Raw genomic sequence first — 961514 nt, 5'->3', positions numbered from 1 at the left:
TTCGAATTTGCGAGCGCAACCCTTCCATAAAAACGAGGATTCTCCTAACAATGCACGAATAAAAAACGAACTAATCAATCGGGAGTAAGTGAGTTGGGATAATTCGAAAATACTTGATGTAAATCACAACGATGAGAGTTGATAGCTATCGCTTTATAAAAAACAGAAAATGAATTCTAACCGGTCAAAGTAAATATTTATTAAAAATGGTCTTTGTGTAATAGTTAAATCTGTTTAATGGAACTAATATAATCAAATTAAGAGCGTAATACGATCTTTGTGTAAATGTTTGGGTTAGGACGATAAAATTAGGTTTTTTCTAATGGTTATGAGTGGAATTACAAATGAGCTAAAAATTTTTGCACAAAATTAATGCAACGTTTGAAGTACAATTTTCTAAATAATCAAGTTTCATCAACATGTTCAACAAGATATAAATCTAATTTACGCAACGTTGGTAAACTAAATTATTTACTCGGTGAAATTCTTAAATAGAATTACAGTGTTAAATTTGTTCTCCTTATTCTTGGAAGGAAATATTTTAATAATATAACTAAATAACCCAATTAACAACCTTGTAACTTAATAAGGTGATGAAATTAGCTTGCTTTTTCAACTTTGCTTTTTCATCATTGTAAATTTTCATTGGGATTTTCTAGTTTGATCTGTGTATTTTTGTGTAACTGTCAGTATCATGTTTTAAAATAACACTGTAAAGTCCAGTTTAATCGGTTTGATTTTATCGATTTGTTTTTGCTTAAAATGAAATATACTTGGTTTTCACATGTTTCGTCTAAAGAAATTCAAATTGACATTGAGTTAAACGCGCAACGCGTTTATCTTCTTATTTATATTCTAAATCAATAACCGAATTTTATCCTATTTTTTTTCCTTGAAAGTCGCTTCTGTTTTTTATTTATGCATAGAATACACGGATCCTTTAGACGATTTCGATTGTCTTGGAAAATTTTCAGAATCTCAGTGCATGTCACGTTTCCGTTTTCTAAATTAAAAGTGTTTTCAAGTTGTAAATTTTAGCTATTTAATTGCTATTTTAGCTATTGGATTTTTATTCATCTCAAAAATTTTCTTTGAATAAAACTGAATTTTAGTTTTAATAATTCTTAATTTCTCATCAGTGTCTCAAGAGTTGACGTTCTTTGCACTGTTTGATTCTTGGAATGCTTTGCATATTTTAAATCTCTCATCTCATTGACTCCCAAAATCTTATTTTTTATTCTTCATCTAGCCTTTTGGTCAAACAAATTATAAATCATACAAAATGGTTTTGGAGTATTTTTTACTAAATTTATTTCATCGTTTGCGGATAAAACTTTATCCTCTCGCTTCCCTGGCTCCTCATCCATCTCCCAAAGTAGTGCAATAATTACCCCAAGTTGCTCCCTTGACACTTCAATCGTCAAATTTTCCGCCCCTCACAAAACTATGGAGTGAATTACAGAAGATAATTAAACTAGAACACGTACTCAAACAGTCGTTCATAATTTAGTTGAAGTAACTGTAAATGAAGCCCTCCAACGACATGATGTAAACTTGTCCACAAATTTGCCTTGGTTTTCCTATCTTGACTTGATTAGCGAACCCTACACTCTTCTGGGGTAATTCTACCTTATCGTTATTTTGCAATGTTCAGAAGCGTTGGTGCGAGTCAGCAATCATGAACGATGTGAACTTGAAACAGTTTTTCGTAGTGGTAAGAAAAAAGTTTAAATGAAATTCCTAACGCGAGCATTTCCTATTCCGGCCAAAAGTGTAATTTCGTAAAGCCGGATTACGCAAATAATGCATTGTTTGACTTGGCAACGAGATGCTGATGAATACAAAGAACCTTTGAAAATGCAATGGTTCCAATTTAGCCGCTGTTCAAAACTGCATAAACTTTGTGTAAGTTATCGAGCACCAACTTAACGAATGTTTAGTGACTTTATGTGACATTAACAATGAATTTTTCTCTGGAAATTATTTGGTTCGTTGCACTGAAAGCCCACCTTTATTGCGCATTTATTATATGTTGCTCATATTTGTCCAACATATTGCAATTATTGTTTGCTCACATGTACATAATTGCCCGTTTTCAGTGAATGAAACGCTGATTTGTCTTTCGAAGCTACCCAACTTCTTTCAAGCGGAAAATGGACTAGGAAAAACGACCACGTGTATTAAAGTAGTTGTTTTATACGACAAACAACGTTATAAAGTTATATGAATGTAAACTACACTCGAACGATCTTGTGATGTTCCCTCGCTATTGTACTTCACTTTAGATTATAACTTTGATTGGCAGTGCATTAAGGAAGACAGTTTATAAAGTTCGTAATTTTCTTCAGTGTTCTATTTTTTATTTTTTCCATGTTAAGTTTAATTGACAGCGACTTACAAGCCACAAATTAATCGATAAAAGTCGTTTGACCAAACGATCGAAATAATATTTAAATTGCCCCTAAAACATTTTTCACTTCGATCGTTTAGTTTCCATAAAACCGACCACAAACCTTACGATCATTTTACAACATTTTAATGATTGGACCTTTAAAGTTCACCAATCTTGAGGGCATTGTCCCAGACGACGTCTCCGCCAACTTCCTGAATTCTATAAAGCACGACATCCTCATTTTTCGTCAAGGTGTCCGGAAATTAAACAAGGAATCATAAAAACACAGTTTGTGGAATTTCTCGGCCAAGAAAAACCTTTTATCTAACCTCCAAAGTTATTATCTCTTTGATCCAGCTTTTACCACTTTTTATTTGTTTACTGATTTGATTTACTGAAAAAACCACTTTGTGGTCACCATTTCGTTTCTAACTTGGCACGAGATCGACACAAAAATCATCTAAAAGGGTCTTCGACAAGAGTTTCGACAGTTTTGTTTGTAAAAACATATTAATGGGGGGAAAGATGTCAGAAAAAACAGGTTGTGTTTGAGGATTATTATAATCGTTAGGTGAAGTGTGATTAATGGGCTACTTTAAAAGGTCGAGCATCATTGCCCCGTTATCATTAACAACCAATTTGAAAATGTGTTATTAAGATAAGGAGATAACTAAATAGAAGTGATTCACTCGAGAGAACGGTAAAAATTAGAGCTCGATCACCACAATTCGTGGTAACCATTACAGTGTAAATACTTGACAGAGCTTGTCGTGCAACTATCGGTTTAACTTTACCTAAAACAACCAGACTGCTCCAGCAAAGTGCACACTTCTACAAGTTTAATTGGATATACCTAATTAAGCAAATCCATTACTCGTGTTGTTATATTTTAATTGGTTAGCTATCTAAAAGCACACTTAAACTGATTGCAAACTTTTGAGTAAAATCGCCAAGCATGTTAAATGTTTGACTTACAACAATAATCATTTAAGAACCGCACAATATTACATTGACGTAAAGCTTGAATCATTGCCGGAACATTAATTATAACATGTAAATAGCTATTAATAACGATGCTACATTGTGCTCTAAGCTTTTCATAAATCAAATCGTTTAAAATTAAATTCGAGGATTTCTCGAGGTGATTTATGGGGTGTTTGAAAGTTTGGATGGTCGTGAAGTGTAAAAAATATATTAGTCTGTCGATTGGCTTATTATTTTGATAGAACCAAAAAAGTGGAAACTAGAGTTATTATAATATAAATCAGCGGTGGTGAATGAATGAATAAACGACTTGTGACTTTGTGTTAACTGTGAAAAAATTGGTTTGTTATTCGATCATTTTCAAAACTAACACGATAGGTTATTTGCGGAAGCTGAGGAATTCACCATAAAGTACACCAACAACGAAAACAAAACAGTTACAATTTGGAACTTCTGAGAATTTTAAAGATATTTTCCTAACATTTCAAAGGAACAATAAATATCGCATCTTGAAGAACGACTCCACAGCTAATACAGTACGTGATTTTATCTGTGTTTGCACAAATATAAAACTAAAACGTGTTGACTTTCATTTGCGGTATTATTGTTAAACTCGGCCTTAATGCTCACCGCAGAGACTTTATAAATTACTGGAGACAGAAAATCGGTGGAGCAAAAAAGTGTACAATTTTTATGTCCCCGTGAGAACTAATAAAAAACGGTAAGGGATAAGACAAAGAATCGTCGCTTTTCTCCGTTTCAGTTGCCGGAAAATCACTGTAATCTGCTAGTCTGTATTTTACGATAATAATAACGAAACCAGTGAAATTAAAGCTTAGTGTAGCCAGGGATTAGCTTTCCGAGTTGTGTGTGCGAGAAACGTAAAATTTTTTGGTCGGTTTACGACTCTTTTTATGCATTGCTGATGGATTTGGTACAGGTCTTTTGTTAACTTTCTGCTTAGTTTTCTGTGGTTTCGATGCTCGAGGTGTGATAAAAATGGTGGATGCGCCGGGTAAAAATTTATTACTCTTTGGGTCAACCACTATATCGTAGTTCTAGAGATTCTTGACCTCGTAGAGTAAACAATTTTAACAACTTCCTTGTTTAGTCTCGTTAATTTAAATTAATTGCGGCGATCGATGCTGAATTTCTTGAATTATTTTATCTCTTGGGATTTTTAGGCTCCGCCTTTAAAAAATTGTCAATATCGTCGAGTAAATTAGGAATTATTTATGATTGCGTTCCGACCTTGAGACTCGGTTCTCATTTTGATCCAAATTAGGAGCCTATCCTATTGGAAGATTGTTGAAAGCTAATTAAAATGTAAACTGACACCATGAACACTTCAATAAAGCCTGCGGAACTGAAAAAACAGATTCTCTCAAACAGCAACGAGGCGTCTGAAATTACTTCATTGGCTATATTTAAAGAAGAACAGCGAGAAACCCTTTCTCTGATATTGCACACAGCCAGCAATTCTCCATAAAACAACACTAAACTCTCTGGATATCTTGCAATATCCGGTATGCAGGCAATTACATCTGACCGCGTGTGAGCTCGAGATTGTCTGTTTTCCAAAGGTTGTTGATCCACTTATCGTCCATAAGTCCAGCCATGTTAACGTGCAGTTCAGGATTTTATTCCACCATTGCAGACCATGCAACGGTTTCACGACCATAGAGGGTCGAGCGTTTGCGAGCAACACAAAAAATTGCGCTGTTTTACGGGTTTCATAAAACATTCTTCGCATTTTTTTACGATGTTTTATTTGGTAATTTGTATTTGACTCTGGAAATTCCATCAAAACGACGGGTATATAAAAATAACGCGTCAAACAGGAATTTTAATCAAGAACAAAAGCGCATGATAGACAAATGTGGGAGTTTCAAAGCTGTTGATTTATAATTTAGTACCGCCATTGTTTCAGGTAATGAAGAGATGACGGTTTGCTTTTAGGTCGTTGAAATAACACGAGAAAAGAAGAATAATTTTATTCCACGCAATTTTACTATTTCACTATTTTTCTAACTAATGAAAATCCGGCTGTTATTAGTCCCTTTTATCTGCCAGTCTTTCATAATCACCACTTTTCACTTTTCCTTCTAGGAAGTAATTTTCCCTCAGAGCCTAAATCACTTAATAATTAAAAGGAGTGTCGAGTAAGGAGTGTCAGGCCGCCTAACCGGACGTCTTCATAAAGGAATAAAAACTTCCAGCTCAAAGAATACATTTCCCTTTTCAAGCACGTCAGAGCTACAAAAACGATTTGTTGCCACTCGCCACTTTTTCCCCCTAATTTACTCGTGATTTCCACCTTTGACACACTTTTCCATATTTGAATAAAAACACTTTCACTATTATCTTACCGGAAAACTAATTGGATTTTCCTCCAAACAAAAGATCATTTGACTTTAAAACACCCACTTTTTGTTTCACGGCGAAGAAATTAATATCCATCAGCATAATTTTTTGCTAGGGCCCATTTTTTTGTTAGGGATAAATCGCTTTCACTCCATTCCTCCACTTAAATGGCAGAGTAATTAATTATTTTGACAAAATCTGCTTGATAAACGACGCGAAATTCAATACACAGTCGTAGCTGCCACGTTGGTTTTAACAGTTTGCTTAGCAGGGGTTTAAGAAAAAATTACAAATCTTAAAGTTGGTGGAATCCTAATGAAGCCAACAAACAATGGACTGATTTCTGGAATTCTTTATTATCCTGGCTCTTGTTTTAGGGTAATGAACTCGACCTTGATTTCGAATCTCAGGTTTTACTAGTCCGAATCAACAGATCGAATTATGATTAGTTCATTACGAATATTTTCGTCTGATGGAAAAGTTTTGTTTGTTGGATTTTATCTCTTTGATTCTACGAATAAAATGGAAATTGAGAGTCACTAACCGGTAACTACGCTATTTCTGTTGGAAAAAAATATGTCGGTGGTCGAGATTACAGCTATTAATCTACATGGAAATTGTGCCAAAATAAATCGTGCCGCGATAGTTTTTTAATCATAAATATTTACTTGGATCAAAGACAAGAGAATCTCGACCAAGAAAGCTTTCACTAGAGAAACTTTGGTGTCTACTGAAAATTATAATCACTCATTCAAGTACGAGTGTTATACGGTTAATGGAAGTTGGTACGAATCCATAATTAAAGCTACTTTTGCTTTGATGTGGCGCCACTTTATAAACTTTCCCAATCCGAATGGGTAGATGAAACGTTCGTAATTTACAAGTATTTGTTCAATGATTTCAGTTTGGATTAAATTCGGCTACAGGAAGCTTTTTATTCATACGTGGAAATTAGAGTGAATTTTCATTTTGGAGTCAGCTAATGGAAGTTATAATTGTGGTAAATAGTGGGAAATAGATGCGGTTTGAAGCTACAGTGTCAACGGTAAATTATAGGACGAAATAATAGTGCAAATTACTATTTGAGCTTGATCAAAAATGGCAGTTTATTTCTACAATAAAAAACCAATACAAGCCAATTTCCTGGGATTTTTCCTACTTGTTTACTACCCCACCAGCAAAGAAAAACTGCCACGAACTTAAAAATAGTTCCTGCCGATTAAAACTTTGTAATTAATTTCTTCGAATTTATCGCACAACTCTGATGCCAACATTTTTTCGTAAGAATCCAATTTTGTAGTTTCCAGTCTTTGCGGTTTCCAGTCTTTGATGTGAAGAAATTAAAGTTTATTGTTTTCTTGTTCCAATTGTTATCTGCTATATTTTCGAATTCGATTGAACTTCCGGAGTCAACACTTTTCCGTCACAATGCAAATATAAAGAGGGACTGGGGACAATACGTTTGGGTTTTTGCTTGAGTGGCCAAATATGTGGTAATGAAGGACTCGCTGAGGATCTTCTTAGATTAATTCAACAAATTATTTGGAATTAGGAGCGGTTATTTAATGAACATTTTCAACTGCTGCTAATTAAGAGCTTTTTAACGCGGTCTCGGAAGTTTTTCTTGAAGCCCTAAAACAACAATGATGGCTTTCAGAGCGACAATATATTTTCGAGGTTGTAAACCAATTTATTTCGTTCTTTTATGAGTTATTTTGGGGTTAATAAAGTTTTCATTGTCGGTAGCAAATTATTTCAGGTTTATTTACCTGGAACTTAACGTCAATATTCGTTTGGAATTTCATTAATTTTTACGAGCGTGCACAAAATAAGGGCTGCTCATGATTATGTCATAAAGTTGAGCCTTCGTTATGTAAAATACATGCCGCTAAAAGGACAGTGTAATCAGAAATTTTCAAGCTCATATCTACATTAAAGTCCTCATCTATAAATGTAATAACTTAACATTTAATAGCTGCTGAGTTCGTGATATTACATCTGCAAAAAACCGACGAAATTGAATTTCAGCACTCGACGTATTTCACAAAAGATAATCAAACTTGGGAGTCATCTATTTTTTGTTTTTCTTCATGTCCACACCTTCCCCCGTTTTTCCAATAAAATTGAACTTGATTAATGAACGAATGATGTTTTGCCCAATCAAGTGCAAATTGAATGAATTACGTCCACAAATAAAATGGGCAATTGCAAAAACCCGCTGTTTTCAGTAAACACTTGGATTGAAAGTTTGTGACCACACTAAATCAATATCATCGATGTTAACTCGCTCTCGAAACAATAAAGCTAATAAAAACACACCCTGGTTGTATACATTGCCATGTCAATAGCAAAATAGAAAAATCGATGTTAACTTTGCCCACGTATTGTGCAGTTTTTCGTTGTGGGCGGACATAGACTTCATAAATTTGGGTATTGTGGAACGAAAAGGAAGTTAACAATCATTTGTTACTGGACTCCTGAGAGAAAACTTCATTTAAGAGCACCATTTGTAAGCGGAATGAATGCAGGTGCGATCGTTCCGCGAATTTATTTACTTTTTCTTGCAATTGTAGATTAAACATAATCTGCTGGACGAGGCTGAAGTGGGTTTTGTTTACCACGCTTCAAAACCAATATAAAATTCTAAAAATATTAATGACGCCAATGAGAGATCTCCTATCTAAACCCAACAAAGCGATTACCTGAAAAAATTGTTTATCGTTGTATCTACAAAATTTTTATTAACACAAACTGTGGAAAAATCTAACGACAACTGTGCGTGTTCTTTAATGTTGTAATTTTACGCTCCCAATCAACGACACGCAAATCGATCAAGTGTTGAACGCGGATCTGAGGAAGTCATAAACTGACGCAACTTTGCGCTCACTTTTAATTTACAATGCTAATCTTGTTGCATTCTAAATTAGCTTTTTGTGAGAGTAACAAGAGTTTTTCTCTGCGGTTTCGTTCGTTATTGCAGCAATTAGAGCACTTTTGAAGATTGAATTAGCGAGCTTTGACGCCGGGGATTAATTGCACTTTTTTGCGAAAGCTTGAAGGGCAAACTTTCTAATCTCAAATCCACGCTAAAATTCATATTTCACTTTTTATGATTTTTTTGTTGTCTGCACCAAAAAACTTTAATAAGACAGTCCCGCTGATATACTGAGAAAAATCAGACGCGAGTTATTCGTGCCAACATTATAGGGAGTGTCGCATCTCCCATGGAAGTTGTTTTCGATTGAGTTAGTTTCTTGTTTCTGACAGAAATTGGCTATCATTAGGTAAAGCATAACGGCGAATGAAATATCCTCTCTATATTCAGGCTGATACGTGAATTTCATTTAATATAAGATTTTTGTATGATATTTACAGCTCAACGATTCAAACATTTACTGCGAGTGACACAGATGTTCACATTTTTATTACATCTTTCGCCACTTGTCTAGATGATATTTCTAAAAATCTAACATTTATCGGAAAAGCAGCTGATCTTCTGAATGTGAAATAGAATTTTTATGTTTGTATTAGGGCTGAAGTAAAGCCAGGCGGCGGAGAAATTCAATTTTGAATTTATAATTTTAAGTTCGCACATTTCCCAGTTGGGTAAATAAATCTTAACATTTTTCTGTCGGGGGTTAAGACGCTTTTATTTATGATCAAAGAACAAGAGTTTCATTAAACGAAGTGAGGGGAAATGCCAGTTACAATATTACTGGTAAAGCTTTTCACACTCTCATATCTGTATTTCGATCGCAAACTTCATAAATCATAAATGAATAATATCGAAATTTTCTCGAGATTGGCTATCAGGGGCCAATTAATTTGCACTATCCGCTACATTATTGGAACATGACACTCTCCAATGGATCTAAACAGGTGCACAATTACTCAGCGATTGTGATTAATTTTGTTTGAAAATTTCTCGAGTTCATTAATTAACCAAAAATAAAAAGTGGAAAAAGCACGTGAACAACCACCAAATTTTGGGATTTACTAGAGACAAAATATCTAATCCTTTTAATGGAAAATACAACAAACACTGTTCAGCTGCTTTGTGGGCCTCTCTATAATTTAGGGGAAATGAGTTTGTGCAAATAATTCAAAACAGTGCCATTAATTTCTCTTTAGTGAAATTCAAACTTGATCCTATTTGGGGATATTTATGAATTACCCAGCTATAACAGGATCAAACGTCGATGGTAATAACACTAATAACTAATAATGTCTAAACCATTATGTAATTCTAATCATTATACAGGCCTCAATATTTAGTAATCCAATCCCGAAATTTCGATAATATTACACCACTTTAAAGCTCAAGTTTCGGAGGGAATGTGTAATTTTTATCAATTCTTTTCGTTATAATAGTTTAGAGGCTTTTTAAAAAACTTTCATTTGCGGCAAAATTTTTAGTGCAGAACTTACGAAATAAACCAATACCCATTCGATGATAAATCTACTATCTGAACCAATATTGTCCATTCCTGTTTTCCCACCACCACAGATATATTCTTTATTTTGTTGAGATAGCATCAAAATACAAACAATCCGAAATAATGTCAATCAAACAGGAAAAACAGTCTTATCAGCCCCGAAAGCATGTTCATTGAATTATTAACCTCCATATCTCATCTCCTTTTTTGTCCAATTGTTGAATCACAGCTTTTTTTCCACCATATCTGGGAGTTTATTCAAAATTACCTGTTTTATTTACATGAATATGGTAACAAATCATTCGGTCGCAAAAATAAACGGCCCTTTTAGCATAAATTTTTTGGCCCTTGACAGGAAAATAATTTTCGAGATTAATTCGTGGCTGTCATCGTCATTTTCGGATTTCGATGTGATTTTTGTAAGCAAGTCGGTTTCAGCTTCTAAATCACTTTTAATGGAGACAGCAATTAATATTTCATTGTCCATTCTGCGAAAATCCACAGCAGATGTCGTAAATATTGATTTATAATTTCGGACCAATGTTAACTGGGTTGTCCTTCTATCGGTGTTCTTTCGCCCCGTGTCTGAGGCGTGAATCCATATTAGCCCTTCCATGGAGTTTCTAAGGTCATTGTTCGGCATCATCTAGGTCACTGTTTCTGTCTAGTTGAACTTGCGCGGTGGTAGATCATCTGTTTGCAGAATCTTTTTTCGGGGTAAAAATTGAAAATTAGTCTCTTGGACCGTTGAATTTTCCAGACCCTAAATCTCGCCTCGTTAAACGTCTAATCACGTCGATTTTTACTCGCATGTTTTAGGGCCATTATAGATGTTTAACGATGTTCCAAAATTAGCATAGCAGGCGAGTATTTTGATAGTGATACATCTTATCGGCAATACCAATTACAATTGCAAATAGTGCGAATAACTGTTAATCCTTTACGTTCTGCGAAAGGATTCGTGCGGGAATTGAGTTACATAAAGGAAAGTTTGAGGGCGAAACAGATATTAAAAGAAACATCAAAGTCTCGAAAATTTATCGCTCGAAATTATCGCTTTATTTTCTTGGTGGAACAATTGTAGCGTGTATGAGGGAAATATGGATCTGATGAAACCCTCAACAACGTGCTTAATAAATTTTTTCATAAGTTTGTGGAGGCATCCATTGCTTAGATTTATTTATCGTCATTCTCTCTTCACACATTACATTTCTTCTAGATTGCACCCACGTTCCACCATTTCCATTTTACACTTGTTATAATAATTATATCGTGCTTTGGATCTGGAAATATGAATAAAATGGTCGGGTTTTATTATCCACTAGTCGTTTAGATGAAGGATAACGTCAAAGGGGCTGCGCGAATTTCCTTGCTGAGTATGAAGTTTATTGGCGTTAAACCGTTTTGCTTAGTTGTACCGGCGTAAATATTTACGAGATAATCCTTTAAAAGAGATTGGGACAGTTGAGGGGCTTCACATATTAAAACTAGCATGTGAGGAACGTTAAAAATGCAGCACAAATAAAAGCGAGTTTCCAGGTATTTCGTATTTTTCAACTTGAATTCCTTTCCGTCCGTAAATGAAATTAATTATACAAATTTTAATAAGCTTCGTTTCCAATAATATTGGGGCTGAACACATTTTCCATGCAAATGAATAAAAATAAATTGTTAAAATTTGAAATCACAGTTAGAGGATTGTGTGCAGCGGTCTATAAATACTGCATTCATGTGTTTTATTTCAAATTATTTCGAGTAATGACGGAAAAACCTTTGTTTATTTAGCTTTAGTTCATATTAGCGTTTGCCAGACCAACGTTTCGTATTGCAAGCAATGATTTTTTGATTGAACAATATTACGAATCAATTTCACCCGCACATTGAAAATTCTAGGAAAGAAATGAAACGCCGATATCGTAAAAATCAAATTGTTCGTTTTTCTCAATTTCGAGCTCCAATCATTAGAATCGTGACAGGAAACATAAATAAACAAAATAAAAATCCGCTCAATTAAAAAATTGGATTGATTCAATTGGTCGGGTGTGCTGGAAAATTTAGTGATAAATTAACCAGAATTAGAGCAATATTAAAACATTGATGTAAACATGTAGCATCTGGCATTATCAGTCGATAATACGGTTGTAGCTCCTTGTTTGTCTTCATTTCTGCAAAAGCGATAACAGGCTCAGGCGTGAAGTTGAAAATATGTTTTTCAACACAGTGAAGTCTAAATAGAACGTGGGAACCAGTTTATTTTTCCCTCGTGATCGGAATTCTTCAGTTTAAAAACGAAGGGGACGCGACTTAATTAAAACAGCGTTATCCAAATTTAATAAACAAAGCATCTTATTGAAACAAAGTGGCGGATTTAATTGAAAGTGTTGTCTTGAGACAAACGCCTTTGATGATGAGTCTAATCTGAAATGAGGCACTTTTTTGTGATTAAATCCTTTTGAATATTCATTAAAATTAAACGGATATTCTTCGGTTCAGTGCAATTATTTTTGTAACAGCGTCAGCATTTCAGGTGCGCACCGACGCAGCTACTGTTGTGACAGTTCGGGATTTTAACTGTCTCATAAATGTACTGTTAGCGAATATATTGCTAGAAATTCTAATGCTGCTAACATTACTGTTACCCTTGAATGGCAAATCCGTACACAAGTGGATTTATCGTATCACCATCAGCACCAGAAAGCAGACGTGGTAAACCATGTCAAAGCTATACATCCGAAATGATGGAATGTGGGACTTTCGGGTCGCTGAATTTTATTCTAATGTCAGAAATTGGAGAAATTTCCGTACGTTTTCATGTCAACTTCAAGACACCACAACTTGTTTTCGTATCTCGACATCGTAGATCAGCCCTAATTAAAAACCACCTAAAAATTCCACTTTGCTAATCCGCTCCAAATCTACCTGAAAATGGCTTGGTTAGCACGACATTCAACTAATTGTTTCTCTCGCTTTTTTCCTCCAAATTAAAATCCGCGAAGACACGACATAAATTTGGGTTTTCAAACAATTTAACTCCAAGGTGAAGGTGCCCTACTTTCTTCGAGTGCTATTTTAAAAAGCTACCATAGACACAATGCGCATAAAATCTGATACCAGACCCGAGTTTCCCCGCATCACTGCAATGTTAAATAAAGATTTAAACGATGTTAATATCAGAGCCTCTGGTGAATGTGTACGAAAATTAGTTACGTTTGGTCGGAAATAATTTATTACAAAAGTGGAAAAATTAATTTTGTTTCTGACGCCAGCACAGTGGCTAATTATGGTTTTAATTAATACTTTCCGAAGTAAATTAAGCTTTGCTTTGAACGTGATCATTATCATGATTTTGGACATAAATAATTTCATTCAGTTGGCTTAACTGGAAAATGTTAACGTATCAGTGGATCTGCGTCGTTAAAAACGCACCTTTTATTCAGCTCGGACAATAGTGAGGGATTAGAACACGATTGTTCTGAAATGTAAATTATTTACACCAGATAAATTTATCTTAATGTACAGTAATAAATTTTTTCTTTACATATTAGGGTCACTATATAAAATTAATTATGTGACAGACTATGAATATGCAATGATTTTCCTGCACGAAATTCAACAAAGCGCTGCTTTTCCATTTATTTATAAAAATTACAACGAGTTCCATACAATGTTGGAGCTTTTCCCTGTACAATTTTACAACCAATATCTTCGGGGTTAACTGATTAAATTTTCGTTGGTCACAGCAATAAATTTCTAACATTATCCCGCTGTTGAAACAATATTATTTTTACATAAACCGTAGAGCATTGTGATGTAAATAACGTTTCACGTAGTTACAAGGGTTTTAAAACGTAAATTTCTTTTTTATGATCCATAAACTTCAGAATCCATAACAATGAATGCTGCATAAACGGTTAAATTGTTTGCGCTGCGTCCAAGAATTCTCGCAGTAAGAAATTGGTAAATATTTACGCACTTTGGTGGAATCCATAGCCAGAGAAAAATATTAACAAGCTTTAATTTCCGACACCCAAAACCATTCAAACAAAGACCTGCTTAGGAATCGTTATCTTAATGAAGTGTACTTAAAATAATTAAAAATCTCAGTTCTCAGAACACTCGAGGAGAAAAAGCACTAGAGTTGGAATCATCGTCGCAATTGTGGCTTTATCGCAACCTATTTCTATCTAGTCGTGGAATTTGACTTTTTCAACTAGACAGTTTCAAAGCTCTTAAGCAAATAAAGGAAACTTATCTCAGAAAAGTTCCTTTGTGTTCTTGTAGTTTTATTCGTAATTCATTCCATTTGTTAAAAATGATGCATGGATTGGGAACGGCGTGATGGGTGGTAACGTAAACTTTTATCAAAACATTTGTACTTTAGTCGATATTTTCATTAATTTCCGATCCTAAATTTTCTCTTCAACGACTTTGTCACATTGCCCAATTCTCATGTACGTGCCCTGCCTAAATCTGCGTCTTTTTGCTGGTTCCGACGTTGAAAAATAAACGCCATTAGGTATCTGTCAGCTTATTTCCAGCTTATACATTTTAATACCAGATTTATCAGTAATGCTGAATAATTTTAGCACCGCTTAAGTTACGTTTTAAACGAGACGATATTTTCAAGTTTAATCAGGGAGAGTAGGTGTTAATATTGTCTGGAACTCGAGGGCTTTAAACGGACGATTTTCTAAAAATCTTCTTCGAGTTTCAAAAGTCACCTTTTGCCCTTATTCTACCCAAAGAGATCACCATTTAAATCAAAATGTCCAAAAGACCTCTTGCGATAAAACGTATAGATGTGCAACTCATTCAAATGCTTAGCTTGAATTATTTGAATAAGCGCGATAGTTTATGAAAGCAGAGCTTAAGAGCTCTAAAGTCCTTCTTTGAATGCCACAAATCCAGTAACTGGAAAATGTGGACTGTAGCCTAATTTATGCAGCACACACGCTTTTATGTTACAATTTAACTTTAAAGATTATACAGTATAAATCGAGGTGAAGTTTCAGAGTTTTGAAGCGACGTTCATTATAAGTTAAAAAACAAACGGCGTAGGCACTCTAATCCTTGTTTAAATCTATTTTAGCCCGAGAGGAACTCGGGAAAAATCTGTCTCTTCTGACAGCATGCATTCCATGTTTATTCGATTAGGTAAGCCTAATTAATTTACCTTGTTAGTGAAATAATTTCAATGATTTAATTAATATACTTAAGAGCACCTGTGTCAGGCGTTACGAAACCTAACACAGTGGCAAGATAAATTGCTTAATTAGCCACAAAATGGCTTCCTATTATATATAAAAAATCGTGTCACATTCTCGTGGTCTTTAACATGCACGCACTAATCTATTACTGGAAATAACCGCTAATTCAGAATCCCGAATATAATCAATTCCGTGTAAATCACATCAAACACGACTAATGAGCCGCCTTTGACTCTTGACTGTATTTTCCGAAAAACTATCATTACCCGGTATCAGTCACGACATTGTCAAATCAGTGGGGTCAACATAGTGATTTGGGGAAAAAACTGACAGATTACGCCCGAACATCTGGCGCTACACCCTCGACCACAGCTAAACTTATTACTTCTATAACTTTTATCACGTGATAAAATTATTCTACACTCTTGAAAGGAAATTTTTATTTAATTTTCCTTTCAGCGGAAAACGGATTTTCGGACATTTGTAAAAACTCCAATATGAACAAGGTCCGACCTTTGTAAAATTAAATCGTGCGGAAAATTTTTACCAAGGGATAGGAAACAATCCGATCGAAAGAACTCTTCAGATGCCAAACTCAATTTGTTCATTTCAACATATTCCAGTTTATTGCGAATCACTGGATCATTTTAACGGAAAACTTTCCGGGAGCATATTATTTGGCTATAATAGGAATCGTAAAATTTATCGGGTTATGTTTATACCGTCGCTGACATTATTTTAATGTCCATTTTCGTCTGAATAATTTGAATTTTTCTTCGGTTTGGAATAAATGCTGAGGTCGCAATATGTGGGTGTAAATCATCCCAGCATAAAAATTGGCACGATAAGGATTATCGATACTTGACAATTGGGATTTTCTCAGCGGAGCGGGTTTAAAGGATAAACATACGTGATATTTACGGGCATAACAAAGGGAGGACATATACAGGTGGCCACAATTAAGCTCCACAGGCAAAATTTAATTTAAGTTTTTGATTTGGAGGTTAATTCAGTTTTAGTTGAAATTTGTCCGATAAAATAGCAAAAAGTATTTATCGTTAAGGCACTCCTAGGATTTCTAATTCTGGGCCTTATAAGTTGTTAAAACTTTAAAAAAAGAAGGAGAAGACTTAACTTTTTTATTTTTTTTCTACCAATACCAGAAATGGTTAAAACGTAACTGAATTGGGTTCATAACCAGGACAGTACGCCTCTGGCAATATCTCTGATAAGGAAAATACAGCAATAAATTATTATTATTAAATTTTTTCGATCATCTGCATGTATCTATGCTCGTGTACATGTGTGATTCTTCTGTATTTTTAGATTTTGCACACAGCATTTTCTTTTATGAAAGGTTTGTGGAAAATTATGCACAAGAGTCGAAAATATGCAGCGGTCACCTCGGGACTCCTCCCGGCATATCTGAATAAATTCAGTTGACAGCGAAGCATCCGTCGATGAAATTTTCGTAAAAAAAAACTTGAACAGCCGCCACTCGATATTTTCCATTTACATGATCAAAGTGGCTGAATCTCACGTGAAATATCCTCCAGAAACTGGAAAAAAGTGCGTTTCTTGTTTGGGCGCGTTTCCTGAAAAACTCAGTTCAATAAAATCGCCTCTTGCAGAACAACACAGTAATAAAGTGTGCGTAAAAAAGTTACATAAATAATGCATTTCTTTTATAGATAGCGATTTTTTCCAGCCGTTAAATGGCACGCTGTCTTCGGTCGCGACAACAAACAACTTTCGATTTCAGTGTTTATTTATAATCTTACCTTTCGTCCGCGTAAATCGAGTCGGCGACGACGTACGCACAAAACAGTTGAAGGTGCGCCAAGAACCAGGTGACGAAAGGTGAATGAACAGAATGTGAACGAGACGACGTCGTCTTGAAGGACGCGCCGGCGTCTATCCGCACGTCTAGAGAGCCACGCGCCAACGAAACAACTGACTGATGCAAGAGCGTCGAGACGCTCTCACACACTGTGTTTTGTGTATAGAAGGACATGCGCGAAACTGACAGAATCCTCTCTTTCAACTCTTTTATAACCACGAGGGTGGAGAAGGACCTGCCCGAACTCTACCTACCCTCTTCCATAACGTATTAAGGGGATGAGGGTGATGGAGGTGTTATTTTAAGCAGGTAGAGATGTGATGGGGAGTTTTGTTATCATTCATATCACTGAAAAACGACGAGGAAATGACGGGAAAAAATGGTTTTTGTTGGTAACAAAACAGTTGGTTACAATTAGGGAGTTTAATGGCTTGTGGAGCTGGACTATCAACGTTTCACATTGTGACGACGCATTGTCCTTCGCGACCAATGCAGGAATATTCACACTAATTGGGTTGTCATTATCCCAAAATTTCCAGCTGAAATGGAACACTATGGACAGACACAATTCTTTGATTAAATCATGCAAGAAACACCAGTTTTTGCGTTGGTAGCACTGACAGTCACATGCCAAAAATTACAATGCCATAAGAACAAACTAAAATAAACGGAACACGGCAAAAATGGAACAAAGTTTAAATTTAGAAACTACAAATCACACAACTGAGCGATTGTTTAAAGAAAAGATTTCAAAGAGAGTTGGACAGAAATTAATGTTTTTATCTCAAAGATAATTTATCCCGAGTTTTCTTCAAGTCGTAGAAAACTTTTATCGATTAAGTAAGAAAAAAATTTAGATTCGAGTTGGGAAACTTGATTTTTTAGCACGTAATGGTAGCTACTCGGAGCATTAATATTACTAGCTGTTTTTGCCCATTGTCATGGGACTACTTTCAGGCTAAATTACATACAGTAGTGAGGGCTGAAACGTTGATAACGCATCATTTTATTACAACAACATCCGAGACACATGTATCATATTTGCATTTTCAGCATTTTTTTTAACTTTTCCAATTTCGGGCGAATATAAACACTTTTTATGGATCGGTCTTAAGCCTTTAAAGTCTGTTTGTTTATTTAGTTCCCATCTTGATGAGTGATGGAAAATATATGAAAATTAAAAGGAAGAAGAAAAAATCTATTTTAAAGCCGTGCGAGATCGCTTTACAATGCAAGCAGATGGACTGCCTCTCTAAAACGTGATGTTTTAAACTTGAAAGGAAATGAAGGAAATCAACTACAAGGATCGCTTATTTTCTTGAAAGCCATTCAAATGCTATCACAAAAGAAATGAAACTTCCAAATGGCTTGAAATTGTCGAACGCTCTACCACAAGGTGATAAACATTAAAATAAAATTTAATGTTCTTTTTCGTTACATTTTATAGGACTAGGCTGAAAAATAATTCGCGACTAATGTCTGCCGCGCTTTAACGGAATTTCTTGTAGAATCCGAAACACATCTGCATACAGAACTTCGCTAATATTTGGATGCATTAAAAAGTCTACATGATTAAACCCCGCTGTGTCGTTCTGTCTGGGCACACTTTGCAAACGTTTCTTTGAACTCCCAAGTTCTCTATACAACATCCGTACGCTCTGAAACAAAAGGAATAAAACCAAAGTTTCGTACTTAAAAAAATCCACCTTCTCAGTAGCCAGAACGTCGTTGGCTCCGTGGAATAAAAACACGGGCGCTTTAATATGATTCAGGTCGTAACGAGTTGGGTATGCTGAACGGTAGTACTTCAAATTATTCACAAGTCCGTAGTCATATCGAGTTATTTGACTTGTTTTAGCAAACTGGTGGTAGTGTTTCAGGACTTGGACGCCAATTCCTGCGGGAGCGTGGCTGAAAAGTGTTAAGAGGTCGGCCTGAAATTTTTCTGTTATTTGGAGGATTTTCGAGGGCTTTCAACTGACGGGAGATAAGTGGTCAATTGAGCCTCCAGCGAATATTTTCAGGAGTTTTGTACAAATTTCAGGGATCGTGGAGCAAAGTTGAACGAACGCTTCGTTGGTGTGGTCGTGGTAGAAGACGCCGTGGATTTGGAGGCGTTCTAGTTCTCTCTAAAAAACAAGCAAATTTATTACATTCCAGGTTTTCAGAGAATCTTTATTGTTTTGTATAACATTACGAGTCAGAACTTAATTTGAAAAGTATTAAATATTGGCTATTTTTACGTTTGAACTGGAGAATCGCAGCACAGATCTCTGGTCGAGATCTTAAAGTGTTTATATCAGCAGACAATACCTTGAGAGGTCCGGCAATGGCCATCAAGTCGTTCACTAACGAAGAATCCTCCAAATACAACACCGGCGCCAACGCAATTATCCCCGACAAAAGATTCCGAACTTCCGATGGATATCCAGCAGAATATAAAAAAGCCAACGTTGTACCCATCGAATACCCAACATAGACAATATGTTTTTTTGTCGTATTTGCGATAAATTTCAGTTGAGTCCCCACATCGAAATACGCCAAAGAATCCAAACTGAAATGAGGCGTTAATTTAAACTTGATTGTATCTTCGAAAGTTACTTAAAATTCCAATACGCTTTGTCCGATGTGTTGTAACGCTTGTGTGACTTTGCGAACGTGTTACCACGCATATTTCCTAACCAGACGTCGTAGCCTCGGTCGGAGAGCTTAAAAGCTAAGGATCGGTTACCAAAACACACCCAAATTCCGTTATTGAGAAGTATCCCGTGCATCAGAAAAATCGGTTGTTTGTTTGATGAATCGTTTCTTGGTGGAATTCTAAAGAATGTTAGAGTGTAGCCATCACGAGTAGTTACAGAGTGGGTCTCTAAACGATATCCATGTTTGGCGATGAGAGTGGGCTGAATTTTTCATTATTGTCTGATTGGAAATCGAGAATTTGTTGCTCACCGTGTCTAATAACACATCTGGATTATAATAGCATCCGCTGCTCCAAAACCTCGTCGGATAATCACTGTAATCTTCACATGCATTGTTGTAGATATTAAAACCGGCGCATATCTTTACGACAAAAATGATCAAAACAGCAATGCGAACACTCGACATTTCCTATTAAAACTAGCAGTTTTAATTTCCAACTGAAAACTCCAATATCGCACGTACTTGCAACTATGTATAATTAACGATTTTCCACGAATTTATCGTTACTAAACACATTGAACCAAAGTTTTCATATCCGAACGTATTAATCTAGAAAATATATAAGTGCATATAAAATCCTCAATCTCGTGAACGGTACAATGTGCTCCTCGTGAATGTAGGTCGTCGCAAAGACTACGATAAAGTCATTGTCTTTAGTTATAAAATCTGAGCTTATGTTCCCAGTATTACGGTTCATTTTGCAGCTTGCACCACCTGCATAAGCATTATGAGTAATTTTCTCTGCGAGCTGACATGGAAGGAAGTCTTTGGGACTCGAAGGTTTGAAAAGATTCCGCGATAAAAGCAATTAAGAGAGAGTTGGTGCCAGCATCCAGGAAGGATTTTAAGAATCTTTCAGGATAATGGCTAACACTCACCTAAATTCATCAAAATAGAGGGAGGATGGTCGGGAAAAGTGCGGTGTTTGTTATTTCTTGGATTCTTACAGTTTTTCAGGCTCTTTTTATCTATACTGTAAATGAAATTTATGACGACAGTAATTAAACGCGATGAATGGAGTAAATTTTTTAAGGTGAAAAGTGTAGTGATGAAAGGGGCGAAATGTGTGCTTAGAGTTTTATTATAAAGGTTTTTTACTGAGATTGTATTAAAATTTTATAATGATACTTTTACTGGAGGGCGGTGGGGACAGAGACGGCTCCAGGTACTATACTGTGGAATTTTATCATCAAACGTGATTTTAAGACACTTTTTCTTCTCCATTTTTAACTCCACGTGTAAAAAAACACACGAAATGGCGAAAACTACGTTTATTCATTTACAGGTATAAAAATGATAAACAGATTGGTGCCAGTAAAATAAACTTTTTATCAACAAACCGAGCAGATGGTTTAGCAAAAATGTAGTAAATAAAATTGTATTAAATATTTATTATAATCAATTTTAAATTACAGGTTTGATTTTGAAGCGACGAAGCACAACAAATACTGAATTTATGTCAGGAAATCAGGTCGTATTTATCAATACTAGCACAAAAATAACCACAAACTTATTAAAATGAGATTAAAATTTGTATATACAGTGATATTAAAATTATAATCAACTGACTTGAAGAGTGTCAACAAAATTTTATTTGTCTCCACCTAACATTGGTATTTGACTTGGAAAATAGGTGAATTTATTTCTACAAATCAATCAATAGTTGTTGCGGCATTCCGTTGATAATTTCATTTAGATTTCAAACTTCAATCCAGTTGTAGCTGATTGAAATTGAATCATTGAAATTACATCGAAGTTTTATATTCTTGTCGAATTTGGAGTGCATTTTATGTCTACTTATTCCGACTATGAATTTCAGTGGTAAATAAAATCTGCAAGAAGACAATGTAGTTGAAATCGATTCTTAATGTTGTCATCACTGATAATGGCACTGACCTTTTTAAACTCGTATCCACTCTCTTAGTTGTCTTCCTGCGAAGAAGTGCTAATTGTTTCTTACACGAGTTGTTTACTTACAACATTGCGATTTACATAAGAACAAAGCGTTCGGCTTAAGATCAAAATAGGATCAAGCGCTCAAAATCCAAATCGTTCAAATTTTGGTCGGCATAAAAACACCGACAAGACGAAAAACACTTTAGAGCTTCTTGTACTTGTCGTCGCGTTGAAATGCGGTCTTGTTAAAAACGACAGCCTTCTAAGAACAAGAAGCGAAGGAATTTTGTTACCTCAATAACTGGAGGTTACTCAAGCGAACATAATCAGATGCTCAATGGGTCTTATCGGCAGATACAACTGTTCGTAAAAGCCACATCACACAGTTCAATGTGTGTTGTCCTGGAAATTATCCGTTTTATGATTTCTCCATTGTTTTTCCTGCGTTCTGGAAGCGATAAGATTTTTTAAAGTAGAGGTAGAATCAATACCCCAAGACCCCAATATGCTTTGTTGTCTCTCACATTGGTCTTTTTTCAAACTTAACTCTTGACCACGACTTTGAGTGTAAAGGTTTAGTTTTAACAGCCTCGGGCCTGTGTAACTTCCGTAATACAGAAAGGCCCAGTGGGGAATTCCTGTTGAGATTCCGTCTTTCCGCAATAACCGCAGCCTGAATTTGGTTTAAGCATTATGAATAATTGTTATAATAAGTGGGTATGATAATTTTGCAGACAGTGAGTAATTATGAAGGAGAATGCACGGTTTGTTTCACTAATTGCTGCAAATTTATCTTGTTGCTGGATTTGAAGGGAGGTCTCGAGTATGAGATACTTTTTATTAAAAATAAATAACTTTTAGAATTAGTTTTGTTGTAAAAACCGAGATAACGTTTCTTTGTAAAATTCTGAAGAGTGCACAGCCGAAAGAAAATCCAAATGAGAGAAACTCCGGACTTCTTGGATTGATTTTTCCGTTTTCAGTTGGTCGTACAGGTAGAATACGTCCTAAAAAAAAATTGTCAGAATTTTTGTATTATATTCATTTAAAGAGTAAAAAAATCAGGAAATATGTTGGGATTCTATACAAAAGAATGTAAGAATGCAGAACCTGTCAAAGAACGTTTCAAGAATCGAAGGAAAAATCCCGCTCAACCTGAGCTCATTACAAGTTTCACAAGTTTTACCCTTTTTTAACCATATCAGTATCACAAAATGTAACTATTTATCTTACTTATCTACATAAAAATACAATTATTGTCTCCGGGCGTGTTTCCAACAATTATAATTACTTTTTTACGCGTTTTTTATACCAAATATAATAAATTCCTCTAGGGGAAGAACAACATTTCCATTATTATTTTTCGTGGGACGTGGAGATTTATTTTGACGTTTATCCCGCTAATAAAAAATTTATAATTATGCAAATAACTGTAAATTTTATATTAAAGTTCATTTCATTACCATCAACTTTGAAACCATTAAATAGTTGATGACGGTCAGTAACTTTTTAACGGAGGTAATTTTTCTATATTTAGGATATTCACATGATTCATATCTAGAAGGTTACCTTTTCTGTCGCTAAAAGATCGCGTTTTCCGTAAAAAAGATGAACAGGAACACTAATTTGAGACAGAGGATATTCTGGAGGAAGTGACGAATTGTACAATTTTGGGTTCAAATCAGGACCGTAGTCAAAATACTGAAACCGCCGTTTCTCCGCCATAATTTGAGCATAATGGAAAACTGTCTTCAACGAAACACCGATGGGAAATCGTCGTATTCCTATAGCGAAACTACCCTAAAACTTTGAGTTAGATCACGCGCAGATCGTGGGAAATTACCTCATCGGATTCTTTGGGGTTGACTCCGGCTAAAATGCCACTGATTCTGGCACAGATTGAGATCAGAGGGTAGCTGGTGCAGAGACGTGCCAAGAGATCTGTTTTAAATTTAACGTTTGGTCCGATTCCATAGAGGCCCACCGAAGACAAAAGATCCTAAAAGAAAATTGGTGAGATGATTTTCTATGACTTGAAATAATTTACCCAGATTAAGTACCGAAGTGGTACCAACGTCCTTGCAAGAGACCGCACGTGGTCCATGTAGGCGACAGGAGCTAGTGCTATCACCGTCTTCAAATTCTTTCTCGCATACTCGTGTAACACTGAAGAATAAATCAGAACCATGGTACTCCCCATCGAGTGACCAACATACGTGATTTTTCCCGCTTGTCCCGTTTTTTGTACGATAAATTCCAACATCGCCGGGAGGTCGTAAAGAGCCAACTCGTGAAAACTACAAAATTCGATCAGTTTCTTCCTAGAGAGTTTTCAAACCACCTGTATATCCAGTACTCGCGATCGTACGGTGTATATTTCACGTGTTTCGATGAAAATTCCGTGCCTCGACAATTTGAGATCCACACATCATATCCACGATTTGCAAAGACGAAAACTGAAATGTCAAGGTGTGAGAAGCCAGCAAAATAAAATTTTATAGTGACCCCCTTTAGTATGGCGTAATATTGACTAGCTAATCTATTGTTCCAATGTCATATCAATTTATCTCGTCGGTGATAGTTTAATTTGGGAACCTTCGTTTTTGGCAAATAGAACAAATTCATGGTTACATGGAAACTTACCTGGAGAGTCGGCTCCTGATACCATCCACGTAAGGCCATCGGCGGCAATACCATGCTGAAAGAAAACCACTGGGCGTTTTGCCAAAACATCACTACCATTGTGGGGTATTCGAAACAACGTCAAGATGTACCCATCCTGGGTTGTAACTTCGTAACTTTCATAAGGAAAACCATACCGTTTTACTATTTCTTCCTGCAAGGGGCTGTTACAATTATTACGATTACAAAGGGGTCAAAAAAACACGCACCGGTCCCGCTTCAAGATCTGGATTGTAGTAGCAGTTAGGATTAGTGTCTATCGTTCTATAGTCTCTAAAAGTCTTACAAACGTTGTTTCTTTGACATTCACTTAGAACTATCTGGCAAGTCAGAATTGCGAATGAAACATGTTTGATTTTCATTTTGGGTGGTGGGACTCATAACGAAGAAGAAGAGCATGCGTTGCCGATAAACTGAGCGAAATATTTTAAGTTCTTTATTTATACATTCACGATATTTGTTATCCTTGGCAAAAACTTGTATACAAGTATTGTGCGTTTTCAGAGTCAAGAGGTTATTCACCATGATTCTGTCACAATTTTGCAATATGATTGATGTAATTATAACCAATCGTAATTAACGCACTTTAATCTTGAATTTTTGCAGTTTTTATATATTTACTAGTCTCCAATGTCAGTGTTGAAGATGTCATCATGATTCATATTGCGGAAACTTGAAGTTGGGAATTTTACGTTTATTTGCCTAATTTATATTCTAATGACAATCTCAGTGGAATTGCTAACATTTGCATGGTCTTCTCAAGTGTTTATTGTTTGAATTATGTTTCGTTGTTTGATGTCAAAGTGTGAAATTACTTTCCGGGCAAAATTGTGTTTTATACGCCGTGATTTTGTACATAATTATTTAATTTTATTTACATTTTTTACTTCGTACGAACATGAAACGGATTTAAGTTTTCAGAATTGCGATGCTGCTTATGCAAATTCTTGATTCTTTAATTTTAAATTTCTGGATAGTTGATGTTTGATGTCTCTTTTTTTTTGGTCTATGTTAAAGCTGTTTGAGACGTTTACGAATAAAAATTTGAGCATTTTTTGTCAAATTGACGTTTAGTTGAGTTGTCACAAAGTTAATGCAAAAAAAGCGGTTTGGGGGTTTATTCTCTTCATTTGGCGAATTGTTACTGTGCAGAATTGTGAAATTATTTGTAAATTTTTAGAACATGTTATAAAATATTTGTGTAAATATTTTTGCAAAAACTATTTCTCCCTTTTTGCTGTTTGCCAAGAGAATATTTGTTTGAAAATAAATTCTTAAATTTCTACGAATTCAAATTTAAGATTTTTTTTGCGAATTGACGTTTAAGATTTGTCACAAAATTAATGCAAAAATATGTTTTTTGTTTGTTAACCTCCAAATGACGGTTTTGTGGTTTATTCACTTCATTTGGCGCATTATTACTGAACAGAATAGTGAAATTATTTGTGAATTTTTTGAATATTTTTGCAACTAGTATTTTTGCAAAATTAGTTTTTTCCATCTCGCTGTTTGCCATAAAAATATTTGTTTAAAAAAACATTCTTATATTTTTATTGGTAAAAATTTGAGAAAAAATGTTATCGTGTCAAACCGCCTTTAGATACTTCTAATTATTTTGTATAAAAAAAAACAAAAATAAATCAAGGTAACAAGCGGTCATTGTCATACTGGTTATAAACAATAATAGTTTCAATTGCCTAATTCAACATTAACATTACCTTGGTTTATGATTTATAATCCAAACAGTCTAACGTGTCATTTTTTGCACATTTTGCAATTAATTTGAGAAGACAACTACAGCCTGTCATTTGCGATTAAAATATTGTCTGTATTAATAGGATAATAGGTAGGTAATCAAAATCATAAGCCATGAGAAATTTCAAATAAAAAGTTTAATGTCACTGGTTGCTCAAGTTCAGTGGTAACCACTAAGAAAAATTAAATTTTCATTGCTCGTTTTTTAGGTGTGGAACTTATTAAACGAAGGAAAACTAAGTCAATGTTACTGCCATTAAAGCCGTTTTACATTTGCATCGGAAATGTAGAAAATTGCGTACGGGGCAAACAAGTCAAGGTGAGACAATTTACAGAGTTGCAAGGTTGATGTCACTGTCAATTCTGCGAGCAAAAAATGAGGTGAAGTGCACTTAACGTACTCTTATAGTAATTAACACTGTAATCAAAAAGAAATTATCGTCAAGTGTTAAAATGACAACACTTTTTCCAAGGACACGAAATTCAGGAACTAAACTAATACCTTTGTTTGGACCGCTAGACAAGGTAAAACCATCTTAGAATGACAATTTTATCTACAGAATTAAAAAACGTTCCGACTTCATTATGCGTATGCTAATAAGATGACTTCTTCCGGTAAACAAATGCAATGACAAATACGAGCAGGAATTATAGGGTGAAATTAATTCGGGACAAGTTAAATCATGCGATTATGGAGGAAATTCGCCTCCGGAACCAAATTTAAATGAGACTAAAACCTCCTTCAAACTCACTTAGGTCTGCCATGATTACGACATAATGCTTCACGATTATCATCTTAATCAAGTCTTAATCAGATTATTTCACTTTGTTCGCTCAAACTGTTGCGAAAATGATGAAATTGTTGTGTTATATCTGGCAGAAATGTGGTCAGTAATGCGATGATGGGGTGGAGGAAATGATTGCAGTGATGGGTAGGTCAGGGCAAAGTTGTGCTTGTTCAGGAGTTGTAGAAAACAGTGTTTTGAGGTGTGAAAAATTACAGATAAACACAGAATCGATCAAAAATAGATACAATGTTGTTTTGTGGCTTTCATTTTGGTGAACATAAAATTAGCAGATTTTTGAAATATCTCCAGACTAAAAAAATATATCGTTGATTTAAATGTTGCAAAAAAGGTGAATGCGCCAGGATTAGAATTTCAACCTAAAATATATGGGCTTTCATTATTTTTCTTTTTAATGCTATTTATTTAAAAACAGAAACGTGGTTTTCTCCCAATATTCACAGGATTTAAAATAAATTTAAGTATCTATATTGCAAAACTGGTAGATGCGAATAATTTTGTTATTTTCTTTGTTATATTTTTTGTTGAAATTTTCTTGCGGATTACGTAAGAGAATTCAGAAACAGATTTCTCCAAAAATCCACATAATTGACAAATAGGTATTTTTTTGAAAAACGCAAAAGCAATTTCCGCCCTTTTTTCGCTCGTGCGCTCCCTATTCCTGTTCCTGCAATCCCTCCACCTCTACCTATCAAAATTCTTAATTAAGTAGGTTACGATACAGAAAGAGAAGTTAATCAAGCTCGAAAATAATATTGAGTTTCGCAGTGACAGTGATTAATGTACTCACCACAAAATACAAACTTGGGTAATTCAAGAGGGAGTCTGAATCCAAAGTGTACTGATTGAATTTAAAAAGCTTTTAATTAACTATTAAACACAGGAAATGGAATTTCGTTTCGAGATCCTTCATAAGTCCCGAGTGTGTTCTTACATTAAATAAAATTGTTGTTTTCGAGGGATTTGCGAACAAGGAGCTTAGTTTAAGCAGTGTGCACTATAATCGATCAATGGAATTAAATGGGACTGAGTATGCATTATCGAGATGATGCAGACTCGTGTTAGAGAGGTTGAGTATCGTTGAGGTACGTAATTAGTTCACAGAGTGCAATGAGAAGTTGTTACGAGTAGCTTGTTCTGATGCCAGAAGCGCTATGCTACTTATAATGTATAGTAATTGAGAGTTTCTCTAACTCTGACAGATTTTCAATGAATCGAGCGATTGGGGTTGCGGGTGAGAGATTTACCTATAAATTAATATTGTATTAGTTTAATTGAAATCCAAGTTTCCAACTCGGGCCAATTTAATTTTAATTAATAGAAGCAACTCTACTTTCAATCAATGCCTCCATATGATCACATTCAAAATTTAGCACAAAATTGGAGTTGTGCCTAAGGGTAATAAAGTCATAAAAATTGTAATGAGAAAAGCAATATAAAACGTGGAATGAACCGTATAAAAGTAATTTCCGTTCTATGCAGCACAATAGACCCACTTATTCTCAAATGGATTAGATTTTACTCTCATTGATAAAATACGTCTTATGACCACAACTCGAGTTAATTTCCTGAGATCCTGAAATATCTATCTACACGCCCATCAATCACCAGAGCAAGAGAGCGCGTTCTGTCCTTACCTATACACTTTTGTAACAGCTTCTGCGTATATTTTGCTGACATTTGAAACTACTAATCTTACACGCTCTGCTTGTTTTACGAAACAGAAAGCTGAAAAATATAATTCGATCCACGAAAACATAATCAAAGTCTCATCTGGAAGTTACATAGTGTGCACTTTTTCCCCAACGCCTGTTGCCCTAAATGCCCTATTCTATCCATAATGGTCCCTTTGTAAGCTCACTATAACATCCCGAATTCCTAGTGATTAGTCAAAGTCGGGAAATGCCTAAGCTTAATGTGTTTTATAGCAAAGCTCTAGAAGCCTGCAAGTCGCTTCTCTAGGTACCCACCTTCATTTATCATTATGTTTCACCACTCAGAACATGATTGCTTAAAAAACATAATTCACCATTAACACCACTCTTGAATTTATGTTTAAATACCATCACAGTTATTGGGCAAACAACAATATCCTTCTTCAATAAGAAATGTTTGTGGTTGTCAACATTTAATGGCCACCGGTAGAAATGAGCAATGTTCCTGTTCCGGTTCCGGCGACCGGACTTTGAAGTTTTTCACAAAGACAAATTTCAGCGCCTGAAAATAGATGAGAGGTTAACGTACCAAGAAATGCGAAAATTGCAAATATTAAAGCCTGTGACATATTTTGGACACTCTTATTCACATGAGCGACTCGTTTAATTAAAAAGGTTTTAATGTTCGTTAAAGCACAATTGTGTCACGTGGATTATGACTTACTGCTGCAAGCGAATTTAATAATTTTCGTCTCGACTAGATCTCAGATTTTCTTCTAATTAAGGTTACATAAGCAGGGATACGTTTATTAAAAGTTTATTAAATTACTTTCTGAACTCGTCGAGAACATGACAGCGCAATTTGAATTAAAAATTTGTTGATTAAATGCGAATTTCTACACCTGTTATAAAGACCAATGGCGATCGATACAAATAAAAATAAATGGGAATAGATAAAGAGCTGCTGGACGACTTGGAGAGCCAGAGAGGATTTATACATTTTGTTTAAAATGGTGGATGCGTCGTGATAATCGATTTATTATACCATATGATAAAAAATAGAAAAGAAGCTAGTGGCGAACCTGAAAAATCCACATTAAATTTTGGTGAAAATGGTGGATGCGCCGGGATAACACTGATAGCAGTTTTAAATTTTCTATTTTTTAATTTAAAAAATAACTATATAATAATTATAATAATTGTCAGATCTTAAGAATTCAATTATTTTTTTACCATTTAATATAAAATAAACACATGTTATCTGCACCAATTTCGACTTCCGCATTTGCTTCACTGCTAATGCAACGTGCAACGGTTATTGTATTGCAGTCGTTCTCCCAGATTTTCCTACATAGCGAGTGCAATTTCCCTAAATTAAATTACGGGGGCATTTTTATTAGATTAACTTCCGTGTTAAGTACATTTTTCCAGGATTCTATATCACCTTCTAATGGTTAATCAATACTATTTTCCTGTCTGGTAGCGCTCTCTAGCATCGTGCATCGCAACTAATTTAATCACGAAATCAAATGGGTTTATAATCGAGTTCATATGTGTTTCTGATATCGCACATTTAATATTAACAAACGTTTAGTTCAAAGTTGGTACATGGCAGGTGCATTGATGAGAATGGCGCTGTGATTGGATGATTGGAATGTTACAGTCGAAGAATTAGTATTCTGGGCTAGAATTTTTCGTTTTTGTTTCATGTTTAAAATAGTAACCAACGTCTCACGTGAGCATAGTAAATTGAAAATGTCAGCCAAAGTTATTTACGCTCGGAATGCTTTACTTTCCCTGGTTTTATCCGAAAGTTCATTTTGTCTTTCGTCTTTCCACTCGAATAATTTCATCTTTTTTCTGACATTTTCTGTACTTATTAATTTCGTGTTTACCGCTAGGTGAAAAATGAAGGTTTTCCTACAAATTTAATGAATAAAAAAAGAAGGAAAACAAAGTTAGTGGAGCTGAAATCCTTTCAGAGACTTTCTATTTACGTCGACACCCTTCGATGATTTATTTCATACCACTTTTGGAAAAGTCGTCAAATTATTGACAATGCCCTGTTTGATCTCTGATTGCTTGGTATAACTTTCCACAGTTTGTTCACATTTCCCTCATGTAAACAATACTCTTCAGGATAGCATCGATTTGTCTTTTTTTATAGAAAAGGTATTCTCCTGACGCAATAAGTGCGCAGAAATAGGACACAACTTGGCAAACTTATTAGATTTTCCAAATAACTCGCTCTATCTTAATGTAAGCAAAGGACGTTTACACTGATAAAACAAGGCATTCAGTCAAACTAGATGTGGACAGTGCATGTTTACCATGTCTCCGAGATTAATAGCGTTGGCATATTTTGTAAATCTTGCCCGCTCATGCATCTTCGCAAATATAAATCAGGAATTCATCTCCAGGAAATTTCGACGCGTGATTTATCTCTTAACGAGAGATTGGATTTTCTACAGAATGAGCCAAAGAGCGCGAAGATGAATGTAAGAATTGCTAAGTTATTAATGTTGGGATAACACTGATAGAGGAGAGAAAGGATGGTTACCTGAGGGTTAGAACCGATCGATCTTCTGTTCCGTTCCGTGAGATTATCGGCTTGTCATAAACTGTAACAACGTCTTTAGAACACGTTTTTTAATAGCTGCCAATTTGTAAAGCTTTGTGTAAATTTATAAATATTGATCAACGGCAATTTTATAGCAATTTTACGAACGATAAATATTCAATTTATTGCCAAAACTAAAGAACGGATTTTATTTATACAGTGTGAAGGTATGTTTGGATATTTGCCTAGATCAAAAATTGCACTAAAATCTCAGTCATAACGACGGGTCAAATAATTTTCCACGATAACTTCTCGTCTAATAGCTTGTTGAGTCTCAAACTAAACAGACCTCTGGACCCTATTATACCTTAAATCAATTGATTTCAACACCCAGATTTATGAATATATTTCCATATAATCGCCTTCAGACCTGTCCACATCACATGAGAATTAAATCTCTTAACAGCTTCGTTGAACTTTCAATCTTTTCGAGCTTTAGATGACACTCCCAGCTCCTCACAAATTACAATAGTTTCCTCCAGAATAAAGACAATGCAAACAACACTCATTCGTGCTCATGTCCTGATCTGCCTTCTCAATTTGTTTGTGAGCAATTTCATTCTTGTTTATCCACATTAATTCAGGATCAAAGAAAACAATTTAAAAATAAAGACAGACTTTCGGTGCCTATTTCCATGTTTTCCACTATGTAAATTCAATTTTCGTGCCACCTCGGAATTCCGTCATTAGGATTTTTCCAGGCTCCTGGATGATTTATTGTTAATGTAACCATCAAGTCCATCCGTAATAAATCTCCCACGGGAGTAAATGAAGGAATCTCGCAATGCAATAAGTTTTAAAAGGAAAATACCATTTAGGGAAAGACTTACACTTAGATGCGGTGGGAAATTTATTACTCAGACGGATTCTCACTGATATTTCTTAAAACAAATACGTGTCAAATTCAAATGCACTTCCATATGTTCTTGAGACAAGACACGGTTTGTGTCGGGTCTCTGTAGATTTGTAACAAAAGGATGAGCGCTACAAAATAAAAGGATTGAAGAGACGGTGTCGTTGAAAACGGGGGATAATGGAAATGCGTGGGATGTGATAGGAACGATGTAAACAGCTAATTAGAGCAGTTGATCATTAGAGCACTAATTTCAAGTCTCTAGGGATCGCTCAATGATAACGGCGATAACAGCTCATCCGAACCACAGTTTAATATGCTCTAAGCGACTATGGAAGTCCTCGCAGCGGTTCTATTTTTGTTTTTCTTTTCCACTCAAATTTTGGCATCTCCTAGAATCGTGGGTGGGCAGTCCGCCGAACCTGGTCAATTTCCATTTATAGTCTCTCTTCACGTGGAAATCCCTGATGTTTACACCGGTCGTTATGGTAGTGCTTCCATCATCAATAATCAGTGGGTCGTAACAGCAGCTCATTGTCTCCTGTACGTATTCTTCATTCGAGATTTTTTCTTATCAGTATTGTCTACAGCAACCTGGCTAACAATACAGTGCTTCTACAACCATCATACTTAACAATCTTGGTCGGAACCTTCTGAACACTGGTGGTACGACGTACAAAGCAAAAACATTAATCAAACACCCAGGATTCGATATGGAACGTCTTCACGATGACATCGGTCTTATCAAAATCGACGGAATTATTCAATTCAATGATTTAGTTCAAGTTATCGCTATTGATAAAGTTGGAGGTAATGATTTAAGTACCATTATTGGATGGGGATCAACCATTGTCGAGGAAGAACCAAACGATTTGAAATATTTGGATGTTAGAACTTTATTTCCTAAAGAATGCGAGACTAGAGCTCAAGCTTCAAATAAGACTTTTACAAGAGGACCGGGACATGTTTGTATTGTAAGGGGTATTGGATATGGGGCTTGTTTTGGAGATTCGGGGGGACCGATGGTACATCATGGGAAACTTGTAGGAATTATATCGTATTCTCTCAATGAAGGTTGCGCGGAAGGGTTGCCAGATGTGTACACACGCGCGGAGTATTATAAAGACTGGATCAAAGACGTGATTTCTTCAAATTAAGAAAATTATGAGCAAAATTGCCTTGTTTTCTATTAATATAATTGTTAAATAAACAAGTGTTCATGAATCAGATTTTTTATCAGTGCAATATCGAAAATCATAGTAGTGTAGTATCTGCTTTCAGCGACTATGGAAGTCATCTCAGTTGTTTTATTTGTGTTTTTCTTTTCCACTCCAATTTTGGCATCTCCTAGAATTATAGGCGGTGACCTTGCCAAACCTGGCCAATTCCCGTTTATTGCCGCTCTGCACGTAAACATTCCAGACTTCTACAATGAACGTTATGGTAGTGGTTCCATCCTCAACAACCAATGGATTGTAACCGCAGCTCATTGCCTCCTGTACGTATACTTCTTTTAAAACCTTTTTTTAAGAATTTTATTAACAGTGACCTGACTAACATCACCGAACTTCTACAACCATCATATTTAACAGTCTTAGTCGGTAGCAATCAACTGGACACGGGTGGTATAAGGTACAATGCAAAGAAATTGATCAAACACGAAAGATTTGATATGGAACGCCTTGAAGATGACATCGGTCTTATCAAAATCGACGGAATTTTTGAGTTTACTGATTTAGTTCAAGTTATCGCCATTGATAAAACTGTTGGAAATGATCTAGGTACTATAATTGGATGGGGTATAACCGAGGATGAGTTAACACCGAATGATTTGAGATATTTATATGTTAGAACTTTATTTCCCGAGGAATGCGAAACTAGAGCTCTAGCTTCAAATAAAACTTTGAAGAGAGGACCAGGACATGTTTGTGTTTTAAGGGGAAATGGATTTGGGGCTTGTTCTGGAGATTCAGGTGGACCAATGATACATCATGGGAAACTTGTGGGAGTTATATCGTATTCTCTCAATTTGTACTGCGCCGAAGGGTTGCCAGATGTGTACACACGCGTGGAGTATTATAAGGAGTGGATTGAAAATATGATTTCTTCAAATTAAAATAAAAATTCTTTGCATGGAGAAAATTCCTACTTATTCAGTGATAGAATTGATTGTTTTCAAACAAATACATATTTTGAAAAAAAGTAAGATTTTTATCAATACATACTTAAATAAACTAATTGCATACTAAAATGACTTTTATTAGTCCTCAAAAGTCGAAGAAAACAACATGAAAAGAAAGTCATGGCTGAACTGGTTCAAAAATGTGAAGAATCTTATCGTAATCTCTTACGTTAATTTTAAAGTTGTGTTATGATAACAGGTGCTTAAGATGACGCTTACAAAGGAAAAAAACAAAAATATCTGATCAGTTCTAGCAATTATTTATGAGTGTCGTTTAAGCATCATTCTAAACATTAATTAGAGTCTATCACTTCTTGTATCCAGTCGATGTAATAAGCAGTACGTGTAAAGACATCAGAAAATCCTTCAGCACACCAATCATTCATAGTGTAAGATGAAACCCCCCTCAATAACATGTGCTAAATAAAACAAATGGGCAATATATTTGATCGGTTCTATGAAACTGTGTTGTACTTAAATCTATTGTCTGATTAGATTGCGGCAGAAAAGTTCTACGAAAGACAGAAGTTGGGAACTGTCTGTTATAATTGTAATTTTGTTATATTTACAGTTTGAAGATCTGGAACCAAAATGGGTAAGATAAACTCTTAATAGAACGTACATTACATAACACAATGCGTCGCTGTGACAATTCATTGCTAGTTGAACACAGTCGTAACCACCCACTTGTAGCAATGAATGGAAACTGAACATCGAGCATAGAGAGAAGAGCAAAAGACATTTTCCTTCATCACCTATTCAAAAGATGAAATTTTGAAAGAACTAAGAAGCAGTACGACCCTATCAATAAAATATAGAATTTGACTCAATGTTCTGTAACAAATATTTTGACAAGGACTCAGACTTTTATCAATTCTTTCCCTGAGAGCAAAAATCGACTACATCCAAAATTCGCATTTTTAGAGAGCGGTAAAAATTATAAATTAACAAATATATTTCACTGTTGTGATTCCATATTTGTTTCTTTTGCATATCGAAACAACCTCAGTTCGAACGCAAAGTAGAAAAAACACTTTAAAGCAATTTTTTATGAGTGTTTAATTAAAGTACACTTTTACAACATTTTAATTATTATCCATCACTTCTTGTATCCAGTCGTTGTAATAAAAAGTACGTGTATAGACATCAGGATATCCTTCGGCGCACCACTCATTCATGGTGTAAGATGTGACCCCCACAAGTTTTCCATCAAATACCATTGGTCCCCCTGAATCTCCATGGCACGCTCCTTGTCCAACGCCTTTGAAAATACACACTTGTCCGGGTCCTCTTATAACATTATATTGAGAGCCTGTAGCTAATTTGTCGCAATCTTCTTCCGACAAAGCAGACACTTCCAGATATCTCAATTCGTTCGCTACAACTGGATTCTCGTCGATAGCTCCCCAACCAGCAATAACACTAGAATCGTTCCCATCCACTTCACCAATTTGAATCGTTTGAACCAGATCAGAAAATTCAATGTTGCCATCGACTTTAATAAGACCGAGATCATTGTGAAGAGTAGTCACGTTAAAATCTGGATGCGCAACCAGTTTTTCGACTTTGTACATAGTACCATTGGTGTCTAGCACGTTGGTGCCAACCAAAATTGAGACTAGTTCAGCTGGCCAAGTTTCATTCAAATACTGATAGTTTCTGTGAACAAACAACATGAATAAAAATGTTGAATTTTTGAGTGCCTACTTACAGAACGCAATGTGCTGCTGTGATAATCCATTTATTATTAAGTGTGGTACCACCACAGTAATGTCCGGTCCATAAGTCTGTACCAACTTGTACCGAAACAATGTATGGAAATTGACCGGGGGCAGCAATATCACCTCCGATGATCCTGTTTTCAATAGGCCCGGCGAAAATCGAAGAAAAAAGCAGAGGGAATATAAAAAGACGGAGAAACGTCATGGTTGGTTGGAAGACGGATAATCTGACCACAATTTTATTTCCATTTGATTTTGTTCTACTTTTAAGTATCATTGAGATAACATGTGGACTCAAAAATTTTTTGTCTGTAAATCCAAACAAGCTATTGTCTGATTAGATTGCTATAGAGAAGTTCTAGAAAAGACGAAAGTTAGTACCTCACCGTCAAAATTGTAACTTGTTCAAATTACTCTGACTAATACGGGTAAGAAAAACTCTTATTGTGAAGTGCATAAGACGATTACGTCGCTATGACAATTCTTTGCTTGTTGAAATCAATTAGTAACTACACTTGAAGGCAATAATAAGGAATTGAAAAACGAGGATACAGAGAATGGAAAGAACAAAAGACATTTTTCTTAACTAAGTGAGATTTGGAAAAAACTAAAAAGCAACACCACAATATCGATAAAAATCGCGGGTTTGAAATGACAAGGTTCTAACTGCACTGAAATTAATTAGTGAAAATACAAGACCTAACTAGAAACATTAAGTTAATCTATGGTAGATAAAAATTTGTACTTCTCGAATTTTGAAAAGCCATTAAGCTACGTTTATTCTAATTAAGAAAACAGAAGACATGTTAAAGAGAGTAGAAAATAATAAAATTATCAATTTTCGTAAGAAATGCAGTTAGAACCTTGTTATTCCAAAACCCCGAAATGCAAAATTTGATTTACTGTTCTCAAACCAATATCTTGACAAGGACCTAAATTTTATTAATAAGTCGTGGAATATTATAGCCCATTGAATGTCCCATTCCACTCCATTGGTGGTGGGTGGAGGACGCTTAAGATTTTAGTTAGTTTTCAGTGTTATTTGTTAACCATTGAAAAGCAAACACCCACCCAAAAATCCAATTAAATTTTAATTCCGGTCCTTCGTTCAATTCAACAAAAAGCAACCCACATTTTGGCCCATTTGAATCGGATTTAGTTGAACTTCAAATCCACGAATATAGTCAGCACACGTTTACTTAATTAATCTAATAATTTTTTAAACTAACTTTTATTAAAAAAATAGCAACACTTTAATTAATTAACGTCTATCACCTCTTGCATCCAGTCTCCATAATAAGTAGTAAGAGTAATTCTATCATTAATGTGGAATTACTGAATAAGTAAGACTTTTGGCATGCAAATTTTTTTTAATTTAATTTAAAGTAATCATATCTTCTATTCACTTCTTATAATACTCTACGCGTGTGTACACATCAGGAAATCCTTCGGCGCACCACTCATTCATAGTGTAAGATGTAACCCCCACAAGTTTCCCATCAAATATCATTGGTCCCCCTGAATCTCCATGGCACGCTCCTTGCCCAACGCCTTTGAAAATACACACTTGTCCGGGTCCTCTTACAACATTAAATAGAGAACCTGTAGCTAATTTGCGGCAATCTTCTTCTGACAAAGCGGACACTTCTAGAAATCTCAATTCATTCGGAAATTCTTCATCATCATAACTGGTGTGTCCCCATCCAGCGATTACACTGGAATCATTTGCTTCCACGTCTCCTATTTCTATAATTTGAACTAAATCAGTAAGCTCGATTTTACCATCAATTTTAATAAGACCAATGTCATTGTGAACAGTTGGTATATCAAAAGACCAATGTCATTGTGAACAGTTGGTATATCAAATTCCGGATGATTAATCAGTTTTTCGACTTTGTAAATTGTACCATTGGTATTCAGCAGGTTGGTACCGGCCAAAATTGTGACTTGTTCAGGTGGCGTGGTTTCATATTTTCCCGGAATTTTTCTGTGAAATAACGATAGAAAAAAATATGAATTGGGATGTACTTACAGAAGACAATGAGCTGCTGTGAGAACCCACTGATTGTTGATCATAGAACCACCGCAGAAATGTCCACTAAACCTTTGTATAGAAATCATGTATGGATACTGACCAGGAGCGGCTAATTGACCACCGATGATTCTGTCGTGGAGAGGTACCGCGAAGGTCAAAGAAAACAACAACGGGAAGAGGAAGAAACTTGAGAAGAGCCACATGACTAGGATGGTTGGAAAATGTGAAAGCTCTTTTCGCAATCTTAACCTTCTCTTTGCTTTTAAGTATTGTTTTGATAACGGGTCTTTAAGATGAGGAAAACAATGATATGGTTTTTAGAAAAAAAACATCAAACATATCTTATCAGTTTCCGCATTTTTTTTTTGAGTGTGTAGTTTAAGTACACCATTCTAAACATTTTAATTATTATCCATCAGTTCTTGTATCCAGTCTTTGTAATAAGCAGGACGTGTATAAACATCAGGAAATCCTTCGGCGCACCAGTCATTCATAGTGTAAGATGTAACCCCCACAAGTTTGCCCTCAAATATCATAGGTCCTCCTGAATCTCCATGACACGCTCCGTGCCCAACACCTTTGTAAATACACACTTGTCCGGGTCCTCTAACAACATTATATTGAGAGCCTGCAGCTAATTTGCTACAATCTTCTTCTGACAAAGTGAAGACTTCTAGATATCTCAACTTGTTCGATGCGAATGGAATCTTGTTTATAGCTCCCCAGCCAGCTATAACACTGGAGTCGTTCGCATCCACGTCACCAATTTGTATCGTTTGAACTAGATCAGAAAATTCGATGTTACCATCGATTTTAATAAGACCGAGATCATTGTACAGATAAGTATAGTTAAAGTCTGGATGCGCAATCAGTTTTTCGACTTGGTAGGTAGTACCATTGGTATCCAACAGGTTGGTGCCGACCAAAATTGAGACTTGTTCAATAGCCCAAGTTTCATTGTAATACTTATAGTTTCTGTTAAGAAACAATAAGTATGAGAATGTTGAATTTTGAAGTACTTACAGAATGCAGTGAGCTGCTGTGAGAATCCACTTATTGTTGATGATCGAACCTCCACAACTATGTCCGGCCGCCGAACCTGCACCTAGTTCTACCGAAACAATGTACGGGAACTGACCTGGGACAGCAACATCACCTCCGACAATTCTGTTTTCGACAGATCCAGCAAAAATCGAAAAAAATAACAGGGGAAATATGAAAAGACGCAAGAACGTCATGGTTGGTTGAAAGCTGGACAATCTCACCGCAACTTTATTTTTATTTGATTTTATTCTATTTATCGGTAGCATTGAGATAACATGTGCTAAAGAAAACAAGCGATTTGATTATTTCTCTAAAAATGTTTTATTTTTGATTCTACATAAGTTGTTGTCTGATTAGATTTGATTGAAAAGTTAGGAAAAACGGAAGTTAGTTTTTCTCCGTTGGGTTGGGCTGGTTGGAAAATGTGTAGAAAACTTATTGTTATGTTACTCTTCTCTTTGCTTTTAAGTGTTGTTATCATAACGGGTGCTTAAGATGAGGCTTACAAAAAAAGAAGACAATGATATGGTTATTAAAAAACGAAAACAAAAATATCTTATCAATTCTTACAATTTTTTATAAGTGTTTAGTTTAAGTACACCATTCTAAACATATTAATTATTATCGATCACTTGTTGTATCCAGTCTCGATAATAAGCAGAACGTGTATAGACATCAGGAAATCCTTCGGCGCACCATGCATTCATGGTGTAAGATGCAATCCCTACAAGTTTCCCATCAAAAATCATTGGTCCGCCTGAATCTCCATGACATGCACCGTGCCCAACTCCTTTGTAAATACACACTTGTCCGGGCCCTCTTACAACATTAAATTGAGAGCCAGCAGCTAATTTGGCGCAATCTTCTTCTGACAAAGCGGACACTTCTAGATATCTCAACTCGTTCGTTGTCTCTGGATTCTCATCGACAGCTCCCCAACCAGCAATAACACTAGAATCGTTCGCATCCACGGCACCAATTTGTATCGTTTGAACCATGTCAGAAAATTCGAAGTTACCATCGATTTTAATTAGACCAAGATCATTATGAACATAAGTCATGTTAAAATCTGGATGCGAAAGCAGTTTTTCGACTTTGTATGCAGTACCATTGGTATCCAGCACGTTGGTGCCGACCAAAATTGATACTTGTTCAATTGACCAAGTTTCAGTTAAATTTTTAAAAACGTTTCTGTGGAGAAGCAATATGAAGGAGAAAATCGAATTTTAGAGTACTTACAGAACGCAATGCGCTGCTGTGAGAATCCACATATTATTCATTATCGAACCACCACAGGCATGTCCGGTGATAAAGTTAGGAACATTTAGTTGTACCGAAACAATGGATGGAAACTGACCGGGGTCAGCAAAATCACCTCCAACAATCCTGTTGTGGATCGGTCCGGCGAAAATCGAAGAAACAAGTAGTGGAAATATGAAAAGACGGAAGAACGTCATGGTTGGTTGGAAGATGGATTATCTGATCAAAATTTTATTTTCATTTGGTTTTATTTTGCTTTTAAGTATCATTGAGATAACACGTGCTGTAGAAAACAAATAGGCAACACATACTATATTTTTATTATCTCTTCAGTTTGAAGATCTTTGACTAATACGAGTAAGAAAAACTCACATTGTAAAATACGTGAATGGAAACTGAAAATCGTGGATAGAAGGAATGAAATGGAAAGGGCAAATCACATTTTTCTTTAACCACATATTCAAAAGATAAGATTTAGAAACAACTAAATAGCAGCCCACTCAACAAACGCAATGAAATCGACAAAATTCTAAAAGTGTTGAAATGTTTGTCAATTGTACAACAATAAATCTCAATTTAAACCATCGTGAGCGGTCTGAAAGTTACTAGAAAGGTATTTTTTTTATTTGTTAAGCTATAAGAACAAATTCAAATTTATTACTATGATAATAAATTAATATTGGCTTTATCTTAAATTTATTTCGCAGTTCTTTTTGCCATCTGGGACATTATTAATTAGAAATACAATGTCCCATAACTCATGACCCAGAAAACAAGGGGAGGTGCCGACAACAATACAAATGGTAAATTTCAAAACAAAGATTGCTTAAGGTTAATAGTATTCGAAAAAGTATAAAAAATTATCAACCAATCCCTAAAGCTTGTTCAAGAGGTGGAGTAAAAGGCTATCCCAATTTCCTAGGCAACGAGGGTGTAATGTTTACCTGACCAATGGAGGATCGTATGTGTCCATTGATTTGCTATACCGTTTTCGCGTCGTAACTAAATTTGTTCTTCAGCTAAATTCTTTTAGTTTCAAAATTTTGGTTTAGGATTGTTGCCTTCAGAAGCCTTTTTTCTCTGGGTCACGAGTTCTGGACCACATGGCATAATGTTTGTTTGTGTACCCAGAGGAGAAATTAGCGAAAGTCATAATGTTTTGCATGGCAAAAAAAAACTGAAAATTTAACACTGCAAATAATAATTATGTAAAACCATCGTTTTTTAACAAATGTGGATCTTTTGTAATTTTATTACATTTTAAAGAAAAATTCCCGTTTAATTTTTTTAAGTTACTTACTGAAAATTTGGATTTATTATTCTGTTTACTTGTATTAGGTACATTTGACGAAGACTTCAAAACTTTAGGAATTTTGTTTATTTTAGATGTTTACCCGATGTTCTTGTTAACTGGGCTATAGGAAGGAGAAGGAGCTAAGATGAACGTTATATCTGAGCTGCTTGGAAAATGTGGAAATTCTTATCGTAATCTAAGTATTATTGTGACAACGGGTGCTTAAAATAAGGCTCGTTAATTAAGAAGACAATAATATGGTTTTTGGAAAAAAAATGCTTATCAGTTCTCGCAATTATTTATTAATGTTTACTTACACCAGTCTAAACATATTAATTACTAGGTGGCCCTCGGAATTCTGTAGATCTCGCTTTTTTCGTAAACCTCGCTTTTCCGTGGCGTTGGATTTTAATTTGAGATTGTTTATTTGTTATACTATGAAACAAAGAAGACCTCGAAAAAGTTAGGTTGACAATAAAACCGGGTTCTACAGAATTCCGACAGCCACCTAGTTAATTGTATTTTGTCATTTAACATTTAGCAAAGAAAGTTTTAAGATAACTTTATATTTTGTGGTTTTCGTTTTTTGAAACTCTAATACAAATAATAACGCATGGCAAAATGTAGATTTTCCTGAAAATTTTAGAATCAAAAAAAGAATAAAAGGTTTAAAGAACCAACTGGCTTCGCTATTAAAAATTTAACAGTTCTACGCAGAAACTTCATAAATCAGACAGGCTGCCCCTTTCATGGTTTCTGAACTCATTGCAAATTCTATTAAAATGAAAGAAAAAAAAAATAAGACACACGGCGTAGTCTCTCATTTGGGCACCACGACATAGCAAGAAAAAAAGATACAACAGAATCTCGCGAATTTAGATAAATTGGTGAGTTTCTATGAATACAGGCGATTTCTGAGTTGGTGTCCTCTAAGCCATAAAATGGGACTGTTGTAAATCACATTCGGGATTTTCGCTGTCATATCTAAAACGGACATACAGGGCTATTCACATAACTGTACGACCTGTAATTTCAAAAAATGCAACCCATTATACATTTTTAAAGCAATCTTCGCTTTTATTTGTAAATTGAAATACATAAAATCGATCAATGATCAATGATGGTTAATGCTTGACATTTAAAAAAATCATCACACTGACATTTATTGTTCAACGATTTATTAAGATAACAAAAGTGGAAGCCAAAGTTATGTTACAGTAACAAATTTAATAAAAATTGGAAACAAATCATCGTAACAAGTGTTGAAAATGCTGCCCATTCTTTGCTTCGCAACAAGCTATTCTGTTCATAAAAGATCGCCGCACGCGTTCCAAAATTTCTGGTGTTACCGATCTACAGGCCGCCGTAATCTTTGCTTTTAAATCTTCCTAATTCTATTTGTTTTTATTCTGTTTTTAAGAATCATTGAGATAACACTAGCTAAAGAAAGGAAGTGGGCAATACATACTCCATTTGGTCGACTTTTAATTTTTTTTTGTCCAAACAAGCTATTATCTGATTAGATTATGACAAAAAAGTTCTTGAGAAGAAAGAAGTTAATACCTATCCGTCAAAATCGTACTTATTTGTCAAGAGGCAGAATTTCATCATCTTTACAGTTTGAAGATCTCTGCCTAATACAAGTAAGAAAAACTTTCATTGTCAAGTACTTACATAACACAATGCATCTCTGTGATAATTCATTGCTTGTTGATCATGGTAATAACCAGCCAATTTGCGACATCCACTTGGAGACGATGAATGGAAGCTGAAAATGGGAGATAATGAGAATGGAAAGGCATAACAAATTTTTTTTAACCTCGTATTTCAAAGATGGGATTTGGAAACAACTAAAAAGCAATACCACCATATCAATAAAATATAGAATTTGTATAATTGTTCTCAAACAAATATTTTAACAACTGATAGTACCATTAGTATTCGGAAGGTTAGTACCAGTTAAAATTGTAACTTGTTAAGGTGGCGTGGTTTCTTATTTTCCCGGATTTTTTCTGTGAAAAAAATGATACAAAAATCCGAATTGTGACGAACTGACAAACAGCAATGAGTTGCAGCGAGAACCCACTAATCATTATTTATGATAGATTCACCACAAGAATGCTCTTTGAGTGGAAATCATGTAGGGAAAAGGCTAATTCACCACCGACAATTCTGTCGTGGAGAGGTACCTTGAAGGTCGAAGAACATTAGTAGCCCAGTCAACAGTCAACAAAGACAATTCAATTTACAGGATTCCATTTTTGTGAATTGTGCAACAATTAAAAGCAACAATAAATCTCAGTTTGTAGCACTGTGAGCTTTATTGAATTAGAAACATGTCAATGTTTGTTTATGTCCTCAGGGAACAAATTAGCGAAAGTCATAATGTTCCACATGGTAAAAAACTGACAATTTAAGACTAGACACATTATAAGACTTTTGTTTTTTTTTAAACCATCATGTTTTTTTTTGTAATTTCATTTACATACTAAAGAAAAAATCCCATTTAATTTTTTTAAGTAATCCCGGATCGCCCACAATGTGCAGATTTGCATTTATAATTCTTCTTACATGTTATACATTTGACGAAAATTTCTTTTGGAATTACAGTGGAACATCGATTAACGGTGTTTGGATTATCCGGGTTTGCTGTTAATCCTGCTCACTCAATCCATCTTGGACTCTTCAGTTTGCTTTTAAGTATTGCTATGATAAATGGGTGCTTACTCTAAGACCAGACTTGTCAAGTAGGAAAACAAGGTTATGGTTTTTGGAAAAAAAAACTTATCAGCGATGCTATTCACTAACGTTTCGAAAACTATTTCCGATCGGAAAGTCAGTCTAAAATTCCAAATTGTCCTATAAAATAGCATTTTTCGGAAATATTCAAAACTGACTAACATTCTGATAACATTTTGTGACGAGTGAAAATATTTTCGAATTTTAGAAATGTCTCACAGAATAACCATAATTGACTTTTCAATCGGAAATAATTTCCGAAACGTTAGTGAATAGCACCGCAGTTCTCGCAATTTTTTTTTGAATGTGTAGTTTAAGTACACATCATTGTGAACAATTTAATTAGAATCCATCACTTCTTGTATCCAGTCTGTGTACAAAGCAGTACGTGTATAGACATCAGGAAATCCTTCGGCGCACCAGTTATTCATGGTGTAAGATGTAACCCCCACAAGTTTCCCGTCAAATATCATTGGTCCCCCTGAATCTCCATGACACGCTCCTTGGCCAACACCTTTGTAAATACACACTTGCCCGGGTCCTCTTACAAGATTATATTGAGAGCCTACAGCTAATTTGTCGCAATCTTCTTCTGATAAAGCGGACACGTCTAGATATCTCAACTCGTTCGTTGTGTCTGGATTTTCGTTGACAGCTCCCCAACCAGCGATAACACTAGAATCGTTCGCACCCACGTCGCCAATTTGTATCGTTTGAACCAGATCAGAAAATTCGATGTTACCATCGATTTTAATAAGACCGATATCATTGTAAAAAGTAGTCAAGTTGAAATCTGTGTGTGCGATCAGTTTTTCGGCTTTATAGACAGTACCATTGACATCCAGCACGTTGGTGCCAACCAAAATTGAGATTATTTCAATTGGCCAAGTTTCATTCAAATACTGATAACTTCTATGAAGAAACAATATGAAGGAGAATGTTGAATTTTGGAGTACTTACAGAACGCAATGAGCTGCTGTGAGAATCCACTTATTGTTGAGTGTCGAACCACCACAGTAATGTCCGTTGTACAAGTTAGGAACATTTAATTGTACAGAAACAATGTATGGAAACTGACCAGGGGCAGCAAAATCACCTCCAACAATCCTGTTATCGATAGGTTCGGCCAAAATCGATGAAAAAAGCAAAGGAAATATGAAAAGTCGGAAGAACGTCATAGTTGGTTGGAAGATGGATAAATCTGACTGCAATTTTATTTCCATTTGATTTTATTCGGCTTATAAGTGTCATTGAGATAACATGTACTAATGAAAGAAAACGGACAATATTTTTGACGGACTCTTCAAAACTTTTTTGTCTTTAAATCCGAACAAGCTATTGTCTGATTAGATTGCAACTGAAAAGTTAGGCAAAAGTTAGTACCTATCCATCAAAATTGTAACTTATTCGTCAAGTGGCAGAACTTCATTATCTTTAGGTACAAATTTTGACGATCACTGACTAATACTAGTGAGAAAAACTCTCATTGTGAAGTACTTACTTAACACAATGCTTCGCTATGAGAACTTATTGGTTTTTGAACCCAGTAGTACTTTTCATTTATTTTGAATACCGCATTTCAAGGCCAAAATTTCTGACAGTTGTGGAGCTCTACGACAAATTTAAGAGGATTTATGTATTGAAAACAATCACGAACAGGTCTTTGGGTGTTCCAGTACTCGTTTATGTTCAATTCAATAGATAAATCTTTCAAATTTGCCGTAGAGCTCCACAATTTCCACAAATTATGACCTTGAAATGTGGTATTTAAAATAAATGAGAAGTAACCAGCCAGTAAGCGACCTCCGGTTGGAAACTACGAATGTAAACTGAAAACAGAGGATAGAGAGAATGGAAAGAACAAATAGTATATTAAGTATTAAGAACGGTAAGGACACTTTACCGATCGAAGACAATTGTTTGGAGGAGGAGCGCAGCGACGACTCCAATTATTGTCTGAGATCGGTATAGTCCTTAACGTTCGTGATGCTTATAATATTTTTTGCACGATAGACAAATTTCGATTATTTTTATAAAACTAAAAATGTTACAAATAATTGACATTAATTGTTCTTCAATAATACCTGAAAAGTCAAAATTTTCGTCTGAGAATGGATATAAATCCTTCTTTTTTAATGACTATTTTTAAATTTTTACTTACCGTTTTGTTTATCTTAGTAACCAGTAAACTCAACTTACTGTTCCAACAGCAGGCGCGGTAACTAAGCAAAATTGTTCTATCGTGCAAAAAGACATTTTTCCTTATCCACGTATTTAAGTGATGATATTTGGAAACAACTAAAAGCAGTACCACCCTAGCAAAAAGATACAAAATTATATAATTAAATTATATAATTTTTTTTAAGGAACATCCGTACCTCCTACGATTTGCAAATTGGAATTTATTATTTTTTTTACTTGTTATACATTTGACAAAAATTTTAAAACTTCGAATTATGTTTATTTTGCATGTATATTCGATGTTCTTGTTGACTGATGTACAGGAAGAGGAACATCATGGCTGAACCGGTTGGAAAATGTGAAGATGAGGCTCATCAAGTAAGAAAACAATGATATGGTTTAAAAAAAAAATTATCAGTTCTCGCAATTTTTATGAATGTTTATTTAAGTACATTAATCATTTTCAACATATTAATTATTATCCATGACTTCTTGGATCCACTCTGTGTAATAAGCAGTACGTGTATAAACATCAGGATAACCTTCGGCGCACCAGTTATTCAAAGTGTAAGATGTAACTCCCACTAGTTTCCCATCAAAAATCATTGGGCCTCCTGAATCTCCATGACACACTCCCTGCCCAACACCTTTGTAAATACAAACTTGTCCGGGTCCTCTTACAACATTATATATTGAGCCTTCAGCTAATTTGGCGCAATCTTTTTCTGACAAAGCGGACACTTCTAGATATCTCAACTCGTTCGTTGTGTCTGGATTCTCGTCAACAGCTCCCCAACCAGCAACAACAGTAGAATCGTTTGCATCTACACCACCAATTTGTATTGTTTGAACCAAATCAGAAAATTCGATGTTGCCATCGATTTTAATAAGAGCGATATCATTAAACAGATTAGTCAAGTTAAAATCTGGATGCGGAATCAGTTTTTCAGCTTTGTAGGAAGTACCATTGACATCCAGCACGTTGGTGCCGACCAAAATTGAGACTTGTTCAATTGCCCAAGTTTCATTCAAAGCCGGATAGCTCCTGTGGAAAAACGATGTGAAGGAGAATGTTGAATTTTGGAGTACTTACAGAACGCAATGAGATGCTGTGAGAATCCACTTATTGTTGAGAATTGAACCACCACAGAAATGTCCGTCGTACAAGTTAGGAATACTTACTTGTATGGAAACAATGAATGGAAACTGACCGGGGTCGGCAAAATCACCTCCAATAATCCTGTTGTGGATAGGTCCAGCGAAAATCGACGAAACCAGCATTGGAAATATGAAAAGACGGAGGAACGTCATGGTTGCTTGGAAGATGAACAATATGTGACCGCAGTTTGATTTTCCCTTGATTTTTTTGTGGTTATATAGGTATCATTAAGATAACGTGTGCTTAAGAAAACAAACTTGATCGGCTCTCCAAAATATTTTCTTTTTTAAATCCAAACAAGCTATTGTCTGATTAGATTGCGGCTAAAAAATTCTAGTAAAGACGGAAGTCAGTAAAGCAGTTTTGGAGTTTGAAGAAAAACTCTCATTGTGAAGTACCTATTTACATAACACAATGCGTCGCTGTGACAATCCATTGTTGAGTACAGTAGTAACCAGCCAGTAAACAACCTCCACTTGGAAACTACGAATGTAAACTGAAAATCGAGGATAGACAGAATAGAAAGAACAAAGACATTTTTCTTTATCCACGGATTTAAGCGATGGTATTTGGAAACAACCAAAAGCAGTACCACCGTATCAATAAGATGAAGATTTTCTATAATAATAATAGAATTGTTCTCAAACAAATATTTAAACAATTGATAGTGCCATTTCTATCCGGAAGGTTGCTACCGAAAAAATTGTAACTCGTTTAAGTGAGGTGGTTTCATATTTCCCACAATTTTTTCTATGAAACAACGATAGAAAAAAATTTGGATTGTTACGTACTGGCAGAAGGCAATGAGCTGCTGCGAGACCCCACTGATCGTTTGTGATAGATCCACTTCAAGAATGCCCCTCAAGTCTTTGCGTGGAAATAATGTAGGGAAACTGACCGGGGGCGGCTTATTTACCACCGACGATTTCGTCGTGGAGAGGTACTTACTGCGAAGGTCGAAGAAAACAACAAAAATAGTAACCCAGTCAACAAAGACAATGAAATCTACGAAATTCTAAAAATCATTGAAAATTTTGTCAATTGTACAGCAAAAAAAACAACAATAAATGTCCAATTACAGCATCGTGAGCGTCCGAAAGTTGCTTGAAATGAGATTTTTTTTAAACTATACGAACGAAATTACAGAAGTGCTGCAAAGATACAATGATAATAGTAATAAATACTACACTTGTTTTATCTTAAATTAAATTTTCAGTTTTTTTTGCCATCTGGGACATTATAAGCCGGTTTACAGAAGCTACATTATAGCTATTAATTTTTGATTAAATATTTAACATCATGTTAAAGTGACATGTGATCGTTTTTCCGCCAATCAAATATCAACAATCGTCAAATTAATTATTGTGTAAACTGATACTATGAATTAGAAATCGGTAATGTTTGTTCATATATCCACGGGACAAATTAGGAACAGTCATAGTCATAATGTTCTGCGGCAAAAAGAAACTGAAAATTTAACACCTTCGTATAAACTACTGTTTTTTTTTTTAATTTAAATGGGAATTTGTTTGATATTTTATTCACATATGTAAGACGATAAAAATGTGGTATTTGTAAAAATGGTGATGACGTAACTGAGAGTCATTAATTTTGTAATTAAGAGCCCTTGGATTGGCTCAGTGACTTCTGCGCACCCTGTGCTTAAGGGCTTAAGTGTGGCTTAAGGCAGTGAAGAATTGGCCGTAGGAGGAGAAGGTGGAAGTTAAGTGTAGTGCGCGAGTGCGGAGCCTGGAAGGTAGATTTCCAGGTGGCCTGGATGGCTGACTTCCAGGAAGTGTTCTGGATGGTAGATTTCTAGAATGCGCTGAGTGAGAGGGGCATGTAGTGTCTGGATGGTAGATTTCCAGGCGGCCTGGATGGCTGACTTCCAGGAAGTGTTCTGGATGGTAGATTTCCAGAAGGCGCAGGGCTACATCTCGCACCTTGATGGTAGATTTCCAGGTGCTCTGGATGGTAGATTTCCAGATGGCGTACTGGATGGTAGATTTCCAGTACGCGGGTGGGTACGGTGATGGTAGATTTCACCGTACTCGAAGAGAGAAAAAGATGCCGAGATGCTACCAGGACGTGGGTGCAGACCAGCCGTTCGAGTAACTGCCCAGGGTCGGAGTAAGGACGTGGGTGTCCTGCCTTTGCAGAAAATGAGGTCAGTGCCAGTAATCCGAGCCGCTATCCAGCGATGGGGCAGGGGGCGAAGCTCCTCCGGTAAGTTAGTCCATTATAAATGATTAAGGCCGATAAGGCAGGTGGCAATATGTTTTGTTGCGAGAATTCCATGACTTCCCAGTTGTGCTAAGCCCGGACCTGACTAGATAAGGGTGTTCCGGAAGGGGTGAGTCGAGTAGCATTGTGTTAATGGTTAGAAGTACCCTTTCAAGGAAAAAAAATGAATACAACCCTGTAATGAGGGTTGGTTTCGTAAATTCAGCATTTAAGCGTAAAAAAATCGAATTACACATATACTAAAGAAAAAATCGGGTTTAATTTTTTTAAGTAACATCCGTACCTCCTACGATTTACAAATTGGGATTTATTATTCTTCTCACTTGTTATATTTACATTTGACGAAAATTTCAAAACTTTTGGAATCATGTTTGTTTTACACGTATACCCAATGTTCTTGGTGCCTGAGCTACAGGAAGAGGAAGAGACATGAGATGAACATCATGGCTGAGCGGATTAGAAAATGTGGAGATTCTTATCGTAACCTAATTCTTCCGATTGCTTTTAAGTATTGCTGGGATAAAGGGTGCTTAAGATGAGGCTCATCAAGTAAGAAAACAATGATACGGTTTTTTAAAACAAAAAAAATATATCAGTTCTCGTAATTTTTATAAATTTTTAGTTTAAGTACATCGCATTTTAAACATATTAATTATTATCCATGACTTCTTGGATCCACTCTGTGTAATAAGCAGTACGTGTATAAGCATCAGGATAACCTTCGGCGCACCATTTATTCATAGTGTAAGATGCAACCCCCACTAGTTTCCCATCAAAAATCATTGGGCCTCCTGAATCTCCATGACACACTCCCTGCCCAACACCTTTGTAAACACAAACTTGTCCGGGTCCTCTTACAACATTATATATTGAGCCTTCAGCTAATTTGGCGCAATCTTTTTCCGACAAAGCGAACATTTCTAGAAATCTCAACTCGTTTGTGGTGTCTGGATTCTCGTCAACAGCTCCCCAACCAGCAACAATAGTAGAATCGTTTGCATCTACACCACCAATTTGTATTGTTTGAACCAAATCAAAAAATTCGATGTTTCCATCGATTTTAATAAGAGCGATATCATTAAACAGATTAGTCAAGTTAAAATCTGGATGCGGAATCAGTTTTTCAGCTTTGTAGGAAGTACCATTGACATCCAGCACGTTGGTGCCGACCAAAATTGAAACTTGTTCAATTGCCCAAGTTTCATTCAAAACCGGATAGTTCCTGTGGAAAAACGATGTGATGGAGAACGATGAATTTTGGAGCACTTACAGAACGCAATGAGATGCTGTGAGAATCCACTTATTGTTGAGTATTGAACCACCACAGAAATGTCCGTCGTACAAGTTAGGAATACTTACTTGTATGGAAACAATGAATGGAAACTGGCCGGGGTCGGCAAAATCACCTCCAACAATCCTGTTGTGGATAGGTCCAGCGAAAATGGACGAAACCAGCATTGGAAATATGAAAAGACGGAGGAACGTCATGGTTGCTTGGAAGATGAACAATATGTGACCGCAGTTTGATTTTCGCTTGATTTTATTGTGCTTATATAGGTATCATTAAGATAACATATGCTTAAGAAAACAAACTTGATCGGCTCTCCAAAAAATTTTCGTTTTTAAATCCAAACAAGCTATTGTCTGATTAGATTGCGGCTTAAAAATTCTAGTGAAGACGGAAATCAGTAAAGCAGTTTTGGAGTTTGAAGAAAAACTCTCATTGTGAAGTACCTATTTACATAACACAATGCGTCGCTGTGACAATCCATTACTTGTTGAATATAGTAGTAACCAGCCAGTAAGCGAGCTCCACTTGGAAACTACGAGAGTAAACTGAAAATCGAGGGTAGAGAGAATAGAAAGAACAAAAGACATTTTTCCTCTTCCACGTATTTAAGTGATGATTTTTAGGCAACAACTAAAAGCAGTACCACCCTAGCAATAAGATACAGAATTATATAATAATAAATTAATTGTTCTCAAACAAATATTTTAACAACTGACAGTGCCATTTGCATCCGGAAGGTTGTGACCTCTTTTGGGCTCCGGAGGCTGATTTTGGTTGAGCGCTGGGTCATGGGTTCTAGCGTGAGGGATAGGCAGAAGAGTGAAAGAAAATGGGCGCCACCACCACTGAAATTAGTAAAGATCCGGTCGTGGGCAGATCTTTACAAAAATTGATCATAGTGAAATTGAAATGAACAAAAACGTGAATGGAAAAAGTACTTTTTCTTTACCTTAAATTTATAGTTAAGTAAATAAGAATAAAAATATAGAGTATAAAAAAAAAGGAAATCTATGTTCAATATTATTTACCAATTAAATTAAAAAAAAGATTAATATCGATTATTGATTATTATTTACAAAAAAAAGCAACAAATTCTAACGTTGGCGCTTGGTCGAAATTATTAATGGAAAATACGAAAGTTTCGTACATTTGTACTTAAAATGTACTTAAAATCTACAGCTTATCTGTTGTTGCGGCAGCGTCGGGAAGCCCAAAGGTTGAGTCCCAAGACTTAACTTCAAAACGCCGGATAAAGTTGGCACGTGGACGAACCTCCAAAAAAAATAATTCGCAGCCGACATGGGCTCGCTATTCCAGATGTACGCCTCGGCATAAGATTCCCCAGAAAAAGCGACTTTTGAGATGCTTGCCCAAAGACGTTTCTCTACCCTAGAGACAATCTCGAATTCAAGATGTCTTCCCCTTTCGTCGGAAATCTTGTCCGAGACGCGATATTTTTTTCGGCCGTAAAATCGATATAGAAACCCGTAATGAAAAAATGTGCAATTTGAATTCGTCGGAAGTCGCCTAAGGGTATGCGAATTCGCGACATTTGCCGCGAACACTGCTCGAAGAAAGTACCAAGGTACGCTGACCTCTGACCTGACAGATGATAAGCCGGTACTTTGTTTACATTTGACGTTAGGTCATGTGAAATGCGACAATTTTCTTCTGGAGCGAAATTAAGCAATGGTAATTAACAGAAATTTATTAAATTAAATAAATAAGAAAGACAGTAAAGCTGAAACGGGATGACCAATTTTTGTCAATTGCACAACACACAAAAACAACAATAAATCTCAATTTACAGCATCGTGAGCGGTCGGAAAGTTGATTGAAATGAGTTTTTTTTTGTTAACCTACATGAACAAAATTGCAAAAGTGCTCCGATACAATGATAATAATAATAAATACTAGAATTGTTTTATCTTATATTAAATTTAAGGTTCTTTTTGGCATCTGGAACATTATAGGCTGGTTTACAGAAGCTACATTAATAAAATCTTTAATTTAGATTAAATATTTAACATCATGCTCCGCGGCAAAAAGAAACTGAAAATTTAACACTGCGTATAAACCACTGTTTTTTTTTTAATTCAAATGGGAATTTGTTTGTAAGTTTGTTCACATACTAAAGAAAAAATCGCGTTTAATTTTTTCAAGTAACATCCGTACCTCCTACGATTTACAAATTTGGATTTATTATTCTTTTCACTTTTGTTATACATTCGACGAAAATTTCAAAACTTTTAGAATTATGTTTATTTTACACATGGTCGAGTTGGTTGGAAAATGTGCAGAGTCTTATCGCAATTTAACTCTTGCGTTTGCTTTTAAGTATTGTTGTGATAAGGGTGCTTAAGAAGGGGCTCATCAAGTAAGAAAACAATGATACGGTTTTAAAAAAAAAAATCAGTTCTCGTAATTTTTATGAATGTTTAGTTTAGGTACATCGCATTTTAAACATATTAATTATTATCCATGACTTCTTGGATCCACTCTGTGTAATAAGCAGTACGTGTATAAACATCAGGATAACCTTCGGCGCACCAGTCACTCATACTGTACGATGTAACCCCCACAAGTTTCCCATCAAATATCATTGGGCCTCCTGAATCTCCATGACACATTCCATGCCCAACACTTTTGTAAACACAAACTTGTCCGGGTCCTCTTACAACATTAAATTTTGAGCCTTCAGCTAATTTGGCGCAATCTATTTCTGACAAAGCGGACACTTCTAGATATCTCAACTCGTTCGTTGTGTCTGGATTCTCATCAACAGCTCCCCAACCAGCAATAACACTAGAATCGTTTGCAACGACACCACCAATTTCTATGGTTTGAACCAAATCAGAAAATGCGATGTTACCATCGATTTTAATAAGACTGATATCATTGTAAAAAGTATTCAAGTTAAAATCTGGGTGTGCGACCAGTTTTTCAGCTTTGTAGACAGTACCATTGACATCCAACACGTTGGTCCCAACCAAAATTGAGACGAGTTCAATTGGCCAACTTTCATTCAAATACTGAGAATTTCTGTGAAGAAACAATATGAAGGAGAATGTTGAATTTTGGAGTACCTACTTACAGAACGCAATTAGCTGCTGTGAGAATCCACTTATTGTTGACTATTGAACCACCACAGAAATGTCCGTGGTGCAAGTGAGGAATACTTATTTGTATGGAAACAATGAATGGAAACTGACCGGGGTCGGCAAAATCACCTCCAACAATCCTGTTGTAGATAGGTCCAGCGAAAATCGAAGCAAAAATCGAAGAGACAAGCATTGGAAATTTGAAAAGACGGAGTAACGTCATGGTTGGTTGGAAGATGGACAATCTGACCGCAGTTTGATTTTCGCTTGATTTTATTGTGCTTATATAAGTATTATTAAGATAACATGTGCTTAAGAAAACAAATTTGATCGCCTCTCCAAAAAATTTTCTTTTTTAAATTAAAACAAACTATTGTCTGATTAGATTGCGGCTAAAAAATTCTAGGGAAGACGGAAGTTGGTAAAGCAGTTTTGGAGTTTGAAGAAAAACTCTTATTGTGAAGTACTTACATAACACAAAGCGTCGCTGTGACAATCCATTGTTGAGTACAGTAGTAACCAGCCAGTAAACAACCTCCACTTGGAAACTACGAATGTAAACTGAAAATCGAGGATAGACAGAATGGAAAGAACAAAGACATTTTTCTTCATCCACGGATTTAAGCGATGGTATTTGGAAACAACCAAAAGCAGTACCACCCTATCAATAAGATGAAGATTTTCTATAATAATAATAGAATTGTTCTCAAACAAATATTTTAACAATTGCTAGTGCCATTTCTAACCGGAAGGTTGCTACCGAAAAAATTGTAACTCGTTTAAGTGAGGTGATTTCATATTTTCCACAATTTTTTCTATGAAACAACGATAGAAAAAAATTCGGATTGTTACGTACTGGCAGAAGGCAATGAGCTGCTGCGAGAACCCACTGATCGTTTGTGATAGATCCACTACAAGAATGCCCTTCAAGTCTTTGCGTGGAAATAATGTAGGGAAACTGACCGGGGGCGGCTTATTTACCACCGACGATTTCGTCGTGGAGAGGTACTTACTGCGAAGGTCGAAGAAAACAACAAAAATAGTAACCCAGTCAACAAAGACAATGAAATCGACGAAATTCTAAAAATTATTGAAATTTTTGTCAATTGTACAGCAAAGAAAAACAACAATAAATGTCCATTTACAGCTCCGTGAGCGTCCGAAAGTTGCATGAAATTAGATTTTTTTTAAACTTCACATATACTAAAGAAAAAATCGCGTTTAATTTTTTCAAGTAACATCCGTACCTCCTACGATTTACAAATTTGGATTTATTATTCTTTTCACTTTGTTATACATTCGACGAAAATTTCAAAACTTTTGGAATTATGTTTATTTTACACGTATACCCGATGTTCTTGGTGCCTGAGCTACAGCAAGAGGAAGAGACATGAGATGAACATCATGGATGAGCTGGTTGGAAAATGTGGAGATTCTTATCCTAATGTAACTCTTCGGTTTGCTTTTAAGTATTGTTGTGATAAAGGGTGCTTAAGATGAGGTTCATCAAGTAAGAAAACAATGATATGGTTTTTGAAAAAAATAAATAAATCAGTTCTCGCAATTTTTATGAATGTTTAGTTTAAGTACATCATTTTAAACATATTAATTATTATCCATAACTTCTTGGATCCACTCTGTGTAATAAGCAGTACGTGTATAAACATCAGGATAACCTTCGGCGCACCAGTTATTCATAGTGTAAGATGTAACCCCCACAAGTTTCCCATCAAAAATCATTGGGCCTCCTGAATCTCCATGACACGCTCCATGCCCAACACCTTTGTAAACACAAACTTGTCCGGGTCCTCTTACAACATTATATGGAGAGCCTGCAGCTAATTTGGCGCAATCTTTTTCTGACAAAGCTGACACTTCTAGATATCTCAACTCGTTCGTTGTGTCAGGATTCTCGTCAACAGCTCCCCAACCAGCAATAATACTAGAATCGTTCACATCTACACCACCAATTTGTATCGTTTGAACCAAATCAGAAAATTCTATGTTTCCATCGATTTTAATAAGAGCGATATCATTAAACAGATTAGTCACGTTAAAATGTGGATGCGGAATCAGTTTTTCGGCTTTGTAGGAAGTACCATTGACATCCAGCACGTTGGTGCCGACCAAAATTGAGACTTGTTCAATTGCCCAAGTTTCATTCATAATCGGATAGTTCCTGTGGAAAAACGATGTGAAGGAGAATGTTGAATTTTGGAGTACTTACAGAACGCAATGAGATGCTGTGAGAATCCACTTATTGTTGAGAATTGAACCACCACAGAAATGTCCGTCGTACAAGTTAGGAATACTTAGTTGTATGGAGACAATGAATGGAAACTGGCCGGGGTCGGCAAAATCACCTCCAATAATCCTGTTGTTGATAGGTCCAGCAAAAATCGACGAAACCAGCATTGGAAATATGAGAAGACGGAGGAACGTCATGGTTGGTTGGATGATGGACAATATGTGACCGCAGTTTGATTTTCGCTTGATTTTATTGTGCTTATATAAGTATCGTTAAGATAACATGTGCTTAAGAAAACAAATTTGATCGCCTCTCCAAAATTTCTTTTTCTTTAAATTTAAAGAAGGTATTGTCTGATTAGATTTGGACTGAAAAATTCTAGGAAGGACGGAAGTTAGTAAAGCAGTTTTACAGTTTGAAGAAAAACTCTTATTGTAAAGTACTAACATAACACAATGCGTCGCTTTGACAATCCATTGCTTTTTGAGTACAGAAGTAACCACCCAGTAAAGAATCTACAATTGGATGCAATGAATGGAAACTGAAAATTAAGGATAAAGCGAATGGAAAGAGCAAAAGACAGTTTTCCTTAACCACGTACTCAAAAGATGAGATTTGGAAACAACTACAACGCAATACTACACTATCGATAAAATATAGAATTTTGCCCCAGCAGCACTGATAAAACACAGATCGTTTTCGGTTCTTTTTAAAACCTCAAAGGGCAAAGCGATACCCTATTTGAATACAAAGTGTCTGCACTCCGATAGTGCATTCTTCGCAAGTAGGATGCAAATGCACGTTCTTGATGCGATTTTCGATGTCGCAGCATTCCAGTGTAAAAATTAAAAATGAAAGAATGCACGTGGTTTGTTCAAACATTCAAAATCCACTGTTTATTCAATAGAAATCTCAGGAATCCACATATTGAATTAAGACGCAAAGGTGAAACTACCAGCAAACTTAATTAAAATCTGTTCGCTTATGTCGATCGGAAACTCGAACGGAAGCTGCTTGTGGAATTTGCTGCTTGTCTTTGTCGCTTTGTGTCACATATAATGAGGCATTATTGACATTGAGATTTTGTAAGTTGGTAATATACTGCGAAGACTTGAAATTGAAGCGGCACTTAACAGAAAGTATAAAACTTTATCGAAAATTTTAAACCCAGGATAGCCTAATCTACTGCATAAAAATACCGTAAAATTTATAGAGCCGTTGACTTTAAAGTGGCTTTCTCTAAAACGTTTTAAAATGGCAATAAAATGTGAAAATTATAGAGCTCGAAATCACTCAATTTATGATCAAAACACAACTTCAATTTTTGATTCGGTGCGGCTTTGCTTTTTGATGCCATCTAACGTGCGAGGTTCTAACAGATTAGCCGAGTTTCACACATTGAGCTGTTGGAAAACAGAAATCTTAGAGTGAAAGTGGAAATCCCTGTAATCGCAGTATTGCGACGAAAACTGTCGCGGCAGAAATTCTACAAATTTCCTGCAAAAAAACGAAATGGGACGCAATTTACAATTTACGGTTTGGCTAATTTTTTTAGTTTTTATTTATGTCAAACTTTTAAGGCATCTGGGTCACACCCATAACTGCTATAAATTCAGTATATTTTTATACAAAAATGTTTGTTTAAAAAGATATCAAACAGATGTTTATGGTAGAATAAAATCAGTGAAAAGCGGTTGCCAGTATTTTATTTTTCAAATTTTTATTTTCCTAGATCTTTAAATAAAGAAGCATCGTAGATTTCCATTTGTTGGTTTTTCAGTTTATCGATTTCTTACATATTCAAGTTCCCAGGCTCCAGTTTTTTAAAATTCTATTCCGAATGAAATTAATTATCTACTTCAGCCTGCAACTTGCGAAGTTCGCCCGAGAGAAGTTTTGCTTCTTATAACAATAAGCTTAAACTGAATTTATAGATGAAGACTCTCCAACTTCAGAAAAAGAGGTTACTTCCGTCAAAGCCCGCTAAATAAGTAATAGACGGATCACAGAATCAGGTTTTGTATATTCTGGGCTATTTCTAAATCCATTTATGTTTGAATGTTCTTGTTTTAATCGCGGCATCAATCAGCTCCAAAGCGATGTTTTGACTTGCATATCGAATTTAGAAAATGGAATATGTGCACTTAATCAATCCAAATATTTAAATTCTTGGAACGAAAACACGTAAAATGTCAGTTTCTTTATTATCATTTTACTATCGAGGACACGACATTATTAAAATATCGCAAAAATGACGTGGGTGTTACCAAACTTTCGGAAAATTTTCAACTGATTAGTTTATGTAGGTGTCTATCACCTGCAAATTCGTTAAAAGTCAGTGCAGGTTTAGGTAAATTCACAGATTGTTATTCAATTTGTGGTGTACATGTGGGTTTTTTTATTACTTTTACTATTATTAGTCACTAAACGGTTTTGTGAACAAGTCGTAAACATAAATTACACGGGTAACTTGCAGTGTTTCGAGTCAAGTTCAACGTTTTATGTTTATCGAGTTTGAAATATTTTCACCAACCATTTTCATACAACTAGGTTAATTTCTTGTGTTATTTACATATTTTACAATTCTAATTTTATTTTTGCCAAGTCAGTCATTTTAAAAGCTTTGCGCAGGGTAAATAGAGAAGAACAAGTATTTTCAAAGACGCACTGCAGAGAGAAATGTTTAATTGAGAGAGAACCGTTGAAAAATTGAGTGGTTTCAATGTGGTCATCGCGTTGTAAACGAACATCAGATTTATCACAACAAATTGCGCTTTTTCTTGTACTATTTTCATTAAAAGTACCGTCATCTTTCCCTTCGACCATTAGCGCTATTAAAACATCATCATCACGATCGACGTTGGAAATCTCGCCTCCAAAACAGTTTCGAAAGTTGTGCGCATTCTGATCAAATTTTTCTATTATCAGCGCCTGTAAACGACGGCGAGCGCCTTTTAGCGCCAGTATACTCCAATCCTTCGTCGGTCGTTGACGCGTTTTCGTGGAAGACTTCCGCCACGTGGACGTACACCACGGAATTTTTTCCTCGCAAAATTAACAGGTGAGTGAAAATTTTCCATCTAAGCCAAGGCTTAGAAGCACTTGTTGTTAATCATAACGTTCCAGTTCTGTCAAATTAGGTACTTTCTTTCGTTGGGCAGATTTATATCGATTCCGATTTTTGTTGTGGTGCGACACTAATAAAGCTACCATTGTGGTAACGCGAAGTGAAAGTTTAAAATTCAACCAAACAAGATGAATTAAATTGGGTTGGGATTCCTAGAAGAATGATTGACTCAGGCGGTGCCTTTAGCGTTTTGAAAAGACTAATCCGGATTTAATGAGCGCGAGGAGATAAACAATGATTTTTAATTAAAAGCGAGAGGTTTAATTAACAAACTCTTAAGTACATTACGAGGTGTCTGCACTTTCAATTCGCGTTTTCAAATCCTTTCCACCGAATTCGATTTTCGTTAGTCATGTGAGAAATATTTTCGTTTGGTTATTTCGCTGTTGCTTCAAGCTGAAGATCATATTTTTTCTGTTCAATCAAGCGAAAACTGTAAAACCTAATAATTTAAGCGCCTAAAAATAGCGTTAGAGTTTACCGATATCCATAATCCATGTAGATGCATATTTTCCATCATAAAACAAACGCGAATATAAACCCATTAATAACCGGCTAAAAAGCGGATCGGCAACATTCGTTTTGCTAATTAATATATTTCTGTTGTTGCTCATAAAATTTCACCGCGAAAAAAAACGCGAACGTGAACTGAAGTTACCAATACTTATTCTTCTGCTTGTCTCATTTTAATTTGATGCTAACTTAACGCCCAATTAATTAATTAAACCGTCATAAACAAGTCTGCTTTCTCCCACCAGCATCGTGATGACTTGTACCGAATTTCCGTAGACACAGACGCAGGTGCAAATGCTGTTACGTAATAAGTGAAAATGGCTAGACAATGGTACATTCGCGGCATTTTAAATAATTTCGGTCCACGCCTTGACACGTGGAAGTTTCAGGTGGTGGTTTTTAAATGGGAACAGTTTATAATCTGCCGGTATCATAAAATCTAATTCTTATTTACGTTACAACATCGCTTCAGGTGTCATAAACCGAACTAAAAGTTGTCTTAATTAATTAAGTCGAAAGTGTTAAAATCTCTAGTCGTTTGCAGGACAGGAAGGAATTAATTTTTATTTTATCTCTTCTCTAGAAAAATGTACTGCGCATTTCTATCTATACATTATGTAAATTTAACGTTTACGAAACGTCATCGATGACTTACAATCGACGGAGTTTATCGGATACTTTTTATTGTATTTTGGAATCTTGGCCAAGATTCAGTTCCACGACTCCGAATAAATCTGGATATTTCTTGGGTTAGGTCAGGTCAATAAAAAGAAAACTTTATGACGTGAATTCTTTAATTCATTACATAGAGTTCGTTTCCATCCTAAGATATCAATCTAAATTGACTTTAGACATATAAACGCGAGGGCGAACAGGAGAAGTTATATTTTCCGATACTAAATGAGTTAGAAAATGGATTTATGTCGTACAATAAAGAAAGGATTTTCCGGGCTGCAACCTGTGTAAAAGTACAAAAAGTAAAACGTGTCTAGACAAACAAAACTTGCGAACTTTAACATCAATCAAACCGCAGATCACAAAAGTTACAGAGCTTCGTTAACAGTCGGCTCGGACTCTATTAAAAAGTCGTTTCGGTTGAACGGGCGATTTTTCAACGCAGACTAAACGTGGCGGTATTCAGATAAAGCTCGGTGTTGGGGTGGAAAGCGGATTTTATGAAGTTTTGCTTTTTGACGCTAATTTTAGTTTATGGTGGATGCGCTCATAGAGAATTGCCGATGGATCAAAAGACCTCCACGCTAGTGATAATTTAAAAATCAAGCTGAATAATGAAGTGCAGAAATTAAAGCATCTAAATTAATCTAGGAAATTCTAGGATATCGAAGAAAGAATTTGAAAAATCTACGGCTTAAAGCAATCCAAGGAAGTTTCCACTAAACGAAAATTTTTCTTGCCAACTATGCACAAAATTGTTTGTCTTAGGTGACCTAGTGTGCGGTCATTCCCGAATTTATTATACATCTCCAAACTCTTGACCCCAAAGTTTCTATCTCTGTAACCACTAATGCGAACCGTTTTAAATCAATAGTCGTGAATGTTTCGGAGTAAATTTATAACCCACTGATAAATCCATTCCGGAGAAGAAATCTGCTTCTGCCAATAATTCAATTCCGACTTTATCCGTGTATATTCTCGTATACCATTAGAGTAGGTTTAACAAATGGTCCCCGCTGCAGAATTAATCCTTTGAAATTTGATTTGCACAATACAACGTCTGGAAAGTTGGGGATTTGTTCTGGAGCAGCCACATAAACACGTATTTTTGAAATTTATCCAACAGTCGGCACATTCTTCGGTTGGAATTTCCAATATTGCACTGGCAAGTTTCAAATTCAGTGTGGGGGTGTCAAATTTGCATGAGATTTTTCAGGCTTAGACAAACAACAAAGTTGCAAAGCGGGTGCTAATTAGTCATTACGAGATTTCTCTACAAGTTGGATCTAATTGGATAGTTATTTACAATAGCGACTGAAACGTGTGAAACTTGCAGATTTAGCCAGTTAGCGACACAAACTCTAATTTGTAACGCAATTTTTCTTCCGCATTTTTCTTCAGGAATTTTTCATTCTTACGTCAATGAAATTGATTTCGAGCCATCGCAGTTTTTTCCAATTATTTGAAATTCTTTCAATTAAACAGACTGCAGCTGCTTTGAAAAAGTTACGCAATAAAGTCGTTCATAACAGAACGTCGTATAAAAGTCATCTCGACATAAACGAGGGCTGAATGATTATTATTGAAGTGCTTTGCAATTCAATTAAAAATTATGAAGTGTAAAAATTACACTAGTGCAATATAGGAGACATTAACTTTAACGAGGTGTAAATTAAATAACTAATTGACTCGATACATTAAAATCGCAACAATTAATTAGATATGCGACGGTTATCTTTGTGTACTGTCTTGTCATGACCCATGTGGGTTCTAAAATTAGAACTTTAACTCGTTGTGCATGTATAAACAGAAATTTAAATGCAGGCCTGGTTAAAATGTAGTAAACACTCCATCTGATGGTGGTAACAATGTTACAATTCCAAGCCACGACTATGAAAAAGATTGTAATATATCTCAGATTGTCATCGATTTGTAATTAAATACCGTTCAATTCATTCCAACTAATTAACATAGTTCCGAGGCCCTTTAGGGCAAATGTAATAAATCGTCGTCTAACGACAACTCAGAAGTTCTTGGTGACGTGGTAATCCACCACTAATCCAATTCCAGCCGATCGTACTTCTACTTGTTTGTAAATCAAATTGTACCACATCTGTTCTTGTATTAAAATCCTTTTATTGTGTCAAGCGCTCTCGCTAATTAAATTCTCTAGAAATCTTCGATTCGCACTTTGTAGATGCTCCCGTGTGAGACGTTGCTTTTTCATTTTTTCATTTAAATCCGTCTTTCAAGTCACTTCGAATTATCGCACAGGGAGAGCTGGGAAAAGCAAAAAGTTGCTGTCACGACGTGTTTTTCAGCATCAATAATTCGACTCATTTATTTAAACGGCTTCAGGTGTTTATAATTCATATAAATTATCCTCTTTTCCATTATTCCATTATTATAAAGCCACAGCTGTTGCTCGTGGAATTTTAATAAAAATAATTTGAATTAGCTTCACAATTTAGTCTGAGTTATCCGGTCTTCCTTTCCTCTGTTCTCATGAATTTACCACTCGCATTACTCAGAAAAACAAGAACTCCATTTGTCCTATTTTATTCCAATCTCTCGTAACAATATTGACACAAATAACATCCCGAAGCAGTTTCCCAAATCCTAAAACATTTACAGCAACATCGAATTCCAACTATCATTTGAATCCCAAAAGAGCGAATTTCTTGCATCTCGTGTTATTATCTCTGCACAGTAAAATGGTGCGATGCCCTCGTTCCAGGGACTTGCATAAAATATGGAACATCAAAATGTCGTATTCCGTTTAACAATTTCATTTGCACTTTACTATTTTTTCGGGAAATTCCAATTTGAGATCAACGTTTATCTCATTTACAAGTTGCAGTGGACTTGTAGTTTAAATAGTCCTGAATTCAAAATGAGTCTCTTTATGGTTGTAAAGTTGTAAGGCTTTATGCACAATGAACTTTTCGAGCTTAATTTATGTGGAAAAGCCACTCTAGCGGTTCTACGATAAGGTCAAGAAAGCGCCGATTACCAAAAGAAACTTTTTTCAATTAAGCCATGCATCACCGCCGTCCAGCTTTTGTACCCAACTGAAATTAATCGAAACGCACTTTCGTTAGCTCGGTATCAAATCAAATAGTGATAATTTTTATGTTTCCGTTACAAGGAAATTATATCTGGCAACGTCCCAATGTTGTGTGCTAGTCGTATACGAATTTCTTTTGAAAAAAGAGCTTTGTTGAAAACTTACAAAACGAAATTGAATTACTCCGGCGCGTCGGAAAAAATGAGCCAGTGATATAAATTGTGGAAACGCGACTAGACTGCTCCAGTTTTGCTTATTAATTTCGGGGATAAATCAAATTTCGATGTTTGTTTTAGTAAAGAAACTGTCGAGTGTGGACGGCTTGATAAATTGATTACAGTGTGGACGTCAGTTTCAGCATTTGTCTTTGTTGGATTCGACTCGCGTTCAATTTTTCAATATGTCGCGGGAGTAAAAGGGGATGAAGTTAGCAACATGAAAACGTGCTATTTTTACGCCTTTTAGGATTATGACTAAAAAGTTTTAAAAGTATGTAACTAAATATTAAGGTTTTATATTTTTTTAATCTTCTTTATTCTTCAGATTTATAAAAATTCCATCGATTTTTTTTCTTTAGTTTTTAGACCTAGTTTTTTAAATATTTCAGATTCTTAGATTTTTTTCTCATTGTGAGTTTTGCGGTTTGAGATCTTAAAATTTTTGAGGATTTTTAGATTCACAACTTAAAAAACCAAACGTGTGGACCAAGACGACTCAATAAACGACAGCATAAATATACACAGGATACATAAAGACATTTATGGCTCCTATAAAATCTGAATTTAATAACAGAATTTACTTAAGTGAATTACGTTTACTTAAAATAAATCACATTACTTTTCCATTAAAAATATTTCAGTGACAAAATATATCGGTCTTTGTAGTCTCGACACTCAGCTTAGTTAATCAAACAATTTTAAAATTGCTAAACTTTTTATACTACCATAAGGGCATTTAAATGATAGCACGTCAAGATCCAGAACCGGTATGATAAAACCATACATCAGTTCATGTAAAATATTTTTGCGATCGCTCCATGTAATAAATCCCCGTCACGTGATTTAATTTGTTACTACAGAAAATGCTTGGAATTTTAATATAGTCTCAGTATCCGTTCTTGAGTATTTGTTACGAACATGAATTTTATTTTTATTCAATGGAATGCACAGTCCGCTTTCGTATTCACCGAATGTTGCTGTTGCATTTTATTACAATCAAACGTGAAGCTAAACTCAGATAAAAGTTCAATGCTTCACGAGGAAAACGACATTTTTGAATTCAGTGGCTTCAACGTGATCACCAATTTCGAAATCTGATTTCCATTTTCACGTTTTGCGACTTGTGATAATTAGCATGATCCGATTGGTTGTGGAGAAAACGAAAATTTAAAATCCGCCTACGCATGACGTGAAATTTTACTGTTATGATGGATTGCGTTGGATGAGGAGATAAGAAGTGGAAGTTATGCGTGCACTTAATCTAATCCGCTTAGATGTTTAAAGCACTCACAAGTTTAGAGATAATGTTTTTCAAACGGTAAAAGTGGAAGTTAATTCGGATTAATCTCGGTAGTATTTCACCAATGTGCAGGCAGACACGAATTTCATTGTAGCAAATTAACCACACATAGTCAGATTGAACTATAGACGATAAAGCACCGAATGGATTAGCGCAATTTGTTGCGAGTAGTTGGTATGAAATTAAATGAAGAGCATGTGCATATGACTAGATTCCCGTTGGTACCAACATTAACATTAATTTTGTCGCATTGAAATGTTTTAGCTTAAATTTGGAATTATGCGCTTGGATTTAAACCCATGGGAAAGAATTTCCATATTAAATGGCTATTATGGCAGGAAACTAATTTAGTAGTGAATATCGGGCGGTATTTGCATGTGCTTGCATTCATTTTGTCAATGAACATCTGCGTCTAGTTTACTCACAGCGGGGCCATTTAATATCGAAGCTACAGGTCTACTATTTGTGGTGTTTACTGAAAATAGCCTCATTTTCCCAGCCAAATAATGCATCCGGATAAAACGAGCTTAACTGCAAAGTTAAATCCCTCTTTATGTAACGGGGTCACCGTCAGAGTGCAACAACTCTATCCGAACAGTTGGCAGTTAATGTCACAATAGAGAGCCACTTACGCACCCAGCAGGAAACGGATTTTTTTAGACCCCCGTCTCGAAGCTCAAACTTTCAGGTGCTTTCTTATTTTCAGGGCTTCCGCAAGAAATGCTCCAGTTGTTTGTCATAATAGCGATGACATTATCTGAAAGCAACACTGAAACTTTTACAATAGGATATTTGACTGGCTCTCAACGAAGACCGGGCGATTTGGAATACCCGAGGCCGGGTTTGACGATCTCTGGAGCGATCTCTTTAGCTGTCGATGAAGTGAATAAAGGAATTCTAGGACTTCGCGGCCACCAACTTGATTTCATTGTGGCTGAAACGTTCGGCGAAGAGGTAATCAGTGTGCAGAAGACCGCGGATTTGTGGACGAAGAATATTTCGGCTTATGTGGGACCGCAGGAGACTTGCGAGCATGAGGCGTTCATGGCGGCGGCGTTCAATCTTCCCATGATTTCATACGTAAGTTAACTCTAATCTAATTGTCTTTGACCCCCGTTTTAGCTTGACAGAGCTTTAATTTAATGCCTCTAACTGTTTCTACCGTCGATAAAATCACGATTACCCTCCTCACGTCAAATATCCATTCCGAGCAATTCGTGCTAAAATAAGCACCTAAGCTCACTTTCGGACATCACTAAGTTCAATGCTCGCACTAATCACTACGACCATTGCGTGTTTGAGCTTTTATCGTCCCCTTTTCTGTTAAATACGTCAGAACAAGGCGTAAGAAAACAATCACATAGTCCGCGACGTGACGAACTTCGAAATGAGAGGCGTGGAAATATTTTTTCTTCTTACCAGTCGTGACTAATGTCACTATTACCTAATTGAAACTCTTTTAAATTCCCCGAAAAAAACGATCTTTTCAAGTGACGAATTTGTCGCCCGTGTAAAAGAGAACATCCGCAAACTGATGACGGAACAAATCTCAGAGTCGAGTGTATCGACAAACATTTACTTTTGTTGCGAATGTGCTTTGCTGGAAGCTTTACACTAAAACCTGTGTTTTTTGTGCCGGAAGTGAAGCGTTCGAGGCTCTCACTTGAATGATGTATTTTTTATGGCAACGTTTCTTTGCTCGACGAGGTTAGAGCTTTTGAAAATGACAGTTTATATCGGGAATATCAGATATGAAAAAGGACAAAGAGTAAATTTCTGGCGAATGCTTCAGTTACATCTTTCGATTCATGGGAATGAGTATTTTTTCAAATGTCAACAGAATTAAGGCAAATGAGGATTTTACAGTTGCTGCAAAAATGGTGGATGCGCCAAAAATGCAGATTTTTTTTCTTAATGTTTCAATTCCTCAGGGAATATATTTTTTCAGTTTAAATTGGTTTTTATTAGTTTTATATGCTGATATCATTTCTAAAAATAATGCTGTTAAATTATCGTTTCTTGGCTTCGTTTTTTTTGTTGGATTTGCCAAATATCCGCAGAATTAAGAAAGAAGCAAAATTTGAATTTCCCAAAAAATAATTAATCCTTCAATAAAATGAACACAAAAAGATAAAAAGTAACTAGTTGAATTGCAAATTACACGCGTGCCACGTTCAAAGCACCACATTTTACTCCATAATAAAAACATCAAAATTACAAAATAACATGTTCAGTCAACTAAATGAAAACGCGGATTTATAAAGCATGAAAATAAACAATTCTTTATTTTTTCCAACTTAATAAGACTTTAAATAAATACGCGGAATTGTTCAAATCAATACAAAACAATACGAAGCGAGTTCCAATCAAGTCGTAGTTTCCTGCACAATAAACATTTCATTGGATAAAACACGTGCAAATCCTCGAACTCAAAATTATTATTAAACTAGCACAATTTATAGGTTCGATACCCATAAAACCGCCTATTTTTAGCATCTTTTGGCACACACTACTCACACGTTTTTGACAAATTCCGTCCAGAAATTCACGAACCGCATAATTAACGAATTAAAATAACACTCCCAAAAAATTGTTTCCGCGGCAATTATGTTCACGAAATGTCGGGAACAAAAACTACAATTTCTCCGGTTTCTACATGTAATTCTAATAAATTGTAGGCAATTATTACCAACACAACTAGGGCATAAATTAAAAAAATTGCCTCGTGCTGTAACATTAATTTTCTCGTAAGAGTGTATGGTGACGACGACCGTGAATTCTGGATAATACGACACCCTGGAGCACGTAAAGCATACATCATGTAGCTCCTACAAAAAATCAGCTTCTCGAGCTTAGTAAGTTGTAATAGGCTTAACTGAGAAACGACAACTTATACAGCATTAATTAAGTCAAGCTTCTAAATCTAATATCACGAGCTTCTTACTTCATGTAAGCTCTACTTAGGACGAGCCTTCATAATTCAATATTTCCAGCGTTTTTAGGTGCAAATTGAGATATCGGTGTACAAAGAATCTACTCGAAATTTATGTACTTAATAAAATCCTTCTGGCTCAGACTATTCGTTCAGATGATTAATTATCGTATTACGTCGAGGCGGGGAAAGTTTGTCTTTCTCTCGTGTTCAATGGAACGACAAAAAATATAATAGGACGTCTTTACCAAGAAGACTGGTTAAAATCAATGTCTGCAAGATGAATGTACATTTTACTAAAATCACGCCATTGTAAAAGAGTGTAATGATGAGCCTCCATTAGGAAAAGATTTATTCTTCTCTAAAATGGGTTCGAAAGCCCCATTTTTCTATTGACTGATGGAATTAGCCCGCGATAGCTTATCGCTGTCATCACCAAACATTTACATAACGCTCCCATTATTTATTAATAAATTAAACTGATGCTCTGGGCTAAATAAGCCGATTATTTATCTCCACAAAGGTGACCACAATCCTTGATAAGGGTCACAACCGTAAACCTCACAAAACTGTTTTTTTCCTTCAGTTCTGCACTCATTACGCCACGTCCGACAAATCGAAATTTCCAACATTCGCAAGAACTCGTCCGCCTGACACGCAAATCTCCAAGTCTGTGGCATCTGTTCTAGTCGCATTTAACTGGACTCATGTAAGTCTCCCTTTTTATCTTCTTTTCCTCCAGGATTGTTCTAGGTGGTGCTATTATACTTAAAATCTCCTGATTTCGAATTCGGTAACATCGCCACCATCATTTTAGAAACTCTAACTTCAGCTGGAATTACCGTGATTACGACGAAATATTGGGACACTCCTTATCATCACGGGTACGGGGAAAACCCTTTTTATAAATTGGTGGAACAAACCTACAGGGATACGAGAAGTAAGTTTCTTGTGCAATTTTATTATTATACCTGCTTAGATATTTTTATTTGCGCTGAAAGTAATACGATTATGATAAGCTATTCATATTCGCGCGGAGAGGAATATTATGGAATATACTCGGATGTTTGTAAATTTGTTGTTTCTTTTTCTGTTTGGGTTCATACAGCGGTGCTCGGGGAGGATAATCATTTTTGTCCAGTAAAAAGCGATTTTTACTTTGATCTTTATAGAATCGAACTTTCCATCAAAAATTAATTTTCCTGGTACAAGCTAAAATATTTGTTTTGACAACGAGACAAATAAAATGGACTGGTGGTGTATAACGTTGGGTAAAATCATTGGAAAATTAATACAATATTGACTGTGACATGCAAAATTTAATTAATTTTCCTATTTTACAAACTGTTTCTACATGAGCTTGAAATATCATATCATAACAAAACCAGATTCGGAATTTAGTTTGTGCTAAAATTGGTGGATGCGCCGGGTCGACTTTCAGAATTTTTTCGCCCGATGAATGCATCAATTTCTGTGTCGCTGTGGAAAACTTTACCTAATTTGATACCACAACTTTTCCCCTCTTTTGAATCATTTATGGCTCCTTTTCGCACTCGGACAATCATTTTTCCCAAATAAGACGTATTCGCCGAATTGTGAAAATTATTCTGTATTCTCGCATCGCACTCAATTTGAAATTGGATTACCCTCCTGTCAACTTAATGACGTTTTCATTCATCCAAACTGAAAAGTAATAACCGAGTGTAATATTTCCTGATTCGTGTGACGTTAGCACCATTATACGTTCTCCAATATCTGTAACACACAAGTTCTTTTGCTTTCTTGTGGAATCGATAACACAGCAGTTGTCGTCATCGCTATAATTTTTAAACACTTTTTTTGAAAATAAAATTTGATTTAAAGCCTGTCACCGGCGATACTTCTAGGTGTTCCAGATACCAAACACTCGAAGGTTTGTGATGATTTATTTCGTGCACAATAAAAAGTTTATACATGTTTCCTAATTTCGACGATCGACGATTTATAATGCTATTATCTTGGTATTTGGTGCAAGCAAATAAGAGACCGGGGACTTTTAATTTCAATGCAGAGATAAAATTTATGGGCCTATTTTGTCGTTTAGAGGTGCAAAAACGACGTTATTCTATATTAGGCGCTCGCTGATTTAGAATTTGTTATGACACTGTAAATCTCTTTGAATTGTTCCAGTTTTCGTTATTTTGGGTCATCATTACGAGCACTTGGGTCTAATGGTAGCAATGGAGGAGAAGAAACTGTTCGATAAAGGTTTGTAATTGCAGCACTTAAAACTCTTCATGAACTGGTTGCGGTTTAAAACTGCATCACTGGCGCCTGAAATTTTAACTCAAATGTGGATAAACTTACATATTCAGGTCAAACAATTTTGTTTCAAGTCGGTAAAGCACAAATTTCTTTGAAACTCGCAAACTTTGAAACCTCTAAATTTTTCTGGTATACATTAATCTTCCGATGTATGTCCTGACGAGAACTTAAACACTTGGTACACTAGCGACAGCTCATTACTTTCATGCAGAATTTATTACACTCCGTACAAGACGTGACACTTTACAGAAAATTAATTTCCCGTCTCCATCACTAAAAATGAAAAATCAAAGCTAAGGTAAATCCGTCCGGATTCTGGTTTACCGGAAATCACGCAGGATGCTGGAGCAATGTCCGGATATGTGATTTAATCCCGGTCTCCCGCTATCAATACACGGATAGGTTTTCAGTTGTAAGTAGAGCCGAGGAACTCCGGAAGTGGTTTACGTCGCAACAAATCTACATTTATTCAGACCGACGAGATAGGAAGTCCGCTCTAAAAATTAAGGAAATAAAACGCTCCTTTTGTAACTATTTTTCAAGTTTACAATCGAATTCTCAACTCTTCTAGGCGAGTATTTCGTCGTGGGCGTCGACATCGAACAATACGACAACGAGAATCCTTCAAAGTACTTGCGGGGACTCCTTCGCGACGAATCAGATCCTGTCGCTCAGAAAGCTTTTAGAAATTATCTGGGAGTGGTTCCTTCCAGTCCTGTGGGCTTCGAAAACTTTACAATACAAGTGAATTCTTATATGGAAAAGCCACCTTTTAATTTTCCGAATCCTCTTATCTTCGTCGGTGGATCAAAACGGGTAAGGAAATGATGGAATTTTACTTACAATCCAAAAAATCCTGTAAAATGGAGTACCTATTAACTTTTGTGCTCTCGTAAAAGCCGAGTTATGAAAGCCATTTTTTATGGTAACATTCTGAATTACATATTTTCTACCGTTTATCATTTTTATATTCACGTCAAAGACTCCGTGGCGGAGGACAGCTTTAATTATAGCTTTGTAATTATTAATTACGCTGTGTGCAAGAAGAAGGAAGGACTTGCATTTTAACGTGATTGTTGAGTTAGAATCTCTTTCTTTACTTGCATTTGCATTTTCTGGCGGTGTATTTACTCAACGAACACAACTAGAATGCAAATTAGGGATGTTAATAGACGCTCATTGTTTTGTAAAAGACACAATTGAGCGCATCTTCTGGTGATTTTTCATGCCGGAGAAACAAGAAGGTACTTGGAATTAAATTTCTCGAAATTCTCAGGTGTTTGCGTTTTTTGATAATTAATTGCGCCAATTTGTATTATTTCAGATTAGAGCCGAGGCAGCCTATCTCTATGACGCGGTCCACCTCTACGCTAAAGCTCTCCTGGAAGTCCTTGACGAAGGAGGCAATCCAAGAAATGGAACTGCCATCGTCGACCACATGAAAGAAACTCAATACCAGAGTGCAATGGGGTAAGATCAACTGAACTGTCTTGTTATCTCTTCAATTTATCCTGAACGCAATAATTAAACCAGAAACAATTAATAAAGTCAATAAAGACCTCATTAAAATTTAACGTGAACTTTACAGGACTACTAATTCAATTGAAGGTTTTTGACTGTTCTCTTTTCGGTGCAATGAAGTGAATAAAAAACCTTTCTTTAGCCCCGAGCTTAATTGCGACATTTTAAAATGTAGGCTTTGAGAGTAATTAGTTGCTATCGTGCAGTATAATTCAAAAAAAATGTCCGCCACTCTCTGATATGAGCGATATGCACTCCCAAAACATAAAATCCCGGCGAATTCGTGACAAAATTTTTACGAGTCCCTCGCGACGCAAACACTTCATGAATGAATTTATCGAAGGAACAACATGTCGTGTTAAAATTTTATCGGTACATTTGTTCCTGCGTTCCGAAGAATTCATACCGGCAATTTTTTGTAAAAAAAGTCTTTATTACGTTCAGATATGTTCTTGTGCTTTGCTTTAAGAATTTACCTAACTACCATTAAATTTCTTCAGTCAAACGTCGAACAGCGAGAGCGCTCGAAGGACTATCAGTTTAGACACTTCTATTGCTGTCGAAAGAATCAAGCGTTAAATCTTCAATTTATTTAAAAAAATATGTTCATAATCTAATGTATCTAATTCGGTGGATATTTCGCTTATTTGCAAAGAAAACTGAAGTTATTGGTGCTCATGTTACGCAGAATTTCACGCAGAATTCAAAACATATTTTATTAATCCAATAACTGAATTAGAAGCGATTAAAGTTTCGGAGACTGAACTTTAAGTTCCTCAAGCTCACTCAATACCTCCGAAACTACGACAGAAAAAAAAGCGGTCTTTGTCATCGTTTTTCTCGCCCTTTTTTGCTTAGAATCCGCTTTAAAAATTGTCCTAAATTCAATAGTTGATTTTTTAGGTAAACAAATTTTCGAGTGAAACTGAAAATGTTTGAATTTTTGTTTTTGACCGCCACTCATTAACTACTTGACTTACCGATCTGAGATTCAATAGTTGGATGGATCTAGAGGTATTCTTTCGATTCATGTATTACTCAAAGGAATTAAACGGTCCAAATAATTTGCCCCAAATAATTCTTTGAAATCACTCCAAAAAAACTTCCTATAAATCAAACTCAAGTCATTGATGCCCATTTTACGCAGAATTTTACGCTGAATCCAAAACTGTCCTAATTTTTCTCGTATGCCTACAAATAACTAAGTTATGGCCGATTGAAATTTCAGATTGTCTCGGAAACTACGGCAGGTAGAACAGATACGGTTTCTCGCACTGTCATTGCTAAGAATCCGACATTACATACCCCGATTTTAGGAAATTTAATTTTTTCGATAATATACGTGGAAAATTCTTGTATGATGGATGGGTCAAAGAAAAAAACCTTGTCAGCTCGTTGTTATGGTAATTCCGTGAAATGTCGGACTGATAGGACGGAATCGCAAAACCAAACGTAAAATGGTCTTGTCATTTCCCGTTTCCGCTGTCCTTGAACCAGCCTTGAACTCGTTATAAGTGAAAATGGGAGAACTGAGATTTCCGTTCGAACTTTGGCTGTAAATAATAACTGAGTTTGGTTTAATTTTGCGATGGACACAGTGGGAATATTTAATCGTTTTCACAGTTTGTGATTTCGGTTGGGTAGAAGAATGACCGGGCAATGGAGCGATTATTTTTAATAGTGGCGTCGGGAATATACCGGGTGTTTTTCTTTACCTGTTTTCAGCGTTTGGAATCTGGAATTTCGAGCGTTTACAAATTTCACGCAGCTGCTATTTAAACCCAACGAAAGTTCATAATCGTGCCTAAAACCGCCCTAAAACATCCTTACATTGAATAAAACTCCCTTCAAACGTGACCCTTTATAAATTCCAGCTGTAAATGCCGCCACACTTTTACTAATCCAATTCTATTCACGTAATGTTTTTAATTAAATCCCCCGCTTCCAGATTCCTCTATTTGATCCTTCAGGTTGAAAGATACTGTATGTTCATAACAATCTGACGTTTAACAATTCCACTTGTAATTACCATTCCGATACTCAACATGCGTAATTAACTCATACATATCAGAGATATGCAACTGACGTAATCTTTTATTCAACAGATACATTGTGTACATGGACGAGAATGGCGACGCTGAAGGTAATTACACCCTTATAGCTCGCAAAGCTTACAGCGGGGATGAAGAATTTGGTCTGTTTCCTGTTGGGGTTTTTGCGCTGAAAAGAGCCGATTCGAGACTACCGGTGAGCAAATTCTTGAGATTTTTATTATAAAATTAAAAGTGTGTTTATTAAATTTTTACGAGCACTGTAAAGCCTCGTTTAGAGCTAAAGCGATTTTGGCTTCGTATCGCTGTACAACATCATCAACGCAATTATTCGCACTATTCCTTATCTCAATTGTCTTAAAGTGTCCTTCTTTGTGAATGTCGATCGCTCCTAGCAACATTTTCTTCACAGGAGCCACATCCTTCGCAATAACGTCCTTATAACAGGAAATTACATGAAAACCGTGCTTGCGGCTGCAATTATACAGAGTATCTAATAAATTTTCCCCGCACTCTGTAGCCGACAATATCGAGTTTTTCAGAGTAAACGAGTTAGTAGTGACATTTCCAGCACTCTGTACAACACAACTTTGTAATTCTTCTTTCCCCGCGAGCACCAATTGTCGTATTTTTTGCTTGTAATCTAAACTGCACACCGCGTTGTTGTTGTACGACATCTCTACAAAAAAAAGTTATTCTTTGTAACACCCCACACCACCCTCTTACTTGTCAAAGACAACTCTTCCAGCAACTCCAATCTGTCTCTCGCTCTTTCAACAATCTTATTTATATCACACACCACGGATTCATCCGTCGCGTTCGCTTCGACGTTGACTAGTAGTTTAACTTGGTCGAAAACTTCTTGAACATTCGTTAACAAGTCTGCTTGCTCCTCTTTTGTCGGGATGACGTTGGAAGCGCCACCGAGCATTGTCTACGATTTTTCAAATAGATAAGTTTAATCGGTTTTGTCTACTTACATCGAAAATTCCAGCACTGAGGAGTAGGAGTGACATTTGGCAAAATTTCATGGTACTAATGAGAAAATGAGCGATCTGAAAATCGCATTTGTATTGTTGTTAGTGCTGAGTAAGTGTTTATGTTATTGAAAGTCGCGGCCATGAAAAGTGCTAGATTGACAGGTTTTTGTTTAGGTTCTTCATTTAACTGATGAGGTTGACTGGGTGGCGGGACAGCCTCCCATCGCCGCCCCCTCATGTGGCTTTCGGGGCGAAAAATGCATCAGTAAGTATCAAATTGTAGTTATTCCTGAAAACTGTTATTTAGTTCCAAAATTATTGAGCTGAAAAAAACAGTAATTTAATGCGAAATATGTTGCTTCCCCTCCGACACTCTAAATTTTACGACGTGACTTCAGAGTGCCTCAATTTGATTTCTCCTAATTGAAACTTTAACAGTCGTGGCAATTAGACGATCTGTAATAGACCCATCTTAATTGCTAATTAATTAAGTTTTCTGGTAAGCTCACACCATGGAGATAACAAGCGGCGTGACTGGAGGAATCTTCCTTGTCATCCTTATAATCTCCTTAGTCCTTTATCGTAACTGGAAATATGAGCAAGAACTCGACAGTCTCTTGTGGAAAGTGGACTTTAAAGACATCCAGATCAACGAAGAAGCAAACGCTAACTCTCTAGGCACGAAAATAACACGGGTTAGTGATTATAGTGTGTTGTTTTCCATTCATTATTCTATTTCAGTCGATTCACCCTTTGATAAGAACTAGTCAAGTTTCGCTCAGTTCCAACCCTGATGCCGATTTTCGTTACTCGACGATTTTTACACAGATCGGTATCTACAAAGGGCGAGTGTTTGCAATCAAGAAAGTCCACAAGAAATCCATTGATATCACCAGAGAGATGAAGAAGGAATTAAAGATGGTTTGTCTTTTCTTTAATGTATTCATCGCTGGCTTTTAGGAGATTTTATCCTTTATTAAGCACCCCTCTTTATGAATTTAAACGGTGTTTTTAAGTTTAGTGGAGCGCTCAAAAGTTTTAATTTATATTCATTAGACTTGCAATCCAAATTTTACTTGTCCCTTTATTCCCGAGGAACTTAAAGAGATAATATGAAACAGATTTGATGCTGTTATGTCATTGTTGTTTTGGTGGCTTTTAGTTTATATGTTTACTATCGCATTGCTCATATTTCATTTCGATTGTAACAGTTTGGGATAACTATGGACTGTGGAAAACGAAAGGAATATGCAAACGAAGCGATAACTGCTCTCAAGTTTTGCTTTTTTTACGGTTTTATTCAAGTTTGAGGATTCGTAAATAGGTCGGGAATCACTGAGTTTTTACGAATTTTTTCACATTTTCATCCCCACGCAGGTGTTGGCGAATTTGCTGAGTTTTAAATAGATTTTCGCTCGGAGATTTTTACTCCCATTTTTATAAAATATGCCAGTTTTATGTTCGGAATTTACGTAATCGAATTAACTCATCAAACTTATTCCCACGTTGAGAATGTTTAAATTAAACCGAAATCTTGGCTCTTGACTTCATTCGAATAATCTAAATTAAATTAACAATGTTAGGAGAATTAATCACATTCGGAATACCAGCAGAAAGAGATTTCCTTAGCCTCTTATGTTTGAACCCTTTGAAACCTTTTTATCCCATTTATTAACTACGTTTCTTCTAAGTAGTGACCTCTTCTTAAAAGAGCTTTGCATTCATTTCACGTTGCTTCCTCTACTCCTTCGAGAATGCGCTTGAAATTACAGTATCGGATGTTGACAAAGCAGGAGATTCCCAGCGATTTTAAAACAAAAATTAGTGTTGTTTACCCGGGAAAATAAAATTTCCCGAGACAGATTGACGAGTAGATAAATAGATAATGATGTTGCATCGATGCGTTACGTGTTTTTTAATTAAAAGTGACAATCGGTTCTTTTTTCCACATGGAGCTTTTAGTTGCAGATGCGCCATCGACAAAGTTTTTTCATTTCAAATTGTAATTGTGGTTGTTTGAATCAAAATTTTTTTATGGTATTTTTAATGACACTCGTAGTAATTAAGTGAAAAATGGGTTATTTTTCCTTCTGAAGCTATCGTTTGCAGATGCGCGACCTCCGCCACGACAATCTCAATGCTTTTATAGGCGCTTGCACCGACCCTCCTAACATTTGCATAGTGACCGAATACTGCACACGTGGCAGTCTTAAGGTAAGTCCTCACTTGTAAAAAACCAATTTACCAAATACAAGAAGAAATCCACAGGACATTCTCGAAAACGAGGACGTAAAACTGGACAATATGTTCATCGCTTCTCTCGTGGGCGACATCCTCAGAGTGAGTCTCGTAAAATTCTATGTGGGAACATTTTCGATTTGCGCTATTTAGGGGATGATATACCTCCACGATTCTCCCGTCCGATTTCATGGTGCCTTGCATTCTGCCAACTGTCTGGTGGATTCGCGATGGGTTGTCAAACTGGCGGATTTCGGATTGAGGGAGTTTAAGAGAGGAGCGGAAGAGCCGGGAATCAAGGAACCTGCCAAAGTCCGGGAGAAATGTTACAGTGAGTTTAGTGGTAGAAAACACCTTTCGGGAAATTGGACGAATTCTAATCAGAGAGAGCAGCGGGAATTTAAAATTTAAATGCAGAGTTCCGACGTTCGGGAATTTCAGGAATGGTTGAATTTACTTTCGTAATCGGAAATATGTGGTTCGATTTTGGGGTTTTATGCATGCACCCTGAAAATTTGCAACTACATGAACACTCACTTTTTTTAACAGATTTATTATACAAAGCACCGGAGCTCCTCCGCTTGCAGGAAACTCTAATTTCAAGCCATCCTCCGAGCGGCACCCAAAAGGGCGACGTGTACTCCTTCGGCGTCATCCTGTACGAACTCCACAGCCGCCACGGTCCTTTTGGTACAAGCGAACTTTCCTATACCGAAATCTTAAACAAAGTTATACACAACACCGCTCCTCAACCTTTCAGACCGCCTCTTGAGGCCTTGGAAAACAGCTTCGATTTTGTCAGAGACTGCCTGAAAGAATGTTGGGCTGAAAACCCAGACGAACGCCCCGATTTTAAGAGTATCCGAACGAAGTTGCGACCTCTCCGTAAAGGAATGTAAGTTTTGGAAATTCAAATTTTCACGATGGATTATTAAGCGTTAATTCCAGGCGCCCTAACATATTCGACAACATGATGGCGATGATGGAGAAGTACGCTAATAACTTGGAAGTTTTAGTGGACGAACGCACCGATCAGTTACAGGAAGAGAAGAAAAAAACAGGTAAAGTTTCCCGGTCGATAAAAACAACGAGTTTATGACAACTTTCAGAGGCCCTGTTGTACGAAATGTTACCTCGACCAGTCGCCGAACAACTAAAAAGAGGAAATAAAGTTGAGGCTGAAAGTTTTGATTGCGTGACCATATATTTCAGCGATATTGTTGGCTTTACGTCTATGTCGGCGGAGAGCACGCCGTTACAGGTGGGTGGAAGGGCCAATTTCGCTACTAATTCTCTTTATTCTCTTTTAAATTTCCCAACAAGTTCACACTTAATTCCTGTAATTTAAGGTGGTGGACTTCTTGAATGACTTGTATACGTGCTTTGACTCCATCATCGAGCATTATGACGTCTACAAAGTGGAAACTATCGGTGATGCATACATGGTGGTAAGTACACGTTTTCTTGACAGTTGAGAATATGATTTAGAGTCGGGACGTCAGTAGCAGTGGCCAGTTTTGGTTTATTTCGTTTCAGGTCAGTGGGCTTCCTATACGAAACGACAATCAACACGCCGCGGAAATTGCTTCCATGTCCCTACATTTGCTTGCAGAAGTTAAACAGTTTACCATTAGACACAGGCCGAAGGAAAAACTCATGCTCAGGATTGGAATTCATTCAGGTAAATACTGAAATAGCTGAGGGGTTTTTGCCTGATGCTCGTTGATAAATTAAATTGCGGCAAGAAACTGTTTTCGAGGTTTACTTGTGTTTTCAACGCGAAGGTTACCCACAAATTTCGATCTAGTTTGAAAATAAATTCAGGTGAAAAATCCTACGTTGGATTATCTAATCGCGGCAGATATGTTTGGTAACTTCTGCTCAATTTTTGTGGGCACATTCCAAAAAGTAGAACGCCCGAATTCCAGCTATTTTTATCACCCTTTATGCTAAACTTTTAAGCCACAAAATCGACTTGAATAAATAAGAGTAAAATATTGTGACAACCAGGATGCAATATAGAAAATTTAGATTTATGTGATACCCGCGAACGCTCCACTCCACATTTTGAGGAAATAAAATAAAAGACCCCAATCCGAAATCGCGCCCCAAAAAAGCAAATAAATAGTGCTATATTTTTTACACAAAATGACTTTTTTTATCAATAAGTGAAGCTCTTTTTGCCAAAAGGAGCATCCAATTATATTTTTGTCAAAAGAAACCGTGGAAACAGGAATCAATAGCGATTTTTAGCCGTCTCAAAGCTGGAATTTCCACACCAGACTTCTTACTTTGAACTTGGCAAATATAAGATATGAAATTGTTGCTCCAGGCCCTGTCTGTGCCGGCGTCGTGGGCCTTAAAATGCCCCGCTATTGTTTATTTGGAGACACTGTAAACACAGCTAGCAGAATGGAATCGACAGGAACTCGTAAGCATCTCCAAGTATCCCGATAAAATACTTCCATTGTGTTTCTCTTAGCTTTGAAAATCCACTGCAGTAAAGAATGTAAAGACCTCCTCACGAAGCTCGGTGGTTACAATCTCCTCGAGCGCGGCATCGTGTCCATGAAAGGCAAAGGGGAACAACAAACTTACTGGCTACTTGGCGAAGACCCCTATAGCCACGCTCTCCGCAAAGAAGACCGCGAAAAGCGCCGCTTGAAAGCCGAAGGAAAAGCTTACAAGAACGGGCAATTGGATAGCAACGGTCATCTCATCATAACCCGTAGCTCTTTAAAAAACAAAAACAGTATAGTTAGAAGTCCAATCCCAAGATGCTCATCTTTCGAAAGCCCGAAAAAGCTCCGCTTCGCCAGCGGTGATAATTTAGAGAAAAAGAGCGACTCTAACTTCCTCGAAGTTATTTCAGACAACAGTCCTTGTAAGAAATCGGCTAATTCTTTAGACTGTTGCAGTGAAGCGTGGAAAACATCGAGCACTTCTTGTCCTTGCATCGAAAACTTGGCCAATTCTGCCGCTACTCTAGCCCAATCACAACTGTCCATGCTTTATAAAGATGAAAAAAGTGTGAAACTTACTAGACCAACTTGTTACAGTGTCCCCATGTTGTTTTCGCAACAGTTGTCCGTTCCTCATTGTCCTGTCATTCACACGATTTCGGCACCGACGAGTCCTAGGAAACAAGACATGGTTGATTTAAGTAAGTTTCCTGAATGTGATGAGGTAATCCCTTGGGCTGACTCGACGCCGCTGCTCAAGATTACAAAGCCACAGGATTCGGAGACTTGTGTTTAATGTTATTTGTGACCGTTACTTAACAAAGTTGTCTAGTCAAATGTTTTCTGTAAGCTCATTTAAGTACACGTGGAATGACTTTACCCATCATATCTTCACTTGAGGAGGTACGAAATTAAAATGTGTATTTGTAGCATCAGAGTAAAATTGTTTAAGACTGTTCAAATCTAAGCGGAAACAAAATTATACATTTGTTTCTCGTTTACTGCTTCCACGTGATATTTAAATTTTATATTTCGAAATAAGGCTCGTGTATTTAGAATTATTTTTATCGCTATTTATTGATGTTTATTGTAATTAAATGGTTTTAATATACACACCCCAAAAACTGCCACTTTTCTCCCGTTCTTCCATTGCTATTTATTTCTTTTATATTTTCGGATTTATACTCACTTCTTTTTTTTAATTCAACGTCAAAAAATGATAATAAATAAATTTTAATGCAATAAACCAAAGTATAGAAAAAAAAAAATTATTTCAAACTCATCCGGGGCAATTATTGTGTTTCTTAAATTTTCGCGGCATCCCCGAGATAAAAAACGATAGCCACTTTACCGACAGTGACAAATGTCATCTGTCATTGTTTCTGTTAAGATTTAAATGCCGTTTGTGTTGATATTCAAATGCCTCTTTTGTGTCGACCATCAGAGATAACTTTATAAGTTATCTTTGCTACCATTGAAGAGGGTGGCTACCATTAGAAAGTGTCTCAACCAGAGCAAACTTGGTTTCTAAGAGAAACCAAGCTGATCTGATCAGCTGATCTAACCTCAAACTGGGCCCCTCGATAATGAGGATGGATATCGTGCCATATAACAACGACAGTGTCCTCACGGAGTTTCACCCAGTCCTGAAGAAAAACTTCGAAGAACTCTTTTCTAACGGAGAGATAGGACTGTCATCTTTAACCCTCCAAGACATCTACCCAATGAAGCACTACACTGAAAAAGAAGTCCTCTATGGCTATTCGTACAGCTTTAGAATACCCTACGCTGGAAAACGTTTGGTTTGGGAGGTCAAATTTAACCCTGAAGACATGAGTTTCGCCCCTGATTTCAACTTCAATGATGAAAACTTCACTTTACTTGACAACATGGACGAGATTGACGAACATCTCCCAAGTCTGATCAATTGGAATGTTAGAGATGCCAAATGCTTGTCCACAGTTCTGAAAGAACTTGTAGTTTTATACAAGAAGCAACAAATTAAGATTTTGGAGCAAGACAACATGTACGCGCAGTTAAAAACAGAGTATCAAACTCTTACTGAAGAAGTGTCGCCCCACGACGTTGAATTCTCTCTAGAAAACACGTGTGCTCACTTTTTGATCAACATAAAAGTAGACACTTCATCTCTGCCTGAATACCTTCAGACACAGTAAGGTCAACCAAATGGTAACAAAATTTCTTTTATTTTCTTCCAGAGATGAACAAATCCTCAATCCAGGGTCTGACGTTTGTGTTTTGAAGGTTTCATTCTTAAAACTCGACACGACCCGCGTGAAGAACTCTCTTCAATTGTCGCCACGTCTTGACCAAATTTTGGGCTCTCAAAACCTAATTTTACCATCATACACTAAAGCCTCATCATTGCTTGATTACCTTAACTTAGTTAATAAACTGTTGGAAGACGTTGTTAAACGAGTTGCTGAACGTCACAAACTTAGAAAAGAATTCGTGACTGGTCTAGGCGTTATGTACCCTGAAAAAATTGTAGAGTTTGATACAGACACTTTCTGTAAAGGAACTGTATTCTGTGAAGTTGAAAACTTTGAATGTTTAGTACAGATTGAACTGGGTAAGTAGGTTAAAATGTTGATACTTTACTAAATATGCTTTTAGGAGAGTTGTTTCCTGACGAGCAGCCAACAGTGACTCTTCTCTCACTTTACTGCCTTTCTCTAAAGAAACCGTGTTCTGAGGTAATTCAGAATTACCCATACAGTCCTCGATGGTCACCAGAAAAGAAGCTGGAGAAGTTGATGGAGAACCTGACTATGGCGGTTCACAAGTTTAAAAACCATAAACACTAATTTAATATTTACTTAATAAAACTTAATAAGTTGTATGTATCGTGCAGTTTTTATTTCGTGGAAAAGGATTATTGCGGACCCCGCCAATAAAAATAACAGTAAATAAAAACAACAACGTTTATTAATTCAGATTATTTACACAAAATCGATTTACTACGGTTATTTGTTGAAGGCAAATTCTCTATAGGAGTAACACGTTTCCATAACTAAAAACATGAAGATTCGTTCCTGGTAACCAACGTGTGACTATCGTAGTATTTATTTTTACAAATTTTACATTGTATAAATTAAATAAACAAGAATAACCACGATCGGTCTTCGTTTTTGATTCTAAACTCTCCCTCCACTTAATACAGTTCACTCAGTGGAGAGGTAACATAGTGACAACAAGTAAAGAATTGCAACAAAATCATCGTGAAATTAAAATAATTGCAGAAATATTATAAATAAATCTATCACAATATCAAACGTCACTAAATGATTATGATGAGTTTAAAAATAAAATATTGCATTTTCCAACTTACCATACTCATAGTAAACTTGCCTAATGATGGATTTTAAGATACGCATCCTCAAACAACTCCAACTCGTGCGCTAAATAATTCGCTTTGTTCCTCAGAACTTTAGCTCTACTAGCTGCGTTTTCCAAAGTCGCCACGTCCTTCTCCAACTCTTTAAACTTCTTATCCATATCTCCAGTTGCTTCATCCACAACGTGACACAACCTCGCGAAAGTGCCGCTGAGTTCTTGCTGAACTTGATGACTACAATTAGCGGACGTCAAATCGACGATCATTTTTAACTTCCTAGTAGCATGATTGACGTATTGTTTCTTGAACGATTTTTCTTTGGCTTTGTTGGTCCAAGTAAGGCGCTCGTATAGGTAAAGACAGCCGTAGACTGCACCCGTGACGGCGATGATACGCCAACCGACGGTTTTGCAGAGGAAACCGGCGACGAGGAGACAACCCATCGTTCCTTGCGACGTCACTCCCATGATCGCTAAACGGGAGATTAGAGACCAATCTTCGACGCTCGGGGCGGCGTAGAGGAGGCGGCCATCGAACTGGTCTGTGGGGGTGGAGGGCATAACGGAGTTCTGAGGACTCTCTCGCTTGTTTTTCAACGCGAGGAAATTCGCGCCGCTGCCGGCGAAGCGCTGAATTAGTGTCGTTATGCCCCACGAAAATCTAGAAATGAAAGTGGAGAATTACAAGAAAACTTCCCAAAGACATTCTTCTTACCTAAATTCCAAATCTTCGTGGAAGTCGGCACAGAGATTATCGCAGTTCAGCCTGTAGAGTATCTCAAACGGTTGTCTCCTCGGTAAGATAATGCTAGAAGTAGCCTTGTGGTTTTCCGGTAACAGCTGTTCCATTCTCTCGGTCATTTCTCTTTGGCTAACCTCCATGTTCATCGCCAACGCCGTTGAAAGTCGCGCTTTCAGATTTGATCCGAGTCCCGTCTCAACATGTAAATGTAATTCCTTCTTGTACACGTTTAAAACCAAAGGCTCTGGATGGAAAGGCAGATTAAATTCGTCCACTAGAGTGCTCAACCTCCGGATTTCTTCATTCAAGGCTTTGGAGACTCGCTGCTCAACATCTTCAACCATGTGATGGATCTTCTGCTTCATTTCTTGCGTGATTATAATGAGCTGTTCTTCCGTGTAATTGATCTTATCGTGGACGTCCTTCTTCTGGCGCAACTTGTCGTCTTTCAAACTCTGGGCGCTGCTGTAAATGTCGTCCAAGACTTCTCGAAGTTCGCTGGAAATCCATTATAGATTACACAAAAAACAACGAAATTCTCCCTTACTTCGCTATATATTTCCCTCGTTGTGAGTGTTGATCGAATTTCGTTTTGACGGCGGACTTCGAGATGCATTCTTCGAATTTTCTTTCAAAGTCTTGAAACTCGAAGTAGCGGTTCTGGAAGCCGTCAGTTAACGGGGTCGATGCGGGGTGACCCTGTTCTGCTAGACGGGCTTGAAGCACTTCTTTGGCTGATATAAAGAAAATTCGTTCTTCAGCTTCTTTAGGTGAGCACACTTTTAATTCTTTGACCAAGAAGTCCACGGCGCGCTCTTGGTGCTGCCGGCGTACCTAAGAACAAATTTGTTTTAAAAAATACGTTTTCATCAATTATAACGTTAAAATGAACTCACCTCTTCCTGCTCATTGCAAAGCTTAAGTGTAAAAAGAGGAATTAAATGAAGGTAAAAAAATGACGAAAATATTGTGAAGAAGCGTTAACTTATTCGTAATCATTCTACGAGTTTTTTGCTATTACAAAGCAATGCAATGCAAACAAAAAAGGTGATTACAAAACCCACAGAAATCCTCTCACCTGATCCAGGAACTCGGGCTCGGTAGCGGAGGCGTCCCACCTGTTGTTCAGAATAAAAATATTCGGCTTGGAAAGCCGCGTCGAAACCTTGTGGAAAAAGTTCTTCTCCTGGAAACAAACCGATAAAAACAACTCTTCAACTCTCCGCGCCAAAATTACCGTAACCATAAGCGTGGACTCGGCGTTGGCAACCAGCACAAAAACATCTGCGTCCAAGCAATGCTTATCGATCCACTCATCCAAATTTGGCGTGACATCAACTCCTGGTGAATCCACGAAAACGACATCATCTCGTAACAATAAGCAGCGGTTCCGCGGCCAGAAAACTCGCACCATTTGGGATTCGTTCAGTTTTTCTTTACATAAAGCGTGTGCCAACTGGCCGACAGATTCGACAGCGCACCGCTCATCGGAGCCTTCCAAAACCAAGTAAGGTTCATCAGAAGGAGAGCCTTCAACTTGCAGGAAACAGTTAGTCGTGTGGCCGATCCCACTCGGAAGAATCTTATCCCGGAGCATGGCGTTTATAACAGAACTTTTCCCGTTGGAAGTTCGGCCGAAAAAGGCGACTTTCATGTGGTCCCGGCTGAGGACATCGCGGATTCCGTGGACTTTATTAACAAACTCTTCAGATTTCTTGACTTTTTCCTTGTTGATGATGTCTTGGAGTTTCTCGATCTCTGTGGATTAACGGGTTAACGAAACAATTGGAGAGAAATGAAGGGTTACCATGCATGTATTCAACAGCATCTTTCACATAGTCCTCAATCTCGCCAAAGATGTCGTTGATTTTTTTCTTAGCTTTAACGAAGATCTGTAAGGGAGAATTATCAGAGGGCTGGCGGGCGTTCCTGGGATCCACCATGCTTGACGGGAGGGCTTTGTTGTGAGGCCCATCCCCCGACATCAAAGAAATTGTGCGATTGAGATAAGCAGCCATGAAATAGGGTGCTACAGGTGCCAGTCAGTGTACATCTACCATGCGTTTAGCAGCAACTGAAAAAAAATCAAATTATAAACAACTTTAGCCACAAATTGCGTGTTTTCATTTGTGCCTAATTATAGTGTCACACTATAAAAAAGCGACATGCTACAACAACAACATGGTGAGACCTGCTCGTTTTTGGACATCTCCAGCTTGGCTCCTAACCTCAAAATCTAGGTCGAAAAAATACGACGGAATTAGTGGAAATCACATCAAATTAACACAGGACAATGTGAATACGTACCTACAAGGGATACTGTGTATATTTATGTCCAAAGATAATAGAAATTTGTATAAATGTAGCGTATATTGATGGCCCAATTTTAGTAAATATAACTGTCAAACTATTCAATTGTTTGGTATCTAGAGAAAGTGTTATCAGAATTCATACCGAGAAAAGTGCTTCCTCACTGGAACTTACATTTTATTATTGATTACGTAATGATTATTTTTGTAGAACTTTAGCACGAGTTTCTAATTTGCTTTTGACATTTCCATTATGACAGGTCCAGGGAAATTTACGATGTCGTATTGCCGTTCCGAAAATCCACTAAATGTAGGACGCAACCTTTTTTTTTTATTCACAATTTGTTGGAATGCTTCACCGTAAAACAATGACAACTTTTCTGTTTTTATTTATTTCATGAAAACTGTCTTAACCCTGTGAAAATGATGTTCTTTTTATATAACAGCCGGCTCTTGAAAGTGACAGCGACACGTCCTGTCAGTAGGTGACAAATCGGGGCAGAAAAGGGAAAGTTTTAAATCCTTTTAAAAAGAAATAAAAGGATTTAACCATGGTTCAGTATTATGTAAGGTGAGTACTGTGTTTATATCTCGTCAATCTCAAATTTCCACGCATCAACAGCTCAGTTTTTGTGCTCGGAGTGATGTAGCCGTTGTGTAAATAAATAAAGTTATAAAATATGATTCACGTTAAATAATCTCAAGATTTTCCAGTTTTTAGGTGCTCATCGCATGATGTTTACGTCTATGATGAAAGAGTTCAAAATTCCAACAAATTGGGTGTATAGAGGAGAAGGAAATTGTAATGTGGTGATCTCTTTACCTAAAGAAAGAAAGATACTTAGGATAAGAAAAATACGGAAAATTACGTCGCTTTTGAGCTGGTTACTTAACTGGTTGAGTGATATTTTGTATTGGTATTGTGGCAGTGGACTTGTTGAAGAACTAAGAGATCTCACTTTTTATAAGAAAATTATTAGACCCTTGATTGGAAACAATTTTGTGTGTGATGCCGAACAAGTATTTTTATCCAAGAAACAAGTCAAGATTTTAGAACGAGAACTTGCTCATCAAAGACCAAGTAAATATAAAAACCTTATTATTATCTAAATCTCACGCTTATTTGCAGATTATAGAAAAGTAAAGAGTTTGCAGTATGGAAGAGCTGCACTCTTTGATGACTATGCATTTTTACCTGATGAATTTTATCCATTTTTATTATCTCATAACACGTATTCTGTAGAAATAAAACCAAAGCAAGGCTGGATACCTTTTAGTGAAAGACACTTTCCTAAGTGCACATTCTGTATGAACCAATATGTCAAGGTAGAGAATCTACACAAGTTTCTTCCACTAACCCGTGAAATTTCAGCTTGAAAAAGGCCAAACAAAGTCACTAACTTCTTACTGTCCAAATGATCTCTTTTCAGGGTATTTCCATCAATTTTCACTTCAAATTTTCACCTTATTGTTTTAGGGAGTCAACTAAAATGATCACTGCTCTTAAAGCTTTAGTAGAAAACCCTCAAAATAACTTAAAAGTGTTCAAAAACGGCGAACTTTACTACTCTGAGAACTCAGAAGTAGAAGTGTTCCACAACTTCTTGAATGAGATCTTCAAAAATACAGTTGAGACCTTTGAAAAGTTAGTGTCTTTATGTCGCCAACTTTTATTAACTTGATGTTGTAGTCTGCTTCTTGAATTTTGTCTACTAGTCAAAGAGTGTTTGTTAAGAAATTTCGAGTCAATTGATAGGACCAATAACTGTAACATGAAGTTGTTTTGTGAATGGAACAACTTTATCCAAAAGAATGCCATTCAAAGTAAACTTCCAAAAGGGTGCGTCTTAGAGCGCATTTTATCGGTACAAATGTTGGACGTGGAAGGTAATCAGTATTATTATAAACTACTAGGAAATAAGAGACTTGGGGAGTACAAATATGTCAAAGAACTGATAAAAGAAGTGTCTAATAAACCAGGCGTTTGTCTAAAATGCATCATAATGATGCTAGGGAACACAGATGGGACTGAAAAAGAGGACAACAGCTTGGTTCTTGTTCCTTATTTAATTTCAGCCATAGCGAAGGATTGCTCTCTAATGTTAACCTTCAAGAGGATCATGGAGACAACAAGGTGGTCTTTTATTTGAGGTTTTCAATAAATACGATTTTTTTTGTAGCGACAACTTTGGAATGAAAAACGTTATTTCCACAAAGTATGGTGATTTTGTTGTCAATGTCGGCGTTTTCGACTTATACCCGAAACCTGTATCTACCATTTTAAAGCATAAAAAGAAAATGAAAAAGATTTTTGATACCATGGCCAAATACAAATCGATATAACTATTGTTGTTTAAATTTTATAGTTGGTTTTCAACATGTCAATTTTACTCATTTTAACTGTTGCCCAATAAAACATATATTTTTATACACAGCCAGAGTTTTATTTTACTTTGGAATTTGAAGTGCGTTGCTAACTTTAAAAAAAAAGAACAAATTCCAAGGCCTTTTTATGTCATATATTTGTACTCGTCCGATAAAACTTTTCTCTGTTATGTAAATAATTACATTTCAGTTTTTATCGATCATTAGGGGCTATTCTGTATCGAGTCGGTTAAATTTAAAGGGTGGTTAAATTTTAAAGGTCCTTTAAAACAAAATTCCTATTCTGTATCAGCCAAGTCCGTTAAAATTTTAACCTAGGTACGTTAAAAAGCTATTTAGCTTTTTAAACCCCGCACCGTTAAATCGGACTATTTTAACCTACCCTTTAAATTTAACAGACCCGATACAGAATAGCCCCTATTGCGAAATTGATTTCTAATTGTCTTTTTACGGTGTGTTTTTCTCGCATAAGGAACGCACCAACAAGCCGAAATAGCTCAGTTGGGAGAGCGTTAGACTGAAGATCTAAAGGTCCCCGGTTCAATCCCGGGTTTCGGCAGCTAACTTTTTTTATTTATTAATGATAATATAATAATAAACTTTAATGCAGTACAGCAAACAAAAAAAAAATGCGTCTTTGCCGGCCCTGAGTTCAATTTTTGTTACTATAAAAATGATGGATGCGCCTCCAAATGCCATAAATAGACCTTAATTATTCTGAAATGCGCTGAAACTATAAGCATCAAACGGAAACACCTATTAATTTTACTTCATTTCCCTTCTAATTAATTAATATGTTGATTAAATCAACTCAATTAGACCAGAGTTGAATTTAGTTCCACAGTCTGCAGCACCTCATTCAGATGTCTCCTCAAGCCCTTAAATCTAACTGTCTTCCCTGTCTTATTTACCCAGAACACGACGTAACTCAGTATGCCTTCTTGGTCCAATGTTCGTGTGCCCATCGAAGGTTCGGTTACTCTTTAAAACCATATTTTACCATAATCCCAGTGCAGTTAGTTTCTTACATCTTTGTAATAATTCTGTTAGTTGTGGCTTCAGTATCGCACCTCCCCCTAATTCCACTCCTGTGTCACAACGAGAAATATTGCATTCTTTTAATTTCCGATTTCATTTTTAGCACAGGGAGCTCTGTCCTGGGCATACTTCTTCTGGTAAAAGTCGTACCGTACAGAAACGAACTGAATTCTTGGTTGTATTTGTTCGAAAACTCCGGAAAATTTCACCTTCCCAAAATCATTGACGACATTTCTTTTAAAAAATTCAAAATTTACAATAACTCGTTTTGGGTAATATTGCCAGCAACCTGTGGATATGCCATGCTCTTATCATTTTATTCCTACGATAACTTATCGTGGTCATATCTACGAAAGACATGTTGTACTTTAATAATTTTGTACCACTTTTTCGGTTTATTGCATCTGGTGAAACGAATTATTCTGATCAGGACGATTCTTCAATCCTTCCATTCTCACTTACTTTTACCAAAAAAGGAAACTTTGATTGAAGACTTGAAAATGTTTCAACATCTCGTTTGTTTCGTCCATAGAAATGTGGGACTTCTTGTGGACAGTTTGAAAATTTTACTGTTTTCTTGGGCTATTTTGATAACGATGTCCGTCATTTTTAACACTTTTATCGTGATAAAGTACGTGGACTATGAAATATCTGATATGGTGCTTCTGAATTTGAAGACAATCATGAATATTGGAGGAATCATTATCGCGTTGGTACAATGTGAAGAGGAGATAAATAACAAGGTAAGAGTACCATTAGTTTTATTAAAGAACGTGTTCAATTACCGTGGAGTGCTATCGACTGCCAGTATCGAAATGACAGCCCAATGTGTCCTGTGCCTCCTCTTACCAGAGCACTATGTCGTGCAGTATTTCTCTCCAGTCCAACCATTCTGTCGTCACCGGAAATTCCACTTTTCTTCACAACCCGAAATTAAAATAGTTCGAGGCGTTTTAGTCTTTTTCTTCATTTTATCCTTCTTGTTACCTGCTGTTATAATTTCGTATCTGCGTCAATTTCCGTCCGTGTGCTCGGAAGACAAGTCTGATTGTCTCATGCTGGTTGGTGACTTTCTTGTCGTTGTGGGTAGTACATTATTAGGTTTTATTATTCTTAGAAAACTACCTCTGAACAAACACGAATTGAGAGCCTGGGTATATCTCTTTGAAAACCCCCATGTCTTCAGTTTAAACGAAATCATTGATTTGAAGGAACGCAAAAAATTCAACATGTTTTGTAATATCTCTTTATTTGTTTTTTTAGCAAGTGGCGGATTCTCTTTATTGTGGTGTTTTTATTCATACGACAACTTAGGAGGCGCCTTTCTTAGAAAGTTTGCGTTTTTTATAATGTTCCTCTATAACACTTTCGGTTATCTTGAATTAACTCAACGCGTTCTTATAGTCGGTACTGTTCTTCGAGCTTTTGAATCACAGTTGGGAAATCAGCGGGTTTTTGTGGAGATGTTAAAGAAATTTCAACGTTTAGTTTCTTTTACTTACAGTACCATTAGTTTAAAAATGAAGTTTTTGTCGATTTTATTGTCCTTTTGGTTAGTTGGTGTAACCACTTCTTTAATTTTTGACATTACAATTTTGATTAAGTATGAAGATTATGGGGTTGGAAATATGTTGCTGCTTCACTTAAGAACTTTTATGACTGTTGTTGCAATTATCGCGTTTTTGGTAGTTTGCGAAAAAGAGGTCAATGACAAGGTAAGGATTTTTATTAATATTGCGCACCTCACTTGCAATTTTTCTTTGGGTCACTTTAATTTTTATATCCACCACAATTTATTTAATTGAAATTGATTATGATAATTCTTTGTAACTCTAAATTAATGATGCAATTAGTGTTCACTTTCTAATTAATGAAGAGGGTTCAATTCAATTTAGTTATTCTCTGTCAACCAACAAAATGACATCCTCAGATTGTCTTTTTTGTCTTCTCCACCCGCAGCACAACATCGCCAAAGTCATTTTTCCAATTCAGTTTTTCTGTCCTCATCGGAAGAATTTTTCTGTGAAGCCCCACTTGAAAATCATCCCAACTATCATAGTATATTACATTTTCTTAGCAATATTTCTGACTTGCGCCATAGTGTCTTACATCTCTCAACTTCCCATAATTTGTAAGAGTGGGCAGTCTACTTGTATTACGTTCATTTCTGATCTTCTAATTATGGCAGGAAGCGCAATTTTGGGACTTCTTCTTATATTCCGGTTGAGATCATATCAACAGGAACTCACCGCATGGTTGTACTTGTTTGAAAACCACAAATCTTTTAATCTTGAAAAAATAATTGATAACGAAACAAAAAAGAAATTTTCAATTTTTAGTTACGCCGGTTTTGTTGCTTTATTTTTGAGTTGTTTTAACGCAGTTGTGTTGTTTCGTTTTTCGTACGACAATCTCGCGTGGTCGTCTTTACGAAAATCAGCTCTTGTTATGTTGTTCCTCCATCACAATCTGGGTTTCATTGAAGTAACTGAAAGGATTTTCATAATCGGTGTAGTTCTCAGAGCTTTGGAGACTCAGTTGTTGAGAAGTGGAAGATCGTCTTTAGTTTTGTACCAACAGTTATCTTCTTTTATAAGTAACAGTGTTTGTCTTTTAATGAAGAGTCTGTTGGTTTTGGTGATAACGTGGAGTATCCTGATTATTGCTTCTATCATTTTTAATACGTTTATTGTGTTAAAATATGGAGAGTATAATGTTGGTATATTTTTTCGTAATTTGAGGAATGTTGTGACTATATCAGCATTAGTCAGTGTTTTGGTTAATTGTGAAAAGGAGATTAATAACAAGGTAAGATAGTTTTTGGGTGAAAGTGAAAAAAATGTCCCAAATTACTGTACACACAATTACAATTAATCTTAAAAATTAGCCCCTCTAGCATACTCTCTCTAATTACTAATTAATTAAGTGGGCTCATATTAATTTCGATGTACCAATTTAATTTAGTTGTGCTGTGCCAACCAGCAAAATGACATCATCCGAATGTCTTTTTTGTCTTGTCCATCCGGAGCGTAACATCGTCAGACTTCTCTTTCCAATCCATTTTTACTGCCCTCATCGGAAACGCAATTTTTCTTTAAAGCCTCATCTGAAAACCAACTCACTTTTGGTGACTTATTATATTTTTTTATCAATCTTTTTTGTTTGCGCCATATTTTCTTACCTTCCTCAAATTTCTATAATATGCAAGAATGAACAATCTACTTGTATTATGTTCATCGCCGACCTAGTGGTTATGGTTGGAAGCATAATTTTAGATTTTTTTCTTATGTCCCGAATAGAAAAATATAAACAAGAAGTAAACTCATGGTTGTACTTGTTCGAAAATCAATTTTTTTTTAATCTTGAAAAATTAATTGATTACAAAACGAGAAAAAGGTTTTTAATTGTCAATCACTCAGTTGTCGTTGTTGTTTTATTGACAACTTCTTTTAACGTAGTTGAGTGGTTTATTTTTTCATACGACACTTTTCCGTGGTCCTCTTTACGAAGATTAGCTCTTATTCTGGTGTTCTTCTATCACAGTTTTGCCTTCTTGGAATTAACTGAAAGGATTTTAATAGTCGGTGTGATTCTTAGAGCTTTTGAGACCCAGCTACTGATGTTGAAAATGACAAGATTGTATTTAGTTAAACGATTGAGGGTGTATCAACAGTTGGTTTCTTTCGTTAGTGATACTATGTCTGTCTTGTCGAGATGTTTGTCGCTATTGTTAACATTGTGGACGATGGTGTTGATTGTTTCTATAATTTTTAATATTTCTATTCTATTAAAATACGGAGAGTATAATAATCTTGATATGTTATTTCGGAATTTGAGGACCGGTGTGACTATAGCAGCAATGGTCAATATTCTGGTGAACTGTGAAAAGGAAATAAATAATAAGGTAAGACAGTGCGTGACAGTAGTTTTTTTGTTTTTTCACTTTCATGTTCTCTTTCAAATAAATGGACAGCTACACATTAAATGATTGCATTTAATCTTCAAAATTGGTTCGTCTTCTCCTTTAGTTTATTTATGATGCACATCGCATACTCTCTCTAATTAGTAATTAATTAAGTGGACACGTATTGGTTTTGATGTTCGAATTCAATTCAGTTTTTCTGTCTGGGTCAACCAGTAAAATGACATCCTCCGATTGTCTTTTTTGTCTGCTTCATCCGGAGCGCCAAACTTCTCTTTCCACTTCATTTTTGCTGTCCCCATCGCAAAATCAATTTTTCCTCAAAACCCCACCTAAAAATCAACTCAACTATGGCGATTTTTTTTATTTTTTTATTGATCTTTTTAATTTCAGCTACGTTTTCTTATGTACCTCAAATTTCTCTAATATGCAAGACTGAACAATCAACTTGCATCATGTTCATCGCTGAATTACTGATTATGGTTGGAAGTATAATTTTAGGTGCTGTTCTTGGATCCCAACTGGTAACGTACAAACAAGAACTAAACTCATGGTTGTACTTGTTTGAAAACCACAAGCTTTTTAATCTTCAAAATTTGATTGATAATAAAACGAGGAAGAAGTTTTTAATGTGCAATTACTCCGTTCTTGTTGTTTTATTAATTGCTTGTGTTAACGCATTTGAGTGGTGTTTTTTTTCGTACGATCAATACCCGTGGTCTTTTTTACGAAGAACGGCGCTTATTGTTTTATACTTCTATCATAGTTTGGGTTTCTTGGAGTTAACCGAAAGGATTTTAATAGTAGGTGTGGTTCTTAGAGCTTTTGAGGCCCAACTGTTGTTGAGAACAAGAACATCGTTTTTAGTTCAAAAGTTGAAATTGTATCAACAGTTAGTTTCTTTCGTTAGTGGCACTGTTTCTCTACTGTCGAAATCTTTGTCGGTTTTAATAGCACTGTGGAGTATGGTGCTAACTACTTCTATAATTATCAATATTTTTATTTTGTTGAAATATGGGGAGTATAATATTGATATGCTCTTTCGGAATTTGAGGACAGGTGTGACTATATCAGCGATAGTCAATGTTTTGGTGAACTGCGAAAAGGAGATAAATGACAAGGTAAGAGTTTTTTTTTGTTTTTTTTTCTCTTTCAAGTTAATGAACAGCCACACAATAAATTATTATTATTTATGATGCAGATAGCATACTCTCTCTAATTAGTAATTAATTAAGTGGACTCCTATAAATTCCGATGTTTTAATTCAATTCAGTTGTTCTGTGGCAACCAGTAAAATGACATCCTCCGATTGTCTTTTTTGTCTTCTCCATCCAGAGTACAACATCGTTAAACTTCTTTTTCCCCTGAAATTTTGCTGTCCTCATCGCAAACTCAATTTTTCCCCAAAACCCCACCTGGAAACCAACTTAACCCTTATGGTTTTCAATATTTTCTTATTGATCATTTTTATTTGTGCTACGTTTTCTTGTTTTCCTCAAATTTTTATGGTATGCAAAAATGAACAATCCACTTGCATTATGTTCATCGCTGATCTCTTGGTTCTGGTTGGAAGTATAATATTAGGTATTCTTATTGGGTCCCAAGTGGTAATGCACAAACAAGAACTAAACTCCTGGCTGTACTTGTTTGAAAACCACAACCTTTTTAATCTTGAAAAATTGATTGATAATAAAGTGAGGAGGAAGTTTTTAATTTACAACTACGCCGTGGTTGTGGCTTTATTATTAGCTTGTCTTAACGCAGTTGAGTGGTGTATTTTCTCGTACGATAACTTCCAGTGGTCCTCTTTACGAAGATCGGCTCTTACTGTGTTATTCTTTTATCACAGTTTGGGTTTCTTGGAATTCGCCGAAAGGATTTTAATAGTAGGTGTTATTCTTAGAGCTTTTGAGGCTCAACTGTTGAGGACTAGATCGCTTTTAGTTCAACGACTGAAGTTGTATCAACAGTTAGTTTCCTTTCTTAGTGATACTGTTTCTCTGCTGTCGAAATCTATGTCAGTTTTGATAACACTATGGATCATGGTGATGACTGCTTCTATAATTATTAATATTTTTATATTGTTGAAATTTGGAGAGTATAACAATATTGATATGTTGTTTCGGAATTTGAGAACAGGTGTGACTATAGCAGCGATAATCAATGTTTTCGTGAACTGTGAAAAGGAAATAAATAATAAGGTAAGACAGTTTTTGCGTGTGGTTGATCTCAAAGTCATTTATCCATCGTTGAAAATGTTAATTGAAGTTAACTAATGCTGACTGAAAGTTGATTTCGTTGCTCGCTCCGCTTAGTTTCCGAATTTATTGGAAAAATTTTCATTAGCTTTTCTTCATTTTTCTATAAAACATTCTGGTTACGTATGAATTTGTTTCAGACCGACGACATCTTGTCTTTATTGTTCCGATACCCAATTAGTAAAATGACGCTCATGGAAGCAACCCAGGTAAGTTTTACCATGAAATTTGTAGGGCAAAGTTAAAATTCTGAAAGAAAAATTTTACACAAGACCCAATTTTTTTTTTAGGTGGAAGTCCTGATATCAACAATGATAATTCAGAAACCCGTTTTGAGAGCCTCCCACATTTTCACCGTAGGAACTCGACTCTTAGCTTCTGTAAGTTTCAAAACAGAAAACCACTGAAGACCACTTTTCTGTTACAGATATCTGGAACTGTGGTCACTTACGTGTTGGTAGCACTGCAATTCCGCGCTTCATGGGCTAAGTAAAACTCAAGTCTAGTTTTTCGTGTTTTATTTTCGCATCAACAATAATAATAATTAGAATTTTATGGGCGAACAAACACATTTTCCTTGGTGACAAAATCCATCAGTTTTTGCGATTCTATCACAATAATACCGACAAAAATGTTCGTATTTACAGACGTTATTTGGACAGTTTGCCAAGTCGCAACCATCTAGAAAATCAGTTAATTAATCAATTTAGTACCGACCTTGGTTTTTACATTTAGCCGCGGATTTTAGAAACTCATCGGTATTAATTGGCTCAAGATTGTCCAAAAACGTGCTGATTTCAAAGGCCGAGCCTACAGCGACGAAAATGAGAAAAACTGCAACGATCTTCATTGTTGTGATTGTGGATAAAAACTGATTGATTTTGATATCGTGATTGATTGTCACAGGATGTAACACCTGTTCAAATAAATTAAAATGAGAGATAACAAGTGAAAAGACTTTTAATCAAACAGCCAAGTGCCGACTTTTCGTCGCTTTTTTATTGCACCTGCAACCACACTTTTGCACCCAAGAAAGCATAGAACTTTTGCCACACAGATGTTGACAACTGATCAATTTCGGACACGTCGTCATTTGAATACCTGGAAAAAACATGACTGATGCAAATTACTTGTATTATCTTTAAATGATCTTTGACCTCACAAATGATAACTCACGGACGTCTAATTATAGTATCGTTGATTAACTGATGAAGTGATTACACAATAACAACTTACCAGAAACATTTTTTTCTTTCAAAGGAGTCGATTTGCAGCCGGCGAAGTAAATCGCAAAAAAGAGACTCACCAGCACGATCGTTTTCATGGTTGTTACAAGTAATTGTTGTAATGAAACTGAATTACTACTCTACGCTAAAGTTAATTTATAGCACTATTGAACTAATAAAGATCGTGTTTAATAAACACAAAGGAAGTTTGTTTTGGGAATTACCAGCGTGCTGAAATGAGTCAATTGAAATTTTATTGTTTGTAACTGGGGATGTTACAAACCGTGATTACCAACATTCGCATATGTTTCTTTTACAAACTCCTACCAACGTCATGTGTCTAAATTTGCAACAAATTCCGCACAGAACTTGGTCGCAATCTCTCTGTCTGCCTGCACACGGGAATTCAACTAGAAAAAACTGTACTCCAAGGTGAGAAAAACACGATCACTTACATGTATCTAATGATAATGTTAAAGAGACACAAAAAATGCACAGTATGAGAAGTTTGTAAATTAGATTCATTTTAAGGATGTTAACTCTTTGAATTTGACATTGAAAATAACCACGAGTGATAAATATTCAATTGCAGAAAGCCAATCTTCGTAATTGACAATAATAAAAATGATCAAAACATGTTTAGACAAATCTCTGACGTGATTAGAGTGTTATCAGGGTTGATAAGTTCTGCATTCACAATCGGTGAAATCAAATTTTAATTGACTTCTAGTAAGGTCTTTTAAAAAACACAACACTTTTTAAGGATTCAACCCTGTTTTCAAAGATATGTTTAATAAAACAAATTAGAAAAGTAAGTAAGTCCAAATTTTAGGGATGCTACCTTTTTTTAAGAAATATAAAATTCGATTTTTGCTAAAAAATGCACCGTCGGAAGAACAGGAAATTTTAAAAATTCCGTCCTGCTTTTGCCACTTGTTTATTAACGTTTTTATTTCCAACTTTTCGATGGTTTGGACTGACAATGGCATTGTAACTGACCTAACATAATAATTTAGTTGCGCATGCTATTTCTGTAGAAAACTTTAAATATTTTTTTTGGAGACTGTGATGTTTTGGAACGCGAAATTCCCAATTTGGCTACTATTTCAAACTGCCGTGTCTGATATTGTGGTTAAAATCTTTGCACTTTATTAGGGTTCACTCTGTATTTGAAGATTCATCAAATTTATATCCTGCGCGCCCCTGAAGTGTTGGGGTATATCATTATATTGTTATCAAAAGCAATAATAAAGGCTCCAAAAATTTTAATGAATATTCTTTATTATTTTAAGATAAAAGATATTATATGTACCTAACAGGGTAGTTTTAGCGTCGCGACGCCTTAATATTGTAATTTTACGCGATTTGTGACCGTTTGTGAAACCAATTGCTAATTTATTTATGTTTCAAAATAATTGTGTTAAAAATGTCTCAGTTGTCATTTTAATTGTATTTAAAATTTGACAAAAAACTGCTCATTTATCAGGTTACTCATACATAATGTAATGAAATAACCCGTTCCAATTATTGAATAATCCGTACTGAAGGTCCGGATTATCAAGGTTGCTCTGCATTACTAATAGTACTAATAAATAATAATAACATAATTTTATTTCCGAAAACAATCAGATCGCCGCTATTTGATGGACGACATTTCTATCCGTAAGTGAGAACACTGCAGTGTCGAACAAGGGATGAAAGCATTCAGTGTCGAGTTAATTTACGCATAAATAAAGACTTAACATTAATAACGAGCTAAACGCCAAATCACAAATCACACTCACATATGGGTTTACTGAAATTAAATTAATCGACCAATTAACTTAAATTAAATTTATTCATAGACATATTGACCTTTAATCAACATTATAATACTTTTAAAACGAGCAATCCTTTCAGAGACATGAACATTTCCTAAAACTACAAAGTCCAACATGCGGGAAAAGACAGCAATCACTGCAATGACCATTTATAATGCAAGCACGATTGCGACAAACTGGTAGGACAGCAGCGCGAGCAAATCTTCGTAAAACTGAAAGAACAATATAAGAAAACTTCTTTTTGGGAAAATCTTACCATTTCGTTCTTGATCTTCATACGATGCCACGGTAACGATTAGAATCGCTACAAGAAGTACACAAAAATTCACTTTCTTCATTCTGAGGAGTGTTACCAGTATGAAGACTTTTAAATTAGTTTGACTCTGAGACGTGTCTCTGGACGTTTTATACACCAAAAAGGAGGCCACCGGGAATCCGAGAGTTCGAGGAACTTGGAGATAAAGTCGTTGTGATTTTTATTGCTGTATTTACCGTTTGTAAATATTTTCATTTGTACAGAAAATTTCATTATTGTTCTAGGAAAAACTGAAATAGGATTGCGAGGTGTTGAAGAAACAGACTTAATTCTTTCTTATTGTTGGATTAAGTAGGTATCAAAATAACTAACAAGTGTGGCACATTTATCATATCTTTTCTTATCTTTAAGACAGGTGTACAAACAAATTTATTTATCTTTAATTAGATTTCCAGGTGTGCCTTCATTTCGTCCCAATATTCCCCAAAATTGTAATGAAAAGTCGCATATTCATCCAAATGATCCCGAGGACTATCAATTTCACTCCCACTTTGAATCAACAAATCAACCATTTCTCTATCGCACCTCTTCAAAATAGCATAATACAACGCAATGCGATCTTCCTCGTCCACACCATTCGGATCGGCTCCTTTTTCCAGTAAATATTGCACTATTTGTAAATTCCTAGCTCTGACAGCACAAATGAGCGGCGTCCCACCTAAAAAACTATCCCTACCTTGGAACTCCCTCAAAATTCGCTCTCTCCTATCTCTGCAAAGAGCTCCGAACGTGGAAAAAACTCTGTTGGTAACATTCACATTGGCACCTGAATCAACGAGAAATCGGAAGACTTCGAAATGCTCGTGAATTATTGAGAGAGTGAGGGCGTTATGTCCGAGGAAGTCGGTTTCGTTCCGGTTTTCTGTTTTCAGCCACGCTTCTTTCAGGGTCTGTAAGTTTCCGGATTTTGCGCTAATGAGGAGGAGATCGGTATAGTGCTGAGATTTAGATATTAAAAAAATTAAATCGCCGGAGAAATTGATCTTACCTCCGTCATGTCGTATTTTTAAGTAACTTTTGGTTGTAGGGAGTGCTAATCAATATGTGTTGATAAGTTCTGTTGATTCGGTTTGAGAGTTCTAGTCATTTCAAAATAAATAAAACTCTACAATTTAACGTCAAAATTTATTTAGGATTTTGTTTGCTTTTACATGCATCTACAACTGTCATTTATGCAGAATCCGGATGAATAAAAAGGCTCTCTTTCCCGACACGTTTTGTAACATCCACTGGGCACACAATTGGGCAGTTTGGCAAGTGCGTAGTTTGCGTGACCTAAGCTTTTAAATGATACTTTTCTTTCTACCATAATAAAAAATTACCTTTAAGTCCAGGATCATCACCCTGTATATAAACCACACACGAGGTGATTAGCAAAAACAAGATTGTTAAAGACATCGTTGTAAAAACACTGAAGTACAAGAAACGACTAGTTTTTACCTCAACTGGAAGGGGAATTGAATGCCAATTTAATTTCGTGAGAGAAACGAAGTGTTAAAGATGTTTGCGTAATTTGTTGTTAATTTACCTATCATTTGAATTGTTAATTCTCCTTGTTCTTGAATCAATTCCTAATTAGTGTAATCGGAAAAAAGTGGTCTTTTTTTGAGCTCGTCTTATCGTGTCTTTAAACTTCACCAGATCATTCACCATGGAAAACAACATTTATAATGAGTAAGTTAAACTTTATTATAATTTCATTGTACTACGTATCGGTTGCAGGAAATATCAAAATAATTTAAAGAAGTTCGAGGAAATGCTCCGCAAGAAAGCAATGGCGAAAAAGAAGAATGTTTACAAATGCACTGTTGATTTGAACAAGGCGTTCATAGCAACGGACAATGAAGAGAATTTGCCGGGTAGAAAAATCAGACCTCATTTTCTTAGATCGAGTTAGGTTGCTGAGCGACTATTATACTTATAAGAGTTTTTATCAATAAATTGTATACCCAATAGAATTAATATTTATTCAAACCACAACCCATTATAATAAAATAAACAATTTATTACATGCAATCACATTTCCCATTTATGCAAAATCCGCTGTACGAAGGATGTCTCGATTTGCATTCAATTTGACACAGTCTCTTGTAGCAACCACTTCCTCTTTTAACACGCTCAAGTTGGTGCAGACCTTGAAAAAAACGTTTTTTTCTGTGATACTAAAAAAAATAATCTTACCTTCTTCTTCTTCTAGAGCGAAAGAGTTTACCATTACGGCAAAAACTGAAGCGATCAACACGAAAATGAATGTGAGTTTCATTTTGAGATCTGGCTTTGACTTTGTTCTACAGACATTCTCTGGTGGCTTTTATATGATTTTGAATCGGGTTCATACAGAGGGGAATCCTTTCTTCCGAGAAGATAAAGCAAAATATTTGTTTTGTTGTGAAAAATTTATATTTGCTGATTATGTTGTTTTGCAATGTGTAGAAACATTTATGTACTTTAAATTAATTACTTTGAGGTTTTTAGTTTATATTTTTATAAATTAGAAGCGCTTGAAATTCCAGGTAGTCGCCAAATGGCAACCGGAATTTTGGGTTTCAGTTTTTCCGGAAAAATTATATATTCCGAATTCCAAAATTCATTTTTTCCGAAATAAAAAAGATGGAAACATTTGAATTTTTTAACCACCCTTAGTAAACAAACAACTTCAGCTACCTTTTACTTTAATTCGTAATTTTGAGAGTTTTAATGCCACAGTTGAAATGAAATTTAGCGAAGCTGCTATTTCTGATTTGTGTATTAATAACTCATCTAAGTTGCAAAACTGAACAGCGAAAGACACAAATTTTAGAAATTTCAATTTTTAAGGTGAAGCAAAAATTTTAGATCCCCTCGATTCGTAATTCGTAATTTTGGTAATTTTTGTTCTACAACTATAAAATTTGGAGGCGTTACTATCTTTGAGTCGTGTATTAACTCTACCAAATTGCAAAATTGTAGAGTGAAACACAAATTTAATAAATTTTTATTTCTGAAAGGAAGCAAAAATTTTTGACATCTTATTCTAAAATTCGTAATTTTGGTAATTTTTCTGCTACAGCTATGAAATTTGGGGAATACTATCTTTGCGTCGAGTATTAACTCTTCCAATTTACAAAATTGTAGAGAAAAAGACACTAATTGAAATTTTAGTAGAACAAACCAACATAATTTACTAAAATTCGCAATTTGAATAATAGCCATAAAATTTGGAACAGTTACTACTTTTGAGTCGTGCTTTAACGCTAGTAAATTGCAAATTTATAGAGAAGAAGGCTTAAATTTTAGAAATTTTTATTTTTAAGACCAACCAAAAATTGTCTCCCATTGTCAGTCTAAGTTTTTTATTCCTACAATCTCTACAATTACCTAAAAAAACTGTTTAGAGAAATTACCACAATTTGTGGCTAAAGTATTGTCGCAAATCCTTTATTGGGATTTTAAATTTTGTGTAATTTTTTATCGTCTCATTGCATTTATTTTTATGTTTCTAAGAAATTAATTTAAACTATTTACTATATTAGCCGTGCTTAAAATTTCCCTCAACTTTTGTTCATCTCACGTAAAAGGGGAATCCTAGCATTTTATTTCATCAGCGCGATAACCTCTTTCGACCTATAAAAACGCCGCGCACCAACAAGAAATCTCAGTGATATAAGCCTCCAGAACTCCACAACTCGTTTTCAAAATGGTTAAAATTACACTTCTCTTTGTCTTTGTGGCAGCATTGCTTGTCATTTCTACCACAGCCCAACAGTTGAACGATTTCAATGGTAATTATCACTTTAGTACCTTTTATTTTTTTTGACTTTCTTTTTTTAGATGAAGTCCAATTAAAACACCGTGAAGCGAGAGGATTCTTTTGCAACTTTGGGCAATGTTATGGAAAATGTAGGCGAGAAGGGTATAAAAGGGCATCGTGTAACGGAGATGAATGTCTTTGTCTTTAATTTTATGGATTTATAAAACTAGATAAAATAAAATTAAAAATTCTTCACTTTTTTATTCATTTACAATAAAACAATTTCAACTGCCATCATAATCCCCAACATTCTTCTCGTTCACATTCCGGTACTGCCACTCAGCAGCCCCCCAACCTTTAACTCCATTAATCTTAAAAGAACAGAGCCTTTCAACCACTTTACTTTCCCAGTCTTTACTAATATAAAAATGAGGAGAGTGGAGAACATTAACTTGGACTCGATAAGTTTTTCCACCTAAAAAACCAAATTATAATTCTATTTGACCACTCGTGAGTCAATACCAGCTCCAAAACTAAACGCGTAGTCAACAGGAGGCGTCCCATCTTCACCGTGTTGGTACAATTCCAAATCGCACCAAGTTAACGGATGGATTTTCTTGTCTTGAGCCGAGTAGACGTACCCCAATGTGAATCTATCAATTTAATTTAGTTTCTGTCATACTGAAGAGGGAACGTACCTGGAGAAAGAAATAGGAAGACAGATTTTCCCAACGTGGAAACGATCTCCAGTCTCTGATGTGAAGAAGTGCAGACCGTATCTGTGAAAGTTCCTCCATTCTCTGTGGTCACCGAAACTATGATCTCTGACTGCGTTGATGTCAATTGGGTACTTCTGTCCGTTTATTGTTGCAGTGCCTTTAACATCACCGTGTTGCTCGTAATGAGTTTGATGGTTACTGCAAAAGGCAGTTAATACTAGAAATAAAAATGTGACCACGTTACGCCTTCAGATTCTCGAAGTACTCTCTACTGAACTTCTCATAGGCCATCGACTTCGCCATAGTCGCCGGATCCATATCTGTATCAAAATTGAAGAGTGGTAACTCTGAGGACCATTCAGCTTCTATTTTAACGTCGACAATATCTTTACGATTTGAGTGTCGTTTCATTTTTCCCTCATACTCGATTTTCCATTTCTTCATGGGAACTATTGGAGATAATGAAATGCCCTCTGCTTTAAATTTAGGGACTTCTTCAATTTGATAGAGTGCCGTTCCTGGAAGTTTAGGAGACTCTAACAACCCAAATTTTGAATCTTTAATGAAGAGATAGAAAAATCCATCGACGAGTTTATTTTTTCTTCGGGCGGTACCAACCACTAAGAAATCGCCGTTTTTGTTAGCGCCGTTGAAGTAAACAGCGTCGATGGCCTAAAATGACGTTGAAATATTGCCCAGGTGTTAAAAAAAATACCTGAGGGTGCCCTGAGAGTGGTTGTGGTCCATCAAACTTTTCTAATTTTGGAGCAGGTTTTAACTTTAGACTAAGCTGAAAGTTCAATTGGTTACAGGAAAGACGAGTGTTATTCAAACCTTTTTAATGGTGAGAACGGTGTACATGAAGATAAACTTCAACCAGAAGTAGCCATTAGGGCGTTGATAAATGTTGAGAATGGGAGGAGGAGCTTTGTTTGCGAGTCTGAAGAGGAATATAATTGATAATGATAGGAGAATTATGCTAGTTTCTACACAGAAGGTCATGTTGTCTGCTACTAATGGGCGATGAGGTTTATCGGAATGCTGGCGGCGGCGATAAGATAGATAAGCGGGACTTAATTATCTATTGTACAAGGTATCAATTCTGATTCATAGCGACCACAGAATATAGCAACTAAACGTAGTCGCTATACTGATGACGTCACGCAAAGGATAGCGGCCGACACTACCGATTCTAAAGTTTAGCGACGTTTACTGAGTGAGATACAGGGTGTTGTAATGATAAGGTTGGCAACGTTAGTTATAACTAAATCGTGATGACAAAAGTGTTTGTAAAAGCGCGTAGTTTTCAAAAACTACTATTTTTTTTAATTTACGCAATCATTTGGAAAATTGTACAGGGTCCGGCAACACTTGTGTCCACCCCCAAAATCGTCTTTAATTTTAAAGACAAAATTTTGAAAATTTGCATACGCTCATAGTTGACAAAGCTCTACAAGCTGACGTAAAAATTTGTTTTTTATCACAAATAGTTTCGGTTCGCGACGCCTTAAAAATGTAATTTTAGCTAATTATGAGGGTTTGTGAAATCAATCTGTAATTTATTTTTTTTACAATATGAATGTGTTAAAAATATCTCAGTTGACATTTTAGATTTAATGCAAATTGTATTTAAAATCTGAGGAAAAAAAGCGGTTTTATCAAGTCAGTTTCCAATTTCATTACGTCAAAATTGGGAACTACGTTTACACTCAACTGTCAACATTTTGTGTCACAAATGTCATCCATCTTTGGTTCGCTTTAGATGGTAACAAAAGTCTTACTCGATGAAATTGTCCCTTTGTCGATGTTAACTATGTCTGGTGTCCATAAAGTGCAACATGCCCGAGTTAACTAAAACTGACCTTCATACTAGTGAATGAAGTGATTTGAGAAATTTTGGTGTAAACGTAGTTTGCCACTGCGCTGTCACAATTTTGAAAACTAACTTGATAAAACAGCATTTTTTTCGCAAATTTTAAACACAATTTGCATTAGATTTAAAATAAAAACTCAAATATTTGTTCCACAGTTATGTTGAAAAAATTTTAATTTGCGAATATTTCCCAAAAAATTCAAAAAACGCTAAAAATTATACTTCTTAGGCGTCGCGACGCCAAACAAACCGTGATAAAAACACAAATTTTTGCGTGAGCTTCTAAAGCTTTGTCAACTATGATCGTATGCAAATTTCTAAAATTTTATCTTTAAAATTAAAGACGATTTTAGGGGTGGACACAAGTGTTGTCATTCTGAGCAAAAATCGGTTTGTGTGCTTTGCCTGTTATAATGTCTGCCTCACTCTGTTCAGCTAGAGAGACCCGAACAGCTACAAAAAATTCAAAATGAAAAAATGCATAAAATTACGAATATTCTGGACGACATAGGACTAACGATCTTTAAGAAAATCATTTGATTAAAAAAGTAAATAAACAGGAACAAGAAGTTTCTTCTACAAAGCTGCCATTTTATCAATCAAAGTCTCAAAAACGCACTAAACTGTCATGCACTGATTAAAATAGTCACAAGAAATTTCGACTCGAAATTCAGTTTTCGACCCAAAATGAAAGTTGAAATTATTATCAACCAGTCGCTAAGAAATTAATTTCGAGCCGAAATTGTGAATCAAAATCTATTCTAAGATGTTACAACGTGATTGCGGATTATTATACATACTTGAGAGATATATTAGTGTCGAAATGTATGGATTCCACATCGAAAAATCGTTGCAAGAAAAGCAGAATATGAAGGTTTAAATTCCTCGGACCCAAAATTTGAGTTTTTTTTTACAAGAATTGGTATAAGCCAAATTTAATGTTCTCTAAGTTAAGATCCTGATTCTTTAACTATTTTCGTTTCAATCGATGTCGAAGTAAAAAAACTTTTGATTTCGTCGAAAAAGTATGATACGTAATCGGGCTGAATTTGATATTATGGGGATCTGTAAAACCGTAAAAGTTCTCTGTAACGGTGTTGTTTATACGGTGTAGATGGCGCGGATACAAGTAAATCGATGGCTCTGTTGCGCTGTTGTAGAACAGATGTAGCCACCATCCTCCATTAAAATGTTAAAAAACCACATTCAACAGGCTGGTTTGGATATCGTAGTCACAGTCACACGGTCAAATCAGATGCATTCGAAGAGTTCGCGATATTAAGTTCAAAGACACGCTCGCTTCGCGTTTACGTGAATTAAGCGAAGTATAAAAAAATTAAAATAATCGTATTAACTCGTTAAAACCAGATCAAATTCCATCAGAATTCCACAAACAAAGAAAAAAATAAATAAACAAGTCAAACTTTGTCAACTCTTTCATTCTTATGTGTCGTGTTATTTAAATAATTGTGTTTACAAATAAGCGCCGAGATAAACCGAGTGTGAAAAAGTCCAAGTTGCGTCGGTTGAATCCAGTGATAAGAAAGCCCAAGTTGCCAAAATAGGTGTTTTTCTCTTCTCAACAGTTCGTTCCAATTAACAGTGTTTTTTCGTCAAAGAAGTAACTTCTAGAAAGTGCGGTGCGGACTATTTGGCCACTGAAAGATGCTGAATATCTACGTCACACCTCGTATAACTTTCCCGTTTTTTCTTTAATCGTTGTGCAAATAATCACGCTTTAAAAATAACATTGCGACCGCAGTGGTTCCTGGACGATTTCTGCTGTTTTGAACATCTCGATCACGTGATAGTGCAATTGTTAAACCAACAAATAACTCGCAGCCTCGATCTGACCCAGTGGGATTTTTAAACACATGGTAAGTGAGTTTTTTGTGATGGTCGCGTTTATTAACTCTCCCATCGTTTGGGTTATTTTCGTCGTCAAGGTCGAATAGGCCTCCGGTTTTATCGTTTGGATGTGTATTGTTGACCTCTTCTCTTGTCATTTCTTATGATGACACGTGTGAACGCCGCATTTGCATTAAATGCGCTCAACTTCGGCCTCGTTTGGAGTCTTCACTTTACGAAATTTTACCGCCAAAAATCGGAGATTATGCAACCGGTCGACACACGAAAATTATACTTGTTTATATCGCTAAAAATATTGTTTAACAATTGAATTTTAATAACACGCTGACGTAAGCTGCTATTTTTAACTTCGGAGGTGCCGTTTCCTTACCTTAGCAGGTTTTTATAAATAACCGAACAATAACTATACATCAAATTAGTATTATTAATTATCATTGTAATAGACTCTTTTTTTTGTTTTGATGCACGTGTTTGTATTAATCTATTTTTAATATTTTTTATCACGTACAATTAAAATTCTAGATAAGTAACGTGGCTAGTACGTCGTCAGTTTACACTAAGCAAATACTTTGAATAAATATCTGTGAAAAATACACTAGATTTAAAACGGTCGCTTAAACACTCTCAGAGCAATTATTTACTACTGTTATTATACAATTTAATTTGGGATAATCTCTTTTAATTTGGTTCAATGTTTCGTACAGACATTAATTATTGCGCTCTGAGCCAAAAAATTTCACTTCAAGGTCGGCTCTGCCAAGAAAAATATCGTACTTTGCCGTAGACAAATGCCAAGCTCTGGTTGTTATCGCAACATTAATAGAAGCGATTTTTCATTTCCTTGACTATTCAACAGTTTGTTTTTACAATTGATGAGTAATATTGTTTGGACGACCTCAGCACACCACCGGCGGATGCAGACATGCGAAAACATTCATGGGCCTAGGGCACACTCTTGGCTTTAAAATGAGCCCACAATCTTAGGTTTCGGGCTCTCGGTTTTGAAAATATCTGACATTCCTCAGAACTCCCATCGTTTATCAAATCGTTTTTCTTGTGACCAACACGGCAAAAATAAGTTTTTCAGGTCAAGATCTGCTTTAGTTTTCGTTTTCATCCAGTTTTTTGAGACAAAAATGAAAAATCTGAAAAAATCAGAGCTCTACCTGAGTTATTGCCTTTAAAATGTCCATCCAAATTGAATCTTCGATTTGGAAAATCTGCGCAATAAATCAAACTTCCAATTTTCCTTTTTCCGGGTTTTGAACTGAATGCGCAAATATTTGAGCAAATTCTCCTCCATAATAATACATAATTGTTATTAAATCAAGCGCATATTTGCTTCATTAAAACAGCAATTTTGTTGGATGTTGTTTGATTACCAATTAATAACTAATTATAATTTATAATTTTAACTAAATAGTGCACACTAACACATTCCAATTTAATTTAAAAAAAATCCATGACTAATGTAACAAATTTTCTGTTTCAATTGTATTCCGTTTAAAAGCATTTCAGAGATGTCGAAACTTTTTATTTTATTTTGATGTAACGTGACAGTTACCGAATTGACCCTCAATTTGACCCCTTTAAAGTGTCTTTCACAAATCGATAAAATTGTTTAAGCGGGGATATGTACTCGTATAATCCCAATTACAAAGATAATAACACCAATGTATAAACAATAATTTAATTGCATAATCAATATTTGACCACAGGCACAGTATCTTATTTCAAAATTCGGCTCTGAACGCGCTATTTTTGCAACCTCGGTGTTACAACATGAGCATTTAACGTAATTAAAAACAAATTAAAACTGGTTTAATTATACCTAATGGATGTTATCATTACAAATTAGAAACTGCGCACGTGACTCTTTGAAGCTGTTCCTGACAGGTTTACATTGTTCATTGAAGAGTTTTCGATATGCAAAAGCCGCAGACGGTGAAAATGCATCGCCGCAGCTGCTGCAGTTTTATATTCACAGAAAACAACCCTTTCGACCGTAAAAAACGGGGAGAAATAATTTAGACACACGAGCTGCCTCCGGTAATCAATAGATCTATTTTCCTTTGTAATAAAATTTTCAAGATTTCATTAAAACTTGATTGTGGTCTGACCTCAAACACAATACTCTCCTCGTTTTGGCCACGATATGGAATTTTTAATAGTTTTTTGAATTCAGACAGGTAAATTACTTACATCATGGATAGCCCTGACATTGTAATTAACGATGACAAATCAGTTTGCAAATTGCAGTGACTTCGCAATTATTTAACGCTCAGTTACGTTAATTTAGAACACATCCTCTGGTTTTGTCGTGGTTTTTACCTTCTTGGACCAAACGTGATAATTTTGTAAAGCATGTCCATGAATTAATTGAAAGTGGAATTAAAATTACCGTGCAATTTCAGTGTAATCTGGGTTATATGCGGAACGTATAATTAGGTAATTTGATAATTTATTGGGATTATCATCAGATTTGTCTTCTCCTGATCGATACCAGGAAACTAAATAAGGTTTATCTAACATACAGATTTAAAAGAAATTTATTTTTGCGGCCACCATATGTTTATCTGTTACTAGTTTTAACACAACACTTTCATTTATCTAGTAAATATAACTCCCATTTTTATATGTTTATCGAACATCAATACTCATTACAAAAACACAGCCAGTGTTTAATGAGAAAACAAAGTTATATATTTAGTTTAAAAGTTGGCTTTTTTGCATGCAAGCGCGGTATTTTGGTATTTTAATGTATTTATTTTGGGGGAGTGTTTTAAAATTGTTGTTTACAAAATGTTTGCTTTTTATTTTAGATTGTTGTTTCAGAAAACATTTTGAAAATTTATTTACTGCTTAAAAATTGTCGTTATTAATTGGTCCAAAACCTTGAAATTTATGGAGCTTACTACTTTAAGCTTGCATGTTGGATGTGCTAAAATACATGTTTCAATGAGCGAAATAGTTTTTGGAAATTTTAATTTGTGAAAGTTCTTTTAAAATGGCACAGACTAAAAAAAAATTAAAAGCTTTTCAACAAAAAAAAATCACGCAATGCAAAAATTCTGAAAAAATCACAGGCATAACGTGAGCACTCGGCTTTGAAACGAAATAAGAGCATTAGAGCATTATCGCTGATTAAAATTGGCGTATTTTTGTCTGTTGTGCAGATTCCCATTGTTCCTGTTAATCGCTGAATGGAATGCGCGTATTTGACATTCCTAGCTCTAATAACCGTCCATAATTCGCTAATACCTCAAGAGTTCGCAGTACTCCATTTTCTGCTTTGAAGCTTTACAAGATCTGACAGAATGAATCAAATCCTTAAGCTATAACCGGTAATTAGGCTCCTTTATAAAATTACAAACACCTGCGTAAATCTGCCTCAGTTCGCATCAGATCCAGATGTTTAATTCAAAAGCCACACCTTTGCTGTTATAGTAACATGACTATTTTCTCTCTCCTTGTCTTTTTCATTATAAGATAGATTTTTTAATTAGGTTAATCCCAGATTGAGATGAACTCCAATTAATATTCCCACACAAGTACTAGTTTTTGTCGTCTTCTATAAACCTGTTAACACACACGGAGATTTTGCAGATTTCCTTGTGTGGTTCGATAGAATGTCTTTCATCCATAGGTGCCTCAAGGTGTGTCAGAACAGACAAACGGGCTCCACAATTTGTTATTCTCGGCCACCTGTGCACATATCTATTATTTCATTTATATACCGGAGCGCTCCAGGCCATGTATTACTTGCTATTTATTAGTGCATTGATTATTCACTAGGATTTACTCGGATCATTATTACATTCACAATTCAATAAATCGTTTTGCTTTACAAGCTCGTACACCACGAGTAAACTTACTTAAATTTCGCTCTGAATTTTTATTGGTGTGATAATCCGAGTTATCGCTGCTTAATCTACCAATAAAATTATTTTCGTGATAGCTTAAGCAAAGGATTAGTCATAAATTGGAAGGGTCATACTGTGAAACTGACTTAATAACACTGTCATTAATCAAATAAGTGTCCTTCATTTAGCACGTGTTTTTCTTGGTAACGACTGGAGAACTTCATCTACATCAATCAGAAACATTTTACTACTTATAATTAGCGAGATATGAAGATCACGTGAGTTATTCCATTATTCAAACGGATGTCGACATGAATCGATTTTTCTAGGAGAGTTTAATTGTTGGGGCGTTTTCAAACTTATTGATGCAATTTTGGGAGAGAGACAAATGTTCAGACGGGTATTGAATTTTAGTGGTAATTGAGCAAATTTTTTGTCTAACTTGTGCCACTTTTTGTAACACTGTAAACAATACCTGTTCTAAAAATAGACTTTTAAAGCCTCAACACAATATCGGTCTAATTAATTCTAAAAATACACCGATAATCATGCATTGTGTAAAACACGTGGATTGCTATTGAATTTTTTCCTATTGTTCTAAAAATTGGAATTTTTACTAATCTTTGTTGATTAGTTCGGAATTCAGTAAATCCGATTTTACCCCAAAATCGTTGAGAATACATTGTAAAGAAAATCATAGATTATACGAATATCTGAAGGAATTTAAAACATGCAACAGAAATGCAAGGGAAGCTAAGTATCCAAGAGAATCTTTGAAAGAATTTAAGAGTATTCTTTCGTTAATTGCCGTTTTTGGTCCGGAAATGATGTTCTGACGTCTGATATTCGTGACGTATTGTTGCGGTTTTCCTGTGGCCAAAACGGCATATCATACCCTATTTATGGCGAAATGCAAGGAGTGTGCGAGTGACTTGCTCTTCCCGTTTCCTTAATTCCCTAATCGGCGGGTTATTTGTTCCACCACATCAGTAATATCGGGAAACAGGATTTCCCGTACTCATGACAACTTGTGCGGACCACAACGTCCTGAATCTCGAAGAAATTCGAACATTTCTGTACGCTAACAATTTAAAACTGATGTAAAAACTTAATTTAAAATACATCCGATTCTCGTGCCCTCCGAATGTTCGTTGGTATTTTTAATAATTCTGGCAGGGCTTTTTCACAATAAATTTCAAATAATCGTAACTTTTTCCCAACTCAATTTCCTTCATTTTTATGAAAACGAAAAACGATCCTTGAAATTAATTTCCCGCAGAAAACGTCTCAACTGTCAGGAATTACAAGTATAAATAAACTGACGAGAAATATGACGACGTAAATTCACGTTTTTATGTTTCCAAAAGTATCATGTAATGAAAATAAGACTTCGCAGTCCCACATTTCTTCATATTTTAATTTTCGCTCGCTCCGACGTTATTACATTTCTAATTTCCAAACTCTTCAGATAACACAGTCGTGGGAAAACCGTTCCGGAAGTCACCCGTATGTTTATTTTAATGATGCATATTATTTCTGTTTGGTTTACTTGAGGTTGTTGCAATAGCCAAGTAGTTCAAATGAAACGGCAGTTGTAGGTAATTTTGAAATGCACATAACATTTTTCCGTGCGGTGGTAATGCTAAATATAAATTGGCCGAGGAAAAAATAGCTGCAGGCCATTGCTAAGAAGCTTTATGTTGAAGTGGTTCCATTTAACCGGATTTATAATGCGGGTTGAGAAAATGACGCCACTTTCTGATATTTTAATGAAGTTTACGTGCTCGGGAAATGGGAAAAATAAACAGAGTTAAGGCGCATTTGATCTTTCCATGAACAAATCAACTTTTCTTTGTTTTTTGGTCCCTCGAGCCGTATCTCCAATTGATAACCGTGATTTCCGCCATTTTCAGGCGTGCCTTTCTTCGTAATAATAGATTCGTCTCCCATTTCCAATTTGCATTTTGTTTTGAATGGTGATGTAACCCAAACCAGCGGACAAATTTGGTGTAAACTGTGTATCACAATGCAAGTTATGTAAATAAATGTTTACGATGTTGTCTGTCTATTTATAGCTTCACAATTGCGATATAAGTAGTTAACATGTATCATATTCCTGAGTGTCCTTGTTGAGAGAGCACGGCTTTATCGGTTGAACAAATAAAATTCGGATTAACATTAAGTCAAGTTGGGGCTTGATATCTTACAATTATCTACTTGTGGTCGCTTTGTTTCGAACAATTTTACCTCTCAGCGTGAAGTGTTGTAATCGACCGATTAAAGCGATATTCAGATTTCAACGGTTCAGCTGGAGAAAAAACAGAAGTTGGGTCAAAAGTCAATTATATAAAATTACATGTACATAATTATCTACGAATGGCGATAAAGCTGATGGAAAGTTTACAATGCAAAACTGGTGGAAATCATGCTTTTCTACGAAATTGAAAAGTTGTTTTACATGAAAGCGATTGTGACACGAGATACGGAAACGGGATTTGGCGCCCATGGGCGTAATTGTAATGTTTTGCACAACAATGTGGAGAATATATTGCCAATTTTATAGACAATACAAATCTTGATTTGCAGTTTTATTGGGTGATATCCATATAAAAAAGTATTCCCCGTCCGTTTAAATTAGAAAACAAGAGGAAAACAGCGCGTCCATTCATCATTAATTTCACGCAACTCTGCATACGATGCAAACCCAGATATTATAAATTCCTTTCATTTTCTAGTCGCAATTCATTCTAATAATAGGATTAATAATAATTCAGCACGCCTCTATATTATATCGTTTCCGAACTGAAAGCCGTTCACTACAAGTATCTTTGAAGTTCCTCTTCGATGTGTTTTTACAACAATACGAGATTCTGAAGAGTAAATCGCAGGACTTTTCATATATCCGCCGGACAAAATCTTTTGTGTCGAAAATAACTCCTTTCAAATTCGGTATTTTATGTTCCGATAGCGGACAAAGCTCCGGTAAATCACATTTCTAAATTCGTTCCAGCGTCAGGTGATTTTAGACTGGTAATACCAAATAGATGACATTTTATTGCCTATTGGAGATTTCTGAATTATTAACGCCGAAAACGGTCGGATGTCACTTCTAATTTAAAACCATTACGAAAATGGAAAGCGAAGTTTAAACATGAAGACGAAGGAGAAGGAATTTCGCGGTGCTGCTGTCCGTTGCGGAAATTTTGGAATGATCCACCGATCAGCGCGAATTTCTTGTGAACTGAACGGTGTGGTCAAACCTGATTTTGCAATATTTGTCTAAGAAATTAATCTGGAAATGTAAGGAAGTCTAGAGAATAATGCAAAGATTCTAGGAAATTCGAAGGAAAATTGAGATGAAAAGCTAAGAAAAAACCGCATTTCGCTATTTTTAATATTTCTTGTTTCGTAATTTCCTTTTCGCCTTGTTTTATTACTTTTAAATATTACACATTGCTGTTTGTCTCACGACCTGCAAACACAAACATTTCTCCATCTGTTATCTCACACTTTGCTTTGAAATTAAAAGGCAACAACTCCTGTAAAACCCGCGAAGGTGAAGGTACGAATTATTTACATGTGAGTAGTAATGTCATTTCCATTCCTTTGATAAGAAGCGCAGATCCGTTAGAATGGCTTACTAGGAATATATTTTTCTCATGCATAAAACAATCATGCAAATCCACTCCCGCACGAGGTACAAAGATATCTAAGCTGAGAGAACTCAATAACGTTTAACGGTTTTACACAAATCAGTTGAGGAAATTTGAAAGTTGTTGGTGTAAAAATGAGGCTGTGCTTACACCAAGCTAATCCTATTTGTTTTACGTGTGTTTGCTATTTCGATGTTTTCTTATCTCGGTTTTCATTTTCCACATCGTTTCAATATGGCCTTTTCGGTGTAAGCTTGTACTACGCGTAAATACGTTTTATTTTCAAAAGTTGATGTTTTGACATTTTTAGGCGTAGGAGCTCCCGATCCATAAATGTATTCGGAATCCCTGGAGCACTAAAACCGGTTACAAATCTGTCGTAAATAGAGTGGAATACCTCACCTGTGTGGGATGTTCCTAACTGCTTTTTTGGCAATAATGTAATTCAAGTATCATCACGGTTTAATGCGAATTTGACCTCAAAAGATCCAATGACGTCAATGTTTAAAAGCCAGAGCTTTTTACATTCTAATTATCTATGTTTTGTGCCAAATATTACACCTTTACGTCTATAATTGCGACTTGAAATATTGTGCTCATCCATGTTGAAATATCTTCTTATCTGGGCGTTATCTTGTAGTTCCGAATCCATGCAATTAAACTAGAAAATGATTGCTAGCGTCTTTGCCAGTAGTAAAAAAGGTACTTAAGCTATCAAATCTGAAATGGCCACGCACGTGTAACGATGTAACACTTTAGGTTGTAATTAGCTGTACGGAAAATTTGCCCACGATTCGCTATGTTAATTTTGTATTGTATGAAGCTATTGATTTTATTTGGTTTAATCATGATATAGAATTTTATTATAGCGTTGTTGAATTTTTAAAACTGTAATTCTTGTCTGAAATTTTCCCTATGAAAAATTAAATTTTCTAAAATTGTCAATTCGTGGTCTATAATCATAATTTTTTCCACACTTAATAAACATGTCAAGGTTATTTTACGTGCCAAATTTCAAAGATAAAGCCTCGGAAGTATCTGAGCTATTCCAGTAATTTGGATATAGCCAACACTTTTTTATTATTTTCAATCTGTGAACATTTCCATGAATTTTTAACCCAGTTTTCCCCCAATCCATCATCACTGATTGTCATCTTGGCTTCAATGAACATCTCTTTGTGCAGTTGGCCACAAAACAGCAAAAAGCAAGATTTAATTAGTATGTTCCCCGCTATAATTACTGTTTACTTTATCAGCTAAACTCAGTTACGAATTTTGCGTGTGGGTTTAATCTCTCGACAAAATAAGTCAATTTTCACTGGAGTAAATCATTTAGGATTGTATTAATACACGATATAATGTATAATTCAAGGATCAGATGAATATTGATGCTGCGGTGTGTGGCGAAATTAATCAGAAATTATTCATGAATTTCCCAATGGACTGTAATGTGTTATCTTTGTAGAATTATGTCAACGAGATTTCAGCTTTGTTAAAAACTCCCTTCCTTGTTAATTAACCAGCGAGAAAATTGGATTAATTCCGTTAATTGCAACTCAGTTCAACGTGTTTGCTAACGTCTCTGACAGTGCAGTTTTCGTGTATGTAAATACACCAGAAACCGAATTTTATCTCGACGCAAATCTGTGTGGAAATTATAAATTAGGAGCTCTTGAGTGACGACAATTGTATAGTTTACATAAATGGGAATCGCAAGTCATCGAGCCCCCATTTCAACTGAAATAAAATGCACCACAAGCGAGGGGAATGCACGTGTTTGGCTATTCAAACGGGAAATATTTTAAGAGATCCAATGAATATTTTATCTGAAATTAAAACGAAATTTATAATTCATGCATTTTAAATCAGAGTAAATTTGATTTCCGTCTCGTTTCGAGCCAAAATGAACAATAATTTGTTCGTATTACAACGTTTGTTCCGTGATCCCTTTTCCACCGATTTCTCCTTAGTTTGTTAAGGAAGTTAAAAGAGTCCGGGGAAATACGCAACACTTCCTGTTTTTAAACCGGCCGAAATTAGAATGAAATCGGCTTAGAAAATCGATGGCTATCATGGGATTGTCATTCCAAGTTTTATGGCACAATTCTTGATAAGCAAACTTTAAAACGATATCCATTTTTACAGCAACTGTTGTATTTTTCCTCGTGTTATTAGATAAATAGTTATTAGTTTGCTTATGTCTACGAGTATTAATAGAACGTGCATTGATTGATCTGCAGCTACAGTTTGCGCATCCGGATAACTCGTTTCAGTTCTTGAATCTTCTTCAATAAAATCCACGACCCTTTAAACTTTTATACGTCCCGAGGAACGAAGTGTAAACGGTCAAATTTACAGCTCATACAAACGAAAAGTCTCTTATTGAAAGCGTCGTGTGGAAATTTAAGTCAAGGTTATTGAATAAACGCGAAATATGTTTTATTTTAGGACTAGAATATCTGTTATTTGTCTACGGGTTCTATAAATTATTAACGATGTGAGGCGAAATGGGTTTCTACCTAGACGAAAAACAAACGATATGACTATAATTTGGGGTCTCTTATTGTTGATAAAATTAGACAGTCTGATCTGGTTATTTTTGCGGTGTTATTTCGTCGATATTTACTTATGTTGCCAATAAGGAAACGTTATCAGGAGAGAATAAATAGTAATCTCGAATATAAACAGGTTTTGGGGGAAGTGATCGATATGAACGCGAAAGCGAGGGAATATCTCAGAGTAATCAAAATAATTCTCGACAGGAGCTGGGAAGAGACGTTTTTCGTTTCTTTGTACTTCTATTTTAGGAGTTTATTTTATGTTTTGTGGTTATGGTGCTGATAAGTTATTTTTAGGTGTGTTATCTCGCGGTTTTTGTCGCCTTTAGACCTATAGAACGCTTTTTAGAATTTAAAGTACATTTAGTAGGTAATCCTGACTTTTCTTCATATCTATATTTCATTTTTCTCCCCAAAAATAGCCCGCAGTGTTTTATTTTGCATCAAACATGAGCTCGAAATAATCACAACTTCATATTTTAGCTGGAAGTTTATACCACGCTGTTTCTAAATAAACTAATAAAGCCCAAGGAATTATTCTCGAATTGTATGAATTTATTCCTGTTACCCCAATTTTTGTACCGGCGCGGCGTTTATTTTCGTTCAGACATTATAATGAGCTTAAATATTCAATTGAATTTAGACTCGTCGCATGGATGGTGTAATCCAAACAAGGAAACTTCACTTTTTCTCTCCATAATTGTATGCAAAGATTCGCCATTCAGTGACGGCATTAGATGACGAAATCTTCCTTAATTTTTTAAGGGCGATGGGATTAACCACGCCTTCGCAGAAAGTGTCGGGATTTGTGAAGGCGAAGGTTATGTTGATTAAGTAATTAATTTACTCACTGGTAATGGATTATGATTAATAAAATTTTTAACATAGCACAAATACACCTACGGAAACGTGGATAACCTTATAATTATCATTATAGCATAAAAGGAGAATCTAAAAATAGATTTATTGTTTAACAACATGGAGTGTTATCGTTTAATTACCAAACAACTTATTTTTCTAGTTTGTTCAGAATAACGTAATCCAATACTGAATTAATTAAATCTGTAACAGGTAATTAAGAGCACCACCACGTGAATAGTTTTTTCTCGATGCAAATTTACCGCAATTTTGCGTTAATTTACTCCAGATCTTTATCGTAGGAAACGGAAACCAGAGCAGGCTGAAATCACGTCATTTTGCTTACTTTATGCCGTTTCCTGTTGGTAAATTCTCTCAGTCGGTAGCAAAGATCTGGTGATGGTGATGAAACTTTAAGATCTAGAGGAAAATTCACTGCCCGTCAGTGTGCACCTTCTCAACTTTTCTTTTTTAATCGGTTGACAGGAGCTCGTCGGGAAATGCTCGTTTAATATTCTAGAAAGGCACACGCCAGACTGGAAGGACTGTTTTTATCGAATTAAATTGAATGGGTAATGTAAGGGTGATGTATTTTAAATTGTTTTAGGAAACTTTAAGAAAAGTGGAAAAATTTCTTACGATGTGTGACGAGGTTAGAACTGATTTGAAAAAATAAACAGGTATTTTATGTTAACAAGGTTTAGACTTTGATCGGGGCTTTTTAACGTCAGAGAAAGTGTCGCCTTTAATCAGTGGCAAAGGTGAAAAAATTTAGATTGGAACTTTTCCTTGTTTTGATCCCGGAATTTGGCAACATCAGCCACTAATATTTTACAACAAAACACGTAAATATAGCTCAGTGGTCAGTAAAATGTATTTATAATAGTAAACGAACGACTGACAAGTCAAGGTTGGAAAATGTGCAAGGTTTAATTTATTATTATAAATATGTGATTGAGTAAATATTGATATTTGACAAAAATAGGTAAATAAAAAAATCTTTTTGTTTGCCCTGTTTTTGGCGAAACAGAGCGAAAAATATAACGCAAAATGCCCGAAAATTGTAACTACCTAGATTCCCAACTTCTTCAAATCGATGGCGATGGTCTAGATTTTTTACGTTCTTTAAGAATTTTTCAAGTTTTTGACATAATAGATCAATTAGGTCCTTTGAATTTGTAATATTTTCCAAATTCTTCAAGTCCTATAGATCCTTCAGATATTGTCTGAAACCATCTTCCAATTCTTGGATATTTCACTTAGTTTTCTGAGATTGTTGAAAATCTTAAGAATCAAGTATAAACCGCCGACTTCGCATCAAAAACCACCACGCCACGAAAATGGTCCACTAGAAATGGTCAATGAACGCTCCCATTTCGCCCAGATGGGATTTTAAGTATTGCAATAAAAGTCGAGAGCTTTTTTATATCCTATTTTTGAGATCAACACAAAAATAGCAGCACTATTACCATGTGTTTTAGTTGAAATGAAAATAATGTGTGGGACTTTTTATGCAGGAGAAATTAAAATCGTAATTTTCATCCATCATTTTCAATTAAAACGAGCCTGTATTTTGATAAATCGTTTTGTTTGTCTGCTGAAAACAATATAAATTTTAATAAAACCACATTTCCATCAATCTCTCTAAATAACTAATTTTGGTCGTTGAGCTCTCAATAACAACTTGTAGTTATTTAATCGGACGAAAGATCAGACTTCCTCGGATTTCATGGCGATCAACACCTTATCCATCGGTATATCATTACGACTTGAAATTCCAAGGAAAGTTCCTAAAAGTGTTCCACGTGAACAGTGCCAACAGCCAAATTTTCCCAACATTGTTTGGACCATAAACCTTAAGCCTGAAAATTTATCATAGACTTGTTTTCCAAACTCAGCTGTTCATGCCGTAGATCAAAGGGGTTACATCCATTCATATCTGTACCAAGAGATGGAAAAATTACCTCATGTAAAAAATGGCACCAATCCAAAGGTCACATACCATATGGTGCAGCAAAAATTATACCCATCATCACTTCACACGCCGACCTTTGTAAATGACGAGTTTTTTTGCAATTGCTCTATCCTGCGTTTTCCTGATCGAGTCAAGAACGCATCAGCGTTCATCACGACAAACTTTGACATAAAACAACGGAACTGTGCTACTATTTGCCGTATTCCTAGAAACCGAACCAGGTGTGTTATTTACTAACCTATTTATCCGAGTTAAGAGCTAATTTTAAAGCTACTTCATTGCATCATTCGCGGTTAAACATCGCGGAACCTGTTTACTGCTTTATAACACTTGGGATAAATCGCTGTTTACAAAAAGAACGAAAATAAGAAGAGCATGCTTGTTTATTGTTCAGCATTTTCTTTGTAGTCCAACTGTTGGAAAGTGCTTATAATTAAGAACACTTAAGTCATTCTTGAGAAATTTAACATTAGGTGGTGCAATTGTAGTTTTTACTCCTGCAGCAATCAATCATAGCGGCTATTTTTAAGACCAAAATCTCCTCTTATTACATTTTTTCATGTTGCAATCTGTTTCGTCCCAGACTAATCCGGAGTTAATGAATCATCCAAAATTTCGTCGATAGTTCGCCGTGGATTGTCTTGACATTCTTCTAATTGGACTCGAATACTTTTCAACAATTTAAAGAAATTACAGGAAATTATCGTTCATTAAGTTGTGAAGTCTAGACTGGTACGAGTTTTTTCACTTCTTATGTCATTATTTTGTACCAAACTATTGTTAATTCTCAAGACTTTGTTCTTCTATGAAAATGAGCTGATCAAAGCTACCGAAACCGCAAGAATTGAATATTCAAATTTGTGGTAAGAACACCTACGAATGAGCAAACATGTCACTCTAATCCTGAATCTTGGTAAGGATGTTATTTATTACATAATATTCAGTAAATATGCAAAACAGATATCTGTTGTAGTTACAAGGTTTGGATCATATTTTTATAATCATGTCATTTTAACACGAAATTTTCCTGCACTTATCAAAATATTTTTTTTCAATTCAAACTTGACCCGTGTCAAGTTGAAAGTAGGAACAACAAAATTACCATAAAAAACAGCCCCACGGTAAAGAAAAACGGAATATTTTAAATCAAAAGTACTCCTGGAATTTGCATGTATTTCCAGTCCAGTCCAAAGCGGATTTAATTTAATTTCTTTCTTAATCCCGGTTTACTACCTTCCATTTTTAGCCTTATCACATTTTTATTAGTTTCGGCGAAACATTTCACTATCTTCACGCAGTAAATGTCATGTGCACAAATTTTTTATTCCATAGCGGTGATAGCTTATTTCCCGTCGCGCTTATTCCAAAGTCTTGCTGGAATGATGGATTTTACATGCAGTGTTTGAAATATGTATTCCATTTATCATGTTCACTCGTTCAATTTAGTCGTTATAAACAGCAAGCAGACTTGGTCCTTATCTTCAATTTCACCGCATCTAATGGAATTCTTTCCACGTCTGCGACGAAATGGGCAAAAATTTTATCAATGTAACTCCTCGCTATCAGATCAGTGGGATCAAACGTTTAAGTCTCCGCCAATTACATCGTTCCAACACCATTTATTAGCTCTTTAATGGCCATTACTCAACCATTTTAGCATAATCACGGTGAAAAAAAAAACGTTATATCCTTCATTCTTTTAATTCCATTCGCCTTATTGTATTGCAATTATAAATAGACTGCAATGCAGTAAAAAATATGTTTATTGACCTTCGTCAAAGATACATGCTATTTTTATCGTTCACCGAATGTTTAAACAAATGTAGCCTCCAGCTATGCTTGAATTTCATGAATTTGATCCAGATTAAAACACTGATAAAACTATGACTCTCCACATACGCACGCTTCATTCTACTTAATCTTACATAATTCATACGTCTAATCAACTGTTTTCTTTCAGGTAAGTCCACCTTCTACATGGTGGCCAAACTGTGGAAGTTCATATACAATTGTGTTTATCATGCGAACCATTTAAATTTAGTATGATTGCTGGACTGATGTTAAATTAGTTGAGTTATCGTTTAATTAAAGAGAACGTTGGCCGCACCACTTAACAAGTCTGCGGATAATGTTTTCATTATTGTATCATTCTTGTTGCCAATTATGCTATTTTAGCTGCAATAGTTTGTTGGGAAACAACGAGGTTAAAATTGGGGCTTTTTTTAGAATCTTGCCGATTATAGCTTGTTGAAAACTTGAAAAAGTTGCACCAAATTTGGCGTTATCTCTGTTTGCGGTAACTGATAAAACAGTTCTGATGCGAAACTAATGAATCCAAAACACTCGATTACTCGAAATTGCATTTGCCAAAGCGCCTTTGTGGCGCGTTTGACCACATTACTACCGGAACTGCTTGTGTAGGTAAATCAGGCAACTTTCTTTTTGCAAATGAATCTTTTGTAATGTAAATGAGAACTATATTTTGCCTCATATTTCACCGGGGACGCTATCAGCATTCACTGTCACAAATCACTTTAATTTATATCTAAAATGAAGATTTACGTTGTATTAGAACACATTTGTTGCTACTGCCGACTAGTCAAAGCGACAAAACCATCAATTGTGACGTTATCCATTTTCATGGAAATGAACAAGGTTTAGAATGATGGTTATGATAATAGGAAACGTAATTTGTTGCGCAAATTGAAGTAAAACTATCTTTGAAGCTACTTTTGTGCGGTCAGAAGCTGGAATCCAATTATGAGTAGTTAACAAGTTTTTGAATTCAGTTCGGTGAATAACGAGAAAAAAAGCACGCGAGTTCTGTTTGAGTGGGGTCGTCTTTTACATTTTTAATTAAAGACAATTAATTTTAACTCGGAGGTCTTTGAACAAATCGCGGGTTTTATTTTTGATGTGGAACGCTATCGATAGCAGTTGGTAGCTGCATTTAATTAATTGCTCGTAACTGGTAATTAAGTTCAACGACAAGAGATCGCTTTTCGTGGCATTTTCGTATTTTCCAACAACCTAATTTACCAATTGCTTTTCATGGCCAAGGTCAAGATTCAATTGTTGATTAAAAACTATAAAACCCAGTAAGGTCAACAGTAGACGAAGCTCGTTATAATCACTCATGCGGAATTTAAAGCTGGGATTAATGATACAGAATTCTCTTTTTATTGATGATTGATGGGAAGGAAAGGGCGTTAATGCAAAAAATCTTGTTTTCATTGAAACAGATACTTCGCCGACATTGTTTGCTTGAAAGTTGGTAATGAGCTCGAGTTGGGTTAACTTAACAATTGCGTGGATTGGGATTAAGTTAAGGTAGCGTTATAGAGATTGTAGCTCGAGGGCTCTAGAACCGATTTTACAATGTCATGTTCTATTATTAGCAACTTTGTATGAATGGGAATTGTGCAATTAATGATACTTTTCAAACGGATCAGAGAAATTATTTTAACTCAAAGTTCCTCCGATTATTAAAAATTCTTTGTGACAATTAAAACTGAAAGTTTAAGAAGTTTTTACGTCTTTAAACAATGCAAGAAATCGCTTTCAACGCATAACAAGGCAGATTTATCGCTCCATTTTATCTACAAATATGACATTTATTTACATTTTGCTATCTCTCAAGCGAAACATAAAAAGTAACATTTGCATATTGGATAATATAAATGGATTAGTGTCAGTGTTTGTTATAGAATTTTAGCATTACGAATTATTAATTTATTTGTTGTATTAATCGGTATATTTTCAATATCGTTTTATTAGTGGTAATTGAAGCTACATTTTATTCAAATATTTTGGGTTTTTGTGGTGTGGCTCACCTTGTCACTTTTAACGAGGAAATAAATTGTAAAAAAGACGTTTCAAAACAGTTGATAAACAGTGGAAAATACGTAAACACAATAATTTACGAAAATATGTAAAAATTCACAATAGAAGCTGGATCTTTTCTTGGACTATAAATCTTTTATTCTTTATTTACTTAGGATTTTGGATGCTGTTATGAAGATGCTTTAGATCCTTGCGATGCTACAGATTGTTTTTTCTTCAAATGCTAAAGACTCGACGGATTTGTTTGATTTTGATTCTATTGGAATTTCTCAAATGTTTATTGATTCGGATCCGAATTTAACTCTAAAACTGAATATTTAAACACTCAAATTCAACTTGGAACTTTCTAAAATCGTCAGATTGGTAATAAGATTTGAACACAACTTTCTGCAAACATGAAGTGAGATGGTTTCTAGAATTTTTTAGCGAATTTCAATTTTTTGTCACAGCCCCCATTGTCACATAATTTCTAATTTACTCTCTGTTGCATTCCTTCTAATTACCACCAGCACAACTTTAAAAATTCTTCCCACTCTGAGCTGAAGAGCTGTTGCTTCACACTCTTATGATCACACCAGTAAAAATTCTCCATCAAAGCTTGTTAGAGAAGTTTCTCATTAAAACCCCAGCGCAAAGACAAATAACTTGTATTTTCACCGTCTCTAATAAGACATCTGTCCTTTGCAAAGCCATTTAATTAGTGTGCTCCACTCCAGTCCAAACTTTTTTCTCATTTCCGAAGATTTCTTTTTCATACACAGCTAAAATTTTAAGTAAACGAGGGAATAATTATTATCGTGGGTAAATATTGTTGCAAGTGAAATGTTGGATCGTTGTGAAAAAAAGAAAATCCCGGCTCAACAAACATGAGCGCATTTTCCAGAGTAACTTTGCATGAAATGTGGATTTTCATTAAAAAGAGACAATGGAGCGTCCGTTGTTTTGTATTTAGTAATGAATTGTTTTAAAAATGGTAATAAAGGGAAGCGACAATTTTCTTGAATTTTACACAAAGTGCGACCGCAAGACTCCTTCAGACATTTTACTTATACTATTAATAAAGGAAAAGGCAGAAGAGCATGAAAACAAAAACTTTTTGCTTTTAAGACTGAACTTCTTCAAGTTTATTGTTTCTAAAATTTGCCCTGAATATGAATTATCAGATTTTCACGTCTGGCAGCTCAGAACTTGGAATATTAAATAAAACAAACAAAAAACTTCCAAGTCTGAAGAAGCAGCTTTCAATGAAGGCAACGTTGCGGATAAAGAGTTCTGAAACCATGAAACATTGCGGTTATTGCAGGAGTAAACAACGTTTACAACTAAGAAGATTTCTTGTAAAACTTTCAACGAGGCAATATTGGTAATAAAGCCACAAAATATCTTTTGTCTTGTGCTTTTAATATCCAACAAACTCAAACCGAGCTAAATCATGTTTATTGTGACACATCCGCCCAGTTTATTAATCACTTCCATACCCACGTTTAATTAATACAAAATGTAACTAATACTGACATTATTCTATAATCCACTGTTATTAGTTTCCATTTGAGCCATATTACTGAGACTCTTTGTTCCATTACACCAGATTTAATCATCGCAAATTTAAAATATGAAACTCTGCACGTAAACATCTCGCTATGATAAAAAACCAATTCAGTAGAAAGCCCCGGAGATATCTGAACTTGCATTACATTTTTCCGGGCGAAATTAAAGTACCCCACATTTTAATTCGCGCTTCGATAGTACTGCAAATCTTCTTCTAGCAACCAGTACCGTGGTTCATGGTCAGTGTGTCGCTATAAATAGCAAGTTCGTTATTTCACGGTTGTCATACCAATGGCACACCTATGAATATTTATTAAAAATTTAAATGTGTGCTTAGATAAGATGTCTGCGACAAGCAACTTCAAAGTGTCATCCACAGCGAAGAATCGCATTTTTTAAATAAAAAAACACGTGGCCTTCTCGGCAGTTACACGTGCGGTTATCGCGAAAATTTGCCACTTGAATTATCGACATTTTTTCATAGTTATTGCGTCGGTTTCCGGGAATTCGTGCGCTACGACCAAAGAACATTGCTTGGGTCGGAATGTGGTTTATTAACGGTTTATATTGTACTATGGATTTTTAGCATATTTTGCCGAAGAATTGGATGGGAGTGTCGTGGGATTTTTGAAAAATGGGAACAAATGTAGAAATCTTAATTTTACAACTTTTTCATTTGAAAATTCACTCAATTTCCCGACGCGATAACTTTGACACAAACATTTTTCTATCAATAGTCTTCGGCTGCATTTCCATCTTCCCCAAGATTCGATTTGACATCTTCCCTGCCTCTCCATTGTTAATAGCGCTTTTGTGGTCCTAATTAAATATTATACGTCTTCCTCCACTATCAAATTTGAGACGAGAAAACGGTGCAGCGTCCATGTTCGATTTTCTCTGCATTTTCTTTCATTAATAAGTAAATGGTAGTGAGATGGCGGTCGTAGATTGCGAAGTTTAAAGATTTTTTCTCCAACCTGCGCTTATTCGTTTTAGATCTTGTTTTATCCATTTTCTGTTGTTTATTTCCACCTTTTACCTACATAACAGGTGGAAGCGTTACTTTGTAAATACAGAAGATCCGGAGAAGCTCTATTTATAGAAGACATTTAACTCTTATTCTTGTTGTAGTCGGGCTGCTTTTGTCCAATGAGTTTTCATGTTGAAGGCACACAACCCCAACAACCGGTTCAAATTTTTGCACGTTTTTCACTTCTATAAATAACGTTACAAGTATTTCTATTTATAACTCGCATATGACATAACCTGTTCTGTCTGTCTTTAAAACTCACTATAAAACAGATTTATTGTTATTAACGGTGTTATTGGGTTTCGAGCTTTCAAACGTGAAAAACTGGGATCAAAGACTTTTTTCAGGCAAATATGTTATCAATTTTTCGCGATTTAAAATGCAATGTTTGGATTGCCGATAAACGAAAACTTGTTTCGATTCAATCAGGGAGGAAATAGTGTTCATCGGAAAAAGGGAAAGAGGGAAATTTCCTTTTTATGCCTTGGGTAGATGGGAATTGCTTTGGGAAAAATTGTCGAGAAATATTATGGTTATGATCCAAAACTGTTTAAATTCATTAATCAAAATACATTAAATTACAGAAATGGATGTAAAGTAAACGCTCCTACATAAAAATTGTGTTTGTTTGAATTGGCTGGATAAACCGGACTATGTAGATCAGTTTACCAAATGCTGGCAAACTGCCACAATTATTCATATTCATAAGTAATCAAAAGACGTCGTTTACTCAGTAAAAACACGGCGAGACTTAAGTCGCAATGATTAAGACACATACTTGGAAAACAGTGGCGCTTCTGACGCAATTTTTCCCATCATTTTCAAGTGTAAGCAAACTAATCTTCAGCTTTTCTTTAAGGTAAAAGCTGTTTCGAATTACGAAACGGAATAGTCTGATTCTTTTGCAAATTTAGATTGTGAAAACAAGCGTGTTTACATACTCTCCATTAATTTGCATTTACTTGAAGTAAATTCCGTTGAAATGCTAGCGTTATTGGTTTATCCAAAGTGAACTGTAAGTACCTATTTTAAACCCACAGAAATTTAAACAGCGAGAACATCTGTCGGAGAAAATATTATGCAAAATAGAAAACTGCAAGTCGGTGGATAAGAATTTCTTGTTTTACTGACCGTTAAATGAATGACAGTGTACATTAATTTTCTCTGGTTAATCTCAAATTACGTCCTAAGCTGACGTCATGCTTATTGGATTTAATTAATCATATGGGTAACAGAACAATGGTTCAAAGTTCGCCCCAGATTAGCTCCATGGGCGTAGATTTCAGGCAGGAAGATAAATATCATGTATTTTGACTTATTACCTGGAATTGGGTGGAGTTTATATTTGACACAGATGATTTTAGAAATAACTTTAAAATTTTAATTTATAACGTTGGTAGTTTTGAAATTTCTAGAGTCAAAAGAGAATTTTTAATCTTGGAATTGTGGAGGCCTGTAATTTTGGTAGTTTAAATGCTACAACAATGAAATTTGCAGAGGTTCTTATTCTTAGCTAACTTATGCACACTGCATAATTACATCTCATTTTGAGCCTTTTACTCTTCTATAATTACTCCAAGGTTTCCAGAGTAATAACGCGTTCCGGACTGGAAGAGACGGAGTATTGGCTCGTGAAGAGTCAAGACTGGAACGGTCAGCACAAAACGAGCAATGTTACATAAATCAATTTAGCAGAGATATTCCATGCATTTTAATGATTTACTTAAAAAATTGGCCAGTAATCCAGCAGCTTATGACGGAGATTGAATGGAAAATCTTTATTGACTTAATTAATATGAGTTATCGCCGGCCATTTGAATTGGTAATGGAATTATTAAATCTGGGGGCGGGTCAAGTTGAAGAAGTTCTTAGTTTAATCACTCGTTTTGTCTAGAATTTCACATTCAAATTTTGCGTCCGACTAAACTCATTTGGTCGAATAAGCAAATTTGATGATCCAGTTGCATTTGGTTTAATCACTGCATACGTAAAGCATTAAATCCGATCGTGGTCCAATGGTCCATAAAATGGTCTGTAAGTCAACACAAATGTTGAAATTAGACGACGAGTTAACACTGCATTAGCTAATGCATTATTACGATGTGCAACCAAAAAAGATAAATTTAGCGTTTGTTAGCAACTTTATCTGTCATTTCACAATTCCGGTCGTATATTTCTGGTTTAAAATTAGAATTGGCTTTATGTATTCCACGCAAAACTGATAAGATAATTGCAAGTCAAGGTAAACATGGAGATATATTTCCACAAGTTAATACACTCCTTGACTATCATTTACGTGTCTCAATTGAACTAATTTATTACTAATTGAATTATGTAAAGATATCACAGAGATCCTTTGTTTACGCGCAATTCCAGTCTAATTAGACAAATTGTCTTTGTTAAAGCTGACGTTTCCATTCTATTATTCTCATGAAAGACAACCCAATAACCGGAGGCTGACCAAACAAGCTCATATTCTGTCAAAATATCCGATATTTCTGGAACAAAACCGTTCCGACATGACATCTTGGAATATTTTCGAGACGAGTTTGAGCATTTTAATTCCACTTTTGTCGGTTCGGATATCCTCTAATCCGGAAACTACGCGTTTGTTTATTAAGGATAAGGAGCAAAGTCAGACGGAAAAATTTCGATTATGTGGAGGAGCCCTCGGAAAATTCGACGAGGTTCATTTATGCAAAAAATGAATGATTTTGCCCTCCATTAACCACAAATGTGGCATTAAATCCCAAGCAATGACTCGAGAATTTGGGAATTCCGTAATGGCGCGTTTTCGTTCCCCCTCGTAAAAGCAATAAGCTAATGAAGATATCGAATAATTGCTGCAGGCAATTGTGAATTACATTTGATATAGTTCGACAACAAAAGACCCAAGGACATCTTATTACTCTACAAAACAAGTGGAAGTCGATCGAAAAAGAAAGCTCGTCACTCTCAATACACTGGAGCGGTTTTATTAGTTTCTCGCAGGAAATTCCCTCCAGGAAGCTCGGATTTGTTTCCACAACTTGGCCACCACAAAAATGATTGATTCCGAGATGAAAAAAGCATGTTGTTACGGTCGAAAGTCCCCCGTTTGTATTCAAAGTGCAGTAAATGTCGGCTAATCGTTTGATGGTCAAAATTAGTCCATAACAAGCCAAGTATATGGAAGCAGTCAACGTCACAGCTCAATTACACCCCGTAAATTATCCTAACTCTATGTACTTAAACAAGGACCCGAAGCAGCGACTTTCTCGCTTTGTTGACATGGAGTCTATCAGAAGATGTAACGATGGATTTACAAAGAAAAATTACACTTTCGGTCCTTTGAACTAAAATTTACCACGTAGGAAAAGCATTACGCTTCGGAGCGAAATAAATCAATGTCAACACAAAATTAGCCGAAGTATGTGAATTATGTGGATTGTGTAAATTAAACATGGAACGGGATGTTGAGACAGATGATTAAAAATCTCTTGTCGTTCATCATAAATTTTCAAAATGAGAAGTTGAAGTAGGGCAAGCACAAGCTGAATTTTGCATATTATTCATTGACATTCAACTTGATTGGTTTGAACGTGCCGAGTCGTTTGATCGATTGGATGTAAAAAAATAAATTTGTAATTTAGATTGGTTCCACACAGAAATGGGGAGGTGTGAACTTTTAACGTTATTTCTCAAGGGTACGATTTTATGGACTTTTTATAAACAATCTTCCAGCATCTTTTTACTGGGGACGTGGAATTTGATAGATGTTGAGTTTGCGTCATCAAATTTTAACGGGGCTTTCTTTGCATTCAAATGTTGCTTTGTGTTGGAATTTTTTACTCGCATGTACTAAATGTTTGCAATTGAAATTTTGTATCAAACTACGCATTGAATTTTAGCACTCGGCAACTAACTTCGGAAATTTATTAACTGTATTAGATGTAGATTCGAAAAGTTTTAATAGTTTTAGCGCGACTTTAATGCGTTGTTTTGTGTTGCCTCATAAATGGAAAAGCCCATTTCCACAGCAAATATTATCAGTGGAATTGGAAAATGTTACGATGTACTTACAATCTTTTGAATATTCAGAATTTTATTTAGCATGACGATTAGAATTTTGTTTGGAGCATTTAATCCATTTCGTTTTTATTTGACCGCATCTACATGACAAAATTTTTGTTTTGCCTGTTGTGAATTAATGATAAACCCACACTCTTCAATTAAACTTAATATCGACAATGAAACTCAAACACACAAAATTTCGAGCAAACAAATAAACCAGAAGCGCTTTGTTTGTTTTCGTGTTAAATTAAATAATAGTGAAAAGCAAACATTGAAAAAAAAATCAGCGACGTTTCGCGACAATTTCGCCATCATACCAAGGATACCTTTTATGACTTTGACCTTTCAAGTTTACCTGCTAAAAATTCAGAAGGCTAACGTACTGCGTTTCCTAGTAGAAAAATTATTCTTACCTCTCCGGAAGAAGTCCAGTGCCAAAAAATAAAACCGTCACGAATTATTTTTAATGCGAATTTCTAAAATATGTTGTTTTTAGGAAAGAAGAAAATTAGAGCCAGTCGCTTTGTAATTGGTGTCGGGGGGCTTGGCCTGAAGTAATGAACCAACCTTCATGATTTTAATGTTTAAGACGATTTATTTTTAGAACAGTTTACACTGTTTGTTTTGCCAGTATATACGACGTTTAGCGTGTCCGTTGCGGTCATTTTGTTCTTTAGAACAATTTCCCGATGACATTGTAAGTGTAAACTCTCTTATCTACTTTTGTCACTATAATTAACTAGAATGTGTCTTAATTTAACCTAACTTTCTGGAACATTTTACAATAACAAATCATACTTGTTGTTAACGTGACGTCGCTTTGTGAATTTAATTAGCTTTGGTAAATATTTAACGTTTTAATTTATTTTTCGATATTAACACGTTCGGTAAATGTTTATGAGTTGCACAACGCGGAGCAAAAATTCGCGACGACCAAATCGGCATTACCTTCATTTTAGCCCACAACGTACTTATCCCATCTTCATTAAACATTTCACGAGCGTTCGCTTAAAAAATGAAAGTTAATTGTTTCCACTTCAGTACCCTCACAGGCAGGCCTTCACTCATAAAACTAAATTAAAGAGCCGTCAGTGATCTCTTCATTAGAAAAATGCATATTTTAATTACTTACTTTTACTAACTTTCCTCACTTCTTTACATTTTCCTAGTTCAACTAAAATATTCCAGTTTTTGCCGGAGGCGACAGGAAAATTTCACACTTTAATTTATCACTCTTTTTTTCCACCGCAACTTGTAATAAAAATCGGCGATATTATGTCTAGTCATAAATTTTGCGGTACCAGTGATGTTGTTTGCTTGGGATTATCCCAGATTTGCCTAAAGCACGTGACCAATGAATTTAATCCAACCAAACATTATTTAATATTGTGGCAAAGTTCGGTTAACTTTGCAGGTTAATTCCCCGTTGAAACTAATAATTAAATCATTCGGTTTTAGAACTAGAACTAAATAAACTCAATCGGGCCAAGGGTGTTATCATTTGCATCAATAAAATCATATTTTAGACGTGTCAATTAATGAGGAGAATTATTGATTTTGGAGAAAAGCGGTGGCGAAATTTGATATGTGAAGCAATAAAATTACAAGTTTAATTTAATAAAACAACCAGTTGAACTTGAATATTTCATACAATTTTTTATTACGCGTGTCGGTCGTTAAATGAGCAGTCTTTCCTCTTCCATTCTTCTTTTTTCAGATATTTTTTATTTATTCTTTCTGGAGATCTTTACTTCAGATTCTGGTGAAAAATTCTTATTCGAAATACGTCCTTTCGATTCATTCTTTGGATTCTAAGTAAAAGGGTATAAACAAGTAGACTGTTAACCCACATTGAAGCTTTAATGATCTTTGTTAAAACATGAAGAAAATCCCTCATTTTCCACTGACCTTTACTCATGCAGTTTTTTAGTTTGGTTGCGCAACGATTTTCCTTGCAAAACTAAAAAACGTAATCCAATTATCTCGATCTCATCCTTTTGATGTACTTTTCAATTTTCAACGTTTTATCTACAAATCGAATGCAAATTAAAAATCGCTGACAAACAAAGTTCGAATAAAATCTCAAGCATAAGTAAGCTCGTTAGTTAAATTGAATTTGTTTTCAATCAATAAAAAAGTAAATTACAGTGAACTTTTTATCAGCCTTGTTAGCGTTAAACATATTAAATTACTGGATTTATTAATTATATTTATGGAGTTCTTGCTGGAAAAGCGAGCAAGAACAACGCAAACTTGTTTGTTCGAGGATGTTAGACATTCGGAACCAAAGTTGGATTGTAAAAATGATCGTATTTCTTCATGTTTGTAAGATCCTTTGTGCTCCTCGGCATCGAAAATCCAAGAATTCTGAAAAGACGATTATTACAATTTTCTCAGCTCCTGTCAAATCCTCGTGTCTTATCAGCTTTCAGCAAGCACTCCGCTCTACAGACACGAAAAAATGCTAATGACAGACTAAGTGCACCGAGGCTTATTAGTTTATCGACTTTTTCAATCTTTGTAATGGTAATTTTAACGACACCTCGCCTTTGATTGCTTCCCATCGCGTCGCGACGCTGCTTGATTGCTTTCGCCTCTTAATTTCCCTTCGTCACTGTCAGCACAAACGAAGATTTAACTTGAATTTTTTTTATTTCAGGTGATCCTGGAGTTCCGGTGAGGGGGAGCCCGGCCATGCGCCTCGGCCTGGCTTCTCTGCTGGTCGCGCTATTATTATTTTTTCCCTTCCAACCAACCTCATCCACATCTTCACCTTCAGTTTTGGACGATGATGAAAATGTACCATCTTTGTCACTACATGCCACTCCATCTCGTCCTTCCAGCACGACCAGCAACAATTTTGAGTCAGGATATAAAAAGTACACGTCTTCGGAAGAGTTTCAGCACAATGAGTTGGATTTGGGGCATAAAAGTGAAGAGCAGGACGAAGCGTTTTCCACGCATAATGTAATGAACGTGGAACCGAAGAGGAATCTTACCATTGAGAGCCATAAGGCCGAACACTTGCAGAAGAAGAAGATCATCACGATTGGGTATCTTACAGCAGCTAGGGGGCCCCTCAGCGGGAGGCAAGGACTCGCAGTGTCTGGGGCTATCACCCTGGCAATGGAGGAGGTAATTGTCGTGATTAATTAAATTAAAATTAAACAAGAAGACAGAGTTCGGCTTTTATGTTTCTCTGATAAATTTTACTTAATATGCCATTGTCAAGAGCACTGTTTTTTCTTTATTCCGGGACTGGTAGTGACACTTTATTAATTAATTGCGTTGGATCTGACATGGAAACAACTACAAGTGCAATGAAAATAATAAAATTTTTAATAAACCCACAACAAATTGATTATGTTTCAAATATCTAGGGAGTTAAACAAATATTCCATGCGGGGAAAGATGGATCGTAAAACTTGAGGCGATAAAAGAACGAGTGGAATAAAATGTGAGTTTGCAATTTAGTAACTCGTGTTTATAACATACTCTATCGCATAGATTACGTTAAAGAGTTCATAAAAATGTGAAGTATTTTAAAAATGCCTGAAGGCCACAAATCTTTATTAGCTAGACCCTCTAGATTTTTCTTTAGGAATATTTAGTTTGTTTTATGTTCAGATCGGTCCTTCAACTTAATGACATTTTTTAAATCTTTCAAATCCGGTACATTCTGCTTCAAATTCTGCTGATAACTTTCATTTTTTTTTATTCTTCAAATCCTTGAAATAAATGTTTCAGGTTCAATTAATTTTTCGCACTCGTTTAAATTCATCAGATTTTTCCTTCAGCTCTTCCTCGAATTTTTTCCTTCACATTTCTCCTTGAAGGTTATTAGTGGATCTTTCAGATTGTTTCTTTACATTTCTTCCTTAAGTTTATTTATTTAATTAAAAATCGGACATTTCTAGTTCTAATTAAAATTTATAAAAACTGTTTTTTCTACTCTACAGTTACCAGACTAATGATTTTTTTAATCCTAAAATGGAACTTTCTAGTTCACCAGCAAAATAAAAATTTATAAAAACTGTCCTTTCAACTTTTTTATTTATTTTTTTCTATTTTTTAAATCTAGTTGATCTAATAATCATGTTCAAACTAGCGAATTCTCTAAATTTAATTGCCATGGCATACAATTATCAGAATTTTGACTCTTTTCAAAAATGGAAATTGCTAGGTCACCTGGAAAAAAAATTTCTAAATACTTCTAACTCTTCTACACTGCAGTTTTCATACTTGGTTGATCTAATGTTGAAACTAGCCAATTCTCAAAATTTTATTGGCCTGGCACTACAATTCTCAGAGTTATGAATTTTTTAATCCAAAATCGGAAATTTCTAGTTCATTTGCAAAATGAAAATTTGTAAAAGCTGTCTCTTCTACTCCGCCATTTTTCAAATTTGGTTGATGTTTTAAACATGTTCAAAGTAGAAAATCCTCAAAATTTTATTCCCATGGCATTACAATTATCAGAATCATGAATTTTGTGTTTCAAAAATGGAAATTTCTAGTTGCAGGAAGAATCTAAAGAAAAAAAAACTGAGAAAAACCGAAAGGGCAACAAATTAAAAGATAACAAAGAATAAGAAATTAATTCTATAACAAAGAATAAGAAGTTAATTCTTTGTTATATTTTATTTTGTTGCCCTCAGATTTTCCTCAGATTTTTTTTCTTCAGATTGTTTCTGCAACTTATTTCTCGATTGTTCTCTCGAGTTTAATACTAAATTTATTGCTGCAGATTCTAAATTAAATTTTTATATCGGGTTTGAGAAAATGAGTTTTTTATCATTTTAAATTTTCAGACGAAAAAGTGCAAATTTAAAATATGATTGGCTTATATAAAAAATTCCCTAGAAATGAAAACTAATTTCCAAAAAAATTACCAGTGTGCATATTTTAATTAAAAACTGAATTAGATGAAAATTGCAATCCCAGTTTTGGCGATTTTATTCGTTGTATTCGGTTCGCACCATTCGAATTCAGTGTGAAACAGTAAAAACTGGTAAATTTACAAACAATGAGGTACAAAAATTAGGTAACTCGGTCGCCACAGACAGTTTATAACGAGTTTGTCGTTTTAATGTGATGACATTTAACATCGAAGATAATTTTATGGTACTTTGACGTTTACGACTGTTTATGAAGCGAATTAAATAGTGCCACTTTCAAAAACGATAGAAATTTAGTACGATAAAAATGGTTTCCAGCTCCTGAATCCCTAAAATTGGCCAATATTCCCGCTCGTTAACTCCGGAATAAAATTCCACTTTGCACCGAGCATAAACTCCAAAACAGAACACGTGAAATGTTCAAATCGATTCGTTCTAATTCACTACGGAATGAGCTATTACCCATCAATTAGAGCACTTAGAAACTGATTAAAAATTCCATAAATGAACAAGATGGATCGTAATCCATAAAATACACCCGAGGCGACTATAAATTTCCTTCGCTTGATTTAATAAATTAATGCGAACTGGACTTTTAATAAGCTTATTTATTTTAGTTGCTACAAAGGAAGTGCTCGCAACCAGTTTCCATGAAGTTTCTTAATTAAACAATTCCATGACCACGTATTGTCGGCGCTGCCACCATTTAAACTGATTTAGTGAAGTGAAACTCCGGAGATTCATTTTAACTGTGTTTATCATACTACCAAAAAGAACACATTTTTAACTGGAATTCTTTGTGGAAAAATAATTTCCCAGCTGTAAATTGCGTGCAAGTTTCCCTGCTATTTGCTAAAAACTTTTCCAATAAGATTTTCCACCGTAAGCCACAAAGCACGCAGGTACCATTTTCGTCGCACCTCCTGAAATTGGAAACTCAGGATCTAAATAATTGAAATGTTGAAGAATGAAACTGCAGTTTCTCGGAAAACAAGGCAAATTAGAATTGTTAGCGCACCTCAATTACCTTTCGCCCCTGTTAGGCAATTTAACGTTAATCAAATTAACGAATTTGAGGAGATTTATCAGCGCGTTTAGCACGAAAACGCGTGATTAGTGGCAGCTTTTTAATTTAAAACTTCATTTAGCAGACAGTTTTATCAAACCGTTATTGATCTGTTGCTTGTTGCTACACGAAATTAATAATAATGAAAACAATGGTGTGGTTTTTGTAATAGCTTTTTTATCTCTTATTTAGACGGCAATAAAACACGCTAAGAGGGGATAAAAAGTAAAACCAAAGAATTCGAAAGAGGCTCCCTCCGAATTAAAGATGTGCACTTGAATAAGAATCGGACTTCTTCACGGCTGTAAGGACCCGCTCGTTTATTTAGTGATCGTTTGAAAGACGTCCACGTAGGAAGTGCTCCTGATATTTATTGGTTGGACTGAATTAGGGTATCCGCCTGCTGTCGACGACTGAGCTTGCAGAATAAAATATTGAACATGTTTACAAGTCGTTTTTCAACACTTTAAAACGCATTTCGGAAGGTGCCAACGGAACGTGCAGCAAATCTCTGACAAATTAAATCTGCAAGAGAAATTCGTTTACCGCGTTTTTTAATATAATTGAAATTTAAAATTACAAAAACTTTACATAATGAGAGCTTTTGATCAAGCTCCAGTTTTATCGAGCAAAAAAATCCAAAATGTGAGGTCCACAAAAACGTCGTTAATTTTAGGTCAATAGGTGCAATTTGGCCTCTCCTCTTACGACGCAGAATTTCACGGGAAACTCAATTCTGTAGCTAAGCCTCGATTGCTGAAATATTCTCAGTATTTTGATGCGCAAAAAATTCTATAAGTTTATATGAGTCACCGAGACCTTCCCGATCAATTTTAGCACAATATGGATAAATTTATGTGCAACATATGCAAAATTCAATGGTGTTAATAAAATCTATTTGGCTGCTGAATTATTCTCATTGTTTTCATTGTAAAAAAATTCCAACAGTTCAAATGAGTGACCGAGAGCGTCTGACGATCAATTTTAGCGCAACAAACCGATTTTTTCAATTTCCGCAGAATTTCAGAAATTAAGACGGTGCGTGCAAAAATTTTAAATTGCGGTCATTTCCGTAACCAAAACACACATCGCAATAAACGATGTGAACGCGTCAAGACATAAACATTTTATCTATTTTATCCTGCAAATGTAAGATAAAATAATAACTACACCGAGAATTTCTTCTTGTGAGAAGCAAACAATTCCCATGATAGAGATCAAACATTGCGAATGACAGTCGTAGAAAAAATAATGTAGACAATAATAGATCTTTATTTTATCCAGATCAATAACGACCACACAATCCTCCCCAACGTCTCTTTTGCGATTCGATGGAACGACACCAAAGGAGACACAGTTGTAGCAACTCGGGCTATGACAGACATGATCTGCGAAGGTGTTTCGGCCTTTTTTGGCCCTGAAGGTGCTTGCTACGTGGAAGCTATAGTAGCGCAGTCCAGAAATATTCCAATGATTAGTTACGTAAGTGTTCGAAGTCAACCAATTTCGGAAAGTTTAACCTTTTTTTGTAGAAATGTTCTGATTATAAGGCTTCAGACATCCCAACGTTCGCAAGAACTGAGCCACCGGATACTCAAGTGAGTTTATTATTTAAACTAAATTTACGTCCTCACATGATCTAAAATCGCGAAATTAACACTGAAACCGCTAAATATTGACGTTGGTACTTAACAGTGTGGCAGCGGTACCAAAAATTTCTCGGTTTTTAGGTGACAAAATCTATTGTGTCGCTCTTGGATTACTACAAATGGAAAAAATTTACTATTGTGTATGAAGAAGAGTGGTACACGGTGGCACAGTCCTTGGTCCAAGAAGCCAAGAATAAAAACATGACCATCAACGACGAAAAGGAAGCAAAGGACACGCACAAATGCTGTGCTGAAGAACTGGCATGTTGTAAGATCGGCTACTGGTACCAATTCATTCAAGATACGAAAAATCGTACCAGAAGTATGAAACATTTTTTTATTACAAAACAAATAATTTGTTTCTTTCAGTTTATGTAGTTTTGGGAGGCGTCACGTCTTTGTTAGACCTCATGATGACGATGCAAACGGCGCAGTTATTCGAAAATGGAGAGTATATTGTTATTTATGTGGATACGAACGTTTACTCGGAAAAAGACGCCCATAAATACATTTGGAGTGAGTTACGGCCTCCTGGGAGTATTCACCTAAATAAAAATTCTTTTCCAGGACCTCAAGTTTTTGCAGAAAAGTACAAAACCTGTGAAAATAACGACTTCAATGGCTTCTTGAAACGCGGCCGCTCTTTGTTCGTCGTCGTCCCGACCGCGCCAACAGAAAACTACAAAGATTTCACTCAAAAAGTCCGACTCTACAACTCTAAAGAACCGTTTTATTTTGAGACGTCTCCGTTGTTGAAATCTTTCGAAAAGGTCTGTTTTCTTTGGGTAAAACTGTAATTCACTGTTCGAATTTTAGTATGTGTCCATCTATGCTGCCTACTTGTACGATTCCTTCAAACTCTACGCTCATGCATTACACAACATCTTGTTGAACCAAACGAGTCTAACAGACGAAGCTATTGAAGAGTTTGCAAGTAACGGCACTAGAATCGTGAAAGAGATCATCAAAATGGCAACGTACCAAAGTATCACCGGGGCGACAATGAAATTGGATCGAAATGGCGACTCTGAAGGCAACTTCTCAGTCTTAGCCTTTCAACAGGTGATCGGCGACCAACAAGTCCACGGGAATTTCAGTTGTCCCTTCCAGATGCGGCCCGTGGGCCAATTCTTCCAGATACAAGAGCAAGATTTTCCAGTGAGTGAGTTTAAACTTCTTGATTCCAAGTCCATTGTCTCTAAAGTAAAATCTTCATCAATTCTTTAAAACAGGAGTACAAAACCAACAAGCAAATTGTCTGGGCTGGTTCCGTCAAACCCAACGATGAACCCAGTTGTGGGTTCCACAACGAGTTGTGTCCCAAACCCAACACTCATCTCAACAGTATCATCGCGGCAGGAGTTTTAGCGATTCTACTCTTCTGCGCTGGAGTCATCACGATGAGTATTTACAGGAAGTGGAAAATCGAACAAGAAATTGAAGGGTTGTTATGGAAGATCAATCGCTGTGAGATTCATAGTTATTTTGATCGGGATAATATAGTTTCTAGTCCTAGTCGGGTAAGTTGCAACTTTGGGGGCATAACTAAACATTGATCTCAGCTTAGTTTAGTTAGTGCAAGTGTAACTTCGTACGAATCCAGGGGTGGATTGCAAGTTTTTGCGGCGACTGCTCAATACAGAGGGGTCGTTGTAAGGATTAAGGAGTTGACCTTTTCGAGGAAAAAGGATATTTCCAGGGATTTGATGAAGGAAATGAGGTTGTTAAGGGAGTTGCGTCACGATAACGTTAACTCTTTCATTGGGGCTTGCGTGGAACCTACTTCGTTGCTACTAGTCACTGATTATTGTGCCAAAGGAAGCCTGTATGTAAGTACTTTGTTTTTTATTAAACCTGACCCTGCGCTTCTACATTAATTCTTTTCAGGATATTATAGAAAATGAAGATATTAAATTGGACAAGATGTTCGTTGCGTCGCTAGTACATGATCTCATTAAGGTACAACTGACAGACAGTCTTCCTGCTTTCGTGTGTGTACAAATTCAGATACACGCGAGAGCAGAAAAACTAGCCAAATGGGGGACGACACACTTTAACTTTCCATCTTTAGGGCATGCTGTATATCCACAATTCCATGCTGGTATGTCACGGCAACTTAAAATCATCAAACTGTGTGGTGACTAGTCGATGGGTTCTCCAAGTGACCGACTTTGGACTAGCAGAAGTGCGCCACTGTGCTGAAAACGACAGCATAGGTGAACACCAGTATTACAGAAGTAATGTTTTACAGCCCCTAAAAATCTCGACTCAACCTTAAGTTGCAGGTTTATTTTGGAAAGCGCCGGAGATACTGCGGAATCCTACCGCCTACTACAAAGGCACCCAGAAAGGCGACGTTTACGCCTTTGCTATCATTTTGTACGAAATGTTAGGACGGAGAGGACCATTTGGGACCACTGGTTTTGAACCAAAAGGTACCCAACCCGTTGTTTTACCATCGTTTTAACTTGTTTTTTGCAGAGATCATTGAAATGGTAAAAGAAGTGCCACCGGAAGGTGAAGAGTGCTTCAGACCAGACGTTGGTTTCTTACTCGACTGTGAAATCGGCTGTGATGACTACGTTATACAATGCATGAAAGATTGTTGGGCTGAGAATCCCGAAAGTAGACCGGATTTCCCGACAATTAGAACCAGGTTGAAGAGAATGAAGGACGGAAAGTAAGTACGACTCACTGTGTGAACTTAACTATCGGGAAACTCACAGGAAGAAGAACATCATGGATCAGATGATGGATATGATGGTGACCTACGCCAACAACTTGGAAGAAATAGTGTTGGAGAGGACAAGATTACTGTATGAAGAAAAGATGAAAACTGAAGACTTACTCCACAGAATGTTGCCCAAACCTGTAGCTGAACGACTGACTTGTGGTACAGGCGTGGAACCTGAATCTTTCGATTCCGTTACCATCTACTTCAGTGATATTGTTGGTTTTACTGCTATGTCTGCTGAAAGCACGCCTCTGCAAGTGGTCAACTTCCTCAATGATCTGTATACAGTATTTGATAGGATCATTAAAGGTTACGACGTCTATAAAGTGGAGACCATAGGTGATGCATACATGGTGGTAAGTATTTCTCATGGTACTTTCTTTCGATACTACAGCCATTGTTAGGTTTCGGGTCTTCCTCTACGGAACAAAGATAAACACGCTGGTGAAATCGCTTCCATGGCCTTAGACTTGTTGGCCGCAGTCAAAAATCATTCCATTTCGCATCGCCCGCAAGAAACCCTCAAACTACGGATCGGGATTCACACAGGTAAGTCATCAACCTCTTGGACTTCCTTGACTGTTTTTTTAGGACCGGTGGTTGCTGGTGTTGTCGGTCTAACAATGCCGCGTTACTGCCTCTTCGGCGATACTGTTAACACCGCCTCTCGCATGGAGAGCAACGGAGAGCCCCTGAAAATACATATCAGTTTGCAATGTAAAGAAGTTCTTGATAAGTTGGGAGGTTACATTGTCGATGATCGAGGTCTTGTTAACATGAAGGGTAAAGGAGACGTGCAAACGTTCTGGTTAACGGGGGCCACCGAACAAGCAATCCAGAAGCGAGAAGTTGATTTAGGGGATATTCCCCCGTTGTTCTGTAGACCCAGGAGAAGTCCAAAGTTGAATAATGATTCCAGGCAAGCGTCGGTTTGCGGCGGCTTCGGAGGTATGACCAGTCGGAGGCACTCGAGCGTCCCCAGAGGTACGTTTTCGGTAGTTTAGAGACCTCCCTTCTTGAGTTAGTAGGTGTTTTGGTGTTGCTTTCCATGATTTGGTTCTTCTTTTTATTCTTTTTAGTGGTGGTGGCACGGGAGGGCTCACTTAACACAGTTCTCCTCCTCCTCATTTTCACTTCTTGGGTTATTTTTTTTTTCACTAGTAGAGTTAAAATAGAGTTAAAATGACCAAGAACCAACCATCACTTTCTTCCAATAGGTACAAGTATCGAAGTGGAAAGCACATCTACACTGCAGAACGCGAGCCCAGTCCCTTTGCGCCACCTCAAAGTAAACCGTCATAACTTACATGTTCCAGAACAAGGTTCCAAATTGACCATTAACACAGCTTTTGGAAGTCAAATCATAGAAAATTGTGAAGAATCGCGTCGAGGTTTGCGGCCACGAAGAGTGTTATCTAGCATCGCTTCCAGTTCTGACGAGCAGAGAAAGAGCCAGAATATGCTTAACAAAATTCGAGAATCGAAAAGTTTAGATCCATTCCCACTAATTCGGAACAAACCGGATGTTATGGCAGATGGACAATTGATGGATGTGAAAAAGAGGTCGACGAGATCGTTGGAAAACTGTGATAAATGTGGTGAAGTACAAATCTTCGCTATCCCGGAAGATAAGTTGATCAATAATAATTTTCCTAATGGTAACATCATGAATATTCCACCTGAAGAGACTAGTTATATTGAAGATGTACAAGTTCCGTTGCTAAATGCGACGCAGCATGCCATGGTGAGGCGGCGAGGGGGCAGCGCCATCGACGACCCGATCCAGAATAACACGTCGAAGAGGTAAAACTTAGATTAATTACGCGCGAGATTAGAACTGAAATTTGAACGCGGCCTCATGGGAAAACTGACAAATGGTCCCTTTTTTCAGATGGCGTTCGTTGGAGTCGCTGCCTGCGTCGTGCGACCCGACGCCCGACGTCCAAAACAAGAAGAAAACGTCGTTGAAAAACTGGTTAGTTGGGCTTTTCAACGGCAACGGTTTGAAAGCCAGTAACATGTCGCTGAGAAAAGACGTGATAAACGAGTATAATAACTTAACGGAGAAAGAAAGTATTGTTTAAAACAGTACGATAGCTAAATGTAGTGTTTATGTCAATTTCACTCAACCTGAAATGAGCGCTCCTAGTCGAATTCTTATTGTACGTACACTTTAACTGTTACATCCACAAGTGCAAAAACCTTTAATGAGGATCTGATGTATTTTTTTGCACAACAGAGATATATTTTTTGATGGAAGACGACTTACCTGGTATATTTTCTATGCCTTTTGTGACTATTAATATTGTTGCATTTATATTCGATATCCATTGTGATTTATGTAACTGAAAGGTGCAATTATGATGTTTTGCTAATTTGCCATATTAAAATAACTGTTAAGTTTTAGTTTAGCCTTCATTTTATTTTGTAATTGTATCTTTCAAACTTTCGATGTATCGTCAATACCTGTTTTTCGTCACTTGATTAGAATTAAATTTGTGTGATAGCATAAATGAAACGAAAGCTATATTAGTTTTATTCAAAACAAGAGTAAACACAGTTTTAAGTATGTGAGATAGTTTTAAGAAATGTTTTATATGTAAACATCTGTTACCATTTTCGCAAATTTATGTAAAATCAAGATTAAAATTCTTTAAGAAACCATTGTGATTATATTTTTATAAGAGTTTAATTTTATTGCTGCCTGTTTATTCAAGAACGAATGCGACGTATTACTTGGATAGAATTGAATAGATAATAACGACAGCATTTAAATGTGAACCAATTTGAATAATCTGACTGTTTTCTCTTCGTTAGCAAATACAAGAATGGTACAAGTCAGAATTTTTTGTTAGAGGCTGTGAATATTATCTTCATGTGTAAATACATTATGTAAGGATCATATCTTTGCACTATAGAATATATGTGCCATTAACTTATAAAGTTTGTGTATATTGAGGTACCTAAATCTTATGTAAATAGAGTGTTACTGTAGGTATTGTTTGATAATATACTTATTTATTTATTACTTGATTCTTTCATTTCGAAACCACTGTCTTGACGAACAACGATTGAATCTCGCAGTGATTAGGTGGGCAACGAGGAGCTTTGGGATTAGGACTACACTCATCGCACACTATATCCTGAAGACCACCCGCGAGCTCGCCTTTCTTAGCATCCTCCATCAAGATGGGAATCGCATTTTCAAAAAGACACTCTTCAAATTCCGACATTTTAGGAAGTCCCAGATTCTTTGCGATCCCCCCTGAAAATCACCAAACAGAATGGTACACATCTTTTTATTTTTTTACCAGGGCCCAACAACAACGGCGACACCATGTACTCCAAAGGGGGCCTCACATTATGAGCCTTCACGTAAGCACACTCAACAATTTCAACATGCCCTCTCAGTGCTTTCACCAAAGAAATAATAAAACGAGCGGCGGCAAAAGCGTGAGATAAGTGAGCCGCCCCGTTTCGAATCCTCAACAAGTTTTCTTCAGCTTGGCGTATGTTGGTGGTGATGTCGTCAAGTTCCTCCTGTTATAAAGAAAGAAATCTCGCTGACACGATCTACTGTAGTAACTCACGTTAGTTAACTCGTTGCAAGGCTGAGCCTGTGACAAGACTGGTACTATCGTTTTTTCGCTGTGCCCCCCGACTAAAGGCACCAGCACGCATTCAGGGTCCACTCCCAAGACTTCAGCCACGAATTTGTTGGCTCTGACTACGTCAATTGTGGTGATACCGAAAATCCCGTTTGGGTTATATTGACCGTGCTTTTTCATAATTTCACTGAACATTGGTACCATAGTGTTTATGGGTTCTGCAGCGATTGCTACAATTGACTAAAGAGGAGTTAATAGGGAAGAGAGAGTGACGGGTTGGTTACTTTTGGCGAATACTTAGCGATGTTCATGGCATGTTCTCGGACTATAGGAGCATTCCGATCGAACAAACTGCTAAAATTTGAACCATCGTTGTGTTGACAGCAAGCAAAAATTACCACCAAGTTGGAGCTCTAAACAGAATGATAGATCAAGGAAGTTACAAGAGAAGGTATTACTGAAAGAGCTGCTTGGATTTCGCAATCACCGTATGCAGTGACTCTGCACTTCGTATCAATGTAATTCAAATCACTAGCAAAAGCATCCAATTTCTTGTTTTCAAACAGACACAACTCGTCTATGTAAGGTGACTGCTTTAGCATCAAAGCTACTCCTTGGGCTACTCTGCCTAGAAAACTTAACACTGAACTAGTCAGTCGGTCATTTTTACTACCTTCAGCACCAAGAATGGTCACTTTTAAAGAATTCGCGTTTGGTTGTTGACTCATCCATCTGCGGCTGCAAATAGGCATGTTGCATGCACAGATTTGAAGAGTTTTTGAACATAAATTCGCAAGTTTCAACATTGCGAGGATCACTTTATGAATTTATACAGAAGGGAAAATTTTGATGGGAAAGGGAGAAATTTGATGGGCGTTACAAATTGTCAAAATTTTTAAAACTGCCTACTTTTGAAGTTTTCGTTTGGAGGGAAATTTGCAAATTTCAAATTTTGCGCTAAAAAATTATCCAAAGAGCATTAAAAAGTCAAAATTGAAAGTTTTGTACACAACAAAACTAACAATAAAATTAAGTAAATAAACACACAATAGAGCACTGTTTTGTCACTTTCACAGTACCAAAGGACACATGAAATGGAAATATGCGTGGGAATGTATTTTAGAGTCTTCAAGTGACTTGAACACGCTGAATTTTGGGTTTAATCACAAACGATACGTGGAGTAATTGATAAGTCTAAATTAAAATTTGTTTGTTTGGAAAATTGTTGTTAAAGGTGAATTACAGCACCTCTAATTACGAAAGAGATTAATTTTTGCTAAACCAGAATTATTGGAAACTGGCTAAAATACCAATTTTTTAGAAAGTTTGATTTAGCCACGAATTTTTATTTATCGCTAGAAAGCGCCGAATTAAGTTTTCCATTAAGGTCACTAGATAGAAAATTTGTCTATTTTTTTTCTAAATCTTCGGTCTAGTGACCTTAGTTTGAAACTTGACTAAAAAAAAATTGTTGAAACCCAAGCGGCATAAAAAAGGAAGATAAAAAACTAAGGGCCAGTTTTATAATCACAGCTTAAAGGCGGCTTTGAGTAAAGGTTTTTTAAAGTATTGTTAAAACAATCTGTTTCTATGGCACAAATACACTTTGAATTTTAAAGAAACTTTAAAATGATTATGAAACTCGCCCTAAACCCTTGAATTAAAGTTAATAAATTTAAACATTAATGTGTGAAAAAACACTTTAAACTCTACATTCTTCCATATCCTTCTCACTGTAGCCTTTTTCTTGATCTTCATGCAGAATCAGCTGGAACTTTCTCACTCTGTGCAGTTGCTGTTTGTAGGCGTTAGATCAACTTTCTTCTTTCTTTTTGTGTCTGCTTCTGACCAAGTGTAGAACAGAGAAATAAAGATGAGACCATGAATGGAAAGAAAAAAACGAACCTTCCATCCATCCTGAACAAGCATCGATGCATTCAGCCAAAATAACATTTTAGAGGATCTCGTGTTCTTAAAAAAACAAATGAAAATCTTCATTCTCCAAAAACTTTCATTTCCTGATGTTTTCTTAATTTCTCAAAAAAGTTTACAAGACAGATATTCTCTTGTAGTGTTTTCTTTCTAGACAAATTCCATAAAGCATTTTAAAGCCTTGAATTTTGTTGGTTTCTATACAAGCAGCATCGTCATTAATCATTTGTAATCTGAAAATAACTGTTAATTATTAAATATTACAACGCATGAACATGTAACACATAGGCAACCAATAAAACACATTAGTGAGTTCTTAGTACCACAGTAACTTTTGTTTTCTTAGGTTCGTAGCAAGACATCCTATTCTCTCAACCAATCAGAAGTAAGCATGATTTGTCTAGTTTAGTCTAGTTTAACTCTAGTGGAAACTGCACAAACAGAGGGAAATTCAAATTGTAAATTAAGTAAGAAAACTTAAAATTATTCTTGAAACTCACCCAGTTAAAAGTTTTCTTCAGATTTTACTTCGTTAAGCTTACGCAGGCCTACTTTTACTTCTACAACTTCGGTTCTTGTCCGTCCCTAAAAGAATATTAGTTAAATCACAAAAAAAAGACACAACGTTGTTTTTTGTATAAGTAGCAAAGTTTCTTATTTATGTTTTGCTCAACAAAGTCATGTTACAACTTTTTATATAAAGAGAGAAATTTTATATAAAGACGGGAAAACGAAAAACGTTCACCTGCTACACATAACACTTTATAAAGGCACAAAAGCCCCAACCAGATCGGTTCGATTCGAAACCAGCCAAAGTTGTAAACTTAAGTAAGTTAGCGTTGTAAACATCGGGAAAAGTTGCAAATAAAACTTGAAACTTGAAACGGGTGGTGATAATGACATACCTGCAGTATAGCCAACCTTATGAATAAATCATAGGAAATTTTTTAAGTAAACATCGAAATTTAGCACAAGTTAGACACTTCTTTGATTACGTTTTACCTTTTACCTCGTCCGTTCGGTAATTTCTGCCAGTGCTCATATTTTTCCGGTGTTTGCTTTATTTGTTTTGTCAGTGCATATGTGATTACGTCCTACGTTTACCGGGGTTCTCGTCCTTTCTTTGGTTGGCCATTACACATAGATTTTAGGTTAAGTTTGCAAAAAGTGAGCAGTTTGAAAGTTATTTCTTCGTCTTTTAAGCCACGACAGAATATTTGTTAGTGTATATTATGGCAGATGCTAAGAAGGTAAGTTCTCCAGCTCGATTTTTACGCTTTTAGGGATGTACTTATAGGCTTTTTTCATGGTTTAATGGTCAGCATGTTTTTCTGTCAGTATTTCTTTTGCGAGGTTTGACAAACCGTTCAAAATTATAGTGAGAGAATGCCATCTTCGTATGCGTCTCTTGAAGACTGGGAAGATGAGCAAGATTTTAAAGAGGTTGGCTCATCTGTCAATTTCCACTAAGCAATTTTCGTTCCACAGGTACTAGAATATAAAGATAGTCTGAAGAAAGAGGCCGAGGAACTGCTGCTTAAAGGATTCCCCGCGACGATAGTCAAGTTGAATGCTTTACTAGAAACCCCTCAATTCAAGAATCGACGGTTTGCTGATGTCCATCAGGATTTGAACATCCCAGTTCCAGATCCCATTGTGCTCAACAGCCACACTGACTTACCTCCTGCAAAGAAGGCTAAATATGACAATAGCATATCTCAAGATGGAACGAAAGTTATGATTTTGCCAACTGGAGCTGTCCCTACTAATAAAAATTTGGTTGAACTTGTTGAGGCTGTGAAGCCACACATTCGAAAACTTGTAGAAGACTCCAACACTGTGAGTGTCCCAACTTAACCCAAAACCTTCTATTTTAACTCATTTCTTTTCTCTTTTCTCAGATGAAAATGTGGATTTCCTTCATGATTCCGAAAATAGAAGACGGCAATAACTTTGGAGTTTCCATCCAAGAAGACACTCTCGCTGAAGTGCAGTCTGTGGAATCCGAAGCTGCGGCTTTCTTTGACCAAATTTCGCGGTATTTCATTTCACGAGCAAAAGTAATCTCCAAAGTTGCCAAGTATCCTCACATAGAAGATTACAGACGGGCCGTCCAAGAATTGGATGAGAAAGAATATTTGAGTTTATGGTTGGTCATGTGCGAAATCAGAAACCGATATTGTGCTCTTCATGATATTGTTGTGAAAAATCTAGACAAAATTAAGAAGCCGCGCTCTACCAACGCTACTGAATCTTTGTACTAAACTCCACACTTAAATAAACATAATTTAGTTCATGTTCTCTATTTTATTTTGTACTGTATTGAGTATTTTCGTACGTAAGATAAATTAAGTGTAATTGGTAGTTACAGTTTTGGGAGTTTCAACTGACCAAAGTAGAATTCCAGTGCTTGTCAGACAGCTAACATAAGTGTGTTAATTTCATATTTTTCAATAAAAATTGGAACGAGTTTTTTCATTTATCTTCCCAGATATGTTATCACAGTTTTTCCGGACCAGACCGGAAATGTATCGACCTTGGAGTTCACAAGATATTAAACGCTGTTCGATTTTTAAGATGGTCAACTTTCGTGACCCATCTTGATTTGTTGTTAGCAACTGCCCTGACGACAACGAGGGAATGTTGGCTTATATCAAGACAATTAGCTAACAATATGTTCAGACTGGGGAAAAGTTCAACACACTTTCCAATATCACGCAAATAAAATTTCAATAAAACCTGTATTTAGAGTAATGTGGGCATGTCTACTCAACCAGTTATCTACTCTGTACTTAGTCTAAAAATATCTTGATGATACGATTTTTGAAATCAATAATTACATTACGAAAATATTAGATAACGATTATAACTGCCCCCTTTTTGGTAGAAACAACATTAAAATTTAAACAAAGAACTAATAACAGGTAAATTGGAAAAACCACTATTTTCACTGCAAAAAAGTTATCCACAGAACTCCAGAAACGGATGATGAGCTTAATACAATTCAAAGAATGTAAAAAACATCAAAAAACTTGGGGAATGTAGAAAAAACACAAGATTCGACAATCTAATGCGTCCAGTAAAATCTAGGAATTCTAAAGGAATCTAGAGAAATTTCTATAGTATAACTAAAACAAAAAAAAAAATACATATTGTCCTTTAAAAAATTCATTCGAAAATTCAAAAGTGTTTGAAACGTTAATATAAAGAACAGAAAGAATCTGAAGCATGCTGATTTCAAACCCAAAAGATATGTTCTAGAATGAATGTGCAATGAATTTGTTCTTGAAAATGCATTGAATTCAAAGAACGCGAATAATTCTGATAAGCAATAAAAACAACACAACTAAAGAACACGTTTTTCTTCAACTGGAAACTCCGAATCGCATCCAAACCCGTCTCTAAGTCTCAAGACTAATTATAAATAAATTGTGTATAATTAAATATGGTACGACGTTACCAACAGCTAAAATTCTTCATAAGCACGTAACATCAACATGCCACCCGTTCGACTCCAAACCTCAACAAGAATTCCAGTGAAAGTGGTCCAGCTGCTACGTTTTTTTACTACGAAGGTCGTTTACTCGAATTACAACAAAACGAGTTCTGTACAAGAAGTGGGGCAAGGTAGAACGGGCGCTGTGTCCTTGCAAGGTGATCCGAGTGCAGCACGTCTGAAGAGTACGATGAACATCTCTGAGGGATGAGTCATGAATGAGCGAGTTTCTTGGAGATTAAAGACGATGGTTGAAACGGAGTTTTTTAAAGTGAAGCAAGGAGTTTTTTTAAATTACCAAATACGATTGAAAGAGTTCTTTGTTTTTTATTGCAACGCGCTGGGGGTAATTACAAATTATCTAACATCTACATGAAAACGCACATTTTCTTGACAATCAATAAGTCAACAGAGGTAAACACTGGAAAGTTTTCCGTAACTAATAATGTTTTTTTTTATTATCATTTAAAATCGTAGACTATTGAAAAAATTTAGATAAACTTGCAGTTTTCCACGAAAAATTTACATGCCTTTGTTTAATAATTCAAGGTTTGGTTCACGACCAAGAAAAGAACATCCGTAGAGAACGCTATTACCATACACCACGCTAAGCATATCATTAAATTTAACTTTACCAGATAACTGGTAATACATGAATTCCGTTGAACCTCACCAAAACTCCTTTAACATTAACTTTTCCAATTTTAATTAAAACAACCTTAGCGAAAATCGAATAACAATTATCTAACAAAAGCTTTGTTGAGGTAGGTAATTTTCCGAACAATATTCTCTCCCTTTTTTTAATCTATTATACCCTAAATAAATCATTACCAAAATTGCGCACTCCGCTGCAAAAAATAACGACATGGTGACATCTAAGTGTACGTTTAATCGCCCTTGATCCATCTTGTCGATATGCCAGACGAACAGAAACATATCAATAAAATAGAATAGATAGAGAGCGTCTAATGCGGTCACCTATTGTGAAAAATATTCAAAGGGTTGGAACACCTTCAGGGGTAGTATTTTGCTCGCGCTTGCACCCAACATAAATACGATGAGGGTAGCCTTCAGTGTCTTCAGGATGTCCGTTGCGCGATCAGCGCCTATATAGTTTTAAATATTTATTGCAATTGATCGGTTCTATACACATTATTCTACATTAAACGAGTTAGTTTCTGTGTGTTGTGTGCTACAACGAACGTTACCCAACTGGTAATTTTCAATTATTAAGTTGTTTCATTTATTACACGTTGCACAAAAAGAAATAAGTGACCCGGTTATCTGTTTTCGGTAATCTTGATCGATCCTATGATTGGATAAATAGTGGATATTTAAAGAACGCGCCATCGGAAAAAGTCGGGCGAAATGAATAATTTCTAGTTGGAGTAGGTCTTTCAAACTCTTTTAAATATTCAGGGACGATTTATTTTGGGGTCGAAGGGGCGGTCAAGCGGCCATGTGGTTAAAGGTAATTTAAATTTACGGAGAATCTCAGTGGTGTGCGCATAAACAAGCAAAGACCACTGATTCTCGAGATATTTGCTTTTAAAAAGTCTTAAATACTAAAAAAACGAACACAATTGGTTTATAAAACATTTTATTTTAATTAAGTATGAAATTTTTTTACAAACATTTTGGTACCTACACTTGGAGATTCTGATGCTGTCTTTCCAGTGCGTCTGATATAATCGGATTTTACCTAAAAAATCTGAAAACAGAATCAAAAATTATGCCCGGATGTTCTGAAATATATAAATTCATAAATTTCAGTTCAATTTGCTCTTACTTTTATATCAAAAACTATTATTCGTGCCCTTCAGGATTAACCAATCACAAACGTTTCATTAATTAACAAACGTTTATAATTGGTAAATAAACATATTTACATTATACATTATATGTATGTACAGTCGAACAAACGCGCGGGAAAAGCAATTGCGAAAATTTTATAGTTCCGGAGATATGGAGCACCGAAAATTCCGGAATAAATACACACTAGTTATCAAATTTTGAACGAAATGGAGCAGTAAAAAGTCATTTCTAAGGTAAAATTACCACCTGATTCTTAATTAGAAGCTGGTTTGGTCCATCAGGTTATTTTTTTCAGTTTTGTTTAACAACTTGAAAAATCAAGAAACTCTATACATAATTGTATATTATTGGAAAGGTAATCTTTACAACAAACTTTAAAAGTCGCTGGCAGAGTTGGATAAACGGTTTTAAAAGACTTTTTCACGCTTTTTGGTACTTTTTTATTATAATACGTCTTTTTAAAGGTTGAGATCTCTGTTTTCTGACTCGATGTTAAACAAGTTATTATCTCTTGTCATTTAAAAGTTACATGACAAAGAATATGGAATTATTTTTAGAAAAAAAATCATGTTTTGTTAACTTTCAAAAATTTTGTAAAAATATCAATTTCAAAGACCACAAAATTGTAGTTTTTTAATAAATCTCGCGTTTCTAACTAGTCTCACTGATCAGAATAATAGATATTAACGTACCTAGAAATGTTAAGGCATTCATTATAGCCGAAGATGGCAGGTTGAAATCCGAGCCGAATGGCGATATGTTATGATAGCATTTACAGACAGAATATGGTTACAGTAATTTTCATAACAGTCAAGAAAATGTCATGTGTTTTGTATTAGATTTTTTCGGAAATCGTAAAAATTTACATCAATGTTTTAATTTGGACAAAAATGTCAAAAATGAATTTTGTCAATTTGTTGACTGCTTATTTCCAAACAAGTCGGTGCCATGCAAATAAAGAAAACCGTCTTGTAACGTCTTTCCCGGACTAGTCGGGGAAATTCAATTTCCCTACGCGTAAATCACCAGAGAAATGTTTGTTTTAAGACGATTGCAGGAAAAAGACCATAAATTAAAAATATGCAGCAATTTTTAAAAAGTTGTTGGGCGAGTTTTTTATAATTTAATAAATTTGAAGACGTAAAAATCGTAAAATTCCTAAATTTGATGATATTTTCATAGGTTATTGTTACCAAATTGTCCGGAAAAAAGTTTAAATTAAGTTTTTTTTTTCAGTGACCTCCATGTTACCTATCCAAAAAATTGACGAGTACATATTTGTGTTTAATAGTTACTCAATGTTCATCATCAAGAAGTTTTATAAAATGTATTGTTTTTTGTTGCGTTTGCTTCATTTTAAAATTCAACATGTATCTACAAATCAGGATTTTTTAAACAATAGCATTGATTTTTTTATAAAAACATCAAAAAGTGTGTGTTTTTAGTTCGGTAACTTCAAAATGATAAGAAATAGCAATGTATATAATTGTTAGCGCGTCAAAAAGGCAAGATCTGAATCTTTTCAATGAAGCATTACAATAAAAAATCAATGTAATAATTCTTGAGTAATATGCAAAATTGCGAATGAAAATCACTAAATGCAGCGTTATTGGGACATGAGATAAGTTTTTCGAAAATATCGTGGAAAGTACTTCAGCTAGCGATAAGTTTTATAGGTCATTGGAAAGTTTATTAAATTAGCGTTCCAAAACACTATCGGGCAATCCAATAACTTTGCAACTTTGCAAGTTTTTTTTGAAAAATATCGCTGAATCCGGATCCGATGGAGCAAAACTTCAGATTCGGAATCAGGAAGCCATTTCATTTTTTCTGGTGGTCTAGTGATATCAACCGTGTCTCAAGTCTAATTTCGAACACTTAAAAATATGAACTCTTTAAATTTGGGTTCAAGAAGAAATGTCCATGTTTTATTCGTGAGACAAAAATCTTAATTCTGAACGAATTTCACAAGATATATTCCCAGTAACAAAGTCAAATGTACTTGTTACGATGTTAATCTCACGAATTTTTAACCTTCAGCGTATGAAATTTAATCAGAAAACCCTAAAATATTGAGCCGACTTTAAAACAGTAATTTTTGCAAGGACGTGAGTTTCAAGACGAAAACTGAAAAATGGTGGATGCGCCCCAATGATTATCATTTTCTTGTTTCCAGCAGACAATTTAATCAACAAAAATCATCGCTCCACCCCTCAAGCCTAACTGAAAAAAGTCATGCAACATGTTTTTAAAACACGTCTTTACCATAATTCGCGCATTCTAAAGGGCGTGATCCTCTAGATTTAGCCACATTAGTAACGTGATCATTTTTGACGCATCACATTAGAACCTTAATTAAGTCGTGGGCTTGCTTGTAAAGGCAAATTTGGGCACGCAATCGCTATAAAATTTCAGGGACATAAAGAGCAATAAAACGATGCAAGATACGTGTCAAAACTCTTATCTTTCATTGATTGATGGCTTTTGGTCAATTTCTCAGGCCCCGCCCTGGTTGATAACTCAACCATCAATAAAGATGTTAAAACTCATTTTCACATGAAAGCTGAATGAGAATAAATTAACCCTCATAATGGTGAAAACCGAAAATGGGCAAAAAGTAATTTTTAAAATATTCATCGGGTCGATATAGTTAATAAGAAAAAGTATGTAAGGGTACGTTTAATAAATTATATCGACGGTAATCAATATTGGGTACATCTGACGTGTTATACAAAGAATGACAAATAACTAAATTAATTATTCCAGATCGTTGTGAAAATGATAACTTAATTATTATGTGCCCTGCAACTTCAAGACAATGCCGATTCCTGTCAAAATAAGAAAAAGAACTTCGGCTGAGAAACAGAGTAATGGACTCTACATCCATTCTAGTCCTCCAAGAGGTAAAAAAACTGTCTAGAAATCTATAAAATATCTCTGTTAACATTGCATGTTTCGCTGTATCAATTTAGTTGCCAATTTTATCAGCCACCATAATTATTTTCTTTTATCAATACGTTGTTATTTAGACACGCAAAACGTCAATATACACTTCTTTAAAGCGAATAAAAGCACCCTTTCGCTCTTTGTAATTTTTAGTGTTGCAAGTGAATTCGGCGCAGATCAAGCAGTTAATTCGTGGGGGAGACTTGGAAAAGTTGGAACAATTAGTCATCGACGGACATGGGAAGAAATTAGTTGGCGAGTACTCAGCGGATTACAAAACGAGGACGTACTTAAAAAACATACCAATGCTGATGGTAAGATCTAAATCTCCAATAAACAGTTTTGCAGTTTCTGTTTTAGACAAAAATTTCACTGCTTCACGATTCCATCAACAGCGGCCGACTCAAAGAACTACAGGCGCTTTTAGATGAAGAACCGATAGAGAAACGAAAAAAATTGGTGATGGCCAAGGACGAGGCCGGAAATGGGCTTTTGCACAAAGCTGTTTATTATGATCTTAAAAATATCTACAAATATTTGATCGACAAGTTTCCTCACATCATTCACATGAAAGACTCGGTGAGTTTTTTCAAGTATTATAAATTACAAACATGTTTAGATTGGCGTTGCACAAACATGTTGTGATGTATGCAACAGTTTGAAGGGTTTGTAAACATTATTAGTGTTATTGGGTTTGACAAGGAGAAAATGGGTTTGTTGTTTTTGGGCACTACGTAAATGTATTCGTGTAAATGAGATTTTTCCTGCGCCAAGGTTGTTTTTCTTCATTCTTACATAAAATGGCAATGTCTAATTTCCTCCAAGACCTGCAATTTGAATTTATAGGTCTCATTTCATGTTAAGTTATTGATTCTAAACACAGAAACGGAACATTTTTATTTCTCCATAGAATGATGAAACGCTCAGCTTTTCAAAAATGCCGCAAAAGTGGAGGGTTGATTACGGAAAACTTCGCATTTCTCTTGTTACCTAATTTAATGTTCTGTTTTATTTGGTTACTTCTTCGAAACTCAAGAGCGAGATTTCCATAAATTACAAGGGCCAAATGTTTTTAAAAAAATGCTTAGTAGTATATTATATTATTATAGTTTAATTAGTATATTTTGTAATAAGTCCCTTTAGTCACGAAGACAAGAGCGAAAAGAAGTAGTTTATAAACGTGTGACATACTATATTTTTTCAACGATCTCAAATTGCTACCATAACAAATATTTAAACTAAAATATGAAATATGTACCAACTTTATTGAAATTACAAATTTTTTATAACTAAAGATTTATTTCTTTATTTATTTATTAATTTTTTATTTTGCATTTCGAATGCCAAAAACCTATTCGAAACCACCAAAACCACAATTCAATTTCCAACTAACTGTCAATTTCATCCGTAGCAACTCGTGACTAAAATAACGGCGCCAATTTCAGCCCGTGACTAAAGCGCCACTTTAGACACACGTGACGCGATGTGCTTAAAACTTAATTAATTTTAATTAAGGTCGTAGAAAAAAATAATTAAAAAATGGTGGAGGCGCCAGATTTTAAATACCTACTCCTAAAAGTTAGTTAGTGTCTTATTACGTCTATAACACACGAAAAAAAAGGGTAGACACGAGAGCTTTAGGTCAAGTTGTTCGAGTGTTTTCAGCCAATAAGCCATGAATTCAATACAAAATTTTATACATAACCGCGACAGCAGACATAAGAATGATGTTTTTTGTACTTATCAAACATGAAAGAATTAGCATGGATAAATAGAGTTAATTATTGATAGGTCATGGAACAGTTACTAGAGATGCTGTTAAGAAACTGAGAAACTAACGTTAGATATATGGCCGAAGAACACATGTGAGAAGAAGTTTGCAGAGTTTAACAACTGAAGAACACATTCCATCGGCAAAAAATGAAGACACGACATAAAACATAAAACAACCCCACAAGACGTCTCTCAACAGTAGTCTATGGGCTCATAATGCAATGGTTATGGATAAAATTTGTAATTTGTACTTGAAAAAATTATTGCCTCTAAAATCTATTAAGATCAATAATTATCTCCCGTATTTGTGATGCAGAATTACACGTAAAATCCAATTTTATTTTAAAGATTTTCCTAGCATAAGAAATAACTGAATCAAACAAAATTAAAATTTTGAGATGTTTAAATAACACTTAAAAAAATTAAAAATCTCGTGAACAGAATTTCTTTTGTCATAAAATCAGGATCACTGGAAGCTTCTGTTATTAATAGACTTGATATTTATGGCGACAAAAATGTCAGTCTGTAACATTAAACTTTTACACAAGATTTATTTTAAGTGTGAATCACCTTCAACCTTCAAGGTTTAAACTCCTCGTTTCTCCAAAACGACATCTTACGTACTTTAATACCATGAAAATACTCAATCAAACCCAACAATTGCGGCTGCTCGAATACATTTTCTATAAATCACACAATAAATCCATGTCTATAATCAGCACGATACTCCGAATATAAAATGATTAAAATTAAATGAATCCCGCCAATCAATACACATCAAATTCTTAAATTCCAGGAAGGTCGTACAGCTTACCACTACACCCCAATGTGTAAAGACGTCTCCACAGTCCAAAAACTGTTAATCGCCGCAGGTGCAGACTCCTCCAGTCACGACTCAAGACAACGCACTGCCAAATATTACATGAACCACGTGCAGGAACTCGAATTGCCAACTTCTCAAAAATCAGCTAATTCTAGAAAAAGTGGCGTCCAACAAGAAAGTGAGTTAATATTTAAACGGATAATTGTGGGAGAGGGTGATTCGTGTTAACACACACTGGAAGAGGTCGTCATTAATAATTCAACGTTGCTTAATTTTACTTTCAATCAAGATCGATTATCGAATCCGGTGAACTATTCGAGAAAGGAAGCGTGAGAACTACGACGTGGTTCTTTATTATGTAGGTCATTTCTGAGACTCATTATTGCACGCACAGAAGGGCAGTAAAAGTAATAATTAAAATGTCATTAATGCCACAACTTAGTTAAGAGCAGCACTAAAATTAACAAAGTTACGAATTTTACTGAAGGAGGTCTGAAATTTTTGCTTCGCCATAAAAATAAAATTTTCTAAAATTTGTGTCGTTTGCTTTACAATTTTGCAATTTGGTAGAGTTAATACACGACCCAAAAATAGTACCCTCTCCAAATTTCATAGCCTTACCACCAAAATTACCAAAATTACGAAATTTAGTAAAAAAATGGTGGATGCGCCTGGCCAAAATCTAAAATAATTTATACCTGAGTCTGAACTCGTTGACAGAACCCCAAAGTAGGTACGACCCCGTACATTATTAACTTAAAACTAACATGTCTCCAAAAACTTTTCTCGCACAATACTTAATAGATCGATACGTTCAGGAAATTCCAATTTAATAATCACCAATCTACACTTCCGGGTCGTGCACAACCAACATTATGTTGGTTACATGCACCGGAAGTCGTTTACCCCCCGATAATGATAATTTTCGAATTTCGTTTATTTCTCTAATGCATTTTTTCGAGCCGAACAAGATTTTATCAGTCCTAGAATGGCTGAATCGAAAACGACGCAGTAAAATTGAGAATTTCGATCGCTTCGGCTGAATAAAAACTGGAACAATAAACACCCCTAATCAATAAAATAACTAAATTATTAAACTAATAGTCACATGACCATCACATGACGCACTGTTAGACTGAATACCGCGGTATAGCAACACTCACGTGAAGACGCTCCTCCGGTTATGATGTCCAACTAATTTCGTCTCTTCCTCAACTAACATGAAGGATCCTGCAACAGGTCTCAACTTCAAGAAGTCAAACATCAGGATATGGATACATCAACGGAATCTCGCGAATTTACAGCAAGTGGTCTGGGAAGGACATGGATCGATGTTGTTGGTGGAACACAGCAACAATTCAAAAATTAAGAAGTTTTTGGAAGCCGTTCCGCATATTATGGTAAGTGGGCATCGATCTTTGTTTGGTTTAATCACACGGGCATGAGTGTTAAAGGCTTATTGATTTAGTGTAATTGTATAGAATTGAGATAATCACCGGAAGACTCGTTCTGCAATGTAATTCGTCTTGCGAGGATCGATTTTTTGTCTAATAGGGGATTCCTAGAGTTCGGTGTAGAAGCGACAAAATTGTCTCGAAGATTTAAAATAGAAATTCTATGTCTTCGAGTTGACAGTGTTAACTCCACGTTCAATGTGATGAAAAGTGTAAAAATCATCAATATTTTAGTAATAATTTTAGTTCTATAACCCCAAAATATAATTCAGGAACTTACAGTAATGTTTTCATTGGCACTTTCTTAATTAAAAACTAGCACAATCGATCGTTTAACGCGACGGCTGAAACCCGACTGGCCGCCAGGTAGTACTGTTTCACAAAAAATAATCTCCAAAAAACGTTTCCTTTGTGAGTTACATCAGACCACTTTTATGCTTGTTGAGATTAAATAGTTAGTTTTATAAACTTCGATCGTTATCGCTTGAGATCATTTTCTTTAATAAAATTATACTTTCCAAAATCGTTTAAAAAAACTTAATGTAGATTCTGTAAATTTTTGAAATACCCAAAGTACTCCAAATCCACGATTTTTTTAATTGAATTTTTTGTTAGCATTTCGAAATAGAGATAAAACTACAATTCCCTCAAATTGGACACCTTGAAGTGATACTATCACAATAAAGTAAAGTAGACATCAAAAGATTGTGTTAACATTTCACTGTCCAATTCAGAACTTGATCAACCACCGAAAGATAGGGAAAGTGTTTAGTTTGATTAATTATTTTTGACATGTTTACATAACTGTTAAGTACAAAAAAAAGAAATGAAAAGCAGACAATGGTAAAATTTAAGTGACTCATACTTTATTATATTATACAATGTGGAACAAATTTTATGAGCTTTGTTCTTTGTCTCTTTTATCTTAATTTTCTAAAAAATATTCTATATCTTCTTTGCTACATTTCTTTCAAGTTCTACTACAACAAAAACGAAAAAAGATAAAAGAGATGGTTGATTGGATGTATAATTTTTGTCGTCGACAAAAACAAAACGAACTGTGTCCTTAATTTTCCTCGTCAAATTGTACCTTGACGTTGGCGTTGTTCGAATTAATCAATTGTCGAACTCTTTTTTGCTGCCTTGAATTATTTATCTTTCTACCTACATTGAATTGTAATAATAGTTCATGAAAAGAAACCAATTTAGACCACCAATTTCTTTAATTTAAGCATCTAAGAACGTCTATTTCTATAAGTACTTAGTTTAAAAATGGTGGATGCGCCGGAGCTAATAAATTATTATTATTTTTAATCATTCTTAATATTGATCGAATTTTACAAGAAATATGACAAGACATCCAACTCCTCCAAGCACCACCGCATTCCCCCCTTTAACTCCTTTTCAATTCACATAACAAGGGACTGAAGCCAAACAAATCAATAAAGATAACAGCGTACATTGTACACACATGAAACAACACGCAAAATAAGTCCTTATGTTATTCATCAACTTTATATTGATCGCAATTAAAACAAATCGATAATTGCGTCTAAACAATTGTCTTTTCAGGGTCTTATCAAAGACATGCACACGGATGTTATCAACGACGAAGTTGATAGTTTAAGAAAAAGAGTAACCCCGCCTATACCATCAATGGTACTCTCTGGGAAAGACGTCAATGGGTTAACAGCCCTCCATAAGGCTGCAGGTCTAGGTAAACAAGATGCGGTTGAATACATCCTAGGGGAGTACCCGGGTTGTATTAATTTAACTGACAATGAAGGGAGAACACCTTTGCATTACGCCGCTCTGGTGAAAGACGATGGGAACATGATGAGCTTTCTTCTAGACCACGGTGCAGACGAATCCGCTTTAGATAATGTAAGTACCAACAACCCATCAGTACCTCTTTTCACGCGGCGGTTACAGAGACAAAAGACTGCTGCTTATTACAAGACTCGCGGTTCGGAGTTGGACGCGAAACTGTTAAATGTAATCCCAGAAGCTCCACGAACGGCAAAAGAATCATTTTTGACGTCGTTCGACTGGAACTTACTGACCGCACCCACACCAAGTGAAGAAATCCACAAAGTCATCAAAAAAATAGAAAATGGGGGTGAGAAAGAGAGTGTAGAAGAAAAAGATACCCCTTCTGAAGAAAAACCGGAGGAAGAAGAAGAAAAGACTGAAGAAGCCCCAGCTGAAGAACCAGCACAAACCAACGGTGACAGCAATAATAACGAAGAAGCGAATGTTGAAGATGTGCCTGATGATAAACCTGCGGAAAGTGAAGAGGCGCCACCGGAACCGGAACCGGAGCCTGAACCTGAACCCGAACCGGAACCGGAAAAAGAACCAGAACCAGAGCCTGAGCCTGAGCCTGAACCCGAACCTGAACCCAATGCTTCCGAAGAGCGGCCTAAATCGAACAAATCGCGTCCACCAACTGCAACCCAAGAAACTAAATCGAGACCTGCGACGGCCAAAGAAGAGCCTGAGCCCGTCACGGTGGAACCCGAAGGTGTGATTGAAGGTATAGTTAACGGTGAGAACGAAGTCGAAACTTTAAATGAAGAAGGTCAAGGTGCTGCGGAGACCAACGAAAGCAGTGAAGACGCTGAAGTGAGTGCCATGGTGGAAGCTGGGAATATGGAGCAACTCGCTTCTTTGGTCTTAAATGGAGAAGGCGATAGACTGATTGGACATAGCAGTGATAACCCTGAACTTCAGTCTTTTTTAGATAACGTTCAAGTTTATATGGTAAGTTCTACGAGAAGGAGAAAGAACAGTGGTAAAATTGAGTTTCCAGACAAAAATTAATAGAATACACGTTGCTGCCCGGGAAGGTAGTTTGAGGGATCTTCAGGCGGCATTAGATAGGCGCAAATTCGCGATAGCTAAAGATAAGGTTTCACCAAATGGGGCATCACCGTTGCACACAGCTGTAGTCTTCGGCAACACTAGTATTGTTCGGTACTTAGCTGGAAGGTTTCCAGAAACGCTTCAAGTGGCTGATAAAAACGGAAGAACCCCATTGCATTACGCTGCCGTGCTCCCTGATAACGGCCACTATTATAATTTACTAGTTCATTTAGGTGCAGACTCGAGGACAGAAGACAAAGTAAGTGACTTTAAAACTCCGCCCACACTCATTTGTTTACCTTCAGGTCGGCCACAGCCCTGAATTCTACCGAACGAATCAAAAAGACTTTTCTCACCGAAGTTTGCTGCGAAACTTTGGCGCTGATGACAGTGTCGCCGAAGAAATCCTAAATGATAAAGGTAGGTTGATAAAACTTTACAAAACCACACTAGCGGCTTTGTTCTGTTGCCACCAACTGTTAATGAGAGATAGGTTTTATTTCTGCAACCGTTTGACAAAGCTGTGAATGATCCCTGAAGGTGTTAAAGCAGAGATGTCCTCGAAATAATTTGGTCGCCCAAATTATTTACGAGGACTCTTTGCCCCTAAAAGTTCCACAGATTTCCGCACCAAATTTCTGTTGTTATTGCAATGATCACAGTTTCCAACGACACGTGTTCCGCTCGCAAAGACCTAGACGACGAAGAGATGTTAAATGTCCTGGAGCGTTGTTATAATGTTTTACATGGGCGTCGCAGCTCCAACGCCGTTTCAGCCGCATCCAACTCATCGATAGCAACGCAAATCAGCTACACGAGCTCGCTCATCAGCAAACACACCAAGAAGTACATTTTTGATACTGTTAAATTAAGATTGACCAAATTAGATCACACTTTGTACGACGTGATTTGGCCGAGCGTAAAAAAATTACCCGCAGAAATGAGCTTTCGGATTGCTCTAGAGCAGGATTTTCCCGCTGGGATCGTGGCGCCGGATATTTACGTATACAGAGTGTTTGAGGAATACGTCCTGCCGATTATTAAGGACTATAATTCAATTGATGTTCATCACGAGTTGGGGGTGCATCCCGAGTCAAAATACGTGCATGAAGAGGATGGAACAACTGTGGAGATTGAGTACGATCTAGATCCGCAGACGAGGTGGATTCTATCAGGTAGAACGCCACTGGATGCTTTTAACGTATTCTCCAACGCTCGCGTTTGTAGGTACTTTAGATTGCACTCGAAACTTGACCGATTTCGAGCTCCCAAAATCCCTCAACGTCAACCAACTGGAAACTGTTGAAAGACTTGTGACCACAGTTCTCTTGAGCAATGACGTGGCCACTGCTCTTTTCCCCAACGCCTCCGAGGAGGATCTTTCAGAAGGCTCCGGTGTTTATTATACCATGAATGAAGTCCTTGAAGAGCCATCGGAAGCTCGCGTCGTTTTGGCTTCCAACGGTTTGTTGATTCCTCTGTGGAACATCCCAGAATCCGACCGCCTTCACGGAAAGCACTGGCCTTATGGTCGTGGCGTCTTCATTAGCAATGGGAATAATTTAGCCGTTTGGATAAACGTCCTCGACCACGTCAGAGTCGTGACTTGTACTCCTCACAACAAACCAGGAAATGTTGGTTTGATTTATTCAAGAATCGTCCGGTTAATCTCAATTCTCGACAAACACCTCCAGTTTAAAAGAGATGAGAAACTCGGGTATTTGTCCGCAAGACCAACAGTGCTGGGGAACACCTTACAGTTCAGTTTTACATTGCGGTTTCCGAACTTGATCAAAGAACCTGACAACTTGCGATATCTTTGTCTGGTTCGTGGTTTGACGTACCACCGGAAGACCAGCACCGGTGATGTAGTGCGTATCGGAAACCAACAATGTCTGGGAATCACCGAGGTGCAATGTTTTGACGATTTCAGAACGGCTGTGGTCAATATCTTGCAACTAGAGAAAGATATGGCTATGTCAAACTCACTCCACATAGCCGCCGCATTTGTGAACATTTTCAAGAGAAAGAGAGCTCTAGCAAATGCGGAATAATCGTACACTTTCTCAGATCGTTTTACAGCACGTTTTGTCAATTCTCAACCGCGGAGACAGTGTACGAACTCTTAGGTTGTAAGCCAACTGTAAATAGTGCCAAATTTCACGTATTTTTTTGTATATAAGTCAGCTCTTTGGCTTTGGATGGACTTAATATAGGTCAGTACCAACACTCTTTACAGTCACGTTCTTTTTTCCAAAACTGCGTGTACTGTGACTTCACAACGAGCACTTTTATGTACTTTGCTGTGAACTGTTTCAGTGTGTTCCGGTCCAAGTGTTGTGTGTGCTTCATCTTCGAACACGCTAGGTTTTCATCACTTTTTTTCCAAACAGTATCACCAACAATTTCAAGTTGTTCTTTTGGTTACAGGTAATGTTGTTCCTAGTAATAGTCAAGTAGATATGCCATTCTTTGCCACTGAGGAAGGTCGTTATTTAGCCTCATGTAAGTCGCAACTTTTTCGTGTGAAAAACTAACCGAACACTTTTAGCACTTGGAGATCCTTTAATTAAAGGTTTGACTGAAGTAGCGAACAAGCGTCCGGACGACCCCATTGCTTACTTGGCCACGTATTTGTACAACTTTGCCAATAACAGACAGAGCGTGCAGTCGCGGGGAAAAATACAAGTAAATTTTCACGATTTCCTGGTTTTCTTATCGCTCTTACGGAAGAGACGTGACACAACTCAAGTATGAACTTTGTGCGGACGCAGTAGAGTAGACGTGAATACTAGGTGTTCCCAAATAATTAATTTTGGACCACTTGGTAGAAGCTTTTTGAGTTGTGTCGCTTTTCCCAAACCCCGCGAATCTTTCACCAATCTCATTTAACAGGAGAATCAGCAAACCATCACAGGGCCTCCTCAAGAAGTCGATAATAACAACGCGGTCCCCGCGACTATTGACGTCGTGACTGTCGATCCTGAAGATAGTGGTAATGAAGAAGACTCGGCCTTCAACAGCACGAGTCGGGTAAAACTGAACACAACACCAACACCTTCTTCAACACCTCGTTATAGGATGAACACGGGCAAAGCATGTTACACTTTGCTGCGGCAAGAGCCCACGGAAGAAATGCGCTCTTCCAGTTATTGGTGGAGACGGAAATCAACGTCGCTTATAGAGACGAACTCTACAGAACGGCGAGAGATATCAGTATCCAAGCCAACATCCCAGAGAATACCGCGGAGATAGATCGATACGTCATGACTATAGCCACAAAAGGTACTCTTTAGACCTCTGAAGAAATCGGTTTAACTTTTAGTTACAGGCGACACTGATAAACTCGTGGAGCTGCTTTTAGATGGTTACGATCACATCACCGATATAGTCGACGAAAATGACGTTCCGATAATCGAAGCGGTTTCACAACACAACCAACCAGACACTGTTTCATTTCTTCAGTCAATACTAGCTTTCGAGGAGAAGCGTGAAAGAGTACACCATGCGATCCGATTGGGTTCGATTAACGACGTGACGGCGCTTCTCGCTGATGAGAATGACACCGGAAGTGGGAAGCTGTTGGCGATTGGGAAGAACAACTACGGAAGATGTTGTCTTCACATTGCTGTTCTGTGTCAACAGGAGGAGATTGTTGACTACTTAGCCAACACGTTTCCCGACACTCTAAAACTAGGAGATAACGTAACGTGAGGGTTTTGTCTCGTTGCTTTGTTTGATGTTGAGTTTTAGTTGGAAAGAACCGCACTTCATTACGCTATGGGAGTCGATAACATGGAAACCATCAGCAGGGTGTTAATCAAAGCTGGGAGCAGACGAGTGGTCAAGGATCTCAAGGGCCGGCAACCTACTTACTATTTCTTGAATAAGTCAGATATTTTGAAGTTACAAGAAGAAGAGGAGACGTTTTAGTAGTTTCTAGTCCATCCAACTTAAGTCACCTTTATATTTTTATACACCTTTTGGAATAGGCCTAGTTCTAACATAGACACATATTTTTTAACGTAATTGTGTGTTACTCAATTTTGTGTATAAATAAATCATAGTGTGATAGAAAGAGTCATTCTTGTTCAAGTTAGAGGGTTCCAAGGATTGGGATTCACGAAGGTGATAGAAGTAGTAGAATACAAAGCTAAAAACAGTTATTAAAATTTTGTAAGTACTGCTGTTCTTACATTCAAGGCCTCTGTTCAGTGGAGCTGGTTTAGTCTTGTTCTTTGCGCTCTTCAGCCAATCTCTAAACGCTTTTTCGTTACCTTTAACTTGAGACTCTTTGCGTTCGAGATTGCCAATGATCTCAATCTGCTTCTTGATCTTTCGTTCTAAAACAATCTGTCACCTCTAGTTGTCTCGTCGTTTGTATACCTAAATCTTCTTCCTCTTTCTTTTTGAGCCACAACTGGAAGTTCAACTGACTCTCAAGATGTCGCTTCTCTTTCTCCAACTCTTTCAGTTGTTGCTCTTCAAATTGCTTCTTTTTCTTCTCAAGAGCTTCCCTTTCTATTTTTTTCTTATTTAGCAACCACTTCTTGAAGTTCGACCGTTCTTGCTCTAATAACGCCTCTCGTTCCTTGTTAGCGTCTATCGCCTCAACCTTTTTCTTGTCTTTCTTAGTTGTGCACTTTTTGGTAACGCGGTTCTTAGTTTCGGTATTTTCCGTGTACTGCGATCTCTTACTTTTATTCTCCGGTTTTGGAACCTTAGGTTTAATGGGAGCTTCTTCGGATACGCTCAAGTATTTAGTACCGTGACATGGACAACTGTTATGGTCAACAGAGCAAGTACAACGTTTGGTTTTAATTATATCCTCGTTGGAATAGGACCCCATGGAGCAACTTTCCGTCGATGGGTAAGTAGATAACGGTTTTTCCACATAAATGGCTGAGTTGATGAACTTTCTAGTGGTTTTAGCACCGGATGTGGTTGATGAAGCGCTGCTTTTGTCGGCAATGGTACCTCCTTCTAACATTCCTGAGTATAAAAATTGTATAAAAAAAATACGTGCCACTATGTCATATAAGTGTCAAAGTGTCAGTTTGGGAGTTTGATCACTGGACCTCTAGTCAAACTATGGTCAAAAATACAGTGATTGTTCTTGATCATTGTCTATTATCGAGAGGTTTCATTGTAATTAAATTGTCATTCAAAATTAGGCGCATTTAAATTAATGGCATCCTCTTGCCAAGTTCGTTTTTGCTTAATAATAAACTTGAATAAAATCATCAAAAAAAAAATTCATTATTAGACTCTTGATAACGTTTACAATCGCAGCCTTCCCCCTCCGTTTGACGTCGTTGAAGTTAGCGTCATTTTATCGGATTCATTTTCATAAATTAAACGCCGCAGTACTTCGCCTCAAATGACGCATGCATGCCGGTCGCACTTTTCACATGCGAATTTCCACCGATCGTCGTCTTTTTTTCACACAATTTTTGACCAAATGACACCGTAATGACCTTCTGCCCCATCTTCAATCAAAATTCTCCTTCTACATGAGAACAAAGTGGTAAAACTCAACCCTTAACCTAACTAGAAAATTATTATTCATTTCAACCTTCAATAGTAATGTAGCTTCATAAATATGACATCGAAAAATTACAAATAAATCACTTAGTAATCTCCCATATCGCATATACGCCCACCACCCGTCAGAGGGTGGCAATCTCAACCCCTCAAACACCACCTCACTATTTTGAAAAATCCGCAATGTAGCCCTATGAATTTGAACTCGAAAAATCACAAATAAATCACTTAGTAATCTCCCATATCGCATATACGCCCACCACCCGTCAGAGGGTGGCAATCTCAACCCCTCAAACACCACCTCCCACTATTTTGAAAAATCCGCAATGTAGCCCTATGAATTTGAACTCGAAAAATTACAAATAAATCACTTAGTAATCTCCCATATCGCATATACGCCCACCACCCGTCAGAGGGTGGCAATCTCAACCCCTCAAACACCACCTCACTATTTTGAAAAATCCGCAATGTAGCCCTATGAATTTGAACTCGAAAAATCACAAATAAATCACTTAGTAATCTCCCATATCGCATATACGCCCACCACCCGTCAGAGGGTGGCAATCTCAACCCCTCAAACACCACCTCCCACTATTTTGAAAAATCCGCAATGTAGCCCTATGAATTTGAACTCGAAAAATTACAAATAAATCACTTAGTAATCTCCCATATCGCATATACGCCCACCACCCGTCAGAGGGTGGCAATCTCAACCCCTCAAACACCACCTCACTATTTTGAAAAATCCGCAATGTAGCCCTATGAATTTGAACTCGAAAAATCACAAATAAATCACTTAGTAATCTCCCATATCGCATATACGCCTACCACCCGTCAGAGGGTGGCAATCTCAACCCCTCAAACACCACCTCCCACTATTTTGAAAAATCCGCAATGTAGCCCTATGAATTTGAACTCGAAAAATTACAAATAAATCACTTAGTAATCTCCCATATCGCATATACGCCCACCACCCGTCAGAGGGTGGCAATCTCAACCCCTCAAACACCACCTCACTATTTTGAAAAATCCGCAATGTAGCCCTATGAATTTGAACTCGAAAAATCACAAATAAATCACTTAGTAATCTCCCATATCGCATATACGCCCACCACCCGTCAGAGGGTGGCAATCTCAACCCCTCAAACACCACCTCCCACTATTTCGAAAAATCCGCAATGTAGCCCTATGAATTTGAACTCGAAAAATTACAAATAAATCACTTAGTAATCTCCCATATCGCATATACGCCCACTACCCGTCAGAGGGTGGCAATCTCAACCCCTCAAACACCACCTCCCACTATTTCGAAAAATCCGCATTGTAGCCTTTTGAATTTGACATGGAAAAATTACAAATAAATCACTTAGTAATCTCTCATATCGCTTATACTCCCACCACCCGTCAGAGGGTGGCAATCTCAACCCCTCAGACACCACCTCCGTCTATTTTGAAAAATCCGCAATGTAGCCCTATGAATTTTAACTCGAAAAATCACAAATAAATCACTTGGTAATCCCCCATATTGCGTATTCTCCTACTACTTTTGAGAGGGTGGCAATCATAACCCTTTTTCTACAGTATCCGGCATTTTTCGAAACACCTCACTGTAGCCCGTTCAAAATAATATAAAAAAATGAATAAATAAATCGTCTGTTAATTTACATAAGGATTGCACCCACCGTCAAAGGGTAGAAAACCAGCACCCTTTATGTATTCACGTTCTGTAAATGTAAAAAATTTAAAATTTAGCATAACGTCATTAGTATCAAGAAAATTTAAAAAATTTACTGAATAATGTTTTATTTCAAAAATAGCTTTACTAACTCTCAAAGAGTATCGTTTTATTTAAACAAAATAGCCAGTTTTTTTTATCTGGCAACCCAGAATACAGCTTCTCTTTTTTAGATTTGCAGACTTTACAGGGGATACATTTTACAAATGAGGAGCAGACTTTCAATACAGTTTGTCCTTAATTGCATATTTTTAGAAATTAATAAAATCTGCAGCTCCTTTAAGAAATAACTTGCATTTTTAAACATGTAGCAATAAAATAAGGAAAATTATGTACTATTTGCACACAAATTTCACGACTAAAATAGAAGAGAATTTCGCAAAAAAACAAAATGGCGCCAATATCTCAATTTGTGAAAAAATGGATAAACTGCACTTTGAAAGTCTGCTCCTCAAATAGGATCTGAAGAAACGTTATTTCATTTGAAAACATCGTAGACAAAATGGCGGGCCGACTGATTATGTAGCCAAGTGCATTTCATATTGTAAATCAAATAGAGCTAGGTAAATTAAATTAAATTAAAGGAAATTAAATGGTTCCGTCACGAAACTAAATATTACAATTTGATGCCTAATAGGTGCTAAATGACAAAATGTGCAAGAGGTTACAAAATGTTACAAATCGAAATTGCAAATTCTAAGTAAAATTATCTATACGCATGTACCTATTCCTTAAAATATCAATTATTATCCTGTGTAGGGTAGACACCACCCAGTGGTATTACAGTTCACCAAACGATCTAGTGCGGTTGTGGCTTTGACTTTTTAAACCGTTTACAGCAATTTTACCGCAAACCTTCATAAACATAATCGTCCTCAAGTGGTTGGGTCTTATCTGCATTGAAATAAACCGGTAGGATAGACGTATTTTGAAGAATTCTATTGTTTCGATTTGTAAGACTGACCAGCTGGGTAAAAATGTGTATTCCGGTTAAGATCTAACCACCAGAGAATGTTTATGTTTATGGGGGTTTGCGGTAAAGTAGCTGTAAACGATTTAAAAAGTCAAAGCCATAACAGCACTAAATCGTTGCGTGAACTGTACCTCCGTGTCGACGCAGCTCCGAGCCTTGACAAAATCACGTACGTCTGATAAGTAAACGATTAATGATAACAATCATACATAAATTCCTTGCTGGTGACGTGTCAACGAAAAGGATGGTCAAAACAAAACAACCAACTTAGCGAATTTTTTATTGTTATTAGTCTAATTAGATAATTAGGTGGGTACTCAAAACAGAGTGTCTCAGAACTGGCGAAGATAAGTTAACAACAGATCCTGGCTAAATTTGCTAAAAACAAATTAATTAATGCAATATAAAATTAAACAATCAAATACGTTTCTTTTTGTGACAAAAACGATGTTGCTAAGTATCTAACAATGTAAGGTACATTTGAATATTGATTCATAAAATATTTGTGATTGGTTGGCGTTACATTGCTCTAATGTAAAATGTAAGGAGCTATTTCAATTTCATTTGCTTAATGCAATAATTAGGCAGAACCTGAGGTTATCGAGTCGTTCAGAAATTCTGAGACACCTACATAGTATATGCATTGATTTTCTCAAAATTATTTGTATTTATTTACCTTATAAATAAAAAGTAAATTTAGTTAAAATAAAAATCCAAAGTTCATGCAAAATTGAAATTTCAAATGTGTTACGAAAACCTGTTGCAGCTATTTTTTAGAGACAGCGGAAGAGGACATAACAGATAGCTATTTCCTTTAAATAACAAAAAAGTCAAGCAAACCTGCTTGGTAATCTATAAAACCTCTATTTTTGTATCTAAAGTTTGAAGAAACTCTAAGGAAAATTTAATGAAGACCTCGAGACATTTTGCGTAAGATTAAACGTCAAAAACGGGCAGTTTTAATTTTCAGATAAAATATCGATTTTAACGTATTCTCGTAAAAAATCCCATGTTCAGTAATTACTTCAAAAAAATTCTGGTGCATAGTCAAAAACACAATGGCCGTAAATTCAATAAAAAAAATTAGAATGCAACCTACAATTTTACAAGGTGCATTCTGGGTTGTCAGACTAAAAGGTATTATTTTGTTTAAACAATTACACCTTTACCCTCCAACAGTTGGAGGGTGTAAACCGGATATAAGAAATTAGCGATGTCATCGGACTAAATAAAAGTTTTTTGAAAAAAGTTGAAAGTTGTGGAAAGGGGTTGAGATTGCCACCCTCTGACGGGTGGTGGGCGTATAAGCGATATGGGGGATTACTAAGTGATTTATTTGTAATTTTTCGAGTTCAAATTCAAAAGGCTACATTGCGGATTTTTCAAAATATTCGGAGGTGGTGTTTGAGGGGTTGAGATTGCCACCCTCTGACGGGTGGTGGGCGTATATGCGATATGGGAGATTACTAAGTGATTTATTTGTAATTTTTCGAGTTCAAATTCATAGGGCTACATTGCGGATTTTTCGAAATAGTCGGAGGTCGTGTTTGAGGGGTTGAGATTGCCACCCTCTGACGGGTGGTGGGCGTATATGCGATATGGGAGATTACTAAGTGATTTATTTGTGATTTTTCGAGTTCAAATTCATACGGCTACATTGCGAATTTTTCGAAATAGTCGGAGGTCGTGTTTGAGGGGTTGAGATTGCCACCCTCTGACGGGTGGTGGGCGTATATGCGATATGGGAGATTACTAAGTGATTTATTTGTGATTTTTCGAGTTCAAATTCATACGGCTACATTGCGAATTTTTCGAAATAGTCGGAGGTCGTGTTTGAGGGGTTGAGATTGCCACCCTCTGACGGGTGGTGGGCGTATATGCGATATGGGAGATTACTAAGTGATTTATTTGTAATTTTTCGAGTTCAAATTCATAGGGCTACATTGCGGATTTTTCAAAATAGTGGGAGGTGGTGTTTGAGGGGTTGAGATTGCCACCCTCTGACGGGTGGTGGGCGTATATGCGATATGGGAGATTACGAAGTGATTTATTTGTAATTTTTCGAGTTCAAATTCATAGGGCTACATTGCGGATTTTTCAAAATAGTGGGAGGTGGTGTTTTAGGGGTTGAGATTGCCACCCTCTGACGGGTGGTGGGCGTCTATGCGATATGGGAGATTACTAAGTGATTTATTTGTAATTTTTCGAGTTTAAATTCATAGGGCTACATTGCGGATTTTTCGAAATAGTCGGAGGTCGTGTTTGAGGGGTTGAGATTGCCACCCTCTGACGGGTGGTGGGCGTATATGCGATATGGGAGATTACTAAGTGATTTATTTGTAATTTTTCGAGTTCAAATTCATAGGGCTACATTGCGGATTTTTCGAAATAGTCGGAGGTCGTGTTTGAGGGGTTGAGATTGCCACCCTCTGACGGGTGGTGGGCGTATATGCGATATGGGAGATTACTAAGTGATTTATTTGTGATTTTTCGAGTTCAAATTCATACGGCTACATTGCGAATTTTTCGAAATAGTCGGAGGTCGTGTTTGAGGGGTTGAGATTGCCACCCTCTGACGGGTGGTGGGCGTATATGCGATATGGGAGATTACTAAGTGATTTATTTGTGATTTTTCGAGTTCAAATTCATACGGCTACATTGCGAATTTTTCGAAATAGTCGGAGGTCGTGTTTGAGGGGTTGAGATTGCCACCCTCTGACGGGTGGTGGGCGTATATGCGATATGGGAGATTACTAAGTGATTTATTTGTAATTTTTCGAGTTCAAATTCATAGGGCTACATTGCGGATTTTTCAAAATAGTGGGAGGTGGTGTTTGAGGGGTTGAGATTGCCACCCTCTGACGGGTGGTGGGCGTATATGCGATATGGGAGATTACGAAGTGATTTATTTGTAATTTTTCGAGTTCAAATTCATAGGGCTACATTGCGGATTTTTCAAAATAGTGGGAGGTGGTGTTTTAGGGGTTGAGATTGCCACCCTCTGACGGGTGGTGGGCGTCTATGCGATATGGGAGATTACTAAGTGATTTATTTGTAATTTTTCGAGTTTAAATTCATAGGGCTACATTGCGGATTTTTCGAAATAGTCGGAGGTCGTGTTTGAGGGGTTGAGATTGCCACCCTCTGACGGGTGGTGGGCGTATATGCGATATGGGAGATTACTAAGTGATTTATTTGTAATTTTTCGAGTTCAAATTCATAGGGCTACATTGCGGATTTTTCGAAATAGTCGGAGGTCGTGTTTGAGGGGTTGAGATTGCCACCCTCTGACGGGTGGTGGGCGTATATGCGATATGGGAGATTACTAAGTGATTTATTTGTGATTTTTCGAGTTCAAATTCATACGGCTACATTGCGAATTTTTCGAAATAGTCGGAGGTCGTGTTTGAGGGGTTGAGATTGCCACCCTCTGACGGGTGGTGGGCGTATATGCGATATGGGAGATTACTAAGTGATTTATTTGTGATTTTTCGAGTTCAAATTCATACGGCTACATTGCGAATTTTTCGAAATAGTCGGAGGTCGTGTTTGAGGGGTTGAGATTGCCACCCTCTGACGGGTGGTGGGCGTATATGCGATATGGGAGATTACTAAGTGATTTATTTGTAATTTTTCGAGTTCAAATTCATAGGGCTACATTGCGGATTTTTCGAAATAGTCGGAGGTCGTGTTTGAGGGGTTGAGATTGCCACCCTCTGACGGGTGGTGGGCGTATATGCGATATGGGAGATTACGAAGTGATTTATTTGTAATTTTTCGAGTTCAAATTCATAGGGCTACATTGCGGATTTTTCAAAATAGTGGGAGGTGGTGTTTTAGGGGTTGAGATTGCCACCCTCTGACGGGTGGTGGGCGTCTATGCGATATGGGAGATTACTAAGTGATTTATTTGTAATTTTTCGAGTTTAAATTCATAGGGCTACATTGCGGATTTTTCGAAATAGTCGGAGGTCGTGTTTGAGGGGTTGAGATTGCCACCCTCTGACGGGTGGTGGGCGTATATGCGATATGGGAGATTACTAAGTGATTTATTTGTAATTTTTCGATGTCATATTTATGAAGCTACATTACTATTGAAGGTTGAAATGAATAATAATTTTCTAGTTAGGTTAAGGGTTGAGTTTTACCACTTTGTTCTCATGTAGAAGGAGAATTTTGTTTGAAGATGGGGCAGAAGGTCATTACGGTGTCATTTGGTCAAAAATTGTGTGAAAAAAAAGCGACGATCGGTGGAAATTCGCATGTGAAAAGTGCGACCGGCATGCATGCGTCATTTGAGGCGAAGTACTGCGGCGTTTAATTTAAGAAACTGAATCCGGTAAAATGACGCTAACTTCAACGACGTCTCCGTTTGAGGACTGCTGTATCGATTAGAAAGGTCGATATTACGTAATTTTACGCTACGTTCATGTCCTTCTCTATCAATGACTACATTCACACTTAGTTACAAAAATAAGTTTTTCCACTTCTCTGTTCGTTAAGTGCTCGCAATATCTCTTATCATGTTTGTACGGTTTTTACGACAAATTAAAATAAATATTCTATTGTTTAGGGTCTACTGACGAGATGGATATTAGCGGTGAGTAAAAACCAGCAAAAAACGCAAGAATTCGTCTTTTTATTTTAAGCTCTTCGCACTAAATATAACGATAAGACGAATTTATTTTTGGAGGACAACATAGACGTGAAGGAACCCTTCAATTTATTTGAAAAATGGTTCAATGACGTAAGACAAGACCCCACAATTATTGAACCGACTGCAATGTGCTTAGCAACAGCCACAAAGTAATTACTGATTCATAAATTCGTGGTTTAATTCAACCTTGCAGGGATGGTGTCCCGTCCGCGCGTTTCGTCCTCTGCAAAGGATACAGCAAGGAAGGTTTTAAATTCTTCACACATTACACCAGCAGAAAAGGACAAGAACTGGTATGTGTACCTCCCCAAAAAACTCCCGTCATGATTTTTTTCAGGATGAGAACCCAAATTGTGCGCTAACTTTTTACTGGCCGTCTTGTAACAGATCGGTACGCATCGAAGGCGTCGCTCAAAAGCTTCCGTTTTCCGACGCCGACGCCTATTTCCAAAGCCGGCCCTATCAAAGTCAAATCGGGGCTCTCTGCAGTAATCAGAGTAAACCCATAGCGAGTCGCACAGTTCTTGCCGAAAAAGAACGCGAATTGAAGAGTCTACACAGCGAGGGCCAAGTACCAAGACCTCCGCAATGGGGGGGCTACATCGTCAAACCAATCTGTATCGAATTCTGGCAAGGGCAAACTGATCGCATTCACGACAGGATTAAATTCAAGAAAGCAGCGGGTGATGAATGTGATGGAGTTTCAAGTCATCTGGGAGAAGATGGGTGGATTTATGAAAGATTAGCACCTTAGAATTATTTTAATGATCGCTCGTTTCACACCGTCGGAACATACCCATGTTGTATTGTAATCAAAAATGTCTTCCTTCTTTAAGAAGTCTTCAAAGTGGCCAATTCCTCCTCCTACGCCAAAGTAGTGAGATTTTGCCGCTAGGTAGCTGTAGTTAGATTAAGTAAAAGCATTTGTGTAGGGTAGAAACGACCAAAGAAAGGATACATTATTCCATTTTTTACCAACAGTTCTTTAAAAATGCTCAATATTTTTTTATAATTGTTGATGTTGTATATTGTTTCTGACGTAAATATATAGTCGAATTTTCCAGAGTTTTTTTGTAGATCTAAGAAGGAAGACCAGTCCCCACTGTAAAACCCACAGTTATCACAGTTTATATTGTTCAGAGCCACGTTTGGGATGGTGGCAGTTTTTATTACTTCCTCATTCTAAAAGAAAAAACAATTCAAAACAAAACTAAAAAAAGTGAAGGATTTAATTACATAATCTTGGAAGACAACGTTCGCCCCCTTTAAGCACGCCAAAATTCCGACAATCCCTGCACCACAACCCAAATCCAAGACTTTTTTTTCTTTAAAATCTATACCTTCCTTGACTATAAAATCCAGCAGATCAAAAGTACATTCCCAAATCTTTAATCCACCTAAAACGAGTCATTATAAGCTTGAAACGTAAATATTAGAGTCACCACCCTCGTAGACTCCGGTAATTAAATCGGAGTGCTCTTGTTCCGCGCTTAGCAATGAATTTTCAGAGGGATTAGCCCCACTTTGCAAAGACTGAATTATAACTTTATCTGACATATATTTAATTTCATGATCACCGCATTTCATCCAGTTTGTTGTCAGTTCATTGTTGGGTGTAAAATTCGCCGCTGAAATTTCTTTACTTTCAAGCCATGGGATATTTTCATCGGGGTCTGACAGCGTGAAAAAGAAAGGTTAGGTTTTGTAAATCTGCGGTAATAAATTACCTGCTTCGTTTTTAACGTCGTCGTCCAAAAAACCAAATTTGAACATTGTTGTGGTACAAATTAGAACTTAATTGAAGATAAAAATCTTGAATTTGGGCAAATTGAAATGATCACGTCCTGTGTTTATCACCAGGTTTGGCACTAAAGTACCAACCGTTTTAACAAAAAGTCCCAATCAGGCGTCTTTCCTCCCGTTTCGGACTTGATCGCAAACATCTTCAAGTTAATTATAAATTAGTTTATTTCAACTTCACAACATTCAAATCACAGTTTAACTTATTACTGTTTAAAATTACAATACATTCACACAGTTGATCGAGTTGAATGGTAAAAGAAATTCCATTTCATGACAATTTAAAATTACAAAACGAAATATGAACACCAAATCGCACGAGCGATTTAAAGAATACTTGAATTTTTTACAACTTAATCGCTATCACTCAAACTGTCCTCTGGCGAATTTGCAGAGATACAATCGGCACTCAAACAAATTTTGTAGTAGTTATTATAATCCCTGAGACTTGTTTTCGTTTTCGAATAGCAGTAATCCATAACGAGAACCCCATTGCAGTGAGTTCTTGGAATATCAATGTGAGGCAAAACTTGGTATTTTTCTGTAGATTGTAGTTTAATATCATCAGGTGGCTCTATTACTTCAAAGCTATCAGTCGCGATATTCCAGACGAATAAGCACTGCGTGGTGAAGATTTCAGGCTTTCCGTGGGGCTCAACGCTTTTTAAAGTACCCATTTTGATCACAGCTTGGCAAACGATGTGGCCGTCAATTGGACAAACCTGGAAAAATGAAATAATACTCTGCGAAAAATTATGATAGTTGTAGTCTTACATAGTTCAGTTTGATGTCATAGTCCTGACAATGAAGGAATTCGAGTTGAGACTCGCTGCACATCTTTTGAGCCCTTCGTTGAACAAACTGTTCGCAGTCAAATGTTCTCTGTGTGACAATCAATTGCATTTCCGTGACTTGGTCGACCTTAAAATCAGGAACAACGTCCAAATGTTGTTCATCTAAAGTGTGAACCAGAAGAGGTATCTCAATTGGAATATTGTAGTCATCTGTAAGAAACTTGAAGGGTAAAACGTGAGATCGCACAGGAAATTACCTCTGCTCTGCCCTGAAAGCAGCGAGCTATTCTCGAAATCACCATTCGAGTAACGTCTGACAACTTTCTTGATCCACTTCGGCGTCTCTATCTTTGGATCTACAATCAACAAACCGCTCTGTTGGGTAAATCGACAATCAACAGGCTGAGAGGTAGTAATATTTCCGGGCATTCTCAAAATGAGTCTTGAGTCAGAGTCAGAACAGTCACTGTCTAGACTCGGCGAATAGACGTAGAGTTTCCGAGCAGATTCTTTGGGACTGATGGGAGACTTGGAATGATGAGGAGAGTTACGTATGGAAGGACAATACAGGTTCCTAGCACCGCCAGGTGAAAACTGGCCGTTTCGGGAATTCGGGGACTGCATGGGAGAGCGCGGACTTAAAAACAAAGTGTTGAAATCAGGCGAACGAATACAACGACTTTGCGAACGGTACAAGTACCTCCGTTCCCGTCGTAACGAATTAAACGGAACGATATTCTCACTATTATCTTCGGAAAACTCGTACTTTTTTTCCGCGAGGCGCTTTTTTCTAAACGAGCTTAATTTCTCGCACTTTTCGTTTTCTTCGATGAATTCGTACGCTTTTTCGGCGATCTTTTTATCAATCTTATTCTTTTCGATGTTTTTCTGTAAACCCGAACTTTGAGGAACTGAAAATAAATACTCCTTACTCGTGTTCTGCAACCGTTTAAACCTAGGATCGACAATATTTTGGACCAACGTATTATGGTAGCTTTTACCCGTGACATTAAGCGGCTCGCAACTTATATTTAACTCGTGGAAAGGTTTATTACATTCGTTACCTTCTAAATCGTACTCGTTAAAGTCTTCTAATATGGCATCTACAACGCTATTCGTTCCGAAATGATCACTAGGCGACTCCGATACTTCACTAAAGGTATCGTTAAAATTACCAGCCACTGGAGGTAATTTCTCTTCTTCTTTCACGAAATTCGAAAGATTCACGGGGGTTTGAGGCGGATCTAAAGTCGTTACATTTAAAATATGAATGCAATGGCCTGTGTTTATAACAAAGTGGTCAGGGTAAGCTAGGGAGATGTCGGGGTCAAAACTCGGACATGGTTGAGCCATGGAAAACATGTAATGGAGGACAAAACCGTGCTTAACACACCATCCTTGACTCACTTGACCTGCAAAATAAAACAAGTTAAAAACCAAAGACACGAAAAACGTACCAGTCAGAGATAAATTTCTATGACAATGTTTACAACTTTTGGGAAATGGCAACGTAAGGATGGTTATGTAAACCATCGCCGGATTTGAAGCGCTAAAAAATGGAAAAAAAAAAAGAGTTTCACAGGTCTCATTTGACCTTAAATCTTACGCAAGTCCATAGCACAGCAATTTGTATGGGTCCATGGGGAATTGCATAAAGGTGATCTTCTCCAGTACCTGTAGATCCCTTCGAATTTTAAAAATTCGATGTTTGGAAACAAACTTCAGTTTCTCTCCTGGGACAAACCTCCACAAGTACAGCTCATATTGATAACAAGGCTCAAGACTATAAGTGTAAACAATGTTTTCCGAGAACCTCTCTGTAAAACTTATAAAATACTGTCCACACAGCGTAAACCCCATAAAAATGTGATTCCTAAAAGCCAACAATAGCGCTTCTTCATCTTGTGTGTTCAAACTTACATAGTTTCATAGTCTTTGAGAAGGGAACTTAGGCCAAACCTACATTTATGGTGTACATTGTTAAATATTCTTTCAGTCTTTGCTTTAGGATTTTTTGTAAACCTCCCATACATCTAGAAAAAGAATTAAAATAATGATGCTGACATGATGTTTGAGGTTATGTTTCCGACTTACCTGTCTGTTTATTATGTTCTTTGCTAGGTTGGTGGCTTTGTGAATTTGGTACATTTTGGAATTATCACTTTTTGATTCATCACATACTGCTTCTTCTCTTGGTACTGAAAATTGGGATAAATCCGAAAAAGAATCTTCAGAGTTTTCGTCGTCTGACACCACCAACGACATGTTGTTTACTTCTGGAGCCTGAATGACTCTGATTGGCCGGTTAAGAACTGCCGCCATATTTATTGGTCCCTTTAAATATTTAAAATTTATTTTATTTTTTTGGAAAATATTTAATGGTTAAATTTATTTTGTTTTATTAGGCGACAATGACTGATAAGAAGACTGTAAAAATGATCCAAAGAAAGCGTCTAAAAAGAATCTTAAGAAACAAACCAAGAAATACGAACATAACAAAGAAAGAACAAACAATAAATACAAGAAATCCAGAAGATTGTGAAAGTTCTTGAGAATGAGAATGATGAGAATCTAGACATTCTAAAATGAGCCTCAATTAAGTTCAAAGTATATAAAAACTGATGTTTGAATGTTTTTCTTATTTTGCTAAAACAACGCATTTAAAATTTATAATCATCGAATAAAATACAAGCCACAACGTCTAATTAAAAATGAATGGTCACTTATTAAAATTTCATGCGGATCCTCCCAACATTTCAATCAAAAAATGTGTCAAAACCTCCACAGATAAACAATACAGTCAAATCAATATTTATTGATGTTTCGCTTCCATTTTTGATTCCATTTCCCATAATTACTCATTTTAAAAAGCTAAAAAATTGACCACAAAATCCCTTGATATCGACACATAAAAAAACGAATTAAAAGCTCGGAAAGCTCCTCACGCAATCTTTAGCTTGACGTGACAACTTGGTGCTATATCTGAATGCGTGCTTAAAGGAATGTAATTATCAATTTCACAAGAGAATTGTTGTCATATCTCCTGTATACGCTGACAATTATCTTGATGAAGATTAAAGTTTACAAAATATGTTGTTAAGCTGGTAATAACAGACATGGTGGAAATAATAATTAGGACCACGAGTGTTATCGATTTGTGCATGTATATCATCCGATAAGAACAAGCTTTTCGTTCAATTATCGGATAATAATCATTAATTTAGTAATAATTCCAACGACATGGTATTTATTATTTACACAAGATCTACTTGTGGATACAACTGTCAGCTGTGTAAATCTAAAGAATAATAAAGAGTGTTACGACACACTTAGTTTAACAACAGGCTATAAATATCCGTTGTTATGATTTTCCAATACAATAAATGAGCAAACAATGAATATTTAAAATGAAACTCAGGTAATTTAATTAAGATAAAATCACGCATATTTGTTGTAACTAGAACTACTGCAGAAATCGTAACTCGGTTCTTATCTTCGTCACGCATAAAAATCAAATTTAACGACTAAACGTTATTTTAGTTTATTAGTTTTACCACGTCGGATCTTATTATTTGCGTGTCGTTCCGTCATTTTTTCATAAACACAACATTCTATTTCTAAATTTATTTATGCAACTTTACGAATGTTTCATTTGCTTTTTAATTTATTGAGATATTAATAATTGTCTATTTATAGTTCGTCGGTTTTCTGGATTTTCGGTTTTAAAAAGTTAAATTTGGTGGATGCGCTGGGCTAAAGACTTTCATCTGAAATTCTATTGGTTTAAACTGTGGGTAAGTTTGAAATTTCGCGCCTAAAGCAGCCTAAATTATTAAGCGCTGCAAATTCTAGAGCAGTCGTGCAAAGTAATAAAATCAGTTTAATCAAAAGTAAGTTTTTATTGTTTTATCGCTTCCAACTGTTTAGTTTTATAACCACGAGTGCATTCACGGGAATGAAAGGATAAAATTTCAATCCTCTTGTTTAACTGTAATTTGTTTATGAACGTCCTTTTATAAATAATTGCGGACTGAAACAGGATTAGATTACTTTCGGAAGCTTGTAATTAGATTAATTCCAGCGACAAGATCTTGAATTATTGAAAAATTTCCGTATCGAAATCCGTTTTTTCTAGTGATCCTGATGTAAAATCGCGCATCAGGATAATTTAACGGGGAGCTTTCGTTCAATACCGCGAGCTTTCGGTAAAGCTCGAGTAGGGAGGGGGCCGTAGTATACTAGCCGTCGGGGCTGCTCTAAATTTAAATCAAGCCGTTTTAAACGCATTTCACTTAATTATTAACTAATTAGGAGTTGATTAGATCGTCATAAGTGTTAGTTTGCTTCGTTAAACCCGTCCAAGATCGTAAGAGTCGATAATTCACGTTAATTTAAGCAATTTTGTGGTTTTTCGTAGCGCGCGTCGACATTTTTCCTGCTATTTTTCATTGAGCACAAGCACAGTTACGGAAAATGCTATCGTGGCGAACTTGTCGATGAAACTACGGTGGAGCTTTCGGGTTATTTTGTGTTTTGTTAAAGTGAAGTGACGTGGTTCGTGTGGAATTTTTATTCGATGATGATAAAGTAGGACCCAGACTGGAAATATTGATTAAGGTTCTACAACACTAGAACTTGGAAGCCTGTTCGGTCCTACGCAAATAAATCATCTCGGACGAAATGCGATCCATTTTACTCATCACGAGGCACAGGAAGGTCTTAAATAAGAAATTCGAAAATAGGTGATCATGCTTTCATACAGGTACGTTTTGCCAAAAGCGGCCCCCTTGGATCAAAATCATTTTGTTATTGATTTTTGATGATGTATGTAGGTTACCAATACCTCCAGTCCATCACATCTCTCAAATTTCCCCATTTCGCCCCATTTCGAGATTGCCCCAGTACGGCTCAAATCTTTTAGATTCAAGCTTGAATGCGCGTGTCTCGTAAATTGCTTAATCAAATACGATGAGAAATGATAAAATATTAAATAAGCCGTGTCAAACTTTTCCTGCATCTCGATATGGATTTTTTGCCAATTTATAAAGACGTTAATGTTGTCGCTGACACGAAATTTTTACAGAGAAACTAGGCGAAATTTTATGCTGGGTTAAAGGTACTTTACGACGCCCTAAAAAAAAGGTTGTCATTTAAAACGTCATTCTTTGCTACACTACTTTCAAGATATTTCTACTTTCATATTATTTAGAAGGGGTCTTTTGTTTAGAGGAAATGTAACAGTTGGTGACGATTTTTCGGATGTCAAAAACAATGGTGCTGGAAATAAATCAAGAGAAGTGGAAAGTCTTTTCCGAGGCATTGTTGAAAAAATTAATTACGACCAAACTTTAATTCATAATCCCAAATTAGTCCAACTTTTGCTCATATTAGATTCGCCATAACTCGGAGCTGCATGCAAAGATCTTCTCTGGCTTCTAACGTTCATTATTATTAGACTAATTACTTTCCACAATGTGCACATGCAGAATTATAGCAGTAATGCACAATGTAACAGAAAATAAAACAATGGAGCTTGAATAAATGGATTAATTCCTTAGGAGGTCTTCATTTTAACCATTTTTGTCCATAAACTTCACTCGAAATGATGCGGCATTTTCCAGCAAATGCCCCGGGTTGCACATCTTTTATTAACAATTTTAAGTAATTGCCTTTTGACCCAGATTGTAATTTTAGCTAAATTACGCAGGTAATGGAAAATCGGGAAGTAATATATTTTTTAATTCCTTTGTTCTTCAGTTGTTTTTAGTGGCAAAGTAAATAACAAAGTTGGATGAAACATCCGCCAATATTTGCACTAACTGTAAGGTTAAACAAAACTTTCAGGTCCAAGTTTAGAACTTGTGAATTTTAAACGAGATAAGCGGAAGAAAAACGACAGGCACAACATCATTCAAGGGCTGATTCTCTGGAAAATGATTCTTTAATTTGTGGCTTTTTAAAGTATCTAACATACAAGTGAAAGCAGGCCACAGAAATTTGAAATTCTGCTTGGTTTTAAAAATAAAAATTTCTAAAAGTTGGGTCTTTCGCTCTACAATTCACGATAGTCAAAGACAGAAAGTTCTCTATATTTCATAGCTATGGATCTAAACTTACCAAAATTAGGAATTTTAGTAATAGTAAAGGATGTCGAAAATGTTTGATTCGTCTTATAAATAAGAATTTGTGTCTTTCGCTCTACAATTTTGCAATTTAGAACAGTTAACACATCACTCAAAAATAGTTACTTTCCTAAATTTTACTGCTGCAGTACTAAAATTTCCAAAATTACAAATATTTTTGCTTGGTTTTAAAAATAAAATTCCCAAAATTTGTGTCCTTCAATGTACAAGTTTGCAATTTGGTAGACTTAAGGACGCCTCAAAAATAGTTCCCCAAATTTCGTGGCTATAGCACAACAGTGATAAAAAATTCGAATAAAAAATACGATGTCGAGAACTTTAGCTTAACACTCCCCTTCTGGACCTAAACTCGCGCTTTGAACAGCTCGCGGTCAATTATCAGATCAAAGACCAGATGTTTTATAATAGGACACGTTCCCAGGCCAAGAAATAAAATTTTCCCTCTGCGCACGTTTTTTACATTAATGAAACCGCCTTTTTAAGCTAATCAAAGCATGAAAAGTCTACATGTTTATAAATCGCTTCACAATAATACCTTTCCTTCTGGGGCTTCAGAAATGGATTTGTGCTATTATCCTAAAAGCTTTTCATTTGGTCGTGTTTACACGAATACCATTATTTATATTTAAAAAAGATTTAAAGACATTTGTGGCGTTACTTGAGATCGATATTAATTTGCGCCCCAAACTTAATTCATTTTCTTCGTTTTTTCAGTAATGATATGAGTTCAGTTCATAATTAAACCCTAAATTGATTAATGATGCAGGTTTAATTTAAATCTAAAATTAGAATACGTAACTTTACTGTTTTAATTATTGAGAGTTCACACTGCCCGTTTACCAAACAACGGAACTTCATCATTCATATTTCAAATGTCAAAACGGTTCCGTTTTCCGTTCGAAGTTTATTATTAGTTGCCCGAAAAAGCCGTTTTATTAAGCTTAAATGTGGCTGATAACGCTAATGAAATTTCACACAATTAAGACATTGGATTAATACAACATCACGTGACGATAAACAAATTATCATTCAATTTAATATGCTAATTTCATTGTTGTTTTCTTTTTTGTCCATTATAATGTCATTTGTTAACGTCAGGTCGGTTTTAATCGCGGTTTTATAATGGGGAATAATAACTTCACGCCTTAGACCGTCCTGAAAAACGGGTAATTTCAAAATAATAAGCAAGTGGATTTTCTCGAAGTACCTACTAAAAAGCAGTTTCAAATAATTTTTAGTTAAGCTCCAAAAATGGTGGAGACGTCAAATGCAAACATAAGAACGTTCAAAAAAACTTTTGGATTCTATAAGTCAAATTAGAAACATTTATAAAAAAAATATCCGTTTGTGGCCCCCGGCGCATCCACCATTTTTGCCTATTCGTTAGAGATTGTTTTACAAAACTTTTCTCGTATATTACTTTCTGTCCTATTTAAAAATATTTATGCTAGTCTATAACAAGAATTCCTAATGTCAACTCAGTTTATTAGTCGATAAAGTTCCCGTTTTAGTGCTATGGGAAATTAAAATTTACAGTCCATAATTTAATACTTTATGTGGACCGGAATGTTCACAGTTTTGTGGCTTATTTATTTTTAATATTTTATGTAAAGTTCGTAGTTCAGTAGCGAAAAAATAAGTCCAATATTTATGCAACGTCAGGGTAAATTCAAAGCTATCTTTTCCAAACAAAAATTCTTGCATGTTTAACAAACACACCCCCATTAAAACCTTCCCTATCTCCACAAACGTATTTCACGGCTATTGAAATAGTTCAAAGCACCAGTGCCATCCGTGTAAAGCCCTTTTGACATCATTCCGAAGCAAATTGGCCACATCTCTATGCATGAACGCTTTCCAAAAAAGAAATAAAACTTCCCAAATACAGATCAATACAGAGTGATAGAAATGAAATCTGATTGTGAACATCAAACAGGTGTTTTAAAAAAAAATAATCTGAAATTTGCGGCCATCATCAATCATTGTGATTGTACCGAGGCTAGCATGCGTCCTTTGTATAATAATGGATATGGTTGTTATTTTTCAGGACGACATCCCAGAGCTAATCTGGTATGCAGTGGCGGAAATTGGCGCGCTCGAAGATCACATCCGGTCGTTCGCGCACGCGCAATATGCTCTGCTGTGGTCGCAGGAAGGTGAGTGCTATTATGTAATATTTTGTACAAAGAGGAATTTCCTTTGAGGACGAGAAGAGCTAGGATAAGTGCCAAGCTATTCCAAGTCACTTAAAATAAAACTACAAAGAAATGTTGCTTCAAGAAAACGGACTTTTTAAATTTCGCGCCGGTGCAGTTGAAAACACAAATATTTTCCTCGAGGAAATTTAATTTCTGATCACGAAAGAGATTTCGACAATAATGTACTTGTCTCGCCGTTTGAAATATTAGTCAATCAAAAACGTGATTTTCAGAAGCTCGATGCTTTGCTCTACCATTAATAAACTGTTTTTTCGATAACTCTCTTGTCGTGATAACTAAAATTGTCGGAGTCTGGCAATGAAGATTAAATTTATTAACCCTAACAATAATTGCTTTTTGTCCCTCGTAAATTCTCTTCACTTAAAAACATTCATGTGGTTCTGATGTGAAATTAGCTGCAGTCAGCAGGAGATGCTGAGTGATGGATGGCAAAGTTTATCTTTCCTCTTTATTTCTTAATAAAATGAGAGTGTCTCCGGTGGGATTAAATCTTTGTATCACTAATAATAGATAATAAAATTGCGTTGCTACCACCATAAAGTGTCCGCTTTTATCACCAGTCGAGATTAAGTAGCCACATGTTGTACGTCTAGGGATTTAAATTTTTTAATATTTATTATCAACTGAGAGAATTAAAAATGAAGCCTCGCTTTGGAAATTTAGGAGCTGGAAATGGATCTTCAGAAGTCAAATTTGTGAGCTTTTAAATTATTTTTCTTTAATTTTGCTTTTAGCAACACGATGAACTTGCTGAAATTATTTTAGAGAGAAAATTAAAGACTTTTAACTTGGGGGCATTGAAACGCGGAAATTATTGAGCATGTTGAAAACTTTTGTACAAAATCTGTAATTCTGGAAATTTTAAAGCTATACCAATAAAATTTTTAAAGGTTACTTATCCAAAACAAGAAATAAAGTAAAAAAACTGTGATAAAATGGTGGATGCGCCGGGCCAACTTTTTTTTAAATGTTTGTGGACTAAAAATAATGTTTCCAATTCCAGTGAAATGCCCTACACTTTCCAAAGCGTATCGACTTGAATTCCCACCAATCAATGTAGCTTTGAAGCTTTTTCCTTTGATTGGGTGTTTGCCTGCAGCAACTGAAAACATAGCGCACTTATATTGGATTTGCATGTGAGTTCGTAACTCAATTTGGTGTAATTTAAATTCTCATAAACAATCCATCCGTGAAAGGTTTGCTGGTTAAAATATGAACGTGTTCTCGTAGTACAACTAGATGCAAATTGTACAGTCCTCCCTGTAGACCAGAATGAAAAATGCGCTACGATGCCATTCACGCTTTTCCCCTTTGCACTACTCATTATGAATGTATCAACATCACGTGAGGCCACGTACACACGATAGTAATTAAAGGAAAACGTAAACCGTAACTTAGTCGATAACGACGACCAATCATCGCGCTACGTTGTAATAACAGCGTTCCTTCCGTGAAGCGATGAAGTGGAAAAACGGATGACATTCGGAGATAAGGAAGGAAACTGTTTCTCAAACAATCACAGAAACAATTTCGTGAGTTTAGGCCGATCTCATTGCTAATTTAACATGGCGAAAATCGCCTCGCTCGATTTTTTACCTCATTTGCACGTTCGTGTCGCTGTGATGACACACTTTACCGGGTGAAACAGTACCATTGCCAAGAGGTCACGTATTTATAGTAACGAATATTCAAAATTCAGATCAGTTGAAAGGTATGAACTGTTCTTGTTACAACGGATCTCATGTGTGCATGGGTCGTTGGAGGTTGTAAAAATCTTTAATCACCTCGTTTACAATCTTCATTTATGGTTTTGCATCCAAACGAGCTGCATTAGAGTGACATTAAATTTATGCAATAAATGCTTTAAAAAGTTTACTGTTATAGTTAATGACACGCTTAGTAATTTAGCTCCAAGTAGTTGGATTTTAAACAAGGGAATATTGATTTTACGTAGAGTGTAAAGAGGAGGAGTTGGAGCAAAACCCACTTACATTTTTTGTTACCCCTCACTTCAGTTGACGACTAAATATAAAAGTGAAATTTATTCCCGTCGAAAATGTGAATTAATAATACGTTGATTAATTAATTAATACTCTGATTCGTTGATTAATAATTAAAGTACTTAAAACAACATTCGATGGTACATTTGATACGCAGCACCTTTTTTCAACTTCATTTCCTTAATTCAGGTCAGAGGGCATTAAGATAAAAACCGATCACAGAAAGAATCGCGACACAGGCGCACGCATTTTGCACTAGACTCTGGTTGGTTAAACATGTAGATACCATCATAAGAAGTAAGTCCCGAAATTGGCTCCGAAACAAATGGAGAGAAAAATCCCGTGTTCACATATCCCTCGTGAATTATTGGCAACTGTTCCAAATTGGAACAGCCTTCACCTAAACCTTAATTAAAAAATCACCGGACAAAGCCCACGAAACCATCGATTATTTAAAAAAAGAATCAAAATTGCATTAAAAATTGCGATAGTTTAATTATGAATGAGTGGCAGCGCCGTTTCCGCTTCTACTACACAAATATTTACGAGGTGGTATTTCAGTACCACGTGCAAATGAAACTGAAAATTACATAATCTTAATTATGCAATAACGCGTGGGGGCGATGATTTATCTTTTCTTTCAAGAGGTTTAAGGGTGGTTCTGCGCAATATCGGGCTATTTTGTCGGACTGCCAAGCAGCTATTTCAATATAGCAGCTAGAAGAAATTCTTGGGAGTATTCGCCCTCCTCGGGCTCGCTTACCTCTAATTAAGTCCGAGGAGAAGTATGAATTAATTACGACTTTACTCCGACTTTCGGGAAATTATAAATAAAAGACGGAATGGAAAATGCATTATTTTGCATTATGCTTTTGTTGCATTCGTAATAATTCATTAATTCGGCCTGACCTAAAATCTACAGAAGAAGAACAACCGTTTTTAGGGGCGTAAGGATCAAAAGGGTCCGAAAATTTCTATAAATTTGAAAGATCTTATCTAATCGTAAGATTCAAAATAATCCACGAAATTAATTGAATAATCTAAAAACTCTCAATAAATCCGGAAACATACAAACATTAAAGAAATTCAGTGACCAAACAATGGTAAAGATATAAAAATCGAAAAAAGAATGAAAGAAATGTAATAAGTCTAGAAAACCAGAACCAAAAAAATACAATACAGACTAAAGATTTTTGCGTTTACTGTGAATCACCCTGTACATCCAAACATGTCAAACCTGCCCAGATAAGATAATGTGTTCAAATTCCGCAAAATTTCCTCCGGAAGCCGTAAAGTTATTTCCGCCCTATTATGTTTTTGCATTTTATCGCGTTGTCGCCCACAAAAAGCCATGTGATCTAGGAAACGCTTTATTTGATCATCCCGACGCATCCACCATTTTCCCCCTCGACCAAGAAATGCATCGGAAGCGTCTGTCCGGGAGTGTTTCCTGCGCGTCATCATGACTTCTTCCTGCGTTAATTTGAGGGATCAGGTGGAGCAACCCCAATGTTAGGAGTGTCTTCGAAAAGTATTTATTTCGCGCTTTAATATGCACACATTGAAGTACAAGTTTGATATATGGCTTGTGGAAATCCTGGAAGCCTCCCTCGGTATCGATTCTCGTCTCTGGGAGAAGTGAACTTTTCACAAATAAAACCAAAAGACAAACGACCGACGGCAAGATCGCGCAAATAACCGAAACTGTTTCGCGGCCTGAAAATGCCACCCTCTTTTTGTCGCTCGACTTGGGGATGTTTTACGAGCAATTATTTGCTTTTTCCCTAGTATATGTTTGCAGCTTATGAACTAACTATAACAATGTTCGTGGGGGAGTGAGGAATTAGTTTACACAAATACGAGCAGATGTAGGCTACCACTTCACTGAAGGAAAATTTATTTACAAATTCTCGAGTTCACACCTGCTTTTTATTATTTAAATAGGACAACTCTTCCATGATCCGCGCTTTCTTGTGTCTTTTCATATCTAATGGGGCCGCTCGAACAATTCCAAAAGCACATAAAAGCCTCGCTTTTCTAGTTTATTTATTAAAAGCTCTCCCTACAAATATCAAAAGTATCACCATTTTATGTGACGGAATCAAATGTGTAATTAATGAGAGTCTGAAATTTCTTTTGCCGTCACTATAATTCGCAAAGTTTAAAAGGATCCATTTACGCCGACAGTTACCCTCTCTGAGTTTGGTTTTCTTATAAAAATATCTTAAGTTGCCGTTTTAATGAGAAGTTACGACAACATCGATGTTAATATTACCGACACTAATTTGCCGCTTTTCAGAGTTTACGTAAAGTAATAAAAGTAAGGAGATAAGTGTAAAAACTGCTCGCAGACGTAAACATAAATAAAAAACAAGGATCACTGCGAAGATTTTTACGGGCTTTTACACGGTGGATAATAAATGTCGCTGTAGAGGAAGATAAAAATTGGAAATTGATTACTGGATCATAATAATGTTAACACACTATTTGTCAAACTGTCATGTACTAATGGTCATAATGAAGAGGTTTCATTATGATGCGACGTTAAACAAAAACATCCAACTGAGAAATTACTTATTTTACTAAAAAATCTAGAGAAGATGACAAGATAAATGGAGAAATGTTTCTACGCAAATTCATTTGATTAACACAGTGGGAGTATTTCTACAAAAGGTATAATTGCTTTTATAGAAGAAGTTTTTACATAACAATGTGTATTGAGATAAGTGAGTGCATTTCGAAGTGTACAGGTTTATCGATGACACTTTAGGAAGTAAAAGTCGCTTTTACAGCCACTTTAGAGATCGTAAAATTAGTTCCATGGATACAGATAACAAACAGAACTTTTAAAGACGGATATCAACCAGCAAACATTCTTCCTTCTGAAGACTTGTTTTTAATGTCAAATTTAGACAATTTGTGTGCAGAAATGACTTTCTAATATGGGAATTATAGACAAAAATTAATTAAAATTGTTGGTAAAAATGTTGGAACCGCCAATTTTTCTTTTAATTATAATCCCGGACGTAAGTCATTCCTCTCTCATCACCCCGAAAAGAAGTCACAGATTAACATTTTCAGGGTCTCGCTTAATTCTCTTAGATCTGATGAAAAATTATACTGAATTTAATTAAAATCTTGAAATTCATCAAAAGATCCTGCGACAAAAATATTTCATTATCAAACTTCCAATGACAGTGCCCTAGTTTATCTGTTTAAAAATTCAGTTCATCGATTTCACATTGACACTTTAATCAGTCCAGTTTTGTTAGTGAATTTTTAAAACACGGCGCATTTCGAATTTTAATGCAATCAACGCTAAAATTGACGTTTTTTGTTATGTCCAGAGTTTTTTAATAACAGCCACACGGAATTTAAAAGTATGTGCACCCTGAAAATCCAATCCGATTATTTTTAATCCTGCACCTGCCGCAAAAATATTGGAGCAATTAAATTCAGTGTTAATTGTGGAAATGGTACGAACGTCCACATTTAAATAAAGCTTAAGAAAAGAAGTAAATCCGTCTAGTTTCAAATCGGCTTAGAGAAAGCTGGAATTGTCTTTAAATCTCAAACCAAAGAAGAGTTTTCGTCTAATTATTACAATACCTGCAGGAGCGAGTCTGTCGCTAACGATTTCGCCTAAGCGGTTCGAACTTTTCTTCTTTAAGTTCATTGAAATTCCGGTCAAAAATGAGAAACATTCTTCCCATTAGCTTTATCTCTAGAACCATCGTGGTAGTAATCCATCAAAATCGCATGACTACTCTACTCCGGAATGAATTGACACATGAATTTTGGCGGGAATTGTTAGTCAGCCAATCAAATCTCGTACCTCCTCTGCGCGCGCAATTTTACTCGCAAGTGACGTCACGATGAAGATCAATAACAAGGCAGGCGAAATCAAGTTGGCGGTTACGAGTACGTTGATTTAGTTAATGTGCGATAAAAATGGCAAAGGCTGCTTTTTTACAAGAAAGGTAAATTAAATGTTTGTTCAAATGGCAGTGTCTAGTGATTTCCGGTTGAGGTTTTGAAAATGGCGCCAGTTTTCTGTGATTCCGGGCAATTTTTCCCGGATATATGCCGGATCCTTGACAGAAACTGATCGGGAACGATTTATTATTAGGTTAGCCGATTCCTTGATCGAAAGTGCACGTTGAATCCCCAAAGTGTCATTTGAAAAATTTTAATCAACAAGTAAACGACAGCTAAATTTCGCTGTGACTCACTCGACAGGTGAATTTTTCGGTACCAATGGTGGAAAACCATGAAATGTGAGGAGTTCTGCGTCAATACACCGCCAAATTGAGGTTTAATTAATTTCATAATATTCATTGTGGGGGAATTACAATGAGGGTGTCCTTTCAGTCCTTATCTCCTTTATAGAAAGTTACCGAAAATTTCCGCCGAATTTCACTGATGATTGATCGTTCAAAGAATCGATAACCAATTTATTTTATTATTCAGAATCGAATCATTATTAATAATTAATACAACGAAATTAACGCCGAATTGAGTTTACACTAAGCTCGCAGCCTGTCGGTAAGTCGCTTGATGATAAGAAAAGTTTGTTAAACAAAGTGGTTGAGGCGATTAAATTTAATCTACTTTCAAGTTTCAGTTTACAGTAGTGATACTTAAAAATATTCTACTAACGAGTCACTTCTGATTATTAAAGCTTGACGAGCTTATTTGGAACGTAAAATAAACGGAGAAATGGAAATATTTACGCTAAATTATTCAAATTTTTGATTAATTAAAACAAACAGGTTGAAATTATTTGTTATTGAATCGTTCTTGACCATCGCTTTGAGCGTTTTTAGCCCTTTTTATTACGAAATTGTCTAATTTTACAAAAACAGCTAGAATTGGAGATTTTGTTCTAAATTAAGCGCATCCACCATATTTGGTCCATTTCAAAATTTTCTTTCTTAATTCTATACATATTACCAAAATTTCTTGTTTCTGTGGTTAATAGATGTAATTAATTGGGAAAAAACCCATCTCATAAAAATTATGAATTTTATTTTCAATTTGGCAAATCCAAAATTGTTCCATCGACATCAAAAAACTATATTTTCATTAATTCTCTTTGTGTTAATAAGCTTTTTGGAAGATTTACATTAAACAATGGTGTTATTTTATAACGAAAAAAGTTTACAGATGGAAATTTAGATTTTATTTTAAATTTGGCGCACCCATAATTTTTGTTTAATTTCAAAATTTTATACATGTATATTTTTTTAATTCTGTTAATACTTCAAAAATTTCTTGTTTTTGCGGACAAAATTTCACAAATCTGAAGCTTTTTATTTTAATTTTCAATATAACACATTAAAATTTTTATATTAATTTTATTTGTTTCTGCGCTAAACAGATATTTATCAAGATTCAGTTTATGAAACGAAAACTTAAAGCATTTTTTTTATTTTGCATATGGCGCATCCACCAAAATTTCCATTTTTTAATTCTGTTCCTAAATATACTTAAACGTTGTTTCTGTACAAAGACAGATAATATGTATTAGAAAATAGCCTCATTTCAGGAAACTGAAACCCACACCTAAATTTATAATCTTTCTCAATTTATTGAAATCGATTTTTGGCGCATTTTCCATTTGGTCCTCGCAGTTTATGAAGATTCAGTTTATGAAACCTAAACTTAAAGAATTTTTTTAATTTTGCATATGGCGCATCCACCAAAATTCCCATTTTTTAATTTTGTTCCTAAATATACTTAAACTTTGTTGTTTCTGTACAAAGACAGATAATATGTATTAAAAAATAGCCTCATTTCTGTAAACTGAAACCCACACCTAAATTCATAATCTTTCTTAATTTATTGAAATCGATTTTTGGCGCATTTTCCTTTTGGCCCTCGCAGTTACAAATTTTCTGCTATTTGCTTTACTTCGTTGGTTTTTCTTATCGTTCACGCGTCATATATTCCAGAACCTTTTATCTTTCGTTAGCCTGATAGTCATTACAGAAACTTATAGAAATATAAAATTAAACTTTTGTAGCTTCCGAATACAAAAACTGTCGTCTAGGTAGTTAATGGCGTTATTAAGCATAATTCGATTCTTATAACATGCAAGTTATTATATCTGACAGCTGCATAAGCGCAATTTCCGAATTTCGATGCAAATTTATTCATGAAAATGGCGTGTTTGTAAAAAAGTCAACAAAAAACCCCAAGAAAAGTTTCGGTTTCAAATTAAGCATTTATTTTAACATTAAAATATGTCGTTGGCGCCTTATTAAAATTGGTGTAGAGTTTTGGGGTTGATGGCGTCATGCCCCCCGAAAACTTTGCCTTTTCCACGGTGGTTCATTTCGTGAGGAAACGCCGAGATAAGCTAATAACAAAGTACATAATTTCTTGCAAAAATATGCAAGTTGGATAGTTTTGACGCGGCTTGAATAGCAATGTCCACGCGACCGCCACCGAAATTTAAGTTAAGCAATAAAAATTCCATCATCTATCACAGTCCGCGATGAATTCGTCACTCATAAATCCGAGCTCGAACAAGAGATCCATAAATTATTTAAAGTAAACACAACATGAAATCACACACAAGCTCATAACTTTCGTTGGTTGACGTGTGTATTTTTCGTTGAAACAAAATGTTAGAGGTGGTTTTTGAAAGAGATGGATGTGACACTGGCTCATCTTGTTTCAGGATAATGGGCGAGAGGCTTTGGATCTCACTGCCTCTCCGCTGCGGGCACCTCCAGCCCCCAACAACAGGACTAACCATCCGCCCATGGTCATTCAGGGAGACTTCAGGAAGGTAATTAGGGGTTGTCATGTTGATAATGCCCGCAATTCGACAATTGTCGAACCGTGAATTGGAAATGTATTACGTGGGGCTTTGCCCCGAATTTGAAATCAATAGGCGAAATAACTTATTGCTTAATGCATTTTTAATGAACGTAATTACTTTTTTATGGACTCTGTTAAATATGTTAAGTGGGGAGTTGGAATTCCACAATTTTTGTAACAATCAACGAAACAACCAATCGATTGCTTGTAATCAACTTCAACTTACACACGATACCCTTACAGCTATTTTCAGAATAATTATAAAAGCACCGAAAAAGTGGCTTCAATGTTGAAATTCTAGTACAAAAATTCAAGGCATCAACAACAATATCACAAACTTTTCCTACGAAATGTTTAATTCAATTTGAAGTTGCACAGATTTTAGTAACTCGAGTTAAACTCCAATAAACTGAACTAAAAACACACAACAAACTTAATTCATTCTCGTTTAAACAATAACTTTAAACCTTGTGGCAAGTAAAACCACATTTAACTCTCCACCAACACTTTGCGTAAAAATATTAATTAATAAAAACTATTTCTCCAAAACTAATTAATTAAAACTTTTCATTTTTGTGTACCGGAGCAGTGCGGACAAAATCAACTGAGGTAGGCAATTTTGCTTTGCCTCAGCAAAACGCACTGATAAGAATTTTATTCAATGCTTGCGTTTCTTTTGATCTTTATGTACTGACGCAGTGGCGTGCATTTTATGACTTTTCTATGAGATATGGAAAGCGTTCGTTTTTAATAAAGAGATTTTGGTTTAATGTCAGATCTAAAAATAGCCTATGAAAAATGCAAGACGTGTTTTAATAACAATTCTGTGGATTAGACGTTATTGTAGTGTCGTTTTTGCAGGTGTCAGGAATCAGTAGCGATATTTTCAAGCAGATAGAAGCCGTAGAAAACGATCACGATGCTTCAACTGCGGCCGCCTTGGAGGTAAGTCCAAAAAATCCTTAATCTGTTTAAACTCAGTCCTCTTTATACACCGTCCTTCCCTAGAGCCTCACTAATTAATTCATACAGACCAGCCCGTTACTGTGCAACTTGAAATTAATTCACGAATGTACCTTAACTAGCTTCGTTCCGCACCCTTTGAACTCACAGAAAACGTTATAAAGTAATTTTTCCCTAATTATAATATCGCAAAGATCAAAGTGGTGTTAAATTAATTTTGCAACTATTTTTAGCACGTGGAAAGACTCGGCGAGATGATCGTCAGAATTTTGGATGCGAGACATTTAGGCAGAGCAGGGACTGATGCAGCGAAGCGATTTTTGGCAATGCAAGATGCTAAACACACGGTGCAATTTGTGGAGATTGTTAAAAGACCGGGGCAAACCCTCGGTTTGTACATACGAGAAGGCAATGGGATTGATAGGAATGATGGTGTATTTATATCGAGAATAGCTCTGGAATCGGCCGTCTACAACAGTGGATGCCTTAAGGTAAGAGGTTTAGATAACAGGGTTTAATCGGGAATTGAACGCAAACTGCAGTAAATTAGCGGCAAAGGAGCTTAAGAGCTGGGAGCATGAGGGGAAAACGACCTCTTAAAACATATTGACAACATAATTATGGAACTGTGTTCATACATGGTTTTATTAGACAAAATTTGAATTACAAAAATGGTGGATGCGCCGGTTTATACAATTTTTTTTCCAAAACTGAAAGCCACACCGTGCGATTATTTAGTTTCCGAAAAAATGTATTGCCGCTTCGCCTCATAATCGACAACTTTTAATGGCCCCAAAGACAATTTTCGCCTACTGCGCCCCAGGGAACCCGTGTGAGAAAGAAAATCCCGAAATAAAAGCAATAAAGATTTGCCTTGGCCTCTCAGAAAAATCCACAAAATGTTGTAACAAGAGATTCCCTCTTTTTGTTCCTAAAATTTCAATTTCTATGCACTTTAAGATTTAATGTAGGCCAATATGGTTGGGAAGTTTCTTCTGGTTTTTGAAATTATATTTGTAACAGTGTCGGGGCAAGTGAGGATCGGAAATTATTAATGAGCTTTCCCAAGAAATTTAATAAGTGTTCGCGGAAATCTTAGAGCAGAAGTTACTTGGGATAAAATCGGTTGTTTGATGGCTGGAGGAAAGTTTATGGGATTATCAGTCTTAACACGTAATTTCTCATAATGAAAGGAGCAAACTCTCCAAGCATTTTATGTCTAATTACATTTATGGTTCATGTAAATAAGGACATCGTAAGCTTAACGGTTTTTCCGGCGTCTTTTTGTTGGATCGAGTTAGCCAATTTGGGGGGAAATTTGATCGGGAAATAAAGCAGAAGAAGCGGCTGATTAATCTCCGACGGCTAAAGGAGTTCAATAAAATCACACAATTACGTAACGTAAAACGAATTTTCTTGAAGGTCGGCGACGAAATTTTGGCGGTCAACCTGGTGGACGTGACTCGGATGAGCCTAGACGACGTTGTTATAATAATGTCGATCCCCCGAAGACTAGTCCTGGCGACGAGGCAGCGAAAAGGCAGCAAAGGAGGACAAAGTTCGCCAAACGTACAGCCCCGATCCGAACACAAACCCCCTCCCGTCGTTGTGATAAAGCGAGACTTACGCGAAGACGAACCCGATGAAGGAGATCTCGGACAACACAGGTAATCAATTCTTTAAAATATTCACATTTCCAAGAATGCTTTCTAGGGAATCGATGCGTCAACGGCACACTGGCGACGGCAGAGAAATGAGCGAATCTCGTTCTCGGCTCGGGCTTGGTCTGCCTTCGATGGACTCGAGACACACAGCTCAAGATAGCAACGGTTTGGATTTGTACTATAATTCGAGACCGCCCGATTCCAACACGTGGGGGTACCAACCGCCGCCACCGGTCATAACCGAGCAGCCCAAGTCTAGTATGCAACACTTCCAACCGTACGAAAGGAACTATCCCAACACTTTGGAAAGCCTCGCCGAGAAAGTCCATTCCTTCGCTTTACCAGGACGAAGGATGTCAGCAGGAGCCCAACCCATGCCGACAAGGTAGTCTATGTGGTTTCCGTCGGTGGTTGTTATGCCCCTCCCATTAATTTTAGATTATCATCACAACAAAGCCCTTCATCTCATTATTACGTTCAGCACACCGGAACGGGCAGTCGGCGAATCATGCCCCGTTCCGGATCCGATCAGCACCTCCCTCACACGGAATATTCTGATTATACTAGTATAACCCAAGCTGGTAGACACAGCCTATTAAGATCTAGCCTCAAATCTGGATCAACTCTTAGCAGGTACAACCAGAGATACGTGGACCAAGCGGCTGTGGCTGCTCAACTGGCACAAGCGAAATACGGTTCTTCAGCGCAATATGCTACTAGCGCCGCGCTGTCGAGGAGGAACAGGAGCAGCCTCGATTATTCCAGCGACACGGAAGCCACCGCCGGACCCAGAAGCAGCTATTACTATTACAGGTAAACATACTAACAGAAATTGTCGCATCACCAAAAGATTAGCTCGAATAAGAAGATTAAATTAGCAAACAAGCTTTAAGCTACACGAGCATTATTTCTATTATTCTTACATTACGAATTCTATGCTCGTAGTCGACATTATTTTCCTTGCAAACAATTGTACGCTCTTGCTGCTTGTACTGAAAATAATAAAAATGTATGAGATAACGTGGAAGAGGCTTATAAGACTTTCATTAGGGTTTTTTATTTGTGTACATTACACGGATTCAATTTTCGTTAAATTTTATTTACATGAAAATAGCGGGTACACTTTACAAATAAACTGTCTCTTCAAACTCTTTAAACTTCAAAAAGATTTCCATTGAAAATCCGTAAATATCTCAACAACGAGCTTATATAGATTTAGAGTAAAACCTGTCTTCAGGCTTTCGTTTTTCTGGAAATTAAAACAGAAACGAAAACAAAGAATAATAAGATTCCAGCCAAAATCTCCGTAGCGCTAAAGGTATTAAACTTAAGAGTAAAAATGGTGGATGCGCCCACTCACTTTCTAAATAAACAATTAAATAAATTTTTACACAAAAAAAGAATGAAAACCAAAAGTCTCGCAAAGACGAGCTTGTTCAAATTCATAGTGAAATTTCCCTTAGCGGATAAAGTAGGCATAAAACCGGAAAAGCCATCAATAGAGTGATTTTTTGGAAGTAGGTGATGCGATAAATTTCCTCTTGAGAATAAATCATGCAAGCCGTCAAAATGATTTTCCCGATACAGGAATCAGAGTTCAGTTCCCCACAGTACAATACCTACATTAGGAAGGCAAAATTCTCTAACATCGACCGATATTACAACAAAATTCAACTCGCTCCCACGTGATACAAGAGGGTCTACAAGGTGAGAGATTTTCGGTGAATTTCAGAGACGAGACCTGTTATTACATAATGGTTGGTTTTTAGATTGGCCATGAATAAAAGATTCGGAGATAGGAGCGTCGGTCTTTTACAAGATGAATCGGATGGAACTCTCTCTGCACCAGAAATGCCTTCAATACGAAGGGACAGAGGTAAGCGACACGCTTTGCCACAAAATGTCACGAATAAACCCATGGAAAAATGATTTTTACTCCTTTTTCCCATCTGTCCTTGATTATGTACAAGAGGGAACTCGAGACGAAAAGTGACCACATGTGCACGTATTAATTTTTGGCAAATTGTGAGCGTTCGAGCACTTTGTCCTTTCCAAAAAGCCCAATTACACACAACACTCAGGTACACAATCATTAAATCACGTCGAGGACTTCTGCCATTCGCACTCATCCTCGATTTGACAGCAGCCCTTCATTTATAGGGTTTCTTTCCACTTTACTCATGCTTCTTTTTACACGTTTCATTTTCATAAAAGGGCGGATACCCTCGTCACCTAGTGTATTCACTTCAGATGAGTACAGACAGTGGTTGAGTCGGACGCCGTCCACGTCGGCTATTTACGAGCAAATCAGAGCATCCAGAGACGTCCTGAACCAACAAAGAGCAGCCAGGTTCACTTACAGCGCTGAAAACATCCACGATGCACTGAAAAACGTAATTTTTTACAATTTTAACACCTGAAAAGTACAGTTTTTTAATGTGGGTGTTATTTTTGACAGATTGAAGGGGGTTACTACAGTTATGGAAGACCAGGTACCACATCAACATTAGACAGACATTTTACACGATCACAACATCCTTCAGCCCCTGCTAGGTCATTATCAACGCAACACATCACCTCATCTTCTCGTAAGATACATCCCGGAACTCAACCCTGTGACGAAGAATATTTTGCAGCGTTGAGTTCATCACGTTCACCTTCCATGCGAAGAATGCGACAGCTTTTAGATCTGGATTCGGTGAGATCAGGGGCTGCTCCAAGTCCTGTTCCTACTCCCAGTGGCACTCTTCCAAGAGGCCACAGACAATTAGATATAAATCCTGCTGAATTCTTAAAGTATAAGATCGAGAAACCTGGACTTCCTAGTGCAGGCTCTTCGATAGCGGGGCTGTCATCTCTGACAAGTGGAGCTTTAGCGTCGATCTCTGACGAGCCCGTCAGTGGAATGTTGTGGGTGCATTTACTAGCCGGTAGAGGCTTAAGAGCCTCGACTGGAACCTCCACAGCAACGACCCCTGTCACTCCAAGTGGAGGATCCCCGAGCATCAGCGGTCAGTTAACTTTTCACTGTAAAATTCTCTCTTATCAAATAAATCACAGGTTCAACGGGTCTTCGTGATTTGTATTGTGTGCTGGAGTGCGACAGAGTCCATAAAGCAAGGACGGTGGTAAGTAATTGGGATTAAATGAAGGAAACGACAATGGTAAATCCTGGACTGTTATTAGGTAAGGACAGGCGATTTAGTGTTCGACTGGGATGAAAGCTTCGAATTGGATTTGGTCAACAACAGAGAACTAGACCTTCTAATCTACTCCTGGGATCCACAATACAGACATAAATTGTGCTATAAAGGATCAGTATATTTGCCAACTCTCTTAAAGTCCGGTCCAATACACCAACTCGCTCTTAAAATCGAACCGCGAGGAACTTTGTATTTAAGACTGCGACACACGGATTCGTCGTCGCTTTACCGGAGGAAGGCTTCCTCAGGGCTAGCTTTGTCGAGGACGACGCCACTTTTTGGTGTGGACTTGGAGTCGGTGGTACGTAAATTAAAATGTAAAAAAGGATAACGTTGAATTAATGCACTTTTTAGGTAAATCGCGAATGTAAAACTGGTGGAGTCCCGGGAGGTGTAGCCACCGGTCTAGTTTCTAGCACTCAACAAATTCCTATTATCATTAAACGATGCGTAGAAGAAGTAGAAAGAAGAGGTTTAGATATTATAGGTGAGATCTCGATGTGGTCGCATTGGATTTGACTTCTCTTGTAGGTTTATATCGTCTTTGCGGATCAGCAACTAAGAAACGTATCCTTCGAGAGGCCTTTGAACGTAACAGTCGATCAGTAGATTTAAGTCCAGATAACGTCCCCGATATCAACGTAATAACGGGAGTGTTAAAGGATTATTTAAGGGAACTTCCAGAACCTCTATTCACCAAATGCCTATACCAAATGATGGTTGACGCGCTTGGTGTTTGTCTTCCAGATGATCCCGAAGGCAATGCCAAGCTCATGTTCTCCATTTTAGACTGTTTGCCGCGGATCAACAGAGTAAGTTTCGGTTATTGAAAATTTAGGGTTACGAGTGTGTTTTAGGCGACTTTGATCTTCTTGATGGACCATCTGGCTCTTGTTGTTTCCGCGTCAGATAGAAACAAGATGTCTGCTCAAAACTTAGCTACCGCCCTTGCTCCCCCACTCATGCTTCATTCAAGTGATATCCTCACTCCGACAGCAACCGCGAAGAGCTTCGATTTAGATTATCACCAACCCATCAACGTGCTAAAATATCTCCTTCAGATCTGGCCTACTCCCAAACTTCACTCAGGTAATGTGTAGTTCACCGTTGAAAGAGCATTCCACACACACAACACACAACCTCCATGTCTTTTCGTGATTGAAGGAAAAGTTTGATTCGATTTCCCGTCTTGTCTTTGTATTGTTTTTGTGCTTTCCTCGACTCCTAGACTTTGCGGCTTCGCTCACTTTGTAGTTAGAATCGATGTGTTTGGGTGTCGATGGTATTTAGAGGGGGCCTTTCCAGACAGGTCGTCGCGGCAGGCCACCCGGGCCGCGTGGAGACAATCGCAGTGCGTGTCCTCCGGGACTGCAGGCTCAAGCTCGAGAGCAGTCTCGGCTCTCAGCGGCTCCGTTTCCTCCTCCTCCTCGCTCAGCAGTCTCGGGCCCGCGAGGCCCACAGCCACAGGGCCCATCACTCCAGATACTAGTAAGTTCGAAGAGAATCAAACTCGATTCCATGTTAATTTTTCTATTCAAGGGCCAATCATCAGCAAGCAAAGGTCCCTACCGTCCGCTCTCTCCACGAGTCGGTCCGCCACCAGCAGCAACCGGCCTCAAGCCACGTCAGGTGATAGTCTCTTCTCCAGGTTCTCCAAGCAGCAGTAGCGATTCCCAGTCGGGTTCCGACTCCGTTAAACACTGCCTGCCCAGCCGTGTCAGTTCGCCCGCCATTCGCGCCTCCCCATCCACCCAGACCATGATGATGAGAAGTTCTCCGTCTGTTACCATCAGCTCTCCTGGGATACGAAACTCCCCATCGACGACGTCCGTTAATTCTCCAGGTCCGAGAAACTCCCCATCCATCTCGAGTTTAAGTCGAGCCTCCCCGTCCATCCTGGGGGGAAACGTGTCGCGCTCAAGTTCTCCAGCCATGCAAGCAACTTCGGCAGGTTTGAACGTGACTTTGGGGAGTACCACACCCAGTTTTTCGACACTGACAAGCTTACAAAGTACCATTTCGAATATTAGTACCACTGCGAACAACATGTTCGGTTTGGGGTACACGCCGACGACTTACGCCAGTACTAATCCATTTTTGACCGGAGCTTATTTGAACTACACACCAGGAGAGATGAGCTACGGAGATAAATTCAACACGATCGGCACCATCAAGGAAACAAAGTCGTTCTTTGAGAACTACGCGAGTGATTCCAAATACTCAACTAAACCGAGTTATGAGCCCAGCGAGTCCATTTTTCCGACCACAGACACCAAATACAACACCATCGGAAGTAAATATCCCGAAAAGACGAGTTATTTGAGCACCACTTATACGACTGACAAGTACAGCCCTGGAAGGGAGTCCAAATCAGGTAGCAGCTTCGATACAAGTCCAAATGTGACACAAAGCAACAGTTCGGCTTTGTTGAGTATTGAAGATACTCCTACGCCCACAAGTAGCATTGAAACTGAAGACAGCAACACCAGAGAAGTTGGTGAGAAGGACGTGGAAGGTGACGGTGAACAAAGCGACTGAATCATTAGCGCGGTTTGGGCACAAAACACTTTTTATTGTGGCAGCACTGTAAAAAAAGACAAAATTTAGGGTAACTTCACCATCATCGATGTAATTTACCATTATCACATGACTATAAATACGAAACAAAACGTCTTAGTATAACTAAATGTACTTGCTTATTAGAATCAAATTAAATAATTAGGATCATTGTTAACTAATATTTAAATTATATTATACGATACATATAATTTTAGTTGGTAGATCAAATAAATATTTATGAAAATAGAGAGGTATCTACGTGGAAAAATCTAGACAAATGGTTGTTGCGTGTTGCACAATTTTATCAGTTTATCATTTCAGAGTGTGATATTCACCCCTTTTTTCGATTGATGTTAATGACGTTTTTATTTGGAACAAGGCAGAATTTCTAAACTGAGCCATCAAAAATCAATTCGCAAAATTTCAGATTTAGCAATTTTAATGCAATATTGTGACGAGAAACAAAAACAAAGACAAAAAATAATCTACAAAAGCTGGTCCTCCTTTCTAAAAAATAATATAAACACGAAGTTTTTTTTAATGTGGAATGTTTAGAACGAAATTGTATAACTGTTATCGGAAGATGTAAATTTACAAAAATTCCGTCGTCTTATTTATTTAATTCTCTATCAAAAACGCATTTTAATATTTAAATAAAATCATTTATACACCGCGATGCATTCGCGTAATCGGAGCACACTATACACTCTCCGGCGCGCTGGATAAGAACATTTTTATTTATGTTTTCTAGTATTCGCCAACTTCCCAAAATTCTTATCAAAACATTAACTAACTAAGAAAGGTCTACAAATTCATGTCTGGAGATTAACAACAATTGTAAAAAAATCCAGAAAGTGCAAAATAAAAAAATATCGAATAAAAATTGCTAAAACTCGAAAATTTTGAGTTACTGCAAAAGTTAATTTAATGTAGGGTTCGGTTTAAAAATTTGGCCTCAATAATAATGATTGCACAAATAAGAGTAATGTATAAATAAATTGTCACTGCCATATACCGTATGTAATTAGGCAGATTTCCATCTAGAATTTTAGAAAAATTTGTACGCGCCCCACACGTTGTACGAAATATCCTGTCGTCATGAATAATAACCGTTTCTAAGTCGCTAATTAGTCCCCTTTTTGTAAATTCTACAAGGTGTACATAAATACTAAAGTAAAAATGACTGGTGTGACTTTTTTAACATCGTTAATTTAACTTAATTGTTGGTGACTGTTTATCAATGTACAGTTTAGTTATTTTGATTGCCATGCAAAAATTTATTTTAAATGTATCGACGTTGTTTTGTTGCCAATAAAATGTTTATCGATATTATTACTCAATGTTGTATATAATTTTGAGTGTTTATAAATATTTGTATGGCAATAATCGAATCTTCGAATCCGTCGTTCCAACTCTTCCAGCTAATCATTGTTGTAAATATCAACGTGGAACGGCGGGGTTTCTGTTGATCCCTCATCCACGAGTGTGTGAAAAGGGTGTTATTTTCCCAATTTCCGTACTTATTTTGCGGTGCTAGACGCATGCAGGTAATAGGTTTTGATGTAAATGCACACAACAAATAAAGGGTGAGCGGGCCCATATCAAATAACCCCGCCACCCTCGCCTAAGTAGTAAATGTGGCTAAAAATGTATAATATGTTAGAAAAAAAGGTGTGCTGTGGAGAGAGATACTCTAGTCAATTTTGAGTTTTGTCAATTTTAGAACAAGTAGTTATATTATTAGAATGTTATCATGAACGCACTTGGCTATAAAATTTTGCGACGGCTCATCCTAGGGGTGAAAAAGTCGATTTTTCGCTTCTGGCTTGGGCTTTATGATTGAAAAGTTATTAAAAATAAGGCGAATGCGAGATGTTGTATGCACATATCATGATAGAATTTATACTTTCCTACATGACTGGGTTTTAAAAGTGTGTACAATAATTACGTGAAGCCTCGACCATTTACACCCCTCATTTAGCTAAACAGAGAGTTCGTGAAATAACGGATGCAATATTACAATTTACAGGGTTCATTTTTTATAGAAATATATCCAGATTCTCATTCATGTTGTTTTCGTGACAAAATCTCATATTTCACGAACTAATAATCATTCCTCTCCTATAGAATATTAAATTGTTATGTATACAAAATATATTTAGAAATATTTTCACGTTATTCTACAACCAGCTTAGAATCAAAATAGAAACCTCGTCTCGCAAAAAATCAACGACAATACTTTCGTTATTAAATATTCCCACGTAGTTGCCAATTGCCTTGTCTTGCTTTTGTTGCGCGCATTTTTCAAGTAATTTGAAAATATTTCTCAAATATATCGAAAATATAGATGTTAAAACTAAACTATAAATTATCAGTATTTAATATAGCTTCTCAAATGGCTAGACCCTCCTAATATGTACTACAAAATAACGAATAAATAAATCATTCAGTTGAGCAATAACACGTTCATTCACCGATTTTCAACCTTAAACGTTTTACTCAAAGTTATACAATAAAAACGTGAGATAATATAATCGGCTTTGTGAAGATTTTTTATCGCACGCATTGTTTTCATGTTACGTATTAAAACCGTTTTGCAACAGAGCATTTCATTGATCGACCGAATAACACACGCACGTAATTTTTTTTATTTTTTTTATGTTTTTTTATGTTTTTTATGTTATTTTATCATCAGGGAAATACAAAGAAATTGAACTTTCAATGTATACTCATTCAAAAACTTAAAACAATTTTTCTAAAGTTTTTATCAAATTTTACAGAATTATTCATGAAATTTGGGGCTTCTAAATTTAAAATCTCATATTTTGGAATCTTTAAAATTCATTATACATATTTCTAATATTTTGTAGAAATTTCATGCAATGCCTTAGAATTCCTTAACATTTTCGAAGCGCGAGAAAAACGATGGCGAAAACCACATAATTATCTCTTTCATACTTCCCAAGATGTGGAGCTCCGAAAATTCCGGAAAAATTGATAAGTGTCACTAAAATATTTAGATTTACATTATAAAATCATAAAAATTGAATTTTCGAATTCGGCTTATCGTCGGCTTAAGCTGTTAAATTTCAAAGTCCATGTTTGAACAAAATGCGTTTTTAATTTTATAAAAAGGATAACAGAATGGTACGGCGTTGGATCATTTTATGTGTTATTATTTCAGAATTAAGAAACTTTCTATTTTTATTCCCCAAATCCCAGATTTGACGACAAATATAAAAAAAAAATTAAGATTTCGCGACCTCGGTTACAAAATTCAAAATGGACTTTTAGGCCGATGATATGTGAGACCGAATTCTTAGCAACAAAAACGAACGATGAGGAAAACCGCATTTTCCGGAATTTTCCAGGCCCGATATCTCAGGAATTAGAACAAACAGAAAGAAGAGATTTCCACCATCATTTTTTGCGTGTCCTCTTAGCTTTTTTATAATCATTTGAATTTTGAAATCGAAAAAAAAATCGGCCAATTCGAAAATCAAAAAATTTTCTCTAAAAGTTCTGCTTTCCAATCGTAGAAGGTTTTGAAAAAATACTTGTCAATTTCAAAAAAAGATGTGCTGCAAACTGTTTAAAAGTAAGTAAAATCTGCAGGCAATTCTAAATTGATGAGTCCCTTTTCTAGCGTTACACCTTTTCCTGCCTTCAACCTTTTTAGCCGGTAAGTTATTGAGCATCTATAATTGTCATCTTCTAAATTAATTTCAGTTGTTGCACAAACTGTGGATATAATGAACTGGTAAATGCATTTATAAAATTCCAATAGTACTACTTAATATAACTTTAGTGAAGGACCAGGCGCCAGTAAACCCCTTTCTTACCCATTCATGATAAGACCCGACTGGAAAAACGAAAAGGAAAAAAAATTAGTATTCAAATATGATTGGTCCTACCAATTAACAGACTTTGTAAGTCCAACTAATCACACAAACTTGAACTAATTAATTTTTGAAGAATGGAAATGATGTCGATATTTCTCAATACTTGGACAAGATGTCCCCGGACACGCTCCAACTTGAATTTAGACCCTTCGCTTTAGCCCCGTCACAAGTGAAAACTTACACTGTAACAATTCGCTCAAAACGTAAACCCAAAGTTCGGGTTGGACCGATATCTCTTCTCCCAAACGGAGTTAAAACGTGTAAGATATACATACTTCCAAGCTTTCCTGTTTTGATAATTTCCGGTGGATTGGAACGACGTGTACCGCCAAATGACGACATTGTAGTAAGTGGAGAATCATCGTTTGATCCGAATTTCATGGATCGGAGAAGCAACACCCTGAGGTTTAACTGGATTTGCCACCATACATCAAAGATTTGCGCAAAAAAACCGTTTTCAACCGAACCAAAGTTCACGTTTCCGGGGGAATTAGTGGCTCCTGGAGATACCATTATTTTCGAAATGCAGGTTACATTGAATCACACAAAGTTATATTTTAACCATAAGGAAGTATCTATAAAGAAGAATCAAACCATCGAAGTTAAAAAAATGACGGCGGTTATTGAGCTGAAGTAAGCTTGTAGTTCTGTTATCTTATTCTAACGATTTGATTTAGTTGCATTAGAAATTGCGTTCCCCTTTTTCAATATCCGTACTACACTGAACCAACTGTATTCGGAGTTTCTTGTATCGAACACTGCAAAGGACTACAAAGTGAAGACTACGAATGGACTGTACGATATTTAAATAAAAATCTTACACTAGACTACGATTATTCGAAAGGAAGTTATAAAAGGAAAGGAACAATTTTTGAAATCCCCGGAAGCACCTTGAAAACTAAAACACCATACGTCGTTTCGGTTTCACTCAAAGGTTCAACGGGTATCGAAGGCTACACATCGGAAAAAGTATTTTTCCTTAAAGAAGCCCCAGATGTAAAAGACTGTAAACTGATTCCCGACAGGGGAAACACGCTCAAGACGAAATTTCAGTTCACATGTACCCAAAACCCACCAGGTGAAGGATTCAATTATCAAGTTTTCGCAATAAACAAGAACGACCCCGATGAAATGGAATGTATAATCTACGGACATTTTCCGGAAGTGATGTCACAGATCTTTAATTTACCCGCTTCCAAAAGCTGGAATTACGTGGCAAGATCCCAGGCATTTGACACACCTGCAATTGAAGTACCAATGATAGCAAACGTAGTCGCGTTTGTAGCAAACAAAACAACAGAAGAAGCCATAGAAGTTATTGATGAGCTGTATAATAACACGGAGAAGATCTCCAGCAACGATCCGGTGGTAAAACAAGAAGGTTTGGGCACGTTGAGAACTCTAGCGGACGAACTTAAAGAAATGGAAATAAAAGACGAGAGAATGATAGAGTTTATTGAAGAAATCAAAATGAAAATCGGGATCGATGTGCTAAATGTTGGTCCTTCACTTGTTGATTGTTTTTAAATGAACTTTTTTTAGACACCAATTAGAACCCTAGGAGATGTTACATCCCTTACCGACTCCGTGGCAAAGATACAAGAACTCGGTCTGAGGTCGCATCCGTTGTTACAAAAAATAACAACATCAGTCTGTAAAAAAATGGGGGAACATGCACTGCACATCTTGCAGAAAGTTGAGTCTCCCGTTAACTTGCTAGAAGACGGCAAGAAAGTCACCGCGTAAGCATCTCTAACCACGTCACCACTTTTTATTTTCGTGCAGATCTCTTGCGAGGTGTATCGAAAGTAGCTCTCATCCTTACCCCGAGATTAATCAACCAATAACGGTGAATATCACCACACCAGTCCCGTCTTTGAAGGTACCAGTTCTAGAGGAGCATTACGAAAATTACGAAGACTTTGATGAAAAACACTACGAAAATCTTGACAATGTGAGTATGAGACTGTTGGTACAACAACATTAATGGATTTAGCTGAAAGAAGCGACGTTCAACGTCATAAATGTGAGCACTACCGCTGCAAAAATGACGGCTTTGACTGCAGTGGTCGGAGAAGACAACTTAAAAAAAAACAAGCAAAGCGAATCACTGACCGCTAAGAACATTGGAAACGAACTTTTCAAGACAGTTTTTAGTTTGGATGGAGTTACCATTCTTCCATCGGAGGATTTCAAAGACGACGACCACAGCTATGATATTTTGGTACTTCTTTTTTGCACTCTTTCTCGATACTGGTTTGATTCCAGGTTGTGAGTTACAAACAAGATATTATGTGGTGGAACCCTCAAAAGGTGAAAGTCGCCACAAATATAATCGTATGCCAATTTTGGCACTCGACCTGCAAAGATCGCGTCCTGGGGTTCGACCATCCCGTTAACTTCTTCATAGGGGTGAAGACAAATCTTTTGATTAACGAGGTATTCAGCGGTTATTCTATAAGTGTCACGCCGAACTACGCGACGATGAACCCATCCGATCTAAACTACGAAATTAGAGCTCATCGCATATTTTTACCACCGCACCAAAATCTTCATATTTACATCCGAAATTTAACGGATGGTGATGCGCTTGATGTAAAATGGAGTTTTCAAATTTCCAGTCTTTTAGATGAGTGTTTCAGGTGGTGTTCGCTACAAACGAATTTCCTACAATCGAGCATTTTAAAAAAAGTGTCACTGTTACAAAAGACAACGTACCATCCTTGACGTTTCTGAATGAGTATGAGTACCCCATTTTCGTCTTTTTTGGGGTTTTGGTTAACAAAACCTTACATAGTCAAGTGACTTATAAAATCAACACGATTGTAAGGTTCTGCATAAAATGGCTACATTTAAACAGCTCGTGGGTGCACACTTGTCGGGTTCGTTATTTTTTGTTAATCCTGTACATGAATTAGTGTTATTTTCCAGCCCGGGAAATCCGGGAATGAATCCGCCATTCACTGCGAGTGCCAGGAAGTAAACACTATCGCCGGTTACATCCAAAGCATCCCTTCGCCTCCACAACAAGTTACAAGAGCAAACATACAATTAGAACTACAATCCTGTTATATCATATTTATAACATTAGCCACAACTCTCGCAATCTTCTATCTCTTAATCCTTTGGACACTAAAACAAGAAGTGAGTCAATCATCAATCGAAAACTTCTGACTCTCTTTTAGGATCCCGTGTACTTCTTAGCAGACAACGAACGACAAGATCTCTTCGCTTACGTGATAGTCGTAAACACAGGATTCTGTTTCAGATCAGGCACTACTTCTAACATCACGATTAGGCTAACAGGAGATAAAAAAATCAGCGAAGTTTGTGTTGACTTGTTTTTGTGGTTATAATCTTCGGGTTTTACAGCCGCATGTTTTAAATTATCCTGATCCTAAGCTACGATTGTTACAACAGTTCGGAAACAACAGGTTTGTACTATCCAGCTCGAATCACCTAGGAGAGATCAAAGAAATTGAGTTGTGGTCTGATCTAGTTGGACCGTCTCCGTCTTGGTAAAAATTCCACTCAATCAAATGGAGGTAACCGTTTTGTAGGTACTGTAGAGACGTTACTGTTTACGACATGCAGCTGAGAAAAGAGTGGTACTTTAACGTGCAAAAAAGTCTATCAATAAAAAAGAGCAATCCTTATGTAGTCGTAAAACAGACGGTTATTAGACAAGAGGAACAGCCTGAAGAAACAATATCAAATAAAAGGATTCTCTTCTTCCAAATTTTACACTTCCCGAAGCTTGCATTTTACAATTTTGTGTGTGCGCGAATTTTTCCTCACGCTTCCTTTCTTAAAATTAAACCTCCCAAATCGAGAATGTCCTGCAGGAAGCTTCGTTCCTGCTTAGGTTCAATGTCCTTTTCTTTAGCGTACCACACTTGGTCGATTTGGCAAAACGAAAGAAACTTTCCACGCTCTAAAAAACTGGGAGTTATGTTATCGACGGTTTTGACGACATTTCTTGCCGTTATGATTGTTCTTGGATTACCACGCCTGGAGTTACGAGATGGGATAGATGAAAATAATTTGAACGACTTGTCAAAGAATAAACTTGTTTTGGTTGCTTTTCTGACTTCATTTGTCACTTTTCTGGTTCATTTCCTTCTTGCGTGGTGCTTTCGGTACGAAGAGATTAATTAAAGTTGATTTTAACTGGCACTTGCAGGTTGCGCTACACTTTGGGTCTTCACAAACGAAGTTTTCTTATCCCACCGGCGTGTAACTTAGCTTGCTGGTCCGACTCAACATCGAAATTCCCACTTTAAAAGTCTTTTTCAGTGCGACTATATTAATTTTTATTACGATTTCCACATCTCTTTTGATGTTTTATGGGTTTTGGGAACCCCATACCACCAGTATGGCCTGGCTCTTCACGTCTCTTTCAGCTTTAGCGTTTGGAGTCTTCGTCCATGAAAGTCTTTTTCTCCTCATCCAAAGTAACCTCTTCGTATTCAGACAAGTGAGTCGTTTCCCACTTTAAACCCAACACTAAGACAGTCTTAGTTCGAGAACTTCAGAGAAAAATTCAACGCAATTTACAGGTCCGTAGAAATCCAGAGAAATTTCCTGTACCAAGTCTTTGGAAAATACCTCCTGAGGCCTTATTTCACGCATTTGCACCGACCACTGAGCCGGAAACAAATCAAGGTTTGTTTTTTTCTGAAACTATGCAGTTAGTTTTGGTGTTTTCTAGAGAAAAATGCAGCATTTATCACACCGCTTCCAAGTCATTGCCGATTTCGAAGACCTAGTCATGTTTAGTATCTATCTTGTAGTGCTTTTCGTCGTAATCTGGGTAGATAAAGACAGTGGCATCATCCATGGGAAAACCGAAATGGTGGAAATGGTCGAAGGCGTTCACACCAGAACTCGACAATTTTCAGACTCCGCCACAATGGACGAGTAAATCTCTCTTAAATTAGCGTCTGAAACCACAGGATTGTTTTCAGTTTGTACCTTTACCTCAATGAAACTCTCATCCCAACCACTCAACCCACCCACTGGTACGCCAAATACGTCATCCCACACCCAGCGATTATGGTCGATGTGGTCGACAAGTTCCTCGGAGTGGTCAGATTAAGACAACACAGACTGGTACATAAACTTTGTACCGTTCCAGACTCTATGGCGTTCTTGAATATTTCATGCAATCCGGAGTTCTCTTTGCGATATGCAGAGACCAAATCGTTTGGGTACAACTGGGGAAATTTCTCTCGGTATATAAAATTTGACCGAATGGAATCTATCTGGAAATTCACTAGTCAGATGGAAACAAAGACATTTCCCGCGTTCGGTGTGTATTCTTTTCTCCACTATTTTTCTCATTTTTCCTTAGGTGAATTCGCGACGTACTCTGGAGGCGGCTACATCGCCTATTTAGGCCGCACCCTGTACAACTCCCTCATGAATTTCCGAAAGATATTAACACATTTGTGGGTCAACGCAAAGACCAGAGTCGTCTTCATCGAGTTTTTATCGTACAACGTTGACTACAATGTTTTTAGCTCTGTTGTCTTGCGATTCGAACAGAGTGCAAGTGGATATGTGCACAACAATATACAGGTACTCTTATTTTGTTGTTCTTCTTCTGAGAGATTTTCTAGGTGTATACAGCGCGACTTCTCTTCGCCAAAAACGAACTCCAGCACATTTCCTTGGTGTTTTTCGGCCTTTTCTTGGTTTGGGTCGGAATGTTATTCTTCAAACAATCCGTCGGAATCATAAGAAATTTCAGACATTTTTATAAAGACCGGTGGATGGTTGTCGACACCTTCATCATTTTAATAAGTTTCGCCGTCATTGCTTCGACTATAGCAAGAGAATACATCGTGGGAATCTATCTGAATCAGTTGGAGGAAAAGAAACACAACGAATTTTTAAGTTATGCACATCTTTTCTACGTTGCGGATCTTCTAACATTTGTTGGAGCTCTCTTAGTGTGCGTTTCAACAATTCGACTGTGGAAATTTCTTCGTTTTGCGTTTCTCTTTCGTGTTTTGGAACATACTGTATCTCTTGCCATCGAAAAAATCTGCATGACAGTTGCAAGTTATTGTATTATTCTAACAGCTACAGCAATTTCCCTCGTATACTTGATCGGAGACGAGTTCGAGAGAATTAGTACTGTGAAAAAAGCGGCAAGTCTTTTACTACGAATGACGCTAAGAGCCGCCGACATGAAACTTGCTGATTATTTACCGTACGGAGGAATTGTGTTCAAACTAATCGTATACAGTGTGTCTCTAAAAATGGCCGTCTGTCTTATAATCTCCAACATCGTCTCGGCGTACTTTGACGCCCAGTTAGAGTTTTCGAGCGAGTTAGAGGTATACAACATAAAACACTTCATTCAAGAAAAAATTGCATACTACCCCAAGTGGCTGAAATACAAATACGGAAGACTGTATGGAGGACAATCCGAAAAATACAAAGTCAGCCCAAAATCCGACAAGTTCCTCTATAGTACCAGTATGTCGATCGCGACCAAAAAAATTCACGTAATGAAATTCATGGTGCAACGATTAATAAAAAATCTGAAGAAAAAGAAGCGAGAGCTGTCAAAATCTGATGTTCTTTTGATGCTTGCAATTTGCGACTTACATTTAGAAAGAGAAAAGTTCGATGAAGTCGATGTGTTTTTCAAAGGTTGCAAAAAAGGCGGAAGCGTGAAATTAGTACCGGAAAATGATATTGAAAAGATCGCAAATTTCATCAATTTGATGCTGAATGAATTCACGGGAGCGGCGGCAATGGAGGAGTCTCCAAGCAAAACCAAAATAACTAATGAAGAGAAACGGTGTTTCAGAGAAGCTGAAAAGACGGGCAAGTGTTTGAAGAAGTGTAATTTGCGTTTGAAGTTGTTGTTGTTTAAGATAAGACGAGCTGAAGCACTAGCTCGTCGAGTTCTCGTTTAAGTTGTGTTTGAATAAAACATTTCGTTAAGTAGTTAGTTTCTTTGGATCATAAATCTCATCATAATTCATGTTAAAAATACCGGAAACGATTCACCTCTTCAGAGCTAAAACACCGAAAAAAATCCACGCGGTGTTACATAACCGTAAAATTCATTGAAGTGATGTTACCAACTTCTTTTAGAAACCGATTAATACCACCACGGAATAAACTGAAGCAGGCCCCCGACATAACTTTCCAAGTGAAAGTGGTAGGAGTAATTTTTACCGGTGTTAACAGTAACAAGTTTCTGTTTTAGTTGATCTTCAAACTGTAAAAACACAATGTGCTGTGCGCTTTAAACTATAAACAAGATGATTATTTTAAATTATTTATTATTAGTGTTAGTTTTAAATGGTCAGTTTAATTGTGACGCCCAAATCATGTTGCAAAAAACACGATTCCGAAGACTCAACAATCCATCAGGGTTTAAACTGAAACAAAGGTTACAAGAAAAATTGAATCAGTATAGACAACGATCGATCCAAACAATTTGTTATGGTAGGTGAAAACGAGAGTTTATGTTAATTAGAATGAAAAAAAATAATAATAAGTGTTGCGACAAGTGCTATTTGAACGATGCTTTTCAGAGTGCGACAAACAGGATGTTACAAAAATTTTGTCACAGAGAAAATTTTCCTTTTGTCAAAAAGCGGAACTGTTACATAAAAGATGAATTACTAACTCCAAACATCCACTTCCGGTCAAAGTATCTTGTGAAAGTAATTTTTTACAGATGTCGTCGGCTGCTTCGAACTGCCTCATAAAAGATCGCCGCTACAGAAAGTCCCTCAAGACCCACAAATGCTGAACACGAAATTCTTTTTATTTACCCGAAAAAACAATTTCTCGAACCCTGAAATTGTAAGTTATAACGAAGGAAAGACGCTCGAAAATTCGACTTTTAATTCATCATTACCGTTGAAAATGATCATCCATGGTTATATGGGGAAATGGAACGATGTAGGGCAACTCGTCGGAGCTAACACTTATTTGAAAATTGTGAGTATTTCAAAGGGAAAAGTGAAGTAACCTTGGGTTAGTTACCACGAATGCGTTCTCTGATTTTTCTGAAAGAATCGATGTTAAGGTCGGTTAAAACAGAACGAAAAATTTGGTTTTAAGACACTTTCCTAACCTAAATACAACGAAGTAGGGTCTATTAGCGTCTATTTATTCGTTCAATGAGCAAATACCTTTATTATGTAACGATTGACGAACGTTTACTTAATTAAATGTTTGCTGTTACAACAATCCAAAGTTTACGATTGACTTTTACGAAAAAGACACGACAAGAAAGACAACAATGTGCAAGATATTTTTTATAGACCCACTTTCTAGTCATCATTTTTATTAAAATATTTTCCGCATTTTTCAGGCATGTAAATCACTGATCATACCAACTTATCACTTTCACTATTACAGCGGGCGATTGGAGAAAAACACGAATCGATGAATGAGATTTTTTTATTTGGTATTGACATTAGCTTGATGTTTACAAATGAGGAGTTATTTTTCGAACTTATAAATGCATTTCATAAATTTTGACAAAGGGTTAATTAAAACGACAATTTGTTCAACTTTGTTCAAATTTACTTCAACTATTTTGGCAGAAGAGGGTAACACAATCTTTTTGCAAGAAGTTTTTCACTGAATAAAAAATACACATTATTATATTTATCCAAAATGATCCCAACTTTACATCAAACTCAGTGTCAGTCAAAATAGGATTTATTGAGTTTTCAAAAATAACTCCTCAAATACTCCTATCATTCAAAGCAAATATTGGATTTTGAGATCTGTTGGTAGCTCTGCGTACTTCAATACACGTTTCTTTGACAATTTGATGTTTAACATTATTGACAATCCTGCCAACATGGGTAAAACTACAAGGCCTACTTATTGCCGCAATTCGATTTTTTCCTAAACTCGTCCTTTGAAATTAGAACGACAACACATTATCGTCTATTCGAAACCACTTGACGCCGCTACTTTGCATATAATTTCATCCACAATTATGCAATTTAGCAGTACAACATTCAAAATACCAACCATGAAGGTTAAACACGCACATATTGACAAAGAATTGGTACAAATTTCGTAAAATCTGTCGATGAACATTTGTCGCGATTTTATATGTATTCTTGCAAATTCAAGGCCCAACCTCTGACCCTTATTAAATAAGACTTTCGTAATGATCTGTGGATTTAATGAAGAAAGTGGGTAATAAGGTTCCATTACTTCAATTAAGCTTAGTTATCCTAGGTCAGTTATATTACCTAACGGATTAATCACGAAGTCAAATTTTATTAAATTAGTTGTGTAACTATATAATTATAATTACAGTACGACTGCAATATGATGTTGATGGACTGGAGCGTGGGCGCCAAAGGCCCCCAGTATACGATGGCGGCGGCGAATACAGAAGTCGTCGGACGTCAACTCGGAATTTTATTGTTAAGAATGATAAACAAAGGGTTGAAACCTGACGACATCCATTTGTTGGGTTTTTCTCTAGGAGCACATGTCGCTGGGAGTGCGTCAGAGGTTTTGAAGAAAAAAGGACACTTGATTGGCAGGATAACGGGATTAGATGCCGCGAGTCCTTTATTTAGGTCCAATCACTTGAAGGAACAACACAAGAAGTTGGACAAAGCTGATGCCCGCCTGGTGGATGTTATTCACACCGATTCCAGTCCGGTAAGGGAGATTTTATGAAAGATAAGTATTTATTGGTGGTCGTAGTCGTTTACTGATGGATTTGGATTGTGGCAACCCATTGGACATGTTGACTTCTTCCCGAATGGTGGACAGGAGCAACCTGGATGCACCGACACTCGGCAATCGGTGGTCGTTACACATTTTGGTAAGGAAACAAAAAAACAGACCTACAAAAAAGTTGATAAAATGGGCAAAAAGTCCTCCCCGGCGGGGAATCGAACCCCGGTCTCCCGCGTGACAGGCGGGGATACTTACCACTATACTACCGAGGATGATGGTCATACTATTTCATACACAGAGTGTTCAACAACATAAACATCAGACAACAAAAATTAAAAAAAAATATATAAAATAAAGATCGATGGTGATTCAATTGGCACTATAAAAATAATGTTAAATAACTGAAATCTGGAAGAAAAAAAATCCTCCCCGGCGGGGAATCGAACCCCGGTCTCCCGCGTGACAGGCGGGGATACTAACCACTATACTACCGAGGACTGTGTTCGACATCCTTCTTGATACAAAACCCAAACGGCTAAATCCTTTTTTTCTAGATAAAACATTAACTCGAGATGTTGCCTGTAGCCACATTCGCGCCTGGCGCCTCTTCCAAGAAACCCTCCTCAACAAAGCCGCCAAAACCGAAAACAGTTGTTCATTCACCGCCTTCAGTTGTCCTGGAGGACTCAAATCCTTCGAGCGAGGGTTCTGTTTCCCTCACTTACCCAATCCAAACAGTTCCCTGGCTTCTCTTTCAAATTACCGCAGTGATATAGGACGATTCGGAGAGGATATCAAAGGAGAAGGAGTCATGTTTTTCGTTACTCGAGCCACCTCACCGTATTGCGGTATTTCCCACCCCCAATTGTAGCAAATAAATGTGATTTATTCCAGGCACGCAAGTACAAGCTTCTATTCATGTTTCACCGAAAACTGGAGCCATTAAAGGGCTTTTGATGCTGAAATTGAAGTATCCGGATCACAATCTGTCGTTCCACATTGAATGCGAGTAAGTTAATTACAAATTAGAATAGAAAAAGTCGTAATTTCACGTTGCAGCTCCGATGATTTTATTCTAACCGGAACTGTAATGAGCGGTTTAAGTGTTGCTGACTATGGAACTCTCTCCGCCAATGTTACAACGATTGAAGCGACTATGAAATTTATCGATCTGGAGTACGAAGAAGAGAATAACAATACATATGTTCCTCCAGTTTACGTCGATAAAATCGTTATTAGGGACATGTACAGCAACTCGTAAGTTTTTTGTAACAAAGAAACGTAAATTAAGTAATAACGTTTTTTAGGTGGCAGTTCTGCAAAAAAGATACACTCATAAATGATCCAGTAAAGTTAAATAACGAATTCACGATTGCACTTGCAAGAAATAGTTGCATTTAGTGAACCCATTACATAAATGAACCAAATTGTGATAGTACATTTTACTTGTTTTGTTATAGAAAACTAAAAAAAGAAACAATGTCCTTTTGTAGTTAATTTCAAATAAACTAATAATTCGAAGTACGAATACGATTCAAGGTCCTCATGCTAAAAAAACTTATGTAAAAACTGTTCTGGAATTCCCTTTTTTATTCATCCTTTCTTTCTGCTTTACACTTCTTTTTCTAGGAATCAAAAGGGATAAAAACTTCTCAGGATTTAAAAGTTCAGGAATTAAACCTATGACTGCCAACTTCTTACAGATTTCAGTCTTGAGGTCATTAAAATATGGAAACAGGAGTTTCTGGAACAGAGGAGTTTTAGTGATTTCCAATAAAGTTATCACTTCCACCAAAAAATTTCTTTATTTTGAAAATCGCTTCTCAACCTTTTAGTATCTTACAAATCTTTATTTTAGGTGTAGTACAACATTCTTATCAACCATTTATAAATAAAAATACCTACAAGATGTAAACTGAAAGAAACTCAGAGTATAGAAAGTTACCTTTAATTAACTTATTCATATTCCATGCCTTGTCCATTTTGGTAACCTAAGAAAAGAGTAAGTTTCTTATTGTACTTTTGTTACTAATTACCATTCACACCCTCTTGACCAGGTATCTGACCAGATTGTAGGATTTTCTGCAGGCGCTCCACCTCTTCCAGAGAACCTGCTTTGTTGATTGCATCTCTGATTTTAGCAACTTCTTCATCAGTAAGTCCTGAAACAAATTTATTACAATCTAAATAAAAAGTTGATTATGACCACCTTTGCTTTTGGCGATATTGTTAGCAGCGCCACCAGGGACAAATGTCTTGGCTCTTTTCCCGATTTCCTTCCTAATCTCTTTACCCTTCTTACTCTTAAACAAAGTTTTTGCTTCTTCTCTCTCCTTCATGGAAATCTTACGAAAGTCGAGGAGCCTTAACTGTGGTAATTTGTACACTAAATATAGTCTATAATGAGGTTTTGATGTAATGGGATTATGCAGCAAACTTAATGAAGTCAACTTTTCTAAAGTGCTGAGAGGCTCAATATCACTCAACTCCTCCACTTGATTTCCTGTCAAAACTAGACATTCCAAGTTGGGGATGTATTCCTCGAGGTGTTCCCCAATGCGTCTAAAATACAGTCAGAGTCCACAGCGTCCCCAAAGACAACCAACTTACACAATCCTGTTGTTATTGAACAAGAGACATTTCAAGCGTTTCAGATACGGAAAACCATCCAATTTCCTCACGTCATTATCGGAGAAGTCTATAGTATCAAACTGATCACCGGTAGCCCCTAAATTCTCGACCTCTGGGATTCTATAACCTAGGAAAAAAACGACGTAACCTCACTTCTTGACAGCGTTAGTGCGTACCTCGTAGGTCCAATTCCCGATCCTTCACTGGGTTTATATACTGCATGGAATTCTGAATAATTTCGGCTGTTAGTTTCACCATTTTCGTGCATGTAGCTCACAAAAACTGTATAAACAAAAAACACGATTTTCTTGTAAACTGAGCTGTCGATAATGCAGGGTTTTTTTCGTAACTTCAAAAGCAAGTGGCCACGATAGAGGGCGCCACCACTATTTGGCGCAATTTTAAAAAATCAAACAATGAGTTTATTGTTCTCAGTTCCGGGTTGGCGCAAAAAATCTGCAAACAAAATTAATGATGCCTTTTGTAATTGCGTGTTTGCCAAAAAAAACAGATAAAAGAACCATGGTGCGATAATCTCTGTTTGAAATTTCGGAGATTCCTTTTTCGTCATTACAACAATGGTATTCTCAAGACAGGCATTGTGAACATTTTTTCAGCAAAGAAGTTGAATTAATTCATTGACGTCAGTAGTCCCTTGTTTACTGGAGAGGTCGTTTTGAGCGGAATTAAAAAATTGAAAGTTTTCCAAATGGTTTTTTCCAACTTGTGTTAATTGCCGTATTTTTCAATAACCAGAGGCACATAATTGTATTGGAACTATCTGCGTCTTTTATTATTTATCGACGCAAACAAAAACAGTCATAAAAAGTAATTACTGCCTTCTAGAACATCATCCTAAGTAAAAATGTAGGTAGACCTGAACTTTGTCTTCAAACAGTCTCTGGAAGAAGATACAATTACATAATGCCACCCACATAAAGAACGCAATTGCTGTTCTCGCCTTGTTTACTTATGCAAATTTAAATAAAAGTGCGAGCACTGGCTGCTCAGATAACTGTCGTACTGTAAATTGCCTAATTTAGCTATATTCGTACATTAAGTCGTCACCTTGTCCATATACAGTGGCATTAATACCATCACAATAAAGTTTCGTAAAACCGGAAATGATTTGAAGATATCTCATTACCCCACGATAACCACTTTTAATTGTAATTGGTTAACGGAGACACGAAACAGACCTTATCAAGAGAAACTCGCCATTTCCTCCAAGTCAGTCTCGGCGACTATGTAAAAAATTTGTTAAAAAGGCTACGAGTTATGCGTGGTCAACTTCCGCTCAGAATATCCTTAACGCAAGGACTTCCTCCGAGTTGAATTCCATGTTTATGGAAGGTGCATCACGAATCAATTCATATTCATATTGCGGCAAAAAGAAATCGAAAATTTCAGGTCACTTTCAGACCAAGACAATGTTGTTGCGTTCTACGCTTTTCTTTCTGAAGAAACCCGTCATTTTGTAATTCATTTTATTTGAGAATTTCTGTGGGAACCGAGTCTAAAGATTCAATATAATTCATAATTATATTTGACCTCTCGTGCCCAATTATAAAATCGGAAGCGGGCTCTGTTTTACGGAAATATCATCCACTGTCAATGCTTGGCGGAGTCCTTCAAAATACTTTCCAGTAATTTTATACATGCCAGGAGTGAGTTATGGCGAAATAGTGGTGCAGCCAGAGGGGATACTAGTTTGTCGGCAAAAGTCAATGTTTCCAATTTAAAGTCGACAGTGAAAACTTTATTAATTAAACCGCATATATTTAATATCGAAAATTTATGAAATTAGAGAGACGAAAACTAAACATGTGGGAGCAGGAAAACAATTCTGGTCTACTCTGCTTCTTCAATATCTTCACATTTATCTCTTGTTCTATTTACTATTGTGCTTGAAGGTATTGGAACAATAATAGTGAATTTGTTCTAGTCTCTATAATTCTTTCCCTAGATTTTAATCACAAGTTCTAGTTTAACTCATTTTTTTGATTTCTTCTTGATAAGTTTTGCATTACTATTGTTATAAAATTGCGATTGAAATAAACTTACCGATTTATTTTACGAAACTGCAAAACTGTAGAGCGTAAGACTCAAATTTAAAAAAAAAATAATTTTAAGAAGAAGCAAAAATTTTCAACATACAGGTGTCCGGAAAGTGGCGCACCACCAGAGTACCACAAAATGTTAAAAAAAATTACAGACTCTGTTTTCGCAGGAGGACTAAAAGAAAATTTGTAAAATGGCAACATTGCAGAACTGTAACCCCCATAATTTAAATTTCCAATATTCAAAGCCATAGTAACGTTGCTGTTCTATTGTTGGCGTTAGTCAGATCGGCTCATGAAAGAGCAATGTAACTATGGTTTCATGTGAACGATGCCACACTGATGGAGATTGTTGATTCAAAAATCTTGTTAACAGTTTTCAGGCATTTCTTACAAGATTTTTCTGATTTTTTTGCACCATGTCTTTGAGCAAAATGTCCTTTAGGTAACAAATTCATTTGAACGTAAAATTATTGCACAGAAATCGTTAATTTTCGCATCAAACTTTGCCTCTTCAATCCATCATATCTCGAAAAATTGAAGACATGGATTTTTTTAGCATTTTTCCGATGATCTATGGCATTGTTCGATGATACAGTTTCACGGTGGTGCGCGACTTACCGGACACTCTGTATTACCCTTTATTGAAATATGTTATTTTGTTTTTACTGCTGTAGCAATGAAATTTGGGAAAACTACTGATTCTGAGTGGTTTATTAACTTACCAATTTACCAATTACCAATTTGCAAACTTGTAAAGCAAAAAACACAATTTTATAAATAAGGCTGAGGAAAAATCTTCGTGAAGGTTCACTAAAAATTTGTAATTTGGGTAATTTTAGTGCTACAGCAATGAAATTTGGCTAAATTACTCTTTCTGAGTCATATATTGAGTCCACCAATTTGCAAAATTGTAGAGCAAAGGACACAAATTTTATAAATGTTAATGTTTGAGACAAAGCAAAAATGTTCGATAGCCTTCGCTAAATTCGTTATTTTGGTAATTTTAGTGATACAGCTATGAAGTTTGAGGAAGTTGAAGTTTTTGAGTGAAGTATTAACTCTACCAAATTACAAAATTGTAGAGCAAAAGACACACATTTTAGAAATATTAATTTTTAAAGCAGAGCAAAAAATTTCAGATCTCCTTGACTAAAATTCATAGTTTTGGTAATTTTTGTGCTACGACTATAAAATTTGGAAAATTTCTTTTAATCGTGTATCAAATTTACCAAATTGCAAAATTGTAGAGCAAAAGACAGAAATTTTAACCATTTTAATTTTTAAGCCGAAGCAAAAATTTCAGATAAGTTCCTACCCTCGACTAAAATTTATAGTTTTGGTAATATTTATGCTACGGTTATAAAATTAAGAGGATTTATTTTTTCGGGGTCGTGTATTAACTCTACTAAATTCCAAAATTGTAGAACAAAAGATACAAATTTTATAAATTTTAATGTTTATGAACTTTTTGATATAACAAGCGGAATTCCCGAGTATTCCACTTTTTTCTTTAAAGGTAGCGTTACTCATTTCTGCTTCCTTTTTTGCTCGCTGCATTTTCTGATCATCCAATTCATCGCTTCCACACTGAATAATTTACCTCCACGTGATAAGGGCCTTCGTCCACACGTGTTCTCTGACGTCTTTGTACCACAATTGCGTCAAATGTCTGAAAAAAAATGCATTTAAAGAAATACAATGTCATCCGGTCCTGGAAGTCGTCGAACAGGAAACTCATCTCACTATCGTACTCATACTCATACCATGAATCAGCAAATTATCGAAGATGCATCTCATGGAAAATTATCACTTTTATCTCGTTTTGCTAGTTTTTCCGAAGAAACGCGTAGGTTTACGCTACGTAGTTTACAGTCCACAATCTTCCGAAAAGCATAAATCCGATCAGCATTCATGCAGAAGGTCGTCTTGAGCAGACCATTAACCTGCTAAGGTCACAAAGTATTGGGGTAACCTATGTAGGTTTCCGCTGTGGTTTATAGAAAGTGAGCTAGGTTCCGGAAACAAACAAACTCGTGGGCGAAAAAAAACAGCGAAAAAGTTCATGTTGAATAAACAATCGTGAAGTTGCATAATTTTCTAGCTTCCGAGAGCTAATAGCAACAAACGCTGTTGGTGATGGAACATTTAATTTAAATATGTAATTAGTTACAACTTTTTTGCAATTACCACAAAAAAGAATTAACGTAATATTTTGAGACAAAAGACTTGCGTCAAGACTAAAAAAACTTCATTGTTCTCAAATTTACATTCATCCTTAATAATAGCGTAGACCAATAAATTGTTTATCTTCATCTTTGGGTTCAGAAAACGGGAAATGAGACCCACGCGTGTGAATTTTTTGCCGCTAGAATTGGGAAAAACGCTGCATTTGAATTGCAAAATTCGATGAATTTTTGGACTAAAGGCACACTTCATAATTTGTTTAAACAACGTTGAGTAACAGTGTTAAGTAATAACAGAAAGGAGACAAATTTACCGTATTCCTAATTGTCATGTTTACCTACACACGCTTCCGTTACTTTTTGTAAATAATAATTTCAACTCATTACTGACTACTGAATGGCCTTGACTAATTTCAAAATTTTCAAATTGCCAAATCCGATAAGGTCAGTGACTAGAGTTTACAAAATCTGTGACCGTGATCTTGAACTGAAATTTTCGGAAAGCTACATTTCCGATTCCTTACATAACTCGACTAATTTTTTTGAAATAACTTGAGATTTAATTAGTTAAATCTGTGCCAACGCTGTGTTTATTTCAGTCATATTGTTTGCAACCAAATCAAGGGGGTCCACTTCTTACCTAACAAATGCCGTGCGCTGGTGATGGTAATTGGAAAATTTTCAACGTATTACAAATACCTAGTTCGAGGTTATCATCAAATCAGCGTTTGAGGGTAAAGTCCGTTGGTCCCAAATCGGGGTGTATTGATGGCCACCAGTAAACAATAAGCTTGAGCAACCCTTTGCATAATTCTGTTTGTTTAGACTTGCTAAAGATAAAAACCTGATGAATTTTTGACGTAGTGGTAATGACTATTCAAACTTTAATTGAGGCCACTGAATTGAGCAATGAAAACGAAACCAGTTCTTAAATCGCTATCTCATTGTTAGATGAACATAAAGATGATTGGAAATTAATAGGACATATTATTGCCCAAACATTCAATACCGCAATACGAAAGTGACGACTTTTCACGCTGTTGTCACCAGAAAAAAAGTTAAAAGTGTGTATGTAAACATACATTATGTAAGTTCATGTAAGTTAATTGGTGACTACCTGTTTAAACTTGACTTTACAAACAAATATTCGACGGTAAATACAATGGCATATTATTAAAATGTAAGACTAATCAGAATTAGAAACACAAATTTGTTTAATACGTTCTCGGAAATAAAAGACAAATGTTTGAAATTCCGGTGATTTGCTACTAATTTATTAATTAAATCTGCGCACAATTATGCAAGAAATTAAAGTAGATACATATTTTCACGGTATAGACTAAATATTGTATAATATTTTAAATAACTTTTAGGCGAAATTAGAATATTGCCGGTATCTGATAACACGTTTCGGAATGTGTCAAAAATGTTATAGATCAACCATTTAAGTACGTCTTGTAGAATATTTAAAACTTTCTAAAACCAAAAATATTCCAGAATAATTTATTAAGTTTAAACTAATTCAGGTCTCCGGCGAGCGTCTAACCAAAATGTTAGAAGAATGGATATAAAAAATATTCACGAGAAAGTTGCATGTTGCATTAAAATGACGAAAATCTCGGACACTTTAAGAATGAATCTTGGGACGGAATTGGCTTTTTTACACATATCTAAAGCACGCTTTACAGTAATCATCAATCAATTTGCAAAATTTCGCCTATCCAAGACTATAATTTAATATTCTGGTCAGCAATGAACCTGGACACTGACCCGTTCTAATCTCTGCTCCGATCAACATTATCTTCCACGATATAAACAAAATAAGATTCTTCTCACATCTCGTGTATTTTTAGACGACACCTCAAACTAATAAATAATGTTTTTTACAAAATATTCAACACTAGGTAAAAAGCACAGCGTATTTTCCGCTGTTGTCAACAAAATTTTAATTGAATGAACTCTGGTTGTTTACTCTGCATACATAAAACAATTCCAATTGACTTGTTTTAGCCCCATTGTTCGTAAATTGTTCCCATAGACAATTATATACCTATCTGGCAATTAATTACACGTGTAATGATGAGTTTGGAAAATTTTATCTTCTGTTTACAAATAGGATGCGGTCGAAGAAGACATTCCCAGAACGTCATTGTTTAATAATATACAAACCATTGAAGGACAATGGCCCTAACTCTAAATATCCGTGTTTGGAAATTATTATAAATTACCATCATTTACAAGCAATCTAACGTTCTAGAAGGAGTTATTGAACGCTTGCACTTTTAATTAAACGGTTTTCAGTTATGTTATTATGATTACATGGTAATGTAATTTACGGACTATTCAACGAGTCAGTAGGTCGCCAAGAAAGGTTTCCTTTCAGTCTTTGGTCATTGCTTACAATTATTTAATTTGCATTAGCTTGATTGAGTTGAGAAAATGTTGACCATGAGCCGAACCGACTTGCCCCATGGTGAAATTAAAAAAGTTGACTGGTTTCCTGTTTTTCTTTTCTCCGGTTTTTCATGTTGGTAATGACAGTAATAAGTCTTGATTTTTTCAGCACCGAAATAGATTTATTTACCTACATCATAAATTAAAAAATATAATTTCAATAACAGCGAGAAAAACGATGGCAAACACGCATCTTTTTATCTGTCGTAGTGTCAGAGATAGGAATGGAGCACCGAAAATTCAGGGTTACGCTTTTTCCACTTCCCATCGCAACGAAAATTGACCATGAAAATCGAAGATTAACATATCAAATATCGATTTATACCAAATATTTAAATTTGATGTTAAAGTTTCGTCTAATCAGATCCCAAAAAACTGCTTATTCTGAAAGAATCTACGCACATCTAGTTAACATACACGTGTCAAAATCCTTGATTTTTTTTTAAATCTCCGAATCAGTTTTTTGGAATCTCACTTTGCAAACAGATTAAAAATTTGAGAGAGGAACCTTGAAAATCAACAAATACTAGCATCTTTAAACTATAACAGTTACAGCAGAGAATCACAGAATATAAACAAGTCACGGTTAGCGGAAAGTTTAAATTTCAGCAGGTGCTTTCACTCAATCTAATTAATAGCCCAATGATACTTGGGCAATTCGGGTAAAAATACCTAAATTGTAAATCAATGTCGACCGGAAACTTATCAATTATCATTTATTAAGCACAAAGGTTATTGGAATTATAGAAAGCTGAAGTTTGGGAATAAAATAAAAGAATGGGTCATACCCACATTGTTGACCGAGATAGAAGGAATTAATTTATGATGAGTTATTGGACTTTTATGTTTCTATTAGAGCTGTAAATTAAATTGACGGAATAAAAATTCAAACATCCTAAAATGGGGAAAATAGCAATTGTTGATGTTGTGAACATGCAGCCGAGGGCGATATCCTTTACCATAGATCTGGGTATTTCCACACAAGGTGAATCTTAATTTGTCGACAAAAAGTTGCTTTATTGTAAATAAGGGGACGGTCAAAACAAGAATAATAATTATTGGCGAATACTTGCACTGGCCGTCATTTATTTGTTTGTGATTAATGAGAGTAATAAACAAAAATTTACGTTACTTTTCCATTGTTTTTTGAATGAGCCATAAGCGATTATGATCGAACTTATTTATGGCCTTTGGTCAAAACCATAATAATTGTAAATTGATGTTCATATAACTATAATTTATGTAGTCATAAACTATAGTAAAGTTTTAATTGAGTCAATTTGCACATTTTTTTCCTCTTCAAAAATAACTCCTTGAAAAAAGTTTGTCCTTCTAATTTCCCAATATTGTATTTCCTTGGAATAAAACGGTAAACTTAAAAATCCTGAGTCGCTCTTTTCAATGAAAAATATTTCTGACCAATTTTGCTTTTTGAAATTACGTCTATTTTTCCAAATTACGGCAAAAATTCGTACAAAGATCGTAAACTTTAAAAAAATTTGTATTCTTTTTTCAAAAATTCGACTTATCATTAAAAATAAAAAAAAAATAACTTTGAAAACTGCGTTCAAAGCCTAAATGTGTTTCTACAATATTTTGCAGCCAAGTGATTTTTTACAATTTTATAGTAGATATATAAAAAACATTCAAAATAGCAATAAGGCAATAACAAATACCAGCAGGCGGTTCGACTTTCCATATTTTTTTGAGTCAAAAAAATATGTAAATTTATGACTGTAGAATCTATCATAACATAACAAACGATGATTTAAATACACATAAAAATATAATTAAATTTTTACTGCTTCAATTCTCGGTACTTTTTTCTTACACGTTCAATATTATTTATTAGTATTACAAGTTTACACTGCCAACTTTGGTTTCCTTATTGACAAAGCAGCAACAATTTAACAGCTGCGAACTTCATCGTTGACCAAATTGCAAAATGTGCAAATCTCAATTGCCAATGCAGAAAATTACAAAAGGACAAGAAAACGCTTTTATCATTCTTTCTTTATCGATGTATAAATGAAGTTACCTCGATGTCATGTAAAATTTTCAACTAACAAGAAAACCACAGAATCATTTTGTCAATAAAACGTGAGCAATTATCATTTTTAGCGAATTGCGGAATGTGCATGGCACTCCTATTCGTTATTTGTTCTGACGACAAAAAGGAGTTGAACTTGAACTTGATTTTTGTAGCGTGGAACGCACGGGAATTCCCCGGGGAAACTGACAAAAAGTGTTAATTATGATAGCAGTAGATCGGATTTTAAACGTGATTTCATTTTGTAAACAATTTTCCCTTATGTAACGGCGTCTTTTATTAGATTGATTGGGAGTTATAAATTGGTAAAAAAGCCGCAAGAATTTATTCAGCGTTTATTTTTACACCTGACGCAGAAATGGAGACTTCAATGATGCGTCAAGAATTCATTCACCGATCACAAGACTAAAAAAAAAGAGATTGAATCTAATTATGTAGCTGGGATTTCAAAGTTTTTGCTAGTAATTGACTTAACAATCTTCCGTGGAAATTCCCTTAAATTTCTGTTGAAAACAAGTGTCTTTTAACTAATTTCGGAAATTTTTGTGGATAACTTATCAGTGTAATAATTGTACAAGCGAGAAGAGTATAAGTGTAAAATAATGATCAATGATAAAAATGTCAACATAATAAAAGTTACAAGGTGAGAATCACTTCAAAGTTCAACATAACAAAAAATTCGCCAAAAATGGGACCTGAGAATTACGCCGCAAAAAAATACAAAAAAATGCGGAAGAGTCTGGCACAGTCTGAAGGTTATAAATGTCTTCTCTTTATGGTGCTAGCACCATCTCAAACTTCCCCATTGGATGGTGCCGATAAGATTTATACGACAATAAATAAATTATCAAAAAAATTAGACCAATTACGCCCCCAATACATAATTGTTTATTTTGTGAAAGTTGTAAAGATTATCCATGTTGTTTTGGTCAAAACAGACACAATCCGTGTCATCGGGTCAAACATGTGGTCAGAAAAAAATAGGAATATTACAGAACTAGATGAAAGTAAAATTGTGCTTTCTTAACTAAAATTTTCCACGCCGTATTTATTAGTCTGTCATTAACCGTTAAATCAGTCAAATAGTTCTGTTATGAAAAACATTTTTTTCGCCTATAACGCAACTTTTGCTAACAGTAAAATAAAGGGTCCGCTATAATCGACACAAATTTGAAGTTTCCTCCCCGAAACCGCCACCATTTCAAGCCAAAACCGCTACCTTTTTAAGCGTTCAACCAAACTTAACTCCTTCTAAAGATAGATTAGAAAGTGAGAGTACTTAAAGTACTGCCAAGTTCATACTGAAGCTAACAATTAATCATTGCGCGCCCTTTCACAACCACAAATTCCAATGAAAATTCCGATACCGTATAACGAGTTTCGCTACCCAGTCCGAAAACCACTTTTTTTGCTGCACACAAAAATAAACCATTTTTGTTATCAAAAGAGAATAGAAATACCTAGTTGAAAATACTTTAGAATCGTAAAAATATTATCAGTAAGTGCTTTGCAACTATGTAGTTAAAGAATAATAATTACTTTGAAGCAAAAGGTTTTTTGCGCAACTTCTAAATTTGTATTCACGAGTCCTTGAAAAAATTCACTCATTGATTTTTTTGGGCAGTTTTTTGATGATTTTTAAATTGCATAATGATTTAAAACCAGTTTCTTAAATTCTGAGAAAACGTCAGAAACTCAAGTTTCGGAATCTTAGAAATCTCAAACTTTTGACTTCTAAATTTTACATTCCTCAACGGCGACATCATTTCTAATAGCAGAGCCCGTTTCTAAATTTCTAAATTTTAGAGCCACTTAGTGCTCTGATAAACTTCTGTTCAAATTTTCGATAAAAAATGTTTAAAGAACCTCTGAGAACTCTGAGGAGTCTAGAAAGAAGCTCCAGAACAATCTGTTTTTTAACAAATCTAATTTATTACTTCCTTCAAATCTTTATATGTACATATAAAAATGCTGTGAAGAATATTTAAAAAATCTTTCTCTTCAACGAATTTCCAACAAATTTATATGAAATCTCCAAGAAATCGCTAAAAAATGAAGACTCTCAATAATCTCTAAACGAATCTCTAAGAACTTCTTTGTCGATTTTCAGTTTCACAAATTTCACTAGCACTACTGTGTTCTAACCTTGAGATTTTTAAAATAAAGAACTTCAATTTGACCATTCGTCGACTAAAGTTGTTAAGATGCTGACTCCATTATGAAGTTTTGTAAGCCAGGTCAAGAAATCTTTATTTTTTACATATTTGCCGACGAATCCGAGTTGCAAAAGTTTGAAGAATGAATATAGAATATTTCTTAATTCTGAAATAATAACTCATAAAAGGATCCAACGCTGAACCTTTCTGTTACGATTAGATTTTGAATGACCTTCAAAACATTTTTGATTTCAAATAATTTGAGATTAGACCTTATTAAATTCATCAATCTAAACTTGCATGTTCTTCATATTCTCAAAAGATTTCCCAGCCAGATTTTTTTTTTTAATTTTTAAATGTTGGAAGAAGCGTAATGCCGTTTTTGCTGCATTAGTAGTTTCTGAATAAGAGAAAGAAACTCATTAAAAGAAAAAGTGTAATTAAGGGTAAATGCACGCGATATTATTATCAACTTTGTACTCAGAATTCCTGCTGCATTGTTAACAAATTTTGTTTTTATCTTTTAGCGTTTCTCTTTAATGCACAAACAAAGTATGTTTGTTTACAAAATAGCATAAAATATTCAAAAATAGTAGTGACCATAATAAAACCGAAAAACACAAAATTTGCTGAATTCAAACAAATTTTAAGTTATTTTTGCAATCTGAATCACACTGACAATTATCATTGTCTAGTTCTAATGAATTTTAATCTCCACTTCAAGGCCCTTATCAACGACGTAAAATTTCGCATATTAGATGAACGCTTCTTCGAGTAAACAAGCACTTTTAGTTTGATGTGTAAAAATTTCGAAAAAACCCTTGATCGGAAAAATTGTATCGCCGCTATCATCTCAATTATCCGAAAAATTCCCAATATACAGCGTAGTCCAAAAGACATGTAAGATAGGTCAAGTTTTCAAAACAGGTGGGGACGCAGTATAAAAGTATGCCCGCGCTCTTCGATGAAAACTTTGTTCAAGTTCGTTGCAGTCGTAGCTTAGTAAAGTTAGAGCTGGAGATTTTACAAGAAAAACGAATGCAAAGTGATTGTGATCTGTGATAATTTTTACGTTAGTAGGTAAGTGTTTTTCCAGTGTTTGATTCTTTGACATATCAATCTGTGAAGACTTTCTAATGTTGAAATTTGCACGTACTTAATTTTTACAACAAAACTTGCTACACAGCAGATTTATTACAAGTGTTGTTTCGCAAGATTTTATGCATCATAAACGAAACTGGCATTTTCTTATTTGTTGCAAAATGATGGATTAGGACACACTGTCGGAGATTGCCTATGAACGGTGTAGCACTTTCCATTTCGTTCCTTACTGTGTGAACGGCTGTTGGCCCACATTACTCTGTAATTGCACTCAATTATATAACTGCATACTTTTAATTTCAATAACCGGAATTTTCCTATAAATTATTTTAAAATTAGTCGTCTACCTCTGTCCAACTTTCATTCCAATTCCTAAATGCCATTAAAATGAAGCAATCAACGCGATGATCTGAATTCGGAAAACCAACAAAATCGCTCATATTCGCCACAAAATTTTCAGCCAGGAATGCCGTTGTTGAAACCGACGACGTGAGTGAAAACCGAATGTGTGAAGCATTAATTTTATCGTTTGTTACTAAACACTTTGTTACTGCAAATATATTTAAATAAACAACGTACGCTTTATTATTCTTATTGCTATTATTGATGATGAATTTAAATTTCAGTCAAGGCGATTTTTGCCAATGTCACTTTTTTGTTAATCCATGATTTTCGGTGATTACAGGAAGAGGCGGCCAGTTTCGAAAATACGATTGGTCATTGAAATTACGTCATTTACGGTTATTTAAATAAAACAATTTGCAGTCTCAGCGTACACATATAATAATAAATCGCTCACTGACGACTTGAATGAAAATTATCATCAACAAAGAAGTAGCTAAACACACAAAGAAACGATTACTAAATTGACTCGGGGGAAATTATACCATTTTTCTGTACCAAAGACCTACCTACTTAATTAAGAACCTTGAATTTATCGTTTTTACATAATTTTAAACAGCAATTATGTTGAAACTCAAATCTCAACACATTCACGTGGAAAGATAAATACAGAAGTTGTCTTGAACGCACGCTCGGGTATTAATGTTAACAACAAGATAAACAACAACAAAAAAATAATTAGTACTTTGAAAAGAGATTCTGCGAATCTCCATCTTGTTTCTAATTTCAGTATCCTTTTCCTATTCACAAAATTTCCGACGTGTTGTTTTGCTGAATTAATTAAACGAGTAAAAGGTTACACATTGATCAAACCAGTTTTCATTCAAATTGGGAATTTGTTTTCGTGAATATAATGGAAAAATCTCAGATATCTATACAAAAAGAAAGTTAGAATTTTCTACTGCCCTCGAGTCCCACTTTGAATTTAAGACTGGACCAACAGAATTTTCTATTAAGATTCTTTCACATCCGTAAACACTCTGAAAACACCCACAAATATCGTTGCAATTCTCTCCTTTCATCTCCGAAGATGAAGATCAGGTAATTGTGGTTTTGATCGGTCATTTTTCCACCTAAATACCCAATTCTACTACTGGGTAATCAGAAGTCAATCAGATGTAGTCACGATCATTCGTTTTTCGGAGGCAAATAGTGCAATAACTTTTTTTAAGCTTCAGCTTGTATAAAGTCGTCGTCATTGAGTCTTTGAGTGTCAGTGCGAAACGGTGGAAATTTCAATAAACACACTAAATAATTCTAGCTGCAATTATATGTACTTTCACGTTAGAAGGTTTCCTGTTTTTCTATATTAACATATTGCGCTTTTTACAGACGGTTGATGTCTTCGGTTGTGTAAAAGACTTGTTTTTGTTCCAGACAAAATGACCCACTTAATACGAAATGTGATAGATGGATACCACGATCTTATGGACAATAAAAGTGGTAGGTATGCAAATTTTCTTTTATGGAAATTGTTAACGTGTCTATTTTCAGATCCAAGGGTCAACGACTGGTTCCTTATGAGTTCGCCATTTCCAACATTATTTATTTGTTTATCCTACGCGTACACTGTCAAAGTCATAGGCCCGAAATTGATGGAAAATCGAAAGCCATTCGATCTTAAATATATTTTAATCTTTTATAATTTATTCCAAGTTATCTTTAGCACATATTTGTTCTACGAGGTGAGTCGCGCGAATTGTTTTTTGAACTAGACAATACCGTTGGTCTCTTTGCAGAGCTCTGTGGCAGGATGGCTCTCCCACTACAGCATTCGATGCCAGCCCGTGGATTACAGCAGAAGTCCCACCGCGATGCGGGTAAGTCCCCCAACTCCACCAACCACCCTTTTTACTCCCCCGATTTTTTACAGATGGCACGTGGTTGTTGGTGGTACTACATCTCCAAGTTCACGGAATTCTTCGACACGGTAGGTTTCTTCAGAGTTTTTGTCTCCTCTTTTTAACACCAATTCTAGATTTTCTTCGTGCTGCGTAAGAAAAACGACCACATTTCGACCCTCCACGTCATCCACCATGGAGTTATGCCTATGTCTGTTTGGTTCGGTGTGAAATTCACTCCCGGTGGCCACTCCACCTTCTTCGGCTTCTTGAACACCTTCGTGCACATCATCATGTACTCGTACTATCTCATCGCGGCTCTTGGTCCACAGTACCAAAAGTACTTGTGGTGGAAGAAGTATCTCACCACGATCCAAATGGTTCAGTTCGTGTTGGTGATGGTCCACGCCTTCCAGTTGCTCTTCACTGATTGCAACTACCCTAAGGCCTTCGTCTGGTGGATTGGACTTCACGCAGTTATGTTCTACTTCTTGTTCTCGAATTTCTACAAAGAGACGTATGTGCAGAGAAGAAAGAATAAGTTGAAATCCGAAGACAAAAACGATAATGAAATCAAAACCAAGAGATCTAATATTGGGATTTGCTTCACGACGCAAACGGCGCTGTACGAAAAAACCAACGATGTCAAAGAAATGCCCGAAGGATACACTTCGGATGGTAACAGGTTGAGGAATAGAGTTTTTATCGACAGTCCACGGGCATAACGCCAGCTTACCTTACCGATTTATTTCATCACACTAGTTGTACGAAAAGTTGTAATTTAGTACAAAAAGCAGTTGGAATAATGGAATTGTCTTATCTAAAGACGTTTTTTATGTATCTGTAAGATACGTTGTTGTTTTCAAACAGACGAAGTGTATTAGCTTCTGATTGCTATCTTAATTCTAGGACTAGAATAACTATATTTATTGTAAATTTTTGTAAAATAATTGTAAGAATACAGTTAAAATAGATTATTTTTGAAGATGTTGCATTTTTGCGGGTGTTGGCAAAAATCGTTAACATTGATACCAAAGCTAGGACGTCTTTATTATATTGGCTTAATAAAAAATAGACGATAAGGAAACCCAGTTTTTTATTTAAAGGTAAATCGAGAACTGCAGGCGTCATCTGTTGACAGCAAAATTGCTCTTTTGCAGGTAACAAAAACCTGTTGATTGCGCCGACCTGAAGTGTATTATGTGTTGCCCAACTATTTCTCCAGAGAGTCGAGTTTTATGAGTTTATTCATATTTGACTGGAATTCACCGGAGTCTTTAGGTTCTCTTTTTTTGAAAAATGTCTCATCTTTTTCAAGTTCTCTTCCAAGACTTATCTACGATTTCTTCAATTTTTTAAGATTTCTCGTATTCTTTCCATTCTATTAACGCATATTCTTGTGCCATTCCTAAAATCTTTATAATTTTTTTGTTTAAATGGTTGATTGGATCTTTTGGGTTTTTAAATTCTTTGGTCTCTTTAAATCTTCACGAACTTAAATTTATAATTTTAACATCGTTTAGACGTCTGTTAAATGTTCTGCAATAATGACTAGTCTAAATCCTTAGACTCTGAGATTGAAAATAAAAAAATGACATTCTAGACAAAAATCTTCAGATTCTCAAAAAAATAATAAAAATTTTGAAAACACTAAAACTGTAAGTAGAAATCTAAATAATTACAATGTCGTATTATTGTACTTTAGACTCTGCAAATTTGTAAGATAACAACACACAATTACCATCCATGGCACGTAATGTTTACCAAAACCAAAAAAATTTTAAAATTTTACTGCCAAATTTTCACCATACCGACCAAAAAATCCTGGAACCTCTGCCGAAACCATGAGACTAAAAAAATTTACGGTGCGTTTTAACCATAGCCTTGAACTTCAACTTCTGCACAAAGTGAACATTTACAAAGCAATTATGTAACCTTTTACAAGAAAAGTCGTCTATTTGAAAACACCAAATATTTTGTAATCAAATATCTCGGTGAACATTAAACGTCGTTTAGAATTGCAAGAACCAACATTATTTTGTCGTTACCGTTTGCCACAATTTCGGTGTTACGCAAGAATCCTCGTAGTAATATTCTAGAAAAATATATTTGTTCTAGACCAGAGCGTTTTGCCTTTTCCTGGATGACTTTCACCCACTGACTCAAAAATATTATTATGACAATAAAAAAAAACACTTTCACTAGTTACGCCATTTAATATGGTAACAAAATATTTATTTCAGATATCTAAATAAAAATTCCACAAATTAATTAGTATTGTCTTCTAATTTTAATATGCGACCTATGTAAAAATTGGGAAATCGTTACAGTTAAAACAATACCGCGGAATTGTACTCGATATTAGTCGGGATATTCCATGTATAATAAGTAGAGTTATTACAATCAAATCAATACGAACAACTAATGAACTCTTTTTGTTTGCACGATATAATTATCTCGAAATCTGTGTGAACGGTCAAATTTGGATGAACAATATAATGATATCTTTTATTTTATTTTCATGTCTGTTGGTTCTTTCGACGTCATTGGAAAATGAATTAGCATGAGACTTCTCCGAATTCGTAATAAACTCGTCAATTCCTGTACAATAACAAATTCAAAATTACGTTTAATTTGAGAATAATATCGAATAACAATGTCTAATTCTTGAATATAATGGTTGCATGCTTTGCTATTGAAATTATACGTGCCTCCTTATCATGCAAATATTTGTGTATTTTATTAAAATATTTCAATAAACCTGTTTCTTGCAATAAAAGTTCTCTAGGCAGTTGTCATAAACCTAAAATGTATTTTATGATCAATATCTAAATTTGGTCGTAAATTAGGACACGGATAAATCTGATACCATTTACTCCAAAAATCTAAACTTTAAAAATGATTGCAACATTGGAATTTTTAACAATCAATTGGAGGTATTTCCAAAAATTTCCAAAAAATGCATTTACTGCAATCTAACGACCATAATGACTCATCTCATTAGAAAAAAGCCAAAGTGTTTAATTCCACATCGTTAAAGAAACAAACAGTTTTACCAACTATCTTTTTATTTAATCATTATCGCTCTTATTTGTTATTCTGATTGGAAAAGAAAATAATTAAAATAACGATATGATTCATGTTTGTAGCTAATTTGCAACGATTTTTTAGCAAGTTGATAGCGGAAAGTAAATATAAATATATTTTTGAAATAAAGTTTTTCATTTCATAATAATTGGCCATAAATCAGTTATTTAGTGCTTGACCCCATTTATTACTGAGGTCATAAATTATTAACTAAACTAAAAGATAAAAATTTAGCTCTGAAATGAAAAAATCAAAGATTCAGAAGTTGAAAAATGAAAATATATTTAGGAAAATTGTATGAATGAAATGGAAAATTTAGGATTTTTTGTTCGTTAAAAAAATGAGAAATTTAACACGTTCTAAAAAGGCTTTATAGTAATGCTAATAACAAAAACATGAATCTAAAAAATGTACTTAATTTTCAGATGCATTTTGAAATTTTTAAATTCTTGTAAAAGTTTCAGATGATTCAAGGTCTAATAATGGAAGAAAGGAACTGAAATATAGCATGAAAAATCACAGGGCAAAAGATTGAGCATATTTCATCTTAAATTTTGAGAATTTATCTACGACCATTTAGTTATTTTGTTATGAAACTCATAACTAAAACCCGTGTAGTTATGAATTCATCTCATTTAGTTATGATTACTATAACTCAATCTTTCATCAATTTATCCTAGTTTCCAATGAAAACAACTGCCAGATTTTATTTTCACAACTAAAAATTTTCAAAAGTTATTAAAGTTTTTCTGTATTTTAAAGAAAAAAATGTGTTTCACCATGGATGACAGTAGTGATAGTAGTTCTGATGAATTAATAAGTACTCTGCAAAACATTGTTCAGCCGAAACCCTAAATCTCTTGTCGAAAAAAAACAAAGTTCTTTTTTGTGGTCGTAGATAAAGCATAGTATTACACACGCATGTTAAGGCCCCTATTCAGTCGGTTGGTTTACTCACTCTCGTAAATAAAAGGCCTCATAACATGCTCGTATAATAATATACTATTAAATATGTCGACAGGGTGTTTTGAATTAGCAGTTAACTAAATGACAGCTATCAACCTACAAAAAATGAAGACCCCCAAAAGTTATCAAATTCCGGAGTCCGGGGGCCGAAAACTTCCAAATCCAGTCCTGGGGCGCCATCGCACCGGAATTTCCAGCATATAGAGCTAGCTTTACTCATAATCGAACACCTCGAATCGGTAAAGATCGTCGATGTACGAGTCTGAAAGCTATATATAACCGCTACGAATCCGACAATCATCCAACCCCAGCCCAGTCAGAAGCAGTCAGAAGAGTTAGTTCTTGCTTTGTTGCGGTGTACAGAGATCGAGTGTGGTTGGTACTAGTCGCATGTCTCTCTGACACATACATCCGTTGTCACGCCTATTATTCACAAAATTCAAGTTCCGAAAAAACCAACAATGTGTTCAAACCAGTGATAAACCGAGTAATAAAATTGGTAATTTATCTTCCTAAAAAGTCCACCGGTTTCGAATTACAACAGTGCGTGAAATACCGGAAAGAACTGTGGAGTGAGAAACGTTTTCGTGCTGTTTTATTGATTATTTCGATAAAGGTGAGTCTTTGTCCTTTATTCTGACGATTTTCATTAATTGACACACCCTTCGAATGGCCCATTTTACATAATCGACCCATATACCAAAAGACGGTTATTTGACAGATAGACCAAATTAGGTTAGGTCGCTGTCACTAAAAAAATCAAAAGCTCAAAAAAAATCAAGGACGCGACTATGAATAAAAAAACCAAAAATAACAACAAAAACCCTGAAAAAGCCGTCTTAAAAACTTGACCCAGTTTTTCAGACGCGAGCTTTTACGGCACGCCCTGACCTAACCTCACTTCTTCGGAATGCCGGCTTTTCAAAAATAACAGTGACTGAATCACTGAAACTAAAGCGAATATTCAACGAGGCAAAGTTCGCATTTATTTGTGGTTTATTGTTTCGTGGGAAAGCCCACATTTGTTTATCCTACAAGTCTTTTTCTCATTGTAAAATGGGCCAAAATGTAATCCATTGAACTGCTAATGAGACGTCGTAACCAGTAATTTTAAGTAGGCAATTAAATTAAGAGAACCTGCAGATGCAATAAAAAGTAACACAAAACAAATAGCCGCTCTGCGACACGTATTTTAAGCTTCAGATTCCAATAAAATCGTCAATTTGTCTACTCCCTTAATATTTTAAATTTTGGTCGTCACTGTATAATAATAAATTAACAATTTTCCGCATTATTGGCGGGTCAACGAGTTACACTTTCTCCAAGGAGCGACAAGTTATTATTATCAGAGCTGTCTCCACATTGCAACGAAAATGAAAAAAAAAGTGACCGGAATTGGCGAGGGAATGCAATTTCCCGATGGCGACTTGATTAAGTGCAGTCTAGAGTCAGTATAATTTTCTTCATTTCTTCAGACTATTATATTAAATTATAGTGAACATCTGCTGGATTCAATTAATCATGTCATTATTAATCAATAGAGTTCCAGTTGATTAAAATTATGCGTCAAAAGTGTGTTAAATCTCATGGTTTTTCATGTCAAAAGTGATAGATGAGATATTTTGACCAACTAGACTTCACGCAAGGCGGTCATCGCCGACACAAAAAGAGGACAAGAGGTCGGAATGTTTTAATTCTTCAAAATGAATTGGTTTTCATTTGCAAATTAGCACTTTTATAAAATTTCTACACGCCGAATGTTCTGGAGCTATTATTTCACAATTATATAACGAGGGCGGTAAAAGTGTGGAAAAATACAGTTGTCTCGAATCGAAAATTTTCTGCAAGTCCATATTTTATGTGCGTTGGTTCAGTGGTTGTTACGACACTCGTTGTATAATGCATATTCCTATGCGACATGGAACAATTTTCAAAGCTTCCGAGTCGCGTAACGAGATGTTACGAAACTGTTTGTTTACCGCGCCGACTTTTCCATCAAAATGCAGAATTATTTTATTTATTTTGGATGTCTTCACGCTTTCATTTCACCAGATTAATGGCAAATTTCGCGCCTTGAGTAGTAGTGAATTCTTTTTAATGAAAATTGCGAAATATTAATTGCTAGAAGATAACTATGAGTGCAATAAACTTGATTTCTTGAATAGTCTGTGATTCATTTTATCTTTTTCAAATAAAAAAAACTCGTGACAACATGCAATAAAATTATGTCCGATTTTGAAACGCAAATTTGCACTGTCCAAGCTAATACTGTTGTTATTAAGTCAAATATTTTAGTCGTAACATCCTGTTGTTGCAAAACCTCTCAAACAGAGGGTCCATTGTCCAAAATTTAGATTCCTAATAAATATTCGATGACTATTATATCCTGGTGTCACTACTGAATTTTACAAAGCACATTTTTGCATTGAATTGAAACCCCGGATTGGCCCAAATCCTTATCATCCTTATTACGTAACATCTATCGCGTCACAGATCCTGTTAATCCCATTATCTAGTTTTATCAGATAAGGCTTTGATTCACTTTATTCAACTATCCTTCGAAGATCCACAAAAAATTTGAAGATCTTGAGAGGTCAGTGGATAGTTTCCTTTTGTTTTAATATTAACACCACGTCCACATGTATTGAGGTCGTTACCTAAAATGTTAGTCAACGGTGTTCTATGGCAAACACTTTTACAAAACGAGAGGAATCATTTTTAAGTGGGTTAGAGAGTTTCATAGATACCCGCGTCAAAGGGCCGCAGTGCTACCAACGAAATTCATGTTCCTGAGCCTACTAATACCGGAATCGAGGGAAATTACGTACAAAAACAAACATTTCCTAGTTTTCATCACCATAAGAAAGAGAAAGGGTAAAGTACGTTTTAATGAAGACCTAGAAGCTCTTCTTAATAAAGTTTAATTGTTAGAACTGGCCATTTCTCTACATCAAATTAATGTCAATCTCCATAAATATTATGGAAAGGTGCACAATATTTTTACGCTAACCAACATCTGCATTCTGTCAGCCACATGTGTGCCAATTTTCGGTTTAGTATCTATTAATGGCACCACACAGATATGAAAATAGAGATTAATGGGATATTTCGAGAGATTAGCTAGAATGAAATTCTGCACAATAATGATTCATATTGATGATAAACAGATCTGTATCTCTCAACATTGTTGCGTAATTCACATTTTTGGGATTTGTCTCTTGTGGTTTAACCAGAAAAACTTTCATTATTTGGTGTCACATGAATTTAATCCCACGGCGCTATAAGCGAAAGTGCTTTTGTTCCTCACGAGTTGCTAAAGTTCGTGGAGTTGATTAAAGAAAACCGAGGTAGGAAATAAAAATGTGAACAATGAGAGTTCATATTTAATCATAAAACAAAGGTATTACTTGTGACAAGTCAACATTCGTCATGTGGTTTTCAGTAGTGCCACCATGACAATGCAGGATTTTAAGATGGTGGAGCAAACTTTCTTTCGTTTCAGTTTATTTGAATTATGTTCTGCTTCGATTAGCAGCAAAAAAACTTAATTGGAATCACTTGAAATTGAAATCTGAAAGTTCCCAAAAAAGGAAAATACGTGTTTACTGTGCGATATTTGGGGAACTGGGGATTTTAGGAAACGAGGACGTGGCAATGTGGAAATTTAAAGACCGGAACTTTTGCTTTTTACTGTTAGGAATTTGATCGGAATTGGCCATGTTATTCTCTTCATGTCTTCTCATTGAGACTTTGGCACCACGTGCCAACCGCCTAATCAAAGCATCCATCCATTTCCCACACTGCGAATTAAATTTAATTCGTCAAATGATATGTTAATGACTGACATCACACTTAAATGAACCCCAAATGTGTCAAGAATTCCTCAATTTAAACGATCTAATTCCCATTATAAAATTTCGCCATAGAATTCCCGGTAGTATCGATTTGACCTTTGTCGACCTGGGCGCCGGTTTCGATCCGACGCTTCCGTGTCAACAAACAATTAACAAAACGCATTTTTCTGTTCCAGGTTTCAAAATGGCTCACCTCGTCACCAGCGTGATTGATAAATACCAAGATATCTTAGACAAACAAGGCGGTAAGTAAAATCGATGGCCATTGTTGTTTATATTTGTGAACACCTCGAAGAAATTATTACGTAAAATATAAACACGCGAAGACAACGTAACCTGTTCTCAAGTCAAAATTTTTTAACTTTCATCTGGTGTTTGTATCATTCGACCTGGATTGAAGTTCTTGTTTTCTTAAGTTCACTTTCTTTGGCATAACAGTCGTATCCTTGCGTAATATTTCATAATTAAGAAAGGTCAGGACACTGCCAATTTGCTGACATTGGAATTTTTATTGTTGACACTGAGACTTCGTTATTGAGGGAACAATGAGGAGTGCAATGCAAAAATTCGATTAATCAAGTGAAAGTGTCGGTTTTGTCACCAGGAAATGCATGCTTTCTAACTTCTCCCGGGGGTGTAACTGAAATAATGGAAAATTTTAATGGCGATTACATGTTCGACTTCAAATTATTGTGCAACACTGCGCTTCATTGTCAAGTTTGAGTTATTTAAATCTAACCCAATTCCAATTTTTTTGCGCTACCTTGAGTCACTTTTATGTTTTGAATCTCTTAATGATTTGTTGATATTTATTAAGTAATAATGGCTGGTGTTTGTTTTTGTTATTACGAAATGTAAATATTTACCCTGTAAATTGTCCGTATGCATTTCTATTTGTTTGTAAACCAAAAGACTTTCTTAAGGTGTGCTACAAATATACTTAAGTTTTGTCTTGAGAAGGCAATTAACAGTTTCAACCTTCGCATTTTTCCAGCTTGTAAAACATAATAGTTCTAGTTTGTACTCGGAGCTAGAAAACTCATTTTTTTAATAAAAAAAGTGGTACAATGGAAAAATGCGTGTCGCACGTCAATGTCACGTTTAAAAAAGCAGCCATGTTAATGTAATTGAAATTCAGGGGGAAAACATCGAAAAGAAGACAAAATGATGGGAGTTTACCTTCAGTGCACCTTGGTCGAAATTACATAATCTGAAGGTTTAACTGATTAGATTTATTATCTCGACTTCAGTCGCAAATAAACACTTTCATTTTAACAGAATTTGTCTTGTTTTCGCGTGCATCTAGCTCAAAAAAATTCCAATGTGGATCAGTAAACTGAAATCTTCTTTGTCTTCAACCAACACATCCGCGAACAGAAGATGGATCTAGTATTTGAGGCCTTGTCCTGGAAACGTCTTGTTAAAGTGAATTTAGAAACGTCTTTTACGTAAATCTGAATAAGCTCGAAAATTACGAAGAACAATCTTGACGATATAATTAAAGTTAAATTTCAAGGGAGCTTTCTTCACTCAAGAGAAAGGCATGCCTTGTCATCCATGCTAATTAGTAATTACAAGCAGTTAGAAATGCTTGCTCCCTCTTAAGGATCTGGGCGAAAAAATAGTCTGGCGGAAACTCGCAGGATAATAAGCGTCTTATTAGCCTACAAATCAAATCGATAACCAGAGGAGGTGTGTATTGAAAAATGTAACGAGACCATGAGACACCAAACTTATAATTATCTAAGATATAGTGAAGTCTGAAGTACTGCACGACATGATAAATAAGAAATACGATTATTGATCAATAAGAGTTTCTCTTACGCATTAAAATGAGACCGAGAAAATACGACAAAATTTGGTCCTTGCACTGGTTTTTACAAGAACACTGCAAAGGTAGCGAGGACTGTTCGAGACTTCCTCCAGCAAAGGTCAAGCGGCTTACAAAAATGTGAGAAAAATTAATGAACGGAATGAATAATTAATAAGATAAATTGTATAGCACTGACCTCAATTAATGCGTGCAATTTCGAGTAAACACTGGAACTTTACCGGTTGTGACTTCCGGAAATTTTTGCAATTACGTATTCCCTTTGATTCTATTGTTATAGTGTTGGTTCACCCCAATTTTTTAAATTGATATTCAGAAATTTTCAATGGTGTCACACTTCAACGTCAGCAGACAGGAAACGTGCAAGTATTTGAACAGGAACTAGCAGTAAAAGTTGAACCCGTTCGGAACGCGCTATGAATTTCTTCTTTTAAATCTAAAAACCAACCTCAATAGAGCACTTGGCCTTGCTCATCATTTCATCAATCGGCGGAAATAGAATTTCTGTCTGGTTTACAATAAAAATCGCGATGACATAACGGGCGGAATGTGGGTCGCTTTCTCTCTGAATTTTCCGATCTTAATGAAAAATCTTTATTTTCAGACCCGAGGGTGAAAGGATGGGCCATGATGTCTAGTCCGGTCCCGACTTTGTTGATCTGCTTGTTTTATGCCTACTTCTCCACAGTCCTTGGACCGAGACTCATGGAAAACAGAAAACCATTCAACTTAAGAAAAGTTCTAATTTTTTATAACTTAATACAGACGATATTCAGCGCGTGGATATTTTACGAGGTGAGCTCTAACAATGATTAAGGTTTCTAGAACGTACCTAATTTGCGAAATTTCTGTTGCAGTACTTAATGAGTGGATGGTGGGGAAGTTACAGTTTTAGGTGTCAACCTGTCGATTATACGAATAGCCCGATGGCCTTGCGAGTAAGTATTAAGGTGCCAAATGAGAAATTCCATACAGAATGTTCTCGTAAAATCAGAATTACGCGTTTGGAGCTCGTAAAAAAATTACATGGAATTCGCTATTTATGTAATTACCATACAATTATTGCTTACAATGTATTACAATTGCGGTGCGTATTTATAATTTCGCATTGCTGTGTCGTCCTACGAATTCTATTCTTATTCTCAGTCAATAACATTCAACAATCACAGACAGTAAATATGTTTCTTTAAGTGTTAATTATCTATAAAGAACGGATTAATGAGCACGTATAAACAGGATAAGAAGTATCCGTTCTGTTGAAATTAAAAAAAAAGATCAGACACAGAAAAACACTTTTTTTGTGTAGTTTTATCTTTTAGTAGCAATTATTACAATTAAATTAAATTGCCACTGTTAACTTTAAATGCATGTAACACTACTAATTCTCATTGAAACCAATCAACGGGCTGGAGAATAGATAGAAAATATGAACTTTGTACTGACGTTGGACTGTACAAAAATTTCTAAGGTAAAAATCTAAATCTAAGAAGCCTGATATAAAATAACATTTTAAAAAGAAGAAAAAGAACAATTATAAGTCATCTAAATTTGATTTCCGTTCCAGATGGCCCGAACGTGCTGGTGGTACTACTTCTCAAAATTCACAGAATTCTTCGACACTTTATTTTTCATCCTCCGAAAGAAAAATAGTCACGTGTCCACTCTTCACGTCATTCATCACGGTTGCATGCCATTTTCAGTGTGGATGGGCATGAAGTTCGCACCAGGTACGTTCTCCAAATAAACAAAACGTCGCAATTTTAGTGTTTTTCTTCAGGTGGTCACAGCACGTTCTTTGCTTTGCTCAACACTTTCGTACATATTGTCATGTACTTTTACTACATGTTGGCCGCAATGGGTCCCCAGTACCAAAAATACATTTGGTGGAAGAAGTATCTCACTAGTTTCCAAATGGTCCAATTCGTGGCGATTTTCACGCACCAATTCCAACTTCTTTTCACCGAGTGTAACTACCCAAAGGGATTTATGATCTGGATTGCACTTCATGGTGTTATGTTCTTATTTTTATTTTCTGATTTTTATAAAGTCAAGTATACCCACGACAAAAAGGCTGTGAAGAATAGCAATAGTGGAGCATGCATGGTATGTTGACAAAATTTCGAAAGTGTTTGAATGACAAGTTGTTTCTAGCCCGTTCTTGATGACGAGAAGACCCCGAATGGAACCGTGAAGAAGTCCGACAGCAACGGAACTCTGAACAACACCTACATCAAGAGCGAATATACAGATTCATACAAAGCGTGTTATTCAAATGGAAGCACAAACGGCTTTGTCGTACAGCGCCATTCAAAGAAAATCAACTAAGTTTTAGTTTAAAGTTTTATCTATTTAATTTTGGGTACAAAATTTTTTGTATAATTGTTTAATTATAAATAATTTATTAGACTCTGAAAATTTTACATTGTTGTTATTTTTTGGCAAGAATTTCGTGACTCAGGGCCCGAAATGAACGTTATTGTGGTTACGGATGCAGGGACCATTTTTACAGTGTCATGTCGCGTAAGGTAATTTAGTTCGTCTATCAGCCATTAGTGCCTGAAAATCACTAAATTCTCTAGCTTTAGCTTGTTGTTACAAATCGTTGCCGGTTGTTTGTACTTACGATTTTTTATTCGTCGAGCTGCGTAATTCACGTACATCAACAGCTCTCTATGTACGTCTTTTCCAGTTTCAAAATGTGTAACGGTGTTTGTATCACTGTAATAAATGTTTTATCATTGTATATAATACATGCGCATTTATTTAGGTTTTAAAGTTGTATAGTATTTTTGTATATACTTCAGGATCTTGAAATTGAAATAAACTGGAAATTTTCATTTCGAAAGTTTCGTGTCTTTACAAGGGCAAAACGAAAAGTACCTTTTTAGGCTCCACATATGACCCCCTTTAGCAAGCGCTTGGTTCTAATGCGTCAAAACATGGAAATTTCCGAAACTACATCCTGGAGCTTGTTTTCGTGTCACATTACCGGTGCGTTTTGGCCTTGATTGCCGCGGTTAACTGAAGAATTATATTCATAAACGGAAAATATTTTGTCTGAATTATTCAGTGATGGCGAAATGCGCATATTAAATAAAAAAAATTTTGGTGAAAATAAAAAGGAGAAACAGTCGAACTCTCAAATTAAAATTACCTGTGTTTTAAAGGCTGAAGTTAAAAAAAACACTCGTCCAAGTTAGAATCAAAGAATGTTTACACAGTGCAAAACCCAAAAACGTAAGAAATACAGATTCCAAATTTTGATCATATAAGGAATTACAAACAAGAAAACCCCGCCAAAAATCGTTAAACTCCTGTTATGGGTTCTTTTGTCAATAATAACTGACTCTTTTACTTAAAAAATAAAATTTAATTCGGAGATAGAATTGGAACGAGCCCAATACAGAAGTTACTTTACAACTTATTTTTAAGACTTTATATAATGTGCGATAAGCTAGGTTTACGTGACAACAGTGAATTCTTCATTCATGGACGATTAAAGGCCTTAAGGGCTTAAGAGCAAAGAGAGTCAAAGGGCCTAAAGGGCAGACGAATAATTTCGTATCTAAGCTAAAGCAATAATAAAATCTGATGATGTGCTACTAGAATAAACTTAAATATAACTAAAATCAGGTTGGGATCATAAGACTTCTTGTAATGGTTAATCACACTGATTTTATTAATGTTGAGCATTAACTACCTAATTTATTTTTTGCGATTTACCTATTATAACACACAAAATATTTTTGTGTATAACATGCCCGTCCTTATCCGTATTCTCCATTATATCTGGTTTCTTGAAAAGGTAAAAAATTTACGACTGAAGATGGTCTGTCATTTAAAATTTAACGCATCACCTGGAGTGTGATTTTTTATAGTCGAGTATTCACTCAAACGAATTATAATAGTCTAAAAATTCTGAATAGAACTCGACTATTTTCCAATCTCATCGATTACTTTTCAACACGTTTGTTACAGTTGTGGCAATATTAAAACAGTTTTGATTAAAACTGACCCACTTAGCAAAAATTCAATTATTTGGTAAGTGGCCCCTGACAGTGACCATGCATGAACTTCTAGTTCTCATAATTATCGACGTCACAGCACGGATATTAATCTCCAAAAAAATTTGGGCTTTCCGTAAATTATTTTTAGAACGGCGAAATAATTCGTTTGTCTATGTTGACCTGCCCTAGAACGTGTAAATTTTAATAAAAAACTTGTAAAAACGGGTCTTGTGCAATGGTTGTTAGTAAATTGTCACTACAGAAACACTTGAGGCGTGATGGTTTTTATGTGAGTCCTTAAGTGCTCTCGGGCTAATTAATACAGTAATCGATAGGTTTCGTAACTGTGCGGCATTGTTGAAAATTTCGACAGAGTTTCAATGGTTTATTTTGGGAATCCAAGAAAAGTTTGGAATTTTTAAATGGCCACAAGGATTAAAGTTTTATCGGATAACCACAAGCAATAAATTATCCAGACTTTTATGGTAATAAATTGAAGAATTATTTAACATAGCACGTAAATTAGAAACAACTTACAAAACTTACAAAACGTCTTTTCGTTTTTAGCAGTAGGAAATCTGCCAACAATACAAAAAATAAACCTTGAAAATAAAAAACTATTACTTGTTTAATATTTTATTTACAAAAAATAGAAATGAAATGTCCCGCAAAAAATATAAAACCGACTTATAAGGCAAAAAAAACTGCAATCTTCGTAAATAAACTTTTATTTATACAAACATCCCCCCTTTGCACTGTTAAAACTCCATCAGTCGATCAGAGTCCGTGAGCACCTCCTGATTATGGTCTGAATTTTCAGGCACTGTGTGGTTGCTCCCGATCAAACAACCCTTAATTTGACACCCTGTCTCAATCACAACCCCATCTGAAACAATACAATTTTCCAAGGCGACCCTAAAAACCACATTACTTCAATGAAAACTCAAACTGGAGACATACTTTTCTTTTATGGTAACATTATTCATGATAATACTATTAAAAACACGAGAGAAGCTGCAAACTTGAGTATTGTTGCCTATAATAGAGTTCTTGAAAGAAGTTTTTTCACTTAAGTTGGCTCCTTCCCAAATCACGCATTTATCATCGACTTGAGATGATTTATTTTCAATCTTGGGATGTTTGAGGGTAAGAGGCAACCCGTTGGTAATTTTCTCCCATTTTTCCTTGACCTAAAAAACAGAAATGAGGATGCTGACGAACCTTAAATAAACGGTACTTTGTTATTTGTGGCCCAGTATGTTGGAAGGGTGTTCACTCGGACCCCGTAAGAGTCTTTGGGGGCTAAAACAGCATAGCACCGAATACTGTCACCATGATAAGTCGGTTTGAAATCCCCAATATGGTCACTATACGACGACGTCTCTCTTATAGCAATACTAAACTCGTCCTCTTTCGCGTAATTAAAAATATCCTCGCTATCGCATTTGCTTACAATCGATTTGCCTTCCGTTACCTTCGGGGGTTTGGACAACTGTTTTTTCACGATATGTGGTAAAAGCTCCCCTTTAATCGTAGAGAAATTTGGCTGACTATTTAAATACTTGATGACCCAGTTTTTGATGACGTAAATATGAGAATCAACTAAATTACTATACATTTTAATCTGAGTGTGCTTTTTAAATAGCGACCGTGGCAGCGCTAATTCCGTTTCAAAATCGCTAGCTGACGCTAAAAATACCAATCGATTTGTTTGTGTATCAATTCCTACTAAATCACGTTCAGGTTTATGCTTAGACTTTGGTCCTGGAATTACCAAACTCTCGCCAGCTTGCGTATGGAAAAACAGCGACGCTACCGACGCATCGTGCATTCTAAAAATATCAAGTACTGATTTTAGATTCACGTCTGTTATTAAATCGCATGATAGAACTAAAACGTCGGATTTTAACCGGTCGTTGAGCATTCTTAGAGAATCCGCGGTACCAAAATCCTCCTTGCCGCTAATTGAAAAGTAGTCAATTTTGATTTCTAACTCAGTCTTGTCAAGGGTGTTCTGAATGTCGCTCTTCTGGTGCTCCAACACCACGAGAATCACATCTGGAAGTGGTAAATCAGAGTAGGAAGATTTTGTGGTAACAAACCTGTGAAACCAGACTGTTGCAGTTTGTATAGAGGGTACCAGACTAGAGGCTTCGTTCCGACGGGGAGGAGGCACTTGGGCTTGCCCGACGTGATTTCAGGCATCCGGGAGCCCTTTCCAGCTGCCAAGACAACAGCCTGGAATTCCGCTTGTAGGGTCATGGTGAAGGAGATGTTTCGACAGGAAAAAAAGCGAGAAATTGCGTATTTTGTTACAAACAGCACTGGTTTTTACAATTTCATTGGAATTTAATGATGGGAAACTTTGAGGTTACGTCTACTTTTCTCGGTTGACAATGTCGCCAACTTAAGAGATATAAAAAATCCATCATAACAGGAACTTTTTCGTGTTTGTTACTGCTGTCATTTGTCACCTGTCAGCAAATGTCAACCTCCGAAGTTGGTTGTTTGTTTTGATCCAAATTTTCATTCTTTATTTCGTCCAAACCGGTCAAAACACTCAACAATTTTAAATTAGTGTGATCTCATCACAATGGGTCGCAGAAAATCAAAGAGGAAACCGCCATCAAAGCGAAAAGCAGTGGAGCCCCTGGATCAGCAATTTAATTGCCCTTTTTGTAACCACGAAAAGTCTTGCGATGTTAAGATGTAAGCCACTGCTATAATTGTATTTTTTTGTATTAATTGTCATTGTTTCAGGGATAAAGGTCGAAATACAGCACGAATAACGTGTCGAGTTTGTTTGGAGGACTTTCAAACGACTATAAACTTTTTATCGGAGCCTCTGGACGTGTATAATGACTGGATAGACGCGTGCGAATCAGCTAACTGAGCTTTGTTGTATTGTAGATATACTCATTCTGAGGACTTTTTATTTAATGTGGTTTTACTGATTTTATGAAGGATTATTGTATTCATCTGAATAAAGTTTTTATTGAACTCGTTTTTGCGTTATTAAAAAACTATTTCCTTGTTCTTTTTATTCATCAGAGCAATATTAACAAATCTCGATTACCTAAAGCTTTAAACTGTTATGATACCTACAATAAATAAATAATTGTAACAATTTAAACATTGAAAAAAAAGTGACTGTAGCTGAAAGAAAATGAAAGAATTTATTAATTAAAATTACATGGTTTAATAAATTCTTTACTTATAAATATCTCAGAAACAAATACCTTAGGTACACCTTGAAGTCCATTTGACAGCACTAACGGATTGTACAAAAGAATATACGACTAGCCCAAAGCAATAATTATGTTTAAAGCAATCTAAATGCCGATTTTAACTTTAACTAGATCTTAGCACTACTTAAATGTTACACTTATGCTATAGAAAAAATATCAATCTCTGAATATAGCCAATTTGTCCATTGCTTAAAATCCTTATTTTGGTTGAATTTCCAATTCTCCTAAAGTCACGCAAGAGTTTATACGATTAATATAAAATCAAACTAACCAGTAGAAAAATATCGATTTGATCTACGATCTGTTAAAAGTAATAAAATGAGAGCTACCATAATTCAGCACTTAAAAAGACCATGTCAAACTTTGAAAACTAACACTATGGCAAAGTATGATCCAGTCAATAAAATCTAAAGATAAAACAAAAACAGTCAAAAGGAACCAAACACTTTTCAAGCCGTGTACAGCGGCTCTTAGCGTGATGACTTGAATAGCACTCCCAAAGCAGTAATATCTAAACTTTGGAGATAGAAGCACATGAATATGGAAAGTTTAGAATAAGCGAGCTCTACGTTTTAATTCATTCCTACGCCATGTTGGTAGTCTGTAAAAGTCCGTCCTTGCTACTTGGAAAATCGCTTCGAATTCCGCATCCGACAGGTGTCTCTAAAAAAGATTTTTCAGCACACCCAACACAACCATCTGAAGAGTTACCTCGAGGTTACACCTGTCAACATCCGCAGGCAGTCTGTAATTAGTGATCACAAGTAAGTGGTATGGGTAGATTTTGGCTGGTTCGTTGATTAGCATTGTGTGGGCCATGTTTGGAAGGGATCGTCGTACTTGTGACGAGTACCCGCCCGGGTAACGTCCCAGACCGCCCATGTATGTCGTTGACACGGGCATTTCTGAATTCTACCACCACAAAACAAATCAGATACGAAAGGAAACACAACATTGCCACATAACCACCGAACAAAGATATGAAAGAAATTTTACACTAATTCATTAGCCAATGAAGGAACGATTTCGAGGACTTAGAGTGGTGTCAAGTACTGAAAGGTTCCAGATTTATATTGAAATCTTCAAGGACTCCAATGAATGGAAAGGATCAAAAGGATAAAAATGTTTATTCTTATTTTTTTTCTCAAAGGGAAGAACCCAAGAAATTCAAGAAACCAAAAGAGATTTCAATAAAAAATACAGAACTCATTCACTTTCTCAATTGAAGTATTTATCTAGTCGCCGGGCACTGGTCGTCATTCATTATCATAACACAGTCCAACAAAATTTAACTTTTTTATATTTTGCGAAAAAATCTCAACGGTTATTATATCAGCTCTAGTTTTTTAATTTTCAATGATTTTGGCAAAGTTATTTTTTCGAAAACTAGAGCTGATCTTGAAAAACCGATTACTGTTTCGTAATCAGAACGCCCTGTATATCCAGAAACCCCTTTTACATCTTTGGAAAAAAAGTACTGTTGCGCAGTGTTATCATTATCAATAATAAAAGCCAATGAATTGATTAATTTTTTGTGCATGACTTAATTGGCTTCGAAATTTAACCAGTAAACTATTTGGTAGCCAATTAAATTTTACGTATAAGATTAGCGGTCGAGTAGGTGGTTTTATGCGTTTTTTGTTAGAAGAACAATTGAGATAAGAGCCATGCAGAACCAATAAAGTATTTTTTTTTGGCTTTAATCCGAATTCCCTCCTGTTTCTTCATTTTAAAATAAAGAAAAGGTGGGTCTTTAAATCCATTGATAAAATCAAAGTCTCAAAAAACTGACCGATCTTGGGAAATGAGTAACAACCAGCCAGACAATTAATTAATTTTTTTTAAATTCTAAATAAAAATCGCCTCCACTATAAATCCTCTTAAAATCAAATTTTGTCGCTCTACACACTTCCGCAAAAATCCCTCCGCCCAACTATCACAAAAGCCAACTAAAAAGGTGTCTTGTAGTGAGAGAACTGTGACTTAGTAAACACAACGCAATTGTTAAATTAAAAAGCGAGTTATTGTGGGCACATTAAAGTTAGATAAAGCATTATTTACATACCAGAGCACGTCTTTCAACATCCGTGATGGATCCAGTGGAAACTGAAGAAAAAGCATTAACTTAACATTCTAGCTCTTAAAACATGATAATTATAATGTAAAAATTTCGTTTTCGGAACTATTTTGTCGAAGGCGTTGATCATGCATAAAAGCTAAACGGTTTTCGAAAACCATAGAGAAGTAAGCAGCGTCAAAATACTGGAAAAGATGGTTAAAATTCTGTGTCGAGAAAGCACCGTGCTTGACGACCAACACCCTACTACGGTAGAATTTAGATTGATTTTCGAAACGACCGAAGTGTATAATAAGCTGCTTAAGCAAGAGACTACTTTACAGTGTGATACTTACTATCCGATTTTCCACAACTGAAGTCGGTGCTATGGGTTTTAGCACCCATCCCGCTAAAGGAATAATCGCCCTGTGAATAGTAATGAATTAAATATCCTCAATTTCTTGGAGATCTGTTGAAAAACACATAACATGCGATGAAGAATGAAGAAGCTGAGCGAGCGGGGGCGTGAGAAAGACGACTTGACTGGGGAAGAAGGAAATGAAAGAAAGAGCATGACCTCTCAAATGCTGACTGACTGTCTTAGCGACCATCAACAGTTAACAGGTTTTGAAAGCATGAAGCTGAACAACTAGAGACTGTCTACACACTAGGCTTTCCGAAAGCATGCGCCTTGAGACTTACAGGAATTTGAGGATAGCTACCCGCAGAAGAACTGAATGTATGAGATCGTGGCGCCAAACCATAACCTGGCTTAGGAACATGTCGCAGAGCGCTCACAACTGCATAGCAAAGAGGAAGTGAAAATACATGATCAAATGATAGTAGAAAAGACAAAGTGTGACCGCATGTTGATGTGTTTCCAAGACGCTTGAAAGCAGTTTTCAAGCGCCTTCAATCTTAAAATCACTACTTACATATCCGTTTCTAGCAGGTAATGTCGACGACTTTAACCCATAACCTGGTCTAGGGACACTTCGTAACGACGAGACTACTGAACACGCAAAATAAAATGCAAAATAATAAAAAAAATCGATGCTATTTTATAAAGCGATCATGCAAGACACAAAAAAGCGACTTCGTGAGTACTGCTAGCAAATCTTATCAAAATTTCTGTAATTATCCACGAACGTACATGCCTTTAGATTTCACGATTCATCATCACATTCACATCTCACCTTACAAGAATCTGCCAATTGTCGCTAAAAACTTTTTTTTTGCAAACCGGTACAATTTAGACCCTCGGGGTTCTTATTTTAAATTAGATATAGTCATCGGATGACGTGCGTGGGCGCGCTCAAACAATCTCAAAACGAAAAGAAATCAAATTCGCACGCCCACACCTGTCAGGATCTAATTTAGAACAAGACAATTGTGCGAAGATAGGGTTTGGTAGTTACCGTTGTAATTGGGGGCTGCCCAGGCTTGGGAGCGCCCCACTGAAGAGCGACCACTGTAGGATCTGTCGTACTCGTCTTCGTCGAACGGCTTGGGGTGATCCATGTTCCGGGAAGGACTCGCACCGATGGGATTATCGTATCGCAGTCTATAAGATGGCTCTTTGTTGGCGGAGGGCGTCCTGGAAAACCCAAATAGTCTCAATTGGAGATGCAGTGAAACCTCACCTAGACGCGTTCCTGGGATCTAAATGAGCAGCTTTCCACTGCCGCAACTTCTCTCTATCCTGTACACTCTTTAAGAACACTTTTCCGATGCCACTAGAAATTTTACTCAACTCCTCTTCTTCTTTTTTCAACTTCAAATCTTCGATCTCTTTGGGACTCATCCCGTCGACTTCATCCTCGTCGGAGTCAGGAACTCCTTTATAAGAATCCGACCATCGTTTCCGGCGCTCTGGAAAAACAACCAATGAGATTTGTGTCGAACTAAAAAAAGTTTTTACCTGGATCAGTGTACGGGTAAGGAGGCGCCGGGAAGTCATCCCTTTCGATCTTAGGCGGTTCTCCAGGCACCGGTGGCTTCGCGGCCGGGAAATGCGCCAATTCAATGGGCTCCTCGTTATTCATATGCGGGGATTTAGGCCTCGGCGTCTCGCTCCTGATGGAGTCAACCAACACTTTCATTGCCGATCTAGAGCCGTGTCTTTTACTCCCGCTTTGACTACCCCTTAAAGAATTTTGTGCTGGAAGAATGGTCATGTTGTTGTACTCAGAAATTTCGTTCAAATCCACCGACTTACAAGTTGGTCTATGGAAATGTGGCGAAGTGGGAGCTTTATCGTAAGGATCAATAGGTCGGCGTAAATAGCCTAAAGTCGGTTCTTCTGTAAGGTAACTATAAGTGTATATTCTCGAAATATCGTCGGCTAAAGTTGCTGATTTGTTATGTTCTCGTAATATCAAGCCTGGCGAAGGTGTTCGGTAACTGAAATGCTGCGAAAAAGCGGCGATATTATAACCATCAACCAAAACAATAAAACATAAACAACGGGATGTCGAGCAAAAATAAATTAAAAAAAAAGAAACAAACCTTCCTATGAGACATGCTTGTGGGACTGTATAACGAACCATTCAAGCTAGGGGTGCGAGAGCGCATGGAGAACTGTAAAAATCATGCAAAAAAATAAAACAACTACAATGCAAACCAACTGGGAAATACGAAAATTCGTGAAATGGTAAAGTACCTGCATTTCGCTAACTCCAGAACTACTCATCCTATCGAACTCTCTTACTGAAGCGTCAGTGTCGGTGCAATGACCATTGGGTTCCCCGGAACCGTTCAGGATTTGGCCGTTTTCCGTCGGACCTGGACCACATCGAGGGTGCCAGATTGCACCACCTTGGAGGTACATTTCCTCGCCGTCGCCAAAGGGGTCTCCGCATTTCGTGCATCGCGCGCAGGTTGGGTGGAAATGGTGGTTGTCACCGGCCTAGAAAATTAAAAAAACGCTTTAAATTTCATCAAATCCTTTAAATTGTAACGTAGTTGACCTACTCTAGTAATAGACGAAGTATGAGATTGCAAATTATAAGTACGCTATCGAAAACAAACAATTATATAAAAATAAAGGATTGTTAAAAAATCATAATCTCTCTGATTTCTTATTTGATATGAAAAACGGGTTAAACTTTTAATGATGGAATTGCAAAAACAAGAGAATTTAGTCCCAAATTTTTCCCAGTTATAGTAATAAATATGTCCCGTAAAGCATCCACATTAATGTCGTCAAATTAAATTTGGAATCTTAATGGAATTCTTTTATAGCATCCATCGAATTCCGCCAAAGCACAATTTTAGTAGTCTCACAGTTCCAAATTCATAATAAAACAAAATTCCCGCTGATTGGTAATGACTAAAAATGACCACATCGAGTAAACAAATCGATATGAAAAGATTCCACACACCGTTTGCACTCGTAAAATAAACAACATACAAAATCAATCACAATCTTACCTGTAAAACCTTTCCACTGATATATCTATTACAATAAGCGCATTTAATCCCGAACTGCTTCTGGTAATCTCTTTCACAATACGGCTTTCCATTTCTTCCCATATACTCTCCATGTAATACAACACCACAAGTGCCACATTGGAAACACCATATGTGCCACTGTTGATCCAGAGCAACGAGAGCTTGGCCTTCACTTAGTTCCTTGCCACAACCGGCACACTCTGGAATTTCAAAAGAAAACATCATTAATCGCGAGATGAAATTAACCAAATTGAAAAAATGGAAACATTTGATTCGGGCCGAGTATTTATAGTAGTGACGACAGCGGTTATCTGGGTGTGATAACGCAAATGTAGATCAGAATTCACGAAAAAAGAGGAGAATTTCGTATCTTAATTTAAAGCGATTTTGTAGGAATTCGGGTTGTGTGGGAAGACTAATTAAAATGTTCCCAAGCCCACAGAACTTAATGGGAATTTTGAGAGGTGTGAAACCGAAGAGACGGCGATTTTCAGATCCGTATCAAAGTTATTTGATGCAGCGTGTAATAATTGAGAAGTCGCACAGCGTGCATTGCATCGTCAATTTCAACAAAAGTGTTATTGTTTTTTGTTGTTGCGGCCTATATTAGAGATTTCTCACACATGTTACGCAAATAACTGTCATTTTATTTGTAATTTCATGCTCGAGGAATCTCTGTGTCACAGCTGCCAGTCAAGTCAGTAGAACTGAAATCTTATCAGTAAAAAAACTGTAGATGAAAGAGTTTCAAAATTACACTTTATAATAAATCTACAGAGACTAAAAACACCAGTAACTCTGACTAGTCATATTGATAATTAATTCTGCTTGCAACTCATTAAATTTAGTTTTTTCGCAAGTGTTCCATGAAAACACAAACACGTAAAGTTTATGTTTACCTAATAAATTTCTAAATTAAAGTATAAATTAAAATAAATCATCGCTCAACATGTAGTGCAATTTGAAGTTAACATCGTTCATCATTGCACAAACTTTATTTATTTCCTGATAATTTGGGCTCCGGTATAATAAAACTAGCACAACGAATGTCTAGAAAATTAACAACGTTTTTACTGTTTGGCAAAATGTCAGCGCGTTGTAAACTTACATTTTAAAATAGAGTAAAAAGCATGCAAACATTAAAAACAGTTTTACCAAAAAAGTTGATGGCAACGCTAATAACACACAACATATTTTCCGCCTTGCACTTGGCAATATCCGGCTCGATGGTCCAGAATTTACTGGAAATCACCAAACTCGCCGCCGCTAAATATTGTTGTCACGTGTATTTTTCCGAATAAACAAAAACATCGACGAAAGATCAAAGAGAAGCGGAAAATTCGAGCTTTTCCAAATTTACTGCTAATAACTTGGCAAATTCCCCAGATGCGCTACATCCTGTTTTTATCGGAAATGGAATCAACTGTGAATTTCACAACGCAACAAGTGAATTTCTTTTCACTGCTCTAAAATGCATCTGTGATCTAATCCTCTGACTCAGAACAATGCACTTAAGTAATTAACTAGTCTTACCATTGGCATTATTAGTCGTTGGGCTAGTTTTTGGCGTGCCATCCCTGACTGGAATCTGAACACATTTCTGGCACAGTATCTCTTTTCCTGTATAGGTGACTTTCTCGTCTGGGGGCGGCTGTCGGCAGCGGTCACACGTGAAACATTTCTTGTGGTAGGTCTTGCCGAGAGCCGTCACGACCTAAATATCGAATTAATGGTGTTGTCACAAGAAAAAATCACAGACCTCTCCTTCGACGTAATCATGGCAAGTACTACACTTCGTCCCGAAATTCCTCTGGTAATCAGCAGTACAATAATAAGCACCATCTTTAGAAAAGAATCCACCCTGTGCTAGCGAATTCGAACAAACTTTGCATTTGAAACATTGAGTGTGGAAGTATTTATCTTGGACTCGGAGTACTTCACCGGAGCATTTTTTCTTGCATGCTTGACAAAGAGTTTTCCCTGGAAAAAAAATAATTAATTAGTGCGTGAGAAAATAGCAGCGTTGTATTTACATTGAGATAAACCCACGCTAAATTAATATTTAAACGCAGATAACACAATAAAAATACAGGAGAGGCGCCTAGTTTTAGATTTCTTTCCATTAGAACTAACATGGTTTTAATGGAGATTTCGCATGTTGATGGTTTAGTGCAACGGATTTGCATTTTTACCGGGAAAGGGTTCAATGTAATGACTGGACCGTTATCGCTTCAAATGAGGAAACAAACAATCGTAAATAATTTGAGGTTTACTTTACGAGAGACGCATTCAAGGCAGAGGAGGAAATGGTTTTGTGTAAAAAAAAATGCAATTTATTCATTACCACGTTGGAATTTATAGTAAAATGGAAACCACAAAACTTCTATTTATGTATATTTTACCGTGGAAAACTGCACACGTACGATTTTTTTGAAGCCTTCACCTCATTTGTTGCATAAATGCGAAAGTATTTAACAGTTACAAGAAACTGTGTGAAATTAAAACCAGTTGAGATACAAAAATCACGTTGCCGACAGTTAGAAGTAATTTTCATTTGATTCTAGAAGATTCAATTGGAGTAAATTTAGCCGAAATAGACTAAACTGTGTCCAACTTTACTGTGTTTTGAACCAAAATGGAAGCAACATTTTGAGTTTTGATCAAATTTGAGAAATTTTGACAATATCTTTTAGTTTTCAGATAACACTTCTGTAAAGCAAAAAATCTGCAATTTTTTATGATTGAACTAACTGTAAATTACATGAGACTAAATTGGAGCAAATAGATTAATTTGATCAACTTGAATTGAATCCTGTTTAAAGTGGTCAAAATTTCTGTCAATTAGTTTACGAGAATATTGATCATGTAAACTCCAAAACCTAAAAATAAATAAAAAATTGTCATTGGACAAATTTTGACACTATATTTTAATTTGACAATCCACAAAACTATAAATAGAAATGGGAATGTATTTTTCCCCTAATTAGATAAAAAATTGCACCTCTAAAATATATGAATTTATATGCATTTAGAATATGAATCCAAAATATGCGAAACTACAAAATTTGAAGATTAATAATTTTGCTAATAATGAAGAGAAAAAACAAAATTTTAGAATGTCTAACAGAAAAAAAGGTTTTAATTATTAAGAGCAACTATAAAACACAAAGCAAAGTTAATTAAAAATAAAGCACAATTAGGAATGAAAATTACATACTATAATATTATGTAAGACCACGCAATGAGAAAAAATCTCCATGGTAGAAACCCACAAAATTAGTCTATTACACATTTCAACCAATCAAAATCAATTCAACATCCTAAAAACTTGGAGGTTACAAAAGAAATCAGTAACTGGTCCAGTTATTTTGAATAGTTACACCTTGATAACGCAAAAAATCCCAATAGGTGGTCCACAATATCAATCATTTGATCTAAACTGTGACATTTTGAAATCCCAACTTGTTTACGACCCTCTTCACAAAACACCTTCATGATTTAATTACATTTTTAGAATGTTTATAACCTTTTTTAGTAATTCGCTTAGCCTCAAAACTATTTTTGAATCGTAAAATATTTTAAATTTAATCACCTGTCTAAATCAGTTTTTTTCGTGCGTGCCACACGTGTATAGACGCGTATAATTACAATTCCGTTAAAAAACGCATTTGAAAGTTTACAGTTAGAGCGTTTTTGCTCCTGGTTTTCCAAAAATTGTGGGCTAATGATGGGTTGAACATAGCATGTCTGTACTTCAGTTAGCATTGACCTAGCTGATTAGTTACGGTTCGGGCGCCAGCAAAAATTTCGGATTAGAAAAATTACAGTTTGCTAATTAACTTTCCAATTTGCACTGTGTACAAACTGATTACAGTTATCACGACTGAGAGGAAATCAGGATAAGCTCCGACCTGAAAGAGTTTGATTAAGATCCTAAAACCACTTTCGCGTTTAATTGTGATTTACGGTTATGACAGCAGTGGGTTTTGTTGTAAAACCACGGCCAAATTGTTCATCCATGAAATACCTCTAATAATAATATAAATACATTCAACTCTGGCATGTTTCAATCGCGATCATTTCTATTTTTAACTCATTTATACAGGGCTTTTATTAAACACCTCGATGCTCTTTATTGCGGGAAATGGAGAGCCAAAATTTGTTTTCGGCCTTGAAATTAAACAAAGTCATGTTCTCATGAATGAAATTAGACTAAATATGTATTTTAGGACGCCCGCGTCTCCTGGCTCAAAAATTTACGAACCGGGTGCGTTCAAATCTCACTGAAAAACGCGAAATAGGTTAGTGGATAATTTTAAAACCGCGCTAAAATTGTTACGACTGTCCCTATTGTGTTGAGAATTAATTATTTGTACATGTGGTAAACCTTGATCGTGATGACTTGATGTTCTTATTTGCCTTTAGAGGTAAAAGTCTAAAGTAAATTGTGGGTCGGAAAAGTGTCTAAAATGGTTCAAGCGAAACGGACGTTACATCATGTTGCTAAAAATTGCTAATTGGTACCGTACTACAATAGTTAACTAATAGGAAGAACAATATTTGACACGCCAAGTCCTGATAACGTTATCGCCTTCGGTAATTTTTGTAAATTAAGCAGTGACAGGAAAAACTGCAATACTTGGACGTGCAGACTTTGTACCCCGCAAAGCCAATATAAATTATTTATTGTTTGGTGCAATTAAACAATTTTAGTTTCATTTAATCGGAATGTAAACTGATATCTAATTACATACCACGTTCATGAAATATTAATTAGATAGTATGTATAATTGCCGTAGGTTTTTATGTGGTTTTAGTAATAAAATTTTTATTAAACTACAGTCACAAATAAACTCACTTGAAATGATGTCACTGAAGCGATATTCGTGTATTTTGTCATTTAAACAAGGTCAAAAATTATTTGCATTTTTTAGAAACTAAGAATTATGGCGAAAAGTTGATTCAAGCAGACCTTGAACTATATTGGATATTGGTAGAATTGTTTTACTGTTTTGGAGCGGTTTAGCATCAAGAAAACTGCACTTTAACCACAAATAAATAATGAAATTTCAATTTGCAGTTTGATGATTCTAATAAGATTCTAGGTTGAAATCTGAAACGTTTCAACCGGTGGTAATCTGAAATGGATGAAAGATCGTATCAAAAAATTAATTTTGTAGGTCCGAATAACCGAACCGCTGTAGAGCCAAAAAACTAAATATTTACACTTTCAGGTCGCATAATTTCTGACTTCCGACCCGAAACAAGGAAATGTTTTTTCGGCCGGTCAAAATCAGGTTAAAACATCCTGAAGTTGTGTAATTAAACAGGTCCGTTTGATAATCATTTTCAAGCCACGTTCCTCGCAAAACTAGTCCACTTTTTTCCCCTCAACAATTTCAAAAAGCATTCTTTAATCGACCCGGTTAATGTATTCAACCGTATTACGTGTCAACTGCTTTACTTAACCTCTTTTATAAAAGTGGAGGGTCAATTACCATAATTCAATTATAGAGATGTTTTTCTTCCCTTTTTGAATAAAGTCGCTTTCGTGGCGTTTCCTGAACTCGAAGTTCCAATGGAGCGGAACCCACAAGCAAAGGCTCCTCTGTTCATCCAGCTCAAGATGATTTTCTTTGGTCGAGTGATAAATGTACCAAACATAAATAAACGAGTATGACTCAGCCCATTAATAATAAGTTTGACACAAATAGAAAAACTTTAGTACGCAAATCCATGGAATAATTTTGATAAATTTCCAAGGCCGCGAAGCCTCGCAACAAATCCCATAAGCACCGACTCACCTTTCTTCAACTTCTTTTCATTTTTGATCCTCTCTTTTTCGAGGGCCGCTAGTTTTTTCTTATCAAGCGGTGGTTTTTCTTGACCACTTTTCTCTGATAGGATCAAGTGCTCACTCGCGGATTTCCCGTTTTTATTTTTCATGGTTCGCACTCACAGAGAAAGTAAAAACTGCAATGTTGGCGCGTTCGAACTGTAAACTGTCTAAAAATACCGATTGTGTATTTCGCAAAATTGATTTCAGCGTATCCTGTTTAGCGAATTATCTATGCATCACTCGTATTTTTACATGTGAGCCGCTCTTTAACACGCAGCGACAGAAGGAAACGGTACACTGAAAGCAAAAGCACCGACTGAAGCCTCGTTCAGATGATGATGACTAACGAGTTGAACGGGAGTGGAGAGACGTGAGTGCAGTAATTTAAATTGTCAAATGTTTGACCGTTCATTGCACGCGTACATGTCTTGGTAATTTTAGGTTTACCTTTCAATAGCGAATTTGAGGCGTTTTGCGTTATTCCGGCTCCATTTCAATTTAATAATCACAAGATAAATCAGTGTTGTTTTCAGCGGAATCTGTGTACATAAACTGACTAAATTTAGTTTTAGCGCAAGACATAAACATTGTAATGAATCTTCAGTTCATTCACTCAGACCAACAAATATTTTACGTGTTTTCATTTAGGACGGGAAACACAAACTTTCTCCACAAATGTCAATAATTTGAAATTTGATTGTTCAAAGGAAGCTCCGAATGAACTCTTATTGTTTACTTCCGATGAAAGCACATTACTGTAACTGCCCAAAAGTTCATGAAGATTGACTCGACAGGACGTTTTTGTTTATTAACTGATTGAAAATAGCAACACTTATCTCTTGCAAATATTAACTGGGTTGTGTACATTTCTGATAGATTTCTGCAAATCATTTCTTGACTTTATTCCCTCGGCTCGATCTGAAAACATGGCCTAATTTTTTATTGACCAATGTGTCATAATTTTATACCGGCGACGGAGGAAACAATTCATTTTATATTAACGAGCCGTGAAAAAATAGAAGTAGTACACGCAATTTAACTATGAGCTAAATGGTCAAGTCCAAAGGTTAGGTAAACTCGAGGTAAACTATTCCAAAAATTTCGCTGGTCAGAGGTGAATCTTTTTCAGGTGGAACGTGTTATTATAATGACTTCACATTGTTCTTGAATTTTTGGGGTAATGAAAAGAGAAGTTATTTAATTATTGAATAGTTGAAGTTATTTGACTTCAGTGAATATCTCGTTAATTTGTGAAGCAAATTCATTGAACGCAGGATCGAAAACTGACCCAATTTTTTCCGTACGTCCGCAAATAAATGAATTAGAAGGGATTCAAATTTAGGGTTGTCCCCAAAGGGCAAAAATTTTAAAGCTCTGGAATATTCGGTGCTCCATATTTCCGGAACTACAACAGACAGAAAGACGCGGTTTGCGTATTTGTTTTTCTCGCGGTTTTTCTGATAAGAATCCGGTGTTACATATCACAGAAAATGGGAAAATATATTTTGGCTGCATCTATTTTCGCTATTGAATATGTGAAAAATACGTGAAATTTTTAAGAAGCAGGTAAAACGCCACGAAAAGCTTGGTCAACAATGTGTTGTTTTAGAAAAACAGAGAACCTTTTATCTTAATTGAAAAGCAAATAAATTTCGCAGGAAACATTACTGTTACATCACTGCTAATAAGTCATTACCTTTGCTGACAGATTTAACATTATTCTCGTCAGTGAGTCATAAACGTACGTCAAATGTAAATAATGAATTATATAACAAAAAGAATGTCATCAAGTCCCGCTTTCCAAGTCTACATTGTCACCTGAAAAATAAACACGAAGAGGAAGACGGTGGATAAAGACTGAAAACACATAATTGGAGCTGATTTCATGATTTCCCACAATTATTTTAATTATCTTAGGTGTCGCCCACAAAATGTTGTAAGATGAACTTTCAACTTTGTATGACCACGTGCTTTGGCAACAAAATTTCCAGTTACATTACGTGTGTATAAAATCCTTGAAAGTGACCTTCAGTCGCCGTCATCTATTTGAATTAGAAAAAGGAAGAAAACCATAAAGCCACCAATTATTATTATTAGCTCCCGAAAACCCGTCAATGGCAAAACCAAACCCAAATTAGTGACCCCCAAATTTGCCACCTGTGCAGCTATCACTCGAATGCAAATATTTACCATCCATGACGTAATTTACCGAGTCACTTCTATTTTTACTTATTATGTGGACAACAAATCGCGTTGCATTGAAATGTGGGAAGACCTCTATTGTGGTTATCAAGAAAAAACGCGACGACGATTAGAAACGATGAGCTTTAACATCGTCGAAGCGCAAAATTAAATTTGATCAAAAAATTGATTTCCGATGAGGAATCTCTTTCGGGGTCTTTCAACCAGGAAGCACAAGTGAGGTAGAAAGTGATTAAGTATCTGAGCATCTTTGACATGAAAGTGAAAACGTTGATTCATGTGTGGTGCAGGTAGATGACTTGTTCCAGTTAACAGAAAAAGAAATTTGTTAAACTAGTCGCACCCACGGGTTTGTGTTGTAACCACCTACTGCTAGAAACCAGTATTGTCTCGATAATCACTTGATAATAGTGATGGGCCAAACACACGTTTCGTCGAATTAAAATGTTAATAACTTGGCTTCCTCTAACAATTAAATTTATCCACGAGTCAGGTGCTATGGCGCAATTTTAATTAAACCACAATACAAGTCATTGGACAGGCTTTCATCAATAAACCAGACGGTTGTGAAAGGCTGTTACATGGTGTAGCAAAAAAATTAAGACAAAAGTTTCAAAATCACGGAGTTTTTATAATGTTTCCACTAGTCTGATTGCTTTTTAATTGTTATTAATTAAGCTTATTTACATCACAAATTACACGGATTCCCGTAATGGTGTGCCACTACAACTCAAGTCGATACAATATGCTAATGGAATGGATGTAATGACATAAATGAGTCATCTAAGAGGCGCCATTTTTGGGAAATCATTAATTCTGAATTGGAAATTCACGTGGAAGGAGACATTTTGTGGTAATATTGAGCTGCTTCCTCTCTACAGTAGATACGAGGGAACTGTAGAAATGATAGAAAATGAGCAATAATTGACAAGTCTGTGTCATCTTTATCTAAACCTGCAAAATTATCTCTTATCTACAAAATATTGTCACCTTTTTTGAAGACCTTTGCTCTACAGAATTTTTCTACACATAAGTACGTAATGCTAAAATTTAAATTACTAAAAATGTGTGCTAGGTAAGTCCACGACGCCGACAAAAACTGATGTTCTGCTCTTCCGCTCCTTGACCGGAAGTAAACACAGAGGAAACGCACGAGGAATTTTAAAAAGCAATAAGAAAAGTGAAATTAAAAACTGGAATTGTAACGACAAAATTAATTACTCTCGGAAGGAAAACATAAATTTGCAGACTTCTGGTGCGATTCAAAGAAAAATTGAGCTTTGATGAAAACGGAAGTGGCGTGGAATGTGAAGCTAAAATATAATTCTGGAACTGCAGTCGTTAAATGAGATCGTAGAATTCGAAAAATGTTGTTTCTAAATAAAAATCAGGAGAACAAAGAGTAAATACGAGAGTATCTGAGCCAACATTGTTATCACAGGTAAAGACTACATTGCTGCAACAATAGAAATAAAATTAAATAAACTGTTCAGGAAAGGACGTGTTTATTTCTGTTCTGATAACGAAGTTACATTAAAGATTGACTTCTAACCTTGATGGTGGAATTCTAATTTTATTCCACACTGTTATGGCAAAATATCTCCACTTTTTATCACAAGCCCCAAAAATACATTTATCTTTGAAGTTTAATTTATTATGATTTGGATGACGCTGATGGCACTGTCCAACATAAACAAGTTTTCAAACCGAAATGAATACATGAATATTTAACCAAACTGCAAACAACTTAATCAACGTTGAAAGCACCGGTGCTGGAGGTAAATTTGAAAAGCTTGAAACTAAAACGTTTTAAGCTCTAAGAAAATGGAGCAAACTTTGAATATTAATAGCTCAATTTTGTCTGGAAAAAAGTTCCTGAGGTGTGTATAGCTCATAAATGGAACACGTTTAATCAAAAGGGTCAAGGTTTCTGTAGTCGTAAAAACGCAATTCATACAATCAGTTTTATGGCGTTTGTGGAAGGGACCCACTGGGTCCTACCCCACGTTGGGGCGCGAGTTGTAGGGTCGCCTTAGTAACAAATTATCGATCTTCGGAATACCCTCTGTACATCGGAAAGTCGGTTTTGCTAATTCTAGCCACAGACTGGCAGTAAAATAGTAAAAAAAACCAACCGAGATCGATGTCTAAATTTACTCTGTCACCAAAGGGGTGTCACGACTTGATAACAGCATCGTTACATGACACTTTCAGATAACAGACATCATAAATAAGTGACATAACAATTAACTCTAAACATGTTCAAAGGACAAACAGAAAATTATGCAAATAATAACGATAAAAAAGCATAACCAAACACCGGCTAAAACTCACCCATTTTCAATGAAGGTTCACACACTAACACCAAAATTACACTTTACACCGATTTTTGTTGTTAAAACTGCATAGTTTATTTAATAATCATTCAAAAAATATATTTTTTAATAATTTATTATAAAAACTTGACATTCACGTCAATCTAAAATGGGCGAGCCCAAATTATTAAAAGCTTTTATATTTTGACACTGCGCATTTATGGCAGCACTGCTGCAAAAAGCGATGGCCAAAGCTCAGTGGCGGCGCAAGGTCACGTGAGCTTTGAGTTAATGCGTTTTTTATCGGTTTTATCGCTTTATCGATGATAAAAAAGACAAGAAATTCGAAGATGGGGGAACTATAAAATCAACGACGACAAGTGGCTTGCAAGTGATGATGAGCTATATCTTTTATCAATTTTTGTGTTTTAAAGTGGTGTTTTTGATAATTTTATCGCTTTGACAAGTTTTTCTAATTTATATTTTCAGTTTGAAAGTATAGTGAGTCAACGATTGCTTTTGTTCCACAAAATATTAGCACAATTTCAAAATTTTGTTATTTATTTTTATTACCATTTCGAGCAATAAATTTAGCATTCTGGTTGGTTTTAATGTTTTAATGTTAAAGATGCTGTAGGCCATTCTTAATTCATACGTAAAGTTTACTGCTTGTATCAGTTTTCTTTCAAATGCCTAGGGATTTTTATACAAGGTGTTTATAAATGTTTCTAGCATCAAGGGTGGCTCTGGAATTCCTGCCGTGTACTATTTTGCCGCTTTGTTTTTATAGTGAATATAACTATCTTAAAAATTATTTATAATGTAACTTACATGCATGACGTTTCAGTTACAGTTTTGTGTCCAAGTGTTAGATTTTCAGGTTTTAAACTACAACTAGAACAGTTTATTTCTCAAAATTTACTTAGTCAGTTGAAAAATCAAAACCCAGATTTGTAATGAGCGGCAAATTTCTTTGACATTTCATAGCCACCTTTGATGCTAGAAACATTTATAAACACTTTGTATTTTCTTACTCATTTCCCATTTCTAAATTGACTTAAAATTCTGTCAAGTTGTTGATTGTATAGGCTTCTTAATTTTTTGTATTTTCGAAATTCTACAGCCGCGGCCAAATGGTTTTGGACGTCAAAGTCAATTGGTTGTTGTGCAGTGAAAAGCATCTTTTATGAATTTCATTGATACTGTCACTTTTGACAAAGTTTATTGACTTCACTCAGATTTTCAAAATTTAAAAACATAATGTCCAAAATAATTTGGCCACGACTGTATTTGAAGTTCTTAGTTGTTTGATTTTGTAATAGATTTTTTAATTAGTTTGTTTTACATTTTTGAAAATTGCCTTGGATTACGTTAATTCTTACTTTATTAAAACCGCTTTTTTATTGTTTTCAGATTTCCTAGCGAATTCTGTTAGGTTTTCTAATTGTTAAGATCTTTATTACCGCTGCTTTTACATAAAAATATTAATCAAAATTACAGTAACTCTTTATAATTTTTTTTTAAGGTGATAGAAACATGAAAAGCGAGATTTTAGTTCGTAACTGTGTTTTAAAACAGTGACGGAACTCAAATCAATGTTAATAAATTGGTAATTATCAGATTTATTGATTTTTTTTGGAGATATTTAGGACCCATTAAAGAATATGGCGCCTATGAGCTGCGCAAGCGCAATAAATTTACACTTTTCCTCTTCCACTGATGACTCTCTCCGCCACTGGTGCTGTCAACAGTCCCGGACCTTGTGAACATCAAGGTCATGATTGTCAAATTGTCAAAAGTTTCTATTTTGAAAATACGTCGAAGTTTTATCAAAAACGATTACAAAAGCGACAAAATTAATCATCAGATAACAAGGTATACCTAAATGGTGTGTTCTTCTGCTTTTGTCTAATAAATAGTCGCGTAGTGTGAGTTGGCACATTTTACATAACTTATTCACGTGAGGATTTGTTGTGTAAATAAAATCTTCCCGTTGAATGTGACCGGCTCTAAATAAAGATAACAATTAATAATAATTACTTCATCGATAATTGGAGCAATTGAAGTAGAATTAATGGTTTTGTCATAGGTTAAAGTACTGTTATGTGTTGTAACGTGATAGAAGCACTTACAAGATGTTGGAAGGATTAGTAGCATGGGTTTTAAATAATTACTTGGGAAAATACGTGGAAAACTTAAATACAGATCAGTTGAGCATCGCGCTGTTGTCTGGTAATGGGACTAAGTCCAGAGAGGTTCTTCTTTAATGTGAGGTTGTAGGTAAGGTTGAGCTTGAAAATTTACCCTTAAGAAAAGATGCACTGCGACACTTGGGGTTACCTATAGAAATCAAAGCGGGTTTTATCGGAAAAGTGAAGTTACAAGTGCCTGTTAGGCAAATTAGGTCTGCACCATGGGTCATAGCCATAGAACAGCTCTATCTAGTTGCTAGTCCTTTACCAGTGGAAGAGGTACTTATTTTTATCTTTCTTAACATTTTCTAACTTCTGTAAATACAGTGGGACGCAGAATCAGAAGAATTAGCAGCACAGGAAATAAAATTGAGCTCTTTAGATATACTTGAAGCTAGATGGCGTTTAGAGACAGAAGCTAAAGAATCAAGTTCCAATTACTATGGCTCTAGTTACTCTTCTTGGCTTAGTTTTGGCGCAGGTTTAGTCTCAGATATTATAGAAAATTTACAGGTAAAATCCCGCCGCACGTTTTTCTCACTATTTCAGCCTTTTTAGTTAAAAATCCAAGATGTGCACATTAGGTATGAAGACTGTGTTAGTATTCCAAAAAAATGCGTGGCCTTTGGTGTTACCATGGAGTCGCTATCGGCGCAGAGCTGTGATTCTAACTGGATTCCGGGCTTCTCACATTGGGCCAAAGGGCCCGAGTCTTTCAAAATATTAGAAATGCAAAAACTGGCTGTTTATTGGACTGACCTGGAGGCTAGTCAGTTGTTGTCCAAGCTTGGGTTAGGCGATCTGGCGGTTAGTGTAGACTATAGAAACACGCAGACGCTAATATTCTTGACTTTTTACTAGATTGCCTTGTCTCCCAATCGAACCTCCAAGCAAGTTCGCCACCACATTTTGGCCCCCGTAAGCGCGCAAGCTCATGTTAAAAGAAATCGGAGCGAGCAGCCACTGAGATCCAGCGATACCCCTCGTTTAGTCTGTGATTTAATATTAGACCAAGTTCCATTAACTTTAATAGACGTAAGAACTCATTTTGTCGTCACCTCGAATTATTGATCAATTTTAGTGGCAATACGACCAAATCGTCAAATGCTTCAAAGGTCTCGATACGATAGACCGCCTCCGGAGTTACCGCAGATACAAACCAAATGGTACAGTCAAAGAGGATCCAGTAGCGTGGTGGTGTTACGCCATCAATAGTTTTTACCCCGGGCGTCCGCCCTCCATTTGTCGCCCCAAACCAACCCTTGAGTCTTGTTTATTGAAAGCAAAACAAAATGTCAAATATGTTGATATCTATAAGAAGATCTTGACCACCCCCAATCTTGTTTTAACACCGGAAGAGAAGAAATTGAAGGATGACGTTGAGTGGGATCGGGAATTCGATAATTTGAAGATTCTAAGAGAGGTGGCAATGAAGTCGGTACCACTTCCTGACAGGAACTCAACGAATGGAAACTCCGCCGGACGGAGCATGCTAGTGAGGTGGTTTCCTCAATGGATGGGGTGGTACTCTTCGCAAGAACCGGAAACGGAAAGCACCTCGCCGGAAACTACGCAATTGGAAGGTGAAATTTTACAGGTTTTGAGCGACTCGGCTGAAAATAACACGATACTGAAACGAGACGCGGTTTTTGGTCATTTTAATTTTTGTTTGAAACGGGGCTGTCTCACTCTGTGCGCTTCTCAAGAAGACACTAGCGAGAGGTATAATCTAACCGTGGAAAGAAAATCAACTCTAAAGTGTTTTTTCTAGCTCTCCAATGTTAGAACTAGAGTTCAAAAACTTATCATTGAACATACTCAGCAAGCCTCGGACTTCCTCGCACTTAGTCGAACTCTCCCTTGGTGCTCTTTACTTAAAAGACAAAATGACTGTAAATACAATGTTTCCTGTGTTGATGGGACCACCTGGCTTTGAAAGGACCACTTTTGGAAGATCCCAAGGCCCAAGTCCTCGAACTAGTTTTGCCAGCAAACTCGAGGACAGCAATGAACACTTGTTTTACCTAGCATACGAAAAGAAACCGCAAAACTCGGGCTGTGATTTTAGGTTGGTACTTGGAGCTCTTTAGAATCCTCTAAAGTTTTTTTCCAGGTTGTGTATTCGTTCCAAATGCTTAGACGTCGTTTATCAGCCAAACGCCGTTCGATGGCTCAGTGAATTTTTGTGTTTACCCCACCAAAGGGACATTACGCAATCGCGGATAGAGGCAATGAAAACTAGGACGAAAAAGGAGTTGATAAAGAACTGGGAACAAATACTGGACGGACGAGATGTAATAACTCGCAAAAAATTTGACAAACATTTTGATGATGTTTTTAGGTGGCGAGAACGACGTGGGAACTTGAACTGGACATATCCGCACCTCAAATTATCTTCGTGGAACTGTTTACTGATAACAGTTCAGCAATGGCTGTGATAGATTTTGGAAGGCTTCAATTAAGCAATTATCCCGTGAAAATCGAAGCTAAGCCTGAGTTTATAACCAAAGATAGCGAGGACGATGGTAAAAAAGAAAAAATTTTAGTTTTGCAACCAGCCACTTGTTTCTCTTACAGAAACATTCCTCACTCCCTGCTCTACTCCGCCTGCAAGCGAAGCGAGCGACTCCGAAGAACACACTCTGGAGCTCCTCCCCAACCTGGAGCCCGATATGAAGGGCTCCTTCACCGAAAAATCCCTTCATTGCAGACTGTACGATCGGTACAACGTCGAGCTTACAGACCTCCAAATTTTAATCGGGAAAGTCAAAGATAACTGGCGCTACGCTCACAATAAAGGCTCCTCAACCCTCCACGTGCTAGACCGCTTTAACATTTCTCTTCAGATTGAGAAGCGTCTAGTCCACACGTCTGATCCTTTGTATCCCAGTTTGGTCATCAACACCAATCTTCCAAAACTAGTAGCCCATTTAAACGAAAGTAAAATCACCGCAGCTCGGACTTTGGCGCACATGATCACGATGACGGGGCTCCCGTCGCCGTTTAAAACTCCTGATAATCCCGTGGAGATTATCATGGATACGGGACAAGACGAAGATGATTCCGCGAGTTTCGATACAAGCATCGAGATGTCGAGGTTGTTAATGATGCAGTTTACGGTGGATCAGTTATCTTTGGAAGTTCAAAGTCGGGGGAGATGCGTCGCCGAGCTGCAGGTGGCTGGCGTGAAAGTCACTTTCACGAAGAGACCAAGGGATATCAGTGTAACTTTAACAGTGCACAGTTTGTTGTTGGTGGACGCCCTGCAGAATTTTGGACCGGATTTCGAGCTGTTGGTAGCAAGTCATAAGCACGTGGGAATGGATTCCATGTCTGGTAGTTTGAGAGACAGTGAACCGACGTCTCCAACGTCGCCAGCGAGTCCTGATCCAACTCTAGGTCGGACTGGGGCCACATCACCGATTGCGTTAAAGCAGGCTTTAAGTACTTTGGCCACGTCGCCTCCGACGAATTTTCTTGGACCTCCCAGACCACCGACGGTCATAGACGCAGAAGCCCTCATTTCCATTGAAGTTCTTATAGTCACTGACCCCGAGACTGTACAAATCGCGAATATTCAGTTCAACAATCTTGACATTATTGGTAGGTTTTTTTGGTATTGTAAAACGTGCTTTAACTGTAGTTCTTGTAGCAAACCAAGAAACTCTCGTCGAGTTGATCGGTTTCACCCAACGTGTCTTCCCAAAGTCGCAAAAACCGTCAAGCATCTCGTTGTCGTCCACAATTTCGTCCGTCCGCGAGACGACAGCATCCACTGAGTCGCTTTTAAACGAGCCAAAGTTAGCCTCCACGGAGCTCACTTTTGATTTCCATAGACTAAATGTGATGCTGCTCAGAGGTGTGGTCAGAGACGGAGTTCTTTGTGGTAAGAAAATCTGTACGGCTACTATGAGCGATGCGAAGATCCAAGCGACTGTCGGTAAGATCGACTAACCTAATGAAATCATCGCCTTACTTCTTGTCTTTAGCCGAGAAAATCGAGATCGAGGGATCTTTGGGCGGCTTGCAAGTCCTGGATTTAACTCCGGAAGGCCAGATGCACCAACGTATCATCAGCGTTGGTAGAGACCCGTTTATGGAAACGATGCACCCTCTTTACACCATGTCTATGTCTCACGAAGAAGAGCGCACCGCTTTCAGTTTTAAAGTCGTGCGAAGTCTTGAAATTAACGATAAAGACGTAGCTGACGTCACAGTACGGATGGCTTCGCTATGGTACACTCATTCGCCACAATTCGTGATGGAATTACAGTCGTGCGCTTCGGAATTTAAACAATATTTATCGAATCTAGCGAGATCGATCAGGACCGCCGCCACCGACATGGCTCTAGGACTAGTTCACGCCAGGTTAGGAAAGCACTTAAGTCACTTTGCGATTGTCGTTTCGTTTTTAGAGCGGAGGCTCTTGCTCAGAGTTTGTACATGAACGCTCGACTCTCCACGTCGATCTATGGAAGCACGCTGTCATTCTCTGAGTGTTCTTCACCGCGAAGACGACGACGGAGTAGTTCCATGGATCCTTCGGCTTTCTCTTCGGCTAGAGATACAATTCCGCAGACTCCGTATAGTCCTGAGGATGACGATAACTTTATAATCGACCTTAGGTTGGATGTGGAGTTGGACAGTCCCGTGGTGGTACTGCCTCAAGCGAGCAACAGTCCGAAGGTGTTTGTCGCGCATTTGGGGAAAATCAGCATCAACAATAAATACGAGAGTGATTTCGAGCTAAATGGTCACGACTACGATATTTCTGAAGTTCGCATTGAGCACTACGTGATAGAAATCCGCGACATGAATTTGTTTTCGGTTGATACGAGTAATAGAAGAACCGCCGGACCAATGTAAATTGATGAAAGTAATCAAAACGTGTCTCTGAAGTGATTTTTTTCAGGATCAGTAAACCTGAAGTTTTGTACAATTGCAAGTCGTCAGCCAAACCCATTTTACACGACACTATCCTTCAACTGAAAGTCGAGCGAGAGATTAATAAGTGTTGGCTCACGAGGAACAGCAGCGAGTCCAATCTGCTGTTAGATGAAGATGAAAATGTTGATCCTCATCCTTTCAACGAGCACATTTATGTAAGTTAGTTTCTTGTGGTTCTTTTTTTGATTTGTTTTTTCAGATTAAAGGGAGCGTGGTCAATGACTTGAAAGTTTCTCTTACGAGAACACAGTACGAGCAACTCTTGGATACGATCCAGTGGCTCACCTCTCCTCCGGTTATGCTTGACGTCCAGGGCGTCTCACGCAACTACAAACCTCCAGGAATGCTCGCAGACATCACCGAAGAAGACACGGGAGTCACCACGTTAAACATGGATCCCCACGTCCGCGCGAAGTTGTTTCCATCCGTGCAAACAAGAGTCAAGAGTCACCCTCACAATATGGTGTCGCTTCGAGTTTTGTTTGAGTTACCCGTCTTCACAATTGAGCTCCGCGGAGACTCTCCCACTGGAGAACAGGGTCTAGTCGATCTATCATTCCGCGACTTCATCTTCAATTACGAGAAGTGTCACTTGTACGAAACCAACATTCAGGTTTCGCTCCGATCAATTTTCATGGAGGATCTTCTCCAACCGGAGAACACCAAACAGAGAGCCATGGTAGTGTCATCTTCAGGCCACGTCCCACAGAGTTCAGTGTGCGTTTCCCGGTCTTGTCCGGATGTTTCGTACCTGCCCCATTTCAACAGTCCTTCGCACGGGTCTCTTCCTGATCATTTAGAGACCGCGCGGGTCTTTGGAATGAAACCTGTGAAAATTCAGGAGAAAATTGACGTGGTTTGTCCTTGTACACCACCACCCAGTCCGTCGCAAGGCAGAGTCAGACCCGAGAGGAATCTGGTTCTAATTAGTACCCTTCTGGTGGATCCTTCAGCGCCTAACTTCGCTTCAAGTTACAATTCGGTGAGTTCGATGTTATACAACACTCATGTTAGTGGGATTTTCTAGATCCAACGCTCAACATCAGTAGATTTTAACTGCCTGGATTTGGTCATCAGCGTCGAGTCGTGGGTTGTAGTCATCGACTTCTTTAGTGCCTCACCGTCTAGTCCTAGTAGCGCATCAGCTGTGAATGTTAACGTTCCCGCTAGTGATGATTCACAAACTGGTGAGTTCCACTGTCGAGTTTATAACACCTTTCTTTGTTTTTACCAGTGACGAAAAAAGAAAACTCGGAAACGAACGTCACCGTTAGATCTTTGACGTTGGTCCTCTTGCGTTCCGACAGAGAAGTAGCAAAAGCGAACATCTCCAACGTGGATATTTCCGTGAAAATGAGTGGTTTGTTTAAAGAAGTTCAGGGTAAGTTTGGCTCAATGTCGCTGTTAGACTTGACGCTGCATGGCCAGTTGTACCGTGAAAGGTTCATAACAACAGGAAAACAAGCTTTGGAGTTTCAGTACGTGAGGTACGCTAACAGTTTGTTGTTGCTCAGATTCTGACAGATTTTTGCAGAGATTCAGAGAACAAGAGTTTGAATTATGACGCGCAACTGTCTATTGACATGTCTTCAGTGATGTATGTGCACACTAAACGATTTGTTGCTGAGCTGCAAGCGTTTTTTAACCATTTCACACAATTGCAAGCTGTCATGAAAAGTATAAGAGCTGCGACTAGCGGACAAACGGTTAGTTCTGCGTTGTTGTACCAGTCCTACAGTGTGGCTTTCAGGTTCGCGACGATCCTCTCAAACTCTCTTTGGTACTGAAAGCGGGCTCTTCCATGATTCTCTTACCGGTGAGCTCGAAGTCTTCAGATCTGTTAATCGTGGATTTGGGACAGTTGCTCGTTACAAACTCCTTCAAACTCTCCGGGGATTCCGACACAATCAGTGTCGCCACCAATGAAACCAAGAAGTGTCTTCTGGATGTGATGGTAATACAACTCGACAACATGGATCTGTACGCCGGTATCAAAGAAACCGAGTTGAACTCTCCCACGAAAGCCAGTTTTACGTTAGGCTACGGCCAGGTAACAAAACGAGGGGCTTCGCTTTTGAAAGAAAAGTTCCAGTTGAAGCTTCAAGTTGAACGCAATCTGAGCAATACTGTTTGTCACAACGGTGAGTAAAACAATTGGACTCCACTTGAGTTAATTTTTCTTTAGTTCCCGACATGAGCATCTACGGGCAACTGTCAACTCTTGAAGGGATGCTGGATCTGTCTCAGTACCGTTTGATCCGCGGGTTGCTCGCTTTTAACCTCGGCGAAGACACGGAAAGAGTCTTACCCTCGGTGACGCCGCCTCCAGTCAATGCTGATGTAAGTTGTGCTACAGTCGCGATATTTTCACAGATTAGCTTTCAGCCGAACATTCGGGACGTGTGGACACTCTCCTCCCTCAAACTAGACCTTCAAAACGTGACTTTACTCCTCCAAACTGACAACAACACGGCGCCGTTAACTTGCATCAATTTCATAAAGTCGCGGTTAACTGTTGAGACCTTCAGTAATTTCAGTCAAGACGTTGATCTAATATCTCAAGAGATTCAGATTTTGGATACGAGGTTCAATGGAATTGAAAACGGGCGCCCTAACGTTTTTCAAAATATCCTCCAACCGATCAAGGATTCACAACAAGAAAATTTGGTACAAGCTGAGATTCATAGCAGGAAACGACAAGACCACTCAAAGTACACGATTCTGTTGAACAACATGAGACTTATGGCGGTGTTTGATTGGTGGGAAGCCGTTCAGAAGTACATTTTTCAGGAAATCGAAAATGTTTCCAGTAGTCCCGAGCATCAGAAGGTTGTTCCTGCGAGCAAAAAACCGGACGATGTTCCTTTTGAACTGAAATTGAACATCACGGACTCGGAGGTTGTGGTGGTTCAGGATACAGCGCAGTGGGACTCTAACGCCGTGATTTTAAAAGTATGCGACTAAATTTCGAAGTTTTTTTTACAAAGAATGTTTCAGAGCACAACTGTGGTGACTTACAAACCTTTCAACTCAGAGAAGCCTTTGTCTTGTAGTCTTAACAACTGCGAGATGTTTTCGTGTGTCCTCGGAATGGAAGACGAAACGGCGTTGTCTATTATAGATCCGATCACTCTAAACATGGATATAAATAAAGACAATGTTTTGGAAGCGCAGTTGCAGTTTTTAACAGTGAGGCTCTCGTACCACGATGTATGCATGTTCTTGCAGATGTTGAAATCGATTCCAAGACAAATGTTCGCTGAGAACGAGACAGATGCTCAAGATGCCGCTCTGAAAAGTAATTGTTGCACGGGTGGAAAGTACTATCTTACATTTACAATTTTAGATCGTATTGCTCGGCTAACAGCGCTCGGGTTCCAAACACAAGACTGTCTCACAGCTCTGGAACTATGTGAGCAAAGTCTAGACGACGCTGCTCTGTGGCTGACTCAAAACGCTTCCCATTCCCACGTTGAAGTAGTCAGTAAAACGTCTCTCAACGTCAAAGCGATTGAAGTAAGTTCACGTGAGAGTTGCAAAATTTTACATCGCTGTTTTCAGGTGAAAGCAAACTGCATTTCTATTTGTATAATCGATGACTGTGGAGACTCCGATGTCCCGTTGTTGGAACTGTCGTTTTCACAACTGAATTTGTACCAGTTGTTACCAGAGTTTGATATCAAAGATCCGGTGTATCCTCAGGGAACTCTGGAATGCGTGTTAACAGGGGACTACTACAATCGGGTGTTATCCGGGTGGGAACCTATCATAGAGCCTTGGAAGTACGTCGATATTTTTTTCTGTTATTCAAGTGTTAACATATCTTTTAGGTGTAAATACTCCTGGGAGAAGTCTCTGAGTAAAGACCTGAAGAGAAACCGTCTGAACCTCAAAGTTGAGTCCTCTGCCGTGATCAACATCAACGTCACATCAACTCTTGTTGATCTCTATAAACAGGTGAAAGAAAACTGGACTCGGGACTACTACAGCGGAAACCAGAAGGACATCCCGTTCCGTCGGCGCTCTCCTTTCGTTCCTTTCGCTCTGAAGAACGACACGGGTTCGCCTCTTCACTTCACGACTTTGATTACGGAAATCAATAAATACAAAGCTGTGGCTGATTATAATAGCGACTCCTGGGTTCTTGTGGCTCCGGGAGAAACAATTCCATTTTCTTTCCGGAATCGAGTTAAAATGCGGCATCACGACTCGCACAAAATGAAGATGCATCAATTGGGTGTTAAAGTGGAAGGCTGGGAACCCCTAAGTCCAGTCACTGTCGATAAAGTTGGGATATATTTCCGGATCACACACGCGCAAGTTCAAAACAGGGTAATAAGCGAGCAACCTTCAGCTCGCATCGTTTTTGATATATCACTGGAAGGATCTGCCCGGAAGTTGGTAACAGTAAGATCATCTCTTGTTATTTTCAACAAGTTACCACACACCGTTGATTTGAAGTTGGAAAGTCAGCTACCACACTCTTCAGGTGCTCATTCTGTCTTGATGACTTGTTTGTTTAATCTTTGATTTTAGTGACGGTGTGGGCAGCAAGTAAAATCTTCACCATCGAAAGTGGCAGCAGTTTGGCTGTACCGGTCGTGCACGCACATTCTTTAATATCAGCGCGACCAACTGGATTTTCGTATAATTACACTTATTGCTCCCCGACGTTGTCTTGGTCTCAAATGCCGAGTTACATCGATTCTGTGTATGAGCTGAGAATATGTCATTCGCACAAGGGGCATCTTTACCGATTTTGTGCTCAGTTAGTCAAAGAGGCACAGAACAGCGAAAGAACAGTCACTTTGGGGCAGCCCGCGCACAGAATAATTCTCCTCCCGGCGGTGAAGTTGTGCAATCTTCTTCCTATTGATGTTAATTATAATATTTCGGGGGATAAAGGGAGCGTGACTGCTGGATCCAACGCCGCCGTCACCAACGTACGATGGTCGTCTTGGCGCGTACAAATCTCTTCATGCTTTTTGTTTGTAGGTGGACCTCGACGACACCGTCGAACTCGACATTCTCCTGGAAAACTTCACCTCCACGAGCAAAGTCGTAGTTCCAGTCGGTTGTAATATTGATTTCAAATGTCGAATCAACTTGGAGGACGAAAGGGGGCGAAAACTCTACTTACTCGCTCACGTGTCTCCGAATAATGGTGCCAAACTGAAAATAACAATTTCCGCCCCGTATTGGATTATAAACAAAACTGGTTTGCCCTTGGTGTTTCGGCAAGCTGGGACGTCTCATGAAGGCGCTGGTCAATTCGAAGAACACGAGATCGCGAGGATGGTCAGTCCTCTGCTTTTTAGTCTTTCCGATCAGGAAGCGAGTCCTACAATCAATGCGCGGGTGGGGAATTATGTCATCAGAGATGGGTCTCCACAGGTAAAATAAATGTTCAAAAGAATTGAACTAGATTAAGAATTTATAAAATTGTCTATTCTGCAAAGAAATTTATTGGATCAAATCTTGGTGTTGACAAAAATTATTAAGAATACAATACAAACACACATGAGTTTAATCATCGCTCCGATGATGGTAGTAGCATTGCTATCGAAACGCGCGTCATCTTTTTTATTGACGTAATTTGGTGTTTGGGAATAAATTGTATTCTTAATAATTAATGTCTATTCTGGACAACATCTTTATAATTTGGCAAAGGGTAAAACGACTAATAGTCGGCACCTCCCCCAATACCCGCCATACGTTTTGTCCGAAAATAAGATTGGAAGCCTTTTGGTACTTTAAGACCTCTCTAAGAAGTATACGACAGCTAAAAAAAAATATTTTACTCGATGGTTATCATACTTTTCCAAAAGTGAGCTGTGTTTAATTATTTGCTAAGAAATTTTTTAGTATTTTCTTTTTTTTTGACCTGCAGTGCGTATTTTTTCTTGGGCCCTTTGTGACAACATGTCATCCTGGATTCTAGTTTTCCATTCAGATAGTTTTTAATTAAATTTATAAAATAATAGTGGTAGTATTTGGTGTGCCCAGTACTATTGGATGACGATATTTTTCGATTCGTTTTGACGTTTGTGGTTTTCTTTTAGTTAACTTTTGTTTACTATATCACTTGCAAAATCTATTTTGTTTTCCCATGTGTTCTTCCACATTTTGGCGCACCATATAACTAATAATGGGCAGTGCCGATTGATGCCTACTTTTGATAAAATTCTCAAATAAAAATTAACATTTAACATTTATTTAACACTGTTTGTAACTAATTTGAAATGGTGAAGTGTACTTCTCAAAAAAAGAATTGTAGAAAGATAAGTAACAGTCTGTCAAAATTCATTTCTTCTCAGTAATGTCTTCATATTTCATACAAAATGAAGGTTACTACGACAGAATATAAAAAAAAATCCATTTGGAAAAGAAAGCGAAAACGAAAATTGTCTAATAGACGAAAAAGACAAAAGAAATTGGGAGAGAAAAGAAGCAGAAAGCAAATGTGCTATTCGGAGCCAAAAAGAAAAAACTAGGAAAAAAAACTTTTACAATAAATACTTTTGTTAGAATAATAACTATTATTATACCAATTTACAATTTTGCAATGTTTTGAAATGGTGCCCATTATTAATAGAGAGCGGTGCCGACTATTGGCAAAAAAGATGCTCATAATTAGCTTAATGCCGTGTCTTGTGAATTTTGAAGATTTACGAGTTTTTAACATTAACTGGAGGTTTACGACTATTTTTACAACAAATTAAAGTTTTTATAAGGAAAATAACAACCATACAGGCGTAGAACAAAAATTCACTTTTATACAGCGTTTTGAAGTTAAGAAATTTGCTAATGGTGCCGATTTATTGGTAGTTTTACCCTAGGAGGAAAAAAATACAATCCCTTAAACTAAAGTGGGAAAATAGAAAGGTTACAATGCGGGAGGTACTATACTAAAAATCCGCCGGGTACTAATTATATTTAGTATTAATAAAACCCAATGAAATTATTTCTTTATTGTACATTGCTTGATTAGCTTCCAAATTTAACCAGTAAACAATTGGGGACTTCTAGCCAATCAAATGTTACGTAGCGGATTAGCGTTCGAGCTGGTTGTTTTTTGTTATAAAAACTTCGGCGATAAGTGCAATGCGAACCAATGAAATATTTTGTTTTTTGCTTTTTAATTCGACTTCACACCTTTGCTCCATTTTAGAATGAAGAATGGGCGGGTCTTTAACTTCATTGCTTAAATAGAATTGTTAATTGATTTTTTTTTAAATTTGTTCTTTTGATAGTTTTTATATCAATAATGCTAAAAACATTTATAAATACAATATTTCCGTGATTTGAGAGGACTTAACGCAATCCACAAAAACGCTTTGTTTTAGTGGTGTTCAAACTTCCATGTGCAGAAAGGCATCCAAGTGAAAAAACTACACGTGACTATGCGTGACAGCAAGCCAGACGTCGTTTTTATCGTCGGAGTTGAAGTTCGTCTGGGTCGAGGAAAGTACAGATCTACCAGTATTATAACAATTTCGCCAAGATATCAACTGTACAATCAAAGTTCGTACAAACTCATTTTCACCCAGAGCTGCTTCGCTAAGAACTTGGTGAGATCGTCCTCTTCTCAAATCTAGGTTTAGATTAACTTGTGGTTTTAGATGGACTCGAAATCTCAAAAAGCGTGCCTCAAAGCCATGCCAAACTCACATATTCCGTTTCACTGGCCCCGGCTGGACAAAGACCAATTATTGTGCGTTTCTATTCAAGACATCCCGGACTGTTGTTGGTCCGGTGGTTTAAAAATCGACGAGATTAACTCTCTTCATGTTAACATCAGAGATGCTAATAGCAGAGTGTACTTTGTGCGGTTGGAGGTGCTGCTTCAAGGTGCCACTTTCTTCATTATTTTTACCGATGCCGATGTGCTACCGCCTCCGATAAGAGTGGACAACTTCTCGGAAGTCACAATAAGTTTTGCCCAGACTTGTAAGGATTCCATGCAGAGTACCGTGCGGGCACACACTAGCGTTCCTTACGCATGGGACCAACCCACTGAAAGACAGTTTTTAACTGTAATAGCCCCTGGGGGTGTTTCCGAAACGTACGACCTCAACAAGCTCGGGAAAGCCTCTGGATTGACCTACGAGAATTTCATCTACATCGCCTTTACAGGAACTTTCAAAAAGTAACTTAACCAATCCTCACAACGCGATTTTATCATTCTTGTTTCAGTACTCAGGACATTCTCGATCCTTTAGATGTTGAGAGCCAAGAACTCGTCTTGGATGTGGTGAAAACCAATCAGATTATTCTTAACAGGAAGCGACAGGGTTTGAGGTCACAACTATGGCGGATGACTCCAGAAGGTCGCTTACAACACGAAGGCAGCAGCCCGCCTTCTCACCCACACCAACCGACGAAAAGCGATAATATTCTGGTTTTGGACATCGAAAACACAGCTCCTCAACCTAACACGTACTCTAAGTTAGTTTTAAGACGTGTTGATCCAAGAAGAAGGTCTACACAGACCTGGAGATTCACAGAAGAGGGGCGGTTATGTTGCGCTCATTTTAACATGTGCGTACAAGCTCAAGATGGCTTTTTTGGGCTGCGGCAAGGTAAGGGAGATTATGAGTACGGTTTATTGTCATCGCTTTTACGGTTTTAGGTAAATTAGCCGGAAGCTGGCAACAGTGTATGTAGCCCGTTTATGTTTTTATTTTTTGTGTTTCCTTGCATGTTTTGAGTAAGAAGTTAAAAGTTTCGGTTCTGTTTCCAGTGCTAACAAAAACCCACCTAGATTTTCACGTCATTTTTTTTATTAGTGTGTTTATTTTCCAGGGAATTCGGCCGTTCTGGGCTTCCCCCAACCAGTGTGCCACAAACTTACCGATTCAGGAATACCAATAGAACAGGCGATAAGTCGCCAGAGGCTCCGACCAGGCTCAGGTTTACTCTCAGTGAACATAGCAATGGACGGTCCTACCCGCGTGCTAAGTATAAAAGACATGAAAGAGTCTCGAACTTACGCCACGCCTGATGAACGCGAATGGAGCAGCATTGCCCTCAAACAACGACCAAACTTAACAATTGAGAGTGAAGACGACGAGAAAGTAAACAAAAGAGAATTACAAGTTACTGTAAACTTGGAAGGAGTTGGTATCAGTTTAGTCTGTTGCAAAACACCGGAGGAACTGCTATATGCGTTGTTTTCTAACATCGTTGGAGAGACGGTGATCACGTCTTCTTCAAAACAGTTTTGTATAAGCGTAGGCGACGTGCAGATTGATAATCAGGTAGGTTTAAGAGATTTTCTTACAAGAATTAAAAGTTTGTTGGTAGTTGTTTGAGACTCCAGTTCCGGTGGTACTGTACGTTACACCTCCAAGCTCCAGAAACAACGACGAAGTAAATCACAAACTTCCTGCGATTGATTTCACGGCAGAGCTTCAAGAGAAGTTGACCACCAACGCCGACATTTTCAAGGTACTGTTTAAAAGCACCACTACTTAAATGACAACACTTTTTTATAGTACCTCATTTTGCGTCTTAAGAAAATCACAATTATCCTCGAAGAGAAGCTTTTGTTGAAGTTGTTTGACTTCATCGGTTACCACTCGCGAGAGGAAGAACTGATTAACAAAGACGAGAATGACTATGAAGTTCAGCGACTCCTTCTGGAGGTGTCTGCTGCGCACTCCAAGCGCTACTACTTTGGAGTCATCCAGTTGATTCTGGATCAGATAAGACTGAGCGTGAAAACCGCCACGAAGCTTCCATCACACTTGCAAAAAATTAAGAGGAAACTTGGGTTAACTTTGATCAAATTTGAAGATGCCGCGGTAGATTTGCAGGCTTTCGATCGGCGCCACCTCTTCGAAACCGGGCAGTTTTTGATCAACTCCATAATCAAACACTTCAAAGATGTAAGTTGGCCGTTTCTATAGCCTAGGTCTAATTTCCAATGTTAAAGGAACTAATGTGGCAAGCCGGTGTCATCCTCGTCTCCGTGGACTTCCTAGGAAACCCCCTCGGCTTCGTCAACGACGTCTCTGAAGGCTTTTCCGGTCTCCTCTTCGAAGGAAACGTCGGAGCACTAGTAAAAAACGTCACCCACGGAATTTCCAACAGCGCCGTGAAAGTCACCGAGTCGATTTCCGATGGTTTGGGAAGAGCAGTCCTCGACGACCACCACGAAGAAGTCCGACAAAAAATCCGACAAGTTGAGAGCGGTCGGAGTAGAGACCACATCGTTGCCGGTTTTAAAGGACTAGGTTTCGGGATTCTAGGAGGAGCCACGGGGTTGTTCAAACAAGTGTACGAAGGAGCATCCACTGATGGTATCCCGGGGGTGATTTCAGGAATCGGGAAGGGCTTAGTAGGAGCTGTCACCAAACCGGTGGTCGGAGTTCTGGACTTTGCCTCGGAGACGGCGCGGGCCGTCCGGGATTCCAGCAGAAGGTAAAATATGAAAAATGGTAACTTTGCATAAATCTTGAGGTTTTAGCAAATCCGTTCCTGAAAGAATACGACTCCCACGCTGCGTTTGCGGCCCGGGGAGTTTGCTTCCGCGGTATAGCGGTAAGCAGAGTCAAGGGCAGCTCTACTTGTACATCGTCAACGATAAGTAAGTTGTTGATATTTTCTTAGTGTTGTTTCTGACTGTTTTTTTTTCAGAAACTACAAAGAACAGCTCGTGGCGTACGAAATCCTTGGCAGCGCTTCTGAAGATCTTCACTGCATAGTCTCAAATCTCAAGCTGAGAATAGTGGCGAGTACACACGCACCGGATCTCACTCCAGTGATCGACTGCCACTTAAGGTAAGTCAGAGTTTAAGTTGACTTAAATTAATTACTTTACTTAGTGATTTGGAGTCTTGCGAAGTCATCGTGGAGAAAGAGGGTTCTGAATCTAGATACTATATCGAGATTATAATGCACGTCGCTGGAACGAGCGCAGCTTTAGTAAATCCGGATCCTGTGAAAAAACCCAGAGTTCGTTGTAAATCGGCAGATTTGGCCAAGTCAGTATCACAACAGATAAACTATGCTAAAAGATTGTACTTTGAACGACTTTATACACTGAGCAGTGACAATATTATCAATTTAGAAGACTGAGCATTATCCACACTTCTTGTTTTATTGTTGTACTAAAATTAGTTGTTTTTATTTGTGATTTTGGTACCGCACTAAGTTATGCCTCCTTTATTTCAAGTGCCTTTATCAATTTGCTTTTCATGTAAAATATGTAAATAGGCTGTCAATACGCATTTGTTTATTTATTCTTATTAGGGATTGTTTTATTAGGAGCAATAATTTCCAACATCAAAACATGTAAATAATGTTGCTATAATTTTTTACCAAAGATTATAATAAAAATTGGTGTTGCTATAAAAAGACTTTTATAATCCTTGCATTTATTGAAGCTTTTAGAAGGTTTTACAAACATATAAAAATAAATCATTTTAATGAACGAACAATTATGCTTTCACAGGCGCTTTTTTGGTATTTGTGTGTCGGGGTGGAGCGGCACAACCCTCACAACCACAATCGGATGGCACAGAAACCATTTTCTTGAATTTGTGACCATCTTCACATTCCAGTTCCACCTCGAGCGACGTGTAACGAGTCGCTTGACAACACGAACATTTACTTTCATGTGAACCTTTACCTATAAAAAAGGTAAAATATCAACCACTCAAAACCCTTCAAAACGTACTCTTATCAAAGAACGTCGACGACTGGCAAACTCCCACACACTCAGTGAACGATAAAATCGGTTTTTTATTGACACATTTCCCGTGGTCTTCGCGATGTGCTTTAATTAGATGCAGCGTTTTGTTTAGAGCGATAGCTTGAGGGGTACAATCCTCTGAAAACGAGACAATAAAAATTAGTTTGAAGAGTGGTACTCTTACTCAGCGGCAACGATGTGATGTTACAATGTTTACAACAGCCCTTGACGTAGATGTTTTCTTCAGGACAGTCCTCGAGTGAAGGGCACGATTCTTGTTGACTGGTCACTATAAACTCGTCACTGAATTTTTCGCATGTGAATGTTGTGCATTTGTCGGGGGAAGTCCAGTTTTCGCCGGGGTGTTTTAAAGTTTCGTTGACGATACAGGCGATGCGGACACATTCCCCGCAGCAGGTTTCGTTAGATTTGTGGTACTCATATCCCTGAAAACGCATTTTTTATAGAATTCGTTTTTTAATAATTATTATGACACCTTTGAACAGTTGGTCTTGCAATTCTCCACGGTCTCCTGTTTGGTAATCTCCCCGTTCTTATTTTTAACACACGTCAACTTCTTGCATTTGTCACCATCCGGTGACGGCCACGTTTCGTTCACTTTGTAGACTTTTCCTCCAACTTTGCAAGCAACCATTTTGTGTTCTTTGCAGCACTCGCCTTCAATTGGGGTAGTTTCATAGACGTAGTTCTCGAGGTAGTCTTTCGGTGGTTCCGGACACTGCACCGGCACGGACTGAGTTTGCATCTGGAAATTACCAAATTAGAAGAGTTTCGGTGTCGTTGTTTTATTACCGATCCATTGACTTTCAGACAGAAATATTTTGTGCACTTATCAGGAGATGTCCATTCTTCCCCTTCCTCGTGCACGACTCCTTCGCACACACAAGCGTGGGGTTTACAAGAACCGCAACATTGTTCCGATTCTGGGGCGGCGGGTACGTATTTGAAGCCTAAATCGCACTCCGTGTCGCAAGTAGTGACTTTTGTTTCTTTTTGAACCCCGGAAGTTTCGTTGACACACTCGAAGATCGTGCAAAAGTCGTTTTCTTTAGTCCATTTCTCTCCGACTTTATAGATTTTGTCGTGGTATTTACAGGCGACTCTTTTGACGATCGGACAGCACTCGTCGTAGACAAACTCTGGCACCAACTCGTAGTCCAAATAGTCTTGTGATATCTCAATAGCGGAGCAATCAATCTGAGTACATGTCGGCTGATAATTTTCAAGAGAAGTAAACGAGCATTTACACTGTCGGCACGGCCCATCTTGCCACGTTTCGTTGGCCTTCTTCAACACTTTCTGCTTTTCCATATCTGTTCTTCCTCTCTCCCCGCCCGTTTTGGCGGAAGTGTACAAGTTTTCGTAAATGCACTGGTTTCTTGGTGGTTCGCACGTGTAGAAAGGACAACACCGCTCCCCAGTCTCATTCTTCAGAGTGTGGAACTGAGGGCACTGTTTTGGTTTAGCGCAAAGTTCCTTCTTACAAACTGTTTTGATTTCGGGACAGCACCCACTGGAATCGATCGTTCTGACGTAACCGTCTTCTAAAGGAGAGTCGGTGCTGGTATCAACAGGCTCGCACTCTTCCACTGGTTTACACTCGCAAATGAATTGTTGGCATCCGTTTGGTTTCGTGGCTAACTTCATCACTTGGCCGCCGCCGCAGGAAATGGGGGTGGGAGACTCGCAAGTGGGACCGGCAGTCGGTTCAGGTACTAAAAGCAAAAGTAGATCAAGTTTACCGGTTTTAAGACTTACCACACGCGTATTTATCGCAACATTCGTCTGGTTTACTCGGGATTTGTACCACCTGATACCCTTGCTGGCAGATTTTGTCGCTTCCAGAGCAGTGTTCGGTATCGCATTTCAAAGTGGTACCATCGCAGGCACAGAGTGTGCATTTATCCATCTTCCAGACGTCGCCGGGGCGATGTCCTGCTTCGTCACACACTTCGCAGTCTTCTTCAACCACGCACGTGTCGTTTCTGAGGACTTTGCCTTCCGGACAGAAGCAGCCTTCCACAGGGACGTTAGCGCAACTCTTTTCTTTCTCTTTGATGCTTTCACATGTCTTTGGACAACGCGTTCCGCATGGATTGTAGATTTTATCGGAAGGACACTCTTTCGGTGGACAAATGTTGGTCCTCCAGTTGACGCAGAAGCCGGCGCTGGCACAGTCCCTAGCGTATGCTTCAATGGAAGCACATGCTAGTTCTGGATTGTTGTCGCAAGTGTCTTTCTGGCACCACTCCAAGAAGAGTGAAGGGTCCAAAACTCTGAGACACTGCCCGAAGGTTTGGTAATCCAGGATGATTTTACAAGGATCTGATTCCTGAGGGAGAGGAAGACACGGCTCCTGTTTACTCTCACAGGTTTCTCTGGACTGTGGGAGTTTTTCGTACAACCAACTCAGAGCGAAATCATTGGGATCGGTGATGACTTCTCCGGAAGGAACACGAAGGTCGTCGCGAGGATTGCTGTCGCAGTCACCACACAATCCTTCAAGTCGTCCTCCATATCTTTGTGAAGGAGCCTTCACTGATACCCCTAAGGAAGGAAAATAAACGGAGATTTCCACCTGAATATCGGTGAGGTACATCTTGATGTGTTTACTGGTGGTTTCGAGAACGCGAGCCCAAGAAATCTCTCCAAAGTCGTCGATTCTTTCCCCATCGACCGTCATTCTTAACTTGTTGCGTATCATGTCGTTGAGGACGTGGATTTTGTGTCCTTCGTACAAAACAGTGACTTTTCCTACGCAGGTTTTCCTTTGGTTATTCTTGCAAGGGGCGTTGGTGATCAAAACCTAAAATTGCGATTCGAGAAATTGATTGAAAGTAATACAGAAATTACTTGGAATTTGTGAGCGTTACTTCCTTCGAGGACATCCCGAGACATCACGTAGACGCAGTTCGCGTTAACAGTGAAGTTAGTGTCGTCGTAAGTCACGTATTGAAGATGCGGAAGGACGTTACACTCGCAGTCTCTGCAGTTGGAGGGACTTATACACTTGTCGCCTTTTTTCACGGTTCCCGGGGGACAATAACACCCGGGGAAGCACACGTTCGGTAATTTGGGGCACGCGGCGTCGGGATCTGAGAGGGACTCGCAAGTGGGTTCGCATTTTCGTTGGTAGCAGTCGTGGTAGACCAGCGGAGCCTCGCAACTTACAGCTGGAAAAATTAGGTCATAGATGGTTTATTCCCATAAAAACTGGAGGCAATTGAAGTGATAATAAAAAATTATAAAACGACAATGAAAATTTAACCAGTAAATCAATAAATGTTATGCGGGGAATTAGCGCTCGAGTTTGTTGTTTTTTGCTACAAAAACTATTGTGATAACGACAATGCGAGCCAATGAAATAATTCTTTTTTCGGTTTTAATATGCGATTTCACTCCTTTTCACCATTATATGATGAAGAATGGGTGGATCCTTAAATCCATTGAAGAAATTTGATTATATATACTACATACGACAATCCAACTGTGTCCTCCACTCTGAAACATCAGTTGTTGGTTCTCTCGTCAAGCAATTCACCACGAAATCTTCCAAACTCTGACATCGACACTCTTCCTCAGCAGTGTGGTTCTTGGCCGCTGCTTGAAGACACTCACAAGTTGTTTCAATGCACCGAGAGATAAAAGCGTCTTTGTCAACGACTTTATTGCAAGGCTCCAAAGCGCGCTCTCTAAAAAAATCGTCGAACCTTCTTAAAAAAAAACGAGCACCTACCACACTTACTTGACCTGACAGATCTGCCAAGCTTTGTTCTGCACATCCAAAGGACAAACTTGAGGCTCACAAACACGGGAGTCGTCACCATAAGCCCAACTATCACCAAACTCCACTGTCGTTCTTGCGACTGAGCCATCAGGTTTCTTTTTATCATCCTGAGGGACCCCATTGAAGTACCCACAAAGTCCATCGACTTTATCTACGAGTTTTCGCGTGATTCCCAACTTCACGTTGCCTTCAACGTCCCAAATAATCCAAAAGCCGTATCGGTTTGAAACGAAGAGAAGAATATTCCCGAGACGCGTCATGGTAAATGCTTTGGTGTTGGACCCAATTTTCTTCGTTTGTTCGACGGTGTAGGAAAAACCGTCGTACTCCGCGGTGAGATTCGGGTGAAGAACCACCAAGTGGTTGTGGTGTTGGATGATGAGGTCTCTCCAGCAGGTTTTCTCGCAGGTTTTTCTTACTACAATCGTTTTTAATACGCTGAAATGTTTAACTTAGAACTTACAGGCAATTTCCCAGTCGCTGCTCTCCAAATCTCGTGCTAGAATATGATTGCAAATATCGTACTTGTACTCTGTGTCATCGAACGTGTTGAAAGTGCGCCCAGTCACATTACAAATGGCATCTGGAAGACTCACAGGGTTACAAACGTACTCCGGGCACGTATTTGTAGTGAAATCTTCTTCTTTTTCAAAGACTGCAGTGTAACCCGCCGGACAATTCGTCGGAGGACACTCTTTCTTCGAGTGAATGTAGTTCGGTGCTGGTTTTATTGATACGCAGACGTATTCTGTACAATTTAGCGGTTTCGAAGAAGTAACATTTTGTGGTCTTCGCACAGGAGTTTTTCTAAAGCTCGTTTTAACTCCTCCTGTTTTGACCCCAGGACTGTACCCTCCTTTTCGACCAAACTGATTACTACTGGCAAACATCGACGATTGGTACAGACGGCCTTTAGTGGGTTTTTTCATTTTTTTCGTAAAGCCTGAGGGACACTGAATTTCCGGACATTTCTTCACCGCTTCTATAACGAAAGAATTAAACCGACTCTCGATTTCTTTGTACTAACTTTGAGTGGTGAAAACCGGAGGCTTCGTCGTTGTAGTAACTACCGTCTTCTTCGTGGTCGTGGTGAGGCAATGAACTTCATCGTCTGCACAATCTTCGAATCCGTTGCACCACAAAGTTGAGTTTATACAGATATCGCTCGTGGGGCATAAAGTGGTACCGTCAGGACACGGTTTACATGTGCACTGGCACGTGGTGGTTACCGTGCTTCTTAGACCTTTTTCGCACGGATCGCAGTGTTTAGGACTGCAGTGCGCCACTCCGCCGATTTTACAAAGGCACTCGGAGCAGTCTTCCTTCTTGTATGAGGTACCGACTGGGTACCTACAAAAAAGTTTAGAAGGAGTTTCTAGGAGTTTGAATAACTAACGAAATGTGGCCAACAAGACAAGGGCACTCAGTTCTTGCAATGCAGTTCTCGCCATCCCACCACTTGTCATTGGAGCATCGACAAGCCTCCATTTCCAAAGGTTCTGCGGGGACGTCAGGGCAAATATTGCACGACGGTGGTATTATTGTCGTTAGAAACTCTTCAGAAATGGTAGCTGGAAGGAGGTTTTAAGTGTCTAAGATCGGAATTTTGTAAGTAACTCACGATATGGTTCGAAACACCCATGAACTTCCACTCTCATTTGTATATTGTCGATCCATTTCGTTGGTACGAGCTTGAGGTACTTCGCATTGATGGGCAACTCGAAATGGGTGATTTGTGGCGTGTTTGAGTCGTAATTTCCGAGGAAAACTTTCTCGGTTTGAGTTTTTCGGTCTAAGATTGGATTCCACGCTTTATTGTCATGGGAGTACTTGACGGTAAAAGCGGTGACCCAGCCTTTGGGACCCCCTTTAGTTTCCACACCTGTAATGTTGCGCGGTTCCATGAAGTCAAACTAAAAATATAATTAGCTAATGAACACTTTGCAACAAATGAGGTACCTGCACAAATTCGGTACGAGAGTTCGTTACAGGCTGCCAAGCACCGTCCTCGCTCAATCTAAGATCTGACTTGGTGTGGTTTCTATCAATTTCAGAACTCACAGAGATCTGCTGTTCTAACATCGTTCCATCGTCCAGACCCATTGGGTCGTCGCAAAGAAGAGGTGGAGCCAAAGTTGCAGCTTGTATCTAAAAAGTTAACATTTTGAGCAGTTCCAGAGCAAATTCAGTTCTTACCGTTATGAATTCATAAGCTGGTGTCGTTGTAAGAAGTTCCCCACACCCAATCAATTCAACTTTTAGTGCAATTCCGATATGCCACGTCTCGGGATGGATCTTAACAATCTGAGCTTCAAAAGGTGTTTCGAAAATTACTTGCACAACCGTGGTGGCGTCAACTGAGCCTCTGAACACCTAAAATCGGAAATGGTAACTTCTTATCAACTCTAAGAGAGCGTTATACTTGAGGCAGACGCTCTTTGTTGAGCACTGGTAAGAAATGACCACCCTCCGGACTGTACGACACTTTATAACTAGTAACGTACTCGTCGTACATTGGACTTCCTTTAATCTTAACCCCATAGATCGGTTCTTGTTGACCTAAATTAATCTCCAAGTATTGTAAATTGTTAGAATATTGCGGAATCCAACTGCCGCCGTGCGTGGTGTCTACTTTACTATCAAACCTCGCGTTTTCCGGTGTAAACGCAGAACTTAACACACTGGTGGCGTTGAAAACGACATCAGGAAGTGCTTGATCGCCTTGAATCAAATCAATGAGATGATCTTCAGCACATTCTTCAGGTGGGGTTACTGTGGTAAAAATCGGCACGAAACTTTCCTCCATGATTTGTTTGACTAAAGGTTTCCCTTGAGACATCTCCATTCCAGAGTTTTCTCGTATATAAGCTGGAAGCGATTCTACCTGTTCTTCTGGCCGCATTAGGATCGTTCTTGCTTCTTCTGCTTCTTCTTCCTCACAGGCTGATTCGTCGCAGGTGTATTCATTGTCCACGCACTGACAGACTTTACAGTCTGATTCGCGGTACACAGTCCCCGGCTAAAATTCTCTGGTCAAAAAATAGAAAACTAAAATAAAAGACAGACTTTGACAGGTTTACCATCGCTGGATTTACACAAACAGTCTTTGAGGCTCACGCAGGTTTCATTGTTCGCCCACACCATTCCCTCAGGACATGTTAAGTCCTTTCCGGATTCTACACACTTAGAATCACACTTCTTGTTATCATCGCAATAACCATTGGAGACTATAAAATGAGAGTAATACAGACAGAGGCGATCGCATTGGATTGCGCAGTCTTTCAGTTTAGTTCCAGGAGGGCATCCTAAAATTTGGTTAAATTCGAGGCATTTTATAAAAACAACTTACGAGGTGCTTCCGCTTCTACAGGTAAGACAAACACTTCTGTTACCAGTTCTTCTTCAGGTGTTTTCACAGGAGGCGCTTTGCATTCAGGTTTAATTTCTTCAACAGCATAGGGCCAGTCGCAGACCATAGTCACCGGGTTGTAATACATGGAAGGACCACAAGTTTTTTCCACAAAAGTGGGGCCATTGAGACCTTGCTCGCAGTGATAGAAAATGTGGCAATCCGTTGGATGCTCTCGGTGGGGTTTGAGCACATCACAAGTGGATGGAACTGTCGTTAACTCCTCTAAAAGAGAAAAATTCAGAAATCTGGAAAGTGAATGTTTTATTTTGTACCGCATTGACAAAGAATACGGATCTCGAAGTCTTGGCACGGTCGGTTTGATGATTGACACACTAAACCTCTTTCTAGAGAGCACTCGACGTCCAGACCTGTTTCCTTGGGTGATTTGTGAGTTCTGACAGTTCTACATTCAATGTCGATCATTTTATCTTTGTTGCATTTGGGACCAGGCAGGTTGTTCTAAAGAAGAATAAAATGTGAAAATCCAAAACTTTTAACAGGGTAAATACCAAAATAAGTGGTGTAGGAAGAGGCTCTACATCGCTATGTTTTTTTCCAGACGTCTTCGTCTTCGTGGGTTTTGCTTTATCTTGATTTATCCACGCAGTCCAACCAGTTTCGCACTTCAGCAGTTGCTCATGTTGATGCGTCGCTGGAGGAGTTACCGTTGTAAATACTTGAGTAGAGCACGGTTGACCTTTGCAGACTTTTTCACCACGTGAACAATAACAACTGTAACATTCGTCGCCTTCGAGGTAGTCTCCTTCATTGTAAGTCACGCCATTGATTTCAAGACAAATCGGTTTGCAAATGTTTCTAGGGACACACTCTAAGAAGGAGGAATTGAGGTAGATCTGATCTGGAGGACAAGGTTTAGGGACGCAGCCTTCAATACAAGTGTCCTCTTTGCACATTTTGCTCATCTGGCCAGTGAGGAGGTTATCGCAAGTTTCGGAAGGACACGTGGAAATGCATGGACTGTAATTAGAGCAGCGTTCGTCACACTGCATTGCTAAAGAAGAAAGTTACTAAGACAAAGTTAATTTACTTCCGAATCAACTTACGGCAGAGTTGTTGAGACCTCCACTTGATTGGGACTCCTCGAGTGTTGCATTCATGGGCGTACGCCGCTAGAGCAGTACACAAGCATTCACAATCTCCTCCTTGGTCGCACGCACATGAATCAAAGATACACTTTTCCAAGTAGATGTCCACGGGGACTTCAGAGTGGCAAGGAGCAAACGTTGACGACTTCAGAATGCCGCACTTCTTCAAAGCCCACACTTTTCGATCAGGGCGGTCTTCGCAAGTACTCTACAAGAGAACATCATCTTTGTTTTAACACCGCTGGGACTTACTGTAACTTCCAGAGTTTCTGGACAGTACGATTGTAACTTCCATGAGTCCCCGAAAATAATAGGCGACGCTTCGATCATTCCTCCGGAAGGCGTCTGGAAGTCATCCGCGTCATTGTCGTTGTAGTTACCACATAATCCCTTCATTTTGTCTTTCCATCGTGGATCTGCTTTGACGTAAACTCTTGTTCCGCGGTCCCAATGAACCACAACACCTAGATCTGGGGCTTCAACTATCACGAAGAGTCCTTTCTGTCGCACTGTTAAGTGCTTCATCGCGGTGAACTCTGGCAATGACTTGTCTTTCGTGAGAGTTAACACGTCTTGGTCTTCACCGGACTTTACGCGAATGGTGACGGATTTCGAGCAGCTTGTACCAAGAGAACCACATGGTACGTTCTACAAACAGTCTCTTACTGCGTGTCTTCTTTGCGATGCACTTACCTGAGTGGAGACATCGAAAGAGTCTTTTCCAAGAGTTCCTTTAGCCAACGCGTAGTCACACTGTCCCTGGAAATCGTATTGTTTGCCATCAAAAGTCTTAAAGTGGGAGTCTCCCCAAGCGCTGCACTCAGCCGCGCACGGTCGATCAGTGCAAGTCCACTTCCCGTTTTGGCAAGTACTGCAAGAACTCTTCAGATAATTTAGTCTAACACTTACGATAACTTACCAAGTGTTGCAGTCGCTTTGCACCACCGCGTTCTCTTTGTAGCTTTTCCCTCCGTGGTGGCACGGACACTCTGATGGTCTAACACACTTTTTGGTTGAAGAATCCAAGACATAGCCATCTTTACATTTGCATCCAGCATGACAAACCGACGCTGAGAAGTATTCAGGATTATGCATGTTTTTACAAGTGACGGGTTCCACAGGCTCGCATGTGGTAAACTCCATGTTTTGCGACGCGGCGCAAAGAGACTTCAAATCGCTAGCTTGAGGAAAACTCGTTTGCTCGTGAGGAGTGGCAAGGCGACAACTCCAGAAGGCGTTAATACAAGTGCACAACTCAGGGCCTTTGCTCGCTGGTCTTACTTCTTTGTAACCGGGATGGAAGTGGAGACCATCGTACTGACATTGGCAGTCCCCGATGGGGACGCACTCTCCATTATTATCAAGAGCTTCTCCTTCAGGACAGTTGCAGCCTTCCACGCATTGTGGTTTACAATCCGGTCTTGTGGAAATATCGAAACAGGAGCGAGTGCACGAGTTGCCACATATTTGGTACTTTTGTCCGCTTGGGCAATGCACTCCACATTCTCTTATACTGTCACGCCAAGAGATTTTAACACCTTGACGTGAACACTCAGCAGCGTATGCTGCTACTGTCGGACAAAGACACTTTGAGATTTTAAACTCGCAAGAGCACATATCGTAAAGACAGTCTTGGTAATAAGGCTCGGGGTCAACAATCCAATGACAAGAAGAAAATAAGTCAGATTTGAGCTTCCGGCAGTGCTTTTCAGCAGTTGGCTGGTTCTGGATGTTAGAACTGCAAGGGTGTGATTTAATGCCGTCGGGAATGTCGTTACATTTTTCGCTAGTCTTCCACTTGTTCGCAAAAGGAATGACGGATTGTTCGATGTCGTCTTCAGGCGTCAAGAAATCGTCTTTTTGATTGCTGTTAAAAGTCCCACACAGTCCTCTGGTTTTCTCTCCAAAGTTTGCAGGGATGTCGATGTAGGCTCTGGTGACACCGTCCCACCAGAGGACCATCCCGTTGGGTAACTCTACTTGCAGAAAAATCGAAGAGACGCTCCTGATGGTTACGTTACCGATTTGATAAGGTACGGAAGTAACGTCTTGTCCATTGACCACAACATCGTGATTTTGCTTGAGTTTGATCGTTTGTCCGAAGATCCTCACTGTCACAGTTTTGGTACAAGAAGGCAATCCCGAGCTTACACTGCTCGGTAAATTCATAGCTTCTGAAATCGCACCGGCGCAAGCAACATTTTCGGCCTCAATGGAGAATGTGGGAGTTTTGACCAGATAGTATGAGCACTGACCCATGAAGTCAAACCTCTTACCATCAAAGGTGACGTAGTGAGGATCACCAACGGCAGCACATCGAGAGCCACAAGAAACTTGGGTGCATACCCACTTTCCGTCGCTGCAAGTGCACGTGTTGCACTCTTTGGGGACTTGAGCACCCGGTGGAAAACTCTTGGAACGGAGTTTACAGGGACATTTATCTCTAGTAATGCAGCGGTCTTCGTGGAGAACGGTCCCGGCAGGACAATAACAGCCCTCAACGCAATTCTCTTTGTCTTCTTCTTCGTGGAGAGTGGATGACCCGCAAATAGGTTGACCGGCTGCTGAACCACACGGTTTATAGATGCGACCTCCGGTACAACTCATAGCTGAGGCGTAGTGTTAGAAAAGAACCACCCAAAGAGAAAATACTTACGACAAGTTTTATCGTCTCTCCACGTCGCCAACTTCACTCCTTTATGAGCACACGCTTTGACGTAAACGTTCATTGTTTCGCAAGCACACGCCGAAGGGTCTGGTCCTTCACAAGAACAATAGTCCCACCGACAAGCATCCAGGAGAAGAGAAACATCAACGAGATGATGACACGGCGCGAATCTTTGATCATTGAGAAGCTTTTTACAGAAAGTTGTGGCTTCATGACTTTTCGAACCCAAGATTTGGTTGTCTGTGCAGGCGTGTTCTTCGGATGGAAGGTGGTTGCATTCTTCTTCTAGATTCTCGATTTTCCAGCTTGTGGCGAAGTTTGCGATAGTTTGAGGTTTTTGGCCGTTTTTGTTGAGGATATCGTTGGAGGGGTTCCCATCGATGTTGCCGCAGAGGCCTTCGGTGCGGTTCCAGAGGCTTTCCAGGACCTCGATTTGGACCAGTTGCTGGAAAAATTAAAGACGTTTTTAGTATTTTTGTTCTTTTTCAAAGTCTTGGAACATTTTTACAAACCTGTCCATCCCAGCGGATTTTCGTTCCAACAGTATCCAAAGACAGAATGATGTAATGAGCCGACATCTCCACCCGCAGTCCTGGTAGCTGCGCGGGAATCGGCAACCTTTTCTTAGGCGAAGCAAAAATGGGCATTCCATCCTTTGATCTCTTCAAAATATACTCTTTCTTATCAAAATAAACTTTTATTATTCTGGAACATGTCGTGGGATCGCTGCTGCATTCAGGATCATTTTGCACAACAACGCTGAAGATGTTGTCAACAGCATCCCTGGCCAAAATATGGGCGCACTTAGAATGAAAACTGAAGACTTTCCCATCGAAAGTTTTGTAATGAGTCCCTTGCCACGTGAAGCAGGCTCCAGGCTCTGGAAGTTTTTCTTGCACGACCAACATGGGTTCGCTGGGGGCCATCGTCACAATTTCTGTGTTGTGGGAATGAATATAATGTGGTTGCTGATAGCCCTGAAAGTTTCAAATCAAAGAATTGGTAACAAATTCGATGAAATTCGTACATGATTCCACCTTTGGCCTGCGGGAATGTAAGAAACTTCTGGGTATCCGTTAACTGTAAGACTGTCGACGTTGAAACTCGAATGGTTTGTCGCGCTGCTGTAATAATGACCCGAATGTGTTTTAGCCCGTACTTGAGAATCCGCTAAAAGTGGAATTTTACTAAGAAAAATCAAACTCTTTGTGGTTTTTACGGAAAACGCATTGAGGAATCGGCGTCGGTGTGAATCTTCCTTCGTTGTACAAACAGGTGTAATACTGTGACGGTGGGGAATCAAAATTCATTCCTTCAGGACAATGCAGGGAGCACATCAGTCCTACTTCGTCGCCGCTGCAGTTGTACCCTCCATTAAACAGCAACTTCTTAGCCTCACAACTGTCCGTTCCTGTTAATTCAAACGTTCGAAAATGTTAAAATTAGGATAAATTACGTACTGTACTGACACTGGGGCCCACGGAACTCTTGAGGACACTGACAATGCCCGAGAGCGATACAATTTCCTCCATTTAAACACGGCGGGTCACAAGTCGCTAAATTTAAAAAATGCGCGATTTATTAACACTTTTTAAAAACTTACGCTCGCAGTCTGGTAAAGAGGACCATTTCTCCCTGTCTGGGATCCAAAACCCATTTTTGCATGTTAAGGTGGCTATCGCAGAGCCGTCTGGGAATTGATGTCCTCGCAGGCAAAAAACAGTACAAGACCTATCGTTTAGATAGTTAAATCAAAGAAGAAACAGCAGTGGTATAGTTACTTCGAAGTACATGATCTTCGCGAGTTTGTCGGCAAAGCAGGATACGCAAGACAAGGCTTGTTTTCAAACTGACAAAACGGCCCCGAGAAGTTCTCAGGGCACTGGCACTGATTGGGGGCCACACAAATTCCGCGGTTTTCGCAAGTCGGCAAACAAACAGCTAGAACGAGACTAATTAACCCGAATTTTTATCTTTTGTTAGAGATACGTTGACAGGAAGGCACATATTGCCAAATTCCTCCTTCGATTATCCACTGTCCGTTCTCGCAAGTGATAAATAATTGAGTGGCACCGTTTGGGAATTGATAATTTGGGAGGCAATCAGCTTTGCAACCACTGTATTGGGAACATCGAATTCCGGCGTTTTGGGGGGCGGGAGGAGCAGAAGTGCATCCTGCAGAAAACGCAATTAAAACGTGTACGGAAATAATTAAGATTGTGGTATCAAAACCACAATTTCCTTGATAATTGTGAGATTTACCTCCTCTGAAGCCGTGGCGCGAAGGGGCGGATTTTACCGCTGTTTTGGTTTTAGTTTTCACCCCACTGAAAGATAAACAGAGTCGAAATAAGACGATGATTCTTCCGGCGCATCCACCAAAATCTCACCTCGCTCCGGGACTAGAAGTGCGCCCTCCATATGTACCACTTCCATACTTCGCCTGTAGGTACTGAGGAACCTCAAGTTTAACAAAACTTGACAATGACAATAAAACAACGAAGAAGTAGATTCTCTTCATCGCTACTCCGTCACACTACGCACCACATCATTGACTGAATTTAAGGCGAACTAATTGGTGAATTTATCTCGCGAAATGCAAGCTACAATTCCGCGAACTGTCTGAGTACGTTTCTCGTGAAAGGCTTTATCGTGAGCTTGATAGAAATTGTGAATAATTTTATTGTAGGTGGGAAGGGAAGTGGAAACGAATATCAAAAAATTCAAGTTTAGCAATTGATAAAGTACATGTCAAGGGGAATTTTAAAATTAGAACGCAAAAAATTCGTCGATAAAAATGCAGTGGGAAGATAGATGAGTAAGTGTGTCAGATTTGGGGGACAATGTGGCGCGTGCTGGAGATATCTTGCATTTTTAGAAAGCTCAAGGTTGCATGCATTTCGAAGTTGAATTGAATTTACTTTGTCTCGACAGTTTTTTCTAGGACTTCTCTTCTTTAGTTTTATTTTTTGTCATTACTTTCTTCTCTTAAAGGGATCAGGAACAGTTTCTCATATAGGGCAAATTCAATGTATTTTTTCAAACGGGACTATACAAAAACTATTTTAGAAAATTGCGGTTTTTTTGCATATGACTATGTTGAAAGTTCACTGTGTTGAATGCTATACAATAAAATTTTGGTACAATGATTCGTTAATGACTTTTTGATTAATAATAATTACGAAAACGAAACATTTTTAGCATTCCACATGCGTTGTTTAATTTTGTATAACGACGATCGACCAGATTTTGTTTATAATTATCTTAGTCTGGCAAATATCTTTTTTTTTCTACCAGAGAATTTTTAATAATAAATTTTTAATAATTTAGACTTTAAGTCGGTTCTTCAGAACACGAATTATAATAAACTGTTCATTATCATATAAAAATTCGCTTTTGTGCACGCCACGTGATCAACAAAAATTGGAATGCTTCAAGACTTTCAGGAAATAAGAGCATAAAAAATATAAAAGACGCACTTATAAAATGCGTTTCATTAATGTTGAACATAAGTTTTATGATTTTTTTTCTTTTTCAACTTCTATGTACATTAATTAACCATTCAAACGAAACAATTTGTAATAATTTCCAAAAAAAAAAATATTTCAGAATATACTTGCTATTTCTTTCTCAATTTTACAGATTTTTAGTAAAATATGAAAATTAAGATTGGAAAAAAAATCAGAGCCAATTTTCCAAAACCATTCATAGTTTCGTGAATTGTTGGCATAGAAGTATTCGAAACCACTCTTACAAGGGCAACAAAATCACTGTTGACCAGTGTAATTTTTGTTTTTATTTCAGAATTATGTACTTTCTTACATTTTTATAAATATGAAAACGAAAAACGAAAAACTGAAATTTCATCATTTAACTTCAAACAAAAATTCCCGACGTCCTTCAGTAAAATTTGTGATTTTGGTCATTTTAAAACTACAGCTACGAAATTTGGGAAATTTTGAATAAATGACACTTTTTTGTGCAATTTTGGATTTAGTTACCCTGGGCAACATGGCTAAATCAACGTGCTCGAACTTCGGATGCAATAGTAGCGCTAAATTTTATCGCAAAAAAAATTGATTGTGAAGAGAAATTTTGAGGAAATATGACAAAGTGACACAAAAATTTTGATTTTTATTTCTGTTCTTTTTGTAGGTGCCTTTAAAATTCTACCGATGTGAATTTTCTTCACAGAAATTAAGGTTTTTACATGGTCTACACTCCATGATTTGTTGTCTGTTCCCGAAATCTTCATTTGGAAGTGTTGCAAAAACTTGGGCAAGATCAAAAATGCTTGTATAAACTGAAGAGGGAATCCTTGCGCGAGAACTTCCTCAAGTTCCAGAGAGTCAACTTGCAATGGTAGTCATCACTGTCTCACGCGAGATTTTTCGCCAGCCCATTCCCGCCTTTAGGTTTAAATTCTATTCACTTTTTGTATTTGCTCAATATTTCGCGACCTGAGAACTATAAGGTTCTAACTAACATTTGGATTAAATTGATCAGTGTTCACGAAAACAGTGATATCTCTTTAATTTATTATATCTTTATTTAAAAAAAAAGACAGGATTAATTAAGATCGTTTTGGCTTGTTAAAGTATTAATTTACTTTTTTTCATACTTGATAGAAAATGTTTATAAAAATCGCAAAACAAACAATTTAATTTAATTTATCACAAAAAATCACTTAGAACCTTATATGTAATTTTCACGTCGCGATTTTGCTATTACTTTCCTTTTGGTTTTTACTTTTATAAGTTCTCTTCTCAGTAAGTTTTTCTTTTCCATGTATTCAACTGCAATTAAGTCACATTACAAAAACCCGAATGGTCACGTTGAAACCACTTATGTAGAAATTTATTTTTTTGACCCCAAAATAAGGGGATTTTATTTCTTTTTTTTAATATCTGTGGTATTATAAATGTAACCTTTCAAGATTCGTAAATTTTTTAAAAAGGTCTTTAGATAAAAAAGTTTGCTACCGAACGAACTCAACTTTTCCATTTATTCACAACCTTTAAAAATTACAAAATACTTATGGACGGACCATTATCAAATATCACAAATAATCAAAATACTCTTCACGTTTCATATGCTTGGCAAACGAAGTCGGATCGTCAACGATGTTCTCCCAGATCTTGTAATACTGCTCTGACGAAATGTTCTCCGAAATCTGTCTCTCCTTCAAGAAGTTTTTCCAGATCTGCACAAAAAAATGCCTTAAATTGTATCAAGGGCAGTTAAAAACAGACCTCATCATCTGCAAACATTTTCTGCGGTGGCTTATTGCCATGAACCCCATAATGGAAGAGCTGAACTGTATACAACAGATAGTAGTAAGTATACATCTTGTCGCCTTCAATACCCTGTAAACAAAAAAAATGAGAAAAATACAACAAAAGTTGGAAATAGTACTTGAAAAGCGATAGTGTGGGGGCTGCAGCACCTGTGTGGAAACACGCTTAATTTGTAGTTATTTTTCTTTGGGAAGAACACATGGTACAAGTTGTATGGATGGAAAGTGGACAACTCATTTTCATCTCTGGTGTCTACAGGAGTGATATTTAGTGTCGCTAGATTTTGCCCCAAGAAGTAATCTTCTTGGTTCCTATAAGTCATTACTCTCGCGCAAGATTCAGAACCGTTAAATTTTTCCTTTAAGGCATCCACAGCTCCTTTACTAAGAACATATCCTGCTTGTCCCATATTGTAGATAGTACTCCATAATCTCACAGGATGTCCTAAATAGTACGGTTCTTCATGATCTAAACTTGCAATAAAGTACCTCAAATTCTCAACCAATGCAAAGGTGTAGTCATTCACCACTAACACCCAGTGGAACTCAGAAGGCACTTCTTTCAGTTTTTTACATAAAATAACCCATGAAGATCCCTCCTTGTTGCGCCTAATCTGAATTTTCCTTTCGTTGCTCAAAGTGAGGGTAACCAACTTGTTGCAATGTCGCCCCCACGTGTCTTCTATTGCTTCTGCATTTTTAGTGGACTTCACCAAGACCATACAGAGAATTTTAATTTTGTTAGCCAAGTAATCAGACTCTGGTAAAAATGTCTTATTCGAGTAACGTAAAGAATCAAAAAGTAGAGGATTCCGGACCAGATTTTTCGATTCAAACCACTTCTTGTACGGTTTTGCTTGGAACAGTCTTGGGGACTCTGGATCGTTTTTTGTCTTGATTTTAAGTAACACAGCCAGAAAAACTCCTATGAAAATACCAACAAGGAATGAAGCTTTTGTAAAAAAACGTAACATTTCAAACTACATGTTTTTAAGTAAAATGAAATTGAGAACAACTTAACCTAAAAAAATATTACAGGGATCTGTTTTTTCGCGGGTGGCGCTAGTGTAGCTAGACAAGAAATTTGAAAGTTGGATCAAGTGGCCGGTGGTCAACATTTTGCTTGTGGTTTTGTTAAAATTGTGAATTTGGTGGTAGAATTCGAATTTGGGAGTTTGAGAGAAAACGTAAGAAGTTTCTGAGTATTAATTGCATTTGTGTTCTTTATGTAATTCTGTTTTTGTATCTGTTAACGTCGCCTAAACAAAAATTTGTTCCGGAGCAGCGTTTTTTGGTTTTAAAGACTGCAATGAGGCCATTGCCGGTCGTGAAATCCTTTTTTGCGATAAAAAAGCGTTTTTATCGTTATATTTGCACAACAATTTGTTCAATTCTTTGGAGTTTGCTTTGATATGTTTTTGTTTGGGTTGTTTTGTCCATTTGTATCAAGTTTTTGTGTTATATGGTTATGTTTTTTCAATATGCAGCTACAGAGCTCGTTATTACTTAAGTTTCAAATCTCTCCACACAATTTATGGCGAGTTATGAAAGCCAGTTGAATTCTGTGAATCCCATGAATCCAGTCAAGATCATGGTTTACATTCGATGATTGTTCAAAAGCTCTCCTAAAATTCTCCATTTTTTAGATTCTACAAGCTCCTCACATGAAAAAACAAGAACATTTTACATCCTTTGTCGCATTTTTAATTACTATGCCTTCAATATTCCACTTGTTTGATTCCTTTCCAGCTCATCCCAGCGATGGGTGAAAGCAGTTTACTCTTCAGCGAGGAGTCCCCAGTCCTCAGCAAACCAATCAAAAAGCTCAGTTACAGCCAAACTTCCAACACTATAACTGCAGCTCTCGAACAAATGCATGACCGACTTTTGCAGCATTTGAAAAACAAGTCGAAACTTTCCCGACAAGAACTAACAGAGCTTATGGAGCAAACAAACTCAGTGAACCCTGACACTACTAAAGCTCGATGGCTCCTTATGAAAATCCGTGGTTTATTGACGTATGTCTTGAAGAAACGGGGTGATTTCCAAGGTTCGCTGCTTAAAGGAGACATCACAATTCTGGATAAGTCGTTTTCCCAAGGAGATAACTCTTTCAGAAGCATACCAGAATCTCCACGGTTTCAGAGTTTGTCAAAATCTGAGTTCCCGTCAAAATATCTGACTAACAATGATTTCTTTACGATGGAGGAAGTTGAAAACATTTATAACTGCTCTGAGGATTTGTTCTCTGACTCTGTTTCGGCGCTGTATCAATTTTCCCAACAGAATTACGACTTGATGAAAAATCTGACCAGTGAAGATAAAGCAATGAAAACTGAAACTGGAAAAACATTCGAGCGTATGGATGAAGAGTACAAAGCGATGTTTCCTTCTAGCAGTGATCCAGAAGTGCTTGATGTGTTCGATAATCTTACCATCACGAATGAAGAGTTAACTGAAGAATTTGAAGAACTTTTCAATAAAACTGAGGCGTGGGTTGGAGGGATTATGGAAAATATCACGCATCTTGAAGAAAAAAAGTCTGTGGCTACAATTCAAATTGAAGAACCAGAAACCGTTCAATACAATCAAGAAAATTTGTTGATAGTTCGACAGATTCAGAATGAGTTTAAAAAGAAGTTGGTCCCGCATATGAGCCATGAAGATAAAGCGGATGTCTTGAATTGTTTGTTTGGGTCTTCTGACTTTAGCTGAAGATAAAACCAATCAGTTGCTTGATTTTTGTTTATTACACCAATAGGCCGATAAAACATCTAATGGGAAGGTACAAATATTTGGTTCCGTGTCACATCGAGATCGATATCGTATTATAGATTGGTGCGTTTTGTATTGCGAGAGTCATAAAAAGGTGCAAGTAGAATTGACAATGAAATATCTCAAATATCACATTAGAAGCTAAATTTTCCTCTCACTTTAAAGAATCCCAAAGCGTTTCGATTATGGATGACAGACCCGATTCCGACATAAGTCTGTAATACAATATCTTTTTCTTGTATAGTACACGGTTCTTTGCTTAGCTCGTTCAGTGGTAGATCTGCTACGGCTTTGGAGAGCTTCTCCACAAATGTTTCCAAACAGTACAAATTCTTCAGTTTTTCATCAACGCACTCTGAAAATTACAATGTTTACAATGTGATAGCGGAGCATTACAAACCTTGATGGAAGAACAAAGGGTGATATGTGAACGTGCAGAAGGGAACATCATCGTTGAAGGGATTCCAATAGGAACTAAAATTATGAGGTTTGTTTTTGTTCCACACCAAGCGAACACCTTTCACGTTCCGGTTACTGAAAAGACACCAAAACAGTCGATGAGGGATACTAATGCAATTCTGAAGTACATTAAAGCATGCAGGGATGTTGGTGAGTAAAACAAGTGCATATCAACATCTACATATACCTAGGTCTGAAAAAGTTACTTAGTTGTCTGTTTTCAGTACGCGACCATCTGGAAACTAGGCAATTCTCCAACGCATTGGAGAGACCATCCACAATTCCGTTCATTTGGCTGAGCATTTTGATAAAGACGATTGTTAATTTGTAACAACCAAAAAGAAGAAAACTTACGGAATGAGCGATCCACTGGGGTAAACCAGCTCCCCGTAAATAATCTCTTCAATCATATCAAGTGGCAGCTTTCTGTAACCCAACCTTTTTAGAGCGATGAAGTCGTATTTACAAACAACCAGAGTTTGAGGAGTCAGCAATATTAGTCTCTCTTTATCAGAATTCCAGTGGCTGATTCTACAGAAAGGAAATAAGTCTTTGATGTTAGTTTAATTGCTATTCATACTGAGTGAGAAGAAAAGCTTCAAGTAGAGGCCCATCTGTCTCTTCATCCAAGAATTGCTCCTTGCATTCACTCAAAGCCCGCGCTAGAACGCTTTCACGAAACGTGAAGAAGTTATTAGGGTTTTCAGTGATGCATATTGTTTGTTGAATGGTGTTATTTTTCGAGGGCGTTTGGGGATTGGGATTCTTATTCCACAAAGTCGTAGAAACTAAAAAGTGTTAAATTGAAAACGTGCTTAAGGAAGAAGTTACCTACTTAAACTAAACACAGAAGGGCACAAAATTAGCCCAGTATTTAGTGACATAGTGCAGTTGCATTATCCATAACTTACTTTTATTTGGAATTGACGTTAACGGAGATATGAAATTGGCGGTCCAACGGTTATCATTTTTATTTGTTTTCGGTAATTCATTATCGTGAGCTTTATCAGGAGATTCAGGTTTTATCAGCTTATCATTGTTTAATTTAGTTTCAGGATTTATTGATAAAGTTCCACCCTTAAACTCGTGGAGGAGGTCCTCTTCAAGAGTGTCTTCTATCATTTTGAGAGCTGCCACGGATTGTTTACAAATATCAGCTGATCGGAACTGAAACGTCAAAGTGACAAACGCGACAATGTGCAAACTTGATAACAGGTGGCGTCGGGTTACTGCAACATTTTTATTATTATTATTATTATCCGGGGGCACAGATCGAAGATAAGATTCACAACAAATTAACACAAAATTACACTCAATTAAAAGAAAATGAAAATAAAAATCTGCTGGATTTACTAATTTAATGAACGCGAAGATGACTGCCTTTGTTCAACTGTGAGGAATTTATTTGTTTTTTTATGGTGATACAGTTTTTAAATGGAAACGTAAATCAAATTCGATTTCCTCCTACGAGTATATTGTCGCAAGCAGCACCATTTAATTCCAATGTTGTAATAATACTCCTTGTGGGAGACGTCGATATGATTTATTTCTTGTAAAGCGCGTTTAATTCCGCATGAGTAATGTTTGCTGTCTTGTTCCGGGTTTTAGTCAAATTGAACGGATTTATCTTTAGGTATCCATGTGTTGTTTTTTGTTTTGATTTACTTAATTTTAACGCTTCGAACTTTTACGATTTTAAAATTTGGAGTCATGTTTCTAGCTTTGGCTTTTTAATTTTTTTTTAATTTGTAAGTCAAGTTGGATCTCACTGCCACGGTTTGTCCAACGCACAACTCTGCATAGCCCCAGAGAATGTTGAACATTTTCCGATGCCAGACACAGACATATCCTGAAGAAATGTCGTGATTGTCCTGCTTAATTATTACATAAAGTTAGCGCGCTATTAGCAATTCATACGTTAAGCACTAAAATTCAAAATTACTATTCCCTCGAGTCACTGTTTTTTGTCTGTAAAATTTGTGAAATCGCGTGGGTCGAAAACATCATGCATATGGAAAAATCCTCTTCGCGCCGTATAATCCAACACGGATCATTTAGTTTCCGGGACAGAGCAATTTATCCTTCGTTCAGCTGTTAATGGAAAAACGAAATAAAGCAATTTTCATAAAATAATTTTTTGTTCATTCTTTGAAGAAGGACGTCACAACTCGGGGGTGTATGTAGTGCTGAAATAGTGGGGGTAGAAGAAAGATAGAAAACATTATACCGGTGTTTCATCCCTTCATTTCAAGTTTCGACGCTGACGCCGCAGCATCGACTGCGATCCAGGTGAGTTTTCCGTAGAAATTAATCAAACATAGAAACTCCGATTGGGTATCACTTATTAAAATTCTTTAATTAAACAAAGTTGGATTTGGGGAAGGGGATGATTTAACATCCCTAATTGAAAATGCCGTCGGCAATGAGTATCTCTGATTTACTTATTAAAAGTTCTGTTTTTGTTCTGACTTCATCAATCAAAGTTCAATGATTGGAGTTACTTTTTCAGGATGCTTGCATGCTGGCTCTTATTTACCCTCTTATCATTATCCGATGCGTTTATGGTATCTACTGTTAATGCAAAAGAAGCTTGGCAGAAACCCGGATGTCATAGAGTGGGTGAGTAGATTTAGATTCACCACTTCGTTTGAAATTAATGAGCTTTTAATTTTCATTAGGACACACGAGGAAGATCAGCATTCCAGAATGTGTAGAATTTCAAATGACTACAAACGCCTGTCGAGGATTTTGCGAAAGCTGGGCTGTGCCATCAGGTCCTAAATCTACACCAACGCAACCTGTTACGTCTGTTGGACAATGTTGTAACATTATGGAAACCGAACCTGTTGAAGCTCGAGTTTTATGCGTGGATGGTGTGCGAACGCTAACTTTTAAATCCGCTGTTAGCTGCTCTTGTTATCATTGTAAGAAGGATTAAACGGATTTCGACACAAGACTAATATAGTACTTTAGATTATGTAAATGTTTATGTACATTTAATATAGGGGATTGTTGTAAATATTATACTGACTGACTGAACTGTAAACTATCTTTCATTAATGTTTTTCGTTTTAGACTTTGTCAGATATTTTTTTCGTAATTAATAAAGTGCTTCATTAATAGTCATCTTATCAGACTTTTTGTACATAATTGTATAAATAAAAGTATAGATTATTGTTTGTTTAAAATATTGTCTCCTATTTTAAAGAAAACCTCAGTTTTTACCATTTTCCGTTTTTATTTTAGTTTTTTCTTGGCTTGGCGGAGACCAGAAGCTCGGAGACTTTCAAACGTACCAGAAAATCCTGGCGGCACTTGCTGATTGATATGACAGGTAGCGATTTTTTTCCATTTTACCGGTTATTTATTCACAAGGGTGGGTACTAAACGGTAACTCACTAGTGTGTTATAAATATAATTCACCGCAGGATCGAAGCGCTTGTAGATAAAGTAACTAAATATAATGTAATACAACATTTATATCGTGGTCCTTTTTTAATTTCTTTCCCGCCTACATAATTCAACCTATTTAGTCGACCGCACGCTTTTCCTAAATTGATGAAACGAATAACTGGAATTGGTGCGGTTTCATTTTCATTCTCAAAAAAGCAAAATTATTTATGGCCTTCGCGTGCAAAAACCGATTAAAAAAGACTTTTTATCCCTAGAGTCTTGAAACCGTATATTCCGAGTACAACAAGAAATGCATTTGTTGCACTCAAGGCATAACTTTACACAAAATGATTCAGGTTCTCCAGACACAATCGATTTTTTATTTCCCTAAAAAGTCACCACTTTCAATTAATTACCATATTGATGATTCTCGAAAAACATTTTCCCATCGCATGTCATTTTCATTTTCGCATAAAAGCACCAATTACGTGCAAAATTACTTAATAAAGTTACGTTAATTTATGCTTAATCCTTGGAGACGTATGAGTCTTATTACTGTGCTGAATTTTCCTTACATGCGAAAATGGAAATTTAAAAAGTTTGCTTCGGTTTGCCAGTTACGTGTTTGCTCAATGTAATTGTCAGTGATTGCATTCGGGCGAAATTTCGACCCAAATTTAAATTTTCACAAGCATCTGATTGATCACAAACGTGTTTAAATATTGAGTGACAATTTTTTTCTGACTGATTTTACTTTCATTACAAAATATTTTAATGCCTGATTTGTGATGTAAACCGGACGTGCAAAGCTCTCTGCTTTTACATACTTAATATGAAACCTTTCCGTCTTATTTGTTTAATTCTAAAATTTCCCGGATTTCTCCGGAGCTCAAATATTGTTATTCCTTACATATTTCTCTTTGGACATGTTTTGTGATGAGGGTACCGTACCGAGGAAAAATGATAAAAATGCAAATAAGACAACTTTATATTTGCAACCTAAAATAGTTTTAATCGAGCTTTTTAATTTCGATATTAGCAGACGATATTAAAGTTGTGGTTCAGCACGAATAAACGATCCATTTTACGAGCTTTTCGATGCAAGCAAGCAAACGGTGAAATCGCTCGAAGCTTTCTGTATTACTTAACAATCTCGATGCCGTGGTACTGCATATATTAAGTGTATCGCACCTGAAATGTGGGCGAAGATAGTCCTGTTTTGTAGGATCAAGGACCTTCATTCTGGTCAGTTATTGTCTGAACCTTTTAAAATAAAATAAATGTAATTGATTCGTTAAGTGTGGAAGATTGGACGGGATAGCTTTACTACTGTGGTCATTTTACAACGGTTTTCTCAAGGGACGTGTCCAGTGTCGCGCCCATTTACTCTTCAACTATTATTCCATTAATTAATTTGGAAAAGTGCACGCGAACTAGCTTCAAAAGTTTCATGTTATTAACACGCTTACATGAAATGCGTATTCGGAAAATTTTTAGCAGTTTCGGTAAAATTAGATCGAGGAATTGGGAATTTTAGGTCGCAGTACTCGTGGGTTTTAAATAAATTAACTTTTGAAGGAAAATTTTCAAATTTTGTTCAAGTGATTTTGGTTTGCTTGGTCAACTTGTTCTTTTGAAAAATTTGAGGAGAACATCTAAATTAATTTCTCAGTTATTTAAGTATTTAAATGGACACCACGAAATCCTGAAATTTTTTAAACTAAGAATTTATGCAAATAAAAAATTCGCTGCAGGAAGAATGGATTTGATACCGGCACTGACCCCTTATATTAATTCCAGTATTTACCAATTTAAGTTTTATTAGAGTTTGAATTACTAAATTAATTGCTCCAAAAATTTTTCATACTTTATTTTTCTGTAAACAAACTTTGTTTGCTTTACTCTGCACAATTTTGAACAAATTTTTACAGAATTTGCCGTCTGTGTTGTGCACATATAGTATTAATAACTCATATATCATCTTGGATTTTATTTTCAGAGTCTAAAATTTCGCGAGGAAATTTTGTATGCACCGCGTTCCTGAAATTTATTTGCAAGTGTGCAATATTTTGTTTATTTAACGCATAAACTGCAATAAATCAGTTTGAGATTTGATGTTTATTCTATTTTATTTCAACTTTAGTTTAATTTATGGTACTTACCTTTTTAAATTTGTTTATCTAGAACTTAAAATTGGGTGTCAACAAAAAAATGTACTTGCTGATGAATACTCCAAATTATTTATTAATCGTTTAGACATACGTACATAAAACACAGTTAATACTGGCTACCAAGTCTTGACATCAGAACATGAAGAAATGTACATTATACACATTTTCCTACAAATAAATAAAACATTCTCTCAACTCATTATAAAAATAGACTTATTTCTCCAGTACATCGCCACTGTTAACATACAAAACGTCAAATTCTCTCCAGCCACGACTCTTTTTGACGTTCTGTACATTAATTATCCGTGTGAAATTAGTTAATCCTGAAACCTAGAGAAGCCGGATGAGATCGTTGTGGCCTATATCTTAAGCCTTCACAACTGGTGTCAGACGAAGAACATTGTTGACATTTACACCCAGCAGCTTCCAAATATTCGTATCTGGCAGCTGTTGGATTGGCACCTTCTTCACAGTGTCTTAAAGTGACAACGGAGCGGTTCCGGCCATAATGGACACAAACGGGATGACTCGATTTTTTGTAGGGAAATCTCCAATCGGATATCTATAACGATAAGGTACCATCAACTTTAATTAAGATGTCTTGGGGTTGCAAAACAATCTCGGAATGAAACCGGGCGGGTTTACGGTAGAATAAGCGGCGGAGCGCGTTTACTGTTATTTTTATAGCGAGATTTAAATGTTGGTTTTAAAGATAGAAATGGTGGAGGCGCCGGGTTAAAGTTCTGAATTTCTACTACCGTTGGCTGTCAATTATAAATGATAATGAGTGTGAGCGCTAGCTGATATGATTCATTGTCTGTAAATGCAAACTCGTGTCCCCTGACAAGTCAATTTTCATTAATACGGATAAAAAGTGTTAATCGACTTTGGCGGCAATTGCTGCACAAAAAGGGCAAATCGCCGCGCCTTTTCACTTCTAATTCCTGAAGAAGTGATTACTCTAATTATTAGAATATTAATTATTAATTTTGATGGATTTTTCTTGCAACATCACGCACGTTTCCGTTCTTCTGTGACCCAAATTTATTGTGCCGCTTAAGAGATTTGCTCGGTTTTCCAATGTCCGACCGATGGATTACTACACGAGATTTAAAAATGCATTCATTAAAAGAGCGTTGTGTTGTTGTGTTTTTTCAGACATTAATGGACATATTTAATCGGTTAGTTTTATGACCTGTGAAATGGGTTGTTAAAAAGCACAAATGGAGCGGTGGCCGTTAAATCAGAACAATAATTAAACAATTTGAAGGCGTTTTATTGCGTCATAATTTCCCACCTAAAATTTTTCATAAAAGTGATACTTAAAGCTTAGAGTAAAACTCTTATCCTAAGCTTTTAAGCGGCCGGTGGCTATTTATATCTAATTTAGTTTTTCGGAAGCGATGGGTTTTTTCCTTTGTCCGGTTTTTCCCCGATCCTGAAATTCTCTTTGTGGTGTTCCCGCCGCAAATTGATTCCCAACATTCTTATACACTTGTAGATTTTCACATTTATAACACATAAATTCTAGCTTTGTGCGTCAAATACTCTCAGAAATTTCAATTAAAACGCCAACAAATCAAAACGATATTAAATCGAAAAAATCCATACCTCATTTGAATCGCAGCGACCCCAACAGGCCATCACCGAAAGGGTGTCCCAACATTGTTTACCATTCTCATCCGACTGTGTTACTCGAAATGTATACATCCTTCTGTGGCATTCTATGGTAGCTGATACATCCAGAGGCTCAAGACCGGCCTCTATGATACTTTGACAACTAACTAAAGCAGTCAAACCCACCAGAATCCACACTTGAACAACGAACATGATCTGCTAAAGGAAGCTTTGATGTATTAATAATGCAAAGAGAAATCTTAAAAGCAAGAAAATTTATGCGAAAAGTAGAAAATTGTGTAAAAAATTCTAATTAGTGGTAGCATGGAGAGGCAACTTCGTTTAGTCTTAAGTTTTTTGATTGGTTTGCTTTGAGAGGTTTTTAATTCGGAAGATTAAACGTTTTATAGTTTTACTTACATCTAGTTAATTAAGAAATAAGTGGGAGGACTGTTTAAGGATGTTCGAATGGACCACAGAGTGATGCGGCTAACATAATTACGAATTTGAATTTTACGTTCATTATATTTTATGTCTGTCCCAGTCATTTCAATTGTCGGTTTAATTTAAATTAATTAGTTATCGGAACTTATCACAAATCGCAAATTTCATTCAGTCCACTATTCTATTTTTAGCCAAACCATTGTTTCGGTACTGCTAGATATTTTCGTAAATGGGATTTTTTTTAAGTTTGTAGTTTCCCAGAGTTACAGCTTTTCAAATTAGAGTTTGAATTTTGAATTTTTCAGGTTTTCTGTATGAAATCGTTAAAGTTTTAGGTTCTTTTTTACAGTTCTAAAATTTTGTTGTTTGTAAATTTGTATGTAGACACTAAAAATCATAAAGAATCCAAAAAAAATCTAAAGAGAGTTCTAGAGAATCCCTGTATACATTAAAATTGTTTTGCAAAAGTCTGAGAAGTTATAGAAACACCAGAAAACTTCGAAGAGATTTTAACAAACTCTTAAGGATTCCAAAGAATCGGTTCGGAACTTCTAAATAAAAAAAATAGGATTCTGAGCCTAAAAACTTTGGAACTTGAAAAGTTTTAAAACTCGTATAATTATACCCAAAATTCATGTTTAGTTATCATTACATATTTTATCATTTTACTCATTTATGTTGGTAAAACTGTCTGAAGTCTTCAGTGAACGACAGTACAATAATTTTAATAACGAGATTATACAATTAAAGAATAATTATTCTAAGAAACTAACTTTTATTGGTTTCAAATGTGTTGTCCCCAGTAAGACTTTGTCAAATTTTATTTTATTATTGCCGGTTCCAGTTTGATTGATATATTCGCGAACGTAAAAATTGATTTTTCTGTAACAACGTAGTTGAATTTTGAAAGGTTGAAAATATATTTTGTTTAAATATTATGCGGTGCATTTTCGCGGAAATGTTTGATTTAAATACGTTGCAGTGGTTTACGACATATTTATTACAATCGTAAATTTTCATGCTGTGAGAATAATGATAAAATATTCAACGATTTGAACAAGTGTACTTCCGGTCGAGACGCCCCATTAAAAGTAGAAATTTACAAATATTTTCATTTATAAAATTAAAGATTGATAGTTTAATCACATCAATTTCAAATTTGAGAATTTTGGAGTAATTAATTAAAACACAGTCATTACTGCCAATTCAACAAACAAAACGCTGTCCCAGGACAGTTTTTCTTGCGGAAAACTAAAGAAAATAGTCTCAATTGGACCGGAAACTTTCTAAATAGTTGCCACTTTTTAACAATAAGACTAAACTAGTTAACCAAGTGTTTGTTAACATTACAATTAAATAACAACATTCCTTAACACCGAAAGCAGTTTAAATTCGCGCTAAAATCAAACCTGTGTCTCAATTATCAAAGTTAAGCAAGCAAAAATCACGTTGAACTCACCTGTTGTTGTCTGTAAAGAGGTGGGTTCTTCTAAAGGTGACAGTGAGACAACTTTCTGATTAATAAAAGTTGTGTACCGCGCTCATTATACACCGGAGGGCGTGTTTTCAAAAGCGCAAGCGCTTCAGGTGTGAAAAATTTATTGCTCTTCTTTACAATCTCATCCAAAAGCAAAAATAACAGCTTCGTCTTCGAAGATGACTGTTTTAATTAAAAAGTACTTTGCAAGTCATTACTTAATAATGACTTGCTTATAGTCAACTTACTGCTTATCGCGAATTTATGCACAGACTGGAGCAATGAAAATGTTACGAGGTTCCGAGAAAATCAAAAGGAGTTGTTTTACCTTAAGTTCGGTTACGGTTGATCAGTGTTAAGTTATCGGGAAATCCAACCTTCCCTTTAATGGTACACCTTTAAGTTTTAATGAGACAACGGAAGGAAGTTCGTGTAGGTAGGAAAAAAAGACATTTTACACGATAGTGTGTTAATGCTGTCATTAATAAATTTTGATGGCTATTTAACGAGAGGTTTAATCGGAATACTCAGCGTTTTATTAGCGGGCATGTCAATTTTATTTTATTAGAGATTTGAGTGGCGGCGAAAATTTATGGTATAATTGATATAATCCAAAACAATTAATGTGAAACATAAACGCGGTTAGCTCAAACTGACACAATTTGCTGTATGGAATTTTCAGAAAATTGGTGGAGGCGCCGGTCACAAAGTTGCAGTTAATAAAATTTTGATTGCGCTATTTTTTTGTTATTATTGGTTTCTTATGAATCGCTTAGCGCTGTTTTTGCTCCAATTTTTTGAATTACAGAGAAGAAAAACCATGTTACGTTTTTAGGACATTGCCTTTCACATGGGAAGCAAAATTGTAGTTGCGACAAGACGCAGTTTCCACAAAAAAGCTTTTATTGTAATAAACAGAATTGGGGTAGCACCGAGACGTGTACACTTAATTTCCTTTCATTAGCTTTATGACCATGAAGACCATCTTTTAGTATCCGACTTCCAAGTAACAGTCTTGTCGTAAAACCCAGGAGGAACATACACGTGTGTGTATACATATATGCAAAAATAATGAACATGAACACTCAATAAAATGTTATATTAAATGTAAAAGATGTGTATAAATAAAATACAATGAAATCTAATTAGTACATTTAGATAGAACTAGAGACGGCCACACCATAGTCCATGCAGAATACCTTCCATAATAAAAACCTCGAATCACTCTACGTCGTTTTCGACATCGTCCAGTTCCATCAGGAGCGGATCTTGAGCCACAGGCACTACTTGATTGTCATTAACATTGTTGTTGTTATTTAATTGTTGAAGAATATTCAACTGTTGTAGATTCCCATGTGCTGCAGTGAGGATATTTTCTGGGGGGTTAGGAGGCGGAGGAGGAATATTTCCCGTTCCTTGTCTCTGGCTCTCCAGAGCTATCATCTTCTGCCTCTTCTCCTCCATTAGTCTATCTCTGTGTTTATGAATGTAATCTCCAATATTGGGCAGACCATCCACCACACACGCCGACAATGCCGATCTGTAAATGTTCATATCCGTCGCTTCGTACCACTCATTCGTCTTTTCGTCATAACACTCCACGTGGAAAATCGTAGTAACCCCGTTAAACCCTCCGATTGCGAAAATCATATCGTCAATCACTTCAATTGCGAAGTTACTCCGAGGGTTGTACATATCCGGTACGGGCGTCCATGTGTTCGTATGGGGGTTGTATTTTTCACCACTACACATTCGCGAAATGCCATTAAATCCACCGATTACATAAACGAAGTCGTGGTAAGCAATGCAAGACACTCCCGAACGGCGAGATCTCATTGCGGCAATCAGCGTCCACTGGTTGACTTCTGGGTCGTAGACTTCAGCCGAATGCATACATTCCTGCCCGTTGAAGCCTCCAGTTATGTAGATTTTATCTGGAAGTTTACACGTCAATTTTTTTTCTTAAAAGTGAATTTTAAAGAAAATGAGGTGTTGATGAATACTATGTTTTGTGAAATATGACGCCTACATGACAGGTCTTGACTACAGGCTCTGTTTCCCGATGTCAGGAAGTGTGAAATTGTTAAAATGTGAGTTTTTTTGAGCAGTTGAAGAATAAATGTGAAGTAATACGATTCCTTCTTTTAATGATGGCTCGGTAGCTCCGCAGAACTAATTTTATTGGATTAGTTTTAGTACTAGAATTTCTCTTCTTTTATTTTAGCGCTTCACTTCATAAACACATAATTTTCCAAGGTCCTACCAACACAATTATTGTTGCTCAGTCTCAAGCTGTTGAAACAATGAAACTATAAGTAGTCATAACGTGCAAAGTTTTAATTCACTTGGCAAACGTTTCTTTTATTTATAAAACTTTCGTCATTTTTCTGCTGGGAAATGTTTAATTTTCTCTCAAAACCTCGTAAAACTTAAATGAGAGTCCCCTTTATTTTGTTGTCAGTCACAGATGTAGTAAAAATTCAATAATTAAATATCCTGGCGCGGTTTCCAATTTTTGTTAATGCAAAACAAATGTGTAAACAAATTTTCGTGCCATTTCCAAACACAAAAGAATATTTAATGAAAGTTGTGGAATTGTAGAATGATTTTCGTGTTTTTTTCCAATTTTCTTTCATATCACCGTTTGTGCAGCTTTTACGACGGACGTCAAATAACATAACTCCACAGCATTAAGCTGTTACAGAACATTAAAACAAGTTCGTTAATGCAGTGAGTTATCCTTTCATTGTTGATTAGTAACACGAACTCACTCAACGACTTTGACCAAATAATTCGCGTAACGACCTTAGCCCTTTCATCAATTTAATTAAAGACTCGTTATGTTTTACCTGAAAACAGAAATCACTTACTGTTCAATGTACAAGCACTGGCGTCGGATCGTTGCATATTCATAGACGCTATCAACGACCATTGATTAGTTTTATAATCGTATCTTTCCGCGGTGTTTTGCCGGTGATGCCCATCATAACCACCCATAGCGAAGATTATGTTGTTTAGCACCGCTGTGCTAACATAACACCTCCGAGCGTGCATAGGGGCTATTTCTTTCCACGCTTTGCCAACGGGGTCAAAACACCTGCAGGAATTGAAGTAATCCATGCCGTCGAAACCTCCAATCACGAAGATGTTAAAACCAACGACGGCGGTTCCGTGGTACGCTCTAGGTCCTGATGGGTCCACTTCGTCGATTTTTACCCAACGATCGGCTCGAGTGTCGTACGTCTCGATGTAGTTGGTCGGAGACCCGCCGCTCCAGCCGCCGATGGCGAAAAGGACTTCATGCGGGAGGCGGGGACGAGCGATTTCCGGGGTGACCACCTCGCCGTTTCTAAAGAAAACTTGATAAGTCGAAAACTAATAGCAACTGGAATATACTTATGCATGATCCTCTCAAGATCGTACAAGAACTTGAGGGTCTCGATGACCACGGGACGACATTCCTCGCAAGAAGAGACGTATGGGTGGTCTCTGACTTTTTCCATGAAGAACTGTGTTTCCAGCAGCCCCAGTCTGATGCACTTCATCAACGTTACGATATGACTCTTCCTCTGCTCCGCGTCGTGGTTGATCCACTTGAGAATGGTGTCCCAAACAATTTCTTCACTTTTTACATTTAAATTGTTTGCGTTGATGATTTCTTGAAAGTCCTTGAGTGATAACAATAAAATTTCTTCGCTCTGTTGGGCGATCTGGATGAAGTTTTTCATAATGTATCTCCAGCATGTTTGTGCAAGATCTGTACAAAAATGATTGCGGGCGAAAAGAAGAATGCCAATACAGTTCTTTGGGTTGAGGATGCTCTCGAGGTATTTGCAGCACATTTCTAAGGCTCCTAACATACTCAAGTAATCTGCCGTGATAAGCACGTCGAAAACGTTGTTTTTATTGAGGTCGAGCTTTCGCAAATAGACGTAATTCAGCAGGATGTGCATCATCTCTGCACTTACCCCAGGGATTTGGACTTTGGTTTCGTTTTTATTATGCAGGAGGGTGGTAAAAGCAGCTCTGAAATTAAAGAGTTATCAAGGAATAAGAACTTAAGAACGACATGCTTGAAGTAGGAGCTACAAGCACAGAGTAAAGCTCGATGAATGGGAATCTCAGTCCCATCGTCCAAAACGATTATGGCATCACAAAGTTGGTTGCTTTCCCTCAGGTCGTACAACGTCTGCATCGCCTGCATGCTCATACATCGCCCTTTACCGGTTTCTGCATCCTGCATCTCATCGTACTTCTGCGTCTTGCTAGATCTCTTTCACGGAAGGTAAAGAACACAAGTAATTTTGATTGAGTTTTTGAAATTTGTTTAAAGTCAAAATGACATTTAAGTCCAAGATGGCTATTGTGTTTTAAAATTCGTTTTCTAATTGGTTGCGACGAAACAAAAGCTTTTCCATTTCGGTGGATATTAAAGACCGGATTCTTAGCAACATAAGCGTGTGAAAACAATGGCGCAAACCTCATCAATCTATGTGTCGGGAAAATTAGTGACTCAAATATGAGTTTTATTGGCCCAATGGATTGTTATAATTTGAACTGTTTTCAATTTTACCGTTGTTATAAATAGAATCTCCAATAGAAAAGTCTGCAACATGTTGAAATCGCTCAAATTCGTTGATAATAGTTCAAGTTCAAACTGACGCATGACGATAAGAAATGCCGGGATGTTTTCTGGTGAAATTCATGAGAACATCACAAGCTAAAGACCTCGATGACATAATCAAAACTCTGACCAATGAAATTTTAGTCGAATTACATGCAAAATTGTTTTTATTTCTACAACAAATTAAAATTTAAACACTTATCTCTTTGTTATCTTAAGGTTTTCGTGCTGTTATTAATAAATCTCTGAGGTTTGAATTTTCATTATCTAAAACAACGGTTTTCTAGTTTTACGAACCGTTTTCAAGCTTAATTAAAAGTAATAAGAATTGTTATTATAATGGGAAACTTTCCAGAGATAAAATTGAATTTACATTTTTCATTTGATTAGACATTTATGATAAAACCGAGTTTATTTATTTATCTCAGATATTGCTACAGAACTATTGTTTCTTGTAGATTTCCATAACACACGATTGTAGTCAAGATTCGTAAAGTTTTTTCCACTTCTGTTACCAACTGATGCAGCATAAAATGATGCAGGAATAAAAAAAAAGTGTATAAAATATTGTGTAATAAAAATTTGTTTTTGCAAAACTAATCTTTTTCTCTAACCCGTTAGTTTAGGCATGTTAAGATAAGCAAAATTTTATCTTCTAGGGTCAGCGTTATCATTTTACTCCACGGGTTGTTTTTTTACGATTTCAGGCTAATTTTATTTCATATTTAGATTTATTTTGTCTTATAAATGTTTTTGTCTATTTTCTAGGTTACATACGAGTATTATGTTGATAGAGAATAATTGTGTTGACCAACAAAATTGACTATAAAATAGTCACTTTTCTGATCACTTAAATTGAATTTAGTTGAAGCAAGTTGGCGCATCCACCATTTTTTACAAATTTTTAAAACTTTTGGAACTTCTAGACATTTTAGATTTTTTTTTTGACGGTGCTTTAAACTATGGATACACTTTTGATTTTATTTACACTATTTTTAGACTTTGCTTAAACTAAAACCTCTTTATCTATTTAACTCTTTATCCGTCCCTTCCTCTGGTTTGAGCAGTGCGTATTTTTTTCATTTTGAGACAAATTGTCATTCATTTTTTTATTTGTTTATAGTTACAGACGTAGTACTATGAACTAGTTTTTTCCCTTACTCAAGGTCGCATAACAAGAAACTCAGTTATGGGTAAACCCCATCCACAAACTTGTTATTGTTTTGATTCAACTAAACGTCCTTCATAGTAAACAGAATCGCTTTCATTTGAAATGCTTGATCGTAATGACCTTATGGTACTTCTTCCTGTAAAAGTCTTCGCCTTCATTTAATTGATTGCTTTTTTTTGGACGTTGTTGTGCTTATGATAAAAGTCGCGAAATTCTGATATAACCGAATAGCTAATATCATTAATGAACTTAATGCGTAGGACTAATTCTAGATAATTTGTGTTCGTGCTAGTTGTTGTACAAAGTAACAATTATCAAGTTTTTTAATTACGTTGGAGGTCTTAATTGATTTAAGAACACGTAACACAAGTCGTGGCTTTTTTTTTAAATTGTGATAAGTTTACTGCAAATAACTAATAATAATAAACCATTCATTCAAATGATTTCTTTGTTAGGGTCGTAAAGAAAACAACGATATAAAAGTGACCTTTACTGTTAAAATAATTACACATCTTTTCTACATTCACGGCGCCTCGTCTTTTGTAATTCTGATTCCATTAATAAATACATAGTTCTAAAGCTCCATTTTTGCATATTCATGTGATGAAACATCAGTTTGTATAATTTATCACTAAATAAGCAGTGCACATTTTCTTGAGCAGACATATTTTACCAAATGGGAGCCGCCTCTGACACTTTAAGTGTATACAACAGCATCCGTACACCGCCCCCACAACATTTCCCCATCTCTAACCTTCCCTGTCACATCATTATCACCCAACAAACGTATAGTCCACGTAACCACGACGAAAGTGGCGGCATTTACTGGAAAAGCTCGTACAATCGTAGGCGCGAGACCTTTGTATAAAAATCGGTAGCCTTCCGTGGAGACGCTTTTTCTTAAGCAGTCGAAGGAGTTGAGGTATTTCGTTTCGATTTGCATGCGGGATTTTATAACGTCGACGGGATAAACAATGACCCAGGAAACTGTTCCAGCGGTACCTCCAGCGAGTAGCATGGTAGCTGTCGAAACTGGATGGTTGTCTTCAGTTCGAGTTAACCATTCGTAGGTCATAAAATACGATGTAAATGCGGGAATTTCACGAACTATGGTCACGTTCAACCCTCTGAAGACACCACGGAGGCCTTCATGGGTGTAGATCTTACGGAGGCAATCAAGAGGACCTTTGGTACCGTCAGAGACTTGCAAGCGAGACTTGGCGAGTTCCATGGGGCTACAGATAAAACTTTGGACCATTCCGGCGACTCCACCGGCTATACCATGAGATGTTAACGAGTCAGATTTGAGGTACTTCTGGGTGTTGCCGTACACTCCGAAGACGATAGCATTGATCGCGGCAACTCCAGCAAGAGGACTTGACATTCCTTTGTAGAGACCCCGGAGACCTTCTTTGGCCACAAGGGTTCGCAAGCAATGGACTGCTCCTCTGTATCTAGGATTCTTCGCATCTTGTGTCTGTAGAAGCACTTTTACTGTATCCAGAGGATGACCGACTACCACACCAGCACACCCTGAAACGAACTTTTAACGAAGCTCTTTGGTTTCTTGGCGATCTTACCTCCAAGACATCCAGCGAAAAAGTCAAGAGCCATATCCGGGACTTTCTATGTGATACACGTCCACAAAAACACTTAACTCCAAAGGGTTCGAACTAATAAAAATGAAATGATTCCGATTTGCGACGATTGAAGAAACTTGCGGAAATTTAGTCTCCATGTACTGCTAAAACACTCCATTAACTCGGGCGCCACATTTTCCATTTTTGTTACCTTTTTCTTTCAATATTTGTGAGTGACATAAACACAATAACACATAATAGTGTGCGTTCTGTTCTCGTTAATCTCTCAGCTTAGAGTGACTTGTGAATATTCAACTCATCATGAAATATTCAAGGGTCAGGTGATAACATATCTTAAATTGGTTATTTATTGCTGCATTGATACTGATTTTTCTTCTATTTGCTTCATGTGCGAAAAATTTCCAGGAAAACATTAGACGCGTCGACAATCTTTTATTACGCTTTTGGAAGAAAGTTTTTCGCCGACTCAAAACGTGTGGTAAAAATTCAGAACATTGCCCCCATATCCTGTTGCGAATATCTCAACTTCTTTTATCAATGAGTTCAATAAACAATATTTAAGTAATTTTGTTTCCATGGTGATGTAAAGCTTTGGCATCATTAGAGTTTTTTTGATAACATATCCACCTCTTCATTTATTGTTAAAAAATAACAAGTTGATAAAACATTTCTTTATTTTACGACATGAGTTTTGAGGTTTCCCAATAATTACATCGCGAATTTTGTAAGCAGAAGACACGACGTGAGCACGTTCCACTTGAATAACATTGAAATTGAGAAATATTCTGACGATAAATTAACAATGTAAAAATTCCAATCAATAAACTTTGAACTACAGTTTCGTGTTACACGCCAATTTATTGAAAGAGTTGGGGAATAGATTAGGCTTGACGCAAATTTGGAAAAATAACGAATATCAAGTTTTTTTGTTTTGAAATATTTTATGTGTCTATATTTAGACGCATATTTCTTGAGAATTTAAATTTGTCCGATAAATTTTGAGATGACTACAATAGCTTGAACTCTAGACCTGACGAAAATTAGACAATTTTATCCAAGCCGTAACTTCTTAAACTTGGGAGTTTATACTTCACACTCTTAATTTCCACCGCAAATTGGCAAATTTTGACTAGTCACGTCACATGAATCGTTTTAATGGAATGTACATAAAATAATAAATAGTCCAGTTAGCAGAGTCTAATCTCAAAATTACCTGTGTTATTCAATTTAAATTCGTTAGATATGTCAAAATTTTAATTTCAGTTGGTAGAATTCTCAAATTGGCACTAGCTTCAGGCTTTTTTGCTTTAAAGTAGTTTTCTTAATATGTTTTTGGAATCTTGATCTGAAAAACTCTTTTTAATCGAAAATCTGTTAGTCATATTTTAACAAAATACAGATTTTGAAAAATGGTGAATGCGCTAGAACCGAGGCAAATTTTAATTACACAATTTTTATTTTTAAACTTTTTTTTTAGATTTGTTTAATTTAGATTTTAGTAGCAGAGAAATAAACAAACTTTAACAATTTACAAATGAATATCTAAATATACGTATAGTTCGTTTTTTAAAATTTTTCTTCGCCTCTTATCAAGAGTCATATTTATCAATTATCAGTTATCGCCATAACTGACCTCTCTCACTTCCCAGCATTAACAAATATCGGAAAATAACATTCTCCGAAATCGCAGCCACGTTTTTCAAACGTGCCGCCCGTCAGCGCCGCGACGTCATGCGTCGCGACGTTACTATAAATGGTCGAACAGCTGTGCACATCACATGCATTTAATTGAAAACGAATTGAAGTTAGACGCGTTAATTTAGTGGTGTTTTGAATTCATCATGGATGGATTTTTACAAGTGAGCTCTTCCACGAATTTACCATTGTCACCCACGAACTCTTTTATTGCCGATGAGGTGGCGTCGATTTGTCCCTTGATAACACCCTCGCCTCCAACGAATGATCTAATTAACGCATTACCAGAGTCTAGTCAGACTAATTATGCTATGGGAGAAGAATTGGCCACCATGTTACAAAAACATGTTCAAGGTTAGGGAAAACAAACAAGGGAACAAAGATGACATTGGTTTATTTTAGATGATGATAAATGTGCGGGAGACTCTGCGTCTTCGAGTTCTTCGGCTTTGGCAGAACCGGCTTGTACCCAACTGTTGAATCACAGGAATAGCGCATATCATCATATTACTAAGGATGAGAACACTGCAGCTGAGGTTAGATTGAAATTGACTTGGTGATTTTACAATGTCAACTTTTCTAGGAAACGGCCGGGAAAGTCCAGCCGCTTCAACTTACTTTTCGAAATCCTCCAGATAACTACTTTTTCATGTCCTGGAATTGGCCGCTGATCCGAAAATGTTCTCTGGGGTTGTTCATTTCAGGTCTCGTGGCCATGGTAGGACTAGTTGTTACAATGATTTCCACTCTACCAAACACTTGTGATCCCTACACTGAGTGGTACCAAGGAAAAGTCTTCTACGAGATTTTCCCTGCGAGTTTCTACGCGAGTAATGGTGATGAATACGGGGATTTTAAAGGAATTGCTCTCAAAACCGAGTACCTTCACTCTCTGGGAGTCAGAGCCGTGAGACTCAACTCGATCTTCAAGACTCCGAACTATCCAGAAGATTACAAGAACGTGTCAACTTTGGTTGATATCGCACCGGAGTTGGGTACAATCAACGACTTGGAGAAGTTAATAAAAAACTATCTCGAGCCCAAGAATATTTCACTAGTTCTGGATCTTCCTGTGTTTCCAGTTGTGGATCACTTAAAGAAAAAGAACGATGGTACCAACAGTACCAACCAGGAGCTTCCAGAGACGAAACATAAAGACAGTGTGGATGTGGTGGAGGAAGCATTGCTTTACTGGATTAGTAAAGGAGTCAGCGGGTTCTATCTCAAAGGAATGGAGTACTTTATTGACGACCCTAATCTCATACCATCTTTGAGACGATGGAAAAGAACAATCGGCATTGACCGCATCTTCATAGTCAGCGACAGATTCTTCAACTCCGTCGGTAAGGCTTTTGGTACCATTGTTAATTACGTTGATTTGGTCGACGTGCGCTTGGAAATCGAGAAAGGTCTTCAAGCAGTGACTAAACAAATCGAGTCTGTTCAAAACGGTACTCTTTTCTCCAAACCCGGCTTACCATGGGTTCACTGGAGTCTTGGAGACGAATCATTTTCTCACCGTCTCGCCAACATCCTTCCATACGCCAACGCAACTCTTGGAGCTACTTTACTCCAACTCATGCTCCCAGGTACTCCCTCCATCTTCTACGGTAATGAAATCGGTCTCCAAAAAGTGCTGGATGTGGAAGGTGACCGTAAGGACCAGCAACACCTCCACCACTTAACCGTGATGGCTTGGAACGACAAGAAAAAATCGAAAGTCCTCCCTTGGATGTACGGTGGTAAAACAAACCTCGACACAGACCAAGTAGAGGCGGTCACTCACATGACAACACTTCGATCCAAGTCACCGGCAATTTTTTTTAACTCGATTACTAAAGAAGGTGATCATAAAGCCAACTCTGAGGTGATTTACTCTCGCGACAACTTGCTGGTGATTCAAAGGTGGTACCCGCGAAAAAAATCGTACGTGGTCGTTAGCAACCTTGGAAATGGAACCATAAATCAAGATTTATCAACTTTATTGTACACAGGAATTGTCGTTATTGGCCCAAGATCAAACTGGCAAAGCGAGAGTATATCGTTTAAAGATGTTTCGTTGTGGCCAGGAGAATCCGTTGTTATCGAACTTGTGTAATTATTTGTCGTTATTTTCGAGTTCTGTGATAAGTTGTGAAAATATTTTGTTAAAGCTGTTTCAACTGATAATAAAAATTCTAAATTATGCGCAAAATGTAGTTTTATTATTATCAGTGTTAGAGTATAAATGCACCAGACGTATTTATCACTTCTTCAATGTCATTTTTGTTTGGACGTGGGAGAAAAAATAGAAACTAATGCGCATTTTTGTTGGCGGTTATCTTATTTTGCCAAAAAAATGCTTTCCGCGTTTCCTGTCCACACTTTACGTCCAAAAACTGGCAATAAATTGCGAATTCCATACTTCCGCCACCATTTAAAAGGTGATGTGAACGTGGCTTTATTGGTTGATAGTTTGTCTTTAAAAATCTCAAATTTTTGCGTATTTAATGAGTGCTCTATTCAAAAGAAAACAAAAATATTGAAAAAAAAATTACGCGCGGTTTTAAACACCCTTTACAAATTCCACCGAAAAACGTATTCACAAATGTAGTGGAATAAAAACTCTCACCTGTCATTCCAGTGTCATGCGTAGAGACAAGTCATGCGCAAACTTTCTCCAATTCAAAAGTTTGAGGTTGTGTATCATAAAAAAAGTCTTCCGGTAAATTTCTAATATTTCTTGAAAATGGACAACGACTTAGACCGCTCGGTGCGTCTCCTCGAAGATGCCCTCAAAACTCCAACGAAGGGTCTCTTCAAATTATCAACTACTGGTCTCCGGCACCAAAAATTGACCGACGATACAATGGCTTTAGCACCCGAGGAGCTCCAAATGTTGGCAGAAGCAGAAAGCAGAGTTTTTTCTGACACCATACAGTTGTTGGGTAACAAGTCGATGATAGGTTCCGTTGTACAAGGGGGCTCGCCTTGGACGAATACCGTTGATAATTTATACACAGAGTTTGCTGATACTCTGCAAGGATGCTCAGGCAATGTTGAAATGTTGGAAGTGGTGAAGGATTTAGCTAGATGCTGTTCTGATGCTTTAGCTGTAATTAACTCTCTTAAGGCCAAGGTGGCTGTAGGGGAAATACCAGAAGAAAAGTGGCTGGAGAATGAGAAAAGCACATGGAGGCTTATTTATGTTTTGTACAACGATAGATTGCAAGCGGAACAGATAGAGCAACAACCCGCGAATCAATATTCAGGACATAGTGAGAAAAACTGTGTGGATGAGTTGTTCAAAAAGGATAATTTAGTTAGAGAGAGCCAGCTTGTTATTGATTGGCTTGAAAGAAGCGCTCTGGATAGAGACGACCCCATTTTGCATTATTCTGATTCGTCTTATGGTTGGGAGAACACGCTACACCAGTTGTTTGCACCTGATTCTATAGCAATTGGGAGTACTGTTGATATTATAGACAATATCCATCCAGACGCCCCCCATTCACAAGAGTTGTCGTTACATCACTTGGATAGCGCTAACGACAAAAAACTGTGCCAAAGAATCTTCATGGAGATTAGATGTGGTAATCTAGAGGGCGCCCAAGAGGTTTTTTCTAAATTCGTACTTAATAGTCTATTAACAACTTTTTTTCAGTATTGCTTCACCAGCGGTCATCCCTGGAGAGCCGCCCTTTTGGAAGGGTGGAAACTGTACCACAACCCCTACATCTCTGAGAATGGAGACGTAAAAATGGATGATGGGTCTGACTACCAGGACGTAGAAGGCAACAGTAATCGTCATTTATGGAAATTCGCAGCCCTTGAGTTTTGCAAAAAGGTGTGTTAATTTTATTTCGTTTCATTTTCTTTTATGTTTTTTTAGCCTTATTTGGATATTCACGAAAAAGCGGCTGTTGCCTCCTTGTGTGGCTTCTTGGAAGGTATTCTACCAGTGTGCAACAACTGGGAAGACTTTTTATGGGCGTACATGAGGACCATGATCGACAAGAGAGTCGAATCAGAAATCCGAGATTGTATACCAAAAAATTATAAACCACTACCTGAAGAATATTGGGAGGAAAAGTTGTAGTTTAAATTTGTTAGTTTTTCGCTGATTTGTTTGTTTCAGGTTGTCTCTTGATGACATTTTTAAAATTCTCGAAACCATCAATAAGCAAGCGGTAGCCTCAGAGTCGCAACTTATTGATCACTTGATCCAGAAATATATTATCTTGGATGACATTCCGGCTTTAATGAATACTTTGGAACAGTACTCAGAGAATCCCACGGTTACCACGCAGTCTTTGAGGTATTTTGCCCATTTGGTCTTGTTTCTGGAAAGCGTGGGACAGACCACTGATAGGAAAGCCTACGAAAAAATTATTGAAGCGTAAGTCGTTTTATTTTGAAAAAATAATTAACATAAACATTTTAAAAACCGCCGAAAAAAACTAGGGAGTTTGAACTATGTGTTTTAAACTTTTTTTTCTTGATATTCTATTTGCGAAGTGTAAGAAATTTTAATTGTTTACCACTCTGAAGTTCACTTTTTATCGAATTTTGAACCAAGCGTAGAGCACTAAACATGTTTTGACCTTTAAAAAATCATTAATGGGTGAAGTGTGATAAAAAAAACATGATTTACGTGTACTAAAACCTTTGTTAAAAGATAAAAAAATCTTATTTCTCCAGCTATATCAACCACCTCGGCGAAATGAACGAAACCCAGCTGGTTGCATTCTACGTCAGCAAACTCGGCAAGCGCAAACAAATCTATCTTTACGCCAAATACTGCGAGAAACTCCTCACAACCGACGACCGTAAAGCCGCTCTCCGCTTTGCTGAAGACTGCAACCTCGATGTCTTCGCTATCACCGAATGCATAGTTGAACGAATAATCAACTTGCCTACTGAAACAGACAACGCTGGAAATCTCCAAAAAAAACTGACCGCGGTCGACGAAGTAAAAATTTCTTCTCTCGATTGGCTCATGTTTTACGAAGAGCAACGCGTTGAGGCTTTGAACCAAACCAACTCTTTAGTCTTCAAGTTTTTGTTAATTGGGAAATTAGACGCGGCTCAATTGGCGGTGAATAAAATCCCATCGGATTCAATCGGGAAGATTAAAAGCGAGGGAGAGATTTCCGATGAGATTGATCTGATCCTGCAAGAGTTTCTGAGTTATAAAACGTATTTAGACGCTCACGAGGCGTTCAATGAGTGGTTTACGCAGTTTAGAAATAAACCGAATCCGCCGCCTGAGCTCCCTTCGAACGCTCATTTCACTGAGAAGGTGGCTCATAATCACAAAGTTTCACAATTTTCTGCCGAGATGGAACGGTGGAAATTAACGACATCTCATACAGCGAAAACTGCCACGACTTTATTGTATAACGTACTGTTGTTTCCGCAAGGATGGCTTAAAGTTAGAGAGGACGCGGAGTACTTGAGAGCGATTTGTATTCCTCAAATTGTATTATTGCTGTGCTCTGTGTTGCAAGAGTCAAGTTCACACGAAGAAGCAGTACAATTAGCGGATTTGATTGCCTCGGAAAAATACAGTCTTTATAAGGTGAGACTCACTGGTAATTTTTCATTTGTACTTAAATCAAGTTTTAGGTGTACTCAAAAGAGAAGTTGGGGGAAATTTTGGAGAAGATCTGTGAGAGTTCCGTAGCGCTTCTGAATGCCAAAAAGGATCCCTTCGGAAACCCCTCAACTGCTTGAATTGTTAATAAATTCTTACTTTTGTAACAAGCGTTTTATTTTACTTTAATTCTCCTATAAACAAGTTAACTTCGAGGTCAGCGACAACAATAATTAGATATACGTCTATAGTGTTCAATGTTCCTCGCTAGTATTTTACTGTCCAGCGATGATGTTCCTTGATTTTTCCCCAGGTCCTTTGGACTTCTATCGCAAAAAGGCCTCTTTTGATTGGAAAAAAATGAAAATTTTTTTAGAGACTGAAGACATGATCAAATATCAAGTAAGTTGATACTGGTTTTGGCATTTTTAGCCTTGATTTTCAGAACGAAATTTGCGAAGTTTTGAAGTCTCATCCTGAATTCCAAGAGGACGTGTCTTCCCAAACTTTTGACAATCAGAGACGCATAGTTTCGCGTCGTTCGCTGGCGTATATCGATATGGAAGTTTTTTCAGTTTCGCATTTTTTGGAAAATTTGAAAAAATTACCTATTGGAATCCGCATGATGATGCAGATTTGTAATGTTTCTTCTGCGAAATTTTTTATAGCAAGAGATTTGTTTGTCAATGTTTTAAGAAGTTCCGGTACTCAAAGGCACTCCACAATCTTAGAACAAGCCGAAAACGGCGAGGTTCGTCTTCTTTTTTTTCAACAGATTTCACTTCTAGATTTTTTTAGATTTCGGGCTCTTTTTGTATGACTGAAATTGGGCACGGTTCCAATACTAAAAATTTACGAACCACCGCGACGTATGATAAAAAAACTCAACAATTCATTATGAACACTCCAGATTTCGAGGCAGCAAAATGTTGGGCTGGAGGACTGGGTCAGACGGGCACACATGCAGCTGTCTATGCTCAGCTTTACCTAGATGGGGTTTGCCGGGGGTTACACATTTTCTTAGTCCCTATCAGGGATCCAAAAACCTTGTTACCTTATCCAGGGATTATCGTTGGAGACATGGGTGAGAAAATTGGGCTTAATGGAATCGACAATGGGTTTGTGATTTTTGACAACTATTGCATTCCTCGTGAAAATCTTTTGAATAAGAATGTCGATGTTAGCCCTGAAGGGTTATATTTGAACCCACCTAAAAATAAGAAAAACGCGCTGGGGACTTTATTAGGGGCTCTCTCTATAGGGCGCGTTAACATTACTGCTCTTGCTGAAAACTACGGCACTAGAGCCATCACTATTGCTATTAGATATGCAGCTGTGCGAAGACAGTTCGGTCCGGATGAACAAGAAGAGGTGCCCATTTTAGAGTACCAATCACACGTAGGTTATAACAATTTTTAACTATTTCTTCGATTTCTAAGTTGTAGCAAATCCGACTTTTGCCATACCTGGCGGCTGCTTATGTCGTTCGAGTTTCTGCGGAATTTTTGATTGAGGAAACATACCGCTTTACTATCAACTCGTTTTGGAACGACCAAAAAGAGTCTTTAGACGAGCTGGGACTTGAAATCCATGCGGTGTCCTCAGGTTCTAAACCTGTAGCCGGATGGTTGTTCAGAGATGCCATCCAAGAATGCAGAGAGGCTTGCGGTGGTCATGGATATCTTAAAGGTAGCTCAATTCGAACACTCCCAATTTCTCATGCGGATTTTAGTGGCGGGAATTGGCGACATTCGCAACGACAACGACGCTAATTGTACCTACGAAGGTGAAAGCCACGTTTTGATCCAACAGACGAGCCACTGGCTGCTCAAAATGTGGCCAGAAATCGAAAAAGGCGTGAAGATTTCAACTCCTATGAAGTCAGCGAACTTCTTGTCGTTACAGATTCTCACTCATCGGTTTAAGGCAAAAAGTGTAGACGATGTTTGCAAACCTTATTGTAAGTTCATAGTCTTGAATGCGTGAACTAGACTGAGTTACTTGTAGCCATCATCGATGCGTATCAGTGGCTTGTGTGTTATCTCCTGAAGGAGACGAAGAACAAACTCGATTCTCTAACGCCACAGCAGGGCGAATTCTGGGCAAAAAACAACATCCAAGTTTTCTATGCCAAGAATTTGGGCATCGCCTTCATCCAGGTAAATTTAATTTTAGCAAAAAATTGATGTACAGGTTAATTGTAGCACTTCTTCCTTCAAAAAATGCTGGAACTGATCAGTGAAGCCACTGATTCTAGCATTAAGAACGTACTTTTGACATTGTTCTCTTTGTATGGCCTTTGGAGCCTTGAAAAGTTCTTGGCGACATTGTACGAAGGAGGTTACCTGGAAGGCTCACAACCAACTCAAATTATACACGAAGCGATTTTAAAATTATGCAGTGACATTAAAGACGATGCTGTTGCATTAATAGATGTCATAGCGCCCCCTGATTTTATTTTAAAGTCTGTTTTGGGGGCTTCAGATGGACAGGTAAAAGTAACTGATTTTGAAAAAGTACGAATTTTTTTTAGGTGTACAAGCGGCTAAAATCCGCCATACTGCAGTCTCCAGATTCTATGAATAGACCTTCGTGGTGGCGTGAAATCGTTAACTGGAAAAAGAGCATCCAGCACAAGTTGTAAACACTTTTTGTAGAGTTATGTAAAATAAAAAGGTTCCATTAGACTTGAAGGTTAACACCCGCTATTGTTGATTGTTTATTATTCATCCGTTAATTGTTTATTCATAAATCAATGACTGTTACTTTTACTGCAGTTGACTGAAAGTTCGTTGCGTGTAACAATGTCATTAAAGAATTTCCCTCCAGGTCCGTTAGATTTCTACCGCAAAAAAGCTTCTTTTGATTGGAAAAAACTGAAAGTTTTCATCGACTCTGAAGAAATTGTACAATTTGAAGCAAGTATTCAAGACCAGTGACAATTAATCTAATAGTTGTTCATAGAATGATCTTTGGGAAGTTCTTAAATCTCATCCGGAATTCCAATGTGAGCCTTTTCTTCAAAGCTTGGACGATAAAAGACGCATTACAACACGTCGTACTCTTGCTCAAGCAACCATTGAGTTACTGTCGCCCCCTCAGCAGTTCCAAAATTTGAAAAGACCCGCAGCGACCGCTCGTACCATGATACAGTTTACTCCTTCTGCTAATATTAAGTTTTTTCTCGGAACGAACACATTTGTCCGGGTTTTGCGGAGTCTGGGTACTGAAAGACACTCCGAAATTTTAGAGCAGGTGGAAAACGGCGAAGTATGTTAATAACCATTGTTTTGTCTTGTAAAAATCACCGTTTTAGATCCACGGATGCTTTTGTTTAACCGAAATTGGACACGGCTCTAATATTAAAAGTATGAGGACCACAGCGACGTACGATAAAGAAACCCAACAGTTTATTATGGACACGCCGGATTTTGAAGCGGCTAAATGTTGGGCCGGAGGCTTAGGCCAGATGTCTTCGTATGCGATCGTGTATGCGCAGCTTTATGTAGATGGGGTTTTATATGGGCTGCATGTTTTTGTAGTGCCCATTAGAAATCCCAAAAATTTGGAACCGTTTCCTAGAGTCACTGTAGGGGACATGGGCGAAAAAATTGGGCTCAATGGAATGGATAATGGGTATGTTCTGTGGTAAAGAGCAACTAATAATTTCGTTTGTACAGCTTTTTGATTTTCGACAAGTATCGGATTCCCCGTGAAAACCTTTTAAATAAGAACGCTGATGTAACCCCTGATGGAAAGTACGTGACTCATCTTAAAACGACGAAAGACAGATATGGGGCTACTTTAGGGGCTCTCTCTGTAGGGCGTGTAGGGATCACCACCATGGCTGACGCTTATGGGACCAAAGCCCTCACTATTGCGATTAGATACGCCGCGGTCCGAAAACAGTTTGGTCCAAGCGAAGGTGAAGAAGTACCAATTCTAGAGTACCAATCACACGTACGTTGCCACAATTACGAACATCGCCAATGTTTTATTCTTGCAGCAAGTTCGACTTTTGCCCTATTTAGCGGCTATTTACGTGATCAGGACATTTAGTACTTTTTTACTAGAGACAACTTGCCAATTTGTGATTGATTCTCTTTTGGGAAAAAACAAAGAGTCTCTACCGGAAATCGGATTTGAACTTCACGTGGTGTCCTCAGCTTCTAAACCAGTAGCGACTTGGTTGTTCAGAGATGCGATCCAAGAATGTCGAGAAGCGTGCGGTGGTCATGGATACCTAAAAGGTACTTCAATTCAAACACTCGCAATTTCTCATGAAGATTTCAGTGGCGGGAATTGGCGATATTCGCAATGACAACGACGCTAATTGTACCTACGAGGGTGAAAATCACGTCTTGATCCAACAGACGAGTAACTGGTTGCTCAAATTGTGGTCAGAAATCGAAAAAGGCGTAAAGGTTTCTACACCTATGAAATCCGCGAATTTCTTGTCATTACAGATCCTGACTCATCGATTTAGGGCAAGCGACGTGGACACGGCCTGCAAACCTGAAGGTAAGTTTCACATTTGAAGACACGATAATGACAAAACTTGTAGCCATCATCGACGCTTATCGGTGGCTCGTTTGCTACCTCCTGAAGGAAACGAGGAGTAAATTTGACTCTTTGGTACCAAAACAAGGCGAATTTCACGCCAAGAACAACACTCAGGTTTTTTACGCCAAAAACGCCGCTATTTCGTTTATTCAGCATTTCTTTCTTCAACGGATGCTGGGAGTGATTGACAGAGCCACCGATTCTAGCATACGAAATATTCTTTTGAAATTATTCTCCTTGTACGGTCTTTGGAGTCTTGAAAAGTTTTTGGCAACGTTTTATGAAGGGGGCTACTTTCAAGGTCCCCGTCCGGCTCAAATTATTCACGAGGCTATTTTGAAATTGTGTAGCGAAATTAAAGATGATGCCGTTTCTCTAATAGATGCAGTTGCGCCGCCTGACTTTATATTAAATTCTGTTCTTGGAGCTTCGGATGGACAGGTGTATCAACGACTTCAGGCGGCCCTTCTTTATTTCCCAAATTCGATGACCCGACCAAAATGGTGGCGGGAAATAGTTAATGATAACAATCAAAGCAAATTATAAAGCAATTAGTTTGATAAGTTTCCTTTGACAAATAAAGTTGTTTGTAAAGAAAGCAGCGTTTATGTTATCAATTATACCCAAAATTCCTAGATAAGAGTCGAAGTTCATGGATTTGGAACCACACTTTAAATCATGACGTTCACGTTTTGGGTGCTTTTAGCACTTGTGCTTCTTCTTGTTTTATATTGTGTTAGAGAAATTGTTCAGCATGTTATTGGTTTGCTTTACGTACACAAACTACCAGGTCCTCCGATGGAAAATATGATCGGTAATATGAAAGCGCTCTTAGTAAATCAGGGTAAGTTAAAACTCCGAATTGATTTCAATAATGAGAAATAGAAAAGGGATTTCAGGTTGTGAGACAATGGGCCAATCAGTACTACCCCGTCTACAAAATATGGCTCTTACACTTTAGCTCACTCAACATTGTAAACCCAGAAGATGCAGGTGTACGTGGTGCGGTGGTATTCATCGTAACATTTCACTTTATGTACTTTGCAGATTGTTTTGTCCGATGTGAAACACAACACTAAAAGTCTTGTCTACGTCGTACTTCATCGATGGATGCAACGCGGTCTTTTGACGAGCACCGGCGATAAGTGGATCCAAAGAAGAAAAATTTTAACACCAGCTTTTCATTTTGCTATTCTCCAAGATTTTCTTCACGTTTTTAACGAACGGACAAGTGATTTAGTCAAGGAATTAAAAGAGGAGACAGTTAAACCTCACACGAATGTAAATAAAGTCATCACCCGTTTTACTTTAAGAATCATTGGAGGTAAGGAAATTTCGTTTGTACAAACTCAACAAGTCTTCATTATAGAAACCGCGATGGGCCGAAAAATGGAGTTTAATTCCTCAAAAGGACAAGCTTATGAAACAGCCACTCATCGTCTGGGTGAAATTTTTGTCTACCGCACTTTCCACCCGTATTTACTGTACAATTGGCTGTACAGTTTTACGCCGACCTTCTTCAGAGAGTTAAAACTTGTTAAGATCTTACATGACTTTACCAAAGAAGTGATTTCGGAACAAGAAAAGCATTTTCTAGCCCCTCGTCACAACAAGAAAAAGCGATTAGCTATGTTGGATTTACTTTTTAGTAGCAAAGAAGAGGGAATTATAGACGATGCAGGTATCCGCGAGGAAGTCGACACTTTTATGTTTGAAGGCCACGACACGGTTTCGGCCGCGATTTGCTTCGGACTTATGATGATCGCTTGTCATCCCCAAATTCAGGTAATCTCAAGAATCCGTTACGAGTGACTATGTTTTGTTTCCAGGACGCAGTTTACGAAGAAATGCAAGCAGTTTTAGGCGACGTTACAAAGAAACCAACGTATGAAGAGCTACAAGAACTCCGCCTGATGGATAGATGCATTAAAGAGATCATGCGGTTGTATCCGAGTGTCCCGTTCATCTCACGGGTTTTAGGTGAAGACATCGTCACGTCTTCTGGTTACAAATTGAAGAAGAACACGATTAGCCATATTCATGTCTACGATATTCATCATAATCCTGATATTTATCCTGATCCTGAAAAGTTTGACCCCGATCGGTTTCTCCCTGAAAATTGTAAAGACAGACATCCTTATGCATACATTCCTTTTAGCGCGGGACCGCGGAACTGTATTGGGCAGAAATTCGCGATGTTGGAGGTAAAAGCGGTGTTTTGTGGTATTTTGGGGAATTTTGTCTTACAACCTGTGGATACACCGGAGACGATTGTTCCGACTTTTGATATTGTTTTTAGAACCAAGGATGGGATTAAGGTCAAATTTGTATCAAGAATGTAAACATGCAATCGTATCAGAATAAATTGTTTTGACTGATATCGTTTTGGTAATTGGTAACAGTTGTATAAATAAGAGTCATTAGTGGTAATTACAAACTGTTTTTAATCATTTTTGCATGTTTAAAAAACTATAACAATATTAACTACAGTTTCGGGAAAATTAGGTCAAATTTATGCAACAAAGTATGAAAATATTTTAGATTTCGGAACGAAATCGGTTTAATTCCTTTTTTTTAAGTCAACAAGCAAAAAGTTTCAAACACACGCCGCAGGCTACTGGTTCTCATTTAGAAAATTAAAGTAATAGTCAATATTTTCATTCTTTCATACATTTTCTAAAATTGGAAAACGATAACATGTTCAAAGGTTACTGCACTAACTGGAATCAGATCAATAACTAAATGCAATAATTATTATATTCAGTATCATGGCGTTGGTACTGTTAGTCCTTTTGATTTTGTTACTCCTATTTCTCTACTATGGCAAGAGAGTCTACGATCATCTTTCTGCTTTGTACTACGTACACAAAGTCGAAGGCCCTCCAATAGAAAACATTTTTTTTACCAACATGGGTGTCCTTCTAGGTCCCCGGGGTAAGTTAAAAAAACTTTGAAACTACTCCAATAATAAAAAATAGACGTGGGATTTAAGATTGCAAGACAATGGGCCCGTCGTTACCCTACAGGTTACAAGATCTGGCTTGCACACATGGCAGCTTTTAACGTCGTGACACCTGAAGACACAGCCGTACGCACTGCGAACTAAATTTCTTAGTTTTTAATTGTAATATCGTAGATTGTTTTATCTGAGATGCGGCACGGTGGCAAAAGTATCCTCTACTCCTTTTTTCATCGGTGGTTGCAAAGCGGTCTTCTGACTAGCAGCGGCGACAAGTGGGCTCAAAGAAGGAAGATTTTAACACCTACTTTTCATTTTTCTATTCTCGTGGATTTTATCCATGTCTTCAATGAAAGGACCGCTGATTTGGTACAGAAGCTGAAAGCTGAGGTAGATAAGCCTCACACGGAGGTAAATGAAATTATCATGAATTTCACCCTGAGAGTCATTGGAGGTACGAATCGCGTAATAAATTAGAGAATCCAACAATGGTTTTGTAGAAACTGCAATGGGTCGAAAAATGGACTTGAACTCCTCGAAAGAACGAGCTTATGAGAATGCCATCCATCAATTGGGTCAAATTATTGTCGATCGAGCTTTTAATACTTACTTAGTATACGACTGTTTGTATTTCTTTACTCGTAACTTCTTTAGGGAGTTAAAATTGGTTAAAATCTTACACGATTTCACTAACGAAGTCATAACAAAACAAGAGAAGCGGCTTCTAGCTTCAGCGGATAACAAGAAAAAGCGGCTAGCAATGTTAGATTTACTTTTCAGAAGTAAAGACGAAGGAATTATAGACGACTCTGGAATCCGCGAAGAAGTGGACACTTTCATGTTTGAAGGCCACGACACTGTTTCCACTGCGATTTGTTATGGACTTATGGTCATCGCTAACCACTCCGAAGTCCAGGTAATTACGAATCAACAAAACAACTCACAACATTTTGATTCCAGAACAAAATCTTCAAAGAAATGCAAGCGGTTTTAGGGGACGTTACGAAGAAACCCAGCTACGACGAACTACAAGAGCTTCGATTCATGGAGAGGTGCATTAAAGAGATTATGCGGCTATATCCAAGTGTTCCTTTCATCTCCCGGGTGCTGGGTGCAGACATCGTCACTTCTGCTGGTTATAAACTCAAGAAAGGGACCATGGTTCAAGTTCATATCTATGATTTGCATCATAATCCTGATATTTATCCTGATCCCGAAAAGTTTGATCCTGATAGGTTCCTTCCTGAAAACTGTAAAGACCGACACCCTTATGCGTACATTCCCTTTAGCGCGGGACCGCGCAACTGTATAGGACAAAAATTCGCAATGTTGGAGTTAAAAACTATTTTTTCTGGTATTTTAGGAAACTTTGTATTGGAACCGGTGGATACCCCAGAAACGATTGCTCTGAAAATTGATATAATTCTTCGGACGATGGAGAATATCAAAGTGAAGTTCGTACCAAGGAACTGATAAAACATTTTTTAACATGATAGTGGTTTCCATTGAAAGCAAATCAGTTAAAATGAAATGATTGATTGCACCTCTTGAAAATGTGGCACTGATTAAAACCACTGTTGTCCTTCATTTTTTATTTTAATTCCCAACTTTTAACAATATATTTTATTAGTTTTATACTGGTTTACACCGAAAAGACATATTTAGTTTGAATTTTATTTTGGCCCCCCACTAAACAAATCCAGTTTCTTCATTAATTGAGTGAATAGGTCAAGGACAACGTGTCACACTTGTAAGTGAGGTTATTTTTTCGCCCAAAGTATAAAGTTCATCCTTTTGAACACTTCATGTAATCGTAATAACAACTGACAACATTCCATGACACAGCCAGTTTTACAACAAACAATAACAATTCTTATCAGTCACAAGATAACTCTCTTCCCGAGCACCCACTGACCAATGTCGCTACCTGATTTTGCCCCGGGTCCTTTGGACTATTACCGAAAAAAGGCGTCTTTTGACTGGAAGAAACTCAAGACTTTCCTAGAAACTGAAGACATAATCAAGTATCAAGTGAGTACAAGAGTTAAATGGCTGCTGGTTGATTTTGTGTTTGCAGAATGATCTCTTTGAAGTGCTCAAGAATCATCCTGAGTACGAGCAGGACCTTCTCATGCAAAGCTTTGACGAACAAAGACGTACGGCCACTCGTCGGTCGTTGGCACATGCAGATATTGAACTACTTTCGGTACCTACCCTTCTGGAGGATTTCAAAAGGGCTGCTGCTAGTACCCGCGCGATGATGCAACTCAGTCCTTCCTCTTCCGTTAAATACTCAGTGGGCAAAGGTCTATTTTCAAGCGTGTTGAGGAGTCAAGGGACTGAAAGACATTACAAAATCCTAGAGCAGTCGGAAGATGGCGAGGTTTGTTACAATCCCAATTTCAGTTACCACACTTAAAAACTTCTAGATCAATGGATGTTTCTGTTTGACTGAAATTGGGCACGGGACCAACACCAAGGGTATGAGGACCACCGCAACTTACGATAGAGAAACCCAACAATTTGTTATGGACACGCCGGATTTTGAGGCTGCGAAATGTTGGGCTGGGGGCTTAGGTCAGATGGCATCGCACGCAGCCGTGTACGCTCAACTTTACATTGATGGGGTTTCCTACGGGTTGCACATTTTTATAGTGCCTATTCGGGATCCTAAGACTTTGTTGCCTTATCCTGGGGTCACAGTGGGAGACATGGGGGAGAAAATTGGTCTAAATGGGATCGACAATGGGTACGTTCAAATTCAATTTGTACAACACGACTAATTTTTACCAGTTTTTTGGTTTTTGATAAGTACCGTATTCCCCGCGAGTACCTGTTGAATAAGAATGCCGATGTGAGTCCTGAAGGAAAATATGTGACTCCTTTTAAAACCGCGAAAGACAGACATGGGGCTGCCTTAGGCGCGCTTTCCATTGGACGTGTTAACATCACTGGCATTGCTGAGAGTTATGGCAGCAAAGCTCTTACCATCGCCATCAGATACGCAGCGGTACGAAAACAATTTGGTCCAGACGGAGGCGAAGAAGTACCCATTTTAGAGTACCAGTCGCATGTAAGTTTACGATCATTCCAAGAAGTGTAACTATTTTCGATCTGTAGCAAATGCGACTTTTACCATACTTAGCAGCCGCTTATGTGGTAAGAGTCTTTAGCACGTTTTTGGTGGACACCACGTATCGTTTTACTGTTGATTCGCTTATGGGTGGCAACAAAGAATCTTCAGCCGATCTCGGACTTGAAATTCATGTTGTGTCCTCTGGTTGCAAACCCGTAGCTGGATGGTTGTTCAGAGACGCGATTCAAGAATGCAGAGAAGCTTGCGGTGGTCATGGATATCTCAAAGGTAGAGAAATTCAAACACTTCCAATTTCTCATGACGATTTTAGTGGCCGGAATTGGGGATATTCGCAACGACAATGACGCTAATTGTACCTACGAGGGCGAAAATCATGTGTTGATTCAACAGACGAGCAACTGGCTGCTCAAAGTGTGGTCAGACATCGAGAAAGGTAAAAAGATCTCAACTCCCATGAAGTCGGCGAACTTCTTGTCCTTACAAATCCTCAGCCATCGGTTTACGGCCGGCAGCGTAGATGCCGTGTGCAGACCTGAGAGTAAGTTCTCAAGTCTAAATGGGCAAACTAGACTGAGTGATTTTCTTGTAGCCATCATGGACGCATATCAGTGGCTTGTTTGTTATCTTCTGAAGGAAACAAAGAACAAACTTGATACTCTGACGCCCCAACAAGGAGACTTCTGGGCCAAAAACAACATTCAAGTTTATTATGCTAAGAGTTTGGGCATCGCTTTCATTCAGGTGAACTTACCTTTAGTGAAAAAATAAAAATGACACCTAAATTGCAGCATTTCTTCCTTCAAAAAATGCTGGAAGTAATCAGTGAAGCTACCGATTCTAGCATAAGGAATGTTCTCTTGAAATTATTCTCTTTGTATGGCCTTTGGAGTCTTGAAAAGTTCTTGGGGACGTTGTACGAAGGCGGTTACATCAAAGGCTCGCAACCGACTCAAATTATACACGAAGCGATTCTTAAACTCTGCAACGATATTAAAGACGACGCTGTTGCTTTGATTGATGTGATAGCCCCTCCAGATTTCATGTTAAACTCAGTTCTAGGAGCTTCAGATGGCCAGGTGTACCAACGACTCAAATCGGCGATTTTCCGGTCACCATACTCCATGAGCAGGCCCAGTTGGTGGCGCGATATTGTAGAATGGAATCAAATTCGTAACAAATTGTGATCAAATAGCTTGAGAACTTTTTCTTTGGGTGGTTGGTTATGATTTTGTTATCTTTGATATATTTTATTACACAAATAAAACTATTCTTATACAAAGTTTCTCTTGAAGTACAGCCACAGTGCAAAGTTAAACCGTCACCAGTGCTCGGTTTCATATGAGTAAAATATTTAAGATTTATCCTTCTCTATGTATCTGTTCAACAATTTATCACCCTCTGGATCAACCTCTGACAACTTGGAGAATCCTTCCTCATCAACAAAGCAAATTTCGTGCCCATCCGGATCCGCTAGAATAATAACTCTGACAGTGGCCTTCCCCGGAGTATCCAATGAAATCAAAGGCGTCAAAATCGCCTGTTTGTTTTCCTCAATCACTTTCGCGATTGCCGGTTGCTGGTCGAGCGGACAAGCAAAAGCGATTCGTCCATACGCTTTCGCTCTTTCTACAGGTCCACCTATATCCTCCAATTCCAATTTAGCTTCATTCTCTTTGAACCCCAAAACCACGCTCTTATCGCTTTTACTAAAAATACGAAGTCCCAGAATCCCGTTCCAGTACTCTATCGATTTCGCCATATTAGACGAAGAAAGTGTGACTTTTTCAACAGGGTCTAAAAAGAAAATTAGGCAAGAGTATTGATAGATGCTAAGAGTGTACCACGATCAGTAGGCTGAGGTTCGTCGATGATGTGGAATTTGTAGCCACCTGGAGCTTCGAGGACGTTGCCAGGAAGGATGGGCCAGTTTTGTTCTTTTGCTCTTTGTAAAACTTCACGGCTACGGATGGTAATGCCGCGGAAATCGTTGCCTAGGTCGTAGGATTTGATCCCGTAATTGTAGGTCAATTCGACCACGAAATGGTTGGATTCGGGGCCGTAGCCTATCATGGTTTTGCTCCAGCGGTTGGCGTAGGGGCTAAATGAGAAGAAAACAAACATAATTACACTAACGACTTGTTTAGAGGTGGGGAAATTGAGTTGGGCGGTTAAGGGGGTCTTGAAAGAAGCGAAATTTTGCTCAGTTCCAAGAAGTTTTTGTTACAGAGAAACGGTGGCATATTAGGATTAAGTTAATCCCCTGTTTAAACCTTTTTAATTACAGTTGTAATAAAAAGCAGTACAATAGATATTAATCGCAGTTTACATAATGGGTTTCAAAAAAATCTAATAAACTCAAAAAAATGTTGCCATTTTCACATCTTACCCATTGCACGCTGCTTCACATCCATCGGCAAATTCTTCGTGTCGCAACACTTTCATGCCCAAAATTTCGCGATAAAAAAGGGCCGTTTTTTTTCGGTCCGGAATTTTAAAAACATAATGCAACGCTCTGCCTGTGATAAAACTCATAATTTTAATAAACACAACAAATTGACTTGTAAATTTGAAATTTAAAAGTTTACAATTTGGAAAATCTGTGACAACTGTAATGACAGTAATGATTTCAAGGTTAGGAAAGTTGTTAAACATGAAACGTCATCAGGAAATTGTCACGTGACAATCTAATCGGGAGATCACATGAAACTTCATTCTAATGATGCCTAATAAAATTATGTGTTATTAAATTTTTAAATACCTCTCTTTTAATAATTTTAGTTATTTTTATATTGTATTTTACGCAGATGTGTAAGTTTGGTTGTCTAGCCTGCAACTTTGAACACCCAGTGACGTATTTTTTGAAAACACCAATGAGAACACGATCTCCACTCTTCTGTCGTCTGTCATTTCTGCGTTTTTGCCATTACGATTTGTCAGTTTGTGTTTGGGTTGCGTTTGTTGGTGGTGTCGTAATTCCAAACAACTGTTACTAATTTCCTATTTTTACCCAAAAATAGGGTCATCTTAGTGTTAGCCATATAATTTTCACAGATCAAGTACAATGGCAAAGAGGCCAATTCGGTAAGTCTATCCCTTCCAAGCTCGTTCTTGTTCCAATTTGTTTTTCTGTCAGCAACAAATCAAATATTGTCACAAAAAAGAAAATCCAACCTAATCGTAAACCCGTCGGAATTAAAAAAAGGGTTTTCACGAAACCCCAAGTCCAAGATGCCCGTCAGAAGCTCATCCAGAAAAAACGCACAAACGTTAAAGACGCGAGAGACGTTTTGGCCAAAATTGCTAAAGGGCAGGACGCCCGTAATAAGATAAACAAGCTACGCCAAAACCGAGGTGGAATCACCACTTCTAATGGTAATATTAAAGTTATTGGGCACAATATTCTCCAAAAGACAGATAGAGATGGAAAAATTAGTTTGGTGACTAACAAAGGCAAGACCACAACAGGAATGAACGTTGCCATCCAAAAGGAACTGGGGCTGATCAGCCCACCAAAGAAACCCGTAGCTAGAAGACCACTATCAACTTCTCGGGTTCCACCAACTGTTAGACAAGCAGTTTTGAATGAACTTGATCCAGTTTATAGCCAGTTGTTGGGGCGCGGTTATGAACCATCTTTGTACAAGTGGTCAAAACCAGGAACTAGAACAGCTTCCCAAATAATTGGGTCTTTAGAAACAAGAATGAGATCACAAAATTGGCAGAATTTCCCAGTCGCGAAGCCTCTCAGGTTACCCAACGCTTATGTCGACTTAGATGCTGTTGACGACGAAGAAATGCCAATGGTCCCAATAAAACAAACAATTACCCTTCAAGGATCTTCGAGAATATCAAACATACATTCAAGGCTTGATAGCAGCCCTATTGAACCAGAAACGCATGGGATTTTCGGACAACCCAAGACTAAAGTGGTCGTCCCGGCCGGGCACAGAATCGTCGTCTCAAATTTGCAGCCCACGGTCACTCAAGATGACGTAAAGGTAGTTTTGCCAAAAAAGTCGCGATTTGAGTTTAATTTTTTGTCGGCAGGAATTATTTGAAGATATTGGACAGTTGTTGGCAGCTAGGTTGGTACGCCCTGGAGTTGCAGAAGTCATTTATAAGAACTTAAAGGACGCTCAGAAAGCGGTTGATACTTATCATAACCGCCAGTTGGACGGCCAACCCATGAAATGTCTTCTCGTCAATAAGAGACCCTTGAATAATCCCACTGCACCGCCACTGAGCAAAATGGAGACTCAAGGGTGAGTTGAGTACAAATCGCTACACTTTTTAAGTTGATTACGTGGCTAGAAATCACTAAGTTACCACGGCTTATACATTCATTTTTTCTGCTTATTTGCGTAATCAAAGTAATCTGAGATATTCATAAACACAGCACGTTTGGTTTGTTGTGTAATATTAGACAGTTAATATACTAATTTGCTTGTTTTAGGTTCTTTGGACGTAGCAATAAAAAAATGAATCAGTTTTTTTGATTAAAATGTAAAGTAGATCAAATATCTTGATTTTGTTATCTTATTTTTGGTTTTTAGGGTTAAAAATTATGAATTCTATTGTTGTTGAAGGTAACTATTGCGTTTTTTAATTGTCGTATTTTCTTTTGTGGTGTCTTTAAAATTATTTTCCTCTGTTGCAGATTAATAAATACCATGGAAGTCTCTAGTTCGGTCACTTCCAATAAGTTAGTCCCGGATTTATCTACAATCCACAAAGTATTGTTTCAGAGGAAGTAGATTTGTTTTTTAACGCTTTTCCTTTTTTTTTCTGTAAAGTAAATCTAATTGTGCAACTTTTTTTTTATGTTAGAAAATAAAATTCCTTAATACATAGAATGTTTTTATTTCAAATATAGCAATATAATCACAAATGTATATGTTCCTTCCTCCTATTTAACGAGTAAAAATGCTACTTCCTACTCCAATCCTATAAATAAAAATGGAATGTAACTTTCTTAAATAAGTGCTGTAATACTTTGTGATTATATACGTATCATTTTAAAATTTTACGATTGGCACAAAAATGCGTTTCCAGACAAACCACGACGCACAAATTAAAATCAGTTTATAAACAAATAATACAAAATTAAAACTATTTCCTTCTCTGTCTCGCCGCTTGTTTGCGGGTATCAGCCTTTCTCACAACCTCTGCATACGACATATCCAACTTCTTCAACTTGTGTAGTTCTTGCGACGCCAGACTAGGCTTAAACTCGAACTTCCCACTGCCTTGACTCGGTGTAGGCGACGCCACGTTTCGATTGGTTGACCAAAACTGAATCGTATTCCCATTCCACGCAGTCTCGACCTCTTGATTCGTGTTCTTAAAATCGCGTCGTCTGCGTCCCGACGTCGGTCTGCTCGAGTAGTTAATTTTAGGACTTCCAATAATTGGCGTCACTGGAGAATCAGAGCGATCGGCGAACTTGTTCTTGCGTCTACTCGAGGATCGTTTTCGGACTTCCACTGTCATATCCAACGGTGGTCGGACGAGGGGTCTGAGAACTCGCTCTGGTTTTTCTTGTACTTCTGGGGCAGCTTTGTCGGGGGTTGGACCTGCGTCTTCGATGACGGTGTTGAGCTCGTTCTGAGAAAGTGATGTTTCGGACATTGTCGATAGAACGACACTCTGGGAGTCATCGTTCAGATCTGTAATGTTTGAGACTTCTTCAGGGGCGATGGAGGAAGTTTCTAGGTCTTCTGACTTCGGCGTGGTGTCCACCTTCACGGGGGTGTTCTTCAAAACTGTGAAGATCTCTTTGAACAGTTCTTGGTACTCTGGTTGGTTGTTGAACCTTGTTGAGATGGTGTTGGCGTCGTTACAAATATTCAGAGTGTCATCTCTGTCTGCTAACCGACACAAGAAGCAACCAGAGCGTCCGTTTGTTTGCGTGTGCTTATTACTCGTTTCTTCCGGGAAACCGGAACTGCTAGTTTCAGCTTCCGAGAAGTCAGTTGGAGTGTGTGAGAACGTCATTCTAGCTTTAGAGTGCACGGGTTTAAGACTATCAACTCCACTCTCTTCGTCTGTGTCTTTGGTGTTGGCAGCATCGAAATCACCCGACATTTGGAGTTCTTCAAGGAGGGAGACGCAGTTGTTGCGTTTGGGGCTGTTGTTACGTAATGGCTGTCTATAGACTTCAAGGAGGGCTTCGTATTTTTCGACGAGGTCTTTGTACAAGTTGGCGGGGGACTCTTTGTTCCCAGAAGTGTCTTTATGACCAGGGGAAGCCCATTCCTAGAAACAGAAAGTAAATGAGTTGGCGAAAGGGTTTCGGCAGGTGAAATGGATTAGTGAAACTCGAAGTAAACGGGGAATAAAATTTATTGGAACAACAATACAATTAAGGCTTAAGGCTAAGTTAAGTACAGGTCAGGTTTCATTATAGTCTGGGGCAGTGGCGTAGGCAGAGAGTTTGATAAAATCGAGGAACTTTTGAATTTCTGTGAACTTGCGTACGCCACTGGCGAAGATGGCACCACTTGATTCTAATACTGAATTTAGAAAAATTAAGAACGAGACTATAATGAAAATGGGAAGACACAGAGAAGAAGTCTTGCTCTAGAAAACTACAATGCTTGTCTCATGGAAGACTTAAGTGTAGTGTATGTGTGATTTGAAGACTTGCAAACACTTTCACCATTAAAAAATCCTCTACGTACCTTCAGTGTAACTTATTGTGTTTGAGGCAGTAGTGTATAAGGATAAAGGGTATTTTGAAGGGTTTGTACAGGAACGGAACCAAATAAAAGTCTCTAATATAGAGGCAAAAGTCAATAAGTAAGGACAATAAACTTGCAGAAGGCGAAATCCATACAACGGACATCTCCCTACGGAGCATATCCTTCAATTCGTTTTCGCCCTGTGAAACAAACACAACAACTAAAACATGCACCATTCAAAGAAAGAAAAAAATGGAGCATTCATAAAATTTGCTTTATTCAAAAATTACAAACACTCACTAGAAAAAGCACTGCGACAGAGAGAGAAAGCCAAGCGCGCGAACGATCTCGGGTCTCACCTGTACTTCCATGTGAAGCGAAGAACGGAACACCGTCGGAGAAGGAGACCTCATCAAAATATCCAGAATGCTTGAATCGTCGTCTTCGAGCATCTCTTCTTTTGGACCATCATCTTCAAGGGTGTCGTCGCCGGATTTGTCTACATTGCGTAGACACTTCTTGCACATCTTGCCCTTCCTGTAAACCAATGAAAATCGGAGTTCTCAACGGTGTCCAACAACTTACCGCACTTCTTCGAGGGTGCTGAGCTCGTCATACATACTCTTCATGTTCTCATCGCGGTGATGGAGTTGGATGACTTGGTTTTCCAGAGTCTGGTTTTGTTGTGTTATTGTCGATAGTTCTTCTTCCAGTTCCACGATCCTCCATTGCTGACGGCTTAGTTGCGTTTTGGTCTCGCGCAATTGGGCAAGAAGTTGAGGAACTTGGTCCAATTCGGAGTCACCGGCGGCGGGCTTCGTGCTTTCAGTCTTGATAGGAGTTGAGGAGTTGTTGACACACTGTACCTGCAAAAATAAAAATAATTCACAAAAAATTAATAACTCAATAACACTCACGATTTCTTTCGTGTGCGCGAGCTTGATCTCCGGACTCTTCAGCGTGCTCTCCTCCGTGTGCCTAACCACCACCGGAATCGTGTTTTCTTCAGGCCTTTGCGCTCTCCGTCTGAGTATGTCCAGTTGCAGTCTTAGGTCATCGATCGTCGATTGTAGCTCTTCGCATCGCGTTTCCAAACTCTCAGTGTTCCCCGTCAACGACTTGTTATGCTTCTTCAGCGTCGAATTCTCAAGAACCAGTCGATGATTGGTGCGTTCCAAGTTTTGGATACTTCCTTCCAAACCTTCGTAGAATCGTAGCCGAGATTCGTTGGCCTCTCGTAGCGCCACTAATTGTTTGGTGAGGTACTATAAAAAACAACGTTAGATAATCGTTTGGTGGTTCCCGACTTTACCTCGATTTCTTGCGCTTGGTCTTCGATGACATTGCGGCCTTGGTTGAGGGCGACTTCGAGTTCTTTGTTTCGTTCTAGGAGAGTTTTTCCGAGTTCGGCTGCCAACTGGAGATCTGCAAAACTTTCTATTAAATCTGGATTTTGAAAACGAGCACATCGAAATTAACGCACGCGATGCCGCAATTGTGATCGAAAGAATTTAAAAATTCCAAGCCAACAAATTATGAAAGTTAATTGTTGTTTGTTCAAAGAGGAGGTCGGATTCTTCCACTGCAACGCGAGGCAGATATTCGTCTTTTTCAATGACCGCATGTTACTTAATATCGTTGGAAAGGAAACCAAACGAGTTTACAAAAACGTCATTTGCGCTATTTTTATTGCGTAAAGTCACTTTCAATTGCGTAAAACTGCATATTTTTTTAATTAACCGGATTTCTTTACTTTTAATTGAGAACTTATTGAAAAATTCTAGCAAATTACTGAAGAGTTATTAAACTTATTATCAAAGGGAAGTCGGTGGAACGTCACAGTCCAGTTCTTGTTTGGCGTTATTTTTTGAAGAAAATTGTAGGGTTTTGTGGATTTCCTGGTAAAATGGGGGGCGGCACTGTGGGTTAGTAGGGCGAAGAAAAATGAAGAGAAATTAAAAAAAAGAGTGTTTGGTTTTACTGTTCTTTTTCGAAATGACTTCTCCTTCCGCATCCGGCGAACCTTTTAACTGAAGTACTTTTTTCAGGTACCCAAAATTGGAAAATCGATTGAATAAAACAGAACAATGTGGAAAGTGAAAAGGAAAACCGACCGCAAAACTAAGAAAAAGTAGTGAAGTTTCAGTTAATAAGGAAAATCTGATGGAGAAAGCCGAAGACTTGTCCCAACAGTCAAAAAAACCAAGGTCTTCTAGCCACTGTCCGGCGGTCAGTTGCTCACCCTGTATCAATAGACTTCTAATTTTGTGAAAGCTTAGAATAATATTTGCCTTGAATCGGCAATAAGTTCGAATGCCACGATTTTTACGCACCTGTTTTATTTGGGCTAAAGTCCTTCGTTCTCGGAAAGCAAGTGAACGACCTGTTCCTTTTTCCCGCCAAAAAAATGATCGCAAACATTCAAACCGTTTCCGCATAATTCTCGTGGTTGCCGGATATTTGAACCACTTAATAACATATTTCACATCGATTTTTTCTTTCAATTCATTACAATGTTCCAGTCGGTGAAAGTTTGGATTTTAATACCAAATCAAGCATTTTCTTTTATTGTTAACATCTCCAGTCGTCTTGTCATTGTAAAAAGAAGAAAAAATGACATAATAAAGTCTTCTCCTAGTTCTCACGACTGTTGCTAAAGCAGAAAATCCCTGTTATCTAGACACTGTGATCTTTTTATCCTTCGTCATGTTTGACTTTCTTTAGATCCACCCGATTAACACGAAAGTGGTAGTTTTGCCCACGACCGTTTCATATTCTAATAACTTGAAGAAATTTTAATAGCGATTTCTTCATTACACGCGTTATTGCTTCACGGGAAAATCGACAATCGCGTCACAAAACGACACGGAATCAATGAAAAACGCAAGAGAATGCCGGATGAAAACAGTGGCGTTCGTGCGGGGAACGGAAGGCCTTGAACTACATGAACCAGAGGCGTAGGAGGAAAATTTAAATAGTTTTTCCCATTACTGCACTGTTGCGGAACTATCACATGTTCGGGCAAGGTTAATGAGGATTTTATTGCCACAAAATATTCGTCCACAAAATGAAATTAACATTAAACAAGAAACTCGTCTTATTTTTTCAGCAATTAAAGTCGAAAGAGTGTCAATAGCATATAATTAAGCTCACTTCACACTAATGGGGATTTTAATTTGACTATTTTTACACCTTGATTGTTTATCGACAATTAAATTATCTTAATCGCGTGGATTAAATTGGATACGAAGCTTAAAAAAAATTCTCGTCGCAAAATTCTGATAAAACATTCAAAATTAATAAGAAGATTAAATTAATAATTGAGAATTTTCAGCACTAGGTCGACCTAATTTGGACTCGTGAATTTAATTAAACAAAATTACAGTGCAATTACAGTACATTACAGAAAATAAAGAAAATGCGACTAAATTGAATAATCTACACGAAAAAAGTTGATTATATTGGAATAATATGACTAAATTATGACTGTACTCGACTAAACTCAAATTGGAGCAAATATGACCTAATTTGGAATTAATTGATTTGATTTAGGCTAAATCTAAAGTGAGCTCGACTAAATTTTATTGGGCCATAAAAATTAAATAAAACTGAAATTTGAGAATTTTTTTAGAGCTTCCAGAGACTTGAACTATTGAATTTTAAAATTTTGTATTTCAACATTTTGCCCTTTATCGAGTTTTTTAATGTTCTAATTACCATCGCTCTGACAGGTAAATCAAAAACAAGGAAGTTTAAAACTTCCTTAAAATGCAAATTTGCCAATTTAAATTATGTAATTTAAAATCGGATATTCTGCAGTTATGTCTTTTTTGCGTAAAAACGAGTTAAATTGAATTCCACTTAACATTTCTTGTTTTGGACTAAAAGTGTTTTTCCAAAGATTTGCATACAAAATATGAATAAAGTTTATTAGACATGCTCCAATATAACTTTCGATTCAACGAAACTAAATCATACATAATGCATCATTTTAAAATTTATTTAGCCCGACTTCCTTTCAAAATTATGAAGACGAATAATAACAACGTGCTATAAAATTAAAACTCAAGCAACCTCCATTAATTTGAGGTAACAAACAAGTTAATTGCCAAGCTACTGATTAAAATACAGGTAGCCAATTTATGGGAAGTTCATTGTCCAAGGACTGATGATAAACAACAAAACGGAGTATCATGATAAAAAATGACAATTTTACATAAATTCAATAGAAGTTTATGTAAGTTGGAAAGCGGTTTCATAAAGGCTAACCTTGCGTGCCCTGGAGGCACTCCAATTCGATGGAATAATCCCAACAGTCCAAAGAACTCAGAGGGAGCGAATCGTGTTCATCACTCATTATCACAAAAAAGCATAAAACATGTTTGAAAGCACAAGAGTTGTCTTCACCACAGCGGTACTCGCTGAACTGCCTTGCAGTGGACTTTGTCTGCAGGTAGTAAGGTGAATTGGGGGAAGGTGGAAGTTCAACAATCGCTCAGCACGAAATCAAAGATTTTTCATTATCACAGCACTGATAGTGTTATCTCACAGTTCATAACGACTTTTCATTTTTAGCAAGATAAAGCGCATTCAAATCAACCCAACAAAAATGAAATGATTTGTCGGTGGAGTGTTATTTTTTAATAAATCGCACAGTCTAGTTGATAAGTGGGTCCTCTCTAATACACTGGGTGGTTAATTAAAATGATCGATTAATCGCCGAAACTTTCTTCACTTTGACCGATTTAAAGAGGGACCAACGATCCATCCCGGCGGGACACCAGAAAGGACAAGTGAAAGTTATTGTTTCGGTTAAATTGTCACAACGATAAATTGTTTAGATAAAGAGAACCGCGGGTTATAATTTTATCTCCACCGATAGAAAAAACTCGAGAGAACTGCATTGTGTAAGTTTACAATTTTGACCGATCAAAGGTAGAAATTCTGTTAATTCCCGGAAATTACCACCGTGCTGATTGCTTCTAATACACTGCAATTGTGATATCAATTGCTTCTTCGAGTTACTAGAAAATCGTGATTTGGTGTCTGACAAATCAATTTTCTCTTATTAATTAGTATTCGTTGCATTTTTCGCTAGCCTCAAGTCGAAATTATGATTGACAGGCTTGCCATATTTTCTACTGCAATTCAATCAGTTGGTTTTATGCATTGTTTCAACACATTTAATGGATGATGTAAAAGCATAAAAGAGAAATGAAAAAAGGAACAATAGAGAACAAAAGTGAAATAAGAAAAAAATATCTTAATTGGACAAATCAGATAAAAAAAATAAAATAAATATAAATAAAATTTACGAAAAATTAGGTTGGATCTGGACTGGGTAAGACGAACCCGAATAAGTTTGATTAAGTTGGCATAATTGGAGTAAACAGAATAATTACATCAGACTAAATTTCACTAATGATTCAAATCTAACACACTCTAAATCAATGGGCCATTGTTAGATTTAATAAGACAAATTAGAATAAATCTAAATCACTAAACTAAACTTTGACTGAATTGAAGAAAATGGGACACACCTGAAGTGGAAATCATAAAGCTGTGAGATCTGCCATTTTCAAAAGTCAGACATTAATCAAACAGAGCTAAAGTTCATACAAAGTGCATGGGAAACCTTCGCGTGGATCTTAATTTGTTAAAACTCAACAAAGTGTCGATTAATATAATTCAAACGTTAAATAATGCAATTAATTTCGAATACCTGAAAGTTTGTAAATGATATAATGAACCTTTAATACAATAGACAATCTGCAAAAATGAAAATAGTAAAGCGACCATGTGGGAAAACGTATTAATATGAAATAAAAAACCGGAAAGATAACCTGGGAACTAAATGAATTGGAGTTGAAAACTCAAACTGGCGTACGTCAAAATCCCGAAAAGCCAACGACTTTTCTCCTTCGCATTACTCAATTAACTCGACGCCTCTTCAGGAGCGTGTGACAATTCTGAACTCTGAAAAAAAAACAGGTCGCTCGTGTAAAAATCCATGTCAGAGCGGTATTAATTGTAATTGTTAGAATCCTGCGAATTGTCATGTTAAAATTGCAAGAGCACATCGTGATGGGTTTATTAGCACGAGTCACGAGTAAGAAAGTGAATTATGAAAATTGTGGTCGGACCCCAAATTCCAAACCAAACTCACGCGACACATCTCAAAAGCGGCCAACGAAAGCAAATTAGAATAAATCCATGACCTGGCTTTGGTTTAACCGCACTTGATATACTGTCTCTAATAAGCAGTTAAAAGACCAAAATTTGCAGTAATAACCGAGACTTTCTACAATGCACAAAAAACGAAATGATAATAATTGGGCTAACGAGTGACAACTGTGCCCATTTGTTGCTTATACATTTTCAGATGTTGTAATTAATGAATGTGCATGAATTACTGCAAGTTTCCGTGTTGGTAGGCAGATTGCAGTGTTCCTTTTGTGAGAGAATGAGGAAAGATTCAGAAGAATTCACTGTTCCATTTTAAAGGCAAAAAATCTGATTAGAATCAAATCGGTCTGTTGTTAGCTGAATTGATGGTTTAATGAACGCTAATGCAAATTTTTACGATGCTCGAGCAATTTTTAACAGAATCTGTCTTCACTTTAACCTACTATTTACAGTTGGAGTTGGATTAGACCGAGCTGTAGCCTTAATACCGTGAAACCTTGAAGATTTTTTCTGATCCATCGGAGAAAGATTAGTGCCGGAGTCTCGGAATTTGATTTTATATTATTGTAAAGAAAAATTACGTGAGTGCAGTACTCCTCGGGCCATTATAGTAATAGTATTATAATAATAAATAATTGATCGGTTCGAAAAATGATATAATTGTGTAATAACCCGTTGTCCACTCAAGATTAGCATAAATCTCACATATAATCACATCTCAAAAGAATATTGTTCTCGCTAACGGTTTCGCTGCAAAATTGCACAACTCTAGTCCTTCCTTGCGATTTCCTCAGGATATGCAAGGCCATTGTTTGCTGAATCATTTCCTCTAAAATCCCGATGCGTGCTGCACCCACTAAACGGTGCATCTAATCTACTACCATTGTCTAACAGTATCCATCACTTTTTCGTCTTAATTATCTCATAAAGAGCGCACAGCGTTAGCATATTTGCGAAGAAATTCCGATTTCCGCATGGATGCACTTAATGCAATAACTGCATCGGGGTGCACAGACACGTCAGAATCCCGTTGGACTGAAGATCTGGTTGCGGTAATGTCACGCTCGAAATTTTCGATATGCACCATCAGTTTTGGGGGCATTATGGATGGCGGTTTTTTGGTATTTTCGGATGCACTGACCCGGACAGTCAAGGACGCGGAGGTTATGAAGACTTTCGCGATGTTGGCATTTCAGGATTCTGGAAGTTGTGCTCTACCGGGTTCGTGACGAGAGAAAATTTGTAATGAGCAGAGAAGATGTAATTAAAAGAAATGTTTGTTTGTTTTACTCTCCATACATAAGTGGATTACTGAGATTTGAATTAGAAGCCTCAAGTGCATTCAAGAGCTGCTCAGGAAATTTAGTTTTTCTGCGACCACGCTTCTGTAATTTGCTATAAAAGTTACGATTGCACCTCCAGTGGTGCCATTAAAATTGTTAACAGGAAATGTCATAAAGTTTCAAACGTTTGCGTTTTCTGTTTGATCAAAGTCTAAACGTTTCCAAAATCTGAATCTTTCAAAGGATCTAATTTGTCCATAGAATTGAAATCATATAAGAAAGGATCACTACGATATAAAAAGTTTAAAAAATTAGAAAACCCCGAGCCTCTGAGGAATTCAAAGATTTATAACTAGTTAAAGGATCGAATATGAAAATTTGACCAAAGAACTAAGAACATATAAAAAATTAAGGAAATTACAAGAATATCAAAACTGTTGAATTAATTTCTCCGATTTGTCTCGATTTTTTTGACCAATTTGCATTTAGCTCGGTTGTGTCGTAAACCAAATTTGGGAATTATTAATGAAAAAGAGAAAGTCTTGAGGTTGAATTCTATGCACCATGTTCTGATAAGTGATTTTGAAGGTGTAATTGCAACCTTTGAGCTAAACACAGAATTTTATCTATTCAACTAAAATGATTAAGGTTAGTCCTCATTTCCATATACAATCGTGTAGATAATTCGATAAAAATCCAGCATAATACCCAACTAAATGCAAAGTCAATAGAAAGGAGTCCTACGGAAACAACTACTTTCGTGGCACTGCATAAGATTTTTATTCAACAAATCTAAGTGTTACAACTGCGGATTTCCTGGAATTTCTGAGAGATGATTAGAGAATCTATTGTTTGATAACAACAGCTATTAAATGTAATGAACGACTCCTGAAATGTTTAGAAAAATATACACGAAGAACAAACGGATAATTATAAGTAAAACGAAGTTGCGCAACGGGCAGACTTTTCAAGTTTTTACAAAATTTCGCTTTCTATGCAAATGTCATTGTAATAAATCAAAATGTGTCGTAGTGACTACATGAAATGTTATGTCATAATCGTAATCTAAAGTATGCGAAAAGTTCGTCGACCCAATCAAAAGGTGTGTCCTAATGTATGAGACAGTAGGAGTTCTTTTTCGAATGAATGAATTTTTTGACCAAATATGGGACACCCACGGAATCAGAGTGGGCGATGTAAATAAATACAGTGTTAACAGTACTGTAAATGATATTGACAGTTTTATGGGTTAAACTGAGTATTTTACTAAGTCACATTTCCACATCAACTGGTAGTAAAAATTTAAATAACGCTACATTTAATGACACCATTAGCGCTTTGTTGGAAAGTTCATTCTTTCCATATTACACGCTTAAATAAAACATGGCTTACATAAATTTTAATTTTCAGTGTTTAGTTTATTAGGTCATCAATTAGTTTGATTGACGCCGGTGAGTTGGATTTCTTGAAATAATTCTCGCATTTTTCCGATTACATAAGAGTGACCTCAGTTCATTTCTCTTCAAACAACACTTGCTATCTTCACCATCTGTGAACTGCAGCATCTGCGTAAATACTTAAACTTCCAACTTTTACTATCACAACAAACCATCAACAATTACATAAAACTTTATGGAAAACTTTGTCTAATAAATCAATTCGAAAGTTTTCACTATCAAAAAAATAGTCTGCGGTTAAGGCCGCCTCACACTGTTCACTGACGCACAACGAGCTATCGAATTTAATTACTTACAATTTGTGGTAAAAATGTCGACAATTTTAGTAATTCAAGAACGTACAACCTTCAATTAGAATCCGGCAAATTGTTTGGAATTAGGAGATGTGAAATATCGAGTTTCGGTGTTGGTTGCGCGAAAATAGATATCTAAGATTCAGTGGGCGTGAAGAAAAGGCTACTTTTACACGAGAAGACATGGATTTTTTACAGAGTTGTGGCTGCTGGCAGGAAGTGCGTCAAGGAATATGAATTTCATTGCGGTGGTTATGGCTGCATTTTTCCTACTGCTAGCCAAAAATCTGACCTTCCGACCCATCATCGATTCCTCAAGTCGTCGTGACTGGCGAAAATCTAATAAATTCGTCAATGTCACTCATTTTCTATTATGACTTGCGTCATTGCTTTGACAATACAAAAGCTGTCAGTGTTGCCAAATCTCAAAACAAATTACCGTCCATCAGTCCAAAGACCTTGGTTCATCTCATCGTCTTTTTTATTCAGGTCCGGTTTATCGAAATCTACGCCAATTCTCAATAAACGGTTATTGTTTTTTAAAGCATGAAATTAGCAAAACCGAATCATTTGAAATCTAGGAAATAACCTAAATACTCGATTTGCGAAAACCTGGAAACCCATTTCACACACGGAAAAATGTTTTTTCTAGCGACCCAAATTCGACACGCATGAAACATGTTTACTGTATAATTAAAACTTCAGTCAAAAAGTGTGTCGTAATCGATCACGTCACCCTCTTTAAATCGCAACCCCCATGCCTAGCGTCTCGTGTGCGCCAGTGGGGGTTCCCCAAAAATCAATAACGCTCTCTAGATTCTCCGCCGCTAGTCCTATTTATTCCACAAAAACACAAATTAGCGACAATTCTCCCAATTTAAATTCCTGTCATGCATGATCTGTCGTGACTCATGCTAGTAGCATTTACCGTCCAGCATATTCCTGGTGTTGTCATCCTTGAAGCCTTCTTGTGTGCTTCCCGCGTCCATTTCTCCGATCGCACTATTATTATCACTTTATCATTTTTTGCACGCGTGAAAAGTAGGCGTAGACACTTGTTTCGACCGGCCGGCTTTTGTTTTCACCGTAATCAAGTGTGCTTTGACGAGACAGCTGACTGTTGCAAGCAAAGCCTACTGTTTTGCTTGGCAAGGTTCATGGCGAGCCGTCGAAACCGGACAAGCGCACAACTGGGGCGAGAATCGATTTAGATTGACAATAAGATGATAAAGAAAATGATAAAGAGCTCTAAAGGGATAAGACGTTAAATATGACGGCCTTGGTTTGTTCCCTGACTCTTCCCTTCAAGTTCTAAAGTTGAATTTTGGCGTTTTTGATGGATTTTTCGATTTTTCCGGTTATTTTGAGCTTGATATTTTGCCAGTTACATGTTTCATGTTTGCGGCCTCTGATAAGAATTTCAAGATTGAGTTCCTCTATAAATACTTGCGATCTTGAGGTTTTAAAAAAAGAGTTCCAAGAATGTTATTTTTTGACATACAGTTGAGGGTTAAAGACTTACGCACCCAATGGACAAACCGTCTAAACAGATTCAAATTTAAATTGTTACTCCTAACTGTAATATAATTTAAATGAATCACCGGTATATTGTAATTTATATCGTGGTAAAAATAATTAATATTTTGATCGTTCTTTTATTTAAATTTTTAATAGACCTACATATCAAGTTGTTTTATGGCATTATTTGCTAGTTATTTATGACAGTATTTGCTGCTTATTTATAGCAACCTTGATATTTTGAAATTCCGTTCGGATCGTATTATTTTGAATGTTGGTAGTAGCATTGCATCTATTGATTTTAACATTGCGTACTGTCAATGGCGACAAAGCTGCCAACACAACTTAATTTTCAAGTATCGGACAATTTCAGGATAAACAGATTTTTAATTTTTGATTGCAATTATCTTTATTATCTTTCATGTGATAACTTGTATCTTGCATCCAAAGTCTCTGGACCTAAAAGTTCCTTAATCTTTGGTCTGGACTACATAATTTAGCAAAAAACCGCAATTACTGATTAGGAATGAATGTAGGCGTAGGACAACACGCCGATAAAAAGAAAGGGACTAACTGTACATCGACCTAACATTGTTTTTGAATAGTAAAGCATTTTCTCTTTGCCTTTTTCCACTTCAAATTATGCAGTACCATTCAAATACTGAAAGTACAAAGTAATGAGTTTATGTAAACATATTAAAATATGTAAAAATGACTCATGTCACTCGCCAATTACCATTCCATTTCAATTTAATTACCAACAAAACTACATTAATCCGCGTGATGCCAATTAGTTATTGAAAGAAATAATTGATGTTAAACGTTCTAAGAAAAAGCCCAAACGTCTTATAAATTCATTCAAATTTTTCACATTGGGGCCTTTCACTTCTTTCACTAGTGCGATACACTTTGGAGTTTTTGTATAAATATTTGCGAAATTTTACAGTCACGTATGAATAGAATCGTGATCTGTTAAGTACGCACTTTCATTCAAAATAAACAGTAATAATAAATAAAAAAGTGATGTGTAGGCCACCCACTATACATCCCCAGTGGCGCACGTCCTCTCACCGGCAAAAATATGAGAGAATGTGACGTATTTATAATAGCACGGTCACGACAAATCTTGCATTGGAAGTTAATTAGAGAAAGCATTTATTTGTGGTCACTTAAATTTACGATAGGGATTTTTGCGTTATTGCTGAGAATTTCGATCGGGGAAACACACCCATTGTTGCCACCCGAAAGAGAAAAAAGTCCCACGATCATAACATTTAGAACAATTAATGTCGTAATTGCGTATGACATTAGCTTCATCTTTTTAAACCATCATCATACAATAGATACATTTGTGTTATTACTTTCATTTTCTACCTTTCATTCCCACGTTTATAAATTATCTCTAGTGTTATAGATAGTCGTAAGTGTCACCGCCTCGATAAATATTTCTGTTATCTATCAAGAACGTAACACGATAATTATAATACCGGTCGACTCGTTTTTTTTTCTTTAGAAAAGTTGGTAACCTTATTGCGCCCACAGCTCGCATATTTCGAATTCACTGCTGCAATTTGTAGCGATTAATCGACAAGGTATCAATTGGACATTTCCGTTGAGATTAACTTGATTTCCGGTAGTAAAATCCGCGAGTTTCATTCATTAAAGAAGAGGTCAAAGGCGGTTTTTTAGCAAAACGGTAAAGTCGTGATTCGTTTAATTAATCGCCGTTTTATATCAAAGCGAGGAACGTTAAACGTGACTACAGTATTTCCTCAGTGAGAAGTAAAAATTTAACGAGATGAGGCTTGGAATCTAATCGATGGATAAGCAAAAAACGAAAAATTGGTAGCTTCCGTTTTAAATAAATTTAAAGTGTCAGCCTCGGGGGGTTTTCGTGTGGTAATCGGAGAAAATGAGTGTTCCATTGAAGGATTCCCGTTGTAAGATTTTTTAAATTTGAGTTGAAAGTTAATTTACACAAATCAAGTCCGTGGATTCTTAAAATATTCAGCAAAACTGTCAACTTTACATTCCTCGAGGTTCGAAGACCTGGAGATATTTACAAAACCATTAAACCTATGAATATTTCTACATAATGTATTGTGTGAAAATGAATATTGAAAAATTTTGAATGTAGAGAATTTTAGAGGGACGTAGCTAGTGAAATGTTTCTAAATTCAAACTAGGAAAAATGACTTCATCCACTTCATCACGTCTGCACCTTCAATTCTATTTTTCCCGACCATGATTGCCTCTACGTGTCATCAGTAATGGCCCAAGACAATGGTACAATAAAAGAAATACGAAAAGAAAAGTAACCACACCGGTAATGACAAGTAATGATAAATAATAACCCTCTCTATACCAGCAGGCGGTCCAATTCTCCCTACAAAATCCGAAAGTCCCATCACAATGACATTTTACCATGCCACTCCCCGAGAAAAAGTACCATCCGCACCCAGGGTGAAGAGAAAGCGTGTTAGATGCAATCCACCCAAAGCCCGGATTTTTCCGGACACAATGTGAAATTGATCTCGACCTTTTGGCGGAGTCGTGAGCGACTTAATGAAACGTAGCTGCCATCCAACGTAATGGATCACCATTTCACTTTCTTGCGTACATGTGCGAGACGCCCACGATGGTACCGATCCATCAAAGTTGACGGGACGCTACATGGGGCCGCTATTGAATTTGACCAATCATTGCGATGACAGGTTTATTTTACGGTAGCCGATGGTAAATTAGTGGTGACGGTCATGAATGGGTCGCTTCCGAGAGAATGTTTGCCGGCGGCATAGTAGTACCCATTCAAAAATAAAAACAGTTCAAACATTCACATGAGAATTTCGAAAATTCAATTTACAATTTATTCACATGATCGTTGTATCCGTTACTCGACTTGATGGTCGGTTAATTCACTACTGACCATCTGGTGGTTTCTGATGAGACGCTATTATGGGTGCATTCACTCTAATTTTACCTTTTTTGTGGAAATGATGACCAAAAACGGCAACTACCATTGTCGGAACGAGTTTGACTTTCTCTCGTCTTCCCTTTTTATAGCGCGATCGTTTTGATATCATAATGGGAATTGGCGATAAATAAAAATCGACGACTTAGAGAAAGGATTATCGAAATCGGATCGCCATTATAATTTAGATGTTAAAAGTGAGAGCATTACACCCACGTCCTGTTTACGACCTGTCGTATCTTTATATGGTCACAGATTTGTATCGACGAGAAATGGTACCTTTTTTACGGTGGTACTTTTCCCAATAATGTATCGATTGGAGATGGAGCGATTGTGTCAGAATTATTAATGGGCGATTGTTGAGTTATCAGATTGGGACAATTTGCCACCGGTGATAGTGGCGGAGTACCTTTACTTTTAGAAATTATTACCAATGGACGCATCTTTATGTTTGACCAGTTTTAATTTGAAAAGAAAGAACTCATAAAACAGCATCTTTACAACCTTCAGTTTATTTAACGATCAGCCTGAAGACACAGAATATTAAATTTTTGACATCACGTGTCATTTAAACGTTTTTTCTCCATTCAACAGGTGATTAACACCTGCCACAAATTTACTATCTAGAGATAGTCGACTTAAAATCTAGTCCAAATTATCATTAGTATTCAAATTTTCATCTCTCATCCGCACTTACTTTCACTATTATTGTCGGGATAGGCATATTGTTTACAAAACATATTCTAAACTAACACAGAAGCTTGTTTTAATTGTTCACCGGCCCAAGACGAACAAACTAAAACTTGCATTGTTTACTTTCGCGTTATGTAAATGAAGTCATGCAGACATAATCGATTCCTCTAATTAACGTTATCACAACATATTGGTTACCAACAGCAATTATAAAAGTGAAGGTTGATTGTCTACGTCTAACAACCGAAAAATCTTTCACACGCACTTTTAATTAACTCTAATTAATAAAAATTAAGTAAAGAACGGAAAAACGGACACTTTCCGGTCAATCGAGCCGAAATTACCATTATTAGACGATATAATGAGCAGATGTGCATATTATGTGGAAAGAATAAATCTACTTTCGACATTTCACTTCCGAAATTTCTATTGTTTGCTTTGGTTCCAGTTTTTGCGAAAAATTTTTCAGACAAGATGAGACTCCTGAGGCGATCTTTTTTTACACGTCGAAAGTGCTCTACATATTAAATTCGTCTTGACTTTATTGTATCCTGTCAAGTTTTGTCTTGGGTTTTATTGAAAGTGTTGGACTTATATGGCTTATGATGGTCGGAATTTAGTGAAATTTTGGTCACGATAAGTGATGTTGATGACACGGTATTTATTTATGTTAAACAGTTTGATTGATTGCATGAAAGAGCAATCTAAATGATATTCTGACGGAAATGAATTTTCTAGAGAACGCTGTAAACCATGAAGATCTTTAATTTCGAATGATTAAACCATAAAATGGTCTAGTGTGGTTAATAGTGCTAATTAAGTTTACGATTTTATTGCGGGTGTGGGTGTTTATAACACAAAATATTGACAAATTTTTAGTTCGATCAAAGATAAAAGTTTTCTAAAACGAGTCATTTTTGCTCGATAATTTTGTAGCTTGGCACAGTTAATAAATAAATCAGAAATAGTAAATTCCCTAAATTGCACTGTCATGTCTTTAAAATTACTGGAATTACATTTTTACCACACAATATTGTTTTTTTTTAATTCGACCTAAACGAAGTCAGGCATAGTAAATTCCCCAAATTTATTGTCATATTTTTAAAGTTAACACACAATGTTGAACATTTTTTATTTCGACCTAAGATAGAAAATTTCTAAAATAAGTCTTCTTTGCTCGATAATTTTGTAACTTCGCTAGCCAGACATAATAAATTTCCCAAATTGCTTCGTCATATTTTTTAGTTACCGGAATTACAATTACAATTTTTAAAAAACAATAGGTATTGAATTTTTTTAGTTCGACTTAAGGCAGAAAATTTCTAAAACGAGCCGCCTTTGCTCGATTATTTTGTAACTTTACACAGTTAATAAGCAGTTTAGATTAGTAAGTTCCCGAAATTTCATTGTAATTCATATCTTTAAAATTAGCGGAGTTACAACTTTTAACACACGATTTTAAGAGAGAAAATTTCTAAAATGAGTTTTCTTTGCTCGATAATTTTCTAACTTGGCATAGTTACCCAAATTTCGTTATCATATCTTTAAAATTACCGGAATTAGAACTTTTAATACACAATATTTAAAATTGTTTAGAACGCCCGAAGAGAGAAAATTTCTAAAATGAGTCTCCGATGCTCGATAATGTTGTAACTTGGCACGGTTAATAAGCAAGCTATAAATATTAACTTCCGCAAATTTTATTGTTATATCTTTAAAATTACCGGAATTACAATTTTTAACACACAATATTGAAAATTTTATAGTTTAAGCTAAGACAGAGAATTTCTAAAATGAGTTTCCTTTGCTCGATAATTTTATAACTTGCCACAGTCAATAAGAAAGTCCAAATATTATCATTATAACTTTAAAATTACCGGAATTACAAATTTTATCACACAACATTGAACATTTTTTAGTTCCACCTACAACAGAAAATTTCTAAAATGAATCTCTTTTGCTTAATAATTTTATTACTTGGTAGTTTTAATAACCTAATTACATAGTATAAATAGTAAGTTTCCTAAATTTAATTGCTGTGTCATTAAAATTTCTAGTTACATTTTTTATCCGATCCCTAAAATTTATCTCTTTTCTTTTGTAATTTTGTAACTTGTCATAGACCATAAGTAAGTCAAAGAATTTATTGCTGAATCGCCAAAACTACTACAATCACGAGTCAGAGTTTTGAATTCTCTCAAGTTCTTCAAACCTAAAATTAACATAAATGACGCCGCATTTTCGTCTTTTCCTTTAAAAACAACGAAAACCCGCAAAGTAACGACACATGTCCACCTGTCGTGAGCATTCGTCCCATTTCCACCTGTGCCCATCGAGCGTGAAGCGTGTAAACACCATATTTTATACCATCAATGAGCACGAACCCATTAAACCAACTGATAACTAATTAAAAGACAAAACTGCCTCGACTCATTAGAAGGATTGCAGATTTTGTGTTATCCCTGTCAAAAAAACTTCCAACACACATTTGAAATGTTTCTAAGATCACGACCCAATCTTTTCGCGCTTGAATGTCGCCCACTTCCCACAAAACCCAATTAACATTGTTAATTATGTCGATAAATCGTTTCAACATCATTACAAGTAATGACTTGTGGATGTTGCACGCCTTGGGCGAAGATTTGGAGATACTAGATCAGCCGCAAAAAAATTGAGCAACCCTACAATGGGAACGTTAAATATCACTGGACTTTCACGCTGTTTTGCCATTTTACCGATAAAATATTATTAATTCGCGGCATAATTCATGTAAGCACCGGCGCAAAAATTTCAGCAAACGGTTAATAATTATGATAATGCACTTTCTAGCGCTGCTTTTAATTAGGGAGCAAACCAGAGTCACTCGATCAGTAAAAACACTTGCAATTACCGATAATTACGCCATTTTTTACTCTCTTCGGCAGATGTTGTGTAATTTTCTTCGGCATGACCTTTCTTGACACCTGCGGAATCTTACTTCCGTCTGGCTCTATCAGTTTCTATGATTTATCTAATGTTACGCCACTGGTGCTTGCTTATGCAAATGCCGACAGACCACGGTTGCAATTTTGGGAACGTTGCCTTCGCTATTTGAATATAAATTGAGATTGAAAAAATCGAAGACGTGGGAACGGTTCTTGGATTTTGTACCAGTCGATCGAGATATGTAGAAATATAGTTCTATTGTATTGGATTTATGCATGATTTTATTGTGATGCAGTTTGTGGGACGATTCAGGGAAACTGCGGCCAAATGGGATTTATGCAATGAGTGTAAGGGAAACACATGGGAAAAAGAAAAGAGAAATACTGATTTAAATGCGTGGCAAGAAATTGATTGATTCGAGAAACTGACTACATTAGAAACTGCCAGCTTAAATTAAAATTAGCAAAGATTCGAGACTTATTTGGGAATTTCAACACCTATTAATATTATTAGCCATTACTCTAATAGCGTGTTTATTCAGCGATAGAAGTAATATCCTTGTATCAAAATTATAACTTTTTATAGCGTCGTTAAGATTTTTACTACATTCCGCTAATAAACGATAATTGCAAAAATCGACGGATACATCAAATATCTCCAGGAGATTGAAATTACAAGGAACTACCCGAGGGGTCTAAAAGTGTCTTCAACTTCTTGCATAAGAATTGCGTTGCATAATTACTAATTTTTAGCACATCGTGTTTATTTTTAGTAATGATCCGCTCATTGCTATTCCGAATTGATTGTCCTCTTCACATTAGCTTCTTAACATGCTTCACTATCGTTATGCAAGTGAATAATTGCAAGATTTTCTACTCCAATTACCAAGTGAAACATAATAGCACTCCCCAAAGCAAATGTAAAATTTATTATCATCAGGCCATCGACCTTCATCATCATTTCCAATTTTCGTAATCTCGATTTTGACCTCTGCCATAAAAAGCAGTACTCGTTCCATGTTCAACATTCCACAAACAATGGATTTATGGTACCGCGAACATTACATCAGAAACAACTCAATCGAACTTGTGTAATTGTTAATAATTAAAATCCTAGAACGTAAGAAATGAAAATAGTAAAAGGATCGGCACAAAGTGGAGAATGGGGTTCCTAGGTCAGTGTGCAGAAAAATCGACGTTTGAAAGGGCAGTTAAGATGTTGTTTACGGCTGATTGAGACGAGTCATGGGCTTTTTCATGAACCAAACCGATTTGTTGCATTTTGTTGCAATGTGGGTCAGTTGAAGAATTCACTGATACATATTCATAAGTGGGTGGCGGAACGCTATTTTGAGGTTTGTGCTGTAATTTCAACGGTTCACCGAGTATTAGATAAGAAAAATAGAATAATGGAGATGGAGCCTCCACGAGAGCAAGATTAATAAGTAAGTTAGATAAGAAGAAGAAGAAGACTAAAATTCAAGATCTGGAAACTGAAAAACAGCGTTCAATTAACCAAGAAAAATTATTAATGATGTTGGAAAAACTTTGAGTAGGTAACGGGAACGAAATAATTACAACGAAAGAAAGAGTAAATGAAAATTCATATAATTCAGAAGTAAAGACGGGTTTCTAAAGGACGAAGTCATTATAGAAACGGAATGTAAAAAGACAACTCCAATATAATAACAAATTAGAGAACAATGTAAACCAACGTGAATTGCGAATTGGGTTTAAACAAAAGTGAAGAAAGTCCGAAATTCAGTGAAAAAACCGAAAGTGGAGTGAAACCAGCATTTCCTTGTATAGTCCTATAAAAAATTAGAAACTTTGTAGGGACGCTAAAGAAACGGTTCTAATAAGCAGAAGAAGCGGAAGAAAATATAATTAAATTAACATAAGAGTACCCTATCTCTACAAAATCTTCAAAGCATTTTTTACCGTGTGAAAAACTCGGTTTTGATTCTTGTGCGGCCCGGAAAAATTCTTCACTTCTTCATTTATATCTAGTCCTCTAGTCGATTTTACCTCGTGGGGACTAAAAGCATGAGCACACAACCCAAAGTTCTTTCTAAAATCTGAGTAAAAGCAAATAAACCCAATAGGTTTCGTAAGCCTCCCAGCAAAATGTTGTTTGCTTTAGATTAAACTAGGTCTTGGTAGGACAAAGTCCCCGTTGAGAGTTTAGGCTGTATTTATCACAAAGTGCTAATTTGATTGCCTCTCCATTTCCCAATCGAAATGTTGAATAACTCTGTTCTTGACACGTTTGTATAGATGTACCGTTAAATAAATGCCAAACTGGACTCTATAGAAAAATTCCCGTACATTCCAAGCGTGATTTCTTTGAAATTTATTAGCATTCAAGTCGCAAGGTGACGATGTCAAAGAAACCCAAACAAAAATCGCTGTTTTACTTTATTTGCAGGCCAAACACGAGGTTCAAAGTCAGCCTTCGATTGATTTCGGCACGTTTTATCAACCAGTTAAACCCGTTTTGATTCGTTATGCAATTTTCTAGTAAAGAAAAATGGGACAAAAGTCCAAGTACCAACGGCACTTTAAAAAAAGGCGCACTTACCTTCATTGCTCCAACAATCCGGACAGTCCTGGCACAGCGCCGCCCAGTCCTTTTGGAGCTCCTGGTGGTTTGCCATTGAACACCCTTCACTTTTCCACAAAAAGAAAATTCGACCGGGTTAAAACTTGGGATCCGAAGCACACATGCTTAGTGAAGAAACGTGCACTTTTTGCCGTGCGCACTGTTGTTTCTTGTGTGCTTTCTTACACAGTGGTCACGAGCGAGTACCTGTTTTTACGATCTCCACACGCACCTGTGAAAAAGGTGGTACTATGGGTGCATGGGCTGCGCACGGTATGCTCGGACTACCATAAGGGTGCGCCCGTGACCTCTAAGCCACCAAACCCACCAAAAGAAGACTTTCCCCTTCGTTGCAGATGCCCCGAAATCCGCTAATCATTGAAACTTTGACAGGTGCTCTCGTTTTACTTTCAATTTGGCTACACTCCCACTTGTCCCGGGGCTAATTCGAACATTTTCAAACAATGCAAGTAATAACAACAATTCGCACGTTGCAAAGTCACGCCTCGATGCGCAAAAATGAGAAATCTTTTATTAAAAGGATCTTTTACACGTCGAGACTCATTTCTTACGGGGCGACCGGAATGATTTATATTTCCGGTCGATTTCATTCATTAAAACCGCTACGACAAGATGTGAGGGGCCGCCGGGAGAACGGAAATACCAAAATTAGCGCCGACGACTTCCAAAAGAAAAGAAAAGCGTTCGTATTTCCCGCCGGACATCCATGTCGTTTCTATGACAACGGGAATTTCTGGCCAATGAGGCACCGTTATTTGCCGGCTTAATGACACAATTGAATTAATACTTTGGTGGAAATAATTGCTATCATTAAGATTAATTTACTGATTCAATTATGGCAGAAAGGAAACTTTTTAAATTTCGCGCTTCACTGTTGTTATGGCAACAGCTATCGATCAGAAACCGAGTCTCTCCGAAGCAAAACGTCAAAGTGACACATAACCAACAAAAAGTTTGTGTTTTATAACGTGAAAACACAATACAGTGAAAATGTCTTTAGCTGACGAACTACTGGCCGATTTAGAAGAAAACGATCAAGATGAGGTCGAGGAAGCGATGGAAGTCGAGGAAAAGCCCGACATTAAAGAAGAAAAACCGGACATTAAACAGATCCCCTTGGAGCTGGACACTACTCAAATAGCTTCAGTCAGGGAGCTCTGTAAATTGAGGGACTCCGAGGAGTTAAAGTCGATTTTAGAACAGATTGAGGTGCACGTAAAAAAATCACGTAAAACCTACGATATAATCGGCCCCGTTGAGTTGGATCCTGAGTATCAACTCATTGTGGAAGCGAACAATATAGCCGCAGATATTGACGCTGAAATAGGTAAAAAAATGGTTTTGCATTACAACGACTTACATTATTTTGTAGCCACCGTGCATAAGTTTGTGCGGGACAAATACCAGAAGCGTTTCCCAGAATTGGATTCCCTCGTCGTGAGCCCCCTTGAATACGTCAAAACGGTGAAAGAACTCGGGAACGACTTGGATCAGGCTAAAAATAACGAAATTCTCCAACAGTTTCTCACCCAGGCGACCATTATGGTCGTTTCAGTGACGGCGTCGACCACGCAGGGGTGAGTACCCCCTGATCATTTCAAGTTCTTCATTTTAATTAATATTTTTAGCACTATGCTTTCCGACTTCGAGAGACAACAAATCGACGAAGCCTGTGACATGGCAGTGGATCTTAATAACTTTAAATTAAAAATCTACGAATATGTGGAAAGTCGCATGGCTTTTATAGCCCCTAATTTATCCGCAATATTGGGCTCCTCCATCGCCGCAAAAATAATGGGCATCGCTGGAGGTTTAACGCGTCTTTCGAAAATACCAGCATGTAATGTTCAGTTGTTGGGACAGCAAAAAAAGACACTCGCTGGTTTTTCACAAGTCAACATGCTACCTCATATTGGCTTCGTTTATTTCGCTGAAATAGTACAAAACACACCCCCTGATTTGAGGCGAAAAGCCGCCAGATTAGTGGCGATGAAATGCACGTTGGCTGCGAGGGTCGACTCGTGTCACGAAAGCAAAGACGGTAGAATAGGGAGACAACTAAGGGATGAAATCGAGAGGAAGTTGGATAAGATGTTAGAGCCGCCTCCTGTTAAGTTCGTGAAGCCTTTACCTAAACCGATTGACCAATCGAAGAAAAAGAGAGGGGGTAAAAGAGTCAGGAAGATGAAGGAACGGTACGCGATGACTGAGTTGAGGAAGAACGCGAATAGAATGAACTTCGCCGATGTACGTATATTAAGCATTTAGTACGACTTTACTGATTCCTTCTTTGCAGATTGAAGACGATGCCTATCAAGAAGATTTGGGTTACACCAGAGGTACGATAGGAAAAGCTGGTACCGGCCGAGTCCGTTTGCCCCAAGTTGACGAAAAAACCAAAGTTAGGATATCCAAAACTTTGCAGAGGAACTTGCAGAAGCAAAATGTGTGGGGTGGTAGTACTACTGTTAAAAAGCAGATTTCAGGTACCGCATCTAGTGTGGCTTTTACGCCGTTGCAAGGGCTTGAAATCGTGAACCCTCAAGCTGCGGAAGTAAAAATGAACGACTCCAGCGCCAAGTATTTCTCAAACACGTCGGGATTCTTCAAAGTAGATACTAAGTAACTGATTCTTTATTAAAAAAAGAGTGTATTACATTACTTAATCACTTTTTGATTTCTTTACTTCATCATCCTTCAAATGTAAAAACACAAACGAAAACAAGAAAACACCGATCATCATAGAGAAGGCTCCCGAATAATACGGATACGCGCAACTAATGAAACGCTCATACTGAGTGTGCTGTAACGGTCTTACCGAAACTTGTGTGGTATGGTAAATTCTGGTGTACCCCACTCTATCATAATCGACTTTAAATTGGTACACTCCATACACATCGGGGATCTTAAACCTAGCTTCATATCCCTTTCCTTTTTTCTGTAAATTCGTGCGGACAAACGGATCGATTCTTACAAACTCCAACTGGACATCGTCAGCACTGAAGGGTTTCCATTCACCATCTTCCAAAATATCGACTTCAATTTTGTACACCACGTCATCCATGATAGTGTAGGAAGAAGGCGGTTTGTCTTCTCCAGCCTTGCTGTGTTTAACAGAACGTACTCTGAGTTGACCATGTTCCTTGAAGACCCATTGGCTGATGGCGAAGGCAACGTCTCTATTGCCAGATATCTCTGACTTTGCCCCACCATGAGCTTTTTCCACCGCGGTTGTGAAAAACTCATCAGAAAAGAAAGAGAGCGATCCACTGAAAACAACTCTGGCGTTGTTGCGTGCTTGAAGTCCTGCGATGAGAACGGTGTCGCGACCAACAGCATGAGGGTACTAAAATGAATCCCTAGAGTCAAATTTTCGTAATTTCCATACAATTACCTCTTTGATGGTTTGTTCGGGAATAAAACTGTACGATGTGCTCTCAGCGGACAAGAATGGTAAAACTAGGGGATTCTCAGGGTCCGCTAAGATTCCAGTTCCTTGGTACAGCATTGGTTTGACATCTTTCCTTGATCCGACGATTACCGGGGCGTCAATTAAGTTGTCTGGCGTAATCACCAGCTTAGTGTGTTGACCCTCGTCACTAACGTCGTAATTCAAATGATCAATAACAAACGCTCCTTCTTCATCAATCTATGAAAAAAACATGATTTTTTTCGAGTTTTTTACGATTTCTGTTTACCTCAAATCCGCATTCTGATGCAAGCTCACGTAATACATCACCAGTTCCACTGTTTCCAGCGACGAGAACGTTGCCTCCTTCATCTATGAACTGCGTGATGGTGTCCACGTTGAGAGTGCCTCCAAACTCTTCCACAGAGGGGGCAAAAATGATCAGATTGTCGTAGAGGTACTCTCCGTATTTTGACAAAACGAGAGACGAGTCATCGGCGATTTTAAATACCAAATTATAGCCCCGTTCTGCAAAAAATTTGCCGGTAACATAACCTCAAATTTAGTGTAGGCTCACCTTGTAGAGATTTGAAGAAAATCGAATGGGTTTCTCGGATGACTTGGTTGTCTAAGAGTACCAGAGTATTCCCTTGGGCACTCACAAGGGAAAATATAGCGAAAATGGAGAGTAGAAATAAATTCATTTTTTTGAAGTCGCACACGTCACCATCTGTCATCACCAGTAGCGCCACTTGTTGTAATCAAATGAACTAAACTATCTTATCTCGAAATTCAATAATTGCTTTATAAATATTTAGCGATAATTTTCGCAATGTTTAAAGGACTAAAAAACATCGTTTGATAAGGAGGGAATGAGTTTTATTCTATTTTAAATTGTAACTTTACGAAACTTTATTTTAATACCAACATTACAACATCACATTCCCCCAAAAATTGATCCTGTTTTAAAATACGCATTGAATGTTCACAAAAGTGCACTTTTTTCGCGAGTTTGTGTAAACGAATGTGTGAAAACGTGTTAAAGTGAAATTCCAATGTCCACTTTGCCGCTGTAGCCATTATCTGGAATTCTCGCCAAGAACTTCTGGTACTCTTCAGGTAAGTCAGATTCCTTGGCTCCAGCTTTGATTGTGTTTAAGTATACTGCCGATGGCTTGCGGTCTTCAGCTAAGTCTTCCATCTTTTCCGTAAGCGGTGGGTCTGCGCACTGTTGGTAAACACGACACTTTTTAGTTCCGCCTTCAGGAACCACTACATCAACGTCCATGGCAAAGTAAATTTTATCCGCGACGCCTTCCTGCCTGTAAAATTTAGATACAAATCACGTTTCTATTGCTTGAGGTTGTAATGTGCCTGTCTAGAGACTCCTTATGTTGGAGGTCGATTTCCCAAATGGCCCCCCAAACGTGGCGCTTATCGCTTTTTAGGATGGTAGCGGAAGCCCCTCGCCATCGTTTAGAGTATGTTAGAAAATCCAGTTGGTAGTTCTAAAAAGTAGTCAGGACAGGAATGAGGAGAAATGATATGTTAACCTACCAACAATTTTCCGATTCCGACCCTGACAGCACTTGGATTATTTATGTGGATCCTTTGCGCTAATAAATTACTACCGTATGCGAAATATAGAAATTTGGGGTTCATTGCAAGTCCGGATCTGGAATGAAAAAAGTGCTAAAGAAACCAGAACTTGGAGGTTATGAGCACAGAATAGGTGCGCCTGCTCTTCTGCAGATTGCTGTCAATTAACAATGCCGAGTACTTATAATAGAGATCACTGACGTCACTTATCTTCATACAAATAGGCAAAGCAAATAGTACCAAAGTCAACCATTTATTTCGTTTTTTACAAAAATAAAGTTAATCCCTGCCAAATTGATGAGTCTCCACTGGTCTATCCACCCTGTATATCTCCTCGCCTGTATTAAAGTACCCCAAGTACTCCACCGTATCAGGGGTGACATCAATATGGTAATGTCCTGCTTCCCCATGATGACTAAAACTGTGAAAATGTTGTACCCTCAAGTCCAGACCCTGAAAATCAACCTTACAAACTCTACTCATTTTCATAGGACTTCATTACGTGGTCATTATTGATTAGAGTACCAACGGCTATCAATGGGGCACTCATGTTGTAAAATTTCAACCAATTGTTCAGTTGCTCGTCGTTGGTGATGGGAGTTTTAGAAAAGTCCCTCATCACGTGCTGTTTAGCCTTGCCTTCTTTCATTAAAAACACGCCCCCGAGACCTAAAATGCGGGCCTTAGACATGGTGGGAGGAGTTAAGAAACATACCGATGACTTTGTTGGTGTATTCATTGACTAACGTTTCTCTGATTGATGCAATGAAGTCTTTTTGACCAGTACGTTTCTTCGCGTGCACTTTTAAGACCTAAAAATGACAATGTGAGTTATAGTAATGGATGTACAGGTGCTCACTTTTCCCGGTTGCCCTTGACTGAAAAACAAATTAGCTAGAAGGCTCACTCTTGTCTCATTATTGGGCAAGATCTCCATAATTGAAACTTCTTCGTTGCTTTGATCAACCTTAGAGATCCTCGTCTGTTGGTCTACTGTACCATTGGCAATGTTCAAATTCAAAATGCCCTAAAAATTGTGCCTGCATTTATTAGAAATTTAGTTCAAATTCATACTTCGCAATTAACTCCTGCATAAGGAAACGGTCCTGCGCCGGCACCTATGATAAAAGCAGGGTTTGAATCAACAAGGGGTGCTAGTTTTTTCAAGTCATAGACTTTTTCTCTTTTCACGAGTGGGAGTAAATAGGGGACTCCCCCGATTTCGACAAGTTTGGTTTTACCGCCCAAACCTACAAAAATGGCGTCAGAGGGGTGGTAAAAGCATAAGAAAAGTACCTGGCTTGGCAAGTGTGAAGGGCTTTTGGGTCAAATCAGGGCAGTCCACCACTTCGACTGTGACTTCTTGAAAATTGCTCAGTAGCCCTTTATTTATGACTGTAAAACTTAGGTTAAAATGACAGTTTTGAGGGTGGGAAGTACTGACCTTTTGCTAGCTCCTCCAGTGGAGGGCGGTCTAAGGATTTTTTTTCAATGGACAGAGTGTTGTAATCAACCGACATGGTGCTAATGGAAAAATTTAAAGAGTAGAGGTCAGCGTGGTCCCCACTTTACTTACCTTGCTAACCTAAAAGGTAGAAACAAAAATGAAAGATATGTTATGAGGGCTTTTAACATTTTTTGTTGGATTCACGCTCGTAACTTTTACTTACCTTGTTCTTGAATGAAGTAAATTAAATTTGAATTAATATTTCGTGTTAAATAGAGGTCAGATATATTGCTTATCGCTTTCACTATCGTAAGCTGTAAATAGACAATCCACTGATTAAGTTGTAACATGCTTCAGAAAAACTGTTGTGTTAATTTAGGGTCAGGTGATAACGTGAGTTGCTGTTTATTTTCCTGATTTTTTTATTGCAATTGAAATTTCGCGGCTTTATTTTTTTACGAATAACTGCTCTCTGATTGGTAGAATTACATAACCCGACTTTTATTTTAATGGAGATTTGATGAGAAGTTAAACATGTTTTAGAAATGTTTGTAATATAAATTCGAACGGAACTAAGATTTAAATCTAAACTTTTTTCGACATAATCAATCTTGTTTTATTTATCGGTTGTTTTTACTTTCGTTTTGAATATCGCGGGCTTGGCCGTTATGTTGGTATGTCGTCATGTCAACAAATCGCTGTATTGTCATTGGTCGGCGTAATCGCCCCCGAGAAAAAATGTTGAGTCGAGTTTCACCTCTTTCGACTGTATAATTTTCAGTATTACCGCGAATATAAAGAATAAAAACCCAATTTCTTCAGTAATTGTGTGTGTAATTAGTGATTTGTGAAGAAATTGATCCTTTCGGTTAGTATTTTGTACAACGAGGAAAATCGCACGGTGTAAACAAACACCGGGTGCGTCCTTGGCGATCAATAAGTTTACCCTCTTTGATTTTTCAGGAAAATGTCTCGTTATGGATCTGATTGTAAAGTTTATGTTGGAGATTTGGGGAACAGTGCCTCTAAACAAGAATTAGAGGACGCTTTTAGGTATTACGGGCCTTTGCGAAATGTTTGGGTTGCTCGCAACCCACCAGGATTCGCTTTTGTCGAATTTGAGGACGCCCGGGACGCTGAAGATGCAATAAGGGGCCTAGGTATAGTGTTGGTTCGCTTTCTGATCAATATTGATTGTTTTCTTGTAGATGGACGTACTATATGTGGGCGTAGAGCTCGTGTGGAGATGTCTAATGGGAAGAGCGGGAATGGGCGCTACCGGGGGCCCCCGCCTAGGTCCCGAGGGCGCCCGTTCCATCCTGATGATCGGTGTTACGAATGCGGCGACAGGGGGCACTATGCTCGGGATTGTCATAGATACAGACGCGGGGGGCGTCATAGGTTCGTATACGCAGACAGCTTGGTCTAGTTATTAAGTCAGTTTAATTTTGTTTCATTTATTTTTTTATTTCATGATCAACTTGCTGGACAACTGGATTGTAGTTTTTCTTTATTTTTTGTTTGTCATGGGGCGATCCAGTTGTGCAGTGAAGGGCGTATAAAAAGCGAGCCGCCTGGCGGTGTACTGTGTGAGGTGATTGGCTGACAGTGATGCCATGTTTATAGGTATAGTCTGTGGCCGATAGTAAGGTAAAGCGTTGAGTTCATTCTCGTCTCGTTGTATGCCTCTCCCGCTGACTGCGTAGAGCTGCCACGTAGTACATCGCTCACTCTGTCTGCACACGACTGCATTATACATACGAGACTGCTAGTGAGCCAGTGAGTTACCAGCTCTTTCGGGTGTAGCCCTACCTAGTTGATTTACTCTACCTCTACCTACAATGTTAACTTCACGTCTCACGAGCTCACAGACAATGGTAAAAACTTACATCTAAATATCTCTCTTTAACATTTGACTCGATCCTCTCTATCTACACAGTTATTAACAATATTCGATCAATTTGAACTATTATTGGAGCACCAAGCTTCAATAATAACCAAATTTAATACCAACTCATTTTTATTTACGTGCTTCAAATTTGCAGTCGTGACTTAAATTCTTAAATTTTCCACAAACCGACACTTTTACGTTTTCAGGTTAGTATTTCACCTTTTCTTTCCCAAATTGTACTCGAGGAAACGATTAATAACCAATTTCGTACTTACTCGTAGTCTCCAAAAGGACTCATTTAAACAAAACCCCTTTTTTGGGTTTTTGTTTATATGAAACCATATTTTGACTGACGGTTCTTCACGTCAATTTTGTTATATGTTCACAGGTCACGCAGTCGTTCTAGAAGCCGCTCGCGTGATCGCAGGAGTCGATCCAGGAGTAACTCAAGATCCAGGAGTAGGTCACGTAATCGTTCCAGATCACGTTCTGGATCTGGAAAAAGAAGCAGAAGCCGATCACGCAGCGGTGATAAAAATTCTAGATCTAGATCTCGCAGTCGTTCTGCGCCCAAAGAAAATGGGAACGCAACAGAAAAAGATTAGGATACATGTTTCTTATTTAATTTTGCGTGTTTCAGTTTTGTATGCCATATTAAGTTGTCAGTACTTGCAATGATGCACTTGTCTTACTAGAAGTGTTTAGTGTATAAAAAATATAATCACACTTGATAAAAAAAATTATTTATTAGTGTCTAAAATGTTATTTCTGGACCAGGATATTTGGCATATGAAAAAAAATCATAAAGAAACTGAAAAATCGTTGAACGGCCTAACATCTCTTTTACTTTAGGATCATCTCAATTGACCCATGTAAAAAGCACTTTCATTGATTTTTGGTCGTTTTTCGTTCCCCGAATGCGAAATCTCCTTTTCTAGAAATGACATTTTATACGCTACTTTTAAGAAACACTAAAATGAAACCTAGTCATTTCAATTTGACATATTCTTTTTTGTTCCCACAGTAATTTTTGTATGATTGGTAAATGTAAAAAAAACGATAACACTTGATAAAAAATTTTTATTTACAAACACAATAAAACCTATCAACTATTTAACAATTAAGCATTAGAAAGCCACACTCTGATGGTACCACATTTTCACCGATCTTTTTTGTCTGACGGGGCGAAGTCGCGTGGAAGCGGGTGGAGTTTCAAGATCTCGAATTAAACCACGAGCTTGCAATTGCGGAGCATTCTTATTAATAATTTCCGGATTTAGTGGGGGCAATTCACCCTTGAAAGGTGCAAACTGGGGTCGAGCTTTAATAAGCTCGGCAGCTTTTGAAGCTCGCATATCCAAAATGCTGGAGCGGTCTGCGATGCGCGCTGTTAAACTCGCACCAGAGACTCTTTTACCATCGTAAGTCACCACGACATCCGGTGGTGACGCTAAATCTATCATTGGATTTTCTATGTCAATGTTTGATGGTTGTCGGGAGGCACTGATTTGCGGAGGTGTACCTTGGGGGGGCAAGTAGTAAGATTCTACTCTTTCTGCGGCAGCAGCTACAGGCTCGTCTTGGTCAGGTGCTTTACTACTCTCCATGTCTTCGTTTTCAATGCTTCTAGAGTGTTTGACTATGACTTTTTTTATTATGGGACGTTTATGCTTGATTTTGTCAACTGGAGACGGTACAAACATTGGTTCGAAGTTTTCAGGGACTTGGGGGAGTCGGTCTTGGTCAATTACTCCGATCTCGCTTTCGTATTCTAATTCCGGCTCGTCTTCCGACATACGATCTTGGAAATCTCTGTTAATGATTGGTTTAAAACCACCCTCTATGACCACGGATTCAGGGCGAAAACCGGTATTCTGCGCTGGTTGTAGAGGGAGCAAATACACTTCTTTCACTGGCTTCACCACGTCTAATGGTGACGAGGAAACCATTTGTTGGTCGGGTTGTTTCTCTGTAGAAGTTTGTTGGGGTGAAATCTCGACATGTTGGACTTTCACTTTTGGAGGTGGTTTAACATTCTGTGGTGCTAAGGTTTTGATTTTAGGGGGTGGTAATGCTTTTATCGGTTTAGTGAGTGGTGGTTTTACCATTAGCGTATTAATTGGTCGCCTGTATTTTACTTGCGACTCTGAAAAGTAAAGTGGTTCCATCAGAGGTGGGCGTCTTTGAACATTAACTTTCATGGGTCGGTAAATCGGTTTCTTATGGTACATAGAAGGACGAACGATTACAGGGTGGTAGGGCCGACGTTTGGGTATTGAAGGCCTACGCATTATAAAGTTATTCTTGAATATTAGAGGAGGAACAAAGAAACTTTGGTTTAGTGGCTTAACATCGGAAGGAGCGCCAATTACTTTTTCGCCAAGTCTTTCAGTGGAAGTGATAGTACTAGTGGAAGTAGTAGTAGTAGTAGTAGCAGCAGTGGTAGAAAGTAGAAGAGTAGATTCTTTTGGTGCTTCTGAAGAAGGGTCAAGTCTGAGATCCTCGCTTAAGGTAGGGCTAGGTTTGAAGGCTTGTTGAGTATAGAAAGGGTTGGTTTCGTAGGCGGTGAAAATAGGTACGTAGATGGATGCCGGGACTACCTCAGGAGTGTGGAAAAAGTTTGGTAGGTTTGTTACAGGAGGGACGACCTTTTTTTCTGAAATTGGTGTATTATTCGTATCTTCTTTGTCTTCAACAATTAAAGCATTTGGTTTTACCCTTGTTTCGATCCTGACTGACGGACTTTCCTCCAAATCTGGCGCTGGCACAATGGAAGCTTCGGGTTCACTAGCTGCAGGTTGCTCGTCGCAAAAGTCGTGTACGTTTATTTTCCAGCCCAAATAACGATGCGTGAAGCACTGAAAATAACAAATTAATTACCACTCTTTGACCTGAATACCGTACCTGATAGTAAACTGTATCGGGAGTGTTTCGATCAGGCGTCCATTGAATAACACCAGGTTCACCTTGATCGCATTTCAGTTCTAACGTACGTTGGTAAGCACCAAAAGAAGCAAAATCGTCGGCTTCAGAATCTCCTTGCTGAGTCCAGTGGCAAAGACGTCCAGTCCCTGTAGGTTTCGCTGTCCCATCTTTCGCAAAGACAGCCCCAGCGAAGATGGTGATGTTCTTTCGTTCTTCTGGAGTTTTATACTCGTAACCGCCAACAGAATCGTCGGTGATGTAGAAGGGGTGGTATTTTGCGGCGACTTCAGGGTCAAAACCTCCTTCAACGACGAACGTGTAGGTTTTACCTCTGACCACGTTAATTTCGGGAATCAATAATCCGTTAATGTACCACGAGATGCCCCATCCAACGTGACCGGTGATTGCCGGGTATCCTCTCTTTCCACCTGTTGGTCCCATCTGGGCGTAAAAAACACCATCCTCAGGCTCGTAACACTTAATTGGCGGTATGTCCCAAGCGTCTCGTTTCGCAACAGGTGCCGGCGTTGGTACCGCTTTTACACTGTTGCTGGTACCTCTTCTCGTGCTTCCTCTACGCTCCGTTTGTTTGGTCTTGGACGCGCTTTTCTCACTATCTGCAACTTCTTTCCTATTTCCTCCACGTCTCCTCTCTGGAGTTCGTGACCGTGAAGGCGCAGCAGTGGTCGTCGTGGTAGAAGCAACAGCTTTCATTGCTGGTTGTTCTCCTTCCGGCATGGGACAGTTCCATTTCGCCGGTCGTCCGAAATCTATGAATTGATTTCCTTTGGTGTAGTGGCTATGGAATGAAACTTCATCTCTTTGGTTGAGGGGTCCAATTGCCCAAATTATAGCTTGTGAACGATTTGTATGAATTTGTCGATCGAACTCGTCGGACGGTTTCAATGGACGTTGGTATGTTACGATGGAGTAACCGTTGACCATGGCAGCGTTCAATAATCTGACATTGTTACTGTTTTCTCTTAATCTCGCATCAGGACAGGAACCTGTAGGACCTGAGCACTGAGATTTAGCGCCTAAGTAGTAGTCCTCTGCGTAGCCTTTGAGGGTTTCTTTGTTGACCCATGCTACCACAACGTCTCCTCCGATCATTTCGCTGCGAGAGTCGTCGCCGGAGATGCCGAAAGACATGTATTCGCGCTCGTCTGAAAATTTAGGAGTTTTTAATAATTATTTCGTGCGACTTTCGCCGATTGTTTTTTTATTTTTGTAGTAGAACGCTTTAATTTGTAGCGTTTTGCCGTTTCTTACTTTTGATTTCTGTTTATGTTTCTTTTGTATTAAATTAGATGTGAAGTTCTACGATTTGGTGGTAACAAAAAAATTGCCTTTCTTGTGACACTTTCCGTCTGTTTAAAATAAATCAATGCTCAAAATCAATGCTCAATGCTCAAATCAAAACAAAATTAATTTTAATTGGAAAATGTTTAAGCGTTTGAGTTGGCTCTGTTGAAAGAAAAGATTACCACCGAGTGATTTCTGTAAAAAGTCTCTCGCGCAAAGTGTGTCATACGTGCAAACAATCGTTTAAGTCCACGCAACTCAATTAAACATAATTAAGATTAAATACAGCTCATTTAATTTCTCTTTAAAAGAAAGGATTTTTATTTATACTATTTCTTCAGCGCCTGTTAATTGTTGCGATTTTTTGCGGATTTACCTTTCAATTGCTGACCTTCAGTTCTATGCCACCATCGCACTTGTTTTTTCATTTCTATTGAAAAAAGCGGTCGCATAAAAGTGAAATGAACTTTCTCTCTCATCAGATCGGTCGTTAAACTTGCGAGTGGGTAGTCGCGGACATTGTTACAAGAAAACGATTTTTGCGAATGGTCCTATGTCTTTCATTTCGTTTGTATCTCCATAAATCATAAAATTTTCGAAAAGAATGATAGCATAACAGAGCTATGAAAAAGTCGTAACGTGGACGAATAAAAAATGTAATAAACTCGCGAGGGATAATATTGTACGTGATGTCACTGTATTTGCCAACTTATGAATTCAGTAGTTGTCATTAAGTTGCCTTTCGTGCCGTAATTTGTCTTCGGTGAATTAACGAAAAAATGTTATGATTGAGAAATTTAACGCGGAATTTTTATGAAATCATTGATTAAAACAGTCAGTTTCTTGTTTGTTCAAATTGATTTCGAAAATGACCACTCATTGGTAAACCGGAAAGAAAAAAAACAAGCGTTCAATTAAGGCCAAAAACCAACTGAATGGATTTTTAATTACTCAAATTGCACAATTTGTCAGGTCAACACACCGTCGAGTGGCATTATGCAATGATTCGTATTTTTCATAATCGCACATTGTGTACGATAAATCGCACGAAAATGCAAATTTTATTGCATATTATAGGGGTTTTATGAAGGGAGCTTTTTTTCTCCGTGAACTTTAATTCTTAGGCAACTACTATCGGGTGGTCAGGGCCGGTGAAGGGATCGATCACAATCCTCATAAATAAACTAATTTGTAAAACTATTGTTAGTTCTAACCCAATTAACTTTTGATGCGTGCGTTTAACAGATATGGGCGTCAGGTCGTGTACAAATTAGCATGATCTGACGGTCATAATCAGAACAATCACGGCTGCTTTATTGTTCCATTATTTAGCAAATGGAAGGAAAGAAGTTCAGGGTCAGGTCGAAGCCGAAAATTAAATAAATTAGAAGATGCAGTCACGCTACGTTCGACAGATGGTTGTTTTTGGGTCAAGCGGACAAATGTCACTTTTCACGCTATAAATACTCTGCAATTAACTCAGCAAATTACTTCCGACTAGACAAGTTCGCCAGAACCAGTTTTTGATCGGATATGAAAAGTACTTTCTCCCCGTTTTTGGGACTCACATATCCGTGTGTCGCTTTTTAACAAATCGCATTAAAACAAGCCGAAATTCTCGCATTTTCATAATTTAATCAGCACGTTCGTGTATACGCATTTTATCACTTCGCGTGTCCCATTTACGACATCCCGAATACTATATTTATAACTTGGGGAATGTCCCTGTATTCCCGCAATTTTCATTTACATCTGTCACGACAAGTTTGCGAGAAGTGAATTGTGCAATTTTTGCTTCTCAGACGTGATATTAAAACAATCGAGGAGCGTCGTAACGTGGGTGGAATTTTGGTGGAGGAGCCGGTTTTACAAAGGGGTCAATATCGTTGTGATGTTGCACCCACATGGACTTACCTAATTTTGCAACCAGTTGCAACACAATGCTGTCTCCTGCCACCGCCCATCGCACTTCAAATGCCAGGTCGTCGTACAAGACTTCGCAGTTGAGCTTAGACTGAAACAAATGAACGGTGTGAATGGCGACGGGGGAATAATACATAATTAAGGCCTGAGTGAACACTAAACTCACAAATAAATTAATCAAGTATTCTTACAAAAGCCTTTATTTTGTAGTAAAAAAAGTATAAATTACAAACTAGAGTATAAAAATATATTACAGCTGATAGAGACTGGCCTGTACGAATTTCATGCACTCTCATTAGTTTCAATTAAAATTTAATCTCGTCAACCTTAATATAATAATTCAGTTTGTTATTGAATCAAGTGCAGCACCACGACCCAATTTTCAAAAATCAATCCATCATCGCATGAAATTCGAATAAAGCGTACTTTGTCACTGGTTAAAGAAGAGAGGAGTGACTTTGCGATATTGGGGCACATTTTTGCTCACTCTGCCATGAAAAAGACCACGAATATGTCCGATTGTGCGATAATTTTATTCTAACCTTAATCTGTTTTCAAGGTGAAACGTTAAAGTGCATTCAGGTGAGACTGTTTGAGTATTTATAGCATAGCCCCGAGCTCACGTCCATTCTTCAATCAATTTCAAATATCACCGGTATTAAATGAAATAAGCCTAGAATAATACTGCCCATCACTGAAGTCGTCACATAAATATTAGAATAAATAGTTAGATAAAGCTGGAATTAAAGAACGTTAACCGAAGGGCGCATACGCATTTTGACCGCCGGCGGCCAAGTCAAATCTGTTATGTTGTCGGTTCAACTGCGCTTTAATCTGCTGTTCCTCCAGGAACCTCCTGTTTTGCAACAGCTGATTATAAGCGAGCTGTTCTTGGTACTGCCTTTGTTGCAAATTTAAAGGAGTGTAAGGAACCGGTTGACGCTGTTGCGGTTGGTACACGTTTTGGTCGATTCTTTGTTGCGCCTGTTGTTGCTGAGCGAAAATTTGCTGTGGCGTCAGCAAGTGCTGTTGTTGAACGAAAGGTAAAAAATTTTGATTTGGTGGTTGGAAGAAATTTTGTCGATGCGGTCGGAAGGTTGTTGCTTCTAATTGTCCCCCTATGAGCGGCACTCGGGGCTTCGACACCTCTCTAGAGATGTCAAAGTTACGGGGTCGCTTCTGTAACAACCAGAAACATGGTTAGTTTCTTCAATTTTGAAGAACAAGCAGAAGCACAACCACCCGACCAGCAGAAGCAGTTAATTTCAAGGGGCCAGAGTCTGTCGCTGTAACTATTTTCACCCTGGAAATCTATCCTACCTGCGGACTAACTCCTAACATCTTCAGCGATGGTGGTACATTCACACTTTGAGGAATCTGCACGTGGCCAAAGTCCACAGTGAAAGCTTCGCACCAGATACCGAAGTGCCCGATATCGAACACGGTTAGATCACCGGGCAATGTCAAGACCACTGTTTTTCTGTCGTACCTCCTCAAGGGTACTTCTTTTCCGTTTTCGTCTGGAACTCTTATTCCTTGTGGCGACGGCTTCGGCCCTCTTCCTACCCAGAATTTCGCATCTGGAAAATAAAAACTCTAGACCACTGCAAACTTGTTACCAGGTTTATTGTGTGGTCTTAATTGTGACAAAAAACAAGCAGGATTGTATTTATTCTTGCAGAAAACTGGTCGGGAGTCCATTAACCTCGTAATATTAGCTTTGGTATTTTTGTTGCAACACGGTTTCCATCCGGCTGTTTTCGACACAATGGTCTTTAACAGGGGCTTTTGTGGCGTGCAACGGTCGGCGAATTGCGGGTTTTAACTTCCAAGTTGCCTACAATAGAACGATTAAAACTTGCTCAAGAGCACCCTGAAGTACGCTTGATAACGTGTTTCACTAAATTGTGTTGATTTCATCGAGCACCGTTCGCACCTTGGCGACAAATACATATACAGAGTGTTATACTAATATAAAACAGTAAGCTCGTTTTCTAATCCATTCTTTTGTGGTTGAAGCAACTCTTTTATTCAGAGTAAAGCGAAACTGCATCTTGCAGCTTTCAGCTTCTCGGTCAGCCGGCATTTAAATCGTAGTTTATGAGTTTTTCGCTTGAATAGCGGCGATTTTGCTGATAAGTCGAGGCCGTGTGTCGCTCTCACAAGGAAGTAAGGTCTTTTAAAAAAATGTGAGGAAATGTCAGTGGCAGACCTTGCCACTCTGTATCTTCCTCCAGAAGATTCGTATTTACATACGTTGCAAAAAAATGCATCGATAAAAAAATTGTTTACACGCCACGACCTCGGATCGTAACTTTTCCATTTTCATTGAACGTTACGTAACATTCGGTGCTTCAAGCAGTGCCAGCAATACTCCTTTCTTTATTACGTCTTTCGCAAATTGTATTATGCATCCGAGAGATTGTGTCTCTTCCGTAATTATTATGGATCGCGAAAAGCTTCCAGCCAATAAAGTGCATTTGTGCACTCCACAAATCTGATCCAGAATTGCCGTACGCGAGTCTCGGAATTGTTTTCTAACATGTTTCGCTGTCAGGACCGTTTCTCCATAAATCAGAGAGTTTTTTGTCGACAATTTCAAAGTATCAACGGGGTCACGTAGCCCTAGCCATCAACTTCAATGGTCGACGCGTCAACGTAATTTATATCTAGCGTGGGAGTGTGGGGAAAGAGCTAAAAATCTCACCAGGTGCTTCCCCGTCGTACGATAAGTTGGGCACGAGGAGAGTTTGTGCGTCCACGATGACGATAGGATCGGATGAGACAGCGTGCACTCCCTTCAATGCGTCTACTTTCTGGGGGCGGGGGTATTCGAAGCCGCGAGGGATTTTGATGTCTCCGAAGTTAACCTGAAAAGAATGATTTTTTTAGAGGACAATAATAGGATTGTTTGCGCCAGCGGCTATGCTTAACGCGGAAAAGGAAATGCTTCGAATTCCACCGGTTCATGTGCAGCGTAAATATTTCATTTATGAAGGATTATTAGCATACGCTTGCATAATTGCGGTACTCTGGATGCTGCATCAACAGAGGGCGCCAAGGTTTAGTTGGTCCGACCGCTGGAGCATTCCCTGATCTATTTAAATCGCAGCAGGAGGTCAAATTGATGAGTTACCTCGTCAAACATTGTTATTGCGAAAATTGTGATATTATAAGACCGTGTTACGAAATCTATTGTAAATATCGCAGATAAACCGGTGTCCATTCATAGTTTCGTTAGATCTCATTTGAATATTTTGCAATCTGTGAAATTTATTAATGAAATGATGTAACCGGTGTTGATTTTTGTCCTGGATGTCATTGCCAGTTGTTCGCCGGCGACAAAATCACCCAACAGTCCTGCTTATCCAAATCACGAAACGTTAAATTTGAAGGCCGTTCTTGTACTCATTATGCAAATGAAATCGTATATTTATTAAAATCTCGCAAAAGCAGATGAGATATGCATTATATTTAAATTGCAAATTCGCCGGTGTAAATTTCAACAAAAACCTTTTTTGGTGAAATTCTCATCAAGGCCGTTAATTTCCACGCTTACCTCAAACTCCTCGCACCAGACGTAAAAAATCTTGATGTTGTTAAGAGTTTTTCCTTCGGGGAGAGTCAGAGTGACGCCTTCTTTTCTGTACCTCCTGATGACCTCAGGACTGCCGTTTTCATCCCTAAGTCTAAATCCGGCACTATTGGCGTTTCTCCCAGTGCTCGCGTAGAAATAAGCAGCTGTAAGAGAAAATGTCTTGTGATTTGATCGAATTACCTTTAAAAATATCTTACCTGGGCCTTGACCGTCGTAAGTGAAGTCTTTGAGGTATAAAGTTCTTCCGTCGACGGCGTATACTTCACCAGAAACGCCGTGATGTAATTCGGAAAGTTTCCCTATGAACTTGCCATAATATGGGGCGCCATAAACTGCACCTGAAGCAGAGAATGTCGTTAAAAACGGAGTCGACCTCCTCGAAATCAAATTCAATTTTCTTGGAATTCGGGATTTGGATGAGAAACTTCGCCTATTGTCATAGCAACAATTGACAGGAAAGTGGAAATGGGGCCTGTTCTTATGCAATCAATTGTCGAGCATCTTTCATTATGTTGATGTAACGCCCACTTGATAGATATGCAAATTTTTCGATTGAAAGAACGACAGCCACCTTGATGATTTTTAATTACTCTCATGACGCCTGACTTTCCGCACTGAATCGTTTCAGGGATGGTATTAAGCACGCGGTTGTTTTATGCTTTCACGTCTTCTTCGATAATTGTTTTGTTAGTAACCAGCGCTTATTTGTTACATTGAAATGTCAACTTCAATTCCATGCCGGATCAGAATTTCCCTCGAGTTCAATAAATAATTGATGCTCGTCGATACTGGACTCTTCTTTCCAAGCATGCTTCAGTTTTACCAAGGAAGCTTGTTGGAAACTTTCATAAATCCAATTTTTTATCGACCGCAAAATTCTCTTATATCACACTAATGGCAATGGTTATATAATTGACGATACCGAGATGACAAATGAAAAAATCATCATATTTTACAATTGTTTAGGTGTGCAACTAGTGAAAGTGTGTTAGTAATCCTCAACGCTTCTGGTCTGAACTTTTAAAGTAGGTAAATATGTTTATGTTTTCTTTGTAAATAAAACCATGCGGTTTCATCTGCCAATTTAATTGTCTATAATCGTTGCGTGCAACATGTTGCACTTGTTCAGAATCTAGGATAGAGTACGAAAAATTATACTTTTTTGACCTAGAGAGAGCGGTTCTTTCGGACTAGATCACGCAAGGTTTTGTAGATGCAATAAGGTCATGAATAGAAAAAATATAAGAAGATTGACAAAACGAAGGAAGATGACTTTAAATTCTCGGTCTGAATTTGATTTTTATCAAAACGGAACGGCAGTTATTGTTTTTTGCGGATGCTGTCGAGAGAAATCACGAGGAAGTGATATGGTTTTATTTTGACGGAAATTAAAAGTTCAACAAAAAGAAAATATGTAAAGTGGGACAGGACACGACAGATGCTTTTTAAGGACAGATGCAGATAATTCTTTAATTTGCAATTAATTAGTGTTGCAACAACAATTAGACTAGTTTTTCTGTAAAAGGAAGCTGTACTAGAATAGTCCGCAGGAGTCAAGGTTGCGCGCGAACTGGTCTTGCAGCAAAAAGTACTCACCAGTCATCCAGCTGATAATCGCGAATGCAATGATGGGCCTCATGGTGGCCACCGTCATGTCCGCTGCACGACTGAACTCACAAACACTGGCTCAACACCTTCGATGTCTTTCACTTAAATTTCATATGTTGGAAACGTGTACAAGAACTGGACAGTACAACTATTATGGACCCCTCTCCTTTTGCAGTCCCATTTTATACATGTACTTCTCTCTTCGTTGTTCTTGTTGCATTAGAAACCACCCTGGTAGGGGACGCCCCAGATGATTTATTAGCATCGTTATGGAAAAATCGTCACGGTTCTGATTTTTCGTTAATTAATTCAGCGGATATGATTGAACGGAAGTTTCTTGTCCATTTTGTCGCAAGTTTCGGCGTGCCTTCCGGGGGTTAGTCTTATCAACTTTTCTAATCTAGTTGGTACGAGCATTGAGATGTGAGATGAAGCTGTAGAAAAAAAGTTTCTAAAATTGCTCGAAGGTGCGCCGTCGAAATTATCGTGAAAGTATCAATTTTTTTTCGTCGTGCATGTTTACATTATCGCTTTCGTTGTCCTTGAACTCGCGTTCACTTTTCTTCGCAATTTGAACCGACCTTTGGCTAGAAAAGTGCAAGGAAATCGCGTAATCCTCTCAACAGGAAATTAAAGATGACCGAATAAACGTAATATATTGAGGTCTTTGCGGAAGGCCACTTCTTAACAAAACAATCAACAAGGCTGACATAATTGTTAGAAGAATCTCCAGCTTGGAAGGTTACGGAGTGAATGCGCTCCATCATCAGGAAGTGTACTTGTACAAATTTTTGAAACCACTCAAGTATAAGCAGAGATTTGGGTCAATAATGCCGTCGAGAATTTGAATTTTTCTCATCAATAATACGAGCGGCCTAGAATCCATCCGTAATTTATATTGACAAGAGGTTTTCGTTACTTTCAAGAGATAATTACCAGCCTTTCGGATGAATTCAATGTCTTAGAATTAGTGGGTACATCGATGCTCAATTACACAAATGACGAATTGTGATGTTCAATCAAGGCTGCATTAACGGGATAGATGACGTGTCCCGTTAAAGTGCCGACCTTGTTTCTTAGATAAAAGTTAAAATGATCCTAAGATAAATATGGTGACGGATGGTAAAGGACGCGTATTTTGATTTTGCGAAGATTACAAGGTAATGATACTCATAAATAACAATGGACTATAGGATTGGAACGCCCACAGTACACTGTTTTAAATTCCTCTAGTCAAGTTGTTGCACAAGCTCAAGATTCGTTTGGAAAAATGAACTCCGCAAGCAAGAAGAGAGCATGTGAGTTAGTGAAACAGCATAAAAAGTGGAGACAGAAAGTCAGGACAAAAGTATTAGGACTGATTAATTTATATACAGGATGATTGCTTTTTGAATGCACGTCGACCTTCATTTTCAAGTGCAAGAGTTTGTTCATCCCGCCGACATTTCTTCGTCTTTTTAAAGCCCCTTTTAACGAGGTCTAAGGAATTGAGGCCTCTAAATTCCCACTGTCACTTGCGAAATTGTCTTGTTTCCGTTTCTATTCAAATTTATCACAGAATCTGATTATTTGATTTAACAAATTAGCTCAATTACGTAAGTCATAAGGTAAAAAGTGTCCCTGAAGCCCTAATTGGGACATAATCACGAAATTACGAAGCAATTGGTGTGCAGACCGATTAGTTTAAACGTTCATTTGTCGAATTCCAAACCAGTGCATTTTTTCGTTTATAGCAATTGTTCGTATTGTCTGAAATTTACGACGGTGGAGTGCCTCTTAAGGTTTAGGTCGTAAAAACAGTTAATTGCGATAATCGAATGTGAATTTTTCCATTGGCATTATCTTCTTCGGATACGACCGTACCAACTGAGCCATAAAAGTCATGCTTATTTTCCGGGTCTCTTTAGCAAGCTCCTTTCATGAAAATTTAATAACTATTGATTTTAAAATTTAATTCAAACAGCAGCAGAGCAGTCGTCTCTAAGGATCGGAATATTTCGCAATATTAACGCCATATTTCAGTCGGGAGTCAAAACAGCACTCATTGAAATTTTGCAATTAGAAGATTGCGACGCGACTTCGGGACATACCAGTTCTTTTGGTCATTTAATTTTATAATTAGAGCAAGCGGCGAAAGCGAAATGACAAACCATCAATTTTATTTTAAGTTGAAAGTTGAGATCTTTCGTTCACGGATTTTTCTAGTTCTGTTCATTGTAAAGAGCACGACCTTAGGATGGCGATGACCAGTGGCGGGGACTGCAACTCTCACTTAATCATTAAGTAGGTGAACCAGTTGTGAACAAATGGCTAGCATCATTGTTGCGAAATCACGCACTTGTGAAGACTTTACAAGATTCGGTTAGAAGAACATTCCGGTTAATTGACCAAATGTCACTACCGCGCTTTCTACCATGGGAGGCGTGTCAAGGTCGTGATTATCGTTATCCACAATCGCCGAAGGGAGCTTAATAACAATCATTATGAAAGGGTAAAGGGGATTTATAATTTTATGGGCGTTATTCGTGATTGGTTATACATTTATCAATAGTTCGATCAATGCTTTTGAGTTTCCATCCCGCTGATGAAATTTCACTTATCTCAAACATAATTCAATGAAATAATTTAATTTCTGCATTCAGAGTAAATCAACATTTACAAACGCTTTGTGTTTGCTCGGTTTAGTTGTGTCAGAATCTACAGAGTGCGTGTAAAACATAAATTTTGAGTTGTGGTCAGGAATTCGCTTCAACCTTTCATTCAATAGCTTAGTAAATTGGATTTGGAGAAATTATTTGTATTTACTTGGTAATTTTCAAGGCCATAATGGCGATTGTTAATAAAACACGAAGCCGTGAAGAAGAGATACTAATTAAATTTTTATTACGAACCTCATTCTTGCGTTAAAGAGTTATCGTTGAGGCAACGATGGAAAGAAAATTTATGATTGTGGAAAGTGTTATCAAGTGTGAATTTTATTTACTACTGACGATAATTAGACGGAAGAATGTTGTATTTCTCATGACTGTGGAATTTAAAAAGCAAGTCTTTTGCTAACGCCCGAGATTTAGAAAGTCAAGACTTTTGACCACATTTTAAAATCTCTAATTGTTATTTTTATTATGTCTCAGTTGCACAACAGAAGGCACTGTAACTATTAAACAAAATATTGCATAGTTACTTTGTTGCGTTGACAAGGCAAATATTGCTGGGAAATGTAAATATATACGAATATTTCAGAATTTTAATTCTATTGTTATTCAGGTGACTATTTTTAAAAAGAAAATCTTTAAATACTATTGCTTATTTATGTCTATTATTACGAAAACTGATCGTTTTACCGGACTAGGTCGCTAAAGCTGACATTTATGTGTTATCCATAGTAATGAAGTTTTTTTAGAATTCTACCTCAATCTATTTTCAAAATTTTTGATGAATCTTTTACTGCATTATTAAACAGCCATTATTCATTAACATGATAAAACCACCTATAATGGGCAGCTTAGGTTGACCGCAAATCCCATGGTTTTTAGCTTAGCTCGTTTGAATATTTATGTTTACTACGAGTATATTAACATTTTCGGATTTACCACCACCCTCACACGTTAAAAGCACAACTTCAATAAGCTTTTAGGTTCGATCTTGTCACACACGTTGTCGTTCAACAAGAACTCTATGGTGACACGGATTATTGCATTTTTTTTTATCCAAAAAGAAACGACGCAAACCTTGTATTTATCAAACTCGGAGGAAACGTAATCTTTCCACCTTAAGAGGACATATCTTGAAGTTTTCATCGTAAAAGTGTCTTTTAAACGCTTTCGTTAAGAAGACTTTTTGATGATTTGTGATAAATTGCTCGGATATTCATTTCGGTTCGTAATATTCCATAATTTACTCCGTCTAATCCGATTAGGGATTTTTCTCAGTCTATGAAGACTCTAACAGTGTCGCTAAATTAAATTCACGTCATTTTTCTTTTGCACAGACGACGGGCAAACAGAACCTTGAACTCGTTCGGTGTAATATTTTAATCGTTGTTCGAAAATATTTGCGTAGAAACTGTGAACGATTAACATAATGAGGGTAAATGAAGAAAACGTCTTTTGGTAATGAGTTTGTACTTTTCGAGAGAATGCGACTTACAAAACTACGAAGTAATTAGTAGTAACGACGTCCTGTGCTTTGAATGTGGGTTAAATGAACTTTTTTCTTTCCCCCTTTTTAAACACCATCACGAGAGATTTATTTTTGTGTGAATTGGAAGCAGTAATGGGATAATTTACTCCGATGCTTCATTATATTCAATTAGATCAGCATTATTCCATTGCACAAAAGCGATTTTGGAGTGTTTCTTGCCTTTTCGAGAAATGCTAGACGTTTGCTATTCTCCACACGTACATTCGACGTCAGCTAAAGTTTAATTGCTTGACCTCAAGACGATTGTATTAATGAGGATAAAAGTGATGGATGGTCTGATTTTTATCGATCAAGTTTCTGACAATAAAACTGGACCTCACGTGTGTATTTCACCGGTGGTGGGACGCCGAAATTTATGCTTTCACGCATCGCCACAGGCCTCTGGTGCCGAGTTTACAGCTTAGCCCGATGTATTATTAAGGGCGGTTTAACAACGATCCGAATTTATACTTGATTTCATACAGATGTGGTGATTTCTAATCAAACAGCGGAGAGAAATCCGGCTCGATGGACCATTTTGCATAGCCTCTTTTTTGATATTTATGTCGTTAACGGAAGCTGCGAGCTTTAGAAGGATTATATAAATGGTTATTCATGTTTAATCCTACCGTTTTGGAGAAAAACGACGTAAAATTTCTGTAGAATATGAATTTTCTTAATCGGATTGTTGTTGTCAGAAGAGAAAATGAAATCATTGCAGGTACAGAGAAAAAATCAGCTTGTAGGTGAATCCGGCTTTATCCAAGAGCTTAAACTGTTCCCATCCGTATTAATCCATCAAAAGCTGGCTTTTTCTTTTTAGGTTGTATGTATCGCTAAATCGTACACTAGTGGTCGTCGTTATGAAATGGAGCCTGTTAACATCGTTTACATCCTACTTTATCAATAAAACGTTATGCCCGGTAATATTAATGTCAGAAACAGGTTTAATCTCGACATTCCGTATATGCAAGCTCTGAAAAAGCTCTTCTATCCACAAAAGGAATTGTGTTTTTGCCGTTTCCGTTGCGATATCGTTTCACCCATGGTCTAACTTCTTTGTTTTTGTAATTGATGGAAATATCGCTGGACAATAGAGCCAGTTATAGATCGAAACAATTATCCAGAAAGTTTGAAGAGAATGGAGGTGAAACATCCGTTACGGGAACAATATAGAGCCATTGTCGACGATAAATCAGCGATTTTAAGGCACAATTAGGTTCACAGGACTATTGATCGCGACTTGGTAGATCATCATCATCATCCGCTCGGTTTTTTGCATGCAAAGGGAGAAGGCACAATAATTTATAGCTCATTTACTAGAGAAAGACGAAACGAAGGGCGGGAAAATCAATATCGAAGATTTGTGTGCGAGAGGGCGCCACTAACCGATCGAGATCCTGTAGAAGCACGACGGGATCCTGCTGCATCGGCTCCGGTGCGACCGCCCGGAACCGTCCGATCGCTCCTGCGACTCCGGGCACGAATATGCGCAATGAGTTTTTGGTTATTTCACGTTTTCGGTGCTATTTGGTCGCACTAAGTTGGCTACCGTGCTGCTCCGAGGGTGGTTGGCGTTAAAATAAAATTGAAAAATCGAAAACTCGACTGAATTTTGGTTTGGGTAAGTTTTTCATCGAATCCAGGCACGTTGCACGCCGCACATCTCCCCGCCGGTTCCTCCCCCTCTCCACCGATCGAAATTTTTCTACGATCGATTTTTTTCGAAAAGGAGAGAGGGAAACGATTGTTGGAGCGTCTTTTTTGTCGCATTTACGAGTCAATATTTACAATTTGTCGCCGCAGGGAGAGTGTTTCTAACCCTACGCGCTTTTTTGCACTCCTATCAGCTATTTTTCACCAAAGACGGATGTTTCCGGTGTATTTTCGTCTCGATCGATTCTGTGGGGGCTTTTTTTGCACCTTTGTCGAATACGGCGATTTACACTCGACATGCTCATAATTTAATTATTTACGTCTGCTCTGATTCAGTTCGCCAGTCGCCGGATTTCTCCGGTGCGTCCGGAAATTATTAATGGAACTCATTAGGTTCATCTCGGAACCCGGTGAGTAGCCGTTTCAATTGCGGCGCGAAAAACAGACCACTCGTTAATTAAAGACATCGATCGTACCACGTCAGGCGTCGACGTCGCGATGTCATCGACGTATCTTACAGAATCCTACAAAGTACATATCTATGCAAACAAAACTTTCACGTTTAAATAAACTCGGAAGAAGTTCACGAGTTCACCGGTGCGGAAACCAAAACGACAACGATATCGTTTCGATTTTAATCACGAACTTTGGCAAAATTGCCATTCGGTGAATCGAAAATTCGCCGTTTGATGTTTAAACACGTCTACTGCATTTTCAATTAAAAAGACACGAGACAGAGGCGTACGTGCTATTTTATTACTCACTGGTTTTAAGCATTGTCAATAGGTGTCGGTGTTTGTAAATAAATTTCAACATTAAAGTCAACTGTTTCTATACTCTTATTTTATTATTTATACACTGCCAGCTTTTGCTGACTTGTCATAACGCCTTTGAGACAAACAAAGGCAATTTTCAACTACAACTTTCCCAGTTAATATGTTACTTTTGATGTGTCATATGAAAGTGTCACGTTTTGCAAATAAGTTATGGGAATAGTTTTCATAAAAATTCTTTCAAATATGACCTTAAATTGTGCTGCTTTTCATCGCTGTTAATTATGAAGTATCGATTTTAAAATTGGCAACGTTGAGATCAAACTTGGCTATGAAAATTGTCGATGGCCATTAGGTGTACGTCAATTTATTTTTTGTTTCTATAATTTAATGGCTTTATAAAAATACAAAGAAAGGATAATGGACATAGAAATGTCACCGGTAAACTAATAAAACAAAAGGTCACAGTTCATGTGTCGATTGTGAGAACAAGATTACAGTTCATGGCAAATGAGTAATGAATCGAACTACTACGCTACGCCACTGTTTAAGAAAACTCGTTATATCTCAATTAGAGCTATGCAACCATTTATACAAGTCGTTTATTCCCAGGAATCACCACATTTTCCACGGAACAACGAAAATATGTTTACGATATCTTCTCGCCTTGGTAATAAAGCTTTGCAAACAAGCCGAATCATTCCAGATTTTCTCCGATTTTACAAACAAATATGATTGGTGAAAATCGCTTCTTATTTTCTGCACCGGAAACGATAATGTCTGATAAACTTCGCTTCGTTATTACCGGTAGCTCCATTGTTCCATCGAGTTTAATTACAATAGTCGTACCAATCACGTTAAACATTCCGGTGTAGTGATTGGTTCAATTTCGTGCTTTTTTGCCGGAAGGGGTGAGATTTTTATGATTATTGAATGAAGTTACTTAACCTCGATCGATTTTTACGTAGACAATTCCAATTGTATGCTTTTAATTACGCGATTACGAGCTTCATGAATGAATGAACCCGAATTGGTTTCGGCTCGATTTTTTTTCAGCCGGAAAATTGTTATTATTTTTAGATGCCTATTCGTTTAGACGTGTTCATCGAAAGTTATTTTTGCATTTCGTGATAAAGGTGTGTGCGTGAGTCATTTGAATGAGTAAGCTATTGTTGCCGGGTTTTAACTTCTCATGATTACCTTCAAATTTGTTGGAAAAATTGTTGAGTTTCGCGAGATGCGCTATCAGTTTGTTTAGCATAGAGCGATAAATACTAGAGAGCGGCCTTAAAGTTTACGGTTTGTCTTGTACTCTGACTAAAACTTTACAAACTCAAGCATCTATTTTAATCCGGAATATATTGCATGTAGAGTGTAAATAAAGCATGTTAACACGAAACTTTAGAACTTATTTTTTCACAATTTATGCGAATTAAATCAATTATATAAAAATTATATATCTTATAATTTATCTGCGAATAAAAATGTAAGCATAGATTTTCCATGGTTGGTTTTATTTGATTAAACGGGATTTATTTGGTGACTAGGTTACATGCATCGACACGTGCCTCAATTTATTGATTGTAAATATTTTTGGAGAAAATTGAATACGTAAATAATCCTTTTCGGGTCATGAAAATTACTGAATTTTTTCATAAGCGAAAAAATCCAATTTATGGTGGGTTAAAGTAAAGTAGAGAACGAGGTTTAATTGGGTAAAAGAGCTTTAATTAAGTAAACTGTAAATTAAGCGTCAACATGTTATAATTTCAAAGCAAGCTTTGGATCTTAGGTTTTATGGTTTTAATTAATTGGGGTGAAAGACTTAAGACTTTTAATTAAATTAATTACGAATTTTTAAACATGAAAGCTGTAAATCAAATATCGAACTTTTAATCTACCGCCAAACGAATTTAAGTAAACTATAAAAATTTACGGCCAAGTTTAGTTTAATCTTCTAAATTACTCAGTTAAGTTTAATCTTTTAATTAACGTTAAAAGTTTAAACTTTGGATTAAGGTTTTAATTTTTAGATTTCAAGTTGCATTTAGCCCATTGCAGGTGTCGAGTTTAAAAACAGATTAGACTTTACTATGTTAAATTTAAAGGAAATTGAGCAGGGCACTAGCCCTTGAAACCAAACATAAAAACGCAAATTAATAGGGTTTAAATTAGTTATTACCACATAAACTCGAGCATACAATTGCAGAAATGGGATTAACGCAGACCTTCTTTCAATTAAAAAAAGTAAACCTGTGACTTGTTCTTTCCCGGATTGTAAAATACTTGAAAGACGTGAAAGGGTTTTATCTTTTATGACTTAGCTCTTCTAGTTGTAATAAATTAAACTTGACATTTTTAATGCTTATTTAAACGTTTAAACCTGCCTTGCTTCGTTAAAGCTAAAAATATTAGATTCCCATTTTCAATTTCCGTCAGGATCGATTTCTCGAGTAATTTATAGCTTGTAAGTTGACATTATGATAATGAAGTCGTTGAATTTGATCCAGACTTTACGTTAATACATAATTAAATGACCGCAATCATGAATTTTCAAGTTTGTTAAAAATGGTGGATGCGCCGGGTGAACTTTTAACAATTTTTAAATCGTGTCTGTTATTGACTGTTTTCCGTGGAAAAATACTTGACCCTATATGCAGATTAAAATCATGACACCCTCATTCTGGCCCTATTGAACACGTTTTTATTGTGGTACTATAATAAACCGTATTTTATGTAGAAAGAAAGTAATTGGTTTTCACGAGTTGGAAGTATTATTTTTAGTGCTAGTAAATTTTATCAAAAGCAGACTGAGTGTGCTAAACTATTATTTACCAGTCGTAATAATTGTTTATTGCGACGATTAAGCTACTGATGGAAATTTTAGTTTCGTGATCCTCACCTCGTTGCCTGACACCTGCACTATCCATCATACTCCAGTTTTAATTGTGTTGTAACGTGTTCTATAAGCGATAATTAGATTAGTTTAAACAGATCTGTATCATTTATATTGAATAAGCAAACTAGTATTTATGTTTATTGCATGTTGTCATATTTCGTTTCACTTCCGTCGAGTTTGCTGCAAACTAAGTTCTTTAATCTACAATAATTTCCTGTCGTTGGGAAATGGCATGTTTTGCTCTTTAGTCATATCAAATCACGGTTTGACACGTTTCAAAGAGATGTCAGTCTATGGCAGCGTTTACGATTACCTCCTCAGCCTGTTCATAATCGAGAATTGACGGCCGCACTGTTTATTATTCATTAACTTGCATTTCAGGAAGTACAAATGGATTAATAAAATCACAGCCTGTTAAAAAATAGACTAAAAAGAATCATATGTACGTGCGTTTTGTTTTGTCAGCATACAAAGGTTGATCCTGGAATTCCGTACCGACAATATTGCATGTGACAGTCTTAAATACCTTTATAATTTTCATTTGCGGAAAATCCAGCTTTTCAAAGCATAAAGCTCTCCCGTCACATCTGTTTACAAAGTTAAGCACCTTATTTTTCCGGATTTAGAATGGAGAGCTGTAAATAATCTACACAGTATTTAAAAAAAATTGACGTCGGTTCACTTTTTATTATTAACTTTAATTTCCCAAGTTGCAGATTTTTTTTTATCGATGATGTCACGTGCAGAGCTCCCGTGGTCGTAAAACTTGTTTTCATAAAACTTTAAATTACGTTTTTAAGATAAGTGTGTGTACTTTCCCCGATAAGTGGTAAAAAAGATACCATCGGAAGTTTGCTTTTTATTGCAAATTAATTCCAGGGAGACGGTAATTCTTATTACTGAAGATTGTCCATTTAGTCTCCTAATTGATAATTTCTAAATGAAATGGAAATTGAGATTTCCAAATGGAGTTCCTTCTGGAAATAAAACCGATCCCCTCAAAGCCTTTTTTGTCGGTTTGTACGAACTTGAGGACACTCCGCTCTCGAACAAGTTTAATTGAAAAAGAGTTCCGGTACAACTTTGAAAATTCCTTTCCGCTGGAATTCGCACCTTTAGTGCGCATACTTAATCGGAGGTCTCGCTGGTTTGAATATCGAATATTTTTGTTGGTGATAAGAGGGATCTTTTCGAATTAGCCAGATTCCAGTCATTGGGTCCGAAGGTTTTATAAAAATTTTGTTCCGCCATAATTGGCACCTTTAATACGCATACATAATGAGAGGTTTTGCCTCTTTTGAATAATTCACCCAAGAATTGCATCTCTGGGCCCACCGGACTTATGTTTGTATGTAACGCTGATACCGAATTAGCATTTTCCCGCAACAATTCATGGGGTTGGGGAAGTTTTGTTTGAGTTGGAGGGCTTATAGAGTCAGTAAGATGGCGCGTGACGATATAACCAGCCGCCATGTTGACGTTGCTGTCGCGTGTATTTATTGCCACGTTGCATTTTACGCCTGACTAATTGTAAACTTGTTTGGAGAAAAGATATTTCATCCCCTAGGGCTCATTTGTAATGCCATAAAGACGTCACGGCGGAGATTACCGACCAATTAATTATGGCACTCTGCTTTGATTGGTCTTTAATAAGACAAGAGTTTTTCGTTCGTATCGGCAACCGTTGCGTTTGTTTACGTTTTTACACGCAACGGTGGAAGTAAATGTTGGTGGATTTGAATGTGCTCATCATCACTTCGCCACATGTGTAAACGTTGAAACCGCCTCTGGGAATAAACGCAATTAATTAAGCTTCAAAGCTGTCTAAACTAAACAAAAAATCTTGACAAGTTTTGATTGATTCGGGTTTCATGACACCGCTTGCCTTATTTTTAATATTCTAAGCAAGAAAATTGCGAGTCTATGCAAATTGAAATGTTCATAAAAATTTTATGGCGTCGTAATTTTTCTCGAGAGATTCAGATCATCATTCATCAAGCGTTGATTGACTTGTTGAAAATTTTAGAGCTGAAATCGTCGGTACAAATCATTAGGGTGTATTGAAATACCCTCGTCATTTCTGGCTGCGTTTGCTATAAAAAAAAATAGAAATAAATGGCGTGAGAAGTTTAAAGCTTGAAGTTTCGACGCGGATAAAACATCCGCAAAAAGTAGCGACATTGTAAAATTGCAAGCGGTTTTATTGTGTAGCTTTGCATACATTCTACGCAAGGAAGAAAAGTAAACACATACATAACGGAAATGAATACTCGTGTCACACTAGTTGAAATTAATACCGGCCGCCATCTTGACGGAAGCTAAGCAAATACAAAATGGAGTTCTTTCCAAGTTTATTCTGTCTTTGTGTTATACGCCGGAGATTTGCTCGTGCGACTTGGAATCGAGTTTTTGTTTGTTTTATTCAGAAAACATTGAAAAAATGTACACCACTCGATAACTTCCGATTATAGAACGTTGGAGTTGTTGTATTAAACATTTTCGATGCATATTGATCCGATAAAAGCCAATAGATAATTGGTTTTATTACTTTGATGAGGGCCCAAATAGGTAACAATTATCTGTCAGGAACATCCGATGGATGGGCTTTTAATATAGAGTCCTAGTTTTACTGCGAAATCCCTTTTTCGATGTAATTAAGCGTCCAAAGTTTCAATTGAAGGGATCACTACTGAAATTTAGAGACAGATTGATGGCATTCTTTAGTTACGTGATGGCGGAGAGGGATGATTTCAGGAGGGCGAATTGGCGTTTAGGGGCGCTTTGGACACATTAGAAAAGCCACGAGAGGTTCACCACTCGCGTAAAAGGGGAGAGAATTGAGCTTATTTTTTCCACAACTTTTCAATTGCACGTATCCTCTTAATAATATGTTTATTCGTTTTAACTCTAATGTGCAAATTGTTATTTTTAGTGTATAGAATGATGTAATAAAACACACATAAAAAGATGAATTTTCATTTTATTATTTAATTAGTGTGTTGGAATATTTTCATATTCCATTTTACAACTGTCGGTTTTGCATAATTATTAAAAATCTTTATAGTGGCTAAAGGCTGGGCTATAAATAAAAGTGGAGAGATTGTGCCACCTATAAAACTAGCTCCATTATTCACTGCAGTAGGGCCATTTATCATTTAAAAAACTTGTACGACACAAATTTAATTTTTTTCACTGACTTTGAAGAATTAAAAAATCTAACTAAGCTCTTTCCACGACCTGAGATAATTAATTTTTGATCATAGCGGTCATATTGTAGAGGATTGCAAGTTAATCTCACGTATGTACTCAACCGGCAGAATGAAATACTTTCTTGGAAACGAAATTCGCTCACTTTTAGTGTAATTTTCATTTTATGTTGCGTTTTATATTTTAAATTGTGAAATTCACACCATTTTACCTGCATCACCTCATCATCATTTCCTTTTTCTTTATGAATTTTCTCGCCTGTGACTTGATCTCATGTTTTTATTATCATGTTTTACGTCTATTATTTCTTTTGTAAGTAGGGAGAATTAAACTAAAATGGGTTACAGGTATATGACACGTGCATATTAATAAATTTCATACGAAGTTTTGAACTACTCTAATTTGATTTTATTGTGCAGATGAACACTACAAAATTTCTAAAATTGATTTTACCTAAAACCTACCGGTTTATCTTTGGAGACAGCAACTAACAGTTCACAACAATTTCAGAGAGCTCTTAAAAGTTCATTGTTATTTCCTTCAGTGTGCAGTGTTTTACACGAAGATTTATGTAATAGTTCTTACATGGTTTATCTGGCAAAATAGCTTTGGTTTAATTGTAACAACAGATACCGCAATTTCTTGAGCGAAAAATATTACCTCTTCTGGTTCCGAATGAAATATGGTTGTCCGTAGTAGCGTTATAAATTATCTGGTAGTTACCATAACGCTCTGTAGCAAGTTTATTTCACCTTTTTATGTAGTTTTCTTTAAAATGCATCTGTTTATAACGGCATTTTTTTCAGTCGTTCCAATCATCTAATTATTATTCCAGCTGCGCTTGCCACCAGTGACGTAAACCATCGTCTACCAATCTCGTCGTGCGTTCCATCCAACATCCTAAGATCGATAGACCTCTTTCTAGTTGATTGGGGAACAAATAATGATGGTCTCTCGTTTGTTAAATGGTTTTATTATTCGAAATCCCTCTTCTCGAAGAAGAAGTCTCCTCCGATAACCGTGTATTTGCGATTGTAATTAAACCCTCGGTCGTATGTGTGCTTTTCTTATCTCTCCGAAACGAAGAAAAAAGGGTTTAAGTAACGAATCCTCGACGTTAAAAGAGGAAACTCTTAACGTAATTGGTACGCTCTCAAACCACTGATTCATTTTTTATTCGCCACACCGCGCAATTGTTTGTCGACGATATCTTCAGCGACGTTTTCTTGTAATTAAACACTTCCCCGCGTCTTCATAAGGCACCACGACGAGGGAGTTATCAATTACCGTCGCTTTCGTAATGAGTGGATGTTGTTCGCATTCTTGCGGCTTCGGTTCTTTAATATTTCATGTAGTCCCATCCTGGGGGAGTTTCTCGTACAAGTGGGCATTCCAGGAGGATGATCCTCCAAAGACGGAGGGTGGTATTAATAATGGAAGAGTGGCAGTTTTACAATTCTCTACCGCCGTCATCATTGCGGATCACGTTGATTGCTTGCATCCATTTTCAAAGCCGATGGGAATCGACGTGGTTAATCGGTCGAAACGCGAGCGAAATTAGCGCGCTTTGTTTTCATTTTGGGTGGAGCCCTTTTTGACGGGAACGGACTGGAAGTGACGGAGGATCGTTTACGATTTTGACAGTGGAGAGGCGATTCTAATTGATGTCTTATGACTCGGCGGAATTCAGGTGGGAAAAGAGAACGCGCAATTCCCATTTCTTTCGTTCAATTGCTCTTCCTTTTTCGGACTAATTTGCCGGGTTCTCTGGGTACGAATATCTTCATGTAACTATCCCTAAGCGCTGTTGTTCTTGTGGCAGCATCTATTTGCACTTTGCAAAGTTTTGAATCACCTGGAGCTAAACTAATTCAGTCGGAAGTAACAGATACTTCAGCATTGACCTCGCTTTCACTGTGAATCTCGCATTTCTAAATTAGCGATCTGAAGAGGTCAAATTTAACGATCCAAAGATGTTTCAATTAAGTTTTCCTCCTTTCATACATTTTTAAGCATCTGCTTGTGATGGATGCATGCGGCGCTGTCTTGTCTCTCTAATAAATATGATCCTCCAAGTTCCACTCTTAATTAATATAAACTCTAAGACAATGAACGGATTTTCCGTACTACCAACATAATTTATTGGAGCTGACGTAATAAGGATTGCCCTCGTACAATTATGTCCGTTCTTCCCTCATAAACAATCCCGGACTTATCAAGCTGTCTTGTTTCAAATTGGGGTCTCGGCATACAACACACACGTTTTAAATTTCAACCAAAGCACAATACCGACCAAAGACGCAAGAAGCAACGCTGTAATTACGCGGCCTCCTCTTAACATTGTGTGTCGTGTAAACAACTGCGGAAATTTATTTGTTCCATCAATTTTAATTACCTTCGTTGACAACCGGATAAGGAAGAGCGAAACTCTCGAGTGTGAGGATGATTCCGTAGAACATCACTTTTTACTTAATGTTTCGCGTTTCGTACAAAAAATTAAAAACGAAAATTTAGAACTTTGATGTCTCAAACTTTTGTTGCGAGTTCGGATTCAGACATCAAAGCTATAATTTGAAGAATATTGAAATTGGAATAAGTAGAGTTGGGTTGAAACAATCGCAGGCATTCTTTGCCGTTTCGTTGGCTTTGAAAGCGTCGAGTTGTGTTGTGGTTTTTTTAACAGTGAAACGATAGTCGGAGTTGTTCGCTTTCTAAGGTTTGGGGCTTTTTTCATCGATTTTGTTAGGATGATGTGGTCGGAATTCGGCCTGAAAAAATGGTGGATGCGCCGGAAGAGAAAAGTTCAATAAAAGATCTTATAAAAATACCAGAACTCAACACTTATTATTATTCTACTTACTACAACCTCTAAATCAAATCTCTTCCATTCTCGCTTGCTCCGGAGAGTATTTTTTAACTTGATTTTGTTCTACATAATAAACAGCATCAATCTAACGTTAGTATAGTTGTTCCAGATAAATTGGATTTTGTAAAATTGTTTCGCGGAAAAAGGTAAATCATAAAATATTGTTAGGGATGAGTTCGGTAAAATTTTATTAAAAGCTCTGCGGTTTTTTAATTTTGGAACGGTGACATGCCTCTATAAAAATGGTGGATGTTAAATTATAAAAGAGCCAAGTCGCTAGCGGAGTCTTTGCTTTTTACTTAATTATTAGTCTCTCTCTTGATGTGGGATTGTAATACAATCACGTCACATGTTTGGTTAAGACGACGAAAGAACTGGCTTCGTGCATTTTCCGACTTGATGTCGAGTTGTTCCGTAAGAACTATTTCATTTATTCAGGTCTTTTGGTATTATTTCAAATTCTATTATACGTCAGAGCAGCTTTTGTAGGCACGTTCTCTTTGTACACTGCTTTATCTGTCTTCCGTTTCCGTCAACGTCCTATCTTAAATAATAATATATACCCACCTGCCTTTCTGTTTCCCCAAACAAGAAAACTTTATATCTTGTCTGCAGCAAAACTTGGCTGCCATTTTTTTCGCATGTCTTCTCCAGAACTTTACTAATTGTTCTCGTTCTTGCTGCAGGTGTCGACGAAACTGTGGAGTGAAAGGTGAGTAAAAATCGCAATTTTCCTTGGGATATCTGATGCAATTCGCCGGGGTCGCCTATAAAAACAACCCTAGATCTATTGATACAGAACGCGATCTTGCCAGAAAACGAGCGCTTAAGAAGGGAATTTAGGCCAAACTCTGGTATATTTCACATCAGCAACTGGCCATGCGCCAAATGGGGTTTTGGATTTTTCTAAAAGAGGAAGCTCGGAGTTTAATGAAATGCGATTTTTCTCGCTTTTGCTACAAGAAAAATGCCGCTTTTCCAAATGAGCCGGTCATCAAAGTAATTTTGCGAATTTGCAAGCTTGGAAAAACTCGTTTGTGTTGATAAATTCCGTCTTTGAATGGGCATCTACAACTGTGTCCAAAAGTACACTTTAGAAATTAATTACACCGAAATTAAAATGCCAGAGCTTGAACACTTTAATTAAGTTTTCCACGTAGTTTTTCATGTTGTCTCGGATCAGCCGGTTTCGCGCTATTTTGGTGTTCACAACAAGGCATTTTTAAAATTTTGTCCCGTGTAATCGTTCGAAATTACAAGACGCCTTTTTTATCTAAATTGCTTCGTTAGCGGCAAAAGAACAATTAAAGACTCGAGTTTTTTGTTTTTCACGTCAACCATCTTGGCTAAAATTTATGTGTACACAAACTTCGTTTCCTAATTTGTTTTAAATGACCGTTAAAATGGAGCGAGAGGAAGTCAAACTTTAACCCGGGACCATATCCGGTTCTTAAAATTTCCCTTGCATACCACGCGATTAATTTCACCTGTCAGAAAGTTGTAATCGCTTTCATTGGAGTTTTAGAACTGCTATAGGAAAGGCGGGATCGAAGAATTAATAATAGTCCACGGAATGCGGGATCGAATTCGCGAAGACTAATAATAGTAGATTTATTGTTATTTGTCTATTAAATTTTATTGGAAAAAGAGACAAATTGGTTTTTCATAAACGGGGGTTTATTTCCAACGGGACATTTATTGCATGACTCGAGACACACGTTTAATGAAAACGACCATCGATTTTGTATTTCTTTGGCGGATTTAGTTTCACTGTATATTACATCAGATCTATTTGATTCAAGGGCTGCGAGTTTTCTTTTGGTCGGGAAAAGTTTTCAGAGTACTTGTGAAGCGAACGGGTAATGGGACACTGGAAATTGCACAAAAGTTTAAATGTTTTTATCTTACACCAGTCCACCAGGTTTTAACGTTAAAAACACGTATTAGCTGGATATTCTTTTAAAGAGAGTTTATTTAGTTTAAAATGGCTGAAAACAACTGTAGTCGGACCACATTTAAGTGAGATCTTTCTCGATTTGCGTCATCAGTTAAAATTAATGGATTGGTTTGAATAACGCCCCGAATGGCTTATTGCGTTGTTTAACAACTGCTGAAGAAAGCTTGACATCCCTTATTCGCCGCCCTGTCAATTAAACCCCCTTTTCTCCCATTGCATCTCGGCAATCACGAAAAGACATTAAGTCATGAGCACACTAACAGTTCGCGAAAAGGAGCAAACCTCGTTTAGCTTACAGAAACACGAGAAACGTTTCAAAAAGCAAACAAATCTCCCTTCTCCCGCTGCCATCAATCACCCATCCAATTAATCCGTCGTTATTTATTAGCGATGTGTTATAATGATGGTGTGTACAGAACGAAGAGCGGGTGGTGAGATCCCGTAACTGCTTCCCGTTGCCAGAAGGCGAAAGATGGCGCTCACAAATTACCCTTTAATCTACTATATGCCCGACTAATTAAAGTCGTCGATGGTTGATGATATTAGCGGCGTTTTAGGTCTGGCTCCTACGGGCAACATTTACCTAATTCTCACTTTATTAAATAATGTTTGATGGCACCCGGCCATCTCTGGACGCAAGAGGAATTATGCGCCGCAAGGTGGCACATTTTTCGAAATAGATCAGAGAGCACCCCTGTTAGAAATAATCGGCTTTGCTCAACGGAACTTGTGTTGATTGGTGGAAAAGCCGATGAACTAATCATGGACAGACCGGGCAATGAATTTCGGTCACGTAGCTAAAGATGCAAGCGAGTCGTGCAATGGCCGGAATCGAAAAATTGGCCGAATTGAATCAAACACGACAAAAAACAAAGAACCGGATGTGGTGAATTACTATTTGGTCAGCGGAATTAGAATCTATAAACGGATTTCAATCGACAAAAACGAGAAGGAAGGGAAATCTTCAAAGCCGATCTACTTCAGACAATTTTATTTAAAAGTGTTTATGGACCACAAAGGCTGTAAAAAGTTGCAACTGTGAACAACGCTTAAAAACTACCCCGTATAATTTCTGTGTTGTTGTGCTTTGACGAACGGTGAAAACATCGAAAAGTTTTCTCTACCTCTATGGATTCTACGTTTATCGACTACTTGAGTAAATGTAAAGTAAACATAGTTGCTTATACTGTTATTGTAAAAGTTCGAATGCACTTACAAAAAACGGTAAATAAAACTTTGTATGAACTGAATCTTTATAAACAATTCATCTAACATTTGGATAATTGCGTCAGAGTATAAAACGCGGGCAGCTACCGTGATGTTTTAATAGTGCTCATGTTCTATTATAAAGCGCAACTTTTCTCTGAAGATAAAAGCTTGCCAGCAGACAATACTCAGCTTTCAATCACTGCAAAATTTCATATTTAGACGAAAACCGGCGCGGCGCATTGATTGCAGTAATAACAAACAAAGTCTGTACGATTTTTTTATATTGTCTCGAAGGAGATTCGAGTATTTTTAGGTTTCCATGTTAGCACCTTTAAACAAACTAATCTTTTTTGATTTATTACATTTTCTCCAAATTCCCATAGAAATAAAAACGTGACTACAATTTCAGATTCCATTACGAGACTATATTCCACAGTATCCCCTAAAATGTTCTTTCATGTAATAAAAGCAGCCAAAGCACTTTCTCGCGATGAGGAAGCCCAGTGACTTAGTGAACATATTTATGTGTCTTATCCCGTCGCTTCCCGGTGGACTACCTTTCCAAATTTGATTAGATCTAATAGCGATCATAATCATAAATAATTTAATCCGATTATTTCCACAGAATTTCCCGCAAGTATGGCAATAATAGCAACGACCCTCGAGTGTTTTTCTCAATATCTCGGGGATTCCCTCTTTCTCTCGCCTACTTAATTTTCAATTATGTCTTGTGTTGTTTTTGTCAAACTCAAATCGAACGGGGATCAACCCTTCAACGACGTCGCTAATTCGTCTCGAAAACCTCCAATTTATCCAATCTATGAAATCGTGTATGAACTTGGTAGGGGTGCCCGCTATATTCGATTACATCAAAAGAGACGTAATTAGACACAGTAGGTGTGTTTTATTACGGATTGCGGTAATTTATCAAAGGGAATTTTACGTGAAAGACAGAAGGGTGAGGTTTTGTCTGAGTGCCCGACTCGTGTGAGCTATTCTCTGTGATTATATCTACAGTGTTCACGCATAAAGGACCAACCTATAGGCGTTTAAAGAGATTTTCATTTAGATTGGTTTGATTCATACCGTTTCTTGTATCAAATTTGTTACCATAAATAAAGGTACCATGTAATACACGATGTAAAAAAATTGAATATTTGGTTTTTCGACCGCTTCTCGTAAACTACTTGTTCTACCGATTTGAAATTTGACTAGATGATAAACTTGGAGCGGCTCTTTCAATTGATAGATGACTTAAAAACACGAAACATTATTTCCACCTAAAAAAGTTTTCTTAAAACGTATTTAGGCCAATATCTCGTTAATTGTGAAGCAAACTTAAGTTATGGGTTCTCATTTAAGGCACAATTTCACACAGAATCCAAAAGTATGCTAATTTTTCACGTACCTCTACTAATAACTGAATTAGGAGTGACTAAAATTGAAAAATAACAACATTTTTCCGACTCAAACTATGCGCTGCTAGAACCAGGCAAAACCGATATCCTGTGCGGAATAACGAAAATATTTTTGTTTTGACATCAAAACAACATAACCCCGAGCAAATTTATACTCTGGAAAAGAGGCCAAGTGGCTTTGGACCACACACGTAACCTAATTCAGCACAAGTAAAGTGGCAACTTTATTATTTGCGACATTATGGGTTCGACGTCGATTCTGTCGGTCATAAAGTAAACGAACCCTGCGACTAAGGGCTAGAGAATCCAAGTAAGTACTTTAAACATTTGGTGAATTGTTAGCAGGGTTTTCTCCGTTCACTTTTCCAGACTCGAATGCAAATCTGGACTATTCGATGAATTCGCTGTCCATAATTTCCATTAATTAAATCGATCTGCATTTATGTATCTCGGCATTGACTCTGCTCGGTTGTCCGATAATTCCGAATGGCTTCCATGACCCTTCCGTGCATTAATCGTTGGAAATGTGGCATCCCAATCGCTGGCCGCTCTTCCTTTACAGATGTTGCTGCATCTACTGAACACATACGTCCACGTTTAAAGGGTAACACGGACGTGGTTCGTGGTGCGTGTTAGATGCAGGATCCGTGCTAGAATTCCGAGGTCGTGTTATTTCTCGGTCGAGTTGTTCTCTCAGTGAGGTGAGGTTTTCAATCTTAACACCTCGCCGACTCCGCCATCTGCACACACGAACCACCATCAACTCCACACAGACTGTTTAAATATCTATTGATTTCCCTTCGGGCAGATCGTCGTGGTCCGAAATCACTTAATTCGAAGGAATTCCGATTCTAAGCCTGCAAATCCATGGGACGGAAATACGAACGTCTCGAATTTATTGCCGGCTTATTAAAACGTAAGTTTTGTCCACGAAATCGAAGGGACACTCGAGCGAAGGAAATTCTATTTGATAAATCGAAATTCGAACTTGTAATGGACGATGGCTGGCGTCAGCTGCCACGAAGCGAGCAGTTTGTCTTAGAAAAAAGTCTACTGGAATGTAAACAAGGTGGTCCCTACACGACACCCTTTTTCTCACTAGGATGTGGTATTACGTATTTAAATAAAATTCAGGAAGCAATTTAAAAGTTTGTGTTGACATTGGAAACCGTGCTCGAAAAAATAATCAATTGCTTTGAAAACAAAAGCGTCCATTTGAGATCGCTTCGATGTGCACTCCACCACTCGTGTCCTGAGGGATGCTGGCGCAACGTTAACTTTATGCAATGTGAGATTATTAAGATTCCATCCCTCCAGTATTAGCTAGTTTAATCAGAATTTTCCTCATATTTCCCTGACTTGGCGGAATAGGACTTGAGCAAATATTCAAACACGAAAAACTTCCGTGTGTTACAAAATAGATGACTTTGCATCCGAGATTGCCAAAATGCACTTTCCTCACACCGATGATGGATTATTCTTCCTCCTCGGAACATCCTGTTTATCTATTCTATCTTAGTTTCACCAGGCATTCCTCTTTACTTTATAGATGTTCCGTAATGAGAATTTCGACCATATTTCTGTTCCATTAAACTTGGACGACTTGGTGAAATATTTAGAAGCGAGACTACACCATCACCACCCGATATGATCTTGAGTTTTCTTTTAAGAACTTTGGCGTTGTTTAAGGTTTGCATAATGCAATTCCCATTTAAACTTTATGAAGGGAAATATAAATAAATCTGAGTAGTTCGAGCCGAGAACTCGGGAAAAATATCGCAAAACCGAGCGGGATGTTGTTGGCGGTGGTGGAAGTTTAGAAGTTGTTGTTTCGGCAAACCTAATTAGAACGTGTGTACATGTTGATCTACTGCGCGATGAGATTTATAACGTTAAAAAACAAGTTCTGGGGTTTCCGTTCTAAAACTAAAAAATTATTGGGTGTACTTTGACGTTGGCTTCTGAAAAATGAAGCTGGTTTGAACTTATTACGTTTCATAGACTATATGAGCCCAATTTATTCCAGAATTCTCATTTGGGACTTTAAAAGTTTACAAATTGTTTGAAGAATCCGTTAACTTGTTTAAAATATCAGGAATTAGTGTGTGAGCTGGCCCGGCGCATCCACCATTTTAACAGAAATTTACCGCTCTATTACGGCTGAATGATTGGCTTTTTAATGGTTTTTATTGAAAATTACTCCAGCAATTTTTGTGTGTTAACCGGAAGCAATGGCTTCCTACTGTAAAAGTTTGTGGGTTAATGTTTCACGCTTGATTGTGTGCTGCATCGTGACTGAAGCCTCTTCCCCAAATGGTATGTTTTTTTGCTGAGTAAAAGTTTAATCTTTGATGGTCTGAGCTGACAAAGCTTTATTACACGCGACACTGGTTGAAGAGGGTTTGAAAGAAATAGCACAGATCGATATGTGTGTTCTCCGATTTTTTCTTCTCTTCTAATTCCCGTCAGGAGCAGCGATAACAACGGGTGCACGTTGAAGTGAGGGTTTCGTGTTGAAATTGCCGCAAAATTGTCTGTTAGATGAGGGATATTAATGTGTAATGGCGAACGAAGCCGTCAAAGGAGCGTTAAAAGGGTTTTTGACATCTGCTGGTGGCGCTTCTCTTCTTCGACTATAAATGTTCGTGTCCTTGCTCAAATATGGACAGAACGTGGTTATGGCGCGGTTCGGATATTTGACGAGCATTTAGGCCGAACCGATCTAAAAACTGAGGAAATATTTAACATTCATCAAACGGAAGAGTTCTGGAACAATGCAATCGAAGAGCTCCATGTTTAATTTATCCCATTACGATTCCTGAATCTGAGTTTCTTTATAAAAATCAACTGATATTATGGAGGATGTAAAATAATGGCGAATAATGAAATATTCAGGATTAAGGGTCGAGTCGTCGAGGCTATCGACTCGAACAAGGCTGCCAACATTGCTCCAATTTCCCGAGGGATATAGTTAGTTCGCCTTGAGCAGTCCCACTGTTTTAATTTTGTCAATCCTCTTTAGGCAATTTAAAAGACCATCCTCGGGACTTAGTTTATTAGGGAATAAATCTTAAGTCCTTCTTCTTAGCGAAAGACAGAAGAGTAATTCCTCGTCCTTTTGCTCCGGTTTGATTTCCTTCCACGTCCACGCTAACATTGTTTTCTTTCCATCTCAGAATTTTAATCACACAATCCCGTAAAATAAAATCATCATATTATGCAAAAATGTTCCCTTTAATTTCGAGAAAAATATTTACAACGGCGACGCCAGCTTGCCACGAAATAATTCGCGCCTCGTTTGATCCCTCGGACTCCTATATAACACAAAATGAAACCGCTTGAATGAGAAAATTGCGCCCCGGCGAAAGAACGCTAATTCCTTAGGTCAATAAATCACAACTTCTTCCAAATAGTCGGGAAAATCAGCGAGAACAATTCGCCAAAATCGAACGTCAATATTTTTTTGTATGATGCGAATCTCGTAAAAACCCCCAAATTTCGAGGCGCTAATCTGTTATAATTTCTCCGATATATCTGGCAGCGTTTCTAGCCAATAACGCCATCTTCCAAGGTGTTCGGTTCATTAGGCAGCGCGAGAACTTTGCCTCAAGTTAAGACAAACACAAACACTGCTAAACTCCCTTTATCTGGCAGTTAACTGCGTAGCCAATATCGAGAGGCTCATGCTCCTGTTTTATTTACATTTTGTTAATTGAAAAACAACGCAAAATAAACTGTTCCCCAAACAAGCCGTCTCTTCGAGTTTACCACCTTCTTTTCTCACAGCGAATTTTCTCCTAAATTACCTCGCGAAAAAACAGATAAATATTTAATGAGCCGTCTGTTTTTGACGATGTTGGCCTATTTGATGCCAGGCGCACCTGCGATCTATCGCCAAATGAAATATCAATATGTCGACATAGAAGTCACTTTGTATGGTTCGAGATCGTTAGATGGCTTTCTGATGTTCGCAAGAAGATGGATAAATGCTTTTAGGATTTTATGATGTTCGAAAGGAACGTGAATGTAATGAAATTGAACGTAAAAAAAGATGGGAGGGGATGGCGGAGTGAGGAAAGTTGTAAATAGTTATTGAAATTGGGACATTAATTTTTTGATACGCTCGGAAAAGTGGAATGACCGGGCGCATCCACCATCTTTAGCCATTTCAAAGAGAATTGTACAACTTTAGAAGCTTTTTAACATCATTTGTGACTTTTTTATAAAGATAGTGGCGCAGGGGTAGTCATTCGTCGATTCTTTGCATAATTGTACGAATCAACTCCCTTTTGGCACGAAAAAAGAGCAGAGAAGGTGCACGAGTGGACTCGTGTAATTAAATACTGCTCTCTAAAAGCATTCTATTAAGTAACGAAATTACATTTTACTAAAAGGTCCCGTGTTTTGCTCTGAATCTACGGAGATTAAACACTAATAAAATTGGCAACTCTTCTCTTAAGCAAATAGACTAGAGGCGCACACCTCACGAGACGAGTATTTACCGAAAATAAAATGACACATGAATAATATATGTCGAAGGATACAAGTCCTGTAACAATATCGATTGACGATTCTGTAAACACGAGCCCAACAATAAACGGAATTTTATTTGATGTACACACGACGAGAGTGCTCCAAACGGATTTTTCGTATAGATCTAGCACTAATGTGCCATTTGATGGCATGGTGGCACGAAACTGTAGACGGTGGTACCTGCAACAACGCGGAAATGTGAGCGAGTCAGGGAATTTAAATTGCCCAGGTTGCGGAAATTTATTGACATGGCGCATCCTCCAATTTTAAAGGTTTCTAATTAAGAACGACGTTTTTTGTGTCTATCAATAATGTTTCTCGAATATAAAGAAAGCTCGTTGTCTTTCTGTCGCTCTTTTTCTTTGCTTTTTCGACGCGTCGCCTTCGTTGTCGAACGAGTCCGTAAAAACTCCCCCCAAATAAAAGAAATGGAGATGAAAGTCGAAATAAAGTGGAGTTAACACCGGTCGGTGAAACTTGACGCATAAAGCATCGAGATCGGAATTAGTTGAGGAAAGTTTTCTCAGATGAACGCCTGAGAAAAACAAAGGGCACTAATTTGTTCACATCTTTTTTGTTTCTAATAATCAAAGCGAATCGTAGACGAACTAAAAACAGATGCTGGAAAATAAATCTCGCCGTCCAATGCAGGTTTTACATGGTTTTAATCAAGTCGAACAAAACCGCTTGTTTTAGTTTTATGCAATTTTTTTCATTGCTTCTTTCGTTTCAGATCGTAACGAATTTTCTTCGCCGGATAGGACACAGGTGAGTTTACGATTTAATTTTTTTTAGTGAGTAATAGACCTATTTACATTTTTCCCGCGTTCCATTATCGTTATTTACTGATACTGCTTTTTCCACTTCACTCTGAATTTTTCCTTCCGGTGTGATTTATGTAGCTACGTTCCTACAGAATTTTCTTCTATTGGAATACCTCCGGGCGTTTTATCTTTGATCTGCACTTTTTGCTCATCAAGTGCAGGAGCCGATAAATTAACAAACTTCGTTAACTAACAAAAAATCCCGTTTTATGGACGCGTGATTCTCGAGGGAATTTTAGAATCTAATGTTAGTCAAGACGGATTTTAACAAATTTCGGAATTAGTCGCTCGAGATAAATCGTGTAGTTGTTGGTTTATTACGAGACATTCCGTGTGTTCGTTCCTTTATTACAGTTACATTGCATTCCAAGTTTTACTGTAGAAGTAAATTTGCAATTCCGGTTAATTTTTTGTAGATTAAAATTAGATTATGTGTGCAGTGTTGGGAGTGGTGAATTATAATACTGCAGAGTTGGAAAATTTTACTAACTTCTTTCAAATTTGCGTTGCCTCATTCGATGCGTTGTTTTGATTGGGGGGTTGCTTTTAATAGCCCAAACACAGACAGCGCCTCTCGGGTTTCGTCCTGAAAACTTTTCCCAACTTTTCTTAATTAGTCACCCAGACTAGGTAATTTGTGACTTTTTAATGAATAAATTTTAATGAAACCGTTGACCTCTTGATTGGATCCGCCATTTTCGGTCCCCACAAGTTTGTATCTCAAGCATAAATTCGACCTAAGTCTATATTTACGTTGTTTATGAATTAATCAGTTGACAAGGGGTCGATCGAAGCCGTTTTCTTCGCGATCTCATATTCATTGTGTATTTTTCTACACCATCCGATGACGCAATTGTATGGAGCTCTGTCATGCTTGAGTTGGATCGTCAAGGTTCGTCTCTTTGATCCTCTCCTACTGTGGCATTTTAACTGGAATAAAGGGAATAATTCCCCAAGACTTAAACTTCGACGAGACGAGCTGAAATAATTCAGCGTCGAGGCCGCTCTGAAACCAAGCGATTTGGAAGCCGTCACATCCGTTGTTAGTTGCTGAAAATGGAATTTTGTACATAATTAAAATTAATAACATTCGGCTGGTTATAGATTTTCGCAGCGCAGAATGGAAATTAGCAATGAAAAAAAAACTCCAGTTTGCATGTGATTATCGACTGGAAAATGTTATTTATGTAAGATAACGCTGCCCGGCTATGCATTACCATAAAAACGAGCAAAAACAAAGCAGTTGAGCGTCCTGTAAAAATAGTCTTGTTTCCTCATTAATAAATAAACAAGTCTGCGTCTTCGTTTTTATAAATTCTATCGGGGAAATTCCACATCTGGATGCAAATCAGCGGTGTGGAACCACCAACATACGCATACAAAGAAGAAATTCAAATTCGGATTAGTCAACTCGCAGATGTCACTGTTTGATTTGAAGTTTCGCAGAGTCACGCTCTGGAAAGCTCTTACATAAAATTCCGTGATTTAAATACGTTTTATGTTTAATTTATGCCTATTGTAGCGGGAAAGGTCAGGGCAAAACTAATTTTCTCGTTTCATTTTTTTTATTATGCGCAACATTAGCAACTTTAATGAAAACACGAATTTTAATAATAAATTACATTGTAGTTCAGTAACGGCAGATTTAACAATGTTATTTTGATTAACGCATTTTAAATTATTTAGTACTAAAATGTAGCACAAAAATTTTCGTGTCTTCAAAGTCTCATCTTCCATAATCAAGTCGGTTTTTAAACTGAAATTGAGTTGTCCTTAATTTTTCTCATTCCTTTCGTTCCCAGGGCTAAGAACAGCGACCTTATCTTGGATTACGCCCTACTTTTAATCCAATAAAAAAAGTTTTATCTTCAAAGTGTGGATATTTTCGTAAACTGGGGCTCTTTTGTTCGACTTGAAGTGAAACATTCGCCCTGTTCAGTTTCGATGCGATATCTAAGAGTTCTCAGCATACAAACCAAATGTTTCAAGTTTGCCAAGTGTTGTAGATTTGCGCCTCGAAGCGTCTTTTCCCTTTTGAAAAAAGTTACGATCGTAACTCGCGGACGATTAAATCTGTGTCGGTAACTCGTCGATTTTTCAATATTTCCTTTTCAATAAAAGGCCGATCGGTAGCTATTTAATAAAACTTTTATCATCGTCCATATCAATATCCATAACGTTTTACGTCTCGAGTCGTTTTTATCCCGCGATAAATCAGATCAGAATTTTCAAGATCGAAATTAGTTATAACTGAGCCTTGAGGGATGGATAAAAGGACAACAACAGGATAACGCAATTTGCTTGGAGATGTCCTTGGGAGGAAAACTCTCGAGCAGAGAATTTTCGGAAGAAAAATGATGTAATTTTTGCGTTCGGCATAACGCAGTCCCTGAAGTTTCTACATCACAGTCGGCACTGACGAATGTCTTCATTTCCCACCACGTTTGCAGAATTTTGATCGACATGTCATGAAAATTTCACGATTCGATTTTTGATGGATTACCTTTCAAATGATTACGATACATTTGATTCGTCAGAAACAATTTTCTGCCAGTTTTTCGTCGTTGACCTCGTTGACCGCGCCAGATGTTTCACGGTGCGAACGGTGATTGGTGTTGTGTCCACACAGGGCCGGGTTGACGCAATTGTCCCGTTTGTAATTTCCACGATCAATAGAGGAAAGAGTCCGCAATTTTTTTTCTAACTCATCTTCAAATTTCACTGCTTTAAGTATCTATGTAAAGCGCCCGTTGGCGACATCTCCCGCTCGGTTTATTAAAGTGCGAGAAAAACTACTCGGCGTTGACAAGGAAATTACGCCTTCAAATTAATGAGGTCTGCATAAAAGTGGAGTTTTCCTAAAGAAAATTGTATCGAAACTCGACTTTTCAAAGTTATCCATAAAACTCTCGTATTCTTTCCGATTTTGTGGGGTATTTGCGCATTACGAGTGCCTCGAGACTGTGTCCCATTTTTGAGACAATTTATGTTTTTTCTCGTCTCGACCGAGGCGCGAAAAACACCCTAAAGAAATAAGATAATTTCGCGATGGAATAATGAAAACACCTCCGAGCCATTCTTTCTTCCTCCACGAGACCATAAATGCGAATGGAAACTCAACCGGTAAATTCGGAAACACGAAAATAAAGCGTGCACGTTATTTAAAATGAAAAGTTCAGCGGCCTTTATTTACGCTTACGGTTTAATCAAAGTCCGGAATTAAAAGTTGCTGTTGGGGACTTGTGTTGTAGTCTGTTTTTATTTTCTTTTCTTTTCTCCTGTTGTTGATGAATTAACCGCAAGAGATTTCTAATCATAATATCGCATCGCTGCTACTTCTTATTTCATTTATTATCCTGGCGCTTAATTAGGAGTGAAAATTTCCGTCTTAATTGAGTTTGTTCTGGTTCTTTTCGGTCGTGTTTGACTTCTCGGCACCAGTGCCATCACTCATCTCCAAGATTTTCCGGGAGAATTAAAATACTTGAGTAAGCATCTCCTTTGCTTTGATTTCGCGTGCCCCACATCGTTGGCATTCTGGACGAAGTGGTGCTCTGCATTTTCCTATCAAGACCTTGCAAATTGTTGCTCCAAAGTGCCATTCTTTACCTGTTTTATTGGACAAGTCAGCCCCTATCCTGAGTGAATTCTAACCCGTTCCTTAAAATCGAAACCTCGGCAAAAACTCGAGGGGAACGTCCTGAAAACTTCGACACTGCACAACCATTTCGAGTTTCTTAAATGAAATTCTCGTTAAAATCGAATTATGTACGAACACACCTGCTCTAGTTTGTTTCCCAAGACAGCTCTGTAATTTATTTTCCAATGTCACTCTTTCATTAATTAGATAAACCAAACGCGTTGCATCGTGCTCTGCATCTTGTACGCGCACAGGTCAAACATTACGGGTGAGTTAAACACGCGACCGCCATCTGTCGTTTATCACAGCAGTTGGTTGAACTTTCTTTGAGTTTTTGTGTCTGTCGTAAAACCCTTTGTGGCGATTTAGACTTCCGCGACTATAATTTAAAACAGAAAACAAGCTCTCGACTGGCTTTGACGGAGCAAAAGCGATGTGTGTCACGGAACGGATGAAAAGTTGGTAGAGTTTAAAACTAATTCGGGAAATGACAAATCGCGTCCTATCAAAGCGGTCCGAATGACAAATCCTTTTCCGTCGAAATTGCAATATTCACTTTGTCCCTCCGACCAAGATCCATAACTCACGAGACAAATCCGGTTCCGGAGTGATTCAATTTCGAACTAGGGACAAATCGAATCGATTATTAATTCGAAAAATCTTCCTAATATCGTTCGGGTCAATTGGCTTGAGCTTCAAACGGGAGCGGATAACAAGATCTGTCTTTTCGATGTAAATTCAGTGAAATTTGTCATAAGTTGTGTTAAATCTAAATCAGATCCTGCGCTTCTACCATTTTTTCGTTTTGTAGGAACTTCAAATAAGTAGATGAAAAATGCAAATAGATACAGCTGAAATAGACCCAACTGGTCCGCAGCTTTCTATGTGCAATATAAAGTCAGTTACGTGGTTTAGTTGCAAATTTCAGAGCTTGGGGAGGAAAGTAGAATGAAAATTGCACAATCAGAATCAGTTATATGACAAAGGAATAAATCGCAGTTCTTTATATCCCAGCTTAAACTGATGAAGAGCGAAAAAGAAAATATTATTCGAGTCTCCATAAATCGAATTGTCCATATTAAGTTAGAAAAATGATTTGAAGCCGCTGCAGCAGAGTGCATAATAAACTCCGGACTTTATTATTGGGTGTCGACATTTCGATTAGGCCCCAAAGTTGGAGTTTGGGTCTGTTGCAAAGTTTCCAAAGCATTTCGACGCTTTTAACGGTCATTCTGTATAATTATCTAGATAATATCACGATTATATAACTTCCGGAATGGATTGCGGAAATAGTTCACGCAAAATGTTGCTTTTATGTCTGCGGGAAATAAATTGGGAATGTGTCCTGGAAGTCTGACACCAATTTAGTCGCTACACTATACCAGGAGACCGTTACGAGATAAAGAAAAAAACCTGGGACTAGTTCCGGCTTCGTTTTAGTCTTTACTCCAACGGATTCCTCTGGGAGCAAAATTATTATTCCATATGTTATAATACAGCTCAACTTTATACCCCACAAGCGAACTCTATTCTCTTTTGTAATTTAATAGTGAAAATAATTTACACTGTTCAAACATTCGTTCGTAAAGAGATGGCACCCGTTTTAATTGTCGTTCATTATCGATTCGAATTTGGGCAGAATTGATGTTGTCGCTCGTAATAATTTTACAACTCGGACAAAGTAACGAGTAAACCATAAATAGTTTATGAGGAATAAAAAAAGCACTGAGGCTTTATTCAGCATTTTTCCACCATAGAAACGCCATATTTTATATTTTCACAGTCGTAAGCAAAGTTTGATGTGACGCAACTTTAATTCGCGGTAATAACCTAGTACGTGTGTGAGAATAGCTTTTGCTTGCCGACTCTTTGTAGCACACGTGTAATGACGGTCGTTATCACGTATAATCAGGAGTCAAGTTTAACCTGAAAAAATTGGAGCACCGTGCATTCTTCGCTCGTAAAAATCGTTTGAAAAAAAATGTAAACCACATTTACAAAGGGGTGAAAGTTAAAACCGAGGACTAACACAACCTCCGCTAATAATTTTCATCCCTAGTTGAATTTTTAACAAACTCAAGTATAAAGCCGCTACATCATTTTCAAACGAGTCTTGATGTAGCTTTTATCTTGGCGTAAGAGTCGAGGAATATGAGGGAGCAATGTAAATTATGAATCAGGACGAACCGAGGGGAGGAAAAAATGTAAGCTCGAAAGTTGCGAAGTGCTGACGTGGTTTGATTTGTGCGAAAGTCATTTGTGACTTGCTTTGTTGCGGAAATAAGAGAATATTTAACTGAGTATAATCGTTTTAAAACGGTTAACCAGGTTTTGCGCCGGATTCAGTTATGCGTAACACGTTTGTGAAGTGCATCTAACGGCTTTACGGAACTTTAACTGAATTCTCTTAACACTTATGATGACGTAATTGTAACAAACTCTGGACCACAAAGTTCAGGAAAGTACGGCATTGCTGCGCTATTTTACAACTGATCTCTTGTATTATTGTTCATGCCCTGAAGTTCAGACTGTAATTTACCGCAGGGATAATAGGAATCCAATCCCAGAAATCCAAAGGAAATCACAATATGGGAATTTGAGACGGGCACGGCTCCAATGATAATTAGTTGTATATTTTTGTTCACTTAGTAACACTTCGGACTCTTGATCCGTTATTATCTATTGATTTTTCACGGAATTGAAACAATGACGTCAGTGCTTAACCTCAAACAAACATTTCTGAAAAGCACACTTCGATCTCGACATCCACGCTGTTAAATATACATTTTTTAAAAGGTAATAAATTCAGGAAACATTAAATTAGATTATCTCACTGTCACGTGTAGCAGCTAAAATTTTTAGAGGTTTCCAATATCATAAATTCTTTTGTACCCGCAGCTCTCCAAATCAAGCATTTAAACTTCCAATTTTGAAAGATGTGGAAAAGTTTCGCAAGCTGACGCTCGTTATTTATCACAATCTAATAACGTAATATCTAATAGATATTTTTAAATTTCCGATTTATAGCAGTTTCTGTCTAAAAATTATGGGAATGGGAACAAGCGCTGAATACAAACATTATCAGTTTCTTTTTTGTAACTAGTTTCGGTAATTGGAACGTGCAAAACGACAGTAAATACGTGACTTTTGCTTTGTTCGCCGTTTCGTGTTTTAGTTCTGAACAAAAATGCCGATTTTAAGCTTAGTTTTCTCCGACTTTGATTTAAACAAAACCACACTGGCACTCTGTTTTTCTGAATCAATAATTTAGTCGTAAAATTAGTTTAAATTAACATAGATTTCCATCTACTTATTAGAGGAGTAGAATTAGAAGCAGGATCCTTGGTGAAATTAATATTCTATGATATTTGATCAAATCCTTGCTCCTGCTTAAATTGTTTAAAAATTCATCGTTTCAGTATTATTTGAATTTATAGCCTCTGGACTGTTACAATGGGATATTTTACGAAAATCATTGACCCATTGAATAATTTAAATTCAAGCGCATTTGTAAGAGGGACTTAAAGTAAATCATCAAATATTTGGATAAATTTGAATCAATAGGTTAAAAGGTTACGGATTTTCAGTTCACCAGTCACACGTCGCGCTGATTTTGACACCAACGATTTTTGAATAATTAAAACGACTGCAAGTTGAAATATTTTCATTTATTAATTGCGACGCTCCACATTTTCACGTCATTTCGGTTGATTCGGATCTCAGTAATAAATTATCTCCGTACAAATATTCTTAATCGCGAATTCTAGACAGTTAGATAAAGCGGATATTTCATGAAACAATACATCTAAAACCATAACATGACAGATATGCTGTCCACGATCCAATTTCCTGGACCGCTTATACCAAGACAACAAAAACCGCTTGGTGTAGAAAATAAATAATTTTCGCTATATTCGAATTTACGGCATGTCGGTCAATCCAAACCCCGCGCGAAATTTCAATCGTGCGTCGCTTTTATTTTTCGACGTGTTATTCCATCCGTGGCATATTTCATAAAACGTCTCGCGCCACTAAAATTGAATGTTCGTCCTATTTTCGCACACATTTATCAAAACAAATTTAAACTACATTATGGCAGATCGATAAAGCCGTAAAAGAGGCGATGAACGGGTCGTTGGAAATGGACGAAATGTGAATGCCATTCTGAGATGACCTATAATCACATAAACACATGAAAATGGACATAACGGAAATTCACGATAGAATAACGCTGATTAGTTTTCTTCGTTTAATACTCGCTTGGTTGGCCGACATGTCCACGGCTTGTTTAAATTTGGAGGAGCCTGTCAAAACGGCTGAATAATATTTTGACCATTACCGAAATGAAGCAAAACGTTTTTTTTTTATTTTATTTGATATGAGCTCATTCCGCTATTAATGTATTTCATTTCAATAGTCGGTAAAAAATGTCGATTTTACATGAACAACACACAGTAAATTTTATGAACTTTTGCGATTTATTAATATTTCGGCCGTTAGTTATATCAAGCTGAAAAAATCGGTTGTTTTTAAAATCAGCTTTTTCTGTGCAAAATTTCGCCTGCATGTGATTAAGTGAACACATTTTTAAATACTGTTGGAGAACTTGTCTAGTTTATTGAATTTACAACTAAATTATTTGTACAGCAAATTTTTGATGAAATTTATTGGGTACCCAGTTCATTAATAAAATGAATCCTTTAAAGAAGGGCTGTGTCGATTAGGACTGAAATGATTTTCATTGCAGTAATAAAATCGTTCGATGGACCAATTTTAATGAGTTCCTTTATCTACCCAATGAACTTTTGTGGTATTTATGGTTGCTTCAGGTTCAGCGATCACATAAAGGCCAAAACAAAGAGGGAAAAAGGCTGAAGCAGTGATAGGATTTGAGCCAAAAACTTAAATAACAATATTCTTGCCTTTCCACGGTTTAATTCCATGCAAATAAATTTAAATATAATTCAATAGATGGGTCGTTTTGTATGTGTGTTTCCCGGGAGAACGGATACACACACAGCGACACGAGAGTGAACCGGCACTTGAACGCAGGTTAATCCCCAATTCTATGCAAATTACCGAAGCAGATTCCGTTTCCTCTCTAGAAATTGGAATAGTCGACACGGTTTTCCAGCATGTAAACTTTGCTACGACAAAGTTATCGCCTCGGAGTCGTTATGTAAATTACTACGCTCACCGTATGAAGATATGACAACTTATAGTCATTATCTCTCACTTAACCTGAGGATAACATTGGGAAGAGCTCGACGAATCCCAGGATACAAGTCCAGACGCTCGAGCTGTAATTGCGATTCAAACAGTTTCCACTCGTCGGTCCGACCACGAATAAAAAGCAATTTTTTCCTTTTACATTATGCAGATTTCAAGCCCCGGGGACATCCACAACAACAGTTCGATTTATATTGTATTCCTTCCTCACACGTGTCGAAGGGATGCCACAAAGGCACGTCCAATTAAATCATTTAAAAGGACAAATTTCAATATAAATTCGAGCAGATTCTTGATCAAATTAATGATGCCAGTGAATGAACCTTAATTAGAATGTCGTTTTCACTATGATTGGGGCCGTCTGGAAGTGGTTCGAGTACATTTTCCACATCTTTTCTGTCAATTTCCAACTACTCGAACGCTTCCCCTATATTAAAGTGAGAATGCTGAATACTCGACTATTTGCATAGTAGACTTATTGAATAAAAACTCTACGTTCGTGTTTTTAAAAGGGAACTTTAAGAACGGAAACATGTTTTACTGATTAGAAGACGTCTCATCTTTGAAGCTTTACTTTTCGAGCACTTTAACCAGACACTGGTAAGCCAGCTTAATTGAAAATACGCGACACGTGAATGTTGAACAAAGTTGCAACAGCTCGGCGACATTCTCAAATTGCTAATAACCTTTGTATGAGTACTTTGCTCAAAGCATCTAAGGCTTTAAAATCATAATATTATACAATGTAACATAATTTTCACTTTAGGAACTTTTTCAAGCTACTTGTTTATTTTAATGACCAACCATATTATAAAATACAAAATTTGAGATTGACGTTATTAATATTAAATTTTTATAGTTAGGAAGCCCAGTTTAGTCCACCACGTAAAAAAATTCATTAGCAGCAGATTAAAGCCTAACAAATTGGGTGTTAAAATGCTGTCCTGAAATTGTAAGCAATTAGATTAGTTGCATTATCGTATACAGCCTTAAATTTATATTACTTTGTGCTGAACTGAATTAGTATAATTCCGTTCTAGAATTAACATTTCAATTTACTTAGACATTGTGTTCTAAATTTGTCATCACATTATTATATTAATAAGCATTTTGTTATCGATCCATCCCACCTGTTCTAAGTATTAAAAATTATTGAAAAGTAGTGAACCACTCAACTGAATGGAAAAAATACCAACATAACTCGGTAATTTGTCAAAGTAATAACCGTAACCATTTTCAAATAAATACAAGAGTATTATTTGATGGCATCTCATTAGTTATCTTATCAGTTAAACTGGTCTTTTCTCATTAGTTTTCCCCCGAAACTGCGATATATTATGAACTTTGTTGCTTTGATCAAAAACTGTTTCGTGTGCGAATGAATGAAACATTGCGTGCCATTTCGAGTAGACGTGATGTCATAGACCTCGCCCTGCCTTCGTTATGAATATTATTAAATGAATAAATTAAATGAAATTTTATCGGGGGACGACAAAGTCGTTCTTAAAGCGGACAGGTTGCGACGACGAACTGCATAACCTGAAGCAATATGCAGAACAACAAAACCGTCAGCGCTAATAACCATCTATTGGTGCATAAATGAAGCTGGTAATAAACCACAAAGCACAATGATTCCCATAAATTGTCGTTTTGTCGATTGAATATTCAGTTTGTTCTTTGTACCGCATGAATTATGTTTCTCGATCAGTTCATCCTTTATTCTAACTTAAACAATGACTCTGTTGTCTTTTTTTCCTCGGAAAATGTCATGCTCACACACGATGGGGAAATCTTGTGACGTCAACTGGCGCCAGCTTGGCAGACGTCCCGTTAGCAATATGGCGCCAAACGATTTAGTACGGTTGTGTGTCTGACCCAAAACTATGTCAAATTCACGAAACGAGGTTAACCCATCAAAGGACGTTGTGTTGGTTTTTCGACAAAAACTCTTCTGTCACGACCCTAGTCAAAATTTAATTAGATTTTAACACAGTGCGCAATATTCTAGAATGAGATTATATTGAATTTTTCTAGTGGAAATAGTAAATTAAATATTTACTTTGAGAATGAAGGGTTGCTTTGGAGTGCTGGGGATTTTATTGCGAGCTATAATTAAAAAAAATACAACAAGCCGCTTTGTTGCGAGGGATTGAGTTGCATGAGATCAAAAAAGAAAAGATTATTAATTTGATCTCTTCTTCGAATTCTTATTAGCGGTTCGAGGGAGAAATTTATACTATCCCGGCGCATTCACCATTTTTATAACGGCATGGTTACTTCTATTGATTGCGATAATTTGTCATGGCATCGTGTCGTAATGCTTTTGAGATCAGAATCAATTGACATTCTAATTTTTACTTGTCATATCCGACATGAATTCGCTATTTCAATGCAATCTCAAATTATGGCTACTTCCGGTTTTAAAGTTTTCATCAATAGTACAGTACAAGGGTGGCCATCTCCAACTTTAACGCCCGGCACTAAAAAGTCTCTGAAAATTGATGCTATATGGTCGTAAAAAGTAGAAGTAGTTCATACCAATGTACTTATAAAAATGAGATTTTTGTTTGAGAACGTTAAAGCCAGAACTAAATTTTATTCGTATTTTGCTTATCAGAACTCTCGTTCAGTTCTTTGCGACCCTTATTTTAGATTGTTTGCTGGAGTAGAGGAACATTGTCACGTTGCGACACTGGACATTAAAAAGTGCAGTCGTTTTTAAAGCTGCTTTTGCGCGTTTAGTTATCTGTTGTTAAAGCTTCACATTAAACTAACTGTTTTTTGGAATAGGACCCCAATTTACGTTTTTGTTTTGTTGAAAAACCAGTAAATCATTTCAAAAGCCCTTTATATGTTTAGTTCAATGTTGTGTTATTAAATAAAATATCTCTGTGTGGTTTATAAAATGTTGAAATATTTTAGTTATCATAACATAATATGAAAATTTTTGCAAAATGGAGAGTCACCACATTTATGTAAAAGCCATTTTTTAATCCGCTTATTTTTTGTCGTCCATTTGTGCCCACGTTGGCGAATGGAAATAATTGAAGTTTTTGTTCCAGATAATCCCGAAAAATGGCAGCGTTCGTAGCGAAACAAATGGTTGGAAACAAATTAAACGCGGTTAAAGGTGAGTACATAATAATAATATTTCTTGTATTTCCGAAAAGCGTAAAACGACAAATACTGTTCGCGGTGTTATTAAATTTTGTATTTGTACGTAAGGAAAAGCACTCGTACGAAATGAAACCGAAGCCATAAATTAAAAGCGAAATAAACAATAAAACAGCGGGACAGTGGTAATGTGAGCGTGCTTTTAGTGTTTAGTTTCAAGACTAAGCCGGTCACATTCTAAAACAGATACAAACAGTAGCTTCCGTTTGTTGAAGATTTTCTGTGTGACTTCTTTCGATTCTTGTAAAGCTCTCGAATAAGAAAGGCAAATACAATTTTCCAAAGTGAGTCGAGACATTGGTTTTGCAAATTCTAACGCCTTTTTTCTCGCGAAAGCGGAGAGAATCCGTAATTTATTCGGCCGTTTCTAATGCAGGGTAATCACGAGCAATTTGCTGTGTCCGTTTGGCTCGGAACGACACCCACGAGCCCTTAACCTTAGCTGTGACCTTGCTATTGGGCACAAAGGGAGCGATAAAGTTCTAAGGGCTTATTAAAGACTTTCAAATCGTAAAGCATATTCCCGAGTGTTTTTTATTTAAAACTTCGATCCGATTTTCAGAGATTTTAATGAGAAATTTCTTACGAATTGCGTTAATTACTTGCCAAAGAAATTCCCTTTCGTCGTTCTGTGTAATCCTATTAAACACAAATCTCCACTGTTGTAGTTTTAGTTTGATTTATGGTAACAACCCTTTTGTTTATGTTTAGGGGTGCGTTTCGACGAGCACATGATTACTTAACTTTAGCTGAATAAATCTAACTCGGGTCAATTAATACCTAATTTCTGCATCGATATTAATGGAGGAAGGTGCGCATTAAAAGTTCAGTCTCGTGAATGATTGACTGTTATTGCTTCGATTAGATCGTAATCAAAAAAATTACATATTGGTTTATTCATATTGAGAAACTATCTATTTCATGTATCGAACAAATACAATGCTAATGATGGTTTTATTCAAATTGAAAACGTCACTGGTTTTAGCCCATTTTAAAAATAACCCGTGATTGTGTTTTCAATTCAATATTTGGACAATCTTTGAGGCCAATGTTTGCAATCGGATCGATCCTAATGAAAAAAACACAACAGCGATTCCGAGTTGGCGAGTTTTGCTGTGTTTCAAATTTAATCGCCGATTATAATAAGCCAGAACGTCTCTAGGGCGATATTTTAATTGCAGTGGTGTATTTTGAACAGAATCGGATCCAACTCCATTTCACGTTTATTTTCACAAGGACTTACTCCCTAATTGATTTTTCCACCCGGTTATTGTTGGTAACTTAGTAATCACCTCATCATGTACCATCACATCTTTGAACGGTCGTTGGGAGCCTACGCGTGCTCTCCGCGGCCATTTCCAGAAAACAAATTCCTGTCCTGGGACGAATTACCTAATCTTATCCTTCGCGGGGACCAAATGTCCCATCAGAAATAATTTCGCCGACATCATAAGTTTTCCCAAAGAATTCTTGACGCGTATTTGACTTGTAAAACAAGTTAAATCCGAGGCTGTTGGCGCTTCGGGTCTTGGTGGCGAACCGCTTAACTGTAAGCTCCATCCTCGCTAATTGGTGTAGGTAAGCCCTCTTCCGAACGGCTCCGGAAGACATGCTTGCATTTTGATTGGATGGTTGTAAGAGGTCGGCTTAATTGGTAGTTTTTGTGTTCAAGTGCCGAATCGACATAATTAATAAAGTTGTTTACTTGAGTACTCGATAGATAATATCAACACGGTGTATCTTTACCACAATGCCACAAATTTCCATTTAATACAACGCAACCGCTGCGTGGTAACGGTAATAATCTGATAATAGTCACGATTTATGTCCTCTGCCAACTAATATGATAAATGTAGGGTTCTTGCTTACCATTATCTGCTTCAACAATTGATATACTGGGTTTCAAGGAACTTGCAAGTTTTACAATGTATTTGCTGAGATTTAATAATGTTCGTGCTTCTCGGAGGAGTTGTAAAAGTACGGGATTATTGTAGTTTAAAAATACAAAGTCGAATACACACTAACGGCAGGATTTGAATGGTACAAGTTATAATCTCATGTTTTATTGAAGACATGAAAACCGTTTGCAGATTTTACACATAGAGAGATATTGACTTTTTAATATCCGAGACGTTAATCGGGAGAAAGGCTTCCAACAAAAAGGAAAACGTAAAAGCACTTACTTTTGAGACTTTTTTTTCGTGCTGAGGAAAAACCAAAATAAGAATCCATTAAAAAAAGTAATAACATACGCCATAAATAATGTACTCTGGGGATAGACTTTGGTATTTATATTCAAATTTCAGCCATTATCTTAAAATTAAGCGGGATTAAGTTCGAAAATCTTCATAATGTTTTAACAGAACAAAAAGATTTGAGTGACTGCGCCGGGTAAACCGGGAGATTATCTCGCGCTCATTTTAAATTATAAAATGGGTTGACTCAGATATATTGAATATCTTGGACCAAATGTCAAACAAATTGCATTGTCCACACACCATGTTATCCACAATCTCTAATTATGGAACAACACATTCGATTACATCCGATTCGGTCCTCATGGATATCTCCGATTGTGGTTCACTTCTCTAAACATATTACAACAACATGCAAACACTGTTTTCAACCTAACGACTACATTGTTTCAGCAGCATCAATTTCACGCCACTTAATACTTTGCTTGATTTTTTCGGACATCAAGTCCTAAATAGTTCCGTGACGTGATTTCATTTTCCGCCATTTTTATCACGATAATGAACCGACGAACTTTCCGTTCCGAGTTCAAGTTGTCGGCTATTAATCTGGCCATCGAACGTGCACTCAAGAACGAAGGGAATTTTTCACATATTCCGACATTTTTCACTAGTTGGTTGTTGACCACAGGGGCAAAAATTCCCGATGAATTTCCTGGGAGAGGACCGATATTGGAGTAATAGCGGTTGCATCTGCGACGTGGGTGGAAATTGAAATTTCTTTCTGTATTTTCGACCGGAGATAAAATGGATGTATGCAAATAGTAGGTAGATATGCAAAGTGGAATTTATTAAGATGTGGCACATTCACCATTTTGCATCATCTGGACGATCTCAAGGTGGCGTGATTATTGTGTTGTTTTTGGTGTTGTAGCGTTGTATGTCTTCGTTTTTCCAATTGCATTTTGCGCGGTTATTGTGACAAATGAGACAAGAAAACTGTGCCTCGACGACGTATCGCGCTAAGCTGTTGTGTAGGTTGTTTCCGTTGCAATGTTCGATTGATGTCATCCTTTTTATTTCACCGAAATTGGCGTTATACGAAACGTGATTCTTTCACATTTAGCCTATCCCGATGCAAAGTTTCGACTTTTAAGGGGCTGTAGATCGCATTTTTAGGACGTGACTTTGTCGATGACATCGACGTATCGAAACCGTTAAACTCCTTCTATGAATCTATTTAACAACGCCGGAAGAAGAACTGCTTTAAATCGAAGGAACAAGTTGGGATTGATGATGCTGCTGTTTGAGATTTTTCTTCTTTTTTTTGTTTTCCCGTTTTATCGCCGAACAAGGGTTCGAATTCCCCTTTTCTTTTTTAATATCCGAGCTTCTGCTGACACCGTTTATTCCCCTCTAACCAAACTTTACTGATCCAATAAAATGAGAAGAATGCGGAAGTTGATTAAGAAGACTAGCACATCTCCGATCACTTCTAGGTGTAATATTTCCATATTAGCGACTTGGGAGATAGCATCGCGACGAGCACTGACATTATCAAAATGGTTAGTAGACGCTCGGATATCGAACGGGCGTCGTCGTCGGCGGAGCGCCGAAATTTGCTGGACGGGCCATTTTAGAAACTAGGTACATGAATCGTTCAAATCATGTTTTGCCATTACATACAGATTTCCAATTTTGACGTAAATTAACAAAGCTACATGGATTTGGACTTTCCACATGTTACGAATGTATTGAAAACAATGTAACAAGAGTCAGTACTTCGATTTGTGATGATAAATAGAGCTCGGAACGTTATAAAATGGTGGCTTATAGGGTAAAATACAACCATAAATTGTGAAGTGACTTCATTTGCAACTGGTTTATAATTGACACTTTAAAAAATGGAAGTTATTCACCATAACACTATTGAGTTTTAATGAAAAGCTCTAAATTTCAACAGTTGTCAGAAGCGGTACTGCCAGATTGCTAAAAAGTATAGTTGTTCTAAAAGTCACCCCTTCTGTTCTAGAATTTTGTATTTGGCATAAAAAATCTATTGCAGACTCGCATAAAACCGCTGTAAATCGGTCGAATTTAGAGTGTATTTTAGCTTGACGTATGCATTCAATAATTTTATAACAATACATAAAATTAATAGCGAATTCACAAAATGGAATTTACTAATTAATTGAAACCAACGAACAAGCACGGCATTTCAATTATTATATTCATTATGTTTTTAAAGAGAAATTGAAATATTTTATCACTAGGCACTAATCCATTTATACGACAACGTTACTCAACCACTTTGTTTTTTCCCGGAAAATGTTATCGAATTTGGACATGCGAAAATAGTATAAAATATGAGAACGAATTCGACAGAATAAATTTATTGTAACTACATTCATAAATCTGGTTAATAATGTATTAAATCAGCGTTGGTTAAAATGTGCTTCAATTTGTTTCCCATCAAATCCAGGTATTTAAAACTTTCTACAGAAATGTTTTGACTGATTTTCCCCGTTGAAAATCGATTACTGTGGAGTTGAAATTATCCCCTTCACGTCCTTGAGAAAGGATATCGTGTCCTGGCAGGTAATCGAAACTTTGTTACACTGACCTGAAACTCGATCTCTTCAGATTAAGGAGGGTTGCTTAAATTTTTTAAATGTGGGTATTTCTTCGTTAAAAGAACTGAGATTGAACCAGCAACAACCCTTTGTATGCAGATGTGGAAATTTCGCAGTCATCGGAGCGTGTCTACCTCTCCACATTGTTTACCGATAGTTTTGAGTGGGTTCTCATCAAAGCTACAGCGTTACTGCCGCCTCAAACTGGCAATTACTTTGTGTGCCGTCATATGCAGTGTTGACTGTGTTACAACTGTGGATAAACAGGTCACGAAAATTGGAGAAAGGGAGAATCTAAGAAGAGCCGGCAGTGGCGTCTTTCGGTTACTAATCCGTTAATTGTGGGAGAAACTGAGTCAAGGTTATATTTTGTTAGTTTTTGCATCCTTGATGTTAAAGCGAGCTTTTATGATTAGAAGGCTTTTGCTACTTTTCCCATTGACTCTCTAAGCCGAGCGAACGCGTCCTGGTTGCTGTTTACGACCGATAAGAGTATCGCATTGAATGTGACGGACGCGGTAGAATCGACGTCCGGAACCCCCCATTCTAAGATCACACATAATTCTTTCACGGGACGAGTAGTTAGAATGAACCTGTATAGGAACCACCTTTCCGCCCAGCTAGTCATAAGGTTTAAGGCCGTTACGTTTCGTGTAGTGGCAACATTGACGCTTCAGTGATTTTCCTCGTGATGGTCGTCTGGATCCGTCTGATATCGCTGGATTTATAAGCGAGCACAACTAGTGAAATATGGCTTTTATTGAAATGCGCCATGGGTCATTGAACAAATTGGTAATTTTCTCTTATCGGCAGTGTTCGCATTATAATTCATTCGGTGACGTCGGCGGCTAAGGTTAAGAAGACGAGTTATGGAATTGCGGACTTATTGTTCCAAGATGAAAATTCTTGAGGAACTAATCCTTTGGCGTATGCAATAATCCAATTGTCGACATTCCTTGACGTTCCCGAGATGGAATTCCACTCACGGGAGGGTGTAAAAATTTCCACAGGGAATTTTCATCAATGGATAATTTCATTATTAAATTCGGAGGTTGAAAAATTCAACTAATTAATTCCAGATGCCAATATCAAATGTTATATTAATTAACGGGGCAGTTGGTCGAAATTTTCACCGCAAAATAACTTTTCAAAACAAAAGGATCAGTTTTAATTAACGCAGTTGCTTATCAGTGAAACTAGCAATTTATCAAAGATATGACGAACTTTCCCGGCGCATCCACCATCTCTAAATGGCTGCCGTTCTTGTTTGAGTTAGTGAAAGTTATAGCTCAAGTTTCTTTGATTTACCCTAATTTTGAACAATGCATACGACACGGTGACTTCATGAGTTGTTAACTTCTCCTTCATTTTCCGTAATTGTGTTCGCAGAAGATATCACATCATCCATCGCACATCGGCCGAATGGATGGAAAACTTAAAATTTAACGACATCCATTTCCCGGTGAGTGGCGCCACGATGACTGACACTTTTAGACAGTTGAATGCGTCCTAGGTTCTGTTTATTAGAGATAAGAGACCTCCGAATAGGACTCTGATAGTGATGAATGCTTTATACGCGGAGTATAGTGAAGAAACCTTCGTTTCGTCTCTCTTTATCTCGTCCTAGTCAAGATGATAAATTGTGAGACACATTACGTTAAACGTTACAATGATCGTCTATTCGTTTAACTGCTCGGAATCCGCACGAGTCGGACTGAAAAACGATTAAACTCGAGAAGAGCCCTTTTGAAATTATTAACCGGAACCGGTCTGCGAAAATTGAGACGCAGAGAATGACGGAATTTTTGCGATTAAGGGCAGGTCGAGTGCCACTCGTTTATGTATATTACCATAAATGCTCTCCGGTCTAGTAAAAGGGCACTAAAAATGAGCCCGCGAAATAGGAAACAGACGAAAAGTGCCTCGCAGTACTATAAAGGCTTAATAGGTTAAGGGCCGAATTACCTCACATAAAGCATTAACGGGGCCACAACGGGAAACAAAATTTCTGTTTTACAATAATACCTAGCCACGTTTTTTCGCTTCGTTGTTTACCTGTATACAACATTTTAAATTAAAAACGACTCGTCTCTGGTGACCTGACATTTGAAACCAATTTGAGTTAAATAATTAACAGAAAATTGTTGAAGAAGTGTTTAACTTCCAGCGTTTAAAACCCCCCACGTAACTAGTGAAGCGTGATCTCGACCAATCCGACCAAAAATTCTCTTGACATTAAAAAAATCCCGCGTCTCTTTTGTGTATCACTTCGTTTGCAATTGTTTAATTTAATTTGTCGACGTAACAAAGTGTGTAATTCTCTTTGCAATCGTTTTTTGCGAGAATATTCACTTCGCAACGCAAATTTATTTCTCTTTTTTCCAAAGCGTTACACGATTGCATCCATCTCGTCCTTAATTTTGCAATAATCGAATAAAACGTCGTCGGGAAATTTAATACAATAAACCGGTAGTGTTCAGATAACAGCGTTGTTAATTGCAAGTAGCGATGAACTCGGGAAGGAAGCGACTGCCAATCGTAACTTCGTTACGTGTAGATTACTACTTGGATGAAGTGATGATTGGAGCCTTTGATTACATCGGGTTGGAGCCCCGGCTACATTTTTAACTCGTTATTTGGGATCGGAAATGCTCGATGTTCCAATTAGTGCACAAACCAAAGAGGCGAACGTACAGTGTTAAGATGTAAAGTGTGAATGAAGTTTTCAGTGTTTAATGTGCCAGCAATGCAGATTTTGAGATAGTTGGATGGACTATTTATCCCAGTTGTCCCAGTTAATTTTTAACTCGACTGTGAAGGGCGTGTAAATTTACTATACCAACTCTTTCCGAGTCAGTAAGCCAGATAAGGCCGCTACAAATAAACAGATTCTTGACGCCGGAAAAACCCAAATAATGGTTGTTTTTATGTACTTTATGTTTTTGTTATAGCTTTTTATAACTAGTCAGATAATAAAGTCGAGTTATTTAATTAATTGGAAAGATTCCTTCACTGAAATATGCTGCCATTATGCATATTTGTTGGTGGAAATAAAATTTACTAAGAATTCCAATTTTTCTTGTTCGTGGAAATAATTTCTATTATCCCCCACAATACACGTGTGCGTTGAAATTGGCCGGTATTGCGCTTTTTTCCGTTGATGAGTGGAATTCTCACGCCTTTATTGGCATTTAGGAATGCAATGATGGGTGCCTGGTGTGCGAAGAGGCACGTCCTGAATCCAACAAGACGCAATATCTAGGCGATATTAAATAAGGATATTGAGAAGTAATCGGTATTCGCTCGGCGATTATCTAGCAGAATTAATTTGTCCGAAGTCCTTGTTAAAAGTGCCGCAGAATTGGATTTGCATTTCGATTGGAGAATCGAGAAAGGATTATAATAAACTCGAAGGGAGGGCCTCTTTTCTGAATATAATTAAAAGCTCTCCGGAGATTTCAATTACTCAACGTTTGTCGAATTCCGACCGCAAACATCAAATTCGAAAAGATGCACCGTGCATAAGTCCATTAAGCCAATCGTGGATTTAGGTTTACCGTGAAATCGGTCAAACCACGGAGTATATGATTGCACCAATCCATTATATCCAATTAGATGGACATTATCCAGCTAATGCATTATCCTAGTGAATTATTACATAAAAACTTGCGCTTACTCAACGTATACCCACCTAAAACTGATTACGTGGTTTCTTGGAGGTGGTCGGATTGAGTTTGATAAGTGCACAGCCATTTAGTGCATCCAATCAAAGTGATAATACGTTCTCGTGGTATTGTGCATTGGTTAGATTTCTCGTTTAATTTACAACGATCGGATTTCAACAAATCATGTTTTCATGCTTGTCATATTTTTCGAAATGTTACAATTAAATGGGAATTAGTTGGGGGCACGAAATGGGCAATTATGCAGTAATTTGGAGGCGGATGGGTTTGCAAATTTCATGAACAGATCACTTTTCGAACGAACTATTATCTATACGTGACTAACTGGTGTAGCGGCATCTTTCATTTACGGTATAATTTTCGTGTTTTAGACCACTCTGCTTATCACCAAACTTTCTACTTTAGACATTATCTCCCTTCCTTGAGGAAACATGACGTCAAAGGAAAGCAGATACAATAAAGTCACCATAAGGACGCGATATTTCTCACGTAGCTGAAATTTATTTGTGTCTAAGCGTCGCGAAAGTCGGTTTTAAGGTCTGAAATAAAACAAACGATGGATCTACGAGCACGTAGTTTTCAGGACTCCCCATCGAGGACCTCGAAATTTAAATACGAACATAAAAGGAATAATTTACGGTTCCCCGAGTTTAAGAAAGTTTCGGAAAAATCGCGAGAAATCCATCGGGATATGACGTGGAGGATCTCCCCTATTTCTTCGTTTTGCAAGCAGGTCACGTGATTTCATGCGTTATTTCAACGACAATATAGCAGCAGGAGCGGCGTAAATAACTTAAGTCATAAATCGGCCCTTATCATGTGTAAACACCCTGGCACGTCAATTTTTCGCACCGTTGCCTCGGAAAACATCGATTCTGATTAACGATGATTGTTTTATTTGGTGTTTTTCGATGCATTTTTGACTTATTTCGTTGTAAGCTGATGAAATATTGTGCTTCGATTCTTGTGTAGATTAAAACTCGTCGTGCAAGCACATTTATTAAACCTATTCCACATGTCGGGGTGGCCAAATATAATTTTTCATAGCGAATTAATGTGTTCGCTGTGGTGCTTTCCCTCCCTTCATAACGGAAACCCTGATCCTGCGATAATCTGTTTATCAACGGCTGGCACGCGTTAATGCATTTTTCATGCCACACTGCATTTATTGACAATCTCAATTGCTTTTGTGCAACACCGAAACGGATTTTGACATCGTCAAGACGGTAATAATCCACTAATTCTCCATACGTTTATATATCCCAGTCAATCTTGGTTTTGTTGCTCGCTCAACTTCAGTGAAACTCGAAAATGCATTAAGTTCAGTTGCAGCGACGATGTTGCGGTTGCAAGTGTGCAGCCGCCTTGGTTTCTCTTTAATACGACGACGGCACAACTGCAAATTTAATTATGTTACTGCCGTTTTATGTGGCGACGAAAGATTTCGTCAAGATTTACTGCCGGCAAATAAACGAACAAGGAAAATTAAACGTCGAGCTTGGACTTATTTTTAAATTGCATTATCCCGAGAAAAAATTCAGCTTACTGCACTTAACACAAGAAAACTTGCCATCCTGTATTTCCGTGAAAACTTTCAGAATCTATTTTTCAGCGATGCTTCAGATTAAGTAAAAGACAGATGCGACGTTTACGTGTAATCGCAAAGTCAAACAATTCTCTTTGCGCAAACTTTCGAAGAGCTCAAAAGAAAAATTCAACTTGAAATTACTTAATTCGCTACTTTAAAAGAACGACAAAATTCTGTTTTACAATTTATTGTTATTTTTCTTTGTTTACCGTTTCGTACAATGTTTTATGCTAAATGAAATGAATGGGCATTACAGATAAGGCTCGTACTCTCGACATAAAACGACGAGTTGATTGTGTCAAAAAAGTAAAGATGTGAGGGTAAAACACTCTATTGTTTGTTCTAAACATAAACAAAGGTGGATGCGTCGGCTAACCCGTACCATAATCGTTTTGCTTTGTCGGATAAAAGAATTGTTTTTGTTGTTCTGGGTAATTTTATTTCTGAAGCGGAAATTTCTTCTTTTGTCTCAGTATTTTTGTTAAAGAAGTGCCTGGACAGCATGCTGGTTGTTTTTTCAAACACCAAAACTAGTCAAGTGATTAATTGGTTTGAAGTATTTCCATTTTTGACCTGTCCTGAGTCCTTCTATTGCACACGTAATAAACTCGATTTCCATTTTTATTTATTGCTGACACAGGCGTGCTCAACTTAGTTTTCACATATTTTTTATCCGTGGCCGAAGCTTTGGAGACGTTTCAAGGTATTGTGCGATATATCTGGCTACATTTCAATGCTCTTATATCGACTTCCTTCCGTTTCACGATGGTGATTTTTCTTCGTTGTTCCCTTCTCGGTAGTATTTAGCGAGTTCTTAACCATGTTCGACAAAATTCATTTACGTAGTACGCCGAGTTGAACTTACAAGTGTTCCGGTAAGGCCTTTTACAGTCTTCTTACGAATCCAATTATACGCATCTCCTTCCAGCCGCTTACGTTGAAAATTCTATGAGAAGCTTTTAATGTAATAAGACTAAAAACGGTACTCGTTAAGAAAATATCGCCTTTAAGCACGGATTCCACTCTGCTAGCTTAATTAACGCTTATGACTAACGTCCTTAATCCCACGTGTGCCCCAATTATTCAAAAAGCGAAACAGCTCCCTGATCAGAAAGGCACCTATTTAATATCGCGACCGCCCCTTTCCCCTGATGACGTCTATTTTATTACGAAACCGTCATCGATTACGCTCGTCGGCGGCCAGCGTATGGCGAAATTCGGCGATGGTTCAACGAAATCCGTTCGATACTGGCGGTGACATTTTTGGCCAGCTGCCAAGACGAAAAGGAAGAGTTTTCACTGGCGGCGGTACATGGAGGAAGCGTAGCCCAGCGATCTCTTGACCCACTTATTCCCTCGAAATGATTTATTTTCGGTGAAGGATTTTCGAAAGTTCAACTTTGTCAGTGACACTTGCGACCGGACGAAACATCCGAAGCTGTTTTACAAGGAGAAAGCTATTGTTCTCGGGCGGGTTATAGGCTCGGTTTCTGTCACTGTGACAGGGTCCCGTGGGAAGAAAAGGACGCGAGCACAAATTGTCTTTAAGGACCGAACGCCGGAACAGACGGGAATCTTCGATTCAAAGTTGGTTTACTGCAGATTATGAGATTAGACAGATTTCAGAAGACAAAAAGAACAACTAGCGGAGATAACGGGAAATACTCGATGAATTTAAAGTTTGCAAATGTTAAGGACCGGACTTGGGAAAAAGAGAAGAGCAAATATTTGTTCAGGTTGGGTAAATCGAGTGAAAGCACATAAAAATCGGATATGAAGCGAATGAACGAGTAATCGCTCGCTTCTTTTATCATACGTTTTATTATTTCCTTATCTTGGAGGTGCTGCATGACCGACACCTGTTTGTCGTGGTAAATTTGCTATAAGCCATAAACATGACACCTGGGATGAGTTACCACTCACGCTAATTGTAAGGAACAATGGCGTTAACAATTGAACCTGCAATAGCACGCATTATGAAGAGGGTCTTTGCGAATGTCCGACAAGATTCTCTGCTTATTCGTTTTTATCTGTGCTGGCAGAATTCCAACTCTCTGTATGACTCAATAAAACCAGTCTTATCCCGTTTTGATAATAACTTTCAAGTTTTCCTACCTTTTAGTCCTCTGGAATTCCAGATCTCTGGAGAAGACCCTAATAATAATAAGTATGTTTTGACACGACAAAAACAGGTTACTTTTCGTCGTCTTCATTATAACCCAACCCTTCAGCTGTAGCAATTTACCCTCCCAGGAAAATTAGTGTTGTCTAGGGACGGGCTGTACATGTTTCTTTTCTTAAACGTCAAAGTTATATTGGAAAGTAGTGGTCAGGATCGGGATAATCAAATCTCAGAGTTATCTCCTTTCGTGGTTTTTTGCCGGGATTGCGTATATTGCAGCCTTAACGTAACCTTTAATTAATCATACGATGATGAGCGTTCGGTGTACGTATGAGCCAGTGTGGGGCTCATCTGATCCAATTATAGTTGAAAACGTTGTTAAACTATGTTCAGACGCGGCGAGCGTTAAGGACACGGGTCGGATGGATAACTAAATCGTTTAATTTACATAACCCTAGTTGTGTAGAGATTATAAAGGATTCAGTTATAATGACGCGTACGTCAAATAAAAATGCACGAGTGTGATTCTTGGCGTTGCGTCGCATGAAAATCGCTGACGCCCGTTTTTGTTGGTCAATTTGAGTTGGACGATTTAATCAGTATCCATACACTCGAATAAATCACAAACAGATACGATATCAGCTAATGCTTCTGTTACAATATTTCACACGTTCGACGTGTATATCTCTGGCTGTTTAAATTAAAACGGTAGCGTCAGTTTTTGCGCCTCTCTATTATTCACCCGGCGATAAGAAGCGAATAAGGAGAATAAAAATCGGAAAGAGCGTGAAGCCTGATACATTTTCATGATTCCTTTTCTCTTGAAGAACGTCCGAATGTGATTCAACATTCAACAATCTATAAATCCATCAAGTGGCCGCGTTCCATTAAACGTTTACATATACATAATTCAACGAACGCTTCGTCGGACTTGCAGATTTTCGATATAAACGAGTATCTATCGCGATTGACACGTTTCAAATTTAGTCGGGAGCACATCCAAGTGCACTAGAGATTTTAAATATTTAACGAGGGCGATTTTTAAGCTGATGACAAATGGAAGTAGATAGAGCCGCGGGCGGAACAATGATGAATTAAGATGAAACGAGAACGATAAGCCTTAGCTCTGGCACACGTGATTAATGAAGAACGAGGGGTAAAGTGACCGAGGCCTTTTACTCACTCGCATGCGATTCGCTCAGTTCGCATGCGGGAAAATGCACGATAAATATACGTCAAAGTTTTCAATCATTCATATTTCAATCAATGCATGTTTGCCTACAACAGCAGATGTACTAATTTTGATAATGTAAAATATAATATCGACGTCATTACAACCAGGCAGTTAAAATGACAGTTTTGATGATTTATATAGGTCGGATCGATTTATTAGATATTATAATTCTCTTACGGGTAAATGGTCATTTGAAAACTTTTAATTATGATTCTCGTATGATTAAGTCGCTTCCTTCACCCCGTTAGTTTCCGTCTTGAATTATACACGGCTGCCCAAGTTTGAAGACACTCGACTTGATTAATCCCGTATAGAGTCCTTCAGCGAACTAATCTTCAATACATATTACACTGTGCCGAAGTTCATTATAGTTGTGGATTTTGTGCAAGTCGACGATCCGCAAAAACCATTTAACAATGTGCCCGTACGTTGAGATATTCAGTTAAGGGTCCACTAAGACAATGAACAAGCTTTATGTCAACGCGATACAATCTGTCATAAGGTCGTTCTACTTGCCTGAGTCTGAGAAGCGATCCGTCTAATCTGATCTCGAGGAAAGGAAGTCAATTTACTTCAGCTGAAGATATGACCGAATATGACAGATTATCGGCTTCAATTAAACACTTTCTGACTCGGGAAAAAGAAATCTTGCAGTGGGAGAAATTGAATAATAAAACAGCACTTTCCTATCGGTTAGAAAATCAGTTCAAGTTAATTTTCGATTGGAATGTCTAAAGAATTCTCTAGATGACTTTTTGACATAAGTTCAAAAAATAACTTAACTAAGTTCGGTAGCGAAAGTTTGGACCAATTGTGGCCTCACGTCAACCTTCGTCATTTCTCTGCTTTTCGCTTTATTTAAATAAGTTGCGTTTTGGATGCAAACTTAAAAATGAAGTTTTTCTGTAGAAAAGGGAGTCGGAAAAGCGTAAATCGTGCCGACCCAACCTTCGCACACAAAAATAATAAATCCTCGATTCGAATAAACGCGGGGATTCTAATCTGAGCACGCTCCATTGCTCCTAATCTTAAATCATTGCCGATGCATTATCTTAAAGAATGGTCGAGATGAGCGCACGACCACTTTACAACGGCACGTATTATTTGGCGAAGACGATGCGACTCGCAAAATGTATTTTCAGTGTCGAGAGGATGCCTTATTCACGATGTAACGGCACTTAGATATATTTCCGCCGCAAATGGCCACCTTAATCTAGATGCAATCGGAATGAAAAGCCGTGCCGAAGAAAGCCCGACCTGAGAACTTTTCACCCTTTATGCGGAAAAAAAGGGAAAAAACTGCATTATACGTAATTCCCTTCCTTATCTTTATCGAAACTTTCCGCCATGTTTTATTGGGCCACTGGAATTAATTAAGGGACGTTTTAGAACGCTACGGGGTGTCATAAGCGCGCACCGAGCTGTAAGGAGTAGTTTTATATCACAGGACTCGCCCGAGAACCGTGCTGAATGCAGTCGAAAATGTTAATAGGTTATATCCAACTGGCGCGAAAAGCGACTTTTTAAATGTAATAAAAATAACAGAATAACTCTTCGCGTATTTTTGTGACGCAGAATAAATTGAACCCGCACCACACTCACAATGACGGTTTTTTCGCGCGTGCTGTATCGTTTTTTAACAGCGTTGGGCCATAAATCAAAAAGAAGGGTGCGTTTCTGCTTCCGGAAATCACATGACGTGTGATGGTAGACGAAGGATAAAAAATTGGAAAATCCAAACACTAATCTAATCCACTTTTGACCCAAATGCAATTGCCGTGTAAGCCGAGACCGCGCCATTATCTATAACACTCTCATACGTATCTGTTATGGAAGCAGAAGAATGGTTCATTGTGCCCTCTCTGAATTATTATACCGAGTGTTGATTTCCCGTTTAATTCGAGTATTTGTATACTTCTGTGACGGTTGGTAATGCCCATGAACAGTGATTTAGTCAGGAAAGCTCTTACGCCGAATGAAAACGTTTTGAATTTCAAATGGGTGCCATCGGATGCTTTAAGATGAATGGAGATTTTACTGGTTGTAACGAAAAAGGCGATAGATTTACATGGGGGGTCAGCGCAATTTTTTTTCGAGTTTTAAGGTGGTGAAATATCACCGGTTGACATGCGAATTGTATGTTTTCTTAATTACAGACCAAGTATAATTTATTTTGCTTTACTGAAGTATGAGTATAAATTACAGTCATGCGAATGTTATAAATTTCAAAATCGCGGTAGAAAATTCATTACCAACAATCATACATACTTTCGCTCGTTGAAGTTTCCAGAGAGGCACATTTTGTATTCTTCTCATTTTTCGCTAATGACCGTTCGTTTTGCACAAACAAATTTAGGCGTTGCGGGGGTGCTAATCCGTCCCAAATTCCCCATGAAATAGGATGCACGTGGGACATCACGTAATGCCCGCAATTTTGAATAGCATAAAGATCGTGCGATAAATAAAGATTTTACTTGGGTTTAAGGGCTTTAGGACGGGCTGTCCCGCGTATAAATTACTGGAGATTAAAAATTAAACGCATTGTAGACGGACAGAGCTCTTTGTTCGTCCGGCGCATCCACCAATTTTATCTGAAAATCGTCAAGTATCAATTAGTAGCTTCATCGCGGCTACAATTACGCTCGAAATTGCGCTTTCTTGTTAACAACTGGCAATTTCGTCAAAGGACCGAAACATTGTGGTCTGTTTGATTTCGTTAATTTGTCGGAAGAGACACTTCACCCCCACTGAGTTGTAGAAGAAGTCCCGGTTACCGTGATAATGAAGTCGAGCTTTGTATGTCCCAAGTTATTAACTTATTCATAATCCCCTCGACACGCGAGGAAAAGTTGTAATAGTACCAATTCCCGCCCTCTCCCGGTTTCTTCCCCCCTTTTGTGAAATAGTATAAAATAGAAATGCACCACTTAGCTGAGAAAGCTCCGCTAACCTAAAATATCTCCCTTTCCGCCCCACTCACTTCGCCCTTCCCCTCCCTTGCTTCGGTTTCGGTATCCTCAGGGTGGGGAGAAGTGACGTAACACGCAGTGCGGAACAAAACACTAGCGTGCGGAGAACCAGTCCGACATCTAGTGTTCTACGGTCGAGATATGAACATTCTAGGTAAGCCGTGACTTGCCTCATCCTCGGTCCCTCGAGTGCTTGGTTGGGTCAATTGGTACGACTGAATTTTTTGATTAAAATTTTTTAGTTGTGGTCTTTTGCTTGTTGTCTTTATTTTCTTTTTCAATCGGTGCGACTTGTGCATGGATGTGAAACTTTCATTTCGATTCTCTCTGTGTTGTGTGTACTTTCGACTTTCTACTTGATGTTAATAAATCGTAGTTGGCGCCAGAGTTCCGAAATAAAGCGAAAATCTATGAAGTAAAACAAGCGATCGTCATCTTTCTTCGCCGCTCGAACGACTTTATGATTTCAAAAAGAATAATTGGTGAAGAAGTTTAAAAAAAACGGCCACGACACATTTTCTCTCCACCAACTTCTTTCATTAATCAAATGACAACGGGATTTTCCCGGAGACGAACGAAGAGAGGGATCGGAGTTTTTATTGGGTCGCCACGTTCATGTCCCATCAATAATTCGCTCGTTTGTGTATGGAAAAGGGCGCAATTTTTGCACGATTTGCATTATGCAAACTCAACTTGGACCGGCTCCAAAATGGGATATTCGGTTTTAGAGATGCCCTGTAAACAGATTTAAATTAGTGGAATTAGTGGCTACAATAATTCGTAAATTAAAAGTTCTACATCCGGGGATAAAATGAGATTTTCGCGAACGTCTCCGACCTCATTAATAAAAGACAAGCCGAGTTTTTGCTTGTTAAATGAAAACGAAATCTGCTTATAGTGTCTGGAGCGTTTTTCCTTGTCTCTTTAATTATTTAGCGATAAATGTCAGCAGTCGAGGAACAATAGTGGGGAACTTTGATCGATTCAGTGTCTTTAGTAATGTCTTTGGAGGGTTGTAGCGAAAAGCAAGACCTCCAAATTATGTCTTATACGATAAAGCAGCACGTGCTCTCCTCAAACCCGCTTTAATCCAAGGCGAACCCACTTTGCAAAGCTCTAAATCACTCAAATTGCTGCCAACTTTAACTAAAATACGTTTCACATACATACGCATGTGTCGGCACAAGTGCAGTAATATTTGTTACAAAGGGAAAGGAATCCAATTAATTCCAAGCGAGCAAACTATTCGACCAACATCCGTCAATAACCGTTCCTTGCGTAAATCCCAATGCGGTCTACAATAATTCTCCTCGTTGCCATTGTAGGTTCTGGACTAATTAACAGTTTCGATTAAACAGAAGTATAGCAGACTCGAATCAATTATTTTCGACTAAACAACCGTCTGTAATTAAATTTCCTCCAGTTTATGTCATCGTTCAAAATCTCGGTTCTCTTCTATAATTGAAGTTGTGAGCATTGAAGTTTTCCAAGAGACGCGTTTGTCGGGATTAATTCACTTAGGAGTATCGTGAATAGGACACATATACACTCGCATGCCAAGACCTAATTTGATTGTGAGCGCAATTAATCTTAGAGTCGGGAACGAGATTACTCGCCAATCTAATTGGCGAAGAGACGATATCCCGACTAAAAATTCCGTAATAATCGCATTTCAAACTTTGACGAATGGAACAACCATTTCGAAGAAATGGCGAGACTAACCCGGCGCATCCACCATAATTAACTAGCAGGGACAAGTTATAGTTCAATTTGTATAAGCAGTACTCAAGGTTTACTTTAATTTAGCTAGCCGAGTTTGTAACCCAAACTTTAAAGCGCCATCAACGGCAAAAGAGCTTTGCATATGAGTTATTTGCTAAAGCTTTAATCCATTAGTCCACTAATTTTTTAATTCGGAAACATCAAATCGTTAGAAACTTTGAGAAAACATCATTTCCTGAAATGTGATGCGCGTCCGAACAATTTCTTTCTGTCCTGTCAAGAATTGCGAAACACAGCGTTTCTACTTTGTAATGTTCAACAAAACATTCCATTTATCGACTCGACCCTCTGACATAATCTACGACACATTGTATTCCGAAACGGATTTTTTCCTCGAAAAGAATTTATGAGGACACCTAACACAGCCGAGTTATGTCATTCCGTGGCATTTTCGATTGTCTACTGCTCCTATCGACGTTTCCTGACACGGGAGCGGATTATAGGGGTGTTATATTCTTGGCCTTGATCCGAAAATCGTATTCCGGGTTATCGTAGGGAAATTGTTCGATTTTCCTTCTGAGTCTTTGCGTTTAATCGAAGTGTCTCAGTTGCTAACATGTACTAAGTTTGAAAACTGTCACGAGTTTATAAGTTTCTGTGTCGGATGCGATGGCGCAAACGGGAGGACATGGAATGTGTTAAAACCCTTTAAAAAAGTAATATCGGTGGGAATGTTTTCATAAAAATATTACCCGCTCATGTTTATTATGTTAGCAGGACATATTTTTTCAGTGTTTCACACAAAAGGTTTTACTTTACAAAATGAATTCAGTTCATCTGGATTTCTGCAATCTCGTGGGGACAAAAACCCAATTTCTTGCCACAGACGCACGAAATTAAACCCTTTTTGTAACAGTAGCCCTCTGAAGATGTCCGTTTTTGCGCCCTCTCTCTAAGTATATTATCTCGTGACATTTTTTGCGGTCGCGTGTGTGTGAATAATCCCTGTCGGAAGCATTTCGGGATTAAAAACCAATCAAGAATGACCATAAAGCCGACATTGAGTCAAGACGTAAAAAGTGCACTAAATGCGGCCGTAATTCGCTTAACGATCGAACCGAGTAAATGGTACCCATTTAACAATGTTGCTGCGAGAGCCGTAAAGCCGTAAGTGCGTCGACATAATTTCACTAAGTGGGCTCAGAGAAAAATAAAATAAACAATTTTATTTCCGGTCTAGTCGCTAAAGTATCGAATTAAACCTGTTTTAATTAATTCCCGATCGGGAAATCGATGCGTTTTCAATAGGAAAGCCTAGAAAAGCTCTCGTTGTGATTATTATAGCAAGTCTGTGGGATAGCTCGCTGTAAGCGCTTTTCCCCTGTTTACGACGTGCTACATGACTGCATGACAATGTTAAACTTTCCCACTGGATGCTCCCTCTTCCCCGATGAATCGGATTTCGCCCTATCGATTTTCTCGAAACAATAAGCTTCACCTGTCATCGAGAGACCGCTGAGTTGATTGACGCGATCCGATGGCATGTGTTTTTGAGTGTTTTCATTATGCGAGATTTCACCTCTTGTGCCACTTCATTGTCATCATTATTTTTATCCCGGCAATCTGTATAGAACGGGTTTTGCGAATGCCATGTTCCTTTCGTGTGTATCAAGCTTAATGTAGCAAAACAACAAAAGCAGGCTCGCAAAAATTACGCCAGAAGCATATAATTGTCGGCGTGAACTTGGCCAGAACAATGCTCGTTTTTTATTGCCGCCAGATGGAACGACGAAAAATCGCCTATTTAAGGCTCGTAAAAATTTTCCAAAGTGGGGAGTTATGGAGGCGTCCTTGCGAGTTATTACATGCAAATGTGGAATATTAGAGTTGAGGCGGTTGGGGGCATTCATTGGCGAAAATTGCATCTGGGGAGATTTATGGTGGTCTTTTTTCTTTCAACGACTCGCAGAGATATTTAAATATGATTCTCAACGCGCGTTTTATTGCAAACGCAACAATGGAGGATTTTTTTCCCGGCGCATCCACCATTTATTCTACTTGGTAATTATTTCAGGCAACGAGGAAATATAATATGTTTCTGTGTGCGTATGTGCGAAAAAATGTAGACAAGAGAAATCTCACATTTCAATGTCAGTTGTCGAGAACATTGTTGTAAATACATAAATCATAGAATTGAGTTGTTAACCAACTAAAACAACTTTGTTGTTGGATGGACGGAAGTTCAAATAATATTAGTTGCGTAAAAACGTGGTTTAGTTTAACGTAAACATTTTACAGGCTGACTAAAATAAAGTTATATGAACTACACAGAGTTAAATGCCTCTAGCGTCTCCGTACGACCATTGGGGTAGAACACAAACCGTCGTCATTTTTGTATTTAATTAAAGAACGTGCACACTAACGACTTTTTGAACAGTTTAATTCCAAGTTTGCGCTATGTTAGTAAAAAAGTCAGATCGCATCTGTTCGTAAAAGCATGTCTGCAAATTTCTTTCTGTCTTTTATTTCAACTTGAGCATGTTATGTGTTGCGACTATGGTAAGCGGAGAAAACGTGCCGAAATCGGGTTTTAAATTTCAAAGCTGTATATGGATATCCTTGTAATGAAGATGCGGAACGCTTTGTACTAGAACTAATTGAGAAGTAAACATGCTCATCTCTTTGTGGATACGATAATGTCTACCTCGTTTGCATTTCTTTTATTGCTAGGGTTAATTTAATTAGTATCTCTCGTCCTGTTTACAGCCTGATGCTGAAATTAGCTCTGAACATCGAGAATTTTTGTCATTTTTCTTTTAAGTCATGGTGTAATTAGAGAACGTGAATTAGCATCGAAGCTTGGCTTTATGTGTCCGTCAGGGAGAGATACGTTTTCCCAGTTTTCCCAGAAAGCTATTGTAAGAAAATATGCTTGTGCATATAGAGAGGCGCCGCTGTCTGTATTGCAAAGTCTTCTTTTGTCCTTTTGTTCTACGTGTTGTCAACGATTTCAATTATATTGGGTTCCCTTTTGAATTTCCGCGCCAACAAAAGATCTTCATTATTTCGTATTGGTAAAATTAATTTATAATTTTCCATCTTCAAAATTTGAAACTTTTTATCAAATAGTGTCGCGGCCACAATACCCGTTATCAGCCGGAACTTTTGTTCATAAACTACACTTTGATGTTATCTTGTTCTCATTACGTTGCATGCGGCGATAATGGCGAAACATCCATCCATTTTTCTCTCTCTCGGATTATTTTGATGCATTCCACACTCGACTTAATGTGGTAGCCTTTGTGTTGTGGAAAATAATGCGAAGCGAGGCCATAACGGGCGCTTCGCTAATTCAAATAGAAGAGAAATCGTTTCGATTCGTGGTTGATTTAGCATTTCCATTTCAAAGTTGTTCAAGTTGCCACGATGAAGTGCGATTTTATCGTGACGTAATTTCAGGAAGTTCAAGTGATTGCCTCGGGGGCATTAACGTCGCGCAAAAATGTTGTGATGTCACAAAGAAGGCGCAAATTCGATTTTGTGTAACTTGGGAACAAAGTCCCGCTTGATGTAATAAAATCTGAAATTTATAGGGACGGAAGCTCGGCCCAAATTGTTTACTCTATAAGCTCGCATTTTTAATATTTCCCTCCTAGAGAAATCTTTTTTTCTTACCACTTGAGGGAGGAGCAACCCCGGAACTGTCAAATGCAATAAAGTGTGGCACTGAAATGTCTAGTGAACTTATCCCGGGATGATCCGGGAACAAGGAGTGTGTGTGTTTGTACTTCCCGCCCCTCCGGGCGTAAAACCGCACAGCGTTCGCGACGATGATGCTCTAGATCCGTTTAATAAAACAGAAAATTTAATTCGATTTTCACCCGGATTCCAGGAATTTTCCCCTCACATTCCACGACATGCACCGCACAAAGCCGTCCGTGACGATTAAAGGTGGTGGAGAATTTCCGAGATGTTTTCCATACATATGCGTCTCTTTTGATCATTTTTGTGTGTGTCTTAATTCGCGGAGGAAGGAAATAATTATCGTTGCGTCAAAGGAAGAACTTTTGCTCTTTAATAATATAGCATTGCCGCGTCTCTAATTAGAAAAGGGCGGTGATGCGCCACAATAGAATTTAAAATTCGATATCTCTTGAATTATGAGGAAGCGCGTGATGGAGTCGAGTCATGTTTTTTTTTTCATTGAAATAATAATCTTGTCGTGGCGAAAACGTTTCCTATTAGTCGATGATGTGTTGCGGAAAATGCTTCGACTTTTTTCCTTTGTCGATTACGATCAGTTCCGAGAGAGTTGCAGCTTCGACAGGCGTTTTAACTTACATTTACAACGGCACCTTTCAATTCCAGCACTAATTTCGTCTGGAAAATGATAGGGATGAATTCGATGAATTCAATTCCGGATTTTATTGCAGCAGATGCGACCGGCGGTTGTCACCATATGGTCTACTAAAATCCACTTACCGTACAAGAAGACGAGCGGATTTTAATTAACTACATGTACTCAACGACCGAACTTTTCCCTTCTTTTAATTGCGAGAGTGTCCGTTGAGGACCGTTTCGCATTCCGTTGCATTTTTACAAATCATAAAAACTCTTCCAGGCTCGGGAGTTTTACGTCTGCTTGGGGAGATTTTTTCTTTGTCTCGTGTGTTTGGCAATGGAAACCGCAGACCATTTACCGGCTTGATTGCACCGACGTCATAAGCTGTTGAGTGGATTTTCTAACACGTTTTGTTTGAAGGATTCAGGATTAATTGAATAGTGGAGGGGAGGGGTTGTCTCCGCTTGGGAAATTGAGATTTCCTCTCCATTCGTCGGGTGTACATTACCGTGTTGTACTTGATTCCACGGCCAATATCGATGACATTAGGAATTGCATTATTTCACATTGATGCGGGGTCTGGAGAAGATATTTTCATAACTTGATATTCTCCTGATCCACTTTATTTTGGGTGTCTGCTTTCTTTTCCTTTGCTCGATCATCCGAAAACTTTGCGTGGTCGATTCCCTTGTGAATTTTTTTTTTTGAACTTCCCTTTATAATCTGACACGTTTCCTTTCACATTTGGCGCGGAATTTTTTGTTTGACGAGAATATTTAGTGGTCGTTTAGTAATCGATTGTTCCCAGAGTTTTTGTGATCAAGTTGTATGATTTAAGGTAGTAGGTCAAATGCACAAACATCGTAAGTTAAACTAGATCGTATTTTCCGAAACAGTAATTCGGCGATTTATGTGCGCCGCGTCGCTGGCGGTAACGGAAAAACGCATTTGCCTATCTGTGCTGTCCCATGTAAACAATGAACCAGACTTGGTTCTTATCGCGGATGTTCCAATCTCCGGTCGCTTTATAACAAAAGGGCTCTCCATGGTTTCCCTGCGTGACGTCATACACAGAACGCGACTGGTAAGTGACGAAGAGAGTCCCTTTGAAAGCTCGATCTAATTACACCATGACATGAAGGGAAATCACATTTCAATGTGCCGTTTGTATTGGTTCTGATATGATATAGAACCGTGATGACGACGCTTTGCACTTGAGGATAAATGGCCAGCGTTATAGGGCCCACCCTTACATCTTGTTTAAGGTTTAATTTCGCCTTTTGTCGAGATGATATAGATCGAATTCGAGTGGAACCTGCATCGGATAGGCGACCTGATTAAAACACAGAAGGGGAAGACCTATCGGTGAAAAGAAACGCGATCTCTGTTTTTCAAAAATAAATAATTGTATGCTCACTACGAAATGTCGACCTAATAAATCCGACAACGTTCGACTTTTCGTTTCTTGTTTACCGACTCTATTTGTTTAGCGTTCGCTTTATTACAAGGAAAACTTTTATTTTCCTCCAATGTACAAGTCAGTTACCCTTCGTTTTGCATTTATATTTTCTTGGCTCCGTCCGTCCGTTCGACTTCGGAAGAAATCGTCCAAATATTTACCCTCGCTTTAATGCTCATTTCGTGGATTAACTCGGTTTGTCAAAGACGAAATCGTTTTCCCTTCGCTATCGATTCTTAATGTGAATAATTGACGTTTCTTTGCAGGAGCGGTCGGTGGCGATGGCGGCGACGATGGCGACGATAAAGAAAAAGAGGAGGAGGCCGAAAGAGAACGGTTGGAAGCCATCCGCGAAGCTGAAGAACGAAGGAAGGAAAAACACAGGAAGATGGAGGAAGAACGGGAAAAGATGAGACAAGAAATCAGGGACAAGGTTAGTCAGTCAATACAATTGCAGAGTCATTTCCGTAATTTCGCGAATGACAGACAATTAATCAACGTTGTTGTTTCGCGACGCCCTGTACATGACTTAACGAACCGTGACGTTTTCGTATGACATGACAGCGGGAGCGATTGCTCGATGGGGGTGAGGTGAAACGAAATTAATCACGAATTAATTGGTTTTGCATAGAACTGTGCTAGATTCAAAAATTTCCAATTACCCACATTTCGTCCACGCTTTGTTAGGAAAGCATATTTATCTTGGAGAGTAATAAAAGATTATTGTTTGGCACACAATATAATGGTGTTCGTAAAGTTTACACAACAGTTAAGATTAGTGCTCACTTATCATAACAGTTCCGTCATAAATGGTTTAGTGGTGGCCACATGTGCGCCACCATTAATATAGTTCTTGGGCTACAATGAAGAAAATCACGTCGGTTCCTGATAGGGGTTGTAATTCAAAGGGTGGCAGCGCATAAATTACGCCTAAACACGCTCCCTGTTTGGATAATTAGGAAAATCCAGCTCCGTTGTGTTACGATTCACTGGGGTGCAGACTAATGTGCGGATTTATAGGGTTGGTTGAGGGAAAAAATGGTCATTTTTTTTCCCAGAGCAAGTACACTGACGTACTAAAATTCACGAGAGTTGTATCGAGATTATTTTACAGTTTAAGCTTTCGAAACGTTCTGCCAAATCCGATTGTCGCTACAACATTGAACAATTTTCAATAGTCAACTCCGCAAAGCTGATTACGGCTATTATAATCTGTGTAATATGTGAACTGTATCTCTTGAGCAAATGGCTTGTTAATAACAGCATTATGAAGGCACACGCTACACAATTACACGCACAGATCAAATTGAGCACTCACGGGAATCGATCAAACTAAGAAATGGTGGATGCGCCGGGTCACGAGCTCGTCGTTAATCAAAAAATAGTTCGTGTCGTTTGGGAATTTTAAGTCGGGGAAATAAAGAAATATTTAATTATTCAAACAGGGAAATATGCAGCGATAACAGACGAAAATATGTTGGTTTGGGGCGTGCCGAAGAACATTAAAAATATCAGCGCGGTTATTTCAGGAATACAATAATAAAATCGAGGCCAAGGTGAGTTCAACTTTGAAATTTTAAACGTAAAGTGGGATCAATGTCGATTGGTTGACATTTCGATAATTCTCATTACGGTATTATGAGGGACAGTGGAACAGATGAGCGAATCCCGGATAAGATTAGGGATATTTGAAAAATTTCAAATAAATTCACCTCGCTCGTTAATTTGACGACATGATTAATGCGCTTATGGACTATCTGTCAATAAAGCGTAAAAAGTATGACGTTTTCAAGAGACCCTCTGCTGCTAAGAGGATTAGTCGTTTTTCAGAAAACACACTCTTTCTGTGTACGTCTTTCAATAAGGGATAATCCGACGTGTAAACCTACCTTTTAAAATGAAAATACTAACAACGTTGATTGCGTTTTACGGAAATTTTCCCCTCTTAATCTATTAATAGTGGTTTCGTACCAACCTAATTAAAGAAAAACCCACAATGACTATGCAGAAACGGGCGGTGATTTCACGTATAGAATTCGTATGTTAATGATAATACACCCGTATTTTTCTCCCTTTAAAAACCCACCTCCATAAATCACGATCCCACCCTCGAATTACGATATGCAAATGTGTAGCGATTACGTAAATTGTTTGAAAAACGAAATGAGGAAAAAAGCCTGCTCTCTCCGAAAAGCGTAATGGTTGTATAATTCATCCCTACATACGGTTTCTTTTTCGGGAACTCCCTGATCGCCTGCTTTGTCTTTATTTATAGATTTATGTCGGATCGGTTTTCTTCGTCCTTATAAAATAATAAAATGTTTACCGGTTTTATTGCGATCGTTGGACCGCTTTAATACCAATTTTCTTGAGTTTTACTTTGATTATTAGTTCCATTTTTTCTCGAAGCGCTCGTGTGTTGTGTTTGTTCAAGCGAAAAAGAGGATCAGCGGCGGCGTTTCTCCTTGCAATATTACGTTTCTTTTTTACGGCGTAAATTTTGCAGCGTCACTAAAACTGTGCACGGAAGTGAGCTTATGAACACTCTCATATCTTAAAAAGCTTGCGCAAAAATATTTATAACGTGGCTCGTATTATTGCAGGGAGCTTCAAACGATTGCTTTATTTACTCGAAACAAATAACTAAAGTTTCTGAGCGAACGTTTTAAATATATTGTTTTAATAACAATGTTTTATTAACATAACCATGTCGGAATAAAATTAACCATAATTTATACATAGCGGGCTTCCATTGTAGCTTTCAACAAAAATTGTTTTGTATGATAATTAGGTGATAAATTCAATTGATTACAAATGTACGCATTTCAAGCAATTGCGTTTTAGAACAGTATTTTTAGGTATTTGCAATTCACTTTACCACAGATATTGTAAATCGATGTGGACAATTAAAAGCCTGCAGCGTTTAAAAAAATGTCAATACGATTTTAAACCTTTTGTTAATACATAATAAATAAAATTCCTGTTGACTTTGATTCTAAATAAATACTGCTCCTAAAATGTAATTTGAGTGCATCATTGCAATTGTAAATAGTCACAATGTTATGCGTCTTTCATTTTGTTACTTCAGTAATTACCAGTGGCAAGTCAGACATTCAGTTGTGTGGTTTGTTTATAATGATAATGTAATAAATGAATTGGTAGAGAAAGGAAATTCTTATTCTTTGTTTACGTCCTGATAGTTTTTTACGCTTTGCTTGATAATAATTTACATATCTATCAATACATTCTTTAGTTAATCGCTGTTTTTCATGCTGGAATGATTGTCTGATATTTATGGCGGATAATCGCGGTGTTACTGAGGGCAAAATGTTATTTATGGTGAAGTGCGAGGAATGGGTAAGTCGCCTTTTCCTAATCGTCAGAATCTCGAAGAACTGGGGGTAAGGTAAGCGCCAGTGGTTCTCAATCAATGGTTACTCCTCTTATAAACTTTAGATCCACCCAATATCGAAAATGTTTGTGCAACATTTCAAGATAGATAAACGCTCTGTTAAAGTTTGGCAATTGAAACTCCGAGCACCCTGTATTTTACAGGTAGAATATTAATTATTGGACCTTATACGTCATAAGTGTTGCTATAAATTTTAGTGTTGGTCACAGCTTTGGAAGCTATAATTTCTGTCTGCGAGATATTGAATCTTGTAATATATTCTGGGAAGAACATGCATTTTTGTATTATTATTATTAAGTTCGGTAGCGTGTGCACTGTAATAACGACGCAAACTTATTGAACTCACGTGTACTTCAGTGCGGCGAAACCCGACAAACAGCAAATCGCTCTTCTCTAAGCACAAGCATTTTTTCGATTTTGACAAGACCCTCCTCGTGTTCTCCCACAGATTAATGACTACCCTGTTCAAACATGTTTTTCCCTCTTCCGTCCACCCTCGTCCTGGCAACAATTTGCATCTCAGTGCAAAGCAATCTCTTTGTACTGACCCTCGGGATGGCAACTCTCCCGACAATCACGAAATTAGATGTCATCAGCAAAATCCGCGTCAAATATTTGAAGAGTTTTGCAAAATCGAATTATTACAATTAAAAGAGACCATCGGGTAAGTGTTCCAACACAAATCTCTCCATCACGCGGTCAAGATAATACAATTCTGGTCAATTTGAATAAATTACCATGGGAGAAATTGCAAATTTAATCGTTCCGTGATGAACGCAATCCACACGCTTGCATAATGTCGGCTGATTTTTTCTTTAATATCGAAGTTTTTTTTACAATTACCGGCACGTGAAATAGGGAAAGAACGCGGCGTAAACGTGAGAGTCTTTCTCGGAAAAGCGACCATGTTAAAGGGATTTCCAGCCGTATTTCGCTTATGGGAGTTGCAATGTTAAGTTATAACAAACTATCTCGAAAACCAAGTGGAATTTTTGATGCATTTATGTATTTCCGTGGGCATTGTGTCCGGAACCTCGATGCGGTTTTTGCCATCGTCTTTATATCCAGAATTCGAAAAATAGAGTCCTTGAAATGCAAATTGGGTGTCTGTTTCTACTTTTTTATGTTGTCACTCAAATATGGGCGTTATTGGCGCGAAGGGTTGTTATAATTTTTATGCCACGTCGACCGAAATTTGTGCTGTTTTCAATTTTACGTTATCCTTCGAACAGAATCCCCTTAAAATTCACTTTCATAGAGTGACGCGTCGATCGCTTTGCTCCTTTCCATTCCAAACGTGAAATTACTTAAAGGAGGATAGACCCAATAAAAAAGTTGTTTCCGACTGGGTTTTGATGCATTTGATGTGTGCGTTCGTGATGAGGAAACGCGTGATAAAATTGCGTGCACGACCTAGTCTTATCGGCCATCTTTAATTGCGCCGCCCGATAAGGAAGGCAAGAGACGGTTTCCACCTTGTCTGGGCGAAATTGAAATTTTACTGCAGTTTTACAGAAAGGACGGCCAACTTATTACGTTACTTATAATTGCACAAGTCTTGAATAGTTAATGAAAACTTTTGGGAAGACAGTAATGATCTCTCTTTTCTCTTTTGTAAATAATTCTCAGTAGTTTATAATTAAAATGCATCTTTTATGGAACGTACAACCAGCGTGAAATGGAAACCCGAGTCTATAGTATTCAAAATCGATTTCATGAGCTGCGGTCATAAAGCTACTATTCAAACGTTGTCTAGTTACTGAAATTATTAGCTGCATAATACCATAACACTAATTAAACATAGAAATGATTGTTGTAAAGTTTAATGTCCTTGGGAAACACAATTAGGTTTAATTTCTCTGAAAAAAGCTGGTTAACTGTGCTCAACAATATCTCTCCCTCAAGTGGATGATTATCACCTACAACTTCGTCTTTTAATATCTAATTTTCACTTGTCACTTCCCTTTGTTCGTATTTTAATTAGTATTTATGAAAACGCACCGCGTCTCCATTGTCTTTCGAAAATAACTGCTTGTGGCGTTGCGACGTTTTTCGAATTTCACTCGTTTTCATACACGTTGAAACAATTCGCTAACAAACAACATCCACGTCAGAAAAGTTTTGCCAGTTTTAATAACGCGAATCGAATTAGACCGGATTTCATGTAAGCAATTACGAACAACAAAAACGCTTCAGATTTAATTACGGATTTCTAGATAAGCACTCTTATTCTCCGATTTTTTAAAACTTTTTTTGCGACTTTTGATTTGACCGAAATACATTTTTCATCTGCGAGAATTCCGTTCGACTACAGTCTTGTTTCCTCATTTGACTACAAATTGGATCGTTTGCTTTGTTGTATTGTTCACGATTCAGCCGCCATTATCCGGTCGGATGTTCGTTGTTCGAAATGAATTCCAAACGGCGAGAATCGATGCCGAAATTAATTTTTTATATCATAACCAGTTTTCAAAATCTTTGATTTGTTAGCGTGGTAAGTATTAATTTCCACCACCTACGATTAAGACAACGGATTATCTCATCCTCCAAATCTAAAACTTAAATGAAAAATCAGCAGAGTCTAAGCAATTTCGAAGCGACGTGTCTGGGAATTTAATGTTTCTCAATTTTGAGAACGCTTTATCAGACTTAATTACCAAAATTTCTCAACGTCGCGGCCCGAAACGGATCTTATCGAAACGAACAACAAGAAAAAAATCGTTTTTATTACGGTCCGATGTATTAAGGCGACAGATATTTTACCGGAGCCCCCGTTATCAAAAAAGCTATAACTTTAAAACATATTTTCATAAGCGCTCACAGAAATGTTATGAGGATTTATTGCGTCGCTTTAGGCGACTTGCACATTTCAGGAAACGAAATTTATTAGGCAAGGGCCTGAAGCTTCCAACCTCGGATACTTTCGCGATAAAACATCGAATAATTTGATCTGAAGTTTAATCAGTGTTGAAACGAATAAATTCTAGTCAAGTTTTTATGGAATTCCGTGGCGATAATAAAACGAATTAGCGAATAAAGCATAATAAGCAATTAGAATAAATTAACCGAAAAGAACGTCAAGGGAATAGAAGAAGCGTCCATTGAAGAACCTCCCAGAATGATTCAATTAAGTCCTAGTCATCCTGGTGGAAAAATAATTGGCATTTTCTCCTCTGCTCCATCTTCAATCAAATCGAAGGTGCAAAGAGAATTTATTAATTCCGGGCAGAGGGAAATGGACCCCAATACAAAACACATAACACACAAAAGGTGAGAGTTTCAATCTAATTATTTTTTCACAGAGAAGGGAAGGAAGGACGTGAAAATGGAGAAAGAAAGCTTTTAAGAAGACGGGCATCTTAATCGGGGTCAAATTGACTCTAGTAGGGAGTCCGTTACTTTATAGCGACTCCCTAACGGAGTCAGGTTGACTCCCTTTGAGGGAAATTTACACCTGGAGAAGCTCTTCACCGAAAAAGCGGGAGCTTAATTAAGTTGCCGGTTACGTCTAAAAAAATCTCCACGTCTTTCAAAACGCAATTATTCAACAACAAAGTTTTAAACTGTCACTTAATAATATTTGTTCCCTTGTTCATTGGGGCACCAGTTTGATTTCGACGTGACCCATTTACAATGCAAATTTTCATGAAAATACTTGTGTGTGTGAACGGCGGTGGCGGCAGCCTGCCTCCGACTTTCAATTGGGATTTGTACAAACTTCGCCCTAACCGAGCGGGCTCGGCTACTTTAAGCCGAAACTAAAACTTAAAATGCGAAGTTGTAATTAACGCCATTTTCTCCTTTTAAATTCGTGTTTATTATGTACTTAACGAAGTTTGTTTATGGGCGATTCTTCGAATAAAAGCGATTCAGCGCCTGATTAAATATTTTTCCTGTAATTTGAAAAAAAAAACGTTCGTAAATTATGAAATATGATTATAACACAGTACACCCCTGATAGTTGCAATAACAATAGGGATAAAAATAAAACCGCATTTCGCCCCATTTGTGGTTACAAAGGGAATTAGCCGTCGTACTTGTAACGTTATTTAGTGCGTTTCATTAAACAATAACGATGGAATTTAGGAAGAGGCGGGCATTGTATGTTCCTGAATGTCATGTTTATTGTTAATTCACTTTCTCTTCCATTCGTGTAGACGAAAACTTTATTATCCCGTTGTGTAATCGTGCGATACACACCGATAACGTAAATAATTAAGAGGTCACGTGGTCTTTACGATGTTCGTGCCATCCCTTGTATTAAACTTGTCGACCTTTTGTTTCAGTATAATATCAAAAAGAAAGAAGAAATCGTAGAGCCCGTACAAGAAGAACCGAATCCTCTGATGCGTAAAAAGAAGACGCCGGAAGAACTCGCGAGGGAAGCGGAAGCAGAAGAGGAGGACGAATTCACAAGTGAGTGCATAAACGGGTTTAAACGGTTGAATAAACGATGCGTCTTACTTTAAACCGATCGACAACGAATCATTTTGCGATTTATTGGTGTTTTTGGCTATTTTACTCGTTGAAAAAGATTCTAAATGTTGTTGAAAAATTTTACCGTAGTCGTTTAGAGTATAAGCAGAAATTGTAGATGTTTTGGCACTAGCACTAAGTCAATTCACACTTAAAACCACCTCACCTAATGCCTAAGTACAAACCAACAATAAAAGAAATTCGAAAAAAAAACTTTTGTGCCTTTCGTGGCCTATCAGTGTTTAAGACAATATTATTACGTGTTGCCAAAATTGACTAAATCTTCTTCTTTGATGTACCTATTCTTGTTTTGTACTTCTCACTGTTGAAATGTACCCTTGCTCTTGGTAGTTTGATGTATGATTTTTTTTTAATATATTTTACATTATTTTTGTTTGTTTTTGACCCTCTCCCAGTTGATTTCTTTGGTTTCCCCGCATGACGGACGAGTGCTAGTTTTACAATTCCATGTTGCGAGCCACCAACAATGCACGTGCGTGTTGCATTTTTGTATTATTGGTGGTGGGTTGTCAGGGGTTGCCGAAGGGTCGAACCCTTGACAGACCTTTATGACTACAATGCCGGGCGAATTCAGGTCACAAAGCATCCGGTTATTTACCCTGACCCTTCAGGGCCTACTCGATGAATTAGTATCGAATTAGGTCCGGGACGCATTTTTCATCACACTTACGCTCGTTAGTTAAATGTGTGTGTTTTTTTTTCGATTTCAGAGTTGAAGAACACGATAGAGACACAAGTTAACGAACTCAAGTCACAAATAGAGAGTAAATGTGTTATGCAATGAATTCCGGGGACATCCACAAGGCAATTTCTGCGGGCCGTCTTCTTCTAGAGAACGTCACAGAAATAAAAAATAATAATTTTAAGATACTCAATTAGTTAGGTGCCGTATAAGTTGTAGGCGTGTAACCTGTGATCAAATCGCTACCTTCAGTGGAGAAATAATGGCGCGTCCAAATTTTGATAGGGTTTAAAAATGGTGAACAAAAAAACGACTTGCCTTAACCGGTCCAGGACCTCGCGCCGGTTCCTCCGCTGACGGGCGCGTTAAAATGAGTTTATTTGAATTAGAAATGACGAAAGCCGTGCAGGAATAAGCCCCAAAAACACAAACAAAAGAGACTGCGATAAACAATTAACAAATAACAAAAATATTATGATGACATTAGATACCGATACACTGTTGTCATAATACTTTTGTAGTAGTGTAATCAATTGTTACCAAAGTTTTTGTAGATATATGATAGTCTTGAACCTATTTTTTTGTAACGTCAACCAAAAACATTGTGCATAACGAGACTTATTCTTTTCCCTTTTTGTATTTTTTGAGGACGCATGTAGTTTTTAAAATGAAACAATGAGGAATGTTCGAGGCTTTTTACATTCACTCACTTTCCGAAGATGATATCTTCACTTTCTCATCCTCCAAGCACACCGTGATTGGTCATCCAAATTCCTTAAAGTTCGCCTTTGGTGTTCCATCGAGTCCGTCGAGGTTTGCACCGAGACAACAACACACTTTTGTACCAAAAAAAAATGCTCAAAACCTTCGCCGGACTCGACAGCGATCTTTGTTTCTGCGCTTACTGTACTGTACTCTCTCTCTCTTTCATGATATATTTTGTAAAATTAGCACATCTAGACGACAATCTGCCGAAAAAAATCTTTTTGACGTCACTCTAGTCTATGGCAACCGCTTTTGTTTCGGTGTAGCATGTCATTCAATGATTGTTCGTTGTTCATTGTTGTTGTATCTGTCTCTTTGTGGATACTCTCTTCCTGTACCATTCTCTTCGACAAAAAATGACCAAGTTCGTAACACCAGGATAATAATGAATCCCGACGACTACTTCAGCCGTTATTTTCTACGATAATTTAAAGAACAGGCGTGCTTCGTTTCTACGGATGGGCTCGACTAGAGCAGAAAACAAACTCTGTTGTTTGGATTGTGATTTGTGTAGACGCACCGCTTCACCCCTGCACTACCTCCACCGAAACCACTATATTTCCCGGTTCGAATTTCACAGCACAAGTGGCATTAGAACCGGACGTTTTCGTAAAGGTTTCAGTTTGAGTGTTTTTTGTTGTTTTGTGTTAGTCTGGTCGGCGCCTTCACGATCCTGTTGTCTATGTGTCAATTAAATTCTATATATCATTCTCTAGTAGGAGTAGCGTAATCTATGTCTATCTTAACTCTAGTTGGGGGTAGAATCTAGACTGTATCAATGTATTTAATACTATAGGTGTCGTTGCTCAAATGTGTCTTTTTGGCAAAACGCAATGTTCAATGTGGAATTTGGGTGAAATCAACGTGAGAATCTACATTTTAATACAAACAAAGAACACGCAAATGCAAGACAATGCAAACACTTTCGTAGGTTTTTCTACATTAGATGAATCTCAAATTGTTGACCCGGTTGTCAAGGTTTTTTCGCGTTCGTCCGACGATCTTCGTCGGCCGGATTGTTGTTCCTACTTTGTCTGTTGTTATTAATCTCCTCACAAAAACATAAGCAATGTAGTACGACTTAGTCTGGTGTGTGATAATATTATAAATGTATGTTTTTTGTCTTTTCGTATTGTTACCAAAGTCTTTTCAAGTTGGCGCCAACGCCGCCGACCGCCGAATTCCGTGTACTCAAGACACTTTTGTGACGATTGCGTTTGTTAATATCTAAATTCTAGAGACAACGACACGTATATTTAAAGAATAAAACAAAGGGAATCTGTAATTTCTAATCTATAAAGGTCGCCACGGAAATACGTGGATGGTGGATGCGAGAACGCTCGAACACCATTCGAACGTTTTCATCTCCACGAGGCTTCTGCTTAAGTGACGTATTTAAATAAAAGCTAGTGATAAATTTATGCAAAAAACTGAAACTCGTTAAAGAAATGATCAATGTTGTATTGTTATTACAAAATGATATTCGCAAGTATATATTATCATGTATTGTAGATATTGTTGTTGATTCGAAGATTATTTAGTTCGACATGAGCTTTTAACCAATTACCTACAACAAATTACTCGGTTTTCGGTTTTACCTTTTTTTCGATTGATTCTTCCGTAATTTTGTTGTAGGCCGATTTGAAAAGCTGTGTAGTCAAAAACTTTTGTATTTATACACTTATTAACAGTAATTGTTTCATGAGCCATGAAACAACACGTTTGTAGTTGCCTGAGTACCTATAGTTAGTAAGGGCTGTTCACGTTGTTATATAATAATATTATTGATAAGTCTTAGTCGATCGACTTGATTGTTGTTAGTTGTAAAACCACCTGCAACGTTATTGTGAAAAGAAAGGACTTAATAAAATATTACAGTTTAGGTAAAACTATTCTTTTTCCATGTTACGGGAAAGGACACATCTATTTTCATCACCGCTCCGCATGTGAATTTTTAAAACGAAGCGTGGAAAAGAACTCATTTCGGTTATCGCTTTTATTAAAAATCAATACGGCTCGCATTTTTCCTCATTTATCATTGCATCAACTGAACGTTTCACCACTCCAACTTGTTAATGCAGTCAAATTACAACCACAAAAACCAGTAAATAGTTTGCCACAATTCAAAATTATTTATTAGAAAAATTCATTACAAAACTAGGCACTATTGAGCAAATCTTCCATTATACATTGCTTCAGTTTGCTACTCAAACCTTGAAAGAATTTCGACACCTTCCGGAAAAGTTTCTTCCAAAAGTTGTCTGAATGGTGCTTGGAAATCTTCTGTATGTTTGTCCCTGTTGCGTTTTCCATACTTTCATTCTCCGTCGCATTTCCGTGAATAATCAGTTTGACTTCGGTCTCTCCTTTATTTTCAACAACTTCGATTTTATCCTGATTGGGAAATACCAACTGGTAGTCTCCATTTTCCATATCCAGTTGGGGTTTGACCACCGTTTGGTCCTTTAACCACTCGGTCATAAACCCACCGATGTCGTTTTCCACAGACTCCACGTCGTGATCAATACTACGTTTCTTATCCTTCTTGGGATTCTGCAGGGTTAAAATATCGTCACGTCTCCATTCCTTCAAGCCTTCAGTACGAGACTTGTATCTTTCGCTGAAAGGGTGTTTGTTCAAAAGGGATCGACTTGGGCGCGAAGTTTTGTCGATGAAGTGCAACTTCTTCTTTTGGACGAGGTGATCTTTGAGAATTCGAAACTGTTGCTTTTTTATGTCTTCATCGATTTTTACGCGCGCAGGGTCGTACGTTTGTCCGAGAATGTCTTCGTTCTTGATGTGACGCCTTAGACGAACTGGACTAATTTCGTCACTTTCGAGATTACCGTAGTCCATACAGTCCATATCTTCGCTCAAACTCATGTCTCTGAACTTCATTGTGTCGTCCTCCTAAACTGGGCATTAGTACAATCTTCATGGTTGAACAGCACTTACCTTGAAGAGCCGACTTGTTAGTGACGGTATTTCTTCAACCAATCCTTGCGCAACTTCCCCCAATTCCGCAGAGTTTTTTTCAACTTCTAGATCATCAGGTTTGCCATAGAACTCGTGAATAAAGTCAAACGCTCCAAAGTCTTCATTTTGGTCGGAACTGACTTTAAAATCGTCGTCGTCTTCAATTTTCACGCTTTCAGTAATTGGTTGCACCTGAATTTTAGGCACATCTAGTTTCCACTTCTTCTTTAAAACGATTTTGGGCTTCTTTGTGGTCGTAACTTCAACCTCATCATCCGACTCGGCGACTTCTGCGAAGGCGTCTTTCACAGGCAGTGCGTTTTCTTTCTTCTCTTCTTGTTCTTCAGATTCGCTTTCATCCTTCTTCTGCATCTTCAATTTCTTCTGCTTATAGCTCAGCGGCTCTGTTTTCAGTTTCAGTAAGTCCATGTTTATGTCCCTTTTCGCGCGCACCTTCGTCCTGTTCCTCAAAGTTTCCCGCAGGAATTTCCTGTTGTCCATTCCTTTGAGTTTCAACAGGCGCATGTTGATATCCTTTTTATCACGCGTCGTGTCACGTTTCTCCTTCTTACGCAATCTTATCGACGTGTTTTTATCCTTCAGGAACCTTTGTGTGGCTTTATTCATGATTTCTTCGAGTTCTCCGCTTGTGAAAATTATGTTTTTTTTTGCCGCCTTTACTTTAGCGCGATCTGCTAAAACTTTGCTAATCTCAACACTTGTGAGTTCGAGGTCGAAAATCTTCTTTGGTTCTTCTTTTTTCAGCGGTCTGTGCATAAATTCGAATTTTTTCGGTTCTTCAAACTTTCTTACTTCTTCAGCTTTTTTCGCGTTATCTTTAGCTCTTTGTACAAACATGTTTCTTCCACTCGTTTTCTTCCTGATTTGTTTGTAGTATCGCTCATCTGACTCTAGTTCTTTTTCCATCACATTCTGCAGTTCGTGGAGGGTTGGAGCATGATGAAGAGAAAACCTCGGATGGATCGCCGACGACACTCTTTCTTCAGCAAACGGAATGTTTTGGTCATCGCGAATTTCTTCCAACAGGAGCTTCATGTCGGATTCTTCGTTGGCGCAGGCTGGAATTTGTGCACCTGGTAAGACGAAAAAACCTACAGATTTCGGAGGTAAAAAGAGAGATAAATAATTCACGATCTTAGCGCGTCTTAGCTTTGGCACCACGTTGAGTTTGTCGCCTGTAAACTTGTTTAAACTCAATTTTTCCCCATTGAGGAAGACCTCTCTGAAAGAACAACATTATTTTAAGTACCGCGAAGTTGGAGGGAATTTACGTGGCGTCTTCATTCTCCGCTGTAAGCACGTACGACTGAACTTCGGTACTTTTCAACAGAATAGAACCAAACTTCAGAAAAACGGTGTGATTGGAGGTGCAGTTATTGACCACGAAGACTGTCATGGCACCGCTTCTTATAAACTCGTTTTGGTATTTGGTACAATGGGCATAGAGTGATAACTGGGGGTGAGATACGGTGGTTTTGACCTCCAAAACGTTACGACCCATCAACATCTTGTGAAGAGCGGAAACCCAGAAAGGGGGAGTTTCCGAGTAGATTTCGTGAAGACGTGGTTGGCGGAGGATGACTTCGAAACCGTTCTTTGCCGCGTCTCCCAAGTCTCTGGCCCAGGAAATCGCCGAAGCGAAAGATGGGTGCACAGGCTTTGGAGATGTGGCCCAAATTGGGACTTTGGGTTTGAGGAGGATAAAAAATGGGTTTTCCATTGCTGATGGTCTAAAATTAGACCGTGGGGGTAATAAAGTTTACTTAGAATAATTCTTACTGTTCCAAGACCACCGCTGCTAACACGTCGCTTAGTTCATCGAGAGTTTTTCTAGGATCGGCCACGCATCGTCTTAAGTCGCTTCCCACAACTTTCCACTGGTTTTTTCGCTTCGGAAACGCGTCTAGGACGTGTTGTAACCTCTTCAGCTCCGTCCCGTATTGACTTTCGTTTTTGTTGGAACAATCTACAAAGCTTGAGACTAATAACTGGAAACTTTGTCTTAATCCAAATACCAAATCCCAGCTGCCAGTAACAGCTAACATTGAACTTATCCGCTAAATCCAGCACTTCCATGGCCTCTTGCGGATTCCATCCGTCGTTTCCCGTCGCAGCATCATTAATCCCGAAAACAGGAGTTAGATTGGCCGACACCAACCACTCATTTATCCCGAACCACATCGTCGGTGTCACCGCAATGAACCCATTTTCTGGGTCATTCCAATTTTCCTTCTGGTATTTGACGAATTGCGTCGACGGTCCGGCGATTCTTACGAAAGCAGGTGCCAAACGCTTTGTCATCCGCAAAGTGGTGTCACTACAAAATTCCTCGTTATTTTGTTACGAAGAACTACATTAACCTACCTCAAGTTTAAACCGGTGAGGAGAATAGCAGGATCGATTGAAAAGCTCACGAATTTCTCGTTGACTGTGTGAAGGACTTTTATGCCGTTTATTGTGTAGATTACTTCGTCGGCAAAGTGTTGCCCGAAAGATGGAGCCCAAAGGAGAACGAGGAAAACGAATGCAAAAGGCATCGTCGGGTCGGACATTCGAACTGAATTATTATCGCTCGTTACTGCTAGAATTCCACGAGATGCAGCGTCAGCGAGTTTCGTGTTTTAATAATACGTTTCCTGCAATAGTTTGCAATCGATTATTTATGTTGGTGTTTGAATTTATAAGCAGGCCAAATAGCTGGAATACTGCGCAATATTATCGAAGTTGAAATAAAAAATGAAAATCCCATCACAAACTACCATTTTCCCAATACTTGCAAGAAGTTTACCCTATTATTTGTGGAGATTAATATAAAACCTTGGTGTTGGGCGCGATTGGTTTAAGCGGATTATTGTAATAATTACAGGCCGACCTTCCCTAATCGAGTTTGCCAAAACTTCGCAAATTCGTTGAAATTGGCCGAACAAATGCAATCCATGCTTTCATCTGTATAAACGTATTTTCCGTACGAACCGTTTTTTTAAATGAACAAAAAGCACAGTGGGATGATAAATTACGCCCTCTCATGAATTCGTAACGGGTTCACTTGCACTTTTGTTGTTCTTGTGGGTAATTTGTTGTGATGAATAAAAAATGATATTTTGTAAATTACCAAACTTTTAATTATCCTTATGTAAAAACGTGTTGAGCCTTGAAATTCGTTGTTTTGATAACCTCCCCTTTCGCATTATTTCGCTCGGTGGCTGATTAACATTCGTAACATCAACTGACAAATTGCGAAATAGGTAACTGTATCCTGGAATGAGCTCAAGTTTGGAAAGCGAGTAAGAGAGAATCAAAGGTTTCCAAACAACACAAGAATTTCATCGGATTCAGCGGTATCCACTTGAAAGAAGAAAATTCCTTTCGAGATCATTTGGAATAAAGGATGAATGTTGATTCAGAAATTCTATTACGAGATAAGATCGACCCACTTTTTCACTAAAATACATATTTGAATTTCAAGGAGATAATGTTTTTAATAATAACAAGCTAATTAGAAGACTTACGGGATTACTGCTTTGAAAAACATGCAGACCGGAAGGCGACGTTTTCTTTTATGTATTTTTAATTACAGCACGCTTCGGTTTATTGTTTGAAAAAAGAAGACATCACATTTTAATTACAAGAGCTGTGTAGTCTGTTCACAGCTCGGTAAAACAAAAGTACTTATTTGCCATGTCTGCACTAGATTCTTGATTTTAAAACAGTCAATCTCGTAGAATACACAGTTAAATAATGACGATTGTTACTTCATATTTGAGATTCACCAGTTGATAAAAATGGTGGAGGCGCCAGGACAAGTTGAGAAGCTGAAAATTCAACTGTCTTTTCTGTTGGCATTTCTAAATTTTTCTTCTTTGCTTTAATCTGTTCTGCAAATTATAATCTTTCTCCTAACTTCTAAAGAGAAACAGGAGGAATTTGTCAATCATTATTCACAATAAATAATCAATTTAATCTTGCATGTAGGCAACCAACAATACATAAGCGTTTGGTGGTTTTCTCCGCCTAGTTTCTTTCGTTTTTCCCCAACGTCAAACGTCACCTCGCGATCAACAAAACGTCATAACAAACCCAATCGTCTTGTCCGTGACTGATAACTCCTCAAACTCATCAATTCTCGAAGGTCAAATCACTTAAAACTTCACCAATCATCGCAAATCCGAACCTGTACCTATCTTAGAATGATTACACCTTATCACATCCAAAATACACATTTCTTCCACACTTGTCACGAGTCCCTTCAATGATCCCTTTGCAATGAAAGCAAAAGTGGACCCGAAAGTGTGCGGTGTGTGCGGGGATAAAGCCCTTGGATACAATTTCAATGCTGTCACCTGTGAAAGCTGTAAAGCTTTCTTTCGTCGCAACGCCCTCGTCCAGAAACAGTTCAAGTGCCCTTTCAACGCCAATTGTGAGATTACCACCATCACCCGACGCTTCTGCCAGAAATGTCGACTGGACAAGTGTTTTGCGATCGGTATGTGCAAAGATTTGATCATGTCCGAGGAGGACAAGAACATAAAAAGACAGAAAATTGAAGAAAACAGAGCCCGGAAACGAACGAAGTTCCATGGATTCAAAACGTTCAAGAAAGTCAAAAGGGAAGACAAGCTGGATGTAGATTCAGATTCTCACGAGTCATCGACGGTTTTTGATTCGGACAACTCCAAAGATACATATCAACCCAATGGGGGGCAAAACGTCGTAAACGAGATCAATTACAATGATATGGGAAGTGAGAGATTAGTCACGTCCAGTGATGACGTCTCTATGATCAGAACTATGTTGAACACCACTCCCAATGAAGCTCAGAAGACAGTGGACGACAGCGGTTTCACCACCCTTATCAACAATAATGAAGTTAATTGTAATAATAACGACCCCACGTCCTCGACTCAAAGGGGCACTTTGGATGTCACTAAAGACGTCGTCGAAGACGTGCACAGGTAAATATCAACAACGATAATGAAAGATCAAATAACACCTGTTTGTTTGGGTTACGAAATCGCAGGAAATGGGACAAAGTCACAGATAGCGATCTTGTGAACTTTGTTGCGAATCAGCAGTATTATTGAGCGATGATATGCGCGTTTTAACGATTAAAAAATTGTGCTACAACGTGACAAAAGTATCAAATTGGAGACTTAAAATGGGTCATTTTGTGCTTGAAATAGTTTGATAACTCTTTGACTTCTGATAAATAAATTAGAACAATTAATAAAAAATGACAATTCATTTTTTATACTTATCTAGCGGTGTCAACTCTATCAAACAGTCAACAAACCAAATTTTTCATCTCGTTGAACCTTAGTATCTCGAATTAATAAATCAAACACCCTGTATTCAACGCATTGTAATTATGTAATTTTTTGTGCTTGTTAATAGTCGACGTCAGTCTTAATTTCCTCCCATTGTCCATTCTAGTAGGTACTCAGATCTGAAGTTAAGCTCTTTTAAGTATGTTATCGATCATCAAAAGAAATTTAAGCCGGCGTGAGATCAACAAATCTTCGAGCACTCCTAGCGATTGACGTCATTTTTGCAATAACCGGTGAACAACGTAAACAAAACTGAGTGTTAATTGATAATGACAATACAAAAAAAAACTTGACCTTCCTCCCTTGCAGGGTCTCAGTCGAACCAAACTCCATCGAGTCCATCCTTTGTGAAGCAATAAAACTAGAATATGAAGCGTATTCTTCAATTGCCCAATGCCATTCCAATTCCCGTGAATTAAACGACGCCGAAAGAGCGAAACTCAATGAGTTAATCGTTGCCAATAAAGCCCTCTTGGGTCCTCTGGACGATGAGTTGAACACCCTCATAGGAAACGAGTACAAATTCCGGGTAAGAGGTCGATAATTTTTTCTTCGTGTTGTGTTTCGTCGGATTGTGTACAATTGAGGACTTTTTCACCACCAACTCCATTTTAGTCTCCATTGCAGGGTAGCCCACAACAGGCGCTACATACAGATCCGGCCCTCGTCGGGGTTATAAACCTGACGGCGATCGTTATCAGGCGTCTTATAAAAATGGCGAAGAAGATTAACGCTTTCAAAAACATGTGTCAGGAGGACCAAGTTGCGTTGCTCAAAGGGGGGTGCACGGAGATTATGCTGTTAAGGAGCGCCATGAACTACGACCCCACAAAACAAACCTGGAAGGTAAAAGTTACTCGAGAGTAAGACGTGGCAATAATTAAGTTTTTAGATCCCCCACAGTCAGGAGACCTTTAATCTTAACGTCGACATTCTGAAACTCGCCAAAGGCAACGTGTACCAAGAGCACGAACGCTTTATAAACACCTTTGACCCAAAATGGCGATCTGACGAAAATATTGTGCTAATATTATGTGCCATAACTCTCTTCACACCAGACAGACCTCGCGTGGTTCACCAGGACGTCATAAAACTCGAACAAAACGCTTATTATTACCTACTGCGCCGATATTTAGAAAGTATTTATCCTGGATGTGAGGCGAAATCGACATTCCTTAAACTCATACAAAAAATCGCAGAGCTACACAAGTTCAACGAAGAACTCATCAACGTCTACTTAGACGTAAATCCATCACAAGTGGAACCTCTACTCATTGAAATTTTCGACTTGAAGCACTGATGTGGACTCTATGTACATAGGTTTCGAATTGTTCCATTCATGCAATATTTTGTTATTTATTACTGTAAATATATCGTTTTAGGAATCATAAAAGTGACTAGTTTTAGGTGTACGCGAGGTAGAATTAAGACGCTTTTTAGCCCCACTGTTCTCCTTTCGTCCCAACACTGGACTAGACCCAGTTCCCATATTGCGAATCAAACTCTTGAGACTTTTAGCCTGACTATCCACGATGTTTTCTTGGGCTATGATGTAGAAGTCGTCGAGCAGGTGCGGCGGGGGCTCCACTGAACATGGCGTGACGTTCACTTCAGAGCCTTTATCAATCAGCAGTGCCAATCTGTTTCTCAGAGATTCGTTTCTTTGCTCTAGTTTATTAATTTTTGTTGCGTCCTCTTCAAAATGCATCAGCGTGGGGGTTGGCATGTACTGGTATCAACAATTTAAGTATAAGCTTATAATGTAAAAAATACAAACCTGGAAAATGGACGCAAGAAAATTATGCAAAGACACTAAAAGAGTGTCTTGCCACTGCTTACTAAAATACACCGAAAATGTGGGGTTCTCTTCATGGTTCTTAATGTACGGAAAAACTAAAAATAATTGTTTTACCAAGAGTTCAACAGCATCCTTTTACTTACCAAACCAATCTCTCCACTCACTTTGAGTTTGTAATTCTGGCGTCATTTTCACGAAGAAATCGACGACTTTATCCGGCTTATTATTAACAACACTGTTAACTAAATACAACTTTAACACGGCGTTCTCCAGTTTTTTGACTCCTAAAAAGTGACGTTATGTACATCAAAACTTGGAGAAATTCGTACCTGGAATGAAGTGACTTTCTAGTTTACTGAACATGTGAGCATCCAAATGACTCCACAACTCTCGTAACGCGTTTAAATCATAATTAGCGATGAATTGCAAGAGTTGTTCGATGATTTTGTCAACCCTGAAACTCTTCTCTTTGTCAACTTTCAACTCTGAATCGAATGCTCTTAATGTCGAACCAAAACCTCTAAACAATAAGTATTCTCGAACTAGTTCGTCAATGTACTGAGCGTGGGCCATTTCAGTATTTTGATAATTTACTTTGGCTTTGGGATTGTGAGTAAACAAAAAATGACAGCCACTTGACAGCTAAACGTCATAAACTAAACGAATAGTGTGAACTTGGCTTTCTAAATCCCCACTACCAAGTCCGTTGCACACAATCGAATGTAACATTCGGCGGCTAGTTGTATTACTGGTTGCCTAATCACAATGTTAAAAATGATTGTGGACCGATAGTAATGAGCTCTAGTATACTAAAATGTTAAAATGACCAATAAAAGAATTATACACGACAATTCAAATACTGATCAAACAACACCTATACTGGTCACAGTTACACATGAAGATAAAATAAAAATTTTGATTTTTACATTTCTAGATAAAAGCCACCTCGCGGAATGATGCTAAAGTCGTTACAATTTTTATTAGTTTTGCGTCTTCATCTAGGGTGTGGACAAACAGTCAAGAAGACTATTTAAAAGGCAAACCACAATATATTGTGATTGGATGGAATTTAAACCATAAAAAATTTGCTGTAAATAATATAATTTAATTAGAAATAGTCTAAATTAATCTTATTTGTAGTTTTACATAAATGCTTGAACGAAGAAAAACAAGAATCAGATTCAAACAATACAAAATATCAGTTCGCATTTGAAATATCTTGTTACAAGATAAATTAAACACATTTATCAACATGGAGAGTAATACTATTAAGCGAAAAACCTCTTCTAACATATTCCGTTAACACAGATCTACCATCTATCAACGTAAAAACGCGAAAAAACCTACCATGCAACATCTGGTATACGTTCAGAGAGGACAGAAGAAATTATCTTAAATACAATAAAGTCTCAACAATCATTGCACTACTTACATAAAATAAAAACAGGAATCGTCTCTTTAAGTATTAGGATAGTAGTTCCCCGTATTTGCCGCATTATTCATTTGTGGGTACTGAAACTCTTGATACCCTTGTGTATTATTAGGGGCTGGAGGAGGAGGATACATACCTTGTGGGGGCGGAGGAGGCGGATACTGCTGAGGATATGGATTGTGATAGCCGCCGTACGGGGCGTTATAGTCATAGGCACCGGGTTGGGGAGGCGGCGGCGGATAATGCGACTGTGGAGGCGGAGGATAACCCTGGTAGCCGTAATTGTACTGTGGCTGTTGGGGCTGAGGAGGATAACCCATCATCTCGTAAGGAGGCTGGGCAGGAGGATAACCGTAGCCTTGCGGTGGGGGAGGCGGGGGCGCATGGTACGGTTGCATATTATAATTGTAATAATTATAATATTCATTTGAAGGATTTTCGGTCTTCATCTCTGAATTTGTCGCCTGTTGGTAAGGTTGCGGTGGAGGTTGCTCAGAGACGTATGTGACTTCATCACTGTGGTCGCTCGCATCACTCGGAATTTGAGACGGTTGTTTGGAGGAAGCGGAGCCGTCGTCGTCGAGGGCGTCGTCTTTGTACGAATTAGTTATGCTGTCGAGCGTTTCCTGCAATCATCATTATTATTACAATCAACATGAAATTTGTCCAGTACCTGGAATGGCGTGTTTTCATTTATCACCGACGTTGTTGCTTGTTCCAGTCTTTGCAAAGCGGACGTATTCTTTGGTTCCGGTTGATTCGGCAACCGTTTGATAGAAACCTGTTTCTTTAGCATGTTGATCTTTTTGTGGAGATCTTCAGGGACGGCCGTCGCATTTGGTAATCGGTCTCTACTTTGTCTACTCCTTTCTTGCATGTGCTCTTCATCACTACTACTCCCAGGAAAAGCTTCCACGTCCTTGGGTTTCGCCAGCTTGCGCTCAATATCTTTCCTATCAAATATAGGCTTGGAAGTGAACGGTAGTTCCTTTTTCGAAAAGCTTTGGATCCGAGAGACCAAATTCGGAACAGATTGCCGTATACTCCTCACGTTCATCTTGGCGACGCCTGGAGTGAACGGTTTAACGACTCTCTTCTGCGGCATCACCGACAAAGACGGGTTAACCTTCATCGTAGGAGGCAACGTTGGTTTGAGCATCTTCGTCGGATCGTGATTATCCTCAGCTTTACCTTTAACTTTGATTGCGGTCTTAATAGCGACGATCTTGCCGCTTTCCAACTGCATATACACGCCTTTCGGTGATTTTAAGACGAGCACTTTTTGTCCAGCTTTCAAAACGATATTTCCTTTTTCCGGTTGGTTGGTTGGAATGACGACATCGAGAGGCAATGTCATTTCCTGCGCCGTCATTCCTTGCCGTTGCCAATGCTCTGCGGGTATCCACCTCGACGGTCGTTCATTGCCCTGCAACATCGGCCTCACCGACGCCACCGGTCTGTGACCACGACCGCCCGCCAACAGATTATAAGAAGGTTGTCGTGCTGCTTGCTTCTCCCTTTCGTAACCTTTTTTCGCTAATCTTTTCTCCTGTTGCGACAACTGCTTCTCTTTTCTATCAACCAGCAGCGACTCATGTTGGAACGGCTCTTTATTCAACCTCCGGCCATGATTTTCAATAACTTTCTGTAAAACCACATCAATGTAGTTATCTTTGACGTGCATCCAATCTTTCTCTTCTCCTTCGTCTTTCTTGTCGTCCCAACACAACGTGCTCACGTCTTTCATTGTCAAATGTGCGTCAGGATTACACTCGTCAACAACGCGATCAGACATTCCTTGTTTGTTGATTTGTCGATCGTAGATTTTCTTTTCCAGACAGTTATCAACGACTAAACGATAGACAAAACAAGGTTTGCGTTGGCCGTATCTGTACACTCTGCAAACGGCTTGAGTATCATGGCACGGATTCCAGGAAGCGTCCAGGACAACGACGCGATTCGCTCCGATCAAGTTGATCCCTAGGGAACCTGCTCGAGTTGAGACTAGGAACAAGTGGATTTTTGGGTTTGAGTTGAATTCATTTATAAGTTTCTCGCGTTCTAGAGCGCTAGTGGAGCCATCCAAACCTGAAAAAAACACGTAATTTCAATTCAATTTTTTTGTAGAAACTTACGATAATAACTCGTGTTGCGACTCCACTTTTGCGTATCGCCCGGGACTAAATTCATTTGCAAGAACTGCTCGATCAAATCCAACGTAATCAAAGACTGACTAAACACTAGAAGTCTATCACCCAATGCGATGCTTTCCTTGATAATACAGAAAAGAATCTCCATCTTTGCCGAGTTTTCGATCCGACCAGGGATGTAATCTTTCAATAATTCAATAGCCTAAAAACAACCATGAGTGCTAATTTAATAGAAAAACTACATTACCCAATCGTAGGGAATTCCGCTGTCTTCTTTAATATCCTTCACAGGTAACTTCGGAACGAGCGGAGTCTCGCTTACGTTTTCATCATTCAAATTGAGTTCGTTCTTCAGCTCCTCTTTGATCAACTTTCTCATTTCAGGTTTAATATCGGACTTGTCGTCCAACTCTTCCAATTTTGGCTCCAATTTAATGTCGCTCAAAATCTTGATTTTCTTGTCCGGACTGTTAAAAACCGACGGCAATTTAATATCGCTAATTATGTTGATTTTCGGCTTTGCTTCGTTGCTGTTTTCGGACTTGATGGGGCTCGGTGTTTCCATTCCCTCCTTTTTAACCCACGACTGGTTCGCATTATTACTACTAAAATTCGGATTGTACTGTTGTTGGTTGTAGAACTCGTTAGATTGGTTGAAATTCTCATTCCGCTGAGCCCAAAAATTCTGCGGGTAGTTCTGGTAAGAACTCTCAAAGTTAAAATTCTGTTGGTTCTCGCTCCGGTTAAAACCGGGGCCAAATTGAGAGTTATCCGAGATATTGTTGACGAAGCTGTTCTGAGAATTCATAAAATCTGTTGACGGTTCTTGTCCGAAACTATTAAAGCTGTTAGTATTGTCGAAATTATTGAACTGTTGCGAATTTCCCTCAAAGAAATTGTTTTGTTGGAAGTTGGAGGTGTCACTGATTGGTGCTGTTGGTGGATTCGTCCCTGATGGTTGGTTCTGAGGAATTTCCACTGGTGTGTTTGTATTGTAAGGTGTTATAGAAGCTGCTGGTTTCGCCCCTTTTTTGTCTTTCGCGGTACTGCGCCTTGCTCTCGATGGCGCTTTTTTCGTCTTGTCAGTCTTTGTTGGTACTCCAGTTGTACTCGCGACTTCTTCCAAGTCGATATCAACGGCGTCACCCCGCGCTCTTTTTTTCAAGAAGTTGTACAGTACGTCAGGGTGGTTCCAAATTTTACAACAAACAGCGAACGCTTTCAGAGGGTTGGGTACAGCCTGTGATCTCACAAACTCGTCCATGAAGGTTTCGTACAATTTTCGCTGGAATGGTAACATCCTTACCAACAAAACGTACTCTTCTTTTTGTGGAAGAGCTGTCTGAAGAACAGCGTGTGACCTCCTTTGCACGAAACCGACCAACAAAGAGTGCAGAACGTGCGCTCTGTAACGCATTAATTTGATATCTGCTTCCGTGGAGTCTATACATTGACCATTCATAATCGGTCGTTCGAACATGTTGCAGAATTCAGTCTTGGAGCCGAGATAATTGGGACGGACAAAGTCTACCATGCACCAATATTCCATCAAGTTATTTTGTAGTGGATATCCGGTTAAAACCACTCTCCTCTTGGTGCGCATTTGTTTTAAAGCTTGGGATATCGACGCGTGGGAGTTTTTGATTCGGTGGCCTTCATCACAGATCACTAGATCTGGGCCTGGTTTAACAAGAGCTTCGTGCACGTCTGTAATAAAAAACAATGTATAAAAGAATTTCGTAATGAATTTTTTACCGTCGAAAAGCGCCTTGTTCTTGTCATCGTCCGCCGGCTCGACGATGCTCGGTTTTCTTCTCGACTTAGGATGTTTTCTTAACGACAACAAGCGAAACTGTTCATATCCAATGAGAAGTACGCCGCCTCCAGTTCTCCACGCATGGATCACTTTATGCCTCGCCGTTAAAGTCTTGTGACTATCATTTAAAACGTGGAGATTAAAATTCCTGGGTCTAACTTCACCGTGGACCATCAACGGGCTATTGGCCATAGCTTCTTCAGTTGGTACCCACATATTGTACTCCGCCATCCAATTCTGCAGAGTGTTTATCGGCATTATACAGAGGATAGTCCTCGCCGGCGTGTGCCTTAGGAAAATATCCGAAAAACAAACCACTTGTAGCGTTTTTCCAAGACCCATGGAATGGGCAAGGATGCATCCAAAACCTAAATCACGCTAATTAAAAACAAGAGAACTACTTCAACGAAAGATTTACCAGCAGAACTCTCATATCTCGTTGTGCTCTCGATGACGTTGTCGTAAAGAAATCGCACGCCACCGATTTGATGAGGTTTGATAATTCTAGCGATTTGGGGTGCAAGGAAGAGGTCGGGTTCGTTTTCTGGATGACCGATGTTGACCACAACTCGGCCTTGTTCATCTGGTTGATTGAATTCATCATTTGTGTGCATACCAGAATTGCTAGGGTCATCTTCAGGTTCGTCATCTTGTTCAGCTTCTGGCTCGGAGACGACGATGCAGTCTTCGTCGGAGGAGATGTCGATGGTCGTTACGGGCTCTTTTGGCGACACTGGAAATAATAACACAAAATTATGTAGTGTGCTAATTTATTGTGATGAAGACAAAAATATGTCATTATGTTTTATTGATTTGATGAGGCGCGGTCAGAGACCCTCACCTCTTTCTCGACAAAATCACAAATTAAAAATTCGCTCAAAAGTCACCTTATGAGATGTAATAAAAGAAGTATTATTTCTGATGTTATGGGTGCTGCAGCAGTCAAGTGTTGGAAGAAGGCAGCACGTAGCGACACCTATGCTGCCTTACACACAACATAGAAATAACACTGTTAAATTCTTTGAAAAAACGATTTCAATGAGTACCTAATTAGCAATTGCTTTAATCATACAGTTATAAAGAAACGAATGAAAAAATATGTCAGAAATGATTAACATTGCATTCTTACGTTTTATCGGTTTAATATCCGGTTTCACATCCTCCTCGCTCTCGCTATCGCTCCTAACCTTCGTTGGAGAGAACTTCTTCGCCACCGGCGCTATACTAACACTGGGTGTTAGATTAGTCGTGGGCTTCTTCACCGGTGACAAGCTCTTTTGATTTTTAATAGGACTAGGAATCCCCTGCGTGATGCTCTTTTGTACTCTCACTAAATCGAAAGGTCTCTTCGGCAACCTCGTCATGGGTTTTGTTTGTCCATTAGGCAGTTTTACCAACACAGTATTGCCAATTCTAGTGCTCGACGTCCCCGGCTTAGAGAAATTATTGCCTTGAAGGAGCGAAATAACTTTATTTTGCATGCGTTCTTGGGCCGCTTGTCGTTGAAACTCGCGAAGAAGTCTTTGTTGTTCTTGTACTCGCTGGAGACGTTCCATTTCTTGCCGTTGAGCTGCAAGAGTGGATTCATCGAGCTTTGTCTCGTCCATGACTTCGCGGATGTTGCGGCGGAGGTTGAGGCCTTTTCGTTCGCCGGTTTCTTCGTCGGTGGTGCCTAAAAGAAAGATTGTTAAAAATGAAGGGGTGAAAAACAAAGAGACTAACCCGGTTTTCGGGCGGGCGTCACCACGACTTCGTTCTCGGTGGCCACTTCCACTTTTTTCGGTTTGACTTCGCCTTTTTTGACGGTTTGGAAGCTAATTTCGCCCATTTCTTTGAGTTTTTCTTTGATGTCAAAGTCGTAGTCTTCCGTGTCAGTCGCGTTGCTCTCGGGGGGTTTTGGAGTCTCAGGTTCAGAGGCGACAAACGGCTCGTCATCAACAAACTTCTCCAAGAAAGAGGAATTGGTGAAATCGTCGTCAGAGTTCACTTTCGCCGCGATTTTATCACCAAGTCCGAGTTCACTGTCTGATTCCAGTTCTGATTCACTATTAAAGTCCGAGAATTCCGTATCACTAAAGTTCTCATCACTACTCACAAACTTTTTCTTCTCACTCATATCATCACTAAGCTTCTTTGGATCATTGGGAGGTTCCTCCATAGCTTTTTTCTCCAAAGTGATGTTGTTGGGGTCGAATTTATACCTTTTGACTGAAATCTGTGATTGTGGGAAGGATCTTTTGAGATTGAGTGTCTCATCATTGCTTTCATCTTCAGGGCTACTGGAGCCCTCATCCTTCCCTTTCTCTACCGACCCGCCGTCACTTGGAGGTCCAACTTTGGGCTTCTCGAGCCTTTGGATCGTAACATCCCCAAATCTCTGCAAAATCGGCTCCATTTTCACCACTTGAATTGTTTGTTTACATTGACATTTGAATCGAGCGCCATTTCATTCATTGCTGGACCGGCTCTCGTCACTTGCCGTCCCTTTGAGCACCTTCACGAAACAACCCCTCATATTTCCAATTACACCCCCATTGACAATTAACGCCAAGTGGTCTTTAATTATTAATAACACCGAAACACCAGCGGAATTGTCACTACTTTCGACTCTTCTTTTACGATGACACACACTCTGACGATCATCACGCCAACACCGGACCGCCCCTCTCAGGGGTTGCAGCAACCCCAAGACGAACCCAAAGGGTTCAAAAACCTAAAAAGGGCGACAAAACACCACAAATCAACACTGCTTTAACACGGCATTACTGACTAATGGGGGATTTTGACGTGAGAGGCGCTGCGAGCGTTTGAAGTTTTGAAGCGCGCTCACTTGATTTTCAAATTATCGGTTATGAATTATGCAAGGAGGCGGTGATGGGACGACACCCATCGATGGGCTGCTCGTGGGTGGGTGGGGAATTGATTTCTTTAAAAAAATTTATCGCAAATTCTTTGCCTGAAGTTTGGTCAAAAGTTCATTAGCCATAGTACTGTTAAAAATTTATGGTTTATTGGTTTCCCATTATCATTATGTACCAAAACAAAAGAACTGTGCCAATTATCGATTTTATATTAGTGACGAATTTATTAGGAGGTTTTATAAAAGTGACTTGACAATTATTTCTTTATCCAAGGTTGAAATAATAATTTTGCCCACAATAAGGTCGACTTTTTTCAGGGAATTAGGAAATGGTTTGACAGGGTAAAGAAACATCGGCAATTTTTGAAACGATATATTTTATAAATGAAAACAGCGTTTATTCGTATAATAAGTGGCGAAATAAAGTCCTAACCAGTATTAAATTATAGCAAAAACAATCCTATATTTTTCTTTTAATAAATGTTTCTAAACACATATTACATCCGAAGCAATGGTCAAAGCAAAAATGGATTTTTTTTCGTCTACATGTTAAAATAAGTTGATAGCACCATGACCGATAAAACAAGATAACGCATTAAAGCAACAATATAATAAAAAATTAAGGCATTATGAAATTTGCTCACCTCGATTTCGTCGCGCGTGAACTAAATCGGGAGAATTTAATTCGTGCAACTTTGGAGAATAAGTTGACGCAAACGTAACCGTTGGAGAGTACGTATTACGTTTGGACATCGAGGTGACATCACAGAAAAAAATTAAATCGTTTTGAAAACCAAAATGTTCCACTCCTTTGGTTTCCAATCATTAATTTCTTACACAACCATCACATAAAATTTATAAAACAACAATATAAAATATATATACGCTTGTGCGTCTTCCCCAATATACAGATAAAGTGATTCTCTCTTGCAATGAATATAAAAACTATTCTACATTATGTTTTCCTTTAGCCATTTGATGGCCCGTCGTATATTTTAAACGTATCAGCTGCCAGTTTTACATTAAGTCGCATGTATTTACAAAAAAATCGTACAAAACATAAAACAACTAAAATTACTAAACTGGAATGAATTTCACGAGACTACAACATAACGGGAGGAGTATTATCGGTTTAAACAGGAGGCGGTCCGTCGTTATATCGCAATGTAGGAGTTAGACTGTTGGCAATACTGTTGACTAGCGAACATGAATAATCGTCTTCTGAATAAGGGACTAGAGACGCTGCTCCCAACATGAGCAGCATTAAGGCTTGAATCGGTAAAGAAGCTCTCACAACTCTACCTAAGAAACGACAACCTCTTCGAAGGACTGACGTGTTTATTCCCAATTCATCTGAAGAACCACCACTGAAAGGCAAAGTGTAAATCAACGCAAATTCTAGAGGACAAAACCGAGTGCAAAAGCAAAATTCATACTAGCAACTAGAGAAAGAAAAAAAATATTTACTTGTGAGCGGATTCGTCGAGTGCCGAGGCAGATGGATGGTCCTGGCTCGGATGGTCCACAAGCTGTCCAAAACAGGCAAATGAAATGTGAAACAGTGCCTTGACAACGTATCTTATCCTAACAGTGCTACTCAACTTAAAAAATACCACAAAGCTACAGGTGACAAACTTTAACAAAATATTAGCCACACAACAATACTGTTTTTTTAAATAATATATTTACACAACTAAACTAAAAACTAGTACAAAAGAAATCGACTAGACATCGCTAACGAGTTTATTACAAAATAACGCAACGATTTGTCAAACTTACGTCATAGTGGAGAGGTGCGCTTACAGTATTTGAAGCGACGATAGGACCGCGTTCGTTGGGATCTCGTCCTAGCACAGCCCCCAACTTCAAGATATAAACTCCAGTCAGACGAATCAGACTTTGCAACTTAAGTCGCAACTCTGTTAGTCTGGCGCAAGTCGAGCTAGAGCCATTCGGAGCATCTTCATGCCGGAGAAGCTGATTGGCTGCTTCTTGCAAACTCATAACTCTCGGTTCACATCGCTCTAACTCGGCTCGCAACTCCCGGAAGTTCTGATACTTTGCTTCTATAGTTTCGCGGTCGGCTGTCAGGTCTACAGGCTCTGAGACTTTTATTCTCTGCTCAGTCTTTTCGAGCCATGCGCACAACTCCGTGATGATGGCGTGGAACTGCTGGTTCTGTAAAAAACACGTTAATATTGAAGTCTTTGGGTGTTTTTTGGTACGCACATCCATGAGAGCCTTCTGGAGGAGAGTTTCCCAGGCGGCGGCGTTCTTACACACCATTTCCCACCTCTTATTGTCGGTTTCCAATCTCGCTCTCAATTGATCGGCTCTGTCAGTATCTTCAGTGTGATCTGCCAAGTGTGTTCCAACGATGTTCAGTGATCTGACGATGCTCTTGTGACTGTCCAAATCCAACAAGAACTCGCGGTGGTCTTGGATGACATCCTCAAGATGTTCGATGTTGGACGGAGGAGATGTCTGTGTCTTTTGCGTTCCTTCGGCTACTTGTAACCACTTTTCAAGCCTCCAGAGGTCGTTGTCCAATTGGGCCCAGTTGCGTGTGGTACAAAGAGGACAAAGAAGGCGTCCAGCCTCACTGTTAAAAACAACAGCATTAACATAACAACTCGAAAGAGAACGAGACACTTACTGATTGCATGATAGTTTATAAGCATCAGAAATGGTAGACCTGAAGAGGAGTTAAAAGAAGAAACAAACACCAAGTTAGTCGTGTTAATACCAAAATCTACACATCTTACCTAAGTTCCCTAATTTTCTGTTCCTTTTCTTTTGCTGTGACTAGAAGAGTTTGGAAACGTTCAATTAAAAAGTGGACTTCCTCACTCAGCGCCTCTTCTTCGGTAGCGTCGCATTCTTTGATGAGGAGATCGTGTAGATGTTTTAGTAGTTCCACGTTAGATTGACAACTTGCTGATACTCGCGCTATTCTTTTGGCACTAGTCAGAAGCTCGGGTGATCCTTGCTGAGGAATGTCCTTCGCCAGAATTTCTTCAAGGTTGTCAATGTTGGTACGACATTCATTTATTGCACTTGTAAGCTCCATCAGGTACGCGTCTTTAGCGCTTATCGATGTCATTCTCTGCAGGGGAGGCAATGTATTAACTTGCACTGCAGTGTCTTGCTCAAATTTCAAAGTTTCGACTTGCACACCTTCGTCGACTTCTTTCGGTTGTTTGCGTTCTTTAATCTCTTTCTTTAACTCGCTGCGTAAAGTTGTTATCCTGGTTTGGATGTCCTTCCAAAGTAGTTGGTATTCATCTATCATTTCTTGGTATTTTGTGACTTCGTTCTTTTTGATTTTCTTCATGATTTCTAGACCGAGCTTGTCTGCAGACTCTAGAGTTGAGTTTTGAGACGCCAGTTGTTGTTCTAAAACCTCTAATTTTTCTAAACGTTCTTTAGGTGGGACTTTTTGAGTTGTAAGGTGTTGGAGTTCGGTCAACTGAGCGTCGACTTTGGTTAAACCGATAACTGCGTCTTCGTGAGCTAATGAAAATTCTTTGAAAAGAACAATCTCTTCTTGGAGACGTTGGAGTAAACTCTGAACACGTGGTAACAAATTGTTCCACCGTGTGATGACAACTCTTGCTTTAGAGGTTAGTTCTTGGATGTTTTCAGGTTCTAAACCGCTCACGGTTGCTAACTTCGAGTAAGTTTGTTCTAAGATCTCAAAAGTGGGGCCTCTCGACTCTATGTCTTTTAACTGGTTCTCGACTAAATAAATAAGTTCTTGGATTTCTTCCCGGTTGAGCTTCTTCACCGATTTATCCAAGTCTTTGATTTTGTGCTCTTTTTTAGTAAGCCACGTTTCTTGATCGTTGCTCAGTCTTATCACTTCTTGGAGGAGCTTCCAAATGAAGTTAATTTTGCGCTTGCGATCAGCTGATTGTCCACACACAACCTTCCACCTCTTCTCCAGGTTTTGTATAGCCGCAGTGATGTTCTCTGTCGAGAAGTGAGCTTTATAAACGTCGGCATCGCTCAACAACAATTCGCATAAATTCAACACTTCACCAATGTTTCCACTTTCGTTTTCAATCGACTTCTTCAACTTCTCATGTTCTTGCAGCTTGCGATCGATGACATCCTTCGTGGACGCTTCAAAGACCAAAGGTTTGGCCAACTGCGCCTCGATCTGTGTTAACCACGCTCGGATTTCTGCGATTCGTTGCTCCAACTGTGACATAGTTTGCATCATGTCGTGTAACTTGTTCCTGCGACTCTTCCCGATGTTGTCTAGTCGCTCCCATCGATCGAGCACCACGTCTGTTTTGGCTTGGAGGATTTGCTTAGCCGTGACGTCGCTGTACTCTTCACCGCAATTAGCGACGAGCTCCCGACCGGTGGCAACCAACCAATTATACTCGCGTTCTTTTAGCGATATTTCAGCTTGTAATTCAGTTTCTAGTTTTCGCAACAGTTCTTGGGGATCCTTGAATGAAGAAATGGATCCTTCACTCTCTTCGTCCAGACGTCGTTCGATCTCATCGGTCCACGCCACGAAGCGTGCTTGCCTCGTCTCAAACATCGATCTCAAACCCAGTTTTTCTTCCAGTTGGTGTGAAAGAATAGCTAGTTGGTGGTCGAGGTCGCCTTGTTGGTGCCACAGAATCCACATCCGCTGATTGATGGTCTTGATGTCACTGGGACTTAGACACTCTTTAAGTTGTTCTTGTGTCAAACCTAACTGCTCCAAGTCTTTGGTGGCGTTGTTGAGACGCAGGCGCGCTCTTTGTAGCACTTCAAGTTTGTTGCTGACTCCTGAATGCGAGTTTGGAATTTGCGCCGCCGATTCTGTTATGATGTCTTGGATTTCGTCGTATAAATTCTGGACTTTTTGGACGTTCTCTTCGTGGGTCTTCAGAAGAGAGGAGATGCGCTCGAGGAATTGGAGCCAGGTTTGAAGACCTGCTTGAAGATTAGAGATTCTTTGTTTGATAGCAGCGTGCTCCATGCGAATGGACGTGGCTAAAGCGTCATCGCAGAACTGAAGAAGGAGATTTTGTTGCGTTTGAAGATTGTCAGCTTGTTCTTCACCTTCAGGAATCTTGTTAAGAAGTGTTTGAATTCGTGTCATCAACTTGGGAATGCGCCGGATGTGAACGTACTTCAACTGCATTTTTTCGCGTTCTTTTTCGATGTTTTTGAGCCAAGTCAATAATTTATTTTGGTCTTGTTTATAGTCATCCCACGCGTTAAGACGCGTTTGAACTTCTTTATGTCTTTCCATTATCCTCGACAACGTTTCGTTGTGCAGATTCGTTAAGGAATTGAACTGTTCCATGACGCTGCTCTCAACTAAACCACTTCCGAGCGGTTCTTTCTTGTCCATCGGCTTCAGAACGTTCTGTTGCGTGGTCAAAAGATTCTGATGAACTTGGCACAAGTGCTGGTGTTCAGACAGACTGTGATAATCTCCAGGAATGGTACCTTGAAGGAACTGTTGCACGTTTAATAAGTACTCTTGCCATAGTCTAAGCGCCGCGGCGCCATCTTCATTCTTAATCAACCTCGTACTCAGTCTGTGGTACTGTTGGAACGTCTCTCTGAACACTTGTTGCCAGAGTTCTAGAATCTCGATGACCGACGTTTCGGTTTTTGTTGTTTCCGTCATTTCTAGAGTCTTGTCTTTGATTTTCTGTATTTGTCCTTCTGCTTTGCTCAACGCGAGAAGGTGCTCGCGTAACGTGACTAACTTCTCTTCGCTATCCGTATCAGGACTTTCTTCAATACTATCAACGCATCTCTGCACACTGTCTAAGTAAGTTCTCGTACCGTTAATCTCATTGTTCGTCTCCTCGCGTGATTGCGCTCTGGCTTCCGCGACATCCGCAAGAGCCGTAAGCGACTCTCGAACATCTTGTAGTTTCTTCCCCAAAGCTTCAACTTCACCACCCAAAAGAGCGCTTGCATCCAAACCAACAGCTGCGGCGATACCAGAAACCAGCTGCTTTAATTCAGCTAGGCGTTCGGTGTGAGCAGACAAAGTTTCCTCGCAAACCTGGAAAATCCAATCCACATTAACCTTGACCAATTTCAATTAGATCGAAATACAAGTGTGAGAATAATTTGGGGCAAACACGCGATTTCTAATCACTTTCCATTCATAATGATTGGCTTTGGAACGGAAATTGTGTGCTTCCGACGTGGGATCTTTTTGGAAAATTCCAGTTTAAATTTTTCATGGGGGATATTTTAATGAGGAATTTGATAGGGGAAAAAACGTGACTTGGGGTTTGTTTGTTGGGAAGTTGTAGAAGAAAAATGTTTGCGTGCGCAATTAAAATAACAATTGCATTTATGCAGATATTCGAGCTGGTGCGGTGGATTTTATGGTTGTCGGGGATTCTTCGGAAAATGACGAACGGAAGATTATAATAAAAAGTCTCTTGTAAATAGTTGAAATTATCAATCCGTGACAGTGTTTTTTGTGTGAGCGACCTACTAATGATCACAAATTAAAAATTAGTCCAGTCCGCTATTTTTATTCGCTCCGTTGCCAAAGAATAACAATCCATTGACTGCATGAGAGGGTCAATAAAAGCAGACATCCGCAAAAATAGCACGAGAGGAAAAGGGACGGATGTACTTATCAATGAAAAATTCCCCCAATGAACGATCGCGCTTGTCTTTCTCATCAATCAACTTTTTTGTTGTCCTACCTTTAACTCTTCTCGTGTACACATTTATCCTACGTTATCACACTACTCGTAAAAAAGGCACAAAACTATCACACAATTTCCGCGTAAAACCGTTAAACAGTCTTCTAATTTCCTATCAAAATAAGGGCAACTTTCGAAATTTCCTGAATAATAAACCCGCCTCAACACTCCCGACCGTGTCTGGCCGAGTGCCCGCACGTTATTTATAAATTTCGCACTAGAATTTCAAAAATACCGACTGTTCCTCTTTAACTCCATCGATCGGAATGAAGAAGCTGCGTCTGACGACGAATGGACCGTGCGCGAGGGGAAAATACCGAGGGTTTAAAAATATCTTAGCGGGTGGTGGCAACACTACCGGGGTATTACAAAAATTACCTTCACCGCCTTGATGGCTTCCTCCGGCTCAAGATCTCCGACAGACTCCATGTGATTTTCCACCCATTCGTTCACCAGGTCGCTGGCTTCTCGATACCTCTTCCACAACTCTGCCGCATTTTGATACTTCGAGCACAAATCTTTGAGGTTCGTGCAGGTGGTGGAGTAAGCGGTGACGGCTTCTTGGACGGCGGCTTCGACGCGTGCTGAAATTTCCGGATTGCAGCTGTCGGCGAGAGGTTTAGCGGCTGCTTTTAGTTCTTCTACGAGATTCTCGCGGGATGTTAAGTCTACGGCGACGCTCTGGAAGACCAAAAATGAGTCACTGTGGCGTGTGATTGAGATAAGGAAGTGTTGTGTTGGGACGGTGTTGTCATCTTGGAAATGTTTAATGAGACTGTTATTTGCAGTTCTTTCGAAAACGATGTGTTTACAAAACGTATTGCTGATAAGATAATGGAGATGGGTTAATTAGGTGGATAAACATTTTCAAATTGGACGTTTTAGTTATCTTTTACGTTAATTTGGGTTGGAGGTAGAAAATATTTAAAATTGTCATCAAAGTTCAATTTCCAAGGTTTTGGAATAGCTGAGTTTCGACCAAATATTGACACAAAAAAAGCAGGAATTTCACATAATTTTTCTTCTCATTATGCAGCCAAATTAATAAAACGACCTCATTAGTGCATTGCTTTTTAATTAGATTAGTTATGATCAAAAACAAATTTTCAAATAAATCAATATAAAACATTATTACGAAGTTAAAGAATATTGAATTTTGGTCATTTGTTTATAATTTCTAAAATTCAAATAATTCAGTTTATATTCTTAACAAACAAAAGACAAAAAAAGAGATTTCACTCCCACAATTTATCGTATTTCCTGTTCCATTAAACCTAAAAGGATTTTTGTAGCATCTAACTTCCTTTATTGATAAAAACTGCTAATTTCAAATAAAACTATAATTTTTCTCATATCACGTCTATCAATATCAACCGTAAATAACCCAATCACCACTAAATATTTATTCACAGTGTCATTTCCGTTTATTAATTGCGTTAATATGTACATCTATAAGTTGACTAACCGTCAGTAATAATAGTCAGCAGTAATTTTGAAGCACGTCGACTTTCTATTGTCACCTTAAGAACTGTTATCGTTCGATAAAAAGTCACGAAAACTAAAACCTCCAATGTTCCACCTCTGCAATTTTAAATATTCATGAACACAAAGGTCGTGTTATCACCGCAATTACAAACCAACACATTACATCATCACCGAATCTGTAGTCTAACCGTCATTTCGGCGATTTCCGAAATAATTCTTAAACCGAGCAATTAACGTGAAACACGCACCGTTTCGAGCAACAAACTAAAACTGTTGTGATTTTCGCCGCGCTTATCGCTACGTTGTTCCAATAAATTAAAGACACTACTCACCTCGAGCCTCTCCGTTGCTTTCCTCAACCTATCGTAATCGACTGTTCCTTGTACGGTGAGGAGCTCCATCATGAAGTCGGCTTCTTGGACGCTTTGTTGCACCAGCTCGAGTTGACGCTCGAACCGCTGCCATAGAGCTAGACGGTTACGTAATAATCCAAGAAGTTGGCCGCATCTCTTCTCAAGAACTGTGTGGTCATCTTGGAGTTGAGAGATGTCGCGTTCGACTTTCACGGGGGAAACGGTCACGCGAAGACGCATGGGGAGAGTGTGGAGGAGTTGGCGGAGACCCATTAAGTCTTGCCATAGGGTGACTAGTTCCTCCTCGACTTGGTAGCAATCATTGACGGATTTTTCGACAGCTTCGCTGCCCAACTTCTCACTCTTTTCGCATTGGTCTAATGCCTCGTTCAAGGAAAAGTGTTTACGGCGGACTCTAGCGATTCCCTTTTGGATGTTTTGTATTCGGTCTTTGAGCACGATTGCGCCTTCGAGTTCTTCGCAGATTTGGAGCTCGAGTCGTTTCGAGAGCGCTAGAAGAGCGCCAACTTTGTCGGATTCGGTAGCTGACAACAAGCCCAAGCGCCCCAGCTCGTTTTGGGTCGTCTCCAAACGCGTGGACATCACCTGGAGGCGCTCGATAAACAAGTTCAATTCCTCTTCCGTTTTGATGATTCCCCTCAAATTGTCTACGTCTATTTTCAGATCTTCGAGTTCTTGCTCTAATAGTTTGAGTTTGTCGTTCATCGGGACGTCATTCGCCGAAATCGTTCCGACGATGCTCAACTGCATATCATTGATTTTAGCAGAGACTTTGTTCCACTGGTCTTGCATTTCTGTGTGGAATTTTCTTTGGATCATCTCGTCGGAAATGGGAACTATCTGAAGAGCCTTCTCCAGGTTGTTAGTCGCGTCTTGGCGGGTATTATTATGGACTTCGTGTTGCGCTTTCAACTCCCAGAACTGTCTCATGTGACCTCGGGGACCTGGAACTTCCAACTGCTGGAGTTGTTGCTCCGCGTCTCTCAACCAGTACTCAATTTTGTCGCTCAACAAGTTGTAACTAGTCCACAAATCGCGGAACACCAGTAACCTCTTCAAATTGTTTTGAACGTCGTCTTGCAACTTGAGGATAATTTCCAGCGATTCAATATAAGCCTCCTCCAATCCAAAACATACAACCAGTTCTTGTAGTTTCTGTGCAACGCTGTTTAAGTGGGTGATTCTAGCTTGATGGTGAGCTATATCCAACGCTAAAGACTGATACAAATCGATATATCGATCATAATCCGATGACGTCACGTTACTTAAATCAGGAACGCGTTGTTGTGCCACTTGCAACCATCTCATTTCTTCTCTCATACCTTGCTCTAGAATCGTCCAACGTGATGCCGCTAACGACATCTGCTGGAACCTTCCAGTGGCCCGGTCAAGAATAACCTTCGCTCGATCATACAAATTGCAATGCAATGTCGAATGTTGCAACCTCGTCTCCGAATCGAGATTCTCCTCCAATGACTCCAAAATAGCGCGACAATGACTCAAATTTACAAAGAATTTGCGGTGGTTCTGCATGGCATCTTCGAGATGTTCAAGACTACTAACATTGATCGGACTTTCCACAAGTGCTTCCGCCACGTCAATAATCTGTTCAAACTCACGCAATGTCTGTTCGTACTCATCGGCTAAAGACAAGAACTGCAACGCTTTTTCTCTCTCAACAATGACTTGTTGTTCAGTCACTTTAGTGCTCTCATGGTTGCTGTAGACATCCTTCGGGATCTCCCTCGTGGGGAAGTCCCTCATCAAGCCCTTCGCAGTCGCTTTCAAATGAACTGCCTTCAACATGTTGCACCGATTTGCGTGTTCGATCTTGTCTAACTCGTTGAGTTTGGTTTGAGGAGCAGCATCGGACTCTTTCAAGTCATCGAGTTGTTTCTTCACCTTGTCGATAACACCAGTGAGCTCTGTAACGCCTCTTAAAAATTCTTCCCAACGTTGCAAATCACCAGCAGCGAGCTGCTCGTTTTCGCTGGTAACTTCTTCAATGACTCGGACTTGTTGTTGGAGGGAATCAATGTAGCTCTTCATTCTTTGTCGGTCTTCTTCGTTGTAAATGTCGTCGGCTTGTCTCATCACTGATTGTAATTGCTCGACTTTGTCTTCAATGTGAATAATCTCTTCTTTGAGATTGTTGAATTCTTGGACACGTTCTTTGGAAGGACCATCAGCGGTTTGTTGTCTGTTAACGTAGATGCGGTATTCGATTGTCTCTAACCACGTGGTTATAGTCTCAACTGTGGTTATAATGCTCTGTTGGATCACAACGACGTCGCGCTTCTCCACTGCTTCTTTCAAAGCGTTCAACTTCTCCTGGACGTCGTAATTTCTTTGTTCGATGGACTCATCTGTGATCACTTCATGCAAAGTCGCCAAATACAGCACATCGCTCAAATGAGTCGTCTTTCTGGCATTTTGAAGATTCTTTACTCTTTCCAATGTCTGCGTGTGCGTCCATCTTATCTCCAAATCCTGAGCAGTAACAGGACTGCGTTGTCTCTCACTCTCGATAAGTTGAGTTGAAGATGAGGGGCGCTTTTGCCAGACAGGTTTCGGAGGAATGAATTCAGTAGGTGACAGAGGATAATCAGCTGGTGGAGATATGGGAAGTTCTGGAGCGGGAATTGGAGATTCTACTTCTTCGATTGTAACGGTAGAGACATGTTTAGATTTGCGTTTCGTCTTTGGAGAAGGTGATTTGGGCTTGCGGTTCGTTTCTGGAGAAAGTCGATTCGGAGATTCACTAGATTGTTGTCTAAGCTCATCTTCTTTAAGTTGTTGCAAGAACTCAGGTTGCGATGTTGTTTCCGCAACTTTAATATCTTCAAAAATTGTAAATTGCGGATCAACAGGTTTTTCCGATGTTGTTTCTTGAGGTTTAGATGCTGATTCTTGTGTTAGGATTTGCGTCGCTGTAACATCTTCGATAACTGGAGCATCTTGTGGTTTAGGTTGAACAGCAGCGGGTTTTGGAGGTTCTGATTTTTTCTCTTCAGCAGGCTTTTCTTCTTTCGCAGCTTCAGATTTTTCTTCTCCATCAATTTGTAATTCCACTTTAATTTCGATCGTCTCTGCCTCTTGACTATCTTCAGGCGACTGTGGATGCAAAACTTGCGTTTCAGGTGAACTAACATCCTCAGATTTGGTTTTACCCTTGCCCTTCTTGGATTTCTTAGATTTTTTAGGTTGTTCTCCTTTTGGAGCTTCGTCTTTCTGTTTTTTCGTACTATCGACTTCTTCGTGAGCCGCAGCTCTTTCGGCTGCAATAAAATCAGCGACTTTTGGACTGCCGCTTTGAACCAGAGAAACTTCTTCACGACTCATAAACTTCTGTTCACCCTCTTCAGGCGTCATTACTTTGATGGTAGAAGTAATCTCAAAGTCCTCTTGTCCTGGACGTTTTGACACGATGTCTTCAGATATAATTTCAAAGTCGTCCGGAGCCTCCGTTTCAACTTTAATATTGAACTTTTTGTCACTCTTGGGCTGCTTTTTAGCAGCCAATTTCCTCACTTTGTCTTCATCCAAGTCTGTTATAACTTTACCAACAACAATGTCTTCGTCAGTTTCTTCGAACGGCATCGGGGATGACGATCTCGAGTGTCTTTTGGCCACTTCTGCGTAGAGTTCCTTGGGATCTAAATGTGCCGAATCGTCTGTTCGTTTAAAGGAAGATAAAAAGTCTTTTTCGATTGATGGTCCTTGATCTTTTGGTTCTTTCTTTCCTTTTTTGTGACGCCGGCGCCGTCGCGGTTTTCGTACTGGCTCACCATCGACATAAACTTCAACATCTACGTCAGACGGCGAAGAACCTTCTGAAGATAGTTCTTCGGGTTCCACGAGAGTTTCTGTTTTCTCGCTTTCGGTGCTTTCTGATGGTAACATGACCGACGCCTCCACGTGAACTTCATATTGCTCTGACAAGCTGCTAGGAGGTGTTAGTTCGTTGATTCCATAAATTTGACACGGACTAGTTTGAGTAACAGTTTCGGAAGTTTCTGGTACGTTTTCTGGAATTGTTTCTACGACTAACGGAACTTCTTGAGCTATCTCTTCGGCAAAAACTTCCACAAATGGAGGCGCGGAAGGTTCCGGAGATGTTTGCGCCGAGTGCTCCGCAGGTGTGGCTTGTGCTTGAACCGCACTATCGGCACGTTCAGCAGGGCTTTGAGTCTGAGCGAATTCCTCTTGACTCTCGACAATTGTTGTCTGCATTGCAGATTCGCTTCTTGGGAGTTCTACAGTCTCAGGAGACACAGTCTGAGCTGCTTCTTCCACGAGATCTACTTTCTCAGGAGTTGCGGTCTGTATCGCAGTCTCAGACGTTACCACCTCAACTTTTTCAACTTCTTCTGGTGCTTCTGTTTGTGTGACAATTTCAGTGGTCTCGATCTCAACTTGGCTAGAACTTTCTTGGATTTCTGGCTTAACAACTTCTGGGGACGGTTCTCTGGATGTTTGTACAGAAGTCATAACAACTTCTTTAGGGATTTCTGGTGATGTTTGCACAGAAACCGGCTCAGTTGTTACTTGTTCGTGAGCGATAAACTCTTGAACAACTTCTGGAGATGTTTGCGAGAGAGATTCTTGAGTAAGAACGGCTTCTAGGACTGGTACAGTGGTAACGATTTTTTCTGTAATATCTTGAGGTGACTGACTGAGAGATCTAACAACACTTTCTTCGATAATTTTGACAGTACCCAAGTCTGATTGGGTTGACAATGTGTGGTACGAGTCGTTGGGAGACACGATCTCTTCGTCCCGCGCTTCTTGAACCTTATGTTCTCTTTCTAGTTCTGATGGATGCTCGGACTCCACTTCTGGGTCACTCTCAGTTTGTTTATTCTCGCCACGTTTTCCTTTACGTTTCTTCTTTGCTTTTTTGGTTTCGTCAACTTTAACGATTTGTGGTTTAACAGATTCTTCATCTGTGAACGCAATGGAGTCACCGATGGGAGACGACTCGTAAGCAGATCGTGGTATATTCGACTCCTCCAAATCTTTAACTTTAATTTTTTGTTTCTTCTTTTTCCTCCTTTTCTTTTTGTGTTCTTGATTGTCATCGTCAGCGAGGCTTTCATCAACAGTCGTCTTATCAGCTTCATAGCCCGTGTCTTTTGCTTCTTCTTCTTCAGATGTTAAAGGTTCGAATACCTCCTCGGTGGGTTTCGGTGTTTCTTCAGATGGTAAGGAGTCATCTGGAACGATAATTTCAGTTGATTCAGCAACGGAAGTTGCAATCGATATGTCTTTTTCTTCTTCGGTTGGAGTGTCTTCTTTGTGTTTCTTTTTCTTTTTACTGCCTCGTCCGCCATGATCGAGATCACTCGGAGTTGGTGACTCGATATGTTCACTTTCAAGCTTTGGAGTGATAGCAACGGTTGACATTGATTCTTGGTGTTCCTTCGGTGAGAGAGCAACTGACTTGACGGCAGCTGTGGTTGAATGAGTCACTGCTGGTAGAGTAACATGAATGTCTTTCTGAATCAATTCGGTCGGGACTGTTGGTTTTCCTTCCAGGGTCATGGACATGGCAACTTGGGGAGAAACAAGCGACGAATCGGCCTGCATCTCTTGTAATGAAAGTGCAATCTCGATCTCTTGCGGTTTTTCGATGACTTGAGGCGTTGAGGTGATTGCGGCTCCTGGAGCTTTCTCCTTTAAAGAAAGTTCGATTTCCACGTTCTTATCCTCAGGGGTGGTAGGAGTACCCTTTTTGGACTTTTTCTTTTTCTTGTCATTTTTGCGGGACTTTTCTGGAGTCGGTGGGAGTATTTCAGGTTCGTGGTACTGTTGAGACGTTAGGAACTCTTGAGTGAGGACGTGAATGTTCTTTACGTCACCATTGACAGACGGTTTTTGTATTTCTTCGGCGATGATTTCTGGTTTTGTCATGACTTTCTCCTTAACCTCGATTGTGGTGGTTGCTTGACCGGTTTCTGGTTCTCTTGTAACTTTCTCGACTTCTCTAATGCTAGTCACTGGCGTCGAAACTGTTTGAACAACGACTTGAGTGACTTCTGGTTTTTCAAGTACCGTCTCTTTGATGGCCTCGACGATTGGTATTTCCGAGGGTACTTCTATTTTATCGCTCGGTGGAGTGAGCAAAGTCGAGATTTCCTCTCGAGGAGGGTCTTCACTTGGAGTTTTCTTCGGCATTATCACCGGAGTGACTGTTTCAAGAACAACATCAGTACTACTTCTCTGTGACTCGTCACGTGGAGTTTGCACGTCTTTCGCTGGTGCATCGCCAACTCTAGGTGCTTCAACGCTACTAAGTGCAAGTCTCTCGTTTTCTAGGAAATCTTTACTAGCGAATTGAGGCGGAAGTGCAGTGGACTGTTCTACGACATACCTCTCGCCATCTTCTGTCACTTCAGTCAATGCTTCGATGGGTTGTCCTTCGAATACTGCACCAGTTAAAGTCTCAGTGACTACAGTTCCTGGTTCCTCAACTACAACAGTTGGTTCACCAAACTGTTGTTCTTGCACGACTTTACCGTCTTCGGTTCGAGTCACGTTGATGCTGACTCTAGGGATACCTTCTTCAGTCACCTCGACTTCTTCGGGCTCTTCGACTATTTCTTCAGTTACGTGTTCTTTACCGTCGATTATAACAGTTCTGCGGATGATGCGTCGGGTCTTTCTTATTATTCTTCGCGTGACTTGTTGGACGACTGCTCGGACACTCGAGCTGGAAGTGTGTATTTCACTACCATCATAAGGAGGAACAAGTTTGTTCTGCTGGTCAACGAAAGTGACGTCGCCTTCATGGAGCTTGATACCTTCAATCTCGACCTCTTCGGGTTTGTCACCTTCAACGACTGTGTAGTGCGTTTCAGGATCAGTCTCAAACTCTTGCACGTCGACGTCGCCTCCAGGAACCCCGGAAACAACCTTGCCACCATACTGCTTGCTGGTCACAGTTTGTCGGCTACCATCGCCGCGAGCAAGTGTTGTACTGCTTTGTTGTTCTTTTAGTGTGACTTGAGAGAAGGACTGAGTCACAGGTTGGGCACCATCAGTAATAGTACTAGTACTGGTGAGTTGTTGCTGCTGTAGTGTTTGTTGGTGTCTTACTACAGTTCTGTGCAACTTCTTCACGATAATTCGCTTGGTACCATCAGCATCCACTATCACCTCAGTTGTTGTTTCATCGGGTTCGACAAAAACAGTCTCGAATGGTTGATTCGGTTTAGTGTTGATGTTCAACTCTGTGGATCCTCCTTCAGTTTGAGTTTGTTTCCGATAGTTGGCTTCTACGAGGAGGTCATCCGGCTCCTCAATAATGGGTTGTGACTCCGCCATGGGCTTGGTCGCAATCTGGATAGTCTCTTCACCGTCAGCTATCGTCTTCGAAATGACTATAGTTTCTTTGCGCTTACTGGGCTCAACATCTGAGGATTCAGACAATTGAGTTTGGATTTGTACGTCCACAGGCTCGTTGTAAGTGACCGTAAAGTCTCGCGTCACCACTTGTTCTTGCGGAGACGCTAAACTCCTCCCAGTTTGTGTCTCAATATGAACTCCCACTACTGGAGTTTCTTCAATGGGCATAGACGCCGAATCGAGCGTGTTCTCGAGAGAGTGATCAGGAGTCTTCTCTTTCAACTCAATCAGATGCACACGTAAGGAGTCTATTTTCGTCGTTATGATAACGCGCTGCTCGGTGAAGATGAGCGTCAGCGTCCGCAATTGTTCGACCAAAGTCTGGGCTAACTGTTTTAAATCAGGATACTTCTTAAACTCGCCACAAACTCGTGACAACTCTTCCAATTTCTTCTCCTTCTCGTCCAACTCAGCGTTGAGTCTCTTGAGATCCTCAATGGACGTCTCGATCTGTGCTTCGGTATTCACGTCAAGTGTGCTTATCGTCACGCGAGTCCTTTCCAGCCAAGTTTCTATTTCCGTCAACAGTAATTGGTACTCACTTAACTCTTCCTGTCGCTTCACGTGCGACTCTCGAGCACTCTGGAATTAGGCGTGAGATTATGTAACTCGACGTTAAATTTAGTGCTTACCGTCACAGCGATCCTGCCGTGTTCCGCTTGCGACAGCAAAGTGGCAATCCTCGTCCTTATTCCTGCCAAATGCACCGCCAAAGCTTGAGTCTCGTGGTCCGACTTCAATTCCAGCACCTGACCTTCGAGGCTGATAGCTTGAGCCGCATGTTTCTTCAAGTCACTCGTTATTTCCTACAAAATGATGTCATCAGAAGAAAGACTATGAGCAAGCGTTATTTTTGGAATTATCGTTAAATGTAAACATACCGGAGATTTGCAACGAGTACTGAATGTTAAAGCGGCTAACGATAGACTGACCGCGAACCGAGATCGAACATCGCCGGTGGAACTTTGTTTATTTATGAAGATGCGGTGAAGATAATGCACACGACGGACTGAGATTTTCTATTTTTAGGCAGGGGCGCCTGTGTGATGTGATGGGCGCTAATTGAATCCATTAAAATCGTACCGACAGATCACTTCAAAGACACCAATTAAGATGCAAAGGATGTTCAATTTAACGGTAATTACAGAATTAATGGCTGTTAATGCCTATCAACAAATCGGACGAAATTGGAACCGGCACGTGCTCGTTTCATTCAACGAGAATTTTCGTTTATAGGTCAACATTTTTAAGGAAAATGCATTAAGCAACAGCCGCGGAATATGGTAAAGCCGGCCTTCGCATAGGTCAGTCAAGGTAGCACTAAAAATGCCTCAGAAATGACGGCGGTCGTAAATTTTAAGTGACGGCGAAATCGGGCGCAGCGAAAATGCAGCAATTCTCTAAAAATTCGAGTGAAAAAATCGGGCAAAAGAAAATTGTTCAAAATACCAAAAAAAAATCGCCGTCCCGTGATCGCCGCTTACGTTAAGAAACAAGCACAAGTGCTCGTGACAGGTGGATCTGACTCAACCCTGACGTCACCCCATTCTCTATCAAACTCTAATAAATTTAACACACATTATAGCTCAGCGTTGGTGTCCAAATGCTAGCATTAAACCCACGCTCCTATAAATCTATAATTTTGTATCTTTTTCATTCATTGAGTCTAAACCACGTCGCGGCATCTCGATAATCCATCAATTGTGCCAATAGAAAGGTCCATCTTCTGGTCCAGGTCCAAATATGTGACCTTAATAAAGCTTTTTTTTGACGCGACCAGACACGCGTCGTCCTCGTCGCAACATTACGCATGTTCTATTTTGTAAACAGAATGTTTGAATGGCGATGTAATAGTCAGAAAAAACTTCTTGAAATCGTGGCACGATTTAAAATGATTTAATGTAACGAATATAAATAGTTGTAGCGGTTTGCCAAATCGTGTTAGAATCATTGTTAAAATTAAAATAATGATCTCATGGATTGGATAACAAAATGGAAATCCGGTCGCGACCTCTTCGCTGGTTCATTGCTACGTACAAGGACGGAGACTGTTTTAAGAAAACACCAAACAAGCGAAGTGGAAAATGAGGTCACAGATGCATCAGGCAATTATGACTCACATGCTAACTGACCTAATCCTAGTGATCTACTTACTTCTAATGCATCGATCATTTGATCGAAACCTTCTCGTGGTAAATATTCTATGGAAATTTCAGTGGTTTGGAGCAACTTCTGGAGTTTGGCAACGTCCTCAGTTAGGTCCTGCGGATAAGTCAAAATGAGCGAACGTAGTGACATTATTGACAGTGACATAAGCCAGCTATCGAAATTAATAAGCCATATCAGGAACCCCCCCCAAAAGACACCACACACGCAAAATTAACCCCCATAAAATGCATGTTACAACATTTTTATTACCAAAAATAAAACAAATAAGCAGTCATGCACTTAAAACGACACCCTATAAGAACACACAATATTTCACCTTCTTGAGCTGATTGTCACCTCCTGGTGGACTGTCAGCAACCCCCGTTGATATCGTTGGCTGCATTGGAGGCCCTAGAGGAGGATTTTGGGAGGATTCCGCAATTACATCTTCCGCGATACTTTCAGATAAACGTTTCGCCGCGCGTAAATGCTCATCCGCGGTTTTTATTTTAGTCACCGGTTCGGGTTCTAAGTACGTGCTGCGATCTTTCCAACCGCCAACGCCGCCAGGTAAAGAGTACATCCTGTATTCACTTTGAGGAACAGGACCGTGAATGTCTCCATTTTGGTGAGCGGGGCTTGGAGAGCCACGACCGCTAGAACTATCAGAATCTCCATCTTTGTCTGGAGACTCATCAAGATTATTTCGAACAACGTCTTCATCCGCGGCTTTCTTCTTTCCGAGGTCGATATAATAACTCTCTTCTGCGTCGTCGTATATTGGCTTAGTAAGCCAGAATGGGCCGTCAAGGTTCAAGTTTATTGCTAACACTTCTTCAGGCGACAAAATAACTTCGTCTGTTTTCTTATGAGAAAAAACTTCAGAGATCTTCGAGACAATTGTATCGAACATGCTCTGCTTCTCTTCGACATCTGATTCTGACGACTTCTGTTTCTTCGTTTTCTTCTTTTTCTTCGTTTCTTCTTCTTTTATCATCGCGACTTCTTCGCTAGGAGTCAATTCAGTCAACTTTTCTTTTTCAAATTCAGCGACCGCAATATCAAAGTCGGAGTCTTTCTTTTCTTCTACAATTTCCACTGTTGGTTTAATATCTTTCGGTACAATATCTTCGGGCTCAGATGATTTCTCAGGTTTCTTATCTTTTCGCTTCTTTTTCTTGCCCTTTTCTTCTTTTTCTTCAGACTTTGAACTGGTTACTTTAGACTTGAGAGTATCAAAGAAACCACTGCGTTTTTCAACTGGTGGTTTGAGTATTTCAGGTTCAAACGACTGCTCTCGTTGAATAAATTCAGTGATGATTTCTTTCGCAATTGGAGGTTCAATAGGTTTCTCAACAATCAGGAACTCTTGCTCTGGTTCGTGAATAACAGTTACTTCTTCAATTTCAGAAACAAAAATTTCTTCATGTGGTTGAGGCTGTGGTTTTTGCTCTTCGTGTCCAGTTTCCGCGGTATTTTCTTCTACGGTGTCAGATTTCTGTTCTACTGCATCAGTAATCTCAAAAGTACTCTCTTGTATTTGACTTTCAATTTCTGGTTCAACTGGCACATTTTCTTTGTCTGGCGTGTCATTGTGGGTCTTTTCAGAAACGTCTGAGGCAACATTTTCGGTAGGTTTAAGTTCAGTTGTTTCTTCTAGCACTGGTCGTTCCAATTCGGTGTTAATTTGCTGAAGAGTTTCTTCTTTCAGTTCTTGTGGAGCTTGAAACTCTAGTACTACGTCTTTTTTAACCACAACTTCCAACTTTGGCTCCTCCACAGTTGGTTCCACATCTTTATCATGTTTTGCACCCTTGCTTTTCTTATGCTTCTTCTTTTTCTTGTGATCTGCAGGTTCATGTGTCTCCTCTTCCGTGACAATTTCTTTACTTTTCGATCCTCCTAACACACTCTTAACAGAAGACAAAATACCGCCGAAAATTCCTGTTTTTTCTTCTTTCTTGTCCTTCTTTTTACTTTTAGATTTAGCTTCAACCTTAGGTTCTTCCATTGCGATCTTTTCAATTCTCGGTACTTCAGGTTCCTTCATCACATTTTCTTTTTTATCATCACTTTTCGTACTGACCACAGAAGCCCAACTCTTCATATTCGTTTCATATTGTCGTTCATTTTCTAAGAAGCTGTGACTATCAACTTTAGGTTGTTGTTCAACTTTAGATGTTGAACGCGACCTGGACCTGCTACGACGCTCTTTTTTGGGTACCAGTGTGGTAAAACCTTCTTGGTCTATTATAGGTGGTTCTGGTTTGGGCTCGTTTGTTTCCAGAACTTGTATTTGAATTTGAACAGGCTTTTTAGGAGCTTCTGTTGGTGCAGTAACTACGACAGGTGACGGTTCACGACTTCTGCTAGAAGCCACAATGTTGGCGTATGTTTTTAGATTAGTTTCAGCCAACGATTCAGTAAAGTCACTTTCATGGAAAACGGTAGTTTCAGCAATGTCGACAGGCTTCGGGGATTTTTCTCTTTTCCTGGATTTTCTTTTCGGTTTCTTTATGTCAGCCACTTCTTCCTCTACCTTGTCAATCTCTGTAGATTCTGTGAGCTTCTGAATTTCGGGTTCTTCCACCACATTTATTACGATCTCTTCTTTAGACAAATCTCTTGTAACAACGCAAGGTGATGGGTCTCTACTTCGACCACTCACAGCATCGGCGTAAGTTCTTAGACTATTATCATCAAGAGTGTCATCACTGGTACTCAAAGTGACCTCTATTTCTTCAACCGCTTTCTCTGGCACTTTTTCCTCAACAGGTTTAGTCTTCTTCTTTTTCTTTGACTTTTTGACTGCATCAGTTGGTTTCTCTTCTTCCACCGTTGCAGAAATTTCTTCAGATAGATCTACACTAACTTCACATTCTTCATTTGGTGAGCGGTGTCGTCTTCTTGATTTTCGTTTGGACTTCTTTTCTTCGTCTGTGGTTTGAGGTTGAGGTTCCACGTCCCTTTGTTTAGAGTGAGACCGAGATCGTGATCTTCTAGGTACAAACTCCCTGAATCCGTCTTCGTCTGTATCATCGTCATATTTCGATTTGATTGGTTCTGTTATTGTGATTTCCACGGTTGGTGTCACAGTAACTTCAGTTTTTTGTACCACTGTGTCTCTATCATTGTCTTCAGATTCGGAAGAAGTAACTTTGCTGGCCACTACTTCGGCGTAAGTTTTATCTCCTTTCATCAGAGTTTCCCAAACGTTGGCAGGAGCTGATGGAGGTGTTGGCGTTTCTTCCACAACGGCGTCTTCTTTTGATGGAGGCTTAGGAGATTTACTCTTACGCCTTCTTGGAGATTTCTTCGGTTTTAAACTTTCCTCTTTAGCAACTTCTTCATTTTCAGGAATATCTTCAGTAACTTCAGTAACTTTAGTAACTTCAGTCACTTCACTCACTAGTTCCTTAGGAAGAAGACTCTCAATCTCCTCTTTTTCTTCAGGTAGGTCCTGCACTAGATCTTCCTTTGTGTCTTCTGCTTGAGAAGACGTAGTCACTTCTTCAGTCCACACGCTACTCGGTGGTTCGGAAGTAGTAAATCCTGAATCCTGCTGATTGTCCACGATGTCATTATAAATCCGTTCTCCATAACTCAACATTTGCGTAGAACTTTCATCAAACTCAGATTCTTCATCTTTGAAGTCTATTTCAAACTCTACAAATTGCGTTCGGTGTTCGGCACCAGGAATAAATTCCGCAGCGTTTGGATTCAAGCGTGAGTGTTCTAATTTCGGCACAAATTCGGTCGCTTTAGCCAAAATGGCCTCGAACTGTGATGGTCTCAACGATTCCTTAGTTGGAAGGATTAGTTCTTCAGCGTCTTCTAAAGTCAGTAAAGAGACTTCCGGAATTTCATCGGGAACCTCATGATGCTTTTTGGTCACAGGTTTTTGTTGTACTGAAACTGTCACTACTTCTTTTGTTGGTTCCACAGGTTTTGGTTCCGCGGAGACAGTCACTGTTTCTTCGACTGGCTCAAGTTGCTCCGTAGAAATAACCACAGATTTGGGTTCCTCCAGAACTATCTCTATTTCTTCTATTGCTTCAGGTTGTAGTTTGTCTTCCACCTTCTCAGTAACTGGTAACGCTTCCATCGTCTGCAGTTCTTCTGTTACCACCGAAGAGATATCTTGCACAACAGCTTGATTTTCTTGTGTACATACTTCTGATTGCGCCTCAAACACGTTTAGAGTTGCATCTTCAATTGGTTGCTCCTCGGTTGTTTGCAGATACGGTTCATCCAAGTCTGTAGTTATAACACTTTCTTGAGTTTGTGGCAGATTGAAGGCCGGATCGTCAAGATCAGTCCACGGTTCATCTAAATCCGTGATTTGTTCTGAAGTAATCACGACTGGTTGTACTTCTGTGTCAAATTTTTCTTGAGCTATAAACTCCAAGAGCATGTCCGTTTCTTTAGGTTTCTCAATTTCCGGGGTGACCTCTTGAAGTTCTTCGATTACTTCAGGTTCCACGATCTTTGCTTGCTGTTCGTACCAAGCGATTTCGGCATTTAACAGTTGAACAATATCGTACTTTGGAGACTCCAAAAAGAAATATTTTAAAGAGTTGTCCTCTTCCTCAACTTCTGGACTTTCGTTTTGAGTGTTGATGTAATATTCACTTTCCGCTTTTAACATTGATAAAATATCGTAACGCACTAAATTGTCGTCGATGAATACTGAAGAAAGTTTGTTCGTTTCTTCAATTTCTTCATTCAGTTGCGATTGAGAAGACTGTTGAAGATAATAATCTGTTTCTGCTTTTCTCTGATCGATAACGTCGTATTTGATGATATCAGCTTCTAGAACTGAAGACTCTACTTTCTCGTCTGGGCCGAATTCTAACTGATGAACTATCGATTCAATATTTTGGTCTTGTGGTAAGTTACAGACGATTTTCAGTGGTTCTGGAGACTTTTCAACAGTTATTTCATCACTTGGTACTTCTGGAAGTTGAAGACTCACATCTTCAACAGTTGTTATCACTTCTTTGGGTGTGTCTACAATCTCAACTGGTTCTTCATCTGAAAAAACCATTTCATCGTCCAAGACGTCCATCCACAGATCACTTGTGCTATCCAGAGGTAGTCCTTTGTAAGCTGATTTAGGCTGTTCTTCAACTTTAAGTTTCTCTGGTTCTTCTTCCTTTTGATGTTCAACAGGTTTTTCTTCTTTGGACACAGGTATATCAGTTTCTTCATCTGACAATTCTATAGGTTCATCCAACATGTCAATCCACAAATCCGTACTTGCATCCACTGGTAAGCCTTTATAAGCAACTTTCTCTTGTGGTGGCACAGGTTCTACTTTTTCATGCACAATTTCGATGTTTGTTTCCTTCTCTTTTTCTTCTTCCACTTTCTCCGGAAGCTTTGGTGGTTCAACGTCATCATCTGAGAGTACCATGGGTTCGTCTAAAATGTCAATCCACAGATCACTACTTGGATCTAGAGGAAGACCTTTGTACGCTGGTTTTTCCACCACTGGTTCTTTCGATGGTTCCGTTTTTTGAGGTTGCACCTTTTCTTCCTTAGTGTTATCATTTTTCGATTCTTCACTTTCTTCGTCTAGTGTGATTGAAGTATCTTCCAGCACATCGAGCCACATATCGGTGGTTTTATCAATAGGCAAACCCTTGTACACTGTTTTATTTTCTTCTTCTTCTGGCTGGTCAAATCTCACCCATTCTTCTTCTGTTTTCCTTTGTTCGTTAATAAATCTCTCTGTTTCTTGTTTATCCGACATAAGTTCACCCAATTGATCAGCCATGACGTTTGGAATAAATATAAACTCTTCACCTATCAGATTTTCAGATGTGCTGTCCAATAATTTAGTGATTTCAGATGTTGAAGTCAACGTTTCGTCCACTGGTGTTTCCTCTTCAAAGCTAATGATCTGTGGATGTTCCTCGAACGAGACAGTTTTCTCTTTTTTACTCGACTTTCGTTTAGGCTTAGCTTCCTCAAGTATGTTATCAATAATCTCAGCGTCTTTCTCTCGCTTTTGCTTCTTTTTATCTATGTTAGTTTCTTCACTTTGTAGCTCCTGAACTAAAACTATAGGTTCGTCTTGTCCTGCATCCTCTTTCTTCTTATTTTTCTTCTTTTTCTTTTTGGATTTTGAAGTCTCATCTTCTGGTTCTTCGGGAGCTTGTTCTAACTCCACTATAACTGGTCCCTCTGGTTGTGGTTCTTCTTGAGGTTCTTCGATAGCAACGTGTTTCTTCTTATGTTTCTTTCTCTTAGGTTTCATTGGTTCCTCAGGAGCTACCACCTCAACTTCAAATCTCGTCTCTTCGAGTTTAGTTTCAAGTGGTTTTGGTTCAGTAACGACAGGTACCTTTTCAACTTGTTCAACTTTTGTTTCCTCTGTCGTCTCGACTGGTTCTGGTTCAGTAACAACAAGTACCTCATTTTCAACTTGTTCAACTTTTGTTTCCTCTGACGTCTCAACTGGTTCTGGTTCAGTAACAACAGGTACCTCATTTTCAACTTGTTCAACTTTTGTTTCCTCTGTCATCTCAACTGCTTCTGGTTCTATAACGACAGGTACCTCATTTTCAATTTGTTCAACTTTTGTTTTCTCTGTCGTCTCAACTGGTTCTGGTTCTGTAACGACAGGTACCTCATTTTCAACTTGTTCAACTTTTGTTTCTTCTATCGTCTCAACTGGTTCTGGTTCCTGAGGTTGTTGCTCTTTTGACTTCTTTTTCTGCTTCTTCTTTTTTGATTTTGGAGCATCTTGTGCTTCCTCTACGTGTTCTACCTCAACCTCAAGTTTCGGAACTGGTTCCTCTGTTAATTCAATTTGTTTCTTCTTGTACTTCTTCTTCTTAGATTTTGTTGTATCTTCCTCTGGTTCTTCTACTGGTGGTAACTCAATTTCAACTGGTGTTTCCTTCAGTTCTATACTAACAACAGGTTCTGATTCCTCAGGTGGTTGTTCAACAAAAGGTTCATCACTTTCAACCTGCTTCCTTTTATGCTTTTTCTTTTTAGATTTTTTGTCTGATTCTTGCGGAGAGCTTTCACGGAGAGATTCTGTCACGATGGGAGTAACTTTAGTGGTCGTTGCAGTAACAGTTTTCACTTCTTCAGTACCGATCTTTGGCGGTGGTGGTTTAGAACCTACAATATTTGCCCATGACGTAGTTTTGTCTTCATCGACACTAACAGTCATACCTTCACAAACAGAAATAATCACGTCATCTTTATTTTCCACAATTACTTCCTGTGGTATTTTCGATTTTTTGGATTTCTTTTTCGACTTTGTTTTCTCTTCTTTACCTGCAAGTTCAACTTGAACATTCGTTGTTTCATCTAAAGACGCACCTTTACTACTCGGTTTAGTTTCAAAACCTTCAGCAAGGTTACCATTCACGGGCAAACTGTCTTCTTTTGGTTGAACCTCAGTAACCGTTCCACTTTGAATTTTCTTGTAATCTTTGCCCGACACAACGTTCATGACGTCTTCGAAATTACCAACTTCAAAATCGACAGACTCAAGTCGTGTTAATGACGTTTGACTACTGTCAAATGGAGGCGACTTGATCTCATCGACAACTTCAGGAGCAGCTTGAGATTCTAGCAAAAATTCCAAAGGAATCCCTTGTCTCTTCTTTTTCTTTTTCATCTTCTCTTCGAAGACCTTACAAGCCTCTTGTTCTTCAGTTGTGAACACTTCTGGTTCAGGAGCAGCTTTCTTTTTCTCCTTTTTCTGCTTAGCTTTCTGACTTGGACGTTGTTGTACTGATCCAAAAATCACTTGCTCCAGTTCTATATCAAGAACTTCATCACGTGGTGGCTCAGTTATTAGAGTTTCACTTTCGATGGGTGTTGCTTCTGTTACAACTTTTTCAGTGGGAAGCGTTTCCGTGGAATTGGTCACAACTTTCAGAGACGCTTCATCTTGTTTAGCGACAGGAATTAGATCTTCGGGCAGATCTAAAGATTTGGTGTCTATAAGTTCTGAGAATTCAGTTTCAGTAACACAAGTTTCAGAAAGTGATTCTATGGCAGAGTCGGATTTAGTTAGAAGTTTATCTTCTTCTGAAGGTGATACAAGTTCAGTTTCAGGTGTTTCACTTGTGATTTCGGTTGTTTTAACTTTTTCAGTGGTGATGCTAGTTACAGATTCACGTTCTGAAAGATCCTTTATAGGTTTATTTTTCTCGGGCTCTACTGTTTCTGAAGGTTTTGGAACTTCGTCTTCATCTTCAGACATTACCATCGGTTCATCCAAAATGTCCATCCAAAGCTCACTTGATGAGTCTATGGGTAATCCTTTGTATGCTGGTTTGTCTATAGACTTCTGAGTTTCTTCCTTCAGTTCAATTAACTTTTGTGGTTGTGATTCTTTTTCAACCAAATCAACAACTTTCTCTTCCTTTATTACATTCCCTTCTGTTTTTGGAGGTTTACTTGTTTCATCCTCATCATCAGAGAGTACCATAGGTTCGTCCAAGATGTCCATCCAAAGTTCTGAAGACGAATCTATAGGCAAACCTTTATAAGCTGGCTTTTCTACTTCTTTTTTAGAAGATGCTGTAACTGTTTCTACATTTTCGGTTTGAAGGTCTTGCACCTCTTCGTTGCTCTTTTCTGTACATGTAGACGTTACGACAGTCTCTTTTTCAGTTACTGCAATAGTAGAAGTCTGAAGAACCTCCTCTGGTAGCGAGCAAGTTGTTTCTATAACTCGTTCATCTTCTTTTGGTTCTTCTAGAACAGACTGAGTCACAAGCTCAGTAGTTTCAACAGTCTGAGAAACTTCTTTCTGTGCTTCAGTTGTGTCTTTTGCAACCTCCTCGATGTAATGAATTGTTTCTATAGGTGTTTCAACAAATTCCATGTTTATTGAAACAACAGGTTTCATTCGAACTTCTTCGTGAGTTATAAAAACAAACTTCTTAGCTGGACCTAACGTCACATCAGATTCTGTCTTTTGCAGACTGTCTTCTTTAACAGTTTCAGTAGTTTTTATTATGTGCTCTTCTTGCGTGACAGTTGTTTTACTTTCCCGAGAGGTAACCATAGGTTGTGATAAACTAACAGTTTCGGTAACAAGAGGTGTTTTAGTAAGACTAGTAACTGTGGTAACTGTGTTAACAGATTTTGGCTTTTTGATATCTTCTTCTGTTTTCTTCAGCTTCTTTTTCTTTGCTTTTTTCTCTTTTGGTGTTGGAGTTTCTTCTGGTTCTTTTGATTCTATAGGTGGTGCTAATTCTTCAAGTTCTTTTGGTGCTACTTGAGTAGAATGAGTTATTTCAGAGCTTATGAAAGTTTGGTTGCTGTCTTGACTTTCAGTTTCTTTCAAAACAAGTTCAGTGGAATGCGTTACTTCAGTGTTGATAAAAGTTTGAACAAAATCATTAGAAGACACAGAAGTAGTGGATTCTTGGTTTCCATCCGTAGTGTCAATTTCGGTTTTTTCAGGGACAATTTCACTAGGAAGTTCTTCTTTAGTTTTTACTTTCTTTGACTTCTTTTTATTCTTACGCACAGGTGGAGCCACCACTAGTTCTTCAGGTTTTACTTCTTCAGATGTGGGCTCTTGCAGAACAACGCTTTCTTCATTTGGTGTTTGCGGGTCTACAATTTCTTGTGTTTCTACAATCTCTGTTTCGTGCATAATAGCAGGTTGGTTCTCCGTCGTGGCTAATATTTCAACATTCTTCTCAACAATAGTGACTGAGCTGACAATTTGAGTTTCTTCTTTTTCAGTGGTTAAATTTCGCGCGTCTTCGGTAACTTGTACTTCCACCAAAGACGTGCCTTCTTTTTCTTCGTCAAGTAGTTTAGAATCGAAGTGTTTTTTGTTTTTCTTCGATTTCTTCTTGGGTTTGGGTACTGTTTCTTGTTTAGAGTCATCCAATACTTCAGATTTTTCGGTTTCAATAAAAGTTGTGACTACGTCTTTAAACACTTCCTCTTGAGGCTCTGGCGCAGGTTTGGCTTTAGATTTCTTAGATTTTTTCGGAATATCTTCGGACACTGTTTTCTCCACTGTAATGAAATTTTCTGTCGTTGTAGATTCTTCATTTTGTTTTGACTTCATTCGTTTCTTTTTTGACTTGGTTTCCTTCCCTACGTCATCTCCTTGGAGAGTTTCAGTTTCTTCAACACGCTCAAGTGTTTTCACCGAAGTTTCAGTCTCAACAACAGGAGACTGGGTTTCAATAATTTCAACTGTTTCTTGTATCTCTGCAGTTTCTTCGACTGTAGGAGGCTCAGATTTTGACTTAGATTTCTTCGACTTTTTCTTTGACTTTTTAGCGGCCTCTTCGCCGCTTTGTGTTTCTTCAGGACTAGTGTTTTCACTAAGTGGCTGTTCTGGACTAGATTTCGACTTAGATTTCTTCTTTGGTTTGACTGGTTCTTCAACGACGTCAGTCATCTCGATGACTGTATCGGACTTCATGAGAGGTCTTCGCTTCTTCGGAGCTTCAGTCCTTTCCATTTTCTCGTCAGTTGCGACGTTTTCTTTGTTGAGTTCTTCAGGTTTGCCACCTTTCTTCTTTTTAGGTTTGGATTTTTTCTCTTCGTCTGGTAATTCGGTAACAGTTTTGACTTTAGTCTCTGCAATGATCTTCTGTGGTGGTTTCACGTCTTCAAAAATGGTTTTCGTGGTTGTTTTGACAACCGTAATTTGTTTTACATGCGACTTGTTCTTTTGGCTGATTTGAGTTTCGTGGTCCGATTTCTCATCTGTATTTTGGGGAACACTATAACTACTTACATCACTAAATGTTTTTAAGTCTTGTACGTTAGGAGATTCATCAGCATCGTCACCACTCGTCACATCGACGAGCTCTCCATGATGACCATCTGATGGAACTTCTTTAGTTTCGAGGCGTCCGTATCGTTTCTTTTGTGTCTTTTTATGTTGTCTACCAACATCTGGAGGATACTCCTTTTGACGATTTTGCGACTCCGTCGACTTCGTTTCGTCCTTTTGCTTGGATTCGCGTCCATGCACTGGAGATTTACGTCGGGGAGGTCGATTGATAGTCGTTGCCGCTACACTGGATGGCTGGAGAGGCTTTGGACCAAGTCCTTGAGACAAAATTTGGGCGTAGGAAAATTGGCTACCGGAATCAAGCTTTGGAGTTTCTTCAACTTCGGGTTTCGGAGCTGAATCAACCTCCTCCTTCCGTGCAGGAGGAGGAGTTGGAGGTGTCTCGATAGCTTGTGGTGTTGTTTGTTGGTAGTTTTCATAATGGGGAACTTGAGTTATCACCGTGGGTTGATAAGACTGGTTGTATTGGTCTTGGTACAAATAGGTGCCTAAACCGGAACCCATCAACTGTTGTCCAGAAGCTATAAAATTTACCATGTCTGGAATCGGTTGAATGTAGTCAAAGATTCCTTGTTGGTGAGGATAAAAGGTTTGATCTGTAGGAATGGGGTACTGGTAATGAGGCTGCGTGTACTGACTCCAAGTCTGTTGTGGATGCACGAAGTTGTACTGCGGTTGTACCGCTACAATCTCAGGCTCCGGTTCTGTTTTTGTTACCACTGTCTTCACTTCAACTGGTGGTATGATTTCAACTTCTTCACAAGCTATTGTTTGTTCAGGCTCGTTGATACTGTATTGACCTCGTAGAACATCTGCATAGGTGCTGGAGCCTGGTTCCCACATTGGACTTGGAGATCGTGCTCGTGGATGTACCACTTCAGGTTTCAGATACACCCTCTCTTCCTCCACTTTGGGTTCTTTGGGCACTTGGGGTTCCGGTTTGGGCCTGTCATCGCGTCTTCTCGGTGAGCGACTTTTCCTCGGTGGTTTGTTTTGAACTTCCGGTTTTACGACCGTTTCAATTTTCGTCTCAACAACTTGCTTTTCCATTTTTTCGCGTGATTCGGATCGGCGTTCCTGCGATTTGGACCGTCCGGCGGCAATGTCCGCGTACGTAATCCCGAGAAGGGAAGTGGATTGGACGAAATAGGGATCCACGCGTTGGATCTTGCCGGTGAGAACATCGATCCTTTGCCGGAAGGCCTCAATCCGCGCCTGTTTACGCAGCAAGAATGCAAGAAATCAGTAAACGCGTTTCACATGGAGTGAATAGAGAGTATCGCGCGATGCAAGATGGTGGCTGAAACGCACGTCGTTTTAGGTGTTTGAGGTCAAGATCGGGTGGTGGAGGTCGTGATCGGGGAGGGAAAGATCGGTTTGGTTAAGTGTCAAGCGGTTCCGAGTCCGGGGCGCCCCGTTGCAGAATGAGCTTGATGCGCTCATTTCGAGCTGTTAACTTGTTCTGCAAGGCACGCGCACGATCTCTGCACGCCTACACTCGAGGAGCAGAAAGGAGTGCAGCAATAATGACAAAAAGAACAAAACAAAAACGCTCCGTGAGAAACAAGTAAACATAACTTAAGATTGTGTTCGCTTTCTGGCTCATCCCAGATAAACAAGTGAACAAGCGACAGTGGTGGCGCTAAGAAATGAGTGATCCCAACAACCGTGAGGCATGAGAAAGAGAGTGAACACAAAATATACAAATTAACAAAATGGTGGTGAAACTCAAGCTATTAACCAAGCAGATGGTAAAGAAGCGGTAAAAGCAGTAAATGAAGCATAATCAAACCAATAGAAAAGAGCCCGAAACCAAAACAAACACAATCCCCAGCTGCCTCGAGGAGAGGGGAGCGGAAACACCTTGATGGCGCATCAATCACCTCTGCAGCGCCCTTTTAATAATTCATCAAAATGTTTCCAAACAATTTTGCCAACGTCAGGAATTGGTTGGGAGTTCTCTTCAAACGTCATCACGATACAATTTTTTTTTGGCTTCACTACGGCTGCGGTGCGGCTTGAGCGATTTAAGATGAAGGTGGCAATGTTAGTCTTAGTCACAAGAATACACCTCTGCTCTTTATGGTGTTGGTGACGTCACAATACATGCCACTTCCATCCAATATCATTAATAAACACACCAAAACGTACCTGTTGTTCTCGGACAGCTTGGTCACGATCATGAGGTAAATGCGTCGGAGCCATCGCCGTCCTCAGCTGCTGCTCGACTTGAACGATTTGTTGACGCAATTGCTGCACCTCGACTTGGTACTGCTCAACTTGAGCGATCGCTTCTTCGAGCTTACCACTCTGATCTCGGATTGTCCGGTTAAGGTCGTCGAGCTCTTTGAGGAGCTCTTGGGCCGATTGAGTCACGCGGGCGTCGCCACCGACGCCGGAACGGAAATGTAGCTGTAAAAAGACGTCAGAAACTCATAACAAGTTTACATGAAAATACCTGAAGCTTCTCAACAGAAAGCGAAATCTTGGTTTTTTGGATTTGGCTGTCGGCCAACAACTTCTCGCATAGGGCATGTTGGTCGCGTAACGGTTTCTTCTTGTTCTGTTGAGACTCCAGAGCTGCAGTTGTCTTTTCGATCCATCCACGAACGTCCTTCATCTTCTTCTCGCATTGTTCCCACTCCTCGGATGTTTCTTGAAGGAGGGCGTTGCGTTCGAGGATGGATCCTTCGACTTCGGTTTTGGCTTCTTCAGCTTCCTCCATTTTGGCTGGAAGGTCTCCTACACTTGTCACGCTTCCGATGTGTTCAAGTTCTTTGGCCATTTCACTCAGATTCTTGGTAGCAGTCTTGCAACTCTTCACGGCGTTCTTTAACAAAAAAGATGAGACGGGAATGTGGAAATTTGAGTACTTACAGAATAGTCGTGGAGTTTCTGGCGTGCTTCTGTGAGTGTTGTGATGTACAAAGGTTCTGAGAGGAAGGCCCGTTTTTCTTGCACCCACAGCATCACCGTCTGGTAAAGGCTAAGGAAGCGTTGCCAAGCGTCGAGAGTTTCCCCGACTTGTTGCCTCTTTTCTTCTAACCACGATCGCACCTGTTGCAACTGATCGGCTAATTCATTCATGGTTGATTCCACCACGCGTTTCTCTTCTTCGTCTTTGGTCTTCTCGATGATTACTTTACCATTCTTGATCAACTTTTCCAGGCGATCGGTGATTGTTCCGATCTCCGATTGGATTTGTTGGAGATGTTGATGCAACAGTTGCGGTTCAATGGAACGATCTTGCACTTTAAGTTCCGCATCTTTGATCCAACTTTGCACTTCGTCAACATCGTTGAGATAATCAGTTCTAATGGTGCGTGCTTTCTTGAATTCTCGATCTTTCTCCTCCATGGCACTGGTGATTGCTTCAGTCAAAAGCTCCAATTGGTTGAGTTCCTGTGCGACGTCGGAAGGAACCAACTGTTGGGCTTTGTTATACTTCTCTTTGAGTCTCGAAGATAAGTCTTTGGCTTGTCTGCAACGAGAATCGACGCGACTTCGGAGCTGCTTCAAACTCTGTTCGGTCTTCTCAAGATCGGCGCTGAAGACGTAGAAGTTTTCAACTTCAAGCTTGAGTTTGTTTAGTTCGGTTTTCTCCTTCGCGACACTGTTCAGAGCTTCAATAATCTCCCTGAGGTCGTCGTCGGTCTTCTTTCTTTTCTCGTCCAAACTGTCCAGAAGCCTGCAACAACAACGTGAAACGTGTTTTAAGCGTTTATTTTTGCACCAAACTATTTTTAATCTCCGACCTGGTACATTTTCGGTGAGCCAAAATAACGCGCGGATACGATGTTAAGAATAGTGCTTTACCTCAAAATTCCGGCTCACAAAAACACCAAAGACACTCAAACTACCCTCAATTTTCTACTTAATATTCCGTTAGGGTGTTTAGAAATGACGTGCGTCAGATGCGGTACCAGGCAGAGAAAATACCCGAGCGGAGGGACTATCCAGCCATCCAGTTCGACTTTATCGTACGTTGTGTAAATTTGAATTGAGGAGACGTCGGCGCCGCGACGCGCATGCACCAGGACCTCGTTTGAAGAAAAACGTGGGCTTTTTGGGGAGCGGCAGCAGAGAAAAAATCATGCGAGCGCATTGATAGAGTCGATCAATTTGAATTTAGTCGTGCATCTAATTTCGGAGCCAGATGAGTGAAAGCTGGTTTTTTTCTACAAATCGATTCCGCGGTAAAAATAGACCTCTTCTTCAAATCGAACCATTAAAACCGTTTACGAAGCAATAAAAAAATAAAATAATAAGAGGATTTACGCGTGAAAACCTACTTGGAGCGGAGTCAAGTTTAAAGATAGAACGGGAAGACAACACTGATTGTTTATTGCAGGAGCGGCGGCGGGTATTCGCTGCGAACAATATTTTTAAAGACATTATTTCCAAAGAGAGGTATTTTTAATTCTCTCGGAAACAAATTGAATGTTTAGTTTCGATTAAGTAATGTCGATTTTAGGTTGGATACGCTATAGGCGAATTTACTTTGCATGCTGTCTGAAGCCGGTCCTGCTCCATCGTAAAGTTTTTAGTTTAAGGTTAAAGCACATGTGATATTCGATTTACATGAATTTATGCGAAACTAGTGATTCATGAGCGATGAATGTGTGCTAAAATTATCATTGAAATCCTCACCTCTGGTAACTCTGCTGCAACTGCTTCAGTTTTTCTTTGAGCGCTGTAGCTGAGGTATTAGAGCACTCTTTCAGGAACAAGAGAACGTTTTCGGACAGTTCTAGAACTTCGTTTTTGAACTTGTTCAAGGACTCTGCTTCCGACTGCAGTTCCTGTAAATCACCTTGAGAACAATGCACAATAAAACCGTAATAACTTACCAAAATGCTATTATTTGTGGCAATCACATGTTCTTTGTTTCTAACAATGTTATCGACATGTTTTGTCCGTTCTTCGATTCCTGAGAGGAGACTCTCGAAATGTTGCCAACGTCCTTCGAAATTCTCCCAAATCTGCGCCAACTTGGTCAAGGTGTCTCTGCGATTTTCGAGATTACTAACTAAAGAAGTCCATTCTGATGATACTTCGCTGGTCTGGTTTTGAGTTTTGGTTCTGTTCCGCTCGTCTGCTTGTTTTATTATTTCGTTGGCGCGTTCGAGGAGCAAGTCCAGTTCCAGTTGTTGGTTCTGCGGGAAAAGTAATATGATAAGTACAAGCGAAAGACCACAATATTAGATTCCACAAATGCGCGACTCCACCCGCGTTATCTTGACAGCTTATTTATTTTTTTTGTTTCGAATTATTTCCGACCAGTGTACTATCGACGATCGAGTTACTTAATAGAAATCGCAAACAGTTTACCTTATCTCCTCTGTTTACCCTCACCACACGGTTAACACAATATTAAAAAAAATCTAAAATCAACAAATCAACGATTTGAGATAATCTTGATTAAAAATCTTTTTGATTATCTTGGCCGGTTTCGACGAAACGTGACGAGCGACACTGATGGAATTTGGTAAACTCGCGAGCATTCTCGCGATAATTCGCGCATAATATTAAGGAGATTTTAGCGGGAAAGTGTCCTTGAGAATATTACACATAATATGAAATGCACATATTCTTATATCAGTGATGTAAGTCGCATGATATCACGAGTTTAAAAATAGAACGGCATCATTGCTGTTTACCATAAATTCTTGGTTGCCTAAAAACGAGTTTACTCCACAAATTTCAAATTTCCATTATTCCGCCGGTTCCCAATTTTTAAGCTTTTATTCTTTTCGGTTGCAATTCTGAGATCCCAATTCTCTATTTAATGTTTTTAGGCATTTAGGTTCCTTGACTTTTAAGTTCTGAGGTTGCCAAATGAGAAAGCATAAGGTTAGAAATTCCAAAACAAATTGGTACTCATAAAATGTTGGCACCAGATAAGTGAAATTCTTCTGTAATATCAGATTTATTTAGGTTTATTTCTGTAAACACCTGACATTATCAGCTCACATACTGAGAAAGCAACACAAAAACAGAAATTATCTCATTTCCTGTCGTAATGCAATGTATTATAAATAAAATTGGTTCAACTGCGATAATTTTAAATGTTCCAACTGTCTTAAGTGTGTTTTATTTCTATATTTCTATTTTTACGCGAACCATGAAAGCATTGTTGGAGATTCTTTCTGATAAAAATAATTATTTTTTGTGGATCATAGATCTAAATTAGTGATAGCAAAATTGAAGGTCACAACAAAAGTGATGAATGAAATCTGGTAGGGAAATGTGGTTCATATTAGCGAGTTCGGTTCATTCTTAAATTAATTTCACGGTGGGTAAGCAAAATTTTATATTATCTTTATTAAGTCAGTTCCGCCCAAATGAAGTGCAAAAGAAAAATAAGGAATTACTTCAAAATACGTTTGAAGGGTCCACTATCTTATCAAACTATTAATATTATTATATTTTATGTATTATCAATTTATTGTTCCTATTATCATTAGGCGGAGCAAGACCGCGATGACGCAGTTTTTGTCCGAACTGTAGTTATCAATAAAAGCCAATGAATTGATTCTTTTTTGTCCAACCCTCGGAAATTCAGCCAATGAAAAGTTATGCATGAAACCAGCGGTTGTTTTGTCCGTTTTTTGTTATAAAAACTATTTTGATAAAAACAAGCCGCGCCAATGAAATAATTCTTATTGCCCTGTTAATCAAAAGTCACTCCCATTCTCCATTTTAACATGAAGAAAAAATGGATCTTTCAATTGATCTATAAAATCCAATTTTTTTCTTGTTAATAAAACTTGTACCTCTGGTGATTTTAATGCAATGACAAGTAAAAAAAAAAACAAAAAATGCTCACCTGGACATCATTCAAAGCGTGAGAAATCTTCTGGATGTTGAAATGCAGTCCCGCCAAAGTGGTAACTGGCTCATCTGTGAACTTCGTCCGCCCAATAACAGCCTTGACTTTATCGAAAATCTGGCAGTAGTCCTTCCAGATCTCAGCATCTTGTTCTAACTGTGCCCTTTGCGACTTGGCCGAATTCAGCGTATTTTTCAACAATTGAGTGTGATGTTGTTGCTCTCTACTCAACTCTTCTTGTTCGTAAGGTGTCAAACTAGGCCAAATCTTATCCGCAGCTTGTTGTATATTTTGAGAGACCAACTCCTTCATGTTTGATTCAGTACTAAAGAAAATTTTGTGTTCTTCCAAGTCCGTGAGAATATTTTCGAAATCGACACCATCTTTATGACTCGATAATCGAATTTCCGCTTCCTTCACCCATTCGCTGAGTTTCTCCTTAAGTTTAGCGTACTCTTCTCTCAATTGTTTGTTGTTATCTAAGTACTTTTCGCGGTCTTCAAGTTCACGAGGAAGCGACGTCAGGAGTGAGTTCGCTTCCGAGAGCTGTTCCAGGAGAGACCCGGGCATGCTATCATCGTGTCTTGTCGCCTCTTGGATTTTTTTGATTTTACTCAAATATCCGTTTACATTCTGGGTAAGTTGATGATGATTGTTTAGTTCCTTTTCCACGCTTTTCACATCGCGACTTAACAGAGGTCTCGAGCGAACTAGACCTTCATTAGCATGTAACCAGTCTAAGATTTCCTCGAGTTCTGCAGCTAACTTCCTGTGTTCAGCAGCGGTGTTCTCGTGTTCTTGTCGTTGTTTCTCAACAGCACGTCTAAGATTATGCAACGATTGTTTCAGCGACTGGATTTGCTCAGTGATGCTGTTACGGTCTTGGACTGAACAATCCACCGCGATCTGTTGACCTTTATCGGCGGCGGATGCCAACATAGCTTCACACTCTTGTATTTTAACAATAGCATCGTCGTATTTCTTGATTTTTTCTTCAGGTGTGCCACCGGAACGCTCGATGTCGCGGACGATTTCAGTGTACTTGGTGATAAACGTCATAATTTCTGTAATAAGAGCCAGATATTGTTCGCGAAGAAGCAACAGTTGACGGAGGCGCGCGATTTGGTCTTCAATAGATTTGATTAACTCGTCTTGAGTGGCGAGCACGTTCTGGAGATCTCCGGAGTGTGACGATGGGACGTTACCCAATTTGGCTTTATTCGCTTTCAGATCTGCCAAAATGCGCTCATAGGAAGAAAGAACGTTTTGAACATCCTCGACTTTATTTCCAATGGGTTTGTTTAATTCTTTCAACTGTCCTTGGATCTCGTTCACAAACTGGACGCTTTCTTGAATTCTGGATTGCGCATCCTTGAGTTGCTGGATGTTCTGTTTCAAAGCGTTGGTTCTGTCTTGAATCAAGGCAGAGATGCGTCCATGGCGGTCTTTCATATTAGTCAAAAGCTCGTTTAAGATAAGTTTGTCCGCTTCGCTGATCGTAGGATTGATCGCTTTAGCTTGTTCGAAGATCTTATCAATATCGCCTTGAACTCGTCGCGCTTCATTACCGAGAGTTTCGTATTTCGCAAGCTGTTCTTCAAGAACTTGAATATTGGGCGCGCGGATGTCCGACGCTGTGGCCACTTCTGCTTCTTTGAGCCAATTCGCACATTTGTCGATGTCGTTCTCGAATTGGCGGCGACCTTGCAAGAGATCACTCAACGCACTAATCTTCTGTTGCGACTCTCCTGTTAACGTATCGTACTCTTCCTTGACTTCATCTAATAGAGCTTGAAGGCGTTCCCGATCTTTATCATCACACTCTTTGAGGACGCTGCTACCCAACTTGAGCAAATCGTTCAAATCACCGTCGCTGAATTCTTTAATCTCGGCTTCGTAAATTCTGTGCTGAGAAATCTCATCTTCAACTTGAAGCGCCTTCAGCGGTAAGTATCCACTAAGCTTGCGAATCTCTGCGTTCTTCGCTTTGAGCCAAGACTTTGCTTTCTCCAAATTTAGTTCCAAGTTTCGCCTTGTGTTTGCCGCAGCACCCACACGCTCAATTTCAGATTTGATTTTTTCCACCAACTGTTCTTGTTCAGTTCCTAAATTACGGAGAGCCGCTTCCAGTTGTTGTTGTTCTTGAGGTTCGAGCTCATTCGTCATGTTACTAACACGTTTCATGAGTGTCTCTTTCAGTACTAATTTATTGTCCGCTTCTTTTAACAAGGCTTTCAGAGCACCAAGTTTGTCTTCAACCTTGCGAGTTTCATACCCTAACGGCGGTGGTCGTTGCAACTCCATAAGACGCGCTTTTACCCAATCGCGCGCTTGCTCAATTTCGCCTCGCGTGTCATCAATGCCTTTTCGCGTCATGTCGAGGATTTGGAGTTTTCTTTGGAGACGTTTTCCAATATCGTTGTAGCGACGATCAATCGATTTTAATTGTTCTTCGACTTGTTGAGCATCTAAGTTGTTGACGCATTCCAACACTTGCCCGGCGATGCGTTTCACTTCGTCCAAACGTTTAGGACCTTGATCTTCAAACTCGGCTTGGAGTTCAACAATAGCTGCTTGTTTTTGTTGGCAGTTCAAACCCGAGCCTTTGTCGATAGCATCGATTCTTTTAACCAGATTGTCAAACCAATTGTTGATAACTTGGACGTTTTGTCTGTATTCGTCCATGATTTCGTTGTTGGCATGTTTCGCCGCGATGGTCGCTGACAGGTCGTTTTCCAGCTCGTCCAGCATCCGCTCCAGAGTTGCGTTCTTCGGGCTAGCAAACTCAGTAATCAACTGAGTCCTTCGTTGGTCGATAGCTGCCATCAAATCGTTCATGCTGTTAAGTTCTTGTTTCGCAGCGTCCGCTCGGAGTTTAGTAGGTTTGTTCTTCCAGTCCGCCACGACAGTCTTCTGGTTCACGATCCAACTCTTGAGTGCATCTCTGTGTTTGTCCTTTTCTTCAAAATCAGCAACAGATGCGGTTACGTTGCTGAGATGAGATTGTACCTAGTCACACAATATTATTTAATAAACTAGAAAAGACGTTTGGGTGCGACAGCAACCTACCTTATCGATTTGGTTATGCAATTTTTTAGTAAAACCACGCGCTGTGAGTTCATCCACAAGCATTTTCAGTTTGGAATCTTCTGAACATGCTGATTCCTCGTGCGTCTAAGTGCAAAAGCAAACATGTGCAAAACACCACAACAGCAAATCTACAATAACAACAGAAACACAAATTTACCTGATCGATAAGGTCTTCCAAGCGAGCTCTACATTCCAGTTCTTTGATCGGAACAGGTGGCGGAAGAGCGTCACGTGGGCTACTCGGGCGACTGATGGAGGCCGTAGCAGCCTCGCAAGCTTGCACCGCGAGAGCTAATCGGGATTTTTCGCCTTGGAGTTTGTTGTGAAGCGACTACAGAATAGAAATTAGTAAAACTATCAACGGTGTTAAAATGACTTACTTTAGCTGTTTCAAGCTGACTTAGAGCCTCTTCGAGAGTCTCAGCTTCCTTGTCCATTTCTTCAGCGACGATAGGCTCGTACTCGTCCAAATTTTGCATGATACTTTCCAGAGTGTCTTCGTATTCTTTGAATTTGGCCAAAGAATCCACCAATCGATTCTTGATTTGAACAGCGGTTTGCAACAACGAGTTGTAACTCTCCTGGACATTACTCAACTGCTTCTCAATGGTGTCTTTAATCGCAGGCGCTTCTTTTACGTATCTTTCGATCTGACCGTGCCCTTTGGACTTGACGTCGTCTAAAGTCTTTTGGTAATTTTGTATTTCCTTCAAGAGAATTTCGTGTTGGGCTAACTGCTCCTCCGTTTGTTCCCTGTTGGTAATGTACAAAGAGTTGTGCGCCATCAACTGGAAGGAAATCTGCAGCAGCCACTTTTCGGTTTCTTGCAGACTCTGGTGGTAATTGTTGTACTCCTGCATCTCAAGTTCAAGTCTTTCCTTTTGAGCGTCGCAGGCAGAGTTCAGATTGTCATAGAGGGTCTGAAGTTGTTTCACTTCCTCAACAACTCGTGGTTGCTTCGCCCAAGAACTTAGTTCGAGCGCTTCATCTTTAAGTCTGTTCAAGTCGCCTTGTTTGTTTTTAATTTCTTGTTGCAAATTCTTGTAACGTTCTTGCAACGTCTTCATTTCACTTAGTTCTCCTCGGGTGTGTGGTTTTTCTTTCAACACGCGCTCAGTTTGGCTTAGCCAGTCCTGAAGACGCTTCTTCGTGTCGTTGAAATCATCCCACCGAGCCAACGCTGCTTTCAACTGTGCTTGGATTGATGTTAAGTCCATGTTAAGTTGATCCCAACTGTTTCTCAAGCTTGTCATGCTCTCACGGAGATTTTCTTGTTTATCAGCTGGAGTGGTATTGATTGCTTTAGAGAAGGCATCCTGCAGCTTCGTTAGAAGTTTTTGACCTTCTGGAGTCTTCGCCGAAATGGTTCTTATAGTTTCGAGTTTCTCTCTTATGCTGTTTTCGTCACCAACGCCGATACAGTCTTGAACATTTTTGTGCGCAGATTGCAACCATTTCTCTAGTTCGTTCTTTACTTTAAGGAACTCACTGTGGTCTGATAAGTTCTTTTCGATCTTGGAAACTAGACTTTGAGCATTTGTTAACAAGTTGGTATACGCGGTCTGTAGTTGCACAGTTTTGTCGCGAACCCAACCAACAGCGCTTAGTTCCATCAAAGTCTCACAAGAATCAGTGAGAGTCTCCAAATTGGGCTTCTCAGAGACGATCTCGTTAAGAAGTTGACGACACCTCTCCAAATCTTCCGGTGTCTTCTTTTCAAGCTCGTTCTCTTTGTCGACTCTTTTCTGGAACTCATCGATACATTTCTTCATCTTGTCGTAATTGCTCTTGAATTCTTTCCACGCCTCCTTACATTTAGAGATGGACTTTTGGGTTTCATTGCAGATCAAGTGGAGACCTTCCCAGTCCATGTTCAATTGTTCGATTTCTTGTTTGATGGTGTCTTTTCCTTCCTCTCCGGTAGTTTTCATGACCAAAATGCTCAATTCTATAGTTTTGTGCACCAGATTATCACACTCTGGTAACGACGTGGCAATGTCCGAAATCTTCGCTTCTTTCTCAAGAATCTTATCGAGTTCGTCATGAAGATCGGAACAAGTTTGCACTTGCACGCACGAGTTTCGTATCAATTCCATCGAGTTATTGTACGAAGTCTTGTAGAGTTCATGATCACCGACTTGTTTCTCCAAATCAGAAATCGAGTTGTTTACCAACTGTTTCAAGCTCTCATACTTCTTAAACGAACCATCATAATCGGCGGTCTTCAAAGTGGAGTCTTCGGAGAGTTTGTTCTTCAGTTTGTCCACTAAATCGCTGTGTGTTTTAATTTCCTTTTTCACAGATCTGAACTTCTCCAACTTGGCCTTCTTCTCGCTGAGATCATTCAAGAAATCATCGTCTGATTGTACTTGGTGCTCGATGTCTTGCAACCAATCTACCAGCATCGCGTGAATTTTCGCGATTTCTTCTAGTTGCGCGGCGCGATTCGTTAATTTGTTACGCGCCTCTTGGACGTCAGTCAAGAGTTTTTCCATATCTTGCTTCAAGTTTTCAGTGTCTTCGTGAATTTTAGCAGCACCTGTCTGTTCCGTGTTCATGATGACTCGTTCCTTCAACTCAGTGATGTAGCGTAATTTATTTTGACCTTGCTCCAGAGACGTGCGGATGTTCTTAACAGCTTGAAGTTTGCTGTTAACTTCAGCTAATGTGTTTGGTACTTCTTGGCAAGAATTCAACTTGTCTCTGGTGCGATCAATCCAGTCCTGGCACTCTTGGTACAAAGTGCTGTGTTGTTGGTGTTCTTGATAATGCAACTCCAAGCGACGCATCACTTCTTTTGCTAACGATAATATCGCATTGTATTTTGTAGAAAGTTGAGTCACGGCGTTACTTATTCTGGTATCCGCGCACGTTTCGAGTAAAACTTGCGCTTTCATGTTAAGCCGGTCAAGTTCAGACTGCCAGTCAAAAACTGTTTGGAGTTGTAGCTGGAACTGCTCGAGAAGTGCGCGTTTTTCTTCCAAACTGTCTTGAAGTTTGTTGTACGATTGTACTAAGTTCTCAGTTTGAGCCAACCAATCTAGCGCTTCTTGGTACTGCTCTTGGTATTCAGTCCACTTGACGATGCCGACTTCCAGTAGGTTTTTAGTGTTGGTTAAACACTCGACGTATGTATCGAATTCCTCTTGTAATAAACCGACTTCTTCTTCGATAATCTCGCGGTCTTCTTCATCGGCGTACTGACAGGCTTTGTCGCCTTGTTCTAACGCGGTCTCTAGTTTCTTCTCTCCTTCTGGAAGCTCGTTTTGGAGAGCTTTTAGTTGTGAGAGTTTGCTTCCAAGACTTTCTTTGTCGCCTGTTGGTTCCGAGCACTTGCTCAAGCGTTCTTTCGCTAAACGAATCCATTGTACAAAATCGTTGTCGGCGTCTACAAAAGCTTGGTGTTGCTCAACAGTTTCCTTTTGCTTCTCGTAGAGTTCTTTAGCGTGCTTGGAAAGGCTTTCGTATTTTGTGGAAATTTCAGAAGCTGGAGCTGCTTGCTTCAAGTCTTCAGCTTTAGAGGTGACACTCTGAATCATGGGTTCAAAAGAAACAATGTCTTGGACAATGCTTCCGGTCTCTCTAAGAGTCGCTTTTCTTTCTCCGATTGGTAACGAGCTGAGACCTGTTTGACTCTTATTGATTTTCACAACTTTTTGTTCGGAAACTTGTTGTAGTTTAGCTTCACGGTCAGTTATCCATTGCTGCAGTTGAGTGTAGGAACTGTCATAGTCCGCCCATTGCAAAAGAGCGGTTTCTAAGTGGACTTTAACAGTTGACATCTTCTTCACGATTCTATCCCAATCACTTTGAATTTCTCTGAGTTCGTTGTTGATAGCTTCCCTGCCATCGGAGCGCGTGTTTCTTAGAACTTTTTCTCCGCAGTTCACAGTCGCATGGATTAAATTTTGACCTTCTTCACGTCTTTGGATCAACTCTTGAATCTTCCTTAGGTGGGATTGAAGCACATCTTTACTACTGTTGGACGCCGCCTCCGAACAACTTCTGATCAACTCGCGCGCTTCGTCGATCCAATGACGGCTCTTCTCCAAGTTGTCCGCGTATTCTTGGTGCTGGTCTCTGTTAGTCTCAACTTTTTTGAGCACATCTTTTGCTAAACTTAACTCTACTTGATACCGAGAGTTGAGTTGCTGTAATTGATTACTGACATGGATCTCTAGGGGTGACTTCAAAAGAATTTTCGCGGATTCGTTCAAGTCATCGAGTTGACGTTTACCTTCGTCAAATTTCTTAAGAATGTCTTTGACATCTTCAACTTGTTTGACTTTTTCTGGTAGAGTTGCAAACAGTGCGATCTTTTGGCTCTTGATTAAAATCGCCACTTGCTGGATCCAATCAGAGATGCGCTCGTAGTCGTCTCTGTAGTCTCTGTAGTACTGAATAACAACTTCGAGTTGGTCCCGCTGCTGCTGAAGATCTTTGAAAAGACGTTCAAAGCTTTCTCTCAGTGCTCTAATATCGTTCTTGATTAGTTCTTGTCCGTGGGTGCTAGTGTTGGGCAACACAACTTGAGCTGCGTGCTCCAAGTTTTCTAACAGCACTTCACCTTGTGCTTGCTTGTTCAAAAGATGATCCAAAGGACCTGAGAAGTTTTCAATAGTCAACTTCTCTCCCAGAGGTCTCTGTTTCAACTGTGGAACCTTCTCCTGAGCGCGAGTCATCCATCTTTGTACCTCTTCATACGCGTCTTTGTAAACTTTATGGTCACGATACTGGTTCTCCCTTGCGTACAAAAGTTTGGAAATTTTCTGGAAGCAATCATCAAATCTTTGGAAAATTCTTTGAGCGTCTTCCTTCTCGGCTTTCTTTGTTCTCAACACTTCAGCCGCCATTGATTTGAGATTATCAATCTCAATTTTCTCGCAACGGACTTTTTCTTCAACGTTCTTAATTTGGTCCAACTGTGTCTTCTTTTCAGAAGCAGTTCCTTGTAATACTGATAGTTCTTTTAGTTGATTTTCTATCCATTCCACGGTTTTATCGAAATCTCGGATTTGTTCGAGGAGTCCAGCCCATTTAGTCAAAGCTTCATCGATTATTGTCTTCGTCTCAATCATTCGTGACGCTAAGTTTGACCAAAGTTCTTGAATGTTGGCCAAGGCTTGATTGATGGCGTCGTGACCGTTTGGTGACGTATTGGCTAAAACGATTTGAGCTAACTCTACCAAGTTTTGTATCCTAGCAAAACCTTCTTCCTTCGATAGGAGAAGTTCTTGGACAGTTTCTAGTTTCGCTTCCAGTTCTTTCTGGTTAGAAGACCCAATGTCGGAGCAGTAGGTGAGTTTATCATTGATGTCGCCCAACCACTGTTCGCACGAACTAATCTTGGAGTCAAAATCTTGATGGCTGTTGACGTACTGTTGCCAGCGAGTAGTCAGATCTTTGACTTTGTGAGAAACTTGTTGGTATTTAACTCCAAGTTCTGAGATTTGGGAGTTGCGGTTGCAGAGACCTTTGTTGACTTGTTGAGCTTTTTCGGTGACGGCGTCAATTTCAAGTTCTTTGGCTCTGATTTCTCCTTGGAGGGCCTTTAGTGATTCTAATTGTGATTTCTTTTGGACAGCTGTCGCCTTCAAGTCTACAGAGTGCAATTTATTGTCCATTGCTCGAATCCATGCCATGCATTGTTCTTTTAGAGTTTCATATTCAGACCAGTGCTCTAATCGCGTTTCTAGCTGGGCTATAATTTGGGCTATTGTTGACACCAAAGCAGCCCATTCTTGTTGAGAAGTGTCGATCTGGGATCTAACAGCTGGTTGGCCATAATCGATGGTACCGGAAAGAACTCGATCACCCAATTTCCGTACCTTTTCAATTCTACACTCTTCGTCTTTAAGACTGTTTTGCAAGTTCTTCAATCTCTCGAGATTAGAATGAAGAGATATTCTCTCCAAATCAAGATCGCCTAACGTGTTAACGGTAGCTAGAGTGGCACTCATCCAATCTTTCGCGTCTTCAACGACTTTACTGTACTCTTGATGGTCGCTCACTATGGTCTCGTAACGCTCCACGAAATTCTGAGCTCTCTTAAGAAGCTTCTCGTGTTGTTCAATAATAGAGTTCAGCTGTTGGTCGATGCTTTCGTTGCGTTCAGGAAGGCTCTCGACTTTATCACGTAAATCGACAACATCCTGCTGATGCGCTAAAGCATCATGCAACAAAGTCCGATAAATTTGAAGCTGAGCCCGTTTCTCATCCAAAGTTGCTTTAAGCTCAAGTTCTTGAGGTAAATCGACTTCTTTGAGCCACGTGCGGATGTTTTTCGCGCACTCTTCGAAGCCCGTCCATCTGAGAAAACTGTTATCACCTAAATCAAAAGAAAAAAAAAGACTCACCTTGTTAATTTTGCCTTCAGTTCTCGATCAGTGCTGTTGATTCCATCGAACAGAGACTCAAAAGCCTGTTGTAGCTCTTGTAGCTGGTTACTAATGACCTCCCGGCCTTCAGGGGCCGTACTTAAGTACAACTTCTCTCCGAGCTCGATGGTGTTGTTGAGAAGAAGAGTGGCACTGTTTTTCTGAGACAACAATTCCTCAAGAACTTTGTACTGTTCGGTGAGAATATTGCGCGCTCCTTTCTTGATGTTTTCCTTGCATGTGTCGAATCTGCCTTGAGCAACAGCGATCCAGTCGGAACACTGGCGGTACTTCTCATTATAAAGTTTGTGGTCGGCAACGTTTTGCTCGCACTTTTTCACAACTTCTTTCGCGGTGGCCTGGATGGATTGGAATCGCGAAGAAATCTGCTGGACGTTGACAGAAATCCGACTGTCGCCGCTGCTCTGTATCAGTTCCGTAGAATCGTCAGACATTTTGTCAAATTCGGTTTCGTTCTGTCTGAGATTCAAGATGAGAGCCTGTAAGAATTGATAACTTAAGAATGAATTCAAAAAGAAGGTTTTAACATCAAGATAAGAAATAAGAAGACCACCACCAAAAAGAGACAAGAACTGCTAAAGAGAAGAGTGCTCTAAACATTGAAATGTCTTACTTGCTCCAAATGGTCAGTGATCACAACAAAATCCTTCACGTCCCTACTACGGGATTCTATCAACCTAGTCAGATCCTAAGAATTGGTGTTATCAAACAACTGGAATAAGTCGTAGTTTCTAAAGACTTACCTGATATTTTTCCAACTGTTCTTGTTTCTCTTCTACAGTATTCTTGGGACTGTAGTTCTTCAAAGCAACTTCGGCATCAGCCAACCATGAGAGGAGTTTCTCAAGAGTTTCTTCGTAGTCTTTCCATAGCTTCAAGCGACCTTCTAGACCCGATTTGATGTCGACCAAAGCAGCGACAAATTTCTCTTGGTCAAACTTCAAGTTAGCAACATCTCGGTGCATGTTTTCTTGAGCACGTCCAGGGAGAACCGAGATCTTATTATTGACATGCTCCTCCAACTCTTTTAACTTTATGTTGGTCTCTGGGAGATGTTCATGAATGTCGATGACGTTATCGAGACGCTCTTGTAAAGCTTGTTTATTACCACTCAAGTCAGAGTAACTGTTAAGACGATCCCAGAGCTGCTTCTGGTTGTCTTGGTGCGCTTTCTGCATGTCGTAAAACTGTTGGTACACTTCCAGACAATTATCAAGCTGCTTGAGGTTGTTCTGAACCGCTTGCACCAAGTTCTTGTAGCGATCGTTAATAGACTTAACACTGTCTTCAACTTCAGCGGTTTTCTCTTTATTATTGGTCAATTGGACTAAAATTTGGGCTTTCTCAGTTACGCCATCAATGATTCTCTTATGCGAGACTATTTCTTGTTGAATTGTTCTGTGTTTCAAGAGTTTTGATCTAACTTCTTGAATGGAGACCCACGACGCCGGGTCTACTTGTATCTGTTTTTCCATGGCATCCAACCACGCCAAAGTCTGTTGCAGAATGTCTTGGTAACTCGACAATTGCAAACTCTGCGCGTCTTGCAATTTCTGCTGCTCTTTAATTCCTTCAGCTAATCGATCCCAGCGCTCGCGAATCTCTCTCAACTCATTTCGGATGATTTCACGTCCTTGAGTCGCAGTCTCTGGTAGAATTCTCTCACCTAATAAAGTCAAGGAGTTGATTTTATGTTCGCCTTGGTCTTTCTCGCTCAATAACACTTGAAGTCTATTGGTGATAGCCTCAAGATTCGTCGCAAATTCACCTTTTCGGAGCACGTCGAGATTGTCTTCAAGGTGTTGCAACCAATTCGACGTTTCATCTAATTTATTTTGGTACTTTTGATGGTCATCGACTATGCTCTGCCAGCGATTTATCACATCCTTAGTCGAACTGTGCAGACTTTGGTAGCGATTGCTAATTTGAGAAATCAAAGGTTTTATTCTTTGAACACCGCTGGTATGAAGAAGAGCGTGGCTTTTATCGACAAAGACATCGATTTCTTTTTCTTTGGCGGAAAACAGTTCGCGATCTTTTGAGAAGAGTTTCAGTTGGTTTTCCTTGTCTGCAAGGGTAGCCTGGAGAGACTGATCCCTGAATTTCAGTTCTGCCGTCTTGAACCACTGATTGAGGCCTTCCAACTCTGAGTCAAACTCTTGCCATTGTTTGAGGGCATTTTCTTGTTTCTCCATGATGTTATCTATGAAAATAACTGTATTTTGAAAGTATTAACCATTGTTTTACTTACCCATATCTTCTAAATGTTGGCTTAGCATCCCATATAAGTCCTCAAGCTCTTTTTTCAACAATTCAACACCTTTCGGCGCTGTGCTCTTAGCAACGACAATAAACTGCTGTTTTAAGTTTTCCAAAAGTCGGCTTCCTTCTTCTTCGTTGCTTTCCTTCAAGTTCTGTATTTGTGTTATTCTTTTAGCAACTTCGGTTTTCTCACCACTGATTACATTGAATTCCTGCAACTTTTCTGATTGTTCGACTAACCAATCTTTAAAAGCAGCAACTTGCTGGTTGTACTGACTGTGTTTTTCGACGCAGTCCTCCAAGTTAGTAAGCAATTCCTCTGATTTGCTGACAATGCTTAAAAATAGATGTTTAATTGATTGGAGATAGACATTTAAAGACCGATCTTGAGTTTGATCGACTAATTGTTGAGCTTTATCGCAGACAGACTCAACGAGTTGTTGATGAGACATGATTTCTTGATGCATGATTTTGTGATTTTGCAGCTGTGCTCTCTTTTCCTGCAGCGTGGTCTTCAACTCAGTGTGTTGTTGCATCGCTTTTTCTACGTCTTTCAGCCACTTGGTCAGCTGTTCCTGTGTTGAAGAGAAATCAGAAAACTGAACCAAGCATTGATCTAATTTGTTGGTTGCGTTTTGTAGATCATCAGTCAAAGTGTCCCATATTGTTCTCAAATTCCTGAGTTGTTGTCTAATGATTTCACGACCATCTGGTGAAGTATGCGCGTACAATTTCTCCCCATTTTCAATGAGATTTTCAAATGCTTCGCTCTTCAAGTTTCGTGCTTCAATAAGACTTTTGATTTCCTTCTGGCGATTTTGGAGAATATCTAAATCACCAACAATATGGCTCAATTCGGATAACTCTTCAGCTTTGTCCGACAACCATTGCACAAAATCTGAGTACTTTTCGTTAAAGCGTTGGTGCTCACTAACAAAACCTTTGTATCTATTAATGGCTTCTTTTAGAACGTTCTTGAGGCCTTGATATCGCGTTAATAGTTGCGAGACTTTAATATCTCCTTCAATTTTACTCGCGAGATCGTTAACATTAGCAAAGTCAGGCTCTTTAGTCAGGACCTCCTTCTCCAAACTCCGGAGTTTCTCCAAATGAGCTCTTTTCGTTTCTTCCGTGCTCTTCAAACTCTGGTCTTTCGCTTGTGCTTCTTTCTGTTTCAACCAAGTCTCAAGATCTTGGATTAGCTTCTCAACCTCTGCATACTTAAAGTGAATACTCTGTAGCTTTTCTTGAGCATCGGAACACAATTCTAGGAAAAGTTTCCATGACTTCTCTTGCTCTTCGAAGCTATTAATAAGTTGCGGATGTCCAGAAGGCGCTGTTTGAACCAAGACAACTTCTAGTTGTTCTTTACAAGAACCGATTATCTTGTCACCTTCAACTTTTTGAGCCAAGAGGTTTTCCACCATTGCTAATTTCGCCTCAGGTGCTTCAGTGGAAGATTCGTCTACTAAGAGCGCCGCCTCTGAAGTCAAAGCGCTTAACCAATCGTGACATTTTTCGATAGCTTGATTGTAAGCCTCGTGATTGGCGACAAAGTCTTCAACTAGTTCAATTCGATTTGTTACTTCTTGTGCTACTTTGTTGTAACTGGCCAAGTTCTCGTCGAGTGTAGATTCAGCGTCTGCATCAGCCAGTTGCCCGATTTTATCTTGGAGTTGCTTTAAAATGTTCTTGTGGAGATTCACATCTTGTGCGAGGGTCTTATAGTTGTGCAACGTCTGCTTTTTCTCAGCCAAAGTCGCGTCTAGTTTCATTTCTGGACCTAGTTTGGTTTCTGCGTCGTTGATCCACAACCTCACTTGTTGCAAATTATCATCAAATGAGTGTCTCTGTAGTAAAATTCCTTCAACTTGCTTGTAGATGTTGTTAACTTTGTCGATTAAAGCCTCTGATTTGTCTCTTAAGTTTCTCAATTCTGTACGAATAGCGTCTCTATTTTCCGGAGTGATCCCAGAGAAAAGAGCTTCTCCGTGTGTGACAGCTTTGCCTAACAACAATTGACCTTTTTCTTTCTCACTAGCAAAGTTCTTCAGCTCTTGAAGAGTTGCTTGGTTGGGTTTTGATGTAAAGTCTGAGAAGTTCTTCACTTTTTCCTCCGCTTGAACCAACCATGCCTCTACATCTTTGATGCTTCCTCTGTACAAATCTTTGTATCTATTCAACTCGTGAAGTTTCTCTAAATAGTTGGTCAAGAATTTCGTCACAGTTTGGTACCGAGTGTTCAAATGTTGGACGTATTGACCGACGCGCGATTCTGGTACTTCTTTAACCAAGTTCTCACTCATGGGTACTAATTTCTGGATTTCACTCTCATGGGAGAGGACTTCTTTTTGCAACGCTTGAATTTCGGTAATTTTAGAATCAATGGAATTTAAATCGATTTGTGTGGTACTTTCGGCCTTGACTCTATTTTCCATGTCTTTTAACCAGTTAGAGATAGTTTCACTGAGTTGTTCGTACTGTTCGTGGAGAAGAATATTGCGTTCAAGCAGCGCTTTGGTCTTAATGTAGCTCTCTTTAAGGTCCTCCAGGTCTAAGAAAAGATGATCCTTTTCGGCGATGAGCAATTTTAGAGTTTCTGGGGATTCAATTTTCTCTAACAAGAGCAATGATTGCTCTAGCTCTGTGCGACGTTTTTCGCAGTCTTCCAGAGCGTTCTGTATAGGGACCAAAGACTTAAGTTTTACTTCAAGGTTGTACTTATCACTAGCGGGCTCGGGTAAACACCACTGAATTTTCTCTTTATGAGTGGCAATAATTCTCTGTAAAGCTCCGTACTTTTCATTATGGAACTTCTTCAAGAAGCTCAATAAACTATTCTCGATCTTATTCGCATGAGTGATAATGCTCTCAAATCTCTTCTTCAACAGTTGTTGTTCTTTCGGCAAATTACTCTCGCAGAAACTAGGATACGCGCTCTTCATTTGCTGAATTTCCTGGTCGATTTTCCTGATTTCGCCTTCGGATGCTAAAACCTCGCCTTTGAGTTGTCGTACCACAAGAAGACGTTCTAAGATCTTCGAGTTGTCACCAGACAAGTCTTCACATTTGATTATACCTTCACGCAATCCAGAGATCTTTGTTCCGACTGTCTTAATACTTTCTCTGATTTCTTGTTCTTTACTGCCGTATCTAGAAGCCACTCCTTCTAGTTTTTGCGCGTTGGCTTCAACATCTTTGAATTGATCGTCAAGTAAAGTTACCAATGATTGAAGAGTCGGGATTTCTTTGCCATCAGTTAGTTTAACCAATTGCGCGTACTTCGTTGGGATGCTTTGGTAAAGTCGTTGATGCGCTGGTAATTCTTCGCGGTATTTAGCGAGTTTCGCGTTTGCCGCTTCGACTTCATTTGGTTTCTCAACAGCTAGAGCAAGAATCGTGTTCTGTTCGCTCAACCACTGAAGGAGATTGTTTTTGGTGTCTTCGATGTGCTTCCAGATGGTCGCTTGAGATTCTGACGTTTGCACCACGTTCATTATTTTTTCGTACACGCGCGACCACACCTCGTTGACTTCTTGGACTTCGCTTCGAACCTCATGTTCAATCTCAGGAATGATATCTGCCTTTTTCACTATAGCTTGACCTTTCAAATCAACACGATCAAGATTAGCTTTGGTCTTTTTCAGGGCGTCTAGAGCCTTTTTAGCTTTCTCGCTGTTCATGTTCGCTTGGATCAGATCATTGGGGACTTCTAGACCTTCAACGATCTGCTCGATTCTTTGAATGTCTTTGATTACACGGTCTTTAGCTTCCTGGAAGTCGTTCCAGGCAAAAATTGTGTCGGCCAACTTCAATTTGTGTTCTTTGATGTTCTCATTGACTCTGTTCCAATTGCTTTCAATTTCAGAGACCGCGTTTTGGATGACGGAGACATTCTGGATGTCATCTTTCATGAGCTGAAGAGCTTCTTTGCGCAACTCTTCTTTAATTGGGGATTTTTCGATTTGGTCTTCTAGGAGAAGATTTAGCTCTTCTACTGCTGCTGGCAGATCGTTGGAAGTTCGAACGTTGCTCAAAATCGAGTTCAATTTACTCTCGTTCAAGGTCAAGCCGTCGTTCACTTTGCTTTGGAGATCTTCGAAGTGTTTCCAGTGCGCCTTGACCTTTTGGACGTTATCCAACTTATCGCCAAGTTGCGACTTTAGATTTATTGCTCTAACTTCAACGTCTCTAACCATGTGCTCTGCACTTCTCGGCAGACCGGTTTGCCTATCCAAAATAACAATATCTTTCATATTGTCGATCACCGGTGCTGCTTGTTTCCAAATGACGATCTTTGAAATGATGGTCTCCGTTTCTTGAAGAAGCTTCGGAATGTTATCTGGAGAAACTTTCCCACTGTCCAACTGATATTTAATGTGATTTAACTGACTGAGAGTCTCTCCGTGCCAATTTATCAAATCACCCCACTTTTCCAGTGCTGCTTTCTTATTCTGTAATTTATTATCGACATCTTGGTAATTGCTGACCAATGTGCTGTACTCTTGATTCAAAGTCTGTGATTCCTCAGGAGTCGCCCGGAGCGTAATATCTTTGATTTCCCCATAAATAGCGTTAAACACCGGCTGCTTCTCAGAATGTTCTTGCATCAAAGCGTGCACGTTAATCAATGCAGACTCTACTTTATCAGCAGGAATCTGATCGATCTGAGCCACGTTACTTTTGAACTGATCGACCCAATTTGAGAAATCTATCATTTTTGTTTGGAAATCGTGTTTAACTAAAATCGCGTCGGAGACTTCGTTGATTTTGGCTCTTACTGCCTCAGCGAGCTGGCCAACTTGGCCCTTCAACTCTTGGACTTTACCTTTGACGATGGTGGCGCCTTCAGGGTTGACGTGGTGACTAATGGAGTCCGCACTTTGAGTCAACGCGATGACTTTAGCTTGTTGCTCTGAAATTTCATTGTTGAAAGCTTTCAGTTTGGCTAATTCTTTTTCGAGTTTTTCGACATGGGGCGTGTTGATATTGATGGGTCGCTCGATCAGAGCTTTGTGCTTTTGTGCCACCCATGCCTCCAAATTTTGGGCGTTCTTGTCAAAATCGTGCCAGGTGACGACTAATTTGTCTACTTTTTGTCCCCATTGAGTCGTGGTCTCGTTGATGATGGTCCATCTAGTGTGAATTGCGTCGACTTCGTCAGGAGCGTTCGTTTTAGAGGTAATTTGTTGGCTTAAGTTGGCCACACCTTGCAGTTTTCCGAATTGGAGATCACACTCTTTCGCAAATTGTTGGTTGCTGTTCTGGAACGCTACAGCTTCTTCTAAATTCGTTGGTTTCGGCACTCCCATCTGAATGCGAGTTTCTGCCTTCTCAATCCATGGCTTGATATCTTGGATGCTCGATTGGTACACCTGCCAGTTCTTCATGTCTTTAGCGACAGAAACAGCTTGACTTTCTACGTTTCTGTTGATGGCCACCACGCGATCTTGCAACTCCACTACTTGAGCTTGAAGCTGGCGAACGTCGGGGTTGTCTCCGATCATTAATTGAGATGCTTCAGCGTTGAGTTGATCCAACAGTTTGATTTTATGGGAAAGTTCAGACTGGAGAAGAGTTGTCTTAGTGACGCGGTCTTCCGGAGGAATGTTCTCTTCTTGAACTGCTGATAACAGCTGAGGTGCGTTTTGTGCAGACCAACTTTGTAATTCCCCGAGTTTGCTTTGGAAGTCACCCCATTTCGTACTGTATTGCTCCAAGAACACAACGCGTTCTTGGACATTCTCGAGAGTGGTATTCAAGCGCTGTTCAATTTCCGTGACTTCTTTGACAATATTTTGGTCAACTGGAGTTACTTTACTCAAGTTCTGTGACAAGTCGCGTAAACGTCTCAACATTTCTTCTGTTGCTTCTCTCAGGCGTACTGCCATTTCTTGTTTAGCTAGTAACTCCGCTGGAAGATTACTCGAATTGTACTGACTCGGAGAGATTCGCTTTAGTTCTTGTTCAGCTCTATGAAGAAGATCTAGAATTTCTTGTTTTTGCTCTGAGTAATTGACCCAGAGATGTTGAGTTCCTAAAAGTTTGTGGAGGCGTTCCACGGTTTCGTCATACGTTTCAGTCCAACCACTCTCCAAAACTCGGACTTCTTCTTGGACGAAAGGAGGAGCGTTGCTATCTTTGATCAGTTCTTTACCTTTTTGTAACATAGACATAATGTGGGGTCTCTGTTGGTCGAGCTGCGTAATTGCCACTTCCTGGTGTCGAATCAACTCATTGACGCTGTCCAAACTATGGGGTTGAGCTTCGCGCTTAGATTGCTCGCGGACGCGTTTCAACAAGCTGCATACTTCTTTAACATCACGTCGATAAGTATAGCACTTGGAAAGAGTGTCGGTTTTGACCATAGTTATCTCAAGCGATGGTATCAAGTTCTTGTATCGCGTTATTAAAGATTCTAGTTTCTTTTGTTCGGTGTGAGCTTGGTTTTCAGGACAATGGGATGCTAAGGAGTCGAGAGTTTGGACGAGCCATTTCATGTCTTCACGCTTCGAGTCAGCCTCCTTGCAAATGTTCTAAAAGACACATAAATTTAAAAACTAGTTGTTAATAAAAATAAAAAGAGGTTACCATAAGTCTCTTCAACTGTCAGCATTAACAAAGAAGTTACATGAAGTTGGATAAAAACAATGAGTGGTACTTACCTGAAAGATGGCCTTTTCTCGCTCGAAATCCTCCATTGTGTTGATCTCATTGAAGATGTTCTTCAACGTGTTGTCTACATCATCCATCCATTTAACCATCGCGTCGAAGCGTTGATTGTATCGCTCCCACTTCTCTGGAATTTGATCCAATTGTTGTCTGAGAGTCTCAACTTTGGTGTTAAGACTCGCCCATTGTTGTTCGGCTTTCTCAACAGACTCCACGATGCTTCTGTCACCTGGATGATGCTGAATGTACGACTCGGAGATCTTCTTCAAATTTTCAAGACATCTGTGAGTCTCCGACATTGGACCTTTACCAGCAAAGAACTGTTTGTTTCTCGTCAAAATCGATTCGATATTCTCTTGTTTACTAAACGCCAGATACTCTGTACTGATTTCTTTCTCAATCTCTTTAATATAATAATTAAAAGTGGTTTCGTCGAGTCTGAATTCCAGTCTCATCAAGTGTAGAGGCGCAAATGAGAGAATCTCTTTCCATTTGTTTTGAAGTTGATGGACCGAGCTCAAAATCGGTTTGTGCTGGTCTTTGGGAAGACATGAACATAAGTCTTGAGCGCTTTGCACCAAATCGTGGATCCATCTCTCGTTGACGCTCTGGAAGAAGTTTTTGTGTTCTTCGACGATTTCTTTGCTGTCGATGCGCTTTTCTCCGATAAGTTTCTCGGCAGTGTTCAACCAACTGGAAATGACGCGCTCGCACTCGGAGAAGTTAAACCAACACCGGATGGCTTCTTGAAGTCTTTGTTCCCAAAGTTGTGCGTTTTGGGCAACGTACGCAAATCTGTCGTTCAATTGTTCCATTTTTGCAGTCATCTGAGCGACATCAGTGTTTTCGGATTGGTCCACAGACTTGACTATGTTAGCCATAACTTTATTTTTGCTATCTAACATGGATTTATAATACAAAGTTCTCGTGAAGAATTGTTTAAGTTTGTCTAATTGTTCTTTGAGGCTGTCTTTGTCAGCTTCTAGAGTCAAACTACTTAGAAGAGCTTCAGCAGTGTCCAACCAATTGTTGATTTCTTTTTGGCCGCTCTCGAGGGATTCTTGTTGGACTAAAAGTTGATTGTACGTGTGAATTTGAGAAGGAATCAACGCGCGGACTTTAACGAGGCTCTCTTTTTCGTGCTTCAGAGTTAGCATCATTTTATCGACGTCTTCTCGTGACAAGTCTTGAATTAAAGTCTGGAAAGTCTTACTGACGTTCTTGAACAGGTTTTCAATTTCTTCAACTTCGCTCTGGAGTTTCATCAAGTTCTCGATATGTTGTTTGATTCGATCAGTGGATCCGAGCTGGGGCGAGGTTAAGACAGTTTCAGCTTTTCGTAGCCAGTTCGATAAAATGTCAACTCCAGATCTGAAGTCTTTGCGGTTACGCAGTAAGTCGCCGGCATGGCTGTACTTCCCGACCAACGGATACAACTTCTCCCAACGATCTGTCATGTTTTGATAACGGATTTTGAGTTCAAGGGCGATTTTGTCTTCGCAGGTAGCAATGAGGAAGCTCACTGTGTCACCCAATAATTGGTAGTTATCTCTCCAGACACTTATGTCTTGGAAGAACTCCATCTTTTCTTCTTCTGGTAAGTTGAGAGACTTTTCTGCTTGAGAGAGCCAGTTTTCAAACTCTCCAGAGAGGGAGTCCCAGCGACGCCAGTAAGCTACCACTTCCTCCAGCATGCTCTGGACGCAACGTAGCTCCATAGAGACGTTCTTCCAACGGTCTGCGGTTTCGCGTAAGAATCTGTCGATGTCAGCAGATTCTCGTTTGTCTAAAAAAGGGTGAGTTAATTTAGATATCGGGAAAAACGTCCTAGGTTACCTATTCCTCCGTCACGTTTGTATTCCTCCACCACCGCTTGCATGTCAATGAATGCTTTTGTAAATTCTTGGAAAATGTGATTCTTCGAAACAAAATTACGATACTGTTCTAAGAGTTGTACGACTTTTTCTAAACGTCCGTATTTTCCGCTCCATACTTTCAGTTTGGTCTCGGTGAGTTGCAAAAATGCAATAAGGCAACACTGAAAAATAAGAAATAATTACGTAATGTGTTCTGAATTTTAAGTGGCCAAAAGCTAAAGTTAAGTCTACGATAATTTTTTTATCCATATACTAAGTAATGTTACGTAAAATTTAATTTAAGATTAGTGACTAGCATGGATACGTCTTATAATAATTATAAGAATTATTAAATATTATTTAACTAAAAAGTTAGATAATCCAGTCGAATTAATGCCAGAAAAAAATGAAAACTCACCTTATGTTCAAGGAACTTGAGTCTGACTCGTCTTTGAGCAGCTTTAGGTCCAATTTCGTTCAGTCTAACAGCCATATTTTGTAACTGTTCAGAAGGCACTTCACTAGCTAGAGGACTTTGACAAGCTTGTGCAAACTTTTCTTGTACCGTAGGCAAATCGGCGAAGAAAGCCTTGTGATCCTCTAACTTCCTACTAATAATAGAAGCAGTCTCTTCGTTCATAATTGTGGGAATTTCGTCACAATAAATCATTTTTTCAGCTTTAGCCAACCACTCACCGACGAACTTGAAATCTCCCGGTAAATGGGAATCAAGCAACCACAACCAGTAAAGAAGTTGATTATGGAGTTTATTCCACAACTTGCTGATGTCAAACCACGACTCTTTCGTGATAGAAATTAACCCTTGACCCTCAATAAGATGTTTTAACTTGTTGAAGAGTTTTTCTTTACCGTCAACTTCAGCTTTGAAAGCTAAATACTCCGAATAATCCAACGGTAGCGCATTAGTTTGTTGTAAATGCTCTAAATACTGTGTTTTCTTCATCAACCACGCCAAAAACTCGCTATATTCCTGTTGTATGGCCGCGATAGCGTCCGGTCCTGTGCTTTTGGGCTCTGGATATTTGTGCAAGAACTGCGCGACGTAAGTCATGATCGATTTCTCGTCAGGTTTCGGAACGTCGACGTCTTCAGGATCTAACAATTTCGTGATGCCTAATTCGCTTTCAGCGACATCGAAAGCAGTCTGAAGACGAGCTCTGTTTGATGCTTTTTTCATTTCGGCAATGTTGACCAAGTTCTTTTTGATAGCGTCGATGATGGCGAGGAACGCAACGCCGTCGCGCCAACTCGACCCGAAATCTTTGATTTCTATGCCGGCGTCGCTTGGAAGGGCGTTGGAAACCCATTGAAGGAGCGTCTTGCGAGCTCCTTGTTTCCATTTGTCTTTGGACGAGCTGGTTCCAGCGCTCTCCAGACTGCTGGTGCTGTCCCATTGGGCGAGATATTGAAGCGCCCTGCTGTTTTCTTCGATCTGAGAAAGAAACCAACAGTCAGACAAGGAAAATTAGGGAGTTGTAGCGAGCCTACGACTTACCCAACGCAGTCCCCATTCCTTGCGGAGCTTAAGATTACAAGAATAGTAAGTGCGAAAGCTTACGACTTTACCCAACCAAGCACTAAATCAAATTACGTGAAAAGCATTACCTGGAAGTACAAGATGATGGTCCAGATTAAGCCAAGAACTACCGGTGGTCTCCCGTCCACCAGATCGCTTGCGTTAATATTAACCAATTTGATACGTTTACTCGTAAGGAATTGCAGGGCCGTATTGGCGTTACTTAGAAAATGAGGTCTTCGTAGGATTCTGCCTCTCTCCACAGGCTAAAAAGAATTTCATAGAACAAACGAAAGTAAATAAAAAATTAAAGTACCAATTTCTCTCCTGAAAGAACCTCGAGCAATGCGAGCAATTTGGTTCCGTCTTTTAGATCGTCGATCAAATCGTCTACCCGGAGCGGTGGAACTCGCTAGAAAAATATAATGACGTCACTATTAATACGACTTGAGTTGCGTGTGTTCTAATCCGGTACCTAGCACCGGTTGAGGTGATTTCATTCACTAATTACAAAAGTTGTACACCTACAAGCAATTACCTTGGATAGATATGAATTGATCCAGTTGACAAACGTTTTCTTCTGAACTCGTTCTTGTTCGTCTGCAACGAAAAAAAAAAAATAGTCAGTACTTTGGTTATTTTCGTCCAGCCAAAAATGTCGGAAAATATTGCATTTCAAAACAGAATTCCGCATTACGTAAATTCAGATATTTAAAAAAAATTAAATTTAGTCTTTTGAGGTAAAATAAATACATAAATCTAAATAAATTATGTAAATCAACCGGAAGACTCAACATTTCGTCTCCAATAAAGGCACATTAATTATTTATTATTAAAAAATCTGGACGTTATCTCATCGTTTAATATAACTTTCAGCCCACATAGCTCTTATCGCAATAATTGAAGTCACCACAACCGTCATGGTCTATTTTTGTGTCTTTCTTTAGAAAATGGGTTAAGATCTAATGCACTTGACATGCACCGATTACTCGTCCATCCTTGACTCGTGAGAAAAGTCAACTGTTATCTCAAACTCTAGCAAACAGTTAATTTTAGTTCAAATTGATCGTATCAGATCGAGATTTCCATGCAGGGCGCTCCGACCTCTGAACTTTCATCGTTTTGACATTTTTCGCGTGCCACAACTTTCCTACAAAATCTACAAACGTAACGAATGACGATTCTTGTGCCAAGAACGATCTAACTCTAGAAGAAAAAAATAGGTAAACACTACTAACTATAAAGGTCAAGTGATCATGAAAAGGAGACCTTGTACACAATAAGCCATTAAACCAACCTTAGTAGATCTTAATTTGCTGATTTGTTGATTTAAATTCGTTGTCGGTTCATCCTATTTTTGGCTTAATTGTTTTTGAACTTTTTAGAATGGCTGTGAAATGAAACAATCGGTTTCATGGTTTCATGGTTTATTTTCGGAAAACGAGACGTTTATTTTCAGACATTCAGTAAAAGTGTTTGCTTGGAATTACAGTAATAATAATCTACACAATTAGCAATATCTCTGTTTTGTAGTTCAACGGGCTTGGCCCCTACTTGCAAACCTACGATCGCAGTGTGTTATTAGAAATTTGCATGAGTTCAGACAATTGATCCTTCCTCAACAAAAAACGTCGCGTCTGCGAATTTATAAACAATCTAACCATAATGAGATGGTAATTTATTATCAGCAGTACAACGTTACAACAGCAGTGTTTCGATGTCGAGGTGTTCCCATGATCTATAACTTTATTATATAATTGTATCTGTGGTCAATCTTCACATCAAGCCTTCAAAAGCTGATTTATTAGTTTATTACGTCAGCCATTACAAGTTGGGCAGCAGTGCATATCGTTACCTGTAAGCGCAAACCTTGGTCAAGTTTACTACACTTTTTGTAATGTTCGAATTTCAATGAAACCAATTTGAATAATTATTTAATAACTGTAATAAAGTTTTGGCATTCTAATTTTGCAAAGTTTCGTTCGCATTAATTAAATAGTTACATATTGTTCACATCTACATAATTACAGATTGAAAAGGGTTTAATCAAGTTTAATCAAAATGGGAGAACTCCGATTGTGCTTTAATTACATTATTTGGCTACAGGAGCTTTTGCTAAAAGGAAAATTCGTGTCCAAGAGTAATGAAATAACAATAATTATGATGGCTGCAATTAAAATTCAGCTGCTTTAATTGAAGTTAATTTAATTTGATAGTAATCCGACTAATTGCATGAGCAAAACAATAGGAAATTTAGAAAGATATTTTAAGTTTGGTGGAAGTATTGGGTCAGTGGTGTCCAACAGGTGCAAATAACATACAGGTGCTTCGCGAGGTGCTGCGAGATTGTTATCTTACTTCCTGCCCAGAATTTTGAAGTTTTTAACTTATGTACACAAAAAGAAGCAGAATATTTTATACACTAAACCGAATGATCTAAAATATCAAGTCGGGAATAAAATGAATTGAAGAAAATTGAAAAACTCACAAGATAGCAACTTGACAAGCTATCAAAACAACTTAAAAACTTACAACATTCAAAATTAGCCTATCAAAGCCGGCGCCTCTTTGTAAATGTCAAATTTGACACAATTTACATAAAAGATTAATTAAATGAAGCGATAACTATATTTTTTAAGTTAACACATCCGCGGCCTTGATACCATCTAAAAGCGTTCCTAAAATTTAAAGAAAACAGTAAACATGCAAACCGATAACAGAATGTATTTGCGTTAATTATGAAAAAAAAACGCTTTTAGACATTTTGCAATAAAGCAAACATTAAAAAAAATGTGTGTTTTATCAATTATTATTTGCCTCATTGTTTGCAGAATAAATATGTGACCAGGATGTGCACTTTTTGTCAGCTGTAATAATTTTTAAAATGTGTCTGAGACAAGGCTGCCGAACGCATTCCGTCTGACCTTCAGAATTTTTGTGTCAGTCCTGTATAAATAAGCAACAAATGAAATGTTTATAAATTCACGTCTAAAGCAAACTTTTATGGCTTTGCATCCAAACTAAAGTTGCACTCTCGTAATTTGATCTCTTTTAATTAAATTATCGCCGCGATATATGTCAAGTGACTTGTTTTACACGAGATCACTATCAAGCGACAACAAATTAAGATAACGTTGTTTGATAACAGCACACTACGGATATTCAGAATTCTTGCGACGTAATTTCATCGCTCTCATCTGAATCGATCATTATTTTGTTGTTACAGGCAACAGAAGATGACACAGATGTCTCCCTCGGGTTCAAAATTCTCGATTCTGGCTGAGAATTGCGTGTGGACATATTGATAATAAATCAAAATTGTGATTTACTGTCGAAATTCCATAAAAGTGAATCAAATGCACGCTTTTCTCATTTTTACACGCGAGATTAGCGTCCCCCACGAGTTGGCACAAAAAAACAAACATTGATAAATTTTTATAAATAATGGTGATGTTTGCTTTGCGGATGAAGTAATTGTGTGCGACAAATTGCAGGTAAAAAAATCAAAACAGGTGAATGAGGTGAGGTAACGAAGAAAGGAGGTGCTTGCGGTTTTCTTCGCACGGAACTTTTGTTTGTTGACGGTTGCGTCGGGGAAAATGAACAGGGAGGCGATCACGGAAAGTAGGAAAAGCGGATAATTACAGGTTATCAAATCTCATGCTTGCAGTTGCAATTCGAAGAAATTGGCAGCAGGAAAATAGGGAAAAAAGAAAAATTGTGGGCCATTATATCGTGTGGGAAAGTCGGTATCCCACATGCAAAATCTGATCAGCTTAAATTTAGGTTTCAAATGAGTACATTTAATTTTAGAATGACAAGCACTTTGTTCTGAAACTTGATAAATAATTTATTATTTTAGCCGACTTTAAAATAGAGTAGATCTCGCTTTTTCTCGTTTTTGCAATTCTTCGGGTCTGACTAAAATTTGTATAAAAAGAAATTGTCAGAATAGAGCAGGACTTTTTTATTTACAGATTTTTATATAGAAACGCTTGAGATAGACAGTCCTGCCAACATATTTCAGATAATATTTAGTTTATAAATACACACTTACAGGTAATTGTCATGGCTTTTAGTTTAGTGGCCCAAACAGATTAACTGTAACAACTATTTCACGCCAATTTGTTGTTTTCGGTAATTGGAATTTAACGCACCTATACATAAGAAATTGTATGTTAGAGCAAAAACCATCAAATAGGATGTAAACATCCCAGGACGATTGTTTATTATTTACTATTTAAGTTAATAGATCATTAAAACAACAGAAGATGGATAATTAGTCGTAAAGATCTAAAAACATGTTAAGATACAGAAAATTGGTTTTAAAAATTAAATCATTGGAAAAGCACCCAGAAACTGAATGAAATGTTAATTTTGAATAAATAAATTAAAATAAATAAAATTTTTGTCAATTTTTGAGAGTAGGTAATATTAAGATTTGAATATTTGAGATCCTTGAAAATCTGCACTAATTGAAATCAATAGGCACATTAAGTTCATAGGCGCCGACTTCACCGCAAATTCTCCATCAAAAAATCGATCTAATTTTAGAATTGGCGTTATCGATTTCTCAGGAAACGACCTCAACCTTCACACAAAGCATTCGAAAATAACACGTTTCGTATTCATTACGAATCATCAGCAACCTAAACAGGCGCCTCTGTCTCTAATTAATTTCGCTAACAAATTGCACCTTCTGGTACATCACGCGTTATCATTGCTGCTTTCCGTTTTAACGAGTATCATTATCATTAAACAAAGTAGGCTCAAATAAACAACTAAATGCACCTGATGATGTAAGCCCTGTTAAATTATTCGAGATTTTTTTAAATATGAGAACTGTTTGCGTCCCGTATTTGTCCTTAGCGATCGGTAACCGAGATAGCTATAGAGTTGCGTTAATGTTTATAAATAGAACGTATGACATTAGCATTAATTAAGAGTTTTACGGTGTAATTATACTCGTGTAGTCGTTTTGTTGGTTATCACATTCATAAACGCTTTATGGGGTTTCTATGTAAGCCAAGAAAGTCTTCACAAACCTCTGATACTAGCGATGTGCTCGTCATACTGCGACTTGCTTCTAACAAATTCCAATTTGCTGCCGCCACTATGTAAACTCTGAGTCCTATACTCGCTGTACCATTCCGAACTAGAACTAGTCACTTTACTACTACTATTGCTGGCATTGTCCCATTCGTCTCGATTTAATCCTTCCCTGGAAGGCGTCCTCCTTAGGCTCTCCTCCGAAGGAAAACGTCCTCCAAGACTCGATATACTCGAAGTTTTCGAACTGGTCGCCAGATTACCATTTGATTGGGTTACATAAGCCGAATCTTCTAATAAAAATTCTTCCGATGGTGTCCTACTGGTAATTTTACGCACGCTGGTGGTGCTGGAAGTCGAGGAGATCTGACGAACCGATTTTCGGACGGTTACTTTCTCGAATTTTACGGTTTTCACGCCAGAAGCGAGATCGCCTTCTTCGGTCGTGGTGGTAATGGTTTCCTGCAAGGGGTGGGTTAGAAGCTACGCCGATTTGGGGGTGGTCGAGGGTGCGGCAGGCGTCAATCATTACCCAATATTATTTATATTTTATTATTGCAAAATTAAAAAATGTTTATTTACATTTTAATGACCTGAAATTTAAAAGTTACCAACATCTGAATTGAAGAAAAATTCAATTGTTTCATGTTTGCAATATGACAGTAGAAACCACAAAGTTGGTAATTTATCTTCATAAAATTATGCTTAGCTTAGCTGGTTTTACTCGAAAGTTACGTGTGTTATTTGTGTTTGTCAGAAAGTCGTGACCCAAAATATTATTTTTATGACATAAATTATTATAACAAGCAAGTTGAATCATTCTTCCAACATTAGAAAAATAAACCTGATAACAGCCACTGAGATTTGTATTTGCAAAATGACAGAAGTTCTTTTTTTAACGTTCTGATAACGATAACATTTGCTCAAGACGATATCATTAGCAAACTCGGTAAGTAAACCAGTCTTAAATAATCTTAAAAAAAGTCATGACTTCGTTATTGATCTCAAGTGCCCCAATATGGTATGGACTTACTGCATATTTGATGTCATATCGACTAGATACCAAACTATCCCTTAATTTTCCCAAAATTGCACCCTCGCCGCAACCTGACCCTCCATCAAGATCTCACAGCCCATTTGCGCCACGTGGGTGTAACCATTGATTGTACAAGTTATGACGTCACCGTGCACCAAGAACCGGTGATTTTTTTCCAAAAAAATCCCACCCTCTTAAAAAATCAATCTTTCCCCGAGACGTAAACAGGCTGTCACCCCCAAACCCTTGCCTGGATGCTGCCATCCGGCTGCACTTCTTGGCGGTGCAGAATCCGTCTTGGTGAACTCGTAGGCGTATGTCTTAAAGAAACTTGTTCCAGACAACTCCTCTCCACATTCCTCGCCCGTTCTTCAGCGAGACGTTTTTCAAACTCCTCTACGTCGACGGTGCTCACCGCATCCACCACCCCCGAGCGACCGCCGGTCCACACCTTCTCAAAGAAGCTAACGCGATCCCGAAGCTTCGAAGGACTCTCCGGAGGGCGCTTTGGCCCTTCGGGGACGTCTTTTTTGGGTGCACTCATACTGGTGGTTTGGACCACGCATCTGTCATCGGTGCTTTAGAGTTACTTTGGCGTAGAGTTTGCGTTGTTGCGAGGCGCGACACCGTTCGATACTGAAGTGAACATGAGTAGAAGGACGAGACCACGGCACCGTGGAAAGAGTGGATTTTGTCGGATGGACTCGACGAGGAGACGACGAAGTCGAAGGGATATAAACAAAAGCGAGTTTACTAAATAATTTTATCAAATTAAACTTTAAGGACCCAAAATTTACAACAAAATCATACAAAGGGGCCATTTTTTTTAACTGACCCCATTTCGGAACGCTCGCTACGCAAAAAGAAGTAATTTATTTGTAATGCGCTAACCTTTAGATAAGCCAATTAAACCGTATTATTGGACACCGCATTGGCCTATTAGGGCGTTAGTAAATAATAGTAAAAGCAGATATAAATAGAACATATTTTACAAAATTGTGGATAAGATAAGAATAAAAGTTTCTTATTATCTTTTATTGATCTTGTATCATAGAAAACTGAAAAATAGCTACTTTTGTCTCTCAAAAATTAATCTTTTGAAAAACTTAAAACTGAGTATTTATTTTCACGGAAGCATCTCTAAATCCACGTAATTTTTACATAACTTGACAATTTTTGCTTTGAAGTCGCGCCGCAACAACTTTTCAAAATCATCAAACCAGCAATTTCACACACTTATAAAACAGGCAGAAATGCATCGTAACCGCTTGATATCGCTTCAAGGTGTGTGTTAATGGATTTAATGTTGCAATTTATCAATCATGCTGATAGTTTTATAGACAATACATTGTTGACTTTTCGGTTCTTTTCCGACAATCGCGACCACTACAAATGTAACTCGAGATAAAACGTTTCCAAATTATTGTTTCCAATTCCTTTTGGTGCAACTATCTCTTGCCTCACTTTTTCCGAAAATTTTGAGAATTCAGGTCAATTCAAACCTGGAAAAAGTTACAACTGTCTACAAATCAAAATGTCAGACCCTCCCCATTTCGACACGACCCAAACATTAAGAAACAAAAAAATTATCGCATCTGTTTAGCATTTTCGCATCACCTTCACACCTGAAGGTCAGCTTTCAATGCACTTGTGGATTTTTACTATAAACGCCACCGCGCCTTAGTGACTGATGATCCTTAAAAACCAGTTCTCCCACAAAAAAAAAAAACAATTATATAATTCTCGTCAACGGTAAAAATACCAGCAGTAGTCGTCTATTTGCATTTTTCCCTTCGTAAACATTTCGTTAATCCCAAAAATAGCAATACACTGACGCAATTTCTATATTGATCTCTTCGGTTAAGATCACCCCTGACCCACTAAGAACCCCTTCGATGAGAACAGGGGAGTTTCCCAAAGGTGCGTTCGCGGTCCCTTGCTAATCCCATAACCGGAAATGTGCTTTCGATACACAAGTAGGTCAACTAATGAAAAATGGAAAATCGATGCGAATGCATCGGAAAAGGTGAACGACTCTAGTGGTGGGTCTTCTTGTAGAAAAGTCCCAAAATAAAAGCGCATCGTGCACGCAAGCACGCTATAGATGACGTCACCGGATTTTGGGCAGTTTTGAGAGTGAAAGTTGGACCGGAGCGAGCAACGGTGTCAAGGCTGCGTTGGTTATATTCTATAACTCTGTCAGGCTCTCTAATTAAATCGACGATGCTTTTACAACGATGCTCTCTGATTTTTCGTGCGATTAATTAATTAAAAAACCATCTTCTTAGTGGCGTTTTAATTATGTGCCACTCTGCGGATCGATAGTGTTTATTTTCGTCGATATTGTGAAAGACGAAAATACACTGTCTGAATACAAATTGATTTGTTTGGATCTACGTGACAAAAATTATGTAACTGACCAATATAAACGTGAACTCAGCTGCGGCTGATTCATCCTTCATATGCTTCGGTTTATTAATATTTTACTGTCATTCGAATGTAAAATAAACGACTTTTTACAAATGCATGCATACAGAGTAGTTAGATCAAAGAGATTAACGAGTTGGAAACACGATACGATCTACAGTTGCACGCCATCTACCACCAGACTATATCACCAGGAGATTCAAAGTTCGGATTGCGTTCCCTACAAGCATTGAACGCACTAATAAAGTGGGCCAGAACTGTATGATTCTCATACAAAACTCGGACCTCAATATAGACCCTTGTGGGAAACCAATAAGGAAGCCCAACACCCAATTATGAAACATCAAACAAGCAAACTGAAAATAGATCGCTTCTGCTTCAACGACAAGTTTGAACAGCTGAGGCTACGATATAAAACAAATGACAAGTGTTCCCTACACTAACGATTATGCAATTAAATCTAAATACGAACTGCACTAACAAATTGGTAACACCGTTCAGAAAATCCTTCTTCCGTCAGTTACTTTCTCTGAAAATTTATAGTCCAAGTCCACGTGTCATGTTAGAAAAATCCCGCCTTGTACCTCTAGCAATAATCACATAAAAATCCTATCTTATCCAACGATAAGATAATAAATCACGAACCTACCATTCAGTCGAAACTAATGCGAAAAAAACACGAAAATGGTAGAAGCGGATAGCAGCTACGAAATTGAGGTGTTTAAAGATGCCCTCATGGAAGACAACATCTCGGTAAATACTACTTTAAACACAAAATCTCTTCAGTGACAATTCCAGATCCAAGTTGATGCCATCAAAAGACTGCCAGCCTTGGCCGCCTCCATAGGTGTCCAACGAACACGAGAAGAGCTCATCCCGTGCCTAATCAACTGCGTGGATGCTATGCCTGAAGAAACGTCCTTCAACTTAGCAGAGCAACTGGAACTAATGGTACCATTCGTTGGAGGAAACGACCACGTAGGAATTTTATTGGATATCTTAGTAAGGTTGGCGTGTGAAGACGAAGTCTTCGTAAGAGAGCGAGCGGTGAAAGCAATGAAATCAATTTGTAATAACTTGAACAACGAACAATGCGAGGCTTCGTTTTTTACCCTCATTGAAAAGATGATAACAAGCGACTGGTTCACCACGAAATGTTCCGCAGGATGTTTGATTGCTGTAGGTACCACTTCAGCATTTTACATGTTAACACCTTCTTCTAGATTTGCTACGCGAAGATGTCACCAGAAAAACAAAACGAGCTACGAAATTATTTCAGGAATTTAATACAAGACGACTCGCCGATGGTGAGGCGCTCCACTGCCACAAGTTTGGTCGATCTAATTCCATTTCTCGATGTTGAAGAGATCAAATCTGAGTTTGTACCAATTTATGATAATTTAGCGCAAGACGACCAAGTAAGCTCAACCTCACTTCTTCTTTCTGTCAATTGAACTTTCTAGGACTCTGTCAGGACCTTAGCAGTAGACGTCGGGATCGCGATTGCTAAAACTTTGAAAGAGTTCGAAGTGTACGACTACCTCTTGCGGACCTTCAAGATGCTAAGCGAAGAAGATTCTTGGAGAGTTCGACAAGCAGTCGCGAGAAAAATTCACGAAATCCAAACCAATGAATCAAACCGTGCTGAAATCATCAGTATTTACAACCAGTGCGTCAGAGATAAAGAAACAGAAGTGCGAGTCTTCGCGGCTCAGAATGTGTTCAGTCTCACTGCGAATTTACTTGAAGGTTTCAAGAAAGACCAAGAAGAGTGTCAAAACATCTTTGAAAAGTTCTTTGAAGAGAACGTGTTTCCAGAAATTCATTACCTGCTACGGGATCCAAGCGAAGAAGTCAGAGTTGCCTTATCAACAAATATTTTGTCGCTAAGCGGTCTTCTTACCAATGAGTGCTTCAATGCGAACATTTTACCTCTTATTATTGATGCTTTGGAGAATGAAGAGTACATGCCATTTAAAGAAAACATGCTGAAGAATTTGAATTTTCTTCCCCAAAACGTAGATATCACAAAATCGTTGAAATCAATCAGAGATGTCTTCCAGAATCTTTTGGAGAAGTCACAAATGCACTGGCGAACTAGAAGAAACCTTCTTCTAGCTCTGATGCATATTAGTAAAAACAGTTCGAGCGAATTCTTCGACAGAAATTTGTTGGTTTTCTACCAATACCTACTAAATGATTCTATTTATGCAATCCGAAGAACTGCACCTCTGATTTTACCACTTTTAGTAAAACAATTTGGAACGAAGTGGGCCGAAAACTCGCTTTTCCCAATTTTCCAACCCTTCGCCAGAGATGAGAAATATCTTTATAGATACACGACACTCTTCGCCATCGAAGAATTAATTGCACCTACACTGAACCATGACAATGATAATGACAACGAAAAAGGAAGATATTTAAGAGATTTCATCGACATCACATCTAAAGAATCTGCTGAGGCGTTGGTAAAAATTTCCAAACTCAACCAGAAGTTACAGGAAGAGCTCGATGGCACCGATGAAGACGAAGCAGACGATGTAACTAAAGACAATCTAAACTTTTACGCGGAGGATACTTTAGAAAACTTGCGAAAAGAACATAAAATGGTGATATTCTCCGTCAAAGATGAAGAAATAGAAGAATGTTACTTAGAAGGTGTTCTTGTGATGCTCGTTAAAGACTTCGTCAAGGCGGTGAAGCTGTTACTAGAAGACCCTGTTGAGAATGTTCAAAAACGAGCAAAGATGACGTTGGATCTTGTCCGAAGTTTTAACTCCGAAGTGAAGAAGGAAGTAGATCAAGGATGGGTGCAGGAACGCTTGTCCGAGATAAGTGAAGACGATTTGCAGAGGATAGAGGAAGAAATAGAGTTGAAACTCAAGGAAACAGAAATCGAAGAGGACGCTGAGATGATCGACTGTGATATCGATGGTGACGATGGTACTACGGACAGTACTGAAGGATTGGAAGATACAGAGCCGAACGAAATTAAGATGACACTGACGGATGAGAGCGAAGAAAATGACGATGAAGAAGAACACGAGCCAAAAATAAAAGACGAAGAATCAAAAAATGAGGATTTATCGACAACGGCATCAAATAAAAACGACCTAAATTAGAGATATTTGTTTTTTATAAAATTTAGATAAATTAGTGACTCATAAAAAATGACAAGAACTACAAACAAATAAAACAATTCCGTGTACATTAACACTTTATTTAAGTTTGTTGTCGTTGGGAGAATTCCATAATCGCTGACTCAGCAATTGATATTTTAACATTACATTTTTTTTTATTTTATCAGGGATAATCAATATCATTGTCGTTATATTTCCAGCAGATAACGTAAAAAACAAGTAAGATAAAATCCAAACGTGCCACGTTGCACCTTTCACATCACTCAAAATGTACAGGCTGTAAGCTAGATAAAGTTGAAAAAAGTAAACAACGAACAAGAAAGGAAACAAGAAACTGAGTCCTTTCCACATCCAGCGATGAAATCCTTCCACTGTGATGTCCATGTTATCACGTTCTCCTAAGGCTTTCAATCTGTAGAGTACTCCTTTTTGATATCTAAATTGTAGGAACTGCACCACGCTCAAATATGCGTTAAACACCATGAAGGACGTTCTAAATTGGTTCCAAGTTTCGCTTTCGGGCCAGATTAGAAGTATCGCTGCAGTAGCCACGGACAAGAAGTGATGGGTTCTCCACCAACCCTTGATTCTGGACCCATTGACTTTTAGTATAGTTTCACGAATAGTCAGAGTAAAGTAGTACCAAACTAGAAGAAACAAGTAGAGCCGTTCGAATCTTCTACTTATAAACACTAGATTTAACACGGCAAGCGCGAACGCTACTATACTTATAATTAACTTGAATTTCTCGTACTCAGTCTTGTATTTAAGCTTCTCTTCTTTATTCAAAATAGAGACGTTAACGTTTCCTAGGATGACCTTCAAGTAATTATCACTTTCTTTCGGTAAGCTTTGTTGAATCTCATTTAACTGCACCTCTCGTCTTAGAATCTCCTCTTTGAGCTCATCGAACTTCTTCCCTTTTTTGCCGACTGTCTGGCTGATGACACTAATACGGTACTTCTGATGCTGAATTTGCTTCTCGCACTCCTTTTGATACTTGTCAACTTCTTGAAGTTTCTCATGGTAAATTTTATTAACAGCTTCAAGTTTCTTGAAATCCTCGCTCAATTCACGCCACTCGTCCATCACCGTATCAGTCATTGTGACTACTGAACTTTTAATAAAAAAGCGATTATAAAGAAAACGAGTGGGGCAAACGAGAGTCGTGTACTTTGGATTATCTCCATGAACTGTGTGTTTACCTTGATAATGACCAGGTATCAGAGCACAAGGTACTATCGAGGGATATGAAATTAATTTTCGATTGGCTAGTAGAGAACACAGATTGGTTGTGGTGACAAATGAACTTTGGAATTCGTTACATACCAAAGCAAGTTTCTCAGAGCGAACAATACTAAATAATTTAGCAGTTAATAGGTTGAATTATTTTGAAGGTTGTCGGCAAAATGAAGAATCAGCATGTTTTCTAAATTGCAAAAATGCGAATTTATTAACGAGTTCGACCACGGTCAGAAGTAACTTTACTGATTGTGCTTAAAATAGTGTTATCTACGTCATTGTCATGAGATGTGTTGTCGCACGTGCACCTGTTTCAGTGCGGAATTTACATAATAATGAACTTGACCAGGCGTTTAATCAATTCGATTTGGTTTTTATTGAGAGTGTCGGTTATTTATAATTATTATTAGCTTATTATATAAACAAATTTCTTTTTGTTTCTCTGATTCTTACAAAGTCTTACAGGCTTTCTGGTCCATAAGCACTAACAATTTCTTTCGTTTTTAAACAAGGAATTCTAAGATTCTTCGTTAGCTAAAAATTTGACAATATTAAAATGAAAAACTAGTAAGATCTTAAACTTAATCACGTCAGATACTTAATTTAGTCAAATTTGACTTAAAATAGTTGTGTTCAAATTAGTTCCAATTCGAGTTATTAGTTAAATTTGGCATACATTTTGACAAAGTCTAAATTTACTTGAAATGAAACATTGGGTGAGACCTAATTTGTTACGTTTTGACTAGTTTTAGAGAGACCATTCTGTCTTATCCTTAGTCTGACTCATTTTAATTTAGATATTTTTTAGGTTTCACTCCAATTAGGTTTATTTTTAGTGCATTGTAGTTCCGTCATGGTTAGTTAGATTTGCCTTGATTTAATTGGCTCTACCTACTCTAAGTAGCCTATTCTAGCTTGCTTAAGCATGTTTTAGTCCAAAGAACTTGATTTAGTATGTTTTCTGTGCCAACTCAGAATTTAGTCTAGACTAGAACTGACTGAAGATCGATCGCTTGGTCTGTCGGTCTCTTACTTTCCCGACTAACAAATATTTCACTAGCCGTACACATCTTCAGTCGTGAGAAAAAAATGGGCCCAAAATTAGCCAGTCCCAATTCCAAATATTTACGCAAATGAAACCTTTACAATCATACAACAAAATTAGACATCATCTGCTGCCAAAACTCAAAAATATTGGGTTAACAACCTCCTTTACATCAAAACCCGATTTTAATATCGCCGATGTGCAATTCTAAGCCCACACAAGTCCTCAATTTGCATCAACGCAAACAACCCATTTCAAGGTGGTCCAGACAATTTAATACCTCTCGATTTTTTTTCTTCCATTTATTACGTAACGTACAGTCGACCGCGAAAATAGACCTTGCCAAAGCGACTTTGATTTCTTACCTTGCAACTGGTAGATGGTGGCTTGATATTCCGCCAATTTTTCATCGATGTAGTCCTGAGACTGATTTGCTATGATTTCAGCGGTGGAGGGGCCGCTTTCTTCGTCGTCGGGTTCGTAGTTTTGGGGTAGAGGTGGTGGTTCCAAAGGTACACCCACATACTCAAATTCTCGAGATGGGGGACCAAAATCCGGGGAAAAAGGATGAGGACGGAAATGATCGGGAGTGGGGGAGTAAGGGTGGATGCCGCGGAAGTACTCAGGGGAAGCGCCGCGAGGTGCTGGGGACGGCTGAAACAAAAGCAAGATCTAGAATGTTGTTCAAAAGTGACAATGTGTCACATCTGCACGCTTATTATTCTTCTAGTTTTTGTTAAAATTAATAAGAGCGAAGATGAGAAAAAAATGAGTGTTGTGTTGTTTCTAGCAAAGAGTAGTGCCAAGGACAGCTATAATGAAGACTCCGGAATGAAACTTCTGAAGTTCGAAGAAAAAACTAGAGTCAAAGTACTGTTGAGTGAGCTTTCTGTGGCACACCCACTTTTAGCATTGTGTTCCAGAAGATGAAGATTCTTCCGTTTCTTTGAACAGCGACTGTAAACAACTCCTGAAAAGTGCCATTTTCGCGTTAATTATTTTCTGTAGAAATGTGATGGGTATGACTACCGCTGTAGCTTCCGTTGACAACGACACTTTTAGCAATGGATTAAGGTTCAAGAAATCTTCCGAAGACCTAGAGGTTCAATACAACAACCCTAGACGAGGTCGTTCCATGTCAGCGTCTAATTTCATTACCCAACCTGAACACACAGAGGTGTTCAAAATCAGAACAAAAAGGACCCCCAAGCGACAGTATCCAGACCCTTCAAGTCTTCAAGAAGACACTCCGGGTCCCGGATGGGATATCTTCGGAGTTATAGCCAACATAAAACTAACTTTCTTTGGAAAGCTGTTCGAGAACGATCAGAACAAGCGTCCTCACAATGATTTGATCGAGCAACTAGGAACAATATCAAAAAATGCCCTTTTCGATGTGGTTAAAGAAACTCTAGCTAATCTTCAAGATACGAAAGATGGTTTCCTGATGATTGTTTTGGGTGGCGAGCTCAGTGATATTAATGACATATATTCGCCTCTCATGCAAAGTGTGAAACACGTCCTTGAAAGTACCGACGAAGACAATACTTTGATTGTGGTCACGGGATCATGTCCGTTGATTGAATCAGCCTATGATCGAACAAGACAGAGTCTGATTCCCGTTTTTGTAAAAGGGCCCCCTAAAATTTCTTCTATATCGATTTTGGACCAACTGTACGATGTACCCTATGCAATAAAAAATTTTCTAACTGACATGAACGGAGGTGAGAAAAATCGTTTATGCATAGTTTCAAGATGTTAAATTTAATACCAGTGTTGAGGCATTACTTTTATAAAAATAACTGATTATTTAAATCAAGTACTATTATGTTCCGAGTCGTTAAAGTTTATGGACTCTAAATCTCACGGATCATATTTTACGGCGATAATAATAAACCAACTGGAAAATTCTCAATTGTGATAATGTAGGCTCCCCTAAAACACCTTTTTGTTCCCAGGAAGTTACTTCAGTGGAGTTAAAATCAAAAGAAACCGACGCGCACTTTTCGTCAGTTCCGACAGAAACAAGAGTAAGCCGGCCGCTTTGCCCTCATTTCTCCATTTTTCATGTATTATTCTCTTATTGCTACTGACCCAATAAACACTCCGTCACTCTTGTACTTACTGGGTGCATGGGCATCCTGAAAGGTCTGGGTCCTGGGGGAGGCGAAAATCCCGGAGGAACCGGAGACATCGCCGAAGGCCACCTAGGTCTAGGACATGCCATATATGGCAGCCTGTTGCCAAACATGTTCATCCCGGGACTTCCAAGTCTCGGTGGCGGCGAATGGGTGTAAGGGGACGGTGGGCGGAAATGGTGCGGCGATTTGCCGCCCCCACCGCGGCCCCCGTGGCCAGACATTTATACACTTTCACAAACAAATAACGGACATCGGTTCTAAGACAAAAGAGCGTTTCAGCGATTTGTGACGGCAGCGGCGTGATTTCTTAGGAAGGAAATTTCGCGAATGCAAATCCGTGTTGTGAAATTAAGGTCAGAGACGTCCTATTTTTAGGATTTGTCGAGTTTATTCATGTTCTTGGTACGTGGAATACTGTGCGATTAACAAATGGAATAAAAATAGAGCAGAGTTTGAGTCGGGGTTTTTGAAAAATTATTAACACTAGACGCACGAGCGAAGGATAAATATTTGGATTTCCTATGAGTCAAAAGTTTGTTTTTCCTTCCAGCTTATTGGAAACTAGCGGAAATGAAATCGATTATAAATAGTCAGTAGGCAATTGTAAAATCACCAATTTATGAGTGTCAGGCTGAGGCTTTTTTTTCGGCAATTTACGACAAATTAAATTAACTATGCAATTAAATTTAAATTTATACAGCGTTTGCGGAGGTGGCTCAGAATCTTCTAAAAATTACTTTTTTATAGCCGAGCTTGAATTATTTTTTGTATTGAATAATCAAACTTTTCACCAACGTGTTTTTCTAGTTCAAATTCACGATTTCTGGAAACTTTTCAACTTTCCCACGTACGTACAAGATATCTGAACGGATAATTTATCTCGGAAAATATCAAAATATGCATGTAACTGCCAACTAACAGAAACATTTAGAACGGGAAATTAAAATGAATGAATTATGTTTTTGTATACATGTCTCTATATTTAACATGCGATAAAAAACGAACTAAGTATTTATGATTCTTATTAAAATTACAGCAAAATCAATTTAATTAATTTCAGGTTTGCAAATATTATTTTATAGACACCGCCATCAAAGTCGACGTGAAGGACTATAGGTGTCTATAAAATATTTTATGATAATTGCCACCAACGCAACGGTTTCTTTATTACCAACGGCACTAAGAGTCTACTTTCAACATCTCTTGTATATTTTTTCGCTGAGCCACTTATTGACTGACGACTTTTAAAAAATCATCGTTCTCAATCCATAAAATTGTAACAATTGTCCAATCGGCACTTAATCGTCTACTCGCCCACAACATCTCAAAATTTATTTTCGAAATAAGTTTCTATATTTTTAGCCCGCAACTCTATTTCTGACTTTTAAAATTCGTATTTTTGCAATGTTATGTCAAGACTTTAAAATAATCCTCCACTGGTCACAGCTTAAAATAAAAAATTCGAGAACTTTCCACCACGAATCAACCCCCGAAATTACCGTCAAAAATCGCTGTACAACACACACACGGATGTGTCCCGTCGTGGACAACACCAAAAACTGCAAAATCTAGACATACACTAGCCAAAGCTGTACGTTACCCCCTTCTTAACCAACTTAATTTTAGAATTGGCAGCTCGACGCTCTCCGACGTCGACGAGCGCTCGGACGGCGCTCTTTTCTTTCTTTTAATAACGATGCTTGAGTGCTATGCTTATGATTATCGGTGATTTCGGACGATTGAGATGTCTGAGGTGGGCCAATAATTCTAAACGATTTAAGGGCGATGATGAGGCGTCGCGACGCCGGCTCTTAACATCACGAGTTATTTAAAGGCGGAACAGGCATTAATCTATTGGCAAGTGATTCATAAATATAAATGGATGGAGATTGCAGCTTTGGTGAGCGGCAAACTGGAGTATTAATACTTGAGAAGAAAAAATGTTGAAAGTAGACATAGAGGTTAAAGATCTGCAAATGAGGTTGTTAAGAGGAGCAGTTCTCAAATAAAAAAAGAACCGTAATAGTAAAATTTTGTTTTAAAAGGTTTGTTACCCGGCGCATCCACCATATATGGTAACTTTTCGTGCACCTCTAGATGTGGTAAAGCAACTAAAAAATAATATCTTATTACCTTTTATTCAGTTCTCATAAATATACATAAGTGCTTATTGTAGAAGAATCGTGAAAACCTGCAGTCACTGAAACATTCACGTTAATGCAAATTATTTTCTAAAGTACAGAAATGGCCTTTATATTCATCAGGTTAAAAAGGAAATAAAAAAAAATATAAAAGAACGATCTATACATTCGCTATTCCGTCATTTCTCTAAGTAACGGTTTTAAATTAAAACAGCTAACATTTTTTATCAAAGGAGAATTAATACCGATCTTGTTATCTTACAGGCGCCTTGGAAATAGTAGCTTTTTGAACTCGGCGTCATTGGAAATTGTTCTAATGTTTCTAGCTTGACTTATTTATACAAAGCCGCATTTTGTATCCTAAAAATCAATTCAAAATTTACATTGAAGACTAATTTCTCCGTTTTTCATGTGGTGATCTCGACCGCGACCTGGACTTTGAATGATTCTCTTTATTATTCGCCTCTCCCGCATCCCCCCAATCTGACAGATCATATTTGGACAAATCCCCATCCCCATCATCCTCATCCTCTTCTTCTTCTTCCTCGTCCTCCTCGCCTGAAGTCTTATCATCCTTCTCTCCTTTCTTCTTTTTCTTCCTCCCAAACTCGTCATATTCGTCATCCGTATCGGCATGTTCTTTGTACTCCACGACTCCGCGATCATTATACCCTCCCCCAAATCCAGTCCTCTCCTCTACCTCCCCAAACTTGGGGGCGTTACAAACATTACACTGTTGTCGCCTTGCCCAATTTACATTCCCACATTTATTACACTGCCAGTCGTCTGCACTAAACAACCCTCGACTTTTTTCGGCAGCGGCTTTGCCGATTTCATGACCTAATTTCCGTTTTTTTGATCCTATAGTAGGACCCCGGTTTTTGTGGCAACGATTGCAACTGCTACGACGTGCAAAATTCACGTTGCCACAGTCGGAACATGTCCAGTCTCCTTCGTTTGATGATGAACTGTTTTTAATGGACGGCGGTGGGGGCGGCGATAATTCAGCTTCTTCCATGGGGATGGAGCCTGCTTAGACTAGACAAGGGGGTAGCGATGGAGGCTACCTTACTAAACAGAACGAGTGGGGAAAAGTTAACATTTGTTGTTACTGAGATATTTTTTACCTTTACTAAACTATAGTCTTGATCTTCGTCCAAATTTTGGAACGAAAGATATTTTGTTGACTAGAGAGAAACGTCAAAATTGAGGGGCGCAAATGTCATTAGCAGGGATTTTGGTGGCCTTGAGGTTTCGATATTGCACTAACGAAAGGACGCTAGTTGTCAAGATGTATTGAAACGCTACATGAAGACTCCAAATTCTGGTTTAATTCGGATGTAAACCTTTCCTAGGCTATTTTAGTAAAATTGTATCCAAAAGAGTGTAGCAAATAGTACAAAAGCGCTGATAATATCAATCTCATACCGCACTTCGGTTAGGGGAATTTAGTTGAGTCTGTCAACAGGACGGAATCGCGATCTGTCACTTCCAAATCAAACGTCGTGTAGCGTTAATTTATTTTCAAACAATATTTAAAGTACACAATGTCGAAGGCTCATCCTCCAGAGTTAAAAAAGTGAGCATTTTGTCATTGTAAATTCATATGCTAACTTCTCTTTTTGGTAGATTTATGGATAAGAAGTTATGCCTCAAACTGAACGGAGGCCGGCAAGTCGTAGGAATTCTGCGTGGTTTCGACCCATTCATGAACCTCGTGGTCGATGAAAGCATAGAAGAGTGCCGAGATGGCAAGAAGAACAACATTGGCATGGTGGTACGTTTTCCCCGTTTTTCCAATTTTTTTTTTGAGGTTATGTATTGGTTTTAGGTGATCCGGGGCAACAGTATCGTAATGTTGGAAGCTTTAGATCGAATATAGACTCGTTTCTAATATTTTGTAATTTTAGTAAATAAAAAATCGATTTCAATTCTGCATTTCATTGGCGGGGTCAGGAAAAGCGAATTAGGTCAATAAAAAGAAAAGCATTATCGCCGTCGCTTTTGTTCTTTCATTCACGAAGAAATCCAATTCTCATTGTTTAGCCTGAATCGGTTTGTCCGTAACAGTGTATGAAAAGCTTCTAAAATGTCGCATGCGCGCCGTCACTGTTCCATGGTCAGGAAAATATTGGTTTCAGTAGTTTGGTGAATAAAACCGTCTCAACGACAGCTTCCCGGTGAAATTTCCCGTCGAGTGACGAGTTTTCCAGTGCCACATTACGGATATACACAGGTACATAATTATCTGTTTTCCGAATTGGGTGCAACCGGGAAAGTCGGGGTAGAGAAATGAACGGTTTATACACCCACAGGAATGCGATTTTCGTGACGTTTCCGAGCGAAAGGGCAATTTTTCCTTAACAAATAAGTTAGATTCATTGTAGGATCTGTGAGACAATTTCTCAGAGCTTTCAAAGCGATTGGAAATTGAAAAACGATTTCGGATGTGAAACGAAATCAGCAATCACAATTTAAAGATGACACTGAGAGACTTTTTGATGTCATATTGACCCGTCTTTTCCTGTCAAAACAGAATTTTTAATAATGGGAGACGAGAGGAAAATCAATTTATATTTTCCGAGAGATCCTCTTAGGTTTTTCTTTTTATTTCACGTCACACCGCCGCTTCTCCAATAATGCGAACACTCAGTTTTAGTGCTTATGAAGAGGAAGTTGTTGCACTTCTGGATGCTAATTAGTCTGAAGTCTTCTTCCAAATTTTCAGTTATTTGACTTGAGTACATAATTACCTTGATTAGGTGGTAATTTTCGAGCTATTTTTCCTTCTTTTTCTGTATTTTCAGCATAAAGTTATAAATCGATGAAAATCCTTTTAATTTCGTTGGGCGTCTAAATGAATTCCTGGAAGACAGTCATTCTTTCCTTCCTTATTCCGCTTCGTCGATCGCTAACAATAAAAGGAAAATTCGCACACAATCCCCAGGTAGATTATTTAACTTTCATAACACAGTTTTAATTAGCAAATCTCCCGTCGCTCCCCTCCAAAATTAAATCAAGGAACTTGCGAAAATATTGCGCTGGAAACCCAACGCCTTAATTACATCTCGGTGGAAATCTATCAACTCCGTTCCTGTACAACATATCCCATTTTACCGCAAACAGAACTCCATTAAAGTATTAGTATAATGTTTCCACGTTGTCGGCTCGTTTTCTATACACACTCGGTTTATTGATCAAAAGTGAACGCTGCAAGCAGAGACGTACTTGCCAAGTTGAACGTCTCCAAAATTCTGATTACCTTTCTCGATAAAACGGAAGAGATTTACACAAGGCGAGATCATCCGGTAATTTATGAAGGAATGACGAAAAAGGATGAGAAAGTCGGAAATGTTCAATTCCCGGCCTGCTCAACTTATAGTCGAGAAGGGTACACCTGATAGGTTCCGAGATCTTGAATTACTTTTAGTAATCAACAAGGTTCTTGTTAAGTTGGTAAATATTGGTATCGATTCAACCAAGGGATCTTTGCTTTAAATTGGAATTTTCGGAGACGCCTAACTGACGCCGCAAACGCATCACGCTAAGTTAACTGCTGTACAATAAAGTAAATATAATTTTAATGACATGAAAATGCGAGTTTTCCCATCGAAATGTTTTATTGGTTGAATGCTTGATAAATGTGAAATCCATTGATTTTTGCTACCAATCATGATAAAGGGTCAGCGTGACAACTGTGCATTCGTTCTGTTAATATAACACAGATTGGGGATTTTCATTAATATCCGTTTTTAATGAGGGATCAACATTTGCTTTGGCGAATGATAAACACATAAAGGACATGTAGAAACAAATTTTGTCAACAGACTCATTAATCCAACAAGTAGGCTTAACATTATTTTGATATGTTGGTGTTACTGTTCTCGGAAGCCACCTTTGATGATACGATCATTTTACTTTTTTCCCAGATCATGAGACGCACAGGCCGGCATAAATTCCTCCAAATTTCCGTGTTCGTTCTAATCTATTCGATAATACACGTTCTCTCTGAAAGTTCGTCTCAACTCCTCGACAAAAGTACGGAGAAAGAATCGAGCACCACAGTCGTGACAAGACCAACAACGGAAAAATCCACCGTTAGCATAACGAGAAATATTACTACAACACCAAAATCAACAAAAGCGACGAAGAACAAGACAAATGAATTGCCACCTTGCACTCCGCCTGCGATACAACAAGTAAGTTCGCCAACAAGTTTCTTTATTACGAAACAACACAATTCTTAGCTAAAGCGCTTTCGACGTCAAAGCGTATTCAACAAAAACCGGTATTTAACCGATTGGATTGACCATTTCAAAAACACTTTGCAAAACACGAAGACACAATCCAGCACTACTGCACCACAACAAACAATCAAAACAACACCACAGACAACCAAGAAAACACCAACCACAAAACACACTAAAAAACCGAAAAAAGTGCTAAAAGCGGTGAAACCAATACCGGTTGCGGAAGGTGTTAACACTACGAATCAAACTCTTCCCAGTACCACAGAAGTACCGTGTTACAATCCGGCAATAATACAGGTAGGGAAAATCGTTTGATTTTTAGTTAAAATTCTCGTCCGAGCAAACTGTCATCAGCGTCGCTCTGTTTGTTCACTGTTTCAAGCATAAAGACAAACATGCGATGGCTTTTGATCTTCCACGTAATTGATGGAAGTCTGTTCAAAGGACGCGATTATCAAAAACTGCTTTTTGATGGAAATAATTGTTCGTTAGGGAATAGCAATTTTTGCGTCAACACACCAGAAGTCGGATGTAATTACATCGTTTACGGTTTATTGGAGTTGCTTTTAAAAGTAACATGTGATGGATGCGCCTGTTTAAATTAAAATGAGACTGTAAAACTGATTTCTACAGTTGTAATTGCAATACTCTTAACGAGCAAATCGATTCTTGGATGAATTTCTAATTGGGTTACAAGTTGTGCTCAATCGGGGTATCGACCATTGCAAACATCACAAGACCCCTCGAGTCAAATTAGATTATATTCCTCCAAGTTCTTTTCTAATTTCGGTATCGGAAACACCATTAAATCACTGACGACCTCGCTGCGAAACCATTACAATCGATATAAACTGTTCAAACAAGCTATTTGATTAACTGATTATCTCGGGATTATGCAGGGTGAGAGACAAGTTATTAATCCTTTTAACGCCTCTGATTTTTTCAATCAAACTCGGTTTTTGATGAGAAAAAGTTACCCTGTTATAATATAAACCCTAAACCTTTGCAATTTTAAAGATAGTTTGCATAAGTGTTTATCCAATGTTATGTTTATGATCACCGCGTTCCAGGAAAAATATCGGTGATACAAAATTTAATGCTTGCTTTATTGTGGCTACAAAATTCCTATATTTGAATTCTGGGGAAAAATTGACTACGTAAGGGGAAGATGATTGTATAAAACGGAACCCGGCGCATCCACCATTTTTGCTACCTTTATAATACAGTACATAATTAATATTGATTTAATGCTAGTCCAGCTTTTATTCTTCTTTTTCATAACAGAAAATGTTATCTTCCTGTACTTAATTTAATTTAAACACACAAAACAGATCGCCATTACTGCTTTTGTTACACAAAATACTGAAATTTTAGACACTAACATGATTTTAATTATCGGATCGGGTTTGTTGAATAACTGAAAGCTTTAATTTCTGGCGCTGATAAAACTAAGCTCCGGCGGCTTCAGTTTTAATTTCGCTTGTTATTAAGTTTGATTCAATTCTCCTCTGTTTGAAAAATCTCTCTAACGCGACTGCAATGCCAAATTGACCGCCTCCACGTCGCCGTCTTCTTGTCACCCACAGTTTGTTCATTTATTTTCCACCTACGTGATAACAAAAACCTCCTGATTGCGTTAAAGATGTATTTAATGACTGTCGCTAATTTGCAGTTTCCAAAACCGTTAATAGGGCCAACACAACGAAAACACGGAGGCATAATAATCCACATAATAGTGGCAATTTACACATTCCTCGGCTTGGCAATAGTCTGTGATGAGTATTTCGTGGCGTCGTTGGACCGAATATGCGAAGGTACAAATTCAGATCTCGAACGAAAATAAATTGGTTCTTTGTAGAACTGAAAATGTCACCCGATGTCGCCGGAGCTACTTTCATGGCTGCCGGAAGCTCCGCTCCGGAATTAGCGACTGTAATCATTGGAGTTTTCTTTGCGAAAGATGACATTGGTGAGCTTGAAGTTTTTACTGCTTTTACGGTAAACTTTCTTTCTTAGGCATTTCCGGAGTGATAGGTTCTGCCGTCTTCAACATAATGTTCGTGATATCGGTCTGTGCCCTTTGCACGACAACCGTGATCTACCTCAACTGGTGGCCACTGATTCGAGATTGTTTCTTTTATGCTGTGTCAATTCTGGTGATGCTTGTCACTATTCAGGATAAGATGATTTCTTGGGTGGAATCTCTGTTTATGTTGCTGATGTATGTTGTTTATTGTATTGCGCTTCATTATAATAGTGTTCTTGAACAATGGGCGCACACTCTTCCAATTCCATGCAAAAAATTAGCTCCTGATGAAAAATCGGGATTGGTTAGTTACAAGACCTTGGAGGAGGAAGGTAAACATCCGACTTATGGTAGTCCTGAGCAAGCGATTGAAGAAGGTTTTGACGTGGAAGGTAGGTAATGAGTATGTAGAGTGCTATTGTTAGTACCCGCTCCTTTAGGCTACGAGAACCAAGTCAGTGGCCCCGCTTTGAACCAAGCTAGTGGAGGAGGTCCCACCCCAACACCCGCCCCTGTTCAGCTGGACTACTACAGGCCTAAAGAGTACGACCCTGCCAACGCCATTGATCCTTTAGTTAAACCCACTGGTACTGTAGTGGCATTATTATTTAAGAATACATTACACTCTTGTAGAGGGAGGAATGACCAGGCAAGTGACGTGGGTGATAGTTTTCCCTATTCATTTCCTTTGCCGAAAAACAATGCCCGATTGTCGAGCGGAAAAATACCGGAATTGGTATCCTTTCACTTTCTTCATGTCAATGTTCTGGATTTCCTTCTACTCCTATTTTATGGTCTGGATGATCACAGTTATTGGTACCACGTGTGGTATTCCGGATACTGTAATGGGTTTGACGTTTGTAGCCGCTGGTGTGTCTGTACCAGACGCACTTTCCAGCATAGCAGTGATAAAAGAAGGGTAAATTGGAAAAATTATCCAGGTCCAGAATTAATATTTTTTGCAGATATGGAGACATGGCGGTGTCTAATGCCGTGGGATCAAACGTTTTCGATATTTTGATCTGTCTAGGACTTCCCTGGTTCATTGAAACCGCTATTATTAAGCCGGGCTCCGATGTTCCTGTCATTAGCAAAGGTAAAGTGGAATTCCTTCCAACTGCAATAAAAATTGTTCTCATCTTTTCTAGGCTTGACCTACTCGACTCTGTCTCTCCTTTCTACGGTGGTCTTCTTGGTGGGAGCAACGCATCTTAATGGTTGGAAATTAGATCGAAAGTACGGCATAATATTAATGGCCTGGTATTTAATATTTATCACGTTTGCTAGCATGTATGAGTTGAATGTCTTTGGTTATCTTAACCCCCCGGAATGTCCCAGTGACTATTAACCTTATTCAGTCTTATGCTTATATACTGCTCAAAAATACTATAAAGAGAGTGTTAAACGTTTTGAAATGTTACCCAAAGTATGACTTAGATGTTAGTCGTTTAGTATTGTTAGTAGCCGTCCTTAAATTCAAATTCGTTATGTAAAAAATATACAATGTGTCTAAAAAAACTATAATGATGGCTAGTCAATAATATAGTTGTAATTGAGCTTTTTCTTATAGTGTTGATAAGAAAAGGCTTCCATAGCTGTTCAATTATTGTAAGTCAATAGTACCTTGGGTGTTGGTCGCTGATAATTTTGTTCAGGCAGGCTGTACAAAATACTTATGAATACGTAGAGTAATAATCCGCAATAGTGTATATTACATCGAATGTTGGTCTATACAGAGGAAGAAAATTCCCCATGTATAGCTTTATTTTATTCCTAAGTTTTAAGACTGAGTTATTTAGTTATAAAATATTCATACTATTTTTGTATTTTTCTTGTTTGTTTATAGTTCAGACGATAATTTTAACTGTGATTTTTTCTTGTTGAGCGGTGAGGCTATTGTAAGACCTTTTTTAAGTAAATTTTGAATTTTGTGCGTAGCCTTTCCAGATCGTACCCAAAGAGGTTGCAGTTTTCGTCTATAACAATGCAAGTCGATGAAAACTATAATTTAGTGAAACTACGACAATAATACCGCCTTATGGTCAATAGAGTAGAATAATTATAGAATTTTAACGTCGAAAACGACAAACCACGAACTATTGGCAACAAAATTGAAAAGAAAAATTCAAAAGACTGGTCGCTATATTTTTTGTCCATCTACAACACTTGCCAATAATTCCTGGACCTTTTACATATAAACGAATTAGAATAAAATACACATATTGTAAGCATATACAATATTCATTTCAAAATGCTTCTTGGTAAAGTCAAAATTATTTCTTCCTGAAAGTACATTAGTAGTTTTGGAGAAAAAAAATGTAAATCAATGCTTGATGATTGTAGTTAATGTTTGGTATTTACAAAGTTTATCTGATCGACGAGTATAAATTCGGTCGTCGATTACAAAAAATGCTTATTATGATCGTTGATTGTGAGCTGTTTCTTTAAAACAAAAAACAAAAAAATCCGTAGCACGTTAGAATCAACTATAACTGCACTTAATGTTGGAATGTAAATAAAATTCTTAAAAATAAAGAAAGTTTTTTGCAATTCAACTTATGCCGTGAAAGTACATACAACGTTGGAAAAGGTGAGAAAAAAAAGCATACATTTTTTGCGTTTTTTTTTTATAAAATGTATCCAACATAACTCTCCAAAAATTTTCTACACTGACTTATATGAGTAACTTCTTAACCTACCTACACTAGGATAATACATTGTTGAGTAAAATTTTAAATTTGCTATTTCAATTGGTCATACAATACATCAATTAAGTAAAAGTAAAAACGTAAAGTCAAACGAATAAATTTTTGTACTTGTGAACCTTTCATATACAGACTGATATAAACATAAATATCGTTATAACATAAAATTCTTACATTATTGAGCACCAACGTCGCTCTCCGTCTTTAACGTCACACATTTTCGAGTTAACAGCGCCTTCTTCAATAAGACAATTTTCATCTTTATACCCCGTTAATTTCGGGGTGCTCGAAGCCAAATCCGATCGGAACGGATTTCTAATACTAGCCAATGGACTTGTCAAACGTGCGAAAAATCCCGGAGAGTCACTTTTAAACCTCTTTGTTAGTTCCTCTTCTTCATCATCATCAGAATTCTTCCTTTTGATGCCAACCAACGACACTCTATCCACAGAGTTTCGACTGAAATAAGCCGCCCCTAAATCTTGCTTCTCCAAGTTATTTTGCAGGATAGTCCTTCTGTAGTCCTCACTGATTGGTCGGATTGTCCTTCGCCGCGAGAGACACTTTAATGTGTCACCGAACGATTTATTCTTTACTTCTTGCAAAAAACTGTTGCTTTCCAGATTGGACTCGCTGTAGTTTAAACGCGTAGAGTCGCTACCAACTTCAACTTTCGTTGAGAGATTCTCTGAGAGCGGCTCTGTGTAAGTAGACGTAGAACACGATTCGAACGTCATGTTTAACTCTTCCCCTCCATCGCGTTGCTCCGCCTCTACCGGTTGTTCATCTTCCAAAGACTTCGGTGTCTTTGGCGTCGGAATATTCCTGGTAAGTGAGCGCCTTGTTTTGCAACGACTCAATACCGGAGAGTCACGTCCTGATTCCAGATCAGAATTTTCTTCGAAAACCAACTCAGGATCGGGTTCATCTGATATAATGATCGGATCCTCTTCCTTTGTTGAGGTGTCAAGAGGTTCTTCGTGACCGTTCGTGACTGTTTTCGCCTCTGGTACGATGTCGTTTCCTGCTTCCTTTGGTGTTGGCTCCTTTTCTTTTTCTTCGGGGATTGGTGTGGGCTCTTTGGGGGGTTTTTCTTGGATAGATTCTTCAATGCCGTTGGGTTTGGGTGTTGAGGATTTGGACGACGCCGAGTCATCGTCGTGGGTTTGGCGGCGAGAGCGCCGAGTAGATACCTGGCTCATTTTCCTGGAAGCAGCCAGTCAATTGTAACAAACGGAATGATAAATGAAACGATCACAAAGAATGGAAGGGAGCGGCTTATGGGTTCTTGATAAGGCGAGGTCACTACCACCACAACCACAACATGCACAAAAAGGATGTGACAATACAAACATGTAAAGCGTAATAACTACATTTGGATCTCGGTTATAATAATAATAATAAAAAAATCACGATGGCTTGGTGCGATGATAAGCGGAAACTTATCGTATGGAGTTCCGAATATTTACATAACAGATGTTTATATCCGATAACGACAGGTTTTTATTTATTTCAAGGTCTGGTAAAAATATATCAAAGAAGGCATTGACCTAGTGGTTGTACCACCGGTAATAGTCAAGTATGCCGTCTGTACATTTAACCCTGATTCTGTTAAGTTTCTAGTGACCTAGAATTTTCTCCGGTTGAAATAGTGATATCCGCTGCAAATAACTTGTTTTCCTAGATAAAAAATGCGCGCCCGTTGGCGATAAGAATTCCAATTATCTAAAGAACTGTTAACATAAAGGAAAAATCCTTGCATAACACAAAGATAAAAATACGTTTTTGTCTCGCTAACTGCGGACAGAGTTCAATGCCTTTGCCCTTTTTTATTTCGCTCTAATAACAAACGAGGAGTGTCTACATGAACCACAAGTAATTATACAGAAAGGATGTAAGTTTTGAGTTGCGTGGAATGTGAGATGGATATTTCTAGCAGAGCTATTTACAAACACACCAACTAATAAATAACTCAACAATTCTCGCAGCATCACAATCATGTTGATGGTTAAATTACCACGGTAATTGCACACGGGAGAGTTCTTTAAATTACGCTCGAAAATTGTTGCTAATTCGCTACATTCACTTCAAAATGTGAAATGAACGTTTCTACGTGATAATTAGATTAAAATTCTTACCGTTCTATACTATTTTCATTCAAAATAACACCGGTAAATCTACAGCGTCTTCCACAACACAAACCGCTTTTTAAATGACAATTCAAAATGGCGAATGAAGCCACCTGCTTTACCGACACGTGTTAGAAATTTTGACATAAATCTGTCATCTGTCACTTGAACTAGTAAAAAAGTGAGGTTAGGCAGGAAAACATTAGTTGAATATGAAAATTTTCCAGTAACAATGAAAGACAATAAGAAAATAAAGAAAAATATAAAAGGAATAGATGAATAGGTTTGAAAGAAACTGCAGATTTAGTAGGAAAAGTCAACTACCAGAAAACAATCCATGTAACAATAAAATAAATAGCTAGGCGACGTAAGCCACCGATTTTTCTTCAATAGTAGCTCTACAAATAGGACAATTTGATGAAATATCTATGGAACAGTCTTCACACAGACACACGTGTCCACAGGGTAGCAAAATAATCTAAAAAAGATATGTAAAGTTGCCAATACTGACAGTCAACCTTATAAGTTACCTCTATGGGATTATTTTTACAAACTACGCAAATTTGGCTATCTGGAAGATTCTGATCGCGCATTTCCCGTCTCCGTTTTCGTCTAAATTCGTCCCTTTGCCGTTTTCTTTTATTCTCCTCCACCAGCCTATCCTTCTGTTTCAAATATTTTCTAATGATAAAACCTCCAATTACTATTCCAATAGTCCCAAAAAGTAAACACAAAAGTCTGTAGTTTCTTTTGGAAAGGTTCAACTTCTTAATTAGAGACGTCACTTGCATGTTCGTTAAATAAAAGGGGGCCCCGTTAGATGGTGGTTGTAATCTAAGTGATTTAGAGTCTTGGGAATAGACCAGTTCTCCAATTCCAGTGATATTAGTGCCCTCTCTTAACATTTTTTCAGTTGATTGGACCCCTCGCTGTCGAATCCCGGCGAAAAAGCCCCAAATGTGGTCCATCATGCTTGGGACAGTGGGAGTAAAAACGTCAGAAATTACATCCATATCTATGAAAACATTTCTACATAATGGAGATGTTAGTTGAGGTTTTTACCTAAAACATCAGCATATAAGGGGTCCGCGATCTCCACCTGTACCCCCTTATTCGCAACAGCAAAAGGCATCACATTGTACACCTCTTGTACAACGCGTTCAGAATCAGACCAGAACCCTGTGGTGCTCCTTTGAATCACATGCTCTTTAATACACAACAGTTGGACCACCCCACTGACATTTGCGTTGTTGCTACTGACAATGGGTTTTCCAAGGGGTTTAACAGTTCCACGTATCGAGACGTAAGACAGTTTTTTCTCAGGATGCGTGTCTACTATATCTTTTAATTCTTTGTTGATGGTGAGGTAAGGAGCCCCCTAAAAAAATCATGCAGAGGCGATATTTGGCAAGATGAATCTACCTGTATCATAGTCATAGCATTTTTGTTTTTGTAGTATTGTTTTACACATATTGCGAGAATCACAAGATCCACTCCTAAGGCTATGCCCTCCGTTAGGTAATCCATGGTGGTTATGTCGGACTTTCGAATGGGGCTTTACTATAGTTCCATTATGCGTCAAAGGGGTAATCTGGTTAAATCATTACTGATAAAAATTAGTTTTAGTATCAAAATTTGAGCTAATAAAACTGACAATTTTAGGTGATTTTACGAGAAATTTAGGTGGATTGGTTGCACTGGCTGTCATAACTGAAAAGCGCGAAGTGTTTTAAATTTGAAAATAATAGGAAAAAATGTTGTGAGAGTTGCAGAGCCGACACGGTCTATAAATGATATTTTATACTTTTTATAGATTAATACTAATTAATTATAATTCAATTTATATTAAATTTTCTTGGCATTTAATGTTACTCCTTGTTTTACAATAAAATCTTAACCAAAGCAGAAGAAAACCTTCTCTACATAAAAATTCAAAGGACGAGAAAATTGCACGTTTACGTTTCTAGCATTGGCCATAAAAAAATTTAGTCTGTCCATTCGTATTTTAAATAAATGTAATCTTAACCACAAATCTTTTTTTACGTTGTTTTTTTAAACTGACCTTCATCCATTTCACATTTTTCACCTTGATAAAATGCATAAGCAAACGCGAAAGTCCAAGTTAGACTATTGTAAAATCAACAGCATTAACACCATCACGAAATGTATGCATCTATCCCGGTGTTAATTTTTTTGTCTTTTACATGGACAACAGACAGTGCGCGAATTCTTGGTATTTTTCCCTTCCCAAGCAGGAGTCACTACATTCTTGGTAGTGCTTTAATGAGAGCCCTCACAGAACAGGGACATGATGTCACTGTTATCAGTGCTTTTGAAGAGAAACAACCCCCAAGAGGGGGACAGTACCGAGAAATTCGATTTAGCGAAATGATGAAACATTATGAAAGTAAGTTAAAAGTAGGTGAACTTATAATAATGGTATACAATTTTTCCAGAACATAAAAGAAATGAAACCGTCAACTATTTTGAAATAGGTGAAATGAACCCCCTTTTTAGCGATCTTCTTATTGCCACCCTCATGGCTGATTTCGGGGAAATTTCGCTTAAAGAACCAGTAGTCCAAGAACTGGTCAATTCTGGCGAAAAGTTCGATGCTGTTATTATTGAACAATTTTTTTCCGATGCTCATAAACCCTTAGCTGCACACTTCGACGCAGTTCAAATTGTGTTCAGTACTGTTGGGGCAAACTTTTGGGTAAATACACTGGTGGGGAATCCATCGCCGCTTTCATATGTCCCAACTTTATTCGCGGGGTATCCTATGACTTTCAATGAAAGACTAACAAACATTTTGGTTTACCTACTGAATGTTGGAATTTATTATCTTTATTTGTACCCAAAATACGCAGAAGCTGCCCAACGGTACATACCCACCACCCATAATTTTTACGACGTTTTGCATAATACTTCTTTAGTTTTGTTGAATTCACATACGAGTGTAAATCAACCAGTGCCACATGTGCCTAACATGGTTGAGATCGGAGGTTTTCACGTTAAACCACCGAAGAAACTACCTCAGGACTTGCAGAAGTTTGTAGATGATGCTAAAGACGGTGTCATTTATTTTAGCCTAGGTTCGAACATTGCAAGCGCTGGGTTTCCTGTTGAGAAACTTAACGCAATTCTCAGGACATTCTCCAAACTGAAGCAGAAAGTTTTATGGAAGTGGGACGATATTAGCTTGTCAGCTCCAAAAAATGTCAGAGTGGAAAAATGGTTGCCTCAACAAGACATCCTAGGTAATTCCTCATGTGTTCATTCTTTTTAATTGTTACGAATCTTAGCACACCCTAACGTAAAACTATTCATCACTCATGGTGGGTTATTGAGCATCACAGAAACTGTTTACCATGGAGTCCCAGTACTGGTAATACCAATTTTTGGGGACCAAAATATGAATGCTCAAACCGTCAATATTAACGGTTTTGGGCTTTTACTACCTTTCCGCGACCTGAATGAAGAAACTCTAACAACGTCACTCAAAGAACTCTTAACCACCCCCAAGCATGTTTCTAAAAACTGGAGATTATCAAACTTATACGTTTGTTGTAGATATGTAAACAACGCAAAAAAAGCATCTGAACTCTTCCACGATCGGGAAGTCAAACCAATGGATACGGCTCTGTACTGGATAAACTATGTTATCCGTCATCAAGGGGCACCTCATTTGAGAGTTGCAGCAATTGATTTACCATGGTATCGATACTTGTTGTTGGATGTTATTGTTGTTCTCGCAGTTGGAACTTTTTTGGGATCCTCGCTCATTTGGGTTCTTGCAAGAAAAGTGTATCGAAGGTTGTGTCCGAAGAAAAATAAAGTAAAAAAGAATTAGGTTTTTTTTGCAAGAAAAGTAACCGAATTCATAAAATTTTTACTTCTCGGACTTGTTGTTCCGCTAACGTTATCGATCTTCTTGACTTTGTTTAGGACGAGACTTTGGCGTGGGTTCACCAACTCCTCATTTTTCAATATTACGCAATCATTTGAAGTCATTGCGTAACTCAAACGTTTATTACTCAATACTCTAAACAAGTACCTACACTATCAAGTCTAATTTTGAAGATAAAGAAGCGTCGACTCACCGCCATCAATGTGTGTAATAATATAATATAATTATTAAACCACAAATCTTCTCATCTAGACTTAATTTGAGTTATTGACCTTCACCCAATGTTACTCTGTATTTATGACGTTCCTAAACAATCCCACCAATGACTGAAAAGATAGCATGTTTCTCTACCTATCCTACTACAGACCTTGCCCTTCAGTCAGAGCGATTTGATAGACAAACATCACTAGTGCTCACATTATCACAAACCAGTGTAAAATCGACAGCATTAAACGTTGCATGCTAAAATGAAAATAACTTCAGTGGTGTTAATTTTGTTATTTTTAACATGTACTGCAAACAGTGCGAGAATTCTTGGAATATTTCCCTTACCCGGTAGAAGTCACTATATTCTTGGTAGCGCGTTAATGAGGGCCTTAGCAGAAGGTGGTCATGATGTCACTGTGATCAGTCCTTTTGGTGAAAAAACACCACCAAAAGGTGGTAAATATCGAGATATTCTTCTTAGCGACCTGAAAAAAGAATATGAAAGTAAGTAAAAAAATTATTGTGGCCTCTGGTGGTTTTATAATAACAATTCCAGAACTTCATGAAACGTCCGATCAAAACATGTTTGAAATGGGAGATGCGAACGCTTTTTTCGCCATCACTTTTACGGCTGCTTTAATGGGAGGTATCGGCGAAATGACGCTCAAAGAACCATCAGTTCAAGAACTCATCAAATCTAACGAGAAATTTGATGCTGTTATAGTTGAACAATTTTATAACGACGCCCATAAATCCCTCGCTGCACACTTTGATGCCGTACAAATTATCTTCAGTACCATTGGACCCAACTTTTGGTTAAACCCGATGGTAGGGAACCCATCACCGCTTGCTTATGTCCCTGACGTATTCCTGAGTTATCCCCCTCATATGACATTTTGCGAGAGACTGACGAACACTTTAATTTACGTACTTAATGTGGGACTTCACCATTTGTATTTGTACCCAAAACACGCAAAAGTTGCCCAACAGTACATACCCAACGCCCCGGAATTCTACGACGTTTTGTACAATTCTTCGTTAGTTTTACTGAATTCGCATCCGAGTATAAATCAGCCTGTGCCACAAGTACCCAACATGGTTGAAATTGGAGGATTCCATATTAAACCACCAAAGAAACTACCTGAAGACTTACAGAAGTTCTTGGACGGTGCTAAAGAAGGAGTTATTTATTTTAGCATGGGTTCGAATCTAAAAAGTGCTGAACTTCCCATTGAGAAACGCGAAGCCATTCTCAAGACATTCGCCAAACTGAAGCAAAAGGTTTTGTGGAAGTGGGAGGACGATGTTTTGCCTGGACAACCCGAAAATGTTAAGCTAGGGAAGTGGTTACCGCAACAAGACATTTTAGGTACTTGCTCTATTTATATCCTCATTCCTTAATTATCTGATTGCAGCACACCCTAACGTAAAACTCTTCATTACTCACGGTGGTTTATTGAGTACCACTGAAGCGGTCTACCACGGAGTCCCAGTTTTGGCAATACCAATTTTTGGAGATCAAAAATTGAATGCTCAAACTGCAATCCTCAAAGGTTTTGGACTTTCATTACCATACCAAGAGTTGACCGAAGAAGCTCTGACAGCTAAAGTCGCGGAACTCTTAGCCAACCCCAAGTATCTATTGAAAATCTGAAGTTTGCCAGACTTATTTATGGTTTTTTCAGGTACGGCATTAACGCGAAGAGAGTATCTAAACTCTTCCACGATAGGGAAGTCAAACCAGCTGATAAGGCCCGGTACTGGGTCGATTACGTTATTCGCCATAAGGGGGCACCTCATTTGAGAGTTGCAGCAATTGATTTGCCGTGGTACCAGTACTTATTATTGGATGTTCTTACAGTTCTTGCATTAGGAGGCATATTGGCTACTGCCATCACTTGCATTGTCGCAAAGAAAGTATGTCAAAAGTTGTGTTCGAAGAAAAATAAGAAGATAAAAAAGAATTGAGCATTCATTTAGTAAACAAATTATAAATAAATGTTGTTTTCTTTAAATTCCTTGGTCTATTAATAGTCCAATTGGCTGTGATAATAATAGCTAACTCACACATTATTATCACCAGTATAATGTTAACTTGCCAATCATTATGTCTAATATCAATTGAGTATCATAGGATTTGAATTTGCGGTGAGTTAAGATCGTTTTGTAATCAGAAATCTGATTGGCGCAACAAATCGGTGGACTTGAAATCTTATCCAACATATGATTTAATGTAAAAAAAGGTTAACTCATATCACTAAGTGCAAATTAAAAGGCAATCTTGTCTCCTCGTTCCTCGTTAAATTAGTTCACGTACCGTAATTCCAAGTGAAGTATTGCATTGGCAAAGTGATTTTATATACATAGTAGTCCAACATCGATAAAACTGACTGTTGCATGACAAAATGCAAACCTTTTCGCTGTTATCAATTTTGTTGCTATTAACCTGGACAGTCGACAGTGCGCGTATTCTCGGAATATTTCCTTTTCCTGGCAGAAGTCATTATATTCTTGGTATCGCATTGATGAGAGCTCTTGTAGAGCATGGACATGATGTTACTGTCATCAGTCCTTTTGGAGAACAAGAACCACCAAAAGGAGGAAAGTACAGAGACATCATTCTTACCGAAGTAACAAAACAACATCAAGGTAAAATAAACCGTACCTAAAGTCGTCAATTTTAAATAAATATGTTGCAGAACGCAGGAAAGAACAGCAGAATAAAAGTTTATTCGATGTAGGTGAAATGAGCGCCTTCGTCAGCGTCCCATTTGTTGCTGTTTTGATGGGCGGTTTTGGTGAGATCGCGCTTAAAGAAGCCGTAGTTCAAGAACTTATCAATTCTGGAGAAAAATTCGACGCTGTTATAGTCGAGCAGTTCTATAGCGACGTCCATAAATCTCTTGCCGCACACTTTGATGCGGTTCAGATTGTGTTCAGTTCGGTTGGAGCGAATTTTTGGTTGAATCCGACGGTAGGAAATCCATCGCCGCTTTCTTATGTCCCAGATACGTTTCTTAGCTATCCCCCACACATGACATTCTGTGAGCGACTAACAAACGCTTTGGTTTACTTGCTGAATGTAGGAGTTCATAATCTTTATTTATACCCAAAATATGCAAAAGTAGTCCAGCAGACTATACCCAAAGCTCCTGACTTTTACGACTCTTTGTATAATACATCGCTGGCGTTGTTAAATTCACATCCGAGTCTGCACCAAGCAGTACCACACGTTCCTAACATGGTTGAAATCGGAGGGTTTCATATAAAACCACCGAAGGAGCTACCAGAAGACCTTAAGAAGTTTTTGGATAGTGCTAAAGAGGGTGCCATCTATTTTAGCATGGGCTCTAATTTAAAAAGCGCCGAGTTTCCAGTTGAAAAACGCGAAGCGATCCTTAACACATTTTCCAAATTAAAGCAGAAGATTTTATGGAAGTGGGAAGATGACGTTTTGCCCAGACAACCAAAAAATGTCAAACTGGGAAAATGGTTGCCGCAACAAGACATTCTAGGTTCTCATTTTCTTCATGTCTTCACATTTTAACCATCTAGATTTTAGCACACCCTAATATAAAACTCTTTATCACCCACGGTGGGTTATCAAGTACCACCGAAACAGTGTACAATGGAGTACCAGTACTCGTAATACCCATTTATGGGGACCAAAAATTGAACGCCCAAACTGCGATCCTAAACGGTTTTGGACTTTCTCTACCATATCAAGAATTAAATGAACAAACTTTGACGGAAAAACTCACAGAACTGTTAACCAACCCCAGGTTCGTCCCCAAAGACAAAAATTTTCGTAACTATTTAACTAGTTATTTATAGGTACGCTAATAATGCGAAAAAAATATCTAAAGTGTTCCACGATCGGGAGGCCGGACCAATGGATACGGCTCTGTATTGGATAGACTACGTAATCCGCCATAAAGGGGCACCTCATTTGAGAGTTGCAGCAATTGACTTGCCTTGGTATCAGTATTTGCTACTGGATGTTATTGCAGTTCTTGGAGTGGCAATTTTATTGGCAACTTTTGTGACTTATGTTGTTTTGAGAAAGATTTTTCGAAGGTTTTGTTCGAAGAAAGTTAAAAAAGTGAAAAAAAATTAACCAAAATAAATGATTTTAGAGAAGAATTGTTTATTATTGTAATGACGGTTATTAAAAAATGTATTTGTTTCAAGTTTTATTAAAAAATACATTCAAACTCGGATTTTATCAATGGATTTAAAGATACACTCCTTTCTTCATTCTAAAACGGAGGAACGAAATGAATTCGGATTAGAACCGAAAAAAAGAATAATTTCATTGGCCCACGAAAAATTGAAATAGGTAATTTATGTTACTGAGGTGAGTAAATATGTATTGTTGTTTTGTTGCACTCTCGTAACGAGCGACATCGCTTTTAAATTCGTCAAAAATTTAATGTTTATTGTGATATAACAATGTTCCGGAGCTCATAGAAGCTGCAAATTTAAGAATGTGTTTGTAATTGAATTCTCGTCATTTGCAACTTGTTAGCAAAACTTTTGGAATTTTGTTCGGCTATTTCGATCGAAAATTGTTAATATCGAATTGTCAAATAGAATTGCAATATGTTCCGTACATTCTGTAATGCTGCAAATTTACGTCAATATCCAAAGCCACTTTAAGCACAATTTAACAAATTTGCAAAACTTTTGCAATTTTTTTCTCTGAGTTATTAATAGAAACATTAATTTTTACTAAATCATCAAGTTCCGGATGTCAAAAATAGCTGCAAATTTAATACAAGATACAAACAATACTGTTTTTCATTGTATTAAGTTTGCAAGACTTTTGTAATTTTGTTCGCATGGTTAAAGAAAATAACGCGTTTCAATTTTTTTAAGTAACTTCCGGACCTCCTACGATGCTGCAAATTGAGATTTATCATTCTTCTTACTTAATACACATTTGACGAAAATTTCAAAATTTTTGGAATTTTGTTTATTTTTCACGTATACCCGATGTTCTTGTTGACTGGCCTATAAGAACTCACGCGAAATTTTCGCTCCAGTGTATACAAGCATTTTTGATTTCGCGCGAGTTCCCTCAACTTTTCCAAATTAGAGGTCTGTGAGAAATTGCAAAAGCCACAACTCACCAGATTCTCGCGCGAGAAACTTGCAGAATTTCTCGAAAACAGTGTAAACACGTAAGCAAGAACTCGGGCTAGAATTCACGCAAGTTTCTCGAAAGTCTATTTCCGCCTTTAGAGATGCAATTAGCCAATCAAACCTAATTATTAAGCCCCGTGTAAAAAAAAAATTCAATGACTTTCGTTGTTCAATAATAATAATAAATTAGTTAAATTACTTATACCTATTAATATGAACACTTCTAATGAAAAAATAGAATTGTCAAGAACATACTTAAAAAGATAAAGATTCTGAGCCAACGATAGAAGCTCGCAGAAAATTTTGACAATGTAATGAAATGACTAATGGCAATATTGACCTTATCTTATCTTTTCTTTTTAAAGCACAGTGTCTAGTCATGATTGACTGTACACTAGTCTGAAAACGAGAGTATTAAGCACTTCATAACAAAATGAAAATCTTTTTCTTCGTGTCGGTTTTCTTTTTTTTAACATGGACTGCAGAGAGTGCGCGTATTCTTGGAATTTTTCCTTTACCCGGCAAAAGTCACTACATTCTTGGCAGCGCGTTAATGAAAGCCTTGGCAGAACGTGGTCATGATGTAACTGTCATTAGTCCTTACGGTGAAAAAACACCACCAAAAGGAGGAAAATACAGAGACATTGTACTTCAACAATTAGTGAAAGAATATGAAGGTAAACTTTAAAATAAATATTTGTAATTAAAATGCAATTTGTCAACTTTTTCCAGAACGAAAAAAGGAAGATAATATCAACATGTTCGACATAGGCGAATTGAGTGCTTTTATAAGTGTCCCCTTTATTGCTTATTTGATAAGCGACCTCAGCGATTTATCGCTCCGAGAACCAGCGGTCCAAGAACTCATTAATTCTGGCGAAAAATTCGACGCTGTTATAGTCGAACAGTTCTATAGCGACTCTCATAAATCTCTCGCTGCACACTTCGATGCAGTCCAAATTGTGTTCACTTCCCATGGAGCGAACTTTTGGGTAAATCCAACCGTGGGCAATCCATCGCCAACTTCTTATGTACCGGACACATTTCTGAGTTTTTCTCCTCAAATGACATTCTGCGAAAGAGTGAAAAATACTTTGATACGTCTACTAAATGAAGCAGTTCATCATCTATATTTATATCCCAAATACAAAAAAATTGCTCAGAAATACTTACCCAACGCTCCTGACTTTTACGACGTCATGTATAATACTTCTTTGGTTTTGTTAAATTCGCACCCGAGCATACATCAAGCAGTGCCACATGTACCTAATATGATTGAAATTGGAGGATTTCATATTAAACCTCCGAAGAAACTACCGGAAAACTTGCAGAAGTTTTTAGATGATGCCAAAGAAGGCGTTATCTATTTTAGCATGGGTTCTAACTTACAAAGCTCCGAGCTTCCTGCTGAAAAACGCGAAGCGATTCTCAAGACATTCTCCAAGTTAAAACAAAAGGTTTTGTGGAAATGGGAAGACGATGTCTTACCCGAACAACCAGAGAATGTCAAACTGGGAAAATGGTTGCCGCAACAAGACATTCTGGGTACTCCACTTCTCTGTCTCCTTATTATTTGACTATGTGTCTTAATTCCAGCACATCCTAATATTAAGCTCTTCATCACCCACGGCGGATTACTGAGCACCACAGAAACGGTGTACCACGGAGTGCCAGTGCTCGCAATACCAATTTATGGAGACCAACCGTTGAATGCACAACTTGCGGTTCTCAAAGGTTTTGGACTTGTATTGCCTTTCAAAGAGTTGAATGAAGAAACCCTGACAACAAAGATCACGGAACTCTTAAACAACCACAAGTGCGTTTTGAAAAACTGAAGTTTACTAAACTAATGTTTTTTATAGGTACACAAATAATGCAAAAAAAATATCCAAGGTTTTTCACGATCGCGAAGTCAAACCAATGGATATGGCTCTGTACTGGGTTGACTATGTTATTCGTCATCAAGGGGCACCTCATTTGAGAGTTGCAGCAACTGACTTGCCTTGGTATCAGTACTTGCTGCTTGATGTTATTGCAATTCTTGCAATAGGAACTTTATTGGGGGTTGTTTTAACTTGCGTTCTTCTAAGAAAAGTAAGTCGAAGTTTGTGTTCGAAGAAAAATAAGAAAGTAAAGAAAAATTAACTAAAATAAGCGATTATGTGAGATTCATCGTTTATATTTATAAATAAAGTACCTACTTTCAATTTCTGGCATCTTTGATTTTAGTATAAATACCTCTGAGAATTAGGTGTTGTCGGATCCTGTACTTGTTACAACATCACATGACATGCAATAATACTTCTACAGTATGAGACTTAAGTTCAGTTGAGATAAAACATTTAAGCACGTTGTTGACCACGTACTATAAAATCTTCACCAAACATGACAGTTAAAATTTACCATCCACAACATGAAGACCATACTATGCTTTTTCCTTTGTATATATTTTAGAGATTGTGCCTGAATTCTGGCTCTAGTTCCTGTTCCTGCTCGCAGCCACTATCACCTTGGAAGTAGTTTACCAAACCATTGGTCGAAAAAGGACACGATGTTATCATGATTAGTGCTTTTGGTGAAAAAGAGCAAAAGTTGGAAAAAATGTATGTCGCTCGTCATAAAAGGGCGCCACATTTAAGGGTAGCAGGAGTTGACCTTCCTTGGTACAAGTACGATCTTCTAGACGTCATAGGCTTCCTACTCGTGGTTGGGCATTAATTTCATGCTACCCATTAAGTTGGTTTGTCGTAAACTCTGTTGCAAAAAAAATAAAAGTAAAAAAGTGAAGAAATCATAAATAAGACTGATAGAAAATGTAAGATAAAATAAAACTCCTTAGTACTCTATCACCTTTATTACCCCATCTTAGAAAACATAAGGTACAAAATAAGCGACATTCGATTGCCAATGACTATGCACGCTTTTTAAAAAGTTACATGCCTCAGCTAATTAAATCATATACCGGGTGTTCCGCGCGGATTGCTGAACATAGGGGAAATAACATGGAAATTTGAATTTTTTTTTTTCTGTTCTATCGAACCTTCAAATTAAATTTAATTTATTGCGGATTGTGCTCTAGAAAATTTTAATTCAGAGAACTATTTTTAGAATTCTGTTATTACGGCATTAGTGAAAAAATGGAATTCAAAAATCTAAAATTTTAAAAATTCCGTTCGAAATTTCAAAGACTGACTGCAAAATAAAGATTTGTAAGTAAGGTTAGCTTAGACAATGTCGTGACTGCTTTTCAATTTATCAGTAACACCAACTTTGGAATTTCGAGTAGGAAATTTGAAATTTTACATTTTTAATTCAATTTTTTAAATAATCCCACAATAACATTGGATCCTAAAAATGGCTCTCAAATTTAGAACCTCTGAAAATACAATCCTTCAATAACCGAAATTTAAAGGTTCCGGAGAGCAGAAAAAAAATAAAATTCAAATTTTCATGTTATTTCCGCGGAACACCTTGTACAATCAATAAACAATAGTCTGATTAGCTTTACATGTTCAATAATAATATGTAATTAGTTTATTTTCCTAACACGAATCAATCAAATAACATTTCTAATAAAAAACGAGTAATAAAAATCAGCAAAATAAAAAATAATCTTTTCCAAGAAAGCCAGTGAAAAAATTTTGTTTAAAACAAAATGATAAGAAATCGGCAGGTTCAAATTACTGAATTTCAAATACATAAACCTCATTCACCCAATAGTTCATCGCAAAAAATGTCATAAGGCGCCATGTAGGTGTTGTTGTCTCTCATCTTATCTTTTATAAGTAATATACAATGACTAGTCATCACATCATCGATTGAAAAAACACCACTAAAAATAAGGAGGTTTAGAGAGAAGGAAGAAGGAAGTAGAGAATTTCATTAGTACGGCCCTGCAATGACTATTACCTCAAAGATTAGTAATTATTGGTTTTGGGGCTGTAAAGCTACAACAGCAGTCATTGATTAAGTATCATCCTGTAGTAACTCAACTTTTAGACAAGGGTACACTCTCATACAATGCCGAGTTTAAATTTGAACCATCATATTTTAATCTGGAATTTATTACTCCTAAATAGTACTCAACTAAAATTAGCCTGTCCTTGGCCTCGACTCTATTTACTTTGTTATGTCATCAAATGACATGCAATAGTGTACTTCTAAATGTTGCGTATGAGGTTACGGTTCAGTCGAGATAAAATATTTCAGCGCATCGTAGATTATTGGTATTAATGTTTAAAAGGTTTACCAAACATGACAGTTGTTGTTTACCGTTCTAATCATGAAGAGAATCTTATGTTTTCTACTCTGTGTATATTTTGGAGATTGCGTCAAAATTCTGGCTCTAGTTCCTGTTCCTGCTCGCAGCCATTACAATCTTGGAAGTAGTTTAACAAAAGCACTAGCTGAAAAAGGACACGATGTGACTATGATTAGTGCTTTTGGTGAAAAAGAGCCACCAAAAGTTGGGAAAAATGGTCGCTACCGCGATATTGTCGTCAAAGAAACTGTAGATTACATGCAAGGTAAGTTGAGATTTGCACTGTTAATGTATCTAATTTTTCCACAACAATTACACAGAATGGAAAAAAGATGACAAAAACAATATGTTTGATCGTGCGGATGCGAATCCGTTGTTTAGCCTTCTTTTTATTGGATATTTAATACCGAAAGTGCAAGAACTTGTGCTTAAGAATCAAGAAGTCCAAACATTAATTCATTCCGATGAGAAATTCGATGTTGTAATAGTGGAACAATTTTTCAACGATGCCCAGAAAGCTTTGGCCACCCATTTTGGGGCATCATTAGTTGTATTGAGCACAGTCGGTGCTAATGCTTGGATAAATGGTTTTGTGGGAAACCCCTCACCTCCATCCTATATTCCTCACATGATAGCAGACTACCCTGTACCCATGTCATTCTGTAATAGAGTGAAAAATACTATTTTGAGCATCGCTAGCCAACTTTTATTTGATCTCTACGTTATACCTGGGCAGAATACGCTGATACAAAAATATATACCGAATGGTCCACATATTAATGATGTAATTTACAACGCATCCATCGTGTTGTTAAATTCCCATAGTAGCATTAACCAACCGGTACCCTACGTGCCTAATATGATTGATATTGGCGGGTACCATGTCAAGCCCCCTAAAAAATTACCTCAAGATTTACAAGAGTTTCTTGATGGTGCAAAAGAAGGCGTGATCTATTTCAGTATGGGTTCTAATCTAAAAAGTGCGGATTTTCCGGTAGAGAAAAGAGACGCTATTTTGAGAACATTCTCGAAACTAAAATACAAAGTCTTGTGGAAATGGGAAGAAGATGTTTTACCTGGACAACCCTCAAACGTCAAGCTTGGAAAATGGTTACCCCAGCAGGATATTCTTGGTAAATTTCAAAGTATTTGATTATGCTAACGATGAATTGAAATGTATTATTCAGCACATCCCAACGTCAAGCTTTTTATTACGCATGGTGGTTATTTGAGTACTACTGAAACAATTTACCACGGTGTTCCGGTTTTGGCAATACCCATTTTTGGAGATCAAAAATTAAACGCCAAAAATGCTGAAAAGGGTGGTTTTGGTCTAATGTTACCCTATAACGATATAACGGAAGAAGCATTGACCGGAAAACTCCAAGAACTGTTGATCAATCCCAAGTAAGACAAAAGGAATGATATAAATAGTTTTTACAAAATTCTTTAGATATGCCAAAAACGCAAAAAAGAAGTCTGAGCTATTCCATGACCGTGAGAGGAGCCCCATGGATACGGCCATTTATTGGATAGAGTATGTCGCTCGTCATAAAGGGGCGCCACATTTAAGGGTAGCAGGAGTTGACCTCCCTTGGTACAAGTACCATCTTCTAGACGTCATAGGCTTCCTATTCGTGGTGACTGCTGTTTGGGCATTAATTTCATGCTACTGCATTAAGTTGGTTTGTCGTAAACTCTGTTCCAAAAAAAATAAAAGTAAAAAAGTAAAGAAATCGTAAGGCTGATGAAAAATGTAAGATAAAATAAAAGATTTAATAAGTATTTTATCACCTTTATTACCCCATCTTAGAAGATATTGAGTACAATCGATTGCCACCGATGACAAACTCTCATTCATCGCAATAAGAATTTTTGCACGCTATTTTAAAAAGATGTTACATTTCTCAGCTAATTAAGTTATATTCAAACAGTAAATAATAATTTTATTCGCTTTAAATGTTTATTAGGTACTTCTAATTAATTTATCTTCCTACAACCAATAACATTTCTAAGAAAAAGCTAATAATTAAAATCACTAAATAATTTTCTCCAGGATGCCAGTGAAAAGTTTTCATCGAAACAGAAATAAAATGATAAAAGCTCGGCAGGTTCAAATTATTAAACTTCAAGCAACCTGATTCTACCAATAGTTCATCATAATAGCTATTTATTTGAGAAGGATATTAAGTAATTCATAATAAACGAGAACGTTACTTGTTAACGTCCGAGTTTTTTTTATGAATTAGTTAATATCCGTAGTAAATACAAAGCTTTATCGAAACATGCACGAAGGTTGCAATGCTAGCACAAAAAAGTTCTACAAATTTCCAATTTTTTACTTGAGTTTTGAACGCGATGAAACAGCGAGGAAAGATTTTCCAAAATATTTTATGATACAATTAAGATAAATAAATAGAAATCTTCAAATTTTTGGTCTTTGGAGTCGCTTTCATTTCCGAAAATACATTGAATATTATGGATTAAGTGCAACTAATTATGCTATTATGAAACGGTAACTATGCTGTTATGAAACAGTAACTATGTTATTATGAATTATTTGTATCATTACTATTATGATTTACTTTAAATGTAAGCATAGAAACGCATTAAATACCTCTTAATATTCATGTTTCGATAAAATTGTTATAGGGCGCCACATATTATCTTCTCTATAATTAATAAGTTACTATACAGTGTCTAGGCATCATTACTAATTGGTAAAAAAAACACCATGAAAAAGAAGAAAGTAAACAGAGTGTTAGGTAACGTTACGAATATAGCAAAAGAGGTGATGGAAGCAGTCGTAAAAAGTAATAATTCAAAGTTTTTTTTGAGTTATCTTCAACCGTTTAAAAGCTAGAAGCCTTTATTTCTAACCAATCGGAGATCAATTTGCAAAAAAAACACTGAATTTTGAATCAAAGTCATTCTAGGTAGTTTTTGATAAATGTCAAATTGACAGTTATTATTTTGTATCACTGAAAGTGCTGAAACAGTAGTTGGTTCGTAATTGTGAAAATATACTCATCTGGCGCCCAATAAACATACCGTTATGACGGCGGTCATATGTTTGCATTAACCAAAAATATGGCCACTTTGAACATTTATTGAAAATTGGTTTTCTCTCCTTTCTGCAAACAAATTTGCACTACTATTTCTTCCTCTTATTAGCGCCACTGATTTCAGTGACATATATATTAATCATTTGGTCGAAAGACAACTGGATTTTCGCAAAATTTTTATCTTCCATGATTAGCCATTAGTCTATAACTGTAATGTTACCTAACAGCCTTTAGAGAGCTTATATTATTAGCGCAAAGATTAGTATGTATTGGTTTCGGGGTTGTAAAAAACCTTATTTTATTTATTTTTTCTATTCTGTTATTATTTGTCAGATGTCAGACCAGAAATGTCCACAAATTAGAAGATGAAACAGTATTTATATGGATAAAAAAATCTCACGATTAATTGAATTGATTAATAAATTGCATATCTTCTGAACGTGTGTGACAGTAGAATCGTGAAATTTATATAATTAGGCATAATGTGCTAGGTAAACAAGGCCTGGCGTTCTTTTGATTTGTCAAATTCACATCGTCTTTCATTGATGTAAACAAAGTTAAACCAAACTTACAAAATTCCGTAAAAGTACTCAACTAAAAGTTGCTTGACATTGTCATTTACTCTATTTATTTCGTTATATCATCAAATGACATGCAGTACTACTTCTAAATTATGAGTATGAAATTGCGGTTCAGTCGAGATAAGCGCGTCCTAGGTTGATAATGTATAAAAAGTTCACTAAACATGACAGTTGTTGTTTACCATCCAAATCATGAAGACCACTTTATGTTTTTTACTCTGTATGTATTTTGGTGATTGCGCCAGAATTCTGGCTGTAATTCCTGTTCCTGCTCGAAGCCATTACAACCTTGGAAGCAGTTTAACAAAAGCACTAGCTGAAAAAGGACACGATGTGACTATGATTAGTGCTTTTGGTGAAAAAGAGCCACCAAAAGTTGGGAAAAATGGTCGCTACCGCGATATTGTCGTCAAAGAACCTGTAGATTACATGCAAGGTAAGTTGAGATTTGTACTGCTAATGTAACCAAAATTTTCACAACAATTACCCAGAATGGAAAAAGGATGACAGCCACATTATGTTCGATCGTGCGGATTCAAATCCCTTGCTTAACCTTCTTTTTATTGGGTTTCTAATACCAAAAGTGCAAGAACTTATGTTCAAGAATAAAGAAGTCCAAACATTAATTCATTCCGACGAAAAATTTGATGTTGTAATAGTGGAGCAATTTTTCAACGATGCGCAAAAAGCATTGGCCACCCATTTTGGGGCATCATTAGTTATATTGAACGCAGTTGGTGCTAATGCTTGGATAAATGGTTTTGTGGGTAACCCTTCACCTTCATCGTATATTCCTCATATGATAGCAGACTACCCTATTCCCATGTCATTCTGCCATAGAGTGGGAAATACGATGTTGAACATCTTTAACCAACTTTTATTTGATTTGTATGTTATTCCTGGACAAAATGCTGTCATCCAAAAATACATACCGAATGGTCCACATATTAATGACGTCATTTACAACGCATCTATCGTGTTATTGAATTCTCATAATAGCATTAACCAACCGGTACCCTACGTGCCTAATATGATTGATATTGGGGGGTTCCATGTCAAACCCCCCCAAAAATTACCTCAAGATTTACAAGAGTTTCTTGATGATGCGAAAGAAGGCGTGATCTACTTCAGTATGGGTTCTAATTTACAAAGTGCGGAATTTCCGGTGGAGAAAAGAGACGCAATTTTGAGAAGCTTCTCGAAACTAAAATACAAAGTGTTTTAACAAAATTCTTTAGATATGCTAAGAACGCAAAGAAGAAGTCTGAGTTGTTTCATGACCGCGAGAGAAACCCCATGGATACTGCGATTTATTGGATTGAGTATGTTGCTCGTCATAAAGGGGCGCCTCATTTAAGGGTAGCAGGAGTTGACCTTCCTTGGTACAAGTACCATCTTCTAGACGTCATTGGCTTCCTATCCGTGGTGGTTACCGCTTGGGCTTTTATTTCATGCTACTGTATTAAATTGGTTTATCGTAAACTCTGTTCCAAAAAAAAATAAAAGTAAAAAAGTGAAGCAATCGTAAGGCTGATAAAAAAAGTAAGATAAAATAAAAATAAAAGTATAAAATAAGTATTGTATCACCTTTAATACTCCCTGTCAGAAAACATTAGGACAAAATGTACTAGTCCGGTCAAATTAGACATTCGGTGCTACATAAATTCGCAACAAGCTGAATATTGGTACAATTGTTCAAAATACAATTATAAACAAACTCTGAAAGTTTCCCATCATTCCCGTGTATGGAATTTTTTTTATTTAAGATCAAAGGTCAACAAAATGAGTTTTTCGCGATTTTCAGCAAAACGGTAGTTTTATCATAAAAATACTTCAAACAAAAATTGTAGATCATAAAATTATCTATAAAAAATATATCAACACTTTTTTTCCTACAAGCCACCGTTTCAGAGATATAGCGATTCAAACAGTTGTAACAGCCACCTATGAGATAGTGTACTTGGCGCGTTTTTTTTAACGTGGTTTCCCCAGTAGGCCTACTCCACAAGTCAGTAACGATCCTGTTTAATTGAAATTATTGTAAATAATGGATATTAGCAAAAAAAGCGATGTTGATAAAAAAAAGTTGAGACATTTATTCATCTGAGTCGTAATTTTCCAATTCTGCTTCTCGATTTTCTTCTTGTTCTTCTTCAGCTTCATTCTCGTTTTAGGTTTATTATCATCAATTGTTGATAATTTAACATTAGAGCATGACTTGCCTTGGCAACTTGTACACCCCAGAGAACAGAACAGTCCCACTTTTTTGCAACCACATTTAGCGCTGCATCCCTTTTTGCAGTTGCAAAAAATTGCGTTTAGTAATTTTTCCGCCGCAGGTGGAAGCAAAGTTGGAACTGGTTCGAATTCATTGTTTACTAACTTCCAACCCCAGTCTCTTGGGTCTTTCTGAAAACCAAGCCACACTTGAACTTGGTAATATACCCGAAGAAGATGTTGGTGAGCAGCAGCCGAGGTTGGAGGAAGACAAGCTCTTCACTATAGCGCAGTGCTTCAGACTAAACTCACGGTATTTTATTCATTAAATGAAGGGACTGGGTTTCATTTTATACCTGATATTTTATATTTTAAGTGAAAGTTACAATGACCGATAGAAAAATATTTTAACCTATACTTATATAATATTACAACTCTAGAGATAAATATACGTGGCGGTACTCATACATGTTATGACGATTACAACTGTTACAACTTTTTGAATCGCTTTATCTCTGAAACGGTAGCTTGTAGGAAAAAAAGTGTTGATATATTTTTATAGATAATTTTATGATCTACAATTTTAGTTTAAGGTATTTTTATGATAAAACTTACCGTTTTGCTGAAAATCGCGAAACTCATTTTTTGACCTTTGACCTTAAATAAAAAAAATTTCATACACGGGAATGATGGGGAACTTTCAGGGTTTGTTTATAATCGTATTTTAAACAATTGTACCAAAATTATACCTGAGCAAAATGCCGTCATTCAAAAATACATACCAAATGGTCCACATATTAATGACGTCATTTACAATGCGTCCATCGTGTTATTGAATTCTCATGACAGCATTAACCAAGCGGTTCCGTACGTGCCTAATATGATTAATATTGGGGGGTTCCATGTTAAACCCCCAAAAAAACTCCCGCAAGACTTACAAGAATTTCTTGATGGTTCTAAAAAAGGAGTGATCTACTTCAGTATGGGTTCTAATTTAAAAAGCGCGAAATTTCCAGTAGAAAAAAGAGACGCTATTTTGAAGACATTCGCGAAATTAAAATACAAAGTCTTGTGGAAATGGTAGGAAAAGGTCTTACCTGGACAACCTTCAAACGTTAAGCTTGGAAAATGGTTACCGCAGCAGGATATTCTTGGTAAATTTTTAGATCTGTGGTTTCGTTGTCAATAACCAAAATGTTTTAGCACACCCTAACGTCAAGCTTTTCATTACGCATGGTGGTTATTTGAGTACCACTGAAACTGTTTACCACGGTGTCCCGATTTTAGCAATACCCATTTTTGGAGACCAAAAATTAAACGCCAAAAATGCTGAAAAGAATGGTTTCGGTCTAATGTTACCCTACAATGAGATAACGGAAAAAGCATTGTCCGAAAAGCTCCAAGAACTCTTAAACAATCCCAAGTAAGATAAAAGGAATAATATAAACAGTTATAACAAAATTCTTTAGATATGCGAAAAACGCAAAAAAGAAGTGTAAACTATTCCATGACCGCGAGAGAAGCCCCATGGATACTGCGATTTATTGGATTGAGTATGTCGCTCGTCATAAAGGGGCGCCACATTTGAGGGTAGCAGGAGTTGACCTTCCTTGGTACAAGTACCATCTTCTGGACGTCATAGGCTTCCTATCCGTGGTAGTTGCCGCTTGGGCATTTATTTCATTCTACTGTATTAAATTGGTTTGTCGTAAACTCTGTTCCAAAAAAAATAAAAGTCAAAAAGTGAAGAAATCGTAAGGCTGATAAACAATGTAAGATAAAATAAAAATAAAAGTATAAAATAAGTATTGTATCACCTTTATTACTCCCTATCAGAAAACATTAGAACAAAATGTACTGATTAATTAGATTTCATTTATTGGGATTTTTTAACAATTAGGAGTATTTCAATAACCGACTTATTGGAAGTTTATTTTTAACAACAAAACTTCAAATAGATAGAGATTGGAATTTATTGGTACTCAACTAAAAATTAGCACCACGTGCGCCTGTATCTCTAGATGTATTTTGTTATGTCATCTGATGACAAGCCATAACATTTCTGAATGATGAGACTGCGGTTCAGTCAAGATAAAACATATAAGCACTTTGTTGATAACGTATAAATCTTTCACCAAACATGATAGTGGAAGTTTATCGTCCAAACCATGAAGACTATATTGTGTTTTCTACTCTGTATATACCTTGGAGATTGCGCCAGAATTTTGGCCCTAATTCCTGCTCCTGCTCGCAGCCATTACAACCTTGGAAGTAGTTTAACAAAAGCATTGGCTGAAAAAGGACACGATGTCACCATGATTAGTGCTTTAGGCGAAAAAGAGCCACCAAAAGTTGGAAAAAATGGTCGTTACCGCGATATTGTCGTCAAAGAGACCGTAGATTACATGCAAGGTGAGTTGACATTTGTATTATTAACGGAACAAGTTTTACCACAAAAATTACACAGAATGGAAAAAAGATGACAAAAACTCTATGTTCGATCGTGCGGATTCGAATCCGTTGGTAAGCCTTCTTTTTATTGGATATCTTATGCCGAAAATGCAAGAACTTGTACTCAAAAATGAAGAAGTCCAAAAATTAATTCATTCCGACGAGAAATTTGATGTTGTAATAGTTGAACAATTTTTCAATGATGCCCAGAAAGCATTGGCCACACATTTTGGAGCATCATTAATTGTATTGAGCACCGTCGGTCCTAATTCTTGGATAAATGGTTTTGTGGGTAATCCATCACCTCCATCGTATATTCCCAACGTGATAACAGACTACCCTGTGCCTATGTCATTCTGTGATAGAGTGAAAAATACTTTTGTGACCATCTTTGACAAACTTTTCTTTGATCTCTACATTATACCTGAGCAAAATGCCGTCATTCAAAAATACATACCAAATGGTCCACATATTAATGACGTCATTTACAATGCGTCCATCGTGTTATTGAATTCTCATGACAGCATTAACCAAGCGGTTCCGTACGTGCCTAATATGATTAATATTGGGGGGTTCCATGTTAAACCCCCAAAAAAACTCCCGCAAGACTTACAAGAATTTCTTGATGGTTCTAAAGAAGGAGTGATCTACTTCAGTATGGGTTCTAATTTAAAAAGCGCGGAATTTCCAGTAGAAAAAAGAGACGCTATTTTGAAGACATTCGCGAAATTAAAATACAAAGTCTTGTGGAAATGGGAGGAAGATGTCTTACCTGGACAACCTTCAAACGTTAAGCTTGGAAAATGGTTACCGCAGCAGGATATTCTTGGTAAATTTTTAGATCTGTGGTTTCGTTGTCAATAACCAAAATGTTTTAGCACACCCTAACGTCAAGCTTTTCATTACGCATGGTGGTTATTTGAGTACCACTGAAACTATTTACCATGGTGTCCCAATTTTAGCAATTCCCATTTTTGGAGACCAAAAATTAAACGCCAAAAATGCTGAAAAGAATGGTTTCGGTCTAATGTTACCCTACAACGAGATAACGGAAGAAGCATTGACTGGAAAACTCCAAGAACTGTTGAACAATCCCAAGTAAGATAAAAGGAATATTATAAACAGTTTTAACAAAATTCTTTAGATATGCGAAAAACGCAAAGAAGAAGTCTGAGCTGTTTCATGACCGCGAAAGAAGCCCCATGGATACTGCGATTTATTGGATTGAGTATGTCGCTCGTCATAAAGGGGCGCCACACTTGAGAGTAGCAGGAGTTGACCTTCCTTGGTACAAGTACCACCTTCTGGACGTCATAGGCTTCCTATCCGTGATAGCAGCCGCTTGGGGATTAGTTTCATGCTACTGTATTAAGTTAGTTTGTCATAAATTCTGTTCAAAAAGCAAAAGCAAAAGTAAAAAAGTTAAGAAATCGTAGGACTGTAAAAACGTAAGATAAAATAAAACTTATGTGTCAATTAATATCGCTTTTATTATTCCATCTTACAAAATGTTACGTAATTTTAAACCAGAGTTGGTTGAATTAAAAGATTTCGTAACTTGAAGTAACCGAAAACACCTTTTATCTATTTATGATTAGTCATTGAATTAATGTCTCATATTGTGTAATGTAGATAGGAGTATAAAAAAAGTAAAACTCCTAAATTAAGCAAACAGTTTGTTCACTAAGCGCATCCACCATTTTTAGATTTTAAAATAACACCTTAGTTTCTACAAACTAAAACAATTTTTTCATAGCATAGCAATCGTACATACATTAGGTGTCTGTTGACTCTAGTGTATGTTTAAACAAAGACACACTTGAGTTCTCATCGTATCTTGAATTTTGAAGAAAACATTAGTAATATAATTATTAAAAGTACACGTAGCTAACAGGTAAATTTAACTTATCGACGACCTTTTGAATGCTACGTGTCTAATTTTATCTTCTGAAGTGCAAACAAGATAACTTTCATAATTCGTAATATAATAGGAACATTTCTAAGCTACTTCACTGTCAAAGTCAATACACGAAATGGCAAATATAACTTTATTTGCCACTTTCTTTTTAGTTCTTGCGTCTTCTACATTCAGTGCCCGAATTTTGGGCATTTGGCCCCTGCCTGGAACGAGCCACTACAACCTCGCCAGAGCTCTTTTATTAGAGCTTGCTGACAGAGGACACGAAGTTACTTTTATAAACACATTTGGTGAAAAGGAGCCTCCAAAGCATGGACGATTCAAAGAAGTTCTACTTTCTGATCTATTCGAAGAAAAATCTAGTAAGTCTTATTTTTCCGTCTTTATTTTAATATAATTTTTCTTTTTTAGAAGATAAAACCAAAGAACACAACATGTTTAAAAGAGAAGGGTTGAATCCATTTGTGGGTGCATACTTTGTAGCTGCAATGACTGGAAAATTCATGGAGGTGCTCCTTAACCATACCAACATCCAAAACCTGTTACACTCTGACGAAAAATTCGATTTAGTCGTCACGGATAATTTTCTTAGCGATGCTTTCAAAGCTTTCGCTACGCATTATGACGCGCCTCTAGTCGTCCTCAATCCAGTATGGCAGAACTTTTGGATTAACCCACTAATGGGCAACCCGTCACCACCTTCTTACATTCCTAACATGCTAAGTACGTACTATCATCCCATGGGATTCTGCGACAGACTTACCAACACCCTTCTCGATGGGTTTAATTATCTACTCTACCACTATATTTTTTACCCTCAACAAAATGAGTATGTGAAAAAATACATTCCTCGAGGTGGTGACTTGAATGACATTCTTTACAACACGTCTTTGGTATTGTTAAATGGACATCCCAGTCTTAACCAACCTGTTCCTTCCGTTCCTAATATGGTTGAAGTGGGAGGTTTTCACATGAAACCTCCAAAGAAGCTCCCCAAGGAATTACAGGAGTACTTCGACAGTGCTAAAGATGGTGTTATTTACTTTAGCATGGGATCGAATTTACAAGGAACAAAGTTCCCCGTGGAAAAACGCCAAGAGTTTATTAACGCCTTTTCGAAACTGAAGCAAAAAGTTCTGTGGAAATGGGAAGATGACGAACTTCCCGGAAAACCGGATAATGTTAAAATCATCAAATGGGCACCCCAAGCTGACATTCTTGGTAAGTATTTATTAGTAATAAAAACCTTTGTAACATTGCGTTCTCATCAGCTCATCCCAATGTAAAACTCTTCATCACCCATGGAGGTTTTGTAAGCTCCTGCGAGACTGCCTACAGTGGGGTACCAATTCTAGTAATCCCTATCTACGGGGATCAGTTCCAGAACGCCCATTTCGCCATGACCAATGGTTTCGGAAGATTCGTAACTTTCCCTCAAATTAAAGAAGATTTTCTTTTGGAAAATATCAACGAAATCATTAATAATCCCAGTTATAAAGAAAACGCGAAACGAAGATCGGAACTTTTCCACGATCGTCCAGTCAAACCGATGGACACTGCAGTTTATTGGGTGGAGTACGTAATAAGACATCGGGGAGCCCCACATTTGAAAGTCGCAGGAGTGGAACTTCCGTGGTACAAATATTTGCTTTTGGACGTCATTGCGGTCCTGGCGGTCATAGTTTTGACTTGGTTGTTTGTCTCTTGGCTTCTGATCAAATGGGTTTATCGAAGAGTGTGCTCGAAGGGCACCAAATCAAAGACTGATTAGAGATGTTATCTTATTAAATTGAAGATAAATAAAGTTATGTAAGTGTCAAAGTTCTTTAATCGTTTATCCCTAACAATTCCTCAAAGCAAAATTTTTAAGTAATTGGTAAAATTAATAATGAAACTACAGTTTACCAAACGCTCTAGTGCGGTTATGGCTTTGACTTTTTAAATCGTATACAGCCACCTTACCGCAAACCCCCATTAACATAATAACCCATAATAAACAATAATAAGTGGTTGGGTCTTATCTGCCTCACAGGAAAAAATTCTTAAAATGATTCTTTTTGAATAAATTATTAACGACATTAATTTATCTAAAGCGATGAATGATTATAAATTATCATTCATTTTTGAAACTGATCTGATTTTAGACGTCTATTTATTGATTGCTATACTTAATAGAGCTGACCGATAATAATAATCAAGACACTACATTCAAAACACGTCTAGGAATTCTGGATTACCGGGAGTTTCTATGTTTTTTCGGCATCTTTAATTTTTGACCCTCAAAAACTGCAGAGAAAGAGCTAATAAGGGGATGAGATTTTCTTGGACGTTGGATGAAAATGGATGGCATAATTTAATTATCTCAGGCATATAAACTCACCAATTTTTTGGGACTTTCCAGTTTTTTTTAAAGTAAAAGGGCAAATGTGGTGGTGAGAGTTCACTTTAGTGCTTACACTTTTAAAAAGAATCAGTTTCTAGTAAAATTCAGCTTCGTCAACGTATGTCTTTCCCTCTTTTCTGTATTCACATTATTTGACGAAAAATGGGACAAGACAGGTGGAGTTTTCCACTATTTTCTCCATTTTGATTTTTGAAAAACGTAGTTTTTTGCGTTTATTTCACATATGGTCAACACAAGAGTACAACTGGTAACATCAATTTGTAGCGCTCAGTTTTCTCTTCATGTACAAAAAAAATATTTTTATAGCTTCATAATTAATAGCGATTTTGGCCCGGGACACTAGTGTTGGCGGATCCTGTACATACTGAATTAAAGAAAATTGAGACTAAAGTTATCTCAAACACAATGACTCTTGATCATCATGTCTTTAGCTATTCATCACCAGATGGCCTTCAATGTCACGAACTCCAATTTTAGACGAATTATTGACCTCACAATAGCAAAATTAGAATCATTTTTCCAATTTCAATAATTCAAAGAATCTCGAAAATTTTACTACAACAATTACTCTGAAATTAATTGCCCCAACTTACAGCTCTCATTTTCCGCAAGTCTGACTATTCATTATCTGAATGAAGACAGAATCACTTTAAAATTTCTGAATTCTTAATATCTAAATCCGCGAACATCCCGTGAGCAAGCTACAACCGCAAAAATCCACAAGAAAAACAAAGAAATAGCTAACCGGTTCATCTCTACTTTCGGTTTCAAAATTCCGTGGCAGTTTTGTATCAGGAGCGCAGAAAGAGAGAGGAAGTTGCGCCTGTAAAGTGGTACTGATTTTCTTGCATCTACAACAGTTCCCGCTTCCACATAGCCGCAATGCGTCTACAACAGAAAAGTTGTCGGACCATCCGCCTCGGTAAGTTGGCTTAAAATTCTTGGAGATGCACAATTAAATTCTTAAAGCTTGGCTTGGATTTTTTCTCACCTTTTTATCATTCCTAGTTAGACGCACTAATTACGGCGCCTGCTGAATCTTATCACACTAATCAGAAGCATCCCCTTAGGATCAGCGAAGTGCTGAATTGTGTTAGAGGGGTGGAATTGGTCGACCAGATTGCGAGGAATATTTTAATTTGCCAATTTCATCATCTTGATATAATTTGTCGTCTCAGGTCATGATATTTCAACTTTTAACCTTAAACGGACAGATAATTTCCCGAATCTTTTTTATGGTTAACAATTAATTGAGGTCAAAAATTGATTGGAAATTCTGTAGTATTGCAATGAATTAAAAATGAAACGTATTGTTACATTTCCCATTTAGTACACCTTTTTTATCTATAAATAATTAAAATTCTTCATGGTCAATAAATATTTCAATCACAATGCTACATTTTTCAATAAATCAAGGTTTAATTACTTTTTCCCAATCTTCAGTATTTCCTAGAATCTGAACTTGTCCTTTAATTATCCACGTTTTTATAGAATCTTCTCAATATTCTTCTCAATGAAAAAGCAGCAAAAAATTGATTAAATTCTTTAAAAGGTCACGTGAATTTTCAATAAATATTATTACAAACGGGTAGACAATACTTTAGAGAGTTTAGAATTTTAATAATCCCGCCCGGTGCCGTTGAACATTTAAATTGAATTAGGTAGCCCCATATTTTTGAATTTGTCGTTCCAAAGGGTGAGTTTCTCCCTCGGCTTCTTCGCCAACTTTCACTCATAAAACTACTCTTGCAAATGGAGCAGTATCTTGCCTAAAGGAAGAGTTCTGTCGCTCTCCGCATAAATATTTAACAGCAGTTCCTAAAGAAAATAAAGAAAAATAAATATGCTCCCAGAAAGACCTCCCTCAATCATTCGCGACACTAAGCGATCAATTTTCCATTCCAAGAAATTCATTTCGTTTTAAAAAACGCATTTTTGGTCGTAAGTAACAAGTTAAAAGCCGATCCTCTCTCCCGTTTGAGTCCCGAGAGAACGCGGTGACGTCAGAAGATCCTGGGAAATTTAGTCGCTCCAGGTCCTGTATAAGCTGCGTAGACAGTGTATTATCCCTTCAGAGAATCATGCTGGACAACGATCTGCGCTGTAAATGGGATTCCCACCTGTTTCATTTTTTCGTCCACTCTCATTTTTCTTCAATTTCATCGTGGCCTGGAATATTAACACAATGGTTCCACGTCACGGGTTCGCATCCAAATTGTTTATTTTCGGAATAGCTGTCATGTTTTTTTGGGTGAATATAATTAACACAATGGAACGTTTTGACATTTTTGTTCGCTGATAACAATGCTCTATCATTCGTTATCGTGGAGTGAACGAACATCATCGGTAAGTTAAAAATCATCTCTTCACTAGGAAAAAACGGTAATTGATTGCGATAACCGGAAAGTTGAGGAGTTAGAACCTCGAAAACTACCCTTTTAACGAAACTGACAAGTATTAAACCCCAACCGATCGACGCACATCTCAAAGACTTGATGAGAATTTTATTGGCGAAATCTTGACAGTTCCATGTGTTTGAGACCGTAATGAAAGGTGCTAAAGGTGTAATATACAGCCTCAACCCCAGAGGGTAATTTCTTAAAAAGAACTAGATACGCTTAGAATTTACTTGTCCATTTTCATGATTAAATAAAATATTTACGCTTGGATAATGCACACATAAATTCTCCTGACAATATTCATAGCCCAACTTTCACACAAAGAAAATCACATCAAAGAAAGTCTCCAAGTTTTCTACAGTTGCAAGCTTATTGATCAAACCACGGGAAAAATGAAACGAATGTGTGAAACTTTTTTTGAAAAAAGACTTTTACCAAACTTGCGTCTATAAATGTTTCCAAAACCAACTTATTGGTTTTACGTGTCTATTTGCAGTGCACCTGAGGTCAAAACAGGTTCAATATTAGGTATTGTAGAGAAAAGCTTTGTGTGAAAACGTATTCATAGAATGTGTTACATTATCAAGGAAAAACCGAATTATTAAATTTACAGGATATCCCTTTTAAGGATGACACGAAAAATTTCCATTGTTGATTCAAATTGAGAGATTGGATAACGTGTTTTGTTTTGGATTAATAAAAATGGCTAGTTCTCTCCAGTGGCTTCAATGTGATCACCAGATAAATTTTGAAACACCCGTCATGTTTTAATTGTGTTCCTTTCAGACTAGTTTCCAAACAAACCAGGCAAAAAACATGTTTTTTCTCATCAAAAATCTCTTGCCAACTCAATAAAATTAAAAAATGTATTACAGGAACGTGCGATAATAAACGATTTTCCTTAAAACGTCAGCTCATATTGTTGTTATTTCATTTTTACGGTCGATAAAATTATTATTCCTTGATTACTGATATCTAAGAAAACGTTAACTAGTTCTGGCAGGAGCCCACAATGGAGTTGTCGTCACTAATTGATCCCAACAATAGAAACTCTGTTGATACATTACTACGTTAATTTTCCATTGTGATTGCTTGTTTGCAAGGTTTTGTGCTAATTTACGCGTTAACTGACAAATTGAAAACTGTTGTGTGAATTCAAGCGCCACGTTTGGACACTAGATCGCAGGATGAAAGATGCACTTTTTACGTTCTTTACATTATTATGACCGAAACCACAAAACCGCCGGCCTTCGCTCGGTTTTCCTATTTTCTAATAGTCTCAATAGGTATTCTAAGGTCTAAAAATAAAATTTTAATCCAAACTAATCTTTTTCTAGTTTCATAATTTTCTCGTTTATCTCGTTGTCAACAGTGGTAGGAATGACTTTTCGAGATTACAATTGAGGTCAATAATATTTTCCCAGATATTCGCTCATTCATTCCGACTGGGGCCACCATGTGTTGGAAAATCCCAACCTCTCACTTTTAATCAAACAGACTTCGGTTTACTACATTTAAATGAACACTACTTAAACAAGTAACTTTGACGTCACTTATGTAAGTCGATTTTATCAGACTCACTCATATTCAGTAAAAGAACCTTCGGGAAAGAATATTTACATAATTTGTCGTTTTCTTAATTCCACAAGACTGCGAAGCTAAGATTTAGGTCAACTTTTCGATATCGATCAAAATAGCGTGTTAACAATAAAGAACTAGAATATAAAGAAATCTTATAATAACAGTCTTACAGCCCCAGCCCGTCAGTTATGAAAATACCAAAATCGAAGAAAAAACTGAGTCTTCTTTGTTCGGAAAAATTGCAAGTGTATTATTACGTCAGCTGAATGAATTTTCATCGTTTTTCGCAATCCACCCCGAACAAAAGCGTTGACATCACAATAAACGAAGCTGCTACTGTAGGGTAATGGCTAATCGATACCTCCAAACTTCCACCACCTTATATTTTCGAAAATTAATCGATTTTTCTTTAGTTTTTGAATAGAGCTCCCTCCCTCCAGCTTATTTATTGTTCCCCCGTCGTGACATAAATCGTGAATAATTAAACACTCGTGCAGTAATCCAATAATTGGGTGAATTCAGAAAGCGGCCGAGGCAAATTTGTCATTTTAATAATTAATTCACATATGCATAATTGGTTGAAGTGTGCTTATACGTTGTGGTAATTTAATCCGAAGGCCTGAGATATAGATGATCTCGGTTATTATTATGTTGATACTTTTTTATTTTGAGACACGTGGTTAAGCTTGAATAAATGTGACATTTAGACAGTGATAATATAATTGACAAACAGCGTTAAGACAATAAAGATTAAAGTGCGATATGTACTTTGATACATTAATATTTATTGTACAATTTCTGGAACAAATTCAGACGCTCGATTAATTTTTCATGAAAAGAAAATAAAAGTTATAAAAAAACGTAAAAACCTGTAGACAAAACAAAACTTCCGGGGAACGTAAAAACTGTTTTAAAATATAAAAGCAATTATTAATTTTGTACAAGGAAGAAATATGTAGGTATATTAAAATCAATGATTTTTAATTTAAGCTATGGTTTAACCTTCGGGACATTGTGACGTCATAGGTCTACAATCACATCAGAAAAAAATTGAAAGCACCGAAAACCTCAATTATTGGGATTCTACACAAATTATAATCATTTTTATATTCTAATTAATTCTATAATAGGTACAGATAATATCGCAGAGTCACGCTACAATGAAATTAACAGAATCATGTTGAAAAAAGCTACGAATACCACCGAAGTTGTAGACACAGTGTCCAATAAAAATAAAGAAAAGAGCGGAATAGTTTGCGCCCTTTTGTGTTTTGAAACATTTCCATATTCTCATTGATTTTAATCGACTTTTAGAAACCAGAATATTATTCATATTACAGAAGTTGTGAGTCTAATAATAAGATTTTGGGAATAATTACTAGAAAGCTGAAACAACTAAATTCGTACAGGAAATGGCTGAGTTATACGCAGTCACAAGGAAATAGTAATAATAACCGAAAATAGCACTAAAAGTTCCACTTTAAACCGAAGATAATTTAATTTAGCCAAGTCTCAGGCGTGTGTTAATAACGCTTCAAATTAATAAACCAAACGTTGGCCCTTTTTATTCATAAAATTGTAATTTACACCTTTTGGGTTGTAATATAAGTAATTTGTTGTTCGTAATATTTTTAATGAAGTGGCAAACAGTCTGTTTCACCGTGGAATTATTAAACTCATTTTCTTCCTGCTGTACCTCATCAAGTTTTTTTTCTGAAAGTATTTACTTAAGGCAGACAAAGAGAGAAAAGTAGGGCGAAAGCATCCTCTTCGCGATTATCAATAAATCAAATAATCAATGCTACAACAATAAAGCACATTTTTAGCACGAACAAACGATTTAAATTAGATTTTAATGGTTGTCACAGCTGAGTCGTTTAGCTAGTGACACTGACCGTTATCAGGAACATGTTAACAGCATTTTTTCAATAGTAATTAAAAGTCTCCAGAACAGAATTAGGTGAGGCAGATTCTTTCTAAGCCATGTTTATGAAATAATTTGATGTTTACTTTGTCTTATTATAAAAATTATCATTACGCACAATAGAAATTGCAGCAATAAAGAGCTTATAAGTTAAATAATTAATTGTTCGTTTTAATCGCCGAGCCTTTAAGAGAGATGAGCTGACAGAAATTCTTGGACAAAAGCGTCGCGTTATTAGGTGAGTTCGCCACTTGTGACTTTATGGCTGGAAGATCCTTCAATTAGTTCAATTGACTTGATATTACACCTTTTAATTGTCGTTTATTGTGTTATTCTCGAAGAAAGCACTTGTATCAATTTGATAAAACGGTGTCAATGTCGTTGAGATTCTATTTTTGTCAAATTGAGTTTGAGGGGTGATATTACCTACACCAAACCAATCCACCGATTATGTATTAGACAGAGGTAGGGTCATAAATCAGCAACGTTTTCGCTTTCATTTATTTGATCCCAGAACTGGTAATTTGCTTCCCCCTAAGTAAGGGATTATTTTAGCGAAGGGCGTACAAACAACCCTTGCACATACCGGAATTAATAATTTATTTGTGTAGACGGTAGACACCACACTAATCGCTTCACCACTAGAAAAATTAGTGTCAATTAGAACGTTCTTGCGTCACGAGATCAGTTACGTATTTCCCCGCATTTCCCAGGAAGTGTCTTTCCAATTCCAAAAACTCCCCTCTTAAGTTTTGCATGGTAAAATAATCTATGAACTTGAACGCAGGTAGACCTCGTCAGAGTGGCACAACGGTACACCAATAGCACCAACTTCAGCGAATCGATACGACAGTGAACATTCCTCAAGTTTAGCGGCAAAGTGTTGCCGATGCACAACAATTTCATCTAATTATTGGATCTGTAAACTGTTGATGATTGTTAACTGACAACAGCTGCTCTTCAGTCTGGATTCGTGGTTCAGTGACAATGCGGGAAACAAGTGTTGCTCATATGTTCAAAGGAACTCTTCCTCAGCTGATTGCTGTTATAACAGGTGAGTACAGAATTGGAGGATAACCACATTTTTTCATTAATTTTGGACTGTATTTTACACGTGCGCGAAGATCAATGGTCAAGGCTACGGTATTTGCCGAGATTTTGATGTGATAATTTTTCAAATCGTGCTTTACTTGTTTAAAATCGATCTACAGCTTTAGTTTGGGCTATTTTTGGCTCGTGGAAAAACACGCGTTGGGCTTCTTCAACATGGCCATTGTCTTCTTTGTTATAATTTTCGTAAATGTGCGGTTGTAATGAGTTTTTGGAAACAGGTTTCGATATTAAAAAACTGGATGCCAATTCTGTTATGTTGTTCAATTTGTGACGGTGAAGTAGAAAAACCGTGACCTGAAGCCTGTCAACTTTCATTAAACAATTATTTGCCCAGCACTAATGGCACAAATACCAAAGCATCGATTGTCGAACATAAAAATCTCAATTTGACGATCAAAAAATTTAAAACTACGTTTTAGAATAAATTAAAGAGAATAATAAAAGGTTCTATCTAGTAGTTTTTTGTAAAAATATGTACCTCCATATATCTAAACAATAATAAACAGCAACTCTGCACGTTTATGGTAGAACTTCATCTGGAAACTTTACAAAATTATGTATTCTCTACGGAGATACCCAGATTTCGACATAAAACAACTACCAAATCTTACGTTGGTTAATGACGATGAAGCAGAAAATCCGCAGCCCGGGGCTGCTTGCCAACTTTCATTAAAAATAATAAAAACATGTACAACATAAATGGCATAAATGGCACAATTATTAATAACAGTTATCATAAAAATTTTACTTTTATCTAAAAGCAAGCAATTGTATTAAATAAAAAAGTTGTGGAAGTGTGTAAATACATACTTTCGGCTAAACAACAACTGATTAGTTGTCAAGTTACCCATTTTAATACCAAAGTAAGTATATTTGAAAAATTTTAATGCTTTTTTATCTTAGTACTAAAATTTTAAAAGCTTTCTGTACACTGTTATAAAATATAATTTCCACTTTTCATGAAGGATAATATACAATTCGCGTTTTTTTACGATTTTTTGTTAGTTTTTGCTGCGGAGATTTTAGACTAAATATTAAATTCGGCGCCAAACAAAGTGTAATTACAATTACAAACAATAATTACTAAATACTGTCTATAACGATTAATGAACAGAACAAGTTATGCAAATATAAGTGTCTTCACGCAAGCATGATCACTGTTATGACTAATAAACCAGAATAGTTATTCAAATTTGTGTACCTAAAGCCGGCAGCTATTACTGTTGTAATTACTTTTGAGTGAAATGCAATTTTTATCTCGAATTAAATTTTTCCACGAGAATTCTAATTGTGAATTAATAACTACAAGGATCAATTATAGTGCATACACTATAAATTAAGACTAAAATTTATAATGCACGCACCACGTTCCAATGAAATTGTGACCAGATGGCATCCACTAAGTTCATCAAAGATTAAATTCAGATTTTGACGGCTGGAACATGAGACTAATTACTTAACACTGACGTAAATCAAAAACTAAATTAACAACCAGTTGCTAAATATGGATTAGTTATAATTGAATTGCAAAATAATCGCGGATTATTATGATTAAACGAGTGAGAATTTTCTTAGGTAAGACTAAACCACTGAAAATTTATGTTCGCAATAAATATTTAATTTAGATTAAAATTTAATTTGCTTGCCACTTTAAAGTGACGATTGTTTTATTTTTTGATGAACTATGAGCAAACAAAAATTGTAAGCACCTTCCTATTCTTAGTATTGTCTCGCTCCAGTGATCGGAAAATGAAAAACAAACAAAACTGTGTCTAACACCTTATTTTTTCTTAACATCTGTGAAATTAAAAACTCATTGAATTTATCCGTTTTTCGGTTTTCCCTCGTCGTAACCACGTAGAAAAAATCTATTTAAATATTCAGACCCTCTTGACTTTATAATTTTCCACACCTCATTCACTTCCTCTCTGCACGTTTTCACTTAAGATTAACACCCTTAGACCCCGTATCGTTTTCTTAGAATCGATACTTTCCAGATAAAACAAAAAACATTTTTCCACCTAATTTCCCCGAAGAATTATGACCAAACAAGGACATTCTAGTGCAGCTGCCATGTGCAAAAATGGAATAAAATTAACCAGAAAGAACGCGTATGCACAAAGGAAAATCCACTCCGAGTGTAATTTATTTTGCTCTTTTGGCAATTTAGGGGTGGCAGAACTCGTTGCAGCACTTTCTCACTGCCAGTCAATCATTGTTGGCGTCAAGTGAAAGATTTTTAACTGTTGGCCTTATTTCTGTGACGTCAAAGTTAAATTTTCGCATGTTCGCTGTATGGTAATCTACACAATTCGTGTGAGTAACAAACAGGAAAATCCACGGTAGAGTAAGAAACGTCAGGTCAGTTGTGATAAGAATTCTTAATCGGTTCTTCGTGCTGAGTGTTCTGGAGAAGTGTGATTAATAAAATGGAGACAAAAAGGGTAAAGTCCAGTAGTAGTGACCTTCTTGTGTGGAGAACTGAATTCCCCGCGGTCATCTGCATAGGCAATGAAATTACGGAAATATGCGGAAATTCGCTGAATTTTTAATCTGCATGCGCATCTAGGTTGTGTGCATGGAAAGCACAGCCAACATGAAATATTCGACTAAGGATCGGTAATAGGAGAAAATTACGTTGTTGACTCAGAGCTAAGTGCTTTGAAAATAGATTTAATTATATTAATTATCTTATTTTTATTTTGTTTGGATCCCTTTTTTAATTAGAGGGAAAGCTTTATTTTTTGTTTGGTTAAAACCTTTTAAAATAGTTGCGATTTTACAACAGGATATTAAATTCGGTAACAACGTTCCCACAGCCACACTTCATCGATCGCGAATGTGACCTTTGCAATACTACACACGAAATCATCACTTCTTCTGATCAATATTGGTAAATCAATTTACACCAATTAAGGTAACAACACTTTTGTCAGTGCTGTTCACATGTTGAAAATAAACATTGGTATTCCAAAGGAAACATTACAGTGTTGTGTCTTGTGTGGGCAAGGAAAGCTTTGGAGATTGCAGACGCGATGCGTCTGGAATTGACAACGAACAACATTAGAAAGCTATTTGTGGTCTGGAATTTCCATAGAGCATAAAGGTACATCTAACTAGATGCATTTAGCTTTCCAGATGAAGACCTGACGCGTGCTGGTAGATTTATTACCGCACATTCCAGAAGCACGGATTGTTAGATGTAGCAAACTGCGAGCAATATGTAAAAGAGCTTATGGTAATGAAGTTGCACATATTGTGGAGCTTAAAAAACATAAATTGTTGCTGAGCGTTCAGTTTTGAAAGGCGAGGGACAAAATATTTCGTGGCCTAAATCAAGGACTCTCAAATTAAAAAAAAAAGTGAAAAAATGTGATGACGATTTAAATGCAGTAACTCTAAATTAAGTTAACAACTATTTAACAAACAAGTTGTTTAATGAAAGCGATTAATAATTGAGCGATTTTAACCGGCACGAACGTTAATAAGCGAGATTTTTAGACGCCCATTAACCAGTTAATTACAAAACTTTTCCGGTGATCGAATATTGAAAAATTCGCCAAAAAAAGAAAATTGGTACAAATGTGGTTATGCAACCAAAAATACAAAACCAAAGTGAGGATATGTGTATGATGGATGTGCCCGATGTGTCCGCAGTTGTCAAATTTCAAACGATGATTAGGAGTCTCTATGTGAAGTGTAAAAATCGTGTTTAGATTTGGTATTAGTAAACAAATAAATCCAGGGCCTTCAAAACCGCGTCTTCACATCATTATTATTAATTGAATTGCGTGTGTAATTGGTTGCCTATAATAATAAATATTTATGAGATAAGAGTGTAAGGACGCAAATTATTCACGGCAAAAATCAGTTAATCTCGAGATCGTAGATCAAGAGAATAAGATTTTTGGAGTGAATAATTTGCCCTTACACTCGAATATAATACTAGATTTTATCCAAAGCCTCTGTTGGTTGCAACTAAAGCATTAAAAAAATTGACAGAAGTGACAAATTTTTACCATTTAGAAAGCTATGCCTGCGTTGTTGTCATGGAAATGCAGCATAATTTTCTGTATGGTCTCTGGAGAGTAATAGAGTTCTTTATCTGTCTCAAATGAGTGAATAAAGATCACTTTATTAGTGCATTTTGGATAAACACATTAAATAATTCATTAATAACCCACTTTAATGCATGATTTCAGCCGACAAATTAATAGTACCTAAAAACAAACGATCGCCGGAAAATATATAAAAGAGACTTTCAGTTTACTTAAAAAGTCCCGAAACCCGGATGAGTTTCCAGCACGTTAAAGCAACTAAATTAAAAAAAGTGTAATTCCTTCTTATCCTTAATATCGTCTCTAATTAAGAAGAGCGAACACTGTGGAGATACATTGACTATTTCTTTGATGTTTGCCAGCGTGAAAATGTTTTTGTGCATTGAGTTACACAAACAACCTAAACTTGCCACACTTCAAAGACACGTCTTGGCGTAATTTTTTGTTGGTAGAAATGCTAGGTGTAACTAAACAAGCCCAAACGGTTATTCGGGGTAGTTCAATTCCTTTAATTTTTGTTATTCCGTTAGATTATCTCCGACTGTGTCCTAATGGGCGATAAAATGAATATCATCTCCTTTGTCCTAGTTGTATTTTAACGTTTCTAGTTTGAACTGCGTTTTCGTGATCATTCTGTTGACTGGCAATTAAGTGTTCTTTATTATCTTAATTGTCCGTCCATTATCAATTTCCGGCTATCTCTTACAACCAATTTGTTTCTTCCAGGTACCGTGAGTGCAATATCCGATGGCATGCAATACGGTTGGTCTGCTCCCTTAATCCCGGTCCTGCAATTGGAAGATAGTCCTGTGAAAATCACCGAAACCGACGCAGTATGGCTGGAGAATATCTACATGATAGGGGGCATGGCTGGCTTACCCATAACCATCTATTGCGTCGACAGAATCGGGCGCCAAAAAACAATAATCGGTGCTTGCATCACGAATCTAATCGCTTGGATCATCATCGCCGTCGCAAACTCAGTAGAATATGTGCTCGTGGCGAGGTTCTTAGCCGGCTTAGCCGGAGATGTGAATTTCGTTGCAGCCCCCATGTACATCGCCGAAATTGCCGATCAGAAAATCAGGGGATTCCTCTCCGGCATTATCTACTTAATGATGCTTTTAGGAATATTGGTAATTTATTCAGTCGGTCCCTTCGTCCCTGTCTATGCGTCGTGCGTCGTTGGCGCCGGTCTCCTCGTTTTCGAGCTGTTCACTTATCCGTTCATGCCAGAATCACCTTACTACCTCCTGGGTAAAGGAAAATTCGAAGCAGCTCAGAAGTCTTTGCGTCGTCTCCGAGGAACTATGGACGTAGATAAAGAACTTCAGGAAATCTCGCATGCAGTAGAGCGCCAAAGGAGCGAGCGCGGACGACCCCAAGATCTCATCCTCATCAAGAGCAATCGCAAAGCGTTCATTATCATGAGCGTGCTCAACGCGGCGCAACATCTCAGTAGTATCAGCGTCATCCTTATGAACCTTCACAGGATCCTCGAAGCTGCGGGCTCCATTTACATGGACTCCAAAGTGGCAGCTATCATATTCGCCGCTTTCATGTTAATCTCCGCTTCTTCAGCATCGTTTGTCATCGACAGGTACGGCAGAAAAATTCTCCTGACCACTTCGAGTCTCTTAACTGGATTTTCACTGCTTCTTATCGCCATATACTTCCAACTCCAAAACTCCGGCGTCGACGTCAGCGGCGTCAGTTGGATCCCCATCGCTTCCGTCATGATCTACGCCGCTGTTTTTAAATTCGGCTTGGGCATGGTCCCCATCGTCATGACAGCCGAATTGTTCCCAGCAAAAGTTAAAGCAATCGGAATGACACTCTCAGACTTGATGTACTTACTTTTCGGGTTAATCTCTATTGAATTATACCACGTCTTGAGCGAAACTTACGGAATACAAGTCCCTTTCTTCATGTTCGCTGCTTCCTGTTTGCTCACGGCAGCGTTTTGTGCCTTCGTTATTCCAGAAACTAAAGGAAAAACTTTGGACGAAATACAATTCATTTTGAAAGGCGAACCATATCAACCCCCAGAACTCGTAGAAAATGGAGTGAAAAAGGAGGAAATCATTGAAAATAAAATGTGCGATGTCACACGCTTATGAGAAACGTCGCTGTAGGTTTTTCCTAGTTTTTAGTTAATTCTTTGGAAACTGCGATCGACAATATTGGATAGAGTCCACTCGGACGGTGATAACGACTGATTTCAATGACATTGTACCTATCAATTCTTTGAGAAAATTCAATTCTCTGTTGCTGACGCGCATCAGTAGCTCATAGGTTAAGAGAATCTATTGTGATTTAGAATAGTTAAATTGATATTTTCTAATAGTTATAGAGCTTACTTATGTACCGGTGATTTTCCTACGAATCGGTTGTTAAAGTTCAAATGTGATTTGGATTTGTAGGACGACAGTATATTTTGTAATACATCGAGTTACTTAAAAAGTCTCTTTTTTTATAAGCTTATTAAACATTTTAAATCGAGCAAGATCTTTATGTACCTATAACACAGCTCAACAAAAAAATATTTTTTGTTGCCCTAAACATCTCTGCGGATTTCTATGTTTCAAGACCATAATTTTCGAATATTATTCTTGAAATTGGCTCTGGTTTTTATGATTTTGGGGTATTTTATATTTTTTATAATTTACACTTTAAATCAGCTCTTCAGAACATGAATTATAATAAAGTGTTTATTAACATGTTAAAATTCGCTTTCTGCACGCCACGTGACCAACAAAAGTTGGAAAGCTTCAAGATTTTGGGAGCAAATATGGGCATAACGTTCATTTTCTTCAGTCATCCAGATAGTTTTAGTGAGAATATGGGAAATTATAGTGAGGAAGAAGAGAGCTTTTATCATGTTAAAAGTGATGAAAGAAAGGTACCAAGGTAAACGGAATCGTCACATAATGGCAGATAAAAAAAATGCTTATAAAAGGCGTTTTATTAAAGTTTTACTCAATTTTTTTCTTTTTCAATTTTTATATACCGTATGTCCCCAGATTGAGTTAACAAGAGGAAAAAAAAAAGCTTATTTTGTATTTTACAAAAAAATGACAAAAGAATAACATTTTTTGCTTATTTTAAAACAGATAAATCTGCAATTAAAATTTCAAAATTTTTATGTTGTACTCTTAAAATGAATTTTTTCATTATTTTTATTTATTAAATTTTGCAATCGTATTTAAATAATAGCTGGCTGATTTACAATATCAAATAGTGCGTTAAAGATTAAAGATAAATTTACCCAATAATGTGTAAGTATTAAAAAATTGGATAAGACATGCAGATACATCCTTAACAATAATTGAGAAAATTCGAAACAGTCTTAAAGAATTAGAATTGAACTATGTGCTGAAACAGGTAATGGATTAATCAAATAGTGGAAATTGGTTTGAGTTAAGGAACAAATTTCATTCCTTTGTCATTTTTTGCAAAATTAAAAATAAAAAAGTTCGTTATTTTTTGGTTTTTTCGATTTTAAGATCACAGCTTGATAATATTAAAGTTGTAATTAAAGATTTATTCATTTTAAATTAAGCAAAAAATATTATTCCTTTGTCATTTTTTTGTAAAATGAAAAATAACGTTTTTTTTCCTCTTGTGAACTCAATCTGGGGACATACTGTACATAAATAAAACACGAAAACGATACAATTAGTAATTTAGTAATGATTTGCAAAAAAAAATTAAGAATATACTTATTTCCTTCCCAGTTTTACCGACTTATTAGTAAAATATGAAAATCAAGATTAAAAAAAATCAGAGCCAATCTTCCAAAACCATCCATAGTTTCGTGAATTGTTGGCATAGAAAGATTCTAAACCATTCTTATATGAAGGGTAACAAAACCATTGTTGCTCAGTGTAACCAATAAATCAATAATGAAGGAAAATCAAACAAGAAGAATATGAATCCATTTATTAATGTAACCAGAATTAATGCAAAAGTGCAGGGCTGGTTGCAAGTAAGGTAGCAAAAGCAAACTATTTAGGATTTGACGAACTTTGAAAAAGCAAACAAAGAAAAACCAAAAAATTTTTTTCTGACTAATTTTCTGTAAAAAAAACACAATTTTAGAATATTTGACCTTTTCTCTAGCCGCCAAATTTCGCTTTTACACAAAATAAATTATCTTTATATTATAATTGTTGGTTGCATATCTTAAAAAAGCGTCAAAGCAGAACCGGTGTTGCAATTTAACCTTTTTTATTAGCTAATTTTCATAGGTAATTAAAAAAAAAATCATTGAAAAAAAACTTTTAGCTTAATCAAAGGAAAAGTGAATGAACTACATGACTAGGATGTATGCTAAATTAATTAGCTAATTAAAAAACTACAAGACAACATAACTAAAACAGAAATGAAATTATTTCACTCGTTCTCATACTCAGCAAATAATAACGTTGCGATAATTTTTTGTTTTTGTTTACGTCGTAAAGTAACGTCAAAAAATTCGTTTTGCATAATTAAAACATTTTTAAAAAACAGAATGACTTAGACAAAGTGTCTAATCAAGATCTGGTGTCTTCGAAAATCACGAAGATCAATCGATAGATTTTATCGCATCACTAGCAACTATGCAGCTTCCACGTGCTAGCCAAAACTGACGTCACTCCAACGTAGTCCAAACGTGTCTATTTATAAAATAAAAATGACCCAGCAGAAAAGTTGCTACGAAAACTTTTATGTAACCTCAACAATACCATACCATAGCAGTCCCATTACGTGTCAATGCAACTCAAATACCATATTCATTATCTCCCTTCCTCGTATCACGTATCACAAGTGGCAAATGTAAAGTGTGGAAAACTTCGTACCTGTGAACTTTCCTCCGACGTAATCGCGCCCACTATTTCGCATTGAACACAATCAAAATCGGTTAACGTGGAATGACACAAAATGCAGAAAGAAAAGACTGGAATTCGATACATGTTCACTGGAACTCTTCCACAAATCATTGCATCCATCACAGGTGAGTTGATTTTTTTTTTTGGGTTTACCTAACGATGAGTTTAGGGACCATCAGTGCAATCAACGATGGGATGCACTATGGTTGGTCGGCTCCAGTGATTCCCATCCTCGAAGCTGAAGACTCTCCCATCAAAATCTCCAAAACCGATGAAAATTGGTTGGAGACAATTTATCTGATTGGTGGAATTGCGGGGTTGCCTGTGACGATTTACCTTGTCGATAAAATAGGGCGGAAAAACTCCACCATTGTTTCATCATGCACTAGTTTGCTGTCGTGGATTTTAATAGCTTTGGCACCCAACGTCGCATGCTTACATGTTGCCAGATTTTTGTCAGGATTGGCTGGAGACATGGCCTTCGTTGCTACACCGATGTATGTAGCAGAGATCGCCGATCAAAAGATACGAGGATTGTTATCAAGTCTTATCTATCTAATGATGCTTTTTGGGATCCTCTTGATATATGTAGTAGCACCGTTCACACCATTTTACGTCCCTTCGATAGTTGGAGGCGCTCTACTCATCGCTCAACTAGTTTCATTCCCATTTATGCCAAAATCTCCCTACTATTTACTCTCGAAAAGAAAAGAAGAAGCGGCAAGAAAAGCCTTGAACCGGCTCCGGACAACGAAAAACAACGAAATCGAACTCGAAGAAATCAGAACAGCGATAGAACGACAACGTCAGGAAAAAGGACGCCCCCAAGATTTACTTCTAGTTAGAAGCAACAGACGAGCCATCATCATCATGACGGTGCTCAACGGCGCCCAGCATTTCTGCGGCATTAGCGTCATGCTAATGAACATGCACATGATTCTAACAGAAGCCGGTTCTGTGTATCTCTCTTCAAACACCACAGCAATACTCTTCTCCGCTTTCATGTTCGTGGCAGCAACCTGCTCCTCCTTCTGGGTCGATAAATACGGAAGAAAAGTTCTGCTCACCACTTCTGGTGTCTTAACAGGAATCTGTCTTTTAGTTCTAGCGGTTTATTTCAACATGAAGAGTGCCGGATCTGATGTGACATCTTTGAGTTGGATACCAATAGCGTGCGTCATGGCGTATGCAGCAGTTTTCAAGATAGGTCTGGGCATTGTACCCATCGTGGTATCCGCAGAACTCTTTTCAAATAAAGTCAAAGCTATGGGAATGACTATATCAGATGCTATGTATTTGATTTTTGGACTGTTATCTATAGAACTGTATAAAGGGCTCAGTGCGGCGTATGGGTATCATACGCCATTTTATCTCTTTTCGGCGCTGTCTTTCATGACAGCTGTGTTTACTGCTGTAATCATTCCAGAAACCAAAGGAAAAACATTGGAGGAGATACAGATTTTGCTCAAAGGCGAGAAAGTCGTACGTAAAGAGGAAGGTGTAACCGAGAATCTTACGAATGCTTAAAATTGTGTGATCTAGAATTAAGCTTAGAAATATATTTTTGTTTCCAAAATGTATTACTCATTGACAAAGTATTGCATGTTATCGCATACCACATGCCTATTATAATACTCGTTACTCAATAAATTTAATCTCGCAAGATTAAGTAGTTTTAGTAATTGCAATTTCAATTTCTTGGCTCTACTGACCAAAACTGCGAATAATAAACGCCTAGAAGTGTAAATTCTTTTTGTTGAAATACTCGACTGACTACCTTGTAATTTCAGATAACTATTTATTTACTGTCCATTATCACGGCCATTACTCAAATAAAACGTAGTAAAATATATTCCGGATAAACATTAATATTTACACGCTCGGCTGATTTCTGTAAGTACACAAGTCCAATTATTCATGTTTAGTTGCAATTTTCTCGGGACGACAATCAAAATCCCAGCGATTTCAGTCAACCTTCGCTTCATTCGCTAAAAAACTGTCATGTCCTTGCCACATAAATACGATATTTTTGGTGTAAACATAAATGGCAGTGAGCTACTTTCAAAATGGCACTTTTTATCAACTTAATTGTAACTTGGCTGATAAGGAAGTTTTTATGTTCAAAAAAATAATAAGCACGCATCATGCTTTCTAATATTAATAAATGTATGTATTTACTGTAGGCGGATTCACCCGATTATGCTTCTTTTTCGTTTGACATAAATTATTATCTTTTTTATTTTTCATCTCCTTGTCAGCTTGTCAAATAAAATTCGACTTAATATTACCTGCACCCACGTTATTGTCGCAATAATCTAAACGATAAAAGAAGAACGTCGACAACGCAATTATTAAAATGACTATTTGCTTTGTGACGACTAATTAATTACATTTAGACCGGCAAATAATGCAACTACCAAATAATGTCCGAATTCATTAAAGAAATTAATTTATCTTTGGATTAAACTGTCTAAATTCCTCTACAACACAATTTAATTAAGATTAACGATTTTATAGTCATTGTTGTTTTTATAATGTCCACACACCACATTAATTAAGAAGAAAGTTTGACACCACGTCGGGGATTCTTGCAACAACAACTGAAACCTGAAAGTTCGTCAAAAAGTGAAGCCTTTGTTAGAATTCGCGTTGGGGTTTGCTGAGGCGATTAAGGGGATTCCAGCTGTATTTCGCTTATGGAAATTGCAATGTTAAGTTATTACAAAATATCTTAAGAAGCAAGTGGAAAAAACAAATTGTATTTTAGAATTTTTGATATGTAAGATCGGATTTTTAACTACAATAAGGCGAGAAAAACGATGACGAAAATTCCGGAAAAATATCGACCGGAATAGCTTCACACCGAAAATTAAAAAAAGTGAATTTGCAAATTCGGGATATGACAGACCGAAATTTGTGTTTTCAATTTTACAGTTATCTTTCGAACAGAATCCTCTTAAGAGGAGTTGTTTAAACTTCTTTTCGACAATATTAGAACGTGTGTTTGTTGGACTAAATTAATATTTGCTCGTCCTTCATGTCAAATAAGATAGGGAAGTTTTAATAACGTCAAGTAGACATTTGCATGTCTACCACGAAAACGACATCTAATCACTTTTTTCTCGCTTTGTGAACTTCATTCGTTTTGTTATGTTCTCATTCCCCCCAATGAAATAAACAACGAAAGCATATTTTTGCTTGAACATCGACTTTTCAGTTTATTTGCGTCGAAATGAACTGTAAACAACGCTCTTTTCGTTCGCCCATTTTCACGCGAATAATCGTCGTGTATTGTATGTTGCCTACATTCACAGAACTGCAAATATTGACGTTTAGTTCGTTTTTATGCTAGAAATGGTTGAAAAAGTAACGTCCATGTAAGGAAATTATTCCGCGTAATCTGTATTTCGACGCCTATAAAATTTCATTTCAATTTCGTCTTGGAAGTGGGTACGGCACTAACGAAATTAAATCTTTCCAGGAAAAGCTTCTAAAGTGCTCTGATATCAATGCGCTTCCCTTTTATCTTCTAAAAAAAATAAAACACTGGAATATTTGCAGCAGTTCAAAATGTATTTTATTTGTTCTAACTTTGCTGTTTACTGTATTGTAAATATCCACCAATTTCTCATTTTATATTTTATTTGACAGACACAAGCGACGAAATGTATGCGAATAACGTATGAAATTTCCGAATGGGAAATCAACACAATGAAGTTTAAATCGTGTTTATGCTAATGCGTGGTTACAAAGGATAATATGAAATTTTGTCAAATGCTGAAATAATAGCGTGACAGTGGTTAAAATGTGATCATTAGAAAAAAGATGTATTGACGTGGGCCGCTTTATCAGTTTTCTTGTATTTCCAGCAGTCGTCAACAATTTCCCACAATGAAAGTTCTTTGCACCTGGAAAATTAAACCAGTGGTTGAGAACCCCTGACTTTAGATGTACACGAGATTGACGTCACTGTCGAATAATTTTTCGTTCAAACGAACTTTTAATTTGCGTAACGAGAGAAAAAGGCTAAATGTGATCAGAAAGACTAAAATAATCCAGAAATTGCAGCAGATTTGATTATTCTGCTAATTTTAAGCAACTCGTACTCAACACTTGAACACAAATGTGTGGTTTTGCTGAAAGTTTATAATTGAAATTTGTGTTGGAATCAGAAAATCGTCTGCTGAAAATACCAACTTTGGTAGGTCAAATATGATTTATTAAAACAGAGGTCAGCAGTCCGACTACCGTTTCGTTTTAATTCAACAAAATTAAATGTAATTAAGGACGATAAGAGCAATTTAACTTTATCAGTTTATAATTTGCCTAACCTAGTTGTAAACTAATTTCCGTAAACGATTTTTTCTCCGAACAAATTAGCCCAGGGAGGAAATTTGTGTCTAAGTGCGTCATCGCTCAGTTAACATAAGAACGAAATTAAATTTGTAAAGAGGGCAAAAAGTTGAAGTAGTTTAGTTGTTTCATAAAACGCGTTATTTTAATTAGATTCCTAACGAGGCCACCTGAATCTTTTATCAAAAACTTTGCAAATTGGGTTTCTTTACAGTCGTAATTAATGATTTATTGCCTTAAGCCACAACAATAGGCGGCGCGTGAGGTAAACTTTAGGTTTATGGCAATTAAATTTTCTGTTTACAAGTTTCAGAGCTGAATCTAACTAATTTCGAAATGGTGTCCTCTTCAAAATTTGGCGTTTTCTTCATAAGTAAACATCAATTTATGTGAGGAAAGTGCACCCCGTTGCTGCGGTCCGGTGATAAATTGTCCCGCCACATCCGAATTATTCACGGTTTCTCTTAGCATATTATGAATTTTTCGAAGCCACATTCCCTTCTGAAGATGATTGATTTCATCCCACACAAACCGAAGTAATGTCGCGTTTTCAAGTCGAGGTAAGTACTTTTCCAAGGATAGGAATCAGTTTTTTAGAATGTCGCGACGGCCAGCGACAATTCGCTTTAAGAAATATGAATGTAGCGACTCTTTAAAGAAAGTTATTCCTGGATTTTCAATATTTCAAGTTGGTTGATTTTCTGCCGTCCCTTAATTTGAAAATGATTCGACCGCATTAGCAAAACTTGAGGAACCTTCGAACGATTCAGCTGATTCCAATCGTTTCCCAGAATTACCACAAGATAGTTAAAAGTTGTTGGAAGTTTGCAACCCTTTCCCTTTTGAGGTTATTTCCTGCATAGCAAAGCACTTTCAAGTCAGCGCTTTCCTGAAAGCGATCTTCGTATTTAAAATAATTACTAGGAAAAGCCGCTAATCCTTAGAACCACTACAAACTATTCGTTTTTCAGTTCAAGTCGCTATCTTCCACTTTACAAAGCAACACTTTTTGCCAGATTGTAATTCTCAAGCAAATTCTTGTTCCACTTGAAATAGTGTGTCTGAAGCGAAATGCTCGACAACAAAATTCCATTTCCATTCGCAAAAGGACAACACAAAATGATTAGATTTTTTCCCTTCGACTTAATTAAACTTTAATTATTGTAGTCAAATGAAAAGTGGAACTAAATTTGCATCTCATTTTGTCTTGTTTAATGGAGTTTTATGCGGGAACGACTCCAATCTTTGTCGAGGTGTCACTGATAAAATTTGGATTACTCTTGAGATAATTTTGAAAAAAACTTAGGCGGTATTCACCAACTCCTTTGAGTATTTCACTCGTCGATTAAACGTCTGAAACTGGATCCAGAGTTTCCGATTTATCTCTACTACACCTGATGCCACTTAGCGCTATCGGTGTTTATTTCACTTTAGAATAAGAAAACGATTTATTAAATAAGACAACTAAAGGTCAGAGTGAAAGTTCGTTAGTGGGACTTGCTGAAGTTCACATCTGGGTCCACAATCCAAGTAATTCGAGGTAATTAGGACTAAAATATGAAGGCATTTACCAAATGGGCTTGAGCCCTTTTTACGGAAAGCTGCTAACTACGCGACTAAATATTGCTTTCCTACACTCGTAGTGTGTTTACTACTTTAATTTGAAAATTGTATTTGGTTTTATACGGAAACCTTTGCTCTTTACAGAGCGTTTAATTTCAGAAAATAGTTATTTAAAAGAAATATTTAAACCAGTCCACCCGTCATGGAAACTTTTCCAACAAATCATCTGGTCATTTGTTTGGCTATTTTCGTTTCTGAAATTAGAACTCCATAAAATTTTATATTGACGGTCAAATCGATTTTGGGCGGCTCTAGTATTCCAATTTTGCAGGGAAATTACGAACAAAACAGAATTTTGACCCCAATAAATATGCGTTATTATTCTATTATTATGTATATATATTACATATACATATATTTGGACTTTATTTAATTTTGAAAGGTAGAGCCATCGGTTACAGTTAGTTAAACAAGTACCCAATTTAAAGTCCCTAAAAACGTAATAAAAACGAGGAATTAAAGTGAAATGTTCATTTTGTGTTTCGACATAAAACATAGTTTAAATTTTAAACTCATCAAGCTATTTTTATTACACATGACACTAAAACATTTCGGGAATGGAAAGCACATCAACTTTTTATTTATGTAGTAAAAAAGTAGTATTGACTTAGTAGTGACATTGAATTGTTTGAAAAATTTGTGTTTTGCACGATAATTTTTCGATCGATATTTGAAAAATTCTTAAAATCCAGACGAATTTAGGAAACAACAACACAGATCATCTGTGAATTTCAAGACGTAAAAAAAAGTAAAAAAAAATGAAAAAGTTCTGAAGACATGCAGACGATCTAACCAAGAAAATTTAGGAGTCTGGTTAATCAAAACAGTTAAAAAATGTAAATGATTAAAAAATAAAAAGAACTACAGAATCCTAAGAAACTGAAGAATTCAATAAAATGATCCAATACAATATATGTATAGTTGACCCGGCGCATCCACCATTTATCAAAAAAACACCACCTAATTTCTTGTTCATCCAAATTTACCAATTTTTAAGCAAATCGAATTGATCAAAACGCATGTAAATAACATGTTGTGCTTTCATTTTAGCGCTAAAATTCCTGCTGTTTGGTTTAACAAAATTACCATTCATATCTTCTTTGTTTGCACAACATTTTCAAATAACAATATTAAACATATTTTACCGCACTTCATAATTTATTGCCAGTAGGAAACGGTGAATTAAGTTGAGCTTTGATGCAGTTGCACCTTTTACTGTAATCCTGAAAAATGGTTCACATCCAGAGCCGAGAACAAAAGGGGATTCCAAATAGCGTTTTCAATTACCAGAAACCAAAGAAATGAAATTCTGATCGATAGAGCTTTTATTTATCTTGAGTTCATAAAACTGGGAAAAAAAGCGAAGACATCTTAATAAATTTCAATTAGGAATTTCAACATTCACAACAATTTTCCGGATCGTTATGTATTCGCGTGTGAAACGAAGCAAGAAGTCTTTTATTATGACCTTAATAACGACAAAGCAATAATAAACTTGACCGCCCAATTAACGAAGAAAAAACAGCTTCCCGTTATTCGCTGACATGAAGTTCGTTCTCCGAGAAGTGTGATTTTTTACAGTGCGAAACCACATAAATTCGCTTCCTTTTATTAATGAAAGACACTAAACTGTGTTTTAGTTAAATTTGAACACAATGGAGTGTTCTGTTTCAACGTCAAACCCGACACTTGAACAAAAGCATTATTAAGGGAGGGTACGTGTTCACAAAATTATTGCGTGTGCCGACGGACAATTAATAACGTAATCCTACATTTTCTAACAACACATTTAATTTGCGGATTCATCGATCACTGAAATATTACGCTCACAGTAAATAAAAGTATTTGAACCCGCACAAAAGCGACATTCTGCGTTGCGATTAAACAACTGGATTTTTTCGTAATTGAAAATAAATATTCTACATTACGAAGAAAAATTGTTCCGGTACATAAACCCTTACGTTTATCCGGCTGGAATGACATTACGAAGATGGATATGGGATTTATGTCAGCCACACATTTTTCCGAAATATGTTGCGGGATTAATTATCGATTTTTCATGTTCTTTCGAAATCATACTATTTTTATGGAACGTGTTGAACGAAATAGAGAAAACTGCTATCTAGACCGACACTTTATGTAAGGCTAGTTTTCTTAAATTGAAGGTAAAATATGACATTGAAGAATCATACTGTGACATGAGGGAAATAAGTTTTCGGTTACAGTGTCATGTTCGATATGAAACATAAAAACGTTATAGCCGCAAAACGTTTTAAAATGTGTACCGCTTAATTGCGCCGATTATTTCCCTTCCATTTCTTGTTTTTATTCCGGACGATAATACATTGTTCTGTGGTTTGTTTCAGACTCTTCTAAAGTGGTAATTTGAAACCGTCAAGATTCATAATTTTTGTCGAGTTTTTTTAAATAAATGTGCTTTACAGAAACTGAGTAAATCTGTATTAAAGTTTTTGCTGCTCAGCACGGATTTATCACCATTGTTTATATTTTATGTTGAAACTTCAAAGCGATAGGGTTTAACAATTTATTAAAAGTACTGCTACTAGTGGGAAGTTTGCAGCCTTTCACTCACTCGGAAGCTCTTTTATTTTTTTTTATTGCGTTTTCAGCGATGCTTCAGTTTATGTTTAACAAATCTATTTAATCTTTGTGAAAAAAAAGCACTCATGCTTTGAGGAAGTGTTCAGCATATTCAAACAACCGCAATAATAATTGCACTAAATAAACAAGTATAATTAAAAAGCGAAAAGTTGTATAACGCCAAACTCAACACAACTAACACAATGAGCTTTATAAGCATTTTCCATAATTTCCTGGACATTTCACAAGAATATCACATTATCCCGAATCATTTCAGATTACAGTTGAAATCCCGTTTGATTAAACACGCACAGGTTTAATGAGACTGTAATTCATAAAATAACAAAATTTCATGCAATATTCATTTTGTTGCTCTAATAAAACAGGCGTTACTATGTCAAATCTACTTTGTTAGCAGTTACAGCCATCTGTAACAGCCGGAATTTTTTTCTGTTCGAATTTATGAAATATTCACGTCGTAAAGGAACTACAGGAACTTCGACTCGACGAGAATTTAAATGATGAGTTGTTTTTTACCAAGTTATGCTTTTCGGAAGGTGCATTGACGACTTTTCAGGATTTAACAGAATTAGAAGTAACGTAATTTCAGCGTCTTTTGCCAGAAAGTGCATATAAAAAAACTTGAAATATTTCTAATTCTCTCATTTCGGCGCTGGACAAAACTCTGCATGCATATTTTAGTTATTAAAAAACTGAATGTACACACTGCACTGCGGCAGGAATTTTGCAAATAAAAAAAAAACAATAGAAACAGATTTTGCAATACAAATGATAATTATATGATTTAAGAAAAAAAGTTAAAAGGTTGCCTTTTAATTATTGGTTTTTCACTCACACTAATCTATATTAATTTACCGTATCGACATTTTTGAATCTGCGGCACAAAAAAGTAGTTATTTCGAATTTAATGGTATTGAACACCCACAAAACTATTAGATTAACAGATAAATACAGAACTAAATTCGGTCGATGTCAGCTCCAGCTTTCTCTAATAATTTCATTTCAACATTGTAGCTACAGTCTTCTCTGGTAGCTTATAGAATAAAGCGGTAGAGTAGCAACTCCCTGAAGCAGTAAAAGGACTATTTGTAAAATATCCTGACTCAATTCAGTCAACTTTGGAAGCGACTTTGAAAGCAAACGTTTGAAACTAGCAACATGGAATTTTCATCCAACCTCTAATTAATGTCGAAAAGGTTTGGCCCAACTTTTTGCCAATTTGTATGCCAACGAATAATGTGATTAATTTTTATTGGATTGTCGATACAGCATCCATCGATAAACTGCGCGGCTCCAGTCTAATCCATACACGATGTTGCACTAAGAGTACGTCATAGTGGAAACACGAGCAGAAAGAGACGGAAGCTACGCTTGCGTATGCGTCGCGACGTATACAACAGGAGCGTCGGTTTTGTTAAACTTGTAGATTCTCACCGGGCGTCCTGCGAGCGAGAGGTGTTATCAAAACAAACTTATCGGAGACCCGCGAAAACGTTTGAATTTAATAAAACACTTTTTTGTGAAAGGATTCGAACGAGGATGTGCATTAGGAAATAGTTTCGGGGACGCTTTATCCTGGGGACAAACAAAGAAGACTGTGCGATAAGGCAAGTAAAAGGAAATAAAAATGTCCTAAATAGACAAAATTACCCCGACACGGACACGAAATAAATTTTTGTGCTCGAGTGACCAGTTGAGATCACACGAAATAAAATATTTAGAATGATTTCAAATATTAAGCAGGAGCGACCGTTTCCTGGGCATAAATTATGGATCACGTTGTATCGAGACGGATTAAGAAGTTACATTAGCATCTGAACTTCTTTGATGCTCACACAGAAATGACTTGTACTGCAAGTTTTTTTAACAATCCAATTGAGTAGTTTTCGAGTTTTATGTTCACGAAACACAATCAGATTCTGATAAGGACGGAGTCATTTTAATTTAATTTTAATTAATATTCCACATATTTGCATAAAAGTATGAATGGTTTCAAATAGAATTTAAATTGGCAAATCGATTTCCCAAAATTGTGCTTCCCCTAAAGCTTTTTAGATTAACTAGTCAAATTTAGGATTCATGTTACATTAAATGTTAAATTATGTACAATAAACGTTAATTTTTGATCAGTTCAGTTGGTTGGTATTAATTAAAATTTGTAAAAACAAATAGGCGGATTAAACAAATTAATATCACAATTTGTTTAAAACTTTCCATTCGTGCATTAATAAAAGATATTTTTGCTTTGCTTGAAAAAAACATGGAAAACAAATTATGATTCACGTCGACTCAAGACAAATCATTAAAATAAAACATTAGCATTGAATCGCTGTTCTATTTCTGCCTCTTGAAAATAAGTCAGATAATCGAGTGGAGAGAAATCAATTTAAGTCGAAATAACTTTAAAACTCTTGGTCTTATTTTAAATAGACTGAGGAATTTTTTATGTAAGACAAGTCTTCAAGTGAGAAGTTGAACAAAGATCTTTATTTACAAAAAAAACAATAAAAAAGAAATGTAGCATCGTGTCAATGCATAAAATAGGCAAATAGTGTTTATGCATTAAGTTAATTTTTCGAATGAGAGAATAATTGAGCGATAATTTACATTAATATAATAATTTATGTATAGCGAAAATTTTATTTCAAGTGTGAACTAAATAAATAACAACAATGTTGAGTGCACTTTTGGCTTCGTAAAATTAGAAAAGACATTCCTAACTAATGAAAATTAGAATGTTAACATTTCATGAATATTCCAACTTTATCGCCACTGGAAAAACCTCAGAATGACCCTGCTTTGCTTAATTTTTGCAGACTGTTAATCCCCCGTTACAATACTTCACAGAAATTTAAAGTTAGTAAAAAACAGCCAAGGCAAATAAGCCATAACAATATTTTTTAATACGTAATATTGGTTATTTGTAACTTTAAGCCAAAGATCAATGTTTGCCCCTCGTAAAATTTAAGTGTAAATCAAACTGTCGGTATTACTTTTATTTGTAAGTGCTTACATTAAGCGGTATAATTTTATTTGATAATTAAATCCTAGTTGATTTATGATGAAAATTCCAATTAATTCGATAAGAAATTCAAGCAACAAAAGTATAAATTTTATTTCATTTGTATTTACATTTTGGGGCAATGCTTGTTTAAACTCGTGATTTAAGTGGCTCGAGTAAAACTGCACAAATCTGTCAATGTTTGTTTATTTAAAACATAAATGCACCGTAAACTTCACTTTTGTGTTCTGTTTTCCCGCTATCCGACTAATCCGTTCGCTAAATTTATAATTTTCAACGTTCCCAGAACACACACATCGTTAAAATTTTACAACGTCCCAAAATTGAACAAACGACTTGTCCCCATTAGCGGATTTTCACCAAGATCGATCGAATCGAAATCAATTTGATGGAAAACTCCGGAGCTTCACAATAAGCTAAAGGTGTTCGAGAGCAAACATCCAAATTGGGAAGTCGCTTGACGTGAACTATTCACAGATAGATTGAGATTTTTACCGCGTCACGTTAATGGGGTAAGTTGAAAAGGATGGCTTATTTGTGTCGATCAAATTTATTTTTATTCGAGTTAATTTTACATTTATTGTGCGATGGGAACGGCTTTCAAGAGCATAAAGACCGGAGACAATATAATTATAGAGAAGAGGTTGAGTGCTGAAGAAGGGAAGAATGGGGTTTTTAATTATTTTTTTATCGGAGGTTTAAAAGTTTATGAAGGTAACCACAACATTGTGGGGTAATTGAATTTTATAGTTTGATCTCTTCACCGCATTGACGGGATTGTATGTACAAAGTACACACGCTGGTTTACATTCTCACTAAATTAACGGTATTATAGGGATTTTATTTTATAATAGATTGATCAACACCTCACGGAATTCGGTTTTGAAGCGAGGAACTATACAAGGGCAGTAATTTTTGTTAATGTTTCATTTAACCCAGAAATTGACATTTATGTTTAAATTTATGATCATAGATAACGGTATTTACGGTCACTACAAATAGAACACATATTCACGATATCCCGAAATATTGACAATTCTGATTATATTCCGGTCATTTTATCTCTTGGATTAGTGAGTGTGAAAGTACTATTTTGTTGCGATTAGTTTCCAAAAAGTGGAAACATTTCCCTAATTTTCAGACAGCTAAAATAAAATTTTATTGGGATGATGAATGAGTTTGGCCTCAATAAGCAAACTTCCCATTGCCATTTTTTTATTATATTTTTATTTACATTCAACGCACTGAAGCAACAAATAGTGCGTCGTACGGTGAAAATTTTTAATTAAAAATAACTAAATAACTAAATAAAGTTTTTTCACTTATTGAACAAAACAATTGTTACAACCATTTTTTGCCGGTAAGATTAAATTTCAACAGTTTCAAAACACCTTTTTCTAGTCCAAAACGTAAGCTTTGGAAAGTTCCATTAATTGCCAAAATTACGATTTGTATGAGCTTCTTCACTAATTAGGTAGAATTGTAGACAGCATGAACATTATACCATCTCTAATTAAATACAAAGTACCTGGCAAATTCAGAGAAACCTCACCTTCATCATAATTATAAATTCTACATTATAAAATTAACGCGGTTGGAACGATAGTTCGGGGCAAATTATTTATCTTTCATACTTAAAACTTTACACAATAAAAAATGTAATGATGCCCGGTGTTTCCAATACCTGGAAATCTGCATAACTGTTTGGCCGCCATCCAGCAGTCGAACTACCGCTTCTATACGACCCCAATTTCAAGGTATGCTAAGTTAAACTTTAAATTATTCAATTGAATGATTTAGTCCAAAATATATAATGCAAATCGTCCATTGTGGTCTAAATAGCGCCTCGTTGTTATTTCCAATGAATTAACTCGAACTGAGTACAAGTACTATATTGGCCACCCCTCTGTACTTTGGGTGTGCCAGGTCAGTGGTAAAATGGTTATACGAAGCCAATCTGACCGTGAAGCATTATATGAAGTGTATATAAAAGCGAACGTGTTCCTCACATATTAATGTTTTTACAACATCGAAACCAGTCACGTATCTTCCTCTATTAGAAGCTATTATTATTTTTTGATTCTTCCCGATATTCCCTTTGTAAACATTGCACGCTTTCACTCTTGATTTACGTGCAACCCTCGACAATTTAACATAGAAAAAAAATACTATCAGAGCGTTTTGGCGAACACGTTATCATAATATTTAGCAACTAAATTCCTCTCTCCTTTATGTCCTATTTGTAGCTTATCTTCATCTTGCCCCCTTTGCCATTTTAAATCGTTTTCTTTTGTTTGTTTATCGTGAAATGAAGGGGTAGTCTTAAAAATAATAATTTTCTCCGTTTTTTAATCGTCTTCTGATTTTCTCATTTATATGAAAATTCTTCTGCGAGACTTGGAATGAAACTTCAACAATCACGTTCTTTGTTGTAGTTTACACAAAAACCGTTGAAATTGTATTAAAAAAAGTGCACTATAAACCGCAATTTGACGTGAATTATTTCCATAATGCCTCTCATTTAATTCCAGATGTGCTGCAATGGAGGAAGTAACAACAGCAGCTATACTAAATAAACTACAATGTGAAGTGTTAATTGAATTCTAGTGGGTGAAAATGGATTACGTTAGAAGACATCATTTGTGGCAACCTCTCGCTGCGATGTCTGGAAAAGAACAACAACCCTCGCTTATAACAGCCCCCACCGAAAATGTTTCTTTGAAATCTACAATTTTTCATAACATCATAACCATTGCATCGTCGACTGAAGAGAGTAACGATGTGTGGTATCCCATCACTTTCAATGAAAATTCGAGTTTTTATTTTAAAAAAGCCGACGACTTTTATTTCTACCCCAATGACAGTTCGTTGGGGAACAATTTTAGTTCGAACTTTAGTGTCAACAGGACTTTTAGTTACAACCCTCACGATGAAACTATCAGAATTGTTACAATGGTCGGGATCGCCGCTTTATTGGGGTTCATCATACTTGCAACGGTGATAGGTAAGTGTTAAAATTTGACTAAAATACAGCCCCGGCGTTTCTCCCTCCCTTTATTTCCGCCAATACAATTTTCCCCCTTTTTCCACCTCCAATGCAGTAAATTACCGCTCGATTACCATATTTAATTGTTGGCTTTAATTAAATTGCTGTGAATTCCGTTTTATCTCAAGTAACGAGGTCAACGCGAGAGCTTAAGAGCAATCTCTTGTCAGGTAGTACTGACCCTAAAATTAGCGCCCAGTGTCGCTCTCGTATCAATAAATTTCAACCGGAACCCGTTGATTTCGCAAGGCAAACCAAACGAACCCTAAATTTAATTTTCTTTAACGAGATTGAGATCCTTAAATTAAATGAAACAGGTTTTAAGACACATCATGTTCCCCGTGGGAATTTTCAGATTCCATAAGGAACATTCTAATTAATATGGCATTTAATCGGTATGCCACACATTCCAATGTTACCAGAGAACTGCTTGCGTAGTGTTAACTTGGCTGCATTGTTCGACCAAAATTTTCCATTTTTGGTTTGACTAGAGGTATTTGTATAATTTTGACGGTTTAGAGCGGCACAACCATCAAAGTTCGCCAAGTTTAGGTAACTTTCCCTTTAAAGTATGATAAACATACGGCTCAGGATGGTGTTAGGGATCACCACCAACAATTTGTCGAGGCGGCAATTAACACTTGGCGCTCTGTGATCTATCCTGTTTACCTACGCAGGAAATGCTTAAATAAATTTGATTGAAAGACTCGGATGCTCTTTTCTGTCATTCAACCCTCAATGAAACTTTTCACACAGCATCAAAAGTTTCTTTAGTTAAAGTTTAAACTTCTTCTGAGTTAAAGTATGTTCCACGTAAAGAAACTTATTTCTTTTACTAGGAAATAAAAGTGAGGTTGAAAATGAGGGGTCTGAGGAGAAAATTGTTGGAAATACGGACGGTTACTTTAGAATTTTCTCAACTCGGAGGCAAGGCAGAAATATAGTTTCCATCAAAAGTTGAATTTTGAGATTTATATTTATCATAAAACAGCGGCATTCTTCTAATTAAGTTTGATTAAATTTGGAACATCATAATATATTCTACACTGTAATAACTTAACTTTGGTTTAATAAAACTTTATTAAACTAGGGCGTGTGGGATGACACTTAATTATTACATAGATGCAAAATGACTAATTTAAGTATGCTTTTATTACTTTGTAGTAGTTACGTCAAACCCACAATTAACGGAATCCAAAATAGTAAATTCATGTTTGCTACGAGTATTATAAATATTAAAATATTTGTATTGAAAATCAATACGAAAATAACATGATAAAGATTATTGTGGTTTTCCTGGCATTAAATTAAACATTCATTGCTCACGTACTCAAAATATGCCCAACTGTACTAATAAACAGATGCCATGACTATGAAATCGTTTGTAATAATAAATCCGATCGGAGAATTATTGTACCTCCTGCTCGCGCTAAAATATTAAATTAATCGTACATTAGTTCAAATTACTTCGAACAAACCCCGTGCATAAAAAATAAATCGTTTTAATCCATTTTCCCCATTTTTCCTCAGATTCTCGTCTCTGTGACACCTCAAATAAATCACTAGTTGGTTAGTTAATTTCTGTGAAAGTTCTGTGTGAACAAGTGCAGCTGTTAACTGTTTTCGGTTATATACAAGGCCGCTTGGAGCACATTACAACCATTAGGTTTTTTATATAGGTCCACATCCGTCATTTGAAATGAAATTAGTCCATGTTTGCTCGAGTAATGGAGCAATCAACTGAGAGGAGTGGACACTTGTCCGAAATTTTATGTATTTGCAGTTTGGCAAATTACCAAGAAAAGAGGACGCTCGTGCAAATGGTGGGGGCGCCAGGTTAAATGCCATCACCTGTTGTCTTAACTTTAAAAAAGGCAAAAAGTGAGCGTTTCTGGTGAATGCGCCGATCTTCCTGCAATGCTAAATTATAGGAGTATTATAAAACAGTACATGAAAACTATACTCTGCCACGACGGAATGCAGGAATTTTATTCTCGTTCCAGCGCAAATCATTTAGGCACAAAGCACAAGACTACAAAGCTTCCGCTGCATCCACGTAACAATGGGAACATAATCTTTGTCAAAATCTCAACTTTCATGTCAGAGATAAAATCTTTGATAGGTCGTAAAAGACACACTATGACGACACTTTGACGGGGCCATATTTTAATGCGAAATTAATTTGAACCGATTGCGATTTTCACGTGCTTCAAAGTTGGAGTAAGGAGAATCACGTCTGGGTTTTACGTAAAGTCAAGAACGTGTTTTTACCTGAAAGCGTGTGATGAAGAATATAAGCTAGCGTGAGATATTTTCTTATTAAGCCGATATCTTGTTCGCGACAGTATTTCAAATTGCGTGCATGTGTTGGAATACAGTTGTTGTCAGTTTAGTCACATTCAATTTCGCTGTAAAACGTATAAATATTGACGCATAAATTCAATTTCGATGGTAATGAACGCAATGTTGATGAACTTGGCGTGTTTTTTAACAGTCGCGACATAAAATCCCTTTTAAAACCAAATTTCGGCCGCGGTAGTTAAAGTAACAGTTGGAGCGCGCATTGTTTCTGAAACTACCATTATATGGAAAAAAGCCGCTGCTGTAAAGAAACTTGTCAAATAATTTATCCTCGATGAACGCTCTTTTTAAATTAAACTCGCGTCATAGATTGTGGTACCAGGACAAATATTTATTCGTTTTTATTGTTTTGGCCATAAACCGGGAATAAGCGCGGTTTGAGCGTGCCATTAAATAAACAATATAACCTTGTCACAAACATATTACGTAATAAAATCGACTGAAATTAAGGGTCGAGGTTTTGTTTGGCGATGGAAGAAAGTGCAACAGTCGGAAAGGAAAAATGGTGGATGCGCCGGAACAAACTAAATCGTTTCTTATGACTTTAAGTACACATATTAAAGTTGCAAAATGAAACACTTTGTACTGCGTGACTTACATTAGATAAGACATGTTAAACATCACATTGTTCAATTTATGTGTAAATTTTAATTAAACACCATGAAACACGAATGTCCAATCAAGATGAATAATAATTATGAATCTGCAAACACGCTAGCAGAAAATCAGTATATTATTCCCAACTAGTTAGGGAAGTTTAGTGCAGTTTAATGACGACTTCTGACATTTCAGTTGTATTTAGTTGCAGTTTTTGCCCAGTGCAGCTACCAGCATTATAATCATGGTAGCTATTATTAGCGGTTGCATTGATGGATTACAGAATTAATTCTATAAATGGGACAATTTGAAAATGAAGCGGAAATGCACCCCAGGCGTGTTTGGACTGTCGAAGACCAGCGATAATGAATCATGGCTGTTAATTGGACGTATTAGAGCTTAAAACTGGGTCAAATAGAACTAAAACATGCTTTGTCTGCTTTATAATTTCGCCATTCTATCTCAATTTATACCATTATAATTAAGCTTACAAGCCAAGGGAACGGAAGCGTAAAACGAATCCAATATCGAGTCGAAAGTTGGAAGAAAAAACCACACGTTAGAAGCGAACGAAAATTTAGGTGATTTTTTTTAATTCTTGGGCATCTGCTTTAAACAGATTAGCGATCCGTTCACGGTTGAACTGAAACGAATTGGTTTCTGCGAGGAAATGCATCGCATTGCAAAATCTAAACGGATAGTTATCGGATTCGTCGGATTTCTTTCCAAATTGAATATGTTGAAATGAAGTCAAATCGTTTGCTCTGACATCGCTGCGAGTTTGACACGAAAAGAAAACATTTGTTTTTAAAACAAAAAAGAAATGAGAGAAAGCAGTTTTTTTGCCTGTTGGGACCATAAGTAAATTTCACTTTTTTGTAAAACGGTCGAAATAACAATTCTTTCTATTATCTGTTTCCACTTCGGCTGAAATCAAACAGGAGAAAGAGAAGCACATATTTGGACAACCCAACTTTTGGACAGATCACGACAGTGATACGATTTTCATTAATTTTGTGCAATGTAAAGTTCAAAGTGCACTCAATATAGTCCAGGTTTCATGACAACTCTAAATTGACGTTTAATGTAAGTTGAGAGGTTTCAATTCGTATTTCAAACAATACTCTGCCGAGTTCGAGGAGTTTGTTTACTAGAAGAGTGAAAGATCTTTTATATGAAACGAGAACGACCAAGATTGAAGTTTGTAGAAAAACAAAACATAAAAAATCATAATAATGTTTCTAAAACAAGCCTCCGTCCCTCTGAACTAGTTTCTCATTTGTTACGTTGTAATTAAAGCCGTGACAAAATGCTTATTTTCAACACGACACTTGCAGGAAATGCATGCCGAGCAATGACTTAACGCGAAAAATACCTCTTTACTGACAGCTAACAAGAAGTCGCATTTGTTTCACACAGACGGTTAAAAATGTGTCGTTTACTCTGTAATTTTTCGAACGCTCGATTTTTAAAGAAATAATTTGTTAATCAAATATTTCCTCGAATAATCTGATCGAAGGGGGAAACCTTTGATGTTGTTTAAATTTGAAAGCTTCCACCTTGATATCTCTTTAAACAAAATTTTCGAAGAACTCTGATATGACCTAGGAAAAATTTGCAGACTATTTTTAACCACCGAGCCAATCAACAATTTACCTGTAATTTACAGTTTACAAAAAACGCGCAAAAAATTCAAACCCGGAGCTTTTGAACACAACAAAAGTTGGAGGTAATGAAATGTGGCGAAACAACAGGCTAACGATGGAAGTTAATGTTTACTTTAATTCTTTTGATAGATTTTCTTTCAAGTTTGTTTGTTCACGGCTGTGTACCGATACTCTTAAAAAAAGGATAATAATTACATTTAGGGTCAGTTAAAGCTGTCACGAACAGTTTAGATTAAACTATCTAAAAACAGAGTTCGTCTAATCAACTCTGGATGAATTTTCTTCAAAATCCATAATTCAAACTTTTAGGAAGCGGAATTTTAATACAAACTTTATATACTTTCTACATGAACTTTTTTCCTTCTGAAACGCAGAGCTTTCATTAGTCACAGATGGTAATAGGGCACAAGAGACCGGAAAGCGATTTGAAAGTTTGGCATATTTTTTTCGAAATCTGATAGTTTGAAGACTTTAATCGTTGAGATACATCAATAGAGACAGATATGAGAATCCCTCGGGTTTTTATCTTTTTTTACAGTAATGTCAAAGAATATATTACCCAACCGAATAAAAATAGGTCTTATTAGACTTGGTAGAGCTACAGTAGGAATGAAAAGACTAATCTTAATTAAATTTCTGTCCAGAAATATTGGAAATCCAAACCAATCATGATCAATTCGCGTTAAGAAACTACCCTTAATCATCTCGGGGATTATTTTCTTGAAACATTTTCTTGCGGCACTTTTAAATTCATCTAAATTTTTTGTATTCCATTGGAAGTTAAAAAGAATGGAGAAAACCCTGTTCGAAATTGCATTTGATGCAAAACTTGAGCGTAATTTGGGCGTAAAATATTTAAGCGAAAGAGTTTCCCAGCGCCGAGTGACATAAAATCTATATTTCCCGATGATGCAAAGAGTAAAATAAAGTAGACGATAATTTCATGCGACTTTTAAATGGCGCAAACATCATTCAAGCATGCTGTTAAATACATTAAACTCGAGCATCTTCGTCAATAAAATTGAGAATTAATTAATATCGAAGGAAACGAAAGATAAAAATGTATTTCAGAAAACGGAGCGGTAATTGAAAGAGCTCTCATCAAAGCTTACTTTTTTAATATTCCCTGACCCGGAGATCAATGGAATATTAAAATTCCGTTAATAAAAATATTGGTGCACTCAGTGTCGCGGCTTTCGAGGGTTTCCTTCTAAAAGAAAAACGATCCTCCCCAAGCGGCTATCTGTCAATCCTTATAAACATTTTCGAAAGCCAAGAGCTTTTGTTACTTTAGTGGGGTTAAAACACCGCCACCGGTATCTCTAAAAAATGCTTCTTCAGGGTGAAATTAATACGCAACAAGGTGGTTGGAACCCCACGATTTATCGTCGCAGACACGAAGCAATAATTTGGAGGTACATACGCTTTTTGAACCAACCACAGGGCAAATTTCCTTACTTTCAAGCAGACATTTTCCTATAAATCAAGTTTAGAACACGGTTTTATTGCATCTCTAATGGTTTCGAGCCCTATTTTAAAGCAACGTAAATACCTTCAGTAACACCGAAGCTTCAGATAAAAGCCCGCTTCTTTATTTTTCAGAGAGTGTTTCAGAGTGTTGTGGCTGCTTAATAAGATAATAAAATGACTTCAAAGCGACCGAAAGCTTCCGCAGCAACTTGTGCACGGAAACTTATCATCAATCGTAATGCGATTTTTGTCTGCGAAAACTCCAATTTAGGGAAGTCGCGATTATGGAGAACACGAAGAAAAGTATAATAACGAAAGAACTACCACAAAGGGAAAATGTGTTCAGATATGCCTAAGTAGATCAAATGATCCAAAAGCTTGACTTAATGCCCGTACAGATATCAAAAGTATTTTAACGAGAATTTTTGATTATTGACCGAGTTCCACATTCGTTTTTATCCCAGTTCAGCTTGTTGGAAGTGTTTTTCTGCAAATCTCTCCAGTAGAGCCCTTCCGTCAAGGAATTGCGCAAATCTGCTTAGACATAAAAGTTTCTTTGTAAAGATTCTTTAAATATTTCGCTGATCTGTAATGTCTTTTGAAGCTAAAGTTGTGCAGTCTCGGTCGAAACGCTCGAGATTGTCGTAAAATGAACAAGGCTCTTATTTGCCTATGCCCTCATGGCACAATAAATCAAAATTCCCGTTTAATTAAAACGAATTGAAAAATCGATGATGTTGTCAGCTTTGATAAATAGTTAAGATTAGGGCGTCGGAAAAGCCGCCACTATAGTTTCGACGCTTTGATCGATATCATTCGAGGTTTGATTCATTTCGATTCACAAGACTGTATATTCTGCGGATAACATTATTAGTTGATGTCGACTGGAAACTTAGCCACCCTCGTCAAGGACTTGCGAAGTTATCCCTTTCTAGTTATTTGCACCACGTCGCGCTTTCAAATGACGATAAAAAGTTTATAACTTTGACAGTCATTAACCGAGTTTAATCCTTAAGACCTACGTCAAAATTTAATCAAGAAAGAATGTCAAGGCGGCTCGTAATTGCCGGACTAATCCGCACGGTATAATAACCAAACGATCGAGTTGATTGCTTAATAACACTTCTGATGTATTATTCAAGAAAATTGACAAATCACCGGAAAAGTTCCGGTATTTACTGCGAACGATTTGAAACATTAGACGCCCACGTGCTGCGGCGACCACTAAAAGGCACGACATTCGAACTTGCTTTTGATTGATAGCGAAAAAAACATACAAACAATATGATGTTAATACGCCTACAGGAAATGGGTTTCCCACGATATTTTTTTCAGGCGTTCACTTTAATCAACATGTTGGATCAGTATGAAAAAGTTCCGATAAAATATAAGGAGTATTTAAGCTCAGCACCAATACATGAAAGAGCCCATTGGGTTAATTAAGTATTAATGGTTGATCAAAGACAAGAATCCGTTTGAAACATTTAAGACATCTGAAGAACTAGTTATAATTATCCTAATAGCGGTGCGACTTGAAAGACATATTAACTGGTTTCCATCTTGCATGTTTGTCCAACTCTAATTGCACTCTCGTAATACCACCATATAAGTTTACATCACTCGCAAAATGTTGATTAGCCCTTTCATTTCTGAACCAAGTCGCTTTAATACGGCCATCTCCTTCGTTTAGACAAAGTCTGAATAATTCATCCCCAACGACCACAGTTTGCCATTCCGTGAACACTCCCCAATACAACATACAAGTTATCTTGCAAAGTCTTGCGTGTGCGACCTTTGACTTTTTTTTTTCAACTAAAAAAGTATTTACAAGGCGATCCTTTTTAAAAATCGATCATTGTACACGTGGAGGTTGTAAATTTCTCGCGTAATGGCTAAAGATGCCAATTTACCCCGTCGACTGTAATTCAATTTCTTGAAAGCGTACAGGGAGGGGAATTGATCTCTGTAAGAATGCCGAACATAAAACTTATGGAGACAAAGTTATTCTTGACCCTTTCATAGCGTCGTGAACGAGAAAATGAAATTAGGTGGCTATCACACAAATTGCAATAACAGTTTTATGACGCCATTGATATATCTTCTAGAAAGCTCAATCTAGGGCAAGTTTGGGGCAGCAGAAATAAACACAAGTCTACTTTTTGTGCTTATCTTTAGCACGTGCCGTTATCAATCCCTTCATTTCCGTTCATTCGACAATCGTTTTGCTTTCACACATAATTTGGCTCGGCTCCAACTCTTTTATTAATCGGGTCAGTAAAGTGCAGCAAAGTGGCCGAAGTCGTTGAAATATTCAGTCATTGGGAGCTAATAATAAGTCAGTTTATGATCTCATTAAGTAAATAACTGTCAAGTTCCAAAATATTCCGGCCTACATCAGTCAGTTTATGCTTGTTTATGCAACAAGGAATTCAATTAAAGCGAAAACACAAGTTGATTATTATTAAATTCCTATTAGAAGAAGTCTAATGGTTGGTTATTGATCGTTTAAACAGCAGGAAGGCGTTTAGTTCCTTTTTTTCTCCAAGTGGGAGAAAACTCTCTCCCATTAATTCTCCGTTTCCGCGATTCTAATATATTTTTCCACGCTACTCTGAAATGACTAAACCAAATATTGAGATTGTTACAGAAGTTCTTGGGTTGGAATAAAATGACCCTAACAATGTTTGTCTAATAAATACAACCCGATACAAGGTCGCTACGTTTACATTTGCTCCCGCCGAAATTTATGCAGATTCGTAATTTTAATTTGGCTTCAGGGTGTTTGGGCTCGGATTTATCCTACTATTTGAAGTGAATAATTCATGGTGGAGTGATAACGAAGATGTTGGATTTTTCCGTCTCCGTGTCATAATTAAATGTAAACTACTGAAGTGTCGCGGAATTTATTCGCCAACTTTTGCCAGCGAATTCTTTATTATTCAATTTTGAGGGGAAGGATATTTGAATTGAGATTACACCACAAATTCGTCGACGGGGGATATTTAAATTTGAATGGAGATAACCAAAATTTGAATTCTGACCAGAGATTTTGAATACTGTCCCCGTAACTTGGTACCGCTTATTGTCCTGTCCAACAATGTGTGTGTATCTCCCCTATGAATATCTCCAGAATCTGTTAAAGCGTGTAAACCTCACTCTCGTCTGTGTTAATTGAAATAAAAGATGGCAAATCCCGTGATGTAAATGCCAAAAGTGTTCTTTTTGTTCAAAACTGAACATCACACTTCTCGACGCCGGTTTATCGTATTAAATCAGAATTTGCCTTAACTCGGTGTTTATCAGATTCTCCGTGCTATGACAGGCATGCGAGCGATATTAACAAGTACAAAGTTAGTTTTACGGCAAACGTGAGAGAACAAAGTTTACTTAAAATATTATGACGTCATATCGCTTGTTAACTGGGTGACGTCAGTGAATTAATAAGTCCCCCAGTGCGAGCTCATTTGAATAAAGTTTGCGTTATAATCCTTTGATGACAAAAATTATAGAAAATTCCACCCGTGACAAACATTCCCAAACTTCTGCAGGAATTGTTTGTTTTCCATCTGCCTTTCAGTGAATTATTGTTGCAATAAGGATTGTTATTAGATGAGGAATGGAATTTTATTTATGTTGCATCGAGCGGAGCAGCGTTAATAACACAGCCTCAAGGCTCAAAATCGATACATTCTCCGGTGCTTGGCAAGAAATTACACAAATAAAGTATCAATCACGGTCATAAAGATAATTTGCTGAAGCGGGTAATTGCGAAATGAATCAAGTGACGCGGGGAATTTTTCACGAGAAGAAAAAAGCACACATTTCCTGAGCTTTGATAACGCTAACGCGTGGAGCTTTTGTGGAACTGTTGCTTGCGCTTTACATCACAACCTCCTGCATTAATCTTCACTTGCTCTCGAAAAAACACTCGAATGTATGCAGAGTTATGAAGAGCTCGCTCTCGGCTTGAGCTAGATACAAATCTTGGATTCCATCCCCAAAGTTTTCCTAGGCTACAAATCTTGATTTTTTTACATTCCCATCATTCACAAGACAGTTCAATCCGAGGAGATGAAACACCCAATTTCAAAACACAACAGTTTATCTATCAGCTGCATAATACATGACCCCACTGATTGAATTCTGGGCAATTTCACTGACGTCACATCTGGCGTCGGTTTCACCCACCAAAATTTTCCGGTTTCAACATAGAATTTTCATAGTATGACGTCAACACTGCTCTCTTTTTCTCCTATTTTACTCGTGTACAAAACACAACGTCCTTCTTTTTTGTTACAGTCGAAGAGCATTGGCGCCACTCCGGAGCACCTTAATTACTCATAAATAACAAACAACTGACCCGGAAACTCGTCCGCGTGCGGTTATCAAACATAAAATCTTCATTTAGACTTACATTATTTAAATTTTTTGACCTTTTACCGACGGGGAATCGGGAAAAAAAAGCAATAATTACATTTATGTGCTCCTGGAGCTCGTAAATACGACACATCCGGTGGTGATGGGAATTTCGAGTATTAAATTTGATAGGATGCAGGTTGTTGCTAAACAGTATCTTGTTCATGAAAACCGAGTAAAGAAGGGTGGAAGCAGTAAGAGACCACTCAAGGAATGACTAGACTAATTATCCTCTTCGTATAAGCAGGTTTTGTTGCTTTCACGCTAATAGGATACAATCTCTAAACGTTTTACTGAAAATATGATTAAGTTTCAATCCAGCTGAGTCGAAAAATTGATGGGAACTTGAAGGGCTTTTGATATTCTTACATGGCTTATATGTACTTCATTTAGGAGACGCGCTACAAATTGGTTTTGGGAAATTGCACCATTTGTTTCCTACACTTTCTAGGGCGCTGTTTTCCCCACAAAGGACAAAAACCAGTTTACACTTTTAATCAACGGGAATTTCACATTCTAGAAAGTCTAATTAAGACCCGTGAAACACCTTTAAAATTCATTTTTATACAAAATTCATGATCGTTAATATAAAAACCTTTCTCGACGGTCTTTCAATTGCGAAAAACCAAGTTTAATAACCAGAAGCTGCTTTAGAAATTGACTTTTATTTTGTCCCATTTTTGGTTCTTCGTCATTATTCATCCCACAAAAACACTAGAGAAGGATTATAAAAATTCCGAGTCGAGTTTGTTTTGTCGTCAATAGCCATCCATTGTGGCATCTCCTCTTGAATGTCTGAGAGGGAACAGTCTTATCATCAAGCATAAGGATTTCGAAGCAATCATAGGACAATGAAGCGGCTTGTCAAAGCCAGACTTATCTATGTTCCTCTTCTGCATTGAAGGCATTCGAACGTTATGTCAGTAATTAGATGTTTTGATCAAGAACATCCGTTATTGTGATTTTGTGCAACAACAGCCGGTGCTCTTTTCCGCCATCATGTGAAGTGCATTCACGTCAAATTGTCTTTAAACTAATCCCCAGACGTCTATATGTCCGCCGCAGAAGTGAGGTTTTACAACCCCACAAGTAATAAGAGCGAAACATGATGGATTGTTTTTATTGGGAATTTTTTTGTTTCAGTCTCGCATGTGGTGGAATAAACGAGTTTAATGGCGTGACTAATATTCGGGATTCGAGGAATATTACGCACAATATGTGTTTGCAATTCTAGAGATTGGGGTGTATCTCAAGCAATTTAATTAAGTCCTAATCCAAGTAATTTTTATTTATGTCTCCTATTCCAGCAAACACGTTAATTTGGAATTGTACCATTTGCTGCTACATGCTCCGTCTTCAAGTCGTGTTTACAACCTTTTATAGACGTAGTTGACATACAAAATTCATGCGGTAAATCGACTCGGCAATGTAGAAAGTGTTATTTTATTTTAAAAGAAAACTTCGCACATTACAAAACCCACAAAACAAACAATAAAATTGGATGCATCAAAATTAATATTTGCAGCTCCAGTTAAGTGGTAAAACTGCAATTTACATTCCAAAACATCTCCACATTCCATAATTTTAGGGTCACATATGAGATACTTCGGCTTCCTATGTGCAATGTTAATGTGAATAAATTAGAAAACACGGTTTTATTGCACAAGCTATGCATTCTAATGAAGAAAACTAGGATTTTTAATTCGACGAAATGGTGAATGCGCCGGGTTATGTAAATAAAAGGTAAATTTTTCTAGTGAATTACTCTCAAAAAAGCTCGCCGACCTCAGCGTGCTCTACAACTACGCCACTGTTGTTTATGGGAAAGTTTTATAACACCGAAGATCACTGCAACAGTGCACCAGGTGCAGTTCCGCCATAAATAATTAAAACACATCTATGTTCATCTATAACTCCCAAATTACCGTTAGTGCTACCTTTCATAAATAATGAAACAAATTAACTACAATTTGCACAAACTCTGCATTAACCTGATTAAGTATAGCACGCTTAGAAATGCCAAAGGGTGATAAAAAGATGTGAATAAAACATGAACTAGTGCAAAACATAACTTCAGTTGGAGTTGAGACTTCTCATTCGGGACGTATTGTTTCATACAGCAAAATGTTATTTTCATTAGTTGTAATTTTTAAGGAACGACTTTAATAAAACTGAAACTTTCGGAACATTTCCATTTTCCCGCTTGGGAAAATTTCAACGAAATATGTTTGGGAAGTTTTAGTGTAAAACTAATTCGTTTACGTAAATCCGAGTTGAACCGTATCCGGTTCATATGTATTCAAAGCACACAGACAATCGAATTTAAAGCTATTATTGCAGAATTAGACAAATGCAGCTTTGTTGTTGACGTGAAAGAAGACTTGATACAAGTCTCGTGCTGTGTTGTTGTGGTTTTTAACCTTTGAATGTTTGTCAACGCACACCCAAGTCAATTAGTTTAAAGTCCGGAGTTTTTGACCCTGTGCGATTAATCCTGGACTTTTGCTCCTGCCAGTTGTTGATACCGTTCGCCTATATTTCAAAAATAAAGCACTAAACGATCGATAACTTCCATTTATTAAGTAAATGGGAGTCACTTTGCTGCTAAATGAATTATTTCAGGTGTTGGGAATTCCAATTTTCACTTATTACCCAAGATCTGAGGGTTAATGCGATTCGGGGTTAACGCGGGGATAATCGCCGTCTTATTCAATAATTTATTGTTTCTTCAAAAGCACCCCTAATTTCACAACTGGAATATGTAAGGAATATAAATCTTGCCAATTTGTCGGGCCCATTTTGTTTGAATAGTGTTACTGCGTGTGGTATACATATTTCACTTCAACACGGCACATTTGTTATATAATCCTGTGATACACTAAATTTCGGTTTAATGAAGTTGTTCGGTTATTGTTTGTTGACTCCACGATAAATTTGAAAGGGGGTGTGGCAATTATCAGAATTTTATCACAAAGTCAACAGTGAGCGATGTACCAGTTAATGGCAATAATTAAAATATGGTTTTGAAAATTCCGTCCATTACCAAAATTTTATGTTACAGGCGAATAAACTATGATCTTCCATGAGACTGAATGCTAATTAACAATTCTACTGACGACAATGTCTTCTAGGTTAGTTTTGAACAAAATTGGTTACGAATTTGCGGTAGTCAGATCAAATTAAGGATCCTCAAGTTTCTACGAACAAATTACCGTGCGCCAAATTTCGCTTGACTAATAAACGTGGCAATATGGTGATGATCAATATTCTTATTCGCGTTGTCGCTAGAATATACAAAAATCTGGAAAACCGAAATTTGGATTTAAGGGACTGAACATCTGATAAATATTACGTTTTCTTGAGCACCTCTTCCTGAGCTGAGAGTCCAACAGAATTCGAGCCAATTTCTAAAGTTCACAAAATTTCAACATGAGAACTAATCCACCTGCCTCTAACTTTTCATTTTCCATGCATCGCCGTTGAAATCAATAAATGCAGTAAATCATGAATGAAATAAAATTCAAACTGCAGCAAATATTTGTGAAGCATGTGAATCGCAACTCTGTATCTAAAAATCGGAATTCAGTTCTTTACAAACATCGTTTCAAGTTTTCTTTTATGTAAAACATGTTGACGTCAATATTTAACAAAACGTCGTTATATTCAGAAGGTTATATTCTAATGAATGTAATCTTTTCATAATTTTTGTTAAGAAAGAAAACGAACTGCGACGTTGCAAACCGTATAATTTCCGCGCAGGGTAATTATCTGAATTAAATTAAACATACCGTAATTAGGTCAGAGGAGTATTTGAACCGTCTAGCGTAACTGTAATTTACAACTGTTCATAAATATTTGAGTTGGTTAAAAAAAAGTCAATGCCGAGGACATCTTTTCTCATTAACTTTTCAAATCAATGCAGTGAAGTGCGCCACGAGTGAAATTAAGCTGTATAACTTTGCCCTCCATTTAATAAAATCCCAATATTAGCAAGTTTGAAGGTAGAGAGATTAATGCTAATGCACTAATTTATTCCACTTTTTCTCTTTTGTTCCGCCGACTTACACTGTAATTATTTAAGTAACAACTTGGAGAAAGTTGCAAATACTACTTTATCCTCAAGGATTATAATCTCCAGATTCTTGTCGTCTGGTAAAATATATAAAATGCGAAGAATTCCACTTGGCATCATTAAAACCTCAGCTTTTCCGATATTTCCTCTGCAAATTTTTGTATGACAGACCTTTGAGAGCAACTTTTGTGATGAAAGAAATGTATCGTTGTTAAAGAGACTCTCTGGAGATCCGTGCTGGCGGTGATGATGACGTTTTTCGAGGAAAAGATAAGTATAGGTCAGACACTTGCTTTTCAAATAATAAATTGAAAGGACTATTTTTGATACCAGGATGAATCCCGGGGGTTTGTCCAAAGACCGTCTTATTTTCACCAGAATTCTGTCGTTAACTCTGAAAGGCGAAATGGGGATGCACACATGATCGAACCATTATAAGGGTGAAAGTCGCCTCGTTAATTTACGGTGATTAATTACCTTTTCAAGAATTTTATTTGATGAAGGAAGACTCTTGACCCGTAGAGGAAATATTAAAAATGTCACGTTCGGAAGAGCGAAACCGCCACTTGATGAGGCTCTAATGAATGCAATTAAAATGTTTATAATAGACACCTGTAGATGACGGAGATTCTTGGATCACAGCGTATAAAGTTCGTCCCACAACGACTGAATTAAAATCGCCTTATTTCCATGCATCAAAGCACAACTGTTTTATATTATGTAGCTTAATAACGCTCCTGTTTCCTCCAAGCATATTTCCTCTTAAAAATACATTCGGCACCGATCTTCGCATCATTTGCATGAAAACTGTAGGAAAGCCATCTGAAACCTGGAAGAATGTCACCATCTAAGCGGATAAAAAATCGAATCCGGAAATTAAACCAAAGCTGTACATGCATCATTATAATTAGAAAAGTGTCTCGTTGATTCAATTTCCAGTAACTGATGTCGGCAGAAAAAAGGGAGAACTTGATAAATTGATAATGTGGTGAGAAGTTACGTTTGCTTTTGAGATTACAGAGTGTTTGATAGAAAAAACGAGTAAATTCGGTTCTCTTAAAGGTTTAGTTAAAACTACAATGTAAGAGAAAGTTTGCAAAGCTAAAGAACTTTAGGGAAGCTCAAGGCTTAATATTGAAGGCGTTTTTCTATTAATAGACACAAAACATTTTTATCCGATGGAACTAATTACGGAAGTTTACCGTCCAATTGTTACAACACACTTTCTGGTTGGTTCGTAATTGCGGTGTAATTTTTCACTGCACTTTTCCCCACAATGTGTCGTAATTAGTCGCATACAAGCAAACAAAAAATCTAATTCAAGAACCTGAACTCGTGCTCTAACAAGCCCATTGAATCTCCTCCAAAAAGCCCGAAAGTATTTTAATTCGGAATTTTGTCACCACCACGAAACCGTTCTCGCTTACGAGTGGAATAAAACTAACAATGATGCAATTATCTGACACTGATCCACTCATTATAAGGGAAGAGCACGGCTGATTGCGGATTTCCTATTTCAAATCCAAGTGTCGGTTCATTTCCAATTAGTTTGGATTATTCAAGCGTTAGTTAAAGGTGAAGCTATACGACAAACGGAGAAAGTGAAGGTACTGACGTCAGAAAGTGAGGGAATGTCATGAAGGAAACAATTATGCGGTGGTGTGTTAACTTCTGCGGCAATTTGTTATCGACACGATATATCGTTTGACATTAACCTCGGGGTTTTTTATTACTTGATTACTTACACATTAAGGGGTGGGGGGCGGAAAATATCGGGGAGGAGGTAATAGATTAGTGTCATGGGAGGGTGGATAATCGAGACCAAAAAGTTTTACTCCAGAAAAACCCTATCGAGTCGAATTAATTAAGTCTAGTCGCATCCAATCTACTCTAGTTCTGCAAAAATTAAGGTCAAATCAATAAATTAATAACTAATACTTAAGTAGTAAAAAGCATAAACAGAAAATGTATAAAAAAATAAATAAATAAGAGAGCAGTTTACAATTGATGCAGTTTACTGATATTTAGATTAAATTTCAAATATTGTGGACTTGTGAGATTTTAATCTTTATATTATAGATTTTGGTCCATTCCAACCCAATTTAGATAAACGCTCAATCACAGAAAACTTGAATCAACATTTCAGCCCAAATTCCCGAGAAAAGCGTGCAGAAAAACAAACTGAACTGAATGAATTACTTGAAATGAATATAAAGCTTGCATGATGCGCTTGCATTGAAGTGTTTGAATTCTTTGGCGTTCATTAAAATTTCCAGCATAATGCAAATTTTTAACAAGGTTTTTAATTAATGAAATTAAGATAAAAGTTTGTCACTAAATTCCCAAACTTTTTTAATAACTAGAAAACGAGCGTGTCTATTGTTTTCATCAGCCATTTGACTTATGACTAGGGAGCACGAAGCGTGAATTTTCGAAGTTTATCTGTTGCTTCGTATAAAACATTTTGTTCCCTGGCGTTCTATGTCCGAAAACTGAGATGTCGCTAGTTGCATCTCTGGGGGAAACAAGTCTGGAACTACCCTATATTTTCATTGCCTAATTTGCACAACCGCAGATTTATAACCCGACGAGAGATGTGAATTTATACCTGTGGCGATACAGCATTTTTTGATTTATTCCTGTGATTCGGTGGCTGTTTTTAATTGTTCTTTTTGGATGCATAGTAATGTTTCTTTGAATTTAATGCCTCGCCCCGCCCTCAAATCTAATAAATCCGCGTGATAGCAGCCAATTAATTAAAACCCCCCACACCATTCCCTTTGTGAACCATATCAAATTCACCACCTCGTATTCAATTTCAATCTAAGATTATGTATCCCACTCTTTCCACGAAAGGAGAATATTGTATTCGGCTTTGATTTTCACTCGAATTCACTCACCGCACGAGACTCATAGATAAAAGTTGTTTACAGCTTGGCGGAGATCCTCCTATGGCTGAATTATTGCCATACTCGTATAATTAACTATAGCGGTATAACATTACCTCCTAAGTAATAATAAACTTAATAGAAACAACCTATCGAAAATCAATAGTTTTAACCTAATAATGAACTTAGTTAATTGTGTTATAGCTAGAGTGCATCCTCCGAGATGTACAACAGTGAATAATTACTTCTTGGCCGAAAGTGCAAACTGGTAGAACACCCGTGGGCACTATAAACGATACAACGGTTTTAATTCATGATTTATACGTACGGAGCGAACTGGGACTTTATTATCCCATAAATGCGAAATTAGACTGCAAATGGGCATTATCGATCACTCACAAACTTATATTGAGGATTAAGCTACAAGTGCCTATAATATCTCAGATTATAAAACGGCAAAATCTTGCAAGAAAAAGCTACTTTTACACACAGACGGTAAATATTGTGTCTCTGCGAGTGATCGGAAACAAAATCAACAATTTGATTAAATTTCTTTGGGCTTTGTTATTTCATTTCGATTGTTGTGGAATCAAGTTTACGGGAAGACAAACAAAAAGTGAAACAAAAACGCTATAAATAAAAACTTATACTACGAACCTAGTTTTTGTCACGTTAAAATTGCAGGTTAGCCAACTTATCGCTATCGCTTTGATAAAAAACAAACCACTCTCAACGCGATACTCAGTTAATTCGGCACGAGTATGCGTATAATTGGTTGCATACCAAACAAGTTTTAATACTCCTTAATTTAATTATTGATCAAAATATCAATAGGATGCTGAATTAAATTAATCCATATTGACTGATTTTGTTTTCAATCGCGCGAGAATTGAACGCGGCAAGTTCGTGAGGTTACTATAAAGACAGCTTCAGTAATGAAATGAAAGAGTCAATTACTGAAGTAATATCGAGGCTGACACTTTGACGATTTTATAGCCGATTATGACAAGAATCATTAAGGAACGGATTCACAGATTTAAATGAAGAAAGAAGGTTTTAATTAAAACAAATTTTATTGATTTATAGTAGCGCCAAGTTCTAATTCTTAACTCCATCTTAGGCCGACTTGTTTTATGTAAATGTGTCGCCTGCTGGGGAAATTTGACGAAACAATTGGGGGCTTAGGAGTATAAAGTGAGTCTATTACAAAGAAGATAGCGCAATCAATAGAGCATGGATTTAACCCAAGTCTCCATACTCCTTCAAAAGCGTTATTTATGTACTAAGCACTTTTCACGCAGAATTATAATATTCGGTCCCTAAAATCATAAATTACCGGCTAGACCCAAGCCAGTATAAATCTTTCCGGGATAACACACACACGAGCTCTCCTTCTCCCGATTACAGTGGACTAAAATATTAAGTAGGACCACATCCAGCATTCATAAATCAAAGAAAATATGAGTTATGATTGTTGAATCTTGAGTCAGCGTTGTTCTTAATAAAGCGAAGAAACAACAATATTACAGTCACGCTTAGCGGAAATTGTTTCGAATCCCACAAGCTATATAAAAATTCCCCGACAGAGATAAGTTTCAAATTGAATTTTGAAATATTTGCTGGGATACATCACCGCACTACTGTTTTAGTAGATTCAATTATAAAAGCTTCATGTGCAGTGAGGTTCGTTTTGTTTATCAATGAACAACTCGTCATGTGTGATAACCATAAGGTTGAACCGTTTTCCATTTACTTTACTATTAATACAGTGCACCTACAAAAAAAGGAGAGCTTGTGTTAATTTAGGGGAAATTTGTCCGAGCACTATCCTGTTTAATGCAATTACCAGTTGGTTTAGAATGGACTACAACGCTATGAAAATCATTTTAGAAATTCTATTAGTGCTGGGAATATACGTACACTCCAAAAGTCACCGAGAATTTATTTGTAAATTGTTAGCCCAACAATGGGTACCGAACGTAATATGTACTGCAAATTTACTTTAGTGGGTAATACTTCAGACCAACGTTTATTTTATATGCCTTCACGTGGAACTATTGTCAACATGTCCAAATGTCACAATGCTAAACTAATTAAATTGGCAATTTAACTGTGCCTAGCGTTCTAAGCATCAATCGTGATTGGAAACCACATCGCTTTTAAGAGCAATCGATTAGTAAAAAATTACTAAAAAGACAGTGCTGACATCATCTCGTTAGCTGTTCGATAGTCGGACAGGAACGTGTGTAGTAGGGCTTGTGGTTTCTACTTGGTGGTAGCATTGCTACTGATAAGTCCAAGTCCAACATACAGTGGCGGCCAAAATAAACTTGTACATGTCTTCGACCACATTTTTTGAAAATTGAAAATTTTGAAAAATTGAACTGTGTAAAACAGGCTTTTAGAGTAGACAGAATAATAATTTTTGTAGGCTTTCAAATGACATAAAACAAAAAAAAAGACATCGATGCATGCTACAGTCTTTAACATTTAAATGTATCTACAATCTTCAAAACACCTTTACATTGTAGATAAACAGTTTAATTTTTGACTTGGATTACAATGTCGTTCAAAAACTGTACCACTTTATTTTGGCCGTCACTGTGTTTCAAAATGTGGTATACAGGTGTCCTAAAACTCGCGCCCCAGAAAGAAAGAGCTTATTGAGGCAACTATTCTAAATCAAAATTTCTAAATTAAAATTTTTTACTTCAAAAATAATAATTGAGTTAAGACAAAAAAACGGTAGCCAATCCCGAAGTTGAACAGAATTTGAAAATCGTTAACTATGAACACATACCATCATCCATTGGTCAAATGAACATTACACTCTCGTTGCGATGGCCTTTTACTCCACCTCTAGAATGAACTTTCAAGATTGGTTGTTAATTTTTTATCCTTTCTCGAGTACTAGTAAACTTCTTAAATTTTTGATTTGAAATTTACCATTTGCATTGCTGTCGGCACCCTCTTTTGCTCTCTGGAGCGTGAGTTCTGGGACATCTTGTATAATAAACAATGTTTGAACTATCGGAAAAATTGATATGCAGGTAGAATTACAAGAAAGAATTACAAATACAAAAATAAACAAGCTAAAGAATTTTGTCAAGAAATAAGGAGAGAAAGGAAAAGAGAAAAGCTACATCAGATACAAACGAAACCTTTAAAAAAATAAAGAAACCTGAGCTGGAAATTTCAAGGAACGCCTCGACTTGAAGAAAAATTGAGGGAGCCAAAGGAGGAGGATACCAAAAAATGGAAACTAATAAATAACTAACGCATCCGACAGTCCCACTTCGTAACAGTTTTACCAACATCGCAAAAAAGTAAAATTTTCCCCCTGTAACAGCCCTATTTTAAAAATCACCACCCCATTTGATGTTGGGAATGTGAAAAAGAGCTAAATAATATGGTTAAAATTAAAAAATATACCAAGTTGTTGCCTACCTTTATCTGCGGGTATACCAGTTTCTAGTTTCTATGGAAACCGGCAAATTTGCTTGCCTCCATTTACCGTAACCTGAAAAACAACAAATACATTAAAATGACAGAATACAACAAGAAAATGAAGATTAATGTACATAACAACTTACATTTTCTTGTCTTTTAACGCCAATTTCTTTAAATTTATAAACACAAAACACTAAACAAGCACAAATACGAGTCACACCGTTTGCGCAGCACGCTCGGATTAGAAATCATATGCTGCGTTCTGATTGGTTGAAAAAAATTGCGCGTAATTTAAATCAAAATCGAATTTTAAAAAATCTGACAACGCAGTCATTTTGTTCCGGACCGGCGCGTTTTCTTAATTTAATTTAGTAAGATGCTTTTGTCGCTTCGCAAATGGTATCTGAATTTGTAATGTTATTTGGTTTGATGTTGTACCAGAAGAATGAGGTGTAAAATTTGTCTCAGGTGTGCCATTTTTAGTTCAAACGCATATCGTTTTCGTGTTTTATAGCAGCCAAAATTTTATCAATAACACGTTTATTCCACCCATTTGTCTCTAAATGAACGTATTTTTCTGCTGTCGATAGGTAAACGGTGCTATTATCAAGCCATGAAGAGAAAAAATGCATTAAAAAAATCATTACTTTCCTGTCCTGTTCCATAATGATGTATGTTTCCCCACAGGCAACAAACGCTTTAACTGCACGCCTAATTAACAAACTTATAAAAAAAGATTAAATCAATGAAAATATACGCTCATACAAAGTAAATTAATGAAACGAGTTTTTTATACTAAATAAAACAATAAATGTACCTATGCACCAATGGCTAATAAATCGACGAACCGTGCAATTTTATTTATTTATTTCAAAGATGAAACAGACTGCACAACGCAATTTTGCTACTTTAAAATGTAGATGCTAATGAAAATGTCTAGCAAGTTTACGATTCTGTAGCCCCGTTAAGTGTTTCTCTTGAAAATGTTGTTTGCTTCCAGTTTTCGAGTTAGCACACCGCTGCTCTTACAATTTGTTTCCTTATTAACTAATAAATTGCGTTGTAATCACAATTTATTTACTGTTCTGACAGTTTGTGATGTACAAGCTGTATCAAAGATGTTTTTACCAAAGATTCGTGTTTTCCGAGTTTTTTAACATAAATAAATCAAGCGTTACCACGGATTAAAATTATCTGAGACGCATCCACCATTTCCTCCAGCGTTCAATGTAAAACCATCAAAAACTTCGAGTTGGTTTTATTATCTTTGCAAGATACCACAATTTCCCCTCAACGACTGTAAATCAATTTAGGTATTTTTCGTTTTTGATAAAAGTTAAACATAAATATGTCTTTATTTTCTTAAAGCAACCATAAATTTCGTCTCCAAGGCGCTAACATTGTTTCAAACTTTACAAATTTACGGCTCCGCTTTGGTGCAGTGTTTCAAGATCTGTCATTACTGCCGTGCTATCAAACCACAGATATTTTAACCTTGCTTGTATTGATCTATATAAAAGTGCACTTATTGTAGAATTTCGTTACAGCAAAGGTCACGGGATATCGATACTTTCCGGATACCCATAAAGGGAGCTGTTAAAATTTTGCCACAATATGAAGATCCAAACTTTAGCTCGGTAGCTTCATTATTTGGTGATCACGTTCGGACTGAAGTTCTGAGAAAATCGTTTTAAATACATTTTTTTTACTCCCGATTTTTTTGGTTCACATGTGGCCCTATTTTAGCGTTGGCAACTGTCCAGCTGAGACTTAATCTTCTTCACTACACGACCTGTCATCTCAAGCATAAACGAATTTTCTTATAAAATAAACCACTAGTGTACAATATTGTTTCTGAGGCTTTCACGTGTCAGAGAAGCTTATTCATGACTTGTTTTCTTTATATGATCCGCGCTTGATATTCAAACTTGTTCATCCATTCGTATTTCCTTTCCTTCTGCCATAGCAGAATTTATGATCCATTTTTGGACTTTGAGATCGGTGGATTTTATTTCGTAAATTTAATGAGAATTTCTAAATAAAGGCCTAGATCTGGACCTGATATTTATTACCGAATGGAATGAAAATCGAAATAGTTTTCTCGAGACTAGGAAAAGTCTGCGGCTGATAGCGATAGCAATTTTATTGTGACCGTAATATTTTATTGCGGATTACGTAACGGGCTGTCTTGAGGTTCGCTAATAGCAATTTTATATCGAAATATGGCAGGGTGCTGCAATAAAAGTTTATAAACTTGCACCCATAATGGGCGGTAGAAATGGAATATTTTTTAATTAGAAGAGCTGTCCGGATACTGTTGGATTTTTTTTTCTTTTAGATTTGCAATTACACTAAAAGGACTAAATTAAAAAATTATGGCTGCAGTCAGAGGAAATTAAAATAATAAAAACTATAATAATAATTTTATTTCAAGATAAGAGAGACACCATAATGTTTGTACAGTAAATTAAACAATTTTCTGAATTTATACGTTTAAGCCAATGTATTAAAAAGACTAAATTGTGAAATAATAGGAGCAAAGAAAGAGATTAAAATAGTTATTTGTTTCACTAGGCTAGAAAATGGTCTTTTGGAAATGCGAGGAAAGTATTGAAATCCGAGCCCGGAGGGCGAGGATTTCAATTTCCGAGCATTTCCAAAACATTTTCTAGCCGTGTCAAACACGAAATTTTGTGCGCCGACAATTATTAATAGTTATTTATTTTGACTTTTGATTTGAATTTGAAACGTCATTCCCTAATTTAGGGGAATTTTATCAGCTGGGAAATAGGTTGGTAGCATCCCACTCAAATCAAACGATTGCAGATTAATTTAAATTCAAATGTGTTTCAGCAAATTTTTGTGGTATCTTTGCTTAATTAGTCTACCTTTATTATTTTCGAAGGTCATTGGCCTCCAAATCGGCACACAAATTGACACAATTGACATTTTATGCAGCGATGCCAACCTGCAAAAACCAACTATTCGAAATGTCACTTTTGACTGCCTAGACATTCAAAAGGTGATTTTCTTGCCGCAACTGAGTATCACAAATCTCATGAAAAATGACGGAGGCGCACAATAGTTATTTGTTTCACTAGGCTAGAAAATGGTCTTTTGGAAATGCGAGGAAAGTATTGAAATCCGAGCCCGGAGGGCGAGGATTTCAATTTCCGAGCATTTCCAAAACATTTTCTAGCCGTGTCAAACACGAAATTTTGTGCGCCGACAATTATTAATAGTTATTTATTTCGACTTTTGATTTGAATTTGAAGCGTCATTCCCTCATTTAGAGGAATTTTATCAGCTGGGAAATAGGTTGGTAGCATCCCACTCAAATCAAACGATTGCAGATCCAACTATTCGAAATGTCACTTTTGACTGCCTAGACATTCAAAAGGTGATTTTCTTGCCGCAAATGAGTATCACAAATGCTATGCAAAATGACGGAAGCGCACAAAAAAAATTTATGTCAAGCAAAAAAATCTTAATTTTTTACAAAACTAAAGTTCAGTCCTATAAATTAGACAATTCATAGTTGTAATTTAAAGTTGTAATTTTCTGGATTTATAGGTTTTAGCCAGTGTATTGCACAGATATTTTAAACTTAATCAAAAATTAAAATTTTTTTTCGAAAACTAAAATTCAGTGGTAACTATAAATTAAAGAATTTAAAAGTAAAAAAGTTTAAATACTTAGGACTTATAGGCTTCAATCAATATATTGGACAAACTAAATTGTGAAATAATGACACAAATTAAAAAAAAAATAAAAAACAGGCAGAAAAAACTATTTTTTACAAAAACTAAAGTTTACTCTTATAAATTAAACAATTTTCAAGTTAAAAAGTTGAATTTTTTAAGATTTATAGGCTTCAGTCAGTGATTTAAAGATGAAAAAAAACAATATTTCAAATTTAGGCAGAAAATAGCAATTTTTTTTCAACATTAAATTTCGGTTCTCTAAATTAAACAATTTTCAAGTTAAAAAGTTACAATTTTCAGGATTTATGTGTTTCAGTCAGTGACAACTAATTTGTGAAATGATAGCAGAAGGAAAAATTTTAAATAATATGTACTTCAAAATCAAGCAAAAATTAGCATTTTTTTCCCAAAACTTAAGTTCAGTCCTAAAAATTAAACAATTTTTAATTTAGAAATTTGGAATTTTCGATATTTACAGGATTTTGTAATTAGTGAGTGTAATAAACTAATTTACAAATTTATGTCTAGAATGGAAGAAATTAATTTATAAAAGAGTCCACTGAGATTAAAAAATTATTTGAACCCAATCAATATGTGTGATTAGTATTTGCTTACAAACACAATAAATGTCCTAATTGAAAAAAAAAATTAACACAATGTACATAAACCCCTTCATGCTCGTCCTGTTTATATTCCATCAATATCCTCGTAAACAAAGGCCTAGTATAAACAGGCGCATATTTTCCGGAGAGAAAGACGAATTATCATAATGACTGGTATTGTTGTGCATAATCAAAAAAGTCTTTCTTTTAAGATTAATATTACAAAGCTCCGTTAAATAAATAAACAAAGAAAATCGAAACGCTGCAGGCATTCAAATTGAGTTCTTTAAAAGCTCCATATGACGTGCGACATGTTGACCCCACGACTTTTCACTTCACAATTTCATTCACCCATGTAAGCACTTAACGTTATTATACCGAATTCGCATCGCAATGGAATTACAGATTCGATTTGAGATTAATAAAAAGCTCTTTTAAATGTTTAGAGCGAAGAAAATCCACGAACTTTTAAAAAGTTTGATTGCTCGGAAAATTCCAATCTTTTAATTCTTAAGGATAATCGAAATTAACTCGTTATGATACAGAGATTTATGTACACATCATTTGGTAAGTTTTATTTGAAACTGCGGTGAAAAATCCACACGTCAGCTTTGCGTGATTGATGGCATTAATAAAGCATTTTTCTCCCGCAGAAATTTTCCACTCACAAAAGATGATAAAATATCGATGGGATGGTACAGGAACTTACATTGTTTTTGGGGAAAGTTGAAATTTGAATTGGATAGAGGGCAGGTGCAGTATAGTTTAATTTATTAGGATTGATTGCGGAGGACTGAAAGTTATTAATATCGTATGGAAATCTTAGTTTACATTTGTCGGCGCTTTACTCAAGCTGTCAGAGAGAGTAAATGGTTATGGTGTTCGGGTTTGTGTCTGTTATGATGTCTCTTTCAGATCAATCAAGAATTGATTGCCTTGAATAAAACATGAGGGGAGACATTAAGAAGGCTTATTTTGGTGTTATAGTTCAGCCAAGTTGGTCTGAGCTACTATAAAAGCATAAAAATTTGCGGACTACCGCAACGGAACAGCTTCAAAAGATTCTCAAGTGCACATAATGAGAGTTTATTTGCTCAAGTTCGCACCCTGTGATAAGAACAGCATCCCTAAACAGACCAGATGTCTCGTCATAAATTACAAAATACCGCAAACTGTCCGGTTGCGGTTGTCGTCTAATTTTTATGATTTTATGGTGGCCTTAAGGGCCGGTTTTTCAACCGCTAATTAATTGTTAGTTAGCCTTTAATTTGTAATTAACGAAATTTGTCAGTTTTACAAGTGTCAATTAATCAAAAAGTTTATGTTAACGTGCAGTTTACTTAATCATTGCAACAAGTAGTAATAAACTTCCAATTTTCTAATGTCAAACAAAATATTGAAAACATCAATCTGAATCTCCATTATGTGGGATTACGACATAAACGCATGCAGCAGTGACGAAGAGATTCGTAGACCGAAAACTGTTAGATATAAACCCAATCATTTTGAAGAGTGGGACCAAAAAAATTTTTTTGCCCGATTTCGGTTGAGGCCACGGACGGTACATCACTTATTAGAAGAGATAGAAGAAGCAATTTCTTTTTCCACTAGAAGGTAAATTTTGTCAGTATTGTGAAAACGAATAATGTTTATAGCAGTTTTTGGGTCTAAAAATGACTGTTTATCGCCCGAAAATCAGTTGCAGTTAACTCTGCGATTTTATCCTACTGGCTCCTTTTTAAGTGTGGCTGGAGATTTTTGTGGGGTGCACAAAACTACTGCTTGCAAAACAATTCGACGTGTAAGCATGGTTTTAGCAGGTCTGAGAGAAAATTATATTAAAATGCTACAAAACGTAGAAGAGTTAACAGAGTGTAAACAAAGATTTTACAATATAGCAAAATTTCCAAGATGTATCGGGGCAATAGACTGTAGCCATGTTAACATACAGTCCCCAGGAGGTGACAACGCAGAAATTTACAGAAACAGAAAACATTTTTTTTCTTTAAATGTACAGACAGTTTCTAATGCGAATTTAAAAATTCAAGAAATTGTCGTTTGATGGCCGGGCTCAGCACACGACTCCCATATTTTTAGAAATTCTTCGCTATGTGGAAAATTTGAAATGGGACATTTTGCAGACAGTCTTCTGGTAGGGGACAGTGGCTATTCCGTAAGGCGCTATTTAATGACTCCTTTGCTCCAAGTTCAAAATCAAGCGGAAAATTTGTTTAATGAATCTTTAATTCGCACAAGGAATGTGGTGGAACGTTCATATGGAGTTTGGAGAGAAAATTTCCGTCACTTGCCTTAGGTTTAAGATTAAAATTGGAAACCATACAAGCCGTAATAGTTGCAACTGCGGTTTTCCATAACATTACTTGTGGTGAGGATGAACCAGAACCTGTGGTCAATGAAGAACAAGAAGCCACTGTTAATATTGTTAATAATGTTGGCGTTCAAAATGCTGAAGAAATAAGAGGTGGAATTAATAATATTACAAGATATAACTTGATACATAGTTATTTTGAAAGATTGTAACATTTATTTAAACCAAATTCAAAGAAATTTACTAAATATTATGAAGTATTTTTTACAACAAAATCTGCTAATAAACAAATAAAAAGAAAACTTCGAATTTAACTGCAGAGATTCTGAATTTTTTTTTCATTTATTAGCAGCTTTTGTTCTAAAATTTTCATCCTAAGTTCGTGTTCTTCTAAGAATTTTTCTCGCCGCAATTTCACAAAATTTAATTTTTCTTCTATAAGTATAAGTCCGGGGCCAATATATTTTTTGGTACCTTTTGTTTTATCAATTTTTCTACCTGTAGTCATGTTAATTAAAGATTTAAGAATTTGTGTTGGAGTAACTTTTTTACTTTGAAGTTTTTTAGTCACAGGTTCTCTCAAATTTCTTGTTGCATATGAACTCTAATTTGTTTCAGAAGATGGGTCATTATTTGATGTACTAGGTATCGGATCCAATTCTTCACCTGATTGATTAAATTAATTATAATCATTATAATGTAAATATATATTTACTTTTTTACCATTTGAGTCGAGAATTGTAATATCTTCAACGTCAACAGCACCAGAAACCGTGTCTATAACTGCTGGTGTTGTGATCAGATCCATCAGAGACTCTCTTCTTGAAGCAACTTCTAAAAAGTGTGCGTTCAAATAGCAGATAAACGAATTTAAATTATTTACCATTGGTGTTATTTGAATCGCTGCCGTAATTATTACATAAACCTTCAATCTGTTCGCCCATTTCTTTTATTGCCTTATCCACTAAAGTTAGTGTAACTTCTTCAGAATTTCCACCACCTGTTTTTAAAAAAATTTGTTTGTTATGGGCGTATTTTTGTTTCGTCGTTCGCATTAGCTTAGCACATTTTTCTTTTAGCCCTTTCACATTACGAAAATAGGTTTTGCCACTGCGGCAGTTAAATTCTCTTTCAATTTTCTTCCATACGTGTTCTTTTTCTTTCCATGTAACATTTCCAGACTTTTTACACTCAATAACATTTCTATTTTGGTCTACTAATGCAACTAGCAGTGTTTCCTCTTCTACAGTAAAGTTGGTGGATCGTTGCTAGGCTTTTCCATCGCACAGGAACACTTTTCCGTTTCACTTTTAATAAAATGTTGAAGTAACTTTTGTTTGACAATGTCAAATGTTTAACGTTTCATGCAACACACAGTTGTACCAACTTAACGACTTTTTGATTAATTGAGAATCGGCTAATTAAGAATTAAAAAATCATTAAAAAACGCCATTTTCGATTTCCAAAAGTTAACTTTTGGTTAATCAAAAATTGTCAATTACGTGATCAGCTAATTAATCAGCAATTGAAAAACCGGCCCTTAACTTGGCTAAACTATACGATGCTCAATAAATTTTAGTTTTTTAACCATTAGATAATTATGCAAAAACTTCCCTGGATCAGCCGTATCTCTATTTCGAAATTTTTAAATTGTTCAACCTATTTCAACCGTTACAAACTGACGTTTATTTATTTATTTATGCTCGTCTCTGCAAATTCAAAATTCAAAGTAAAAGAAAGAATGGCAGTCTGTCATCTGACATATTATAATAAAGCTCGAGTTAAATCAGCAACTTTCTCTCCGGAGTGATATTAGATAACCTTCATAAATGTTCCTTTTTCAATTTCCTCCGCGATTTTATTCTCTGCAGAAATTAACAAGCCTCTAAAAATGATTGATTTGAAACCTGATTATTGCCCCCCCATTGTCATTCTTTTAATAAAAGCCCTCATTTACTTTTTCTGTTTTAATTTAGTATTCCAGTCACAAGCATTGTCAACCTACGAATACAACACAAACGTTTCCTTTTACAATGAAAATAAATAAGACTACCTTTTTACCAACAGTTGGGCGTTTAGTATTCAAGCGACACAGCAAACCTTCCATAAATTCCTCCTGTTTTAAGGTAGTTTTAATAATGATTTCCTGGGAAGAACTTCGATGTGTTTACGAGCTTGGTACGGTGTAGCTTTTTGAAAATTTGATAAGGGTAATCGCACTGCTCCTTCGAAATATAAATAATGTATTTATTGTAGAGGTGTATTCCCTTGTGGACAAAAATATTTCTACCACGTTCCACGGCATTATCTGTACGAACAATCATTTGAAGAGCAAGTTGTGAAAAATGATCACGACCGAAACGTGTACCACAAATCCTCAGCGGTGTAATTCAGAATTAGGCGATGTAGGGTGTGCGAGAGAGGCAAAAATATGTGCATATAAATAAATTGGAGAAATTACGAATTTTAGGATATTGCGGGCTAGAACGCTATCAGTTTCCTCTCGTGGCACTTCAGGGAGTTTCTTTGGCTTTGACGAGGTTGACACCCGGTCAATTTCAAGTAACACAACCCAATTTCTCAAGCCTCACATCGACGCTGCACATTCAGCTAATTTCGCGCAACTTGACTCTCAGTAACCTACTGGGGTCGTTGGTGTTACACCCTCTGACGTCAGAGAGTGAGAAATTTGCAATTCCTAGATTCTCGCATGTAAAAATTCACTTTCGGCACTAATTAAGAAAAAACGTGTCTGCACGATTCGAGAAAGGTTAGGTAGCAATTACAGTGCACAAGAGACAGTGGAGCTGTTATTACATTAATACGTATTAAATTTGAGGCGTCATTATCTATTATTGGAAGTCAAAATGCAAAGCCTTTCTCTCCTTCCTTCCTTCCTTTCAGTGTTCGTGTTATTGACGGCATGTTATGTTGTTACCAAATGTGACGTCAAACTTACGTCCATATTTCGTTGACTAATTGCAATTACTCAGACAAGTTAGTTTCAGACGGTCGCGGGTATTTATTACATGAAGACATTAATTTGTCACCTATAGTTAAACACATAAACTTAATTGATTCGCTGTTTTTTGCGAATTCGTAGGCCAAACGCAGTTTCAAATTTTTCTAGATTCTTTAGTTATGGTTATCAAGAATTGTACTAGTTGTAGATTCTCAAATTTTCTTCAAATTTTCTCCAAGATTTATAAGATTTTATACAAATATTAAAATATTTGCGAACGTCGTAAATCTAAATATGTAATTTTGGAATTAGGCTATTGATTATGGGAATTAGGTTATGATAAAAATTAAATATTCTAAAATTTAACTTCGTTGATTTATAATTTTATAATTCTGAACAAGTAATAAATTTTTGCTATTTTTTATACAAATTTTGTAATGAAATAATAATAAATTCTCCCCAATAAATTAAAAATTGGGTTTTTTGTTCTAAAATTTTTTAATCTTGAAGAATTAATAAACGCCCTAGAAGCAATAACGCTGCAAAATTTTTAAAATTTCAACTTTGTTTAAAGAATTTATGTAATTCAAAATTCAAAATTTCTATTCTCTTTAATAAAAAAAAACTATCTATGTACCTCTTGTTTGTTCTAAAACTTTGTAATTAGGCTCAATTGCTAAATGTCGAGAGAATTCAATTTGTTTGATAATTTTAGTTGGTTAAGCTTTATAGTTATCAAAGCAATGAAATTTTATATAAATTTTAAAATATTTGTGATTGTCGTAAATCTGAAAAAATCTAAAATTTTTACTATTTGTTCAAAAATTTCATACTTTGTACTCACAAAAGCACTAACTCTGCCCAATTTCCCCGTTTTATCTTTAAAATTGTCGTAACAATAAAAATGATTACAATTTTTCAAAATTTAATGGTTGATATCAAAACAAAAAATTCTAAAATTTCACTTTGCAATTTTGCAATTCTGTACAATTAATAAATGTTTAAAAAACAACAGTTCTGCAATTTTTTGGTGTCTTAAAATTGTAAAAGTTATGGAACTTTTACGATTAATTTTAAGAGTTTTCTTGTAAAAATTTGAAAATTCTAAATATCTAAAACTTTTCTGTTCTAAAATTTTTTGCTTTTCCACATTTAATACGCGTCTCAGAAACACTAACTCTGCAAATCTTTTCTGTTTTATTTTCACAATTGTCGCGGTAAATAAAAATAATACAAATTCAAAAATTGTAAAGTAATCACAAAAATAAAAAATTCGAAAATTTGACTTTGTTGATCTACAATTTTGTAACTCTCCACAATTAAATGAATTTTTGCTATTTGAGCTTCGCAATAAAATTTAATACAAATTTTGTAATTATTATACCAATAAATTTTACCCAAAAATCTAAAATTGATTTTTTGTTCTAAAATTTTTGTAATTTTGCAGAATTAATAAACGTCCTAAAAGCAATGACGCTGTAAATTTGTAAAATTTCAATTTTGTTTTAAGAATTTAATTCAAAATTTAAAAATTTTATAATCTTTAATAAAAAAATCCCTATTTCTTCTAAAATTTTGTAACTTGGCTCAGCTACTAAATGTCATGTATTTAATTTGTTTGCAAATTTAAGTGTTTTAGCTTTGAAATTGCCAAAGTAATGGAACTTTAGACAAATTTTAAAATATTTGTGATCGTAAATCACAAAATTTCTAAAATTTGACTTTTTTGTTCTAATTTTTTTTTCTTTTTCACATTTAGTACGTGTCTCGAAGATATCAAATCTTCAAGTTTTCGCCGTTTTCTCATTGTGTTTTCTAGGAACGATTTTTTATTACACTTTAAATTGCATCTGGACTTTGTAAGGTCCTACAAGATTTTCTTTAGGAATTTTTTTAAAATATTATAATACGTGTGACGTCAATCTTGCATCCATTATTCTTGGACTAATTGCAATTACTCAGACAAGATAGTTTCAGACGCTTCCAACTATTTATAACACGAAGACATTAATTTGTAATCAATAATTAAACAGCAGAAACTTAATGGAGTTGCCGTTTTGTACCTAAATCGATTGTGTTATTACATAATTTCCAGCCTTCTGAAACGAATATTTCCATTTTTAGGAAACGTCTTCGTGATAGCAGCCATCCTCCTCGAGCGCAATCTGCAAAACGTCGCCAACTACCTCATACTGTCCCTAGCGGTGGCCGATCTTCTTGTAGCCTGCTTAGTAATGCCTCTGGGAGCCGTGTATGAAGTAAGCCAGGAATGGACTCTGGGGCCCGAATTATGCGACATGTGGACATCCAGCGACGTACTCTGCTGTACCGCTTCGATCCTGCACCTGGTAGCCATCGCCCTCGACAGGTAATTTAATCTCCCATAAATAAAATCGGCAACCCCTCAGATCCACTTACAAAGCACCGCTTTGACCGGATTATTTTCATGTTGCGGTCAACGCTTTTTGTTAAATCATCCCCGAATTCTCACAAAAAATCCTAGTCCACGGCGATAATAAATCTTTTTACATAATCGAATTTAACGCTGCTTTAAACGCTGGATAATTTGATCGAATGAAACACAATTATCCTGAAAGACTGTTTCAGAAGTTTGTATTATCTTCTGGGATTGAGTTATTCATTAAAGTGTCGAAGAATTCTTACCTGATTTCATTATGTTTAATTGAGTTAAGAAAAGAGATGAGGGCGCTCCCATTTTGGAAGCGGAAGAGAAAAGAGCAGGATTAACTAAAATGAGCTCGGATTATTCAAACTTTTTCTGCAAATATGGGCGCACGTGGCTAATTTTTACGGGAAAATCCATATTCATTCATTCAATTAAAACCAAATTCACAGCCTTCAGAACGTGTTGGATTTTAAATACAATAAAAAAAATTGGTAACGAAAATGGTGGATGCGCCGGGTCACTCTAAAAACTACGAATTAAAAACTAAATTAGCTCCCTAAATTCAACGCCCTTTGAAAATGATATTTGAGGAATTTCTCTTGAGAAAATCAAATCTGCTATTTTAATTAAGTTTGGAGAGTAAATGCGAAAGGTGTCGAAACGAAATTAATTAAGATAAAATGTTCCTTGTATGGTTTTATTGAAAGAGACCGCGGGCAAAAGGAGACTTAAATATTTAGTTCGGAAATAAATTATTATTGCAGCCACAATTCGTAATCGTTTCCACAATTGACTTCTATTAATAAAATTAGTGATTATTAGACTGATAAAGCACCGACCGACAGGTCAAAATTAATTAATTTCGCGTCAATTAATTCTGACATATGTTGTGGCTATTAAAAAACTTTTGCTGAGAGTTGAGTTTCTGCTCCCTCCAACAGGATCAGCATAAATATGGATTTGTATCACAACCAATAGACGGAGTTACCGCTCGAATGAGTTTTTCTCTGTGTATTTGCATAAAGCAGTCAAGTGTAAAACGCCATTTGAACATTATTCTCTTTCACATAGTGTCAAAGCCGAGGCAGACTTTCACTAAATACATACCCAGCCAACATTCAAATTATTCGACATTGGCAGCTTTGCGATACCGCAAAGTTTGGTACATTTTTTTTGAGTTTATCTCTTTAAATGATGTTAGGAAAAGTTTTATCTTTCCAGGAAGTAAGTTCAGCAAGCCACAGCTGATTTTGTCCGGTTCTCGTAATGAGCTCGAGGTTCGCAAAAGTTCATTTTGGATTTAAATTGTCTCGAGTGTTAAATTACCAAAGTTGTAAAATAAGCAGTCCGTTCGAAAAAACCTTTTATTAATTTGGGGAAAAATAAAGGTGCTGAACCTAATTTTGTCTTTCATTAGCAGGTAAAGAGAACATTTAATTGTAGCTCCAAGTTAAAAACAGACAATGCTACACGTGTCGGTTTCACTTGTGCCTTTGACAAAGGTTTTACAATTTAAATGGAATTTTGCTCCTGCAAAAAACTATTTTTTATGAAGATTAAACGAGTAGTAACTGAATCGTGCTCTAAATTTTAGATTTTATGAACCTCCAGAAGCTCGTTTTCTGAAATTAACAACACAAAGTTCAGGCGACTTTTTCGTGCCGAAAAACTAAAGATATTTGTCTTCGAGAACTTAGTTTGCATTGTTATAACAGTGTCTTCGTTCAGGAAGGAGCACAATTGTTATTGCTAGCAAAACTATTACACAAAACGAACAACTTAACCCAAACTTTTAATATTAAAAGACCCGGAAGGTATTCAAACTTGAAGCAATTTCACTGTTTAATTTCATTTCTGCAATAACATTCTAAAACATTTCCTTACAATTTCCAGATATTGGGCTGTCACTAACATCGATTACATCCACCAAAGAACCTCCAAACGCATCGGAATAATGATCTTCATAATTTGGTTGGTTTCGTTCTTCGTGTGCATCGCTCCTCTCCTCGGCTGGAAAGATCCTCAATGGAACGATCGAATCCGGGACAAAGAATGCCTGATCAGCCAAGACCTCTACTATCAAATCTTCGCGACAGCTTCCTCTTTCTACCTGCCTCTTCTCGTCATTCTCATCCTTTACTGGAGGATATTCCAGACCGCCCGCAAACGCATCCGCCGCCGCCAAGTGATTGGTAGTGGTGCCAACACTTCTTCGCAAAATCCTGCAGCCGGTGGCATCGCAGGAGGGTTAGCCGCCGCAAGTGGCACTGGCGGCATCGCCGCCGCTGTAGTGACAATCATCGGTCGTCCTCTCCCTACAATCTCTGAGACCACGACGGCGTTCACGACCGTCTCTTCCAATAACTCGAGTCCTGAGAAGACGTCGTTCGCTAATGGTTTGGAGGCAGACATGCCCACCACTACCGACTGTAGCATGTCGTATCAACCCCAACATTATCCCGTGAAGCGGAAATCGCGAGACAGTGCAGACTCTAAACGCGAGCGCAAAGCCGCGAAGACGCTAGCGATTATTACTGGTGCTTTCGTGCTGTGTTGGCTGCCATTTTTCATAATGGCGGTCCTGTTACCAATAAACCCAAACTTATTTAAAAAGTACATGATTTCGATATGTCTGTGGCTGGGATACTTTAACTCCACGTTGAATCCCATCATTTACACGATTTTTAGTCCGGAGTTCCGGCACGCTTTCAAGAAGATTTTATGTGGGAGGAATTATGCTCGAAGAAACAAACAATTTGGGATTCGCCACTTTCAATGATGGCGGCAAAGTGATCGTTTGCCGTCGGATACAGATCATCCAGTAGCTGCTAGGTTGGCGGCCAGTGTCGCCGCGACCGCGGTCGCTTCTGGTCCAAGAAATGTCACCTTCAAATGTGACTGATCCGACGAGAAACGATCACGGAGCTCGGTTTCGCCCATAGACTGTGACAGTAGTAGTAGCGACCATGAACTTAGACGAGTCACTCTTGAAATGAAACCACTTTAAAACGGGTATACGGACTATGAGGGTTTTTAACACTCATCCACGACTGATTCTTTACATCAAAACGTGTTTTGTACATTTTCAGTTCCATTAATGAGGTGCTGCAGGGCAAAGTTTCCGGCCATAAAAAATGTGCGCTGGGAGGTAAGCAACACATTATAGGCCAACTTTGCCATGGGGCGCCCTTTTAAAGAGACCAACGTGTATTTTTATCAAACCAAATAAAAGACTAACAAATTAAGATAAGATTATTATAGAATAGTCTGTACATAGCTTACGTATCATTAAAATAGAGTTAGACTAAACACTGCAAATGCAATAAAGTTATACACTGAAAATTTTATTTGTGATGTTAGGTCGTTAGTGAAAATGTGATGTACAATCAACCAGGGAAAACATCGGGCCATAATTAATATTTTTCGGTTTGTTTACTTGGTCCTGAGTAATTATGGTCTGTCATATAATTTTGTGGAATTTTAATAGTTTTCCCTATCCGATTCTAAATTTGTTGGAAGGAGGAAATTTGAAAAAAGTGCTTCCCTTAATAGTGTATGTCTCATGTGATATTGTTTAATTAAAACGAACATTTGGAACGTTATTATCATACTTTCGAGCCCTGAGAATGATAAAAACGCCAATGCAATATTGTTATTCTTCTATTATAAATGTATAAAAATTTTATTCATCATGTATATTCATGTGATTATTTAATAAAAAAAACAATCAGGTTAAACTTTTTCATTTATCCGTGAAAAGAAATTATATAACAAACTTACGGACCTTGTTTGCCATAATCAACAAATTAATCATTTCTTTAATTCTCTGTATAAAAGAAGTTATAAACCTAAAATTTTATTTTTATTAAAAAATGAAAACTCCCAAACATTATTACCTTGGCAAAATGGGTTCAATCTTTTTCCACATCTCCATCATATCTTTTTGAACTGAAAAACTGCGTACACAAATTTTTCTCTAGAAAATTCAACTTACATTGCTCCTGGAGATGTAAAATCATATAATTCGAACATTTTTCTTTCATAACACACAAACCATTTTTATTATCTCGATAAAGTTCGGATCTACAAACACACTTAGATTTAAACTCACAAGCCAACTTTCCGTCTCGACAACTTTTTTCGCAGCTCATAAGTACGCCTTGTGTCTCATTCTGGAAACAATCTTAAGAAAAAAATATGTTTTGTGCTGAATTGAGTGATATTTACCGGAAAAAGTTCCTGAAATAAAAATGCAAAGAATTAAAATAATCGAAACCGACATAATTAGGCTATTGAAACATTGCAATAATGCATAGTACAATGCAATGACAATGCAGTGAAAAGTTCACCGCATTTTTATTGCAGTTTTGGAATGTTAAAAGGTAATTTTGCGATAAGATGCACTATATGGTTAAAGTGAAGTTATGGGCTGGAAATTTTTATCATGGCATCAATTCAAACAACACCAATTTACTGATAATGGAATACGAAAAAATTAAAAATGACGACGCACATGACGCAAAGTAAGAAAAAGGAAATTTATTATTATCGTCATAAAAGCACCAGGTTTCACTATCAATAGATTAAAATGTAAGAAAATTGATCATAAGACACAAAATAGTGGTTTTTCTAGACAAAAAATCTGAATTTCTCAAAACACAGGCTCGATTTCATGGCAAAAAATTGTCAAGTGTCAACAAAATTATGTCTTTCTTATTACTACTTCAAGTTGCCGCTTGCAATTTCGTGAGAAATTAAGATGTTGATAAACTTTCCAAAGCCAATATCAGAATAAAAAAAACGCACGAAATTCGTAATTCGAATCTTAGTTTAAACTAGCTACCAACCTAACGGATGAAAAGTCCCCATAAATTGAGGTTAGATCAACCAAGCTTTGACAGTTTTGACGTTTCTGTCCAAGCGACATGAAAATAATGGTTAAAATAAACTAACAAAATCCTCAAAAATGGATTTAGTCACTCAAACTAGTCTCGAAGCACTTCTTTGTAAGTCCCCAGGTTTAGCTTTGCGAAAAAAACGTGTTTCATTTTTAGTAAAAGCAACAAATTCTCAAAATCAAAACATAGACACAGCGGCAGTGGAAGCTTTTTGCGCCCTTATAAATAAAGAGAAAGATGGGGCACACATCGGCGTCAAGGTTATAGCAAATAGACTGCCTTCTGGAAATGAAAAGGAGCTGTTACAAACTCTGAATATCCTTGATACTTGTATGAGTAAATGTGGAACTTTATTTCAGTCAGAAGTGGGGAAGTTTCGTTTCCTCAACGAAATGATCAAGTTAGTCTCACCGAAATATTTAGGATCTCAAACGCCGCTGGTGGTCAAGCAAAAAGTGTTGCAACTTATGTATGTGTGGACATTAGACTACCCCAAAGAAAGTAAAATTAAAGAAGCTTATGATATGTTGAGAAAACAGGGCGTGATTAAGGAAATTCCCAACCCCAACATCACAGTACAAAATGCAAACATTCCACGCAGGAAAGTCGCGAATTCCGTGTTTCAAGACGAAGAGAAATCAAAAATTTTGCAAAAGTTGTTGCAAAGTAAAGATCCTGAAGACATTCAAGCCGCTAATTGGCTCATTAAAAGCATGGTTAAAGAGGTAACGACACGTGACTGTAATTTCGATATTTTATTAGTCACTTTAGGACGACAAGAGGGCGGAGCTTAAAAGTAGGCGGATCTCTGAGCTGGAATCAGTCCAAAACAACGTGAGGTTGTTGAATGAAATGCTGGACTCTTACAAACCAGGAATTTCGTCTAGTGACGAATTAGACCTGATCAAAGAGCTCCATCAAAGTTGTGAACGCCTCAGACCGAGTTTGATGAAGTTAGCTGCAGAAACTCATCAGAATGAGGAAATTTTAGGTATTGACCAAAGTTTTTTGGGACAGTGGTAATGCTTTGTTGCAGGTGATGTTTTACAAACTAGTGATGAGTTGAGTCAGGTTTTTAGTAAATTTAACAAAGTTATTATTAAGAGAATTAGTGCCTCTGATGATGGCAGTAACTCATTGCTGGATTTTGATAACTCTGTGAATCCCTCGAATGACGGTGCGAAATGCCAAAGTAGCGAAACCAAAGAAATTGATGTTCTATGTGATATTTTTAATAGTAGTAACATTCCCGATTCTGCTGACGTTTTGCAACCTATCTCAGTATTAACTTGTGGTATGTTTAGTAGGTGTTGAATTACTGAATCCAAAGGTTTTTTGTAGATAAAAATGACGGAACCGATGGTGAAGTCAATAAGTTCAAAGCTTTGGAAGATTTGGATGTTTTGAGCGAGCACTTATTCAAGGAAAATCTTCTGTCGAGCCGGCAGACCAGCTTTAACAAGTATGTCCAGTTGTTCTTCTTGACTCCTTTAATAATTCTTGCGTAGGAACCCGGAAAAAATCCCAATGAATCTCCTCCCGAAGTTGTCAGAAGTTAAACTTCCTCCAAAGAAAGAGAACTCTGTCAACGAATGTCTAAATCTCGACTACTTAATTAACAAACCAAAGGATGAACCAAAAACTCCAAGTCTGGAGAACTCGATTGACGATTGTTTAGTCGACATCGCCGACGAGAAAATGTTAGAAGCTAACGACGACATCACTAACCACGCGAAACCAGTCAATGAAACCCCCGCGAAAAGCCAAGAAGTCAAATTAACTGATATTTTCATCAATCTTGAAGATATTAAACCGAGCACGGTACCCCCTTTGACTATTTTGAACGACCGAAGCGGGATCACGATAACTCTGCATTTCGTCAAAGACAAACCCAGAGAGGATGTTCATGTTTTTGTCGTGACGACGATTAGTAAAAATGAGTTGCCTTTAACGAATTTTCTGTTTCAAGCAGTGGTGCCAAAGGTAGGAAAACAATTGGTGGAACTGCTTCTGATTGGTTGTTTCAGGGGTGTAAACTTAAGCTGCAAGCGCCGTCTGCTACTACTCTTCCTCCTCATAACCCTTTTTTGCCGCCCTCGGCTATTACGCAAATAATGCTGATTGCGTGTCCTGATGATGTACAACTGTTTCTCAAATTCATCGTCAGTTTCGTGATGGACGATGAAACGTGCACGGAAATGGGCGAAGTTGAAAATCTTCCATTGGTCTAAAGTACTTAAGTTAAGCATTAATATCACAAATTAGTCAAAAGTATATTTTTTCTTTATAACATAATAAAATTATATCAATGTGCTTTACTGTTAAGGATTCAACTCATTGGAGTCAATTTAAGTCACGGGATTAGTGTCGTTTTAGTGTAACTGTATTCAGAATTCAAAGATATCTTTATACAACTTTAGTCTGCTGTTGTACGCATGCGCTTCAACTAAAGGCACTTTTGTCTTTCGGTGAAGCACCGACAGTGCGCGGCTTTTTATAGTTCCCCCATAATTTAATTTATTTCGAGTACTTAGAGACTGATAAGTATATTTAGGAGTATTTTTTCTCAAATAAAACATGATATAGCGCGCAAGATTTATTTAACTTTCTCCTTAAATAGCACAGTCCCTGAATGCTAACGCTGTCACTGCTTTCTGGTGTCCCGCGTACTCCTTTTCCATGGTTCCACTCTCAATATTCCATATTTTTGCACATCCATCCGATGAAGCTACAATTACTAAATCATGGGCGCCAAAACTGGATTATTTTACCTGTAAAGACATACTGCGAGTCGGAACTGAAAGCGGCATCCCACACCCATCTTTGGTTTTCCTGTTTCAATTCCTGTCGGAGCGAAAAATCGCTTGTATTCCAAATCTTCGCCGTCTGGTCCGCCGACGTCGTTACCAAGTAACTACACCAAAAGTAAGCGCTTTTGTGGGTGGAGTGAAGGGATCTTACCCAGAATCCGGGCTGAATTCGCACTTTAGTGCGTGTCTTTTATGGGCCTCGAATTTATGCTTAGGGTTCATTTTGGTGGGTTCGTCTATTTTTCCTGACTTTAAACTCCAAATGTAGCATCTGCCTTTGTTGTTCACAGCAGCCATGTGGGTTCCCAGTGGGTCTATCGCAATATCTAGAATCATAGCGTCGCTCTCGGGAATCTAGAATCCTCCGATTATTTCAAGGAATATAAATAGGACTGCCTTACTAGCTGCTCATTGTGGTCAGTTTTCAGGTCCCATCTATGTATGATTCCGCTTTGATCCCCTACAAATAGCTCCACCTGATTTGGATGAAGGCACACGCACGTAACGGGGGCCAAAACTTCGAAAATTTTAGGACACTGTGTCCCTTTGGACCTCAAATCCCAAATTCTAACTCTGCAGTCTTCACCCCCTGAATACATCCACTTGCCGTCGATTTGAAAACCTACGTCGGTCACATTCTTAGTGGTTCCGTCGTAATTCACTATAGCATTGGGGTTGTTAGAATTGAGATCATACATGTAAATGTGCTGATAACTTGCCGCCGCCAAAAGCTGTTTATCCGGTGTTATTTCCAGAGCATTAACTTGCTATAAAATGATTTTAGTTAGTTTTTCAAGATGAGACGCACAGTTTTACAGATTCAGCATGCTGCATTGTCCGGTAACAAATTCCGGAGTGAGTATGCCAAAGTTTGATGGTGTGGTCATATCCTCCGGTTGCTAAAAGAACTTGATCCATGTCAGACTTGTCAAACATAGCGGACATGGGAAGAAGTCGAGATCTTCGGTTTTATAGGGTGTTATTCATAGTGCACCCCAAAATCGCGATTTAAATGAAAAGTAAGAAAGTTAGGTTATATTATGATAGTTTAGTGACAGCTGTCAAATTTAATGTCAGAGGATAAGTTAGATACCTGTAGCACTCCAAAAAAACACATCAATTGTGTATTATTGGTTGCCTAATGTCATTGTTATGTAATTTTTAAGGTAATCTTTACATTCTCAAAAGATACCAACTTAACTTTTTAATGAGTGGACTGATAGTAATGAGCTCTGGTATAATTAAAAAGCATAATAAACGAACTTAATAACAACACAAAATCAGAACACTTTTTAAAAGGTATTCTAATCAATCTTTCTTATGAGAAAGTGAGATTTGTTTCAACAAATTAACAGCGTCAAAAAAAGCACGACGAAGGGAAATTTTTTTTTGTGTGCTTTGTTATTATCTATTTTGGTTGACGACAAATTGTTCAACATGATGTTTCGCTACTTTGTACAAAATAGAATGTTTCCTAACACTACTGCTAACAATCGCGCGTCGATAACACTTCAAAAGCGACAAATCGTCTTCTCTAGGCTCCATGAAGAGTTCCACAGGGCAGACACTTTGTTCTTCAGTTACGTTAAAGATTTCGACGACTCCCAAGTACTCAGACCACAGAATCTTCCTCCACTTGACACTGTGTCGTTGCACCAAAGGCACCAAAATAAAATTACCGAAAAGAACATCCCCGTAGCTCACCCCCTGGTACTGTTCCAACAGTTGCGTGTAAAAGTCCTGAAAGCTGTTCAAGCCTAAAAATAAAACTTTTAACAGATCGTGATTTTATTACAATCGCACCTTCTATTTCCTTGTTAAAGTTTATTTCGTTTTCGCACTTTATGATATTGTTAAGGCATAACTGAAGCAAACTGTGTATTTCCTCAATTAGAAACAAATTGTCGCTTCCTAAGAAAACACAAGCAATGCGACAAAACCGATCTGTGGGATTCACCGCCTTTGCAAGCTCAGGGAAATAAGTTTGGTAGATTAGAATCCAACGCAAACAATTTCGGATGATAAAAACTTGCTCTTGTTCTGTTAAATTCTGTTTGTTTTGCTGTTGGTTGGAGTATAAAACAATGATGGGGGTGTAAATCCAGTCAATGGGAACGACGTTCCCTTTGGATTGGTCTAGAGATAAATTCGTCATAAACGTTGGAATGTCCTGTAAATATTAATGTCATCTTTGGTATACATGATTTAGAATTTAGTTACCATTTTAAGACCCAAAACTCGAACGTAAACCTGTAGAATCTCCTCCAAGTTTTCCAAAGATGTCGCTAAACAATCGTGGCGCTGCTCTATACTCAAATTTCCCATCAAGACTTCGCTTGGGTAAAATTGAGGGCTCAATATAATGTTTTTCAGAACTAATTCAATGTCCGGTTTTTGATCAGTCGTGAAAATACTCAAACATTTGACTGCGAGCTCATAGAAAGTTCGAGTTTCCAACTCCTCCCTCACTTGTATGGATATCTTCAGAACGTTCATAACTAAGAAACTTTCAACCCTCGTCAACCAATGACCGGTCAGATAATACTTGTGTAGTTTCAACAACTCCTTCAAATACTCGTCAACATGTTTGCTACGTAAAAACGACAACTTCACCTAAAACACTCGTTTTAATTCCCCATCCGACTGCTTCTTATTAGAGTAAATTACATCTTTGTTACCAGAGGCGACCACAAACTTCGATAAAGCACTCAGAAAAGGTAAAGGGCTACTTGATTGTACTAAAGGAACGACATGTTCTGAAGTGAACCAGGCGGCGCATTCTAGAGTTTTTAAGTTGGCACTACTTTTGTGAGGTTGGTAGTTGTTCAGCAACATCGAGCCTTCACTACAACACATTTTTATTTGTCGAAATTAAACACGCCAACTTACGTGATAGTTCTAGTTATTGTTTTAAATCCTTCTGAAGTCAAAAGTTTCAAAATTAGGAGAACTTCCCCCGCATTATTTAAAGCTGCAAGGCAGTAAAACATAGCAGCGGCAATTTGAAGTTTCCCACACTAAAAAATTAAAGTTTTTGATAGTTTTTGCAGTTACAAAACTTACAGCGAATTCTGTTAAGGTCATAAACTGACTAAACCACTTGCTGGCGCAACTTTGAAGGAGTTCCTGATAGGGCGAAATTGAATTCGGTGTAAAACAGCCAACCAGAATAAGCAGTGCCGACACGTGACCCTGCCTAACGTAGGTTGTTTTCATATCAAGGTTGGTATTCTTGAAATGATAACTGAGTAACTCGAGAAGAACAGGCTGTAAAATTCTAAAAACCAGAATTACTAAATAGCTCTAGGAAAGTACTCACTGAAGATGCTCTTTGGCTAAACCGTAATGGAGAAAAACCGTCCACAGGTGCATACTTTCGGTTTGAAGTTTTAAACCGTTGGCATTACTGGAGTACTCGTTGTTAGATAAGTACACAATTAGAGAATCTATGATACGATGTTGTTCTACTAAATTGGTAGCAATGGTTTTACTACGACCCGCCAAAATCCGCAAAAATTTCAGGGCTTGAATTAAAGGGAGGCCGTATGGAGAGTTTGGATCTGTAGGGCGAACTACGCCACCAGGAATAAAATGCTCAATGATACTAGAAACAAGATTCTCGCATTTGTGAACTTTGGTAAAAATAAATACAGAATCACGAGCTAAGCGAGTTAAGATATCTAAACAGTGAACTATAGTTTCGATAGTTGGCCGCACTGTATTAATGATGTATCTAAAAATAACAACATTAGCTAAAAAATAACAAAAAGGTCTTCCCACCTTATTCTGACCAAGATCTCAGTCCTTGCCAGACATTTAACCAAATTCGTTTCTGCCAACTGTTGGTCGTTGACTCTATCATCATCTTCAGGGTCATTATAAATTGCTAAAGTTGGTTGCACTTGGCCCAAACCAAACCCTAGCAAACAATCCAAACACGACTCATCAATTTTACTATAAAATAAATTTCTCATTGCTTTTATGCTCGCGGTGAGCACAGTTGGGGTGTTATCATCCAAGCAGAAGCGCAGAACAAAAAAGATTTGTTCTATGGGTAAATCAATGACATCATCGTACACCCCTGTTGAATATAGCGATAAAATATTGCCAATACTGTTCAAAGCTACGATCTTCTGTTGAGTAACGTTGGATCTACAATAGTTTGTCTCTCAGTAATTTTTTGAATTAAGAGTTGGTACCTTGATAATTGAAACAGCTCCTGTAAAGTGTAGCCAGGCCTGCCCGCCTCCTCCCCGTGATGGTATAAAATTCTAGACTTTTCCGTAATTTCAGCTTCAGCGTACGGGAGTAGCCACCCCTCAAAATCAAATCTACAAATTACATTAAAGTTAAGTTTACATCAGCCAATAGAAAGACTTATATCACCTTGCTTCAAAACTTTTGTTTTTATCAATTTTAAGCCGCTCAACGTCTTTCATCCATGCCAACTTTGTCGTTTCCAACGTTGAAAAATTCAGCCACTTCTCAGCTTCAGGGTCCTTCAAAATGTCATTTGTTGTTTGAATATCATCAATTTCCATGTTTTCAGCCGCTTCGTTTTGTTCCCTAATTGTTGGTGTTCTGTTGGTCTCAACTTCTTTGCGCCTCCGCGACTTTAAAAACGCGATAATCGCGGGATCCATAGTTGAAATAAGTCGCTCTTTTTCTTCCAAAATTTCTGCTTCTGACATTCTTTTCAGTTTCTGTATATTTTCCTCGTGAATTTCGGCTCTTTCGCTGCCGGTCACCACAAAGCTCTGACTGGGTAAACATGTCTCTGGAGACAATACAGAAGTTTCTTTTTTCACTCTTTTAAATTGTTGAGCAAAAATGCTGCCTTGACTGGAACTCTCTCCCTGAACTTCGCGACGTTTAGGTACGGGAAATCCACGATTTGCATTAAAATTTAAACGAGGGAGATTGCAATTTTGAGGGGTTTTCTCAACAATATTTCCCACGTTACTGTGCTCGGGAATTGCTTCAAAAGTGTTAGCAAGTTGGTCTTGAATCTCTGTCAAAGTCGAACCATCATCATTTTCAAGATTTTCATCTAAAAAACAGAGTTTGTGGATAAAATAAAACGCAAAATAAAAACCTAACCTTTCTTTTCGTTGACAACTGAAGCTGCCAGTTTGACCTTGTTTTCGGCATGTTGGCGAGTGAATTCTTCTTGGAGGCGAATTAAATCTTCGTCGGTTTCTTGTGGCGTTGGTCTAGAATACATATCAGTTGATTTCTTCAGTTAATAACATTAGATTGTTTTGTTTCGAAAATTTAGGTTATCTGGCAGTATCACCAACACTGCGGGTCAAAAGTCACTAACAAAACCAGAAGAATGGAGGAAGTGTACAAGGCTCCATACATTTTGTTACGTAACCGTTCATAAAAATACCATGAAAAACTACAACTATTTTTATTTTTTCACTACAAATCTGGTGTTTTTACACTCCCTTAAAATGTTTACATGGTTCTTCCATCGCATCATACACTCCCAAGAAAATATCAGTTAGTCTTGGATTCTTGCAAGTGAAGTCCACCCGAGTTTTAAAACAGTGTCGGAACTGTTTAATATCTCTGCACAGACGAAAAATTAATTTGTTTGTTACAAATAAAATGTATTCTTACTTGCAAACCTCCACCGGTTTCGCTCCTTCAATCTTGTATTTTGCCGCAATATCTCCCGCAAATTTTGCACATTTTTTTAATTGTTCGTTTGAATTTTGTAAATCATTCCACAGGCACGACCGAAATAATTCTAAAAAATTAATTAAATAAAAACCAGTCATATTGCGAAATATGTACCGAGAAGCGTTTCTCCTTTTAGTTGGCAAAGGTGATGAATTATCGAATAAATAGACTGAAATAACAAAGAACTCAACCCTCTGCGATCTTCTGGTAAACAATCATCAGATACTTTAATCAAAGGCGCTGTACAGTTGAGAAAAAAGGACTTGGCACGTTCACACAAAGTCAAATAGTCGTCAATTTTGGATGCACATTCATGAAATTCGATGTCCGCTTGCTGGAGATGAAAATTTAAGTGTAAATATTTCTTTAGGGTGTTTGCTTAGTACGTTTAATTTCTCGGTAAATCCAGGGCATGTTTCTTCTTGAGTTTCAGCATGCCATTTCAGAGCTGCGCCTCTATTGGAATGGTAATGCTCCTTTACATGATTGTGAATAATTTTCTTAACGTGTTTTACATGACTCTCACAGGAAGCAACGACAAGAACTAAAATTTAAAAAAAAATGCGTTTTTATAATAAGAGAGCTACTTACGAGAGAGAAATATAAGGAGGTATCTCGCCATTTCTTCGTTAAATGCTGCACGCTCTGCTATGATAACACAGAACACAGCTACTGTCTTGTGGACAGTATCAGTTATTTAGAATATTAATATAAACTGGTTTGATTCGGTTTGTTAACAGCCAAAAGTTGTAAATATTTTTTAAGTTTTTCTAGTTGTTTACCCGATTTTAATATTTCTTGCTCAATAAATATTTCCAGTTAATAGATACCGTTTTGTTTTTCTTAAATACCATTTCTTGCTCTTAATCAATGTAGATATTTAAACAAGATGGGAAACATAGTTTCCAACATATCTCTTAATTTCAAAGTTAAGAATTGCATGGCCTTATCATTAATTTATTCAAAAGGTCTTAATGTAAGATATAATAAGGTCAGAAGTCAAATCACACTTTTGTTAATCTTGCATCAACAAATTGATACCAGCAGCTGATACCTAATCAGTTTTCGAGTGAAAAATGAACGCGCTTCTTCGAAAAAAAACAATTTAAGTAATTATTAACAATTTTATTTCAACCAACTTCTTTCGAACACAACTTAGACTTCATTGATATTACTACAAGGAGCTACTAAGGCATCGAAGAGTCCAAGAATGACGGTTTTGGTCTTGGGATTCTTACAAGAAGTTCCAGAGTGGCTTTGGATGCACCCCCTCAGACCAGTAACAGCACTAGACAAAATAACCAATTAATAAAAACCAAGTTTTTTCTTTAACATAATAACTTACGTGCAAATCTCGCTCTGTGTAGGAATGGTGTCTTCATTTTCATATTTCTTTGCGAGGTCTTTCACTTTCTTCTCGCATTCATCTTCTTCCTCGGTGGATTCGGCAGAGTCCTCCCACAGACAGGGGTTGGCGAGTTCTGTAAAAATGACTTTAGGGGTTGAAACTAAAAAATCGAAACTCACCGAAGATGGATTCTCCAGTTTGTTTGCACAAGAAATCAGCAACGGAAAGAAGACTCTTCACACCCAAATTAGGCAAACCTTTGGCTTTCTCTGGTAAGCAGTCATCGACCACTTTAAGAAGAGGCTTTGTGCAGTTCAAAGTGTAAGTTTGGATGGCCTGGCACATTGTCAAAGATTCGTCGACTTTCTCATCGCATTCGTGGAACGCAACCAAAGCTGTCTGATGGCAACTGTTAATTCTTGCAAACTCGCGTTAATAACTTACTTTAAGTTTAGCGCTGGCTCCTGGGCAATGTTTGTCCAACTTTTCCAAACCACTATCAATGTGTTCGCGGTTGGCTGAAAGGTACTGGCGAACATGCTTAGATTTAACTTTCTCCAAGACTTCTTCGCTGGAGTCGCACAAAACGCTGCTAACTAAATTCGAATTTAAAGCAATATAAAAGGAGATTTAGGTACACCTACCAGCGAAGAGAGCGAAGACGATTAAAGCGGACTTGTTCATGGTGACTTTCTTTGTTCGCACAAATTTGAGCTCGCGCTTAACAGTTCGCTTTATATAAACGTACTAGTCAGATCAAATATTTCCATTTTGATACGTGAGGTTATCACTGTTGACTATAGTTCATTATATAAGTCCAATTAATTTCAGCAGTTGTCGATGGACAAAAACAAAAAATATGTGTTTATGTTAAAAGAATAAAATTGATTACAAACATAAAAATGGAAGATTCGCTGAATGGAGTAAAAAGTTTGATACAGTTTTTCGACTTTGAAATTTGAAATGGTAGCAATGCTGAAGATAAAGGTTTTTATTGTGTTGTGCCTCGAACACAAAAAGTGCTACCAATATAAAATTAAAGAAACGTTCACCTGTGATCGAGAATTTGATGCTTGAAAAAGAATCTTCCGTTGGATGGAAACCCTTTTTTAGTTTTCTAAAGTTTAATAAATCCTCTATAAAGATTTGAGATTCTATTCCCATGCTTTTGATCGCCTTTATTCTTTACATGCATTTACACTTTAATTATTTTAAAAACTACATTTTAAAGTCATAATTTGTGAAAATTGTGGTGCTCTCCGGCAAATTTGAGTAGATTTATGCATTGGATTACACATAAAGAGTTCTTTAACACCCAAACACCCGTTCGTGATCCAATTCGATACATAAATCCTATCAAATTTGCGGTAGAGCTCCAAATTTTTCAAAAATTTTGATCTTGAAATGTGGTATTCAAAATAAATGAAAAGTGCCTCTTCTTATTTTCTACTGGAGTCTTTGGAGAGTCTTTAACTTTAACTCTTCACATTCTCTAGCCCACTTTTTGTGCTCTTCTCTGATTTCCCTACGTTCTGTAAATCTTACAGATATCCTAGAACTCGCATCCCAGAAATCAAAAAAGGGCGCCGACAGCAATACAGATGGTAAATTTTAAAATAAAAATTAAGTTCGATAGTATTCGCTAAAAGCATGAAAATTATTATTTTTTTAATTTAAATTTTAGTTCAGAATTGTTGCTTTCATAAGCCCTTTTTCTCTGGGGCGCGAGTTCTGGGACAGTCTGTATATCTTGAGTAGATCTTTTCGATTTTCTTAATTGTTTTTCGATTGTATATTTTAATACGACGCAGATATGCATAGAGGTCAACTTTGATTGGGATAAAACCTATTTTCACGAGAAGAAATAAAATCACAATATTAATATTTTTGTTCAGAGAAATGATTAAGATTCAATTTTTTTGTTTGACCTTATTATTAATATACCTATTTTCGTAATATTGTCTTATCTGAAGTGTTAAAAATATTTTACTCGATAAATTGTGGGTCGAAGGTTATATAGAAGTCGTAATTAAAACATTAAAGTTTCAATTGCTTATTCAAAGTAGAATCCAATTTGCATTAGATGTCAAGAATTAAGTAAATTTTCTAAATGGAACTGTAAATATTATTTTTATTGCCGAGACAACTGGGGCGGAGTAAATTTTTTTCTAGCATTGTCATTTCATTTTTTTTTCTTTTATAACAAAGCACACGCCCGATAACAGTGTTTTCCTTAAAGTGTAAATATTGCGGATACAGAAAAGGTCGCTTAGAGATAAACTTCGTCTTTTCCTTGTTATAAATATATTTATTTCCCTTAACGTTACAATAAAACAATCACAATAATTGAATAAACCCATCACCATCAATTTCTAACAAATCTATTTGAAAAGCTCAACTTCGTTCTCTCCGTTGAATTCCACTTCGGTGGCAGAGCTTTGGCATGAGGACACCATCGCGTCAAATATTCCCATGAACGAGTCTCTGGTGATGGTGTTACCACAAGAAGACTTGAGATGGTTAAGTAAGCACGGCTTCATCGACTGCGCCAGGTCACAAATCTCAGTTTTGGTGGGTGTTTTGTTCTTGTACTGTTGAAGCTTGGCCTTTACTCTGCGCTCGCATGAAGAGAAGCGCGCATCGAATTTGAAGATGCAAGTGTTGGCAAGTTCTACAATTTACCAATAAATTTAAGAAAAACAAAACTACCAACTCACCAAAGATGTGTTCTCCGTCAGTTTTGCAGATATACTTAGCACCGCTATCAATTGCGCTGAAGATTAGTTTCGGAACTTCTTGCGATTCTGCCGGCAAGCAGCTTTCAAAAAGGGTGATAAACGGTTTTGAGCACCGCATAAAGTAATTTTTCACGATAGAGCAAGCAGTTTCTGAATTTTCGTTGATTTCGTCGGAGCATTCTTTGACTTTTAGGATGGCGTTGTCGAGCTCGTCGTCTTTTCCAGGGCAAATCGCGGCGAAGTTACGACGCAAACGCTCGATTTGGCTTCGTTGGCGCAAGTATTCCAGGTATCTGGAGGAACCGACGGAGCTGTCCTCGTCCGAAAAGAGCGAACAAGAGACTGCGCCAAGGGCTGAAAAAAAAATGCAATTTCCGAAGAAATTTTAATTATTGTAGGATTTACCAGCTAAAAATCCAATAACTGCGATTGCTTTCATCTTGATTAAACTCGCACTGACTAAATGAATGCAGGGATAATCGAGGGTATTTATATAACTGATAATGGAAACAAAGATCACTCTTTGCTTACATGCTAGGGGTCAGTGGGATCTTGTGATATTCACAGAATGGATTATCAAGTATTGAGCAATTTATAAATGTTTCTGGTTTGGGAAAATTTGTTTACTCTTTGGTGTCTCAATTTTATTACTCCTATGGCTTTTAAATAGCTCATACTCCTTAAAATGTCTTAATTGATATCCAAATCAGCTAATTCCAGAAGAAGCATTCTTACTTAATTTGAAAATCTGCTTTTTTTATAAACTTCAACAAATAAGTTCTGTTTATTTTATTATAAATAACAAAAACTTTTTAAATTTTAATTTTGAGGTGTATATTTAGTTGCCTATAGTTTATTTTAATCAGCGCCACCTGCTAAAAGGCAGCGAAACTAAACCGTGTCCCCACCATGAGCAACAAAAGACAATCAAATAAAATTATAAGTTATAACCGCACAATGAGAAAACTTATCAATTATATTTTCCTTTTATCACTTTAACATTAAAGGTTATGTTCACGTTTTGTTTTACTGTCAACTGCCAAAACGACAAACTGAATATTTGGGAAATTTGAACTTTCGAGTGCCTTTACAGAAGCCGTGTTTACCTACCACCTCTACAGTAACCGTGTTTACCGACCGCGTTGACACATTTCTTTTGAATTTAAAGCATTTAAAAAAAAACGTCAAACTGTGCAAGTCCCTCGTTTCGTGTACTTGAAAAGTGTATCGTTTAATTGGTTTTATAAAAGTTTTGCTGAAGCACGTTAAGATGAATCCTGTTAGCAAGTTTACCCCGAGAATTCGCCGCGAGAGAACTCCAGATTCTGGGAAAAAGAAAGATGCAGTAAGTGTTTTTTGTCGATTGCGACCGCTGAAAAACCACGAGGAATCTACGAGTATTAAACTTCTTTCTCCAACAATTCTTTCATTGACAACACCGTCCGCGTCTAAGATCGTTAGAAGGGAATTGCATTATCAATTCAAGCATATTTTCACTGCTTTTGCTGGTCAAAAGGAGATTTTTGAACATGTTGCGTATCCGTTGCTTGAAGACTTACTCAAAGGGAAAAATGGTCTCCTTTTCACCTACGGAGTTACAGGATCGGGCAAAACTTACACGTTAACAGGGGACCAGCAGAATCCTGGCATTATGCCCAAATGTATTCATACGATTTTCAACACGATTTCGTCGTATCAAGCGCGGAAATATGTTATTAAATCTGATAGAATGAATGGTTTCGAAATTCAGTCACAGGAGGATGCCATGGAAGATCAGTTAGCAACTCTGCGATCAAAGCCTAAAAGCACTCACAAGAAGCACAGCCGCGATAAGACTTACATCAACGACGGAATTAAAGTCATGGATGTCAACGCAAGCAATCTGTACTCGGTTTTTGTGAGCTATATTGAAATTTACAACAACACGGTCTTTGATTTGTTGGATGAAAACACGGGAAAAACCATTCAAGGGAAAATTTTACGCGAGGATTCGCAAAAGAATATGTATGTGAATGGGGTGATCGAATCTGAGGTAAAATCAGCAGAGGAAGCTTTTGAGCTATTTAGCATTGGCCAAAAACGCAAGAAAATGGCCAACACCGTTTTAAATTCTGTATCTAGTCGTAGCCATTCCATTTTTACCATAAGAGTTGTACAGTTCCAACAAGTCATCCCCGACTCGAATCTGCTTAAAGTCGGGCAGCTGAGTTTGGTTGACTTGGCAGGATCAGAAAGAACTAACAGAACTCAGAATACGGGAGCGTTACTAAGAGAAGCGAGCCAAATTAATAATTCCTTGCTCTCTCTGAGGACTTGTTTAGAGATTCTAAGAGAAAACCAATTGAGTGGTTCTAACAAATTGGTCCCATATAGAGACAGCCGCTTAACTCTGTTCTTCAAAAATTTCTTCGAAGGTGAAGGACGCGTGGAAATGATTGTTTGCATTAACCCTTCAAATGCGGACTTTGACGAGAACTTGCAGGTAATGAAATTCGCTGAGACCACTCAAGATGTTAAAGTCACTCGATCTGAACCCAAGTTCACTCCTTGTAAGAAGAAAATTCAGAAGAAAACAGCGACTCCTGCTTCAGTTAAAACTAACAGCATTGTAAGCGTGGGTCCGAAATTGCCCGACATCCAAATGTCCTTCCTTAACATCGAAGAAGCTCAACCCGCTTTCGAGAAACTCATCAACGCCCTCAAAACAAGACAACAGATCATCCAAAATGCGCAGTCAGAAGACGACGAGCGAATAAATCACTTCAGAAAACGGCTGATCGACGTCCAGCAAGAAAACATTTTGAGTAAATCAGAAATAAAGAGTACGAAGGCTCTTTTGAAGAAAAACAAGCAGCAATATTTCAACGTCAAGTCCAAGTTAGGCGAGTCGGAAGCCCGGAATCTAGAGCTGAGTTCAAAACTGCGAACCCAAGAAGAGGAAATCTCATTATTGCGCAGCATAATTGCGGAAAAGAATTTGAAGATTAACAAGAACGTCGTGGAGAAACAGAAGATCAAACAAAAATTCGAGCTGCACAACGAGAAAATGACGCAGGAATTGGACGCCAAGCTTCGTCGTCAAAGGGAACATCTCCAAGCTGCAACGAAAGCGAAAGAAAACAAGCTCGAAAAAGTCCGGCAGATTCTTGAGAGTGACATTACGCCACCTGAAATTGAAGAGAAGCGAGATTCACCTTCGCCGGAGACTCCGATCCATCAGACCAGGAGGCCTATGGGGACTCCTGCGCCACGACACCGAAGATCGCGATCCGCTGGAGAGGTATTAATATGAGTGGTGTGAATATAGGCACTAATCTGTTTTGTTTCAGGTCTGGTTAGAGCACAACGCTATAAAACCAGTGCCTTTAGGTACCGTCCTGCAACCGTCCATGAAGAAACGAAAAACTGTTACCAAGCTAAGTAAAGTCAGCGATGTCACCAATCCGACACAAAGCAAATACTGCCTAGTTGCACAAGAACAAGGAGCTGAAGGCGAAGTGGAAACCAAAGTGTACAAAGGAGATATCTTGCCAACTTGTAGTGGAGGAGCTCAAGTCATTTTTAACGACGTGGAGAGGCTGAGACAAGAATCACCAACTGCTGAATAATTTGTATAAATTGTACCCAACTAATGTCTATTAATTTTAAGCACATTCTTATATTTGTTGATTTTATATTTTTGGATTAAATTACAATTTCTTCTAAATAATTGGTTAGAATTCGTCTTGTTACTAATAAATGATTGGAAACTGCGCGCCAATAGTAGTGCAAACTTTTTGCTCAATTTTTTTTTTTTTGGTTTTAGAGAAATGAAGGTCGCTCTGGTATTCGTGTCTGCTCTCATATCCACCGCGTGGGGTTACTCCGCTGGGGCCCCAGAATCGGTCTGTGATGATTTAACTCCAAAACATCCCGTGGAGCCCCAAGTCTCCGCTCTCTTACACAATAACTCTGAGCGCTAAAAAAGCTAAACCAAATGACGTGATCGACATCACCATCAGAGGCAAACCATTCAAAGGATTCTTATTGCAAGTTAGGAACGGAAACAAAGCAGTTGGACTTAACATTCCCGACACCGATAAGTTCGCGAAGACCATAAACTGTCATGGAACCAAAAAGGTAAGTTGTGGAGAGGTAATAGGGTGTAATTAATGTTGTTATTTAGAGCGCCGCTACTCATAAAAATGCCGTCGATAAAAACAATCTTGTTCTGAAGTGGAAGGCGCCGGAAGCTACCGGAAACTACCAAGTCTTGTAAGTGGTTTTTAGAGGTAAATAAGACGTTTTATTTGTTGGTTTTCAGTGTGACTGTCGCTGAAGATGGTGGAACCTTCTGGGCGGCCCAACCAAGCCATAAAATTAAAATCAACTAAACGGTTGATAGTTTTGTAGTTATTCTGTTTAGGTTTACTTAAAATGTCTTGTGAATTAACATTGTGTAACATTAACAAGTGTAGATTTCCCTAGTTGACTCATGAATGAAACCATACAACTTAAGTCACCTAAAGGAAATAAAATCAACAGAATTTCCACCTGTTGCCACACTTACTACAGTTCATCAAACGCTCTAGTGCGGTTATGGCTTTGACTTTTTAAATCGTTTACAGCCACTTTACCGCAAACCCCCATAAACATAATAACCCTCAAGTGGTTGGGTCTTATCTGCCTTGAAATGAACCGTAATAAATATTTTTACGCAACTGGTCAGTCTTACAAATCGAAATAATGAAATTCTTCAAAATACGACTTGAAGTGCAATTATATGAAACTTACAAATAGAATTATAATAATTATCTTATAACTCGATTGATTGACACGGTGAACTTGTGGAATGAACTTATTATCTCACGTAAACTATAACAAGATAGCCAATTATTCTGTTTTATTTATTATTAAGATATTCGTATCTCATCCTGAACTACCTCATCGATTTCGATAAATTCCATGTTGTCGCCATTTTCTTGAAGATCAAATTCGTTGTGATTCCAAGGTCTCCACATAATGATTCTTTAATTATAATAAATGTAGTTCTAATTTTATATAAAACATACCTTTATGAAAATAAAGATCTGCTATTGTTAGTCTTGAGAAAGACTGTTTGAAATTCGAACTCGAAACTCAGGAACCAAAAACAAAACAGAAAAAAGGGAAGACACACGTTGACGAAGCTGAATTTTACTAGAAACTGATTCTTTACTGATTCTTTTCAAAAGTGTAAGCACTAAATAAATTCTCACTCCCACATTTGCCCTTTTACTTTATTTTTAAACCGACATAATTAAAGAAACTGGAAACTTGGCGTCTTGGTGAGTTTATATACCTGAGATAATCAGATTATACCATCCATTTTTATCCACTGTCCAAGAAAATCTCATCCCCTCATTAGCCCTTTCTTTGCAGTTTATAAGGGTCAAAAATCAAATATGCTGAAAAAACATTGAAACTTCCGGTAATCCAGAATTCCTAGACGTGTTTTGAATGTTGTGTCTTCATTATTGTTATCGGTCAGCTCTATTACGTATAGCAATCAATAAATAGACGTCTAAAATCAGATAGTTATAAAAATTAATGTTAATTCATAATCATTCATCGCTTTATATAAATGAATGTTGATGATTTATTGAAAAACAATCATTTTAAAAACTTTTTCAAAAATAATTGTAATTGTACCTTCTATCAGAATGATAAACGCTAGCTACTTTCAGGAATTTCATTGTTTCGATTTGTAAGGCTGACCAGCTGGGTAAAAATATTTATTACGGTTCATTTCAAGGCAGATGAAACCCAACCACTTGAGCGTTATTAGGTTTATAGGGGTTTGCGGTAAGGTGGCTGTAAACGATTTAAAAAGTCAAAGCCATAACCGCACTAGAGCGTTTGGTGAACTGAACATAGAACAGATGTAGTCATTGGTTCATTAGCTGACCTTGTTTGGATCTGGTTGTATCATCATCATTGATTGCTTTTTTAGTGAATTTCTCCCTCAACTGTTTAATTTCTTCGTTGACCATCTCTTCAGCAGTCATCCCTGCTAGCCTACTCGCTGGTACAGCCCCAATCCTACAGTTGGTTCTCAAGTTAGGGTTTTCGACGACTTTAAGGTTCGCCATGTGGAAACGAACTCGATTTTTGTACCGCATATCTGTTTTAAAACTCTTGAAAAATGGAAAATCAATAAAAAAAACACTGTATTATTAGAAAAAAACTAGTTTAATGAGATTGTAGTATATACAAACAACTGAATTTCACAAATAAATACCTGAAAAGGTTTAGTCTTACATACTTTACATTTAAATTACGGAATAAACGGAAATTCGACAAATATACCAAACAAGTCGACATATACACAGATCTCCTACAAATTATAATGGTCCTTTGAAATAGATCTTAAAAATAAAATCCAATTTGGATGACAATTAATGATAAAGTGAAATGATTAAAAAAGTTAATAGAAAACTTAATTACTTCTTTGCCTTGCTGTTGTTCTTCACAGGAGTCTTCCCTTTTGAATTATTCACTGTTTTAGCTTTTTTGTTTTTAGGTTCATCATCCTCTTCATCCTCTTCCTACAAAAGAAGATTTAGTGAATTGAAGGAAATGAAAAGAGTCACACCTGATCATTAGATTTTCCGTTTGAAATTTTTCTTTTGTTTGTTCTACTATTCTTCATTTCATCCTACAAATACAACTCAGTTATGTCCAAAACTTCCATGAATGATGAATAGTAGAATTAACAACACAGACAAAGAAACAACAACTTACAGCTCCTTCTTCTCCTTCCTCATCTTCAATCATCTCTTCTTCCATCTCGTCCATTTCATCAAATTCTTCAATTGGGCTACCAATCAAATGATGTCCTATTATGTGAACAGGACCTGTTCCTTGGACAAGACTGAACGTAACTGGAGGATCCGGAAATGACAAATCTAAAAGAACTTGGTTGTTTGCTCCGCCGGCTTTCAACGAAGCTATCGGTATTTTAACAGAGTCTTTCCAAGTCATGGCTTCAACTTGCACAACATTTACTTCTCCCTCTGTGGCTTCAGGTCCAATTAAAGCCTGTTTGATGATTAGTTTGTGCCCCCCTTGGTAGTCTTCAGCGCCCTTTGCTTCAGGATCCCACACTTCACTTGCCTTCGCCCCTTTCAGCGTCAGCGCTGGAAAAACAAGCACAAACTCCATTAAATCACGAAAATCCTAATTTCACATCGGAAAATTCAAAGAATCAACAAACCGAGTCAGTGTTGATGAAATTCTGGTTGATTACAACAAATTGCCGGAAAAATGTAAACAATGGCCGTCAATAATGGCGCGCAAATAGCCGGCATCATAACAATTTTTAACGAGATTTTCTACAGCAAAAACAAGAAATGTGAAAAAAAGATTGGGTGGAACAGAAAGAAGGATATTTTCTGAGTCATCACTTACCAAAGAAATATTCATCGGCCATTGTGTTTAATAGATGTTTGTGGATAATTAGAGCACTGCACGTGACTAGAAGCCGGCAAAGCAAACGGATCGAAGACGAAAAGAGAGTGCGTTTGCTAATGGCGAATGCCGTTAACAAATGACAAGAGGGCGGGGCCAAACACTGTGGCTACATACACACCGTCAAAAGCACCAAATTTTTATTTAATACTGCATCATATTTACACCTTTCAGTTAATGTAGACAAAAGCAGTTGATCATTTGCATCAATTCGTGGAATAGAGCTTACAGTGGTTGTACCGTTTTTTTACTACAGAGATTGAAATTTTTGCCGGGTTGGGCTTCGAGCCACATCCTGCGCAGACCGCCAACTGCGCGACGCCTAAATTCAAATCAAAATCTAAAATCATTTCGAAAAACGTTTTGTGATTCCAGCTTTTGCGAATAAAACTCGTAAAATTCGACAACAACCTCCTCGTTTAATTTCCGGTACATTTTCGTAACATTTCTCAAAATTCCGTGACAATTTCCCAATAACGCGAAAATAGTCAAAACAACATCCAACGTGGACCAATAAAATGGACACAAATCCGATCTGTCATTTTGATGTGCATTTATAACCTCCAAATTCGTTTCCGTGAACAACAATGTTTTCTTTCGTTGGTGAGCTGAAATAAGAATGATGTTAAAAAAGTCGAGTGTTTTCCTTCTCTTCCTATTTATTTTTGTAATTCAGTGCAACGAAGAACCTGATTTTGTTCCTTCCAAACACTGGCAAACTGTGAAGAAAGGTAAGTGGTAGTTTCTCGAATTTTCCAAATGTGATCGTCTTATTAGAGTGATTTGATTGATTGCGGCACATTATGCATGTTGTCGAGAATATTGTTTGTCCACGCAGTTTCACGAAGAAGTAGCGCTTTTAGCAGCACATTTTAGGGGTATTTTTGGGGCACCGCACGCTTTCACGTGTAGCTTTTGGGACTAACAGTAGGCACAATCTCACGTATTATCACGTAGTTTCACGTAGATTGAATGACTGCAGAGTATAGAACGAGAGTAGACAAGTTGAGGACACCTTTGCACTTTGGGCTTGAGTACTAACACGGATCTTGGGGAAACGTTGCTCGAGTTGTGAAGACCGGTCTTGGTGAAATATGCTCCAAATTCCTTTTAACTTTATTTTGGTTACTAAATTTGGGGGTCTCAAAATGAATTCTCTTGGTTTTGCTTTTGTTTTTTTTTTCATGTTTATTTATGTTTTTTCCTCTGCTGTCTCAGCAAGACCTCCGCTTTCGGCAACGTTTCCGCCCCTGTACAGTAACATAAGCGTGCATTTTTTCACGACAGGTCAAAAAATTCCAAAGGGGCTCCACGTTCGAATAAATCTAGAAACGGGCCAAACCGAGGCGAAATTACTTGACGAGAATGAAGCCTCGGACAAAAAAACCGCTCTTTCAGCCGTCCCCCAAGACTCAGAGGAGCCTGAAAAGACCATTCCAAAATCTACCTTAGTGGAAGCCGTTAAAAACCTGAAGAACGACGACCTCTTCACTCCCGAGGACTTAAAAACCATCAAAGATAAATTCAGGACCTACGACGAGATCAAGAAGAGTCTAGGCGACTTGAACTTATCCCCGAAGATGGACGCTGAAGTTATAACAGAGTTGTTGAAGCGGCACAAAGAAGTGGTGGATAACGAAGAGTTGTTGACGATCATCGAGGATTTGGATTATTTGGTGCATCAGTACGACAACGCGCACGAGTTTGTTAAACAAAACGGTTTCCAGAATGTCATTTATAAGAATTTAAACTCGACGGATGTTGGTGTTAAAAAGGAGACACTCAAGTTGATGGCGGCCCTCATGCAAAACAACGTCGCTCCCAAAGTCCACGCTCTGGAGACAGGCTCAGTTACCACTCTCCTTCGACTGATAAACACCGAGGCTGATTCGAGTGTGAAACACCGCGCTTTAACAGCTCTTGGAGCTTTGTTGCGGTCGTTTCCAGCGGCGCAAAAGAAGTTCGTGGACACCGGAGGCTTAGCTGTCCTCTCTGACTTTTTCAATACTGATAATATTAAAATTCAGATTAGATTGGTGACAATGATTTCCGATCTTGTCGTTGAACACATGTTTGCGGTGACTGACGACAAGCTGAGTCCGTTCTACGCGAATTTTGATTTAACCGCGCGTATTATTGAACATGATTGGTGTAAAAAATTAGATAAGTTGTTGTTAGGGTTACTTATCACTGATAAGGACGATCATGATTCAGTGGAGAAGTGTTTAACGGCTATGCATTCTTTGAGAGGACATTGTGGTGACAAGTTCGAACGAGACTTACTGGTGAGTTTGAAGAAGAGATATCACGTCTTAGCGGGGGAGACTTTGGGTGGAAGAGACGATGAAGATGTTGCTTTTTTCAACGCCTTAGAAGAACTCTGTGATGAAATTTTGCAATTTGTACATAGTGTAAAGACTGAGTTGTAAATAATTGTTGAGACTGTTTTTATTTTTGAAATAAAACGTTTAATGTTGACTGTCTTTTTTCTTATCAGAGTAAAAACCAATTTAGAGTGTCTATTTATTTTTCAAAAATAATTAAAAAAGTGTTACTTTGAATCTTATACAAACTGCCTTACAATTAAAAATCCTAAAAAATACTGAGACGTCAAACAAAGTGGAAATGTTTATACTTAAAGTTAATTTAAGGGCACTTTCTATCAATCTGGGCTTTCCCTGCCTCTTGGTACTCCTGCATGGACATCCACATCTGTTGGAATGTCCCAATGGATGCAAGAATGGACCCGCCAACCCACGATCCGAAACGTCGTTCCACCGTCCCGTTGGCTGCGATCATTTTCAATCGCAGAGATCCGGGAGTTCTGGATGACAAGTCCCGACTTAAGCGATCGCTGAACCCTTGCACTAAGGAATTGCCGCCTGTGAGGACCACGGAGCTGTACAGAGCCGGTCTGATGTCTACGTCGCACATTCCAGCACTCGTCGCCGCTAAAAACAACCAATCAAACTAAAGTGATTCCAGATGAAAACCCACCGATGTGTCCAGCGCCGAGCATCGCATGGTCGAACAACACCTCCGCCAGCTTGTACCTCTCAGGGCCAAAGTCCTGGCGATACCCTGTCGGGAACTCGTGTTGAAGAGTGGGAAACCCTGCCGCTATCCTCTCATCAAAAGGAGATTCAGAGACTTGAATGACACTCTGTTGGAAATCTTGAACTGTTTTTTTGATCATGTAAGCCATCCAACTGTTTGTGGGTTGGAAAGAGAGCTTCTTTTTGGTATATTTTGGTTTATCTTTGTCCCTGACGACTTCTTTGCTTGCTATTAAAGTGGCAGGCGTGAGATCAATCCCCATGTGTTCCAACATTTCGCGGGCTTTGAGAATGAGGTAGTCACCACCAAGCGGTGATTTCACGACGGCGTTAGTGATCACGTAACCGTCTAAAACAGGTACCGCTGAAGTGTGGGTGGCCCCACTGTCAATCACTAGTGCTGTAGCCCGTCCGTTGGCGAAAGCCGCTAATGCTGCGTTTTTCACAAGATAAAAAGCAGGTACTTTGTACTTTTCAAACATGATTTCTGTGAGTTTCTCGCGCTTGTAACGCAAGTTCCAAGGACACTCCGAGAAGAGAATTGGGTGATACTGCGACTCTGATTGAATAATCTAAAAAACACCATCACCATTTAACCTCACACTCTCCAAACTTACTTTTTCATACGAATAATCGATAATTTTTTCAAACAAATCCCAATTTTCGATCATACCATCTTTCATGTAGCTGTGGAGCTCCATGCTTGGCCGCGGAGAGTGCAAGAAAGTCGTATCAATGTAATATTTCCAAGCTAGAAGCGGTCATGAATTTCTAACAGAGAAATGATAATTCAGTACCTGGAGCAGTCGAAGACACATTGCTCTCGTCGGGTTTGACTTCAGGCTCGATTTTAAGAGTATCATCAGGTGCTACGCCAACCACAGCAGGAATTTCGGCTTTCGGAGTGTCTTCTTGGGCATAACCTACACGGAGAGAATGATGGCCAGGGTCGAAAACGAGAGCTCCGATTTCGTCACCGCCATACAACATTCCAGACATATTCAAAGAAAATTAATGAAAAAACGAAAAAGACAAATTAGGTTATGTGGCGGTTTGACATTTGCCGGGTGACAAGTTGTTGACAAGCGTCAGTTACCAACGGGGAGACGCTAAAGTTACTAAATCGGCTAGAAGCAGCGCGGTGCTGTATAACTGGTTGACTACCCAACAGGAGCAGTTAATTCGACGCCTTTCTTTTCTTGTAGACCTTGGGGATCTGTTAATTATTGGGAAAATGAACAAAAGATAATGTAATTCCAACAATTTCACAGCTTGTGCAACTATGGTATTTTATTTCATACTTAAGTTTTATTATAATAAAGGCTATTCTTAGAATTACCTTCAAGCCATTTAAGATTTTTTTTTAGAACTAGAGAGCTTGAGTAGTAAAAACTGTTGTGGAATTTCAATTAGATGAGAAAATATTGTGAAACTGGCATTTATGCAGATTTTAATGTTATTTATCAGGTCACGAAAGCGAGGGAACAATGCCACAGATTATGCACTTATTTCCTTGTTTTTTTTGTTGTCTACACACTTTTATATCACTTTTTTTTTACTTGCTTTTACATACAACATTGCCACAGTGTTATAAAAAGTGTTTATCGAAACATGATGATTAAGATGTATCTAATACCTTTGTATGCTTACGTGTAAAGTACATCATAATAGTGATGATACAAATAATTCATAATAACATAGTTACTGTTTCATAATAGCATAGTTACCATCTCATAATAGCATAGTTGCCATTAATCCATAATATTCAACGTTTTTATGCAAACGAAAGCAACTCCAAAGACCAAAATTAAAGACATTCTGAAGATCTGCATTTATTTATATTAATTCTAACATAAAATATCTTGGAAAATGCTTTTCTCGCTGTTTCATCGCGTTCAAAACTTCCGTCAAAAATTGGAAATTTGCAGAACTGTTGAGTGGTAACATTGCCACCTTCGTCCATGTTTCGATAAAGCTTTGTATTTACTACGGATATTAAGTAATTCATAAAAAACTCGGACGTTAACAAGTAACGTCCTCGTTCATTATGAATTACTTAATATCCTTCTCAAATAAATAGCTATAATTACCACCGATTTATTGATTCCCGAATTTATCATATTTATTTTTCCTTTATAACGACGAGTGGTAACGCCTCTCCCGCAAAATGTTTGTCATCCAGAGCGGTTTGGCAAATCAATAGAGTAATTTACATGGCTGCACGGCTATTAACGTAATGTTTTAATGCATAGCCGATTACCAAAGATTACTAAATGATAGGGTTGTCCCCCATTCTAATAGACTAATGCGACGCGGGGTTGACAAAAGCCTTAAACTAGGGTGTAAAGCTGCATTTACACCACGCATTATTTCGAATATCTTCACGACCCATTCTCTCTAATCAACTAATTAAATTAACCAATTTTCACATCATGTCAAAAAAATCCAAGAAGAAGAAGCGGTTCTTATTTTGTGAAAACTCAACATCCTTCTTGATATTTATCGATTAACATAACTCAATTGGATGCTGTCTAAGGAAATTAAGGAAAGCACCCCCAAACCAACCCTTAGTTTTCGGCGACCGTCAAAGCGTATCAATGGCGTCCCGGTGCGGCGTTAATGACATGTTACGCCTGTCAGGGGAAACAGTCAATGCACTAATCACGTTACAGTTGCAAGTTAGAAACTTGGCGTGGTTTCTTACAAACATTCTGCCGTTTCGAATATATTAATGGATTAGTGACGGCAAATTACGTTAAACTAATGTTTGGAGCGCAGCTTTCAGCAATTTCTAATGCTCTGGCTTTGAGGCTTTAGGGGTAAATTAGTAGAGGAAGGTTAGTTTAGTCATGTTGCTTGGATTTTTCAGGAATTTAATTTTGACCCTTTTTTTTGACGTTTTTAGGCTGGATTGGCAGCGATTAGACTAATTTTTTTGTCAGATTTTGGGATTTTTGAGGCTTTAATTTGTCTTGAGATATACAAACAAACTTCAAGTTTGACTTTCCATAATTCGTATATTTTTAGATTTGTAAATTTAGATTTGTATTTTAGAATTGTAAAATTTTGAATTGTGAAACCACGGAAAGTACCTGACAACCTTAGAATTTGAAAAGCTTAAAAAAAACAAATTGGGGGCCTGAAATCTTGGAGACTGAACTACAAAACCTGAAATGTATGGTTTCCTAAAACTAGTTCTATTGGAAAAAATCTAACAATAAGAGAACTGTGTAACCCGAAAATCTCGCATCTAATAGTTTTCCTTTTGTGGTGTCTTGATTAGTCATTAATTAAAATAAGCACGTCCGCTGCGGTTTTCCTTCAGGCACCAACTTACGTATTCATTTGACCATATTACATGACGTTTGTATGGTATGAAAAATTCCACCGCAGGAAGTTTATCACTTTGCATTATTTCCTTTCTCAACATTCCAAAATATGTACTCATTGGTTAAAGACTTTCGAACTGATAATAATTGTCGATTCGTGCCAACAACGCACGCCAAGTCCATACAAATAATCCGCTGTTGTGAAAGCGAACCGACACACTTTTTGGTCGTTTTCCGTCAAAGATACCCAACATACATGTTTTTAAAGCTAAAGTCGTCTCTTTGATGTCGACAGTGTTCTATGCTGTTCCTTTATGTATAAAACAGTAATCTCATAAGAGAACACATCAAAGCAAATTATGTTGAAGAAAATTTCGAGCTGAACTTGCTCCCAAAAAGTTATCCGCGGAATCACAAAAAAGAAATGTGAAATACACAACGATTTCCTTTCATGATTATTTAATTAATTCTCATTCTTAGTGCTCGATTGAAAATGATGCCGGGAAATTGCGCCGAAACACGAAGGCTCATATTACAACTTCACTATAATTAAAACGCATATTTCGCGGAGGATATGAAACGGCATCTTTTAATTTAACTCAACAACGTCGAGAGGGAACACAGGTGCTAAGACGTTGCTCTCGTTGAAAATGACCCACTAACATTCTAACCGTTCAATGATCTTGTCTGGAGATGCACTTTTATAGCAATGCGAAAGAAATCTCGTGAGTCTAATGGAAAAATTAAGATTGGAATTTTTATTAACACAGTGCGTTTCGGCGGCGAGATTTACTTTTACTTGTTTCGATTTCTTCCGGGTGTAAATTATGGAAATTTTATGGCTAGTTACAACCGCTCGCACACTGATGGGGCATTTACATTATCGAATTGGGCAGTCAAAAAAAAATGCGGTCGGATGAGCTCTAGAAATTGACTCGCCTTTCTATTCCAACTCAGCTGCTTAAAGTTGTTTGTATTGTCAATAGACACTATCGAGAAAGTTCCCAGAGAACATGAAAATCTTTATTTCTTGGTAAAATTTTCTGGGAACTACTCCACCTAAAACCCCGTATTGATCTGGCCACTTGTCAAATGTTGCATCCGCAAACAAGACATCCTTGCACCCCGGCCCGGCCTAGACGTGCCTGGAATAACCACCCCAATCATAAAAATACATAACTCCTCCAAGAAATCCTGCAAAGGTGACACAACACCCTTCACCAAACAGTTTAATTTTTGGCGACTTTAGCGAGCTCCCGGAGTTTTGATCGACACTCCTGCTGTTCCTGCTCCTGTTTGCAACTGTAGCAGGGATTGTGGGCGTAAGTTTGGAATGTAACGCCCCCGATTTCCCGCCCCGTTCCCGGTGAAAGCCGCCGCCACCAGCTCAAACGCAGTCCGTTTCCCGCGTTTGCTAACGCTAGCCTGGTCGCAGGTACCTCCGGTACTGACATGTAATGTTTAAGTGATTCTTTCAATTATTATTGTTTGTTTTTTTGTTGGTTTATATAGTGCGTTGTGAATGTAGTTTGTGAAGTTTGTGATTGTAAGCGATCGAATTTTACGTAAAATTTTCGAAAAGTAGGAACGATGCTTCAGCCTCTGTTAGCCATTCTTCTCTTCGTCTGTGCAGGTAAAATACGGGCAATAACAAATTGTAATTCAAAAATAACTAGAAACTTTTAAGACGCTCGCAGCTACCTGTCGAATAGTCTTGAAAATTGACCATAATTGGAAAATTAGTCAGAGTGGAATTTTATTCAAAGACTGCGCTCAGGCAGCAATAAAAGTGAATTAATTATTAAAAAAACATAAAATATTTACGACGTACGTCCACTTTTATGCAGTCAATTTTGATTACATGAATTTAGTTTAAATGACTGTTGCATTGTGACTTTATCACAGACGTACTGGTAGTTAGTCCTAATTTTATTCTAAATTCTATTCTAAATTGTAAAATTTTTGAATTTTATTACGAATATTTCATTTACTCTTAAAATTACCTTCAACATGTTACTTTTGCAGGATAACAGTTATAACAAACTGTAACTTTTCCGTTGCCCTCGTCGTCCTCGTCATTGCCACTGCGCCCAAAACTATACTTGTACTTCTTCCCCAAATGTTTCCCATTACTAAACTCGCTGGGTCCACAAATAGGCTCTGGTTTTGTAAGACACTCCGGAGACCCATGACACTCCGTTCTTCGGCAGTCATCTTGCAAACCATACCGCTTTTCGCAGTCACACCCCGCGTACAGTATTCCCGCTCGTAATTCACGAGATTTGGCACGTTTCCGGACACGTGGTTTAACAACTTTCTTGGTTTTCTTTTTTTCGACATGTTCAGTTTTGTAGCAGACCTAACACAAACATTGAGAAAAGTTCATTTTTGGATGGTAAACACCATGACATCAGGAGGGTTGGAAACCGCCGCCATTTCTTTCACTTCGGGGGCGGCGAGTGGAGCACAGCGAGGACATGCAACGAGGGCACAAGGAATTGTTATTTTATCTTCAATTTCTTCGACGAGGTTTTTGAGGTTTTGTAATTTGTCTAGACGTTGTTTTGCTTCGGTTTCGGTACAGCAAACAAACATTTTTTTTTGAGAAAATACACTGGAATTTAGAATTTAGACTGGAATTTTGAAATGTCAAATCGAGAATTGACGGGTTTGTTGTGAAAAGTAGGCGACTAAACGGCGATGTATGATGATGTAAGGAAGGGAAAGGACGATATCAAGTTCCAAGTTGAAAGTCAACATATAACCACAACGTTCGCAAACACTAATATAGACTTCACTTCAAGCCAAATCAAACTTCAAAACTTGTTGAAAAGGGATGAATTCTATGTCTTTAGGCTATATGAAAGCAAGAGAACTAATAAAACGTAACGAGTCTCAATTTTCGGACGGATTGAGCGAGAATGCGCCCTTTTGTGTGTTTGAAGAGAAGCTCTTCAGCTCATTCTGATTTTTAACTCAATTTGTCTAATCAATAGTGAGTCTGACCCAGAAATTCGAAAGAATACAATGTCAAGGTGAGACATGAAAGTGGAACGTGCATTAATTTGCATTTCTTTAGAGGTCAATACCTCATCCAATTGTAAAAACTGTTAACACTTGCGTCTATTTTCTCCTTCGATTTTTGTTGCCGACATCGCTTTCGGCTGTCACATCTTGTCTTCGCGTTGAAATTTCCGTTTTGATTTTATTTAACGTAACATGCGACACGAGATGAACGCTTGGATTTTCATTTCGACAAAACGCTTTATTTTAATCAGTTAATGGAGGCAGAAGGGCTGCATCGCGGAAATTTAGAATCAATTCCCCTACTGTACTAGCGCTGGTCTAATAAATAAGCTCTTAGTACATTACTTAAATTGAATCTATTGTGTTGGGAATTTTTAATGTAGGATTTTGTTTCAATTGTAGATTTCCTGTTTCGATTTTGTTACGAAATTCAGGTTAGCAACCTCAGAGGACAGTGCTCTGATGTGAAAGTTGGTTGAGGTCATGAGAAGCCTTTGTGTGATGAGTACACGCATTAAAACAAGGTATCGAAATTAGTTTGTACAGTTAAGGCTAAGATGTGTACAACCTTGTTATTGTAATTATTTTAATTAATAAATTTAAAACTGGATTTTCTACTCATAATTTCTCAGGTCCTCAGACTTTCTGGATTTTACTTTTTCAGGGTCTTTTTTTCAGTTTTTTTTTTAATTATTGAACGATAGATGCACAAAATACTAACAGATCAAAATTATTTATTAAGAGGAAGACAAAAAAACGGTGAAATGGTACAGTACAAATTTTCTTATCTTTATCAATTTTTTCTTATATTTTGGAAAAAAATTGTACTGGAAAGTGGAATGGCCTCCTCATTCCGACTCTGAGATGTTTTTGAAAACCGATTTTTTTAGGTTTTGTTGGGCAAAAATGTATCTTCTTTCGTTTTTCTTGAAAACTTGCAAAGTTATGGGAATGATTGACAGTGTTTTGGAAGGAATTTAATAAGATTTCCAACGATCTATAAAATTCCTCGCTAGGGTTTGTACTTCCCATTATATTTTTGAAAAACTGTTCACGAGTTTAAAAATCAAAACGATTTTTTTATTCTTTTACATATGCAATCTTGAATAATTATAGTTCAAGAATTATATATTAGATCGATTTTTCATTGTAATGCATCATTGAAAAAAGTGAGTTCTTGCCTTTTTGACTCGTGAGCCTTGCTCTCTCTTATCGTTTAGAAGTTACAGAACAAAAACCATTAAGAAGTTTTTAAAAAACTGAAACTTTTTGTTTTTTTTTGTTGATATGAATAAAAAATTAATGCCATTGCTTACAGAATTGTAATTTCTAGGCACATATTAAGTTGTAAAATGATTTTAATGCGTAGACCAGAATAATGCATTTTAGAAAATTTCTTCATGAAAAGTTTTTCGTTTGCTCAAGGCGGGAATAGAATACTAAGTTATTGTCGGACTAGTGCAACTACCATTGCAAGTTGACTCTCTGGAACTTGCAGAAGTTCTGGCGCGAGCGATTCTATAAGCATTTTTGATCTTGCCCAAGTTCTTGCATCAAATGATTTCGATGTGGATGCAAGACAATCCTGCGAGTTCGGTCTCCACACAATAAAGATTTTGACAACGGACAAGTCATAGAGTGCAGACGATGTAAAAACCTTAATTTTCTTTTATGAAAAAAATTCACAAATTCAATAAAAGAACAGAAGACAATTTGTCTTATTCCCCAAAATTCCTCTTTGTTAACTAATGTTGGGTTAATTCAATCCCAACACTATCATTTTTTTTGTGATAAAATTTAACAGAGCTGCCAACATGACAAGATTTGTAAGGCCTTCCATACCAAAGTTTTGTTGACAGTTCAGAAATTCTTCTATTTTGTGCTTGATACTCATTTTGCCACTTTTCAAATGTCAATTTTTTTGTGTTTTTTGCGGTCTATTTAATCATTTGGTACTGTGGTTTTTTTTTTTATTTTTTGTTTATTGTTGTTATTATGCTTTTATTAGTTATTTTTTGTGTTTTTTGTCTTTCGAATGCTTTCCTTTTATTATTGTAAATTTTGAAGATTTAAAAAAAAATGTAAATTATGTTACTTTTAATGCTACAGTAACAAAATTTGCCATGGTTACGACTTTTTACATGCTTATTAATTGTGCCAAATTTCAAACGTTTATAGCAAAAGAAATACTTTATAAATTTATATTTAAAGATCCACTCGTTCCTCATAACAAAACGAAAAAGTGATTAAATCGGATTAAAACCAAAAAAAGAATTAGTGCGATTGGCTGGCATTCTGTTTATTAAAGATGTTTTTATAATAAAAAACTCTAAACTGTAGTTTATTGGATCGACTTCTTAGCTAATTAAATCGTGCACAAAAAATGTCATTCATTCAAAATTTTTAAAATTGAGTTTTTTGCTTTATGATTTTGAAATTTGGTGGAGTTAATGCACGACTAAAAAATAGTAACTTCCCCAAATTTCGTAGCTGCAGCTCTAAGATGATCAAAATTATAAATTTTACTTTGAGGATGTCGGAAATTCTTGGTTCGACTGCAAAGTCAACATTTCTAAAATTTGAGTTTTTTTCTGTACGATTTGACAATTTGGTAGAGTTAATCCACGACTCAAAAATATAAAATAGTAAGTGAGATCTCTTTGTTGCCAGTGTAAACGGGTCTGTGAGAAATTGCAAAAGCCAGAACTCTCCAAACTCTCGCGGTAGAAACTTGCAGTAAAACAGTCTAAACACCTAAGCAAATGAAGATATTATCAATTTTATTCAAATTTTATCTGGGACAAATAAATTATCTAGATTGATACGAAAACGTCTTCAAATTGATTTAAATTATAAAAAAAAACTTTTTAACAGTTGCTGTCTATGATCTTTTATTCTGCCATTGAAATCATTTAGAAACGCGATATTTTTTGAAAAATTACAACTTTATGCGTGTTTAAACTAATTTTTTTTTCGAAAGTTAACTAAGTATAGATTTTTTAAATCATTCCATGGTCTTTGTCATGTAACTTCTAAACGGCAAGAGGTAATAACTTGTTCAATACCGCGCTAGAAAACTTAGATCTTAACTTTTACAATGACGTATTAAAATAAAAAATGAAAGTACTAATTTAAGAGTTCTATGCAAAAGTTTAATTCTCTCGGCGACTTCTATAGTTTGCTTGGAAGTCTATTAATTTAATAACCTTTTCAATAATGTATGATAGATAAAATAAAAGGTATACTAAAAAAATATTTTGCAAATATCTCTGAGTTCCGACCTTTTTACCTACTGGTGTCAAGATCTTTATACATTTTAATTTGGCGTCACAACTCCAAACATAAGTAAATTATTCCATTATTACAACTGAAAACTGCAACACCATACGTGAACGTGTGTCCAGCAAACTTTTTCCTGAAGGCACAAGGCATAACATAAGTGGGGGTTCAAAATTAAGAAATTCTTATTTGAAGTTGAAAGAATAATAAAATTATTGAAAATTGTCGGATATTTTCCGTTTTTTGTGCTCAGTGTGCCAACAGGGCCTCCAATCAAATCTAAATTTTAAAGTCTTCTCCGACTCATTAATTTCGTCACGCCACAAAATTCAGTAAACATTTCTGATAAAGCAATCTCTAAATTCGTTTTATCGAACTTTCCATGTCTACAAAATCGCACGTGTTGAGAAAGAGTCGACGACATTATAGTAGCAGAACGGGGGCCGCAATGAGGCAGAAGACAAATGAATACGTCATTGGATCGATGCGTCATCTATTGTGCGGAATCCCCCGCGGCATATTCGTCCATCGTTTGTTGCGTTCGACTGTGGAGGCGGTTGCGGTGACGGCGATCGGCCAACGTTACGCTTAGTCACAGAGTAAAATCAGCTCTCGAGATTTGATGAAAAAAGTGTGAATTTCAGTCTCTTCTGTAATTAGTTTTTGCTCCAACAAAAGGAAAAATTGTTTGCCTTGGCCATTGTCGATCTGATCTGACTCGATTATGTCGTTTATTGTGACTCTTGACACTTGGAATCCTGTCGGAGCACTCTGGAAATTGCGGAAATGCCTCGAAATGCTCCTCCAGCAATCAATACCGATCACTTCGATATGATTTATCTTCCTCAGTCGTCTTGTCACTTTAACCTCTCTGAGAATAAATTATTATCGTTTGGATCGAGGAGGAAATTTTTATTTCGGACTTAACCGGGATTTTCCTACATCCATAAAACACTTAAAAGATATAAAACAGTTTCTTATTTCGTTTTGTGCTTTTCGTAACTGAGATTTGGGAGGGATATAAGGGAGCTTGTTTGCACTTCAAAGCTATCTGTCAATCTTTTCATGCAGATTACATCGAAAGAAGAAAGGGGAACAACATGCCGAGCTGAGTAAATGATAGTCTGTTATTTTATGACGGAGAATTGTGTGCTTAGCAAACATGTCGGCGAAATTAAACATTTTAAAGTGGTGGTTTCCATCTGTGATTAAAACTAGTTTCAGAGAACGAATGTGTACTGACGGCCAAGTAATCCTTCTCTTCCAACAATTGTCCATGATTGGCACCTCAGAGGAAACCATCGTTAATGACTGTCCATTCCCAAAGTTGCTGATGGTGGCAGTGCCTGTTGCTGCAACGGCCATAAATTGTTGTATGTTAGTGCGGCTAAATGCAGGATTAGAGATCAATTTGCGAGGGTGATTGTTTGAGTCGTAGGAGTCCCAACTGGAGTCCAGCACACATTACGAGATTAACAGAAAGCGTAGTCCTGAAACCGTCACTATCGATCCCCCCAGAATCCTTATCGCATTCGCACATGAACTCCTTGATTATGGCCGTTCGATTCGAGTGCAGACTGTAATATACGTTCTGATAACTCCACTTATTTATTTCTTTTTCGTATTTTTACGGTCGAGAAGAACCACTGCCGTTTCCTACATACACGGAAGTGTGATTTTTGTGTGGATGTGATTTGATTTCTCCTCTTTGCCTGAAATGTAGTCGTATCGCCGTCGATTGGGGGAATAATAGACAGGAGAGTAGACACCCGGTCAAATAAAAGCAGACATGAAGGCTTTTAACGTTTTTACAGGGGAAATCCGCCTGATATTCATACGGTCCCGTTTACAATGCGTTCGGGTTCGAGGGATTTTCGAGATATTGCTGGAACATGAAAGGCGGAGTATTTACGGAAGCTATAAACCCTAAGCTGGAGTACGCCACTGTTACTGGTCGACGAGGAAAAGGATTTTAACGAACAATTACTTGCAATACATGGGGAAAATTTAGACGAAAAATTACGAGTTACACCGTTCATATAAGATTTTCTTTGAGAAATATGAGCTTAATGCTATTTTAATGTTTTCTTTTCGTCGATTTGATGTCAGATTTATTTAATTTGGATTGATCAATTTATTCGTAGAATTTTTTGAATTATTTTGTAATTTTCAGATTTTTAAGATTCTTTCTATTCGATAAATTTATTGAACCTGTTAGATTTCTTCAATTTTTAGCTTGAATTTAGAATAAAGACTAAAGGCAATTTTTCCTGCAGAGAATTTTTGTAGACGCCATATTTATAATGCCTCCTGGGGAATGTCAAACAAGAACTGTAGGAGCATCCACAATCAATTTGTTTTTGTTATTTTTGCAGATTCTTTATTGTGTAACTTTATGTTTTTCGTCATTATACACCGGGCTTCAAAAAGATTTTTTTCTATACGTTATTTTTTCTGTAGACAATTTTTACCGTTTTACAAAGGAGCAATTTTAGAAATCAGCAGGATTTGGAAGGAATAAGTTGGATACCTGTAATAAATACATGTCAATTTGGATTAATAGATGGCTCCACAAGCAATTTTTTTGGTAATTGCAAATGGTAAAATAAAATTTGTATTGAAAATAACAACAATAAGTTTGTTTATTGGCTGATGGTCCTACAATTTGATGACATTCTAACAAATGGGACAGTTTTTATTTGACATTTCGCAGGAACTGCAGGAGTTTAAAAAATCAGCATTGCTTCTATGGCATTGTGTAACTCACTCGTTCTGCTGACTGACTAATCACAGAGCCGCATTTCAAATTTGACACAATGTGGTTTTGCGACTTGTGGATGTTGAAATAAAGGCAAAACAGTCTTAATTAATGAAAAAGGTGACAGGCACTTTTTTATTATAGCTCTGGATGTTCAACTAAACATGATTTTTGGATGTACGCGTATTATGCGTTTTCCGGAATCAAACATAGGTGGACCACAACAGCTTATGAGCTAGCTAGCTCACCCAAATAAAGTAAGCTCATATTTTACAATTTTTTGAATCTAAGCAAAAATGTAGAGTAAAAACAACTGACCAAAAGGATGTTCATTTCGAATTCAAATCAATTTAAGCATTTTGTTTAAAAATCAAAAATGTATACGTGCATACCTGCCCCATTCATTAACTTAATTAAGTAACTTCGTTATTTTTTAACCGATTTCGTTCGTTTTAATAGCTTTTGAAAGAGAAAAAATCTCTAGACGACTTTTTGACCAAAGTTTTGAAAAACGTATTATACAAGACCCTACACTGGAAAACCTTTACAAGGTAAAAAATCGAAAAACTAACTAATTACATCAAATCTAGGCATAAATTCTCTGTAATAGTCTGGATACAATTCATAACTAACTGCAATCGAAGAAATATGTATGTTTCTAACTTTTTTCTTTTATCGTAACTTTGTTATTTCCTTACCGTTTTAATTAGTTTTTATAGCGTTTAATATACAGGGTCCGGCAACACTTGTGTCCACCCCTAAAATCGTCTTCAATTTTAAAGATAAAATTTTGAAACTTCACATACGCTCATAGTTGACAAAGCTCTAGAAGCTGACGCAAAAATTTATTTTTTATCACGGTTTGGTTGGCGTCGCGACGCCTAAGAAGTATAATTTTTATCGATTTTTGAGTTTTTGCGGAAAAATTCGCAAATTCAATTTTTTCAACATAACTGTGATACAAATATCTGAGTTTTTATTTTAAATCTAATGCAAATTGTGTTTAAAATTTGCGAAATAAACGTTGTTTTATCAAGTTAGTTTTCAAAATTATGACAGCGCATTGGCAAACTACGTTTACACCAAAATTTCACAAGTCACTTCATTCACTCTTATAAAGGTTAATTTTGATTAACTCGGGCATGTTGCACTTTATGGACACCAGAAATTGTTAATTAACATCGACAAAGCCACAATTTCACCAAGTAAGACTTTTGTTACAAACTAAAGCTAGCCAAAGGATAGATGTCATTTGTGACACAAGAAGTTGACAGATGGGTGTAAACGTAGTTATCAATTTTGACGTAATAAAATTGGAAACTAACTTGATAAAACAGCATTTTTTTCTCTAATTTTGAACACAATTTGCATTGAATCTAAAATGACAACTGAGATATTTTTAACACATTTATATTGAAAAAAAATTAAATTAGAGGTTGATATCACAAACCCTCACAACCAAAAATTACATTTTTAAGGCGTCGCGACGCCAAAACTATTAGTGATAAAAAACAAATGTTTGCGTCAGCTTCTAGAGCTTTGTCAACTATGAGCGTAAGCAAATTTTCAAAATTTTATCTTTAAAATTAAAGACGATTTTGGGGGTGGACACAAGTGTTGGCGGACCCTGTATAGAAAAACTCTCTAAAATGGTGATTTCCATAATAGAAGTAAGAAAGTGCAATTTAGTATTTTGAACATCTCAATTCATGGTCTTTTAAAAAGATAAACTCGAGAATAACCTTATTCTAAAATAATGTACAAGTTGTAACTTTGAGACAGTAAATTATGAATAATTTTACAAATAAAAACTCATTTCTATGATTTGAAAGTCTTGTTAGGAATATCGCTATTTTTACAATAATTCAGTGGTTTTAGTAACCCCCATAACCCCTTAGTTTTGCTGAGATCTCCAAGCAAAATAAATCTTCTACTTACACTAGTGTCACAGTTGGTACATATCCAGTTAAAACGACATTTTATAACCATCATTACAATATTTACATAAGAAATAATTTTAAATGCGGGTAATTTTTTATTTTCTAACCTGCAGTACCCATTATTTGGATTAATCCGTGAAGTTACCTGTCAAAAATGTGGTTCGTTCACAATCAAAAACGTTTCATCCTGGATTACGTAATCCCATCTATACACCACGTTTCTGCAATAGGATCAAAATATAGTTCAGGACTAAATTTAATCCAGGATTTTATAGTCCGTTGTTTAATCAGCGTTTCTGCAATCGGCCCTAAGATGTGTACAACCTTGTTAATCTAATTATTTTAATAACAATTGGCAGTAAATTTAGAAGTGGATTATCTGTTCATATTTTCTCTGATCTTTAGACTTTCCGTACAGTACGATTTTTTTTATCTATAGGAACCTACCAATTTAGTTTTTATCCAGGGTAGTGATAAAAAAGCGTCTATGAGTATAATTACCATGTTCTTTTCTGTTAAACCGTCTCAGAAATCAAAGCAAAATTAATCTAATTCTATTTTTTTACAATATAAAATTTTTCAAAGTTAAAACTTGGCAATGCTGCTCAACACTTTCTAATACAATTTCACATCCGGCAGTCTTCGTAACTAAGCAACTAATATTAAGAGCTTCACAATGTTGCAACATTGAAGAATTTTCTTTAAAGCCAAGAAATGGAACTTTTAAAAATTCAATCAGAAACTTGGTTTAAAGCACTTTTTTTCCTTTTTTTGTTACGGAATATCATTAATTGTAAAAAATCTAATATTTAATAATGAAACTGTTGTAAAAATTTTTACCAAATAAACTTGATCTATCTTAGTTAAAAAAGCACAAATTTCGTTTTGGTTTTTATTGTTGGGTTCTAGAAAAATTTAGCTGCAACATGATAGGTAGCATAGACGCTTTTTTTTATCACTCTGTATAACTTTACAATACTTTTCAAAAATATTTGGTAGGTTACCAATCTAGGACAACTGGATCGCTGAAGGATAAAACTGACTCACTCAGTATCTGCTTAATTTTTTTGTTTGTTGTTCAAATTCTTTGACAAGAATCCAAAGTGACAGAACTAGTTCAAACGCAGGCCAATGCGAGCCGCATCAAAAGAATAACATTCCAAAGGTAACTAGGCGAAAATTTTGAAACCAGTCATTTAGCTGTGGAACCATCTATTCATCTAAATTAGCATGTATTGATTACAGGTATCTAACTTATCTCTTTCAAATTCTGCTGATGTCTAATATTGCACCTTTGTAAATCACTAAATTCTCTACAGAAAAAATCACCTATGGCATAACAGAAAAGTTTTTAGAACCAAAAAACAGAATAATAAATAAATAAGACTTTTAAAACTTCCACAACACAAAACATTTATGCCTATAAAAGGTAATTTAAACAAATATTTGCCCTACAATAACAGTAATTTAGTGCGTGTAATACGCATAAAGCGTTCATGTATTTCCCGATAATCATCTAACCCTGACAGGAAATTGGAACCATTAGCCTTTCTGACAGTTTGTTAAAAACAATGATGGAATCTGTCTTTAATAACTAGTCGTTATACAAGAAATTTCGAATTTGTCATCCCGCCTCCCTTAAATTTTTTAACTATAACGTCGATTTAAATGCACCCTTATCGCATTTCCGCACATGATTTCTCTCTATAACGAGCATCGGTGGTCAGAAATGTGCCAACACGAACATAAACTTCACCCTAAGCAAGGGGAAATCAGTAGTGCGAGGTCTCTAACTCAATATATTATATAGATTTTTATTGGGTTGTACCGAGGGTGTCGGCAATAATGATCATTGTAACCAGCAAATTGGTTCAGTTACGGGTAACAAGTTTTACATTTTTTTAAATTTCAGGTCTAGGAGGAAGACATCCGGAACCGTACTTTGGGCGTCTTATAGGTCCCTTACAAGAGTATGCTCATGGAATAAAAGGAACAGTTTATGCAGTGGACGAAAGCACGATTTTCATCAAAGGATTCTCGTACGATGGAACAGGTCCAGACGCCTTCTTCTGGATTGGAAATACGCTGAGGCCGAGTCCTGACGGGATTATTATTCCATATCCGGAAGACTACGTTGGCAGGTACGTCAAATATTAAATTCGTAGTTCTTTGACTTGTTGAAATGGTAATGTGGTTGGTCATATTTCACTGTCAGTTGATTATTGTCTCAATAATAATAATAATCGTATCCGCTTGATGATTTTAATGGTGGGTGTTTCTCTATGTCGGGGCGCCCCGACGCTGAGCGACGCCCGACTGCGCTTACACTATATTTAATCAAAGCGAAAGGGGAAGATGAATGACTATGATAGTCCTCATTTACATTTAAATGGACACAATGGTTTACCGGCAATGAAGACTTCTGTTTGGAATCTGATTTCCTCAATTGAGACGTGTACATTACACTGCTATTTAACTTGGACGTATAACCGGATGGTTCATTAAAAAATCAGAAGAACAGGCGTTTGCACACACGCTATTTTCGAGTAAATAAAATAAACATCACAACGTTTAAGGGGGATTTGCAACCCGTATAAAAATCTATTCCCTCGACGGAGTTCTTTACAATAAGCCCTTTGGAGTTATCATAGCAACGGGGCTTCTGTGCTCTTCTTCTAATCCCTTTTTCATGCATAAGGCCATCCTGCTCTCATTAAACGGCTTACAGCTATCGTCGCTAACGGTCTAAGCCGATTATGAGTAGCTATGACAACGCAAGAGTAGTGGATGCAGATTTTTTATTAACAATTTTTACAAAGGGAAGACAAAACTAGCTTGGTATTACAAGATTACGAAATGGGGATTAGAAATAAAACAGAATAAATAACAAAGGACGGACCGAAAATAACTTATTTTTCTCATTTCCTTGTCGAAATCTGTAACCACTGAGGACTAATTTTTGTGCTTGCAAAAAAGTCTCTTAGCTACAAGTTGGACCAAAAACACTCAAATATACATAACATTTTAGCTGGAACGAAAATTTTAATGTAAATTTTTACCCGGCGCATCCACCATTTTTTTAAAACACAAAAATTTAATAAGGTATTTTTTTACAACGCTTTCTTATCTTAAAGGAACTACTTCAAAGTTTAGAAATAATTCTTTTATATTAATGAAGTCAAAGAAAAGAGTATTTAATTAGTTGTAGGCTATAATATAATGCAGTTTATATGAATTTATTGAAAATCTGGTAATTTGAGGTTTCTTCGAATTAAAACATAGCCAAAGTTGCAGTTTGTGTGATCGTTTTTCTTTAATTTTAAATGATAAGAATCCGGTTTTGACTCCATTTGGAAATTTAATTTCTTTAAGGAAAATGATTAAAGTCCTAACTACGAAAAAATGTTTGCTTTTTATCTCGAATTTCTAAAATAGTTTATATCTCCAAATTTAACAATTTCAGGGTTAAAACTGGCAAATTTATTAAATCGAATAGAAAACGGGCAAAATTTTTGACTCGTCTTCAAAATTAAAATCTATAAAATTTTTGTTTCTAGCTTTAAAATTTTGAAATTTAGCCTAACTGATAAGCGATTAGAAAATAATAAAATCTCTAAATTTTCACTATTTCAGGATTAAAACTGGCAAAGTTACCGGATTTAATAGAAAACGATGGAAATTTTTGATTCGTCTTTCAAATTAAAATTTTAAAAAATTTTGTTTCTAGCTTTAAATTTTGAAATTTACTCTAGTGGTAAGCGACTAGAATATAGCAAAACCACAAAATTTCACTATTTTAAAATTTAAATTAGCAAAGAATTTAATAGAAAACGGTAAAATTCTTGATTCGTTTTTCAAACAAAAATTTCTAATAATTCTGTTTCTAACTCTAAAATTTTGAAATTTACCTCAGTTGATAAATAACTAGAAAATAGTAAAACCACCAAATTTCACTATTTTAGGATTAAAACTGGCAAAGTTACGAAATTTAATAGAAAACGGTGGAAATTTTTGGTTCGTCCTTCAAATAAAAATTTCTAAAAATCCTGTTTCTAGCTCTAAAATTTTTAAATTTACTCCAGTTTGTATGCGAATAGAAAATAGTAAAATCTCGAAATTTCATTATTTTAGGAATAAAATTGACAAAGTTTCTGAGTTTAATAGGAAACGGTAGATATTTTTAATTCGTCTTCCAAATAAAAATAAAAAAAATGTTTCTTGCTCTAAAATTTTGAAATTTATCCCAGGTTATAAGCAACTAGAAAATGGTAAAATTTCGAAATTTTAATATTTTTGGATTCAAACTGGCAAAATTACTTAATTTAAAAAAATCAATGGATATTTTTGATTCGTCTTTTAAATGAAAGTTTCTAGCTTTAAAATTCATCCCAGTTGATAAACAACTAGAAAATAGTAAAACTTTAAAGTTCATTATGTTAGAATTAAAACTGCCAAAGTGGCGGTTTTAATAGAAAACGGTGTCAATTTTTGGTTCGTCTTCAAATTCTTTCTTTAAATTCGGTTCATTTAAAAATCTTGAGCTGCTCTTTTGATTGATATAGAATACAAATAGATTTAAAAATGTTTTTGTACTGAAAGTGATTTTTCAAAATTACCTCTAAATTTAATTCCAACAATTCATTGATTTCAATATCTATGTTATTTGCACGTTAAATCTGATAATAATTGTCAGTATTTTACGCCGAATTTCACTTAGAATATAAATCTGTTATTAGAGTTTTTCTAAGACAAAAAATAATCGATTTAGAACCAATTGAATTGAAAATCTCGTATTTTTGAAACATGATATTTCCGGAACTAGGGCAAAAAAAGATGCGGTTTTCATCATCGTTTTTCTCATATTAAAAGTTACAAGAATCGAATATTATAAAAGGACTAAATTTTCAAAGATTACAAATTATAACAAATACGCCAATTCTTGAAATATTTCACGACTGAACTTTTCTAGATTTCGACTACTTCCACGAATATTTTTTTATTTTCGAGAAGTGCATTTTTCCTTTCTCTACGTTCGACTTGTTGAGGGTCTGGATGTCATTAAGCGAGATTAAATTCATAGCGTACTAAATGATATTGAAAGTTTGAAACATCCCATACAATCATCCCACAACAGACTGGTAACTGATGACATGGCAACTTGGGAATATTGAGCTTTCAAAGGGGGAAAATGCCCTGCAGTCACGGGAATAAACAGAGAAGGGAGTACCGTCGTCGAAAAAGGAGGGAACACGTTTCAGGAGCGGCTGTAATTGTGATGAAGTCAGCTCAACATCTTTATTAACTGCTAAGTGAGTATACGACGTTACAAAGGACGAGAAACGTGTGGATTTTCCTTCTCTAAAAACTCTTGGATAGTTTTATGATCAATCTGAGAAAAATAAATGTTTGGATTGTTGCTAGAAAAACGTGGAAGGCGCTGTTATATTGGAAAAACTCGGGAGGAATTTAATAAAGTGTAAATTTTGGGAGAGTGTAGGCGACGGCTCTTGATGAGAAATTTATTAATTTGTCAACTATTTTGTGCAGTTGTATTTAGTTCTGTTATGACTATTATTAGTGCGACAAAGGAGCAAAAAAAAACAGTAAATTTAATTCCAACACGCCACATTATCCTTCTTTCGTGTAGACTTTATTCCGCTTCTTTGTTTCAGGGATCCTCCGGTATTACGAGCTCACAACAACACGAACATAATCCTCCGCCTGCCGATGGGTAAAAGAATTAGAGATATCCGATGGTTATCCGTCTGGTGCCGCCGTTTTACGGTAAGCAAAGAAAAAGAAATTTTTACTTTTATGCAGGGCGGTGGAGTCCCCACTTCCTGATTAATCCTTGCGTCCCATTGCCCCTGTTGTGTCCGTCATGCTAAACTGGTTCCATTTACGTCGCGTCAGTAAATCACAGGAGGGACGCGTCGCGACGCCTCCGAAGCTATTTATTGCATATTAGATAAAATGCTAATTCTGTACTCGACAAAGGTACTCGTTTGTTCGGCCCATTGTTGCTCACTTATCTCTCTTACGCCTCTTACTCTTATTGTGGAAAAATGGAAGACATCCGTTGGTTTTTCAAAAAGATAACGCGAAACTTCTACCGCAACAATAGTTATGGAATAAACTAGGAAACGCAATAGTCCAAAGTTGGGTAATGTAATAATAATCACTGAAAGCTCTACTGAAATTCATGAATTATAAAAGCTTTTCAGCGGAGCTATCAGAGTGGAACATAAGCGCTGCCCCTCCATTTTCTGAGTTCTGAGCGCCCCCTTCGAGTATTATTTCCCATCACCAACAGCCGTGACACACACTGACACTTGTATTGTGAACGTTTCCGGTGGTCTTTTGTTTTTGGACGTGACTCTAATTTGTTTCAAGTGTTTCTCACATTTGCATATAAACGTCTTCTTCATTGTGACACACAATTAACAATTCAATTACCAAAAAGAGGACACTTTGCAGATGAACGTCAAAAAAACACAAGAATTTTACAACAATTCTTGTTTTTGCACCGCTACGTTTTATTAGCCTGTAAATTTTGTGTATTTGGCCCCTTTTCCACATGAAGCTCTTTTTCTTTCTTTTTAAATTTATTTCGCTGACGGCTAAAATTTATGATGAAAGGAAACAGTCTGAGCGCATACGAGTCTAGAATTTAAATGACCCAAGTTGGACAACAAATTTAACAGTTTTGATTAAATCGAGCATTAGCATGCGGTTTTTTGCACTATTGTAACAGTAAAAGATCGATGAATGGGGGTCTGTCACAATTTTCTTTTAATTCTGTGACCACGCCGAACTTGAATGATTATCGATTATTGCCATTTTGATAAATTGGACACAATTCGCATCATTAAAAAATCAAAATTGTGATATTTGGCCGATGCGTTTTTGTCACACCCTTTTATCCATAAATCACGTCACATTAGGTCTGAACGGAAAAAAGCTTTTTGTTCATTGAACCTTTCAGGTCAAATTAATTCCCTCATCTTGCTAAAATAATTAACAAACACGTTGGGCATTATTTCGAAACGGCCGAAGCATAAATTTCCGTGGAAATTCGACGATTTCATACAATGTTGTTGGACTTGGGCCGTTTGCATTTGGATATTAGGGTTGATTTTCCCTCTTCGGTGGGTCGTCCAGAAGGTGGTGCTAGACCCTGGAGTTACAGTATCATATTATCGACCTGCGCCAAGAGTAGACGCATTTAGTCTCCAACTAGACTGATACGTTTAGAATTGAGATACATTTACCAAAATGGCTACCTGCCCCCCCAAAAGTAAATTTATTACCATTTCAACTACTTATTTAACGTCTTAGTTCCCTTCAGGCCAGTTCTCAATCAGCGCCCTTAACTTTATCGAAGTAATTTACTTCCAGCTTTTTCGCAATGACTAAAGTAAATTATCATCCTTTTTGATCGAGCGACGAAGAAATTAAAAATTGATTTCCTCCTCGTAGGACACGTACCTTAGCACTAAAAATTCAATTCCCGGATTATACTTTGATCTTAGAGTTTTGTCTAGGCGCATCCACCATTTTCACCCTCAAAAATGTATTGTCCCCAGGTGGACTTTGGCGAAGTTTTCATCCCTCCAAACCTCGAAGTACCTAAACCCCGAGTTCTTCCGGAGTTTAAACGCCTAGCTCACGGCCTCCGCTCCGACAACATCAGCATTTTAGATGCCAAAACCTTTTACATCCCTAATTTACACTACGACGGAGCCGGTCCTGACGCCTATTTTTGGGTTGGGAACGGCAGCGAACCATCGTCCTTCGGGATCAAAGTACCCAACGAAATGGGGTCTCTAGATCCTCTCCGAGGCTACCAAGGCGAAGATATCGAAATACAACTTCCAGGATCTCTCACGGTTTACGACATTGACTGGTTAGCGGTCTGGTGCGTCCAGTATCGGCACAATTTTGGACATGTGCTCATCCCGAAGGATCTGGACGTCCCTCCGGCGCTGGGGCAGACGAAAATTTCGGTAAGAATCAATTTGATTGTAATCTAGTCGATTGTACTGTTATTGTGTTGCATTTATAGCCTCCCTGGTGGTACAATCCTGTAAGTACAGTAGCGCTCTTTGTGTTAATTTAAGTAATGTTTCTTTTTTTTTAATGGTTAACCGTTTAACTGTTGTAAACGTAAATACATTTCTCGCATAAACTACAAAAGAGAATGATTTAAAATTTTGGAAACAAAAATAAGCGAATAAGACAGATCGAATGACAACATTTACATATTTGTGACACTTCCGGTTATACAGGAAGTAGTAGTCATCTTGCTTATTTAAAATGAAACACCCCATATATTATTGCGTTTTCAGATTTTACATCCAAATTAAGGGTGATTTTATGTATAATGTGCCATACTTAAATTGAACCAGTTCAGAGACATTTTGATTTTTGTAAAAAAATTGCCCAACAAAAGTGAAATTGTTTTTCCGAAATAAGTACCCTATAATCTATTTTAAAATCACCACGTTAATTGGAAAATAAGCACTATATAAACGCACAATAAAACTTTGCGTTAACTTTATGTATTGGACACCTATTTCCTTCTAAAAATAGGGAAAAAAGAAGTGTTTTTACTCTTTTCTTTTCAATTTTTTTAGCATGCTTTGGAATGGTGACAATTCAATTTTATGCGGATTTTTTATAATCAAATTTGGTGGTGTAATAGAAATAAAAAAATCTTAAAAATATTTTATGGAAATATTTTTTTAGGCGACTTAATTTGAAAATGGAATTTTTAGGCGTCAAAAGCGACCTAAAAGTAAGTTTTTTCTGGCCGCAAACACTTTTTCCCGATCTATGTTGGCGCCATCTAACCATATTACATCTTACATATTACATCAATTTACCGATATTATTATCGACAAACTGCTGTAAAGTGCAACAAAGACGTGTTGAATTATTGAAAATGAACATGTCTAGCAGTGCTGCTGCAATAACATCTAAAAGCACATCAAACCCAATTCATACAAATTGTAAAGCTATACATGCCGAAACTACAAATGTAAACAATGAAAATATGAACTTTTCTGAAGGATTCGTAAATATTTACAATTATTCAGTTGTTATAAATGATTAAATCAATAAATCATAAATAAAAATTAATTAACTTGTAAATTTAATGATGTCGCCTAAAAAATCTTGTGTTGTGTATCACGGCCAAAAAATGCCATTTTGCCCTCGCCTTCTTTCTGGCCTCGGCTATCGACTCGGCCATTAAAAAAAGGCTCGGCCAAAAAAGAAACACTTTTTGGCCTTGGTACACATTACAATAATATAACATAATAATAACAACTATTTAACTATAATAATAATAACTATTTTAGGCGATTTTAACTGAAAATGGAATTTTTAAGCCTGAAAAGCGGCCTAAAAGTAAGTCTTTTCTAGCCGCAAACATTTTTGGCCGATCTATGGTGGCGCCATCTATCCATAGTTTTGCATATTAAATCAAGATACCGATAATACCCTCAATTTTATAATTATTTGGGTAAAATCAAATCGACGAACTGCTATCAAGTGCAACAAAGACGTTGAATTATTGAAAATGAACATGTCTAGGAGTGCCGCTGCAATAACATCAAAAAGCACATCAAACCCAATTCATACAAATTGTATACAAAGCTATTCATGCCGAAATTGCAAATGTAAACAAAGAAAATATGATCTTTTCTGAAGGATTCATAAATATTTACAATTATTTACTTGTTATAAATCATTAAATCAATAAATCATAATTAAAAATTAATTAACTTGTAAATTTAATGATGTCGCCTAGAAAATCTTGTGTGTATCACGGCAAAAAGTGCCACTTTTTTCTTTCTTCGGCCATTAAAAAAAGGCTCGGCCAAAAAGAAACAGTTTTTGGCCTTGGTACACAAATAACTATTTTTTTGTAAAGCAAATTTAATTTTTTTTTTTGAAAAATTGAGATGTTTCAGAAATGATACAATTTAGGTATATTTCAGAAATGATACAATTTAGGTATAGCACGGTATACATTTATAAAGTGATCTTCAATTTGCATATACAGGGTCCAGCAACACTTGTGTCCACCCCCAAAATCGTCTTTAATTTTAGAGACAAAATTTTGAAAATTTGCATACGCTCATAGTTGACAAAGCTCTAGAAGCTGACGCAAAAATTTCTATTTTTTAACGGTTTGTTTAGTGTCGCGACGCTTAAGAAGTTTAATTTTTAGCGATTTTTCAGTTTTTGCGGAAATATTCGCGAATTCAAATTTTTTTCAAAATAACAGCGATACAAATATTTGAGTTTTTATTTTAGATTTAATCTAAATTGTGTTTAAAAATTGCGAAAAAAACGCTGTTTTATCAAGTTAGTTTTCAAAATTATGATGGCGCTGTAGCAGACTAAGTTTACACCAAAAATTCACAAGTCACTTCATTCACTCTTATAGAGGTTAATTTTGATTAACTCGGACATGTTTGCACTTTTTGGACACCAGAAACCGTTAGTTAACATCGACAAAGTGACAATTACACCAAGTAAGACTTTTTTTACAATCTATAGCGAACCAAAGGATAGATGTCATTTGTGACACAAGATGTCCACAGATAGGTGTAAACGTAGTTTCCAATTTTGACGTAATGAAATTGGAAACTAACTTGATAAAACAGCATTTTTTCCTCAAATTTTGAATACAATTTGCATTACATCTAAAATGACAACTGAGATATTTTCAACAGATTTAAATTAAAAAAAAATAAATTAAAGGTTGATTCCACAAACAATTAGCTAAAAATTACATTTTTAAGGCGTCCAAAACTATCGGTGATAAAAATCAAATTTTTGCGTCAGCTTCTAGAGCTTTGCCAACCATTAAACGGACGCAAACTTTCAAAATTTTATCTTTAAAATTAAAGACATTTTTAGGGGTGGACACAAGTGTTGCCGGACCCTGTAGAATTCAAAAATGCAATAAAATAAAGGGAGTTCAATTAAAAATAAGCAAGTTGCCTGCCACTTCCGGCATAACCAGAAGTATTACGCAAATGTGAATCTATTTATTTGATTCGTCTTATCCGCTTACTTTTGTCTCCAAAATTTCAAATTCTTATCATTTGCATTTTTTGAGAAAAATGTCAAAACGTACAACAGAAAGGGTTAATGCTTTTATTGTTACTAAACAATGTGAGTAAGCTTTTAGCTTAGTACGTTCTGTTTTAACTGCTGTCTTACTTATTTTGTTTTCTTCCCTCTAGACGAGCACGTCAAAACCGACGAGTCCTGCGACAAACTGTCGAGAGTTCTTAGACAAACGTTTACAAGTGCGATGGGAGTTGAAAGGAGATCAAATAGAAATCACACTCTCTGCCAAAATCCGTGAAGATCAATACGTTGCGTTTGGATTATCGGGGGCTCCCAATAGGTCGCAAATGGTAATTGAGCACGGATTTTTAAGCGGGGCGATTGATAGGTGCATTGTTGATTCTATTTTTAGTAGTTGCGTAGCAAATACGGGCTGCGGCCTCATGTAGGTAAAGAGAAAGTTTAAAGTGGTTTGCACTTTTATTGATTATTTAAATTTCGCGCTTCACGTTTATGATTTTTCCCTTTTTCGTCTTTTAGGTAGGTGGGGACGTCACTGTAGCCTTCTATGACACGGACTCTCGTTCCTTCAAAGCTGTCGACTACTACATGTCCCACACTTCGCAATGCGACGGAAAATCCGGCGTTTGTCCCGACGAACGAATAGGTGGTAGAAACGACGTCACATTAATTTCTGGCGAGCGTAAAAACGGCGTCACCACCATCACATTCACGAGACCTCTCCAAACAAACGAAGCTGTTAACGATAGGCCCATTCCGACGCAAGGCGATGTCGCGGTAATCGCAGCTTTTGGGCCTCTTAATTCCAGAAAGGAAGCGAACGCTCATTCGATTCGAGATAAGACGGAAGACGACATCAAGATCGATTTTAGCGATTTTGATGATAATCAGTGTACGGGTAATCTGTTTGATTTGGAGGATGAGGATGGACCGAAGCCGTGGCCACAAGCGAAGATTATAGGTGAGAATAATTTCAACGCGAGGATCGGACCGACTGGAGGAAAACGTGGATATACGGCCATCACGAAGCATCCTTCTTGGGGCATTGCGTGGTATATCAACGACCTTTTGATTCCTGAGATTACAGTAGAGCGCGGACTGAGTTACACCTTCAAAGTGGAAGGTGGTAGCGATAGTAGTAATCCAGCGAGGTATCATCCTTTCTACATCACCGACTCTTCAGAAGGTGGTTACGAACAGAAGAGCGAAGAGGAGAGGAGAAAACAGAAAGTTTACGCTGGAGTTGAGTACGACAACGCTGGGTATCCGTACCCGACCGCTTCAGGGCGGTACTGCGAGTGGGCCCACAAAAGCGTGGACAAATCTCTAGAATCGGAGACTTTTGAAGACTACATGAAGACTTTAAGACTAGAATGCGACGAGGGAGAGCCGGGATACCTCAACTGGACAGTGCCGCTGGACGCGCCCGACCTTCTTTACTATCAGGTGGAAATAAAAATTACAACGACACGTTATTAAACACTTTTTTCCAGTGCTACACCCACAACAACCTCGGCTGGAAAATCCACGTAGTCAATCCAGGAGCTCTTCCCAGCAACGGCGAAGCCCCTTCCAAAAGCGTGTCCATAATCGCAATTGCGGCCATCTGTCTATTAACAGTTTCGGCTCTCACAATTCATTCCCGCGGTCGTATTTTCTAACGAACGAAACAGCTGACAATAATTTTTAATGATGACTGATGATTTCTGTGACAAGACAATAACTTTATCTTTCTAAAGCGTCCATATCAGTTGCTCTATCGTGGTACAATTTTTCATATCGGTCACGAGGTCTCCCGAGACGTTTCAGAAATGAAAATAGCTAGAGGAAACGTGGGAAATTGCGGGAATTTTCGAGAGCGAGTACAAAGCGACATATCTGACGAACCAAGAAAGTTATCGCGCAAACATATCAAAGACTTTGTAGATTTTTGGTTGTAGATTTCCGGTGTCTAGTGCTAGCAGCTCAGGTTTTAACGGTTTGAGCTGCTGGTTGTAGACACTATTATAGATTGTAGAAATAGTGTTAGAAAAAGTCTTAACCAAACGATTGCAGCCCTACATCATCAGGGCTCTTTATAAAAGTTTGTTGCAACACATCGCTCGGTTTCTCGAAATGTCTCGGATGGCCTCCACATGACTTTAATTTCAACCCATTAAAGTCAATTTAGAATTACTGAAATATACAAATGACAATAATGATGTACTTACCGTAAACTAAGTAAGAATATGTGCACAAATTTGACAATAATTTCTGAATATTTGTAATATATATAGTGAGCTAATTCTAAGGCTGTTTTCGCTGACAATAACAGTTATTTTGTAACATTTATTACATTTTAAATTGATGGTGTTCAACTAGGTATCACACATATCCATATACGTTTTACGACAATAATAGTGTGTATCTGTATTTCATTCAATGTTCACACGATCAAAATAGCGACAATAAGATGGATAGACACCAAAACTTGAAAGTTTTTTGGGTATTGAACTAACAGCGTCAATTACTTAAGATAACGTTGCAATTGATGCTAACAAAAACTCTTTATTTACGCAATTGGCTTAATGTGCATGGAATGAATCGACAATAATATTCAATTGTAAATAATCGTATTTTCGATTTGAAATTTGACCGTGTGATCTGTACTTATATAAAAATATTTAGGATACTCTGTATCATGTTGATTTAACTTTATTTCATGTTATAGTTGTTATAAATTTTTATATTTTAAACAAATTGTAGCGTTATGGTAGAATAGCGAACGTTTATATATTGCGCATTTAGGTGTTTTTAAATGGTACTTTCAGTGTTTTATATTCAATTTTTCTCATTACGATGTAGTTTAACTTTTTTAAATGCATCTCATAATTGGAGCTACGCATCTTTGGTGCGAGTGGTTATTTATGCAATTTAAAACAATTCATTTATTGGAGTGCCTTTTGTAATATATATTTTTCACTTTGTAAAACAATAGTTTATTTGGACTATGGTATTTGAATTTCTCATTGACTCCATTTTAGGTCGTCCTGTAAGTGTACGCTAGTTATCAAAGTTTATTTAAATAAATTTACTGTGAAAAAAAGTATCTCTCTCATTCTTTCTAACCAGCAAAAATTGAAATGAATCCAAAAAAATAGTTATTTTTGTTACAAGAACCTAAAATACAGTTTTTACGGACTAATTATTGCTGTGAATGAGTTTAGTTCTTTGAATCCGCAAAACTTTTAGGCACGTGTTTACAAACATTTTGCAGTTAAAGCTCCAAAAACACAGTCAAACCTATAACTAAACACAACTAAAAACGTGAAGAAAATTGTGTTAATTTATTTGCAAATCTAATAATTTATTCATAGTGAAGTACCTTTTTGGATTAAATAAAGTTGTTTAATTGTTGTATTGAGTTACTATGCTTAATTAGTTATCATATAAACTTTTTGGAATCCAGTCCGAAGAAGCTTTATTTTAGGGATTTAAATGATACCGTAAATTAACAATTTTTGATTACCCGCGCATAGGCAACCAATTATACACCAAACATTGCATTTGCATAATCAATAAAAAAAGTAGAGACTTGAGAACTATAACTGTTATAGAGCACGTAGCAAATTTTTACTATTTATTTTGTATAAAAACGAGTAGATTTTTCTTTTTTTCTAATTTTTCCCGCTGCGCCGGAACTGAATCTGTCAAGCTGTCACTTGTCATTGTCAAACACGCTCCCATTTCCGGTCGCCATACTGCAGGTGCCTTGTGGAAATTTTTGACGTTTCCACACGGATCTGCTTATTTTCTTTGAAAATACGTTTAAATGTGAATAAAGTGCGTTACAAAGTGATAAGAAATGGCTCGTTACGGTCAACGACCTGAAAACGCCCTAAAAAGGGCAAACGGTAAGCCCAAAACCCGCCGCATATGCTACGCACGCCTGACCATGTGTATTTATATAACATGACGAGTTTTTTCGCTTTTTGTAGAATTTATCGAAGTCGGGAAACCGGCGAGGGCTTTGGACACTCTTCAAGAAGTCTTTCGTAATAAGAAATGGGCCTACAACTGGTCGGAGTCCGTTCTGGAACCCATCATGTTCAAGTACCTCGATTTGTGTGTGGAGCTGAAAAAGTCCCATATTGCCAAAGAGGGGCTCTTTCAATACCGAAACATGTTCCAATCCGTCAATGTGGGATCTCTTGAGAATGTTATCAGGGGGTACTTGCGAATGGCGGAGGAAAAAACAGAAAATGCGAGGGAACAGTCGGCGCAAGCGGTTATTGACATCGATGATCTTGATAACTTGGCGACCCCTGAAAGTATACTTTTAAGGTATTGGACTCACAGCCCCTTAAAAACTTTCTATATCTCCCAATTTTAGTGCCGTTTCTGGGGAAGACGCGCAAGACCGCTCAGACCGCACGATTTTGACTCCTTGGGTCAAATTCTTGTGGGAGTCATACTGCCAATGTTTAGAGCTGCTAAGAACCAACGCACATGTTGAAAACCTTTATCATGATATTGCAAGAATGGCGTTCCAATTCTGTCTCAAGTATAATCGCAAGACTGAGTTTAGAAAGTTGTGTGATAAGTTGAGGAAGCACTTGGAGGATATCTGCAAACTTCCAGCACAAGTGGCCAATGTTTCCATGTCTAAGCCAGAAACCCAACAGCTGAACTTAGAGACCAGACTACATCAGCTGGACTTTGCTATACAAATGGAGCTGTGGCAGGTAAAAAGTTATAAAGAACACTTGAAATTACGCAATTGTTCTTTTTTTTATTACTGGTTTTGTCTCGGACTTAAATTTGACGTACGCGGCCTCTAAAATCCTCCTGTCATTTACTAAAGTTGGTTTTTACATTCTCCAGATCGATAAATTTCTTATTTTTTGTTCTTTGCTGGTCTCAAGACTTTTCTCACAAAGAATTTCAAGTCTGACGTAGAATTTTTCCATTACAGGAAGCCTACAAAGCCATCGAGGACATCCACAACCTCATGAACATGTCCAAGAAGATGCCCGTCCCCAAAACCATGGCGAACTACTACCAAAAACTCGCCATGGTCTTCTGGAAAGCTGGAAACTACCTCTTCCACGCTGCCGCGCTCTTCAAACTATTCCAACTGTCTAAAGAAATGAAGAAGAACATCACTCAAGAAGAACTCCAACGGATGGCTTGTCGCGTCTTGATCGCAACACTTTCAATTCCGCTCCCATCGGCTCATCCGGAATTTGATCGGTTTATTGAAACAGATAAATCGCCTTTGGAGAAAGCTCAACGTTTGGCGGTGTTGTTGGGACTGTTCCAACCTCCGACTAGAGCAAGTTTGCTGAAGGATCTTGTTAGAGTAAACGTGGTGAATTTGGCGTCGCCGCAACTCCAGGATTTGTACAATTGGTTGGAGGTTGACTTCCATCCGTTGTTGCTGTGCTCGAGAGTGAACACTGTTATTCAGTCGTTGCAAGCCGAAGAGAATCTCCTCCAGCAGTATATTCCAGCTTTACAAGACGTAACGCTCGTTCGTTTGGTCCGACAGATCGCTCAAGTGTATCAGACCATTGAGTTCTCGAGACTGATTGAGTTATCTTTGTTTACGGACGCATTCCATTTGGAACGTCTTCTGGTAGATTGCGTTCGCCACAACGACATGCAGATTAGAATCGACCATGGAAAACACTGTGTTCATTTCGGTATGGATCTAAGCGAAAGTCAAAGAGAAGACAAGCCAGAAGGTCCGACTCTCCAAGTGATGCCGAGCGAGCAAGTCAGGAACCAGCTAGTGAATATGTCAACTGTTTTGAACCAAGCTATCAGCATAATCAATCCCAATAAGAAGAGAGCGGAAAGAGAGAAGATGCGGAACATGATGGTCAAGAACTACCATGACACCAAAGCACAGGAGCACGAGAAGATCTTACAACGCCACAAAATCATCGAAGATCGTAAAGAGTACATCGAGCGTCTTAACACCGTTCGCGAAGAAGAGGAACAAAGGAGATTAGAAGAGTTAGCTAGGCAACAAGCCTTAGCTGAGCAGAAACGTCTAGAACACGAACGTGAGGAGAGAGAAAAGAAGAGAGCTCAAAATGAAATCCAACAGATCAAGGACAGACATCTTAAAGAGAAGTTGCAACAGATTAGTCAAACCGGTCATGGACAGAAGATTTTGAAGAAACTCGACGAAGATGTAGGTTGAAATGTTGCGAAAAAATTAGTGTAACTTTTTATTTCTAGGATATCAAGAAGTTAGATGCCGATCAGATCGCGGCTAAAGAAGCTGAAGAACTCCAAAAGGAACGTCGCGAACTCCAGGCCAAACTCAAGTCCCAGGAGAAGAAGGTCGATTACTTTGAACGTGCCAAACGATTGGAGGAAATCCCTCTTCTTCAGTCGAGTATGAAAGAGCGCCAGTTGCAAGACCAAGCGTTCTGGGAGCAACAAGAAAAGGAACGCATCGCTGCTGCTATCGAAGAGCGTAAATTAGCGGTCGCCGCAAGAGACAGGTTGACTAGAATGAAGCCTGACAAAGACGCGTTCTTAGAGAAGTTGAAGAAGGAACGTAATATTGTCTACGAGGATAAACTGAAAGAATTCGAAAAACACATGACTGAAGAGCGTCAGAAACGCTTATTGGATCGGAAGCTAAAACGCAAGGAAGACAGACGCACTCACTACATCAAGGAGAAAGAAGAGGAAGAAGAAAGGAAGTTGGCGGAACAAAAGCGAAAAGAGGAGGAAGAAAGAGCTCGTTTAGAAGAAATGGTACGAAAAGAACGCGAGGAGAAAGAACGTACTGAGCGCGAAGAACAAGAAAAGAGAGCAAAAGAGCAACAAGAGATGTTGGATAGAACTGGAGCTAAACAAAGACAGCGTTTGGAGGAGATCGAAAAGAGGTTAGCTGAAGAAAGCGAGAAAACAACACGAGATCCCAAACCGAAGGATTCGTCGTGGCGTAACAAAGTTGCAGAGCGCGAAGCAGCCGCCGCCGCAGCACCCGCCCCCAAAAGAGAAGGCGGAGATTCCTGGAGAAGATCTGAACGATCTGAACGAACTGAAAGAACTGAAGAACCGAAAAAGGTGGAAGCCTGGAGACCTCGTAAGTAACGATCTAAATTTTCAATTCATTTCTAATGTTCTAACTTAGGAAATATGCGTGCAAGTCAGGAAGACTCGAAACCCGCCGACGCTTGGAGAAGTCGCGAAGCTGATGATGATCGTGAGCCTGAGCGCGAGCGAGAACGCGACCGTCGCGAGGACCGCAGAGAAGTGGGACGTGGCTTTGAAAGGCGCGATCGCGATGATCGTGAGAGGAGAGATGATCGACGTGATCGAGGCGGAGATCGCGAAGACCGACGAGATCGTGATGATCGTCGAGGTGATCGCGAAGATCGTAGAGGAGGAGATCGCGAAGATCGCAGAGGTGGTGATCGCGAGGATCGCAGAGGAGGAGATCGCGAAGATCGCAGAGGCGGTGAACGTGACATGGGTTCGTGGAGAAGCAGGAGAGCTGAAGAGGATGGACCGAGACGTCCTCAACCACCAAGAGGTGGAGGAGGTGGAGGAGCAGGAGGCGGTGGAGGAGGCCGAGAGGGGCAATCGGACTGGAGGTCGTTTACTAGAAGAGATGATCCTTCGAGAAAAGGAACAGAAGAGAGAAGAGCGCCACCACCACCGAAGGAGAAACGTAAGTGAATTTGAGACGCGGTCAAAAAATTGTGATTTTGTTTTCAGCACGTGAACAAACTCAGTCGGAAGAAGACGAAGGATGGGCTGAAGTTAAACGGCGTTGAGGAGTAATTTTATTATGTAGAACATTCTATAATTGTATTGGAAGAATTGTATCCTCATTTTAGCAAAGATTGAGGGGTAGTTGTGGGCGCTTTACATTTATTTTATATCCTCAATAAATTTTAAATTCAAAACAGTTTTTTATTGGAAATACCACCGCTTGACAGAGAAAACACATGTAATTTAATGTGGTATTGTAATTGCGGAGGAATTCAGTGAAAGTTTAATCACAAGCAGACGAAGGCTGCGAACCAAATGAGGTTGTTCTATTTTCATGTTTTATTCTAAAAAAGTCTAAAAAAAGTTATAAATAATTTTTTACAAGCAATTATTCACAGAGCTGTTAGTACAACATGATGGCGCCGTTGGTTTTTTCTTCAAGAACCGGTATTACGGTGTCAACTTCTTTTTCACTACTCGCTATGAAAATTATGATAATATTTACAAATGAGGCTACAGCTGCTCCCACGACAAACCTGCAAAACAACGTGAGAAAGCCCCTTAACAATTCACCAACTCACCAGAAGGAATATCCCAAATCTGCCATGTTCTCCGACGTCCAGTCGTTGTCTCTATCCTCACGGGATAGCACATTGAACTGTATCCTTAGATAAAACTGTGCTATCCAAAACGCTATGGCAATGACATCGGCAAACACTAAAACCACCGAATCAAAAGAATTCGTGCAACTGTTTCAACTCACGAGCTAAAGTATTCCAGACGTAGAGTCCCAAAGGAGAGCTCAATCTCTGGGAGGTGGACGTGGCGGTGTTAATGGCGGCAAACACCGCGCTGAGTCCTGAGAATAAGAGGCCCCCACAGACTCCAATGACGCTTCCCAGCCAAAACCAGTAAATTAAAAATTCTGGTTCGTATTTGAGGAGGTCGATTACTGCAAAGAAGTTAACAGTGTGGCACGCATTTATACTTGTTTTTGGATGTGGGTTATAGGCACAAAACGAGTAATTAGAAAAATTGATGGTGTCTTGAAGCGTGGAGAAAATATTTTCAACAAATTTAACGAAAGATACGAGTCTGATTACGCTGTGAAAATATTCATTATCTGATCGAATTTGAATAAAGAAGTAATAAATCTGTCGATTCGTTAGGTACTTTCATTTTCGACGTTTTTTTAATTGTAAGAAGTTTCTTCTGGTTAATTAAAATTAGGCGAGGTTTTGTTTAGCATCTAACGATTTATTGACATACAAATATGGAAATAATACATGCAAGACTTTGTCATTATCTTAAGTGTATATTATTAGGATGTCAACTCATTTTCTAAGCAATTTTATTAACTCAAGAAGTGAACGTATCTAACTGTAAATATCTATCGGTTCTTTGTAAGCGAAGCCTAACAGAAAACGAATAACGTAATTAGATTATCAATCAAACAATAACGGATTTGTTGGATAATTTCGTAGATTGTTAAATTTAGGAGGAGACCAAACGGATTTCGTGACCTCCTGACACGATGGTGGCCCTGCACACGACCGACGAGAAATTCAATGTGGATATAACGGGTTTTCCTTGATTTTTAAATGTAGTAACCGAAAAATGGGTGTCATAACCTCGTTCGTAATACATTTTTTGTGGATAGATTAATAAAAAGTATTGGACATGGAGTGAAAGTAGTTTTTTCGCTTATTTTTGCCTTTATCGCTTTCATCTTGTAGCCACCGGCGATGTCTTTTAAAATTGAGAAAAAAAACCGAAATTTCGTAGGGTCATTTCCGGTGGGAACGAACCGCAAGAAAGTCTGCTGCAGGCTCAGTTTTCTCATATTTATGACTAACTTGTCTCAACTCCTCACATTTCTTTCCTTCAATGTTTCTTCTTTAGCTAATTCGTACCAACGAGAGCCAATTAAAATCCAAATGATCAATTTTGAAGCCAAGAAACTTGAGAGTTTGTTAAGAGACAACAGTTTCATTTAAAAACTCTTAGATTCCTTGGATTCTTGTTTTCTCCAGATGTTTTAATTCCTCAAATTATGTTTCTTTGTTGAATCCGCTCCTGATTTACGACTGACTTCTACAGAAATATTTGCGAGCAAACGACTGACTTCTGCCCTTTTACATTCCGACCACATTTCTGAATTTCCGTGTAATTTCATAACTGGAGTTTGAACGTGACCTCGGTCTCTTTGAAACAGAACGACAAAGTCAACGTCTTATTTGTGCACTTTGGTGGTTTTCTTTAACCTTGTGTAGGCGTGTCTTTGCCTTTAATATTATTATTATTAGTATACAAAATGAGCAATTTCCATAAGTGAATACCCTCTTTGGTTCCGCTGCAGTTTTTGCACAAGAATAAACACGCGACTTTACCGGAGACTGATTCTACATAATACGTTTTTGTAATGCTTGAGTTAGAATTGTGCAAAATTCGCGTTTTGTAAAAATTACTCGATTAATTTGTGCTTTTTTCCGATACTTGTGAAACCGCAAATTTCCTCTTCCAGCTTTCAATTTTCGCCCAATATGCGCTCGTCATGTTTGTATTGTCATCACATAACCAAACCCCGGAATAAACGTGACGTAATTCGTCCATGTCTTGTACGCTTTTGGAATTTTAACAAAGCCACTTTCGTTTTTCCAACTAATCCACATCTAATTGTCATATAATGAGAACCTCACCGTCGATTTCGTAAGTCCTCCAACCGTAGGCAACATTGAGTTCCTTTTTCCCGTCAAATAGTCCAAAACTGATCTTTCCGTCGCTTTCATGTGGGTTTTTTACACGTTTTGCTTTGGCATTCACCCATTGTTTGGTTCCCAAACTTGCAACCAACAAGGCCATGGCGATGCAAGCGCCGAAAAACGTTACGAAGATCATTCCACGCTTGAACAGGTTCATTTTGACATCTTCCAGTGACACAATTTCACCTGAAGATCGCCAAAAATTACTTTCTAGTGGTTTTCTTGGGATGGACGGAAATCGTATTTAAGCACTCGAGCATGGATCCGGTCTGACTTGGCGTTGAAGTCACTGGAAAACCGTAACAGTCATTTTCTGCGGTGTCTTTTCTCATTCATCCATCATTTGTTGAGATGAATTCTTTGCATATTTGTCCTACTTTGGATGAAGAAGATATGGCTGCGTCACAACACTCATTTTTTAACACTCGGAACGATTTAGAGGTAGTCCGGAGACGCACTTGTGGCCGGAAACTGAGTTTAACACAAAATGTTACTTTTTCACACGACTTGATCACCAACAGTTACCACTTTCAGATGCCCAACTTGAAGAACTGAAGATTGAAGCTGTCATGATGGTGAGGTCGCGAGTTACTCGTTACTTTCCGGAGTTTCTCGGGTAACGTGTTCCGGGCAAGGTAATTGTGGCGTTTTCGGGAAAAATTAAGGTCAGTTTAAGGTAAACACGAGCATTTTTATCTTTGGGTTATGCTGGTTTAGTGTTCACTTAATACCAAGTTCCGGTTTGGTTGTTGCTATAATTATTGTTTTCAAAGTGGTGGAAGATATTTTGAATATTGCGTGTGATTTGACTGGTTTTCTTGTCACGACACTGGTTTTCTCAGGATTAAAAGGAAAAGTGCGTAATTATTGTTGTTTGCTCAAATTGGAAAATTTATGTGGAAACGAATTTCTTTCAAAGTTCTAGCGAAAGTTAGAGAAACATTGAAAAACGAAGGTTCTAGAATATTATTTAATGAGGGAGTGATTTGACTTGGTCAAAATATAATCTCGCGCCAATCATTCATTTACAAAAAATCTGATAATATGATACTTTCTGATAAGGTCAATGTCAACAGTCATTGTTTCGCAACCTTTGAAGTCATTAAAAGCTTCTTATTAATTAATTTACAGTGAGTTTTATATTGATATAGATTATATTAGATATCGATTCATCATTTTATATATCTTTATTTTTAAACACTACGATTGAAATCTCAAGATAGCAAATAATAGCAACTTCCTCAAATTTCATAGTTGGGGCAACAAAATTGCCAAATTTACAAATTTTAGAGAATGATATCAACATTTTTTGGTTTATCTTAAAAATTAAAATTTTTGAAATGTGTCTTTTACTGCTTAATTATACGATTTGTCAGAGTTAATCCACAATTCAGGCATAGTAATAAAATATCTCAATTTCATAGCTTTGGGACTAAAATTACCAAAATTACGAATTTTAGCATTTTAACACTAGCAAATTGCAAGAATAAAAAGCAAATGACACAGATTTTAGAAATTTTTGTTTCGTTTTCTTCGTCTTTCGCTTTTTATTTTTGCAATTTGTTAGTCTTAAAACGTGATTCAAAAATAGTAAATTTCTTAAATTTCTTACCATTGGGATTAAAAATAAGAATTTTAGTGAATGAAGTCAAAAATTTTTGGTTGATCTTAAAATAAAAAAAAAATTCTAAAATTTGTGTTTTTTCCTCTTTAATTTTGCAAATTTAATAACTTCATTAAAGTCCGTAGCTGTGGTGCAAAAATTACCAAAACTATTTATATTTATTATTATTTAGGTACTATTATTTTATATAACGAATTGCGTAATTTCTAAATTTTTTCCAAAGAAATTTATTGTAACAATTCTTGTGTTGACAAAAGTTATCAAAAATACATTTTATTCCAAAACACCAAATTTCGTCAAAAAGGCAAAAAATAGAAATTGTTATTTTTTAGTTTAGTCTTTTGTTCTTTAAATTAGCATTTTGGTAGAGTTCATATGTGATTCATAAATAGTAAATTTCTCAAATTTCATAGCTGTGGCATAAGAATTACCAAAACTATGAATTTTAGTGAAGGATGTCGGGAATTTTTGCTTGCTCTAAAAAAGAAAAATTCTAAAATCTGCGTCTTTTGCATTTTAACTTAGAATTAATATGCGACTCAAAAATAGTAAATTTCCCAAATTTCATAGTTGTGGCACTAAATTTACCAAAATTACGAATTTTTTTGCTTGGACATAAAAATGTAAATTTCTAGAACTTGCGTCTCTAGCTCTAGCGTTTTGCGATTTGGTAGAGTTAATACACTGCTCAAAAATAGTGGTTTCTCCAAATTTCATTGCTCTAGCACTAAGATGCCACCAAAATTACGAATTTTAATGAATAATACAGAAAAATTTTGCATGATCTTGAAAATAAAAAATTCTAAAGTTTGTGCAACTTCGTAGAGTTAATACTTAACTTATAAATAGTAACTTTCGTAAATTTTATGGCTATGACACAAAAATTACCAGAATTGAATTTTAGTGAAGAATGTGGAAAAATTTTTGCATGGTCTCGAAAATACAAATTTTATAATTTGCTAAAGTTAATATGCGACTCAAAAATAGTAATTTTTTAGCTGTGGCATTAACATCGAAATTTTGCAATTCAATCAATATAGTCTATACTTTGAATCGTGGAAAAATGTGCAGCGACGCGATGATAAGCTATGTAATGTATTATCGACCATGTGAGATTTTTAATTATTTATTTCCTTTACTTAGATCTAAGTGTGTGCAACTTCGCATGATAAAACTTCCCTAAATTTTAAATAATAGACCTTTATTTCGTTTTATACTCGTCAATTTAATTCGTTTAAATGTAAAATGTTATTTTCTGTGTGATCAATAAAAAATTACTTTTCTGTTAAATTATGGATTTACATATAAACTATTGAAATCCTGAGAACCACCATCTGGGTAAAGCCTCTTATATAAACAATAATCCAACCCTCTCATTTCTTTTCTTGTCTCGTCCACAAAACCATCTCTGTGCAGAATGAAACTTATACATAACTTTCTTCACAAAAATCTCTCTTCTCCAACTGATAACACTTTCGTGATAATGAAATCCACGCTCACTCATTTTCAACGCATTTATTTATGGCCTAAATCAGAACACTTTTCTAAGAAACCAGCAATTTTATCACTTTTTTCTGCATCTTTCCTTCTCATTGGGAGCACCTTAGAACTCGTGGTCCACAAGCAGAGTAAGTATTTTTTTCACGCTGCTTATAATTTCGTAGACGTGTTTGGAAGCTTGGAAAACGTCGTGAGTCAAATTGGAGTGATGTATTTTGCTTCGAGTTTTCTCAAGAATCAACACATTCTCGTGGATGTTATCAGAGACTTGTCTGATTTCGAAAAGTTTGGAAAACCGCCCCATTTCGATCGACGTAGTGAAGAGCTCGAGACCATAGCAAGAGTTTTCAAAATTGCCCTCTATGTCACGACTGCTGTTTTTTTTGTTTGGCCCACTCTGTACACTGATGAGTTGTTAGCAGCCCCTCTGTGGTTGCCTTTGGACTACAAGAGCACTCCAATGAAACAATTCGTGTACTCTTGGCAGTGTTACTGTTGTTTAGTGACGTACGGAGCTGCCGGGATGATATCAATTGGGATGTTGGAATCCATGGAGCATTTAGTAGTAAGAATTCAACATTTGAAGATGTTGATTGATGGAGTCGTGAAAGAACCCGATCTAGCTGTGAGAAAGAAGCGACTAGCGCGCTGGGTGGAGTACCATAGCTTCACTTTTAAGTAAGAGTTAAAAGAAATGAAACATGTGCGATTTATTTCTTGTAGAATTGCCGAAAAACTGAGCAAAAGCTACAGTGTGTCTCTCACTGTTCACGTAGCTGTTGCTGGTTTACTGTTTGCGATCATCGGTCACACCATCATCAAAACTGGTCTGACTATTGAATCAATTTCGTTATTTAGTGGATGGTTTACTTGTTTCTCCGTGGTGTGTATAGGAGGACAGCATGTGATGGACGAAGTATTCTTTATATGAACAAGTTTGCATTTTTTGAAGTCTTTGTCAGTAGCAACTTCTGTGTACAACACCCAGTGGTACTTCATAGATACAATGTTTCAAAAGAATCTGTTGCTGTTGATAGTGCGATCACAAAAAGCTGTCTTCATTTCTGCCGGACCCTTCAATTATTTGTCGTTTCTTTTAATTTTAATTGTAAGTACATAATTTGGAAATCTACGGTTTTAATAAAATATTGAAGGTGATGCGGACTGCTTACTCCTACATGAATTTATTAAGTGCAACCTCTTAAGATGAATACAACTGGTGCAGTTTTTAATCAAATTAGATTGTAATAACACTAAATTTAAGTTAAGTGGTAATGAATTAAACGTGTGTTGCACTTGATTTTTCAACGTCAAATAATGGACAGATGCTAAGGAATGATTAATATCAAAACTAGTCAAATAATTCAATTGATCACCTATTAGAAGTAACAAAAGCTCTTGCAGAGAATAACTGCAATTATTATTTATTGCTTGTCCACTCACTTGAGATGTTATAGTAAATACTGTAGTAGCACATGCTTTTTTTCGTTTTATTGACGAATATTACTGCTTTTCGTAAAAATTGATTCGACGCAATTGAGATAATCACTGTGGTTGGGACGCAGAAAACCTTTCTTTATTTGAAATTGATAAAAAGGGTGACGAAATTTTCAGAGAATCCGCCAAATTTCGTTTAAATAAGAAGCTTTCCTAAACTTCGTTAGCAACACTTCAAAAGTGAGCTAAATCGACATAAATTACTGTTTTCTGCATAATCATATCGACCGTCGCAACTCCTCCAAAGCTCCATGAAACTTCGATTCCCAACTTTGTTAACTTTTTTAACAACTGCATTTTTATTGAAATTTACTCCTTTTAAATAAATTTAAAATTCTGGAAAACTGACAGTTTCCACATAATTTATTAAGAACTAAATATACCTAAGAAGGCAGTTTCAAGAAATAATCTTATTTGATGGCTGACTTGGTAAGTTTTTTCTAGACTCCATTTTTTTTATTCTGCTCATCAATGCAGGGAAATGAATTTGTTATTTCTTCGGCGAGCGGACTTGAATTAGAACGTGTATGTTTATTTTTTATTTAAATTAAAATGGTGGATGCGCCGTGCATTTATATCTAATATTCTATAAAAGTATATTGCAGTGTTAATAAATTTTCACAATACAGTAGAACTTCGATTATTCGTAACAAGCAAGAAAGAAACTAAGAATTTGGGCAGCAATAGAACAAGTCGGAAGCTCCAGTTGTCAAATGTTTTCATGTGGGATTTAGATATTAATCAATAAAAAAATTTCACATTTTATTGCAGCTGTTTTGCCTCGCGTAATTCCTTTATAGAAAATAACAGCAAATTACAACCTTTCCTCTCATAGCGCCCATGAAAAAATAATTATAATTGATTCAATTCTGTTAATATTCTCTTTAAAGTGTATGCATATTTTTCTCTCATATAAAATTCATTGCATGAGATAAAGCGTCTGTTGTTATGACTTGGACCAATGACAACACACACTTCTTTATTTCCGCCGCATATAAATATGGGAATTTATTGACAAGTGTCATATCAATCATGGGAACGTCTAGTTCACAAGTGTCTTTGCAGTGCCAACATAAAAATTTCCAATTTCTTACAATTTTGTTGTTATTTAATTTGGTTCCTTGTGTGGTTCCAGCGACTCTAATTCTTTTCTACAAAATCAAAGGTAAAGTTAGTAGTGTAAAGTTAGACGTCTTTTCGATTTGTTTCAGATGAAAATTTCAATAAAAGTGATGGGAATACAGTCTTGACTTCAATGGTAATAATTATTTATTGGAGGTACCTACATGTCAAGAGAAGAAACGAACTTGTAGTGTTGGAAAGATTGCGATCAGTTCTTGTATATTGTTTAAACAATGAAGAAGGTAGAAGTTACTTAAATAACAAAGTTTTTTGCTGGTTTTATTGGTACATTTCTAAAGTTTACGAAAGTGAGACTCCTGGAGCACCATAAAACTTAGATTTGAAGGTATATTTTGGCACTATAGAACAATTTTGATCACAGTAGAGCCTTTGTTTATTTTTTTTTATAAGTTTCCAATAACTTTGCTGTTTGCTGGTAATAAAACTGTTGTAGTTTTTTAGATGCATGATTACTGCCGTGTAAATTATATTAATAGTAAAATACATCTTGTAATGTATTAAATTTGTAGGTAAATACATTTTTATAAAAGCATTGTTCTTATTCTTCGGTTTGGACTGTTATTTGTCATTGAGTAACCTTTTCTTATAAAAAAAAGAAATAATGACGCCGTCCCAAAAAGAGGTCCAATACTTCTTCATTGTTAACAAAGGTATTAACACAAGTTAAAGGACTTTAGATGTTAAATAAATGGTAAAAATAAAACAAGATTCTGAACCTTTCTTGTTTTTTTTTGCAGGTTTTTATTTAGGTTATTTTTTATTATGATTCCTGTGCATCACCATTTTTATCAATTTATAAAATTCGTTCGTTGTCATACTATTGACGACACCGAAATGTGAACGACTTTTTCGTTGTCATGGATTTTTTCTGAATTTTCATAATGTAAATTAGACTTTGGGCAGTAGCGTTCTTTTTGCTTTTTCTTTAAACATTTTATTTTACTTATACAATTCTTACTAAACAGCAGCCACTGCTCTTAGCGACCGATTTTCATGAAATTTTGCAATTGATCTTGGTTTTTGTCTACAGTTCAATGTTTAGCCGATTTTAACTAACTACTGTCATCAATTGTCATAAATGACAATTAGAAGTACGCCTATGATTTAAAGTGAAAATTATACTAGACAATTTTGCCGATAGTACAAGTGGTTCCGTACATACAGAGTGACCCAGAACTCGTGACCCAGAGAAAATAGGCTGTAAGGGGACGATTTCTTTAGTCAAAACCTAAAAAAAAAATACGCGACGGGCTTTGGTTCCAATGATATAAGAGTTGAAAGTTTTGTAACAGTTTATAGCATAACAAAATTAAACAACTCTTTACGTAAAAACATTTCCAGTGTAGTAGAGAATATTGTTAACTTTGTTGACTACGGTTAGATTCTTTCTGGAATATGACTCTTTTTTTCAATGTCACATAAAAAATGTTTTACTAAAATCTTAAGGTGTCATAATGATTATGATACAGCAAAATGAGCGCCAAATTAGAAAATATATTTTTTCAAATAAATTTATTAATTTTATATTCTTTGAAGCAGTTTCTAAAATACAGAGTGTTTAGGTAATGTTACGGCCATAGCGAAAGGGGTGATGGAGGCAGATGTGAAAAGTAATGTTTTGAAGTTTTTATCAGTTTTTCTTTAACCGTTTAAGAGCTGGAAAGCTTTATTTGTGACCAATCAAAGATCTGATTAAAGGACCACCAAATTTTAAATAAAAGTCTTCCAAGAAAAGTTTGTGCTTTTTGCGAGAATTTAAATTGTTTGTTTTGCGCATTTTTTTAATTTTTATCAAAACTAAACAACGAAAAGCAATTTGTATGTGCATAATGCTTGAGCATTATTTGTATATAATTTGTTTATGAAAAGATTCTAATTATAACGGAGAAAATATATTTTTCAAATGTCTACTAATAAAATGTTAAATCTCGCTATTAAAACAATAATAGTTTAATCCAAAGGGTGAACAAAATGTTTATATCTACACTTTATTCGCACTATCCTTGATAACACAAATAAACTAAAAAAACTAAAAATTCGCACTACCACTAAAATTTTCGTTGCTATGGATGGTTTGTTTGTAAAATTTGTGACACTTCACACAAATATTTCCAAGATTCTGTAAAAGGGTGACTGAAATTACAAATAACTGAATGAAGCTGCAATGTCTAATTTATTGCCAAAAAAATCAAAATAAATTACCTGAACAAAACTTTTTCTGAATGGGAAAAAATCATGTATGATGTAATCATGTATGACCTGAATAAACAAATTTTATCGAATCAAAAACATTATCGCACTCGGCTTGGCCTCCTGTGCTAAACTGTTAAATTATCAAAAATACAATTTATTCCCAAACACCAAATTTCGTCAAAAAATGCTGACGCGCGTTTCGGTAGCAATCATCAGAGCGACGATTAAACTAAAAACTAACAAATAATTCGTCCTTATATACTAAAAGAAATTTACAATTATTTACATTTTTAATTAAACGAAGACAACTTTCATCAATGTGGTGGTCATTGTCAAAAACATAAGGACGAATTATTTGTTAGTTTTTAGTTTAATCATCGCTCCGATGATGGTAGCATTGCTACAGAAACGCGCGTCAGCATTTTTTAACGAAATTTGGTGTTTGGGAATAAATTGTATTTTTGATAATTTTTGTCAACACCAAGAATTGATCCAATAAAATTCTTTAAACTGTTAAAAATAAAAAAATTTAGAAAATGATCGATCATACAATCATTACGATATTTAAAAAAAGTCGTGAAGGAGATTCGAACTCCAGTCATTAGCTTTAAAATCTTTTTTTTTTAATTAAAAAACATGTCAGTTATTTATATGCTATTTATATCAAGTTGCTTTCAGTTAATGCCTGGCAAAGTTGCTTTGCTTAGCTATTTTAACAGGTGGTTTTGTTATAATAGGTACATATTTACATTTCATGTTTTCATTAATTGCAATTACAATAAAATTGCTCGTATTTCAAAAAAAACCCTGTTCTTAGGTTAGGTTTCCTCCTTACAAGGGTTTGGTAGTTCTGTTTGGGTGATTTGAAACCAATAATGTTATCAAATACTCTAGAACCAATTTTGCGGAGTGTTATTTTACTTGGTTATAAAATGTTGTTAAACTTTGAACCTCCATGTCTTGAGAACTAGAGCCCGTCGCGTTAAATTATTTTAGGAACATCCTAAGAAGACCGCCTTTTATAACCTAAATAAAAACTATAAAGAATCCGTGATTCCCATCTCTGATAGACCTCTTGTTAGATAATTTTGGTTTAAAATTTGCAATCTGTATTGAAGTTGGCTCTCTAAGTCATGAGTTCTGGGCCAGCCTGTAAATCCACCAAACTAATGAAAATGAGATACTTTGAAACGTAGAAAAATGTGTAGCAACGCGGAGATAAATTATGTACTGTATTATCGACCCTGTTAGATTTGTAATTATTTATTATTTCCTTTATTTAAATCTAAGTGTGTGCAACTTTGCATAATAAAACTCTCTTAATATTTAAATTATGTAATAGAACATTATTACGTTCATGCCCGTCAAATTATAGGGGAGGGGGGGGCATAGCGGGGTAGCGGGGCATAGCGGGGCAACACCCCTGCTGCTTAAATCAAAAGCCATGTAAAGAATCGAATGGCAGATTTTGATTACTTATCAGTTGACACTTGAACTTGTTGAGTGACACCCATCGTATTAACAGCCGTTCATGTTTTATAAAACAAAGTGTAAAAATCAGTGCTTTTGTTAAAAAAATCCTGAAATTAGACAGCAAGTTATTTTCAGATTTAGTCATGTAAGTCTAGTGGCTAAATATTTTGTTTATTAGCAACGTTGTCAAATTTTGTAATTACAAGCACAAAATTGCTTATAAAACAGGTAAGATGGTGTTAGTCTGTGTTTTGCTACTGAAGTACCATTGGGGCATAGTGGGGTACACCAAAAAGAGAATAATGGGGTATTTTATTTTTAGCCAAAATGGTGCGTACTTATAAAAGGACCACAAATCAACATTCCTGGTCTATGGAAGCAATGAGAAAAGCTGTCCACAGTGTTGTGTCTGGAGAAATGGGCTACAAGAAAGCAGCAACTTTGCATGGCGTTCCACAAACCACATTAGAACGATATGTTGCTAAATATCGGGCTGATCCAAACGACAGTATATTTAAAAAGAAATTGGGTCATTTCAAAACCGTATTTTCATCCGAACAAGAGGAAGAACTAATTAAACATATAAAATTTATGGAAGCACGCTTTCATGGACTAACTTCTCATGATTTGCGAAAACTTGCTTTTGAACTAGCAAACAGAAATGGGATTACTCATAAATTTGATTTGCAGAGTGGTCTGGCTGGTAAAGATTGGTTGAAAGGATTTGTTAAAAGACATCCAGATATCAGTTATAGAAAACCGGAACCAACATCAGCAGCCAGAGCTATGGGTTTCAACAAAGTAGCTGTTGCCAAATTTTTTGAACTTTTAGGTCAAATTTACGACAAACACAAACTTACTGCACAGCGCATATTTAATGTTGATGAAACGGGCGTATCGACAGTCCCAAAAAGTCATTCTAAGATTCTGGCTTCCTGTGGTAAACGACAAGTTGGGACATTGACCTCTGCAGAAAGAGGAAAATTAATGACCACGATTGTCTGCTTTAGCGCAGTAGGAAACTATATGCCGCCTATGTTTATATTCCCCAGAAAACGTATGAGAGCAGAATTGCTTGATGGAGCACCAGATGGATCTTGGGGTGAATGTCACGAATCTGGCTGGATCCAAAGCCACTTATTCGTCCTCTGGCTAAAAAGATTTATTGAGTGGTCTCATTCTACCAAGGATGATCCAGTACTTTTGTTATTAGATGGTCATGCAACCCATGTGAAATCTTTAGAGGTCATAGATTTGGCGCGCCAACATGGTGTTATTTTATTGTGCTTTCCACCTCATTGCACACACCGACTCCAGCCATTAGATGTTGGTTTTATGAAGCCTATCAGCACTTATTATGCCAACGTAGTTAAGAATTGGCTGAGATGTCATCCAGGACGTGTGGTGACCCAATTTCAAGTCGCTGCTTTATTTGGAAAGGCTTTCGTAACTGCCGGAACAATGACTACTGCTATTAATGCATTTAGAGCCGCGGGTATTTGGCCTATAAATCCATACATATTTACTGATGCAGACTTTGCACCCGCCGATACTACAGATAATCCTGAACCTGCTCAGGCGCCTTTAGATGATGAGGCTAATTTGCAAAATGACACTACACCAACCAGACAAGAAATTCTAGAATGTGAGACTGGCGACAACACTTCGCCTAGACATTTAATCCTAGAAGCCTCTACTGGTTCCAATATTGTATCAGTTGTAGCCGATACATTCAGAGGTAGCAAGATACCTTCATCAACACATCAACAGAACAACAATAACCAATGTTCTCCACGACCTGGTTGTTCTTGGATGATTGATAGGCCTTCGTCTTTCCAAACCACTCCTGAACATATAATGCCACTACCTAAAGAGAGTAGAACAAAGAAAAGAATTACTAAGCGAAGAGGTAAAACGGCTATCATTACAGGGTCACCTTACAAAAATGAGCTTATGTCCCTAAAAAAGATCGTCGAATCAAAGCAAGAGAAAAAAAGAGCTTCTAAAGTCTTGAACTTGAAATCTGGAAAACAGAAAAAGAGAAAGATTACCAAGAAAAAAAACAGTCAAAATGCGGTGACCGAGGATGACGATGATGAAGATGCTGAATGTATGTACTGCAACTACAAGTGGTCAGAGTCAACAGAGGGGTGGATTCAATGTCGAAAATGTTATCGTTGGGCACACTGCTCTTGTGCAGGTGAAGATGACGAGGATGATGAAGCTACTCATTTATGTGTAAAATGCGTTATTGACTGAGGTTTCTTTGTGTTGAAATTTGAAAAAATATATATATTTGTGCCAAGAACTTTTAGTTCCTTTTTAATTTTAAGTTAATTACGAGCATAAGAAGGGAATTATATATTGAGAATAATACTTTATGTTGATTTAAGAAATTATTATTTTGATAATATAACTACTTTATTATGTTTTTCTGTTGGACTTTTATTGCCCCACATTGCCCCATGGGGTACCCCACTTTACCCCTATACAGGGTCCGGCAACACTTGTGTCCACCCCCAAAATCGTCTTTAATTTTAAAGATTAAATTTTGAAAATTTGCATACGCTCACAGTTGACAAAGCTCTAGAAGCTGACGCAAAAATTTGGTTTTATCACTGATAGTTTTGTCGTCGCGACGCCTTAAAAATGTAATTTTTGGTTAATTGTTAAGGTTTGTGATATCAACCCCTAATTTAATTTTTTTCAATATAAATGTGTTAAAAATATCTCAGTTGTCGTTTTAGATTCAATGCAAATTGTCTTCAAAATTTGAGAAAAAAAATGCTGTTTTATCAAGTTTGTTTCCAATTTCATTAGGTCAAAATTGGGAACTACGTTTACACCCATCTGTCAACATCTTGTGTCACAAATGGCTTCTATCCTTTGGTTCGCTTTAGATTGTAACAAAAGTCTTAATTGGTGAAATTGTCGCTTTGTCGATGTTAATTAACGATTTCTGGTGTCCATAAAGTGCAACATGCCCGTGTTAATCAAAATTAATCTTTATAAGACGGAATGAAGTTACTTGTGAAATTTTGGTGTAAACGTAGTTTGCCGCTGCGCTGTCATAATTTTGAAAACTAACTTGATAAAGCAGCGTTTTTTTCGCAAATTTTAAACACAATTTGCATTAGATTTAAAATAAAAACTCAGATATTTGTATTACAATTACGTTGGAAAAAAATTGAATTCGCGAATATTTCCGCAAAAACTTGAAAATCGCTAAAAATTATATTTCTTAGACGTCGCGACGCCAACCAAACCGTGATAAAAAACAAATTTTTGCGTCAGCTTCTAGAGCTTTGTCAACTATAAGCGTATGCAAATTTTCAAAATTGTAACTTTAAAATTAAAGACGATTTTAGGGGTGGACACAAGTGTTGCCGGACCCTGTATACGGGGCAAAGCGGGGCAAAACTCATTTTTCAAAATTATGCTCACATGTCGTAAGTTTTTTATTGTATCCAAAAAAAATACATCAAAAAATATCCGCAATATATTAGTCTATGATATTTAGTAAAAAAATGTCGTTAATTCTTATTATTTTAGGATGCGTGACTAATTGATTGTTAAGTTCCCCACTATGCCCCCCTCTCCCCTACTCTTTAAATTTAAAAATTACATTTTCAGTGTAATCAATAAAAAATGCATTGCATTTCTTTTAAAATATGTATTTACATTAAATTATACCAGCCTGCCCTTGTTGAAATGATGAGAACCACCATCTGTGGAAAGCCTCTTTTATAAACAACAATCCTCATTTCAATTCTTGTCTCGTCAACAAAAGCATCTCTGTACAAAATGAAACTCTTACCCAACTTTCTTTACAAAAATCTCTCACCTCAAACTGATAACACGTTCGTGATAATGAAATCCACGCTCACTCACTTACAACACCTTTATTTCTGGTCTAAATCAGAACACTTTTCTAAGAAACCAGCTGCTTTACAACTTTTTTCTGCTTCTTTCCTTCTTGTTGGGAGCATGTTAGAGCTCGTGGTTCACAAACAGAGTAAGTATTTTTTTACACCACGTATAATTCCGTAGACGTGTTTGGAAGCTTGCAACACGTCGTGAGTCAAATCGGAGTGATATATTTTGATTTCAATTTTCTCAAAAATCAACACATTCTCATGGATGTTATCAGAGACTTGTCTGATTTCAAAAAGTTTGGAAAACCGCCCCATTTTGATCGACGTAGTGAAGAGCTCGAGACCATAGCGAGAGTTTTCAAAATTGCTCTCTACGTCATTGTTACTGTTTTTTTTGTTTGGCCTATTCTGTACACTCATGAGTTGTTAGCAGCCCCTTTATGGTTGCCTTTCGATTACAAGAGCAGTTCCATGAAACAATTCGTGTATTGCTGGCAGGGTTACTGTTGTTTAGTGACGTATGGAGCTGCTGGAACGATATCAATTGGGATGATGGAATCTATGGAGCATTTAGTAGTGAGAATCCAACATTTAAAGATGTTGATTGATGGAGTTGTGGAAGAACCGGATTTGGCTATGAGAAAGAAGCGACTAGCGCGCTGGGTAGAGTACCATACCTTTACGTTTACGTAAGAATTAAAAGAAATGAAACATGTGCGACTTAGTCTTTGTAGAATCGCCGAAAAACTGAGCAAAAGTTACAGGGCGGCTCTCACTGCTTATGTAGCAGTTGCTGCTTTACTTTTTGCGATCATCGGTCACAGCATCATCAAGACTGGCCTGACTATTGAATTAATTATGTTATTTAGTGGATGGTTTACTAGTTTCTGCGTGGTGTGTATAGGAGGTCAACATGTGATAGACGAAGTATTCTATACATGAACAAGTTTGCATTTCCTGTAGTCTTTGTCGGTAGTAACTGCTGTGTACAACACCCAGTGGTACTTCATAGATACAACATTTCAAAAGAATGTGTTGCTGTTGGTGGTGCGATCACAAAAAGCTGTCTTCATTTCGGCCGGACCTTTCAATTATTTGTCGTTTCTTCTAATTTTAATGGTAAGTAACTTGAAAGTCAACGGTTTTAACAAAATTTTTAGGTGATACGAGCCACTAGCTCGTACATGAATTTACTAAACGCAACCTCTTAAGACGGATACAACTGTCGTACCTTTGATTGAAATCAAATAGTAATAAAGTTAGTTGATTGCAATAATTAACAAGATTTATTTCATTTTCTACAAGGCCTCATTAGTTTTGATGCATTGGTCACATTAAAACCACTAAATTCAAGTTAAGAAGTGATGAAGTGAACATGTGTCGGAACTTGACAGATGTTAGGGATTGACAAATCGCGGGTTTGGAATAACAAAGTTCTATATGCATTTCTTACGAAAATTAAGATTTTCATAAAATTCTACTCTTTTTAACATTGCTATTTTGTTTTCTTAATCGGAAAGAACGTAGCTTGATGCCTTTTCAAAATTCCGGGAGTAGGAAAGTTCTCTCTGCTATGGATTAACTTAATGTTTCAAGTTAGAATTTGTATTTTCACTAATTAATTTCAATGCAGTTAGAACCTTGTCATTCTAAATCGGCGAAATATCAAAACGTACGCTTAGAGCATAAGCCACTTACATAAATAATTCAATTGATTACTTATTAGTACTAAGAACACTAAAAGCTTTTGCAGAGCATATTCACGTCGTAGTGACTATAATACATATTTATTATACAGGGTCCGGCAACACTTGTGTCCACCCCCAAAATCGTCTTTAATTTTAAAGATAAAATTTTGAAAATTTGCATACGCTCACAGTTGACAAAGCTCTAGAAGCTGACGCAAAAATTTGTTTTTTATCACTGATAGTTTTGGCGTCGCTACGCCTTAAAAATGTAATTTTTAGGTAATTGAAAGGGTTTGTGATATCAACCCCTAATTTATTTTTTTTTCAATATAAATATGTTAAAAATATCTAAGTTGTTATTTTAGATTCAATGCAAATTGACTTCAAAATTTGAGAAAAAAATGCTGCTTTAACAAGTTAGTTTCCAATTTCGTTACGTCAAAACTGGGAACTACGTTTACACCTATCTGTCAACATCTTGTGTCACAAATGACATCTATTCTTTGGCTCGCTTTAGATTGTAACAAAAGTCTTACTTGGTAAAATTGTCGCTTTGTCGATGTTAATTAACGATTTCTGGTGTCAATAAAGTGCAACATGCCCGTGTTAATCAAAATTAACCTTTATAAAAGTGAATGTAGTGACTTGTGAAATTTTGGTGTAAACGTAGTTTGCCGCTGCACTGTCATAATTTTGAAAACTAACTTGATAAAACAACGTTTTTTTCGCAAATTTTTAGAACAATTTGCATTAGATTTAAAATAAAAACTTAGATATTTGTATCACAGTTATGTTGGAAAAAAATTGAATTCGCGAATATTTCCGCAAAAACTCAATATTCGCTAAAAATTATACTTCTTAGGCGTCGCGACGCCAACCAAACTGTGATAAAAAATAAATTTTTGCGTCAGCTTCTAGAGCTTTGTCAACTATAAGCGTATGCAAATTTTCAAAATTTTATCTTTAAAATTAAAGACGAATTTGGGGGTGGACACAAGCCGGACCCTGTATAAGAGTGTAAAGACGCAAATTATTCACGACAAAAGTCAGATTTTTGGAGTGAATAATTTGTCCTTACACTCGAATATAATACTCGATTTAATTAAGGCATTAAAAGAATTGACAGAAATGACAGCAGACAATTTTTAGCGTTTAGAAAGCCATGCTTGCATTGTTGTCATGAAAATGTGGCATAATTTTCTTTATTCAATTTTGACATTTAAACAGACCTTTATTTTGCTGTTAGTAGGCCACTAAAGCTTTGGTTTATCCGCTAGCGGTATAAAAATTTTAATCCACAAGCTAAATAAAAAATTTATTTTGGTGTTTTGAAACCATGGTTATGATAACGCCTTGCTGCTCTTTCCATCCAAGAAACTTTTGATACGCTTTTTATAAGCATCTCGACTCTTTAATGAAAGCAAGTTTTCCATTATTTCTTCGGAATCTTGCATGATTTTTGAACTTTTGGATGAATTTTTGACAATTTTTAGCTTTTTGAAACAAACAAACACCGTTGCCAGAGTCACTGCACATGCACACTTGATATTGTAGACGAATTTTTACGCTCATAAAATTTTTATTTGGTAGTTGTCAATTCTGACGTTTCTCGAATGTAACCTTTTTCAATCACTATTTTTGGGGCTTAGGGTGGTCAAAATTGAATAAAAGTTTGTATTACACGCGCGCCTAAAATGAATGTTTAACTTGCAGTCATTAAAACGCGCGAGCCTTCGGCTCTTACATTTTAAAGTGACTGTTTGCTAAACATTCATTTTAGACGCTTGTATAATAATTAACTATTAAAGTGTTTAGAGAGTAAAAGAGTACTTTATTTGTCTAAAATGAGTGAATAAAGTACTACTTTATTAGTACATTTTGGATAAATAGATTTTAACTCACTGGACATTTAAACTTAAGGTACTTAGCGACAAATGACTAAAATTATTGTTTATTGTTCGTCCAATAACTCGAGATGTCATAGAAAACACTGTAATAGCCATTGCTTTTTAAAATACTAAATAAGAATTTAATAAACGCATTTTTACTGCGTTAGCAAAACTTTAAAAGTGAGCTAAATCGAGATAAATGATTGTTTTCTGCATAATCATATCGACCGTCGTGACTCCTCCAACTTTATGAAATATTAATTTTTAACTTCATTAACTTTATTCAACCCCCAACTGTTTTTTTTTCTAAATTTAGTCTATTTTAATAAATTTAAGATTTTTCAAAACTGTTCGGTTTCACCTAATTTATTATGAATTAAAGTTTACCTAAGAAGCTGATTCAAGGAATTTTTTCATTTGATAGACTTGAGAAAATTTTATTCTAGGTCTTTATAATTGCCTACTCTTACTTGACTTGACTGCAGGGAAGTGAATTTGTTTTTTGGCGGGTGAGGACTTCAAGAGGACTTGAAAATATGGCACAATTAGAACGTTAATGTTTTTTTATTTTATTTAAAATGGTGGATGCGCCATAATTTATATATAATTTTCAACAAAAGAGTATCTCAATGTTAAATAATTTTCACAATACAGTAGTAGAATCTCGATTATCGGTGACGACTAAGCAAAAAAATTGAGAATTTGAACAGGAATAGAAAGTTAGAAATATCATTTTGCGAGTGCTTTGAGCAACTTCCTAAAAATGAGTCAATAGAAATATTCAATAGAAAATAACAGCAAATTACAACCCTTTCTCTCATAGCGGCCATGAAAAAATAATTATAATTGATTCAATTCAGTTAATATTCTCTTTAAATTGTATGTATATTTTCCTCCATTAAAAATTGATTACATGAGATAAAGCATCTGTTGTTATGACTTGGACCAATCACACTTCTTTACTTCCGCCGCATATAAATATGGGAATTTATTGACAAATGTCATATCAAACATGAGAACGTCTAGTTTACAAGTGTCTTTGCAGTGGCAACACAAAAATTTCCAATTTCTTACAATTTTGTTGTTATTTAATTTGGTTCCTTGTGTAGTTCCAGCGACTCTAATTCTGTTCTACAAAATCAAAGGTAAAGTTGATTGTGTAAAGTTAGACGTTTTTTTGATTTGTTTCAGTTGAAAACTTAAATAAAAGTGATGTAAATACAGTCCTTACTTCAATAGCGATGATAATAATTTATTGGAGGTATCTTCATATCAAGAGAAAAAACGAGTTGGTAGTGTTGGATAGATTGCAAACAGTTTTTGTAAATTGTTTGGACAATGAAGAAGGTAAAAAATATTTCAATAACAAAGTGTTTTGCTGGCTTTATTGGTACATTTCTAAAGTTTACGAAAGTAAGGCTGGAACACCGTGAAAGTCAGATTTTAAGGTATGAGTTGTAGGTATTATGGCACTTTATAACAATTTTGAGCACAGTTGAGTCGTTATTTACACTTTTTTGATTGATTTCATTTACTGTTTGCTGTTTGCTGATAATAAAACTGTAGCAGTTATGTAGATGGATTACAGCAATGTAGATTATATTAATTGTCAAATATATCTTGTATTAAATTTGTACATAAATACATTCTTATAAAAGAGCATTGTTCTTATTTTTTGGCTTGAACTGTTAGTTCCCACCACTTTTCATTGAAAACGAAGTAATGAAGCCGTCTCAACCAGTGCTCCAATACTCCTTTATTGTTAACAATGGAATTAACACTAAACGAGTTTAAATGTGTAATACATAAGAAAATAAATAAAAAGAAAATAAGATTCTGTTCGCTTCGTCCTCCTTTTGCTGATTTTTAGGTTATTTTTATTATGGTTTCGGCGCATCCACCATTTTCATCAATTTATAAAATGCGTCTGTTAATTAATGTCTTCCACTTTCCAGAAAAAAACACAAAAGCTCTCCCTTCATTTCAGGTATCGCGGAAATGAAATTAGAATTAAATTTCTCTTACTTATGGCTGTGGCTCTAGTGGATCCGATTACAGCTAGCCGTAATTTTCTAGTTGTGACACCTTAGAATAGTGAATACATTTTTGCTAGTGCAACATTTTACGTTTTTCTAAATTTTTTATTTCAGCAGAGCAAAATACGTGATAGATTCATGCAAAAGTATTATCGCACAGAATAGACATTAATTAGGTACACAAGAGATTTGTACGATAGAGTAAGAAACGAAACCCATCAAAAGACTTTTCACTCTGTACAATTTAATTCATTTGATCACTCTGTACAATGTTGATTCTTAAACTGTTAACAAGTGAGTAATTCAAAAATGCATATATGTATAATTTAAATTATTAATGTAATCAATAATTAAGCATTAAAACATGCTAAAATTTGTGTCTTTTGCCCTACAATTTTGCAATTTCGTGGAGTTAATACACGAATCCAAAGTAACAAGCTCTCTAAATTTTATAACTGCAGCACTAGAATTACTCAAATTACGAATTTTAGTGTAGAATGTCGGAATATTTTGCTCCGTCTTCAAAATACAAATTTTTAAAACTTGTGCCATTCGTTCTACACTTTTGCAATTTTGTGGAGTTAATACACGAATACTAAACAGTAAATTTTTTAAAATTCATAGGTGCAGCACTTAAATTAGCAAAATTACAAATTTTAGTGAAAGATGTCGGCAAGTTTTTCTTCCCATCCCAAATAAAAATTTCTAAAATTTGCGTCTTTTGCTCTACAGTTTTGCAACTTGGTAGAATCAACTCAAATAGTAACTTTCCTTAATTTTATAACAGTAGCACCAAAATTGCTAAAATTACGAACTTTAGAGAAAAGTATCGGAAATTTTTTCTTCGTCTTAAAAATGAAAATTATTGAAATTTGTGTTTTTCGCTCAACAATTTTGGAGTTTGGTAGAGTAAATAAAAAAATAATTTATTAGTATTTTTCTAGACAGACATTCAATAATTAATTTAACTTAATACAAATAGATAACAGGGTCTGCATTGTCCTCCAATTGAAGATTAACTTTTGGCTCCTTCGCAATCAAATATTGTCGAACATACAGGGAACATATACTGAGTGGATAGAAACACAGTGACACAATAAGTAACCTGAAATTTGTCTAAAATTAGTCGAGAACCTACATCAATACTAATTTACCAATAGGAATATCCCAGGCTGGCGTCTGTGGTGAAACTTTCTGCGTACGTCTTGTAAGTCGGGATGTTTTTAGTAAAAGTTTGTGCAAAAACGACGCCCCATAGTATCATAGCCAGAAGTAGCAAAACAAATGCAATAGCATTGTAAATATAAAGTCCAAAAGTGCTAAAGTAGGCTTGATAAGGACTAGTGGCTGTGTTCCACACTGATAAACCAGCACAAAACAAACCCATGACTGCTGACAAGACCAAAAAGAAGATGGTACACAACCACACTCCAGTATTGAGAAAAACAGTATCTAAATGCAAAATTGTAAATAAGTACGTTTCCGTATTTCGTCGGCTTAAGTTAAGTTGCTAAGTCCATTTTTGAACAAAATACGTTTTCAATTTTTCAAAAAAGGATAACCGAATGGTACAGCGTTGGATCCTTTTATGTGTTATTATTTGAAAATTAAGAAACATTATATTTTCATTCTCCATATTTTCAAATCCCAGATTTGACGACAAATATGTAAAAATTAAGATTAAAAAAATTCTAAATGGACTTAGCAACTTAAAGACCTAAGCCGACGATTTTTCTTTACCATTTTTCTCAGAAGCACGAACGGACAAAGAATGGTACGATTTAGTTAATTCTGAAATTACACAGGTTCTCAATCCTGCGTCAACTGATCCTCCATCATGCATAATTTTAAGATAATGTTCCATATTGTCACCACAAAGTAGTCCACAAATGTTTAAATCGTACGCGCAAACAGCTAAAACAAATTACAGTATTGAAACTTAACAAACAACAAAACAAATTTTTTGATTACTGGTAAGACGATATCGAGCATTCTGACCAAATTTCTGATCAAAAGTTCCTCCAAATAATCCAAAAGTAAAGAAAGAACTGGAATCAACTTCGGTGTGGTTGTCTGGTGGAATAAGTGTGCTGACGATGCCTGGTGACGTTACCCATGCCTCAGTTCCTAAAGCCACAAACGAAAGAATGGCGGCGGCGCCGGATAAGAAACACGTCGCGAGGATATATTCACGTTTTGTTCTTGCCATTTTGCAATGTTTTTATTTACATTCAAGTTAATATTTGCACAACTGAGTATAAAGTTGGGACACTTTTTGTTAGATTTGCTGCAGAATTAGGTTTATCAGGAACTAGAGATAGGTTATCAGTGGTGATTGGCCGTGAAACAATTCGGATTTTATCTCGTGATTAATATAAAACTAATCTTCGTGAAAGATAGAAATTTCAGGAATTTAGTTAGTACTATCATTAGGTATGACTACTTACTTTTTTTAGTGTATTTATTGAGTTGTGATTAAAGACTTCTCTGACTTCTCAGAACAGCACCTTGATCACAATAAAGGGATTAATAAAAAATTGTGTCATACATTTTTGCCTATCAAACAAAAAATTAATCCGTTGGCGCTATATTGCCATGAGCCATGAGTTTCCAAAAGATTAAATGTTAGCGTTTTTAAAATCAACCCGAATATTCAGAGTGTTCCAACAATTATTCATATTCGATCATTTCAAATTACAATACTCAATAAATTTTGAAAACAATTCTTCTGTTTTTTTTTTAAAACTTGCAAAATTATGGGGTCGGCAAAATTACGGTGTTTTAAAAAGCTAAACCAATTTTAATGACTTTTTTGTATAACCCAAGAATTATTACATCGATTTTTTATTGTAATGCATCATTGAAAAGATTGAGATCTTGTCTTTTTGAAGCGCCGACAAATGCATTGCTATCTCTTATCATTTAGAAGTTACAGGACGAAAAACATTGTAAAGTTTTTAACAAAAAAAGTATTTTTAATTTTTTTGGCGATTCCATAAAAAAATCAATGCGATTGCTTCAAAAAAATTTAAATTTCTAGACACATATTGCATTTTAAAATGACTAAAGCTAACGTGATGTCTAGAATAATACAGAATAATAAATTTTTGAAAACTTCTTGTTGATGAAATGTTCTAAGTTTGCTTATAAACCAAAAAACAAATAGAAAGTGGAAATCTTTCTAAGGAATTTTTTTTGGAAAAACTTAAATACTCGACAATCTGTTGAAAAGTTAGCTTAAAATGTGGAGGTGAATATCACCGAAAATTTATTTTTTGTATCTTGAACTTTTTTCCGGACAATCAGGTGCCAGCAACCGATAAAAATATCATCCATTTTACAAAACTTTTATATGGGATAAAAAATTATCTATATTGATACGAAAACGTCGTCAAATTTATTTAAATTATAAAAAACTCGACCAATAACTTTTTGATTTTTGATAACAGTTCTGATCTTCAAATTCAGACCAGTGAAATCTATTAAAAATGCGCGATTTACCGAAAAACTACAATTTGGTGGGTATTCAAATTCAATTTTTTGCCAAATCTTCAAAACTTAACAAAACAGGTTTTCTTTATTATGTGATTAGGGTAAAACTAGCAATAATCGGCACCATTCAACTTCAAAACGGTGTATAAAATTGAATTTTTGTTCTACGTCTGCATGATTGTTGTAATTTTCCTTAGAAAAACTTTAATTTGTTGTAAAAATGGTTGTAAACCTCCAGGTAATGTTGAAAACTCGAACACTAATAGTGGGCACCATTTCACAACACTCTAGAGAATTAAGCAAAATTGCAAATTGGTATAACTATAATTATAATTCTGTAAAAATTATTTATTGCAAAAGTATTTTTTCCTTGTTTTTTATTTTTGGCCCAGAATAGCACATTTGCTTTCTGCTTCTTTTCTCTCTCAATTTTCTTTGTCTTTTTCCACTCTTAGACAATTTTCTTTTTCGCTTTCTTTGCAAAATGGATTTTTTTTTAAATTCTGTGGTAGTAACCTTACTTTGGTATGAAATATGAAGACATTATTGAGGGGAAATCGATTTTGACACATTGTTACTTATCTTTTTATGATTCTTTTTTTTTGAGAAGTACACTTCACCTCTTAAAATCGATACAAACAGTGTTAAATGTTAAATGTTAATTTTTATTTGGAAACTTCATCATAAGTAGACATGCTGGTTATTCAATAGTCGGCACTGCCCATTATTAGTTATGTAGTGTGCCGAAATGTGGAAGAACACCTGGGAAAACAAGTAACTTTAGTAACTAAACAAGTAATTTAGAAAACAAAAATCAACTAAAAGAAAACTAAAAACTTCAAAAGAGATCGAAAAACATCGTTATTTAATTAATAGAGGGCACTCCTATCCCGACTATAGAAAAATGAGTTTGATTTAATCTAATACTGGGCATACCAAACACTTACACTATTATTTTATAAATTTAATTTAAAAGTATCTGTATGGAAAGCTAAAACCTAGGATAACACGTTGTCACGAAGAGTCCAAAAAGTTCAAAAAAAAATAGCAGACAATTAAAGAGAGCTCACTTTTAGAAACGTATGATAATCATCGAGTAAAATAGTTTTTAAAATAGCTGTCGTCATACTTCTTAGCGGCGTTTTAAAGTACTAAAGGGCTTCCCAAAAAGTAGGATTACCGTTTAGAATGTTCGACAGGCTATAACAATATACCCAACTCTGATTTTCAGAAAAACGTATGGCGGGTGCCGAGTATTAGGTGTGGGGGATGCCGACTATTAGTAGTTTTACCTTAAATGGCAAGAGATAATAACTTGCTTAACACCGCGTTAGAAAACAAAAAACTCATCCTTTATAATGACGAATTACAATAAAAAATCAACGTACCAATTTGGAAGTTCTTTGAAAAAAAACTGTAAAAAGTTTTTTAAAACTTTCGTTTTTCGAAATTTATATCAGGTTTTCTTAAAAATCTTGTTAAAAATTAATTCTCAGCGATCATTGGTTAGGAAACTTATTTAATTACCTTTCCAATAAGATTTTATAGAGTTTTATTCAAAAGTTAAAGAGGGCTTCTCAAAAAAAACTTATTTTACAAATCAGTCGTCTAAATGCAAAAACCAACATTTACATCAGACCGAAATTTTACATAGCAATCAAAATACCGTAATTGTGACTAATTTTTACTTACAACATTTAAAAGTAAAGGCGCTAGTAGAGCTGTTTCTATTGCTCAATAAATTAGGGTTGTAACATATGCAAATGTGGGGTTTTGCATTTAAGCGATTGAAGAGTCCTGACCTGATGGAGCAAAACGGATTTCGGATTTAGAACCAGTTGAGTAGTATTATTTTCACAAATACAAGGCAACAATACAAATTTTAACATTCTTTTGTAAAAAAAAATTATTAAAAACTTCAAGTCGGTACACATTACAGGGGCTCTCGTTCTGCCCGATCTTGCGCTTGCCTTTTGAAATCCTTCTCAATCGAATAATTTCGATAATAAAGCAGGGCAATACTACCCATGTAGAGGAATAAAGCCACTAAAACCATCCTAAAACATGATTTTTAGCAAGCAACCAAATAATTGTGTTTATATCACCAATAAGAATACCCCATTTTAGCATAATTATATGTGGAAAAACCGTCCACAAACGTTTGATACGTTGGAATATTTTTCAGGAGATCCTTCACGTATAAAACGGCCCAGAGAATCAGTGCCATCGAGGTACTAAAAAACGCGACACCATTACAAATGTAAAGTCCCAGAATGTTAAAATAAGAGATTGAAGGAGTTGTCACTGTGTTCAATACCGATAGAGCTGCAGCGAGTGTACCTGAAACGCCTGACAGAATCATAAAAATGATAGTACAGAGCCGGACTCCAGCGTTGATGAAAACTTTATCTGAAAATAACAAAATAATGAAGGTAAACTCATAGGCCAAATTGTACCTCTATTGTAGCCGGGCTGACGTATGAAAGGTCTCCTAGGCGCGTGGTAATCAGCTTCATCACCGATAACAGGACAATGAATCATGTCTTCCGCGGATGGTGGTTCTTCACGGTACAATCTCTTCAAGTTCTTCACCATGTTCTCGCCACAAAGTAAAGCGCAAATGTTTAAATCGTAAGCACACGCCACTAAAAAAAAAGTAAAAAGATTGTACAATTAACACTACTTTATTTTACTTGTGAGCTGATAAATAGCACGAATTGCTGTTGTCTGCACAAAAACACCACTAAACAATCCCACGCTGATGAAATCTTTGTCTCTTGCATTGTTGTCGTCGCCGTTTACCGCTTGGGATGTTATCCATCCTTCAGTTCCTAAAGCAGCAAGTGAGAGAATGGCGGCGGCGCCGGATAAAAAAGTTGCGGCGACGATGAAGACGCGTTTGGTTTTTGCCATGTTTTACTGTGTTTTTTTGAATTTGAAGCAGTTTTTCGGGAGCGAGAGACACTCTCATGTTTACTGACAATGAAGATAATCAGGAATTCGAGATAGCTTATCGCGCGCTTATCAGACTGGGCCAGTTGGGCGTGGACGCTGCGAGAAACACCTGCCTGGAGTACCAACTTTTCGCCTTTTTGTTAATTCTTTAAATGTTTTGGTTAATTTTACTTTGTTGGATTTAGATGGGTTAAATTCACAAAAATGTAAAATTTCGGTACTAATTAGGTAGGTGCGTCAAGTTTGTGCGAATTCTGCGCTAACTTGTGCTGCAATTCTTAAATTCTGTGCTCTTGTCGTTTTTGGTTATATAATATATATATTGGTCTTATAATTTTGTGCTAATTTGTGCTACTCTTTTCGTCTTTAAGCATCATACATCACGAAACAGCTTAATTTATATGCCATAATTTAATGCTAATTAATAATGCAATTTCCAAATTCTGTGCTATATTCGTTTCTGAGTTATACTAAAATACAAATTAGAAAAAGCTTCAAGTTTGAGCATCATTCATCTCAAAATAGATTAAGTAATAGGTTAAAATTTGTCCTACTTCTCTGCTAATTAATGCTGCAATTTTCAAATTCTGTGCTTTTTTCAGTTTCAAATTATGTATTTCAAAAAACATACAGAAAATAAAAGGTAAAATACAGATTTCGATTCGAATGATTAAATTTTAAATAATACAAGGTGTTTATAAATGTTTCTAGCATCAAGAGTGGCTATGAAATCTTATAGAAATTTGCCGCTCATTACAAATGTGAGTTTCAATTTTTCAACTGACATTTGCAGTTAACCTCAAACATAGAGTAAAGTCAAGGTTACTAAAATTAACAGGTTTGCTACAAAGTATTGAACCAATAGAAGCAAGCCTCTCGAACTGGCGCGAATACGTCATCGGAAAGCTCTTTTAAATTCCGATTCAACTTTTTCGTTGCTAATATTATTTAAAATAGCATTACTTAACACTCTGATATTTCTACAAGAACTTTGTTAAACAATAATGACAATCAACAATGTTTTTACACCGCAGAACAATTGACAGAACTTTCTTGTGACGTCATTTACGTTCGAACGACCCTAGCAACCAAAAAAGGGTGGAGTTTCAGCCTTAGTAACGAGCAAACCTGGTTAATTTAGAAACCTTGGAGTAAAGTAAGTTTTGAGAAATAAACTGTGTTAGTTATGGTTTAAAACCTGAAAATGAAAAACTTTTACACAAAATCGTAACTGAAACGTCATTGACGTAAGTAACATAAAAAAAAATTCAAGATAGTTATATTCACTATGAAGACAAAGCGGCAAAATAGTGCATGATAAGAATTCCAGAGCCACCTTTGATGCTAGAAACATTTATAAACACCTTGTATTTTCCTAATTTGTTTTCTAAAGATTCCCATGTTGCTATGGACACAAAGCTATTATAGCATCGCATATCGAAATGGGATATTATAACACTGAAAACGAATGAGGAAATAGCGAAAATAGCTCTGTTACAAGAACAAATTAGAAAAATGGTATAAAAACCTCGTTCATAAGGCCATTAAGGCACTCATCCATTATAAAACTCGCGGCTTCGGTGCTCGTTTTGTAAACTTGGATTCGTCTCTTAAAATTTGTCTTATGAAAATCGGTGTTTTAATATACTAATTTTACATTCAATGATTCAAAAATTGACATTATCGCAACACTTTGAGTTTGGAACTATTAATTTGAGGTATTTTGTGAGGTTTTTTGATTAAAAAAGGTCTAAGCATTAGAATAAAATGATTATAGGTCTCCTGAGAAGAGTTTATGATTTTTAAATTTAAATATAAATTAAAATATAATAGTTTTACATCTCAATTTAATTATGTACCAGATTTAATGTAGGTTAATTTAATTATCTTTTTATTTTGTTTACGGTAAACAATTAAAAGATTTAAGGAAATTCTACTGTATCTGGATCATTTATATTTTTGAGGATTTAAGCCGGATGTAGAAAATCGCTAAATATTAACACAGAAATTCCGTTAAATTGTACATAAATATATTAAGAGGAATTAATGTTTTTCAAGATGATAGAAATCTTTCTTATAAAATAAAAATTAAGAATAAAACTCCTACTAAGGAAATTTAAATAGTAATTAAAAAAGATATGGTTTACGGCCTATTATTATCGAAGGTCAAAAAATACCTATTACTTAATCTATTTTCTGATGCTTGATGCTAAAACTCGACGCACCTTAAAATTTGTGTTTTGGTATAACTCAAAAACGAGAAGAGCACAGAGTTTGGAGCATTAGCACAGCAAATTCGTCATTGCCCATTGAAGGTTTTCTAAAAGACATAGGACTCCTACCTTTCTAATCATATTTACTAATCAACATTAATGACAAATCAAATCATAATTGAGTTTTTAGAATCTTGCACAAAATAAAGTTTAATGTAAAAATAATATTTAGAATTCAGAATCCGTTGCAATCTGTATTTTGGGTTGCTTCTTTTAATTTGTTTTTTGGCATAACTCACAAATGAAAAGAGCACATAATTTGAAAATTGCAGCACTATTTAGCACAGAATTAGTTAAAAATTATGGCGTATCTCTTAATAAGTTTTGTGATGCATGATGATCAAACTTGTCGCTTCTTCAAAGAGAATCCGTTAAAATCTGTATTTTGAGTTGCTTTTTATGCACTGTATGTCTTTTGAAATTGCTCAAAATCGAAAAAAGCACAGAATTTGAATATTGCATCACTACTTAGCACAAAATTATCATACACGTTTAAAAAAAAATGCGATGTATGATGCTCAAACTTTACCAGGTGGCGCATCCACCATTTTTGCACAATTTGCAAAAATCTCATTTAATTTTAACTTGTTCAGATCGACAGAGGTAAATATTGGTCGAAGCTGAAAACGATGTTTCATATTTCTTATTGCTTTTGCCACAAATTTAAACTTCTAAAATTAAAGATTTTACGACTTTAGGAAGCTGAGAAAATTCGTATTTTTAACAAAGTCAATGTTTCTGCATGGAAGCAGAACAATCTTTCAAACTGGACGCGACAACGGTTAACCAACTAAACTGGAAAATTTGTCATGTAAGTTTATCAACAGCATATTTCCGTTGGTTCATGGTCCAATATCCAAGGATTTCGTCAAAGCGGTGTTTGGTTGTCCCACACTCTGGTGAATGTCTGGTTGCCTTCCTCGTGGTCTGAATTTGGCGCAACGGAACAAAATGTCGAAATCCATATTGGTAAATAACGGAACTTCGTCAATTACAAACCCCACCTGAGCGGAACGTCGACCACGCTACCTCTTCCACAAAAGTCCCAAACCTCCCAAGCGCGAGATAAAATCCGCAATTATTAATAAACCCATCACGATAAACTAGAGAGTGGGACTGCGATTTCAACCGCTCTCTCAGTCTTGCCGTGGCTTTAGCGTGTTCACCATGCACAAAAGTTTCAACACGTAACCATGAAGTGCTATGAATTTAACGACAGTGTAGGCTCAAATTGGACAATTTTCTTATAATAATGGACCCCAAGCAAGGAACAAGTCAGTCTAAGAAACCCTTCCGGATGGAGTCCAGTGTGGTACCGAAGCGACTCACAGCGCTCAAAAACGACGAAGAAAGACATAGTGATATTGAAGAAATTCATGAATCTTCACCTGGAGGATCACCAGGTTTTCGTCGGGAGAACAGCACCAGGTCGTTGAAGTTAGTCTATGGAAGTGATGCTGGAAGTTACATGTCGAAACCGTTCTCGGACGCGGCGTCGGTTAGATCGTGGGCGTCGGTCGGGATGGGATCCACCGATGGCAAGAAGATGATCGTGAGGAGGGTGCCGACGTCGCCGGTTGAACTCTTCAATATTGTCAACCCACCGACGTAAGTTGAGAAATGTTAGGTTGGTCGGAGGAAAAGTAGTTTGAACTAGTGAAGCGTTGTTGCTGAATGAAAGCTGCATTCTTGGCACGGGCGCCGGAAGCGCCGCAAGGGTCTGTTTTGGACCCACGCTATTTCACAGTTGTGGAAAATTTGCCGAATTTCTAAAACGTTGAGTGAGGAGAGAAACTAAACATTTCTTTGATGGAACACGTTGTTTTTATGCGAGATTTAATTTAAACCAGAAACTTTGATTATGTAATTACTGAATTGCAGACAGAGAAATTAGAATATCATCATTTTTGACAACGGCAATTCATCACGACTATTCTTGGAATATTTGACGATGATTATTTTAGCGAACAGAGGACAGTAAACATGGGAAATGCTATTTTTGTCAGGAGTCAAAGATTCGTGGTTTGGTCGTGTAAATTTATTTCTTTATTCTATTTAAAAGTGGATACAGATTTATGTGTTCTATCGAAACTAAGAATAATTGCTTGCTTCAGAATTAAAATATTCCATTTGTATAAAAAAGCGTCTATTTTAATTGAATCCAAAAGATTTTGTCGAGCATTTTCAGAAAAAGAGACACTCAAATAATGTAATCATTTAAGACACGCGATCTGTGTAAAAATTATTAAATTACTTGATTCCTTGGTGCCCCACTTTAAATCTAAATTAAGATTTCGAAACTCCTCCAATTTCGAAACCCCCACAATGTATTTATATTCCAGACTTTTTGACGTGCAACTTATTTTAAAATCTAGAAAATAATCTTATATCTCCAAAAGTAACTTCTTTATGTCACTGACATTTTAAATTCTCCTCAAAATGATAACCTAAAGCCACCAGGAATAAATTAATAAATACAGATAACAAACTCTGTTGAGTTTCCATGCATTTTCGTCACACGTTGGCATGATTAAATAAAATAATCGGGGCCAGACGATTTATGCGTGTATATTTTTCCTTTCTTGACTCAATTCGAGTGCCAATCTTTCATCTCTAGTCTGGGGATTAACACCAGTGAATACATCATAAAGAAGGCTTCAGTAGCTAAATTTACTGTTTAAGTTTGGATTAAGTTAAAACCTATTTTTTTCAGTGACGCGACGATTAAAAAAAGGCAACAAATCTGAAAAACAAATTGCTCATTTTCTTCATTGAAAATGACGTTATTTCTAGCCAAATTAGGCCAGAGATTTGAAGCGCAAATACAAAAATCCATTGCAACTCCAGATTTGAGCCTTATTGAAATCTCGTCGACTCGCATTGAAAGGATTATGTAGTTTAGCACGTTTATCCTTAGTAATTCTACTATTGTTACCTGAACCAATGTGATTTAGTTGTGGTTAATTTAAGCGGTTGGCAAACAAGAAGTCTTTGACTGACGCAACGACTGCATGATCTCGCTCGAAGTGAAAATTCATGTTGATCATTACTGAGATTTACTGCAAACTCTGGTTATTTTCCGTTTCATTATATCTCCATTTTGAGGTTAATTGAATATTAGAACTGTATTTTTGATTAGTTGAACAGTTATGTTAACTCTAAATGGTTGTAACTACTGAAATAGACTGGTACCCGATTTGAGCCGCATTGAAATCCCGTGGAGCTCATAATCTACTTATACTGAATGGACCAAGTGAATTAGATTCATTCATTCTTCGAGCTTCCGGTGGTTTTTTAAATTTCGCTGCTAAAATCAGGGACCCCTATAAGCTTGACATTGCCAACCGGCCAGTTTTACACCAAGCAAGATTGTCGACCTTGTTGGTCATACACCAGTTCTACATTGACATAATACCGCACACGGCACGCGAAAATCATAAAAATTTACGGTCCGTTAAAGTCGAAAAACGTTGTGACTTTGGATCAATGCCCTCATGTAAAAACTTTTGATTTTTTCCCCCGAAGACGTGCAAACCTGTTGCATGAAGACAAAAGCGAACCTTGAAGACTGTCTTTCATTAATACATCGTCTCACGAATCGAATATGACGTGACTGCTGGAGGATATGATGAATTACTATTATAAGAAACGTCTGAGGTTTTTTGACCCTCGATGGGCGCAAATTTTCCAAAAGAGGGCCACATTCCTCGACAGGAATGAGAAAATTAGAGGTCAGATTGGCCAGCAAGGTCGGCAATTAGCGCATCCTCTGCAGGAAGTTGCCGCTTTAGTCCTGCAGCGGCATTGGGAGATACAAATTGTGCACTAACCCTTTAATAAGTCTGCAGGCACAAATTCATGGACGGGATTCTCGAAGCTACTAATAAATAATTAACATCTAATTTGTCACGTGCTTTGTCTAACTTTTACACAATACTCTTTTTAAATATTTACACCTCGTTATAAACAAATTACTTTACACATTTATCATAATTTATTAAGCAATCGCAATGTTGATGACGTTGAGTGTTTGTGATTGAAGTGTAAATAAAACAAAATGATAATTTCGATTACGACTAGTACCCAAAATGAACGTCTATAAATGACTCTTTAAACAATCACAAAATTAGCTCTTTAAATAACCGTTTTTTCTTCCAGCCTTGACGTGGACGAGCGTTCTTGCGTTGTCTTCATATCTCCACTATCAGAAGTGTGTCAATACGTCGATTGTATACCAAATGATTACATTGTAAAAATCCGAATTCCCCATTTGCCTTGCATGTTTAATTTGCTACTGGAAAAAACGAATATTTTTCTTTTCATATTCCCCATATTAATTGCCAGGTAAAATCCCGGATGTTTAACAATTGTTTTACAAAGAAATTGACGTGAGCACGGATTTAGATGACTATCATGTGTTTCATTCAGTTTAGAATTTATGAGTACATCCGAGGAAAACAGATAAAACGTTGTGAAAATATCATAAATGGGAAGTGTGACTGTGAATTAATGTCAAAAAACAAACAATATGATTGCTGTGACGAAAAGTACGTCAAATTAATAAAAAATGTACGATAAGTTTCTGTTCTGTCAGTACGGTAATAGTTATTTTTGTTACAAGTACTGAAAATACAGTTTTTCCAGACTAATCGTTGCTGTTTACGGACGAGGCGTAAAAAAGTCTGGTATAGCAGACGAGTCCGCAAAAGCTTTTTAGGAACGTTTTAGTTAAAGCTCCAAAAACAAATTCAAAACTCTTACAATGTATGACTAATCATTTCTCATACCTCTCTAGTAACCATCAGATTATTTATAAACATAAAAAATTGACTTTTTTGCATAAAATGCAGAATTCTGAAAAAATTACGGAAAACGCGAAGATTTACTTACAAACCTTAATTAATTAATCAGTTGTATTAATCCACTATACTTTATTAGTTGTCAAGGCAACTTTTTGGGATTGGGTCCGAAAAAGACTCATTTTAGAGACTCAGATAAGTCTGTAAATAAGCGTATACGAAAAAATGTATTGTGAAACTAGTCTGCTAAAGAGGCTGTTAAGATTAACGGACTAGTCTGCTAAAGTGGTATTTTCAGGATAAAAAAAAAACTGAATGAATTCTCAACATTGGGCGTTTTATCGTCTAACTGTAATAAAACCACACACAAAAAACCTGCATGCCAACCGTAATCATGCTAATAATTCAAAATAATTACTTTCATTTTTGTCACAACTGGTGATAACTAAATTATTAATGTAAGCATGTTTACGTGTATTATTTTTAGTTTCTGTTTATAAAATCGTCTCCGATTTTTGATGTGCTCTGAGATGAAGGTAAATTATCTGTGCTCACTTTATTAAAAGCAGTTTTCTTGCCAAGAAAATAGTATAGCAGTCTGATAATATGTTTACTGCCTCAACAAATCAGGAGAAAGGCAGTTTTGTTGAACTCCGTGGCAATAAAATCAAAAATAGTCAATTTTACGGTTGTGTGGTGTCTTTAAAATACGCCGCGACAAGGCAAAATTTAATTTAATTTTTTTCTCTTGGCATAAACCCAACTCGCTATACCCTTCATGATAAATTCTCACAATGATCAATTGTTGACAGATAAAATTCATAAAGAAGTGTTAATATCGAGATTCTCACTTTATAAATGATCGAAATCAACAAATTTTACCACTCAATTGTAAGAGTTTGTGCTGCGAGAATGGGTAAAGTGTACTATATAAAACCCCATCCAAGGAGAGACCAATACGGATTCATATTCCCCACAGTGTTGTAAGTATTAAAAAATAAGAACAGTTATGTGTGGCAAGGTGAACCATTGAATGAAATAATAATGAAAGCGCGAGGCTGCAACACAATGAAGACTATTTCCACGTCCAGAGTGGGATTAGAATAATTTTAATTAACTAGAGCGCATTGTGGTCTTGACAGGTGGCGGCAATAATTACGCGTTCGATCCAAGATAACGATCATTTTTCAAACCGCAAAACCGGAAGGTCGCGCATTTTTCTTATCCTGTTTCTGTTTCAGACCACCTGAGGAATACTTATACGACCCTGACACCGACGACGGCAGCGGCGATGATGAAGACAGCGTCTACATCAAGCCACGACGACAAACTTGGTCCAACAAACTCCAATTTGTGCTGGCCTGTGTTGGGTACAGTGTTGGTCTAGGCTCGGTCTGGAGGTTTCCGTATTTATGTTACAAAAGTGGCGGAGGTAAACAATTCTGAAATAAGGTCTAGGTGTAAAATTATCACGAAAACTGTGTCAGGATAAGGTCGACTTGCGTAAAATGAACTTTGGGGGCGTGCGTCACGGTAATCCCTCCTCAGGGATGACTAAAACAATTGCGAAACGTTTCAGGGTGGTACAGCCGTAAAATTGTTTGATTTTTGGGATTTTATAGTCCGAATTGTGACACCAAAAGCAAATCGTACGCCATTGAAAAATAGTAGTAAAGTTGAGTCATTCATAACCGGTGGGAAATGGTAATGAAGTTCAGCAAATTAGCCAATGACATAATAAATAAATACGACGATACCACCTTCACTTTTTTTTCTGAAACTTGATTCGAGTTCTGGGATTTGGTAATGTTAGTCATCGATGGTTTTAGTCATTGAGCTCTAGCCTGGCTTGATAAAGAAATATTTTAATTGACACAGATTTCTAGCCGCTTTAAAGTGTTGTGTCAATTATGAGATTTATCTGTACAGATTGCGGGAATAGCTTATTTGTGCACAGACTGATTTCGTAAGATACACGTTTTATCGTATTGTGATGATAATGATATCTAAACGGGAGCGATCGATCATTTGATTGATTTAAAAAAATTGCAATTAAAAAAACATGTTTCTTAATATTCTTGTTTCGAAAATTTTATTATTCTCTTCAATTTTATTGTGACATTCGTGGTATAATATGACAAAATTGCTAGTCTTATCTATTTTATATTTGAGTGGATTTCTATCCAATCTAAATTAACTGACCAAATTTACTGTCACATGTTTGTGTTTGTGTATATAAAAAAATTCCAAATAACTACCTAACACCACAATTATCTGGGGCTTCATTTTTTTATATTGTTTTGCTCTATTGTTAACTAATATTCTTGCTAATTCATACAGCTTTAGCTCGTAAAACGTCAGTTTTCCGTGGTTTTTATCATTTTTTTTTTCACAACGCAAAAAAAACAATTTCATCGACAAATTAAAAGTCAAACTCCCCACAAATGACGCTTTTAGACGAATTAAATGGAGATTCTGTAGTATGAGTCAGTTTTATCTTCCCATTAACATTGTTTGAACTTGATTAAGTTTTATGACTTTTGAGCCAAACTTGTAAAAATTCAGAGTCCCAGATGAATCAAAGTTCATCCTACGCCGGACGCACTTTGCTTTAAAAAAAACTTTAATTTGAGCATTATGGTGTGTTGTGGAAGACTACATCGCTCCTGCAAAGTTCAAGGATGCTCAATATCTATAGTTTCTTAAAAATATTTATATACAACAAACTGAAAAAAACAGAAGATAAGATAATATTAGAAACGTAATTTTAACAAATATGGCACAAAAATGAGTTACAACTATGTAAACGGTGGAAAGATAAGGAAAAATTAGGACCGCGATCTTTTTGTGCAAGAAACAATAACCCGAACTGTGAAAATAGAAAATCCCTGCTCAAAAATACACAGAACGTTGTCATTTTCATAGCCATGATCCACATCCCACATATCTGCTTTGGCACACAGCCACTCATTGTTCATTGTTACTTTCCTTGAATCATAAGCGTCATAACTTGAGACACAGTTAAACAAAAGCATGACACTGAATCAATGTTTTCTATTTTCAGGAGTTTTCCTTATTCCGTATGCTATAACCATGATAGTGTGTGGAGTTCCCATGCTGTATATGGAACTGGCTGTCGGTCAATACACAGGTCGTGGCCCGATCGGCGCTCTGGGTCACTTATGCCCTTTATTAAAAGGTACAAAATGACATTCCACATTCATCAAACTACTTGTTCTTTCCACAGGGACCGGTTTAGGTAGCGTAGTTATCTCGTTTCTGATGTCAACGTACTATAGTGTGATAATAGCGTACGGGATTTTTTACTTTTTTACTTCTTTCAAACCGAAGCAACCTTGGGAGGATTGCTCTCATCCTTGGAACAATGGAGCGTGCTGGGTTCCAAGTAAATCTTCAGCGAATGTGTCGAAACCAGACAGCAGTCAAACACCAGCGGAACAATTTTATGAGTAAGAACTAAACCACACCTGTAGTTGGTACTACCTAAGAAATTTCCAGTAAAAAGGTTTTGCAAATTGGGAACGGCATCGAGGACTTTGACAGCATACGATGGGAATTGGTGGCCTGTCTAATCTGCGCGTGGGTCTTGGTGTACTTCGCAATTTGGAAGAGCATCAAATCATCGGCGAAAGTCCGGTACTTTACCGCGACGTTGCCGTTCCTTCTCATCATAGTTTTCCTAGCCAAGTCACTCACTCTCGAAGGTGCAGACAAAGGAATGCGGTATTTCTTCAGGCCTAAATTTGAGCGGTTGTTGGAAGCGAAAGTGTGGGTGAACGCCGCCGCCCAAACGTTCAATTCCATGGGAATAGCTTTCGGTTCCATGATCTCTTTCGCCAGTTACAGCAAATATAACAATAATATCCTTCACGATACTCTGGCTGTGTCTTTCGTCAATGCCATCACGAGTCTATTAGTAGGTATCTTCGCGTTTGCCACAATCGGCAACATCGCGCTAGAGCAAGGAACTTCGATAGAAGACGTCATTGATGATGGTAAATCATCCGATGAAAGTGTCTAGAAACTAATAGTTTTTCGCCAGGTCCGGGCTTGATCTTCGTTGTGTACCCACAAGCCATGGCGAAGATGCCCGCTGCCCAACTCTGGGCTGTACTCTTCTTCTTCATGCTCATATGTCTAGCTCTAAACAGCCAAGTAATACAAATGAACGAAATAAGTATTGTAAAATTGCTTCATCTAGATTCTTCCAGTTCGCTATCGTTGAAGTTGTGGTAACGTCAATCCAAGACGGCTTCCCAGGCTGGATCAAGAAAAACCTAATGTGCCATGAGGTGCTTGTCTTGATAATTTGCGTCGTGTCTCTGGTTTGTGGGCTACCGAACGTCACACAAGTAAGAAGCGTCGCTTTTAAGACAAAATCTCTAATTGTGATTCCAGGGCGGCATCTACTTCTTTCAGTTGATTGACCACTACGCCGCCTCCATCTCCATCATGTATCTTGCGTTCTTCGAAGTTGTGGCAATCGCGTGGTTCTACGGAGTTCGAAGTTTGAGCAAAAACGTCAAGACAATGACGGGGCGACAGCCTAGCGTCTACTTCAAATTTTCTTGGTTGGTGACTACGCCCCTTATGATTTTCTCAGTATGGGTGTTCTGCATGATCGACTATGAGTCACCCACTTACAACAACGGGGAGTACCATTACCCCACGTGGGCTATAGTCCTTGGTTGGATTATTTCCTCCCTCTCCATTTTGTGCATTCCGATTTACATGGTGTACGTCTTTTTGAACTCCACCGGAAACACATTCTTGGAGGTGAGTCAACCCTTTGGATTCTCATAATTCTACTCTTGTGGTTACAGAAATTGAAGAACAGTCTCAAATCCGACCTCTATGACAAGTGTCCAAAATGCGAAGAAATCGACTGTGATTGCGTCATCAAACCTGACGAAATCGAGCCAATGTTGGTGATGCACAAACCAGACCCCAAAGAAGGGAATTCTGTACCTTTTTACATTCCACTGAATCGCGTGCCTACGGTACACCAATTCAACTTGGAGAAGATCAACCACGTGCAAAAACCGATCATTTTGAACATAGATAAGATGCCTAGACACAAAAACAACTCGAGAGAAGACATGCTCAAAAACAATGCTCAAAATGGTACCATCATTGAAGAAGGACTGCAAGGGGAAGAAATGAACGACAGTACAAACGTAGAAGAAAAGAAAGAGAATGTAGAGAGCTCCGAGACAAGTCGAGAATCAGTAGAGTTCACGTCACATCTTGAAATCAATCTCTCGCCGAAGCAGAACGAGGAGGAAAAACCAGTGAATGAGAGTAGTTTGTGATGATACCAAAGAGTAGTGACTTGAACATTCCTTAAGTTAGTGAAGATAGAATTTGAAGTATCCACAAATGTAATTTTAAGGAATTAAAAGAATATTGTGATATAGCTAGATAAACTTAAATTCCATCATGCAAATAAAGTAAAAAAAAATGGGTGGCTTTTAATGTATTTATTTAAATAAGCAGTCCAATTACAACAAAAATAAATAACTATTTACAAACTGCAACGTACAAAATGAATGTACACGTTGAAATAATTTGTCTTTATGTACAACTGCCACTATTGACAAGGAAGATGCCTCAATAACACGAAAAATGCATAACAAGAACAAAAATCACACCTTCAGGTCTTGGCCCTGAGAACAAAAATCGATTCTATCAACAAGTGCTTGGCAATATTTGGTTTCGAAAAGGAATAACTCTTACGCTTTACATTATTATCACACTGAATTTGGTCCGATACATTATCAGGTTTACGCGTCGAAAGACAGAAACCTGCCTTCCGTGGTAATATTTTGTTCGAATTCTCGCAACAAAGCCTCCGCTTTGCTCAACTCGACGGTCTCGAAAAGCTTGTCCCTTTCGCTGTACATATACCGACTGCACTCCATATTGAACTTTAGTCCTAAAACTATATTGAGCGCTGATGTATCGTAGCTATGGCACCCTGAATATCTAAACTGCGGCTTTTTGTCGTAACGACAGCCCGCCGATTGCGCCCCGATCGGGACTATACAGTCTTGGATGAGCGCGCATTTAACCCAAGGCAACATAATGTCGTTGTGGATCCCCGCGGTGTTGACAATCAACAGAATATCTGCGTTTATCATCTGCAAGAAGAAAAAGTTTTCGGCGTCGGTGTGGAAGTATTGGAACATTTTCTTGTGCGTGAGGCTGGAGACGGGATTCTTCAACGACATGGGCCACGTAAGAATGCCGGTGGTTTTGACGTGCTTTTCAAAGAGATCCATGAAGATGTCATGGGTGAGATGGCGGGAGAAGCGGTAACTACACTCGAGGAACAACACGGCGCCGGTACGATGCAGCGCATCCTAAACAACCCACAAAGTGTCTTCAATTAAAACTAAAAATTAAATTCTACCTGGATTATCAGGGGTCTAAAGGCGCGGATACTCTCTTCGTCCACGTGTGACGGAAAATCCGACAAGCTGAAACTCACCGCCTGGCATCTACTGTTGTTGCAATAGTTCAAAAGCTGGGGGCAACCTCCAATTAATCCAAACCCACGTATGAATCTCTTAATTACCGTTTTTAAGCCGTAATTACCCAATCCTAAGTTGTACACAAGGATTGTGTTATTAGGCAAGACACGCCCTATGTTGTTGATGAGCCCTACGGCCTGACTCTCCTGTCCCTCCATCACGTACGTCACAATCACCGGCAAAGAAGTGTTTCTCCAAATATCATTAGGGTACAACCTGGGGCTATTGGTGAACCCCAACAAACTCAAATACTTCTCGTCAGCGATAAGGCTCTTCGTATCAGCATCTCGAAACGTATCCTAAATCTTTCAAATACAAACGAAATCGATTAACACTCAAACTTACTTTGAAATTACGAATTTGTTGGTGCGTTGTGGACACGATATTCTGGATCGTCTCTGGTTTATGCTGCCTGAAGATGATCAAAAATAAACTAACGATAGTTATCCCCAAGAAAAACCTAATGAAATTCTTATTCTTCATTGGGGCGCGGCGCGATTTCCATCCAAAACCTTCACAATTCTAGGTTAGTTTTTCACATGGTAACTTGCAATGTCTGGGGCTGTTCCATACGAAAGTACTGCGCTAACTCGAGAGGTCACTGTGACTAAGCATTGTTTACAATATTTGATAATAAAAAAGGGTGGAATCGCGATAATCACATGCAGAGGTTAGCTAACAATAACTGTCAAACTGTCAAGCCGTATTTCTAATTCCACTTGATTTGTAACAGACTCAATCGACATGTGTTACATTATAAACGATAAAATAAAAGTTTCGCTAATTCTCGCCACTTACCTTTTGTACTTGTTTGTGTTCTTTACTTTCATGAAAAAAATGCAACTTCTAACACAATTAAACTCAATTTTAGATCTACTATTTCAAATTTACCGCGAAAGCACGGTTTGCACCAGCGAATCAAAATACAGAAATCACAACTTCAGTGGAAGTTTCCTTAGCAGCACAAAGTGCAACCAACCTAAAATATCAAATCTCGTAAAACAACATTTATCCACATTTGTATCAATACGAAAAACTCGTGCAATTATGGCAAGTTTTTTAAACGGTTCCACGATTTTTATTGTATATGTTCTTTCCGAAATAACAATTTATAGAGTGACAGCTACGTAAGTTGGTAGTTGCATCAGGCTAACTTCATTCCAGTAAAGTGAATTTAACCTAAAAATCATGAATTTGGTAAACAATCGTGTATAACTGTGTGATAAAACTATATATTTAAGATGTCTTATAATTCTGGTGATGAACAAAGTGAAGATGGCGAACTACGACAGAGCCCGGAGGTGCCGCGTCAGAAAAACGAGACTCTTGATTTTAGGTCAGTTTATTGACTCATAATGGGGGCTGCATTTATGTCCTAAACGGGCTCTCAATTAATATCCTACCAACAAATTAATTGACCTCTAAGAGCCTCCTTGTATGGCCTTCCACTGTTATTAACTTGGCAAAATGGGACTTTTTGTTGGCCATAAAATAAACGTTTTTGTTGGGTAGGCTGTGTACACGTCTCTTATCTTGACTAATATTTAAACGTCGAAATGTCAATGAATTGTGTGCAATAGTTTTTTGATTTTTCCTTTTTTTCACAGTTTGTCAGAAGAAGACGGTGAGAACGTCGACTCCCTCGATATTAAGCCCCCACAAGCTCGCGTCTCTTCCCAAGCTTCCAGAAAGCGTCGTGATCACGAGAGTCGTTCCCATCACAAGAGGTCGGAGCGTCATCGTGAAGAACGACACTCACATCGGGAAAAACACCACCGAGACAAGTCAGCGCGCTCGAACAAAGAGCGCGAGCACTATCAAAGGGAAAAAGAGCGGTACTACCGCGAACAACTAACTTACAGTGAGATGCAGTACTACCGTGACCGGAAAGAAGAGCCCTCGAGGTCTCGCCATTCAGATTCACGTAAATACGAAGAAAAGAAGGTGAGGGAAGGACGTGGAGGTGAAAAACATCGGCGCTATGAAGAAGAGAAGAGGGACCGTGCTGATAAAACTCTTCAGGATTTAAGGGAGAGACTGCTAAGTAAAAGGACTAGTAAAGGGGATGAGGATATTTTGAGAGCCGACAGGGAGAAAGAGAGGAGGTATAAAGAAGAGACTATCGATAGCGCGTTGCAGGGTGAAGCGGGGATGTTTGTCAAAGAGATTATCAACATTAGCACGGTCGAAGAGCACAAAAGACACAAAAGAGACGACAAGAAAGAGGAGGAGAAACTGAGCGAGGAAGATCGCGTCCAACAGGAGCTCCGAAAAGAGAAACTCCTGGAAGCGGAGCGGGAAATGGCACGAATGAAAGAACAGTCACGGATGGAACGGGAAAGGCGACACATGGAAAAAGCCGCGAAGAGGAAACAGCAAGAAGAGGAAGAGTTCTACAATAAACGACTACGAATGGAAGAGAACGTCGTCACGGTTTCAGACAATTCCGACGAGGAAATGGAGACGCAATATGAAGAAAACGACAATAAAAGCGAGCACAGTGAAGAAAGCGGAAGGAGTAGTACCAATTCCCGAAGATCCGATCGGAGCGATCGGAGTTCCGACTCGAGAGAGCAAAGTGTGTCGTCAGAGCGGAAGTCAAGAAGTCCCAGTGCGAGCAGTGAGCGCTCTGCTTCCGCTTCTCCAAAGAACGGACAACAGTCTGAAGAGAACGAGCCTGAAGAGGTCGAGAAAGAAGAACCTAAACCGAAGATCGATGAGCAACTTCCACCTTATTATCCGGCGGTGCAGGGATGTCGCTCTGTTGAAGAATTCCAGTGTTTGAATAGAATTGAAGAAGGGACGTACGGCGTGGTATACCGAGCTAAAGATAAGCGCACGGAAGATATAGTGGCGTTAAAAAGACTGAAGATGGAGAAGGAAAAGGAAGGATTTCCGATTACTTCGCTTCGGGAAATTAACACTTTGTTGAAAGGACAACACCCGAATATCGTAACAGTAAGGGAAATCGTCGTTGGAAGCAATATGGATAAGATTTTCATCGTCATGGATTACGTAGAGCACGATTTGAAAAGTTTGATGGAAACTATGAGGCACAAGAAACAGAACTTTATGCCGGGAGAAGTAAAGTGTCTTCTCAAGCAGTTGTTGCTTGCAGTTGCGCATTTGCACGACAACTGGATTCTTCATCGCGATCTTAAGACTTCGAATCTTCTTCTCTCACACAAAGGAATCTTAAAAGTCGGAGACTTCGGTTTAGCGCGCGAATACGGATCCCCCCTGAAAGCCTACACTCCTATCGTTGTCACTCTTTGGTACCGAGCCCCCGAACTTCTTCTCTGTACTAAAGAGTACTCCACTCCCATCGATATGTGGTCAGTGGGATGTATTTTCGCCGAGCTCCTCCTCATGAATGCGCTTTTTCCCGGGAAATCCGAAGTAGATCAACTGAATAGAATATTTAGAGACTTGGGAACTCCCAGCGAGAAAATCTGGCCGGGCTTCAACAAACTCCCCGCCGTACAAAAAATGAAATTCAGCGACTACCCCGTGTCGAATTTACGGTCGAAATTCCATATGCTGACAGATCTTGGATTAAATCTTCTGACGAAATTTCTAACTTTTGACCCTGCACAAAGAGTCACGGCCGAAGAGGCTTTACAACATCAGTACTTCAACGAAGCGCCTTTGCCCATAGATCCGGCAATGTTCCCAACCTGGCCGGCGAAAAGCGAGTTGGGGCAAAAACGGGCGTTGGCGGCCAGCCCAAAACCACCCAGCGGGGGCGGCGAATACAAGAAACTTGTACGTCTTTGTTTGATAACTTTGCTTTTATACATTGTCTGTGTTACAGGGGGGCGAAGACGACGACGGCTACGGCTTCAGGATAGGCGGTGTCGACAGACGAATGGGGGGCGGATTCAGTCTCAAATTTTAGGACTAGTCCATGATTATATTTATAATACATTAATAAGTAGATTTAATTTGAATCTTTCCAAACCTTCCAGTTCAATCTGGGGAATTTTGCTCAGTATACCGCCATGTTGGTATTGACATTTATCAAGTTCAGTTCGTGATGTTTGCGTTTACAATCATTTAAACCGAAAATCAATGAATTAGTGGTGTATAATTGATCATGACTGATCGGGTAATAAATAAGGATAGTTTGGGGGCGAAGGAAGAAGACAATCGAGACGCGTCGTCGTTGCGAGACGAAAGTTGGAATTTGAGGTTAGGTTTACGTTTTGGTTGTAAAATGTGTTTCAAAGTGGTTTTTAACAGGACGATGGAAGACAGCGCGGAGAGACAGTCTGATGGCATCAAACGAAGGTATCGAGAAGACCACAGGGGGCACTTTCGACATGATAGGTCGGAGGGTTATCGGGATAAGAGGCACTACCATCGGGACAGGCACCACAGGTGGGGGTTACACTGACAAAGTTTCAAAAGCATATGTTTACGTTATTATACAACTTCTTCTTACCTGAGTGCAATTTTAGAAGTGTTTACGACTATATTTCAACAGTTTACACTGATTTTTGAATTGTGTTTTTTAAACAGTTGTTATGTCATTGTTATAATCAGTTTTCTTTTATATTACGTGAATTAGGCTAATAACTGCTTCGTCACACACTGATGTGATTTCTGTGTATAATCCAACATTTCTTTACTTGTTTTTTACATATTACCTCACTTATTGTGTATTTTTGCATGCATTTGGTTTTTATCGTTTGATCAAAAACATGGTAATCGATTCTTTTCAGAGACCGACGCCACCACTCTCAAGAGCGCGACAGATCTCGCCACCACCACCGCAAAAAATCTCATAAAAACGAAAGAGATAAAGGTAACTTACTAGGATCAGAACCCGATTCATGTAAGTATGATGTACAGAGAGTGAAAGATTTTAGAAATTCAAATCGTGACTCAGAGAATCATAGGATAAACGAGAATAGTACAGTGTCAGAGGTGGCACCTGAAGAAACTAAATCATTCAGTGAGATTCTAGAAGATGATTTAAAAGATTTTGACGACGAGCCCACAACACCGACCGAGAAACGAATAAAATTAGAAGAAGACGATGTAGAAGAGGAGGAGAGTGACGTCAGTCTTGAGACAGAAAGCGGCAAATCCGTTGATTTAGAAAAAGAGGAAGAAGAAAAACGAGAGTTTGATGAGAGTTTGCCGCCGTATTATCCGGCGATTGAGGGGTGCCGGTCATTGGATGAGTTCCAATGTCTCAATCGCATCGCTGAGGGTACTTATGGAGTGGTTTATCGGTTTAAGGATAAAAGGACGGACGACATCGTCGCGCTGAAGAAGCTCAAGATGGAAAAGGAGAAAGAAGGGTTTCCTATAACGTCGTTGAGAGAAATTAACACTCTGCTCAAAGGTCAACATCCTAATATTGTCACGGTGAGAGAAATCGTCGTCGGGAGCAACATGGATAAGATTTTCATAGTCATGGACTATATAGAACACGATCTAAAGTCTCTTATTGAGGCGATGAGGCGGAAGGACTTGCATTTCTCGCCAGGCGAAGTCAAGTGTCTTCTTAAACAGTTGTTGGCAGCAGTTGCACATTTGCACGACAATTGGATTTTACACAGAGATTTGAAGACTTCGAATTTATTGTTGTCGCACAACGGGATTTTAAAGGTTGGAGATTTCGGACTCGCGAGGGAATATGGATCTCCATTGAAACCGTACACTCCAATTGTGGTAACTTTATGGTATAGAGCACCTGAATTGATTCTAGGGGCCAAGGAATACTCCACACCTATTGATCTCTGGTCAGTTGGCTGCATTTTCGCAGAATTTCTTCAAATGAATGCAATGTTTCCTGGGAAGTCAGAAGTGGAGCAGCTGAACCGAATTTTCAAGGTTGGTAGTTCCTTTAAACGAACTTGATTCAAATAAACCATTTGCAGTGTTTGGGTACTCCGACTGAGAAGATCTGGCCCGGCTTCAACAAATTTCCTGCAGTCCAAAAATTGAAATTGACCTATCATACCCCCTCAAATCTCCGTAAAAGGTTTCAAATGTTGAACGATCTCGGTTTGAATTTCTTATTAAATTTCTTGACTTATGATCCCCACCAAAGAATCACGGCCGAAGAGGCCTTAAAACATCCCTATTTTAGCGAATTTCCTCCCCCTATCGATCCCTCACAGTTTCCAAAGTGGCCTGCTAAAAGCGAGATGAATCACAAGAGGGCGACTGCCGCCAGTCCCAAGCCCCCATCTGGTGGCGGCGAGTACAAAAAACTGGTAAGTTGTTGCAGTGGGTTGTTTTCATGGTGTTTACTACTTTTTTTTCCAGGGGGATGAAGACGGGTTCAGAATAGGCGTGGAAACTGACAACAGCAGAATCGGCGCTGGGTTTAGTCTGAAGTTTTAAATGGTTTTAATTTTCTATTTAATGAATAAATCACGTATTTTGAAGGCTATGCGTGATTACTCTCCTGTTTGTCTTTGTCTTTGGTCCCTTTCCTTCCGATTCTTGCATTAGAAGGTCGAAGCTCTAATGAAACGCAAACATATGTTATGTGTGTAATCCCTTAAAGGACCAGGATCTAGATTTAAATATTTACACGCTGGAGTAGTTGGAACGGGCATTTCGATTAACTGTTTGCTTTATGGTCGAGATCGGAGGTCATGAATGTCTTGTGCAATGAAAATTTCACGCTTTCCGTATTAAAGTTTGATGGATTCAGAGAAAGCGCACTTGAAGAATATTTGACTACATTTTAGTGAACGTCAAGAGTATCGATGTTTTGAAACGAGACAGTTTACGAAGTTTGAAGAGTTTATGTTGGTAATAAAGGTATTTTAGATGTTAGAGTTTACCTGTTTTTTATCTTATTTTTATAGCCGAAGATTCGTAATTCTAAATGAAATGTCACGCGCGAAAACATGTCTTGTGAAATAAATGAACGCGAAGACTTATTCGAAGAAAAACGATTTTGTCGAGGTAGGTGCGTTTTTTCTATTTAATTATCTCGATGAGATTTTGTATACATTCCGTCTAAATCGCTTAGTTAAGGGTATTAATTTTTTTCTATCGCGGTAAAGCGGTTTAAGCAAACTGAACTAGTTAATTATGTAAATGGTAAACATTGCATGTAACGGCATCTGTGTGACTACTTTTCTCAGTTAAGTGGCGCCCTAATCTGAAATTAATGAGGCGCTGCACCGGTGCATAGTTTTCGTTCGCAAATTGTCACTTATTCCGCCGCATTATAATTTAAAATTTCGCGAAACGACAAATCCGCGCTCAAAAAAGCTTTTAAGATAATCTATCAACGACAAGAATATTCCGTAAATCCCGGAATCAATACTTCTCCAAACCCGGAACAAACGTGTGGTAATTAAAAATTCTATCCCACGCCGAAACGTTCGATCGATGGGATAAATTATTTAAGTCTCGACACAAGACATCGGGGATTATGACTGTCCGATAAGTTAGATGTATTAGAAACGTAAAAAGTTTACTTTTGTGTGTCATTTTTCGCGAAAGCTCTAGACTTCAGGTGTGATTTTTGAAGATTACGGCGATAAATAATGTCACGCCGCAATGCGCATTTAATTTTGTAAGAGCAAGACAGGAAATTGGAAAGATTTTTAATGTTGGCGATGAGTAAAACTAACATCGATATCAAAAATACAAAGGCCGTGTCGAGGAGGCCGTAAATTAAGATCTTTATTGCTCCTCGTAAAAAATTAAGAAATTGCCGACGCCAAGCACCTACGGAGACTGTCGTGTTTATTACCGCAGTTTTCGCTGCCGAGCTCGTCGGTGATAATTCAAAAGCCGGATTTGGAGCTTTTAAAAATGGAATCTAATTGCACATATGCGGAAAGGACAACTTCCTGCAATATCTCGAGTAGATCCAAGCACGTAAACACATAAATTTTCATAAATTCGAGCAAAATACGCTCAGGTAATATTTAAAATTGGAAGAACACGAAAGACACATGTTTCGAAGGATTTGCTGTATTAACGCGAATTTAAAAGTAAAATCTTCAAACTCCCGCTCGTGTTTCAAGAATTCGGTGCATGCAAATTTTACCCGGACACATTATCCAACATCTCTGTTTCTCCTTTTAATTAAAGAATATTTCTCTCACGTCACGGGTCGAACGAAACTTTAACACCACGGAAGAAGAATAAGTGAAAAGTACAATAATTAGGTCATTCTGTTACATTTTTCTCACCGTTTCTATAACGAAATGAAAACTGAAAACATATTCCCCTTTTGATGCTTTGGCTCGAATTAAAATTTTCATCTTCTTGACTCGGACTCGCACATGTAAAAACAAACAAACGAGAGAAAATTACGTTTGAGATAACAAAAAAAGCGTGTGATATTAAAAATGCAGTGGTAATAAAAGCGCGGGCAATTACGAATTTCCAGAATATTGTGTCTTACTCCAGTAATAATTCACGGGTGTGCTAGTAAAATATTCAGCCGTGTTTTAAATTTAGTGCAAAACGTTCCCAGTTTACTCTTTAGTGAGGTTGGGTTTTACATATTAAATGGGTTTTTACAGACTTATTGGATTTATCGGGTGATTTTTCGACAAATAAATGTAAATAATCGGGAGAAGCGGTAAAATTTGCTTGCCAAATAGCCCGAGGGTGCTAAATGACCGCTGTTAAAAGTTAAAAGGTGGGTCATAAATATACATTAATCTGAATTATGCATCAAAAGGAAAAGAACTGCGGTTTCGGCGTTCCAATTTTGTGCTAATTAATCGATCGAAATTTTGCATTCTTTTGAAGTGCTGCATCATTTGGCGCATTCGCTATTTTGTTTGTTAACTTTTCTCTTCATATTTTGTTCAGCGGTACATTTACTTTTCAATGTCAATATTTGCAGTGTTGACCGAAAAACTGTAGACATAACATAACAATTAAAATTCGCTCAAGTGCAAAATTAAATTTCTCTACACTTTTTTGTAGTCTGAAAAATTGCTGCATCTTGTTTTACAATTTCAGTGTAAATGTAGTAGTTGCACTAAAGTGTAACATTAGTTCGGTTAATAAATTTTTAATATTGTGTGCAATGAGTCTGCCCGGCTGTTGTTTTGTTGATGGATTCTTGTCTATACATAATTGAATTCCAGCAGGTCGTAAAAACTTACTAATAAAACCGAGATATTTTCCTCAAAAATTAAGTACGATACATTGACCTACGACGTTAAACCAACTCATTTACGATGGCATAAATCTCTTTTTTCGGACAATAAAACGCGCGAAATTTGCTTTGTTTACTATTTTTTTGTAGTTTTTCAAAAACAAAAATCTCTCATTTCGGAGATTATCTTCACAGTAGCATCAGCGAATTTGTAGAGTACCTACGTAATATTCAATTCTGTAAAAGCAACAGGAAGAGTTTGCACAAAATATGCAACCCTGTACAGTTTACCAAACGATCTAGTGCGGTTATGGCTTTGACTTTTTAAATCGTTTACAGCCATCTTACCGCAAACCCTCATAAACATAATCATCCTCGAGTGGTTGGGTCTGAACCGCAATAAATATTTTTATCCAGCTGGTCAGTCTTACAAATCGAAACAATGGAATTCCTCAAAATACATGTAGCCTAGCGCTTCATTTTAATGCAGATAAGACCCAACCACTTAAGGATGTTTATGTTTTTGGGGGTTTGCGGTAAGGTGGCTGTAAACGATTTAAAAAGTCAAAGCCATAATCGCACTAAATCGTTTGGTGAACTGTACGGGTCTACATTGCTATCGTACTCCCACTTTATCGGCTTAACAGCTTAACACTAATTTTAGCGGTATGGTAATATTATTATAGGACCAGGGGCTAGGTAAGACATGTATTATTGATAACGGCATGTTTTGTCTAGTTTTTTGGGGATCATTTTAAATCCCATCCATTTCAGTGGTTTGAATTCTACGACTTAATCAGATTGTTTCAAGGTTTTTGAATGCAATCGGTACAAGAATAGCAAATATCTAATAATGTTATAGGTATGCATTTTGCATAAAATCCGCTTTGCACCCATAAATAACGATTTGCCTCCTATTTCTGACAGCTTGAAAAATGAACATTCTGAAAACCGCTTTCCACTACAACGCTGCCATCGACACATCATAGTTTCAATTAAATCTTTGCACCACTCTAATTAATTACTAATTTTTTCGCGATGAATCGATTTGGCTGACCAATACATATTCAAAGCTTCACACTAACGATCGCTTCCCTAATTGGGATTTATGATGTAGATTATTTGACGTTCCCACTGACATAGTCTAAATTAATGAACGCTCAACAATTTTTAATGAAATTGAACAAAAATTAATTTTCGATTGCTTTTTTCAATCACCGGCGACCCAAATATCCATTTCGATCGGTCAGCAACCGCGAAAACTTTGTGATTTATCACTGCGAAATTCCCATGAATTTGTTACCTCAATATCGGGACACAATAATTTCAACGGAAACAGATTAAAGTATAAAAAAGTTTGATTCGGGGAGTTTGCCGAGTGTCTCCTGAAGCACTCTTTTAAATTGTTCATTTAGAGAAAAGCGGGCTGATATGGTCCCAGTGGCGGCGAGGAAAAGTTTAATGATCGCGGGGCGAGAGCCTTTAAGCACATAAATTGTAAAAATTAACGTCTTTTTTAAATATCGTCGAAAGTGATTCGTTCAAGTAATTTCTCGGAATGCGGCATCAACTTTTTGGATCATTTTTCCGGCGCTCTTAAATTTTTATTTCCCAGAAACTGTAGTCGACACCTTGAGGATTTCGCGAACACCGGCGGTGTCTATTTCAATTTTGCGCTTGAATTATTTAGTCCTCTATGAGGGTTGATAGTAGAGGTTTTTATGGATCCACTGCCGAACATATAAACACGATGGAACAGCAACATTGATGTGCAAATGAGAACCGGTAAAAGCCGACTGGTTGCAATATTCAAAGGTTGAGGATTGCGGAGATGCGAAGAAATTTCGTCCCTGCGGAGCGCCAATTTTTATCCCTTGGAAAGAACTAATTATAAACCGGCCAAATTGAAAACATCTACAAAGTGTCAAAAAGTGCTCCCTAACCAACCACTTCCATTATCTTTATGTCGATGCAGCAGAGACACATAAAAACGAAACCCTAAAATATGTACTTTTTCATCCAGGGGCTCGTTTCTCATCTCAAATAAATCAGCCCAATTTCCCAATAGTACGGCACTGGGTCCATAAAAAAAATCCACGTGTCAATATATCGGACCTGGACACGTTCCAACCGCTCAATAGTCAACCGACATACCTTTATCGGCTGGATGAGTTATGTAAAGCTCTTCGACAATGTTGCAAACGCCATCTTGAAAGCTTTGTGTACATGTGAAGAGCTCAAGGATGACAGAGACGTACTGCTTCCGGGCTAGCAGTTAAGAGCGGAAGTTTTTACACGTCAAAAGCCCTCGGTTCGGTTAATAGCCGCATTTAACTCATTTTATTAGAGAGAGATTATTTGCATTTGTTTGGGGTTGGTTCATGGACGAAGAATGGAGGGGATTTTGTTTTCACATCAAAGAGCGAATGAATCGAGATATTGTTAAAGTCGGTGGCGAAGAAAGTCAGGTTCGGACAACTTTATGGAAACACATAAAATTCTATATTATGGCTCGGGAAATCGGACGGAAATATTTCTAGTTTTCTAATTTATGTTATGTTTGAGTCGATATTGTGTTTGCTCGAAAAACCGCATTAATGAAGACTGAAACTCGGAAATGTGTGGAAATCCGCAGAGTCGAGCTAATCCAAATTTCAATTAGATGTTTAAATAAGACATGAAGCAGACACAATTCAAATATTTATTTTTGCAAGCACGATCGTCGTAGTCTGACATTTCAACTTGTTATTTGAAAATTTTAAATGTATTTTGAAGTAGGTATGTGGGATTTTTAAAATTTTAAAACTGGTGGTTCTGATTAACAACCCGAAATTTTATTAATAAAAAAATGGTTTTATTAGGTTTTATACTTTTTTTGGTCGTAATGAAATTACAGTCTGCAATCAACGTAGTTGTGAAAACACAAAATTAAAATAACGACTGTTTTTCGCACTTTGATGTGCAAATTAATATCAGCTTCAGTCCACATTTCGCGCTCATCTCCTCCTGAAAATGAATCGCACCCTCATTAGCAACTCTTCGTTAATGTTTACTCAATTACACCAAATCAATCAACCCCATTACTACCTTCATCCAATTAGTTCCGCGCTCACACTTTAAAACCCCCAAAAAAACAACCACGATTTCGTGACAATCCAAGTTGTTTCATTGTCCATTCCTTATCGCTTCCAATTTTCTTTTTATGGTAGTCGCTTTCGTTTTCAACCCCCACCAGCCCTTAATTAACTCGGATGTGTGACGCCCCACCAGTCCGAGAATCCGTAAACTCTGTGATTTTGAAATAACAACAAAGCGTACAGATTCTAAAACTCGAAGGGCGGCATTATACAACGTGTCCCATTTAAATTTTGATCTCAGGATTCAACACAAAGGAGATGTTTAATGAAAAGCGCACCGATGCTGGCCCGAAACGAAATAAAGCAAAGGATGAGGAAAAGTTCGGATTAAAACAGGCCACGGGGATGATTTATTTCGAATGTTTTTGCAAAGGAGCGGTTTCGGCGGTCGTGATGGCAATTATAACGTGTACGAATTAAATTAAACCAACATAATAATCAGGGGAAAATTATCTACAAGAAGTCGGCAATATCCGGGAGCTTTTTGCGTTATTTATCGCAGGATAATGAAGAGAAAGTCATCAGATTTATGATGATTTATTTATAATAACATTTTTCTGTCGTTACACAAATCGTTACAGCGTGTTACATCAATGACCATGTGACATAATTTTTGTACGAAAGCACTTACAAATGGTTCCTAAACGGTTACAATTACTTATATACACTGAGGTGCTTCTTGTGCTTTTTCTCATTGCCGGCAATTACAAAGCACCCACTCGGGGAAAAACATGATCAAGACTTAATTAGTACAATTAACATGTGCCTAAATAAAGTTTCAACGCCAGACTCTAAGGCGTTTTGCTTGAAATAATTGTCCTGGAAGCTGTTGGAAAAGTATCCTGGTTTCAAGGGTCGTTTCTCTTATAATTAGAATTTGTGATTTATTTAGAATATATATAGATTGTTAATTAATAAAGCTTACTTATTACTCTTACTTTATAAATTTATCTGGATGATTATTAATATAACGAATGTGTAGTTCTACAGTCCTAAATTACGATATTAATTCTAGAGTAATAAAACATTTTGTGAGATTTCAGTTCTTCCGGTAAGTTTTCTTTTGTGAAAGTTTCATTACGTGGAAAAACTGAAAATGTGACTTAATTCAAAAGTGCTGACTGGCCCCGATGCTGATGTGTGATATTCTTGTTTCCGTGGAGATGCACAAATTGTGAATACTAATTAACGACGTTTACAACATTTGAAACCGAGAGTTTTTTTTCCGGCCAATCTAGGTCAGACAAACAGACGAAACAGCAGAGGCAAAATTAGCATTCGCGCTTTCATTGACTCTAATTTCCATATCTTTGAAAACATCAACTGTTGTAAACACTAATTGAAAATGACATATTAGTCTAAGAATCTCCGCTTTCGTACATCTCCTTAAAACCGCCTTCCAGCATCTCAGGCCGCCAATTAACATTTCAATGCACGCGCGCGTGAGTGTGTGATAATAATGAACTCGAAATGGAGAAAAAAACTCTTATGAACGAGGAAGACTATAGAAAACGATTTAGAATATCATTCAGGAATGTGCTTATCTAGTTGCGAACGAACGACAACTCTCAGTGGATCAGCGCAGTTGTCAATACCAACAATAATAGAAGACTGGATGACTTCATGAAGGCCCCGTTGCAGCCGTGTTCTGTACAGCAGAAGGTTTTCGCGCCCCAGTCCTCTGCAACAAAAATAACACACATTAACACTCGGACAGTATAAAATCAATACGAAGAAAACAGAGCCCGGAGAATATAAATTAAAAAACTATCAGGAACTGGAAGGCCGACTCGTAGCTTTTAGTCGTCAGTTTCAGCTTTCATCCCTCCGACCTATAAAGTACAAAACAGCTACCTCCCTCTGAAATAAAACCGCTTTGGAAAACTAAAACAACGCATTAACCCCGCATTACCACAAATAACCGTAATTCTAGCAGTAAAAGCGTCGAAAAGCGTCTGTTCCCGTTTATCGACCACAAAATTCATCGATGTGTGCCTTCCGTTGTCCATCACACTGCGGATGACGCCAAATTAAAGGCACTCGACATAATGCAGTCAATAAAAAGTCATCTCATCACTTTTTCTACTTTGTGAAATGGAAACCGACTCCCACAAAAAGGATAATTTTTCGCTTTCATTTCACTTTAACTATCCATCCATCACGTCTCGTTGTAAACACTGAGAGTTGAGAAGGGATTGAAATATCAATTTAAAAGTTGGCACGGCAGTCAGACACACTGAAGAAAGTTTACGGTATGTAGAACTGAGCCAACTTTGGGACAAACACTCTGATGGGGAGGAGGTTCATTGAGGAGGCGACAATCTGCTTTGAATTACATTTGGCCGAAACCCTCGAAAATGGCACAAAAAATCATATACGCGCTAATGGAACTCGGAGACGAATTTTGTGGCTTGTATTATATTATTAGAAAAACTTTATTAACACTCGAGAGACTGCATCGAACATCGATTTCCATTTTTCATCTCTGCTTCTATTTTTCCTCCGCTTTGGCTCTGATCAATCGCAAATTGGCAACATCAGTCCTGGGACATCCCGAATGTAAATTCCCGAAAGAAAAATCCCGCAATCTAGTTTATATCAGCTTTATCTCGTGCACTTTATAAACGTCTAAGATGCATCGCGAGCCTGTAATTTTTCACATAGTTTAAATCCGCGTTCTCGTCTCGTTAGCTGCCCTCGGCCAATCCGATAGCCACAGACGATCCAATTTCCACCGACGTCCAGTCTCTTTGGGCTTTGTCGACGTTATCAGGCGTCACTTCGAATTCTAGTGACATAAACAGGAAGTTTCCTGGCATTGAAAAAATTAAATTAAAGCGAGACGAATACGAGAAGAGCCCTTTGTCTTCAGAACGACAACGATATTGTCCCGAATTGTCGCAAGAAAACGTTGCGATTTAGCTGCGGTCATTAATCAAGCAAGGGGAGTCTAGGCGGGACGATTAATTATGAAATGATTGCGCCGGAGTTCGTTACTTAAGTGAGCTCTGATCAGCGGAGGCGGCGGAAAGTGCAGTTTCAGAACTGGAAAGCAAACATAAATTGGGGGTTGTTTGAGGTAAACAAAACAAAAACTCAGATGCAGTTGTGTTTAAAATTGGTTCAGGATGCACCTGGAATTTTAGAGATAGCCGGAACTGGGAATATGCAGATTGCACAAAATATTAGATGTGCACGGTTGCATTTTTCGTTTAGAAACAAGATGCAATATCTATAGTGATATCTAAACTAAAAGTTGCACATAATCCGACGATAATCGGACTAAAAATAAGCAAAAGCAAAGTTGCACGCCGGCGAGATTAAAAAGAACAAAACTTTAAAAGCTCTCCATAAAAAAAACGATAATCTTCTAAATTAAAAAATGATTTGGATGGAGAATTGGGAGCCGGGGTGGTAATTTTCATTTCCATCGCCCAAAAGCAAGATTTTATTAGCATTTACGAAACAGTGAATTAAAAATGATTAATACTGAGGCGTCTTTTTGTGTCGCTTTGAGCCCGGAAATAAAAACCAGTCCCGGAAAGTAATGTGAGTGCACAACTAAGCTTTTCGCATGTAATTGCAGTTTAAATTACGTGCAATTACACGTTGTTAAATATGAACGCTCTGTAAATAAACTACGCAGTGTCATTATTCATTTCGAGATTTATGATTTTGAAATGGGTTTTAAAACGGATGTCGAACATGGCGCGTAAATACTGGAATAGAAATAGGTGTGAAATGTGGGAACTATAAGCAGAAAAATAAATGGGACGTGAAAGTATTTATGTAGCTTTCAGCAGACAATTTTAACAAGTCTCTGGTGATAAATTGCGAATCTAGCCCGATCTGCTTTTGAAATACACAGCTTTGGCAATGCAAAACGAAACATTAATCTAACATTACCGCAAATTGTTGTTTAATGTTGTCAAAGAAATTGTAGTTGCGGTTGGCAAACTCGTAAAAATAATTGTAAAAGTTTAACTGGAGAGAGTTTCGTTTAAAATTTGCAACTCGAGTTAATGGAATTTTAAAGATACATACAAAAGTTTAATTTTTCCTTTGCCCTTGTATCTCCAGGAATTAAAATACATAACTACAATTCTCAAGTTTCCTTCCCGCGGGTGTAAATCAACCCTTTAATTTTTAATTCTCCACCGAAATTATGCAGGCCATCATCCCGCGGTCTTACGAGCCCCCTGTCGTACATCTATTACTCCCAGAGACAACGACCCCTGTGGGAATCCCCCACGAACCGCGACACATTTCCCTGATAAGTTAATTTAGAGCGGCTAATCGTGTGCATTCTTTCATTATTGATGTCCTGAGTGGGTTTTTCCCACTCAATTAACCCTAAACTGCACGCCCTGACTTTGATACATTATTCAAGATTTTCCTCGATCCTCCATGCCTAATTTTCGTCATACCACAAGAAAATCAGTGAGATTCCTCGAATTCTCGAGGTGTTAAACGTCAGATATCGGACGCTGTTTCCGGAAGCATCGTGCTATTATCTTATCACTGTTGGCACAATGGAGTTTGACATAAAGATGTGTAATCGCGTCAACGTTATGAAAATGCCATATTTGGTTGAAACGAGGGTGAAATCCCGGAGTTTTTGTTTATGGGCGGCACGTGAGGGAGCATTTCTCTCTTAATATATCATTTAAATATTACAACAACGATAAATTGTTTCTTCCGGTGGCGGCGCGTCTGTAATAATCGTGTTCTGTTTGGAATAAGGGATGTCATAAATCTAAATTTCGGCGGGGGCGGTGGGCGCGGTCGAGAACCACATTTTTTACCCATTTGCGCACGATTTTGACTGCTTCAACTACTAACTCGAATTTATTCACCACCTCTGTTATTTACCGTTTCATTGCCGCAACAATTGTTAAAAAATGAAAACCACCCTTCGAAATAATAAAATATTTGCTGGAGGGTGGTGCGGGCCATAAATACAGGAAGCCCTTCGCCATTTATGTTTTCGACCGATTCAGCAAGTTTGCTACGGAGCGGCTGTGCATTAATCAAATCGAATTAATTTGAATTTGCTGGTCTAAGACGCAAACGATTCATATTCAGGATTGCGAGGGTTGTGTTAACACGGAGAAGGACATCTGCAATCAGTGCTAACCGACAGATGGTGGCAGTGTCGAGATTTGATCGATTGATGCTGCAGGCAGAGATTTACCGCCACACTGTTACAGGGAAAAAAAGACATTCATCATTCGGCCAGACCGTACATTTTTTCAAGAGATAGAGTGAACGCGGCGGGAAAATAATCACCAGGAATGTGCTTTCCGAGTTCGAACGACGCAATTACCGTATGCAAAATTGTATTAAAGAAAAACAAGGGCGAATCGGCTTGGAAAATCCAAACCCGCGGATTTTTACGCTGTTGAGGATTCCAAGTTTAGAGGAGATTTCTTTGTAATTAGTTGAAGGATAAATTGATAGAGTCGAGTTTTTATTCAGATTCTGCTCGAACGGCAATAGTTGATTTATGAAGCTAATCCGCCCCTTGTTGTCCTGTTTGCATTGACAACCTTTTTTATCTCCATAAAAAACACTTCTTCACCCTCTTGCAAAATTTATACGAGTCACCAAAAAACTTAGTGTTGACTTACAGGCTTAAATAATAAACGTCGCTTGCCCAGTTGCCCACGCCCCATTTCTTGCGTCTGCTTAATTCCTGTAAGCTCCGTAACGAAACACGTTCGATGTTATTCAAAGTCACGCTTTGTATCGTCGAACTTTTGTTTACAAGCCTTGCATTAAGACGTTTAAGAGGTTTTATAACCCAATTACATTTCTCCATTACTTATTATTAAAGTTCGTTCAAATTTAATTCCTCTTCTCACAAAAACTTCCCATTGTTAAGTGGGGTTAGGCTCTTATCCTGAAATTTATTTTTCTCTGAGTAAATTCGTATCGATTGGATTTTAGTCCAACCGATAAAACATTTTAAAAGTTCCCTCCTAACCCCGGAGAAGACACGTACTGCCTTAAAAAACGGGATAATAAATGCCCTCAAAATAAAGCACAGCTGTGTTTTATCGATGGCCAAAATGAAACTGCGTTTTTGTTCGAAACAAAGGGCACGACGCTCTGTCATAATCCTTAATTTATGAAGGGATTTGCACCTAATATTGTTAATTTTCCGGTTATTTATTTATAGGCCTTAATTCGATTTGCGCGCAGGATTGTAATTTCACCGTTAATAAAGAATAATTGACAAGATTTATGTAATGTCGACGAAGAAAAACAGTTTTCTCTTTCAATTTGCACGAGCCAGGGCGTTATTTTTAATAAAACAAAATTAAAGGGGCACTTCGTAATTTGCCACAGTACGAATTTTGGTGGATGCGCCGGGCAATTTCTATTATTCAGGTGTTTGCTGTTAAGCGTTTTCCGGAAATCGCATTATCCTAAGCGTTCCAATAGCCCCAGCAACTAGAGCCCACTTTAAAACCTACACGCCTGAATCATTAAGCCTGGAAACTTGGAGCGAAATTAAATTTCCAAAGTTGAAAGTTATAGATAATTGAATAAACTAAAACAATTATCTACAACTTCCCTTTGCCCTCCTCGTTCGTTCTTTTATTTGTCAATATTATTGTACTGGGTTACGCTCTATCCATCTTGATGCGATTTGCTTCTTTTTCCGAGCGCGGTTATTAGAAAGAAAGTAATTTATGAAGTATCAACTTGACATGACGAGACATAAATGTGAGTTGAAGCGCTCAAGTTTTGTTAAACAACTTTTCAGACATTTTGCTTTGAGCGTTGTCGTGATTTCGGGAATAAATGACAACAGAAACAATTCTGAAAGCTCTCACGTTTTACCTGATAAGTATGAGTGTAACTGACGTTGCACTCGCTTAACTCGGATCTTGATGTGAACTAAAAGCGCATATAAACTTATATAATATTGTTATTATAACGTTAAATCCGCGATTTATGAGATACTTTTATAGCGCACTTATACTAAAACCTGTTTTTATTCTGAATACAACACTTTTTTAAGACTTTTATTCTGTTTTAAAGGAATATTTAAATAGGTGCTTAGGAAACGGAAAACATCCTTGGGGTTGGGAACTTCTATACTATACTTACAAACCAGAAGCACAACAAAATTGTGACGTCGAGAATTCAAAAAACGCATTTTTAAGTGTTTGCCTTAACGTTAGTGTTAAAGAATATGATAAAAAAGTCTTTGGAATGTCTTCAAGCTATAGAGTGCAACTTAACGTTGATTTTTCCCGATGTTCCAAACTGAATTTTGGCTTATGTTATTACGAAAATTAATAAAATCTTTTAATTTTCTACAAATAAGTAAATTGTAAAAAGAGTCATTGTTATGTTTGTTGTCGCGGTTGCAGATAAAATTTTGTATTGCATTCGTATCTTATTGACCGAAAACACTCATATCTACCCTTTGCTTTCGTGTTTTATAAGCCTAATAAGACACTTACACAGTAAATAGTTATTTATGCGACAAGTGTGTTGTGTAGCTAATAAGTCATGCAAGAAAAAGTTTAGTCTCGAGCGACTTGTTGTCATAACACATCATTTCCATATAATATTTTATCCAACTCCTCTACAAATATCTCCTAGGAGGCACAATAATTTGAATTTCTAAATCAACTCGAAAAACTCATTCCATTTAAAAAGGTTTGGCGTGGTTGACAAAGGACGTAATCGACCCATTGTCGCTCATGAAAATTCTCCACATTCACTATTTTATAAACCATTTCAAATTTTATTCTGATAAAATGTCCATTGTTAATTGAATTGCTGTATTAAACAAAAGTTAGTTTTAATTACTTAATTAATTATTATTACGGCAAGGGTTTCAATTAATTTGAGAGTGAATTATTCTTATAACTTGCTCGTAAGTTATTTATCATTTTACTAGTTTAAAGTGAGTGCATCGGTTATGATAATTTTATGCGCTTTGTTCTGTCCGTGATTGTTGCATTATTAAATAATTCTTTTCTAAATTCTAAATCGAAAAGACATGATGAACCTAATTTATTACCAGGTAATGAAACAACTTTAGTATGCAGAGCAGTCATCCATTTCTTGGACACTTTAGGCAACTGTGTGTTTTTCATTTAGTTACTTAATTTTTAAAGACAAACAGACCGAAATGCCTTGAAATTCAGCAGAGGATTATGAGCCAAAGGCCAATTTTAACTTTTTAATCAATAGGTACCATTGGCCGACATAACTCGATATAGGGGAAAGGCCCCTATATTGTACCAGCTCCTCATTTGTACCACTGCTGTTTTTTTAAAATCTGAGATAATAAACGACATTTAGTGAACAGTCTTCAAAAGTTTAACCGCCAAAACTGTGTTGAGAGAAGTTTCGTAATCTCAAAGTAAGTATTTTTCATGTCAGAATGAAAAGAAATTTTATGAATGTTGGTGTATAGTTTTTGTCATCATTTTGTAAGGTCATAGTATAAAAGGTATTAAATAAATATGATTGGCAAAAGCTGGAATTATTAAACTAAAGCATATTAAAGATGCTAACCTATAAAGAAACGCTTTTGATCCCACTACAAAAAAATAGTTTCAGAACAAAATAAACTATGAGCCCTCATCTAAATTGTACCTCCTTATGGTCTCCTCTTTTGTACCAGTACAATTAAGGAGTATTATACATATATGTATTTAATACAATACGAGAAAAAATTGTTATTAACTGATTAAACATTAGGTATTTGTACATGGATGCTGAAGGTTGTAAATTAAAACGAAAATATACATGGAAAGAAGAAGACATGAAAAATGCGATCAATGCTTTTCGGAAAAGCTAACTAGGTTTCAATAAATGCTGCAGGCAATTTGGCATTCCTAAACTAACATCAAAAAAGCACCTTGATAGTAAAAACAAAATTGCTAATAGCAGTACTCAAATAAAAGGCTGCCCTACAACATTTCCACACAATATAGAAGAGGATTTAGTACAGCACCTCTTACGATTAGAATCGTGTTTATTTGGAATATCTAGAAAAGATGTTATGCGCTTAGCCTATCAGTTGACTAAAAAAGACAAATTACCACACAGATTTAGTAAAAATTTAGGACGAGCTGGCAAGAAATGGTATCCCAAATTCAAGACATCCTAAGTTGGCACTGCAACTTCCGAAAAAAAACATCACTAGCATGTGCAAAAGGCTTTAATCGAAATTTAATAGGAATTTTTTGATTTGATATGAACGTATTGTTAATGAACATCAACTGGATGCAACCCGAGTTTTTAATTTAGATGAGTATGGTTTCTCTACTGTACAGAAAAAACCTACAAAAATTTTAGGGAAAAAAGAAAAAAACCAGATTGGGGTACTTACGGGCGGAGAAAGAGGGATACATACAACGATTGTATGTTTTTTCAACGCTTCAGGTACATTCTGTATCATTCTGTATCAGGCGGTACAATTTAAGATATTGGTGGTACAATTTATAAACCTCAGTTCTTATATTGTACCTTTTGCAGGGTTTGTTCTAAATTTACAAAATCTGTACAAAAAAAATCCAGACAATAGAAAAACTTTAAAGTTATGGTTGCGATATAAACCTTTATTATGATTATGATACGTTAACAGATTTTTATTTTATTTGAGAAAATATGCAAACCGGTACAATATAGGAGCTTTTCCCCTATTAACTTTTAATACATTAGGTACCTATAAAACAGGGTTAATTTCTTAAAAAAGTGGGGTGTTCCGAAGAGGCCTTCCTAGTAGTTTTATTAAATGCAATACCACCTGAAGCTTCACAGTATTGTGCATTCATTCGATTTGCTGTCAATTCAGCCTTTTGTTGTTTAAATATTTTTGCGGTGGTAGTATTGATTTATTTTTAACAAAGTTTAGTTTTCTAAGCATGTGTTTTAAGTTAAAATTGAGCGTGTTCTCCAATAACAATTTTGTCATAAATTTGTGGAGATTCTTATAAAAATTTCAAGTGACTGGAAAAATTATTAAATTCTCGTAAATAAAACTCCCATATGAGGCATAATATCACCCTCCCCCATAATACCATATCATACCAAAACTCCCATAAACTTGGAAATTGGTAAAACTATATAAAATTTGTACTTTTATGATCGTTTCTAGGACATGAAACTTGTGGTTAATAAAGCTTATCGAACACCTAAAATTTATATTTTTGCGTCGCACTTTAAGTCCATCATAAATTAAAATAAAAGTTGCTTTTGTTTTAAGAGCACCGATTTTACAAACTTTTTAAATTCGATTTAGAATTCTGGTCGAGTTTATAATGTTTAGAATCGAAGTTTGCAACTTTACAACTGTTTTTTTTTGTGAAGTTAGCTGCTGAACACAGTTCGTTTATTGAATTGGAGGATTAATTTTTAATATCTGTGAGCACGTTTCATAATTCAAATTTTATTTTTCTAAAAAGGTTGGAATCTAATTTTCTCAATGTGCGACTTATTGATCTGTTTTCAAAAGTTTGGTTTTATCTGCGACACATTTGCGGTACATTTGCGGTTTAAAAAGTAAATTAGTAGTAAAAAAAATTCTTGTCGAAAAGAACAAAAAGGTTTTCATTTCAAGTTCTTCATTTCCCATAAGTTTCCCAGTACTCGTGATTTTTTTCTCATCTTTTATATATTTTTTCTCGGGCTCAAATAGATTTTTTCTAAACTTACAATTTAAAATTTTCAATCGAATTCGAGTATCGTTTTTTCCCGCATAGAATTTTTATATTCGTAAATAAATCGCGGTAAAGCGATTTAAAAATTTCATCAGCGGTTATGCGTATTTTTCGTACCAATTGAAAAATTGCTAATTGGCGTAAAATTGGACACACTCGATCATTTTTTAATATGAACGCGGTTTTACTTCATTCATTTTTAAATTTCGATTAATGTTCGAGTATGTGGATTCGAGATTCGTGATATCCAGCCACAAAGAATACCTATCTAAATAAATTTCTATATCAAAGAGAATAATCTTTTTATTCATGATTTAATTTTAACAATGTCGAGGTCTTCAGTGCACCGTTGAAACTTTTATAATGGCTTCACTTTCAAGTAATAATACTCTCGGTCGAGATGAAAAATATGAAACATGACACCGTTGTGCCACCCATGCTAGTTGTTTCAAGAATTGTCATTTTACCATTACTTCCGCAGACAATTGTGCGCGTGTTTCGTGGCTAAAAGCTTTACAAAAAACGAGATTTATGGCTTTAATGCGTGCGGAATAAAAAGGAAACACGGATTATGCGGAGATGAGAAAATACATCCATTTCGTGGACTTATCCCTGGAATAATTGACAGAGGTACGAAATTTTAATTCGTGTCATAAAAAGTTTGACATTTTTGAAACAAAGTGGTTCTCTGCACACTTTTATTGGATTCTGCTTTAACTCAATTACATCGTGGCACGTAGTTCTCTTCTCCAAAGAGCGATACATTATTAATAATCGCACGGTCTTGGATGCTGTGTCTCCGGTAGTAAAAATTTTTAGATAAAATGAATAATTCATGATGGCGTCGGCGGCCATAACGAATAACAAATGAAAAATGTATGTGGCTTACGAGACAATCAGAATGTTTCTCGTACTAACGCTTAAATAAAAGCCCACGGCGAGCTTACCGTGCTTGCAAATCTCATTAGCACGTTCCTAATGGCTAAAGTTCGGTTATTGTGCCAAAAATATCCGTAATTGGCCAAAGATGATTAGATCTTAACGTACGTTACTACCTTACCTGGGGCGAAAATTCTCATAAACCCCAAAAATCCTGTCATTTACAATTAAACGAAGTAATTAAAACAGAACGAGGGCTAATATCGATTCAAATTAAAATTCCATCTGTTGTGGTTTTTATAAATAAATTAAAAATTTGTTTTCGAGGCACGAATTGTCGTTAGACCCCGTCTGAATTTTTTCCGGGCAGTTTTATCAACTGTGAAATTTCGACTTTGCTTGTTCTGTAATAACGCGTGATCAATGCGGTCTCTGTAACTGTGGAACTCTTCTAACTCAGTTCCGGTTCCGGCAACTCCCGGAGTTGCTTACTAACGTAAACACATTTGGAGGGCCGCGAACTTAAATAAACAAACAAATAAAAGCTAGGGATTAATCTGGCGCGGAGAGCTGTGTTGGTCAAATCTGAGGGCAATTTGTTTTTTTTATTTTGGGGAAATTTTAGATTTTGAGGTTTTTCCTGATTTAACTACACTAGCCACCAATTTTAGACGAAATTATTATTAATTATTCTGAATGCTAAGCTCGTTTTGCTCCATAAGGTCAGGACTGGGAGTTATTTGTAAACATTTTTTTTGATACACAGCGTTCACTTTTGTATTTTTCAGTTTTGTTTAACAACTTGCAAAATCATATTTAATTGGAAAGGTAATTAAATAAGCTTCAGAATGAACTACAGAAGTCGCCGAGAAAGTTAGTCTGTGTCAAGATATTTGAGAAAAAACTGAGAAAAATTTTGAAAAAAGAACGGTTTTAATAGTTATTTATTCATTAAGGGAATAAACTTTCATATTAATCCCGAGATTATAAGTGAGGGATTTAGTATGTTTATTCCAGAAGTGAAACGAAATTTTTCTTCCAAACCTGTTTTTTGTGAAAGGATAACTTCAAAGCTCAAATTCAAATTAATCAAGCAATTTAAACATACGGTTTCCTAGAAACAATGAGGAAATGAAGTTACTTCAATATTTGAAAATCATAAACACTGACTGTAAATAAATATTTCCAAAAGATTAGCAAGTATTTGATCAAACCTCAAAGATTTCCACCCTCTAATTTTGTTGCTCCATTAGCAAACTAAGAATTTTTCATCATAAAGAAGTTTTCTAAAATGTATTATTCTGCGCTGCGTTATCATTACAGATATTTAAAACTCACTGTGTCTAGAAATTAGAATTTTCTAAGCAATGGCATTGGTTTTTTTTATAACACAAAAAAAATAAAAAAGTTTTATTTTTTTGAAATATTTCTCAATATTTTTGGCTTATAACTTCTAAATGATAAGAGACAACAATGTATTTGTCAGCGCGTCACACAGGCAAAATTTCAATCATTTTATTGATGCATTATAATAAAAAATCGATGTAATAATTCTTGAGTTATATGCAAAATTGCATATTAAAATTACTAAAAATTGCCTTTTTTTGGAACATGACATCTGTTTTTCAAAAATATCATAGAAAGTTCTCACCGAAGCGGATGAGTTTTATAGGTTGTTGGAAAACTAATTAAATTAGTTTTCATAAATTTGCAGGATTTCAAGGAAAAGTGAAGAAAATAAATTTTGTGTACTGAAACAATTATTACGCTCATAGTCGAAAAAGCTTTAGAAGCTGACGCAAAAATTTGTTTTTTTATCACCCTATAGTTTTGGTGTCGCCAATGTAATTTTTAGCTAATTTGAGGGTCTGTGAAATGAACCGCCAATTTTATTTTTTTGAACATAAATGTGATAAAAATATCTCAGTCGATTTTAGATTTAATACAAATTGCATTCAAAATTTGGGGAAAAATGCAGTTTATCAAGTTAGTTTCCAATTTCATTACGTCAAAATTGGGAACTACGTTTACACTCATCTGTCAACATCTTGTGTCACAAATGTCATCTATTCTTTGGTTGGTTCGCTTTAAATTGTAACAAAAGTCTTACTTGGTAAAATTGTTGCTTTATTGATGTTAATTAACGATTTCTAATGTCCAAAAAGTGCAACATGCCCTAGTTAAACAAAGTTGACCTTCATACGAGCAAATGAAATTTGGTGTAAACGTAGTTTGCCACTGCGTTGTTGTAATTTTGAAAACTTGATAAAACAGAGTTTTTTTTCCGCAAATTTTAAACACAATTTGCAGTCGATTTAAAATAAAAACTCAAATATTTGTATCACAGTTATGTTGAAAGAAGTTTTAAATCGCGAGTATTTCCGCAAAATCTGAAAAATCGCTTAAAATTATACTTCATAGAGGTCGCGACGCCAAACGAACCGTAATAAAGAAACAAATTTTTGCGTCAGCTTCTAGAGCTTTGTCAACTATTATGGGTGTATGCAAATTTTCAAAATTTTATCTTTAAAATTAAAGACGATTTTGGGGGTGGACCGCAGTTTCTAAGATCTAAAATCTAAGCGTCAATCTGTATATTACAATCATTTAGCGGCGTGTAAAAGTAGGCCCATTCAAGCTAGTAATTATGATGATAACTTCACGCCAAGCTGAACGGTGGCACTTTTAGAACAGGCCTCTCACTGCCGTCAAAAACCGAATTTTTCCGCTTCACGAGGGTCTGCAAATAATAGCCGTCCTCGTGGAGTGGCTAATTCGTGGCTAATCGCACCATAAATCAGTCGATGCATGAAAAATAACGTAAATTTCATCCTTCATTCCCCACATATCAGACATTCAATAAAAAATCATCCCCATTTGAGCGGAGCGCCAATTGAATAATGTATCGCTGTTATGTCAGCCCCCCGAGTTCAAAGGTCGTCGTCAGAACAAAGACATGGATCGTTATCACTAGCATTCCGACTAGCAGACAATGTGAATCCTAATGTGACAATAGAACATGTATGTGACACCAATGTCGCTCCCATTTACCATAATTACACTCATCTCTTGTTTTTTCCCGAATAAAATCCCTCCGTATCTTTATTATGATTCTGGCGCAAAAACTCCAACTAATTAGTGTTGAGTGAAGTTGAGTTCGCCGAGTCGAATTGACTGATTCAATTAATTTAGGAATTTTTCGAGATGGAATTATTTCCGGTTCGTAGGGCTTGTGACAGAGGCGTTCTTTATTTGGTAGTCAGTTTTTGGGAAAATGTTTTCGTTATTATAATAATTCATGGAGGTTTATAACGGTCATAAATTTTTTGCAACGCCACTGCACTATTTATCAAATCTCTATTCACTACGGAAATATCGCGCAAGTTTGGGAAAACAGGAGGCGATCCCTCAAATATTTTTCCGGGGATAATAGCGGCTAACGAGGGTAACTTTGACAACATCAACGGATTATAATGAGCGAAAAATTAGCGCAATAAACGCAGATGGACTTTATAGAGGTAAAAACGAAAATGTGAGGAGACAATTTAAAAGATACGTGTCCAATTTCCTCTTGAGTTTGGAGTTTTATTAACTCGCTTTGATTAGTTTCTGGGAAGTTGTTTTTGGAGCATAATGCAGCTGCTCGCTTCCACGACCACCATAAATATCCACGTTTTTAACGTTTCTGATTATAAGAAGGTGCAGGCAATATCTGTCCAGGAAATTGAATCGCAATTGAGTAAAACGATATCAGCGCAGAATTTTCCGGTGGTTTAATATTGCGGAGAAAATCCATCTTTTTTTGTTTAGTCACTCGTTGAAAATTCCTTCTGAAGGATTTTCGTTGTAGAAAGTGACAACTCGAGCTGACGTTCCCCTCTAACACAAGAATGCTCTTCTCCTTATATCCGCATTAATTACATTTCAAACAAAAACTGGCGCCATTCGTGTTAATTAACGTCGACGTTTGTGCAATCTCGTGCGCATCCTGCAGGAAACGTCTCGACTATAACGACACGACAATAACGAGACGAACTTTCCGTCTGCCACGATGTCATAATTAAGAGGCCAACAGCAGGTTACTCAGTAATTAATAGAAGGTAATTACGGCCGAAGGTGAAATGGAACAATGTGAGTTGATTTATCGCGAGTAGCTTTCGTTCGGACGAATGGGAAAAATCAGGACGTTGCAGAAGGGGCCTAAGACGTGTAATAAGTGAACGAGCATTGTGGAATTCACGCCACGCATTTATCACACAAGTGAAATGTTTATGTATCTATTGTGTCATAATATATCAGAGAGATTGATAGTTGAAAGGAAAAACAGGCGCAGATGTGCTCGGGTTTATTATTATCTTCTACGAGTGTAAAGAGGGCGTTAATGGGGGAGAAATGGAATTTAATTAGGAAGTCGCGGGGTTAATTGGCGACGAAGTGCTGTGAACACTGATTCTTGCAGATGATGTTAAGGGGATTCCACCCATATTTCGCTTATGGGAATTGCAATGTAAAGTTATAACAAAATATCTCGAAAAACATGAAATCTATGAGTATTTTGCTGTTTGTTGTTCATTTATTATCGAATTTATTTTAAAATAAAGATTTTTCGATAATCTAAAAAATTGAAAACTAAAAGAAAACTATTCAAAAATAAATATAGATATTGGTTTTACTTGACTCTACCTTCACTTTCGGGCTTTTAGGGCTATCCCACTTCGTATAAAAGGGCTAAGTGTCCTCGAGTTCACACAATGGAAGAATTTTCCAATTTTTGCAGGACACTTTTTGAGTTATTCTTACCGTGAGATTACCTCACAAAGATGGTAAAAACCGCATCTCTCTATCTGTCGTAGTTTCGGAGATATCAAGCATTAAAAATCACTATTCAAACCTAATCGTTTCTAATTCAGTTTTTTGTTAAGAAATCGCAGATGTTTTGCAAAAAAAATTCTGCGTAACAATAAGCGACATATACTGTTGTTTTCAAAAGTTTCGCGTACACTTTCAAAATCAAATAATAAAGTTTTTTCTTGTGTAAACGTTTATTTTGACATTTAGGTTATGCTTTATGACCAGAGTTTGGACAAAATATTCGGTTATCGGTATAATTTTAACGAGCTTTTTCAGGGCGAAAACGACGTGTAATGCCTTAAGTTCAATCAGTCGAAACAACAACTCGAGATCTATCATTTGGACAACTCTTAGATCAATAGTTTTTCGAAAAGCGGTCAAAAAAACAATTTTTACATCGTTTAAATACAAGACGGCTAGGTGATTAAAAGATTGATTTGCAAGATTATCATATAAAAATTTTTCTTTAGTTAATTTTGAAAAATCGTTGAAATGGCAGTGTTAAATAATTATTCAATTTACCCTCTTAAACACTTCATATCAAAAACTATTTTGCCAGGCTAGAAAAGACGGTCATAAACAATATTTTCCACTACCAATTAACTACCATCGGCTGAATAATTCCCAATAATGTTTGCCATCGTTTTTCACGCACTTTTCTTGCTAAGAATCTGATCTCCCGAATTCAAAAATTCAGTTTGAAACACAGAGAAAGCAGTTTGAGCCAATGTCTTTCTCGCGCTTTTTTTGATAAGAATCTTGTGTTGCATATCCCGGATTAAAAATTTGATTTTTTCGACAAAAATATGTAGGCATGAAAATTTACATACTTCGGTCTATGTATACTTCCTTCAAAACTTTCGCGTACTCTTATTTTTCGATATACAGGGTGTCCGGAAAGTCGCGCACCACCGTGATACTGTATCATAGAACAATGCCATAGCTCACCGGAAAAATGTTAAAAAAAATCATGTCTTCCATTTTTCGACATATGATGGACTGAAGAGGAAAAGTTTAATGTCAAAGTTAACGATTTCTGTGCAATTATTTTAGGTTTAAAGGAATTTGTTACCTAAAGGACATTTTGCGCAAAGGCATAGTGCAAAAAAATCAGAAAAATCTTCTGAGAAATGCCTGAAAACTGTTTACAAAATTTTTGAATCAACAATGTCGATCAGTGTGGCATCGTTCACTTGAAACCATAGTTACATTACTCGTTCATGAACCGACCTGACTAACGCCAACAATACAACAGCAACGTTACTATGGCTTTAAATACTAGAAATTTAAATTATTGGGGGAACAGTTGAGCAATGTTGCCATTTTCCTAATTTTCTTTTGGTCCTCCTGCGAAAACAGAGTCCGAATTTTTTTTTAACATTTTTTTGGTACTCTGGGGGATCACCCAATTACCCCCTTTTAAGGTGGTACGCTACTTTCCGGACACCCTGTATTAAATTAGGGCTGGTGATAAATCTAATCAGCTTTGGGAAAGAGTGAGGGTAATTTCAGCGAAAAGACCCTTTGAAAACCTATTTCCGTCAATATCTAGTTTATAGTATTTCTGTAACAAAACTTAGTTAATATTGTTAAGTAAAATATTGTAGTTTTTAACTACACTTTAACTTTTACTTTAACTTAAGGAAGTAGCGTCCTTTAAATAGTATAAAGTAGGTACGTTACGATTAGCGACGTACTTTATAGGGAACAACAACTCAACAATTGAGTTTAAATACACCTTAGAAACGGTTTAAGATGTTAATGATAGAAAAACAAATAAAACTGAATTAGGAGCGATTGAAGTTCTGAGTTGCCGGCAGTGGAGGAAAATTTTAAAGCTATATAGATTATTTGGTGGTATTTTTTTAACTTCAACAGATAGGAAGACGTAGTTTTTGCATTTTTTTGACTAGAAGCCGATCTTATACACATCTCGAATTTAAAAATTCAATTTTGCTCTCATTAACTTAAATGGTTGTACCATTCTAAGAAAAGTCAGAAATAATCCAGTAAGCATTGAATCCCCTTTTTTTAGGTAGATCAACGAAAATCTTTTTTTTCCATTCTAAAAACACAGATTTTGAAAAGAAATCGCAAAATTCTGTCAGAATACTTTTGAAATAACTAAATAAAAGTAAACAGAATCAAGTCAGCTTTCGCTTTCAAGGATGTGTAAACACGTACGAACCACTTGGGCGTACGTCCTTGAGGCAGCTTTCTGATTGATCAGCGTAAATTTCATAGAAGTATCTGTACAATAATTGTTACAAAGTGCCAAAAAACTGGAAGTAGGTCAGTTCGATAGCTATACCCTGCCACCAATTGGAATTTTACAATTTCTTAAATTTTAAATTTTTAGCTTAAAGTTGCGCACTTCAACGAGAGGATTTTTTAAAAAGAAGTGTAAGACTTTAATAGGATTTTGAACGAGCACCCCAATGACAACTATCTCTATTCAAATTGAAAATGGAAGCTCCTAAGCGTTTTCAATAGAACTGGTAAATAAATAGCCGGCGAGCAGAAAGTCCTTCGAACTAATTGCATCCTAACATCAAAAGTAAAGAGACTAGAGCAGTTCCACAGACCCAACTGCGTCGTTGTTAATTAAAATAATCAGTCCAACGTATTGTTTAAGTAAATCAAGCTAAATTACGTGGTGAATAAAGAACCCAAAACTCTGCTGTAACAGTGCTTTGTCAAAGTTTTCCATGCAAATACGAGTTTAAGTATCTCGTTGCTGCACCAGATCTCTATCGGTGTGAAGGAAGCTTTAGTGTTAATGCGATCGAAGACCTTATCCGGTAGCAAAGTTTGGACATTTAACAGCTGAAAGGAGCTGTTTGCTCACGAATCCGAAGATTTTATCGTTGTCCTTTGCAAGAGTTTTTTCAATATTGTTAAATGAAGGCAAGGGTCGAATCGATACTTGTGACCATGATAAACTTGCGAATTTGATGGAACGTTGACGGGATAACGATATTCTTTAAGATGATTAATCATTCTTTCCGCGTTCAACCATTTTTTTCTTGTTTACAAAAATAATTTTGTTCAGCAAAGCTTACAAAGCGTGTTTGAAGAAAATTAGTTCTTATTACTGTTTGTACAATTCTTCCCTGCGTTTGCAGCTGAGAACTAAACCTCCAAAAACACTCTCCTCGTAAAGTTGTTCCGTCTGGGATAATTTAAACCTGCCCTAAAACCAGGACCGCATTACACTATTTTGTATCAGAAGAATCCTGAATTAACTTAATTGGCACGATTATATTTCTCTGTGGTAATTAGAGCAGATTCTGCTCAACTCGTACCCGCTTAATGAGCGAAAGTGGGAAAATTTATCATAATAATAACGCAACGACTTGGGCACGAGCTCACGTTGGCACAGAATTAAAAAGTGCCCACAAAACGATTTATGTATGAAGATGTGAAGTTGCTTCAGAACACGTGTGTTGGACCTACTCCAACTTCTTGGACGATGACTCGACAACTTGGCTTTTAATTTCATTAATCACTCCGGAGTTCATTTTTAACGGAAGGAAAGTCTGCACGCTAATTAGCGAAGTTTTGCAACACCTGGCTGGACGTTAAGACTTTATGATCAGAGCATTGCGTTGGAAGATAATGAGCGTTAATAAACACGGCCAGGTGAAGAAGCCGTAACTTGAAAATTACAAAAAAAACGACGGCAGTTGTTGCCCTAATTTCTTAATCTGCTCGTATTTCTTCTTTTTATTATCTCGAGTTTCCGCAACGATCGCTTCTAGTGTTAAAGTTGGGTCACGTCGGTAGATCTATTTGTCGTTTATAGAAAAGAACTAATCACAAAAAATGGCTCTTTTATTAAAAAAGTGGCTGTCGCTCCAGATACAAGCACAATTTGTCAAAGCAATTTTATGGAAAATTTGTCTCCAAGTTTTAATGCATTTAAATGGAATTCAACACCGATATCGAAACATTTTTCTTATACTACAAACCTACCACGATGGTACAAGGCATTTTATACAGGAAAATTGTGAATGCGACGGTGATACTTTTCTGCAGTTGAAGTTAAAAATTCAATTCCATTTGTCTTTCCGCGGAGAGAAAGTTTGTAATTTTCGCAAGTCTGAGAATTTAATATCTTTGGAACTAGGAGAAATGACAAAAAAAGATACACTGGACTTACGGAATTTTAAAAGCTTCAAAATTTGATTTTGGCAAAGGAAAACTTATTTAATTTTTGACAATGTAAAAAATGAGAAATGAGTAACCCGGCGCATCCACCACTTTTGCAGTGTTTCCAAATTTTTCCTAATTCCGCAGATATTTTAAAATTTACATAATTTCTTTTGGAAAGATAAATGATTTGTATATGATCATAATTTATAATTTTAAACTAGGAAATTATACAAGTATTAAGAAATGAAATTGTTTCCCCAGGTGCGTCAAGTTTGAGCATCATACATCACAGCCATTCCACGACGGAAACTATTTTGGTGATCATTTTTAACATTATGATTTTTACAATATGTGTGATGAATATATGAATTTCCTATTAAATATTTTGTATGATAATTGCATTAAAAAATGTAAAATGTGCCAAACAATTTCGCAACAGTTTTTGGTACAAATTTATTAAATTAATGTGTACTGATTTGTTCGATGTTGACAGTGACAAGATTATTATTTATTAGGACGTGCATTCATTTCGTCGGTTGTGTCAAAATTTGTCACAAAAAATAAGTATGCATTTTGGTAGAATACCTTAGTTTTAAACTTGCATTGCATAGATATTCCGTCCGTTATCAAAAACACGCAAATGTTAAAAATATTTATAAGCACAGTGTCCACTTTTAAAAGAAGTTGTTGTTATATGTTCTTTATTTAATACAGTTTCTTTCCAAAGTTTTAATCATTTAAAGATGAAAACATAAAAAAAATATTTTTTTCCAAAATTTGGCCCGTCCGATATCATAATTTTATTTTTTTTTAAAACACATTTAAATTTAAGGATATTACATGATCCTTTTTCATTTATGTTGTCTAGGTATGGACTCAGAGGTAGGATGTAAAAAAATCTTGAATTAAAGCGTCGTTATCAGCAAAGTCTAAAAGTAAATGCGGTAAAACAAGATTGTACATTGATAAGGACGCTCACAAAAGACGTAAAGAAAAATAAGCTGCAGAAAAAAGTTTTCTGTTCAAAAATTCAGTTTTATAAAAGATTAAAGAAACAAAAAATAGCTCAACGTAAAATAATGTAACTATTGAAACTGAAAAAAACATCGAAACAAAATAAAAGACGCAATATTTCTTCATAAATGTCCCCAATTATTGGGTAAAGCTGTGAAAGAACATTTTGGACATGTGCTCGGAAAAAAAATTGTTCTGTTTTTAAATAGTTTGTTGAAGAAAATAAGTTTAATTTGTTTGTCCCGCCCCAAAAGTTATAAAGCGATTTCTTAACAACCATTAAATTTAATATAGTGTTATACAGGTGTCCCAGAACTCATGACCCATAGAAAAGAGGGTGCCGGCAGCAATGCAGATGATAAATTTTAAAACAAAAATTGCTTAAGTTTAATAGTATTCGAGAAAAGATAAAAAATTAACAACCAATCCCAGAAGCTTATTCTAGAGATGGAGTAAAATTTCCTAGGCAACGAGAGTGTAATGTTCACCTGACCAATGGACGATAGTATGTGTCCATAGTTACCGATTTTCAAATTCAACTCAGCTTCCGGATTGGCTAACGTTTTTTTGTCTTAACTCGATTATGTTTTGAGCAAGAAAATTTTTGTTTCGAAATTTTCGTTCAGAGTTGTTGCCTTCATAAGCATTTTTTTTCTAAGTCACGAGTTCTAGGACACCTGTATAATTGCTGAATTTTGGTTCAATCTATACAGGGTGTCCGGAAAGTCGCGCACCACCGTGAAACTGTATCATCGGACAATGTCATAGATCACCGGAAAAATGTTAAAAAAAATCCATGTCTTCAATTTTTCGAGATTGATGGGTTGAAGAGGCAAAGTTTGATGCAAAAATTAACGATTTCTGTGCAATAATTTTACGTTCAAATAAATTTGTTACCTAAAGAACATTTTGCGCAAAGGCATGAGGCAAAAAAAATCGGAAAAATCTTGTAAGAAATGCCTGAAAACTGTTATCAAAATTTTTGAATCAACAATCTCGATCGTTCACATGAAACCATAGTTACATTACTCTTTCATGAGCCGACCTGACTAACGCCAACAATACAACAGCAACGTTACTATGGCTTTGAATACTGGAAATTTAAATTATAGGGGGGTACAGTTCTGCAATGTTGCCATTTTCCTAATTTTCTTTTGCTCCTCCTTCGAAAACAGAGAGTTTGGAATTTTTTTTTAAATTTTTTTGGTACTGTGCGAGACCACACAATTACCCCCTTTCAAGGTGGTGCGTCACATTCAGGACCACCTGTATATATCAATCACTTCATAGATAAATGCTTACAAATCTCCGCAGAAAGTTTTAACTAAAATTATGCCAATTTTAAAGAGGGTTATATTGTGTCCCGTTCATTATCATAAAAAATATATTGTTAAAAACAGAAGTATGTGAACCATTTGTAGGTCAACTATGAAAGTGTTTTGGGTCTACTAAAATTTGTATATTTTGCTTTGTTCATTATGATAATAATACTTGTAAGAGGGGCAAAATTAACAAAAAAATTTGTCTAAATGTCCCGCCCGTTATCATGGAATTATTTTTAAATTCTGGGCTTTTTCCGTTTTCGAATTATGTACAATGTATTTGAGAAATACGCACAAAATTTGAAATTGACAGCACAAATTAGCTCATAATTAGCACTAAATTAGAAGACCAATCTAACTCATTTTTGTGACATATGGTGCTTAGCGTCAATTGATAATAATTCGAAAAGAAAAAGAGCACAGAATTTAAAAATTACAGCACAAATTAGTACAAAATTATAAGACCAGCGGTTTGATTAACTTTTATGACATATGATGCTCTGCTTCAAGTTTGAGCTTAATTTTTGTTTTTCAAGTACATATTTTGAAAACGAAAAGGGCACAGAATATAAGAATTGCAGCCAAAAACAAATTACAAAATGTTTAATATTTTTTTGCGATGTATGATGACCTGACCCTCCAAATCTACCGAATTTCGCATGAAATGTCGGCGTATTTGTCTCAAATTTTCACTAAATTCCGGATTCCCTTAAATGCCCAATTTGAATATTGTTATTGTTTGTCCAACCTGAGTCTTATTAGTATTCACTCTATTAATTAGGGATTCCGAGTTGCGTTTCACGACTAATAACGTGTGAAATGGGCAGCAAAATTAATCATTCCCTGTCAGAAACGGGCTCAAAAATCCCGGCACGTACAAGGACCCCACCTGATTCTCCTCAGTAGGTTATTAGGACTCGAAACCCTTGATAAATTCCGCTAGAGTCGCATTATTCAACGTCAAATCTGGCTGCCTCCGTAAATGAGATCGGACGAAAGCATCGCTTCGGGAAAACACCTTCATCAACTTTATTCAGATTAATTAAGTTGGTCGGCTGTTCATCAAAGATTGACGGACGTGGACACGAATTGAAGAAAACTGAGCTCGTTTGCATTTTCTGCCTATGCAACCAACAATTCACCCTGTGGATGTGACTACAATATCGGCTTATCGGGTGTTGACGGGAAACTAGGAAAGCCACTTTAAACTGTTTAAAATATCATCGATTTGCTGTACAATATATTTGGGATTTTCCGCCGAAAACTACACAGACTGTATCCTTCCAACCTTGTTCGTTATTCTAGTCAGAGCCGGCTCAGCCCTCCTTACTTTTATTTCAGATAAAACGTATTCTTTCTCCTCCTGCATAATAAAATCTCGGTCACATTATATCGCGATTGATGCAGTTTTTACAGTTGGGGATGAAGTCACCGATTATCGGTGTAATTGGCTTATTGTTCTTTCGCCGCACGTCCGGAAATCGCGGTGATCCCCCGGATTTTTATCCGCTCGTCGATCATTACAATAGGGCCATTATAACGGACAATGAGAGGGCGGAAATCGAAACGAGCGTTTTCTTGTTTTTCTCGAGGAATTAAGCTTTCCGAGGGATAAAACAATTATGTGCTTGCGAGAGTGGGGGCGGCGTAATCGAAATAACACCCGGAAGAGCTTTATCGCAGCAGGATACTGTTGTTTTAGTGGTTTATCAATTTTCTTTGGCGGAGCACTACATAAAAACCTTAAAGGAATGCAAGCGAAATAGGGGGTGTAGAAAAGCCTATAACTACCTACTTTTATTAGTACGTTTCCAATGGATTTGTTACAAGTTTGCCGGCGTCAGGTGTAGTTCGGGACAAACAAGGGTGAGTTACCCCCAGATGAATAGTAACAACAGGAATAACTATTTAATTAGGGCGGAACTACGAGATCGATTTTCAATACATGATGATTATTTGCTCCAAATTGGTGTCAGAAAGACACACCGGCACGAATTTACGCCTTCTACCGACACAGTGCTGCCAACAGGAGTCAATAAAAGCTTTTACTGACAGAACTCGAACAACATTAGAAGTTGTAAAACTGCCGCCACCGCCTCGGGAAATATCGCCATCCGTAAATCGATTTAATAAAGTTTTCTTTTTGAAGTGGATACTATTAGTATAAATTTGGAAAATAACCTATTTCAGCTTTTTACAACGAACCTTCTATTTAAAATAAGAAAACCCGTCCCGGAATTGAGAAACTTTCCGACAAATTGTGGCAAAGTTTGCTCAGGAAAGCGGTAAAAAAACTTTCGGCCTTCATTCATCATCCGTTGCAATTTTCCACTTAACACGTAAAATTTTATTCCCTTATTTGGGAGTATCGAGCGAGATCCTCCGGGATGTAAACAAGCAGAAACACTTGTCAAGACATGACGCGACAGCTGAATAGATTCGGGAAAATCCGGAGGTGTAATGAAGACGTTACGAGTTCCAACAGGAGTGCTTAAAGATGACTGAGAAGCGGAATGATGAAGTTAATTCGCCGGGATTTTAATATAACAATAATAGACGAGCAGTCAAGTAGGAGCGAGATTGTGTCACTTCCGGAAAAGGCGCCATTTTAGGTGTCATTTTAATTATTAAAAATCCGTTCGAGGGCGGAGGGTACGAACGGGTAAATGAAATTGCTGTGTAATTAGGATCAGAGACACGGTTTTATTTTTGGAGATTTTTCCGATTTAATTACGTGTTGGGGTTTTCGCACGGATTACTGCAAAAATAGGAATTCGTACGATAATTTCAGGCAGTTGTGAATTAATTTATTTATTTTGTAAAACTTGGAGGGTTTAAAACTGTAATATATTTTTGCATGAACTCTGTAAATTGTTAAAAACCGTCGCATTGATAATTCCTGACGCAAATCAGACGAGTACGAAAATAGATAAAATTAACTGTTTTTTCCAATTTTCAATTGCATTTTCACGGGAATTTGCCGTTCCTAAAAAAGCGTATTAGACAGAATCGAGGTCAAATCAGTGTTCAAATATTGACACTGTCGCGCTCCGCCTCTCTTTTATCTTTCATAACATCGTAATGAAAATGAAACAATCGAACCGATTCCCCCAGCCGCCTACGGTTATTCTCATTAAGTACCACTCTCTTAAAACTCTCGAGGAAGAATCTCAAAGCACTTTAACTTCACTATTACAATAAATGAAAGTTTTAACTTTCCAATGTGATTACTGCATCGTTTTACTCAATCAGGAAAATGATTAAATTCGTGCGGTCGTTGCATCTCCTAATGTTCGCCATAACCGAATTTCCGAAAGGGCTTGAACCCGTCCCGGATTTGTCCGGTGCTGTAATTTATGACCATTATCGTCCGACATCACCGTAAATTTTTCATCAACTCTCGCTCATATCTGGGATAAAATATGAACTTGGATTCGATTTAACGGTGACAGTTTAAATAGACCAGGCTGTTTTTCCTCGGATTTAATGGGGATTGCGGGATAACTCCCTTAAATAATTAGGGCGGCTTCAATTATTTATTCTCGGTGGTTAAAGGGATCGAATTAATGCAGCTTTTGGCACGTTGTTACGAGTTTGGCCCGGCGCATCCACCAATTTTCGTGCGGGAAAGACATTCCATTTTGGTTTAACCGCGAAGTTATGAGTTAACAATGTAATCGGGGCCCTTTTATCTCTGATATGTGTGTTTTGTAATGCAATTAGATGGGCGAAATTGCTTCTTAACAATGGGAGAGTTGAATTCCAAAGATCATTGCCTAAATTTGAAAGAGTGTCGCCGACAGGCGTGTTTTGCCCGTTTTTCCGCCTCCTCCACTTGTAAAGTTTAAGTGTAACGCCCCAACCAGAGAGTAATTGCGGTTCGGTGGCGTTCGAGGATGAATGACATTTTTTTTCCTTTAAACGCCGTGCTCTCTGTATCGCATTACCGACAAAAAGTGACAAGGGTCAAAAAAAATTTTCAAGTACAACACTTACCTCTTTCTGTACACTTTGGAACGCAGTCCCTCACTGTCGACCCTTCGCTTACGTATTTCTGAAACAAAGGACGACACTTGCGTTATCTGGCTTTGTGAAAACGCGAGCTTTCAACGAAGGATGAAATTATGTATGATGTCGAGCGAGCTCTCGCGCCATTTATGGCGCAATTGCGGAAAAAATCGCGAAGAGGAGAATTTTCTAATAAGCTGGATCTGCTCTTTGTCATTATAAGGCCGGTTCTGGTAAATCTGTCAGTTGGCGGCGCCGTCATGCATAATGCAAGAGAAACGAGTGTGATAATGCAATATTCAATTTTCGTGAGAGGTGTATGGAAATTTTAAAACATTAGCTTGTCATGAAACTGTGCATGAAATTAGTTATTCACTGCATAAGAACGGCCGACATAATTTAAATTATTTCCTACACGAGCCAAGGTCGATTGGATTCGATTTGCGGCGAAAAGGGCACGGAAATGACCACTTTCGACCTCCATAGACCGTAATTAGTTCAGATGTAATCAAAATGATAACTGAGAATTTAAATGCTTAATGAATTTTATCAAAATTATAACTCTCTTTTTCAATAATAAGTCAACGTCGCGGAAATTACAATTTTATTCATGGAAATATTTAGTATCAGTTTTGAAATATCGGCTCAATTTTTCGTCGAAAAGAACGGCGTCGCGTGACGAAATACCTGCTTCCGGAACAAGAAACAAAGTGCCGGTGTAGAATCAACTAATTTTATTTTACATTTTTAAAATGACCCCCTCGTTGACTAAACATTTAATCTGAAGAAAATTGAATCCGACTGGGGCGACGCTGCCTCCGGGAATCGCCGCGTTTTTTTCCGCATTTTAATTTTTAACGACTCGGAATCGTCGCGTTTATTTACTCGGGCCTTCCGAGTCAAGAAATCGTCAAGTTGACTCAAGCATTAGCCCAAATCGTCAAGTAGGCCCTAATTTCCGGTCCAAGATAGGACCATTTTATTATTCAGTTAGGTGAGCATTGGGTCGGCGACACACCATTTTTGCATTTGCATACAATTTTCACTGTGGAATCCGGTGGGATTGCGGGTTTTGTGCTTCGGGAATGACATTTAAATAAGAATGGAAGACTGGACAGTGTCGAGGACCAAGAAACTGGCGATTTTTGTTGAGAAAATGGGGACGTGCCGGTTGAGGAAATTGTGGCATAAACAGCGAAGAAACGGTGTTTAGACGGACGTTCACCGGATGAAAGGAGCTGATGAGCTTCCAGTTTAAAGAAATGGGCGATGTTAGAACGTGCAGCTGCAAGACAAGAGAAAATTTGATACGTTTTAACTTCGAACTCGTCTGTAAACAGTAAAAATATCCTCGGAAGAAACGCCTTGCAAATAAGCGCCCCGTCGTAAATTTAATTACTTAATTATCCCCGTTTTATTTTCCTCGAGTTTTCCCACGTTATCGAAATCCTTATCCCGTTTCATCCTCCTTCGTTTCATTTTCGACAGATCACTTTTAAGACGATCTCCAGCATCTGGTGTAACTCCTCGTAAAAATCGATTGGAAAACGAAAATATAGGAGTCTGTACCGTTTTTATTAAAGACTGCAACACATTTTTTTAATATATTGAATAAAAGTCCGTTTAGAACCATGATCGGAAAATCTGTTCCTCCTTATAGGAAATTTATCCCATTTGTTCCGGAGAAAATGGGATAATGTAAATATCATAAGGAGCTCTCAGCTGGCCCAGTCAATAACTCCCCGAAAAGTTCGGTTATGAAAAACTAATGGAGCGCTTCAAAGGGAATTCGCGAAAAATGACGACGGAATTACTTAATTCGCGACACTTTGTGAACATTTGTCTCTATTATGAAGAGAGAATTTAGTCTTGAGCTTATTTCCGGCTGCGCTTTGTTCTCTGTCTGTTTTGTTTTTCATCCCAGAAAAAATGAAATATTTGAGGCGTGTTGAGGCTCAACAACAGCAACCGAGCGAAATCTGTCATTATCAGAACGAAGCACAATACATATCATAAAGTGACGTCATAACCTCATCTATAATAAAATTTTCTTGCAAAACCGCTCGCTTCTTGTCATTTCTTGCATCGTCGCGTCGCTCTTCATTATTTCGATACAATTTAAACGCCTCTCAACTTAAAATTTGCAAATCCATTCGGGATCTCTACGAAATTAGATTTTTACAAGATCCTTACATTATGCAAGGCCAATATTATTGTTCCGCCATTCGGGAAATAACTTTTATCCCCTTCGAGTCTCGCGTCGGCTCCAGTTCTCAATTTTTAATTAACCAACCCCCTTGTGGAGAGCACTCCGGTCCTGTTAATCACGATTCAGACCGAAACTTAGCTCGTTTTCAAACAATGCGCCACAATCGGAATGGGAATGTTGGATGAAATTTGCCGCATTACGCCGACGTGTGATGGAATAATAATACTCGTCCAAACTTTAAAAACAGGGAAATATAACATAATACATTCGTAATAAAACGCTTTGACAGGTAACGAAAAATTGAACAGGATCAAGGGAAATTCTGAGAACTGTGATGAGGGAAGGTTACTCCCTCGAAGGGAGCGATCAAAACCTTGAAACTTTGCCCGATAAATACGCATGACAAGTGATGAGACGTGAGAAGTATAACTGAAATGACATAGCACCACCACTTGAATGTTTAACAAACTGCACCAGTTTCCCGCTGGATAATATTCAACATACAGCAGTACCCAACCACGTTTTAGAGTAACTTTAAGCCCAAACAACAATCCTAATATGTACTGTGGAACTGTTATTACAAGACATGAGATTCTGCATAAATTAGTTGCAGAGTTTGCTAGACGACTGTGCAAAGTTTGGAGCCACTGGCTTAAAAACTATGCACTATCAAAATGAGGTTCTTTGCATTTCTTTGTATGTAAGTACTAGCAAGTAGAGGGTAAAACTTTTTAAATCTGTTTAATTTTTCATTTTATTTAGAATTTAGTTTTTCGTCTAAAAATTCTAAATAATCCTTAAAAATTAATTGACAGCTGACAAAGCTCTAAAGACGGAAATAGGCTTGCGAGAAACTTGCGTGACTTCTCGCGAGAGTTCTTGTTTATACGTGTTTTCACTGTTTGCGAGAAATACTGCAAGTTTCTCGCGCGAGAATCTGGTGAGTTTTGGCTTTTAATTTCTTATTACTGGTTGCAGCATCTGTTCCTCATGGTCGTAAAGTTACGTGAATCAGCCTGTAATAACATTTATGTAAAAATCAGTAAATAAATATATTCTAACTTTAATTGTTTTCTAACGTCTGTCTCATAAATTGGAAAACACTAAAGCTTTAAGACATAAATTATAAAACTTCAGTGTTTTATGACCCTCATAAGACGTCTCATTTCAGCAGTATTATAGGTTTATACTGAAGCAGGTGAGAATAAACGAATTAATCTAAACTGTTGTAAAATGTTATGAGTTTCACATATGTATTTCCAGAATAAAAAAAAGTTTTTCAAATTTTAGCAATTTTTGCTCTATGCCTACGGAAAGAATACGCTGGCTGCATTACGACTTTCCATGTAGAATTATGTTCTACGAACCGAAAAATTATTATTTCTGTTTCTTCTTCTTTTTTATCACAAGAAAGCGATTGTAAAATATTTGAAAGAGATGTACAGGTGTTTCAACGGTTTGTAGAGAGAGCATTACTCCTGTACCTACTAATAGTAATTTCGCATAAGTGCTGAAACTTATTAGGAATACAAGATTATTTAATTTTAATATTAAGATTATTAATACGTAAGGCTTTATTTGCCGTTAATTAAACTACCGTTAAAAATGCAATTTTAGCCATTTTTTTAAAGGGTAAATTTATTCAGAATGGTTATTGGTTACGTCAACTATAAAACATTAAATTTAATTACCAAAAGTCGGCTGGGTCCTTGTTTCCGTTTAAGAGAATTGATCGATTTTGCCATAAAAAAATTGAAATTTTCTTGAAATAATTTAGTTATGATATCTTTGAAATAACAAATGAGAGCGTTGATTTTGTGCACCCCTGCTGATCCTGCTTTTGGACAAATTTGAATTTCTGCACATTCTAACGGTCTCTGTTGTCAATGCATTTCAATAATTGCTAAAAGATCCAAATAACAAACCATAATAGAACCGGAATGAACCTTTGTAAGTTGAAATTAATCAACCGAGAAACTCCAAAATCGACAGACTGAAACAAATTTCAGGGATATGCAAAATTGCCCTTGAATTCATAGCTGGAGATGATTTTGTTTCTTTGGTAAATGTTGACTTAGTTTTTTTCAGCAAACGCGTGTTATTATTGCCGCTTTTTTAAGATAAAATTATTCAATTTTAAATGATTTCAGCTTAAATTAAGACGAATAACATTAACCTTTTGAAGAAAGAGGTGTCGTCTGCAATGCCAAATCAATCTGTACCTCTTCATTTATCTTGGATTTAAATTTGATTAAAATCCGTTTAAAAATAACAAATACATACAGGTGTCAGGAATGTTGCACCCCACCGTGATACTGTATGAAAGGACAATGCCATAGATTACCGGAAAAATGATGAAAAAAATGCATGTCTTCAATTTTTCGAGATATGATGGATTGAAGAGTATAAGTTTAATGCCAAATTTATCGATTTCTGTGCAATAATTTCATATTCGAAAGAATTTGTTACTTTTAAAGGACATTTTGTGCAAAGGCATGGTGCAAAAAAAAATTAAAATACTTGTGAAACATAGCTGAATACTGTTAACAAGATTTTTGTATCAACAATGTCGCCAACAATACATTAGCAACGTTAATATGGCTTTGAAAACTGAAAATTTAAATTATTGAGGGAACAGTTCAGCAATGTTGCCATTTTCCTAATTTAATTTTGGTCCTACTGCGAAAACAGAGAGAATAATTTTTTTCGCACTTTGGCGGACCACTCAATTACCCCCTTTCAAAGTGGTGCGCCACTTTGCAGACACCTGTATATTAGGCTCGAAAGTTTAGGTGGGCCACTCTATATAAATGAAATATTTTTACTTATACAGGAGTTCATCTACTGAGTGGCTAAACAAATTAGTATTTTTTTAACGCCCCATATTTTAAGTGCTCTTTTAATGCTGATCGAAATAATATAAAATTGTGTGAGCGTGTTATGAACCGTTTTCAATTTGGAGACAAAAAAGGAATCTTCAGGCGAATCTATTTTTCCCAAGTTAACATGGAGACTGCTGGTTATTCGTTATATTTTGTCAACTTTTTGTTATATTCGACATCAGTGATCCCAAAGAGCCTCAATTTTTCAATTTCAACAAAAATATTAACAAAAAAATTAACCGCCATTGCCATTTAAATTTTTTTATCTTGAAGTGGATTTTCGAAATCAATTTCAAATACACCAAGTTTCCAAATTTCTAGAAAAAACATCAACGAAATCTCACTTGTCATTCTAGATTTTATGCAAATTGTGTTTAAAAGTTAAGGAAAAATTGTTATCTTATCAAGTTAGTTTCCAAATTCATAACGTCAAATTGAAAACTACGTTTACACAAAACTGTCACTTATCCTTTAGTTCGATTTCGATGGTAATAAAAGTTTTACTTGGTGAAATTGTCGCTTTTTCTAGTTAAATAATGATTTCATTGATTTTTAGTGTCCAAAAAGGAAACACGCCCGCTTTAATCAAAATTAACCTTTATACGAATGAATGAAGTGACTTGTGGAAATTTAGTGTAAACGTAATTTGCAACTGCTGCGTCATGGTTTTAAAAACTAACTTAATAAATCAGTGTTTTTTTATATTGTAAAGAAAATTTGCATTGGATTTAAAATAAATCCTGATATATTTTTATTATAGTTATGTAAGTAGAAAAGAGTTTGAATTAAGTAATGGTTCCTCAATAACTCAAAAAATTGTTAAATATTACACTTCTTAGTCGTCGCGACGCCAAACTAACGGTGATAAAAAACAAATTTTTACGTCGGATCCAGAAGCTTGCCCAATTATTAACGTATGCAAATTTGCCAATGTTTAGTTTGTAATTAAAAGCGATTTTGAGGATGTCCATGACTGAAAGTCTTCTCAAAATACTGCCTTGATGGTAATAAAATTTTGCATGCAGCTAAATCTAGCCGAGATATGGGGTCTAAAAGTAACCCATCGATCAAAGTCCTGAGATAAACGATACCATTTTGTATTTTTGTTCTAGTTGTTTGTTTTTAGTCCCATTATTTTTGCGATTTATATTCGTCTGCTTTCAGTCAATGTCTCTATAAAACACTCATAAAAAACAAATTGGCAAAGAAATCCCTTCGAAAAGCACTTCAAGTACATCCCGTCTCTGTTTTTGTAGTAAAATGATGAAAAATAGACAAACAGATTTAAGGCTTTAAAAACAGGGCTATTCCTACTCCTTGTCGGCGATCAATTTTTATAGGACAGATGTTAAAAATCGCTCTCGGAATCATTTGCGAAGAAGGGAGCTTAGGTTTAGGGGACTAAATAAAAACCCACGCCAATTAACTAATTAAAAAAGTAACTGGCGAGAATTAAGGAGCTTATTACTTGCAGACAAAAAGCTGAATAAATATTTTTCATTAAAATTCCGCCGCGACTCCGGGGATCAACACGAAATTCGGATCAGGGCGATTAATTAAAAACTTCGCTTTCATTCTGTCTTTGGCTATTTTTCTTAGAAGAATTAGAAAAGATGTCATAATTTGACATTTGCTTAAGATAAATCCCTGCAGAAATGATTAATCATCCATTCGGCAATTTGTTAGGACACAAAGATTATCTATTGACAGAAGCATCGATCTGACAAGAAACGACTTTTTTCATTCGGCTTTTATCGCAAACGCCAACGGTTGCGAGCAAACGTAAGAATCGAGCTTCCATTGCGATATGTCAACAAACAAGCAATATCTCGGGGGCTATTATGCTGGTGATAGGGAAGGTGCGCTTAGTTTGAAATCGCATTGTGAAAGAAGTTCACGAAAGAAACTTAACTGATACAGTTCTGGCAGTTCACGCGCGCATCCACCATTTGAATATTCATGGATTTATTTTATTTGTGCGTGATAAAAGATCGCAGTTTGCGTTTAAACGCAATGTCAACTAAAATATTTTATTTGCAGGTTTCAAAGCGCGTTTATTTTACAACCGGCCGTTTTCGTTGAATGGATTAAACATTTTATGTGCTTGAAAAACACCCCTATTTTGTCATTAAGCACTTTTTGACAAGGGCTGCAATATTTCACGCAAATTTAGTTCACTGTAATTTCGCCTAAAATTGGATTTTTTGTACCAACACTATTACATTAAACTAATTGAATCTGGTGCATCCACAGCCAACGCAACACAAACAAACATGTTGACTGCATCGAAATAAGCTCACTTGGATGTAGATCGAGGAATGTTGACTTTTCTTAGATGGTAGAAGAAAGAGTAAACGAAAATTGTTTTTTTTTTAGTGAAACGTTATGAATATATTCCTGCAAACTGACAAGCACAGTATTTTCTTGATTAAATATTTCAAAGTAGAAAGTTTTAATTATCTTTTGTCTTAAGATATCTTCCATGTATTTAATTAACATCATTTTTCAACCGTGTGACACTGATTGCTTCTCTTGCACGTTATTGGAAATGTTTTGTATTCTTTTCAGCTTTATTCACTCATCTTAAAGTTTCAAGTATCTATTAGGTAATAACTGCATGGTAATTTCCAACTGTTTTGAATCCAATTCATTACTTTTGAAACACTTTTTTTTGTTTTTCAGTTTATTATTTTAAAAATACATCGAATGTTTTACCTTTTTTTGATTTCTAAGATTGTCGGAATTCTTTAGATTCTTTGACTTTTAATATAATCAGAAACCAATTAATTTGTGTTTTATTTAGATTTTTTATTTTTTTGTAATTCCAGTGTTTTAAAGAATTTTTTAAATTGTTTGTAACTTCGTATCTGCATTCATTTTTTTTTTCAAAGATATCTTTGTAGTTTTTAAAGGCTCTTAGTTTTGTTTGTTTATAATTAATTTAACTAGTTTAGACTGGACAATTTTTTGCAGGATTTTAGAATACTAAACTTTCTAATTATTTTTTAATTAATTGAATTTTTAGTTTTTGACCGGCGCCTCCACCAATTTTACACTTTTTTAAAAGTTGATTTTAGATGTTCGACAATTTTTTTATTGTAAAAGACTGATTAAAATATTGCTGCCAACCCAATAAAAGAAAAACCGCTGGCTGCATCTGAATAAGCTCTGAAATGATTTAGAAGCCCTCCAGTGTTGTTTAATTCGAGTCGTTTTTACGAAATTCTTGCCAACTCCCGTATTGTCTTACTTCGAAACTGAGAAGTTGTAATTGTCTTTCCATCACCACCACTTTTCGAAATTTCAATAAAACCATCCGAAACGTTGTAACTTTAAAGTCTTCCATTCAATTATCTCGTAAATTGGATGAGTGTCCCTTCCCTGAACCGTCCGAGGTTATCTTAGCAAATTAGATAAACTTTCAACTCCTCCATAATTCAGCCCGAATCAAAACACTCCAGAATCCAATCCATCACAAGTCAATTACCACTTCGCGATTTCTCATACTTACAATACAATAAACTTGCTCCAGACGGGGACACTCCTTGAGTTCCATATGTGTCTCATTAATACAGGGTGTTATGGAACCCACCCCATCGTTATACTGGCCGCACTGATAACATTGCAATGCCGCCGCCGACGCCGCAAACGCAACCAAAACGCACAACGGCGTAAAATAATTCATCGTGAGTGAAAGAAAAAAATTTCTTTGAAAGTTAGTTGGCGCGCTCGCTCTGCTTCTCGTTCGAGGGTGTGCGCCGTTCGCCGCCGCCAGACCAACTAACTTTAACTTGGCGACGAGTTTGCGAATTGGCCTGCGTCGACGCCGAAATTGTGCACTTTTTCCGTTTCATTTGGGGAATTTCGGGCTGTATGACAGACAGAAAGGTTTTGTTTACGGCGGCGGCTTCCTTGACCGCTCGTAAAAAATGCGGGGGCGGTTTTAGATTGTTTCAGCGCGGAGGGCGTTTTTGGGAGTTTAGAGTTTCATTAATTTAATGTTTTCAAAGTAGGGGGAGGTGTGATGATTAATGAAAGTAAGTTGAATGGGGGAATTTAGTCTGGAGTTCTCGAATGCTTGTGGAGGCGTGAGACCTAAACTAGCCAATTTTTCGCCTTCAACTCGTATCTAAAGTCTTCCTGTGGGAGAAAAGACCAGCTTTCTCACTTATATAACAATATACTATTGTTTACTCTTCTATAATCGAGACAGAACCATGACTTTGCAAAGTGGAATATCATCAACGCTTTGTGGTCAAATCTCCAATATAATTTTAATACAAATAAAGAGTATTGTTGTGGTTTTCCTAGACATGATAACAATAAGAATGGAAGTTTACAATTTTTCGTTCTTCACTGTTTTTAGTAAATACATGCAAATATCATCCAGACATCTCATCAGAGAATCAATTAATTCCAACAGTGTCCGCCTGGAGACTCCAGACCACAGATACCTCAAATAAGAATGAGTAAGAAAAAATAGTGATGATTTAAATACAATGATTGTTTTTTGGTCAGAATCCCTGCAATCAGGACGTATTGATCAGTTTTTTATTAATCGCGTCGCTTTTATTGTGGTGTCATCATTATTTTACTGTTTTATTATTCGAGTCATTGGGTCAACACCTCACTTTGCTCCAAAATGATACTTCATTTAATGACAACGTTAAACGTTTTTATAAATAATTACAAATTCCAGTATTATTTTACCTGCGGAGAATTTACCGATTTACAAAGAAGCAATTTTAGGCGTCATCAGGAGTTGAGGGCATAAGTTAGATTCCTGTAGTAGATTCACATGTCAAATTTGATTAATAGATGGTTCTACAACTAATAAGCGTCAAGTTTATAAACAATCGCAAAATATAATGATAATAACAATGATAAAAAAACATAAATTTATAATAAACTAATCTGCACTGAAAATAGCAAAAACAAGTTTACTGCTGATGGTCTTACAATTTGGTGACAATTTGACAAATGTGGCAGTTTTTACTTGCAGGAATTTAAAAAATCAGCATTGTGTAACTCGCTCTGCTGAACGATCAATCAGATCCGCATTTTAAATTTAGCGTTTACAAAAATTCTCTGCAAAAAAAATAGTTTTTATACGTCATTTTTCTTGCAGAAAATTTACCAATTTTACAAAAGAGCAATTTTAGAAATTAACAGGATTTGAAAGGTTAGAAATAGATACCTGTAATGGAACCATGCCAATTTTGATTGACAGATAGCTCCACAAGCAACTGACCAGTTTTTTAGTTATTCCAAAAAATCGAGCTTTAAAAAAAAAGGGATAAAATCACCTATGAAGTTTTTCGTAGGGTATGTTGCATGGCTCATGTTGAAATGACACTTGACAATACTAATTGTATTGATAACTTCACTTTATTCACAGACTAAAAGAATTAATTAAACGCAATTTATGAGAAAGTTGTTTTTGATGTGAAGCTACAAGTCGCAGGAATAAAGTCACAGACCAAAGATTTGCAGGGTTTCGACCAATTCTATCCTTAAAAAAAAATCTCAATAGAGCGTGTTTCTTGTGTGCAATAAAAAGTTGCTCCATCCTGCTGAAAGTAGTTGCAATTAGTCGTCATGCAATTCCTCCGTGGACCTTCACATTAATTACTTGTTACTAGCGTCATTCTCAAAAAGCTTAGGCAACGACATACTTCCATGCTGTCAAAACATGTCAAAAGTGACTTTGATCCGTTTTTTTTTGAACGCACGATATAATGATGAAAAACATAAAGTTATAATGACATATCGAAAAAACACAAAAATTGCTGATGGTCCTACAATTTTGTGCCAATTTAACAAATGTGAGAGTTTTTGTTTGACATTTCGTAGGAATTGCACAAGTTTAAAAATAAGCGCTGTGTAACACGCTCTGCTGAACGACCAATCACACAGCCGCATTTTTAGTTTGACGCCTACAAGAAATTCTCAACAGAAAAAAAGTCTTTAGTAGAGTTGTTGAGATTTGAATTATATTTACGGAAATCTCACAGGGAAATGATAAGAAAAACATAATAATGTACAGGTCGCGCGTTATAGCATGGCAAGAGTGATTGATGCGCATTAACAGCGCACTCTCATTTTTTTATGGGAATGGGCGATGAATTTAAAACATTGAGATTTGAGCGGTTACTGAAATAAAATTCATCACTATTTGACTGGGCTCATTATCGCCATCTTAAAATGCATTACTTGTATGTGCTTTAAGTTTATTAGGGCAGTCTGAGGTTATCTTAGCAAATTAGTTAATTAGATAAACTTTCAACTTTTCCATAACTCACCCAGCCCAGAATCTATTCCATTATAAATCAATTATTATTATACATATACAGAGTGTCCCAGAACTCACGCCTAGCCGAAAAAGGGCGGATGCCGACAGCAATCAGGACGCCAAAAATGCAATTTGTTTTGTCCTGATGTGCATTAAAATTGAGAAATTGTTTAACGAAAATGACCGATCCTAGAAGCTCAAGCACAAATAATAATAATGTTGCTAGGTAATAATGTTGGTCTCTTAGGAACACGCGAGTTTATCCTCCAGACCATGTCCTCACGGCCTTGTGATTGGTCAACTTTGTCACGTCTTTTCTCAGTTTCTGTTGGAGTTGGAACTTTTTTTTCAGCAATTTACACATTCACAGCTTTTCCCGATATGCCCGGTTTTCGGCTAGGCATGAGTTCTGGGACACCTGTATTATGTTATTTCTATAATATTATACCACTTCGCGATTTCTCGTACTTACAATACAATAAACGTCGTCCTTTCGTGGACACTCCTTGAGCTCCGTATATGTCTCATTAATACAGGGTGTTATGGAACCTATCTCTAGGTTATACTCGCCGCACTGATAACATTGCAATGCCGCTGTCGACGCCGCAAACGCTACCAAAACGCACAAGGGCAGAAAATAATTCATCGTGAGTTAAAGAAACAAAAATTTTTTCAAACTTAGTTGTGGTCGCTCTGCTACTCGTTCGAGAATGTGCGTAGTTCGCCGGCGCCTGACCAACTAGAGGTTTTGCCATACAGAAATGGACCTACCAATCTTTCGTTATCGTTGGAGCGGCACACAGAAAAATGGACATTTTTGGTCTATTTTTGCGTGGTCCGTTCTACCGCAGAAAGCGTTTAGACTATACCTAAGCATCGCTACAATCTATAGTTTATCCGATGAGAGATTGGGATATTTCGACAGTTGACATATAGGTTGGTAGCAAATTATGCTACAAAATACACTAAAAACACTAAATTCCTACGCGAAATGGGTTGACAGGGTTGTCAGTAACTGGGGTTATTTTGTTATTTTAAATTTCGCGCGTTTGGTACACTTTTTATCGCGTAGATTTAGTGACTTTTCTGTCATTCAATCTCTCACCGTACAAACTATACCAGTACAAGTTTGCACATAAAGACGCAATCAATCGGTCTCAAGACTGACGACATGTGTAGAGCGTGTATGGAGGACACGGAAACTCCACTACACATATTATGCCTCTGTCCAAATCTTTCTGAACTGAGGAAGGAACATATGGATTTTCATATTTTGGAACCATCTGAGATTCGGGAAGCACCCATAAAGAGCATCCTGGCGTTTGCAAAGACAACAGGGCTCTTATAGGTCGTCCCGTAAACGAGGATTGCACACAATGGGTCAATAGACCTCAGCGTGCGGCTCTTAAAGGGTCTCCTCGGAAAAAAAAAAAAAAAAAAAAAAAAAAAAAAAAAAATAAAGACGCAACGTCAAGTGCAAGGTTCAGTATGACTCCGTTTACCCCTCTGTACTCATGGACATTGACAGTGGCGCACCAATATTTTAAAATTGTCAAACTCTGTGAAAGTCTTCCTGTAATAAAAAAGACAAGTTTTCTCACTCCTATCACAATATACTACATATAGATATCATATCATCAACGCTTTGTGGTCAACTCTCCGATACTTTAATATAAATAAAAAGTATTGTTGTGGTTTTCCTAGACATAATAACAATAACAATAAAAACGGAAATTTCCAATTTTCCGTTCTTTTCTGTTTTAAGTAAACATGCTAAAAACAATTAGACATCTCATCAGAAAAGCAATTAAAATTCTAGTAATGGAGACCCCAGACCACAGATACCTCAACTAAGCATGACTAATAAAAATTTGTGACGATTTAAATACAATGATTTTGTTTTTGGTCGGAATCCCTGCCATCAGTAACGTATTGATCAGTTTTTATTAATCGCGCCGCTTTTATCGTGTTGTCATCATTATTTTGCCGTTTTATTATTCGAGTCATCAGGTCATCACGTCCTTCACTCTGCTCCAAAACGATAACTCATTTAACCACAATGATAAACGTTTCTATAAATAATTACAAATTACAGTATTAGTGAAGTTGTTAGAGATTTGAATTATCTCTACGTGAATCCCACGGCGAAATGATAACAAAAACGTACTTTAAATTTATCAATGCTCAGGGCGGGCTCATATTTTTGCGTAAGTTGGGGGGGAAAAGACCATTGAAGAGCCAAAACCAAATCATTCTATGGGCATCAGAGACTATTTTATTCGCAGCCGCTTTTTGTTCCTCCAGATCCTGTAATAAAACATCACCGTTTAAATTTGGGAGGGGAAACTCACCGTAACGTGAGGGACGATCATCGGATCACTGGTAGAAATGTTGGGCTCAAAGAGGGGGCTACTTTTGTCCATATGATTTTCGTTGGAATTCACGTAGAGTTCCTGCAATTTGGGGGGGTGCTTATTTTTTATTTTATGCCTGTTTGGTTTCTCGGTTCTGACGGGTTCTGCTCTTCTGGAATTCTTCTTATTGATTGCCACCGCGGATGGGACATTGCATTTTACGTTTACGATTTTGTACTCGATTTGACAAGGGTTGGGGAGAATTTTAGATCGGGCGGTGGATCTTTTGAGGGGTTTGCGATGAGGCATCTTGACAGAAAATTTAGATGATATGGCACAATTTGACACGTTTCAGAGTAAATTTTGAATTATTTTGACAAGTCTCGAGGTGTAAGGTCACTGGATTTATTGTAAAAAAATGACGTTTCAATGAATAATAATAATAATAATCATAGATGAGAAAAACTGCACGAATTTCGCGAATTGCGCTCCCACCCCGGTCGTGCCAGTGAAAAATGACCATGACCCACATTACCGCACCGAATTTCGCGGCGCCGCCACTGGTAGATTACATAAGAGGCTGCTGTAAATAAAAATTGCAGTGCACCAATTAGGTAATGGAAGGGGTTATTATAGACCTTGGCAAGACATCCTGAATTAGGAACTGGTATAAGAAAAGTATTTTCAGCGCGAAAACCCCGCGCTTGTCATCACCACATGACAGTAAATTGAGGGAGGGGAGCCAACGTTGCCACGTTTTGTCAAAAATCAGAACTGTCACCGACTTGTCGTCATTTTTACGTAAAAAACCGAAATGACAGTTATGGGTACTCGTCTGAATTTAATTGTTGTTTGATTTGTTGTAAAGTTTGACGGTGTTTGGGTTTGAAAGGTGTGAAATCGTGTCGCGCTTCCTTGGACTGTTAGTGCGATTGCGACCGTGGCATTGGCAGCATTGCCGCGACCTGTCAAGTTTCTCTTTCTTTTACTTTCGAGCGTGGTGTCATCTTGTGTGAACAAAATTCTTCGTGTGACCATTTCATAACACGAAAACTCTCCCCGGACAAGTTGTCACTCCAAAATTTGCCCCCAGACGCACGTGTTAACCCTAAAACCCGACTGTTTTGTGGTTTATTATGAATTTTGAAGATTATGAGTCTCTTCCAACTAACAATGTTGTTACGCATATGACCGCCGGAGCCATAGCCGGAATTATGGAACATTGCGTAATGTATCCTCTAGATTCGGTTAAAGTAAGTAGATTTTGTAGAAACAGTCTTCGGTCAAGTTCTCTGCCAAATGTCAGATGTTTTTAGGTTAAGTCCCTTTAAGGTTATGTCAAAATTTCGCTTTTTGCAGACGAGGATGCAGTCGTTTTCCACGGGAGGACAAGAAGGCATTGTTGGGACTTTTTTGAGGATGATCAAACAGGAAGGGGTTTTGAGGCCTGTAAGGGGGCTCTCGGTGATGGTTGTGGGGGCTGGCCCTTCACATGCCCTGTACTTCAGCTGTTATGAATACCTCAAAAATACGATGATCAAATACACCACGACGCCTAGATATCATACATTCGTTTACGGTACGGTTATGTAATTTTTCTTTTTTTCTAAGTTCATGAGAGGACAAACGGGATTTTTGTGTCAGTTATCAGACAGATTACAATTGTACAAACATGTGCAGCACTTATCTTATTTGCTGAAGAATGCTCTGCATTAACCACACGATCATAATTCAATCATTAGACATTTGCATAGCAAATTATACGCTATTTTGTTGGAGTTTCGACGGTGAAGGTTATTTTTTTCATGCGGATTTTGATTGCTCACTATTACATGAATTGTACTTCTTGCATTACCAGCAAATTTTTACCGAAAGTAAGAGCGTCTGTAATTTTGGTTTAATGACAAATCATTATCTTATCCTGGAGCAGATCTGATTTCTAGTACCACTCTTAAATTCGGTTCTTATCAGCAAAACGACCTTGAATTTCATTAGTTGCTGCCAGATTCGCAAATAATGGAAATTGCAGTACTGTTTCATCGTTACTTGCATTTCCTAGCGGAATAATTATTGTCACGATTTTCCGCGAACTCACACAATCGACTTTGATATATATTAAAATTCTAACAATGCAATATTTTCCTGATTTATTTTTCACAATTGAATATTTTGTTGGTAAAATTGAGTTCATAAATTATTGATGTATAGATCTTAAGATAAGCATCAACGACGCTTTGTGCATTATAAAAAAATTCCAACCTGCGCTCACGTAACTATATTTTTTACGAGGCATAATTGATTTATAATGCACCTCCAATTCCGACAAGAGACTTATAATTTATAATGTCTTTATTGCTATAACGTATCATAAATTCTGAGCGGTCTATTGGTAACAAATAAATCCGTAATTTAATAATATCCACAATTTCAAGTCATTTGTGATGAGATCACAATCAAAATTATTTTGTCATGTAATGTAAACTTTATGTCTGTCTTAACAAAAAAGTTGTTTTAGTCATTTAAGTAATTTTTGCGTCTAAATTTAATCAATGCCGGAAAAAGTAGAATAGAATTCAAAGTTATGCAGATGAATTCAATCGCCCCATGACCAAGTGAATGCGTAATGATTTTGTTCCAAATTGTAATTTTTGAAATCTAAATCTTTATAGGGGCCTCCGGTTGCATATCCACTCTCCTCCACGACGGCATCATGAACCCCGCCGAAGGTAAAACATCCTTCCTCTCTTCAGAGGGTTAACTTTGTTCTTCCAGTGGTAAAACAGCGCATGCAAATGCTCAACTCCCCGTATAGATCCGCAGTATCCTGTTTTGTCGACGTATACCGACGAGAAGGCGCCTCCGCCTTCTACCGTTCATACACCACGCAACTCACAATGAACATACCATTCCAAAGCATACATTTCATGGTGTATGAAGTTTGTCAGAAAATAACAAACAAAGAGGGAACATACAACCCCTCAGCTCACATGGTCAGTGGCGCCTTGGCAGGCGCCATAGCAGCCGCCATCACAACCCCCCTGGATGTCTGTAAAACGCTTCTAAACACTCAACAAGAAGGCGCTACTACCGGTTTGGTGGAAGCTGTGAAAAAAGTGTATTTATTCGGGGGGCCCATGGGATATTTCAGGGGTTTACAAGCAAGAGTGATGTATCAAATGCCAGCGACGGCTATTTGTTGGTCGACGTACGAGTTCTTCAAGTATTTGTTAGGAAGCACGACGGAAATTAGGGTGGCGGCCACCGCGGTGGTGGAGGCGGAGGCTCCGCCACCACCCCGGATGGAACAAATCGAAAAAATCAATTTAAAACCAAGGGAGTTGCCTGCGATGTCGGGGGCGGGGCTTTATGGGTCCATCTCCTTCAATACGATGCATTCAGACACGGGGTACACGAACAGAAGGAAAGACTCGATTCTCGATATCGTCCATACTTAGTTGTATTATTTCGATTTTTTATTATTTACATACGTAAGTATTAGACCGGTCACCGAACATGGTTTTCTTAACTTTCATTTCAAATTGTAAATAGAGCGCGTTGCGGCTTACCGAAAGTTAGTTTAGACGTTGATTCTTTTGGTTTGGTAAGCTGGAAATGCATGTTTGACAATACAGCACTAGTGTAATTAGACGTAAAGAAACCGGCGACGTTCGATATTTCAGTATCCATCGACTGTTGGCGATTTTTCCACTAACCACCATCGAAATCCTATTTTTTTATCGAATATTATTTGCGAAGCAATAACGGAATATCGGACCCAGTGGCTGAGCGAGGAAACCATGTCAAAAACTCGTTAACTAAAACATAAATTCTATTTATTTTTATTCGACCCTAAAGGGGTGACTCGGATGATAGAAATACTTCCACTGATTCAAATTTATACAAGGCGTGTGACGTCGACAGAGTAGAATTTGTTTGCAGCGTTTTGTTCTGTTTTTTTTTGCGTATATTCATGCAGTGAACCGGATTCTATGGACAGAAAGTGAGTAAGGCGAGATTTTTGCTCTTGTATTGCCGTCACGAAGACGCTGTTTAGACTGTGATAAAGTCCTTATCAACTATTTTTTGTACGTATGATATTGACTTCGTTCAGATGGGAGTACTATCATATTTTATGTGTTAAGTAGAAGGCTCTACGGTTTTTACACACAGAGATTATGTCTTCTATGTATTGTGATAAGCGACCTTGTCACCGTTATGTTAGACTATTTGAGTTTTGTGTCATATTGTTTTTTTTTCCAAGAAAAATTTGTAAAAAGAATGTTTAAATATAATAAATGTTACACATTTTGACTTTTTTCGTATCCTTTATTACTACAAATGGTGGATGCGCCGGGTTACAAATTTCCTACTTTTTTCCTCACTGCACTATTTTCCACCACCAATATCACGTCGTCGTGGTCAACCCAATTTTGACATTTCCAGATCAAACCCCTTTCAAAATGTCTCGTATTCCCGCTCCAAAAACCCAGAGAAAGACAGCCATCCCCACTCCGCGGGCTTCAGTTGCGGCAGGACGACAAATCGCAATCGTGAAAGCCAGTGATGACCAAATTGAAGTAAGTCTCTTCCAACTTGATTCCAGCACTAAGTGAATGTTAAAGGTACCATCAGCATTGCAAAAAAGAGTCTTTAAACAGGCTCTTTCTCAATCAGCGCAACAGCCGGGGAAAAAAGTCCGTGCCGTGGGAAGTACAAGAGCCCCAATTCCCGCCCCTTATGTAAAAACAAAGCAAGGGAAAGAATTGGCCATTCAACAACTGAAAGTGAAGAAAGTAGTGCAAAGAACGCCACGTGGAGAATACATTGGGAAAACTTTAACCGGGATAGATGTGGGCCCCAGTGGCCGAGCCCACAAGATCGAAATGACAAAACAAGAAATGTAAGTTACTTCCTCGAACTAACTAATTTAACGTCGGTATTGCAGAGACCCACGATTCGCCACGGAATCGGTAGGAATCAACGCGACCGTCTCCGCCACCAGCAGCCTCTCAGTCACCGCTTCAGGAAAACAAATCAAAAAATCCTTCAAAAAGAGTACCGTCATTGTAAGGTACCACTCATCACGTCCCCTTTTTTAAAACCATTTTTAGGCGGATAGCTTTCGGTCGAAACCGAACATGAACCCTCATCACCTCAAACGATTGGTAAAAGAAGAAAACGAGGACGTGGAAAACACGCTGAAGATGGTGCCACCAAATTTGGTCTCTACTTCCGTGGACAAGTTCCCTATGAAGAAGAAAATTCAGAAGTTGAGGCTTAGTGCCGCACCGATGAGTCTGTTAACGGAGAGTGTTGTAAATCCGACGCCGACGGCTGATGAGGTTGACGCTGAAGCTCCTCCTGAGGTTTTGGCCTCGGTGATGGACGCCGTAGAGAAAGGTGCTTCGCCAGATTCTGCTCCCAATGAGCTTTTTAATAGCCTCTTCCCGGAAGTTGAAGAAAAACGAATTGGTGTCAGGTAATAATTAATTGTGCACACTGTACCAATAAATTGATCCTATGTCTGCAGTTCTGTTGCTCCCGGACCTCTGGAAGATATCGTGATACCTACAAGCGCCCCTAGTCGGCTCGTTGACGAGATGTTGACCCAAGAAATGGAAGATTTCCTGCTGAATGAAATACAGAACAAAGAAGAGTTACCCAAAGACAACATCTGCACTGAAAGCAACCTCGCAGCGGTGCCGTTGTCACCAGGTGTTCAATTTTTATTATTAAAAGTAGCTAACACAGTTTTCTAGGGAAACTCAAAGATCCGTTGAACATAGAGACTGAAGCTGCTCCTTGGGAAGATGCAACGGTTCAGAAACTCTCAGCTTTGGTCGGAGCTTATCCGATGAATCTCTTAGAATCAAGTGATTTCTCAGCACTTCAAAGCTCTGATATCTCCAAGGAATTATCCAAAGGAATCGATTATATCCTTGATGCCGACGCGGTACCGTACGAAAACAAAATTCAGATTCGGGGTTCCAAATTACCCAAATGGTTCCCTGGTATGTGTCTGTTGTGTTGCGGGCTCGTGTTTATAAAACTTTCAGGATATATGTCGGCTTTTCCTCATTTAACTGAAATTGTCAAGATTTCTAGGACCCCAAGCGAGGTTCTGCATAGAGCCTGGAAAGCCGTTCAACCAAAAGTTTTCTCTGAGGATTCGGTGTTGTTAGTATAAACAAACACAGGCGAAATAAAGAATATACCTCTTATTATAATTTTCTCGCGGAAAAAAACGTTTTACTATATATCCGTTTAATTTTACATCTATTAGTACATGTACTTGTCAAAATGCACGTATTTCGGGGGCCGTTCGTAAAATTTCTTACATAAGAAGCTCTACAACTAAAAAATGTACCAATGAATCGTCTTTTTGAACGCACCTGTAGCTCTGGTTCCAAGTGCTTGGACATTATTAAACCTTTCCGCTCGTAGCAAGCAGAAACCAGCGGCGAGATGAAGGTTAAAAATAAAAGAGCCATTGCGGCGTGGATGGGAAAGTTCGACCATGGATATCTACACAGGGTACCTCTTCCATCCAAATAGTAATGTATGAAAAGAGGTGTCAGTACTGAAACTCTCTATCGAACATTTTGTGGTACTAAGATAATACTCACTAGTTGGTGGTATCGCATACGCAATTTTATTGGAGATAGCACCACTAATTCCCGCTTGGGCTGCCATTTTAGAGTACCCGATTTTAACATTACAGTCGTCATAAATGGGGGTACCATTCTTGAGCAATCTTCAACTAATATTGAGAATGGAATAAGATGAATTAGATTACTCACTGCGCTCTTAAGAGCGGTACGCTGACACAGTGCGCCGCCGCCACCGCCAGCAAAGACACACTTCTTCGTACAAGTGGTGAAGAGCCCCGGAACAGATGATTAAGACCAAGAGCTGTACCAACTGCCGTTCCTGTAGCTGCAGCGTACGCTACTTTTAGCTGCTGATCTGTAATTGTATCGTTTCCTGCGTTTTGTTTAGACGTGACAAAAGCATTATAAGCTTGATTTAGAGTCTGCCACACGATGACACCGACTGTAGAGCTGTAGTACGCCATCATTCCTCCAGCCAGGAGCGCATTTACGGGAACTTGAGTGCTGGGTCTGGCTAAAAACGGGATTTTTCCTCCAGTTTCTGGGTTGTACGTGGATTCATATATGGCTTTAGCTTTCCACAGCTCTTGTTCGTCGAGGTTGTCGGGTATAGGCTCTCCGCACCTTTAAAGAAATGTATAAACAGGAATGTACTTGCGGTAGTACCTGTATTTTAAATATAAACATCTGGCTTCGGCTATTTGGTAAGACGTTCTGAAGATGTTGAGTGGGTTGTACAACTCGAAGTACGTCTGAACACGGCCCCAGTAGCTGTCTTGGTCATAGTGAGGCTGATCTAGATGAAGAACTTCGTCGGTAGTACACATAGTGACTGTAATTTAAAAGGTGAACAGTGCCGGGCTGAGCATGACCGTTTGGTACTTTCGTGACAAAACTTGAGTTCACATAAAATGACAATGACAGTGACAGGCGTTTGGTGAAAATCAAGACGATCAAGACTAAAAACAAATAGATTTTATTATGTGCAACATGTTATCTACAGACTGGAAACGACATTATTGTCATAAGGTTGTGAGGGAGAAGACTGGCAGTGTTATTCGATTTGTCTCAAAGTCCCTTATTGAAGAAAACGTACTCTGGTGCCTTTTCACCCAACTTCTTATCAAGCTGTTCCTGTTGGCAAACTTATAAATAGCTGAACACCTTTGAAATATCTTACCCTTAATTCCGGTTCCAAATTCTTGTAGGCTATTTGCGCTTTTTGTTTGAAGAAAGCACAAGCCAGTGGCGTAGCAAACGTAATGCACAGCCCCACAAAAGCGACTTGGACAGGTAAATTAATCCAAGGTCGTCTCTTTAAAACCCCTTTCTTATCCAAATAGTTCATCAAAATCGGCGTTAGTACTAAAACCCCTCTTTAGAATCGCGCCAACTTCGAAAGTCCCAAAAAACTCACCCATTCCTGGCGTTGCCATACAAATTCTACTGAAAGTAACCTGCGCGATCCCGCTCTGCGCCGCTTTTGTCGAATACCCCAACTTATTATCATTAGGATCAAAAATCGGAGTCCCATCAGTCAACTCCTGCATTCTCATCATTGGAATGTTGATACAATTGGCAGCAGCGACAGCCGCTAATGGCACTAAGCGTCCCAAAAGGGGCGGCGCGTTCTGAAACCAACCAATAGAATCACAGTAAACCCGAAACCAACCAATACTTACACGGCACAACCGGTTTAAACTAAGCGCTGTTGCCACAGCTCCTCCTGTCGCGAAAACATAAGAAGTCGCGAGCTGCTTTTCAGTGAAAACAGCGTCACCGCTTCGATTTGTATAATTCACGAGGGCGTTGAAAGACTGATTCAACCATTGCCAGAACACAACAGCTGGAGTTGATTTATAAAAAGACATCATGCCGCCGGTGATAAGCATGTTCATGGGTACTTGGGCGGACATGCGGCCGATAAGCATCATTTTTTCGCCCGTATCGGGGTGGAAAGCCGAGTCGTAGAGAGTTTTGGCGCGCCATAAGTCTTCTTCAGTGCAACCTGGGGGAAGGGACTTCTTATTCCTACAAGAATTCGATCATTTACTATCGATTCAAAGAGAAAGTGTCACTTACCTGTATGTGTTTACTAAGCATTTAGCGTCTTCCAGTTGGCTATCCGTGGCAAACACATTCAAGGGGTTGGTGGTCAAAAAAAAATGTTTAGCTCTTCCAACGTAGGTTTCTTGGTCGTACCGCGGTTTGTCGATATTAATGTTGATACTCATAGTTGAAATTTTCTAAAATGACCAGTTACAAGCAACCACTTCCACTCATTATGTGCTAATAGCTAAAACTTTGTAAGTCAATTATCGTTTTCCGACAGCCTTGATCAAGTTTAACACTATTATCGATAGAGACTATCTTTATTGAACTTTGATATTGCTCTGGAGAGGTTACAGACCGGCTCGGGGAAAATTTTCCCGGAGATTTTAAGCGCCGACGCTAAAATATCGATGGATTTTCGTAATTTCCTAACATGAGCGGAAATTGGTCAAACTTAAAAGATAAAAAACTTGGAAATTGAGAAAGTGAAATGGCACGAGTCTTTTTATCGGTCGGAGACTGAAGTGATGTAATACTGACCTTATTTTTATGTGCGATAAGTAGAAAAACACACACGGGCTGATTATCAATAGCTGTTTATCGAAAACTTGGCAAATATCAGTAGTTTCAGTAATGGAAAGTTAATGTTCAAGTGCAGACTGAGATATCTGGGAAATGCATTTTGAAATGTAATACTCAAAGGAATGTTAACTCTGAACTGGAGGAATGTGCGGTTTGTCGTACAATGTAAACTTTACGTAATTTATTTAGTTTATAGTTTTACGTTGTTTTGTTAATATACACACTACGTGTTCTTTTGAACTTTGTGTTTTAAGATATTTGGTTATTTTTGACCGAAATATTACTGCATTATTAAACAATTTCAAACTTCCCGCCTTAAAATTCGAAGTGATGCTGTCACATGTGAAAAAGCTAGGTTAATGTAAATGCGAATTGACGGTTTTTTGAAATCTGATTTATTTATGTTATTTTATCTAAAATTTATCCTTGATAGAGGAAATTAAGTTCAGCAATTCGCGAAAGATTTTATTTGAAATTGGATTACCTATCTCCATTCTTGTCTGCTTCTTTTATCTTTCGCGTCACGTTCTTCGTGGAATTAACGTGGAGCAATAAATATCTGCGGCTTAGTCTCAAATAAGCTTAATCCTCAATAAACCGTTTCTCTTGTCAATTTAGTGATAGTTGTAGGAATGACACTGACAAGTCCTGTTGAGCTGTGGCTCCCTTTTTGTAGTGAAGTGAAATAAAACCTGTGATAAAAAAATATGACTGTATTTTTCGTTTATATACACTGTTCTAATCGAGAAATATACAATACTGCACTCAGTAAATAAATATATAAATGAGAAAATATATACATTACGTACAATTCAATTAGCTACTTATTTATAAATAGCGGAATAAACGAGATTCTTTTCTCAACTACAATAAATTACTTAAAAAAATAGAATAAAACAGCACCAATTGGCATTATCAATTTTAACCGTCATAAATGGTAACATGAGCAAATAAAAAATTAAGCACTTTCGTGACTAGCTCGCCCCCAGATCACGCTGTAATAACAATTCAGTATTGCTTCAAGGATTATATCCCATTATTATTATAAAACAAAAACTCGTTAAGCTTATCTTTCACACAAACAATAAATTACTACTGCTAGACTTTGAGTTATAAATAAACGAATTATTATTTGAGGTGTTGACGACAGTCCCGTTGGTAACAAAACCATTGGACGACTGTTTAGAGTCACCATTCTGAAGAATAGTGTACCCAGTCCGGTCCTGCCAACTGTTTTGACTGAATGGAAGAAGCGTTTGCTTCTTCTCGGTCTTTTTGGCATCGTATTTCGCTTTGTTGTAAAAAAGAACGCCGAAAATCGCCAACAGCATTCCGAAAACGTTGGCACCCGTCACTGGGTTCCCCAAAATAAAAAGCGACACGGCGATGACAAAGATTCTTTTACTGGCATTGGCGACGGCGTAGGTCAAAGGAGTGACTAAAGACAAAACGCTGAATGCTATGATGTTCTGCAGCCAGTTGAGGATGCCGTCTATGATGAGGAGCCCCACTACCCGGTAGTCGTGGTATTTCTGAAAAAATATGAGTTATTTGAGGTGGTATTTCAGGGGTGTGTTACTGACAACTGAGTCGTCGTTTAGCAGGCGGAATAAGTCCACACAAATCCATACAGGGAGGAACATAAAAAGAGCGAGGCGGCCGAGAATGTGTAAAAGGCGTAAATGGTGGACGTTCGTGTCGTGGAGCACTTTTTTCGAAAATATGTTCATCAGGGAAAATCCCATCGTTGCCACGAGAGCGCTAATTAATCCAATGATGTCAAAGCTGATTTCTGTTATTGTTGCAATTGCGACACCCGCAATTATCGGGATTAAGCTGAAATAAACTCTCATTGTTTGCTTTTCCTTCATCAACACTCGAGACAAGACGACTGTAAACAGAGGCATGGTGGCTTTCACTGAAAAATCGCTAGTTAACATATGTTTAGTAAAACTTAACCTCAAACCTGTGTGTGCGTAGGAAACGGGCACTTTCCAAATACTGACATGAGAGAACACAGACGCTATAAACTTGCCAAAAGCCAAAGGAACAATTATACTGAAGTAGTACCGCCACGAAATATCCACATATTTCCTGATGCCCCACAAATTGAACAAGGGTCCACTAAAAACTGTGATTGACAGCAGCTGGACCATTGTCATCGTCATGGGATATGGAAATTCGTTGAGTACCGTTTTCCCGATGACATTATTGCTGGAGCTGACAATGTACCACAAAACACACAAAAATAAAACCGTGAGAATTTCTCTTGTGTGTTTGCGGTCAGCCATGCTGGCAGTCACAACTGTCAATGAGCTGTCGCTTGTCATGTGGACTTGAGCCAATCACGGACGGGTGGGGAAAACGTGGCGGAAAACAGCGCGAAAGTCACCAGAACCTGCCTAACTTGAAAATCACGAGATGCGGGGGCTCCGAAACGAAATGTGGGACATGCAACTTTCGCTGGCTTGCTTTCCAGCGGCGGAGATGTAAATATTACATGAAGCTTCTCGGGATTCTCAATAGATGGCGCTTCAAAATCTGCCGTCGGTAACAAAAAAAACAGTTTTTTTTCGCCAAGAAAGTTAAAAACGCTTCAAAAATTGGTACAATCTGTTCACATTTATTCATGACACAACGTTATCTTACACTGATAAAAAATAAATATTTAATTAGCATTTGGAATTATACACTTCGTTACAAAGTCTTGGTTATCGTGTTCTGGTTCGTCGGAAACGACTTCTTAGAGATGTTATCCTGATGATCCTGAAAAACCGCATTTAGAGAGTTATCTTCTATCGGTCGCAACTACCCACCCGTTCCGCAAAATTGAGATAAGGGTTCCTCGCTATAAGCAGCTCGATTCTATCTCCAGCTGATGCTATCAGCGGCACTGTTAAACAGCAATCGAAGTCTTTGGTTTTCGTGTCGTTCACTTGTATTATCCTGTCGTACGGTTTTAAGAGACCGACAATGTCGGCAGGACCTCCTTTTCTTATCCTGTTTACGTAGACTCCTTTCTCGTAGAGTCCGTCACTGACACTGAATCCGTAGTCGTCGTAAATTGAGTCTTTGTACAGAGTTACGTGGTAAATTTCGTTGTCTTGGATGCTTTCGTTGCTGTATGTCCCTTGAAGACGATTCACGAAGTTCCCAGAAGACTGGTATGTGTTGGAATTGGAGAAGTTGTAATTTGGGAGAGGAAGAGGACTTGGACAGAACATGTCTTCAGTGTCTGAGTAGAATTGGAGTTGGGAGTCGTGCTTTTTCTTCTTGTCGGGTTCTTGGTAGGAGATGGGTTCGCTGAAGACGCTTTCTTCGTCTTTGATGGGATCTGGATCGGGGTTATCAACAGTGTTGCTGTCCCAAGAGTGAACTGCACTATCTACACTCAAGACTCCAGGACTGGAATAAGTGCACCTCCCTTCTTCCATGTTGGTCTCTGCAATAAACAATGACTCGTTTGGATGAGGTACTTTTAAACCTTACCTGAGTTCTTGATCGTCCTCGCGATCTTCAACTGGACTCGATCTCCAGAAGTCTGCAACAACCTGATGGCGTCGCTCAAAGGTCGATTCTCCAGACTCTCTCCATTGATTGCCAAAATACGATCCCCGACATGCAAAGCCCCCGTTTTCTCCGCCAAACCCCCTTCAGTTAGCCTAGACAGAACTATGGGTTCATTGCAATCTTCACTCCCCGAAATTGTGATCCCTAAAGCCCCCCCATATCGATGCAGCTCCACGGTGTACACAACACTATCCAGAAACAAGTTCGCGTTTTCCGTTTCAGTTTTCTCAATCTTTAGCGTAACAATGTCATTTGTAGAGCTTTGCAAAATATCAAAGGCGCTCTCTAAACTCAAATGATCCAACGGCCGGTTATCGATGGCTAAAAGTCTGTCGCCGGCATGCAGAGTACCTAATCTATGAGCGATAGAACCACGACGGATCTCCGAGATGAGAAAAGGTTCATCTGGGCGGGTCTTGGACGCTGTTATTGTAATTCCAAGACCTGGACCGCGCTTTGGGAGCTTCACAGTAAAAATTCCACTTGAAGGAACGATGGTGTCGGCGACATCAAACTCGATTTCAAGCGTAAGTTTGGAGTTGGAGTCATTCCCGAGGTCTAGAATCGAGTTGATCTCTTGAAGAGTGAGGTTTGGTTGGTGGTTCACGGCGATGATGCGATCACCCACTTGGAGGCACCCACATCTTAACAGAATGTTAATTTATGGTAGTTTTCGCCAAAGTACCTACCTGTAAGCTGGAGAATCTTGCGATATCCTCGAAATTAAGATGTCAGCAGTTCGATTTTCGCTGTGCTCTCCTACAGAGACTGTTATTCCGTACCCTCTATCAGCTACAAGAGTGGTGCTGAGAGTTTCGGTATGACACACTCCCATGTTTCCAGAGCACCCACAATAATTACTCCCGGAGTCCCCATCAACCGACTTATGAAAAATGCTCTGCCTTTTACCCCTTCTGGAGCGTCGCGAGTTCAAAGTACTAAAACTCGTGACGTAATTCCGAGAACTCGCTCTCTGGACTGTGTGGTAAGGTAAAATCTGCAACTTCGTCGCTCTCCGCAGCAACCTCTCCGCGTCGTTGGTACTACCGTTCCAATTTTCCAACACCAAATCGTCGATTGCCAAAATTTGGTCACCAGCACTCAAAGCACCACAGCGGTCGGCAGTACTGGCTGGTACTACATGGTCTATAAAGTACCCAGCTGCCAAAATCTCATCAGGTCCCAATTCGCAACAGTTGGTCAGAATCAAACCAAAGTCTTCCTCGGTTTGTCTGTCGATCTCCACCAAGAGAGGTCCATGGGCATATTTGACAGACTCCATGATACTGACATCATATTCGATGGTCAGCGTCGCCAGAGCAAACGACGCGTTGTCTTTAAGTACTTGTTGGGCTTCCAGCAAAGATTTATGGACAAGGGGCTGATGGTCGACCTTTAATAGTCGATCCCCCACTCTAATCAAACCAGTTCTGTGGGCGGGGCCATTAGATCTGACGTGAGTTATGACCAATGGACGACTTAAATGAGGATGTTCAGGGACAGCTCCGCCCCTTAAAGTTATCCCCAAAGACCCATCCACACGCTCCAAGGTGATTTCAGTCAGCTTAGATGTCACACAGAGGGAATTCTGGGACGCTGCAAAGAACGATTTTGTTCGGTGGTGCCAAATTATGAATAGTACTGACCATAATTGGGGAGCGAATACTGGATCTCCAACATCGCGTTCCCGTCGATATTATCCAGAAGCTTTGAGACATCTTCAGGTCGCATCCTTGAGGTGTTTATCCCATTAACACTATAAATACGATCTCCTGGTACCAAATTTTCACTAGTCAAGGCCACGGAACCTGGACGAAGCGAGGCGATACTGGGGCACGGCTCCAATTCAGAGTTCCCTTTAAACAGATCGTTATTTACGGTTAGTTTGTCTTAATTGATGAAAATTGAGTGAAACCAGGTCGTCAGACTGTGATGATGTTTTTCTAAGAAAATGATTTATGCCAAAACGCAGATGGTTGTAATGTCGTGAATCATCAGCTGATAAATAAAACGAACTTGAAGATTTTTATTATTTAATAAAAATATAAAGTGCGAAATTATACATCTGGTGACAAGATGTTGGCTACAAGGTGGAAATAGTTTGGGAAAAATCTCCGAAAATAAAAATTCTTTGTAAACTCATCACCACTAAATAAATAATAAACAATTTGATTCTCGGACTTTTAGCTTCATGTTCTAAAGTTCCAGTTTTTGTTCTCTAGAATTTCCTGGGCATTCTTAGACTTTGATGTAAAGCTATAAAAGAAATGCCGGCCAACAAATCAAAAGAAAATTGACAGTAATATCAGTCGCAGCCAAGGTGGGGCTCCAAAGAGCGCACTAAAAATACAGAAGATCAACAAGAACTTATTTACAATGCAACAATAACGTGTCGATAATTTTCATCGCTTAACCTGGATATCCCCTTTGCCAAGAAAAACAATCTCGATAATTAGCAGCAATCACAAGTAGTCGATGTCACGTGTTTGCGGCTCCGCCCTCTCCCCCCACCCTCTTGCAAATACGTACTTTTCTTGTGATGTTTCTGCTTAGGCGACCCCACTGGTGTCTTGGGGGGTTTACAGAGAATGCTGGGGGGCGCCTCCTCCGACAAACTCCTCGCCCTCGGTCTTAATGAAGACAGTTTAAAAGATCCGAACATATTGAACACTTCACCTCATCGTCAAGTCCATTGTCCCAATGAATGGACTAAATATACCTCGTAAAACAGCGCTAAGCACTTTATTATTAGCTGCGAATGTAAACACTCCAGTTAAATAGTTTAGTGTTTGCGCCCGTCATTTCACTACACTTTTTGCGGATTTTTCTCGCTTTTTTTTCAAAGATGCGGCGTCTTTGGCGTGCCGTCGCGAGATGAGAGTAACGTTTCGGGTTCTAGTAGTTGTGTTGTCGTTCCTGTTGCCAGTCATAGCGAAATCTGTTTATTTTTAACCTCCTTAGTTTCAGAGATGGTGCGCGACGCCGGAAAGACGTTAGGTGTGTTGGCACACCAACAGTTTCTTCATTTTTCTGTTAAGTCTTACCTGTTATGTTTGCGCGTCTAATTTAGTTTACCACAACATCATTACAGTTTTGTTGCGTGTTCGCATCAACGGCGGAAAGAGCGATGCCCTCAGAGGCCCATTTTCCACGATACTATTGTCAGTTTTTCACGGTTTTCGGGTTGGTACATCTGGCATGTATAAATAGCCAGACGGATTTTCTAGAAATAGACGCGGGAATAATAAAATCATCACAAATTGGTTATTGGACGTGGGCGGGGGAGGAGTGCTAGTTTGCGCTAATTTTGACCTCTTTTGGCTAAATTGGAACAAACGCAATTTTCGATGCAAATTATTTACAGCGATTCTGAGAAGGCCGCATCCTGTTATCTTATGCCAGCCAGAAAAACTGTTTATAGATTATTGAAGAGGAAGGATGTCGATTTTTTCTTAGCTGCAGCATTCTGAACAATAAATAAAAACAGTTTTAGAAAATTTACGATTGTTACTATTGGTTCCTCGACTCTTTAGCACTTCAATTTTTCATTTTTCAGAGACGCTCAAAATTCTTTTAATGGTTTCCCAAATTACGTTTACAAGTTTATTATTATTTTTAGTCAATACCTGGAAAAATTAAAAAAAAATCGTGTTTGTTTTTTTTGTATTCTGGCGCAGTCGATAAAGAAGTAAAAAGAGTTTATTCATCGTTATTTCACAATCCATTCATACTTCATTCATTCACTGTCCAATTCATTTATTGGTCATCTTCAACCCCTACTTCATTATGTAAGAGGACCTTGCGCCCTCAGGAAGCGGGGGAAAGAGAGTCTGCGAAAAATAGTCAAAGAGTCAACATATCTAACTCATACCAGGCAAGAGGAAGGACCCTCTCTAGAATTACATAAAACCGAATAAACCAAGTTAGCAGAAAACGTCAGTATTTTTCTTCAATGGTCCTTCGAACAGACAACAAACAATGAATTCTTCTTTTAGAATGAAAACTGCCAACTACGGAAAAGAAAACATTGAATTTGGGATATGTAAGACCGAATACTTTGAAAAACAAAAGCACTATAAAAATAGTTTCCAATTTAAAAATTCAATTTTTTTTTATATTATACATATAGGTAAATCTAATTCGGTCGATACCTCCCTTACCTGCGGAGCGAACTTAAATTATTATTATTAATGCTCATTGTACGCAGAATTTTACGCTGAATCCAAAACATATGCTATCCTTTAATTTGGGTTCACAAATAACTGATAAGAAGCGATTAAAGTTTTGGATAATGAATTTTGAGATGCGAAATGTTTAACGCTCCATATCTCCAAAACTACGACAAAAAGAAAGATGCGGTTTTTACTACCGTTGTTCTCCGCGTTTTTTTGCTTATGATTCTCTTCTTAACGCATTTAAAAAAAAATAGACTTCAAACCAAAAATTTTTTTGAATTTTTCGTTTTTTGATCGTCTCTGGTAAACGACTTGTCCTACCGATCTGAGATTTAGCACTTGATAGACCTCGAGCTGCCCTTTCGATTAATGCATAACTCAAAGAAATTAAATCTTGCTTTTGCTGCAAAAACTTTTGTTAAAAATGAACCTCTGAAAATCTAATTCGGTCAATTTTTGGCTTATTTGTGAAGCAAACTCAAAATAATTGTGCTCATTTAAAGCAGAATCCAAAACTGTTTTTAACGTACTTCAGCAAATACATAACCACCACTCGTAAACTACTTGTCCTACCTATCTGATAATTGGCTACTTGATAGATCTCGAGCTGCTCTTTCGATTGATGTATAACTCAAAGGTATAAAACAGTTTATTAATATATGTTAATAATCCTAAAAAATCCCTCTGAGAACCTAATTCGGTCAATATTAGTTTATTTCTGCAGCAAATTTAATTTATTGGCGCTCATTTATCACAGAATTTCTCGCAGAATCCAAAACTGTGCGAATGTTTAACGTACGTCAACAAATAAACAAATTAGAAGCCGTTGAAGTTTCCGATTGCCGCCAAAAATTTTGACGCTCCCAAATATTTAGTGTTTGATAGAAAGAAGAGATTTGCGTCATCGTTTTTCTTGCACTTTATGGATAAGAATCTGGTCTTACATATTCAGAATTCAAAAATTTATTTTTATTTAATTTACATTGTAAATCCAACATTTTCTTCTCCAGAGGTGGCCTCCTGAAAATAACAAAACTCTCGACCGTACAAATCGCCAGACCAGAACCATTAATTGTCTATTTTCCCCTCGCGGCTCTTCCAAGAATTCCAGGTTTACGCATTTCCAGCTTTGTTTACTCCAATTAAATAACAACAGTAACAGCTGCAATCACATCACGCCCGAAAAAATGCGGAAAATCAACAGTAAGTTGCGTCCATCTCCCGATTTATCCGGGAATTAAAGTGTTCCGTTTCACAGAGTCTGTTTCACGTCACAATTAACATAAACTATAGACAGCAAGAAAAAAGTGGAGTCAATTAATCTTGGCCGTTTTTTCACTAGCGAATTTAATTAAATTCTTGTATTTTGCTGAAAGCCGAGCCTTGTTGCTGTTGCGATTTCAAATGGCGCATTTAGTCCATCAATGCCAACTTTGTACGTTTAATTGCTTCCAACTTTACAGGTCTTACTATTTTTAGTAGTTTTTCTCGCAGCTGCCACCTAAGATAAATCATAAAAATTGACAAAACTATTAATAAACGGAGGTCTGGCTAAGGAAATGTTACGTTTAATTGGACCAGGGCCGGACTCGGGATCAATCTTTTTTATGGACCTTGAAACAACCCCGCCCGCTTTAAATTGCACCGATTCCGGCGTCTTGTCTTGTGATGAATTTTTTATCTTCGATCATAAACCCTGCGCAAGCTTCTCGATATTGCTCGCATAAAACAGATAAAGACCCGCGATAACATCGAATGTAAATCATCCCTTAATCCCTGAGAACATGGAAAATGGCGTAATTTTCACGTGGCGGCGCGACGCCGTCAGGTACGAAGACGCCGACCGTCGCCTATTTATAACCTCAAGATGGTGCTCTGTATCCGGTTCAAATGGCTTTTCGGAAGTTGCTACAGTATCTTTATTGACTCTGCTGCTATTTGCGTCGGAAGAAAGGGACTGAAAATGGAACCTTGCGGTTTATTTACATTACCTGCAGTGAGGACGATTCCTAGGGATTCCCCTGCGCGTTTCTTCAACTGGACCATGGTCAAGAGGACGCTCTGCGGGTCCAGGACGCTACTGGAATGTCGACCGGAGTCCTCCGAGAACGTCGGCGAGCGGGACTTGAACTCTACAAAGTGAACAGAGTTGAATAAACATAAATAAAAGGTCTATTAAGCATGTCGCTGCGCTAAAAACGTCTGTCGAAAACGCCTTTAAAATATACAAATCGCGGCAATCTGTCATTTAACAAGCCCATAAAAATCTCACACAGACACTTGACTTTTTGTGGCACTTAGCAGGGTTGGAAACGGAAAAAATGAAGGGTTAAGCAGTGGCGTTCGTCGCAGATGTGTCGCTTTGTTTTTTACGCGACCATCTGAACGCCTCATTAAGAGTTGATTAAGAAAACAGACGTTAGCCAGACAATTTCCGAGTTTGTTAGAATTCCAGCTCGAAATAGACAGAGAAACTAGAAGAACAGGATAAGCAAACAAAAACACAAAGCAAGGTTACAATGACCACATAGTGATAATCCGAAAAAAACATGTTTTGGTGGATTCAACCGCATTTCCTTTCCTCCCAGTTATAAATTAATTCGCCAACATTGAATTTGATCAGTTTTTCACGTGTAAATCCAAAGATGAGTACCGCCAAAGGAGGTATCGTCACTGTTAACGACAGTTCCAAGATAACGAAAGACATCTCAGCACTCTACTTAAGCGAGAAGTTTTCCGATATCACTCTAATTGTGGATGAGGAACGAATTCCTGCACACAAAGTAATTAAATCAAATTAGAATACCCTTAAATTATAGTCACTCAGGTCATCCTAGCCGCAAGAAGCTCATACTTTGAAGACCTCTTGTACGATGGTGGGGAAGAGATCGAACAGTCTGAACTTCGCCTACAACTGAGTACTTCTCCTGATGTGTTCAAAGACATTCTGAAGTTTCTCTACACAGGTTTTTTTAGATTTTAATTTAGTGAAACTTTTACAACGTTTTTTTTAGGCATCATCGTGATAAACCCTTTAAAAGTGAAGCCCACTCTTGAAGTGATGATTTTAGCACACCAGGGCTCCCTCAGCGAATTGGAGCAAGCTATAGTGAAAGAACTGAAGTCACTCCTCAACCTCAAAAATATCTGTTCTGTCTTTAACACGGCAAATGAGCACAATTTGAGCGATCTTAGAGACGCCTGTCTCTCCTTCATGGACCAACATTCTTCCGAAATTCTGGCCAATAAGTGCTTCAAGGATTTCACTGAAGTAGAAGCGGAATGAACCACTCACTCTATTCTTATGTTATTGTTACAGAAATCATTGATTAAACTGTTGGAAAGAGACACGTTTTTTGCTCCCGAACTCGAAATCTTTAAAAAAGTGTCCGAATGGTGTCAAGAGAACAACGACGTCAAGGATTTGGTACTGAAATGCGTACGACTGTCTTGGTTAACTGTGGAGGACATTGTGTCTATAGTGTGGCCCAGAAAACTTAATAGTTGCGATGATTTGCTACAAGCTATTGCTGAGATTGTGGAAGTTAGACCGCAAACCACAAACCCTCGAGGAAAATTATGTAAGAACTTGCTTATTGTTATTATTTGTCTAGATCTGCCTTCAAGTGAAGGACGTCAATGTGGCAACCCCCCAATTGAAAGCCATTGGACTCACTGGAACGATTCGACAATCAAATTTGCTGACGGGCAATAGAGATATAAACGCGTATGCTCATTGCAATGTTAACGATAAAGACGGATTTACGTTTAAACTTGGATCTCCAACATTTATTAATCATATTCATATGCAATTATATGACGGAGATCTCAGGTTTGTACTTTTCATGCGAATCATTCATTTTAATGAAAGGAAACTTTAGAACGTATAAGTATTACATCGAATTGTCTGTTGATCGAAAAACGTGGAAAAGAGTGATTGATTACCAAAACTACCCTTGTCGCTCTGTACAAAAATGTTTTTTTGAAGAGGAGATCGCACAGTACGTGCGGATTGTTGGTACCTACAACAGTGCAAATACAGTATTACTGACAATTAGTTCTGTAAAATCTAACAGACTGCTACTGTTTTGTAGGATTTTCATTTGATATACGTGGAAATGTATTACAAGAGTTCCATTCCTAGAGTTATAAATGGTGTAGTCGTCCCAACCACAAATGTTGCAACCGTAGCCGAAAAAGCAGTTGTCATTGCAGGGTAAAAGTTGCCAAAACCAAAAATTTCTGGGTAAAATTTAATTTGTAGCACAAATGGTAACGCGTTGCTAGATGGAATTACAAGCAATTATTCAAATTTTACTTGGCACAAAATCGGTGCAGGCAACATTGTAGTACAACTGGGTGAGTAACAAAAATGATTCAAAGAAAAATTTCGCTGTTTTAATTTTTTAGCGCAACCATTTATGCTTTCAAGCATGAAACTACTTCTTTGGGATAATGATAAAAGAACGTACAAATATTACATTGAAGTCTCAACTAACAAGTCCGATTGGACCGTAATTGCGGACCACCGAAATGAAGAATCTCGTTCCTGGCAATTGTTACGTTTTTTGGAAACACCAGTCATTTTTATTCGCATAACAGGAACTTCGAACTCTGTCAATACCAATAATGTTTGTCGATATTCATTTAACGTATAATCAACTCTTAATGTATTTTTTGTAGGACTTCCACCTTTTGCACTTTGAGTGCCCGGCGTGCGAAACCCCATTAAAAACTTACTGAATTGAAAAAAAATATAAAATCTTCAAGTAACACATTGTTTCATTCATCCGACTCAAAAAAAAAAACAGAAAACTAACCATGGAGTTCCATCAACTGTTGTTCCTTCGTCCGATTCGCGTAAATGTGACTATTCCTCGCGAGTACCTTCCACAGCTTCATCTTCACGTGGTGCCACTAAGTTGGTAACGCGAAAACTTTTCTTCCTTTAACACTCATACCACCGAATCGTCTCCGCTAAGTGTAAACACGTGGAACGACGGAATTTGACTGAAGTCGAGCATGATTTCGGGGCGGCAGACGCAAGACTTAGCGAATACAGACAAACATATGTGTGTTTCACTCGGGGTGACAAGTTTAGATAAGATTTGGGTGAGGAAAAGCCAGAACCTCCGCTCGTTAAAAAAGCGATAAAAATTATACGTGTAAAAGAAACGTGGAATTTGTAAATTGACTTTGGGGTGATTTCATCGCGGCGAATCACCCCTTATTTTCGGCCAAGTATTTTTAGCGCCCGCAGCCATCCGACTTCTTCGCTAACAGAAAAATTGCCAATGATGAATGATTCTATTTTAGGGAGTCTTGATGCCGCCGCGGATTTGTCACACGCGCGTTCGTTATCTTGCAGAAAGACTTTTTGAGAAGAAACGGCACGGATCGAAAATTTTAACTGTGGCTAAATGTAAACCAACTTTGTTTTATAAACAAGATGCTGAAGCGAACAGTACATAAAGTTTTTATGGGGTCGTAGACAAAATGCAATCTGTTAATGTTGAGAAATGAGTACGAAGAGGGGATGGAAACCTTCTCCTAAGCGTATTATTCGGTCGATGGACCCCTGGGACGCTAATACGAAATTGCGTTGGTGGAACGTGGTCGCGGCGCTCGGAAAAGAAGTCTGGGGACTTTTTTTCGGGCAGAGCTGAGCAAAACAATTTGAGAAATTTTCTTGCGGTAAATACAATTCGGGAATTAAATTTTTTATCAGCTCCACTAAAGTTCAAGTTACGAAAGTATTATCAAATATACGTTTTTTAAACTAATCTATAATAAAATATCTGTTTTTTAGTACAATTTATTATGTATTTTTCGCATTTTCCATGAACAATAATTAAAAAAAAATTTGCGCGCTTTACGTATACAGGCAACACATTATACAACTCCAAAGTTTAAATGTCGCTACCCATAGCTTAAAAATGATATAATTAAAAAGCTTGAAACTTTAAACTGAAAGGAATAAATTAAAGCAGAATCGAATTCTGATGCCTTCAAATTTATTGAGTTTTACATTTTTTTTATTACAGAATTCTACTTGGATTTTTTTTAAACCCTAGATGGCGCTGTATTACCTGTCACTTATCAACTGTCATGATCAGAGTGACATAACCGACATAACCTTTAAACAGTCAGTCTAAATTTGTCGGGAATTACGCCAACAATGTCGCTGATTGCAAGAAACATCTCCAAAATCGCACTTCAAGTGAGTTTTTCTCCAACTTCTTCGAACGGTTTTTGCACGTGGTTGTTTGCAGGCTACGGGATCCGCGACAATCAGGGGCCTCCACACCACATTACCAGCCCTCTCAGAGACCGTAAGATTTTCAGCGCTTTTTGCGTTTTTTTAACATTTTTTGCTTGAAGGGTATTTCGGAGCGGCCCGATACCCGCATCAAGTGCACGCTCATTCCAGGCGATGGCGTGGGGCCCGAGCTCGTCTACTCCGTGCAAGAAGTCTTCAAAGCTGCTGGAGTTCCTGTCGATTTTGAATCTTATTTTTTCTCTGAAGTTAACCCGACTTTAAGTGCCCCCTTAGATACAGTAGCGGAGTCGATTTCTAAAAACCGTGTTTGTTTGAAAGGGATTTTAGCAACTCCGGATTACAGCCACACAGGGGAGCTCCAAACTTTGAATATGAAACTCAGAAACTCTCTTGACTTGTACGCGAATGTTGTTCACGTGAAGTCGCTTCCAGGGGTGAAGCGGCGCCACGAGGGCATCGATTGCGTTATTATTAGAGAACAGACGGAGGGCGAATACTCGGCGTTGGAACACGAAGGCGTTAAAGGAATCGTGGAATGTCTCAAGATCGTCACGGCGAAAAAATCTCAGAGAATCGCGAAATTCGCTTTTGATTACGCGACGAAGAACAACAGGAAAAAAGTCACTGCGGTGCACAAAGCCAACATTATGAAACTTGGAGATGGGCTTTTCTTGCGGAGCTGCGAGGAGATGGCCAAGTTGTACCCTAAAATCGAATTTGAGAAAATGATTGTTGATAATTGCACCATGCAAATGGTGTCTAAACCGCAACAATTCGATGTTATGGTCACGCCGAATTTGTATGGCAATATTGTGGATAATTTGGCTTCGGGGCTTGTGGGAGGCGCCGGGGTGGTCGCGGGGGCGTCGTACTCCGCCAACTGTGTCGTTTTCGAACCAGTAAGAATCTAATTGGAGTCGTTTTTTCCGTTTCTAATTTGAATTTTTCAGGGGGCACGTCACACCTACTCAGAGGCTGTGGGAAAGAACGTGGCTAATCCCACGGCGATGCTTCTCTGCTCTGCCAAACTATTGAGACACGTCAATCTTCCAGTTTATGGTGATATGATTCGAAACGCCGTTGATCAGGTCCTCCAGGACGGGAAAGTGAGAACTAAAGACATTGGGGGACAGTCTAGTACCCAGGAATTTACATACGCAGTGATCCACAATTTAAATATGCCTAAGGCTTAGGTGTGTTGTTTCGTGTTTAATTTATTTCGCGTCTCAATGTGTATATTGTAAATAGGTCCTAAATTGATCAATAGAGTACTCAATATTTATTGTAATTCGACGATTTATTATTAGATGATGAAATGCCTGAACAATAAAGAATTTAGAATTGTCAGTCTTGACACGCCATGTCGCGTTTTCTCAAAATTTTCGTCCGTTCCAAGTCCAGTAGCTCTCGCACGACGTCCTCGCGCATCAAGTGCACTCTTATCCCTGGCGATGGTGTCTTTCCGGAACTCTTAGCGGGAGTTCAAAACATTTTTACAGCCGCCAAGATCCCTGTCGATTTCGAACCAATCTTCCTCTCAGAGTTAGACCCCGCGAAAAGCGCCTCCATTAAAGACGTCGTCAAGTCAATCAGCAATAACGGCGTTTGTCTTAAGGGTACTCTTGCAGTTCCTTCGTTCAGTCCCACAGGTGACCTACAGAACATTAGCATGAAGCTGGGTATAGCCCTTGACTTGTACGCCCAGGTAGTACATTTGAAGTCATTTCCTTCGGTGAAGACACGCCACGAGAACGTTGACTGTTATATAATCCGTGAAAAAACGGAAGACGCGTTCTCTGCTCTAGAACATGAGGGCGTTAAAGGCATAGTGGAGTCGCTGAAGATCGTTACGGCCAAGAAGGCTCGCAGAATCGCCAAATTCGCGTATGACTTCGCCACCCGACATCAAAGAAAAAAAGTTACGTGTGTCCATAAAGCCAATATTATGAAGTTAGGCGATGGGTTGTTCCTCAAGAGTTGCCAAGACATCGGGAAATTGTACCCGAAAATCAAATTCGAGAGTATGATTGTTGATAACAGTACAATGCAACTCGTGTCATTGCCCCAACAGTTCGACGTCGTAGTAACTTCGAATTTGTACGGAAGTCTTTTGAATAACATTGGAACGGGGTTGATAGGCGGTGCGGGAATGGTGCCCGGGGTTTGTTACTCGCCGAAGTGCGCCGTGTTCGAACAGGTAACTTGTCTCAAAGGGGCTCTTTTTTTATTGTATTTTTAGGCTGCACGTCACCCTTACACTGAAGCTGTTGGAAAAAACGTTGCTAATCCCACTGCAATAATTATGTCTGCAGTGAAGCTACTCCGCCACGTTAATCTTGGTCTTTACGCGGATGCTCTCAGTCAAGCAGTTACGAAGGTGTTGCAAGAAGGAAAAGTCCGGACGGTTGACATCGGAGGTAACTGTGGTTCTCAAGAGTTTGTCCAGGCTATCATAGAAAACATAAAGTTACCCTCGAAATCATAAACTCTGAAGACCTTGAGAAAGCGAAATAATTCACGCATCTTTTAAATTCAGGATGAGAGCGGAAGAGGTGATTGGGGAACAAGAAGGAAAGACAATTACATCAGTCTATAAAAAATGTGCTAAGAACGAAAGGAATAAATTTTATTCAAAGAGCCAGTGCCTTTTAAATATTCAATTTTTAATTTAATGTCCTTAGGTTGGCACCATCCGCCAACTTCACACAGTACCGCGGGTCCTACGTCACGCTCGCGTTGTGCTTTCGAATTCGAATTAATTTCTGATTACATTTGCGTGCATTTGCGCCGGCTATCGCGGAAATGTGCCCCACAGATTCCCCGAGTGTTTCTTACAATAAAACAGTGCCTATTAATGACTTTCAAACCATTTTGACGACATGGAACCGCCGGTCTCGTGATCGAGTACAAGTTGCATCGTTCTGTACTCACCGCTATTTTTCGCTTTGTAAGTAACTTTTCACTAATTTTCCATTCTATTCCATTTAATTCGAGAAAATTGTTTTCCGAATTTCCATGGATAGCGCGATGAGAGAATTTTGATGCGTTGTAAATCACAGCTTACTACCTACTTAACCGAAGTGTTATTAAGATGTGTGCGAATGAGAAGTAAATATTGAACTACTAACGTAAGTGTAGGTAATTCTTTCAGTGGGTTTGAATAGAACGTTAATACCTAAATTTTTTGTTTCAACATTTGTCTAAAAATTCCATGGAGGTTTAAATTGTCGGTAATTTATTGTCACCTGGCAGCGAAATCAGAAAGTTTCAAAGATACCGTGTGGCCAAATATTTACCTTGTTCTATTTTCCACAATAATTGCTTAATATACAAAGTGTTCTAGAAAAGAAACGATAAAAGAAACAATGTCTTGAACGACATTGTAATCCAGGCCATAGGCCAAAAATTAAACTGTTGAACTACGAATCGGACGTTATCGTAACTACCAATATCATGCATTAACCACCAAGGGGTAAACTGTGCCTACAATGTAAATGTATTTTTGTAGATTGCAAATGCATTTTAAAGTGAAAGAAATAAAGCAAACCACTGTATAAGTCTACATGCCTCAATGTCTTTTTTTTTCTTTTGTTTTATTAATGACATTGTTAAGCCTACAATAGTTATTATAGTAAGCATACTTTAAAAGCCTGTTTACACAGCTCAATTACAAAAAAAATGCGGTCCGAGACTTGTACCACTTTATTTGGACCGCCACTGTATAATTAAATAAAAAATATGTAGGGGAGAGGGGGGCATAGTGGGGTACCGGGGCATAGCGGGGCAACACTCCTGCTGCTCAAATCAGACGCCGTGAAAAAAGTCGAATAGCGTGTTTTGATTGGTTGTCAGTTGACAGTTAACCATGTGTGTTCTATAAAACAAAGTGTGAAAACCTATGTTTTATAAAACAAAATGTGAAATTTAGTGTTTTCGTTAAAAAATTCGCGAAGTTAGGGAGCAAGTTTTTTTCAAATCTAGTCATACAAATGTAGTGGCTAAATATGATGAACCTGCTCATTTATGTGCAATATGCATTGATGCCTAAGTAATTTTAAAATGTCACTTTTTCTAAGTAGGTACACAGTTATTCAAAAATTTGATTTCCCCATAAGATACCCACTTTACCCCTATGTGCGTGGCAAAGCGGGGCAAATCCCATTTTTCAAAATAATGCTCACATGTCGTAATTTTTTTATTGTAATCAAAAAAAGTACAACAAAAATCATCCGCAATACATTAGTCTATGATATTTAGTAAAAAAAATTTGTCATTTCTATTATTTTAAGATGTGTGGCTAATTGATTGTTAAGTTCCCCACTATGCCCTCCTCTCCCCTAAGTGAAAATAGTTTCAACTTCTAAAAATGTTAAAATCTAAAGAATTAAAATCATCTATAAAAATATTAAATCAAGAATTTGTATCTAGACGAGAGTTTTAACAATTTCCTGGAGGTCGAATAAGTAAAAATACTACAAATTTGAATACCCGGAAATGTATTCGCTGCTATCAGGACAGTAATTGTTATTCTAAACAAAAAATGTGCATAAAACCGCAGTTCTAGTTATTTTCTAGTTATTTATCTATTTATTTTCATTTCAAATTTTTTCCCAACTAAATTGTTCTTGAAAATGCAGCGATTTGGTTTAAAAAAAAAGAAAGCAAATAGTATGGATGTAGGTTTTGAAAAATAGTAATTTGGATCACAAGACCGGAAAATGCTCTTTTGGAAGTCTGAGTGAAATTGCGAAGCCGAGTTGCAGCAACACAAAGACTGCCTAAAGCATTTTAAGAAGTGAGATGGACACTATTTTATAGGTGAACAAAATTAAAAAAAAATCAAAAATACTTTTTAAATCTAAAACATTTAAATATTAAATTAATTGTTGTTCGATTGCAATGTTTTTCGCATTTCTTTATTCACTTTCGAACTAATATGAACTCTTCATTAAAATTGCAAATATGTAGACGAATAATCTGCAACAATTAAATCTTTAGGGAAATTCTCATTTTTTACATTGCTGCCACTCGCACTCTTTCTTACAAATTTTGACTTTTGATTCAATTGTTTTAAAATTGTGCAAAATGTTTTTTTTTCTGTTGTTAAAAGCTAAATTGGAAGTAAATTGTTTATTGTTTTTATTGATTTAGATTGATTTTCAAAATTTGTAGGTTCTATTTTCGAGCTTTAAAAGTTTCAATAGTGACAGCGCCGTGCAGCAGATTATGACATAACCGTGCGATACCAACCGTTAAAGAAAAAAAGGTCTCCTTTTGGATTATTTACATGTCTGCAAAAACGTTAAAATCAGACGACGGTCTAAATAATATGGTAATTAAATTACACATTATGCGTTGTTGAGTGCTCAAAATTTAAGGTTCAAGATTAAGATTAGCAGTGACATGGTAATTTTGGAAAATATAGTATGTTTTTGAAATGCTTGTACAGAACAGTTTTGCGCTATTCCAGAAGGAGTGTGAAAAACCAATTTTTAAATCAAAAACTGACGAGGGAAAATTAACCCCAATCCACGTACTTTTTTCTACGCCATTGGCAAAAAATCACTTGGAATGACTTGTTTCCTAAGCAACCAGAAACTAGATTTTTTGTTCATTTTTAAATCAGTTTTTGTATAATTTATACAGGGTGATTTTTTTTAAACGGCAGGCGTTGTTGAATTTTTATTTATGAACCGATTTCAAAAATTTAAAAAACAAATTAAATGGTTTTTAATTTCCTATAAACTGATGATTTTAAAAGTTTTCTAAATGTCTTAGTATCTTTTGGGCAATACTCAACTTTCTTATTTTAAATTGACACCCGTATTTTTTTTTTCATAATTTGAAAGATATTAATTTTCTTGATTCAGAAATGTGTAATATGTTCTACTTTTACAAAAAATATTTAAAAAAAAATATCAAAAATGAAAAAAATTAGGCAATAAAAGTTAATAAAATCTAGGTGCGTGGTGTCAAATAACACAATATCGTTATTGTAATGTCAAAAAACACCAAATAACAGAAAGAACAAGTTTTCTTTCAACAAGATGGGGCTACACCTTACAATGCACAATGCATTTCTCGTAGGTTTCAATTGTGCAATAAAAAAAACGGGATGGCATTTCAACAGTATTTTAATTAAATTAGGTAGTTGTTTTTCCTGATTTGTAATTATTATTGTCTTTTGTTATTAATAATTTAAAAAAAAAATGCCGATCCTTTCTGTTATTTGCTGCTTTTTGACATTACAATAACGGCATTCTTTTATTTGACACCATGCACCTAGATTTTATTAACTTTTATTGCTTATTTTTTTTCAACTTTGATAATTTTTTTAAAAATATTTTTGGTTAAAAGTAGAACATATTACACATTTCTGAATCAAGAAAATTAATATCTTTCAAATTATGAAAAAAAATAATATAGGTTCCAATTTAAAATAAGAAAGTTGAGTATCGCCCAAAAAATACTAAGACATTTAGAAAAATTTTAAAATCATCAGTTTATAGTAAATTAAAAACCATTTAATTTGTTTTTAAAATTTTTGAAATCGGTTCATAAATAAAAATTCTACAACGCCTGCCGTTTTACAAAAATCACCCTGTATTAAAAAAAAATTGAATTAGCGCGTGGAATATCTTAAAATATTACATCGTTAAGGCGTCCCGACGCTAAAATTATTAATTAAAAAAAAATGGCGTCAGATTTTAGAGCTTCGTCAACTTCTAGCATAATATGCAAATTTTCAAAATTATATCTTTAAAATTAAAGACGGTTGACCACAAACCACAAGTGTTGCCGGACCCTGTATATCAGCACTTTCAACAATAAAACTTGTTTTTATCCCGAAACCGCGAACTTTCAGCGTAAAATTTTAATTTTTCCCATCACTTTCCCTAACTAAATTACCCCCGTGATTTTTTTCTCGTCGCTCCTAAATAATAAATTAAGTCCAATATTAAGAATTTCCTCTTCAATTCATCGTTTTTTCGAAAACGTTCATTTATCAAGTCGTAACGCAAGCGCTAAACGTCCATCTCGGGAAAACAAGTCGGAAAAGCATGTGGTCGAGTTAAATTCGTCTTGTCAGTTCGCGAACATGCACGACCGTTTCGTTTAAAAAAACCTTCGAATTTCGTTACGTTTTTCGGAAACTGTTATATTAACCGACTGACAACTTATTATGATAGCAGTGTTAATTTTCGCGCTAACCGGTGCGGTTCGTTAAATTAAAGTGGTGCTAAGTGTGTGACAGGAGAAAAAAATAGTCGTCAGTTTTGCGAACGTAAGATGACTTAAAATTTTAGATAAGCGCGCGAAAACAAACAAACTAATCCTGTTATTGTCGAAAAGCGTCCTTGTTTAATTGTGTTACCTTTTTCTGGATTGATTTAGCAAATATAAAGACGAGAAAAAAAATTCGTATCACGTGTCGGATTAACACAGCTTTTACTTTTGTGCTTGTTTATCCAGAAATGGCATAAATAATACATAAGAAGTGTGTTTGATTGACAGGGAGAGATTCGATGCATTTTTGATGTAGGCAGAATCGATTGACTTTTCAGAATTTTTTGCTACGTTCTGTGGGGGATATCGCTTGACATGTTTATAATTATGAAGGGATGCTATATAACATAATATGCAACAGAAGGTTGATGGTTCTACGACAAATTAATTAGCCTGTGTACTTGGTAAACACAATAAGGTTAAAAGCTTCTACACTTGAAAGTGATCCGCGGATGCGATCGAATAAATCAGTGCTATTTTTAAATTTGGAGTTGTGGTTGAATTGAAATTTGCTGAAAATGGTCGGGGCTAATGGCTTTTTTCCGTTGCTTTTAAGATCAAAGTGTGAATATTAAACACTGTTTAGGTGATGGAGGTTTGCCGAACTGTCAGCCAGATTTTTAGTAGAAAAAGAATATAATTAAATTGCACTTATTTTTACCTACTTTACCTTTGGAACCGACAGGAAGGGTCCGGTTTTCCGGTACTTTTTATGAGTAGATGATGGTACATTTTATCTCTATCTCTAAATCTGTCTAAAAATAAGTCACATTTAAGAAAAAATCAATAACGCAAGAACTCGATAATCCCTACTATCGCCTTGTTTGGATACAGCAATCAATAGATAAATGAATCAAATCTCTTCTTATTAGCGCGTTCCGACATTTTGGCAATTAAAATGGGCTATGTAAACAAGAAATTCCTTAAATTTTGAAATTCAATCGTCTCGGATCTGTAGTTTCCCAGAGGGAGAATTCTTCAAATAACTTTTTGCTCCTCCTCTCGTCCCCCCGGCGGCATTTGTATTATTTCCATCAATTTATGTTCTTTGACCGAAGAAACTTCATGTTTGGCATCATTGAGGTCGAGAAAACTGATTTTTTTTCCGTCAGCGGACATCCCTTGAAATATTCATTTTCTCGATCAGACCCAATTATTATCTGGAGCGAAATTCTTGTCGATGCAAATTGACTTTATTAAATAAGTTGGGGAATTTGCCGCAACTAGTGGTGGATTTTAGTTCCAGCAGTTTCGTATTTATCCAGAATGGGTGGAATTTTAAGGGTGTGTGCCGTGATTAATTTGTTATCAGACAATGCTATTATCATTTCGCCTTTTGATTTGAACGTTTCTGATTTCATGTTGATTGGAAACAGGCGCGTTCAGCACACTTAATTACTTCTTTTGACAAAAGCTGTCGGGGGCGGCGTCCTACGTCCGAAGGAACGTAATCTATTCGTCAAAGGCCTTCAGTCGATAAATCAATTACTTGGTTAATATCAGTCTGATACACGGACATAACAGGTGTTTTTCCTCCTTCGGCAAGTCGGAAGTACGTTCGAGATTGACTTTATTCGGCCGACAATGGTCACCGCTCTGGGAGTCGTTAATAAATAACACTAAACCAGAAAGAGATTTCACGAGTCAATTGATACGTCGTCAGGGGTGGTTAACTAAAGATTTCTATTAAGCGACCGCCGGCTATAAAACATCATGCAGTCGTTTAATTGGGTTTGCTGCTGGCTGCTTTATAAATACTTGGATTGAGTGATTCGATTTGGAATAATCAAATTTTCATGCGTTAGGCTTCTTGTTGAACAAGATAAAAAAATGACACATTTCTGGTTTTTATACCTACGTACCTGGTGGTAGCTACGGCAACGGAATTTACGCAACAAACATTTACTGTGCTTTCAAATGATTGAGTTTTATTGCGAACTGAATTTAACAGTCGATAAAGAAGTTACGAGCGATATACATTGACCACCAATTTTAGAATGATGATCAAGGATTCTATACCTACAATTCTTGTTGATTTCAATTTACAAAACTTTAATTATGCGACAATACTTCTAACTGTTGTTAATAATGGTGGATGCGCCGGGCCATCGGCAATGAATTTTTGTCTTGTTTTTCTAGTCCGTGCGTCAGAAAAAACCCAAATTTAACACAACATTTCTTCCACATTGAGCTCTCTAATTTTAGCTCAATCTTATGCATTTCCTTCCAGGCGTATCTGCCCACTCCCCAATCTTCGTCATGTCTTTCAATATTCATATTCGTCTCTTTTCTAATTCTTTTAATCGATAAGGTTAAAAAAAAGGAACGAAAACCGACAAGATTAAAAACGCCACTCCATCATGATCATCCCTTTTGTATTAATAAAATTTTTTCTTTTATTGTTCCAGATCGTGTCGTCTTCCATCCGTCAAAATGAAAGGAACCTCGATAAAATTCAAAGTGACTCGCGAAGAGACGCATTCAATAACGGTGCCAACGTCTTCCGGTGAATTGTTGACGCCTCATCTATTGGCACCCCGGAATTCTCTGTCATCCGTGAACGGTGAGTGAATAACCGGAATATACTTTTTGGGAGTACATTACAGGTTTCTGTAAAGTAGTGGTGTTGCCAACCTCGGTAATACAGAGTTCGGTTTGTTTGATAGAATGTACGACCAGGAGGAGGCGCCCCATCACGTTGAGAATCATGCCGCGTTTGAGTATGAGTCTTCCCGCCAGGAGTACTTCAGCGCCAGCTTCGACCACGGAGGGGGAGTGGCCTAGTGTAAGGTAAGTGGCGAAGAAAAACGAAAATCAATAAACTACCTAATTGAGCGAAAGGAAAAATAAGCAAAAGAAAGAAACTTCTTAATTGCGTTGTTATAGAAGAATGAAAGGTAATTCCGCAAGTTTCTATTCTTCTAGTCCGGATGAAACGGATATCTTAAGTGGAAACACTTAAATATTAAGACGCGGGGAAAGTTATTAGAGATGTTTCGCCGTTTTCTCGAGACTGACATTTATTTTTTCTCTGGGAAAATATAAATGAAAAGTTCAACAGAGCGATAAAATATTGTGTTTGTGGCCTCCGTGCCTTGCTTATACTTAATGTCGCTTCATCTAAATATTTATTGCTCAAATTAGATCACAATAACTGGAATGCGTAGTTTTTTTCTCTTCAGTTTTGATGAATTAATTAAAACTGAAATTATGTCAACAGTTCCGGGTTTAGTCATTTGCATCGATTTTACCGTGGAAATTTGTTGACATAGTGACGTCGTGTTTGAACACTTTGAATGAAAATTCTAGAGATTAAAATTTAATAGAACTAGAGGGAACGTGTGCTGTATGTACGATGGAAATTTCTTTTTCGGGCTTGACGTAAGAGGATTAGCAAAAAAGTAACAGCAAACAAGTTTATTTACATTATAAAGAGATAATGTGAAACGGTGGACGAGTAATATTCTCTTTTTATATTAAGGGCTGAACTCCGAAAATTTCATCACATCAAGTGCGCAAAATTCGAAAATCTCACTGATTTTTTGCTAGTTTTGTGACAACCACATTTGATGAAAATCCGATATTCTGTTCTAGTCAACACGAAGTGTTTTATCGAAATAACTTTTTTTTTCTTCGATAAAGAAAAGATCAAATGTCATGATTCGATTATGTCGACCGACGATGAAATCTAACACTGTCGAAGAGCCCATGTGCAAACTCCGCAAGGTGTAAAATGTGGAAATTAAATCGCAGTTGTGGAGTGCCTACATCAGATCCACTCTTACGACTTCCTTTTATCACAATTTTTGCTCCTCTTATTTTCGTAATAAACAAGTCTCGGTATAAACTGTTTGCATACATAGATCATGATTTTCGTAAAGTTTTCGCGCTTTTTAATTCCAACTTTGAGAAACTTTCGTTCCCTTTAACGAAGTCTTTCATATTTAAAAAAGTGCAAGTAGCAAGGCACAGGAAAAGTGTTTGTCACACAAAACCCAATCAAAACTTTGCGATGCCTCTTCAGCACCATAACGAACTTGTCATACATATAGTGAATAGTTCGCTATATTGAGAACAAAGCTCGAAGAACTTTTCCTTTACATAATTAGACGATAACCTTTCGATAGTGGCTTTATATATTTATGGTTGTGTCTTCAGACACAAAAGACCGCATCGATTTCTGTTACATGTTAGTACAACGTTTCTCTTCTGTATTTTCGTGCGGTCGTGCGTTTGGCATACTAAGGAACTCGAGTTTTAGCAATGAATTGTTTATAATGAACACAATTATTATCTCAGGTTGCTTTTGTGCTATGTATAAAACAATAATCAAGACGAACTTGGAAAAAGCTGTTTTGGCGAAATTCGAGCGTCTGCTTTTGGCGGGAGGTTCGATATGCAAATTCCAGCCCAATTAAATTCCGTCAACTTCGGAGCTTTTATACACTTAATTATCCTTGTTGTTCGGATCGGATTTTCTTTGAAGCGAGTCTTAATTGTGGAAGTGGTAAGGATTAATTCGGCAATATTCAGCGATGAAACGTGACGTAAGTCACGGAAGTTGGAGGTGCTAGGGAAGGAAAACAAGGTGATGATTGAAATTGCGACAAAATATTGTGAGCTGTTTTCACTGGCCAGTTTGTTAATTAAAAAATTAATTTTAATGAAATATACGATGTAATTAAAAGTATTTTGCCGCGATACTGAAGAGCTAGCTGCGTTTGTTTACCACCTGTTGAACCCGACTTTGATTCGTTGGAGGAATTTTTATCCGGTTTTATTGCATGACCGAAACAAAGTTTTACGTTGATTTTTATAAAGTCCAATTTGTTAAAAATAGAACCTATACTTAGGTATTTTTATTTCTTCCAGTTTTCTTCAAATATCGTTAATTTTGTTAGCATCGCAAACGTGGGGCGAACATAAAAGAAATGTCAACATTTTGTAATAACTAAAAATAAAATCAACGGTGGCCGGTGGCTCGCCTATGTTTTGCTCTCTGGAATAAAGAAAATAATTGCGAATCCGTTTTTTGACTTTTATTGTGGAAACTCACCTTGATGCTGACAATTTCGCCCCCATATTTCTGGTCCACGTCGAAACTAAGGGTTCGAAGATCGAATATCCTCGCCAGTATATCAAAGAGACAAGGTTACCCAAGAAAATTTACGACCTCAGCACCGCCACCGGAATGCAATCACTCATGGAAATCCGTATTAACAAACTCCGACCAATAACCGGTAGAATAACAATTCCTGCATCCTGACGCGCCTTCAGTGTACCAACCAAACAAAAACAAAGCCTCGTTTACTTTCGTTAACTAATTAATTGTTTTCTGATGGAAAAAGTGGACGGGAGCACTACGAAGCCCGGGGGTACCCCACATTGATTCCAACTTCAATCGATGCGGTTTTTTCGCGAGGAATGGATCGTTTCCTATTAAATTCGATCGTTTCGCGAAAAAGGGAAATCAATTCGGGTGATTCACCCTTTGTTTTCACGCGTCTTTATGCAACGCAAGCGCACCGCTCAACCACGTGGAGAAACATTCGCCTACCTGGCAGTCTAATCGTGCTTTCGCGATAAAACGCAACGGAAGTGGTCGTATGAACGAGGCTTCAGACATAAACGAAAAATTTTGCAAGAGATCGTACGATATGAAGTCATCCGCGCCGCTGACGAAAATGTGGCTCTGTGAAGTGTGGTGAAAGTGCCGAAGCTACCGCGGGCATTAACATTGACTGGCACAAAACTGGGGCAATTATTGTTTGCTTTAGTTTTGTTTTCGGTGTAAACTTTCCAGTGCATTTATCAGGTAGATGATTTCTTCATGAGGAGACAATAGCGGAATTGTCTCTTTCAATGTTAAGTTTTTTTTGTCATTTGACAGCGGAGAGGTGGATGTAAAGTGCGGGCGGCAAATCATTAATAACCTTTTTTTTTGTGTGTTTTTGCGAAAGATGTTGAAAGAGAAATGGGAAAATAATAAACAATGAAATGAAAAATTTCAGGAATTTCTATTGGGGGGATAATACGCTGGAGGTTTAAATTACAATGCTTTTATGTTTTGTACAGAACTTTTGCGTTTGTTTTTGTTTTGTTAGTAATGTAATCGCTTTGGATGTAATTTGCTATATTCGTGATTAGCCGCTTAGAGGAAGTACGACTGGAAATGGATGTAAAGCACAGGCCAATAACAAATTCGAAGTTCTAATTGTGGGAGTTTCAAAAACAACATTTTGACTCTTTGATGATACAAATTTTCTTTATATGAAAATGTCACCTTTTTTTTCCGTATTTTTATTATTGTAAAAAGAGCAAAATGATGAAATTATGGGAGGAAGGTCAAAGAGTGGGTGCTAAAATAGAAGACTAATTGCGCGAAATGATTCCTGTTCTGTGCGGTTTAATGTTGCCTTAAAAGAGATTTCTTATTAAGCTTGATGATACCTTTGAGGTTTCTAGTCAGTAATGAGACATCTATATAATTCCAGAAGTTCTTTATTTACAGTGAATTACCTTTGTTCAACTTGGACCAAATCTAAATACAAAGAAGTCTGCCATACTAAGACATCATTTTTAGTGTTTACCTACTTGTTTGAAAACGAAAAATAAGAAAGATCAAAGAAAATGTTTTGATTTATGTTGGTTGTCATGTTTTATGCTAAATAAAAGTTTAACATTTTGTGGGTTGGTTCTCTAAAACTTGCTTTGGTCAATCAATTATTCTATAACACGGTCAAAATATTTAGATTTGCCACAAATTATGTGACGAATTGCCATTGATCCTAAAAAATAGCCCGTTTATCAGAACATGAAATCTAGTTTTTGCACTAGCTATTTTCCAATTTTAATAAGTTGGAACATAATTTTGTTGGTTCTGACAGTGTAATGATGAAATTCATATTTTAATTTCCTCCAGTGTAACGCTTGCACCCATGTTTGTCTGCAATTTGATCTCGCTAGAACGTAATCTTTCAAACTTCCCTCATTAACATACTAGTTATTAAAAAGGTATAAAATCCCCTAAATCTGCAATTCAACGAGGATAGAAATACCAATTACGACCTAATAAAAACCCACGAGTCGCCTCTTTGTGAAGTATGAAAAGCTAATCCACCAAGTTTTCACATAAGTCTTTTTCGTATCTGCGTGCATCAATACACCGCCAAACAACCGCCTCCCCGAAAAAAATCTCCCTTCCAACCCCTGAATTAATTACAAACGATGCTTCTCACCTTTTCGTGCCATCTTTTCGAAATTTTCCCCCAAAAACAGTCCGTTATTAAATTCATCGATCCGAAGGGGTCCATCATCCACCCTCTGAAATCCGTTGCGCTAATTGGAAATGTGATTACCCTCACCGGCTGTTAATTACAATAATCGAATATAGAGCCTTTTACGACCACACGGATTCGTATATCGATCGAGGAAACTACCTCGATAAGTGCACTAGGAAACACCGTCGTAGAGTGACATGTCGGCTGCCATTGAAGTCCAACGCGAAATAGCCGCACGTTTGGAGAAAGACGGTAAATTATGTGCGAGGAGCCATAGATCGGCTTCGGAACAAGGACCTCATCCAGGGTACCATCTTTGGGGTACCAAGAGGTCGAGGAAGAGAACGTCGGCTCCACAGATGGGGGCTCAACCTAGAACAGCCCTAATTCTTAGGTCTAGAAGGTCATGGCCGGTGGCTCCTGTAGCGTCTAGCAGGTAAAATATCTTTATTACGTATCAACAGTCTTCCCACGATTTGAGGTATTTTTAAAATTAAATGTATTTACACTATTTAACAATTTATTTATGTGAAGGAATAAAATTTATTAGCGTTTGCATAGCGAGGTGATAAATAAAAATGACGTTTAAATAACGGTTAACAGGTTTAGTGTTCTATTTAATTAATATTGACAAGAGCAAATTGAAAAAAATGTCCAAAAACACAAACCGCCGACTCCAAATAATAATTTCATTTTAATGTGAAATAAAATAAAGTTGGGGTAATTTCTCTGTTGTTTATTTATAATTTGCAAATTGTTTGATTTATTATAAACTTTGCCAGTCGAAATCAGACCACGTGAAAAGGTCAAATTCAAAATACTTTGCGACCGTTAAATTTTAATTTTAAAGTTAGAAATTGGTATAAACAGTTTGTATGCATACGACGAGCATGCATCACTTCGTCGCCTTCCAGATATTTCATCCGCACCTATAAATTTTTGATAACAGCTTCGTCCTCTTTGTCATCCATAAAAGTCCCAATAAAGCAGTGGTTCTAACCTAAGATGACACGGATTTATCGTCCAACCGTCTCTATTACTCGGCTATTTCCATCGACAAATATAAACATAATAAATTTTAGTATCCCATGACCAGAGACAGTACAAAAAGCCACTCTTATATTGATCATACGAACTCCCCAAAAATTCAACAGGTCTATTCTCAACGCATCACGAACTTTTCTTTGTCGATACTCTCGCAACTCCTGCGGCTGTAATATATAACGCGTCTGAAACATCATCAAGGCGGAAATGTGGATTTCCCTGAATATGACAGGGAAATGCTAATCAGCTTCTCTTCAAAAGCCGGAATTTTCCAGATTGATAATTTTTTACTCTTTTGGTGATAAAATCATACATTCGACGCTAACAAAAGTGCTTTCGTGCGATAACAATAGAGTAATTTTTGAATATTCGCTTCGCTGTTATTGTTACTATTCTAAATATCTAAGCTGCAGAAATTGTAAGATGTATTATTTTAACAGCCACGATAATTAATCTTGTTTGGTTGAGTTGGTGCGATCAACGCGACCGTTTGATCTCGCTTGATTGAAAATCTACATTTCCAATCTGGATAGGCACTTTGATAAGTTTCTTTATTTAAAGCGATTGAGCTTTTGTATGTCTTTATGGATCGCTTGTTCTAAGAAACGAAGAATGGCAAGGAAGTTAAGACGGTTAATAAATAGGTTTTTATAAGCTGGATGACGATAGAAGTTAGTTGAGCCAAAGTTTGACAGGGAGAGAAAAACGAATGTTTGATAAATTAGTCAGTATTTATTGGTGTTGATATCGGAAATCGAATGAATTATGAACTACTATATTGTTCTATAAAAATTTTATTCATTATACCATTTGGTTTATCTACCGGTGTCATATATCGCCTTCCTAATGAAATGCGACCGTTTAGCCTGTTTTGATAGTATCTAATAAAGAAAACATTGGAATCTTGGGCGCTTTTTCCGAATTATTGTCGCTAAATAATCTCGCGTTGCCGATAATCTCAAATAAATTCCGACTTCGTCTCGATGTGGCGCTAAAGAAGTGGCACATCCTGAAAAAAATCTTTTCACTTTTCTTCCCAAATCTAACAAACGGATCCTCCTCGACGTCTTCATCCCTTTCCTAACCCTCGCCTTTATTTCCAGTCGTCCCACATGCCAAATCGAAAGAATCATCCCCTATTCAATCCACCACCTCCTGTCCATATTTTCCTCACAAAGCTCTGAAATTTCATAAATCAAAAAGCGGTCCTCCGTTGTTTTATTCACTTTCGAATCTTTTGAACGAAAAGAGTTTTAACGAACTCGAACAAGTGAAAAACTAACTTGTTTATTCGGAAAAGCTTGGGGATAAGGTTTTAATTCCTCTCGATTAGCGACAATTATAGGGACGCATGCGCCCCTTTGTGGTTGAAAAAGTGGCGGTTCGACGACGTGTATTTTATTTATAAAGCGTCGACAACGCTTATAGACAGACACCTAGCTGGGTTGTTATTGATTGGGGGAGCACCAGGTTCAAGGATCTACGCATTTTACGGTTCTGGATCATATGGGGCGATCTAATTTTAAATCGGGGAGAGCTTTTTTTTCAAAAAATTGAAGTGGTACTCCAATTTCGTAAATTGACACCACCATTATGGCTGTAGAACACTTGCTTTATCGATTTTATGTGACACTAATGGACACGTGACATTAACATATGACAACGTTATTTTGGATTCGGATATCAATTATTATGTTGTACACTTGAAGCGATCGGTTCCCTGTTATTTTTAAACAATTATCTGACAATAGGTTTTAATTACCTCATTCTAATTGTATACATTTGTTCCTCTAATCTAATCAGGAAAATTATAGCGTCCTGTGTTATATCAAGGGATACAGGATGGTTAATAAAATTATCACCTCTTGTTCTGAATTTAATCAAAATTATTAGATCGGCTTTCTTCATCAAGTGATTTCTTGCCTGTCGAATTAACAGAAACTTTTGGTTTAAGGGTCCTCCAGGGTTTCCATAGTTGAATAATCCTCTTAGGAAAGTCATTTACTCTTGAAAATGTCACTATGTGTTTTGTTGACATGGTTAGCCGACTTTGTCGCTTCAAAATCGTGAAATTTCATATCCAAAAAGAGCTAATCTCATTTTAATAAGTGTCCCTGGAACTAGGCAATGAGTGATGTTTTTATTTTCACAACTTTAACGTGAAATTATTTAAGAGTTGGTCTTTTTATCCCACCGTCGGTCGGCGTCGATCGAAAACTTCCGGTTTTCCTTGTTCCTTTTTCGTCGGTATACAGCGTTCAAACCATTTAATTATTCATTTGTATCAAATTCAAAGTTAATGAATAAATGGAAGCTTTTCGTAGGAGATACAATTATTCCAGGCTTTAACCTATCGACTGACATTTACGACGGATCAAGATTTACGATGTAATTACCAAGTGTGTAAATAGATTTTATACCGTTTAGACTTCACCAATTTTGCAACTTTACCGCCACCTCAAAGGAAAAACTGCGATTTCCCAACTCGTTATGTCGTTTGTTTTCTATGTTCAGTGTAACCTCCAGTTTTAATGAGCGACATTTCTTGTTTTTTGTGACTTGATGTCGAGCGTTGTTCTCATATCGCCTGGGTAACGCAAAAATGTAAGCTCCCCAGATTTATTTCGCTTCTGCAATTTTATATCGTTAGTTAGAAACAATTTGTTGTCATAGAAACGCTATGATTTTATTCGATAAATTCCTGGCCCGCCACGAGCTACATAGGTAGGCATTTTCATTTCGTTGCAAACTTGAATACGATGGGTCAAACAGCAAATTCAACTCTGCATTTCGGTGGATTTATTATTTAAGGGTCTATCTAATCTTGGTCGTTTGAACAAGATTTGCAAAGTTTGATGGGGGCCAAGGGTTGGACGGTAAGCCTGATTAATGTTTATTTTGGTGGCGTTGTTCTTTGACAGCTGATTCAACATTATGGTCGCAATTTTCTAAGGTTCGGGATTATGAGGATGTGTTTTCCACAGGCACTTCTTTATATTGAAATGTGCGAGAAAACGTATTTTATTCTGTTGCTTTAGGTAAAAAATGAATGACGATCGATCTGTGGAAAAACAATTTAGTTTGTTTATTATATTTTATACTATCGACTTAGTGATGTGCAGTAGCAGTAGCTTTTAGTGAAATTCTAGACACATACAGAGATAACTATAAAGAAGACTTACAATTTTCAGAAGTTTTATCCCATATTATTAATAGCTCGATTTTCAGTGACATAAATTCTCGATTGCATCTGTCGGTCCGTGATCCGCTTAGCACATTTACGTTTCAATAAATTTGTCCTACATTTGGTGCTTTACTCACTCGTAAGAATCTCAGTTTTTGAACAAAATAATGTTATTCTTAATCTCACATGTAAATCAATCCTACAGTAACCTACAGTGTCTCTCTGCAATTTTATTTTTCGCCTCTAAATTTTTTATTGTCGAGTATACACCCTCATTTTAGTAATGTCTAACAGCCGTGCATTTTCTATGCTCTCGATGGAGCTCCTCCGTCTCTTGTGTCGATACTTGAATCCACTTTTGACGTAAAATTGTCGACGTGTGTTGGATTATGTCGAAGGTTAGGTTTTCTACGTAAAATTTTATGCTTCACAAAAAATGTTTTCCAATAAAACGTGAAAAATATAGAGCTTGTGCGGAATTCACACTTCCCTTGAGAGCGTGTTTTAGTCCTTTGCCGAAATGCAACTCTCTTTGATTATCTAGTGTAGTTAATTACAAATTGGAGTATCTCAACCACCTCGTAATGACGCAAGTAAACACGAGCACATTGAATGCCCGCAGAGCATGGAAAAGTTGGAATTGGATGGCTTTTCCATTTCTCAGAGTGAGTTTTTTAATTGTGACAAGTCTCGTTAATCAGCGCTATCATCGAAGCAAAATAATTAGATTTCTGTCTTTCGTTAGCAATAAGTCGTTGAAATCTACTGAGTGCGACGAAATTTTGACATGTAAAATTCAAGCTTTGAGCTTTCAGCGCGGCCGATTCGGTTTTTAAACACGAGATAGGTCGACGATAAAAGTCAGCGGGTAAAGCTTTCAAAGCTGATGCTAATTCGAACTGAGTCATTATTGTTGCGTTTTTCTCCTCTTAATAATTTAATACACAAAGCTTTTGAAAGCTCGCGAAAAAAGCAAGCGATAAATTAATTACTATCGTATCAATTCGATTGATCTCTTGTTGTGGTAAAAAATTGATTTCCATCAACAAGTGACGCAGTTCGAATATAGAAAAGTACCCCCAAGTGGAATAAATATGATACCAATCTTGTTAATAACACAATCGACGGAGTAAATTTGCACGACCGCGCCGACAACCTCTCCAAGAAGATCCTCGAGTGGTTCTATTAGCGGTCCAGAATGGTTTTAGACGGAATTAACACCGTCCGACCTTTACTAAGTGCACGTTCAAACTTATTTACTTAAGGATTTATGCACGACCTGTATTAACCAAGTCCCTCACACTCGATTATTGTGTGCTCTTCCGGAATTTTACTAAAAGCGAGGAGGTGCACCTCCACCAATTTTTTGCGGTTATTCGGTTATTGTGCATGTTTAATGCTTAGGCACAACTTATACTCGAACAAAGGGGTCGCTTTTAATTTAATGAGCTCTAAAAGCTCAGAATTCGATTGTTGATTCATTATTAACGACAAAAATCCCCCGTCAGCCGCATAGTTTATTTTCACTTTGATACAAACTTTGTTAATGGTGGAGTTATAGATGTCACCCATTTCGCTTTTCGCGTTTCCGTACGCTTCATGTAACAGTTTTAAGGAACGGAACTCATGCGCTCGTTTCAGTTCAGTTGGAAAGGGAATTCCCGTTTCAGGTGTTGAGAGTCTGTCATTTTTTTCATCCACTAAAGCTCATAAAGTGTCTCGTCAATAAATAGTTCGTTCGTAACGTGCAACGTGCTCCAAGTGTTATTCAACCCGAAGGGCATTCGATCGAATCAATAATCTCTGTTGAAGCAACAAGGGTTGACGTTCTGTTGATTTGATTTTTAGACCTGCGATTTTTGCTAACAATCAATCCGGACATGCATTCGATGTCGTGCCAAACAGAAGTGAATTTAAGAAGGATCAACAAAACGTAAACAAGAAAAGCTCAGCTTTCGAGCCTAGTCCAACATGCATCGATTTGATTAGAAAGCACTGGAAAAGTATGTGGTTGTTTTGTTTCCATGTACGTAATTATTGCAATTGGATCGTTTGCAATTAAAGTGATTAGAACTGTCCGCATAATTGCATTCTTTTTATTTTCATTGAAACAACTTTACGTTCTCCACCACATTTCAGTCGTTTTTGGGGAAGCTCAACTGTTGGCTGGAGCGATTTTAATTAAATGTCGGCAACAATACTAATCTCTTGACGACACAAACTCTATTATGTGTGTTAGAAATTTCTAATCCCATGTTACGCGTCCTTAATTTCGATTTCTTTTGTCTGTGTACGAGGGGTGGAGATAAATAGACCAGGCGCCTCGTTAAAATATTAATTGTTTCAGTAGCTGGAGTTTAAATCCACCGACTATTTATTTACATTTTAATAAAGTAACGACACTTTGCTCACGACTCAACTAAGCATTTGTGGTATTAATAATAATAACTATAGAAGTTTCAAATAGAAATGTGTAGCGCGCCATCTCTGAAGCAGTGCTCCAACATGTAGTTGTGAGTTGAATCTTCATGATGAAGTCTGTTCGCTCTTATTGGTATAATATCAAATCGTTAGAGGGCTCTGGCGTCGATCCAACAGATTTCTTCTCCGCAAGGCGCCATTTTTGACCACACTTTCAACTTTGTAATGAAGACCACTTCACACCATGACGTCAATCGATTCGTTGTGTTCGTAAATTATCGGTAATTGCCTGGTCTGTTTGAATTAGGGGAGCAAGTTACTTATCTGCGTGTTTTCGACGATAGTTTTCTCGTTTGAATTTTTTATCTCTGGATAATTTTGTTTACTATGATAGGAGTTAGGGGACGTGCAAGAAGGTCAAGTACCGGTTCACTCCGTTTTGTAGGTAGGGAGCGAGCAACAGGCTGCAAGATCAATAAAACTACCGCCGCCACGGCCTACCCTATTCCGTTCAAGTGACGGACTCTAAATTCAGCATCGCTCCCTTTTTTGCCTTCCGCGGGAGCTCTTGTTACTTGCTTAAAAATGTTCGACATAAAATCTGAAACCCTTTGTTTTTTCATGAAAAAATAACATCGTTAATGGGAATTATTTCATTTGTTTACACGAGCAGGTAATTAAAATTACAAGCTGTTTGGTTATGACGTGAGTTGAAAGAGTTATTATTTATATTGCGAGTTTCGACTTTCATGTTTGTTGCTTTCATTCAAATGCAAAACAAGGGGGCCGGCAGGTGGCGCCAGGGTTGGCAGCTCCCTCACACCGACGCGCTACAATGCAAGCATATGTAGCGGATGTCAAATCTCCTGGGTGAGTTCACGATTGAAAGTTTTAGAAAAACCTCGAGCATATTGACCCACACCTTGCCCGAATTTATTTAGTTTTGAATTTGAAGAGGATTGGGGTTTATTCCTGCGAGAGACAAATGGAAGAGTGTTCCTTGTTACTATGCGAGAATTCTCAGTGGGGGAAGCGCAACCCCATGTCGTACGATTAGTCTGTCGCGAATTGTGTCGCATGGGTGGTCCACAGGTGGATGGGGCGATAACGTTATCGCAGAAGGCGCCGCTCTCCTTCCGCTCCGCTTGTCCCGTTTCTGACAAGACTTCACCGACGTTTCGTTGCATATGGAATAGGATAACGTCGACACGTCCTGGCAGGATCCCGTGGAGCCTGTAGCGAAGCGACTATTTTAATTAAAAAACAACCCACTATGGAATATTTTAATTGACGTAAGGCGCATCTCGTCCCTATGGAACCCTCCGGGAAAGGGAAAAAGAGACGTGTCCCAGATTTCGCATCGACAATACGAGGGATATTCTGGGATGTGTGCGGGGATTGCGTTTTATTTCTCGAGAGAACGCACCGAAGTTTTGTTGTCGAAGATGGTTTTTTGCGGTATGAATATTAAGAGTGAATGATCGATTTGGAGAGTTTTCCCGGTTTTGATGAGGACGTTTAATAACTGGACAATAGACACGGGGTGAGCAACGAGAGTTGAATGGGGGAGGTTTTTGTGGACGTTTTTTGGGTTTGAGATGATGAAGGGTGCGAAGCGGAAATAGATCAGATGATTGCAATTCCTTGTGAACAAGGGGAGAATCGATTTCGTATTCAGAACCAGATGGGTTTTAGCGGTTGACTAGCGAATGGCGATTATCTAGTTTAATTTCAAGATGGTTGATTTGAATTTATTGCTTCTATATTTAAAGATGCGTCGACGTCAGAAATTAGCGCAAATAAACGCACAAACCGATATTTCATCTCGTTATTGCTTGTTTAATCTCACGCGAATAGATTCTTCTCATGCGAAAGGAGGTACTTAATGTCCAAACAACGAACGAACGTAAATCCAGCATTGTGTTTACCCACCAACAATACCTATCCTTTTTTTCACCTCTTGTAGTTGACGTCACGGTTCATATTGCCTGCAATTTGTCGTCACGACAACCCCAAGAAATCAACTAACTTGGGTAAAACCTCTTAGGGAGTCACAAACGAAAGCGCAAATCCAGACGGTAGTTGTTGCGCTCTGATTATTTTCAGACGGCTTTGTCGCAGGTGGCAGTACAATTGGCGACGCTTTCTTTACCCCACGTTGACCGCTAGATGCTCGTAATTTAATTTCGAAAAGGATCAAGCCCAGAAAACGTTTCTTCTTTTAAAATGAATATCTAAAACGACGTCGCTTGCGCTCCGTGCTGTATTTAGAAAGTCGCAGTTTTGATGTGGATGAATTGGTACACCTGCGGGATTTAAAGGAGAAGGAACGGAGGCTCAGAATTGCTGAATGCGGTGAATTATGGGGAAAATGGAAAATGTCGTATGTACTCAATGATGATCAATAATATATGACGGGATTACGGGATGATACTTTTATTTTCTTTCTTGGGTTGATATCACGGGGTGCCGTAATACAATTTGGGGTCTTTTATGTGAAGAGGTTGGAAAAGAAACGCGTCAAATATGTCCAACATCTATTCCTTTCATTTGTTTGGGGAGAAAGAGAATGGTTTTGACTAGTTGTGTAATTAATTCAGAAAAAAGCAGAGAAATTATCCGGAGAAGATATTACCGGAACAATTACCATAAAAATGCAGATAACCGGATCTAAATTTTTATTACACTTTTAAAGGAGCTGAAAAGGATTGTGGGAAACTCAAGTTTTCAGGTAATATTACGTAAAACTATGATAAAGTAAAGTATAAAAATTTCCATTTCGTCTGGTAGTTGGGGAGTTTTAACACAGTTTCGCATTTATCGTGTCATTTACGTTTATATCCCTCTTGTTGAAGAGGTAATAGAATCCACGATTATGAAAAATGATTGCATGAAATATTATCCTTATAATGCTTTGGTAGTATTAAAGAATCTTTTCGTCCTTTTAGCTGGTTATTTTTTCCCATGTTAATTTCCCTCTGGCACCGCATTTTCCCGAAGATTGCGTTTAAAAATGCACAACCTGAAATGGTTCGCTCTGTTCTCGTGTCTCCTATCATTAATCAGAACTCGCAGGAATTTATCCTCGACCTGCAAACTCAAAAACCATCCCGTTCCAAATTTAATCACACCCTATGGCGCCGTTGAAAACCTCATCATCGTCAGTGGTCAGGTTTTACAACATAATGAAAAACAAACAAAGTTATGCGTTTGCCCTAGTGTCGACGAGAGTAATTTTTCAAAAGGGTAACTTATCTGAACTCTCCGGTGGCGGTTGTTTTTTATATTTGGGGAGAATAAGACAGATCCATCAATCATGTGTCGTTTTAATGAAGATGGACTGACGGCTTATTGTGGCCCGGTTTCGGGCGCCGCGTTGCAACACATACAAAAGGCTTTTATACCCCCTTGAATCAGAGCAAACTTGTTTAAATTGAATCATTGGGGGGTGAAAAATATAAATGCGGGCAGGGTGAATGGAATTTGACAGCTAAGGCGGCTAATGGTCGAATACGAATTGATGTGATATTTTCACTCGCCCCGCAAGAGACCACAATGAGCTCTCTACTTTTTTTTCTATGTAAGTAAGCTTCCGTGATGGTCCTTCAACAGACAAAGTTGCCGTTTGTCGCATTTCACATCCAGACATGATCAAAGGTGTTCGATTTCTGACTACTCCATTTCTACTTTGACCCATCACGATCCATGTCCGTTCCTCATCAACGTCGGCGTTTCCATCTCTGTTTCAGCTCTGTAGCGCGAAAATTCCCGAACAAAGCGTTTATTTACACCTCCATAAATGTAACCAGAGTCTTTTGATAGACACGGGGTGGAAATTCAAAGAGTGTGAAACGAAATATGTTGACGAGAAAGAGGAAATGAGTCCGTGGTACATGCGCCCAACGCCAGCATCGCCTCCTCTCTTTATCGATCAATCCATGACACCACCAACCTTTGAAAATAACATCGGGATACATCTTCGGCCCATCGTCACAGGCTAATTTTAAATGAAATTTAGTTGGGGAAGGTAATAATAACATGACGCTTAATGGAAACTGGGGAAACTATTCCGGTGGTGCTCCGGGGAGTCCAGAAATATTTCACGTAACTGGGGGCTGTGTTACATAAACATGGAAAATCAAACTTAAAACAACACGACGGAATAAGCACGCGGTAAAACGAGTAGCTTTTCTCTGATAGGAATGTCAAGATGATGAGTGGTGAAGAAAATCGAGGAGACAATGAACGAAAAAAGAATCTATTGCAAGAAGTAGGTAATCCAGAAACAAGAAAACATTATAAACAACATTCTAGTCAAGTCTAATGAAGCAACGCGTGCCCCATTCACCGTGAAATACAAAACGTCACTTCGTTACCTCGTTAAAATTTATTAAATTTATTGATCATACGGAAAAGTAGGGCAGTAATAAGTGGGCAGAAGACTACCGCATGGTGGCTTTAACATAGTCAATTCTGTGCGGTTTCTATATTGGCATTCTGTCACCGCCACCGAGTTGTTGGGTCTCCTCCGTGGATGACGTGGACGTGGCGGCGGCGCCTCGAACGTAATCAACAAACGTGGGGAATCAACATAAATCATGAAACGAGGACGAAAAGGAGGGGGATCGAAGAAAAATTATCCTTTGACCCGAAAGAGAAAGGACGAAACCGCGTTATCGGATTAAGTTCAGGACTGATGGAACAAATCTCATTGTTTGGGGGGGTCATAATTAATTCCATGACCTTAACCAACTCCGTACGTTCCTACTTTTCTCGGGTTCTGAATTAGCAGCTAATAATTCTGGAAAATTACAAGAGGAAAACTCGAACCAAATAATTAACTGTCGAGATAATTTGCGAAGCAGTATCGGGAAACTATTCTGGGACGCTCGCTTGATTCTTGCTTTTGTGCAGCCACGGAAAACATTCAAAAAAGGTTGGGACAAATTAAGGTAATTAGCGAAGGAAAAACAAAGGTTTTCTGTACAACAAAACTGGAACCCCTTTAATGTCTATAATTGCTGGTGAAAGCGGAGATTGTTAATCAATCGTTTTATAAGAAAAGCGAACGAGATTTCATTGAACGAACCCCGAAGGTCTTCTCTTCTCACAAATGAATGAAAGTTCAATTCCACGACGGAGCCTTTTTTGGTTGCCCCTCACATTTCAACGCAGATCATACAAACGTCGAATTTTATACTCTCGAGCTTGGCAAGCGAGTCCTTTTTTTATCCATAAGACTTACTTGTTTCTTTTCTGTATTACTCATATTTGGTGAGCGCTTTTCCTTTCAGGAATCCTTTTAAAATTGTTCCTTACCAGCGGTAGAGAAGTTACTCAAAACGATTTTAAATCTTTTTGATAGATCGAGATTCTATTCAAGATGCTCCTTCGCAAGGAGAGGAATGGTCAGTTTTTGCGGTATTCTCGGAAAGCAAACACATGTTATTATCGTCAATTTTGAATGCATCAAATTCCTGCAGATGATTCCTGCAATCCGTGGAAATTCCTTTGTTTCGTTTATGCACGAATTGTTACAATTGTGTCGTTTTTAATATAAGAAGAGAGGAATGTAGCCAATTGTATTCCTCGATAAATATCTCACCGAAATGGTCTGAATATCAATTAAGTGTATCCTTCGACGTCGTATCCTTATAATGATATCCTCTCCAGCGGATAAAGTGTGAATATATTTACTTTCAAAATTGAGTTTCTTAGGCAAGTAAACAACTTCCAGATTTTTTCAGTGTTCACTTTATCTGTCCAAAGAAAAAACGTGAAACAAATCACTAATGTACGAATTTCATTCCAAACACTTTCCATAAATAAATAAACCTTTTTACCCGCTCAGTGCCAATTCCTCTGTGCTAATGTTTGAGCTTTTGCGCGATGGTCGCTAATCGATGCGCAACATTCCCACACATAAATATTAATGGCAAATAAGTCGTCGGAACCAAAACGACAATTGATAGAACGTACAAAAGTAAATTGCTCCACACAATAACCGCATTCTCGTCACAACATCACAATTGAAACGCTTAAAAGCGTTGTAAAGCCGTCAATTTAATCATTTTCGTTACGTTGATTTATTGGATAAGGTCATCGGTGCTCGTCCGTTGTAGAAAAACAACAGCTCAATAAAAACGTCAACGCGAGACAGGGAAAATGCACGAGCGAATAAAGCGAATAGAGCGAGTTTCTGCGTCGTCATTTTCTATATTGCGATTTATGGTAATCTATTCGTGGAAAGCGTGAAAAAACGGACGGACGCCTATGTCCCTGAGAGCTGTATAAATAATCACGAACGTTTGTTTAAGTCGATGTAAAACACCGCCTAGTGAGTGTTGATAAACTCGTTAGTTTTTGCGCCAAAAAAATCAATTTAGTCATCAATCTTGTTTAAAACCGACGATTTATCGCAAGTTGCTGAACAAACGAAAGAACAGAGTAACAAGCACTAGAAGAAAATTAATGGAAGAGTGGAGACAAAATTCGGCCATTTCTCGCATCATAAACGCGAGTCAGAATCAATCTCGTTGAATATTTCCTCGTAACAATTAAAGCTCAGCAATTTGAAAACAGCAAAGCAACGATTTCGAATCTTCGGTTTTAATTAACGTATAATCGAATCGACTGCCTCGACAAAGTATCGAGCAGAGGTATTTTTTAAGTGCTTTCTCTCGTGTTCGTGTTTACGTAACGCTTTCCAACCCCTCCAGGTTTCCCTCAAATAGTTTTCTTATCCGATTTAATAACAGTGTTTGTACAGCGAATGAAAAACAAACGTTAGTTCGTTGTATTGGGAATGATTGTAATGTTAGCATAATGGACTCGGATAATAACATTTTGTTATTAAAGCTCGCGGAAGCTGTTTTTGTGATATGTGGGTCGAGATGAAAGCTCTTATAGCGAGGCAACCACGAAAATGTATCGTATCGGAAGCCGACTCGCTTAAAATTCCAGACACGGAACCACAATGGATATATCGGCTTCATTGTTATCGCCAACGTAGAAAATATTCTAGATGAGGCGAGCACTTTTTCCGATTTTAATCAGCTCTTAATGAAGAGTTAAGAGAGATTGACACGACGAGATGTTTTTTGAGTATAAAGCTGCTAAATCCATACATTCGTCAGTTTTATAGCATGGTGGATAGGTCAGTTTTATGCTTTTATGAAAAGATATTATTTGGGCTATTTATAGTTACGGCGAGTGGAATGACGGAACTATATGTACATATAAAAACTGTGTACGTTCATTTGTGTGCACTGGACTTTCATATTAGTTAATTAAATGGAAATAAATTTATGCAAAATACCGCTTATTGGCGCTCGTCTATTTAAAAGTCAAATTTGAAGTGATCTCAGTTTCACAAGCAGTTGTTCGCTCAAGATTTTATGACCGATCGAATGGGCATCCTTGATGTGGTTTTTGAGTTACTATCGTGGTTGGTTATTATCAGTTATCGAGTGCAGGTCGCATGGTACACCTGATCTCGTCGTTGAAGATTAACCGAATTTAACCCGAAGCGGGTAAACATCCCTCTTGCCATAGTCGTGCATCGACGCTTTCCGTGCGGACGGAGGGGAGTAGCGCCACTGCCGGCGTCGTTTAGTACTAGTCCAGCTGTTCGACGCGGCGCGTCAGGCGCCTCTCTCCTCTCAAAAAAATAAACACCAAAAAATACGCCAAAATTCGTGATGTATCTTGTTGAAATCGAGCGATCCTTTACCATGTGACCGTCACAGAGGCGGATTGTACTCGTTTTCGGTGTTTGGTGGCGGAGTGGGACCTAACCTCCAAAAAATCATAAGATGCGGGGGTGATTCCGGGACCCGGAGCGCGGGCCCCGACCACGCGACCTTCGTACCTCCTACAGTCGGTCGGAAATAGCGCCGGCGGAGACAGGGAGACGCGCTCAGTTCGGTGCACGTGGTCACCATGGTCGCGCCGATGTCCCAGTGGACCACCTCGTGAACGTCGTTGTCGTCGTGTCGAACTCCTCGTCCAAGTGGTTGTATTAAACGTGGCGGCAACAGGTATAGTGATGTTGTTCTGGTGAAGGGTGCGTAACTCGCCACGCTGGTCGGGGTTTGGAAGTGCTGCTTGCCTTGGTGCGGCCCGGCCGAGGGCAAGGCGGCCCCCCCTTCCCCGCCAGTCCCTTCGTTAGAGAGTCCGATAAGAGCTCGTCAACCGTCGCCTCACCTACAGGACATCGCCGAAGAGGAGTCGTTCGAGGAAACCGACGAAGAGCAGGCCACATTACAACCGCTTGCCAACAGACAGAGTTACAAGAACAAGAGGCGGAATGTGCAGTCGCCGTCGCCGACGTTGTCAGTGAAAGCGAGGAAGTCGCAGAGGACGCGCTCGGTGACGAGTACGACGTCCAGCGAGGGCTCATCCACGACCACTGTCAAAATGCAAGCCGAACAAGGCTCTATCGGAGAGCTGCAGAAGTACCACAACAGATATTTAAGAAACAGAAGACACACTCTCGCCAATGTTCGGTAAGAGAACAAAACAAAGATCATTATGTTATTATGCAATTGCCGATGACGCATGCCGAGGCCTAATCAGTGGATAGAACGAACTGTAATTACTTTGATAGAGATGGGAGCGTATGGTGAATTTTTTTTATGATACCATTGCTAAAGGTTATATTCCAATTACCTACAAATTTAAAAGTTTACAATCAACAAAAAGCAACGCCAACGTATAATTAATATATGTACATCAAAACTTTATACATAGTTTAGTTACAACGCTTAGATTTTCGGAGATGGGGGAACTCTTCATAGCCACCTGTTACTAACTGATTGGAAAATTACTGCGATAGTTAACACTTTTAAAAGAGCTCGCTGAATTTTCAAACAACTGAACGTAACGTTGATGTAAAATTTTATGCTCCAGAGAGCGTGTTTAACAATTAGATGAAATGTTATGTCATTGAGCTGTCACGGTTTTAACGTCATCGAGTTTTTATTATTATTAATTTACTTCGCTCTACGTTTCACTTGGTCAAATTCACACTCCAACAGCATAAATTGAAAGATTCATATTTTGACCTCATCAAATTGTCCGATCGTTACTCTAATAACATTTTTGTTGGCACACCAGTTCCCCACAAAACAAAAATATAAACAGAAATAAATCCTATAAACTAGCATAATATAACCAAGTTTTCATGGTTGGTAAGATAAATTCAAAATAACAGTTCTGCCACATAAAAATGTTATGGAACACTAACTAGTCTCTTTTTCAGAGCGGTTTGCCAAGAAAATCGCGAATTGTGCTCTATAATTTCACATCATAAACTCTTCAACTATTTCTCAAGTCGTGAGTCGTCAATTTTGGTTGAATAGATAATGGTGCAACTCGACGTAGCGCAACAAGTTAATTATCACAGCTGTTGATAAATGGCAGCGACACATCTCGGAGACACAAAGCGGAAGGTTAAGGGCGATTATGGTGTGAAGATTTATAGTTAATGTGGTCGTTGGTCGAAAAGAATAGAAATCAACGTCACCGAGACTCGCAAATGAAAGTACAAAACTTGAAACTTTACACTTGTAATGAGTGAAAGATAAATGAGAAAAGCGACTAACTTCATTACGAGCTTTTTATGAGCAGAGCAAGAGATTTTGTTTTGAACATTGCGAAAAATTCTACCTGCTGGTGGCGAAAGACGGAAATCGAATTGAATGCCAGAAGACGCGACGATTCCTGAAAACCACAGTTGGAAATGTCAGAATAATATCCCAGTTCTGTCGGTAAAAGGCGAATTTCCAGAGCTGTTGGAGCGACACAACAAATCGTTGAGCCATAATTTTAACATCAATGAATTCAAATGAAACAAATTAACGCTTGTTGGAAATAATTGCGCAATTTTCACGCCGACTTTTAAGTTTTAATTCTCGATTAATAAATCGCAGCTCGCCTGACAATTGACCACTATCACAAAAATTATTCCGGCGCCATCGCGACATAAACCGCGTTATTTTCAATATGTTTTATTATCACTAAATAGAAATAACTTTTTCCAACATGACATCCCATTTACGATAGAAATAAAAAACAACCCCCGATTTTTATTAATAATAAAGGGTGTCTTTTTTGTGGCTGGAAATAGATGGATTTCATGCTGTACACGTGAGGACAAATTGATTTCAAGTCTGTATTTTCGGACTATTGTAATTTAGTTATGTTCGAATCAATTTTTTTGTCGGCTTTTTCGACGTGAACTGAGTAAATCTTTACAGACCTGAAACAGTAATTTCGGTCTTCGCTTCGTGTCGCTAATTTTCTAATTAATCGAAGCATATCAGGTATCGTTACTTAAATCCTGCAATTAGTGTTCTAACAGCTTCCTGCTGATACAAGCTGTCTTTATCCACGACTCTCGTTAAAATCTAACAAGGCTCGAATCTAATGGCAAAAATAATATGAGACCACCATCGTCGAAAAGACATCATGTAACAAGATCAAACTCTTCTCCATATTGAAATTTTATTACCACACGCATAGCGCACAGTCGTCTATTAAAGTTGTCTTCAGGAATGTGTTTTCATTCAGTAGATAAAAATAGAGGATCGATTTTTCGGTATGTGGCACAAGAGGGATGTTGCTTTGATGTCGGGAAACTGTTCAATAGTTGCGAGATTATTGGAGCAAACGTCTTATTAATAATCTCGCCAAGTTGCAGAGGTTTACCGCATACAAAGGGGTGCGTAAGTTTGATGAAACTTTCAAATTAACCGACAGATTGCAGAAAGAACGTGGCGGGGTAGATCCGGAAACTGCGGCTCGTTTTTTACCTTCACGGTGCACTTTTTAAAAATACAAATTATTTTTATTATAACAGGGAAATTTTAGGGTGGAAGGCCAAGAAGTTAACGGACCACTCCTGAAGTTCTGAGCGTTGGAGTTGTTCTAACTTCGACGAAAGTTGGTACTTCACAGTAAATGTACAATCATAAGTTTAGAGTTGTAAAACAAGTTATTATTATTTACAATTTGATTCAAACTTGCACGGAAAATGAGTCGTCTTCTGAATGTGTGTGCAGTGGCGTACGTCGGCCCCAATCGTAAATAATCCGGCAACGCACGCGCCTCACGTTTCGGAATAAATATTTTCTCATCGAACACTGTATAAATATTTGCTTAAGCCAATTTTAACTCTAATAACCGTCCATTGTATGTTTGTTCTAGTGTCTTTTCCCTTGTTCTTCGCCGAACGATAAATTTGAAAAGCTTGTTTTAATCGAGTAAAACCTAAATTAATTGCTAGGTGTGTACTTGCATGTTACTGGGCGTGTGTACTTCGCTGCTCTTACATCTGACATTTCCACAACGAATTTTCATTTATACGCCGTTTATCAATTGATTGAGGCGAGTTTTACCTGTTTGTGGTTTTGCCAAATTGTCGCGATAAATTTACAGTTTTTCATAAATCGCCGGTTATTTCTGTTGATCGAATGCGCAGTTTCGGCTCGTCACGGCAAAATTTATGGGTTAATAATGCCGTCAGTGCTTCTAGTTTTGGACTAGTAATGTGATAGTCTAGTAATTAATTTCAGGAGGTAGATGTATGTTAGGAGCTGTTGGACGAACCAGATTTTAATTAAAACGCTTTTGGCAAACCAACATAAATTATCGATTTTATGTTGTCAAAAAACGTGCAAGGAAATTATGGATAGTTTTATACGTGCCATGAAAAAGGCAAAAGATCCATTAAAAAAGTAAAATTATTATGTTATACACTTTTATCGCTCTTATTTTGTTATCAGCGCGCGCCCGGAGTTTCACACGTTTTCACTGTACTAAGGCCAAAGTTTTGAAGTTTTTTGCTGAAACTCCACCGGTTCGTCTGATTTTTAATTTATTATTATTGCTAGATTATCTGTTTGGTTTTCACATTATTAATGGCGTAGCTGAATGGTTCCGGTTAACAACTTTGAAGTTTATAGCTTTGTTTTTGGTTTGCAAGCCACTTGGCCCACTTCTGCGTAACTAAAAAATCTCAGTCTAATAGAACTTCCACCTTCGCCCGGAACGTGTCCCGGATTCCTCCATTTCCAAATAATTGCAGGCCATTCATTAAACCGCCATCATCTGTCTAGAAACTGCTAGAATGAATGAGCGTCACAAGAAAATTACTTTCGAATTTAATTACACTCCTTTGATGTGGCACCGTTCGTCCATAATTTAATTTCGATCAGTCTTTGATTTCCCAAAATTACGATCATTTGCGGCTGCACCTGCATCTGAATCACATTTGGCGTAAGCCCAGAACAATAATTTTAAGCGACTTTAATCGTAATTTTGACAGTTTGATGGCGCACTCATATTTGTTTCCGGTATTTCAGTTGCGCGTCACGTGACATCTGTCGTGTCGATTTATTCGGTGTTGTGCGCGATCCGGCACGATTCCGGTGTAGTTTCGTGCGGAAGAAAAGAGAGAACTTTCTAAAAGCACCGAGTAGATAAAATTTGCTTGGATTAGTTTACCTAGAGCTGATTTGTTGGTTTTGCTAATAGAGCCTGAGGGACGCTCGTAAAATACGAAACGTTGACGTGGTTATTAAAAAATGTAGGTTTTAGAGATGCTATTTTGCAACGAACTTTTCATTTCCCGTTTTAATTGCGTAATTATGTAAACGCAGCTTTTGAAAAAGCTCGCTTCCTAGTTAATAAAACAACAAACGCCGAAAGCGAAAGCACAACAGTTTTCGGTGTTTGAATAATTTTCCAGTCCGCACTCGTAATAAAGAAATGAGTTATTACATGCTCGTGTCATTATTTACCCAATCAGAATAGAATGGAAATTGAGACGGGATATAAGCAGAAATATGAATATTAATTTGTTATGACGAGGCCATAAGGCGGGTCACGTTTTAATGGCGAGAGAGAAAAAGTCGAAATTTATGCGATCGATAGGCGAATAAATTTCAAATATTATTATGTTTTTAATTAGTTCAACATCCTTAACTAGTGTCCACCTATTTTTTGATAAATGTTTTTTCGGAACGCCTCTGACTTCTCTGTTTCGTTCGTTATTATCACACATTCCATTAGAAATGTGAAATCTCTACGCAAACCGACACTATATCATCATTATGAAACGGGGAGATCGTAAATATCACAATTCGAGTCCTTAAAGGACATCAGACAGGATCAGGGCAGAGACTATTATCGTGTTTCTGACGCTTCGGATAGAGCTTTGGGCGTATTTTCCACTTTCATAGAGTTTAAATGAATGTAGCGGTTTTCGGCTCTGCAATGTGTTCCTCTTGCTCTATTGTTTTTACTGATGATTTCTGCAATAAGTGGGCAATTTTCTGTGTTTACGCCCACGGATGCCAGGGGCGGCTTGTGAAAACATGAATCAATTGTTTAAAATGACCTATGATAATTACGTTGAAACTCCCACTCCCAGTAAAATGTAGAGAAAAGGTGAAAATTCAAAATTAATTACCTTTGTTTTTCCCTAGATGAGAGTAAAAATAAGTACATAATCCTTTCATAAAATTATATTATGATCCTAGATGGGTTATTAAATTTGTTTGACAGTTTTCCCATTTAGTTCGTAATATGAAAAGTTACGAAACTTATTGCGTAAATAACATTACAATTCCCAAGGTTTTCCTTATGTTTAGATTAGGGATATTTTGAAAGTTTACTACCTTCGTTATGTTCAGGATCATTACACGCTTTATTTTAAGATTTCAAATTATGTATAAATGTCAAAATTTTCAAAATACAAATGACTCATTATTTTTCATGGTTAAAAGCCATAAAATGAAATTGTGTAATATTTTAAAATGATTTATGTAATTTTTGAAATGAAAAAATTGTCTTTTGACCCGGTCCTGGCACCGCGTCGGCGTTTCAAAAACGCGCCCATCATCGCTGGCATCCTAATTAAAAGATACATTCGTCGTGTGGCAACTCGCCAATAATTCATCACCCACACGTTAGGAAACCATAAAATTTCCCTGTCATATGCGGTTTAAGCTGATACGATTCACTTGCCATTGGCAAACATCAAAAGCTCGATGCTTTCGATTTATACCACCTCAAAGAACGTTACGACAACATCCGCACTAGTTATGAATAATTACGTTAACGAGCGGCCCCTTCAAATTCGTTAACGTTTTCATTGCGGGCACATATTCGGACGCAGGATCTGAAACCGCGAACTCGAGAAGCAGAATTATCCCAGGGATCTTCCTCATCAAGACGATGACGTCACGGGACGTGCCTGATTAAGTCAAGAGCACAGGGATGGAATTACAAGAGAAGCGAAATATTGGGCAATATGTTAATGCCCGATCGGTTTTAGAAGAGAGCAGTTTCAAGTCTTCGGACTTGGAAGAATCATCCTAATTTAATTCAGGGACTTCAAAGAGTTCTCTTTACACTAATCCGGGGAGATTTTCATTATTGTTCCTTTCATCCACGTAATAATTGTCTTTTCTATCAGTTTCCTGTCTGCGTCACCGAAAATCGATGCGCGATTGATGAAGGGTCCAAGATTCCGTCTTCCGGACGGACAAAAGAACGTCCTGGCGACTAATTAAGTTAATAAACGCAACCATTAGATGATGTAAACCACATTTCGGATGCGAAAAAACGAGAATGGCTCTGTTCTATGTATGTTTCTTCCCCCTTGGATTAATTTTTTATTACAAGAACCCTCTTCTCGTATCACGTTTTCGATCCATCGTTGCGCACAGACGTTATTTTTATTCGTTCACGTTCCTTCGAAACTGTAATTATTGTAATTGCCGACATTCTCTGCCTTATTTATAGAGGGATCACTCGCTAGATCGAAGAGAAACGTCCAGAAATACCAACTAATTTTTCTTAGAACGCAGCAATAAAGAAAATATCGCGTGTGAATCTCAACTTTTCACTGCCAATTTTTTTTATGATGACGTTCGCTCTCATTGAGACTGAAGAGGTGGAAAATAACTTTTACCCATGAAATATTTATGTGTGTGTTTTCTGACCGAAATTCAAACACTTGAGGTTATTACGAATCGATAAAAATACGGACGACGTTGGAAGCGATCAATGACGAGAGGGAGAGTGCAACAAGGTTCCACTTTCGTTCCCGAATTCTTCGAGGTTACTCCTTCAGGAATTCGTTCCGGACTCATCTAAATTCGGAGCGGTGGACGCCGACAGGGACGTTCGTTCCGGCCCGGTATATTAAATAAACAAATCTAAAACATCTGGACAAGGGAAACATATTAATTGGATTAGTTACAGCAGACTCGAAATAAGCGGAAATTTGTTTGGGATTATATTATGGCGGAATATTAACTTTGTAACTCGTCTTTTTCACTTGAAACGTAAAGACAACCATGCAGAAAGTCTAACTATTTTATTCTCTTCCTTTTTACAATTTCACGTACTGTTGTTCGTTTAGCTAAAGTGAACTTGTATTTATTTTTTTGTCGTTTTTGCCATCGTGACGCGATTCTAGCAGCTTTTTCGGTTCACGCTACACTCGGGGGAATTACAGGGAATTGTAATGAAACATGCGATTCTGGATGTCATCAGTTTAATTGGGTTGGTAGACATGCAAAAATTGGCGTACTTGGTAATTCTCGAGTGATTTATTAACCGGGGACAGGGATATAAATCAAGAGTTATTTTTACGAAAGGGAGATAAGCAAGTGGTGGTTAAGAACCATTAAAGATGAGAATTTGCGAGACGCATGATGGCGGAGGATCAAGAGGGAGCATAATGGTTACGAGATGATTGGAATGGCCAATATTCTAGTAACAGTTTATGCGTCCTCCTGTTCTAAGGAGCGAAATTATTGTCTAGTTTATTCTCGGTCTATTAAAGCAACCAAAATATCTATTAAATTAGTTTGTGTAATCAAGTAGAACATGACTGTCATAAATACAGGAATAACAAGTTTACGAGGTTATTCGAATTTCCACGGAAATTAATTCATTTTCACGCATCTGGTCTTTGTTTAACCTTTGAATGTCTCTAATTGGAGACATAAAATTAGACCTGTTGTGTAGTTTTCTAAGGATGACTAATGCAACGTTTTCAACGGGAATTATACATACCGAATTTGATGTAATAAGGAAATGATTCAAAGTCTTTTATTGTACACAAAACTGGAGGAAGTAATAACTATTTCTGCGACAATATACCTAGAAATTGCGGCTATTTGCTTCACTTATTTCTTAGGGCGTTAAAATTACATAAAACGGGATCAATTAGATTACGATAGTCATAAATTCATAAATAGCTTTACGAGATTCACGTTATAACACGACTTGACGAAAATTTCGCACTGCTGACTAAACTACTGGAGATTTACATTGCAACAAGTCAAAATAACAGTTACAAATTAGAGAACAGGTGCGACATTTATAACTTTGACAGCCACCCACTACGAACATTTCCGGATGCCAAAGAAACATCTAACTTTAGGAAAAGTGCATCTTGCTGATATAATGGTCCGTGAAGAGCTCCCTGCGGTGCACCCCGTCGGAAATGAGTTCGCATTTCGAGTTTTAATTAAACACTTTCGTTGCGAAGGTCGCTGGTCCCTTTTTCCTCATTTCCTGTTTTCGCAGGTTGGTCCGATCGCGATCGACTCGAAATTAGTCCGGTTTCCGGTCGACTTTCTCGAACGTTTAACGCGTGAAGTTTCCGGATTCTCCGGGGAGGAAGTCGTACGTCGTATATGCGTGCCTTGCGTTATTTACTTGTAAGATTAAGGGTCCCCGACTAAATCTCCGTATATTCGTCGAGTTCTTATTAAACTTGCGACGTTTATTTATCACGTTTAAATTCGATGAGAAGTTTTTTAATAAAAGTCGGGAATCAGTTACACGCGACGACGTATTTCGACGCGATTAAATCCGGAGTCTTTATTGTGTAACTTGTTTGGGTTTGTTGTTTTTGACGCTTTTTAACTTTTTTAAATGGTTATTGGAAGTGTGGAGGTGTGCGGTTGTATTATCGTTGCAAACTCGGCACAGTTCATCATTTTGTATTCATTTCAATACGAAGCAGTTGAGGAGAAAAAACGCGGAGAATTGGGGCTGGGGGCTACGTTTCATTAGAAAAATGGGTCATGCGGGCTGGGCGGAAACAATTGATCAAATCGCCCGTTTTTGCATCCAACAGCTGCCGAAAATTCGGAAAGGCATTAGTGTGCACTGCCTCGTAATTAAAGTGAGGAAAGGAAAAAATCACACCGAAAAAAAGAGATTGTTTCGATTGAACGCCGTGCGAAAATGTCATAACGAATGATATATTGAGCAAAAGTCAAAGCAGTTGTCCTGAAAAGTTTAATCATTCAGCCAACAGAGTCTCATTTTCTTTATGACTGTGTCAATTTTATTTTCAAATATATTGCGTATATTTGTCAGTGCTCACGATGCGGTTTAATTAATCAAAACAATGTCATAAATACAACACCCGTGACCCGCTAATGGCAGGTACTTATTAACGAGTTTTAAGTAATTATTACGCATGTGCTAAAACGAATTTTTCTCACGTGAAGGTTATACAATTTTTGATCTTTGAAAGTTTTGTCTTCGCTATGATCTAATTAGTGCGATCATTATCCGTTATCGTTCAAATCTCAATAAGAATGAAGAAATTATAGAGCGGAATTGAAAGCATAGACGTTTTCTGCACTTTATTATTGTCTTGAGTCTTTATTTTAAATATTTACAGGCTATAGCGTCATGTATACACCTTGTGAGGCGAATAAATATGACTGTAAATGTACCTCTCGTGACCACATGTGGTGAAACGAGAAACAGCGAAATATCTCTGTTAGAGCCTCAGAGAGCTTCAACTTTTGATAACCGCTAGGAATATTCCGCAATTATTTCGAATTCAGTGAAAAAGAAAGGGACTCTCCCAAAACGTGCTCTTAATGCTAATCAATAAAATGAAGTCATAGGAGCCATTATCATGGTTATTTAGTTATCAGAGGTTGCAAGGGAATTCAGACAGTCTTATGAACTCGTTAGCTTTTTTATAAGTCATTTAGGTTCATAATCATAATGCTAATGCCTAGAGTGGAATGTAATTATGATTTACTATCATCATGGGTCCATCTTTTTTCGCATAATTCAGTTAATATTTCTTGTCGGTAGCATCAAGCTCATTTGTGATAAAATCAAAATTCTTGAATGTACGAGGGAATCTACTGATGCAATAACTTTAACATGCAAAGTTTCGCTCGTTTTTTGCTAGTAGATTAAATGTCAGTTGGGGAAATTGTTTTAAGTGCACCAGAAACGTGAGTGCTGTACATCTCTCGTCTACAGGGTGTGGAGGTTTTAAAATGTAGCCAAGCTTCATCGTTAATTTCGGACTCCAATAAATAGGCAGGTATTTACAAAACGAAAACTTTGATTAAAAATTTAAGTACGAGAAATAATATTATCTTAAGAAATATACAGAACCTGACGTGATGATGGGTTTATTAGGTTGTTATGCCGAATTTAAGCAAGTAATTAATATGCGAAATGCTAATAAGGTTAGAGTTTCTTCGCGTTTATCTAAATTTCTAATGTTTCATCGACATCGATAACACTAAATATTTAATTTATCGACCTGTTACAGTGTTTGAAAAATCAATAGCGGAGGTAATTTCTCCAATAAATTTAAAGAAAAACTTTTTTTGCACTAATAAAAATGGTTTTAGTAGAGCGTGTCAACTCACCATTAGAACTCCTATGAATAATTATCAAAAATGAATCAACTATTGAAAAACATTTTCTGGATTCCATAGCGTAGTGACCTGTTGCTGATAAAACGTTTCTTAAATTTTTGACAGCAGAAAGCTCTTTGTGCATATTTTTCTGTAGAGTGGGTTTTGTCCTATTTTCTATTTCTTTATCATCGACCGTTACGGTCAACAAACGTTATGTTGAAAACGATAAGGATCTTTAATTTTCGTCACGAATTATGTTCGGACATCAAACTAACTGATTAAAAATGCTCTTGATCTAGTTTAACATGTCATCGAGTATCAATTGTCCCAACTAAAGCTTTTAATCTGATTAAAAAGCACGCATAGAAGAGGTGATGACGTAACATTTTGCATCGATCTCATTATACAAAACGGGAAATAGTTGCATTCACATGACAAAGTTTAATTAAATTTAATTGTTAATCTCCCATGAGATGGAAGGAGAAATCTCGAATTAGACTTGGGAGGTTTTAGCTGAAATCCCCTAATTATCTCGGTGACAATATCTAAAGGTTGTTTGAATAAAGTCGTTAATAAGTCTTGTTCTCTGGACTTTTTTCACTTTCTGGGGGGGAATTTTTAATTTCCGTTATTAACAAAGACGTCTGCGCTGAAAAGAATACGAAGAAAAATAAGCTGGAAAGCTGTTCCAGTTTTCTTGTAGTGCTCCAACTAAGTTCAAAGGAAACCGCTATATGCTTGGGTCGTTTAATTTCCTAGTGAAATCGCCTGAATAATTCTACGTAAGAATAAGCGTACTCACTCCCATATTCCATTATTTACCCTCGAGATTCAGGAGTCGAGCTTTCAGAGCTTCTCTAAAACCCCCACCGAGAAATATTAAACAATTTATCGGTGAATAAGGTTCACACTTTGTGCCGTTAACCTCCGAGTTTACCGAGTTTTTCACAGAGTTATCACTGTTGCAACCGCCGAGATTAAAGAACCACATCAAAAGACTTCAAACTGTTGCGGCACTTTATAAGAAAAAGCTTCCAACTATGTAACATTTTTGACACTTCTTTTTGTTGCAGGTAAGCATCACGTCTCCGAAACATGACGGTAAGAATAGATCAGGAAAGCGCCGACTCGAACCGTTAACGAGCTTTTTGCTGAAAAGCTCTCCATTACAAATACCCCCATAATCCAAGTTTATTGTTATGTCTTGATTTGAACCGAGCTTTTGACGATGACGAGCCACAAACTTGTCACGATTGGAACTTCCTTTCTTCAAAAAAAAATGTCAAACGCACGATGAAATCTTAATGGAAGCCTTCGCTCCTGTTCGATATATTTGCATAACTTCTGATTTATACCGAGAAAAAGGGAAAGTAGACTAGAGGGTTCCCGACTCGGTGTTGAAAATTTGCCTTGCAGATAGACGAAAACCGTGAAGCAATGAAAACGCGGCTTTCGATCAAAAGAAACGTTTTATTTGTTTAGGGTTGAGGATGGCCAACCGCCTCGTTTAATTCCGGGACGCCTCCTTGATTTCTCGAGTGATATGGGGGGTTTAGACGGAGAAGGGATTTAAAGAGCGCCCTAATTGCGAAGAAAATTGAAAATTTTTCCATGAATCGGACGAGATTCGACGTATTTGAATGAAAGAGATTGAATGAAGGACGCGGGTTTGGAATTGACGTGGAGATCTTATCGATAGGTATCAAAGTTGTGAATTTTTTTGATTCGACGAACTTGGTTGAAATATAAAATTTCCCCCTTTTCCTTACTAACCGAATGAAAACCAGATTTTCCTCCAACGGCAATTCGGCAATTGCGACTGAATTCATGACCTTTAATTTTCTTTTTTATCGCCGGTTATTCTTGAGCGTTCTATTAAACCTCACCCTCGAGTAACAGTAAATTATTTCATAACAAGGGCCTCCCGGAAAAAGGATCCGGGCCCGGAGTTACTCCATCTCGGCGTTAATTCAAATTGAATTCGATGTTGCTTTATCGCTGCCATAACATTTCGACAAGAGACTACAATACGAGATTCGTCCTCTTAAAAGCTAGAAATGGTCCTTACCCTCCATATGATGGCATTGTTGGAAAATTGAAACGGCAAATTAATTGAAATGTCACTTATCTTCATTGTATTGTCGTCCGTTTAATTGCCATTGAATTTGGAAATTCGACCCGAAAATCATACTCTTGGGAAAAGACGAATTAGGTCCGGACTTTATTCATTCCGGGCGAAAGTGACGATTATCCCGAATAATTAACACGGGGAATCTTGTGATTGTTTCAGTATTGACGTTGCGCAAGAAAAAAATTAATTGCGTGGTTTCTGCGCTGCGTGACTTCCTCTTATTCTTCTAATTACGACAGTCGGAGAGGTTCCTTTAAATTTTCATCGTCTAGCTTGGAACGCTTATTGATTTTCCTTTTGTTTTTTTATTATGAGGCTCGCCTGTCAATTAATGATGCAGTCGCTATGGTGATTAGAGCAGAATCTCAATAAATGCAGCAATGACGAGTTTTTCTTTCGCTTTTATTGTTGGCTTTTATCGATTTGAGTCTGAAGTGTCGTCGTTTCTGGACTCTCTTTTTGTTTCATTCGTCTCTTCTTTGTCAGGTGTTGTTCCACAGTAGTCCTGGTGCGTTAACCATCGAATTTAAAGGCGGTAAATATCGACTCGATTAATTAAAATGAATTTCTTGTGCAAATTTTATTAAACGCAGCGTAAGTGCTTCTGGTCTGAACAGATTGTTGCAACAGGTCGCTGTCGGTAGCTTTAGATTTATAGAAGTCGTCCAGATTGGTAATGGTAACGGCCTCACGTCTTCCAAATTGCGACTTTAAGCGTGTGATATCGACAAATTCCTTCCATGTTACCACTACAAATCTAAATTGCATTGTGTCTAAATTTATCGATCAGGAAGTGGATTAAATATCCACTAGTTCCGGTGTGTCCCTTGATGATTTATTGGCGAGATTCGTCCAAATCTCATTCATCGGAAGCGAAGTACAAACAAATCTCATTATCGTAACCCGATAATAAGATTATGTAAACGACTGTCGGGAATAATAAGCTTGTTGCGCTCGCTAACAAGGACAGAGCCTGCAGGAATGTTTTGTGTGTGGCGGTGACGATCCTGCACTACTCATTAACTAAATCAATAGCTAATCTCTCCCCGAAGTCATGCGATTGGCACGTCGTGTATCTTAAAGGTGAGTGTTCATGGATCGTGATAAAAATTTTCATCTTTTCCCGTAACAAGTTTGGAAGTTGTTCACAATTTTTATATAATAAATTCCATGACATCTGTGTAAATTTGCCCGGAGTCTAAACAGCGCGTGATCCTAATCCCCGGCCTTTTTAAGCGCGGATTTTCCCTCTCCCGTCAGGTGTTTGTTTTTCTAAACCGATTAAGTGACGTTTTTTCCTCCCGAAACAAGAACCTAATGAATTTACGAGCTTGAGCACAACCAGTATTTTACTCTCTGTGTCATTTCCTGCGTTCGTACGCCTCAGAGGCCGTATTATGCAGTGAAGAAGCTATCGATCGGTTTAGACTCAGCTGGAGCTCATCAAAATGATGGTTCATACGGTATTAATTTATGCCGGCGTTCCTAACCCAGCTGACACTTTTATGAAGTCTTCTGGAACTGAAATGATTCCTCTCGAATCGGTGCATCCACCCCGAAGCTTTTGTTCGATACGTGGGTGTAGTGAAAGTGTGCTTTAGAGAAATTCCGCGGCTTTTCCGCAAAGTGTCGACCTCACACATTCCCATCGGTTCTAATATTTGCTCTTATCGACGTCGAGACGTCGTAGGAATTTTGTCTGAGGGTAGTTTTTCGTTGAGGATTGGACGCGACGAAAGAAATGCTCGTCAATATTTGAAGGGAAAATGAGTTATATGCTTGTATTTTATTATCTTTATGGTGGGTGAAGAGCGAAATGGGAAGTGACGTGGAGAGAGCTTGGCATTGCACTAATGAAGATGCTCATTTCGCTTGTTCTTCTTACCTGGTAATTGAAATATTCAAACATGTTTTAGAGCGTTATTTAGTGACTGTGTTCCGTTGTTTGCTCTATGCTCGTTCCATTATTATTAATCCAAAACTTAGTTTACTAAGTTTGAGTTTCAGACAAACTTCGTAGAGATACTTCCTAGAAAACCAATGAGAATTTCAAAGGCAATTGTTCAACAAAAGCGTTGTCCTTTTATTTCACAATTATAGAGCAAAAATATAAATATAACTCCCATTTTAAACTCTAATGTTCTATGCATTATCGCTTGAAATTTCGTTTCACACTTGGTTGCGGAAGAAGCTGAATTTTCTTCCATTTGTCGAAAGCAAATGAGCCGTGAAACCGCAAATATCCTGGTCGGACAGCTAATTATTTTCATAGCTTAAATTTTAATAATTATTTTTATCTACATCGTCATCCTCGTATATTGGATGACACAGCAGTTCGTCTCATAGAACCGCCGTCGTTTTGTTTTGTGTTTAGAATTTTCTCGCTACATTGCAGCAAGGAATCGCAATTTTATTCCGAGATTTACGATGTGAATTTTTCACCTGAGGATCTGTAATTCCGAACTGGAAAAAGGCAGAGACGTTGGCTCTTTCGGTTTATTTTCATTTAAAAAATGACCGCAACACATGGTACTCCTTCAGACCATAGAGTAATGAAAGGAATTTCCCCAACGAGATTTATGGAGATTGGAATTTATCGTCATGCGAGTGGCTGATTGAATAAAATACGGATATTTTAGCCGTGTTGGTGATTATCGCGAGAAGTCAGGGTTTGTCACGTGATATTTATGAAAGTCAGTTTTTCAACCATTCTGTTAGCGTCACGTTGAAATATCGTCGTGAATTTTACGATAAAAAATTTCACGACCGTCATATATTCATCAAAAGGATGCGGAGAAAAACAAGTCGACAGTTTGAGATTCGCTTTAAAATTATTAGAAACGGTCTTTTTTATTTGTCTAATTAAGACTGACAGACGAAATATGAAAATTTCCTTGAGTTTCAAAGAAAAAAAACCGCCAAGTTATGACGGTTGACGCGATAACATCTAATCGTTTTTAGTACCACGTCTAGAAAGAAATACACTCATAAAAAACCTATCAGATTCCATCAAGACTTTGAATAAATAACGAGCGCCCCGGAAATTTAGAATTTTCAGCTGGTTTCGTTCTCGAGTTGTTTCAGAAATTATAACAATCGGAGCGGAGTTGATACGATAAAATTAGACAGTAAAAGGAGAAGAAAGAAGAGGTTTCGCGCCTTTGAGAGCCACAATTAAAAAAACCGGAAAAGAAACCCCAGAAAAGGCGATCATTACCCGACACAAGCAAGACAATTTAAATTATTAAATCGGTAAATAATGAATCGGTTATATTGATTCGAACGCCTTGAAATTTATCGAATCTGGGCGGGTAACAGCGAGGGGTAAAATCGATATCGCTAATAACCGAAATAATTCAATTATCAAAACCGACTAGAGCTCATTTCGTAATTTGAAAGCTATTAATATCGCGTTCATGTAGCTGTTTGTTAATCAACAATCAAAGAAAACACCATTCGGAACATTCCATCAGCTCGCACCGGGGGAAAACCAGCCTTATCGCCTCCGACACTGCCTAAATAATTTATCTTTGAAACTGGTGTAGGAAATTCGCCGGTTTGTTTGCGTTTAATGGGATTAAATTCGCAACATCGAGGCTTTCACCCCAATATTAAATCAATTAAGTTCCAAAATCTCACAGCGAGCAAATTATCACGGCTTGTTTTAACATCTAAAAAATGTTTTGACTAAGAGATATTGGCAACAAGCCATCACTGAAAAAAACTTGACCTTACATACCCATCCTTGGCCGCGGTCAGAGGTCATCATCGATCGACCCTCAAGCGGACAACATGCGAATTACCACAACGAGGTTTCTGCGAGAACACTCGTGAAGTTTGGCCACTCGACGGAAGAGGGCGCCAGCAGTTTCTCCGGGAAGTACTCATTACATTTTAGAGAAGTCTATTTAGTTGGTGGAGTGATGGCGCCAATTATTACAAACAAAAAACGCGCTCTTTATTTTATCGTTGCGAGATCTTTCGGGATTATTTTCGGGACGGAGCCCGCATTCGGGTCTCGTTCATCCCGGACAGAGTATCGACCAGGCTCTTATCCGGTGACGCAACAGCCACCCCTTACCGCCACCCCTAGACTGAAACTATGAGCATTTGTGGACCGAATCGATAAGGCTAGAATTTGGTAAATTAAAAAATATGCTTTGTTTTGGGGATCACTCAAACACTTTTCGACGATATTTAGATGTATACTTAGACTTTTTATTGGTTCTCTTTAGAATAGCCTAACAGTTAAACAAAGGATACATAAAATTCAAGTGTGGCCCATCACCGTAAAAAATTTTACAACTTGAACGGCTCACATTCGCTACTAAGATTTATTGGTATGTATTTCGGTGGACATTTTTTCCGAGTTTCCGGACGACAGATAGAAAGATGCGGTTTGCGGCATCGTTGTCATTGCATTTTTTTACAAGAATCGGTCTTACATATGGCAAATTTGTTTTTTTTTAACTTGGAAGTTTGCAGTTTTTTTTTTAATTTTTGTAAGTTTCATATCTTCGGAACTACGACAGATAGAAAGATGCGGTTGGTGCCATCTTTTTTTCCTTTCTTGAGCTGATAAGAATCCGGTGTTACATGTCCCGGATTCGAAATTTCAATTTTTTCAAGTTTTGTAGATAAAATCTAATTCGGTCGATATCTCGCTTATCTGTGGAGCAAGCTTAAATAACTGGTGCTCATTTGACGCAGAATCAAAAACATATGCCAATTTTTAACATAGGTCCACAAATAACTGAGTTAGAAGCGATTAAAGTTTCAAATAGGTACTTTGTGAATTTTCAGTTCCGAAATGTTTAACGCTCCATATCTCCGAAACTAAGACAGAGAAAAAGATGCGGTCTTTGCCATCGTTTTTTTGCATTCCGGAATTCGAAAATTTATTTTTTTTGAAAAAACAATTTCCGACCAAAACTATGTAAATCTACATCGGTCGATATCTCTAACCTCCCTCGCACCTAGGCGGGTTATGTAAATGTTCCTGAAAGCATCCTGCGCTCCAATCCTGACAGGATAATCTCTGCCAACGTCTGCGTTCTTGTGCAGTTATTTCGTTGTTAGATGGGGTGAGCGAACATATTTTCGGTCGTATTTTTGGATTATGCGTCGTACACAATCGGGTTTATTAGATTTACGCGAGATTTGGCAAGAGAAGCATTGACTCTGTACTAATTTACAACTCAAAACACATTAATTTAAAAATATATTCGCTCGTGTTTATACAAGTGACGTCTCTCGCAGCGCGCATTCCTCTAAGATATTTGTTCTTTTTCTTCGTGCTTGTTTTTTCGGGGTCACTCACCGATTATCCAAAAAAAAATCTTCTGATCTCTTTTCCTGCATTACTGATTCATTTCATTGCGAGGAATTTATCCTTGAAGAATTCATTTACATAACAACGGTGTCAGGTGTGGGGACCCTATCATATATCTTCGAAATTATTCAATTTGCTATCTAGTTGAACATTCAAGGACGAGTGGGGCCGTTATCTTTTCATTGCGGGGAGGAAAAAGACTACCAAAATTATTTCATTAATAGCATTTGGATATGTCTACGTGTTGTAGTTAATATCCCCATCACTCTTTGTTATTAATTCTAGCATAGACGCTTTTGTCGTGTAATTTATGATATTATCATGCATTAGCATTCAACTGAATTTCAGGCGACATTTTAGTGCAGAGTAATCTCCCAAAATTTACGGGAAGATGCAGGATTGGAGTTTCATTGTTTTGTTGATGGATTTCTGTTGAAAATAACTTGGACTGTGTCATCAATAAAGATCTTCCTCGCTTTTCGTTCAAGATCTTCAAATTCTTCTCTTATAGACCTATGATCATTTTCTAGTTTTTTAATTAAATCAAAATTTCAGGCCTTCAGATATTACTGCCGCTCAAGCTTGGAGCTCCCAATTGACAGTTATATCAACTAATAAACTAAAGTTTACTGTTTCAAACCACAACGTTGGCAATCCTTCTTGATGTTAAATTCTCTCGCCAACAGTTTTACTACTCTGTTCTCTTGCAGGTGAGGTGGTGAAGACTTTCTTTCCATTTATCAGCTTTTCCCACCTCTGCGTGTTTCATTTTCCCGTATTTAGCACCACATAAACACAGTTCTAAAATTCCGCTGTTTTTGCAACAAAGTCGCAAACTATGAATACCAATTACCAGAAAGTTGCAAAGTAAACAAGAAACGACAGCGGCGTAATTCGAAACGCGAAAACCACAATTCTTGTTTGGGGATTTTAAAACCAAACATTGAAATTTGAAAAGATCATTAAATTTAATTTTAACGGCGTTTACCTAGTCTTCTCAGCCGAATCTGTTGCTCAGATCGTTTAATTATGAATATCTCCGGTGAATGAAGAAAAAAGTTTCCACAGCAAGAATGTCGGTGTGTGCGGAGAGACCAACTTTTTGATACGTTTTCCAATATTCTTGAATTCTAATTTTAAGTAAATAGTGTCTCGTATTTCCCTTGGGAGAGTTTCGTGGATGGTTTTTCTCTTTTTTCGAGCGGAGATGAAAAAAAGTTTCAATGTTGGTGGATTTTTAAGTAAATATTTACGCTTTCGATTCGACAATGTTTATGGAAACGGTTGCTATTTGTTCGTTTCATTTCCCTGTTGTATTCACTAATAGAATTATAACGATGTGTATTTTGGTAATAGACGTGGTCATGTGGACTTTCTTGCATCATATCACCGACAGTTTTATGTTTTGGGTCTTTAATTAGTACCTGCTGGGTGATAAAAGGTGGAGAAGCACCAAGGTTGCATATTTGCACAGTGGCGTAACACAGTTTTGGCAATAACGAATATTTCATGGCGCTATTGTTGGCGTCACTTTAGTGTGACCACAACTCAAGATGAGATCGTTCTTTTGAACAGTCTTTGTGTTTTTTTTTTGATCCGACGATATCTATATTTATGATCCCATTAACTGCGCTACTGCCTCCAAACTTATCTCTACAATACAAACAGGTTCCTGTTAAATAACTTATGTAATAATTAAATGTTCACCTCTCTCGTCAAAATCGTACTTCGTTTCGCCACGTTCCGTCACAATTAATTCTAACATAAGCACCATCTGTCGAATTTCCCATGTTATAAATTACGTCAACACCATTTAATAGTGACATATTTTTGCCCGTTATCACTGCCATCAAAGATAACGTCACGGGGACGAGCCCCGATGACCTTGGACGTCGTTATCCTGCTCGTGCTATGACGTATTTTTTACGGAAACGCCGGCGAGGAAATGTAAATTTGTCGGCGGCGGTTCTTCTTCTTAATATCTGACGTTTAAGGTGAACCAGAGGGTGTCGTATATCTTCTTAAGCGCTACTTTAAGGGTGTTTTCTACGACAGGAGTTCGCACTAATCAGACGGCGAAACGACGGCGGCCTTGGAGCGGCCTCACCCTTAATTGAATTAAGAGCACGCAAGGAGGGTTTAAAAAGGTGTAGGCAATAAAATCGAAAGGGCGGGAAAGGACGAATCGGGTTTATTTTATAAATAGGATGTATAAATAAAGAACGTGCTAATAAACATGGAAGTAAAATATGGAAGGATAGACCGTTTTAGAGGAAAAAAATTGTACACAGAAAGAGATGGTTTCCAGATAATTTGTGTAAATAAATAGTTACTTATGACGCATAAATTAGCGATCTGTACTAGTACTAATTGGACACTAAGTACTTGACAAAAATTCTCTGCTGTAGTCCAGTACTGTTGTGGTAGTGTGCAGTGATGTGAAATTTTTCCAAGAAGATGGCACGGTATGATGGTACATTTATAAAAATTCTTCTATTCTGTCAAAGTTTCCGTACATAATAAAAATTCGGAAGTTTTCCCCATTCCCGAAACCAGCAGATGTTGCTTCCGCTACTCTTCATTTCATGCTTGGGAAAAAGAAATCTAATCCGTCCCCTGCGGGACCAGGCTCTTCTCGCTTCTCATTTATCTCCTCGCAACGTTCGTTGTCACATTTCTTGGAATGCAAACAAGCTTCATCCTCGGCGCCGCCACTATGAATTCGATTTAAGCGTCTCATCTTTAATTAAATCGCAACTCAGCTTTGGTGGTTTTAATTAAATGTGGAAAGAGGGGGTGGCCGGCGTTCGAGCTCCATTAAATGTCCATAAAAGCAAAAATTTACTCAACAATAAAAATTACGCTCCGGTTAACATCGCAGAAGGGGATCCTAATCGATTCCGGACATGAAACACTGGCTGACCTGGCAGTCTTGTGAAATTCACGATTTGTTGTGGATCACAACGACATTATGGCCAAACTAAACTAATTTTTGTGTCTCGTCGATTCCGAGGATTGGAGGATGTCCTTGCAGACGTCGCGATTTCTCAATTGTCCTCAACAGCTCACTGTACACGCCAAGAGGCAGGTAGTTCACCCCTGATGGAGCCCATTTTGTTTTTTTTGCCCTAAAGCGTTTGGGGAACGTTTTATCCAGTTGTTGTTTGTTCTAATGGCCCAACGCAAACCATTAAAAACTTAATTAGCCCTACAAGGAAGGAAAATAACGAAACACATCGGAAAACTGAGCATGTACGCTTTTTATTGGGCGATTGTTACACCATTCTCATCTTGTAATTGTTTGTTCCTTTTGTCTATTTTCTGGATATTAATGGACCACTATTGTTACGGAAAGTAGATTTCCACCGAGGAAAAAGGAAGAATCCCTTTTATGGAAAGGCGCGATCCGAAAATTCTTTTATTACAGAGATCCCTGACACTTTGTCCCGAATGGGATGGAATGTGTGACGTTTGAGAGACGTGTATGGTCTCTAATTACCACTTTTAACGACTTGCACGATAGCAATTAAAAAAATTATCGATCCACCATTATTTTTGTTTTATGGTAATTGCGAGGTATTCTTTACTTTGATTACGACTTGTGGAATTTAAAAACGTTTTCTTCCTTGTTGTGCATTTTATTTTCTTATCAAAGTTATGTATCTACTGCGCAAATATAAACAAATTCGCCTGTCGATAGAGTCTAAAATAAAACACGCGCTAGATCAATTTCACTGTTTTTCCCAATACAATTGTTTATTTTATGGAACAAATAGAGATTATATTTATGTGCAGTTTATCGAAAATGAGATTGCTAGAGCAGTAATCAACTAATAAAACAAATGAGTGAAGCTAGATGAGATATTCTTTAAATTTAAGGTTCACAGGATTATTTTTCCTTTAATTAAAAATCGACTTACCTCATATCATATAATTGGTGTTATCTTTAGGTACTTTACTTTTATTTATTCTTATCTTCTTTCTTGTTGTGTTTCCTTGGCTTTTTACAATTTGATGTGCGGTTGTTTCCATGACTCAAGTTAAACGATGTAACTGCAATTATATTTGCAGTTACGCTGTCAATTTATGTAATTTGATTCGATATGTATCACTTTGGCGCCAGAACGATGCAGCAAGTCGCTTCGGTTTGACATGAAAACATAAATTATTGTAAATATGTACATTCAAAATTGAGGAAATAAAAATCCCAGAATTCTAATTTAACGTTGGTCTTATTTTTTGTACCATTTTGGTGCGAAAATGTACTAAATTATGGCTTTAACTCCAATTTATCAAACCTCAAAGTGAAACTTCGAAAAGCGATTAAACTGCCACTGTCCGCGATTCTAATCGTATCAACGCTAAAACTGGTAGCTAACCGTCAGGGTCGTTTTACCAATTTTACCATAGATACCATGGACTGTACAATTTTGAGTGCATTATAGTTAATTGATAAATTCGACAAAGCTAAATTGAAACTAACAGGATCGAGTTTCAGAGCTGAATATTTGATTTGAAAATATAAAATTTTAATGCGTTCAAATATTCAGGAACTAATGAAACTCAGTTTTCAATAATTACAAAATTTCCAATTCCGCAAAAGTTGTTCTCATTAAACTTTGATAATTATTTCCATCATTTCATGCCTAACGGCTTCTACACATTTTTCCAACCGCTTCATGTATGACCGATTGCCTCATCGGAGCACTCAATTACGACGCTTTTGAATATTTTACGTCTAAACAAGTATTTTTCCCCGTTGCATCCCCAAAAAGAACCCCTATTTATCTTATGCAAATTACGCTCGTCCTGAATTTCCATAAAGTTACATTAACATTAAAAGTTGGCCAGTTTGTGAAACGTCTTATGTAAATTGTGCCCCTGGATTTTCCCTTAAGGTCACTGGTTCAACCCTCGATTCGAATTTCCCGCAAATTAATCGTCTTCAAAGGACTTTCGTCGAATGTTTATTAATTCATTAGATACAAAGGTTAATCCCTTATCAAATACGCATAAAGTTATTAGTGAAGGTAGACTTATCAATAAAAAGGAAAGGTTTTCATGAATTCTCTTTCTGAAATGTTTTCCTGCTTTTTTCGACCTTCTTTCACATTTGCTTCTTGTCCGAGGCGCCTGCTGATCGGAGTTTGGCGGAAGTGTTCGCCGGTTTTCGCGGTACCGCTGGAATGACACATTGTGTTGATTCAGTATAGTGTTCGGTCGGGTTGCTTTGAACCGTGTGCGAATATGCGAATGTTCTCAAAATAACGCACGTGTTCCAGTGTGGTGACTGCTCTGGGGGCATTTTTACACCCTATGACGTCCGGAGGGGATTATTGACCGGACAGTAGAAAGGTAGAAAAATTTGCAAGTCGTCTGACGTTTCGGCTCAATACTTTTTTCAGAAATATTTTTCTCCCATTTTTTGCGACATTGAGATTTAATTAAGATCATGTGGACGCTCGTATTTTCATTATCAAAATAAGTAATCTAATTCGGTTTAATTATCGTCTAATGGACACAACCGGTTTATTGCGTTAGTTAGTTTTTTTTAATTGCAAAATCGCATTCGTCTTTACTGATAACAATTAAAATGGACAATGTCAAGGATAATCAACGCGAATTGTCCTTTTTCACCACCTTTGGTTATTGGAAAATCTAATCTCATCGCCCTTGAGAGTTGTTTCGTAATAACTTGAAGTTTTATTAACAAACTTATTTATTATACATGATATGATAATAAAAGGAACACATTCTTATGTAAAGTAATTCATAGGGATATGGAATATTTGGGAGGATTAACAAACTCAGTTAGGTCAATATACGGCATTAGTAAAACCGGGGCAGACCTTGGATTAGTGATCGATGTTTAATCTTGAAGATCGTAGATTTATCAAATATTAATGGAGAGGGTGTAAAACGGGAGATTTGCACGGTTACGTGACGAGATAGTTTAGTCGATAACCTATAACACGAACGGCACTGGATAAATTACCAAAATTAGACGAATGTACGATTTTACAGCGTCATTTTGTTATCTCGATATGATACGAAATTCAATTCTAATCAGTTAACAAAATTTATTAGCGACGTCAGGAGGTTGGACTTTGCAAGAATTTTGTACGAAAATCGTTGCTCTTTAGTTGACCCAAAAGTTCTAGGACGAAAAAGTGAGTAGGCACTTCGGAAATCCAATTGATCTTGTGCGTTCGATGTTCTTTCCGCTGAAACCGGAGAAATACAAAGTTCTTCATAGACATGTTTCGAAAGTTTTCGAATTTTTTATTGACTCGCATGTGGATATTTATTTTTAAAGCTTTTTAACAGCAACAAATTTGCATTTTGTTTATATTCAAACATTAACGTGTCATTTCGCAAATTAAATATACAAACGATATTGCGTTACGTTGGTATTACTCGATCAATAATACTGTCGTTCATTGGAAAATTGTCGGGTACTTAATAGTAAACATGTGTATTTTTAATATACAGGGTATTGCGGCTAGCCTCTCGGTAATAAGTGCCACTGAATGAAATTCTGAATATACAGTTTGTTGTATATTTTTGTGGAAACGTAAAGTGAAAAATGAACTTCGTTGTACCATATTGATAGGACGAAGTAAAAATAAATAAACATATTTCTAAACTAGCTTATATAAAACTTTCATAACCGAAAATAAACACAGGATATTTTTGAAATGTCGGCTAAACGCATAATCAAATGTAAACGGGAATTAATCATGTAGCAACAAAGAGTGATTATCTATAGGTATTTATCGTTGACCGTCCTTGCAAACCCATTGTCTTTGATTTTTCATCAAGTGTCTTCAAGAATAATCAATTTGATGACGTTGTAATTAAAAAAGTCTGGAAGTCATGGTATTACTGTCTTCCCGTGTGGTCGTTCATTGCTTCTATTTTCTTGTACAATTTATGTTTTATCGTACAATAGCTTATGATGTTGAAACAATGTTGAGAAATGACGAGAATAAAAACTTTATCGCATTTACCGTTGCTTCTTTTTAATTCGATCCAACTTACCCGTCATTCCTTTTGCAATCATTAAATTCTTAATGATGTTTACTCTTTACACCTACAAGTCGCACTTTCTTTATTATCTTCATTATTTAAACAACTTTGATCTTGGGGTCACAAATCGTACAACGTACTTCCTCTTCTGACCTCACTCAAAGTTTTTCTTTTGTCGGTTCTATCACCATTTCTTCCCCTTGATCTTCATGCCGACCTTTCTTAGTTTCCATATTTATTGCGAGGAAATTCTATTTCCAATCGGACCACAAAGCATCTAAAATACATCAGCAGAGGCGGAGTACATCTATATTGTAATGACGACACGAGAACAGAAATGGATAACCGAGCTTAAACCAGTGGCAACCGTGCGGGGAAATAATTGGGGTCATAAATTATGAAAATGGCGTCATAATTAAAACTGCGTTGGCTCATAAATTAGTTTGTAAAACCAACGTCGCGGAATATTGATAGTTTTGTGTTTATAAAGTTTTGCAAGTGTGAATGTAGCTTTAACTGGTCGTGAAGAAATAATTTATGTCGACCGTAGATTTCTATGAAACTTTTTAGAATTTCTTGCGCGCCACTGATAAACATTGCAGATGGATTCAGTAGTTCATATGTACGTAATTTGTCGGTTAAATTCCGCATGGAGATGGAGATGAGTGAAAAAACGTTGCGACCATGTCCTGGAATAATCACAATTTGTTTCACTTTAAATGTGTTTTTAATGATTATGTTTATGTAAATTATTAACAGTTTGTTGCAAATCGTAATTATCGCTTTAGCGCCGGTTTACGAACTGGTGATTATTGGTCGATACAATTTGAAACGTCAACAACGATTAAAACCGATTCGAAAAAGGAAATTATGATTGTCTTCACATTCATGCAATTAGCGCACGGGCTGTGAAAATTCATCATCGTGCCAGTCTGCTAATCCCTAACGGTTTAATTAACTTAGATAATTAATCCACCGGCACTGTTCTATCGAAGATACTTAAAAGAAAACGGCCAACTCAATTAACTATGAAAATTCAAGTGATTTTTGTGCACTTGAAACTCGTGCAGATTTTTTCAGTTGACAGCGCTATTACGTAACGGTGGTCAAGGCCGTGAATCGAAATTGATCGATGATGCCACGAGATGATGAATGAACCCAGTGGCGGAGGGAAAATGACCCGACAACCAAAACAGCTATACTTTCGCGACGATCTTCGTTCTTCGCCGTGCACGCGATCAATCTCCGCTTTTTTCGGTTCAAGGATAAGTTTAATCCGCCCTTTTATCCCGGAGGTTGTTCGGTGGCGGCGGCATCCGGTCGTGAATTTTTAATCGCCGAGCAAGCAGCAACCCTTTGAAAAGTCCATAATTCGTGATTACGTCATTTATAATGAACGAAATCGTTTTCTCAAGAGATGTTTCTTGATCGATGGATCTCGATTTAATTGGTTCGGGATATATATTTTGGATTTTACATTCCGTCGTCGCGGATAATCCGTTTTGGGGGGATTAGAAGGGTGCCCCAGATATTGCATGGTAAACAGGTTAGAACCTCCCCTTGAAATCCGTCGGTTTAGCGTGTTTATAGGCGAGCACGTGATTAATCGTCTTTTTTTCTGTTTGTGCAAATTTAACAGTCGATTGTATGCTGGCATGCCCGAGAAATATCGTTTGTTTAGATTTATTGCCGTTTTTTAACGCACTCCGGGATAAATAAACCTGAAGTTTACGAGCTAATTGCCTGTTACGTCAATGGTTGTGTCGTCCTGCCACGAAACGTCACTTTGTGATGGGAACAATCAAAGCGCTGTTTTTTTTAGAAAGAAATTGGATTTTTTTAACAAAGCCGAATGACGCCACTCGAAGACCTGGCCAAACATTATAATTGGTCAATTAGAGATTTTACAGTTCAAGGTCTGTTGTTCAGCTTTGGAACATTTTGATTAATTAGCTCAACATGTTCCATTCTCCTTTTCTTTTAATACCAAGAAGAGTAAAAAAATTGCGTTACTTCCGCGATTTTCTATCATTTGTCACGGTTTTGCTAGGTCGTGACTTTTCTGGAAACTTGCCCGTTACGAAAAATAGACGTCCTCTGCACGATCATTACGTCAATAATTTGAAAAAAAAAGATAAATAACCCGAAGGTAAATCAAGATAAAAAAGGAACCATCGCGAAGGACGAACGACATTTTTTACAAACTTCACCTGTGGCGCAAAAATTTATGAATTATGTTTTTGCTTTTTCTAATGCGCGTGTGATATAAATCTAGACCGTTGGTGCATTAATCCGATTTTATAGTTATTTTCATGGCACCGATAACGAGTGCACGGCACGGGTGTAATCTTTGGGGAAATCGATTTATTGACCACAAAGTAGAAATGAATTTGAAGGTCTTGTCAAAAATGCAACAGTTGAAACTCTTTTAGGTACTAAACGCGAGTAAAAAAATAAAGTTGAACAGCTGCGAAATAATTTACTCGCCCAATTATGACAGCGGCCCAGTTTTACGGAAAAAATCTCAACAACCGTTTGTTCACCAAGTCTGAGTGGAAATTGAATAATACATCAACAGCCAAAGATATCTCAGGATCTCTAGTTACCTCGTTTTATGTGTCGAAGACAGGTTTTATGACATATGAACGACATTCTCGGTATCACAAAAGTCTGAATTAATCACGAAAGCGTGTCATAAATTTATATCATAGAACACAGCGTCGAAGAAAGGAACAAACAACCATTTTGGTCATTTTTGTTCATCGGAAGTAAAGTTCTTGAACAAACAGATAAATTAACATTGAGCAGTTTTCAAGACAAACATTTAAACATCGATCCGGTCTAATAGTGCACGAAGGTGCCGCTACAAAGCAAATAAAATCCAATCGATAAGTTTGCGAAAATTAACAACCCTCCACAGCACTAAAGTCTCAAAATATGGGGTGCGTCCATTATTGTGATTATCTTTGATCGTTTATTATCTTTGGTACGAGACGATTTGGCACCGCAACGCCATTTGAAACTCGATTAATAATAATAAAACCAGAGATGTTTGCGTTTCAACCCTCCACATTCAACTGGTAGCCTCCCCACACCCTCAATAAGATAAATCAAATAGATGAAATAGTCCAATCTGTCCCGACAAAGCCAAGAATAATGCGAGTCGAGGAATGAAACAGCTTTGTCAGAATCCATGTTTGCCCCCCTGATCATCGATCTGGCATTAAAAACATCTTGCGGATTGATTACTCAACATTTTCAAGACCCTGACCTTTCTACTAATGTCAGTGTTGGAGGGTAGTTAGCACGACATGGAGGAAACGCACGGCCGAAAAGAAAATTAATTTTAGTGGAACAATACGGGGGGGCTTCATCGGATTTACTGGTACAAAGGCAACTACTTTCCGGGTTTGGCACACGCGGCACAAGTGTCACATTGCGGTTGGGTCCTACAAACATACGGTTTGCTTTATTGGATCACGTTATTCTCCAGGATTACGAATTCTCTACTATCCATTGTTCACGGCACTGAAGTTAATTACTTTGAGAAATACCTGGAGGAGAAACGGATCCAGGACGCGCATTTTCCATACCCGGATTAATTATGGATGGGAAACAGGTGGGTTATTCATCATGCAAATGGTCGGGGGTGGGAAAAAATTTCAGTCAAAATGCTAATTCTATTGAAAGATCGAGCCCTTTTATTTTTTGTGTTTGTGTTCCTTCCATAGGTGATCTGAAATGATTATTTAAATGTGTATTTTGTCGTCGAATCCGGAATTTTGTTGCTCCGTTCATTAATATTCATCGACAGCGAAGTAGTTCCAAGGTAGCACAAATATGTAAATACACCTGAATAATGTAAACAGTATTTTTTCTTAGGCTGTGACAATAATTATCTGCTCAATGACTCCAACTGACCGAATCTCGCATGTCATCTTATCTTAATTTCACCTAAATCAGTCGATGAAATGACTCCGGGTCTTCTTAATGAAGCAGAAACCGTTTTATCTTAAATGTTGTGCGCCATCTTTCAACAAAACCTGCATCATAAACTTATTTTTAAAATCCTCAATTACACCTGTTGGCAGTTTTTTGCCATTATTTATTTACAAAATTCCGCGTTGGGTTATGTAACATTTTATTAATTTAAACAGGCTTTTCAGAGTACACGGACAAAACCAAACGTCATTACCAGAATTCTGTTACGCTGCTGAAACATTAGCTATGCATCGTAATGGCATTAATTGCGATATTGATCCCGAGTTAATGCGACAAAAGCGGCTTTGGATATTACCAATTCATGGTAAAGGTTCCAAATCCGATTCCCAGTTTTTCGCTAAGTAGACGTGTGGGAAACTAAACACCGTTTCACGATAGTAGCAAATTTTAAATTCCATCGGCTAGAATTTCTGAAATAATTGTGCTGGTATTGAGCTTCTTCATTGCTCGGTGTGAGACAATAATGCCTTGTAAATTTATGTTTTTATGCTGAAGTTTAACTTTCATTTTCCATCAAAAGTTGTGTAAAATTTCCATACTTTGTTAGCACACAACAAGTGGCCTCTGAAACTTTCGTGAACGAAAAGTAGGTGGGAAAGAAAACAGGAGACGGATAAGAAAATATATTAATTTTTGCATAACTTTTGTAACAGTTAAAAGTTACTGGTTTACGTTTTTTGTGACAATTTTATGGGTAAAATACATGCTGTATTTTTCCAGCAATGATTTTCTTGATGGGCCATCGGCGCACGACGTTTTTTCCATCTTCTTTTGCATCTTTATTCGCTTCGACATGTACAAGTTCGCTCTGTACACGTTTGCATAACATAAAACATCTTATTCTCCTCATGTTCTCGTCTAGAGAAGTGTACGTGTCCTACATTTTCCAATTCGAATTAACTCACTACGACATTGGAATCGACAAGACAAGCCACGTGTGTTTTTTCTTGGCAAGACATTATCTTCCGCAACCACCTTAAAGACCCAACTCAACGAAATCAACGTTGGCAACAATAATAAACGCAGCTGCTCGCTTCCATTCATTATTCTCGTGTTGTTATTTTAAATTCGCATAATTCAGAATTTGAAAATATCACGCTTAGGTTTCTCTTGATACGAAGTTCGTGAATCCGGTAATACTTGTGGTTCGCTCCGGGTCGTACGATTTATTGCCCAATCACAAGCGAATTTTAAGGTTTCGTGGACATTCTCGTGCTTTTGCGAAATTGAGATTTTTTGCGGAAGACCGGCGAGGGTTGCTGGATTGACTTCCTTTTCGTATGGGATGGTTACGTCATGTTTTTTAAACTCCAATTTATTTTTAATTGCGCCACTTTGGATGTGGCGGAAGTGTCTAAATTAATTTGCAAATCTAAAAGGTTCAACCTTTGCTGGGGTCACCGGTTGAAAATTTCAGGACGCTTTGTATTATAATGAAGCGAAATGACTAACAGGGACAATGAATTAAGACTTGGGTCAAAAATTTTATTCGAGTGTTTGTTGATCATAACTTATATTTTCTACATTTTCTAACCGTGCAGCAATTAAATTATTCCAGGGATTGCGTTTTCGCAACTGAACCACTTCACTATATTGCAGTTAGCCTAGTTATCCCGAATCGACTATTTTTGTTTTCCAAGTTGGGTAAAATAACTAATTAATTTTCCACAAATTGCGTTTTTAATCTAATTATTTTAAATATTTTCCGCTGGGATTTCTTGGAATATGTGTTTTTTATAATCTCCGATTGTCGTCAGTATTTTGTACGTAATAATACGTTTGCTGTCAATAAAATTATTGGTCAATATTGCGTTCATTATTCTTCGTTATGCAACCACTTATACGTGTCTGTAAAATTACTTGTCTATATACGCTCCCATTAATCTTACAATACTGCGTGACACGATTTTTGTACACAGCCTATCAACAGATTAGAGAAAAAGCTGTTTTTATTGCGATACGTTCGCAGCTGTCACTTTTGATTGACGCTCAAAATTCCGCCAACACGAAACCCTTTTGATCTCTGAATTTTAAGCAAAACTAATTATTAATTTCATGTGGTGTCGAATTAGCAGCGCCGCCAAAAGAACGAGCTTTGAATGTCACGTCCGTTGGAATTACGAAAATTTACGTCCGGATGAAATGAGAATAGAATTTTTTGAAATCAGCAGTCTGTTCAATAAACATTCATTGAATACGAGCTCATCAAGATACATTCTCAAATGGTTCCGAAAAGTTTTCTGATTAACGATCCGTGTCGAATCGCTGGCTGGCTTTTAAAATGTGTTTTTCTCCGTCGAGCGAGAAATAAAAAGTAAAAGAAGCCTCACCTTGCGAAAATAAATCGGACGCTGATATTTTCTGGCATTTATAACTGAAAACGTTTCCTAACTCTGTGGTTTCAGGAGTTAAAATGTGGTTCCAACGTCAAGGAATTTTTTAAGTGTCATATTAATAAAAAAAAAGTTCAACTTACTGCGTGACAGATATAATATGAATAATGCGAAGTGGAGTTTCTGCCAAAAACACGACCAGCGATGATGATTAAACTGTCAAGTACCGGTCTTTAGCGGCCTCGAAATGCGTCCGATTCTTTAGTAATAAATTTGAGATATGACGAAAAGGTCGCTTATAAAAATAATGATCCAAACGGTTATTTTCGATCTAGATTTTTTGCGGATTATAATTGATGTAACCCGTTGGATAAATTTATGGGAGGTGTTATTTTAACCCCTCTACCATTTGGAGGGGCTCAAACACCTGAAACAGTTTTAAATGACCGAGATCCAACTTCAGTTTCATCGAAGTGTGCGTGGTGTTTTTATCACTCAAACTAAAATTAGGGTTGCAAAAACGGTCTTAACTAACTTATAACATGTTTGTGGGGTGAATAAAGGCGGGTTCTCGAAAACAAACCCTAAGCTCTTTGTAATGAAACAAAGCCGCAATTTCCAGTTTGCATTAATCCACAAAAAATAAAATGTTAACAACCCCGTGGTCTCATTGCGTTTCTTTCGAAACTTACAATCCGGCCACGTAGTCGCAGAGCCTTCTTCATCCCCCTTTATTACCGCCACTCGTAAAATCCCCTTTCCTTTCGAATTTATTACTTGCAGATGACAAAAAGTTGAGCCGAAACGTCGCATTTTCCATTGTGGTAGCGTTATATACACGAAAGATAATTTATAGGAAGGCCGCGCCGATATGTGCACGGTCAGTGGCGTACGTGTGACATGATGAGCGGGGAACTTCGCGTCCCCGAACTGCGATTGGGGCCGCCGGAAGGGGGCAGCCATCTACTTGTGCCGCCTTCTCCGTCGGCCCCTCGTCGAAGGCACAGCTGGATCTGTGGGTGAGTATATGATATATTAGGAAATGGGGTAAAGTGGTGAGGTTGTGAGTGCCACTGAAAGGAGAAATTTATATGGTGTGTATGAGGGTAGTTTAGACGATTAAATAAAATACAGACGGGGAAGAAATTTTTGGTCACGCCGCTGATTTCGAAACTCAAATTTCATTTCTGACCTGATGCAACAAATTTGCTATAAAACAGAACGATCCGAGTCGTAAATCGCGCTTATCTCAAACAAACACTGTTCCCTCTCGCAATACCTGAAAAACTTGCCGCTTCAGTGCGAATTTATCGGACAATCCACAGTCAGAAGGAAATACCTGACTGAAACTTTCCTATTTGTGTGTTTTTTTCCGAATGAACAACGCACACCATCAACTATTCCTGCGGACATCTTCCATTACCACCCCAATATAGTGTTTTTTGTTGCTTTGTCGAGCGAATAAATTCATCAGCCACTTCTTCAGCCACACAACAGACTATCCCTTCCGTGCTGAAAAATGAACGTTGGCTGAAACTTGTCATTTATCAAGCTTTATTCAACATTCCCTCTTCAACTTGCAGGAGGAACAATTTATATCGGGACAAACGAGGCACACAACGGTGTCATATTTCAGCCACGTGCCCTTCGAATTTTTTGTAACCACCTCGGGCGACAATTAAAAGTGGATATACAAAAAACGAAATAACAGCGAGTCAGCATGAGCATGACTGCCGAAATCCGGGTTGTGCAGCTGCAACCCTATCCCGACTCCGGATCGATCTCCCGGAGCGGTCCGGAGTTACATAACATCCCGGTCTAAAGGGTTTTTCGTCAGACGATGCCGAAAAACGTATCAAGTTTAGGGGCAAATAAAACAAAAATTAAGCCTTCTGGTAAAAGTCCGGGCAGAAAAACTGATGTGTGTCTTTGAGAGTGCTCCACATGTCTAGCTTTTATATCAGGGCGTTCTTTTTTATTGTTGGGCCTGTTGCGTTAATTTAATTCGCTCCTTTTTTGAAAGGTTTCCTCGGACGACTTGCTGTATATTTAAAAAGCTCTTAAAAAGTCGTTTGTTGTGGATAACTTTTGATAGTAAGGTTCTAATGTTTCGTTGTAAAAAAAGTCGTAAGCAGGACGCGTTTCCACACCATTATTCGCCCTGGTAAACGTAAATTGCTGAGTGAAATACGCAAGATCCGGATGAACCGGAAGACATAAAGGTCACATTTTCTAGATAATGACTACTCTAATGTCTCCGCTATCTACAATGCTTGGTGCAAGTCTTTGTTTCTTCCATTTGGAAGTCTGAAAATTTTCTCATTTAATATTCCGTGCATATATTAAAATCGAATGCAATTAAATAATATGGAAACGGTTTTATTTCAAATTCCGGCAGTCTTAAAAGCTTTGGGGCGCCCGGAAAGTGATGCTTTTAAGACAGCTTTGTGGAGAATGAATTTTTAATGTCGCAATAGTCGATCCAGCTTTCGCTATTTTCTGCTTAATTGCACTCATTTTCGAAAATAAACAAAACAAGTTTAATCGCTCCATCTAGTGGTGTTCGTAAAGTACCCGGCGCCCATTCCGTTCCTAAAATATCGGACTCTGACTAATTTCGTGTATTTTTAGTAAAAATTTTCTAAACAGCGATAAGCGGTGGTACACAAATGTGTTTATCTGTCGTCGATTTAACTTCGTTTCGCGTCGTCCGCGTTTTTTGCTTGCCAACACCCAATCATGGCATTTTGTCAACTATTCCGCTCTGACACAAATCGAGATGAGCGGTTATGTGTTAAAATTTTCACATCGAGTCGTTTAAATTTTTGCCGCTCGCTGTCTCTGACACCGACTATTTTTCTATTTCGAATTCCAACGACGAGCGGACACTCAGTTTGTATGACAAATGTTGCTGAAAACGCTATCTTGGGAGGTTTTTGCCACATTTCCGTCGCGAGGACAGCAGTCCGAAAATGTCGTGTCAACAACACGCGAAAGAAGTGTAACGATGTGCTATTGATATTGACGAAACGTCGGAAAAATTAATATATAAAATGTCAGCTCACCAGTTTCGAAAGAAGCATAACGACGACTTTGCGGCCTTCGAACAAAGAGTGTTGCGGAGGCGGCGAGGGTGGACAGTGGTGGTCGGACCGGAATTACGAAGAGGGTAATTTTTACTATACCATAATTACCCCACGAGTTCATGAATTATTCAAGCGGCTTTTCACAATAGTCCATGAGAGCTTTAAGAAAATAAATCCAAAGCGAGCGAGCTTCCAGATGGATAAATATTATCTTAAGGGCAATTACTACGATAATTGGAAAAACAAACCGGTTTTGAGTCCTCCACAAAGTCAACAAACAAACGATAAAAAGCGATAAATAAATATTGACCCAACTCACTGTTTGTATGTTTATTAACTAATTATTTTTTCTTTTACAGGTAAGTTCAACACTTGCTTTTCTTTCGCTTCGGTAAGTTACGTAAAATTATTAATTCGTAAAGTGGGTGTTTCAATCCCGTGCCAGAACATGAATTTCCCGCCACCGCATAAGCTCGCTGAAAAAAATCAGCGCTCTCTAGCGGTGAGTGGACGAAACTCGCTGAAATTTCCTGAAAATCACGCTCCGCAGCTTGAGCGTTTATCCGCGTCGTGGAGCTTTTGGTTAAATTGAAATGTGAACTTCGTCTCGAGAGATTTGAATTTTTCTTCTCGAGAAGTGGTAATGCATTTCGCGAATCGATTCACTTCTGACGTAGAAATTGCAGAGAAGTTGCAGTTTTTTTACCTGTACTGTTATGACACACATTATCGCAATGTGGATAATTATGACAGGTGCAATTAAAATACGTAGATTACGAAGAAATGCTATTAATTCAAGGTTTTTTTACGTTTTATACCTGTGGTTTATTAATTGGAACTATGGGAAATTGTTGTTATTAATTAAGTATTAATTTGGTTTGGGAATTTCTCTTTGCCGCATAATAATTATGAATTTATTGTTGTTGTAATGACAGATTAAATGCATTATAATTAGTGCTCAGCGGTATATTTGAACGATCAGTTAGACCAGGAACATGTTTACGTTAGTCAAGTAAAAAGCTTCTACCTCACCTGCAAAAAATATCTTGAAAGCGTTTTCTAACTCTGAACAACATCTAATTAAATTAGTAAGTTTATTCGTCGGTTTCAAGAAATTAGGAGTTCATTTCTGAACTTGTTTATCTCCATCGTTAATTTATCTAGTATTCCCTTAATCTGCTTAAGTGATGATGAGGGATGTTTGTTGCTCAAAATGTGGAAGGAACAGTGTGGTTTTCACCCCTAGTTGTCAGGGTTGTAGAGTGTCGCAACAATTGATTTATTTACATGTTAACTAGAAGGTTTTGTTTAAAGGGCCTTTTGTGTAAGGATCAGAATGGTTAATTATAAACCATCTTCCAACAATAAACGTCGCAAACTATACTTAATTAACTCCCGAGTTACATTGATCTATTGATTTACTATAATTACAAACAATTCGTTTTAATTCTGGAATAATCGTGATGAACCGGAAAGTGACCGCATAATCTGTTGCCTTTCACATCGGAATGGCGTCGATATTTATGAATAATTAAAATGAATAGTACACCTACCGCAACCGTGACGTAAAATGGAGATTATATCCAAACAAGGGAACAAGTGCGTCGTATTTCTAGCTGTTATGTGTATCAAATCCTTTTTGAACCTCCTGATCAATCGGATTAAGGAAGATCGTCCTGTGAAACCTGTTGCCTCTGACCGACCTATTTTTAACTCTTTGTTCTTAATCGGAACGGCGAGGAACCTCATAGGGTACGGATTACACATTCAAAACTTTGATTAGTTGTCTGAGCCTGGATTTGTGGTCACCGGAGCTTAGTTTTAGCGAAAGTAATCCTTCAATTAGTTTCCCCGTTTTGCGCCTAATAAAAAGACAAGTTAATTTTACGAGGAAATGAATTTATTCTCGTATTCTTTCAGAAACAATAAGAAACGGGCGCGTATTTTTAAGATAACTTGCGAATCTGGAATTCTTCCGGCGGACTTTTCTATCCGATAAACTCAGTAAATTACTCCAGAGGATTCACTTTGAAAATCATTCAACTTCCGAACATTATTAGAAGACTTTTTCAGACAGAAAGAAACTACCCTTAACGTTACAAGGAAACGAACTCTGTTACGAAACGATTAATCGAAAATGTATGTTGCATCTCGTCGCAGACTTTTAATTAATAGAACCCCGAAGGCTGATCGCATTGTTATGAATAAATAGCGAGCTCGCTTTCATCCCTTAATTAAATTCATCTTGTGCGACAGGGACTCATCTTTATTTAATTTCATAAATAATTAGAGAAAGTACCTTCTCACCTTTAACGTGAGATTTTAAATTTCTCGTATTCAAGTGGAAGTAAATGAACGAGAAGTGATCGGTTTAGGGATGTCACACCGTAAAGTGGCGGCTTTTGGCCACCGAAATCAGACGTTAGTATGTATTAGACCGAAAGGTAAGCGTGTTTATTTTGATTAAGGGTGACATTTCTAGGGCGAATAACGTATTGTTTCTTTAGTCTCAAGACTACCCTCTCTATTGAGATGAATTGGGGATGAAGGGAATGTTGTTATGTGCTAAGTGCTGCTTTGGGGAATTGTTAAATAGTTAATAATGAATTAGCCGCACAAAGGATAGTCGTTAATTGTGTCAAAATCATTAGTTACAGCTACTATCTAACTAAGTAGAGTTAAGTCAATTTCCCAAATGATGTGCGAAAACTAACGTCAAGATAATTTATTTACCCTTACAATTCCATTAACACGACAATATTTTTCGTCTAGGACAATTTCCATCGTGCCAATAAAACGAGCTAGGATGTTTGTCAGTGGCTCGGGGAAATTAATTTGAGGTATCTCGTGCACGGTACAATACAGAGCGTTTGTTTCGACTTTCTACTGTTGAATTTCGTCTAAAATTAATCAAGTTTCAGCTGTTCATTACAGCTTCAAAGGCCACAAAGCCGTGAGTAAGTAACGACAGTTTATTAGCAATTTTAATTAATTAGTACTTTTCATTTTAATTAGGACTCTTAAGATTATGGTCAATAAACTCGTAAGAATTTACTGGCTAAATATACATCACAAGAATGATATTAATTTTAGCCCCGCGACAAATAAACCAATAAAATTCTGGATGCTGCTAAAACCAGATAAATGATTCAGCTCTGGCTCTATACGTGGCGCATTGGCGGCTATTATTACTATTAAAGGGCTATAAAATTTTAATGACTGTCCTCCCTTGTTTGGATGATATATTCATTTTTATCATTTATTTATGACGAATTAATTTTCTACGCGAAATGCTGATTGTAAATCATTGATAATCTAATCTCAAGGAGAATTCAATTAGCTCTTTAAATATTGTTTAAATATTAGTTTAGGATTATGGGGGCACATGGCGGTGGAGAATGAGATTCTTGAGGGTTACTGCTGTGTTTGCCTCAGGGAAAATTATTGTCATATTTTCGGGGTTGAACGTAATTGGGAACATCCTCTGCGTTGCTGATGTGGACAAAATGTTAGAGCTGAAACCGGCGCATCCACCATTTTAACACGTTAAAACAGTTTCATTTCGACGGTTCGAAAAGCATGACACTCTGTATATGAAACCTATAGAATAGGAAACTCTGAAATAATAAAACGTTGTTGTTTATGTCGTCATTGCAAATTGCCATAGAGGTAAATTGAAGATAAAATGCCTGAGTTATGTATTATTATTATTATTATGGTATGGAATGTGGAGAAACTTTGCTTATTAATACCAACGACATCAGCAAACTGGATGAATTAAGTTTTTCTGTTAGTTTAAAGAGCCCCGTAAATCTCAAAAGTAATTTTTGTTGATTTGACCTCAGGAGAGCAAATATTTAATTGATAACTGTTTGGTCTCCAAGGCCTTCAAAAATTATGTGAAACAGGTGAAAACTAGCTCTGTCGCCACGTAATTAATCGCCCATTCTGATCTCCTCCGCCAAAATTTTGGTAGTTTCGAACAAACCAACGGCGATGCCGAAGCACATGAGATTAAGAGACGTCGATTCAAATCGTATCTTCCGTTTCTCGTAAGTATGTAAAATGTAATAAAAATATCTGTCCGTGAAAGCCTTACACCAATCGAAATCAAACAATCCTCTCTCTCGTGGGAGGTACGCATGTTCCGGTCGCTAAAAATACCGAAAAATCGTTTTCCCGAAAATTTTGCCATTCCAGTTTTTCAGTCCGGATCAAGTCGACAGGTGGTGGGCACAATGTCCGATCGCCGTGAAAATTTTGTTTTTAGTGTGTCGCGCACCATCGACTGTGATCGTCGCGTTCCGGTTAGAGAGCTCCCGGATTCGAAAACCCAGTGCATTCATAGAACGCGCCGAACGCGGGATATCTAGTGGCCTTTGAAAAGGACGATCCGCGCCGCCTGTGAAACTAGTCAACTCGAATAACGTGGTCAAAGTGTGCTCTGTGTGCGTGTGGTTTGTTTCAACGGCCTTTATATAATCACCAAGGACAGGGATTATTTTCGAAGGGAGGAAAATATCAGGTGGACGACACAGGTTGAAGAAGGTGGTGTTGGTTGGACTCGAGGCGCGGTCTACGAAGAAGTTGCGGTGTTTTACTTTCGCCATATTTGACGAACGCACGCGATGTAATTGCTGATTTTTTCTTGACACGGTTGCACGGACAATGACGATAATTGAACGATAATAGTCGGAGTCGTTTTATGGATGATGTTCTTGCGAAAGCCGGTCATTAAGCAATCGCTTCTAACAGAAATTACACGTTTTTCCACTTATTCAGACCCTACAAAAATCATTTTCCCTCGTCTTTGTCCTTTTTTTTTATTTTTTTTTTCACAAACGTCAACATTCTGAATCATTGATGACATGCTCGCTGGAAATTAACCAATATGGTAGCGTAATGTTTACACTTCGTAGTAAAGTACTCTGTTCATTGTTTATTACAATGGTAACTCGGAGTTTTTATCTCCATGATACTTGAAGTTTCTTGAAATTATATGCGAAGGAATCGCAAGGATGAATGTTGTTCTATTTTAATTCAGACAATTGAATATTTCCTTGACGTGCACACACGCGAGCAATTTAATTTCATTTGAATTAGTTTAGTTTTAAACTGATTATCCTCTGTCATATTTGATCATTGTTTCATCTTGCACGACAAAATCTGAATAATGTTTGGGCCATTTCATGACGGAGTTGGTGTAGTTGTAACAAGTCAAAACAAACTACTTTGCGTTAGTTTCCAGTTTAAACTACCCAAATGAGAATTGAGTTGCATTTGAACTAGTCCAATCGATGTTTTCAAATGACTGTGGAGGTGTTGTAGAATAAAATAAAACTCACTCTAGACCTGAGCAAAAACTTGAAATTTATGATTCTTTGGTGTAGTTTAAATGTCAAAGATCGGTAAACGTACTTGAGAAAATTTCCAGATCTGGAGCATATTATGGAGGTATTCAAAAACTGCAGATATTAAATTAAAAGTCTTTTTGCATACGTCACTGTTACATAAAACCCGCTCAGCTGGTTAGATTTAATATTTCGCTATTATTAATATCACCACAACTCAAATAGACTTGTTTTCTTTCGAGAAATTACGACCGCCAATGAAATATCCTCTTCGCAGTTGAATAATCTCAAGTCTGTAATATTGTAGTACGAAAGTGTGTCTTTAGGGCGCTCCTTGCTCTGTTCAAACAATTCAATTTAAATAAAATCACAAAGTTTTGTACAAAAAAGGATCCTCCAGGTTTGGAAAAATAGATGTACTTACAGAATTTTAATTGAAAAACTTCAAAATGATAGGTCGTTTAGTAAGAGCTATGCGTGCCACCGTTTACATTACACTCCCAAGAGAGAAATGTTTTCAGGAGCTACCAACTCGTTGAAATTTGTTAGTTCGTAATTACGTACTCATTTGCAAATTGAGCATTGTGCCAAAAATGCAACTTTTCGTCCCACAAAATCGTTTTAATTTTTAATCGTTACATCCTTGTCAATGTCAAGTGTGGATTAATAGTCGTATGTTGAATTTGTCTTCCTGTCTGACGTCAAATTTCTCCGTTGCCAATCAAATAAGTGCTGAATATACTCAGAGTTTCGATTACACTGCTTAATTTAGGAAATTCCGCACGAGTCATTGTTTCGTGTCGAGACGCACACCATTTGTAACTTATCCAAATTTCATGAGACCGTAAGGAGCTTTTAGTTCTTAACGTAAATATTAATGTTTGCGTCGTCGTCATGACGAGCTTGACAGTTTTTTTATGGTAAGGAACTGCAGCAGACAGAGATCACAGTGTGAGTTTCTAGTTGGTGTTAATTAATAGAGAAAGCCGAGAGTTGAATTCGATTGGTGTACGGTGCGGTGATAACTTTACGCCCTATGCACAACTTGTAACAATAGAAGAATGAACTAATACAATAACTAGAATTGATTAGTTGACATATGCACTGTATCGATTTACGTGAAATACTTGTCTCATTATAAGTTCATAATTCGAACAGTACCACAATTTCTGAAATGACTTCCACATAAAGAGAAGAAGTACGACTTGCAGTTCATAATGACCACGATTCTATATGTAAAACAGCGACTCGTGCCAGATTTGCAAATTTAGAAGTGGCCATTATGCTGATGTTTATCACGATTGTGTCTATTCTGGCATTCGTCCAGTTCTCTTATTTAAAAATGATTGCGACCCCATTGTCTGGGAAAGGCGGAAACTGTGATAAACTCCGTGACGAGGGCAACGCCAATTGTTGCTTTGTACGATTTAACATGACGCAAATCCTGTTCGAAAATGTTTTTCAGTTCCAGTTTGTACCCGATACTAACTAGGGGCTGGAAAAAATAGAAAAAGATCGCGTGCCGTTAATAACACCGAAATTGGACATAAAAAAACTCGCTGATAAGACGATCGTGATAATCGCGAGGTCTCGCCACAAATTGTCACATCAATTCTAGAGCGTAAAAACAAGCTTCTTCGTTACATAAATAACCCCTGGTTTGCATGTTTGCCTCAAATATTTACTTTCGTCGTCCGGCTTCTTAATTGCCAATCTCGCCACCCCCGGATCTTAATCAGACGATTTGAGGATCTGATTGCTATTTATTTCTTGTGGGTTCAAAAGGGTTGCAGTAACGTAAACGCTCGATTTTTTAATTCGTTTAGTCCGTACTAATGGTGTCTTTTGTCGTTTCACAATTGCGTTACTGATTTCTACAGCGAGATGCTTTTTCTCGTGGCAGTTTTTCAGTCGGAGTTTATTTTGAAATATTTAAGTGATGGATGATTTGAATATTTCAGTTGGAGAGGATGAGACTCGCTCAAGATGAATCAAGGCGCTCGGATTTCACTCTTTGTCGTTTTTAAACTTGGGGAAATTATATTCTTGATTCGTGAATAATCACAGGGAGGAAAAATTTCAACGGGTCGTCAGGATTTTGCTGTGATTGTTTATCGATTTTGTGTCTTTGGAAACGGTGAAATTCTGTTGTTTACAGTCGCAGACGGTTGGAGACATGACCACACTACTGTTTGTCTAACCAGAAATTGGTATTTACCGACAGATTAAGCGTTTCTTTTTTTACTTAAATAGCGTCAATGGGTGGGAAAACACTGTCCTGAGCGGCAGTTCAAATTTACTCTTTTCAAGATGAGCGGTCTCGACGATTTTAATTTGAACTTCGTGTACTGCTGTAATCATCGCTTGAACTTTGGGAGCACTTAATTCATGAACAGGATTTTAAAAACCCCCAACTCTTTATTTTCACCAACAGACGATTAAGCGCGCCTTCATAGAGATTGCGGATGTTTCGGAACGGCAATTAGAAGATGGAGGTCGGCAGAGGGTTAAAATGTAAATCACCTTACTCTGTTCATCATTTGCTTTTAATTAATTTAAAATTCGTTCGGGATAGGTAATATAAAATTTTAATTTAGGATGGGTCTGAGACATTTTTAACTAAATAATTGTAGCGACCTTCAAACTAAGTCTTAATTAATTTAAAGGGTGGATTATCTTTCTTGTTTCTTTATATCAATTAAAAGTTCTTATTCGCGCTGTTATTTGAGGAAATCCACGAGATCGCGTTCTTGCTGGAAAGTTCTTAAAAGAAGCTCTCGTTAGGACCTAGACAATCCGTCGATGCCGAGATTATGTCAGGGATTTCGCTAACGAAGTGTTTTATTATTTAGGGCGTCGCGTTACGCGCGCGGTTGGTACGCCACGAATTGGTCACCCTCAAACCCAATCTATGGAGATCTTTAATTAAGTGAAATCACTTCATCCCCCATCGAATTCGAGTGGAAATGATAATTTTCGAATCCAATTTTAGCTCAGTAATTAATTGACAATCGAGCTAATCAGCTTTGCTTTTTTAATTAAAACCAAAGTGTCCGTTAGAATTTAATTACGTTTAATTGAACCGATCTTCGAGTGCACACCCTCCTTTGGAACACAAATGAGGTTTAATTGCGCTCGACGCTCGATTTGACAATCTGTAATCATCTTGCGATCTGTGTTTATAGAGTCGCTTTAGACTCATGGGTCTTCACACATTGTTATAACTGAGTGAAACTAAACACTAGAACGGCTGCAGGGTCAAGAGATTTCCGTGGTTCGTTACCATAGCGACGCTTAATCAAAGTTAATGATTACCTGCATCGTTCAGGAGTGGAGTCATGTACAGTTAAGTGCATAATTAATGTCTTCTCGGGTTAATAACACCAATATTTTGATTTTTTTCGTTGAACGATTCATTTTTGTTGTCCTCGGGCTGTGGAGGATTTCAATCATTTCGACTATTCCATCTTATTTCAAACTTATCGGCGACTACAGAAAGCTCCGACGGAAAAATTCGATTTCGCCCCCTGCATGGCGCGACATTAATTCATTTTTATTTTTTCTTGAGGGTATTAAGAAGGGTATCGAAAAGTTACCGAGTTCTTAGTAATTTTTCTTTTCAAATCTGTTTTCTTTGTCCAAAATAATACATCTTTTGTGTGGAGTAATTGAATGATCTGAGCTTTTCCGGAGTACAATTGTCGTAAAAAGTTGCGTTTTATTCAAATCGCGTTCATCACGACATATTCTCAATGTACTTTGCACTAAATTCGTACGTGCTCAGAATTGTTACCCGCGCTTAACGCAGCAATCAAGAATTTGTCGCTTTTTTGATGGGATAATGGAGCTTTAATGGAAATTGCATACCCTGTCAAAGTGGGAGAATCTCCAGGAGACTTCTAGAAAATTTAAAATGAGAAAATTGTATGAGCTTCTGAAAATATAATTTCAGAGCGGTGCTACTGAAAAGGCAGTAACTAAGGAGTGACGTAAACACTAAGCTATCCAAATATGTAGTTTGTATAAACGAGTTAATGTGACACGGTGGCACCAAATATTTGTTTTGGAATTTATAGCGGTAACAAAGAGCAATACTTTGTTTGCCACTAAACGTTACATCACGTGCGTTTTGGCAAAAACCGTTTATTTCGATTCGGAAAGAAATAAAAATAAAACTAACCTTGTAGGACACTCGCCAAGTAGTTTATTTGAATTTTCTGTTCACTATATCGTTAAATTAAAAAATAAAAAAAAAATAGACTCTTGTTTCCAATTCATATCTGATCGATTAGCGGCGTAGTCGGCAGAACAAACACGACTTTTGTTTACATTGCCTGCCGATCAAACCAATTACAACACACTTCAGGGAGTGAAATAATCGATGAGCTCTTGCCACAATGCACCTACACATCTCCTCATGACATCTTTCCAAACTCGCAATTAATGTTGATTATCTGTTTTATTTCAACGCCGCTCGTAAAAAAAGATCGTTAAATTTAGCTCTTTCAAACTAGGAGAGTGCGCTCGAGACAACCAGCCACCACACCACATCAGAGCGACACGTTCTGAAACTCTCACTTGCAGGGAAACAATCATGATTTTATGACGCCTCAATTAAAACTCTAATGCTCCAAACGAAAATGGAAGAAGACGAAGATGAAACCACCTCCAGAACGGCCTCCACGGTCACCCTCACTCAACACTCCATCTCTCGCACATCCACCTCAACCTTCGTCTCTGAAACTCAACCGCAGTGTCAGATCATCACGCAACAAGCGAGCGGAGATTCCCTTGAAAGCGAGGAGTCTTCGTCCATTTCCCAAAGAGTCTCACCACGGTATTCCCTACTTTCGAAATCGCCGCATTCTAGTTCATCACAAGAAGACTATGAACCCGATCCTAAACACGCAAACAAAGGACAGTACCTCTCAGCTGCGGTTCGCACGGAAACCGCGAGAAGTATGGAAAGTCTTCGGACGTCGAGCAAGTCGTTTTTGTCGACGAGCGAAAGAGACGTCAGAAAAATGTTCTCGGAGAGTGTCGAAACTAAGTCGTTGGACAATTTGGAGCGCGAAATGAGGCTCAAAAGACACGCGGTGAGTGGTGAAGGCTCCATGTTAACATCTTCGGGTTCGATGTTAGGGTCTGACGAGACTATCAACGCGGAGAAAAGACGAGGGTTGTGGGCGGGGAAGATGCGGGCACCTTCGCATTTGAGTCTGCCACCACCGGCTGGGTATCTTAATTTGAGTCCCGGCGACCGAAAACTGACAATACTGTCCCCGCATTCGCCGCATAGAATGCCGGATTTGATGCACCTGTCGCAAGCCACCTTGAAAACGAGGAGGAAAAAGGCGATGGTGTTGCCTCGGCTGGTGCTGCCGAGGAGCGACTCGGATATCAGCGAGGTCTTCTCCGAACACAGTCTCGAGTAAGTCGGGATCTAGGTGTAGATCAAAAAGTTGCCGTTTTTATTTGAAAAGTGAGGCAATTTCGTTGATCTAGAATCTAACTAATCTTGACGAAGGTTCCAAAATTATCGTTCTTTCGACGGGATTTAAAGCCGCTTCTGACGAGAATATATCGCCGCTATCTGGAAACAACCATCGAAGAACGATGATTCTGGTTCCAGGACGAATTGTCGAGCCGAAAACTAATGAAGTTGTCACCAACAGGAACATGTCCATTTCCACAAGCGACGCTAGATATTACAGGAGATTTTTAAGGTTACACGATTTTGATGTAGCTTTGCTTCTTGTGTGTCATTACAGCACTGCAATTTCCTCTCTTCTATTAACTATGACCAATCTTCTATCAGTAATATGCTTCCGGAACGCAGCATCTGGCGAGTTTCTTTCCATTCCATTTTCAGCAACAAGCATCGTAATTTTTCCGAGTTACACACGGAAACGAGCACGGTTTCATACATATATTATGAATCTAAAGGAAAAATGATATTTTCCTCGCGGGTGCATTGAACGTTAAATTTATGACGTTTCGTTGGACAGTCAATTGTGCTAACGCTTAATTTGCGGAACGTCACGTTAACACCTTTCGATGGATCGAACTAACTGCTCTTATCAGCCCTGTTTGGATTTATTTCAAAGCTTTGAGCTTGACGCGGCCGGTTTGAACTTCACAATCGCTTCTTTTACCGAAGTATTATAAAACTAGAAAATTCAACATCAATCATGAAATCGTCGGTTTATTTGTGCAGATGAAATTAGTAAACCAATTGGGATACCAATTCGAGTTTATAAACAATTTCAGTGGAAAAAATCTAGTGCTGAATGAATAAATGCTAAATTCTTTGTCTGTATTTATATGGTATCTTCACTGATAGAATTAAATAATTTACTGAACCATGAAATTTGTATGTCATACTACGTAACAATTGGTCGTTTTTATGCCCGGAGCGTAAAATATAATACTGAAATAATTAATTTAGTTTTATTCTATTCGAATAGAATTTTTTTAAATAATAAACGGGCGTTTAATTTTAGATTTTAGATCCTTCTGACCGTCTGCTCCCCAATTTTTATTGCCTGTTGTGGCGGCTAGGTTATAAACTTAAAACGTTAAGCGCTATATCCTCGTTTAAATTTGATGTGCCTTTCCTCTACTTTGCTGTTCACTTTTCACCGCTTTGATCGCAATTCGGAGACGTCTTTTTGCACAAGCTTGTAGATCCCATTATTGGTTACATGTTCTGTGTCGTCCTCTTTTAATTGGCTTTTAGCTTTTGTGTCCGGAATTTGCGATTGGCAAACGGAAATTCTTTTACTCCACAAACAATCGTGTCCGCTCCGACGCTAGACGAATTTCCCTGGAAATCCCCAGAGTTCGCTCTTCTCATTTGAGTGTTGTAAAGGCCTATTTCTGTCGAGATTAGTTCTGGTCGTGCGTGCATTTCCCTTGAATGATTTTCGCGCCGACAAAGTCTTGATTGATTAGAAAAGTTTCTCCCGGATTCACTCCAGAGGACGTAATAATAAACTCAAACTTTGATACGAGTTAATTTGGAAAAATTTTAATCGTCTTGTCGAGCGAGAACTTTTAGGAAAGTAGGACTATGCAAAGCGGCAATCTTCATTTATAATAAGCTAACATTGTTCAGTTGAGGTCGTGGCGAAGCTCGTTAAGTCAGCTTTTTCTACAGAATAAGCCCGACAAGATAAAATACCTCCTCGTGTCGTTCCCAATTTATGCCAGCGTTAAAAACCTGCGATAGTTACGTTACCCAGCCGTGAAATTAAGCTTCGATCGGAAGCACTTTGTCGCAGTTTTGCGTCGAAATAGTATTTTACATGATTAGTGCGGGAATACAATTTTTGCAGATAAGTGCGACTCTTTCAACACGAGTGCGCCCCGCGCACGAGTGAAGGAATGTCGCACGAATCAGGCAAAATTATTCCCGCACGTCTCTTGTATAACATTTTTTGCACGAAGTTTGTAACAAATTTTCGCCATCATATATAGTTCGCATTTATTGGTATAAAAAATCAAGTCGCTGAAGTTTCCAGTTGACAGTTGTCAATTCTGTCAAGCAAAAAGTTCAAAAATAAAGATTTGTATTGATTTGTACCATGTCTTCGGAAGAAGAGTTTGAATTCGAGTGTACACCACCCGAAGTGAAAAGTGCGGCAACTGCTGCAATAAACAATTTATTGCCGACAAAATCACGCCCCAGATATGAGAGTACGTTTTCTCAGTTTGTCAAATGGTGCGAAGATAAAAAGATCAAAAATTACTCTGAAAACGTCTTGGTGGCCTATTTTGAAGAAATAGGTTCTACTAAAAAAACATTGTGGCCAATTTATAGCATGATACGATCTTGCTTGAATATTAAGAAGAATATAGATATCTCGAAATATCCAAAATTGCTTGCCCTTCTTAAAAGGAAAACGGAACAACACATTCCAAAAAAGTCACAAATACTTGAAGGAGAACATATTACAAAATTTTTGACAGAGGCCCCTAACAAAGAATATTTTTTGATGAAAGTGAGTGGTTTGTCTTTATTTAGAAATTTACATTCAAAAATTTAACATTTATATTTTAGACGATTTTGATTATGGGAATTTCTGGAGCCTGCCGCCGAGAAGAAATTTGTAAGATGATGATTGGTGATGTTATCTTTAAAGATGACATAATTTTGGTTTCTATTCCTGAAACAAAAACTAAGGTTAAACGGGAATTTGCCATAACCAAAAGGGAATGGGTCGAAATAATAAAGCAATTTGTGAAATTAAGACTACAAGTTGTGACTGACAACAGGAGACTATTTCTAACTTATCGTGCAGGAAAATGTATAAATTTACCTATTGGTATAAACACCATTGGGAAAATTCCATCATTGATCGCCAAATATCTTGAACTTCCAAACCCTCATCAATATACTGGCCATTGTTTTCGTAGGAGCAGTGCTACTTTATTAGCAAACAAGGGGCTTGACTTTCTAGCCGTTAAAAGACATGGTGGTTGGAAATCTTCCGCAGTAGCGGAGGGATATATCCAAGATTCTTTAAAAAATAAAATAGAAGTAGCAGACACTTTGACAGACACGGAACCTGTAAGATCCAATTCCAACAATTCGTACAATATTAGTAACGCCGTGAGAACTGAAAACACTGCTGGAGTTTCTGGTGTGTCGTTTGCTTCGTGCAGCAACTGCACATTCAACATAAACATCTATAATAATAAAAATTAAAAGTACTGAGTATACTTACTTGATGACCAACATCGATTACTTGAGTATTTGTAAAATAAAACGTTTCACAAAAGCTTAATTTTATTAATCGTTAAAATCATAAAACTTGTTAATGTTATTTTGAGGTTATGTTTTTACAAAAGAGCAACAATGATTAAGTTGCTAATAGATGGCGCTGATGAACTTTTTCTCAAAAAATATTAATTTTCTTGTAATTTGTTAACTTATTTAAATAAATATTAATGGAAGAGGATCCCAATGCGTGTTTCTTTAAATTTGTAGTAACCGATATTTTCTATATGGCTTCTATGGCAAAATTTTTGCGTGCATGTTCCCGCACTAGTGCTCGAAAGCCTTAGTTACCGGTGATGGTTGCTATGCGCGAAATCGTTGTTCCTGATCTATGAGTGAAAAAAAGGAATTATCATATTGATTAATGGCCAAGACTCATATAAGTGCTTCAGAGAACGAGATGTTTATAAATTAATAAAGCTGAAAAGTCATGAATTTTTCACTTGCTTTATACGGAATATTCTAGCTTCGACTTTCACGAGAGGTCGAACGAAATGTTCTAGACTTACCGGGGTTTGTTAAGCTCTGAAATATTTCATTTCAACAGGTTGGGGCGTTTCTTTATAAAACACTTTTTACGCTTGTCTCCATAGGGTACTGGAGACGTGACGGTTACAGCTCTGAATGCCATTTTAATAATAACCCAGGGAAATGATTTATGGCAGAAATTTTATATTATAAAGCATAAAGATTCCTGTTGATCTCATTACGTAATATGGCACGTTATCCGATCACGAAAATTCCACACTGTCATCAGAAAAAGCTCTCGTTGGGATCGTTATCGTCGTCTTCTCTATTTCAAACACTTGTCATTTTCGGGGTGGTTTTGTAACTGTATCCAACATACAGTCGCACCTTAATGCTTTTCAAACGAGCTTCAGCATCGTCTCTAAACTCAATTTGAAGCTTTTATCTCCGGACAATTTTAACACAAACGCAAGTTTTAATTGCGTTATTAATTTGACTAGCTCAGCAGGATTTTTCCCCAGTAATATCAATAAAGCTCTGTGTAGGTATATCCTTGAACTCTGCATTGAAACAATTCCGTGTGCATTTGCATTATAATAAAAGCAAACACAAATTACCCCTCGGAAAACTATATCTTCGAGATAACGAGTAAACAAGTCGTGACGAATCGTCGGTATTTTGCATTCCTTCCTAGGTTAAAACGATTATTTAGCGTCGTCTTCGACCTTTGATATATGCAAATAAGGGATGAAATAGCACGATATCTCTAACGTTCGAGTCACGTACGGAAAAATTCGATTCAGTCTATAATTGTTATGTCGGGGGTTGATCCGGTACACGGCATTTATCGATTCGTCAGGTGAGGGAATGCGCCGTTGAACGGACATGGTTGGGGTGGTTTAGAAATTAAACCCTCAGTTATCTTAAAGGGTTCACGACACGAGCTGTTGAAAAAAAAATAGAAAACCCTAAGCTTTCCCTCGTTTCGTTTTTTAAAAAGCAATGAAATAATTTAGATTACACCGGCGCGACATAAGGTATTACCTCGGCCCAACGTGTCACTTAAAATTCAACGAGGATTAGCTTTTTACAAAAATCCTGGAGGATTTGACGTGATGACAAACGTGGATAATGTCGGACGAAAAACGTTATCGATTGCAGGATAAATTCGCGTCAACGTCTTCCTCAAATGATTGAATTTAATTGTTTGTCTTTCTGACGTTGCTCATATTTCAAAAATGTGAATTAGAGAGGATGAAAGTTAATAATCCTTCGCGTCAGGGGTGAAAGTTTATAACCTACCCCAGATTCAATGAAAATTCAGTTTATAAAACTTGGAGGGAACAAAAGCTTCTGGCGCGGGACGGTCGACGTCGAAAAATGGGGCGTCTTTTTGTTGCCGCAGTTTCAATGGGAAATATTGGGTAGTACATACACAGCTTTATTATACTTCAACGATACTATGGTGGTCTATTTTTGGGATTTTATTGTGCTCGATTTTATGAAAATTACTGTTTCTTCTATTAAGTTATTGGTGTTCATTTCCGTAGAATTTTCTACGCTTTCCAAAACTGTGCTAAACATTTCCGTATCAACAAATACTGAATTAGAAGCTATTAAAATTTTGGATAGTCACCAAAGGGCAAAAATTTTGAAGCTCTTATTTGGTGCTCCACATCTACGGAATTACGAGAGATAAAAAAATGCGTTTTTTTTATTTTTCTTGCTAAGAATACGGCTTACAGATGCAGAATTCAATTTTTGAAATACAAAACTGCGCGATTTTTTAACGTACATCAACAAATAATTGAATTAGAAGCGTTTGAAATATTGGGTTGTCGCCAGAAGGTAAAATTTTATTTTATAAATTTTTAATACTTAGTGCTTGATATCTCCGGAAGTAGGTATGTCCTAGCATTTCGTTTGCTAAAAATCCGGTCTTACAAATTCCGAAATGAAAATTTCATTTATTTTCGTAAAAAAAAATCCGGCTCAAATCATGGAACAAATTGAATTTTTATTTTATTCACCGGCCCTCGTAAACTACTTGAGCCTACCGATCTCAGATTTGGAAAATTGATAGATCTCGAGATGCTCATTTGAGTGATATGTAACCAAAAGGTATTTGATGTCGTTTTTGCTACGAAAAAACTCCTTAAAAGTGTAAAAGTGAGTTATTATTTCAGAATTAAGAAATATTCTATTTTCTGTTTACAAGTTTTCAAATGTCAGATTTGACGACAAATATGAGAAAAATAAAGATTCATCGATCTCCGTCAAAAAAAAATCAAAATGGACTTAACGACTTAAACCGACGAAATGTGGAGCTTAATCAAGAATTAGTTAATGCGATGAAGAAGCGACATTTCACCTAACTTTTTCTCTATGTTCTTACATGCTTTTGCATTAATGGCGTAGGACTACTCTGTCTTTTTGGGGATTTAGCAACGCCGGGAAAATTAATCTGGTTTTATTACGTTTAACGTTGCCTTAAAAATGCTCATATTAACTAAATAAAAGGCTTGTATGGAAGGGTGTATAAACATGTTTGCATTTGTTGTTTTTCCTGTAATTTAATTTAGAGGGACAATGAGAGTGTGTTTGGTCTTTTATAACGTTTTTGTACTGAATTACCATGTTAAATCAATAATATTAATTAACTATAATATTTATAATAACAATACAATAACTAATTATTGTAAGTAGTTTGAGTTTTAAACGATTCAAGCGTCTTAAAAACACTAAAAATCTGTGATGATTTTGTGAATTATTTACAACTAAAATAAAAATAATCTTTTTTCCTTAATCTACAACCATTTGGTAAAGTTTGATTTTAATCTTAATATAGCAGAAAGACCTATTTTTTTATTTTATTAGGTATCGACAAACGATAATAATGTTAGGCGTGTCAGTAATGAACAAAACAAACGCGCTTACAACAATCAATTATTTAGTTCCTACTCATCGATCGTTCACGTGTCTGTTCAAATTAATAATAATAAATTGTAAGTTCTTCGAATATTAACCAACGCACTTATTTATTCTCTAGAAAAGAAATTCAATTTTATGAAATCAATAAGACAATTTCCCACGGTTAACAGTCCACTCACTGTGTCGATCAAGATTTAATCACACTATCGATAACCTTCATTTCACTAACATAGACACTTTATGTAGAATATCATCATCTTTGTGCGTGCTGGCTCAGCATCGATCATTTTTTCTGTAATTAAATTTTTATTGATTATGACATGCCGCAGCTGTAACCCGCCAAGTATTGAACAAACACCCACAAAAAAATTGCTTTTTGCAAATAAACAACTTGAGCTTTATTCTTCCGCCGGATCTGCTGGTTTTGCTTTTCTGTTTGCATTTAACTTTTTCATAAATACTTTTAAAGTAACTCTTTTCTTTCTTTTCTAGGTGAGTTGGAGTAAGAAGGAGACGGGGAAAGTCAGCAGTCGGTGAAGTAGACTTTTAGAATTTTTCCATTATGAAAATTTCCAATTAGTCGCCTTAATTTAATTATGTCATGGAGAACTGGGCAAAGATTTTTGCCTCATAAAAAGCGGCAAATTGAAAGACTCTCGGAAAATAAATAAATTAGATGACGCGCAGCGAAATTTGGACTGAGTCCTAAAGAGCGTATCCATCTTTCATCGCGCGTGGTTCTGTCGCAATTCTCGAGGAATCAGGCGTAGGGTGAATCATGTTTTAAAAAGTGTGGCACGTCAAGTCGAAATCTAAAAATTCATGTACGCCACTTTTGGCACTGGCATGTTTCACCGAAACCAAAACGGTGACAGCTGTTCCATCATGTTTACAATCTGACTCATGCCACAAAGCTCGAACCCACGCATCAAACTCCCGCAAATTTTTTTGAGTCGTGGGGTGGATTTGTACATCGAGCGCCATCTCTCACAACATCGGAGTATTAGTGGAACGAAGCCTCCAACCTGCTGAAAATTTGAAGAGTGATCTGGTTGAGTGAACTCGGGTCTAGAGGGCGCCGACTTCTATCGACCCACTAACATTGCCTTTTGACAAATTCGAATCAATATTGTTTGATTATACCATCACGCAACTAGATCCAATTTTTGATCACGGAAATATCATTTCCGGAAGACGAACATGACAAAATGACGTTTTTCTTATTGGGGCGCCGTAGTCGGGTTTTGGTTGTGGTGGGTTGAAGGTCTCGTGGTTGTCGTTGGGGTTGTGTATTTTTTTTCTGTTGAATGAAGAGATGAGCTGTCCGGAACACACCCCCCGGATGCTGGTTGCATTTCAAGATGGCCGCCGCAGTTCGGGTTACCCCCGATAGTGTCTCTAGTTGTAACCGCGCTTTCGACTTGCCAACTAGCGCATTATTGTCGAACGTGTTCCCGAGTGCTTTGTAAACAAAATGTGCAATTCAGGCTCACCGAAAGTGGTTATTGCGATTTCCGCCAATCAGTAGCGACGCACGTTTCTAGCGATTTTCTCGTACTATATAGTATCGTAGAATACGCATCGTTCGTTATTAACATATTAATTTTATAATTTAAATTATTCCCTCGTAAATGCGGCGGCATAAATCACGTCTGCTAGCAAAAATAGCCCCCGGCAAGGCCGCGGCATAAATTTCCCGCTTAAAATTTAAATTAGTTTATTTCTGGTGTGGCGCGAGGGTTGTGTTTTCTTTATCCGCACCTGTGTCCGACATCTGTCGTGCTCGCCATAAACACTCGCCCGTAATCTCGCAGGAAATTCGATTCGTATAGCACGTCACGCTCCTGCTGAAAATCCTGACCGCCTCATGACGTCATAACGTCGTCGTCGTCGTGCGTTCGATATTTTATTAAGTCCCCACCGGGGTCTCCCGAAGCATTATCGCTTCAACGCCGCTAATAAAAAGCCCCAACCCCCCGAAGGAAATGATGACGAGAATCGAGGCGAACCATTAGTACATCTCTCGTGAGAATTTTTTTGCCCGCTCGCAGTGATGCAATCCGCTGCACTGACACACGACGTGAGGGTGTTAAGTGCGCCCCGATGGACGCTTTGTGAAACGGGTCACCGCCCTTGTGGTGTTATAATAATACGTGTGGAGTGACTCGAAAAAAATCCACAGGCATGGGACAGGACTGGTGTGTGCGCAAGAAACGGAAGCGGACCGGAACCACATGCTGTCCTTGCGGACCAGGATTAAGGGTTCATCCCTCACGGTAAACAATTTTGGTTTATATACTCGAGGGTGCGTTTTCCGGTTTTTTACATTGAAAATTAATTGGTCAAACGCACTATGAACTTTATTTTTCATGTTTATGTATATTGTAAAACTCTTCGAACATCGGAGTAGGCGCGTGAAAATGGTGGATGCGCCGGGAGATTTTTCAAGATTAGTTTTTTGCTCTTGTAAACTTTGCTTTATGTACCGCATTAAACATTGAAGGAAAAGTGAAGGATTTTCCTCGGGTTGCAGCGGTTGGACATGAATAAATTTACATTTGCGTCATCGTGAGGTACAAAGGCTACATAACAGATTTGAACGCTTCTAGGATTAACCCAAGATCGAAATTGAGAAAATATCTACCAATTTAATGAATTCTCTCGAAATTATTGATTAACTTGGGTTCCCAGCCAAATTGATGCTTTCTTGGTAAATTGAACCTTAAAAGTTATCTTAATAATTAAGTTTTTGTATCCACAGAATGAAATTTGACAAATTTGTTGGACAACGATTTATAAGTAGCATTAAAATTAAATATCAACAGTTATTATTTTATAGTAATTCAAATTACTTCGCATCATAAAAATGGTGGATGCGCCTGTTCACGTATTTTTGTCGCTTTTTCCTAAACTTCGCTTTTCTGCTGATTTATTATTAATGAAATTATGAGACAAACTTTTAAATGAATTTTCGCTGGATCTCCCAGACACTCATTTTTCCATAACTTTAATTGAATGACCTCCATTGTTTCCGCCTACCTTCAAACTTAATCGCGAATTTTTAATCTAAAAACTTAATGAAGCGCATTATTTTTGAATCCGGCCCATGTTCTTTATTAAAAAATAAAATCTGCGCCTCTCTAATGAAAAAGCTCTGTTTTATCTTTCCAGGAATTTTGGAAAGTGCCCGAATGGGAACCGACATTTCCTTGCCCTTTCCGGTGGCTATTCGTGGAACTGATTAGGTTATACCAGTGGCGTAACAGATTTAATTACGCCATCAATTTCCGCTATTGCCGAGGTTGGTGCTCTCTCACTCTTCACATGTGCAGCTCCCTTGCACGTCACAGGACGAATCCATCGTCGAGAGCTTCAAAGTTTGATTGTTCGGAGCTTTAAAAATAAAACATGTCATCGGATCTTTATAACGTCCTCGAGTGTCGACCACACACTTATTACTTTCGCTGCATTGAGATAGGTCGCGATTATAGTTGGTTGGGTCCGCGTGACGTCAAACGCGATCCTGCAGACGTCATCAAAACTAAACCGGGAAGTTTTGCATGTGTCGTGACTATTGTTGGCATGGCCTTTGTAGGAAAGGGTTTAAATTACGATTACTATCGCACTGTTGCGTCAGGTTTACGCAGATTGCTTTTTTTCGCATTCTCTCCTCTTTCTCCTTGGACGTCACGAAGGGTTCGGTGATGATGGGCTTTCATCAATTCAGCAATTTCATCTTTGGACTATTTTTACCGCATCTTGTCGCTTCGTTTCTCCCTCGTTCTAATCGATGAAAAGGGGTGGCCTCGAGGGAAGGTGTTGGGCGCTATTATCGGCCATGTGTCTTTGGTGGTGCGGCGGATTTTTTATGCGCTCGGTAGAAGGAAGTAGGCACAGGAAAACACTGAAAGAATTTGTTTACCTCGTCTGAAAAATTCGGGATTTCCGGACGGAGTTCTCGAAAAGCGACTGACGTCAAATTCCATTTAGGTGACCACACACGAACCTTAGGGTAAAAAAGTATCACCCGCTGGCAACCGCATTTTCCGGGTATTTTCCTCGCAGGAATTGGAAAAATTAATAATCGGGAACGGTTCTGCTACCCCGAATTCTCTGCGAAAATATAAGATAATTTTTCCGCTCGCTTTCCCCGTCGAAAAATTTAATATCGCTTTAATCCGTCTCGGCGCTTAAAAGACGGATGATTGCGAAATATTTTCAAGAGGTGCTCGTGTCGTTGGAAAATTGCGTCTTTTTCTTCAGAGAAAAATCCTCTCATCATTGACTTTTATTAAATACTTGAAATTACTTGTATTGTTTGTCGTTTCCTCGTCCGCGCTTCGCAGTTGCTTCCGTGTCGTCTGTGTAGAAAGCGAACGACTATTAGATTCTGGGTAAACTCAATTTGAGGGGTTTTCCGCGCGGATTTTCCGAGAAAGTTCCCAGTTTTTTTTCCAGTGCCGTGTCTGCTAATAATAATAATCAATTCAGGTCTGGAGGAACGGTGTTGATTTGTGATGGTGGGAGGGTGTCCATTTGGACCTTATCCACTTCCTGCTGGTCTCTGAGGGTCGCTAAAAGGGGGCGAATCGCGTGGTTCGCATCCAGTCTAGTGCCAGGCTCCGGGGTGGTAGAGATGGGACATGCGCGAATGGGTTTTGTCATGGCGGCCACGATACGGCACGCTCCTACTCTACACAACCTATTTTCCACAAACAATTTCCCGCAGTGATTTAGTGAAGACCGAAAGCCGACAAAAACGGTCTTGTTCTAAGAAAAAATTTACCTTTCGTTACGTCACAGTGAAAACCAGACGCGCTTAAAGACTCTCACGTTTGTTTTGTTTTCACTTTTTTTTCAAATTGTTCGCTCCATTGTCATTTGATTATGTTATTCCTGTGGGGGACGCCAAAGCGTGCGTTTGTGTGTGTGTCGTGGTGGGGAGAATGGTCAAAGTTCCAATAAAACAAATGGTCTAATCGGTTTGTTTATGCGGGACGTGTGTGTCATTTTGCCCGTCTTGCATTATAAATGAGGACTTGTTGGTCGGGTTGAGGCAGTGCCGGTGGAAGATCGAGTTCGAAACGTCGGTTATGAAACTTTTTTAATCATGTTAATTACTTGGGGTGTATGAGTGTGGTGCAATGAGTGCCGCACGCAATCTCCAAAATGGCGTGAGACGCGACGACGGCCGGGGGAGGGAGACTTCCACGCTGAAAGACCTGGTTCCAAGTGTTGTTTCGACGCCGGTTTCCTCTTGAAAGAAACATGTAGAAGACCGATGCGACATTTTGTCGAGGTCGTCTCGATCCCCGGCCAACCTCGATCAATATACTGTTGCTCCGTACGCCGGAAAATTTTTCTTCCTCCGATGGGTGCGATACGGACGATTCTTGCATTATAATGCTGACATTGTTATTTCTGTTATGGTCCCTGATTCGCGGTCTCAGAAAACCTTCTTCCTCACATACCCCCACACCCGCACCACCCTCGCCGACCACCCAATCGCCCTCCCCGGAACCGATCGACTTCCACAGCGAACTCTCCATGTCGACGCGGATGTCGACCACCGAGAGTTATCGCTCACGGTATTCCCCCTTCTCGAGGGAATCGTCCGTCGACGTGGGCAACGAAAGTCGGCATTCCGTCACCAGTATATCGTCATTTTCGACATCGTCGAGACGATACGAAATCATCGGCCAGAGATCGATCGATTCCAGAGCCAGCGTCACCAGCTTATGGTCTTCAGATATGTCGAGGAGAGACTCCGAAGCTATACCAGAGCACGAGGTGGACTCGACCGACTCAAGGGCGTCGTTCGCCTCTGCCGGAAGCATAATGTCGTCTGATGGTTCCAGGCGACATTCTGAAGGTTTGGGAAGGCGGAGGAGGTCTTCGGTCAGATCGTCGCAAGTTAGGAGACACACTAGGAGGTTTCCTTTAACTTATGATAGGCGGAGAACTACTGGGAGGTTTGTATGAGGAAGGGCCGGGCAGGTACAGGCCTCACAAGTGGTTACCATCAGCAGGAAGGCTTTACACATCACATCTGCCGCTATGGTTTGGTCTTTGGTTCATTCTGAGATATGGGAAATGAGGTCGCTGATTTCTGTTTCACGTCAAAATTATTGATTAAATCTTACTCGTCACCTTGATGATGATAATTCGACTCAATGACAAGTAGTATGTTATCTCCGTCTGGGATTTTTTCTTGCAGAAACGTCCTGTATATTTTTTCAATGACGTTTTTATGATGTCAAACGTTTTACCGTACCACTTTTTTTGTCGTTTGTACAATGTTCTTTTTAATTTAAACGGATTAAAATGGATGATGATCAATTTGCCCGGATTTACATACGAATCAATACAGTTTACGCAATTTATGCAAAGAAGCTCTCTTGTTGAATCATATGAGGGAACAAGTTCAAGGATCTCCATTTCAACTATCTGCTAGATGGATCTCTCGCTATCAGATAACGTTTTAATTTAGTAACCCTGAATAAAATCACCATTGACTTGAAAAGTCTTAGCGCATTGTACATTTTCATTTATTTATTTGTTTATCGTTTTGCAGCTCGCTTCTAATTATAGTTTTGGGGAACTTTAGAGTTCCAGCATTTAGTCTCAAACCACGATATTGTGAGGCCTGACAAGTAGCATCAATCAAACTTCGCACGAGTTCTCGTTCCATTGCCACCACAAAAAACCCTATCAGCTCACTGAAGGGCAACACCCTTATCAGGCACTCCCACTTCACCAGTCCATTGTTCCAAGGTTATCAGTGATTGATCGAAATATTAAATACTATTACCACATTTACTAAGTGCATGTGAATTTTAAGGTGTGCATTATCTTCGTACCTTTATCAAGGGTTAAGTAATTACTTTTTAATTGAATCTTACGATAATTATTACGCAATTTTAAGAGTTTCGGACGGTGCACGTGGTGACTCTGGCGACTTCTATTTCCGCACGTTCGATACGATAAAATAATCTTCAGATTGTGTTATCTTATCTTAATAACTAATTTATTTACAGTTAATAGAGACGGTAATGTCGGTAATTGTGTTGTTATGTGGCAAGTGAAAGTACACGATCGCGATGCCCATAAATATATCATTCCGAAAACCCATGAAAATCCCTCGGAGGAACTCAGACTTCATGGTGGGACGAACCGCTCACATCTTAAGGTTGGAACAAATCAAAACGAAAAACCAACTGCTGCGGTTTGCGTCAGTTCGCGCGTCATATTGACGGATTTGCATAAAAATTGGGCTTAAGCTAGCGTTGGGATGGGGGTGCCTCAAAAAATTAATTTACTCGAGGGGTGCGTTTCGCATGTTAATGTGTTTGTTTTTGTTTTCCAGTTTCGACGTTGAAAATGGAGCGAGTCCGGGGAGGAGTCCTCTCGACGGGGCAGCATCCCCCTCCGCCGGTCTGGTCCTTCAAAATCTCCCCCAAAGGAGGGAGAGTTTCTTGTACAGATCCGATAGCGATTTCGAGATGTCTCCGAAGTCTATGTCTAGGAACTCGTCGATCGCTAGCGAAAGGTAAAGATCTAGTTTTTAAATACGAGATAATTTTTGAGTTTGAGAGAGCGTGCTCGTTGCAGGAAACTGTAGTGTAGTATCCTGTGAAGTACGGCCATCTGCCGCCGTCAAGTTATATTGCGTCGGTATTTCAGGAATCGTGCCGACGATCAATAAGTTTTGAGCAGATGCTAATGTCGATCACTTTTGTTGCTTCATGCACTTACTTCTTTCATCAGTCATGTTTTATTTACATGCTTTAGTTTTCTTCTTCTTTCACTGGTCATGAATGATAAAAAAACGATCTATTTTGCAGATTCAAGGAGACAGAAAACATATTGGAAAGATCGTATGTACTTTTGTGATTTTGGATTGTTTTATTTTTGCACCCTTTTAACACTTTTTTATCTTCTTTTTTTTTGTTTTTCACCGAAAATAGACCTTCAGATTCTGATCCTTTTGTGGATGCATGATAGCGCGATGTGGATCGCATGCTACAATCTGAACCCTCCATTTCAGTTTTTATCGCTGTTTTTACCATAATATGTGTCATCTATAAAATGTTTTATGTATGTTTTTATTTGTGTGTTTGGTGGAATCTGGAGGTTTTGAAGCGTCAATTAAAACTCGAGCTTCACGTTTACACACCTTTAGAGTTTAGCATTTTAGCTTAGTTGAGCTTGTAGAGATGTACGACATAAAAGGAGTTGTAGCTTACCGAAAGCGCATTCTGATTTTCAGCATCTCACTTAAAAAAAGTCTTGTCTTTGTAACATTTTGTTTCAAGAACTTTTCGGTCTTGAACAAAACAATATTCTATTCTTGTTCAATAGGTGCTAGAAATATGAAAGCGTTTTCGACAAGTTATAGAAGCTCCTTCGATGCCCGATTTCAGTTTGGCGTTCCTAAAGCTTGATCGTTAAAGGGTCGTTTTTATGAAACCGCCCCGGTTTGGTTCGCGAATCTAATTAAAAGTTTACGGGAGGAGAAAAAAAAGCGTCTGGGGTCTCGTTGATCAATCTCGATGACGTCAACGACGACTTCGGTCCCGCCTTCAGAGTGTGTGTCACTAACACACCTCTAGGAACAACAACAGGTGATAAAAACATTAAACCAGAAGATAAGAGTTGTGTTAACACATATTCGAAAAGAATCAAAGGTGTTATCACTTTTGGTAAACACACTTATCGCAAACATGTTCCTGAAATAAATACATATAAGAATGGGAGGCTATCAGTGATTAAATCGATGATATCCTGCGGGATTGTCGGGCACGTCACGTTCGACATAATACTCGCACTGCCGATGAAAAAGGACTTCAAAGGATCACATTTGAAATATTAAAATTCCAGGACCACGCGCGCCGGATCATGGCTAGCCGTAAGCGCTTGATTTAGAGGTTTTTCGGGATGATGGACGCATAAAAGCGTTCATATTCTCTCGGACGGGTTTTTACGTGGTTGCGAAATTACGAAAACTAACGATACCGAAAGTGATAGTAATCGATAAAAAGGTGTAATCTCTCTTCAACAAATAACACACTTGATTTTTTTCTCATGTAAAACAGAATGTTAAACAAAGCTTAAAATATTTGCAGTAGGGAAAAGAGATTTCGGATGATAAGCGCGTAGTGTTTTTGTATTTTGCATGTTTTCGATGCGAACTAAAATTAGAGAAGTGTCAACGGTTTCGTGTCGGAATTTCACTTTGAAAAGAAGTTTGTTGACACATTTTCTACCACAATATGTGTAGAGCGTAGTTCAGTTTTTCAAACTTTTGCCAAAAGCAACAAAAACTATATTCGTTAAAACTAATGAACTTAAATTAAAGTTCAACTAGCAATATCAGTTACGGTTCCACTACAAATCGACTTCCAAGTGATTAAAAAGTTTTTGAATTACAGTCGACTGATATTAATTCAGGCGCAGTTGGAAAAAGCACAAACAACATTAGTTTACATCGTAATGCCACCAATTGAGTAATTAGAGCAACGGCCAACATTAATCTTTATTAACAATTAATTACACTCTTAATTGGTTAAATAAAAGAAGTTTAAATCCCGTGAATCTGAATTTTTCTGAGTAAAACGAGGCTTCGCTATATTTTTACCACAAAAAGAGCTTGTAATATTTGGTTAAAAATTGAAATATTGTAAAAACGCTTTTAGAGGATCTAAGTGGATTCTGAGTTCGTTCTAGTTAAATAAAAAATGCATTAAAACTCCACATATTTTCATTTTGCTAGTAACTAACAACTATTGACTTACTGATTATGTCGGTTTGATAAAATCTTGTCTTAACAGATTTCACTGATTAGGTTTCTAGAGCAAGTCGTAGAAGGAATTATATTATTGAATTGTAGCTGCAAACAGAATAGTTTAGCAAAATAGCAGAGTTAATCGCTGTAACGGAAATACCAAGCTTAAAATAACAGTTTAATCAAAAACAAATGTAGAACAGATACGTTTTTATTATTCGATCGATTCGTAAAGCAAAACTTGATAATATTTTTAAACAGTGGCAATTTTTGCGCGTTTGAAACAAGTTAATAAACCTTGTACATTTTCCCGAAATTCCAAAAGCCGCGATCCCCGTTTAAATATTTAATCACATCGTTTGGTGGAAATAATGGTGGAGGCGCCTGTCACATTCGATTTCTCAATCTCCAGAATTTCCGCTCCACGGAAGAAGGATTGCGTTTGATCGAAAATATGTTTTTGAAGACGATCCTAACCTTACGTTTCTATCTCGGTCATAATTACCTTTAACCTTTCGAGTCCTGGAATGCGAATTAACCTTAAAGTAATAACATAAAACCTCTAAAATTCAGCAAAAGCGTGTATACTTTGAAATCACGATCAGAGTGCCTTAGGCTTTGATCTTTGTCGAAATAATCATCGTTTCATTATTGCACACTCTCCAAATAGGATGAAAACTGCGCGTTTCACGTCCCTGACGTCATCTGCAATAACAATAACCATTAATTGTCGTTGTCATAATAAACATACGGAATGTTGTTATCGCGGATATTTTAATCAAGGCTCTTCCATGGAGGCGCGAAATTCCGATCCGTGCATCCCTCTCGATCGGCGGTTTTTAGTGAATGGGGCGAGCCACAGGGGATGTCCCCACCCCCGACAACGAACGCATCGAAGACAAACTCCGGTCCGTCAGTGTCGATTCGAACTCCGGGCGCTTCGAACTGAGAGCGTGCACTCTCTCTGACCCTTGATGGTTCTCGTTTTTCCGGACAATTTATTTATGTCGTTGATTGCATAATCGAATCAACGACAACGTCCTGCATTCAGTCGTGGCGCGGTGAGAAACAGTGAAATAACTCCAAGTGGACCACCGAATCTTGTGCTGAAGGTGTGTCGTGAACGAAATTTTCACCTCGTCCAATTTTCACACCGAAACGCCACCAAATATAGAGAGCTCAATCGATTTTCGGGAAAAATATGGATTCGGATTTTTCGGCAACGATTCACGGGCCGCTTAAAAGCATTTAAATTCATGTGATGCGGTTCTCGTGAAACCAGGCGCCATAAAAACTCTTATTAACAGCGTAGTTCGACATTTCGATGCGATTTCAGATAATTTTCGTCACATAAACTCTTCGATTTAGAGTCGTGCAAAGGAAATCGTGGACACTAGTACCAATTGTTCTGTGCCTAATGATATTGTCTAGGAAACGACGCACGTGACGTCAACACTCTAAAAATAAGAAGGTTAAAGAGGATGAAGATAATTACTTTGTTTCGGAGTCGACTGCCCTGGAAATCACATAAAACTTCCACCTAATCGGTATTTTTCACACAAAAATACTCAACTTTTCACTTTGGGCTTACCCTAAATCGCGAATTTTAACAGTTTGGCGGCGTTTCGGTCATCTTTTATCCGAGATATGGAAAGTAACGACATTTTCTCGAGGATTCCCAAAATAGAAATCTCGACGAACCCTAAAAATGTCGAGAGTATCTTAATTGACGTCTGGGAGCTGTGATATTAGCCTCTTAACTCTTAAATTGAAAGCACAAATTAACAATTACAAGATTTCTACTTAGTCGGACGACATAACAAAAATGAGAGCTTAGGGTGCTGCGTCCATATTTAATTTTAAAGATTGATGGTGCCAATGTTGAAACAGCAAAATTAATGTAAACTCATAATTAACATATTTTATTGCTTTGGGCGCACTTCTAGGTGAGATTAATTCGAATCATTTAATATTTATGTGTGTGGTTTGAGTTATGGCTGCTGCTAAATTTAATTAATTCGCCTGGAAATTAATTCATTTCGGGGAAGGCAAAGCGGTCATCTACTTGAGAGGGAGCAAACTAACACAAGTATGCTGGAATGACAATGTTCTGTCAGTTTAACATTGCAGTTGTCTGTGTTACATTCGATATCAATTTCTAGCTTCTATCAGGTTCAACTTCCACGACTATTATATTGTTGCCGACATTATCCTTTTGAAGTCTCGATTATCAAGAAGAACTGGTTAGTTGGAATTGTAGCAAAACGAATAAAATACGTACAAAAGAAGTAGATGGTTAAATTTAAGTAAAAGATATTCCTATTATTAAATGTCGGCTGTTGTAATAAGGCGCGAACAATGAAAACTAATAGCTTCATAACGGTACAGCATTGTTTTCTTTTACGGTTGAAAATTAATTTGTGGCTTTCGAAGTATGTTGTTGAATTGATGAAAGAATCGCACCTTGGAACACGTGTCGCAAAGTCAAGAAAATATTACTGGTCGATTTGTATCAAGTTTTCAACAAGATGTCCATGATTGAAATCTCTCCTGTTGTAAATATTTTTGTTTATCGTCCCATCGGCAACATTTTGTAAAATTATGTAGTTATTAAGCCGCGTACGCCGTCAGCGTTTATCGATTGCCTGTTTTAACTGTAAAGTCGTTTCATTAATTCAACAAATCATTTAGTTTAAAATGTAATTTCTGCGTATAGAATTGGAGTCGACATGAAGTTTTGAATTAGAAGCGTAAATGAATAAATTTCTAGATGAAATCTATTCGTAGTAGCTACGATAAAATTCCAATGGTGGAAAAAAGTTAGGTTCAACGACACACAAGTGGAAATTGTCGCAAACATTAACTGCGATATTTTATTGGCTCTTGACGGAAAATTGAAATCTCAATCAACATCTAACAATGGTTCCTCCTCATTATCCGGAAATTGAACTCGTGAACGGAAGTTCAGCTTTCTCTCCTCATCTTTATAAGATCACCGTTTTCGCCACCGAGTGCGTTTTTTTCTCGAGAATCATCTCAAGGGTTTTTTGGTCGTTCGACCGCAACGCTACACCTTAATCTCTTATTTGGTAAAAGTACGAAATCTATCGATTGTTTCTTCCGGATTAGACGAAACGCTACATAAAATAACAAGATAACGTTTCCAGGATGTTATCTATGTTCCTAGTGGGGCGATTCAGCTTGGCCACTTTATCGGGAATTAACCCGTCAGCAATGGGACAACATTGTCAGTGGAACTTTTGCTTCGTCCCGTGATGGGTTAGTGCGTGGAATAAATGAAAAACGTGGGACCTAATCGAGTGTCAGTGCGATGATGGTCTGACGTTGTGTGTTGAAACGATTTACCAATCTGGCCTCTTCGGAGAGCAGCTCGACTCCCTCGACCCCCGAATCCCCCCCATCCAGGAAGCTCTCAACACAGAGGGGCTCCTTGTCCCGATCCTCCCTAGGAAATTGTTCTAGTCCGTCGCTGCTGATGGCCTCCCCTCAACCAGAACACCCCACGTTACCGCGAACTCTCTCCACCTCGGTCCTCAGGATCAAACACCGAACATCATTCTGGGACAAGTTCTGGCATGAGAAGAACAAAAGAGATTTGTAAGTCCCACTGAAATATTGCGATTTTTATCCCTTGGAACAAGTGAGCGCGCCAATTCCATTGTCTGAATTATTCAATTAAAATAGTGGTTGTTAGTTCGTGTTGTGTTGGTTGCATTTCAATAATGACAGGTAGTGGGTAGATAACCGAATTCACGTCACCATGTTAATTACAGTGTCCTGTAAACTTTGCGGTCGTTTTATTGGTTGCCTACACTCGAATTATGTTCCTGCACATTCAATCAGCGTTGGCGTGTTGACGTAAGAACCCGCCGCATTTTAAAAACGGTCGATGCACGAGCTCTTTTGTTTTCTGACGGGAAGACAAATTGCAAACAGCGGCCCAAACCGAAATAAAATACAAACAAAAGCGCAATATAATTAGGACGATTAACCCGTGACGTCATGTCTGGATCAATTGTTTTGTCGTTTTATTTCTGGTTGGTTATTTTAGGATACTGCAGCTAAAAAAACAACATTTTCGTTTATTTAGAAAATGAACGATACCTATAATTCTGTTGGCCCGAAAGTTTCGATTTCCAAGATGAGAATGCCAGATGTTTCGGTTTATTTATATTCATTTTCAGTACTTTGTAATGGCACTAAATAAAAGAAAATGGCGGGAGATTAAATTCTTGGTAAAATGAGAAAATACGTTTGCCGCGGAAAGGAAATTTCAATTCTCGACTCTCTGCTCTAACGGATTCGTCTCGAATGCGATTACATAAATGTCACATATTTAAGAGTTTGAGGTCGGAAAAGCTGCAGTGTTGTATTCCGAGCGCGATTTTCTTGTTTCATACATTATATTGTGGGAGCAGATGTACCTATAGGGAAGCGGCAGAACAGAGTACTGAATCATTGATAGTTTCACAATTAGAACAGTCATTTTTTTGCTGTCACGTTTGTCACTCTTTTGTTATAAATCACAATAGAATTGCAATTTCAGCAAATCGCGTAATGCTCCTTCGTTGATCTTTAAATTGAATCTTGAACCAGAAGGGCAATAAACGTTGCAGTGAAAATGGTAATTGCAGCTTCCGACTTCCGCCAAGTTCACAATTGGAGAAAGAGTTATAAATACAGCAGTACAAAATAGTCTGCAGCAACACATAAAGTATGAACCTGAAATAAAAATTGGGAAGTTTTTATTCTCTGACGTCAATTATTAAACTTGGATGAACCGAGTCTAATTCTAAATTTAAACAACGAAATAGTGTCACCAGCGATTATTATGTCAATTTTTCTGATCATCACCAATCATTTATCGTGCAACCAAAATGGATAATTTTTAGCACAAGTAAACAACATTAAACCCAATCAAGCAGACATACGAGTATTAGATAAACAAGTTATCAATAAATTTGTTTTACATTCCTCCGAAAGTTTAATGGAATAACGGTAAATTAACACAAAATAACGGGCGTAATTTTCGTAGGATTAAGCTTGAAGTTTCAACAGAACTTAAACTGACTCATTTGGAGATGACATGAACATGTGTTCCACGACACGAATTGGTTTTGTTCTATCGATCTCAGGCCCTCACTCTAATTTTAAATGGGTGGTGAATAAAAGAAGCCGTCTCGAGAAGGGAAAAAGATAAAAGGAACTGTCAAGTGTTAAATTTAGCTCGATTTGTGTTGCTACGAATAGACTGCGACAAACAGGAATTTTTCATGAAAATTCGAAACTCGGGACACGTCATTGAAGAGAAAGCCAAAAATTTCAAGAATCCCACGACAGCATTAACAACTCAACGACAATCGCAATTGAGTTGGTGATATTTTAATGTCCCACGAGAGAAATTGCACGGTCTAGGCAAAATAAATATTGAGTAAGAAACAATGGCCTCCAACGTCGACTGTGAAATTTCAAAGAAAAAATAACGAGAAATAATAGTGTCGCTCGTAAAGAACACATGCTAGGAATTCGAAGGAAAATTGCTTCGATGAAAACTGGCTAATTTTGAAACGAGGGCAAGCGTCTCATTTTCCCGTAAGAAAAACTTGGATGTTGCCACTTTTTTGTTAACACCGGGAAAACAAAAACCTGCTAAATTCATTATCACCGATCTGTTGTCTCGTGCTTGTCGATTTACCGCAAAGAAGGTGCTTGAAATTTATGTGTTTGAACAAAGTCGCGTCATTATCTGTTTTTCGTTAAAATAATAATTATTACAGACGCAGTTCGTCGAATACCTGAATTTTACATCGACGTAAATAAAATTAATTAAACGGACGGGACGACGGCGGCGTTGTTTTCGTTGACATTTCAGGATGAAGCTGAAAAAAGTATCAGCTCCTGCCAGGATTTGAGTTCGTAGGAAGTCAACAACATGATAATTAATAATTTGCATTTCTGGCAGGTTAACCGTGATAGAGACCCGGCGAAAATCGGGTTATTTAAATAAGAGAGTAAAGCCGGAGTTCCTCTATAAGGGCGCTACCGAAAGAGCTTTAACCGTATTGAAGGATTTGCGATTTTGTTCATCAAACCGAGCGGAACGACTACATTGTTACATTAAAGACAAGTTTATGGAAATTGCGCCTCCCTATTTCACAAACAAGCTCGCACACAAACTATCATAATTGCTGTTCCTGGCAGCTATATTTTGAAATTCAAGATTAATTGCTTTCGAACGAGCCATTAAAACGTATTACATTTACCAAAATAAAGCTCGTCGCGATATAATAATCACCGAGGTTGTTAAAACTAATAAGACTCGAATCGATAAAGCTCTTATCTTATTTCGGACAATGGAAGCTCGGGATTCTTCTCTAATTAGAGAGAGCTCCTTGACCTCACCCGGAACCGAGACCTGGAGTTTTAATTACGGCGACCGGCGATCTTCATCGACGTACACTCATTGATATTTACTGCAGCCTCTATAAATGGCTCTATTCATATTCCGGGCGAGCTTCACGGCAGTGGCGTGCCTGACGATGCCTCCGCATACCGTTTTTTTCGCTTCTACTCCCATCGGACGACTCCATTACGTGGGGGTTTGTTTGCCGACGACGTTCAAGTGGAGGCTGAGTTTCGCCCTTATTTTTTTTGCTCTTAGGGTGCTTGTTTGTAATGAACAAACGAGACGAGTCGTCTCTGGAGCGCTTTTCAGCTTGTTCGCTGAAACGGGCGGTTGTCATAGAAACGACTGCAGATTCAAAACAAGTACGGGGAAAAGGACCTCTCCACCACTACAGATATGTGATGGGGATGAATATTACATCTGCTCAAACTGAAATATGCCGAAGGAATTCGAACGAAGCTTCGGGGTGGGGTGAAATTAAATCCGATTCAATGAAAAAACGAAGCTGTTCTTGATTAGTTTTTTCTTGATTCTTGTATGGTTGTTCTGTTTGCAGTCATGGAGAAGATCTTATTGTCACACCGTTCGCACAAGTTCTTGCCAGTTTGCGCAGCGTACGCAACAATTTCCAATGTCTTACCAACGTGCCCACCAACAAGTAAGTGCTTCCGAAAAACAATTTTCCCAACAAGTTAATTTCAAGCCCTGTCTCAACTTGAATTATTCCAGGTCTCGCCGTTCTTCGGGAGCTGCGACGTCCGCCACGCCTCAACCCAGAAATCTTGCTCCTGGAGGTAACTTCTTATCTAACTAAAACACGCATGTCTCGGACGCGTGATGTTACAATAATTTTTGCCTTTGACAATTAGCGAACCGGATTTATCCGATTAATTTTGAAAGCGATAAGCAACTGGTAAATCTCGAGAAAAAATTCTTTGACGTCACGGGGTGATGATGGGTCGCAAAGCTTTGACCTCCGCAATTTATTATTGAAGAGATTGAACGAGAGAGCTCACCCTGATTTGTTTTATTTTCGCTCCAATAAATTGGAGTAATGGCCCCGGAACGGGAATTCGAAATTTTAAATTAGGAAAAAGAAGAGGGACTGACAAACAAATTATAAAATGTTTTTAACACGTGGATGGTGATTACCATAATATACCTTGTGGGTGTGTGCTTACAAATTCTGCTTTATGCGCAGTTTACTCTCACCAACGATTTTGACCAAAATCGGATTTGTTTACATTCATGTTTATGTAACCAGCCGACACGTGGCGCATTTCCTAGGATTTTGTATAATTAAAGGGTAAAATACACGTGGAATGCTATAACACAAGGTCGATAATGAGAGTTTGTTTTTTATTAAATCCATCATCGCACCCACGGGTTTATTTTTTTTTTACTTTTTCTAAAATCAATGTAAAGTCCCTTTTCTTTATTGTCATCATTAAGTGGTCTTCTACGCAAATTGTTATCATTACATTAGTAACTTTTGACGTGGGTTTTTGAAAATTTAACTTTATAATATTTTAAAATGAATGTTCAAGGAGATCGTTAATCCTTCAAAATTTAATTCTAACAATATGACGCTTCTATAATAAAAAAATGATTTTTTTTCCCAAAATTGCACGTTTTATTGCAGTCTTGTATTTCACATTGTGGCGTTTTATTTTGTACTCATCGAAAATTACACTTTCCACGAAGCTTGATTACGTGATGCCGGGACGTTCCTAATTAATTTTTGTTTTTTACTATCCAAACTGATAAGAATAATACTCCAGGTGTGATAAACAACATTTGTTTTGATAATCTTTTGGAGTCTTTACGAGAAAACTGCAACTGCGTCAGTTCAGGATCTCCAAAACAATGTACCTATTAAAACGGAAGTTTATTTATCAGTTGCGAATTCTCCAAAATTATCAATACCGGGAGGAGAATTACATAACTTTTCCAATTTTCCGCGGATGTTTATTTGAACACACTAAAATTTCTAGTGAAGTCTGGGTCACTAAACCAACAATGCTTGCAGATGAAGCTTACATGAAAATGGCAATGGAGACGATGGAAGAGCTCGATTGGTGTCTGGATCAGCTTGAAACCATCCAAACCCACCGGTCCGTCTCTGACATGGCATCGCTGAAGGTGAGTACCCATCAAAAAGTGCACAAGGGCCCTTATAAACTCGCATCGAATTTTCCACAATTTTATCGGTAGCTTGTTTGGTGTTGTTTAAAACGATTGTCGTGTTCCTTTGAAGTGGCACTCGACGATAAAAAATGCAAAAGCTCGCTTAAAAACGCAGTTACAAGCGACACGTTTTGTTTATGAAAATCCACAACCCACATTCAGTCCAAATAAAAACAAAATTTGTTTTGATTTTCCAGACAGGTATTCGCATTAATTACGAGCTTTTCTGGGTGCCGAAGGTGAGCGTGAATTTAGGTCGTGCCAGCAATTGGGGCGTAAGTGCGCGACAATGGCTGATGAACGCAAATATTTGCCATGAGAATCATAAAACTGAACAATTTAGAGCGTGGAATTTGAAATGAACTCGCGGAAAATCGAACGTGATCATGTTCACGTTGTAGAAAACCTTTCTTTTTTTGGCCTCGTTAATTTTTCACCGAACACGGTTGAGAAATTTTAATAAAGTAGTGACAGGCAACGCGGTGAATTTTTCAAGCGATCCAAATAGACGATCGTCCAATTTAATTAGATTCGGCGCCAATTACGTTTGTTTCGAATTTTTGATCTTTGATTTATTCTGTTTAAACTCACTCGATTCGTTTATTATAATGAAGAAAGGTGATGAGATTTTTGTTTGATTGCTTCCGAGAAAATTTTTTGGCTCCGAATCAAAGCAAGTGGTTCGTTGTAAACCCAATTTGATTTTAGAACATTGTTCCCCTTAATGCGGTTATAAATACAGACGATGCTGTTAAGAAGAAACATCTGTCATAAATATTGCGAGTTCGTAACAATAGATCGCGAGTTTCTCCAGTCGTTATGCTCGTTGATGGATTGACATAAATCTGTTTCTATCAAAATTTAAGGCTGTTTATTAAGATGAATGTTTTTTTAATGGTTTGTGATTTCGCGCGTTAAATCTCAAATTTATTTCGGTATTATGGAATCTATTTCTGGTACTTATACTGTCAATATTTAAAGGTAATAACTCATTTTTGACACTGCACAAGTCGAACTTTTCCGTTATGGGAGCGTTATATTTAATTGAGGAAAATAAGCGCAGCCGCGTGTTTTAGTGCAATAATTTTTGGGATGTTTATACTTTTTGACCGGCGCCATCCTGAGTGCTTTTAAAATCGAACAATTATCATATCAAACAAAAAATCCTTGTCTATTTAGAAAGATAATAAATCTGAAAAAAATAGTTTGAAGGTGACGGTAATCGAAGTTATGCAACAACTATAGTTATAATAAACAAAGATTTTGATATCTGGCACGTATTCAAGAGTTTATTCTTGGTCGGGTGTTTTTTTCCGAAGCATTTTCACGATTTCTGAAAACACGAAAATCGACCTCGATACACATACGGGGCCGTTAAGGCCTTTCGTTGCGTTATCGTCTGACCGCATTCTTTTCGACTCACCGTTTGCACAGTTAGTCAAGTTTATGGCGATCTTTTTGGAATTAAGGTTTTTCCTTTTTTCCTCACTAAACAAATGTTAGCTGTGTGATTTATGAAAATTTATTATTCCTCGTGACAGTGGATCTAGCGGTGTCTTCATACGTGTCAACCTCCTCATTTCAACATCTAAAAACCTTACGCAAACAAACGGTGTTAATCTCTGGGAATTTCAATTTTCACCGTGATAGACGTTTGACAAATCCTCGCTGAAAGCTAGGATATAATTAGCATTGTTTTCGACTCATAAATCCTTTAAATGAACAGGAGTGGTTTTAATTGGTTTAAGAACTTGTACTTGTTCTGGTTAAAATGAATAGTAGCGCCAGTATGCAAATGAGTCGCAGGATGTTATGATTAATAACCACTTTGGCTTTTGTATGGAGAATTGGTATACAGTTGTAACTGGACGATTAGTGCAAATTTCGAAATAATGACGTAGGTTCTAAGACGTTAGATTGACCAATCGCGTTGCTAAATCGGTCTTGGGTCTGACAGATCTCTTGGGTGGAAAAAAAAAAAGAAAAGAAATGAGGGTAAGATTAGAAAGTTTGAAATATAAAGAAAACAAAAAATGCTAAAGAATGAGAACAAAACGTTTTTGTAAGAGATAAAATTTCCAAACAATGACCATCTGTTTTAATCAGATTAAATTTAATAATAATCGTTATCAATTAAAAGAGTCGTAGATATATTGCACTCGTTTATTGCATCGAACTGCGGAAAAAATACTTGAAAGTGGGGCTGCTGACAAGTGCAATTCTTTACAAAATAATAGGTAATTCTTTACTACGTCAATGTTTACAATAATGCATACAGTCATTCTAACATTTCTTGTGCCAAAAAATCAGGACAAAAACAAGCTGTTTACTAGCACCTTAAAACGTTTAAAACGCTTAGGTTTCAAATATGCAAAAGTCATTGCACGTTCGCTGGGTCACGAGTGCTCCTAAACCTTTTACTATCGAATTAGTTACGTCACTGCGACGTCATGTCAGTCTAACAAAAACCTTGCTCTTTCCATCCGACGCGAAAAACTGGTCTGAAGAATATCTCGACGTCATTCTGACAATATTTCGGCTTCCAACGTCATACAAACAAAAACGATGGTTTCGCCTCCACCAAAATTAGTCTATTCAAACTAAAATCAATTTGTGTTTATTTATTCATGTTTACCAACATTGTAAAAATGCAACTGAAATAACATCTAGCCCGTCGTCGGTTTGTCTGGGCAGAAATCGGCATTTTTTCCGATTTCGACAAGGCCAGAGGTCATGATAAACCCGAGAATGCGCGGACCCTGACTTTTGCTCTACTAATTATGGCCAAAGAAGGAAGTATTTTTAGCTCGATCGACGTAAATATACTTTAATCGTGATCGTCCTGCTACACATAAATATTTTATTGTCGTGTTTATTTGTATCGACAACGAGTACGTTCATATCGGTAACAATAGTTTCTAACGGAAATAGAAATGTGTTAAAATCACAATCAATACTTAAGGAAAAATGAATGAAAATAGTATGTTATTCATTCAGCTGTGAAATACATAAATCCGATATTTTGAGAACGGCCAGTTGGTCGCCATTTCGGCGAAAACATGTCGTGCGCGAAAATTTGTTGATTTTATTAATAGGAATTGTTGAACTCAGAGGGGCGATGACGTCGACCTATTAAATTAAACAAGAAGAAATTTCCCACCAGTGTAGTCGGGTCCATAGTACTTGCAAATTCTCGGAAGACAATCGCCTTGTTCCCGATTAATTTACGTCTTTAAAGTACACAATTTGAATAACGGGGTTCTAGGATTGTAAATGTTCGGTTCGATGACGGCATAGTTTATGCCCCAATTTATTTTATTGTCCCAATCCCCTTTCAAAAATTCCCTTAATCTATTTTCGTCTTTTGCGTTTGTTTTATGAGTCAACGTTACCAGGCGACAATGTACTTTTATTATTACTCACTGTCACGGTTGATATTAAGTTGTAATTATCCAATCGAGCGAAATTGGTTTTTACCTTGGAAATTTCGCGACGTTTGCGTAATTGGCTATTAAGGATTTTCCTGCTAAAGATCCCAGGAAGACGTGACTGATAGCACACAAAAAAATTACGCGGAGGTGTGAAAGACCGGCAATTGACTTTTCAAATTGTCACTTACAACATCTTACAGAATTACAAAAAAAACGTCAACGGAGCGTTTCTCGGAAAAGTCATGTCCTGGGAGACCGGAGAAATTCGGATCAATGAAAATTAAATTAAATCGAGTCCCGTTCTTGGGCCAAAAATAACCTCTCTGTTGTTTACATCGAAACTAATCCTCAGACATCATTTCAAAGCTTTGACGATCCGTACTTCTTTCAAGCTAACATCTCTTCAAAACTAGTCGCAATCGGAAATCAAAAGTTTTTCACACAAGTTGAAGCTTTCGCTTCGAATAAACATTGAACGTAGATTTATAATCTGATCGTTCCGATGTAGGCAGGTCCGGATTAAGGGCCGTAAAGTTTAATGAAATCTAAAAAATTCCACTTGGAGTGTTTAACCTTAGATTAATAGTAAACAAAGAACCGTCAAAGGTGATATTTCAAAGAGAGTAGTAAAAACGGTTTATTGCGACTGCGGAGACCTCGGTTAAATTAAAAACGCGAAAAATATTTACAACGTTCTCCGGTATGTGCGATCTCTCGAGAAATCAACTGCGGATTCCAGTGTTAAGGGTAAACGTATGACGTCGGTTTGTCGTCATCAAATCGGTTTTTTCCCTCTACGGTGTATTCTATTACATGAACCTTGGATCAAGTTTATTGTTTGTAGTGAATTTTTCCCGCTTTCCATTATAAAAGCGACTTTCTCCGTAATTAAACCTTGGATCAAAGAAAGACGTTTCACTTTCGTCTCTAACTTCGAGATCCTGTTTAGAAATTGCTAAAACATTCTGTCGTTAATCAAATTCTGTTTGGATCAAAACAGGATCCTCCTCCTTGATCGAGGAAATTGCTCGATCCCACGTAATGATGCCCATCATTACATAACCAGGAGGTAAGTCGTCTCTCCTTTTACGCAGCGCAAATATTTGCAGCGTTAAAGGAGGTCGATTTGCTTTTTCAACGTAGATAACCTCAAATATTTACCCCAAATTTCGATGATTGTGGGTGTGTTTGATACGGTTATAATCTTTCATAAATACTATCTACCTAAATTTAATCTAGACGTTATCAGAGACGTCATTGTTGTTTTTGTACTCAACGCAAATGTAATCCCAAATTCGCTGATTGACAACTAATGAGGTTAATAATATAGAAATAAGGTCGCGATGAAAGGTTTGTCCCCAATATGATCTTCGTTAGTGCGGAAGAAAAATGCGAGCGTTCTTGACATCGAGATATTGTCGATGGCATTGTAGATGATTCAGCTTTTGGCGAATTGACGTAGATTTCTTTGAAAATGGAAATCAATCGCAGGAAGTCAAATTTGAAAGTAACATGGCGGTTAACCGAGTTCGATTGTTTGTTTTTTCCGTCGACCACGAAGGCTTTAACAACTCGCCCAATGTTCAGACAGTTTGGAGCTTCTAATGGATTCGATTATTCAAATCCCGTTCTGAGGGTGTGGTGTGAGGGAGGAAAGTGACGTCAAGACGATTGAAAAGGGAACGAATTAATTGTATTCATCGAAATTATTGCACGCGCATTGACATTGACAAGGTGTTAATAAGCTCGCCTGATATTTCCTTCATTCTCCGCGATTGAAAGAATTACGTAAGAGATGCTAAAAGAGCGGTTGTCTCCCCCTTTTGTTTACTTCCGTATTTGAGACGTTCAACAGATTTTTATTCAAAATGTGGAGCACAATAAGGAAATGGAAGACATAACAGACGCAATGGGAGCAAAACATTTATCTGCTTCTGGATTTCGTGATGTTTTCACACAGCACATGATTGAACGTAACTGTTTGATTTGTGATTTAAAATTATAAAACTGCGAAATTTAACAAGTGTAAAATGTACACGGGGAAAGGTGTAGTAAAACTAGTGAGTAAACGGGGCAAAAATTAACAAGCTCGTGCTGAAAATTACTATTGTACTGTTAAATCAACTTTCTGACATGAAACTATGTACCACGTTTTGGTGTGGCATGGCAATAAAAACCACCTACACTGTATATGCAAATGTCGAATTAACCAAAGTATCAATCTTACCAAACTGTGTCAACGTTTGCCAAAAGTAGGGGAATTACGTTCTTAACTAGTTTTAACTAACTTTTAAAGCCGGACTACAGAAGTTACATTAAATCTTTAATTTTGATTAAAAACGTTTTTGGAGACATGTATGTTAAATAGACCGCAAAACGGCGTTTGGCGGCATAGGTCTCCAAAAAAGAAAATGGTTAGTTTTATTGTTTAACGGTTGGTATCAGATTGTCATCAATAGACATAGTCGCTAGTCGAGCAATCTGGCAGCATAAAAGTCACTAGACTAATTTTTTTTTCTTAATTTTCAAATTTTGTTGGCCCAAAAAGTAGTGTGGATCACAAGTCCGAAGATGCCTTTGGAAGTCTGAGTGAAATTGCGATTTCAGTCAGATTTCCAAAATAGCATTTTCCGGCCTTGTGATCCAAATAACCATTATTTCAATTAAATTATTGTGTAAACCCACCTTAAATATCTTAGGTAATTTTTAAATAACTTTAACTTTAACTAATATTAACAAAACTATAATAAGAGTTTTTACTTATTTTTAACCAATTTTCAAAATCTTAATTAGTTTTAACGAACCTTAACTAACAAACTTTCAGTAACTTTCAAAACCTTTTATAATTTTTAATTAACTTTCTAAAAAAATGGTGAAAATAGGTTTTTAAACCAATTAACTTTAAAATCTGTTTTTCTTTTTAATATTTTTTTAGAAAATTAAAATTTTTAAACTATTTTAAATAATTTTCTAAAGAACTGGTTAAAAAGTGTAAAAATTTCTCAAAATCAGTAAAAGATCAGTAAAGACTTTTAGATAGTTTTTTAATTGGTTAAAAATAGCTATAGCTTTGAATAATGTTAAAAAAATTGTGTAAATTTCTTAAAATTAGAGAAAAATACTTATAGATTTAATTACTTTTTTTTTTTTAATTTGTTAAAAATTGCATTTTTTTAATCTTATGTAGTGAAAAATAGTTAAAGATGTGGTTTACTCTTCTTCTTTTTGTTAGATTTTTTGTCAGTTGGACTCTTCTCCTTGCGCTTGTGTATCAATTGGATTCATCTGTTAGATTAGATGCAATTTTGTGGAGTGAAATCCTCTCTAAGAAAGTCAGTTTCGTATCAAAAAAAAACTGATTAATTGAACAATTAGCACAGGTACTCAAATGAAAGTAAACGTTTTAAAAAACTTTTTTTTCGTGGCGTTCAAATCAGCTTCGATTCGAATAACACCAAATATTTGGCTGCAAACTATGGCTATTGGTAAAATCAATGTTCCCAATCGAGATGGTTCCTCGACCCTCTCCGCTTGTTAGCCCAATAGCGCAAATATTTGTCCGATATTCCCAAAACATTTCGTATGAACTCCTATATTGACTCTATAATGTTGTTCCACCACAAATGTACACATTCTTGCGTTTCAGAAGTGAGCTCGAAATCCGGTGTTGTGTTCTTTGTTTGAACGCATTTTCCAGAAAGCCGCAATTCATCACGGTCGTTTAAAAATACTACTTTTATCCAATAATAAAAATATCGAGGCGTGGTTTAGAGGCGATAATAGACAGACTACAATCTTTTCGGGAGTTTACGAAATTCTTCTGGATTTTATGTCCGCCAAGGTCTGGTTAATGTTGAATGTTTTGATGTAGAGCCGACCGACCTGCGTTGAACTTTTTCGAAATAGTCGTCGATAATATCATCGATCATAAACGCGAACGTTGCTGACGTAGCTTCTTTCCCTCGGGGAACTATTAGACAACACTTCCTCAATTTTGCGAAAATTTCGATCAAGGCTGGTTCACCCTCAACTGTTTATTTTTTCCGTTAAGGAAAGTCGTAACAATAAATTTCGTGTCGTTGTAATTGCTAGCCATCTATTATCCGAGTTGTGACGTCACCCATAAACTGACAATATCAATTTTTAAGCGATCGTTTTATTTTTATAACAAGGTTTGTAGGAAGCGACCCCTTTACAATATTTAAACTCTTTTATTTTCGGAAAAAACAAAACGCCAGATGTTTGCAAAGTCCTAAATCTATTCGTACAAGTGCCAAAAAACAAATCACTCGAAAAACAATTGACAGAACCCCAAATTGTCAATTATCGTCTAGCGTAACATTTGCACCTGATAACGACGATCCTGCGATCGAAAAACATAACAGATAGTGACACACATTCGTGAGTCAACAATAGTCCGAACTCTATTGTACGTTTCGTTATAATCGGAAAACGTAGTAGGCGGCGCGAGCGAATGTATTTAAGAAAACGCGCTTAATGGTCGGTTTCAGTCGCGACTTAGCGCAAGCCGTGAGTAGTTGAGCTTTCGCACATACTAAGTGAGCTTTGTTGTGTGGAACCAAAAGACGACCGGGTGCGTGACCGTGGATTGTTAAGATGTTATCATCGGATGAAAATCCGAAAGCCCGCAGAAAGGGTTTGACGAAGACGCTCTCGCAGGACGAAGCTTTGGTGGTTGATAGAATCCCCCCGGACTCTGATAAACTCTTTGATAACTTACCTTGGATGAACATCATGGCTGATCTCGCCATAACGGCGGCTATTGCCGAAATTAAGGTATGGATACAAAATAAATTAATTTACTTACCGGTCAAAACCAAAAGTTGATGTACGAAATTTCGAGTCAAGTCTTCCGGGTCCTCCGGAACACGTGTTCGTTGCGGATCTTATGGATCATCGATAAATAAATTCTTCGAGTTGATTACCAGACACGCTGCAGAGCCGTGATTTTAAACAAATCTGTCTTATTAGTAATAATTGCTATCGGAACGGGCGTGAAGAAAAAATAAGATAGTAACCTACGTCAATAACACTAGCTGGAGGCATGCATGTCTTCGAGTTGCAAGTTCCACTTAATCGATCGTTTATAAATAAACTTCCACTTTTCAAATCGTTTAATCTCGATAAATAATTTTAATCTCTTCTAGAGCTTACCCGTAATAAACCTATCGACTGGGATTAAAGGAAAACACATTTTTAATGTGTTTCTCTTATTTTCAGCTGGCAACTGACTTCGTTCGCTAATAATGTGGAAACGATAGCAAACAACGACATAAATTAATCACTTTGTTTGCTCCTCGGATTAAATTGGTGAAATGATTACGTAAAAGCATTGTTCTTGTGTTGAGTCGGCTTTAAATTTATTAGGGAGACTCGGAGGCATCGTTGGGTGATCGCGTCTTTTCTCATGTTTGCCCTCGACCAAATCGGACGGGTTTTCATGATGCGTTTATTCGTGGCCCTTGTGGACACTGCGGTGCCCTTAGAAAGAAGCGTCAGTCCTCTTACGATCTCTTTGAAAGCCATTCTAACGAAATTTTTGTTTGCAGTTCAAACGGATGTTGAACAAAGAACTGTCACACTTTTCCGAGTCCAGCAAATCCGGCAACCAAATCTCGGAGTACATCTGTTCAACTTTCCTTGGTAAGTTTCAGATAGGTTTTTATAAAGAGCTCCCCGTTGATTTTGGATTGTTTTTCTAGATAAACAACAAGAGTTGGACATTCCGTCGCTCCGTGTCGATGAAGGTGTCGAACCCCCGACGAAAGGTCCTCAGCGGAAGGAGCAGCGGCCTCGACCACCGCATAGTACTATGTCCCAGATCTCGGGGGTTAACCGGAAGCCTTTGTGTCACACCAATTCGTTTACTGGCGAACGTTTGCCATTGCACGGGGTGGAAACGCCGTGTGAAGAAGAGCTCGGTAAATCTTTGGCCGAGGTAGACCGATGGGGTATCGACATATTCCGAATTGGTGAACTGAGCAACGGACGACCCCTCACTTGCGTGGCTTATACGACCTTCACGTCTAGGGAGCTCCTGAAGGCGATGATGATCCCTCCGAAGACGTTCATAACGTTCATGATGACTCTGGAAGATCATTATGTCAAGGACAATCCGTTTCATAATTCGCTCCATGCGGCCGATGTTACACAGAGCACGCACGTGCTGTTGAACACGCCGGCTTTGGAGTCTGTATTCACTCCGTTAGAAGTGACGGCGGCGCTTTTTGCCGCTTGCGTCCACGATGTGGATCATCCTGGACTGACGAACCAATTCTTGATCAATTCTAGTTCGGAGTTGGCGCTAATGTACAATGATGAAAGCGTCTTAGAAAACCACCACTTGGCGGTGGCTTTTAAACTTTTACAAAACGAGGGATGTGATATCTTCATCAACATGACTAAAAAGCAGCGTCAGACTTTTAGAAAGATGGTGATAGACATGGTGTTGAGCACCGACATGTCGAAACACATGAGTCTGCTGGCAGATCTGAAGACGATGGTAGAAACTAAAAAAGTAGCCGGCTCTGGAGTGCTGTTGCTGGACAACTACACCGACCGGATCCAAGTATTAGAAAATTTGGTGCACTGCGCCGACTTAAGTAACCCGACAAAGCCGTTGACGTTGTACAAACGTTGGGTGGAGTTGTTGATGGAGGAGTTCTTCCAACAGGGTGATAAAGAACGCGAGGCGAAGATGGACATCAGTCCGATGTGTGACCGACACTCGGCAACGATCGAAAAGTCGCAAGTCGGCTTCATCGACTACATCGTCCATCCGCTGTGGGAGACGTGGGCCGACTTGGTGCATCCCGACGCCCAAGATATCCTAGATACCCTCGAAGAAAACCGCGACTGGTATCAGAGCGCGATCCCTCCCAGCCCGCCAGCTGATGATGTGCCCGACCAACAACGGCCCGGTATTCGCTTTCAAGTCACCCTCGAAGAGGGAGAAGGCGAAGCCGAGGCGGAAGCTCCGATGTGACGGAGGCTGCTGGGCCTCTGTCGGAAGCTGACCGAGAAGGTGCAGCAGTGGTGGCGCGTACGACAGTAAGACGCTGGCGTCTTCTGTCGGCCACCCCGCGCTGGCGCGGCGTTTGTTATGTTTGCATCGCTTTGACTGAATCTCCGGGCTCGCGCGCAGCCTGTCCCCGCAAGTTCCTGGGAGTGTACATTATGTTTAAGTCATTACTCGTTCTTTCTTTTTAAGTTTATTTTTCTGCCTTTCCACGACCCTCGTCATGCCTTACGTAGGAAGACACCGCCCCTACTGATTATACATCTGTATATATTTCATAATGTCTGTCGGTGTAATACTCAGCCCCATCTATGTATAGGTACTATGTGTCATGTCAGCTATGTTACACAAGTAAAGCTCTCTCCATTTTAACGACTCTTTTTTTTACATCCACCTCTTTATCAACAAATGTTTACTTTTTTTATTTAAAAAAAATTACAAAGATACTTAACACTAACATAAAATTCCGTCGACTAATAATGTCAGTGTCCATCAATTGACGACGTGACGAGTGCGAATTCGTTAGTACATTCCATAAAAAACTAAATAATTAATAAAAAAAATAATATAAAAAATAATGTCATCAAATGGACGGATCAATTGTCACAACAACGAGAATTGAACTAATGATGCAAATTGCTCAGCAGTTCAAGGCGATTCAAGGCCACTTTTTAATGCAATTATCATGGAATATGAACACCAATTTTACACAACTATAAAGACATTAGGTACTACCCACCATGAGATTCAACATTTACAGTATCCATTGCTAAGTAGATTGGAGATTCGCTTAAAGTCATGATGTAGATAACGACAATATGTCGATTTCTAAATCCCTAGCTAAAAATTCTCAAAATGACGCACGCAAAGATGAGAGTTATACCAACAGATTTGCTGATAACGGCAGTGTCGGCTCCAAGGAAACCAAACGTAAAAACTTGAATCACACTTTCAGATTCGAGCCACGGATTGCTGCCGTCGTCGAAGTGCATGGGACATTGGTCACCTAATTATCATCCATAGACAATGCACCGGAAATTTACCAAATCAGAGTACTTACGTTCACGCTCATACTCCTGCATATCGATGGCGACGGCGGCGCCCTCGGTATGGTTCCACGAAGTGACGTCCTGTTTCAAGTCGCAGAAGGGACCAATAGCTGCAAGGAGGCGATATAATTCTCCTGAAACTCGGCGATAATGAAATACCAACCTTGGGACATCAAGATTCGATTCAAGTCGGCTCGTTGGTAAACCCAGCACCGATACTTGGAGTATGGATCGAGAGCGTCGTACGTGATCAAATAAGACTTGAGATTTTCTTTCCAGAAGCCTATGCACTTCATTCTATAATCGGGATCGCTGTAGATGTCAACCGGTCGACCGAGATGATCGACAGACAAGCAGTAATTTTCATCGATCGCTACTTCTTTTTGTTCAGTGTCGCAAACCGAAAAATCGGAAATGTTCTGTTTGCAGTAGGTGTTCGGTCGAGGACTCAAAGTAACACCACCTAATATACTGTAAAACGAAAAGTAAATATTCAAAATGAACAAATCGATGCGATTTTACCGTGTTTCAAAAGGAACCTCCCCCTTTTGTGTAAAATTGAATTTTCCGGCGACTGGACAACGTATCGGAACTGGATTTTTCTTCAAATACAGCTCGTACTTCCATTTTTCTTTGTTCTGGAACTGTACCCACGAACAGACGGTGCTGAAGTCGTCTTTGATCACGGCTATTCCTTTTCTGTAGCGAATTATATTGTGATGTTGAGGAACGAAGTCGAAACAGACGTAGTCCTTTTGACTGAGCAAAAAATAAATGGGAGGGCACCGCTTTTCTATTACCACTTACCACCCATCGACGGTCAATCGGGCCATCATGACCCTCGTGTCCCTTTGTTCTCTACAAACGTAAATGGTCCTTCTGAAACGACCTTCATCGGGATAATATGTTTCAATGATATGAGTCTCATTTATAGCGATATCGGCGTCGATGTTGGCAGTGTTTATCCAATCGCCGGTGAAGTTTTGAGGCAACCTACATCCAGGCTCCACCACCTCACTTTTAACTGGAGAAAAAGAACGTAAAACGTGAATACGTAAAGGTGATAATTACTTGGCCAAATGTGTAACCGCTCAGGGCTCTGCTCCACGGTTTTCAGAGTGTTACACTCCGCCGTTATGGAGACACCAATGTACAAGTCGTCGTCTCGGTTCTTCAGCAAGCAGCGATACTTCTCGTCGTCACGAGACTCTTTCGTGTTGGCTACAGCGAAATAATGGTTCTTACCGACAAACCATGCCCCCAAGCAACTGTACTCAACCACTAAAAAACTCAAGTTAATACAATGAAATTAGTTAAAGAGTGAAAGACTTTAGTACCTCCATCAAATGTCCCCGTCATTCCTTGGCACTTCTTGTACGTAATGTTGAACTTTTGGTTAGATATCAAGAACTGTGACCCCGCAGTTTGACATGACCTGATTTGCGCATCTGGATTGCTACATTCACCAGTAAACTTGAACCTGTTCTGGTAGGCAAAATTCCAGACTCCTTCAAGTGACGACCGGCAGTTAACGGGGATATAATTTTCAGAAAATAATGTAACGATCTGTTGGCTACTATCCAAATTGCGGCAAACACGCTCAACGCTTGCGTCATAGTCAGCGACGTTTATGCAAGGGGCTGTAATGAAAAATGTGAGGACTAACCTTACTCCATTTCAACACTAACTTTCAATCTTCTCAATAACGTTGACGGTCCTGACGATGATTTTAACGCAATAGTAGCACTTGAAACTCTTAAAAACCATGGTGTAGTTCACATGGAACCTGTCGCGGATGTCAACACACTCTCCACGGTCTGTCATCGTTTTATCGTCGATATCCACATGGTTATTGACGTTATTTTCACGGGAAAACCATTTTCCTCGGATTATTACGGGAATGGTGCAGCGAGATTCAACGACCGGAGCTACAGGAAGAAAATAGCAAAAGTTTTGACGTAAACATAACCTCAAAATTTGAATCAAATTTAGTTGGTTTAGATAAGGGTAGACTGATACTTACTGGTTACTGATAAAAGGAATGACGATAACAGGACGGATTGACACAGTAATATCAACATTTTTATCACATTAAGACGATTTCGGAGGGTTAGGGCAGGCACGCCCCAAAAGTACAAGAAAACAGTTGAGAGTTGACTAATCACTTGAAAGTGACGCAAGCACGCAAACAGACACAGTATTGTTGGTTGCCTACAGAGCAGGCGCCCTTAATTTTTTGCTTATTCAATGAATTCAAATCAATGAAAGCCACCACAAAAAATTGTCATTGATACATTCACAGTATTTCTTTGACAAAAGCGTAAGACAAATACTAAAAATTAAATTGGAATTTAGATCCACAAGTTTGGAGAATACACAGCTCAGTAAACATTGATTAAAAGAAAACTTTTTTGTGTTTGTACGGTCTTGTTTATAATGAAGTTTCCAACAATAACTAAATAAATAGCAGCGATACAATCCTTTGAAGTGTCAACTTGTAATAAACTTGCCGACACAAAAACTTTATCTGCTCTAAGACAACATTTCCACAAAGGTGAACTTGTGCACATGATGTATAGTTCCCTCCGTGCACCTGCTTCAATAATAATCGCTAACAAAGCTTGAGCAAGTGCTTAAAACTTCAGATTACCCGTGTGCTTCAACTTACTCGAAAATTGCAGTTTAAGTTCTAATTAAAACGAAGAGGCGTCGTGTCTTTAAGCGTTGTGGTAGATGGGAGATGTTTGGAGATAATCACCTTTTGTCACTTATTCCCCGTTCAAATCAACGTATACAATCTCATTGTTCTCCGTCCTGACGCAATTAAGTCGGAAGTGAATACAACACGTACTCTTATGTACGGGGATGTTTCGCGTTTTTTTTCTCAGAATTTTCCTCTGATTAAACGTGAATTTTCATTACGGTTGACAGTGCAGGAGAGATCAAAGTTTCTTTTCACCTTTGTGCTCACAACCACCCTTCATGTAGACGCTAGAATAACAACCAATTACGAATCGATTAGTTTGCGAGTAAAACTAATTTTTCCCTCGATTTCTATCGAATTGCGTTTTGCCTAAAACCCCCAAATTCCATTAGCGATAATTCATAAGTTCGGAACACGTTATGGATGTCGTGAGGGTTGATAATGGTGTAATAAAACGTCCGAAACAGTGGCAATCACTGTAAACATTTGGGCGATAACGGCGGAAACTACATTTCAGTAATGGGAACCGCGTCACATCGTTGTCACTCATCTCTGAAAAAACACAAAAAAGAGGTTTTTTTCGCCTGATGTTAAATTAAAAGGTGAGTGCGCGTGACGTTAATTTCGTTTTTGACGGCGGCTGGATGGTCTCTCCAACTTGATATTCTCACCCTGAAATCTGAGCAACTGGGGGCGAAAAACAAGAGCTTTAAACGTGCTATGCGGGTGAAATTTTGTGCTCTCAGACGAAGCTAGCAAATTGAAGAGAATTCTATTTGTAAAACAAAATTGTCGAAACACTACTCGAAGATTTCGCCCAGAATTCATTAATAAATGGCGGGTACTACCGTTTCAGAGTTTTCCAAATTTTCATGCCTCTCACTGACAGTTATTACGCTGACTTTCACCTAGTAGTATCGAGTCATTCATAATCATAACACCCCGAAGAATCGTAGTTTAGAGCCACGCCCACTTACCAGTTCCGGAAGGACGACTTAGACGACCTTGAGCGTACGCTCCATGAGGAATTGCAAAAGTGGACGACCTTGAATGAACGTGAGAACTGTTTTTGTAGGTCAACTTCTTGTATTGTAACAAATAGGGTAAAACTAGCAATAATCGGCACCATTAGCAGATTTGTCATCTTCAAAACGCTGTATAAAACTGATTTTTTGTTCTACGCCTGTATGATTGTTGTCATTTTCCTTAGAAAAATTTTAATTTGTTGTAAAAATAATTGTAAACCTCCAGATAATGTTAAAAACTCGTCAGTCTTCAAAATTCACAAGACACAGCATTCAGCTAATAATGGGCACCTTTTTTGCCAATAGTCGGCATCGTTCTTGACTAATAGTTGGCATACACACTAGGAGATTACCAAAATTGCAAAATTGTAAAATTGGTATAATGAATATTTATAATTCTAATAAAAATTATTTATTGAAAAAGTCCCTTTTTCTAGTTTTTTTCTTTCTGGTTCAGAATAGCACGTTTGCTTTCGGCTTTTTTTCTCTCTTAATTTCTTGTCTTTTTCGACTCTTAGACAATTTTCTTTTTCGTTTTCTTTTCAAGATGGATTTTTTGATATTTTGTGCTAGTAACTTTAAGTTGGTTTCAAATATGAAGACATTACTGAGGAGAAATGGATTTTGACAAGATGTTACTTATCGTTTCATCATTCTTTGAAAGAAAAAAGAAGAAAATAGCAAGCAATTTCTTAGCAAACAATTAAAGAAACGTATGATAACCATCGAGTATTTTTTTTCTGTTTTAAAGCGCCAAAGGGCTTCCCAAAAAGTAGGATTACAGTTTGGAAACTTTGGCAGGCTTTTACAATACATTCTTATTTGTTTTCAAAGAAAACATATGGCGGGTTGCATTTCAGTAGCGAGAGTGGCAATTTTGACCAAGAATCGACAGACGCTTTCGTTTTCGGATCCCACTGACAATGACAGAGTAATTTTTTAATTTTGTACCTGAATTATTAACAGGCCGTGAAATTATTATTAAATTAAAACTCGTAGCGACACTTTAAATTAGGGTAAAAGTTCCAATCTAATAATAACGCACACGTGATAAAATTGTTCGTTCAGTAATCAAAACTCTGCGTACATAATGTAAAACTTTGTTATTGCTTCGCAACTTTCCATATAAAGCTAAAATCCCTAACGACGTAAAGCTCTACTTAATAAGATTGAAATTATCTCGAATAATAACGCACTCTCATCTCAACAATTTATTTTTCAGCATCACTGAAACTTTGGAAATAATTTTCTGAGCTCAGAATTTCGATAAAACTTTGGTCGATGTTTTTCATATCCAGTTTATGACAGAAAGATGAAACATTAGCAAATTAAACCCACTGAAACATGAAGTATGCGTCTTTTATCAGAAGGCCAATAACACAAAATGATGTTTTACAACGCGTGCTCCTTTCAGAAAGCCTCCCTTCGCGAACAACACTTTCTATCGAAGCGTGTTGTTCTCTTTTAGAAATATGCAAATGGCTTCCAAAAGAATATGTAATTTAACACGACTATGCAAATGTCTCTTGCACAGTAATACCGCGCTCTTCTATAAAATATGTCTTTATTTTGCCCCATATATGAGGCACGACGACGTCTCGCACAGAATGTAAATTCCGGGTGTCGATTAAAGTAGTCTAGCGTTTGGATGTGTCGCTCCCTTTTAAACGGAGAGAAATTTTTCAGCCGTTAATGTCGAAGAGGTCATCAGCTGAACTTTATGCATGCTCGGGATGTGTCAGCGGAATTCACTTCTTTTGCGAGTTTTATGGTTTTTGCGCTTTCCAGTTCGCTGCGCCAAGGCTGAACTGGGAAAGCCGGATGACTATGACAAAAAAGTTAGTGTAATCTAGACGTGGAATATCCTCTGTTGCAACTACGGGATAAAAATACACAATGTGCTCCTGCAATTGTATAGGTAAATGACATGCAAAATCTCAGTGTACTTTTCTGCAGAAAATAAAGTACAATTTTCTAGGAAAGTCTAAAGGAAATCCTGGTTACGGTAGTTACTGCCTGGAATGAAATTTCTATCTACGAGTTCATACTCTCTGTGTCCACATTGTTCGGGGAAAATTAGAGTCGTTATGCGGCATTAAAATGTTCGTATTTTCCTACACATTATTTCTGGGAGTTGCAGTTTAGTTAGTAGATAATCCTAAGACACGTTACATTGAAAATGTTTATTTGTAAAAATGGTGGATGCGCTGGGTCAATTTTCCTGATCACGACTTTCCAACTTATTCATTCAGCAAAGTTCCGCTCCTTAGAAAAGAATTCAAACTAAATAACCAGCAGTGTGCAATTTCAAAAATTAACGTAATAATTTAACATGTTTTACTCGGCAAACGAACAAAACAAAATTACAAAATTGAACATTGTTTATAACATTTTCGCTAATTCTGCCAGCCACAGCTTTAAAGCGGCAAACCTGTGAACTTATGAACTGCAGTGTGAGTACAAATTTATTGATTCTATTGTGCAGTGTCTCCCATTGACAGAGTTTTCTAAAAATATCCTCCTATTGCGGTTATTATAGTTTGATGTAGTTTTATCCAACTTAAGCCAGCGTATCCAAGTTTTATTTCACAACAGATGTTTAGGATCTCCGCTTCCAGAAAATTCCAGTAATTGGAACAAAAAAACACCTTTCCACATGCTTCGTATTCCTGCTACACATTCCATTCCAGGGTAGGAATTGTCAATTTTTCACCGCCCTTAATTGGTTTTGCCCCGTCACCAATTTATTACGAAAATGAATGGTATACTTACAGTCTTAACTCGTAAATAAATTAAACGTGAAATTATCCGTCCGTTCGCGTCTCGCGTCCCTCGAATATTGTTCATTTGGTGAATTCGCTCGTTCCTCCCTTGTAGAAAACTGTTCTAACTCAATTAGAGGAAGGAAACACGACAGGATCTTATTAAAACAGCGTTAAAATTTCACGTAACTAATGCCCTCAAGTGTACGACATTAGTAGGTTGTAAAATGTTACTTCTAGACTACGACATTTGGTGTGTTAAAAAACAAAGCAAAATCTTACAAATTCAACTGTTTTCGTGTTGTTTATACACCCAAAAAATACCCAAATATCTATCAGACCACCGGAAATTGGGCATACGAGAAAATCGTCGAGAATCGTGGAAAATCAAGCATAATTATCTCAAGTTTCTGATAACGGAGCAAAAGTGCTATTGATGGCCAAAAAATAACTATTAAAGATGACAAACTGAATCAAATTAATAAAATTTATTAAAAATACTCAACGCCGCTATATGTGATTCTAGTCGATAAAACGTGATAGAAACCGATCCTTTCACTAGATTCGCAAATTTGAAATTGACAAAAAGTTGTTACAGCCAAGGTTGTTAAATAAATTGCAATTATCGTTGATACACATCCAGAATTATTATCTAATCAATTCATTAGCGTGCAGATAATTTTGATTAAAATTGCAATTCGCTTTATTCGAAAATAAAACGACTTTGATTAGATTTTTTTTTGTATATGAGTTCTATTCATCATCCCCTATTACTGATTTCCTTTTGGCGCGTTATATCGGGACCATTTTGCATGTAAAATTTTTTTTCCGTTAATAAAGATTGTTATCATTCGTTATTTTCACTTCCTTGACATAGACTACCATCATAATACCAATTTTGCCTGGGTCGTACAAAAATATTTTTTAACGTAAGTAGGGGAAAGGGGGGCATAGTGGGGAACTTAACAATCAATTAATCACGCATCCTAAAATAATAGGAATTTTTTTCACTAAATATCATAGACTAAGTGACACAGTGACTGGATGTTAACAAATAACTACAAAATTTTCCTTTTAAGTAAGCTATGATCGTTTAAATTTAATCGAAATTTGTCTAGGGGAGTCATTTTGGTTTAGCTCAATTAATATTGTTAATTTCCCCTAAAGACAACTTAAGTTCCCAACGTTTCTGAATCCATTAAGAAATAGATAACACTCCAGGGCCTGCGGAAATGTTTTTTTTAATGATTTATTATATTTATAGTAGGCTTAAGTCGTTAAGTCCATTTTAAAATAAAATGAGTTTGTAATAACAAAAACAAAAAGTTTTATTTCAGAATTAAGAAACATTCTACGTATTTTCAGTTCTCAAGTTTTCAATTAAGATTTCTCGACCTCCGTTAAAAAAATTCAAATAGACTTAGCAACTTAACGACTTAAGCCGATGATATTTAACCTCATGTTCATTAATGGTATGTCAGTCTAAATTATGTGATTTTGTTAATGCATATTATTACAGGCGGCTACAATCAAAGTCGAAGGGCTAGAAAGTTTCCAACAAAAACGAAATATCGAAGAGCGAAAGGGGCATGTTTTAAGCATCATTCACTTCATTCTTATAACAAGCCTGCCCAATAACTTCCAAAGTCTGTTCTAGCGAAGTAGGCCATGAGTACGCGATGAGTACATATGCCAGCGCCACTTTCGACGATTTGTTGAAACACGGTTTATGAAATTTAATTTTATATTCTTGGTTAGAAACTGTTTACGCGATAAGAATAAAATATTTTTTTTACGGAAATTTAGAGTAACCGTTTTCCTTGCATTCCAGGTGCTGAAATTTTTGATGAAATAACGCGACATTCCTTACCAATTCATTGGGCAACTATCAAAGTGACGGAAATGTCACCTAAATCACAGAGTTATCACCAGATTTTGATTTTTTATAGGGGAGGAATTAAATTTGGACAGACTTGGTATAAGATAAAGTAGGCGATGGTTTAAAATTAGTTTTTTTCAACTATAGAAAGGAAGCAAGACCAACTAAAAACCGATGCTGGCCAACTAAAATCCAATATCAGGCAATTAGCACCTACTCTACTGGGCTTTGATAATTTGAAATGCACTTAATTCAATTAGGGATAACTATGTACATACAGAATGTCCGGAAAGTCGCGCACCACAGTGATACTGTATCATCGGACAATGCCAAAATCTATGTCTTCAATTTTTCGAGATATGACAAGTTGAAGAGTGAAAGTTTAAGAAAATTAACGATTTTTGTGCAAAAATTTCATGTTCAAATAAACTTGTTGCTAAAAGAACATTTTGCGCAAAGGCAGGATGCAAAAAAAAATCGGAAAAGTCTTGTGAAAATGGTTGAAAATTGTTAACAAGATTTTGAATCAACAATCTCCATCACTGTGGCACATGAAACCATATTTACATTACTCGTTCATGAGCAGACGCAGACTAACGCCAACAATACAACATTTTCGTTGCTATGGCTTTGAATACTGAAAATTTTAATTATTTGGAAAACAGTTCAGCAATGTTGCCATTTTCCTAATATTATTTTGGTCCTACGGCGAAAACAGAGTGTGGATTTTTTTAACATTTTATTTATAATTTTTAGTGATTTTTTTTTGGGTTCTACAAGGTGTTTATAAATGTTTCTAGCATCAAGAGCGGCTCTGGAATTTCTGCCATGTTTCATTTTGCCGCTTTGTTTTCATAGTAAATATAACTATGTAACTACATACACTTAAAATGTCACTTACGTCAACGACGTTACAGTTACGATTTTGTTTTATGATTGAGGTTAACTGCAAATGTCAGTTGAAAAATCTAAACACACATTTGTAAAGAGCGGCAAATTTATTTGACATTTCTTAGCCACCATAGATGCCAGGAACATTTATAAACACCTTGTACACGAACAACAACTAATACCTAACGATATACAGGATGTTTCTGAAATGCATGTACAAAACAGTTCTGCGTCATTTCAGAAGTATGAAATATGAAAAACCAATTTTTAAATGAAAAAGTGATAAGGAAAAATCAACCTCAGTCCACGAACTTTCTACACCACTCGCTAGAAAACGACTCAGTTTTATTTAATCCTAAGCAGCCCATCAAAATCACAATTGAGAATGTCAAAATTGTTTCAAAGAAAAAAAGAAAAATTTTTATAAAAGAAACGATTGTAATGTCAATGTTTGGGTATTTTTGGGATGCATAATAAAGTAATTTTTGAAAGATTTTAGGACTTCTTTTTTGGTTGTTTACTTTCGGAAAACAACTAAACTTTTAGGATTCTGCTCTGGTTTTTAACGCGCCAAACGACCTGGCCCAGAAGTAACATTTCACATCCAACTTACGACTTTGGTACTTTATGTCTTAAGATCAGTTCTTGTGTTTATGCGTATCAGTGAGTCCCAAATGGTTGTGATTCTCGGTCGACTAAGCTCGGCGGTCCTGCGATCGTGCGACTGGATGAGCTTTCTACGCTAACTGCGATCGATTCAGCCTTCCCAGGCCTAGTGCGGCCCTTCAGATGCTGCATTTGTTTCCACTCTGCGTGTAATTGGTAACTACATTGCTCCAGTAACTTGATTTCGGAGTATTCGAACGAGTTGCATGGCAACTTGGACCCGAACAAGACATAAACGATCAAAGTTACCAGACGCCGAAGAAGGAATCTGTGGATAGATGGCGTTTGCCAAAAGAAGACGCTCTATGCGTTGTATGTCATTTTCTCGACTTAATGCAATAATCCGAGCGTAAACGTCTATCCCTGATGTGCTTAAAGCTCGCGTACTTGTCGGGACACGAATTTAACACAAACTTTATTATTAGTCTCAGTGGCGCGACCGCAGGGGGCTCTTAAATCTAGAAATGTATGCAAGTTTTCACATGTATTAATAGTAAATTGCTTCTTAATGTCTATAACGGGAGAATTATTACTTTACATCCCCAATCTAAGGTGGAGATCTAATACCAAAACTATCACTCCTCTGGGAGTTTTCCACGATTTTTACTCCCCATTTATGAAATTTGAGGCCCAATCATTTTCGAATAATAAGCCATTTAGTTTAATAGACAGTCTAATGATCATTTTACGCTCGGAAACCTCCAACTAGCAGGTGAGCTAAGAAATCCCCAATGAAAATCTTCCCGCTTTAATAAACATGTTGAAAGAAACCTTGTCGTGGCCCCCATCGTGCACCCGCCGCTGATTAACCCTCGTAACGCTGCTAATTTCTCCCCATCGTGTTATAACTTGCGAAAGCCGTCAGGAACATTTCTAATAATTATTTTTTATGGTTCCACAGGATACATCCGAAGTTGGACAGTTATGTGTGAAGTTTGTTAAGTCCATTGTGTGAAAAATAACAGTTTGCCAATCGTGCCAACTTAATTGCAACTTCAGGCCTTTAACCTAAGGTCGGGGGGTTGGCTGTGTAACAGATATCTAAATATTTTAGTGCGGAGGTAAATAAATACATAAATTTGCGTCGGTAATGTGAACCCAAACTGAAACGTTGTATATTCATGGAACGGGAGCAAATTTTAGATATAATTTGATACTTTCTCGGTGATCGAAGAACATGTCATTTCGACGCCACCGATGTCCCGTGAAATATAAGAGTCAGTTTGTTCGATTGTGTTGGAGGCACGGAAAGCAATTTTATTTTATGTCGAAAACACCTGCCCATGGCTAATTCAAGACGGGGGAGCTTGAGGAAGAGCCATTTGTTTCTTGAGATGACAGTTTCAAACTAGGTGCAATTACAAAAAGGATTTTACTAAACTAAGATCATTTTCCCTTTTCGCTTGCATGTATGTACTTCAAATTTTCTTCAAAATCCTATTAATATTCACCCAATTCCAATGCAATATTCCTATCGAGGATGCGTCGCGAATTCATCCCGATATCCCTCGGGAAATAGGAAAACTGGAAGAACCTCCCATTAGCATGAGATACATCGGCGTTTTTCACGCGGCCACGTTTTCCCCTGTGCGAAAATCGCGTAAGACGTTCGCATTTGTTTTCATTTTTGCCAGTTTCCCTGCCCTCCCATTCATCATAATGTTTGTCTAGCGTGTTTCGGTCCAATTTGGAAGATTTTTAATGGTCGGATGTTATCGACGCCATCCGCGACTGTCGTAATCGTAATTTATTATGCGCAGTGACAAATGGACTTTTTACCACAACTAATGATGTAGAATTGCAGTGAAAATGGCGACGGTCATTGTTTTGTTGGTATGAAGTTAGGATTGATTTCGGATTAGACTTTTTCTTGGGTTTCGTGTTATGTTGCTTTTTAGCGATGTGACTGATTGGATGATTTATGGTGGAAACGACGGCATCATTAATCTACAGTAAAAACTCCATCGGCGATGATTGCCCTAATTTATTATTTTCCTTCTGCAGAAACTGAAATTTGTACATTGGAGGTTGGAAATAAATAAAACACTTCGAAAAGACTACTTTTTTCCTATTTTGACTGTACGAAAATAACCGCAAATCTCTCTTTGTGGCTAATTCATGAACTTGTCCACCCTCGCTTCGCCCCCGCTGAAAACTCGATTCAACCCACATCTTTATGTTTTATTTAGCCATCGGCACCTTTTCCCCACTAACCGGAATTTCCATACGTAGCGAACTCGCTATAATTTCGCAATTTTTCTCTGTAACTTCAACCCCCGATACGATCGATAAACCAATTAGTGGCGGAACGGATTGAAAGCGTACACGGGAACAAAATGTGTCACAAGAGTGTTACTTATTATCTGATTTTATGATCCTAACCCCCGGAGCACCGATATTCCGGGTGCGTCCGGATTTATAAACTCACCCGAAGTTGTGTTTCGAAAACTTTTCCCAGTCCCGATATCTTTACGGTGGATTTTCTAAGGAAACATCCAAGTTTCAATTTGGCGAAATGGGCTGTCATTAATACACTCGTGAACATGGAAGCTGAATTAAGTCCAAGCTGGGCGATTTCTCGTTCATGACGGCTTCTTTGAGAGTTTTGTTTTCAGCGATAAGTTGCATTATTAACCAATAAACACCCTCGTGCGAGGCCGCCGCGTCTCCGCAAGTAATTCCCGCAATTTAAGTTGATTCATCAGTCCAGCGATAATAAATCGAGCCTTGAACTACTAAAAGAAGTGACGGGAGAGTTGTTAATGTGCGGTTCAAAATTTGTACACATTGGGCAACAAAAATAGATACATCATCAGCGCCTAGCCACGAAAATATTTTTCTAAATGACCGAAATAGACGTTGCGAACACGCCACGTAATAAACACCGCCTCGATTGAAATGATAAGCTTGGCGGCGACAACGCCAAGTTTATTTTCGAAGAAAGAAGGATTTTCCAACTTGGCGTGATGACCAACCTTTGATTAGCCGAGAGACAAAAATGAAGGAAAGCTTCAGCAGCGCTAAGTTTACTTTCGAGGAAAACCGTGTTCTTTCAGTCGAAACACCTTGGCGTGATGATGAACCGTAACGTCTGAATATATTATACAAGATGAATTTATCACTCTCTCTAAATTTACGGGCGTTCGAAATTTCGCTCTGTTAAAAAATAATTTATTGACTGGGGGCGGAGGATGATATACTGTTGGACAGAAATTCTCCAAAATGGCGAATCTTTTTCTCCTAACTTTCTCTGTTTATACGAGGCAAAACGAATAAATGTGTAAAATAAACACAAAGCTTTCTCGCCATTTAAATTCGGATATGCCTAGAAGCGCCAGGACCAGGTCCCTTGACTCAAAGGAGTATTCGAGTGTTCTCGACATGAGGGTGGTTCTTCGTGACAGCTTATGATTGCCAACCATGCATAATCTATGGCTCTCTCAGTGGACTCTTCAAGACTCTCAAGTCGCCATCCATCATAACGCCCAAGACGTTAATTATTACAGAAGAGATTAGCAATCAGAAGAGTAGATTGTTGTTTGCATGCTTCAGAATATTGAAATTTTAATGTTTCGTTAAAATCACTGATTAAAAGTAATTTTATTAATTACAAGAGGATAAACACTGGATTTAGGGCGAGTACGGATTAACTAATCAAACATGTATCCGTTATAAATAAAAACTGGAGCTTCAACCAACTCCAGGTTGTATGTAATTCGAATATTTAAAGCCCTTCATCCCAATTTCGGTTCTCTGAAGACAAATCTGTCGTACGATCCCATGTCGGTCAGTCTCTTATTTGCATAATAAACGCGCTCTAAATTCCCGAGTCCTGGAATAATATTTCCGGAACCTCGCAATCTACGACATAATAAAATTCCTTACATTCACATCGCCCTAATTATTAAAAGTCCTTGTCCCTTTTTTATTATTTTCGCAAGGAAATGTTTTAATAATCATTCACTCCGTCACTTCCGAGAATTTTAATTGAATTCGTTCGCGAAAACATCCCAAAATGATCACATTAATTTGGCAATTGATTCGGAATGTTCACGAGACCATAAAACGGCATTTATAACATCATAAAAAGTAATCTGTCAGCGTTGGTGAAGATTTTTTCAAGCCGCTTATGTTTTCAAAATAGATAATGCGGAATTAGTGAATGCAGGCAAAAAGGATTCGCGAGGGAAGACAGTCCTTTAGTCCTAAAATAGCCAGTGAATAATATATGGTTTTCAGAGACTGTCATCGTGCTTTAAGATGTGCTGCGGTTAAGAACGAGTGGAGCTTTGCAAGCTCAGGTTAAATATTTAAGAAGACGAAAGCTCCGAGGGCACTTCTCGCTCCAACCGCTTTACACAAAGTCATAACGTTTATTTCAATAAATGACGAAAAATCCACGTGGTGCAATTACGTTGGAAGTTTGAAGGATCGCATTTCCCCGATAAAAAAACCATAATCGCCTTAATTGAAGTTTGATGAGCAGAAGCGCGTCTAGGGCAATAGTTTCTCGCTTAAATTGCGCAAACGCTTAAAGCCTAAGCTCATTAAAAACGAGTTTAATATGCAAATTGCCGGAGCGAGATGTAGCGCTATAAGTGATTCGGAAATAAAATTTTCAATGAAGGGAAAAGGGACAAGAGACACCTAAATTCGCTCTGAAATACGAAATAATTAATGGCCGAAGCTCCACTTTAAACAAAATGTTCCCGTGTTGACGCTGCTATAATTACGACTTAACCTACCGCCTACGGAAAACAAACAATCAATCCAAGGCTTCTTCTCCCATTTTGGAAAAGTTGGAAACTTCAACGAGTGTAATCGTCTTGATGAATTATAAAGATCAACGGACGGAATAATTTTCGTTTTAACGATAAGTGGGTTCAATTAATTTCGCTAGGAATTAGAGAGCACAAGTCGCTGAATTTAACGAAAATTATGAGCTTGCACAACTAAAGCTCCTTAACTCTGACTCATCCGCTCAAATAACGCGGAAAAACTGTCAATGCTGACAAAGTTGGAAATGGAACAATTTTACTGCATTCCGCCACACATCATTAAAGCAAGAATTAGATAAACTTCGTTACAGCTTGCGTTTGACGTCCTCTATTCGTGCAATTTTATGAAAATAGGTTGTTATAAATACAAATTATGAGTTGCTATAATTACGCTAGTGTCTTCGATCTAGAGAATTTTGAATATTTAATCCACGGTTTTGGACCGGAGCCAATGGCACATGTTACAAATTACAAAACAAAAATATCATTGTTGCTATTATTACTCAATAGAGGCGATAAATAATCACAACAAAAACAGACAAGGTCTCGCTAAAAGTAGCTCAAAAACCACTCACGACTATTTCAGTCAGATATTAGATAGCAAACGAAAAAAAAATTTAAAACTAAATCTGCCCAACTGGAAAACTAAATTGGCACCCTCTCAAGCCAATCCGTTCAATCTCTTCCTTTAAAAGCTCCGTTTTGTCCGAATTCCCAGCAACATCCCGGTCATGAACTTGAAATCGATGCCGAAGCCCTAAAGGTCTATTTCCCTTAACTCTTTATAAACATCCGAATTCCTTAGAGCCTTCCTTCAAACTCCTTTACCGCAGTGCTTTTCCTCCAATTAAAAACAATCCAACTATTCCTGCTCGGGCCCGCAAAATTCGTATCTCTGCAATGCAGATTTTATTTATGACCGAGATCTGATCCGGGAAATAGTTGAGCTCTTCCGACGACTGGCGCAAGAAAATGACAGATTTCCTCGTCACTTAATATTTATATTTCGCGAGAGAATTCTAAATTAAGTCGCGAGTGTGAAAAGTGTGTTTTTCCAGAGGCGCGGGAAAATTCCCGGCGAAACTATGTAGCGAAAAAGTTGTTGAAGCGTGTAGCTATTTCATAATTACGAAAACGTACATAGTTTAGTCTCTGTTTCATTTCAAACTCTGTTGTAGACAATCCGGAAGTATGATAATTATTAGCTTTCCCTCATATTTCGCGTAATAAATTAAGGCTTCCACCAACCGATGGATGTGTTTACGAGCAGCGAGTGCACAGTGTCGGCAATAAATCGCAAAAGCGACCAAGTTAACTGCCATAAACTTGAAAATCCACCCTAGACCACCTAAATCTCATTAACTCAAAACAATCACTCTAATCAAACATTGAATAACTGAAAGCTTCGCAAAAAAATATAATCACGGGGGCGAAAGTAAATGTAGTCGTGAAAGGTGAAGAAGGCGAAGAGATGCGTCATTTTGTCATGTTGGTATTAACGTATTTTCTTGAGCAAACAAATTTTTATCGTGTAAGCCACCAGACACCTTCCAGCAATTTGTTTGAAATATGGAAGCAGATTTGTTACTGGTTGAAACTGTAAAGTTACGGTTTAAAAAACGAGGACTGCGGCGGCGGTTAATTCGTTTAAGGGTGGAATTCGTTATTCTGTTGGAAATTGAGTCCGAAAGGGTAATATTTTGACGCAGGTGGAGGACAGGTGAAATTGATGTCGGCGGGAGGAAATATTCCAGCAATTTTTATGGAACTTGGCATTAGAAAATGGACGAAATCTTCACAGCTAAAGTGTCAAAGGTCTTGAGGGTCTTAAAGTTTTGTTTTTATTTTTGTAGTAGCAGCTTTGAAACGTAGATATAAAATTCTAGAACATTCTATTTTTATTGTTACTACTTCTCGGTTAGTTTCTAAGTGGTTAATGGTAGTTTCGGGAGATAAAAGGATTTTTCTTTGAAGTAACACCAATCGGTAATGCAGCTAAGTTGAAATTAGTTAGATAATGCTAATGTAAGCTAAACAAAACCGACCAAAGAAACGAAACAAAATGGATAATAAAAAGAAACTAAAATACCATTTTTGTGGGAAAATTGAATGAGCTATTAAAGTTTGAATGTGAAAATGCATAATGTAAAGCACTAATTTTTAACTTATTTTAGAGACTAGAGTTCCTAAATTTTTTAAACTACATCCGTTCGCTTTATTATGTAATAAAGAAAATCTACTTTAAAGCTCGTCTTAAATTGCATGAAAATCTCAGTTCGTTTTATTTGTTATAGTCGAATGCATTCCGGTTTTGTTTCAAAATAAGTAAGTCCGTTTGAAGTAACAAAACAATCAGAACTAGTCCAATTAAATTTAAACTAACAACTAATTAGATGAAGTAAATATCTTAAATTAATAACGACGTTCGTACCTACAGTGTCCCAATGAAAATACGAAAATACATGTTGCACGTTGCACATAACTATAAGCTATTGTGATGAAATTCCTCCGAAATGAGCCCGCAAAGTAGTGCCAATCCCTCTAAAACACATCACCCTTCCCACGAAGCACCTGCGCCATAAAACAAAGCCAATTTGCCGCCATCAACTCTTAAACCGCTCCGTTTGCAACAATGTCACCATCTGCTATTTTCCCCGTGAAATACAATTAAAAATCAAAAATTTTTCACCCCTGGCAAAAATCCCAACACAAGAAGTTCCTGCCGGTGTCAGTTATTAATGTCGCTTCTGTTCGAACTTTTTGTCGTTTTTGGCTGTCCTTTCTGCCATTTGTCAATTTCCAGGGTTGGACTCGGGCGCTGCTATTAACGGAAGACCCAACTGGGTCAAGTTACGCTTGTTTTCAAGAGCTTAACTGTTATTGCCGCTTTAATAAATAAGACGGAACGATGCACTTGAACGAATTACATCCACGGAGGACTTGTAAGAGAACGTGGGGCTTTAAAATATTCGTGTGGGACGTGTGAGTTGAAATCCAAGATGTGCGGAAGATTTAAAGCTTGTACATACGTAAAGCGTAATTAGAGGTGGAAAGCAGACATAATAAAGTTTCATTAGAGCCTCCACATTTATGATTAGTATAAATAGAGACAATTTTGTTTCATATTCTCCGGAGGTACGGCGTTTGAGATTTATTTGAGCGTTGAAGGTTTCGTTAAAGAAACGACGCAAGCTAATAGTTTTAAATGGTTTCCAATTTAGAAGTTTAAAATTCTTTATGCTAACATTGATTTCAATACAACTTTCTTCGATCCTCCAGAATTATTGTTATTTCGACATGTCAAAGTAGATTGGTTTTCCTTTTATCCCGCGGACGTGTGAAAAGTTGCAGTGCGTTTGCAGTGAAATCAATTTAGCCACTTTTCTGCACTTCAGGTAATGAAGAAACTTTTCAAGCCTTCCACAAATTCTGTAATTTCCGTCGTCAGCATCGACAATAAGCAAAAAGTAGAAATAACGTATTGTAATAAAAACCGCGTCATCCCCGCAGAAACTGCCGTCAGCATCCCCCGGAAATCGGATTTTCGGTTGTGATGTGTCTCCTGCTCCAATTTTGAGCCGTGTCTTTGATCGTGTTAATAGCGCTTCGTTGCAACACAAACACCCATTTAATGAGAGAGACAATTAGCTGCAACTTGTCGCCTGGTTCAAATAACTGGAATTGAAGACAAGCTGTAAATATTTGTCGACGAGATTAAGCGTAAATCCGTTTCTACCTTGACTAATTTTCTATAATTATTTTTGCATTATTTATTCTAATCAACATCAAAGAAAACCGTCGCGTCGTGTCGAAAAATTGCGTTTCCTGCGTCCCCTGGCTGTCAAACCTTTCCTGCAACGTTTTATCGACTAGTATGAGTTCGTCGAGTGATCTGCTTTTCACTAACAGATTACAAATTATGAGTGACAGGTGAATAGTCGGATTGTGATATCTACACAAACCGTTTTATACCGGTGAAACAACGACCCACTTTGTGTTGATATCATGACGCTAAATAAAGCTCCACTGTGATTCCGACGTTGCATATTTCATGTTTTAATAAATGTTTAATGAGTCTCTGAACGGCGTTCGAACAAGGCGCCCACAATTAGGACACTTGACTCTACGTAAAAATCGTTACGAACCGTCTTTGCTTTAAAAACCGCGCAATGCATGTGCCGAAAGCTCCACTTAATATATTGCTAATGGAACCACGTTCAGCTCCGGAAGATTGAAGCTTTGGGGGGCAAAGGGACTTAAGACGGTAGCGGTTGCAGAGCGGAATTCTAATGAAGCTGTCGTGGGTCTATCTGTTCACGGGAACATTCCATCAGATATGCGGAGGTCCATTGCCAAATTTCAAGTTGACCCAGAAAGTTTTTTCAATAATTTATGTGAGCCTGCAAAGCCGGAGGGTGTTAAATGTATAAACGAGCGAAATTTGGATCTCCTGGGGGGTTTGCAGGGAGAATAAATCAAACTTTTTCATGTCGATTGTGATGGGAAACAACGTCGACAAGAGTTTTCAACTTGTACAGTATTAAGATGTAAAAATCTCGTAGAAGGTTTTTCATATTTCTGCCCCTTTCATCTTTTCATCCTCGATTTTAAACCGATTCCTCTTGTGCGTTCGTTAAAAGCACATAAACCGTGAATGTATCTCGTCGACAAGCCATAAAATGATCTCGGAATCTTTGACGTCCGAAAGATACTGAACGAAATTTCTTGTGCGATATTTTCGCCGCTGATTACTTCCACAAGATTAAATCGTAAAAGGCACAAGGCGGATGTTTATCCTGGTAGAAATCAACGTGGCTGATTGGCGGATGCACGCCACTTCCGGTCTTGTACCTCCAATATTGCCAATTTTTACACTTTTAAAATCACGCACTTAAAACATAATTTCGGATAAGGCAGAACAAAGGATTTCATTCCGGCTTTTAGAATCTCGAAGCGCCATCTACAATGTAGATGAGGAGCTGAAAAGACCGTGAAGAGTTGGTGCATT

At 37.5% G+C, this 961514-nt stretch overlaps 122 protein-coding genes, 8 long non-coding RNA genes, 3 other non-coding genes and 4 pseudogenes across 191 annotated transcripts; 68 read left to right on the top strand and 69 right to left on the bottom strand.

Moving 5' to 3' along the window:
- Window positions 1-18695: 18695 nt before the first annotated feature.
- LOC148168079 (lipase member K-like) lies at window positions 18696-20681 on the bottom strand. Its single transcript, XM_088046172.1, has 9 exons — window positions 20672-20681; window positions 20525-20640; window positions 20410-20475; window positions 20176-20334; window positions 19825-20126; window positions 19537-19777; window positions 19206-19352; window positions 18930-19157; window positions 18696-18881 (listed from the first exon to the last, which is right to left on the bottom strand). Exons 1-9 carry the CDS (start codon window positions 20679-20681, stop codon window positions 18696-18698), a joined length of 1455 nt encoding a protein of 484 aa, XP_087902298.1.
- Window positions 20682-22685: 2004 nt separating this feature from the next.
- Window positions 22686-24913, bottom strand: LOC148168078 (gastric triacylglycerol lipase-like). Its single transcript, XM_088046171.1, has 7 exons — window positions 24714-24913; window positions 24466-24658; window positions 24164-24278; window positions 23870-24119; window positions 23666-23821; window positions 23392-23622; window positions 22686-22829 (listed from the first exon to the last, which is right to left on the bottom strand). Exons 1-7 carry the CDS (start codon window positions 24864-24866, stop codon window positions 22686-22688), a joined length of 1242 nt encoding a protein of 413 aa, XP_087902297.1. The 5' UTR covers window positions 24867-24913.
- A 7578-nt stretch (window positions 24914-32491) lies between these two features.
- Window positions 32492-33391, top strand: LOC148168077 (chymotrypsin-1-like). The gene is made up of 2 exons (XM_088046170.1): window positions 32492-32736; window positions 32804-33391. Exons 1-2 carry the CDS (start codon window positions 32525-32527, stop codon window positions 33348-33350), a joined length of 759 nt encoding a protein of 252 aa, XP_087902296.1. The 5' UTR covers window positions 32492-32524; the 3' UTR covers window positions 33351-33391.
- A 44-nt stretch (window positions 33392-33435) lies between these two features.
- LOC148168076 (chymotrypsin-2-like) lies at window positions 33436-34335 on the top strand. Its single transcript, XM_088045298.1, has 2 exons — window positions 33436-33691; window positions 33739-34335. The coding sequence occupies exons 1-2, from the start codon at window positions 33480-33482 to the stop codon at window positions 34307-34309; spliced, it is 783 nt and encodes a 260-aa protein (XP_087901424.1). The 5' UTR covers window positions 33436-33479; the 3' UTR covers window positions 34310-34335.
- Window positions 34336-35443: 1108 nt separating this feature from the next.
- On the bottom strand, window positions 35444-36673 carry LOC148168075 (chymotrypsin-2-like). The gene is made up of 5 exons (XM_088046169.1): window positions 36610-36673; window positions 36565-36568; window positions 36498-36515; window positions 36087-36422; window positions 35444-36034 (listed from the first exon to the last, which is right to left on the bottom strand). Exons 1-5 carry the CDS (start codon window positions 36671-36673, stop codon window positions 35461-35463), a joined length of 996 nt encoding a protein of 331 aa, XP_087902295.1. The 3' UTR covers window positions 35444-35460.
- Window positions 36674-37121: 448 nt separating this feature from the next.
- On the bottom strand, window positions 37122-38334 carry LOC148168074 (chymotrypsin-1-like; annotated as a pseudogene).
- Window positions 38335-38496: 162 nt separating this feature from the next.
- LOC148168073 (chymotrypsin-1-like) lies at window positions 38497-39396 on the bottom strand. The gene is made up of 2 exons (XM_088046045.1): window positions 39155-39396; window positions 38497-39106 (listed from the first exon to the last, which is right to left on the bottom strand). Exons 1-2 carry the CDS (start codon window positions 39367-39369, stop codon window positions 38533-38535), a joined length of 789 nt encoding a protein of 262 aa, XP_087902171.1. The 5' UTR covers window positions 39370-39396; the 3' UTR covers window positions 38497-38532.
- Window positions 39397-39528: 132 nt separating this feature from the next.
- On the bottom strand, window positions 39529-40632 carry LOC148168072 (chymotrypsin-2-like). Its single transcript, XM_088046168.1, has 2 exons — window positions 40415-40632; window positions 39529-40366 (listed from the first exon to the last, which is right to left on the bottom strand). The coding sequence occupies exons 1-2, from the start codon at window positions 40630-40632 to the stop codon at window positions 39790-39792; spliced, it is 795 nt and encodes a 264-aa protein (XP_087902294.1). The 3' UTR covers window positions 39529-39789.
- Window positions 40633-44806: 4174 nt separating this feature from the next.
- Window positions 44807-45653, bottom strand: LOC148168071 (chymotrypsin-2-like). The gene is made up of 2 exons (XM_088046166.1): window positions 45429-45653; window positions 44807-45380 (listed from the first exon to the last, which is right to left on the bottom strand). The coding sequence occupies exons 1-2, from the start codon at window positions 45644-45646 to the stop codon at window positions 44807-44809; spliced, it is 792 nt and encodes a 263-aa protein (XP_087902292.1). The 5' UTR covers window positions 45647-45653.
- A 1414-nt stretch (window positions 45654-47067) lies between these two features.
- Window positions 47068-48892, bottom strand: LOC148168070 (chymotrypsin-1-like). The gene is made up of 7 exons (XM_088046165.1): window positions 48888-48892; window positions 48600-48755; window positions 48504-48558; window positions 48215-48448; window positions 48066-48131; window positions 47743-48005; window positions 47068-47694 (listed from the first exon to the last, which is right to left on the bottom strand). The coding sequence occupies exons 1-7, from the start codon at window positions 48890-48892 to the stop codon at window positions 47121-47123; spliced, it is 1353 nt and encodes a 450-aa protein (XP_087902291.1). The 3' UTR covers window positions 47068-47120.
- A 1750-nt stretch (window positions 48893-50642) lies between these two features.
- LOC148168069 (chymotrypsin-1-like) lies at window positions 50643-52133 on the bottom strand. Its single transcript, XM_088046164.1, has 6 exons — window positions 52041-52133; window positions 51987-51990; window positions 51848-51888; window positions 51646-51786; window positions 51323-51585; window positions 50643-51274 (listed from the first exon to the last, which is right to left on the bottom strand). Exons 1-6 carry the CDS (start codon window positions 52131-52133, stop codon window positions 50701-50703), a joined length of 1116 nt encoding a protein of 371 aa, XP_087902290.1. The 3' UTR covers window positions 50643-50700.
- Window positions 52134-55995: 3862 nt separating this feature from the next.
- Window positions 55996-56907, bottom strand: LOC148168068 (chymotrypsin-2-like). The gene is made up of 2 exons (XM_088046320.1): window positions 56672-56907; window positions 55996-56623 (listed from the first exon to the last, which is right to left on the bottom strand). Exons 1-2 carry the CDS (start codon window positions 56887-56889, stop codon window positions 56050-56052), a joined length of 792 nt encoding a protein of 263 aa, XP_087902446.1. The 5' UTR covers window positions 56890-56907; the 3' UTR covers window positions 55996-56049.
- Window positions 56908-59656: 2749 nt separating this feature from the next.
- On the top strand, window positions 59657-81204 carry LOC148168066 (guanylate cyclase 32E). Its single transcript, XM_088045530.1, has 21 exons — window positions 59657-59753; window positions 66299-66672; window positions 69111-69233; window positions 69278-69464; window positions 70694-70771; window positions 71400-71644; window positions 72153-72298; window positions 74455-74596; window positions 75555-75645; window positions 75885-76075; window positions 76122-76301; window positions 77490-77594; window positions 77649-77720; window positions 77772-77949; window positions 78168-78513; window positions 78567-78679; window positions 78728-78879; window positions 78968-79066; window positions 79155-79299; window positions 79951-80049; window positions 80101-81204. The coding sequence occupies exons 2-21, from the start codon at window positions 66313-66315 to the stop codon at window positions 80874-80876; spliced, it is 3828 nt and encodes a 1275-aa protein (XP_087901656.1). The 5' UTR covers window positions 59657-59753; window positions 66299-66312; the 3' UTR covers window positions 80877-81204.
- On the bottom strand, window positions 74507-75503 carry LOC148168067 (uncharacterized). Its single transcript, XM_088045531.1, has 3 exons — window positions 75381-75503; window positions 75127-75334; window positions 74507-75079 (listed from the first exon to the last, which is right to left on the bottom strand). The coding sequence occupies exons 1-3, from the start codon at window positions 75429-75431 to the stop codon at window positions 74652-74654; spliced, it is 687 nt and encodes a 228-aa protein (XP_087901657.1). The 5' UTR covers window positions 75432-75503; the 3' UTR covers window positions 74507-74651.
- A 219-nt stretch (window positions 81205-81423) lies between the features above and the next one.
- LOC148168065 (BRISC and BRCA1-A complex member 2-like) lies at window positions 81424-82947 on the top strand. Its single transcript, XM_088044935.1, has 3 exons — window positions 81424-82253; window positions 82300-82673; window positions 82718-82947. Exons 1-3 carry the CDS (start codon window positions 81667-81669, stop codon window positions 82906-82908), a joined length of 1152 nt encoding a protein of 383 aa, XP_087901061.1. The 5' UTR covers window positions 81424-81666; the 3' UTR covers window positions 82909-82947.
- A 64-nt stretch (window positions 82948-83011) lies between these two features.
- On the bottom strand, window positions 83012-86771 carry Marf (Mitochondrial assembly regulatory factor). Of its 3 annotated transcripts, none has more exons than XM_088044928.1 (7): window positions 86634-86771; window positions 85987-86253; window positions 85417-85937; window positions 85258-85365; window positions 84727-85013; window positions 84153-84677; window positions 83012-84098 (listed from the first exon to the last, which is right to left on the bottom strand). In XM_088044928.1, the coding sequence occupies exons 2-7, from the start codon at window positions 86195-86197 to the stop codon at window positions 83453-83455; spliced, it is 2298 nt and encodes a 765-aa protein (XP_087901054.1). In that variant the 5' UTR covers window positions 86198-86253; window positions 86634-86771; the 3' UTR covers window positions 83012-83452. The 3 variants fall into 3 exon arrangements, with proteins under 3 accessions (XP_087901054.1, XP_087901057.1, XP_087901056.1); XM_088044931.1 differs by having other exon boundaries at window positions 86664-86771; XM_088044930.1 differs by lacking the exon at window positions 86634-86771 and adding an exon at window positions 86487-86579.
- A 25-nt stretch (window positions 86772-86796) lies between these two features.
- On the top strand, window positions 86797-88922 carry Ipk1 (Inositol phosphate kinase 1). Of its 3 annotated transcripts, none has more exons than XM_088044933.1 (7): window positions 86797-87059; window positions 87210-87569; window positions 87618-87814; window positions 87861-87919; window positions 87966-88133; window positions 88179-88622; window positions 88669-88922. In XM_088044933.1, exons 2-7 carry the CDS (start codon window positions 87221-87223, stop codon window positions 88829-88831), a joined length of 1380 nt encoding a protein of 459 aa, XP_087901059.1. In that variant the 5' UTR covers window positions 86797-87059; window positions 87210-87220; the 3' UTR covers window positions 88832-88922. The 3 variants fall into 3 exon arrangements, with proteins under 3 accessions (XP_087901059.1, XP_087901058.1, XP_087901060.1); XM_088044932.1 differs by having other exon boundaries at window positions 87203-87569; XM_088044934.1 differs by lacking the exon at window positions 86797-87059 and adding an exon at window positions 87069-87145 and having other exon boundaries at window positions 87203-87569.
- Window positions 88923-89359: 437 nt separating this feature from the next.
- Window positions 89360-89432, top strand: TRNAF-GAA (transfer RNA phenylalanine (anticodon GAA)). The gene has a single exon. It is a non-coding gene; the product is annotated as a tRNA-Phe (tRNA).
- Window positions 89433-95060: 5628 nt separating this feature from the next.
- LOC148168061 (uncharacterized) lies at window positions 95061-96682 on the top strand. The gene is made up of 4 exons (XM_088045922.1): window positions 95061-96034; window positions 96232-96300; window positions 96382-96471; window positions 96519-96682. The coding sequence occupies exons 1-4, from the start codon at window positions 95129-95131 to the stop codon at window positions 96582-96584; spliced, it is 1131 nt and encodes a 376-aa protein (XP_087902048.1). The 5' UTR covers window positions 95061-95128; the 3' UTR covers window positions 96585-96682.
- Window positions 96595-96941, bottom strand: LOC148168060 (uncharacterized). Its single transcript, XR_015770751.1, has 2 exons — window positions 96821-96941; window positions 96595-96772 (listed from the first exon to the last, which is right to left on the bottom strand). It is a non-coding gene; the product is annotated as an uncharacterized LOC148168060 (long non-coding RNA).
- A 104-nt stretch (window positions 96942-97045) lies between these two features.
- On the bottom strand, window positions 97046-97535 carry LOC148168059 (uncharacterized). The gene is made up of 2 exons (XR_015770752.1): window positions 97328-97535; window positions 97046-97192 (listed from the first exon to the last, which is right to left on the bottom strand). It is a non-coding gene; the product is annotated as an uncharacterized LOC148168059 (long non-coding RNA).
- Window positions 97457-97903, bottom strand: LOC148168058 (uncharacterized). The gene is made up of 3 exons (XR_015770757.1): window positions 97773-97903; window positions 97601-97727; window positions 97457-97548 (listed from the first exon to the last, which is right to left on the bottom strand). It is a non-coding gene; the product is annotated as an uncharacterized LOC148168058 (long non-coding RNA).
- An 866-nt stretch (window positions 97904-98769) lies between these two features.
- LOC148168057 (uncharacterized) lies at window positions 98770-99709 on the bottom strand. Its single transcript, XR_015770753.1, has 2 exons — window positions 99394-99709; window positions 98770-99349 (listed from the first exon to the last, which is right to left on the bottom strand). It is a non-coding gene; the product is annotated as an uncharacterized LOC148168057 (long non-coding RNA).
- Window positions 99710-99773: 64 nt separating this feature from the next.
- Window positions 99774-100552, bottom strand: LOC148168056 (uncharacterized). The gene is made up of 2 exons (XM_088045923.1): window positions 100442-100552; window positions 99774-100391 (listed from the first exon to the last, which is right to left on the bottom strand). The coding sequence occupies exons 1-2, from the start codon at window positions 100448-100450 to the stop codon at window positions 99837-99839; spliced, it is 564 nt and encodes a 187-aa protein (XP_087902049.1). The 5' UTR covers window positions 100451-100552; the 3' UTR covers window positions 99774-99836.
- A 12-nt stretch (window positions 100553-100564) lies between these two features.
- LOC148168055 (uncharacterized) lies at window positions 100565-100893 on the bottom strand. Its single transcript, XR_015770755.1, has 2 exons — window positions 100776-100893; window positions 100565-100728 (listed from the first exon to the last, which is right to left on the bottom strand). It is a non-coding gene; the product is annotated as an uncharacterized LOC148168055 (long non-coding RNA).
- On the top strand, window positions 100618-101399 carry LOC148168054 (uncharacterized). The gene is made up of 2 exons (XR_015770756.1): window positions 100618-101127; window positions 101176-101399. It is a non-coding gene; the product is annotated as an uncharacterized LOC148168054 (long non-coding RNA).
- Window position 101400: 1 nt separating this feature from the next.
- LOC148168053 (uncharacterized) lies at window positions 101401-101726 on the bottom strand. The gene is made up of 2 exons (XR_015770754.1): window positions 101635-101726; window positions 101401-101587 (listed from the first exon to the last, which is right to left on the bottom strand). It is a non-coding gene; the product is annotated as an uncharacterized LOC148168053 (long non-coding RNA).
- Window positions 101727-103090: 1364 nt separating this feature from the next.
- On the top strand, window positions 103091-103438 carry LOC148168052 (uncharacterized). Its single transcript, XR_015770726.1, has 2 exons — window positions 103091-103214; window positions 103270-103438. It is a non-coding gene; the product is annotated as an uncharacterized LOC148168052 (long non-coding RNA).
- LOC148168051 (uncharacterized) lies at window positions 103430-105136 on the bottom strand. Its single transcript, XM_088045343.1, has 6 exons — window positions 104737-105136; window positions 104618-104692; window positions 104147-104574; window positions 103882-104100; window positions 103706-103836; window positions 103430-103658 (listed from the first exon to the last, which is right to left on the bottom strand). Exons 1-6 carry the CDS (start codon window positions 104902-104904, stop codon window positions 103468-103470), a joined length of 1212 nt encoding a protein of 403 aa, XP_087901469.1. The 5' UTR covers window positions 104905-105136; the 3' UTR covers window positions 103430-103467.
- Window positions 105137-106992: 1856 nt separating this feature from the next.
- LOC148168050 (receptor-type guanylate cyclase Gyc76C-like) lies at window positions 106993-144400 on the top strand. 2 transcript variants are annotated; one of them, XM_088044877.1, is made up of 19 exons: window positions 106993-107652; window positions 133685-134160; window positions 138274-138471; window positions 138522-138587; window positions 138720-138960; window positions 139008-139154; window positions 139206-139408; window positions 139455-139796; window positions 139871-140158; window positions 140201-140467; window positions 140526-140597; window positions 140710-140875; window positions 140924-141073; window positions 141120-141318; window positions 141365-141728; window positions 141777-141921; window positions 141964-142356; window positions 142689-143175; window positions 143264-144400. In XM_088044877.1, exons 2-19 carry the CDS (start codon window positions 133720-133722, stop codon window positions 143454-143456), a joined length of 4362 nt encoding a protein of 1453 aa, XP_087901003.1. In that variant the 5' UTR covers window positions 106993-107652; window positions 133685-133719; the 3' UTR covers window positions 143457-144400. The 2 variants fall into 2 exon arrangements, with proteins under 2 accessions (XP_087901003.1, XP_087901002.1); XM_088044876.1 differs by having other exon boundaries at window positions 142590-143175.
- On the bottom strand, window positions 144387-145786 carry LOC148168049 (malate dehydrogenase, mitochondrial-like). The gene is made up of 6 exons (XM_088046163.1): window positions 145654-145786; window positions 145439-145608; window positions 145265-145393; window positions 144963-145220; window positions 144684-144912; window positions 144387-144637 (listed from the first exon to the last, which is right to left on the bottom strand). Exons 1-6 carry the CDS (start codon window positions 145784-145786, stop codon window positions 144411-144413), a joined length of 1146 nt encoding a protein of 381 aa, XP_087902289.1. The 3' UTR covers window positions 144387-144410.
- A 2027-nt stretch (window positions 145787-147813) lies between these two features.
- Window positions 147814-149382, top strand: REG (proteasome regulator gamma). Its single transcript, XM_088045145.1, has 3 exons — window positions 147814-148162; window positions 148401-148751; window positions 148814-149382. The coding sequence occupies exons 1-3, from the start codon at window positions 148145-148147 to the stop codon at window positions 149174-149176; spliced, it is 732 nt and encodes a 243-aa protein (XP_087901271.1). The 5' UTR covers window positions 147814-148144; the 3' UTR covers window positions 149177-149382.
- A 2114-nt stretch (window positions 149383-151496) lies between these two features.
- Window positions 151497-166108, top strand: LOC148168047 (uncharacterized). 2 transcript variants are annotated; one of them, XM_088045695.1, is made up of 16 exons: window positions 151498-151623; window positions 154990-155126; window positions 155323-155483; window positions 155530-155748; window positions 157739-157943; window positions 159005-159165; window positions 160792-161103; window positions 161152-161982; window positions 162032-162343; window positions 162390-162504; window positions 164515-164589; window positions 164636-164772; window positions 164980-165117; window positions 165165-165369; window positions 165416-165789; window positions 165838-166108. In XM_088045695.1, the coding sequence occupies exons 2-16, from the start codon at window positions 155042-155044 to the stop codon at window positions 166015-166017; spliced, it is 3510 nt and encodes a 1169-aa protein (XP_087901821.1). In that variant the 5' UTR covers window positions 151498-151623; window positions 154990-155041; the 3' UTR covers window positions 166018-166108. The 2 variants fall into 2 exon arrangements, with proteins under 2 accessions (XP_087901820.1, XP_087901821.1); XM_088045694.1 differs by lacking the exons at window positions 164515-164589; window positions 164636-164772; window positions 164980-165117; ... (1 more) ...; window positions 165416-165789; window positions 165838-166108 and adding exons at window positions 162747-163259; window positions 163312-164293 and having other exon boundaries at window positions 151497-151623.
- Window positions 166109-166175: 67 nt separating this feature from the next.
- LOC148168046 (uncharacterized) lies at window positions 166176-167208 on the bottom strand. The gene is made up of 4 exons (XM_088046162.1): window positions 167163-167208; window positions 166471-167112; window positions 166281-166427; window positions 166176-166237 (listed from the first exon to the last, which is right to left on the bottom strand). The coding sequence occupies exons 1-4, from the start codon at window positions 167206-167208 to the stop codon at window positions 166176-166178; spliced, it is 897 nt and encodes a 298-aa protein (XP_087902288.1).
- A 7523-nt stretch (window positions 167209-174731) lies between these two features.
- LOC148168045 (pyridoxine/pyridoxamine 5'-phosphate oxidase-like) lies at window positions 174732-176053 on the top strand. Its single transcript, XM_088045648.1, has 4 exons — window positions 174732-174936; window positions 174986-175142; window positions 175187-175286; window positions 175331-176053. The coding sequence occupies exons 1-4, from the start codon at window positions 174924-174926 to the stop codon at window positions 175745-175747; spliced, it is 687 nt and encodes a 228-aa protein (XP_087901774.1). The 5' UTR covers window positions 174732-174923; the 3' UTR covers window positions 175748-176053.
- LOC148168044 (histidine protein methyltransferase 1 homolog) lies at window positions 175736-176847 on the bottom strand. Its single transcript, XM_088045647.1, has 5 exons — window positions 176721-176847; window positions 176439-176666; window positions 176230-176390; window positions 175952-176175; window positions 175736-175892 (listed from the first exon to the last, which is right to left on the bottom strand). Exons 1-5 carry the CDS (start codon window positions 176764-176766, stop codon window positions 175736-175738), a joined length of 816 nt encoding a protein of 271 aa, XP_087901773.1. The 5' UTR covers window positions 176767-176847.
- Window positions 176848-176943: 96 nt separating this feature from the next.
- LOC148168043 (uncharacterized) lies at window positions 176944-179880 on the bottom strand. Of its 2 annotated transcripts, XM_088045646.1 has the most exons (7): window positions 179682-179880; window positions 179508-179620; window positions 179194-179460; window positions 179045-179136; window positions 177845-178999; window positions 177568-177797; window positions 176944-177515 (listed from the first exon to the last, which is right to left on the bottom strand). In XM_088045646.1, exons 1-7 carry the CDS (start codon window positions 179850-179852, stop codon window positions 177147-177149), a joined length of 2397 nt encoding a protein of 798 aa, XP_087901772.1. In that variant the 5' UTR covers window positions 179853-179880; the 3' UTR covers window positions 176944-177146. The 2 variants fall into 2 exon arrangements, with proteins under 2 accessions (XP_087901772.1, XP_087901771.1); XM_088045645.1 differs by having other exon boundaries at window positions 177845-179136.
- A 1936-nt stretch (window positions 179881-181816) lies between these two features.
- RhoGAP100F (Rho GTPase activating protein at 100F) lies at window positions 181817-204457 on the top strand. Of its 8 annotated transcripts, XM_088044759.1 has the most exons (20): window positions 181817-182349; window positions 185778-185886; window positions 194635-194745; window positions 195639-195722; window positions 195974-196231; window positions 197163-197407; window positions 197454-197789; window positions 197843-198217; window positions 198992-199111; window positions 199174-199280; window positions 199619-199797; window positions 199863-199992; window positions 200041-200415; window positions 200465-200532; window positions 200591-200908; window positions 200962-201094; window positions 201139-201419; window positions 201465-201696; window positions 201917-202095; window positions 202147-204457. In XM_088044759.1, the coding sequence occupies exons 2-20, from the start codon at window positions 185803-185805 to the stop codon at window positions 203143-203145; spliced, it is 4614 nt and encodes a 1537-aa protein (XP_087900885.1). In that variant the 5' UTR covers window positions 181817-182349; window positions 185778-185802; the 3' UTR covers window positions 203146-204457. The 8 variants fall into 8 exon arrangements, with proteins under 8 accessions (XP_087900885.1, XP_087900887.1, XP_087900883.1 ...); XM_088044761.1 differs by having other exon boundaries at window positions 198035-198217; window positions 199863-200415; XM_088044757.1 differs by having other exon boundaries at window positions 199655-199797; window positions 199863-200415.
- A 2285-nt stretch (window positions 204458-206742) lies between these two features.
- LOC148168041 (polycystin family receptor for egg jelly-like) lies at window positions 206743-214000 on the top strand. The gene is made up of 22 exons (XM_088046161.1): window positions 206743-206764; window positions 206813-206848; window positions 206896-206926; window positions 206975-207095; window positions 207142-207701; window positions 207746-208565; window positions 208611-208810; window positions 208854-209022; window positions 209065-209292; window positions 209337-209663; window positions 209711-209950; window positions 210000-210212; window positions 210254-210394; window positions 210441-210586; window positions 210629-211207; window positions 211252-211320; window positions 211365-211533; window positions 211590-211733; window positions 211780-211988; window positions 212036-212379; window positions 212422-212648; window positions 212690-214000. The coding sequence occupies exons 1-22, from the start codon at window positions 206743-206745 to the stop codon at window positions 213998-214000; spliced, it is 6306 nt and encodes a 2101-aa protein (XP_087902287.1).
- A 300-nt stretch (window positions 214001-214300) lies between these two features.
- On the top strand, window positions 214301-218282 carry LOC148168038 (pancreatic triacylglycerol lipase-like). Its single transcript, XM_088046006.1, has 8 exons — window positions 214301-214538; window positions 214774-215039; window positions 216384-216737; window positions 216783-216903; window positions 217313-217606; window positions 217653-217767; window positions 217818-218015; window positions 218066-218282. Exons 1-8 carry the CDS (start codon window positions 214352-214354, stop codon window positions 218157-218159), a joined length of 1629 nt encoding a protein of 542 aa, XP_087902132.1. The 5' UTR covers window positions 214301-214351; the 3' UTR covers window positions 218160-218282.
- Window positions 216959-217030, bottom strand: TRNAD-GUC (transfer RNA aspartic acid (anticodon GUC)). Its single transcript has one exon. It is a non-coding gene; the product is annotated as a tRNA-Asp (tRNA).
- On the bottom strand, window positions 217184-217255 carry TRNAD-GUC (transfer RNA aspartic acid (anticodon GUC)). Its single transcript has one exon. It is a non-coding gene; the product is annotated as a tRNA-Asp (tRNA).
- Window positions 218283-218587: 305 nt separating the features above from the next.
- U2A (small nuclear ribonucleoprotein polypeptide A'-like U2A) lies at window positions 218588-219752 on the bottom strand. The gene is made up of 5 exons (XM_088046005.1): window positions 219566-219752; window positions 219369-219516; window positions 218968-219320; window positions 218795-218920; window positions 218588-218749 (listed from the first exon to the last, which is right to left on the bottom strand). The coding sequence occupies exons 1-5, from the start codon at window positions 219645-219647 to the stop codon at window positions 218715-218717; spliced, it is 744 nt and encodes a 247-aa protein (XP_087902131.1). The 5' UTR covers window positions 219648-219752; the 3' UTR covers window positions 218588-218714.
- An 11511-nt stretch (window positions 219753-231263) lies between these two features.
- On the top strand, window positions 231264-234726 carry LOC148168036 (very long chain fatty acid elongase AAEL008004-like). The gene is made up of 6 exons (XM_088045541.1): window positions 231264-231375; window positions 233176-233241; window positions 233293-233483; window positions 233538-233618; window positions 233672-233728; window positions 233777-234726. Exons 2-6 carry the CDS (start codon window positions 233181-233183, stop codon window positions 234362-234364), a joined length of 978 nt encoding a protein of 325 aa, XP_087901667.1. The 5' UTR covers window positions 231264-231375; window positions 233176-233180; the 3' UTR covers window positions 234365-234726.
- A 3492-nt stretch (window positions 234727-238218) lies between these two features.
- LOC148168035 (very long chain fatty acid elongase AAEL008004-like) lies at window positions 238219-245797 on the top strand. Its single transcript, XM_088045362.1, has 7 exons — window positions 238219-238308; window positions 241723-241791; window positions 243982-244172; window positions 244235-244315; window positions 244942-245104; window positions 245155-245480; window positions 245529-245797. The coding sequence occupies exons 2-7, from the start codon at window positions 241731-241733 to the stop codon at window positions 245700-245702; spliced, it is 996 nt and encodes a 331-aa protein (XP_087901488.1). The 5' UTR covers window positions 238219-238308; window positions 241723-241730; the 3' UTR covers window positions 245703-245797.
- A 2299-nt stretch (window positions 245798-248096) lies between these two features.
- Window positions 248097-249819, bottom strand: eIF2Bgamma (eukaryotic translation initiation factor 2B subunit gamma). The gene is made up of 4 exons (XM_088046757.1): window positions 249487-249819; window positions 248622-249442; window positions 248345-248574; window positions 248097-248299 (listed from the first exon to the last, which is right to left on the bottom strand). The coding sequence occupies exons 1-4, from the start codon at window positions 249644-249646 to the stop codon at window positions 248143-248145; spliced, it is 1368 nt and encodes a 455-aa protein (XP_087902883.1). The 5' UTR covers window positions 249647-249819; the 3' UTR covers window positions 248097-248142.
- A 16-nt stretch (window positions 249820-249835) lies between these two features.
- Window positions 249836-250384, top strand: LOC148168033 (transcription elongation factor 1 homolog). Its single transcript, XM_088046758.1, has 2 exons — window positions 249836-250093; window positions 250145-250384. Exons 1-2 carry the CDS (start codon window positions 249978-249980, stop codon window positions 250275-250277), a joined length of 249 nt encoding a protein of 82 aa, XP_087902884.1. The 5' UTR covers window positions 249836-249977; the 3' UTR covers window positions 250278-250384.
- Window positions 250385-250410: 26 nt separating this feature from the next.
- On the bottom strand, window positions 250411-266705 carry Unc-115a (actin binding LIM protein Uncoordinated 115a). 10 transcript variants are annotated; one of them, XM_088046749.1, is made up of 15 exons: window positions 261946-262321; window positions 257901-258121; window positions 257675-257855; window positions 256121-256341; window positions 255351-255596; window positions 255197-255268; window positions 254907-255099; window positions 254610-254849; window positions 254332-254560; window positions 254107-254285; window positions 253391-253488; window positions 253045-253114; window positions 252698-252738; window positions 251344-251544; window positions 250411-251295 (listed from the first exon to the last, which is right to left on the bottom strand). In XM_088046749.1, exons 1-15 carry the CDS (start codon window positions 262085-262087, stop codon window positions 251182-251184), a joined length of 2448 nt encoding a protein of 815 aa, XP_087902875.1. In that variant the 5' UTR covers window positions 262088-262321; the 3' UTR covers window positions 250411-251181. The 10 variants fall into 10 exon arrangements, with proteins under 10 accessions (XP_087902875.1, XP_087902877.1, XP_087902873.1 ...); XM_088046751.1 differs by lacking the exon at window positions 261946-262321 and adding an exon at window positions 266517-266705 and having other exon boundaries at window positions 254610-255099; XM_088046747.1 differs by lacking the exon at window positions 253391-253488 and adding an exon at window positions 253624-253700 and having other exon boundaries at window positions 254610-255099; window positions 261946-262322.
- A 1554-nt stretch (window positions 266706-268259) lies between these two features.
- On the top strand, window positions 268260-284997 carry Vps13D (vacuolar protein sorting 13D). 5 transcript variants are annotated; one of them, XM_088045894.1, is made up of 39 exons: window positions 268260-268372; window positions 268587-268729; window positions 268778-268968; window positions 269017-269202; window positions 269248-269496; window positions 269551-269724; window positions 269771-270411; window positions 270461-270757; window positions 270803-270983; window positions 271031-271214; window positions 271267-272292; window positions 272342-272629; window positions 272679-273057; window positions 273105-273551; window positions 273602-273791; window positions 273836-274618; window positions 274664-274823; window positions 274871-275123; window positions 275171-275342; window positions 275387-275777; window positions 275822-275976; window positions 276022-276588; window positions 276634-276934; window positions 276983-277152; window positions 277198-277418; window positions 277467-278125; window positions 278173-278579; window positions 278632-279030; window positions 280983-281207; window positions 281259-281785; window positions 281833-282218; window positions 282269-282295; window positions 282442-282896; window positions 282943-283086; window positions 283134-283526; window positions 283574-284061; window positions 284108-284227; window positions 284278-284421; window positions 284466-284997. In XM_088045894.1, the coding sequence occupies exons 2-39, from the start codon at window positions 268633-268635 to the stop codon at window positions 284716-284718; spliced, it is 12330 nt and encodes a 4109-aa protein (XP_087902020.1). In that variant the 5' UTR covers window positions 268260-268372; window positions 268587-268632; the 3' UTR covers window positions 284719-284997. The 5 variants fall into 5 exon arrangements, with proteins under 5 accessions (XP_087902020.1, XP_087902021.1, XP_087902017.1 ...); XM_088045895.1 differs by lacking the exon at window positions 282269-282295; XM_088045891.1 differs by having other exon boundaries at window positions 276634-277152.
- Window positions 284998-298949, bottom strand: Hml (hemolectin). The gene is made up of 34 exons (XM_088045896.1): window positions 298719-298949; window positions 298591-298655; window positions 298318-298503; window positions 298110-298269; window positions 297932-298059; window positions 297789-297884; window positions 297548-297739; window positions 297356-297498; window positions 296841-297305; window positions 296317-296773; window positions 294580-296269; window positions 294354-294531; window positions 293913-294308; window positions 293619-293868; window positions 293064-293566; window positions 292827-293013; window positions 292492-292776; window positions 292209-292447; window positions 291565-292161; window positions 291339-291515; window positions 291102-291290; window positions 290764-291055; window positions 290539-290713; window positions 290170-290492; window positions 289606-290124; window positions 289101-289560; window positions 288833-289047; window positions 288209-288528; window positions 287114-288161; window positions 286148-287070; window positions 285831-286100; window positions 285519-285780; window positions 285320-285472; window positions 284998-285271 (listed from the first exon to the last, which is right to left on the bottom strand). The coding sequence occupies exons 1-34, from the start codon at window positions 298847-298849 to the stop codon at window positions 285081-285083; spliced, it is 11865 nt and encodes a 3954-aa protein (XP_087902022.1). The 5' UTR covers window positions 298850-298949; the 3' UTR covers window positions 284998-285080.
- A 2353-nt stretch (window positions 298950-301302) lies between these two features.
- On the bottom strand, window positions 301303-302691 carry LOC148168029 (C1GALT1-specific chaperone 1-like). Its single transcript, XM_088045421.1, has 3 exons — window positions 301744-302691; window positions 301581-301694; window positions 301303-301531 (listed from the first exon to the last, which is right to left on the bottom strand). The coding sequence occupies exons 1-3, from the start codon at window positions 302596-302598 to the stop codon at window positions 301388-301390; spliced, it is 1113 nt and encodes a 370-aa protein (XP_087901547.1). The 5' UTR covers window positions 302599-302691; the 3' UTR covers window positions 301303-301387.
- Window positions 302692-303197: 506 nt separating this feature from the next.
- Window positions 303198-304373, top strand: LOC148168028 (uncharacterized). Its single transcript, XM_088046160.1, has 3 exons — window positions 303198-303218; window positions 303271-303321; window positions 303374-304373. Exons 1-3 carry the CDS (start codon window positions 303198-303200, stop codon window positions 304337-304339), a joined length of 1038 nt encoding a protein of 345 aa, XP_087902286.1. The 3' UTR covers window positions 304340-304373.
- On the bottom strand, window positions 304355-306073 carry LOC148168027 (tumor protein p63-regulated gene 1-like protein). 3 transcript variants are annotated; one of them, XM_088045278.1, is made up of 6 exons: window positions 305770-306073; window positions 305439-305646; window positions 305213-305389; window positions 305046-305153; window positions 304800-304933; window positions 304355-304754 (listed from the first exon to the last, which is right to left on the bottom strand). In XM_088045278.1, the coding sequence occupies exons 1-6, from the start codon at window positions 305978-305980 to the stop codon at window positions 304534-304536; spliced, it is 1059 nt and encodes a 352-aa protein (XP_087901404.1). In that variant the 5' UTR covers window positions 305981-306073; the 3' UTR covers window positions 304355-304533. The 3 variants fall into 3 exon arrangements, with proteins under 3 accessions (XP_087901404.1, XP_087901406.1, XP_087901405.1); XM_088045280.1 differs by having other exon boundaries at window positions 305694-305786; XM_088045279.1 differs by lacking the exon at window positions 305046-305153 and having other exon boundaries at window positions 305770-306072.
- Window positions 306074-306803: 730 nt separating this feature from the next.
- Gpa2 (Glycoprotein hormone alpha 2) lies at window positions 306804-307984 on the top strand. The gene is made up of 3 exons (XM_088045681.1): window positions 306804-307147; window positions 307368-307477; window positions 307537-307984. Exons 2-3 carry the CDS (start codon window positions 307369-307371, stop codon window positions 307794-307796), a joined length of 369 nt encoding a protein of 122 aa, XP_087901807.1. The 5' UTR covers window positions 306804-307147; window position 307368; the 3' UTR covers window positions 307797-307984.
- A 2488-nt stretch (window positions 307985-310472) lies between these two features.
- Window positions 310473-314026, bottom strand: Gpb5 (Glycoprotein hormone beta 5). 2 transcript variants are annotated; one of them, XM_088045663.1, is made up of 3 exons: window positions 313943-314026; window positions 312034-312255; window positions 310473-310984 (listed from the first exon to the last, which is right to left on the bottom strand). In XM_088045663.1, the coding sequence occupies exons 2-3, from the start codon at window positions 312250-312252 to the stop codon at window positions 310736-310738; spliced, it is 468 nt and encodes a 155-aa protein (XP_087901789.1). In that variant the 5' UTR covers window positions 312253-312255; window positions 313943-314026; the 3' UTR covers window positions 310473-310735. The 2 variants fall into 2 exon arrangements, with proteins under 2 accessions (XP_087901789.1, XP_087901788.1); XM_088045662.1 differs by having other exon boundaries at window positions 312034-312258; window positions 313943-314011.
- Window positions 314027-315138: 1112 nt separating this feature from the next.
- Window positions 315139-318415, bottom strand: klhl10 (kelch-like protein 10). Its single transcript, XM_088045489.1, has 4 exons — window positions 318034-318415; window positions 317357-317986; window positions 316831-317309; window positions 315139-315894 (listed from the first exon to the last, which is right to left on the bottom strand). Exons 1-4 carry the CDS (start codon window positions 318201-318203, stop codon window positions 315182-315184), a joined length of 1992 nt encoding a protein of 663 aa, XP_087901615.1. The 5' UTR covers window positions 318204-318415; the 3' UTR covers window positions 315139-315181.
- A 1817-nt stretch (window positions 318416-320232) lies between these two features.
- Window positions 320233-321668, bottom strand: LOC148168023 (mitochondrial basic amino acids transporter). Its single transcript, XM_088045242.1, has 3 exons — window positions 321547-321668; window positions 321336-321499; window positions 320233-321288 (listed from the first exon to the last, which is right to left on the bottom strand). The coding sequence occupies exons 2-3, from the start codon at window positions 321367-321369 to the stop codon at window positions 320453-320455; spliced, it is 870 nt and encodes a 289-aa protein (XP_087901368.1). The 5' UTR covers window positions 321370-321499; window positions 321547-321668; the 3' UTR covers window positions 320233-320452.
- Window positions 321669-323057: 1389 nt separating this feature from the next.
- LOC148168022 (uncharacterized) lies at window positions 323058-325245 on the top strand. The gene is made up of 3 exons (XM_088045341.1): window positions 323058-323405; window positions 323454-323587; window positions 323635-325245. The coding sequence occupies exons 1-3, from the start codon at window positions 323198-323200 to the stop codon at window positions 325147-325149; spliced, it is 1857 nt and encodes a 618-aa protein (XP_087901467.1). The 5' UTR covers window positions 323058-323197; the 3' UTR covers window positions 325150-325245.
- Window positions 325246-325666: 421 nt separating this feature from the next.
- Nup107 (nuclear pore complex protein Nup107) lies at window positions 325667-328796 on the top strand. The gene is made up of 6 exons (XM_088045340.1): window positions 325667-326646; window positions 326695-326877; window positions 326923-327122; window positions 327169-327429; window positions 327732-328611; window positions 328659-328796. The coding sequence occupies exons 1-6, from the start codon at window positions 325780-325782 to the stop codon at window positions 328764-328766; spliced, it is 2499 nt and encodes an 832-aa protein (XP_087901466.1). The 5' UTR covers window positions 325667-325779; the 3' UTR covers window positions 328767-328796.
- Window positions 328797-328911: 115 nt separating this feature from the next.
- LOC148168020 (peroxisomal acyl-coenzyme A oxidase 3-like) lies at window positions 328912-331332 on the top strand. The gene is made up of 8 exons (XM_088045512.1): window positions 328912-329028; window positions 329072-329377; window positions 329425-330024; window positions 330072-330315; window positions 330359-330586; window positions 330634-330785; window positions 330831-331118; window positions 331160-331332. The coding sequence occupies exons 1-8, from the start codon at window positions 328915-328917 to the stop codon at window positions 331268-331270; spliced, it is 2043 nt and encodes a 680-aa protein (XP_087901638.1). The 5' UTR covers window positions 328912-328914; the 3' UTR covers window positions 331271-331332.
- Window positions 331333-331364: 32 nt separating this feature from the next.
- LOC148168019 (peroxisomal acyl-coenzyme A oxidase 3-like) lies at window positions 331365-333790 on the top strand. The gene is made up of 7 exons (XM_088045624.1): window positions 331365-331544; window positions 331591-331896; window positions 331943-332262; window positions 332307-332586; window positions 332633-332876; window positions 332920-333147; window positions 333191-333790. Exons 1-7 carry the CDS (start codon window positions 331431-331433, stop codon window positions 333733-333735), a joined length of 2037 nt encoding a protein of 678 aa, XP_087901750.1. The 5' UTR covers window positions 331365-331430; the 3' UTR covers window positions 333736-333790.
- A 71-nt stretch (window positions 333791-333861) lies between these two features.
- On the top strand, window positions 333862-335531 carry LOC148168018 (cytochrome P450 4C1-like). Its single transcript, XM_088045627.1, has 5 exons — window positions 333862-334033; window positions 334075-334184; window positions 334237-334513; window positions 334559-334974; window positions 335019-335531. Exons 1-5 carry the CDS (start codon window positions 333868-333870, stop codon window positions 335529-335531), a joined length of 1482 nt encoding a protein of 493 aa, XP_087901753.1. The 5' UTR covers window positions 333862-333867.
- Window positions 335532-335928: 397 nt separating this feature from the next.
- Window positions 335929-337735, top strand: LOC148168017 (cytochrome P450 4C1-like). Its single transcript, XM_088045626.1, has 5 exons — window positions 335929-336123; window positions 336168-336277; window positions 336326-336602; window positions 336649-337064; window positions 337109-337735. Exons 1-5 carry the CDS (start codon window positions 335958-335960, stop codon window positions 337619-337621), a joined length of 1482 nt encoding a protein of 493 aa, XP_087901752.1. The 5' UTR covers window positions 335929-335957; the 3' UTR covers window positions 337622-337735.
- Window positions 337736-337828: 93 nt separating this feature from the next.
- Window positions 337829-340524, top strand: LOC148168016 (peroxisomal acyl-coenzyme A oxidase 3-like). The gene is made up of 8 exons (XM_088045623.1): window positions 337829-338179; window positions 338226-338531; window positions 338578-338897; window positions 338942-339221; window positions 339269-339512; window positions 339556-339783; window positions 339835-339986; window positions 340034-340524. The coding sequence occupies exons 1-8, from the start codon at window positions 338066-338068 to the stop codon at window positions 340427-340429; spliced, it is 2040 nt and encodes a 679-aa protein (XP_087901749.1). The 5' UTR covers window positions 337829-338065; the 3' UTR covers window positions 340430-340524.
- Window positions 340466-341952, bottom strand: LOC148168015 (glyoxalase domain-containing protein 4). The gene is made up of 3 exons (XM_088045630.1): window positions 341632-341952; window positions 341087-341343; window positions 340466-341039 (listed from the first exon to the last, which is right to left on the bottom strand). Exons 1-3 carry the CDS (start codon window positions 341895-341897, stop codon window positions 340597-340599), a joined length of 966 nt encoding a protein of 321 aa, XP_087901756.1. The 5' UTR covers window positions 341898-341952; the 3' UTR covers window positions 340466-340596.
- A 282-nt stretch (window positions 341953-342234) lies between these two features.
- Window positions 342235-344098, top strand: LOC148168014 (uncharacterized). 2 transcript variants are annotated; one of them, XM_088045629.1, is made up of 6 exons: window positions 342235-342326; window positions 342379-343243; window positions 343293-343507; window positions 343699-343748; window positions 343799-343831; window positions 343903-343992. In XM_088045629.1, exons 1-4 carry the CDS (start codon window positions 342307-342309, stop codon window positions 343739-343741), a joined length of 1143 nt encoding a protein of 380 aa, XP_087901755.1. In that variant the 5' UTR covers window positions 342235-342306; the 3' UTR covers window positions 343742-343748; window positions 343799-343831; window positions 343903-343992. The 2 variants fall into 2 exon arrangements, with proteins under 2 accessions (XP_087901755.1, XP_087901754.1); XM_088045628.1 differs by lacking the exons at window positions 343699-343748; window positions 343799-343831 and having other exon boundaries at window positions 343903-344098.
- On the bottom strand, window positions 344090-366100 carry Cen (cerebellar degeneration-related protein 2-like). 3 transcript variants are annotated; one of them, XM_088045621.1, is made up of 6 exons: window positions 365832-366100; window positions 347238-347350; window positions 346843-347190; window positions 346511-346791; window positions 346285-346462; window positions 344090-345500 (listed from the first exon to the last, which is right to left on the bottom strand). In XM_088045621.1, the coding sequence occupies exons 1-6, from the start codon at window positions 365905-365907 to the stop codon at window positions 344355-344357; spliced, it is 2142 nt and encodes a 713-aa protein (XP_087901747.1). In that variant the 5' UTR covers window positions 365908-366100; the 3' UTR covers window positions 344090-344354. The 3 variants fall into 3 exon arrangements, with proteins under 3 accessions (XP_087901747.1, XP_087901748.1, XP_087901746.1); XM_088045622.1 differs by lacking the exon at window positions 365832-366100 and adding an exon at window positions 356073-356326; XM_088045620.1 differs by lacking the exon at window positions 365832-366100 and adding an exon at window positions 350195-350381.
- Window positions 366101-366770: 670 nt separating this feature from the next.
- On the top strand, window positions 366771-368543 carry Prp31 (pre-mRNA processing factor 31). The gene is made up of 4 exons (XM_088045031.1): window positions 366771-367200; window positions 367246-367450; window positions 367502-368120; window positions 368170-368543. Exons 1-4 carry the CDS (start codon window positions 366864-366866, stop codon window positions 368497-368499), a joined length of 1491 nt encoding a protein of 496 aa, XP_087901157.1. The 5' UTR covers window positions 366771-366863; the 3' UTR covers window positions 368500-368543.
- On the bottom strand, window positions 368476-370064 carry Ost48 (dolichyl-diphosphooligosaccharide--protein glycosyltransferase non-catalytic subunit Ost48). Its single transcript, XM_088045032.1, has 4 exons — window positions 369860-370064; window positions 369572-369810; window positions 369268-369522; window positions 368476-369219 (listed from the first exon to the last, which is right to left on the bottom strand). Exons 1-4 carry the CDS (start codon window positions 370017-370019, stop codon window positions 368536-368538), a joined length of 1338 nt encoding a protein of 445 aa, XP_087901158.1. The 5' UTR covers window positions 370020-370064; the 3' UTR covers window positions 368476-368535.
- A 246-nt stretch (window positions 370065-370310) lies between these two features.
- Window positions 370311-455797, top strand: cpx (synaptic transmission protein complexin). Of its 6 annotated transcripts, none has more exons than XM_088045038.1 (7): window positions 370311-370401; window positions 401845-401870; window positions 411009-411043; window positions 423031-423098; window positions 447353-447519; window positions 454785-454914; window positions 455706-455797. In XM_088045038.1, exons 4-7 carry the CDS (start codon window positions 423044-423046, stop codon window positions 455777-455779), a joined length of 426 nt encoding a protein of 141 aa, XP_087901164.1. In that variant the 5' UTR covers window positions 370311-370401; window positions 401845-401870; window positions 411009-411043; window positions 423031-423043; the 3' UTR covers window positions 455780-455797. The 6 variants fall into 6 exon arrangements, with proteins under 6 accessions (XP_087901164.1, XP_087901167.1, XP_087901163.1 ...); XM_088045037.1 differs by lacking the exon at window positions 370311-370401 and adding an exon at window positions 391270-391381; XM_088045039.1 differs by lacking the exon at window positions 370311-370401 and adding an exon at window positions 393077-393097.
- LOC148168010 (gamma-glutamylcyclotransferase-like) lies at window positions 370322-371067 on the bottom strand. The gene is made up of 3 exons (XM_088045035.1): window positions 370840-371067; window positions 370657-370790; window positions 370322-370604 (listed from the first exon to the last, which is right to left on the bottom strand). Exons 1-3 carry the CDS (start codon window positions 370942-370944, stop codon window positions 370322-370324), a joined length of 522 nt encoding a protein of 173 aa, XP_087901161.1. The 5' UTR covers window positions 370945-371067.
- On the bottom strand, window positions 371116-372545 carry LOC148168009 (beta-keto L-gulonate decarboxylase-like). Its single transcript, XM_088045033.1, has 8 exons — window positions 372458-372545; window positions 372326-372405; window positions 372178-372276; window positions 371956-372131; window positions 371741-371908; window positions 371597-371693; window positions 371384-371550; window positions 371116-371334 (listed from the first exon to the last, which is right to left on the bottom strand). Exons 1-8 carry the CDS (start codon window positions 372514-372516, stop codon window positions 371161-371163), a joined length of 1020 nt encoding a protein of 339 aa, XP_087901159.1. The 5' UTR covers window positions 372517-372545; the 3' UTR covers window positions 371116-371160.
- Window positions 373008-375241, top strand: LOC148168008 (serine/arginine-rich splicing factor 7-like). The gene is made up of 4 exons (XM_088045034.1): window positions 373008-373196; window positions 373292-373488; window positions 373537-373729; window positions 374608-375241. Exons 2-4 carry the CDS (start codon window positions 373296-373298, stop codon window positions 374822-374824), a joined length of 603 nt encoding a protein of 200 aa, XP_087901160.1. The 5' UTR covers window positions 373008-373196; window positions 373292-373295; the 3' UTR covers window positions 374825-375241.
- On the bottom strand, window positions 375285-385764 carry Skel (DM13 and DOMON_DOH domain-containing protein skeletor). 3 transcript variants are annotated; one of them, XM_088045029.1, is made up of 9 exons: window positions 385567-385764; window positions 384168-384308; window positions 383932-384113; window positions 383080-383242; window positions 381693-381952; window positions 380364-380463; window positions 377124-378310; window positions 376937-377077; window positions 376760-376875 (listed from the first exon to the last, which is right to left on the bottom strand). In XM_088045029.1, exons 1-9 carry the CDS (start codon window positions 385622-385624, stop codon window positions 376852-376854), a joined length of 2256 nt encoding a protein of 751 aa, XP_087901155.1. In that variant the 5' UTR covers window positions 385625-385764; the 3' UTR covers window positions 376760-376851. The 3 variants fall into 3 exon arrangements, with proteins under 3 accessions (XP_087901154.1, XP_087901155.1, XP_087901156.1); XM_088045028.1 differs by having other exon boundaries at window positions 375285-377077; XM_088045030.1 differs by lacking the exons at window positions 376760-376875; window positions 376937-377077; window positions 377124-378310; window positions 380364-380463 and adding an exon at window positions 380557-381551 and having other exon boundaries at window positions 385567-385763.
- Window positions 455798-458599: 2802 nt separating the features above from the next.
- Window positions 458600-461976, bottom strand: LOC148168005 (uncharacterized). The gene is made up of 6 exons (XM_088046159.1): window positions 461804-461976; window positions 461455-461756; window positions 461219-461405; window positions 460711-461169; window positions 459398-460661; window positions 458600-459352 (listed from the first exon to the last, which is right to left on the bottom strand). The coding sequence occupies exons 1-6, from the start codon at window positions 461974-461976 to the stop codon at window positions 458600-458602; spliced, it is 3138 nt and encodes a 1045-aa protein (XP_087902285.1).
- Window positions 461977-463478: 1502 nt separating this feature from the next.
- On the top strand, window positions 463479-466175 carry Hr96 (Nuclear hormone receptor HR96). Of its 3 annotated transcripts, XM_088045808.1 has the most exons (5): window positions 463479-464391; window positions 465073-465292; window positions 465379-465609; window positions 465656-466083; window positions 466146-466175. In XM_088045808.1, exons 1-4 carry the CDS (start codon window positions 463703-463705, stop codon window positions 466061-466063), a joined length of 1548 nt encoding a protein of 515 aa, XP_087901934.1. In that variant the 5' UTR covers window positions 463479-463702; the 3' UTR covers window positions 466064-466083; window positions 466146-466175. The 3 variants fall into 3 exon arrangements, with proteins under 3 accessions (XP_087901934.1, XP_087901935.1, XP_087901933.1); XM_088045809.1 differs by having other exon boundaries at window positions 465391-465609; window positions 465656-466156; XM_088045807.1 differs by having other exon boundaries at window positions 465656-466156.
- LOC148168003 (WD repeat-containing protein 91) lies at window positions 466092-467239 on the bottom strand. The gene is made up of 4 exons (XM_088045810.1): window positions 466891-467239; window positions 466705-466845; window positions 466541-466656; window positions 466092-466492 (listed from the first exon to the last, which is right to left on the bottom strand). Exons 1-4 carry the CDS (start codon window positions 467132-467134, stop codon window positions 466142-466144), a joined length of 852 nt encoding a protein of 283 aa, XP_087901936.1. The 5' UTR covers window positions 467135-467239; the 3' UTR covers window positions 466092-466141.
- Window positions 467240-467743: 504 nt separating this feature from the next.
- Window positions 467744-474749, bottom strand: LOC148168002 (uncharacterized). The gene is made up of 8 exons (XM_088045299.1): window positions 473682-474749; window positions 473089-473631; window positions 472378-472692; window positions 471899-472327; window positions 470391-471850; window positions 470129-470345; window positions 468667-470081; window positions 467744-468619 (listed from the first exon to the last, which is right to left on the bottom strand). The coding sequence occupies exons 1-8, from the start codon at window positions 474352-474354 to the stop codon at window positions 468020-468022; spliced, it is 5652 nt and encodes a 1883-aa protein (XP_087901425.1). The 5' UTR covers window positions 474355-474749; the 3' UTR covers window positions 467744-468019.
- A 428-nt stretch (window positions 474750-475177) lies between these two features.
- LOC148168001 (muscle-specific protein 300 kDa-like) lies at window positions 475178-539050 on the bottom strand. 3 transcript variants are annotated; one of them, XM_088045993.1, is made up of 33 exons: window positions 538712-539050; window positions 537422-537887; window positions 532915-532976; window positions 532693-532788; window positions 532466-532642; window positions 532356-532382; window positions 531258-532292; window positions 530820-531021; window positions 528977-530769; window positions 522301-528847; window positions 520793-522252; window positions 520663-520737; window positions 520008-520528; window positions 514032-519960; window positions 513809-513982; window positions 513631-513735; window positions 510559-513570; window positions 508580-508885; window positions 508380-508531; window positions 506607-507417; window positions 506188-506559; window positions 505881-506141; window positions 493260-504944; window positions 492929-493036; window positions 491407-491580; window positions 483326-491356; window positions 481887-482189; window positions 477585-480847; window positions 477476-477514; window positions 477049-477421; window positions 476599-476997; window positions 476287-476348; window positions 475178-476186 (listed from the first exon to the last, which is right to left on the bottom strand). In XM_088045993.1, exons 1-33 carry the CDS (start codon window positions 539003-539005, stop codon window positions 475952-475954), a joined length of 48549 nt encoding a protein of 16182 aa, XP_087902119.1. In that variant the 5' UTR covers window positions 539006-539050; the 3' UTR covers window positions 475178-475951. The 3 variants fall into 3 exon arrangements, with proteins under 3 accessions (XP_087902119.1, XP_087902121.1, XP_087902120.1); XM_088045995.1 differs by lacking the exon at window positions 513631-513735; XM_088045994.1 differs by lacking the exon at window positions 532356-532382.
- Window positions 539051-541509: 2459 nt separating this feature from the next.
- LOC148168000 (uncharacterized) lies at window positions 541510-544102 on the top strand. Its single transcript, XM_088045996.1, has 4 exons — window positions 541510-541641; window positions 541687-542067; window positions 542112-542306; window positions 542352-544102. The coding sequence occupies exons 1-4, from the start codon at window positions 541573-541575 to the stop codon at window positions 544008-544010; spliced, it is 2304 nt and encodes a 767-aa protein (XP_087902122.1). The 5' UTR covers window positions 541510-541572; the 3' UTR covers window positions 544011-544102.
- LOC148167999 (transmembrane protein 120 homolog pseudogene) lies at window positions 544093-545335 on the bottom strand (annotated as a pseudogene).
- Window positions 545336-546882: 1547 nt separating this feature from the next.
- LOC148167998 (uncharacterized) lies at window positions 546883-548612 on the top strand. The gene is made up of 4 exons (XM_088046158.1): window positions 546883-547185; window positions 547226-548039; window positions 548274-548384; window positions 548464-548612. The coding sequence occupies exons 1-4, from the start codon at window positions 546883-546885 to the stop codon at window positions 548610-548612; spliced, it is 1377 nt and encodes a 458-aa protein (XP_087902284.1).
- A 1966-nt stretch (window positions 548613-550578) lies between these two features.
- Window positions 550579-551843, bottom strand: LOC148167997 (zinc finger Ran-binding domain-containing protein 2). Its single transcript, XM_088045997.1, has 2 exons — window positions 551725-551843; window positions 550579-551668 (listed from the first exon to the last, which is right to left on the bottom strand). Exon 2 carries the CDS (start codon window positions 551613-551615, stop codon window positions 550989-550991), a length of 627 nt encoding a protein of 208 aa, XP_087902123.1. The 5' UTR covers window positions 551616-551668; window positions 551725-551843; the 3' UTR covers window positions 550579-550988.
- A 208-nt stretch (window positions 551844-552051) lies between these two features.
- Window positions 552052-552528, top strand: SNRPG (small nuclear ribonucleoprotein G). The gene is made up of 3 exons (XM_088045905.1): window positions 552052-552176; window positions 552227-552374; window positions 552429-552528. The coding sequence occupies exons 1-3, from the start codon at window positions 552145-552147 to the stop codon at window positions 552477-552479; spliced, it is 231 nt and encodes a 76-aa protein (XP_087902031.1). The 5' UTR covers window positions 552052-552144; the 3' UTR covers window positions 552480-552528.
- Window positions 552529-552658: 130 nt separating this feature from the next.
- On the top strand, window positions 552659-559420 carry LOC148167995 (putative sodium/potassium/calcium exchanger CG1090). 2 transcript variants are annotated; one of them, XM_088044798.1, is made up of 10 exons: window positions 552659-552833; window positions 554527-554796; window positions 554845-555144; window positions 556520-556661; window positions 556706-556816; window positions 556864-557265; window positions 557314-557460; window positions 557507-557792; window positions 557839-557969; window positions 558022-559420. In XM_088044798.1, exons 2-10 carry the CDS (start codon window positions 554530-554532, stop codon window positions 558219-558221), a joined length of 1986 nt encoding a protein of 661 aa, XP_087900924.1. In that variant the 5' UTR covers window positions 552659-552833; window positions 554527-554529; the 3' UTR covers window positions 558222-559420. The 2 variants fall into 2 exon arrangements, with proteins under 2 accessions (XP_087900924.1, XP_087900925.1); XM_088044799.1 differs by lacking the exon at window positions 554845-555144 and having other exon boundaries at window positions 552662-552833; window positions 558022-559418.
- Window positions 559421-559667: 247 nt separating this feature from the next.
- Window positions 559668-561917, bottom strand: LOC148167994 (uncharacterized). Its single transcript, XM_088044800.1, has 2 exons — window positions 561717-561917; window positions 559668-560784 (listed from the first exon to the last, which is right to left on the bottom strand). Exon 2 carries the CDS (start codon window positions 560778-560780, stop codon window positions 559749-559751), a length of 1032 nt encoding a protein of 343 aa, XP_087900926.1. The 5' UTR covers window positions 560781-560784; window positions 561717-561917; the 3' UTR covers window positions 559668-559748.
- Window positions 561918-562009: 92 nt separating this feature from the next.
- On the bottom strand, window positions 562010-563420 carry Mul1 (Mitochondrial E3 ubiquitin protein ligase 1). 2 transcript variants are annotated; one of them, XM_088044802.1, is made up of 5 exons: window positions 563362-563420; window positions 563130-563313; window positions 562770-563085; window positions 562238-562722; window positions 562010-562185 (listed from the first exon to the last, which is right to left on the bottom strand). In XM_088044802.1, exons 2-5 carry the CDS (start codon window positions 563232-563234, stop codon window positions 562066-562068), a joined length of 1026 nt encoding a protein of 341 aa, XP_087900928.1. In that variant the 5' UTR covers window positions 563235-563313; window positions 563362-563420; the 3' UTR covers window positions 562010-562065. The 2 variants fall into 2 exon arrangements, with proteins under 2 accessions (XP_087900928.1, XP_087900927.1); XM_088044801.1 differs by having other exon boundaries at window positions 563130-563420.
- A 358-nt stretch (window positions 563421-563778) lies between these two features.
- On the top strand, window positions 563779-565870 carry LOC148167992 (UDP-glycosyltransferase UGT5-like). Its single transcript, XM_088045415.1, has 4 exons — window positions 563779-564114; window positions 564164-564967; window positions 565013-565232; window positions 565281-565870. The coding sequence occupies exons 1-4, from the start codon at window positions 563871-563873 to the stop codon at window positions 565558-565560; spliced, it is 1548 nt and encodes a 515-aa protein (XP_087901541.1). The 5' UTR covers window positions 563779-563870; the 3' UTR covers window positions 565561-565870.
- A 99-nt stretch (window positions 565871-565969) lies between these two features.
- On the top strand, window positions 565970-567823 carry LOC148167991 (UDP-glycosyltransferase UGT5-like). Its single transcript, XM_088045412.1, has 4 exons — window positions 565970-566328; window positions 566381-567193; window positions 567240-567459; window positions 567510-567823. The coding sequence occupies exons 1-4, from the start codon at window positions 566085-566087 to the stop codon at window positions 567790-567792; spliced, it is 1560 nt and encodes a 519-aa protein (XP_087901538.1). The 5' UTR covers window positions 565970-566084; the 3' UTR covers window positions 567793-567823.
- A 101-nt stretch (window positions 567824-567924) lies between these two features.
- Window positions 567925-569967, top strand: LOC148167990 (UDP-glycosyltransferase UGT5-like). The gene is made up of 4 exons (XM_088045411.1): window positions 567925-568473; window positions 568524-569339; window positions 569387-569606; window positions 569659-569967. The coding sequence occupies exons 1-4, from the start codon at window positions 568230-568232 to the stop codon at window positions 569939-569941; spliced, it is 1563 nt and encodes a 520-aa protein (XP_087901537.1). The 5' UTR covers window positions 567925-568229; the 3' UTR covers window positions 569942-569967.
- A 1355-nt stretch (window positions 569968-571322) lies between these two features.
- On the top strand, window positions 571323-573176 carry LOC148167989 (UDP-glycosyltransferase UGT5-like). The gene is made up of 4 exons (XM_088045413.1): window positions 571323-571646; window positions 571702-572514; window positions 572566-572785; window positions 572832-573176. Exons 1-4 carry the CDS (start codon window positions 571403-571405, stop codon window positions 573112-573114), a joined length of 1560 nt encoding a protein of 519 aa, XP_087901539.1. The 5' UTR covers window positions 571323-571402; the 3' UTR covers window positions 573115-573176.
- A 1959-nt stretch (window positions 573177-575135) lies between these two features.
- Window positions 575136-577013, top strand: LOC148167988 (UDP-glycosyltransferase UGT5-like). The gene is made up of 4 exons (XM_088045410.1): window positions 575136-575495; window positions 575551-576363; window positions 576418-576637; window positions 576684-577013. Exons 1-4 carry the CDS (start codon window positions 575252-575254, stop codon window positions 576970-576972), a joined length of 1566 nt encoding a protein of 521 aa, XP_087901536.1. The 5' UTR covers window positions 575136-575251; the 3' UTR covers window positions 576973-577013.
- Window positions 577014-578981: 1968 nt separating this feature from the next.
- Window positions 578982-582851, top strand: LOC148167986 (UDP-glycosyltransferase UGT5-like; annotated as a pseudogene). Its single transcript, XR_015770730.1, has 5 exons — window positions 578982-579312; window positions 579368-579991; window positions 582059-582247; window positions 582297-582516; window positions 582563-582851. The product of XR_015770730.1 is annotated as a UDP-glycosyltransferase UGT5-like (transcript).
- On the top strand, window positions 580020-580399 carry LOC148167987 (UDP-glucuronosyltransferase 1A1-like; the record flags this gene model as incomplete). The annotated part of the gene is made up of 1 exon (XM_088044953.1): window positions 580020-580399. A coding segment is annotated over one exon (360 nt), but the record flags the coding sequence as incomplete, so codon positions are not given.
- Window positions 582852-583223: 372 nt separating the features above from the next.
- LOC148167985 (UDP-glycosyltransferase UGT5-like) lies at window positions 583224-585024 on the top strand. The gene is made up of 4 exons (XM_088044650.1): window positions 583224-583505; window positions 583561-584373; window positions 584423-584642; window positions 584689-585024. The coding sequence occupies exons 1-4, from the start codon at window positions 583262-583264 to the stop codon at window positions 584978-584980; spliced, it is 1569 nt and encodes a 522-aa protein (XP_087900776.1). The 5' UTR covers window positions 583224-583261; the 3' UTR covers window positions 584981-585024.
- A 506-nt stretch (window positions 585025-585530) lies between these two features.
- Window positions 585531-587283, top strand: LOC148167984 (UDP-glycosyltransferase UGT5-like). Its single transcript, XM_088045529.1, has 3 exons — window positions 585531-585824; window positions 585874-586683; window positions 586734-587283. Exons 1-3 carry the CDS (start codon window positions 585578-585580, stop codon window positions 587231-587233), a joined length of 1557 nt encoding a protein of 518 aa, XP_087901655.1. The 5' UTR covers window positions 585531-585577; the 3' UTR covers window positions 587234-587283.
- A 1377-nt stretch (window positions 587284-588660) lies between these two features.
- LOC148167983 (facilitated trehalose transporter Tret1-like) lies at window positions 588661-601443 on the top strand. The gene is made up of 3 exons (XM_088045416.1): window positions 588661-588788; window positions 594558-594824; window positions 599668-601443. Exons 2-3 carry the CDS (start codon window positions 594758-594760, stop codon window positions 601059-601061), a joined length of 1461 nt encoding a protein of 486 aa, XP_087901542.1. The 5' UTR covers window positions 588661-588788; window positions 594558-594757; the 3' UTR covers window positions 601062-601443.
- Window positions 601444-603584: 2141 nt separating this feature from the next.
- On the top strand, window positions 603585-605477 carry LOC148167982 (trehalose transporter 1-like protein). The gene is made up of 2 exons (XM_088046326.1): window positions 603585-603937; window positions 603982-605477. The coding sequence occupies exons 1-2, from the start codon at window positions 603865-603867 to the stop codon at window positions 605337-605339; spliced, it is 1431 nt and encodes a 476-aa protein (XP_087902452.1). The 5' UTR covers window positions 603585-603864; the 3' UTR covers window positions 605340-605477.
- An 8316-nt stretch (window positions 605478-613793) lies between these two features.
- On the top strand, window positions 613794-654355 carry LOC148167981 (5-hydroxytryptamine receptor-like). The gene is made up of 4 exons (XM_088046077.1): window positions 613794-614017; window positions 617964-618436; window positions 651121-651364; window positions 653297-654355. The coding sequence occupies exons 2-4, from the start codon at window positions 618049-618051 to the stop codon at window positions 654180-654182; spliced, it is 1518 nt and encodes a 505-aa protein (XP_087902203.1). The 5' UTR covers window positions 613794-614017; window positions 617964-618048; the 3' UTR covers window positions 654183-654355.
- A 775-nt stretch (window positions 654356-655130) lies between these two features.
- On the bottom strand, window positions 655131-655783 carry LOC148167980 (uncharacterized). The gene is made up of 4 exons (XM_088046078.1): window positions 655631-655783; window positions 655398-655586; window positions 655300-655351; window positions 655131-655251 (listed from the first exon to the last, which is right to left on the bottom strand). Exons 1-4 carry the CDS (start codon window positions 655683-655685, stop codon window positions 655167-655169), a joined length of 381 nt encoding a protein of 126 aa, XP_087902204.1. The 5' UTR covers window positions 655686-655783; the 3' UTR covers window positions 655131-655166.
- Window positions 655784-656278: 495 nt separating this feature from the next.
- Window positions 656279-658614, top strand: Gga (ADP-ribosylation factor-binding protein Gga). The gene is made up of 7 exons (XM_088044804.1): window positions 656279-656409; window positions 656458-657026; window positions 657073-657292; window positions 657338-657595; window positions 657643-657763; window positions 657810-658284; window positions 658329-658614. The coding sequence occupies exons 1-7, from the start codon at window positions 656370-656372 to the stop codon at window positions 658530-658532; spliced, it is 1887 nt and encodes a 628-aa protein (XP_087900930.1). The 5' UTR covers window positions 656279-656369; the 3' UTR covers window positions 658533-658614.
- A 270-nt stretch (window positions 658615-658884) lies between these two features.
- On the bottom strand, window positions 658885-660189 carry Lst8 (MTOR associated protein, LST8). Its single transcript, XM_088044806.1, has 5 exons — window positions 659928-660189; window positions 659513-659878; window positions 659263-659465; window positions 659073-659215; window positions 658885-659029 (listed from the first exon to the last, which is right to left on the bottom strand). The coding sequence occupies exons 1-5, from the start codon at window positions 660054-660056 to the stop codon at window positions 658914-658916; spliced, it is 957 nt and encodes a 318-aa protein (XP_087900932.1). The 5' UTR covers window positions 660057-660189; the 3' UTR covers window positions 658885-658913.
- Window positions 660190-660280: 91 nt separating this feature from the next.
- LOC148167977 (RNA polymerase II-associated protein 1) lies at window positions 660281-664420 on the bottom strand. The gene is made up of 11 exons (XM_088044803.1): window positions 664212-664420; window positions 663498-664161; window positions 663311-663442; window positions 662892-663263; window positions 662431-662844; window positions 662175-662388; window positions 662001-662128; window positions 661779-661956; window positions 661332-661724; window positions 660915-661281; window positions 660281-660868 (listed from the first exon to the last, which is right to left on the bottom strand). The coding sequence occupies exons 1-11, from the start codon at window positions 664333-664335 to the stop codon at window positions 660516-660518; spliced, it is 3339 nt and encodes a 1112-aa protein (XP_087900929.1). The 5' UTR covers window positions 664336-664420; the 3' UTR covers window positions 660281-660515.
- An 87-nt stretch (window positions 664421-664507) lies between these two features.
- Window positions 664508-665531, bottom strand: LOC148167976 (uncharacterized). Its single transcript, XM_088044807.1, has 5 exons — window positions 665391-665531; window positions 665186-665343; window positions 664914-665133; window positions 664737-664866; window positions 664508-664685 (listed from the first exon to the last, which is right to left on the bottom strand). The coding sequence occupies exons 1-5, from the start codon at window positions 665419-665421 to the stop codon at window positions 664553-664555; spliced, it is 672 nt and encodes a 223-aa protein (XP_087900933.1). The 5' UTR covers window positions 665422-665531; the 3' UTR covers window positions 664508-664552.
- Window positions 665532-665909: 378 nt separating this feature from the next.
- Window positions 665910-666903, bottom strand: LOC148167975 (uncharacterized). Its single transcript, XM_088045224.1, has 5 exons — window positions 666792-666903; window positions 666592-666743; window positions 666327-666546; window positions 666145-666280; window positions 665910-666087 (listed from the first exon to the last, which is right to left on the bottom strand). Exons 1-5 carry the CDS (start codon window positions 666829-666831, stop codon window positions 665955-665957), a joined length of 681 nt encoding a protein of 226 aa, XP_087901350.1. The 5' UTR covers window positions 666832-666903; the 3' UTR covers window positions 665910-665954.
- Window positions 666904-668434: 1531 nt separating this feature from the next.
- LOC148167974 (uncharacterized) lies at window positions 668435-669400 on the bottom strand. The gene is made up of 3 exons (XM_088045346.1): window positions 669291-669400; window positions 668865-669239; window positions 668435-668818 (listed from the first exon to the last, which is right to left on the bottom strand). Exons 1-3 carry the CDS (start codon window positions 669322-669324, stop codon window positions 668529-668531), a joined length of 699 nt encoding a protein of 232 aa, XP_087901472.1. The 5' UTR covers window positions 669325-669400; the 3' UTR covers window positions 668435-668528.
- A 691-nt stretch (window positions 669401-670091) lies between these two features.
- LOC148167973 (kinesin-like protein KIF23) lies at window positions 670092-672493 on the top strand. Its single transcript, XM_088045554.1, has 2 exons — window positions 670092-672165; window positions 672215-672493. The coding sequence occupies exons 1-2, from the start codon at window positions 670156-670158 to the stop codon at window positions 672491-672493; spliced, it is 2289 nt and encodes a 762-aa protein (XP_087901680.1). The 5' UTR covers window positions 670092-670155.
- A 182-nt stretch (window positions 672494-672675) lies between these two features.
- On the top strand, window positions 672676-673317 carry LOC148167972 (putative defense protein Hdd11; annotated as a pseudogene). The gene is made up of 3 exons (XR_015770768.1): window positions 672676-673004; window positions 673051-673139; window positions 673189-673317. The product of XR_015770768.1 is annotated as a putative defense protein Hdd11 (transcript).
- A 1474-nt stretch (window positions 673318-674791) lies between these two features.
- Window positions 674792-675227, bottom strand: LOC148167971 (transcription elongation factor S-II-like). The gene is made up of 2 exons (XM_088046157.1): window positions 675145-675227; window positions 674792-675071 (listed from the first exon to the last, which is right to left on the bottom strand). The coding sequence occupies exons 1-2, from the start codon at window positions 675225-675227 to the stop codon at window positions 674792-674794; spliced, it is 363 nt and encodes a 120-aa protein (XP_087902283.1).
- Window positions 675077-676477, bottom strand: LOC148167970 (nucleoplasmin-like protein). 2 transcript variants are annotated; one of them, XM_088044500.1, is made up of 4 exons: window positions 676314-676477; window positions 675648-676042; window positions 675499-675561; window positions 675077-675451 (listed from the first exon to the last, which is right to left on the bottom strand). In XM_088044500.1, exons 1-4 carry the CDS (start codon window positions 676333-676335, stop codon window positions 675347-675349), a joined length of 585 nt encoding a protein of 194 aa, XP_087900626.1. In that variant the 5' UTR covers window positions 676336-676477; the 3' UTR covers window positions 675077-675346. The 2 variants fall into 2 exon arrangements, with proteins under 2 accessions (XP_087900626.1, XP_087900629.1); XM_088044503.1 differs by lacking the exon at window positions 675499-675561 and having other exon boundaries at window positions 676314-676475.
- Window positions 676478-676814: 337 nt separating this feature from the next.
- On the top strand, window positions 676815-678851 carry Sil1 (Sil1 nucleotide exchange factor). The gene is made up of 2 exons (XM_088044499.1): window positions 676815-677104; window positions 677661-678851. The coding sequence occupies exons 1-2, from the start codon at window positions 676993-676995 to the stop codon at window positions 678800-678802; spliced, it is 1254 nt and encodes a 417-aa protein (XP_087900625.1). The 5' UTR covers window positions 676815-676992; the 3' UTR covers window positions 678803-678851.
- A 31-nt stretch (window positions 678852-678882) lies between these two features.
- Bap55 (Brahma associated protein 55kD) lies at window positions 678883-680549 on the bottom strand. Its single transcript, XM_088044498.1, has 4 exons — window positions 680227-680549; window positions 680047-680180; window positions 679371-680001; window positions 678883-679324 (listed from the first exon to the last, which is right to left on the bottom strand). Exons 1-4 carry the CDS (start codon window positions 680426-680428, stop codon window positions 679020-679022), a joined length of 1272 nt encoding a protein of 423 aa, XP_087900624.1. The 5' UTR covers window positions 680429-680549; the 3' UTR covers window positions 678883-679019.
- Window positions 680550-684153: 3604 nt separating this feature from the next.
- Window positions 684154-707944, top strand: LOC148167966 (protein Skeletor, isoforms B/C). Of its 2 annotated transcripts, XM_088044496.1 has the most exons (8): window positions 684154-684391; window positions 695675-695903; window positions 699435-699546; window positions 701349-701768; window positions 701828-701848; window positions 705024-705200; window positions 705391-706317; window positions 706365-707944. In XM_088044496.1, exons 1-8 carry the CDS (start codon window positions 684349-684351, stop codon window positions 706530-706532), a joined length of 2097 nt encoding a protein of 698 aa, XP_087900622.1. In that variant the 5' UTR covers window positions 684154-684348; the 3' UTR covers window positions 706533-707944. The 2 variants fall into 2 exon arrangements, with proteins under 2 accessions (XP_087900622.1, XP_087900623.1); XM_088044497.1 differs by lacking the exon at window positions 701828-701848.
- On the bottom strand, window positions 684764-685353 carry LOC148167967 (uncharacterized). The gene is made up of 2 exons (XM_088046402.1): window positions 685162-685353; window positions 684764-685117 (listed from the first exon to the last, which is right to left on the bottom strand). Exons 1-2 carry the CDS (start codon window positions 685351-685353, stop codon window positions 684764-684766), a joined length of 546 nt encoding a protein of 181 aa, XP_087902528.1.
- A 625-nt stretch (window positions 707945-708569) lies between the features above and the next one.
- On the top strand, window positions 708570-712787 carry eIF3a (eukaryotic translation initiation factor 3 subunit a). The gene is made up of 7 exons (XM_088044673.1): window positions 708570-708764; window positions 708849-709194; window positions 709244-709595; window positions 709826-711052; window positions 711100-711961; window positions 712010-712549; window positions 712597-712787. Exons 1-7 carry the CDS (start codon window positions 708716-708718, stop codon window positions 712653-712655), a joined length of 3435 nt encoding a protein of 1144 aa, XP_087900799.1. The 5' UTR covers window positions 708570-708715; the 3' UTR covers window positions 712656-712787.
- A 40-nt stretch (window positions 712788-712827) lies between these two features.
- LOC148167964 (clarin-2) lies at window positions 712828-715981 on the bottom strand. The gene is made up of 4 exons (XM_088044674.1): window positions 715293-715981; window positions 713357-713545; window positions 713175-713310; window positions 712828-713129 (listed from the first exon to the last, which is right to left on the bottom strand). The coding sequence occupies exons 1-4, from the start codon at window positions 715510-715512 to the stop codon at window positions 712997-712999; spliced, it is 678 nt and encodes a 225-aa protein (XP_087900800.1). The 5' UTR covers window positions 715513-715981; the 3' UTR covers window positions 712828-712996.
- A 1899-nt stretch (window positions 715982-717880) lies between these two features.
- LOC148167963 (odorant receptor 82a-like) lies at window positions 717881-719701 on the top strand. Its single transcript, XM_088044676.1, has 5 exons — window positions 717881-718607; window positions 718644-719157; window positions 719203-719395; window positions 719432-719587; window positions 719634-719701. The coding sequence occupies exons 1-5, from the start codon at window positions 718397-718399 to the stop codon at window positions 719682-719684; spliced, it is 1125 nt and encodes a 374-aa protein (XP_087900802.1). The 5' UTR covers window positions 717881-718396; the 3' UTR covers window positions 719685-719701.
- A 9071-nt stretch (window positions 719702-728772) lies between these two features.
- LOC148167962 (uncharacterized) lies at window positions 728773-729871 on the top strand. Its single transcript, XM_088046155.1, has 5 exons — window positions 728773-728800; window positions 728836-729349; window positions 729395-729587; window positions 729624-729779; window positions 729821-729871. Exons 1-5 carry the CDS (start codon window positions 728773-728775, stop codon window positions 729869-729871), a joined length of 942 nt encoding a protein of 313 aa, XP_087902281.1.
- A 5302-nt stretch (window positions 729872-735173) lies between these two features.
- Window positions 735174-736589, bottom strand: LOC148167961 (clarin-3-like). The gene is made up of 4 exons (XM_088045249.1): window positions 736245-736589; window positions 736014-736187; window positions 735428-735725; window positions 735174-735378 (listed from the first exon to the last, which is right to left on the bottom strand). The coding sequence occupies exons 1-4, from the start codon at window positions 736480-736482 to the stop codon at window positions 735243-735245; spliced, it is 846 nt and encodes a 281-aa protein (XP_087901375.1). The 5' UTR covers window positions 736483-736589; the 3' UTR covers window positions 735174-735242.
- A 2711-nt stretch (window positions 736590-739300) lies between these two features.
- Window positions 739301-740759, bottom strand: LOC148167960 (uncharacterized). Its single transcript, XM_088045250.1, has 4 exons — window positions 740459-740759; window positions 740222-740410; window positions 739871-740174; window positions 739301-739822 (listed from the first exon to the last, which is right to left on the bottom strand). Exons 1-4 carry the CDS (start codon window positions 740676-740678, stop codon window positions 739699-739701), a joined length of 837 nt encoding a protein of 278 aa, XP_087901376.1. The 5' UTR covers window positions 740679-740759; the 3' UTR covers window positions 739301-739698.
- Window positions 740760-744090: 3331 nt separating this feature from the next.
- On the top strand, window positions 744091-753229 carry LOC148167959 (sodium- and chloride-dependent GABA transporter ine-like). Its single transcript, XM_088046404.1, has 9 exons — window positions 744091-744601; window positions 749034-749224; window positions 750857-750991; window positions 751040-751262; window positions 751312-751808; window positions 751856-751968; window positions 752025-752165; window positions 752212-752589; window positions 752637-753229. The coding sequence occupies exons 1-9, from the start codon at window positions 744246-744248 to the stop codon at window positions 753123-753125; spliced, it is 2523 nt and encodes an 840-aa protein (XP_087902530.1). The 5' UTR covers window positions 744091-744245; the 3' UTR covers window positions 753126-753229.
- A 271-nt stretch (window positions 753230-753500) lies between these two features.
- Window positions 753501-755094, bottom strand: LOC148167958 (uncharacterized). The gene is made up of 4 exons (XM_088046408.1): window positions 754692-755094; window positions 754391-754645; window positions 754226-754339; window positions 753501-754175 (listed from the first exon to the last, which is right to left on the bottom strand). Exons 1-4 carry the CDS (start codon window positions 754827-754829, stop codon window positions 753597-753599), a joined length of 1086 nt encoding a protein of 361 aa, XP_087902534.1. The 5' UTR covers window positions 754830-755094; the 3' UTR covers window positions 753501-753596.
- Window positions 755095-755486: 392 nt separating this feature from the next.
- LOC148167957 (uncharacterized) lies at window positions 755487-758272 on the top strand. Its single transcript, XM_088046405.1, has 3 exons — window positions 755487-755682; window positions 755954-758111; window positions 758161-758272. The coding sequence occupies exons 1-3, from the start codon at window positions 755588-755590 to the stop codon at window positions 758242-758244; spliced, it is 2337 nt and encodes a 778-aa protein (XP_087902531.1). The 5' UTR covers window positions 755487-755587; the 3' UTR covers window positions 758245-758272.
- Window positions 758273-758353: 81 nt separating this feature from the next.
- On the top strand, window positions 758354-760750 carry LOC148167956 (cyclin-dependent kinase 11B-like). The gene is given in 5 exon segments (XM_088046407.1): window positions 758354-758537; window positions 758589-758726; window positions 759071-760190; window positions 760238-760606; window positions 760608-760750. Coding segments are annotated over 5 exon segments (1821 nt in total). The 5' UTR covers window positions 758354-758442; the 3' UTR covers window positions 760707-760750.
- Window positions 760751-767104: 6354 nt separating this feature from the next.
- On the bottom strand, window positions 767105-805612 carry LOC148167955 (uncharacterized). Of its 2 annotated transcripts, none has more exons than XM_088045491.1 (3): window positions 805362-805612; window positions 793495-793552; window positions 767105-768264 (listed from the first exon to the last, which is right to left on the bottom strand). In XM_088045491.1, the coding sequence occupies exons 1-3, from the start codon at window positions 805533-805535 to the stop codon at window positions 768152-768154; spliced, it is 345 nt and encodes a 114-aa protein (XP_087901617.1). In that variant the 5' UTR covers window positions 805536-805612; the 3' UTR covers window positions 767105-768151. The 2 variants fall into 2 exon arrangements, with proteins under 2 accessions (XP_087901617.1, XP_087901616.1); XM_088045490.1 differs by lacking the exon at window positions 805362-805612 and adding an exon at window positions 802109-802384.
- Window positions 805613-808055: 2443 nt separating this feature from the next.
- LOC148167954 (mitoferrin-1-like) lies at window positions 808056-811554 on the top strand. Its single transcript, XM_088046368.1, has 4 exons — window positions 808056-808496; window positions 808603-808822; window positions 809913-809969; window positions 810016-811554. Exons 1-4 carry the CDS (start codon window positions 808380-808382, stop codon window positions 810696-810698), a joined length of 1077 nt encoding a protein of 358 aa, XP_087902494.1. The 5' UTR covers window positions 808056-808379; the 3' UTR covers window positions 810699-811554.
- A 148-nt stretch (window positions 811555-811702) lies between these two features.
- Window positions 811703-813434, top strand: LOC148167953 (uncharacterized). Of its 2 annotated transcripts, XM_088046366.1 has the most exons (7): window positions 811703-811820; window positions 811866-812143; window positions 812189-812309; window positions 812355-812722; window positions 812774-812958; window positions 813003-813254; window positions 813300-813434. In XM_088046366.1, exons 1-7 carry the CDS (start codon window positions 811704-811706, stop codon window positions 813428-813430), a joined length of 1452 nt encoding a protein of 483 aa, XP_087902492.1. In that variant the 5' UTR covers window position 811703; the 3' UTR covers window positions 813431-813434. The 2 variants fall into 2 exon arrangements, with proteins under 2 accessions (XP_087902492.1, XP_087902491.1); XM_088046365.1 differs by having other exon boundaries at window positions 813003-813434.
- Window positions 813147-814807, bottom strand: LOC148167952 (sideroflexin-1-3-like). Its single transcript, XM_088046371.1, has 6 exons — window positions 814521-814807; window positions 814044-814478; window positions 813870-813997; window positions 813636-813823; window positions 813459-813591; window positions 813147-813404 (listed from the first exon to the last, which is right to left on the bottom strand). Exons 1-5 carry the CDS (start codon window positions 814679-814681, stop codon window positions 813523-813525), a joined length of 981 nt encoding a protein of 326 aa, XP_087902497.1. The 5' UTR covers window positions 814682-814807; the 3' UTR covers window positions 813147-813404; window positions 813459-813522.
- Window positions 814808-814814: 7 nt separating this feature from the next.
- Window positions 814815-816593, bottom strand: LOC148167951 (sideroflexin-1-3-like). 2 transcript variants are annotated; one of them, XM_088046370.1, is made up of 6 exons: window positions 816447-816593; window positions 815937-816100; window positions 815537-815885; window positions 815272-815485; window positions 815035-815219; window positions 814815-814988 (listed from the first exon to the last, which is right to left on the bottom strand). In XM_088046370.1, exons 2-6 carry the CDS (start codon window positions 816086-816088, stop codon window positions 814923-814925), a joined length of 966 nt encoding a protein of 321 aa, XP_087902496.1. In that variant the 5' UTR covers window positions 816089-816100; window positions 816447-816593; the 3' UTR covers window positions 814815-814922. The 2 variants fall into 2 exon arrangements, with proteins under 2 accessions (XP_087902496.1, XP_087902495.1); XM_088046369.1 differs by lacking the exon at window positions 816447-816593 and having other exon boundaries at window positions 815937-816422.
- A 610-nt stretch (window positions 816594-817203) lies between these two features.
- Window positions 817204-818816, bottom strand: LOC148167950 (solute carrier family 35 member E1 homolog). Its single transcript, XM_088046367.1, has 3 exons — window positions 818455-818816; window positions 818072-818406; window positions 817204-818020 (listed from the first exon to the last, which is right to left on the bottom strand). Exons 1-3 carry the CDS (start codon window positions 818777-818779, stop codon window positions 817562-817564), a joined length of 1119 nt encoding a protein of 372 aa, XP_087902493.1. The 5' UTR covers window positions 818780-818816; the 3' UTR covers window positions 817204-817561.
- Window positions 818817-819083: 267 nt separating this feature from the next.
- Window positions 819084-829273, bottom strand: Grip (Glutamate receptor interacting protein). Of its 2 annotated transcripts, XM_088046362.1 has the most exons (7): window positions 829054-829273; window positions 826225-826365; window positions 821705-821914; window positions 820748-821654; window positions 819978-820702; window positions 819305-819930; window positions 819084-819254 (listed from the first exon to the last, which is right to left on the bottom strand). In XM_088046362.1, exons 1-7 carry the CDS (start codon window positions 829133-829135, stop codon window positions 819186-819188), a joined length of 2760 nt encoding a protein of 919 aa, XP_087902488.1. In that variant the 5' UTR covers window positions 829136-829273; the 3' UTR covers window positions 819084-819185. The 2 variants fall into 2 exon arrangements, with proteins under 2 accessions (XP_087902488.1, XP_087902489.1); XM_088046363.1 differs by lacking the exons at window positions 826225-826365; window positions 829054-829273 and adding an exon at window positions 822588-823062.
- On the top strand, window positions 826722-829006 carry LOC148167949 (BTB/POZ domain-containing protein 9-like). The gene is made up of 10 exons (XM_088046364.1): window positions 826722-827016; window positions 827061-827199; window positions 827248-827504; window positions 827553-827814; window positions 827861-828065; window positions 828115-828274; window positions 828328-828449; window positions 828498-828592; window positions 828644-828864; window positions 828917-829006. Exons 1-10 carry the CDS (start codon window positions 826879-826881, stop codon window positions 828974-828976), a joined length of 1659 nt encoding a protein of 552 aa, XP_087902490.1. The 5' UTR covers window positions 826722-826878; the 3' UTR covers window positions 828977-829006.
- A 1050-nt stretch (window positions 829274-830323) lies between the features above and the next one.
- On the top strand, window positions 830324-831860 carry LOC148167947 (putative isocitrate dehydrogenase [NAD] subunit beta, mitochondrial). Its single transcript, XM_088045003.1, has 4 exons — window positions 830324-830453; window positions 830506-830565; window positions 830615-831412; window positions 831464-831860. Exons 1-4 carry the CDS (start codon window positions 830412-830414, stop codon window positions 831704-831706), a joined length of 1143 nt encoding a protein of 380 aa, XP_087901129.1. The 5' UTR covers window positions 830324-830411; the 3' UTR covers window positions 831707-831860.
- A 6-nt stretch (window positions 831861-831866) lies between these two features.
- Window positions 831867-832998, top strand: LOC148167946 (isocitrate dehydrogenase [NAD] subunit beta, mitochondrial-like). Its single transcript, XM_088045004.1, has 2 exons — window positions 831867-832710; window positions 832753-832998. Exons 1-2 carry the CDS (start codon window positions 831874-831876, stop codon window positions 832996-832998), a joined length of 1083 nt encoding a protein of 360 aa, XP_087901130.1. The 5' UTR covers window positions 831867-831873.
- Window positions 832999-898770: 65772 nt separating this feature from the next.
- Window positions 898771-940820, top strand: LOC148167944 (3',5'-cyclic-AMP phosphodiesterase-like). 5 transcript variants are annotated; one of them, XM_088044869.1, is made up of 10 exons: window positions 898773-898877; window positions 904288-905134; window positions 905379-905429; window positions 919251-919433; window positions 919729-919761; window positions 928652-928753; window positions 928825-928889; window positions 930125-930237; window positions 939284-939377; window positions 939437-940820. In XM_088044869.1, the coding sequence occupies exons 2-10, from the start codon at window positions 904329-904331 to the stop codon at window positions 940717-940719; spliced, it is 2730 nt and encodes a 909-aa protein (XP_087900995.1). In that variant the 5' UTR covers window positions 898773-898877; window positions 904288-904328; the 3' UTR covers window positions 940720-940820. The 5 variants fall into 5 exon arrangements, with proteins under 5 accessions (XP_087900996.1, XP_087900995.1, XP_087900997.1 ...); XM_088044870.1 differs by lacking the exon at window positions 919729-919761 and having other exon boundaries at window positions 898771-898877; XM_088044871.1 differs by lacking the exon at window positions 905379-905429.
- On the top strand, window positions 907011-908434 carry LOC148167945 (uncharacterized). Its single transcript, XM_088044875.1, has 2 exons — window positions 907011-907706; window positions 907766-908434. Exons 1-2 carry the CDS (start codon window positions 907290-907292, stop codon window positions 908411-908413), a joined length of 1065 nt encoding a protein of 354 aa, XP_087901001.1. The 5' UTR covers window positions 907011-907289; the 3' UTR covers window positions 908414-908434.
- Window positions 940821-941149: 329 nt separating the features above from the next.
- udt (protein undicht) lies at window positions 941150-944009 on the bottom strand. The gene is made up of 9 exons (XM_088044874.1): window positions 943825-944009; window positions 943490-943729; window positions 943139-943441; window positions 942873-943082; window positions 942609-942825; window positions 942324-942560; window positions 941965-942272; window positions 941813-941911; window positions 941150-941758 (listed from the first exon to the last, which is right to left on the bottom strand). The coding sequence occupies exons 1-9, from the start codon at window positions 943880-943882 to the stop codon at window positions 941589-941591; spliced, it is 1842 nt and encodes a 613-aa protein (XP_087901000.1). The 5' UTR covers window positions 943883-944009; the 3' UTR covers window positions 941150-941588.
- Between the last annotated feature and the right edge of the window lie 17505 nt (window positions 944010-961514).

The sequence above is a fragment of the Gnatocerus cornutus genome, chromosome 9, assembly GCF_029298725.1.
Source record: "Gnatocerus cornutus isolate USDA-ARS CGAHR chromosome 9, icGnaCorn1.1, whole genome shotgun sequence".
Classification (NCBI taxonomy): domain Eukaryota; kingdom Metazoa; phylum Arthropoda; class Insecta; order Coleoptera; family Tenebrionidae; genus Gnatocerus; species Gnatocerus cornutus.
This window is presented reverse-complemented; position numbering and strand designations above follow the sequence as displayed.

Bases quoted from the DNA above. Each gene is read 5' to 3' on its own strand.
- LOC148168079 (XM_088046172.1), bottom strand. The intron at 19,778-19,824 runs GTAACTTTCGAA...GCCTCATTTCAG, and splicing joins AAAGCGTATTGGAATTTTAA to TTTGGATTCTTTGGCGTATT. The intron at 19,353-19,536 runs GTATTGTCTGCT...CTTGTTTTTTAG, and splicing joins CCATTGCCGGACCTCTCAAG to AGAGAACTAGAACGCCTCCA.
- LOC148168078 (XM_088046171.1), bottom strand. From the start codon at position 24,866: ATGAAAATCAAACATGTTTCATTCGCAATTCTGACTTGCCAGATAGTT. The intron at 24,279-24,465 runs GTAAGTTTCCAT...TTGACATTTCAG, and splicing joins ATCAGGAGCCGACTCTCCAG to TTTTCGTCTTTGCAAATCGT. The intron at 23,822-23,869 runs GTAAATTATTTC...ATTTTCTTTTAG, and splicing joins CACTTCGGTACTTAATCTGG to GATCTTTTGTCTTCGGTGGG.
- LOC148168077 (XM_088046170.1), top strand. From the start codon at position 32,525: ATGGAAGTCCTCGCAGCGGTTCTATTTTTGTTTTTCTTTTCCACTCAA. The intron at 32,737-32,803 runs GTACGTATTCTT...CTAACAATACAG, and splicing joins ACAGCAGCTCATTGTCTCCT to TGCTTCTACAACCATCATAC.
- LOC148168076 (XM_088045298.1), top strand. From the start codon at position 33,480: ATGGAAGTCATCTCAGTTGTTTTATTTGTGTTTTTCTTTTCCACTCCA. The intron at 33,692-33,738 runs GTACGTATACTT...TTTTATTAACAG, and splicing joins ACCGCAGCTCATTGCCTCCT to TGACCTGACTAACATCACCG.
- LOC148168075 (XM_088046169.1), bottom strand. From the start codon at position 36,673: ATGTCTTTTGTTCTTTCCATTCTCTGTATCCTCGTTTTTCAATTCCTT. The intron at 36,035-36,086 runs GTAAGTAGGCAC...GTTTGTTCACAG, and splicing joins ACAGCAGCACATTGCGTTCT to AAACTATCAGTATTTGAATG.
- LOC148168073 (XM_088046045.1), bottom strand. From the start codon at position 39,369: ATGACGTTCTTGCGTCTTTTCATATTTCCCCTGTTATTTTTTTCGATT. The intron at 39,107-39,154 runs GTAAGTACTTCA...GTTTCTTAACAG, and splicing joins ACAGCAGCTCACTGCATTCT to AAACTATAAGTATTACAATG.
- LOC148168072 (XM_088046168.1), bottom strand. From the start codon at position 40,632: ATGACGTTCTTCCGTCTTTTCATATTTCCACTACTTGTTTCTTCGATT. The intron at 40,367-40,414 runs GTAAGTACTCTA...GCTTCTCCACAG, and splicing joins ACAGCAGCGCATTGCGTTCT to AAACGTTTTTAAAAATTTAA.
- LOC148168071 (XM_088046166.1), bottom strand. From the start codon at position 45,646: ATGACGTTCTTCCGACTTTTCATATTTCCTTTGCTTTTTTCATCGATT. The intron at 45,381-45,428 runs GTAAGTACTCCA...GTTTCTTCATAG, and splicing joins ACAGCAGCTCATTGCGTTCT to AAGTTATCAGTATTTGAATG.
- LOC148168070 (XM_088046165.1), bottom strand. The intron at 48,132-48,214 runs GTAAATAGGTAC...AGAATTTTTTAG, and splicing joins ACAGCGACGCATTGTGTTAT to CCGCAATCTAATCAGACAAT. The intron at 47,695-47,742 runs GTAAGTACTCCA...GTTTTTCCACAG, and splicing joins ACAGCATCTCATTGCGTTCT to GAGCTATCCGGCTTTGAATG.
- LOC148168069 (XM_088046164.1), bottom strand. From the start codon at position 52,133: ATGACCCAGCGCTCAACCAAAATCAGCCTCCGGAGCCCAAAAGAGGTC. The intron at 51,787-51,847 runs GTTACTACTATA...TTATGTAAATAG, and splicing joins TGGAGCTCGCTTACTGGCTG to GTACTTCACAATGAGAGTTT. The intron at 51,586-51,645 runs GTTTGTTTTCTT...AATAAAATCAAG, and splicing joins TTTTTTGGAGAGCCGATCAA to CGAAAATCAAACTGCGGTCA.
- LOC148168068 (XM_088046320.1), bottom strand. From the start codon at position 56,889: ATGACGTTCCTCCGTCTTCTCATATTTCCAATGCTGGTTTCGTCGATT. The intron at 56,624-56,671 runs GTAAGTACTCCA...GTTTTTCCACAG, and splicing joins ACAGCATCTCATTGCGTTCT to GAACTATCCGATTATGAATG.
- LOC148168066 (XM_088045530.1), top strand. From the start codon at position 66,313: ATGCTCCAGTTGTTTGTCATAATAGCGATGACATTATCTGAAAGCAAC. The intron at 75,646-75,884 runs GTAAGTATCAAA...TTTTCTGGTAAG, and splicing joins TCGGGGCGAAAAATGCATCA to CTCACACCATGGAGATAACA. The intron at 78,514-78,566 runs GTAAGTTTTGGA...CGTTAATTCCAG, and splicing joins CGACCTCTCCGTAAAGGAAT to GCGCCCTAACATATTCGACA.
- LOC148168067 (XM_088045531.1), bottom strand. From the start codon at position 75,431: ATGAAATTTTGCCAAATGTCACTCCTACTCCTCAGTGCTGGAATTTTC. The intron at 75,335-75,380 runs GTAAGTAGACAA...GAAAAATCGTAG, and splicing joins TCAGTGCTGGAATTTTCGAT to ACAATGCTCGGTGGCGCTTC. The intron at 75,080-75,126 runs GTAAGAGGGTGG...TTTTTTTTGTAG, and splicing joins GGAAGAGTTGTCTTTGACAA to AGATGTCGTACAACAACAAC.
- LOC148168065 (XM_088044935.1), top strand. From the start codon at position 81,667: ATGAGGATGGATATCGTGCCATATAACAACGACAGTGTCCTCACGGAG. The intron at 82,254-82,299 runs GTAAGGTCAACC...ATTTTCTTCCAG, and splicing joins CCTGAATACCTTCAGACACA to AGATGAACAAATCCTCAATC. The intron at 82,674-82,717 runs GTAAGTAGGTTA...ATATGCTTTTAG, and splicing joins TTTAGTACAGATTGAACTGG to GAGAGTTGTTTCCTGACGAG.
- Marf (XM_088044928.1), bottom strand. From the start codon at position 86,197: ATGGCTGCTTATCTCAATCGCACAATTTCTTTGATGTCGGGGGATGGG. The intron at 85,366-85,416 runs GTAATTTTGGCG...GTTTGTTTCCAG, and splicing joins AGTCCACGCTTATGGTTACG to GAGAAGAACTTTTTCCACAA. The intron at 85,014-85,257 runs GTGAGAGGATTT...ATTTGTTCTTAG, and splicing joins AGCCCGAGTTCCTGGATCAG to GTACGCCGGCAGCACCAAGA.
- Ipk1 (XM_088044933.1), top strand. From the start codon at position 87,221: ATGATGTTTACGTCTATGATGAAAGAGTTCAAAATTCCAACAAATTGG. The intron at 87,815-87,860 runs GTAGAGAATCTA...GTGAAATTTCAG, and splicing joins GTATGAACCAATATGTCAAG to CTTGAAAAAGGCCAAACAAA. The intron at 88,623-88,668 runs GTGGTCTTTTAT...TTTTTTTTGTAG, and splicing joins AGGATCATGGAGACAACAAG to CGACAACTTTGGAATGAAAA.
- LOC148168061 (XM_088045922.1), top strand. From the start codon at position 95,129: ATGACATCCTCCGATTGTCTTTTTTGTCTTCTCCATCCAGAGTACAAC. The intron at 96,035-96,231 runs GTAAGACAGTTT...AATTTGTTTCAG, and splicing joins AAAAGGAAATAAATAATAAG to ACCGACGACATCTTGTCTTT. The intron at 96,301-96,381 runs GTAAGTTTTACC...TTTTTTTTTTAG, and splicing joins CGCTCATGGAAGCAACCCAG to GTGGAAGTCCTGATATCAAC.
- LOC148168051 (XM_088045343.1), bottom strand. From the start codon at position 104,904: ATGACCTTCTGTGTAGAAACTAGCATAATTCTCCTATCATTATCAATT. The intron at 104,693-104,736 runs GTTTGAATAACA...TTGAACTTTCAG, and splicing joins CCGTTCTCACCATTAAAAAG to CTTAGTCTAAAGTTAAAACC. The intron at 104,575-104,617 runs GTATTTTTTTTA...ACGTCATTTTAG, and splicing joins CACTCTCAGGGCACCCTCAG to GCCATCGACGCTGTTTACTT.
- LOC148168050 (XM_088044876.1), top strand. From the start codon at position 133,720: ATGCGCCTCGGCCTGGCTTCTCTGCTGGTCGCGCTATTATTATTTTTT. The intron at 138,472-138,521 runs GTAAGTGTTCGA...CTTTTTTTGTAG, and splicing joins ATATTCCAATGATTAGTTAC to AAATGTTCTGATTATAAGGC. The intron at 142,357-142,589 runs GTACGTTTTCGG...TTCTTCCAATAG, and splicing joins GCACTCGAGCGTCCCCAGAG to GTACAAGTATCGAAGTGGAA.
- LOC148168049 (XM_088046163.1), bottom strand. From the start codon at position 145,786: ATGTTGAAACTTGCGAATTTATGTTCAAAAACTCTTCAAATCTGTGCA. The intron at 145,394-145,438 runs GTAATACCTTCT...CATTCTGTTTAG, and splicing joins AAATCCAAGCAGCTCTTTCA to AGCTCCAACTTGGTGGTAAT. The intron at 145,221-145,264 runs GTAACCAACCCG...ACTCCTCTTTAG, and splicing joins TCGCTAAGTATTCGCCAAAA to TCAATTGTAGCAATCGCTGC.
- REG (XM_088045145.1), top strand. The intron at 148,752-148,813 runs GTGAGTGTCCCA...CTCTTTTCTCAG, and splicing joins TTGTAGAAGACTCCAACACT to ATGAAAATGTGGATTTCCTT.
- LOC148168047 (XM_088045694.1), top strand. From the start codon at position 155,042: ATGCCGATTCCTGTCAAAATAAGAAAAAGAACTTCGGCTGAGAAACAG. The intron at 155,749-157,738 runs GTGAGTTTTTTC...CTTAAATTCCAG, and splicing joins TCATTCACATGAAAGACTCG to GAAGGTCGTACAGCTTACCA. The intron at 162,344-162,389 runs GTAAGTGACTTT...GTTTACCTTCAG, and splicing joins ACTCGAGGACAGAAGACAAA to GTCGGCCACAGCCCTGAATT.
- LOC148168046 (XM_088046162.1), bottom strand. From the start codon at position 167,208: ATGATCAAGAACAATCACTGTATTTTTGACCATAGTTTGACTAGAG. The intron at 167,113-167,162 runs GTCCAGTGATCA...TATATGACATAG, and splicing joins TGACCATAGTTTGACTAGAG to TGGCACGTATTTTTTTTATA. The intron at 166,428-166,470 runs GTATACAAACGA...AGATTGTTTTAG, and splicing joins GAAAGAGGAAGAAGATTTAG to AACGAAAGATCAAGAAGCAG.
- LOC148168045 (XM_088045648.1), top strand. The intron at 175,143-175,186 runs GTAATTACTGAT...TCAACCTTGCAG, and splicing joins TGCTTAGCAACAGCCACAAA to GGATGGTGTCCCGTCCGCGC. The intron at 175,287-175,330 runs GTATGTGTACCT...GATTTTTTTCAG, and splicing joins GCAGAAAAGGACAAGAACTG to GATGAGAACCCAAATTGTGC.
- LOC148168044 (XM_088045647.1), bottom strand. From the start codon at position 176,766: ATGTTCAAATTTGGTTTTTTGGACGACGACGTTAAAAACGAAGCAG. The intron at 176,667-176,720 runs GTAATTTATTAC...TCACGCTGTCAG, and splicing joins CGACGTTAAAAACGAAGCAG to ACCCCGATGAAAATATCCCA. The intron at 175,893-175,951 runs GTATCCTTTCTT...ATCTAACTACAG, and splicing joins TTGGTAAAAAATGGAATAAT to CTACCTAGCGGCAAAATCTC.
- LOC148168043 (XM_088045645.1), bottom strand. From the start codon at position 179,852: ATGTCGTTGGTGGTGTCAGACGACGAAAACTCTGAAGATTCTTTTTCG. The intron at 179,621-179,681 runs GTAAGTCGGAAA...TTCTTTTTCTAG, and splicing joins AGAACATAATAAACAGACAG to ATGTATGGGAGGTTTACAAA. The intron at 179,461-179,507 runs GTAAGTTTGAAC...GTTGGCTTTTAG, and splicing joins CTCAAAGACTATGAAACTAT to GAATCACATTTTTATGGGGT.
- RhoGAP100F (XM_088044755.1), top strand. From the start codon at position 185,803: ATGCAGTGGCGGAAATTGGCGCGCTCGAAGATCACATCCGGTCGTTCG. The intron at 197,790-197,842 runs GTAGTCTATGTG...CATTAATTTTAG, and splicing joins GCCCAACCCATGCCGACAAG to ATTATCATCACAACAAAGCC. The intron at 200,909-200,961 runs GTACGTAAATTA...TGCACTTTTTAG, and splicing joins GTGTGGACTTGGAGTCGGTG to GTAAATCGCGAATGTAAAAC.
- LOC148168041 (XM_088046161.1), top strand. From the start codon at position 206,743: ATGTGCTGCAAACTGTTTAAAA. The intron at 206,927-206,974 runs GTAAATGCATTT...ATATAACTTTAG, and splicing joins ACTGTGGATATAATGAACTG to TGAAGGACCAGGCGCCAGTA. The intron at 211,989-212,035 runs GTAAATCTCTCT...GATTGTTTTCAG, and splicing joins GACTCCGCCACAATGGACGA to TTTGTACCTTTACCTCAATG.
- LOC148168038 (XM_088046006.1), top strand. From the start codon at position 214,352: ATGATTATTTTAAATTATTTATTATTAGTGTTAGTTTTAAATGGTCAG. The intron at 216,738-216,782 runs GTAAGGGAGATT...TGGTGGTCGTAG, and splicing joins TTCACACCGATTCCAGTCCG to TCGTTTACTGATGGATTTGG. The intron at 217,768-217,817 runs GTAAGTTAATTA...TTCACGTTGCAG, and splicing joins TCGTTCCACATTGAATGCGA to CTCCGATGATTTTATTCTAA.
- U2A (XM_088046005.1), bottom strand. From the start codon at position 219,647: ATGGTGAAACTAACAGCCGAAATTATTCAGAATTCCATGCAGTATATA. The intron at 219,517-219,565 runs GTACGCACTAAC...TTTTTTTCCTAG, and splicing joins TCGGGAATTGGACCTACGAG to GTTATAGAATCCCAGAGGTC. The intron at 219,321-219,368 runs GTAAGTTGGTTG...ACTGTATTTTAG, and splicing joins TTCAATAACAACAGGATTGT to ACGCATTGGGGAACACCTCG.
- LOC148168036 (XM_088045541.1), top strand. From the start codon at position 233,181: ATGACCCACTTAATACGAAATGTGATAGATGGATACCACGATCTTATG. The intron at 233,242-233,292 runs GTAGGTATGCAA...GTCTATTTTCAG, and splicing joins TCTTATGGACAATAAAAGTG to ATCCAAGGGTCAACGACTGG. The intron at 233,729-233,776 runs GTAGGTTTCTTC...CACCAATTCTAG, and splicing joins TCACGGAATTCTTCGACACG to ATTTTCTTCGTGCTGCGTAA.
- LOC148168035 (XM_088045362.1), top strand. From the start codon at position 241,731: ATGGCTCACCTCGTCACCAGCGTGATTGATAAATACCAAGATATCTTA. The intron at 245,105-245,154 runs GTACGTTCTCCA...GTTTTTCTTCAG, and splicing joins GGGCATGAAGTTCGCACCAG to GTGGTCACAGCACGTTCTTT. The intron at 245,481-245,528 runs GTATGTTGACAA...AGTTGTTTCTAG, and splicing joins GCAATAGTGGAGCATGCATG to CCCGTTCTTGATGACGAGAA.
- eIF2Bgamma (XM_088046757.1), bottom strand. From the start codon at position 249,646: ATGACCCTACAAGCGGAATTCCAGGCTGTTGTCTTGGCAGCTGGAAAG. The intron at 249,443-249,486 runs GTTTGTTACCAC...TACCACTTCCAG, and splicing joins GCAACAGTCTGGTTTCACAG to ATGTGATTCTCGTGGTGTTG. The intron at 248,575-248,621 runs GTACCGTTTATT...TCTGTTTTTTAG, and splicing joins ACTGGGCCACAAATAACAAA to GTCAAGGAAAAATGGGAGAA.
- LOC148168033 (XM_088046758.1), top strand. From the start codon at position 249,978: ATGGGTCGCAGAAAATCAAAGAGGAAACCGCCATCAAAGCGAAAAGCA. The intron at 250,094-250,144 runs GTAAGCCACTGC...TCATTGTTTCAG, and splicing joins AAGTCTTGCGATGTTAAGAT to GGATAAAGGTCGAAATACAG.
- Unc-115a (XM_088046745.1), bottom strand. From the start codon at position 262,087: ATGAAAAATAAAAACGGGAAATCCGCGAGTGAGCACTTGATCCTATCA. The intron at 256,342-257,674 runs GTAAGACTAGTT...TTGAAATTCCAG, and splicing joins AACGACTAATAATGCCAATG to AGTGTGCCGGTTGTGGCAAG. The intron at 253,489-254,106 runs GTAACTACCAAA...TTTGCTATGCAG, and splicing joins GGCAGCCCCCAATTACAACG to TTGTGAGCGCTCTGCGACAT.
- Vps13D (XM_088045891.1), top strand. From the start codon at position 268,633: ATGTTGGAAGGATTAGTAGCATGGGTTTTAAATAATTACTTGGGAAAA. The intron at 278,580-278,631 runs GTACGATGGTCG...TTTTGTTTGTAG, and splicing joins CCAACGCCGCCGTCACCAAC to GTGGACCTCGACGACACCGT. The intron at 284,062-284,107 runs GTAAAATATGAA...TTGAGGTTTTAG, and splicing joins GTCCGGGATTCCAGCAGAAG to CAAATCCGTTCCTGAAAGAA.
- Hml (XM_088045896.1), bottom strand. From the start codon at position 298,849: ATGAAGAGAATCTACTTCTTCGTTGTTTTATTGTCATTGTCAAGTTTT. The intron at 298,504-298,590 runs GTAAATCTCACA...CGTTTTCTGCAG, and splicing joins GCGCCACGGCTTCAGAGGAG to GATGCACTTCTGCTCCTCCC. The intron at 287,071-287,113 runs GTAAGTCTTAAA...TTTTGCTTTTAG, and splicing joins TTGCGATAAATACGCGTGTG to TACCTGAACCGACTGCCGGT.
- LOC148168029 (XM_088045421.1), bottom strand. From the start codon at position 302,598: ATGTTACGTTTTTTTACAAAAGCTTCATTCCTTGTTGGTATTTTCATA. The intron at 301,695-301,743 runs GTACTATTTCCA...TTTTGTTTACAG, and splicing joins CCCACACTATCGCTTTTCAA to GGTATTGAAGGCGACAAGAT. The intron at 301,532-301,580 runs GTCTGTTTTTAA...TTTTTTGTGCAG, and splicing joins AAATGTTTGCAGATGATGAG to ATCTGGAAAAACTTCTTGAA.
- LOC148168028 (XM_088046160.1), top strand. From the start codon at position 303,198: ATGAATCCAGTCAAGATCATG. The intron at 303,219-303,270 runs GTTTACATTCGA...TCCATTTTTTAG, and splicing joins TGAATCCAGTCAAGATCATG to ATTCTACAAGCTCCTCACAT. The intron at 303,322-303,373 runs GCATTTTTAATT...ATTCCTTTCCAG, and splicing joins AACATTTTACATCCTTTGTC to CTCATCCCAGCGATGGGTGA.
- LOC148168027 (XM_088045278.1), bottom strand. From the start codon at position 305,980: ATGATAGAAGACACTCTTGAAGAGGACCTCCTCCACGAGTTTAAGGGT. The intron at 305,390-305,438 runs GTATGAATAGCA...TCCTTTCTGTAG, and splicing joins GAAGCTTTTCTTCTCACTCA to AATCAGCCACTGGAATTCTG. The intron at 304,934-305,045 runs GTATATGTAGAT...GTGTCTTTTCAG, and splicing joins AGTAACTTTTTCAGACCTAG to TAACCGGAACGTGAAAGGTG.
- Gpa2 (XM_088045681.1), top strand. From the start codon at position 307,369: ATGCTTGCATGCTGGCTCTTATTTACCCTCTTATCATTATCCGATGCG. The intron at 307,478-307,536 runs GTGAGTAGATTT...AATTTTCATTAG, and splicing joins ACCCGGATGTCATAGAGTGG to GACACACGAGGAAGATCAGC.
- Gpb5 (XM_088045663.1), bottom strand. From the start codon at position 312,252: ATGTTCGTTGTTCAAGTGTGGATTCTGGTGGGTTTGACTGCTTTAGTT. The intron at 310,985-312,033 runs GTATGGATTTTT...TTATCGTTATAG, and splicing joins GTCGCTGCGATTCAAATGAG to ATATCCGATTGGAGATTTCC.
- klhl10 (XM_088045489.1), bottom strand. From the start codon at position 318,203: ATGCAGGATGCAGAAACCGGTAAAGGGCGATGTATGAGCATGCAGGCG. The intron at 317,310-317,356 runs GTATATTCCAGT...AGTTTTCTTTAG, and splicing joins CTTGAGAGGATCATGCATAA to AAACGGCGAGGTGGTCACCC. The intron at 315,895-316,830 runs GTAAGTGATTTC...GTAAACTTCCAG, and splicing joins CAGTGCTTGTACATTGAACA to ATAAAATCTACATAACTGGA.
- LOC148168023 (XM_088045242.1), bottom strand. From the start codon at position 321,369: ATGGCTCTTGACTTTTTCGCTGGATGTCTTGGAG. The intron at 321,289-321,335 runs GTAAGATCGCCA...AGTTCGTTTCAG, and splicing joins TTTCGCTGGATGTCTTGGAG to GGTGTGCTGGTGTGGTAGTC.
- LOC148168022 (XM_088045341.1), top strand. From the start codon at position 323,198: ATGGATGGATTTTTACAAGTGAGCTCTTCCACGAATTTACCATTGTCA. The intron at 323,406-323,453 runs GTTAGGGAAAAC...GGTTTATTTTAG, and splicing joins GTTACAAAAACATGTTCAAG to ATGATGATAAATGTGCGGGA. The intron at 323,588-323,634 runs GTTAGATTGAAA...CAACTTTTCTAG, and splicing joins ATGAGAACACTGCAGCTGAG to GAAACGGCCGGGAAAGTCCA.
- Nup107 (XM_088045340.1), top strand. From the start codon at position 325,780: ATGGACAACGACTTAGACCGCTCGGTGCGTCTCCTCGAAGATGCCCTC. The intron at 326,647-326,694 runs GTTTTTTCTAAA...ACTTTTTTTCAG, and splicing joins ATCTAGAGGGCGCCCAAGAG to TATTGCTTCACCAGCGGTCA. The intron at 327,123-327,168 runs GTTGTAGTTTAA...TGTTTGTTTCAG, and splicing joins GAAGAATATTGGGAGGAAAA to GTTGTCTCTTGATGACATTT.
- LOC148168020 (XM_088045512.1), top strand. From the start codon at position 328,915: ATGATGTTCCTTGATTTTTCCCCAGGTCCTTTGGACTTCTATCGCAAA. The intron at 329,029-329,071 runs GTAAGTTGATAC...CTTGATTTTCAG, and splicing joins AAGACATGATCAAATATCAA to AACGAAATTTGCGAAGTTTT. The intron at 329,378-329,424 runs GTTCGTCTTCTT...AGATTTTTTTAG, and splicing joins AACAAGCCGAAAACGGCGAG to ATTTCGGGCTCTTTTTGTAT.
- LOC148168019 (XM_088045624.1), top strand. From the start codon at position 331,431: ATGTCATTAAAGAATTTCCCTCCAGGTCCGTTAGATTTCTACCGCAAA. The intron at 332,263-332,306 runs GTATGTTCTGTG...TCGTTTGTACAG, and splicing joins CTCAATGGAATGGATAATGG to CTTTTTGATTTTCGACAAGT. The intron at 332,587-332,632 runs GTACGTTGCCAC...TTATTCTTGCAG, and splicing joins TTCTAGAGTACCAATCACAC to CAAGTTCGACTTTTGCCCTA.
- LOC148168018 (XM_088045627.1), top strand. From the start codon at position 333,868: ATGACGTTCACGTTTTGGGTGCTTTTAGCACTTGTGCTTCTTCTTGTT. The intron at 334,185-334,236 runs GTACGTGGTGCG...TGTACTTTGCAG, and splicing joins TAAACCCAGAAGATGCAGGT to ATTGTTTTGTCCGATGTGAA. The intron at 334,975-335,018 runs GTAATCTCAAGA...TTTTGTTTCCAG, and splicing joins CTTGTCATCCCCAAATTCAG to GACGCAGTTTACGAAGAAAT.
- LOC148168017 (XM_088045626.1), top strand. From the start codon at position 335,958: ATGGCGTTGGTACTGTTAGTCCTTTTGATTTTGTTACTCCTATTTCTC. The intron at 336,278-336,325 runs GTACGCACTGCG...GTAATATCGTAG, and splicing joins TGACACCTGAAGACACAGCC to ATTGTTTTATCTGAGATGCG. The intron at 336,603-336,648 runs GTACGAATCGCG...ATGGTTTTGTAG, and splicing joins CACCCTGAGAGTCATTGGAG to AAACTGCAATGGGTCGAAAA.
- LOC148168016 (XM_088045623.1), top strand. From the start codon at position 338,066: ATGTCGCTACCTGATTTTGCCCCGGGTCCTTTGGACTATTACCGAAAA. The intron at 338,532-338,577 runs GTTTGTTACAAT...AAAAACTTCTAG, and splicing joins AGCAGTCGGAAGATGGCGAG to ATCAATGGATGTTTCTGTTT. The intron at 339,784-339,834 runs GTAAGTTCTCAA...ATTTTCTTGTAG, and splicing joins TGCCGTGTGCAGACCTGAGA to CCATCATGGACGCATATCAG.
- LOC148168015 (XM_088045630.1), bottom strand. From the start codon at position 341,897: ATGTTTAACAACTTTCCTAACCTTGAAATCATTACTGTCATTACAGTT. The intron at 341,344-341,631 runs GTAAGATGTGAA...CTTCTCATTTAG, and splicing joins TGTGAAGCAGCGTGCAATGG to CCCCTACGCCAACCGCTGGA. The intron at 341,040-341,086 runs GTACACTCTTAG...TTTTCTTTTTAG, and splicing joins ACCTCAGCCTACTGATCGTG to ACCCTGTTGAAAAAGTCACA.
- LOC148168014 (XM_088045628.1), top strand. From the start codon at position 342,307: ATGGCAAAGAGGCCAATTCG. The intron at 343,244-343,292 runs GTAGTTTTGCCA...TTTTGTCGGCAG, and splicing joins TCACTCAAGATGACGTAAAG to GAATTATTTGAAGATATTGG. The intron at 343,508-343,902 runs GTGAGTTGAGTA...CCTCTGTTGCAG, and splicing joins AGCAAAATGGAGACTCAAGG to ATTAATAAATACCATGGAAG.
- Cen (XM_088045620.1), bottom strand. From the start codon at position 350,282: ATGAGTGATGAACACGATTCGCTCCCTCTGAGTTCTTTGGACTGTTGG. The intron at 347,191-347,237 runs GTAAAGTCGGGA...TGTTTTTTATAG, and splicing joins ACCAAGCGCAAGAAATCGAG to TACCTCACCAAACAATTAGT. The intron at 345,501-346,284 runs GTGAGACCCGAG...TTCTGTTTCTAG, and splicing joins CGCTTCACATGGAAGTACAG to GAATGGGCTTCCCCTGGTCA.
- Prp31 (XM_088045031.1), top strand. From the start codon at position 366,864: ATGTCTTTAGCTGACGAACTACTGGCCGATTTAGAAGAAAACGATCAA. The intron at 367,201-367,245 runs GTAAAAAAATGG...ATTATTTTGTAG, and splicing joins AGATATTGACGCTGAAATAG to CCACCGTGCATAAGTTTGTG. The intron at 368,121-368,169 runs GTACGTATATTA...CCTTCTTTGCAG, and splicing joins ATAGAATGAACTTCGCCGAT to ATTGAAGACGATGCCTATCA.
- Ost48 (XM_088045032.1), bottom strand. From the start codon at position 370,019: ATGACAGATGGTGACGTGTGCGACTTCAAAAAAATGAATTTATTTCTA. The intron at 369,811-369,859 runs GTGAGCCTACAC...AATTTTTTGCAG, and splicing joins TTTCTTCAAATCTCTACAAG to AACGGGGCTATAATTTGGTA. The intron at 369,523-369,571 runs GTAAACAGAAAT...TTTTTTTCATAG, and splicing joins CATCAGAATGCGGATTTGAG to ATTGATGAAGAAGGAGCGTT.
- LOC148168010 (XM_088045035.1), bottom strand. From the start codon at position 370,944: ATGAACCCCAAATTTCTATATTTCGCATACGGTAGTAATTTATTAGCG. The intron at 370,791-370,839 runs GTAGGTTAACAT...ACTACTTTTTAG, and splicing joins TCGGAATCGGAAAATTGTTG to AACTACCAACTGGATTTTCT. The intron at 370,605-370,656 runs GCACATTACAAC...TAAATTTTACAG, and splicing joins CATAAGGAGTCTCTAGACAG to GCAGGAAGGCGTCGCGGATA.
- LOC148168009 (XM_088045033.1), bottom strand. From the start codon at position 372,516: ATGTTAAAAGCCCTCATAACATATCTTTCATTTTTGTTTCTACCTTTT. The intron at 372,132-372,177 runs GTACTTTTCTTA...CCATTTTTGTAG, and splicing joins CTTCACACTTGCCAAGCCAG to GTTTGGGCGGTAAAACCAAA. The intron at 371,335-371,383 runs GTAATGAAGTCC...GTTGATTTTCAG, and splicing joins CTCTAATCAATAATGACCAC to GGTCTGGACTTGAGGGTACA.
- LOC148168008 (XM_088045034.1), top strand. From the start codon at position 373,296: ATGTCTCGTTATGGATCTGATTGTAAAGTTTATGTTGGAGATTTGGGG. The intron at 373,489-373,536 runs GTATAGTGTTGG...GTTTTCTTGTAG, and splicing joins AGATGCAATAAGGGGCCTAG to ATGGACGTACTATATGTGGG. The intron at 373,730-374,607 runs GTTCGTATACGC...ATATGTTCACAG, and splicing joins AGACGCGGGGGGCGTCATAG to GTCACGCAGTCGTTCTAGAA.
- Skel (XM_088045028.1), bottom strand. From the start codon at position 385,624: ATGACGGTGGCCACCATGAGGCCCATCATTGCATTCGCGATTATCAGC. The intron at 383,243-383,931 runs GTAAGCGTGGAA...CATTCTTTTCAG, and splicing joins TCTGGTGCGAGGAGTTTGAG to GTTAACTTCGGAGACATCAA. The intron at 377,078-377,123 runs GTACGGTATTCA...TGTTATTTTCAG, and splicing joins CCGATACAGTTTACTATCAG to TGCTTCACGCATCGTTATTT.
- cpx (XM_088045041.1), top strand. From the start codon at position 423,044: ATGGCAGCGTTCGTAGCGAAACAAATGGTTGGAAACAAATTAAACGCG. The intron at 423,099-447,352 runs GTGAGTACATAA...GTTTCTTTGCAG, and splicing joins CAAATTAAACGCGGTTAAAG to GAGCGGTCGGTGGCGATGGC. The intron at 447,520-454,784 runs GTTAGTCAGTCA...CTTTTGTTTCAG, and splicing joins GACAAGAAATCAGGGACAAG to TATAATATCAAAAAGAAAGA.
- LOC148168005 (XM_088046159.1), bottom strand. From the start codon at position 461,976: ATGCCTTTTGCATTCGTTTTCCTCGTTCTCCTTTGGGCTCCATCTTTC. The intron at 460,662-460,710 runs GTAAATTCCCTC...TTGTTCTTTCAG, and splicing joins GCGGAGAATGAAGACGCCAC to AGAGGTCTTCCTCAATGGGG. The intron at 459,353-459,397 runs GTAAGTGCTGTT...TGCCCAGTTTAG, and splicing joins TAACAAGTCGGCTCTTCAAG to GAGGACGACACAATGAAGTT.
- Hr96 (XM_088045808.1), top strand. From the start codon at position 463,703: ATGAAAGCAAAAGTGGACCCGAAAGTGTGCGGTGTGTGCGGGGATAAA. The intron at 465,293-465,378 runs GTAAGAGGTCGA...ACTCCATTTTAG, and splicing joins GAAACGAGTACAAATTCCGG to TCTCCATTGCAGGGTAGCCC. The intron at 465,610-465,655 runs GTAAAAGTTACT...TTAAGTTTTTAG, and splicing joins CCACAAAACAAACCTGGAAG to ATCCCCCACAGTCAGGAGAC.
- LOC148168003 (XM_088045810.1), bottom strand. From the start codon at position 467,134: ATGGCCCACGCTCAGTACATTGACGAACTAGTTCGAGAATACTTATTG. The intron at 466,846-466,890 runs GTACGAATTTCT...GTCACTTTTTAG, and splicing joins AGAAAGTCACTTCATTCCAG to GAGTCAAAAAACTGGAGAAC. The intron at 466,493-466,540 runs GTTTGTATTTTT...TGTTGATACCAG, and splicing joins TTCTTGCGTCCATTTTCCAG to TACATGCCAACCCCCACGCT.
- LOC148168002 (XM_088045299.1), bottom strand. From the start codon at position 474,354: ATGGAGCCGATTTTGCAGAGATTTGGGGATGTTACGATCCAAAGGCTC. The intron at 473,632-473,681 runs GTTAGTCTCTTT...TCTTTCTTTTAG, and splicing joins GACGCCCGCCCGAAAACCGG to GCACCACCGACGAAGAAACC. The intron at 470,082-470,128 runs GTAAGTTTCTAC...TGTTTTTTTCAG, and splicing joins TCGCAACACGAGTTATTATC to GTTTGGATGGCTCCACTAGC.
- LOC148168001 (XM_088045993.1), bottom strand. From the start codon at position 539,005: ATGAGTGCACCCAAAAAAGACGTCCCCGAAGGGCCAAAGCGCCCTCCG. The intron at 532,383-532,465 runs GTAATGCTTTTC...TGTAATCTTAAG, and splicing joins CCATCATCTTGTACTTCCAG to CTCCGCAAGGAATGGGGACT. The intron at 476,998-477,048 runs GTGCGTACCAAA...TGTTTTTTACAG, and splicing joins TCCAGAAGGCTCTCATGGAT to AACCAGCAGTTCCACGCCAT.
- LOC148168000 (XM_088045996.1), top strand. From the start codon at position 541,573: ATGGTAGAAGCGGATAGCAGCTACGAAATTGAGGTGTTTAAAGATGCC. The intron at 541,642-541,686 runs GTAAATACTACT...TGACAATTCCAG, and splicing joins TCATGGAAGACAACATCTCG to ATCCAAGTTGATGCCATCAA. The intron at 542,068-542,111 runs GTAGGTACCACT...ACCTTCTTCTAG, and splicing joins CCGCAGGATGTTTGATTGCT to ATTTGCTACGCGAAGATGTC.
- LOC148167998 (XM_088046158.1), top strand. From the start codon at position 546,883: ATGAGGACGGAAATGATCGGGAGTGGGGGAGTAAGGGTGGATGCCGCG. The intron at 547,186-547,225 runs GTACTGTTGAGT...ACCCACTTTTAG, and splicing joins AAGAAAAAACTAGAGTCAAA to CATTGTGTTCCAGAAGATGA. The intron at 548,385-548,463 runs GTATTATTCTCT...GCATCCTGAAAG, and splicing joins CTCATTTCTCCATTTTTCAT to GTCTGGGTCCTGGGGGAGGC.
- LOC148167997 (XM_088045997.1), bottom strand. From the start codon at position 551,615: ATGGAAGAAGCTGAATTATCGCCGCCCCCACCGCCGTCCATTAAAAAC.
- SNRPG (XM_088045905.1), top strand. From the start codon at position 552,145: ATGTCGAAGGCTCATCCTCCAGAGTTAAAAAA. The intron at 552,177-552,226 runs GTGAGCATTTTG...TCTTTTTGGTAG, and splicing joins CATCCTCCAGAGTTAAAAAA to ATTTATGGATAAGAAGTTAT. The intron at 552,375-552,428 runs GTACGTTTTCCC...TATTGGTTTTAG, and splicing joins AGAACAACATTGGCATGGTG to GTGATCCGGGGCAACAGTAT.
- LOC148167995 (XM_088044798.1), top strand. From the start codon at position 554,530: ATGAGACGCACAGGCCGGCATAAATTCCTCCAAATTTCCGTGTTCGTT. The intron at 554,797-554,844 runs GTAAGTTCGCCA...CACAATTCTTAG, and splicing joins CTCCGCCTGCGATACAACAA to CTAAAGCGCTTTCGACGTCA. The intron at 556,817-556,863 runs GTGAGCTTGAAG...TTTCTTTCTTAG, and splicing joins CTTTGCGAAAGATGACATTG to GCATTTCCGGAGTGATAGGT.
- LOC148167994 (XM_088044800.1), bottom strand. From the start codon at position 560,780: ATGAGCCAGGTATCTACTCGGCGCTCTCGCCGCCAAACCCACGACGAT.
- Mul1 (XM_088044801.1), bottom strand. From the start codon at position 563,234: ATGGATTACCTAACGGAGGGCATAGCCTTAGGAGTGGATCTTGTGATT. The intron at 563,086-563,129 runs GTAGATTCATCT...TGATTTTTTTAG, and splicing joins ATGCTATGACTATGATACAG to GGGGCTCCTTACCTCACCAT. The intron at 562,723-562,769 runs GTAAAAACCTCA...ATGTTTTCATAG, and splicing joins CTTATATGCTGATGTTTTAG to ATATGGATGTAATTTCTGAC.
- LOC148167992 (XM_088045415.1), top strand. From the start codon at position 563,871: ATGTATGCATCTATCCCGGTGTTAATTTTTTTGTCTTTTACATGGACA. The intron at 564,115-564,163 runs GTAAGTTAAAAG...CAATTTTTCCAG, and splicing joins AATGATGAAACATTATGAAA to AACATAAAAGAAATGAAACC. The intron at 565,233-565,280 runs GCATGTTTCTAA...CGTTTGTTGTAG, and splicing joins GAACTCTTAACCACCCCCAA to ATATGTAAACAACGCAAAAA.
- LOC148167991 (XM_088045412.1), top strand. From the start codon at position 566,085: ATGAAAATAACTTCAGTGGTGTTAATTTTGTTATTTTTAACATGTACT. The intron at 566,329-566,380 runs GTAAGTAAAAAA...TAACAATTCCAG, and splicing joins CCTGAAAAAAGAATATGAAA to AACTTCATGAAACGTCCGAT. The intron at 567,194-567,239 runs GTACTTGCTCTA...ATCTGATTGCAG, and splicing joins ACCGCAACAAGACATTTTAG to CACACCCTAACGTAAAACTC.
- LOC148167990 (XM_088045411.1), top strand. From the start codon at position 568,230: ATGCAAACCTTTTCGCTGTTATCAATTTTGTTGCTATTAACCTGGACA. The intron at 568,474-568,523 runs GTAAAATAAACC...AATATGTTGCAG, and splicing joins AGTAACAAAACAACATCAAG to AACGCAGGAAAGAACAGCAG. The intron at 569,340-569,386 runs GTTCTCATTTTC...TCTAGATTTTAG, and splicing joins GCCGCAACAAGACATTCTAG to CACACCCTAATATAAAACTC.
- LOC148167989 (XM_088045413.1), top strand. From the start codon at position 571,403: ATGAAAATCTTTTTCTTCGTGTCGGTTTTCTTTTTTTTAACATGGACT. The intron at 571,647-571,701 runs GTAAACTTTAAA...AACTTTTTCCAG, and splicing joins ATTAGTGAAAGAATATGAAG to AACGAAAAAAGGAAGATAAT. The intron at 572,786-572,831 runs GTGCGTTTTGAA...TGTTTTTTATAG, and splicing joins GAACTCTTAAACAACCACAA to GTACACAAATAATGCAAAAA.
- LOC148167988 (XM_088045410.1), top strand. From the start codon at position 575,252: ATGAAGAGAATCTTATGTTTTCTACTCTGTGTATATTTTGGAGATTGC. The intron at 576,364-576,417 runs GTAAATTTCAAA...TGTATTATTCAG, and splicing joins ACCCCAGCAGGATATTCTTG to CACATCCCAACGTCAAGCTT. The intron at 576,638-576,683 runs GTAAGACAAAAG...AAAATTCTTTAG, and splicing joins GAACTGTTGATCAATCCCAA to ATATGCCAAAAACGCAAAAA.
- LOC148167985 (XM_088044650.1), top strand. From the start codon at position 583,262: ATGAAGACTATATTGTGTTTTCTACTCTGTATATACCTTGGAGATTGC. The intron at 583,506-583,560 runs GTGAGTTGACAT...AAAATTACACAG, and splicing joins GACCGTAGATTACATGCAAG to AATGGAAAAAAGATGACAAA. The intron at 584,374-584,422 runs GTAAATTTTTAG...AAAATGTTTTAG, and splicing joins ACCGCAGCAGGATATTCTTG to CACACCCTAACGTCAAGCTT.
- LOC148167984 (XM_088045529.1), top strand. From the start codon at position 585,578: ATGGCAAATATAACTTTATTTGCCACTTTCTTTTTAGTTCTTGCGTCT. The intron at 585,825-585,873 runs GTAAGTCTTATT...TTTCTTTTTTAG, and splicing joins TCTATTCGAAGAAAAATCTA to AAGATAAAACCAAAGAACAC. The intron at 586,684-586,733 runs GTAAGTATTTAT...CGTTCTCATCAG, and splicing joins ACCCCAAGCTGACATTCTTG to CTCATCCCAATGTAAAACTC.
- LOC148167983 (XM_088045416.1), top strand. From the start codon at position 594,758: ATGCGGGAAACAAGTGTTGCTCATATGTTCAAAGGAACTCTTCCTCAG. The intron at 594,825-599,667 runs GTGAGTACAGAA...TGTTTCTTCCAG, and splicing joins GCTGATTGCTGTTATAACAG to GTACCGTGAGTGCAATATCC.
- LOC148167982 (XM_088046326.1), top strand. From the start codon at position 603,865: ATGCAGAAAGAAAAGACTGGAATTCGATACATGTTCACTGGAACTCTT. The intron at 603,938-603,981 runs GTGAGTTGATTT...CGATGAGTTTAG, and splicing joins AATCATTGCATCCATCACAG to GGACCATCAGTGCAATCAAC.
- LOC148167981 (XM_088046077.1), top strand. From the start codon at position 618,049: ATGGATTACGTTAGAAGACATCATTTGTGGCAACCTCTCGCTGCGATG. The intron at 618,437-651,120 runs GTAAGTGTTAAA...TTCCATTTTTAG, and splicing joins CATACTTGCAACGGTGATAG to GAAACGTCTTCGTGATAGCA. The intron at 651,365-653,296 runs GTAATTTAATCT...TACAATTTCCAG, and splicing joins GTAGCCATCGCCCTCGACAG to ATATTGGGCTGTCACTAACA.
- LOC148167980 (XM_088046078.1), bottom strand. From the start codon at position 655,685: ATGTCGGTTTCGATTATTTTAATTCTTTGCATTTTTATTTCAGGAACT. The intron at 655,352-655,397 runs GTAAGTTGAATT...GCAGTTTTTCAG, and splicing joins TTTACATCTCCAGGAGCAAT to TTCAAAAAGATATGATGGAG. The intron at 655,252-655,299 runs GTAATAATGTTT...ATAAAATTTTAG, and splicing joins ATTGAACCCATTTTGCCAAG to GTTTATAACTTCTTTTATAC.
- Gga (XM_088044804.1), top strand. From the start codon at position 656,370: ATGGATTTAGTCACTCAAACTAGTCTCGAAGCACTTCTTT. The intron at 657,027-657,072 runs GTAACGACACGT...TAGTCACTTTAG, and splicing joins TTAAAAGCATGGTTAAAGAG to GACGACAAGAGGGCGGAGCT. The intron at 657,764-657,809 runs GTATGTCCAGTT...ATTCTTGCGTAG, and splicing joins CGGCAGACCAGCTTTAACAA to GAACCCGGAAAAAATCCCAA.
- Lst8 (XM_088044806.1), bottom strand. From the start codon at position 660,056: ATGTCCGCTATGTTTGACAAGTCTGACATGGATCAAGTTCTTTTAGCA. The intron at 659,879-659,927 runs GTAAAACTGTGC...ATCATTTTATAG, and splicing joins CAATGCAGCATGCTGAATCT to CAAGTTAATGCTCTGGAAAT. The intron at 659,030-659,072 runs GTAAAATAATCC...TAGTAATTGTAG, and splicing joins CTCGCAGTATGTCTTTACAG to CTTCATCGGATGGATGTGCA.
- LOC148167977 (XM_088044803.1), bottom strand. From the start codon at position 664,335: ATGTATTCTAGACCAACGCCACAAGAAACCGACGAAGATTTAATTCGC. The intron at 663,264-663,310 runs GTACCAACTCTT...AAACTATTGTAG, and splicing joins GAGCTGTTTCAATTATCAAG to ATCCAACGTTACTCAACAGA. The intron at 661,957-662,000 runs GTAAGTTGGCGT...AATGTGTTGTAG, and splicing joins ACAATAACTAGAACTATCAC to TGAAGGCTCGATGTTGCTGA.
- LOC148167976 (XM_088044807.1), bottom strand. From the start codon at position 665,421: ATGGCGAGATACCTCCTTATATTTCTCTCTC. The intron at 665,344-665,390 runs GTAAGTAGCTCT...TTTAAATTTTAG, and splicing joins CCTCCTTATATTTCTCTCTC to TTCTTGTCGTTGCTTCCTGT. The intron at 665,134-665,185 runs GTACTAAGCAAA...TTTCATCTCCAG, and splicing joins GATTTACCGAGAAATTAAAC to CAAGCGGACATCGAATTTCA.
- LOC148167975 (XM_088045224.1), bottom strand. From the start codon at position 666,831: ATGAACAAGTCCGCTTTAATCGTCTTCGCTCTCTTCGCTG. The intron at 666,744-666,791 runs GTAGGTGTACCT...ATTCGAATTTAG, and splicing joins CGTCTTCGCTCTCTTCGCTG to TTAGCAGCGTTTTGTGCGAC. The intron at 666,547-666,591 runs GTAAGTTATTAA...AGTTGCCATCAG, and splicing joins GAGCCAGCGCTAAACTTAAA to ACAGCTTTGGTTGCGTTCCA.
- LOC148167974 (XM_088045346.1), bottom strand. From the start codon at position 669,324: ATGAAAGCAATCGCAGTTATTGGATTTTTAGCTG. The intron at 669,240-669,290 runs GTAAATCCTACA...TTTTTTTTTCAG, and splicing joins AGTTATTGGATTTTTAGCTG to CCCTTGGCGCAGTCTCTTGT. The intron at 668,819-668,864 runs GTGAGTTGGTAG...GGTAAATTGTAG, and splicing joins TGACGGAGAACACATCTTTG to AACTTGCCAACACTTGCATC.
- LOC148167973 (XM_088045554.1), top strand. From the start codon at position 670,156: ATGAATCCTGTTAGCAAGTTTACCCCGAGAATTCGCCGCGAGAGAACT. The intron at 672,166-672,214 runs GTATTAATATGA...GTTTTGTTTCAG, and splicing joins GATCGCGATCCGCTGGAGAG to GTCTGGTTAGAGCACAACGC.
- LOC148167971 (XM_088046157.1), bottom strand. From the start codon at position 675,227: ATGTCGACTTGTTTGGTATATTTGTCGAATTTCCGTTTATTCCGTAAT. The intron at 675,072-675,144 runs GTATTTATTTGT...CTAATAATACAG, and splicing joins GTAAGACTAAACCTTTTCAG to TGTTTTTTTTATTGATTTTC.
- LOC148167970 (XM_088044500.1), bottom strand. From the start codon at position 676,335: ATGGCCGATGAATATTTCTTTG. The intron at 676,043-676,313 runs GTAAGTGATGAC...TTGTTTTTCCAG, and splicing joins GGCCGATGAATATTTCTTTG to CGCTGACGCTGAAAGGGGCG. The intron at 675,562-675,647 runs GTAAGTTGTTGT...TTGTATTTGTAG, and splicing joins AGGAAGGAGAAGAAGGAGCT to GATGAAATGAAGAATAGTAG.
- Sil1 (XM_088044499.1), top strand. From the start codon at position 676,993: ATGATGTTAAAAAAGTCGAGTGTTTTCCTTCTCTTCCTATTTATTTTT. The intron at 677,105-677,660 runs GTAAGTGGTAGT...TTTTCACGACAG, and splicing joins CTGGCAAACTGTGAAGAAAG to GTCAAAAAATTCCAAAGGGG.
- Bap55 (XM_088044498.1), bottom strand. From the start codon at position 680,428: ATGTCTGGAATGTTGTATGGCGGTGACGAAATCGGAGCTCTCGTTTTC. The intron at 680,181-680,226 runs GTACTGAATTAT...GACCGCTTCTAG, and splicing joins TGTGTCTTCGACTGCTCCAG to CTTGGAAATATTACATTGAT. The intron at 680,002-680,046 runs GTAAGTTTGGAG...GGTGTTTTTTAG, and splicing joins TCGATTATTCGTATGAAAAA to ATTATTCAATCAGAGTCGCA.
- LOC148167966 (XM_088044496.1), top strand. From the start codon at position 684,349: ATGCTTCAGCCTCTGTTAGCCATTCTTCTCTTCGTCTGTGCAG. The intron at 684,392-695,674 runs GTAAAATACGGG...TTTAAATTTCAG, and splicing joins TCTTCTCTTCGTCTGTGCAG to GTCTAGGAGGAAGACATCCG. The intron at 701,849-705,023 runs GTAAGTACAGTA...TCTTCCCTCTAG, and splicing joins CTCCCTGGTGGTACAATCCT to ACGAGCACGTCAAAACCGAC.
- LOC148167967 (XM_088046402.1), bottom strand. From the start codon at position 685,353: ATGTTTGTTTGCTGTACCGAAACCGAAGCAAAACAACGTCTAGACAAA. The intron at 685,118-685,161 runs GTGTTTACCATC...TGTTTGTGTTAG, and splicing joins CCAACCCTCCTGATGTCATG to GTCTGCTACAAAACTGAACA.
- eIF3a (XM_088044673.1), top strand. From the start codon at position 708,716: ATGGCTCGTTACGGTCAACGACCTGAAAACGCCCTAAAAAGGGCAAAC. The intron at 711,053-711,099 runs GTAGGTTGAAAT...TTTTATTTCTAG, and splicing joins TGAAGAAACTCGACGAAGAT to GATATCAAGAAGTTAGATGC. The intron at 711,962-712,009 runs GTAAGTAACGAT...GTTCTAACTTAG, and splicing joins GGTGGAAGCCTGGAGACCTC to GAAATATGCGTGCAAGTCAG.
- LOC148167964 (XM_088044674.1), bottom strand. From the start codon at position 715,512: ATGAACCTGTTCAAGCGTGGAATGATCTTCGTAACGTTTTTCGGCGCT. The intron at 713,311-713,356 runs GTGAGTTGAAAC...CGGTGGTTTTAG, and splicing joins CGTCTGGAATACTTTAGCTC to TGTTTGCCGATGTCATTGCC. The intron at 713,130-713,174 runs GTGAGTTGGTGA...GTTGTTTTGCAG, and splicing joins GATTTGGGATATTCCTTCTG to GTTTGTCGTGGGAGCAGCTG.
- LOC148167963 (XM_088044676.1), top strand. From the start codon at position 718,397: ATGAAACTTATACATAACTTTCTTCACAAAAATCTCTCTTCTCCAACT. The intron at 718,608-718,643 runs GTAAGTATTTTT...ATAATTTCGTAG, and splicing joins ACTCGTGGTCCACAAGCAGA to ACGTGTTTGGAAGCTTGGAA. The intron at 719,588-719,633 runs GTAAGTACATAA...AAAATATTGAAG, and splicing joins CGTTTCTTTTAATTTTAATT to GTGATGCGGACTGCTTACTC.
- LOC148167962 (XM_088046155.1), top strand. From the start codon at position 728,773: ATGTTAGAGCTCGTGGTTCACAAACAGA. The intron at 729,588-729,623 runs GTATTCTATACA...CATTTCCTGTAG, and splicing joins GTCAACATGTGATAGACGAA to TCTTTGTCGGTAGTAACTGC. The intron at 729,780-729,820 runs GTAAGTAACTTG...CAAAATTTTTAG, and splicing joins CGTTTCTTCTAATTTTAATG to GTGATACGAGCCACTAGCTC.
- LOC148167961 (XM_088045249.1), bottom strand. From the start codon at position 736,482: ATGGCAAGAACAAAACGTGAATATATCCTCGCGACGTGTTTCTTATCC. The intron at 735,726-736,013 runs GTAAAGAAAAAT...TTTTGCATTTAG, and splicing joins TCGTGCTTCTGAGAAAAATG to ATACTGTTTTTCTCAATACT. The intron at 735,379-735,427 runs GTAAATTAGTAT...GACAAATTTCAG, and splicing joins AGCCTGGGATATTCCTATTG to GTTACTTATTGTGTCACTGT.
- LOC148167960 (XM_088045250.1), bottom strand. From the start codon at position 740,678: ATGGCAAAAACCAAACGCGTCTTCATCGTCGCCGCAACTTTTTTATCC. The intron at 740,411-740,458 runs GTAAAATAAAGT...CTTTTTTTTTAG, and splicing joins TGCTATTTATCAGCTCACAA to TGGCGTGTGCTTACGATTTA. The intron at 740,175-740,221 runs GTACAATTTGGC...TGTTATTTTCAG, and splicing joins TCAGCCCGGCTACAATAGAG to ATAAAGTTTTCATCAACGCT.
- LOC148167959 (XM_088046404.1), top strand. From the start codon at position 744,246: ATGGACCCCAAGCAAGGAACAAGTCAGTCTAAGAAACCCTTCCGGATG. The intron at 749,225-750,856 runs GTAAACAATTCT...TTCTATTTTCAG, and splicing joins ATGTTACAAAAGTGGCGGAG to GAGTTTTCCTTATTCCGTAT. The intron at 752,166-752,211 runs GTAAGAAGCGTC...TTGTGATTCCAG, and splicing joins GGCTACCGAACGTCACACAA to GGCGGCATCTACTTCTTTCA.
- LOC148167958 (XM_088046408.1), bottom strand. From the start codon at position 754,829: ATGAAGAATAAGAATTTCATTAGGTTTTTCTTGGGGATAACTATCGTT. The intron at 754,340-754,390 runs GTAATTAAGAGA...GGTTGCCCCCAG, and splicing joins GTAATTACGGCTTAAAAACG to CTTTTGAACTATTGCAACAA. The intron at 754,176-754,225 runs GTAGAATTTAAT...TGGGTTGTTTAG, and splicing joins TTAGACCCCTGATAATCCAG to GATGCGCTGCATCGTACCGG.
- LOC148167957 (XM_088046405.1), top strand. From the start codon at position 755,588: ATGTCTTATAATTCTGGTGATGAACAAAGTGAAGATGGCGAACTACGA. The intron at 755,683-755,953 runs GTCAGTTTATTG...TTTTTTTCACAG, and splicing joins AACGAGACTCTTGATTTTAG to TTTGTCAGAAGAAGACGGTG. The intron at 758,112-758,160 runs GTACGTCTTTGT...TCTGTGTTACAG, and splicing joins GCGGCGAATACAAGAAACTT to GGGGGCGAAGACGACGACGG.
- LOC148167955 (XM_088045491.1), bottom strand. From the start codon at position 805,535: ATGAATTATTTTCTGCCCTTGTGCGTTTTGGTAGCGTTTGCGGCGTCG. The intron at 793,553-805,361 runs GTAAGTACGAGA...CCTTTGTTTCAG, and splicing joins AGGACGACGTTTATTGTATT to AAATACGTAAGCGAAGGGTC. The intron at 768,265-793,494 runs GTAAGTGTTGTA...TTTTTGTTGCAG, and splicing joins TCCAAAGTGTACAGAAAGAG to AGGACTGGGGCGCGAAAACC.
- LOC148167954 (XM_088046368.1), top strand. From the start codon at position 808,380: ATGAATTTTGAAGATTATGAGTCTCTTCCAACTAACAATGTTGTTACG. The intron at 808,823-809,912 runs GTACGGTTATGT...AAATCTTTATAG, and splicing joins ATATCATACATTCGTTTACG to GGGCCTCCGGTTGCATATCC. The intron at 809,970-810,015 runs GTAAAACATCCT...TTGTTCTTCCAG, and splicing joins CATCATGAACCCCGCCGAAG to TGGTAAAACAGCGCATGCAA.
- LOC148167953 (XM_088046365.1), top strand. From the start codon at position 811,704: ATGTCTCGTATTCCCGCTCCAAAAACCCAGAGAAAGACAGCCATCCCC. The intron at 811,821-811,865 runs GTAAGTCTCTTC...TGAATGTTAAAG, and splicing joins CCAGTGATGACCAAATTGAA to GTACCATCAGCATTGCAAAA. The intron at 812,144-812,188 runs GTAAGTTACTTC...TCGGTATTGCAG, and splicing joins GAAATGACAAAACAAGAAAT to AGACCCACGATTCGCCACGG.
- LOC148167952 (XM_088046371.1), bottom strand. From the start codon at position 814,681: ATGTGTACTACCGACGAAGTTCTTCATCTAGATCAGCCTCACTATGAC. The intron at 814,479-814,520 runs GTACTACCGCAA...ATTTCTTTAAAG, and splicing joins TGTTTATATTTAAAATACAG to GTGCGGAGAGCCTATACCCG. The intron at 813,824-813,869 runs GTGAGTATTATC...AGAGAGTTTCAG, and splicing joins GTATGCGATACCACCAACTA to TACTGACACCTCTTTTCATA.
- LOC148167951 (XM_088046370.1), bottom strand. From the start codon at position 816,088: ATGAGTATCAACATTAATATCGACAAACCGCGGTACGACCAAGAAACC. The intron at 815,886-815,936 runs GTAAGTGACACT...GAATTCTTGTAG, and splicing joins TGCTTAGTAAACACATACAG to GAATAAGAAGTCCCTTCCCC. The intron at 815,486-815,536 runs GTAAGTATTGGT...GGTTGGTTTCAG, and splicing joins GTTTAAACCGGTTGTGCCGT to AACGCGCCGCCCCTTTTGGG.
- LOC148167950 (XM_088046367.1), bottom strand. From the start codon at position 818,779: ATGGCTGACCGCAAACACACAAGAGAAATTCTCACGGTTTTATTTTTG. The intron at 818,407-818,454 runs GTTTGAGGTTAA...GCGATTTTTCAG, and splicing joins CGTTTCCTACGCACACACAG to TGAAAGCCACCATGCCTCTG. The intron at 818,021-818,071 runs GTCAGTAACACA...ATATTTTTTCAG, and splicing joins TGCTAAACGACGACTCAGTT to AAATACCACGACTACCGGGT.
- LOC148167949 (XM_088046364.1), top strand. From the start codon at position 826,879: ATGAGTACCGCCAAAGGAGGTATCGTCACTGTTAACGACAGTTCCAAG. The intron at 827,200-827,247 runs GTTTTTTTAGAT...CGTTTTTTTTAG, and splicing joins TCTGAAGTTTCTCTACACAG to GCATCATCGTGATAAACCCT. The intron at 828,865-828,916 runs GTTTGTCGATAT...TATTTTTTGTAG, and splicing joins ACTCTGTCAATACCAATAAT to GACTTCCACCTTTTGCACTT.
- Grip (XM_088046362.1), bottom strand. From the start codon at position 829,135: ATGAAGCTGTGGAAGGTACTCGCGAGGAATAGTCACATTTACGCGAAT. The intron at 819,931-819,977 runs GTAAGGTTTAAA...TGTTTATTGCAG, and splicing joins GAGGACGATCAAGAACTCAG to AGACCAACATGGAAGAAGGG. The intron at 819,255-819,304 runs GTGGGTAGTTGC...GCGGTTTTTCAG, and splicing joins ATCTCAATTTTGCGGAACGG to GATCATCAGGATAACATCTC.
- LOC148167947 (XM_088045003.1), top strand. From the start codon at position 830,412: ATGTCGCTGATTGCAAGAAACATCTCCAAAATCGCACTTCAA. The intron at 830,454-830,505 runs GTGAGTTTTTCT...GGTTGTTTGCAG, and splicing joins TCTCCAAAATCGCACTTCAA to GCTACGGGATCCGCGACAAT. The intron at 830,566-830,614 runs GTAAGATTTTCA...TTTTGCTTGAAG, and splicing joins TACCAGCCCTCTCAGAGACC to GGTATTTCGGAGCGGCCCGA.
- LOC148167946 (XM_088045004.1), top strand. From the start codon at position 831,874: ATGTCGCGTTTTCTCAAAATTTTCGTCCGTTCCAAGTCCAGTAGCTCT. The intron at 832,711-832,752 runs GTAACTTGTCTC...TTGTATTTTTAG, and splicing joins AGTGCGCCGTGTTCGAACAG to GCTGCACGTCACCCTTACAC.
- LOC148167944 (XM_088044869.1), top strand. From the start codon at position 904,329: ATGCTCCAAACGAAAATGGAAGAAGACGAAGATGAAACCACCTCCAGA. The intron at 919,762-928,651 runs GTATGTACTTTT...TTCTGTTTGCAG, and splicing joins GAAAACATATTGGAAAGATC to TCATGGAGAAGATCTTATTG. The intron at 928,754-928,824 runs GTAAGTGCTTCC...GAATTATTCCAG, and splicing joins ACCAACGTGCCCACCAACAA to GTCTCGCCGTTCTTCGGGAG.
- LOC148167945 (XM_088044875.1), top strand. From the start codon at position 907,290: ATGTCTTCGGAAGAAGAGTTTGAATTCGAGTGTACACCACCCGAAGTG. The intron at 907,707-907,765 runs GTGAGTGGTTTG...TTTATATTTTAG, and splicing joins AAGAATATTTTTTGATGAAA to ACGATTTTGATTATGGGAAT.
- udt (XM_088044874.1), bottom strand. From the start codon at position 943,882: ATGTTGATATTACTGTGTCAATCCGTCCTGTTATCGTCATTCCTTTTA. The intron at 941,912-941,964 runs GTTGGTATTTCA...GCCTCCTTGCAG, and splicing joins TCGAATCTTGATGTCCCAAG to CTATTGGTCCCTTCTGCGAC. The intron at 941,759-941,812 runs GTAAGTACTCTG...GATGATAATTAG, and splicing joins GCAGGAGTATGAGCGTGAAC to GTGACCAATGTCCCATGCAC.